This window comes from Lissotriton vulgaris, chromosome 3_1 (genome assembly GCF_964263255.1).
Source record: "Lissotriton vulgaris chromosome 3_1, aLisVul1.2, whole genome shotgun sequence".
Lineage (NCBI taxonomy): Eukaryota > Metazoa > Chordata > Amphibia > Caudata > Salamandridae > Lissotriton > Lissotriton vulgaris.
This window is the reverse complement of record NC_141689.1, coordinates 498797803-499951235: the sequence shown is the minus strand read 5'-3', so window position 1 is coordinate 499951235 and position 1153433 is coordinate 498797803. Positions and strand designations below refer to the sequence as shown.

At 46.7% G+C, this 1153433-nt stretch overlaps 2 protein-coding genes and 1 pseudogene across 3 annotated transcripts in view; 1 reads left to right on the top strand and 2 right to left on the bottom strand.

Moving 5' to 3' along the window:
* Positions 1-207512, bottom strand: part of AP3B1 (adaptor related protein complex 3 subunit beta 1) — a 2001071-nt gene extending 1793559 nt beyond the window's left edge. Inside the window, exons 1-2 of one of the 2 annotated variants that reach the window (XM_086960746.1) lie at positions 207250-207512; positions 24263-24338 (exon numbers count right to left, since the gene is read on the bottom strand). In XM_086960746.1, the coding sequence (XP_086816872.1) occupies positions 24263-24338; positions 207250-207383 (210 nt within the window). In that variant the 5' untranslated portion in view covers positions 207384-207512. Of the gene's footprint in view, positions 1-24262; positions 24339-88239; positions 88628-207249 lie in introns of those variants that run through there. The other variant, XM_086960745.1, reaches the window with a different exon arrangement.
* A 65116-nt stretch (positions 207513-272628) lies between these two features.
* Positions 272629-274262, bottom strand: LOC147726685 (syncytin-A-like; annotated as a pseudogene).
* Positions 274263-414825: 140563 nt separating this feature from the next.
* Positions 414826-927863, top strand: SCAMP1 (secretory carrier membrane protein 1). Its single transcript, XM_086960743.1, has 9 exons — positions 414826-415002; positions 553544-553621; positions 596155-596259; positions 650281-650392; positions 688036-688164; positions 720733-720892; positions 804437-804538; positions 857596-857713; positions 926094-927863. Exons 1-9 carry the CDS (start codon positions 414955-414957, stop codon positions 926250-926252), a joined length of 1011 nt encoding a protein of 336 aa, XP_086816869.1. The 5' UTR covers positions 414826-414954; the 3' UTR covers positions 926253-927863.
* Positions 927864-1153433: the final 225570 nt, after the last annotated feature.

Below are 1153433 nucleotides of genomic sequence, written 5' to 3'. Positions count from 1 at the left end.
CTTGTGAGGTAGCTGTTCGCGCTATACAAGCATCAGTATTATTAGTGGACTGTCTGTGCCGCTGTAGGGGGCAGGTAAGGGGCTGTTGCCCTGATCTGCCTTCCGGGGGGGGGGGGGGGTGGGGGGGGGGGGGGGAAGAGGCGGAAAAGCTGTGGCAATGGGGGAGGGGGGGGGAGGGCAATTGGCATGCCCATTTTGGGCAGCCTCTACGTATTAAAAAAAAAACAATCCCTGGTGCCTAGTGGGCTTTCTGCCCCCGGGGGGCAGATCAGGGGCTATTTATTTCCCCATCAGCCTCCGAGGGAAGGGGCAGAAAGACTAATTTTGCTAGGGTGGGGGCAATGGCATGCCCATATTGGGCGGCCCCCCACCACTAATTCAAATTGGGAAAAAAGTACATGGTATCTAGTGGAAGTGTATTACTGATATTCCAGAAGGTGGAGTGAGGAGAGCTAGGCAATGAAGTGGGGACAGAGGAGGCAAGGCAAGTTTAGAAATTTGATTAGGCCTCTTGCTAAGAGGAGTTCCTTATTAGTTTTTCCGTAGCACTCCCATTTGGTAGATATTTGAGGTGAAGGGTGGTACTGCAGTCCTGGTTGTTGTTCAGGGAGAAAGGGACTCTTTAGGTCAGTCCAGTCCATTTTCTTTCCCTTTATCACCGTTCAGTGTGGCTGTTGGAAGCCAGCTGAAGAAATCTCACACCTCCTTGTGTCTCTAGTGACTACTCTGCTGAGAAGAGCATCAGTCTTACACAAAGGGTGAGCAACCAGGAAAAAACAACCAATTCTGCAAGTTTTTTCTACCAAGGAAGGGAGCGATCTGTACACTACTCAAAGGACTGCTATGCAAACAGAGTTGCTGTCTGCCGTACAGCCTCCTTCCCAGGGGTGAAGGGACATCACCTCTGTAAGTTGAATTGTTAGAAAAAGTTGTTCCTCTGATCTGAAGCACCGAAAGTCATATCTGTCTGCTGAGAGAGGGAAGGAGCCAGTCAACACAGCAGGAGGAGTGGCTATCCAGGAAGTGCCAGAAGCAGGAACACCCAAGAGCTAAAATGGTCTACAAGGAGAAGGAAGACTCGAGAGAGTTATCTCTTTGCACTAGGAGTGGTGGGTACGGTATTTATTGAATCAAATATTCTAATAGAAATCACAGTCTTCCACTCAACATCATCACAATAAAAGTGACTGTGGTTGACCTCACCACCATAACCAAGAACTGTGTCTGTGGCACACTTCGCCACCAGTGCAATTTACCTGATAATATTATCTTTGTGGTATTTCATTTCAACCTTGCGTATTAAACAATTTTTTTTAAGTAAAGCACTGGGTTGACAATTACTTATTATGCTTCTGAGTAATGGTTGTGTTCTGGGCTTGCCTGTGACTTCTCACCATCACTACTAGTAAGAGTCAAGTGCTGACGGGTTGTACCTGATTCAGTTTGTGGAGCCTTAGTAGGACTGAGCATGGGACATCAGAGGTAGACTATGCCAGCCCCACACAGCTGAGGCCCAATAGCCCCTGCTTGACTTCTGCCCCATACATAGTATTTTGAAACAACAGAAGTTCAGTGCTGCTTTATGGACACGCGTTCCCGGAGTAAGAAGGGAGGCCAATATCCTTTGTCCAGTTCTCACGACCGTGATGTGTGGCAGTGTAGCCTGGCATCTGTTTGTGTGTTTGGAGTAAATCCAATTAATTAGTATGCTGTACAGATATGCAAGAACACCTATTTGGTTAATCCAGGTGTTCAGACATGTAATGAATGGAGAGGACTGAAGAGTACATGGTGTAGTAAGCAGGACATTCTGTAAGCAGTGTGTTAAGTATGTGTCATGTATGTAGTATTTCTTTGGCACAAACATAGCCACATGGTAGAAGAGGACTGTATACTGGGACAAAGACAAGCATAAAGTCAATGAGTGATGGGTGGTTTGTTAACTCAATGTTTTGTGATGCAATGTTCTTTAAAGAGGTGAGTCTTCAATTCTTTCTTAAATTGGACCAGCATTGGAGCTGTCCTAGTGGACATCAGATGGTGTTCATAATTCTAAGAATATAGACAGTAAAACCCTGCTGTCATGCATTTTCTTTTTCACAATTTTTAGTCTGCAGTCCGATGGCATTCAGGCTGCTGGTGTGCTGAGAATCAGCAAAAGTGGCGAGCATGGCTACAAAATTAAAGGGATGCTGATTGTAATGGCTTTGATAGAGCTGGTTTTGAAGATGGCGCAGGCCAGCAAGGGGAGCCATCTGAGGTCTAGTATGATGGGGGTGATGTGATAATTTTTTATCAGGGCTTGGGTGAGATGTGGTACGTGTACAGGATTCTCTTAAGGGGTGCTAGAGTGGATTCTGGGAGGCCATGGAGCAGAACGTTAGCCCTATCCAGATCCAAGAGTACAAAGTCTTGGACAGCAGTTCTGAAGTCACTTTCTGGAAGGAAAGTTTACATTTCTTTAGAAGAGAGAGCTGGTACATAGCCACAGCCCATAAATTAAATGCTGTTGGCATCTAGGGTGTGAGAGAATGTGGGGGTTGACCAGGTTTCCATGATAAGGCTGCAGTTAGGCTCGTGATAGATGAGTCCTACAATGTATTGTGCGTGGAATACTTCACAGTCGGCCTTAATAAGCAGGAGTTAAAATGTGTGTTCTGTAGTTCAAGGGTATGTGGTGGTTAGAGGGTAATGTAATAAGTTGGATCTATCTGCTAGCAAATGCTTTATGAGTGTTTGGGTTGTCTATGTCCGTATGAGACTGTTGGGATTGGCAGTATGGGGAGTTAGGTGAGGCACATGAATATTTCTGATCTTGTAAATTTCAATGAACCAGGATTTCTAATCCAAGGCCTACCTTGGCCCTAACAGGCCCAAACAGACAACGTATTTGCTTCTGGTCCCCGTTTGCTGTCAAAGCCTAGGCAGCAGGATGCCCGGAGTTAGGGCAGTAAGAATGCAGAAAGTAATATCAATTCTTGTCCAGATGTACAATGAAAAATACAGTGATGTAGCTTCCTGTGCAAGTTATTGGGAAAATCAAGTCTTCTTGTCTGGTGTCTTCTTTTGAAGACTGGTTTGGCTAGATTATGGCAGTATAGAAGGTGAACAAATGAACTATAATCAGAACAGACATTGGCTCTTTGGTGAAACCTTACATGAGCAAACACTTGACCAAATTTGGGAAGTGGCAATTTGCCAAAACAAACAAGCACTTACTGGCTGACTTACACACCATTATGATGCAAGCCATGCCTAAATAGAAGGCGTCAGGCCAGAGGAGATGACAGCAGGAATGAAGGCATAATAATCTCAGAGAAAGAGTGGGAGGACATATTTTATACAGCACGCTCAGCAGCGGGGGGTGTGACCATGGTGAAGATTACTCCGTATTGGTACCTGACCCCAGCCCTGATTCAGGCTTGGGCTCATGTGAGACTGGACGACTGTTGGCAGGGATGTGGTAACCTGGGGACTCTGCTGCACTCAGTATGGACAGTCCCAAGCCACCCCACTATTGCGTTAGATGACATTGATCCAACAACATGGTTCACACAAATTCCTCACTTCCCAGCCTACACCCTGTTAGGCCTTACAAGTGTAATAAAGGCATACAATCGAATTACCTCATCTTCAACACCAAAAAACGTGCACAGAGGAGGAACACCCTCTACTCCTTGCTTCGAATCTCCAATACAAAAAAAACCCTCATGCCCTCAAAATGGTAGTTATAGCCTCTGACTTCTGCAAGACGAATGCCACCATATCCATATACAAAAATGGTAATATCCTCATACAAGCTTCTAATAGCAATCTAGCACTCATACACAAGATCTTTCCTACTCTTAAAAGAGCAGCGAACAGCAAGAGAAATTCTCTCCCCCACAAGACTCCTCCCGTTTATCCGGAAGACACGCAACCTCTGCTACTTAATCCATTATCGACACCAAGGGACCCTATATCTCGCCAAACCCTCAACGACCCTTACACGTCCCTCACAAGTGACTCAACCACACCAGGGCCCCCGGCTCCAGCTCGGACAGTCATAAGCATAGATAACTAGCACCACACCCCCAATGATCCCTACACGTACCTCACAACTGACTCAACCACACCAGGGCCCACGCGTCCAACTCGGACATGCATAAGCTTTAATACCGACCACCCCAATGCAGGCACATCTGATTCACCGGCTGACCAATGGAGAATGCACCAACCGAAACTCCACCCCTGACATCCCAATCGCCCAACTAGCAGGTGAGCTATCTGACAAATCTCATATTGATCCGACACTTACATTGATCCCCGGTCAACCCCTAACGCCTTCGATGCCATACCAGCTCATTAAAACTCTACACGCAGAGACCATACCCCCTTCACATACAGCACCCCCTCATGTTAGCACCTCTTAAGGCCATCTACTCTGACCCACCTACTACCCTCCTTACTCCCTATCAAAAACTAATAATGATATCCCCACTCAACTTGATATCCAGATCTCAACGCAACCAGGCCATAATGGAGGAACTAAGACTGAACACACGCCCACACACCTAACTAAGTGTCCTAACCATGACTGGACCGCTCGATTCAACAAGTTAACCATACAGCAGCAGCAAGTCTCTAGATGGCACTATCCAATCCATCCGATCCAACCCCTACAGAGAACCCACTCACAACTACAGATCCATAATTAGGGAAAACCCCACAAAGGTCAACATAATGCAATTTACCCTCACTCACTCGACTAGCAAATTAAACTGTGCACTAATCAATTGCAGATCGGCTAACAAACATGCTATGGTCATTTATGATCTCATTCTCTCGAATGATCTGGACATCATCCTCCTCACCGAACCATGGCTAAAGAGTTCCTCTGCTCCCATCCTGGACCTACTGGTCCCCCCTAGTCATGATATATTTCGCCTGGATAGAACTGAGAAACCCAGAGGGGGGTTAGCCTGCATATATCAAAACACAATCACAGTTAATCAAGCCGGCGCCATCTCTTTATCCTCTTGTTAATATCGCTGCACCAACATTTCTGATGACAAGGGCAATATCTGCCAACTTCACATAATATACCACCCCCCGGGTGACAATCTGAAGTTCATTGATCAACTGATGGAAGTCATTAAAGCTAATGCCAGCTCACAAGTGCCACAGATCTTTCTGGGAGACTTCAATCGCCATTGGAACAATACTGGCAAACATGATGCAAGCGGTCTCAAATCCTCTCCGTCAGACCAGGATCTGTCCCAATTCTGTGACAGCCCAACCCACAAAAAGGGGGAGACATTAGACATCATTGCAGAAACAAACACTATATCACTAGAATCCATCTCCCCATGTGACTGGACTGATCATTACAGCATCTTCTTCTCCATCAACAGTGAGTTAACTCCAAAACGAAGCCAACCTACAAAAACAAAACAAAACAAAAGGAATATCCAAAATATCAATCCCAACGCCTTCATATCCTAATGCAATTCTGCCCTGTTTCCATCAGCAAACATGGCTGACGTACATGATCTCAGACTTTTACAATGCAACTATGCTTGAAATCCTTGATACCAGAGTGCCCCTCGAAGAAAAAAACGTCTCCACCAAAATCTCCAAACCATGGTTCAATGAGAATCTAAACTCGGACCGGCGCAAGTTAGGACTAGCTGAGCGAGCATGGAAATCAGCATCCTCCACTGATCACCTATACCAACTTAGAGCACTGAGAAATACTTACAACAGAAAAATCTTAAAAGCGAAAGCAGACTTCTTTCAAAACACAGCTGAACCAAGCCATTAACCGTCCCAAAAAACGATTCGAAATCGTAAAACAACAATCGCCTAAATCTCCAAACGTAGTGGAGCCAAGCCACCCGGCTACCCCTTACTGCGACAAGCTTGCCAAATTCTTCCTAGAAACGACTAGAACCATTGAAAATGACATTCAATTCAAGAAAGAACCTCAACAAACTACTGACCAAAAGTCTATTCTTTACACACAGATCAAGGACCTTTTTAGCTTTCCGATCAAAGTTCCAAAAAACAATGCCAACTGGCACTACTTCTCACCCATCCCTGAACACTAAATCTATTGCACCCTGCTAGCGATCAACCCTGCCAATCATTTCTCCAATCGCCTACCACCATCTTTATTCAAAATGATAAACACCTCTATTCTACCCTGTAAGATGGGGACTGGGACGGGAGGCAAAGAATCACTAAACTCAGACTGGTGGCATGTGGAATTGACATCCCCTCCCTCTCGCCCCCATTCCCAGCTTGACTGAAGCTTCGGAGAGGATAGACCGTGGACTGTAGCAGGCGAAGAAGAGGATACCTGCAGCTTTAATTGGCAGAGCTGAGAGAACGCGACTCCGCCCACCAATGACGAAGGCGGACCGCCATTGGGTAAATACCAGGAAGAAGAGGTATTGGCGTGTGATGTCACCGAAGGAGGTTGGAGAGCGGAGGAGTCGAGCGCAGATTGGAGACTAGGAGCGAGAGCCGGATAAGAGGAGAACGGAAGAAGTAAGCCAGGAGGCCAACGGTTCCACGAGTCGCCGTGCCACACTCCCGAGGGAGGAGTATGGCTGCATTAGGTACGGAGGCGTTTGGCGGGTTGGATTGGAAGACGGGGTTCTTCCGCAACCTAGTGTTTATCCGTTAAACCTACCGCATCTGCCCTCATTCCAGTGTAAATAACCCTCCTCACGTCCAGCACACCGAGTCACTATAAACTATATACAGGATTGTATCACTTGAGCACTGGTGCCCCTTTGCACTCCCCTGGGTTCCCGCAGTGTAAAACAGACCAAGAGGCCCCAGGACTGACCGGATGCCATGGTTTCTTTTCCCGACCGGCGGAGACCAAGAAGAAGTCCTCCATCGGAAGAGGGAAGCCGGCCAAGACCGAATACCAAAGGGGAACCTGTCACGAACCGAACGAGAACAAACCTCAACGCCATCACGGATCCCAGGGACTTTCAAAGAGAAAGACTAACAACCCGATATAAAAAAACATTGACCAAAATAAAACTGTTGGACAGGCCACATGACGGGCCGCTCTCCCCCGGCTCGACCAAGCCCGAGCCAGTCATACAAGCACCACACACCACCATTGCACGTCCTACGTCCCCTCAGGGACACCTGCCCTCGAGCATGATAACCTCGTGGGTCCGATCCACGGCCGACCCACGCGCCCAGCCCGGGCCGCCATCTTGGACACTTCGCCACGAGGCCGCCTGGCCCCCGATCGACCTCAACCCTGGGCCTAGCCCGGCCTCAGACATTCCGGCACCACCCTCCACCCAGGAGGCGAGCGAGCTACTTGGCCAGTCAATGGGAGAAAGAGGTGTCGATGGTTCTCCCCCGGCCAGTGCCGCTCGCCCATCGCCTCCCCGGGCGCTGGCTCCACCCCCCTGCTGGGTGTCTGGACTCCCTCATCCCGGACCTCCCGACCTCCAAGTGCGAGGGTCCGGACATCAAAGCACGCCAGCCCTATAACTGGGGCAGCTCCAGAACAGGAAGGCAGTTGTATCTTGGAGTCGAGAGACGAAAGAAGAACTCATCCTGGACGGACTACTGGCGCTGCCGTAGCTCTGTCCTGTGCACCATCATCCTGCCTGTTGGCGCTGCCACAGCCGTCGTAACCTTCATCCTTCACCGTCGTCCGGATCTGCTGGCGAGGCCGCGGACCGTTGTAACTGTCATCTGCATCGGGACCTGCTTGGCTTCTCCACGGCCCGTCGACCATCCTTCATCCATATCGGGACCTGCTTGGCTTCTCCACGGCCCGCCGACCACCCTTCATCCATCTCGGGACCTGCTTGGCTCCTCCACGGCCCGATCAGCAACCACGCCGAGCTCGAGGATTGAGAGCTATTGAACTCATTGGTAACTAAGACTGTCCCGCTACCCTTTTCCTCAACCAGAGATCAGAACCGAGGGGACCCCCGAGTCCAGACCTCCTTGTATTATATCAACGTAACCTAAGAAGTGCATATAAAATCTCGTTAACCTTCAATCTTGTGTGGTGTCCGTCTGTGGGGGGGAAGTTACTTATCTGTACAGTCGTTGGAGACGGCTCTCCCTGGAGACCTCTCCCCGTAATCTCGGCCGACCCTCCCGGTCCGTCTAACATTGGTGGCCAGCGGCGCGATCCGAATCACCGCATAACGTACAGAGAGTAGCTCACCCCACAACGAACAACAATGTCGACTAAAGAGAGCGGATCAACTGAGAAGTTCCAAATGGAAAAGCTAGAGGAATACAGCCATCGTGAACTAAAGCAGTTCTGCATCGAACTAGGTATCGCTACCACCGGACTAAGTACCAAGGACGATTTTAAGCATGCCCTAGAATCTTGGGCAGAGACCGGGGATGTCGAAGCCCCGGAGCAAAGCACCGCGAAAAAGACCAACACGGCCCCTGAAGAGCAAAGAACGGGTCTCTCGCAAGACGAGATCCAAGAAAGAGAAAAAGCCCGACTACACGAACTTGAAATGGCCCGACTCAAGATGGACATAGAACTCAAATTGGCCGAGCAAAAAATAAACTTAGAGCACCTTCGCCTCCGAGAAGAAAGAGAGGAGAAACAGAGGCAAAGGGAGCTCGAGGAAAAAAGACTAACGTACGAGCACGAGCGGAACCTAGCCGAGATCAACCTGCGCAAACAGAATAAAGAATTAGGGGTGCCCGACAGACCGTCCACCCCCGGGACCACGGACAAAAAAGTGCACATCCCCAAGGATGTGGTCCGAGAATATTTTCGAGAAGACGACATCCAGCAATGGTTTAAGGCATATGAAATCGCGATGACTGCGCACCGGATCGATAGAGCCGACTGGGGAGCCGGCCTATGGGGCAAATTCCTCAATGAGGGCCGCGATACTCTGTTACAGCTCCCAGACCACCAGATGACCTCCTACGACCATATGAAGGCGGCCCTCCTCACTCGCTATGGCCTCACGCCCGAGATGTACCGTCAGAGGTTCCGAGACTGCACACGCATTCCAGGTACAACTTGGGTGGACTATGTAACGTACTTCAGCCGAGCCTTCGAAGGCTGGATCAGAGGGAACAACGTCACGACCTACGAGCAGTTGTTCAATCTGATGGTATGGGAGCATCTGTCCAACAACTGCTTCATTGAACTACGCCAACACCTCCTCGACAGCAAGTTAACCGATCCCCGGCAGCTCGCAGCCGAAGCTGACCGGTGGGAGATCACCCGAGTGGGCCGGAATGGGTCCTACGAGCAGAACAGGAACAACAATGGTCACCACCGATCCAGAGGAGGAGGAGGGGGCCAAGGACGAGGAAGAGACAACACTCCGGCCGCCCCCACTACCAGCACCACCCCCCCGGCCAACCGGGGCAGCACCCCGGCGCGACCGGGATACAGAGCCAATGTTACATGTCACCGATGCCAACGAGTAGGCCACTATGCAAATGACCCAAGCTGCCCGCAGTATCCGAGCCCAAGACCCCGCCAGGTGGCCGCCGCGGCACTAGGGGAAGAACAGATCTCCGAGGAACCAGAAACAGACGAGCAAGAGTATCAAGGGTGGGAGCCAGCCGCCATGACTCTCGCGTGCTTAGGGGGAAGAGACATGGTCCCGCGGGTCCCCCTACCCGCTAACACCCAGAAGTACAGCCAATGGGTGAGCATCAATGGACAACGGGCCGAAGCCCTTCGAGACACCGGGGCCAGTGTGACAGCCGTCCGCTGTCATCTGGTGACCCCAGAACAATATCTACCGAACATTCTCTGCCCTGTACGATCAGCCGACAACTCGGAGAGTCTGTGTCGGATGGCCTGCGTCCCCTTTGAGTGGGGAGGGGTCTCCGGCATGTTGAAAGTAACGGTCCGAGACGACGCCCCCGTGGACTGCCTCCTCGGAAATGACCTGGAAAGCTCCCCGTGGGCAGCCGTGGAGCGAAAAGAACACTTGGGGATGTTGGGCGTCCCAGACTGGGCGTGCGTCACCACCCGGTCTATGGCCGCCCGTGCCAACCATCACCCGGAAGAACCAGAATGGCCGGCGCCTCCGCCTCCGGTCGCCCCCGCCGAGACCCCCGACCAGGGCATCCCCCTCGAACCTGCTCAACCTTCCGACCTTGCTAATCTCGACCAGTGGGCTCAAGAAGGGGGGCCCACACAAGAACAATTTCGTCAGGAGCAGAAGACCTGTCCCTCCCTTGAGGGACTCCGACAACAAGCGCTCGCCCAAAGCGCAGGGGATACCTCCGGAACTCATTGGGTCTACTGGGACAATGACCTACTGTACAGCGAGCAACGAATCGCCGAGCTGGGGGCCAACCGAGTACTAGTGGTGCCACTCCGCTTTAGAGACTTCCTGCTAAATCTGGCCCACGATGTCCCCCTGGCAGGGCACCTGGGACAAGATAAAACCTACAGCCGCCTAGTGACCCACTTCTTCTGGCCAAAAATGAGAAACGATGTGCACCAGCATTGCCGATCTTGCCCCACGTGCCAAGCCAGTGGGAAGAGCGGCCGCAAATTAAAGGCCCCCCTGCAACCCTTTCCCGTAGTCACGACCCCATTTGAGAGGGTCGGAATAGACATTGTGGGACCCCTAGACCCACGTACAAGACAAGGCCATCGCTTCATCCTAGTACTAGTGGACCACGCCACCCGCTACCCTGAGGCTATTCCTCTCCGGACCGTCACAGCCCCAGTGGTCGGCAGGGCCCTGATGGGGATCTTCTCCCGTGTGGGGTTCCCCCGAGAAGTCGTCAGTGACAGAGGCACGAACTTTATTTCCAAATACATGAAGTCCCTCTGGCAACAGTGTGGGGTCACCTACCGCTTCACGACCCCCTATCACCCCCAAGGAAACGGACTTGTTGAGCGGTTCAATCGCACTCTAAAAGGGATGATCGGGGGATTGGAAGAACCCCTCCGTCGCCAGTGGGACGTGCTGCTGCCGTGCCTCCTCTTCGCCTACCGGGAGGTCCCACAGAAGTCCCTAGGCTTCAGCCCATTCGAGCTGCTCTATGGGCACCCAGTACGGGGGCCACTCAGCCTGATCAAAGAAGGCTGGGAGTTGCCTCCGGCCAAGAGTCCTCCAGATGTCTTCCGGTACCTCCTCACCCTCCGCAACCAGTCCCAGCGGTTCAGAGACCTAGCGAAAGCCAACCTAGAGGCCAGTCAAGAGGACATGAAGAGATGGTATGACCAGAACGCCTCATCTATTGAATTCGAGCCGGGGCAACAGGTCTGGGTAATGTCCCCCACAGAACCGTGCGCTCTCCAAGACAAATGGACGGGACCCTTCAAAGTAATCGAGCGCAAGGGACCCGCCACCTATCTGATCGATATGGAGTCCGCCCGGAATCCGCTCCGAGTCCTCCACACCAACAGACTGAAACCCCACTTTGCACGAACAGAACTCAGCCTCTTGATGGCCACAGACAACGGGGTTGAGGACGACTCCGAGCCTCTCCCTGACCTCTTGCGGACCCAGGAGCAAGACGGCTCCGTGGATGGGGTCCGACTCTCGGAGACCCTCTCCCAGGAACAACGCCAAGAGTGCCAAGCCCTCCTATCACGGTTTGCCAGCCTGTTCTCCCTCACCCCAGGTGTCACTTCCTGGTGTGTGCACGATGTGGACACCGGAGACAGCCCTCCTATCCGCCACCGGGCCTACCGCGTACCTGATCGGGTACGGGCCTGCATCCAGGCGGAAGTAACTAAGATGCTCACGCTCGGGGTCATCGAGCCCTCCGACAGTCCATGGGCCAGCCCGGTCGTACTGGTCCCCAAAGCAGCCGCCCCCGGAACCACACCCGAACTCCGGTTCTGTGTCGACTACCGGGGCCTGAATGAAGTCACCAGAACGGACGCACACCCCATCCCCCGGGCAGATGAACTGGTCGACCGAATGGGCGCTGCCCGCTACCTCAGCATCTTCGATCTAACGGCAGGATATTGGCAGATCGGCCTCACACCCCGAGCACAAGAACGTTCTGCCTTCTCCACCCCCGATGGCCACTATCACTTCACGGTCATGCCCTTCGGCATGAAAAATGCCCCAGCGACGTTCCAACGGCTCGTCAATCAGGTCCTGGCGGGGCTCGAAGAGTTCAGCGCCGCCTACCTGGACGACATCGCTGTGTACAGCCACCACTGGACCGAGCACCTCCACCACCTCCAAGCAGTGTTGCAAGCCCTTCAGCGAGCTGGCCTCACGATCAAGGCCAGCAAATGTCAAATTGGACAAGGGTCAGTGACCTACCTCGGACACCAAGTGGGAAGCGGTCTAGTGGCCCCTCTTCAACTGAAAATTGCCGCCATCCAGAACTGGCAACCCCCTAACACTCAAACTGAGGTGCGAGCCTTCCTGGGCCTCACGGGCTACTACCGAAGGTTCGTGAAAGACTATGGTACCATCGTGGGGCCTCTCACCGAACTCACGTCGAAAAATCAGCCCAAGAAGGTGAACTGGACCCCAGAGTGTCAAGCGGCCTTCGAACAGCTAAAGGCCGCCATGTGTTCCGCTCCTGTACTCCAGGCCCCAGACTACAGCCGGGAGTTCGTCGTCCAGACGGATGCCTCCGACCAGGGCATTGGGGCGGTCCTGTCCCAGGTGAACACCGAAGGCCTTGATCAACCGGTGGCCTTCATCAGCCGGAGACTCCTACCACGGGAGCAACGCTGGAGCACCATAGAGAGGGAAGCCTTCGCTGTGGTATGGGCCCTCAAGAAGCTCCGACCCTACCTTTTTGGCACCCACTTCCGGGTGCAGACTGACCACCGACCCCTGCAGTGGTTGATGCATATGCGGGGGGAAAACCCAAAACTGCTACGCTGGTCCATCTCCTTGCAAGGTATGGACTTTACCGTTGAACACCGGCCTGGGTCTGACCACGCCAACGCGGATGGCCTGTCCCGGTTTTTCCGCCTCGACGAAGAGAGTCCCCAAGAGGATGGGTAACTCTCCCCGCCTTCAGCTGGGGGGGACGCATGTTGGACAGGCCACATGACGGGCCGCTCTCCCCCGGCTCGACCAAGCCCGAGCCAGTCATACAAGCACCACACACCACCATTGCACGTCCTACGTCCCCTCAGGGACACCTGCCCTCGAGCATGATAACCTCGTGGGTCCGATCCACGGCCGACCCACGCGCCCAGCCCGGGCCGCCATCTTGGACACTTCGCCACGAGGCCGCCTGGCCCCCGATCGACCTCAACCCTGGGCCTAGCCCGGCCTCAGACATTCCGGCACCACCCTCCACCCAGGAGGCGAGCGAGCTACTTGGCCAGTCAATGGGAGAAAGAGGTGTCGATGGTTCTCCCCCGGCCAGTGCCGCTCGCCCATCGCCTCCCCGGGCGCTGGCTCCACCCCCCTGCTGGGTGTCTGGACTCCCTCATCCCGGACCTCCCGACCTCCAAGTGCGAGGGTCCGGACATCAAAGCACGCCAGCCCTATAACTGGGGCAGCTCCAGAACAGGAAGGCAGTTGTATCTTGGAGTCGAGAGACGAAAGAAGAACTCATCCTGGACGGACTACTGGCGCTGCCGTAGCTCTGTCCTGTGCACCATCATCCTGCCTGTTGGCGCTGCCACAGCCGTCGTAACCTTCATCCTTCACCGTCGTCCGGATCTGCTGGCGAGGCCGCGGACCGTTGTAACTGTCATCTGCATCGGGACCTGCTTGGCTTCTCCACGGCCCGTCGACCATCCTTCATCCATATCGGGACCTGCTTGGCTTCTCCACGGCCCGCCGACCACCCTTCATCCATCTCGGGACCTGCTTGGCTCCTCCACGGCCCGATCAGCAACCACGCCGAGCTCGAGGATTGAGAGCTATTGAACTCATTGGTAACTAAGACTGTCCCGCTACCCTTTTCCTCAACCAGAGATCAGAACCGAGGGGACCCCCGAGTCCAGACCTCCTTGTATTATATCAACGTAACCTAAGAAGTGCATATAAAATCTCGTTAACCTTCAATCTTGTGTGGTGTCCGTCTGTGGGGGGGAAGTTACTTATCTGTACAGTCGTTGGAGACGGCTCTCCCTGGAGACCTCTCCCCGTAATCTCGGCCGACCCTCCCGGTCCGTCTAACAAAAACCTTATATACGCAGGCCCAGTCTGCGCTCCTTTTCTGATCCCACGCCACATACCCCTATGGGCAAAAATGTTAACGCCTCTCTGAGGCAAGGTTCCATACCTGACTGCCTTAAAATAGGGCAGGTCACACCTATTCTAAAGAAAGCCAACTCACTCTCCACAAACCTCAACAACTATTGCCCTATATCCAGCAATCTCACTCCTGCGAAGTTATTGGAAAAATGTGTACAAATTCGACTTTGCAACCACATCGAGAACTTCAACCTCCTAGATAAACACCAATCCGGCTTCCGTCAAGGCCACAGTACCGAATCAGCACTCACCCATATAATGGATCACATTTTAAAAATGTTAGATCATAACCATTCTTGCCTATTGAGACTTCTTGACATATCTTCCGCTTTCGACACGGTTAAACATGACAATCTACTGTCCCTACTTGAACGAAGGATGGGCCTCAACGGCCCAGTGTTACAATGGTTCACCTCCTTCCTAAGCAACAGAACTCAAAGAATCAAGATGAAGCAATCATACTCTCAACCATCCATGGTCACACTAGGAGTTCCACAGGGATCAGCACTATCACCAATCCTTTTTAATCTACTCATCGAACCCCTTGCTAATGCACTGAATTCAGCAAACATTCTATATCACCTATAAGAAGTGTGGCTCAATGATTAGAGCGGCAGACCCTGATGCAGAGATCTAGCCCGGGACCAGGGTTCAATTCCCCGCCTCGGCGGGTCTTGGGCTCAAAATTCCACGGACCTGATAATTCTCGCCTCGGTGCCTATTCCAATCATGGAGTCCACAGCGGTATTCGTACAAGCGCCTTGAGACCCTTGCGGGTGAGTAGTGCGCTATACAAGTATCAATTTACATTTATACGTGGACGACACTCAACTATATATGAAAATGTCCTGACCAGATGACTTCATCTCCCTCAACGCAATTCTTCATAATACCCAAAGTTGGCTCAATGGCAACCACCTCAGCTCAACTCCAAGAACACTGAATTCCTCCTCATCTCTCCTCCCAATCACACACCCAAGATAGATTTATGGCTGCAGCATCTAACTTCCTTTGATTGCGCCCCATACATCATTGAATCCGCTAAATCTTTGGGAGTCACCCTGGACAAACATTTAAATATGCAGGCACAAATCTACAATGCCACCAGGGGAGCCAATTATCAGTTGAGTATCATAAGGAAACTTTAACCCTTCCTCCCACAGACTGATCTAAAAACGGCGGTTCAAGCTCTAGTACTACCAAGACTGGACTATGGAAGCACCACTCTATGCGGTCTTCCAAAATACAAGTTAGCACCGCTTAACGCTGCAGCCAGGCTGGTCTAAGGAATAAAAAGAAATAACCACATCACCCCAGCCCTGAAGGCTCTGAACTGGCTACACTACAAGTCGAGAATACAACTAAAGATCGCCTGCATGACACAAAGCCCTACATAGCAACACCCCCAGCTATTTAGCACCAAAGATAGAGCGCTCGGGAGGTTGCAGACATTCGCTAAGTTCGAGCTCACTACTACTAAAACCTCAATCCTTCCACAAAGAGAGACCTGGGTGCAGAGCTTTCCCAGGTATCGCACCGAAGATTTGGAACAACCTACACCCAGACGTACGAATAATCACCTCATTTTCTGCCTTCAAAATCTTTAACTCTCTGATGCTTATTTGCCATTATAACCAAACACCAATGTCTACCTCTTTTGTATTATATGCGATTTCCGATTGTACGTATAATATGTGATAACAATGTACTGTAAAGCACTCAGATACCCCCGTGAGTCATGTTCGCGCTATATAAAACTTAAAAAATTAAAAAATAAAGTAATAGCTTTCCCATTACATTCGATATGAGGACAACAAATAGTGCTAGCCCTTTTTCCAGAACATCAACCTATATTCATGTTCTAGGGCACTGATAAAATACTCGAACACAGGGACTGGTTTCAACATATTTGGGAACTCTTGGGGATGGAAAAATTAATTAGGATATCGTAAAACAAGGAAGCTGCCTTTTGGGAGCTATGGGCTCCTTATATACAACTTCTCTTAAGGAACTTTCTGTTATATCCTGTTCATCTCTTTCCCTGCTGCTCAGCCTGTGTGTGTGATGTCATTGGAATGTTCCTGTGTGCATGGTTTGAATGTGTGGTCAGTTTGATTGAGTGGGCTGAGCAGCTGGATGCTGCTCCCGGTGGGGCCTCCTTCCCTCCTCCTTACCTCCTTCCTATTTACCTATTTACCAGCTTTTAATTAATAAACACCCTTTCAAGAATACCTACGACTACTGGATCTTCTTACCTTACAAATTACAATTTCTACTTTGCAACACTTTCCTGCCTGAACTACTCAAACGTCAAGTGGATTGTGGACTGAATAGGCTACCGTGTAAGTGGGGCTCCCTGTTTTGGGCTTGAAGGGTGCTGTCCTGTTAGGGCCCTGGGGTCTCCCCATGCTCACCCTGTAAATTGTTAACTGCGTATGTGCTGGGGGAGGGGAAAGGAGGGTACAGTTGAAGGGGTGAGATTACCACTTGCCGGCATCTGGGTTGTAGTTATGGTTATGTTTAGCTTTGGGCTCATTTAGGGATTTTGAGACTGCCCCGCTGTGTGTACTACACGCGTGTGAGCATTGATCACGCGTGCGGCACACAGTGGAGTTTATTTCTTAAACCTTTAAATTTATCACGTTTTTTCTTTTTCCTTTGCATCACAGTCACTCCTTTGTTGTTTATTATACATTTAACCGGGGTACAGGAGTGTCTATGCCCTACCTCTCTTGTTGATATAGAATTATGTTTATTGTTGGACAGGCCTCGTGGAAGGCCCGCTCCCTCCCCGCATGACAGGGCCCGGACACCGGCTCTCCCTGTATCCCCAGAAAGAACCATCCCGGCAACCCACCGAGGCAACCCGAAACCCGTCCCCAACGGGACTCCAGCTCCCGAACACCCCAGTATCGGCTGGCCCGGGCCCCCGTCAGCACCATTGCCCCGGCCCAGCCGCCATCTTTGGACACTGCATCACGAGGCCGCGTGGCCTCGGCTCGACCCCAACCCTGGGCCTGGCCAGGCCCCGACATCGAGGCACCACCATCCACCCAGGAGGTGAAGAGACCACTTGGCAGGTCAATGGGAGGAGGAGTGTCAATGGCTCTCCTCCGCCAGGTGTCGATCGCCCCCGGCCTCCCCGGGTGCTGGCTCCACCCCCCTGCTGGGTGTCTGGACTCCCTCACCCCGGACCTCCCGACCTCCAAGCGCGAGGGTCCGGACATCAAAGGAGACCAGACCTATAACTGGGGCAGCTACAGAGCAGTAAGGCAGTTGTATCCTGGAGTCGAGAGACACCGAGAAGAACTCATCCTTGATGGACTGCTGGCGCTGCCGCAGCCCTGCCTTGTGAACCCATCTCTGAAGCCTGCTGGCGCTGCCGCGGCCCTCTGCAACGTGCACCTTCGTCTTGGCTTGCTGGCGCTGCCGCGGCCCATCCTTGTGAACCATCGCCTTGGCCTGCTGGCGCTGCCGCGGCCCCTCTGTAACGTGAGCCATCATCCTAGCCTGCTGGCGCTGCCGCGGCCCTCCTCGTTGTAAAGCATTCGTCCTGGCCTGCTGGCGCTGCCGCGGCCCTCCTTGCCGAGAACTATCATCCTAGCCTGCTGGCGCTGCCGCGGCCCTCCTTGCCGAGAACTATCATCCTAGCCTGCTGGCGCTGCCGCGGCCCGACCTTGCAGACCCCTAAGCTCGAGGATTGTGAGCTCCTTCTTGCCGCCCCTGTACCAGACCGGTACCAAGACTGTCCCGCTATCCCTTTCCCTACAGAGACTAGAATTGGGAGGATCCTCGTGTCCTGACCCCACTGTATCGTTGATAACCTTGCCTCAAGAACCTTATATAAAGTGTGTAGATCTCATCCTTGTGTGGTGTCCATCTGTGGGGGGGAAGTTACTTGTCTGTACGATCGCCGGAGACGGCCCTCACCGGAGGCCTCTCCCCCTGTACTCGGCCGACCCTCCGGGTCCCCGTCTAACATTTATCTTTTGGCATTTGATCACTGGAAAACTTATAGGGTTAACCATGAAGATGGGTTTGGTGAAAACAATGTGTGTCACTTCCTGTGTAGATGGATGATGGGGAAAAATGGTAACTGTGACGCTGTTGTTGAGACGCATTGAGAGTGAATTCCAAAGGCAACTCAAAGTAGTACTTACGCCTGCCATTAATAAGCAGGCCATCAAGGCCTCAAATCACTCATGCCAGGTTGTCGAAGTGCCCAGAATAAGAATATTGTCATTATTTCAGTTTTGAGTGCCTGCATGCATCATTCTTCACACTTGGTTGTTTTTATGACCAACCACCCAGGCGGACTACATTGGGTGTTATTGTCAGATTAAAAGACTATGCAGGTGTTTTGTCAACACTATATAGAAAATTATAAATCCTACGGGACTTAAGCATTTTCTGCTTCAGACGGAATCAGACTGGAGGACTATCATTATAGGACGCCAGGAGTCTCATATGCTTTTAGTGGTTCCTCTCAACACTAGCAATGCCTCACTTTTGATCCAATTAATTTTGTACCCAGAAAAATTGAAGGTGGTTTGGAAGAGGTCCATTAGATTTACAAATGATGTTGTGGGTTCTGTAAGCATTAGTAGAATTTCATCCCCAGATAGGATTATCTTTATTTCTCACTCAGCTGTATGTATGCCATGTGCTAACGTGGATGATCTGATGGCGGCTGCTTGCAATTCAAGGGCCATGAGCAATAATAACTGTTCCAGTAGACACCCCAATTTTGTGCACCTGCGGATCCCAAACAGAGGTGTGGGTGACTGTAGGGTGTGGGTGTGGTGAGGAGTGTGTTTGTTCTGCTCAACATGCCTGGTCAAATGCTTTTCCGTGTTGAGGGATATGGTGAGTTTTTCCATCAGTTCACTTTGTGCCTGACACAGTAGGTGCATGAACATGTTGTCTGTGGCCGTTCTCCCAGGGACAAAGCCAGCTTCAGAGGGGGTGTATATAGGTCATGATGACTGCCTTTAGTCAACTAGTTCGCATTGTTTCAAGAATGTTTTAAGTCTGTGTTTACAAGCAACTTGGGTCTATAAAGTGCACACTGGCAACTGTCCTTACCATGTTTGTAAATCAGAACGATCTTCACTCTACTGAATTCCTGGTTCAGGGACCAAAGGGACTAAGCATTTTTAAAAACCTTATACAAACGTACAGAGATGCATTCACTCTGTGATTTCCCAGACAACTTCTCTGAAATGGTTACAGCAATCTCTTACCCATGAGATCTCGCCATTCCGACTAGAACTGGTAGATGTAGTAAACTTTGGTAACAGACTCAGTTTATAAACTTATCTTTAGCTGCAGTTGCATTCCTTTTTTTAGAGGAGTGAAGCTTCTTATGGAAAGCTGAATAGGTTGATATCTATTGAGGGTGAGTGTAAATGCCAATTTATTCGTAGAAGCCAATGGGGCTGATTTGGAATTGCTGCGTCACGGTTAGGCAGCCAGCCTTCTCACCATGTTTTATAATGTCTCCACCTTAATTTGTTCAGGCAATATTTGACGGTTTTGTAAAAAGTGAGGATTTAAATCATATTTGTCCCGACGGATATTCAAGAAAATTATAATGTGTGTGATGTAATACACCTTCCTTCAATATACTGGAATTGGAGCGTTCAGGTGTGATCATGCCATTATAAGGAAAAAGTTGATCCTGGAACTAGTATAATGAATGCATATCAGAATATAAACTCCTTCTCAGGACTGAAGTAGCCTCCAAGTATCTAGCAAGTTAAAGTCCTCCAAAAGGTCTTGTGGAACCTCTTTGTAATTGGAGTCCACAGCCAGACACAAATCCCCAGCACTTCCTATCTCATCTGCTGAGCAGGAGGAGATCGTTGTAGAGGTTACCAGGTCAATTATTGTTCATGCACTACTTTCTCAACTCCCATCCATCAGGTTCCCTGCCCAACAATTTGTTAACAAAGGCTAATTGGCTTTATCTAGGCATACCTCTGCAGAAATTCCACCCCTGGTTAATCTAGATGCATTTCAAGACAGAAACAATCCACCTGCTAACAGATATTTTCTTTGAAGGAAAACTGGTAGCCAAGAATAGATTTACAGGATTTTGTAATGAAGGCTACAGTGTATCCTTTCACCTATGAAGTATGCCTAGCCCTTCCTATCTGCAACTGACAGTTTCAGTTTTTGGCCCACATGGAAAGGCTTCTTCAATTTACCTGGCAAAGACCGATCCGGAAGTTAAACATTTAACCATTAAGCTTGGGTTCCTCTATTTGGCCTTTATGAAAGAGGCTGAAACCAATTGTGGCCCTTTATATTGCTTCGAAGTCACGAATCTTCATAGTGTGCCAATGAAAAGGCAAGCTGAGACATATGCTTACCAATGAAAAATTAATCTAAATTACAATATGTTTTGACGCTGATGTACACCGAGTTGGTAATTCTTATATGTATTTGTATGGGGATGTTCCCCACCTTATTTTATTTTCCTTTTGTTTCTAAATAAAAAATGACAATATGTTTGTGCTGAATCTTTTTTCATTTTAAATTGAGAGGCACATAAAATAAAATATTGCTCACTTTTTAAAAGCCCATCAATCAACAAAACCTGTTCTCCAAGGCAAAAGATATTGTGTGTAGATCACTTTAATTTTCTACTCTACGAAGTGTGTGCGTCACAGTACTTTCGATTTTTTGCACAAAAAAAAAAAAACTATTTCCTTTCTCATGGTTATTTAAAAAAAAAAAAAAATCATTTCCACTGACAGTCCTTCTGATAGAAAAATGGTGACTGGCTTATATATCTTTTCCAATCTACCAACCCGCTTCTAAACAAGCAATCCACCCCAAATCGTGGTGAAAAAATGTGTGGGGAGACGAAGTAAACCCTCACGGGCGAACCACCAAGAGGATAAATGGCAGGTACTCACCAGATAAGCCCACTGTTCTCATCATTGGTAGTCACTTTGTCTAAAGTAAATAGGTGGCCAAAAAATGAAAAGAAAATCGTGTGGGTGCAGGAGAGTGATAGGTAAGTACACTCTATAATTGTGACAAAATACAGGTTACAATCGACAGGCACGCCGTTCACATGATTACTTTATTCTTTACTAGGAGTGAACGGTCAAATTAAAAATTCTTCAGGGCTAGACAACTGGTCACAGCACCATGGTTGGACACATCAATGTAGAAAGACTGTCGCTAGAAAAAGAGAGTACACCATCATGTCACAAGGGAATTCGCCCATCTGCTCCCAAACTTAATCAGGAATTGTGCCTCAGGGGATATATTTGAGTCACAGTTACCTGAAAGATAAACTGTGGATTTTGGAAATGAAAATCAATGAACTGTGGCTTCATACTAATTTCATATGGTACTGGTGGTTGTCAAAATCCCCCCGGAGAGATAGAGAGGTGCGTTGTGATGTAGCATGCTTTTAATGAAATGAACTGAGTAGGTCATGAATTTTTTTAATAAAATTGCACCACCTTGAATTGAAACTAAATGAAGGGGTGTTTTTATCCTTTCAAAAATGCCTATGAAGTGTGCAAATAATATAGCAGGGCGGCTATTTTCCTCTGGTGTATTTAACAATTTGTGGTACCTATTAAACTATTTTTCGACAAAGACTCGTTTTTTGTAAATGCAGGTATTAACAGAATTAACAGAAGATTTAATTGGTTTTAGCCCTAGGCAAACACAATGTGAACATGATCTTGATTTACTAAGTGGAACGTAAAATCAACTTGTCCCCATTCAATATGGCAGCCGCAGTAGACGCGGGTCACGCTTTACACGTGACCGCGTCTTGAAACAACCCCGGTTTTAAATCGGACGAGTATAGCGGCGAACCACAGGACGAGACGTTGTTCTCGCCAAACCACGCATTGATAAGGAGTAGGGGGCAGGTAACACAAGGGTAACATTATATTTGAAATATTAAACAGAACGTCAAGCCAACTCGTCCAGATTCAATATGGCAGCCGCAGTAGGCGCGGTTCACGTTGTACACGTGACCGCGTCTTGGAGGAATCACAGTTTTAAAAACCTGACTAGTGTAGTGGCAAGTGACAGGATGAGACGCCGTGCTCGACGAACCCCGTATTGGTGAGGAGTAGGGGGGCAGGAAACATGCGAGGTGCCCTTGCTTTGGAGTGTTTGTTTCATGAACGTGAACTCTTTTTTCTGGCTTACTGCGTACTTTTTACCAGGTTTTTTTAAGAAGTGATGTCGATAGAGTATTGCTTCAGTTTGGAGTGACGGCGTGGCAAGCACACTCCCTGGGGTGATTGATCTCCTGTGGGCTCTTGTATGTTCGGACTTGTAATGAAGTAAAGGAGCTTGGCACAATTCAAGTATATTTACAAAGGGTCTTTTGAGCTTGATGTAGATATATAGCCAATTGGTGGTGAGTCAGACATTAAGGAAACATTTTGAGTCTGTACATAAACACGTAGAGACTTTTGACCACAGTACATATGCCCTTCGCTTTTTGTAAATATAGGGATTTTACATCATAGCATATGTGTCTTCTTTTCTTTTGTGATATACAGATTGATACAATGATCACAGGGTCAACTGAAAATAAGGGCTCACATAAGGAGCTTGGATGGCCTGAGGTTCCCCTCTTAGGCTGGTATGAGAGACAAAAGCCTAATCAGGGTAATTGTTATAAATATGGTCCAGTACAATTCAATTTTGTTTTTAATCTGTGATTAAGTTTGGGAGCAGATGGGCGAATTCCCTTGTGACATGATGGTGTACTCTCTTTTTCTATTGACAGTCTTTCTAGATTGATGTGTCCAACCATGGTGCTGTGACCAGTTGTCTAGCCCTGAAGAATGTGCCGAAAATTATAGGCAATGAAACATGTTGGCATGTGAAAATGGGTATGCATGAATAGCAACCTGTCCACATTTTTAATTTGACAGTTCACTCCTAGTGAAGAATAAAGTAATTGTGTGAAAGGCCTGCCTGTCAATTTTAACCTGTATTGTGTCACAATTATAGAGTGTACTTACCGATCACTCATCGCACCCACACGGTTTTCTTTTCTTTTTTTGGACACCTATTTACTTTAGACAAAGTGACTACCAATTATGAGAACAGTGGGCTTATCTGGTGAGTACCTGCCAGTTATCCCCTTGGTGGCTCGCACATGAGGGGTCACTTTGTCTCCCCACACATTTTTTCACCAAGATTTAGGGTGGATTGCTTTTTTAGAAGCGGATTGGTAGATTGGAAAAGATATACAAGCCAGTCACCATTTTTCTATTAGAAGGACTGTCAGTGAAAAGGTGTTTTTTTTATTTTATTTTTTTTTAAATAAAATGGCATGGAAGTGCTGCAAATAACCATAAGAAAGGAAATAGTTTTTTTTGCAAAAAATCGAAAGTACTGTGATGCACACACTTCGTAGAGTAGAAAATAAAGTGATCTACACACGATATCTTTTGCCTTGGAGAACGGGTTTTGTTGATTGATGTGATTTATGAGTGGAGGGCAACCGTTTTTCTCCTTCATACCCTCTGATCTCCTTTTTGTAGATATAGATATATCACTTTTTAAAAGCCCAACTCCAGGATTTTATCATTTAATAATAATGAAGGTGTGGTTTATTATTTCGTTAAAAATATAAATTTCATTGTGCAAAATATTTCTTTGTGCAAAAAGAAGAAATAAGATAGAAAACAAAACTTTACAAATCTGAGACTCTTGCTGCTAAAGAGGCTAATAAACACTCACCATGCCTTAATAAGGGTGCTCTGATAGCCATTCTCCATCCTGGGAAACAGAGAAGAAGGGCTGGGCATACTAGAGAGTTAAAAGGATACACCATGGCCTTCATTACAAGTTGGGCAAAATAAGGTAGGATACCATTACCCCTGGATAAACTATTTAGTACGAGTAGTAAATACCTTCTATTCCGATGTTTTAACTTCAGAATGAGGCATAACATGCTGAACTCCTATTTAACACTAAATTCCAAATGTTGTCTTTTCCCGGGCCAAATCTTTTTAAGGTTGCAGGTAAGATGTTTTTTCCCTTTTGATGGAGTTTAGGTTAAACAAGCAGCCTGACAGCTTATATTTACATACCGCAACAATCCTCTTCATTGCATCCAATTTGGCAGAATCTTTATTGCTTTCCAACATTTCTTTAAGATCTTCATTTCTAAACAAAAACAAAATAACACATCAATTGTGATTCTGTATACAGATTAATTTACATTATAAAACTTTATATGACAACAAGATTTTGGGTGAACCAGCACTGAACATTCAAATCGTGGCTCAGACAATTGGGTTAAATAAAAATTCAATGTGGGATACAAAGGTTCAAGGACATACCCACTACCACACCTTGGATTTCAATAAAAAACTGAGAACTATCCAAGCATTAAACTTGCCTGTAGAAGCATTCACATGGCTACAGTCCACAAGAGAGTGAATCAAGAACATTTTTCATACACTCGCCCCTAACCCACCCCTTAATCATTGATAGCTTGTCAATAACCATTAGTTTAAACAGGTAAATTGAATCAACAGCCTGAAGCATACCTCATGGATTTTAACTATAGGTGACCTTGTTGGCACAGCTTCACCATCAGTGTTTACAGTCCTATACCAAAGGCAACAATATTCATTCCATCTTGAAATTTAAACTAGAAGTAAATCAAACTTGTACTTTACTTTACTAGATCAGCTACTGGACTAAGGTAACATTCTCAGATTCAACAAAACCAAAACAAAGGTTCTGGCATTGTGTAGTAGTGACAAGTCAATTCCACTCAACATGCCAAGAAATCTAGAATCAAATCAGACACAAAAAAATGCAGGAAACAAAAAAAGAAGAAAAAAAACAGAATCAAACTGAACCACCTCTTTTCCTCCACCACCACTTACCACTTCCAGGTAACCAGCGAACAATTGCACAAACTGCCGACAGTCCATACAGACTCACCCCTCAATTTTAATCATTGAATCACTATCATCTGCTCATGGAGAATGCAATCATGGCACAACTGCTATACTGAACAAGTTTGGCCACAGAAAACTGGCAGAGTGCCACGAGGACAAAAACAGGCCGCTTAATGTGATGGACATGTTGAGAGGATTTTTGGGTTCCCACTTCCCCTTTGCCCTAGAGGTGCCGCTCTTAGGGGTGAAGCCTCCAGCACTTGAGCGGATGACGAAATCCAAATGAATTGCACATGGTCCTGTAGAGTCTGGGAGCGGCTAAACCGAACGAATAATGCACACAACTGGAAAAGGACCAAATCTCCCCCATTCACACAATAGTTCCACATACTCTGGGTCTCTTTTGGCAGTGGAACAGCTTACCACTAACATGAATGGCACTCATTCGCGTTTTTAGGCCAAGCCGAAACTTGCTTACCGGCTGATTTGTGGAGGCTTACCAAACACTGCCCCCCACCTCGATAGAGAGCCTTAGGCCACTTCGAGTAAAACAAAAAAACTCCATCCAATGAGCTGTGGAAGCACATCTGTCATTTTCAGTACTGAGGGATCAGCCTTTCATCAAAACAAGCTGTTGCTGCATTCACGGTATGGTTAGACCATACTCCTCTAGTTGGAGGGGGATTAGTTGTAGTATAGGAAGTTGGGGAAGATCTAATTTCTCTATTTTTACAGACTTTTTTCCAATTTGACTTATGCTATCATGGGGGAAGAATGTCTGTTTGTCAGGTTTTGGAACTGTATTATATGACTCTGCATATAATTCCCCAAACAGGGGTAACATAATTAATGCAGTTGACATTTCTTTAATTTTCCTCATTGAAATATCAATAAAAAGAGTTATATACAAACAGGCAGCTTGAGAGTCCAGTACTAAAATCTAGAGCAAATTAAATTACTTTAGAAAAACATCACAGACTTACAGTGGAACATTATTATATGCAAAGGCAAATGGAATCTGGAGAGGTTGGCCTTTGCACTGCCTATCATACAGAATAAATGCCCAGAACATTATAAATCTGTATGGAGTGGTTGTTCGGAGTTGTTCAACATCTAAAAATCTAACAATGAAACCTGAAAAGGAAAACGGTCCCATGTTCTTAATTAAGTGAAAACCATCCTAAAAACATAGTGCAGTTATTGCATTTTCTAAAAGCTCTCAAAAATTCTGGTCTTTCAAACCTTCACATGAAAGCTGGCTAGTATCGGACTGCAGAATAATGGTTGATAAGGGACCCATTTGGTATCTTTATGTAACCCACCAAACGCTTTACACCTTCAAGGCTAGGCCTTGGCATCACCAATTACATACACCTAACTCCCACAACTCAGGGCATCTATTTCTTCCTTCCTCCCAAGATACTAAGTTGGATTCCCACCATCTTTGGAACAGCAACACGTTCAATTGCTCTGTTCTTACACCCTGAAGACATACCTTTCCCAGAAGCACTCTTATCGGGTAAACTAACCTTTCATACCTCAACTTTACAGTAACTCAATATCCAAAACCAACATGAACAATTTACTTAACTAAAGCAATGCATCAAAGAGCCAAGTGTCCACCTGCTGACATTTACTTTTACCACATTAATATAAGTCAAGCAAACATGCGGTCTACTATGAGGACTAGTAAATACTTTGGTACTTTGCTTGTGAATCAAACTTTAGGTTCTATACTACATGGTTGGGATATGGACTCCAGATTGTAATGAGGATGTTGAAGAAGTGCACTAAATGGCAATTAACATTGCTGATTCAAAACAGGAGTTCTCTGGATTTGTTCTATCAAGGAGAGTGCTCTAATGAGGTACACAAGTATGAGAAGGTAAAAACAGAAATAAACAAAATGATAGAATAACTAAATCGTTCTCCCCAACACATGGTTTTTCTGCAATATCCTACGCCAACGATATCCAGATAGCGTATCAATTACATGTGATATCAATGTTGTTACAAAGAATTTACAACTGCCTGGTAGATATCAAAATCTGGATGCAGGCAAACTGCCTTAAATTAAACACTGAGAAAACAAAGAGGATACTCTTTGGGAACAACATCTCCTTTTGGAAAGATTCTTGGTGGACTGTCAATTCAGGTCTGCTTCCTACTTCAGTTCGGAAAGTGAAGAAACTTGGGGTCATATTTGACGGTCAACTCTTTTTTTCTGAACAGATCAATCATATCGCATATTAATTTTTGTATCTATTGAAAATACTTTAAAGGTCTTTCCATTTATTCCACTGGACATGCATAAAATGGTAGTGGTTGCCTTGGTTCTATTTAAGATAGACTATTGTAGCCACAGCACCGAGACCGCCCTAGTTGCTGCCACAGATGACATCCGTACTCTCCTCAACCAGGGCCATACGGTCGCCCTCATCTTACTTAACCTCTCTGCAGCCTTTGACACAGACTCCCACTGCACTCACCGCCAGGCTCCACGACGCCGGCATACAGGGAACTGCCCTCGACTGGATCCGCTCCTTCCTCACCGGCCGAACCCAAAGAATCAGACTTTCGCCCTTCCTCTCCGAACCCAGAGAGATCAACTGCGGAGGATCGTCGCTCAGCCCCACTCTATTCAACATCTACAAGGCCCCCCCAGCTGCCATCGTCAAACAGCATGGACTCAGCATAGTATCCGACGCCAACGACACCCAGCTCATTCTCTTCCTCACGAGACAACGCTACACAATCAAACTCAGCTTCCAGGAAGGAATGCGAGACATCGCAGCCTGAATGAGCAGCATCTGTCTGAAGCTCAAGTTGGAGAAGACAGAAGTCCTCGTCCTCAGACTCACCCGCTCAGCATGGGACAACACCTGGTGGCCCTCTGCCCTCGGCAGATCCCCTTCTCACATGGACAATGCCCGAAACCTCAGCATCATACTCGACTCCTCCCTCATGACCCGACAGATCAACGCTTTCTCCTTTCGTGGGGTAACACCCTCCACATAATTTGCAAGACTTTAAAGTGGATCCCCTCCAGAATCCAGAAAGACCGTTACCCAGACTGGACTACGGAAACGTCCTCTAAGCCGGAATCAACAAATCCCTGCCCTGAAACTCCAGACCATCCAAAACACCGCTTCCAGGCTCGTCCTCGGCATCCCAAGACACAAACACATCGCCCAGCACCTATGAGACCTCCACTGGCTCCCCGTCGAGAAGAGTCACTTTCAAACTACTCACTCATGCCTACAAATCACTCCACAACACCGTACCCCAATACCTCAATGAAAGGGTTTCCTTCCACGCACCCAAGAGAAACCTCCACTCCGCCGGCCTCACCGAAACCCCCCCTCCTCCGCAGAGCCAGGACAGGTGGAAGAGCCTACTCCTACATCGTGGCAAAGACCTGGAACAAACTCCTGCTCAATATCAGACGTTCAGGAAAAGCCTCAAGACCTGGCTCTTTGGTGTATTTGGAGCTAGCACGACTTTACAACCCCGACCCCCAGCACCTAGCGCCTGGAAACCCTCACGGGTGGGTAGCGCACTTCACCAATCCTTGACTGATTAACGCTCTCTACTTGGGAATTCACAAATGTCTCCAATCAAAGCTACAATCTTTGCAGAATGCGACAGCCCACTTGCTTTTAAAACTCCCCAAATTTAGCTCTCTTTCGAAGAGTATTCTGGACCTTCACTGGCTGCCTGTTGGTGAAGGGGTAAATATTAAGGTGGTGTGTATGGTACATAAAGCCCAGCATGGAAATGGCACTCTCAATTTTCAGAAGACCTTCGCATGGCATGTCCCACGACGGGACTTAAGATCATCAGCTGCTTAATTAGTAGGCATTCCTAAAATAAGAATACTCATTGGGGTAGCAGAAGCTTTTCCTACTTAGCCTGTAAGCTCTAGAATACTAAGTACTTTTAGCTGGGCTCTCAAATGAAAAGGGTCGTTTTTTGAAATCTTTGAAGACATGGCTCTTTGTCTCCAGCAATAAGTAGGTACCCTCTCTGTCAGCTCGGTTTGTAGGACACTAGCACCAAGACGCCTTGTCATTCACACGTTCTAGAAAAACCTTACTTAAATTAAGTGACATGGACTATCCTTGAAGATGCATATTTAACGTACTACTTTAATAATAGTGTAATATGACAGTGTATTGATCATTAACCAAACAAAAGATAAACAAAACATTCTAATGTGTTCTCTAAACCATTGTGCAGTACAGTGCACTATTTTGGCAGAGCTCGCACATCACATTTACAATGCTGCAAATGTTAATCCACCTACGGCTCTATCCTTGACAGTTTTGGAATGATCTGTCAAGCTGGTGCTGAGAAAATGGATGGGGTCCCAAAACACAATATGCCCATGCAATTTCAATAGAGATTTCTGAACAGCACTATAGACAAAATGGCTTAATGGAATCATACCAAATTTGACAGAAAGGAGATCTTTTCCAAGAAAGCATGCTTTTTGTGGTTCTGATCAGCAGTTTAAAAAGTTACAGTTACAAATGTATGGATAACTGGACTAGTGGGCTGAAATCCCAAAATGCAAGCCTTGGCTAGAGGGACTTTTTTGGAGATAGAGCTCTTATTGGCTGGCCGCAACATAAAAAAAATTTTGCTCTGGCCATAACAGAACTACTGAATTTTTTTTTTTAATTACATTAGGGGGCAGGGTAGGGATACCCTGTACATATAGGCCTTGATGGAGGGTCCCCCTGGGGACAAAAGTTTTAAAACATGTGTGTGGTGGTCCCATTGGGCCTGCCAAAGGATGGAGAAAAAGGTGGCCACTTGAATTTTATTTAATTACCTCCCATGTGGGCCACCGGTCTGCCAGCGTTTACATTTTGAAGGGAGAAAGGGCGTTGAGTCCCACCTTCATGTGCCAACTTAGGACTCTGAACTACCAATTTGCGGGAGCCCAAAGGTCATGTTGTCGGCTCTGGTCCTGCCAGGATAGGGGCTGCCTGCAGGAAGCAGACAGGGTCGCAGGGGCCTTGGGGCTCTCCTGCCACCCCAACAATTCGGCTAACTGTGGGTGCCCTGTCTGTGACCGGGGCACCCAAAAATAAATATAAACATTTAACAGGATGCCACCAAAATATTTTTTAAATGAGTGTCCTGAAATGCTCAATTATTCACTGGCTTTAGTTAGGAGGGACAAGCACCTTATGACCTCCAGTTGCATCACTCAGTAGTTAAAGGTGAATTCCAAGGTTCTATTTACTTAGAAAATTTCTACTTCAAGTTTTGCCTAAAGGCAGCTTTTAGCAGGCTGTTATCAAACATCTAGAGTGTAAAATGGCAATACTACTAGTGGACGTTGTGTCAGCCCATTCCTTAACAATTGTTGACTTTCATGTCAGTCTCATTTTCTTGATTCTTATTCAATGACTTTCTTTCCTGTTCTTTTGTTTTTCTCCTTGTGCCATAGCTTCTTTTCCATCCGGTTGCACGGATAACTTTTATTCTTTAGACAGCATACATCACGGAACTCTTTTTTCTTTTTCTTCGAGCACTCCATGATAGAGCATGTGTTTTTATGCTCTTTCCTCTGCTCTCCCCTAGCAACCTTGCATCCTGTTCTTTGTGTTGCTCCTCACCTCTCCCAGTTTGTCCATTAAATAATGGCAACAGGAATGTTTTTGCCAAGTTCGATTAAAGAAAATACTTCATTGGGTTGGTTTCCTTTTGTCTCCTGCTTCCACGTTACATGAACGTCTAGGCCTAGCACATAAAGGCAGCGTTTAAGATGCTGGAGATGGAGCAGGCTGTTGACTCAGCCTTTGTTTGAGGCAGCCGATTTACTTAGAGTGCCTGGAAAGGAGATGTAGCTTCTCCTTTCACTTCTGAACCTTTCTCAGACAGCTTTTATGCTCTTTTAAGTACCTGCGACTATTCCACTGATTAATGTTTAAACTGAATCATGTGCAACAGGCTTTTTTTTAATTAGGTATCAACATTGAATGCGTGAAAATTTAAAAATAAACCGTGCCACTTATGTAGATTGAATATACTTAATTTGTTGTTCAGTTTTGAGATACCCTAAAAAAATATTTGGGTCTCCTTTTTAATATTCTCCTTTTTTCCATTTCCTTTTTTAACTCTGCAACTCACATTTTAAATGCAAGACCTATTGGCACTACCAAGGCTTGTTCAATTATATAAATCCCTGATTTTGAATGGCTTTGATGTGGGAGTTACTCTTTGCATTCTCTTACAAGGCATTTCTGCTCTGTAGCAGAATGGGGAGAGTGTGATTTCTATGTTAGAGAAGAAAAACACAAAGTCACTTGCAGGTCATAAGAGTAGAACCCCAAATCAGGTTACTGTGGTACTAGCTTGGTCCCCAATTCGCAAAGCCATTTACGGTGGTAAGCATAAGATATAGGGTGAAAATGGTACATTTAAGGTGTGCAGCCTGCCACAAAAGGATACCCATAAGGTCTAAATCTTTTGACTACTGTTTAATTGTATGTTACAACTGCCTACATTATGCAGCAGTATATCCCACACAAAGCGTGGAGAGTGGTAGGTGCAATGTCTAGATTGCCTTTAAAGCTTGGGAACACCAACAAACTCACATGTTTGAATTTGCAAACTCCTCTTCGATCCCTCCCCACTTCCCACTCCTTAAACAGTCTGATTTACTCCAGTGCAAGCCTGGTGTACCTCCTCTTCTAGGGAGAAAAGGAAAATGATAAACCTGCAAACTGATTGGGAATGTAGGGGAAGGAGTTAGTCCTCAGGGGGTTGGGGGGAGGGCAGGAGGGGAATGCATTTTCCTTTTGGGAGGACGGAGGACAATGAGAGGCTAATCATCCTGGAATAAGAGAAATGATTTGGAAGAGAGCGAGATCCAGATGGGAGGAAAAACGGTGCAGTAAATTTGTGTTCGTGATAGTACACAAAGCTGAAAGAACCTATTTATCAGGCCTGGGATTGCCCACAAACATTTTAAAATATAGGGCTGCTGGAGGGACTACTTTGGGCTGGTTACATACACTGTGATGCTCAGTGTAAGCTTTGTGCACGGTTACATTTCTTTGATTTAGCAAGAACGTATGGAAATGTCTGGCTGAGAAATTATTGATATTCTGTTGTGTTATGTAATATGAATTTGTAGAGCACAGCTAATCACTTGTGAGAGTACCTAGGCGCTGAATAGGGCAGGCCTGAGGGGGGAGGAGGAGATCACTCCTGTTTCATCTGGAACAGCCATGTCTTGAGGTTCCTTCTGTAGTCTATGAGTGAGGGGGAGAGTCTGAGGTGTTTCGGGAGGCCATTCAGGTATTGGCTGCGAGTTATGAGAAAGAGCGCCCCCCGCTTCTGGTCTTCTATATGTGAGGGTTGTGTGCTCTTGCCTGGGATGCAGATCGAAGGTGTGTGGTAGGATGATGAAGTTGAGGTAAGTTGGACCGGTGCTGTGAAGAGCTTTGCAGGCATGGGTGAGTAGCTTGAACTTGCACATTTCCTGGATTGGGAGCCAATGGAGATTTCCGAGGTGTAGAGAGATGTCATTATGTTTGCGAGATGTTCAGAATGACTCTGGCAGCAGTGTTCTTGGTGGTTTGGAGCCGGCATAGGACATGGGCTGTGATTACGATGAAAAGGGTGTTTCCGTAATCAAGTTTACTTGTGATAAGAGCCTGGGTGCCTCTTAGTCTGGTGTTCATTGGGATCCACTTGATTATCTTGCATAGCATTCACAGGATGTGGAAGCATGAGGAGGAGATGGTGTTGATCTGTCTGAACAAGAAGAGGTTGGTGTCTAGGATAATTCAGAGGCTCCTGGCAGGGTCTGCAGTGGTGAGAGGGGACCCAAGTTCTGAGGGCCACCAAGAAGCTTCCCAGGAAGAATGGTTGTTGCCTAAGATTGGGACTTAGGTTTTGTCTGGTTGAGCTGGGGCCTTTGTTTTCCATCCAAGCAGCGACGTTACTCAATGCAGTTGGCAAAGTTTGCTTTGGTGGTGCTGGTTGAGTCAGAAAGGAAGATGAGCTGTGTGGCATGGAATACTATGTTGATGTTGTGGGCTCTGACGATGTCCGTGAGAGGTGTCATGTAGATGTTAAAGAGTGTTAGGCTGAGCAACAATCCTAGAGGGACTCTGCAGATGAGATGCTTGGATTCTGAGGTGTGTGTGTGTGTGTGTGTGGGATGAGAGTGGGGGGTTAAGTCTAAATCGTTAAGTTGTCTGTGAAGAAGAAGGACATCAAGCTGTCGGCTGGTCTGCAGATACCAAAGCGCTGAAATTTTTTGAGGAGTGACTTGTAGACCATATTGAAAGCTGCGGAGCGGTCAAGAAGCATGAGTAATAGCAGTTTCTCCTCGGTCGAGGATGCCTCTGATGGCCGCAATGAGGGTTGTCTCTGTGCAGTGGTTGGTGCGAATGTTTAGGAGTTGATGGAGTTCCTGGTGGTCTGCGAGTTGGGTATTGATGGCTTTCTCAATTGCTATAGCTTGAAAAGGCAGGAGTGAGAAGGGTCTGATGCTGCTGAGGGTGTTGGGGTCCGCAGTGGTTTTCTTCAATAGGGCATTCAGTTCTAAATTCTTCCAGCAAGACTAAAGGTGGCTGTAGTTAGAGAGGTGTTGATGATAGTGGTGAGCGCAGGGGAGATGATGGTTCTTCCAAGGTTGTATATGAATTGGGGATAGGGGTCTTAGGGGCTCCTGAGTGGATGGCATTCAGCAGGGTGGTGGTTTCTTTGTTTGGGATGAGCTTCCAGTTGCTTAGCTGCTGTTTGGCTACGAAGGGGGTGTCTGGCTGGTCTGGGGAGTTCATATTGGAATGCGGTGGTCGTTGCAGAGTGCTTGGAATGGGATAATGTCATTGTTGGCAGTTGCAGGAATGGATACCTCCTTGACGTTGGTAAAGAGTTATTTGCCATTGCAGAAGTTGGCTTCAAGTCTGAGAGTTAGGGCCTTTTTTAAGTATTGGTGGTAGAGGTTGAGGGCGGCTTTGTATGTGGATCTTGCAGTGGTGTTTTTGTTGAGTTTCCATTTTCTCTCAAGTTGTTTGCAGAGGTGCTTGGACTCCCTGAGGTTGTTCATGTACCACCTGGGTACTTTATTGTTTTTTGGAGGTCTTGTTTCTGGTGGGCGCCGTGCAGTTGGCACAGTCGGGGAGCCATTTATTTAAGAGCTTGGTGTTGACATTGAGGTTCCCAGTTCGATTGGGTGGGCATACCTGTAGGGCCTTGGCCCAGTTTTCTCCGGATATTTTGCCCCAGTGATCCGATGGTGCTTTGGGCTTTTTTGGAGGAATGACTTGGTGGTCACATATCTGGCATTATATAATGTAGTGGTAGGATGATGTATGTGGATCGTGTGGGTGATGGTTGTAGAAAAAACACTCCAGATCCAGAGAAATTAAGTTTATTGTACACAATTACAGGAGCAGACAAAACAAATACTGCTAAAACCACTGGCTTTCTTTCACCAACCGTCCTCCTTAGAATTCTTCTAACATGCTCCTAGCAGTTCCTCCCAACATTCTGGCCCCACATTCTATGTAACAAAGAAACAGAACACATCTCATCTCGTTAAAAAGCAATAAATAAACAAAGATATATCAAATCATAAAAGCTTGAAACAAAATATTCATTCATTAATCCACATCTACAGCGAAAAAGTGAAATAAAATAGACACAGACTGTAGGATAAATACAATAGCAAAACATGACGATGCAGTTAATACTTCACTTGTTGCAAGAATTTTACAGGTGACGGTTTGGTTTGTGAGCTTCTTCTTAATCCTTCATCTACCCTCATGAATTGATTACACTTTTTAGATCAGCTCTAACAGAGTTATGTTCGCTAACAAAATTATGCACACGCTCACACAAAGATACATCAAGAAACACATTTCTCTATTCCAAATTCTATGGACGGTCAAGCGCACTCAAATCAGCATACACTGAACTTCTATAAACTGAAATTCTGCTCATATTCCAAATCTTGCCCCCCTGTGACTTTCACCAAGCCACCATAAACCTCAATAACCATAATAGGATCTGACCACCTAAGTAATTCCTTCCCACAGGTTTCACAACACAAACCCAGTCTCCTGAGTAAATTTTACCACAAGAAGGCTTTTCGCTGTTCTTCACATTGCTAATTTTTTCTTTATATATTTCTACAAGCTCTCTGATCTTTTTATAAACAACAACCACAGCAGATTCTCCACCCTAATCCTTCCACCATCACAGAGCCAATTAGGTTCCAGGCATCCTTCCACAAGGCAATTCAAAAGGGGAACAACCAGTGACAGAATTCAGCATAATGGAATAGGACAATAAAGTGTCTTTCCTTCAAGGTAAACCGCCCTTACTGGCCAACTGAATGGATGCCCTAACAACTTGGTTAAACCTCTCAACCGAAACGTTCGATTGGTGAATATAGCTGGCAGTTTGTTTTTAAGTTTGATACCGCACAGTACTCTTCAAATATCTTACTCACAAATTAGGGTCCTTTATTTGAAACAAACTCTTTCAGTAGACCTTCTCTGCAAAAATCACCTCCAAAAATTCAATAACATTCTCAGAAGTCACTTTCATTTATCCTAACATTTGGAAAAATAATCAACTAATACCATGGGAAAGGCTACTGTCATGGGAGTGGTAGATAAAGGACCCGAAACATATGTAACTAACTTCCTTCATGGCCCTGAAGCAAACTGCATAAATACCAGGCCACCATAAAACTAATGAATACGTCTTAGTGGCGAACATCCACATGTGTGCCTCATGTCCCATAGAAAAAATGTCCTTCCCGAATCCCAATGGGGGACAACCTTATCTTCTTGAAACAGAAAAACCATCATACATCTACTCATTTCTCACTTTGAAAAACACAACTACCACTCAACTTCTGCTCTTCAGACCATCCTTTGGACATATAATCAAAAAGCAATATAATTTCAACATCACCTTTCAAATGATTTTCCAGCATTTCTCTTGAAATCACCCTAAATTCGCCATTCAACTGATACCAGCGACTGAGGTCATCCACAGTTTTCGCCACCTCACAATCATACACTTTACCTGACTTCAACACCATAGGAAGCTGCGACAAAAATACAAAAATCAGCAACCACATTAATTCTTCCAGGAAAATATTTGGTTCTGAATTGCTACGATTGAAGTTTTGCTGCTAAAAGGGCAAGCCTAGCTGTCAAACAGTTCCTAGCCGAGTAAAAACTACACACACAAGAGGTCTAGGATCCACTCTTAATACGAACCATGTGTCCCACAGAAACTGCCTGAAATTATCAACAGCCCAAGAACATGCCAGTAACTCTTTTTTAAAAACAGAATATTTTTTCCCAGATTCTCTCAAGGCACAAGACACGCCCCACGGCTTAGATTTATCTTTTTTTTAAGAGAGCTGCATCTAAGCCACAGCTATTTGAATCCAAAGCAAAGATACACTCTGCCCAATTCAAAGGATTTAAGAAAAGGAGTGATGAACAAATTAGTTATGAGGCCAGTAAAATAATATTTCTGTTCAAACCACACACGCCTCCTCCCCTCCTCCCCCAGATATAAATGTATCTTCCCTAACAATCTACATAAAGGTTCACCTTTGAAAACATCATTGTCAATTAACTTTGATTAGAAGTCTGTTAAACCCAAAAACAACAATAACTGTTCCTTTGTTTTCAGAACCAGAGCATCCACCACAGCTTCTTTTCCGTGTTTTTGCTTTGGTTCAATACCATTCTTAGCAATACAGTGTCTCAGATACTCCACTTCTTAGCACTACCCTCACCAGGCAGGTTTTAGACCTAAGCATTCCACGGAATCCATCTTACTAGCAGTCCACAATGAGTTGAGACGCGGCGCGGACCATAACATCTCGCAGGCACTCGTCCTCCTGGATCTGTCGGCTGCCTTCGACACGGTCGACCACAAACTTCTGGTCAAACGTGTCGAAGGCACCGGCATCCATGGTATCACTTTAAAATGGATTTCCTCCTTTCTCAGTAATCGCCATCAAGCCGTCCGCTTATCCGACTTCATGTCGGAAAACAAGGAACTTACTTGTGGTGTCCCCCAGGGTTCTTCTCTTTCCCCACTCCTATTTAACCTTTACATTGTGCCATTAATATCAGATCTACGGAAAAGGGACGTAGCCATCTTCAACTATGTTATCAACTACGCTAATGACATTCAGCTCGTCTTCACCATCAATCCCTCTCCTCCTGCAATCGAATCCCTTCAGTCCACCTTGACGTTCATTCGAACCTGGATGAACACAAGTTAACTCAAATTAAATCCTGACAAGACTGAACTAGTACTAACCAGGCCCTCATCAAACGCCTGGAACCCTAGTTTCTGGCCACCCACCCTGGGCCTTCCACCTACCCCTGCTGAAACAGTCAAAAGCCTTGGGGTCTCCATTAGCAGCGACCTTACTTTAAAGACCCAAGTGAACTCTGTAGTCTCATCCCGCTTCTTTCACTTGCGCAGGATTAGAAAAATCAGCAAATTCCTCTCCTTCGAGGCCCTGGTTCAGGTTACCTTGGCCTTAGTAATATCACAAATTGACTATTCTAATTCCTTGTATGCCAGGATTCCCGCCTATCAGCTGCAGAGGCTTCAGCTGGTTCAGAACCAGGCGACTAGACTTGTACACAGCCTACCCAAGTCGCACCAAGCCAAACTTCTTCTCAAAGGCCTTCACTGGCTCCCTGTGGCGCAACGTTCCCTCTTCAAGATTGGTTGCCTGACCCACAGAGCCCTTTCATCCCATGGGCCTGCCTTCATCTCTAACAGAGTCCGGCGCTACATCCCCCGCCGTACCCTTCGCTCTGCAAACGCAAATCTCCTGACACCCTCCACCTTCAAGCGCAAGAAACACAGGGGGATGAGATTCACGTTCCTCGCACTCCAGTTCTGGAACTCACTGCCACCCTCACTACGTCTAATAGAGTCCTACCCCATGTTCAGGAAATCCCTCAAAACCTGGCAGTTCCCCCAGGCCTATGACCAATAACTCACACCTTCCCCTCTGCTCACGCCTCCCTATCTCAGCGCCAAGAAACTGTTGGTGAACGAGCGCTATATAAATCCTTTTTATCATATCAAATCATATCATACCCTGCATTTCAACTCTTTTAGTGTTGAATCCTTCTGGCCTAGGCGTCCAAGAACATCTCTCAAGGGGGCGTGCCAGCAGCCAGAGAAGATGGCCGCACAATAAAGCAGCTCCAGCCTCCTCAGTTGTTCTCCCCAATTATCCGGTACTAATCTGGACACGCACTTGAGTGTGAGGGCATCGGGTGTGGCGCACTATCACACTGATCAGACAAGAACAGCTTTCCCAGCAGCTAGAAGCCCCCGGGTTCTGAGGACTGTACAAGCAGAGAAGCCGTGGAGTGACGCAGACCGGAGGCCCAACGCAGTGACAGCCGTCCAGCTGATGCGCACTCGGAGGCACTGATGCAGGAGGTTACCGCCGCTCACTACCATACATGCTGAGGGGGCTAATCCTTGTGGCCGGCAGCGGCGTTACGAAGCTCCTGGGTCAGCGCTCTCAGCTGGTGACAGACCTACAATAGAATCCAGCAAGTCAAGACCGGCGCCCGGCTGGATCGAGGCTCCATCTGAAAGGCCGGTGAGGAGTGCGCTAGGATCCTGGGGCAGGCGGTGGCGATACGTGCCCATAACCGAAGGTGCTGCAAAGCTTGGGAGTCAAAAGACAAGGCATACAACAGGGCGCACAACAGCAACCTCGGGCAGCCGGATTCACTTGAGGCAGGCGTGATCGCCAAATCATCGCAACTCTAAATGAACCTCCCAGCCACAACTTTCTCGCACGGAAGAGGCGTACTGCGGCAACCAGCACGGGCACGCACTACAGGGGAAGTGAAAGATCGCAAGGGAAAGCTGACAGGCCGCATGAGAAGGCCCGGGCAGGAGGTGGCGACTACCCTGCAAATATTCACGCTACGTCATTGTATGAATCACTTCCGGCGCAGTAGTGTCGGCGCAGTAGTGTCGGGCAGTAGAGGCGGGCGTGGTTCGAATCAGCCCAAGCTTGACAAGTTTTCGTGGCAAAAGGTGCAAGATGGGCCAGCAGTGCAGCCGGACCCTAAACAAGAGACACTGCAAAAGCAGACTGAACAGAGCTTCCCACTTTGCAGGATATAATGGTAGCCATCACCAGCGTGTGTACCTCCTTAGAGGGGCGATTGGACTCAGTATCCGCAGACATCTCCCGACTACGGGCAGACTTAAGGAACATGGAACTGGAGTCAAAGAAGTGGAGGATGTAACCCACGGTCTGATCGCAGACACAAAGACTTTAGAAAAACTAGTATCAGATCTGCAAGCCACCAGTAAAATCCTAGCACTACACCTAATGATTATGAGGGCAGATCTAGGAGAAACAACATTAGAATCCTGGGTGTGCCAGGAAAGGCTGGGCGACCAGCTAGAGACCTCTTTGTGGAGACCTAGTCATGAAACATCTGCAACCTCTGAATCTCTCCAGCTATTTCTCTACCGAACTGGCACATCGGATGCAGGAAGGCAGACCCAAGCTGGCGTGCCCCCCAGGCCCATCCTGGCTAGTGTGTAACTACATAGACTGGCACATTATTCTCCAAACTGCAGAAGCGCACCGCCACTTAAGTTTTAAAGTAGTACAATAAAATAATTTCCTGACTTCACCATAAAGGTGCAGAGGCGCAGCTTCCTGGAGGTAAAAAAAGGCCCTCAGAAAGAAGGAGCTGAAGTACACAATGCTGTTTCTAGCCAAGCTGAGGGCCGAGGGAGAAGGTAAAAGCTGTTTTTTCACTGAGCCGGGGGATGTCAGAGTGGCTGGAGGGATGGCAGAGAGTCAGGTGATCCAGATAGACTAGAGTGGCGAATGGGGAAGACGCAGAAACAAACTGATGCTAGTCAAGAAGAGAGGAACCCATCCAATAATAAAGACTAGCTCACCAGCTACCATAACACTACCTGCACTTCGTGGCTTAACCTTATTTGTGCCCAAGAGACACTGAGACGTTAATAAAGGTTAATAAAACATGGTTCCCTGGAACACTCGAGTCGCCCCAAAGACTTAAGTAAAACTGTAAATGTGGCATGCTGTTCAGCATTTTGGCAAGGACTGGGTTAGCTGTCGACATAACACAGTGGTAGAGACAGCTGAATATATCAAAAACTGCACCCATGTAGTCATTGTAGCAAAATGTCCAGTGAAAGTTGGGGGCAGGCGGAAGGCTGGACTGGCATATGGATCCTCAGTTACAGGGAAGGGTGGAAGATGGGCACTCTGCAATGTTGGGGAGACAGGCAGTTCTGGAATCGTCATGCAGTGAGGAAGGGGGGATATTTCTTCATTTGTTGTAATTTATTTTATATAGTGCAGTGGCAACACTAGAATAGCTCGCTAACTAACAGCATTTCAGAGAACACACCTCTTACCACAGATAAAAGTACCACACATGCAGCTCAAGACACAAGTTAACCAAGCCCACATAATAGGCAGATTAATCTATCGCTTCTATTGTTGAGACCACAAAACAGTCCTCTAAAATACCCTTGTGACAGACATGTCCATGGATGGGAGGGAGGTAATGTCATTTAAAATGCTCTCTTGAAATATTAATGGACTAGGTGACAAACTCAAAAGGCTATAGTGCTTCAATACATTAAAAGACAGGCTCCAGACGTGGTCCTGCTTCAGGAAACCCACCTGGTGTGGAATATCTGTGTGACGCTTAACAGATGGTGATACAAGCTTATTGTGCACTCGGCCTATATACCCCCGGCACTACACAATGTGGCACTTCCAGACATGAGTAAAATAATTCTAGAATTTTCCAAAGGGACACTAGTGATAGGAGGGGATTTAAATATGACCCTAAGTGACCAGCTGAATAGATTCACTTCAAGAACCATCCCACGCACCTGAAATACTATGGCTGAATTCATGACTGCCCTTGGCCTGAGGCCCACATTGGAACAAAGCAATTCACATTCTACTAGGGGCGAACTGACCATATACTAACTGCAGCAGAAGACAAACAATACTTCACGGATGTCAAATATCTACCCAGGGGGATCTTGGACCACGCACAAGTATGGGCAAAATACAGTCTGGGTAGGAAATCCATGCGTAGATTTGTATAGATCAGTCTATGGTCTCACAATCCCGCATATCAAAGCCAGCATTATCAAATCTACTGGAAATAATATTAATGAAAATGGGGGTCGGTTCAGTCTCCCCAGACTATCTGGGAAGCCTACAAGGCGGTCTTAAAAGGACAGGTGCTCTCTCTCATGGTCGGACATAGGAAAGAGAAGAGGGATAAACTGGATACAATGGAGTGCAACATATTGGCTTTGGAGCAGTCCCTCACCTCCTTGACGGACGAGGACACCAAGCACACACTATATGTAAAGCGTCAGGAGTATAAGAATCTAGAAACTGCAAGAGGCAGACTTCGGGCGATGCAGCATAGGGTCTATTAACTCTGAGACAGGGCGGGTAAATTACTCGCTTGCCTGTATAAATGGGAAAAAGCAGATATGTGGGTAATGACAAATCAGGGAGCGGAGGGGGAATGGCAGTGCGACCCTCAGGAAATAGCAGAGGCCTTTGCGGCCCACTACATGCATCTCTACCCCCGGGGGGGGTCAGGCACGGCAGGGGAATCCAGAAAGTTATTAGCAGATATCCAGATTCAGACCCTGCCAAACGAGGACAGGCAAGCGCTCCAAGACTATCTCACGCAGGAGGAAATAATTACGGCTATAAATAGCGTACAGTCTGGTAAAGCCCTGGGACCGAATGGTATCCCAATAGAGCTCCTTAAGTTAACAATGTCCAAATAGGCGCCTTACGTCCTCAATATGCATGAAGAGAGCAGACAGGTGGACATGTTACCTAGTGATCAGAGATTGGCCTCGATCGTGGTTATACATAAGAAGGGCAAGCCAGCGGAGGAGTGCTCCTCCTACAGGCCGATATCTCTCCTTAACATGGAGGTTAAAATTCTGGCTAAGGTCCTAGCTATGTGGCTGATCCCAGTGGTGATCAAACTTGTGCATCCGTACCAGTCCAGATTTATGCCAGGTCATAATACTGCTCTTAACCTGAGGCGGCGGTTGAATGGTGTGTTGGAGCGGAGAGACTCAATTCACGAGGACGCAGCAATACTGTGGTTAGACGCTCGCATGGCCTTCCACACTGTTGAATGGCCATACATGTTTGCCATCCTAGAGCGCATGGGCTGGGAAAAAGTTTATCACATGGATTCAACTGCTATATACTGAACCGTTGGCCCAAGGGGTAGTAAACAGGCAAACGCCGAATACCTTTACCTTAAATCAGGAAACACAACAGGGCTGTCTCCCATCTGTGCACCGGTTTCCTCTGATACTGGAGCCCTTAGCAAGCCGGATACACGGAGATCCAATAATTTGTGGGCTGAGATAGACAGCGGAGTGTGAAGAAAGAATTTCGCTCTATGCAGATGACATACTGTAGTATGTTGCGTCTCCCCGACCCTCCATCGCCAGGATACTTCAGATTTGTTCCAATTTTGGGAGATACTCTGGATATACCATTAACTGGTCCAGGTCGGTGGTGTTCCTCCTGCAGGGACTGGCTCCTGTCCTTCCTGCTGGCTGTGAAGCGAAGATTGCTACATGGGGATTTATATACTTAGGTATTTAAGTCACTACCAGAGAGAATTTTTTTCTGAACGCAATCTCCTTGCTCCGATTGCCCGTTTTCAGGGAGATGTGCAACACTGGAGAGCCTTGCCGCTCCCCCTATTAGGAAGAGTAGCATTATTTAAAATGATGGCACTGAGTCAGGAACACATTAGCTGTAGTCTCCTTTCCAGAGTCTAGGTTCAGTAATTGGCACAAGGTTAAACTCTATCCACGCTGAAAAAGACGATTACCATATCTGCAACTTCTCTATTCACTCTTACTTAAGGCATTCACCACCAACTTCCAGCGCGGTTTTCCAACATGGCCATCAAGTCAGCGAGAGAGGTCAGCGCTCTATGCATCCTCCCCCTCGGACGTTTGCTGAAGCCTTCGCCGGCGCTCGAGCACTGTTCTGCGCACTTCAACTGTTGCTGTGGCGGTGAACAGTGTTTCGTTACCGCTCCTGAACTTTTCTGTCAGAACTTGTTACCGCTAGGTGCGGGTGTTAGTTTTTTTGTTTCGCCTTTAGTGGTGATTCTTGTGTGCACACTGAGGAGGGTTTCTCCTCTTAGGAATTCCTTAGTTTGTGACAATTTGTTATTTGAAAATTCTTGCTATCCAGAGCATTCCTGCAAGAAGAATCAGCGGTTCTTCGCTTCGGAGTCTCCAGAGTCGGCGGTCTCCTCAAAAACATCGGCACTAGTGAGACTTGTCATCCGAGTTCGAACTTTTACCTGAGAAGTCAAGTAAGGTCATGTTTCTTCAGAGTATTAGGTCTTACAGCTTCCAGGAACTGTGCAAAAAGTATAACTACTTTTGAGAGAGGAACCTATATTTGCAAGAATTCATTTTTCACCCGAGAGAGAGGCTAATGTCTAGAGGGTATAAGGTATATAGTGAAATATTATAAGTAAATGTGCCAATATTAGTCTCTGAGGGAGGTATAGAGTGTTTTACATTGTGTCTCCTCTGCAGTTATCTGTCACCCACTTACCAGCGAAGGGAGATCCCACACCTCCTAGAAGCTCTGGAAGACAGACCAGACCCAGAGACAGTCTCTCTCTTCTCTCTCTTCCCAATTTCCCCCTCCCCCTGTAATGTGCTGACAGGAGTTTCTTCCTAGTCGGTAGGCTGTAGGGGGCATCTGAGAATTATTCTTCTGCTCCTGTGGAATCAACAGTTCAAGGTACTGACACACTGACACGGTTTCTCTACGCTCTGCATAATATGCCCTATAAAATCCCCGAAGCATACTTTAGGTCAATAGATGGAGTCTAGAAACTTACCCTGAAAAGGGAAGCCACCCAGTTTCACAGCCCACAAACTTACCAGAGGCTGGTACGGCAGGGGAATCGCTTTACCGAGTGTATGTGCATACTAATGGCCAGCCCAATTAGTGGTCATAAATAAATGGGCACATCAGGCACAGGGTGACCAGTCATGTCGTATGGATGAGTGGTTGATGGGAGCTGAGGGTACAGCAAAGCATTATACACCAAACCAAAAAAAACAGAAACTCATGAGACCAACGGGCCAAACGGTTACCATTTGGCACAGGGTTACAAAACACCACGGGTGAGCCAACACAGTGACGCTTGTCACATCCCTCTCATGGGCAGAGCATGTGGGGAGGCTGGGCTGTTACCAGGGCTTCAACAAATGGGACACCATCGGCATTTCAAGGTTGAGTGATTTGTGGGCAAGGGGGAAAAATAACCCCATTTGTGGAAATACAGAAAGAGTATGAGTTATCTGAAAGAGAAACCTTTAGACTGTCACAAATACGACATGCTCTCAAGGGTGCTGTCCCAGTTGGGGGAAGACATACCGGAGGCCTCGCCAACGGAAGACATGCTCCTGTCCGAATATACGCAGTACAAGGCCATATCCCTGACCAACAGAACAAGCACTGGCATAGCCAATAGGGCTCGCCTTTGGGACCTTATAAGTATTTAGTTATGCTGCACAATATCCTTGGTGCAACAACATCAACTGTTGCATGGCTAAACACTTATAAGGTCCCAAAGGCGAGACCTAGTGGCTATGCCAATGCTTGTTTGTGTTATAGTTACAATGTCTTCCATATTGCTGTGTAAAGTTCTTCATTTTAGCCCAATTAGATTTGCAAGGCACTATCAAAATGACTACCTAGGTTATAGCGGCTGAGGCGAGCCAGGTTAGAGTAAGAGCCATAACCCCAGCCTGCTGTAATCTCTGCCACCTGAACTGTGAGCACTGATGAGAAATCGAGTTGTTTCCAGCAAACTGTATGTCTCAGATAATTTCTTCATAAACCAAAAATGAAAACACCCATATTGACTGTACATTTCTATGGGCCCAGTCATATCGTCATTTTATGAAAAATTTCTTTCTTCGCTGTTCACTAAAACAGTCAAAGAAAAGATGACATTTTTCAAAGCAAGCCCTGCAGTTAAATATGAGTAAGTTCATGAACCCCTAGGAAATAAAAACAGACTTTGTTTAAAGTTGAGTAGTCACGTCTTTTCCATCACGTACAAACCTGAGCTTATTTTCCTCTGCGTACTTTTTTGAAATGCAGATTTTTTGTTTGAAAGTAATAAAATAAAATAAAAAACTAAGACTGAAGAAGGCACCCATAAAGGTCACAGACGTTCAGTCAGTGCCATGGTTAGGTTAGGGGGGAGGGGGTGCATTGGGGCAAAGAGTGTTTGGGAGATCTGGGACAAGGATGGCATTCAAACACCAATGCGCTTTGAAACAACCAGAACTACAGTGGTGTGTCTGAGATTTATCCCACCGGCCACCTTCTTCCTCCCCTCTCAAAGGGCGGTGAACACGGAGATTTTCCGGAGGCAAGGATTTGAATGCCATCGGTGAAGGGCGCCTCCCTTTATTGAGTGGGCTCACACTGTACATTTTCTGTGTTTCAACGAAACCAGAGGGAGATTTGTGTTGTTGTATTAACAAACAACTTCTAAATAAATAAGTGGCTGAACAGCCAGAGCGGACGATTTTGAAGCTGGTGAATCCTGTTCGAGTCTTGTCTGTGGCTCAAGCATCCTGTGATTCGAGTTTGCTGGTGGCTCAAGCATCCTGTGATTCTGGGTAAATCACTTATTCTCCCCGTGCCTAAAAATGAATGTGTCCATCTATCATGTAACTGGTGCTCATGTAAAGCGCTTGGATACCATCGGGTCGAGTTCGCACTGTACAAAACTACAAATACAAAAAAAAAACACATACCTGCCGTGAAGCAATAAGGACTTTGCCGTGCAGCTATGAGCTTAGCAATGCGAAAGATGTTTTTGTCGCAAGACCTTCCAACTGGAAAAATGTGCGATTTAGAATAGGCGCGAATGAACCACAATAACTTTTGAGTGGCTTGGACCCGATATATATTCTAAGTATCTACGGACTCAATGGAAAGCTTGATCTAAAAAAAACATGTGGCGCAACGAGTCCGTTTAAGGCCAGCAGTGACTAGAACCCAAATGCATCTTTTGTTTATGGGTTCCTTTGAAACCGACCACATTTGGGGGACTAAGGGTAGCCAATACACCGACTCCATACTATTCTGGGGTCGCTACATAGATGACTGTATCCTACTGTGGACGGGCTCAGATGAGCTTCTCCAAAGTTTCTTTGAACATCTTAATCATAACGATTGGGAACTGAGTTTCACGATGAAACACAGTAAAACCAAGATAGAGTTTCTGGACTTGGAATTCTACATTCTCAATGACCAACTGCACAGTAAACTTTATAGGAAGCCCACTTCATGCAACGCCATACTTCGAGCGGACAGTCACCACCCGCCACACCAGATTAAATCAATACCATTTGGGGAATTCTTCAGAGCCAGAAGAAACTGCAGTAATGACAGGGATCTGGCGGAGGCTGTACAAGATATGGAACAAAGATTTGAAAAACGTGGATATCCCCAATCCATCCTCTCCACAGCAAAAAAGAGACTTAATAAAATAAAGAGACCAGAGACACTTAAGTGTAATAACTCGAACAAGACGAAGGATTCCACAATAAGGATGATCACAGAATTCAACAGTCTACACAGATCAATCCGTACCAGTATGATGAAACACTGGAACCTACTTAAAACTGATCCAGTACTTAAGGATTTAATTCCACCAACTCCACAAATCACCTTCCGCAGAGGAAGAACCCTGAAGAACAGACTTAGTCCTACCGTTCCAAGAGTAGACACAACTCCGGACTGGCTGACACAACGCAACAAGGGCTTCTTCAAATGCGGCTTTTGTGTAATGTGCAAATGGGCAAAACACAAGACAACGAAATTTACTGGTCCCAATGGGGACACATATGACATCAGAATGAATATCAACTGCACTACAAAATATGTAGTATACATAATTGAGTGCCATTGCGGTAAACAATATGTGGGCAGCACAATAAGAAGTCTGAAAGACAGGATCTCTGAACATATGAGAGCAATACAAAAACAAGACCCTAAATATCCTGTTGCCCTACATGTAGCCACATGTCAGTCAACCATTGAAGATTTCCGCATCAGTTTTTATGGCATCGAAACAGTACCCACTCACATCAGGGGTGGCAACCGAGAGCTAACTTTGAGACGCAAAGAAGCGACTTGGATTATGCGTCTTCGCAGTATTGAACAGGGCTTGAACTACGACCCTGAGATGCAATATTTCTTAGGGAATTAATTCAAATCGAACAAGTTCTTACAAAGGATCAGATCTCCCGAAACCCATTTCCACATCACAATAGGGGCATATTTTTTTGTCTAAATGAGACCTATATCCACAACTACACCCCAACATGTGTGCTGAACTTGGGTTCTCAGACGCCTTTCTCCCCTTTTGTTGTTGGTCAGAAATTATGCAACTGTTACAATCACGTCGTCTTATAATTTTAAATATGTAATTTGTTGTTCAAATCGTCTGCTCCTTATCACTGTCAGAAATTATGCAATTATGCAACTGTTATAATCACTGGATCACTTCGTCTTATAATTTTAAATATGTATTTTGTTGTTCTAAATCGTCTGCGTTTTATCACCTTGTATAACATCAAAACACTACCATTATCAGGACCAAGTATCAGTATAACTAATGCAATTTCCGCTCCCAAATACTCTATTCAGACTAACTGACTCTTGGGTTCTTATATATATTTTTTTCACTCCAACCATCAGAACGCCTTTTCTTAAAATTCCACTTTCATCCTCCTTTTGACTCACCCAATCTGAACCTAGCTTGCAGTATTTTTTCTTAAATCGGCCAACGTTTAGTGCAACTAAACGATGCGTTACCGTTCTAGTGTTTCTATGACTGACAGAGCAAATCCCGGAAGCAAGCTTAAATAGAGACCCTCACTTCCCGTCAGGTGACCGTCTTTCGAACAACGGCACCGGGAACTACAGGAGGGAGAACGATCATCTTCAGGTAAAACACTCGTCTGGCATACTATCTCCCCCTTCCTTTGAGACAAACCACATTATAATGAGGTAGGATAACACCACTCGTGTCTGTCTATTATTCACTTTACAGGTGTACCCGCCTGAGTGTCTGATGTCTAACGTAACAGTTTTTCACTCTTCTCCTCCCGGATAAGGTTTTTCTCATAAAACTCTTCAAGGTACGAATATTTAGCAATGGTTTGTCTCTATTTAGCAATAGCTCCGTTAATAAATTTATGTGACATGGCATAAATTTTACCATCTCATTCTTTATCGGCATTCCTTTAAACTATGTTTATCTGTAGGAGTCAACCGACTACGCTTTCTAAACGCAATAACAATACTCGAGGCCACAACACTACTTCCGGCTTTTCTTTCCTAAGGGTGAGTGACGTACCGTGTTCTAGATAATGCTTATGAATAGATTTGCATTCTACCCCAAAATTAGCATACTACAATTTCCTAAGGGTGAATCACGTACCGTGTTTTAGATACTGCTTAAGAATAGATTTGCATTCAACCCCAAAATTAGCATACTCGATTACTGCAACGACCTAATTGAGTGTACTGAACGAACTCGAGGTACCTTGTACTGGTGTTCTGAATCTAACTACACAAGTGCTGTTTCTAAACACACTCTCCGTAATAGATACCCCCTTTTCCCTCCCCCCCCCCCCCTTTTTTTCTGGGTCTGGCGTTCACATTAACCAGTGGCGTCTCATACAAGCGTTTTTGAGTACAACTCTATAATTAACACTAGGTCTAGCAATTACATGGGAATGAGTAATAGGGCTCCATTATTCTGTATCTTCATTGTGCAAGTCCCAAAAAATAAATCCATTAACTAAGATTATAACAGGCCGCAACATATTTTACTGTACATATAACTTCACTACTAGCTCTTGCTTAGCATAGTATTATATGGAATTGTCAAGAACTTCAGTTGTTAAGCCTTCTTTCATGATTATAACATAATCGATGTAATTAAAACACTAAAAAGTCACTATAAGTCACAATGAGGCATGCACCCGCCAACAAGCAAGGACACCATTTCACTCGTTTTGCACTACTTGTCACATTCCCGTGTTCTCTCTCCCGCCCTCTCTTGAAATATCATCCACGCATACTGGTTTATGTGTTTGCCTTCGAGGACACCAATAACCTTAGAACTTTAGAAAGTCACATTAACACAATCTGCATAGCCACTATATATATGCACCACCTCTCACAGTCACAAACAACATAGATATCAAGTCACAATTCTATGACACAATGTCACCTAATGGCATGCCCGCCTTATGTCACCAAGGATCACCTATCACCTTTTCACTCATGTTAAATCAACCATACAAATGCATCTTTTGTATCCATACCCAGCCCTGAAGATTCGCAGTCTGTTTCCCTGCGATGAAACACGTGTTGGCCAGAACAAGAGGAACAATAAATTTGTATTCCATAACAAGGATTCCACCTCTTTGAACTTTTTTGCTACTTGATTCTGAAACACTATTCATGTTTACTATTGTACCATAACCAGGACTTACCGAACCTTTGTGATACTTTCCTAGAGCAGGGGCACTTGTTGTTTTTGTACAATTTAATGTGGATCTGTTATCCACATTTTTGAGCGGTTACGAGGGATTGCCGCCCGCCCCCTTGCCTGGATTTTGACACTCTGTGACATGATACTGTGCGGTTATTAGGGAGTGCGCCTGTCCTAACTCTGGATAACCTCAAACCCTCTCAGTGTATCAATGTTGATAACTTGGTGTTTGAAAACACAAGCAGTGAGGAGGACGATTAGGAGGACGATTATAACGACCAACCGTCCACCTCCAACCAGAGTAGGGTCAGATTCAATCCACAAGAAAGATCAAACGAGGACTTAGGAGCTTTGTTCCGTTCTTTTTAGGTCGAGCTATTCGATGCGCATGCGCATCGAGCTTGCGAGCATATATAGGGCTTTAAACAAACTTTAACTTACTGGGCGATTTGGTGCTGTGCCCGTGGCTTTTAGGTCAATGCGCAACCGCATTGACCTAAAATGCGCGTGCACATCACCAAATCGCCGTCTGTTCCCTCAGCCGCACTCCAGGCCCCTGCTGCTTTCACACCCTCTCCCCGCTCCGCCCCCTCCCCTGCCCGCCGTGTCGCATTTCTCCTACCCCCTTCCGTTCTCTGCCTTCCCTCCGTCTTGCTTGTTTACCTCCGGTCACGCCACTCCTGACTTTCATCTCGGTCTGCACCCCTAGACTTGTTTAGTTCATTCCTCATTTGTTTCTGTCTTATGTTTTTTCTTTGGAGACGCATCTTTAATTTAATTATATTGATTTCTTGATTCAAATTCACCCTGAAAATTGTGTCCAACATTTTCAGTGTTTTCCTATTATCAGCGTATTATTTAATCCCGATCAGCCATTACTTTACCGGTGATCGGCCTTTGTTTATTTTGTAAAGTAGTGTAACGTTTCATCCACTTGCCCCTATCCCCACCATCCTATCGGTGTGCAGTAGCGCTTCCCAGTGTCACCCAGGTGTGGCTCATTCCGGGATCCATTGTGCGCAGTAACTCCCAGCGTCCTTGCAGTTCGTTTCGACACTAAGCAGCTGCCATTTTTCAACAAGAGCGAAATGGCTCTTTTTTTGCTGGCTCCCACTGACGCACTCCCAACCAGGGACGTGGCATGGCGCTCCTTGGCCGCTGTGTATGGGTTTTTGAACAGCAGGCTGTGTGACGGCACTGCCTGACCCCAAAGCTCGCTCACTTAGATAAGGGCAGGCTTGCATACATTTCTCACCAGTGCTGAAAATTGATGTGCGCTACATTGTTCGTGCATTGTTGTGTAGCCAAGTTTGTCTGGGTGCCTTTTGTGCCTACTGGCCTCGCATTTCTGTGTATGTGTCCTGCAAACATTATGCAGTGCCCTGTTGGTGTAGTGTTACCGCCTCAAAGGTTTTCACAGATGGAGATCTGCCTTCCCTCCGTCACTCGGCCCCCTCCCCTGCCTGCGTTTTACGGACTTCCTGGAGGAGGGAGAGAAACATTTGCTGCTTTAGGCTACCAGCTGTGAGGGACTGGTATACAGAACATTGTACACCCAGTATGCCAAAGTTATCGGTGGTAAACGTGATTCGTCCTATATTAATATTTTAGGACAAGCTACACAGAGATTTTAAGAGTAAAGAAGGCGGTTGCTTAAATAATCCATACAAAAGGCTTTACGATCTCCAGTTACAGCTTGCAATGCCGTGCTGCATAGCTTTGTACTGAATCACAGGCCCGTTGCATGTGCAGATCCATCCTTCTAGATAAACACACTTTCGAGCTGGGATCTCTATTTGTAATGTGCCTTTCACGCACTCAGCTGGCCAGAATTGCTGCGCAAACAGCCTTTCATTGTCAGAGTAAACTTTGAGGAAAATTGCACTCCACCAGTAGGAATACTATACAGATAAATGCCTCTAAACGGCGAATAAAAATTAAACTGGCTAATGTCGCTGAGCTGTTACCACTGCGCCATTCCGTGTTTTTCTTTTTTTTTTTTAATTACTTTTACTCATGCTTAGATTGGAATTTGTGAAACCGGAGCATGACTTCAGCATTTCACTTCCTTCCAGAGATGATTTTTTTTTCCAGTCAGCCTACACTCCTGTGCCTCAAGTTTGTGACTCCAGCAGGAAATGGGAGGCAGAAAAAAGCAGCTTTTTATCTTTGTTGAAACAATGAAAATGTACTTCGGAGTTCCTTTATTTTAGTTCGTATTCGTAGCCGCGGGAGCGCTTTGCACGAACCGTATAATTACGCTCAGATGGCGGTTGAAAGCATGTGCGTCTAAAAATAAAACTGCTTACCTGGTGATTGGTTACCTTACTTCCTGTTTGCACGTGACTGGATAGGTAATCCTGGTAGTGGGATTTTTCAACTGGCCCCCTATGGTATCTTCACTTGCAATCAAATATGATGGCTATGGTTTAGTAAACTATACATTTACGGAACGCTTTATTTGTATCCTTTCTTGGGCCGTGCCCCCCCCCCCCATTCCGCTGGAATGTCCAGTACTCTGGGGGCTCGGCGATCAAAGTAGACCACCCCCACCACCACTACATCCACCACCCCATCCACCACTACCATCGCATACACCACCGCATCCACCACCACATCCACCGCATCCGCCACCACATCCACCATCACCACCACATCCACCATCACCACCACATCCACCATGACATCCACATCCACCATGACATCCACCGCCACATCCACCACCATCACATCCACCACCGCCACATCCACCAACACCACCGCATCCACCACCACCACTTCCACCACCACCGCATCCACCACCACCACCGCATCCACCACCACCACTTCCACCACCACCGCATCCACCACCACCACCACCACCACCACTACATCCACCACCACCCCATCCACCCCCACCACCACCACCGCATCCACCACCACCACCGCATCCACCATCACCACATCCACCACCACCGCATCCACCACCACATCCACCATCTCCACCACCACCACCACCACCACATCCACCATGACATCCACCGCCACATCCACCACCACCACATCCACTACCACCGCATCCACCACCACCACCACCACTACATCCACCACCACCCCATCCACCCCCACCACCACCACCGCATCCACCACCACCACCGCATCCACCACCACCACCGCATCCACCATCACCACATCCACCACCACCGCATCCACCACCACATCCACCATCTCCACCACCACCACATCCACCATCACCTCCACATCCACCATGACATCCACCGCCACATCCACCACCACCACATCCAACACCACCGCATCCAACACCACCACCGCATCCACCACCACCACCACTCCCACCACCACCACATCCACCACCACATCCACCACAACCACCACCACAACCACCACCCCATCCACCACCACCACCACATCCACCATCACCTCCACATCCACCATCACCTCCACCGCCACATCCACCACCACATTCACCACATCCACCACCATCACATCCACCACCGCCACATCCACCACCACCACATCCACCACCACCACATCCACCACCACCACATCCACCACCACCACATCCACCACCACCGCATCCACCACCACCACCGCATCCACCACCACCACCGGATCCACCACCACCACCACCACCACTACATCCACCACCACATCCAACACAACCACCACCCCATCCACCACAACCACCACCCCATCCACCACCACCACCGCATCCACCACCACATCCACCGCATCCACCACCACAGCATCCACCACCACATCCACCATCACCACCACATCCACCACCACCGCCAAATCCACCATCACCTCCACCACCACCTCCACATCCACCATGACATCCACCACCATGACATCCACCACCACCACATCCACCACCACCACATCCACCACCACCGCATCCACCACCACCGCATCCACCACCACCGCATCCACCACCACCGCATCCACCACCACCGCATCCACATCCACCGCATCCACCGCATCCACCACTTCCACCACCACATCCACCACCACATCCACCACCTCATCCACCACCTCATCCACCACCTCATCCTCCACCTCATCCACCACCGCATCCTCCACCTCATCCACCACCGCATCCACCACCGCATCCACCACCGCATCCACCACCGCATCCACCACCGCATCCACCACCGCATCCACCACCACCACATCCACCACCACCACATCCACAACCACCACCACCACATCCACCACCACTTTCACCACCACTTTCACCACATCAACAACCACCACCACATCACCACATCCACCACCACCACATCCACCACATCACCACCACATCCACCCCCACATCCACCATCACCACCACCACCACATCCACCACCACATCCACCACCACCATATCCCCCAGATCCACCACCACCACATGTATATGTGTGTGGCTCTGTGTGTGTTTAGGTGCAAATGCAATGTTCTTGGATTTTCGTCACAATAAAATGCACTGAACATAATCTTCACAAAAGTTATTTACAAACGTTTAAGCTATTTCCATTATAAATTACAATAACTTTTATTTAAGTATTAATTATTTACAAAATTAAAAGCCATTGTTATTTGTAATATCAAGACATAAGTCACGTAAATACAACACACATTGCATTACAAATGCTATAGGTGTCACATTTGCAAAAGTTAAAACTATTGACATTGTAACTGACAAAGCTATTAATTTTGCTACTTTCAAAACCAACACATAAATAAAAAAAGTGTCATTTACAATACCAATAGCTCAAACTTTTCTAATGCGAGACCTATTGCATTTCCAATGCTTGTTTAGGACAGCAACCATCAGACCAGAGAGGAGGGGTAGCGAGAAGAGGCAGAGGAAGGGGCAGGGGCAGGGCCCACCTCAACGTAAATCCAACATGGTAGGCCTTTTCTCCCAGAATCACACGCAGTCGAGGCAGAACCCCGCTGTGATTTCAAACAACATAGTGGTTAATCTTTCAGGCCACCAGTTAACAGAGGAAGAACTTGGGGTGTTAAATAAGGGTTTGCGCTTTGTCCCAACCCCTAGACAGGACAGCTTTAAATGTCGTAATGAGGGGGCGTGGCCAAGGACGTCAAGATGGCGGTCGCACTTTAAGTGCGCTCCGGACCCCCATCCGTCATCCGTCCTTTACCTATGCCAACAGCCACCACCGGCGATCTCCGACGCCGCTCAGGCATACACCTACTTCTACGGCGTCCTCCGGTGCCGTTTGCGGCCCCTGCCAGAGGCCAGACACCGCTCTAGCCTGCTCTGCCTCTCCGGCCCGCGCGCCAGACAAAATGGCAGCCCCCAAGCGCGGGCCGTAGTGACTTCGAGCTGCGGCTGCGGCTGCCCAGCTTTGGATCCTGCTGAGCCCTGGATAGTCGGTGGGGCGGCCTGCCCCGTTTGCGGTTCCTGGGGTGCCAGCTATACACCCGACCGCCCAAAGCAAGGACTCCTTCAGATCCCGGGGCCCAGCGGAGTTGAAACGGGCCCCGTGGGGATCCACCTGCTGCCCTGTGTCTGCCGCCGGTTCGGAGGCGGTCTCGGACTGCCGCGTGAGGCCTGCGGCTGCCCGGAGCTGCGGTGGGACGCATGCGGGGGCTGCTCCATGCACCGGGGGGCCCCCGCCTGGACTTGGTGATCTCCTGTGGGGCAAAGGTCAGCGACCCGGCGATGGGCCCGGAGGATGAGCCCTGGTTGATGTCCCGGCGGAGCCGCTGAGGGAGAGTGTCGTCCAACGCTGTCCTTGGTGGTGATGCGGCCGGATTCGGCTTGAGGGGGTGTTTGGGGTTGGCTGCACCTGCCCCCTCCTTGAAACACGCCGATCTGCACCGGAGTGAGGCCCTGCCTGCCCGAGCCTCTGGGCACTCCTGCCTGCCCTGATCAGTGGACGCCTGTGCTGGAAACCACCACTGCGGACCTACTCGATTGGCCTGGCCGCGAGGATTGTGAGGTGAGGAGGGGGCAGGGAAGGGGTTGGTGCCCCTGGGGGTCTCGCCCGCGAACTGGTGTGAGGCCTGGGAGACCGCATGTCCCTGCACCCCCTGTGCTGCGCCTGTCACCGGGACTGCCTGCTGTGCCTCCCCATCCTGTGAGAGCTGGTCTGGGATCCTCTGCCTTACGACCTGGTCTGGCCTTCCCTCCGATCCTCAGCCACCCTGCATTGGACGGCCATGCGGCCCTAAGCCCCCTCCTCTGCTCCTGATTGAAGGCCCGTCCTGGGCGAACGTCCACTGAGCCTCCCTTGGCCATCTCGGCACCTGCCTTCTTAAGCGTGCAACCAGTGGACTGGTGGGGGGGCCGCCAGACCCCTGTCCTGCCTTCTCGCAGCTAGGGCCAAGCCCAGCGCCATGAGACATTGTGCCCGGAGCGGTCGTGGGAGTGCGATCCCCCCCCTGGATTACCCCCCTACACCAGAGACGCGGCGGAATCCCTTGAGACTCTCTCCTCTGATCCTCAGCCCTCCGTGTCCTCCCTCCCGCACCGAGGGGTGGGGGGGGCGGGAGTTGATCCCCTGTCTCGGCCTGTACTACCCCAAGAGTTGACCTCCTGCCCCCATCTTGAGAGTGTGTGTTCTGACCACCCGCACCTGTGACGCCGGCCCCCCTCGGCCCGATTCCCCTGGAGGAGCCATGCTAAGGGGGAAAAGCACACAGCCCTCGGTTCCTTCCGCTCAACTCCGTATGGACCAATTCGCTAGGACAGTCCCTGGCCCTGGCGCAGGACCCCCTCCTACCTCCGGGGCGGAGGGGGGACTTATCAAACATCCTCCAAGCTATCAGCGCCTCCCAGACGTCGTGGAGACTAAGATTGGGGAGGTACGGGTGGATGTCGCCCTCATCCGGCATGATCTCAGGAATGCCAAGGCGCGCATCTCTGAAGCGGAGTCCCGTATATCCTCGACGGAGGATGACCTGGCCACCCTCAAGACCCAAGTGGCCCGCCTTCAAACCCTGACGTCTGACCTCCATCGCAGGAAGGAGGATGCGGAAAACCGTGCCCGACGGAACAACCTCCGCCTCATTGGATTTCTGGAGGGGGTGGAGAAGGGCCCGGTGGCTGATTTTTTGGAATCCTGGTTCCGCTCCTGGATGCCGGCAGGAAAACTATCCCCCTGGTTCGCCATCGAGCGGGCCCATCGCTCCTTAGTGCCCAACCCCCCCCCCAGGAGTTCCTGCTCGGCCGTTCATCCTCCGCATCTTTAATTTCCGGGACCGGGGCGCCATCCTGGGTGCGGCCAGAGACTTGGCTCCCCAGAAGTTTCAGAACTCCGCGATCATGATCTTCCCAGATTATTCGAGGGAGGTCCAGTCCCAAAGGAAATCCTATGATGAAGTTAAACAAGCTTCGGGCGCTGGGCTTGCGATACGGTCTCCTATTCCCTGCACGGCTCAAGGTCCTCTTCCAAGGTCAATCCTTCTTCTTTGATACCCCGCAGGCTGCCTGGACCTGGCTTACAGAGGAGAGGCCCCTTAAATCTACCCGGAGGCCTTCCCCCTTTCCGAGGACCTTTCCGCTCTGGCCAGGGGCAGCCCAAGCCGCGGCGGCGCCGGACTGGGTCTTGCAGACGGGGCCGCCGACGCCGCAATGCCTCGACCTCGCCTGCAGAGACTGGACGGCAATCTTCTTCTGCTCTTCCCCTGAGTCGAGGTGATCCCCGGTGGCGGGGCCCTCCACCGAGACCGCCGGGGGTGAGCCCTTGATCTCCTGCACGGACCTGCACCACTCTGGATCGGACTTGGACTTATCCGGCAGCCTGGTGATCCGGGACTCTTCACAAGAGGCGGAGGCCTGAACCTGGTTTTGTGCTGTCTCTCTGTCCATGGTCGCCCGAGAGACCGACATGCTGGAAACGTCCCCTCGGGATTTGGCCTGACCCTTGGAGAACGAGCGACCTAAGGAGGATCTCACCCGAGATCTGCACTGTGCCACTCTCCTGATGATCTTCTTCCCTGACTCGTTCCTACGGCCAGGCGACTGGGGGTATGAGATCCTCCCTGCACCACCACAGAGGTGCAGACCTACTCTCAGACTGTTATCCGTCTTACTTATTACTTTACATTGTCATCCGTCTTACTTATTACTTTACACTGTGATGTTTTTTGCTTTGCACTGTTGGTTTGTATCCTGCACTATGGAGGGGGTCCTCCCTATTGGTTCCTTGACTGTAGTTCCTACCCTTATCTAACCGTTTTAGATTAGCACCCGCCCCCTGATTGGGGTGTTTTCTGTTGTGGGATTGCATTTAGGGCGACAGATGCTTCCTGTTTTGAAGTGTAGGGTGGGGGTGTTGGGGGGTATGGGTGGGTAGGGAGTCCGTTGACTCCAACTAGCTGGTTATTATTGTTTTTGGCCGCCTACGGGCCGCCCTCTGTCCTGACTTTGGCGTGCCGTTGCACGGCCTGTGTTGTCGCCACTCTCGAGTGGCGGGTTGCAGCTCTCTTTCCGAACACACTGCAGTTGAATGTTCTGGATTTGAATGCTAGTCCTCCTCTTCCCATGGTTTATTTTTGGCCGCCCATGGGCCGCCACCGGGGTCGCTGCGGGCGACGCCCCCCCCTCTCCCGTTGGCCACTGGCGTCCATGCCTTGTATGCCACACTTGACCCGGCTCCTCCTGGCCCTGCGGGGTGGGGCCCTTCTCCCCCTACTTGGACCCTCCTTTAGGAGCCTATGGCTGCCCCATTGCTCCCTTCCCCCCTAATGGCCTATGCACTGACTAAACCCCTCCACGTCCTCTCCTGGAACGTCAATGGCCTCCTAGATCGCATTAAACGTGCGGTCATCCTCCGGGCGGCCCACCGCCACGCAGCGGATGTCCTCCTACTCCAGGAGACCCATCTCCTAGGCACACAGTGCAACTTCTTGACCCGCTGTGGGTTCGCGATGGTCTGGCACTCTGGGTTCGTTCGTGGGTCCCGGGGGTGGCCATTCTCCTTTGAAGAGGTTTGCCATTCACCTTAACTAGGGCCGACGCTCATCCCCAGGGTCGCTTTGTGGTGGTGTCGGGTGTGTTGGAGGGGTGCCCCTTGAACATCCTGAGCCTGTACGTCCAGTCTGCTCTTCTCCCCACGACGCTCCGATGCCTCACGGGAATTATTTCCGCCCTTCCGAGGGGCTTGACGGTGGTGGGAGGGGAATTTAACGCCGTGTTGAACCCTTCTTGTGACACGACCGGGACCCCCTCCGCGGCTCGGACTGCCTCGGCCTCAGCACTGTCGGGATGGGCCTCTGCCCTGGGGTTGTGCGATGCGTGGCGAGTTTGGAATCCCCGCAAGGTGCAGTTCAACCACACATCGGCCGCTCACCATACCCAGTCCCGTTTCGACCTTTTCCTTCTCCCGGCCACTGACTGCCACTTGGTCTCCGGGGTGGCTATTTTACCCCGAGGGCTATCTGACCACTCTCCCGTCTCCTTCCGCCTTGGCTCGCCCCAGGCGGGTCCGCGTGTGGTGTGGCGTCTCAACGCCTGGTTCCTTCAAGACCCAGAGCTGGTGGACTCGCTGGAGCAGGAATTGACTCATTATTTTCGGCTAATGAGGGATCGGTTCCGTCGCCTGGCACCCTATGGGAGGCTGGCAAGGCCGTGATCCGTGGGGTGGCGAGAGGGCTTGTGCATGCTAAGCGTGCGGACCGGCTGGCCAGTCTTGTTGAGCTAGAGTCCAGGGCAGTGCGGATGGAGGAGGACCAAACACTCCTCGATCGCGTAGACCCTACCAGGCAGCTCGCGCTGATCCACGAAGAAATCCGGCAGATTTTCCGGGACTCGGCCCAGATGCTCTGGCACTCCTCTGTGGCACGGATCTACGGATGCGGCGAAAAAAATGGCAAGCTCCTTCACAATCTAGTGTTCTACCCCAGAGTCCACCGTATCATCCCAGAGGTCCGGGCGCAGGATGGCTCCCTGCAGACGACTTCGAAGGCCATAGCAGGCGTTTTTGCATTCTTCTACACGGCCCTTTATGCGAGGCAACCGGCTGGTGCTTCCCTGACCGCCCTGCTGGAGGAGACGGGTGCCCGGCTGCCCTCTCTCCCGCGGGAGTCCAGGGAGGCCTTGGATCGCCCCTTCACTTTGGGAGAGGTGCTTGAGGCCATTCCCCTCCGACATTCTGGCAAGACGCCTGGCCCTGACGGGTTACCGCAGGAGTACTATGCCGCCTTCCGGGACACCCTTGCCCCTCACCTCTTGGCCCTTTTTGGTCATGTGGCTGACACTGGCTCCTTTCCCTCTGAATCCGACCAGGCCACAATAGTGGTCATTCCCACGACCCATCCGCCCTCCATGGACTGTGCAGACTACCGCCTGATCTCCCTCATCAATTCAGAGATCAAACTTTATGCCACTTTATTAGCCCAGAGGCTTAAACCTCTCCTGCCAGACCTGGTACATCCAGACCAGTGTGGCTTCATGCCTGCCAGAGGCACCGGCCACTGCATCAGACGCCTCCACTTGGCCTTGGCTCACCGCGCTCGACTCTCCCCCTATCTGGCCCTCCTCTTCCTGGACTTCAAGAAGGCCTTCGACACAGTGAGCTGGGACTACCTGCTGGATGTCCTGGCGGAAATGGGCTTTGGTCCTGGCTTCCCGCCGTTTTGTCGGTGCCCTCTACGCCAGTCCCCGAGCCCTAGTGCTGGTGAATGGGGTGCTCTCCGAGGCCTTCCCAATTTGCAGAGGCATGCGCCAGGGGTGTCCCCTCTCGCCCCTTTTGTTCGCGCTTGCGATGAAGCCCCTGGCCGTGATCATTCGTCATGACCCCCTTGTCCGAGGGTGGTTGTGGAATGAGAACCACATCGATAAAATTGCTCTCTATGCTGACGACGTGGTTCTGTACCTAGCTGATCCAGCGACCTCAGGCCCCAGGAGCTTGCTAACCCTCGCGGCCTTCCCAAGGGTCTCCGACTTAACGCCGCCAAGTCTACACTGGTCCCACTGCACCCATCAAGAGACTGCTTCGACTGGCAGTCAGACATCACTCTGCAGCATCATTAAATCAAATACCTTGGGATATGGGTGACCCGGTTGCCGGAGCTTGAGTGGGCACTGAACATCGCCCCCTTAGTTGCCCGAACGAAGACCGATCTTAAACGATGGCAGACACTCCCACTTAAACCCCTAGGGAGAAGTGCACTGTTTAAAATAATGGCCCTTCCGCGTTTTCTTTATGATCTACAGAACACTTCCATCCCCATTCCCCGCGCCTTGTTCCGGGAGCTTGATGGACACCTGACCCGTTTTCTATGGGGGAATGGTCGCCCGCCCATGTCTTTGGCTCGCACCCGTATCCCCCCCTATGATGGGGGACTGGGGGTGACATCTCTTGCTCTACTACATTGCCTCTAAGCTCCTCGTAGTTCATGATTGGTACGCGGGCGGCTGGTCCGCCCCAGCTTACCGGGTGGAGCTCAAGGAGATGGATTTTCCCCAAATCCAGGCCCTCTTGTATGGCAGCCCTGTTCCGCAATCTATAGCATCCATCACTAGAACGGTCTTCACGGCATGGAGGGCTGCTCTGCGCCACACGGGCTGGGACCGTAAGCTCACTAGACAAACACCACTGTGGCATGGCACCTGGCTTCGAGAAGTGGCGGCATTGGATGGCTTCCGCCGGTGGGATCTGGTGGGTGTCTCGGTCCTGTGAGACGTCTGGGTAGGTGACCACATCTGGGCCTTCGCGGACCTGCAGCGGAACCATGCCCTCTACCACACCCAACACTTTAGGTACTTGCAACTACGCCACAAACTCCAGACCCACCTCCCACTCCCACTCCCCCTCCCGGAATTCAGTCCACTAGAGGCCCAGGTGATGGGGAATCTGGGGAGGGGAGGGATATCCCGCATCTACCGCTCCTTAGTTAATAACAGCCCCGCGTCCCTGGACATGCTGCGCACTCGCTGGGAGGGATGGGTGGGGCCCCTGGAGGAGGCGGACTGGAGATATGCCTTAAAGCGCCTAGAACCCTGACCACCTCAGCCAAACTCAGTCTGGTCCAGATTTACTACCTCCACGCGGCCTACCTCTCCCCCGACCGCCTGTTTCGAGCCCGCCTGCGACCTACCCCGGAATGCGCAAGGTGCGGTTTTGCACCAGCGAATTTTTATCACGTGGTGTGGCTCTGTCCTAGGCTGGCACAGTTTTGGAGAGGAGTGGAACGGGAGCTCACGCAAACCTTGGGGTGGGAGGTTCCTCACGAGCCACTACGGCTGCTCTTGGGGGTCTTTGATGGCCTGGATGGCTCCAGGGCGGATAAGCGCCTCCTTGGGACTGCGCTGGCAGTAGCCAAAAGAGACATAGCTAGCCATTGGTCGTGACCTGTGCCGCCTGCGGTGGGGAGATGGAGGAGGGGGGGGGTTGACTGATGCGGGGCCCAGGAGGAGGTCCTATTTGAGGCCAGAGGAGCTATGGACATGTTTCATAGGGTTTGGGGGAAATGGTTGACTCTGATGCCTTCAAACCCCAAATTAATGCACTATCCTTCTCTAGGTACTACATCCTCAAAACTATCAGGAAAGATCTTCCGTATTTGGAAAGGAGCATAGGAAAACTGTCGTTACTGGTCTAGTCCTTTCACGCTTGGACTATTGTAACAGCCTGATGTTAAACGCCCAGCAGAGCGTTCTTAATAAACTCCAGTTACTGCAAAACGCAGCTGCCCACCTGATCACCGACACCCCCAAATTTGCATCGGTAGCTCAGGACTTGGTGAACCTTCACTGGTTGCCAATTCGCAAGAGAATTGCTTTTAAAGCACTATGCATGGTCTTCAAGGCCCTACATGACATGGGTCCTAGATACATGAAACTGCTCTTCTGTTGGCATAAACCAGCAAGAACCCTGAGATCTGGGGAACTGGCGCTGGTTACGGTCCCCAGAGTTAAGAGAGCACGCTGGGGAGGCAGGAGCTTCTCCCTCGGGGCGGCTGAGGCTTGGAACAAACTGCCACTCTACCTTAGACAATCTTCGGACCTGATGGCTTTTAGGAAAGAGCTCAAGACCTGGCTCTTTACTCATTAAGTTCTCAGCTACCCACTTACACTGGTTCAATTATGCTAGCGCCAGGACACCTCCGGGTAACAGAGCGCTCTACAAATGTAAAAAATAAATAAATAAATAAATAAATGCCACCATGATCGAAGCTATAATATATGACCTATGCCTCTTTCTCTTTGCCCCTATGAACCCAGGTATGGACTGGCATTGGGAGACCCGACTTACGCGATTTATCTGTAATAATTTGCTGTGTGATTTGACCGTGCTGCACCAAATGAACTCTGTATGTTGTTTTAAATGCCAAATAAAATTGATTATCAAAAAAATAAAAAAATGTCGTAATGAACTCAACGGACTGATGCGAAAGATCAAACTTAGAACGTTTTTTGAAGGAAAAGAGCAAGATCCCCGTCAATTTTCTCCACCAATCTCCATCGACCATCTCAATTTTTCCCTACCAACAATATGGTGGGTCCTGAAGTACAAGTGTTCGAGGAAAAAGTCCTGGAAGACATTCAGAAATTGGAACAGACACAAACTGGCCATATAAACACCAACATGAAGAAAACAGACTGGGAGGCCATAAAAAGTCTTCAAAACAATAGGTCCATAACCATCAAACCCTCCAATAAGGGGGGAACGGTGGTGGTTATGAACACCATGGACTATGAAGCTGAAATAGCAAAATTGCTGGGTGTTCGCCAGAACTACCACCCTTTGGTTTGTGATCCCACCTGTGAGTTGCAAGAACTTATCACGAAAATGGTTGCGGAAGTTAAAGAGAAAAAATGGTTGACCAGGAAAGAAGCTGACTTTCTTATAAACACCAAACCCCGGGTACCAGCCTTCTATGTTGTGCCCAAAATCCATAAAGCACAACGGCCCCCTCCAGGGCGACTAATAGTTTTGGGTATTCAATCGCTTCTAGAGCCGTTGCCCCAATTTTCTGACTTTTTCCTGAGGGAATGTGTCATCTCACAACCCTCATACATTCAAGACACTATTGATGTCTTGAATATTCTGGACACCATGGATTTTTACCCAAATCATCAATTTCTGGTCACTATCGACGTCGAATCATTGTACACCAGCATCCCCCAGGAAGCCACGCTGGTGGCAGCAGCGCGGGCACTGGGGAATTGCGAGTGGTTCTATGATGTCCCTCAAACATTTGTTTTACAGTGCACAGAAATAGCACTTACTAGAAACTTTTTTCATACAAGGACCAACTATACCTACAGGTTTTGGGCACTTCGATGGGGCAACTGCCCTCAGTCTTGCCTGTATCTATGTGGGACAATTTGAGACCAATTTTGTGTACGATGCTATGAACTCCTTCCAGAGCAACATGGCCTCTGGAAGAGGTTCATTGATGATATTCTATCATCTGGAACGGCTCCGAAGAAGACCTCATTAAGTTCCGGAACTGGCTCAATCATCTGGATCCATGTCCTAAATTCATGTGGGCCTACAGTAAGAACACTGCGGTCTACCTAGACCTGGACATTTATATAGAAAACAACAAAATCAATGCAAACGTACACCAGAAACCCACTGACAAGAACTTTTTGCTCCACTACAGATCATTTCATCCCTGAGCCCTCCGGGACAACTTGCCAGTATCGCAGAAATTGCTCCCAGGTTGAAAGATTTGTGGAACAATCTGAGGAACTAGTCACAAGACTTGAACAGAGGGTATACCCTTCCAAGGTGATCAGACAGGCCAGGAAAAAAGCGTTTAACACCCTAAGATCAGCCCTCCTTGAAAGGAACAAGCGTGACATGGGCCAATGCATACCTGTGGTCACCACTTATGACCCAATGTCCACCAAAATCCGGGGATAATCAGGAAACATTGGCATATTTTGAATACAGAAAGTATGAAGATGCCACCTCTGAGGTTCGCTTTCAAACGTTCCTCTAACCTAAGTGATAAATTGGTGCACACCCGCCCTAGTACTAACATAAGAGAAACAGGATTACCCACTGGGCACTACCTATATGGGGGGTGTTCAGTGTGCAAATTAACAGAACCTACTAAGCATGTGACACTGACAAACGGAAAAATTGGCACCTAAACAGATTCAGCAACTGTAATACAGCTAACGTTGTATACAGACTTATGTGCCCCTGTGAACTTCATTATATTGGCCTTACTACACACAAAGTGAAAGTAAGAATACAGGAACATCTCAGTACCCTGAAATCCAGGAAATTATCAACCAAACTGGTTCAACACTTTGCTGAACAGAAACACCACTACACAAGCTTTAAGTGGGTAGTACTGGAAAAGGTGATTGGTGATAAACACAACATGGAGTCAAAACTGGCCAGCAAAGAAGCCTGTTGTATTTACCAAGAGGGGCAGACAGCCAGGTCCTCAATTACATTATCGAGTGGAATCGGATTGGCCCATAGAGCCTTTGGTAGATATGTCATTAGCAGCAATCCCAAGTCAGCACTGCTCTCCTGAGAAGCTAGTTTTAGCGGAAGTAGAGGGGTACCCGTTTAGTAGAGGTCAAACTTTAAAAAGAATGGAAGCGGTAGAAACGCCTCAACATGCTTGCAGATTACAAAAGTAGATACGCAAAGGAGTACGAGCCGGCGGGGGGGCGGTGGACTCATCACGAGCCAGGATCGTCCCTTTAAAAGCTTGTATGAGAAAAAGTCGAGTGGCTTGTAGTAACAGAGGGAAACTTTTGAAGAGTGGAAGAATTAGAAATGCTGTACATTGCTTGCATATTGCAAAATTAGGCATGCAATGCACTATGCAGTAACCTAGCAGCTACAAGCTGATACAGGATATGAGCTTTTGACATTAGGGGGTAATTTATGTGTCTTTTCCTGTAGGCTATCAGTAGCACCGGGGACAACCGCTACAGTGAGAAAGGAAAAAGGGTCACCGGTATGACCAGACAGGGCATTAAAGCGGTAATTATGCAAGGACTGGTCGTGGGGCCAATGGTACAGGGATGTGAATTTGTCCCTATAGGATTTGCTGATGTATTGATAACAGTGTGCTGTCTGGATGTTATTTAATATGTTCCCTAGGTATCAACCTACATGTGAAAGTAAATCAGAGTGATGGAACTGACCCTTGCCCTGAAGAAATTGCCTAAACATTCCCAGGCAATGAAACATGTTGGCCCTCTATGAAGATAGGAGGCAACAGAGTGTCTTTTAATGGTAGCAAATTCACAGCATTGTCCCATCATATCTTCAACAAAGCCGACAATCATCGCACCCCACCTCCGGAACGTCATAAACAACTCCATCACGTCAGCCACCTTCCCGGAGAGCTGGAAGCGCGCAGAAATCAACGACCTGCTGAAAAAACCCACAGCGGACCCCAAAGACCTCAAAAACTTACGCCCCATCTCTCTTCTTCCCTTCCCGGCCAAAGTCATTGAGAAGACCGTCCATAAACAACTGACTACATTCCTCGAGCAAACAACTCGCTCGACCCATCCCAGTCCGGATTCCGAGCCAACCACAGCACCGAGACCGCCCTCATCGCAGCCACCGACGACATCAGGACTCTCATGGACAACGGAGAAACAACCGCGCTCATCCTAAAGACAGCAACACTCTCGCACACAAAAACAAGGTATGAAAAACAGTAATGATGATCAGTTAAGCAAGAGACATGTATAACCAAGTAGACAGATGCAGTATTGTGAAGTATCTTTCACGTAGGTTTAATAATTGATTCCATAAACAGCCAGCCGACACGTGTTTCGTCGTGTGATCATCAATCACCATGACTCTTCAGGGCTTGTGGCACTACCTGTACGTTGTAGGTTTAGAAGAACAAGAAACAATTTTGGTGGGAATCACTTGTTCTGTTAATAATCGCGCATATAAGATTCCGGGTCACGAATCCCACGAAATTTCTGTATGAGCCTCTGTCATTTAAGAACAACCCGAGTGCGTTGGCACTCTGTTGGTGAACACTTAATACGTGTGAGTATTAAGACATTACCGGGAGGGGATCCACCTTCCGTAAGCAAGCCACAGGTATCGCTATGGAGTCAGCGTGTCCTCAGAGTTGTGGTATCCCTCCTCTTGTGCTTCCCGGTCGCCGTTCTCCCTGTCTTCAATATCTTCATGAGCCCCCTCGCCCCCATCGCACACAAACACAACATCAACATCATCTCCTACGCTGACGACACCCAGCTGATACTTTCACTCACCAAAGACCCAGCCACCGCCAAAAACAAGCTCCAGGAAGGAATGAAAGACGTCGCAGAATGGATGAAGCTCAGTCGCCTGAAGCTGAACTCCGACAAGACGGAGGTCTTCATCCTCGGACCATCCCCATGCGCATGGGAAGACTCCTGGTGGCCCATAGCGCTGGGCTCCGCGCCGACACCGACGGACCACGCACGCAACCTGGGATTCATCCTGGACTCCTCTCTCATGATGACCAAGCAAGTCAACGCCGTCTCGTCCTCTTGCTTCAACACCCTGCGCATGCTCCGAAAAATCTTCCGGTGGATCCCCACCGAAACCAGAAAAACCGTCACCCAGGCACTCGTCAGCAGCCAACTTGACTACGGAAACGCCCTTTACGCAGGCACCACAGCCAAACTTCAGAAACTACTTCAGCGCATACAGAACGCCTCTGCACGACCCATCCTCAACATCCCTCGCCACAGCCACATATCCTCCCACCTGAGAAACCTGCACTGGCTCCCAGTCAGCAAGAGGATCACGTTCAGGCTCCTCACCAACGCACACAAAGCACTCCACGACATGGGCCCTGAATACCTTAACAACCGTCTCTCGTTCTACACTCCCGCCCGTTAGCTCCACTCCGCCAGCCTCGCCCTCGCCACCGTCCCACGGATTCGCAGAACCACCACCGGAGGAAGATCATTCTCCTACCTGGCGGCCAAAACATGGAACTCCCTCCCTGCACACCTACGACTGACCCAGGACCATCTCACCTTGAGGAAACACCTCAAGACCTGGCTATTCGGACAGTAGCGACACCCCCCCACCTCCATTCAGCGCCTTGAGATTCCCACGGGTGAGTAGCGCGCTCTATAAATGTACTGATTGATTGATTGATTGAATAAAGGTGAATAGCTAGTGTAGGTTTAGCTCATTTTTAGCATTAATAAAGTGGTCCTTAAGCACTGGGAAAATCACTTTAGTGTTTACAACTAGCATCCTCACGACTGGTTCACTATACATTCACCACACTTGCACATTATTATTATTTTCTATCATTGTTTATATTTGATAAATTTATTTTGGTACGGGCGTGCTAATGATGAGAACCTGAGCCCACTGGTGAGAAAGTACCAGTGGACTCCCATGGTGTTACTTCCGTGAGGCACCCCATTCCTTTGCTCACATTTTTTTTCATTTTTGTCTGCACTTTTCTGTGTAATTGATATATTGTTTGTGAATTGCACTGCACTAATAGGGAACATCCTTACAAAATAGAACAGGGACTCATGCTAGATGACTGTGTGCTATGTGGGCGGTCAATTATACGCTAAGTTGTGGCAGCTACAGATATACATGAGGTCCACCGGCATCTGTTCTAGTATTTAGGTCAGGTCATTATTGTGTTTCGATTAATGAGTGGGGGGCTGACTTTGCAGACATAGAACCCCCTAGGCTCCATGTGGAATTTAAGGTTGATATCGAAAACAGGGGAAGAGGATTGGCGGGAGGCGCTGGCATCGCCACGAGAAGTCGAAATATCATCAAGACTGTGACTTGTCCTATTAAAAATGCTCCACAGATCATACACTGCATACACCACGTTGGTCAAAATGGGCAACAATGTAGAGGCAGGGTGCAGAAGATTATGCGGGGGTATCTGCACCTTTTATCATATTATCTGGGAAAGTCCTGCAATCAGGATATACTGGGAAACACTTATCACATGTATGAAAGAAGCTAGTGGTGGGGTTATTCGATTGGTCCCGGAGCTGTGCCTGTTAAACATATGGGAAGCAACGGACACTAATCGTGCGGAGCAGCTCTGAACCATTATGGGTCTCATGAACGCAAAACGTAATATAGCTCAAAGATGGTGAGTGGTGGCGTCACCAACTTTAATTGAATGGGGGAGGGATATGGACTGGTGCACGATTGTAATAGTAGAGGTCTACAAAAACTGAGGATGCCCCCAGAAGTGGGATCGGGTATGGGGGAAGTGGAACGCACATAGAGGCAATATATGTGAACCCCCCCCTTGTCCGTAGTAACAATAGAGGTGTGGCAGGGAACATTATGGATGTCCAAGATGAGGAAAGATTATATGATCATAAAGTCTGGGTTTACAAGGGGCCCAGGTAGCTGTAATCAACTGCTATGTCTTAATTGGGGTTAATCATGCTGTACTGTTTGTTTGTATAATCAATAAAAAAAATCCAAAACAAAAAAAAGAACATCTCTCAATTTGAATAAATGCTCTTCCTCATCTCAACCAGATAAAATCTCATCTTGAATTCTGATGGCGCCATTAATGCCTTTCAGTGTTTCTTTCATCAAACACTGTAAAACAGAAGCGGAACTGGTCAATCCGAAAGGCATTTTGCAGAACTGAAACATGGCTTCTCGGATCACAAAGGCAGTTAGATGCCAAGATTCTTCGTCCTATTCAACTTAGTAATAAGCACTGGCGAGGTCTATCGTGGAGAACACTGTGGCCCCACAGCCAACGTAGAAACAAAGTTGTGCAAATTAGGATGACTTTCTGCCCATATCTCATTATTTAAGTTTCTAAGGTCTACGCATAACCTGATTTATTTAAACACTTGTTAAGCGCAGCGAAGGCCCGTGGGCATCTTGGCGCTAAGTATTTGCTGAAATCTGCCTTAGAGAGGGATGTAATTATTGATCAAATAGCCACGTTTTAAGATGCTTTCGGAAAGACCACAGAGAGGGGCTGCTCTTTATAGATAGTGGCAAAGTATTCCAGAGCTTGGGTGCTGAAACGAGAAATCTTCTGTCGCCCCATGAAACCAGTTTGGTACGGGGTATTTCCAGTTGAAGGAGGTCAGAAGACCTCAGGGATCTGGTGGGCCGATAGGGAACAAGTTGTTGCGTAAGAAAGGCTGGTCCCTGGTTATGCAACGCCTTATAAACAATACACAAAGCTTTGAATTTAGATCTATTCCTGATGGAAAGCCAGTGAAGTTCTCTGATGGTTCCTGAGACTGATTGAAACTTGGGGATATCACCCAGCAGTCTAGCAGCCGCATTTTGGATGGTTTGCAGCTTATTGAGAACTTTTTCTTGGGAATTCAGAAATAGGGCATTACAATAGTCCAAGGTGGACAGGACCAAGGACGTGATCAGGGTTTTACCAGCAGAGACAGGAAGGAAGGGGAGAATTTTTTTAATGATTCGTAGTTTATAAAAAGCAGAGGAGGCAATCTGATTTGCATGGGGGAAAAACGTGAGACGATCGTCAAACATGACACTTAGATTCCTCACTTTGCTGACAGGGATGGGGGGGGGACCCATAGACTGTGGCCACCAGCGGGAGGACCATTCAGGGGTTAAGCTTCCAAAGATGACCACCTCGGATTTATCCGAGTTCAATTTGAGGCAATTGGATGCCATCCAGTTCCCTATGGCCTGCATGCCCAGATTGAAATTATCGGCGATTTTTTGGCCGTCATTTCTGATGGCCAGAACCAACTGAGTGTCGTCGGCGTAAGATGTAAGGCTCATCCCATGGGCACGAATGGTTTTGGCAAGGTCCGACACATATATGTTAAAAAGTGTCGGACTCAGGGATGAGCCTTGAGGTACACCGCACGGCAAGGACAGGGTGGTGGACTGAAAAGGCCCTATGGTGACTACCTGAGTTCTCTCGGCAAGGAAGGAAGCCAGGAGAGTCCTAGCCCTGTGTCTAATCCCCAGTGCTTCGACACGGTCGATCAAGATGGCATGATCGACCGTGTTGAATGCCGCTGAAAGGTCCAGCAGTATCAAGACTGCTGTACCACCCGCGTCGCGAATGGTTCTGATGTCCTCTGTAGCCTTGATTAGGGCCGTCTCTGTCCCATGATTTAGGCGGAAACCAAACTGGGAGTCATCCAGTAGATTATGGGTTTCTATAAAGGCTGATAGTTGAATATTTAGGGCCTTCTCGACAACTTTAGCCAAGATAGGCAGATTGGCAATCGGTCGGTAATTTTTATGCTCGTTCCTATCTAGGTTATGTTTTTTTAGTAGCGGCTTTAGTAGCGTCTTTTTTAGGTCGGAGGGGTAAACACCTGTGTTAATCATGGTGTTACAGATGGTTGTAATAGCTGGAAGCAGTACTTCTGAGACTGGGAGCAGTACTTTAAAGGGGCAGGGATCAAGGGCAGAGCCTGATTTGATGGATGACACAATGTCCCTGACCTGATTAATAGAGACCTCTTTAAACTGTGAAAGAGATGGGCCAGCCATGGAGGAGCTCACCATCTCAGGAGCAATGTTTTGTTGTGTTTCTACACAGTTGGCAAAGACGGCGTAAATATCATTGACTTTGTTGTAAAAATAATTAGCCAATGCATCACAAAATGATTGGGAAGAGGGAGGTTGTAGGTTAGGTAAGCATCCGGCCAACTGTTTAGTGGTCTCAAACAAAGCCTTGCTTGAGTTTTTAGAGAGTTCAATTTTCTCTGAAAAGAACTTCTTCTTAGCATCTAAGATCATATTTTTATATATAGTGACTGATTGCTTGTATGTTGTTTTAACCTCTTCTGAATAGTGTCTGCGCCAGTTCCTCTCATTCCTCCGGCACCGCTGCTTTTGTGTCCTTAAAGTTTCCGAGTACCAGGGGGCAGAGGGGGATGATCTGTTTCGGGAGCATTGTTTTGACTGAACCAATAGAGTGGTCGCGGAAGCAACCCACTCATTATATTGGGAAATAGCCATTTTAGCATCATTTGACAGAGAAGGACTGGTTTTAATCAAAAGTGATTGTAAGCTATTGCTGTCAATATTTTTCCAATCCAGGAAGGTCTGGCGATGGTTGTCATTTTCCATAGCTATTCCTGGGACATAATTGATTAGGTTGGTCATTATAACAAAATGATCAGACCAAATGACAGGGAAGATGGCTGAGATCTGTAAATCATTTAGATTAGTAAAGATGCCATCCAATGTATGGCCTCCTTCATGGGTAGGGGCTTTCACTAGCTGGGAAAATCCGAATGTTGTTAGACATGCCTGAAGGGCGGCTGTATCATTGTCTTCAATTTTGTCAAAATGAAAATTAAAATCACCTAATATAGTAAATGAACCATCCAGGGCAGCTGTTTCCAGAATGTGACCAATATCGGAGATAAATGCTGACCTTTGCCCTGGAGGACGGTAAAGAAGGATGCCTTTGAAATTTACCGAGGGAGTGAGTCTAATGGAGAATTGGAGAGCCTCACAAGAAAGAAGCGGTATCTCGTTAGTTCTGACTGCGTAGGTCTCCCGGGCAATTATGGCTATCCCTCCCCCTCTCTGGCGTTGTCTGTCCAGTCTATGGATTGAAAACCCATGTGGAACAGCAATAACTAGATCCGGATCGGAAGCATTGTCCAACCAGGTTTCTGTTAAAAACAGTAAATCTAGTTGTTTATCTTCCATAAGCTCTGCTATTTCATGTCGATGCTTACCTAATGAGCGAACATTAATGAGGGCCATAGAGCAGGTACAGGGAGTTTTAATTGGTTTCCTGCGAGGGAGGTCATGGCCATTAGATATTATGGCGGCACAGTTCGGACAACATTGGCGGGCATTTCCCTCAAGGTGATGTTCATCAAATATGACGCATAGAGGGTCTCGTGGGGGACGGCAGTTCCTGAGTTGGCTGGGAGAGTACATCCCTCGTGGAGGTAGTGGACAAAGGCCAGGGGTCATGGCCCTGGGCCCGGTTCCGGCGCGGACGGCCGCAGACGGGCTTGCCTTTGGCGCGCCTTTGGCGCGCCGCCGGCGCGCCCGCTGCGCAGGCGGGTAAGTCCCTTTCTTATATCCATGGTAAATGGGGCATGGGAGGAAGGAGGGGGCGTGGGGGGGTGGGAGGGGCGCCGAGCAATCCGGCCCGCCTTCCCAATCTAAAATGGCGCCTAAAGTGATGCTCAGGGGTTCCCAGCGCCTGGAAAAGCGGCTTGAAGGGATGTAAAGGGCCTCGGCGATGTAATCTCGTCTCGAGGTCGATTCAGGGATTAAAAACGATCTATTTAAAATATTATACACAATTTTAAGAAAAAAGTGATTCTTTACTCAATCACCTTTTAAAATATCCCAGCGTGCAAGGGAGCACAGAGTACCTCCGGCTTCCGCCTCAGAGGTGAAATCACAGCAAAATCACTATTAGTAGCAGTGCCTCGCCCTTAAATATCCAAGGGGAGTGGGAGGGGCGCCGAGCAATCCGGCCCGCCTTCCCAATCTAAAATGGCGCCTAAAGTGATGCTCAGGAGTTCCCAGCGCCTGGAAAAGCGGCTTGAAGGGATGTAAAGGGCCTCGGCGATGTAATCTCGTCTCGAGGTCGATTCAGGGATTAAAAACGATCTATCTATTTGATCTCCCCTGAATGTTTTAATGCACTAACAACTGGTGACACCCATAGTGACAACTCAATTGGTTGAATCACTTGTTTGTACCAAAAATCTTTCAACATTTCTTTCACTTTTGTCCTGTACATAAGAGGCATATTACACACTTTGTGTATGACTGGAACAGCACTGTCCAGCAAAACGATCTGTGCTTAACACCTACAGATTTTCCTAGCTTGTCACAAAATACGTCAGGGAATTCACTCAGTTATTCACCAAATGTTTATCTTCACATTCCCCACAGCATAAACTGGTGGTACAGCATTGGGGACTAATCTTATATTTAACTCTGGTTGATGAGGTCACCCCGAAATAGGATCACTTTTGGCAGCAACGTACATTTTACCATGCGTTCCTCTATCACCAAAGTAAATGTTGCCACAAAAGTAACCCAATAACTCAATCTTGTGACCTGTATTACCCCTAGGATGTACATTAGGAGGTACCAACCCTTCTTCCTTCCAGTTTATATTCCAGAAGGACTTACTGATTAAGTTGTACCAAGCACTGGGACATGTAAAGCACACTAGGACAAATCAAACCTTTTAAATACTCTACGCCCAGTCAATGAAGCTGCCTTGAGCCTACCTTAGGGGTGACTTACATGTATTAAAAGGGAAGGTCTGGGCCTGGTAAGTGGGTGCACTTGCTGGGTCTAAATGGCAGTTTCAAATTGCACTCACAGACACTGCATTGGCAGGTCTGAGACATGTTTGCATGGCTACTCATGTGGGTGGCCTAATCAGTGCTACAGGCCCACAAGCAGCATTTGGTTTATGGGCCCTGGGCACCCCTGGTGCACTTTAGTAGGGATTTACTCATGAATCAAATATGCCAATCATGGATAAACCAATCACCAATACAATTTAGACTAAGAGCATATGCACTTTAGCACTTGTTAGCTGTGTTAAAGGGCCCAAAGACTTAAAACCAACAAAAACATAACAGAAAAAATAGGTGGAAGAAGGCAAAAAGTTAGGGGATAACCCTGTAAAAAGGGCCAGATCCAACAACTGCAATCAACTTCCTTGAAAATCTTATATGGTTGCCATGCATAGTGTGCATGAATATAGTTAAAGCGGATTGGTCTTGCCAAGATCAAACGATCAAATACAAACTGGCCGCTGTCTTCTCAGTTTAGCCATGTTTCAGTCCGGGAGAGAAGGTCGGTGTGCTGCTGTTGAGGAGGCCCCAAATTTCTGGGGAGTGTTTCCTGTGGGGTCGGACATTGAGGAGCATGGTGGACAGTTGACAGTTAGTCTGGGAGGGTGGTGGTGGTGTCAGCGTCTGAGGTTTAACAGGTGAAATCTCAATGGGTGCAGGAGAAAGGCCCAACTGTGTTGTTGGGGAATGCAGTTATGAGCTACAATGAGCTCTGTCAGCTATCTAGATTGCTTTGTGCAATTGAAATGGTGTCTAGACTAGATCACAAATGTATAAAGATCAATCTATGGTCTGAAGAGTTGAATAGACAATGTCCACAACATAGGTAGAGTGAGGTGCTATACTTGACCAATGTTCAACACTCCATACTGCACATCGATAAAGAAGTAGACAACCAACAACATAGCCATTACTTATTGCATATATTCACAATCAAATATCCAAATAGCAGGCACGGTTTTCTTTGTGTAAGGCTATCAACGACACCGACATAAAGCACACAACATGACTTTAGTGGAGAAGTGACAAAGTGCAGAAGTGCTTAGCAAAACAATACAATAGATGCACATAAAGCACAAGCCTTGAGTTCTCCATAGGGAGTATCTGCCAGTTCTCTGAAACTGGGTCCGGTGGTTCATCAATGAGCCACATGGATGTCCTATGCGTTTGTGCATACAATGCGCATGCAGTTCAATGAGCTTGAAGCATATGTGCGACTATTGACAGCTGATATATTGGAATCTATTTTGTTTCCAAAATGGAAGCCACAAATAAGATGATGTTTGTTTTATAGGGATCTTGTCAGACAGCAGATGTAGATTGCCAGGCTCTCCAAACACGTTCCTGAGATTATTTTAGTGAATCTAGAGCGAGGAGATTTGGGAACAGAGGGTTTTCACTTAAATGTAGAGCAAAGCCCATGATCTTTTCTGCTTTATTGCTCCAACGAAGTGGTACTGCCAGGTAAGTCAAGTGGGGGAGCCTCTTCTTCCTTGCCATCATTTTGGGTTTCTCCTAACAGGAGACTTGCAGCTTCCCCCCAGCTTCCTGCTAACACCTGAAGACAAAGACTATGGATGGACCAAGCTGGGAGAAATAAGCAAGACAGGGAATGTAGATGCTGGCCCCAGAGCTGGACTTTAAGACTACATAAACTCGGTCTGCAATCTTAGAAAACATATGGGACAAAAACTACCAGCCAGAGTACCAAGAGTCCTGTGCACCAAAATCCGGTATTCCACACCACTGGAGACCAAGAAACTCCATGGTGTGTCTGTGCATTAACAGCCAGCTACTCTTCAAAGTGTGAGACAGGAATGTGGAAGTTCTGCTGCCTGCAAAAGGGAAAGCTATAACAGATTTGCCCTGAGTGAAGGAGCACGTCAGCTGCTGAGGAAAAGAGCCACTGGACAAGGGAAATGGTGCCTAGAATAGAAAAGAACAGAGAAGAGCTAAGGCAGAATATCTGAAAGTTACCTGTTGTAACCGGTGTGAAATTCCTGCACCATCAGGCCATGTAAGTGAGGCCTTGAGCCACTGGTGCGTGCACAAGAAACCATGGTACCTGATCAAAACTAAAAGCTCATGAGGAATAAAATCACATCCTGTGCTCTCCCTTGAGGACAGATTTAGTTACCTGTAATGGAGCATTGCAAACTTAGTCTGCAGTAATCCCAGAATGAATCCAAGCTCTATGAGAAGTTTGATGCTCATCACGCCAGTAAACGGTGCATGACTTCGGCCTTGGTTGGATCCCCTATTACGATTAGGGGTGGCCACTTCTCTTTATTTAGATGGCGGGTTTTTCGACCTTGGCCTCAAGAAGATCACCCCCAGCGGAGACTTACCAGACCAGATCAGCAGAGATTGCCCTCACCCTAATCCAGTGACTGTGACACGATGCCCTCTTTCAGTGCAAATGAGAGCATCGATGGTTGAGTATTGGCCAGGCCAAGGGAGAGTCAGCACGATCATCCTGGACAGATTGTGTGGAGGGCCTTCCACTTCAAGAGGGTACAGCCTCAGCCCCTCACCAACACCAGCAGGCTCAGCCTGTACAAGTTGAAGACTAAAGTGTCATACTGTTCCTACAAATTAAGTAGGACTGTGTAGCCGGACACCATAACCGCCAGAATATGGGGGCTGAGTCCACAGATATCTGAGTGCGTTGGCCCAATTCCTAGCTAGCTCGCAGGGTCCGAGCTGAGCCCTACCCTTCCAGGTTTCCATGTGGTATCTGCAACCTCAGAACATGACCACTCTAATTCCCAACGAAATTGTGTAAACAGATCTACCCTTTTGTTGTTTATTTTCAAATGACAAAGGTAAACACAAGAAAGATACCAACTGGCTTTTCAAACATTTACTGAATCAATTATATTCTAGAATAGAAAGCATGAGCTGCAATTATTTGGAGGATGAAACAAATCATTGTAACCAGCATTAAAGAATGGTGAAAAAGATAAACCGCTCAACAATTATAACACTACTGTGATTATCAGTATATGTATAATACTATCTAATACTACCTACGCTATTGAGAGCATGGTGGGAGTGCCCTCTGCTAGACCTCTTGGACAACCTAACCCTCCATATATCTGTATGGTGTGTCATGAAGCTAATCTGATGTAGAGCAGGCTATTGTCCTTTGCAAGATGAAGATTAGAGTTAACAGGGCTGCATCGCCGTTCAAGGAGGAGGGATTCAACCGTGGACAAGGCACAAGACTAAGAACGTTTCCAAAAAATAATTCCAACTCAACCTGTTGAATACTACTGTTTAAAGACACTATGTGCTAATGAATAGAAACTAAGAGGAGATAAAAATGATAAGAGCCTTGAGAAAGCTCCAGGCATGTTAGGCTGATAGGGGGCAAAACATGTGTTGCCTGCCCACAAAATCACTGTATTGAACGATACCATGAACATGATGAAACGATTGATCTGTGAATTAAAAGTATAATACCTCAAATGAAACAGGACTGGGTAAGTTTCTTTGCATGCTACATCAGAGTGATGAAACAACATAAAAATAAACAAACAATATTCCTAAACTAAACAGGAGGACTAACTCAACCGTTACATAATCTCTATTTACAGAGACAAGGAAGGTCCAAACCTAGAGTAGAGTCCTACCGCTCATATATAAAAAAAACAAGCATTAGAAATGCAATAGGTCTCGCAGCATTAGAGTTAGTGCTTTTAGAATTGTTTATAGGTTTTTTGTTCTAAATCTTTTGCATTTTTTTTTTGTAGGCAATGCAAAAGAATTACAAATCAAAAAAGCAATAAGCAAATGTAAAAGCTTTAACAAAAAATCCTGCGAGACCTATTGCACTGTGTGAGGGGTTGAGGGTGAGTGAGGGTGGGGGTGAGTGAGGAGTTGAGTGTGAGTGAGGTGTTGAGGGTGAGTGAGGTGTTGAGGATGAGTGTGAGTGAGAGTGAGTGTGAGAGAGTGTTATTGTGAGTTAGGGTGAGGGGTTGAGGGTGGATGAGGGTGAGGGTGAGGTGTTGAGGATGAGTGAGGATGAGTGAGGGTGAGTGAGGGGTCGAGGGTGAGTGAGGGTGAGTGAGGGTGAGTGAGGGTGAGTGAGGGTGAGTGAGGGTGAGTGAGGGTGACTGAGTGTGAGTGATTGTGAGTGAGGATGAGTGAGGGTGAGTGAGGGTGAGGGTGAGTCAGAGTGAGTGAGGGTGAGGTGTTGACGTTGAGGTGTTAAGGGTGAGGTGTTGATGGTGAGGTGTTGAGGGTGAGGTGTTGAGCGTTATTGAGTGTGAGTGAGTGAGGGTGAGGTGTTGAGGGTGAGTGAGTGAGGGTGAGGTGTTGAGAGTGAGTGAAGTTGAGGTGTTGAGGGTGAGTATTTGAGGGTGAGGGTGTGAGGTGTTGAGGGTGAGTGTTTGAGGGTGAGGGCGAGTGAGGTTGAGGGGGTGAGGTGTTGAGGGGGTGAGGGTGAGGTGTTGAGGGTGTGTCATTGAGCGTGAGGCTGAGGTGTAGAGTGTGAGTGAGAGTAAGAGTGAGGGTGATTGAGTGTTTTAGTGTTAGTGAGGGTGAGGTATTGAGGGTGAGTGAGGGGAAGGGTGATTGTGGGATTGAGAGTTAGTGAGGGTGAGGTGTTGAGTGTTAGTGATGGTGAGGTGTTGAGGGTGAGTGAGGGTGAGGGTGAGTTAGGGGGAGGGGGAGGCGTTGAGGATGAGTGAGGTGTTTAGGGTGAAGTGTTGAGGGTGTGGGTGAGGAATTGAGGGTGAGGGAGGGTGAGTGTGGGTGAATGTTTGAGGGTGAGTGATTGAGGGTGAGGTGTTGAGGCTGATGTTTTGTGGGTGAGTGAGGGTGAGATGTTGATGGTGATTGAAGGTGAGGTGTTGGGTGAGGCGTTAAGGGTGAGTAAAGTTGAGTGTTGTTGAGTGAGGATGAGTGAAAGTGAGGGTGAGTGAGGAGTTGCGGTGAGGTGTTGAGGGTGAGTGAGTGAGGGTGAGATGTTGAGGGTGAGTGAGTGTGTGGTGTTGAGGCTGAGTGAGGATGAGTGAGAGTGAGGGTGAGTGAGCATTTGAGGGTGAGGCGTTGAGTGTGAGGCGTTGCGGGTGAGTGAGGGTGAGAGTGATTGAGTGTGAGTGAGTGTCAGTGAGGGTGAGGTGTTGAGTGTGAGTGAGGATGAGTGTGAGTGATGGTGAGTTAGGTGTTGAGGGTGAGTGAGGTGTTGAGGGTGAGTGAGGAATTGAGGGTGATTGATGTTTAGGGTAACTGAGGGTGAGGGTGGATGAGGTGTTGAGGGTGAGGTGTTGAGTGTGAGTGAGGTGTTGAGGGTGACTGAGGGTGAGTGAGGGTGAGGGTTGAGGGTGAGTGAGGGTGAGGGGTTGAGAGTGAGTGAGGGTGAGGTGAGGTGTTGAGGGTGGGTGAGGGTGAGGCTGAGGGGTTGAGGTTGAGTGAGGGTGAGTGAGGGGTAGAGGGTGAGGGGTTGAGGGTGAGTGAGGGTGAGGGGTTGAGGGTGAGTGAGGGTGAGGTGTTGAGGGTGAGAGAGGGTGAGGGTGAGGGGTTGAGAGTGAGTGAGGGTGAGGTGTTGAGGGTGAGTGAGGGTGAGGGTGAGGGTGAGTGAGGGTGAGGTGTTGAGGGTGAGAGGGTGAGTGAGGGTGAGTGAGGGTGAGTGAGGGTGAGTGAGGGTGAGTGAGGGTGAGTGAGGGTGAGTGAGGGTGAGTGAGGGTGAGTGAGGGTGAGTGAGGGTAAGGGGTTGAGGGTAAGGGGTTGAGGGTAAGGGGTTGAGGGTGAGTGAGGGTGAGGGGTTGAGGGTGAGTGAGGGTGAGGGATTGAGGGTGAGGGGTTGAGGGTGAGTGAGGGTGAGGGTGAGTGAGGGTGAGGTGTTGAGGGTGAGTGAGGGTGAGGGGTTGAGGGTGAGTGAGGATGAGGGGTTGAGGGTGGGTGAGGGTGAGTGAGGGTGAGTGAGGGTGAGGGTGAGTGAGGGTGAGTGAGGGTGAGTGAGGGTGAGGGTGAATGTGAGAGAGGGTGAGTGAGGGTGAGGGTGGGGGTGAGTGAGGGTGAGTGAGGGTGAGTGAGTGAGGGTGAGTGAGGGTGAATGTGAGTGAGGGTGAGTGAGGGTGAGGGGTTGAGGGTGAGTGAGGGTGAGGGGTTGAGGGTGAGTGAGGGTGAGGGTGAGTGAGGATGAGGGGTTGAGGGTGGGTGAGGGTGAGTGAGGTTGAGGGTGAGTGAGGTTGAGGGTGAGTGAGGGTGAGTGAGTGTGAGGGTGAGTGAGGGTGAGTGTGAGTGAGGATGAGTGAGGGTGAGGATGAGGGTGAGGGTGAGGGGTTGAGGGTGAGTGAGGGTGAGTGAGGGTGAGGGTGAATTAGGGTGAGGGGTTGAGGGTGGGTGAGTGAGGGTGAGTGAGGGTGAGGTGTTGAGGGTGAGTTAGAGTGAGGGGTTGAGGGTGAGGTGTTGAGGGTGAGTGAGGGTGAGGCATTGAGGGTGAGTGAGGGTGAGGTGTTGAGGGTGAGTGAGGGTGAGTGAGGGTGAGTGAGGGTGAGTGAGGGCGAGTGAGGGTGAGTGATGGTGTGGGTGAGGGGTTGAGGGTGAGTGAGGGTGAGGGGGTTGAGGGTGAGTGAGGGTGAGGGGTTGAGGGTGAGTGAGGGTGAGGGGTTGAGGGTGAGTGAGGGTGAGGGATTGAGGGTGAGAGATTGAGGGTGAGGGGTTGAGGGTGAGGGTGAGTGAGGGTGAGGGTGAGTGAGGGTGAGGGGTTGAGGGTGAGTGAGGGTGAGGGGTTGAGGGTGAGTGAGGGTGAGGGTGAGTAAGGATGAGGGGTTGAGGGTGGGTGAGGGTGAGTGAGGTTGAGGGTGAGTGAGGGTGAGGGTGAGGGTGAGTGAGGGTGAGTGAGGGTGTGTGAGGGCGAGTGAGGGTGAGTGAGGGTGAGTGAGGGTGTGAGTGAGGGGTTGAGGGTGAGTGAGGGTGAGGGGTTGAGGGTGAGTGAGGGTGAGGGTGAGTGAGGGTGAGGTATTGAGGGTGAGGGGTTGAGATTGGGTGAGGGTGGGTGAGGTATTGAGGGTGAGGGGTTGAGGTTGGGTGAGGGTGAGGGGTTGAGGGTGAGTGAGGGTGAGGGGTTGAGGGTGAGTGAGGGTGAGGGTGAGTGAGGATGAGGGGTTGAGGGTGGTTGAGGGTGAGGGAGGTTGAGGGTGAGTGAGGGTGAGTGAGGGTGAGTGAGGGTGGGTGAGGGTGAGTGAAGGTGAGTGAAGGTGGGTGAGGGGTTGAGGGTGAGGGGTTGAGGGTGAGTGAGGTTGAGTGAGGGTGAGGGGTTGAGGGTGGGTGAGGGTGAGTTAGGGTGATGGGTTGAGGGTGAGTTAGGGTGAGGGGACGCGCTGTCAGGCAGTCAAAGGTGCAAAAGCATGCCCCATTAGTAAGGTCAGCGTATGCAAGGACTGATGAAAAAAACGGTAAGAATTGCAGTTCCGCAGTATTAAATCAAGTGGTGTCTTCAAGGAGAAGCCAGCGGAACTGTAAGCAACGTTGAAGGGATAAATTAACCATAGTGTGTGTCCTGAGTATAATAAGGAGAATGTAAACCGATAAAACAGAGCCAGCGTCTATGTGGATGTAGGTAAACTGTTGGTGCAGTAAAAACAAATTACCAAACATGACTAAGCACATGTCTACGGCGCACGTAGCATGGTTAAATGACAGGTACGGGAACAACTGGTACTCTGAGTAGCACATGGGCAGGACTAAACTGCGTGTAAGCAGCACGCGTTGTGAAATTGATGGCAGGTTGGGGAATGATAGCTGCTACAGAGCAGACTAAAAGCGTGTGTAGGAGAACTAATAGTAGATAGGGCCATAAGTGAGGCTATGAAATACAGGCAGAAAAAAAACTTTGGGACACGTGCGTAGAGGAACAAAGGGAGGAGGTGGAAAGCTGATAGGGGGGAGGGGGGTGGTTGGTATTATGGCGGCGCTTGCATGCAATATACCTGTGAGGCATCGGTAGTGAATAAGTCCTCGGCGGTGGCTCGAACACACATCAGAGGGGGCTGTGATCTGTGGGGAAACAGGGGTTTAGGACATTGGGTCAGGTAGGCGTGATCACGGGAGGTGGGCGCTAGAGGCAGTGTACCTGATTGGTCTCTGTAGCCACTCGCAACAGGGTAGTAGGTAAGGACGTGGATCCGGCGGACAAAAATCGATGTCTTCTGTCCGGTTGAAAGTACGGTACATCCACGGGGGTACCGAAATGGCCGATACTGAATCTGAGGGGAGAGAGAGAGGTACTGGTCAAAGGACTGCGAGGCCAGCGCAAGTAGCCAAAGTAGCAGCCTTGATGATACACATACCTCTGGACGTGTATGGAGTGCTTCCGGGTCAGTCAGGAGCCTCGGGCGTAGTCAGGGAGACCAGAAATGTCTGGAAGGAAGTAGAGAGGGGGCGAGGCCAGGTGACGTGGAATCGTCCAATAGGTCTGGGGGAGGAGGTGGGGAAGGGGCGTGTCGCACAGAGGGGTTCGCACTGGTATGTATACACAGGGAGAGCGAAAACCCATAGGAGTCCGAAGGACAAAAAAACAAATAACACGGCGGGCAGGGGAGGGGGCGGAGAGGGGAGAGGAGAAATGCGACACGGAGGGAAGGGGAGGGGGCGGAGCGGGGAGGGGGCGGAGAGGGGAGAGGTGCGACACGGCGTTAGACGGAAGGAAGAGAGGGGAGGGGGAGGAGAAAGAGAAATGCGACACGGCGGGAGGGGGCGGAGCGGGGGAGAGGGTGTGTGTGTGTTGTTAGGAGACGGACGTGCACGCGCACGCGCTTTTAAGGTCAATGCGCATGCGCATAAGCTCAATGCGCATGCGCATTGACCTTAAAAGTCACGGGCACTGCAAGGAATCGCCACGATTCCTTGCAGTGTGGATAAAGAGTGGATAACTCGCAATAGTCTCGCTTGCTCGATGCGCATGCGCATCGACAGGCGAGACCTAAAAAGGGGACAGTAGATTGTCTCCTTGTATTATGTAACCATGGGCATTTCTTCATTAGTGCCGTTCTTACTATTTAAACTTACTTTGTATTGCAGTGCCTTACACTACAACTGGATCACACGTGCGAACGTTGTCCAGGGATAACGTCTCGTTTTTCTTGATGAAGGCGAAAGCAGGGTTTGAATTGTCTTCGTTGTTTATGTTTGGGCGCATCTCCATTAATGAGATTGTGTCCGCGTTCGATATATCACGCTACAAAATTAAACACTACGGTTAGCTGATTAATCCCGTAACTAGCCTGTTATTACAAGTTGGGGGCAAGGAGCAAGCTCACCTTGTTGTTTTCAGCTAGATTCTGCAGTCGTTCCGCCACATTTCCATTACGAATACATCCAGAAGTGGTCTTTATTAATCACCTGACTTTGCCTCACTGGAGGAGTTGTGGGAGTTGTAGTCAGTCATAGCTAATGAGAACGGGCTTTTGTAAAAGTTAGTGGTTTTACTCGTGTTTATTCACCACTTTCACATTTGTATTTCTTTTAAAAGCAGGTGGCAAGTGGGCCATGCTATCAGGCATTCGGAGCTATAAGAAGTCTAGTGAAGAATGCTGTTTCCAGTGAGATGCTTTCATTTATACCCTTCAAACAATTATGCTATAACATTCATTTATATATATTTAGAGGTTTGTTTTCCATTTGTGAAATACCTGAGGACATTGACATGATCAGGGAGATTGGCAGCCAACGAGTGAGATGTCCTCAGCCAGAGGGATTCTTGGCTTGGTGGAGTAAAGGAATTTGCAGCTGTGTTACGTGTTACATGTTGGAATAGTCATGGATGATAATAATGTTGCAAATCCTACAGAAGGGTTATTTTTTTTTTTTGTTTTTTATTGGTTGCTGTCCCAAGGCAGATAATATAAATCCTGCAAGTGGTCAATTGAGATACCTTTGTCAGGGCAATGGCAAATTTCATTTTGAAATGTGTTGCACACATCAGTGAAAATTTTGAGAAATTCTGTTCATAGCAACTCGCGTAATCACGATTCATAGACATTAAATATTTACAGTTTTTTTTTTTAAAGATACAATTCCTGCCAATCACTCGACTTCAGATTTCACATGTTTGCTGAGCATGACATCTGATCATTCGTTGGTAAAGCCAATAGATCTGGCATGCCCGTTTTGTCCTGGCTATAACATTAAAAAAAATGTAAGCAGTGAAAATAAAAAAAAAGTCTGTATACAATGCAGCTATAAGTTGAAGAATTGTATGTGTTATGTGCGCTTAGGAAGCAGAATGACACGCCAAACTGAGTAGCATTTGATGAGACCGAATATGTATATTTTAAAGAATGGATAACAATTGGTCTTCTAGACAACTGCTTTTTCAAGCCAGACCAGAAAAGGGACAGATTGAAAAAGATGTCGGTGATCCGTACTCTACAGGTCCCTTCACCATTTTGAGCCCCAGTTTAGCATTACATGAAAACTGTAACAGATTTCACAGATGTGCCCTTTTCCAGATGTAACCTGTCACCTAGGGGTGTTTAGATCGTTCTCTGCACCAATAGTGCTGCAGATCAGGGCTAAACGCAGCCCGGGTGTACAAATTGACTCACTATCACCATATTTATTCATTTATTCCTGACTGTCACAAAGCACACTGTCACCTCGAGAGGTAGCAAGGGGTTCTGTACAGTAAAAATCCAGTAATTGCACACAATAACAAAAAGTTACATTTGACCACAAATTAAAGTGGAATAAAAATATAATCAAAAGATTAGAAACCAGAGGCAATTTAAAAAGTCCTAAAAAAAAATCACTTCGAAATTAAGGTCTGAAAAAAAGATAATTTTTTCCGGTTAACAAAATCCGAGGTGTTCTAGGCGGAGACGGACAGCGAGGGAGAAAAACACTAGTAGAAGCCTCGGTCTGGGGATTTCTAATTCAGGGAGCATCTGACTGCGACTAGATGGATCCTCCGGACAGGTAGAGTTATGGGTTTAAACAAGCAAGTTTTTTTTTCTTCCGGGTAAGAACTTGCATGTTCTGCATGTAAATTTAAATTGGGAATGATAATGCAAAGCCAATGGCGAACAATAAAAAAGAGGGACGAGATTAAATCTGTGGAGAGCAACAGGGTGATAACGGATATCAGAGGAACGAGGGTAGAAACAAAGACCCACAAAAAGTGCAGTAGCACAATCCAGCCAGGAAATAACTGCAGCTGGGACCGCGTAAAAAAGTTGTAGGTGAAAAGGAAAGGCACGAGAGAGCCCTGTGTATACTTGCAGTGTTCTACAGTTCCCAAATTCAGATCCTGGCCTCCATCCTTCCAGGGTCGGTAAATTGAATACCATTGTAGTGAGAAATAGTAGCACCTGTCGTGTACAGCGCATTGGAACGACCCACGTGTGGTACGAAGCACTATCTATAAAAAAATCAGTTGCTTGCGGGATAAATTCGAACAACCACCTAGTAAGGATGTTGGTTGGACACCCTTAACTCCACGCCCCGTTACCCAAGTGGTCTGTCTGGCGGACAACAGAGCGTCATGGCTGATGGTGGCAGAGATATCCTCTTTAGAGCCAGGCCGGGCGAGACCATTCCTTTGTGAGCTCCCTGGGAAGTGGCTGTCTGCCGGCCCTGGAACAGAAGCACGGCTGGTATGTGAAGAGAAGGCTGTCAAGAAGAACAAGCGCTGGCAAAGTTCCTTGCCGAAAACGTGCAGGCGAGGTGCGACACGGCAGGACGGAAGGAAGAGAGGGGAGGGGGAGGAGAAATGCGACACGGCGGGAGGGGGCGGGCAGGGGAGGGGGCGGAGAGGGGAGAGGTGCGACACGACGGAAGGAAGAGAGGGGAGGGGGAGGAGAAATGCGACACGGCGGGAGGGGGCGGAGGGGTAAACAAAGACGGACGTGCACGCGCCCGTGACTTTTAAGGTCAATGCGCATGCGCATAAGCTTAATGCGCATGCGCATTGACCTTAAAACTCACGGGCACTGCAAGGAATCGCCACGATTCCTTGCAGTGCAGATAAAGTGTGGATAACTCGCAATAGTCTCGCTTTGCTCGATGCGCATGCGCATCGACAACAGGCGAGACCTAAAAAGGGCATCATCAACCCAGGGAGAGAGTACCTGGACCTTAATAATTTGAATACCCCAGCCTGCATCTCCATCACAGTGTACAGTGCTCCAGGACAATGCCAGCAGAAGTGATCCTCTGCCAAATTTGGCTCAAAGACTGTTTGTATAATAAAAGCACTGTTACTAATGCACTGTGTCAAAGCTGATGCGATGGTTATTCTGGAGTCTTAGAGCAGTCTCCAATCAGACAACCAACTGCAAGGGCACAGCGTTCAATTTTCCAGTCTTGGACAGAGCGTAACCGCAACATGATGAATATGCTTACTAAGAAATGTGCTGCATACAGAATAATTTCTAAAATACAATGTTGTTTAAGTACAAAGAATGTAAAAAGTCACCACTAGAAAAGGATATCAAGTTAAAACGTGTAACTAAAACGGAGACTGTGTGTGGGCCCTGTTGAACCTCACAACAAAAGAGCACCCAAATAAGGTACAGGACAATAAAGAGATACTGCGTGTTTAAGACTATTTTGGGACATATTATGCTCTGCGTAATTATCACCTTTTCAGGAGGGGGGGGGGAACAAGGAACACAAACTCAGGCTATAAGCGCGGGGACACACTGTTATAGTGTAACCATGCGCTTTATAAATGTTTTTATTATTATTATTATTATCTTCCTAATTCCGTACAATTGAACATGCTGGGATTTGTAGTTACAGGAGCAACTTAAGAATCATTCACTGCATCCATCAGTTAAGGTATTATTTTACTTATCGTACAGCATGACATCGCCGCACAAATGCTTGTGAACATCACTGCATCGTGTAATAAAAGTACTATACTTTCTCTCCTATGTAGAAGCAGTGGCTTGACGATTTTTATTCACTGAATTCGGAGTCTTTAACCCACCCTCTCACCTTCTCTGAGTACTTGTGGCTACTGTGCAGGGTTTGGTGTGACAGGCTATTGGCACTCAAACAGGTTGCTAATAAGGATAATTGAGTGAAGGATGTCGTTAAGAGTATGGTGCTGCCAGGAAAGGGGAAAACCCAAAACCCCTAAAAGAGTCAGGAGCAAAGCTATCACATTTACGCATCTCGAGCTTTGAATGTCTTTCACTCAGATGTAGAATGCACTATGTTAATACAGCATATTTATATTTTCTTTATGTCACCTTGTTCCCAGCCCTGAAGAGTCATAGGCATTGTCCTTTGACGAAACACGTGTCGGCTGGCGTTTGTCTATTTTAAGATCATCCACACGCAAAAAAATCTTCAAGATAAAAATCTGGTGTTGACTACATTTACTTATTACTTTATGTACTGTTGATAATCATATGTGTGCCCAGCTTTCGTGTTTCCCTGAGTACTTGCACTGCTCAATTGTGCTATCTTGAAAGCATGGTGCAAATGGGGTATTATATATGATGAGTTTTGGACTTTATTAAAATAAAACCCCAGGACACCTGTGGTAAAAACCCTCAGGATGTCATAGTTTGATCTCAGTAAACTGTTATAGCATTTTCCTTCATGACGCGATAGGAATCTGCTTTACACCAATTCTTCACATATTTGCAGATTTTATTGTGATATAGTTTAAGTGTATATTTTGTCTCATATTTCTTGTACAGCACTCTTCCAGCCTTTGGCAAGGAGTGCGCTTTACAAAGACATAAATAAATCGAAGATGGGGTGGTGAACGTTTACTCCAGTGTGCAGAATCTAACGTTTGCTCAACTGAAAATCTCAAATATGATGAAGTAACCCCATTTTCTTCGTGAACATGCACTTTGTTTAGTCGCCAAAGAACACTTCGTATAATCACTGATTGCTGTGTCATCGAACAATAGTTTCCAAAGATCTATGCACCAACTTGCCTAAAAAGTAGAGGCCCACAACGCTTAAATTCTGCACACAAAAAAATGCCTCTCCATTAGGTCTTAGATTGTATACGGGTTAATAAATGTAAAGAATTGCGACAGCATCTGAACTGTCTTATCATAACTCATACTTGTCTGAGATCATATCGTTTTCTTAACTCTAGGTACAGTGATTTAATATGCATGATAAATAATGCGCACAAAAGATGAAGGCTGCATGTTTGATTGAGAATTGGTCAAAAAACACGAGAGCCCACTCAGTTGCGGCCAGCTGCTAAAAGAGAAAGTGCATTCAAAACAACCCTGCATGCACCCCACATGTGCAGGAGCCCGCTTCATACCTACCCGGATAAGTTCTGCTCACAAGGTGGTACCTCGGGGGCCCGGAGCCTCTGCTCCTCCGCAGTCGGTTCTGGGGTCAGAGATATCTGCAGGCTGTTCGCCACATCCAGGACAGACTCAACCGGGTGCGCTTTTTTATTACCCAAGAGTGACAAGTGCGGCTCCATTCCTTCAAGCTGCACGAGAAGCGTTTCCTTGTTCCAGAGGTGACAAAGACGAGGAATGCAGCAGCACGCCCAGCCTTCGACTACTCATTTTTAAGAAAACGAACTTTAAGGTTTTCAAAGGTCACTTCCTTCCAAAAAGAAGTCTTAATCACTCTCGTGTGATAACATTTTCTCTGTCCAACCCATTCCTGGTCACGCCTTTTCCTCGGGCACAGGCACAGCACAAACAATGGCACTCCAGAAAGGAACACTAGTCTAGCAAGCAAAATAAATTGCCGGAATTAGTGTAAGTGAATTTGGGGGCGACTCGACTCACGAAGGCTGATTGCAGAAATAGTCCTCCACATGCGGGGGAACCGGGAAATACAGTCAGAGAGCAACACCTCCTGTGAATTCGTATCAGACTCAGCAGTACCTCCCCGTGGCGCCTAAAAGCTGAGACTGACCTGCCGAAGGCAGAATGGCCAGCGCCATTCAACACAACTGACACTGCAAACTTGGGAAACCAGAATGGCAAAGCGGCGCCCGAGCCCATATGTGCACTTAACGCAATCATCGTAAAGACAAACACGTGACTTCCCGAAGGCCTCACTTAACATGCGCTGCACTGACTGAATTGTTCCAGAGACAGCGAAAAGCCATGCCGGCAGCCCTATGTTACTAACCAAGCATGTGACAAAAGGGTGGGGTCGCAGCGGAGACTGCTCTTTTACCCAGTACAGTGCCAGTCAAGTCACTGTGTCACATGAACCGTCTGCTCAAGGGCATGGCAACCGTGGTTGTTCAGCAAAAGCATACAATAAAATAGGGTTATTGTCGGCATTAATAAAATCATGTTTGAATAATGTAGCACACATTTCTTCAACTAGTTTACATTTTATAACCACATCCTGCAAAACAACGATCTTCAAAACAGATTCTGCTGCATAAAAAACACCAGCTTCTGGGTCAAGGCGCCATTTTGGAAAGAGTTGTTCAGTAAGTAAATGAAAAACAGCCCCTTCCTTATGTACATTTAACAGGCTTTTTGGTGGTAACAACATTATTATTTTGCAGTTGTAAAAGCCATTTTTGCAATCTATTTGAGAGACTTAGCTAACAAGTTTTGCAGGTTTTGCTGTAATGCAGCTTTGGCACTGCAAGGTGCAAATAACTTTGATATCCGGTTGGGGTGTGTAGTAATTCAGTCCACGCTAGTAGGTAGTTCTCAAGTAGATTTATTGAGCAGTTAGGTTAAGACATGTACAAGCTCAATAGGAGACCCCACCAGGAGCATCCATCTAGGTGCTCAGCCCATCCAACTGTCACTACCTAGGCAGAACACCAACATTCTGACAGCTGCTCCAATGAACATTCCATTGGTGGTAGAAAGGCATCACACTGAGAATAGCAGGATACTACAGGGTGCAATGTAGCACTGTAATAAGAGGGCACGGACGCTGAGGGCCTCGTTACAAGTGTTACGGGATTTCTGATTACAATTTCGGGGATCCGCATAAACGTCGTATAACATTCTGGTTCTCCACCGACCCCTCACCAGCACTCTCAGATTCTCAAAACAACAAAGATCCGGGGTAATCTGCTGACAAGAATGAGGAATTACTGATATCCCATAGTAATTCCTATTTTATCAGTAGAATCTCAGTGTTCCGCTCAGAATAAAGTCAACTCTAGAACCCTGGAGCTGAAGGGTGACCACTTCACTCCAGGTCACTACGGACACTGCCTCCAGTCCAGAACTTGCCATCTATAAATCATTGCTTTCTGGTGTTAGTCTAATTAGTTAAATGGAAGTACAATACGACTAACAGCCAGAGTACATTAGGCAATTACACAAAAGTCCAAAACCAGAATCAGTGTCCGTAAGGACCTGGAGGAAGATGGTTCGCTAATAGGTCACCCAGGGAACTTACCGGATCTGGGGCAGTTGTAGTGAGGTACTGTATAGGGAGAGAAGAGGGGATGAGTTTAGATTATGTACAGTAATAAGGTGAGTGTGAGAAAATCTTTCCAGGCTACTGGCCAGAGGATCTGGCCTTAAGCTCCTTTCTAAATTCGAAGAGACTGCGTTTAGATAGCTACTACTCAAGGTCAGATCAGGCTCGTCTACTCGATTCTTTTCTCTGCACTGCTTGGTTCCACCCCTACCTATGGCCTGGTTTCACTGTGCTACGTTAGATGCCCAGGGTGTTTCGTTTTTCAGCCGTCAATGCTAATGTGCCTATTCTTGCTGCTTTTTAGGCGAGGCAGCAGGTTTTGAATAGAATGCATACTTGGGTGGGGGCAGGAACTTCAGGACATCAATGATGTGGTCGTATTTCAATTATTTCATTAGTCTATAGCGCTGTGTAGGTAGAGGTGGAAGTATGCAGAATTTATTGAGAAAAGAGTTCTTATGGGGTTTTAATGTTACCAGAACAAGTACCTTTACTTTTTTGTTGTTGTCGCAAAACAACCATTACTTAAAAAGTTAACACTGCCCTTGGGTAGCCTCCAGCTAAAAGGGGAAGGGAGTTTCTGGTCTGTGAGGCCAAGGTAAGGAATGAGAGATAAAAAAAAGTAGCCTTCTCAGCTAGGCCCCTGCTACCTGACAGAACACGTACAGGCACATGCATCAAGCTAAAAAGTGCTCGCAGAAATAGAGAATAGCTGTTTGCGAGCACTTTTTAGCATTTTCCAATGCATCAACCAAAAATCCCCAAATCGCAAAATAGAGAATCGCAAAATTAGGGAAACGAGATATTGCGATTCCGTAATAGCGATAAACCAAACATGCGATCGCAAATAAAGAAACGCTAAAATAAATCGCAATACTATGAATGAAAAATCACAAATAGCTATTTTCTTGAAAATCGCAAATTAGCAAGTGCAGATTAAGGGGAATCAGGTGTTAAAAAATAAATAAAAATGTACTCAGCTGCAAATCATCAGAAGGATATTTAAACTGACCCATGAGGCCATAGAGGCCTTGCACAATGGCAGCACTATGTGTTTGCAAGGAGGAGGAGGATCATCCATGCCGCAGGCCAGGCCAGAAGGAGAATACAGGAGAGGATGTTCCGACAGCGCATCACTTTGCTGGGACAGACAGCAGAGACAGTATATGATAAGTACAGGCTGAATGCTGCAATGATTCATTACTTAATAGCTGAATTGGAACAATAATGCAGCGCCAGACACTTAGGACCCATGCCATCCCAACTCAAGTCCAGGTGCTAGGTTGCCTGCACCTTCTTGCGTCAGGCAGTTTCCATGGGGTAGTGGCAGTAGCTGGAGGAGTATCACAAAGCTCCCTTTCACGGTTCTTCAAATCCTTCCTGGCCGCCATGATGAGTATGATCCACAACCACATCACCTTCCCCACAATCTAACAGGAAATGACCCAAACCAAACTTGACTTCTACCAAGTAGCACAGTTTCCACATGTGATCGGATGCATAGATTGCAACCACATAGCCATATGTCCAACAGCAGAAAATGAGTATATCTTCCGGAACCGGAAATTGTATCACTCCATCAATATTCAAGCTGTGTGCAATGCGAAAAACATCATAACCGACATTGTGGTGGAATACCCTGGGAGCACCCATGATTCATACATCTTTCGACATAGTGGCATTCACACAGGTCTGCTCAGGGGTGAATTTGGCAAAGGACACCTGCTAGGTAAAAATAAATACTTATTCACATTACTAAAGTATGAAATGGCAATGCATACCTGACACTAGCACTTTGCTTACTACCCTGTAGGTGACAGTGCATACGCCGTGAGGAACTATATCATTACTCCATACTTGAACCCAACCACCCAACAAGAACAGAGGTACTACGCAGCACACATCAGGACACGTAATGTGGTCGAACGGACATTTGGATTGCTCAAAAGTCGCTTCCGCATCCTGCATACAACTGGAGGAGCAATGCTGTACCAGCCGGAAACCTGATGTAGGATAGTGGCTGCATGTGCAATGTAGCACAATATAGCAACCAGGAGAGGTATCCCCATAGAGGTGTCCGACACCGAGGACAACCAGCTCCCGGCACACCCACAATGGGTCCATTTGGCAAGTTCAGCGGCGGGACAAAGGAAACGTGCAAACACAACCCAACATTATTTCTGAGGAATGTAATGATGAGACACAACACTTAATTGCAGGGAAGAAAAAGTCTTCACTAGCACATGAACGGTAGTGGTGTTCAGATGAACATAGATGGTGGGTATTAGCACAATAACTGCATGCACTAGAGGACAAATGAGTCACACAATGGACTTGATACTCAGTCACTATGAATGTCTTGGACATGGTTACGTCACCATGAAAAAATCAAAAAGTATAATTCTGTCTTTAGCCTGCATCGGCATCATCACTCATGGATGCAGCGGTAGGTGTTCATCTATGGGTCCTGCACCTCCTGCCAGTTCTGACTGGCACTGACATGCTGCTAAGGCTGGATGCCACACTACCCAGGAGACGCAGCGTATTGGGATTCTAACGTACTGCTACCAGGCACACAGACTCCAGGACCCCTAAGAGCGGCAGAGCGGCGGGCGAACAGCGCGAGAGACTCGTCCCGTGAGGCACCAGCGCTGCACAGCCCCGCCCCCTCCTACCGGGCAGTTGAAATTGACCTCGCGTCTCCCGCTCTGCGGGAGACGCAGCGTATTGGGATTCTAACTAACCGCTACCAGGCACACAGACTCGAGGACCACAGAGAGGCAGAGTGGCAGAGCGGCGTGCGAACAGCGCGAGGGACTCATTGTCCCGTGAGGCACCAGCGCTGCACAGCCCCGCCCCCTCCTACCGGGCAGTTGAAATTGACCTCGCGTCTTGGGATTCTAACTTACCGCTATCAGGCACACAGACTCCAGGACCCCTGAGAGAGGCAGAGCGGCAGGCGAACAGCGCGAGGGACTCGTTGTCCCGTGAGGCACCAGCGCTGCACAGCCCCGCGCCCTTCCTACCGGATTTCTCGAGCTGGCCCCCTCCGCCCCGCGGGACACACGCAGGCGGCGCTGGGCTAAGCCCAGGCAGAGGGCAGGCAGGCTGTGGCCGTCCGAGGCCGAAAGAGGACATGACTGGGCCCTCCTCCTTGACTCCAGGACCCGGATATCCTATAGAAGGTCAGTGTTGCAGTGATCACTAAGTTTTGTCGCTACAGGGGCATGGCCGCTAATTGAGCCGGGAGGGGCCGAAAGCCTACCACCGGAGGCGTTGTTGGAACGATAGATCAATTCCTAATTAGGGCATCGTCAGTCCTACGAAGGGAAGTTGAATTCACCGAAAAACGATTATCCATGGATCAAATACTCAACAAAAACTATAACTACAGCCCCATCCTCTCTGCCAGTTTCAGATGCAACACTAATACAGCCATCACTGGCAGTGCAACCAGGAACCAGAATTACACCGGGTACATCGGAGAGTGGGATCAATACTCTGAAGGAGGTAGTAGTGATGTTGCAAAGCCCACCAGTGAATATGGCCCCTTTTGAGCCCATATTAGAAACAACTCCCCAAAACTCTCGTTGCACTAGATCCTATTAGTCCGCGAGGCCGGTGGCGGACATGAACTCAGGGTTAATAAGTAAAGCCCCGGATCAAGCAGCTAAAAGAAAGCGTGGGGGAACTGTTTTAACCTACAAGAACACTAAAAGGCAAAAATGCTCTACAAAGGATGTTGAACTGCCTGTGGTTGACTTAGTTGGACAACTTTCTGGAACAGACAAGTCATTGTGATTAGTCGAAGAAGCTACGTTACTAATAGAGAAAGGTGGGGATTTTTGGGACAAGATGGAACAGATATTTATACAGTCATGCCTTCCGATCCACAAGAGACTGGACTCTATATCGCAAAAAGACTTTCCTGTCTTGAATCACTATGTACACCTAAAGCAGGAGGGATGGGGAGGGGGAACTCTGAGATGTCCCGAAATGGCCCAAGTACATCTCGGCCAAGCCAAAAGGGTTCTCAAAATTTAACTACAGGAGAAATATCCGGGGAGAGGGTACCAGTTGTACACTCTGACACAGTAGTTACACACCTAACTCCCCAGCCAATGACAATGCAAACAATTTCCCCAATTAACACAGGGAATACGGGGGGAAGGTGCATGACTGTTGGCAGCAGCCATGCACAAGGACCTAAGCAGGCAATGAACTTGGGCCTGGGGCCTAGAGTACTGGGCCCCAGCAGGCCCCAGTTGCCCAACCTAGGTTTGCCCCCAGAGTCAGTCCCATATGTGGTGGTCCTTGCTGGGGTCCCTTCCCTGAGCCCGGACAAGGTTGAGGACTACAGAGACCTTCAAAATAAATGTATTTTCTGGTTGAATCGCCATAGACCTCTCCCGGATAAGGGGAGCCAGTGAAATCCTATTCGCAAGACGAATATATTGGGTAGGGGCCAGGGAGAAGAATATAGATGGGGACTGCATTGTGATTAATTTTAGGGACAGTTAGGCACATTTGTAATCAGAATTCAGGTAGTCCAGACACATGTATCAAAACCCTGCCGTTGACTTATTTTTATCCAGGCACATATAGCAAGAAATGCCCTGAGTACAAGAGGGTTGGGACAAATCGGATGGGTGAAGATAAGCGAAGAGATAATCCCATACTAGGAAACTCAAATTGGGACAGGCCACTATATAGCCCAACGTCATTCGACATGTTTTATCACTACAACAGATTTAATGATCTGGATTCCGTCGACTGACTACTGAGATTAAATAAGTCCCATTCCCACATAGTTGACTGTAAGAATATGCCAGAAGTAAAGGCTAACTTCCTGAATATGAAACATATTTTTGCCGCGTATGGAACTACGGTAGAGAAACGTCCGTCAGAGGATAGAAAGCGTAGAACTAGTGGCTACCCATTGAGTAGGACAGGAGGCAAAAAGGGAAGCAGTGGTACTAAGGCTAAGGATGTACGGATTAGAGTAGACAGCGATGTGGGTGAAAAGAGGGGACAGTTACAGTCTGAATGTCGGGCCCACAGACCATCTAATTATAGTGCAAGTAGAAGTCTAGCTCAAAGGGAGGACAAGGGGAGCGTCAACATAATTTCTTGGAATGTGGCTGGGCTGAAAAATAAATTAACTTCAGATGAATGGGGTCTTTTCATGGATAAACACGACATCTGCCTTATGCAGGAGACGTGGGCCATGGACGACCAACAGCGAAGTGGGTTTGCTACATTCAATGTCCCTGCAACAAAAGGGGGTAGAGGGAGAACGTCGGGAGGGCTCAGTACATGGGTGGCGACTTGCCTAGGAGTCATGGCTAAGCAGGTACCAGCTAATTCCCCAGACATTTTATGTGTCCTATTAACACTACGGGGGAACAAGCACTTAGCCATAATTAACATCTACTCCAGGCCAACACAGAGTGGTCAGGAGTCCCTGGTCATTGAACAGCTACGGGGATTCGTTAAGACCCTAGGTCCTGAGGTCGGCATAATTATTGGGGGGGATTTCAATTGCCAATTTGAACCCCTCAGTAATTTAAGTACTGAGGATCCCGATGAAGAAAATCTACATTGGAATATTCCGGAACCCTCAATTACTACAGTAAAAGCATGGACACCGTTGGTATTGAAAATTCTATCCCTTACATTGTCCCTATCAGTAAGGCCTTGTAATGGCAGACTAAAATCCGATAGGCCCGGAAATGTGACCTTTAATAGAGTGGGCCAATATTCGATTATCGACTAGATCATGGTCGAATGTAGGTCATGGGACAAAGTCCAGGACTTCAAGATCCATTATCGGATGGACAGTGACCATAACGCACTGGTAATGTCCTTGAAGCCTGGGAGTTGGAGCATGAGAAATACTGTACCTGAGACCAACTCCCCTCTGTATCCCCTGCTCTTGCATAACAATAGGAGAGTTAAATGGCCTCATATTGTGGGCTCTCCAAATCGGCAGTCCGAAATATATAGCCAAGTCTTGCCCTACCTCAGCGATAAGGCTTAGGTGGGATCCGAAGGGGCTGTAGTTGGAAGGGATAACAGGCCGTTAGAAATTCATCAACAGTTAACCTCAATATTGTTAGAGGTCTTTTTTCCATTTCAGGTATGCAAAGAAAATTTGCCTAAGACCCATCCCTTGTACACTGCTGAATGCCGCAAAATTAAAGGAGAGCTGGTCAAAGCAGTCAAAGCAAAAGATAGACCCGGAATTAAGTCGCTAAGGGTGCTGTATAAGCATGTCCTAGAAAGGGAAAGAAAGACGTGGGGGGAGGGTCAATGGGAAGATCTGAGGGAGGCACTACAACGCAGAGGTCTTAAATCGTTCTGGGCAATTGTTGGTTTGGAGGGCAGGGGTGTGAGAAACGCCGTAAGTCCTAACATAGCCCCAACATCATGGGAAGAACATTTTAGTGGCCTTTATGCTCAACCAGGCACTGGCGATCCCGAGCTGGAGTCCCTGAGCCTCCTCCATGAGTATCGATTGGAGGGGGCTCAGGAGATATCGATCCTGGAGGTCGATACTGCCATTGCTAGGTTACTACCCAACAAAGCACCGGGGCTTGATAAAATCCCTGGTGACTTGTTTCGGTCCGAACCCAAAATATGGGCCCCCTATCACTGCGTTCTATTCAACACAATACTAATCGATATAAGTCCTCCCGAGACCTGGAGGGGGGCTGAGATAGTTCCCATCTTTAAAAAAGGCTGTCCCTTGCAACCCTCAAATTACAGGCCCATTAGCCTAATAGATATTCCGCAGAAGGTATTTGGGAGGATACTCCTGGACAGGATCCAGCAATGGGCAGAGGAAAACCAGATCTTAAGCAATTTACAAGCTGGATTTAGATTTGGCATTTCCACTATTGATCAGATCTTCCGGTTACAAGTCCTCTTTTGGAAAACAGTGAGTGTGGAGGGTGGGAGTCTCTGCCTCATTTTTGTGGACCTACGGGCCGCGTTCGATCTGGTCCCCAGGAATAAGCTCTGGAAAGTCCTCCATGATCTTGGAATGCCCCACTATCTACTGGAAGTACTGATCAGGCTCCATTCACGTAATGTTGCCCAGGTTAGATGTGGAAAAATGGGAGAATTGTCAGCACGTTTCCCAGTGCAAAGGGGGGTACGCCAGGGGTGCGTGCTGGTTCCTACCCTCTTTTGCCTGTGTATAAACAGGCTTGTTAAACATCTCTTAGCCATAAAGGATATGGATGCCCCAAAATTAGCTACAGGAAGAGTGCCCGCATTAATGTTTGCGGATGACTCTACTGTTGTCACGAACAGCTACCGGCATCCAACGTGCCCTTGATGGATTCGCCGATTTCTGTGCCTCAAGTGGACTAGAAATCAATTTGGCTAAAACTAAAATTTATGATTTTCAATCCACCAAGGCAAACGCGACCCAATCCTACTCTGAATGGTATATCTCTTGAGAGAGTTAAAACGTTTGATTACCTAGGTATCACTCTCAAGGAAGACCTGGGTTGGGATGCACAATTAACTAAATCCTCATTAAAATTGACACAGACTGTTGGTGGGTTAACTAAAAGGTTCAGAACATCTACATTTAAGCCGGCAGCCCCTATTATCGAGATATACAGCGTTGAAGACAGAGCAGCAGCATTATATGGGGCAGAATTATGGGGTCACTGTCGACCAAAAAGTCTAGTAAGGGCTGAACACACATTTATGGGAGAGTTGTTTGCCCTACCCGTTAGCACCCCATTGGTCCCACTCAGATTTGACCTCGGTTTGCTCCCAGTGGAAGAGCATGCTGCCCTGAGACCTTTAACTTATTGGAGAAGACTTTGCACAATACGGGGCTAATTCTTGGACAGTCCAGAGTTTGAGGAGGTTTGGGTGACTTTGAGGTCAAAGAAAGTCACCTGGCTATCACATATTAAGGATCTCTGCGAACAGCTTGGTCTTTCTGGACTATGGGAATCCCCCGAGGTAGTCTCTCCGACTATAGCCAGACTTGACCTGGTAAGAAGGTTTAGGTCTAATAATTTGCTGGCGCTGCATGCAAACATGGCAGTAGGGAGACTGACCAGTGAATTCCTCAATGTAAAAACAGAATATAAGAAGGAGGAATTCCTTGACAAGATCTGTCCGGTTCAAGCCAGAAAGCTCTATTTACAACTAAGAATAGGTAGCTTGCCATTAAGGTCAGGTACATGTAAATGGGATGCGAACAAATGTACAGAGTGCCCGGCGTGTGAATATCCACTAGAAAATGAAAGCCACGTATTTTTCTTTTGTCCAGCTGATGTGCTGTCTCGAATGAGGTAGATTAAACCCATTTGTAGGAATCTGGGTTTTCGTGAATGTGAACACGCGCTTGGAGTATTAAACATGATACTCACCCACCGATTGTTTTTGCTGTGTCCCGTTTTTTAAATAGTATGTGGATCAAGCGCAGAAGTTTTATAACAACTTAATTCTAGATCCTAGTTTCTTTTAACAGTTACAGTTGAATCACTTGATAACTATTTAGTCGGTTTAATTATTATCTCTTAACCACGACCATTTTTATTGTAAATTATGTGTGTATATATATGAAATGTGTTCTTAACCTATTTATTAAAAGTATTTTAATGTTTATTCTGTACTATGTTATGTACTTTTATGGCCCACTGTGGTCGAAATAAAGTTATCAATGATGATGATAATTCTGTTTAGCGCTTCCTCCCTCGCACACCCAAACGTCTTTAGCCTGCATCTGCATCATCACTCATGGATCCAGCGGTAGGTGTTGATCTACGGGTCCTGCACCTCCTGCCAGTGCTGACTGGCGCGGACATGCTGCTAAGGCTGGATGCCTCACTACCCTCTTCCCCTGTAACATTGCTGTGCTCACCAGTACCAGCCTGCATCTGTTCAACTGCAGTGGTTATTTGGCCAGGTGCTTTGGCCACATCCCCACAACAATGGCCCATATCTATTTGCACTGCCACCGACCTACGTGACAGCAGTGCAGTGCTGTTGCATAACTTGTTATTAGACCTGGTATAGCCAGCCAAGCACATCATGAACTGGCGATGCCTCCTCCTCTGTGTGTTGTGTCCCTCCTGTATCACACAACCCAGCTCCTGCAGTGTTTGTTTGTCTATTTCCTTCCACAACTTCTGTAGTCAGTTCCGTCACACACTCGGCCATGACTGATATGTTCTTATTCATCTTTGTAATTTGCAGATTAATGGCTCCCATATGTCTCACTTGCAGGCGCTGCACCCTCATCATCTGGGACTCCACTCCACCCCACACATTGGGATTTTCTGCCTCCTGTGCCCCGATGCGGGCCCTTGACCTGCGTCTTCCACTCATCCTGACATTTGCCTGAGGTGTAGTTGTGGGGCTCACACTAGGCTGGCTTATCTCAGGAGCGGTTTCATGATCCTGATCTGTCTCCATTGGCTGCAGAGGTGGGACTGTGGCCCTGCATCTTGGCGGGTCCTGGGGTATGCTTGGTGGTGTCACAGGTGTCGACACAGCAGCCTTTACAGTAGCCTGTATGCTATCGCCACATTCACTGTCATCAGTGTCTACATCTGCAGCATCTGTGGTGTGAAACAGTGCAGAATTATTTTGTGTTGGTGCCAATACAATAAATTACTTTACATTTAAGCTCTCACGGTCTCTAATCACGGACTGTAATGCATTTTTGTGACATTTAGGCTTACAATGTTGATTTGGGCTACCAATTTGGTTCTGCAGCCTACAAGTCCCATAATGCATTTGGGTCCCTATGTAAAATGTGGGCTGGATTTTCTTACTGTAATTTTGGTGGTTACTTGCAGATTGGGCACAATTAGTATATACATTGATATGCATATTTGAATGCATCTTACCGTGTGTACTACAGGCCGTATCCAGCTGCGTTACTCCCACCACTGCTTCTGGCTGGATAGTGCCCTCAACCAGGTCTTCCAGGCCTGCGTTGTCTGGGACTGTTGAAGTTCCTCCTCCGGTCCCCTTGGCCTCCTTCAGCCTTTGTGCTAACGGCTCCTTGGCACAGCTACGCAGGTCGTACCATCTTTTCTTTAAGTCTTCTATGCTGCTGTGTGTCACCCCCACAGCATTAACTTTGTTCCTGATCCTGTCCCATATTCTTCGTTTTTCTGCTTTAGGTACTTTTAGTGAGAGCTTCCCAAAGAGCTTATCGTGGCTCTTTGCCACCTCCTCAAAGAGGTACTAGAGTTCCCTCTCACTAAACTTTAACTTTCTCTTCCTGGCCACTGCACCCTCTTCTGTTGTTGTTTAGGACATTTTTGCTCTCTTCAGCTGTCAGCAAACCACTGTTCGTGTTTTTAACTCTCTCCCCCAGCACTCTGTTTCTGGCTCTCACTTCCTCTGTGCACAGTAAGCAGCATGGGCTGATTGACTTCCTGGCTGTAAGGTAATCAGCCTGCTCCCAATGGGACTGACATTTTGCGATCTCGCAATTTGCGATCTCGCTAATTGTGAGAATATAGGTTTTCTACATTTGCGATTCTTTATTTTGAAATCTCTATTGTATTTAGAGATTTTTACTGATTCTTTATTTTCTCGCAATCAGCATCATGCATAGGTAATAGCGAGTCCTTATTGCAGAACACCTTAAAAAAACACTGGCCTCTAAACAGTCAAAAGGCTTTAAATGGTTTGATGCTGTTTGTTCTGCAGCCCAAAAATTGTTAAAAAGGGCTTTGCACCAAAAACCTAGGAATAAGGAGTTGGTAAGAACTGCAAGAAGTACCTACAAAGAGGCAGTTAATAAACGAAAGCTGGATCTAAAAAGGCTAGCTTGGGATGACTTAGAGAAAGCCTCAGACTTAAAAGATAGTAGGCTTTTTTGGGAGGTTATAAACCGTCCTTTCCTTACAAATGATGGTAACGATAATATGGTAATGCAGATAACAGCTGAGTCATGGGAAACCCATTATGGGAACATTTTTAACCCCAAGTCTATCCCCCTTACAGGTTTGCAAGATGAAATAAGGGATGGGGACATCCCAGTTACAGCTTCCCTGCTCAGTTCTTCGCTCACCCTCTGTGAAGTGGAGGAGGCTCTGAGGAAAGGTGTTCGACTAAGAGCCCCTGGCCCGGATTCGGTGCCGCTGGACTTTTTCAAACATAATACTGTCCTATGGGCCCCATTGCTCCTGAATGTTTTTAAAGCAGCTATTGTTGGTCGCATTCCCCTATCTTGGAAGGAGGCAGTGGTGGTGCCAATTTTTAAGAAGGGGGATTAGTGCGATCCACGTTGCTATCGCCCAATATCACTAATTGATGCATCATGCAAGTTATTGGGTAGGATAATCTTGGCCAGACTGGAGACTTGGGCAGATTCTGCGGGCCCAATTGTAAATTCCCAATATGGGTATAGGAGAGGAAAGGGAACGACCGAACAGTGCCTAAATTTGGCACTAATTATGGGTAAGTACATGAAGGCTAGGGCTTCTTCCATCCACCTGGCCTTCACGGACTTATCCAGTGCTTTTGACACTGTTTGTAGAAATAAACTCTGGAAGATGATGGAGGATATGGGTTTTGAAGAACCCTTGGTTACCCTGCTCCGTAGACTACATGCAGCCACAAGTGTGGCCATAAGATTCGGGCCAGGGGGGGAAAAAACAAAATCCATCCCCTCAACCGAGGGTGTGCGGCAAGGCTGCATTTTAGCACCTTTTTTGTTTTTAGTATATACTAATGGCCTGGAAAAGTTTTTGTTGGAACATTGCACGGATTTCCCAAAAGTAAACGGCAAGAAGATACCTATGTTATCTTATGCCGACGATACGGTATTAATGACCCTTACAGCTAATAGTATGCAGACCTGTTTAGATGCATTTAACAACTTCATGCTGGACCTGGACCTAAAGGTAAACTTTGCAAAATCTTTTGCAATGGTCTGTGGTCCCAAAGGGACAAAAAAATCGCAAGTTCATGGTAATGAATACCGCCATCGATAAAATCGAAAATTTCAATTACCTGGGAAATTTATTTAATAACAAACTGAGCTGGATTCCTTTGATGAAGGCGCGTGTACAAAGCACTAGCCGATCAATTGAGGGTCTATTCCGTTTTTGTAGCAAATTAGGGCAAAAACCAGTTCCACAGTTAAAAACTTTGTATAGAGCAAAGTGCTTATCAGTGGCAACCTATGGGGCAGGGGTATGGGGGACAGAAAACCCAGCTATGATCCAGGTCTTGGAAAATACATTTTTAAAACGCTTGTTAGCAGTCCCACTAGGTTCATCTAACACTTTTTGCCATACTGAGATGGGATTGGAATATGTGTCTGACATCATTCGCGTTTCCCCTCTAATATTATGGGGTAAGGTATGGCTATCAGAAGATCTACAGCTCTCAAAAGATATCCTTCAGGATTGTAAAAATCTTGAACATGCAATGCAGATTCCATGGCTTTCATATGTTAGTGAAACTTTGCATAAAATTGGTCTGGGCCATTAGTATGATAATCCTGAAAACATGCAGGGGGATATAAAAAACTTAATTAAATCAAGTTATTGTAATAGCTTAAATGTGTCACATTTAGACCAGCCTACAGAAAGCTTGGGTAAATCGAAAGACCAATTTTATCTAACGTTTACTATCCATGTGCAATGGCGTTTTTATTTGACAAGATTTAGATTAAATACTCTTCATTTTCTTTTTGCCTTCCCAAAACAAAGGGGTTGGTGTGAGAGGCTGCCCCCTTGTCCTTGTGATGACAAAACCAGACAAAATACCATCCATCTAGTTCTTTTTTCTCCTCTTGATAAGGAACCAAGAATTAGGTTTATTAAGCCTATTTTAAAAAAACGGCGACCATGTAATTATAAAGAGGGTTATGATTATCCTCACCAGTTTTATACGATTGTCATTGCAACTTAGGAAACTGTACTGTTAGTCTGTCTGGTTAATACCTTCCTTTCTCTGCTATCTGTATAACAAACTACAACTTCATCCTTTGGTATAGGGTGTGATCAATTGTCAAATGTGTTGGAAATTTTTATTTTTAGCTTTTAAAAGTGTGTAAACTGTAATATGAATTATTTCGATTTATTGATGTTAATATGTTCTTTCTTAAACTAAGGTCTGTATACTTTTATGATTCTATTATTTTGAATCGAATAAAGTTTATGAATCGAATCCTTATTTGCGATTCCTTAAAAATCCCAAATAAGGATTATCTATTACTTTGCTTGATGCATGTGCCTGTAAATGTGTGTATTTGGTTAATCCACAATTCTACACGATGCTTGTGAGCCAGAATACGATTTAATTGAAATTTCATGATACCAAAAAGAAATTATTTTTGAGAGGTAATGAAAGGGTGTTACCAACTAAATACTGGAGTGCGCCCCTTCAATTACGCTTATTGAAAAAAGTTTGAACTGGGTACAGTGTGATTGTGAATTATTGAAAAATTATTTTAAAAACACTTGTTTCATCTTAAACACTAAATCTTGTGACGTATTCTGCAGCAGCTTATTTTTAAAAACAATGACTTACATATTCACAGTGATTACAGGTGCAGACAGAGACCTTGTATCACACGCCACCACTCACCACTGAGCCAACCAAGATTCTACTCTGTGACTGCTGCACTGGTACGGTAGAGGCCTGATCACCCGTTTTGTAGTGTGCGCCCGGTCTCAGACTGGCTAATTTGTAGGGCGCCACTAATTCGCTTTAGCTTCTTTTCATGCCTTTGCTTGGGTTACTACCTTGTTGAGAAATTCTGGCACCAATGGTACCCACCACCAAAGGCCAAATTCAATAGATCACAGGTAGGGACAACTCTCTCAGCCATGAGGCTGCTGCACGAGACGGGCCTTCGCCAGACTCTACATAAGGTTACATACATTGACATGGACAGTGATAAAAGTAAACACAAGGAGATGATGAACGGAGCACTGAACCTTTTCAGACACTCACCCCCAGTCACAGATCTGAATTGAATCCATCATCATTGTTTAGCTCACTTCGCCACCCCAGTTCAGACACAGCTATATGCAAATCAGTCTTGACCCTGTGCCTCATGGGAACAGTCCAGACCGAACTGCCAAGCCATGTCTACCCTGGACCGGTAAGAAGCATCCTGGGACCGGTTTCGGGGTAACACCCCTCATCAGCCAGGCTGCACATTATTGGTGATGCAGAGTAGCATGGTTAGTAAACAGGAGGTAGCCTACGAAGCCAGTTTCATCACCCCGTTGGCGCATGCCTCAAGCATACATAATGCCGCAAGTGTTTTTTTGTTTAACCTGAGTTACATTGATTAAAAAGAAGATTAAAGATCGGACAGGGGAACAGAACCCGGGGGAGAAAGCAACACAGAGGGAAGAATATCTAAGGGTGAGGGGAAATAACATGGAGGTTGGGGGGAAACACACGGCGGGGAAAGCAATGCGGCAGGGAGAAGCAGCATATGTGTGTGTGTGTGTGTGTAGGGAAGCAACACGGAAGCATTGCAAAAGCCACTGGCAAATTCAATAGGTCCCAATGGTGAGGCCCATTGATGTTGGCAATCATTGGGGGGTTTTTGTCCATACAATGTTCTGGTTTTTGATTTCTATTAGGGCAGTGATTCTTCTCCATAAGTTAACAGTAACTTACTTCATTAATTGATTGATCCTATGTGGTGGTGCCTTCTACTGAAGGGAGTATAGGCAGCTGATGTGCTCTGGTAGTGTTGCTAATCATGTTCCAAGTTCATCTCCATGCAAGTATGTTTCCTTGTATAGACTGTGTGAACTGTGTGTCCGATTGCTTCAAGCAGATCACAGGAGGTGGCAGGAAGCCAACAAGCAAATATGTGTTGTACGTGTCACCAAGAGAAAGAATATGTCATGTTATATTTTTATGGGTATAATCTAAACAATATTAGACTTGTAGAATGCAACCAATCATTTGGAATATAGTTGGTGATAAAAGTGGATTATGCACGAACTAAGGACTTTGGAATGTTCTACATCAAGGAGTTTGGTGATTTTATAGCTGACTAATGCGGGCAAACGCTAAAGAGTATGTGTAATTGTGTGAAATCTAGGGTTGCTGATTTGTATGTCAAATATCCGGTTTTGAAATGATGAGGACTCAATACATAGTATTTGTAAAATTCGTTCTTACTATTTTCACTTCTTATTCATGTAATTCAATACAGTTTGAAAGGTTCATTTATAAGCCAAACAAAAAATAATAAATTAATCAAAATAAAAGTGAATAAAGGACAAAGCTTAAGATGAAGAGACGACTCCATGCAGGAGCACAATCTGGTGGGTAGGCTTTTCTAGAGCGAAAAATCATGAAAAACAGAAGCACATCCCGATGCAACGAAACAAATGCTTGACGGCAAAAATCTTTTTAGTCCTTTCATATTGAATATCATGCTTTGTTTAAGCTTGAAGATAACCATGTATACATTAATAACAATTCCAGCAAGAAGATTAAATCAGAGATATTGAGTTATGGTTGTAAAATTGGAAGAAACATCCTTCGAAGTACAAATTGTTGGAGGGGTTACATTTTTCTGGATTAAACTATGCAGTACAGAAAAAAATAAAATGTATATGAAAAGCTAAAAACTTAACATTGGCACAAATACCATACATAGTTTTGCTCTCCGTAAACCGGAGTCACAACCACACATTTCTGCTGACAAAATCCTGAACAAAGCTCAACACTGTATCTTCTTCTGGAAGCAAGTAGGTTATGATTGAGGATGATTGATGGGTCCTAATGAGTTCCGATTGGTGAGCTTTGAAGGAGCAGGATTGCAGCTAAATACTGGAAACATATGAGCAGAAGTCTCCAAGAAGAAGCTTAGGAGGTATTGGTAGCTTACTCACTCTCACAGTAAAGAAGGCAGCAATATTGCTGGAGTGGCACCCAGCCAAACCAATGGCAGGGCTTCATAATAACATTCAAATGCACACTGTGTCGTCTCACATGGTCTACCACATGACCATCTCTCTCTCAAACCTTAATCTAGCAAAGTCACAAGGAGATTAGTCATGTTGTAGGCTTCGCTATTAGTCACACTGGGTGTGAACAACGGGCCAGGAATGAAGAGTGTCAGCAGTATGAACTCACCAAAGTGAGTTGGGCTGTGTGAATGATCCGCCAAAGCACTGAGGAAGGCCGTACATGCATACCTAGCTGAGACAATTATTAGTCTAACACACACGTGTTTCTTTGTGTGTATGCATTTGCTCACATTTATGTACGTGTCTGGTATTGTGTCTCTCCCTAACAAACAGAATCACTTCTTCGCAAATATGCCTGGTGTCAAGGACCAACAAAATTATATGTACCCTCCATCAATAAGGAGTTCAAGGCATATTTGTGGCAATGGCTTAATAGTAGTCATTCTTGATATATTTTGGGCATTATTGTTCTAGCTGTGGAATATCAGCAACGACCACTGGCATATTAAGAGCACGAGTGGCCTAATTGTAGCCATCCCTTACATACTGGTGAACATGCCTTGCACTTTAATGGTAATGGCCGATATACTGTGGACATCCTGGCCATTACGATATCTAGCCTTGACACAAAGGTGGCCGTGGTAAAACGTTAGGCCTTATTGATATTTTAGAGGCATGCTTGGTGTTATGGTGAGCATCCATGGCTTACAGTTGTAATAGCTTGCCACTTGAAATAGAATCGGTCAGTCTATTTGAGTCATTTGTACATGTGAGTAAGAAAAAAACAAGCAGGTGTATGTGTATTTCCTAAAAATGAAAACTGACATTGTGAAGGCAAAAATTATATTTTTTCCCCAATAAGGTTTTTCTTTAGAAAATTGAGTTTTTTAGCCCAAAATAGAAAGTGGTATTTGTTGATGGGAAAATGTGCATATTTCTCAGAAACTGATATGCTGATGAAGACAAAATGCTGCATTTCTAAAACAGATTTAAAACTGGCAGCTGAATAATTCAGGTCGAGTGAAAAGAGGCCAGCGACAGCAACCAAGAGGTAGTTGTAATTTTTATTTTATTTATTGGAGTGACACAAGGAGGAAGCTGCCAGCCTGCTCGCAACGCTTTCCCTGGTTCCTTCTTCAAAGTTCCCTCGAGAATCTTCACGTCACAGGCAGCACGGAAGGCTGCTCCACGCTGCGTGTCCCGCAAAGTCGTCCCAAGGAAGCCTGGATGCAACACATCTACATTACCATATTAACCATTAAAAGAAAATAAGAAAAAAAGCATACAAAAAAATATACGTGAAGGGAAAAAAAAATAACTACAAGTAACTAAAAACGTACCCATGAGATACTTTACATAAACATCTAGTGTAGTGTAGTTCCTATTTTCCCAATAGGCTCTGCGCATTGGAATAACATAAACAGCAGTGTAGACGTAGTACTGAGGTCATCTAGGTCTCTACTGACTATGTTAAACTTAATTTAGGTTTGCGCCAGCTAGCTCAGAGGTCACTGGAAACTTTCTTGAATGAAGAGGGATGGATAACCTTCCCTGGCTCAGACAGGAAGGGATTCAGTTTCCGACAACCGCATAAACATGACAACTTTGCTCCCTCAGAATAAGAGTATATCTCTAGAGTCGTGTGAAAACAATAGACAAGATATTTCACTCAGTCAGCAGTGCATACTTAGTTTCACCAGAGTGCAGAGAAATAGAGAGAAGGGCGTTTTCAATAAAAAGGTGTTATTTATTGAGTAGTCTTCTTTCTCATACAAGAGAAGTGAATTGCCACAATTGCAATACTTCGAGTAAAATAAAGTGCGTACAGTAAAAGTAGTATTATGAAATAATACTGTAAAAGCATTGATACGGTTTCTTAGCCATATGATACTTTAAAATGGATAAAATATATACATACATGAATACATTGACTGAAAGGCTCAACTGGTGCTTCTAACTACGCCTACCCCGGTGTACCTGACCTAAGTCGAATACGTGGGAAGGGACAAGTAAGTAGCGATGTTAAGTTAAGTTGGTTAAGATAATTTTGCCAAGAATCTGCAGCAAGAATTCTCCTAAGGGTTTAGTCAGCTCCGTACCTTGGTAATAGAATGTGGGAGGTCTGGTATCTCTTTCCTCAGGACTCGATATTCCAGCAACCCGCAAGGGTAGGCTGGAAACACCGGAGCTGGATTTTCTCGGCTGAAGAAAAAGACAGCGTCTCTCTCAGTGTGTCAAACAGGAGGGGCGGCTTCCGCGGGCACTCGCATCAGCTTGGCTCTCGGGCAAGTAGGTGGCCGCTCTGCTCCAAACCACTGTGTGTTTGCTTAGGGCAACTGTTGGTATTTTATACCTGAAAGGTGCAGGGTTTGACGTAAGGTTGGACATAAGACGTCAGCAAGAACTAACAGTTCTTGCAGGACTTCAGGAGTTCTTGTTCAAATCAAAACAAAAGCAGGGGGGGGGTTTCCCGGGCTGCTTGAGGCTTGGTTTGTTTAAAGAACGCGTTGTGCTTTCTAGGAGTCGATGAGAGTAGCCGTGCTGTGCTTTGGACTGTATGGGCTATTAATGAATATGATCTCTTAAACAACAAAGGAGTGTATCAGTGTAATTTGAAAAACCATAGACCCAAAAACAAAATGAATAAAGTGACAGTGTCAGTGACAGTTTATTCCTGGACCCCAACCTTGCTCAGGTAATCCTTTATTTTTTATATATTAAGCATGCCTGGTCCTACTAATCTGGAGGCGTCCACCCTGAGGCCAGGGATGACTATGTCCAACAGGGAAAGGCAAGCAGCCTTTTGTTTAGAAGGACCCTCACTCACCACTAGTTGGTGACATGCGTCATCATCGGGTCCCCGCTGGGGTGACCGAATGTCGCCCCAGCGTGCTACGACGCCTGAGTTACAGCGGAGCGGGTTTGGTGGTGAGTGTACTAGTGGATAAACTCATATGTGTGTGCAAAAAGAGTGAGTGCAAAATTAAAAAATACAGGGTTGAAGCCTAAAAAATATTTAATGCAGGCCAACCTGTATTAGGATTAAAAACGTGAATATCGGACAACTACTGGTACTATATTAGGTGACCTGTGTCCTTAGTTACAACAACTGGTCAACATGTTTCTGCTGTCATAAGAGCAAAATCGCGCAGCATTCGTCAGGACCACACTAATGGCACTCCGGGGGTATGCACGCTCTAAGGTCCACCCTGCCGTGAGGCACTTATGTGAAAAATACAACAACAAAAAATTTAAAAAGAGGAAAATACTCACGGTTATTAACCGTGGCGGCGCACCGTGGAGTACAGTCGCCTAAAGATACCTGTGAAGAAAAAAAGAAAGACACAAGAAACAAACTGACACTTAAAACATAAACAACAAACAGACATGTAGTTCAGCTTAGTCACTCGTTTTTGTGACTATACCAAGGCTATCTTATGCCCCCATGTCACAGACCCCATAATATGATAAAGAGGCTCATGATCCCCCCTTTTTTTTGGGAGGAAATCCATAATGCCCATGCCAAACTGATTTGTCACGCATAGGCAGGGACAAACCTTGCGTTCCCTGAGGGTGCAGATATAGTGCCAAAGTCTGCAAAAACACTTTAACATCTAATTTTGTAATCTGGACAGCCTGCTAGTAACCAAACAAATACTTATATTGGAAAACTCCAGGTGACCAAAGAAGGTAATTTACCAAGACTCACGCTAAAGTTCGAATGAAGGAACCCATTGAGGAGGATTATATAAATGTGACTCAATTTGTAAATACAAAAAAGGAAGCGCTAATGGTTTTCATCGCGTGAGGTAAAAGCGATGAAGCCCACATGACCAAAGAAATGCGTGTGGCAAGTGTTGTCACCCAAGTATATTCATTCATGCCGAGTAAGAAGATTAATCACTCATACTGGGCCTCAAAAACGGACTTACGAATTTCAAAATACTCGTAGGCTTCCTGGGTCAGGACGGCGTTTGGGCAATGTTCACGCCGCGTTCTGCAGGATGAAAAACAAAGGTAATCACCCTGCAGCGTTTCCGTGCAACCGCTGCCTAAGGAATCGGTAGCGAGACTCATCTGAAACCCGATCAGCCACTTACTTTCACGCCTGCGACTCCCCGCCCAGCACCTACTTCAAGGGACACCGTCTGCCCGGAAAGTAGTGAAGCAATGGAGCCGGGCTGTTTACATCCTTGTTAGTGGATGTCACGTGACCAGCGTGAAGCGACGCTGGTAACATCAAGCCCGTTTGTGAGTGTTAGGGATTTAAAGGGACAGTATATTGCAAACGAACCAGCAGGGTGCGATCCCCCATGTCCCCACCAATACTGGGAATATATAGCGCTGTAATAAGTAACAGAATTAGCGCGGTATATCACATTATAAACCCAGGGTGATTAATAAAATACACAAGTACATAACCATGTTGAAAGACTAGTTATAGTGAAATCGGCTATATTGGATTTGACCTGGATATTTTCTTAAAAGACAATCCCAAACAATGTTTTGTCAACAGGCTATTTATAACTTAATTGTGTGTGGGGTATTGTCTTTGAGGCCAAAAAATTTTTTTTCCAAAAACTCAGGGAGCCCCCAGATTTCATTGCTCATGGGCAAAAAAAGGGGGGGTGGTGGAACTGTTACACCATCAGGTCACATAAGGAGTGGATTTGCACAAGTAAACTATCATGGTTAGTGGGGCAAAAAAACATATCACTAATCATGAAGAATCTGTGTCACAGCAACAAACAGCTAATAAACTCTTCAGTTTCTTTTCAATACTGACCCCCATGGAATGTCATCATTCAAGCCAGCCTTGTTGGTTGACAAGCGATAAATCCATCGCTGTTCCTTTTCGAACAAAAGGGCTTCTGATCCTGCTGGCACTTGTTCCAGGATGGTCCAGCGCATATCATTGGGAGTATGTTGTTTTTCCAAAAAATGGGTAGTCATTTTTGTTGTAGTTTTTCGGCAACGAATGTTACTGCGATGCTCACCTATTCTTATTTTAATACGTCTGGACGTCATGCCAATGTATTGTAAGCCACAAATGCACGAAATTAAATAAATCACATTGGCTTTGTTACAATTCGTGTGTCCACGTTGTTCCCAAACTTGGCCATTTGAAAGGTTCAGTGTTTTGGTGTGGGTAGTCAGGTGACATACTACAATTCCCACAGGGGAAGTGCCCCTTGACTGCTGGCAATCCCCAGGCATTAAGCACAGTTGACCCTGAATTTGTCGGAGTGAGGTCCCTGGGGCGGCTGGTAGCTCTCTTGTACGAGAATAAAGGTTTTTCCCACTCATGTCTATTGCTCGTTAGTATCTTCCAATGTTTGGAGATGCTCCTACTAACAGCATTCGATAGTGGGTTATATGTTGTTACGCAAGTGAGAGGGACATCTGTATTATGGATCCTTGGACTGGTATCAAGTAGCGTCTCTCTCTGCTGGTTTCTTGCTCTTCTCTGACTGTTAATTATCCTTTGTGGATATCCCCTGTTTTGTAATTTAGTTGTTAGTTCTTTTGATTGTTGTTTATAATCAGGTAAATTACTGCAATTCCGGCGTAGCCTTAAAAACTGGCCGTAGGGGAGATTTTCCCGCAGGGCTCTGGGATGGTAACTTGTGAAGTATAACAAGTTGTTTTTAGCTGTAGGCTTCACAAAAGTCTTAGTCTCCAGATGGTCTTCACATCTCTTGATAGTAACATCTAGGAATGTGATGGTGTCCGGGGAATATTCCTGTGTGAATTTCAAATGTTGGTCACAGGCATTGAGCCATGCATAGAAATTCAGCAATGTGTGTTCATCCCCTTTCCATATCATCAACACATCATCAATATAGCGCTGCCAAAAGATGATTTTGGCAGCGAAAGGGTTCGTGGGGCTAAGAATGTTTTTGACCTCAAAGTTGTAAACGTACAACCCTGCGACCGAAGGGGCAAAAGTACTGCCCATTGAAGTGCCTGTGGCCTGAAGATAAATATTTCCTTCATATTCAAAATAATTTTTCTTCAAGGCCAAAGTGGCACATTCTACCACAAAAGAGCGTGATGTTTCAAAATCCCAAGGCGCGTTATCCAGTGCCTCCTGTACAATTTTGATGGTATCATCCTGTGGAATACAGGTATAGAGGCTCTCAATGTCCATTGTAACAAGCAGACATGGCTCATTGGGCAGGGTGATGGTATTTAGCATGGCAAGAAGACTCTTCGTATCCTTCAGATACGTACTGGTAGACTCAATAATCGGCCTCAGGAAAAAGTCACAATATTTGGAAAGTGGTTCCAAAATAGAACCAATACCGGAGACGATTGGGCGTCCCGGAGGAGGTAGTACATTTTTATGAGTCTTGGGCAGTATGTAAAAATACGGTACTTTTTTGTCTGTTACGGTTAAAAAGTCAGCCTCCTTTTTGGAAATGTATCCATCTCTACCATACCAGTCCAAGGATCCATAATACAGATGTCCCTCTCACTTGCGTAACAACATATAACCCACTATCGAATGCTGTTAGTAGGAGCATCTCCAAACATTGGAAGATACTAACGAGCAATAGACATGAGTGGGAAAAACCTTTATTCTCGTACAAGAGAGCTACCAGCTTAAAAGACTCTCTGGTCCATACTCGCCCCAGGGACCTCACTCCGACAAATTCAGGGTCAACTGTGCTTAATGCCTGGGGATTGCCAGCAGTCAAGGGGCACTTCCCCTGTGGGAATTGTAGTATATGTCACCTGACTACCCACACCAAAACACTGAACCTTTCAAATGGCCAAGTTTGGGAACAACGTGGACACACGAATTGTAACACAGCCAATGTGATTTATTTAATTTCGTGCATTTGTGGCTTACAATACATTGGCATGACGTCCAGACGTATTAAAATAAGAATAGGTGAGCATCGCAGTAACATTCGTTGCCGAAAAACTACAACAAAAATGACTACCCATTTTTTGGAAAAGCAACATACTCCCAATGATATGCGCTGGACCATCCTGGAACAAGTGCCAGCAGGATCAGAAGCCCTTTTGTTCGAAAAGGAACAGCGATGGATTTATCGCTTGTCAACCAACAAGGCTGGCTTGAATGATGACATTCCATGGGGGTCAGTATTGAAAAGAAACTGAAGAGCTTATTAGCTGTTTGTTGCTGTGACACAGATTCTTCATGATTAGTGATATGTTTTTTTGCCCCACTAACCATGATAGTTTACTTGTGCAAATCCACTCCTTATGTGACATGATGGTGTAACAGTCCCACCACCCCCCCCCCCTTTTTTTGCCCATGAGCAATGAAATCTGGGGGCTCCCTGAGTTTTTGGAGAAAATTTTTTTTTGCCCTCAAAGACAATACCCCACACACAATTAAGTTATAAATAGCCTGTTGACAAAACATTGTTTGGGATTGTCTTTTAAGAAAATATCCAGGTCAAATCCAATATAGCCGATTTCACTATAACTAGTCTTTCAACATGGTTATGTACTTGTGTATTTTATTAATCACCCTGGGTTTATAATGTGATATACCGCGCTAATTCTGTTACTTATTACAGCGCTATATATTCCCAGTATTGGTGGGGACATGGGGGCTCGAACCCTGCTGGTTGGTTTGCAATATACTGTCCCTTTAAATCCCTAACACTCACAAACGGGCTTGACGTTACAAGCGTCGCTTCACACTGGTCACGTGACATCCACTAACAAGGATGTAAACAGCCCGGCTCCATTGCTTCACTACTTTCCGGGCAGACGGTGTCCCTTGAAGTAGGTGCTGGGCGGGGAGTCGCAGGCGTGAAAGTAAGTGGCTGATCGGGTTTCAGATGAGTCTCACTACCGATTCCTTAGGCAGCGGTTGCACGGAAACGCTGCAGGGTGATTACCTTTGTTTTTCATCCTGCAGAACGCGGCGTGAACATTGCCCAAACGCTGTCCTGACCCAGGAAGCCTACGAGTATTTTGAAATTCGTAAGTCCGTTTTTGAGGCCCAGTATGAGTGATTAATCTTCTTACTCGGCATGAATGAATATACTTGGGTGACAACACTTGCCACACGCATTTCTTTGGTCATGTGGGCTTCATCGCTTTTACCTCACGCGATGAAAACCATTAGCGATTCCTTTTTTGTATTTACAAATTGAGTCACATTTATATAATCCTCCTCAATGGGTTCCTTCATTCGTACTTTAGCGTGAGTCTTGGTAAATTACCTTCTTTGGTCACCTGGAGTTTTCCAATATAAGTATTTGTTTGGTTACTAGCAGGCTGTCCAGATTACAAAATTAGATGTTAAAGTGTTTTTGCAGACTTTGGCACTATATCTGCACCCTCAGGGAACGCAAGGTTTGTCCCTGCCTATGCGTGACAAATCAGTTTGGCATGGGCATTATGGATTTCCTCCAAAAAAAAGGGGGGATCATGAGCCTCTTTATCATATTATGGGGTCTGTGACATGGGGGCATAAGATAGCCTTGGTATAGTCACAAAAACGAGTGACTAAGCTGAACTACATGTCTGTTTGTTGTTTATGTTTTAAGTGTCAGTTTGTTTCTTGTGTCTTTCTTTTTTTCTTCACAGGTATCTTTAGGCGACTGTACTTCACGGTGCGCCGCCACGGTTAATAACCGTGAGTATTTTCCTCTTTTTAAAATTTTTTTTTGTATTTTTCACATAAGTGCCTCACGGCAGGGTGGACCTTAGAGCGTGCATACCCCCGGAGTGCCATTAGTGTGGTCCTGACGAATGCTGCGCGATTTTGCTCTTATGACAGCAGAAACATGTTGACCAGTTGTTGTAACTAAGGACACAGGTCACCTAATATAGTACCAGTAGTTCTCCGATATTCACGTTTTTAATCCTAATACAGGTTGGCCTGCATTAAATATTTTTTAGGCTTCAACCCTGTATTTTTAATTTTGCACTCACTCTTTTTGCACACACATATGAGTTTATCCACTAGTACACTCACCACCAAACCCGCTCCGCTGTAACTCAGGCGTCGTAGCACGCTGGGGCGACATTCGGTCACCCCAGCGGGGACCCGATGAAGCATGTCACCAACTAGTGGTGAGTGAGGGTCCTTCTAAACAAAAGGCTGTTTGCCTTTCCCTGTTGGACATAGTCATCCCTGGCCTCAGGGTGGACGCCTCCAGACTAGTAGGACCAGGCATGCTAAATATATAAAAAATAAAGGATTACCTGAGCAAGGTTGGGGTCCATGAATAAACTGTCACTGACACTGTCACTTTTTTCATTTTGTTTTTGGGTCTATGGTTTTTCAAATTACACTCATACACTCCTTTGTTGTTTAAGATATAATCTCAGGGGCACAGGAGTGTTGACTCGAGCCCTACCTCTCCCGTTGATACATTAATATTACTGAATATGAATCTGATTCTTATGCCTTTGTCAGGACATTATTGATTATAACCTCACAAGGGCATAAATCGGGAATATCGAATTAGGGTCCTAGATAAGAACACAACACTAGGTTTCTTCATATAGGTCACCAAAGGTGACCTTTAACTATGTGCATAGAAAAGCATGCAAAGGAATTTGCATAAAATAAAAAAGGAAACGTGTAAAAGAGCGAAGAGATAATACAAATCATGACAACAAAAACTGAATATTCATAACCCCGCACTAGAAACAAAAGCTCAATTCATGACAATCATCATGCCACACCGGTTTCTGCTTAATCCTTGTAGGCTAATGCAAAACATAACATTCACCGTCTTTCACACCTTCGTCCCCCAGGTCTCCTTTCACATTGTATATCCTGTTCTCCAAACACAACGTCACCCTCCAGTCTACTTCTCACCCATCAATCTGCAATTTTCACAATTTTCTTACAGTTCCATACGTTTCCTTCACTCATTAATACAGTGTAGGGATACAATTTCCTCACCTGTTACGAATCGAAGAATTTGGCCAACCCTTTGTCATATCTGCGTCCTTTCCTCAAGTGTACCCTTTTTACAATGACAAACCCTTTACCAGGTCCATCAACTTTGCCTTTCCCTTTTTCCTCTACTCCTTTGGATAACCTTTCTCTTGCTTTCCTTCAACGCATAACCTCAAAAGGCACCTTTACTGTGACATTGTTGGGCATGGTACAACACGCTCAAACCAATATCTTCACTTCTCTCTTCCACTAATGGCCCTGGCACAATGCCAGTTGAAGACTCTCCTTAAAGGTAGCACTCATGGCAGTAGGGCCTTCATGAGCCAAGCACACTATGCAACTCCTCAACCCTTCAGGTTCAACCAACATGTTGCCTCTAAAAACCACCTCATCCATGATGGAAACTATGTGTCAATGTTCCTCAACGACTCAGTCATATATCAGATGCTTCACCCTTAACTGGCCATCCATTGACCAAATACTCCTTTACCTCCTGTAATGTGGTGTCTTCTCTAACTGCCTTTACCCATACCAAAGGTGATATCGGACCCTTAGTGACATCATCCACACTAGCCACCTGCCACTTCTCCTCCTCCTTAACCCTCTCATCCTCAGTTTCCACTGGTAACCTGGACTAGCAGTCCGCAATCACATTCTTCTTTCCTGGCACATACTCCATCCAGCAAGTGCATTCCATCAACCTCAAAACCCATTTCGTAATTCTAGAGAAAACCTGTCCAGTACCTTTCTTGGCAAACACCTCCACCAAAGGTCGATGATCAGTGTGGATCACAAAGTCAGTACGCCAAATAAACTTTCGGAAATGACACACCCCACCAACACGCCAAACCTTTTTCAATAGTCGAATATAACCACCACGCACCGCTCAAAGGCCTTCAGGCAAAGGCTATGGTCACTTCCCTTCCATACTTTTGTTGGAGCAATAATGCACTAAAACCTACGCCACGCGCATCAGTACATATTATGCATTCATTCTTTGTGTTAAAAGGGTTCAAGGCAGGATCCTGTGCAATGCATTTGTTGATAAGGTCACACTCCTTCTGACCTTGCACATCCCAATTGAATACGGTGGCATTCTTTGCTATCAGCTTTCTTATGGATACAGTGTTGTCGGAAAACATGGGAACAAAACGGGAGTAATATTGGCCCTAACCAACTTCAATTTGGACACCACCCCATGCACACTCAACCAGTGTCCCAAATACTCCACACCAATCTTGCACTTTCCCCACTTGATGGTCAACCCACATTCCTGCAAAATCTTCAAAACTCTTCTCAACACACCATAATGGTCTTCCACATCTCTTCCAAACACCAGGATATCATCCTGAAAATAAGTAACTTTTTTCCAATCCTTAATTAATTGATGCACAACCCTTTGAAATACAGCAGCCGCAGATGCCAGACCAAATGTCATGCACTTGAACTAATAAGCCCCTTCAGTAGTGACAAACTAAGTAAGGGACTTCCAGATGTAGTGTGATTTGGTGATATGCTGATAGGTCGAGCGTAGGGAAAATGTTGGCTCCTTTGACTGTAATTAACATGGCAATCAAACACACTTTATTCGGTTTCTACATAAAACCATAAAAGTATTCTTAAAACCATACATAGTATAAAAAAAAAGAGGACTGGTACAGTGTGTTTATACAAGCATCACAAGAAAAACGGATCTTACCTTAAAATCTCATACATTGCATAAAACATATTACAAAGTGCATATACCATAAATCATTGGAAGTAAAAAGCAGCAAGGAGAATAAACCCAAGGTCCTTAACTAGACTATATAAGTCATTGAGGTATCCAATATATGATTATCCGTTAATTTAAAAGCCACTATCAATTAATCGCAACAGGCTCTAAGCTTCACTGCTGATTTCAAAAAGTTAAATACAAATAAAATAGGAATCACCATAAAGCAGTTGTAAATAAATAAGAGCTGGTCACACCTGCTTAAACTGCAACCTCTTTGGGGAGGGGGGGTGGGGGGGGAGGTGTATGTGGGGGGGGCGTGGCTTGGACGGCAAGGAGGATGCTTGTCTGAGTCTGCTGCTCCTTCGGATCAGGGAGTTTATCGATGATCCCAAGAGTTACAACAACCAGACACGGGGCACAAAGACATTAATGTGCGGCGGAATGGAGACTGCAGCCGAAAATACCAGTGTCGGGACGTCTGCATCTAGATAAGCACAGATATTCGCAAAAAAACACAGGGCTCCAAGCGATGTGAAGGAGGTAATGGTGGCCAAAACGAAACCGAAACCTATGAGGCTGTGAGTCCCCGCCGTAGCTCCGCTATTACCACTGCCCCTATCACGCTCGTCTAACTCGCCCTTCTGTCTCCCTGCTATTGACTATTGACTCCGACTACTGTCTGCGTCTAAGCGGTGGAGGACAGGGGATGGCACAGAATAGCACTTCACAGTGGAAGGGGGGACGGTTAGAGTCTTGCTGAAACGGAGAGCAGATACGGAACAAGGGGTGAAAGGAACCGGACACCAGGGGGGGGGGGGGTCGTGGTGCGTTATCTGAGAGCCATACATGGTGTGAGGCAAAGCGGTCACTGTGTGGCACATATGAGGCAAGATTAAGTGATGGAGACAGGGTGCAAGGCAACTGGACAGGGAAGACAGAGCTACGGAATACCTGGTTTTCCTATAGAAGCAACCCAAGCAGCAGGGCACGCAGGCAACAACCGAGGAGGGGTTTTAATTCAAACTACGGTGAATCAGGGGTAAAGAGATTCAGCTAACCCCCCCCCCCCCCCCCAACAACTAAGAGCTCGGGAAATGAAAGAGAAAATGCCGGTCTAGATCTAGGAGTGAAACTGAAACCGAGCTTTGGGACAGCAATAGCACCGCCTCCACCATTTTAGTCAGAGAATAGAACAGAGATCAGTGGTCTGGCGAGAGAGAGGAACCAGCAACCTGAGTGAAGGTAAGCGCCGCGTTAGATCCAGGTATCCAACTAGATCCAGGGAAGCGTGATGTTGCCCAAGCCCTACGAGACGCTGAGGGAGGTATAACCAAGACGCTCGCCCGCAAGCACAGCGGGACTGAGGCGACGACGCATCTCGCATCATAAGGGCACACCGGAGCACATTAGCATAAGTGGAGAGCGGCGTCACACCCAATACAAATAATACTGGGTAGAAAAAGACAAGATGGTTCGAGATAAAAGAGTCCTCTAACAAGTCAAGAGGTGGGAAAGGCGAGAAGAGGCATAGAGGTCCACTGGAGGTGCGCTCGAAAGGGTGCAGGTGAGGGAGACACAGAGCGACACGAGGAGCAGTCCTGGCAGCCCTGGTGTAAGAGAGGGAAGCGATCTCTCCATCCTAAGCTCCACTCTCGACTCCATTCAAAACTGGATGTCAACTCATCAACTGATTCTGAATCCCTCCAAAACTGAATTCCTCCTCTTCTCCTCCTCACTCTCTCCTCCCCCGGTTCAATCATGGATGGATCAGATGAATCTACTAAACAATAAACCCATCATTGTCGACAGCTCCAAATCCCTTGGTGTCATACTAGACAAAAAACTCAATCTAATTCCCCACATCAATTCCATTGCGAAATCAGCTTGATACCAACTGCGCCTTCTTTGGGGAATCCGTCGCTTCTTCGCGGAGCGGGACCTTATAACCCTGGTGCAAGCACTGGTCCTCTCCAGACTCGACTACTGCAATTCTCTTCTTACTGGCCTCCCCAAATCCCACTTGTCCCCACTTAAGTCTGTTTTCCACTCAGCAACTCGTTTCATTTATGGGGCCAAAAGAAGCGATCACATCACACCGATGTTATCTACCCTCCGCTGGCTTCCCTTTGAGGCTAGAGCTATCTACAAGACCGCTTGTATCACCCACAAAGCCCTGCACTCCTCTTCTCCTCTCTACCTGGCGAAGAAACTGAAACTCTCTGGAGGTTCTAGACCTTCACGCAATGCGGAGAATCTACTGCTTGAACCTCCCACTTTCAAGAAGGAAAGAACGATGGCCCAATCCTTTTCAGGCAGCGCAGTGAGAATCTGGAACTCACTCCCGCCTCAGCTCCGGACCACCGCCTCCTCCCAGGCCTTTAAAAGGGACCTCAAAGCTCTCCTCCTCCAGAGACACCTCCAAAAGTAACTCTTTTATCTGAAGGAAGATCTCCCACTACTGATAATTTCTACTTCTCATGTCCATGGTAGTGCCTTCCCAGTGTGTTCTTGCGGTTAGAGTGTTTGCCTTTTATTGCAGTATTATCCATGTACTTGTGTTTGGTACCCTCTTGCAACTTGCACTCACCACTTTGCCCCTGTAACACACGGTTTGCTTCCTCTCACATGTTTTTTACCTTTGATACTTGCACAAGTGCCACTTTTGCCTACGTAATCGTTTGTTCTTGTGCTTGAGTGTCTAACATATATTGCAGTATTATTTATTATACCGCAAATTATACTCTATTTTCTCTTGTAGCCTGCACACTTGTCACTTTTTCCTCCTGTGCACTTTTTACTTCCTCATGTATTTTTGGTAGCCCACATTTTTACTACCTCATGTATTTTGTTTGCTCACAAGTGTCACAATTACCTTGTCTACCTCATGTATTTTTGGTTTCTCACAATTTTTACTACCTCATGTATTCTTGTTTGCTCACAATTATCACTTTACCGTATGTAACGTAACGTATGCCTCTGCAATCTGTTGCTCGTGTAATGTTCTCAGTTTGTATCAGATTCATTTCTGTTCCTATTGTGAAGCGCTCTGACACCTTCGGGTAAAGTCCGCGCTATATAAAATTGCATAAATAAATAAATAAATAAATAAATAAATAAATCAAGCACAGAGAGGAAAGGAGGAGCGTGAGTGGTGTAGAGTGAGGTGCCCAGAGTGAAGATCATAAAGAAGCCTGACAGCAATCAGTGCAACTATCAAACACCACCACAGCACCCCCACAGTCACTCCAAGGGGAGGACCTAACCAAGGGAGAGCTGAGGGGCAGAGTGAAAAGAGGGCAGTCAATCAAATCCTCCCGAAGGTGGAACTCTCGCAAGTGCTGCACTGAGGCCCAGCACATGCCACAAAATCAAGGAAGACAAGGAAACCTGCGCTATGGGGACAACCAGGCACAGGGCAAGTCCCCAATACCAATTGCAAAATGCAACAACTAGCACAGGCACTGCTGGGGGGGGCGGGGAAGATAAAAAGCACGGGCATAGTCGATCATCCAGACGTGAGAGGAAGCCCAGGCAAGAGGGCGAGGCCCTGCAAGAACACTAGAGCTAAGCCAGACCCTCAAGCACAGCAAGAAAGATAGACAGTAAGCCAACACAGGTACTGCCATTTTAAAAATTGATATTTTTACTTAGATTGCTTAGCTATTAAAACACTGCATAATTGTTTTAATTAAGCACCGTAGCATTGCTACTCACCACCACTCACTGCTCCCTCAGCACTAGGTCCCCGGTCCACCGCCGATTATTCAGCTTGCGTGGAGGGGCCGGAACGTGCCACCGGAAGTGATTACGACTTGCGCTCACTCTCCCCAGCTGATTGAACAACAGAATAAAGAGGGGGGCTTTGCATCTCGCGCAGCATACGAGACGGACATTGACAGAGCCTACCTGTGCGTGGGAAGAGTGCCTGGGAAAGGTCTCCAAACACGGGTACTGCCGTTTTAAAAAATTGATATATTTACTTAGATTGCTTAGCTATTAAAAAGCTGCATAATTGTTTTAATTAAGCACCGTAGCATTGCAACTCACCACCACTCACTGCACCCTTAGCACTAAGTCCCAGGTCCACCGCCGATTATTCGGTTTGCGTGGAGGGGCCGGAACGTGCCACCAGAAGTGATTACGACATCCGATCACTCTTCTAATCAGCCGCTCCCAGCTGATTGTACAACAGAATAAAAGAACAATGCTTTGCATCCCGCGCAGCGGACGCGCCAAAGGCGCGCTAAAGGCAAGCCGATCTGCGCCCGGCCGGGACCAGGGGCCAGTCCCCCTGGATCAAATGTAGCAAAAATATAATTTACAAGGCAGCAGATTATGGAATTTAGTAACGCGAGAAACAAGCTTTGCAGACAATGCCTAGCCCTGTCATCGAAGTTACGCACTTGCACTATATGCAAATTCCAAATCCAGCCAACAGAGTTGGCCACAAAGGATAAAAATAATCACTTGGAGGTTAAATTACTCCTAGTAAACTGTAGATCAATGCCTTAACCCTATATATAAATCAATATCTTACTCAGCGAGGAGGAGCCAGACGCTCTTTTCCTGACTGAAACTTGGTTGCACACAGACTTAGCCCCAGACGTGGTACAAACTCTCCCCTCAGGGTATCACATACTAAAGAAAGATAGAACCTCAGGGAGGGGAGGAGGGATTGCCATCATTCTTAAAGACCATATAAAAGGACGCACAGAACCGGATATCATTCAGGACTCAGAGCATGGGCTTCACACTAACTTTTACCCAGAAATGCTCACTATCAGGAATCCTCATATACAGACCACCCTGTGGAATGTTTACGGAATCCCTAACTAACATAGCTTCATCTACGGCAAACACTTCTGCAAACTTCACGATCCTAGGATACCTTAAATTGCACCTAGAGAATTCTACGGAAGGCGAAGCACGCAACCTTACAAAAAATGTACTAGCCCTTTAATTGCGTCAGACTGTAACCAGTCCGACTCACAATAAAGGACATTTACTAGACCCAATTTTCTCGAATATTGACAATATTTCTACACAGGACCCTGTCCCTATTCCCTGGTCAGACCATTTTCCAATCACAATAATCTGGAGAATACCTAGACCCCCTTCTACGAACGAGTCTACAAAGGTTTGTTACCGTCCGCGGGCAAAAATTATTCCTGAAAGCTGGACTGACATCTTAACAACGTCCTATCCTAACAGGAGTAGTGACCCTAATACGGCCTACGACAAATACACAGATTGGATCTCTGCATCCCTGGATGCCACCATCCCCATCAAATGGAGGGTAAAGAGGCCCGCAAATAAAAAATTCCCATGGTACACCCCTAACATACGGGAATTCAAGCAAAAATGCAAAAAGCTAGAGGGGGAATGGAGGAGGAACTACTGCTCGGAGGACAAGCAAAAATATAAGGAAGCAACAAAAATGTACCAAAAAGAAATAAAAAAAGCGCAGGCACTATATATATTGAGGAAAAAATTAAATCAGCAGCTAACGTCCCAAGAGAAATTGCTAGAATAGCGAAAACTCTATCAACATTCCCTAAGCCAGAAGGCTCCACAGAAGGAGCTGAACAGAGATGCATTCCAGCACTCTCAGCAAAAGGATACACCAAACCCCCAAACAACTCAATGACCTGGAGAAACCATATTATTTTAAAGGACATTCCGATCTTGGACCTAAACACCCTGGATAAATTATTTACAAAAGTCAAATCAGGATCTCCTTGCGACCCAGCGCCCGTGCATTTGCTTACAAAAGTCAAGGAGTCAATCCTACCAGTACTCCTGGATATGCTCAATCTTTCCCTTACCACTGCGATAGTTCCGATAAGATGGAAACACGCGATGGTAAAAGCACTTATAAAAAAAAAAAAAACTTGAACCCAGAAATCTGGGGGGGGGGGAACTACCGGGTGGTATCACTACTCCCACTGGTCAGTAAAATACTCGAACAAAATGTCAACAGGTCACTGTCCAACTACTTGGAATCTCATGAAATTCTCCATAGCACACAGACAGGCTTCCGACCGAATCATGGAACGGAAACAGCACTATTAACAGTAATGAAGGAATCCGGGAAAGTGCTCGAACTTGGTGGGAGAGCAGCAGTTATCCTGCTGGACCGGACAGCCGTTTTTGATACGGTAAAGCATGGCATCTTGTTAGACAGACTGAAGGAGGTAGGAGTAGGAGGAAATGCCCTCTCATGGCTTAAATCGTTCTTAACAGACAGAACGTTTCAAGTGTTCGAAGGTAGGAACACCTCAAGAGAGATTCCTCTTGTCTGCGGGGTGCCGCAGGGTTCGTCGCTAAGCCTGCCCTTTTTAACGTGTACATCAGACCTCTGGCCGAGCTAGTACTTCCTTTTGGAGTAAGTATAGTTACATACGCGTATGACACCCAACTGGTGGTAGCCCTCAATCACCCAAAAAAGAGCAATACTTCCTCAGGCTAAACAGGGACAAACAGAGCTTATGATTCTTGGAAAAAGAAGCAGAGGGCCAAGATGGGCAAAATGTGAAGTTGCTGCCACCTGCTTCGGCATCCTAAGGCAGCTAAGGAGAATACTGCCGTTACTCCCTGAGACGGCGCGCAGAACTATGGTTCAATCGCTGTTCCTTCCTCGGCTGGAATATTGCAACTCACTTTACTTAGGAACTCCTAACACCACGATCGGGATCTCCAACTAGTACAGAACACCGCAGCCAGAGTACTATACAATATCCCAGGAAGACAATATCCCAGGAAGACAATCGGCTAAACCAGCAATAAAAGCACTTCATTAAATTCAAATCCCTCTGCATTGCATACAAGACGATATGGGCCACATACCAAAAAAAAATCATACCCCCTTAAATTTCCACCGACCTATGCGTAACCTAAGATCTGCAAACCTCTTCCAGGCCAGTGCGAGCAGGCGGACACATGTTTTCCTACAATGCCTCCACCCTATGGAAGGACTCCCACCCAAGCTCAGATTCATATCAGATCACCTTGCATTCAGGAAACAGCTAAAAACATGGCTATTCCAAACCCTGCAGTAAGACTCTAAGTTGCATTCCGTTGCTATGTAAGCGCTGGGATGCCTACGGGTAGCTATGAGCTCAATAAGAATGAAATAATAATAATAATAATAATAATAATAATACTGTGGAGCCTATACATCCCCAGCAGACACATGGGAAGACAACACGAGACCACAGAGGTCCAGACGTGGAAACAAGGAGAAAGGGGACATTTGAACTTCACCAGGAGAAGAGAGGACTAGCGAACATGGCGGGGAGTGAGGCAAGACTTCAGCAACAGCTAAAAATAACAAGGGCAAACCCACAATATCCGACTCACCAATCAAGCAGAAACCAGACATCAATGGCACCCTAGAAATGATCCTAAAAAAGCTGGCGGATGTTAATGATCTGGCCAAGACCACAAAGCAGACCACAGATGCGATACAACTGGAGATAGCAGCTCAGGGTGGATATGCACACAGTTAACAATAGGCTAACCGCAGCGGAACAAAGAATAAGCAATATCGAAGACGCAAACCTAAACGTAAACAAAGAGCTGAAAACCCTAACAAAAGTCACAGCAGCCCTCTGGAAGCAAACTGCGGAATTGGAAGACTGCAACAGGCAGGCGAACATAAGAATCCTAGGAGTCGCGGAGGGGGCTAAAGATAAAGCGGGCTCATGCTTGGCCTTCCTCTAAGATATGGTCCTCAAAATTACAAACCTAAAATTTGACCATCAGTTCGAGCTTGATAAAGCTTATGGAGTCCCCACCTTCAGATCCACAACAATGAGCGCGGCTCGCCCAATAATCTGCAAACCTCTGAGAACAACACATAGAAGCCATCTTCAACTTCGCACGGAAAAAACACCAGATCACATGGAATGGGCAGTAGATTATCTTCACGCAGGACTACTCCAAGCCCACGGTGGACATGAGAAGAGGCTTCCTGTCCTTACAGGACAAAATCAGGAAGAAAAACATACAGTTCTCGTTTATAGGTCCTGCAAAATTCAGGATAAATGACAGTGGACGTTCCCACCTCTTCGACGACCCGAAAGAGCTATCCAGATATCTGGACGGCACAGCAGCCCAAGAAATGGAGATTTCTCATGCAGGTACCAGTAAAAGGAGAGCCTCAACGGAGCTGGGGGGAGAATGAAACAAAGCCTGCACAAAGACTCGTAACAAACTACTCAAACAACTGATCTACCTCATTAGCTACCTCAACTTCAACAAACACTTTCTAACTACCTCTAAGATACCGCAGGGTATCACAAAGCACCACAAAGTACTCATGTAGTCTCACTGAAGGCCCTGCAGACCATGCATAACTGGGCACAACCAGACCGACACATCAGCCTCGACAATCAACATTCGACAGCTGTTGGAGACAACCAGCTCCCGACTCTTGAGTTGACAAAAAGGAGAGCACTTCCTGTACGTCGTGCGGGGCGAACAATGGCTCAACCCTGCGCAAGTACCTTCACCCAGAGCCTAATGCATCAACATCATCTACCTCGTTAGAGACCTCTGCAAACTACCTCACCGCAACCTGGACAACAGCCACTGGAAGCTGTAGGAGGTCATGCGGCACAACCGACATACTTGTTGCCATGCACGGAAACCAAGACAATCATGATATCCTTTTTACCTATAATGATACAAGGGCAGTGAATAATTGTGGGGGGGAACACTAACACAGACTTTACACGGCTAAGAAACCGTAACGTACACTCTTGGGATCAGAGAAACACAGAACTAATACCAAACAACTCCCAGTGAGAAGGGACAGCGACCCTGTCGCCGTACGTTCAGCATACAATGTTTCTGTGAAGGGGGGAGGGAGGGGAAGGGGGTGAGGGGGTCACTAAACTATTTGCTATCTTTTTTCCCTGTCTTCCTTTCTATTTTCACCTCTTTACTCTCACGTTTCTCGACGAGGAGGTTCAACCAGACACTCGTAATGGTTAGAAGAGCGAGACCTAGCACTGTGGCTTGCACAAGGCAGACACCCGTCCTACATCATGTGGCCGGGTCGTGCGGGAGGGGAGGAGTTACAACAAACGAGAGCTGGGGACGGAGATTAGGTTTACCAGACAAGATGCACCCTAGATAATGGCCCCCACCAACAATCTCAACTTGGCTTCTGTCCTAAAGATAGTATCCCTTAATGTCAAAGGGCTCAACCATCCCATTAAACACAAGAAGATAGTAGACTACCTAGCTAAAACTAAAGGAGATGTGGTCCTGCTACAAGAAACCAAACTGTCCCTGGGTGATGTCAGACTAGTGAAAGGTAACGGGATCTCACAGGTGGCGTGCTCACCGGCAGAAGGGAAGAAGAGTGGGGTAATCACACTGGTATCTAAAAGCTCCAACCGAACTCTAGAACCACAGTACCATGACGAAGTAGGTAGACTCTTGATAACATACCTGAGAAGGGGGGTGGGGAAGGGGGGGGGCGAGGGGAAGGAGCTTATCCACGTAGCTAACATATATGGCCCAAACGCAGACGACCCCACCTTCTGGGTAAGGGTGTCGCACAAGCTCGACAGCCTCCCACAGAACGACCTCACGGCGGTGGCGGGGGACTTTATGCCTCCTGACCACATATTGGATAGACAGTCACCCTGCCAATACCAGCCCACAAGTGCACATACTACACTAAAGAATATATGCTCCAAATTCAACCTCAAGGATCCGTGGCGGCTCCAGCACCCGGACACTAGGGACTTCACATTCTACTCTAACCCGCTCAACTCGTACAGCAGAATAGATTACATATTAATCACAGGTCCACATACACCTAATAGAACAGTTTGATATAGCGCTTAGGTTAGTGTCAGACCATTAATGTATCAGCCTAAAGCTGAGCGGATGCCACAACGAAGACATCCCCCGGAAGTGGCGGTTTAACAGAGACGTCGTAACTATCCCAGAGAACAAAAAAAATAAAAAAATAAAATAAAAAAAGATTGAGGAGGCCATAAGTGAGTACCTTAAGACACAATGATTCACTGCGCATTAGCCCAACTACATAACCAAACTAAACAAATACTACTGGTCAGTCAGCAAAGTAACATACAGCAAAAAACAAAGGAGTCTGTAACAGCTCAAACTGTGTTCAGAATGGAAATGAATCCCATCAGCCCACGAATGGCAGAGCTTCGTCATCTGGGATTTGAGAGAAGACTGGTCTGTGTTAGCGCAACTCACCTCATAAAATCGTGAGTTGCCCTAATCCAAAACCACTAGTGATGGGTCAAACCATGAATGTAAACTCTGTGGTGCTGAATAACTAATTTTGCAGTGATACTGAATGTGAAAAATTAAAAGTGCAATTTAAAATTGGCTACCATGATAGTAAGAGTAAATTTTATTGAAAAGATATCATGGTGTCAAGGTTAAGAACAGGGTGTGGCAGTTTGTCAAAATAACGGTCGTCAGTTGAAAAAAAGGGTCTACGTGTTTCTGCTATCGTGGGAAATGGTGAACCACTTGGCTTTCATCAGGACCGAGGACTACACTACTGCAAAAAATATATCAAAGTGAAAAATAAATGATACAATACATCCTACCATCCATGAAATTCCGATCTATAGGACGCGTATTCAAGAAAAGGGATTCTTTCCCAATATCTCATGGGAGTAAACCTCACCTCTCCTGGCGACTGCTCAGGTGATGAGGCCCCGCTCTGTCCGTCGGTACCCCTAGCTGCTCCTGAGCCGAGGGGGGAGCCCCACTACCCTATGGGATGCACTCAAGGCTACCGTCAGAGGCACAATAATCGAAATTAAATCCAAAATAAACAAAAACACAAACTTACAACTGGCCAAGCTCGAGCAGAACATCAAAAGACTAGAAACGGCCCATGCAAGGGCCACTCACGATACCAAACTCCTAACGGACCTAACTAGAAAAAAGTATGAATACAATAAGATCTTGAGTGAGAGGGCCAGACTGTTGTTTAACAAATATAAGGCCATCAACCTCTGCGAAGCAAATAAAGCAGCAAAGCTACTAGCCTCCTGCCTGAAGCACAAGCGTAACCAATTTACCATCTCATCCATCACAGACCCACACAACAAAACCCACACAAGACACAAAGACATCCTCAAGACCTTTCAAGAGTTTTATCAGTAACTCTATAAAAACGACCAGATCTTGGATCTGGAGGCGTGCACAAAATACGTTAATAGACTTGGCCTCCCACAGTTAACCAGTGTAGAAGCACAGAGATTAGGACAAGAAATTAGCATAGCCGAGATTGAAATGGCGGTCAAGTCTATGAAGGATAACAAAGCCCCAGGCCCGGATAGGTACACAGCCACCTTCTACGAGTCTTTTCCAGAGCAGCTGAAACCTACCATGAACAGTGTGTTCAATCACTGTGCGGAGAATGGGTGGTATCACATTCCATGTCCGAAGCCAACATAATAGTCATCCAAAAGAAGGGTAAAGTTCAGTTGTTACCAAAGAACTACAGGCCCACCTCCCTAATTAATGTGGACTGCAAAATATAAGCAAAAATACTAGCAAAAAGACTAAATTCCGTCCTACCCAACTTAATAAGCAACTCCCAAGTAGGTTTCCTAAGGACCCGAATGTAACGACAATACCAGACTCCTCTGCTACATACTAGAACACACAGCAAAAAAAACAGAACCAGCTGTAGCTATTACCCTTGATGCAGAGAAGACCTAGTTTCATGGACCTTCCTGGAGCAATACATGAAATCCTTCAACTTAGGGGAAGGTTATATACGGAAGGTGATAGCGCTGTATGGGGACCCAAGAGCTCATATTTTCATTAATGGGTCACTCTCCGAACCGCTTACGCTACAACGCGGCACTAGACAGGGCTGCCCATTGCCCCTCTAACTTTTTCTGCTGGCACTGGAACGCCTGATCAGCGACATCCAGGCAAACGCGAAAATAAAAGGGGTCAATATTATTGGCATTGAAATAAAATTGGCCGCATACGCAGATGACATTCTTATTGTAACGGAGCAACCAAAGACCTTAATTGAGGCACTGATAGACACCACAGAGATATACTCAGGATATAAACTCAACAGGGACAAATCAGAATGCAAACCCCTGAACATCCATTGCACTAGGGACACTCTAGGGGGATCGGATCGGGTCGGGTCTGGCCTGGCAAGCAGGGTTTATCAAATATCTAGGTATACACTTTGGTAACTACCTCATGAGCACACTAGGCCACAATGAGAAACTATTGCTAGAAAAAATAAAGAAACTCTTGGAGGCCTGGTCCCCGAAATTTATAACTTGGTGGGGCAGAATCGAAACGATGAAAATGATGATCACCCCTATGATCAATTACCTGATCAGCATGCTCCCACTACTACTTACAGATGACTTCCACCGTAAAGTAGATAACCTGATTACTAAATTCCTATGGCGTGGGAATAAGGCACGGCTAAGCATAAAAAAACTAAGACTGGAGAAAAAACTGGGAGGATTAAATCTAGCAAACTATAGAACCTTCCAAACCGCATTTCTGATAAAACAAGGGGCCTACTTAATATTACCCCCTCACGGATACACACCGGTATGGCTACAAGTCGAGAGAGCCATACTGAACAATTTAAAACCAATGGCTCTGTTAACAGCTAACAAACATACTTACGCCTTGAACTCCATTTTTAAAAACACAAGAATTGCCCTGAGAATAGATAAGAAAATAGAGAACAGCATAAATGACTCTAAGCTGGAGTCACTCTGGGCCAATAGCAAGATAAGATACAAGGGAAAATGCCTAGCCCTTGACAGATGGATAGAGAAAGGCATCTCCCACCCAGCTCAACTCGAGGATGGGGGTACCCCACCACGTTTGCCGTACTAAAATCCAGACATAACCTAACAAACATTGAGTTCTACAACTTCCTGAAAATCAAAACAGCCCTATCCAAAACCAAACAATCGCCTACCAGCCCGTCAATCACACAGTATATGGCAAAGAACAACAGACTAGGTCATCATGTATCACACCTCTACAAACTTCTACACCCAAACTCCACCAAACTTAACGATAAGACAACCAACTATTGGGTCGAACAAGGCAATATCTCACTTAATGAGCAAGAACTAGCTATATTTTGGACCTCTGCCTCACGTAATAAAATCTCCCTGGTACTATAACAAACAAAAATCTGGCTACTCCACAAGACTTTCTGGGCCCCCGCTCGATTATTCTCACTAGGCCTAAGGGAAGATGATCTATGCTGGAACTGTAGCAAGGAAAAGGGGGACCTAGCACATCTTATCCACTACTGCCCATCACTCAAAACGTTCTGGGAGAAAATCTTTGGTTTCATAAATAAAGGACTGGGTTTCACACGAACAGCTGAATTTTCCTGCCTCGCCACCGCATTCATGACCACAAGACTAAGATCAGAGCATGACAAAGATCTACTAGACCTCCTTCTGACCGAGGCAGTAAAAATGGTCCTGCTCAACTGGAAGGACACAACTAAGACCTCATACAAAGGCTGGGTCAACTGGGTGACGTACCTCTGAGGCGCTGATAACATTCCTCTACAAAACTCACCCTGGAGGCCAGCAACCAGGGGGATGTGGAAGTCACTCAACACGTACCTAGCCTCCTACGAACCCCCTTTAAGCCATTCAGATTTCCTCCTCCCCTCCCCCTCGGGGGCAGGAGGCGAGCGAATTAGAATGTTACCACCATGGGCCGAAGAGTCATCGGGGGGCCTCACAGGTCTGTCAATCGCGCCACAGGCTAACTAGTGGGGTGTCAGCTTTTTCACATGGCTAAAAACCCATTTAGGCTCATTGCTAAAGAACCTCTCTTGTATCCTCCTCTCACCCCTTTCTTTCCTGTTTCTTTCTTTCTTTCATCCTTTGCCTAATTTACCAGCAATTCAATGTAGAGGGGATTAGCTAAACATATATCTCAAAGTACCTGTAATCACTGCAATACAAACTACGTTTGGCTAACCTCGCAACAGAAATGCTAATGTACTCGTTTATAAAAATTAATAAATTACTTTGAAATCAAAAAATAAAATAAACTCCAACCTCTTTAAAATAGAAATAATAAAAGTTTTCCGGGGCGTCACATAATGCTTACAAAATATTAAAAAATGAGGCATGTCCTGTGGTGACTAACTGTCGCAACCACAGGGCACTAAAATCTGGCCTTTGCTACACCCCCATGGCTGTGCCAACGGGGTGGAAAAGATCAAAACAGAACCTGGACAACATTAGTGACAAATCACTCCACAACTTTAGATCCCCTCCGAGATAAATGGCAGACGGATTCTGGCCCCCTGGACAGCGGTGATTGGCGAGAAGCCCTGGAATCCCAGAGATACGTGGCAATTGCCTTCCGTCTCAGGCTTATTCAATTTTAATACCTGTACCGCACATTTTACTAGATATCGGCTTTGGAGGGCAGGGATAAGGCCATGTGCCTTAGATGGGACAGAGAGGAGGGTACTTTACTCCACACAACCTGAAGCTCTGAAGCCTTGGGTCGGTTCTGGAGAGGGGTTATTTGTGGTCTTTCTGATGTATTAAGATGGGTTAAACCTCATTCTCCACGGCTAATTCTCTTGCATTTCACAGATGCGATAAGGGGCAACATTTATAAAAGGCATTTACTGTTCTTGGGTCTCACCCTAGCTAAAAGGGACATTGCACAGGCGTGGAAGGATCCGGCTCTACCCAAACTGAGCACTTGGAGAGCTGGTCTCAATTGGTGCATGGGTCAGGAGCAGCCTATTTTTAAAGCGAGAGGGTGCCCTCAGAAGCACTGTAAAATTTGGAAACATTGGCAAGATTTTAGGGGTCTTGAACTGGAGCGACCTCCTCCACACCCTGCGGATGTTGAAACCATATAGAGGTGTAGCACAGGGAATTCTGGCTGTTCCGATGGACGTGGGGTATATAGTTAGGCGCGCAGGGCATAACCGGGGTTTTGTTTTACAGTATATGACATACTGTGTCATACTGTAAAACAGTGGGTCTGTCGTTTCTGGTCCTGAATGTTTTTTTGTTTTTGTTTTATTACCGTTATATAAAATAGTCACCTGCTCTGTATTTAATATGCGGAAAATTGTATGTACTCATTGCTTTGTACTATTCACAAATACTATATCAGCTGACTTAATAAAAAGAGTTTTGGAACAAAAAAACGGAACCTGGACAATAAAAAGCGTTCATATGTGCTAAATGGCCCTAGGAGATATGGCTCTATCGATTTCATTGTTTTCAGAATTAAAACTTTACAAACACTGGGTTTCCTCAGCTCAAGCTCTTCTCTCTCTCTAGTCTCCTCTAACTACAAGAAGACTTCCTAGTCCACCCAAATCCTTCTTGGTTATGGATTCTGGATGCATGAATAATTCAGCTCTTCTCCATCTTTCAAAGCTACTCTTTATACAGCTTAGCCAAGGAATATGATTTATTTTGAAAACATATTTTATTAAGTTTTCAGCAAATGCTCAAACAATAAATATACATATACATTATATATATATATATATACATATACACATATATATATATATATATATACACATTATATATATATATATTCACTGAAAAAACCATAGGTTATAGACCATATAGAGTTAGGAATTAGCATTTACAAAACCTTGAAAATTCACTGAAAAATCCATAGGTTATAGACCATATATAGTTCGGGATTAGCATTTACAAAACCTTATTTTACTCACACAAAACCATTGAAATTCGCATATATAGTAAGTTGCACTAACTATATATCGCGCACCCGCAATCCACTGCTGATGATGTCACATATTACATCATTCATGACATGGTCAGTGACATCACTGATGACATCACTGATGACAACATCCAGTGACTGTATGTTTCTGTAAAGTTAAAATATGTCTTACATATTGAAGAATGAGTGGATGTATAAGTGTCTGGATGAAGGATTTAGTAGGTGCATGACTGACTGTATGAGTGAGTGATTAAATGGGTCTCACTGAGTGCATGGGTAAGTGACTAAACTGTCTTAATTTGTGCATCATTATGTCTGTTGTTCTGTAAACTGCTGCATGTGTTAATTAGTAGCTATATGAGTAACTATATGGGTTATTGATTGGTTGCCCAGGTATTTGTATGGGAGAGTGAGTGTGTGTGTGTGGATGGCTGGGAGGTGTGTGACTGTGCATAGATGTGTGAGCAGTTGATTCACTAGATGTATGGGTTCAAAAGTGCATGTGGAATCAGCTGTATGGGTGGTTGACTGTGTGCATGAGTGTATTGGTGAGTGAATGGATATCTCAGTGCTACATGTCAAAGTAAGTACATATGTAAAACACAGTACATGTGAGAGTTGACATATATAAATAACTGTGCATAAGAGCCAGTGAATGTGCGAGTGGCTGTATGGATCATTGTAAACTTGTATCAGGGATTGTATAAGAGAGTAAACATGTGTTAGTATATGTTTGAATAAGTAAGGTGTGTATAACTGTATAGTTGAGGAAATGGAGGTGTGATTGATTTTTTGCATGACTGACTAGATGTGTAAATGAGATGTCATCAGTGATGTCATTTGAGATGTCATCAGTGATGTCATCAGGGATGTCACTGACCATGTCATGAATGATGTAATATGTGACATCATCAGCAGTTGATTTCGGGTGCGCGATATATAGTTAGTGCAACTAACTATATATGCGAATTTCAATGGTTTTGTGTGAGTAAAATAAGGTTTTGTAAATGCTAATCCCTAACTATATATGGTCTATATTGCCTATATGAGCGTCCTAAGCCCCCCTCAGAAAACCTAGAGGGTCACAAAGTGTCTACCGTGCCCCCTTCTACCCATTCCGAACATTGTTTGTCCTCCATCTTGTGACTCAATTCTACCGATACACAAAATGGAGGACTCCCGTAACGCTGCCGGTTCGCGTACCGGGGCGCGCACCGGTGAGCGCTCGCAAAAAAAAGGTGGGAAAGTAATTTACAGAAAAACCACTGGAGACACTTTCATCAAATATAGAATAGGCCCGACTATATAGCAGTCCCTACCATTTACCCAAATTTGATGGAATTCCATTGAGAAAATTATGCTGTAGGCCTGACTAAATACCCTGAGGTAAATTACATAACAAAAACACTTATGAAGTGTTAGAATTGACAACCAATTAAAATGCTACTTTCATTATCTTCTATTATTTCATGACATTTGATTGGTTATGTACCTGAATATATATATAAAGAAAGAGAGAGAAACACAGCCATTTTGACTACTACTTCCTGAAGTACATTTCCACTGACAACTTAAACTTCTTTTTGAAAGGTAAGATGTTATTTTAAAAACTGAAGTATGTTGTGCACTTTAAGTTAATTTGGAAAACATTTTCTGATAGTTATATACTATCCCTCTGCAATAGTTATAGAATAAGATAGACTTCTCTGTTATAGTTATGGATGGAGTTAGGCTTGTCTTGTATAATTATGAATTTACTTAGGCTTTATCACATACACTTTTTTATATTTTTACTTCCACTCTGATACCATACACTGCCCAAAGATAAAATCACTGTTAAAAAAACCAAAGTACCTGTCTGAACTTAAACCCAACAGTGCCCTATCTCTACTGATATATTTTTTTAAAATGCAAATTACAGCACAAAAATGGAAGGAGAGCAAAAAAATTCCATCAAAATTGTTCTGGAAAGCAACAATGATAAAGTTATTGAACCCAATGACTCAGAATTCATGGATGAATCACGGGACTATGAACTACTTCAATGTGTCCAATCAGTAGATTTCCTGATTGAAAATGAGGACATTTCTGACAATCAAATATTAGAAGTTCTGTTAAATTTTGAAAAAGAATCTGAAAAATAAATTTATATTTAATAATTCAAAAATTGTTTGAGACATTATTCATTTTTATATGTATTTTTTAAACTAGTACCAAATTGATTATAATGTAAAGTCAGACTTTAAATATACTGTGCAACTTTTTTGTGTTACATAGTAAGTTTGCTCATAGTTACTTCCTTTCTCCCACTATTTTATCTCCAATGTGTATTTAACATCTCTTTATCATCTCCTGCCTCCATGTTCTTTCTGCTTTCCTCACAGACTATGCTATGAATTCCATATACCACAATAACTTCTGAAACAACATGCAAGATATCTACAAAGGAAACGGTGTATATTTATTTTTAGACTCTGCATTGGTACCTACATGTTGGTACTTAAATAAAAAAAAAAAAAAAAAAGATCAATCAATAAACATACATTATTTGAACATTCCTTCATTCTATTTTCCCTATATTACGCTCCCCGGACCGCTTCCCGGTGCGCGTACCGAGCGCTCCCCCCGCAAAAAAAATAATAATAAAAAAAAAAATGTTTGCCCCACGGGGCCCTTTTAAAGCCCCCTCATCAAACCTAGGGGGTCAGGGAGGATGTACTCTGCCCCCTTATGCTCATTTCCCCATTTGTTTTTGCCACCTCTTGTGTCTCGATCCTACCGAGACACAAGATGGCGGCCGCTCCGAACTGTTTAGAATGTTCACAGTCACCAGGGAGCCAATCCTCTTCTCCTCGCGAAGTTCCGTTACGCGTCAGGTACGCGAACCGGGGCGCTAACCGGGACGCTGTCACAGATCTATCTATTTTTTAAAACGTTAATTTCTCAAAATCCACTGGAGCACATATATTGAGACATAGCAAAGGCATGTCGGGCAAACCATATTTACAATTTTGCCAAGTTTTGTGTAAATCCATTCAGCCGTTCGAGCTAAAAGTGATTCTAACCGCCCTATGGAAAAATGAATGGTAAAAACGCGTTTTGGGACCCCCCTTTTTTTCTCGGCCCCCCCTTGACGAAACCCCCCCAAATTTTCAGGGGCTGCTCAGAAACAAAATGTGCCATTTTCCTGAAAATTTCAGCCAATTCCGTCCACAAACGCCAAAGTTATTCGACATAGAATTTTCAGAAATCCCACAGGAAAAAAATCCTAACTATATATACCTACTGGCGACTGCCAGTAGGATAGAGATATATATATATGTCTGTGAGCAAGGGCGGATGCCCGAAACGCGTCAGATTTAGTTGGACTCAGCTTGTGAATAAACTTTGTGCCTTCAAACACGTTGGATTCGTGTGGTTTCCTTGGGTCGTTCCGACGGAGCTTTTGGAGACTGCTGTTGATCTATAGATATATATATATATATATATATGCTCTCATTACCTTAGTTTTGCAACTCTTGTCCAAAAATTGTAACCCCGCCATGGTTTTGCCTCGCCCCTCCTTGTTTGTTTTAGTCCATCCCTTTGTTCCACATACACAGGGCGACCTTTCTGATAGTGAGAAGTATATCCCATTGGACCCGAGACCGCTCGTGATCTGTATCACAGTGTGGATTTTGTTGTGGCCGAATTTGGGGCACTTTGCATTGCGGAACCCTTTCTGGAGCCCTTCCAGTGACCTGGGAGCACACCAGCTCGGTCACCATCGCTGTTCTCTTGCTCGGGGAGAGCCACTAACGTCACCTGCCTAGGGAGCGGGACTGCGAGGACCAGAAGTGCTTGCGCCGTCCACCGCGCGCACCTGGTTCCTCTTCCCGCCCCCTCCTCCCTCCGACCTTCCTGCAGGCTTATAGACTCCTCGCGGCCCCCGCTGGCGCGGGTGCCGCTCGTGATCTGTATCACAGTGTGGATTTTGTTGTGGCCGAATTTGGGGCACTTTGCATTGCGGAACACTTTCTGGAGCCCTTCCAGTGACCTGGGAGCACACCAGCTCGGTCACCATCGCTGTTCTCTTGCTGGGGGAGAGCCACTAACGTCACCTGCCTAGGGAGCAGGACTGCGAGGACCAGAAGTGCTTGCGCCGTCCACCGCGCGCACCTGGTTCCTCTTCCCGCCCCCTCCTCCCTCCGACCTTCCTGCAGGCTTATAGACTCCTCGCGGCCCCCGCTGGCGCGGGAGCCGCTCGTGATCTGTATCACAGTGTGGATTTTGTTGTGGCCGAATTTGGGGCACTTTGCATTGCGGAACACTTTCTGGAGCCCTTCCAGTGACCTGGGAGCACACCAGCTCGGTCACCATCGCTGTTCTCTTGCTGGGGGAGAGCCACTAACGTCACCTGCCTAGGGAGCGGGACTGCGAGGACCAGAAGTGCTTGCGCCGTCCACCGCGCGCACCTGGTTCCTCTTCCCGCCCCCTCCTCCCTCCGACCTTCCTGCAGGCTTATAGACTCCTCGCGGCCCCCGCTGGCGCGGGGGCCGCTCGTGATCTGTATCACAGTGTGGATTTTGTTGTGGCCGAATTTGGGGCACTTTGCATTGCGGAACACTTTCTGGAGCCCTTCCAGTGACCTGGGAGCACACCAGCTCGGTCACCATCGCTGTTCTCTTGCTGGGGGAGAGCCACTAACGTCACCTGCCTAGGGAGCGGGACTGCGAGGACCAGAAGTGCTTGCGCCGTCCACCGCGCGCACCTGGTTCCTCTTCCCGCCCCCTCCTCCCTCCGACCTTCCTGCAGGCTTATAGACTCCTCGCGGCCCCCGCTGGCGCGGGAGCCGCTCGTGATCTGTATCACAGTGTGGATTTTGTTGTGGCCGAATTTGGCGCACTTTGCATTGCGGAACACTTTCTGGAGCCCTTCCAGTGACCTGGGAGCACACCAGCTCGGTCACCATCACTGTTCTCTTGCTGGGGGAGAGCCACTAACGTCACCTGCCTAGGGAGCGGGACTGCGAGGACCAGAAGTGCTTGCGCCGTCCACCGCGCGCACCTGGTTCCTCTTCCCGCCCCCTCCTCCCTCCGACCTTCCTGCAGGCTTATAGACTCCTCGCGGCCCCCGCTGGCGCGGGAGCCGCTCGTGATCTGTATCACAGTGTGGATTTTGTTGTGGCCGAATTTGGCGCACTTTGCATTGCGGAACACTTTCTGGAGCCCTTCCAGTGACCTGGGAGCACACCAGCTCGGTCACCATCACTGTTCTCTTGCTGGGGGAGAGCCACTAACGTCACCTGCCTAGGGAGCGGGACTGCGAGGACCAGAAGTGCTTGCGCCGTCCACCGCGCGCACCTGGTTCCTCTTCCCGCCCCCTCCTCTCCTCCTCCATTTTAACTCCGCCCGAACGCGAACGCGGGACGCGCGCGGACGAAGAAGCGGGCGAAGACCGGGCTAAGAGCGGGCCGTTTGAGGCCGTTCGAGGACGACGAGGACTGGCCTGGCCCACCCCCCCTGGTTCGTGTTAACTGGCTTGCCTATTGCTATCATTAAGCACATTGTTGGTACTGTAATTCATATTTACCATGAGTACACGGGGCAGTCGCAGTAAAACTGCAATGGGGCTGAGTAACCCCAGTGGGACATTGGATGATTTTCTTGTGAAGACTAACTTGGCAATTGACGCTGAAATCACTAAAATGCAGAAGAGGGTGTCAGTTGAGCTTGATGCTGCACGTAGGCTTTCACAGACCTTAGCCCATTCTAAAGAAATCTTCTCTGGGGAAAATTGCGTCTGCTGCATCACCACAACAAGCTTCTTGCCCTCCCTCACTGTTAGTTAATTAATGCTGATGTTCACCATGTTCCCCTTTCTTTTTCCCTTCCACTAGAGCCTATACCCACCTTAACTGCCGTACCCCCTAAAACTTCCGAGGGAATCATGCCTATTGGACCTGGAACTGCCATTATTTTGCCTGACAGTCCTTACCCCCCTCCCCCTGTAGCGAAAAATAAAAATAAAGACGGCACCACTCTAAAAAAGAAAAGCAACGCGAGGTCTGCCTACGCTCGCAAAAAAGCCAAAATTGCAAGGTCGCAGTTCTTTAACAATAAGCGAACACTACCCACCACGGGGGAGACCATAGAAGTGCCAAACTTGGATAGCCACCTAATAGGGGGGGGGGCAAGGAACACAGCAACCTTAACGTGGTCCTTGACCCTATCTTAGGGCCTTTCCCCATACACGGCGAGAAACTCACAGAGGGAGGGCAAAGTGAGCCAGGGAGGGATAGAGACAAGGGGGGTGATGACGAAGATTTTCTTAAAACAGTCTGGGTCACATTAAGACAGTTACTGTCACCTTTGGAACTCAGACTTTCGCGTATAGAGAATAATCTTCTAGAGATGGATAAGACCTTAGTCTCCCTGGTCACTCTTAGCCTAAAGCAACTGGAAGCAAGTTATCCTCGTATTGCTGAAGGTACTCCCCAGGATGGTGATGATGGTATCCATCCGGCTCCAGTAACTGACGTTAGTTCCCCTGCCCCTGAAATGGTGCCCCCTGTCTTGCCTCTACCCCCACCTAAACCTAACCCAATACCCAAATCCCGGTCTAAGCCAAATGTTCCTTTCCCCTTCATACCAAAAATCTCAATACCAGTGACAAAAGGCCCTGAGAACCTGACCTTACCCAAACCAGTCCCTAAGGTTGCCCACAAGCCCAATAAGATTAATATGCCTCCTACTGCATGCATACCCAATCAGTACCACGGTCGCCAGAACTTTCGTGGGGGTTATATTGATCTCCCTCCTGACGCTGGACCCTATGTCGTTGTACTGGCTGGTGTACCAGCACTTGACCCACATTCTATGGAGACCCAGTGGTCCCTAAAGAATAAGGTGATTCACTGGCTTAACGTCAATAGGCAGCTTCCTAACACTCTTAGGAGTAGGGTCCTAATGGTTAGGAGAGTGCCATGGGTGGGTCGTACCCATAAATCCATCCCTGGCGACTGCATAGTGGTTTCATTTGCAGACCCCCACACAGCCCAACATATCACTTCATGGGATTCAGGTGATACTGACCAATCTATTGTCATCAGACCCCTCACTTTCTTCTATCCTCCAAAACAGACTGTTGAGCCACCTGGGGCTTGGTCAATAGTTCACAATCGCAAATGGAAAGGACACGGGGATGGCTGGCAACCCATTAATAACTGGTGGGAAGGAGTGCCCACTATGAATAGGTTCGAGTGTCTGGATCAGGTGGATTGACTGGGAATGAGTGTTGCTTCAATCCCTACCAATGCCTATAATCCCCCAATGGAGACTGATTCGAGTGAAAAAATCAATGCCTAGATCCCAAGTTCCAAGTCACATTGGGCCAGACTTAAACCCCCCTGAACAGCACGCTCTTACCGCCCAGGTTACATGACAGGCAGAGCCTGCACATTCGCAAGATCTGAATGGCACAACGGGGAATGGAGGGCATCATCCACAGGAATATAGAAACCCAATGCACTCTCTTCTTTCCTGGAATGTAGCATGCCTTGGTAGTAAGATCACCCACAAACCTTGGCTGGAGATTGTGCAGAAGTATGGCATCCTGTGTCTTCAAGAAACCTGGCTTACAGAGGAAGCCCACATGTTGGGCTACCGAACCTTTCATTCTCCTGCTGTGCCATCAGCCCAGGGTCGCAACAAGGGGGGCTTGTGCACATACATCTCGAATGTAGGGGATGTAAAAGTTTGCAATTTCCAATCCAGTCAGTATTTTCAAATCATATCACTTAAATGGGGCACTTCGCAAAGGGTGATTCTTGTGAACTTTTATAACAATTTGCCAATTAGTGAAGTGGAATCAAATATGAACATTATGATGCATCATATCCACAAACTGAGATATCAAGGTACAGGGGATCATATAATGCTGTGGGTGGGTGACTTCAATTGTACCATCTGCCCGTCTTCTGAGCTAGGTTTGTGTGGCCTGTCAGATCTCGGGGAGGATGGTCCTTTGCACTTCTCCCATACCAACATGGGGTCTCTTCTTAACGTCATATTCACCTTTGACCTCACTTTTATCAACCAGGCATGCTCCCCCCCGGTTCCCTTTGCCCCAACGTATAATGGAAGAGGTTGTAAAACTACAATTGATTTTGCGTTGATATCACCAACTCATCCTGATTTTATAACCTACTGGGAAATTGGGGATGACGCTATGAGCGATCATTATCCCATCACCTTCGGGGTAAAACTGATGGGGGGCAAAGCAAAGGAACCTAGTAGGGTTTCATACCCATATGAGGTTACCCTAACTAAGACTAACGGGTATGTAATTAAATGGGAGAAAATGAACCCAACATCCTTCTTTCAAAACCTCCTATCCTCTTGTTCCACGGACATTCTTGCCTGTTTAGAGGAAGATACTGACCCAAAGAGCATCATGGCTGCATTTTCTAATATACAGCTTCACATAAAAAATGCACTGACTAGGAACTGCAAGGACAATGTGAGGCATACTCGTGGGTGGTTTGACTAGATGCACATCTACATTGAAAAATTTAAAGAAAGCCCTGTCCGCTGACCCAAAAGATAGGGTTCAAATTCGTAAGGCGAGACAAGATTATAAGCTGGCTATCAAACAGCGGAGGGCGACACTGAAGAAGGAGGCCTGGGAAGCTTTGGGGGAAGCCGCTAGGAATAAGGACAGTAATGCCTTTTGGAAAGTTATAAGATCTGTCTATAATTTAAGAGATAGAGATAACTCTGTGGAAGTAGCCATAACGGGTGAGCTCTGGGTAGAACACTATGGTAATCTTTATTCTAACAATACCCAGGGGAATGCCCCGAACCCATGTAGGGTGATTTCATCTGCAGATAGTATAATACAGGATAATCAGCTAACTGTTTCCCCAGCACCCCCTTACCCGATTGAACTGGTATTTACTACCTTAGAAGTAGAAGATGCCCTCAGGGAAAGTGCCTTAGGCAAAGCCCCCGGCCCTGATTACACCCCAGTGGATGTTTATAAATCAGAGCCGGATTTTTGGGTTCCTTTGTTAACTAATGTATTGAATATGGGAAATAAATGCGGTTTTATTACCACCTGGTCGGACGCGATTGTAGTCCCCATATTTAAAAAAGGGAACAGGGACGACCCTGCTTGTTACCGTCCAATATCGCTACTGGACGGACTTATGAAAGTCGCAGGAAGGATTCTCCTCAAGAAGATACAACACTGGGAAGAAGAGAAAAAGGTCATCTCGGAGTTCCAATATGGGTTCCGAAAGGGACTAGGGACACTTGAGCAATGTCTAAATTTGTCCCTATTAGTCTCTAAGTACACGCAGGCCAAAAAAGGGGAACTATTTGTAACCTTAGTCGACCTCAGCTCCGCATTCGACTGTGTGGACCACGCGCTGCTCTGGTCGACGTTGGAGGACATTGGGGTGGACTCAACTATTCTCACATTCATTAAAGAATTATACAGAGACGCAGGGGCTAGAGTAAGATTTGGGACCCAGGGGGAATGTTCACAAAAATTCGCCATAAACAGTGGCGTGAGGCAAGGCTGCATACTTGCGCCCTTGCTTTTTACATTTTATATAAATTCTATCACTGAGAGTTTAATAACTCTGTCAAGCGATTACCCGGCTGTCAATGGTAGGCCCGTACCCATTCTTTTATATGCCGATGACGCGGCAATCATGTCAAGGACAAAAGTAGGCTTGCAGAGAGCAGTAAATGAATTTTCATCTTATATGGGTAAAAGAAACTTGAAGGTGAACATTTCTAAAACTTTCTCCATGTCCTGCTCCCAAAAGAACAATAGACCCCCATGCTCAATATATCTGGACCAGCAAAAGATTGCCATAACAGACACATTTTGCTACCTGGGCATCGTGTTTGACAGGTGGGGAAGGTGGAAACATGCAGTGTCAGCTAGGAAACTCGCCTTCAGTCGTGCCATAGGTGCTCTACGAACCTTTGCAGGCAAAATTGGGGGTAAACCCATTCGAGAAATGATACAGATCTACCGGGCAAAGTGTATAGCCACGGCTACATATGGCGCAGGTCTCTGGGGCTTTGAGAATGTGTCCTCGTTACAAACTTGTGAGAACATTTTCATTTGTTACCTACTGGGTGTGTCAAAAACTACGTCGACTTTTATGACTCACATTGAGACCGGCGTTAAATACCTTAGTGACACTATAAAAATATCACCCTGTTTGCTTTGGCATAAGATTTGGACGACAGACGAGTGTAAATTGAATAGAAACCTCATTAAAGACTGCATGGCTCTGGATGGTGCAGCAAAAGTCAAATGGCTGCGATATGTACAAACGATGTTCTCTAACATTGGATACTCTGAATTTTACGATGATCCAGAGACTTTACAAAGCATGACTAGGCCGGCCCTTAAAAAACTACTATTTACACACCTAGAAAGTGCAAGATGGGATATAGAGAAACTTAAAGGTACAATCCTAAGCTATCAGCAAATTACCCCTACTGAAGGCTTACAATCTTATCTTGGGATTGAAATAGCACCCTATCCCCGCATGCTTTTGACTAGGCTGCGCCTAGGGATTTTCTTCCGCATGGTCACTCTACCGAAACAGAATGATTGGGCCTCGCTGAAACTAATATGTCCATGCGATGACCATTCAACACAAAGTAATATTCATATCATGTTCTTCTGTAATCTGTACACCAGCCCGAGGAAACTGTTCCTTCTACCCTTACTTAAGCGCTGGGGGATAAGAACATGTAAACCTGCATATTTGAAATTATTGCTTTTAGAAGATGTGGATGTCATCTTTGCTGTTTCTCGTTTTTTGATGTCAGTGATGAAATTTAGAAACTCAATGAGTTAAGTAGTACATGTTAATATTGACTGATCAGTGTAATACGAGGCCCTTTGTCCAATGACTGCTGTAGATTTTAAATTTTAGAGAAATGTTTTATCTATTTTGTAACCTTGTTCAAGTGAAAATTGTTCTTAATTCTTTTGCATAAATTGTACTTGTACGCTTTTATGATTTTTTGATAAAATCGAATAAAGCTTATTTGATTTGATTTGATTTGACCTGAGACACAGTTCTAAAGGGCTAAATTGTATTGCTCTGTGCCTTTGCAGGCACTGTCAGCCTCTATGGTTCAGCGCAGGTAACAACAAACAAAGCCCCCCCCCCCCCCCCCATCCAACTCAACCTCCCTGCCCCCTGAGCCCCCCCAGAACCCTACCTCCCACCTCCCCTCAGACATGTCGCTTCCCTAACAGCGCGTGTAATACTCATAATGTGTTCTGCACACTCCATCCGAGGCCTATGTCAGTAGCCCACAGCTCCACTGTAAGGACACTTCCACGATCCCTCTTCCCATTCTCTCAACTCACAATCTGTTGCTGCGGTCTCAAATAATAAAGAGGGCACTCATAGCCGGCAAGGTCAGTCGTCATAATCAGCCGGGTTCTTGAGCAGATCTACCATCACCACCCAGGCTCTTGCTGAGTCCCACAATTTGTCGTTATCAGTCCTCCGAGCTAATTGGAGCCGGAGTGCCCCCTCGCAGTCCACCCACTTAGTAAAGTCGCGTAGCCAGCACGCAACGCTAGGGGCTGTGACCGCCTTCCAATGGCTAGTGATTTCATGCTCGGCTAGAACTAACCCCAGGTCGAGGAACTTACTGGTGGTTTTGTTGCTGGAAGTGTGTGGAAACCAGTGTAACAGACACACCCCTGGAGTATTCTGAAGGTCCCTCTCCGTCACCTCTGTCAATTTGGCCAGTACCTTTCCCCAGAACCCCCGAAGCAGCGGACAATCCCAGAACATGTGCATGAATACCGCACCTTCCAGTCTGCAACGTGGGCAGGTAGCGTGGGAGCCAAAGAACTCATTAATTGTGTGAGGCGTAAGATACGCCCGATGAAATAAATAGAATTATATACGTTGAAATCTCGCGTTTTGGGAACACTTCCAGGCCCGTTCCATTAACAATTCCCAAGGTTTCTCCTCTATAGGCGTGCCCAGGTCAGTTTCCTACTTAACACGCAGTCCCTCTAGAGGCGCCCTCAAGCCTTGCGTCAACATTTGATACAAGCACGTCACCGCCTTGATCCTACCCGCAGAGGTGACCACATATTGGCAAGGGAGGAAGACTCGTGGTTCTTCCAACCCTTTTTTCCAGTGCTTGCGCACAGCAGCCGTTACACCCGCATGTAAGAGAAAGTCCTGAGCAGGAAGTTCGTGCCTCTGCATGAGGTCTTGAAATGGCAAATGTGCACCATCTTCATACAGATCTCGAATGGAGGAGATCCGATTCCTCACAGTCATGTAGCCGCCGCCAGTCTCATCCATGGGGGAGCTCCACACAGAACTACACTGGGATCTCAGGGGCATATGCCGGGCTCCCTTTATTGCGTCGCATAGCCCTATACCAACATTGCCTCAGGACCCATAGGTCCCTGGACACCTCACGTTCCTGCATCGGGAACTGTTGCAAAATCCGACTCAAGTGACGAAGATCAAAGTCCCTTCCTCTCTGGTTTGTCTCCATTCCTAACTTCCCTGCCAGCCGTTGTGTGAACCATTGGAACTGGGCCGCATGGTAGTATGCCTCAAAATCCGGTGCTGCAAAGCCCCCCTCCTGTCTCGGGCGCATCATGGTCGGCAGAGCCCCTCTCCTTCGTCCCGTTCCCCACAAGAAGCTCTAGACCATGGAGTTGAGTTGGGCGAAGCACTTTCCAGGTATCCAAATCGGCAGGGTAACAAAGTAATACAGTAAACGGGGGAGGGTTATCATTTTTAAAAAGGCCACATGCCCCGCAACCGACAAAGGCAGGGAAGCCCAAAATTCAAGGTTACTCTTGGTGGTGCGCAGAGCCCTCCCTATGTTACCCTCAAATAAATCAGCTGCCTCATGGTAAATTCTGACCCCCAGATACGGTAAGCACCTATCCTCCCATCTCACATCGAGACCCTCAGGAGGATCACCACGTTCCCTCTTTAGAGGAAATAAACAGGTCTTGGCCCAGTTGACTTTGAGCCCTGCATCCCGTCCCAATCTCTCCAACAACACCCGGGCCCCCGGAGCTCATCAGTAGCATTTGAGAGGAACATCAGTATATCGTCGGCGGATAGGGCAATATAGTGCATCTGACCCATCCCCTCAAGACCCCTATAATGTCCCCCTGTCCTTGCACGAACCGCCATCGGCTCCATTGCCAGGGCGAACAGGAGGGGAGACAACTGGCAGCCCTGTCTCGTCCCCCTGCCCACGTCACACGCAGCCAAGATCACACCCCCCCCCCCCGTCCGAACCCTGGCTGTCGAGAGGGAGTAGAGAAACTTTGTCCATGCCACAAACTCCTCCCCAAGCCGAAGGCTCTCATAACTCGGAACAGGTAAGACCCCTCTAAGCTATCGGAGGCCTTCTCGATATCTATGGATAGTACACAGGCCTCAGTGTCCCCTGCCTCTGCTTCATGTAATAACTGGCAAAGCCTCCGAATGTTCATGGTCGTGTTTCGGGTGGAAATGAACTCAGATTGGTCTCCGTGGATCAGAGTTGTCATGCGCACCATCAGACGCCTGGCCAAAATACCGCTCAGTATTTTATAATCGATATTTAACTTCGCCAGAGGTCGATACTCTGTTCGGTCCCATTCCGGTTTAAGTAGCGGTACTATCATAGTCTCTCTTGTCGAAGCGGGCAGGTAGCCCACCTGCTTTGAACGATTATAAAGAGCCACCAACTGCGGAGCCAGCACATCGAGGTAAGTGACGTAGAACTCCGAGGGTAATTTGTCTGTGCCTGGGGTTTTCCTTTTGGCCATGCGCTTGAGGGCTCCCCTGACCTCGGTCAATTCTACCGGTCGGCCTAGATTCTCCGCCTCCTCAGCCTCAATCTGTGGTAACTCTATGTCAAGGAAATACCCTTCCTCTAGCTTCCTGGGGTCCAATGTGCTACGATAAAGGGTGGAATAGTAATCCAGGAATTGTACGTTAATGGCCTGCTGCCCATAGTGGGCCGTCCCCCTCTCTTCTCGTATTTCAAGGATCGGCGTGCCCCAGCGCGCCGGATTTGCCAGCCAGGCTATAAGTGCCCCTGAGTTGTCACGATCTTAATGCGCCCGCACCAGGTAGGCCCTGTGGTCGAAACACCTCAGCCGTTCCACCTGCATCGCTAGGTCTTCCTTCGCCTTTAATAGCCCCTCCTGAATGTCCTCCCACGCGGCCTCTCTCTTTCTTTCTCCAGGAGCCATTGTTCTGCCTGTTGCACTTCGCCCAATAGAGTCCTACGCACTCCCACAGCCTCCCCAATGCATCGCCCGCGTATCACTGTTTTGAATGCATCCCACTCATTGTGCAGACTGGAAGAGGTGCCCACATTACTCTGGAAGTAGTCCTCTATGGCAGTGCCTATGGTGGTTCGAAAGACCTGATCCTCCAAGACCTCCGGTCAGAGTCGCCAACTAGGGATCGCCGTTCTAGTGCGAACCCAGTTCACGGTCACTAGTAGGGGATTGTGATCAGAGGTCTTCCTGGCCAAGTATTCACTCATCGTGAGCATTATATGGACATCAGGGGAACACAACACTGCGTCCACCCTGACGTGTAACTCATGGACTGCGGAAAAATAAGAGTAGTCGCGCTCCCCGAGGTGATGGGCCCTCCAGGGATCAGTAAGCCCCAAACTCCTCTGCAAATCCCGCCTGGTCTTCGCTAGTCTGCGAATAGGGGCGTCAGGAAGTGGTGGGTGGGAACGGTCCAGGTCTACATCTGTCACACAATTAAAGTCTTCCCCTAGAAAAACAGGACCCGTCAACATCCCTGCCAATGTCTGTGAGAGTTATTAGCCAAGGAATATGATGAGCTCAATCAAGAGTCATACACTTCATCAAAATCATTCTACTTAAGGATGATCCTTCGTTCCGCCAGGTCTTCAGTCAAAATGTTAAAGAACGAAGGGTCAACAGGTCAGAGAGAGAGGACACCCTCAGTTTTTCATGTACCACCATATTAGACATTCCCTGGTGCACACCTAAAAGACGCTTCAAGGAGGTATTCTCAGCCACTCTAACTCATCCATAGTGACATGATCCCGTATTTCGCTACCAGAGGAGGCTTTAGCGACAGATTTAGCCTGGTGTATCTGCAAGAGTGTCACAATAGGTCTCCTTCCCAATCTGGAGGCAACGTTAAAAACAGCTGTGTTTGCGCGCACCAAGTCTCCCCTCATTCTCTGTTTTAGGTACGAAAAGGTGTCTGTGCGGGGGACCTGACCAGATCCAACTATGAATTGATAGTGCTTTTTAGGGTGAGGTCCCACCTGCATCACATAAGATTTGGAATCATTTATTGACCAGTCAAAATCCACCATAAAAGAGGAAAAGGGATTGAGCAATGTTTGCAACTTTCTAGCGGTCCTAGACAGAAGGACCAAATCATCTGCATATAATAAAACTGGCAGGCCACGCCAACCTGCCTGGCGGTAATCTACCTTAGTGTTCAATACAACTTTTTCCAAATTATTGATATACAAATTAAACAAAAATGGGCTAAAATACACTCTTGACGTACTCCTCTTTTTATAGAAAAATGGCAGGAAACCCTGAGATCTTGAGAAAATCTGACCTGAGCCTTTGTTGCTTGGTGGAGGTCTTCCAGAAAGTTAATAATATTGTCATCCAGCCCAATAGCCAACATAATCTGTTAAAGTTCAGCTCTATTTAAGCGATTAAACATGGATGACAGATCCATGAAGGCCAGATAGATAGTTAAGGGGCGGACGACTGTATATTTATTGAGAATCATAAATAGCTTATGGCATTGGGCTACTGTGGATCGCCCAGGGCGGAACCTCACTGGACGTCCGATAAAATGTCACGTTCCTCTGCCCAGCTAGTCAACCTGTCTAGAAGAACTCGACCCACCACCTTGACCACAGCGTCCAGCAAAGATATTGCTCTTTAAGCAATGAGTGATATATCGGTTGCCGTTTTTAAAAACAGGCACTATGGTGGAAGTGGCCCATGATTCAGGATAACCGGTATTTACAGACGCGTTAATAACTGCTGCGAGGACAGGTGCCCAAAAGGTAGGGTCAGATTTATAACGATCCAATGGAATACCGTCAGGACCCGGGGCTTTATTACTTGACAACCCAACAATACCTTTCTTAACCTCTTCTGCGTTAAAAACAAATACAGAAATTCCTGCTTCGCAATCAGAGGAACTGTTTAAGTACGGGGACACCAGAACATAGCTTCAAAGTGAAGCACCTATTCCTCCTCTGTAATATGGGCACCCACTGAGTTTCCTTCCTCTTGGTTCAGGAAAGGGCTATTTATTATACTCCAAAACCTAGAGCTGTTCCTCACAGTGCAAACCTCAATTAACTCCCTCCAGAATTCCTCCTTTAGCACTGCCCTACGTCGGGCCAGTTTTGCCTTATACTCCCTACAACATATTCCAACTAATGTGGGGTCTTTTGGGCTCTTATTTAATGCTTCCTTCATTTTCCTGGCTACCCGGGAACAATGTGAATTAAACCATCTAGGAACCTGATTAGCGAGTCGCTGTGAAGGGGCACTGAGGAAATCACTTATTCTAGTGGAAATAGTCATAAAAGCTTTGATGACCTCTTCTAGAGCCCATAGTGGCTTAGTGCAAAATTGATTATTAAAATACCTCTGGGGATATCTGGGCCCATTTTAACATATTACCATTGTTAGTCAGGGGAGGACGATCGATCCAAATATTTTTTTTTTAATTTTGCAAATCCACACACATCTTAAAAATCCCCATTACTCTTTTTGCCTAAACTACAGGAGCCAATCTCTCAGAAGCTTCACTTTCATTGATGACATCCTCGCAACACAACATCAACAATTCTTTCCTCAAAGGTGCTCTTAAAATCAACAGCACCCCTCGAAGTTAGTGATACACAGGACATGCCACGTTCTTCAAGGTGATTTTGTGTGTGAACCCCTTTAACAAACCTAAACATTTCTGGGACACTATTAGCAACAAACAGCCTTCCATTACTCTAAGAAACTAGATATATCCAATTATTATTATTTTTTAATAACATTTAACTGTTTAAAGTAAAACGGTTAATTTACACAGAGGGTGTGCACATAAAATATCTGATTTCTACCAGAATAAGCAAGCGTGCGGACAGTAAAAGGATACAAATATGTAGAAAAGGAAGGTTCCACGTGTTTTACCACATTTCCTATACGGATCAATTAGGAAATGCCCAAAGCTTCAAAATGGCCACCAGCGAGTGCCGTTTAGACGTGTTTTCGTGAGGAAATATGGCTTGATCCAATATTTCAGCATTCGTGAGTGCGTGTCTGATCTCAACAATGCTGGCACTCGCAAGCAGTAGCCATTCATGCAGCGCATGAATGGGCTCAAGCACTTCAGGCAGTGCCAGTAAGCACGCCGCATTCAATTAAAAATCAGAATAAACAACGCACCAGCAGCAGCAGGTAGCTTATACATGGGTAAATCCAGGCGATTCATAAGTTCTAGCGGTCACAAAAGTGTGGCATAGTGCAGAAATGGACATTACTCTGTGCACAGGCTGCTGGCCTTAAATAGGTACTCTCCTCCTTGTTACCTGGTTCTCGCCACTCGTCGCCATTGAAAAGCGGTGACAGCGACCAGGAGGTAGTTGTAAGTTTTATTGTAAAGGAGTACCATAAGGAGGGAGCTGCCAGCCAGCTCACAACGGTCTCTTGCCCCAGTTCCTTCTTAAACATTCCGTCGAGAACTTCAAATCACACGCAGCGTGGAAGGATGCTCCATGCAGCGTGTCCTGCGAAGACGTCCCTAGGAAGACTGGATGCAATAACGAGCCAGGAAGACTTACTGCTGTGGTTTTTTTCTCTTGTGCCAGAAAGCATGTGCTGGTTTGATTCTTATTTTATTAGTCATGTGGTGGAGTTTCATAAAGAGAAACTTTTCCTGATATTTCTGCTGGTAACCTCACCTGAAATACTTGGTCACTAGTGATAAATCTGATTAGCGCAAGTGTGGTGTAATATTAACACTTGGTCAGCATTTTCGAATGATAAAATCTGCTATCAGCTCAGGGGGCTTTCCTTGAGCATAAATAGCTCTCACTATAGAACAGGTTGGAGACCCCTGCTTTAGATACATTTCTGACTTGTTCTCCGAGGAGCCTAGAGGAAACTGTCAACTTCACAGCCCTTTGCCCTGCCGAGCCCAACATGGAAGGTAGAGGACAGATATCAATCCTTTGGGAGGAACATAGAAATGGAGTGGAGCCTATCTTAGGAAATACTGGAACCTTTGGAGAGCCAATGCTGGACTGACTGCCCGGCACTATGCCTAGTTCTGCCACTAGCAGTAAGATTCCCAGACATTCTTAGTATCATACCCCCATCCTCGATTGGCGCAGGGGATGGAAATGAATTAACAGACCTGGATCTAACAACTCCTTCAGTGGCAAGTATGTGGAAAATGTGCTTTCTGTTCCAACTGTAGAGATACCAACCATGGCGGACCAGTTCAAGGCATCGAATAGGATTAGATTCACTGATCAAGGGGTGAAGTGTCTCCTAAATTTCGAACAGCCACTGATGCAAGCCTCATAATTTCCTATTAGAAATTCAGGGTGCGTTTGTTAGAAGCACTCAATAGGAATGGGAGATTGTGATCTAAGACCTGCTCACATGTGCAAGTAGATGCTTCACTATGTATTGTGTTACCAGCCCAAGGTTGGTTTAGGATACTTCTTGGTAATTATCACCTGGGAGGGTGGAGGAGGAAAGGAATTGTATCTCAGATGAGGTTTCTGGATGTACAGGTCCACACTGGTCCAGGACTTGAGCCTGCTCCCGCACAGGTTAGTGCCAAATTCGGAGATCGTGGTGGGCTGGTGGTGTGGGTAGTAGGGAAGAAACGAGAGCTACATTTTTGTAAGGAAAATGACAAATACGTGATGAACATTCTAAATGCAGAATTGCTCAATTGAATAACTTTCAACCACCATTACGTGCGAAAAGACTTTCCTTATTTTGTTACTAGGAATAATCCGTAGGTCACAGGTTTAATTAACCCTTCTTTTGTTAGAATAGCACCGGTTTCTAAAACAAATCATTTTTAGCTCGTGTGAGGACAGGCTGTGTCCAGGGTACACACACTTATTTTGATTCACGTCAGTATTCTGATGTACAACGTTTATTGATGAAGAAACAGAGAAACTTTTTTTGTTAAGAAAAGATACTTAAAATATTGTTCGAATGGTACAATACTTTACCCAGCAGTAGTAAAACAACAGTACATAACACATTGGTCTCATCACTAGAAAATAAGCTTCTAAGATTCTAAGCACTTCACTTGCTTCGACGTCGGACTCCATCAAGAAAGAAATGGGTCTACTTAAACCTGTCTCAGCTGATCCAATCACTTTCCAAATAAAGAAGAAGAAAAAGTATTATGTAATTAGAAATAATCCCCAGAACACATCATCCAAAATGCATGCCTTTACAATTGTTCATAATTTATATTGTCGGAGTCAAGTTAGTCTTCAAATATGTGCAGGGTGAAAAGTTTTTCTTGTATTTTGTAACAGTTTTCAATGGCTTGGCGCAGTATAAGAAACTTTAAAAGTTTGTAATTCTTTTCTTTTTTTATTATGAGAGTAACTTTTACAAAATTACTGAAAAGAAATGCTCTGGTTCTTTCTAACAACTATGCTGCCAACATTAAAATAAAGGATTTGTAAACTGACCGAGCTCACTTGCCGCGTTCTGATTTAGACATCTTAAATTTGCTTCACGTCAACGTTAAAGCTTCACTGCCATCATGTGGCTCGGTTGCACATTGCCGTATTGAAAGCGCCCATATGTTTATGTTCCGTGCTAAAGCGCAGATTCGTACGGTAGAAAGAAGCCTGCTACAGATTTTATAGAACGCATTTGTTTTCATGGTACCTCGGATTACAAAGTGCTTCCCTTTATCTTTATTTTTGGAACTCCTCAAGCAGGTGTACAACAGCCATCTGTTAAAACATTAAAACAAGCAATTACAAATGTAATGTTTGACGTGATATCTAATAGTAGCCTACTGTCTAGGGCAAAGAAAGGTAAGCAGGGCTCGAGTTGGGGGGTACACCTAGGTACAGGGCGTCCCCCCACTCTTTTCACAGGGTGGACATGCCGTCCCCCCTTCCAAGAAGTTGGGCCCCACAGAAATATGCAAAATTTGTCCCGATGACATTTTTGAGACACAGCGACACGTTCAGCAGCACCTGCACGTTGCCTGCTTTCCATTCCCAGCAGCAACGTGCAGGCAGCAAGGGAGCCTTTTTTTCACCTCCAGCTGGGCTGAAGTTAAGAGGGCATCCGGCCTAATTTTGTTTGTATATGCTGACTGGGGGCCGCCTGGAACCTTAAGTTTAAATGTACATGCTGCAGAGGGAAACAAAGGCACACAGCTTGCCTTCTCTTCACAGGTACTTGAGAGGCATGCTTTTGCCTTTATTATATCCCTGTATATAAATGCAGACAATGTAAGACTGTCAGATGGGTTTGTCTGTCCCAGTATTTACACATATAATTTAAATAGCACTATTTTATTTCTTTTATAGCGCTACATCGTGACGTCATGAGGTCATTTGCATATCGTCTAACTTGGTCAGTCACCCCCCAATTCTTTTTATAGGGCTTGTGCCCTGAAGGTAAGTATTAGTAAAACATAACTTGTCATTCCATTTTGTATTATTTCAGTTTTGGAGTATCTGGTAATACTTTATTTTAGTTATTTGGTATCGGGGGAGTGCAATGGCAGAGTAAACATCAATGAAGAGTGTTCAGAACAGTAGAAGAAATATTGTGCATGGTTACCCACAACCCGCGACAGAAAAACCAAGGCAAAACTCAGCCCTCAAGGTTTCCGAGAAAAGGCAGTGGGCGCCTGCCACCTGGGTTCTATCGTACTCGGGCCGCATATACACCGGCTTATCTCCTGAGATCGTGAAGCTGCATCTTAGACCAAGGATGCTTTAGGAGAGATGTGCCAGTACATAGGTAGTATGGTGCATGTTTGTCAGGGACAGTAGCATCTCTATAAGTGAATTTCGCATAGGCACATATTGGGCTACAGGTAGAATTGGTGAGGCTACCAACAAAGGACAGTCTTAAAGTGTGTATGTATGAATATATATGTATGTTTTCTTAAAATGTTTAAAACCAACTACAAGTCTCTTTCTATATATCTAGTAGATATGTATGTATATTGAATGTAAATATACACACATGCATAACAAGTCAGATGTAATTATTTTAAGTAAACATGCTGCTTTGCTGTGAAAGGTAGTTTGACAACTTAATGTGTGTGCAAGACGCAGTGCCCGTTTTTAGGTTGAGCCTAGGCAGCACATGCGCTGTCTCATCACGACACGCTGTATTTACTCTGTGGGCTCACAGCCCGCCCATTGCCTTTTTATTGGTTACTTTGATTACCTATTAGCAAGCACGCCTTTTAAAGGACAATCTTTCCTCTTTGTCCCTTCTTGTGCTCATTTGTTTCCTCCCACGGAGCAGTGCCCAACTACTGATATCGTTCCACTTTAGGAATAATTGGTTCATTTCGGGGCACTATATTTTGTTGATAGTTTCCTGCTCAATCAAATGTCAGACGTTGTTTTCACAGAGCGCCTGGCCTTCCTCGTGTTTGTGGAACCTTTGCTTCTTTTTTTTGTTCACCTCCTTCCTCACGTCTATATTTGCTGCGTCCTCTAACCACCCCCTCCCCTGATCACTGCTTTAAACCCCCATTGTAGAGGATGCCAATGATGCGCTGTCCCCTGTGTTTTCATTCATGATCAACCCACTCCAAGTACCACCCCACCTCCGCCCCTCCCCGCTTTTCAAACGGGCCAGCCTCTGCCCCTCGCTGCAGCCTTCTGCAAAGTGCCATAGAGAGCAGCGTAAGCCTGGCAAATTGTAACATTAGTTTCACTTCGGCAATTACAAGTTAACACGACTAAGATTTCAAGAAAACTACTAGCTATAAGTGGGGAACTTCACACAGGCTTTTAATATATGAATGAAAGTTAATTCTCAACTCATGGGTTACTCATTTTGTCCACACTGGGTCGGAGAAGGGACGAGTCCTTGTTCTGCATATGTCTCCACAGAGGTGCCTTGAACCCACTGAGCTACATTGCCGCAATCATTGGTTTCGCATTGGCCGCCTCTGAGGATCATGGGGTGTATTTATTCATTATCTGGTGTTGCCACAAGTCGGCGAGAATGTGTGTCAACAATGAAGCCACAAAACATGACAGCCATTTTTAAAGGAAGAGTGCTTTGAACCACCAATGGGATGTGGTTAACGCGGCCAATCGGAAACTCGAACACAACTGGTTGTAGGTAAATAAAAGGACTTGCTGAGGATTAGGTTCACTCCAAAGGGCTTGGACAATGCACGGTAGGGTCACGTAATTGTAGTCAAGCAGTGTGCCTGCTCTTAATCTTAGTGGAAGGCATAAAAATAACTATGTATTGTTTCATGCTGGCAGAACCATGCTAGGTTTTCAACCTAGCTGCTATGTAAATTACTCACATTGAGCTTACGTAATTGTACCTTATGTGGGTATACTGACTATGCTACATGTATGTGGCCCTCTTGGACCCACAAGGTAAGACATTTTGAGAACTACTTAACAAACACAGGTTAATGTTATTCACATTTGTATAGCACTACTACAGCGGTGGCATTTTAGCGCATTCACTAACAGTGCTCCTTGGAAGACCCAGCAGTCGAACTGAAGGAAGACTTCTTTCGATAGTGTTTGTTGTTGGTTTCTTGTGCAAAACAGCCGTCCATCCTCACTTGCTGGTCCCATCGCACGCGAATCTTGCTCTTGGCATCACACCCCTGCCCTTCTCTGGTGCAGCAGAAGTTGGTATCTGAGCTTCCTATTTGAGGCAAATTAGTTCACGTTTTGATTTTCTATTGCCATGAAAATACTTACTTTGCCATAAATTTGACATTTTATATTAACAAAAACTTCTTGGGATTTCACTTCTACAAAAAATAAAGGGATGTTGGAAGTTCTGGCCAGGAGGAGCATCGAGAGCCAGAACAAGCCACCCTTCATTACCAAAATAAATAAATCTTCCGCCCAGACCGTTAACCAGGATTACTTTGTAGAACAATAGACATTGTGGTATATTTTCGGAGTGCAAACACATTTTTAGTGGTGGCTAGATGAAAATTAAACGCTCCACCTGGCGGGAGGCAAAACATTTCCGCAGGATTTCTACAGCGGAGATTCTAAGGCAGAAAAGCTAAGGAAATAGCAGCGTAGTTTATTCAAACAACTGCAGCTCAGACTAGACGTTTTGTTTTGTCATTGGTATAACTGTTACAGCAAACAAATGATGGATGGAAGGCTGACAATGCAAACATTCTCCCCCAGTCAAAAGATCTGGGTTAAATCCATTGTTCTTTTGGCCACTACGTCACCCCAGTTTAGACCCAGCCATATGCAAATCAGTCTTGACCGTGTGCCTCATGGGAACAGTCCAGACCGAACTGCCAGGCCAGGTCCTTCCTGGACCAGAATCAAGCCCTCGTCAGCCAGGATAGCTTGATTTCAGTGGCATGGAGAGCACGGAACTCACGTCTGAGCATACCCGTCCAGATCTTTTGACTGGGGAAGAATGTTTGCATTGTCAGCATTCCATCCATCATTTGTTTGCTGTAACACTTTTCGCCCTAAGTGGGATGGGTATGCCCATACGTGGGTCCCTTGCTCACTGTGCCACTGGATTCAAGCTAGCCTAGCTGAAGAAGGGTGACATACCCTGAAACCGGTCCCAGGATGCTTGTTTCCAGTCCAGGGAGGACCTGGCCTGGCAGTTCGGACTGGACTGTTCCCATCAGGCACAGGGTCAAGAATGATTTGCATATGGGTGGGTCCAAACTGGAATGGCATGGTGAACAAAAAAACGATGGATTTAGGCCCAGATGTCCGTACTGGGGTGAATGTATGACATTGTGCTGCATTCTGTCCATCATTGTTCTTTTTACTTTGGTAGAAGTGCAGTGTAATGAAGTGCATCCTGCCCGACTATATATTCCTGCTTTGAGTTATGCTGCTCGCCCCGATGTAAAAGATTATCACGGGGGAGGGTTCACCAGTGGCTGCAAGGGCAGTGCTCAGGCAGGCAGTCGGCTCCAGTTACTCGAGTACCTCTAGCGTCTCCACCCCTAGACCATGCATACATCTTAGGATTTAAACAAAAACAAATTGACACCTCTTTAGAGTCCGAAAAAAACAGTTGTTAACCAGATTGTGGAGACTTTCGAATTTCTATTGCCTGTCTCAGAGCAAGTTGAAGCTTCTCTCCTCGGGCTGAAGGCGGATTCTCCCTTTGAACCAAGCCATCCTAAAGTCCTGCAGTTAGTTGCAAAGACAGTTACTCCTCAATTGGCAATTACATCAATAAATCTATCAGCTCTTGAATCCACCGCGGATTGTGGAAAAGATGAATAGTTCAGTCTCTTTAAAAAAAAAAAAAAAAACTTGGATCCTACTGATCTGCCTTAAAGACACACATGCTGCAGAGCCTGGAGTATCCGGGTCATCACAAGATTCGTTAGCCTCTTTGTGAAGGATAGGTCCCAGACGGTTGTCATGGACCAATTCAGTTCTGATCCCATACTTCTGTCATGCAGGGTAACTCAGGGTTCTTCCCTGAAGCAGACTTTTGTTTAAACTTTGCATATCCCTGCTGGCTAAACTGATATAGTCTTTTGAATTACAGACCCTATCCTATGCTGATGACAAGGAAATTATCCTGGCCATCACCAAGGACACTGATGCCACGGCTGCCAACTATAAAAATTGCATGCAAGCAGTAGCGACTTGTATGGGTACCAATTACATCAGACTGAATGGAAACAAGACTGAGGTCTTGATATTTGGCAACCAGCCCTTCATCTGGAATACTTCCTAGAGGCCAGAGAGACTGTGGGTATTGCCTGCCCCGGCAGGATCCGCCAAAATTATTTGTGTACTAGTGGATACCAAGTTATCATTTTACCTCCAGGTTAAAAGTACGGCATCCACTAGTTTCTGGACTATCAGGACCTTGAGGAAGGTATTCCCTTTTTTTTCTCTCTGGAAGTCCGCAAGCAGGAAACTTTAGCCTTTATTTATTCTAGTCTAGACTACTGCAATGGGAGGGTGGGGGAAGCAGGAAGTCAACAAGTCACTAACTGCTAAACGTCAGTTAGATCAAAATCCGGTCGCTAACCAGCTACTTGAAATTCCCAAATACCAATCAGTCTCAGCGGGGTTCTCCAAATTGCATTTGCTACCTGTTAACCAGCACATTACCTTTAATGCTTTCTGCATTGTTCACAGGGCGGTGCAAAATAACAGCCCCAGAGCACCAAGATGTTCTAGAGATGCAGTCCTACCAGATATCTTCACTCAGCTAGCCACAATCTTGTAGTTGTGCCGAAATTTGGAAGACCAGGTGGAGTGGTAGGCTTTTTTTCCACAGCAGCAGCAAAACTTAGGAATTTGCTCCCATGTGATATCAGCGATCTACAGGAACATAACAGTTTTCGGAAAACATTGAAGACTTTGCTCTTCACTCGAACTCCTGGTCAGTGCTTTTCTAAGGGATCAGTCCTTTTTAGGTCGAGGACCGAAGGCTGCGCTTGCGCAGTCTCCGGGAGGAGATTGAATGTTTTCGAGTTTGGGGGCTTGAACCCGCCTCTCTCCTCCATTGGCTGGCTTCCTAAATGGAGGCCAGCCATTGGATGAGAGGCGCATCACTCAGTTCAAGCCCCGTCTCGTTCGGATTTGGGGCGTTTTTTTTGCGTTCTTTCGACTGTGACATCATCCGTCACTCAGAACGCCAAAAACACGCCCCCGAATCCGAAATTTTCGGGTGGTTGCGGCCGCCACTGTTGCCCGGCCGCCGCGTCTTCCAGTGAGTGCTTGTTCTCCTTTCCCCCGTTACTGTTTGCCAGTGCTAATTGACTCAATCGTTTCCCCGCAACCTCGTATCCCTTTGCTCCTCTTATGCGGCCGCCATTGTTGCCCGGCCGCCGCCGAGTCTTCCAGTGCGTGCTTGTTATCCTTTCCCCCGGGTTACTGTTTGCCAGTGCTAATTGACTCAATCGTTTCCCCCCCACCTCGTATCCCTTTGCTCCTCTTATGGCCGCCATTGTTGCCCGGCCGCCGCCGAGTCTTCCAGTGAGTGCATGTTATCCTTTCCCCTGTGTTACTGTTTGCCAGTGCTAATTGACTCAATCTTTACCCCCTCCCTCGTATCCCTTTGCTCCTCTTAAACCTGCCCCTCACGCGCCGTGCCCCATCCCATTAATGGCCTCGCTTGGGCCTCTGTTATGCTTGTCACCATACATTTTATGTTCTCTCCACTTTTGTGCGCTGATGGGACTCGGGGGGGGGGGGGGGGGGGGGGGGAGCCCGATTGTCATCCAAACAGTTGTGTTTTGGTGGATGTTAATTCCCGTGGGGTTGGCGTACAGTATCTTTCTAATTCCTTATATAATTCCCCGGCTCTAGATCCCGGCCCTGCTCCGATCGGGGTCACTGGGTCACTGCTCCTCCTGCAGTAATGTCTCCAACCGTGCCTGTGTGTGCGTGAAAAACTGTGCGGGCCGCAGCCAACCCAGCGCGCATGCGTGACTTCAGACCTAGCTCCATCCCTGAAACCACGGTCACCAGTGTGCCCAAGCAGTGCAAAGGTGCCCTTACTGCTGGGTATGTAAAACCGGAAAGTCAAGGGATGCACATATTAATCAGTCCTGCAATCCGTGGTTCGAGATGGCGTCCTGGGACTGATTTCTGTCGGTTTCTAGTTCCGTCATGTTGATTTGTAGAGCGCGTCTAATTACCCCTAAGGGTATCCCGTCCCTGTGAGAAGAGTTTCTTTTAGAGTTCCCTGCATGAATTTTAGCTGTACCCTTTGAAAATACTGTAGGGTTGACTAGTATGTGAATCTGTTTACCTACACCTATATAAATGCAGCAGCAAGGACCCTATTAATTTTTGGTCGCCATAGTGCAAGTATGATACTCTATCATTTTCGAAGGTCCCCAGTAAATATTTGCACCGATGAAGCTGTAAAGTTGTATACTAGTGAAATATGTTGACAATTGGCATGCAGTTTGAGAGAATAGACTAACTTTTTGTATAGAATGGCGACATACCTACACCATAATTTGTGGGATGGAGTAGACAGAGGTTTTTTTATGACACTGGTAAGGCTTCTTAGTATAGAGTTATCCAGCGTGCACCAACTCATTACTATCATTTAGTGTCCCTACCAGTGCAAGGTAGTGTTGCCGCCTCGTACCGAGAGCCCTACCTTGCACTGGTAGGGACAACGCCAGGGGCAGTACTCTGGATAACATAGCTTCACTCAGGTGATGTAAGTGGGGAATGATTATTTTTGCCATTATTTCCTTCGAACATTAATGAAAACACAAGTGGTCAAATGGGTTTACCTGACCCTTACCCTTCCTAGAGGCGTTCACGCATATTTCCAAGGGATACTCCTTTTTTGAAGTTCTTACTCTTTCCTTCCAAATTGTGTTTTTTTAACACTGATTTTCTTTACTGTTTGATGTATTTTAGACCTGTGGCATCTTCCTTGTTATTTGTCAGGTAACTTTTGCCTCTGTTCACTGATCTGGGCACTGTTATTGTAGCATATTTTTACACATTTGTGTAGTGCCTTTGAATGCATGGAAGGTTGTGCCCTACCCTCCATGTAACATTCCTTTATCCTTCATAGGTGTGTGGAGACTAGTGTAGGCGTCAGCAGGACACTGCTCTAGATGTAACGCGCCTTTATCCTGCAAAAATTGTGTCGAAATTTGTCAAGACACTAGCAGGCCAGTGCCCTCCCTGAAACGCTGCTTTATCCTGCATAAGTGTGTGGCGAATGTGTAGACGTCAGCAGGACAGAGCTCCGTGCTTATTGTTGTGGTTACCACAAAGCTTGCAATCTAATATTCTTATATGAGTGTCTGTATGTTTGTTTCCAGCTGATATGTGCAGAATGTACAAAATCCGGTAGACCCGGAATACAGATAACTGCCCTGGAAACCACAGTCCTGTCCATTTTCAGATAGCGCAATGGAGAGCACTGCGGTGCATGTTGGGTTGGTTCCTTAGGGTGCACTCCCAGACTCGCAGGTGCAGCTTTAACAATTTGGCATGGTTTCAGTAGACTTTACTACTGAGGTTTTAATTTCTGACTTAATAATCTTAGTTTTGGCACTTAAAGCATTTTGTAAGAGGCCCTTGCCCCCATTGGGGCGGGAAGCACATGGTGGGGTCTCTTCGCTTTTTGGAGACCGACCCTTGCAATGGGCTCTCGCCTAAGGACACCTACACACTGCGTCTCCAGTGATCTTTCTATCTGACCAGTGAACAATTCAGTACCTTGACTGTTCAGTAATTTGTGCTTTTTGCTTCTCTCCTCCTAATGCTCTACCTCACACACTTTCACCCTCTTACATTGCCTTGTATTCAGCAGTACATCTCTAACCTTTCCTGCCTCCTTCAGTGGAAATCTTTAGTTTCTTTCACTACTTTGTGTGGGCAGATAAACTTTGATATTTAAGTAAATGCTCATTTTCTTTGCCTTGTCACAGATCTGCTTGGTGGCGGGAGATGAGTTTTACAAAGCGCTAAGATTCCTCCTCGGTTTGTGTGTGAGGGGTGTTTTGACAGCCCTCTTCCCTAAACTTGCATCACCTCTTGCCCTACAAATCCCTCCTCATATGAAGGTCATTTAGCTTCATGTGAATTTTTTTCAATAATATTAGTGGTTTAACGAAACCAGGAATGTCAATAAAACAATACGTCATAACAGTGCAAACAAAGTAATCTTTTATTTGGTTTACTTAAAAGGATTTTACTTTATTAGCTTTGGCCTGTGTGTGTGGATAGGGCTCTGTGTGTGTATGTTTGTGTGGCTGTGTGTGTGTGTGGGTAACTGTGTGTGTGGGTGGCTTTGTGTGTGTGTGGCTCTGTGCCCGCAAATAATCTCTACTACTCTCTAATGCTCACCTATTGCCATTGTAAATGACAATACCATTTATTTACGTTAGAAAATGGTTTTTTTTTTAAATGTCATGAGCAATGCCAATAGCTCTACCTTTAATAATGCCGAGACCATTGCATTGTAAATGCTTGTTTGGTCTTTCTCTCTTGAGCTCTTCCTGCTTAAGCACCTTAATGCATCTTTTGATGTTTTTGCGCTTTATAAATGTCCATCATTTCATTTGATATGCAGGCCTCAGGCACACTGTGGGCTTCAGTTACTTAAATATCTTTGGCATCTCCTCCCCCAGGCAATGTATGCAATCTTGTAATTTTATCTGAGCCTCCTAAATTACAGCAAGGATTGGCAAAACCAATAGGTCTTGCCCATGCATGTGCACCATTGTACTTTAAGCCACTTCACTCTAAGACATTCTACTCCACTCTACCACACGACACTCTGCAATACTCCACTCTAAGACGCTATACTGAATTAAAAACGACTCCACTCAACAACACTCTAAATCACTCTATACCACTCCACAACACACTACTCCACGTAATGCCAATCTAAAATACTACTCCACTCAACAACACTCTACCTAACTACATCTATAACAATCCATGCCAATTTACTCAACGCTATTCTACAGCACACTAATCCACTCAACACCTCATACCTATGCCACTCTTACAACACCATGCTACTCCACTATACTCAATGCCACTCAACTTTACAATGCTCTAATCCACTGTATACCATTCAAGTCCTATACTACTCCATTCTACGCCACTCCACTTTCACAATCTACTTCACTCTAGACTACTCTACAACACTCTACTTCAATCTACGGACCCCCCTTTATACCACTTAACTCTGATCAACAGCACTGCACAGCACTTTATAGCACCCCACAACACCCTAATCCACTTGAAAACTCTACTCCATTATAACGATCCACTCTACTCAACTCTATGCCATTTCACTATACAAAACTGTACTCCCTACATTACACAACAGTACATGCACCTTTATAGCAAACTCTACCACTCAACTCTAATCTACACTACACCACTCTATGCCACACCAATCCATAACACTACACTCTACTCAACTTTACAACACTTCACTGAATGCCCCTTCACACCAATAACTTTTAGCCATACTGAATAGCAGCCACACTAGTGTCCGACATGTTTAAAACATATTAGCTGAGCCATAAAAGAGATCTATTGACTAAGTCAATGCTTATTTTTTAAGTCATTTCCTCCTAAATTAACCAGCTGGTGGTGGAGACAGGACAAACCGAGCTGTGGCACGGCCCTATGTGGCCCCCTCTAGATATGTCAGCGCTCGGTCCTCCCACTAAAACCGGTGAGCACTTTTACGATCACCTCTGCACACTCCCCTTCTGTCTTAGATCAGCTATAACAATCTCTTTACATCAATAACTATAAGAAACATACCAAACAGAGAAAAATCTAACCACCAAAAAATAAAACATACTTCCTGCCCACCATTAAGGTCAAACGTAAAAACAATATTTAGAAAAAAATGCACAATGAACACATCTTAACAGTACGCAAAGATTATCAATAAGTAGCATAAGATGGATCTTTGTGGGGGAAAAAAATGAAAATTCACTGTGTCAATCGATGGAGATTAGGTTATTGGCGGTATACTATACACAAAATGAATAGGGCAGGTGGGGAGACTAAGAATTAAAACACAACCACTGCTGATGACTTTACAGAGGAAAAACTCTGTAGTTGAGATGTCAAACGTAAAAGTGAAATTTTCTATCAATCTCTTCTATACAACAAAGGAAAGGTGAGAGGGTGGGGACGGGCAACACCAACAAAGGAAGGGTGGGGACGGGCAACACCAACAAAGGAGGGGTGGGAGGGTGGGGACGGGCAACACCAACAAAGGAGGGGTGGGCGGGTGGGGACGGGCATCACCAACAAAGGAGGGGTGGGCGGGTGGGGTGGGGACGGGCAACACCAACAAAGGAGGGGTGGGCGGGTGGGGTGGGGACGGGCATCACCAACAAAGGAGGGGTGGGCGGGTGGGGTGGGGACGGGCATCACCAACAAAGGAGGGGTGGGCGGGTGGGGACGGGCATCACCAACAAAGGAGGGGTGGGCGGGTGGGGACGGGCATCACCAACAAAGGAGGGGTGGGCGGGTGGGGACGGGCATCACCAACAAAGGAGGGGTGGGCGGGTGGGGACGGGCATCACCAACAAAGGAGGGGTGGGCGGGTGGGGACGGGCATCACCAACAAAGGAGGGGTGGGCGGGTGGGGACGGGCATCACCAACAAAGGAGGGGTGGGCGGGTGGGGACGGGCACCACCAACAAAGGAGGGGTGGGCGGGTGGGGGCGGGCACCACCAACAAAGGAGGGGTGGGCGGGTGGGGGCGGGCACCACCAACAAAGGAGGGGTGGGCGGGTGGGGGCGGGCAACACCGGCATAGGAAGGGTGGGCGGGTGGGGACGGGCAACACCGGCATAGGAAGGGTGGGCGGGTGGGGACGGGCAACACCGGCATAGGAAGGGTGGGCGGGTGGGGACGGGCAACACCGGCATAGGAAGGGTGGGCGGGTGGGGACGGGCAACACCGGCATAGGAAGGGTGGGCGGGTGGGGACGGGCAACACCGGCATAGGAAGGGTGGGCGGGTGGGGACGGGCAACACCGGCATAGGAAGGGTGGGCGGGTGGGGACGGGCAACACCGGCATAGGAAGGGTGGGCGGGTGGGGACGGGCAACACCGGCATAGGAAGGGTGGGCGGGTGGGGACGGGCAACACCGGCATAGGAAGGGTGGGCGGGTGGGGACGGGCAACACCGGCATAGGAAGGGTGGGCGGGTGGGGACGGGCAACACCGGCATGGGTGGGTGGGCGGGTGGGGACGGGCAACACCGGCATAGGAAGGGTGGGTGGGTGGGCGGGTGGGGACGGGCAACACCGGCATAGGAAGGGTGGGTGGGTGGGGACGGGCAACACCGGCATAGGAAGGGTGGGTGGGTGGGGGGGGACGGGCAACACCGGCATAGGAAGGGTGGGTGGGTGGGGGGGGACGGGCAACACCGGCATAGGAAGGGTGGGTGGGTGGGGGGGGACGGGCAACACCGGCATAGGAAGGGTGAGTGGGTGGGGGGGGACGGGCAACACCGGCATAGGAAGGGTGGGTGGGTGGGGGGGGACGGGCAACACCGGCATAGGAAGGGTGGGTGGGTGGGGGGGGACGGGCAACACCGGCATAGGAAGGGTGGGTGGGTGGGGGGGGACGGGCAACACCGGCATAGGAAGGGTGGGTGGGTGGGGGGGACGGGCAACACCGGCATAGGAAGGGTGGGTGGGTGGGGGGGGACGGGCAACACCGGCATAGGAAGGGTGGGTGGGTGGGGGGGGACGGGCAACACCGGCATAGGAAGGGTGGGTGGGTGGGCCTGGGCAACACCGGCATAGGAAGGGTGGGTGGGTGGGCCTGGGCAACACCGGCATAGGAAGGGTGGGTGGGTGGGCCTGGGCAACACCGGCATAGGAAGGGTGGGTGGGTGGGCCTGGGCAACACCGGCATAGGAAGGGTGGGTGGGTGGGCCTGGGCAACACCGGCATAGGAAGGGTGGGTGGGTGGGCCTGGGCAACACCGGCATAGGAAGGGTGGGAGGGTGGGCCTGGGCAACACCGGCATAGGAAGGGTGGGAGGGTGGGCCTGGGCAACACCGGCATAGGAAGGGTGGGAGGGTGGGCCTGGGCAACACCGGCATAGGAAGGGTGGGAGGGTGGGCCTGGGCAACACCGGCATAGGAAGGGTGGGAGGGTGGGCCTGGGCAACACCGGCATAGGAAGGGTGGGAGGGTGGGCCTGGGCAACACCGGCATAGGAAGGGTGGGAGGGTGGGCCTGGGCAACACCGGCATAGGAAGGGTGGGTGGGTGGGCCTGGGCAACACCGGCATAGGAAGGGTGGGTGGGTGGGTGGGCCTGGGCAACACCGGCATAGGAAGGGTGGGTGGGTGGGCCTGGGCAACACCGGCATAGGAAGGGTGGGTGGGTGGGCCTGGGCAACACCGGCATAGGAAGGGTGGGTGGGTGGGCCTGGGCAACACCGGCATAGGAAGGGTGGGTGGGTGGGCCTGGGCAACACCGGCATAGGAAGGGTGGGTGGGTGGGCCTGGGCAACACCGGCATAGGAAGGGTGGGTGGGTGGGCCTGGGCAACACCGGCATAGGAAGGGTGGTTGGGTGGGTGGGCATAGGAAGGGTGGTTGGGTGGGTGGGTGGGTGGGCATAGGAAGGGTGGTTGGGTGGGTGGGCATAGGAAGGGTGGTTGGGTGGGTGGGCCTGGGCAACACCGGCATAGGAAGGGTGGGTGGGTGGGCCTGGGCAACACCGGCATAGGAAGGGTGGGTGGGTGGGCCTGGGCAACACCGGCATAGGAAGGGTGGGTGGGGGGGCCTGGGCAACACCGGCATAGGAAGGGTGGGTGGGTGGGCCTGGGTGGGGACGGGCAACACCGGCATAGGAAGGGTGGGTGGGTGGGGACGGGCAACACCGGCATAGGAAGGGTGGGTGGGTGGGGACGGGCAACACCGGCATAGGAAGGGTGGGTGGGTGGGGACGGGCAACACCGGCATAGGAAGGGTGGGTGGGTGGGGACGGGCAACACCGGCATAGGAAGGGTGGGTGGGTGGGGACGGGCAACACCGGCATAGGAAGGGTGGGTGGGTGGGGACGGGCAACACCGGCATAGGAAGGGTGGGTGGGTGGGGACGGGCAACACCGGCATAGGAAGGGTGGGTGGGTGGGGACGGGCAACACCGGCATAGGAAGGGTGGGTGGGTGGGGACGGGCAACACCGGCATAGGAAGGGTGGGTGGGTGGGTGGGGACGGGCAACACCGGCATAGGAAGGGTGGGTGGGTGGGGACGGGCAACACCGGCATAGGAAGGGTGGGTGGGTGGGGACGGGCAACACCGGCATAGGAAGGGTGGGTGGGTGGGGACGGGCAACACCGGCATAGGAAGGGTGGGCCTGGGCAACACCGGCATAGGAAGGGTGGGTGGGTGGGCCTGGGCAACACCGGCAAATGGAAGGGTGGGTGGGTGGGCCTGGGCAACACCGGCAAATGGAAGGGTGGGTGGGTGGGCCTGGGCAACACCGGCATAGGAAGGGTGGGTGGGTGGGCCTGGGCAACACCGGCATAGGAAGGGTGGGTGGGTGGGTGGGCCTGGGCAACACCGGCATAGGAAGGGTGGGTGGGTGGGTGGGCCTGGGCAACACCGGCATAGGAAGGGTGGGTGGGCCTGGGCAACACCGGCATAGGAAGGGTGGGTGGGTGGGTGGGGACGGGCAACACTGGCATAGGAAGGGTGGGTGGGTGGGTGGGGACGGGCAACACCGGCATAGGAAGGGTGGGTGGGTGGGTGGGGACGGGCAACACCGGCATAGGAAGGGCGGATGGGTGGGTGGGGACGGGCAACACCGGCATAGGAAGGGCGGGTGGGTGGGGACGGGCAACACCGGCATAGGAAGGGCGGGTGGGTGGGGACGGGCAACACCGGCATAGGAAGGGCGGGTGGGTGGGGACGGGCAACACCGGCATAGGAAGGGCGGGTGGGTGGGGACGGGCAACACCGGCATAGGAAGGGCGGGTGGGTGGGGACGGGCAACACCGGCATAGGAAGGGCGGGTGGGTGGGGACGGGCAACACCGGCATAGGAAGGGCGGGTGGGTGGGGACGGGCAACACCGGCATAGGAAGGGCGGGTGGGTGGGGACGGGCAACACCGGCATAGGAAGGGTGGGTGGGTGGGGACGGGCAACACCGGCATAGGAAGGGTGGGTGGGTGGGGACGGGCAACACCGGCATAGGAAGGGTGGGTGGGTGGGGACGGGCAACACCGGCATAGGAAGGGTGGGTGGGTGGGGACGGGCAACACCGGCATAGGAAGGGTGGGTGGGTGGGTGGGGACGGGCAACACCGGCATAGGAAGGGTGGGTGGGTGGTGACGGGCAACACGGACAAAGGAGGGGTGAACGGGTGGGGACAGGCAACACAGACAAAGGAAGGGTGGACCGTGGGGACAGGCAACACTGACACAAGAAGGGTGGGTGGATGGGAACAGGCAACACCGACAAAGGAAGGGTGGGAGGATGGGAACAGGCATCACCAACAGAGGAAGGGGGGGCAGATGGGAACAGGCAACACAGGCAGCGGGAGGGAGGGCGGAGGTAACGGGCAACACCGACGGCAGGAGGGAGGGGATTGGGAAACACTGACAGCAGGACGACGGGCGTGGTGGGTCGGGCAACCTTGACAGTTGGGAACGGGCATCTCTGACAGCGGGAGGGAGGTCGGTGGGGACAGGCAACTCTGACAGCAGGAGGGAGGGAGGGCAGCTGGGAATGGACAAGCCTGACAGTGGGAGGGTTGGAACAGACAGCCCTGACAACGGGAGGAAGGGTGGGTGGAAACAGGCAACCCTAACAACGGGATTAAGGCTGAGTGAGTGGGTTGAGAACAGGCAATCCAGCCAACGGTAATGGGTGGGTGGGTACACGCAACCCTGACAACTTAAGGGAGGGTGGGTGGATGGGAACAAGCAAACTGGACAACAGGAGGGAGAGTGGATGGGAATAAGCAAACCCAGACAAAGGGAGGGAGGGTGTCAACAGGCAACCCTAACAACCGGAAGGAGGGTGGGAAAGAGCATCTCTGACAAAGGGAGGGAGGATGGGAACGGGCATCTCTGACAAAGGGAGGGTGAGAATGGCGACTTTGACAAAGGGAGGGTGTTTGGCAACAGGAAACCCCAACAAAGGGAGGAGGCATGGGAAATGACAACCCAGACAAAGGGAGGGAGAGTAAGTTGGTGGTAAATGGCAACCCTGACAAAGGTAGGGAAAGGGCAACCCTGACAAAGGGAGGGAGGGAAAGGGCAACCTTGACAAGTAATGGGACAGGAGGGACAGATGGGGCAAAAAGCTATGGGGCAGGAGGTGTGAAGGCAGGTTGCAACGACCAACAAGCAATGGAGGGGGAAGGGGCCGGAAGGATGGCAGCAAGAATGCAGGAGGGAGGGAGCAGGAGAGATTAAACCACAAGCAATGAAGGAGGAAGCAAGATGACAGAGAATCAACAAAAAAGTACCCTCATCTGCGTGCCAGCATCGTAAGGACACCATTAAAGACATTAACCAGCACTCGGTCCATACGCCATCAAAGGGACTAATATACAAAGAGGAAGTGAAGTCTGCAAGTACTGATCAATAAGAAGCAAGGAAATAAGTGCCGATGAAGACAACTAATGGTTAGTAATGAGCTGGGTAAAAGCCAGTTTTTAGAGGGTTTTTTTTCAGCTCAATAATAGATTGTCGCAAACGACAGCACATGCACACTTCCTGAAGGCAAGCAGTTAGTGCGATTCAAATTAGCATCAGTGGTACATAAAAATAAAGCCACTGCAAGAGGTCGTAACATAAGGGAATTAACCTTAATCAAAATATAGTTAAGTAATGAACACACATAAATCAAATGACTTTGTAAGTCAAGAGAAAGTCTATTTATAACGACAGATTACAATTTACAAAGAGGCTACTCAGTATGAAATCAAGGAAATGTTCTTTGAGCATAAATCAGGAACAACCTAATGGTCTGGCACACAGGAAAAGCATGTTTTCAATATACCGCGAGGTAATATCATGGGGCTGAACTAAAAAAAGTTACATAAGGAAACTAATGTAAATAGCAGAAATGATCATACTATAGGGGAATGTCCATCCCTACGATTCATTTGGGAGGGGGCAACTACACACATACAAGACGTACTTGGGAAAGCAATTAACCACCACCACTTGGGCTCCTTAACATCTGAGAAGCAGCTATTCTCACTGAAGTGGAACAACAACTGTTCACCTTAGGTTACACATTAGTAAAAAGAGCAATAGCAATGAAGTTGGGGGTACCGGGGCGCCCATCGACAAATGCCTGGGCAGCCAAACTGGATAAATGTATGATTGCATTAAAATACGTGTTTAAATCTAAGGGATGTCCCAAGAAATGGGACAAAAAGTGGAGTGGATGGAATACATACCGAGGGGACCTATGTATATCTCTGACTGTGGAAATGGAAATGTCTAGGAATAATCATTGTACATCTGATCTGATTGTATGAGTCCATACCTGTGTAAAACAAACTGCACTTGATGTTCTAGGGTCAAATAGTCTGTAAATGAATACGTGCAATGATTGGAAGTTTCTATTTAATAAAAAAAAATATTTAAATAAATAAATAAATAAATCGCAGAAATTGTAGAACATAAAAACAGCTACTATAGGAACTGCCTAACATGTTAATAAATAATGGTCTCCTTTACCCTACAAGCAAGGGAAACGACATAGCACTATTGAAGCAAGCTAAACAACGAACAATTTAAAATGAATAAAAAAAAACAGTTTTGACTGCAGGCAGCAACAGCCTTTTTGCCCCATTACAGGAACATCTCCAACATGGCTTCCTCTAAAGGCAACACTGGTTTGATATAGCACAGAAAAAGAATACCATGAAATAAATATATTTTCGAATATTTCCTGAAAAGGAAAAACAAAATAAAAAAACATGTACATTGGAAACGCGTTTGTGTAAATTCAAAAGGCATGTTTTCTTGAGCTGTTAGTGCAGACAAAGGCCCAATAAATTAATTTTGCGGCATAATTATGCTAACTTAAAAACATGCAAATAGGCATTCGTTTCTAATAAGTTAAACACTGTCGCTGTTATCAAATCATAATTGTGTGCAAAAATTGCAATGACGAAAAAAAACTTTTTGTTCAAGGATACTTTATTTTACAAGAGGAACAGCAGTGGTTGCTACTCTGCATCTAATCTAGTAAATGTGTTTGTTTACATCTTCAAAAGCAATCCCTGTATATAAGGAGGCAGTCTCTACTTTATTACAGGCCACTTGTGAAGTTTCTAATCATCTATAATAACACAATGATGCAGCTGTTCACCTCTAATAAGTATTTACAATTGATTAGTAATATCATAATTCCTGTTGCCAGTTTAAACAAAGAAAAAAAATGGCTTTTCTTCTTCTGATCTGTTTTTATAAAATGAATAGTGATCAGCAGAATGGAGACATTTTTGGGCAATGATAATATTTTTGCACGCTGTAGGTCACTTGCAAATGTGTATACACTGTGAAATCGAATAAAGCGATTTAAAAAGTGAACAGTAGGTGGCAGTATGAATCCAAATATCAAAGAGAACACAAGGCAAAGCTTGATGTATGCTGTAAAGAAGTCCAAGATATGTGGTATCTCAGGGTTTTATAGCAAACATGTTAGTTACAAAGTGAGAAAAAGCCTTCTAAAAGTCAAAGCAACGTGACTTTGTCAAAAGGAAGAGACAGAGCACAAAGAACAGCAACAAAGCAAGAACATAGTTCAAGCAGCATAAAAGTAAAGCAACACAGAGCACAAGACTTTTAGATAAGAACGGAAATACGAAGTCCAATAAGCTCAATATGTCCGATTTAGGGAAAGGATAGCACACGAAGGAGAGAAACAGCTAACAGATGCACTCTAATGGTGGACTTACACGACCAGTGGGTAAAGAGGAAATGCTCCATGGGAGAGGCAAACCAGACTTAAGAGCTGGGACACAAACAGTAAGTAGGCACATAAGGATGGCAGGAAAGTCACCCTATGGTAATCAATGGGCAGCTCAAAGCCCCTGTATGTGCTCACTAAACCACAATAGATTTGAAAATCTATTGTGTCTTATAGGCGCAACCTTAAAAGAAATAATTCAGAAATTGTCTTATTCCATTGCTGTGGTCACCTAATTTCTAACTGAGCTCTAGCTTAAGGCTATAGAAACAATATTCTACAAATAGAAAAGCAGAAAAAGTGGCAAAGCCAAGTCATAATCACTGCTTTTTTTTTTTTTGAAGAGGGTAAGGGAAATAAAGGTCAGGAAATGAGTGGGTCTTGGTAAGAAAATGTATTAAAATTGGATTGGGGGTATGTCAGTCAAGTCAGTCAAGATATCTTTATTCGGCTTATTTAAAAACCATACAAAGAGAAGAAGAATAAAATACATTTCATATAACATTTTTCATAATACACATGATATAAGGATTTAGCAACAATTTTAAGATTTATGATAAACAGTTAAAAAGATTGTTTGACATAAATACCTAATCTTGACAGACAGCTTTCGCCCTTGAGGCGGCTACCAGGAATTTAGCAACGCAAAAGGTAATGTGGGGGTTAGGTAGTAGTTGTAAGAAGAGCAAAGCCGGTCTCACCTGGGTGAAGCTGGCTTTCTTAAGAATTGGCAACAAGAATTTTTTTCTTGGCTCTAAATATAACCCACAAAACATAACAAAATGCTTTGTATCTTGCACTGAGAACTGGTCACAGCTACAGGGCGGGGCTAGTTCTGGCTTCTGCCAATTATTAAAAGTGCCTAAATAAAAATGCAGCAAATTTAATCTAAATTTGGTTAAAAGAAACCTGTGGAAGGGGAGTGTAACGAAACCAAGATATGGCGCGAGTAATGGCGAACTAACCAACAGGCAATGATCCCTCACTGCCGGCTTTGCTAGTTCACGTTCTTCACGGCATATTTCCTTCCTTCCCATGAAGGACTTTTTGACAAAGTCGAGATCTTGAATCCTAATAATCTCCGGGGAGGTAAAAAGCTCCGGGCGGCCTAAGTCAGCAAAAGCCCTGGCCAGATAGGCCAGCCAAGGAATCTTGTTAGATTTATCGAGGGACAGGACATCGGTCATGATCTTATGGTTTAATGGGAGCTCTTCGTTCATCCATATTTTTAACCAAAGAATCAAAGGGGCCATGCTCAACTTATCTGAAAGAAACTGAAGGCCAACTTCTTTATGTATAGAATACGTTGGGGTCGACTGGGGTACAGAGAGTAGGGCTCTGATAAATCCATTCTCTGCTCTCTGAATTGGTTCCACATTTACATATCCCCACAATGCGGAACCATATAATGCAATGGCCACAGATTTGCTATTGTAGATTTTTAAAATGGCTTCCATAGGCCTGGCCCCTAGCCTACCAGCAAAACTCAAGAGTGCTGAGGATGATCGTATGACGGCCAACCTCTTAGCTCTAACCTGTGGACCCCAGGTCCCTTTCTGGTCGAACAGTATGCCTAGATAAGGAAATGTGGATACCCTAGAGACCAGGTCCCCCCTGCAAATGAATGTTTTGTTTCTCTTCCTGCGACACTCTAGGCCCACCATCATTGTGTGTGACTTGGCTACGTTCATTTTAAGATCTAGTTGCTCCATAAACGCACCGAAAGCATTCAATAGGCGCTGGAGGCCAACTCCCGTACTGGCGATCAGCACGGCATCATCCGCGTATAGGAGTGCCGGGATCTTTGTTGCTCCTACACGCGGGACGTCGGCTTCCTGCCCCTCTAGGTGCGCACCCAGGCCATTGATGTAGATGGTAAAGAGTAAGGGGCCCAAAATGCAGCCCTGCCGCACACCCCTTAATGATCTAAAGAGAGCAGTACGCCTGCCCTCGTTCGTCACACGTACGCTCGAGAAGAGTTCTTGGTGCAGGGAGGCCATAAAGGTGACCAATGCCTCATCCATACCTATCTCCAGCAGAATGGACCACAACTTAGTCCTATTGACCAAGTCAAATGCCGAGGAGAGGTCCATGAATGCAAGATACAAAGACCCCTCCTTAGCTATAGTGTATTTGGAGATGAGCAGATGTAAGTTGATGCACTGTTCGATAGTCCCCTTTTTTTCCCGAAATCCATATTGGATTTCGGACAATCCACCACAGCCCTCAACATTCTCCCTCAGCCTGATAAAAGAACTCTACCTAAAATTTTTACTGAGGAATCCAGAAGGAATATAGGCCTGTAACAGCCTGGATCATCCCGCTGACCTTTTTTAAAAATGGGAACTATGGTAGAGGTGTTCCATGATGCAGGTACAGGGTTACCATTAACTGCATTAAACACGTTTGCCAAGACTTCGGCCCACAATTTTGGGGAGTACATAAAAAAGTCGGCAGGCACACCGTCAGGGTCAGGTGCCTTGTGCTTTGTAGTGGACATAATGGCTTTCTCCACCTCATCTCGATTAAAGATGATGGGGCGGGTGGCTGATCTTGTCAACAGGGCGTCTTTAGTTACGTCAGCAGTGTCCCCATAAACATTTTTAAAGTGAGATAACCACTTTTCATCAGGAATAACGCAGTCCGGGATATCATTATTGTCATCTGAAAAGAAGGGCTGTTTAATAATCTCCCAGAATTTTTTGCTATCCTTCAGGACTGCCGCCGAAAGGAGGCCCTCCCATGCTTCTTGTTTAATGGTATCCTTTCGTTTTTTTATTGCTAATTGGGGGTATGTGTCTACCCACCTCTAGGAATAATACCAATTTTTGTCAGTGAACACTTAAAGGCACTAAATTAACGTGAGCTCAACCCCCTGGTAGCTTTTGCACAGCGCAGACAGGCTTAATGTTGAGCAATGTGTTATGTGTTTATGCAGTACTAAAACCGTAAAAAAGTCAAAATGTAAAACAATAAAATTCTCAAACCAAATTAGAATAATAGAGCCAATTTAATAAACAATATGACAAAAATCCAAGGGGAACCGGATATATGATTTAAAAAAAAGTTTAAGTAGTAATCGCACCAAAAAGCACAGTGCGCCACTGATAGTCAATCTTTCCGGTAGACCGGGACCTCAGTGTAGTTTGAGACTTTCAGCAATGGAGGCGGAGGCAGGTACACACAAATACACACGTGTACACACATACACACGTGTACCCACACGCATGTGTACGTGTACACACACACACACACACGTACACACACGTGTACACGCATACACACACGTGTACACGCACATGTACACACACACACACACGTGTACACACACACACACACAGACGTGTGCACACACACTCCTAGTGTCTCCACTCCCGCCCATATTACAGTAAAATCCAGTTTCAGGCAGCCACTGTACCCCCAATAAACCTTGAAAAAAGAATGGCAGAATAAATATAGGGTCCAACAAAAGCAGAAAAATAGGTGACTACACAGAAAAAGGTGATTTCCAACAGTACTTAATATTTTGAAGGGGAAATTCAACGTTCAGCTGCAATGGATGAGAGCCTGTCACAAGCAAGGTCTAACTTAGTGAAACAGAAATGTGGCAGGCTGTCAGGACATGTCCCCTTAACAAAACCCGTCAGTATAGGTATTATATATGTATGTACTTAAGCACATATGAAGAGTACCCCAACAATGAATAACTGACACCAATATATGACTGAGCTTTGTATTACAGATGTATTTTAAGTCCGTCATGTATATCCTAATTATTTACACTTTGTTGGTCCACTTTTTGTGTTACCTACGAATATGGTAATATAACAATCGCAACATTGGCATATCCAAGAAGGCGGTGACATTTCTATCTCAATGAGAGCAACCAGGCATATTTTCTTAAAGAGGCTTTCAGATCAAGGTATATGTGAGCTAACTCCATTAAAACACAATTAAAGAGTCCCAAAGGGACAACTGAAGAACCAAGCTCTCATATGTAACCTGCACGTTAATACTAAATGAACTGATCTAATGATTACAGCTATGTTTGACTACAGACAAGTGTATCTATTCGTAAAACCAACTTGTTTTAATGATTTCATTTTATTAACATGAGTACATGGAAAGTACTTAAAACTCAAGAAACCATTTCACCCCTTCACCAAAAATCTGAAAGCACTTGCATTATGGTAAATTACATATGCCGGTAAATAGCACAGACAACTAGACGCAAGCATGGAGAGATGCAAAGTCTCATGAAACACTTGCTGAGCTGCCCTGCTGACCCTGCCTGGGTGAGAAGGACTGCACCTGCATCACTTGAATCCAGAGTAACTCCAAGGGCTTGCTGGTTTGCCTCTTGTTCCAAGTCTCAGGCACATCAAAGACTACCTGCATATGCATTCTACAAGCTGTGAGTCTGCCCTGCCAAGTGGTGCCACCCCAGTCCTAGACCCTTGGAAGTGAAGTCTAAGGTGCTTCTACAACCAGAACTCCTGCATCCTCATTGAAAGCGGCATATCTTCGTCTTTGAGCGAGTCGGTACTGACACTGGTTTTGTGTAGACAGAACTGGCACATCCTCATGAAAGCATGAACCGGAGCCGGCGCATCACACTCGGAACCGGCACATCGCCTTTGGAATCGATGCATCACATTCAGGATAAGCAGCTCTCACTCAGAACCGGCGCATCTCCGCCACTGCGTGGAGAATCTCAATGCATCTCGTCCACAGTGTGGCTCGACACAGACGCATCGCTGCTGCTGCACCTAGCATCTTTGTCAACGAAGATTAATCACAGATCAAGGTACTTTAGTTCAGCAGGCCCAAGTGGGGTGCCTGTATTCGGCCGGTGCTCCATCACTGTTGGTCATTTCACATTTATTCTTTAAAAATTCATATCTTGACTTATACTTGTTGGATGTTAGTGTTTTTTGGTCTTGTTTTATTTATAAAATTAAGCTCTATCTTCCTAACGTGGTGTGGAGTCTTGTTGTGGTGTTTTAACTTTGTTACACAAATACTTTACACATTGAAGTTACGCTTGCCTGCTATGTGCCAACCTACCAGTGGTTGAGCACAGGATAATTTGGGTGTGTCGTGACTTACCCTATCTAGGATGATGGTTCCTACTTGCATACCTCTGCCAACCAAAATCCCAATTTTGAACACTGGTGACCAGCGGTGAGGACAGGACTTGTGTTTGTGCTGCGCTATACAGTAACTTGGTGTACACTACCCATCCACATCAAACACCATTTTGGATTTTTCCCTGCTTTGCATTTTTTATTTTTCCTCTACAGCATGTCCTGCTGGTTCTACATCTGGAGCCATGGAATGGGAGCTGGCCAGTTTGGACAACTACCCAGTGGCCCAGTTTAACAAGACTTCTGCAAGGAGATGGGAGTTCCTGCCAAGTGTAACACCAAGAAGGAAGATTTTCAAAAGGCTCGGAGAGCCGCTCTAAAAAGTGTGATGGATTGAGAAAGCCAGAGAATGGCTTTTCTGCGGAATCACCTGCAGTGGCTGAGGGTGACAATCCTGAATTTGAGCTCCTTATAAAAGCAGGAAGGGAGGTCTCTTCCCCTAGCCTATCCCCAGAGAAGCTGAGGGAGTAGAGAAAATTCTAGTTTCAGATGGCCAAATTAAAAATGGAGGCTGAAGAGAAAAAGCTGAAAGGGAGGCCAAACAGGATGTGAGGGCCTGGGAAGAAAATAAGGCTGAAAGGGTCTTGGAGGATAGAAAGTTGGTGTTACCTCATGTGAGGAGATTAAAAGAGCTGTATATCAAAGCAAGGCAGGTGGAGTCCAGAAGTGATGGTGGCAGCATGTATGCAGTACCGGATGGAGGCAAGAGGGTTTGTATACCAAAGGATTTGGTGCCCAGTTATGTGGTGGAAGATGACATTGATAAGTGTTTTTCTGCTTATGAGGTTGCACTGAAGTTACACAGGGTTCCAGAGGAGCACGGGGGAGGTCTATGGAAACACATGCAAAAACTTGGGAGGGACACACTTCCTATATCAGAGGTAGGGGACCAAATCAAGTGCACCCCTTTAAAAGACCATTTTGATTGCCAAATTTTGGGTGAATCCTAAAAATAACATCAAAAGTTCCGGGACAGGCAGACGATTCATAACCAATCCTGGGTAGATTTTGTTGATTTCTCTATTAAGGCACTGAATGATTGGATGAGCGCCAGCAAAGTTAGTGATTGTAATGTGTTATACTATTTAATCAAAATTGAACACAGTTGAACAAGCATGCTGAAGAGGCGGACGTCTGGGCTAGTACCAGAGTAGACAAAAAGGTATCTGGGGCGGACCCCACAAACTTGGTATGGGTTCCCAACAGAAGAAAGAGGGTGGATAAAAAATTAAAAACAAGGAGTTCTCAAAAGCTTCCAAAATAATTCCTAAGGGAGTAGAGGTACCCAGACCCAGTCTGATCCTAAAAATGAAAGGGGTTCTTTGACTATAAGACAGGCAGTTTTGTTCTTCAATGTATAGAGTGCTACAAATATGCGTACAACAAGGGTGACTCCAAACGTTCCTACTGGTGGGCAGACATCAAGGTTGGGAGTGTAGCGCTCGGGAGAAGGAAGTCCCAGTTAGTTTTGTGGGACCAATAGAGGTTTCCCTAGTTTCCCTTGGGGATAGAGAAATAGTGGAAAAATCCCACATGCCTTGCAAAGTATAGGCAGTAAGTCAACATTAATGGACAATAGGTGGAGGCGCTGCAAGATACAGGAGCCAGCAGGAAAACTATCAAGTGTCAGCTGGTGTCTGCAGAGCAGGTCCTACAAATATCATATCCACCGACTACGCGGTCTTCGGTAACTTCCATTTTCACCTAGAGGCACACCTAAACATGATAAAGCAGCATTTCTTCACAAACTGCGAGGCATAGGCCTCTCACAAAGTGTAACCAGTTCCACACACCAGGCAGGATATACACTAGACATAAGATATCTTCCATTAGTCTGGACAGAGCACAGTGCGGTTCTATTTGACATATATTCCAATCAGTCCTGCCCCATCGCCAAAGCCCGACCAATCACTTCCTCCTATCAGGCTTGGCACAAAATTCAACCAGATCTTCTCTGTAAAACGTTAAATGACTCAATACTTGTACTATGACAACTGAGATACAGCTGTCTCTCAATATACTCTATCGTTTGATACTGCTGCCAGTTCCTTGGCACCGGTTAAAATGGTTAAGTTCAGAGCCCCTTGGTTTACTGCTAAGCTTAGGGCTCTCAAACAAAGCTATAGAAAAGAGAATAGACTATAATAAGAAAGAAACGGCCAAATATAAGATCAGTTTCAACTTACAAGATTTTAGTTGTAAAAGAAAAAGCTTCCTACTTTACTAGAAAGATAGAAAAAGCTAAAATCTTTAATATAGAATTGTTGCAAATGGTCATCAATTTGACAATGGACACTAAAAAAAAATAAAAAAAGAAAAAGGCTCACTGACACTAGTCAATCCTTTTGCAACACCTTGGCCAACCTTTTTCTACAAAAAGTGGAAGAGGTGTACAATAGGTTCACTTCTTCAGCCTCTCCTACCTTCAGCGACAGGTCCTTTACCACCTCATTAGATGAGCAGAAAGCTCTTAGTGAATTTGCTATGCCCACTAGGAGGAAGTCACCAGACTACTCAAATCCACAACTTTAGGATCCCAGCAGGATCCCTGCCCTTCCGAGTGTTGCTAAGCTAGAGGCAGAGACTATTGCCTGTAAGCTAACGAGTACTTTGCATCTATTGTTTAAGTCTGGATTTTTCCAGCCAATCTGGAAAAAATGATTCAGAAAAGGGGGTGGTGATGGACAGAGTATCTGAATTAAACAGACCACTCGTACCCAGTCAACAGATCAGGGCTTGATCCATCACCATTTTTTAGCTCACTGCACCATCCCAGCTCAGAACCTGGCTACATGCAAATTAGTCTGTCCCTGGCCCAATGCATCATGGGATTAGGGCAGACCAAACTACCAAGCCAATTCTTTTACTGGAAAGGAAACAAGCTTACGGGGACCGGTTTCTGGCATTACAGCCGTCTTCGGCCCGGCTTGCTTGAATCCTGATGGTGCAGTGAGCAAGGGACTCATGTCTGAGCATACCCTTCCACGCTTATGGTGGACAAAACGATTCAGAAAAGGGGGCGGTGATGGATCAAGCCCTGATCTGTTGACTGGGTACGAGTGTTCTGTTTAATTCAGATACTCTGTCCATCACCACCCCCTTTTCTGAATACTCTGACAACGTCATCCTGGCGCCGACGACGCGTGGAGCCGCAGACGACGCCTACCGACGCGCAGGGGTACGGCTACGCAAAATTTTCCGGATCCAGTCTGACACCTGAGGATATTCTAAGGTAAGGAATCTAATACTAACCTGTTTCTTTCAGATTTGGCATACTTAATTTAGTTATGAACCCCTAGTAAAGTGCACTACATGTACCCATGGCCTGTAAATTCTATTAGGCCTATAACACGTATTGTGCCACCCACTTAAGTAGCCGTCTAACGATGACTCAGGCATGTTAAGATTAACCTTTTGAATATATAAGTCACCCATAAGGTAGGTCCTGTATGACCAATAGGGCAGTGTGCAATATGTTTGAAGGGCAGGACATTCATCTTTAAGTTTTACATGTCTTGGTAGTGAAAAACTCCCAATTACATTTATCAATATTGCAAGGCCCATCTCTCCCATAGAAGAACATTGGGATTACCTTACTACATTTTTTAAGTGTAATTCACAATTGTGCAGAGATGGACTTTAAGTTTGATATCTAAATTTAAAATTACAACTTATGGTAAAGATGAATTTTAAGTTACAGTTAAGCTAATGCCACTTTTAGAAAGTTGCTACAGCAAACAAATAATGGACGGAATGCTGACAATGCAAACATTCTCCCCCAGTCAAAATATCTTGGTTAAATCCATTGTTCTTTTGCCCACTACGCCATCCCAGTTTGGACACAGCCATGAAGGGTGATGCCCTGAAACTGGTCCCAGGATGCTTGTTTCCGGTCCAGGGAAGACCTGGCTTGGCTGTTCGGGCTGGACTGTTCCCACAACAGGGTCAAGACTAATTTGCATATGGCTGGGTCCAAACTGAGGTGGTGTGGCGAGCAAAAGAATGATGAATTAAAACCAGATCCTTGTGAGTGGTAGTGAATGTTTGCATTGTCCAGTATTCCGTCCATCAATTGTTTCTTTTGCACATTTAGAAAGTTGGCATTTACTTTCTTTAGACATTCTGTGCCTGCTGCCTGTCTCGGAATACAGGTCGAGGTGAGTAACAGCTGGGCTTTGTGCATTCCTTCTAGACAGCCACGCGCAAAAGGAGCTTAGGTGTGACTGATGGGCCATCTGCATCCTGATGGGCCATCCTGGGCAGGATAAGTGGGAGGGAGGGGTTGACACTTAAACCTGAATAGGCTGGGATCTGTCCCCATACTAAGAGCTGCATATCCCCTTGTTGTGAGTTTAGAGCCAGGGCAGGAAGGGAGAACCTCAATGCACTTCAACACTTTCTGTAAAGTCTCCCCTCACTTCAAAGGCACAACTGGGTAGAAGTACTGGACCTCGAACACCATGACTTCAGTACACTTTTGGACCTCTCTGCCAGGAGGACAAGCTGCTGTGCTGCTGAAAGGACTGCAGCTTTGTTGGACTTCTGTCTTGCTATGCCCTTGCCTTGTTGAGCTGCCCTGCTGCCTGCTGTTCTCTTGCCTGGGTGATAAGGACAGGACATGCATCACTTGAACCCAAAGGGACTCCCAGGGCTTGCTGGCTTGTCTCCTGTTCTAAGTCTCAGGGATAACAAAGACTGCAACTAGCTGCATCTGGACTCTACAAACTATTAGTCAGCCCTGCCAAGTGGTGCCACCCCAGTCCTGTACCCTTGTAAGTGAGGCCCAAGGTACCTCTGCAACCAGAACCCACACATCCTTATAGAAACAGGCATATCTTTGCCTTGATGTGGGTCGGAACTGGTGCAGCTGTGTTTTTGCATGGATCGGAACTGGTGCATCCTAGTCGAAGCGTGAACTGGAGCCAGTGCATTGCACTTGGAACCAGCGCATCACCTTTGAAATTGACGCATCGCCTTCAGAACCAGCTCCTCGCACTCTGAACCGACGCATTGCTGCCATAGCGTGGAAAATAGACGCATCTCGGAAACTGTGTGGCTTGTCACTGTTGCTTCGCTTCAACTGCACCTCGCATGTTCGGCGACAACGCATCCTGGACAAAGGTACTTTGGTTCAGCTGGCCCAAAAGGGTCCCTGTATCCAGCCCGTGCTTTATCGCAGTAAGCCTCAACTTCTGGCTTTGCCTGGGTCTAGTGCGATCAGATATCCCATTTAAGCGCTGATTGCTTCTAAGCGCGATTTTGTATTTCTATTTTTAAAAATCACATCTCCACTGCTACTTGTTGGATTCTTGTTGTTTTGGTCTTGCTTTATTTATAAAAATTAAGCTCCATTTGTCTAACCTTGTGTAGTGTCTTTTTGGGGTGTTTTCACTGTGTTATTGTTTGTAGTGTTTCACAAATACTTAAGCCTGCCTGCTCAGTGCCAAGCTATTATAGGGTGAGCACAGGATAATTTAGGGTGTGCTTGGACTTACCCTTACTAGGATTATGGTTCCTGCTTGGACGGGGTGCATACCTCTGCAAACCAAAAATCCCATTTCTAACAAATGGTCTAAGAATTCTTTCAACACTAAGATTGTCAGTGTTCTTTGTGCTTACACTCAGAATAGGAATAACATTTTCAGTTAGATATTTTTGTTCATGTGCTGGGTGCATAATATATGTGCTGCATCCTCAGGAAATACTATTTTCAAAATGTAACAATTTCGAAGGTATTTAACTCAATTGATGCAAGCCAAATATCAATTTTAGTTACGATTCCCGACAGGGGCGACCTTCATCCAAACATTCCACCCAGCTAATATCATGTACATACAATTAAAATAAAACTGCAAGATTGTCTCCGTTCTATACTCTGAAGAGTAAATCACTTTAACAAATTGATGGATGTTCAGGTTTAGAAAAGGTTCTACTTACATTAGATTCATTAAATACTGCCTCCATTTGACATTACCTTAGTAGGGTAATTTGTTTTCCACAGTCTGAGGTCAGTATCTAAATTTTTTTTTTTTTTTTAATTGCCCTTAGAGTGAGTTAGGTCTGACAGTATTGCCTTTTTTGGGGCAAATAGTTGCTAGCTTCTGATATACTTTGGAATTCTGCATATCCCCAAATTACATTATAATTATGAAACCTTGGGAATGTTAGCACGTTCTGCATGTCCCACCAAATGTGGGCTGTTTCTTGGACCAATTTGATTTAGGATGATAAAATTAAGTTAGGAAGCCTCCTGGTGAGGTCAGGAAAATCATGACTTCTCAATACCTAAACCCTTTTCTATCACACCAACTAGGGACTAAAAGATAATCTATATAATTAACTCAAAATGTCCAATGGTAATTTATACCAGCTTCCTCTACAAGATATCCACTCCCAGAACGCTTATGGTGTTTTTTTCCCTAAAGGAGAATTTACGTAGGCAGTGACAGGAATGTCCCCTTCTTTGTAAACGGGTGTTTAGCACTGCCCAAAGCACCCACTTGCATGTGAAAGTAGTACCTTGACTTTTTGTTTGGCACTATTCTTTCGCAAATCAAGCATATGTACAGAGGCCTAGGCATGTCTCTAACAATGGGAGGGTCAGAACCTGTACTGTGACCTGTAGGGATGCACAGAGTACCGTCACAGTGGATATAAGACTACTGTCCATGCTCTGGGTGGGACACAAAGGGGTGTGTGGTCTACCCTCTCATGTAAAGTTCCACTAACATGTGAACCCCCTGAAGCTAGTGTCGACAAGTGTGCAGTAAATGTGCAGTACGTGTATGGTACAACTATATGTGGCAGGAGTGTGCGTCCTGGGGCCAGTGGGAAAATTTTGGATGGACCCTGGTTTAGCATGGCACAAGAAGAGGATAGTTCTCTAGACAGTGCAACAGTATGGTGTACATTCCTATGGCTCGAGTGTGGAGATCACTGCAGTGAAGCAGAAGGGAGAGAAAAGAGATGTGGATTAGTTCTTTTTGGGCACTGCCATTGGGAAAATGGCAGCGCTGAAGAGTAGGACACCAATTTTAGTTGTTCACAACTGTGTTCCCCCGGGTGTCCCGATAACAAGCGCCTACCTGGGGTAGTCCACCCGAAAAGGCAAACCTCTATTAACAAAAGAACTGAGCTTTGTCACCAACGCCTGGGTACACCCTGCATTTGGCCCACTTGGTGCCTGGCTGTTTGGCAGTGGGCTTGCCATTGCCCCCACTCGCACACTAGAGGGCAGAGGCTTGCCTTGTGAACAACTGAGAGGGGGCACCTCCCCAGTCTTCCTGAGGAAACTTATGTTGTGGAGCAGAATTCTCCCTGGGACCCGAGGAAGACCAGATCCAGAGGGCCGACCTGATCTACTGCAACCTGCTCCTGTTGTTGGGTCCCTACGAGAGACAACATAGTGGAGAAGTCTCTGAGGTTCTCATCTCTTGTTTTTCACTTATTGGTTGACTCTTGGTGCTACCCCTTGTCCATACACCAGTGGACCCCTCACCTGTGGGGGTCATTTTGAGGGTGGAACTCTGGTCAGAATGCTGATCAGAGGGGGGGCCGCCTTCATGAGAAGTGCTGAGCACTCTTGTTGTGCGGTGTCAACGCAGAATCATCTGAGTAGAGTTTGGTGGGAGATGGTGTTGAATGCTGCGGAAAGGTACAGCAGCACAAGAAGCACAAATTGACCCTTATCCAGTAGCATCCTGATGTCTGGGACTTCCATCAGGGCGGATTCAGTGCTGTACCTGGGACGGAAACCTGATTGCGAGAGGTCTAGGCAGTTATTCTATTCTGTGAAGTCTGAAAGGTGTTTGTTAATGTGTTTTTTCAAAATTTCGGTGTGAAGGGGAAGAAAGGAAATGGGGTTATAGTTGGTTACATCTTCCGTGGAAATTTTAGGATTCTTTCTAATCGGAAGGATCTGCGCAGCTTTCCAATCCAGGGGGAGGACCCCTGTTCAGATTGACAGTCTCATGTTAAGGTCACTTAATGACGGACTGGTCTTTAGGCCACCGGTCAGCTTTCCAGGACAAAGGGCAGGTTACTCTAAAGCAAGGCAGTCATCGATCTCATTGCATTCCTGGCTCCGGTAAGATTTTCCTGCTAGCTACTCCTGGGTTGTTCTTCAGAAGAAAAAAGAATTAAATATTGATGCTGCTCACCACTGAGTAGTTGAGCAGTGGCTATTCTGAAGGAGTGTGCTGTACAGACAGACCAATATTGGAAATAATAAATATTTTGTTAAATGATAACACACGGACACACAAATATGCATCAGTTTACTAACCATTCAATTACAATTTTAATGGAGTCCACTATATGTGTAAGGAGTGAACAAACCATAAGAGAGCACATATTCATTTAGGAAAAATATAACTTTGCATGAATATGGTCCCACAGGATAACTGTGCACTACTTAACTCCTTGTAGTCACTGTCATCCACTAAGATTTAGATCAGTCAAATGCACAATGGGTGCAGATAGGAACTTTGCAAGATTACTGGCAATAAATGAAAACAATGCGATTTTGAACAAAGCAGAGAGTTATAAAGCCACTGCACGGCTTCTGGATAATGAATACTCTGCAACCATCAACTTAATCCATGCATCATTCTTGAGAAGTGGGGCGTGGCTTGAAAACCATCGAGCATGGACGCGTGAGCTGAGAGCTCCGTGTCGACCTCGATATTTATCCTGACATTGCGACTCTCCTGGCGGTGTTTGCGGCTCCGAGGGGGCCCCCCCCAGGGCTGAGAGGTGCCCGCACAGTCATTGGAGTTATAAAAGGGGTCCCTGCGGCTGCTCGCCCGATACTTGCTGCCTCTCTGCTCGGAGGGGATCGGCCATCTTGATCGCGGCCTGTGGAAGACCAGACATCCACTGCCTCCAGTACCTGGGAGGCCGTTGGAGGGGAGCAATACCCTGGAGACGGCGGAGCTCGGTGCCGAGGTAGGGCGCAGATGATGACCGCGATGAGAGTGGAACCGCCGGCAGGGGCGGACTGAGCGGCGCGGCCGGCGCCTACCAAAAATGTGCCCGAGATACCGCAGGCCACTGGCGGCGTCCCGAGAGGGAGAGGCGCGCGGAGCGGCCCAGGAGTCGTCATCCCAGGTGGTTGCCATCCGCACAGGAGGGAGTCGGCAACATCGGATGGCGAAACACACTGACGCCGGCGACCAGACAAGAGGCTTGGCGCCGGAGTCTACGGGGACCCTCCCGAACCCAGCGGGTGGCCGGGAACAGTCCCGACATCACGGATCGGCCGCAGACCGGAGTTGTCTGGGCGGGCAGCTGTGGGGGCACTTAAACTGTGTGGACATTGTGGAGACCAGATCCGGGAAAACCCCCCTCGCACCCTCACCCCCTGCGCATCAGGATAGTGGGGAACCTGGCCCACGGCAGGGCGAAATCGAGCGGAGAGGCATCACCTTGTACTTCGGTCTGATATTCAGCGGCCCAGCTCTTGGATGGATGAGTGACTTGGGGGCGTCCCGGAGTGGATGAGGCGGCCATACAATAGCGTGAAGGTGGTGTGGTGGTGGCTGTTTCCTCCCCCCCCTATCTTATGTGACATCAACCTAGGGACCGACCCGGCTCGGAAGCGTTGGGGCTGATAGATCCTCCTGGTGGCAAGCACGAGGCCCTGGTGGGGATGGCTTCGGCACGACTGGCGTAGTAGTTGGAGGAACGGTGGTGGCACCTGAGAGCAGATTGCCCTGGCTGAGACAAGGGCGGCTGCAGTGGACAGGGAACAGGGAGAAGCCAATTCCTGGTGAACTCAGAGACGGTGATTGGTGGAGTCGCTTCCCTGGCCGGCGGTGACTGGTAACTCTAGCTCCCATTCTGCACCCGGCGGGCCGGGAGGGCACCCTGCGGTGCTGCTGACTGCCCGGGAACACAGAAGCAGCGGGGGTAATTGGTCTACATATCTTAACCCCCAAAGAGCACGGCTGGAGGCGCCCTACCCTCGCTCTCTGTACCGAAGACCTGCTTCTGGGGCTAGATCAAGGGGAAACCACAACAAAAACCGGGGGCGGTACCACCTGACCATGTTGAGGACTCACTTGAGAGCTAGGAACAGGGCTCGACCGGAAGTCCGGCTACGGGGCAGCAGCAACAGCAGATGGACCAGATCCTCCAAGCTATATCGGACACGAAAGAGGCACTATGCCACAAGCCTAGGATTATTGCGGGCGGATCATGGTAAGCTAGCTGATTGCGTCAAAAGTACAGAACTTGCACTGGAAAAATTGGAACCAGCCCAAAAAGCGACGGATGCAGCGGTGGGTGACCTATTGCGCAGAGTACAGCAGTTGGATTAGAGGGCCGAAGATGCAGAAGGGCGCAACAGGCCCAATAACATAAGGGTGGTGGGCCTACCCGAAAAAGTTGAGGGGGACAACATGGTCTCCTATCTAGAAGCTTGGTTGCGTGATGTGGTCGTCCCCGAAGGTCTGGCGCAGTTCTATACGTTGCAAAGGGCCCACCGTGTACCGGCCCACCCACCAGCATTGAGTCTTCCCCCCCCTGACCAGTGGTCGCACGCCTGTTGCACTGCAAGGACCGCGACCTTATATTACAGAATGCCCGGACGTCTGGCCCATATCGAGTGGACAATGCCTCAGTCTACCTTTACCCTGATTACTCTCAGGAGGTCCAACGGAGCCGCTTCTCCTTTCTAGCAGTCAAGAGGGCCCTTCGCGAGGAGGGCATACAGTACTCTTTTATTCCCAGCACGCTTGAAGGTAATGGTGGACGGGAATATGACCTTTTTCGAAACGCCGGACGACGCATGGCACTGGCTTGAGAAGTATCGCGCTGGAAAGGACGGCGCTGGAAGGTGGGAAAACACGGCCAAGACTCAAGTGAAACCTCGTAGGGGCCGTCGCAACAGGAAACGCACGCTGAACAAACAGTCACCATCAACTTCACAGAAGATGCTGGAGAGACAGGCGGCATTACAGGCGGTCTCGGTCAGATTTCCTGCCGGGGTGAGGGGGGCGGGGGGGGGGATGGTGTATTAGAGGGGGGGCTCACCTGAGGCAGGAGACTGCTTGGGGAAGGGGGATTCTGTGTACGAGGTTCAACCGACACACGGGGCGGTGAGATCGTTGCCCGGCTCGGTTTGGTGTGGGGTCACCTCCTCTACCTCACATTAACTGTGAGACTCTGGTAGCTCCCAGAGTATTCCCTTTAGTGGGGTTTGGGTTTGGATGGGTAACAACAGTTTGGCACCTGTTCTGGGGAAGGGTGGGATGAGGGTTAGTTGGGGATGTTTTGAATTTCAGGGGTTTGTCAGTGTGCCCGTCAGGCTGTACTGGGTTGTGTTCTGTTGTATGCTCTCCTATGGCGACCTGGCTTGAGCTAAAATGTATCACCTGGAATGTGCGAGGGCTGAACTCCATGAGGAAGTGTTATAAAGTGCATGCATATTTAGTACGCAGGGGGATCCAGGTGGCCTTTTTGCAAGAAACGCACATTGATCAGGTTGCGGGGCGGGCGCTGCAGAGGAGATGGAGGGGACAGTTATTTTATACTACTTATTCTGCGTTTGCCAGGGGAACCTTAATCTGGGTGCGGTCAGGGGTTCCATTCCAACCCATGAACACAGTGGTAGACTCCGAGGGGAGGTTCGTGGCGGTATTGGGTCGCCTAGACGGAAGAGATGTCACATTTTGCAGTGTATACGCTCCAAACTCGGAACAAACCACATTCTTTTCGAGGCTATCTGGGAGGTTGGCGTCATTCTTAGCAGGGCCGGTGTTCATGGGGTGGGATTTTAATTCCGTTATGGATGTGGAGTTGGATCGATCTCACCCCCCATTGGCCCAATCAGTGGTACACAGAATGGCTAAAGGGAGGCGGGAGTGGCAGGAAGCACAGGGCCTTACAGATGCTTGGCGGACGCAACACCCCACAGACAGGGACTACTCATTCTACTCTGTTCCGCATGACTTACATGTACGACTTGACAGCATTCTATGCTCTCCAGTGGCCCAGGAGCTAACGCACCATAGCGAGTATCTGGCAAGGACACTCTCGGACCACAACCCTTGTCTGATAACAGTGATCTGGTCGCGACAGCGGCAAGCGATCCCGACATGGCGATTGAACCCCATGGCGCTAGAAGACCCTGTATTCAGTGCGGAGGTCAGAGAGGGCATTGAACAATTATGTTTTAGAAAATTCAGGGACAGCGACGAGTAGGGCCCATGAGTGGGATGCCTTCAAAGCTCTGATGAGGGGGGTATGCATCTCGTCCACCACGGGGACGCGTAAGACACTGTTGCACGACAAAGAACGGGAGGAGGATCACTTATGCCAGGCAGAAAAAGATAGTCATACGAACGTGAGCGGACAGGAGGAGGTAATGGCGGCACGGGAGAAGGTGGCCACTCAGGTTGAGTGGCTTCGCTGCTTTGATCCTATGAAGGTGTCTTTCTGCGCGGAGAGATTCATTATATCTCCCTATACGCGGATGACCTCTTGATGTATTTGGCGGACACAGGGGACTCTGTACAGGGTGCTAAAGCCCTTCTTGAGGAGTTTGGCCACTTGTCGGGATTACAGGTGAACTGGAAAAAGACCTGTCTGTTTCCCATGACTCCGGATGGTCAGCAGCCCCTGACACTAGGGGACCTACAATGGGAATCTGAGTGCTTACCGTACTTGGGCGTCCGCATATACCACGCTCACTCCGACCTTTTGGAAGGAAATGTGGGCGGCGCGATGAGGGGGCTCAGAGGTAGTATGGGGTTTTGGCGAACCCTCCTCCTGTCGGTGGCCGGGAGAATAGCGCTACTAAAGATGGTCGCACTCTCACCGTTGCTCTACTTCTTTCGTACTTTGCCGGTATGGATTCCCATGTCCTTTTTCAAGACGCTCCGGGCACTGATGACTGGGTTTATTTGGGGCTCAGTCAGAAGGCGAGTGGCATTGACCACCTTCATGCGGCCTAGAGAGGAGGGGGGGGGGGGTTGGCGGTCCCAGATTTCGAGTGGTATTACTTAGCGGCACAGCTGCAGTGGCTTACACAAGCCGTAGCGCGTGAGTTTAGAGGCCCAGACGGGCCGCAGGGCAGAGTAATTCCCCGCCATGTTCTGTCATTTATAGTGCTTAGGCAGAAAATTATGCTGGACCAACTCACTCTTGAAGAGCGCACCCTCCGACTGTGCTGGCTGCGAAGCCAGAAACGGGTGGGTTTTACTGTCCTGTATGCCCCGGATATTCCCTTGGGCATGTGCACCGACCTCCCACATGGCGGAGATTATCGGCGCTGGCCGGTTGGGAGGAGCGCGGGGTCCACATGATTGGGGACTTATACAGGGACGGCACCCTGTTACCTTTCCAAGATTTGCAGAGTGCCTTTGACTTACCGAGGGGGGATTACTTATTACACGCTGCCCTTGTGACGGGAATCCAAAAACAGTGGAGGATGGGTGTGTTGGAACCCCCAACATCGTTGGGCTGTCAATATGTTACTATGGCAGCGGACACATTCAAAGCTATCACCCGTTTGTATAGGCGGCTGTCCACGGAAAGGCTTTCACCCCTGGACAAGCTAAAGGGCAAGTGGGAGGAGGACCTTGGCAAGCCCATACCAGAGACGACATGGCCACAGCTGCTGAGGAGGGCCTGGAAGGGTACACGCAACGCCAGGTTCCAACTGGTTCCATTTTTTACTTTACACAAGGCCTATTTAACATCGGTTAAAATTCAACAGTATTTCAGGGGTACTCAATCCCGGTGCCCTAGGTGCAACGCAGAAGGCACCGATTTTGGCCACATGTTTTGGTCCTGCGCGGGACTGGGATCTTATTGGACAGAAGTGGTGGCATGTTTGAACCGAGTAACGGAGCGTACCCTGGAGGTAGAGATGGGAACTTGCCTTTTGCTTTGGTTCCCGCACACTCCTAATACTAAAATTACTAGCACGTTTTATGATTTGGGGTTGATAATGGCAAAGAGGGGGCTTACCATGCATTGGAAAGCGTGAGCGGGACCTAATTTTCAAAGATGGAGGGTGAGTTTCTTGAATTGGGCGGGCAGTGAAGGGACGCTTCGTCTGCAACTAGCCAGGCGTACCTCGAATGATAAGGCGCTGGAAGCAGCAAGAGCGTGGGGTGCATTGGTAGCGGCGCTCGAACCGCCTATAGGAGTGGATGAGGACGATGAAGGTGACGTGGGAGTAGATCAGGGCACAGAGGCCAGAGCGGGGAACACTGGGGAGTACAATAGGGATGGGGACATCTAACCGCATACTGAGAGGAGTCAGCTCACACACTCTAGGTTACGACGAGTTGTGGAATCAAGATAGGGCTCAGAGCGCACATGAGTAACTAAACAGAACTTCCTGTCTTCCGAGACCGGAGATGGTGTTGTCCTCCATTGCTTTATGTTCGATAATTTGAGTTCTTTGTTTACAGACCCAGATGAGGGGGGGTAGGCGAGGGCACACTGACAAGGGGGGTGGGGGTAGAGAGGGAGGTGGGTAGGGGAGGAATGTTGAGAGTTGATTCTTCCAGTTTTACCAATTGGATTTGGGACCACATGTACAATGGTCTTGAATGTGCTATTGGATTGATGGTATGTTGGATGGAGAAATCAATAAAAAAAATTCCTTTAAAAAAAAAAATCATTCTTGAGAAGTTAAGATACTTGTTTAGTGTTGTGATGCACTTTTGGTGAAGCACTTTAGTTAACGGATGTGTTTCAGAACTTCTGCGATTCAAAGTTTTACTTTTTAGGTCTGGATACATATCCCAGCAGTCACCTGACCATATGGGTTCAACAGTAAGAAGAGCTTTAAGAAGCACACCTAAGAGAGGAGCTTTGTCTCCACCAACATGTTGGTTACTTTAAGTACAATACTTGATTGGGCAGAAGGTGTGTGCTGTCATTGAGAAACAGTGCTTGTTGTACTCCTGTTGGCTCCTCAGGAGAGTTCAGACACCTAAAAAAATGAATTATGTGACAGTTTGCAATGGGAAGTCTCCTTTACCATGTGATAATAGTAATGGCTAATATATTAGGATGTTCCCTCCTTTAAAATGGCTGTGTCATCCATATTATTCCTACAAATGCGCTTGTGCAGGGTTTTTCTTCCCCATTTACGTTTGTACTGTGACAAATAAGCAATTGGTTCTGCCCAACCATCCCAGTAGTCTGACAGACATGTCCATTGCTGCAGCGCCAGCATGCCTCATGCGGATCCTTTCTGCTGTATCAATGCACTGTCTCAGGATGCTCGCCCCAACTGCAGCCGCCGATACACATGCACCTGACCGAAGTTAAGGGTGTCAGAGTCACAATTATTGAGACAGCCCAGACCATATGGCTCAATTTGGACTATAAATTGGGGGAAATTACAGGTATGTTAAGAGAGTGACAGGCGTATTTACTTTTTAACTGTAAGCAATTCTATCCATTTTACGATTAGACCATACTGTTATTTCATTGCAAAATCCCTGCTCCTCTTCATTCTGCAGAGACACTGCACTCTTAAACGGTCCCCTCTGCAGTCTGCAAATTCTGCACACTAGTGCAGGATAAAATCTATGTAAGTGGTAGGGTGTGATACTTCCCCCATATTCCAGTAAGCAAATGAGTAAACAGATTTCTTGCAGGTGGATTTCTGGGAGAGTGGGCTTCTCCCCTGAGAAATTTTGAAGTCAAATTATTTTTTTAATACTTTTTATTGATTTTAAAATAAAGCTATACCAACAGTACATGGTTGCATGTTTATAAGGGAAAAGTATGAATATCGTAGCAAACTGGAAGCATGAATTCCTCCACCCCCACAATCAATAAGCGTAGTCACTACAGTCCAGTGAACAGAGTAACATCAGGGAATAAGCGCCACATCAGCACTATGGGGCCCATGCCCCTCAGACGGTTGTATGTTTATTGGCATTTCCTCTCCACTTATAGATCTCTTTTTCGACACTGAATCAGAGGTTCATACCTCTCCGCCAAAAAGACAGCAGCAGTCAGGGGTTGGGGAACACAGTGTTGAGCAATGTCCTGTTTGGCCAGAAGACACTAAACACCTGCATATAACCTATGGCATCTAGTGTCTAGACAACCATCCTTTATCCCAAGAAGCACCCACTTAGGATCTAACGCCGCAGTTACCTGCAGAGATCTGGCCATGCACTGTGACCCAGTAGGCTTGTATAGAAACGTGATAGCAGGACCCAGCAGGGTGCGGCAGAGTATGCAAGCAGGCAAGTCTGTGTGCCTCCTCTTTCAGGGCCTACCAGGGATGTAATAATTATGATGTAAATAGGAGAATTGGATGAGCTGGCGAATACAGGGTATGGTCAACAAGCGCAAAGCCATCTTCTCTTCATCTGATTCCCCTAGGTCCACCAATCAACTTGCTCTAAGCTTAAGGAGAGGGTCCAGGGCATTCAGGATAAATGAGCAATATAGACCGGAAAGTCCCTATCGACCCAAGGGTTTCATCATCATCTCCAACTGTAAAGGGTTAGTTTCAGGGACCTTCGCAAGTAACTCTTTATATGGGTCAAGGGCGTGCCTCATCTGCAAGTATCGGAAGAATTGGCATTTAGGAGGTTGTAATCCGCTTTGAGATAATCAAAGGAAACAATCAGGTCCCTGTCCTACAGGTCCCCCAACATACTATTCCCAATCAGGTCCAATCCCCGGAATCCCTCCAGGAATGCTACTCATTCCAGCAGAATCCTGGCCCACAGAGGTGTCTGTGCCTTGGAAGCCCAGAAAAAATCCTCGTATCCCTGGATTGTCGGTCTGGAAGAAAGAAGTAGGTCGAACAAAGGGGTAATTCTGTAGCACAGAGAAATCTGGGCAGGACAAACATTTTATATAAAGCAATCCGGCCAGGCAAGTTCAGTTAAAGGGTGGCTCAATTAGCAAGATCTGTACGTGTGCGAGCCAATATTGATGCAATGTTGAAGTTGCATGATATATCTGTAGGTCGGATGTAATGTGAAAGCCAAGATAATTGAAGGGGGTCGAGGTGACCCTCAATTAAGCCTTCAAGTTGTGGGAGAAGGGGCGGGCCTACCAAGTGGATGTATTGTGACTTTTTCCAATTGACCCGCAGGCCCTCTGCATCACCTCATACCTCCAGCAATCTAATGAAGCATGATAGAGTCATCAGGGAAGACTGCAGATAGAGCAATCAAGAAATTTGTATAGCGCGCTACTCACCCAGAGGGTCTCAAGGCGCTGGGGGGGGGGGGGGGGGGGGGTCCGCTACTGCTCGAACAGCCAGGTCTTGAGTTGCTTCCTTAAGGAGAGCTGGTCTTGGGTAAGACGGAGGTGGATGGGGAGTGTATTCCAGGTCTTGGCTGCCAGGTAGGAGAAGGATCTTCCTCCCATGGTGGCTCTTCGGATGCGTGGAACGGCGGGGAGTGCGTTGTGGAGGGCTTTGTGTGCATGGGTTAGGAGGCGGAGCGTGATTCTTTTGCTGACGGGGAGCCAGTGCAGGTCTTTCAGGTGTCCGGAGATGTGGCTGTGGCGTGGGATGTCCAGGATGAGTCGTGCGGAGGCGTTCTGGATGCGTTGGGAGTCTTTTCTGCAGTTTGGCTGTGGTTCCGGTGTAGAGGGTGTTTCCGTAATCTAGACGGCTGGTGACAAGTGCCTGGGTGACAGTCTTCCTGGTTTCGGTGGGAATCCATCGGAAGATCTTTCGGAGCATGCGTAGGATGTTGAAGCATGAAGACGAGACAGCGTTGAGTTGTCTGGTCATCGACAGGGAGGAGTCCAGGATGAAGCCCAGGTTGCGTGCGTGATCCGCTGGTTTGGGTGCGCTGCCTAGGGCTGGGGCCACCAGGAGTCGTCCCAGGCAGACTGTGATGGTCCAAGGATGAGAACCTCCGTCTTGTCTGAGTTCAGGTTCAAGCGGCTGTTCTTCATCCATTCGGCGACGTCTTTCATGCCTTCGTGTAGGCTGGTTCTGGCGACGGTGGGGTCGTTGGTGAGGGAGAGGATCAGCTGGGTGTCGTCGGCGTAGGAGATGTTGTTGAGGTTGTGTTGGCGTGCGATGGCTGCGAGGGGGCTCATGTAGACATTGAAGAGGGTGGGGTTAAGTGATGATCCTTGTGGTACGCCGCAGATGACTTTGGTGGCCTCGGATCTGAACCGGGGGAGGCGGACCCTCTGGGTTCTTCCGGTGAGGAACGAGGTGATCCATTCCAGTGCCTTCTCTTGGATTCCGATGTTGTTGAGGCGCTGCACTAGGGTGCGGTGGCAGACCGTGTCGAACGCTGCGGAAAGGTCCAGGAGGATGAGGGCCGCTGTTTCCCCGTTGTCGAGCAGGGATCTGATGTCGTCAGTGGCTGCGATGAGGGCGGTTTCGGTGCTGTGGTTGGCTCGGAAGCCGGACTGCGAGTGGTCGAGGGATCCGTTCGTCTCGAGGAAGGCGGCAAGCTGACTGTTGACGGTCTTCTCTATGACCTTGGCAGGTAAAGGGAGGAGCGAGATGGGACGGTAGTTCTTGAGGTCAGTGGGGTCCGCTGTTGGTTTCTTCAGCAGGGCGCTGAGCTCGGCGTGCTTCCAGCTCTCCGGGAAGGTGGCGGTGTTGAAGGAGGTGTTGATGATGTCCCGGAGTTGGGGTGCGATGATGGAGTCGGCTTTGTTGAAGACGTGGTGGGGGCAGGGGTCGGTTGGTGATCCGGAGTGGATGGTGTTCATCACGCGGGTGATGTCTTCGGTGCTGACCGGAGTCCAGGCGCGGAGGGTGGTGGTGGCGGTCGTTGGCTCGGTGGTTGGGTGCGTGGTCTGTGCACCGAAGCTGTTTATGTCCACGATCTTGCTGTGGAAGAATGAGGCGAGTGAGTCGCAGAGGTCTTGCGAGGGAGTGATATCGTTGTTTACGGCACTGGGGTTGGAGAGCTCTTTGACGATGCTGAAGAGTTCCTTGCTGTTGTGGGCGTTGTGGTCCTGTCGTTCCTTGAATGCTGTCTTCTTGGTGGTGCGGATCAGCTGGTGGTGTTTGCGGGTGGCGTGCTTGAGGGCAGTCATGTTGTCTGTGGTCTGGTTGTTGCTCCAGGCTTTGAGGGTGCGGCAGTTCTTCTTGGAGTTCTTGAGTTTGTCGGTGAACCAGGAGGCTTTCTTGCTGCCGGGTCTGCTGGGAGGGGTCTTCAGTGGTGCGAGGTTGTCTGCACAGCTGGTGATCCACTGTGTGAGGTTGCAGGCTGCTTCGTTGGGGTCGGTTGCGCTGGCGGGAGGGTTCTGGCTGAGGGAGGTGGTGAGCTGGTCGGCGGTGATCTTGTTCCAGCTCCTGCGAGGAACCTGTTGCGGGTGGTGGGTCGTGGTTCTTCTGAAGCTTTGCATTTTGAAATAGTCAGCCCCAACTTACAATGTAAAAAAAAAATATATATATATATCTGTCCCAGAATGAAGCATTGTGGTGAATGGAAAGCCAGGACTGGATGACGGAGTCACACAATCTAATATCCAGCACCATTCCTCAAAATGTCGTTCCTAGTCTCCCTCCTCGCACCATCCCACATCTTCAGTCCACTCTTCCCTCTTGCACCAGAACCGTTGTTGCAGATGGAATTAAGTGTGCATCTAGCACTATGGAAAGAGCAAGTATTCAGTGGGTGCCTTTGTAGAAATATGTGCAAATTTATGAGAGTTGTGGAATTTTTATATGTGCTGTGCAGCGTAAAAGGTGTGCTCATGTAAGTGGTGGGTGACGATGAATGGTGTCAGTGAGCAGTGCAAGTGAAGGGTGACAAATCTGCCGATTTTAGTGTAGGGTGAGCTGCATGAATGCATAGTGAGAAGAGGGCCCATGTGAGTGTCATTGAGATGGGTGCATACAGTGAGAAGAGTGCATACAGTGAGAGGAGTGAGTGCAGGGTGGTGCGAGCTGTGTAAATGCAGGGTGAAGTTGTGTGCCTGTGTGTGAGTGCAGGATGAGAGGCTAGAGTGACTAGTGAGTGCATGGTGAATGGAGTTTGTGCAGGGTAAGTAGTATGTACCTGTGAGTTATGGCAAACAATTGTGCCTTTCTACTGGCACCACCGGTGATTTGTTGCCCTGGCCGGTAGAAAAAAAGCAAAATCACATAAAGCCGATATTTTTTGTATTTATAGGTACATGCTTCAAACAGCAAATATAAATAGAAAGCACTTTTAAATGTGTTCTAGGGCTGCATTAATGGACCATGACTAATAATTAAAGGAAGCAAAGACAGAAAAGTCATGTTAAAAAGGAGTACATACCAGTCCTATTTAATACCTCACTCAGGTGTTCGCAGACTTTTTAAACAACAAATGGGCAGTATTTAACTCTTAGAAAGGTGGCAAATCTACCAGTGATATGTCTTTTCACAAAATGCATTCACCCACTGTCAGTAAAAGTAAATTACAAATGAAAGGAATAGGCAGATTTGGGATCCAGGGAGTACAGGAGCCAGTAAAAATTAAAAAACAAAGCCTCATTAACCAGTTCACAAAGGCATGTAAATGGTATTTTAAAAACCTGTGAAATACTCAGGTGAGGCTAAGATTAGACACTAGACACTGACCAGCTGAGCACACAGCAGCTCAAGAACTATGTGTGTGTCATGGAAGCTGAAGCTGTCCGATCTGGATGTACCGTAGGGTTGAAGGGGGGCTAAAATCCTTTTAGCCCTACGAGTGTTGAGTGCCTGGCGAAAGCTCATACCTCTTTTAAAGGGGATGAAATATGGCGCCCTCTAAGGATCAATGATAGTTCACAATTCGAGGTTCATTTAAATAACATAAGCAGTAGTCCTTACTATACAGATGGTTGGGATTGAGAGAGAGAGGTTGGGTTGATGCCAGGAAACAAGAGAGTTACTGTTCAATCGCAAAACACCCACACTAAAATATGGATATGTGATTCCTTGATTACCACTGCTCAGCCTGCAGCTATACTCTGTCTTGATGTGTTGTTCATATTTTCCAAAATGCATCTCTAATCATCATGTTTTCCCACATGGCACCACTACCCATTATTAAAAAAATGCACTGGTTTGATGTGAACCAACACATGAATCAAATGCTTTTGGTGTACATAAAATTCCTTAACAAACAGTGTCAAAACCAATAGACTTCTCTTTATTTTTTTTAATTTTTTTTAAAGGAAAAGCTTTGGTCGAATGAGTATGAAGATGTTATGGATGCGTAGTTTAGTAAGGTTGTCAATTTGAGGAGGCTACTATAACAAATTGGTAGTTTCAAGAGCAAGGGTAGGAGTTTTAACTCTAGGGTTGGAACTGCATGTTATCCACTGAAGCATGCATACGGCACACTGGAACGAAATGCAAGAAGCTACTGTCACTTCGCAGAAGGGCTGTTATATTTTCAAAAGAACAGAACCATACTATTCAGCAAAACTGTCATACTTAGAATGGAGAAGATATGTGACAACAGAGGACTAGCGGTTATACCGGAATTGGGAAAGCATGGGCTATGTCTTAGCAAAGCTTTCGTATTTTATATTATAAGCACTTGTCAGCAAGGCTGCTATGTATTCAATGGGGCAGTACCTGCGCTTCACAGCAGTCCTGCTATACCAGTTCAGTTTCATAAGTCTTTATTTCGGTAAAATTGACCATAAAAAGACATCACAAAATAAAGCACAATAAAACATTAAAAACCAACATAATACATAGTTACATAGTACATAGGACTTCACTCACAAGATATTCAATAAAAATCTGACTAACACTGTGGATAACTAACTCTAATTAACCAAGACCAGCCTAAAAATTTAGCTACTGATATAACCACAGGGAGTGATGTTACCATCCCTAACAACCTTAGGGCCTCTTTGGCCCCTCTAGTGTTAAGCTTTCGACAAATTGGTTTTAGCCATTTTTTCCATGGGGCGACATATGCAGGACAAACAAAAAAGAAGTGCCCCACAGTTTCCTCCCGATCTTTGCACCATGGACATGAATTCCCTAACCCACCCCTCCATTTATGTGTGAACGATCTCAGAGGTAGCGTTCCTATTCTAAATTGATGAAAGAGTTTTCTATCAATGCTCATTGTTATGGTGTCCCAGTAACTTTCCAGAACTGGGTCCACCTTATGTCTCAAAAACCTACCAGAAAGGGTTAGCGAGCTATGTTCCATAATCAACTTATTTCTATATGCAGCCCAAAACTGGTCCTTAAGATCCTTTTTTGAAAGGAACACACTAGTCCTGGGGTCGGATCATAGCTGGATAAGGCCCATATCCGACAGGATAGATTTGACAGCTTTAAACCAAGGGAGATTCCCACTACCCACTATTCGTCTAAAATCTTCTATTCCCACAGCAAATATAGCCAATTCAGGGGTTACCCAAATTCTCCTCCATAGTAGAATAATTCTCAGTTTTGCCAATTCCTCTATTGGAGAACAACCCAGGTCCAACATTAAAGGAAGCATAGGGGTCGATTGAGGAAGACCCACCAAGTTTCGTAAAAACTTATTTTGTATTTTCTCAAGTTGGGACAGGTCAACATAGCCCCAGAGATCTGCTCCGTATACAATGGCCGTTCTAATCTTGATGTTGTATATTTTGAGGGCTGGGCTCACTTTCTTAGTTAGAGAGGATCTCTGCTCCTTGACTAATGTCCCACTCAACTGAGAAAATTTTAATGATAAAACATCCATCTGGGCAGTCCATCTTAATCTATGGTCTAGAACCACCCCCAGGTAAGTCATCTCATTTACCTGTTCCAAATTTATGCCATTAAGACTAACTTGGCCTGATCTTGGTTTATTTTTAGTAAAAAACATAAACTTGGTTTTACTTGTGTTGACCTGCAAATCATTGGCATCACAGAATTCTACAAATGTGCTAAGTGCCAGTTGTAGCCCCTTTTGTGTTTTTGAAAGTATGAGCGTGTCATCCGCGAAGATGAGAAGTGGAACCTTCATACTACCCAAACTAGGAGCGTCAGTCGGAGTATCCGAAAAATATGCAACAACTCTATTATTAAATAGAAGAAAAAGGGTGGGGGCAAGGACACATCCTTGACGGACTCCCTGTGTCACTGGGAACTTTTTAGTGACTTGGCCCTGCATACCCCATCGAACCTGGGCATGATAATGTCCAACAGGTCCTTCGGCAATCCCAATTGTATCAGAGCCTCCCACAATTTGGTCCTTGGGACCAAATCGAAGGCGGACTTTAGGTCCACAAAGGCCGCATAGATGACTCCTCCACTTAAGACCACCACCTTCCAATAGATTAGAAGAAATCTTAGAATCTGATCTATTGTACTTACACCGGGCCTGAAGCCAGCCTGCAGAGGTAATAGTATTGACATTTCGTCCATCCATGCTGAGATCTTAACCCCTTCCACACTCATGACGAGCTGGGCTCGTCATGGTGTAGCCTCCTCAAACACTGATGACGAGCCCAGCTCGTCAAAAAACAATGTAAAAAAAGAATTTTCAGCACAGAGGGGGAAAACGCATAGCAGCCATGGAGTTAAACAGCACCACCCGAGAGATGATCTTTTGGATGGCGTCAATAAGGCTAATCGGACGATAGTTTGCTGGCAGGGAGCGATCCCCCTTTTTAAATATTGGAAGGATTTCCGCCCCCTGCCAAGAGTCGGGTATCGGGGCTCCATCTCCCACCGCGTTGGCAACTTTCAATATATAGGGGACCCAGGCTGCTTGATTTAAAAAGATCTGAGGGAATGCAATCTATGCCGGGAGCTTTCCCCCCTTTAGTCTGGCTTAGGGCCAGCTCTACATCTAACCGATCAAAGAGGGGATCTGTGTCCGGAGTTCTTAAAGGGGCCGCCCACATACTTACTGCGGGGACTACTAGAGGACCAGAGTTGCTAAACTGTGCCCCAAAGTATGCAACTCACCCTTCTTCAGCTACATGGTTAGAGGGGAGTTGAGGCTCATAGGAATTCCCCCACTTAAGAACATGCCAGAACCTCGATTGGTTAGAGGAAACTCGCCTCATAGAGATCCTGCCAGTGTTTGTCGTCCCAAGCTGATTTGGCCTCTTTCTGGCACTTTTTATATTCCAGCCTACCCTTCCGTATGGCTACACTGTCACGCGACTTAAGTGCTACAAGTAGGTTAATATGGGCTTAGCGACACAGTCGATTATACCATTTGCCCCCGCCCAGTGATGGTCGGGTTTTTTTCCCAGTTTTTTTAGAAATGAAAAAAAAGCGATTTCAAAAATTTGAAGAGATTATCATGTAGCCCACAAATATCAACAGGGTCGGTCGTTATCTCCATAGCAAGCGAAACCTCCACGACTTTCCGTGAGATTATACTTAGGGTGGCGGGCTCCTCCGCTACCCTACACCGCTGTACCCTTCTATCATTCTCCAAGAACACATCAGCTATGGCACATTTATGGGAGACTCCCATCCGATGGTTACTATCAAGAGCCAGGCTGAGTGCCAAAGGATTATGATCACTCTCAGGGCGATCCACCACTAACATATCAACCAGTGAGGACCAGCACTCTGCCCTAATGAGAATGTAGTCAATCCTACTCGTCCTATGGCCCTTATCAAAAGTATGTTTTCTTGTTTATCTGAGGGGGTTCGCCCATTCACAGCTCTCAGTCCCCATTCAAGGCAGAACCCCAACCAGTGGAGTGCTGCTTCTGTCGCTTTCTTAATAGGTGATAATTCTAAGGATGGAATCTTCCAAAGTTTGTCCTCTTCTACCAGAAAGTCCATCTCACTTCCAAAATATGGCTCAAAGGTGCAATTTAGGTCACCTGCCAAAATAAAGGATTCCCTACCAATTTGGTTAAAAATAAGTTCAAGATCATGAGACATACCAGTAGGACTACGTCCTCCCGGAATTCCCCGTGCATACACATTTATAATAACTATCGCCTGTGAGCCAGGGTTTGAAAGCTTGATCACAAGGATATCGAGATTTGTAGTGGGCACCTCTGTGATATGATAGTCCAATGACTGTCTTAGCCAGACACATAGACCCCCTGACGGTCTACCGACTCCTATCTTACGAGCTGGTTTGTGAAAATTAAAAAACCCATGGTGGAAAATAGGGTCAGTTGCCCAGGTCTCTTGAAAAATAAGGATGTCCTGGTTATTCACCAGCTCCACCCACTCCTCGATTTGAAGCTTACTACGTAGACCAGCTAGATTCCATGAAATAAGTTTCAATGGTATTGGGTGATTAGCCAAAATCACCCCTGCGGGGGCATTCGTGCTAGATGGTAAAGGGTCACCCTCCCTCTGGCTTAGAATAACCTCTAGAGGTGCATCATCCCTCCTGAGATGGGGACAGATGATAATAGATTCACCATCTCCACAGGCAGCCATCTCAGGTTCCAAGCTTCTGCCTTGAATCCCTCTATATATACCAAACTCCTCATTTCCAACCTGAGATGCCATCACAACCTGGACCTCAGCCTTATCTGCTTCCAAGGTTGTACCTCGATTCCCTCTAAAAAGATCAGGCTTCACATTCCCAATCTGGCATGTCATTACATTCTGTACTTCATCATAAGGGGGTACTATGTCTAGTGTAGCAAAAATTCCCCAACTATCTTGAGTGACCTCCGTATCAAGAAGTGGCAGGTCAAGTCATTCATTCGAGTCCAGCCCCGAGAGGGGTTCATATAGGTTATACAACGGAATGTTCCAATACTCGTTGCAATTAGTAGAATTTGTAAAGATATTAGAGGAGGGAAATGTCTGGGAGGGCGTTGGCGTGGAGGAAGGGAAAAAAGTTTTTGGCGGGACCAGAGAAGTGAGATGTGCAATAAGCCAAATTCAGAGGAATGGGATTTCTAGGGTGAATAGGGGGTATAAACAAAGCCTCTGGATAAAAATAACTCAAGTTTCGGGTTGAAACTCCCCCTTCACTTTTTCCTGGAAACCAGTCGCTAATATATGTGACTACTCTGTGGTCCTTAAAGTTTACGATCACAACATCCCCCTCAGTATCTTTCGGACTGGGACCCACCCATTTACATCGTCTTACGGAGATTATATCTCCGTTTAAATGAGAGGGGAGGGGTCTGTTGTTTCGCAACCAAAAGATAACTTTATTTTTGAGATTATCATTGTATTCAACATTTCCGTTAGAGATAGTTGGGACACCTGTTGGAAAGATCACGTAGTTAGCTGACTCTGGGGGTAAATCCACTGTATTCCTATGATTTGAGTTAGCTCTTTGGGTTTTAAATGCCCCCGGAATCATAGTTGGCACATTAGTGGAAAAGGGCGGTTTTTTGGGGCCGGCGTGAGCTTCGCTTTACGTGGATCATGTAGAGCCGAGGGCATGGTAGTGATTGGGGGTGCAATTTTACTATTAGAAGTTACATTTTCTTTCTCTTTCTGTGGTCTACTTAGATTTGGTGTTTTTGTGCTTAACTGGCATTTTAATCGGGCAGATCCTTGGATTTCACAGGGTCAGGAATTGTACTCTGACAAACAGCTGACAATAGGCAGTCCATTTTTTCCCCTAGGATTCTAACTCTCTCTATGAGTGGGAGCATATAAGATTTTAGGAGTCGTTCAAGCAATTCTATTGACTCTTTATTAGTCGTTGTTAATTCTCCTGGGATTGGTGGTGCTTGGGTACCTATTAAGACATCCCTCACTGGTGGGCCAGATGGTTTAGTTTTGGGGCCTGCCAGGGGAGATGTAACACTCAAAGATTTTTCCCCTTTTCTTTTTACCCCGCCTTTTCTCCTTCTTTTCCTTGGAGGAGAATGAAGTGCCCTCCGTGGATTCTTAGAGTTGTCTTTGGTCGTACTAGCAGTAGCTGGTGGAAGTGTCTCTGTAGGTGCAACAATGTCTATTGAGTGAGTGGAAAAAGTTGAGTGGAGTTGCGAGACAAGATTTAAAGCAACTGAAGAGTTTAAATCTATAAGACTATTGGAATCAATAGGAGGGCAGTTTAGGTTACCATCTATGAGGATATCTGATTGTACAGGGGTTATACTGCGGTCTTGAAAAATAAGGGGAATATGGTCGGTGCTAACTAACTCAGCATCTGTTTCCATCCTACAAGTGCTACCCAGATCTTGATTAATGGGAGAGTTATGGGGAGTAATCAGTGGTTTCTTTTTGAGTAAATCTATGGAGCGACGGCGCTCTGCACGTCTCTACGCTAAAAAAAGTTCTTTATGTATTTCTTTGGTCGCCCATGCAAAATATTTGTCAAGGGGACCAAGAATAGAGACCCCAACACTAGAAGGTAGAGAGCTAGACATGTCTGTAGGCATCCTAGACACTTTGGGCACCCCAGATTACAACAAACTTTTATACAGCAATGGGCGATTTTCCCTAAAGATAAGAGTTAATACGGGCGCAGCCCAGCTCCTACAGCCCCTGATGGCCACAGACGGTCCCGCCCGGGCGCTCCCGCGCAGCGGCCACCTAGGACTAATAAATACACGCTGGGGGCGGGGGAAGCAGGGAGAGCGGTCCAGGTGGTGCGGATCAGCTGTGCAGGGACTCCTGGGAATTGGAGTCCCTGTAGCGCCACTCGCAGCCCTGCCTTTGGCCCAAACACACCCCAGCAAACCTCGCTAGTGGAAGCAAGTCAGTGGATTCCAAGGTCCTTCTCGACGAAGCGGGACCCGCGCAGCGGGTCCAGCAAGCAGTTGTTCTTTAACCAAGTAGGTGGAATTTCACGCGTCCTCACGGGCAGAGTCAATAATGCCAAAGATCCCACTGTGTTCAAAGGGCAGGATGGTTTTAAAATGTACTAGTGCGCTGGGGGCGGGGCAAGCAGGGAGAGCGGTCCAGGTGGTGCGGATCAGCTGTGCAGGGACTCCTGGGAATTGGAGTCCCTGTAGCGCCACTCGCAGCCCTGCCTTTGGCCCACACACACCCCAGCAAACCTCGCTAGTGGAAGCAAGTCAGTGGATTCCAAGGTCCTTCACGACGAAGCGGGACCCGCGCAGCGGGTCCGGCAAGCAGTTGTTCTTTAACCAAGTAGGTGGAATTTCACGCGTCCTCACGGGCAGTCAATAATGCCAAAGATCCTGCTATACCTTCTGTGGGACAGTTCAAGCTATTCTGAGCCGGTATCTCAAACGGGTAAGTTTCAGAACATCGAAGATTTGATAGAATGTTGGTGGAGTCATACAATACACTTCAGTTTTGCTATAATTTAAATGTGATGCCACATTTGAAAAGCAATGCTACACACGAGGGGCTGAATCAGTACTTCTCTTAATGGCCAATCATACTTTTGAAGTGCCAAAGATTCTTAGCGAAAATAGTATTATTCTCAATGGAACAGTTTCTGACTTTAGCTGCCGAAGTGTTATTCTTTCGATTCTGCAGTGTCAGAAAAAAAATACAAGGATTTCTATATCTAGTAGTAACAGAGCAGAACTGCAAGCTGTCTCAAATCTTACCATAAACTCCGATATTTGAGTGGGCATTGAGTACGGCTCCTCTTGTACACACCTGACTATGCTTAACGGATAATGTACACAATGCAGCACAAATTTCAAGCTTTGACTACACATGGAGCAGTTACAGTATCTTAGAGCAGCAGTGCAAGCACCAATCGGAACCAGAGCACTACAGCAAAGACTACAGCAAAGCAAACGTGTTTAACACACAAGGCAGGTACAATTAAATCGAGCAAACATTGTCCAATCAGACAAAGTAGATAAGTAAACACAGCGACAGGATATTCCCAATCCATGATATGTCATTGTAATTCTTAATTGTATTTATATAGCATTTACAATTTATGTGAGATTAGTTAGTCCTGTTCTGTTTGTTGTTTTGAACTAGTCATGTACTTCTAGTGTTAGTGCATATTTTTATTTAATAGCTCAACTAGAATACCAAAATACATGGAATATAAACGATCAGATGTGCTTCTTTAACCGGCATGAGGTGTCTTGCAACTCTAGCATTACAAGGCACAGTTACAACATCTCAGATGCCACTAGTTCGCCAGGCCTTTCGTTTCTCAGCAGTACAAAACGTGTAGATTTTATTGCAGGAGACAATATAATTAGGCTCCGAGTTTATTGTATTTTTTTTTACATCTCCATTTATCAATATTTAATTTTTGCAGATATAGTTAATCTGGGCTTCATGAAAACACGATAAAGCTGCAACTAATATATTACTACATATAGTTAATTCATAAAAGACAAGTATGCTCTTACTTGAATGCCTAAGGGATTTTGATGCTAAATGGGTACCAATACATGAATCATAAATACATTCATATAAAAACCCGAGCACTGTCGCGTGAACAGCTAGAGTTTTCTTTGGGCGAACTGAAAATCATGAGTTCGTGTGGGGTTTATGTACCTCTACAAGGTACAAACTCAGCTTCCTATAAAAGAGATGTCTTAACACCTTCGGCTTGCTTTAGGAAGGAGTCAGTCAACACCCCTTTGCATGTGCAAAGGAAACCCCGACACACAAAATCCAAGACTACTGATTAAAATAACAGGGTCGACTTAAATCATCACACACAATATTGGGGCGGCGGTCATATGGCAGCCTTATGAGTGTAACTGGGTCATAGTTCTGGATAAAAGCACTGGAGGGAGTGCTGCCTGAGGGTGTGTATGTGGATGCAACATGTGTTCCTGGTCTGGGACGAGCATGGCAGTGAGCTTTCCTCGCCGCACCGATAACCTCCACTTCCAAGGAGCCCACTCTCTCTAGATGGACCATCTCTTCCAACCCCTAACATATTATGTCATGGTCACATGTGGTTGGGCAGAAGACCTAACCATGCGCCCCGACCCTTCTCAAGTCCCACTCACTTCTTGACGTCTGAGCTGAAAAGTCCAAGGGCCCCCGATGTACTGCTGCCACCAGCTTCCTGGCCCACCTCGGTCGCATCCCCGCCGCCTCCCGGCACCTGTTCGCTGTAAGCGGTCAGACTGTTGCTCGACATTTCGACAAACTCTACGCGGAACTAAAGTAGATGAAGAACCGTCAGAGGGAACTTTCTGTCCGAACCCGGCAGCGCACCTCCACCCGCGGCCGGAAGAGGGAGCACGAGACCTGCAGTCACATGACCGGTGACACGACGACGTGAAAGATGCACGTGACCATAACCTGTCACGTGACTTTCAGGGCCACAGAGTGACGGGTTCATAGTTAAATTACAGAGTCCATTTAATGAAGGGCGTATAGCTCAACTGTTTTTCCGAATGCATACTGTTATTGATTTTGAAGAAATTCAAGAAGCTTCGTAAACGATTTTAGGAAATGTGTGATTTTTTTAAATTACTGTAATTTAATGCGACTACGATGTTGCCCAATGTAAACCAATTTGACGCTTTTTTATTCACAAAACGTGTCAGTTGCATCTGAAATATTCAAGGGTTGCAGCAGACTATTATGGTGGTCAAATCTGTGTTTTCGCTTTGATATAGTCTGTTTTTTTCCTACTTAATATCAGGTGTCGGACTCGTTACCTAAAAGCGATACAAGTATCTCAGGGCGGTTGCTCCTGTCCAATTGAGGGGACGTATTGTAGCATTTTTAGGGTGGCCCTGCGAGACATATGAGTTTCCGAATGATGGTGACACGAATTCAACATCAGAAATTTCGGCAAATGGCCCACGTTTAGATTTTTGGGGTAAGGATACCGTCGTAGAGAGGTGCCGTATATGCGCCTGTCACGCAGTCCATACCTAATACACTCATCATTTATTAAATCCATTATATATGTCCGTATTCTCAACCGTTTATGTTTGAGCGTCAGAGCATGGTACCCACTTTGTAATAATGAATGTTTGATACCTGCTACACTAATGAGATTTGTTCTATTTATATCCTGTTCAGCAAAATTTGGAGTCCTCTAAGCGACTTGAACCGTTCGCTGTAGCATCGTGCAACATAGATAATAACGACAGACCCATTATGTTACCATAAAAGGCCACTTTATCAGGACATGTTTGTAGTTTAATTCATTAACTTACAATAGAACAGTAAATCAACCTCAATAATACCTCCAGTTCAGGAAAACTTTAAAGACTCTCCTTTTCCCTCAAACATAATCTCGTTAGACGGCTGAAACCCCTGGAGAAGCAGGTCAGCGCTGGGATGCTCATTGAGTTACTACGCGCTCTACAAAACCATTAAATAAATAAATAAATAAATAAATTTGAATTGAAATCATTTTTATTTAAGAATGCAGAAAGTACAAGAGAGAAACGAAAAGGAGACAACAATTAATGCAGTGGAGCGCACAGAAGAGGTATACATGAGGATAATATGAATAAGATACATATCACGGGAGAAATAAATGCAACAAGTCATAAGCCGGTAGTACACATTCGATAAGCATTGAACATAATATCCATGCATAAGATATTGAAACTGGTGAACAAATGTAATATAAGATAGGAAAAGAAGGAGAGGAAGAGAAGAAAAAGAGGAAAAGAAGGAGAGGAACGGAAGAAAGCAGGGGTATGAAATAAGAAAAGGGTTGGGCTGAAGGAAGGGAGCAGAAGGAAAAGAAAACTAGACAGCAGCAGCATAACATGTGACCGTGAGCTTAGGTCAAGACAGCGGGTACACAGCACATAAATAGGTGCTCATTTAGGTAACAAAAAACGGGTATGATTCAAGAGATATATACACTAAGCAAGCCCAGGGCGGATCGTAGCAAAGTTCCAATGAGTCAAGTAAACTCCAGAGTTTGGTATGAGATTTCCGCCAAGGTGATGAGTGGAGGACGTCATTATCTGCACCCCTCAATGAAACCAACCATTCCTGCCACATTTTGAAAGAAACATCGGAAGCACTCTTCCATTTATACAGGATGACTTTACATGTGTGAGCATGAGATCTAATAGGTGTCTATCGTGGTCCTTAGTTATTCTCGGGTCAGTCGCCCCCAGCAAGACATATGCGAAGTTCCTGGGCGGTCGGTAGTGTAAGAGTCGTTGAATATAGTTATAAATCTTATCCCAGAATGTCTGGAGCAATGGGCAGTGAAAGAGCATGTGGGCCAGGTCTTCAACGTGAGCTTTGCACCTCCAGCAGAGGGGGCTATCAAGGAGTTTGAGCTTAAAAAGTTTATCTGGGGTCCAATACGATCTGTTTATCAACATTAATTTGGTCTGAGAGAGTATCAGGGATATTTTGTTGGAAAAAGGAGTGAGGTGGATCTTATCCCAATCGAATACCATGCTAGAGGAGTTAATTTCTTTTTCCCAGTCTAGCTCTCACTTCCAATGTGCTTTCTGAGGAATAGGGGAGAGAATTTTGTAAACTTTCGAAACCATGTGCCCCAGTGACATGAGCTGAAGTAATTTTTTGCAGAGTGTAGGCTTGTATGGTCAGATGGCTCTGGCAGAGACAAGGGCTTTGAGACGTAGGAACCTATAAAAATGAAGCGGCTGAAGATCAAACCGTGTCTGTAATGTGGCAAAAGCTAGAGGTGAAGGCCCTTCGTAGATATCTTTAAGTGAGTTCAGGCCTTTTTTAGACCAAGTTTCCCAAAAGAGGTATTTGCCTTCCTCTTTTAAGGCCGGATTAAACCAAAACGAGGTTAAGTTGGATTTGGAAAGTTTGATTTTAACTTTACAGTGTTTCTCCAGGGTAAGAAGAGCCCTTTTAGTGTGGAGAAATATATACTTGGAGTGAGGGAAGACTGTGACATCCATTGACATTATGGCGGAAAGCGGTAAGTTGTTGATGATAGACCTCTCAACTTGGACCCTTACAGGAGTGTAGTCCTGGTGTGCTTGGAACCAATTCGCTCCTTGCTTGCATAGGTAAGCCGTCTGGTAGATCTAAAATTTTGTAAACCTATTCCCCCCTTGTCTTTTGGAAGCTGGAGTTTCCGCAAGGAGATTCTTGGCTTCTTTCCCTGCCACAAAAAAACATTAAAGAGCTTGTATATTTTGGTGAGGAAATCATCAGAGAGAAGCAAAGGCAACATGCTTATTAAATAATTGACAAGGGGCGTGATCATCATTTTCAGTGTCTCCACCCTGCCCCCACCAAGACAAAAATTTCGGAGACCAGCCATCCAATAGGGAGGATATCTTTTTATGTAGGGAAAGCTCATTAATTTTGAGATTGCTAATTAAAACTTTCTCAAACTCTATACCTAGATATTTAAAGCTATTCGGCTGCCAGGCACAAGCCGATCCCCCTAAGATGCTCTTGTCACCTATATTATTGAGCAGTTTAACCTCCGTCTTATCCTCATTGAGTTTGTAGCCTGACACTTCTGCAAAGTCTGCAATAGTGGACATCAGAGCTGGGATTGCCATTTCCGCATTCTCGGAAACCACCAGAACATCGTCGGCAGAAGCTGAAATTTTAACAGTGAAACCTTCAAAACATATTCCTTTGATAAGGTCGTTATTCCAGGGACAATAAAGGAAGGGCTCGGTTGCTAGAAGAAAAAGGGATGGAGAAAGGGGACAGCCCTGTCTTGTGCCTTGTTTCAGATCGAATGAAGTAGACAGGCACCCACTTGCTCATACTCTCGCCGAAGGGTATGAGTATAAGGCCATCACCATTCAAATGAAACCGGGTCCCCGGTCAAATTTATGTAGAGTGGCTTCCAAATAAGACCAGTCGACCTTGTCAAAGGCCTTCTCGGCATCTAAGGTTACGGCCACCGTGGGGGAGGTAGTTAGCTTCGCTCTTTCTAAAATGTGTGTAAGGGTACGAGTGTTGTCGCACACAATTCAGCGAAGACATCGCAGACTTCATCAGCCCGCATGCCCTCCCCTCCACTGACTACATCCTCCTGGGGGACCTCAACTTCCACCTGGAGAACAACAAAGACAGAAACACCACCACCCTGCTAGACAACCTCGCCAACCTCGGACTCAAGCAACTGGTGAACACCCCCACCGACTACGCCAGCCTCACGCTTGACCCAGTCTTCTCCTCCAGCAAATACATCTCCTTCAGCCACTCCACCGGACTTCATTGGACTGACCACAGCTGCGTCCACTTCAGCTTCAGAAGGCCCACGACCCACCACCGCCCGCATCAGGTCCCTCGCAGGAGCTGGAACAAGATCACCGCTGACCAGCTCACCACCTCCCTCAGCCAGAACCCTCCCACCAGCACAACGGACCCCAATGAAGCAGCCAGCAACCTCACACAGTGGATCACCAACTGCGCAGACGACCTCGCACCACTGAAGACCCTTCTCAGCAGACCCGGCAGCAAGAAAGCCTCCTGGTTCACTGATGAACTTAAGAACTCCAAGAAGAACTGCCGCACCCTCGAGAAAGCCTGGCGCAAGGACCAGACCACAGACAACATGACTGCCCTCAAGCACGCCACCCGCAAACACCACCAGCTGATCCGCAGCACCAATGTTTGCTAGATACCTACTTTCTCAACTTGTGTCTATATATTCCCTTCGATTAGCAAACTAACTAGTATGTAGGGGTCCCCATTTTTTCCAAACTATTGTTACTCATGGCCTGTCCATGATGGGTTCAGTTCACGACATATCAGTTCTCCATATAATTTAGCTCTTTTTATGTATCAGGAATTGTGTACAAAAGTGGTTAGCCTACCTATATGACAACTGCTCATCAAACACTGTCACAAAGTTTGTAATTACCTCAATATCTGTCCTTCTCTGTCTCACTTTTCATATTTCTCTACACTATAGTTAATTGTCACCAGCATTCTAATAAATAGTGTTCCACTCTACCGCATTTGCCACCTTCATTAATTTTTTCCACCGACTGAATATATCGTATTGTATTTTTCTGTATCGTTTTGTATTTATATGTAAAAGTTCTTGTTTTTCGTCAATATGAATATTGTATGTCACTGATTGTCATTATAATGAAGTATATATGTCCTTTTATAAATTAAGTAACACACTATATAAAAGAAAAATAAAAAGTACATAAATAGAATGAAAAATAAAACAATCAAATATTTTTGATATACTACTGTCTAAGTGAATCATTATTGTTCATGTAGTCAATATCTGAAATGAGGTTGAAATAAGGGCGACAGCTCTATCACTTGTTTGCTAGATACCTACTTTCTCAACTTGTGTCTATATATTCCCTACGATTAGCAAACTAACTAGTATGTAGGGGTCCCCATTTTTTCCAAACTATTGTTACTCATGGCCTGTCCATGAGGGGTTCAGTTCACGACATATCAGTTCTCCATATAATTTAGCTCTTTTTATGTATCAGGAATTGTGTACAAAAGTGGTTAGCCTACCTATATGACAACTGCTCATCAAACACTGTCACAAAGTTTGTAATTACCTCAATATCTGTCCTTCTCTGTCTCACTTTTCATATTTCTCTGCACTATAGTTAATTGTCACCAGCATTCTAATAAATAGTGTTCCACTCTACCGCATTTGCCACCTTCCTTAATTTTTTCCACCGACTGAATATATCGTATTGTATTTTTCTGTATCGTTTTGTATTTATATGTAAAAGTTCTTGGTTTTCGTCAATATGAATATTGTATGTCACTGATTGTCATTATAATGAAGTATATATGTCCTTTTATAAATTAAGTAACACACTATATAAAAGAAAAATAAAAAGTACATTAATAGAATGAAAAATAAAACAATCAAATATTTTTGATATACTACTGTCTAAGTGAATCATTATTGTTCATATAGTCAATATCTGAAATGAGGTTGAAATAAGGGCGACAGCTCTATCACTTGTTTGCTAGATACCTACTTTCTCAACTTGTGTCTATGTATTCCCTACGATTAGCAAACTAACTAGTATGTAGGGGTCCCCATTTTTTCCAAACTATTGTTACTCATGGCCTGTCCATGAGGGGTTCAGTTCACGACGTATCAGTTCTCCATATAATTTAGCTCTTTTTATGTATCAGGAATTGTGTACAAAAGTGGTTAGCCTACCTATATGACAACTGCTCATCAAACACTGTCACAAAGTTTGTAATTACCTCAATATCTGTCCTTCTCTGTCTCACTTTTCATATTTCTCTGCACTATAGTTAATTGTCACCAGCATTCTAATAAATAGTGTTCCACTGTACCGCATTTGCCACCTTCATTAATTTTTTCCACCGACTGAATATATCGTATTGTATTTTTCTGTATCGTTTTGTATTTATATGTAAAAGTTCTTGTTTTTCGTCAATATGAATATTGTATGTCACTGATTGTCATTATAATGAAGTATATATGTCCTTTTATAAATTAAGTAACACACTATATAAAAGAAAAAGAAAAAGTACATAAATAGAATGAAAAATAAAACAATCAAATATTTTTGATATACTACTGTCTAAGTGAATCATGATTGTTCATGTAGTCAATGTCTGAAATGAGGTTGAAATAAGGGCGACAGCTCTATCACTTGTTTGCTAGATACCTACTTTCTCAACTTGTGTCTATATATTCCCTACGATTAGCAAACTAACTAGTATGTAGGGGTCCCCATTTTTTCCAAACTATTGTTACTCATGGCCTGTCCATGAGGGGTTCAGTTCACGACATATCAGTTCTCCATATAATTTAGCTCTTTTTATGTATCAGGAATTGTGTACAAAAGTGGTTAGCCTACCTATATGACAACTGCTCATCAAACACTGTCACAAAGTTTGTAATTACCTCAATATCTGTCCTTCTCTGTCTCACTTTTCATATTTCTCTTTACTATAGTTAATTGTCACCAGCATTCTAATAAATAGTGTTCCACTCTACCGCATTTGCCACCTTCATTAATTTTTTCCACCGACTGAATATATCGTATTGTATTTTTCTGTATCGTTTTGTATTTATATGTAAACGTTCTTGTTTTTCGTCAATATGAATATTGTATGTCACTGATTGTCATTATAATGAAGTATATATGTCCTTTTAGAAATTAAGTAACACACTATATAAAAGAAAAATAAAAAGTACATAAATAGAATGAAAAACTAAAACAATCAAATATTTTTGATATACTACTGTCTAAGTGAATCATTATTATTCATGTAGCCAATATCTGAAATGAGGTTGAAATAAGGACGACAGCTCTATCACTTGTTTGCTAGATACCTACTTTCTCAACTTGTGTCTATATATTCCCTACGATTAGCAAACTAACTAGTATGTAGGGGTCCCCATTTTTTCCAAACTATTGTTACTCATGGCCTGTCCATGAGGGGTTCAGTTCACGACATATCAGTTCTCCATATAATTTAGCTCTTTTTATGTATCAGGAATTGTGTACAAAAGTGGTTAGCCTACCTATATGACAACTGCTCATCAAACACTGTCACAAAGTTTGTAATTACCTCAATATCTGTCCTTCTCTGTCTCACTTTTCATATTTCTCTGCACTATAGTTAATTGTCACCAGCATTCTAATAGTGTTCCACTCTACCGCATTTGCCACCTTCATTAATTTTTTCCACCGACTGAATATATCGTATTGTATTTATCTGTATCGTTTTGTATTTATATGTAAAAGTTCTTGTTTTTCGTCAATATGAATATTGTATGTCACTGATTGTCATTATAATGAAGTATATATGTCCTTTTATAAATTAAGTAACACACTATATAAAAGAAAAATAAAAAGTACATAAATAGAATGAAAAATAAAACAATCAAATATTTTTGATATACTACTGTCTAAGTGAATCATTATTGTTCATGTAGTCAATATCTGAAATGAGGTTGAAATAAGGGCGACAGCTCTATCACTTGTTTGCTAGATTCCTACTTTCTCAACTTGTGTCTATATATTCCCTACGATTAGCAAACTAACTAGTATGTAGGGGTCCCCATTTTTTCCAAACTATTGTTACTCATGGCCTGTCCATGAGGGGTTCAGTTCACGACATATCAGTTCTCCATATAATTTAGCTCTTTTTATGTATCAGGAATTGTGTACAAAAGTGGTTAGCCTACCTATATGACAACTGCTCATCAAACACTGTCACAAAGTTTGTAATTACCTCAATATCTGTCCTTCTCTGTCTCACTTTTCATATTTCTCTGCACTATAGTTAATTGTCACCAGCATTCTAATAAATAGTGTTCCACTCTACCGCATTTGCCACCTTCATTAATTTTTTCCACCGACTGAATATATCGTATTGTATTTTTCTGTATCGTTTTGTATTTATATGTAAAAGTTCTTGTTTTTCGTCAATATGAATATTGTATGTCACTGATTGTCATTATAATGCAGTATATATGTCCTTTTATAAATTAAGTAACACACTATATAAAAGAAAAAGAAAAAGTACATAAATAGAATGAAAAATAAAACAATCAAATATTTTTGATATACTACTGTCTAAGTGAATCATTCTTGTTCATGTAGTCAATATCTGAAATGAGGTTGAAATAAGGGCGACATCTCTAACACTTGTTTGCTAGATACCTACTTTCTCAACTTGTGTCTATATATTCCCTACGATTAGCAAACTAACTAGTATGTAGGGGTCCCCATTTTTTCCAAACTATTGTTACTCATGGCATGTCCATGAGGGGTTCAGTTCACGACATATCAGTTCTCCATATAATTTAGCTCTTTTTATTTATCAGGAATTGGGTACAAAAGTGGTTAGCCTACCTATATGACAACTGCTCATCAAACACTGTCACAAAGTTTGTAATTACCTCAATATCTGTCCTTCTCTGTCTCACTTTTCATATTTCTCTGCACTATAGTTAATTGTCACCAGCATTCTAATAAATAGTGTTCCACTCTACCGCATTTGCCACCTTCATTAATTTTTTTCACCGACTGAATATATCGTATTGTATTTTTCTGTATCGTTTTGTATTTATATGTAAAAGTTCTTGTTTTTCGTCAATATGAATATTGTATGTCACTGATTGTCATTATAATGCAGTATATATGTCCTTTTATAAATTAAGTAACACACTATATAAAATAAAAATAAAAAGTACATAAATAGAATGAAAAATAAAACAATCAAATATTTTTGATATACTACTGTCTAAGTGAATCATTATTGTTCATGTAGTCAATATCTGAAATGAGGTTGAAATAAGGGCGACAGCTCTATCACTTGTTTGCTAGATACCTACTTTCTCAACTTGTGTCTATATATTCCCTACGATTAGCAAACTAACTAGTATGTAGGGGTCCCCATTTTTTCCAAACTATTGTTACTCATGGCCTGTCCATGAGGGGTTCAGTTCACGACATATCAGTTCTCCATATAATTTAGCTCTTTTTATGTATCAGGAATTGTGTACAAAAGTGGTTAGCCTACCTATATGACAACTGCTCATCAAACACTGTCACAAAGTTTGTAATTACCTCAATATCTGTCCTTCTCTGTCTCACTTTTCATATTTTTCTGCACTATAGTTAATTGTCACCAGCATTCTAATAAATAGTGTTCCACTCTACCGCATTTGCCACCTTCATTAATTTTTTCCACCGACTGAATATATCGTATTGTATTTTTCTGTATCGTTTTGTATTTATATGTAAAAGTTCTTGTTTTTCGTCAATATGAATATTGTATGTCACTGATTGTCATTATAATGAAGTATATATGTCCTTTTATAAATTAAGTAACACACTATATAAAAGAAAAATAAAAAGTACATAAATAGAATGAAAAATAAAATTGATATACTACTGTCTAAGTGAATCATTATTGTTCATGTAGTCAATATCTGAAATGAGGTTGAAATAAGGGCGACAGCTCTATCACTTGTTTGCTAGATACCTACTTTCTCAACTTGTGTCTATATATTCCCTACGATTAGCAAACTAACTAGTATGTAGGGGTCCCCATTTTTTCCAAACTATTGTTACTCATGGCCTGTCCATGAGGGGTTCAGTTCACGACATATCAGTTCTCCATATAATTTAGCTCTTTTTATGTATCAGGAATTGTGTGAAAAAGTGGTTAGCCTACCTATATGACAACTGCTCATCAAACACTGTCACAAAGTTTGTAATTACCTCAATATCTGTCCTTCTCTGTCTCACTTTTCATATTTCTCTGCACTATAGTTAATTGTCACCAGCATTCTAATAAATAGTGTTCCACTCTACCGCATTTGCCACCTTCATTAATTTTTTCCACCGACTGAATATATCGTATTGTATTTTTCTGTATCGTTTTGTATTTATATGTAAAAGTTCTTGTTTTTCGTCAATATGAATATTGTATGCCACTGATTGTCATTATAATGAAGTATATATGTCCTTTTATAAATTAAGTAACACACTATATAAAAGAAAAAGAAAAAGTACATAAATAGAATGAAAAATAAAACAATCAAATATTTTTGATAAACTACTGTCTAAGTGAATCATTATTATTCATGTAGTCAATATCTGAAATGAGGTTGAAATAAGGGCGACAGCTCTATCACTTGTTTGCTAGATACCTACTTTCTCAACTTGTGTCTATATATTCCCTACGATTAGCAAACTAACTAGTATGTAGGGGTCCCCATTTTTTCCAAACTATTGTTACTCATGGCCTGTCCATGAGGGGTACAGTTCACGACATATCAGTTCTCCATATAATTTAGCTCTTTTTATGTATCAGGAATTGTGTACAAAAGTGGTTAGCCTACCTATATGACAACTGCTCATCAAACACTGTCACAAAGTTTGTAATTACCTCAATATCTGTCCTTCTCTGTCTCACTTTTCATATTTCTCTGCACTATAGTTAATTGTCACCAGCATTCTAATAAATAGTGTTCCACTCTACCGCATTTGCCACCTTCATTAATTTTTTCCACCGACTGAATATATCGTATTGTATTTTTCTGTATCGTTTTGTATTTATATGTAAAAGTTCTTGTTTTTCGTCAATATGAATATTGTATGTCACTGATTGTCATTATAATGAAGTATATATGTCCTTTTATAAATTAAGTAACACACTATATAAAAGAAAAATAAAAAGTACATAAATAGAATGAAAAATAAAACAATCAAATATTTTTGATATACTACTGTCTAAGTGAATCATTATTGTTCATGTAGTCAATATCTGAAATGAGGTTGAAATAAGGGCGACAGCTCTATCACTTGTTTGCTAGATACCTACTTTCTCAACTTGTGTCTATATATTCCCTACGATTAGCAAACTAACTAGTATGTAGGGGACTCCATTTTTTCCAAACTATTGTTACTCATGGCCTGTCCATGAGTGGTTCAGTTCACGACATATCAGTTCTCCATATAATTTAGCTCTTTTTATGTATCAGGAATTGTGTACAAAAGTGGTTAGCCTACCTATATGACAACTGCTCATCAAACACTGTCGCAAAGTTTGTAATTACCTCAATATCTGTCCTTCTCTGTCTCACTTTTCATATTTCTCTGCACTATAGTTAATTGTCACCAGCATTCTAATAAATAGTGTTCCACTCTACCGCATTTGCCACCTTCATTAATTTTTTCCACCGACTGAATATATCGTATTGTATTTTTCTGTATCGTTTTGTATTTATATGTAAAAGTTCTTGTTTTTCGTCAATATGAATATTGTATGTCACTGATTGTCATTATAATGAAGTATATATGTCCTTTTATAAATTAAGTAACACACTATATAAAAGAAAAAGAAAAAGTACATAAATAGAATGAAAAATAAAATAATCAAATATTTTTGATATACTACTGTCTAAGTGAATCATTATTGTTCATGTAGTCAATATCTGAAATGAGGTTGAAATAAGGGCGACAGCTCTATCACTTGTTTGCTAGATACCTACTTTCTCAACCCGCACCACCAAGAAGACAGCATTCAAAGAACGACTGAACAACAACGCCCACAACAGCAAGGAACTCTTCAGCATCGTCAAAGAGCTCTCCAACCCCAGCGCTGGAAACAACAACATCACTCCCTCGCAAGACCTCTGCGACTCACTTGCCTCGTTCTTCCACAGCAAGATCTCCGACATACACAACAGCTTCGGCGCACAGACCACTCACCCAACCTCCGAACCAACGCCCCCCACCACCACCCTCTGCGCCTGGACCCCGGTCAGCACCGAAGACACCACCCGCACGATGAACACCATCCACTCCGGATCACCAACCGCCCCCTGCCCCCACCACGTCTTCAACAAGGCCGATTCCATCATCACACCCCAACTCCGGGACATCATCAACACCTCCTTCAACACCGCCACCTTCCCGGAGAGCTCAGCGCCCTCCTGAAGAAACCAACAGCGGAACCCACCGACCTCAAAAACGTCCGCCCCATCTCGCTCCTCCCTTTTCCCGCCAAAGTCATCGAGAAGACCATCAACAGACAGCTTGCCGCCTTCCTTGAGACGAACGGATCCCTCGACCACTCGCAGTCCGGTTTCCGAGCCAACCACAGCACCGAGACCGCCCTCATCGCAGCCACTGACGACATCAGATCCCTGCTCGACAACGGGGAAACAGCGGCCCTCATCCTCCTGGACCTCTCCGCAGCGTTCGACACTGTCTGTCACCGCACCCTAGTGCAGTGCCTCAGCAACATTGGAATCCAAGACAGGGCAATGGAGTGGATCATCTTGTTCCTCACCAGAAGAACCCAGAGAGTCCGCCTCCCCCCATTCAGATCCGAGGCCACCGAAGTCATCTGCGGCGTACCACAAGGATCATCACTCAGTCCCACCCTCTTCAACGTCTAAATGAGCCCCCTCGCAGCCATCGAATGCCAACACAACCTCAACATCATCTCCTACGCCGACGACACCCAGCCGATCCTCTCCCTCACCAACGACCCGCCACTGCCAGAACCAGCCTACACGAAGGGATGAAAGACGTCGCCGAGTGGATGAAAAACAGCTGCCTGAAACTGAACTCAAACAAGACGGAAGTCCTCATCCTGGGACCATCGCCCTCCGCCTGGGACGACTCCTGGTGGCCCCCTGCCCTGGGCACCACTCCCAAGCCAACAGACCACGCACGTAACCAGGCTTCATCCTTGACTCCTCCCTCTCGATGACCAGACAAGTCAACGCCGTCTCATCATCGTGCTTCAACACCCTGCGCATGCTCCGAAAGATCTTCCGGTGGATCCCCACCGAAACCAGGAAGACAGTCATCCAGGCACTCGTCACCAGCCGACTGGACTACGGAAACACCCTCTACGCCGGAACCACAGCCAAACTTCAGAAAAGACTCCAATGCATCCAGAACGCCTCCGCACGACTCGTCTTGGACATCCCCCGACCCAGCCACATCTCCGGCCACCTGAGAGACCTGCACTGGCTCCCCGTCAGCAAGAGGATCACGTGCAGACTCCTCACCCACGCACACAAGTCCCTACACGACCTGGGCCCCAAGTACCTCAACAACCGCCTGACCTTCTACACTCCCACCCGCCAGCTACGATCAACCAGCCTCGCCCTCGCCGCTGTTCCACGCATCCGCAGAGCCACCACCGGAGGAAGATCCTTCTCCTACCTGGCAGCCAAGACATGGAACTCCCTCCCCATCCACCTCCGGCTAATCCAGGACCATCTCTCCTTCAGGAAGCAACTCAAGACCTGGCTTTTCGAGCAGTAACATACCCCCACGCCCCCAGCGCCTTGAGACCCCTCCGGGTGAGTAGCGCGCTATACAAATGTTATGATTGATTGATTGATTGATAGTCTGTTTGTGAGAAACCCCAACTGTGTCGGATGGACGAGTTGGGGCAAAACTTTTTGAATCCGCTTGGCCAGAATCATAGCGTAAATTTTACAGTCGAGGTTGATCAATGATATCGGCCTGTAGTTCTTCGGGGATGTCAGTTCTTTCCCGTCTTTCAGGAGAACCGCAATAATAGCCTCTGCAGGGGTACCTTGAACTTGACCACTTATGGTAAAGTGTTCGTACAAGTCCTTTAGTGACTCTGTCAGTGCAGAAGAAAAGCTCTTATAGAACACAGCGCTGAACCTGTCCGGGCCGGGCCCGGGGCTTTCCCAGTTTTGAGGGATTTAATGGCCTCTTCGATGTCATCAAAGGATATGGGACGATTGAGGTTGGTCTGGTCTTGCATCGAAAGAGAAGGGAGCTTACATTTGTCTAGATAGTTTCCTAATTTGGAGGCATCGATCTCTAGGTTTTTACTGTATAGGTCACTATAAAAGTCTTTAAAGCTGTCCGCAATTTTGGTGGGGTCAGAGTGCGGGGTCCCTATTTTATCAACAACGCTCTTGATAGCTGTTTGAATTTCAGATAAGAAGCAAGGCTCTTATCTGCCTTATTGGTATGACACAGCCATTTATACAGGATGACTTTACATGCAAATGTGAGCATGAGATCCAATAGGTGTGATCCAGCGGGCCAAAGGAAATTCAGTCTCATATGAACAACTCCACACCATGATATTCACCATATAAAATAAATCTAACACTAGGCCCATAAATGACTGAGACATGAATTGACCATCTGAATCTATTGACCTAATTAATCAGAAAACACATAATATCATTTAATTAAGTCAAAACATAGGCAATGGATTAACTAATGGTAACTTAAAGAAACAAACAAGACCAGCTTGTCATTTCAAAATCTATTGTATTAACTTTATTTATCGAGCAAAGAGCATTTAAAGAACTTAAATCTTTATTAGCATTTTATTTAGCAGCATTATTTATTAGAAAGGCACATTAGATTGTCAGTTTAAATCAAATCAGCATGAGAAATGTTTAAAACTTAATAGAACTCATTCCCTATAACCCTATTTCCCTAACTTAACTAAGAAACCTAAAGGGAAAAACACAAGTTAGAAAAGATCTTACGTGGGGCAAAAATCCGGCAGCATCTCCCGAGCACAGGAATGAGTCGACAGTGCTCTTTCTAAGGGGGCAATTTTTATACCTTTTTCCTATCTAAAACTAACTAAAAGAATACAAATATCCATGCAACACGAAGCACGATTGGTCAAGAAAATCGTCTGATGAAGTCATTTGCCTTTCGCATAGCAAAAATCACATTTCCTCAAGAGCGGCATTGTTCATTCATTATGAGTGTCACAGGCTCTTCCGAGACTCGCAACATTGAGCAAAATGTCCTTTGCTTCCTTCGTCCAAGCCTTTCCGCCGCTAAACATCCTGTCCTTGGCCATGAAAGTTTTATCAGAGTTCATTTCAATGCTCCACACAGCTCTGCTTTTACAAGCGTCTTTCAAAGAATTATTGAAGAAAATATTTTTCTTTTCAAATGCTGCTGTGCAAGGCCCAACTTTGACAGGACTTCAGACATCCATTTTAGAAATAGGCCACAGGCCTCTTTTAGCATGAGTCTAGTATGCAAGGAAACACAAGACAATAATTAATTCAAGAAATGATAATTATTCTGTTACCCACCCCCCTGACTAATGTTAACCCATTAGATCGTCTATGTTACCTAGCTTAGCATACAAAAGACAAACATAACACAGTCACATAAAAAGACACGACAAAAACATAAGCACATTTAAAAGAATGCACATGCAATTATTTGAAACAGCCGCGATTAATGTTTGACAAAACAAAAGACAAGGTAAATATATATTATTTAAAACGAAACGACAAACATGACAAGAGCACATATAGTTAAACCCAAATGTTTATGTCGGTGCACATTATTCTAGGTTGAATTAATACAAAAACATGCAACACTCATTAGTGAATTAAAAATTATGGGAGTTTTAAATCAGCGTACTTATTTTTAAACTTATTTCAAAAGTCCGCTTCATCAACTCCCTCATCTGGTGATTTATAAATCACCAAACAAATCCAAAAATGTATTCTAAATTTAACTTTTAGTAATGTCATATAATGATCTCTCTCTGTATTAGTAAATCTAAACTCCTGTTTCACCAGTCTGTCCGGGATTCTCATATTGAGCCCTATGAAATTCATCCATTTCTATCTCCTTCTCCTGAGCCTTTCTGAGTTTATGAATTTGTCTCTTTTCCCTCACATGCTTCTTTCTCTTATGAATCATGCAATTGATTTTTAACAAAAGTTTCACTATAACGATGATTATTACAGGATAAAGCACTTTGCCAATGATTGAACTACCAATGTCAGCAAACCATTCCTTGATTGACCCAAACCTTTTAGCCAAACGTTCTGAAAAATTGTCACTTTCCATAGGTTCTATTTCTGAGTGAAATTCAGTGATATTCTTTATCAGTAATTCTATGTTCTGACTTTTATCTGGGATATATGTGCAGCAGTGCTGAACATGCAAAATCCCACAGACTCCTCCCTCTTTTGCTAGGAGAATGTCTAAAGCAAGCCTGTTTTGCATAACCATGCTTCTGGTGGCAACAAGCTCAGTACTAACCATTTGAAAGCCACTTGCTGTATCAGTGGACAGCCTGTCAACAATTGTGGAAACTTTTCTGATTTTGATTGCTTTCAGAGTAATTCCTACCATAGGAATTATTGCGCCAAATATATCTCCCATGATCTCAGAAAAGCTTTCTCTTTTATATCTATTCAGGTGTTTGCCAATTTCAAATGAACCTTTCCCATTTCTGTCGACATGAAAAATTTTAGGAAAGACAAGACCAAGGTAACATGTACCGTACCAATGGTCGGGGAGACTAAAATATGCTTTGTTCCCACAGACAAAATACATTCCTGGGAAAATTGGGTCCTTACCACCTTTTACTCCCCAACCCCCTACAATTCGATAAGTGTCCTCACACTGGCTTGCACCGACAAAATAATTGTCGTAAAGCGTGTTATCTCTTCTAATGCAAAATTTTCCACTAACTGGATCATGTATGTGAATATCAGCAAATCTATTTTCACCATTAAGCTTCTCATCCTCAAGCCGCCAGAACTTGGACTTAGTCTGTTTCAGCATTTCATTTCTTTTATAAATCGCCCCCCTTTCCTCAATTAAATTGAGAAAAGATCTTTCTTCATCTCTCATTTTGCAGGTTAAATTATTTTTGTAAGCATACTCGTAGGTGAGTTCATTAGTTACCAGGAAAAATTCCCTCATCTGCTTGGCAGGCCTAACTTTGTTAAGACTATGTACAACCTTCAAGTTAGCGAATGTCTCATCGAAGTCTGAGTAATAGTACTCCAACCTGTTTGATAGAACAAGCTAGATATAACACTGCATGTTATTCCATAAGTAAGGGGAAGCATATTATACTTGACCCCTTCAGAAACTGATGTAGGAAGCTTAACACACACATAACAGTCTTTAACATTCATGACTCTAACATACTCTGATAAGAGTCTTGAAAAAGAATTAGTAGAAAAATCTCCAACAGATCTGTCCTGATGGAACTCTGGTTTATGCTCAATAACCCTGTTAGTTTTGCCTGCAATATCATGAACAGCTTGTTTAGATTCCGCTTTACTTGTCATATTCACCTTATAATCCTCCTTATCTATGCCAAGAGGAAAGATGACTGCTAAGATTAACCAAACTAGAATGATTAGAATCACACAAATGGAAGACATTTTGCAACATCTTCTGAGAATAGCACACCTGGAATTATCAGTATTAGGCATCTTTTTTTTTTTTTACTACTTTTACTTAAAACAAACATTTAAAATTAGTTTATTAATTGAAATAATACCCTCCCCTTTAAAAAATTTTTTTAGTAACCCTCTAACAGCTTTTCTTTGACCGTGCGTCCATAAAAAGTGTTTCCAGCTAACACAATTTCTTCGACCTTGTGTCACCTAACACAATTTCTTCAGCCTTATGCCAAAATGATCCTTAACTTAAAGAAAATTAAACCTAATCATTATCACTATTTTCTTCCAAATCTTCCTGGCTGCTACTACTAACTTCAACTACTGGTGGAATCAATATATAGGCCCACTCTGGAGATTTGTACTTGTGATTTGGCTTCAATGGTCTTTTGCTTTTTCTAGTAATTACTTCAATTTTCTTTGCAGCTTGCTCTTTTTTGTCTGAATCACTCTTCTGACTCGAAATCTCATTTACTTGTTCTTTCGATCTATTCACCAATTTGAATTTCAAGTCTTCTTTTGGCCAGACATCACCTTTTCTCAATAGTTTCTTCTTAGGCTCAATTTCATTATATTCAGCTCTCCAAGCTCTTTTTCTGAATTTTCTTATTTCAGACTCTTCGTCACTTTCATCCGAGTCAGTTTCAGAGATTTCAATACTGCATCTAGGAACTTCTTTACTCTGCAGCTTTACTCCGTAAGGAACAACATCTCTGTAGCTGGTACTTGGTAATTTGTGCTCCTCTTCCGGAATTACTTCTAGCTTCCCAGTTTCAGAATTTCCGTTCCTGCTTCCAGAGTTTTCAATCTGCTTTTCAATACTTGAATCTCTTCTGACACAGTTTCTTTTTCAGTTCTTTTTTCTAGAACATCTTCATCATTCTCTGAATCATCAACAACGATGTCTAGATCTTTTTTATTTAATGCTTGATCTGCTTTTAAATTCTCCAGATGTTGACTTCCCTGTCGATCTTCAGAATCTGGATCTTCAGGTTCTCTTACTGAATCTGAATCAGCTGTAGTGTTGTCACTATCTTCATCAGGGTTATCAGGTGCTGGTACACGAATAGTATGGCTTGCATGCACCCACCTTTTCAGACCTCTACATTTGAGAGCATTTGTTGTGACTAGGATCACCTGTCTTGCTTTTTGCCAGCTGGGTACTAAACAGTTCCTCCTCCGATGAACTTTTGTTCTGACCCAGTCTCCTGGCAATAGATCATGAGCCTGCTTCTTTTCTTTTGAAATCACATCTGTTCCCACCTGATGGAATACAGAAGTTACCACGTCAGAGAGCTGCTTACAGTAATCTAAAATTGCACTATCATTTATTGCTAACAACTTTCCAACCGGAACAAAGCCTGTCTCATTACCCTACCCATGAGTATGTCATGAGGGCTTAGACCTGTTCTTTTATCTGGTGTGCTTCTCAAAGACATCAAAACAAGTGGAAGTGCATCAGTCCATTTTATTCCAGTAGCTAGACACATTTTTGAAATTCTGTTTTTAATTGTGCCATTGATCTGTTCAACGACACCTGATGCTTCTGGTCTGTAAGCACAGTGCAATTTTTGTTTAATGCCAAAGGCTTCACAAATTAATTCAATCAATCTGTTTTCAAAGTATGTACCACAATCACTTTCAATAGTTACTGGAAATCCATATCTAGGTATGATCTCCCTTAAAAGCAATTTTGCTACAGTAATTGAATCATTGTGACGTGTTGGGAACGCTTCCACCCATCTTGAAAACAGACAGACAATAACAAGAACATACCTCAGCCTGTTATGTGGTGGCATGTCAATAAAATCCATTTGCAACCTAGTAAAAGGACCACCCTCCCGTCCTAAGGTTCCCATGCTTACAACTGTTCTTTTGTTTGGATTGATTTGCTGACAGATTAAACAATGCTGGCAAAGTGACTCTGCAATAACCCTAAATTTTGGATTATACCAAGTCTCCCTGAACTGTCTGATCATTGTGTCTCTTCCTAAATGACCTGGTCCATGGTACATCCGTGCCATGTCAGCAATCATGCAATTGGGCATAACAGGTCTGTCATCTTTGTAAACCCAAATTCCATCTTCCTGCTGCTGTCTGCAACCTTCTTTGAGCCATGTGTTTTTCTCCTCATCGTCTGCCTCATCTTGTAAGTCTTTCACTCCCTGCCATGTTTCTACCACAGATATTAGCATGAGAGAGTTTATTATATGGTCATTATCCTTTTCCCGATTAAGTGAAAGATTATTTATCGCACAGTATCGTGCAGTTTCATCCGCAAAGGCATTTCCTTTTGTTATGTAATCTTGTCCTTTTTTGTGCTCCCCGAATTTGACCACAGCTATTTTTTCTGGTAACTGAATGCCATTGATCAGTCTTTTGATCAATTTTTCATTCCTGATTGGAGTTCCCGCAGAGGTTAAATAACTTCTCTGAGACCAGAGCTGGCCATAGTCATGGACTACGCCATATCCATACTGACTATCAGTCACTATGGTAACCTTTTTCCCTGCCGCTTTTTCACAGGCACGAATTAAAGCAACTAATTCTGCCACTTGTGCTGAACGAATTCCTTCAAGAGTTGAACCCTCAACTATTTCAGAAACAGTACAGACTGAATATGCTGCTCTCAAAATGACTTCATCTGTTCTTAAACAGGAGCCATCAACAAAGTAAACAATGTCTGACTCTGGTAAAGGCACATCTTTAATGTCTTTTCTGGGCTTAGTACAGTATTCCAAAACATCCAAACCCTCATGATCAACATCATCAGCTTCATTGTCATTTTCAGAAACCACATTATCTGGTAAAAGTGTAGCTGGATTGAGATTAACACATGTCGCAATGGATACATTATCTGATCCCAGAATAACTTTTTCATATTTGGTCAATCTGTTACTCGACAGGTGCTGTGTTTTACTTCTGGTAAGAAGTGTTTCAACTGAATGAGGTACATATACTTTTACAGGAAACCCCATTATGATTCCTTCACTTTGCTCAAGGCTTACACTTGTTGCAGCCACTGCTTTTAAGCAACCTGGCAATGCTTTTGCAACAGGATCAAGAACAGCCGAAAAGTATGCTATAGGTTTTCTAATTTTTCCATGTTTCTGAATGAGAACTGATAATGCACAACCTTCCCTTTCACTGCAGTACAGCTCAAATTCCTTGTCATAATCAGGCATTCCCAATGCTGGTGCTTCACAGAGACTTTTCTTTAGCTTTTCAAAAGCCTCCAATTCTGTTTTTGTCAAAACAATTGGGTCTTTTATGTCTGCTTTTGTTAATCTTTGCAAAGGTTTTGCAATTACTGAAAACCCACAAATCCATTGACGACAATAACCAACCATTCCTAGGAACATTCTGATCTGTCTTTGTGTTGTTGGTGGTTGTATCGCTCGAATCATTTTTATTCTCTCAATTGTTACTTGTCTGATTCCTTTTGCAATTCTGTGACCAAGGTATTTAACCTCTTGTTTGCAAAACTGTAATTTTGCAGGTGACACTTTATGTCCTTCATCTGCCAATCGATTCAAAAGTGTAATGGTGTCAGTTATACAATTTTCTCTTGTTTTACCTGCAACAAGGAGGTCATCTATGTACTGGACCAATGTTGACTCTCAGTATACCCTTGAGGAATACGACACCATGCTAATATGCGGTCCTGGAACCGGAACGCAAACATTTGCTGGCTATCTGGATGCAGTGGAACCGTAAAGAAGGCGTTACATAGGTCAATAACCCTGTACCATTCTGAGGTAATTGGAATTTTTATGGTCAATTGTGTCCCCTAGCGTAGACCCCAACGGCTCCATGTACGTGCTTCAAGTACATGTAATTTCCCTCCACAACCGAATCTGAAGACGCAAATACATTTGCGTCCAACGTTAATCTGTCCTCTATCAGATCCACCATGAATGGGTCGATAATTCCGTTCCTAAGTATGCCGTGCCACCGTCTTTACATGGTGCACTTTCACGTTTTCCTGGCTCTGTTGAGTTAGGCCCTGATTTCTGCCATCGAGCCCTTTCTGCCTTCGGCCTCAGAAAGCTACAGCCTGGATCTGCATCCATGACCTTTACCTTACTCCCTGCGCGGCGAGCGGTGCCCGGCTCGGCCTGCTTGCCTGCCAAGACAATTTAGCCTTCAAGTTATCTGCTCCGCTCCTCGAAAATACATTCCTCTCTAGTGATTTAGGTAAACATCTCCCCAGCTGCAGAGCAAAGGGCCCGGCCTTTCTGTCTCCATGCATGAAATTCATTGCTCCCGTTACCATGGTAGGCCCATGGCCCCTCGCATTACACGTAGACACGTAGACACATATGCACGCACTAGCAGTCAGTATAGAGTAGCCTCTACCCGACAGACCTTTCCTTCTAGATAAAACAGTTCTCCAAACACAAGATATCAGATATGATTTGGGTTTAGGTTGTTCTGACACGCCAGACTTCTGTCTCCCCTTATAGTGCTAAATGTCAAGTCCCCTTCACCCTCCAGTTCCACGTTATGCACACGTCATGTTGCCTGCACGCGCATCAAGCCATATATTTCTGCTGACACTGCAGGATTCCTCTATGAATCCACCCACCTGTGACACTTTCATGTGACGTTTCTAGCACACACCTCCGTGTACGCCCTCGTGCACGCCTTCTGTTACGCACATGTGTTCTTATCTCGTTTCTTTCAGCTGTTACGCCTTCTGTATCCTTTACCATTGTATGTATTTACTATATATATTGTGCACTGTTAATAAAGCATTGTCTATCCCTTCCTGAACCTTCGTGGTAAAGGAACACGATACCATGGTTCGAACCATTCCATTACATGGAATAAAACCCTTATAAACTCAGACTCCACGGACTCTGCCTCTCATTTTGATTGAGCTATTTTATTGAACTTATACCGCATAGAAATTCAGTATACGGTAAATCTTTATTTACCACATAATTTGGCGCCCGAATAGGGACCCCTCCCCCACCTTACACGCCGGCGATGCGTCGCAGGCCTTGCCCCCTACCACAGCCGTGACGGACAACTACGCGTACCCGCAGGATTTCCTGTATCTCCCTCAGGTCTACGGAGGTGACAGAGACTGCGATCGACATCCAGACGAGGCGGTGAGGAGTGCGGAGGATCCCGACCAGAGCCCAGCCGAGAGAGCAGGGTCCGAGGTGTCTAGAGACCCACCAGTTCCGAAGTACCTACGTCACGTGTCGAGTTGAGTCCAGTCCGGTCCAGTCCAGTCGAGTTTCCGAGGCCTTCCGTTCTGTGCTTCCCGGTGAGTACCGTTGCTGGGGACGCATCTAGACGGGTGCATTAATTTGTGTCCGGTCAAGACGGGTTTGGGTACGCAGACCCGGTCTGCACTGTTTTAGCAGTGTATCTGTACTGTTTAGCAGTGCATCAAGTATCTAGGTATCAAGTTATTGTTGTTCGTTTCATAATGTTTCAACATGTTTTAAATGTCGTGGTATGAGTGATTGTTCGCATTTTTCTTACTGTGTTTATTGTGTATAGTGTCTAGACCGAGGTAGCGATGCCTCTCTTCTCGAAATTGCGTCAGATAGGAACTAGGAAAGGGATACTTGAGGAAGCTGTTCCCATCCCACCCAGGGACACTCCCGGATATTTTATGTACCACAAGCACGGCTTAGATGCCATATTATTTCTCGACTTGTGGGTGGAATACACTAAAGACTTAGCAGAGAATCAGAGATGGCCCGTTACAGGGACATGGGATGCCGAGTGCATCATGAGAGTAGAAGAAGCGTTGTGGAAAAAGAAAGCCAGACAGTCACAGAAAGATGCCATTGAATTATGGCGTAAGGAATCACATAGACGGACAGAGAAAGCACTCAGAAAAGCAGAGAAAAGTAGAGAGGATTCTGACAAAGCCAAAGAAAAAGAATTACTAGAAGAAGGAGAACGAGTTAGAATGGAACAACACGACAGACAGAGTAATGCCATTAGGACAGGACTGTTTCCAGTCTTGGCCGAGGGCTTGCCCAAGGCGACCCCGGAAACACCGAAAAATCTGCCCCCTCCATTGGTTCCGACTAAGATACGTCACAAGACCGCAGCAGATATTTTTCTTTCATCCTATTTAGACGATGTAGCTCCCGCCTATACCAATGTACCCGCCCATGTGCCACCTGCTGACATTAACCTACCCCATGATCATCAGCCCCCGGGTCCGCAACAGTATACCCCTCCTGCACCACTTCCTGCACCCGTACCTGTTGGTCCCCCTATACATCCACTTACTCCTTTTGGGTCTGGCACGGTCCAGGTTCCAACTACGTTACAGCAGATACCGACCCTACAGCCAGGTTATGCCCAAGCCTCCTCCTCAGGAGGTGCTACAGGAGGTTACCGCACCCCGCCACAGTTACAACGAGTGACAATGAGAGAATTCGCAATGTCGCGGACACCTAGAGGTGCCCCAGCCGAAAAGCTCAGAGAACAGCTTACAGATTGCAGATATGACACAGTGCCTGGTAAAACAGGACCCATGTTGTTAGCTTCCCTACGTTTAAGACGTGTCACAGATTATTTACAATTGCTACCAGAAATGCCAGATCATCTAGACCATCTGTATCATTTTATTAGAACAGGAGAAAGACCTGAGTGTGTTGGTGAAGCCATGTCACGTCAGAAAGTTGAGAACAAAGGTTTACTTATGCGATTTTTGGTTAATTGTTTGATAAGGGAACAAGATCAGACAGGCTTTCCACAAGATGAGATGGATAGATTGAACAGATGGAGTCAGAATATTGCTGATGGTAAACATGATAAAGAGAAATGTGTACATGCTATGGTTAGAAAGATCCGTAAAGAAATAATAGCAATACATGCCCGTCGAAAGTCTGAAGAACCACTCGAATCAGACGATCAGGACTCCTCGCAGGAGGATGAACCAGAGAAGACAGCAGAAACATCGCAACTAGCAAGTAGAGACATGATGGCATATGTAGGTAGAGAGAAACTCCCTAGACCGTATCCTCTCGATAGGCCCTTCGATAGACCCATTCGTTTAGAAAACAAGAAACGATATCTTTGCCCAATACCAGAGCGATGTACCCTTGAACATGTATTCCAGGTTACTGATAAAGTCCTGAAAGAGAGAGTAGGTTATCACGAACTCAATACTCTACGTGATCAGGAACTAGCCCGGTCCGCAGTACAGTGGGCCGGAGATGACAGCATATATAAAGATGATTCAGTAGTGCAAACATTTTTAAGTCTTACTCCAGAAGAACAGCGACTAGCTGGTATATACATGACCCAACACCTCATTATACAGTATGAAAACGAAGCATCTGATCCAGGTCCGTTATATAATTTACTGCAAGACTTACTCCTGAGAAGATGGAGAGGTCTAGGTACCGATCTAATTGAAACAATTTTAGAACAACGCCACAAATATAGAACTTTCTTGACTCCACATCTTGTTTCCGTCCCACCCCCAGTCAGGAAACCATTTCACCTTGACTTTGACAAACAGAATCCTTTACGAGAAGTACATCCAGTCAGGAACACTGATGATACCCTTACACGTGTATATGTATACACGCCTATAACTAAAATGGAATTATTGGAAATGAAGAAAATAGTGCCCAGTCATGATAAAGACCCTGCAGGTTTCCACCGTGAAATAAAAGACATGTTACTCATGGGAGATTACACCTATCCCGACATTATGAAAATATTGAAAGTATTATTGCCTGCCGATATTTACGAGAAACTCAAAGAAAAGGAATGGGAGGTGGGAGACCAAAAGATTGATTGGGCTGCATTAGAAACCGAAGAGACTGGTCGAACCCCAGGTTTGGGTCTTGGGGATAAAACTAAAGCATTACCAGGACTGTTAGTACAGGTTTTGCCAAGATTGTTAGCAACTAAAAAGGAGGACTGGGATGCAATCTCAGCCTGCAAACAGAAACCCGATGAAGACACTAGTGATTTTTATTCCCGATTTGAGAAATGTTTTATTATTAATAGTGGCCTGAAAGCAAGTAGCGAGTCATACCCACACCTTTTTGTATCCAAATTGGTCGAGAATTCATTGCCCCAGGTTAAGAACCGTGTACTGAAAGTCGAGAGCACATGGCAAGCTAATTCGCCTTCCCAAATGTTACAAATGTTACAGTACCACCAGAACAGAATTAGGGAAGAACATGATCACGAACAAAGACGTATGAAAGACACGAAAATGAAAGTACTAGTTGCTCAGTCAGTTCCAGCTGACGGTCATAAAAGGGGTACGACACAATCCAATAATTCAAATTCAGCCGCTCCTGTTAAAGGGATATGCAACTATTGTAAACAGCCAGGTCACTATGTAAACGAGTGTGCAGTTTTGAAACACAACATATCCACGGGTAAAACTAAAGAGAGACCGCGTCCTCCTAGACAGGACCAGGTCCAACAACACGTTCCACAGAATGTTCAGCCTATGCAGGTTCCACAACAGACCGTAGCGGTACCACAGCCCCAACCCATTGCCGCAACACAACATGCAACACAGCAGATGTACCAATATGCACAATCTGACTATCCCGATTATCAGCGATACACATGAAACAGCCTAGAGAGGGAGGTTGGCTTGCCTCTTATTGAGGTTCCTGTAGATCAAGAGGGTCCTTACGTGCATAGTCAGGTATTAGGAAAGGATAGAAAGTTTTTGATTGACACAGGGGCAAGCAGGACGACAATCAGTCACGACGAGGTTCCAGGGGCACCCCTCTCAGGCTCACAGAATGTTTCCCTTGGATTTTCAGGAAAGCCCATTGTTAATGAAGTTTCAAAACCAGTTCCCCTTGCAGTTGGTCCATTGTCACGTACTACAGATTTGTTGCTCACGAAATCATGTCCAGAAAATTTGCTTGGTATACAGACCTTGAAAGCTCTAGGGGCTGTAATTTGTTGTTCTCCGGAAGGAGTAAGACTGTTTCTGCGTGATTTTAAGGGTCACTATGTGTTGAGAGATATTGATTCCAGATTACAGAATGTTCCTGCACATTTATGGGCACAAGGTCCCACTGATGTAGGTTGTATGCACATTACACCATATCGAGTTACACTCAAACAAGGAGTGGTACTACCACGCATCCGACAATACAAGTTACCCCCTGATGCTGTAGTGGCTTTACTGAAAATCATTGACGAGCTCATTGCACAAGGAGTGGTTGTAGAAACCGACTCCAACATTTGTAATTCCCCTATCATTCCGATTCTTAAACGCACTGATCCGAATGCACCTCCAGTTTATCGATTAGTGATCGATTTACGAGAATTGAATAAATGTATTGTGCCACAGTACCCTGTGGTTCCGGACATTTCCTCATTATTGACAGCTATTGATTCAGAGGCGACGTTCTTTACTGTAATTGACCTCAAGAACGCCTTCTTTAGTGTCCCCATCGATCCGGAAAGCCAATACCTTTTCGGATTCTGTTTAAATGGCCGAAGCTTCAAATTTGCACGTGCACCTCAAGGATTCACAGAAAGCCCCAGTATCTACAGCCAAGCATTGAAAAGACAACTTGACAGTATCCACATGCCTGACAACACTGCCCTACTCCAGTACGTCGATGATCTATTGATCACCGCCCGTAGTGAACCAGAATGTGAACAAGCGTCACTGACAGTTTTGCATTTCCTGGCGGACAAGGGACACAAGGTGTCTCCTTCGAAGCTACAATTCTGTGCCCAGCAAGTGGTGTACCTTGGGCACTTGCTGTCCAAGTGGGGTAGGCAGCTGACACCTGAACGAATTCAGTTAATTGCACATCTTCCGCACCCCAAGACACAGAAAGAAGTACGAGCCTTCATTGGACTCACTTCCTATTGCAGACAATGGATTCCACAATATGCATTCCTAGCTAAGCCACTCATACAGTTGACAACACAGGAGGCAGCGTCTTCGACTGTCCTCCCTTGGACTCAGGAACATACACAAGCTTTTGACGAATTAAAGAAAGCCTTATGTCAAGCACCAGTTTTAGCAACACCATGTTACAGTAAGCCTTTTACACTTTTTGTCACAGAACGCGAAGGTACTGCATTGTCAGTACTCACCCAAGATCAAGCAGGTTCACACAAACCGTGTGCTTATTTTTCTAGTACATTAGATCCAGTAGCCCAGGCTCTGCCTGCGTGTTTGAAATCAGTAGCAGCAACAGCTCTAGCAATCAGACAAAGTGATTCCATAGTGTTAGGACATCAATTGACAGTACAAGTTCCACATTCCGTGGAAGTCCTTTTGAACAGGACACAGACTCAGCACTTGACTATAGCACGACTGACAGGTTATGAATTGACATTGTTTCAGCCACACATAGAAATCAGACGCTGCAATACATTGAATCCTGCTACACTTCTACCATTAAGTATGACAGACCCTATGGCACATGATTGTATTGAAGTCATTAACACTACGACGAAACCCAGACAAGACTTAACAGACATCGCATTACCAGATCCAGACCTGACACTTTATGTGGATGGTTCATGTATGAGAACAAGTACAGGAGAGTTGGTGGCCGCATACGCTGTGACCACCGAAACAGAAGTCATAGAAACACATCGCATTGACACACTGTCAGCTCAAGCAGCAGAGCTCATTGCTCTGACCCAAGCCTGTATACAAGCAAAGAACAAGAGAGTTAACATATACACGGATTCACGTTATGCATTCGGAGTCGTACACGACTTCGGTGTACTCTGGCAGGAAAGAGGTTTTTTGACCTCTCACGGAGCCAAGATCCAGCACGGTCCCCTCATTCAAGCTCTGTTAGAAGCAATACATTTGCCTACAGCCATAGCCATTATGAAGTGCAAAGCACATACGAAAGTTACAGATACTATTTCCCAGGGTAATGACCTGGCAGATCGAACAGCCAAGCATACAGCTCAGACTTATACTCACACAACTGATATGACAAAGACAGTAGTCCCGACACCGACACATTGCATGACAGTTAGGGATCCCGCCCTAGATGTAATTGACATACAGACACATGCTACACCAGACGAAATCAAGAAATGGACTGAACTAGGAGGGATACAGACAGAACAGGGATGGATGACGAAGGGAAAAGCCACATGGTTTCTCCCCGACTCTATGGTTCAAGTTATCATTAACACAGCACATAGTCCTGCACATTTAGGAGAAAAAGCCATGTTAGGCAGTATTCAAAACCTTTGGTTCAATAAGCATTTACGAGCAGCAGCAAAACAGAAAGTGCGTACTTGCATGATCTGTTGTCAGTTCAACCCAGGTAAAGGCATTCCCGTAGAGCAAGGTGGATTTCATCCTCCCGATCACCCTTTTGAAGTTCTCCAGATGGATTATATCCAGATGGAACGTTGTCGAGGATTCAAGTATGTCCTCGTAGTTGTATGTGCACTTTCCCGATGGACAGAAGCATATCCAGTCCCAGATTACACTGCTCCGACCACTGCCAAGCAGCTGGTACGTGAATTCTTCCCACGGTATGGTTTGCCCCGTATCGTATACTCAGATAATGGTCAGCCATTCTCCTCCGAGCTTATGAAGCAGGTATCACTCCTGCTAGGATATCAGTGGAAGTTCCACTGTGTCCGACATCCCGAGGCAGCAGGTCTCGTAGAGAGACATAATCAGACCCTGAAAACACGTCTCGCTAAAGTGTGTAAAGAGAAAGGCGTAGATTGGATAGTAGCCTTACCAGTTGCCCTTTTTTATATGAGAATGATAGCTCACTCTAGGACAGGGCTATCCCCGTACGAGGTGGTCTTTGGCAGGCCACCGAATATGTGGGGGACGCCTCTGCCTCGTAAGATCACAGATGTTGACTGTAATATGCTGACAGATTACCTTGCCTCCTTGATGTCTGCACTACAATCATGTCGTTCACAGGTAGCTGCAGCCTTTCCCGACAACACCGAGGTGAAGCCACACGAGATCGTCCCTGGAGATCTAGTGTTTATCCGGAATTTCGATAGGAGGAGTCCGCTGGAGCCCCGCTGGCAGGAGCCGAAGCTTGTTCTGCTAACAACAAGGACTGCCGTTAAGGTGGAGGGCCGCAAAGGCTGGCTCCACTCGAGTCACATCAAGAAATACCATGGACTTCCGCCAAGTACAGACTCCCAGCCCTGCCCCATTCCAGAGACTGATACTAAACTCCCCCTGGTAGAAAAAACTCCTCAGCAGGAGTTCCGAATGAAATTGAGGTCTAGCAAGTCAGACAGTTTAATTGTTTAAGTCCTCCCCTAGGTGAAGCGGTTAGACAGGTTCCTGACATGTACAAGTTAGACCCCAATAGAGAGAGAGATAGACAGAAACAGATCAAGAAACGAAAATATTGTAAATCTCTCCGCAGCCACTGCATTGTGACATTATTGATTATGTTTTTTCTGAGTCTTACGATTATTATTACTGGTTTATTGTTACACATGTACTTCCCTATTTCCATACGTGCACATCCTTCCACAAATGACACTGTCGAGCATACTTTCAGTGAATTGCCCCCTCACGAGTTATCATACCGACTTGCGCTGCGCAACAATACTTTCATCAGTATGTTACATCATTCCCAGCAGACCAGCAATGCTACAAATTGTTGGATATGTGGCCGACTCCCTCCCTATCAGAAATACAAGGGAGTTCTGCCCCTCTTTCCGTACCCGTTCACACACAACGGTTCCTGTGGTGCATGGTTTAGTTTAATGAATTCATTAGACTCTGATTTCATAGTTTACCAGGGCAATTGGGTATGGGGAAACCTGAACACAGTTATGAATAAAGCATGTTTCCCTGACAAGGAGGGTCTTCCACGAAGGACAGGGACCGATCTAGAAAACGAAGTGTATGGATTAGGTAATTTTACACTTAACCTCATGATTCTGAATGTCCAGTCCGATACAAAACCAGACTTACCCGCTATGTCAGTATTACCAGTCAAAGGTGAATTATGTGTCAGAAAGAACGGTTCAGTACACCTAGGTCATAGTGAATGTACAATTGTGATTGAATTCAGTGATAAAGGCAAGTCTACATTCAAAGCTTCCCGTCATTCCTATTTCATTTGTGGTCAGACAGCTTATATACGCTTACCTCTAGATTGGGATGGTACCTGTTACATTGCATTCCTTCTGCCACCTGTTTTCCTAGCCCCACCTGATTATCATAGGAACTCCCATCTAGTACACAATAGACCCAAGAGAGATCTCCCGATTGTCGACTATACTGAAACGGCATGGGAGCAGTATACAGACTTCAATAAAGGTTTCTTTCCCTATCTAGGTACTGTCTCGAATAGTAAACTGATACGTAGATTAACCAGAACCCTTGAAGCCGTAGTAAATGAAACTACTTCCGCCTTAGGCAACCTAACAGAGGAACAGTCTGCTATGAGACTTGTTGTTCTTCAGAATCGTCTCGTTCTTGACGTCATCCTGGCCGATAGGGGCGGAGCTTGTAGAGTCATCGGATCGAGTTGCTGTGTTTTCATTCCAGAAAATGCACCATCAGTATACAGAGCCATAACCCGTCTCCACAAGATTGCAAGTCAGATACATCAGAATCCAGGCACCTGGACTTGGTCCGGTTGGCTCTGGAGCGTGTTATCAGCCTGGGGATGGAAAGTCCTATCCTTCCTCGGAATAGCCCTTCTCATAGTATTCAGTTGTTGTCTATGTTTACAGTGTGGGCCAGCGATTTGCGGCTTGTGCGCCACATCATGTATTCCCCATCCAAGTCCACATTCTAAATCCCGCCTGAAAAAGGAAGAGCAAATGATGTTATATGAACAAATAGATGGACTAATGAAGATTGATATATCATGAAGGGTCCGTAGGGGACAAGGAGGGAATGAGGTAATTGGAATTTTTATGGTCAATTGTGTCCCCTAGCGTAGACCCCAACGGCTCCATGTACGTGCTTCAAGTACATGTAATTTCCCTCCACAACCGAATCTGAAGACGCAAATACATTTGCGTCCAACGTTAATCTGTCCTCTATCAGATCCACCATGAATGGGTCGATAATTCCGTTCCTAAGTATGCTGTGCCACCGTCTTTACATGGTGCACTTTCACGTTTTCCTGGCTCTGTTGAGTTAGACCCTGATTTCTGCCATCGAGCCCTTTCTGCCTTCGGCCTCAGAAAGCTACAGCCTGGATCTGCATCCATGACCTTTACCTTACTCCCTGCGCGGCGAGCGGTGCCCGGCTCGGCCTGCTTGCCTGCCAAGACAATTTAGCCTTCAAGTTATCTGCTCCGCTCCTCGAAAATACATTCCTGTCTAGTGATTTAGGTAAACATCTCCCCAGCTGCAGAGCAAAGGGCCCGGCCTTTCTGTCTCCATGCACGAAATTCATTGCTCCCGTTACCATGGTAGGCCCATGGCCCCTCGCATTACACATAGACACGTAGACACATATGCACGCACTAGCAGTCAGTATAGAGTAGCCTCTACCCGACAGACCTTTCCTTCTAGATAAAACAGTTCTCCAAACACAAGATATCAGATATGATTTGGGTTTAGGTTGTTCTGACACGCCAGACTTCTGTCTCCCCTTATAGTGCTAAATGTCAAGTCCCCTTCACCCTCCAGTTCCACGTCATGCACACGTCATGTTGCCTGCGCGCGCATCAAGCCATATATTTCTGCTGACACTGCAGGATTCCTCTATGAATCCACCCACCTGTGACACTTTCATGTGACGTTTCTAGCACACACCTCCGTGTACGCCCTCGTGCACGCCTTCTGTTACGCACATGTGTTCTTATCTCGTTTCTTTCAGCTGTTACGCCTTCTGTATCCTTTACCATTGTATGCATTTACTATATATATTGTGCACTGTTAATAAAGCATTGTCTATCCCTTCCTGAACCTTTGTGGTAAAGGAACACGATACCATGGTTCGAACCATTCCATTACATGGAATAAAACCCTTATAAACTCAGACTCCACGGACTCTGCCTCTCATTTTGATTGAGTTATTTTATTGAACTTATACCGCATAGAAATTCAGTATACGGTAAATCTTTATTTACCACAATTCTGCATCATGTGGAATCTGATATAGAATTACTGCTGGGTTTGGTACAACTGGACAGCAAGGAACAACTATCTTATTGACCTTTCTCAGGTCCTGAACTATTCTGTACGTTCCGTTTGGCTTTTTAATTCCCATAATCGGTGAATTACATGGGCTGCTTTCAATTTCTCTTAAAACACCTTGCTTAATGAATTTTTCAATCACAGGAATGACACCCTCAATAGTTTCAGGTTTCATTTTGTACTGGGGAATGTTTGGAAAGTCTATTCCCTGTCTCACAGTAATTTTTACTGGGTCCACATGTTTCATTAAACCCATTCTATCACCAGTTAGATCCCAAATTTTCAGATTTACTGTCTCTTTCAATTCTTCAGGTAAGTTATTTGTATCTAAGGCAGGGAACATTTTATTTTCTTCGTCAACCATTAATAGTGTCAATTTGTACAAACCATCTTCTTCTAAAGTTTGTAGCTCTATGCCTTCTGGTGAGCAATAAATTTTGCAATTCATCTTACATAACAGATCACGTCCTAGAAGATTAACAGGACTGCTGTTACAGACAACAAATCTGTGCTTGTCTTTGTAATTTCCAATTTCTACATCAACTGGCTTTGTCAAATTTGTTTTAATCTGCTGATTAGCTACACCAACTACCTGGATGGATTCACCCGAGAGAGGAAGATTTTCAATTTCCACTGATCTAACAGTAGAACGGGTAGCACCAGTGTCCACAAGAAAAGTGATATCTTTGTCATTATCTTTACCATTTACAAATGGACCTGACTGATCTACCTCAAGAGTGGCTCCAAGCACACACTCTTCTTCCCCTCTCAGGCACCGTCATGAGAAATCTTCTGAGTCGCTGCTCTCATTTTCTCTTAGCCAAAATTGCTGAGAGACATTTGACACATTTACTTTTTGTGATCTTTTTACCTGTTCAGCTCCGCAGAAACCCGTCTCTGGACTGTATCTTTGTGTATTCATGCAATTTGGCAAGGGTGGCTGTGGAATTTGGTTCTGTTGATTCAATTGGTTTTGCTGATTCGCTAACTGTCGCTGTAGCTGTTGCTGCTGACTTATTTCATTTAACTGTCGCTGTAGCTGTTGCTGCTGATTTATCTCACTAGGCATCTGTGGATTTAATGACGAATTGTTTATATTTCTGGGCGGGTTTTTACACTCTCGCTTCCAGTGTCCAATTTCGCCGCAATTAAAACAAGGTAGCTTTTGTTTTAGCTCTTCAATATTTATATTAAATCTTGGCTTATTTGTAAAATTCCCTTTGAACTTCCCTGGATTCTGCTGAAAATTTTTATTTTCCAAAGTTGCTATCTGTTGTTCAGCTACCTTCACTTGTGCCCACATTGCCTTTTCCTTGAGTTTCTTCTGTTTTGCATCTAACTCATCACTGCAGTATTTTGCCTTTCTCAGGATGTCATCAACTGAAAGTGATTGCTAACCGACAATTCCGTTTCTAATCATATCCCCAATTGCAGGTCTCAGGCCATAAACAACCCTGTAAATGAAGTGGCTCATGTCACTTTCACTTAATTTTTCATAGCCACTGTATTGTTTAAATACTAGGAGTAACCTTTCATAAAAGGAATGAACTGATTCCTTTGGTTCCTGATTCGTTCTGTCTATTTTTACCCAATCTACTTCTTTAGCAGGAATCTTGTCTTTCAGCCAAACAATTACTTTGTCATAGAAATCCATGACAATGTCTGAAGGAGCGCCTGTTACTTTATGTCGAGGCGGTTCTTCTTTGGGCCAACTAACCGAAATTTTAAATTCTGTCCAAAGATCTGACGGGACAACAATATCAAAGAAACCATCAAGATCAATCCACAGAACTTTTGAGACTTTAATGAATCTGTCAACCTGACGATACCATTCCACTGGCTTTTCTCTCAGCTGAGGGAAATCATTTGTAAACAGTAGAATATCCTGTCTTGTCCATGGAACGTGAACATAACCCCCACCAGCTATTTCCCTCATAATAAATTCACCAAAAACTTCTCCTCTTTCTCTTTTTTCTTCTTCTCTTTTCTTTATACATTTAACTCTCCATTTACTTAAATCACCTAATCTTTTTAGAAACACAATTAATTCTTTTATATGGGTTATCCTGCCTGTAGTATTTAGGTTCTCTATATCTTTCTCAGAAAAATCCACTCTGTAATGCTTTTGCAATTGTTTCTGGTGAGTCAAATCTATTTCCAATTCAGCAGCCACCTCTTCAAATTGTTCATATTTATTTTTAGTTTTCCACTGAATACTTTTGCAAATGAATAACAATTCATCATCCTGATATTGCTTCAAACAGTCAGTTCCAATTGTGCCAATTATTAATTCTTCTAAATCTGCTTTTAATTTTGCAACATCAAGTTGTTTAGACTCAGGAACTTGTTGAGGACACTGTGTTAAATCTGTTTTATTTATGGAACCAGAATCTGATTCTGCAGCTGATGGTGTGACAATTGACAAACTTTGATATAAAGTTAAATTCAGCATTGTTTTATCTTTGTGGATTTCTGTTAACTCAGAATAAAAATTTTCAGCCACTTTTTTAATTTCTGCATTAAAAGGATTTGCTACAACAGAATGTCTATTTTCACTCTGATTAAAAACTGGTACAACAGGACCAATCGTAACCAGAACTGTCACTGCTTCCATGCCTTTTGTTAACTGTTGAATTAATTCTCCCTTTGCTTTTAAATATTCTGTAATACTTGGTGCATCTCCAGGCAACTCTGTCTTTTTATCATTTTTTAGGAAATTATTTCTCGAATTCGAACTATCTTTTGGGGTATTTGTTTTGCTTCTCGATCTCGCTCTTTCAGGTAATCTCATGAATCTGGGTGAATCTTCAACTTCCCTAGGTGCACTAGGAGAAACTCCTGAAAGACTCCTTGGGGTAGAATGTGAACAACCTGGCTGATAAGGTGGAGGACTATTTAAAATATCCTCCAAAACTGCATCATCTAATTCTTGATCAAGATGACTTTTTTTCTGGGAATTCTTTTGACCTGTTGTTTCTACAACCATTTCTAAAACCGGATACAATCCTTCATACATGTCCCCTTTTCTCCAGCGACGCACTTTATCTTGGTGGGTTTCCCTATTATTGCCTCTTGGTGTTCCCCAATTTTCTCTTTCGAGCTCCATCATTTCAACTTCCCATTCAACTAAAGCTTCAAATTGAGTGGGTCTGGGTCTTGGTCAAAGAGCCATCATTTTATCTCTTAAGTTTCTTAAAACTTTAACATTAAACGATCCATCTTCTGGCCAGGCTAAAACACCATCATTTTTGGTATATTGCATCCAATTTTCAAACCAGAAAACAGTATGATAACCATATTCTCCTTCCATATATGCTACGGGTGTCTTGTACTTATGAAGTAATTTACCACCACGCGCTTCAATTTTCTTGTCAGGATTGAATACATTTTTAATTTTCTGAAACCATGAAGGCTTCTTTTCTTCTTTATTCAAATAACTCAAGTTTTTAAACTATTCCGTACAATTTAGAAAAGCTCGTAAATATTTCCTTGTTGTTCCGTTACTCCGACCAATCCGTGCGTGAAACTCACCAAAAGCCAATCAGGTTAAGCCACGTCACTACCTTGCTCAACCAATGAGAATCTAGTTTTCAGAAAGGACCAATCAGCTAACCGCTCGTTTTGGTCACGTGAACCAATCTGCGCTCGCTGTGACGTATGTCAACCAATCGCAGCAAGAACCCAGTGACGTATACTGCCACTGCAGCGAAGCTGCGCTTGTCAGTGTCACTCTGTAAACTCACCCCCCTTTACAAAATATTTTCACAGCGCCATTTTAAAACAATCTTTTTCAATAGGTTTCAATTAATAACTACAGAAAAACAAACCATTTATCCGTTTCGCTAAATAAAGTGATAGTTTTACCAGACATTCAAGATTACACTCTCGTGAAATAGACAACGCTATTTTCACAAAACAGTTTTACAACTTTCATACGGAAAACCTATTCATGCATACATGAAATCTTCAGTAGGACTTTAACCAACCAATAGAAATCCACAAACACCAGTAAGAATAGACAACGCTACCTCACCCTTCACACAAGCTGGGAAAAATCCTACTACTCTTTTCGCAACGAGTTTTAAAACGGGCTGCTAGTCCCTATACTCAGAACTACAATTCCATAGGCAAACCTCACTAATCATGCAACCTGTCATGCCTAAAAATCCCTAAACTTGTGTTGTAGGTCCACAAGACTTAGTGATAATTCAGTACCAATAATTTTGAAACAGAACAAATGAACTGTGTAACTTCACCTGTCACACTACTCTGCCGGAAAAAACCTTTTGACAACATAACAACTAGACAAAACTTAACATGTGTTAAACATGTATCCTATGTAATTACCATGTAACATGTCAGTTACCATAGTAACCATCCTCTGCTACCAAAGATTTGATCCAGCGGGCCAAAGGAAATTCAGTCTCATATGAACAACTCTACACCATGATACTCACCATATAAAATAAATCTAACACTAGGCCCATAAATGACTGAGACATGAATTGACCATCTGAATCTATTGACCTAATTAATCAGAAAACACATAATATCATTTAATTAAGTCAAAACATAGGCAATGGATTAACTAATGGTAACTTAAAGAAACAAACAAGACCAGCTTGTCATTTCAAAATCTATTTTATTAACTTTATTTATCGAGCAAAGAGCATTTAAAGAACTTAAATATTTATTTGCATTTTATTTAGCAGCATTATTTATTAAAAAGGCACATTAGACTGTCAGTTTAAATCAAATCAGCATGAGAAATGTTTATAACTTAATAGAACTCATTCCCTATAACCCTATTTCCCTAACTTAACTAAGAAACCTAAAGGGAAAAACACAAGTTAGAAAAGATCTTACGTGGGTCAAAATCCAGCAGCATCTCCCGAGCACAGGAACGAGTCAACAGTGCTCTTTCTAAGGGGGACATTTTTATACCTTTTTCCTATCTAAAACTAACTAAAAGAATACAAATTTCCATGCAGCACAAAGCATGATTGGTCAAGAAAATCGTCTGATGAAGTCATTTGCCTTTCGCATAGCAAAAATCACATTTCCTCAAGAGCGGCATTGTTCATTCATTATGAGTGCCACAGGCTCTTCCGAGACACGCAACATAGAGCAAAATGTCCTTTGCTTCCTTCGTCCAAGCCTTTCCGCCGCTAAACATCCTGTCCTTGGCCATGAAAGTTTTATCAGAGTTCATTTCAATGCTCCACACAGCTCTGCTTTTACAAGCGTCTTTCAAAGAATTATTGAAGAAAATATTTTTCTTTTCAAACGCTGCTGTGCAAGGCCCAACTTTGACAGGACTTCAGACATCCATTTTAGAAATAGGCCACAGGCCTCTTTTAGCATGAGTCTAGTATGCAAGGAAACACAAGACAATAATTAATTCAAGAAATGATAATTATTCTGTTACCCACCCCCCTGACTAATGTTAACCCATTAGTCAATGTTACCTAGCTTAGCATACAAAAGACAAACATAACACAGTCACATAAAAAGACACGACAAAAACATAAGCACATTTAAAAGAATGCACATGCAATTATTTGAAACAGCCGCGATTAATGTTTGACAAAACAAAAGACAAGGTAAATATATATTATTTAAAACGAAACAACAAACATGACAAGAGTACATATAGTTAAACCCAAATGTTTATGTCGGTGCACATTATTCTAGGTTGAATTAATACAAAAACATGCAACACTCATTAGTGAATTAAAAATTATGGGAGTTTTAAATCAGCGTACTTATTTTTAAACTTATTTCAAAAGTCCGCTTCATCAGGTGTCTATCGTGGTCCTTAGTTATTCTCGTGTCAGTAGCCCCCAGTAAGATATATACAAAGTCCCTGGGCGGTCGGTAGTGGAAGAGTCGTTGAATATAGTTATAAATCTTATCCCAGAATGTCTGGAGCAACAGGCAGTGAAAGAGCATGTGGGCCAGGTCTCCAACGTGAGCTTTGCAGCTCCAGTAGAGGGGGCTATCAAGGAGTTTGAGCTTAAAAAGTTTATCTGGGGTCCAATACGAGCTGTTTATCAACATAAATTTGGTCTGAGAGAGTATCGGGGATATTTTGTTGGAAAAAGGAGTGAGGTGGATCTTATCCCAATCGAATACCATGCTAGAGGAGTTTATTTCTTTTTCCCAGTCTAGCTCACACTTCCTATGTGCTTTCTGAGGCATAGGGGAGAGAATTTTGTAAACTTTCGAAACCATGTGCCCCAGTGACATGAGCTGAAGTAATTTTTTGCAGAGTGTAGGCTCGCATGGTAAGATGGCTCTGGCAGAGACAAGGACTTTGAGACGTAGGAACCTATAAAAATCAAGTGGCTGAAGATCAAACCGTGTCTGTAATGTGGCAAAAGCTAGAGGTGAAGACCCTTTGTATTTATTTATTTTGTGTTTTCTATAGCGCGAACATGACCCTGTGAGGGGTATCAGAGCGCTTTACAGAGAAGTTTCAATAATAGAACCATTAAGAACCATAAAATGCAGAAAACAAACAAACTCTTTACAACAGTACACTTCGGGGAAGCGTATGTTAGGAATCGGGTTAGTCCCTTTACTATGATCATGCCTTGACATCACATGACGAGGAAGTAGGATAAAAGGTGGTCCTACCTTTAGCTCACTGCTTGATATTGCCAGTGTTTGGATTCCTCCCCTGGTTGTTGGCTGCCGATTTTGTTGCTGGATTGAGAAATTCTCTGCTGTTTTGAAGCCCCTTTTTTGATCCTTGCCTTTCTCACGGGCTCGAGAGAAAGTTGCTGATTTCCCTTTTTTCCCCTGTGTAGTTAGTGAGGTTGTGTTGGGTTCCCGGGGTTCCCTCCCCTTCGTTACCATTTCTTTTATTTTCCCAGCCTTCTGTTTTGTTTAGTGTGTTCGGGGGCCCCCGCTCACACTCGCGTTGCGTTTATACGCTGTTCTCCCGAGTTGAGGAACGAAGCAACGCGGAAGTCATACGGAGCTTCGGTGGTTCCAGCGCGTCTTTTGCTGGGACTGCCTTCAGCCTCGTTTGTAGCGGAAGTGACGTTTCGGGTCACTCCGCGAAGGCTGTGCTGGGTTTGTTTTGGATATTCGGATGATTATCCTGTCCTTTGGAGACTAGACGAAGGGGTTTTTTCAGGCGGCGGTTTTTTTTATCAGCGTAAGACCTTTTTCCCCTCGTTTTGTTATAATATAATTTTGAACCTTGCGGCGAAAGCTCCCCCCACTTACTGCAATTTACAATACACCATTGCAGTTAGAGGAGTGCTACTTACACGACGTGGAACTCCTTAAACTTTACGAAACAAAGCCTGCACAGTAAAGCAGTAAGAGGGGTTATTGAATGTGTTGTAAGGCATGATCATGGAGGGTGGGTGGTGTTAATATCCATAGTGATACATGAAGGGATTGTTTTGTCTCCCCCTTATACAGTGGTGCAGAAGCATAAAGAAGAAGGGAGCTGTGTCCTTTTCGTCGCCAAGGGTGGAAGACTTGGTGTCTCCTCAACATTACCACCCTCTTTTCGGGTCCATTGGTGCCCACATAGTGTTTGACCTGTGGGGGTCCAAGGGGCAAGTAAAGGGGATTGGTGCATGCTACGTTCCTGCAGTGCTTGGGCTGGTTGGAGTCTGACAGAATATCAAGCCCACGATATTATAGCACTGCCCGGACTAGCATGGATGAGGATGGGAATCCGTTAAGCGGGGGAACGGGTGGTCCTACTATGCAGGATATTATGGGAGCTGTACATACTCTCCAGGCACAAGTGCAGGAGCTGCAGCAGGAGAACGTAGGACTAAAACAGGAATTGGTGGCTGTGAGGGCAAGAGAACAGGCCTCTAGCAGGGGAACGGGCCCTGTTATACAGCCGGCTACATTTCAGTATACCGGAGGGGCAGGAACAAGTACTGCGAGTAGCAGTAATCCCATAGCGGTAACAGTAACAACCCCCATGGCAGTCCCTTTGGCCCCCCCAGAGAGATTTACAGGAGATCCTGATAAGTTTGGCACTTTTATGAACCAGTGTCAACTGCACTTTATGTGTAGGACTAATGCCTTTCCCGATGACTCGGCTAAGATCGCTTTTATACTGTCGTACTTGGCTGGCAACGCGGCTCAATGGGCAATTCCTTTGGTAGACAGCAACGACCGTGTGCTATATAACTGTGGGACTTCAGAGGGGGACTCAAATAGATTCGCACACACGGGTTGTCGGGGTAGTGCAGGTTTTATTATTTTATACAGTCTGCGTTTCTGCACAGGCACACGGTAAAAGGGTAGGGGTTGTTCTGCCTCCTCCGTCGTGGTTCTTCCCCCTCCAGAGCGTCGATCCCAAGGTCTCCTGGGAGTTGTAGGCCTTTTCCCCGCCGTCTCGATGTCCTCGTGGTGCCGGTATAAAATAAAGAAAAGGAAATCCGTCTCAGTACAAGTGTTCAGTAAGACACTTTTTGTAGGGAAAAGGGGGTGGGGAAAACACACGTGCACACTACTACCCCTGCTCAGTGACGTGACCCCTTGTGCTCGTAAAATAATAACAAGGGTGTGTAGAGGGGGTTCGTGCACTTAAGGGGGCTTCCCTCGTCTGATGCCTGCCCACCCTGTGAATTTGGACCGTACCTGGTTGAGCCACACTTCCGTGTTAGTGTGGCTGGGCGATGCGCGTTCCACAGAGCCTCCTGGCTTATAGCGGTAGCCGCCCTCAGCTTCGTCCTCCGGTCCTGTCGTCGCCTTCTCTCCTGGAGTCTCCTCGTAGCTCCGCTCCGCCTCCGATTCTCTCCCCGTCCTCCTCCGAGGTCGCTCTACGATTCCCTCGTGGGTCCTACGATGTTCTTCCACTTCCTCCGCCTCCGTACTACGCTCTCCTTCTTCCTCGTCCTCCGGCCTCTGACCTTCCTCCGTCCTCCGATCGCCGTCCTCTTCCGTCCACTCCGCTCCGCTGTCTCTCCACTCACGCCACCAGTCTCCTACTCCGCCTCCGGGTGTCTCGCACACCTGTTTCGACTCCGGGATGGGTTTTACCTCTTCGGGGAGGGCGTGCCGCCATTCCAGATCCGCCCCCTTAAAGGTGTAAGCCTGCCGGGTTTCTGCTTCGGGCCGTCTTCGTATGACATCTGGTGTATTCCATGCCTCTGTATGCTGGACAAAAAGGGTAGAAACATTAATAGGCATACCAGGGGGCCCCTCATCCGGGTCCCCCACGTCACACACCTCCCCCCTAGGATTCTCCCGATCGGGGAGAGGGTACCGAGACAGGAAGTACGCATTGACATTCTCGGACCCCTTCTGGTGCCGGACCTGGAACCTGAAGGGCTGCAAGGCCAAAAACCACCGCATGACACGAGGGTTATTCGAAATGTTCCTCGCCATCCACAAAAGAGGGGCATGGTCCGTATACAGCAGGAAGGAACCCCCCTCCAAGTAGTAGCGCAGCTTGTCGACCGCCCACCGGATGGCAAGGCACTCCTTCTCGATAGTTGGATACCTGACCTCCCGGGGAAACAACTTCCGGCTGATGTAGAGGACGGGCCGAAGGCCCCCCTCACCAGTGTCCTGGGACAACACAGCCCCGATGCCGAAGTCGGAAGCATCAGTATGCAGGACAAAGGTTTTGTTGAAATCGGGAGACGTCAGCACAGGCCTGGTGGTGATAGCTTTCTTAAGGGTTTGGAAGGCTGTCCACATGGTTGGTGTAGGGTTGTGGAAGTCCGGGCCGGTCTTCGTTTTCCTGAGGGTATCGGTCAGGGGTGCCGCCACCTCAGAGAAAGCTGGTATGAACCGCCGGTAGTAGCCCACCAGGCCCAAAAAGGCGCGCATATCCTTCAGGGTTTTGGGGAAAGGGGTGTCCGCGATGGCCCTCACTTTCTCGATTTGCGGTTCAATGACCCCATGTCCCAGAAGGTAACCCAAATACTTGACCTTATGGTATCCTACTCTGGATTTCTTGGAGTTTACGTGTAGGCCCGCGGAGGCGAGCAGTTGCAGTACAACCTCGAGATGGTGCAGGTGAGCGTCCCATGAGGGACTGAAAATGATAATGTCATCTAGGTACGCAGAGCAATACTTATGGTGTCCCCGTAGGACCGTATTCATGAGTCTCTGAAATGTGGCGGGGGCTCCGTGCAGTCCAAAGGGCAGGACTGTAAATTCGAAGAGACCCTCAGAGGTAGCAAATGCTGTTTTTTTCCTGTCCTCTTCACGAAGGGGCACCTGCCAATACCCCTTGGTCAGGTCCAGCGTACTTATATATTTTGCGTCCCCGAGTTTCTCGATGAGTTCATCGATCCTGGGAATCGGGTACGAATCGAACGCTGATACCTCGTTCAAAGCACGGAAGTCCATACAAAAACGGCTACTGCCATCAGGTTTGGGCACCATGACAATGGGGGATGACCACTCACTCCTGGATGGCCGTATCACGCCTAACCTGAGCATTTCCGCAACCTCTTTGGCTATGGCTTCCCTTTTTGCCGCTGGGATCCTGTAGGGACGCTGCTTTACTATGGTACCAGCAGGCGTATCTATTCTGTGCTCTGCCAGGCTGGTTTTTCTGGGAAGGTCGGAGAATATATGTGCGTATTTCTTCAGAACTAGTCTGAGTCCCTCCTGCTCATCTTTAAACAACTCCTCGTTGACAACCAAGTCCTCCATAGTGGTTGAGGATACCGTCTTGGGGGTCGTTACCAGGTGGGCCGCCACTGGAGTTGTCCCTAGCCATTTTTTTAGCAGATTTATGTGGAAAATCTGGGACTTCCTTGCTGTGAGGCGTAGTCGATACGTCGTCTTGCCTATCGTATCGATAACTTCATAGGGGCCCTGCCATTCATTATGGAACTTTTTAGCCGATGACGGCAGTAGTACCAGGGCCCAGTCTCCAATGTTCAGGGTTCTCCATTTTTTTCCCCTGTTATAGTGTGTCTGTTGTTGTTTCTGGCTTTCTTCTAAGTGTGTAAATGCAAGTTCCCTGATTTTCCCCAACTTGTTCCTTAAGTTTGTGCTGTATTCGAGAAGAGCTCTGGTCTCTCCTCCTCGTTCTGTTTCCCACATCTCCTTTGTCATATCCAGCAGGCTCCTGGGTTGTCTCCCATAGAGCATCTCGAATGACGAACACCCAAGACTACTTTGTCTCTGGCCCCTGATCACATAAAGGGCAAGTGGTAACAAGGAGTCCCAGTCTGTATGATTCACCTCAACCATTTTCTTTAGGACCGTCTTTAATGTCCGGTTATACCGTTCCACTAACCCGTCTGTTTGCGGGTGGTACACGGAAGTCTTAATCTGGTGCAATCCTAATAGCTGGCACACTTCCTGCATAACTTTGGACATGAATGGGGTCCCTTGGTCTGTGAGGATCTCTTTAGGGAACCCCACTCGAGAAAATATTTCAAGAAATTTGTCGGCTATGTTCCTGGAGGTGGGGTTTTTTAGAGGAAACGCCTCGGGGAACCTGGTGGCGTAGTCCACAATCACGAGAGCGTATCTGAAGCCTTTTTTAGTGGTTGTTAAGGGGCCTATCAGGTCCATACCCACCCTCTCAAAGGGGGTTCCGATGACTGGAAGGGGTTGCAACGGCACTGCCGGAGGTCGCTGGGTATTTTTCTTTTGGCAAAGATCACATGTCTGGCAGTGTTTTTTTATATCGTTATAGATGCCTGGCCAGTAAAAGTTCCGGAGTACATTTTGTGTCGTTTTCTCACTCCCTATATGTCCAGCCAACAGGTGGGTATGCGCATAAAACATAATCTGCTCTCGAAAGCAGGTGGGCACCAACAGTTGCATTGGCTCATCCCGAGAGGCCTGTCGGTACAGTAGATCCTCCTTGATCAAAAAACGGGGGTAGATGGGGGAAGGGTTGGTTAGCCCGACATGTGCTTGTTCCCAAGCGTTGATGAGGGTGTCATCGTTTGCTTGGGCGAAGCGAAACGACCTATCTCCTTCCCAGGGACCCGTAGACAAGAGGTTAGGCACCGCTACCTCCTTGTCATTGTCCTGTCGTAAATGGGTTTTGAACAGGTTCAGGAAATGGGGGTTATCGGTACCCAGGATCAAGGGTTCAGGCAGGGCGTCCATTACTCCCACTTTTACTACCATCATTTCCATACCCTCCAGCCCAATGGGGAGGTGTGCTACCGGGTATTCCTTTACATCCCCGTGTACGCATTTTATGAACACACTGGTCTCAGGTAGCAGTTGTAGAGGATTCACATAAGACCCTTGTATGACGGACTGCTTACAACCGGAATCAAGGAGAGCCCTGACCACCACCCCATTGACCGAAACACTCACGTGGAATGAGCCTCCTAATTCCGCTGAATACAGCACCGCCTTGGGAAGATAGTTGATGTCCATCGGTTCTTCCTGGGTTCGTTTCTGGGGGCACAGGCGAGCTATATGGCCCCACTGTCCACAGTCGAAGCACTGCGGACCCCGAAACGGGGTATGTTCCCCAGCCGTTGGTCGTGGAGGGGGAGGGAGGGGTCCAGGCGGTGCCCTTACTCTACGTTCGGGTCTGGTCGGTCCCTTTGTTGGTCTGTCTGGTTCCACATTGTGAAGACGTGGTTGGGCTCTGGCATAGGTGGAGGCCATCTCCATGGCCTGGGCTGTAGACAAGTTGGAATGTTGGCGTAGCCACCGCTCTGTGCCATAGGGAAGGGCTTCCAGATATTGCTCCAGGTATATTTTATCCATGATTTGTTCTTTGGAGCTCGTGGTTGGGGTAAGCCACTTATCTGCGGCAGTTTTCAGTCTAAAGAATAAAGTCTTGGGATTGTCACCGGCCTGCCCCCTCTCCTTACGGAACCGTACCCTATAGGCTTCAGAGTCCAAGCCTAGGTGATCTAAAATTATTGTCTTGATCTGAGCATACGGGGTGGCGCCATTGCTGTTGGCTACCTGGTATGCTGCCTGGGCCTCTCCGTTCAGTAATGGTGCTAAGAAAAAGGGCCACTTATCCAAAGGCCAGCCACACGCCAAAGCCACCCTTTCAAAGTTGGTAAGGAAGGCATCGGGGTCCTCCCCACTGACGTATTTCTGTAAGGAAATACCTGCAGGTGTAGGGGGGCTCGGGTCTCACGGACTGGGAGACTGGCTGGGTCGCCGGTACCCCTCATACCTTCCAGTTGCTGGACCACTGTGCTCCGAAACGTGTCTCTATCCAGTTGGGCGGCGGCGAGTTGCTGCTCTACCGCCCACGCTAGTTGTTCTTGGCCCTTCACGAGGGCCTGCAGGATCGCGTCCATCATTGTGTCCTCGATGTCTATCACTGGCTGACTGCCCGCATTCTCCACCACTTGTGGGACTTCAGAGGGGGACTCAAATAGATTCGCACACACGGGTTGTCGGGGTACTGCAGGTTTTATTATTTTATACAGTCTGCGTTTCTGCACAGGCACACGGTAAAAGGGTAGGGGTTGTTCTGCCTCCTCCGTCGTGGTTCTTCCCCCTCCAGAGCGTCGATCCCAAGGTCTCCTGGGAGTTGTAGGCCTTTTCCCCGCCGTCTCGATGTCCTCGTGGTGCCGGTATAAAATAAAGAAAAGGAAATCCGTCTCAGTACAAGTGTTCAGTAAGACACTTTTTGTAGGGAAAAGGGGGTGGGGAAAACACACGTGCACACTACTACCCCTGCTCAGTGACGTGACCCCTTGTGCTCGTAAAATAATAACAAGGGTGTGTAGAGGGGGTTCGTGCACTTAAGGGGGCTTCCCTCGTCTGATGCCTGCCCACCCTGTGAATTTGGACCGTACCTGGTCGAGCCACACTTCCGTGTTAGTGTGGCTGGGCGATGCGCGTTCCACAGAGCCTCCTGGCTTATAGCGGTAGCCGCCCTCAGCCTCGTCCTCCGGTCCTGTCGTCGCCTTCTCTCCTGGAGTCTCCTCGTAGCTCCGCTCCGCCTCCGATTCTCTCCCCGTCCTCCTCCGAGGTCGCTCTACGATTCCCTCGTGGGTCCTACGATGTTCTTCCACTTCCTCCGCCTCCGTACTACGCTCTCCTTCTTCCTCGTCCTCCGTCCTCTGACCTTCCTCCGTCCTCCGATCGCCGTCCTCTTCCGTCCACTCCGCTCCGCTGTCTCTCCACTCACGCCACCAGTCTCCTACTCCGCCTCCGGGTGTCTCGCACACCTGTTTCGACTCCGGGATGGGTTTTACCTCTTCGGGGAGGGCGTGCCGCCATTCCAGATCCGCCCCCTTAAAGGTGTAAGCCTGCCGGGTTTCTGCTTCGGGCCGTCTTCGTATGACATCTGGTGTATTCCATGCCTCTGTATGCTGGACAAAAAGGGTAGAAACATTAATAGGCATACCAGGGGGCCCCTCATCCGGGTCCCCCATGTCACAATAACTATCAGGCATTTAAGGACTTAATGCGGGGTCTGTTCGCGAAGCATGCATTTATGCAGGCCAGTGATGCTGAACTGTTAAAATTACGGCAGGGCAGGCAGGACTTATTGTCTTATATAGCCAACTTTAACCGATTGGTAGCTGAGACGCATTGGCCAACCGAGAAAAGAACGTCTCTGTTTTATCAGGGACTTTGTGAGGAGTTAAAGGACATAGTGTCGCAGGTGGTGGATCCGCCTGAGGATTGTGCAGCGTTTATCGATCTCGTGGTGAAACTCAAACACCGGGTGACAGAACGGCGCGGAGAACGTAACCGGTTTCTGTCTACCCGTAGTAGTTATGTGAAACCAGAGGCGAAGTCAACAGGGGAGAGTAGATCAGCACCGGAACCCATGGAAATAGGTGGAGTACGGGGACCCCTGACTTCAGAGGAAAAGAAGAGAAGAAGAGAGCTGAATCTTTGTCTTTATTGCGGACAGGGGGGCCATTTTGCACGTTATTGCCCTGTGAAACCATCAGGGGTAGGGTTTGGTAAGAAGGTGGCGTGCATATACGTGGACCAAGGTTCAGGTACAGACAGAATAGAGCAGTATGAGGTGGTAGGGGCCTTAGATCAAGCTCCAAGGCATTTTGTGATTAGCGCCCATCTGCTGCTTCCAGCACAGAAACGCATTCCGGTGTCAGTGTTGTTAGATTCTGGGGCCACCGGAAACTTTATAGACATCTCGATGGCTGAAAAGTTGATGGTTCCTTGTCACCTGAAAGAACAGCCTGAGCCAGTAAGGGCTATAGATGGGACAGAGTTGACATCAGGGTGCATTACTAGACAGACAGTGCCACTTGGTTTGTTGTGTGAGAATGGACATGTGGAAAGTGTGGTCTTTGATTTGATCGATGCCCCTTCTTTCGGATTGGTGTTGGGGGTCCCGTGGCTGCAAAAGCATAACCCGAGGATTGACTGGGTACAGAGATTGGTTACGTTGGACTCAGTACACTGTTTGAGGAATTGCTATATTGTGGCAGCTGAACAGATCAATCCCTTGTCTTGTGCTGTGATTGAAAAGAATGTTGTACCTCCCCAGTATTCATCTTATGAGGATGTGTTTGACAAGGTGTGCGCTCAGGGTCTTCCTCCGCATAGGTCATATGACTGCAAGATCGATTTGATACCAGGAGCACCATTGCCATGCAGTCGGGTTTATGCATTGTCTGAGCCTGAGGAGGCCCATTTGAAAACATATATAGATGAGATGTTGCTCTTGGGGTATATACGTCCTTCCTCCTCGCCCGTGTCATCGGCTATATTTTTCATCCCAAAGAAGGAGGGGTCGTTGAGGGCATGCGTTGATTATAGAATTTTGAACTCGGCCACTGTTAAAAACCGGTACCCTCTTCCACTCATCCCCGTGCTGTTAGACCAGCTCCGCAAGGCGACGGTATTTACCAAATTAGACCTGCGAGGCGCATACCATCTCATACGGGTCCGGCCAGGAGATGAATGGAAGACGGCTTTTAAGACAAAGTATGGACTGTTTGAGTATACGGTAATGCCGTTTGGCTTGTGCAATGCGCCAGCGGCGTTTCAGTTTTTTATCAACGAAGTGCTAGGCCGGTATTTGGATCAGACAGTCATAGCATACTTGGATGATATACTAATATATTCAGAGAAGGGGATTGACCACACTGAGCATGTGTCACAGGTCTTGCAGACTCTTCAGGAACATCACTTATACGCTAAGTTGGAGAAGTGCCAGTTTAGTACTTCCGAAGTAGAGTTTTTGGGGTTTGTGATATCTGCTGCGGGCATCCGAATGGACCCGAAAAAGATTCAGGCTATAGTGACCTGGCCGGTACCAACAAATGTGAAGCAAATACAGGTACTTCTAGGTTTCGCTAATTTCTACCGGCGATTCATACTACATTTTTCTGACATTGTGGCTCCAATGACTCGCCTATTGAGGAAGGGCGTCCTTTTTGATTGGACAAGTGAGACTCAGGATGCTTTTTGTACATTACTAAAGCGGTTTGTGTCTGCACCGGTATTGGTGCATCCTGACCCTGCCCTGCCGTACTTCGTAGAAACAGACGCATCTTTGTGTGCGGTAGGAGGGGTATTGTCACAGCGAGATGAAGCCACTGGCCATATGCATCCGATTGCGTTCTTTTCTAAGACTTTGTTGCCAGCTGAACACAATTATACGGTGGCAGAACGCGAGTTGCTGGCGGTCAAACTGGCGTTCGAGGAATGGCGCCATTATTTATGGGGTGCCAGACATGTCATTACTATCTACACCGACCACAAAAACCTTGAATTCTTTCGTTCTGCTAGGGCCTTAACTCCTCGCCAGATGAGATGGGTTTTATTCTTCAATGAGTATGATTTCATTATAACATACAGACCTGCAGCCCAACAGGTGAAATCTGATGCTCTTTCCCGTATACATGTGGGTATAAAGGATGAAGGCTCCCTGGGTGAGAGCAGGGCAATGATAGCAGAAGAAAGGATTATAGGGGCTTTGGTTACGGAAGACTTTCCCGCTCTCGTGAAGGAACGATTGAGCCAAGTAGATCTGGCGCCTTGGTTGTCCTTACCCCAGATAACAATGAAAGATGGACTTTTGTATAATGAGAGCAGGCTGTTTGTTCCCCCTGTGCTGAGGGATGAGGTGCTGGAGTGGTGTCATTCCTCTGCCCTAGCCGCCCATCCAGGAATAAAGAAGACCAAGGACATGTGTATGAGGTGGTTCTGGTGGGAGTCGATGACTAGGGATATTCAGGGATATGTGAGTGCTTGCCCTGTGTGTGCTATTAGCAAGCCCTCGCATTGTAAACCCTCAGGACTCTTACAGCCTTTGGAGGTACCACCTAGTCCATGGCATACTTTGAGTATGGATTTTGTAACAGATCTGCCCTTAGTTGCTGGTTGCACAGCCATATTGGTGGTGGTGGATTTATTCACCAAAATGGCCCACTTTATACCGCTTCCCAAACTCCCTACTGCGAAGGAAATGGCGGTGGTGTTTATGTCTTCGGTGGTGCGCTTACATGGATTGCCAGTAGTGATTGTATCAGACAGGGGGGCGCAGTTTGTCTCGCACTTTTGGACTGAGTTGTGTCAAGTGCTTAAAACCGAGATACGTTTATCCTCGGCTTATCACCCTCAGTCTGACGGTCAGACCGAGCGCACTAATCAGACGATGGAACAATATCTACGTTGTCTGATTGCATCCTTGTCCTGTGATTGGGTGACGGCTCTGCCCATTGCGGAATTCGCTTATAACAACAGTGTGCATTCCGCCTTGGGCATGACACCCTTTTACTGTTCTCTTGGGTACCATCCTAGAGCAGTGGCAATACAGCCTACGGGTCGCGTGCCAGCCATCGACGACGTGTGTGTGCGATTGAGAGTCATATGGGATTTGGCCAGAGATAGCCTCATAGAAGCAAAGGGGGCGATGAAAATTCAGGCGGATAAGCATCGTGTCGATGCCCCGGCATACAAGATTGGGGATCTGGTATGGCTGGCTTCACGCAACCTGAAGTTGCAAGGATCTCGTAAATTGCAGCCCCGATTCGTGGGCCCTTTTTCCATCCTACAGGTTGTTAACCCCGTGGCTATGAAGCTCAGTTTACCATCAGAATATAGAGTACACCCCGTGTTTCATACATCTTTGCTTAAACCCTACGTACCCTCCGCACAGGTGTTACCACCACCTCCTCCTGTTATGGTGGATGGGCAGGAGGAATTCGAAGTGCAGGCTATCCTAGATTCAAAGCGGGTCAGGTGGCGCCTTTTATACCTGGTGGACTGGAAAGGGTACACTAAAGAGGATAGGACATGGGAACCGGCAGGGGGGTGCACGCCCCGCGTTTGGTTCGATTGTTTCACAGACAACACCCCTCGAAGCCCCGACCTGTGGGGAGGATTGTTGGGGGGGGGGTACTGTTAGGAATCGGGTTAGTCCCTTTACTATGATCATGCCTTGACATCACATGACGAGGAAGTAGGATAAAAGGTGGTCCTACCTTTAGCTCACTGCTTGATATTGCCAGTGTTTGGATTCCTCCCCTGGTTGTTGGCTGCCGATTTTGTTGCTGGATTGAGAAATTCTCTGCTGTTTTGAAGCCCCTTTTTTGATCCTTGCCTTTCTCACGGGCTCGTGAGAAAGTTGCTGATTTCCCTTTTTTCCCCTGTGTAGTTAGTGAGGTTGTGTTGGGTTCCCGGGGTTCCCTCCCCTTCGTTACCATTTCTTTTATTTTCCCAGCCTTCTGTTTTGTTTAGTGTGTTCGGGGGCCCCAGCTCACACTCGCGTTGCGTTTATACGCTGTTCTCCCGAGTTGAGGAACGAAGCAACGCGGAAGTCATACGGAGCTTCGGTGGTTCCAGCGCGTCTTTTGCTGGGACTGCCTTCAGCCTCGTTTGTAGCGGAAGTGACGTTTCGGGTCACTCCGCGAAGGCTGTGCTGGGTTTGTTTTGGATATTCGGATGATTATCCTGTCCTTTGGAGACTAGACAAAGGGGTTTTTTCAGGCGGCGGTTTTTATCAGCGTAAGACCTTTTTCCCCTCGTTTTGTTATAATATAATTTTGAACCTTGCGGCGAAAGCTCCCCCCACTTACTGCAATTTACAATACACCATTGCAGTTAGAGGAGTGCTACTTACACGACGTGGAACTCCTTAAACTTTACGAAACAAAGCCTGCACAGTAAAGCGGTAAGAGGGGTTATTGAATGTGTTGTAAGGCATGATCATGGAGGGTGGGTGGTGTTAATATCCATAGTGATACATGAAGGGATTGTTTTATCTCCCCCTTATACAGTGGTGCAGAAGTGTAAAGAAGAAGGGAGCTGTGTCCTTTTCGTCGCCAAGGGTGGAAGACTTGGTGTCTCCTCAACATTACCACCCTCTTTTCGGGTCCACTGGTGCCCACATAGTGTTTGACCTGTGGGGGTCCAAGGGGCAAGTAAAGGGGATTGGTGCATGCTACGTTCCTGCAGTGCTTGGGCTGGTTGGAGTCTGACAGCGTATAGCAAATATATCAGAAGCGCATTAAAACACATCACCATATGTGTTACAGATGTACTCTCTCAAGTGATTGAAGAGAGATGCTTGCGTGTGATTGGAACAAATATGGAGAGATTATATTCATAGGTACTGCTGCCAGGACTCATTGTAGAAATTTTTCCATATAGAACAATTTTGCTTCTTTTTTTAATGCTGCGGTGGATGGAATTCTTCTAATGTTAGGGGGAGAGCGTTCCAACTTCGTGGTGATGCCCCAGAGAACGCTCGGTCATAAGTTTTTTTCTTACAAAAACGAGCAGGTTTCAGAAGAAGATTGTCTTTGCTCCTGGTGCCTCTGTTTCCTCCTGACAGTGTGATTTTCTGTGCAAGGTAAACCGGAGCTTTGTGGTGCAATGCATTATGGGTGATGCACGCTAACTTGAAGTGAATTCTTGCCTCGAAGGGTAGCCAGTTGAGTACTTTCAGATGTGGGAAGATGTGGTCGTATTTCTTTGATCCTGATATCAGTCTTGAGGCTGCGTTAAGACATGCTTTCAAAGGGGCTGTTGTGACCTTAGGAAGCCCTGCCAGAGTAGTGCACCCGTATTCTATCCTTGAAATGACCAGTGACTGGACTGCTGTTTTCAGATCTGTTTTATTTAGGAATGGTTTAAGTTTCCGCAGGCAGCTAAGGTGGAAACGGGCGTTCTTTGCCATTGTGTTAATGTGTGCAGTCATGTTCATATTTTTTGTCAAGAGTAATTCGTAAAAGATTTAGTTGAGTCAACATTCTTCGGGGTGCATTTTAGAGCTGTGATAAAGTTGGACCACTCTGCTGACTTGAGTTTACTTTTCTGAGGTGTAATCAGTAAGAATTAAATTTTTTTGCGGGTTTAGCTTCAGGTGATTCAGGGTTAGCCATTGGAGGGTACTCGTAAGGGCTTGGTTCATAGTTTTTATATCTTCTGTCGATGTCACCTTGATATACAGCTGCGTGTCATCAGCGTACATATGGAATGCAATGTTCGCATTTTGTAGTATAGCCGTTAGTGGTTCTACATAAAGATTAAAAATCGCCGGGGATAACGAAGAACCTTGTGGAACTCCAATTGTGTTTCTGGTAGACCCTGACAGGGTTTGGTTGACAATGAATTTTTGAGATCTATTCTCTAGGAAGGAGCTGAACCACTTGAGTACTAAACCATCTAGCCCCATTCTGTTTTTCAACCAATCCAGGATTCTGGCATGATTTACCGTATCGAACGCAGATGATAAGTCCAACAGTATTAGGAGACATGTGTCATTGTGATCGAGAGCCCTTAGTGCGTCATCTACTATTTGCAGGATTGCAGTTTCTGTACTATGGTTCGGTCTGAACCCTGATTGGTAATCATTTAGTAGATTGAAATCCGAGATGTGAAGACTCAGTTGTTGCTGGACACATTTTTCCAGAACTTTAGCAAGCACGGGGATATTAGTAACAGGTCTGAAGTTGTTTGGATCAGAAGGGTTTTCAGTTGTTTTTTTTAGAAGAGGAGTGACTTGCCCAGTTTTTAGGCAGTCTGGGATTTGACCTTGTGATAACGAGGCATTTATTATCTTAGTCCACGATGGGATTAACAAGTGGTTAAGTGAGGACCAGCACTTTGCTGGAAGTGGGTCGTTATAATGGTTGTTAGGTTTAGTAGATGACATGATCTTTGAAATGTCTAATTAGCTGACTGGCTTAAATCCTGACCATCGCGCGTTGTTTTTTGGATTGTCATCTTCTTGTTCGAATTGTGGTTCATCTGAGTAATCTTTCTCCCTTTCCAAGTCTTCAGCAGATTTTTTTAAGTTCCCTTTCTAATGCGTTAGCTTTGTTGTTAAAGAAGACTGAGAAATCCTCGCTATGTAAGCTTGTTTTGGCGATGATCGGTGCTGATTTGGCGGATTTATTCGACTATTCTTTGAGTATATCGAATAGTTTCCTAGGTCTGTTAGTAGCATTGTCTAGTTCTTTCCTAAAGAAGTCTTTTTTTGATTTGAGGATGCTTTTGTTATAGCCTTTCCTGTATTGTCTCAGTTGGCCTAAGTGTGATGTGGTAGGGTATTGATGCCATTTACGCTCAGAGAGTCTGAGTGAACGTCTTTCTTCGTTTAGGGAACTATTGAACCATAGATTTTTGTCTTTGTCCGAGATCCTTTTAAGGTTTAGACGGGCGACCTCCACGATGATGCTTAAAATTGATTTATTATAGTGCAAAGTAAGGTCATTGACGTCAACCATGTTCTTGGGTGTCTGCAACTCATTTTCACAGCGAGCTGCTAAGTTTTCCATATTGATTCCTCTAGTGTCCCTGGTCCATTTTTTTGGCTTATAAGCTTGTGAGGTCGGTTTAGTTTTTCTCAGAGGAATTTCGAATGTAATTATGTGGTGATCGGACCAATCGCATGGTGTGATTAAAATGTTCTCAATTGCTTTTTATTTGGCTATGATCCAGTCTAACGTTGAACCTTTGGAATGGGTGGGGAGATGACATCCCTGGACTAAGGATTGTTCTTCCAGGAAAGTTTTAAAAAGTTTGATTTGATGTCAGCCTGATCCTCCCAGTGAATATTGAAGTCACCTAGGAAGATATCATTAGACTTGGGACTAGAGTTGACGGTAATGATTTCCATCAGTTGGTCTAGGAACTTGGTCTTTGTGCCAGGCGGGTGGTAGAATGCATGGAGTTTACAGTTTTGGTTGTCCGCTGATCTTAAAGACATGCCTAAATATTCGCAAGATTCTAAAGAGTCCGAATGAGTTTTGGTAATGGTAATGTCTGACCTATGAATGCACGGGATGCCTCCCCCCAATCTGATTTGTCTGTCCAGTCTCATGATCTGGTAGTTTGGGGGAACTAACATGTCCAAACAAGGGGAAGACGTATCGGAAAGCCAGGTTTCGGTTAAAATCTTTAAGTGAGTTCAGGCCTTTTTTAGACCAAGTTTCCCAAAAGAGGTACTTGCCTTCATCTTTTAAGGCCGGATTAAACCAAAACGAGGTTAAGTTGGATTTGGAAAGTTTGATTTTAACTTTACAGTTTTTCTCCAGGGTAAGAAGAGCCCTTTTAGTGTTGAGAAATATATACTTGGAGTGAGGGAAGACTGTGACATCCATTGACATTATGGCGGAAAGCGGTAAGTTGCTGATGATAGACCTCTCAACTTGGACCCATACAGGAGTGTAGTCCTGGTGTGCTTGTAACCAATTCGCTCCTTGCTTGCATAGGTAAGCCGTCTGGTAGATCTAAAATTTGGTAAACCTATTCCCCCCTTGTCTTTTGGAAGCTAGAGTTTCCTCAAGAAGATTCTTGGCTTCTTTCCCTGCCACAAAAAAACATGAAAGAGTTTGTATATTTTGGTGAGGAAATCATCAGAGAGAAGCAAAGGCAACATGCTTATTAAATAATTGACACGGGCCTGATCATCATTTTCAGTGTCTCCACCCTGCCCCACCAAGACAAAAATTTCGTAGACCAGCCATCCAATAGGGAAGATATCTTTTTATGTAGGGAAAGCTCATTAATTTTGAGAGTGCTAATTAAATCTTTCTCAAACTCTATACCTAGATATTTAAAGGTCTTCGGCTGCCAGCACAAGCCCGATCCCCCTAAGATGCTCTTGTCACCTATATTATTGAGCAGTTTAACCTCCGTCTTATCCTTATTGAGTTTGTAGCCTGACACTTCTGCAAAGTCTGCAGTAGTGGACATCACAGCTGGGATTGCCATTTCCGCATTCTCGGAAACCACCAGAACATCGTCTGCATAAGCCGAAATTTTAACCGTGAAACCTTCAAAACGTATTCCTTTGATAAGGTCGTTATTCCAGAGATAATAAAGGAAGGGCTCGATTGCTAGAAGTGAAAGGGAGGGAGAAAGGGGACAGCCCTGTCTTGTGCCTTGTTTCAGATCAAATGAAGTCGACAGGCACCCACCTGCTCTTACTCTCGCCGAAGGGTTAGGGTATACGGCCATCACCATTCGAATGAAACCGGATCCCAGGTCAAATTTATGTAGAGTGGCTTCCAAATAAGACCAGTCGACCTTGTCAAAGGCCTTCTCGCCATCTAAGGTTACGGCCACCGTGGGGGAGGTAGTTAGCTTCGCTCTTTCTAAAATGTGTGTAAGGGTACAAGTGTTGTCGCTGGATAATCTGTTTTTGAGAAACCCCACCTGTGTCGGATGGACTAGTTGGGGCAAAACTTTTTGAATCCGCTTGGCCAGAATCATAGCGGAAATTTTACAGTCGGGGTTGATCAATGATATCAGCCTGTAGTTCTTCGGGGATGTCGGGTCTTTCCCGTCTTTCAGGAGAACCGCAATAATAGCCTCGGCAGGGGTACCTTGAACTTGACCACTTATGGTAAAGTGTTCGTACAAGTCCTTTAGTGGCTCTGTCAGTACAGAGGAAAAGCTCTTGTAGAACATAGCGCTGAACCCGTCCGTGCCCTGGGCTTTCCCAGTTTTGAGGGATTTAATGGCCTGTTCGATGTCATCAGAGGATATGGGACGATTGAGGTCGGTCTGGTCTTGCATCGAAAGAGAAGGGAGCTTACATTTGTCCAGATAGTTTCCTAATTTGGAGGCATCGATCTCTAGGTTTTTACTGTATAGGTCACTATAAAAGTCTTTAAAGATGTCCGCAATTTTGGTGGGGTCCGATTGCGGGGTCCCTAGTTTATCAACAATGCTCTTGATAGCTGTTTGTTGCAGCTTGAATTTCAGATAAGAAGCAAGGCTCTTACCTGCCTTATTGTATGACACAGCCTGAAATTTTTGTGGTGCTGAAGCCAAATCCCAGCCCTGTCACTGACTATTTTGTTATATTCGTATTTTTTGTACATCATTTCATTCAGGACCAAGGAGTTTTTAAAAGCTATGTGTTGTTTTTCTAGCTTTGAAATCTCCTCTTCTAAACGTGCTAGAGTGGAATTGGCGTCCCTATTCATGGCTGTACGAATTTTAATTAAAACCCCCCTGATTGTTGTTTTAAGAGCTTCCCATCTTGTAAGATCCGTAGTGTCCCCCTTTCTGTTGTGAGTAAGATATTCAGTTATGGCTGTTTCTATAGCCAACTTGTTTGTTTCATTTTTCAAGACTGCATTGTTGAATCTCCAAAGAGTCGACTTTTTAACCACATTGTGCACCGCCAGAGTCATCGTGATGCATGAATGATCAGAAATTACACGCGGTTCAATGGAGGTGTCCTCAATGTCGGCAGTGGAATGTCCAGAAGTGAGCAGGTAGTCTATGCGTGAGTATGAATCGTGGGGCGGAGAATAAAAGGTATAGTCCCTACCTGTTGGATTCATTAATCTCCATGAGGCAATTAGATTAAAACGGGAGCAGAGATTAATGAGTGCTTTGTGTGAGTTGTTCGGCTGAAAGGAGCAGCGGTAGTCCCTGTCTAAGATAGGATCCATAGGGAGATTGAGGTCACCCCAAAGACATGCGTAGCAGTATCTGGTATTGTGTCGATATGGGCACAGAGTTCCTTCCAAAAACCTGGGTCATCCTTATTGGGGGCATAGACGTTAGTTACGTAGAATTCTTTATTGTCCTTGGATAGTTTTGTGGAGACCCATCTGCCTTTTGTGTCGGCAGTACTGTGTAGAATATCAATATTGGATCTTTTCGCAATTAAAGTGAGAACCCCGTTCTTTTTCCCCAAGGCATCAGATCCAATTGCCTCGCTGTACCATTTATTTTTCATAGAGTTAAATTGTGGCAAGTCAGTTTTAGTTTACTGCAATAATATAATATCACCCTTCTGTTTGTGTAGATAGTCAAGAATTTTCCTTTTTTTAATTGGGTGATTGATACCCTTGACGTTGAGTGACACTGTTTTGATAGCCTGTCTATTTAAGGTCATGATGAGGACGGAGGAATGATGTGTAATACATCAATCTATTTGTGACGCGAATTGTACAGATCATTATACACCTGTCAAAGGTGAGGCGAATGGACCACAAAATGGACAACCAGTAGAAGGTGTACACAAGTTGAATGCTGTCATTGACACTGAAGTATCTAGCGTTGCTGCGGGAATACAATGGCAAACGGAGAAGTGAGAGCAAGAGCAAGAACAAGGACAAAAAAATTATAATTATAAATAGCAAAATAACCACAAACCCCCCCCAACACACCCACACCCCAGACCCACCCTCCCCACCCCAAAAGTACACTAAGGACATGGCGACCAGGGAGAAGCAACCACACCAGTTTCCCTCCCCCGTGGCGATTGCAGGATAGCCCTGCTAACATTTGCAGAAATTGAACGTTTACATTAACATACATTAGTAATATCAAGAATATCAAGAATATGTCTTAGGAACATCCCTTCAAATTAGCGAGCGCAACTAGAAAGTCGGTCATATTTGCATCAAAGAACACAAAAGGCAGTCATACCATACCCCCTATCAACACAACCGTGATATGAGATAACGTGTGGAAACTGCCTGAACTAACCGCAAGATCACGGATGAAACATTTAGGTTGTTTTATGTGACAAACGGGCAGTGCGGAACCAAACTTGCAACATATCACATATCCGCATATCAAAAATAAAACAACATGTCAAAAACAAAGTAACTACACCAAAGCAGACGGTATATGCTAAGAGCATGACGTGTGGAATAGCGGATCACTTTTACGAATAATGCACCATTACAATCCAACCTTCAGAGACTCTAAGCAACCACCTTGTTGGATAAACACACAAAACTCAAGTCACTAGCATGGCAGGCATCCAAGTCTCGTGTTAGCATGTAGTGTTCGGTAGCAGCACAAAAACGTGAAGACCTAGTAAGGAAAAGTACATCCTACCACACCGCCAACCATTCCTATAGCACAGGACAATGAAGAAAAGAAGACGTTTTGAGCCACGAGCAAGACAGCGTGATTGTAGTTGTATCAGTAAAGGCGCAACATAGGCCACACGATCTAGGTGCCATCACCAGGAACATTCGACGCCGCAGTGTCCATTGATGTTTCATCTGGAGCATCAAGAAATTTCTTCAGGTGGGATGGATCAGTGAATATTTGTGGCACCCCTTGAATCAGTACTCGGAAACGTGCAGGGCCTACGAAGCCATATTTGTATTCGAGCATGCGCAGACCTGGATGGCGGGTCAGGAAGCTTTTCTCAAGTTGACAGTCTCTTTGCAATAATCCTGGGAAATGTATTCTTTATTGGCCTTCCATAAGATGTGATTATGCTTGCGCATGAACGACAAGATTTGCTCCACGTGCTGGTACCTGAGAGGTTTACAGACAATCGGTCTAGGACCCCTTTGCCCAGGCGTGATTCGGGCAGGAACCCTGTGAGCTTGATCAAACTCCAACGGGGTGCTGAAGGAAAGGTTGGTGGCCTGCGGAAACCTGGACTCCAGGAAAGGTATGCACAAGCCATCTTTATCCTCTGCCCTTTCCAGAATACCAAAAATACGCAGGTTCCCCCTGCGGTTTCTATCTTCCAATTCAGAGAGGCGCCGTGACATGGAGGTTGTGGATAGTGAGAGATCTTTAAGGGTTTTGCTCACCTTCACCTCTGAGACTTCAAGTTGACTGATCCTACTTTCTGTTTCTGAGAGCCTGACATTTGTATCTTTAATGTCTTGTCTTACCGCGGCAATCTCTTCTCTGGTAGACTTCGTGATCTCGTGAACCTCAGCAAGTTTGAGTAGTATTGTGTCCAGCGTCACATTAATATCACGCGTGCTTTTGGACGGTGAAACTGGGTTTGGCTGCTCCGCCTTCAGCCGTTTAAGATTCTTGGCTTCCTTTTCCCCCATGGTGGGTAGTTGAAGATTGGCTGGTTGAACTCCGTTGCCTAGAAGTATGCGCAGCCTGTGAATTGACCGTAAAGTTAGGAAATTAAGTGAATAGAGGATTGTAATGGTTTGCCAGGCAGGTTCCGCAAAAGCGTCAGGAATCCGAAGATTAACACACAGTCTTCCCCTACGGCCTTCCGACTCTATCAAACACTAGAGTATCGAGAGGCGCGCCAGGGGAAAACAGGGAGACAAAACAAGGAAAGGTGGGGAAGACAAAAAGGCTTGACTGTATTCTTCTGCGTGGAGGTGTAACAACACTGTAAGGACTTCTGGTAGACGTGGGGCTGAAAGAGATATACAGGCTATCTAACAACAGTTCCAACACACATGTAAAGGTATCTTACATTCTGCAAATGACCATTACATACCACAAATGTTTTGTCTGAACCGCAGAATCAGATGTGTAGGAGTTGTAGGTGTTCAGCTTAAGCTATTACTGGAATAACAAACAATTAAGAGTGAATGCTCTTCTATTACCATGAACATATAAAAATAATAGCCTAAAGTGTAAAGCTCTCACTCAGTATGCTGTAGAAGTCTTCTAGATGCATGTGTTAATCAATTGAACTTGACAACAATCCGACGCCAACACCACTGCCTTGCCTGGAAGTCTATGATACAAAACACATGTTTAGGACTAAATAAATTTACTATTGTAAGTAAAACAAGAGTGCAGCGCTCAGTGCTGTTACCGTGATTCTTAGTTGTGAAGGTAGAAGTCTGCACCCCACTCGAGTCCACGCAAGTATCCCCAAACACGTAGTGAGGCTGGCCCAGGAATGAATGATGATGGGGCTCGCCAATATACAATCAAGTAACAGAGTAAAGGGAAATAAATGGGACACCGCCGGATGGCGGAGACCAAGTCCGGCTGCCGGGCGGAAAAAAGGAAAAGAAACCTAAATACCTAAAAGGGATAACACACTGCCCAGCTGGACGGCGGAGACCAAGCCCGGCCGTCGGGCGGAGCAAGGACGTGAAAGTGAAGGTTTGCAGGGAAACGCTGCCCGGCCGGACTGCGGAGACCAAGCCCGGCAGTCGGGCGGAGCACCAGTATGAATCAGATTAAGGAGCAGAGCACAAATAGCGGGACAGAAAGGGAACCGTGCAACGCGCAGAAAGCACGAAGGACAGTGGACTTCCGACTTCGAACAAAACCGGAAGGACCAACAGGAAATCAGGCACACAGGAAAAGGACGGAACTGCTAACCAACGGAGCTAGACGCAAGAACGTAAAGCGTCGCTCCAAGGGCTCTGGTAGCATTTATAGTGGTTTCCCTTAAAGGGAAAGTACATCAGTAATCTCGGGGCATGACAAGGATGAAGACAGGTCGACGTTGAGGTCTACTACAGAAGCTTGGGTCTGAATTTTGCTCATCCGCACAAAAGCTCAACTGACTACAGCCACAAATCCAGCAGCAATCAAATTTCTTTATTTCAATTGAGAATGTCCCAGACGTTGGCCATTTTGGGGTCAGGCAAGACCGAAAATGGAGTGGAACCTTCCTCCTTTATTGTGAAAGCCTGGAAACAGAACACATCACATCACGGGCACCAAGTAGATAAGGCAGCATTAGGTATGGCACAAATTGAAGGCATATGTGGTCGTGCTCAGTAGACAGGGATATGAGGTTGAAGAGACCCCTATATGCTGTGCCCCTCGCATGGTAGACATGGTAGATATCTTCGATGCATAATCGGGCCGATATACCGATAAAATAGCAGCCAGGTGCCTGGAGAAGTGGAAAGTCGGCCACCTTACTGTTGCGCAAGCTTGGTAATCCGCCTGGGCCAACAGGGATAATCGCCTCGCAGAGACGGGCTGGTGAAGGATCGGGCGGCCGCTATTTTGCGTGCTGTTGCGCTCGGTACCTTATAGAAGAGGCCGGTCAGGCCAGGGTTGTGACGCAATTCTGGACCGCAGTCATCGCAGTCATCGGCAGTTCAGGCCTGTCCAGTCGAGCGGATCAGCGCGATGAGCAACAGAGGCCGAGTGGAGCCTAGGGAAGGTGAGTGCGATCGTCCGGTGCATTGATGAGACGGCCAGGGACCCTCAAAGGCTCACATGCGGCCGTGGCAGTTGTTCTCAGATCAGCGGTTAGACATGTTCCCCAATAACAAGAGTGTCACCGCTAGATTCCTGACGAGTTCCGCCGTTTTATCTCGCCATCAGGAATAGCCAGCACTAGCAGGGAAGCACCGAGAATTTACAAAGAGTCGGCGCCACGGGAGGAGAAAAGAGCTCAGTCCGCCATCTTCTCCGGCGTCCAAACCACGCCCCCCCCCTCAATAATACATTTTAACATTTCTGACAACCCCCCAATTTTTAGGGGGAAATTCTGTTTATTAAAATGGCAGGAAGCATAACAATAATATAGACATTTTTCAATACCGTTGTCATTATTTGTACAATTTTACATTCCTGGGTATGTCTTTTTTTCCATCTAGCTCTTTCGCTCTCCGCACTTTGCCTATTACTATTACGGGGAATCCTTCATGTGGTTTACTCTCCTCTGCGTCTCTACTCTTGGGCTCTCACACAAATTTCCACTATATGCGTTCCACATGCCCCAGATCTGCTCCCATTTCTTAAGGCATCCCCTACTTGTATATACCGTTTTTTCCGCAATCATCTCTCCCACTCACTTATGCACGGCACTTCCGGGGCCCCCCAGTGCCGGGCAATATTTTGTTTTGCGATTGTGAGCCCCAATGTTACCCAGATCTGCCCTTTCTCACTAAGATCTGTGGGTTCTCATACATTGAGGAGGCACCAGCTCAGAGTGGGGGTCAGTTCTATCCCTGTGACTTTGGACATCTTTTGTGTGATGGAATCCTAGTATTGTTGTTGTCGGGGAAAAAATCCTTTAAACATTGCAAATCATTTAATCACCACATCTGCAACAAAAGGGCGTACAAAAAGGTTTATTGTACATGCCAGGCTAATTCAGCTGGGAGAGTGATGTGCTATGAGCGAAGCACAAGTCAGTCTCATCTTACGTACACTTCAAGTCTAATTCTCATAATACTAATTTTGGCCTAGATCCATATTTAATACTGTTCACAATAGAAAAAACGTCCTCCTTTTCCATAATGTCCCACCCAGATTACATACATTTATTTAAAGAACAGACCTTTCCTGTTGTTCGTGACTTCTCACGGCACACTTACAAACTACAATGGAAAACATTCTTGCTGCTCTGAATTTCCTGTTAAATATCCTAGGTAGGATGTTCTCAGCTCGAATACAATGAAGAGGAAAAAACACTTAAACCAGACCATATTTAGACCTTTTTTTGAAAGTAGGCTGTAGGTTATTTCCAGATACAATTGTGCAACTTTAAAATGCACGTTTAAACAGCATTATACAGTTTTTCTGTCTTTACATAATATTTCACTGTGTGTGGGCACGTGACAAATAAAACGGAATAATTAGATACTGATTTGCCGGCATCGGTTAGGGTGGCTGGTGCAACTTCCTATAAATTTCCGATAGGGCGAGGCACTAGACAGGGCTGCCCCCTCTCACCATACTTATTCGCCCTGGCTATGGAGCCGCTGGCAGCATGGGTGCGAATCGATGCACAACTTAGAGGTTTTGAATGGGGGATGGGCCTGTCTGATAGGATTGCTCTGTACGCGGATGATGTCCTGTTCTTCCTTACTAACCTTAACAGATCGGGCCACGTATACTTGAGATAATGCAAATATTCGGTGAAACATCGGGTCTATATCTCAATCCTCGTAAATCCACCATATGGGTGCTCGGGGCGCAAACCGGGGTGGGAGACTGGGCATCCGCGCTACAGGTAGCTGGTGGGGGTCTCAAATACCTAGGAGTGTTCCTCTCGGAAGTCCCAGCGATCTCATGGGAACGTAACCTAGTGCCAGTCTGGGATAGGATTCGGACCGAAATGAAGACTTGGTCCCGGATGCCCCTCACTATATATGGCAGATCGGCCATATTTAAAATGGTGGCCCTTCCTCGATTACTTTACCAACTACAAAATCATCCCTATCCGATAGCACCCCAGTGGTTCCGCCAGGTGGATTCAGCGCTGGGGCAGTTTCTCTGGGCTGGAGGAGCGGTGAGGGTGGCACTGCGGACATGTTTCCTCTCAACTTAGTGTGGTGGTTTGGAGACCTCTGATATTCTTTCCCACTATCAGGCCTCTCATCTCCTAGTCCTGAATGAGTGGTGGTATGGGGATAGGAGTGACCCCGCATATGCCCTGGAACGACAGCTGATGGGCTCTAATTCCCTTCATGTGATTTTGTACGCAGCACAGCTGCGAAAGAGGTTGCCGCCGGCTACCCAACTGGTATTCCCGGTGTGGAGACGAGCATTGCATCGTATGGGATGGTGGGGTAGGCTGACCGAGGAGACGCCACTGTGGAATAATGGACCCTTCCCGGCCTTGGAGTTGCTTCAGGGCTTTAGGGGCTGGGATGAGATAGGAATTTCGACCCTGGGGGATGTAATGTCGGGAACAACACTTAAATCCTTCCAAGACCTACAAGCAGAATATGACATGCCCCGGTCCCAATTTTTCCGATACTTGCAATTTCGCCATGCAATCACACCGAGCTTAGAGTGCCTGGAATTACTCCCAGAATTTAGTCAGTTAGAAGCCAATGTATTTATGGGGGACCTAGGAGAAAAGAAAATATCCCGCATTTACCAACACTAGTAACACATTGCTCCACAACACTGCAGAAGCTCTGGGAGGCATAGGAGAGAGATGTAGGAGAACTTGAGGAAGAGGATTGGCGGGAGGCATTCGAGGCCCCTAGAGGGGCATCCATAGCGATGCGGCTGTGACTTGTCCAATTTAAATACTTGCACAGATCTATTATACCAGGGAAAGGCTGTGGCGGGCCTCATTGCATTTCCAAATTGTCTTAGATGCGAGAGGGAAGTGGAGTCGCTGATGCACACAATATGGAACTGTGGTTCACTGGCTAGGTTCTGGAAAGGAGTATGGGATTGCTTGGCTGAGGTCTTGGGGTGGAGCCTCCCGCGCACGCCACGCGTAGGTCTCTTGCACGTGATGGAGGAGGTTGGGGGGAACAGGTATAAGAGACACTTATTGCTACTGGGCCGGACCACTGCCAAGAGAGATATAGCCAGGGCATGGAAGGACCCCAGGGCTCCTTCTGTTCCGGTGTGGAAGAAGGGACTAGATTTTTATATGGGGCTGGAGCAGCCAATCTTCGAGGGCACGCGGCTGCCCGCGTAAGCATTATAAGATATGGAAGAGATGGGCCGATTATCGGGGCCTGTGGCTAGAATCTCCGGTGGGTCAAGAGACCAATCTAGAAACTGTTTGAAGAGCCTTAAGGAAAGGTGTGGGTTTACTCTGGACTTCGATATCTTTTGTAGAACTGTGGAGACGGAGACGTGTGCACGGGGGGGGCCAAGGAAGGGAGGGAGTTGGATGGTCTGGGTGGGATGGGGGGACCAACATGTTTAAAAGTTGATACTATTGCCGGTTAAAAATGATGAAAAGATTGCTAATTCACTGATAACATGTGTATGACTGGTAGTGGACTCCGGAGTACGGGGCGCTGAAATATATGTGCAATCCATCTAAAAAAATCTGTTTTAAAGAAAAAAAATGAATAATTAGGTCCTAAATCTAAATTAGGGTTTTGATTCCTTTCATTCCCCTCTCTAGTCGATTCTTCAACTACTTCCTCACTACCCCTGTGCATTTCTTCCAATTTTATATTTTGCATCTCTTTATTTCTCCTTATAGGAAACATACCTCCCACTTTAGCTGTAACCCTCTTGCAACATGCTAAGATAAGCTGAAATACTAGGCACATCAATAGCAACAGAACTATTATAGGCAACAAGGCCTTAGACAACCCTGTCATCCAGGACGGCACCCAATCAAACCAGCCAGTGAACCACTCATCTCGAGCACCCCCCTCTTTCTTCATCTGTGTATGCAAATTATGCAAAGTCAATATGGCCTGAGTTAGATTTCCTTCATCTTCATCATTCACCGGTATGAGAGTACAGCATACTGGATTACGTTTTTTACATACTCCTCCTTTGATTGTTGTCATTAAGTCCAAAACATATCTGTTTTCCATCACCATAATGCTGATTGAACGCAGCTCTTCTTTAATTGCATTAAAGCCATCGTGAGTAGCATTTATGACTTTCATTAACTCCCATCGGGTGATCTGAACCCAGCGAGCAGATGCTTTTACTTGAAATATAGGTATCAGACGTCCTAAAGTTTTTGGGGCGTCATTGAACAACCTATACTCTTTGGGCACATCCTGCCACACTGAAGTTCCAAAGTACTCAGCCATCCTTTTTCTTCTGTGATGATGCAACAAAACTGATGCTTTACTCATGGAATGCAAATGCAAATATTTTGTTTCTTTTGCTGGTACGACCGTAGATGGAGTATGCAAAGTCACCAGAGAGCAGATTCCGCTCCAGTTGGTGGGTAATTGAGTGTATATTCGAGCTCCACACTGCCAGAAAAAATCCATAAGGCGGGAGGTACCGCCCTGCATATCGGCATTGTAAATAGTTGAACTGCAATTGAGATTCCGTTCCCACTTTAACAATCCCATTTCCCTGAAAGCAAAGAGAATATCTCATTAGTTTAACAGCCAGCTTAGGATGACGTTTACTTCCAGTCCATGTTTATCTCTGGATGTTTTCATCCCAAACCTGCTGACATGATGCTTTTATATCCTCAAATCTCAAATGATTTTTTGTCTCTGTGCCATTCCATAAAGATATGGCCCTACATAAAAATGTAGCTCCAGTAAACCATTTATTATTGGCAAATACTGATGCTTCAATGCTTAATACTGGCCTGACTGCGCAATCTGGGGGCAGTGGTTTGGCAGAATAATTGTTACAGGTGGATGGTGGATTAGCTCTCCCTAGAATACCTCGTTCCAATACAGCTTCCTCCCAATTTGCATAACTATATTTCTGCCCTGCTCCTTTCATTTATGATACCTCTTTCATTATCTCTGTTTTATCTGTCAAAATTTTCAAAATTTCAGGGGTTGTAGCAAATCTGGTTGTATTAACGCTGGCAGTCATAGGACTAACATGCGTTGGCTGTAACTGTGCTTTTATCCTACACAAGAAAAGATGCAATAAACACTGTCATATTAACAGGCCCTTCTTTAGGATACACTAAAGGCGGTGTTTCTATGTCATGGGGTATAAGAGAACATGCTTTACTATCATTTTGTGTATTGGTACCTATATCATACATGCTTTTGTACCACAAATTATCAAGTAGAGAATCATGCAGAGGATGTATATCTGTTTCATTGAAAACAGCTCTACAAAAGCATAATACTTCTTCCCTATGGGTGGGATCTTTTGCATCTACATAATACAACAGCAAATCATCAAAGTAATAATCATAACCACTGAACTCATTAATCTACTATGAAAAATATAATTTAACTGTCTCTTCATTGTATAATTTGTTCTTGGACCATTGCCTCCTCCCTTCTCTGTGGGAGTGAGGCCAAAAATTGAATAATGTCCCTTACGCGCACCCAGTAACTCATCCCCTCCACTTTAACTGCTGTTGGCTTGCTCTGTGTTACTTGGTAGGGGCCTAGAAACTTGAGATCCTTCCATGTTCTCGTAAAGTTGCGCACGAAGACGCAGGAACCGATGCTGATGGCTGTAGACAAGGGCAAGGGTGGTGCTGTACGGTTGGCCTGTTGCAGCTGAACCTGTTTAGAATAAACCTGGACAGCTTTTTTTTAAGGTAGACATGTATGCATTTATTTCTTGCCAAACACTTTCTGATGCAGACTTAGTATCAGAACGAATCATTTGATTTTGTTTAAAAGAAAAATTAGAATGCCTACCTGTTACGACTTGGTGAGGGGTCAAATGATGATCTTTTGAAGGGGCATTTCTCAATTTCATACAGAGCAAGGGGAAGGCAGTAAAGCCAATTCTTTTTCAGTGTCTCACACATTTTTGACACTTTGCTTTTCAATAAGCCATTCATCCTCTCAACAATTCCATTACTCTCTGAGTGGTAAACTGAGGTAAACTGGTGTTCCACTCCTAATAGTGTAGTAATTTGATGATATACTGTGTTAGCAAAGTGTTTTCCATTATCGCTGCGTGTCGCCGCCGGAACCTCCACCTAGGTATGACCTCTCTCAACAGGAATTCGGCTGCCTGGTCAGCATCACACCTGGTGCAGGGTCCTGCTTCAATCCATCGCGAAAATGGACACACCACTACTAACAAATACCTATATCCATTATAATAAGTGTTTGGATACCAACAGACTAATGGGTGCTCAACCCAATTAATACCAGGGTATAAGTATGCGGATAGTTGTAAATCGATGCCTCTAGAGGAAAGATGCGTATCCAACATCAACAACTCTCATTTGAAAGCGACATTTTCTACAGTAACCTCTGAGCACACAAAGTCCATTCCTGTTCGTAAATTTAAACAAGTATCAGGCAAGAGAAACTTCTATTAAGTAATGAAAGTAGTAAATTGAAATGTCCATAAATCATAGGTTGGTGTTCTTTGTTGTTTATTTTCTTTTTTCTTTAATGTTCAACAATGATGGTACAACAGCCAACAGGTGCTTCGTTGTGTACAATATAACACATTGACTTCTTCAGGGCTGTAACCAAATAAACATTACCCACAGTTACCACACGCCCTACGTATGGCTAATGATAGAAGGTAAGTGAGTACTAGCCACCTTCTCAGTTATATAGTAGCCTGCTTAGTGCATAGTTTTTAAGGAGAAGAAAGAAAATAGTAATGCCACTCCATTAGGACTACTCACCCATATTGTGTGAGTAAAGTCGAGGTCCCAAAACCAAGAAGATAAATAAGACAGTTGTATAGAAAAGAAAGTATACCCTAATTAAATATTCACCTCTATTTCCACAGTTTCTCAACATCAGAAGTAGTTCATAAGTAAAATCAGAATTATATTTCTGTGAAGAGAAACCTAAAAGTCAGCAAATCATCCCATAACTATCTGAGTAGCACAACAAAACATTGTGGAAGTATCTAAAATAGTTCTCCTCTGATTCCAGACAGAAGAATGCGCCAACACCTTAGTTTACCATCCTCACTAAATTATACTATCCAATAAAAATGGGAAAATTTACCTCTATTATCTCCCGATTTCAATTATCACTAACAAATTCTGCAAATAAAAAATAGGCATATCGCTAAATCCATTATCAAGTGTCTGTAGTGTAATATTCCCATAATTCACTACAAAACACTTACCCAGTACTAAAAGGCTGGTCTCATGGTATTGTCGTATTCATGTACTACAAAAAGAATAACTGTGGGTCTACAATAAATCTATGTGTGTCAAGATGACTCTATGTGTACTCCAAGTGTGTTAGTAGAGCACACAACAGGATATCGCACTATGTGAGAAGATATCCATCAGTTACTCTTCCTTTGCCGCCCTTTCATCATTTGGACCACTTCCCAAAGTGGAGAGTCTTTGTTGTTGCCACCTCACTTAGTGTTGAATGGAAATGGCTAATTCTATAAGATAAGGGACACAAAGAACTGGTGGCTGGTATGTGTTAGTAACTGGAAGCAGTACATGAAAAAAGCTGTGGAAAAGGAAAAGTGCTCTATTGAAATTGGAGAGTGAGCGCAAAATATTTTATTCTGGTGCCATCCACTGCCAAATGGATAAAAACAATTCAGTGCAAAAAAGGCCAGTAGGTTCAACAAATAGTTACTGACTGGATGTTTTGGTCGACATGTTTCTGCGGTTATGTAAAGATCCAAAAGGTATCTACCGCTTCTTCAGGACCTGTGTGTTTGCTACTGCTTAAAAATGAAATAAAGAAAAATTGATACAGATATCACCTGTTCAATCCTGGTAGTCCTCCTCGGATTCAAGAGGAACGTGCTTCTCCTCAACTTTACTTTTCACCTCTTACTCTTGGCAAACAGGCTAACATTGGCACTCCTTACTCTCTTGCTTTACCTCACCAAAACTACCGATGGAACCCTTAATTGTCTTATGTCGCATGTAACCTTTCTCTATTAGATTTGTCTACATTTGCAAGTACTATATTTACTTACTCCTAACGTCGCTTATACAGGATTTCCTAAAGCAGTAAAAATTTGAGTCAGAATCTCAACGTTAATTATAATTTTGCTATGGGTATCTCCACACACTACATAAAAAATTATAGGCTGATCATTAGAATTTATTTGAGAGAGACTGCCACAAACTCTCGAATGATATTACGTCTCATTGTGGATTACTATAGATAAGGTATAGGTTACTGAACACTGTTAACAATGGGAGACACTGTGAAATATGAACATGTTAAAAGATGGCGCTCGTAGCCGTAGAATACAAAAAGACACTACAAGATGGCGCTGATGCGAGACGCCGAAAGGGGATAGAGAGTACAGTTGCTGCCCCGTACTGAGATAGACGATAAACCTTATGCAGTGGATAAATCCCAACTTGTGATATTTTAGCCGATAGAGTGGATTTCTGATCACTGCCTTTACATTTTAATAGGAGGAGTTGGAGGTCGCGTAGCAATTGTGAAGACGGATTTCTGGTGAGCAGTATCGTAACACAACTCAACTATTCATGTGATTATAAATGAGGTGTTACTGACCATTGTTATTACCTGTGTTACTTCTATAGCCGAAACTTGATACCAAGAGATAGTAGCGACCCCAAGCCGTAGTTGTTGTATTTTGACCGTGGGTGAGTGCATACAATCCTTCGTACAATAAATTGCATGAGGAGAGGGTATAGGTTGTGATTGACGTTTTAATGTACTGTTATAGAGAGAGAACGACTCGAAAAAACGTTTCAAGGTGGGAACTCGTACGAAATGAGAATCACCGAGTAGGTGAGCCATTCGATATATGATTATAAATTTAGTTTGACACAAGAAAATGTAGAATTGTCAGATTTGTATTTTGCTTTTAAATAGGAACTTAACCCTATAATTGGGAGAACTTAAGAAATCCCCCCAAGCGTAGTGTATATGGACGGTGAGTTACGTTCACTCTACTCACGGTACTTAGACTGAGTCATATAGAAATCTTGTAAGTGAGTAACATGTACTACATGATTTTACTTATGGACTACTTCTGATGTTGAGAAACTGTGGAAATAGAGGTTTATATTTAATTAGGGTATACTTTATTTTCTATACAACTGTCTTATTTATCTTCTTGGTTTTGGGATCTCGACTTTACTCACACAATATGGGTGAGTAGTCCTAATGGAGTGGCATTACTATTTTCTTTCTTCTCCTTAAAAACTATGCACTAAGCAGGCTACTATATAACTGAGAAGGTGGCTAGTACACACTTACCTTCTATCATTAGCCATACGTAGTGCGTGTAGTAACTGTGGGTAATGTTTATTTGGTTACAGCCCTGAAGAAGTCGATGTGTTATATTGTACACGACGAAACATGTGTTGGCTGTTGTACCATCATTGTTTAACATTGAAGAAAAAAGAAAATAAACAACAATGAACACCAACCTATGATTTATGGACATTTCAATTTACTACTTTCATTACTTAATAGAAGTGACTCTTGCCTGATACGTGTTTAAAGTTACGAACAGGAATGGACTTTGTGTGCTCAGAGGTTACTGTAGACCTATATCCATTACATTTTGTATCATATCTACAAAATCTATGTGTAACTCTATGAAAGGACCTATTGGTTTTGGAATGGAGGAGGAAGGCATTTTTGGTGACCTCTTATAAGAGAACTGCTAACACACATGACATGAAGCTAGAAATACATCAACTAATGGTCCTAGATTAGGGATTTTATTTAATTCATCCATCATTACTCTTTTAGAATTGCATGTTGGGAAAAGAAGTTGTCGAAGGGTTGTTATAAGTAGTGACTGAGGTATTATAACTTTACCTGAAGTTGCTGATCTATAAAGAAGATCTGGAAATCCAGTCACTCTCCCCCTTGATTTCCAGAGATCTTTCTCAGTTGTGGTGCTGCATTTTGAATGTCTAATAATGCCTCTGTAGAAATATTCTCATAGTGTTGTATCTCAACCTCATCATCTGCATCTAAAGTGTGCATACTGCATTTTTTCATTGCATATAAACTAGCTTCCTTTGCTGCTGTATCAGCAGCTTCATTTCCCTTAGACACCAAATCTGTTCCTTTTGTATGTGCCTGGCACTTAACCACTGCTACTTAACATGGTATTTGCAATGCAGCAATAAGGTCAGCTAAAAGATGTTGGTGCGCTACTGGTGTCCCATCAGATTTAAGAAATCCTCGCCTTTCCCATCTCTTCAGCCCTAAGTGAACTTTGGAAGCTACATATGCTGAATCAGTGTATATTGTTGCTGGCTGACCCTGACAAGCCTGTAAGGCTGTTATCAATGCTTTTAATTCAGCCACTTGGGCTGAGTTTTGGGATGGCAAGGGTAAGAGGTGCAATGTGAGTAAGGTATAATCAGTAGGTGTACCAATAGCCTCAACAACAGCTGCACCTGTATGTCTTTTACCTGTCTCCTGGTTTATCCATGAGGAACCATCAATACACAATTTTCGGCTATCAGGCAAGGGGTCCTCATGTGCCAGGTGATCGTCCTCCTCCACTGTTGCACTACAGTCATGATCAGTGAGCTCTAGTGGGTGCACTAAAAAGGTTGCAGGATTGACTGAGTGTACTCGCTCAATGCAGATAGAAGGGCTTGACAGTATTACTTCATAACCTATTGCTCCTTGAGTGGTCAGTGTACTTTTACTTTTCTGCAGCACAGCAAATGGAGAGTGCTCAAAATACAATGTTACAGGGCATCCTGCTGTAATAGTACTACTCTTTTCTACTGCAAAAGCTGCTGCTGCAAGTGCTCTCTCACAAGGAAAGTGACCTTTCATTACTGGATCTAATAGTGTTAAAAGCGTTGTAGGAAGCCACCTTTCCCTATCACCGTAACATGATAGCTGCCTGAAAGGGAACAAGAAGAGCATGCTGTCATCCTTGGGCTACGGACGGACGGACATAAAGCTCACCTAAATCAAGTCTGTAGCTTTGGGTGCGAAGCTGATGAGGCTGTTCACGGAGGCCGCTATCCTGACAACACGGGCACTGAGAGCGTACCTGTCAGCAGCGGTAGCTGTCAGACGCGAGGCGCTTCAGGAAGCCAGAGGGATTCGCCGATACATTGTATCTAGAGGTTCGGCTGTATTAATTGCGGGGAAGTGACACAACAGCCGCCGTCATGCCACCGAAAGGGAAAGCGCTGGGGAAAGACTTGAGCTAGACCGGAGGGATCAAAGCTTCATCCTTGAATCGACGTGCTGCTGCAGAGTGGAAAATCCTCAATCTCAGCCTGGACAATCAACAGGTCGGCCTGAGCAAGGAAGGAACGCCTGAGGAAAAACCAGAGGCGAATGAAGCTGGAGAGCAGAATACAGAAAAAGCTACTAGATCCAAAGTGCCAATTGTACATGTAATGTTTGCTGGGAAAGGGCTCTTGACACCTTCAGTAGAGAAGAACCTATCTAAAAGTAAAAGCATTGGTAATTTAAGCTTAAAAATGATTAAAGATAACTTTAAAAAGAAAACTGCGTTGTGTAGGGTGTCTGATAAAGTGCCTGATAAAGTGCTTGCTAGCACAGTTAAGACTTGTCCAGAGGCAGAAGATATAAATGGACTGGCGGTTGAACTTGCCAATATTTTCCGTAAGGGGTCTGAAACTATGCAACAGGGCTGTGATAAAGAGGTGCTGCCGGAGGAGTGTATTTCGCAGCAAGGGGCAAACAACAGCATTTTGCTAGCTACAAAGGATCCTCTATGTACACCTGTGGCAAAGGGAACTCAAGGTTTGTTTGATCCGAAAGAGGGCAATCCTGTAGTGACACCAGATGGCGAAAATTTCTATTCCCTGACAAACAAATCAGATTTATCTGATAATAGCTGCAAGGATAGTACAAATGAAAACTCGTTGGAGGACAGTGGTAGCCCTGTCACGAAACCTGACACCCAGAAATGCACTCCTATTCGCATCAAGAAGAAAACTACAAGGGGATCGGATAAGGATAAGGGCTTCACGTCAGATGGCAGCCAGTCAAGCCTGTTGAAATGGGATTACTCTGCCTCTCAGCTTGAGGGAGCACCGGAGAATGAACCCAGAGTCCGAGCCGAAACTTTAAAAAGTCTAGGTGGAATGAGCAACGTTACAGGGGCCCAGGCTTTGCAACTTTCAATGAAATTATAAACGCTACATTGAAACAAATACAGACAGAGGCCAGTCAGGAACATAGGAGGGCCCACTTGGCAACCAGAAAATTACAGGGCGCAGTACGGAAAGTGAGCAAGGCCTGCACAGAAATCACGGAACGCACTACGGCGCTAGAAGAGCGCATAGTACAATTGGAAGCAAGCGTGGAAACCTCAGATAAGCAGTCCACCTCTAATGAGAGCAGAATGACTGACGTCCTTTGGAAGCTGGAGGATTTTGAAAATAGACAGCGACGGAACAATCTTCGCCTACTTGAGATTGCGGAAATGGGTGAAGGTGATGACATTCGCGGCTTTGTAATGAAGCTCCTCCAGAAAGCCTTTCCCGAACTGGCTCTTTGGAATTGGGAAGCCGAGTTTCAGAGGGTGCATCGATATCCCTTGATGCTCAAAAGAAAGTCAGGACAAGACGAAAAACCCAGAGCTATTCTAATATTTTTCAGTAACTTTCTCCTTCGACAATCCATATTCGAAAAGGCCAGGCCGGTAGCAAGGAGGTCTGCAGCTGGACATTCCTTCTTTGTCCGGCCTGACTTTTGTCACACCACAGTGCAGAGGAGATGGAGACTCAGTTCACTAATTACACCATTTCAGCAGCTGAGTTGTGAAGTTTTTTTAATGAATCCAGCCAGGCTCAAAGTTATATGCAAGGGCACAACTAGAGTATTCTCATCAGAGATTCAAGCTCAAGCGTGTTTACAAGAGCTCTCTAACCGATAAGCTAGGAATTGAGCTATGAAAAGGGCAACTATTCTTTAATTCGCTATTTTTTGGTTTTTGGTAGGAGGCGGCTAGGGGCACAACCACATGCAGGAGGCATCACAAGGGCCCATGGACCTGTTTTGCCTTTTTGATAGGAGGGGAGAGGGAGGGGGAGGGGGGAGGAGGGAGCCAAAACCACAGGGAGGCATGGAAGAGTTTTTTCACTGGGTGGAACATTGGGTACTGTGATTTGGTAGACCCCGGTTTGTGCAGCAGTATGCTTTGGATTCTTTCAGGCACATGCATCAAAGGATTTTGCGATCGCAAACGGTGCGAATCGCAAAAATCGGCCATTTGCGATCGCAAAATCTGCTTTTGGAATGCATGAAGGGTGAAGGCCCTCGCAATTTGAGAATTTGCAAATATTTGCGAATTCTCAAATTGCGATTGAATTTAAGGAATCGCATTTTGCGATTCCTTAAATGCAATGCATGAAACTTTAAAAAATTGCGATTTTGCAATTAGGGGGAGCAAATTACCATGAGGTTGAACCTCATGGTAATTTGCGAAAACTTTGAAAAATGCACTTTTGTATATTTTTCAAAGTTTCATGTTGTGCACACACATTCCCTTAGGGCATGTGTGTGCACAACATATGTGCACAGATTGATTTCAGGGGTGCAACAGTGTGTCCTTTGGACACCCCTGCACCCTTGAAATCGCATTCTCAATTTGCAATTCGCTAATTGCTAATCCCAAATTGAGAATGTCTTCCCATTCATTCCTATGGGCCTCTAGGCCCATAGGAATGAATGGGGAGGAATTCCTTAATTGCGACTCGCAATTTGCGAGTCGCAATTAAGGAATATTAAGAAATCGCAATTTATTAGCGATTTCTTGATGCATTGCATTTTGCAATTCCTTAATTGCGATTCCTTATTTTTTGCAATTAAGGAATCGCAAAAAGCAATATTGATGCATGTACCTGTTTGTTTTTTCTTGTTTCTTTTACTCAATGAGGAAAATTAGAATTGCATCTATTGATATATGTGGTCTAAATGATCCCCAAAAAAGGAGGAGGATTAGTCTCGATGTTCAATTTTTAAGGGCATATATTTTATGCCTCCAATAAACACATATTGAAGGTTGTAGGAAATGGCTTTTGGAGATGACCGTGTACCAACTTATTGCAAACACGACACAAGAAACACGTACTAAAGGGGTGGCTATACTGGCTCTGAAGGGCATGGGCAGCTTTCCTCGCTCTCTGGTAGATAAAATGGGCAGATGGGTGATTGTGCAATTATGTATTGATAACAAAATGTTCACTCTCTGCACAGTGTACGGATCAGTGTTGGATGACCCTGCACTATTTGACTGGTTAAAGATTGAGCTTGTGGAGTGGACTCTTCCTTTGATTTTTTGAGGGGATTTGAATATTAATTTGAGCTGTCATGCTGCCACCAATAAGGTTCTGCACCAAGGCAGGAAACCTAAAGTTTTTAACTCACTGTCACAACTTAAATCACTGCACGGGTTAGAGGATGTATGGGCTGCAAAAAGGGGAAATTATCCTGGTTTTAAGTATTTATCCACACTACATCAAGTGCATTCAAGACTGGATTATTTCCTAGTATCGCAGGAACTCTTACAAGCAGTACAATAAACAAATTTCCCAAAGTCATGTCAGATCACAATCCTTTGGTGATAGAGCTAGATATTCAGTATCCATCCTTGCAGACACGGTGGACAGTTAATAGGGCCTTATTAAGTGAAGAGGGGTATACACAGCAAATGGCGGAATGGATCCCTAGGTTTATTGAAGAGAACCAAGGAAGTGCTAATTTAGGTATCGTATGGGACACATTAAAAGTGGGGGTCAGAGGAGAAACTACTAGGTATGGTTGGGAGGTACAAAAACAGGAAAAAACCCTGCTGCGCTCCATGTACGAGGATTTGTGTAAGGCTGCGGCGGAACTGATAGAGATACTATCAGCTGGAGCGGCCTCGGAGGCAAGCCAGTTAAAGATCCCTATTGCCAGATCTGCCATCACGCAAATTTCACTAAAGAAAGCAGCCGGTAAATATTTGGTTTGGAGGAGCAGGGTATATGAGAGTAGCGAGAGAGTGGGGCATATTTTAGCTGTGCGCACAAGGGAGAAACCGGTGCAAACTAGGATCAGTGAAATCAGGAATCCGGGTGCTGGCACAGTGAGCGAGACCAATGCTATCCTTACTGCATTTCCAAAATTCAATCAAAGTTTATACACGGAAGATGTCCAGGCTTGGAGTCAAGAAATTCAGGTCTACTTATTGGGGCTAACTCTGGATTAGCTATTGACTGAGGAGAGAGACAGATTAAATGAGCTGATCACTGTTGATGAACTAACCAAAGCCATATATCACCTCCCATACAGCAAAGCTGAGGGCTCTGACCTAATTCCAGGGGAGTTTTATAAAAAAGTTTAAGAGTCAGCTTTTGGCACTGATGTTGGAGGTATTCCGAAGATTAAACGAACCGAGTGGTGGGAGCAACAATCAATCAATCAATCAATCAGTGACACTTATAAAGCGCGCTACATACCCGTGGGGTCTCAAGGCGCTGGGGGGGGGGGGGAGCCGCTACTGCTCGAACAGCCAGGTCTTCAGCTTCTTCCTGAAGGAGAGGTGGTCTTGGGTCAGGCGCAGGTCGGTCGGGAGGGAGTTCCAGGTCTTGGCGGCCAGGTGGGAGAAGGACCTTCCTCCTGTAGTCGCTCTTCGGATGCGGGGGACGGCGGCGAGGGCGTGGTTGGCTGATCGGAGGTGGCGTTTGGGAGCGTAGAAGTTGACTCGGCTGTTGAGGTAGCTCGGGCCTTGGTCGTGTAGGGCTTTGTGTGCGTGGGTGAGGAGGCGGAAGGTGATTCTTTTGTTGACGGGGAGCCAGTGAAGGTCTCGCAGATGTCCGGAGATGTGGCTGGTTCGTGGGATGTCGAGGATGAGTCTGGCTGAGGCGTTCTGGATCCGCTGGAGTCTCTTCTGGAGCTTGGCGGTGGTCCCGGCGTAGAGGGCGTTGCCGTAGTCCAGTCGGCTGGTGACGAGGGCCTGGGTGACGGTCTTCCTGGTCTCGGTGGGGATCCACCAGAAGATCTTCCGTAGCATGCGTAGGATGTTGAAGCATGCCGAGGAGACGTTGTTGACTTGCCTGGTCATGGAGAGGGAGGAGTCCAGGATGAAGCCCAGGTTGCGTGCATGGTCTGTCGGTTTGGGTGCGGTGCCCAGGGCGGGAGGCCACCAGGAGTCGTCCCAGGCGGAGGGAGAGGAGCCCAGGAGCAACAGGCTATCACCGATTTATGTAAGTGTGCCTTGACCCATACAACTAGTATAAATGGAGTGAGTGAGGATTTAAACTGCTGGAATTTGAGTTAACAACGACAGTCAGTGGGTGTGAATGGCGTTTAGGTTTTTAAATGGGTGTGAATGGCAGAAACATTGTTTTACATACAATAGAAGAGAAGTGAATGGGGGGATCGAAAGAGAGCAAATTAACAACGAGGGTGGATCTTAAACTAAAGTATTGGCACAGTATGTCTTTTTGATGGAATACCCATAGGGTATCTCTCCTCACAATGTTGGAAAAAACTAATTTTATAGAGAATGTTCTTTACATTGATGAAATGTTTACACTGTCTCTTTCTGAGCATGCCGGTGATCTTTTAATTAAATGGCAGATATGTTATATCGGAAGTATGACTAAGGACAAATAGTTGCAAATTTATTCTTAAACTGTATCTGTTTGTGTTTATAGAGTGTACAATAGTGGGATTAATCACTATGGTCTTGAAAAAGAAGGGTGTATAAGACTGACCCTTTGAAACGCGTTGACGCATGCAGTAAAGCCACAAATTGAAGTGTTTATCTATAGAAGTAATAAATGTAATAAATGTCAAGGTGTTTAGGTCAAGAAATGTTGTCAACATCCAAATTGTAACATTCAAAGACAAAGTGTATTGTCTATACATACTCTCAGGGATAAATTGTTTGTTTTTCTATATGTTTTTTTATGTAGGTCTACATGTAATTTTATAATGTTTGCATTTTAATGAAATAACTGTGATCTTCTGATCCAAAACAGTGATCCGTTGAGGAATGTTTTTATGAAGTTTGGAAATAATAAATTGCATAATTATTTTTATATACTATTGTTTTCTGTGCCAATACTTGGGTCATTTGGAAGGTTAAACTGGGAATTGTATTATGAAAGGGGTGAATTAGAGTGTGATGAGCGAAAGTGAGAGAAATGGTTGATATCTGAGAATCTGTAATCTTTCCCCCAGAGGACACTATTTCAAACTAGTTCTTGTTTGAACCCTAGTCCTTTGGGTTACCAAGGGTTCCTCTTGTCTCTTTTATATATGGTATTCCGAAGAACACAATTAGATTTGTCCACTCCAGATTCCTGTAGTGCCAATATTATTCCCTAAAAAAGGTATACCAGCTAAGGAACTAGGATCATACCAGCCAATCACTTTGCTTAACAGCAATGTTAAAATATATTCCAAAATTCTGGCTAATAGATTAGCGGCAGTTATTGGAAAATTAGTTTCTCCTTTTCAACATAGGTTTGTACCTGGAAGGGGCACGATGGAGCATATCAGACGTATAATTACATTTTTGATTACGCAAAGGTTTCAGGAGACCCTATGGCGGCAATATTTCTTGACGCTGAAAAAGCCTTTGGCAGGGTCTCCTGGCCCTTTTTATGGTCAATCATGGAAAGGCAAGGTCTGGGCAAGGGTTTTATCGGTGCTATTGGATATATGTATCAGGAACCCGTGGCTAGGATCACATTGATGGGTGCTACATCTGATGTAATTAAAATCACACGGGGCACACGGCAAGGGTGTCCTTGTTCTCCACTTTTATTCGCACTGTATATAGATCCTTTAATCAGGAAAATTGTGGAGAACAATAGGATACAGGTAGTTCAAACCTTGGGTGGAGAATCAAAGATATTAGCATATGCAGACGACCTTGCCATAACAACAGCTAACCCCTTAAATGCTATTAGGGAGGTAGAAAGGGAGGTCAAAAGCTTTGGCAAAATCTCAGGCTATTTTCTAAACAAGGAGAAGACAATGATTGTTAAAAATTCCCGGTCAGACCCGATTGACACACGGGTTGTTGGTAATGCCAGATATTTAGGGGTCGAGATCTCTGCTAACGTGGATGAAATTGTGCAAATCAATATGGAGCCCCTGTTACTCAAAACTAAAGCAGATTTTAGTAGACCGCTGGGAAGGTGCAATGTTATTAAAATGTTGTTTCTGTCCAGAATTTTATATTATTTTAGAGCCATCACAATAGAATTTAATAAAGCCTGGTTCTCTGCTTTTAATCAATTAATTTAAAAAATTCTTGTGGGGTGGGAAACACCCTCGTAGAGCACTAAGATATATGACCCTACCTAAATACCGGAGAGGGTGGTCTGTTCCTAATCTTCAGATATATTATTGGGCAGCAAACCTACAACAGATGACTGACTTGCTGGGAAGAGAGACAGCTGATATATTGGAGGTACCCCATCTCTCAATTTATAGGTTAGCACTCGGGACTGATGTCCTTGGGTGTTTGATGCGGCATATTGATTTTGCTTATTTTAAAAGAGTCAAGTTTAAGGTCATGCTGAGAGCATTTAAGATATGGACAGCCGTTAGGAAAAAGCTCAAAATAAATAGGATACATAGATATACCCCTCTGAAAGATAATAAATTGCTGCCGGAAATCTTTCAAGATCGGTAAATGGAAATCTGGATGGACAAAGGTATTAGGCATATTAGAGATCTCATGATGGATAATACAATACATACGTTTGATACAATTAAGGGAAAAATTGGGATTGGACATAATAATTTCTTCAAATTTTTACAAGTGAGGGATTATCTATCTAAGAAAGTAATCCAGGGCCATAGAGTTCCCTGAATGGAGTTAGCATTAGGAGCCCAATCAGCACCAATTTCCAGATTTAATAAATTACTTAGTAACGCAATGGAGGACGATCTTACTAAACACACCGACCGCTGGCAGGACCTGGTACAAGCAAGGGTCGGGGAATGTGAGGATTCTCTATTATTAAGTTCAACCGCATATATATCTGCAAATCTACATGTTCAATGCTTTAAAACCTGGCTGAATTTATATATTACTCCAGCACGGATTTCTATTTGGGGAGGCTCCACAGGTATACATTGCTCTTGTTGCTGGTGTTTTGCCGGTAACAGTGTCCAAATGTTCGCAACCTGCCCTCAATTAACAGGTTTAGTGGGGGAGGTGGGTAACTATATCAAGCAAATGTTAAGATTTAAGGTAGATCTTTCGCCACAAGTAATTATGCTGGGGGTAAGCAATCAGGCAATGACGGATCCAAGTAGGACTCTGCTTTTTACTATGATGGCAGTATTTAGGCTGTGCTTGGCTACTGTTTGGTTGGATAAGGAACCTCCCTCGGTTCACTGCTGGCTGGGGAAATTGTTAGCCATCTATCGCTGTGAGAAAGCAATATACGTACAAAGAGGTCTGAGAGCTAAGAAAAGGGGACTTGAAATATGGTCTCCAATATTTAATTGGTCTAATGAGACCATGACTTGATTTAAAAGTAGGTTATGCAAGCTAAGTTATAGCTGAGACAGGGAGGCAATTTCTAAAGAAATTTCTGTTGAATAAGCAACTTTTAGGTTAGAGCATATACTGGCTCAATTTAACTTGACCTTCCTTTGGTTTCGGGACGAGGGTGGGGGGTAGGTTAGGGTGCCAAGGGGGGTGCAGTCTTTGGAGGGAGGGTTCTAGATAAATAACTGAAATTCTGTACATACGTCTTGAAATGTTTATTGTTAATTGTATTGTTGTAAGTATATATATGTGCTGGATGTCTAAATAAAGATTATAAAAAAGTAAAACGTGTCGTTCCCTGCATATTTCGTACATGAAGGGATCTCACTTCAGCTGGAGGGGAACTTTGTCCTAACTCTGTCATACCCTCTGCGCAAACTGGATGCCCAGACCTTGTCGTACTACTGGGAAACACCTGCTCTCCTCCTAATTGTTCTCTAAAAGCACTTTGTTCCTCTAATCTTCTTATATTTATTTGAGCATTTCTATTCTCAGCCTCTTGCCACAATTCCATGCGTTCCAGGTCAAGAATAACCCTGGGCGGGCAGCTACGCTCCGTGCACAGAGTGCGCGTAGTGCTGGTTCCTACGCATTTTGCGTAGCATGCGTATCTGCCAGCACTATGCACGCTCCGCAGACGGTGCGTAGCTGGCCGCCACCCGCCTCCCTTCCACCCTCTCTAAATCCACCTCTTAAAGTGTAAAATGGCATAAGAGTAAGTTTAAATCACTTACCTGGTCCGCGGCGCGTCCCGGGGCTCCCTCTTCTGTTTTGCTGCACGTCGTCAATCCCAAGGCGGATGCGCGGCCGCCCGCGCATGCGCATTTCTCGTGACAAATGCGCATGCGCGGGCTGCCTCGCATGCGCATTGGGATTGACGACGTGCAGCAAAATAGAAGAGGGAGCCCCGGGACGCGCCGCGGACCAGGTAAGTGATTTAAACTTACTTTTATGCCATTTTACACTTTAAGGGTGGGATTTAGAGAGGGCGGGAGGGAGGCGGGTGGCGCGTAGTGGGGCTACGTGGAGTGTGCGGGTGGGCGTAGCTTTGTGCCCACTTTGCGTAGCTCCGTGTAGCCCCACTACGCGAACTACGCCCAGGCTTAGTCAAGAACCCTTCTAATTTCTCTCTCCACTGAGTTTATTTCTTCCTCATCTTTCTCATCCTTTCCTGTCACATTCTTGATTTCTAGATCATATCCTATGTCCCTTACAACTGGCTTTGCATCTGGTTTAAATGACATGGAATTACATATATTTGAACAGTCATGGGCAATAAGGCTTAATCTCTTAATTGTATTCTGTATTCTCTTTACACTGGTGGTCATGTCACAATAACCCTTATCCTCTTCCTGATATATTTTTGACTGTGCTCCTAAATCATACTTCACTTGTGGGGTGCTAGTATAATATCCATTTCCCTCACTTGAGTTTTGAGGAATCTTGCTAGCCCATTCTAATATATCTTTTGACTTTTGTTCCAACAATTTTCCATTGTTGTCTTGTCCTAATTTTACTGAAATGTCTCCTGTTAAGGACACTTTTCCCTCATATACTTTTTCAGGTTTAAGAGGGTCTTTATTCATTGTTTGAGCAAGATCAACCTCCCCCATTTGTAATAAGTCATCAACCTTTGGTGTAACTTTGTTTATGTCAGTCAAGGGAATTAATATTGGATCTTTATAGCCTAAAGCTAGACATCAGTGTCCAGTCTATTGAGGTATGGATTCCTTATCTTCCACTGACAATGATTGATACATACCCTGACGGCATAAGGGCCCTTTAATTATCTCAGAATATGTCGGGGTGGTGCTGTGGCTTCTACATGAGAATTCTGACTGAATATCTTCCACCTGTCCAATGATGCTAATCTTTTTGGTCTCTTATCTCCTTTATATGCTCCTAAGGTATATGATATTACATGGGCTATCACTGTATTATCATAAGAGCCATCTGGTGGCCATGGAACCAGGGAAGTCTTTGTGCCTTCTGCCCGTTCCTGACAATGTCTTTTTATTCTGTTAGAGTCTCCTGGAAATATGGAAATCATATGGCCTAAAGGAGTCCCTGTGTCTCCCTGTCTCCCTGCCTCCCCTTGGAAGATTTTTTAAAGAAAGGCATGACCTCACAGTTTTCCTTTTAATCTACCAAAAAATGTTTACTAGTCTTAAAGGCTCCTGTCCATATGTAGTTCACACTAAAAAACAGTTGGTATCTCTGATAATGCAACCGAACTCATAATCTATTACACATGATATAACAACCACAAATCTACATTATATATGTTATATGGGGGTCTACCATCTCCTACAGAACCCCCCCTTTACTTGGCAGTATCAGCACTCATTGAGTAACTATTACCCTGCTTCCGGTACTCACGTGAACTTGGTGCATACTGGGAGTTCCAGTCCGATACAGAGACTACCACTTTTTCCGAAGGAGCAGGGTCAGCTGACATTCTGCCAATGGGAACGCCGTGGCAACTTTAAAGGGGGGCGGAGGTTTGACCCTCGGCTTGTGGCAGAAGGCTTGGTTGCCGAAATGCATTATGCCTGTCAGCCTGTGAATAAACGGATTACCTCGACTGCCCCACTGTGTCCTCTTTGATTACTTCAAACAAGTGGTCTTTTCCATGAATATATATATATATATATATATATATATATATATATATATATATATATATATATATATATACTCCAATATTACTCGCTCCAGCCACCAACCCCAGCCAGGTTCGTAAAGAAGACGAGGCAGACCCAACTTGGTGCAATTTAGTTTATTTTCTTGTTAAAACGCCACCAACAGCCCTCACGGCGCGATCACATGACAACATAGTTGTGAAGCACATATCCTTTTAAAGTGCAAGTGCAATAATAAACATAGAAGAGATATTCACATGTTTTTGCACTCTGTTTTTCTTTTTTTCTTTTTTCTTGGGTTACTTCAAGTATTTGATAGTAGTAATTACACGTTAAATACAATATGCAATAATAATCTTTGTAAAATACAGGGACACGGAAATGCTTGTATAATACAATAAATAGGTTTTGTGGCTAAAATAGAGAAATATTTTTTAAAATACCTGTAAAATACAGTTTTTCTATTTTGCAATGCTTTGCTTAAATGCACAGATTCTTATATTCTTTGTATATGTATACATCTACCCGTTTCCATTTTTATCCACAAGTGCAACCACTAACTGATTTCCCAATTACATGTGTTTTATTCGCTTCGAAACTTAGTGTGTTGTGCTTCTTCCCAGGAACACCCCTTAATTCACCCTATTGGTGTATTTGAACTTAAAGTGCTAAAAGTGTATGAATAATAAAGTGCAAGTGTGGCTAAATCTCATGTTTCTATCGCCATTGTACGGTTTGTATTATTTTAGTTAGATATTATTATTTTTTCTTTCGTTTCAATATGTGCCGGTATTTTTCACAGCACTAGGTACACAGGTCAAATGGACAAAACCTTTACTTTCTCCTAGTTCAAGAACACGCTTCCCACAATTAGTTAAAAAACATTCCTTAGATTAAAAATGTTTAAAAGAACTAATTCATGTCTGAACTAAAATTAAATAGGGTCCATTATGCCTAAAACTGTATACTATACAATAGATAATATAAATAACTAATTGAAATCATACTTAAAATTCAACAGTTAATATTTCTATCATCTAAAATACAAAATATTACACAATTTCATAAAATTACAAATGTGCAGATAAACCATTTATAGAGATGTCATTTGTGGACATTTTACATTCATTTCTCATACATATGGACTTGTTTTTATGTGCAGGCTGATATATTGATTATGTAGAAAGTTAGTAAGGGCGCTTGTTTATTTATTTGTATGTTACCCGCTAGTCTAGATATGTGTACAAATCTTCCCCCATATTTAACCCATTGGGTTGTTTGCTGTCCAATAGTAAAATATAGTGGGTCTCCAGACGACGCAGCACCCCTTCCCTGTCACCTCCCCTTCTATTGATGGGGACACTATCTATCAGATAGTATTTAAGATCTTTAGTTTTCCCCCCATGGTGTTCCTTGAAGTGACGGGCTACCGGGTAGCTAGGGTCACTGTTGGTTATTGCCCTAATGTGTTGTAGTATTCTCTCTGGTACCCAGGCAACTTTGTGCTTCCAGCATATCTAACATTTCAGCTGTACTGTAAGATATATACTACATGTTCACTTCTGCACGTTAGATGCTGTTTAATCATTTGGGGTTTTGAGCCGAAAGCTGTCATGTAGGTTGTTCTGTTTGTTCCAAATGTACAGGCTTTACAACTGATACATTTGAAGAACCCCTTACTCGCCCTCAGCCAGTCCGTATTATTTTTACATTCTGGGCTACTGGTTACTAGAATATCTGCCATAGATGTTGACTTTCTGAATGTTATGGCCGGATATTCGGGAAGTGAGTTGCCTATGACAGGGTCATCTTTTATTATGTGCCAGTTATTCTTAATTATTTGGCGCAATGATTTATGCTGGCGGTTATAGGTTAATATGAGTCTAGGGCTCCCATCTACTATTGATGTTTCCTTTTCTTGGGAGTTTGACAATGTACTAGTTTGTACCAACAAATCCTCCCTCGCCCTCGCCCTGGATTTTTGAATTGCGCATTTAATAGTTTTGGCACTGTAACCTCGATCAATGAATCTCAATTTGCTTGCTTGTTGGTTTTTAACCAATTCAGCCTCACTGCTGCATATTCTGCGCAATCTAAGCATTTCCCCATAGGGGATACTATGTATGAGGTGTGCTAGATGTGCGCTTGTTGCATGCAGTAATGTGTTCCCAGAAGTTTCCTTCCTATATAGTGTGGTACTGATCTTGAGATCTTCTATTTTGATTAGGACATCTAGGAAAGGGATTTGCTCCCTACTGATATGCGATGTGAAATTCAAGTTTATGTCATTATGATTTAATTTGGCAATGAACTCCTCTGCTTCACCCTCCGTCCCATTCCAAACAATCATCAGATCATCTATATATCGTAGCCACGATATAACCTTGTCCTTGTATGTATCACCATGTTGTCTCTGGAGGACCAGCTCCTCCCACCAGCCCATGAAAAGGCAAGCGTAGCTGGGGGAGAAGCTGGCCCCCATTGCAACACCCTGTACTTGCCGGAACATTTGTTTTCTGAAAAGAAAGAAATTGTGTTCGAGACAGAAGACCAACATGTCCATGAGCATCCTATTGTGTGATGTGTACTCTATCGGTCTCCTTGCCAGGAAATAATCTACTGCTTTGATGCCATCAATGTTTCTTATGCACGTGTATAAAGAAGTTACATCTAGAGTAATTAACTTGTACCCCTCCTGCCATTCAACTTTTCCAATTTTACACAAAAAATCCCCGGTGTCTTTTACATATGATTCAAGATTTTGTACATTTTCTTGAAGAAAGAAATCTATGTACCTAGACATATTTTCAAGAGGCCCATCACAGGCCGCGATAATTGGTCGCCTGGGTGGTTGTTCCCTATTCTTGTGAATTTTGGGTATGAAATAAATTACCGGTGTTTTGGGAAACTCTTTTTTCAAAAATTTAAATTCCTCCAAGCTTAGGAGTCCTTTACTCTTCCAGGCCAGTAATTTACTCCATAGTTCATCTTGCATCTGTTTGTTTTTAAGGGGCGTGCTGTGATGGTAGCACTGTATATCGTTCAGCTGTCTTTCTGCCTCGGTTAGATAGTCATTAAGGGGCCACAACACAATATTACCCCCCTTGTCCGAGTTTCTTATTACGATGTTATTTTGCTTTTTTATTTTCTCCATTAGTGCCCCATAGCTCCTTTCTTGAGTAGTTAATTTCCTTTTAGAACTTATTGTTTTAATATTTAGTTTTTTTATTTGTGAAACTACAATGTCATTGAACACATCGATGACATCTTTTGTCATTATAGGCACAAACTTAGATTTTTTCTTAAACGGAGTGTCAGGTTTTCTATTACTGATATTGTCAATATCTTGAGTATTTAGGAACGGAAACTCCCGCTGGCTGCCTTGCCTTTCCTGAGAGGGAATGGTAGTTTGAGAGCTCGACGTCACATTAACAATTGATTGTAAATCCCTTAGTAGATCGTGATCACCTGCAGATAAGTTTGGCATAGCTGTTACATTGGCAGATGATACATTGGATTTAGTCTTGGCATTTGCCTGTTTATGGTACTTGCACAATTTCAATTTTCTTATATACTGATAGACGTCAGCCCTAGTTCTAGTGTAATGGAAGTTTGACTCCGGGCAAACAGAAAGGCCCAGAGATAGGAGTTGCGTTTCGGCTACAGTCAGGTCTATTTTGGCCAGGTTTATGATGGTATTGGCATTAATTTGGGTGGTTGTTATTCCACTTACTTGGTTTTCTTGTTTGTCCACAATCCCCTGCCCTTGCCTCCTCTTTTTGTCGCGTATATATATATACAGCCCCGCTGTGTCCTCTTTGATTACTTCAAACAAGTGGCCTTTTCCATGAATATATATATATATATATATATATATATATATATATATTCACAGAAAAAACCATAGGTTATAGTGGATATATAGTTAGGAATTTGCATTTACAAAACCTTGAAAATTCAATGAAAAAACCATTGGTTTTAGGCCATATATAGTTAGGGATTTGCATTTACAAAACCTTATTTTACTCGCATAAAACCATTGAAATTCCATATATAGTTATAAGCGCTAACTATATATCGCGCACCCGCAATCCACTGCTGATGATGTCACATATTACATCATTCATGACATGGTTAGTGACATCACTGATGACATCACTGATGACATCTCAAATGACATCACTGATGACATCACTGATGACATCATCCAGTGACTGTATGTTTCTGTAAAGTTAAAATATCTCTTACATATTGAAGAATGAGTGGATATATAAGTGTCTGGATGAAGGATTTAGTAGGTGCATGACTGACTGTATGAGTGAGTGATTAAATGTGTCTCACTGAGTGCATGGGTTAGTGACTAAACTGTCTTAATTTGTGCATCATTATGTCTGTTGTTCTGTAAACTGTTGCATGTGTTGATAAGTAGCTATATGAGTAACTGTATGGGTTATTGATTGGTTGCCCAAGTATTTGTATGGGATACTGAGTGTGTGTGTGGGTGGCTGGGAGGTGTGTGACTCTGTGCATAGATGTGTGAGCAGTTGATTCACTAGATGTATGGTTTCAAAAGTGCATGTGGAAAAAGCTGTATGGGCGGTTGACTGTGTGCATGAGTGTATTGGTGAGTGAATGGATATCTCAGTGCTACATGTCAAAGTAAGTACATATGTAAAACACAGTACATGTGAGAGTTGACATATATAAATAACTGTGCATAAGAGCCAGTGAATGTGTGAGTGGCTGTATGGATCATTGTGAACTTGTATCAGGGATTGTATAATAGAGTAAATATGTGTTAGTATATGTTTGAATAAGTAAAGTTTGTATAACTGTATAGTTGAGGAAATGGAGGTGTGATTGATTCTTTGCATGACTGACTAGGTGTGTGAGTAACTCCATGGATGAGTGACAGTCTGTGAGTGTCTGTTTACACTGATTGTATCTAAGGTTATATTAGAGTCTGAAGAGGTTCATCGTATTATCACATGAATGATATCATCAGTGATGTTATCAGTCATGTCAAATGAGATGTTTTCAGTGATGTCATCAGTGATGTCATTTGAGATGTCATCAGTGATGTCATCAGTGATGTCACTAACCATGTCATGAATTATGTAATATGTGACATCATCAGCAGTGGATTGCGGGTGCGCGATATATAGTTAGCGCTTATAACTATATATGGAATTTCAATGGTTTTATGCGAGTAAAATAAGGTTTTGTAAATGCAAATCCCTAACTATATATGGCCTAAAACCAATGGTTTTTTCATTGAATTTTCAAGGTTTTGTAAATGCAAATTCCTAACTATATATCCACTATAACCTATGGTTTTTTCTGTGAATTTCATTAGTTTTTTAATAGCAAATATGAAAAGCTTTAAAATGTCAAGTACGTGATAGATAAAAACATTTTCGTATTTATGCACGCTGATGTGCTTTGAACGCTGCACCCCCCCCCTCCCCTCTTTTGTCTTAGTAGTACTCTCTCTTTGCAGATACTGAAGGGTAGTTAACGCAGGCCTTTACCCCCGTTGTAATCCGTCGTGCCTGCTTGTCTCTCCATTTGATTGATTGTTGTCCAAGCATTTACTGTTTTAGAATTGGTTCTCTTTGGATCATTCTCTATTTACAAACAAGCACAAAGTCGCAATACTCTGTTTAGTCTTTGCAGATAGTGAAAAATCGTGTAAAAAAATAAAAGTAATCGAGCAAAATCAGTAGGCCACTGATTGGATCTCTTTTTGACCTCGCTAAAATAGAAATATTAGGAACAACCCTTCATGAGAAATACGAAAATAGTGAGATGAACTGAGCTCCACACCATGAGGGCTGCAAGACAGCTCGGCTCCATCACCCATCCCGCACAAAATAACGACAAACCCTATGCAAATATTAAAAATATAGACAACACACCAGCAAAGAAACAGGGTAAAACATTTTATTAAAAAACTATTTACATAACGTTGGTTTATAAGATGATGTCAGTAGTGGACCGATGTGTGAATAGGTCGAAAGCAGCACAAGGCTCCAAGATCCGGATGGCAAGCTCCTGGATGTTGGGTGCCATAGTTCAGAGTTCTGAGTTTGAGCCTTTTTCAATGCCTGTGCTTTGTTGAATCAAAATGGCGGCTTGACACAAAGCTGACTCAAGCGTTGCTACTGATGCTATGCAGACCAAAACTGGTTTTCAGTTTGTACATTTTTCTAGATTTTTCAATCCAAGTTTGGTTGACTTTGTAGAACGATGGCTTCAAATTTTCAACATACGGTGTGGTGGCGCTGACTGGGAGGGGGCGCTTCGCTCCTGCCCCCTCCCCAAGTAAGATTTTCATATGTGAAAGTACGTTAATGGTTTTGGTCCCTGAGTTGCTTCGATGTCACTGCCATTCTCAAATGGCATAAGTTCTGGATGTTGGGTGCCATAGTTAAGAGTTCTGAGCAGTGCTTGTAACACTGTCTGAAGCTTATTTCCACCTACTGCAGCTTCACTATTCTCAAAGTAAGTGAGTGTCGTTTGTGGACCTGACTGCATTAGAAAACAATGTGATATGTTACCTTCCTAAACAGCTTGACGGAGGCCCCTGAGGGGCGGTGTAATGGCCATGGACTCGGAGAAGACGCTTGGCTCCGACACCCTCCCCAAGTCTTATAGCACTGGTGTAGCCTGAGATCGCCCCCGACATAGGCGGCCGGCTCCCGGGGTCCGGCAGAACTTTTTGCCTTTTGATGACTCTTCAATTCTGAACCTTGTCCCACAATCCGTTTGACCTGAAGACACGCTGTAGTGGGGCGCCCCTTTACCGTTTCAGTTGCCATTCCGCCCGCTTTTGCTACACTGTGCCTCTTCCGCCATTCAGCTGTTTACCGCCCGCTCTTGCGACTACAGCGTCTCGCTCATCATGTAGTTGAGTTGCTCCCGCTCTTGCGGTGCAGCGATAGGCGGCTGCCACAGGACTCTCAAAATGGCAGCCGGCTCTTCGGTTTTGGGCCTGGTCCACTAAAATGGCCCTGGGACACCTTTGAACTCGGACGCTTCCCTGATAGGGCTTGGGTCCCATTCTCGAAAAGCGTCCCCTCAGCCGTGAAGATTCTACAAAAGTCTTGGGGGCCTCCGACTCCCGCAGGCTTCTGGTGGGGAGCGGCTGCCATGATTGCTCGTGGAATGGCCACGACGGAGCTACGAGATGGTAGTGGTCTCATGCTGACGCCAGCTTTAGTCTGAAACATCCAGAAACACTGTAGACTACCAATTCGATCAGTTCCGGTAGCGCCCCAACATGACCCGGAAGAGAAGAACTTGCCCTCCCCTCTTTGACTGATGGTTCTTGTTGCCTGTCCCCTCTGTTGTCATTTAACAGAACTTTTTGGACTGCTGAAAGGGGTTGTGTTCCGAACGCTGGTTGGTGGAGACATTTTGACTATATTTTTGACCTACGTTGTCGCGTAATGCGTTATATGACACGCCGCGTTACCGCACCCGGAAGTGATCCGAGGCGCGGCGCGCAGCGCGTAACGTAAGCATAACAGGTCATGTGACTTGTTAATAAAACTTTTCATTGGTTCATTTTACTTTTGTTAATTTAATGATGAAAAGCTTGGTCATATGACCTAAAAATTACGCTTTTTATTGTTTTCGAACAATATTTTTTTTTCAAACATATGTTATAATATTCCAGGCTAATGTACTTTCCCGGAAAATTTACAACTGTCTTGCAAGTAAAATATATTCCTTTTTCGAGAAAAAGGGCGTTTCTTCCTTCCATTACGGAGCCGTTGAGTAAAAGAGATTCGGCCTGCTGTCTTAGTCGCCGATACGCCTGATTATCAGATTCTTATCGATCACTTTATATTGCAGACATGAAAAACACAACTGCCCTTGACCATTTATCTTTACTGCGTTCCTACATATTATACCTTTTATCCGTCATGTAATTGGACTGCTTTATTTCACTTGCCTTTTACTGATTCGAAAACAGTGACTAAAAGTAAAAACTTTACCAATGTAAATACTACTACCGTGTTTTGTTTTAAAAACCTTTATTGTGAAAATGTCAGTATACAAATACGGGCCTATAACCACGTGGGCCGGCCACGGAGCAAACTGAAATCGTATATGATGAGGAGACATTTACACTGTAGAAGAACGTAACGAGCGGGCCATTAGTTTGCAAGAACAAAGGTGTCTAACAGTTGCGGAATCGGTGGACGTACATTTTGTAATTAAAATACGACAGGGCCACTTACAATAACATTTTCTAGATATACATTTGCGGGCAAGGAGTTACGAGTCCCATTTATATCGGCGCCAATTTGGGCGAGGCCGGCAGGTCCAAGATATAGTCAAAATGTCTCCACCAACCATCGGCCAGACCAGAACCCCTTTCGGCCCTTTATGCTACAAGATGGTGTCTTCCATTCAGAAAATATTGTTGGCAGCATTTTGAAAGGAAACAGAAACAGCCGTTCTCCTAGTGAGTTTCACATTGTTACATTTAGGAAGAATGTTGAAGAGTAGTATGTGGAAAATCTCAAGCCATTTTTCTACAAACTCTCAATCAGACTTGGATGGAAAAAAAAAACCTGAAGAATGTACAAACTGAAAACCAATTTTTGTCTGTATAGCATCAACAGTAACGCTTGAGTCAGCTTTGTGTCAAGCCGCCATTTTCATTCAATCAATAGCGTCCCCCTGCACACATTCAGGGACCTGGTCGTGTCTTCAGATGAAACGGATTGTAGGAAAAGAAGCAGAAAGGAAAAGGAAAAAAGTTCCGCCGGACCTCGGGAGCCGGCCGCCTATGTCATGTGCGACCTTTGGCCACACCAGGGCAATAGTGAAGCTGCAGCAGGTGCAAATAAGCTTCAGACAGTCTTACAAGCACTGCTCAGAACTCTCAACTGAGGCACTCAACATCCAGGACTTGCCATTCGGATCTTGGCGCCTTGTGCTGGTTCCGACCTATTCACACATCGGTCCACTACTGACATCACCTCATAAGCCAACGGGGCACCCCACGCCGACTTTCGGCGCAGCATTGTAGGATGGCCACACCAGTGCGGCAACTTGCTGGACACAACATCGGGGCCATCCAGATCTCGGCGCGTTCGACTCACTGTACCGCAAGAGTGACCGCAACTCAGCTGGACACGCCATCTTTCGGCGCAGCATTGTAGGATGGCCACACCAGTGCGGCAATTTGCTGGACACCACCTCGGTGCCATCCGGATCTCGGCGCGTTCGAGTCACTGTACCGCAACAGTGACCGCAACTCAGCTGGACACGCCGTCTTTCGGCGCAGCATTGTAGGATGGCCACACCAGTGCGGCAATTTGCTGGACACCACCTCGGTGCCATCCGGATCTCGGCGCGTTCGAGTCACTGTACCGCAACAGTGACCGCAACTCAGCTGGACACGCCGTCTTTCGGCGCAGCATTGTAGGATGGCCACACCAGTGCGGCAATTTGCTGGACACCACCTCGGTGCCATCCGGATCTCGGCGCGTTGTGCTGCCTTCGGCCTATTCGCACATCGGTCCGCTACTGACGCCGCCTCACGTGCCAACGGATTTTCTACGCTTTTTGTAGCCCTATGCCGCATAACAGGTCATGTGACTTGTTTATAAAACTTTTCATTGGTTCATTTTACTTTTGGTTTCCTAAAGATGGAAGGCTTGGTCATATGACCTAAAAATAACACTTTTCATTGGTTTAGAACATTTTTTTTTCCCAAACGATGAAAGCCCCACCTTGTTTCTGGATCATTCAGACTGAAGCTGGCGTCAGCATGAGAGCACCACCATCTCGTGGCTCCGTCGTGGTCATTCCGCGAGCAATCATGGCAGCCGCTCCCCACCGGAAGCCTGCGGGAGTCGGGGCCCCCAAGACTTTTGTAGAATCTTCATGGCTGAGGGGACGCTTTTCGAGAATGGAGCCCAAGCCCTAGCAGGCAAGCGTCCGAGTTCCAAGGTGTCCCAGGGCCATTTCAGTGGACCAGGCCCAAAACCGAGGAGCCGTCCGCCATTTTAAGAGCCATGTGGCAGCCGCCTATCGCTGCACTGCAAGAGTGGGAGCAACTCAACAACATGGTGAGCGAGACGCTGTAGCCGCAAGAGCGGGCGCAACTCAGCTAGATGGCCGCCACCTGGGGAGGCCCGTTCACGCCGCCTCCCCCACGCCCCCCCCCCCCCCCCCCGGGCCGCCGCACGCCAATTTTCGGAGCAGCATTGTAGGATACCAAAACCAGTGCGGCAGTTTACTGGACATCACCTGGGTGCCTGTCGTACATGTTGTGTCAGCCATGGGACACTGGACACAGTCCCATCAACATCTCAACGCGTTCTGCTGCCTTGGGACTATTCGCACAACAGACCGCTACTGACGAGGCCTCCCCCCGCACCACCCGGGACGCCCCACGCTGTTTTTCTGTGCTGCATTGTAGGATCCCAAAACCAGTGCGGCACCCAGGCGACATCACCTGGGTGCCGTCCAGAACTCTGCACGTTGTGCTGCCTTGGGACTATTCGCACAAAAGACATCTTCTAACCATTGTTGCTTTTTGAGTTGAAAAATGTTTAAATGTTTTTAGTTTTTGTTCCGTTCATTATAGTTAAAAGTTAATAAAGTTTTATAATCTTACTTTGTTGGAGTGTTATCTATTTTTTTAAAAACGGGTGAATAGGGCCTTGAATCGGGTTATTGTCATGTGTGGGCTTTGGAAGTGTGCTGCTGCAGGATCGGACATTTCAAACTCAAATGCACGTTCTTTTTCTTACCTTTCCGAAGCATGGAGCGCAATAGCAGGCAGAGAAAGGGTGATGCACGTGTTGAACACTACCTGACCTGGCAAGTTGCTGGCAGTGCCCCCCCGCACGCTCCTGAAAGAGGGCACACACACACCGCCGCCCCGAGTACTTCACAAATCTTTAAAAGACCATGCGCTTGTTCATGAGGCTTAAATGGTTTATCACCTCTTCTAGAACCCCTGCATCGACCCTCTGACGTTTCCTGGAAAAATTACCATGTAACACAATACCAAGCCCTGTCAGCTGAAACCCCCAAGGAATCGTGGGGCATATTATCAAGGGGGTTTATCTCCGCTTTTTTGGCTTTAAAAGCCATGAAAGCGGAGATAAAATTATCTCCCTATTACCAAGCTGTCGCTAACACCAGTTAGTGACAGCTAAAAGGAGATAGCGACCATCTTGGGCCCCGCTTTGCATGTCAGTGATACTTATCACTAATGACATGCAAAGTGGCGTGCCAAGATGTTAGCGACTGGAAACAGTCCCTAACATCGCTATCTCCTATTACCAACTTTTGGAGATATTCGCGCTAAGCGCGAATATCTCCAAAATCTAACACCTGCCCTGAGCAGTTCTTAGCCATGTTATCCAATGGGAGGTGGATAACATGGCTAAGAGCATTTGCTCGATAATACATGAATACCGCTGACTTTTCTGCGATAATAGCAAGGTTTATCTGCGATAAAAATCGCCCATGTGCGGCGATAATTTTTGTCTCTAAACAAGTTAGAGACAAAAATTATCGCTAGTTGTTCGTAATATGCCCCCGGGTTTTTGCTTGCAGAAATCGGGAGGCGGGAGACTAGCACTGAAATCAGTAGTCACACGCCTGAATCGGGAGGGTTGGCATGTCTGAATTCTCTACAGCTGGGGCCATAAACTACATCCGCAGGGGTAGGTGATAGCCTGGGACCAGCCTGGCATCTAAAATGGCTGCCGTGCACGACAAAATTGTGGCATTGGAAAAAAAGCAAGATGGCGCAGCCGCTGGAAGAGATGTATCAACATATATCAGCCTCCTCAGCCACCCTTAGGAAACATAGGGGATTAGGATACGTCTCCCGCACCCCCTTATACCTAGTAATTTAATTAACGAAGCACAAAATGGCGAATTCCCGTTTCGCTACCAGTTTGCGGCCCAGTTCGCGGCCCGTGAAGCGCTTCTACCGTGAAAAATCATTTTTTTTTTTATTTTCCCCACGGGACCCTTTAATAACCCCAACAACATTCCTAGGGGGTCAAGAGGGTGATACCTTGCCCCCTTTCATTAAATTCCCCCTTCGTTTTTCACCTCTTCTTCTCTCTCGATCCTACCGAGAGACAAGATGGCGGCCGCTCCGGACTGTCACGCAGCAAAAAAAAAAAAAGCTCACGCACAGCCGCTGGAAGAGATGTATCAACATATATCAGCCTCCTCAGCCACCCTCAGGAAACATAGGGGATTAGGATACGTCTCCCGCACCCCCTTATACCTAGTAATTTAATTAACGAAGCACAAAATGGCGAATTCCCGTTTCGCTACCAGTTTGCGGCCCAGTTCGCGGCCCGTGAAGCGCTTCTACCGTGAAAAATCATTTTTTTTTTCTTTTCCCCACGGGACCCTTTAATAACCCCAACAACATTCCTAGGGGGTCAAGAGGGGGATACCTTGCCCCCTTTCATTAAATTCCCCCTTCGTTTTTCACCTCTTCTTCTCTCTCGATCCTACCGAGAGACAAGATGGCGGCCGCTCCGGACTGTTTAGAATGTTGACAGACACCGGAGAGCCAATCAGCTTTCTGCGCGCAAAGTTCCGAAACGCGAAAAGTAAGCGGACCGGATCGCTGCCCGGAGCGCTGTTACAGATATATATCTTGATTTAAACGTTAATTTCTCAAAATCCACTGAAGCACATATATTGAGACCTAGCAAAGGCACATCGGGCTAACAGTCCCTACAATTTTGCCACGTTTCGTGCAAATCCATTCAGCCGTTCGAGCTAAAAGTGAGTCCAACCGCCCTATGGAAAAATGAATGGGAAAAACGCGTTTTGGGACCCCCCTTTTTTCTCGGCCCCCCCTTGACGAAACCCCACCAAATTTTCAGGGGCTGCTCAGATACAAAATGTGCCATTTTCCTGAAAATTTCAGCCGATTCCGTCCACAAACGCCAAAGTTATTAGACATAGAATTTTCAAAAATCCCATAGGGAATTAATCCTAACTATATATACCTACTGGCGATAGCCAGTAGGTAATATATATATATATTCATTGAAAAAACCATTGGTTTTAGGCCATATATAGTTAGGGATTTGCATTTACTAAACCTTATTTTACTCGCATAAAACCATTGAAATTCCATATATAGTTATAAGCGCTAACTATATATCGCGCACCCGCAATCCACTGCTGATGATGTCACATATTACATCATTCATGACATGGTTAGTGACATCACTGATGACATCACTGATGACATCTCAAATGACATCACTGATGACATCACTGATTACAACATCCAGTAACTGTATGTTTCTGTAAAGTTAAAATATGTTTTACATATTGAAGAATGAGTTGATATATAAGTGTCTGGATGAAGGATTTACTAGGTGCATGACTGACTGATTGAGTGAGTGATTAAATGTGTCTCACTGAGTGCATGGGTTAGTGACTAAACTGTTTTAATTTGTGCATCATTATATCTGTTGTTCTACAAACTGCTGCATATGTTTATCAGTAGCTATATGAGTAACTGTATGGGTTGATTGGTTGTCCAAGTATTTGTATGGGAAACTGAGTGTGTGTGTATGGGTGGCTGGAAGGTGTGTGACTCTGTACATAGATGTGTGAGTAGTTGATTCACTATATGTATAGATTCAAAAGTGCATGTGCAAACAGCTGTATGGGCGGTTGACTGTGCATGAGTGTATTAGTGAGTGAATGGATATCTCAGTGCTACATGTCAAATTAAGTACATATGTAAAACACAGTACATGTGAGAGTTGACATCTATAAATAACTGTGCATAAGAGCCAGTGAATGTGTGAGTGGCTGTATGGATCATTGTGAACATGTATCAGAGATTGTATAAGAGAGTAAAGTAAATATGTGTTAGTATATGTTTGAATAAGTAAGGTGTGTATAACTGTATAGTTGAGAAAATGGAGGTGTGATTGATTTTTGGCATAACTGACTAGGTGTGTGAGTAACTCCATGGATGAGTGACAGTCTGTGACTGTCTGTTTACACTGATTGTATCTAAGGTTATATTAGAGTCTGAAGAGGTTCATGGTATTATCACATGAATGATATCATCAGTGATGTTATCAGTCATGTCAAATGAGATGTTTTCAGTGATGTCATCAGTGATGTCATTTGAGATGTCATCAGTGATGTCACTAACCATGTCATGAATGATGTAATATGTGACATCATCAGCAGTGGATTGCGGGTGCGCGATATATAGTTAGCGCTTATAACTATATATGGAATTTCAATGGTTTTATGCGAGTAAAATAAGGTTTTGTAAATGCAAATCCCTAACTATATATGGCCTAAAACCAATGGTTTTTTCAATGAATTTTCAAGGTTTTGTAAATGCAAATTCCTAACTATATATCCACTATAACCTATGGTTTTTTCTGTGAATTTCATTGGTTTTTTAATAGCAAATATGAAAAGCTTTAAAATGTCAAGTACGTGATAGATAAAAACATTTTCGTATTTATGCACGCTGATGTGCTTTGAACGCTGCCCCCCTCCCCTCTTTTCTCTTAGTAGTACTCTCTCTTTGCAGATAGTGAAGAGTAGTTAACGCAGGCCTTTACCCCCGTTGTAATCCGTCCTGCCTGCTTGTCTCTCCATTTGATTGATTATTATCCAAGCATTTACTGTTTTACAATTGATTCTCTTTGGTTCATTCTCTATTTACAAACAAGCACAAAGTCGCAATACTCTGTTTAGTCTTTGCAGATAGTGAAAAATCGTGTAAAAAAATAAAAGTAATCGAGCAAAATCAGTAGGCCACTAATTGGATCTCTTTTTGACCTCGCTAAAATAGAAATATTAGGAACAACCCTTCATGAGAAATACGAAAATAGTGAGATGAACTGAGCTCCACACCATGAGGGCTGCAAGACAGCTCGACTCCGTCACCCACCCCGCCCAAAATAACGACAAACCCTATGCAAATATTAAAAATATAGACAACACACCAGCAAAGGAACAGGGTAAAACATTTTATTAAATAACTATTTACATAACTATTTTATACTTTTTATTGCCCGATCCGGCTAGCTCAATCGATCGAGCATGAAACTCATGCACTCTGATAGCAAGCGTTGCTACTGATGCTATGCAGACCAAAACTGGTTTTCAGTTTGTACATTTTTCTAGATTTTTCAATCCAAGGTTGGTTGACTTTGTAGAACGATGGCTTCAGATTTTCAACATACGGTGTGGTGGCGCGGACTGGGAGGGGGCGCTTCGCTCCTGCCCCCTCCCCAAGTAAGATTTTCATACGTGAAAGTACGTTAATGGTTTTGGTCCCTGAGTTGCTTCAATGTCACTGCCATTCTCAAATGGCATAAGTTCTGGATGTTGGGTGCCATAGTTAAGAGTTCTGATCAGTGCTTGTAACACTGTCTGAAGCTTATTTCCACCTACTGCAGCTTCACTATTCTCAAAGTAAGTGAGTGTCGTTTGTGGACCTGACTGCATTAGAAAACAATGTGATATGTTACCTTCCTAAACAGCTTGACGGAGGCCCCTGAGGGGCGGTGTGATGGCCATGGACTCGGAGAAGACGCTTGGCTCCGACACCCTCCCCAAGTCTTATAGCACTGGTGTAGCCTGAGATCGCCCCCGACATAGGCGGCGGGCTCCCGGGGTCCGGCGGAACTTTTTGCCTTTTGATGACTCTTCAATTCTGGACCTTGTCCCACAATCCGTTTGACCTGAAGACACGCTGTAGTGGGGCGCCCCTTTACCGTTTCAGTTGCCATTCCGCCGACTTTTGCTACACTGTGCCTCTTCCGCCATTCAGCTGTTTACCGCCCGCTCTTGCGACTACAGCGTCTCGCTCATCATGTAGTTGAGTTGCTCCCGCTCTTGCGGTGCAGCGATAGGCGGCTGCCACAGGACTCTCAAAATGGCAGCCGGCTCTTCGGTTTTGGGCCTGGTCCACTAAAATGGCCCTGGGACACCTTTGAACTCGGACGCTTCCCTGATAGGGCTTGGGTCCCATTCTCAAAAGCGTCCCCTCAGCCGTGAAGATTCTACAAAAGTCTTGGGGGCCTCCGACTCCCGCAGGCTTCTGGTGGGAAGCGGCTGCCATGATTGCTCGTGGAATGGCCACGACGGAGCTACGAGATGGTAGTGCTCTCATGCTGACGCCAGCTTTAGTCTGAAACATCCAGAAACACTGTAGACTACCAATTCGATCAGTTCCGGTAGCGCCCCAACATGACCCGGAAGAGAAGAACTTGCCCTCCCCTCTTTGACTGATGGTTCTTGTTGCCTGTCCCCTCTGTTGTCATTTAACAGAACTTTTTGGACTGCTGAAAGGGGTTGTGTTCCGAACGCTGGTTGGTGGAGACATTTTGACTATATTCTTGACCTACGTTGTCGCGTAATGCGTTATATGACACGCCGCGTTAGCGCACCCGGAAGTGATCCGAGGCGCGGCGCGCAGCGCGTAACGTAAGCATAACAGGTCATGTGACTTGTTAATAAAACTTTACATTGGTTCATTTTGCTTTTGTTATTTTAATGATGAAAAGCTTGGTCATATGACCTAAAAATTACGCTTTTTATTGTTTTCGAACATTATTTTTTTTAAAACATATATGTTATAATATTCCAGGCTAATGTACTTTCCCGGAAAATTTACAACTGTCCTGCAAGTAAAATATATTCCTTTTTCGAGAAAAAGGGCGTTTCTTCCTTCCATGACGGAGCCGTTGAGTAAAAGAGATTCGGCCTGCTGTCTTAGTCGCCGATACGCCTGATTATCAGATTCTTATCGATCACTTTATGTTGCAGAAATGAAAAACACAACTGCCCTTGACCATTTATCTTTACTGCGTTCCTACATATTATACCTTTTATCCGTCATGTAATTGGACTGCTTTATTTCACTTGCCTTTTACTGATTCGAAAACAGTGACTAAAAGTAAAAACTTTACCAATGTAAATACTACTACCGTGTTTTGTTTTAAAAACCTTTATTGTGAAAATGTCAGTATACAAATACGGGCCTATAACCACGTGGGCCGGCCACGGAGCAAACTGAAATCGTATATGATGAGGAGACATTTACACTGTAGAGGAACGTAACGGGCGGGCCATTAGGTTGCAAGAACAAAGGTGTCTAACAGTTGCGGAATCGGTGGACATACATTTTGTAATTAAAATACGACAGGGCCACTTACAATAACATTTTCTAGATATACATTTGCGGGCAAGGAGTTACGAGTCCCATTTATACCGGCGCCATTTTGTGCGAGGCCGGGCAGGTCCAAGATATAGTCAAAATGTCTCCACCAACCATCGGCCAGACCAGAACCCCTTTCGGCCCTTTATGCTACAAGATGGTGTCTTCCATTCAGAAAATATTGTTGGCAGCATTTTGAAAGGAAACAGAAACAGCCGTTCTCCTAGTGAGTTTCACATTGTTACATTTAGGAAGAATGTTGAAGAGTAGTATGTGGAAAATCTGAAGCCATTTTTCTACAAACTCTCAATCAGACTTGGATAGAAAAAAAAATCTTGAAGAATGTACAAACTGAAAACCAATTTTTGTCTGTATAGCATCAACAGCAACGCTTGAGTCAGCTTTGTGTCAAGCCGCCATTTTCATTCAATCAATAGCGTCCCGCTGCACACATTCAGGGACCTGGTCGTGTCTTCAGATGAAACGGATTGTAGGAAAAGAAGCAGAAAGGAAAAGGAAAAAAGTTCCGCCGGACCTCGGGAGCCGGCCGCCTATGTCATGTGCGACCTTTGGCCACACCAGGGCAATAGTGAAGCTGCAGCAGGTGCAAATAAGCTTCAGACAGTCTTACAAGCACTGCTCAGAAATCTCAACTGAGGCACTCAACATCCAGGACTTGCCATTGGGATCTTGGCGCCTTGTGCTGGTTCCGACCTATTCACACATCGGTCCACTACTGACATCACCTCATAAGCCAACGGGGCACCCCACGCCGACTTTCGGCGCAGCATTGTAGGATGGCCACACCAGTGCGGCAACTTGCTGGACACAACCTCGGTGCCATCCGGATCTCGGCGCGTTCGACTCACTGTACCGCAAGAGTGACCGCAACTCAGCTGGACACACCGTCTTTCGGCGCAGCATTGTAGGATGGCCACACCAGTGCGGCAATTTGCTGGACACCACCTCGGTGCCATCCGGATCTCGGCGCGTTCGAGTCACTGTACCGCAAGAGTGACCGCAACTCAGCTGGACACGCCGTCTTTCGGCGCAGCATTGTAGGATGGCCACACCAGTGCGGCAATTTGCTGGACACCACCTCGGTGCCATCCGGATCTCGGCGCGTTCGAGTCACTGTACCGCAAGAGTGACCGCAACTCAGCTGGACACGCCGTCTTTCGGCGCAGCATTGTAGGATAGCCACACCAGTGCAGCAACTTGCTGGACACTAACTCGGTGCCATCCGGATCTCGGCGCGTTGTGCTGCCTTCGGCCTATTCGCACATCGGTCCGCTACTGACGCCGCCTCACGTGCCAACGGATTTTCTACGCTTTTTGTAGCCCTATGCCGCATAACAGGTCATGTGACTTGTTTATAAAACTTTTCATTGGATCATTTTACTTTTGGTTTCCTAAAGATGGAAGGCTTGGTCATATGACCTAAAAATAACACTTTTCATTGGTTTAGAACATTTTTTTTTCCCAAACGATGAAAGCCCCACCTTGTTTCTGGATCATTCAGACTGAAGCTGGCGTCAGCATGAGAGCACCACCATCTCGTGGCTCCGTCGTGGTCATTCCGCGAGCAATCATGGCAGCCGCTCCCCACCGGAAGCCTGCGGGAGTCGGGGGCCCCCAAGACTTTTGTAGAATCTTCACGGCTGAGGGGACGCTTTTCGAGAATGGAGCCCAAGCCCTAGCAGGCAAGCGTCCGAGTTCCAAGGTGTCCCAGGGCCATTTCAGTGGACCAGGCCCAAAACCGAAGAGCCGTCCGCCATTTTAAGAGTCATGTGGCAGGCGCCTATCGCTGCACTGCAAGAGTGGGAGCAACTCAACAACATGGTGAGCGAGACGCTGTAGCCGCAAGAGCGGGCGCAACTCAACTGGATGGCCGCCACCTGGGGAGGCCCGTTCACGCCGCCTCCCCCACGCCCCCCCCCCGGGCCGCCGCACGCAAATTTTCGGAGCAGCATTGTAGGATACCAAAACCAGTGCGGCAGTTTACTGGACATCACCTGGGTGCCATCAACATCTCAGCGCGTTCTGCTGCCTTGGGACTATTCGCACAACAGACCGCTACTGACGAGGCCTCCCCCCGCCCCACCCGGGACGCCCCACGCCAATTTTCGGAGCAGCATTGTAGGATCCCAAAACCAGTGCGGCACCCAGGCGACATCACCTGGATGCCGTCCAGAACTCTGCACGTTGTGCTGCCTTGGGACTATTCGCACAAAAGACAGCTTCTGACCATTGTTGCTTTTTTGGGTGAAAAATGTTTAAATGTTTTTACAGTTTTTGTTCCGTTCATTATAGTTAAATGTTAATAAAGTTTTAAAATCTAACTTTGTTGGAGTGCTATATATGTTTAAAAAATCGAGTGAATGGGGCCTTGAATCGGGTTATTGTCATGTGTGGGCTTTGCAAGTGTACTGCAACAAGATCGGACATTTCAAACTCAAATGCACGTTCTTTTTCTTACCTTTCCGAAGCATGGAGCGCAATAGCAGGCAGAGAAAGGGTGATGCACGTGTTGAACACTGCCTGGCCTGGCAAGTTGCTGGCAGTGCCCCCCCCGCCCGCTCCTGAAAGAGGGCACACACACACCGCCGCCCCGAGTACTTCACAAATCTTTAAAAGACCATGCGCTTGTTCATGAGGCTTAAATGGTTTATCACCCCTTCTAGAACCCCTGCATCGACCCTCTGACGTTTCCTGGAAGAATTAGCACGTAACACAATACCAAGCCCTGTCAGCTGAAACCCCCGAGAAATCATGGGGCATATTATCAAGGGGGTTTATTTCCGCATTTTTGGGCTTTAAAAGCCAAAAAAAAAAGAGATAAAATTATCTCCCTATTACCAAGCTGTCGCTAACACCAGTTAGTGACAGCTAAAAGGTGATAGCGACCATCTTGTGCCCCGCTTTGCATATCAGTGATATTTATCACTAATGACATGCAAAGTGGGCGTGCCAAGATTTTAGCGACTGGAAACAGTCCCTAACCATCGCTATCTCCTATTACCAACTTTTGGAGATATTCGCGCTAAGCGCGAATATCTCCAAAACCTAACACCTGCCCTGAGCAGTTTTAGCCATGTTATCCAATGGGAAGTGGATAACATGGCTAAGAGCATTTGCTGGATAATGCATGAATATCGCTGACTTTTCAACGATATTCATGCATTGCGGCCGTTTTTTATCGCATTTGCGATAAACCTTGCTAATAGCAAGGTTTATGTGCGATAAAATTCGCTGATGTGCGGCGATAATTTTTGTCTCTAAACAAGTTAGAGACAAAAATTATCGCTAGTTGTTGGTAATATGCCCCCGGGTTTTTGCTTGCAGGAATCGGGAGGCGGGAGACTAGCACTGAAATCAGTAGTCTCACGCCTGAATCGGGAGGGTTGGCATGTCTGGATACTCTACAGCTGGGGCCATAAACTACATCCGCAGGGCTAGGTGATAGCCTAGGTCCGGCCTGGACAATCGGACACAGAGGAAGAGGAGTGTCAGAGGGTGCGGTAGTGAATAGGGTGAAAGGGAGGTGTCGGGCGGGCACAGGGTGTGATTCTCAGAGAAGAGCAGCGCAGATGGGGGGAAGTATATGGCCCATGCATGAGAGAAACAGCGGGGGTGACCAGTGCGTGGGGGAGATGCTTGCGAGGGTGGGGAGCCATGCTGAGGATCGGCGGCGTGCAGAGAGTGGCCCTGGTCAAGGCATCTAAAATGGCTGCCGTGCACGACAAAATTGTGGCATTGGACAAAAACGCAAGATGGCGCAGACAATGTTTATCAATAAGGATTCATTTATAACAAAATATTTACTCGCAGTGACAAAATGGTGGTCAACACTTCCTGATTTCCATCGAATCGAACGTTAACAAACGTCACGCAGCAAAAAAAAAAAAAAAAAAGCTCACGCACAGAGCAGTTTTTAGCCATGTTATCCAATGGAAGGTGGATAACATGGCTAAGAGCATTTGCTGGATAATGCATGAATATCGCTGACTTTTCAGCGATATTCATGCATTGTGGCCGATGTGCGGCGATAATTTTTGTCTCTAAACAATTAAAACGAAGCACAAAATGGCGAATTCCCGTTTCGCTACCAGTTTGCGGCCCAGTTCGCGGCCCGTGAAGCGCTTCTACCGTGAAAAATCATTTTTTTTTATTTTCCCCACGGGACCCTTTAATAACCCCAACAACAATCCTAGGGGGTCAAGAGGGGTATACCTTGCCCCCTTTCATTAAATTCCCCCTTCGTTTTTCACCTCTTCTTCTCTCTCGATCCTACCGAGAGATAAGATGGCGGCCGCTCCGGACTGTTTAGAATGTTAACAGACACCGGAGAGCCAATCAGCTTTCTGCGCGCAAAGTTCCGTTTCGCGAAAAGTAAGCGGACCGGATCGCTGCCCGGAGCGCTGTTACAGATATATATCTTGTTTTGAACGTTAATTTCTCAAAAACTACTGGAGCACATATATTGAGACCTAGCAAAGGCACATCGGGCTAACAGTCCCTACAATTTTGCCAAGTTTCGTGCAAATCCATTCAGCCGTTCGAGCTAAAAGTGAGTCCAACCGCCCTATGGAAAAATGAATGGGAAAAACGCGTTTTGGGACCCCCCTTTTTTCTCGGCCCCCCCTTGACGAAACCCCACCAAATTTTCAGGGGCTGCTCAGAAACAAAACGTGCCATTTTCCTGAAAATTTCAGCCGATTCCGTCCACAAACGCCAAAGTTTTTAGACATAGAATTTTCAAAAATCCCATAGGGAAAAAATCCTAACTATATATACCTACTGGCGATAGCCAGTAGGTAATATATATATATACAAATCCGATCCTTCAAATGAAGAAATGAGGTCACAAGCGGGGAAACTGATGGAGACACCTTTATTTCAGCAGAATGACCCTCGATGTTGGCGAATGCATTTCGGCATCTATGTAGCCTTCTTCAGCGCCAGGGTTGTGTTCAGGGCTCAGGTGTCTGTTACGATTTAAAAGTCCTATCTGATCCTGTGATATATAAATCCAAGCTTGCCTTGCTGCTTCAATGACCTTGAAAAGACCAGCGTGGACCCAAGAAATTTTCACTGCATTATTTTATTTCGCCGATGCCACCATGACGCGTTTCGGGAGATCCCTCCCTTGATCACATGACAATTCAGTGGTTTTTCGTGCCCTTTTTAAAGTGCTAGTGCACACATAACACAATAGACATAGAAAAAATACTTTTTACTTGTATGTCTTTTCCATTCCTTCGATTTTTACATAAATGCATAATTTTCCATCATTTTTAGAAAAACATTCTTACATGATACAATTATTGTATACATGAAATAATAACAGCCTAATGCATTAAAAGACTTGAAAGTATTCTGCGGTCGCCAGTAGGTATATATAGTTAGGACCTAGTTACCATAGGAAATTCCGAACATTCTATTGAGAATAACTGTGGCGCCAATTGAGGGATCTGCCTGTAATTTTCCCTAAATTTGCCTCGCTGCGCTCCGCTCCTTCCCTGAAAGTTTCGGGGGGATTCGTCAAGCAGGGGCCAAGAAGAAAGGGGGGTCCCAAAACGTGTTTTCCCCATGTTAATTTCCGTAGGGACATTCTGACAAGGCTACAGCTCGAACGGCTGAACGTAATTACACCAGATTTGGCAAAATGGTGGGGACTGGTATGCATCAGTGCCTTTTGTATGTTTGGTGTAAAACCCTCCAGTAGTTTTAGAAAACATTTAATTTGAAATTTTTCAAATGGCATTTTCTATGGGACCTTTAGACACGGCTACAGCCCGAACGGCTGAACGGAATTACACCAAACTTGGCAAAATGGTAGGGACAGGTATGCAGTAGTGCCTTGTCTGTATTTGGTGAAAATCCCTCCGGTAGTTGTTGAGAAAATTGAATTTGAGTAAATTATATATCTATATGCGCTCAACATACTATTGGGAATAACTTTGGCGCAGATTGAGGAACCTGTGTGTAATTTTCCAAAATTTTGGCCAGCTCCGCTCCGCTCCTTCCCTGAAAGTTTCGGGGGGATTCGTCAAGCGAGGGCCGAAAGGGGGGTCCCAAAACGTGTTTTCCCCATGTTAATTTCCATGGGGACCGTTAGACATGGCTACAGCCCGTACGGCTGAATGGAATTACACCAAACTCGGCAAAATTGTAGGGCCTGGTATGCAGATGTGCCTTTGCTATGTTTGGTGAAAATCCCTCAAGTAGTTCTTCAGAAAATTGAATTTGAAATTTTTCAAATGGCATTTTCTATGGGACCTTTAGACACGGCTACAGCCCGAACGGCTGAACGGAATTACGCCAAACTTGGCAAAATGCTAGGGACAGGTATGCAGTAGTGCCTTTTCTATATGTGGTTAAAATCCCTCCAGTAGTTGTTGAGAAAATTGAATTTGAGCAAATTATATATCTATATGCTCTCACCGTACGCACACCGTAAGCGTACGGTACGCGTACGTGCGCGTACCCTTACGTGCGCGAGCGAGTTTCTGATTGGCTGGCAGTCAACTGTCAACATTCCAAACTGTCCAAACCAGGAAGTGTTGGCCACCATCTTGTTTTTCAGGAGAACTGAAGCACAAGAGAGCCCAAAACAAGAGTGGAAAACACAAAAAGGGGGCAGGGTAGAGACCCCCGAACCCTCTAGCCCTTCTCAGGAGGTCCCAAAAGGACCCCCAAGGGCAAAAAAAAAAAAAATCAAAAAAATTGCAGGGTACGTGCACGGTACACGTGCCGTGTGCGTACCCCCGATTTAAAATTGTTTTTTTTTTTAATTGCACTTGGTCGTCCTTCTGGGACCCACTGAGAAGGGCTAGGGGTCAGGGGGTCTCAATCCTGCCCCCTTTTCGCGTTTTCCACTCTTGTTTTGTGCTCTCTTGTGCCTCACTTCTCCTGAGAAACAAGATGGCTGCTCAGGTGGTCCCAGAAGGATAATAACATATATAAACGTTATCCGCTAATAGAATTAGCATTTACAAAACCTTTGAAATTCATTGAAAAAAAATATAGGTTTCACGCCTGATATAGTTAGGAATTAGCATTTTAAAAACCTTGCAAATTCACTGAAAAAAACATAGGTTTCAAGCCTTATATAGTTAGGAATTAGCATTTTAAAAACCTTGCAAATTCACTTAAAAAACAATAGGTTTCAGGCCTTATATAGTTAGGAATTAGCATTTAAAAAACCATTGAAATTGCTCCTATATAGTTAGTTGTACTAACTATATTTCGCGCACCCGCAATCCACTGCTGATGATGTCACATATTACATCATGACATGGTCAGTGAGATCACTGATGACATCACTGATGACCTCTCAAATGACATCACTGATGACATCACTGATGACATCTCATTTGACATCACTGATCACATCACTGATGATGTCATTCATGTTATAATACGATGCACCTCCTCACACTATAATATAACCTTTGATATACCCAGTGTTAAATACAGACTACCATTCTTGAAACCATTGACAAACCAATACCAGTTACTACATACACACTCACTGATTCCTAGGTCTACACACACATTCACTCATTCACCCATAGAATCACTCATACATACAGTCACTCATCAATACAACACTATCATATGCACTCATACACCTATACAGACACTCACACACTGCCACTCATCCATGGAGTTACTCACACACCTAGTCAGTCATGCAAAGAATCAATCACACTTCCATTTCCTCAACTATACAGTTATACACACAACACCTTAGTCATTCAAACATATACTAACACATACTTACTCTCTTATACAATCACTGATACAAGTACACAATGATTCATACAGCCACTCGCACATTCACTGGCTCTCATGTATAGTCATTTATATATGCCAACTCTCACATGCACTGTGTTTTACATATGTACTTACTTGGACATGTAGCACTGAGATATCCATTCACTCACCAACACACCCATGCACAAAGTCAACCGCCCATATAGCTGTTTCCACATGCACTCTTGAACTCATACACCTAGTGAATCAACTGCTCACACATCCATGCACAGAGTCACAGAGTCACACACCTCCCAGCCACCCACACACACACACACTCAGTCTCCCATTCAAATACTTGGGCAACCAATCAATAACCCATATAGCCACTCAAATAGCTACTGATCAACACATGCAGCAGCTTACACAACAACAGACATACTGATGCACACATTCAGACAGTTTAGTCACCAACCCATGCATTTAGTAAGACACATTTAATCACTCACTCATACAGTCAGTCACGCACCTACTAAATCCTTCATCCAGATACTTATACATTGTGATGGAACGGCCCGTAAAACCCTATCTGAGGACCCCGTCCCCCCTATCAGGCCTTGTCCGACACCCCCGGGACTGAGTTTACCTCGCCGAAACGCCAGCACCGAGACAGGATGCCGAGCAACCTCCATCACCAACGAAACTCCGCCCTTCTCTCTCCCACAGGAGCCAACCCGAGCGACAGGAAGGGAGGAACCATATCCAGCTGACCCCGGAAGTCCCGCCCCCCTGGCAGAGTCAGCACAGGATAAAAGCCCGGATTCAGCACAACAAGGCGTCGGAGTTTCGTGGCAGGACCCTCTGGCTGGAGACGGAGAAGGTGACCAGACGTGCGAGGAAGAAGTGTGGACAGAGGAGTGGTGGAGTCCCTTGGAGGTGGCTGGAGAGCGGCCGTAACTCACTGGAGAGTTACGGCGGACCGCGTGAGTGCCTTTTGCCTCCTTTATCCCTACTCACTAGGAGTTTGTGTTAAAGTCCCTGTATATATACCCTCTCTACATAGTCTCACTACCCTTGCACTGTATTATACGTATATAGCACCTCACTGTATAAAGCCCTTTCGTTACTCGCACACCCCACCCCTGCACCCTCTCTATTACCCAAACCTGTGTTCCTTATTCCCGGTACCTTCCTTCCCACACTGTCCGTTTCCGACCCCGCTCTTGCACTACCTGGGTGAAGGTGTACAGTTGAGTCTCTCTATCGACTCGATCAGACTAACGGTCCTTTGTTTGTTTCCTCTCTTCCGGTCCTCCTGGGAGTCTCCCCGTCATCGGAATCTACCCGGAACATCTGCGGACATCAAGAAGAGGAAGAAGCAGTGCCTCTGTGTTCATCGCCTGGTGCCACACCCTCGACCTGTTGGGACTATCTGTACTGTAAATCTACAATAAAGACCGAATATTGCCCACTACATACGGCCTCCTCGCCTGCTTTTCCGGCCCGCTATACTCACTCCACGACATTTGGTGTCAGAAGTGGGATCTGCTGGAGGTATGGAGGCCGTAATAAAGAAAATGGCAGAGTCCCAAGAACAATTCGGGAAACTTATGGAGCAGTTCATGAAGACTGCCGAAGACGACAGAGGTCAGCTCCACGATGTTCTGAAAGGCCAGGGGGCGACCCATGAAGATACCATGACAAAGCTAGCAGACGCCCTGGGCCAACAAAGACCGATGACCTCTCTTCCCTCTGTCGTTCTTCAGAAATATGTCCCTGGAGAAGACCCGGACTATTTTTTCACAAACTTTGAGAGGATAGCTCAAGCCGCCAACTGGCCTGCTGATCGGTGGGGACAGTATTTGGGTCCACTCCTCACCGGTGACCTCCAAGCGGCCTACCAACAGGCCAATATCCAGGGAAACACTCCCTATGCTGACATTAAAAGGTGCATCCTAGAACGCCTTGGCATTGACGATGATACTTACAGGGTGAAACTTCGCCAGGCCAGGGAAAAGCCCCAAGAGAACCCGAGAGCACTCTCCTTTCGGATCCGCGATCTCGCCAACCGATGGTTGCGACCCGAAACCTCTACCAAGGAGAATATTCTGGAGAAGATCTATCTGGAACAGTTCCTTAACTCCTTACACCCGGCTACCCAACGCTGGGTGAGGCAGCACTCCCGACTCACCCTTGAGACTGCTATAGAGATAGCGTCTGCCTATAGCAGGGCACAAGAACTTCAGCGGGGTAAGGACGACCACCCCCACAGGCCCCTGCCTGCTACGTCTACTCGCCCAACCCGGCCTCCCCAAGGCCGTCGACCTGACCCACCACCGCTATTTCCCTCCCCCGTAGTGTTCCGAACCCCGACTCCCGGACCCCAGTGTTATTCCTGTGGTGGGTTCGGACACATTGCACGGATGTGTCCACAGAAGGAGGAACCGATGGAGGTCGGTTTCGTCAGGAACTACCTGTGTAACCCTCCCGGTTACACGCCACCGCCGTTCTATTGTCCAGTGTCCATAAATGGTCAGCCACTGAGGGCTCTCGCCGATACTGGATGTCGACAGAGTGTTCTACGACCCCAAGACCTTGCCCAGCCTCTCAGCAAACCTACTGGGGTTGTAGCCATACAATGTGTGCATGGAGACACTAAACAATATCCCACCACTCAGGTACGAGTCCAACATTCCCAAGACCCCGGGACCTCTCTCACCGTGGGCCTTGTGCCCGCATTGCCGGAACAAGCCATTTTAGGGAGTGATTATCCCTAACTCAGTGGTGGAAAGAGGCGCCCTATTCCGAGTGTCCCGATCAAGTACCCGATCCCAAACCCCACAAACCGAGGAGTCAGAAGAGAAGAGAAAAGAAAGAACACCTCAGCGCTTATCCTGCCATTATTGACGAACACCCCTGGCAGACTGACCAAGAGTTCAGGGCCGCCCAACGAGAAGATCCTCTGCTACAGGAGGCGTGGGGAAAAGCACTTGATCACGAGGACCCCTTACAAGTAGGTCCTTACTTCATTAAGAAAAACGGGTTGTTATATCGAAAAGGGGGGCCCCAACAGAATGCTCAGTTGCTTGTCCCCGGCCCCTTTCAAGACAAAGTCCTTTTTCTGGCACATAGTCACCTTTTGGGGGGTCATTTCGGGGACGAGAAAACCAGCCAAGCCATCTTGGAGAAGTTCTATTGGCCGGGGGTGTATCAAAGGATCAAGACTTACTGCCGCGAATGCATAATATGCCAAAAGAACAGTCGACACAGACCACCCCGTGTCCCGTTGCAACCTCTCCCTGTCATAGATGTTCCCTTCAGTCGCATTGGGATGGACATTATCGGTCCCCTCTTGCCCTCCCGTAGCGGGTGTCGCTATGCCCTGGTCATAGTAGACTACGCCACCCGCTTCCCGGAGGCCATACCCCTCCGGCAACCTACCACACAGGCAATAGCGAAAGCTCTGATCTCCTTGTTTTCGCGGGTTGGCTTCCCGCGGGAAATCCTCACCGACCAGGGCACCCCATTCGTTTCAGCCCTTATGAAACGGGTATGTGCGGAGTTAGGAATCAAACAAATCCGGACCTCTGCGTATCACCCGCAAACAGACGGGCTCGTAGAACGATACAACGCCACGTTGAAGCAAACGTTAAAAAAACTCCTAGGCCTCGAAGCGAAGAGATGGGAAGACATGCTTCCTTTGGCCTTGTTTGCGATCCGCTGTAAACCTCAGAGCAGCACGGGGTACTCCCCATATGAATTACTGTACGGACGAGCCCCCCGTACCCTCCTAGATATGGCCCAGGAAGCATGGGAGGCTGAACCGGACCGGACTCGTCCACTCCCAGAATATATGCAAAACCTCAAGACACATCTGTCTATGATTCGCGATATTGTCCGACAAAACTTGGAGACCGCTCAGGACAATCAAAAGAGACAATATGACAAGGGCACTCGCAGTCGGGTCTTTGCTGTCAACGACCTAGTACTCCTTATGATGCCCTCGTCCGACCAAAAATTATTGGGACAATGGCAAGGACCCTACCTCATCCTTCGGCAGGTAACACCAGTCACGTACGAGATAGAACTGGACCCTACCCGAGGCACCACTCAAATCTTTCATGTTAACCTGCTAAAAAAGTGGGAAGGACCCCGTCCGGTGCTGTCGGGAAACAAGAAGAACCTCATCTTCTCTTTCGACCCTTGTCTAGATTCAGACCTCAACCCAGTACAAATCCAGGAACTACGCCACACCTTGGAACCCTTGAAAAGCGTCTTCTCGACCTCCCCTGGTCGAACCACGGTCACCGAACACAGGATTGAAACCGAACCAGGGAAAGTGGTTCGCCTGAGGCCGTATAGAGTGCCAGAGGCCCGTAGAGATGTCATCCGTCAGGAAGTGGAAGTCATGCAACAAATGGGAATAATTGAACCCTCAGTCAGCGAGTGGAACTCCCCTATCGTATTGGTACCGAAACCTGACGGCTCGGTCCGTTTTTGCATCGACTTCCGGGAGGTCAACAAGGTCTCCAAGTTCGACACCTACCCCTTACCCAGGGTGGACGAAATGATCGAAAGAATAGGGCAAGCAAAATTCATTTCCACGCTCGATCTCTGCAAGGGGTACTGGCAGATACCCCTCCGGGAACAAGATAGAAGAAAGACGGCCTTTTCCACCCCGGATGGGTTGTATCAATTCCTGGTCATGCCCTTTGGACTTCATGGCGCCCCCGCCACCTTTCAACGGGCTATGAACCAGGTCCTGAGACCCCATACAGCTTACGCAGGCGCGTATCTAGATGACATCGTCATCTTTAGCGACAGCTGGCCCCAACACCTGCAGCACCTTTCCAGTGTTATCAGCTCCTTAGGCTCATACGGATTTGCCATCAACCCGGCCAAAACCACGTTGGCCGCGAAAACAGTTAAATATTTGGGGTTTCTTCTGGGGGACGGCCTGATTAGACCCCAAGAGAGCAAAACGGCAGCCATCCGATCCCTCCCGTTTCCACATACAAAAAAAGACCTCCGAGCCTTCCTAGGACTCCTGGGGTATTATCGGCGCTTTGTGCCCAACTTTTCTCAAAGAGCGGCAGCCCTCACGGACCTGTTGAAAAAAACAAACCGCTCAGATGAACAACTCAGGAATCCCTCCTCGGAAGCCTGGCATGCCTTTACAGACCTCAAAGAAGCCTTGACCTCGGGTCCTGTGTTGGTTCCCCCCAATTACTCAGTCCCTTTCATCCTACAGACAGATGCATCGGACTACGGCTTAGGAGCCGTATTGTCCCAGAAGGATGCCCTGGGAAACGAACGACCCATTCTGTTTGTGAGCCGCAAACTCTTCCCCCGGGAAAAACAATATGCGGTGGTTGAAAAAGAAGCTTTAGCCATCAAGTGGGCGGTGGAAAGCCTGCGGTATTACCTTGAGGGCAGAGACTTCATACTTTATACAGACCACGCCCCTTTGGAGTGGATGGCTAGAAACAAAGGGCAGAATGACCGGGTCCTGCGGTGGTTTTTGTCTCTCCAACCCTTTCATTTTCAAACCAAACATATAAAGGGTTCCGATCAAGGTAACGCGGATTTTCTGTCCCGGTATCCACATTCTCCTCCCATTACAAGAAGGACAGCTAGGGGAAGGGGATGTGATGGAACGGCCCGTAAAACCCTATCTGAGGACCCCGTCCCCCCTATCAGGCCTTGTCCGACACCCCCGGGACTGAGTTTACCTCGCCGAAACGCCAGCACCGAGACAGGACGCCGAGCAACCTCCATCACCAACGATACTCCGCCCTTCTCTCTCCCACAGGAGCCAACCCGAGCGACAGGAAGGGAGGAACCATATCCAGCTGACCCCGGAAGTCCCGCCCCCCTGGCAGAGTTAGCACAGGATAAAAGCCCGGATTCAGCACAACAAGGCGTCGGAGTTTCGTGGCAGGACCCTCTGGCTGGAGACGGAGAAGGTGACCAGACGTGCGAGGAAGAAGTGTGGACAGAGGAGTGGTGGAGTCCCTTGGAGGTGGCTGGAGAGCGGCCGTAACTCACTGGAGAGTTACGGCGGACCGCGTGAGTGCCTTTTGCCTCCTTTATCCCTACTCACTAGGAGTTTGTGTTAAAATCCCTGTATATATACCCTCTCTACATAGTCTCACTACCCTTGCACTGTATTATACGTATATAGCACCTCACTGTATAAAGCCCTTTCGTTACTCGCACACCCCACCCCTGCACCCTCTCTATTACCCAAACCTGTGTTCCTTATTCCCGGTACCTTCCTTCCCACACTGTCCGTTTCCGACCCCGCTCTTGCACTACCTGGGTGAAGGTGTACAGTTGAGTCTCTCTATCGACTCGATCAGACTAACGGTCCTTTGTTTGTTTCTTCTCTTCCGGTCCTCCTGGGAGTCTCCCCGTCATCGGAATCTACCCGGAACATCTGCGGACATCAAGAAGAGGAAGAAGCAGCGCCTCTGTGTTCATCGCCTGGTGCCACACCCTCGACCTGTTGGGACTATCTGTACTGTAAATCTACAATAAAGACCGAATATTGCCCACTACATACGGCCTCCTCGCCTGCTTTTCCGGCCCGCTACACTCACTCCACGACATACATCCACTCATTCTTCAATATGTAAAACATATTTAAACTTTACAGAAACACACAGTAACTGGATGATGTCATCAGTGATGTCAAATGAGATGTCATCAGTGATGTCATCAGTGATGTCATTTGAGATGTCATCAGTGATGTCACTGACCATGTCATGAATGATGTAATATGTGACATCATCAGCAGTGGATTGCGGGTGCACGAAATATAGTTAGTACAACTAACTATATAGGAGCAATTTCAATGGTTTTTTAAATGCTAATTCCTAACTATATAAGGCCTGAAACCTATGGTTTTTTAAGTGAATTTGCAAGGTTTTTAAAATGCTAATTCCTAACTATATAAGGCCTGAAACCTATGGTTTTTAAGTGAATATATATATATATTCATATATTCATCCGGAATTGAATGCAAGCCACCGGACCCACCAGAGGGAGTAAAATATGCTAAATTGAACTGCAGGGACCAGCATGCATTGCGAAGGAAACTCTCAGAATCACGGCACACCAGAGGCCAATAAACATAATATAAAAAGCACACAGGGGACTGGAGCAGTATGCAGTAATTATCGGCGGCTTGCATGGCCTCTGAGGAAGGAGAAGGAAAGTCTCTGAAACGCGTCAGGCTAAACGGAATTAAAACAGGATGAGATGCTTACCGCTTGATGAAAATAAAGTTTGTTGTCCTTACCTGTCTGCAGTGTGCGGCCTCATCTGCTGGGCACATTTTGGGAACATGGCACACGGCGGCTCCAGGCTGTGGAGGGACCGCACCACCCAAGAGCAAAGATGGGTTCATACGAGGGGAAATGGCTCCTTGTAATTGGTGCAGCGGGTCAAAATATTAAAGCGGACAGAATCCCATGCTGAGGCTCAATAGAGGGCTGCTGAAATCATTCGGAATTGAATGCAAGCTACCGGACCCACCAAAGGAAGTAAAATATGCAAAATTGAACTGCAGGGACCAGCGTGCATTGCGAAGGAAACTCTCAGAATAACGGCACACCAGAGGCCAATTAACATAATATAAAAAGCACGCAGGGGACTGGAGCAGTATGCAGTAATTATCGACGGCTTGCATGGCCTCCGAGGAAGGAGAAGGAAAGTCTCTGAAACGCGTCAGGCCAAACGGAATTAAAACAGGATGAGATGCTGACCGCTTGATGAAAATAAAGGTTGTTGTCCTTACTGTTCTGCAGTGTGCGGCCTCATCTGCTGGGCAAATTTTGGGAATATATATATATATATATATATATATATATATATATATATATATGTATATATATATATATATATATATATATATATATATATATATATATATAACATATATATGTGTATATATATATATATATATGTGTATATATATATATATATATATATATATATATATATATATATATATATATATATATATGCACCAAACAATTTCCACCACTTCCGGCGTGCGGCGAGGAAGGAACTCAAACCACCACAGCGAGTCAGGCAAGATGCAGATTTTATTTACGTTTCTTTTCCAGCCTGCAACGACGCGTTTCGGGCTTCAAGAGCCCTTGATCACATTCAGCAATTATCGCGACCGTTTGAAGTTTTATACGTTTTTTAACACCAAATGTACACACCCCCCTGCACTGCATGGTCAGTAGGTCACATGATTACTAAACATGATAAAAAGGCTATCACATGGATCTACGTCTTTCCCAGGTTAATTTACAAAAATATATATATTTTTTTGATTAAAAGTAATGTTTTACTAACTGCTTAAATGCAGGTTTGAGCAATTATTATGGCATAGTGGTTTTGTAATGTGCAAATGTGAGGACCACTGATATATAGCATCAGGCTTTAAATGACAGGTTAAATCCATTTATAAAGTTTTTACCCGCTATGGGTCATTTATACAGTCTCCTAAAAAATGTTATTTATATATATTTGCTTAAACCACTAGTATATGCCATATGTACATTACAGCCTGTGATCATGTGTTCAAAATCAGAGTAATGCAAATACTGTTAAACCATGACAGATTTCCAACAAATTTCGACATAAAGTGCTTCCTGTGATAATAGTGCAAAAAGAAAAAATGATAAAAAATATGTGTTCGGCGTGTAATAAATGCTCACTAAACTGGTCGATTAAAATTTCTATAGTCATACATTACTATGCATACATAAACATACAGTATTTTAAAATTCATTATTGCAATCATTATTAGCCAGTGTATATCTTACATCTGGAACGAAGTTAGGTACCATATGTTATGTTTTGTCAAGAGTAAGTATAGGCTATTCTGAGGACAGGAGGGATTCATGGGAGCTGACATGGCAGAGGCAATGAACATGGATTGTAATTGGGCAGAAATTTCAGTGTAAAGGTAGCTGCATCTTATGCCAAAACTTGTGGGCACTATGTTCTTCTATAGATATGTGTACATATCCTCCGAATTGTTGAGGCCCCTAGGCCACTTGCTGTCTAGTTCCAATATAAACTTGGTCTCCAGCTGTCTTAGCTTTCTCTCTCTGTTTCCGCCGCGTTTAGATTTTGGAACTGCGGCGATAACAAAATAAGAAAGACAATTGATGTCTTTGTTGTGGCATTTGGCAAAATGCCTGGCCACCGGATAGGTAACATCATTATGGAGAATGGCCCTCAGATGTTGAAGGATCCTGACATGCACCTGTAGCTTTGTGCTTCCCACATAATTTAAACCACAGGTGCATGTCAGGATGTAGACAGCAAACTCCGTTTTACAGTTGAAATTCCCCTTGATGGACACGGGGGATGTATTGAAGGGGGTCTCATATGTAGATTTGTTGCAGCCAAATTTACAAGCCCGACAAGTGGAACATTTTTTAAACCCATTCGTGGGTTGAAGCCATATTGTCGGTTTTCTGGTTTCTGGTGAACTTTTATCCAGATCATTGCCCATGGATCTTCCCTTTCTAAAAGTTACAGCAGGGGGAATAGATAGTCTCTCGCCCAGAGTACTGTCAGTAAGGACAATCGGCCAATGTTTGTGAATAATTGACCTGATTTTCCTTTCCTGATGTGAGCAGGTCAGGATTAATCTGGGATTGTCACAGATGGTGTTTTCAGTGGTGGTTTGGTCCGAATCATCTTTGAACAGGCTGCTTCTAGGGCGTTCTTCTGCTCTTTTAATGGCTGTATTAATGATTTTATTACTGTAGCCTCTTACCCTGAGTCTTGTGCGCATGTTATCAACACATTGTTTGAAGTCATCCTCATCGCTGCAAATACGTTTAAGTCGTAAGACTTCTCCGTATGGTATGCTAGCGACGAGGTGTTTCGGATGTGAGCTATTTGCATGCAATGTAATATTGCCCGCCGTGCTCTTTCTATGTAAGGTGCTCTGTATAGAGTTGTTAACAATTCTTAACTTCACATCCGAAAATTCTATTTCCGAAGTGTGAATATGGGAAGTGAAAGTCAGGTTAAGATCATTCCTGTTGATGCTGTCGACGAAACATTGTGCGGATGCTGTATCTCCGCGCCAAATGATGAAAACATCGTCGATGTATCGAAGATACAACAACACATGTTGATCTATAACCTGCATATATTTATGCTTAAGGACCTGCTCCTCCCACCAGCCAACGTGTAAACACGCATAGCTGGGGGAAAAGCAGGCCCCCATAGCAACTCCCCTACTCTGTTTGTATAAGATGTTATTAAACAGGAAAAAATTGTTATGTAGGCACCAATTAATGAGCTCTACAATAACCTTGTTGTGCGCATACATTTCAATGGGTCTAGTGGCTAAGAAATGTTTAACTGCAGCTAGTCCATGCGTATGATTAATGCTGGTATATAAGGATTCTATGTCTAAGGTCATTAGACATAGATCATCAGACCAATTCACATGTTTGATTTTTGTAAGGAAATCACCAGTATCTTTTACATAACTTGGGAGCAATTTGACCAAATCCTGTAAGAAATGGTCGATGTATTGACCAATATTCTCGCTAGCACTATTAATGGCGGAAATGATAGGTCTGCCAGGTACAGGTATTACCTGTTTATGTATCTTAGGAATAAGATACAAAACAGGCAAGAACGGATGTTCTTTATGCAGAAATGTACTCTCCTCATTGGAAAGCAAACCTTCCCTTCTCCATTGAGCTATCATTTTTTGTACCAATAGTCTAGCATTGTCATATTCTTTGGAGGTGGTTTTTTGGTAACATTGTGTGTTGCCCAGTTGTTTTTCAGCTTCCTCCATGTACTGTTTTTTAGGCCATAACACAAGGTTGCCTCCTTTATCGGACTTTTTTATCACGATATTACAAGTGTCACCAAGTTTTTTAACCAATTTGTTATATGCAATTCTCCTGAACATAGCACCTCGATGATATTTGTTCTTTTTAGTGCTAATATTTAGCTGTTTAAGATCTCTTACGACCATATCATGGTAGGTGTCAATGGAGTCTTTTGGCATTAGGGGTACAAATTTAGATTTATTTCTAAAAGGACTCAAGCCCGCCCCCTGTTGGACAAAGTCAATTTTTCGCAATCTGTCTTGGGTAGATATATCAATGGGGTCAAGAGTTTGACTGTTGGGCTCCTCTTCCTCTAGAAGATCGTGCATAGTTACTACCCCCCCAACATCTGTGGCCTGTAAGAATGGAGTTTCCCCACTTTCTTGCACACTATTATCAGACACATGATTTTGATTTTTGTCTGCTTTTAATGCATAGTGTTTCATAAGTTTGAGTTTTCGTATAAAACAGAAAACATCAATTCTAGTGCGTGCATAGTCAAAATTCTCTCCAGGACAAAAGTTCAAGCCCAATGACAAAAGTTGTTGTTCAGCCTTGGTTAGAACTACGTCAGTTAGGTTAATGACAGTGTTGTCTAGTTGCGTTTGTTCTTTTTCCAGAATGTTTTCTTTTTTGTTGCGTTTTTTGAGCCTTTTGCGCTGTTCTCTCCTGCGTTTGTTTCTGAACTTGCGTCTTGCTTTTTTTGTATCCTGGGACGCAGTGTCTTCAGTCTCTCCTCGACTAAAAAATCGAGCTCCTCACTCACGTTAAGGATTGGACGATTTTGGGAGATTGTTTCCCCAGATGCACTTGAAATACTTGAGCCGCTGGTCACTGACACTGTGTCATTAGATAGGTCTTCATTAGTACCATCCACTTGTTCTACATTCCTGGTGGTCGAGGTTTTTTCACAGTATTGTTTCCGTTTGGCAAGATCATATTTTCTGGAAAACGTTAAAATCTGACCGTTTTCATAGTCCGCCAGATCCCTAGCGAACTTATGGGCTTTTCTTGCCTTGATTTTATCCTCGTGCTTCTTGAGTCTTTCTGCAATGTCCAATTTGGTTTTATTAATGAACTCTGTTGGGGGTAATTTTTCAATTTTGGCAGTGATTTCTTCCAATTCTTTTAAAATCTCCAAGCGGTCTATTTTGGCATACTTGCACAAAATACGAACTAAGTTCATAGAGGCTTGTAAATTGCTCTCTCCCCACTCACGGAGCATTTCAGGATTTGGTCTGTCAAAGCTCGGGGCCAACAGAATTCTCAGCCCACGAGGCACACGCCCCACCTCACTGTATGCAGAAAGAGATTTGTTTTCCCACCATTTTGTAATTTCAAGTTTGGATTTTGTTTCAAAGAGTTTTAGGAGATTCTTTGCATCGTTGTCTTTATCAGGTTCTAGGACCGGCCGCTGTAGCGTATTACGCGCCCCCGCTGGTTGGATAGAGAACATGCTCTCTGCCGCCAACTCCCTTTCTCTCTCCTGTTCTGCCGTCTCTGACATGGCAGGCTGTTGTTGCGAAACGCTTTAAGTGTTCGTATAAAATGACAACAGTCAATTTTATTCCTTGTCTTTACCCGCTAGCTGTAACTCCCTTCCTGACGTCTTCCAAAAATGCCCCCACTCACCGGCGTACGCAGTCTTCTGGCGAGCCCTCCGACTCGGTAGAACACGTACCGACGCTGGTTCGTTCTTCACGGCAATTACTGGAATCAGGGAGAAGCCGCTGTACCAATTCCACCACGGATCCTGCACAAATTCGGTTGAAAGCGGCTTCCAGCTTGTAGGGAGGTGGTCTGGAGACAGAGGCAACCGACCTCCGTATCGATAGGCACCAAACAATTTCCACCACTTCCGGCGTGCGGCGAGGAAGGAACTCAAACCACCACAGCGAGTCAGGCAAGATGCAGATTTTATTTACGTTTCTTTTCCAGCCTGCAACGACGCGTTTCGGGCTTCAAGAGCCCTTGATCACATTCAGCAATTATCGCGACCGTTTGAAGTTTTATACGTTTTTTAACACCAAATGTACACCCCCCCCTGCACTGCATGGTCAGTAGGTCACATGATTACTAAACATGATAAAAAGGCTATCACATGGATCTACGTCTTTCCCAGGTTAATTTACAAAAATATATATATTTTTTTGATTAAAAGTAATGTTTTACTAACTGCTTAAATGCAGGTTTGAGCAATTATTATGGCATAGTGGTTTTGTAATGTGCAAATGTGAGGACCACTGATATATAGCATCAGGCTTTAAATGACAGGTTAAATCCATTTATAAAGTTTTTACCCGCTATGGGTCATTTATACAGTCTCCTAAATATATATATATATAGATAGATAGATATATTCACTGAAAAAACCATAGGTGTAACGGGGAGGACCCGGATCCGCCAGGCTTACCTGTTTCACCTCTTTCTAACCAGCACACAGGGGCCTGGAGAAACACGGATGTCCTCGGCGACAAGGAGCCCGAAGAGAGTGGTGAGCCCTGTTTCTTTAATTGGGCGGAGCTGAACCAGGACTACGTCAACTGGCACGCCCCCGTACCACAGGTAAAGGCAGCCCCAGAAAGCACACAGGTGTGTGTTACACCCGGAGGCGACGGAGGTGAGAGCGACGGAAGGAGAGGAGGTGAAGACGAAGAGTGTGGAGCAGAGCGGAGATCAGAGAGGAAGTCGGAGGAGAGGCGGGAGCAGACGAGAGGAGACGAAAGCGGAGCCGAGTCAGGAGGCGGAGTGGAGACCAGAGGAGGAGAGAGACCATCGGAGGAAGGAGGCGGAGTGGAGACCTGAGGAGGAGAGAGACCAGCGGAGGAAGGAGGCGACGACCGGAGCAGGAGACGGAGAGAGGGGCGGCGGAATCGGAAGATCCGGAGGAGGAGAACCCGACAAGCCAGGAGGCCAACCGGAAGGCGCTTCGCCCAGCCACACTTCGTGGGAAGTGTGGCTACCAGAGGTACGATCAAGGCTTCCAGGTTGGGCGGGATTCAAGTGGGCTAAACCCCCATAGAGGCACCATAGACGCCTCCCATGCACTACCCCTCCTTCACTACCCCGGCACTGTGAACCCTAGCTGATTTTCGTGCACGTGTGTTCCCTCACTCCCTTACCTGTGCCTTTTGGCAGCACACCCAACTAAAACTGTACTATCCTTTCTTTCCTTTGGATCGGAGAGACTTCACGACATCGTGGAGGAAGAGGCCCGGACCACAAGTCCCAGAAGACACGGGACGACCGCCGGACCGCTGTGGAGAAGCGCCAATATAGACAGACAGAGGAATCCGAAAGCCCCCTGCCCTACTACAGAAAGACGATACACAGGAAAAGTACATTCAAGTTAATAAAGCCTGCGTTACCTAAAGTTCCTGTGTCCGTAAGTCTGTTTGAGGAGCATTTGGCAGCGCATACACCGACCCCATTGAGCCGTGGCGAACCCGAAGCGCTACAAGTGGTGGAGAATGCGGGCAGCTCGGTAACCATCTGGGAAACAAAGATGGAAGAACTACTGCAGAGACTGGTCAAGGGGCAGGAGCAGTTGGGCTGGGCTGTGGAACAACAGATAGCCACAGCTCAGGCAGACCGAGATACCTTTTCGAGACACGGTGGTGAAACGGTTGGAGGGGTTACAACCGATAACAATCGATCCGGCAGGCAACCCAGTCCGTGAAGTGAGGCAACAGATATCCACCCTTTCCGGTATATCACTACAGAAGTACACGGCGGGAGAAGATCCAGACGCCTTCCTTGTCAATTACGAGAGGGTTGCTCTGGCCAGTGGATGGCCCTTAGAGAAATGGCCATTCTTTCTCGCCCCACTGTTAACTGGTGAAGCGCAGGCTGCCTACCAGGTGGCCAACGGCAATGGGCAGACCCCGTATGGACAAATAAAAACCATCATCCTGGATCATTTGGGTCTTGATGCAGAAGCATACTGCGTCCGATTCCGTAAGGAGAGAGGGACCCCCGGAGAGAACCCGAAGACATTGTTCTTCCGATTGAAATCTGCGGCGGACAAATGGCTAACACCCGCTCAGAGCACCAAGGATGCGATAATGGACAAAATCTACCTTGAGCAGTACCTCGAGGCGCTGCCCTTCGGGAAACAGCGGTGGTTAAGGCAGCACTCCAACTTGACCACTGTTCAAGCAATGGAAATGGCTTCTACGTTCGCGCGGGCTCAACCCCGCCTGCACACTACGGAGCCCGAGAGAGGCAGCAGAGCCCCAATACGGATCGAACGCAAACCACGACCCCCCCCCGGTCTTCCTGGTCCTAGGCACCCGAATCCCGAGGTTGCTACATTCAGAGGCCTTCAATGCTTCGACTGTGGCGCCTGGGGCCACATTGCCCGGTTCTGCCCCCAGAAGAGGACCCAGGAGGAGCCGATGGAGGTCGGGTATCTACCCCGTGCCGTTATGTACTCAGCGGAACTAGGAGGGGCTTACCACGTGAGTGTCCAGGTGCGGGAGGGCTGTTCCGGGAGAGTTGAAGATACACGATGAGTCTCCAGTGTACTGCAGTTGCAACCTTCCTGTATGCTGAAGTGTTTGCTGTTTTGTTGCTCTGCATTCCATTCATCTCTCCTACAAGGTGGCAAAAGATCTTCAAGTCCCGCTTGGTGCAGCTGGTGGTCACGTATGGAAACACCTTCTTTGTGGTTCTGATAGTCATCTTGGTGCTTCTTCTAATTGATGCTCTATGAGAGATCAAGAAGCACGATGTCAGTGAGAACGTGGACCTGAAGAACAACCCTGTGGCAGTCGAGCATATCCACATGAAGCTCTTCCGGGCCCAGCAGAATCTCTACATTGCCGGCTTCTCCCTACTGCTCTCCTTCTTGTTGAGAAGACTTGATGTGAACGACTGGGCCCTAGTGCTGTTACCATCAACCACCAAGAGGTTTCACACCGAGTGGCAAGGCCCCTACCAGGTCATAGAAACCATCGGCAAAACCACCTACCGGCTACGAATGACAGGAAGGAAAACCCAAATATTCCACATCAATCTACTAAAGAAATGGCTAGGAACACCTCCCCTTTCGGCCTATTCCACTACCGCCAAGGAAAACAAAAGTGAGACCACGGTAGACCATCTCGTCATCAACGAGGACTTGTACCAGGGACAACAGGAAGGACTGCAGAGAGTCCTTAGTCGCTACTCCTCCATCTTTTCTGACATGCCCGGCTCGACGAGATTGGCAGAACATCGAATCAAGACACCTAAAGGTACCATCGTGAAACAACGACCGTACAGAATACCTGCCGCAAAAAGAGAAGCCATAAGCCGAGAGGTGAGGGAAATGCTCAAACTAGGAGTGATACGCCTATCCAGAAGTGAATGGTCCTCGCCAATCGTGATGGTGCCTAAACCAGATGGGAGCAGTAGGTTCTGCATGGACTTCAGGGCCCTGAACGCTGTCTCATCGTTCGATGCGTATCCCATCCCAAGAATGGACGAATTGATCGAGAAACTAGGAGAGGCCCAGTATATCAGCACCCTTGACCTCACGAAGGGGTACTGGCAGGTGCCTCTGCGAGAAGAAGACCGCAAGAAAACCGCGTTTGCCACCCCTGATGGACTCTACGAGTTCACAGTTCTCCCCTTCGGATTGCACGGAGCCCCCGCGACGTTCCAAAGACTGATGAACGAAGTACTTCGTGAACACTAGAACTACAGTTCAGCCTACCTGGACGATATAATCATTTTCAGCTCCAACTGGGAGACCCACCTACGACACCTGGAAACCATTCTCCTACAGTTAACAAACGCGGGTTTACACATCAACTCTAAAAAATCACGGATCGGCTTTCAAAAAGTGAAGTACCTGGGGTATGTGTTAGGCCATGGGGTCATTGAACCTCAAATAGAGAAAGTCTGAGCCATTGCAGACACCCCTTTTCCCACTAGCATCAGGGACATGCGGGCCTTCTTGGGGTTGGTGGGGTATTATTGCAGATTCATACCCTCCTTCTCGGACATAGCAGCCCCACTGACTGACACCCTTAAGAAACAGACACATAAAACCGATCTCCAAAAACCTTCCCCTGAGATGTGGAGGGCCTTCAAAACCCTAAAAGAAGTAATCACCACTAGCCCAGTACTCTCCTCCCCCGATTTCTCCAAGCCCTTCATCCTCCACACGGACGCCTCTGATTTCAGGATAGGGGCTGTATTGTCACAAGTATCTGAAAAGGGGATAGAACACCCAATTCTGTTTATCAGCCGCAAACTTTTTCCCAGGGAGGTGAGGTACCCCACAATCGAAAAGGAGTGTCTCGCCATAAAGTGGGCGATAGACAAACTACGGTATTACCTGGAGGGACACCCGTTTACGCTGTATACCGATCATGCACCACTGCAATGGATAAGCCGCAACGCCTCTAACAATCCTAGGGTGATGCGGTGGTTCCTATCTCTGCAACCTTTTGCCTTCCAAGTGCTTCACAAAAAAGGGAAGGACAACGCTAGCGCTGACTATCTCTCTTGTTTTCCTCTCCCCGATCGGAGAATCAAAGGGGGGAGGGGTGTAACGGGGAGGACCCGGATCCGCCAGGCTTACCTGTTTCACCCCTTTCTAACCAGCACACAGGGGCCTGGAGAAACACGGATATCCTCGGCGACAAGGAGCCCGAAGAGAGTGGTGAGCCCTGTTTCTTTAATTGGGCGGAGCAGGACCAGGACTACGTCAACTGGCACGCCCCCGTACCACTGGTAAAGGCAGCCCCAGAAAGTACACAGGTGTGTGTTACACCCGGAGGCGACGGAGGTGAGAGCGACGGAAGGAGAGGAGGTGAAGACGAAGAGTGTGGAGCAGAGCGGAGATCAGAGAGGAAGTTGGAGGAGAGGCGGGAGCAGACGAGAGGAGACGAAAGCGGAGCGGAGCGGAGTCAGGAGGCGGAGTGGAGACCAGAGGAGGAGAGAGACCATCGGAGGAAGGAGGCGAAGTGGAGACCTGAGGAGGAGAGAGACCAGCGGAGGAAGGAGGCGACGACCGGAGCAGGAGACGGGGAGAGGGGCGGCGGAATCGGAAGATCCGGAGGAGGAGAACCCGACAAGCCAGGAGGCCAACCGGAAGGCGCTTCGCCCAGCCACACGTGGGAAGTGTGGCTACCAGAGGTACGATCAAGGCTTCCAGGTTGGGCGGGATTCAAGTGGGCTAAACCCCCATAGAGGCACCATAGACGCCTCCCGTGCACTACCCCTCCTTCACTACCCCGGCACTGTGGACCCTAGCTGATTTTCGTGCACGTGTGTTCCCTCACTCCCTTCCCTGTGCCTTTTGGCAGCACACCCAACTAAAACTGTACTATCCTTTCTTTCCTTTGGATCGGAGAGACTTCACGACATCGTGGAGGAAGAGGCCCTGACCACAAGTCCCAGAACCAGGACGACCACCGGACCGCTGTGGAGAAGCGCCAATATAGACAGACAGAGGAATCCGAAAGCCCCCTGCCCTACTACAGAAAGACGATACACAGGAAAAGGACATTCAAGTTAATAAAGCCTGCGTTACCTAAAGTTCCTGTGTCCGTAAGTCTGTTTGAGGAGCATTTGGCAGCGCATACACCGACCCCATTGAGCCGGGGCGAACCCGAAGCGCTACAATAGGTTATAGACCATATATAGTTAGGAATTAGCACTTACAAAACCTTGAAAAGTCACTGAAAAAACCATAGGTTATAGACCATATATAGTTAGGAATTAGGGGATTAGGGGATTTGTCAAGCGGGGGACGAGAAAAAAGGGGGGTCCCAAAACGTGTTCTCCCCATGTTAATTTCCATAGGGACATTCTGACAAGGCTACAGCTCGAACGGCTGAACGGAATTACACCAGATTTGGCAAAATGGTAGGGACTGGTATGCAGCAGTGCCTTTTGTATGTTTGGTGTAAATCCCTCCAGTAGTTTTTGAAAAAATGTAATGTGAAATGTAGCCAATGCAATTTTCCATAGGACCTTTAAACACGGCTACAGCCCGAACGGCTGAATGGAATTACACCAAACTTGGCACAATGGTAGGGACTGGTATGCAGCAGTGCCTTTTTTATATTTGGTGAAAATTGCTCCAGTAGTTGTTGAGAAAATTGGATTCCCAAATTATATATCTATGAGTGGGAGACCGTGAGTGCATGTAGGCTTACTGTACTCTGTACCTTCCCGAGTATGAGCTGCATGCTGATTGGCTGCTACTGTCTGTCAACACTCCAAAACAGAAATTGTTGGCAGCCATCTTGTGCCTCGATAGACTGAGGCACAGGAAAGCAGAAAAGCAAACGTGTAGAACTCAAAAAGGGGGCAGGGTAGAAGCACCCTGACCCCCTAGGCCTGCTCAGGGGGTCCCACAGGGCCCTCCAGAAAATCACAGGGGTACGCGCACCGTACAGAGTACAGTAAGCTTACAGTAAGCTTACTGTAAGCTTACTGTACTCTGTACGGTACGCGTACCCCGCGATTTTTTAAAAAAACGTATAATTTTCTTTTGGGCCTAGGGGGTCCTTGTGGGACCCCCTGAGCAGGCCTGGGGGGGTCAGGGTGCTTCTACCCTGCTCCCTTTGCGTGTTGTGCACCTTTGTTTCACTGCTTTCTTGTGCCTTGGTTCTACCGAGGCACAAGATGGGGGCCAATACTTCCTGATTTGGAGTGTTGACAGACAGTGGCAGCCAATCAGCATGCCTTTCACAGGAAAGCAGCATGCTCATTGGCTGTCAACACTTCTAACCAGGAAGTGTTGGCATTCATCTTGTGCGAGGTAGACCGAGGCACAAAAGAAGCAGAAAAACAAACGTGTAGAATGCAAAAAGGGGGCAGGGTAGAAACACCCTGACCCCCTAGGGCTGCTAAGGTGGTGCCACAAGGATATTAACATATTTAAACGTTATCCGCTAATAGAATTAGCATTTAAAAAACCTTGCAAATTCACTGAAACAGAATTACCTACATCTGGCCTTTTGTCCTTTTCTATCTCAGCGTGGATGGCACTTTGATAATCCTATGCTTAAAGACTTTGATAGAAAAACAGACATTTGAGGTGAGCAGATGTAGAGTGTTGCTGGTGTCGAGAGTGCTCTAACAGGAGCTGCTTTCCACCTAAACTAGAGAACTACCCAGAGTTCTCTCCTTCAATATTGCATAATGTATGCATTACTCTATGCCTAAAAGGGTTTTGTTTTGATATATATATATATATATATATATATATATATATATATATATATATATATATATATATATATTACCTACTGGCTATCGCCAGTAGGTATATATAGTTAGGATTTTTTCTCTATGGGACTTTTGAAAATTCTATGCCTAATAACTTTGGCGTTTGTGGACGGAATTGGCTGAAATTTTCAGGAAAATGGCACATTTTGTTTCTGAGCAGCTCCTGGAAATTTGGGGGGGGTTCGTCAAGGGGGGGCCGAGAAAAAAGGGGGGTCCCAAAACGCGTTTTTTGCATTGAGTTTTCCATAGGGCGGTTGGACTCACTTTTAGCTCGAACGGCTGAATGGATTTGCACGAAACTTGGCAAAATTGTAGGGACTGTTAGCCCGATGTGCCTTTGCTAGGTCTCAATATATGTGCTCCAGTAGTTTTTGAGAAATTAACGTTTAAATCAAGATATATATCTGTAACAGCGCTCTGGGCAGCGATCCGGTCCGCTTACTTTTCGCTTATCGGAACTTTGCGCGCAGAAAGCTGATTGGCTCTCCGGTGTCTGTCAACATTCTAAACAGTCCGGAGCGGCCGCCATCTTGTCTCTCGGTAGGATCGAGAGAGAAGAAGAGGTGAAAAACGAAGGGTGAATTTAATGAAAGGGGGCAAGGTATCCCCCTTTTGACCCCCTAGGAATGCTGTTGGGGTTATTAAAGGGACCCGTGGGGAAAAGAAAAAAAAAATGATTTTTCACGGTAGAAGCGCTTCACGGGCCGCGAACTGGGCCGCAAACTGGTAGCGAAACGGGAATTCGCCATTTTGTGCTTCGTAAATTAAATTACTAGTTATAAGTGGGTACGGGAGACGTATCCTAATCCCCTATGTTTCCTGAGGGTGGGTGAGGAGGCTGATATATGTTGATACATCTCTTCCAGCGGCTGTGCGTGAGCTTTTTTTTTTTTTTTGCTGCGTGACAGTCCGGAGCGGCCGCCATCTTGTCTCTCGGTAGGATCGAGAGAGAAGAAGAGGTGAAAAACGAAGGGTGAATTTAATGAAAGGGGGCAAGGTATCCCCCTCTTGACCCCCTAGGAATGTTGTTGGGGTTATTAAAGGGACCCGTGGGGAAAAGAAAAAAAAAATGATTTTTCACGGTAGAAGCGCTTCACGGGCCGCGAACTGGGCCGCAAACTGGTAGCGAAACGGGAATTCGCCATTTTGTGCTTCGTAAATTAAATTACTAGTTATAAGTGGGTACGGGAGACGTATCCTAATCCCCTATGTTTCCTGAGGGTGGGTGAGGAGGCTGATATATGTTGATACATCTCTTCCAGCGGCTGTGCGTGAGCTTTTTTTTTTTTTTTGCTGCGTGACAGTCCGGAGCGGCCGCCATCTTGTCTCTCGGTAGGATCGAGAGAGAAGAAAAGGTGAAAAACTAAGGGGGAATTTAATGAAAGGGGGCAAGGTATCCCCCTCTTGACCCCCTAGGAATGTTGTTGGGGTTATTAAAGGGTCCCGTGGGGAAAATAAAAAAAAAATGATTTTTCACGGTAGAAGCGCTTCACGGGCCGCGAACTAGGCCGCAAACTGGTAGCGAAACGGGAATTCGCCATTTTGTGCTTCGTAAATTAAATTACTAGGTATAAGGGGGTGCGGGAGACGTATCCTAATCCCCTATGTTTCCTGAGGGTGGCTGAGGAGGCTGATATATGTTGATACATCTCTTCCAGCGGCTGCGCCATCTTGCCTTTTTTCGAATGCCACAATTTTGTCGTGCACGGCAGCCATTTTAGATGCCAGGCTGGTCCCAGGCTATCACCTACCCCTGCGGATGTAGTTTATGGCCCCAGCTGTAGAGAATTCAGACATGCCAATCCTCCTGATTCAGGCGTGTGAGTACTGATTTCAGTGCTAGTCTCCCGCCTCCCGATTTCTGCAAGCAAAAACCCGGGGGCATATTACTAACAACTAGCGATAATTTTTGTCTATAACTTGTTTAGAGACAAAAATTATCGCCGCACATCGGCGATTTTTATCGCAGATAAACCTTGCTATTATCGCAGAAAAGTCAGCGATATTCATGTATTATCGACCTAATGCTCTTAGCCATGTTATCCACCTCCCATTGGATAACATGGCTAAAACCTGCTCAGGGCAGGTGTTAGCTTTTGGAGATATTCGCGCTTAGTGCGAATATCTCCAAAAGTTGGTAATAGAAGGTAGCGATGTTAGGGACTGTTTCCAGTCGCTAACATCTTGGCACGCCACTTTGCATGTCATTAGTGATAAGTATCACTGACATGCAAAGCCGGGCCCAAGATGGTCGCTATCTCCTTTTAGGTGTCACTAACTGGTGTTAGCGACAGCTTGATAATAGGGAAATAATTTTATCTCCGCTTTCATGGTTTTTAAAGCCAAAAAAGGGGAGATAAACCCCCTTGCTAATATGCCCCACGATTCCTTGGGGGTTTCAGCTGATAGGGCTTGGTATTGTGTTACATGGTAATTTTTCCATGAAACGTCAGAGGGTCGATGTAGGGGTTCTAGAAGAGGTGATAAACCATTTAAGCCTCATGAACAAGCGCATGGTCTTTTAAAGATTTCTGAAGTACTCGGGGCGGCGGTGTGTGTGTGCCCTCTTTCAGGAGCGGGCGGGGGGGCACTGCCAGCAACTTGCCAGGTCAGGTAGTGTTCAACACGTGCATCACCCTTTCTCTGCTTGCTATTGCGCTCCATGCTTCGGAAAGGTAAGAAAAAGAACGTGCATTTGAGTTTGAAATGTCCGATCCTGCAGCAGCACACTTCCAAAGCCCACACATGACAATAACCCGATTCAAGGCCCCATTCACCCGTTTTTCAAAAAATAGATAACACTCCAACAAATTAAGGTTATAAAACTTTATTAACTTTTAACGATAATGAACAGAACAAAAACTAAAAACATTTAAACATTTATTAACACAAAAAGCAACAATGGTTAGAAGCTGTCTTTTGTGCGAATAGTCCCAAGGCAGCACAACGTGCAGAGTTCTGGACGGCACCCAGGTGATGTCGCCTGGGTGCCGCACTGGTTTAGGGATCCTACAATGCTGCTCCGAAAATTGGCGTGGGGCGTCCCGGGTGGGGCGGGGGGAGGCCTCGTCAGTAGCGGTCTGTTGTGCGAATAGTCCCAAGGCAGCACAACGTGCAGAGTTCTGGACGGCACCCAGGTGATGTCGCCTGGGTGCCGCACTGGTTTAGGGATCCTACAATGCAGCACAGAAAAACAGCGTGGGGCGTCCCGGGTGGTGCGGGGGGAGGCCTCGTCAGTAGCGGTCTGTGTCCAGTGTCACATGGCTGACACAACATGTACGACAGGCACCCAGGTGATGTCCAGTAAACTGCCGCACTGGTTTTGGTATCCTACAATGCTGCTCCGAAAATTGGCGTGCGGCGGCCCGGGGGGGGGGGGGGGGAGGCGGCGTGAACGGGTCTCCCCAGGTGGCGGCCATCTAGCTGAGTTGCGCTCGCTCTTGCGGCCACAGCGTCTCGCTCACCATGTTGTGGAGTTGCTCCCACTCTTGCAGTGCAGCGATAGGCGGCTGCCACATGGCTGTCAAAATGGCGGACGGCTCTTCGGTTTTGGGCCTGGTCCACTGAAATGGCCCTGGGACACCTTGGAAGTCGGACGCTTGCCTGCTAGGGCTTGGGCTCCATTCTCGAAAAGCGTCCCCTCAGCCGTGAAGATTGTATAAAAGTCTTGGGGGCCCCCGACTCCCGCAGGCTTCCGGTGGGGAGCGGCTGCCATGATTGCTCGCGGAATGACCACGACGGAGCCACGAGATGGTGGTGCTCTCATGCTGACGCCAGCTTCAGTCTGAATGATCCAGAAACAAGGTGGGGCTTTCATCGTTTGGGAAAAAAAAATGTTCTAAACCAATGAAAAGTGTTATTTTTAGGTCATATGACCAAGCCTTCCATCTTTAGGAAACCAAAAGTAAAATGAACCAATGAAAAGTTTTATAAACAAGTCACATGACCTGTTATGCGACATAGGGCTACAAAAAGCGTAGAAAATCCGTTGGCACGTGAGGCGGCGTCAGTAGCGGACCGATGTGCGAATAGGCCGAAGGCAGCACAACGCGCCGAGATCCGGATGGCACCGAGGTGGTGTCCAGCAAATTGCCGCACTGGTGTGGCCATCCTACAATGCTGCGCCGAAAGACGGCGTGTCCAGCTGAATTGCGGTCACTGTTGCGGTACAGTGACTCGAACGCGCCGAGATCCGGATGGCGCCGAGGTGGTGTCCAGCAAGTGGCTGCACTGGTGTGGCCATCCTACAATGCTGCGCCGGAAGTCGGCGTGGGGTGCCTCGTTGGCTTATGAGGTGATGTCAGTAGCGGACCGATGTGTGAATAGGTCGGAACCAGCACAAGGCGCCAAGATCCGAATGGCAAGTCCTGGATGTTGAGTGCCTCAGTTGAGATTTCTGAGAAGTGCTTGTAGAACTGTCTGAAGCTTATTTGCACCTGCTGCAGCTTCACTAGGTCCGGCGGAACTTGTTGCCTTTTCCTTTGTGCTTCTTTTCCTACAATGCGTTTCTTCTGAAGACACGACCAGGTCCCTGAATGTGTGCAGGGGGACGCTATTGAATGAATGAACGCGCCGAGATCTGGATGGCACCGAGGTGGTGTCCAGCAAATTGCCGCACTGGTGTGGCCATCCTACAATGCTGCGCCGAAAGACGGCGTGTCCAGCTGAGTTGCGGTCACTGTCAGTAGCGGACCGATGTGCGAATAGGCCGAAGGCAGCACAACGCGTCGAGATGCGGATGGCACCGATGTGGTGTCCAGCAAATTGCCGCACTGGTGTGGCCATCCTACAATGCTGCGCCGAAAGACGGCGTGTCCAGCTGAGTTGCGGTCACTGTCAGTAGCGGACCGATGTGCCGAGATCTGGATGGCCAAGTTTCAAGTTTCATCTGGCAGTTTTTCTCCATCCCTCCTGGATCAAAGAAGGTGAATGCTAAATATGCCACCTGCCTCATCTGAACATATGAAGTTAACTTGTATACACTGTGGTGCTATGCTGTCCTATGGCAACATGAGCATCAACCTGATGAATACGGCATTCGAAAATCATAAATGCCCTAATGCACCCAAGAAGTAATTTTTTTTTTGCTCCAGTTGAGCCGTTTTCAATGCCTGTTTTTTGTTGTTTCCCCTCCATCAAGAACAAAACAAAAATACAAGGCGCTAAGATCCGAATGGCAAGTCCTGGATGTTGAGTGCCTCAGTTGAGAGTTCTGAGCAGTGCTTGTAAGACTGTCTGAAGCTTATTTGCACCTGCTGCAGCTTCACTAGGTCCGGCGGAAATTTTTTCCTTTTCCTTTCTGCTTCTTTTCCTACAATGCGTTTCATCTAAAGACACGACCAGGTCCCTGAATGTGTGCAGGGGGACGCTATTGATTGAATGAAAATGGCGGCTTGACACAAAGCTGACTCAAGCGTTACTGTTGGTGCTATACAGACAAAAATTGGTTTTCAGTTTGTACATTCTTCAGGTTTTTTTTCCATCTAAGTCTGATTGAGAGTTTGTAGAAAAATGGCTTCAGATTTTCCACATACTACTCTTCAACATTCTTCCTAAATGTAACAATGTGAAACTCACTAGGAGAACGGCTGTTTCTGTTTCCTTTCAAAATGCTGCCACCAATATTTTCTGAATAGAAGACACCATCTTGTAACATAAAGGGCCGAAAGGGGTTCTGGTCTGGCCGATGGTTGGTGGAGACATTTTGACTATATCTTGGACCTGCCCGGCCTCGCCCAAAATGGCGCCGGTATAAATGGGACTCGTAACTCTTTGCCCGCAAATGTATATCTAGAAAATGTTATTGTAAGTGGCCCTGTCGTATTTTAATTACAAAATGTACGTCCACCGATTCCGCAACTGTTAGACACCTTTGTTCTTGTCACCTAATGGCCCGCTCGTTACGTTCTTCTACAGTGTAAATGTCTCCTCATCATATACGATTTGAGTTTGCTCCGTGGCCGGCCCACGTGGTTATAGGCCCGTATTTGTATACTGACATTTTCACAATAAAGGTTTTTAAAACAAAACACGGTAGTAGTATTTTCATTTGTAAAGTTTTTACTTTTAGTGACTGTTTTGGAATCAGTAAAAGGCAAGTGAAATAAAGCAGTCCAATTACATGACGGATAAAAGGTATAATATGTAGGAACGCAGTAAAGATAAATGGTCAAGGGCAGTTGTGTTTTTCATGTCTGCAACATAAAGTGATCGATAAGAATCTGATAATCAGGCGTATCGGCGACTAAGACAGCAGGCCGAATCTCTTTTACTCAACGGCTCCGTCATGGAAGGAAGAAACGCCCTTTTTCTCGAAAAAGGAATATATTTTACTTGCAAGACAGTTGTAAATTTTCCGGGAAAGTACATTAGCCTGGAATATTATAACATATGTTTGAAAAAAAAATATTGTTCGAAAATAATAAAAAGCGTAATTTTTAGGTCATAAGACCAAGCTTTTCATCATTAAATTAACAAAAGTAAAATGAACCAATGAAAAGTTTTATTAACAAGTCACATGACCTGTTATGCTTACGTTACGCGCTGCGCGCCGCGCCTCGGATCACTTCCGGGTGCGCTAACGCGGCGTGTCATAAAACGCATTACGCGACAACGTAGGTCAAGAATATAGTCTAAATGTCTCCACCAACCAGCGTTCAGAACACAACCCCTTTCAGCAGTCCAAAAAGTTCTGTTAAATGACAACAGAGGGGACAGGCAACAAGAACCATCAGTCAAAGAGGGGAGGGCAAGTTCTTCTCTTCCGGGTCATGTTGGGGCGCTACCGGAACTGATCGAATTGGTAGTCTACAGTGTTTCTGGATGTTTCACACTAAAGCTGGCGTCAGCATGAGACCACTACCATCTCGTAGCTCCGTCGTGGCCATTCCACGAGCAATCATGGCAGCCGCTCCCCACCAGAAGCCTGCGGGAGTCGGAGGCCCCCCAGACTTTTGTAGAATCTTCACGGCTGAGGGGACGCTTTTCGAGAATGGGACCCAAGCCCTAGCAGACAAGCGTCCGAGTTCCAAGGTGTCCCAGGGCCATTTTAGTGGACCAGGCCCAAAACCGAAGAGCCGGCCGCCATTTTGAGAGTCCTGTGGCAGCCGCCTATCGCTGCACCGCAAGAGCGGGCGCATCTCAACTACATGGTGAGCGAGACGCTGTAGTCGCAAGAGCGGGCGGAAAACAGCTGAATGGCGGAAGAGGCACAGTGTAGCAAAAGCGGGCGGAATGGCAACTAAAACGATAAAGGGGCGCCCCACTACAGCTTGTCTTCAGGTCAAACGGATTGTGGGACAAGGTCCAGAATTGAAGAGTCATCAAAAGGCAAAAAGTACCGCCGGGAGCCGGCCGCCTATGTCGGGGGCGATCTCAGGCTACACCAGTGCTATAAGACTTGGGGAGGGTGTCGGAGCCAAGCGTCTTCTCCGAGTCCATGGCCATCACAGCGTCCCTCAGGGGCCTCCGTCAAGCTGTTTAAGAAGGTAACATATCACATTGTTTTCTAATGCAGTCAGGTCCACAAACGACACTCACTTACTTTGAGAATAGTGAAGCTGCAGTAGGTGGAAATAAGCTTCAGACAGTGTTACAAGCGCTGCTCAGAACTCTTAACTATGGCACCCAACATCTAGAACTTATGCTATTTGAGAATGGTAGTGACATCGAAGCATCTCAGGGACCAAAACCATTAACGTACTTTCACGTATGAAAATCTTACTTGGGGAGGGGGCAGGAGCGAAGCGCCCCCTCCCAGTCAGCGCCACCACACCGTATGTTGAAAATCTGAAGCCATCGTTCTACAAAGTCAACCAAACTTGGATTGAAAAATCTAGAAAAATGTACAAACTGAAAACCAGTTTTGGTCTGCATAGCATCAGTAGCAACGCTTGAGTCAGCTTTGTGTCAAGCCGCCATTTTGATTCAACAAAGCACAGGCATTGAAAAAGGCTGAAATTCAGAACTCTAAACTATGGCACCCAACATCCAGGAGCTTGCTATCCGGATCTTGGAGCCTTGTGCTGTTTTCGATCTATTCACACATCGGTCCACTACTGACATCATCTTATAAACCAACGTTATGTAAATAGTTTTTTAATAAAATGTTTTACCCTGTTTCTTTGCTGGTGTGTTGTCTATATTTTTAATATTTGCATAGGGTTTGTCATTATTTTGTGCGGGATGGGTGATGGAGCCGAGCTGTCTTGCAGCCCTCATGGTGTGGAGCTCAGTTCATGTCACTATTTTCGTATTTCTCAAGAAGGGTTGTTCCTAATATTTCTATTTTAGCGAGGTCAAAAAGAGATCCAATTAGTGGCCTACTGATTTTGCTCGATTACTTTTATTTTTTTTACACGATTTTTCACTATCTGCAAAGACTAAACAGAGTATTGCGACTTTGTGCTTGTTTGTAAATAGAGAATGATCCAAAGAGAACCAATTCTAAAACAGTAAATGCTTGGACAACAATCAATCAAATGGAGAGACAAGGAGGTACGACGGATTACAACGGAGGGGAGGGGGGGGGCAGCGTTCAAAGCACATCAGCGTGCATAAATACGAAAATGTTTTTATCTATCACGTACTTGACATTTTAAAGCTTTTCATATTTGCTATTAAAAAACCAATGAAATTCACAGAAAAAACCATAGGTTATAGTGGATATATAGTTAGGAATTTGCATTTACAAAACCTTGAAAATTCAATGAAAAAACCATAGGTTATAGGCCATATATAGTTAGGAATTAGCATTTACAAAACCTTATTTTACTCGCATAAAACCATTGAAATTCCATATATAGTTAGCTAACTATAAGCGCTAACTATATATCGCGCACCCGCAATCCACTGCTGATGATGTCACATATTACATCATTCATGACATGGTCAGTGACATCACTGATGACATCACTGATGACATCTCAAATGACATCACTGATGACAACTCAAATGATATCAATGATGACATCTCAAATGACATCACTGATGACAACTCAAATGACATCACTGATGACATCTCATTTGTCATCACTGATCACATCACTCATGTGATAATACAATGAACCTCTTCAGACTCTAATATAACCTTACATACACTCAGTATAAACAGACACTCACAGACTGTCACTCATCCATGGAGTTACTTACACACCTAGTCAGTCATGCAAAGAATCAATCACACCTCCATTTCCTCAACTATACAGTTATACATATCTTACTTATTCAAACATATAATAACACATATTTACTCTCTTATATAATCCCTGATACAAGCTCACAGTGATCGATACAGCCACTCACACATTCACTGGCTCTTATGTTCAGTTATTTATATATCTCAACTCTCACATGTATTGTGTTTTACATACGTACTTACTTGCACATGTAGCAATGAGAAATCCATTCACTCACCAACACACCCATGCACAGTCAACCGCCCATATAGCTGTTTCCACATGCACTCTTGAACTCATACTCCTAGTGAATCAACTGCTTACATATCTATGCACAGAGTCACGCACCTCCCAGCCACCCACACACACACTCAGCCTCCCATTCAAATATTTGGGCAACCAATCAATAACCCATATGGCCACTCTTATAGCTACTGATCAACACATGCAGCAGCTTACACAACATCAAACATACTGATGCACGAATTAAGACAGTTTAGTCACTAACCCATGTACTCAGTGAGACACATTTAATCACTCACTCATACAGTCAGTCATGCACCTACTAAATTCTTCATCCAGACACTTATACATCCACTCATTCTTCAATATGTGAAACATATTTAAACTTTACAGACACATACAATCATTGGATGTTGTGATCAGTGATGTCATCAGTGATGTCACTGACCATGTCATGAATGATGTAATATGTGACATCATCAGCAGTGGATTGCGGGTGCGCGATATATAGTTAGCGCTTATAGTTAGCTAACTATATATGGAATTTCAATGGTTTTATGCGAGTAAAATAAGGTTTTGTAAATGCTAATTCCTAACTATATATGGCCTATAACCTATGGTTTTTTCATTGAATATATATATATATATATATATATATATATATATATATATATATCCAAGGAAAACTCGTCCCAATCCACAAGACTGCCAAATCCTGCACAGCTCTGGAAAAACGAAGAGAGGAACCCAGGAATGGTGCCAAACAAGTGCGTTTTATTCAAGCTCAATCTCGCTCAGCATGCCCGCCATTACGCGTTTCGACAGTATCCACTGTCTTGATCACATGATGTGATCGCAAAGTTACATGGGAATTTATCCATCTAGTCATTAACACAAAAGGTGGACTAAATAATAACCACCACATTCAAGACATAACATTCTTTCAAAAGGGTACATGGAAACAACAGAAGGACTAAAGCTATTTTGTATAGTCCAGTTCCATCTGAATACAACCCATAGTGGGTAAAATATATATATATTGCTACACGTTCCTGTGTCCATATGCTGGTTTCAGAAAAAAGTGGCTGGCACGCTGGTATCCAGTTTAGAGATTTATTAACACCAAACACCAAACCAAAAAAAAAAAATATATATATATATATATATATATATATATATATATATATATATATATATATATATATATATATATATATATATAAAAAATATATATATATATATATATATATATATATGTATATTTTGCTTAGAAAAACAACTTGCATAATATATTAATATGAAATGTCAACTTTTTCTATTCCTCTGACGTTGTCCTGATTCAAACTGTCAGAATAGACTTCATTTAGAACTCCTATTTCTCTAATAATTCCCCAAGGGAAAGAAAAACAGTGCGCCAAGTTTAACTAAATTAACATCTATTTCTCTGACGATTCCTAAACAAAAGGTCTGTCAAGATCAACAAAACACATTTAATTCTCTCTCTTCCTCTCTGACGTTTCCTAAACAAAGGTGTGTCAGGAATAAATAAATACACATCTCAGTTTGCAACAGTTGTGGATCAATTCACAAGGATTCGACGATCGCCTTTTTTTCCTACCTTATCTGACCGCTGCAGACGTCCCCGAGACCTGTACCTCTGTCGTCCAAAAAACAGATCTTTCGTATCAACGGGCGTCTGTCATCCTCCTCAAATTGTGCACAACTAAATTAGTTGTTCGAATGGGAAACTCCCCAGCAGCTGGCCGGAGCAAAGGGGATCTCGACTGGATCTGCCACGATGTCGGGAAAAAATCCCTTAAGCAGTGCAAATCATTTAATTACCACATCTGCAACAAAAGGGAGTACAAAAAGGTTTATTGTACATGCCAGGCTGGAAGAGTGATGTGCTATGAGCGAAGCACAAGTCAGTCTCAACTTACATAGACTTCAAGTCTACTTCTTAAAATACTAATTTTGGCCTAGATCCATATTTAGTACAATATTCACAATAGAAAAAGCTTCCTGCTTTTCCGTTATGTCCCACACAGATTACATGCATTTATATAAAGAATAACTCTTTCCTGTTGTTCGTGACTTCTCACGCCAAACTTACAGACTACAATGGAAAACATTCTTGCTGCTCTGAATTTCCTGTTAGATATCCTAGGCAAGACGTTCTCATCTTGAATACAATGAAGAGGAAAAAACACTTAAACCAGACCGCATTTAGACCTTTTTTTGAAAGCAGGCTGCAGGTTATTTCCAGATACAATTGTGCAACTTTAACATGCACGTTTAAACAGCATTATACAGTTTTTCTGTCTTTACATAATATTTCACAGTGTGTGGGCTTGTGACAGATAAAAAAGAATAATTAGGTCCTAAATCTAAATTGGGGTTTTGATTCCTTTCATTGTATCCTAGGGCATTCCCAAATCATATGGCAGTATGGTCCCTACCGGCCACACCCCTTTCCACAGGAGGCATTCTGTATTTTGCCCATTCTCACGAGGCGACTACACAACTAATATATTCTATGGAGTATCTTCAATTGTACCAATCAAAACTTGCTCGATATCGCCACTTCTTTCGAGACGACAGAGCGTCTCGCCAGTCCTCCTCATCAATTTCCCCTATGGCAATCTGCCATCTGTCTCTAAGTTTGGTGAGGGGGTCCGGGGAGTTAGCTATCAGTTTTTGGTAAGTTAGGGATATTGCTTTCTTAGTCATATGATCTATTAGGATCCTGTCTTCCATTGGTGAGGACTCCGGGAGGTTCGCGCCCTTGGGGATCGCTCCGTGCAATGCGTGTTTAATCTGTAGGTAGCGAAATGTTTCTGTATTAGATCATTCGTAATCCTGTTGAAGTATTTCGAATGTTCGTATATTACCCCTTACCCACAGATCTCCCATCCGGGATATGCCCATGTGCACAAGTATTTCTGCATCCCAAAGTGGGACGTGCAGCTTGATCTTGTTTTCCCACCCCACAGTTGAACCGTGGTTTTAGTCAGTCCTGTTAGAGCCAAATGACTTGGTGAGGTGTACAGCGCTCTCATGTATCCCCTCCTCCCCAGATCATATCTGTCCATATGATACTCTGTATCTTTCGGTGATTGATACATGTAGTGGTTATTAGCTGCCTTTTGGGACGCTCAATGGTATTTTCATATGTCAGGCAATGCGATCCCCCCATCGTACCAACCCCAAACTAGCTTTTTGGTGAGCAATTCTCGACCTCTTTCCTTCCCCGAATAACTTTCTTTGCTTGCTTTCCATTGCCGTAAAATATTTTGGGGGGTACCGCATATGGTGTATTCTGTAAAATGTAGAGAAAATGGGGGAGTGCCATCATTTTGAAGAGAGCTGCCCTTCTGAGCAAATAGAGAGGCAGCGTCTTCCGGTGGTTTATATCATCTAGTAAGCTTCACCGGGGGGCAGCAAGTTACGATTATAAAAGAGGTTTGGGTCTGCCGTGATGAACATTCCTTAGTAGCGGAAGCCCTACGTTACTACCTCCACCTCGCAGTCTGCGGTAATTGTCGCGAATGTGCCATGTAGCACATAGATGGTGGATTTATACCAGTTTATATTATAGCCTGAGTATCTACCAAAGTTGGTAAATATATTCAAAACCCTGTGAATTGAGTGTTTAGGGGATGCCAAATAAAAAAGCATGTCATCAGCATATAGGGATAATCTATCCTTCCATTCATGCGTTCAACGCAATCCCTTGATCAGTGGGTCTCTTCGGACCCAAGAGGCCAAGGGTTTCAACATTAGTGCGAAAATCAGGGGCGACAGAGGACACCCTTGCCTCGGTCCACTCCTCATTGGGAATCTGTGGGATGTTGTATTATTGACCACCACTTGTGCCATAGGATCGGTGTAAAGCAGCTTGACTCATGCCCTGAAAGTAGGACCAGCACTGCGAATATAAATGGCCACTCTACAGTGTCAAAGGCCATCCGAGCATCGAGAGACATGACCATTGCGTCCTCCCATATTGTCTCCACCCTTCCCAGTACTCTGTTAAGTCTGCGAAGGTTGAGTGCTGTATTCCTCCCCGGCATGAAGCTAGATTGGTGGTCCAGGTGTACCAATCACGGGATGACGTGGATGAGGCAATCGGCAAGTACATTAGCAAGGATTATTGCTTCCACGTTTATCAGCGAGATAAGCCGATAGGAGGTGCATTTGTCTTTTGGTTTGCCCTCTTTGTGGATCACTACTAGGGATGCAGGACGATGATCCTCGGACAATGCCCCTAGCTCCTGACTCTCATTATACATGTTTTTTAGATGGGCGTCAACATGGGTGAGGCAATTTTATGAAGTTAGGGTCTGCTGCTTTTCCAACTCGGATGTTTTGAATCGCCTGTGCTATTTCTTCCTCCGTTATGTCTCCCTTCGTTAGAGTCAGGGCTTCTGCATCCAGGGTCAGTATGGGCATGTCTACGTGCAATTCTTTTGCCCCTTTAGCTGTTGATATCCCGAAGGGCGAATACTCATCAGTGTAATAGGTTGCACATTTTTTTGCAATTTTTTGGGGCTCCCTTAGCTGCTCACCATCTTTTGAGGTTAATGAGGTTAGAGTGGTGACTATTCTATCAGCTTGTTCCCACCAGTCCAACCAGGCCAGCAGTTTCCCTGTCTTATCTCCTAGTTCATATACTTTATGCCTGGTTGCCAAATGCTGGATCCTGGCTGCATCTGGGCTATGTCTCGATACTCTTTTGTTTTGATTGCTAGAATATGTCTAGTCTCCTCAGGATTATTATCTGTTAGTGCACCCTCAATGTCTTGGATTTTGCTCTAAATTTTTCCATTGCTGCTTTTTTCTCTTTCCTGTGTCCCGCAATTGAGGAAATAGCCTGTCCCCGTATCACAGGTTTATATGCCTCCCATAGCGTTAGCGTGGATTGGACCGACCCTGTGTTTTCTTTAAAATAGCTTTTTGTTGCTGATATTAAATTCTATTTAATTTTAAGGATTTGTAGCCACCACAGATCTATCTTCGTCCTTCCCACTTGTTGGGACCCCATTTCAGAGTAAACCGCCCATAGCGGTGAATGGTCCGATATTCCCCTTGCCATGTGCCGTATCTCTTTGAACTTCCCCATTAAGTGGGAAATGTGATGATATAAACTCTTCACTTGAGGCTATTGTGGGCTCCAGAGTAAAACGCATATTGTTGTGCTGTGGGGTTATAAGTATGTCGCACATCTCCCAATCCCTTGGCATTGAGAAATTCTAACAGTTTAAAGATACTTTGTTGTGTGGGTCACTGTGGATATCTGACTACACTCACAGAGATCACAGAATTAAAATCTCCTCCGATCTCGATATCTCCTTCCGGCAACTCCAACAATATTTCTCCTATGTCTTGGAATGTTTGCGTGTGCAACTCTAGGGGGGACATAGACCAAAACAACATTAGCACCTTCCCTCTCCAGGACCCAGATACCACCACATATCGTCCCAAGGTGTCAGCCCGGGTTCGAATCACGTCTAAGGGAAATGCCTTTCTTTGTAATATCCCCACCCCTCTAGATCCAGTTGTGAATCCTGCATGGGCAATCACTTTATAGCTCCATCTTTCTAGGGCTTTACAGGTATTACAGACAAGATGTGTCTCTTGGAGTAGAGCTATGTCAGGGGTGTGGCACTTTATGTATTGGAGTAGCATTCCTATATTGATTCTGTCCCCCAGCCCATTTACATTCCAGGAGAGAAGTCTCATTCCCGGGCCATTGCTCTCATCATCATCCTTTATTATGGTTCTGCCGTTTGTTATGCAAATTTAAATTCTGATGTACCCGCCTTCACCTCTGGGGATTCCGAAGGTCCTCCCTGTCTCTATGTCTACTCATTCCAGCATTTTCATTCTTCCAGTCAAACAACCAAGCTCCCTGTCCCTTGACCTATTATCTTGGGTGATCCCATACCAACCCTTCCCATTTCTCCCTTATATTTAGAGCTTGAACAACAATTACCCCCTACCTGCTTCCCTGCAATCCGGGCCTAAAACTGTCCGATCCCCTAACTATGCAGAGTGCCTGTCACCCTCCCTCTTTCTGTATCATCTCAGAGGGACTACGGGGCTGTCCCCTTCCTCCAGTTGATACCCTTCATGGTCAGGTTAATAAGTGAGTCTATTTGTACCAAATTGTCTCTTTTTCATTGTAAATCTTGCGTCATGCTATACCTAGCACCCGGACCCTCTTTAACTTAGCTCTGTCCATTCTTTGTTCCAAGGCGGATCGTTCATCACTATCAGTCTCTCTCTGAACTTCGGGCATCGCCGGTGGATCGCTGCAACTGTTCCTCGGGTTCCTGTAATGGTTGTGCGAGTCTCTCGTTACGATCTTTGGGCCTGTTTCCGCCCACCATCCTCCACCCCTCTAGCCATTCCTTTGCTGTTTCTGGGCTCTCAAAGAACCAAGCTTTGCCCTCTGCTTCCACCCTTAATTTTGCAGGGAAGATCATGTAGTACTTCATTTCTCGCCTCTGCAGTTCCTGCTTGATCTCTGTGAAGGACCGTCGCTGTCTCTGGACACGGACAGTGAAGTCCAGGAAAATGGTTAACTCACTGTTTTTGTAGTGAATGGATGGCCCGCTCTTTGTCATCTGTAGTATAGTGTCTCAGTCGCAAAAATCTAATATGCTGGCCAGGATGGGTCTGGGAGACATGTTGGTTCTGGTCCGCCCTTTCTACCGTAAAAATTTTTGAAAGATTCTTGGGTTGGTGATGAGGTCTTCCACAAAAGATCTGCTGCTAGTCCTTCTGCCCTCTCCGGTACACCAATTATGCGAATATTGTTCCGGCGCGATCGTCTCTCAAACTCATCCAGTTTTACCTCAAGGTCGCGTCAAGTGGCCTGAAGTTTCTTCACTTGCTGCTGCATAGCCTGTGAGTCTGTTGGGATACCTGTCACCATGTTTTCCATCGCTGTTACTGTATCTCTAATTTTCCCCTAGTCTGCTCTGAGCAATGCTACTTCATTTGTGACAGTGTCCATTTTTTGTCTAAGGACGTTGGCTCTGTTTGAATAGCCTTCATAATATCTTTACGGGAGGGTTCCTTTGCGTCTGCGGGTTGTTGGGCATTCAAGGAGATCAGGGGCGCGCTCTCTGCTTCTCCCATGTGGGTTCTGCTTGTCGCAAACTTGTCCAGTTTTGTCTGGTGTCCTCCTTTCGGTCCCCTCCTGCCCATCATCCGAGGGGTGGGTGGAACAAATGGGTAGCCGCGGTTAATGCAATGAGGAGGGTACTCACCACCGCCTGCCCTTGGAGGGGTAGAGGTTCCCTTCCACACGACCTGTTGGGTTTCCCCCACTCGTAAAGCCTTCCATCAAAATACAGTCTTTCTTCACTCAGACTCATTTAATCTAGACCAGTCCCTTTAAACGTAGTTGTTAGCCCTGAGTTACTCCACTCAGGATTCCGCTGTGGCCCTGTGGTATGGGCTTGATCAGTTGCAGAGGTTAGAGCGGCCTGCACTTAGATTTGGAGGCCTCGCAGCATTGAATCCTCACCCTGCGATATATCCTTCGCCAGCGGCCCCCCTCAGTACTCAAGGAGCTGCCGCTCCACATGATTGTTGCTTGCCCAGGAGTCGAGGCCAGAGTGCCGTAATCTGTGCGTGTGGGATATATCCCCTAGCCCTCTCTGTTCCTGCATCTCCAGCTGCCCCCTAGACCCTCAACTCCTCTCTGTCCAGAAGTGGGGCCCTCCGTTTAATGGCACTTCATCCCTCCAGGAAATGGGGGTAGGGGGAGAGGCCCCCGCTTCACTTCCGGTTAGCCTTCCCCCTGCACTCCCCGTTTCCAAGTTTCGCAGCATCCGTGGCCCACGTCACGATCTCGGAGGCGCCTCCGGTGGATTTTCTGCACAGCTCTAGGGCGGGGAGGGGCTCTATACTTGCCGCTTGCTTCTCGTCGCAGCTGTGCTTTATGGGCCTGTGTCTCCTCTTGCAACCCCCGCCGCTCGACCCACACTGGGTGGACAAAGTTGTGATGCCTTCTTCCGTGATTTACTCTTCTGTGCGCCCGAGGCTCCCGCCTCTCGCAGTCTCTACTCCACCTCCGCCTTTCACGCTTGGTCCCAGCTTCAGCGGCAGACAGAGCCCAACATCCGGACTCAGTTTCACTGTCTCTGCACACTGTTCGGCCGTCACACTCTCCCTGACGCCGGCTCCGGACACTTAGCTGTCTCTAGTGGTTCCTCTACGAATCAATTCGTTGGATTTATAGGGGTTATTGGTGGATTTTCATTTAATTGGAGACACGCTAGTCTGCGGCCATCTTCGTCGGTGCTTAGCCATGCCCCTGACAATCACCAGAATTTAAACAATCTTCAAACAAATCATCCATGCCCTGAAACATCCTTCTTCCATTCACACCCCTTCCCTTCAGCCCCATCAAGTATATCCAAGCCAATTCCCCTTTGCCCCCAGAGAGGTGGATGTGCTCGCACCTGACCGACAATCCCCCCCAAACTGTTTTGCTGCCCTGCCCTACCTAAGACAACCTCTTCAGGCTTGTAGTCACAACCACACCACAGCTTCTCATTCTACAGTTTGGCCAACAATTCCCTCACTTCCATCAGACAATACATATTTCCAAACAGAGATAAATGTACCTCATTTGACGTGTATAAATACTCTTCCCCCTCCTCAATGTTCCAAGACTTCAAAACCTGCTGCTCCACAAAATGCTCTCACTGCCCGATTAAACTTTCTCCTTGCCCTGTCCACAGCTGCATGCTTGTGAGCACCTCTCCATGTTCTTCTCTGAACAAATTCCGTCCAATCCAAACATGTTCCTGCCCTTTTGTTTTTTAGCTACATTAGTCTTCCTTCATCTGCTCAATCAATGGCAGTCCTGACAATTGTAGTACACCGTTTTCTCCTACACGGATAATTAGCATGTCTGGGTCCTGCCCAATAAACATATAAGAGTGGTAAGAAGACTTCCCTAATTGATTATAGTCTCACTTCCTTCCAAATGTTCAGTTTGCAAACTAATCTTGAGATAATGGGCTTCCAGCACAGCAATCATAAAATACTTTCTCTTAATATTAAGCTCAAGTCAGAGGATCGTCAGAGTTCCAGCAGTTCGGAAGAGAATTATAGCAGCTGAGGAGTATCAATAGGGTCGTGCATTGTAATTGCTTATTTCTACTTGCAGTGTTTTGCGGAGATTGCATGGTGGTGTGGTGATGCTTTAGGTTGATGTGCAGATGTAGAAGCTCTTAATGCAGTGAAGCTGAAGTGGTCATTGGGGTCAACATAGCTTAGGATCCTGGAATAGTAATAAGTTATCAGTGTAGAAAACACTGTGTTGTAATTGTCTGCTAGGGTTTTGTGATGGTTGACAGCACAATTGAGATAGGGACATTTACCTTTGTGTGAGAGTAAGGTGTGGTTGATGAGTGGGATCCTTTTGCACAGGGGTGGAGCTACAATCTTATGGGTGATTCATCGCTGATCGAGGTTTCACTCAAGTGTTAGTCAGAGTAGGCCCGAAAGTGTCGATCGGGACCATTACTTGTGTGACTGAATAGTATTGATTCTTTAGTGGAGCAGACAAAGTTGTTGAAGTTTGCTTGGCATTGTTGTTCTGCTTGTATGGCAACGTTCGTGAAAATTGTAAAGGCGGGTGAGCCGCTGCGAGGAGTGAGGAGTATGTCACAGTGTGCCGCTCTGGGATTGGATGGTTGGAGTTAGTGCAGTGCTGTTATTGGTTGACTATGTCATAGGGAGCCACGCTGCTATTGGTTGTTGATGCTGAACGAGAACTGTGAGTAAAGAATTATTTCCTGGTTTGAAACAAAATTCAACTTGTGATTGTTGACATTATTGTTGAAAAATTAAAGTCTTTAAGGCTATACAAAATATGATTAGGGAAGATGTGAGAATACCTGTTTGAGAGGGGTAAGAGGCACCATCCGAAGATATGGCCATAAATGTGGGCCTTTGGCTTAAGATCACAGAGAAAGGAGGTGCATTGATGTTTCCATGCTATGGCACTTTTGATTTGCGAATCATTGAAAACTTGAGAAGGGTATCATATGAAAGGAAGCCGACTCCCAGACCAGCACAGGTTGAAGCACTTAATGTTCACAAGTGTGCATCTCATGTTTAACAAAAGGAAAACTATCAGGGAAGAGACCAAAAGACAGTGCATAGCTGTGCTAATCCTAGATGCGATGCAGAACAACAGCGGTAAAGAACTGATATAGTAGAGGGAACTAGATTGTACCCTGTATTGACGGGTGAAGAGCTTTAGAGAGAGAGAAAGAAAGGAAAGGGAAGAAGAAGGAGGAAAAGACAGGAAACTCAGAGTACAGGTGTAGACAAAGATAGTGATTCTAGCGATGGTTTCTTAGATGTGTTGTTATTAACACGTCCACCTTCATATAATGCGGTCTAACCTGAGGGAAGTAATGGTGCAGTTGCCAGTGAAAACTGTGGAATAGCCAACGCACCAGTAAATATGGGAGTAAATATAAGCCAGAACCTGATGGTTGGGAGTTTAGGGATTAATACCCCTGTTAACGCCACTGCTCAAAAAGCCCCAGCTGCAATTCCTGTTGCAGTCACTATTGGTCCTGCCGTTACCGTTGTATAAACCTGAGTCTGCAGGTAACAAACACATACTTTGACAGTTCCTACTGGAATAGATATATCAGATAATGCTCCTGTGGTCCCAGGATTAGGAAATACTTCTTACATGAATACCCCTTACGTTGCCGCTGGTAAACAGACATAATATCGATTCCAAAATATAGACTGGACATAATATCGAGGAAAAAATATAGACTAGACAAAATATCGACCAGGCATAATATAGACTACAAAAATATCGAGTTATATCGATATTAATAGCCAAAATATCGAATCAAAAATATAGACTAGACATAATATCGACTAGATAGAATATAGACAAAAAAAATCGAAAATAAGGTAAGTGTTTACTAATTTGTAATAATTGTGTAATATAAATCTGTAGCGGGTAGAGGGTTTATAGGGGAATAGGGTGGGAAGTAATTTAAATATAATCAATTAATTAATTAATTATTTAAATTAATAATAATTGTAAATTCATTAATAATTGGTAATTAAATAAAATATAATTGGTAATTAATAATAATTGATAAATAATTAATTTATAGTAAATTAGTTTCAGTAGCGGGTTGTGGGTTTATAGGGGTATAGGGTGGGAAGTAATTTAAATATAAATAATTAATTATGTAAATTAATGGTAATATTTTAATTATTTTTAATTGGTAATTAAATAAAATGTAAATGGTAATTAATTATAAATATTTAATTGATAAATAATTAATATTTAGTAAATTATGTTCACTAGTGGGTTGTGAGTTTAAAGGGGGATAGGGTGGGAAGTAATTTAATAATAATTAATTAATTATGTAAAATAATTAAATTATGTAATTAATTAATAATTGTCCATGAAATAATAATTAATTGGTAAATAAAAGTTATTGGTATAGGAAAATAAATTTACTTGGTACTGATATTTCTATAAATTATAATTATTTATGAAGTTTTTCCTTTTTATACTGTTGCACTCACTGGAATGGGAATGGTAATTTTTACCCCTAAGCTATCCAACACTTTCTCTACTGTTGCACCCACTGGAGTGGGAATAGTAATCTTTACCCCTACGCTATCCAGCGCTTTCCCTACTGTTGCACTCACTGGAGTGGGAATAGTAATTTTTACCCCTACGCTATCCAACGCTTTCCCTACTGTTGCACCCACTGGAGTGGGAATAGTAATTTTAACCCCTACGCTATCCACGCTTTCCCTACTGTAGCACCCACTGGAGTGGGAATAGTAATTTTAACCCCTACGCTATCCAACGCTTTCCATACTGTAGCACCCACTGGAGTGGGAATAGTAATTTTAATCCCTACGCTATCCAACGCTTTCCCTACTGTAGCACCCACTGGAGTGGGAATAGTCATTTTATCCCCTACGCTATCCAACGCTTTCCCTACTGTTGCACCCACTGGAGTGGGAATAGTAATCTTTACCCCTACTCTATCCAGCGCTTTCCCTACTGTTACACCCACTGGAGTGGGAATAGTAATTTTTACCCCTACGCTATCCAGCGCTTTCCCTACTGTTGCACCCACTGGAGTGGGAATAGTAATTTTTACCCCTACGCTATCCAACGGTTTCCCTACTGTAGCACCCACTGGAGTGGGAATAGTAATCTTTACCCCTACGCTATCCAGCGCTTTCCCTACTGTTGCACCCACTGGAGTGGGAATGGTAATTTGTACCCCTACGCTATCCAACGCTTTCCCTACTGTTGCACCCACTGGAGTGGGAATAGTAATTTTTACCCCTACGCTATCTAACACTTTCCCTACTGTTGCACCCACTGGAGTGGGAATAGTAAATTCTACCCCTACGCTATCCAACGCTTTTGCTACTGTTGAATTCACTAGAGTTGTTACAATAAATGTTAACCATTTTCCTATGCTACGGTAAAAATATTATATATGTTTATTTAATAATATGTTTATATATATATATTATTTTTGTTATATTATTTTTAAATGTATAATAATTATTTAATAATATAACATTTATTTAATAATTTTAAGTAAGTTTATATTAAATATATTTATTATTACATTAGTTTTAACTTAATTTAAAAACATTTTTAAAAAACGATATTTTGACAGTCTATATTTTTGTAACTCGATATTTTAGAGTCGATATTTTAGTACTTACCTGTTTGAAGATAGCCAGTCGATATTTTGTCCATCGATATTTTATCCACAATATTTGTGCATCTCGATATTTATGTTGTCGATATAATTTCAGTGATCCGTTGCCGCTACAGCATCAACCATGAATCTGACAGGACTTACTCCTGTAGGGGAGTCTGCTCCCAGATCGCAAAATATTGGCATGTCTGTTTGGAATTCACTTCAGAGTGTTAACCACAATAGTCCCAGAGAAAGGATGGTGTCTGATACCTTTGTAGCACAGAACAGTGGCAGCTCCTTTGCTATGGCGGAGGAGTGTCGCCCCACTGCTTTTAAACAGTGCAAAGTAAAGGAAACATAACATAATAATGACTTTGAGTTATTATCATTTTATATTTCCTTTGCGGGCAGGGCTGCTCTGCTCACAGAGCAGGGCAGAGGAGGAGTGGTTTACCCACGCCCAAGTGCACAAGACTGTTTGGCTGGCCCTCTAGGGCCACCAAAAACAGTCATGCTCACTTTCCCTGTCCTCCATGCAGGCGGCATTACAGCCTGCGCTGAAAACATGCACAGGCCCCCATTCCCTGTCTGAGTGTCGAATCAGGACACTCAGACCAATCACAACACTGCATTGCAGCGTTGTGTTATGTCAGAGGAACCTGGCTGTGCTTCCTGTTCCTCAAGTTCGATGAGGAGAGCAGAAGCACAGACGTAGGAATAGGCTACAAGGTAACTGTTTATTGTTTTCTTAGATTTTTTTTTTTTGCTTTGCGCACTGACCCTCCCACGCCACACCACCCCACCCCACCCCACCCAGCCAGCCCAACCCCGCCTCACCACCGACGAGTAATGCCGGCCGCCACTGGTACAGAATGGTACGAATGGTCGGGAACTATATGATTGGATTCGATTTTTCAATGGGTCCCTAAGAAAAAGTGAAGGTTCAGGAGTAGGCAAAGAAATAATTCAGACCCCGGTGAGGACAAATGCAGTGGATGTGGTCAAACTAAAAAAGTTAGAACTGGATGAGATGATATTAGAAACCTTGATTTTTCCCGATTAAATACCTACCAAGAGAACAAACTTGTATTCATGTGTAAATATGTCACAAAACGAGAAGGGCAAACTATGATAAACTGTCTGAATTTGCTCAAAAATAAAATGTGGATTTAAGCCGAACCAAGTCACTGCAGGAAAGTTAATGTGTATGTTTTGATGAGATTGACATTTGCAGTATGAGAACACCAGAAATGAAAACGCAAATTAAGTATTAATTAGTTGCATCGAAAATGGAGTGAGCTAGATAGGTGGAAGGGCAGATGGTTGAAAAAGAAAGATCAAAAGAAAACAAAAAGAGATCCGCCTTCGTCTTTAATACATTGAGAGGGTGCTTCGCATTTTTTATTGAGGGAAGAGCCTGGTGGAGGTTATGTCCATGTGCCTTGGAGTAGGAGTGATCTTGCATCATTCACTCATGATTTCCCAAAGTTGAGAGAATAGCCAGTGGAATGGTATACTCAGGTTGAGCGATTTGTGACAATTTCACAAGTCTTGTGGGTGGATGTGAATATTTTCTTCTACATTGTGGTACCGATTGATTTGTGGGCAGAAGGAAAGTAGCTGTAGAGTGGCCACAGAAGGAACCTCCAAGAAATCCAATATCACATGACCCGTCACTGTTAGTGATGCACATGTATCAACAGGTGATGACTGTTTTGAAGAGGAAAACACCAGCTAAAGACATTGATTGGGTTAAGATTAGCAGGACGACCCATGAGCCCAAAGAGTCAGTGCATGCCTATTACAAGAGATTGTTGCAGGTGTTTAAGCAGCACAGTGGAATGGTGACTCTCAAAGATAAAGACGTGAAGAATTTTGTGTCCTGGTTTGTTACAGAATGGAGACTCAAGATTAGTTTTATGATTTAATAGCATTTGATCTGTTGGCAGAATAAATCTGTTGATGAGATTTTAATATATGCAAAATATTGCAGTGATGAATTGAACATTAAGGAGAAATTATTGAAGGAGAAATTGATGGTGGTAGAGATGAAAGTAGCGCAGAAAGGAAATCAGAGTCAACCTTTTGTAGGGAATGTTGGTCCTATGCAAGGAGTGTATCAGCAGGGAGTTCCTAAGATCAAGGTGGAATTTGGGTCCCGTAACAAGGTAGAGGCCATGGTATTCCAACTGACCCGAGTACTGGGATTGATGTGGCAATTTTGGAGAGATTGAATTCTTGTCATTATTGCAATAAGTTAGGGCATTGGATTAATCCCAACAGAGTGTTAAATAAGAACCAGGTTAGGAATTCGGGGTTTACACAGCCTCAGAGCAATAACCACATACAGTCCCAGAGTGCACAGAGACTGAAAATGCAAATTCTAATGTGCCTCAAGCTCCAGTGATGCAGGTTCCACAAGCCCGATGCCACAGCAAAATGCAAATGGTCCCCAATTCAATTCAAATCAGGTCCCAAATTTAAATCAGAATTCCTTCCAGAACCAGAATCCATTTGAGCAATTTCCTATGTTTGACACGCTTGAGGGCTACACCTTTGATCAGTCCCAATGACGGTGCATGAGGTGGAGCAAGATTTCGTACTTGGCGCAGTTTTAGAGGTAAACCAGTGTGGTCCATTTGTGGAAGGTGAGGTGAATGACCACCTCATATCATTCTTGATTGATTCTGGTGCTACCCCCTTTACCTTTACTGTTAGAACAGTAGAAGTTCCAAACTTACCCCTCTTAGGAAAAATAATCCTAGTTGTAGAAATTGCAGATAAGCAAATGACAAACCCCATGGTTGAAATAGGACCCATTTTATTGAGCAAGTTAAATTGCTTATCTATTGTACTGTGAAATTAGTAGAATTTCAGACCCATGATACATATATAGGCTTTAAACTGAGAAGTCAAGGGCTAGAAGTTGGGTTGTATCCTGTAATGACATCTGTGGACTTACCGCCGGACCTGAAGGATGCAGTGAGTGAAGCCTGAGATCTGGGACTTTTCAGGAAAAATAATCCAAGTTGTAAAAACTGCAGATAAGCAAATCTAAAACCCCATGGTTCAAATAGGACCCTTTGAGGAGGACTATCAGTTTGTGTTGTGTAATGCAAGCCCCAGGAGCCTTTTTGAAATAGCAATGGGGGTGCACAATTTTAAAGTGTCCAGAAAAGCAGAAAGTGTATGAAAATATTTCTTCTTTATTGAATCAAGTTCTTTCAAATACGAATCAGTTGCATCAAAGATCAGCCAACGCATTTCGCTCCCACACTGAGAGCTTCCTAAGGGCTGAAAACAAGCATACAAATGTACTTAAGTACTACATATAAAATTACATATATAATATACATACTTCAATACACAGATACAAGAAAAACAACACAAGAGGAAAGAACACTAAAATAATTACATTCAAATATCTTAAAATAGGATGGAGTGCTGGAAAAACAAAACAAATCAAACAATACATGGCACATCCATCTTCAATCAAAAAGTTGGAAAAAATTCTCTATTGTGCAACCCTTTTGCTGTGTGCACAATACTGCATAATTTTTACACCCTCCTAAGTGCTTTGTGAGAATGCTAGTACTCAAGACTTTAAATACCTCCCAAGACTTCAAAACGAAAAGGGGGAAAAAAGGAAAGTCTGAAATCTCGAGAAGGGAAACCAGTCTAGAATAATAAGCAGGTGAACAGAGGAAAGATTAATGACCAAGCAAAGCCCTACAAAAATATCAAACAAATGTCTACAACAAACACATTCCCATGAACGAAGAGAAAATATTAATATTAAAATGAGTTCACCATAATTGGATTCCTTAAGCAATTTATATCCACTTTAAGAAAAAAGTTCCCATTATTAAACAGTTTCCCCAAATAGCGGGAACATTTCGTTCAACCTAGAATTGAGCGGTCCTCCGGCCCAACTGCCCGCATTCTTTCAATGAAGAGCTAACAGCTTACCGAATAATAGCAAATACTTTGGTCAATCCGAAATGGTGAGAACACAATCCAGTTCTTGAAATTGCAAGTGCAGAGGATGGTAACGTAGGGGATAATAAGGGAACCCGAAATTGTCCCAAAAAGCCCTATGACATGTATCAGAAGAAATAGAAAAAACAAATATAAGCGTAAGGACTGTACAGGACAGAACACATGCTAAGACTCATAATCTGCAGACACAGACATACCTGTAGGAAATGAATAGTCAATACGTATAGTTGAAACAGATGTAAATTGAGGCAAAGATTCTATGGTCTCCGATTCCCCGAATCTAGAAAAGTGTATAGAAATAGAAAGTCTGAATAACAGTCGTCCGAATGAGGCGACCAACTAGGACAAAATGAACAAAGATATTCCATGCGTCAACTCATATATGTAGGGACTGATATTCTTAAAACCTTAAACATAATTCTCTGGTATTTAATATTGTCTTCTATACATGTAGATGTTTGTGACAAATACCACCCGCAAAGTTCCCGTAATGACCCACCTCGAAGTATAACTGAAAAAGCCTCCAACCGGAAGGAAATGCCTCTGAGCAGTATGTAAAACATCCAAAGTATGGTCCTCTTCAATTCTTAGTTTCACCCAAGGACCACCTGATAATTCTAAGAAGGGGAAGAAAATACGAACTAAAAAGGGTGCAGGGGAGCCCGAGTGTAAATTGTGTGCCCGAATATGAAACAGTATATAAAAAAGTGGTGTTGTAGCCCAAATTACCCGGTAGGGCCCGAAGGTCGGGGGAACACACATATAGAGAAGATTTTATAGCCCCTCCCCCCCATGCTCATCCAAACAATAAGTATGCTAAGAAAATCGCTTCAGGCCCGGCTACACCATCACGGATCTATTTGAAAGAGATGCACATAGTTGTACCTCATAAATGGTCCAAAAGGGTAAATGTAATATCGCAATCCGAGTGGAGGGCTTGAAGTAGCAAGCACAACTCAGTGATCTCCCGCCGGCAGTTCACGGGAGGAAATAACTCACTTAAAGACGTGGTGTCTCAATACGTCCATAAATCTGGACCTGTTGGGAATAGAACCAAACCCATAAGTACACTTGCATGCTGTACGGATGCTGATAAGAAATCAAAAGATATGTTATAAACATATTCCGCACTAGAGCAAGGTGGAACAGCACTATTGGTTGTGAAGACTACCACCCCCAGAATCCCCCGTTCGGGAGTTTGTACTGCTACAAGTGATTCCGATCCCAAAGACAAGCCCCAATCCCTCCAAGCAGTCCGATCATCTTCAAGAGGAAAAAGCCAAGTTAGTGACTTAAAGCAACCCCTTCGAGCTTTAGCGATATAAGATATGATTTTAATACATCTAAAATGTGGGCCCCAACTAACTCCGCCGACCCAGTTAAAAACAGAGTAATTGCAAACCAAAATTAAGAAAATACTACGAAACACCAGCCCCCAAACAAGTACTTACATCAATAGTAAGGCGCAGCATAGCGTGGCACATAGATCCCCTTCACAAAGTCGAGCACCCATGCCACCTCCTATTTAAAACACACAGTCCGACACTCATTAGCAGGTTCGTCCAATCATAGCCGAGTGCTTGCACACACCCACAATTATCGCGAGCGTGTTTGAAGAGTTTGTTTGCCCCGATTTGTGCCACCATTGTAAAGGATCCAAAAAGCAGATGTACAAACCAATGCACCAATGCGGTAGATAGATTTGAACCATATTGTGCATCATACACAGAACCTGAGTAGATGGATAGATTTCTAAAAAGGAGGCGTAAGCCATTGTTGTAAGTCTAGTTTATTTCTGTAGCTCCTATCGTGCTTCCTGTTTATTGGTCCTCCCCATTACGTCACTTGGAATGTTGTCATCATATTTAAGTGACGTCACCATCTTCACAGCCGACTTTGTCCTGCTTATCGACTCTGCGCAGTCGCTCCCCTTACTCTCTCCTCAAGCTCGTTTGATTTCAATAAATAACCTAAAACATACTAGTTTGTATTTTGCATCATTCATATGAGGCATCACAACAAATTGGCGACGAGTTCGGGATTGTTCTTTCTTCTGAAGGGCTTGTGGCAGAGAAACGATTTCAGGCGGCCGAGCTTCACCTTAAGGCAAGTGCTCATTATTCAGTTCGATTAGGCAATTTTTTGCTCATCATTAATTTGTCTCTCCTTTACTTTTGGGGTTAGCGATATTCCGTTGGAAACCTTGTTAGCAATGTGTGCTATCAACGAAAGTCGTTTCCAGAAATTGACGAGTGGATAAACTTCTCAAGATCGGCCGAGAATATTTTCAAGACAAGTAGAGAGTACTTTTCGTCATAAATATTCTTCAAAATATCTGTTTTCACAGTGCGGGTGAAATTTCTGTGTGGAGAGCTGTTAAAAGTTACGTCAGTTCAACTGTCATTCTTCGCATTCTTGAGCTGGCAGCTACCGCGTCAGTTCAACTGTCATTCTTCGCATTCATCAGCTGGCAGCTACCGGTGAACTGACGTGCATACGTCATAGCGTTCTTAACGTAAGTTACGCTACGCCATTTTGGTTCAGTCAGCATTCAGTACGAAGGATCATTTTACTGTGTACCAAAGGACGGCAAGGCATTTCCTTCTTAAATTAGTTGCGTAAATAGTAGGAACATTAAGGATAACATGCAAGGATAAATAATTACGAAGTATTTTATACGGAACTTCTCTTTTCATGCAGTTTCTTCGTGGGGGTAAAATGTAAATTAAGAATAGTATTAACATTCTTTTCCTGCATTTTTGTCATTCGATCTCTGTCCTAAATGTGATTCCACATTTAGTAGTAGCAAATAAGTAAAATGTATAAGCCTCTTCATCAATGTTAGGTTGAGTACTAATATGAAAGTTGAGCATATCTTAGGCTTTCCTTGTCAAAAATATACTTTTTTTTGGGAAATCAATTTATATATATATTTGTAACATATTTAATATTGCACTAATTTTTCAAATTTCTGGTTACCAGTAGAGGATTTTCTTTAAGTGCTTACAACCTGTAACAAGGTCATAATTGAGTATTTTATTAAGAACGAGTTTTCAAACTGTAAACACGGGATCATGGTCAGTGAACACAATTTCAGTACACCTGCTGCATTTCTCAACGAACCTGGAAAACCAGTTATGCAGTGGCGAAATTGGTATAGAGCTTTCGAAAATTACTTGGTCGCAATAGATGGTAAGAAGTTCGAACCACAGAGAAAGAAAGCAATTCTGTTTGGACTTTTAGGTGTCGCTGGCCAAGAGATTTTTGACAGTTTACCCGAATACGAACCTACCCCTGGATAGTTTATTCCTCGTAATGAATTTCAAGAAGCTGTTAAAAGACTAGAGAAACAGTCCGATGAAGAGGAAAACATTATGGTTGGCAGGCACCGGTTTGCTATGAGGAAGCAATCCGAATCTGAAAATGTTGAGGAATACATGGCCAGTTTAAGAGTTTTAGCTACAAAATGCGAATTCAAAGACATGGTTGACGAGTATATTCATGATCAATTTGTTTTCCATTGTTTTGAGCGCAAAATTCAAGAACGTTTGCTTGCCTGCAAAAATCTGTCTCTTTCAGAAGTTATCGATATCGCCAAAGGCATAGAACGTTCACTTGAGGGTTCCAAAGAATTGTCAAAATTTCTAGTACAAGTTCCAATGTGTGTATTGTGCATGATAAAAAAAGAATACAAATCCAAGTAATAAGTACAAAGCAAACTACAATGCTAATGCTTCTCAATTTGTATGTTTTAGATGTGGTTCTCGAAATCACAAAGCTGACTTTTCGGGGTGCCCAGCACTGGGAAGGAAGTGTTCAAGTTGACAAAAGGTAGGGCATTTTGCTACGGTTTATGGTAATTTTGGCAAGAAATGATTCATGAAAGCAAACATAAGTAATGTTGAAGAATTCGATGAGGACATGTGTTCTAACATTGTTTTATCTATTGAAGATACTTCAGAAGATGGTAAAGGTCCTTTAGGTGTTGCACACGTTGGTGAAGTTGAACTTCACATTATGGCTGACTCGGGTTCGCCAATAACCATTATTTCAGACAAAAAGTATTTACAGCATTGGCCGCATGTTGGATTATTGTCATCTGATGTTAACTCTAAAGCGTTCGGTGAATTTGACATCAATATGTTTGGCTACTTTGAGGATGTGTTAAACATCAAAGGCAGGTGTATAATCACCAAAATATATGTAGCCCAACGCAGTAGGAATATTGTCAGCTGGAAGGATCTAGCCAAGTTAAAAATAATTCTAAAACCTGGGGCAGACGACCCTATTGTACTTGATGAAGGTTTTGTATCTGTTGTTTCTATCTCGTCAGTGCCAGCTAATGATGATGGAATTTCTTCTATTTTAAGTAAGTATGAATCCCTATTTGAGGACCGCATAGGGTGTGTCAAGGGGTTGGTTCATAAAATTATACTTAAAAAGGATGCTATTCCTATTTGACATAAAGTACCATTTACCATTATCAGTTAAGAATGAGTTGTAACTATTATTGGACAAACTCATCAAGGAGGGTGTAATTGAACCTGCCGATTCTGCTGAATGGATTTTCGGAATCGTATTGATTAAAAAGAAAAGTGGAGATTTTCGTTTGTGTGCTGATTTGAGATCGTTGAACAGAAATATCTTAGTGGATTGTTTCCCTTTACCCAAAATTCAGGAAATTTCAGTAGATCTTAAATCAGCGTACCACCAGGTTAAGTTGGACGACAAATCAAAAGAATTAACCACTTTCATCATTCCGTTAGGGGCGTTCAGGTACATACGTTTACCATTTGGCCTAGCATCCTCTGCTAGCGTCTTCCAAAAACTTATGGAAAGCATGTTTAGTGGTATGACGGGTGTCCAGAAATTCCAGGATGACATCCTCATTCACGCTAAAATAGTTAATGAAGGAGGAGCCAAGCTGGCGACCAAGATGGCCGCTTAGGCTCCCGGCTCCGCAGACCTTCTCATCATCCTACAAGATCCTGCCAGTTATCCTGTGCCTATGCAACTCTCCCGGGTAGACGAAACGAAATAATGCTATACCGAGTGACCCCGAAAGTTCCACCTGCTTCGAGAACGGAGAAACGTCACCTTGAAGTTTGCGGCCTACATCAGCATTGAAGCCGGGGCCTCGAGTAAGAATGCAGCCGGCTTCTAGTTGAACAACATCGGCCATAAGAGTTCGGGAGGAGCCGGTCCACCGGAATGGAAGTAAATTTTGTCCGATTTCAACATCAAATATCCGTATGGATTAGCGCTGAAGTGGGGCACCTCAATGACACTGCAGATGCGAGCTGAATGATTGGTTGTCGGAGCCCGGAATATAAATGGCTTGGTACCGTCTAAACTGCGACCCGATGGTTTCGGACATATCCTGAAGACAGCTCCGCAATATCCTTGCATGCAGAGGGGTTGGAAAGTGTGTCTTTGCTTCTGATTCTACTGGGTCTATCCCGAAGGGCCCAAGGATAGACCGTGAATGAAACGTGCAAAATGGCGCTCAATATCGGCCTTCATGTGAATCGGACCCGATCCTCCGAGAGGTCTGGGAAAATTCGAACGGATGACCTGGGACGACATATCGTATCTAAGGGATCTCCGAGACCGGACCAGAATTTCCCTATCGAGGGGGACCAACTAGTGCTGGCCAGGGTTGAACCTACGCTTGGGGCTATAATGGCAGCGATTGAGGGTCTTCATCTCTCCCTGAATTGGAAATCCCAAGCCTTGGAGCACAAATTGGACGCCGTGGCTTTTGGACTGGGAAATAGTGACATAGCTTTTGTTCAATTCAATGATACAGCAGACCCTATGGAATCTACCTCCCGTCACCGGCCACTACCTATGCGGCACATGCGGGGTATGTAAATACACCACACCTCAAAAAACAATCCAACTTTCTGAAACCTTCAAGTGGGAAATCCGGGGCCACACTAACTGCAACACCACCAACTGCATATATATGCTAACATGCCCATGTGGTGTTCAATACATTGGGATGACAACCCGCCCAAAACACGAATCATTGAACACCGCAGTAATTTTCGGTGTAAGAAAACCCACACCAAAATGTGTAAGCATTATGTGGAAAATAATCACAATGCAGACTCAATTAGGTGGGTGGTACATGAATCCAGTCCTAACTGCCCCAAGAATGCCCTATTCCGAAAAGAACAAAGGTGGGTCCACCGCCTCTGTACAGATAAACAAGGACTCAATGAAGATATTCCCTGGCACTCTCTATAAACTAGCCACTGTCTGTCTCGCCCATCTACCATCTGGTTTTACATAAACCTTTTCATTGCAATCCTTATACCACTTCCTTTGAGCTTTTCTGCCTGCCCTACGTACCTCTGGTATCATTGACACAATGAAGTTTGGCTCTATAGTTCAACTCTAATTACCACCACTTAACTATGGCCGTCACCATCCCATCAGTTAACACGTGATCCACACAGTGGGCGTCCACTGGCGCAACCCTATGACGCGGTCACCTATAAATAGTACACACCCCCGAGCGTCTTTACCTATTCAAGCTCGGCGGTGATGGGTAGGTGATTCCGCACGGACACGGGAAGCTTGAGGTAAGACATTCCCCTCCTTTCTAACCCCTGGCAAACTCACTGCCGGAGTCAACACATCCTTGACCTCTTTAGGGGTTGCGTTGACTTGTACCTTCCCAAGCTAACAGTTCCTTCCTCTCCCTCAGCCAGAACTGTAGGCACAACCCCGTTGTACCGACCCGCCGACTACTCAGGTGGTAATTAGTCCAAGACCATTAGGTGAGTTGTGAGTCAACATCATACCACCACCACTGTTGGCCCTCACACCTCCATAGTATTGGTATTCTCTATGAGATTGCTGCTGCGGTTTTTTAGTAACACTGGTTTTTAATTTCACACCACACTACTCCCTTCACGTACATAGTGTGGAAGAGTGTTCACTATACACCACACCCGACGACAACACAGGCATGTTTTGGTCGTGTGAGTATCCCCACACTGCCGCTATTTCACTGCACTATGTTGTTGTTTTGGCTGTGACCTTTTATATCTTTACAAGAGAATGTTGAAAATGTTAACCTTGTTGCCTTTTTTCTCCATTGTTTAGGCATAGGATTAACCCCTGAGGTAAAACTACACAAAACACATGACACCAGCATGTTTTTCTTTCTTTCTTTTTTAAGCTTCACCTTCACTAGGTCCTGACGAATCGCGGGAAATTTCCCAGGCGAGAAACATGTTGACCAACCCTCACTCTAGTCTCGTCTAGGGTCACGCTACCTAATCTGCCGTCACCCAGCGAGCTAGTCCCACGTTTTTAACTGCAGTAGGGGGACCCCCAGAATAAAGTGTTTTCCGGCACCCCCTGCTACTTTTTCTCCAGGAAACTTACTGCCCTGACCCACATACCCGCACTTCACCAATAGGCTGTTGGACAAAAAGATCTCTGCCAAAGAGCCCCTCTCTGAGGTGAGCCCGTCGGGGATTGCACCGCCTCCCCGATGAGGAGCAACGCCTATGATGAAGCATGACACCCTTTCGGGTGTGTGAGGCAAACACGTCCAATATAATGGATGCCCAAAGGTGTAACACACACACCTACGGTCACGCCAGTCTGTTTAATCTTCTTTAGGAACAGTTCAGCACTCTCCTTTGATGAACGTGTGACTCACACGGGCACAAGCTGACACTGGACCTTCCCCCCTTTTTAGGGTGGTAATTGGTGCCCGTCTGATCGACTGATCTCTCTCCCTCCTCCTTGACGACTGCGGAAGTAACAACATCCACACCACCCGGACTGATGGCGGCCAGCAACCCCATAAAACGAGTGATGTGAGAGACCCTGGATTGCAAATTAGCTAATGCCCGTGTATTGGAGGTCCCGGTCGTGTCAGTGCTCACAATATTATTATCGACTGAGGGTAAATCGCACCAGGCAATGTATCTCATGACTCATGTGATGACTCAGGAGTGGGCCGACAGGGTGGCCCTTTCTCCCTTTTCGACACAGATGGGACCCAGTGACAATGAGACTGAGAAAGCCCAGCTATTTCCGGCTCGCTACTGTTCTTTTGAATTTTTCAAGATGGCGGCTGTTCGGTTGAAGAACATTTGTGTACCTGATCGAGCGGGTCAAGGCTGAGAACGGCCTATCATTTCAAGACTTTTATTCAAATGGTGGCAGTGTGGGATTCACTCTATGAAGTTGGTCCTGGGAGGCAGTGTAGGCAAGTAATGTATCTCCCCATTTTCGCTTGATATTGAAATGATAATATATCCGTAATAGAGGAGGCTTAGAACTAGCGGGGGGAGGCAGAAGCCTGTACGAATGGCCCTCCTCCACTTACTTCTTTTAGTATTTGTAGATTAGATGGGGCGCCAGGCACACTGCTAGTTGGGGTCATGCGTAAGCTACATGTAGGGGTGCAGGGTGGGGGGTGGGGTGTTGCGCGCGTTGCGTTTTTTTATTTTTATTTTATTTTCTTTCTTTACTTACTGGATATCCTGACTCTGTTTTCAGTATTAAGGTGCCAATGCGAACTCTATTATTTCGATTTGTCCATTTTTACATACAAGTGTCTGTACTTTATCCTGTTTACGATTTTAGTATCGAGGGGCGCAATGATCATTGATATCCTGATTTTGTGGGTGGATGGGCCTGTGGGCAGCACGCATTGATATAGGCTAACTCAGTTAGTTTTATAATCCTGATTCGTCAAATGTGTGTTAGAGTCTCAATGACCTGCTTCAACGGCTGCCGATATTGTGACCTTTCAATTGTTTGATTCCTTGGATGTTTTGGACTGCATTGCACTTGATACGCTCTTATTGTTTTTTGGTTTTTGTAACAATAAAAAGATTTACAAAAATAAAAACAGTAAATGAACACAATGATATTTTGGATCCAGTCCTTGGTAAGTTGCAGAAGAAGGGTATGACTGTTTCTAAAAACAAATGTGAATTTCTCAAAACAGAGTTAGAATACTTTGGTCATATCCTTAGTCATGAGGGTATCAAACCCAAGTTGAATTTGGTAAAAGCCATTGCTGACGCTCCAAAACCTGAAGAAAAAGACTTGTTGAGATCTTTTTATTCACGGTTCATAGAAAACTATTCTAATATGGTTGAACCTTTAAGAGCCCTATTACGCAAAGGACAAGAGTTTGTGTGGGAAGATCAACATGATCTTTCTTTTCCAGAGATCAAAAAAAGCTATTTTGAATGCACCAACTGTAAAACCTTTCGACACAAATGGTTGGAATATAATCACAGGTGATGCCAGTTCTGCAGGCATAGGTGCAGTTTTTACTCAAAAAGTTGGTAAGCATGCTTTTATTTCCCGGAAGTTAAGTGACATGGAAAAAAATTACAGTACCATCGGAAGGGAAGCCCTTGCATGTGTATGGGCTTTAGACAAACTAAAAATGTATTTATGGGGTAAGAATTTTGAACTAATTACTGATCATAAACCCCTCACTTTCATGTTTGACGGATATGGTAGAGGTAATGGAAAAGCTTCAGCTAGGTTAGTACGGCTGCTTGCTAAATTACAGGAGTACAATTTCTCTATCAGACACATCTCAGGTAAGAACAATATCAGGGCGAATTGCCTTTTCCGTTTGCCCACAGAAAGTTCAGAAACTCTAAAGGAGGATGAAACAGAATGTGTTGTTTCGAACGTAGAAATTTTGCAAGTGTCACAAAATGTAATTTTAGAAAATGAGTGGATTAAAGCAATGGATAATGATCCAGTGTTGACCAAAGTTAAGATGTATATGTCTACTATGTGGCCTCCTGTACGCAACCTAACTGCTGACCTTAAAATCTTTTTGCATGTGTCGGATGAATTAAGCATTGTTAAAGGGTTCCTCATGAGAGGAGATTTACTTATTCCTCCATCCAAACTAAGAAATCAATTATTCTCAACGGCACATAGTTCCCATCTAGGGTCCACCATGACAAAGACAAGATTGAAAGAACATTATTGGTGGCCCGGGATGGATTTGGATGTAAACTTGCATGTTGACAAATGTGATATTTGTATCAAGTCAGATAAAAATTGGAAACCTAGAGTGCAAAAAATGAAGCTTGTTTCTATTCCCAATTCATCTTGGTTCAAGATTGCCATTGACATGGCTGGTCCTTTTCAGATCCTAGAGCGGGATTCCAAGTTCTTAATTGCTTTGAGTGACTACTACAGTAATTGGATTAATCACAAACGTGTGCGTACTATTGACTCGGACACTGTCATTGACTTTTTGGAAACGTGCTTTACTATTGAAGGAAGCCCACGCATTATGGTGTCTGATCATGGGAAGCAACTTACATCTAACAAAATGACTGCCTTTTTAAACCACCATGGTGTGTGTCAAGAGAAGACTCAGTTGTACTCACCTAAATCCAATGGTCATATTGAAAGCGTCAATCGCTTCCTTAAGGACAGCGTCCAGTTGACTAAGCTACCCCTTAAGAAGTTCATTCAAGAAAGGGTATTTGGGTACAACACCACTCCCAACAGTGTTACTGGATTTTCTCTTTTTTTCTTGATAAGAGGAAGGAGATGTGACAATGAGACTGTTCCTAAGCTTGCCAGCTTCGAAAACTGTTTACCTACCACTGTGTCCATAAATGAAGATCAGCTACAAGTCAGAAAGAAAATTGTTGATTGTCAGCTTAAATCCAAAATGTATCACGACAAGGTACATAGGGCTGTTAACAAGGAATTCTGCAAAGGTGAATGGGAAATTGTTAAAAAACCTAATTCTCAGTTCAAAGGGGAATCTAAATATTTTGACCCAGAAGAAATTGTTAAAGTATCCGATAGTGCCATATACCTCAGAAATGGTGGGTGGCAAAATAAGAGTGATGCTATAAAATTGAAAAGAGATCAAGTTGAATTGTGGTTCAAAGGTAAAAATGACAAAGCTAGAGTGGAGAATGAATTTTCATGGCTTGACACGTATTCAGGTGAAGATCGTGATGATGCAACGATGCAGAAAGAAAGTGTATGTTCTCCTCTGTTCAAAAGCAGTTATGACAACAATGCAAAAGTGTCTGGCAGGGATACATTTTTTGCCACAGAAGGTGAAAGATGTAATAACACTATTGAAGGTAGACAAGCAAACTGCGAGGTTGATCCCAGAAGGGAGTTTTCCACTTACACTACAGTAAATGGTGATATTGCAGAGTGTCATGGTGGCTGGGAAGGTACTTGCACCAGATATGGCAGAATATCTAAGTTCCCTAAAGCATTTAAGGACTATGAATTGCATTAAGTTTCCATTGTCAGAATGGGAGATGTTGTAAGTCTAGTTTATTTCTGTAGCTCCTATTGTGCTTCCTGTTTATTGGTCCTCCCCATTACGTCACTTGGAATCTTGTAATCATATTTAAGTGACGTCATCATCTTCACAGTGGACTCTGTCCTGCTTATCGACTCTGCGCAGTCGCTCCCTTTACTCTCTCCTCAAGCTCGTTTGCTTTCAATAAATTACCTAAAACATACTAGTTTGTATTTCGCATCATTCATATGAGGCATCACAACAGCCATATTAGTATGAACCCATTCCGAAACCGACATGTTAAAAATATATTTTAAAGGAAAGATCACTAAACGAGTACCAGAAACATAAAGTTGTGAAGATTAAGGGATAAACGTAATATAAAAATTGGGTGTGTTGCCATATCAGCCAAAACGTCCCCATATTGGTTGTCATAGCAATGAATCGCGTATGGCGCATGCGTCGGAAGTTCAAGTTCCAAACAGTATCGCGGTTACCATAGTACTCCCTGGGGCACTGCGCATGCCCACTGGTGGGTATATATGCAAAGGAGCAAAAAACGAACGGACGAACGAAACAAAGTACTATACAATCTAATCTAAAACGAATAGACTAAGAAAATTATGAAGTCAAGGGGATATATGCAATACGAAAAATAAGCGTATTTCCATATCAGTCAAAAAAGACCCAATATTTGTTGTCAAACAATGAGTCCAATATGGCGCATGCGTCAGAAGTTCAAGTTCTAAACAGTATAACGGTTACCATGGTACTCCCTGGTGCACTGCGCATGCCCACTAGTGGGTACGTATGCAAAGAAGCAGAAAATGAACCAAAGTATTATGAAATCTAATCCAAAACGAATGTACTATGGATCTCCTCAAGAGATAGGAAAAAATGCAAAGAATACAGTAACCCGATTTCCACTATGACCTCACACAGCATCGGTATATATAGTTGAATAAGCACAAGGGCAATATGTTCCATGCTTCCACAGGGGACGGCACAGTGACGTTCCTCCTAATATCCAATTGGGGTGCTGTAACAACCGGATTTTCGGACCAGATAGAATCAGCTCACCAAGACACCACCAACCCAGCCGAAACGTAACCACCTCCCTCCTCAGGACCCATCTATCCAGGCACCTGGGTACCTGCCTGAGGATGGGGAATTAGCAATATACAAGCTCATATCATCAAAAACACCACTAAATCTATGGAGATTACTAGGAATACTCACTGATTACTAAGGACGTCCATGCCCTACACCACACTCATACCTTATAGTCTCGCGGCAACTCAGACCCAGACTATTCTACCCTAGGGCAGTTCTGATTACTTACCATTACACACTGACCGCAACCAGTGCTCTCATTAGATTCACACCAGTATCCCCCCTGGTGCTCTCTCACTTTCCTACAAGCCACAATCCTGTGGGTATAAACACCAGTATCCCCCTGGTGCTCTCTCACTTTCCTACAAGCCACAATCCTGTGGGTATAAACACTAGTATCCCCCCTGGTGCTCTCTCACTTTCCTTACAAGCCACAATCCTGTGGGTTTAAACACCAGTATCCCCCCTGGTGCTCTCATTAACGCCGCATTACAACGACGATCATTTTCCTATAAATACCATTAGCTCTTCATGTTGGGGAATCTCTCATTACCTACTCGAGGTACAATACTACAATATTATGGATCACACAAGAATGGCCGAATTACACTGTACAATTGTTATTATCTAATACAAGTTCTCCTCTCCCCCTCATTATTCAGTTACCATTTACCTGGCCGGGAGTCGCATCCGTCCACATAATAGCACCTGACTAGAAGAAAGGTTAACCTTATCATAAAACAATAACAGTTACACACTATATGCAAAAGTTATTCCCTGATTTATACTGCACACCGCTGAAAGAAAAAGGATTAGCAATACAGTAGGGGAATCTAGCCTAGGAAATAAAGGACAAGATTAAGGTGTAAGTGTAAAGCAAACTAGTTTAGAATACCTCACCCTATTAGAAAGGAATGTTTCTCTCTCTCTCTGGTGGAATCAGGGCTTCTCTCTCTCCCTCCGTCACCACAGCTTCACTCCTCTGGCTCAACTGCTCCAGCTGGCAGCTTCAACTCCTCCATCTGACTGGTAACTGCTTTAATGCATCCTGATAAACTGGCAGCTCCAGCTGACAGTTCCAACTTCGTTCATCTGACTGCTCTCTCCAGCTTCAGCAATTATCTGCCTTCTCTCTCCATTCCAGAAAACCAACTGAACTGAACTGTTCTCTTCAGCTCCAAAAACCATCTGACCTCTCTCTCTCCAAGAACCGACTGACACTCCTCCTCTTCTGCACTTCACTAATATAGAATGCTCTCCTCTAGTGGAAAGTTCCAGCCAGTAGCCTCCTCCCACCAGGTCCATGCACCAGGCTCCCTGCTCCAGACGCCCTCACAGTGATCAGCTGCTTGTTTCGTCTAGAGACTTGAGCCCAGGGACACTTCTTGATAAGATTCAGCTCTGGCCGGTTCTCTCTAGTTTGCAAAGAGCGAACAACACCTCATAACTAAAACATCACCTTTACCCTGCAAGCATCTCAGTCTGCAGGGACAGAAAGCAAAATGGAGTCTCTCTAGTTCTGGGCCTTGTAGGCCCGAAAAGGATGAAATAACACTTAGCTCTGTCAGAGTACATACACAAACCATAATATAAAGTCAGGACTACAGGATCCACCCTCTACTATAGGTAGGATGATGAAAGGACACATAATTATGTCAAAGCCAATAGGCAATAGATGGATTAGAGTCAAGAATAAGGGATCTATCATCATATAAAGCAGCTATCCTCCAGTTTATGCTTCTAGGTCTGGAAAAAGGTCTGAAAGGACCAACACAAGCCAAGAATAGAGATTCAGGATGGCAGCAAGCTTAAAGTCACCATCACTCAGAAATAGAGCCAAAAACCTGGTCACTACAGGTGCCAACAAATACTGTGGTATACTCGGTTGGTGGATTACATGAAACAGTAGAAGAAAAAAGGGGGGGAAAAGAGAATAGGGAGAATAGAAAAAAGTCAAAGAGGGGGGGGGAAGAATCAAAAAAGGTCCAAAAAAGCCAAAAAAGAGCAGCAAAGTCCCAATTTGGTCCACTGAAAAGACTATATCAATATTTACAAAAATTCAATTAGAAAACTTCAAATACATACACATCGACCGCTAGGAGTGACAGCCTATAAAGAGAGAAGTTGTCTCTTCACAGTCAATTAAAAAGAAAAGACACAATCATTTGATCAAACTGAAAAGTATATATGTGGTCAGTCCTTGTTATAAACAATGGTCCTCATCATACCTAGTATGGAGAGACATGGGAAATTTCAAGGTGTGAGAGTATATCGCACAAAGAACGTGAGCCTCTCAATCAGCTGGTAAATTCCCTGATCAAAACTCCAGAATATGATAAGTATAATGTAGATGGGTATAATGCAGATAGGTATATTTTACATTAAGAAATAATGTATTTCATGGGCAGTATTAAACCCACATGTAATGCTACGTAGTTTGCAAATCCATTTAGCCTCTCTTTGTCTCAACAGGAGTTCCTGGTCACCGCCCCTGGTGGGGGCATGTACTTGTTCCAAAGCATGGAACCAGAATTCAGGTCTCCCACCGTGCACTTTGGTAAAAAGCTCTGTGACAGGGTATCGTGGGTCATTGTTAAGTATGGCCCTTCTGTGTTCTTGTATACGTGTTTTCAGTCTTCGTTTGGTGCTGCCGATGTATATTAACCCACAGCAGCAGCCTATCACGTAAACCACAAAAGTGGTACCACAATTGATGAAACTCCAAATGGTAAATTCCTGGGAACCGTTAAAGGAAAAACATTTTGTTTTATCCAGCCCCAGTTCGCAAATATTACAGGTGTTACATATGAAAAAGCCATTTGGTTTGGCTGTAAGCCAAGTAATGTTCTTTGTGGGTTCTGTTACCACATAGCTAGGGCAGAGGTTGTTTCTTAACGTTTTACCACATCTGAAGGCGACTGATCGGTTTGCCCTGATTGTTGATTGTAACCCAGGGACTTCCCCCAAAAGGTGCCAATTACTTTTAAGGATTTTAAAAATGGCATTGCTGTGTCTTGTATATTGGGTTATGAACCTCACACAGGTGTTATTGCTCTGAGATCTATTGGGTGGCTTCTTTGCCAGGGTTGATTCCAGTTTACAGTGTGTGATTCAAGCCTGTGAGCTTATTAAGATAAGATTTATTGAGCAAGTTAAATTGCTTATCTATTGTACTGTTGAAGTTAGGTTGTATCCTGTAATGCCATCTGTGGACTTACCGCCAGACCTGAAGGATGCAGTGAGTGAAGCCTGAGATCTGGGACTTTTCAGGAAAAAGAATACGAGTTGTAAAAACTGCAGATAAGCAAATCTAAAACCCCATGGTTCAAATAGGACCCTTTGAGGAGGACCACCAGTTTGCGGTGTGTGATGCAGGCCCCAGGAGCCTATTAGGACAATATTCATTGAGCAAGGTAAATTGCTTATCTATTTTACTTTTAAAGAAGTAGAATTTCAGACCCATGTTAACGATGTAGTGTTAGAAATGGGGGTCTCTAGTTGGCAAGGACTTGCAGCTTTGTCCAAGTAGGGAACCTTCTTCCTAGTCAGAATAAGGGAGTTACACTACCAAAATAACCCCTGCTCACAAAATTGGTAGCTTGGCACGAGCAGTCAGGCTTATTCTAGAAGCAGTGTGTAAAGCATTTGCACATAACCAACAGTAATACAGTGTAAGCACTACAAGAGGACACCACACTAGTTTAGAAAAATATCCAATATTTTGATATACTCTAGACAAGACCAAAAATTATAAAATCCACAATACAGTACTTGGGAAATCTTCAGTTGTCAAAGTAAACTTGTATACCAGTTCCTTGAAGTCAAAAGCTCCCTCTGGGGCTATCACAGCGTTGTGAACAAGCAAATCCAAACAGCTCTGGCTGACCGCTGCAACGCAGGCCAGCTACGGTGTCAGGAAGACCCGCGAAACAGTACCTTTAGTAATGCAGGGCAGCGGCGACCTCTCGTTGAGCTTCCAAAAGCACGGCGTCAGCAGGCATCGGTTACAGAGGTCGGTGCAGGAGTCGTTGGGCCCTTGAAGTCACACGGGTTGCAGATCGAACTCCTCGCGGTTGAAGTTAGGATCGCTGGCATCGGCAGGCATTGGGTGTTGCAGTGCGAAGTGCAGCTGTGCGGCGTGCGAAGCCCTCAGGTCGCGGTGTGAGCAGTGACTCGGTGGCAGCATCAGATGGCGTCGTCTGTTAGACTAGGGTAGATGTGCGAAGTGATGTGGTGCTCGTCGCGGTGCTGGCAGGTCACAGTGCAGGCAGCGGCATCGTTGTTGCTGAACCGCTGTCGTCGGCTGACGAACTGGAGTTGATGGCGCCGGCGTCGGTAGGCCAAGGCTGCGGTGTGAGAGGAGGGCGTTGCATCGTGGAACTTTACGAGCGGTGCCCTAGAACCACGGTGCAAGCAGCGGAGTCGATTTCGACATGGAGCATCATCGTCAGGCATACCAAGGCAATGTCGTGAATTAAGGCAATACGGAGTGCAGTGCCCACATGTCGCATTGTGAGCAGCGACTCGGTGGCGGCGTCAGCAGGCGTCACTGGTTAGACCAGGGTCACGTTGCAGAGGGGTCCTCTGAAGTGCCTTCAGGACACGGAGTCGGCAGCGGCATCGTAGACGGCGTCGGGTTGCTTTTTCTTCTGTTGCAGGACAAAACCCACAGTCCACAGTGCTGAGGGCAGAAGAGCTTGAAGTCTTTGCTGTTCCTGAGACTTCTTGAACAGGGCGCAAGCTCTACCTCAAGCCCTTGGAGAAACTAACTAAAGTAAATTGCAGAAAGTTCAGTCCAGTCCTTTCACTGCCCAAGACAGAAGTAGCCACTGCAGGCCAACACAGCATAGCACTCAGCAAAGTGGTAGTTCCTTCTGACAGCTTCTCCATTTCTTCTTCTAGGCAGTCTTCTTGGTCCAAAACAGTGTTTTATATTAAGGGGTTTGGGCCCCACTTTTTATAGCCCAAAATCCTTTGTCCTCCCAGGTAGAGAGTGTATGTGCCCAGCCAGAACCAGTTCTGCCCTCTCTGGTGTGGCTTCCTAGCAACGTGGAGACAGCATTGTCAGAGGCAGACCAGGCCCATTCAGGTGGAAGGAAATCTCCTCCCCCTACTCTAAATGCAGCCCAGGTCTATTCAGCCCTTTCCTGACCCACCTAGATTATCTGGAGCCATGGCTCTTCCCCAGCCCCTGTCATCCAAAACCCAGACAGTCAATCTACAAACATAGCAGAGGCCTATTGGATGGCTGAGCAAGAAAATACCTACTTTCAAAAACTGGTATTTTCAAACACAGAATGTACAAATCACCTTCACTAAAAGATGCATCTATAGATTCTGAGTTCAGGCATACTAAACTTTATTTTTCTACTCAGTTCCCAGGGCCAGCTATGTTTATAAGCTGTTATAAACAAACTCCTGATTCTGTCCTATGGGAGCAGGTAGCCTTGCAATAGTGAAAAACGAAATTGGCTTTATTTCACTGTCAGGACAGGCCACACACATCAGGGTATGTCCTACCTTTCACATACACTGCACCCTGCACACAGGGGTACCTTGGACCTATCTTAGGCGTGGACACCTGCTTGATCCCATCTTTTGTAATTTTCCTGATCTTGTGTGGAAACACCGATCCCTGTGCCATGGTCCGACCATCTGCTCATCCCTTTCAGTTGGCGAATTCAGTCCACTCCTCCTTCCACCCAAGCACCTAGCAGACCTTCCCGTCCATGGGCGAAACTTGACATCGACAAATGGAAACAAGCACTAGAGGACACCAGGCCACATCCCGAAATTAACCCTCACTTAGCAGATGTGGAGTTCACGTCCTGGATTGCTAAATCCTTAGATACAGTTCTTCCCAAAAAACCGTATCGGAAACCTAGGAAAAAAGCCACCTCCCCATGGTTCACCCACGAGGTCCGCCGCTTAAAGAAAATATGCAAGAGAGCGGAAAGAGTATGGAGGAAAGATTTCGATCTCAATAGCAAAAATGACTATAAACGGACTGTCCTCAACTACAAAAAGGCCCTGAAAAAAATGCTCAAATATCCTTTTTTATTGAAAAAATTAGTGAGGCATCCTGTTCGTCCAGAGAAACGTTCCAAATTGTGAAAAAACTTTTTAAAAAAACAGAATCAACTGTCACGCATAATCTCTCGGACAATCATTGTAATGAGTTAGCAACGTTCTTTGACCTGAAAATACAAAATATCCTTCAACATCTCCCCCCTCTTCTCCCTGTGGACCCCCCACCTCTTCACTCGCCGCAGTGCCAGATCAGGGATACAGAACTAATCAGGTTTTTTCCCATCAGTGAGGCAACCTTAGGGCCCATCCTTCAATCCCTCAAAAGCGGGTCCCCGCATGACCCAGCGCCAGTCAGACATCTGAAACAGGTCGCCCCTACCATTCTAGCACCAATGGTGAACCTGATAAACACTTCTATAGAAAGTGGAACGGTTCCCGCAAGCTGGAAGAAGGCTGTGGTCAAAGCCTTAATCAAAAAACCCAACCTTGACCCTGGCAATCTGGCCAACTTCAGGCCGATTTCTCTCCTCCCTGGCATTAGCAAGATGGCTGAAAAATTCATCAATGGTCAGCTATCAAACTACTTGGAATCCAACGATTTGCTAAAAACATCACAGACTGGCTTCTGCCCGGGCCAGGGCACGGAAACAGCGATGGTGGCGGTTGTCGAAGAGGCTAGGAAGATCATTGATGCAGGAGGATCAGTGGCAGTGATCCTTCTGGATCTCAGCGCGGCATTCGACACCGTCAACCACATCATCCTGGCACAGCGGCTCGAAAACCTTGGTATTTCAGGGCTGGCCCTCTCTTGGCTCAAATCTTATCTCCACAATCGCTCTTTCCAGGTGGCGGAAGGCAATTTTATCTCCAGGGAGACCCCTATATGGTGCGGAGTGCCCCAGGGCTCGTCATTGAGCCCGATGCTCTTCAACGTGTATATGTCGCCCCTGGAAAAAATTGTCATCCTGTATGGTATTAAACTCCTGACCTACGCGGACGACACTCAGCTGGTTGTCTCCCTCAGTCGGCAAGATAATCTTACCATTGACCTGCACTCCTGCCTGAGGGACATAGTCAGCTGGATGAATTCCTCCCATTTAAAACTCAACGGGGATAAAACGGAGATAATGGTGATGGGCAATCAGTCCCACTTCCGACCGGAGTCTCTATGGCCCCCGTGCATGGGTCCTCCCCCAAACCCCAAAACTGACATCAAAAGCTTGGGGATTTGGTTAGACCATAACCTGACCCTAAACACCAGCTCTCAGGAATGGCGATGGGTAATTGTGCGGCTCCTACGTACGCTAATATATACATGCACAACTTTGAACAGCTACACATCTACGACAACCCCAACTTTTTTGAGAAAATCAAGATGTATGTCCGGTACATTGATGACCTGTTTTTCATGTGGACTGATACTAAGGAGTCTCTCAATGCAGCTCTAAATGAACTCAACACCAAGGATGAACGAATCAAACTTACGTGGCTAATGAGCGACATTGAAATTTCATTTTTGGATGTCAACATAAAAATATCCAACAAAAAAATCATCACAGACCTACACCGAAAAAGCACAGATCGCAATAACTCATTACATTATTCTAGCTTCCACCAAGAATCCCTTAAAAAACATCTACCTTTTTCCCAAATGCTACGTGTAAAACGAATCGTTTCAGAAGACAACACATGGAACATCAGATTGAGAGAAATGCAAAATCGTTTTGCCGAAAGAGGTTACCCACACACCATCCTGAATGATGCTTTAACACGAGTCACAGCCATCAACAGACAAGAAAGCTTACAAAAAAAACCTGTGACTACCACCTCACGCATGGTATTAGTATCTAAATATTCAACCATCAGCCACACCTTCAAAAAAATCATTCTCAAATACTGACCTATTCTCCAAATGGAACCTGACTTCAGGGAATGCTTTCAAGACCCACCACTTTTTGCATATTCTCGCAGCAGCAATCTAAAAGAAATTCTTTCAAGAACTCCTGAAAGTCATGTTGAATACTAAGGCACTATACCGTGTAAAAACTGCAACAACTGCAACTGCATCATTAAGGGTAACGTCATACCACATCCGATGAAAGGCAACTCCATCAAATTACAAGTTAATGCTACTTGTGACTCCATGAATTTAATTTATGCCATCAAATGCCCATGCGACCAACTATATGTAGGTAAAACTGAACGAAAAGTTAAAACACGCATGAATGAACATAAGTCAAACATCCGCATCAGAAATGAAAAGTCTAACATAGCTGTACATTTCAACGAGTTTCGCCACACCATCGCTCAACTCCAGTTCATTGTATTAGAGACAGTCTCTAAAAAAGAGGGCATTGACATTCGCAAATTCCTCTTGAAAAGAGAATTAGAATGGATTTATAGACTGCAGACCCTTAAACCTAATGGTCTTAATGATCGCGTTGAATACAGTTGTTTTCTGTAATTACAGTACAGTATCTTGATGTTGTTCCTCGCATTCTTCCCTATGTTCAACTCACCTTTTGTTTCCCTTTCCAAGATGGCCACCACCGCCATACACCCTACCCCTTTTCTATGTCCATCACACTTCCGCTTTAATACAAACAGCACCCGGAGCTCACACACGTCTAGAACGCCAGCACTGCCAACCGTGAGACGCATGTTTTCCCGCATGAAGTAAGTTTGTACCTCCTGTAATTGTTAACTTGTTCCAACGCGCTCGGCGTTGACACTTGTACTCTCCCGGTGCACGCCATCACGGCAGCATGTCTCCGATCACTGACTCCGTTTTGCACTTGTTCTCATTTCCTTAACGCCCATCACTAACCCGTTCTTAACCCCAACATTTCACCCATTCCAGCCTCTTTCATGTCACCTCCACTCCTCATGTTCTTTTCACAACCCCTACGCATGCGGTAATTCACCTTTATTCACCGTTTCTCTACCACTCAAGTTATTTTCTTTATATACCTCGCCAGCATGTTTCCAACCACAGTTTTTCTCTTCTTCTTTCAGCGCTCCTTGAAAAAGGGCTTTTTAGCCCGAAATGCATCGGAGCTACATGCTTGAAATGAATTTTGGATTATAAATCAAACGTCATTGATATGAATATAAATATCATCAACTACTAAAAGTATAATTTGTACAAAAATAAAACTATCTACCCTACAGTGGAATCATTGTTTTTGAACCACCCAGGTGTGCCTCCTTGGGATGTACCCGCATGCCCCATACGCACACTACTCTCTATGATTTTGAACGGCGTTTCGACGGAAACGCATCCAAGAAGTGCACCCCACTGAGTAAACCACTCTCTTGAACAATTATCTAATCTACTGCTGTGCACCCTCCACATCCCACGTTTGTCAATTCCTACTTTGAATCATGCCATTTTGAGGTTGAGCATAATTGTCTCCATGACACTGGACTATGCACCAAACAAACCAAGACCAGATATATAAGACAACGACTAGTAGAAAATGATTACATACTGTTTGTGAAAGGGTCATTTTAAAATAGACAATGTAGGCAATTTGAAACCTGTATATGCAGTCTGAAAAGTCTTAAGGGTAGTCTCCTGGCTTCGAGGGATGTTCTCTGCTCAAGTGGCTGGACTGATAGCTTTTACTAGAGCTTGGTGTGTCTCTGAACATCTGAGCGTGATTAGATTTACAAATAGTCAGTATGGCTTTGTATTGTTCATGACTTTGGAGAGATAAGGTCACAAAGAGGATTTGTAACATCAACTGGATCCCTGATCTGTAACAGGGAACATGTCATGAGATTACTTGAAGCACTACATCTGCCTGCAAAACTTGCAGTTGTGAAGTGTCCCACTCACCACAGTGGTGATGATTATATGACAGTAGGCACTGTTATGCTGATCAGGTTACACAATACTGTGCTCATGGGCACTGATATTCAAAGGTGAATGCATGAATTTATCCGAAGGTGAAACCAACTATAGTCTTTTGTTGTCAACAACTGATACTGAGGAGGAAGTGAAGAGATTGCAGGATGAAGTGTCAGAGGCAGAACAGCAGGATTGGATCAGAGCAGGATGTGTCACGAGAGATGATGATATATGGGTTTTTGTGGATGGCAGACCAGTGTTGCCAGACAGCATGCTATCCCCAATGGTAAGACATTTTCATGGACCAATGCATATTGGGAGGGATGTCATGGTACAGTGGTTTAACCCATGTTAGTGACTGAAGAATTGTGCCACAGATGTGTTGTGTGTCAATAGATGAATATAGTGAAAATAACTCCGGTGGCATTGAGTCATATATGAAAATCAGGAGGGCCATTCAACAAGATACAGATGGACTTTATCGGAATGCCTAGGTGTAACAGAATGAGATATGTCCTAGTGATTGTGTGCATCTACTCCCATTGGGTAGAGGCATACCAGACCAGAAGAAAGGACAGCCTCGCAGTAGCTAAGTTGATGTTGAGGGTAATGATATCTAGGTTTGGTTTCCCGACTTTGCTAGATTAAGATCGAGGGACTCATTAAAATAATGAAGTCCTGAAAATGTTGAGTTCAGCTCCACTCTGCTCCACTGCACTTGACTCTGAACCACTCTACTCCACTACTCTTTCACTGCACTCTACCCTGAACCACTCAACTGTACCCTGCACCCCTCCACAATATGGCACTTCACTCTACACTGAAACAATCTACTCTATGCCACTGCACTCTACTCTGTGCCAATCCACTTTACGCCACTGCACTCTTTGCCACTCTACTCTAAACCACTGCACTCTATGCCAGTGCACTCAACACCCCTTTACTCAAAACGAATGCTCTCTATGCCACTGCACTCTACGCCAACTACCCGGTACCACTACACGCTATGCTATTATACTCAACTCTGCAATCATCACGCTGCAACTGTGCCAATCTATGCCACTCTACTTTTCACCACTTCATTGTATACCACTCCACTCTAAACCACTGCACTCTGCGCCAATACACTCAACACCACTTTAATCAAAACCAATGCACTCTATGCCAACTACTCTGTGCCACTGCAGTCTACGTCAATGCACTTTCGCCACTCCTTTCTACTCTGCACCACTGTACTCTATGCCACTGCTCTTTGGACAACTCTACTCTGCGCCACTGCACTCTACCACACTCTGCAAACCTGCACTCTCCGCCACTACAAACAGCACTACTCTGTACCACTAAAATCTACGCTACTTTATGGAACTCTACACCAATGCACTCTATGTCACTACACTCTACGCCACTACTTTCTACTCCTCCCCACCATTCTAAACTATTCTGCACCACTGCACTCCTTGCCACTGCCCTCTACATCACTCTACTCTACACTAGTGCACTCTACCCTGCACCACTCCCCTCTGCCATGCACCACTCCCCTCTGCCCTGCACCACTCCACTCTATGCCTCTTCACCGTACTCTGAAACAATCTAATGTACGTAATTGCAATCTGCTCCAATGCACTTTAAACCACTGTACTTTACACAAATTCACTCTAGACCACTGTACTCCACTCTATGACACTTCACTCCACGCCACTACACGCTACGATACTCCACTCTATGATGCTCTACTCTATTAAACTCTACTCACTCTATGACAATCTACTCCACTCTATGCCATGCCACCCTACAGCATTCTACTCCACCCTACAACCCTACTCCAATCTATGAGGCTCTACGCAACTCCCTCTGTGCCACTCCAAGCCACGTTTCTCCACTCTATTTTATGACACACTTCACTCTACTATGCTCAGCTACTCCACTCTGCGCCATTCCACTCTATGACATGCTATGCTACTCCACTCTGCTCTACGCCACTCGACTCTACAACACTCTAATCCACTCTATGTCATTCCACATCTCCTACACTACTCCACTCTACGACAATCTACTCCGCTTTATGCGACTCTACTCTACAATAGTGTACTCCACTCAAAGCAACACCTTATAAGCCACTCTACTTTTCTCTACCATGTTCCACGACACTCTATGTCACTCCACTCTACAGCACTCTACTCCACTCTCCTCCCTCCATGACACTCTACAACACTGAACACCACTACATGACACTCAATGCCACTCAACTCTACTCTAAGTCACTCCATAACACTTCACTATACTCCAGTTTATGACACTTTATGCCACTCTCCTTTATCCCACTAACTTTTAGCCATGCTTAATTGCAGTGACACTGATGTACATCATGGTTACACAGGGCTTTAAGTGGGCCGGGTCCCACCGGTGCTGAGCACCTGCAGTTTTTTTAAAGGGGCATCGAAACTGGCCTCTATCAGGCTCTGTTTTGTGCCTGGACTCTCCTGAGCGAGAGCATCCTTTGTGTATACTCCCTCCCATTGGCTCTCCCAACATTCTAATGCCTCCTCCCCTCTCCCTCTGTTCCCAACTGTCATCATTCTTGCTGAACCTAACTGAAGCTACTCCCTGTGGGGCTGTATTCAATAAATCTTAGAACCTATTACCGCATACCTTTCTTTACAACACCCTGGAAAGGGCGGTCCGTTTTTTTCCGGACTGCAGAGACAGCAGGCACATCGATGTGCGCGTGCTCACACCTCTCACTAGTGGAGAAGTTACGGCATGATTTCATGCCAGGTAAGCGTTGTAGGAGAAGGGAAATCCATTAAAGAGTCATTTTCTCTCTGGATTTCATTTCCCTTTTTGAAACTCGCGAGCAGCAACATCGTCTTGGTGTCACCAAGGCTTTAAGTGGAAGCTTTTTCAATATTATATACAAGCTATAGTTGCTGCTCATTTATCTTATGCAACTAACAACCATTGACAAAGCCGATAGTCCTGACTTATAGGTATAATTGTTAAGAATACCAGGACAAGATGTAAGTTCTTAACTCCTTTATTAATAGGCCAACACGCATGCTCCGTAACGTGGAGCGCAGCTGCAGTCAGCTCGGCGATCAGCTGGTAACTGTCAGTTCTGACAGTTATCAGCTTGTGACCTCACTACTGGTACGGTGTCCTCACAGGGACACTAACGCGCACGCAGGGTAAGGTGTCCTAAGAGGGACACACGTATAATGAACACAACACATCCTCTTCCTTGGGGAGAACCAGAACCACAAGAACAGGAAGGAAGCATAGAGCTCCGCTACCTACATCTAAAGTCCTTAAGTTTAGCTGGCGGTCCCAACAGTCTACCAGCCCTGCTTCTGTCCATAGGTTGCGCCAGGTCACAGACAGGGATGACAGGTATCCTGCGCCTCGCGCCTGCGGGTCTGGATGAAGAGGCCAAACAGTCCTCTGGTCGGGTACCTTTGTGCTCACCATCATCACTTCTCCGCCCCAGGGTTGCAGGAAGTTCAATGTCAGATTCAGTGTCAGAAACGTATTGTCTTGCCATACTACCCTTCCGCGTTCCGGATTTCTCTGCAGTGGTTTTAAACAGTGTGTTGCCCACTGTATCGTTTGCTGGATATTTGCGAGTTGTCAATGCTGAGAAACGCCAGGCTTTACCATCACTCCGGCGTGCAGAATTGCAGTACTCCTTGCGAACGGGAATAGGTTTGGTGTATCTCTCTTGACCCATGCCGACATGTCTGCTTCTTCTTGCCCTCGCCACATCTCCTGCCTTGGTTTCCACTACCCTGCACCCGGGTTCCTTGTTGTCATGACTCTTGCCCCTAGATTGTGCTTGAGCTAGTCTTTCTTTCACCACCGCTGAAGACCAGTGTACTCTGCGGGCAGCCTCAACCCAACCCACATTGTCCTTTGCAAGTGGAGTCCGTCCGCGCATGAGTTCAAATGGGCTGGTGCCAGTGGTCTTGCACGGCGTTATCCTGAAAGCCCACACTGTTTTAAATATTTCTCTCTTCCAGTCCTGTTGGTCTGATGTGGATATCAGAATGTTACCTTCCAGTACCCTGTTAAATTCCTCTACGGCTCCGTTGGCCGTTAGTTTGTATATTGACGTTGTTATGTGTTCGATGTGGCGCTTCTTCATGTATCCTTTGAAAGTGTCTGAGGTGAATTGTACCCTGTTACCACTTACTAACTTTTTTGGTAATCCCTCACGCGTAAATGTATCATCCAAGAATTGGACCACGTGCAGAGAATCAGCTTTTTTATTGACCCTTACTTCTGGCCATTTCGTGTAGTGATCAATTATAACCATTATATATTGTAGTTCATTTCCATCAGACACCGGTCCAATCACGTCGATGCCAATCATCTCCCAAGGCATGGATGGTATTGCTATGTTTTCGTTCTCCATTTGTTCCTCCATCCGTTCATCCCTTGCTGTCTTGCTGGAAGACCTTCTTACATTAGACATGCGTTACTCAACCATTCCATATGTTTTAGTGTCATTGTCGGTCCTGATAGGCATTCTACTTTGAGATTCTGCGTTGTAGTCTGCGTCTGTCATACTGAGCACTGGTTCACGGCTGTTGGGATCCAGCTTGATTCCTAGACTTCCTTGGTCCATCCATCCAAGTACAGATGGTCCTACCTTCGATACATAGAGTTTACATTGGGCCTCTCTACTCTTGAATATGAACCTGAGAGTCCTGTACCCTATTATTTCAATTGGTTTTTCCTCAAATGATTTGATAATTATGTCCGGTTTATTTAGTTTCTCACCGATCACCTCCTTGAACTTTGCTTTCCACACCTTTTCATTCACAATGGTGTAAGGTGAGCCTGAATCCGCAGCTATGTTTATTTCCACCCCACCAATCGTCATGGTACACATCGGTTTTCTTGTCTTTGCTCCTTTTCTTGTTTCCATTTCTTCTTCTTGTTTATCGTCTATGTTGAGGATGTACATGTTGATGTCTTCATCCGTGTCATCGTCCAACTCTTATTCTTCGTCGACCACAGCTTTTACATGCTGCGGTTTCTTCCTATTACATGCCTTGTTGAAATGACCAATTAGGCCACAGAATGTGCACCTAGCATCACGGGCGGGACATCTAAAATCATAAGCCATGTGTGCAGTGCTCAGGCATCGGTAACAATATCCCTTACCCCGTTTCTCTTGTCTTCTTTCTGGTTGTATATTGTCTTCCTTTCTTACCGTTTGCTTGCTGACTTTCCAACTTTTTGATCGGAAACCTTGCTGACCTGGCGAGATTCTTTCTTTATTTCTTCATCTTTTAACACAGCTTTGGCACATCGTCCAGTAAGTTCCGCTTTACTCGCTATATCAATTATGTTCTGCAGTGGGTACTCCCCCTTAGCCCAAAGATTGTCCTGAATGTTCTCGTTTGAGCCTTGCATCACTATTTGATCCCTTATAGTTCATTGTGTAGTCCTCCAAAACGACAGTTAATCGCTAGATCCTTAAGAGCAGATACGTAGTCGTCTATTGTTTCCTCTATCCCTTGTTTCCTATGGAAAAATTTGTATCTGTCTACCCCAACACAAACTGTAGGCTTATAGTATGCGTTCAGGTCTTCAATTGCGTTGGAGAACACGTCACCATCATTTCCGCCCCTAGTTTTTTTGTTTATGGAACTATACACTTTTATTCCTCCTGCACCTAAGTTATGCATTAACATCTTGTACTTTTTTTCGGGCTTCAACTCTGCATCTTCTTCAATTGTGGAAATGTAGTTGAGGAAATAGTCCCTCCACTCTTCCCATTTTAAAACTGGTACACAACCTGCACGCAGAAATGCCTCAGGGGGTGAGAGGTTCCATATACATCCTGTAGCCAAGTCACTCATTCTGGGGGTTTGGTCTAATGACTCCTATAAATTGTGACTTTCCAATGTATTGCCACTACTCTACCAGTAAGACCTTTCTATTGCTGTTGAAAGGTTTGTCTGCTAAAGTCCCATGTGCGTTTTCCAATTGCTAAAGTTTTAGTCACTGAAATTGCTGCAAGTATTTATATTTTTATTATTCTTTTATTAGACTTTTTCCGTTTTTCCGCTGGTTATAGTGTTGCGCATAAGCACAGGTACACCTTTTTTTTTTATCAGAGATGAGCGTGGTGCGCTTATATTTGTAATGTTTTGAGTAAATGCGACTATTCTATTTAATGCGCTGCTGCACCAATGTCACCTTCCTTATTCTGTAGTTAGCTTGGTTGTACAGAAATCTAATACGCCTACAAATTGCTAATTCAAAGTCACTGTATGTTGCTGAAAAGTTCAAAGTAATAGATTATTTCGATTTTACCGTTTTTCTCCCGGTTCTTGTTGTTGCTTAGCTGCACAGCTACTTCTCAGGTCACTGAAGAGATCTGCTCGATCGTGTCGTGTTTGCACTCTGCGTTTCTTCCTGGTTCAAGTTTTGATGCACTAGAACGTTGAGTTCAATGTGTGTTGATTTGACTCCTAAAATGGCCACCACGTCAATTTCTTACGACGCGATGACGTTGCCATCGGCTCCGATTATCCTCTGCTGTTGATGACAGTTCACAGCTGCGGCCGTTGGTTTTGTCAGTTGGCTCGGCTGCTGTACTTCTACACCTCAGGCGCTCAAGTATTGTTATCCCCACAGTGCCTGATTTTACAGGTTATCATCTGTTTCATCCACTAATTGCTGCCGATGAATCTTTTCCTCAGCACCTTGGTTCCACACACTTCGTGTTGACACAATGATGTGGTTGCCGGCTCCGATTACTTCAGCTGCTCCTTATCAGTTCACTGCAAACGGCCGTTTCTCTTGTCCGTTTGCTTGGCAGTTGAACGCTACTTCTCTCATATTAGTTTTAAATGCTCACTCCTTTTCTTCCACAATGTCAGGCTTAATTCTGTCTTCCATTCATTTTCTTCGCTGAAAATTGTTTAAAATTCATTCACTGTGCCTTCGCTTACACTCGCCAGCCGACGCGTCAGTTCACTCACAGTTCATAGGCTCCTTACTTCACAGTTTTTCTCGATTACCAGCTTGTCGCTCTACTATAAAGACGCTTTTTTTCATCAATTATTTTTTTTTTTTTTATCCTTTTGCAAGCAAAGGTTTTCTCGGGTGACTGCTTCTTTTTTTCTTTTCTCTGTGGGTTCTTGCGTGTTGGCCCCTCGTCGCCAGTTTTGTTAAGAATACCAGGACAAGATGTAAGTTCTTAACTCCTTTATTAATAGGCCAACACGCATGCTCCGTAACGTGGAGCGCAGCTGCAGTCAGCTCGGCGATCAGCTGGTAACTGTCAGTCCTGACAGTTATCAGCTGGTGACCTTGATGGAGCAAGGATTCGCACGATAAGCGACTTGCTCTCACTCGAGAATCTCGCCTAACTTGTAATAATATTAATTCAACCTGTCCGTCATTTATTCCGCCTTTTTCCCCACCACGCGGGTGTCCCTAGGAGGCTTGCCTATGTCTTTTTCCGTAATAACAAAGCTTGCACTACTGAATGGCCGCTTCGCAGAAAATCCAGTCTGCGCATGCGTCGGACATACCCACGTGATGTGACGCACTCGCATTTTGGAGGGATTTTGTTGCTCATGCGCATTGTTACTGAAAATGGCCGCTTGTATTTAACCATGCTCTCTGCCCACTCCTGCTGCTTTTTTTGCATATCTGTCTTTTTCGCATTAACCTTAATGCTATAGTTATTATAAAGTAAGGGGTGCAGTGAAGAGTTACCTGGTATACAGTGTATTCATTTTTTCTGTGTTTCTAATTTGTTTTCGCTTACTTTTCATGTATTACGCATCCATGGGCTGGGGTCGGGAGATGGAATCCATTTTGGAAGCCTGTAAACTCCCCGCACACGTGATGAGGGAAAAACCCAACTGCGCAGAAGCAAAACTCAGCCAGCTGGCTCCTGAAGCAAGATGCGCCTGGGAACCTACCTAGGCCATGGGAGAAGATGCTGATATCTACCTAGCTAACGATACATTGTTTCTATACGCTGTACACTCTCATTGTTTTCCATATTCTTATGCCTGGGAACGTGAACGCAAGGGGCGGGTATGAAAAATTAAATATTCAGTGTGGGAACACGGAATTATAGGTGGTAACCATGACATAACCACCTCTCCTGACCAATCATAAGTTGGGAACTTGTCACTTGCAACATTTGTGGGTGGTCTAGGGGTCCCAAAGAGTATAACTAGCCTAGTTTAGCTTAGAAAATTGTCCGACTTGTCCGAGTAGCAGACCTGTCACTGACCCTACGAATTCTATAGGTGATTGATACAGAGCGCTGCGGAGCACTCTGTCCACACTTTCCACAAACTCCAAGGGGTGGAAATAGTCCTAAGTGCTGGCGAAGCACTTTGCTGGGAGATTCGAAAACCCAATCGGGGTTACTGGCGGATTCTGTGCAGAAGAGGGGGTAACGCAGGCGTTGCATCCGAGGCTGCAGGGGTTGGTCGTGCCCTTTGGTGAGCCCAGTCCTGACCCAAATCCTGAGGGGTATCCTGTCCTGACTGTCCGTGAGCTGTACCTGCTCACCCTTTGGTATTCCTGAATCCTTGAGGGTCCTTGTCCCCGAGCCTGTCCCAACTGACCCGTGGCCAGGGTTAGTCTTCATTCCCGTCCTAGGTAAATATTTTATGTGGGTGTCCGTCTGACTATACTCTTACCTTTCCTCTTCTTAATAAAGCACTCTTGCCTGTGATATTGCCCTATCACCTTTAAAGTGATTTATATGCAAATGTTTATTAGTAATGTTCCACTTCTCTCCCTACCTGTAGGATATTATTAAAATTGTCATATGCTGTTAGTGTGTTCCATTTTTCCTTCCCTTTAGAGTTTGGTTGCCGTGAACTTAGAAAGAATAGCATAAAGTTTAGAATAAGAATATTAGTGCACATGTTAGGCCCTTCTCATGTCCCTTGCCTTAGTTTAAGGCTGTTTTGAATAGCGTGTTCCCTGATACTCATACTCTGTAGCATTCCCTAAAACTCTAATGGTACTTGCCCTAATCCATAGTTACATTGTGGCTTTAATTCTGATTATTGATGTACTGATTTGTATTTGCCTCATTATCCTGGCATATTCATTCTAAACATTCTTATATAAAACTTTGAAAACCCATCAGGTGTCTGTGGTCATTATACATTATAAAGTGTGGATAAATGTACTAAGTGTATAAAGGTTCTACTACTTCTAGGAATCTTGTTACCTGTCCACTGCTAGCTCCTGGTCCATCAGGAGTAATGTGCCTGTGGTAAGTCAGGTACATGAATAGTAAGTGGTGTGAAAGTCACCCCCTGAATTACTCATAGTAGCGTGTGGAAAATCACCCGGTTCACGCAAAACAATTTTCATTTACATGCACGCCAGGGCCCAGTGCGTGGAAATTGGGAAAAAGGTGACCCGAGTGAACTGCGAGCTCTATCAGTAATTTTCTGGTAGCAGTAGTATGGTTAGGACTAGTTAAGATAGGTAGACAAGGTAGTTAAATAAATAAACCCTGAAAAAAAAATGTGCTGCTAAGATTTTTATATTGATTGCATTGCTTCAAATGTTGCGCACATGTTTTAAAGGATTTATATATATATGTAAATGATTGTTGTATTGCTGCTATAAGTATTATATGTAATATTAACAAAATTGTATGTGAGCGTTCAGTGTAGTCCGAATCCCCGGGGAAGTCTATAGCTAACGGTGAGCAGAATCCGGTTAGCTGATGAGGTCGCATGTCGTGAGTTATTAGTGCAGGGTTAGGAAGGACCGGAAGCACTAATTAGGGTCTTTTTATATCTGAATAAATGATAGCCACGAGTCCTTTAGTAAAACTTCCATTGTGATATCTCCTAGCAAGAGGCACATGCGGAAGGAGTAAATAGGGTCTCCGAGGCTTGACTGGTAAACAAGGTAGTCCGCTGGTGAAAGCCTGACTTAGTATATATCCCGGAAAGAAGTGGATGAGTCAGAGGAGTAGCAGGTTCTATATTGCTCGTGTGGGAGGTTAGACAGAGAAGTCTATCCGGAGTGAATGAAAAGTAGACAGAAGTGGTTTACTTGTAGTGAGAGAAAAATTTTCTTTCTATTTAGAACACTCAGACACTGCGGCGAACGTTGCGTGTTGTTAACTAAAATTTGCACTCGCACTTTAGGAAAAATTCAAAGTTTCCATTACCTTGTGAAGGAGGGAGTCAGTCGGAAGACTGCCCTGACGTCACTCCGTGCCGCGCTGGTATTGGTCGAGACAGCGGGCGTGTAGTGGAGCTGAAATTGTAAGGGAGGGGTGAGTGCCGGAGCGTGAGACCTCGTCTCGCGAAAGGCCACGCACCCATTGGACAAGGATTTTGTAGTCACAGCGTTGATTGGTTACTGCGAGATAGAAGTCGCATTAGCATTGGAAGCACAAAGGTAAACAAAATTAATCAACAGGAGCTTGAGAGGGGTTTGGAAAGGTGTATGTGGTATCCTGAGTTCCTACCCAATCCACAGAACGTAGGCTTCTATAAGGAACAGATTCTACGAGGTAGACCGTGCATAATGTACGGAGTAAAAAGAAAGATGTCTTTTTCCGATAAAATAAAGAATTTTTTTAAAACAGACAAGCCCATTAGAACGAGGGAAGGTGTGATCATTCCCCCGCCAAATACTTCTGCCTCCTTCATGATGTTTGAAAAAGGGTATCATACCTGTGTATGGTTAGAAAACTGGGTAAAGTATACTGCAGATGACGGAGTCCTAGCATTTCCTATTGACGGTACCTTTAATGGTAGGATCCTGTTTAACTTAAGAACCCGAATGAATGAATTACATCCCAGACCTAGATTAACCCAGTATGAAGCACTAGAAGAGTGGGAAATTGAGGCTCTGGAAAGAGACAGACCCCGGATGGACAAGGGAGTAAGCAAATGGTATCCAAGGGTCCAAAAAGAAACCAAAGAGCAGAAAATGAAACAGTGGAGACAGAATATGATGGTTGAAGGGTTGTTTCCAATGATGGGGGTACTCGAACCAGAGAAAGGGAAATGTACTGAGAAAACCCGCCAATTAATGACCGTGGGGGACTCAGAAGATGAACACCTAGAGGATTTGTTAATGAAAAATCCCCCTCCCTATGTAGCCGAGTCAGAGCCTACGAGCCCACAGAACCCGTTCTCTAAATATCCCAGGTATCGAAGGGCCAGTGAGACAGACGTACCTGGCACTGAAAGTAAAGCCAGTGATGGTGATGGGTTTTGCAGACCTATTACCGCGATTCCAAATTATCGCCCTTTTGGGGAAGACCGACCAAGTATGGTCCTTCCGACTGCCCCAAATATCTATCCTACATTGGTACCTCAAGTGATGCATGACAATTCTGCAGAAAGGGTTTTGCGTGAGCGAGAGAGGGAAGCCCTGAACAAACAGCGAATTGAATTGATCCAGACCATAGCTCAGATAAATCCCAGTCCGGATTCACTGACTATCCCAGTAACTATCGGTCCAGCCATACCTCTTTATGGGGATAGACTGGCTAGTCCAAGAACTCCTATTATAACTCCAATTGTACAAACCCCTACCATTCCTCCCCCGAGAAAAGAGCCGCTCATAGTCGATGATCAAGAAAGTGAATGTGAATCTGTCATATCCCTAATGGATCTGCCTATCAGGGAACCTGGAACCAGTGTACCAAGGGCAAGAACTCAGGCTAGGACAAAGGAGGTCCTGATTGAAACGACTTCAGGGGTCAGAAGTGCCACTGTAGTTTCTCCAGAAGAATTGGATAGATGGACCAAAGAGTTAGAAAAGGACACCCCCCAACCAAAACCCTTAGAGATCTATAGACTAAGGATAGAAATAGAGGAACTAATGGCTGGTAACGTAGGATTGGACCGGTTAAACTCCTTTAGTGATGACGAGTTACTGTTCATCAGCAAACACCTTACCCGGAACACTAGACTGCTCCATGAGAGATTGACAGACACTGCCGCAGACATGGGAATTGATGTTAGCTGTTCCAAAGTCCTTCAGAAACCCTACAGAGCAGATTTTTCCGACAAAGACTTAGAGAATATGAATGTGGCAGGAAAGCAAACCCAGATAAAAGAATTGTTGAAGCTCCTGCAGAAATGGGGGGATGTAGAAAAATGGAAAACCCGCTGGGCGAAGAAAAAGGAAGATAGTAGGGCTAAACCCATGACTTCAGAATATGTGCTGAAAGAAGTAGGTCCAACAGAGAAATTGTGTCCCATGAGAGAAGTACCTGGGGGAAAATATGTCCATGTCCCTTGGTCCCGACAAGACATTGTGTCATTTACTAATGACTTTCCAAAATTACGGGAGAAACCAGTTGACTGGTACAGACAGGTTGAACGCTTCATAAAAGTTCAGAAATGCCTTCTGAAAGACCTGGATGGGTTTTTCGACATTGTGGTGCCTGTAGATATATGGACTGAGTGCAAAATTGAAATTGATTGGCCCAATGATGAATATGCGAGAGACGCCAAAACCGGAGCCCCCTCACCTGAAGTAATGAGGAAGTATGAGCAAGTCATACAATACCTAAAGAAAAAGGTGCCCGCAAAAGAAACTGATTGGACCCGGATAGATAGAACTACCCAAGAACGCGATGAAACCGTCCATTCCTTTTACGAAAGGTTACTGCAGGTGTTCAAAACCTACAGTGGAATTGATAATGTGGACATGAAGGACATGACCCATTTCAGTTATAGATTTGTGTTAGGATTAAGACCTGAAATATCCCAGTGGATTCGAGATAATAAAATCAGTTAGCAGGGAAAGCCCATAGATGATGTCCTCAAGTATGCCAAGTACTGCGAGGATGAGATAAAAAACAAGAAGAAAGCCCTCAAGGAGAAGGTTATGTGGGCACAGGTGAAATTGGCTGAACAGCAAGAAAAACAGTTAAGTAAATTGAATACTAATAATAATGCCCAAAATTCCAATGCTGGGGGAAGAGGGAAACCCCGGGTAAAAATGAGTCGGGAGGAGGCTATGAAGAAATTCCCCTGCCACGGGTGCGGTCAGATAGGGCATTGGAGAGACGAGTGTCCACATTTGCAGGCCAGTAATGCCCCCGTAAATGGTTTAAATCCACAGGTGCAGAAAGAGGGGACAAGAAAGAACCAGCAACAGGTAAAGCTGCCTCCAGTGCCTCGCGCTCCTAGACTGAATTATAAGAATCAGGGTCAGCAGAATGAAAGGGCCGAGGTATGGGAAGGAGAGAATGAGAGAAATGCAACAATTCCGCAGTATTTGTTAAACGATTCTTTCCTCTGTGATGATCAAGATTGACGGGGCCTGAGGGGGGAGGACAAGGAGTGCGTACTTGGCGCCTCCTTACCGGTAGACCAGACTGGACCATACATTGAAGGAAAGGTTGAGGGAAAAGACGTCACCTTTTTGTTGGACACTGGTGCTACCCGTTCTACTGTGAGAACAGTGGATGTTCCTAACCTACCCCTCTCGGGAGAAGCAATCCAAGTAGTGGGTGTTTCCAATCAGATAATCAGTACTCCGGTAACTGAACCCATGGAGATTTCCATAGGAAATTTCAAGGAAATGCACAGATTTGTGGTCTGTGACTCCAGTCCCGTGAACCTGTTAGGACGAGATTTGTTGTGCAAAATGAACTGCACCATCTTTTGCACACCAAATGGTGTCGAGATTCAGACCCCAGATGAAGATGGCCTGTACAAATTGATGTTAGTAAGACCTGACACCGAAATTAGAACCCTGTCCATTGAAGACCTTCCTGAAGAATTGCAGTCAAAAGTGGTACCTGAAGTATGGGATTTCACAGGAAGAGATGTAGGCTTAATGGCAAATGTAGATCCAGTTAAAATAGCCATAAAAACAAATGCTGTGTACCCAAGAACCAGACAGTATAAAATGAGTGCAGAAGTAAAGGCTGGAGTCGCAATTGAAATAAACAGATTACTTGAAGCAAACATCATACAGGAAGTAATGAGCAGTCCCTGTAATTCGCCCATAATTGGAATTAAAAAGCCTAGCGGAAAATACCGGGTAGTGCAGGATCTGCGCAAGGTAAACCAAATTGTTGTACCTTGCTGTCCCATTGTGCCAAACCCCGCAGTGATAATGTATCAGATTCCTTGGAATGCGGAATGGTTCACTGTCATTGACTTGTGCCATGCATTCTTCTTCATCCCATTGCATCCTGAAATCAAGTTCCTTTTCAGTTTTGAATTTGACAGCCATGTCTATGTCTGGAATCGTGTCCCCCAGGGGTACACTGAAAGTCCATCGATCTTCAACCAGATCCTAAAGAGATGCCTTGAATCTTTAGTACTGCCAAGAAAGTCTGTTCTGGTACAGTACATAGACGACCTTCTGGTGGCGTCTCAAAGTCAAACTGACTGTGTCACTGATACCATTGCCTTGCTGAATCACTTAGGAAAGGGAGGACATAAAGTATCACCAGACAAATTACAGTTCTGTAGGAACTCTGTGAAATATCTGGGGCACCAGATAGAGAAAGGGATCCGAAAAGTCACTACAGAAAGGATCAAGATAATTCAAACTATGAACCTGCCCAGAACCCAGAAAGAAGTAAGAATGTTCCTAGGAGTTGTAGGGTACTGCAGACAATGGATTGTAGGGTTCGCAGCTCTAGCCAAACCCCTGATAAAAATGACCAAGAAGGGAGTGGAAGACCCAGTCAGTTGGGACGAAGAAAGCATGTCCGCTTGGGTGAAATTGCGAAATTGTCTGTGCTCAGCTCCTGCATTAGGAATGCCTGATTATTCCAAGAACTTCGAACTTTCTGTGACACAAGAGACAATTGTGCGCTCTCAGTCCTGACCCAGGAGCATGGGCTGATCAGGCGTCCCGTGGCCTACTTTTCGGCCACTCTAGATCCAGTGGCTGCTGGATTACCTGGATGCCTGAAAGCAGTAGCTGCTACTTGCGTTAGTCTGGAACAGAGTGAAAACATTGTGATGGGACATCCTGTCACAGTATATGTTCCACATTCTGTTGTGATATTACTGACCAGAACAAAGACCCAGTATCTCACCCCTAGTCGGCTGACTAAATATGAGAGAATTCTAGTTGGTGCCGAGAATGTAATTATTTCCAGGTGCAATGTCTTGAACCCTGTAACCCTGTTGCCTATTCCTCTGGATGTAGAAGCCGAGGATGAAATGGAGCATAACTGCATAGATTTAACAGAATTCAGCACTAAGCCACGTCCTGATATCAAAGAAATATGCTTACTCGATGAGGATATTATGATGTTTGTGGATGGCTCATGTTTGAGACATGAAGATGGAGGTTTAAGTGCTGCCTATGCCGTAGTCACATTGGCGACAACCCTGGAAGCATCTTACCTATGCGAAGTAAAATCTGCACAAGTAGCAGAACTAATCGCATTGACAAGAGCTTGTAAGCGGGGGAAAAACAAAAGAGTAACTGTTTATACTGACAGCCAGTACTGTTATGGGGTTGTTCATGACTTCGGCCAACTATGGTTACGAAGAGAATTCATGACTTCCTCAGGTACCCCTATCAGAAATGGAAAGGCGGTACAGAACCTACTGGAAGCAATTCAATTGCCCAAAGAATTGGCTGTGGTCAAATGTGCGGCTCACAGATCTGGAAATGATGATGTGACAGCCGGAAATCGATACGCTGACCAAATTGCCCAGTTTTGTGCCCGACACAAAATGTCCCTCCAAATTGGATTATGGGGTGGTGGAAACAGCTGCCAACTGATGTTGTTTGAAAGTGTATCTACATGGGAGAAATTGAGGAACTTACAACAGGCAACAGACAGGGAAGAAAAGGGCAGATGGAGGACGAACGAATGCCGAATCAGGAATGATGGTGTGGTGGTTGACCCCTCTGGTGTGCCTGTACTGCGAGACAGCCTGGTAGACCCCATGGTCAGAATGATACATGAACCAACACATATGGGAAGGGATGCAATGTGTCGTGTGTTTGAAAAGGTATTCTATAATTCAAAATTCAGGAACCAAGCGGAAAAACTTTGCCAGAGGTGCCTAGTGTGCCAGCAATTCAATGCAGGAAAGAGGACTGTAGTAGAACAAAGTACAATTGGAAAGGCAGAAGGTCCCTTTGTCAGGATGCAGGCGGACTTTATAACATTGCCCAAGTGCAAGGGATATAGATATGTCCTGGTCATAGTTTGCCTATTTTCTAGATGGGTGGAGGCCTACCCAGCAAAGAAAAATGATGCCATAACTGTAGCCAAACTATTACTCAGGGAATTGATACCTAGATATGGAATTCCAGAGACTACTGAAACAGACCAAGGTGGGCATTTCTCAAACGAAATCCTAAAAGAACTCTGTACAGCATTTAAAATGGAGCAAAGGCTGCACTGTGCATATCATCCAGAGGCTTCTGGAATAGTTGAACAGATAAATGGTACTATCAAGTCCAGACTGGCGAAGATGTGTGATTCCACCAAAATGAACTGGATAGAAGCTTTGCCCCTGGTGCTGATGAGTTTGAGAAGTATTCCGAACCGAAAAACAGGCCTGAGCCCCCATGAAGTGCTAATGGGAAGAGTGATGCGACAGGCATGGGTACCTGGACACAACCTGCTTAGTATTTCTGATGATTTGGTACTAGAATACTGCAAGCAGCTGGGTGACCAAGTGCGTTCTATCTCTCACCAGATTGGAGAGACTGCTGACGACTGGCCCAAGACTCCAGCACATAAACTGAAACCAGGTGATTGGGTGGTGTTAAAGAAACACACCCGGAAGAGTTGCCTTGGACCAAAGTGGGGAAAGCCAAGACAAGTGATACTTGTCACCACAACTGCTGTAAAGTGTGCTGGTGTACCGAAGTGGATCCATGCCAGCCACACGAAGCGGGTAACCGGAGAAAACGCGACTGAAGCTGAAGGTAGTCCAGCTGAGGAGACTCCCGAGGAGGGTCCGGATCTCGCTGACATCGAACTACCGAGCACAAGTCAAAACGTTGATTGGTTCCCTGCTGACGAACAGGTTCTTGATCCAATACGAACCAGAAAATATTCCTACCTAGATAGTGAGTGGGATAGTGAAGGTGAGACAGAATTAGAGGACGAAGGTCAGGTCAACGAGACTCACATCAAACCTGATCAGGAAATAGGCCAAGTAGGGACAGATCAAGTCATCGACACTCCTCCTGAAACTCCAGAATCTGGAAAGGGACAGATAGTGGTTAAAGTTGAAGTTCATGCGGAAGAAAATCAAGGGATCGAAGTGCATGAACAGGAACAGATAGATATAGACGAACGTGTTCAGGAAGCAGAACCCAGATCGCCTGAAAATAAAGAACAAATACAAATCCAACCTGAACAAGGCCAGCTTAGAAACCAGGCAGAAGAAATAGATGAAAGACCTGGAACTAGTCAGACAGGAAGGGAAATAGACACTGTCAAAACACAAGTGTCACAACGAAGTGAAATCAAGAGAGTTCACGAGGAAGGTCAAGTTTCCTCGACCACTGAAAGCCACAAGAGTAAGGGTGAACCCCGGTACATCAAAAGACTGAGACTCCGAATAAAGACAGTTGAAGAAAAACGAAAAGACCGAAAAAGGGCTGAAAGTGAAAGGAAAGAAGCCCGAGGCAAGTCTCACAGAAAAAGCGACAGAGTAAAGGAACAGAACAGGTTGTATCGGAGCCCTGAATGGACTTACTTGGTGTTGGAAGAAATTGACGAGCCCAACCACAGTGGCAAAAGTGACGAAGAGTCCATTGCTGATCGGAGCTCTGACGAAGACCCTCCCTGAAACACACCAAAGTGAGTCTCTGGTGTAAAGAAACAAAGAGGGGACGAAAAACCACCTGTAAGCTATAATGTCTGATTCAAGTGTCAATGGAAGATCCAGATTTAGTTGTTGCAAAACCTGTTGTAAAATATACCTATGTAGTGTAGCAATGTTGATAGTGATATGGATAGGACTAACAGTCTTTATACCCTTTATGATAAGTAAAGATCCTAACTTGTACCCTACTGAACCAGAGACGTTAGACACAGAAGTTGTACAGACTGAAGAGACACCACGAATTTTAGAAAAACGTGACAATACAGTTAGCCTGAGACACTCACGACCTAAATTAGAAGCATCAGATGAGGGTGGACTACATTTTCACCACATGAAAAACAGGACACACTTAAATGTCTTTGCTAACCTTTTAGTGCACTATGTAGAAGCTATGGAAATAGAAGATTGTTATGTTTGCATGAAGCTACCCACTTCTGTAGCTGAAGGCGTAACATATCACCATTTACCCCTGACCTACGGAATTTCCTGTAGTATACTAGCAAGCTTATTCTATAGAAGCACGTTACAGTACTATTACTCAAACACTGACGTAATCTTTTCTGAACTCCCTATTCGAGGAAACCTAAACCTTGTACATATTAGAAGTGAGGTGACCCGTTACATGGGAGAATATTTCCTGACTATAGGTGAAATAGACTTAAATGAAGCTCGACAAGCTAATCTGACCTGTTCCTTACAAGAGCAGGAAAAGATGTTTATAAAAATGGCAGAGAGAAGGAGGGAAAAGTTTCAGAAAAAGGCCACTGACGAAAAAGATAGAACCCCTAGGTGGGCAGAAAAGATGGAAAGCACCTCAGAAGGCGAAGCTGCTCCTGCTTTGTTGTTGGATTTTGAACGGAAAGGGAAACTCTGTCTTCATAGAGAAAAGACTAGTTATTATAACAATGTATTCATCGGTTCCAGCGAGTGTGAACATAATTACAAGGTAATTGGAGGTTGGGGTTTCAAAAATGGGTCAGAACCTGTGTTTCCCGGAATTTATTATATATGTGGGAACAAGGCTTATTTCAAATTGCCGGATCACTGGTATGGAAGCTGCTACTTTGGCATTGTTTTCCCGAAAATATACCATGTGAACAACGCTGCTGGAAGCAATGAAGATACTAATGGCTTAGCGCGTAGAAAACGTGAAAGTGTGGGAGAAATTGTAGGTGATATATTTAGTGCACTGATACCTGGAATGGGGGTAGTTCTGAATACTCACAGAATCTGCAAATTGTCTACAGTAGTGGATCGGTTATCAACTGACACTGCTGCCGGATTCCTGCTGGTCAATACTGAAATGGTTGCGATCAGATCAATGGTTTTACAGAATCGCCTTGCTCTTGACACCTTATTGGCAAAAGAGGGCGGAGTCTGCAGGATGCTGAAGGCGCAACATTGTTGCACCTACATACCTGACAAAAGTATCGAACTTAAGAAATATGTAAGGAACATAACTAATTTGGAAAAAGAACTCAAACCATTAGAGGTTGACAGTGCCTGGAAGAGACTGACTGATGGTCTCTCCTCTGTAGGTAGTTGGTTTTCTAACTTAGGTAAAAGTCTTCTGTGGAAAATACTGATGCCAATAGCTGGAATAGGTGTGGTTGTACTGATCATCTTCATCTGCTGTAAATGTCAAAAATGCAAAAAGTACACTGTGAATAAGAGAGGAGTGAAGAGAAATGTTGATGAGCTGGAATTAGAAGAGTTAAGAAATCAGATTTATAAAAAGGCCAAAAATCACCACTCTCATAGAGAAGCTGAAAGAAAACTCAACAATAAATTTACTGAAATAGAAATGAACGAATTGGAAGAATGAAGTTGGCATCTGTTTCCTTTATAGTGATGATAGTAAATATCATCAAAGAGGGGATTGTTGGAGCAAGGATTCGCACGATAAGCGACTTGCTCTCACTCAAGAACCTCGCCTAACTTGTAATAATATTAATTCAACCTGTCCGTCATTTATTCCGCCTTTTTCCCCACCACGCGGGTGTCCCTAGGAGGCTTGCCTTTTTTTTTTTTTAAATTTTATTTATTATTTTTTTTTTCCCCCTTTTCAACCCGTGGTGGTGGGAAGAGGTAGAACAGCGAAACATAAATCATACATGAACATATAGCAAAAATATTATATAAGCAACATAAGGACATATCAATAAAATTAATTAATTAATTTGTAACCCATTTTTCAAAAGGTGCCCAGTTCTTAGAGGCAATTAGGCGTCTTCTTTTTCCTCTAAAAGGCTGCACTGAAGTCTCAAGTTTATACCAAGCCAGCATCCTGGCTTTCCAATGACAGAAAGTAGGAGGTTCAGGATTGATCCAAAGTGAAGTAACACAGAGTCTGGTCATTGCCATAGAAATAAAAAGAAAAGCTTGCAAATGTCTTGTTTTTTCCGGAGCCGTAGAATATTCATAGCCGGTGATTACCATTTCAGCGGTTATTTTAACAAAGGTTTGAGTAATCTGTGTGAGAAAAAATTCAATTTGGTTGAAAAAAATAGCTAACTCTGGACAACTGAAAAACATGTGGACTGAATCTGCAGAAGGAAATTTACATCTGGCACATAATGACCCTTTACTCCCAGAGACCACCCCCCATTTAACAAGTTTTAGCGGTGTATAATAAAGATTGAACATAGACATATAACTTTGAGCTCGGAGGGTGCCTGATACCAGGACCGATCTGGCTAATACAAGTGGATATTTTAAGTCAATAATGGGAACCCCAAATTTTGTTGCCCATTTGTCATTCTGATGATTAAGGTCATCAGGAAGTTGGGATAGAAAGTTTTGATATAAATTGCCAATTTTCAATTTCCTTCTGATGGATTCTACTATAACAGGTTTTTGGAACATTGTTGGGTGTTGAGGAAACTTGTTATCTAGAAAACTTCTCATTTGAAGATATTTAAAAAAATGATTAACATGGAGATGAAATTTCTCCTTTAAGAACGAAAAAGAGGCTATTTGGCCTGAATCAGATAGATCACCTATCTCCCTTACACCAAGAGTTGTCCAGATATTTGCTACCCCCTCTTGAAATATCGATGGAAGTACTCTCGAGGCTGTTAAAGGGGTATAATACATTATTTTAGAAATATTAAAGTGGCGTCGGACTTTTTGCCATATTGAGAATAATGTCCATAATACCTTAAATTTGGTTTTTTTAAAATAACTAGGTTCGAGTATACGTGTGAGTATCCCTTTTATAGAGTCTCCCAAGGATATTGAATATATCGAGGGAGAGAGATGTGCTGGTAACTCAACAGCATCCCCTAAAAGAGGGACAGCAAAATGTTGAATCATGGCTGCCCAGTAATAGAATGTTAGGTTTGGGACTGTCCACCCCCCGCGCTCCTGTGGGAGGCACGTCCATTTAGCAGCCCGTCTTGGTTTACGGTATGACCATAAAAATCGTTGACATATTCTTTCCACTTTTTTCAAGGTTAGTGATGGTATTAACAATGGGATAGATCTAAAAAAATATAAGAATTTAGGGAGAACAATCATTATAAGGATATTAGATCGACCAAAGATCGAGAGGTGTAGATGATCAAGACGTTCCAATTTATTATGAAGTGAGTCAATTGCAGAAGAGTAGTTCAAGTCTGGGATCTGATCTACATCAGACGCTATTTGGACCCCAAGGTAAGTTGCAACAGTGGTGATGGGGGCTTGTGAAATGGGCATAGCCATGGATTGTATAATTTGAGTTTTTGCGATGTTTAATTTGTACCCCGAGATTGTACCAAATTGAGCTGCCAGAGTCTCAAGTGCAGGAAAAGATTGAGAGACATTGTCAGTTAACACTACGATATCGTCAGCATATGCCAGTGACTTATATTTAATTCCATGCACTGTAACAGGGGTAATAAGACGGGAATTTTCTATTAGGGATAAAAATGGGTCAATAAATAAAGCAAAAAGGAGTGGAGAGCAAGGGCAACCTTGCCTGGTACCCCTACTGATGGAAAAAGAATGTGATTCATTAGCAGAGATACGAATTTTGACCATTGGGGATATATATAGAGCTTGTATGAATTCGGATGCATAGCCCTTCCAGGACATAACGGACCACAGATACCCCCAGGAGACCCTGTCAAATGCCTTCTCGGCATCCAACAGGATCACCCCGAGGGCAGAATTTGTGGTCTTTGCCCAATCCAGAAGTGCCACTACTCGCTTGATGTGATCCGTCGTATCCCGACCGGAAATAAAACCATGTTGACGTATAGAAACCAAGGGGAGAATTGTTTGGTTTAAACGATGGGCAAGTATCCTTGAGTAGATTTTGCTGTCAGTATTAATTAACGCGATCGGACGATATGAAGATGGATTTAATTCATCCTTGCCTTTTTTCTTAAAGAGTACGATAGTAGAATGTCGCCATGAGTCGGGAATTGACCCAGATTGGGCAAGACGAAAAACTTCTAACATTTGCTGCCTAAATAAATGTGAAAAGGTTTTATAAAATTCAAGATGAATAAGATCTGGTCCTGCGGCTTTGCCATTAGAAAGAGATTTCATGGCAATCAGAACTTCCTCCCAACTAATAGGTTCGATAAGAATTTGGTTCTGGTCGTCTGTGACTCTGAGAGTATCCAAAGATTGAAAAAATTGTTCTAACCCAGTTTGTTGCTGTAAAGTTATATTAGTTTCTTCCGTATATAAGGTTGTGTAGAAGTCAACGAAAACATCTAAGACACCAACACTTGTATCCTGAATATTGCCGGAACTATCTTTAACCTTAATTATCTGATTAGCTATGGCCTTTTGTCGTAGACGTTTTGCTAAAACCTTACCCGAGTTTTCACCAAGTTCATACATAGTAGTACGAAATTGGAAATATTTAGTAGCTACATCTTTATATAAAGGTTCTAATAAATTAGATTTAGCTATGGCGACTGATTTCGTACTAGCTGCTATGTCTTCACCCCTACGAATATCGGAACTTAGATCAAGTTCAGCTTGTTGAAGAGCTGTGAGTCTAGTTTTTACGGCTCGCTGCTCAGTCTTCCAGCGATAAGAGGCAAATCTTTTGGTCTCACCGCGTAGCGCGGCCTTGAATGTATCCCAAACGGTACCGACCGAGGCAGTACCAGTATTGATTGAAAAAAACTCTATGATCCATGAATTGAGTTGTTCTTGATATAATTTATCAACTAAGAGTTTCCTATCAAATGTCCATGATCTGATCTGATTGATTGGACGATCCCAGGGAAAGCTAAAAAAGATAGGGTTGTGATCAGATATTGTCCTTGGATTAATTTCAATCTTACCAGACCCAACAATTGAAAGAGAGGTAAAGACATAATCAATGCGGACCATTTTGCTATGAGGTATCGAGTAATAAGTGAAGCCCGGTTGGTTTGAGTGATGATAGTGCCATACGTCCGACAAGCCATGTTCGATCAGGAGAGTCCGTAGTGCCTTATAGACTTGGGGCTTCCGTCCTATATATGAATTATGTTTTATTATATCAAGATGACTGGGAATATTTATGTTAAAATCTCCACAAAAAAACAGGGGATGGGGCCACATAGCTAATTCTAAATTTAGATCCCTTATAACCTGAGGGTCGTCCAAATTAGATGCATAAATTGAACAGATAGAGAAAAGACGACCCTTAATCAATAGTTCTGCTATTAACCATCTGCCACAATTATCTTGTTTTACTCTTTTAACAAGTACTAACCCAGACTTTGAAATGATAGCGACTCCCCTGATTGTAGAGGTCTGTCGGGTACAAGTCAGCAACTCATAACCCGGAAATCTAAGACATGCACGATTACCCCATGGTATATGGGTTTCCTGCAGGCAAATGATATCGGCCTGCATTATCTTTAACAACTCAAGGAAAACTCTACGTTTCTTGGGATCATTTAAACCACAAATGTTCCAAGTTGCAAACTTCAAACTAGAAACAGCCATGATATTTGATACACGACCAGTAGCATTAAGTAAACATGAGACTTTTTATGACCAAAAAAAATACAATCAAGCTGTTCTTTGCAGAAAAATATACTAATTGATATGACCTCAAATGCATTTGACAGATGACACGAAAAATGAAAAAACAAGATACTCAACTCTGAGCGCAACCACCACCACCACCACCACCACCACCACCACCATACCACCACCCCACAACCCACCCCGGTTGGACCACCCTCCCTGCGAGATCCACCCCCCCCCACCCAGGGAACCCCACCCCCCCTCTCCCCCCATAGTGGGCATCAGGACGAAAGTCCTTGTGATGGTTGAGTCAGCGTTACACAAACACCGCTGAGCCTTTAGTGTTCCCCAATTTTCAAACTGCCGATGACCCTAAACAGCTTAAATAACCAGCAAATACCATGTGTATATTTGATGGGTCATCAAGTAGAGAGAAAAAAAATACTATCATGTGTTGCTTAATCAGAAAGAAAAAAGGAAAAAACCCAACACTAGACTTATATTGAGTCCAGAAACTCCTTAGCAACAATCTCGGACATGAAGAACCTTGTCTGGCCTTGAAAAATAACTTTCAGTTTTGCAGGAAAAAGCAAATAAGCCTGGGCCCCCTTAGCCTGGAATAGAGGGATTTGTTGCCGGAGGTGCCAGCGACGAGTAACCGTCTCTGAACAGAAATCTGGACGCACAAAAAATTGACATCCCTTGGCGGATCGTTTCTTGTTGGGTCTGGCAAGGTCAAATATACGCTCACGGGCAAGAAAGTTATTGAAGCAGATCAGGATGGCGCGAGGATAAATGTTTTTTGCAGTGGTAGATTGCTTCCTACTATTGAGCGGAAAGCGATGTGCTCTTTGGATCTCGAGGTTCCAATCCCACTGAGTGACCTCGGGAAATGCTTCAGAAAAGAGCTCCACTATAAATCGACGTGGATCGTCACCTTCTTTATTTTCCTCTATCCCCAAAACGCGAAGATTATTCCTTCTTGCACGATTTTCGAGATCAGTAAGCTTCCAGAGAATGTCCTTGCGCTGTTCTTTGACCTCGGTAACTAATTCTTTCTGAGTAACGGCAGCGTCTTCCAAAGCAGAAATCCTTTCTTCCGCTTCGGTAACCCTCGTGGTAGTCTCAGTACACGTTTTGATAACCCGTCTTAGGGAATTCTGCATTTTGCGACAGGCCCCCTGCGTTCACATATTTTCTTGTTTAGTTGCCTCCCTATGCATGAGGATAGTTTGGTAGATTGTTACTAATGAGACCTCTCCAGGAGCCTCTGGCGTGGGTGACACAGTATGTTCGCCGGTTTTCTGCGTGTTTGGTTCAGATTGATCAGTAGAGAGGCCATTGAGGGAATCCTGCAGGTTAGAGATGGATGATGGCTTGGTGCCAGAGGCTTTACGAACGGTATTAATATTTGAATCTTTCAATGACCGATTAACACGCCAGTCTCCAGAGTCACTATCATAATCAGACCACTGCAGCTCTGGACAGTCCTCCCCGGATGCAGAGTGATCAGAAACTGAATAAAAGTTCTCATTAAGGTCGCTAACCTCAGACCCCCAGGTATCATGAGACGATGCTGTAGGTAACTCCTGTGTAACTGTTACATGATTGGTTACAGATTGGACTACATTATCCAGAATGCACTGGGGTGGTAAATTTTGGCCTGCAGATGGATCTAGAATGGCAGCCGTGTTTGCGACTGGTTCTGTAATCGAGGATATACCATTAACAGGAGGAGGCAGCTCAGAGAGAGGGGGGGAGTCATTAGAGACATGCTGTAAGATGGAAGGCAGAGAAACCATAGTACTCACCCCCCCCTTTGTAGCAGTTCCTGCAGCAGTCGAATTCCTTTCTTGCAGGGCAGCAGCAGCACCTTCAGCGTCAGTACTGGGATTTTTCGCCTTTCCTCCGTGTTTGCTGAACATTGCAGGGAGCATTTTATCCTTAGTGACACTGCCTGCGGGAGTCAGCGAACTGTGTTTGTCAACAGCTCGAGTTTTTTGCTTAACTGCGGGGGTCGCTGTTACAGTGTTCTTCGGGTCGGTGTCCTGCTGAGCACGACCCGCGCTGCGAGATTTCATGGCAGCTGCTTTGGTGAGGGCTTTCGGAGGCATTAGCGGCGTGTCAGTGAAGGTTTGGAGCCAAACAGCTGACGGCTCTGCGTCGGCCGCTGGGAACGGGTAGACTGCTGCAAGATGCTGCAAGACGCTGGAAGAGATGATATCGGTGCAGACGAGTCGGTAAGGAATTAAAACGCTGAAAGAAGTCCTTGAAACGATATTCTCCGCTAAGCTCTAAGACCGTGTAAGTTGTAGAGGGTCCACTAGGGCTCAGCGGTGTAGACGCCAACTCACTCGGCCGAGAGCACGGCCGCCATCTTGCCCCAGGCTCTGATTACTTCAGCTGCTCCTTATCAGTTCACTGCAAACGGCCGTTTCTCTTGTCCGTTTGCTTGGCAGTTGAACGCTACTTCTCTCATATTAGTTTTAAATGCTCACTCCTTTTCTTCCACAATGTCAGGCTTAATTCTGTCTTCCATTCATTTTCTTCGCTGAAAATTGTTTAAAATTCATTCACTGTGCCTTCGCTTACACTCGCCAGCCGACGCGTCAGTTCACTCACAGTTCATAGGCTCCTTACTTCACAGTTTTTCTCGATTACCAGCTTGTCGCTCTACTATAAAGACGCTTTTTTTCATCAATTATTATTTTTTTTTTTATCCTTTTGCAAGCAAAGGTTTTCTCGGGTGACTGCTTCTTTTTTTCTTTTCTCTGTGGGTTCTTGCGTGTTGGCCCCTCGTCGCCAGTTTTGTTAAGAATACCAGGACAAGATGTAAGTTCTTAACTCCTTTATTAATAGGCCAACACGCATGCTCCGTAACGTGGAGCGCAGCTGCAGTCAGCTCGGCGATCAGCTGGTAACTGTCAGTCCTGACAGTTATCAGCTGGTGACCTTGATGGAGCAAGGATTCGCACGATAAGCGACTTGCTCTCACTCGAGAATCTCGCCTAACTTGTAATAATATTAATTCAACCTGTCCGTCATTTATTCCGCCTTTTTCCCCACCACGCGGGTGTCCCTAGGAGGCTTGCCTATGTCTTTTTCCGTAATAACAAAGCTTGCACTACTGAATGGCCGCTTCGCAGAAAATCCAGTCTGCGCATGCGTCGGACATACCCACGTGATGTGACGCACTCGCATTTTGGAGGGATTTTGTTGCTCATGCGCATTGTTACTGAAAATGGCCGCTTGTATTTAACCATGCTCTCTGCCCACTCCTGCTGCTTTTTTTGCATATCTGTCTTTTTCGCATTAACCTTAATGCTATAGTTATTATAAAGTAAGGGGTGCAGTGAAGAGTTACCTGGTATACAGTGTATTCATTTTTTCTGTGTTTCTAATTTGTTTTTGCTTACTTTTCATGTATTACGCATCCATGGGCTGGGGTCGGGAGATGGAATCCATTTTGGAAGCCTGTAAACTCCCCGCACACGTGATGAGGGAAAAACCCAACTGCGCAGAAGCAAAACTCAGCCAGCTGGCTCCTGAAGCAAGATGCGCCTGGGAACCTACCTAGGCCATGGGAGAAGATGCTGATATCTACCTAGCTAACGATACATTGTTTCTATACGCTGTACACTCTCATTGTTTTCCATATTCTTATGCCTGGGAACGTGAACGCAAGGGGCGGGTATGAAAAATTAAATATTCAGTGTGGGAACACGGAATTATAGGTGGTAACCATGACATAACCACCTCTCCTGACCAATCATAAGTTGGGAACTTGTCACTTGCAACATTTGTGGGTGGTCTAGGGGTCCCAAAGAGTATAACTAGCCTAGTTTAGCTTAGAAAATTGTCCGACTTGTCCGAGTAGCAGACCTGTCACTGACCCTACGAACTCTATAGGTGATTGATACAGAGCGCTGCGGAGCACTCTGTCCACACTTTCCACAAACTCCAAGGGGTGGAAATAGTCCTAAGTGCTGGCGAAGCACTTTGCTGGGAGATTCGAAAACCCAATCGGGGTTACTGGCGGATTCTGTGCAGAAGAGGGGGTAACGCAGGTGTTGCAGCCGAGGCTGCAGGGGTTGGTTGTGCCCTTTGGTGAGCCCAGTCCTGACCCAAATCCTGAGGGGTATCCTGTCCTGACTGTCCGTGAGCTGTACCTGCTCACCCTTTGGTATTCCTGAATCCTTGAGGGTCCTTGTCCCCGAGCCTGTCCCAGCTGACCCGTGGCCAGGGTTAGTCTTCATTCCCGTCCTAGGTAAATATTTTATGTGGGTGTCCGTCTGACTATACTCTTACCTTTCCTCTTCTTAATAAAGCACTCTTGCCTGTGATATTGCCCTATCACCTTTAAAGTGATTTATATGCAAATGTTTATTAGTAATGTTCCACTTCTCTCCCTACCTGTAGGATATTATTAAAATTGTCATATGCTGTTAGTGTGTTCCATTTTTCCTTCCCTTGTCAAGTCAAGTCAAGTCATAACACTTATATAGCGCACTACATACCCAGAGGGTTTCAAGGCGCTAAGGAAGGGGAGGTGGATTATTTGTCAAATATCCACGTTTTAAGCTGCTTTCTGAACGCTAGGTGATTCTGGGTGAGGCGAAGGTAAGCGGGGAGTGAGTTCCATGTTTTGGCAGCCAGGTATGAGAAGGATCTGCCTCCCATGGTGGTCTTGTTGATGCGAGGTACAGTGGCGAAGGCTTGGCTGGAAGAGAAAGAATAGCATAAAGTTTAGAATAAGAATATTAGTGCACATGTTAGGCCCTTCTCATGTCCCTTGCCTTAGTTTAAGGCTGTTTTGAATAGCGTGTTCCCTGATACTCATACTCTGTAGCATTCCCTAAAACTCTAATGGTACTTGCCCTAATCCATAGTTACATTGTGGCTTTAATTCTGATTATTGATGTACTGATTTGTATTTGCCTCATTATCCTGGCATATTCATTCTAAACATTCTTATATAAAACTGAAAACCCATCAGGTGTCTGTGGTCATTATACATTATAAGGTGTGGATAAATGTACTAAGTGTATAAAGGTTCTACTACTTCTAGGAATCTTGTTACCTGTCCACTGCTAGCTCCTGGTCCATCAGGAGTAATGTGCCTGTGGTAAGTCAGGTACATGAATAGTAAGTGGTGTGAAAGTCACCCCCCCCCCGAATTACTCATAGTAGCGTGTGGAAAATCACCCGGTTCACGCAAAACAATTTTCATTTATATGCACGCCAGGGCCCAGTGCGTGGAAATTGGGAAAAAGGTGACCCGGGTGAACTGCGCGCTCTATCAACCTCACTACTGGTACGGTGTCCTAACAGGGACACTAACGCGCACGCAGGGTAAGGTGTCCCAAGAGGGACACACGTATAATGAACACAACAATAATGTTACTTGTTGTATCATATATTTGCATGCAATGACAGAAACAGCAAAAAACAAGTCGAGTGGCACACTATACTAAGCACAGATTTTTAGCTCAGGTGTTTTTAAGCCGCGCCCTTAATTACATTGGCCACGCCCCTTTATGAGACCCCCTGTTTTTTCATCCCACTTAAAGCCCTGTGGCTACAATATATTGGCAAAGCCAATAGCTCTTGCATGGGTGTGACCTATTGGTTTTGCCAAATCTGGTTTTACTTCGAGCCACGTTGTACAGCAATTCGCGCTTCTATGTTTTTGTGTAGGTGAAACCTAGAAGCTTTGCCATTGTTTGTTTCAACGAGAGGATGCGACCCTAGATTACATGTTGTCTTTTTTTTTTTTGCTCTGTTTGAAAAAGCAAGCTAGTTAGCGCGTGCACTATTTAAGCCCTCAAAAAAGACACTAATCATGTGGAAAGCACATCTCACATCACATGAGAATCACAAACGTACTTAGGGGAGGGTGCACTGCATTCAATTGACATAAGTGCCTGACCCGTACATGGCGCCTTGCGGGAAGCTTCAGCTGATCTAGTTATCACGTGATCACCATCTGATTCAGCTTAGCGATGACGACATTCTTCAGGGGGCCCTCCCCCCATTATGAGCATGGACACCGCATGACGTCAGTTCCGGAGGAGAGTGTAAGCTACTGGATGACGGGTAGAGTTGAGGCTATCGGGCGGGAGCTGTAGTGACGCCGGCCCCAGCGCCCAGTGTCACCGGAGAACGTACGCTGCAAAATGTCGGACTTTGACCATAACCCTTTCGCCGACCCCAACCCCTTCCAGGTGAGCAAGCGGGGGGATGCTGGGTTTAATGATGGAGAACGAGAGGTAGGATTGGACTAGCTGATGGAACACCCCCATCATCTTCTGGGAGAACCCGGCGGCGCAGCCTCCTCCCCCTGCAGGCTGACAGGGGATCCTTCTCCCAGGAATAGATCCAACATGAAAGGGCCCGTTACCTGGAGACTACAAGCAGTCGTATAGATGATCGCATGCAGGTGTCAACTGACAGACAGCCTGAGCTCTGGGAAGAATGGCAGCAGGGACTGGAATATTACTGTGGCACATAAAGTGCTGGCAGAGAGGTCATCAGAAGGGATAGTACTTTGGTGAAAAAGGTGAGGTAGTCTAAACAAGGGGCGTGGCCTGGTAAGTGCGACTAGGAAACCTTTACAAGATAGTGTGGCTTAAAACAAGTTAACCAGAATTAGATTGGATTTATAGGATAGTAAGGTCTGTGACGGGAGTAGTGGTCTTCGGAATATGTCAAACAGTCCAGTTCTCCCTTTTATACGACCTTTTTTTCTCCTGACGACGCTGTGAAATACTAAATCTACATATCTCACGTTTGTATTTTTCAGTCTCTCTTTCTTCACATACTTCTTTGTCCCCCCCCCTTCACTATGTTCTCTCTCTTTCTCACACACTAAAAACATACCTACTCTCTCATTACCGTACCAAAGTATTTTTTTTCCTTTGGCGCTTTAAGTGTTTTAATAGCTATGTACACCCCATTCACATATTCACTTAAAATTATAAATATATATGGCACTTATGCGCCACTTCCTCTGAGCGGTTGAATGAGCATGTAGTGTGAATACCTTTTTGACCCATTGACAGGCACTGTGAGAAACTGGCATATCCTACAGGCTCAGTTCCAGAAATCTCAATCGCCCCTTGTCATGAACACACACCCACAAATTAAAATCACCTAAAGGCGACTCTGTTAACTACGCACTGTGTAAGAGACCTGTGTTTCATGAAAAAAATACGGAAGAAGCACAATCTCTGGAAAAAGCTAATATTCATGAGCAGTGCATTATTAAGTGAAGCCTGTGAATCGCAAGCAGAGACCCCAATCCCAATCGCTGACATGGCTTAACATAGGTTTTTATGGTCCTTGTTAAGAAATCAGAATTTTTTTGTCTTATCGGTTTAAGGATATGAATTAAGGGTGTTGTAGGGACCAATTTCAAAGTCTGTTATAGTGACGGCCGGTTCTGAATCCTGCGGTACCAACGGGAGTGATGGATGGAGCGTCTGAGCAAATCAAACTCTCACCCCCAGTCAACTGATCTGGGTTTAATCCATCATCATTCCTTTGCTCCCTCCACCACCCCAGTTCAGACATGGCCATATGTAAATCAGTCTGACCTTGTGCCTCATGGGATCAGTCCAGCCCGAACTGCCAAGCAGGGTATGCCCAGACATGGGTCCCTTGCTCACTTTGCCACTGGATTCAAGCTAGCCTGGCTGATGACGGCTGATTAGCCAGAAACCGGTCCCAGGATGCTTGTTTACGTTCCATGGAAGACATGGCTTGGCAGTTCGGGCTGGACTGTTCCCATGAGGCACAGGGTCAGACTGATTTGCATATGGCCATGTGTGAACTGGGATGGCAAAGTGAGCTAAAGAATGATGGATTAAACCCAGATCAGTTGACTGTGGGTGAGTGCTTGCAATGTTCAACACTCGGTCCATCATTCTCTTTAGTTTTGCTTTGTTCGCCCTAAGTTGGCAGGGTATGCCCAGACGTGGGTCCCTTGCTCACTTTGCCACTGGATTCAAGCTAGCCTGACTGATGACGGCTGATTAGCCAGAAACCGGTCCCAGGATGCTGGTTTCCGGTCCAGGGAAGACATGGCTTGGCAGTTCAGGCTGGACTGTTCCCATTAGGCACAGGGTCAGACTGATTTGCATATGGCCATGTGTGAACTGGGGTGGCGGAGTTAGCTAATAAATGATGATGGATTAAACCCAGATCAGTTGCCTGGGGGTGAGTGCTTATAATGTTCAACACTCCGTCCATCAACCTTTTGGTTTTGCTTGGTTCTGAATCCTGGCACCCACCCAACTTAAAACCCTGGATGGCAAGGTATTTAGTTGCCTAGATGGGCAGTGCAAGGCATGACATCAGCAATTGGAGTCCGGGTGTAGGGTTCAGTGCTGCTTTCAACTGAATAATGCAATTGTACCCTGCTCGGGCTGGTGAGCATGCTTCTTTTGTGGGTTTGAAGTCATTTAAGCACTCTATCCAACTGGGTTCCGATGGCACTGGAAATTTGGGCTCAGCAACCCATTCCATAAAAGTATTGGAAATGGTCTCGCATTAGGAAAGTTTGTTATTTGTCTTGTAAATTACATTTTTTTTTATTTGTGTTGGTTTTGAAAATAGCTAAATTAATAGCTTTGTCATTTACAATGCCAATAGTGACTTACATGTATTGATATTACAATTAACAATGGTTTTACATTTTTTAATTAATACTTAAATAAAAGTTATTGTAATTTCTAATGGCAATAGCTTAAACCTTTTGTAACTAACTTTTGTTAAGATTATGTTCAGTGTATTTTATTGCAACGAAAATCCAAGAACAGAAGTGAAATAATAAATCTTTTTGTTACATTTGTAATAAAGCTTGAAACATTGAGAGAACATATTTGAACCAGTTGTTGTTGAATGGTTGCACATATTGATGCTGTGGTGGCGCTGAGTGATGTTGTGATGGCGAACGAGTGATGCTGTGGCGTTCAGTGATGCTGTGGTAGCGCAGTGATGTTGTGCTCCTGAGTGATGCTGTGGTGGTGCGTAGTGAGGCTGTATGCTATGCTATGTTTTGTTTTGCTTTCCTATGTTTTGTTTTGTTATGCTATACTATGTTTTGCTATCCTATGCTTTTGATTTGTTATGCTATGCAATGCTGTGTTTTGTTATGCTATGCTATGTTTAGCTATGCTATGTTTTGCTATTCTATGCTTTGCTATGCTATTTTGTGTTTTATTATGCTATGCTTTGTTGTGTTTGGGATGCTATGCTATGTTTTGTTGTGTTTTGTTAAGCTATGCTATGCTGTGTTTTGCTATGTTTTGTTATGCCAGGGCTCGACAAATCCACTCGCCCGCTCGCATTTGCGAGGGAGAATGGATGAGGACGAGCTATTTTTAGGTCCTACTCGCCCTTTCTGGCGAGTAGGAAGTCAAACTAACTTTTGTCCTCTGTCTTTGAAAACAGAGCAAAAGTGACAGATAACATTATTTAAAGGCATTTTTATTGCTCATTAAGGGAATGAGCAATAAAGATGCCTTTAAATCTTGTTAACTTGTCACTTTTGCTCCGTTTTCAGAGACGGAGGTCAAGTGGGTTGCAGTCAGGTCGAGGGGATTTTCCATGGTACTAGACCAGCAGGACTAGTGCCATTTTTCGGATTTGTCGAGCCCTGTATGCTGTGTTGTGTTTTGTTATGCTATGTTTTGTTGTGCTATGCTATGTTTTGTTGTTTTGTTATGCTATGTTTTGTTTTGATATGCTATGTTTTGTTATGTACTGCTATGTTTTGTTATGTAATGCTGTTATGCTATGTTTTGTTATGTTATGCTATGTTTTGTTATGTTATCCCCTTCCATGCTGATGACGGAATCGCTCCGTCATCAGCTACAGTTGAGCTGTGCTGATGACGGAGCGGTTCCGTCATGGCCCGGCCGCCGCGCCTGCGCGGCGCTGATTTCGCGCCTGCGCGGGCGTTCTAAAGAGCGGGGCGGGTCATGACGGAACCGCTCCGTCACCAGCACAGCTCAACTGTAGCTGGTGACGGAGCGGTTCTGTCACCAGCATGCGGCGGCCGCGCGGCCGCCCCGCCCCGCCCCTTTAGCGCTGCGGCGGAATAGCCGCCGCAGCGAAGGGGTTAAGCTATGTTTTGTTTTGCTATGCTATGTTTTGTTTTGCTATGCTATGTTTTGTTTTGCTATGCTATGTTTTGTTTTGCTATGCTTTGTTTTGTTATCCTATGCTTTGTTTTGTTATCCTATGCTTTGTTTTGTTATACTATGTTTTGCTATCCTATGCTTTGTTTTGTTATGCTATGCTGGTGAGGGTGTGTGAGGGTGTGTGAGGGTGGGTGAGGGAGGGTGAGTGAGGGTGAGAGGGTGAGGGTGGGTAAGGGTGAGGGTGAGAGAGGGTGAGAGAGGGTGAGGGTGAGAGAGGGTGAGAGGGGGTGAGGGTGAGAGGGGGTGAGGGTGAGAGGGGGTGAGGGTGAGAGGGGGTGAGGGTGAGAGGGGGTGAGGGTGAGAGGGTGAGGGGGAGTGAGAGAGTGAGGGGGAGTGAGAGAGTGAGGGGGAGTGAGAGAGAGTGAGAGCGTGAGGGGGAGTGAGAGCGTGAGGGGGAGTGAGAGCGTGAGGGGGAGTGAGAGCGTGAGGGGGAGGGCGTGTGAGGATGTGAGGGGTTGTGAGGGGTTGTGAGGGTGAGGTGGTGTGAGGGTGAAGGGGGGTGAGGGTTAGGGGGGGTGAGGGTTAGGGGGGGGTGAGGGGGTGTGAAAGCCAGCGGCTCATTCACTTTCTAATTAAGCACCCTCAAAGAGAGAATCTCACAGGATTGCTGGTGAACATCAAGTAAATTGATTGTCCCATTACTAAAATATATATGTGCAAGCCTTCTTTCTACAAGTACCAGAAAATGCTTGAATAGAGATGCAATAAATGTAATATTTAATGTTGCATCGAAGATAGTAACTCACTACGGCACCGACGGTGGTGCTGAGAGATGCTAGGGTGGTGCTGAGTGATGCTGGGGTGGTGCGGAGTGATGCTGGGGTGGTGCGGAGTGATGCTGGGGTGGTGCGGAGTGATGCTGGAGTGGTGCGGAGTGATGCTGGGGTGGTGCTGAGTGATGCTGGGGTGGTGCTGAGTGATGCTGGGGTGGTGCTGAGTGATGCTGGGGTGGTGCTGAGTGATGCTGGGGTGGTGCTGAGTGATGCTGGGGTGGTGCTGAGTGATGCTGGGGTGGTGCTGAGTGATGCTGGGGTGGCGCTGAGTGATGCTGAGGTGGCGCTGAGTGATGCTGGGGTGGCGCTGAGTGATGCTGGGGTGGCGCTGAGTGATGCTGGGGTGGCGCTGAGTGATGCTGGGGTGGCGCTGAGTGATGCTGGGGTGGCGCTGAGTGATGCTGGGGTGGCGCTGAGTGATGCTGGGGTGGCGCTGAGTGATGCTGGGGTGGCGCTGAGTGATGCTGGGGTGGCGCTGAGTGATGCTGGGGTGGCGCTGAGTGATGCTGGGGTGGCGCTGAGTGACGCTGTGGTGGCGCTGAGTGACGCTGAGTGGTGGTGTGGTGGTGCTGAGTGGTGGTGTGGTGGTGCTGAGTGGTGGTGCTGAGTGGTGGTGTGGTGGTGCTGGGTGGTGCTGGGTGATGCTGGGGTGGCGCTGAGTGATGCTGGGGTGGCGCTGAGTGATGCTGGGGTGGCTCTGAGTGATGCTGGGGTGGCGCTGAGTTGTGCTGTGGTGATGCTGAGTTGTGCTGTGGTGATGCTGAGTCATAATGTGGAAGGGAAGGAAAGAAAGAACGAAAGGAAGAAGGAAGGAAAGAAAGAAAGGAATGAAAGGGAGGGAGGAAAGGAAGGAAGGAATGGAAGAAAGAAAAGGAAGGCAAGAAAGGATGGAAAGGAAGGAAAGAAAAGAAGGAAAGAAATGATAAACGAAAGAAAGGATTCTAATTGCAAGTGTCCACATGAACAGGCTTGTTTTGAAGATGTAGTCCCCAAATTTGAGATTCCATGACAGAGGGACTGTGAATGCGACAGGCAGAGGCCACGCGCTGCGGACATCAAAGGAAGGGTGGGAGGGGAAAAAAATTCATTCGCGAGCGAGAAAAGCCATAAACGCCAGGGGGGCGGGGAAGCAGATTGCCTTCAAGCTTTTGAGGAAAACAAGAGGGAGGTAACTGCTGTGAAAGCTGACAAACCTTCATTAAAAAAATCCACTTGCTACAAGCAAACACTACTTTGTGTGTGGATGTCTAATACCGTTACTCACAGCTAAATTGGTCAATTGCCCTATATCCCTATGCTGTAGTGGGTGAGTGGTAGAAAAATGTAAATTGGTAGAAAAATGTAAATTACATAATAAAACAATGGGTGAGGAGCGCTGGGTGAATGCCCCCTTTACCAACGTGTGTCTAATATATATTAATCAAAGGCCAAATACAGACATAAAAACACGCTCATTCTCCAAATAGTTTCGATTTCCTTGGAGTGGATAGCAAGGTCTCCATGGATCCAAGAGCACGGCCACTGACCGTTGACTGGATAGTAAAATACAACGATTATATGGATGAAGATGGGCCTTAGGACTGTGTACCTCAATGCTTATGCACATGAGCCCCCGTTCTAAAAATAAATAATGAATGACTCCTTAATTATCAATAAGTCAGACTCGTCGAGTTTTCTGAAAAGGATACTCTGAGAACAGAGCAAAAACCAGCTCTCGACATTAAAAGCCTTAATAAAAAAGAGAAAATTAATTTAGACCGGTCATTGAAGAAATCGTTTATTCTACCGAATGTCTGAAAAAACCACATATATAAGAACCATTTAATTAAATCACGCAATGCTTATGATGGCAAATATATATTGCATCTATCTCAGAGCCTACTGCAAATAAAAAACCTTTGAGGTGCGATAGTTAAGTTACAGTAAGAACATTTGCTTTCTTGGCCAATGATTGCGAAAGGCAAATGCTAAACAGAACAAGACGTTTCCTGACAGGAGGTTCCCCTAAAGGTTAGCTGGGCTGGGCAGAGCCAGTCTCATGTAGTGGCTGCTCAGATAACAAGCACTGGCGTTGCCAATAGGTCTCGCATTAGGAAAGTGTGAGCTATTGGTATTGTAAATGACAATTATTTTTTTAATATGTGTTGGCATTGAAAATATATAAATTAATAGCATTGTTATTTACAAAGCCAATAGCTTACACTTTCCTAATGCGAGTCCTATTGGCTATGGGAATGCTTGTTGTTACCCAGCAAGGACAGTGCTGTTGTGGTGCTGAGTGATGCTGTGATGGTGTATTAGAGTGATGTGGTGGAGTCCCAGAGTGATGTGGTGGAGTCCCAGAGTGATGTGGTGGTGTCCCAGAGTGATGTGGTGGTGTCCCTGAGTGGTGTGGTGGTGTCCCTGAGTGGTGTGGTGGTGTCCCTGAGTGGTGTGGTGGTGTCCCTGAGTGGTGTGGTGGTGTCCCTGAGTGGTGTGGTGGTGTCCCTGAGTGGTGTGGTGGTGTCCCTGAGTGGTGTGGTGGTGTCCCTGAGTGGTGTGGTGGTGTCCCTGAGTGGTGTGGTGGTGTCCCTGAGTGATGTGGTGGTGTCCCTAAGGGCTGTGGTGGTGTTCGTGAGTGCCGTTTTGGTGTCCGTGAGGGCTGTGGTGGTGTCCCTGAGGGCTGTGGTGGTGTCCCTGAGTGGTGTGGTGGTGTCCCTGAGTAGTGTGGTGGTGTCCCTGAGTAGTGTGGTGGTGTCCCTGAGTGATGATGTGGTGGTGTCCCTGAGTGATGATGTGGTGGTGTCCCTGAGTGATGATGTGGTGGTGTCCCTGAGTGATGTGGTGGTGTCCCTGAGTGGTGTGGTGAAGTCCCTGAGTGGTGTGGTGGTGTTGCTGAGTGGTGTGATGGTGTCCCTGAGTGATGTGGTGGTGTCCCTTAATATTCAACACAGAAACTGTAGTAATGGCCCGGACTAGTGCTTTAATTACGATTTAATACTTGCTGTTTGACAGCTGAGTTTACTGGACTTAATGTGTATTGTTAGTGTTGCTGGGGCTGTTATTAAATTGTTCCTTGTAATATTAGAAGAGATCCTATTAACAGCATGGGCATAGTTCACACTGACGATTTACATTTATGCATTAGTGGTGCAGCAGGCGCAGTGACACTAAGACTCATAGGGGCAAGGGGCCTGGCCAACAGTATTTTATGTAAAGCTAATGTTTTAATTTACATCTTTTCTTGGTCATGTATTTTACGGCTTTTGACAGAGTTTCCTGGGTCCGTTCTCTTTGTAAAATAAAGGCAAAGATGAAATTTTTATTTATCTTGACGACTACAAAGTAATAGCATTTTCCGTGCATTTAAACGTATGCGAAGAGGGAGTTGTGTTTTTAGGTCTCGGTAATATCCGGTCGGCAGACCGGAAGTCCGAGAATTAATGTCAGTAAGAGGGCTGCTTTATCCCTCCCTCTTTTTGGCTCCCCCTCCATTGGCTGGCTTCCTAAATGGAGGCCAGCCATTGGAGGAGAGAGCTGTCCCTCCGAATAGGCTCCGTCTTTTTCGGATTTGGGGGCGTCATTTTTGCTGTTCTTTAGCTCGTGACGTAGTCCGTCACTCAGGACAGCAAAACCACGCCCCCAAATCCGAAAAATAGCGGAAGCTCGAGTCCGCCATTTTCTCGCCGTCTAGCCTGCACCAACCCGTCCCCTGTGAGGTCGCCTCTTCAGTCACCTTGCAGCCTCCCTCTCAACCCCTGCAGACTCCCACTTCCCTACTCCGTTTCGCTCCTACCCGTCCTCCCAGTCCGTCCCCCCCCTCCCTCCGCCCGCAGCTCTCCTCTGTGCGGGTCCCCCCTCCCTCCCCCCCCCCCTCCGCCCGCAGCTCTCCTCTGTCCGGGTCCCCCCTCCGCCCGCAGCTCTCCTCTGTCCTGGTTCCCCACCCCCCCCCCTCCCTCCGCCCGCAGCTCTCCTCTGTCCTGGTTCCCCACCCCCCCCCCCTCCCTCTGCCCGCAGCTCTCCTCTGTCCGGGTTCCCCCCCCCCTCCCTCCGCCCGCAGCTCTCCTCTGTTCGGCTCCCCCCCTCCCTCCGCCCGCAGCTCTCCTCTGTCCGGGTTCCCCCCCCTCCCTCCGCCCGCAGCTCACATTGACTCGGAAATTAGGAGTACAGTCTGTAGAAACGAAGAGCACGGAAATGTAGATTGTTTCTATACAAGGAATATGTAATTTTCCTCTTGATTTATTCATTTTTTACAGAAACGATTTTAGGAATTCTATTAATGCACATATTACTGCTTTGTTTAGTGTTGTTGGCTCTGTAAAGCAAAGGCCTAGATTGTCCACTCAGAAGTGTAACTCAATTAGCTTGGGGACTACAGTGCAACATTGGCTTCGAAAGCTATGAATTTGGGGGATTCCGTTTGTCGCACGACAGTTAATGTGTGTGACGGCAGTTTTCTTGAACTAGCCAGCTTCATTTGGTTAAGCGATTTCATCAATAGGCTTGTGTTTGCTAATTGTGGTGCTACTAGTATATTGGAGGGGTTGTACCTCTGTTTTAGACGATATCTCTTTTTCTCGAAGTCTGTAGCTTCTCTACACAAAGCGTAATTCTGAAAACGAGTTCCTTTGGTCGCCTCGCCCAGGCTTCCGTTGTCCCTCCAGAGTCCGCTTCCCAGAGACAGACAACTGTCAGTATGCCTTAGCTCGCTCCCCACCTCCACGCCCACCACAGTGAGTGGCCACAGACTACCTTGGAGCACGCCAAACCCTAAACAGTTTCTTGCTCTTCAGGTCACAAATAACCTTAAATCTGCTCTAAACTGCCTTTCAGAAGTGGATAATATCGAGATCAGTATTTCTGCTTTTAAGTCAGTTTGTTGTTGTACCAAAATCCCTGCACTATATCCCGTGCGCACTCAGGGACTCCCCACGGTGGTCTGATGCAGTCTCTTCCTCTGCAGACATGCGACTCTGTAAAGCCTCAATGGCCGGATCTATGGATCCTGGCGGGCGTCTGCTCTGTCAAGTACCACTGAAACGGAGAAGAGTGGAGTTACATAATGAAAAGCGGCAGCGCCTGCTCTCTGCTGCTAATTGAAAGACCTGTGAGGGCCTCTGGTCCACAGTACATTCCATGACGCCGAGTGTCAGTCCAGCACTGAGGATGAGCAGCGCGTTATGAACGGCTCATTAACTCCCCAGATGTGCGCGAGGCCTGTTTCCGCACTTATCAAATGATGATGCTGGCAGATACAAAATGCCCCCTCAGGTAAATCCCAGCACGCCCAGGGTGCTAATGTTTATCGACGGAGAAATGACTGACAAATACTGGGACAGGCATTTACCAACAAAAGCCCCACTCTGTTCCCTCATTTTATGGTGAAAACTGGTAATAGGTGCTGCTTATTGCATCTGATAAATACCGTACGTCACAGTATCTTTCTTTGCCTAACATCGAGTCACCATAGTGAGGGCCTTCCGTGAATAACTACTGCTGTTTATGGCTGTGTGTGTGATGATACAGGCGAATCAGGCTCACAAGCAGAAAAATACAACTGCTTAAAAATGATTCCAGAAGTGTTATTTACAGTGTTAAATAAGTAGAAAGTGTGTCATTAGCTATGTGGCCTCGACGAAAATAAGAGAAAACTGTTACACCACTTATGGTGAACAAGCAAAACACCATAAATATCAACAGCACTCTCATACTCCTCACAGAGTAACAGTCACACTCTGCTAGAAGCATTCTTACACCCATTACGTATTAGCAATCATCCAACTTGCAGTCACAGACAGCCAGAAGCAATCTCACACTGCCCACAGATCAGTAGTCACACACTTCCGACAGTACTCACCCCTTCACAGAGGAGCAGCAACTCTGAAAACTATTACATCCCTCATCCAGTAGCAGTCTTGCACTAGTGATAGCACTCTCACTAGTCTCACAAGCAAGCAGGAATGTCAATCGATCTGGCTAGTACTGCTTCAGTGATTGGTGAGTGTGTGTGTATGAGGTGTTGTGGATGGGTGTGAGAGTGAATGCAAGAATTAACAGTGCAAGGGAGAGTGACTGAGTTCAAGGAAGGATGTTTAAGTAACTGAATGGATGGAAGCATTCAGCCATTTCTGATGTAAGCCAGAACTATTAGCTTTGCCAATGCTTTTTAGTTTGGAAGACCAAAACACCATGCCATTTTAAAATACATCACTTCAATTATCCATGGACCAACAACTTGATAATCTGCATGAGATTTAATGCCGACGGTCTGTTTCACAAGGTCTAAGGAAAAAAAGTGGGAATGTACTCTCAAAAGATTACTTCTTTGTTTGCAACAAATTTACAACATTTAGTGGTTCGTAGATAAGCCATGTTGAAGTGCTTATGGAAATATGTCCACGAATAGTCTCTACTACTCTCTAATGCTCACCTATTGCCATTGTAAATGACAATACCATTTACTTATATATATTTTTTTAAATGGAAAACAAATGTCAAGAGCAATGCCAATAGCTCTACCTTTAATAATGCCGAGACCGTTGCTTTGTAAATGCTTGTTACCCCTCACTCCACAGCAGTGACTTCTATTTTTTTTCCGGAGCTTAGCTTCCTGCTGTTAGTTGATTTGCATCTCACAGATGCTGCCAGGCAACAGATTACAATCTTTATGACTCAGCTTAAAGCATTAAAGTATCCTGTTCTTGTTTCGTTTCCAACTGGTGAAAACATGTGATGTTTCACACTCTTGCAAGCCATGGAATTCCTTCTTTTGTTCTGCACACTTTCAGGCGGCCAGAATACCCCGCCATAAACCTCCCAATAACAACAGCCCCAATAAAAAAAAAGTTCAGTCGGGACGTCTGGCCTGGAGGCCTGCAGTGCTTAAACCCCCAATGACCCGCTGTCCACAACAAAATGCAACTGTTTATAACCGACCAGTTAATAAATTACGTTTTGCAATATTTGTTATATTCTAACATTTCTCACTTTAAACTTTGTTTTCCCATTTTACACAAGGCAACTCATTCCAGCTAGTGTTCACACGTGTTTAATCGTCCTTGTGTCCGTGTTAGTAGTCAGCTGGGACTGATTCTGACTACGTTTTTGTTTGCAACAGGAAGCCAGGGTCAATGTTCGGCGTTTACTCTGGCTCTATAAATTCTCAAGAAGTATTTACTCGGAGTGAAATATTTCCTGGTACAGTTTTGATAATAGTGCTTCGTGTGTATGAAGCAAGCACTTTGGCATTTGTTCGCTGGAGCTATGCAACATAAATGTTAAAAAAAACATGCTTCTGTTTCTAGGAAGGAATTTCCAATATCCACTAGGCACAAAGACAAGCCTTGTAGCAGAGGTTAACAAACATTCCCTTAGTGGTGGATATTAAATCTCAAGCATTATGGTGACAGTTTTACTGATGTATTCATAGAACACTGCTGCGAAGTAGCTCTTTAGTGAAACACAAGTTGCATTCTGGGACTTGTAGTTTAACTTTTAATATTATAAGTATGAGTTAAAAAATCACAAGATAATAAACTGTTGTTGGCTACTAAGACAGGGCTGTTTATCACACATGACATGTATGTTGAAGCTACCCTGCTTTCTATGTCCTAACACCTCTATTGAGAATGCAAAAACGTTACACGTCAGCCCTGCCAAGGTCCCCAGCTCCATGAGTGATGTGCTGCTCTAGTCCAGGTTTATACTTGGAATTCTGGGGCTTGTAGTCTTGTTTATTCTACTCTAAAACGGGGCTACAAATCCAAGAATTCAAAGGGGGAAAAAACTTGGACGAAAACAGGTTAGCTGAGACTACCGCAAGACGCCGGACCAAACATATTCTCAGACTGTACTTCGAATAGTGTGTGAATATGTGTGGGTGCATGTGTATGCTTCTCTGACACCAAAGGCAGAACTGCTAGGGGTGGCATGGACTCACGTGAAGGTGCAATGGTTAGAACACTGGGCTCGTGCTTTCGGAGTTCACAAGTCTGTACTAATCAATTTGACCTCGCCCTGAGACATGCTTTTAAAACCCATTATCTGCAACTATGTAAATCCAAATGGACTCAGTTGAAATGAACCAGGACCACTACTCCCAGAATGCATTAGATTGTCCGAATGGCATCACTGGCCATTGAGGGTCAAACGATTCCTGTCCGAGGTAACCTTTCCAATGGTTCAGCTGTGCTCAGCAGGAGGCGCCCCAGCAATCCATGCCTACGGGGTGGATGTGGTGGTGGTGGATGTGGTGGTGGTGGATGTGGTGGTGGTGGTGGTGGATGTGGTGGTGGTGGTGGATGTGGTGGTGGTGGTTGATGTGGTGGTGGTGGATGCGGTGGTGGTGGTGGATGTGGTGGTGGTGGTGGATGTGGTGGTGGTGGTGGATGTGGTGGTGGTGGATGTGGTGGTGGTGGATGTGGTGGTGGTGGATGTGTTGGATGTGGTGGTGGATGTGGTGGTGGTGGATGCGGTGGATGTGGATGTGGTGGATGTGGCGGTGGATGTCATGGTGGATGTGGAGGTGATGGTGGATGTGGTGGTGATGGTGGATGTGGTGGTGGTGGTGGATGCGGTGGTGGTGGTGGATGCGGTGGTGGTGGTGGATGGGGTGGTGGTGGTGGATGGGGTGGTGGTGGTGGTGGTGGATGGGGTGATGGATGTGGTGGTGGTGGGTGTGGTGGATGTGGTGGTGGTGGGTGTGGTGGATGTGGTGGTGGTGGATGTGGATGTGGCGGTGGATGTGGCGGTGGATGTGGTGGTGCATGTGGAGGTGGATTTGGAGGTAGTGGTGGTGGTGGATGTGGTGGTGTTGGTGTATGTGGTGGTGGATGCGACTCCCTAGCCTCATTCTTCCACAACAAAATTGCAGACATCCACAACAGCTTCGACAACCAACCCGGAGACCAAACCACCCAATCCCCTGCAGGACCCCCACCCCCCCTGAACATCCTCAATAATTGGAAGCCAATCTCCACTGAGGACACCATCCGTCTGATGAACTCTATCCACTCAGGATCCCCCACTGACCCTTGCCCTCACCACATCTTCAACAAAGCAGACTCCATTTTTGCACCGCACCTCCGGCACGTCATCAACTGCTCCCTCAACTCCGCAACCTTCCCGGAAAGCTGGAAACATGCCGAACTCAGCGCCCTCCTGAAGAAACCCACAGCTGACCCCACCGAACTCAAAAACTACCGCCCTATCTCACTCCTTCCATTCCCGGCCAAAGTCATCGAGAAAGCTGTCAACAACCAGCTCGCCGCATTCCTCGAAACAAACAAATCCCTCGACTCCTCACAGTCCGGCTTCCGAGCCAAGCACAGCACAGAAACCGCCCCCATTGCAGCTACAGACGACATTCGAACTCTACTGGACAATGGAGACACTGTCGCCCTCATCCTCCTCGACCTCTCCGCAGCCTTCGACACAGTCTGCCATAGCACCCTTCTACAGCGCCTCAAAAACATCGGAATCCAAGGAAAAGCACTGGAATGGATCACCTCGTTCCTCTCCGGAAGAACCCAGAGAGTCCGCCTTCCACCATTCAAGTCAGAGGCTACGGAAGTCATCTGCGGCGTACCTCAAGGGTCCTCACTCAGTCCCACCCTCTTCAACGTTTACATGAGCCCCCTCGCGGCCATCGCACGCCAACATAACCTCAACATCATCTCCTACGCCGACGACACTCAACTGATCCTATCACTCACCAGAGACCCTAACACGGCCAAAACCAACCTACACGAAGGAATGAAAGAAGTAGCCGAATGGATGAAGCACAGCCGTCTGAAACTGAACTCAGACAAAACAGAAGTCCTCATCTTAGGCACCTCCCCATCCGCCTGGGACGACTCTTGGTGGCCAGAGGACCTTGGAAAAGCACCCATCCCGACGGACCACGCACGGAACCTGGGCGTCATTCTGGACTCCTCACTCTCGATGAACAGACAAGTCAACGCCGTTTCTTCATCTTGCTTCAACATTCTTCGCATGCTCAAAAAAACATTCCGCTGGATCCCTACCGAAACTAGAAAAACAGTCACCCACGCTCTGGTCACGAGCCGACTGGACTACGGAAACACCCTCTACGCCGGCACCACCGCAAAACTCCAGAAAAAACTACAACGCATCCAGAACGCCTCAGCCAGGCTCATATTAGACATCCCGCGTAAAGAACACATCTCTGATCACCTGAAAAACCTCCACTGGCTCCCCGTCAATAAGAGGATCACTTTCCGGCTCCTTACCCACGCACACAAAGCACTCTACGAAATCGGACCCGAATGCCTCAACACACGACTATCCTTCTACACCCCCTCCCGCCAGCTACGATCCTCCAACCAAGCCCTTGCCACTGTACCTCGCATCAACAAAACCACCATGGGAGGTAGATCCTTCTCCTACCGAGCAGCTAAAACTTGGAACTCACTTCCCACTCACCTTCGCCTTACTCAGAACCACCTAGCATTCAGAAAGCAACTCAAAACGTGGATATTCGACAAGTAACTCCCCACCCTTCTTCAAGCGCCTTGAGACCCTCTGGGTATGTAGCGCGCTATACAAATCTTCTGACTTGACTTGACTTGACTTGTGGTGGTGGTGGATGCGGTGGATGTGGTGATGGTGGATGTGGTGGTGGTGGTGGATGCAGTGGTGGTGGATGGGGTGGTGGATGTGGGTGTGGTGGGTGTGGTGGATGTGGCGGTGGATGTGGATGTGGTGGTGGATGTGATGGTGGATGTGGTGGTGGATAATCCATAGTGATATTAAATATACTCATATGAAACGAGGGAAGGGTGAGGAGCCTCAGCAAGGAGCCCGGAGAGGGCAGGAAAACTAATGGAGGAACGGGATGGCAGAGCTACAGAGGAAGGGCAGGAGGGAGGGGGTGGGCAACTCGAACGACCATATGGCTGGGAGAAGCTGTGTGAGGGAGGCTGGGCTCGTTCACGAGAGGCTTGTGGTCACGTGATTCTCCCGTTTTTCACATGCACTGTGAAGAAACTGCAGTCGAAACTGCAGTGGTTTGACTAGTCGATCGAGCACTTGAATTCTCGCCATTTTCCAATGGAAAAGGCGAGACCTAAAAATACTAACATGCAGGTGACAGCATCGTGAGGCGTCTGACTGACTGAAAGCAGGATTGTCTGCCTTTCACGCTCATTTGTCAACGATAAAATATTCCGCTCCGTCTATTAAATCAACATATGTAAACTGCAGTGCACAACAGGGGGTGATACTCACATGTGGTAAAAACAATGTCCATGATCCACAAAAGTGTGTCTAAAATAGCACCTGCGGGGGCGTGGCCAAGATGGCGGGGTGAGAGGACGCTTCTTCCCGCAGCTCCCCCAGCCCGGCTAGGCTCGAGCCCTTTTTCTTCAGCTTTTCTCCCCCCGCTGATGCTCAGCGGCTGAGAGGAGTGTGGCGGAGAACCTGGTGCACGCATTGATGCCGCTTTGGCCCTGATCGCTCCGGTGGAAGCACCTCAGGAGACCGATTGAAGATCGAGAGACGACGGAGCGCCCGGGAGGCGGAGCGTATCGGAGTGCTATCCATGCGCCTCGGCTGGGCCTGGTGCTGAAAGTTGGCGATCTAGGTGGAGACCGTCCCGATGCTCAACGGAGGTCGAAGGAGGGCTATCGGCTGGGGGGCCCGCTAAGCGGGGGACTCTGAGTGCGTGCCCTGGTGCTTGGACCTGAGGCGGTGGCCTCCTGTATGGCGAGGACCCCGGTACCGGGGTTGGAAGACGATCGACTTGAGACCGGGGCCAGATCTGCCTACTCTGCTAAGTAACCGAGCGGCCCCGGTTGTGGAACTTTCCAGACTGCCTGGCTTTTGGAGTGGCCCCGTGGTGTCGCCGGGCTCGAACGATCTGCTTGGCCCCACCCAGCCGCCATTTTGTCCTCGAGGTGTCGTTGGCCTCCTCCGGAGTCCCTTGAAGGCAGTTTCCTGCACCCTCCGCCTCTACACAGCTATCTCCCGGTGGCGGAGCGTACTGGCCGGGGTCCCCCCGGCGTAGGTTCAGGCTGCCGTCTCGACTGGGCGCCCACGGCTTGTTGTGCCCGGACCGACCCGCCATTTTGTCGTCTGTGATGCAGGTCCCCGGCCTTGCCGGGAGCTCCCCATAGCGAGTACTTGCTGGTGGTTGGACATTCTCCGGAGCGGTCGGGCCTGTGCCCGCTCTTCACCTGAGGCGCTTGGAATGTCTGGAAGAGGTGGTTCGAGGAAGGGGGACCGCACCCTGCCGGATATGCTTGGCAGGGCCCAGCAGCAACGGGACAGAGCACAGCCGTCGCGGGGGTGTTCCCGGGCCTCGGCAGACGCGCCCGGGGGTGAACCCCCTGTCACGAGATCTTTCATGGAGGAGTTGTTCAGTTCCCTCAAGGAGGACTTCCAGACACTGAAGCGGGAAGTGGCTAGTGAGGTCCGTGAGGTCCGCAGAGAGGTGGAGGGCCTCGGTGAACGGGTTGAGACGGTAGAGACGGCGGCCCAACGCCGGGACGACGAGATTGTCCACTTACAACAGGACGTTCTCTGTCTCCGGGAGCAATGCGTTGAGCTCCAGGCCCACTCCGAGGACCTTGAGAGGAGAAATAACATTCGAGTGCGTGGTGTGCAGTCTGCGGACGAGGGAACTGACCTGGTGGGCTACCTGCAGGACTTGTTCCGGGAGATCCTGGGGGAGGCTGCGGACTTTCCTATCCGCATTGATAGAGCTCACAGAGTTGGACGACAGCGCCAGTCATCGGCTCCCCCGCCGGATATCTTAGCTTTCCTGCCTGACTTCCCGCTGAAGGAGCGCATCATGTCTGAAGCCCGCAGGAAGCAGCCACTGACTTTCCGGGAGCGGCCTGTGGCGCTCTATCAGGACCTGTCCGCCATCACGCTGCAGAAGCGCAGGTCCTTCAGGATTGCCACCGACTTCTTGCGCGAACATGAGACGCCGTACTCCTGGGGGCACCCCTTTCGCTTGATCTTTCGCTGGAACGGAGTGCTGCATCAGCTACGCTCCTTGTAAGACGTTTGCGGTGTCCTGGGGCTCACGGCTACAGAGAAGGATGGAGCCACACCGTCCTGGAGGCGATCGGAGAGAGGGGGCCGACGGAGGTCAGCGAGGAGACGATCGACGGCGAGCGCTGGGCGTCCTGATTCCCCTACCATCAGGGCGGACATGGCCAGTGCCTTGAGGGCGGCGGCCAGGGACTCGGCCGACTCCAACGGCGTGGCCTTGACGGCCTAGACTCACTCCGGGGGGAGATGAACATAGCTTCTTCAATGCCAGGTTTGGGGCTGGGGGAGGTCGGGGGGGAGCGGGTGGAGGTGAGTGGCCGGACGTCCACTTTTCTATTTTCTACGGACTTGCCCGTTTTGGGGCTTGACTGAGACAATGGGTTGTTTGAGTTGGCATTTGGCTAGTTGCCGTGGGTGTGTTTGGGGTGGGGTTGGGTGTTTTTCTAGAGTTGGGGAAGTCCCGTTCGATGTTGTTCATGCCCACGCTTGGCCTGCTCTGGCCTGTCCCGCGCGATTGCCCCGCGCCCCCCCCCCCCTCTGGTTCCTTGCCCCCAGCATAGCGTTCCTGGTCCCTGGGAGACATGTCGTCCCTGAAGGTGGTGACCCTTAATGTTAAGGGACTGAATAATCCGGTTAAGCGCAGGGCGATTTTGTCTCTGCTTGAGGGGACGCAGGCTGACATTTGCCTTTTGCAGGAGACCCACTTATTGTCCCGTGACTGCCATAGATAGCGCTCTGCTAAGTTCCCCACCCAGTTTTTCTCCTCTGCAGCGACCAAAACCGTGGGGGTGGCCATTCTCATAGCGAGTTCCTTCAGGGGGGAAGTGCTATATAAATATGCTGAGCAGAAGGGGAGGCTTCTGGCGTATCGCCTCCGCTTGGGAGGTATAGCGTTTACAGTTGGCTCTGTCTATAGCCCGAATGACCACCAGGAGCGCTTCTTGGACTCAGTACTGGTGGATGTCACTACCTCTCCTGACCGACATGTTATTCTAGGGGGGGAACCTTAATATCGTCTTTGATTCAATACTGGATAGATCAGCGCAGCGGTTTCCACAGACTGGAGAACTTTCCCAGGCTGTGAAGGCCCGGATTGCGGACATGGATTTACACGACCTTTGGCGCTCCATGCACCCCACGGATAGGGATTACTCCTATTTTTCGCATGCGCACCGCACCTACGCACGGTTGGACTATCTTTTGGTTAGTGGGCCGATGCGCGCCGCTGCTATGGCGGCGGACGTTGGGGTCCTGACTCTGTCTGACCATGCGCCGATTACTAGCGCGTTTGCGTGGCCGGCGGCCTCCCCCTCTTGGGGGGTGTGGCGCCTTAGGGACACCCTTTTGCACAAGAAAACGGTGGTGAAACGTATTGAAGAGGTCATACAGGACTATCGGACACACAATAGTAATACGGACACTTCACTAGCGACCCAGTGGGCGGCACTGAAGGCGGTTCTTAGGGGGGAGTTCATCTCCATCTCCTCGGCGGAAAATAGGGAACGGCAACGGAAGAGGGATGAACTGACTACTCAGGTTCGGGAGCTTGAGCAGGTCCACCGCCGTACGGGTGCTCCGAGGGTTTGGAGGCAGCTGAAGGCAGCAAGGAAGCTCCTGTCGGCGCTGGACCTGGATAGAGCGGAATACGCTGCCTTGCGCTTGAAACATGCCTATTACACAGGGGGGGGGACAAGTGCGGCAAGCTCTTGGCGCATCGGCTTCGGGTCGCGCAACAGCGTAACGTAGTGAAGGAACTCTTGAGTACAGACGGAGTGGCCGTTTCCGGGGACGCGGAGGTGGCGAAACCTTCTGCAGTTTCTATGAGGCGATGTACGCTGGGGAGCCCCCCTCGCCGCGGGACACCGAGGAATATCTAGATTCGGTGCCCCTTCTGGCACTGGATCCCGTTCAGGCGGAATATCTGGAGCGGGATATTCACGTCGAGGAGGTGATTTCCGCTATAGCTAGGTTGAAGCACGGGAAGGCCCCGGGCCCGGACGGTTACACGTCCCTGTTTTATAAGACCTTTTGCCCGGTTGTGGCCCCTGTCTTAACTCGGCTATTTAACTCCTTCTCCGACCCGGGCGCCATCCCACCGGATCTCCTGAGTGCGACGGTCTCGGTGATTCCGAAACCCGGGAAAGACCGGGCTTTATGCCGCTCGTATAGGCCCATCTCGCTCCTAAATGTCGACCTTAAGCTGTACACGGGGATTCTGGCGTCCAGGCTGGCCCTGCACCTCCCTGGTTGAGGCGGACCAGGCGGGCTTTGTGCCCGGCAGGCAGACGGTCGACAATACCAAGCGGGTGACGCACGTTTTAGAGAAGGCTTCGCGGATCCCGGGGGAGCGGATGTTGCTAGCAGTGGACGCCGAGAAGGCCTTTGATAGAGTTCATTGGCCGTATCTCGAGCAGGTCCTCAGGAAACTGGGAATTGGTGATAAATTTCGCACAATGGTCTTCAACTGCTATAAGTATCCTTCAGCGTCGGTGCGAGTCAACGGGTGCAGCTCCCGTAGTTTTGCGATCGAGCGCGTTACGAGGCAGGGCTGCCCCCTCTCTCCACTCCTCTTTGCTCTCTACATGGAGCCATTCGCCCAGAGGATCCTCCACAATCCGCATGCTATTGGGATCAGGATGGGCCAGTATATCCATACGATGTCCTGCTGACTCTGGACGACCCTAGGAGGTCCTTACCCGCCTGCATCCACGAGTTGGATGCCTTTTCGCGTGTGGCCGGCTTTAAAATGAACATGAGCAAGTCGGTGGCTTTAGATGTGTCTTTGGCTGCGGACACTAGGAGGGACCTCCAGCGGCTCTTCCCTATGCAGTGGTCGTCGTCCCTTGTACCATACCTAGGGATCCTACTGGCACCCACGTTGCCAGCGATGGTGACGGCCAATTACACTTCTCTCAGTAAAAAGATCAGAGAGGAGCTGGGCCGCTGGAGTAAGGGTCTGCTATCATGGCTGGGAAGGATCGCGGCGGTTAAGATGACGGTATTGCCCCAGATACTATATCTTTTTCGAGCCCTACCTCTCCAGCCTCCAGTGGGCTGGATTAGACAAACGCAGGCCGACATCTCCCGCTTTGTCTGGCAAGGCTGCAAGCCGCGGATGAAGAGGGTTCTCTCCACGCTTGCCCCGGAGGCGGGGGGCCTTGGTATTCCGGACCTCCGCAAGTACTTTCAGGCGGCGCAGCTCCGTTATCTTGTGGAGTGGAGCAGGTGGGAGTCCGATAAACATTGGCTTTTTCAGGACCAGGCGGTGGCGGGTCGCACCCTACAGGAGGTTCCATTCTTGCGCCGTGCTCACCGCCCCCCCAACCTTTACGCTTCTTTCGTTACGCGGGTCCCCTTGAGGGTGTGGGACGCAGTCTGCGAGGCCCGAGACCTTACCACTTTCCCCTCACCATTTACACCCATAGTGGATAATCCTGACTTCTCCCCGGGGATGGAGCCGGGCGCTTTCTCCCATTGGAGGACTGCGGGCTGCCGGGCGCTCTTTCAGGTCTATGGGCCGGAAGGCGTGGTCCCCTTTCAGCAGCTTCAGCAGGAGTTCGGCCTGACGGAGCTGGATAGACTACGTTACATGCAGGTCCGACATTGGGCCCTCCAGCCCCAGGTGCGGGACACCGCTGATCGTCAAATTACACCGTATGAGCGATGGCTGGTGACCCGAACCTCAGATGCTAAATTGATCACTGATCTTTATAGGCATCTACAGCCCCCTCCGTTTCACTATTCTAACCCGGGGAGGGAACGATGGCACAGGGAACTGGGCAGGACACTCAGCCACAAGGAATGGGACCAGATCGCACACCGGGCAAGACACTCTGCGTACCATACCGGCCTTACGGAGACATTTACTAAGGTGTCCACATACTGGTACTACACCCCAGAGAGACTGTATGAGATGAATAGGCACATTGATAAGGGGTGCTGGAGAGGTTGCGGACAGGTGGGGACCCTCTCACATATTCTTTGGGATTGTCCCTTGCTAACCGCCTATTGGAAGGAGGTTCTGGATGAGGTGGATAAGCACTTTGAAATTGAGCTCCCGCGCTTTCCGGCGTATGTATTGCTGGGCCTCCCTAATGGCATAATGTATCCGCTGAAGTCCCGCAGGGGCAGGCAGATCGCAATCGCGCTGGGGTCTGCGGTCCAGAATATCCTCATCCATTGGCGCACTACCACAGTCCCCTCCATCACGGGTTGGTTACATAGACTCTGGCACGTGTTGGGAATGGAGAAACTGTCGCTCACGGTGGCGGGGGAGATAGATCAATTTGATGAGCTGTGGCAACCCTTCCTTGCGCTGTTAACCACCGAATTCAGGGAGCTCACCTGCCCGAGGTATCTCAGGCTTCTGAGGCTGACACCGCCGGCGACTCCGGCAGACTAGAATGAGTGGGGGGCGGGTTCCTTGTGAGGGGGGGTGTGACTCTGGGGCGGGTAGTACTGGTAATGGGCCATTGGACGGGGGGGGGGTTGGGGGGAGTTGGGGAGTTGGTCTTTTTTCTTTGGGGCGGGGGTTCTAGAGAGGGATGGGCTGTGCTTTTTTGTGTCAATTTCATTGCCTTCTTTGATCAGATTTGGGGTGCTGGAAATGCGCAGAGTGGAGATATAAATTGTATTTCATTTTTTCATTTGCTATTGCTTCTCCTCTGGCCTACCGAACTATTCCACGAGCACGCTCCTGTTACTAGGATTTTTTAGGTCTCGCCTGTCGATGCGCATGCGCATCGAGCAAGCGAGACTATGGGGGTTTATCCACTCTTTATCCAACTTGCAAGGAATCGTGGCGATTCCTTGCAGTGCCCGTGACTTTTAAGCTCAATGCGCATGCGCATTGAGCTTAAAAGCGCGTGCACATCAGTTCCCTCAGCCGCACTCCAGGCCCCCGCTCCGCCCCCTCCCGCCGTGTCGCATTTCTCCTCCCCCCTCCCCTTATCTGCCGTCCCTTCGTCTGTTCCCTCTCCCCGCTCCGCCCCCTCCCCTGCCCGCCGTGTCGCATTTCTCCTCCCCCTCCCCTTATTTGCCTTCCCTCCGTTTGTTCCCTCTCCCCGCTCTGCCCCCTCCCCTGCCCGCCGTGTCGCATTTTTTTTTAAAATCCCCACTTCCTCCCCTACCCCCCAGCAATGCCAACACTGACGCCGTGCTCTGCTGCTTGTGGTACCACATTATTCCAGTGGCCCGGCTCATAGCGGCCTCTGTTCAGCACCTCCTTGCACGGGCATGCTGGGGTCGAGCCATGTGATGGAACGCTTCTGTGCTGGTCAGTGCTGACGGCGCATATCCTGGCAGTCAGGCGGGCGGGCGGGCACTAGCTTTGCCGCATATGCAGACCGGGGATTACAAACCCGTGCGGCGCAACTCTTCTGGATAAAGACTTCGGCCACTCATGTATTTAATTATTCATTTCTTCTTGGGTTGTTGTGCGTCCGTTGCAAGGTTTCTTTAGATCTACTTTCCCCTAGATTCGACAGTTTTACTTCTGTATTGATCATTCATTGAGCGTGAGTGATCGCGAGTGACATTCTTTAGGCCGCATAGCCTTAAAAGAAAGGGCTTCAAATGCTGCTATGTTCGTCAGAACCGTTTTTATTTCCCATTTCAGGCGAAATTAGAAATTGGGTCAATATTTAGCTGGTTTGTGTTTCACCAAAAGAAACTCACCAATCCTGTAACCCACATATTTATTTTATTTTGATATTGTCAAAAAACATTTTATCCGTGCGGTGCTCTCCTTCCACTACGTTGGTGTCCGGGTAGCGGAGCCGCCTTCCAGTGGTTCCAGTTCTCTTATCTCCAAGACCCGCTCTAAAGTCTTTGGCACGGAGCATGGCTAGCGCCTAAAGACCAGTCCTGTACACTGTAAAAATTATTTTCACTCAGTCATTGCTCCGCTCTTCATAAAGCATTTTTGTTCAAAATATATTTACACAGGATTTGGTGAAAAACTCGGATGCATGCCCAACAACTAAAGGAAGTGCGTCAGCCACATGACATAGGGTTCTCGTGGTCACTGCACGATGTTATTGTACGCAGGGATTATGTTTCTCTGTAATGTACAAGCATCATTTGCATAAACACTGCCTTGCGGCAGCCTCTTCTCACTGCACGCCCAAGGACAACAGCCAAGATTTGAAGTGCAGGCTGTTTTGCTTTACAGAACCTGCTTCGCACAAAAAACATTTTATCCGTGCGGTGCTCTCCTTCCACCTCGTTGGTGTCTGGGTAGCGGAGCCGCCTTCCATTGGTTACAGTTCTCCTATCTCCAAGACCCGCTCTAAAGTCTTTGCCACGGAGCATGGCTAGCGCCTAAACACCAGTCCTGTACACTGTAAAAATTATTTTCACTCGGTCATTGCTCCGCTCTTCATAAAGCATTTTTGTTGCTGCATCTGAGACTCACAACTGGGAGTGATTGCGTAGAACTAGTCAGATGTATCACGTGCATTTTCAATTTCAACAAAATTGCAATGGCCTTTCTTTCGCTTGTTTTACTGTTATTACCAAATATAACTGATCATGTTTCAGTGCTTGCTGATGTTGTGTTTGCAGTGCATATTTTGTTTTATATGGTACATAATTTACATTTTTATTGCTATGCTCGTATTATGTGGTACTTCTCCTTGTCAGAAGATGTCTTGAAGTTGTGGCATAACTGACTATGGGGCCTGCACTCCAGTTATTGACTCGAGCCGCAAGTAAAGGCGTACACGGGCCGTGAGGGGCAATAACTAATATTCCACTGAATGTACCATTAGTCTAGACGTTAATTCCATTGGCACAGCTTCTGGGAGCTCGCATTCCATCATCAAAGGCATCAGCCTCGCTCTGGCCTCACTTCTCCTCCCCCCTGATTGCTCTCACTCTCCATCTGTTGCCACATGCACTAACCAGGCAGCCCACCCCCTCCCTCTCCAGCACGCGCACCATTCTCTCTCTGTTGCCACACGCATTAGTAGGCAGCCCACCCCCTCCCTCTCCATTTGTTTCTATGCCTACTGGTTGTGCAGCACTTGTGAAATCCTTCTGGTGGGTGATGCAAGCGAGGAACATACGTGGTGCACACTCAGCTCAGGCGCCTGGATTCCTTGCTGCTTGTGGCCTGGACGAATATATTAATTCTCCCATCTGGTAGTTATTGTTTGCTGTTCATTTTTTGGGGGGTGATGGGCTACGACACAGTGGACTTCTCGCTCTTTTTTTTAAGGTATTAAATGAGAAGAAAATGTGTAGAGCAAGAATCGATCTAAAGGAATTTTTGCTTCAGCCGTGAACAGGAAATGCTAATTACCATACATACCTCCAGAATCCTTTGCGCACAAAACATCGTGTTTATGAGGCTGATAGGTAATAGAGTACAGTTCGGAGTTTTGCTCCTGCTTTCTTATTGCCCATTGACACTGGTTTGCACACTGTCAATTTGTTTTTTATTCTACCACTGGGCAAAGTACCATTAGATCATAGCTCTCTCTCTCTCTCTCTCTCTCCCTCTCCCTCTCCCTCTCTCCCTCTCCCTCTTCCTCTTCCTCTTCCTCTTCCTCTCTCACTCATTCCCACACTTGACAGGACCAACACTGGGCGCTTCTTACATACAGGTACAACAGAGGGCGCATCTCACACACACAGGCAGGAACAGGGGGCGCATCTCACACACACAGGCAGGAACAACAGACATCTATCTATCGCCCTCACTCTATCTATCGGAATCTATCTATCTATCTATCTATCGGAATCTATCTATCGGAATCTATCTATCGCCCTCACTCTATCTATCGGAATCTATCTATCAGACTCTATCTATCGCCCTCACTCTATCTATCTATCTATCGGAATCTATCTATCGGAATCTATCTATCGCCCTCACTCTATCTATCGGAATCTATCTATCTATCGGAATCTATCTATCAGACTCTATCTATCGCCCTCACTCTATCTATCTATCGGAATCTATCTATCTATCTATCTATCGCCACTCACTCTATCTATCACCCTCACAGCATCACTCTGTGCAACCATTCAACAACAACTGGTTCAAATATGTTCTCTCAATGTTTCAAGCTTTATTACAATTGTCACAAAAATATGTTAATATTTCACCTCTGTTCTTGGATTTTCGACACAATAAAATACACTGAACATAAGTCTAAGTCACATACATACAAAACATGTTGCATTACAAATGCTATAGGTGTCACATTTGCAAAAGTTAAAAGTATTGGCATTGTTAATGACAAAGCTATTCATTTTGCTATTTTCAAGACCAACACATAAAAATAAAATTGTCATTTACAAAACCAATAGATCCAACTTTGCTAATGCGAGACCTATTGCATTTCCAATGCTTGTCTTTTATTGTACTGTATGTAACCCTAACCTCCTGTTCCCTCTCCCCGTGTTCTTTTGTCTTAATAAAATGCTTTCAACCTAAAATAGCACCTGCCGGTCTACGAGTTTGCCTGGGTACAAATGTATGACTTTTGAATTTCGATGCTACATATCTAAAGCTGCACAAGTTTCTGGTTTACATGCATATTCAGGAAATGTTTTGAGAATTCCTGACTAAACATCTGTGTTGGTATTTCTGCTGGCATAATCATACCTGATATACCATTACGCCTATTCAAATGCCATAACCTTTGTACAATGGCATCATTCAATCACTGGGAAAATATTTTTCTCCAGCAGAGTAAACCCTTTACCTACAACTCCGTGTATTTGGAGGCGTTTACTTCATCTTCCCACCACTGATAGATAATTACTCCCGCTCTTGACCGGATTAAATCTTGACTATTTCCAGGAGGAAAGGAGTCGGAGAGGAGTTTGTGAGGATTCACAAGCTCACTTGGTTGTAGGTGTTCACGTTCTTCCCAGGTAAACTACGCTTTAGAACTACCACTCTCCACCCCCTGGGTGGGATTTTCTAATGTGCCAAAGTACAGGATCGAGGTTTGATATTAGACATGAGTAAAATGATTTACCAACTGCAAATACACTTTTTGTGAATTCCTTTTACTCATAAATCAAGCCATGTATGTGTGTAAGTATAACTTAAATTTAACTCGAGTCAGAGACCGGGTCCTTTCAGGCCTTTCTGAGGGCGATATTAACATGGAGAGAAAGGGAGAGGTAGACAGCAGGAGACAGTGGCATGGAGAGACTGGGTGACCTAGAGGGAGCGAGGCCCCGAGAGGGAGTAGACCGGAAGTAAGAGTGACAGAAAAAGGAAGAGTGACGGCGAGCGAGAGAGACGGACGATAGAAACAGAGAGGGGAGAAAGTGAAGGAAACGAGAGGAGAGGGAAGACGGAAGAAGGCAGACAGTGAGGGAAGCAGGGAGCGAGATACAATGATCGAAGATTGAATGAGAATAAAATACAGACGGTGCTCAGTTTGTTAAAAAAAAAAAAGAGACACGGCCTGGCGGCCGTGAAACTGAAAGCACGGCCGGCCGGCCGTGAAAAAGACTTTGATGCAGCAGGGGGCAATTAGGGGAGGAGAATAGCTGGGCTGAGCAAAGCCTTTGATGCAGCAGGGGCGGAGTGGGAAGAGCTGCTGGCGGCACCAAGCTGACGATTTGATGCTGTGCATGTGCATTTTAACTCATTGCGCTTGCACATTGAGCTAAAAGCGTACATGCACTGCATCAAATCGCCAGTCTGGTTAAACTCTGGATAAGCCCCTTAATCTCTTGCCAGCTCGAATGCGCAAGCGCATCGGCAGGTGAGACCTAAAAAGTGTCTATCAACACACAAATGCGGTGGAAAAAGGTATTGGTAACAGGAGAATTTAGGCACATGTTCGAGTTTGGCGGGGCAACAGTTCCAAGTTCTGACCACACTATTAATGCGACTGCTGGAAGCATTTGTCCACTAAATCCATGCACAGAACCCTGATACAGGTGGTATATCACTATACATATAAGTCTCCAAATGTAGCTTTCTGATGTCCAGTTCCAAAAGGAATCGGACATCAGAACGCTACATTGGGAGATACATATCCTATTCACTTCACAAACATTTCATCATCACAGTAAACTCGAAACAAATCGATTGTGTGAGATATCTAAAATCTATTAATATCTCACTTTTTTGATATTTTCTCGGCTACAGCAAGCCTGACAGGAAGTATCTGTGCATCAAATCTTAAATACCTCAAAGCATTAAAGAAGTCTTGTGAGGGACGAAATGCGCTGCATCGACTATCAATTCCTGTGCTGTGATTTTATGATTGAAAACCTGAATAAAAGGAGAACATTTTTCCAGTAATACGACTGGCAACTTGATTTATTTGGGAGACGCACTGTTAACATTATTCATATCTGTTGCGGCCCAATACTGTATACTTTAAAAAAAACTATGGTATGACTGTGAACGCCAATTATTTAGTAACTCATTGGAACCTTTGAGTGCAGAGCCGTTTTTGTGTCTTTACATGTTTTGGGGTTTTCCCAATATTGGGGGTGTAGGAAGGTCACGTCCCTGACTCATTGCACTGCTTTTTGTAACTCAACTACAACCATGTTAGACTGATTGGTGCAAGCTCTGTGTGCCTTGACCTTTCTTTGTGGTTTTGTATACATATAAGTGATAGGGGCTTATTCATGCTCCTGGCAAGTACTGGGGTATTTCACACTCTGGCATACTGTGGTTCTGTGTGGTTTGGAATATGGTACTTGAGCTTGGGGGGGATTACATACATTGATTGGCACAGGTGAGAACACTGCGATAAATAAGTTGCATGCACTGCATGTAGAGTATGCATAGTCGTGTAAGATTAGACGGTGCTGGTAGTAGGTATATCTATTGACCATACTCTGCCAGTTGTGATGCAGGAGATGCTGATAGCAGGATAGCTTATCGCACGTGAAGCGGAGCATCATTTGCTGCAGGAAAGTTGCATCACAAACGCCTGCCATGGGCATTGCTGACAGTTGAATACGGTGATCTGGTGGTTATCCAGCATGGTTCATTGCATTTTTGATGCAAGTTGGGCAGTATGAATACTGAATCACTGTCATTAGCAATACCCTTTGGAGACTACAACTGGGAGAGGAGGTTACTACGCAATAGGGCACCAGCTGCTAGCCTGCCGTCATTGTTGCTTGAGGGTGCGGGAATCTCCGACACAGTGCCATGCGTAGTTTGGCAGACTGCTCGCGACTGGCAGACTTTTGTGGAGCGAATCTTTAAGCATGCTCTGTTCCACAGGGAGATATCTGTATGGGACTTTGCCCCGGTTAGGAGGGTGATGTTCAGCATGTCATATCGGGCGTGGCAGGAGGGGGGATGTGGCGTACTGGCGGACCTGTACCCGGACAAGTGCTTTATCGCCTACGAACAGGCATGCGGGTACTTTGGCCTGGATCAGGGACAATACACCAGCTGACCTTGGATGTAATACTTACATGCAGAGCTGTTAGATGCCTCATTTCCCTGTTGTACAAGGCCATAAGGGCAGATGCGGTTGCTCTGCCCCAAGGGCGTTCGCCGCATGGAAAGCGTATCTGGAGGAGCCTCTGGAGAACAGTGGGTGCATTCACATGCACTATCTCATGCAATGACAGCTTTAGGCTTGTCCATTATAATTATGCACATCATACATACATGGCCCCATAGAGACTACATCGCATGGCCCCGGAGAGATCCAACACCTGCCCTAAGTGTCACAAGGAAGGGGCCAATTTCCTGCATCTGTCCTGGGAGTGCCCTGAAGTATGACACCTCTGAACAGAGGTGGTAGAGAGGGTAAGGAGTAACGGTAGCGGTCGTGTGAAAATGATGCCGAGCCACTGTCAGCTGGGGCTCATACGTAAACCTAAAAAACAAAGCAAGACTGCATACAAGCTCCTGCAACTCCTACAGGTGCTAGCGTGGCATAGAATAGCAATTGTCTGGATGGGAGTACGCGCGCCTGAGGTCAAAGCATGGCTGAGAGACGTACTTGAATGGACACTAGTGTAGTGTAGTTCCTATATTCCCAATAGGCTCTGCGGTCATCTAGGTCTCTACTGACTATGTTAGACTTAATTAGTTTTTGCCACCTAGCTCAGAGGTCACTAGAAACTTTCTCGAATGAATAGGGAGGGGTTAACTTCCCTGATTTAGACAAGCAGGGATTAGCTTCTGACAACCATATAACATGACAACTTTGCTCCCCCAGAATAAGGAGTGTATCTCCAGAGACGTGTGAAAACAATAGACAGCTATTTCACTCAGTCAATCGTGCATGCTTAATTTCACCAGAGTGCAGAGAAATAGGGAGACGGGTGTTTTCAATAAAAGGTGTTATTTTATTGAGCAGTCTTCTTTCTCATGCAAGAGAAATGAATTGCCACAATTGCAATACGTATTATGAAGTAACGTGCGTACAGTAGAAGGAGTATTATAAAATAATACTGTAAAAGCATTGATATATATATTGATATGGTTTCTTAGCCATAAGATACTTTAAAACGGATAAAATATTTACATACATAAAAATATTGACAAACGAACTCAACTGGTGCTTCTAAGATAAGCCTACCCCAGTGTACCTGACCTAAGCCTAATACGTGGGAAGGAGTAAGTAAGTTGCAGTTTTAAGTTAAGTTAAGTTTTTTTGCCAAGAATCTGAATCAAGAATTCTCTCTAAGGTTTGAATCCGCTCCGTAACTTGGTTATAGAATGAAGGAGGTCTTGTATCTCGTTTCTCAGGACTCGATCTCCCAGTAACCTGCGAGGGTGACTGGAAAACACCGTAGCTGGATTTCTCAGCGTGAGAAAAGGCAGCTTCTCCAGTGTGTCAAAGGGGAGGGGCGGCTTCCTTGGGCTCTCGCATCAGCTGGGCTTCGGATAAGTAGATAGCCGCTCTGCTCCACACCACCGTGTGTTTGCTTAAGGCAAGTGTTGGTATATTTATACCTGGAAGGTGCCATGTTTGATGTAAGGTTGGACATAAGACGTCAATAAAGGATGTCACTAAGAACTGACTGTTCTTTTAGTGATCGCAGGAGTTCAATGACGAATCAAAACAAAGACCTGGGGAATTCCCAGGTTGCTGAAGGTTTGGTTTGTTGAAAGAACTCGTTGTTTTCTCTAGGAATCTAAGGAAGTAGCCTTGCCATATTTGGGCTGCGTGGGCTATTACTGAATATGGGCGAGATTCGTATGTCTTCATTAGGACATGGTTTATCATAACCGCATGAATCGGGGATATTTAATTAGGGTCCTAGATACATTCACAACACCCACTCCACGTATAATGTCCATCATTACTAAATACTAAGCAATATGTAAACATATAGGTATGCATGTGTTTTCCAGCCCACCCCAAAATACAATGGATGCATTTGAAATGGTACAGATGCACGAAATGAGTATTGTACTGTACGCTTTCAAGCAGGGTTATCATTCAGGAAATGCAAATATGAATATAGGCTGAATGATTTGCAAAATTACATTTATGAAATGGCTCTGAATACAGAAAAAAGGGTCGAGACCATTCCATCACAAAGTTAAATAACATTGTACATATGCTAGAGGCTGATTAAAAATATTTTCTCTAGAGTCTCTAAAAATAGAAGCTCTGTTCTCTAAGAATAGTTCTACTTTAAGCAGAGTACCATGTGCCAAAAAATGGTAAATATTTTGGAAATTAGGGGAAAATAATTTTTCTCGGGAAAAAATAGTGTCACTGTCTTTTTGGAGTTCTGTTTATCAAAAACTGAAGGCCGAATTCAGAGTTCAGGGAACGCTGTGAGCTCGCGTTTTCAAATATTATTCTCGTTGTTAGTGGGGAACATTGGTTCTGACAGGCCGGTAAAAAATTTGTCCACAACAGTAGGTGAAAGTTGGGCCAACTCCGGAAAGGTGGAAATAGTGCAAATGTGTGATGCATTTCCATCATCGATGTCAGGATCAGCAATGTTCACAGAAGGTTGTACCTGTGTGGTGCCGCTTTCATCTCGTACCTCACCGCCACTTAATTGTAATGGTGAAGTCTCAACGAATGCCGTCATCAGAATAGGTAGCCGCTGGGGACAACACGTTGCATGAGTCGTTACAGGACAAAGCAAAGCGTTGATATGCATTGGTACTGCTGATGGTAGTGTAAGACAGACGTTCAACACGCATTCTTCTCCGCATAGCAGACATCGAAGCACAGGTAAGATGCAATTTTGCCAAATTTGTCTGAATGAAAGAATCCAGGTAGTATTCAGATCTCTTGATTTAATTTAGTATTTGCCAATCCTAGGACCTTAGTGATACGGTCTCAATATCGTATTGCTAGGATCATTTCTTCCATCGTTGCCAGAGGTTTGTCTGTGACTTGGCTTGCCATATCAGAGCAGAAGGAACAAAAAGTAAATTCCTGCTACGAGTCCCAAAATAAGAGGCAGGCCACGAAGAGCGAATGCACAAAATTCGGGAAGATGCCAAGAACTGCTTTGAAGGGTGTTAGCAGTCCCGCAAAAATTGTCTCAAATACATGTGCGATGCCACTGGTATCTGACATGTATAAGATTTGGCTTAACATTTCTACGAAATGCACCGGACATTTTGGCGATAATAGTGTATGTATCTGCCGCTGTCCTTGCAACTTGCAGGTCATGTCTCTTTGGACGAGGTTAAAGGCACAGTTGTCTGTAAAAGAATAGAATTCATTCTGCTTAAAGTATCAATTCGAATAGAAGAGATATTCACATAAGGCCATATTGCCGCCTCTATGTCTGGATTGCTGTTTGGATACAATACTTGCATACAGCAAATGACCCTGGAAGTCACAGTTACGAGATAGGGTTTTCCTGGCACCATGCCACAGCAGCTGTGATCGCTTATTAAAACGTAGCTACCGTTGGAAAGCTGTCTGAAAAATGGCTCTCTGTGTAGTAGGGGTGCCCTGAAGATGACATGACAGGTTGTTTGAAGAACCTTCACAGGCCCCATGCAAGTTAATACCTTGGCACAGGAGTGTACTGCTTAGTGATTTTGTACAATCATTACCACTAAGAAATACCTCCTTTTTTCCCTTCACTGTAACGTTTGTGTGTGTGTGTGTAAGGTAAATTCCAGGTCGATTTTATGTATCCTTTACCCAACCTTTCATACAGGCCTGCTGGTATATATTTTTGGCAGTATTGAAACTGAAAAGTCGTAATCGGGATTGTAATCGTGCTATGTATTATCCACTCAATGACAGGTCTTTTTGACATTGTCAATGGTAATCTCTCAAGTTTTTCAATGCTCAGTATCGTATAGTCTGCTCCTTTTTGTGCCAAACTGATTTGTTTATCAGTAAGGTTAAAGATAGAAAACAATGACGTTGGGTTGATTAAACGCCATGGCACATAGCCTGAACGCAGGTTTTGCAACGCCCAGCCTAGCTGTACAATCGAACGTAATTGGGACTGACCATGTGGTAACATTATCATATCCTGTTCTATTATATCAATAGCAGATGATACGATGCTGTCCAGTGAATAGATTCTGGAGGACAGAGTCGTTAACCCATTGTCTACTACAGAAAATGATTTCTCCAAATTGATACGGTCAATTTCCCGTATTTTTTCTGCAGTTTCAATCTGTTTCAATTTCCAAGCTTCATTGTAAGCTGCGTATATACCGGCGTATATGAAACGTTTTTGACGCTGTTTGAGAGGTCCCATTATGAAATCTCACAAGTCGGCACCTTCTGTAAGTAAAGTCAAGTGTTGCTTTATTTCGGGAAGTGTTGATTTCTGTAGCCAGTCAAGGCATAGTTTTTCTACACTATATGTTGTTACTATCCCTGGATGTTGTCTCTGGGAATATCTAGGGTCTGGCCTGTTCTGTTTGAACCCCTGTATTTTGTTCAGGGATCTATTTTGACAGTTATTTGTGTCTATGGGCCAGATCAACCATTTTTTCCAATCAGGATTTGTTTTGTTTTAAAATATAGGACACGTCTAACCCCTCATCAGCAGTGGTATTTCTATTGGGCATTGGTTTTGGTATAGACGGGTTATTTAAATCTTTTATCTTAGCTAAGCCAAGACAGGTTTTTTGCTGAATTGTATCATTCAGAAATATTATTTGTTCTGGGATCATGCATTCTCTGAATAATGCTTCTAGACCTTGTACCTGCCACTCTTTTGTTCCCCAGATGGTTTTTGTTTCAATGTTGTTTTTCCAAAACTCAAAACCAAATGTTGACATTTTGTCATAACATTTTTCAGAATAAATCAATTTAGTATTTGCCAGCATGCTTTTCATTCCTGTCTTATTTAACATCTTGAAATAAAACATTTCTGTATCAGTGTGATTGAACCCTGAAAAGTATGGGAATTTTTCATAAAACGTTTTCGAACTGCCTATTGGCGTAGTTGGACAATGTTCCTACTGATTATACGTAAAAACATTTCTAGGATTCGCAGACTTATGCAGATAATGTTGACCATAGTGGTTAGAACAGTACATCTCTTCATAATTCGATGAACTCTGTAAATAATCATGTTCTGTACATTTTGCTGACATTTCTAAATCTGACATCATATTATTAATATTTTCAAAGTCCCAATCATCAGAAAAAGAACTTGGTGTCACAAAGTCACTTTATGAAATCTTGAATTGATGTGGATACTTCAAGAGCTCTACCGGGCCATATATTTCATAATCAGTTCTCTCCCATGCTATACCACCAGGTATAGGATTTGCTGTGATGTTCACTGATGATGGTTCTCTTTTCTCTATGTGAGAGGATCTGTGTGGTTTCAGGACCAAGTTGATGTTCTGACTTGCTGTGTCCATTGTACTGTATTTTCCATCAATAAATTTACCCAAAATTAAAACTAGGATCAGCCACAGTAGAAGGGTAAGTACACCTAACACAATCCATAGTTCAATCCAAGGGGAAATCAGATATGTTTCTTTGAGTTGATAAAAAAGTTCTCTAATTTTCATTTTGAAAGTTTTTGTTGCTGGCTTGTCTCCATGTTCACTCGGATCATCGGAAAAGTCATCAAAGTGGATAAAGTAGCTAGATGCAGTACTGTCAATTGGTGGGATTGCTTCCGGATTACCATTGATCTTTGCATTTTCTTTTATTACATTTTTATAGTCTGAGGCTACATCATTGTAGACTGGTGTTTCTTGAACTGTGGCAATTTGGGTTTCAAGATGCACAAGTTTTCCATTGCTTTGTTGCATAGCTCTTTTTTTATTCACTGATGGTTTATCGAAAGTGATTAGTCTTTCAGTTTGAACCTCTTGAATTGTAGCAAGATTTGGTCTTCTGCTATTTCTTGGGAGTCCACTGAGCCTACTACTTATTATTGGCCACATGATTGTGGTTTCACCAGGTCGATAGAAACAACTCTTGTTTTCCTTTTTACCAGCAAGTGGCGGTAGTACTACTGATCTTGTTCCGTTGACAGCTAAGACAGGTACTGCTTTTCTGTAAGAAGGCCCAAATTCCTTCTTCACCCCGATCTTTTCTCTGACCAGATCCCCAGTCTTTGGAATCCAGACAGGTCTTGCTGGGACAGGTGGTTCTTCAGTGGTTGTTGGATTAGACTTTGTTACTTAGACTTTTTCTTGTTTCATTCAAGTCCTGTAAAACAGCCAAACGATCTTTGATATCAAAGGTTTTTCCTTCTACCACTGAAGTATGACTATCTAAGTCCTGAATTTTCATTCTAGTGCCGAACAATAGTTCGTATGGAGTGAAACCTTTTAGAGAATTTCTTGGCAGATTAAGACTACGTTGGACACTTGTTAGATGTTTGACCCACCCATCACCCGAACCTAATACCCTCGCCGTTTATAGATTGCTTTATGTCACAGTTTTTTCTTTCCACAACCGCATTTCCCTCAGGATGGAAGGGAGAAGAGTACCGCAATGCAATGCCCATGCCGCTCATGGCCTCTTTGTAAGTTCGAGAGCTAAACGCAGGACCCTGATCAGAATGTAGCATGCCAATTGCGTATGTGCCGATAAAGACTCGCAAATCTTATATAACAGTTCTGGCGTCAGCCGAGCGCTGGGGCCACATCTTTAGTGAATCTAGTCTTAATAACTATGGGACCGCATTTGTCCGGTCGGACATCTGCACATAGATAGCCTGATGCTGTCTAATAGTGGTGTCTGGGCTGGTGCCTGGTCCGATTCACAACTGCGATCTCTGTTGCAGTCCTCACAATTTATTGCAAAATTGTAAATTTCTCCGCTCGTCCCCGGCCACCAGTATTGTGATTGTAATTCTATCAGAGATTTCAAGATCTCTTTGTGCCTCAGACCCAATCCCATGTGTGCTTCTTGTATCAAGAAGATTCTCCGGTTCGTGTTTGGAATTACTTTATCCCCCACTCCAGGGATTCGAGCAAACGTAATGTAGCTTGCATCAATTATGTGTGTACTTTTGAGTGGATAGGTGAGAGGTAATGCCGCATAATCGCCTTTCAATGAGGCTTTTACTGCCAGCCTGGTTTCTCCATCTATTTGTTTTTCTGAACGCTTTTTAGTGGCTACGGAAGCCGGCTGACCAGCCGCCACTGTGGTTCTATCAGCCAATGAATTCCCTGCAACGTGAACGCCATCACGTCGATGACTCAGTGCGTGCATCGCGTGAGTCTTTTGTAGTTCTTTCTGCAAAAGAACTACTTGTTCCCAAAGTTTTTTATATTTTATTGTGGCACCTGGCATCTTTGTAACAGTTTTGAATCCAAGTCTGCAGGTTCTATTGTAAGATTGGACGCAGTAATGAGAATCGCACACTATTAGTGTGGGGAATTCGCGATCCGCATTTTCAAGTGCCATCTTTATGGATCTTATTTCAGCTCGCTGAGCTGTACAGTTTCAGAATGATTCTGTTTTAGTGACCATTGGTCTGAATTTACCTAAGCGCCAACTACCTTTAACAATCGCGCACGCGTTGTTGTAAATTTGCTTTTCCACAACATAATGTTGTACAAATCTGTCTGTCTGTAGATTACACATGTGTATTGCTCTAGAGGCAGGATTTCGGTCGGCAGAGGATATTCATCTTAGTATTCCAGATTGTAGTTTTTTCATATTCGGATCAAAATAGTGTTTCACGTCTTCTGCAGCAAGAGAATTTTCTCATTGTATCCATTTTGTATCTAATGCCACTGCCTGTAGATTGCGTGGGCTTCACAATGCCTCAATGGCTGATTCTGATGTATAAACAGTTATTCTCTTGCCTTGGGCTAGGGCTCTTTCTCTTGCTACAGCAGTTTGAACCGCTGTTAGAATTTTTTCTGTAGAACTGAATTTCATTTCAGCTTGAGTGTACAAATGTGATTTGTAAGCTATAGGTACCGTTTCTCCCTCATTAGAGGTCAGGTATGTGAATCCGCATCTTCCTGGGATGACTCGCATTACCAGATTGCGTTCGTTTGCACGTGTTTGCAGTTTTGTTTTAGTTAACATGTCTGTCTGTAAAGTTCTCAAAATTTCTGTGAGTTTTTGAGTCCAATTATTCGGTTTGAAATCAGGTTTTATTAATTCGTAGAGAGGTTTAACCCTCTCTGTGTAATTTAGAATGTATGTTTTTCCAAAATTCAGGAAACCTAGTATTGATTGTAAATTCTTCAGCGTTTAAGGTGCTTGGAGTACCGCACATTTCTCTAAGAAATTGTCTGCAAGGCTTTTGCCTTCACTTGATAATTCATATCCTAAAAATAGGACAGTTAGATGGGCTATTCTTGATTTTTTAAAGTTGAATTTGTAACCTTCGGATGCGAACCCAAGTATTATGGTGTTCACACTTTTCAAGTGAGTCTTCAGGTCATAGTCTGTAAGATAGATGTCATCGACATAGGATAATGCCTCATCATCGTACATTTGTAGTAATTCTGTTACCCTTGCTGAGAATAATCCTGGGCTATTCTTGAATCCCTGTGGGAGTCGGCAAAATTGTGTTTGCGACCCCATTATTGAGAAAGCGGTCAAATGCCTGCTTTCAGGTACAATGTTTTGATACAAGAATCCATTAGAGATATCTAATGTCATTTTATATTTTTTGCGCACAATGTTATTCATTAGTGCTGCACTGTGAGAGTTTTGGACTGCAAAAGTTTTGCAGCAGGAGTTTCAGTGTCTGTAGTCCAAAACTAGACGATATGAACCGTCTGGCTTGGAGACAGGAAACAAAGGATTGTTCATTTGTGAGGTGCATGTTTCAATCACCCCTTGATATTCAAGTTGATCTAAGATCTCCCTGTAGTGTAGTTCCTATATTCCCAATAGGCTCTGCGCATTGGAATAACATAAACAGCAGTGTAGATGTAGGACTGAGGTCATGTAGGTCTCTACTGACTTGCTTTTTAGCTTCTTGTTTAACTGGGTACTGCCCTTTGTGCAGTGGGTAGATTTTTTTTTAACTGGATTTTGTGGGGAGGAGAGTCCTCATCCCATCCTACATGATTTTTATATAAAGCAGGGGCTTGGGCCACTGCCCATTTTCTTGCAAATATGTATTTTTTATGAATCGGGATATTATTTGAGAAGGCAGGCATAATCATTTCTTCGCCATGAGGGCACTCCCTGACAAACTCTGATGGCCAGTCTTTTTCAGCTAACAGGATGTCATAGCCTTTAGAAAGATTCTCCCAAAAGAGACCTTTTATTTTCCTAGTTTTATCTCCCTCTCTATGTAATGTTATTTCATATAGTTTATGGGGCACGCTAACTCGCGTGTCTGCAGTTTCCACCTGAATGTATTCATTCATGTCCACTGTCTCCAGAAGATTCATCAGGATCTTGCAAGCTATGGTCACTTCTGCTGCGCTGTCTAGCATTGTCTGAGCCCACTCTCCGTTTTTCAGTTGTGTCCTCAGGATTATCGGCATGTTTAATTTTAATACTTGCTACCTTCTTTCTGGGAAATTGTGATTTTTTTACTTTGATGAGCAGGATCTTTGTCATTGGACTTGACGTTCTCTTCCTTCTGTTCTGAGCGTCCTCTTCTTTCCGATTTCTGTGAGGAAGTCTGAAAAGATCGAGATGGACGTGTATCAATATCTTGATATGTCAGGTTTTCTTAATTTATCCCTATCTCTAAGGTTATATCTTTTTCAGAGGGCTCCCTTTGGGGAGACTTGTCCCCTCCTCCTGGAGACTTATTTCTCCGTTGGGGAGACCTTCCTCTTGACTAAAATTGTTTTTCTCTGGGAGTAGTTTGTTTATTACCCTCCCATTTCTTCTTTTGAGAATTGAGATTGTTTTTAATAAACATTTTTTCAGGATTTTCAATTAGTTCTAATCTGTAGTTTGTACTGTCAAGTGTGATTTGAACTAAATCTCTATATGCTTTTGTTAATTCTTTTATTTTAACTAAGAGTTCTTCGCTTGACATAGTTTCAATGTCTGGATGTGGTGTGTAGCTGGCTAGAACCGACCACGTGGCTCCTGGTCTACCTAGTGGACCGAGCCTGGTGATGTGATTTTGATGTTTTAGGGCGCCATTAAATAAGAGCATGTGCTCTTGGTATGTTAGTGGAATTTCAATTTCCTCGAAAGTAGAGTATTCCGCTGGAGATTCCGCTACTTTATAGTAGTGGAACTCACGTGTCACAGTATGTGCTGCTGGAAAAGTTATCCAGGAATAGAATACCTCTGTCTCCCGATACTCATGTGCCCCTACCATAAATACAATTGTACCTCCTCTTAGTGATACCCCATTTTCTATAAGTTTTATAGTTATGGTTTTTCTTATATTGGCCGGGATGAGTGTTGCATCCGGGTCGTTATCTTCATTAAACCCTGTAAGGTCTACACCCGGTTGATTCGTATTTACTGCGGCTTCATCGGTGTCGGTATTGTCGCCGTGACTTGACATTGTTTAACCCCTTCGATGCTGGTGACAAAGCCAGCTCGTCATGGGCGTTACCTGCGCTGCGCGCATGACGAGCTGGCTTTGTCACGTAGCGCGGGTTTTTTCAAATTTCAGCGCGCAGCGGGAAAACCCGCTAGCGCGCATGCGGTTAATGAAAGTTTCTTGCAGAGCAAGTTTTTGAGGAAACAAAGATGAGGTGCACAATATTTTGGAACACTGTATCCTTCAACGTTGACTATACCGTAAACCAATACATAGGATTCTCATCCTACTAAGTTTTGGCGGATATTAACCTTTCACCCAATCCAGACGTCTATTGGAGTTTTTACGAGAGAAAGGGGTCTGTGTGAAAAGCACGACTGAGTTGCTCTAGTATCTTGCGTTAGATTATCGCCTTACCAAACGTTGGGCGCCATGTAGTGTAGTTCCTATATTTCCAATAGGCTCTGCGCATTGGAATAACATAAACAGCAGTGTAGACGTAGGACTGAGGTCATCTAGGTCTCTACTGACTATGTTAGACTTAATTCGTTTTTGCCAGCTGGCTCAGAGGTCACTAGAAACTTTCTCGAATGAATAGGGAGGGGTTAATTTCCCTGATTTAGACAAGAAGGGATTAGCTTCTGACAACTATATAACATGACAACTTTGCGCCCCCAGAATAAGGAGTGTATCTCCAGAGTTGTGTGAAAACAATAGACTGCTATTTCACTCAATCAATCGGGCATGCTTAATTTCACCAGAGTGCAGAGAAATAGAGAGACTGGCGTTTTCAATAAAAGGTGTTATTTTATTGAGCAGTCTTCTTTCTCATGCAAGAGAAATGAATTGCCACAGTTGCAATAATTATGAAGTAACGTGCGTACAGTAAAAGGAGTATTATAAAATAATACTGTAAAAGCATTGATATGGTTTCTTAGCCATAAGATACTTTAAAACGGATAAAATATTTACATACATAAAAACATTGACTAACGAACTCAACTGGTGCTTCTAAGATACGCCTACCCCAGTGTACCCGACCTAAGCCTAATACGTGGGAAGGAGTAAGTAAGTTGCAGTTTTAAGTTAAGTTTTTTTGCCAAGAATCCGAATCAAGAATTCTCTCTAAGGTTTGAATCTGCTCCGTACCATGGTTATAGAATGAAGGAGGTCTTGTATCTTGTTTCTCAGGACTCTATCTCCCAGTAACCCGTGAGGGTGTCTGGAAAACACCAGAGCTGGATTTCTCGGCGTGAGAAAAGGCAGCTTCTCCAGTGTGTCAAAGGGGAGGGGCGGCTTCCTTGGGCTCTCGCATCAGCTGGGCTTCGGATAAATAGATAGCCGCTCTGCTCCACACCACCATGTGTTTGCTTAAGGCAAGTGTTGGTATATTTATACCTGGAAGGTGCCGTGTTTGACATAAGGTTGGACATAAGACGTCAATAAAAGATGTCACTAAGATCTGACTGTTCCTTTAGTGCTCGCAGGAGTTCAATGACAAATCAAAACAAAGACATGGGGAATTCCCAGGTTGCTGAAGGTTTGGTGTGTCGAAAGAATTTGTTGTGCTCTCTAGGAATCTAAGGAAGTAGCCTTGCCGTATTTGGGCCACGTGGGCTATTACTGAATATGGGCGAGATTCGTATGTCTTCATTAGGACATGGTTTATCATAACCGCATGAAGGCATGAATCAGGGATATTTAATTAGGGTCCTAGATACATTCACAACACTAGCTGAGCCATTACATATGGAATCGTATCGCAAAGACGAGAAGCTAGAGGAGGATTTAAGGGCATTGAGGGAACTCTGCCACGTCTTATTGGTTGAAGAGCCGCAAGTGAGTCCACAAAGAGGAGGAGCAACAGTACGAGATTAAAAGAGGAAAGGGATTAGTTGTTTTTTTAGGAACGGGGGTGGTCTTGCATGTGATTGACTATGATGTGTGTAACTGCCGGGATTGCAACTAATGTGCCCAAGTCTATGCTTTCATTGAATGCTGACATTGGATTGTATACCTGTGTTATATGTTACTTAAACATATAAATAAAGTTAATTAAAAAAAATATGTTGAAAAATTAACTCATGATGACGAAAGCCAGAAATATGAAAATATAAGATCAGTAGAAATAAACAAACATACACTATATGAATAGTGAAGTTTGTAAGCAAGGCACAACAATCCCATTAAAATCTGGCCACATAGGTCAAATTTGGATATGGGCAAAAAAAGAGAGATTACTACTTTTTTCCTACCTCTGGGGCCAATTACGATGGCGGGTGGACAAAGTCAGCCCGCCATCGTGGTGCAATAGGGACCGTCCGCCATAATTCCGGCGGTCCCGCAACATAAATTAGGATGCGCCCGCCACTGTGGCGGGCGCATCCTGCATGTTTAGCATTGTGGCGGGCGGTGCTCTCAGCACCGCCCACCATAATGCTAAAAATGCACGAATGCATTTGCATTAACAAAGCGGCAGGCACCACGCGGTGCCTGCCGCTTTGTTAATGCAAATGCAGGGGGGTACCACAGGTACCCCCCACTCCCCGTGTGCACCCTCCACCTCTCCTTCACTCCGGGGGCCCGCAGGGGCCCCCCCCGAAGTGAATACCGCATGATGCGCCCACGGAAAGGCATCTGTTTTGGCCCATCATAATATGGCTGGCGGTGTCTAATACACACTGCCACCATATTAAACCTTTAACGCCTGGCCGCAAGTCGACCGGGGCGCAAAAGCGGTGGACGGTCTTTCTGTCCGCCGCGGACCCCCCAGCCATCCTAATGTGGCGGGGGGTCATTTCAGTGCGGATGGCAGGCGGATTGCCCCCGCCAGGCCGGAGTGGCTACCGCCAGCCTGGCGGGGGCAATCCGCCCGCCATCCTAATGGGCCCCTAAGATCGTTATCCTTTATCGGGGATCCATCCCTGAATGGCTTGTCTGCTATTGTAGAAAGATTAAGGCTCCACAGTTTACTCATTTTATGTTATTCATATCTGAACGTAATGGCATTTCTCCCACCCTGCAAAGCACCTCACCTCCATTTTTGATTCATCTGAGGGGTTCAGGTTCCTTTAATTTGTTTGCACTTAATATTTGGACTGTCAACACTTACCAAAATATTACATGTTTGATCTTTGAACAGTTAGTTTTATGAGCTGTTGGTAACTCAATCAGTGCTGTTTTAGGTCCAGTGTCGAGTTCTTGTTACGTCTAGTGACTAAGACTCTCTTGAACTAGCTTCCTTAAGTATAGTAACTAAGAGCATTCTAAGAATAAATGTTCCAATGTTCCTAACTAATTTTTGCAACAATGGCAATGTGGATCTACTCTGGGGAGCCTTTAATACATTAATGCCAGTGATTAATATAAATTAAAAAAATGTAAAATATAAAGGGCATTGTTTATTGGATCCCTAGGGGAAAAATGCAATCTCAGCACTTGACCACTATTTCCCTCGAATTTCAACCAATAATTTCTCTCCTGTTTACATTGACAAAAAATTCTTGTACTTGATGGAGGTTTTCTACTGCCTACAGAGATTGATCAATCAGGAATAAATCTTCAGTATGAAAGATTTCATACTAGATAAATGATTTCCCGTATCAGTTCATAACATTTTGGAATACTATACCATTTGAAAATGGAGGCAAAAATCCTAAGCTGAGTGAGGCATCTAAACACAAAATGTTAGACTTTTAGAACAGTTAGTGTTGGCCAAATGTAAACACAAAGCCTTGAAACCCCGGTACCTCGGACGTATCTTAATTAGACTGTTATCCACAGGTCTCCCATATTCCAGGTTGGTGAGTGTCCTCATATAACTAAATGATGCTGCCACATAATATAATTTGGTTTCAGTTAATGTGCATCTGCCCTTTAATAATATGCCATTAATATTAATGGGGTATCCCTGTATCTGGCAAAAAGGAAAAGTATGTCCCAATATTAACACAAAAGGCTATATTGTACTAGTAAGAAATATTGATCACATTCTAATAACAACTACACTATAGGGAAAAGATGCTGAATGCCACTTACAAGAGCGTGTTCAGTACATTGTCAGCAAATATTACAACAGTAATTACAAGACTATGAGTATCATTTCCAGTATTAAATAGGATTTATTTCATACAATTGTCACACAAGTTAATTTAAAATTGGAATAAATCCAAACATATTAAAAAAACATAAAAACACCACTATTATACATTCACATGTCCAATTCAAATGACGAAAAAAATTGAGATGGTTGTCGACGCAGCGTTTTGGTATTCTGAGATTAAAACACCTTCAGGACAGTTCTAAATTAATACAGATATATACAATTAAAAACAATAGTAATGGTACAAAGTATATGTTGTGACAAGCATGAATTCAGTGGCATTCTTTTGACAGTTTTACATCTCGTTATTTTCTTTCATAATTATGGCATCCATATTTTCCCTAAGCGATCTATATGGTTAACTACACACAAATAAATACATATACATCCAATTTTTCAACATTGCATCTCAGGGCTGTACACAAATCTATAATTGCTAGTATGTACAATCCCAAGCTGAACCGCAATCCCAATTCTGATAATTATAAAACATACCTCAACTTAAATCTTTTAGTCAGGGAGGTAACTTCATTAACTTCTATTCGTTTCTTTAGTGTGTCAGGGCCCAAATGGGGATAATGGGATTCTGATTCTCACTAGGTTCTCAAATTAACCTGCTAAGAAGTAGATATTTGGGTAAGTGTACTACCATCTAGAAACTCTTAATTCTTTACCATAGTTATTATCAATATACCTCTCTTCGTAGAGTGAAGATAAGGGGTGTACAGAGGAGCCACCAATATGATATCTTAATCATCCAGGTATATTCTAAGGAAAAACATTGTACATAATGGTGTTACGTTTCTCATCATGTTCTGTACTATGGTATTTATTCCCTAAGGCCTCCAGCAGAACTTACTAGGGTGAAAGGCATGCATAGAATACTGCTTATTTGAGCGGCACGAAGTTTAAGGGGGTTGTCCTCCCTTGTGTGTTGTTCAACATAGAAACACTCTCCAATGTAGAAAAAAATATCTGTATAGAATATCTCTACTACGTCACCACATCGAAAATCAAAAACACTGATTATAAATTTGTTAAGTGGTTTACAAATGATGTTGTTATTTTGTTTTTTGATCAAATATATTTTATTGACAGTTGCATTCAAATAAAACAATACAGCAAATAGATAGACATAGGCCTGGTGCAATACCGCCCCAAAGTCCGTTGCACTTATCAGGAAGCTGTTCACTGGAGCAATGTGCCTTGAGGACCCGCATGAGGGCATGAGTCCCGCTCGGTAATCAACTGTCTTTCAATTCCCCCCACACCCTGCCTCCCACTAGACCACCCTAACCCCAACTACCCTGTCCTTAGAACTGACCCCTACCCTCCCTCCCCTTTCTGTCCGGTGTGTATAGCTATGTGTGTGCGTGGTGTACAAGTGTGACCTCCACTTAATTTTCACGGCCCCTCACCTGACGGCCCATGGAATTTATCGGCCAGTCTAAGGACTTTAAGATACTTTGGGCAGGTGAGCTCTCAGAATTCTTTGGACATTAGGGATATCAAGGGTGCCCATGTTTCCTTGAAGATGTCAGATGTCTGTGTGAGGGATGCCTGTATCCGCTCCATACCCAGTGTATACCATAGTCTGTGGAGCCACCCCGTGTGAGTGGGTTTCCTAGGGGTACCCCAAAGTGATAGAATATGTTGCGACGCTGCCCCTATTGCCAATCCCATTTGACGACCTCGAATGGATTTGAGCGGAAAGGTGAGCTTGTTGGGCAGGCCTAGGATCGCATACGCCGGGAAGCGGGGGATCTCTGTTTCGAAGCATTCGTCCACATCTCGAAGGACCTCCACCCAGTATTCCAGCACCATAAGGCAGTCCCATAGCAAGTGGAGCATGGTCCCTACGTGGCCACAGCCCCTCCAGCATAAGCGGTCACAGCGGGGGTTGCTCTTGTGTAAGCGCTCCGGTGTCAAGTGCCAATAATAAGCCACCTTAACCTCCGCCTCCCGGCTGGCTACATTACGGGCCGTGTGATGTTCCCGGTAATAGACGTCGTGCCATTCTTTGAGTAAAAGCTGACGTCCCAGTTCCCTCTCCCATCGTTGCTGTCCCGCGGATTTAGTTGTTGGTTGGGGAGGGGTTAATATCTTGTTTAGCTCTGTGATCGCCCTTTTATCCGAAGTTTTGGCAAGAAGCCATTTCTCATAGGGTTTGAGAGCGCGGCCTACGTGTGGTATGATGTCTTTACTGGTGAGCCAATGTCTCAGCTGGAAATATTGAAAGTTTTGAGGTTTATTGATTGCGTACCCATCCTGTATGTCTCTCAGTGTCATAAAGCCTTGTGTATCGAATAGGTGACCTGCGGAGTTGCATTCGATCAGTTTCCACTGCGGGAAAGAACCAGGGACCAATCCCGGAGGAAATGCCGGGTTTTCAAATAGTGGCGTCATTGGAGAGGGAAAGGACGTGAGATCTTTTGTCACTGCTACCGCATCCCATACTTGTAGGAGCGTTTTGGTTATAGGTGATTTTTTAATATATGCTGGTCTGTCCGTACGAGCTAAAAATAGAATCTTCCAGAGCGGCCTGGCCCACTCCAGAAGGTATCGCATCTGCGTAGCCTGGAAGTACCGCCTTAGGTCGGGGACCCCCAACCCTCCCTCTGTGGGAACGCGTGTGAGTACGTCTCGCCGCATCCTAGGGCGTTTGCTTGCCCACACATATTGCTGTTTGGTGTCCTGCAGCTTCTTGATCATGCCTATTGGGGGAGTGATTGGGATGGTTTGAAACAAATATAGTACTTTTGGCAGCAGGGACATTTTGACCACAGCTATCCGACCTAGTCACGAGAGCGGTTGCTGTTTCCAATGCCGGATATCCTCTTGGATGTTTGCAAACAGTTTAGTGTAGTTTAGCTCCACTGTTTGAGCCGTATTGGGTGTTAGTTCGATCCCCAAATATGGAAGTTCAGTATGTGTGGTTAGTCCGCCCAGGTTTAACGAGCCCCTGTTGGCCTGGCGGGCGTTGCACCCCAGGGGGAGAGCGACCAATTTGCTAATATTAATTTTAAAGCCTGGCACCTCCCCGAATCGTTCCATTTCCTCCAGGAACGCAGGTATCAAGACTTTGGGGTCTTCTACAGCTACCAAGATGTTGTCTGCGTATAAGCTTATCGTGTGTTCCTCGCCCCCGAACTTAATACCTGTGATGGCCCGATTGTCCCTCACGCGCTGGGCGAAAGGCTTTATATATAGGGCAAACAGTAGGGGCGACAGCGGGCAGCTCTGCCTCGTGCCGCGGCGAATAGCGAATGGTTTGGAGCTTGTTCCGTTTACTTTGACTGTTGCTTGAGGGGAGGTGTAGCAAATTGCCACCCACGCCCTGAACCGCTCGCCCAGTCCAAATCTCCCCAGCGTCTGGTCGAGGTGGGTCCAGTCAACTCGGTCGAACACTTTTTCAGTGTCGACTGAGAGAAGGGCCGAGTCTGAGGCATTAAAACACGCTTTGTCGATCACGTGCAACAGGCGCTTGGTGTTGTCTGTGCTTTGGCGAGTGGGGACAAAGCCCGCCTGATCCGGCTCTATTATGCCGGGAAGACATGGGCCCAGTCTCGCAGCCAGGATCCCAGTGAAAAGTTTCAGGTCTATGTTTAGGAGGGAGATTGGCCGGTATGCCGCGCAATTGGTCTTGTCTTTGCCTGGCTTTGGAAGAACGATAATGGCCGCCTCCAGCATCTCCGGAGGGATCGATCCCGGTTCCTGGAAGGAGTTGAACAGCTTTGTTAATACCGGGGCCAACAGGGGGCAGAAGGACTTATAGAGCCCGCTGAGAATCCATCTGGGCCGGGCGCCTTGAGCGGCTTGAGGCGTGCAATAGCGGAGATCACCTCGTCTAAGCGTATGGGAGCATCTAAGGCTAGGGCGGTCGCCCCGTTGGGGGCTGTCACATTAGCTCCCTCAAGGTATGCTGCTCCCGCGTCCGCAGCTGCAGAGGGGTCAGCCGCGTACAGTGTAGCATAGAATTTCTTAAATGCTTCGGCTATATGATCGTCCTCCCATAGCTCTCGGCCTCCTTCCTCGCATATGAGTGGGATTTTGGCCCGGACGGTTTTCGCTTTGAGCTTATTGGCTAGTAAACGACCCGTCCTGTCTCCCCCGACATAATACGTATGTTTAAGGCGCAGTGCGGCGTATTCCGCCCGGTCAAGATCCAGGCTCGCCAGCTGTGCCCTGGCCGCTTTTAGCTTGCGCCAAATTCTAGGTGCCCCAGTACGGCTATGTGCTTGTTCTAATTCTAGCACCTGTGCCGATAACTCCTGGCGGCGTTCCTTCCGTTCCTTGTTTTCTTCTGCTGAAATTGCGATCAGCTCCCCCCTAATTACCGCTTTGAGCGCCCCCCAGACCGCTGTTTGTGCCACCTCCCCCATATCGTTCTGGGTCAGGTAGTCTTTGATGCTCTGGCTAATCTACTCGGTGACTCCCTTGCGGGAGAGTAAGGTTTCGCGGAGACACCAACCGCCCCTGTGTGTACGTAGTCTTGGTACCTGCAGGCGCAGTACCACTGCTTCATGGTTCGATAGGGCTGCTGGGGCAACTTCTATATCCCTCGTTATGGGGGCCAGGTCAGTGGAGCTGAGGAAATGGTCAATTCTAGCTTATGTGTGGTGCACACGAGAATAGAAGGTGTACCCTGGGGCAGTGTGGTGGGCCTCCCTCCAGGTGTTCAGGAACCCCCGGTCTGTGAGCCAATGCTTCCCTTCATTGGATAGTGCCCCGGAATCGCCAAACCTGCGACCTGACCTGTCCCGTTCGTTATCCATGACCAAATTGATGTCTCCTCCAATCAGTATGTGCCGTGAGCTAGTGCTTAGAACTTCTGAGAGTGCCCCAGTCAGAAATGCCTCCTGTTTTGTGTTAGGAGCATAGATGGACCCCACCGTGAGTGATAAGTTCCCAACGTGTATCGTGTGGGCCAGGAACCTGCCCTTGATCTCCTCTATTTTATCCCCCACCCTGCCTTGGAAGTGTTTAGCAAAGAGTAGGGCCACTCCCGCTTTTTTCTCCGTGGTGGAGGAGTAGAGCTGAGTCTGAAACGCCCTGGATCTCATGCGGTGCCAGTCTTTAGCCAATAGTTGTGTCTCCTGTAGAAGGCACACTGCCGCCCCAGAGTGTTCTAGATATGAGAGTACCGCTCTCCTCTTGATCGGGTTGTTTAGCCCTTTAACATTGAGGGTGAGAATCTGGAGAGTCTCTTCAGCCATGAGTGTGTGTAAACCTCTGCTCTCTGCCCGCGTTCCAGTGGAGGAACACCCACCCCACCTGATCTCTGTGTCTGAGCTAACAGGACACCCCCGGACAGAACCCCAGAACTCTAACCCATCTCACAACCCCCTTCCCCTCCCCTACCCCCCTCGTCAAAATCTGATACCCCAACTGGCGAACATTGTCCCAGGCCTTCAAAATGTCTGTCCAGGCCTGTGGTGAACGAGTCTATGTGTGGGTGTGTGGCAGTGGCGACTCAAGGCCCCCCGTCCCGCCCCCTGACCGTGTCGCCACAACTTAGCTGATGTCGACCATCGCTGCAGTCTCTCATGAGCCGGCGCCTGTGTCTTTGGAGACCTCCTGAATCACTGTGGCCTGTTCTTGTGCCAATGTCTCTGGATTCGGCTTGAGGCTTTTCTTATGAGGCCGGCCCCTTCTCACCTTTTGCCAGCCGTTGCCAGTCGCCCGTGGGGATCCGGATGCTGCCCCAGACGATCGCCCTTCGTCGTTGTCGTCCGGTTGAGTCTCTTCGTGCTGGATGCCCAGCAGGGCGCAAGTGTTGCGCAAGGAACGCAGCTGGTGTAGGGCCCCATTCCACTTGAAGATTAGTCGAAACGGGTGTCCCCAGGAGTAGGGGACCCCCTCTTTGCGAAGGAAGGCGGTGGCTACCTTGAATGACCTTCTTTTTTGGAGGGTGATTGCCGACAGATCCTGGAATAGTTCCACTGCGTGATCCTGGAAGCGAAGGGGCTGTTTGGGACGTGCCGCCTTCAGTATGCGTTCCTTAAGAGGGTAGTCCGGCAGGAAAGCCAAGATGTCTGGTGGGGGACCCTGAGTTCGGCGAGCTGGGCCCACCCGGTGGGCTCTATCAATACGGATTTCAAAGTCTTTATCTTCGTCAAGCACCATTCGGAATAGGGTCTGTAGGTAACCCGCCATGTCGTCCCCCTCCGCCTTGGATGGCACATTTCGGACGCGGATGTTGTTGCGCCTTGAGCGGTTTTCCAGGTCTTCTGTGTGAGATTGAAGGTCCGTTTGTTGCTCGTTGAGTCTAATGATTTCCTGTCGCAGGAGCTCTCTCTTCGCTTCTGGCTTGTCCCGAGAGCTCGTTCGCGGCCACCCTTTCCCCGAGATCGTCGACATCTCGTCGGAGTTCTTTATATTCCCCTGCCATTTCTTGCCGGAAGGTTTGGATGTCCTCGGTAGAGAGGTGAAGAGGGCTTCCATGAATGCTTTGGTCGCCGGGGCCTCACCTTCTGTGTGGTATTTACCCTTAGGGGCGGGCGCTTGAGCTGGCTTGTCCGGGCTTTTGTCGACCTTAGGAGTCCCTTTGGCCAGCATCTCAGAGATGGTGCGGTTACCTTTGCGGTTGGAGGACGCCATCCCTCACCCTTTCGCTGGCCTGAGACCCCAGTCAAGTTGCTTCCCCTGACTGGTCCGTAGGTAGTCCACGATGGACGCGTTTGGGGGGGGGGGAGGTGTTGTGCGTCCACCTGTTGTTACGACTTCGCGGGAGCCGTGTACCTCAAGGCCCAGGATCCTGGAATGTGCTGACGTGGGCCGTCTTGCTGCAGCCCGTTCTACTGCGCCCCGGGGGCTACGACCTTCCGATACGGCCCCTCAGGTCCGCCCAACACCGGAGGCCCTGATTGTGCCTCCCAAGCCGCTATACCTGCGGCCTGGTCTCTCCGCTCTTCGTGATCCGCCCCAGCTCACCGGGCCCTTCCCTGGTCAGCTCCGGGGCTATCGTGGACACTCACCGGGATCCCCTGCACCGTCTCCCGGGCCCTCTCTCGGGTGCTGTATAGTCAGCGGCTACACCCGACCTCTTCTCCCGGCGCTGGGACTTGGCGGGCAACGGGGTGCCCGGACAGCCTGTGCACCGTCGGGGCTGCTCGCTTCGTCGTGGTCTGTGGCCCAGGACTCCCTTCCAGGCTCGTCTTGCGCCCGACCTCTCTCTTCCACTTTGGGGTTGCCTCGCTCTTGTCGCCTTACTGGGGGTGCCACTGCTCTCCTATGCGGACATGCAGTGCTGGGCCTCGTGACGCCAATATGCGAGCTGGGGCAATGTTTTCCAGGGCCCTGCAGTGTCTCCCAGCGTTGTTGGGCCCCGGGGACTTGTGAGTCCGCTCCCCAGAGCCGCCCCCTCCGACCCGTGTGCCGCCTCCCTCACTCGGCCGCGCAGCCTGTTTCGGCCTCACTTCTGGCGTTTAGGCCCAAGGGGCCTTGCGTGAGGCTGGGCGCCGGCCCTGTTGGCTCCTCCCCATCTAGGGCCGCTCCCCGGGGCCCGTCGTCCACCACGGGCGGGCGCCGCTCTGGGACCGCCGCTTCCGACAGGGAATATCCAGTGCTATAGCGCTGACTCCAGGGCGCAGCGCGGGGCTCTTACTCTCCCTTCCCCGCTGGACTCGCGCGCCTCTGGTCTGCTGTGGCCTGCGTCCTCACCTCGCAGCCCTCCTCTCCGCCTCTGAGTCTCTTTGGGGCCCTGGCCGCCCGGCTGGTTTCGGCCGCACCTCCGGCAACTAGGCCCAAGCCGGGGCCTAGTGTGGAATCGAGTGCCGGTCTTACGGGCGCCCCGCGTCGCGGGCCGCCTCCTCCGGGCCCGCAGTCCCTTTTGAGCAGGCGCCGCTCCTGGACCCCTGCGCCCGCTGTGGGAACCTTCGATGCAGTAGCGCCGACCCTAGGGCGCTGCACGAGGCCCGCACGAGGCCCGCACGCTCCTTTCTTTGCTGGAGCCGGGGTCGCGGTTTTCGCGTCTCTGGTCCGCAGTGGGTAGCGCCCTCACTCCGCGGCGCCCCTCTCAGCCTCCGAGTCGTACTGTGGGCCCTGGCTGCCCAGCTAGTGTCCCGTTTGCTTTCTGCCTTCAATGGCGGGGCTCAGTAAGGAATAGGTCCGCTCGTAAGCCCGGTCGGGGGATCGGGTACGGGGAGCCTCCTCAGGACACGTCTTACCGAGCCGCCATCTTGGCCACGCCACCGATGTTCTTATTTTTAATGCCTAACGCATATCATTTTCGTATTATAATTAGTAATACATCCATTCTATTTCTCATGTATATCAATTATACGGTCTAACACCATGGGGGGCACAGTGTATTATTCGGCTATATTCGAGATGTTTCTCTGTTTTTTTAATTTGTTTTTTATTATTAATATGGACTATATTACCCGAAGACCAGAGAATACCTTCACTGATGTAAAGCATACGTTCACTGATATATCCAATACCATGCTTAAAAGTGCCGTCATGATTATTGCTGGCACAGAGCGATACTCTATAAAATCCATTTAACTATGGTTGTTTGCTAATATATTTAGCGGAACTCACACCTAAGTATTTCTTTGGATCCCGCCAAAGACAATATGAGTTACCTTCCTCTCTACTTGGAATAGCCATCTTTGGGTTTACAAATTATGTTCTTATTTTTAATGCCTAAAGCATTTCATTTTCGTTTGTAATTAGTGATACATCCATTCTATTTCTCATGTATATCAATTGTACTGTCTAACACCATGGAGGGCACAGTGTATTATTCTGCTATATTAAAGATGTTTCTCCGTTTTTTATTACTGCGGACTATATTACCTGAAGACCAGAGGATACCTTCACTGATACAAAACATACGTTCACTGATATATCCAATACCATGCCTGAAAATGCCGTCATTATTATTGCTGGCACAGAGCGATGCTCTATAAAATCCATTTAAATATGGCTATTTCCTAATATATTTCGCGGAACTCACACATAAATATTTCTTTGGATCCCTCCAAAGACAATATGAGTTACCCCCCTCTCTAATTGGAATAGCGATCTTTGGGAACATGTACTGCATTCTGCTATAATATATAACGTTGTTCCTTTCTCTCACATCTCTCTACTATCAACTGCTTAAGCATAGTTGTTTTTTGGCAATAATCAAGTTCCTTTACACCGAGCAGAAGGCTGATTACACAAACCTCACGTTTACCGCAGCGCTTCCCTTTCTTAGTAACTTTGGCCTCCCTGCTCCTTCTGGATATCCACCGCACTCCTCCCTCACGATTCAAAATGGGAAAGTGGGAGATGCAGTAAAAACGGCACCTTAAATAGTATCTGCTTTCCTTTTGGTACTTCTAGTCAGTCGTTCTCCTATTGGTTCCTCCATTCGAGCCCGAGTAACTGCTTTCCTATTAGTTCTTCTAGTAAGCCTGAAGAACCGGGTTTTAGAACCCAGCGGCGCCAGGGGCACGCCCAAAGTCTTCGGGTTCACCTGTCTTAGAATACAGAGACACAGGATACTTCTCGGTGGAGTCAGAGATCAAATTTATTGGCTGCAACCAGGAACAGAAGTCTATGAAGTACGACACAAGTAGGTTCGTCAGAGACTGCTCAATTTTCGTATTGTGAGACATCGTCTTTTATGCTAAAAATCACATTCCGGACAAACACCCACTATTTACAGTTTGTCCAATCATAGGTAACATTGCAAAAGGTATCGCATGACGACAAACCCACTTTTCAGCTGTCCAGCCCACCATCAATTACACGGGAAAGCCCAACATTCTTTCTCGAACAGGCCAGACAAACCCATAATAAATGACCACAACCCATATCATAAATAGGCCATAAAAGAAGGAACAGAAATGGATGAGAAGTAGGATAAGGGGTGTGTATGTGCATACCAAACTTTACAATTTCCTGTGCTCTGATCCTTAATCTCGATCAGCTACCGGGCAAGGAACTGGCTTAACAAGGTCAGCTTCCGGCAACGGGGTCAGTTCACTCAGGTCATTCAGAAGTCAGCTAACGTGTACATGTACTAAAGACTCGTTCGGCCGTAGTCCTCGGCCTATGTGAGGGCAACCACAAAATGGCTGCCATGCACAAAATGGAACCCAAGGGTTCAGAACGAAATCCCTGAATACGTAGTGAATCCATCGGTCTAACATGACAAAAACACTCGTACTTGCCGCACTCACTAATTACGGTTCGCTACTATCCAATTCGTAACGAAACCATGACCTTTATGAAACGGGTTCAGAATTCACGGAACCTCAAGCCTTTCTCCTATTGGTTCCTCCATCGAGCCCGAGTGATGCAATAAGCATGTGACATAACTTCGTCAGTTTTATTTTTTGTTGTTGTTTTCTGTAATAATATTGCTCGTTTTCTTCTATCGGGAATTACTAATACATTTCAGCAATTCTTTTATATATTTTCTTAGTATCATATAGATCGCGTTCCAATAATTGCCACGTAAGATAGATATACGGGGTACTCTAAGTTAGGTAGTCTATATACTACAGCATGTAAAGAACAATAAAGAATTGGACCCAACAACTTAAAAAAAAAAAACTGACAAAGTTATGTCACATGCTTGTCCTTTGGGGTGGTTATGGCCTTCTGGTGGAATTTTGTAAAACCATTTCTGATATTCTAACACCAGACTACTGAACATTTATAATGCAGTTGACACCACAGGCAAACAAACTTTCTCTTTTTTTTTTTTTTGTAACTTATTTTTATTGACATTTTGCATTTACAGTGACATGTTGTATCAAGTAACATTCTCATAGAACACATCAACTGGTATTTATCTCAGAATGCATAAGTATTCATGCAATAACTAGTCGAGTGTCCTGCCACTATGGAGGTCTTCCTATGAAGAATTGCTGAATATAACTGGGGGTGGGTGAACTGGGGGGTGCTCATGGAATGCTGGGTACAGATAGCTAATGAGGCCTAAGGGTGGCGTATGCCCCGGTAATAATATAGTGTAGCAAGTTACCAAGTGTGTGGGGGGGGACCCATGGTCAGTTTAGGTACCAAGGAACGGCTTATTCTTAAGGTGCTTTGTTTGGCGCTGATGTCAGTTGGCTTTGAGTGTGCCCTAGGGTGGGGATCCGGCATTTGTATTCGTGGCTTGTCCCTGTGGCTGTGTGGTTCGTGGTGTGTGAGGGACTCCCTCCGGGTCGTCTGCGGTCGGTGGTTGCTTAAATTGATTCAGTAGGATGGCCCAATCCATTGATATGGGGTGTTTACACATCCCTTTCACCTCTTCTTCTCTCAATGTTTCTTCCTCCGTCAATGCCCATTTTTTCACTGCACCCACCCATGCATCGATCGGGAGGCCTGTGGGGGACCACCAGTGCATGGCTATGTTCTGTTTTGCTATTAAGATGGCTAGTGAGGCAAACCTGAGGGGTACTTTGTGTTGTTTCTTTCTCTGGAGATGCCCAGTGCACAGGCATCCCATGTATCTAAGAATGTGAGCCCAGTAAGATTCCTGAGTGACTCATGTATGTGTTGCCAGTATGAATGTAATGTGGGGCAGCTCCAGAACATGTGTTGGAAATCCGCCGCATGCAATTGACATCTGGGGCATAAGAACTGGGTTTCGGGATAAAAGCGTTGGGATATGTGCTGGTGTCAAATAGGTCCTGTGTAGGACATAAAATTGTATATTTTTAAAACGCGCGTTTCGGGACACCTTCTTGGGATATTCGGAAGCTTTTTCCCATTCCTTCTCGTGTAGAGAGTGGCCTATTTCCTTTTCCCAGGTAGCCCTAGTCTCTCTAGTGGTACATTTCTGAGATCCCTGATCGCTTTATAGAGCCATGTGACCAGGTGTCGTCCCACTCCCATATGTAAAATTGTGTGTATGACTGGGTGTATAGGTGGTCCCTGTCGAGAGGTCGTGGTGTGGACGATAGTTTGTGAGGAGTTGGCGGTTGAGTAGGAATTGGCCCACGGGGAGATCTAATTCCTCTGTCAGCCGCTGGAATGGTCTAAACTGGCCATCTTCAATCAGCGACTCCGCCTCAGTGATGCCACAGTCTGTCCATGTGTGTAACATGTTAGATGTGTAGTAGCGTTCCTGTATGGGCCATCCGGCCAGAGGGAGAGGGGGGGGGGGGGAGTATGGGGCCCTCCCTGATGACATACGGTGTATCCTTTGCATGCATATGCGTGCAACTGTTGTGTAAGGGGATATGTACGTCTAGGTTTGGTGCAAGGTAAGAGTAGCCGGCGGAGTTCTGGAATGGGCACTGGACCGTTCACGGTATGTCTCCCCCATGTGTCTGCCTGCCATCCAGTAAGAAAGCCATTGTAATTGGGCGGCTAAGAAATAGGATTCGAAAGAAGGGGTGGCGAGTCCTCCCTGTGTGGTAGGTAGTTGTAGCTTTGCTAGTGCTATCCTAAGTCTGCTTGTCCCCCAAATCAGTGAGCCAAGGAGTGTGTCTAAGTCTCGAAAGAAAGCTCTGGGCGATCAGTAGATTTGTGAACAAACCTTCTCAGTTGATGTTGGCATCTATAAATATCATGCTCAAGAAACCTGGTTGAAACCCTTGCCAGTACTCCTACAGGCCACTCTTCATGCTGAATGCTAATAATACAATGTGTGCAAAGATATTGGCACAGGGGCTACAGCCCTGATGTAGATGTTAGTATGACCCAAAAGTGTTCATGTCCCAGAGATCAACTACCTTTAATTTGTGCACACTGATAGCTGTGTTGCATCAAATAAATCCATGTCTGCTAGCAGCAGCCGTCCTAACTGATCCAAAAAAGCATTTGACACATTAGAATGACAGTTTATGCTGGGGTATTTTTAGGGGCATGGTTTAGGCCAATATTTGTGTTTCTGATTAATCTACTATATAGAGGACCCCTAGCCTGGGTGAAAGTTAAAACAAAAAAGTAAAAAAATGTGTACTCCGATACGATATCGATTTTGGAGGGGCAAACGTTGGGGCTGCCTGCTGTTTTCTTTCATTTTTGCATTGACTTTTGAGTCCCTTGCGTACTTGTTACACAAGTTTCACCTCTGCTGTGAGCTTTACATGGGGGACAAACCTCTCTTGATATCCCTCTATGCTGACATTGTGTTATATGTACAGAATCCAGTGTGGATCCTCACAAAGATGGTATTGAAATTTGGTGGATATTCAAGGGTGCAAATTAATTGGTATAAGCCTGAGGGAATCCAATAATAGATGGTTCTCTTGCTTTTCATAGAGAATACACAGTTAGATGGAGTGTGGATGGTGTAAAATACTAGGGTTTTATTTGACAACGGATACAACTGAATTACTTGGGCACAGCTTTGGGACCGCCTTGGAGAGTTTTAAAACTCATAAGCAATGGTTCTTGCTCCCATTCTCACTTCTATGGCTTATTTCGCTCATCAAGATAGTAATATTACCATAGTTTCTATATTTGTTTAATAATATCCCTATCCGCTTAAAAACTGATTTGTTTTGCCAATTTATCTGCTATTAAGACTGACTGGGGGCAGTGGACAGCCTCAAATTTAATTGGTAGTTTTGAGGTAGCTAATTACGGGGGGAGGGTTGTCTGTGGCAGATCTATTCTTTTCACTATTTAGTCATCAAGCATACTTTGTTAAATATTGGTTAGGCACACAGGCCTCTATTAGGCATGGGAGATTAGAGTGGAGGCTGGTCAGGCCGTACTCATTGGCATCAGTATTGTGTAGAAAATCATCCATTGGGAGGAATGCTGTGGATGTGATTTGAGTAACTGGATGGTCCTGATGGGGAAATTGCAAAAAAGACTGTTGTGTACAACATGCAATCAGTTTTTCCCACCCACAATTGAGAAAGCCTCTTAAAAGATATTGAACAATATGGAAATTGTATTGTTTGGCGATTTATTATACAGGTTTTATAGACAGGCAGGACTTAAAAGCTAAGGGTGGCAGTGATGCACTATGATTTTGGTTATATTATAGGCTGCATTGTGCTAAGAATCTGCGTTCCCAGATTTCCCTGCTGCCTCCTCGGGAATGCATGTTACTTACAGAGATGATTGTGGGGGTGATGCTGGCCAAATGATTTCCTCTACGTACATGTAGATAATGGGTATTAAGAAAAGGCTCAAAATATATAGCTTAAACTTGGGAGGCTCTGCTGGGTTATCTGACCCCATAAAATCTGGAGGTATGACTGTACCCAGGTTGAGAAGCCTTCTTTTAACTTTTGACATTCATTCAATTCTGTTTCCTCCAGCAATTATAGTACACCCTGGAGTGTATAGCTAAATCCTCCCATAGAGGTGTAGTGGAAGGTAAAAAAGTATAAAGCAACAAATGTAGCTTTTCTCCATATTGCACAGTGGTGTCCCCTAGTGCTAGAATTCAGAGACGAGATATTAACCTCCTTAAATGCAATGCCGAGTGTCACTGTGGGTCCATCTCCTGAGCTGGCCATATTTTGGGTTATAGAGGATATATGTGAGAAATTGTGCATATTAGTAACTACAGCTCTACTCGCCAAAGGACAAGTGGCTATTCTTTGGATGAGCACTAAGTCACCAAAGCAGGCAACATAGATCTGTGATATGGTATACTGTAATGAACCGATGGATGGTTATACTACAGGTGTGCACCACAGGGCGTGTTCAAGAGACTTTTGATTACCGCTCCAATTGTTTCTGTTATAACAGTAGCCATAATCTGAGTATACATAGACTTCTGGCTTCAGGAAATGTGAATTGGAGGATGCAGGTCTTGGATTTTTTTTCTGTAATTGTTGATTGATTGTAGTAGTGTGGCGCAGTCATATTATTATGCTGTAATGTATTTCCTACGAATTGTTAGATGAACAAGGCTGAGTTATGTCTGTGTTTGTCACAGACATATGTTTCATTATTCTATTCTCCGGGAGTCGATTCCTAGCGCGGTACAAACCTGTAAATAAATAAATAGAATAAAATAGCTAATATCTTAATGCCATGCCCTAAAATTGAAGATGTTTCAATCTTTGCATTATTTATTCATGCATCCTGTATTATTTTTGGGTCCCCTTAAGTTCTTTGCTTCTCCTCCTCTTGCTGTCCATGCCCTCTCCATCCTGTCTCCATCCCATCCTGCTGACCGACAGCTTCCCTGGTATCTGGTTGGTGTTGGTACCAATCTTTCGTCTACTGCACAACTTCTTATTTTCTTATGACTAGATGCTCATTTAGGCCTTTGTATCAGAAGAAGAGTCCAGTGTTCTGCTCTCTCCTGCCCTACCAACATGCCAACACAGTTTCTCAACCCTGCCAACTTCTTTATTTTTCAGTCTTATGGCTGCTCTGTATACAATTAAACTGAGTGTTGGCAAAGTGTGCTACCTTACCTTCTTAAAACCTCATCATCTTAAGGTATTCAGTATCGGGTCTTTCTGTTTTCTGGCGTCTTCAGATGTCAAAAGCCCCTGCCATACCACCTTTAGATCTGTATCAATGAGAATGGCTGGGATTCAGAGTTTTACCTTTAGAAGGCTCATCTTTCTTTGCTTCCTGGCGTTTTTGTTGGGAAGATCAGGGAACACTGAGAAGGTAAAGCCCAGGATGGTAGTGATGGTATTTTTTCTCCTGCAAGGTTGAGCAATTTCTACTTCATCATTTAGTCTTGGAAGTAGACAGTGAGAATTCTCAGGGCCCCACCGTCATTAAAGGCCCAAAAATTACTTTATGGATGGATGCAGTGCTCAAGCCTTACAGTATAGTAATTGTTTATTCTTTTCTCAAAATCCATTCATGTAGAAGCTGAGTGACCAATTTAACAATGGAATTGTCTGTTTTCAACCGTTCGTTACTACAGCTGCTCTAGAGGTGCACTCAGTACCCTCTGGGATCCCTCAATGCAGATGTTTCCCTGTCTGGAACAATTTTTTTTATAAGACTTTGCTTCTATGGCTTTAGTTTTACCATTTTATCATGCAATTTTCTGTGTATCTAGGCCTCATTTTCAAAATCTGGTCCTCTGATTGTATATTGGGTTCAGATATCTAATAAGTCACCCTTTTTAATGAGGCTCAAAGTTCAAAGTTCAAAGACCTTTATTCGAATTTGATAAAATTCATAAAAGTACCGAACACAGCAAAGCACACATATACATATAATACAAAACAGTTATATAAATAACATTCCATAATAACAAAGTAATTCATACAGTGATTAAGCAGTAAATTTCAGCAGTAATTAGCAGTAAATTTCATTATCTTATAAAGTTTTTGCAGTAGTATCATTATGACTGATTCTGATTTCAGGGACTTTCCATAGTCTTGCGTGCACGTATGGCTAATCTTAAAGTGCTAGTGCGAAATGTCAGTTCATCATTGTCCAAAGTGAGCAGCAACATATAGGATTCCTGAAGTGTGAGAGGTCTGAATTTTCTAAAATATGGGGTTAAAAGCCATTTAGTATATCTCACATAAAATTTACAGAAAAACAGAAAGTGCAAGTCATCTTGAGTGCTTATACCATCACAAGGGCAGGGGGTAAAATCTAAATGATGTCGGTACCCCAAAGGAAAAGACAGCAAAAATTTCACAGTTCCTGCCCTTAGACGAAATAATAAAGATCGCTCCCAATTTGACATAGGGAGTGAGAGGTAGGGTGGCATGATTTGCATACAGAGACCATTTCCTATGTATTTTAATGAGGCTCTTTAAATTAGTCATGGACAATTCTTTGGAGGTTTTGAAGTAATGACATTCTTGAGTGATTGAGCAGGAGGCTCTGATTGTGAGGAGCTCTGGCCATACCTTGAAATTTACCTGACTGTGCCGTTTCCTGGTTTCACTGGAGAAGATGCTTGTACTTCTTTCTTTCCTTCCATCTGTGCTTTTCCTTGCAAGATAGAGGCGTCGTATTCACAGCTGGATTAATCGAATTCATTATTCTAAGTAGTCTATAGAGTTGTACAGAGCAACAGGCCTAAAAAAATCATAAATATTACTAGACCTACAGGCCTGGTAACTTGAATAATCTACTCGATCTAACTGTAATGTACTTGACCATTATGTCAACTTTGCAGTCCAAGATAGAAAAGTAATGGTAGATGTAAACTGACTTTTGACCTCTGTTTCTGAACACCGAATAAATGCAACAAGATAAAAAAACAAGACTTAAAGGCATCTTTAATGCTCCTTCACTTTGTGAGTGAACAGAACACCTGTTTTCAGCTCACCAGTATGGATAAGTAGGCCCTAAATATAGCTCACTCTTATAAAATATGACTCTCCATAGCGAGTGGGCGAGTAGATTTGTCGAGGCCTGAACAGTGTATCTTGAGCCCCGACGTATTACTTATGTGGCATAGCCTTTTGCTTTCATTCTTTTCTTTTGTTTACCCCTCTCAGTCCAAGCAGCTTTTCAAGATTTAGCTAGATACTGGGCACCTTTAGCTTTCTATAGAGGGTCTTTCCTAGCCACTATTCTATACGCTTCTCCCCAGATGGCTTAGCAAGGCGAATGAGGAAGGCTCCAGTGATTTTTGAGGTTATACCTTAAAGCTTGATCTGCCCTTTGGAATTGTAGTGACTTAGATTTGTTCTTACGTTTGTTTACACCCTGAAAGGCTGTGCTTCTTTTGGATACTTCCTATTGGTAATAATCCTGCCTATCTTGTTCTTTCCTGACTTTCCCGTATCGAGTTCCATCAGAAAGATATCCCATCTAACCAAGAGAGTTGATTAGTTTTATGAATTATTTAACTGTAATGGGAATAGAAGAGAATGTGGTGCTCTTGGCAGAGAGGACGGTTGAACTAGGATGTACTTCCTTTTTGGGCTGGAATTGTGCATTAGACCACTAATTGGAGTTTCATCTCGGAAGAGGCAAGTTTCTTTCACATGTCCTAGATGCAAGCTCTTCTTTCTCTCTGGCATTGGTATAGCCTTGCCTACTTGTCATTTCATGTAAATGTTCATTGTGTACATCTGGATCCCTCACACAGAAGAAGAAACTGTGTCTTCCCTAAATGTGGCTCCTTTGCTGGGGTCTGGATCCCTCACACAGAAGAAGAAACTGTGTCTTCCCTAAATGTGGCTCCTTTGCTGGGGTCTTTGCTGCGTGCCTCACCACTCCCAAGTGTGGACGCGTCTGAATATGATGTTCTAGAATCCCGGAACACTTTTACTGAGGCAGCAGTTAGAGCTTGTAGCTGGGTTCTTCTGGTGCAGGCTTTACATTTCCAAGTCCTACTTGTTGCATTATCTGTGCAATATTCATTGGCGTTCCTTCCGCCACAATACATGAGCGTGGAGGGATTGTCTGTCAATTATTAAGTCAGTCTACAATCTTTATTCAGATGTTTTTCAAAGAACCATAAAAGAACAGAAATAAAATAAAGCTAAAAACTTCTACTGTAAAAAACAAATTAAAATGCATGTAAAACTGTGCATGGCTGCCCTAAAGGATTAACTTCACCTCATGTATCAAATAACACTTTCTCACTAGAGCACCACCAGATAATAAAGCAAGACTAAGACCGGTAAATTCATCAGGTTGTAAAATTAAGTAATAGTGTGCAGGGCGTACTACTATAAAGTGGTGGTCTTTAAACAACAGTGTGATGAAAGATCTTCTTAGGATTTTGTAGAAAGTGCAAAACATAATAGATGACATTATATCCTGAGCTGAATAAATATAACAGCTACCGGGGCGGGGGAGGGGGTAGGACTGTAGGAGCTACCAGGAGGAATTGCTAATAAATGATGTATTAAACTCAGACGAAAGCATGCCAAAAGATATCGGTGAAAGTCAGACATATTAAACATGAGGTACGGTTTAAAAATTAAAGTAGTCTGCATTTGTAAATAGGCTCTTACGAATGATTTATCCTTGGCTAAATAAGGCCTCTCATTGGCCCTGGATTCCGCAGTGGCTTTTTTGGTCCAGTGGTAGTCCTCCACAACTAGTGTTTCAGAGCGATTTAAACATTTAGTGATTGATCATTTTGGGACACCCTAACCTTGTAAAACCAGCCATAATGTATCTGATTCACAGAATACTAGCTGCATGATCATGTACCAAGCAATCTTTTAATATGGAGTGGTTTAAATGCTTAGCTGGGCGAACCCACATTGAAATCCAGTGGAGTTGGGGCGGTGCCATAAAGGTGTCCTCTAGATAAGCAATTCCTAGTTCCTCATGGATAATTAAAGGAGATGTACTCTGCAAAGAGAAAGTACGTTTTAAAAAAATTGTTTTCAATTAATTGCAGTGAAGACACATTAGTATACCCCCGTATGTTGCTGCCGTAAGCTGCTATGGCAACACCTTTGATTCTGTACTTATCAGTCATAGCCTTGATCGACTTTGCCTTTAAGCTATGCATAACACCGAAGCAATGCTCATGGAGAACATGTGTCCTTTGGCTGATACCAAGGGGGACCAAGCTAAAGAAAAATCAAATAGGTCTCCCAAATGAGGGAATACAGGCACTCGACTGAGGGGATTACCTTTAATGCAACGCAATCTAGTACTGGTATTCCATAGGTCAATCATCATAGCATGGGACTTGGTATTTAAATTGAGGCTGTCAGTAAATTCCACGAACTAGTTGAGCAAAACTTCTAAGCCCAAGCAGTACAAGACATTAGGACAGCATTATTTGCATAAAGCAGTAAAAAAGCCGGATGGGGGCCAACTTTTGGCAGCTCTTTACCTACTTCAATCAGTGACTTCTCAAGGCTTGTAATATATCAGGTAAACAAAAAAGGAACCAAAATGCAACCTTGGCGGACTCCTCGATTAAGCTTAAAATGCTCAGTGCACTCTCTCTCACCCCCATATCCGTGAATCTCACTGAAGGTCTCAAATTACTAAGTAAATCACGCAAGCGAAAACAGTCTGAGGGTTAGCCCTAACACAAGCATGATAGACCAGAGCTTCTCCCTATTGAAGGCTGTGCGAAGATCGATGAACGCAACACACGCCTTTTTTTTTTAGCAATAATGTTTTTTTTTTCAACAATAAGCGGATACAAATTAAGACCATGATCGATGCATGGTGCCTAGACCGCTTGTGGAAACTGGACTGAGTATCAGATAGAATATTCTGTTCTGTGACCCAATCCACTAGACTGTTCATTAAAATGCAGCCTACACTCTTGGCTCCATAGCTGATCAAAGAGATGGGCATTTAACACTTAGGGTCTTGGCGGTTGCCATTCTTTTAAGTTCAAAAAATAATTTTATTTAATAAAGAAGAGAAAAACAAGGTGTCAATACAAAGTATAAAAAAAGCAGAGAATATAAAAAACCGTAGTAATCAGTGGGAGCAATATGATTACAAACAATAAAGAGAAATAATCATGGGCATCAGAGCTAAATGGAGGAGATGTATGTATTTATCTTGTATAGTTGTATTTTCGCAATTACTACAAGTGATAATGAAAGAAAGAAAAAATGCGAAGGGCAGCTAAGGGGGTTTGGAGACCTCTTGCTGGGATGGTGGTGGATGGAATGAACGATTAGCGCATGTATTAAAGTAAAGTGTGACAGGAAGCCATAAGTCCATACGCTTTGCTGCCATGTGAGCAGGAAATACGAAAGCAGTATCCAGTCTATGATTGTGACAAACATTATACCACCATGCTTTAAAGGAGATGTTAGAAACATTTTTCCAATTAATTGTGATCTGCTGAAATGCAACAGCTAACAATAAATCAACGATCTGGATATTAATATCAACAGTTTCCCAACAAGGAGAGAGACTCCCCAAGAAAATGTTAACGTAGGAAAAAGGAATGAGAGTATGAAAAATTACATTGATTTGGGTCCAAACCTACAACCAAAAATCATGAACAGATTTACAAAGAAACAACATGTGAAATAAATTTGCTTGTGGAGAGGAACAGGACCAACAGACGTGTGGAGTTTCTGGAAAACGCTTATTGAGGTCGAATGGTGTAAAAAGGAGTCGATTGTAAATGAAGAACAAGGACTGTGTCAAGGTCGCCGCTCTAGAGGATTTGCGGATCTTAGTCCAGATTTTATCCCATAGAGGAATGGACCAAGACGTGGCAAAGTCATGTTCCCAGTGTTCCTCCACTTTAGATTTGGGTCTAATGGAATCCTTAGTATGGAGGTTTTTGTAAATAGAGGAGGCTTTGGGAATGATACGCAAAAAGGAGTGGAGTTGTGAAGTGGGGGTGAGGGAAGTAGGAGAGGTATGTGTTTGTAAAAGTCAGGTGTAAGTTGTCATTACTGTCTCTATAAGTAGGAGATATTTATGGACAAAAGAAGCAGGAAGGTCATAGGTGGAGCGAAGAATTAGGAAAGGTATGAAAGTAGATTTATTTATTTATTTATTTATTTTTTGCATTTGTAATGCGCACAGATACCCACAAAGGGTTTCCCGGCGCCAGGGCTAAGAGGTCAAAACATAGAGGGCAGTAACTGTCAAGGACCACAATTATTTATTAAAAAGCCAAGTTTTAACGTTTTTCTTAAAACTGGCAAAATTATCCTCCTTCCGTAAGGCCAAGGGGAGGGAGTTCCAAAGAACTGGTCCCAGATGGGAGAAAGATTTCCCCCCACTCGGGCCAGTTTGAACCTGGGAACCACGAAATTTGCTCCATTTAAAGAACGGAGATTGCGTGCGGGAACATGGGGCCTAACCAATTTTTGCAGGTATTTTGGTGCAGTCCCTGCCCTGATCTTGAACATGTATGTCAAGGCTTTGAACCGAACTCGGTTCTCTACCCTCAGCCAATGCAGGTCCCTCAGATGCTTCGAGATCCTTGCTGTCCTAGGAATCTTGCACAGCAACCTGGCTACGGAGTTCTGGACCAGCTGCAGTCTCCTGGTCACGGCTAGATTGGAACCCAGGTATAAGATGTTACCGTAGTCAAGCCTAGATGTAATTAATGCATTGACTACGGTCTTCTGGGTATCCACAGGCAGCATCCAGATAATCTTCCGCAGCCATTTAAGGATCGTGAAGCAGATACCAGCCACTTTGTTAGCCTGCTTAACACCTTTTGCCTCAATGACTTCCAATAAAAGGGTTTGTTACGAATCAAGAGGGATATGTTGTGCCAAATAGTGGAAGAAAGGAAATCAGCAACTGTCATAGGAGGAGAAGGTAAAGAAGATAAGAGTAGTTTAGTAGTGAATTTATGAATGGGAGCAGAAATAGAGGAAGGTTTTCGTGAAAAGGAAAGCTACTCAGCAAAAGAGAAGGGGAAAGAAAGAGGCGCTCAACTTTAGCCCACAAATAACAAGGAGAGGCCGGGCCCTGTAACCAAAAGGAAGCCTGTCGTAACAAAAATGCCTTATGATAAATTGGGAAATCCCGGAAATTGACTCCGCCCTCTGACTTGGGGCGTATAAGCCTAGCAAGGGACATTCTGGGCTTTTTGTTGTTCCAGAGAAAGGATATCAGGACTGAGTTGATCTTCTTGAAAAACTTGGAAGGGATGGGTCCTGGAATATTAGAAATGGTGTAGAGGATTATAGGAGATAACATCATCTTGATGGTGTCAAGGCGGCCCCACCAAGATAAGTAAAGGGGATGCCATCGAGTCGCCAATTCCGATACCTTTTGAATACACTTATTTAAACAAAGGGAAACTGTGTCTGAAATGGAGGGGGTAACATGTAAGCCAAGGTATTTGATGTGTGAAGAGCTCCATGTAAAGTTCGAGGCACTAAAATCAGGCTTGAAAGTAGACTTCATCAAGGGTAGAATCTCACATTCATCATTATTAAGCTTATAGCCAGATATTCGGGAATAATCTCTCACTTCATCAAGGAAAGCGGGAATGGATTCAATGGGATTAGATATAAAAAGTAGAATATCGTCGGCATATGTGGCAAGCTTGACGTGGGAATTCAGGGTTTGGACCATCTGGTCCGGGGGCTTTGTCTTTTTTGAGGAATTGGAGTGCTGTGAGTAATTCTTGCTGAGAAATATCTAATTCTAAGTGAGAAAGATCAAGAGGGAAATGGTCAGGTTTGTGTATGGTAGAGAAGAAACGGTCTAAAGATTGGGAGGAAGGCTGAGTTTCAGAAGAGTAAAGGGTTTTGTAGAAAAGGGAAAATTCAGTAAGAATATCATTGTCTTTGTGTTTAAGGACGGAATGGGTATCATAGATGGACTCAATATTCAATTTGTTATGCTTGACTTACATATAATTAGGTAAAATTTTCCCTGCTTTGTTTCTGCCCCCATAAAACTTTGCACTTGATTTCAATAGATACAGGGAGGCAGCCTCTGTGGATTTTTTGTTGAACTTCATTTTGGCATCAACAAGGACTGTTAAACTGTCTTGTGAGTGTGAAGTAAAATAGGCATGTTCCAATCTCTTAATGTCTTGGAGCAGATCCCCAGTGAATTTGCGAGCACTTTTCCGTTTTTTTGCCACGTATCCAATTATAAAATCTCGTGCCGCAGCTTGAAAGTATCCCAAATGGTGGGCTTAGGGATGGAAGGGGTATCATTAAACAGAAAAAATTCAGTAAAGGAGGCAGTAAATTTGGGATCTAAGAGAAGGGCATTATTAAAACGCCACCTCTTGGGCCCAACAGGTTTGGGGAGTATGTCGAGATTAACTAAGACAGGGGCATGATCTGAAAGTAAAATTGGGCAATTTCGGCGTGAGTAAGACTTTGGGCAATATTGTGGGTAACAAAATATAATCAATCCTGAGATTGGGAATGATGGCAAGGGGAATAAAAAGTGAATTCCCTCGCCATTGGATTGCAAAGGCGCCGTGAATCAATGAATTTATGTTGGGATATGGCTTGAGCAAAAAGTTTGTGAGATTTATTCGGAACATAAGAAGCTTTAGAGTTATTGTCAAGGAAGGGATCAAGAGGTTGGTTACAATCACCTGCCAAGATGAAGTTATCATCAACAAATCGAGTAATATGTTGAGATAGCACATGCCAAAAGGGAGGGTCACCGCCCGTGGGGGAGTAAACGTTGAGAAGAGAAATTGGAACACCTCTAAGAGACAGTTTAATATGTATCCATCGCCCTTCAGCATCCGATTCCTGAGTGATCAAGGAGTGGGAGAGGGATTTGAGACATAAAATAGCAACTCTGTTGCGTTTACCATCTCCTTGGGAATAATAAGCCTCACCCACCCAGCCCCTCTTGAGTTTTGCAGATTCTGCATCAGAAAGATGGGTTTCTTGCAGAAATGCAACATCAACATTTAGCCTGGCTAGGTGAGATAAAATTCTTTGACGTTTGATTGGAAAATGAATGCCCCTAACATTCCATGTAACAATTTTCATAAGATATAAAGCAAAATAAGGTAAACATAGTGAACAAATTTAGAGGGAAAGCCCATGAGAGAAAATAAACTGAGAAGAAAGTGAGCATAAATGACAGAAACGAATGAAAGAGAGAATAGGAAGAAAGAGATAAGTTCAAGAAAAAAGAGGAGGAAGAAATAGTAAGTGAAAAAGAAAAGGGAAGTGAGATGAGGCAAGTATATGCTAGGAAATGAAATGGAAAGTAGACACGCAAAAAGGAAGATACGAGCGTGATTAAAGCAAAACCTAATTATGTCCATGAATCGATGAGAGAAGAGAATATGAAGAAATCAAGCAATGAAAGAAAAGGCAAGAAAAAGAAGAGGAGGAGAAAGGCATAAGCAGAAGAATAAGTAGGGAAGACGGAGTACCAGAAAAAAGCGTACAAAATCAGAAAAAAAGGGTAAATAGTCAAAGATTTAATGACAAAAAATTAATAAAGAAGAAATAAAGAAGTAGAAGCCAATAGAAAAGAAGAGACACCTTCAAACGGGAAAAAAAAGGGGAAGAGGCCGGGAGAGAGGAAACGAGGGAAAAAACAGACATGTTAAACAAGAAGGGAAAATGTACCTACAAGGAGGGTAGTTGAGGGAGCACAACCTGGAAGAAGATCAAACGTGAAAGGAGGGGGTGGGGTAGAACCAACTGGAGGAGGCAGGACGTCTAGGGTCAGCGAGCTGCCCAGCCGGGGGAACAATACGGAACGCGGAGTATAATCTGTGAAAACGCGAGGATAACATTAGGAAAATAAGTCAATACAAATGAACGGCATCAAGGAGATCAAATAATCAAAGATAATAAACAAAAAAAAGGTAAATAAAAAGAAATAAAATAGGCACAAGAGCATACAAGAGCGTGAAGTACAACTTTTGAACTTGAGGAACGAATAGAAGAAGCCAAACAAGGAAAAACATCAACAAGTTAGAAAAGTCATGGAGGAAAAGAAGAGGACGGACCAGAAAGGTCCATTTCAGCAGCTCGGCAGGAGTTCAGGAAGCTCTGGAGTCGGACAGGATCCTTGTAGGTTGTTGTTTTATTATTGTAGGTAACCTTGAAGAGGCATGGGTGGAAGAGTCCATATCTGGCACCGATGGAGCGAAGATCAGATCTCATATCCAGGAAAGCCTTGCGACGATTAGCTGTGGTTCTAGCGTAGTCTTGCGTAAAAAACAGGGAGTAGCCCGACCAGGTAGGCCGAGGTGATACTCTGGCCGCTGAAAGGACTTTTAAGAGATCGGTGTACTCTAGAAAATACACGATGATGCCTCTAGGTCTTGATGGAGTAGAAGTAGGAGACGAAGCCCGGCAAGTCTGTGGGCCCACTGGATGTTGAGTACAGTGTCCTCTGGCATGCGCAAAAGTTTAGGTAAAAAAGACTTGAAAAAAGCAATGGGATCGTTCCCCTCGCAGCCCTCCACCAGGCCGTAAATGCGCAAATTATCGCGCCTATTACGATTTCAAGGTCCTCCACCTGTTTCTGAAGAGAGGAAATCTGCGAGTGCATGTGAGAGATCTTAGTAGCCGACTCCTGAAGAAAAGAAACACTGCGTTCTACTGATGTGACTCTCGCGTCCATTTGTGACCAATTATCAGTCAGAACCTGTAGCTTGGCATATGTTTCCTCCATAAAAGGGCGAAGTGCCCTTATCTCCTCCAACAACAGTTCCATGGATATGGTGGCGGCAGTGTTAGTCGGTGAAGGAGGGTCCTTTTTCAATCTTTTAATGTTGCATTTCCCCGAAGTCTGCGCGGGATGCTCCATTGTAGGATGCGATGTAGAGGCAAAAGGTGCTTGAGAAGTTTCTAATTGAGGTAATGCTGAGAACACCTTAGAGTTTTTAATAAAGACGTGCTTCGAAGCATTATGAACGTAATCCTGCGTGCCCATGGAATTACAGCACCACTAAGAAAAGCACCAAACACCACACTGGAAGAACCTTTACAATCTTCAAAATATGTAGACTGCAGTAGGAGGATAGAAAAAACAAAGAGTCTCTCATAGAGCGAGCACAGCTGTTAGAAACAATTACCACAAGCGATGAGATCAGGAGACAGAAGAATTAATCCACAAAATGGCCGCCATCACTGGAAAGCTCAGGAAAATAGAGATGACATCCGTGAAAAAAAGGGGGAAAAAATAGGTGGCAGGCAATGACAATCAGTTCATGGTGAATAATTGCCCATTGTGTGCAGAGATAGAAGCGCTGAACATTGAAAAAAGTGAGAAAAACAAGGAAATTCTGCTTGTTAAAAAAACTGCAAAAAAGCACAAAATGGCGGTCGCGGCCGGCATGAAGCCGCGACTGGAGAGTCTAAGGATGAAAAAGCGGCTAAAAAGGCTGCAGAAGCAACTCACAGCATCCTCTAAGAATTCCGACGATGAAATCCGCTGTGCAGAAGTCTGAAGACTAACGCGAACCGCCTGAACCCTCCGGCGGAAACTGAGCGCTCACGCCAGCGCCGCCATCCTCATCGGGCGCTAAGCCACGCCCCCCGGCGGTTGCCTTTCTTGAAAATGAGGACTATCACAGAGGAGGACTACGCTTCCGATTATCTATTTTTTAGCTTAATTCGAATATAAAGTTAGAAGAGGAGCCCAAAAGTTTTTATTAAACTTGAATTTTAAATCAATGAGGACCCCATTGGGGCCGGAAGCCTTGTTAGCAGGGATGACCTGAATGGCGTTATAGACCTCTTCCAAAGTAAAGCTAATGTGAGCTAAAACATCAGCGGAAGGGGCAATGGAGCATGTAGAAGTTGGGAAATTGAATATGGATTCAAAGTGTTCAACCCAAGCTCTAGGAAGGATAGAGGACTGCAGGGCAGGTTCTGAGGCTGGCTTGAACTGTGGGTGGTTGACCATTTCCCAGGACTTCGAGCTGTTCCTGAGGTGACTAGCAAACAGCTGCTCCTAAGCTTCTTCTCTCAAGAACTTCTTCAGCTCCTCCAAGGTGCTTTTATAGCCAGCATGACAAGCAGAAACCCAGTTGTGGTCTGTTGGGACAGCCTGAAGTAAGACTCTATGTGCTCTAGAGCATTTGCAGTCTAACCATCTGAACAGAATAGGGATTTTGTTACTAATAAACTTGCCAGTTAACGTAGAAAATATAAAACTGCAAATCACATTAAAGCAACTCCCATTAACGGTGGGATCAGTAGTGACATTCAGATACACATCAATCTCAGTGGGGCGTTTCCTGAGTAAGTTGCTAAAACAGACTTCCAATGGCACCCTTGGGAAGAAAGGTTTACATTGAGCATAGCCTTTTGCAATGAGCGCTTCTTTCTGAGATCTCATTTAAAAAAGAGTGATAGGGGATTCGAATCACTCAATATGGACCATATTGTCATAATGTGGCCTTAATAATGATTTTCTTCTCATTGAATTTATGTCTGCCACACACCAGTATTCTGCATGGGTGTAGTAATTGATCCTCTCCCAACACCTTCCATTTTGTGGACTCGTGCCTTCCTCCGGGCAGTCTCTGCTGAGACAGACCGTCCGGGTATTATCTCAAGCCTAAGCATCCTCACAATTGCTTTAGATCTTCTGCTGTTGCCTTGTGTGTTTGTTTACTTTTAATTTAGGTTTCAACTACTAAGGTTTGGTGCACAGATGTTCGTGGAAAAAAGCAGTCATCGGTCATGCCATGATGGTTTTTGGTTGACTTTCACCTTTTGCTTTTAAATGGAGAAATTAGATTTTCTTGATTCGAAGTCTAGAATTGGAAGTAATGCTTTTTCATTCTTTCTCTATGTGAATATTCATTTCCTGAGTTTCTTCTGTGTGTTTATAACATTGATGGTTCAGTCCACATTTGGTGCTTTAATTTTTTTGAAAGCTTGTGCCTCGACTTCTGCAAGGCACTGTGACACAATCTGGGCTCTAAACTGTGGTATCAGAACTAATCTCCACCAGTCAGAGAGACCTTATCCTACTACTAAAGTAGCAATGTTTCTCTTGTGTTGGCCTCCAACAATCACAGTTGTTTGCTTTTTATCTTCGGTCTGCCTTTGGAGCACAAATGCACCACAAATACATCCCTCGGATAATGACCCAGGACTTAGGCTGGCACCGTTTTCTTTAGCTTCAAGCCATTGAGGTACTTAGTACTGAAGGCAGTGCCAGCCATCTAACAAACTAGTCTCAATATTTGCATTTCTCTACCTTTTTGCGGTGAAATCGGCCAGTTAGCATTATCTGGAGGCAAGCTAAACTTCATCAGCCTTAAAATGACAATTTGGCAAAACTCTTGCCTAAAAAAGGAGTCAAAAATCTTAACATGTTTAAGTAAATTTGTAGTAATCAAAATAGGCATATTTGTAATTGTATAGATCATCTGAATCTTGGTTGGAGTGATGGATTTTCGCTCTTTAAGCTATTATGAAGTTTCGGAAATTGAACCTACTTCTTGGAAATGTCCTCAAACATGCCTCACTCTAGATATGATAATTGTAATGTATAAAAAGCATTCCAAACAAACAACCGGTAAAATATTCTTGAAAGATTCTTACATTTTAAGGCCATGAAACATAAAAGTACCATCCTTTGCGATAACGTATAATTATTCACAGCATTGGATAAAACTGTTCTTATATTTGCACCCAAGTCCATATTTAGCATTCACTGAAAATATTTACAAAATAACTGTTTTTAACCCCCTCAGCAGTGCAGCGACAGTAAGTATTCCAATACTGGATTTTTCTCTCATTGGTGGCTTTAAACCAGAGGTTTCACAATTGAACGTGGACTGACTTCTTGAACTGTTGGCATTAATAATTTATTTTTGAAGCTCAAGTAATACATACAGGAACGCAGAATATGTTCACATTTCTCTTGATAACGGGAGACAGACCTAAGTATCCCACATCGAGAGCCTAAGAACATAATGTTCTAAAACTGGAAAGTCTCTGTTTTACAGTAAAGTCAAGATTTGACAATAAATAGGACGGAATAGAATTAGTATTAACCGCATGCGCGCTAGCGGGTTTTCCCGCTGCGCGCTGAAAATTAAAAAAACCTGCGTTACGTGACAAAGCCAGCTCGTCATGCATGTAGCGCAGGTAACGCCCATGACGAGCTGGCTTTGTCACCAGCATCGAAGGGGTTAAGCGTTAATTGTATATCTGGATACATAATAAATATTTCCTTATCTATATTAATCGAAGTAGCTTTTAGTTTCTTCTTCAGTAAATATTTAGTGATACTCCAAGTGGCATATCAAAGACCCCCTCAGCCCCTGCGGTGCGGGAGGGGGACGAGCTCCAGGGGCCCCCCTCAGCACAGTACACTGGCCTGAGAGCTCCATGTACTTTGCAGGCGGGCCCTCTGAAATTTCGCTTCACCACTAGATACTCAATTAAACCTGACAGATTTTCCAAAGTGTCTCTTGCAATTCTCCAAAATGACTACCAGAAACAGTTCGTTTCTTACCAGTTGCAAGTCATATCTAGTCCTTCAGACAATCAGAATTGGCTTCAACACATTGCATTGTGTACAGCAAAGTATTTATTATCCTCTAGCTTGACAGCACAGCTGTTGCCTGGCAATTATGTGAGCATCACAAGATTGGGGCATTGGCTCTGCCGACATGTTGGGAACCAGGAGTACATATTTTGATTGGGCAGAAGTTGTGTGCTTCCACAAAAAAGTGCTTGCCTACCACTGCAGCTTTTATCCTTTTATTTAGATAGCTGGCCGAGGCTGAACTTTTAGGGGCGTGCACATGGTATTGTAATGCTTTAAAAGCACTCGGATAAATAGAACATTTTGGAAAGGGGCGACCACTCGGTCCCCCCGAACGTATGGCAGAGTGCCTCGATCCCCCCGGGAAGCCATTTTGGGCGGGAGGCGCGTCTCGGCTGGTATGCCCGAAGCGGCGTAGCCGGGGCGCGCTTTTTCCCGCCCTAGAGTGGGCTGGCCTAGACACTGACGCGGCGGGCCACGCCCTCGGGGCAGGCAGGGGCGGGTTTACGCCCGCCCTGAAGATGGATAAAAAGGGACGCAAGACCAGAAGACATCCTCTTGTTCCTGTGCTCTGAAGCTGCACCTCCTCGCTGCACGTGAGCTCGAGACGGAACGAAGAGCCAATTTTGAGCGTTTTAATCGTTCTTGTTTGTTTTACAGTTACTTTGTTGGAGAATGCCGAAGAAGGTGGGAAAGCGCATGACTACTGACCAGATGCTGCGCGTTCTCATGAAGGAGATGTCCGAGCTAAAGAAGCGGGTGGACAAGAATGAGGAAGGGGGTCCAAAACGTCCTTTGGCGGGAGCAGCCCCGGGAGGGAAAAACAAGAGGCCCAGGAGGGGGGCAGCGGGGGAAGACATCCCGGGTCCCAGTGCCCCGCTCGAGGCTCCAACTCCCGTGCCGAAGGAGGGGAATCCAATTCCCGTTGTGGTCACCCCCGTGTCCGAGGATGATATGCCGCCGGAGCTGGCGGCACAATTGGCAGCGTGGTTGGGTAAAGGTAACGAGGGCGCCACGGCTGTCGATGCGCAGGCGCTGATAAAGCAATTGCGTGAGAAACGGGAAGCAGCCAAGGTGCCCGTGCCGGCTGCAGTAGGGGACAAGACACCAGGGACGATTGCGACCACAGAGGCAGCGTCAGGTGCAGGTAAGCGGCCATTGCCGATCGCGAGGGATGAGTCAACACCCTCTCGGAGAGAAAAGTTGGGGCAACATGTTCCTTTGGCAATTAAGGAAAAGATTTGGGCGGGGGAGTATGTGAACATTTTCTCACTGCTTGTTGATCATTATGAGGTAGAGCATGTGAAGAGTCAGAAGGATCTCATGCATCCGAGTGTTTGGCGCGCAAAAATGGCCGCCTTTAAAGTGAATGAGAATATCGGCAATTGGGGCAATGCTTGGGGAATCTTTACATCAATCTTGGGGGAACGTAGACCTGAGTTGCTTTCCGAGTTCCCAATCTATCAATCACGAATCATGGGGTACTCGACATCGCACCAGGGTAATCATTGGTTCTGTTACGATAATCTGTTCAGAAAGGAAAAGGAGCATAATAAAAGTTTAACCTGGGATTGTTATGATTCCTTGACGTGGGATAAAATGAAGGAGTCAGGAATGTTGAAAATGCCGTTGGTGGGAAGTAATGTTGGCGAATCCTCCCGGCAATATGCGGGGACGCCCTTTCGATCAGGTACGGGTGCCGACGATTACTCGAAACCTGCCGGCAATACCGGAAAAAGGGGTTTCTGCTTTAATTACAACAGAGGTAAATGTACTAGGCCCCAGGGATCGTGTAAATTCAAACATGAATGTAGTGGTTGTGGGTCGTCCCATCCTGAGTCCTCGTGCAGAGCCAAAACGGGTGATAACGGGGGGAGAGGAGGTGCCAAACAGGTCTAATATAGTCCGAGGGGCGCCTTTACCTACCCCAATTGATACCCTGGCGATGATTCCCTGGCTCAGTGAATACCCGGATCGTACTTCTGCTGGGGTGCTGCGGAACGGTTTTTCGTATGGTTTCCGCATCCCGGTAGGGGACTTTCAGGGTGTGAAAAAGTGTAAAAATCAACTTTCCGTCCTGCAGCATACGACCGTAGTACAGGATAAGATCCGGAAAGAGGTGACTCGAGGTCGGGTCGCCGGCCCGTTTAGTTTACCCCCGGTCCAGAATTTTGTTTGTTCTCCCTTAGGGGTAGTCCCCAAGAAAGACCCCGGTGAGTTCCGGCTGATTCATAATTTATCAGCTCCACAAGGTCTTTCCGTAAATGATGCAATCGATCCAGAAGTGTGTTCGGTGCGGTACGCATCCTTCGATGAGGCCGTAGCCATTTTAAATCGCCTGGGGCCCGGGGCGCTGATGGCGAAGTCCGATATCGAGTCAGCGTTCCGATTGCTCCCGGTACACCCAGACGACCAGCGTCTCCTAGGATTCATGTTTCAGGGTTGTTATTACATGGATAGGTGTATGCCAATGGGGTGCTCTATATCCTGTGCTTATTTCGAGAAATTCAGTAGTTTTCTACAATGGGTCTTCACAAAGAAAACAGGTTTCCAAGATGTAATGCACTACCTTGATGATTTTCTGTTTCTTGGGGCAGCCGGGGATCTTGAATGTGCCCGGGCCTTGGCCGAATTTTGTGTGTTAATGAAACAGTTTGGTGTGCCATTGGCGCTGGGTAAAACAGTGGGTCCTACGACTTGCCTCGAGTTTCTGGGGATCGAGTTGGACTCCATTGAAGGGTGTTTCCGTTTGCCAGCTGAGAAGGTGTTGAAGTTCAGGGCTGCGCTGCAAGTGTGTATAAATGCATCAAAAGTTACGCTGCAACAATTACAGCAGTTGGTGGGACAGTTGAATTTTGCCCTGAGGGTAATACCAATGGCCCGCCCCTTTTCCCGTTCAATTGCCCAAGCGATGGTCGGCCTTAAAGAGTGCCACCATCGCACGAGACTATCGGCCGAGATCCGCCAGGACATGCGTATTTGGTTAGCATTTCTGGCGGACTTCAATGGTAGAATCGTCTGGAATGAACCAGCCGTGTCTTCTGAAGAGCTGGGGCTGTGGACAGATTCAGCAGGAAGCATAGGTTTTGGCGCCATTTTCGGCACGAAATGGTCGGCACAAAAATGGCCGTCATGGTGGCATGAGAATGGTCTGACGAGTAATATTGCTTTCCTGGAACTGTTTCCCATCTTGGTGGCCTTGAGAACATGGCCCGATGGGTTCAAAGATCACTCTGTCATATTTTGGTCTGACAATACGACCGTGGTCGAGTGCATCAATAGTCAGGCAGCACGTTGTAAACTGATTTTGAGACTGCTTAAGGAAATTGTTTTACTATGTATGCAATTGAACGTGCTATTCAGAGCAAAACATGTTCCGGGGGTGATGAATCAGGCGGCTGACGCACTGTCTCGTTTTCAAATGCAGGCTTTTTCGGGTTTCCTCCCCTCAGCGGACCCAGAGCCGGCACCCTTTCCCGAAGCTCTCTGGTCTCTCGGTGCCCCGAACTTCGTCACCTCGTGGGAGAGAGTCTAGCACCAAGGACGAGGAAGGCATACGAAGGGGCGTTTCGGGCCTATTTAGCCTTTTTGGGGAGTGATAGAGAGCGACTTTGGGGTCACGAGGAATGGGTAGTGAATTTCCTGATGTCATTACGTAGGGCTGGGAAATCGGTGGCTACGGCCCAGAGGCATCGTGCTGCCATTTCCTTTGTTGCCAGAGCACACGCTATCCAGGACCCAACAGCGTCTTTCGTTGTACAGAAAGCGCTACGTGGGTGGCAACGCCTTGAGGGTCGCAGAGTAGATGAAAGGCGCCCGATAGGTTTGGATAGATTGTCCCAGTTGTTGGCCACACTCCCGGCCACATGTTCATCTCAGTTTGAGGCGTTGCTGTTCCGAGCCGCTTTTACGCTAGCATTTCACGGAGCAATGCGGGTAAGCGAACTAGTTGCAAGGAACAAACTGGATGTGGCAGGGGGTTTGCGCCAGGAACACGTTCAGATCAGGGGTGAAACAATGACTGTCTCCTTTGTAAAATCCAAGACTGATCAAGATAGGATGGGTGACTGCGTCATCATACGCAGGATTCCTGGGTCCTCCATGTGTCCGGTACAGTGTTTAGAGGATTACCTAGCACGAAGGGTGGCATCATGGGGGGGGACTTTGTTAAGACACGCTGACGCCACCCCACTGACGAAATTTCAGTTTCAGCGGGTGCTTGCGATGTCGATTGCCGCTGCGGGCTTGAACCCGGGCGAATTTGGGACCCATTCCTTTCGGATAGGGGCTGCTACGGAAGCTACAGCCAGGGGTCTTAATGTTGAGCAAGTGAAACGAGTGGGGCGTTGGTCCTCCAATTGTTACAAAAGATACGTGCGGTTGCACATGTTGTGAAGCTGTAATAATGTACTCACGCTTCTTGTTTTTTGTTTGGTTTTCAGTTACGCAAGCCTACGAGGCGGGGCGGACTATGCAGTCGACCCTACACCGGGCCAGCGGTCAGACATCACCGGCGGTGACAAAGGAGGTGTGGGTCGTGGGCCACTCATACGTGAGGCGTGCCGCAGACGTATTCAAAGCAGGTGACCTGATTCACGTAGCTGGGGAATACGGGTACAGGATGTCCTTCTACGGAAGGGGCGGTCTCTGTATTGACCAGTTTCAAACATTTTTCGAGGGTTTGTTAGGGCGGACAAGGTCACCGCCGTCTATAGTTATAGTGCATGTTGGGGGCAATGATTTGGTCACCATCGGTAGACGACTACTCCTGGAGGCAATGCTTTCCACTGTAAGTTGGTTGGCGAGGAGAGTTCCGGGGTGCACGATTGCATGGTCCCATCTGATTCCACGAAAAGTGTGGCGGGGGGCTATCTCTATTCCTGCTTTGAACCATTCTGTTAGGAAGCTTAACAATAAAGTGAGTAGGTTGTTCCGTTCCAGGACATTGCATTCTATTTCTCATAGCTGTATTAATGATGACAGTATGTATTTGGGGGATGGTGTGCATTTGTCTTGGGTGGGGAATGAGTTACTCTTAGGAGACTTCTTAGCATGGTTAAAATCGTTAAAACATGACCTTTAGGTAGGAGTTGTGTGGGGGGTCCGGATAGCCGGTCAACTATCCGGCCTGTGGCGGTAAGGTCATGATCGGTGAGCACTAATTGGAAGATCCCTATGAGTGGGCGTCACCCAACACGGATGGGAGCGCTCGGGGGAGGTGGCCTTTGGCCCCTCAACGGGGAGGCGGTCCCTTCTAAGGATGGGTCGCCGAAAGAAGAGGAAAGGCGGTCAAGGCCCCTTCCTGTGTAGGAGGGGTTACAGCCCCCTCCTGGGGAATTTCCCGGGGCCAGTGACATCTGCGACGGCAGATGCGGTAAGTTGTGTGGGGTTGGGGGGAGGTCTACGATACCTTCTAGATACCTCACACGAGTCTTCGAACGACCTTTAACTGGCGTCGAGTTGATAAGTGCCCCCGTCAAGTCAAGGGAAATTGGTAGTAGTTGCACTTGAGTACGCCTCAGTGCTGTCGCCCCTCCAAGTGGGGGGGGGTATGTCTGGTTAGGGATCTTGACACCGGTTACGACCTTGCCGTTGGCCCTTAAACGTTAGGATGTACAATTTCAATATTTCAAGTAAATGTTTTGTAGGATGTTAGTTCGGCTAGGAGAACCTCTGTATTAGAGAATCTGTTAAGGTTAGCCAAACATCGCAATGTGGTATGAAATTGTACATTAATGTTTAAATGTTTTTAATTTTTTGTTTTAATAAATACGGCCGGGAGGGTCACTCCCTCCCACTTCCAAAAACTTCAAGAACTGTTTCCGGTTTCCCTCCTTTGGGGATTGTGTTGAGAGGGGGTGGCGGGTATCTCAGCCATATGGAAAGGGGCGACCACTCAGTCCCCCCGAACGTATGGCAGAGTGCCTCGATCCCCCCGGGAAGCCATTTTGGGCGGGAGGCGCGTCTCGGCTGGTATGCCCGAAGCGGCGTAGCCGGGGCGCGCTTTTTCCCGCCCTAGAGTGGGCTGGCCTAGACACTGACGCGGCGGGCCACGCCCTCGGGGCAGGCAGGGGCGGGTTTACGCCCGCCCTGAAGATGGATAAAAAGGGACGCAAGACCAGAAGACATCCTCTTGTTCCTGTGCTCTGAAGCTGCACCTCCTCGCTGCACGTGAGCTCGAGACGGAACGAAGAGCCAATTTTGACCCACCCACCAGCCCCTGAGGACAGCCAGTTGTTTTAATAAATTTGATCAATTATTCTATTTCGTTTTCAGGTTATTGTAGTGTTGTGTTGATGTTGAATGTGTAATAAAGATTGGTCGAATTTTACAAGTTTGTGATTAAAGAACTTCGGTTGTAAGGTCCATTTATAAACAGGTTTTTTCGGTCATAGTGGCCAATGTAGTTTCGTTTAGTTATCATTTGTCGTATTTATTTTTGGTCGGGCGGTAAGGTCATGATCGGTGAGCACTAATTGGAAGATCCCTATGAGTGGGCGTCACCCAACACGGATGGGAGCGCTCGGGGGAGGTGGCCTTTGGCCCCTCAACGGGGAGGCGGTCCCTTCTAAGGATGGGTCGCCGAAAGAAGAGGAAAGGCGGTCAAGGCCCCTTCCTGTGTAGGAGGGGTTACAGCCCCCTCCTGGGGAATTTCCCGGGGCCAGTGACATCTGCGACGGCAGATGCGGTAAGTTGTGTGGGGTTGGGGGGAGGTCTACGATACCTTCTAGATACCTCACACGAGTCTTCGAACGACCTTTAACTGGCGTCGAGTTTATAGGTGCCCCCGTCAAGTCAAGGGAAATTGGTAGTAGTTGCACTTGAGTACGCCTCAGTGCTGTCGCCCCTCCAAGTGGGGGGGGGGTATGTCTGGTTAGGGATCTTGACACCGGTTACGACCTTGCCGTTGGCCCTTAAACGTTAGGATGTACAATTTCAATATTTCAAGTAAATGTTTTGTAGGATGTTAGTTCGGCTAGGAGAACCTCTGTATTAGAGAATCTGTTAAGGTTAGCCAAACATCGCAATGTGGTATGAAATTGTACATTAATGTTTAAATGTTTTTAATTTTTTGTTTTAATAAATACGGCCGGGAGGGTCACTCCCTCCCACTTCCAAAAACTTCAAGAACTGTTTCCGGTTTCCCTCCTTTGGGGATTGTGTTGAGAGGGGGTGGCGGGTATCTCAGCCATAATTCTGCTTGTCTTTCTCTGGCAGCAGCACAGATGGTATGAGGGCAGTTTTTAAGTCCGACTTGCCATGCAACTGACACCCAACTGTTTAACCTACAGCAATATCATTCTACAGTTCTTTAATTGCACGCAATTACATATTCATTCCCATGCTGCTTACTTGTATTGCTTCACATTCGCATTCAACATTCCTTTATAGCCAGAACTATTGGCATTGTGACTGCATGCCAGCAATAGACATGAGACCCAATTCTGATGGGATTTGGCTTTGCATCATGGATTTACAAGCCTTTGATTTTCATTTCACACATTTCACTTCACACATTATTCTAAGAATTATTTGTTTTCTTTAAAGGGCTGCAGTTCCATTAAAAAAGTACGATTTCATTGGCATCAGATGCTGGTGTAACCTGGAGTGTAGCTTTCATGCCATGCCCTTCTTCTGTCCATAACTGATTCCTAACTCACACAAAGCTAACACACGTAGATTGCATTTCCTTTTATGATTTGAATAAAGTAAAACACCCAGTGGGATATTTCTGATGTTTAACTTTTACAGTAACCATGTACCAACAACATTTAGTGGCTTTACAATCGAGTGTGACCATTTTCTTTGTTGTGGTAGTGTACTTTATTTAAAAGTCTTTACACCATTTTGGCACTGAGGTCAGCAACACTAGGTTGTCAGATCAGGTCAGATAACTAATATTTGAATTCCCAAGTGTTGGAGGGGAGGTTTTTCTTGTGGGGCAAGTTTTTCACTGGCTTATCTCAAGGCAGGTCTTGTGGTATTAATATAAAGGAACCTTGTATTGCTATTATTACTGTTTCAACTCTTCCTCCCACCCCCACCCTCACCCCCTGTGTAGGACACACAGTTTCTCTCTTTGTGAAGATATAGTTACTGGTGTATCTAGATCGGATCGGAAATCATGGAACACAAAAGGGCTGTTATGTATCACAAATAATAAGTGGTACTTGAACGACTTGGAGATAAATATTCCCTTTGCAGGGCAATGTGTTCTTGACCTAGCCAACTTGCATCGACAGTTGTCCTTGGTCGTTTTATTCGAGAAAACCTAAGAAAAGGTTTGGACAGAAGAGCGAAATTGTACATTGCGCAATTTAAGTCTGAATTTCAGGCATGTGAAACTACTATCTGCTGGCCTAGGATATATTGTTTGAGGTCAAGGACATCAAGTTTTCATGTTTATTTCCTCCCTTCGATAGATAGGCCCTGCAGTTCAAACCCTTTGGCTTCCAGTTCACATTACCACATTCTGGATCTGGATCTGTGAAAGAGTACTGTCTGCATTTAAGGAAAATGTTTGTCCGTATCTTCATGCTGTCAAGCTTTTATTTACAGTTCATTAATGCAAAGTATGTATTAATAGGGGGAGCATTCTAACGAATTACTAAGAGATCAGCTTGCACTACTTTCCATGGTTCCTCTATAAAAATCTGTACACACATTTACGAAGTTGAACAGTATGAGGCTACCTATAAGGTTCCCAGAATGCACTCGGACTAAATGCAAATAATCGCGAAACGCTGAAAGCAAAACTGTTGTTTCTTTGCTTTCAAAATAAAATGTACAAAACAATTGGCAACTAGAAGAAAAATATTTTTCTAAACTACAATTTTGAGGCAAATACATTAGGTCTGGCTTGGTTGCCATCCTGTTGGTTTTGTCAATGTGTGTTTTGTTTTTACATAGTTTTTGTAAAACGTTATTCTTGAAGGAGCGGCTGGGCCCTCCACAATGTAACAAAACGAATGGAGACTACTTTGTTTGCCAATAGGGTGGGGGTGGGGGGTTGTACACACACACACACACACAAACACCCACACACAACTCAGTCTTGGCTGACTTATTAGTGAAAGTCACAAAAGTTTGCAGTTGGTGCAGATTTACGACTTTCATAAATTTACAGAAGTAGGCAGGGAAACTGTGCTCCTCATAAAAACTTTGTGAACTACATTTTAGCATGGGCAAATATGCATGTGTAAGTCTGCTCATGCAAAAATCTGCTGAGCATATGCAAGTTACCTTCCCATACAACTTCTTTTCATTCCCCACCATGTTAAAAATGTAAATTTTGCCATTCTCGAGAGAATTTCGAACCTTTCCCAGTGTGGGAAAACCAGTTAGTGATAACCATTCAACGTACATTTTTGTAGGTATGCTCTGATTCAGTTGGTAATAACCATTCAACATGCATTTTTGTAGGTCTGCTCAGATTCAGAAGGGTATTTCGACCCTTGAACTACCACTTCTCGCTACTTCCAACCTCCTCATTTATCTTATGGATGACAACCACCATGGCCATATATATATACTATATATCAAGTGTTAATATTCCTTTTCTGAAGGGCCTCCTCACACATCTTCCATCTGTGGAACTAGAATACAGGCATTATGTTTTAAAGAACTCAAGAAGGAACTGATTTTGGCCCAACGTCTAGATGGCCACCAAGATCCATTCGTCTGTTATTGAGGTCTAGGGTCTTTCTGCATTTTAGTCATTGGAAGATCCTGTATAATAAGCCTATTTAATACTAATTGCTGTGTAACTTGCCTGGCATAAAAGTTACTTTAATATTTTTCTAAGGCATTTGCTATTTCTTGGGCTCGAAGTCAGCCCTAGCTGTTGGTCTTGAATGCAGGGAACAAACTTCGTCTCTGCTTCTTCATTAGCGAGCTGACAAATCAATTTGCTGGTTTTGCCCCCCGTCTCTATACTGAGGTCATCCAGGCTGCCCTCATGGAATCCAGTAATTTTGTTTTCAGTGATTACCTTGCTGCTTTCAGTCACTTGAGGGAATCCTCACTGGGGATAGGGTGAGCTTGTTTGTTGTGTGATTTGAGAGATCCCATAGTTGCATCCTATCCTTTATTGAACTTGAAGAATTAGTCAATTTCTTCCCTCAGGAAATCATGAAGTTTCTCCTCTACCAGCTGCTGAGCGTCTGCCTCCTTTGACAACCACCCACCCCCAATAAGTTTAATTTATTGCCAACTCTGTTGGATAGTGATCTAGGAGGCATCTCTGCTAGATGCAGGAGTAGCTGATGTATATAAAGTGTGTTTGCCGGTAGAAAAAAATCTAATCTGAGCTGTGTCTGACGCAAGTATGTATTGTGAATACATTCTTTTTTTAGTCCGGAGGATGCTTCACCCACTAGATATCACTCAGACAAATTGACAGTGCTCATTGAACACTCATACTTCTTGCATGAGTGCAGTACCCAGTGGAGTCTAATTTGGCCTTCATTACTGAATAAAGCCCCCCACCAAGAACTGTTCTCTCTAGTTGGGCCTTATACAGAAGGTTAGTTAGCCGTAATAAGGTATCTTCAAGTAATGTGGGCAGTACATATACACTAGCGACAGTCTAGATCTTACATTCTGAGTTCCTGGATATTATAACCCACCTGGGCATTATACGTTTTGGTTGTTGCAAAAAGGAAGGATTTGTGAAGCCGGATAGCCACCCCTCTGGAGCCTTGAGTGAATCCAGAATAGAACATCCTATTGCCTCTCCAGGAATTGGAAGTTTGCAAGGACGGGATGAGTCTATTTTAGAAGCATGATGCTGAAAGCCCATTTGTTAGTACATTGCAGGACTGCCCCCCTCCCCTTATTAAACTTATTTCTTGATACATTCACATTCCATGTGTACCGGTTGCCGGAGTCCAGATTTCGCATATGTGTGCTTGCTGTGTATCATGTTATGCGAGGTAAACGTGGCTAACATTCCAACAGTAACTCCTCAATTCCACTCATTCCCCTCTCCCCCGCTTCCACCCTTTACTTCTTTTGTGGGCATATCTGTTGCCTACAGCACACAACTTAGTGAGCATTCTTGGGGAATTGACTAGCTCTTACTCAGTGCCGCTGTAATGGATAGCTAATGGTGGCTTGTAAGTGCATCTTAAATTTTTCCATGGACAGGCTCCTTCTTTAGTAAGTACGTTGTGAATCATTATTATCAACCTCCTTCTACAAACCAAAAATGCCTGGCACAGTCTCTAGGATCAAGTTCAGTGAACTTGTTAGGCAGTATATGTGCTTGGGAGATTGTCGTCACTGAGACTAGATGATGGTGACATTGCCCTTCTCCGCAGTTTCTTAGGCTTTGTTTGTCATCTTCTCCCTCGTTTCTGGTGGTACCCACCTGGTAGAGGGTACCCACCACCCGTAATGTTAACCCCTGCTGGCAGTCCTACAGTTTTTCCTGAAAGTTGACAGGGAGTTTTCTTTCTTTCCCTATTTCCCACAAGCTCACCGGCATCTTGAAGAAGAAAGACTTATTTCCGAACAGCATTTTCAGCTTTGCTGGATACAGCAGCATGTATGTGATATGCTTGACCATGGGTTTCTCACCCCAGGGAAGGACTTGTGCTACTGCACCTAGACTGTGTTGTCTGAGGAGGGGGGAGGGGCAGAGGGGCAGGCGAAGGGGGAAGGGGGATAAGAATCTTGGCCAACTTGCATTGGAGATCCTGCTTTTCTCTTGCCATTCACAGAGCGGTATCTGTTGACGAGTCAAGTTTATTTATTGAATTTCAATTAAATCTGACTACTAATGTGATTTGCTGATTTTATCATAATTGTGAGTAGCGCTGTAGCTATCTATTGTAATTTTAGCTGTTCTGCCAGCAAATTTCTGGGTGAATCATAAACATTTGTCTGTTCTCAGGAAAATAGATGACTTTTTAGGCTTTAATGTTCTGTTGTGTTCTGAATTAATTTCGCCAAGTTGAGTTAGTTGTTGTTCTCATCTTTCCTTGGTGCATATGTCTTGACGTCAAAACTCTTGTACACAAGCCAAGACCGGAATGAACTTTATTCTTGAGCTAGTGTGCGCTGGATTCATATTCTTTACTAAAAAATCTCTTAGAATTGCTTTTCTGAGCCTTTGCATTTACTAAGTTTGATAGCGGTTTTCATCTACCCTCCCACTACAAAGTAAAAACGTTTTCCACAATAAAGACCTGACACTGAAAAGAGCATTGTAATGTAGATATTCCCCCAGTATACAGTCATTATGGTTCTTCATATTCTACTGGATACCATTATAGAAGCCTACTGAAATGGAATTTTCAGAATACTATTTATCCCATAAAGGTAAAACAATATGTTACAATTTTTAAAGTGAGCAGATTGTGATATAGCAACTGAATTTTGCTTAGTTACCACAAGGAAGAAATGGCATATGAACAAAAGTGTTATTTATAAAGTATGCTGTAGAGAGCTGCCATCTCTAGGTGCTGTTTAGCACGTCACCACGGTCATTAAACCTGACTCATAAATACATTTATTAAAGGAGGAAACTGATACTGTTGCTGAGAAGTGTATTTCAGACATTGGTGCCGGCAATCGAAAGACGGTATTTGACAATAATGAATATGAATTAAGCTTGCATAGCTCTTTTTTTGTTAATTCTTTAAACAAAGGAACTTGAGGCCTGTTGTACAACCCTATTTGCATTTTCAAAAGGCCTCATTCACAGAATCGGGCCATTTGTGAAAGCAAAAAAGCATTTTAGTGTGTATTAATCCCAAATTGTGATTTGGCGACACACTCCCGACCCACAATTTGTGATTATAAATCCATACCGATTTAGTTTTTGGAAGGGGCTTGTTTAGGGCATCTCTTCCAAAAAACGAATTGGAATGGTTAGGATTCATGTTTTTTTGATTGGATTACTGACGCAAAACATTAATACTTTACTGACTACAGAAGAGTAGTGGTAATGCATTCACAAGTAAGAAGTGGTCCCCAAGGGACCCCTTCCCCCCTCTTTTTTGGGGGGTGGAATTTTTTTTTATTTTGAGTAATATAAACCTCAGGTAAACAGGCGTGGTACAGATCCATTTCGAAAACATTTCGTTCTGCAGCACACATAAGCGCGGTCAAAATCACAAGCACAGTACATTGCATTAATAATCACTATGTTCATTATCCCATCGTGAAACCCGCTCCCCCACCCTTTTACTCCACATCAGAATCTTCATCTTCTTGATCTGATGGGGGATCACAAATGACACCTCGAAATTTATTCCTCTTTCCCCAGATTTTACTCCACTTTTTGGGACATCCCCGATTAATGAATACAGATTTCTCGGCAATCATGATAGTATCCATATCTCTCCCCCACGCAGTCAGGGTAGGCGCCTCTAGCACTCCCCATTTCTGGGCAATGTTCCGCTTAGCAGTCATAATATGCAGCATAGCCCAGCCCTGAGCCAGACGATTCAAATCATCTGGTTCCCATACGTTTAATAAGCATCGTCTCCGTTCCGGTACTAGGGAAACCCCTTCTGTGAGATCGTCCTCATCACCTGTCTTCAATACTCCATTATCCTAGGGCAATCCCATATAGTATGGAAAAATGTACCTTCCTCTCCGCTACCTCTTAAACAAAATGGGTGCAGTGCTCTGCCAATCTTATGCAGAGTGTGTCTAGTGTAGTATGTGCTGTGCAATATTTTCAGCTGCACAATTCTAAGCCTAGAAGGTATGCCCACTTCCCGTGGAGAGGCCACTGCCTCCTGCCACTCAGACTCGTCAAGGTCTCCCACATCGTGGGACCATTTATCACGCAGTGAACCTTTCGGGTCCGGCATATTATTTATCAATTTACGGTAGGTGAGGGAAGTGGCTTTCTTCTGCATATATTCTGTGAGCAGTTTATCTTCCAAGGGGGAAGCTTCCGGTACCTCTGTACCAGGGGGCAACGCTGACATCAGGGTGTGTCGGATTTGCACGCAGCGAAGTAGCTCCCCACTCGCCATTTCATAGTCTTGTTGGAGACTTTCAAACAATACCATTTCACCATTGTGCCAAAGGTCTCCCACCGTGGAGATGCCCATGTCATCCCATTTGTCGAAACCTCTGGTATTACGGAGCTTGCCTAGACGTTTAATGTCCCACAAGGGGGTAAGTTGGGTCAGGACCCCACTCCAGCTGAGCTTGGCTTGAGCAGTATGCCAAAGGACCAGTGTGTGTCTGAGAGGACCGAACAGTGTCAATGTCAGTTTTTTATCAAAGAGAGGCGATAACATACCTCTTGTGCCTAGGAGCGCCCTATCTGCGTGGAATGCCCGGTCATCCTGCGGAGCGTGCAGCCATTGATTAATTATCTTCAATTGCGCAGCCCAATAATAAAATTGTATGTTTGGAAGTGCGATCCCTCCATCGTACCAGCCTCGCACTAACTAGGCCTACGCTGTGCGTGCTGGTTTGTTGCCCCATAGGAGGCCGGAGACCTGTGCCTCAATAGCCTTGAAATATTTTGGGGTTACCAAAAAGGCGTGTTTTCCAGTGTGTATAAAAATCGGGGCAATGCCATCATTAGGTCTCGTCCTATTCCATTCCGCAAGGAATGAATAGGAGGAGACTATTGGGGCGAAACTAAGAGCTAAACTAAGCTCTCAAAAATGCGGATTTCCAGAAGTGCATGTGTCCTGTGCACGCGTTTCTATCCGCTTGCCTGCCTGCCTCGCATCACCACATCAAAGCCAGCCATCTGTTGCTTCCCCAGCGTAGTGCTGCCAGCAGCTTCACTTCAAAGGGATCCGCTCCGCCCCCGGCTGCATGAAAGGCTTTAATTTCACGCCCGCGTTTATTTACTTTCATTTCGCTGCCGCATTTTTTCTGCCCCTGTTAGGCTCGTTTTTTTGTGCCTTTCTGCCCCTATTAGACTTGTTTTTTCCCGTTTTTCTGCCCTACTGCCCTCTGTTAGACTCGCTTTTTTTGTGTATGTTTTCTATTCCATTCACTCCACTTACCATCGCATTCTCGTTCACATGCACTTTCAGTGAAATGCTCCTCTCACAAACACACACGCACACGATACCTTCACTCTTGCAAATCCTCCTTTCAAACCCCAATTATTTGCTTTTGTCATACACTCAACCCCCTGACACTGTGCTTCTAGTACTTGTATCCCTCTCATTCTTACCTCCTGTCTCTTGCAAGCACTTTCATTATTTTCCTTACACTGATGCACACACCTATGAATGGGTGCATTTTATGTTTTCTCCCTATCACTACTGCAAATGTTGAATGATCAGTTTTTTAAAGGTACACTGGTAAAAAATAAGCTGTGTTCCACAATTAGGAAACATCCCTTTAGGGGTCCTGCTGAGGTCAGAAGAGAGCATCCTAACTTAACGCATTGATGAGTTCAAGAAGAAACATGGGTATTTAGTTGCGTAAATGGAGCAAATGAAGGTGTGGTGCCTTTCACAATTTGCTCCAGTTGGCGCTGTGTTGTGTTGCCTGTCATGCGGTAGCAGTGCATCACGGTGGCACCAGGCGTGTATGACAATATTCATGCTGATCCACCACCAGGCCACCAAGTACTTTCGCACAACGTCCCCGGAGTGTTGAGTGTCTGGTAGCAATCCCTCGCGGCACTTGGTATGCCTTTGCTGTACATCACTGTAGAGGTATGTTGAGCGCTTCACAGTTGTTTCAGCGATTTTAAGGCGCTATGTATAAACGACAAATTAATAGTGTACATCACCACGGTGCCAGCCAGCCTGGTGATAAAGTAAATTACTGCTGATCATGTTGATGCAACATATTACTGTCTGAGTTGTCATATTACTGCACTACATGGCATTTTGTGTGCTGCCGCCATACATCATCATGTCACCAGACACAGCGTCAACCATGACTTCAGCAGCGTGCTCGTCTATTGCTTCTGACGTACCCCCCCTGTGGCACTTGACCTGCTGCCGTAGTACATCGCGGGCACCAAGGACATGTGGCATTTCATCATTCTGAAACCTCGGTTGCTGCCATGTTATATAGCCCTAGAGTTAGACATGGATTTAATGCACCTCGCGATAGTTTGTGTGTACCTTCTCAAGAATTGGGCATGCTGGTCAGGCCCCTTGCTGCTGTAAATCGGGGAAGGTGTTTAGAGGGAAAAGGTCATACATCTAATTTGCATCTTCATACCTGGCTGCCAGGGTGTGCTGAACCAGAAAAAAAGGACAAATGAAGCGTAAAATGCAGAGCTGGGTTTACGAGGAGGCATCTGACTTAGAAATGCTGCCTGCGGGGGAGGCCTTTCAAAGAAAGCACTACTGTTGCCAAGTTAAGCGCCTCTGGGTGTGGACTGCTGCTGCTGACAAGCCACAACTGGTGGTTGCACTTGAACTCGTCTCGCAGAAGCCTCGGGCCGTGAACACCGGAGCCTAGTGGATAAAATAAGTGTTTACTTAATTCGCTTCTGCGGTCAAGCACGGCTCGTGAGGGAGAGACATTTGCGCTAGCTCCAACACGGGGCAGCAGTGAGGTGATGCCAGGCAGTCCGCTGGTACTACCCGACGGTGGGCAAGTTAAGGAGCTGGGCAGCAGGCTCTAGTGATATCTCTACTGCAAATCTATAATTGTTCAATCTACTTGGACACTCTGTATTGAGAAGGGTAAGTGTCACAGGTGAATATAAAACGCTAGTTTTCCCCACTGAGGAAGCTCAGACTTGCTCAGTGTGTTACATGCGTGTGAATAATGCCCTGGAGTGCTTTCAACGCTTTGAGCCATACTTTTCCTTGCAAAGGCCCATACATTTAAGTGTAGGGTGGTGACGTGGCGCAAAGTGATGGGGTCCTCCTGCAGACAATGACGAGGGCTCCCCACTTTCTCCCATATCTCACGAATATTCTTGCAAGCTACAGAGACCGAATGCCCAAAAACAGAATCCAACATTCAGGTACAGCCTCTACTGCTCAGTCAGAGCCTCACGCCCATGGCCACAATCTGAAATACCAAGCCAGGACTATCACATGCTCAGACACAACATGCGTTCATAAAGATATGCCTCAAATCTCCAAGTACAGCCACCATATCTCAGACCTAACCTCAAATGCAGGTTTATTTCAAGTTTAAATATTCATTTTGAAATAACCTCGAATGCCACAGCACATCTAATATGTGCCCAGATTAACATGCTGAAAGAGAAACTTGATATGCCTACAGAAAGTCATCATGTGCGGCGCCCAGGTGTAAGCTCATCTATCTAGTAGATCTCTGATCTGAAGAAAGGTGGCACATAATTTTTGGGAAAAAAAACAGCAGGCCACGTCATGCTGCATACCAGGGGTATCCGGCCTGCATGTAAAACGTTAAGTGCAGAGGTATTTACTTTGCCCAGGAAATAATTGTTTGACCTCAGTTTTTAAAATCTTTCCTGGTGGGAAAACAAATTATTTATCAAATGCACGGCGTTTTAGCCATTTAATTGGTAAATTGTTTTATAAGATGTCCCATTTCCATTGTTAAACCAGGAGCACCGGCCAATTAGTTTTCTTATACTGTACGTAGCTGGACTATTTTTTTTCTTACAATCGCCTCATTCTGCGCTCTACCTTTAATGGCGGCCGTGGCACTTTCTTTAGATGCAGCTTGTCTAAGAAAGGTGCGCGGCTGCTATTAAAGTGAAAGCGCAGAATGGGGAGCTTTTACAAAAAAAAGCTTTTGTTTGTCATGTTGAAAAACAAATGTATTTTTTTTGTAAAAGTGGTCTATGCCACACTTTCACTTTATTGGTGGGCAGTACTCTTTTTTTTAAACAAGCCTAGTGTAAAGTAAGGTGTGCGGCCGCCCATAAAGTGAAAGCCCGACATGCAGAGCTTATACAAAACAAGCATTTGCAATTTAATAGGTCTCATTTTATTAAAAGTTTGAGCTATTGGCGTTGTAAATAATAATGCAACATCAATAGCTCAAACTTTCTGTAATGCGAGACCTATTGCATTACAAATGCTTGTTTTGAATAATGCCGCCTTTCCTAACAAGTTAACAAGGTCAGCGGAAGGGCTTCCTAATGACGCACATCCCTTCTGAAACGGTCCAGAGGCGGTTGCAAGTTTTTTTTTTTTTTTAAACCGATTTTATTGATTGCATAGTAAACACATGTTACATAATGCTCTGACATCCAGAGACAATCACCAGTATCAATGTATCAATTACAAGTGTGTTCAGTTCCTGTCAAGAAGCAAACCTAGAAAGCAAAAAAGTGAATCTGAGGAACCACCCCCACCCCCCCCCCCCCCCCCCGGTCCACCCATAACCCCCCCCCGCGCGCTCAGCTGCCTGCTCCGCCTGCTGTATCATGCATGTCTAGTATAGCGCCTGCCATGTACACCAAAGTGTCTGTAATACAGTCTTGGCTGTTGAGCTGTCAGGGGGGCTGGATAGCATTGTCCTCAGGTGGCGGATCCAACTCCAGACCACGATAGTCTACCCACCTCTTCCATATTCTGAAGTGCTTTCGGAGGCAACCCCTGGCTACGTAGATGCGCTGCTCCAGCCCCATACAAAAGTCCATTCCATTTTTCCAGGCTATGAGCGACGGGGCCTGGGGTGCCTTCCATGATCGTGCAATGTCTCTCTTGGCCAGCGTTAGCCCCAGTAACAAAAAGTGGCGCTTATACCTATTGCCCCCTACCCCAGCCATGACTTGTAGTAGCGCCAGCTTAGGATCCCTCTGAAGCACCCAAGCCAGGACCTCATCTAGGCACCGGAACACCCCATTCCAGAACTTCCGTAACACCCTGTAGTCCCACACCGTATGCATCAACGTGCCCACCTCCGACCAACACCTAAGGCAATCTGGGAATGCAACCAAGCCTGCCCTCCACAAGCACTGTCTGGTGTAGTATGTACGATGAAGGTATCTAAATTGGATGAGTTGCAGGCGCGTGGAAATAGCGGCTCCTCTAGGTCCCTCCAGTGCCTCCACCCAGTCCTCCTCATCTAGCTCCCCAACGTCCTGCTCCCATGTGGTCTTAAGTCGTTGCAGGTCCGTGGAGCAGTGTCGCACCAGGGTTTGGTAGATGCGGGACAATTTCTTATCGGGCAACTCCCCCATGAAAACTTTAGCCTCTAGTGGGCTGAACTCATGCAGATCCTCCAACCCCGCAAGGTATGGTGTGAGAGCAGGCCGAAATTGGAGAAATTTATAGAATTGGGTATGAGGCATTTCAAATTCTTCCCGCAGAGTATCAAAGGATTGGAGTACACACCCGGACATAACGTCCACTAGGGTAGAGATGCCAATCGCATCCCAGCCCCGGAAGCCCATCAGGGCGGCCAGCTGGGGCAACCTACCATTTTGCCACAATAGGGTTTCTTGAGTAAGAACATTCCACCAGCCCATCCTTCGTAAAGCCTGTCGCCATATCTGAAAGACCACCTGCCTAGTGGACGGCAGGGACCTCCTGAGGGATGTAGAATATAGCAGTGTGTGAACGTACGCAGTGCCCATCAAGGCCCTCTCCACAGCATAAGCGGGGTCACTCCCGTCTGCATACCACCATTCATTCAAAACCAAAAGGTGGGACGCCTGGTAATACAACAGGACATCTGACGTGGCCAAGCCCCCAGTGTACGTTGACCGAAAGCAAGTTCGCAAGGCAACACGCACAGCGCCCCCTTCCCACAAGAATCCGCTCAGTGCCGCGTTGAGGCGCCGGAACCAGCCTAGTGAAACCAACACTGGATGATTTTGCAATTGGTATATCAGGCGCGGGAGCGCCACCATCTTAAAGATGGCCAATCTACCAAGAATGGAGAGCGGCATTCTAGACCACACTTTCAAATCTTCCTGAGTGCGCTCCCAGACCGGGGTAATGTTTCGCTCCCGGGCTACGGTCGCGTCCTCGGAGAGAAACACTCCCAGATACTTCACGCCATCCGTGGCCATCTGGAGCCCCCCTGCCCAATCCCCCACCGGCTGCGGACCTCCCAGGATCTAGAGTGTAGATTTCCCAGGGTTCATGTTTAGACCTGAGGTTTCACCAAAGATTTGTAGGATTCGCATAAGACGAGTCCCCGATCGCTCCAAGTCCGTGAGGAAAAACAACACATCATCTGCGTAAAGGGCTATTCTATCCGTTAGGTCCGCCGACCACCGAACTCCCTCCAGCTGAGCGTCTATTCTCACCCACGCCGCGAGGGGTTCCATCGCAAGGGCAAAGAGATATGGGGAGAGGGGGCAGCCCTGCCTCGTCCCACGCCGAATGTGGAAGGAGCGGGAACCAACAGCCCCCCGCACCGCGGCCGTGAGGGTTGCAAGTTTTTGTCGAAGAATTCCACCGCATCCGTAGTAATATATATGCCCAGGTACCTAAACGCTCCCTCTGAGGGTCTAAGTGGGCAATCCGGAGGAAGTCGTGGGGGTGGACCGTGGAGGACAAACATAACCGACTGCGACCAATTTATGGTGTATCCCGACGCTCTCCCGAAGATCGTACATATATTAAGCAGAGACAGTATAGACAGCTTGGGGGAGGTCAGATATAGCAATACGTCATCCGCGTAAAGGGATATTTGGTCCTCCCAGCTGTCCATCCACTTGAGCCTCTTTATCATTGGGTCCCACCAGATCTAGGTCGCCAACGGTTCCAGCACCATGGCAAAGAGGAGTGGCGACAGTGGACAGCCCTGACGAGTACCACGCGTTGGGGGAACATCTTCAGAGATATGGCCATTGGCAGCAACATGTGCCACCGGGTTGGTATAGAGAAGCCGGACCCATTCGCAAAAGGTGGGGCCAAAACCTAGATGCCGGAGCACTGCAAATAGAAAGGGCCATTCGACCATATCGAACGCCATTCGCGCATCTAACGAGAACACCACAGCTGGTTCCTGTAAATAGGTTGCCCATGCGAGTACTCCATGTAAGCGCCTCAAATTGAGGGCTGTATTTCTGCTGGGCATAAAGCCAGACTGATCTGGATGTATTAGGGACGTTAAGTGGGGCGACAGCCTAAGTGCTAGTAGTTTTGCAAGGATTTTGGCTTCCGCGTTAATTAAAGATATCGGGAGGTATGAGGTACACTGATCCGCCGGCTTAGTGGGCTTTGGTATAGCTACTATGGTGGCTGTGCGTTGATCCAGTGGGAGCTCACCCTTTTTAAGACTATCATTAAACATATTAAGAAGATATGGCGCGATAGTCCCCGATGTTTTTTTTGTATAGCTCAACCGGTATGCCATTCGGCCCCAGGGCTTTACCCGACTGCAGTGCCCCCATTGCTGTCTGTAGCTCTTCTATGGTAAGATCTGCTTCTAATTCCCGCGCTGCTTCTGGGGTTAGCTTGGGCATATTAATGTCTTGTACGTAAGTCAATGCTTCCTCTAAAGTCATGTCGGAGGTAGACGCATAGACTGTTCGAAAGTGCTGCGCCATTGTGGCCACTATCGCCTGTGGGTCTGTTGTTGTCAGCCCATCCTCCGAGGTGAGTTGCGCTATCCATCTGCTACCATTATCTCTTCTGTCTAGCCATGGCAGTAACTTCCCTGCTTTATCGCCAACCTCATAAACCCTATGGCGTGTGGCCTGTATTTTGGTTCTGGTTAATTCCGTTAAGTGTGCCTTGTAGGGTTGTTGTTTGAGATGTTAATCATGGAGTGTCTCTGCAGTGGGGTTCTCAGCATGCTGGGCGTCCGCATTGTGTAGGGAAACCTCCAATGCTTGGAGCTCTGAGTGCTTCTTTTATGCGCCGTGATGGATGCTATAGCTTGGCCCCTGAGCACCGTTTTATAAGCCTCCCACAAAATAGTTGGTGAATCAACTGATGTGGCGTTCTCTTGAAAGTAGTAGCTGGACAATGTAATGATCGCCTTCCTGATTTTGGGAACCTGTAAATACCCTGGATGAATTGGGTATATACGGCGCCGCGTCAGATTGGGGTGGGTGTATGTCAAAAGCAGAAATTTCTACACTTTCTATCTTCTGCAGACTGCCAGTCGATCCCAGGAAATAATCGATTTGTGACAAACTATTGTGTTCCCCAGAATAATATGTGTATTGGCGTGCCGTCGGGTGATATCGTCTCCAGATGTTCAGTCAGTGCTAAGGCGTCCAGAAAACCCCGAAAGCGTGTCGATTCCCCCTTTAGTTGTTCGTACCGGATATCTGTCCATGGCGTCTTCCATGATGGCATTGAAGTCCCCCCTGTTAGACCCGTCTGCTTCTGAGAGTCCCCTCACCACTATGATTTCTTTTGTTCCCCTGTACCTCCCAAAATTTGTCGCTTTTCTTTGTCTACCAGGACCTTTTGTGTGCTGTTTCATGGGGCCAGATGTTCCTTGACCCCCAGTTGTTCACAAGGTTTTTGGCACCTATTTACAAGGCACCTGGCGAAACCTGTGACATTATATATAGATTTTCACCCTGAGTGTGCTGGGTATACTCAGACGTGAGTCCCAGGCTCTCCACACCACTGGAGTCAAGCTATCCAGGCTGAAGAAGGCTGATAGCCAGAAACCGGTCCTTGGATGCTTGATTCCGGTCTGGGAAAGACATGGCTTGATAGTTCGGACTGGACTGTTCACATGAGGCACAGGGTCAGAGCTGATTTGCATATAGCCAGTGTCTAACCCAGGGTGGTGTGGAGTGCAAAAAAAACGATGGATTTAGGCCCAGATCCTTGTACTGGGGTGAATGTTTGACATTGTTCTACATTCTGTCCATCAACTGTGTTTTTTGCAATTTTCACCCTTTTTGTGACAGGCGCCTCCAGCGAGGAGCTCGGACTTCTCCGAGCTCCACCGGCGTAGATTGCTTCCTGCGCAGACTGAGGTGAGGTGGTGCGCCGGGGCGGGGAAAGGCCGGCCTTCGTTGGGCGGGACTACTGTCTCTGCCCCTCCCCATTGAATCGGCGGCTGTAGCTGTGGGCGGGAACCATCCCTGTTTGAGGAAGTCGGAGGGAGGTCCGTGGAGCCCCTGAGAACCCGTCGCTGGCGAGAGAAGTGCTGAACCCGACTGAATCGCTTTTCGATTGCAGCCGATGTGAGGTGGGCCCGTTTCTTCAGGTGGGAAGCGCTGATATAAAGGAACTGTGAACCGGCATTTATTTGACTGAGCGCGAAGATTGTGTGACCTCTTCGGCAGCCCCGTTCGTCAGTCTAAAGACTTTGAACTGGTGCCGCCTGAGTGCTAGCAGTGGTAAAGCCCCTAGGCGCGCTTAGACCCCACCGGCAACCAGAGATCTCAACCCGGTGGCAGCCGAGTGTAAATGAAGTGTTCACTGTCTTTCCTTGCCTTTTAGATACACGTGCATAACCCCCGTGTGATTCTTAAAGAGTCCCAGCACTCCTTTTGTGCCCAGAGAAGCCTGTGTATATTATTGGTGAAATCGTCATAAACTGTAAGAGTTATCTTTCCAACCTGAAATGTATTTGCAAATGTAGTGTTCCTGAAATATTTAATCGGTGGCAGCGATACCAGAATGAACATGTGGTTGTTTATTTAAATGAACCAGTATTTATTCTGCTAAACAGAAAGTGATATTTATTCTATTTATTGAAGATATTTATTCCTGATATTTATTCTATTTATTGATGAATTGTAATCCTGAGCTTATTTATTGTATTTATTCCAAAATCGCAACCCAGCAAATTGTGGCCAAAAGAAATGTAAATGTGCTTCCCTAATTGATCTCCAGTCACAACAGAGAATTTTTACATAAAGGAATCGTATTTTTCTACAACAGTGGTGTGGTGTCCTTCTTTTTGGTGGTTGTACAAGGAGATATTATTGGGTCAGAGCCGGCTTAACACGATAGCCTTCACTTGCCTTGACACTTGAGCCAAGCTACCCCCTTTGTGCTGGGCTTGCCCATCGCAGGTCCAACACCCCCAATAAGTAAGTCCCCTTCCGGCAGGCCCAGCAAGAATGTACTGAGATCTGGAAGTGCCGCTGCATGCAGTGCAAGGGGAACATAGGCAGATATAATATTGAGGGGTCCGCCCTCCCATTGTGCGACAATATCCGCAAATCGCCCCCCTCCGTCAGTCTTGACTTTATGCACCAGTAAGGGGAACTGTTTTTTAATCACTATGCCCATACCTCTGGACCCAGAAGAGAACTCAGTGCGCCACCATCCTGTAGCCCCAACTGTCCATCGCCTTAGTGGCAGTCCCTGTAAGGTGTGTCTCCTGTAATAGTACTACCATTGGTGCTCTCCTTTTAATACAATTGAGCACAAGGCCCCATTTTATTTTGTCCCCTAAACCTCGGACATTCCACGTAAGTAGGGTGAGGGGGTGGTACCGTTCCCTGGGGGTCCCCATTCACCGTTTTATCTATGGTATCACGCACTGCCATATCCAGTGGGGGGTCATCGAACGGGTTATTAGCTGTAAGTGTGACTCGCATGCGCCGCTGTGCGTGTTAGTAGTGTCTACTCCTGTACCATATCCACCCTGCGAACAAAGCTTAAAACAAATCCATTGCAACCATCCCAACTCTTCCACCCCCCTGCCTGCCTAGCGGATTTAGAACTACCCGCCACCTCAACTCAGCAGAGTGCTTTAGACCCCAACCCTAAAACATTACTTGAGTATACGGGAGCGGGAAGTCCAAGGAAGACCACGTTCCTCCCCTGCACCAGAGTCCATTGTTTTGACTGTCCGTTTCAAGTCTGTAGTCGACGTGAATTCAGGTGTGCGGTTTATCCAAAGTGTCCACATGCGGGTCAGGTGCATCATTTGCGTCGTCACTCCCCGGATTCCTTTTGTAGCTGAGCAACCTCGTCTTCACCCTGTTCAGCAGACAAGACTGTTTTCCCTCTCAGGACGGTGGCGCCCTTTCCGTTCTCGGCCAGGTTTCCCCACTTGTCGCCAAACTTCCAGCCAGGCATGCGCCTCTTCTGGCGTTTCAAAAAATCATGTCTTTCCGTCCGTCACCGCCCGCAGTTTTGTTGGAAAGCGCATCGAATAAGGCAATTCACGGGCCCTCCGCGCCTTTTTGACCTCTAGAAAGCTCCTTCGACGTGCTGACACCGCTGCCGTATAGTCCAGGAAGAAGGAGAGCACCAAGTTGCGGAGACGGATAGGTGGTGCCACTCGGGCCGTTCGGAGAATATAGTCTCTGTCACGGAAATTAAATATGCGGGCCAGCACAGGTCTTGGGGCGGCACCGGGTTTCGGCCTGCCACCCGGCACCCTATGAGCGCGTTCCACTGAAAAGAAGTGAGAAAGTCCTTTAGGTTGTAGTCTAGTTTTTATCAAGTCCTCGACGTACAGATCCATTGCGGGCCCCTCTTCCGTCTCGGGAATCCCCGTAATTCGGACGTTGTTCCGGCGCAAGCTCCCTTCCTGGTCATCCAACTTTGCTGCCATTCGTTTGTTTTCAGCTTCTAACTGTTCCACCTTCTTAGTTAGGATGGTAGTGTCTTTAGTGAGGGACGTTGTCAACTGTACCACCTCTGTGACTCTTGCGGACATTTATTTCAAGTCCGCCCTAAGGAATGTTACGTCTGTCGAAATGGAGCCCACTGTCGCCTGCACACTGTGGAGAGCCACCATAATGTCTTCAAGCATTACTTTGGGCGCAGCTGCGTCTTCTCCTCCTTTGGTTACCTGCCCTTTCGGGTCCGGCAGCAGCGGGAAGTCCTTATTTATTGAAAGCAAACTGGTCTAGTTTCCTTTGTTGGGTCGCTCGGGTCCCTCTGCCACTCCTCTCGTTCTCATCGTTGCTCCACTGCTCGCCTGGTCAGTGTCTGCTGTTATAATCGTCCGCCGGGCCACTGGATGCCGTCTGCAAGTGGTCCCAACCACTGAGGCACTGTCGCCGAAATAAGGCGTCGGAAGACCATTATTGATCAGCACTATGGAGGGGGTTATCACAGCGGCGCCTCAAGCGATTAGACTCCTCCGGTATCTCCCCCTTTTATTGCTCATCTGACATATGCCATGTATCCCAGCTGTAGCCCACTGGTTCCGTACTGTATGATTGAGGCAGTACTGTTGTCGGGGAGCTATATATATGTACCCCGTGTCCGGGCGTCTCGCCAGAAATTATGGCCGCTCATGCATCGCAGTCAGGCCGCTCACGGTAGGGCTTCGAACCAGTCTGGGTCAGTGCTATCGGTGTCTCTTTGAGGCCTCAGCAAGGGAGCGACGCCCACGGCTTCATAAGGTGTCCATCAATGTTGCGGAATGCCAAACCCCAGGGCGTGCCGTCTGCAGGGTCGCACATAAACAGTCTATTCGCCCTAGACTGCCCCTATCACATCGTTGTTCTCATGTGCCTCTCTCCGATCATACCACAGGCAAGGATTGCCACCTCCGCAGACACTTATACCAGCTTTCCCAGCAGGGGACCATCCAGCACCTCACAGTCTCTTGGCGTAGCAGCCAGTCTTCAAAATTTAGCCTCCGGCTTCTAATAGTGGGGCTCCGGGCCTACCTGGGCCAGGCGCATCTGTGGTCTCTCTCACCCAGTCAGATCAGCGGTCTGACATGTAGCGTGGTCGCTCTCCACAGCGTGAGTGGTATGGTCCCGTGGCTCACCCCGGGGGTGCCCCGACCTACGACTGCACCACTGGGCCAAGCGTTTCTTCCGATCTGGTCTTCAGTGCCCTGTAGGTGCCAGCTTCTCCCCTGAGCAACCAGACACACCAGCCGCTGCCGTTAGTTAGGAGGGACCAAGTTCACATGTGGTGCCGACAGGAAACGTCCCCCTCGCATCCGCCTTTTGTTCCGCTCTGTCTTCCCGCCGCTCTGCAACTCCTGGCCCCGGCTGACACCACACCAGCAGGCTGCAGCTGCCAATCCTACAATCCAGGGGGCACATAGATTCGCACCGGCAGCCTGCCCCGCTCCACCACACCTCCGATTCGGGATTTTGGGGCTTCAAGCACAGTAGAGGCGCACTGCACGGGTGCTCCGATCCCCGGCTCCACCACGTCGCAAATCGAGTCCCCGGCTTTCTCCTCGCGTGCAGGCCGTAATTTTCAAACACCTATATTTCGCTCCGTGGAGCACTTAGAGTCCTCAGCGTTGGCCTGTCCTACGCCGCTTCACCTCCGATCACGAGATCTGGGCTCTGGGTATAATATAGAGGGCGGTTTAATGAGCGGATTACTGGGGAGTTAGTCTCTGCCTCAGATTTCCTCTAGTCTGCGGCCATCTTGTCCGGCTGCACGCTATGCCCCCCCCCCCCCCCCCCTTCCCCTTTTAAATGTAAACAAAATGTTAGAGGCAGGGCTGCAGTTCCTAGTGGGTTGCAAATTGCGAACTACCTCATTTGTGATCATGCGGTAGTACATTTGCAATCTACTGGGAATCACTATTTTTAAAATAAAGCAGTCATACATTTGGAATTGCGATCTCCAAATTGTGATACGGTAAGAATTGCAATCTGAAAATCACAATTTCTAATGTTGATACATCTGGCCCTTAAAGCTTTTCTCTTTTACTGGTACAATATGGAAACATTTTGCCCTATAAAATATTGTCTTCAAAGCCAGAACAACACACGTGGATAGCAATGCTTCAAATGTGCCTTTTGAGCTTCAGGCACTTGGTCTTCCCAAGTGGGGTGGCTGCCTTTTCAACACACATATGTTAATGTTTTGTGTAATTTATTTGGACGTATCTTCGGCGTCCCCAAGTAGAAATGTGACATTTTTAATGCTTGAAGAAGCCCAATTGATTTTCTGATATGTATTGGTTCCTAACTTTAGACAACCCAGGTGAAACACAATGTTTTAGGTCACATAATGAATTTAGGATGAAGGCTTGGTAAAAAATGCCTCTTAGATTTTTAGGTTGAAACTACTAGCCAGCGCATGTTCAAGGCATATTGTGGAATAATCGAGAACATACAGAGACTTGGAGCCCATCCATTGCTTACCATTAGGTAGGCTTTTCTCTCACATTTAATATGCTTGCTTCTTATATGATAGCTGGCCTTGTCCATCTTGTCTCACCCATGGAAAATTACCAATTTATATTGTGTCCTGCCACTTCTTATTTTTAGGGATCTAGCTTTTTCATTTATCTAAAGCACTTCAAGAGAGTGCGTGTGTTTTCCAACTGTCTACCTATTGTACTTCTCTTACCCCTTCAGTGCTCCATGTTGCTCTCCTTAGTCCCTGTACTTCTCACCTGCCTGGTCCATGTTTCTCTCTTGCCTGTTGCTTCTCCTCCCTACCCCACTTAGTTGCCTGCTCCCACCCACACCCTCCTATTTTACCCGTTGCTTTTCCATCCCAATCTTAACTCCCCCATGCCTTATTTGCCCATTTACTTCTTCCCTGCCCACTCCATGTTGCTCTCTCGCCTGTAGCTTCTCACTTCACCCTCCTTGTTGATTAACTCACCCGCTTTGTCCTTACTCACCTGTTGCTTGCTTCTCCTACCCCCACGCTGGCCCTCCATGTTGCTTCCACACAGCTTTTCCCTCAATGTTGCATACACTCAGCTTGACCCTCCATGTTGCTTTCCCGCCTTCCACCCTGCCTTTTTTGTTCCCCCTCCCCAATATGCAAGCCCCTTGTGTTGCTTCGTTCCTTACCACCTTGGTCCTCCATGTTGCTTAAGACCCTATATGTTGCTCACCCCCAACCAACAGTAAAAAAATAACTTGCTTTATTTTCTAGGCGCAAACATGCTACAAAATGATGTGACCGCTGTATTATTATTTTTTTTAAACAGATTTTATTGATTTTTTCAGGTAATCATACTTACACGTCTCCCATATATTATTGGGATTGCACAAGAGTCTCATCGTGCATCGTGAAGTATGTAAACACAGTAACCTCAGGACGTCCAGCTGCAATCGATCATCAGTCCCGCTTATGAGCAAGGAAAATAGTGTTCATCAAAGTCCCTGGTTGAGCTCTAACCCCTTGTACTTTATTGCTTGCAACTCAATCTATCAGTTATGAATCTCCTCAAGGTTCGTTTTCCCAATCAATGCCCCAGCAAAATTCCCTCCCACCCCACCCCGAACTCCCACCCTCCCTACCCCCCAGGTATGCCGCTTTATGATCAAACTCACCATGTGTGGCCGTTGGCCAACCCAATAGTACACAGTATGTGCCACTCCATCGAACCTGAACTGCTGGTGAAGCAGTGGGTTGTGCTTGTGATATAAGTCAGACCTATTATGTGGTCAACAGTCAGGGACGCTAGATTACCAGGTGATCAATCGCCCCCATTAGGGCCCTCCCCGTCAAGGAATACTGGGCAAAGCATTGGGATGGTTACAATCGTTCCTAGCGGATCGAACCCAATCAGTACGTTTGGGTGACTACACATCCCCTCCACGACTCATAAAATACGGAGTTCCCCAGGGGGCGTCATTGAGCCCAACTTTGTTTAATGTATTAGTCTCCTCGCTGGCGACCATTGGCAAAAAGTGGGGTGTCGAAATGTGTTCCTATGCTGATGACACTCAGCTGATGGTCACCATTGATGGAAATGATAACTCTAAAACCAGATTGACGAACTGCTTGACTGAGTTAGCAACTTGGATGCAGGATCACTGTCTTAGACTAAACGCCGACAAATCCGAAATCTTACTGTTCGGCAGAGGTACACAGGCCTGGGACAACAGCTGGTGGCCAAGGGATTTGGGTTTGCCTCCCAATCCCACTGCTAAAGCAAAAAACTTAGGTATGACACTGGATAGGGATTTATCCATGAAATCCCATGTTTCTATAACTTGTGGAAGGAGCTTTGGACTTTTGAAGTTGCTTAGACGTGTCTTCCCCTGGGTGCCAACAGACTGCAGGAAAACCTTAGTCCAGGCACTACTGATGAGTAGGCTGGACTACGGTAACTCTTTGTTTGTAGGAATGGCGGACTATCTCTTTTCTAAATTACAGCTGGTTCAGAATGCCGCTGCCAAAGCCATCTGCAATAAAAGGAAATATGATTCAGCTAAAAGTTGCATGCGTGAGCTTCATTGGCTCCCAATGCGGCAAAGAGCCATTTTTAAGCTGTTGTGCATTTCTCATAAGGTACTCCACGGCTCAGGCCCCACCATCCTACACGACAGGGTCAGATTTTATAAACCCTCTAGACACCTACGATCTATGACGTTAGGAAGAGCAGCCATCACCCGAGCTCGTACTGTCAGGATGGGAGAGCGGGCCTTCTCTCACATTGCGGCAACAAAGTGGAACGAGCTACCCCCAAAAATTAGAACAAATGACTGTTTTGTCTCATTTAAGAAACAACTGAAAACATTTCTCTTTCCCAGGCCAGATCAATAATCAATCAGAGCTGACGTCAAATCACTTGCAACTTTCTTCAGCGCCGTGATGTCCTTTCAGGATGAATGTTAGCGCTTTACAAATAAATAAAATACAAAATACAAATTTTCATCTCCATCATCAGACGGTTGCCACAGGAGTGACCACTGCATTATAGTACCTTTTTCTTTAAGAATATTTCCTTTAGTCATGTTGCAGAGCATCATGGATGCCATACAGCTTGGTTAAAAACCATTGGCAAAGCAAATATGTCCCAAAGGTGAGACCTGTTGACTTTACCACGATTGGTGACTTTGTGCTGTTTCTACAGAAGTAAGACTGTTAATACAATGGGAAGAGTTTAAATATAATAACCTTTGTTATAACATCCGGTTAAGTATATGCTGTTCTGAAACATTGGTGACTGCTAACACTACAAATTCAGCACAATTCCAGGTGATATTCAGCAGTGTTGTGCTGTATAGCTTCACACTCCCAGATAATAGAGAATACTACCCTCCCACACGGAGGCTCAAACACGACGAAGCAATAAATACAACACAACACCACCTGAATAGGGATTTCACTTAATAAACTGAAGCACATGAAAGACTGTTTTCAGAATAAGGCTTGGGGTTTTATTTATGCAATGCTCTCTAACAAAAAGGCTTTCCCAGATGTCAAATGAACAACTTTAAAATATATATAGAGATATATGTATATATGCAAGCAATACTAACACACTTTGCAAATGGAACTGCTAAATGCATGGATAATAATAATACAGTGAAACACAAGCAGATAATACTGGCATGAAACACAAGCAGATTCTGCTAGACGTCCTGCAAGAAATCAGAAAGATATATACACTAAATACATCTGATGATTAACTTGGATGGGCACATAGACTCTCACACATCACAAACTAAAAATCAAATGAAAACACCTGAGATGCTTATAGCCACTGGAATGAACTCAGACACTCACCCATCACAATGACTGTTATAGCCACTGGAAACTGAATGTTCACACAGTCACGCACCACAATGGCTACAATCAAAAATAAACCACCCTAACTGGTGCAAACTTCATCTTGGCCCACTCTGGACTGGGAGATTGACAGCCGGGGTCAAGAGACTCTGCAACCAGATTCCTGCGCTGAAGACTTGTCCGTAGTTCAGGCTCAAATCCCAGTTTCTAAGTCAACAAATCCCTAGTTTATAGTCTCAAAACACACTAGAAGGTTCCGAGGCCTTCCTCCACGCCAAGAAAACTTACTGGAATTGGCTACATTCCATGCAAGCACTCCGGAGGCATGGGAGTTCTCACGTTCCTTCTTCACTCTAATTTTTTCCAGCCTTTATCTTAACAAAGCTTACGAAAGTCTCCGGCAGTAAATTCAACAATCTCAAAAAACAAAGCAACCTTGAATGTGAATAACCTAAACAACTTGAGTAATCATTGGCCTGCCTGTGCGCTCATGCAAGCAAGACAGTCAGAATTCAAGATGACATGAGGGCATGTCAAAGCCAATAGTAAGAACGTTATAATACTTCCCAATGTACAACACAATGCACATTTGTGCACCACTGCCTTTAGCATCACACACTTCCTCTCCCAATGTACAAGATAATGCACATTTGAACATTTGAGCACCACTGCTTATAGCATTTCGGGACCAAGAAGTACATCCCACATCTTGCACTCTCTCGTATATGTGAGTGTATATATGTATTATGTATATGTATATATATGTGTGTGTGTGTGTATATATGTATGTATATATATATTATAGTGCACAGAAGTCAAAAGGGTAGAACCACTGTTCTACAGTGCCTCTAAGAGCTGTTCTTGAACTACACTGCATCCATAGTTTTGAGTATTGCGGGTCCAAGATGTTACTCTTTTTCCAGTGTGACGGATGATTATCTTCTCTAATTCTTTCCTAAGTACTGGAATCTCAGCAGTCGCATGATATTTGCTTGCTTCCTCTGGGGTGACTAAGATTTGTTTAATAATAGATTATCAATAGCTGGGGAACTACTATTGCTTATAGTGATACATTAATAACGGATAGTGCGAATAAAGTTGGAAACCTGTCCAATCACCAGCCTGGTGCCAGATTCTTCAGAGATTTCATTGTTTCTTCTTTATCTTTACGCAGCTGGGTTTCATTGATTGAGGTGGGTAAAAAGACAAGCATCTATAGACAGATGTCAAGAAATTCTCAGCTGGTGTTTAAGTACCTTTTACAGAGCTAACAAGCACTACATTTGAGCCGCAGCCTAGCTTGTCAGTTGCTATAATGCTGCCTCTTATAGATTAAAAAGGCTGTTTTGTTGCAGAAAAGTGAAGTGAAAGCGAGAATGGAAGTAGCTAATGAAGGCCATCTACAGCCATTCTGCAACACTGAGCTTCTCTGTATATTTACATTTCTCTAGATCTAATATGGTTTACCATTTGACTTCAAGTTTCCAACACCATGGTTTTAGGGCCATATGTATCAACACATTTCCCCATAGACACAGAATGAACAAAACCCTTTGATACATCTGGCCCTTAATGTTTTAACTCCTTTGTGCCAAAACGGACAACATGTGTAAGTCAGTATTGTTACATGAGATATCCTAATTAGTGCTTCAGTGGGCTATGTACAGTATGTTAGTGTTTTTTTTTTAGGTAACCTGTTCCTCCATTCCGAGCTCTATTATTAATACTGATTTTAGTTTTAAAGGGTACCCATGCCTGTAGGATTATGAAGGCTAATTAAAACTCGTACTTGATCTGTGTTGCGCTGTTTCCTCTAGCCAGACTATTATTCCCTTACAGTGTTTTTTTTCTTTTTTGATAATCAACTTTATTGAATATTTGAAAAAACAAAAAGATTTCATTGGTTGCAGCTCATAAATCAGTACATACAGCGGTTCTGAGTCAATAAGACGTATAGATCGGGTCAGTCCACTCCAGGCCAGCAGCTCAACTCTCAACACATTAACAGCAGAGCATAAAACAATCAGTCCATCAAGGATCCCGGTGGAATCATGTTGAACTATTTTCCCCCATATTTTATTGAACACTTCTGGAGCGCCTCGGGCTTCAAACAGGGCCTCCTCCTGGGTGCCGCACCAATCAACCCCACTCCTCCACTCCCCCACAGTGGGCGCTGCAGTACGAGACCAATACCTCGCTATGTCTCTTTTGGCCACCGCTACTGCCGTCCCCAACAGACGCTTGCCCATCCTGGAGCCATCTAGGCCATCAAAGACCCCCAGCAACAGCTGCAGTGGTTCATGGGGGATCTCCCATCCCAGAGCTAGTGTGAGTTCCTGCTCCACCCCTCCGCAGAACCTCATTATCTCCGGGCAAAGCCAGACCATGTGGTAAAAATCCGCGGGGGCTGAACCACATCTTGGGCAGTCTGGGGAAGGTCGCAGGTGGGCACGAAAGAGCCGCTCTGGGGTGAGGTAGGCCGCGTGTAGGTAGTATATCTGCACCAGGCGCAGCCTGGAAGATGCGGTCAGGGTTCTGGGCGCCATAAGGGCATCTCTCCAGTCCGCCTCCTCCATGGGGCCCACCCAGTCCTCCCAGCGAGCGCGCAGTGTATCTAAGGACGCAGGGCTATTGTTCACTAGGATCGATAGATGTGGGACACTCCTCACCGGCGAGGGGAGATGCACCTGAATGGCGTGGGGCAGCTGCAGATATCTAAAGTGTTGGGCGTGGGGAAGAGCATGGCGCTGCTGTAGGTCTGCGAAGGCCCGGATATGATCTCCAACCCAGACGTCCCCAAGGACTGAGATGCCAATCAGATCCCAGCGGCAGAATCCATTGAGGGACGACACCTCCTGGAGCCAGGTGCCGTGCCAGAGCGGTGTTTGGCGAGTGAGTTTGCGGTCCCATCCCATGTGGCGCAGAGCGGCTCGCCAGGCCACGAGGACCGTTCTAGTGATTGGCGCTATGGTCTGTGGCACCGGGCTACCATATAGGAACGCCTGGATCTGTGGCAAGTCCGTAGTCTCAAGCTCCACCCGGTATGCAGGGTCGGACCAGCCGCCCGCATACCAGTTGTGGATGACGATTAGCTTAGTGGCAAGGTAGTAGAGGTAGAGGTGGGTCACCCCTAAGCCCCCATCATAGGGAGGGATGCGGGTGTGTGTCAGGGATGTACGTGAGCGTCCGCCACCCCAGAGGAATTGGGACAGAAACCCATTGAGTTAGCGGAACCAAGTGCGGGGGAGGGGGATAGAGGTGTTTTGGAGGACGTAGAGGAAGCGGGGGAGGACCATCATTTTAACAAGCATTTACAATGCAATGGTTTCGCCATTGGAAAAGTTAGAGCTATTGGCATTGTAAATGACAACATTTGTATTTATGTGTTGGTTTTGAAAACAGATAAATAAATGGCATTGTCATTTACATTGCCATTAGCTTACTCTCTCGCAAATGTGAGACCTATTGCATTTGCACCTGCACATACACACAGAGCCACACACACACACACACACACACACACACACACACACACACAGCCAGCCGCGCACACACACAAAGCCAGCCACACACACAGCCAGCCGCACACACACACACAGCCAGCCGCACACACACAGCCAGCCGCACACACACAGCCAGCCGCACACACACAGCCAGCCGCACACACACGCACACAGCCAGCCGCACACACACACGCACACAGCCAGCCGCGCACACAGACAGCCAGCCGCGCACACACAGCCAGCCGCGCACACACAGCCAGCCGCGCACACACAGCCAGCCGCACACACACAGCCAGCCGCACACACAGCCAGCCGCGCACACACAGCCAGCCGCGCACACACAGCCAGCCGCGCACACACAGCCAGCCGCGCGCACACACACACAGCCAGCCGCGCGCACACACACACAGCCAGCCGCGCGCACACACACAGCCAGCCGCGCGCACACACACAGCCAGCCGCGCGCACACACACAGCCAGCCGCGCGCACACACACACAGCCAGCCGCGCGCACACACACACAGCCAGCCGCGCGCACACACACACAGCCAGCCGCGCGCACACACACACAGCCAGCCGCGCGCACACACACAGCCAGCCGCGCGCACACACACAGCCAGCCGCGCGCACACACACAGCCAGCCGCGCGCACACACACAGCCAGCCGCGCGCACACACACAGCCAGCCGCGCGCACACACACAGCCAGCCGCGCGCACACACACAGCCAGCCGCGCGCACACACACAGCCAGCCGCGCGCACACACACAGCCAGCCGCGCGCACACACACAGCCAGCCGCGCGCACACACACAGCCAGCCGCGCGCGCACACACACAGCCAGCCGCGCGCACACACACAGCCAGCCGCGCGCACACACACACAGCCAGCCGCGCGCACACACACACAGCCAGCCGCGCGCACACACACACAGCCAGCCGCGCGCACACACACACAGCCAGCCGCACACACACACAGCCAGCCGCACACACACACAGCCAGCCGCACACACACACAGCCAGCCGCACACACACACAGCCAGCCGCACACACACACAGCCAGCCGCACACACACACAGCCAGCCGCACACACACACAGCCAGCCGCACACACACACAGCCGCACACACACACAGCCAGCCGTGCACGCACACACAGCCAGCCGTGCACGCACACACAGCCAGCCGTGCACGCACACACAGCCAGCCGCGCACGCGCACACAGCCAGCCGCGCACGCGCACACAGCCAGCCGCGCACGCGCACACAGCCAGCCGCGCACGCGCACACAGCCTGCTGCGCACGCGCACACAGCCTGCTGCGCACGCGCACACAGCCTGCTGCGCACGCAGCCTGCTGCGCACGCGCACACAGCCTGCTGCGCACGCGCACACAGCCTGCTGCGCACGCGCACACAGCCAGCCGCGCGCACGCGCGCACACACACACAGCCAGCCGCGCGCACACACACACACACAGCCAGCCGCGCGCACACACACACACACACACACAGCCAGCCGCGCGCGCACACACACACGCACACACACAGCCAGCCGCACACGCACACAGAGCCAGCCGCACACGCACACAGAGCCAGCCGCACACGCACACAGAGCCAGCCGCACACACACAGAGCCAGCCGCACACACACACAGAGCCAGCCGCACACACACACACACACACACACACACACACATACACAGAGCCAGCCGCACACACACACAGAGCCAGCCGCACACACACACAGAGCCAGCCGCACACACACAGAGCCAGCCGCGCGCACACACACACACACACACACACACACCCAGCTGCACACACACAGAGCCAGCCACACACACACACAGAGCCAGCCACACACACACACAGAGCCAGCCACACACACACACAGAGCCAGCCACACACACACACAGAGCCAGCCACACACACACCGAGCCAGCCACACACACACACACAGCCAGCCACACACACACACAGCCAGCCACACACACACACAGCCAGCCACACACACACACACACACACACACAGAGCCAGCCGCACACACACACAGCCAGCCGCACACACACACAGAGCCAGCCACACACACACACACACACAGAGCCAGCCACACACACACACACACATACACACACACACACACACAGAGCCAGCCACACACAGAGCCAGCCACACACACAGAGCCACGGTTTTACTAAACATGGTAAACATCCGAGATAATTCAAACTACAAGTCATCTGCCTAGATCAAAGCTCATTGAAGATAGCTGGAAAAGTATTTTACTAGAAGTCAAACTACCCTGTGCTCCTGGCAATAAGCTATGTTGTGTAAGTGGGGTTTATACCCGCTTTAATCCGATGAACTGTTTGAAAAGGTTACACACTAAAATCAAACTAGTTTGTTAATAAGGCCACTAGGGGGCGCAGAAACGACACTTGATAAGAAAAGCCCTGTAACCCTGGTAGCAACCTCAAATCCAATGGCGGGGTGGTCCACCACCTATGGACTAATAATTCGTGAGGGGGCACCACAGACAACAGTATATGAACTCCAGAAAGCATTCAATCGAAACAGGACTTAAAGCGGGCGGAGTCCCCAGACCCTGTAGCATTCTAGAACGGACAAGTAATCGGATCCCTAAAATCTTGTCCTTAACTTTACAGGGGAAAACACGGACTATTTATGAACAATTAATGTAATCTAGGTCAGTTTTGTGTCAGTTTATATTTCACGTTTTATTGAATCTTTCATTTGCAGGACAGTTTATGTATTTTCCATCTGTAGTCTACAAAACGGCTATGTGGTGCCCAGCAACAAGCCCTAATGGGAACTCAAACGGATCAATGTGACCAAGCTCGAAATAGCGTGGTCTTGTATAGCCCACCCCAAAATGCCGCTCTTCCTGCGCACACCCTCGGCAGTGTATCATCTCTCTGCAAGCTAGGGGCTGTGCCTCTCTCCGGTGCACCTGGCCTGGAGTGTCCTATTACTGTGGTCCCAGTCTGCTTGCCCACTACATCGGATTGCACGCACAGAGGTGCAACCTCCTCGTGTGGACTTCCCTGAAGGTTGAAATGGCAGCACGACTCCCCTGGTACTAACCACACATGCCTGGTGGGATCAGGAGCCCATGATACTCTAGACTGGCACATGACTGGCATGACTTGCCTCTTTCTCTGTCCTCATTGTACAATGACGGGAAAAACCAGGACTGTCAAATCACAGATCCCTGAACTCCACACCACGGTGCCACCCCCAACACTCGCTGACACCACCATGGGCGCCCTACATCACCTAAAATCTACCCTGTGAAAACACTCCGAAGAATTTGAGAAAGTGCTACATGCTATCCTTGACTTTAAAACATCGCTCGAAGTGAAAATCAATGTCATATCTCTGGATGTAAACCTTCTGAGGGTGGACCACTGCAGATCATGTGAACAAAACAGAATCTGCTCTGATCTTCAGGGGCCCCACTGTGATTGATCTTCAGGCCCATCTGCACACTGTGGGGGCAAAAGTGGCTTTTTTGCAATGCGGCACGGAGGACGCTGAGGGGTGATCACGGCGCAAGGACATTCACTTTCTGGGCTTTCCAGAGCGCCGTAACTTATTCCACGTGACTAAAATTTGTATCCCTGTTATCCCGAGTGTCTCGCGGTTAACCCGGGATGCTTCAGTGCGCTACAAGCGCTGTGATATAGGGGAAGGTAAACATTGAATTTCCATCAGTGGCAATGAGCGGGGTTTGAGCAGACGTTAGCTGCGCATTCGAGCCTGCCCCCTCTGTTTAAAGTCTAAACTGCCCTCGGAGCATGCCCCTAATAGTTCCGCTGAAAGGGGTGTGCGAATCACTGGAGTCTCCCGCCTAAACAGTGCGCCTTACCCAATGCCACTGGCCCCGGTTGGCCGCGGTCGGCATGCCGCTCTAAAACCCTGTGGCCACCCGGCAAGGAGACAAGCGCCCTATGTTGAGAACATTAAAAAACAAAGCATTTTTGCGTAGCTTGACCAACTCGCAGGGGGGAGTTTGAACCTGGCTTCCGACTGCATATCCTGTGCTCTACTACTGAGCAACAGCCCCGGTAACCATCGATTTTCTGCCCCCCTCCCCTTCCCCCCCCCCCACCCCCTCCCCGAGCAAGTTTCTCCAGGCCTTATCAGCCTTGCCCCCATGCTCACGGGGCACCGCCGCCGGCTTTGCCCCCACTCAGCGGTTGGCGCCTTAAAGCCGTCAGCCCTTTCGTCGCGAGGCAGGGTCAAGAAACACGGACAGCGGGAGGGGGGCGGGTTAACGGGCACACGGACAGCGGGAGGGGGGGCGGGAAAGGCCTGGACAGCGGGAGGGGGGGCGGGAAAGGCACGGACAGCGGGAGGGGCGGCGGGAACGGCAAAGGGCAAGAAAGGCAAAGCAGAAGGCAAGAAAAAGCACTCACCTGGACTTCTTCCGGCGGCGGTCGGCCTGCAATGACCAAAACAAACCTTCCCCCCCCCAAAAAAAATAGGAACCGTCCACCGCCGCAATGATGGCAACAAAGGGGCTGGATGAGAAAAAATCTCAGGAACGCCCACCAGTTGCCTCGCAGAATGATGGACGCCTCTCTCTTCCAATGGCTAGCCTCCATTTATGGAGCTAGCCAATGGAACAGAGAGGCGGGAATAAGCCACATACTGGTAAACAAAAGTTTTCGCCTCCCCGAAACGCTGCTTGCGCAGCTGTTCGCCAGGTGAAACCTAAAAAGGGCGCTTTCCCTAGGGGGTTGAGGGGAAGGGTTTGCCACTTTTTTAGATCAGCCTTCATTCGGACAACCAGGGGCGAGATGTTCAACGCACACTCTAGTTCCGGCCACCCATATCCCCAGGTACTTAACCGAGTGGTGTCTGAGAGGGATGGTCGACTGCCAGTCATAACACTCCCTAGAGGAATGCAGCGGGACTAGTGTGGATTTGTCCGCGTTGAGTCTGAGTCTGGAGACTCTCTCGAAGGCAGCGAGAGTCTGTAAGCACCTGGGGCCCGAGTTTTCTGGGTCTGCTAGATATAGAAGCACGTCATCAGCGTAGGGGGCTATTTTATCTACGTGACTCGCGTTCCATGCCCACCCCTGGACGAGGGGGTCTTGCCGGATAAGCGTCGCTAGGGGCTCCATTGCTAGCGCAAATAGGAGCGGCGAGAGGGGGCATCCCTGGTGCGTACCTCTAAGGATCGGGAAGGCCTCGGAGAGCTCCCCGTTAACAAGGACTCTGGCTCTAGGGTTGGCATAGAGGACCCTAATGAGACGGCAAAACAAGGGGCCAAAGCCCATCGCCTCCAGTACATCTTGCAGATAAGCCCAGTTCACTGTGTCGAAGGCCTTCTCAAAGTCGAGGAAGAGAAGTGCCAGGTGTGGGGATAGGCGGGCACGGTGGGCCAAGGCCAGGTGAAGGCGACAAATGCAATGACGGGTGCCCCTAGCCGGCATGAACCCGCACTGGTCAGGATGAACCAGATCCTGCAGGAGAGGCTTAAGCCACTGGGCCAGTATCGTGGCAAAGAGCTTGATCTCAGTATTAATAAGCGAGATTGGACGGTAGTCCGCGCAGCTAATGGAGGGTAGCTGGGTCTTGGGGATGACCACAATCGTGGCCAGATCGGACTCAGGGGGGAAGAAGCCGGTTTCATCCACGTGGTGGAAGAGACCAACAGTCGGGTGGCCAGGGTATCCCAGAAGGCCGCATAGTATTTTTGCGGGAATCCGTCGGGCCGGGCGTCTTGCCAGGGTGTAGGAGGGGGATGGCCTCCATTACTTAGTCCAGGGTAAAGGGCCGGTCCAGGGCCTCTGCGGAATCGTGCCGAAGAGAGGGGAGCCGGGCACACGTCCCCTCCAACAGAGCAGTCAGGGATGCCTCTGCTTGTCGTGCAGCATAAAGGTTCGCTTAGAAGTGTGCAAAAGTTTCTGCTATGGCTGCGGAGGTCACCTGGAGAGTACAGTCTCGCACACGGACCTCTGGGATAATGCGATGAACTTTGGGATACGAGACCAAGTTGTGAAGAAGTTTCCCATTTTTGTCCCCCCAACCGTACACCCGCTCCACCGACTAACGCCACAGCATTAGGGCCGAATCCAGCGAAATCGGGCGAATTTCCTCCCAAACCAGTGTCAAGTGTCGGGTGGGGTCCGCATGCCAGGCAAGGGATTGCTCTGCCTCTAACTGCACAGCTATGGAGTCTTCTCCACGAGTTGGGCCAGTTGGTCCGCATGTTTGGCGTGTACCCCATGAATCACAGCCTTGCCAGCTTCCCACAGGGTCCCAGGCGACGAGACTGAGCCTTCGTTGGCGGAGAAATAGTGACCTAGTTCCTGCTCCAGCGAGTCCACCAGGATGGGGTCCTGTAGGAACCAAGCGTTGAGACCAAGTCGGAGGGAGACTGGGGAGTGGTCAGACAGTCTCCGGGGCAGAATAGCCACTCCAGAGACCAGCTGGCAGTCAGTGGCCGGCAGCAGAAGGTCGATACGGGAGTGGGTGCGGTGGGAGGCCGATGTGTGGGTAAATTGCGCCTTGCGGGGATTCCAGACCCGCCATGTATCGCAGAGCCCCAGAGTGGAGGCCCAACCTGACAAAGCAGCAGCCGAGGCAATCCGGACCGGGTCCCGGTCGTGTCATGTTGAGGCTGCATAACGGCGTTAAAGTCACCTCCAACCACTGTGAGGCCCCGTGGGAAGGAAGAGAGGACCTGCGTGAGGCATCGAAGTGTCGGGGACAGGAGGGCGGGCGGGATGTAGAGACTCAGGATATTTAGAGGGCAACCCTCCACCATGCCCGAGATCTCCACGTAACGCCCCTGTGGGTCAGTGTCCGCCTCAGTGAGGGTAAAGGGAAGGCCTTTTCTAAGCAGGATTGCCACCCCTCGAGACCCGCGGGTAAACCCAGAGTGCCAAACCATCGCAAAACCATAGCGGGCCAGGAAATTGCATTGCGTGCCCAAGAGATGGGTCTCCTGGAGAAGAAGGACATCTACCGCGTGGCGGTGGGACGCTTGGAGGACGGCCGTGCGTTTGATACAGTCCAGGAGACCGTTGACGTTCCAGGAGAGAATGTGGAGGGGTCTAGTCAGTGTGTACGCCATTGGGGGAGGAAAAATGTTGGGGGGGACGTAGGATCGCCGGGGAGCACTCCCAGGGAGAGAGGGCCAGCAACGTCGCTTGGGGTTGGGGGAGGGGGAGGGGTGGGAAGGGGGGGCGGGGGGGTGGGGGGGTTCATAGTATAGGATGAGTACCAACAGTTTTCAAACAAAAGATTATCGAAAACAAGTGTTGCAGGAGAAAAGAAATATTACACACAGATTAGAGCATGCGTCCGTAGGGTAAAGAAAAGGGGTTCCATAATCTAGAGTTGCAGTAATGTGATAGCCCCCACAGGTCAGGTCGGTAAGCTCCGATGTAGCCTAATCAGAGAGCCAGAGACGTGTCCGTGAGTGGTGGGCCTCGGGCCGGAGCACTCTGCCTCAATGGTGACATTGGTCATGATCCGGAATCTCCCTCTGAGCCGCGTATCCTCGGACTCCCGGACAGGTCCCAGTCCGAGATGGCGCTTCGTAAGGTGTCAGCAGGTCCGGTGGCGCCGCCCAGGTCAATCAGAGAGGAGGCCGGCGGCGAGGGAACAGGGCTGCGTTCATGAGTGCGGTGGAGCGGCCCTCCTCTGGGACCCAGTCCTGCGGCATCTGGGCTTCGGCGCGGTGTTGTCCACCCGCCCAGGGGCCCTCTGGGTCGGGGAACGGGGCGTTTGTGGTCGGAGGGGCCTCTCCTCCGTGAGCCAGGTCCACGCCGCTTGCAGGGAGTCGAAGAAGACGGCCTTGCCCTGGAAGATCACTTTGAGCCGGGCTGGAAAGAGGAGTCTATAACGAAGGCCCAGTGCTCGAAGCTTCTGCTTAACTTAGTCATAAGAGCGACGCTGGGACTGAACTTCCCTCGAGTAGTCCGGGAACACCAATATCTTCAGTCTTGGTGGTGCAGCGGCCCTAACTCCCTGGCCGCCCCCAGGATGGCATCCCTGTCGTGGAAGATAAGGAAGCGTAGGATAAAGGGACGTGCTGGGGCTCCTGGTGGTGGCTTGGGGGCCGAGGAACGGTGGGCGCGCTCCACCGCAAACCAGGGGGAGAGCTCCACAGTGGAGATCCGGGACTCAACCTCTGTAATGCACTCCGTGGCCTTGCGAAGGTCCTGGCGGATGAGGGCCACGTCGACGCGTACCTCCCCTATCTTGGTCTCGATGGACTTTTGGGATGCAGAGATCGCTTGTAGGATGGTCGCTATGTCACCCCTGACTGAACCAGAGCCAGGCACTGGTCCCCTGCCCAGTCCTCAGTCCACTTTAGCGAATTGATCCATTGTCGTTTGAGATATGGGACCGGGGGCCGGGAGTGCACGGGGCTTGCCCATAGGTGCGGGGGGGGGGTCACTCAGCCCGGGAGGAGGAGGAGGGTAGTCGCAGGATAGGCGGTCCCAGCCTCCGATACGCCGAGCGGGTCTTTTTCAGGCCTCAAGTTCACCTTTACCAGGGCCTGCGGGTGGGGGGCGGCGAAAGTGTCTGGGATCAGAGTACTTAGCCCACACTGGGTCACCAAATGTAAAGGCGGATGCCGTGGCACGCCGGGTGGGGGGGTGGCGCGGGTCGGCTAGTCAATCAGTCGGGCCCACGGTTTGAGCTGTCCGCTATCCTACGGTCAGGGGCACGCCCGCAGCCCCATGGACCGCCGCCCGGTCAGTACGGCAGTCCAAGCACGCCGCCAAGCAGAGGGGGGGGGGGGGGATCAGCACCGCTCAGTCTGCCACCCGATATGGTGGCCGAATCTCCAGCTCGCACCGCGGCCCGCCCCAGGGAGGATGAATCCAACTCGCCGGTACGCCGCCGGAGGCCAGTCCTGGAGGCGGACACGCGAAGGGCAGGGAGGCATCCGGTGTGGTTCTGGAGGAGTCAGGCGGTCAGCCGTCTCGTGTGGCAAGCCTACCGAAGGCCGGCCACCGCACGCCCTCCGGTGCGCGCGGAATTCTCCAGTTGCCGAGATGGGGCCAAGTCTGTGTGGCCCCCCTGCTAGGCAGGACAGGGGGAGCAAGTACCAGGAAAGCTTCTGCGCTGGTACACAGACCACCAGGGGGGTCCGACCACCCATTCACTCACTCAGGCCCTTCACGGGCGGGGACAGGGCCCACAACAGCCCCTGCACCAGGCCGGCAGGGGAGCCGGTCGCCTCCACCGTCACTCACAGATGGGCGCAGCAGCACTCCTCGGGGGCAGCCTTATCGTCCTCCAGGCATCAGCAGCGCCCCCAAGGCTCAGACAGGTCCACCGCCGCTTTAGGAACAGCCGAGGATCTCATCGCGGCTGTCGGTGTCCCGGGGGGACCAGCGCGGCACTCCTCGCAATCGTCCCCGCCGCCGGTCCCCGGAGCCCACAGCAGCCCCTAGCCCTTCACCGGACGGTTGGCGGCAGCGAGGGATGGCAGCGCCAGGTCGCCAAACTGACGAGGCAGTGTCCTGACAGGAGCGCTCAGGGGGCCGCCATCTTGTGGACGAAAGACCGCAAGTCCGGAGGGCCCGGGAGGGGCAAAGACTGCACCGGACAGCCCCAAAGTGGAATCAGTGCACATCCGGGAGAGCGGAGAGTTGCGACATTAGGGCAGGGAGCGTTGATGGCAGCTGTGTTAGGCAGGAGCCAGGCAGATGATGGAGGGGGTCCAGAGCACTCTGAGTGCGACCGCCATCTTGACGCCCAGGCCACGCCCCCCTCCCTTACAGTGTTAAACATTATCGGAACATGGCCTCACATCAGAACAGTCCAGACCAGCTGTTTCACGCATGCAGTCCATAATCCCGAGAGATTACATGGGATTGTGTTTACTAGGGCTAAGCTTGTGTCTGTGTAAAGTCTTTACTCAGTGTGAATACTGCGCTATGAAATGCATTGTGTTGAACTGTGATTAATAGTGGGGAATAGTGTGTCCCCCTGTGATAAAAGGAAACAAGTCTTTCTTGCAACTCGAGGGGCTCTGACAAGTATTTATGTAGGCTTTGAATGATCACATTATGAAACCTTTATGATTGTTGCAGGGTCGGATTGGGATCACAGTTTGGCCCGGACACTGGCAAAATAGATGACCCACATTCGCGGGACATGCTATTTCATGAAACACCAGTTGGTTACTCTCGGAGGTCTCATTTGTAGAGAAATGTTTGGTAAATTACGCATTGTAAAATTTATAGAGCAGGTAACATTGGTAAAGACTAGGAGCAGTGCAGTTCTGAAAACTGAATCTTTTTGCTGTCTAACTCCCTGCACAATGTGGTTAGATGCTCTTTCCTAACCAGCCAGGTCCTTGACTGATCATCACATAAATCAGAAATCAAGTACAAAGTCATGGGGAAAGGGTTAATCTGGAATCTTTGGGAATAGAACATGTAATAATGAAAGTAAGAGGTAGAGCAGCTCTGAACCTCTGCCTGGAGAATAAAACCTCTAATGACAAACAGTAAAGAAATACATTTTGCATATCAGCCATAAAAACATTTTGCAAAACACTCAAAAGAAATTAAATCTAGCTCCCTCACAAATGAACTTTTCCCTGAACATAAATACCTTTTGCCGCCTGTCCCGCCTCGCCTCTTTCTTTGTGTTCACTACTCTGGTTAGACAGTGATCCCCAGTTCTACTGGGCTGGGTGAGAAGAGGAGGTGAACAGAGAGGTAAAGAGGCAGTATAATGAGAGAGGTGAAGTAGAACTGGAAATGAAGTAACCCAGGTGGGTGCCGTGGTTTCCGCAAGCTTTTTCCAAATGAGGAAAATAAAAAAAATTGCTCACTTACTCACCCAGTCTGCCTTAATCCAGGTCACTATTGCCTTGGTCATGTCCCGCCTGGACTATTCCAACAGCGTCTACCTGGGACTTCCAGTGTGCCTGTCAAAGAGACTTCAACTAGTCCAGAACCAGGCGGCTAGACTCATTTTACAACAGCCAAAATGGTCTTCTATCAAACCAGGACTAGAAAAGCTACACTGGCTTCCGATTTGCCAACGCATTGCCTTTAAAGCTGGCTGTATCACCTTCAAGGCCACACAAGATAAAGGCCCTGCCTTTATTCGCAGTCTGGTTTCTAAATATACTCCCACTAGAAGCCTGCGTTCTGCTCAAAAATCCTTACTGGAGGTGCCTCGCTTTAAAAGGAAGCGACAGGGCGGCTGCTGCTTTCGCCATCTAGCAGCTTCACTTTGGAACTCCATCCCCTTACCGATTAGGCAGAGTAAGGATTTGCTCACCTTCCGTAAGGGACTAAAAACCTGGTTGTTCTCTCAAGCCTACCATTAGCCTTTGTTAGCTTAGTGTTATGTTGTTCGGACTCTTCACACTTCCTATAGCGCCATGAAGCCCACGGGCGTACGAGCGCTTTATAAATTGATTTTAACATAACATAACATAGGTGTGATGGGGAGAAACATAAAGGTAAAAACAGAAAGATTAGGTAACCAGAAGAAAAGATTCATAACTATAGAATGAGAAAGAAGTTGTTGGATAATGAGTGTGAGAAATATTGGTAATACTTTATGGTCATAGAAAAAACACAAGGAAACCTGCAAAGTGAACCTTCTTCACTTTTCCTAAGAGAATATATATCAAATACCACACCAAATTCAGAAGAAGCAATAAACACCCTCTGTTCTTAGAATCATGGTTCAAGTGACCTGCTGACAACTAGTGATAGTGGTTTGAATATTCCATCTGTGTAACAATCCCTCACAATTCTTCACATGTACCTCCATGTGTAAGACACATGTTGTAGTACCAAATCTGAAGCTTGTTCTGTGGGCCACGTGCATGATCACAAAAACACAACCAACCATAAAAAGTAGCGCAATACTAAATGCTCCTCCTATTGCAGGCAGAATAGAGCCATGTGTTTGGGCATGATAGGGTTAAGCCCTTAAATAGACTCGGGGCAATTATCTTTTCAGAAAAGCTTCTCTATGGATGGCAATAACCATGCAAAACATAAAAGCAACAAAAAGGACATGTAACCGCAGCAGGCTAGAAAAGGTAATCATGCTGCACAGAGAAAGAAGTATCAGATTTGCACATTTTGCTTAGGTCTCGATCAGGGCCTAGCTAAGAATTAGGCTGAAACAGTACTCCTTTTGAGAAAGCACATTACCCAAAGTCTTAAACATATCCTGAAATCAACACACATATGTTGGCACATTCTTGCCTAGGACCTAAAATGGAGTCCAGTCAGAAAAACATTCAAATTACAGCCACAAACTAAACAAAAGTTGCTAATTAATATCCCTGGCATATGGAGAAATAAGTCCCTTGTCTGCATTTTGGATGAGGCCTATAAAATAGAGCTAAAAGGTTGATTTCCACACAAATGAATCGGTTTAATTGTGCAAAAAATTGGTTGTAAAATAATATCTTTAAAGATGGTTCCTACCTATTCCTTCTTATTGAGAGGAAGGGATCGGTTAACAACACACTGCATTTCTGGATGATGGGTGTATTAAGTCAGTAAACATTTGGGGCAGACCTACTGCACTGAGCCCAGTGCCGGATTTTCTGGATGTGGTGGGACTGCCATTGCAGAGCACGAAATGTGGCTTGCAGTACTGCTTTACTTAGCCTGCTTTGATCAGCCCTGTGGCGAGTGGGATGCCAAGGGGATTAGATGGCCCTCTTGAGTTAGCAATAATACAGGATATTCCCTCGTGACCTCATCATAATTTCTCAATTGGTATTACTCAAATACTTTCAAAGAAAAATAATTTTTCCTTCAGATCAATACAGGTACACTTATTTCAAAATATATTTAATATTTTATTCATTTTTTTGCATGTATATCAAAATTACGTTTATTATTTTTTTCTATTCATTTTCAATCTTCACTCTATTGTTCTTTTCCATTACATTGATTTAAAAATTTACTCATTATGTACATATTTTGTGAATCAAATGTGCAAAAGGTTTTCTCTTAAAAAAAAAAAAAAACGACAATACCCTGAAAACCACACCTATCGTCAAGCATACACTCCTCATTCATTCATCTACAAACACTTCACTTAATAGCCAGGACAATCTATTTTTTCTGCAGTTGAGGTAGCACAGATAATATAAGTGACTCTTCACGCCAGGTCGACGCGCGTTTCGGTGGACTTGTACCACCTACCTCAAGACCAACAGATAAAAGTTTGCCTCCTTATAGTGTGGATACAGGGTATCTGAAATTACAAATACAACATCATGTACCCGCATCAATTCAATTTCTCCAAAGGATAACAACAAATCAAATACAATTTTAGCTATACAAATATTTCTTAATTTCCTGGAAGACACACATACCACCAGCGTGCTGCAATCACCAAGAGAGTGAAGAAAATATAGTTCAAAAGGGAGCATTGAGTCATCAATGCTAAGATCCATAGTCGTATGCTCGTGAGTTACCCAGCCAACTCATTAATTAAAACTAGTCACTAGAGTCAGCACTCTTTTAGTAGTTTTCAAAGAAAATCCCTTCAGTTGCTAGACCAAAAATCAGGTTGTGACTCAGAGAATTGTGAAGCATTCTCACCCTCTAAGTACTCTCAGAGCATGTATCATTAGGTGGCGTTGGCTGAACTGACACAACCCTTCAATGATATTCCTAAAAAGATAACCGGGATAAATTGACCTCACTGTTACAATTTGAAATTGTATTTATGCTAATATAGCCTGATGGTAAACCAATTACCTTACCAAAGTGCAAATTAGGTTGGAGTATACGTTGCCTTCTGTCTTGTTTTAATATTCAGCGGAGCAGATCTCAGTTACAGTTTACTGTAGAAAATACATGTTTTTGAGCCTTTTAGTTTAATCAATTCTGTCATACTCGACCTAAATTTAAAAATAGTTTTTAATTTGTTCAAACTAACCTTTCAATTGTTAGGATATATCTTCATTGGCTTGTACCTCCAGATTGATGTTTTTGAGTCGCCATGACAATAAATATCCTTTGTGTCCTGGCCTAGGTCGATTTGAGAACATTGAGTGTTAATTAAAAAAAACTAAATCTGTATCCTTTCGTCTAGAGTCTGCCCTGGTATTACTACATCCCCCTAGAAGTAATCTAGTACTATAGATAACATATGTGAGTTTACCGAGTCTGGGCGGGCTACAATAGTATCAAGGGTCATGTAGGAACGGAACCAACCAGCAGCACAACCGTGGTAAATGTAATTTAATTGTTGACCACAGTTGCGAAATTCCAAGGATTACACGAATCGCGGCCCCATACCGTAGCACAAAGATGGTACCTTCATTTTATAAAGGGACCGAACATGCGGTGTGCATTAATATTTGATGAAGTAGACATGATTCTTAGTGTTATGCAGTCCTCCAAAGAGGGCGAGGGCTGATCTCAGGATTTCTAAAGTTCCTAAGAGTATAATGTGAATGTTGATATAAGTCTCATTACTGCGATGAGACCAAATATGCAGGGCGTATGGTTTAGCAGGTTTGTAATGTGAACTCTTAAAAATCCAGCCCATCCAATAACCAATAGATTTAAAAAGCTTGTATTGCCAGTTAGGGAGTCCTATCCTTTCCCCTACCAAAGATTTAAGCTATATAGACCCTCACAAAGCCCCACTTACCGTTGTTTTCCTTTTTACGAGTCTTCTCAATCGGCCGCCATGCCCGATACACCGCAAAAACGCCGTAGTGTTTTGGGATTGTCAGTGAGTCGCTTTTAAATGCCTCTAGTGGCGCGTAATCGGAAGGTCACATGACCCGAAAGTATATTGATGGTAATGAGCCGATGTGACTGTGTCTAATATCGGCGCCATTTTGAAGAGGGTTACAGTCCCTCCTAGCAATACGATTTATGGTTACTTGTATTTGTACTCTTGATGTCTATACGCTAAATACTGCCAAATCTATAAATCGTACTTGTATTAATGAATATTTTGGAGACTACACTGTTTTGCACGTCAGCAAGGAGCATATGACATATCACTTTAGGCGTTAGTTATTTTACGATGAAGTTCCTAATATAATCATAACGGTAGCATTTAAATAATTGTGGCCCACACTGCCGTCTACATTGCATGTGACATTGCTTCCACGGCAAGTCTGACATCCAAAGGAAGAGGAGATGATATTACGACCCAGAACGCATACGTCATTTTGTTGTGTCCGAAGAAGAATAGCCTGTAGCTATAAAATGGACATATCGAACAGTCCTACAAATAACTTAGTCGATGTACATTCCCAACAACATTTGATAATTTTTTAAGTAATATCACGCCACTTAACCTAGATGTAATATTTTGCAAGAAAGGAAAATAAATAAATCCCAGCTAGATTTTTGCGAAGAGTATTCATTCTACGTGCACTATCATGTATACTTTAAAGGACTGAAACGAAAACCTCTACAAGTGGGCATAGGGCAAGGACAGCCAACTTAATTCAATCATGTATTTTTGGTGACATACCATGCTATATTTTCATTTAACCCTTTCCGGACAGTATCTAAATGAAAGGTCCAAAAGCTCTCTTGTTTTTTCCAGGTACTTTCTGTTAGTTGTCCCAATTTATGCTGGACTTTTTCCAGTATGCACCACTTCAAATCGGATTCACTGTGACCATTATCAAGACAGTGTTGTACCATAGGTGCTGTTGTTTTCTGTCTTCTTACAGCAGATTTATGCTCACTGAACCTTGTCCGAAATTCCCGTCCAGTCTCACCAATATATGCAAGACCACATGGACAAAAAATCATGTAAATAACATTGCTGCTTCTACAATTGGTAAAAGATTTAAGGTTTACTCTCATATTGTTGTAATTAATAGAATCTGTTGTCATCGCGGCATCGCATGCATTGCATGCCCCACATCTGTGGTTGCCTTGTATCATCGGAAGGCCAGTAATGGATGTCTGGACTCCCCCTGGTTTCATTTGATTTCTAGTATGTACCAAACAATCACTTAGATTTCTATTGCGCCTGTACTCTATCGGTGGCTTTGGGAGTTGTGTTTCATCTTCATCAGTGTCCAGAATTCTCCAATTCTTATTTATGATGTTTTTAATCTTATAATTAAGGGATGAATGATTGATGACACACGTAATTCTTTCTAATGGTTTACGTTTAGTACCACTGAGAAGATTTGCGCTCATAATATTTGGCTCTCTTAAATGCCTGACGTATCAGACGGTGGTGGTAGCCTTGTTTTATCAGTCTTTCTTTTAGTGCTTCCCCATGTAGTTGGTAATCAGACAATTTGGTGCAATTGCGGCGTATCCTAAGGAATTCTCTGAAGGGGATTGAGTCTTTCTGGCAGTGTGGGTGGAAGCTTCGAAATTGTAGGATGGTGTTTTTTGCAGTTAATTTCCTAAAAAGGCTTACTTCTAAAACACCACTCCTACCGTTGATTTCTAATTCAGGAAACTCAACTTTCTCAGTGTTATAATTTGAAGTGAATCTCAGATTCGGATCACTCAAATTTAACCATAAAATGAAGTCTTCCAAATGTCTCGCCTCGCCACACAAAACAAATATCATCTATAAATCTACGCCACAAAAAACATTTTCAAAAAATGGGGTTGTTTCATTGTATATGTTCTTCAATTCCCACTCCCCCATATATGTATTCGCCACACTGGGGGCGCAAGACGCCCCCATACTTGTGCCTTTGATCTGCTTGAACAGGGAGCCATCACAGTCAAAAACGTTGTTGAGGAGGACAATCTCAATGAACATATCGGGCCTATTATTTGGACGCCTCAATGTCAAGCGTTACTAAGATATCTCTTGTTGGATTAAATGCAGTACCCTCCGTCTTGGCAATCATGTCTCCTGTGTCCTGAATGAAGGACTCATACTTCTGTGTCAGGGGACATAAGAATTTATCCACGTATTTAGACAATGGCTCCGTACTTGAGCCTATTGTCGAAATAATTGGTCGCATAGGTGGTTCACGTTCATTCTTGTGGGTCTTCGGAAGACCATACATAGCTGGGACTACCGGACATGATTTATTTAAAAAAGTATGTTCTTCATCGCATATATAGCCTTCTTGAAATGCTATCTGTGTTATTTCTTTTATCGTAGCATTAAGTCGCTGTAGTTCCCTAGGATGTGCTGGCCTATAATGTTCCTTGACCTCCAACATTTTCTCATTGTATTTAGATTTATCAAAAATAGTGATACCCCCACCCTTATCACAGGGTTTAATTACCAGATTGCTATTGATTTCAATGTTTCTCAAGGCTAGATTTTCATTTTTTGACAGATTAAAACACAATTTGTTGGTTCCTGTCAGCAGGCGTGTGATATTCTGTATTACTTTACGCTAAACAATTTGCACTTCAGGACCTACCATACCTAATGTAGGTGTAAAGACTGAGGAGGGTTTGCAACCAGATAAATTGTCACTTACATGTTCTACAATTCTACCTTCAAAAACCTTTTTTAATCTAACCTTTCTGAAAAAGGCGAAAAGATCTTCATGAAGTTTGAATTTATTGAGCGTGGTGCAAGGGACGAACGACAAACCCCGACTTATTAGCATGGATTCCTCATTGCTGAGGGTCGTTGAGGACAAATTGTAGATGGGTAATGTATCTGTACAGCCTAAGGTGGTCTTACTCTGGTCTGAATCTACCACCAGTATTGTTGATTTCGAGTCTTGACATATTGTTGTTGAGGTTGTGGGCTCATCATTTGCATTCCACCCCTGTCCTGTTGCCAATGTACAATTTTCCCTCTGTAGGGGCCTCAGGATAAAAAAAACCTATTCTGGACATTTTGGTGCATTTGTCTACCTCTAAAAGGTCTAGAGCTATAAGGTCCCCTCCCAGAATCCTGGTAATTATCTGTATTCGAATCGGAAGAACCTGTGTCAGAAAAGTTAGTATAATTCCTTCCGTAGCTGTTATCATAGTGGGGGGTGTTATTACCTTGATTGCCACTCTGATAATAGTTTGGGTTCAAGTAAGGGTAGATTTTCTCCTTAGTAAACCAACGTATATCCTTTTTTAATTTTTCAGTTTTTTTATTGGTTAGATAAATTTCAGAATCTTTCATTTCAGATTGTATCTTTTCTAGTTTATCTTTTGCCTCATCTACTGCATTAGAGGATTGTAATTTTTCTTCCATGGCCAGAATTTCTAGAGCAGCCATTGCGGTCTTGATAATTAACAACATCCAGTCCCTGGAGCAGCGGTTTGAAATCAGTGACCATTGCTCCAGGAACTTATGAATTTCAATGAATAATGCTGGGGCATTTCTAACTCTAAGGCCTGATGGAATCACGCCCACTTTTAAATATTCCCGCATGAAAAAGGCATGCGACTCAATGCGTTTAATTTTTTTCTTTAGGTTTAAAAGATTTTGCCACTCACTATTATCTCCCAATGAGGTGGTCGTAGTACTCGTACCATCGACCACCTGCCCCAGGAGGGAGCTAAACTCCTTGTCTGTAAACCCAAACGTTTGTAAGCCCTCCATGTTAGTTTAATGGATGTAGGTGAGACTTGTTAATCTTTATTAATCTTTTACATCACCTGAAAGAGGCTTGTCGTTTTCTCAGTAAAAAGGAAAGCGGTAGACAAACTAGAATCGAATGCAAGAGATACAGCTAAGTGATAGGTTATGTAATCTCAGTAATATCTATATTATAGATCACCCCTCGGTGAGAACACGAAGGTGCCCGTGTGCTTCCAAGAATCAAACAATTGACAAAAACAGGGAAATACTTCCTACAATACTAATACACATATCCCACAGTTCAAAAACCATGAATGCAACAGCATAAATTTGGAACCCCCTCTGCTAGATAATTTTGGCCAGGGAAAAGAGGGGACAGCATCAACAATAATACAAGATATTCCATCGTGGCCTCAACATAATTTCTCAATTGGTATTACTCAAATACTTTCAAAGAAAAATAATGTTTCCTTCAGATCAACACAGGTACACTTATTTCAAAATATATTTAGTATTTTATTCATTTTTTTGCATGTATATCAAAATTACTTTTCTTATATTTTTCTATTCATTTTCAATCTTCACTATATTGTTCTTTTCCATTACATTGATTTAAAAATGTACTCATTATGTACATATTTTGTGAATCAAATGTGCAAAAGGTTCTCTCTTTAAAAAAAAAACGACAAGGCCCTCTTGAGTTAGAGCTTGGCCTTGTGGTACATCTAGTTAGAAGAGTAACTGAATAGAAAAGTATGGGTGAACACTTTGTAGTTCTGTATGTGAGGGTCGGATTTTTTTCTGCCGAAGACCCTGGAGTTGGACTAGGCCATTGAAGGCTTAAGCATGGATTCCTTCCTCCTGGAAAGGGAAGGAAAAGGTTGGTAGCTAAAGAGATGCAAAAATAGGCTTAAGCAGCAGCCTGTTGAAGCATCTCTTCTGGGCACCTGAGGGCTAGGAAGGTCTTCGCTTTGACCTCCTGCTGCAACTTCTGGATAAGATCCTCCTGGTGGTGGGCACTGTAGAGTCCAACTTCAAGTTGTCTGATGCAAGCTGCTGGCCAGCTGCTTTTGTCCCTCTCCTGGCTAACTTGGGCTTGGTAATCAGGAGGCTGACCGAAATCTATGAATTCTCAACTCCACTTCAATCCAGCAACTGCGTTTTACTGGCTGACTGAGAAAAGGGTGTGTGGTCAAAGCAGCAAGGAAGAAACCCATAGGCCTTCTGTTTTCCCGCTCATGGAGGCAGTGAGGGAGGGATGTGGCCATATGTAATGCAGGCCGGAAATTTGAGTGCCCCTTTCTTCTAGGGAGGCAAAGGAAAGCCACAAACCTCACCCAGCAAAATCCCCGATTGCAGGCTGAGGAGGGAGTCGCTAAATGTTATCTTAGGGCAAGCTTAGACTCTTTGAATAACAAAAAGAACATAGAAGTTGAATGCTGCATCCAACAAGAGGCACAGAATGACCGGCGTCAGTCCGCAGCCTCCACAACATACAAAAACAAGCATTTGCAATGCAATAGGTCTCGCATTAGAAAGGTTTGAGCTATTGGTATTGTAATTGACACTTTTTTTATTAATGTTTTGTTTTTGAAAATAGCGAAAATAATAGTTTTGTCATTTACAATACCAATAGTTATAACTTTTGAAAATATGACACCTATAGCATTTGCAATGCAATATGTGTTGTATTTACGTGACTTACATGTATTAGTATTACAATACTCCATTGCAAACGGCAGGTTCTCCTTTGGTACCACGTTTCCGTGAACAGTGTAATGCTATGTCAGCATTTTTTTTCCTATGCTAAGGCTATAAATAGCACAGTTAGCTGGAGATCACTTTACACTCTTTCACCTAGAAAAGTGATCTTAGCATACATTTATAGAAACCTGAAACTGAAAATCATGGCCGGCGAATGGCTTTGCCCCAGCACGAGTTTAACAATAACCCCTGGCTACAAACTTGTAATTCCGGATGCATAGTGGGAAGGGTGGTGTTATTTGCATAAGAGAAACAAAGTACCTCCAACTCAGCATTTCATCCAGCTGCAGACACACACTAGCTAAAATATTACTTGATGGCTTTAATGCAGTGCTCGCTTTGAAGTTGTGGACTCAAAGTTTGGTGGAGGGAAGGTCAGCTCACATTGAAAATGTGTACCGGAAAAAAACGGCAAGGTAGTTCATTCAGTCCCAATATCTTCCAATACTCTGCAGAGGCCCATTGTACACGATCCCACTCACAATACGTATTCTGATATTTAAATGCTTGGTAGAATGGATTATGTCACATGCATATCTGGCATGGAGCCACCTGTCCTTCATCGTTGTCAGTCCACACAAAGCCTAACATTTGCAAAGAGCCTCACCTGCCCCTGAGGTGTGACATATTCATCATCACCGCTCTAATGCACGTCAATGTCCCCACTAAATGCAGCACGTTAGAATCAAGGGCTGAGTCGTCATTTTAGAAAGCTTTCGTAAATAAACGTCTTAAATGAAAAACGATCTGAATTTTAAAGAGTGAATCCCTTTAAAAAATAAAGAAAGCGATAAAAGGATCCACTTTTCACGCTTCCGACCGGATGTGCATTAAAGCTCGAACCAAAATGAGATGGAAGGTAACGCAGAGTTGAAAGAAAACAGAGTCAAGAACGATTGCATATTCCATTTAGAGAATAAACTAAGTGTTCAGTACAATATCACTCACTGCTCTTTTAAGTCGAATAGCATCCAAATGTTTTCCATGGCAGACAGGAAGCCAGGCAACCTGTGTTGGGACGGGGGCGGGGCCGCAAACAGGAAGCAGACTGGAGCCTACCCTTGCGCTCCTGTTTGTCAAGCCAGCCGGAAGATTTGCCTGTGAGCTAGCGGGGCTCCCGTGCTCGTGGAGAGCCCCGCCTGCTGCCGAGCGAGAGAGGGACACGCCGAAATAGCCCGGTGAGTGGGGGGGGGGAAGATGTGGCGCGTGTGTGTGTGTGTGTGTGTGTACGCGTGTCTGTGTGTGTGCGTGTGTGCACGTGTGTCTGTGTGTGTGCGCGAGTGTGTATGTGTATGCGTGTCTGTGTGTGTGTGCGGGTGTAATAATAATGGGAAATCCTTTTCACGTAATAATAATGAGAAAGCCTTTTACAAGACCTGGCTGCTTAAAGACAAATTAAGATCACTACACTTGCTGTAAATAACAAAAAAAGCATCTTGCAAACTTCCCCCCTTGGGTGACTCTAAAGTGTAAGCATTTCATTTCTAATTGAGCGCGTTAACCGAAAGCGCGCCTACACAGCAAGCAGCCAGCAGCAAAAGCACACTCACAAGGACAAATCTGAGACACAAAAAGCACGTGTCCGACTCGTGTCTCACATTCCCAGAAGTCGGCAACATTAGTTGTCAAGCTTGGACGCATGCTTTGCATGCTTTTCCAGCTCGACCTAACCAGACAGTGATTCACTAAGGGGAATTAAATGGAAATTTTGCATCAGTATTCACTAAAACACTTAATTTGTCTTTCTGTGAAAAATGAGACATTTGGTGAGGTGAAATGGCTACTACTCCTGATGGGGCTAGGTATTCCACTTGGATGGTTTGTTACTTGCATGTCTGTTATTTTCATTTTCTGATGGGTCCAACGTGAAGATAAGCACCCAGCTTCGCTATTTTATGTGTATATACTTTGGACAGTAAACATAAGAGAAAGCACTTTAAAATGTGTCTTGAAGATGCCTAAATGATCAATGACTGATAGTCTGGCCACTGGAATTATGCGATTGTGCAGCTGCTGCTATTTTTTCCTAATTATAGGTTTGTCGCATTTGTCACATAATTAATCTTCTGCATAGTTTGCAGATTTTAACAAAAAAAAACATTTTGTTTTTAGATCTAATGGTTTAAAAGTTACTAAAAATGCAGCGCCGCGTGTTGCCCCACAGTCCTTTTACTCAACCCTGCTACATAATTTAGCCATCTCCTGCCACATACGTCCAGTAGCCCTGCTGATAGTTAAACTAAATAAAGGCATAAAAGCTGTGTTAAACAAATATGGGCTTGTTTTTATAAAGGGTTCGTTTTTAATATCCTGTTCCCTCTGCTGAATCATCAAGCAAGAACAAATGGTTATTTTTTTTATTGTTGTTCTTACTTTTGACAGTTTTATATAGTGTGAATTCATCCCAAGGCAAAGGCTATTTGAGCGCTATTCAAGAGCACCAATTAGAGTACACAAGATAATTTTTTTTTAGGTCTCGCCTGACCCAGCGCATGCGCTGGCGAGACTTTTAGTAAGGGCTTCAAAAAATGCTACCATGGCCGGCCTACAGCTTGTGTGCCCGTGCGCTCGCTTACGAGCAGAGGCAGAGGCGCCATATGGCTATCCTCGTCATCTTCATTAATCTCATCGCTCGCTGCGCTTGATGGCGATCACTTTCGTCACTTTTGTTTTTTGTAACTTTTATTACTTTTAGCACGTTCTCCTTTGACCCTATCTTTCCCTTTCTCAGTCTCACCTTCTTCCTGCCTTTTACAACGGCGGCCGCACCACTGTGACCGCCCCCACCACTCCTATTGAGCTGCTTGTTTTTCTCAGCCTGTGTACATTCTTATCTCTGGCTTGTTTTTTGTGAGTGCAAAACAATGAAGGAGTTTTTATACATTCATTCTCAGTAACTGTGTCTATGTCTATCCCCACTGTTTTCCAGCACTTCTCAAATGCAAGTAGGCACTCTGCTTTAGGGTACTGCACTCTAGTTTTCTGTTTGAACTATTGGACTCTTAGTGCCTGTGGACAAAACCTTTACCACCGCTGTCTGGCCTCCGGCCGTAGTACCTTTATTTGATTATGTAACGCTAGTGAGTGGCTACACCAGTGAGCGTGGACTCAAGGGCCCATCCGCTTACTCGTTTAACGTTGTGAAATAAATTTCTTTTGGGAGAAAAAACACTTTCTATGAGGTTTGCTGTTTATGTGCTGTCAGGTTATTAATTCATTCGAGTAGGCACTGCAGCATGACTCCTCGTGTTTTTGTTGAAAGTAAAACACGTTGTAATGTCCTTGTAATCTTCTTCTTTTTTTCTTTAGTTTGTATTTTATTGCTAGTTGCGCATCCTGGCTGTCAGATTGCGATCAGACAGGGCTGTTAAACAAGGGTTTGGAGTTTTAGTCAGAGGTGACCTGCGGTGATGCCCAGGGGATCCCACCAGACCAGTTCCCGGAAGAGCCACGTGACCGGCAATTCCCTTTCACTGCTGCAGTTCAGGGCTGTTTGTTCTTCAAATGCAATTATTTATAGTCAACAACACGTTCGTCTCTTCTCCCATCCATCCGTGCCCCCAAGAGATACGCATCTTATTTTCGAATGCTTGTTTAAAGTGGTGGGTTCTCCACCAAGGATGGGGTTGTTGGTGTTGCATGGGTACTCTCTGATCGAGTTGTTGAGCAACTGGGGGTATCTGTATTCTGCTGGTGAGCTTTAAGCTGGGTTGGCGCTTCTGAGGAAATGTTGAAGGTACAACTGGATTTACCTGCCAATTGCTACTCTTAGTGTTTGAGTGCCTGATCCTTTGAGACCCAGGCTGATTTTCACTTCTTTACTTGCCCTTAAATATCCGATTTACGTTGCTCTAGGGTTCTGTGCCTATTGGTGTCGAAGCTTCTATGTTAAATAAATACACTTTTTTGAAATTTGAGAAGACTATCATATTTTCATGAATTAGCACGGAAGGAAGCCCATCCTTGGGTGTTTGTGACAGTTCACCAGTGGCACATGAAGTAACAGTAGGTGTTTCAGCACCAAGGCTAACGTGCTGCATGGCTAAATACTTATAAAATCCCAAAGGCAAGACCTATTGGCTCTGCCAATGCTTGTATTTAAGGGCTTGGGAGATTAAGGGATTTGCCCAGACTCGCAGGATGTTGACCAGGCGCTGGGACTCAAACCTTATCCCCCCCATTTCTGCAACTCTGACATTCATAATTCACATGCATATGCACGCACAAGGCATGAAAGTGGGACAATATTGTTCTTGGGAAGGGCATTGGAGCCAAGCTCACAATGGCCTACAGCCAGAGCAACAGAGCAACTACGAGGCTCCTTCTATTACTAAATTACTCAAGCCCTCCCCTGCCCTCCCCTGCCCTCCCCTGCCTTAGGGCAATAACCTGACAGGGGAGGGGATTAAGCATAAGACACAGCTGCTGAGCCGTCCATTGGGGAGGGGGCTGAGGTGAAGGTGGATGAAGTCCACAACATCACCTGGTCCCCAAAGCAACAACACCCACCCTCCCACGCCCACCATGCCCTGAATGAGAGAGCTGCGGGTGAGGTGTCAGATAAAAACACTATTTTTGGACTGCGTGGGCACCAGAGGGGACGAGGTAAGAATGGCTCAATGGCCTGAGCAACCCTTAGCCCATACAACCACCTGCTCCCCAGCCCACCATCAGGGTGATTGCTTGGCAGGGCAGGGGGTCAAGGAGAGGTACACCTGATCATTGCCTAAATGCCATTTCACAGGAGGCTGCTTTACTCTCCCTGTCCAGTGCCCTCTGTGGGCTGGGAAATAAAAAAATAATTAAAAAACAGCCATCAGAGGGCACGGAGACACCGGCTCTTTGGCCAATGCCCGACTACCCTCTTTGCCAATCAGTCCCTGGATCGTTGTTGAGGCAACTGTGTCACACTGAAATTAAAATTTAAAAAAAGTTCTGGCCCAGTAGAGTTTAACCCTTTCGATGCTGATGACGAGCTCAGCTCGTCATCACCCACGGGTGTCATGTGCTGATGACGAGCTCAGCTCGTCATGCAAACAGCAAAATGGTAAATCCCAGCACAGGAGGGGGAAAACGCCTAGCAGCCAAGAGGTTAAAAGAGATGGTGTGCACTACATATTCTGGTTAATGTCCTCCTCTAAAAAATGTCTCCTAGTGGCTAGTGTTGCCGACTTCTCAACCTGGGATACCTGGGAACTTAACATTGTGCGATTCTGGCCAAATCATCTCTATGTGAAATGTGTGTGTGAAATCCCCATGTGATGTACTCAATCGTGTACACTGTTTACACCCCCCCTCCCCCCAGCCCCGTAATGTACTGCATTCTGTTGCTTCCCTGCTAGTGTTGTGCTATATAAATACCAATACATACATACATACAAATAAAGCTGTCTTTCAGTTAATTTGCTGGAGAGGCGTGAACAGGTGGAATCCAAATCTACATGAAGGGTCTCCTGGGATTAATAATGGGTGAGGGTACTCCTAAGGAGATGTAGAAAGTTCCCTCTTACTGTGGGCCCAAGCATGTGCCATTTGGTTGCGCATGCTGCCGCCTAAAAATGGAAGACTACTGTGGGTGGTCAGGCTCCAAGGGCCTGCGACCAGTAAGGTACTAGATGATAACAGTGGTTCAATAAAAATATTTATTTTAAATACAGTGAAACATCGTTTGCCGGAATGTATTTCTTATTTACACTGGTTTTAAACATGACTTTTTTACTCAAACATAAAAAATACCAAATACACTATGCATCATTCACTGGTTTGATATAATAACAATACGTTCCATTAAAAAAGTATATAGTAGTGATCTGACAGTGCGGATCCAGGAAATCCAAAAATATGTTACTGTTTATAATCTGTGCACATAGATATTCAGTTTTTGAAAGGAGATGTGTCAGTCACAAAGTGGTTTATGTTGTATTTGTGGACTGTCAGTTGTTATGGCAGTACTTGATGTGTCGAGGACATTTCGATCCATACTTACCAGCAGTCTATGGTCATTAATCTAAGGAATTAATGAAGAGTCTGTAAGTAAAACAAAGTTTTTGGTCAGAAAAACTGTTTAGGATAATTGCTGCCAAGAAAGTGTCTAGTGGTACGTGCACTGCCATTGGGTTGCATGCACAACCGCTTTTGTGGTCTTGTAAATTAAGATTTACGAGTACGTGTTTTGCTTTGCAGACCTATCAAGGAAATATTCTTATTCTAATGTGGTCAGTAATGGAGGTTTACTAGTGATTATCTTGAAGCAAAAATGCAGAAATGGGAATGTTCCCCTTTCAGTAGCAAATGGGATTTTGTATAGCTTTCCTCTGTGCTAGGGAAAGGTGTGGTGTGTGTATATATGGGTGCTCTTATGGCCAGGAGAAGTCAAGAAAACTAATGCAAGTGCCATCTTTGAGAGGAGGTCTATTGGACTCATTCGTTTAAAGTAAAAAAACAGTAATTGATGTGCACACACTATCCAGCAACCCAGTACATTAGATAATGTGGGTTATGCTGCAGTGAAGGCAGACTTATCTGTGCTTACTTTTCAGCCAGTTGAATGGGTGTGCTTGGCCCCAGCGATATGGGCAGATGTGGACAATCCTGGGCCCAGTGACAGATGTGCATCATCATGGGCTTGATTGAATGATCATGTTTTTTCAGTATCTTGAGTACTTTGAAATAAACACGATGTGCTGCCTTGTACTGTCCTAATATGTTTCACCTCTCTCCCAGGCGCATCCATGATTCTATAATCTGGTTTCAACAGACCAACACACCATAATATACCATTCTATGAGCAGAATGTTAGTTTGAAGTTGTAAATGTTATCTGTAAACCCCCCAGGAAGCACTGAAGAAGACTTATGCCCTTGCTCCTGGAATCCGTACTAGAAACACACTTGAGAAACCTGGACTGCTGAGACCTATGCGTGTGAACACTTAAGTCCTGTTAAAGATACAGACAAAAACGTTTTCCCTCAGTGCTAAGAAAGATGTGTGTGTGCTGTCGTTGCCATTAAAGAAGGCACTTTAGGGTAGCTAGAGTTCTCCCAAGAAAGTATCTCTGACTACTCCCCCCAGTGGAGTTGGTCCTTTGATATACATATACCACCACAAGAGGAATTTGGTGGCAAAATACGGGCTGGCTTGTGAGTGGGAAATTCTAAGTTTCTTGGAAATGAGACTTAGCCATATTTCGAATTGAACAATGGTTTAATGACTCAACATTGTACTGTGTGAGGCTTACAAAGCTTTGATCAGAGGTAAGATCTGATCTTTTCTTGCCGCCAAAGAGTGTAATAGAGAGGCAGAAATTCTGGAGCTTCAGTTGGCAACTTTCAACCTGAAAAGCGATTGGGCTTGGGTGCGGGATATTACAGACAATCCTATACTTCACAAGCTCCTTCACTGACGGAAACAGACCTCTTGGTCCTGTTGGAGGAGTTTTGTGTGTAATCCTGATCTCAAGAATACAATGACTCCTTGAAGGCAGAGTTAGCGGTGTAGAATTTCAGATAAGCTCTTGCTGTGATACTGCGGTCAGTACTACCGAGCCAATCAACCTGCCAGCTATTTTTTACATTTTTATTCTCACCAAGTCTCTCTCCTTCTGCCACACCTATTGCATTTAATCAATTAAGCGCTGCCGGGAAGCTCACTACCTCATGACTGCAGATGAGGATTAAGTTCAGTCATCCTGAAGCCGGGCAATCCCTGTGACCTATGTGCATTCTATTGTTCCATTTCTTTATTCAATGTAGAGGCCAACATGCTGGCCAAGGCTTTGCAACTAGGATTGCAAGGATGGTACATCTTCTAGTTCACCCAGACCCAAATGGCTTAATGCCATGAAGGAGTACACCTGGTATCCTGAGAACGCTCTGGCCTGAGCACACAAGCTCATGCGCATGTGCCTTGGTGAAGGTAGATTTTGAAAAAAAGTGTTTATTTCCATTAGATGTGGCTTTCTTTAGCGTGTATTGGCTAAAATGAGCTTTGGATCATATTTTCTAAAGCTTTTCCAACTCCTCTAACTTTAACTAGGGCCAGTTTTTCGTCAGTTCTCGCTTATCTGACCTATCTCAATTGGAAGAGATTCTCAGTAAGGATGCCTACTGTTGCCGTTATTGTTTGCACTCACGCTAGGGTCATTTGCATGCTGAATCGTTACAGCATCTTTGGATCAAAAGAGATGGCTTGGTCTAGCCATTTTCGTGGAATCGGGGCATTGAAGATAGTGTGTGCCTACATGTGGATGACATGTTAGTCCTTCGCTATCCGCGTTGGACGTGTAACAGATTGATGACCGTTCTAGACCTGTATTGTGAGGCCTCTGGCTTTAAAGTTAATATGGAGATCTCTCATAGTGCCAATTAACTGGGAGTTATGGAACTGACAGCTCAAAATCCCTATAGGCTTGCTTCGGTATCTAGGAATCTGTATCCCATTAGACCCATTCCATTTCTGGAAATTGAATTTAGTTTGATTTAACATTTAGATGCAATTTTAAATTTTGCATAAATATTATTGCATTCCGATGAGGTTTAAGAAAATGGGTAAAAGATGTACTGTATACTGTCCCAAATGCAAGATGGGTAGTTAAAACTTGTTTCACATGGAATGGAGATGCATGCATATCACAAAATACTGGTACACAGTGAAGTCCACACTTGCACAAGTCATTGTTTGTTCTCTTGAATTTTCACTTAAAGTGGTGATATTAAGCAGGGTGGGAGGGTAACTCGAGGCATACACATAAGCTGGTGGGGACGTGATACTTAATTTAAAAAAAGAATGTCGATCGTCACTGGTTGATTAGCAGCACACCACCTCCCGAATTATACTGTGGCATGGATAGACGTGCCTGTGTACAAGAGTAGAGTATGTCCTCCAAGGAAACCTCAGAATATCTGGGGACCATGACTAGAGCACTTTTATCTGTAACTAGCAGCCCGTCTCGACCTTGTCCGGAAGCAACAGGCTTCCCCGACCCCCCCGACATTGTCCAGCAGCCCGGGCCCCCGCCCGGCCCGTCCCCCGCCCGGCCCGTCCCCCGCCTGCCCCGACACCCGCCTGCACCCGACATGGGTCCCCTTACCTCAGCCGCCGCTCCTCCAGCCTGTACGCTGCACGCACCGCCGCTGGCCTGTACGCTGCTCCTCACGTCACTGCTCCTCCCCCGCACCATGTCCGCCGCTCCCTTACCTCAGCCGCCGCTCCTCCAGCCTGTCCGCTGCACGCACCTCTGCTGGCCTGTCCGCTGCTCCTCACGTCACCGCTCCTCCCCCGCGCCATGTCCGCCGCTTCTCGTCGCGCTCCTGGACGCCGCTCCTTCCCGCGCTCCTGACATGAGCACGCACGTCGCGGCCGGCGCTACTTTGGAGGGACTACTTTTTTTTTTTTACTGTAAATTTTTAAACGTTTCTTTATTTTTATTTATATAGCCTATAACCATCTACACACCCTGACGATTCCAAAGGTGTATCGGGTGTGTGGATTGGCGCTGTGGTTCCCGAGTTTACCCGCCTCAAAGGCTGAAAGTTCTTCCTTTTATTATAGTAGTATAGATATACATAGCGACGACACATGGTTTTATGGAGTGTACGCTAGGAACGGGAAAGATACTAGATTTATGTTGTATAGTAATAATGTTGATATGTAATATGATACTGGCCCATGCTCTAGGTGTTAAAGTGGGTCATTACGCATAAAAAGTCCGTGATTATGAAACAAATCTGATGCACATTTACAATAATCAGAATTCCCAAACTGCCATAACCAGTGTGATAATGGATACCTGTGTATGGCAGTATTTTTATTGTAATACTTGACTTGGGTTGCAGTTTCTGCCTGGATAACTACACTGGACTTAGGCTGTAATTAGCAGCTTTTTGATCCCACGTAATTTTTGTTTTTGTTTTACTTACTGAAATTGCAGAAATGTTATTTTATGAGCTGAATGTTGAGTTAAATTTTTTGAGGGGTGAAAATAATGTGTATTGTGACTCTTGAAGTGTGGAAGCGAAAAAGTACACAAAATGGAGGAACCTGCTGTAATCTTGTCCACAACGTCAAAAAAATCTTTGAGAAACATGCTTGTAGACTTTATACAGTGCATGCAATGCATCCTTCTGTGACCTCTATTGAAATAAAGTTGCAGAATTACTTCTGGTAATAAATTTGTTAAATACACCAATTGTGTATTTTCTTTTGTTTTTAGGATCCATCAGTCACACAGGTTACGAGAAATGTTCCTACTGGACTGGAAGAATACAATCCTTTTATAGATTCAAGACCAGTAAGCATATTTTATGTATTCAATCTGCGATTTTTCACGAGCTTTTCAAACATAATTGGGTGTATATTTACACATATTTAAATCTCAAGGTGTTCAATTATTTAACATAGAATAACTATATGTCCTTAAGTCAGTGATGCCAAAATGGTCCACAGTGGCTTGCAGCTAGATGAATGGGCACGTCTTGCAGGGTCATGAGAGAGCCAACAGGAAACCTGATCCAGATACGTAATACTAAGTGGCACAATCTGAGAGTATTTTAATGCTATTAATCTTGCCTTCTCCAATCTCCCTCACCTACCCTGCAGAAATACAGAGCTTGCTGCACATATTCAATTAGGCCACAAGAAGTGGTGGCCACGATGAACTGTTGGAAGTGAGAGTGGAGCTTAAAGAGAATATGTCCCCTCCCACATTCCACTGAGAAGTTGTTGCTCTGGCTCAAAGCTGAGCCCTTTGAGCTTACCCCACTCAAACTCAAATGGTGTACCTGCGCCATAGGGCGGCAGCGTCCTGACTTAAGTCTGATGTGGCAGCGGGCATCTTAGGCTTTTGCAAGGTTACAATATCAGGCTTCCTTGGAAAGCATTTTTTAATTTTTTTATTTTATTTTATTGATTTTGCCAAAAAAGTACATAACAATGATCACTTCTGTAACAATCACATGATGTAAATCATATTGAGAGATCCAATACAACACAATATCCAATATCATATGGCTGCGCAGTCATAAAACAGAACAGTAGTGTATCAAACAATCAAATAATAGAATTAGCGGTTTGTCTTAAGCAGATCAGAATGTTCATACAAGTAAACTTTAAGTGGTTCCCAAATATCTGAGGGTTTGGAAGCAGTAGGCAGTTCTTCCGCGTACATGTCTCTGCAGTATATTGCATCCAGTATCCAATCTTCCAATGCAGGAGCCCCTCTACTATCCCAGTACAACGCCACCCTCCGCTTGGCAAGTAGTAACATTATTGCCACTATTATCTGAAAGAAACAGGTTAGTATTATATTCCTTACCTTAGAATATCTCCAGGCGTCAGACTGTATCCAAAATTTTTGCGTAGCAGTACCCCTGCGCATCGGTAGGCGTCGTCTGCGGCGTCGTGGGCGCCGTGATGACGTCGTCTGAGTACTTAGACGCCGCCTCTGCGTGCTGACGTCCGTTCTTCTTTTTTCCGCGCCAGCAGCGCAGATCCGAAAAAAGTGGTACCTTAGTCACTAAACTTTTTTGAGATCTTTTTCAGAACAAAGTTTTATTGTAGTACTGACAAAACACCAAGAGGGACACTGTCCCACAGTACATCGCAGGACTAGTGAGCTCCGATATGAAAGCGGATACACAGTCAGTACAAGCAAAAGTATATTATGCACCCGCCCCCCCAACTCCCAACTCCCTACCCCCCTCCCCGAATCCCACCCCTTTCCCTATACAGTGTCTGCTAGTCTAAAGGCATAAAGCAAGGAAATACAAGAAAGTGCGTGCTCCCGGCCGCCCAGGGTTCAATTGTCAAAGATCTTCTCCAGTGTCTTGGGGCACCGGTGGCTCCAGCCACAGTCCTCTATAGTCCGCCCATCTTTTCCATATCTTAAAATGTTTCCTGGGGCATCCCCTGGCCTCAAAGACAGGACGCTCCAGCCCCATGCAAAAGTCCAACCCCTGTCTCCAAACTTCCAGCAAGGGGGCCCTGGGGTCCTTCCAGGCCCTGGCTATATCTCGTTTAGCTACAGTGAGGCCCAAAACCAGTAGATGGCGTTTGTAGATGTTGCCCCCCACTTGGTCCATGACATGCAACAGGCCGAGCTGCGGTGATTGGGGAAGGTCCCAGCCCAAGACCTCAGCCAAGCAGTCCCAGACACCCCTCCAGTATCTCGCCAGGTTTGCACACGACCACACAGTGTGGACAAATGTCCCAACCGCCCGTCCGCATCTCAGGCACTCGGGAGAGGCAATCAGGCCTTCTTTCCACAGTCGCTCTCTGGTAAAATAGGCCCTATGTAAGTACTTAAATTGAATAAAGCGTAGCCGCATCGCAATGGCCGCCCCCCTCGGGGCCTCCAGGGCCTCCCTCCAATCCTCCTCTTCGAGGGTTCCCACATCCCCCTCCCACGCGGAGCGTAGTCTATCCAGGGAGGAGGAGCAGTGTGTGACCAGGGTCTGATATATAGTCGAAATTTTTTTGGCCTCCAATTCCCCCATAAACACCTTAGCCTCCAGGGGGCTGAACTCGGGCAGGGACTCTAAGCCCACCAGAGAGGGAAACAATGCATGACGCAGTTGTGGGTATTTAAAGAATTGGGTTTTGGGCATGGCATATTCTGCACTCAAAGTCTGGAAGGATTTAAGGGTAGTACCCTTCATGACGTGACCTAGCGTGGAGATGCAGATTGCGTCCCAGCCCCTGAATCCCCGCAAGGATGCCAGCGCCGGCAGTTGTCCGTTCTGCCACAGCGGGGTCTCCCTCGTCAACTTGTTCCACCACCCCATGCGGCGTAGAGCTGCCCGCCACACTCGAAAGACCACCTTGGTGACTATGGGGAGCCTCTTCCTGATAGTTGCCGAGTACAGAATAATGTGCTCCGGGTCCATCAGGTATTGTTCTAGGGCGTAGGTCGGATCGCTCCGATCCCCATACCACCAGTCATTAAGCACCAGTAAGTGCGCCGCCTGATAGTATGATAAAATATCGGAGGTGGCCAGGCCCCCGCAGTACGTGGACAGGAAGCAAGTGCGGAGAGCCACCCTCGCCACTCCCCCGGCCCAGAGGAACTGGCTCAGCGCCGTGTTCACTTGACGAAACCACTGCGGTGCTATAGGGCATGGGTGGTTTTGCAGTTGGTATAGGAGGCGCGGGAGGGCCACCATTTTGAAGATCGCCGCTCGGCCATAGATGTTCAGTGGCATTCTGGACCAAGTTCTCATGTCCGATCGTACTCTATCCCAAACGGGCACAACATTGCGCTCCCATGCCACATTTGGAACGACTGTAATAAAGACGCCCAGGTATTTGAGCCCACCTGCCGCCGTCTGCAGCGTCGACGCCCATGCACCCAGTCCCTCGCTATCCCCCAGCACCCATAGCTTAGACTTCTGCACGTTTAGATGCAAGCCAGAAACTTCCCCGAAGATTCGCATTATCTCCAGGACTCTGGGCCCAGATCTATTGAGGGCCGTGAGGAAGAAGAGGACGTCATCGGCATACAATGCAATGCGATCCGACGGGCCCATCTCCCATTCTAGGCCCCATAGTTGCGCGTCCATCCGCACCCACGTTGCCAGGGGTTCCATGGCCCATGCCAATAGGTAGGGTGAGAGAGGGCAACCCTGTCTGGTGCCCCGCCCAATGGGAAAGGGTTTTGACACCGCCCCCGCTACTCTCACCGACGCTGTCAGGTCCGTATAGAGCAAGCTCAGATAAGAGAGGAAGACAGGCCCAAGATTGAGGCGGGGCAGAAGTGCCCGGAGGTACATCCAGCTAAGAGAATCGAATGCCCTATCCATGTCTGCTAGAAGAAGTGCCGTTGGGATCCCAGCGGCACGGGCCGTCTCCACCACCACCTGCGCCCGGCGGATATTGTGTCTTGTCGCCCTATGGGGCATAAACCCCGTCTGATCCAGGTGAATCAAGTCGGTGATATGTGGGAGGAGGCGGTTGGCCAGGGCCTTAGCCAGAATCTTCGCCTCAAAGTTTAAAAGGGAAATTGGCCTGTAGGAGGAGCGATGTTCAGGGGGTCTCTCGGGCTTGCAAAAAACTACAATTTCGGCATGTCGCCAGTCCGCTGGGAGGCGACCGCCCTCCTTGGCGGCCTCTAGTGCTTGTCTATATCGCCCCTCCAGCTGGAGATGGAAGGTTTTCATGAATTCACATGGGAATCCATTGGGTCCCGGGGCCTTACCAGTATTCAGTTCCCCAAGCGCAGTGCCCAGCTCCTCCAGGGACAGGGGGAGTTCCAGCTGATCGCGGCTCTCATCCGATAGCGTGCGCGTCGGGAGATCCGCCAAGAATTTATCAACGTCCTCCGCAGGGAGGATCTCCCGGGGGGCATATAGGTCCGCATAATACTGAGCGAAGCTGGCCGCTATTTCTTCAGTGACCGACATCTGACCCCCCCGTTCGTCCCGAATACCAGGCAGGGTCTGAGCCCGGAAGGTGTGTTGGCAGTCTGTAGAGCATGGTGCTGGACTTATCCCCCCATTGATATATCCTACTCTGTGTGGCCAGCCAGAGTTGGCGCGCCTCGCCGAGTACCAGGGATGAGTACTCTTGCTGCGCCATCAGGAGCTGCCCCACGATCTCATCTGTGTCGCCCACAATGCAGTCTCTCTCCAGGTTACGAAACCGTCCCGCCGCCTCCTCCACCTCCCTCCGACGGGTCCTGCGGGCCCCTGCACACCAAGCAATGTCCACCCCCCGGAGCACAGGCTTCAGCACCTCCCACTGGGTGGCGGCGTCCACCTCCGGTCCGTCGTTCTCCGCCCAATAGTTAGAAATGGCTTCCCGTAGTTGTGCGCGATAGCCATCCTGCTGCAGGTGCCACGCCGACTGGCGCCACCGGAAGGGCTGTCGCCTCTTGTCTAACCGCAGATTTAAGGACACATGGGAGTGGTCCGAGAGACCACGAGGATGCACAGCTGTGGAGGCGACCCTCGTCAGCCAGGGGAGCGGTATGAACAAGTAATCTAATCTGGAGAAGGACTTGTGTACTGCCGAGACATACGAATATTCGCGACTCAGAGGGTGTTGATATCGACAGGAGTCAATCCAACCCATGCCCTGCGCTAGGCCATTAAGTTTCGTCGGTACTACCGCCTGGGGTTCCCTACCGGGCCTATAGCGATCCATCCGTCCATCCATCACTTCATTCCAGTCACCACCCACAATCGCCAGAACATCCGGGATATCGGCCCACACCTCAAACAACTTTTCAATAAGTGCCTCTTGCAACGGGGGCGGAGCATACACACTGCCAAAGACCATCGGCTCATCCCCAACCATACCTTTTAATAAACTCATATCTACCATGGGCATCGATCCAGTGCTTCTCGTGAACATGAGAGCCTGCGATGTACCAGTACCGCTACCCCCCGGGATCCCCTCGCAAAGCCCGCATGAAATATTTGTTGATAGCCATACCTCTGCAAACTGAGGGTCTTGGTGCCCTGGAGGTGCGTCTCCTGTAGGAGGAGAACGTCAGCCTCTTCCCTTTTCCCCAGCCGCAGCACCGCCCCACGCTTTATTTTATCTAGCATCCCACGGACATTCCAACTCACTACTCGTAACATCGCCAGTGGGAGGCCTGGCCTTTGGGCGTTAACCATTGTCAATGGGGAGAAAGTGTAGAAGCCTGGGCTCTCGGAGCCACACACACAAACAACACACATGCCAAAGTAGCGCGGACACTGTTTCAACCTTACCTACCCCCCCCCCACCCCTTCCCCTCCACCCACTCTCAACGGCCACCCCAACCTCCCGCCATACCCAGCCCCTGTCCCCACCTGACCCCCAAACAAGTCCCTCAACTGCCTACCTCCCCCCCCCCCCCCCCCCCAATACCTCATAGAATACTGAAGTATCTGTCGCGGCATGGGCAGCCTCGGGCCCAAAACAGAGCGCCCAAGGCCAACCATCCCAATGGATCCCAAACACCCACTAACCTAAGAACTCCCCCTGTCCCCCTAACATCTCCCACTCGCGTAGGAGGCAGATAGCCCCTGTATCGGAGCACCCCGAACCCATTTCATATTTACAGCAATCATTGGAAGAACCAAACTAGTGTGACAGTTCACTCAGCGTTCAGATGTCCATAATGTAAAGCACAGGAGGATCTCTCCCGTCAGCTAGGGCAGCTGGTATCCGTAGGTGGGCAGGACCACCCATAGCCCCTCAGCCATCCCCACCGAGTGGTCTGAATCAGTGGGTGCAGCAGTCCGAGACCCAGTGCTAGAGGCAGTGCGCTTCCGAGATCTGGACTTCCTATTTCGTTTGCTTCGGGCGTTTTGATCACTCTGGTTTTGCGATGAATCACTCGTGTGGCCCGGATCAAGGCCCGGTTGAGCGTGGGGCCTGACTCTCACTGTTTCATCCGTCCACCTGAAGACGTCCTCCGGCGTATCGAAAAAGTGAGTCCGGGATTGAAAGACTACTCGTAGGCGGGCCGGGTAGAGCAAGGAGTACTGAATCTTCAGGCCCGAAGTTTCGCCTTGGCGGCCAGAAAGGAGTGCCTCTGCTGTTGTACCATCTTGGTGTAGTCGGGGAAGATCATGATCTTGTGGTTTTAAAATGAAAGGGAATCCTTGGCCCTCGCCTCCCGCAGTATAGTGTCTCTATCGTGGAAGTTCAGGATTCTGGCGATCACCGGCCTGGGCTGCTCTCCCACCGGCGGCTTCTGCGTCAGGGCCCGGTGGGCGCGCTCAATCACAAAGCAGCGGGATAAGGTATCCGGGGGGAGCCAGCTCTCCAGCCATTGGGAAAGAAAGCGTTCCATGCTGCCCTTCTCACAGCCCTCCGGAAAACCTACGAAGCGGAGGTTATTCCTGCGCGCCCGCCCTTCGGCATCCTCCACACGAAGTGCCAGACCCTTCTGAATGCTCTCCATCGCCGCCATTTTCTGCTTCAGGGTCCCGACATCATCTTCCACCACTGAGATCCTGGACTCGGTCTCTGTGATGCGCGCCACAGCGTTGCGGAGGTCCTGTCTCAGGAGGGTCACATCCGCCCCAACAGCCCCAATCTTGGCGTCCAGCATGTCCCTGGATTGGGTTATCGCCGCCATGAGCACCGCATTATCCGGCCCGACCCCTGACCGCTTTGTGCTCCGGGGCCGCCACTCGGTTCTGTGAACTTATCGATGGGCCCCTGCCTAGCGGCCCCCCCCTCCCCCCCTCTGGTCATGGCCAAGTCCTGCTCCGGTATCGCTGCCCCAAAAGCGTTAGCGGATCCTTTGGTGGGGTAACCCACACCCCCAACAGCTGCCAAGGAAGGTTCACTGTCCAGGCCCTGCTACAGCTGATGCACGTCACACACAAACCGCCGCCGTCTATTCCGGGGGGGGTGGGGGGGGGGGACACTCCACAGGTCCCGGCAGACCCCCTGGGCGCGTCCACCTCAGGAGCCCCCACGACAGTCCGGGGGTATCTCAGGCCCGCAGTGAGGTCCGGCAGCCCGCCCAGGGCCCCAATGCAAGTCCAAGCCGGTCCCACCGGGCCCTTCCGCCCCTCTAGCCTTCACCACAATGCGAGGGGGGGGGGTTTCCCAGGAGGGAGGCACTCACTGTTCGCCGGTCACTTCCACAGGGTCGGCGCCAGGTCCACACCAGGGCTGCAGGCACGTCCCTCTCGGCACGGACACAATCCACTCCGGTCCGTCCACTCTGACCTTGTTGCTCCCCGGGCCTCACTGCTTCCACTCTCCCGTCCCGAGGACAGATGCTGGAGTCATCCGGCGGGTACCAACAAACTCGAGGCCCCGGCTTCACCAAGGTCAGGTAGGCCGCTGCTCCTCCTCGGCGGCCCCCGGGCACCAGCCTCCGCCACCGCCACTGCAAGTGCAGCCAGGGGTCTCCCCGGTGTGTCGCTGATACCAGGCAGTCCTGGACCCGAGCAGAGGGATGGCGCCTCCGGCTCCTGCGCGAGCCCTCCGGTCCGGGTGCGCTAAAATCGAGGCCCCGGCTTTGTCGTCCGGGACTAGGCCGCTCGCTGCTCCGGCCGGTTTTGCCGCCCTGGACGGTCCTGGAGCGCCGCTCCCAGGGTCGGATGGCCCCCCGCACTGTCCGCCACAATCGCCCCACAGGCAGAGTAGTGTTCGGGTCCGGGGGCAAGGATAATAGGTCGGATAATCGCCGGGCCAGCGGGAGCTCTAGAGAGCCACGTCCGCCATCAACGCCCGCTAAGCCACGCCCCCCCTTTTTTGAGATCTTTTTGATAATTTTTCTTGAGTCCTCGACTCCGGACGGTGCCAATAGGGATGCCAGGTTTCAAGCCTTGTGAGGATTGCGACTGACTGATGTCGGTCACCGACCTTCACCGTCGGTGTCTCCACTGTCTCGGCGTCGACCACGACAAGACCTGCTCCGACTGCCGGGCCCTGACTTCGAAAGCTAGGCGGGAGCGGTCCCGCAAGCGGCTTGAACTCCGGCAGTCGGCCCCGCGCCGCGAGATGTTCCGGTCCGGACGGAGGTCGAGGGACCTGTCGCGGGGTCGGAGCCATCTGAGCTCCGGGAGTCGACATCACTCCTCCGGGTCGAAGTCGTCAGGTAAGCACAAGAAGTCGAAAAGACGTAATCGCTCTTCTGACTCCCCCTGATGCTCGCGCGACGGGGCCCGGGGTTCGGGTGACACCGCCCACGCAGCTCCGTCGGAGTCGCGGGCGTCGCGGCCTGCCCCACACCCTCCAGTCCCTGGGCAGCACGCGACGCCGGAGGAGATCGAGCACTTCCTCATGGTCATGAGGTCCCTCGCTCCTCCGACAGGCTCCGGGGCGTCTTCGGGCCCAGCGGATCCGTCTGGGGACCCTAGCGGGTCGGGTGCTACGGCCCAACGCCGCCGGCGCCTTCGGGTCCCGCGCCGCAGGGCCCCACTGGATCTGCTTCTGGATCCAGGTCGTCGCCGGTTGACCTCACGGCCTCACCGGCGCCGGTCCCCCAGGTGTCACCTCCGGCGCCGTCCTCGAGCGGCGCCGTCCCCGATAACTCCCTCGACCCGGTTCCGGCGTCGGAACGGCGCCGCTTTCGACGCCGCTTTGGGAGTTTTACTTCAATGAGCCGGCCCCATCTTTTGACAACCCTGATTATCAGGTAATGGGTGATGAGGAGTATTGGGAGGGGTCTGAAGACCTCTGGCACGTCAGTGTCAGTCCCAGGAGGACTGGACAGGTGGACTTGGGGATACCAGTGGTCTGGACACCTCGCCAGACACTGGTTTTGTCTCACCACCTACGGTGGCTTCGGAGGAGGGGGCAACCTACAGTGTGGTGTTGATGTGGGCGGCAAGGTCTTAGGCCTTGAACTCCCCGTTGCGACCATAAGGACTAGCCTCCTCACTGAGGTCCTTAAACCGCATTCTAGCTCGGCTGAGCCTCTGCTGCCGTTTAATGAGGTCTTGATCCGACGTTCTTTTGGGCACTAGGTCCAGGCCTGCTACAGGTTCGCCTGTAGATAGGAACGTGGCCAGACGCCACCGCCCGGTCCCGTGCGACCCATGTTTCCTGTCCACCCACCCCACCCCTGAGAGCCTGGTCATCCAGGCCTCCAATTCCCAGACCGCATTCCCGTCGGCTCCGCCGACAGGGAATCCAAGAGTTATGAGCAGTACGGCAAGAAGGTATTCTCCTCCCTGAGTCTGGGACTGCGGTCTTTCAACACCGCATTCCTCTTGGGCCGCTACACCCACTCTCTGTGGGACACGGTCGCGGAAGTGCTGCCAGAATGCCCGTTGGAGGTACGGGCCAAACTCGGCCAAGCCCTTGTGGAAGGCCGGGATGCGGCACGGTATTCTATCCGGTGTGGGCTGGATACCACCGACTCACTGGGCAGAGCTATGGCAACGACGGTGGCGATTCGTCGCCATGCCTGGTTGAGGTCCGCCAACTTTTCAGCCGATGTCCAGAATACACTCATGGAGTTGAGGAAGCTTTTGAGGCTGTTTACCACTGTGTCACTGCTGTCATTCCAGTGGAGATTGTAGTCGCCAAGGAAAATTTGGGTGTTCTGCCGTCCTGAGTTGGCTGATATTGTATCCATGAGTTGTTGGACGAAGGAGAGCTTGTCCCCAGGTGGGTGGTAAATAATGTGTAGTGAGCATACCGGTTTGCTTTCGCTGATGACATCAAGGCAGAAGTATTCACAGGAAGTAAGAGATTGGTGACGCTTTAGAGACTGAGAGGTTGCTTCTGTAGATACAGGCAATTCCACCGCCTGTCTTTTTGGTCCTGTCCAGTCTAATGATACAGTAGTTGGGGGGGACTAGGATATCCAAGATAGGTGTAGAGGAATCAGACAGCCATGTTTCAGTCAGAATGACTAGATCCGGTCCAGAGACATGATGAGGTCAGCGACCTCCGCGGAATGTCTTTGGGCCGATCTGCAGTTGAGAAGTATGCATTTAAGGCTAGGGGTGCAAAGGGTGGAGGACGGTTCTATAATGAGGGGTACATTAGTGAGGTTGTTGGGGACGGCGCCTCTGTTGTTATCCTTTTGGTGCCTGAGGGGGTTAGAGATAATCGTTGGGATGGACATGTGGTTGGTGGCTAGTCGATTTTGGGGAGCCGGGATGTAAGAGTGTTGGTAGTGCGTCTGGGGCGATTGGTGGTATTGCGAGAGGGGGTAGAGGTCCAGTGTGGGGAGAGTTGTGTGATAAGGCGAGTAGGAGGTGCGGAGGAAGTGTTGTTAGGTGTAGAGGGAGTATTACGCTTGGTGGTAATGTGATTGCGATTGGTATTGCGATTGGTGGTATTGCGAGGGGCGATAGAAGTCCGGTGTGTGGAGTGTTGTGTGGTAGGGCAAGTAGGAGGTGAGGGGGATGTGTTATTAGGTGTAAGAGTGGTGGTGGGAGGGGGTGTCTGGGGTATGTGATGAGCAACTCTTTGATGGAGTGTAGTTCTTCTTTCATTTGGAGGAGGGTGGACATAATCATGTCCAGCGTGATGGGCGCGGGGTTGGGGGGGCGGGGGTACTGGCGGTGAACAGGCGAAACAGGATAAACCCATTCCTTCAGGCAGGACAACGAATGCATGAGCTGGATAGCTAAAGCACACAGCTGCTCCAAGCAGTGTCCAGATCCGCTTTAGTTCAGAGGTTAGTGATAGTTAGTTTGGAAGAAAAAAAAGTTTAACCGGAATCTGCTGTGAATAAGCTTGGGCCTTTTATACATTCACAGTTAATGTGCCTGTGTTATTGCACAAGTTAATAACTTAAGCACAGGTCAAACTGAGCCCAAGAAAGGAATCGGGCCTTGCATTTCTAATCATTTAATGGAATATTACTTAATCGTTATACCACTAGACTAAGCAAAATTTGAAAATCAGAGCTTCCCTGGGAGTAGATGGTGCTCAAGTGCAGAACATATATATTTTTACATGTATTAAACAATGAAAATGCAGACAGGATTTCAGGCATTCTAATTCCTCATTAGTACTAGCTTCTAGAACAGTAAAGCCTTCAAACCAATATGCTAATAATTGTTTTAAGTTCCTTGAAGAGAATCCCTGGATTTTGCAATATTTTAGTAAACAAGAAAAAAGTAGTCCGGTCTTATTTTCTTTCCCTTGTGCACTCTTTCCATATTATAAATGAGCAACTCTCCCATTTGTCAACAGTACTCTTCGCATAGTATTTACAACTGTGGCTCCAGCATACCCGAGAGCAGCTGCTGACTTCTCCATTGCAATCTGCTTGCTGCAGAGGGATAATTTGATAACCAATAATTTACTATTCTGTTGGAAAATGTGAAGCGTACTCATGCCAATAGTGGATCTAATTGTGTCAGTGAGGATGAGTAACTGTCATTTATTTTACCCAAAATTGATCTCTGGAATAAACCAATTCTCTCTTGCACCCCATGATTCTTCAGTCAAGTGGTATCCATGGTATGCCCTTTATTTACCCTGATTGTGGGTCTCCTTTTGTTATGGAGATTATTGGACAATGAGCCACAGTCTGTTCAATTGCGTAAATGGCACAAGTGTGGCTTTGTCCTTGTTCTAGTTCTAAGAAATTTCTGTTCTGCACACCTTACTTCATTCTACAGGTAATTAAGAATATTGGTGGGTTGAAAAATTCAGTAAAAGCATATTCCCCAAAATATATTTTTGCCCATGTCACTTATATATATTAATTTAAATTCACCATCAAATTCCTTGCAGTAGATAACCGAAGGAAAATATAAAACAGAGTAAATTCTGAGCTGTACTGCCTACCTGCCTGACCTCTAAAAATGCAAAGTCAATAATATGTATTTCCCTACTTACTACAGAACACAAATTTCTGATTTTAAATGCTTTATTTTACTTAATCTGTGCATTTTGGACTGTTAAGTACCAGTGCTGAGAGTTTTGTCTTGGTGGCATTAACAAAAGGCAGAAATCCTTTTCACCCACCAAAAATTGAGGAGGAATCGCTTTTGCCACATGACTATCTAAATGGTCTTATTTTAATATATACATAAAATAAATTCAGTTTCATGATCCAGTTTATCTATCTAATACAAATGGTTTGTGCTGCCATGTTTGGGGGCTCATAGTTTCTCAATGATTGACTAGTGATGAACTCTAGAGGCATTTCCAGTTGTATCAACGTTTTTATAGGGAATCAGCAAATTATTTTTCTCTTGGCATTGGTTGAAACAGTTATGAGGAATTAAATATCAATTATTGTTATAGGTTGTTATTTTCACAGGTTACGTATTGCTCCGCACCAGTCATGTGAGCTTTGACCACCAGGACTCAAGGTTTCTCGAATTAGCTCACGATTTTTTCAGTTCAGCTAGCAAATAATATTTTGTTTATTCAGCAACATTTAATGGCCGCTCTTAAAGCGATTTTATTACACTGAATCGGTTTTCATTTAAAGGTATACTTGAAAAACATCCCCAAAATTACACCCTTGTTCGTAGCCATATTTCCAAACTTCTTTTCTTTTCTCTCTCTCATTTTTTTTTAACGGACATAGGCTGTACTATCCTTAGCTTTAAGAAGTGGAGGCCACATGCGTTGGTTTTCTTAGTTTACCCATTTTACAAATGTGCCCATATCATGGTTTTTCTCATTGTCCAGTGGTGATTCCCTGTACCCTTTAGAAGCATGTGTTCGGATCCACTCTTACCTTTTCAAAAGGGTTAAGACTGTCTGCAGTGACTCCCTTCAATTAAACCCCTGCTTAATTAGTGTATGTCAAAGTATCGTCCTGTCGTAATATTGTGGGCCCAAGACCGATGAACAAAATTTTGAGACTGTAAATGCATATAGATAAGGAAAGATTTTATATTCTTTAATCCACTTCTAAAGATTTACTTTAAGCCAATGCCCTCTCAGGCTTGGAGTGCTGCATAAATTATTATGCAAAAAAGGAAGTGGGAACCCTGGGTAATTCCCAAGTTTTAGGTGGAGAACATTTCCTTTATAAGGAAGACTTTTCAACACCACTGTTACTCCAGATCTGCTCACCTCAGAATTAGCACAGTGCCATCCACCCCGAGCTAGAAAAGCTGGAAATGCATTGGTTGGACTTGTACTGTATGCTTTCTTGTAACTGGAGAAAGCTATGCATCTCTGACCAGCTCTAATAAGAGCAAAATACATGTCCAGGGCTGCTTGTTCTTGTCCAGGTTGGCTTGAATAGTAACGCACCACACCTCAGGGAGCTCCATTTGCTCCCAACGCACAAATGTGCTCAGTTTAAACTCGCACACCCATTCAAAGCCCTTCACAACATAGGCCCCTTATACCTTAACAGAAGTATCTGCTTCTAACAACCACCCAGACACCTCCGTGCGGCCTGACTCCTACTCTCACACATTCCCCATGCACACAGACCCATAGGTAAGGCCTTCTCATACATCACTTCTAAAGCATTGGAATTATCTCCCACTTCACATCAAGTGAAGACTTGGCGATATCAACTAACCACCCTATATAACCTTGTGGATGATAGTGCGCTCTACAAATACACATAACATAAGGCTTTTTTCATCTTTAGCTCTGCGTGGAAGGCACATTCTAATACGGTGCTTAAAGACTGTTGGAGAAATGGCAAAACCCATTGTCACTTTACTACCTTGTCATGGATGGCACTGTGCTAATCCTATACTTAAAAACTTCCAGAATAATAGACATTTGTGGTGAGCATTTTTGGAGTGGCTGTAGTGTGGCAGAGTATTCCATCCAAAGGAGTTGCTGTCCACCGAAAACCTGGGAACCACCCAAGGTTCCCTGTTTTCTTTGTATGTATGTATGTGTGTGTATGTATATGTATGTGTATATGTGTATATATATATATATATATATATATATATGTGTGTGTGTGTATATATATTGATAACATTTATGCCAACTTTGGAGACCCAACCCATATCTATTCACCTTCGGAGCAGCCTGCACTGTAATGTAATGTAATGTATTTATTGCTTATTAAGCGCAACTGTCACCCCCAAGGGTATCCTGGCGCTGAGACCGAACCGTGCATCTATTAAGACAGCTACATTACTCTGGGGAACAGATAAGTTTTGAGGCTCTTTTTGAAAGTGTTTACAACAAGGGGTGGTGAGGGACAGAGTCTCTGAATTAAGCAGAAAGCTCTCACCCAGTCAAGAGATCAGGGCTAGATCCAACACCGTTTTTTAGCTCACTGCACCATCCCAGTTTCAGAACCTGGCTGTATGCAAATTAGTCTGTTCCTGTCCCAGTGCATGATGGGAACAGGGCAAACCAAACTACAAAAGCCAATTCTTACACTGGGAAGGAAACAAGCTCCCGGGGACCGGTTTCTGGCATTACAGCCGTCTTCGGCCCGGTTTGCTTGAATCCTGATGGTGCAATGAGCAAGGGTCTCACATCTGAGAATACCCTTCCACGCTTAGGGTGGACAAAAATATTTACAACAAGGGGTGGTGAGGGACAGAGTCTCTGAATTAAGCAGAAAGCTCTCACCCAGTCAAGAGATCAGGGCTAGATCCAACACCGTTTTTTAGCTCACTGCACCATCCCAGTTTCAGAACCTGGCTGTATGCAAATTAGTCTGTTCCTGTCCCAGTGCATGATGGGAACAGGGCAAACCAAACTACAAAAGCCAATTCTTACACTGGGAAGGAAACAAGCTCCCGGGGACCGGTTTCTGGCATTACAGCCGTCTTCGGCCCGGTTTGCTTGAATCCTGATGGTGCAATGAGCAAGGGTCTCACATCTGAGAATACCCTTCCACGCTTAGGGTGGACAAAAATATTTACAACAAGGGGTGGTGAGGGACAGAGTCTCTGAATTAAGCAGAAAGCTCTCACCCAGTCAAGAGATCAGGGCTAGATCCAACACCGTTTTTTAGCTCACTGCACCATCCCAGTTTCAGAACCTGGCTGTATGCAAATTAGTCTGTTCCTGTCCCAGTGCATGATGGGAACAGGGCAAACCAAACTACAAAAGCCAATTCTTACACTGGGAAGGAAACAAGCTCCCGGGGACCGGTTTCTGGCATTACAGCCGTCTTCGGCCCGGTTTGCTTGAATCCTGATGGTGCAATGAGCAAGGGTCTCACATCTGAGAATACCCTTCCACGCTTAGGGTGGACAAAAATATTTACAACAAGGGGTGGTGAGGGACAGAGTCTCTGAATTAAGCAGAAAGCTCTCACCCAGTCAAGAGATCAGGGCTAGATCCAACACCGTTTTTTAGCTCACTGCACCATCCCAGTTTCAGAACCTGGCTGTATGCAAATTAGTCTGTTCCTGTCCCAGTGCATGATGGGAACAGGGCAAACCAAACTACAAAAGCCAATTCTTACACTGGGAAGGAAACAAGCTCCCGGGGACCGGTTTCTGGCATTACAGCCGTCTTCGGCCCGGTTTGCTTGAATCCTGATGGTGCAATGAGCAAGGGTCTCATTTTGGCTTGGTAGTTTAGTCTGCCCTGTTCCCATGATGCACTGGGCCAGGGACAGACTGATTTGCATATAGCCAGGTTCTGAGCTGGGATGGGGCAGTGAGATAAATAACGGTGATGGATCAAGCCCTGATCTTTGGACTGGGTAAGAGTGGTCTGCTCAATTCAGACACTCTGTTCATCACCACCCCCTTTTGTAAATCGATTTTGGCCACTATAGGTGTGGCAGGGTATACTCAGACATGAGTCCCTTTCTCACTGCTCCATCAGGATTCAAGCAAGCCGGGCCGAAGAGGCTGAAATGCCAGAAACCGGTCCCCGGTAGCTTGTCTCCTTTCTGGTAAAGAATTGGCTTGGTAGTTTAGTCTGCCCTGTTCCCATGATGCACTGGGCCAGGGACAGACTGATTTGCATATAGCCAGGTTCTGAGCTGGGATGGGGCAGTGAGATAAATAACGGTGATGGATCAAGCCCTGATCTTTGGACTGGGTAAGAGTGGTCTGCTCAATTCAGACACTCTGTTCATCACCACCCCCTTTTGTAAATCGATTTTGGCCACTATAGGTGTGGCAGGGTATACTCAGACATGAGTCCCTTTCTCACTGCTCCATCAGGATTCAAGCAAGCCGGGCCGAAGAGGCTGAAATGCCAGAAACCGGTCCCCGGTAGCTTGTCTCCTTTCTGGTAAAGAATTGGCTTGGTAGTTTAGTCTGCCCTGTTCCCATGATGCACTGGGCCAGGGACAGACTGATTTGCATATAGCCAGGTTCTGAGCTGGGATGGGGCAGTGAGATAAATAACGGTGATGGATCAAGCCCTGATCTTTGGACTGGGTAAGAGTGGTCTGCTCAATTCAGACACTCTGTTCATCACCACCCCCTTTTGTAAATCGATTTTGGCCACTATAGGTGTGGCAGGGTATACTCAGACATGAGTCCCTTTCTCACTGCTCCATCAGGATTCAAGCAAGCCGGGCCGAAGAGGCTGAAATGCCAGAAACCGGTCCCCGGTAGCTTGTCTCCTTTCTGGTAAAGAATTGGCTTGGTAGTTTAGTCTGCCCTGTTCCCATGATGCACTGGGCCAGGGACAGACTGACTTGCATATAGCCAGGTTCTGAGCTGGGATGGGGCAGTGAGATAAATAACGGTGATGGATCAAGCCCTGATCTTTGGACTGGGTAAGAGTGGTCTGCTCAATTCAGACACTCTGTTCATCACCACCCCCTTTTGTAAATCGATTTTGGCCACTATAGGTGTGGCAGGGTATACTCAGACATGAGTCCCTTTCTCACTGCTCCATCAGGATTCAAGCAAGCCGGGCCGAAGAGGCTGAAATGCCAGAAACCGGTCCCCGGTAGCTTGTCTCCTTTCTGGTAAAGAATTGGCTTGGTAGTTTAGTCTGCCCTGTTCCCATGATGCACTGGGCCAGGGACAGACTGATTTGCATATAGCCAGGTTCTGAGCTGGGATGGGGCAGTGAGATAAATAACGGTGATGGATCAAGCCCTGATCTTTGGACTGGGTAAGAGTGGTCTGCTCAATTCAGACACTCTGTTCATCACCACCCCCTTTTGTAAATCGATTTTGGCCACTCTAGGTGTGGCAGGGTATACTCAGACATGAGTCCCTTTCTCACTGCTCCATCAGGATTCAAGCAAGCCGGGCCGAAGAGGCTGAAATGCCAGAAACCGGTCCCCGGTAGCTTGTCTCCTTTCTGGTAAAGAATTGGCTTGGTAGTTTAGTCTGCCCTGTTCCCATGATGCACTGGGCCAGGGACAGACTGATTTGCATATAGCCAGGTTCTGAGCTGGGATGGGGCAGTGAGATAAATAACGGTGATGGATCAAGCCCTGATCTTTGGACTGGGTAAGAGTGGTCTGCTCAATTCAGACACTCTGTTCATCACCACCCCCTTTTGTAAATCTTTTTGAAAGTGAGCAGATCAGGGCAGCTCCTTAATGCCAGGGGGAGGGTGTTCCACATCGTGGCAGCCGCAAAACTGAAAGCGCGACCACCCATTCTCGTTCTGTTAATTTTAGGGACTTTTACCAAGAACGCCGAAGATGATCTTAGAGGTCTGGCTGCCTGATACCAGAGGAAGAGGGTCTGAAGAGGTATTGGTCCCAGTCCATGCAGGGCCCTAAAAACAAGGCAGAGAGCCTTAAACGCAATTCTCTGCTGGACTGGAAGCCAATGTAGATCGGCCAGAGCTACCGATGAAGAGGCGGACCGTGGTCGAGACAAGGCCAGTTTGGCGGCCATATTCTGTATCCTTTGGAGCTTTAGGATCAGAATCTTCGGGGCACCCAAAAGTAGTGCGTTACAGTAGTCGATCCTACTGAGAATGGAACTACGCACTACCTCAGCTCTGGAGCCCCGTGGAAGAAATGGCAGGATTTTCCGTAAAGCACGGAGCAGACCCATGCATGTTGCTACCGTTTTGTTTACGGAGGCATCAAGCTGCAAGTTGGGTTCGAATAGAACTCCCAGGTTGCGAGCTGACTCTGCCGCCTCCACCGACCCCGGGATGGACACTGGCCAGAAATCAGCCGGTAGTGTACGGGGAGTTCGGTCCAAGGAGCAATGGAGTACCTCCGTTTTTGATCCGTTGAATTGCAACGCATTGGCTCGCAGCCATGCCGCTGTGGCTGCCATACAACGGTGAAAAACATCCCTTGAGATAGTCTCTGAGCCCTCAAATGAAAAAATCAACTGAGTGTCATCGGCATAGTTGACAACAGATATGCCGAATGACTTTATCAGTGCTATCAAGGGACGGAGGTATATATTAAATAGGATCGGGCTAATTGCCGATCCTTGAGGGACTCCCTGTTTCACCCGCCTAGTGGCTGATCGAAAAGGTGGTAGTGCCACGGCTTGTTGTCGGTTGTCCAAGTAGGACATAAGCCAGTCTAGGGCCAGGTCGCATACTCCCGCGCTCCGAAGACGGCCAAGTAAAACTTCATGGTCCACCGTGTCGAACGCGGCCGACATGTCAAGTAGCACCAAAAATGCAGACTTGCCCCTGTCGACTCGCGTTCGCAGATCGTCCAGCACGGTGACCAAGGCTGTCTCGGTGCCGTGCGCTGGCCTAAAGCCATATTGTACAGCATCCAGACACAGATTTGTTTCTAGGAAGTTGGATAAGGCTCTTGTGACCCATCTTTCAAGGACTTTAATCGCAAATGGTAATAGCGAGATTGGCCTGTAATTGGCCGCACAGAGAGGGTCCAGAGAAGCCTTTTTCAACAAAGGTGTTACAATGGCCAACTTCTGGCCACTGCCAGTGAATCTGAGGCACTGAAGCTATCATCCAGTAGTTCCTCCCAGCAGCTAACAACCTGGGACTCTTTAACACCTTGGCTGCTAGAGATATTTTCCTCCTGTGCTGATAATTCATGAATCCCATTGTTCATGACGAGCTGAGCTCGTCATGAGCACAGCTCAACTGTGCCTCATGACGAGCTGAGCTCGTCATGAGCATCGAAGGGGTTAAATATCAACACACTTTATGACCTCATTGGCAACATCAAATCGGGCTCCCCTAGGGATCCCATCCCCCCTCAAATTTTACGAGCCCTGGACACTTCTACCCTTACCCTTATTCTAGAACTACTCAACATATTTTTAAGGGAAGCCAAGGTCATTAATGCATGGAAACATGCGATGATCATACCTTTACTGAAAAAGGCTAATACTGACTCTGAAAATCCATCAAATTTCCGTCCCATCTCACTCCTTCCGGTCTTTTCTAAAATTCTTGAAAAACATATAAACACTCAACTCACCAAATACACGAATCTAGGAATCTTCTTCATCATTCTCAATCTGGCTTTAGGTCATGATTTTTCGACTGAATCAACACTTTTAGGTGTCTCTGAGACCATCCGATGCCAGGTTGACAAAGGGGAAACCGTGGCACTCATTTTGCTCGACCTAAGTGCCGCATTCGATACGGTTTCCCACTCCATCCTTCTCAAAACCCTACAGTCCTATGGCATCACTGGCTCAGCTTTGAAATGGCTTGCTAGCTTTCTTTCTGACCGAACTGTTCAAGTTTTTTCCACTACATCAGCCTCCAGAACACACAACTCGAAATGCAGCGTCCCCAAGACTCCATTCTGAGTCTCTTATTATTTAATTTGTATGTCAGCCTTTGGCCACCATTGCAGAAAAATCCAGGCTCACCGTTTATTCCTACGCTGATGACACCCAGATTATCTACTCACTCTCTGCGAATTTTCATTCCACGCCTTCCTCCTTATGTTTAGGACTTAACAACATTGCCAAATGGATGTATGACCACAAGTTAAAACTCAATGGGGGGAAAACAGAACTTCTTCTGTTTGGTAACAATACAGTTCTGTGGGGATCCCATCACTGGCCTCCTCAAATGGGTCCTCTTCCTGACCCCTCCAAAACGGCCCGCAACCTCGGCATAATCTTCGATGACCAGATGTCTATGAAGCAACAAGCGGTTAAAGTCGCTTCCACTTGTGTTACGATTCTCAAGTGACTTAAGAAGATCATCTGGATGCTTCCTCAGGACACACAAAAAAACGTAGTTCAGGCCTTAATTACATCCGACTGGACTATGGTAATGTCCTTTACCTGGGTGCATGTAAGGAAGTAACTCGTAAATTGCAGATGGTGCAGAACATGGCGTACAGGCTTCTCTGCAAACTCCCTAATAAATCCCCCACATCTCTGTCCCTGAAGAACCTTCCCTGGCTTCGCATTGAGTGCCGTACAAAGTTTAAGGCCTTATGCTTTATGTACAAAATCCACACTGGCAGGGCTCCACTTTATCTTAGAAATCTAGTTCACCAATACTGTCCCTCTCGCGTTCTTCGCTTCTCCAACCAGCACAAGTTTCAGGTACCCAGGATTAAACGGGCCAGAATGGGCGGTCGGTCGGTCCTTTGCTTACTTGGCACCCTCCCTCTGGAATTCCCTTCCCTTTCTCCTGCGCACAGAAGCAAGTTACCTTAAATTCCACAAGGACTTAAAGACCTGGTTGTTTAATCAATAGGCTGTTCTTTTATCTTACGAGTCTCAAACTTTGCCTGTTTCTTTACCCTCATCCTGTTCTTAGTGCCGGGAAACCTCCGGGTAGCTGTGCGCTCTACAAGCTCAATTATAATAATAATAATAATAATAATAATAATAATGTGTGTTAGGACTGCGTTTCAATTGGAAATATATTTGTTTCGCTACCAACTGTATCACAATTTGATAAATCTTCACAAATGTTTCAAAAAGAAAGGTACACCCATCTCCGCTCCTTCCTGAAAAGTTTTGGGGTGAACCATCATGTGGGGGCTGTGAAAAAGAGAGGGGTTCCAAAAAACGTTTTCTATCCCCCATGCGAATTTCCATAGGAACTTTTGACAATGTTACAGCTAAAATGGCTGAACGGAATTACACCAAATTTGGCAGGAAGCTAGACCTTTACTCAGAAAGCGTGCTTTTTGTGATTTGGTGATAATTGGTCAGCCGTTTGAGAGAAATAAAGCTTCAAAATTTATAGATATCTAGCAAAGCTGTACCTCCTGAGAAAGGACTCGGGGGAAGGTGGGAGGGGCAACAAATGCGACCCTTTGATTGGCTTAATCTGTGGGCTGAACCAGTCCCACAAGAGCTACGGAAAGAGGGTCAAAATGCAAAAACTATTTTATTTTTCATGTCACCGTGATCTTGCGTTACTCAGCCTGCCCCACGTAAACATTTGCTGGAGTACTGGAAAATACTGGGAGATTAAGGGGTGTTATGTGTTCCTGGGGGCTTGACCGCCTGCAGGGTCCCTACCCTACCCAATCTCTCACCGTACACAGATAAAGGTCCCCCACCTTGGGCGCTCACAAGGGGTTGGGTGCAGGGCCTGGCAGGCAGGAAGCAGCATGCTGCTCACCTCAGATTCTTGGATGGAGAACATTGTACAGTAAATCAGGAAGCAGCGGAGTAGCAAACCATATAAAACGTTTTGTAAGAGTTCCAAATTCCTTCCAAATTAATAAAGGAAATCTTTCATTTGAAATGTTACAGATTCTTCCCATGCCCTTATAGCAGCATCAAGGTCATTTCATATCGAAGCACCTGCCACTGCTGGGTGTTTCCCTCATTGGCTGGAGTACCACATTGGAGGATTTGAAGTTTGGATCCTTGTAGACGATCTCTGATGTTTTGTTACTCCGATATAACAAGACATGTATTTGGGTAACACACCTTGAGGACACTTTTAAATTTAATCTGTGTGGCAATAGTTATTGCCTTGAGCTATGGTTACATTTGTATAGATCAGAACTAGCATGTACCACTCAGTGTTTTGAGCAACCTTTTTAGTTATACAAAAGAAAAAACTGTTAGACCGTTTAACACACCTTCCTTATTACATTCCATTTCCCTTTAGTCTGAAACTGGTATTTCACCCCATCCTAGTAATAACGTTTTTCTCCAAGTTACAGACAATAGAACATTTTCAATTAATTTGTAGCACACTTCTTAAGTTGTGGTTCATATAGGTACCTTTACCCTTAATATAAGGTCCTCATTTACCCTTCCATTGGCTCATTATACTTATTTTTTTTAAATAGTATAACCATCACAAGTATTTCTTTTCTATAGGCATCACTTTATCCAGCATATTTTCATCTGTCCAGCATTTGCACAGCTGTCATGTCATAAGCACACGTTAATTCATAGTACAGAATAATTGGTCTCTGTAATTTCTTAATAACAATAAAAAGTTAAATGCAAAAAATTCAAGGTCTTATTTTCGAGTATTCATGTTCATTTTCCTGCGGTTATCAGTAAAGCTTATTTTCTATGGTTCCAAGGGAGGAGAATGAGGCATAGAAAAAATGGAGACATCATCCGATATAATTAGGGAGGGAGCAGTTTATCTTGGAATTTGAACAATCCATTTAGAAATGCTTGGCAAGAGCCACCACAATATTATTCTATGCTGCTGTTAATTTGGATTGCCCAGGTCCTCTCCTAGCTTCTCTGAATAATTAGAGAATAATTGGTCTCTGTAATTTCTTAATAACAATAAAAAGTTAAATGCAAAAAATGTAAGGTCTTATTTTTGAGTATTCATGTTCATTTTCCTGCGGTTATCAGTAAAGCTTATTTTCTATGGTTCCAAGGGAGGAGAGTGAGGCATAGAAAAAATGGAGACATTATCCGATATAATTAGGGAGGGAGCAGTATATCTTGGAATTTGAACAATCCATTTAGAAATGCTTGGCAAGAGCCACCACAATGGGGGGCGTGGTTTGGATGCCGAGGAAGTAGGCTGTGTGAGCCCGGAGCTCCGCGCCCGATCCCAGATATCATCCTGATTATCCACGCGAATTCCAGTAAAACTTGGAAAATCCGTGATTTAAAGACGCCACGGAGGCAGCGGCGCTCAGGGTGAACGACCTGGAGCTGTTCCTCGTCCTGAAAATTGACCTCGAATGTCTGCATCGGGTGTGATAGCCATCGATCTAAGATGGCGCCCTGAGACCTGGACCATTGTCGCAATCGGCGGAGGTGGTGTGAGGCCTGCTTCTCCTGTTGATCCAGTACTGGTGGTGATTGCCAGATCGGAGGGCCTCCCCTAACCTTATCAGCAGGCACAAGTGGCCTTTCCTCGTTCTGGTGGTGAGTTGCGGGGACGCACGATCACAAACTAATTCTCTGGGGAGGCCCCAAAATGGCGGCGGCTCTGTGACGAAGACCCCGACTCTCCGCGCATAGCCTGGCACCTCGAGACCCCGTTGTGGCAGAGGACTTCCGGGAACTGACCCCACGGGTGCGATCAGAGCAGAGTCCAATACCCTACAGGTGGCTTAGATCCCTGATCCTATCGCCCGGGAGGCTATTCGGAGGCGAGGTCCTGCTGTGCGGAGAAGGCGAGGAGAACAAAAGGGGTCCGGGGTGCCAGGGCCTACCGCAGCCATGATGGTGAAGCCAAAAGGGAAGGGGGACGGAGCGGCCGAACCGGAAACGATGGATGGAGCGGATCGAGACCACTCTGCTCTCCAACGCATGCAGGACCGTATACTAGAGTCCATCACGACCACGAAAGACGCCCTGCAACAGGACATCGCCCAGGTGGCGACGGGCTTGGGTCTCCTGAAAGCGGACCATGACAAGCTTAAAGACAGAGTTAAGAATATGGAGATATCCATCCAGGAATTGGCCCCGGACCACGCAGCAGTGAAAGCACAGATGGCGGACGCTTTGGACAGGCTGAAGGTGTTGGAGCGGAGGGCCGAGGACGCAGAAAATAGGAGTAGGCGCAACAATGTCCGCCTTGTGGGCCTTCCGGAAAAAATTGAGGGCGATGACATGGTGGGCTACCTTGACAATTGGCTATGCACCGAAGTGGCGCCAGAGGGGCTATCCCCTTTCTTCTCCCTGGAGCGGGCCCACAGGGTTCCAGCCCGACCTCCAGCCCCGGGCCTGCCACCTCGCCCGGTGGTGATTAAGCTACTTCACTACAGAGATCGAGACTGGCTACTACAGAGGGCGAGGGAAGCCGGGCCCTTTCAGATCGATAATAACAGAGTCACCCTGTTCCCGGACTACACTTTTGAGACCCAAAGACTCCGGGCTAAATTCCTGTCGCTCAAGCGTGAGCTCCGTGGGGAAGGCATAAAATACTCCCTTCTCTTTCCAGCGAAATTGCGAGTAGTGGTGGACGACAAGTCGCTTTTCTTTACTACCTCGGCGGACGCTTGGGCCTGGTGGGACACGTACAAGGCTGGTACAGACGGAGCTAGGGCCAGAGCGGAGGAGGCTTGAGAGAAACAGCCGATCAGGAAGTCGCAACGTATTCGCAAGAATCGGCGGAGAACTGGGAAGCCATCCGTGTCACAGACAGAGACAGAGAGGAAGGCAGCCCTACAGGCGGTGGTGGACCTCTCTGGCACAGCAAGGAGTCAGTCCGGGAAGGGCACGGACTCGGAGGAGCAGGACACGGGCTCGGAGACGGGACTCTCGGAATTCGGAGGTGCCAAGGGCCCCATCGTCACACCTCAAACATCTGGGGAGATAGTTGAGGCATGAATCGCTGGACTTGTGGAGCGACCTGATGGTCAGACACTGGGGCTCTGTGCCCGTGAGCGCAGTTTACCACTGTATGGGACTTCGTGAGTCTTTCATGGGGGGATCACGGGGCGGGATATGCGGGATCGACTTGTTTTTACGAACTCCTTCGGCATCGGTCCGCGCTCCTCTGGCCCTTACGGTCATCGCAGTGGAGACTGCGAGTATTAGTGCCTTTCTTTGAGGGGAATTTAGTTGTGACAGTTTGGATGGGTTCACTTCCAATTGCTGGGGGGCCTGTCCTGGGGGGGTGGGAACCGAGAGTAGTTGGGGATGCTCAGGTTGGTTTTGGGGGAATGGGGGTTCATTTGTTCGGAGTGGGAGGGGGGGGCAGCATTATGTTGGCACAAGCGCATGGTCGATGACTGTTATTGTTCTGTCTGCGGGTGCAGGGGGGTATGGCTAATACGGGGGCTTTGAAATGTGTGACCTGGAATGTCCGGGGTCTTCATACCATGGTGCGTAGACACAAGGTCCATGCGTATCTGAAACGTAGGGGCGTGCATATAGCTTTTCTGCAAAAGACGCACCTCACCAAGCAGGAGGGAATAGCGCTACAAAGGAGGTGGAGGGGGCAGCTATTTAACACAACATATTCGGCCTTTGCGAGGGGGACATTGATTTGGATACGGGCAGGGGTTCCCTTCCAGGTTACTAAAAAAGTAGTAGATCCAGAGGGTAGATTTGTGGCTGTGGAAGGAAGACTCAGGGGCCGGACAGTGTCCCTTTGTAGTGTGTATGCTCCGAATGTAGATTTCCCCGCTTTCCTGACAGCGCTTTCGGGCAAACTGGCGAGCTATTTGGCAGGGCCGATGGTCATGGGAGGAGATTTCAATTCGGTGGTGGATACTGATTTGGATAGATCCCATCCCCCATTGCACGCCTCCCCTGTACACAGGGTGGCGAAACGCCGACTAGACTGGCAAGAAAGCTGGGACCTGGGGGATGCCTGGAGGGCATTACACCCTACCGCGAGGGATTACTCCTTTCATTCTACTTTGCATGACCTGCATGTTAGGTTGGATGTGTTTCTGTGCTCTTCGCATGTGCTCTCAGCAGTGGGAAGCGCTGAATATTTGGCCCGCACGATGTCGGACCACAACCCTCTGCTGTTGTCCCTGAACTGGATGGTGGAAGTCAACTGTGTCCCAACATGGCGGCTGCAACCTGATACATTGGATGATTTGCTTTTTAGGGAGGCCTTGGGGGAGCGAGTGACACGTTATTTTGAGGAGAATAGTGGCTCCACCTCCACTAGGGCTGTGGAGTGGGATGCGTTTAAGGTTGTGATTAGGGGTCACTGTATTGGGAGCGCTGCTGGTGCTCGGAAGACTTTGTTGGATGATCTTGAAAGAGCGGAACGGCGGTTGTGGAAGAAGGAGAGGGAGCGCCCGAATCATCCTGAGCTCCAGGAGGGGGTTAGTGGCGCCAGAGAAGCGCTGGCGGTGGAGTTAGAGCGGTTGCGTAGCTTCGACCACAAGGTGTATCTGACGAGAGCGCATGCGGAGGGAGATAAAGCAGGGTCGATGCTGGCGTGGCTTGCCAACCCGATCAGGCGGGGTGCCCCAATCATGGCGATCCAGGAGGAAGGGGGCGGGCTTTGCCACACCCAAGCCGGGATCCTGGATAGGTTCAGAGCATATTATGAGGGTCTGTATGAGAGCGGGCTGACGGGCGGGGCGGAAGAATTGGAAACCTTCCTTGGAGGGTTGCAGCTGCCACAGCTAGAGAAATCGGAAGCAGAGGAGTTGGGCCGGCTTATAACGGTCGGGGAGATGGGGAGTGCGATAAAACAGATGGCCAGGAACAAAACCCCAGGGCTTGACGGTTTGCTGATAGAGTTCTATAGCAAATACTTGGAGTGCCTGGCCCCACAATTGCAACTGGTTTACAACGAGGCGCAATCACGAGGTAGACTCCTGCGATCAATGTGCGAGGCCCTTATGATACTGTTGCTAAAGCCTCTCATCTTACCGTCCATTATCTATGCTCACGACGGATTACAAGATACTGAGCAAAATCCTGGCGAATAGATTGTTGACTCATATGACGGACTTGATTCATAAAGATCAGTGCGGCTTCATCCCAACGCGAAATACTACCCATAATATTCGCAGGCTGACTAGGCTATTGGGGGCTCGGTTATCGGAGGGGACTACTCCGTTCGTGCTTTCCATAGATATCGAGAAAGCCTTCGATAGTCTTGAATGGGAGTATCTGAATGGAGTGATGAAGCGATTCGGGCTGGGGGAGGGCTACATTAACTGGACCAAAGTCCTGTATACGGAAGCCACGGCTAGAGTTAGAGTGGGGTCACTGATCTCGAATCAATATCCGGTACGACGCGGCACTAGGAAAGGGTGCTCCCTTTCCCCCCTTTTGTTCACGTTGGCAATGGAGCCTTTTGCGGCGGAGGCCAGGTCCGGCCGCCACTATAAGGGGTTGGTCTACAGGGCCAGGCCACATGTCATCTCGCTGTATGCGGACGACTTGTTGATGTTCTTGGCCGATGCGGAGGAAGAGTTGCTGGGAGCGAGACGTTTGCTGGACATATTCGGGTGGATGTCGGGCCTGAAGGTCAATTGGACCAAATCTTGTTTGTACCCGTTGAGACGGGGAGAGCCGTGCCCCCTCACGGCGCAGGAACTACGATGGGAACCTCATTGCCTGCACTACCTAGGCGTATATGTATACCACACCCCAGCGGATATGCTAGATGGTAATATCACTCGTTGCATTAATGCCTTGAAAGGGTGTATGGATTTCTGGGCTACTCTCCCACTCTCACTGGCTGGTCGGGTCTCTTTGCTTAAGATGGTGGCACTGCCTAGGCTTCTATATTATTTTAGGATTCTCCCAATATGGGTGCCATGCTCAGTCTTTTGGCGCCTAAGATCGCTGGTCATAGCGTTTTTATGGGGCACGGGTCGGCGGCGTATAGCACTGGATACCCTCTTGCGACCCAAAGATGAAGGAGGCATGGCGGTGCCTGATTTCGAATGCTATTACCTGGCGGCTCAACTGCAGACTTTCACCCAGGAGGTTGCGAGGGTGTATCGAGGGCCGGAGCATTCTAGAGATGAGGGTACCCCGCGGCATGTGCTGGCGTACATCACGCTGCATCAGAAGTTATTGCTCAGGGATCTGACAGTGGAAGAGCAGACGTTCCGACTTTGCTGGAACAGGGCGCGCAAACGAGCGGGAATCCGCCGCATGTATGCTCCGGAGATCACGCTGGGAATGGTCACAGCCCTGCCTCATGGTGGAGACTGGTCGAGACTGCTTGGTTGGGAAGAGGCTGGGGTTCAGGTGCTGGGCGATTTGTATGAAGACGGTGCATTGCTTCCGTTTCAAGAGTTACAGGAGCGGTTTGACCTTCCACGAGGCGATTATTTATTACATGCGGCGATAACGGGCGCCATGCAAGACCACTGGGGAGAGGGATTGCAGGAACCTGCGACCTCCATGGCGTGCCAATATGCGATGATGGCGGCCGGAACCTTTGAGGCGGTAACTTGTCTGTATTCCAGAATGTTGCGGGAGGCCTTGTAGCCGCTCACAGCTCTAAAAACGAAGTGGGAACTGGACCTCCAATTGGAGATTCCTGACGCCACTTGGGGTCAATTGTTGCGGAGGGCGCAGAAGAGCATGAGGAACGCTAGATTCCAACTAATACATTTTTATATTATTCATCGGGCATACCTCACGCCTGGGAAACTACGGCAATACTTTGGAGTGGAACAGGCGGCCTGTCCTAGGTGCAACACACTGGGGGCGGATCTGGGACACATGCTGTGGGATTGCCCTACCTTGGGGGAATACTGGCAGGAGATTGGGAGGGCTTTAAATAACGCCACGGATAGGGAGATACAGTACACCAAGGCAGTGGGGGTTCTACCCTGGTTTCCGCACACATCCAAAAATAAGACAACGAGCAGATTCATAGATATGGGGTTGATACTGGCGAAGATGGAAATAACTAGGAATTGGAAGTCGAAAGTGGGGCCCACGTACAAGCGCTGGTATGGTGAGTGTCTGAGGTGGGCAGCCTGTGAAAGCACTTTGCGATACCAGATGGCTAGGAGAACCGATGATGAGAAAGCCATGGAGAGGGCGACAGCATGGGAAATGATGGTGCAGGCACTTCGGGATGATAATGATGAGGAGGATGGGGAGGATGCGGACTCTGGAGCGGCCGACCCCATTAGCACGCCTAGGAGCACACCGTTGGTGAATGTTTAACTCCTCCTTGCACACACCAGACCTTACTTTTCTCTAGGATTTCGCTATAGCGCTGCCACGGGGGGGGGGGGTGTTAGGGAGTTTGGGGAGTTGGGGGGGGAGTTAGTGGTTGATGGGGGGTGGGGGAGGGGCGAAAATTTAAAAGCAGTCCACGTCTTCCTGTGTTTCTGGCTATGGACATTGGACAATGAAGCAGGAAATGGACTCATTATAGTTGTTGTTCAGTCTTCTACTTGGAGACTTGAATAACGTGGTAGGGGGGGCGAAATGATTATGTGCCTTACTGCTATATTGCTCTGCTATTTATCATTATGTTGTCTATGCTATTATTTTGGTACTGCAATAAAAACGATGTTACAAAAAAAAAAGAAAGGGAGGTTGGCTCTTCATCGGACCAGTGGGATGAAGGCACTATGTGCTTTTAAAATACCCCTCACACACTAAGAATCCCTTAGTGTCATGCTTCATCATGGGGGTCTTCCCGTCCCTCTACGGGGCGGGGCGTGCTACGACCTACGAGCTACGCGGGAGCACTTTAATTTTGTGGTGAAGGACTATGCGTTAGTGCAGTGACAGTGGAGGTAGTGAGGTGTAGGGACCTAGTAATGTGATTAAAAAAGGGTTTAAAAATTCCCTGGCTAGTGGAAAAAATAATTTTATTCGCTTCCCTAGCTGGGAATGTTAAAAAGGGGTTGTGAGGTAGGGCTGTTGGCACCTACCGGGTCGACATGTTTCACAGACAGTCCCCTACTGTCTGATCATCAGGACCATTGGTGGTCCCTACTGGGAGGTACTCAGTTCTAAGTAGTTTTGCCTAGAGTCCTTCAAACTGATAGCAAAAATCAGCTGCCAGTTTGTGCTTCAGGGCATGAGTTGGCCCGGTGTGAAGCTTAAAAAAGGAATGAAAAAAGACGCACTGGTCTCTGGAAGAGAAAGGAAAAAATAAGGGCGAAATATAACAGAATGAAATTATACATTCATAGCACATGTTTAGACTAGACCTTGTCATTGAATTTTTAAACGTATGCATTGTTTAGCAACATTTAGGAAGGTAGCTATTACCAAATATACTCTCAAATGGGGAGCTTTTTTCGTAGAACAAACATACATATAGTCTCAACACACATACAACAGTGACTCGCAGAAAAGGACTGACACCCATTACTACCAATGTCTCGGTTCTTTTGTTCACAAAAAGTTTTGCGATCGGTTTACTCGTTTTCGGAGTTGCGATTGCAAGTGATAAGGAAGGCGCAGAGATATATATAGAATATACATACTTTCCCGGTTCTGAAAGCGTGCCTCATGAGCCGGCTGATACGAGGGTTTTACGATGCGGTCAACTAAAAAGGATAAAATAGAGCCGCATCCTCTCGTTAGACGGTATTGTTCACGGGAGCATATTTTACCTTGTTGTTTCTGAAAATCTGTCGCACTCGGCTGTTTGTTCACAGTCGATTTACTTACGTAACCGCTGATCGACAGTGCCTTATTCCTACCCCCGTGCCGCTCCGAGGAGAACATCAGCTTCACCTCGCTCTCGTCTATTTATACATATACCGGTTTTGCATTGTCATCGGCATTGTATTATTTTCCAACTACTAGTCTGCTAACCCAAGATGGCCGCTTGTTTTTGGAACACTTCCTGGTTGGAATGGAAGTAGTGTTTTTTCTTTGTCTGTCGGGTACAAGAAAATTTTTCGGAGAAAAAATTATTTCCAGTAGTTGGGTAGACAGTAGTTTAAACCCTAAAAGGGTATGTGGATAGGGTTTATGAAGTAGATTCTTTTCAGAGAGGAGAAGTCATTTCTATTCAGTGCGGCATCATAGTCGACCCCAGGGTATATCGTCATTAAGGCCGTTTTTATTGGATTTGATTCTGAACACACATATTTGTTCTTTCTCTAGGAGTTGTTCTTCTCTAGCAACCAATTCAATTATTGTCCATGACATTTCTTCTGGTTTGTGGCCCATTTCCAGAAAATGGTTGGTTAATTTTGTACTGGATTTTTTACATTTGACGGTGCTCTTATGCTCACCTATCCTCGTCTTGATAGCTCTGCTGGTCATTCCTACATACTCTATATTGCATGGACACTTTATCAGATATATGGCATTCGAGCTGTTGCAGTTGCTGAAGTTTCTTTGCTCCCAAACTGTGCCATCGTTGAATGTAATTGTTGTACTCTTTTTGGTCAGACAACACACTTTACAATTTCCACAGGGGTGGTGACCATGCACAAAGTTCACATTTTTCGCTTGATTATTGTTGACAGTTCTTGGTCTAGTGTGGACTAGCATGACTACCAGACTCCACGCAATGTGATCATGGAATGCTGCTCTCTGGCACTGAGAGAGAACTTCTTCGAATATGAGGGTACCATATATCTCCAAAAGCATGGGACGAGCATGGGGAGCACATTTGCGCCGAGCATAGCCGGTCTCTATGTTCACCAACTTGAGGTCACCAGAATCCTGAACCCTAGGAACCCTTTCAGGCATCACATTAAGACCTGGAAGAGATACATCGATGAAATCCTTATCATCTGGGATGGAGATGAAAAAACCTCTAGACAGTTCCTCACATGGTTAAATCTACAAGACGACTTTCTAAACTTCACAAGCACAACCTCAAGAAGCAATCTGGTTTTCTTGGATTTAAACATTTTCCCAAAGGATGGTAAGCTGATGACTACTACTCACTTTAAAAGCACATCTAAAAACTGCCTACTAATGCATCAGAACTTTCACCCCAAACATCTGGGGGACAACTTACCATATGGACAATTTTTACGTCTTCGCAGAAACTGCACAGAGATGAGCAATTTCAAAATTCAGTCTAAAGATCTCAAGAAAAAATTGGAAGAACGTCAATATCCAAAGAGAATCATCGAGCAGGCCTACAAAAGGGCAAGGAACAACTGTAGAGAAAGCCTTCTGGAAGACAAAATCCAAAAGGAGGAAGAACGAAGACCAATCTGTGTCACCACATTTAACACGAGCTCCAACCAGGTGACTAAGATCATCAATAAGAATTGGAGAATCTTGAACAGTGGCAATCTCCAATTACCAAAACCCATTTTTTCGCACAAAAAAGCGCAGAGCACCCGGGACATGCTAGTCCACACTAGACCAAGACCTGCCAACAATAATCAAGCGAAAAATGTGAACTTTGTGCATGGTCACCACCCCTGTGGAAATTGTAAAGTGTGTTGTCTGACCAAAAAGAGTACAACAATTACATTCAACGATGGCACAGTTTGGGAGCAAAGAAACTTCAGCAACTGCAACAGCTCGAATGCCATATATCTGATAAAGTGTCCATGCAATATGGAGTATGTAGGAATGACCAGCAGAGCTATCAAGACGAGGATAGGTGAGCATGAGAGCACCGTCAAATGTAAAAAATCCAGTACAAAATTAACCAACCATTTTCTGGAAATGGGCCACAAACCAGAAGAAATGTCATGGACAATAATTGAATTGGTTGCTAGAGAAGAACAACTCCTAGAGAAAGAACAAATATGGGTGTTCAGAATCAAATCCAATAAAAACGTCCTTAATGACGATATACCCTGGGGTCGACTATGATGCAGCACTGAATAGAAATGACCTCTCCTCTCTGAAAAGAATCTACTTCATAAACCCTATCCACATACCCTTTTAGGGTTTAAACTACTGTCTACCCAACTACTGGAAATAATTTTTCCTCCGAAAAATTTTCTTGTACCCGACAGACAAAGAAAAAACACTACTTCCATTCCAACCAGGAAGTGTTCCAAAAACAAGCGGCCATCTTGGGTTAGCAGACTAGTAGTTGGAAAATAATACAATGCCGATGACAATGCAAAACCGGTATATGTATAAATAGACGAGAGCGAGGTGAAGCTGATGTTCTCCTCGGAGCGGCACGGGGGTAGGAATAAGGCACTGTCGATCAGCGGTTACGTAAGTAAATCGACTGTGAACAAACAGCCGAGTGCGACAGATTTTCAGAAACAACAAGGTAAAATATGCTCCCGTGAACAATACCGTCTAACGAGAGGATGCGGCTCTATTTTATCCTTTTTAGTTGACCGCATCGTAAAACCCTCGTATCAGCCGGCTCATGAGGCACGCTTTCAGAACCGGGAAAGTATGTATATTCTATATATATCTCTGCGCCTTCCTTATCACTTGCAATCGCAACTCCGAAAACGAGTAAACCGATCGCAAAACTTTTTGTCAACAAAAGAACCGAGACATTGGTAGTAATGGGTGTCAGTCCTTTTTTGTGAGTCACTGTTGTATGTGTGTTGAGACTATATGTATGTTTGTTCTACGAAAAAAGCTCCCCATTTGAGAGTATATTTGGTAATAGCTACCTTCCTAAATGTTGCTAAACAATGCATACGTTTAAAAATTCAATGACAAGGTCTAGTCTAACCATGTGCTATGAATGTATAATTTCATTCTGTTATATTTCTCCCTTATTTTTTCCTTTCTCTTCCAGAGACCAGTGCGTCTTTTTTCATTCCTTTTTTAAGCTTCACACCGGGCCAACTCATGCCCTGAAGCACAAACTGGCAGCTGATTTTTGCTATCAGTTTGTAGGACTCTAGGCAAAACTACTTAGAACTGAGTACCTCCCAGTAGGGACCACCAATGGTCCTGATGATCAGACAGTAGGGGACTGTCTGTGAAACATGTCGACCCGGTAGGTGCCAACAGCCCTACCTCACAACCCATTTTTAACATTCCCAGCTAGGGAAGCGAATAAAAAAGTATTTTAAAAGCACATAGTGCCGTCATCCCACTGGTCCGATGAAGAGCCAACCTCCCTTTCAATATATACAATAAAACCTTAAAAATAACACTTGCACTTTTTTTTGATAGAATCTCTTTGTTTATACGAATCTACCAGGAGGGTGATTCTATCACTCCCTCTACACTTCCTTTTTTGGTTTAAAAAAAACAACAAAAAAAAGAGCCACCAATATATTATTCTTTGCTGCTGTTAATTTGGATTGCCCAGGTCCTCTCCTAGCTTCTCTGAATAATTAGAGCTTTCACACTCCACCCATTTTACCAGTTTGCATTTCCATTTTTATGTCTAGAGTGCGTTGACGCGCAAAGCGCTGCTCCGCCTCCGTGAGAGATTTTATAGGTGATGCCTTTCAGAAAAGGGCTTTAAGCCCCGCCCCTCATTTCCATTGGACGGCCTCACCGTTTATGCTGAATGGTGGCCTGCCATTGGAAATGAGGGTTTTCTGTTCACGCCCTTTGTCTCCGAGCCGGACTGGCTCGCCTGCTTTGCGTCTGGCGTGAAGACATTTCTTATCAGCTTGTTTATTTAACAAGCTGATAAGAAATGTCTTCATGAGTGCTTTGAAGGAGCATGCACCAGGCGTACTGCAACCACGCAGGCTTCACGCCTGGAGCATGCGCCAATCAGCTCTCTCATTGGTCTGTTGGTGTTTGAGAAGATGGGGCAGAGACCGCCGTGGAGTGGAGCTGCGGGTCTGTGCTGAGAGACCCACTTTGTGAGACCCAGCTGCTCTGCAGGCAAAGACTGAAAACACTGGCTTGTTTAACTAGTTAATCTGGTCACATTGTACTCGTAATTATAATCGTTTTACCATTTCTCATACTGTGTTAACTTTAATGTTTTTTCTGCACCATGGAATCGGTATTTGCACAACTCGAGGCTGCCACTGAAATTAATGACGGGCTACGAGGCACCCTCGTGCATCAATAATGGATGGGCCCCTCAGCATTTAGCTGCGTGGTGAGTGGCACAGAATAAGAGCTAGCTGTGGGCATGCCTTATAAAGTGTTTCACAAAATGGCGCCACTACCTATGTTCATCTTGGGGCGAAACCACAGGGCCAAAACTAACATAATAAAGTCTTTCACGGGGTTTGAGTAATAAAGTTGCCGCTCTTGGGCTCCGGCAGATAGTAGCGCATCCAGCAGGTACCACACGCCACCAGCGGCCTCTCGGGTGCGTGTCATGTGCAGGCGGAGCAGCTTTGCCTTAACACTGCGGCAGCTCGAGGCGCGTGCCTGGGATCGGGAAGTGAACTGTGGAGCAGCCGGCCGGTGTGGACCAGAGACCGCGAGCAGGCGCTGCCCGCCCTGCCCACTGTGCTGCTAGTCGAGGATGTAGAGGCTGCTTTCCCCGAGCTCAGGGAGACGCATCTAGGAGCCTCCTTCTCTTACTTAGCCCTACCGGGTTGTGCTGAGGGGACCCTGGGCAGCAAGAGGGCCCTGCCTCCTTCCTTCGCAAGAGGGCGCTGGACACGGTTCCTGCAGCAGGTAGGTCTGTGTGATTCTGTGACATCTCCATCCGACCCTGGATGCAGCAGTGGCGGCTGTGTCCCACATCCTTCCTTCCAGCTCCTCTCTGTGAGGCCTCCCACTGCAGCAGCCCGCGGCGGCATGCAAAAGCCTCCTCTGTCCATTCCACCCCGTGCACGGACTGCCCCGGACGCAGGCAGGAGGAAAGTTTCATCCAGTGTGTCACTGAGGCAGGTTCTAATTTTGACAGCCAAACACCCCTGTTGACACACACGAGCGAGGCGGGGCCTGCAGTCCCTGTGCCAAGGGGGTAAGGACTGCTGGTCACTGAAATTGCAGAGGCCGCCGCACCACCCCCGAAGAGGGGGGGGTGGGGGGGGGGGAGGCTCAAGGGCCGGCGCCTTAATCCGCGCCGAGCCCCAGTGGAAGAATCGGTTATGGGCGCCCAGAAGCGGCAGGAAGGCTTAACACCTCACAGGGGAACATCCTGTTGACACCAAGGAACCCTCAGCCAATCGGGGGGACAGCATGGTACAAACCCCCCAATGGGGAGCCAGCTGCAGGGAACGGACGAGCAGAAGTGGGGGATATAAGCCACCGCTCCCCCCAGATAGCTCCTAATTTTTGCGGAGCGGGGGAAGCGGCGCACCTGAATTTTTTGACCCACCCACCCACACCTAGGAACCAGCAGTTGTCGCAGTGCTGGACAGCAACACAAGCATTGACGGGAATGGTTACAACGGATGGCTAAGGAGACACACCAACAGGGCGGTGTGTAGAAGTAGGCCACTCATTTTGGGATGCCGCACGGCAGGGTGAGGTGGCCGGGCCAAGGAGGGGAGTAGCGAACGGAGACGGCGCTCGCGGCCCAGACCCGGCCGGACGGCAGGGCACACAAAGGTAGCGAGTTGGGGCCTAACTCCTTGGAGAAGCTACCCCTCCATACACGCAAAGGGCGTGGGTGACCAGCCAAAATGGCGGTCCCTGAGGTAACACGACCATGAGGAATACCAACGGACCAACAAAAGAACTGGTTTGGTAGGCGTGCCATCTACGAACTGAATGTACCACGATATGATCTGCACAATATGATGATTGACATGTTTATGACCCAGATATGATTTATGACAATGATGACGATATGTATGATTTATGACCCAGAGATGATTTACCACAATGAGGATGACATGTATGATTTATGACCCAGATATGATTTATGATGATGATGACATGTATGATTTATGACGCAGATATGATTTATGACCACGGCGATGGCATGTATGATTTATGACCCAGACATGTTGTATGACACGTTTATGACCCAGATATAATTTATGGGATATTGTGTTGACATGTATATGACCCAGATGTGATTCATGATCCCAATAAAACTGCGGCCAACAACCACCACAACAATTACGACCTTGTTGGCTAAGTGTATTGGGATAACAGTTGTTTGGGTCTTTGGGTAGATACTTCCCACGGTATGGGGGAGTGCGGGGGTTAATAAAAGCTCAGCGTGGGACACATGGCTATCCATTTGCCGACTTGTGGGTCTTTGTGTCAGGTCTGGTGGAAGAAGGCGTGTGTTCCAACCTTGTGGCAAAGAAATACGTGACCCGGAGGGGTAAACTCCCCTCCCCCAACCACTTTGGTAAATAGATGAGATGTAAAAGGAACATTGGAATTGACTGATGATTTATTCTATTGTTGTGGAAAAGAAAGGGACGAAGATGGTGTGCAATGCGACCCGGTAAGCACAGTAGTCTGTTTTGTCCTATAACAATTCACAACACAAACCTAGTCATCTCCCAAATCATCACAATATTTTGCATTCAATTTGCCTAGAGAATTGCTTGAGAAGTTCGGCTGTACGGTAATGTGCCCCTCTTTTTTTTTTTTTTTCACTCATTTTTTCCCCTGGCTGAAATTAAGAAGATAAGTAAACGGTTATTAGAATCCGTTGAGCAATCGGTCGGTGCGGTTATTTCCGTCACGTTCTTTCTGCCTAGCCTATACCATTTAGTAAATAATGCGACCTAGCACTACATATCCCACCATGAAATTGTGTGTTTGTAGTCCAGCTGAACAATAGGAGCCAGGGGAAATAGACCAATGAGCAGCAGTGGTTTAAGAATTGTTTGCTCGTATCTTAAGTGAGCAACCTTCTTTCCCTTTATTTTCACATATTGCTGTTTTGGCAAAGAGGGTGGTGTGGTCTAGTGTTATATATTAGCAGGGTTCTCAGCTACTCTGTACTTCTAAGCATTATAGTGACAAAACACTTTTAGTTCGAGGAAGAGTAATGACTGACAAAATACTTAATTTGTACCCTAATTTAGCACGATTCTCTGTTACGCTGCACTTCTAAGCACTACAGTGACAAAACTCTTTTAGTTCTAGGGAGAGTAATGACTGACAAAGTGCGTAATTTGTACCCTAGGTAGCAGATGCTCCCAACCCTCCTCTTTAGAAGAGCTTCAGCAATGATGTAATAAGGTTTAACATAAATAAGTTTTAAATTATAGAGGTCGGTGAGCCACTGAAAGCTCGAAGAGGCGTGGCTTAAATTGAGGTCCTCTTCTAAACTTGAGTCCCGCTTTCACGAAAGGCGATATTCCATAATGGCCATGCTTCCGCCCATGCTCCTTAGGGAACCAGGCTTGAATCCTGGTCTCGGTTCATTATCCTGTACACCCCAACAAATCTCCGTATGGCTGAAAAAAGAGACAACAGAGCGCACAAATGCCCATGGGTGTACTGCCTAGCATTAGCAAGGACCAAAAGGAGCAAAATAAAAGATACCCTAGTGCTAAAATAGATGAGTTTTCAGAGCCTTACAAAAGGGCATATCGGGTTCACATTATTAACAAGTGGAATGTTTTCTACGCCTAGGCCATGATAACAAAAACAAGCATTGAAAATGCAATAGGTCTCACCTTTGATTGCGTTAAAGCCATTTATTTTGCTAATGTTATTGTTCTCTAGCTTTGCATTATTTAATGTATATTTGTGATATGTTGTAGTTGTATGTAGTTAGAATTGTTTTATTAGGTGTGTAGTAGTTTAAAGCATAGCGTTAGTAGGAAAAGAGCAGTGTTTCAGATTTCGGAGGTGAATAAATAGAAGAATAGTATGTGTGTTAATTTCATATAGTGAGCATTACAATAGCATGAGGCAGACTAAAGGGGCGAGGAGAAATATATGCACATATCACAAATATACACTAAATAATGCAAAGCTAAAATACAATACCATTAGCAAAGCAAATGTCTTTAACTTGATCAAAGGCGAGACCTATTGCATTTTCAATGATTGTTCAGTTTGGGCCTTAGTATGATCTCCAGGTCAACGCCGTTTGTCTGTTTGCTAATGCTAGAGCCAAATCAAATCTGTTGGTGGCTTTTTTTAGTTTTAGGGTCTCCAAACAACTCTAGGATACAAACACATCTGGTGCTTTTTCAAAATGTTTGTCACCCCAACTATTGTTGCGATCTCTCCCTCACAATAGTTGGCGACTACAGTACATAGCACACCATATGATAATGATTACCATTCAGCTTTCCGTATTGGTGACCTCTTGCTTGTTGTACAGGGATACCCTAGTAAGTCTTTAGGTGTGGTATAGACTCTAAATAAATGATATCAATATATGAAACAGAAACACTCATTGTTAGACACTTTGGGTGACGCTATTTGTATGTGTTGCCATTTTTGTCAAGGCCCCACAAATGTCTTTAGGGGACTAAATTGATTTTGTATTGCTCAATCAGTACTTTGTACATTAGGGTAACTGCGTTCCTTTTTCTATTGGTCATGCAGAGCATTTTTAGTCCCAAGTGGTTTACTTTTCCCTAAACTCCAGCCCTTTTGAACGACTGCCCATAGTGCACCGTGCACTAGGAAATGACCTGGTCGTATATCAGTTACCCCCACTAAGTGTGCACAATCCCTGAGGTCTCCTCTTGCATTCAAGTCCCTCATTGCTGCCACTTTTCTCACTATCCATTGTCTCAGCCACCCTCCGTCCCCTTGCCTCATCCACATGAGTAAATTCTCTATTCTCAGTTGGTATGTCTAGGGCATACAGTGTCATCGTGCTCTGAAGGCATATTTTCCAACTATATGTCCCCCTACATCTTCATATTATTGAACAGGAATGACCATCTGCATGTGGCCGTGAAGAAGGGAGAATAAATACAGGAACTCCCAACCAACTATGAGCACATGTGGAAATTAACATACCCTGGTGAGAAGGTGACCCAAGAAGGATACTGAACACTCAACCTGATTAAAAATCTAGCCAAAAGTGTTTCTCTGATAATACTAGAATATGCATTTGTTTAGATGTACTAGATTCACCGTTTTGACTCATTGAGAACATCTAACTGGGTCACCACACTCCAGAGATTGAAAATGCAGCCAGAATTTATACAAATCTCATTGTTAGATGTCATAGGGTACCCTGTATGGTGAGGCCTGCCCAAACATTACTGCACTTTACAGCTTAACAAGTGAGCTACATGAGCAGATACTTCTGATGTTGAGGAGAGGGGCCCTGGTCAGGTTGTCATATGAGAAAAGGTAAAAGGTTAGATTTTTTGCAACCACATTTTTCTTTATTTCTCTCTCATTATGGGAACGGTAGTGTGTTCTATTTTTTTGTGTGTTTATTTTCCAAGGTCTCTTTTTTTGTGCTTCCTCAATTATGGCCATTAGTCTCGCTAGCTCTTCATTATACTTCTCTTTTCCTGCCACTTCCTGTCCACTATTTCCTCTAGCAACCCCTGGAATCTAATTCACTTTCACAGTCATACAGCATATGCATATATCCTGGTACTTCTTAAAGCAAAGGGATCATGCTGAACATTATGAAAAAAAATATATATATAAAGCACTGTTGTGACCTAAAACGTATCCTGGTGCTAGCCCAAACCAATACCACAAATAAAACTTGTGCACTATCAAACATTGAACAGGGAAAAGCCAAGACTTCCAGGTTTTCCTTAAGGACATTAGTTCTTGGTATGCAATACGTGAGCGAGTTAAGCTGTTCCACTATTGCGCTGGTTCAACTGGGAAAAGCCCGAGCAGTAACCCTAGTTTTTTAGTTCTCGCAGAGAGACCTATTGGGGTGAAACCAGAAAGTTAAACCAGGCGGATTGAGAGTGCGGATTTCCAACAGTTCACGTGACATCACGTGACCACAAGCACGCGCATTTCCCCACATCAAAGCCTCAGCCTCCCTCCCACAGGCTTCCCCAGCGCGCTTGCCATAATTGCATCAGACCCGACCTTACCATTTGCTCCTGTGCTTCCCCGCCCACTGCTTCACATTTGCCTTGAAGTGGGAGAGGAAGCACAGCTCTTCAAAGGCTCTGCTCCCCACCCCCTCCCCCTCCCGCTCTGCTCCATCTAACGTGACTCATTTATGCTTGTTTTCTATCTATCTTTTAGAAACCTCACGTTGTGCTCTAAAAGAAGAACGATGGTGCCACGCGTCGCTATATAAAAACGTCTGCCGTTCGTGACTTCAAACTATATTACAAAGTGAAGCATGCGATCTTGCGCAGGACCAGCCTTGTGTTAACGTGTTTAGGAGAAATATGCAGTTTCCGCGGCATGTCGCTTCTGCTTCGAGGCGCGATAGTCCTGCACCTTTTGATGAGTGTCTCCTCTGCGACAGCTAGCGCGATTCCTTCTCCCCTAGCTCTACATTTGCATATAGCTTCTGACCTGCTGTTGTGGCTCAGGCACCGGAACCAGGGAGGGCTCACGGACTCCCATATGCCGGAGTTTTGTTACTCTCTTTCTATTCATCACCGGGCTCGGGACACATGAGGGGTCCTCCTATGGTGAGCGAGGCCAAGGCCTTCTTGGACACACAGCTGTGTCTCGTGCCCCGCAGAGCTTCTTGTTGCCAAGACCCCCCTCCTCGCCTGGGCCTCAATGATGCCTGTAGGGCGCTCAAGGCATACAATCCGCCCTGTGATTCTGGGCAAATCACTTAATCTTCCCGTGCCTAACAAAAAAATGAATGTCCCCTCATGTAATGCAACTGGTGCTATGTAAAGCGCACTGATAACCGATTCGGATCTAGTTCGCACTATATAAAACTCAGTAAAATAAAAAAAATAAAAAATAAATGTAGCGGGTATCCTCCCTTACATTGGTTGACGAGCAGCTATCAATTCTGCATAATATCTGCAATCCTCTGCTGTTTCTTGTTTTTTCATGTTTCATGAAGTATAATTACATCATAGGGTGTTAGGAAATTTAAGAAGTCAGTGTCTATTTTTGGGGAGATTCCTGCCTCATTCCATGAGATAATGGGGCTTTTGAAGTCCCATCTATTGGGTTCAGAATCCCCCCTTTGGAGGTCTGATGGCTAATCAGTCCAATTTGGCGAGTCCTGAGTATACAGGCTTGAACTTGTGCACCTGGCAAGCACCATCCATAAGTCTGACACACCTAAAGTTCCTACTTTGACGTAATTCGTTAGGTCTAGAATGTGTGCGCCCTTGGACTTGTTCTCCTGAAGTGTGGCATCCTCCAGTCTGTGCCCACCTGAGATTTGTATTTCCCCTTCAACTGTCAACTTAGAAAACTACGATTCCATATTACTGTCCTTTTTTGTGAGTGTATGCCCATCCAGACGTCTGTTTTGGTCTACACTTTTACTCCTTTTGAGGATGGCAGATGTCTTAAAAGACTTTTTATTCAACTCTTTGAATTAGACCTACTTATGCTAATGGTATAAACCCTCCTTAGCTAAACTTATACTCCGCAGTTATTCTTAAAAGTGGAAGGTAACCTGTAAGTTTGTTTATGCCTCTTATTGTGGCCAGAGTGGGCTAAAGAACGGTGATGGATGAAACCCAGATCAGTTGACTGGGGGCGAGTGCTTGTATTGTCAACGCTCCGTCCATTTCCTTTTGGTTTTTCTTGTTGGGAAGGCAGATTCACCAGTGCTTGCTTTTTGCACCTCAGGGTTTTGCCACAGTATAGTGAAATATTCGAGAAGTGTGGCTCCTTGGATGTAAAGTCCTGTAAGTTAATACACTATTTTCGTGGTATACTTGCATTAAATAAGGTTTGCAAATGCTAGCTGTGAGGTTCAATAAGTACCATATATTAAAAAGACATAGCTTCTCATGTTCTGCTTTTAATATGCTATACTATGGTATCCCAGAAGTTCTGCAGTAAAATAGATATACATTCCCATTCATTTTGGAATTTATATGACAATATGCCTCAGTCAAGTGTAGCGGCACATGTGTGAAAAGAGTGTTACTATTAACGTATATGTAATGGATTTGTTTTTTCATTTTAGCCGGCTCAGTCAGGAAGTGTAAAAATACCTAACGTGATGCCTCAACCTCAACCAGCTATAATGAAGCCAACAGAAGAACCTCAAGGTTACACGCAAGTTTCGAAGGTCCGTTCTGTTAAATGCGTTTAGTGTTTAAAAGCGATTCTATAGTGTACTGCATAGTAACAGTTATAGTAATTGTTTGTTAATTGTGGCATTAAAGAAAACATTATTTTCTCATGTGTTCCGCTTCTTAAAAAGCAACAGTCCGGTAAAACATCACACCAAATCAATAAAGTTGTTTACACAAGCAGAAGGTGGGAGAATGCCTAACCTGGTACATGAGTGCCTCTCCTTCATCCTTGTTGAGTATAAATAATGTTAGTGGTATAACTGAACGCAAACTGTTCTGACCAATTTGAATCCCACTACAGCCTGCACACAAGTGAAGAGTATGAAAACCATTCAACAGGGACCATGAATAGATGAAATATTCTGCGACCATGAATAGATGAAATATGCTGCAAAAAAGTATTTCTTAATGTAAGTGAAAGAAAACCCCTGAAGTACACAACTTTTGGCAACCTTTCATTCATCATCAATAAAGACGTATATAAACAGAGGTACCTTCAGTTTCTCCAGAATACATTCCTCCAGCATGGATCCTGGTCTCACGCCAGACATTCAAATCTACCATCTGCTTCATTGGGAATTTTTAAAAAGGCAGGATGTCTCATCTGTCAATGAAGTCTCAACGTTAGTGCTTAGTAATGCCTTTAAGACTCAATGGTACAGATCATAAAAAATACCATAGTTGGTACCCATTAATGTATATACACAAGGGTAATTTGCAAAGTCTTTAAAACCTCAACTTTTTTTTATTTTTTGTGATAATTTGGACCTTGTAAGTCTCTAAAGATTAAAAAGGGAAACACGCTGAGCCGTATTATGTGGTGGTTTTGAAACAAGAGCCAATTCGTCACTTTAACCAATCAGTGAAATATCAGCTAGTCATCAAAAACTTAGATTTTGAAGGTCAGTCTTCTCAGACAACAGAAAATCTTATATCAGAAAAGAAAGGGGTCTTGAGCAAAATCTCAAACATGATTTGTGTAAAACTTTCGGCAAGGTGATTTAGTGTACAACAAAAGCCCTGAAACCAGCATCATTTACTGAAAGGCCACTGGACACAGCTAGATACAAAAAGTACAGGTAAAATGCATGCATGCCATATCGATGCAGTAACTCCTAACACTGAATGAGCAGCAATTCTGAACAAATATATTCACACCCTTTGAAAAACTGCTCCTCTGGTTGAAAAGCGACTGCAGTAGGCAATAACCAATTCCTTCACCTCAATTTGAAATGGGTAGGCTTCCTCAAATTGAAAGGCAAATGCTTTGGTGTCTACCACAGTCGACTTCAAACGCATTGCTAAGAGTTTCAGTGCAGAGAAAACTAAATTGGCAATGTACGAAGGTTTAATATTTACAACCCTCTGCCATAGAAACATAGGACTATAATATTTATCCTGTTCTACCATTCATTTCCATTGCTCTGTCCACTGATTAGCTTGGTTCTTAGGACAGTCTTGCAACAAGGTAGCATACTGGTGTGGTATGCAGCTTGGGAAAGTTCAGTTTTGTTGGTAGATAAACTTGCCCTCCTCTTTAGAGGAACATATTGTTGTTATTGTAAATTTTCTAACAGCACTCTGAATCTAATTACATTAAACACCTTGGAAGATCATTGACTCCAGGAATTGATGGAAAATATCACGCAACTGTGAAAGGTACCGTCCATATACATTTAGGAAGTGTACCTCTTACTACATCAGGGAAAAGATCAATTATTCCAATCATCACTTTGTGGGATTCCTGCAGACATAAAAATAAGAAGATCCACGTGGAAAATAAATCTACTCATGGAAGCATTTAGAACATGACCTATTTTTAATTACTGTGCTGTCCTTTTTTTAGGTTTAAAGTATTTTTATTAAGGTACAAAAAACATGGGGAAGGGAATAGGAGGTCAAGCGAACATACAGTACAAGACGCGAAACGTTGCAGCGATTCAGAAGGAAAGTAGGGAGGCAGGCAGCCCCGGAGGGTAACAGGGCATAAGTCATAAGGCAATAAGGCAGTGCGAATGACCCTCCAGTAGACCCCCATTCCCCGAGCAAGGCCGAGCTGGAGTAGCGTTCCGCAACATAGTGAAAAAACACACCATCCCTCCAACCCTCCGTCCCCGGAAAAGTAGAAGAAAGAAAAGCAAGGAGAAAAAGGAAGAAAACAATACCCCAACATCCCCGTCCGAAAGTCAGCATTTAGAAGCATGTAACCCCGCCCCCCACCCCCAGCCCAAACCCCCCGATCCCGCCACATTCACTCCGCTGGAGCCGCCGGCGGCGTCAGCCTAAGGAGTCGCAGGTACCGTGGACACGTGAGCTCGCGAAATTCCGTGGACAGCAGTGCTAAAAAGGGGTGCCAGAGCTCTTCAAACTGGTCTACATTCCCAGCTACTGTTAGCGACATCTTCTCCATACCCAATACCTGCCAGAGCCGGTGCAGCCAGCCAGTGATAGAGGGGGCAGTGGGGGTACGCCAGAGTACAAGGATGTTTTGAACCGCTGAGCCTAGCGCAATCGCAATCTGTCTACCCCTGCGGGACTTCAGCGGGTACATCAGGTCATTGGGGAGGCCTAGCAAGACCTACGCAGGGAAGCGCGGGAGCTCGATCTCAAAATGCCTATCCACCTCATCCAAGACCTCCTTCCAATAGGCCGACAGCACCGGGCACTCCCAGAGAATGTGCGTGAGGGTGCCTTCCTGTCCGCAGCCGCGCCAGCAACCTTTATCGCCGATTTTGCGCATCTCGTAGAGCCTCTCCGGGGTGTAATACCAATAGGTGGACACCTTAGTAAAGGTCTCCGTCAACCCAGTGTGGTACGCAGAGTGCCTCGCCCGATACGCAATCCTGTCCCATTCCTTGTGGCTCAAGGTCCTGCCCAATTCCCTGTGCCTGCGCTCCCTCCCAGGGTTATGGTAATGAAACGGCGGGGGTTGGAGAAACTTATACAAGTCGGTGATAAGCTTGGCATCCGAGGTCCGGGTTACCAGCCACCGCTCATAGGGCGTAATCGAACGGGCAGCGACATCGCGCACTGAGGGTTGAAGAGCCCAGTGGCGGACTTGCATATAACGCAGTCTGTCCCCCTCCGTTAGGCCAAACTCCTGACGGAGCTGTTGGAAGGGGAGCACACCCTCCGGCCCGTAGATCTGGAAAAGCGCCCTACAACCCGCGCTCACCCAGTGGGAAAAAGCTCCCGGTTCCAGACCTGGAGTGAAGTCTGGATTGCCAGCAATGGGAGTAAACGGTGACGGAAAAGTGGTGAGCTCACGAAGCTCACACACCGCATCCCACACTCGCAGCAGAACCCGGGTGATAAAGGAGGCGTAGAGATTAGGCGGGCGGTGAGTGCGCCGCAGGAACGGGACCTCCTGGAGGGTACGGCCCGCAACTGCCTGGTCCTGAAAGAGCCAGTGCTTGTCCGACTCCCACCGGCTCCACTCCACCAAATATCGAAGTTGCGCCGCCTGAAAGTACTTCCGGAGGTCCGGGACACCGAGACCCCCTGCCTCCGGGGCAAGCATGGAGAGGACCCGTTTCATCCGAGGCTTGCGGCCTTGCCACACAAAGCGGGAGATGTCAGCCTGCGCCTGCCGTATCCAACCCACAGGGGGCTGTAAAGGCAGAGCGCGAAAAAGATACAGGATCTGAGGCAGTATCGTCATCTTCACAGCTGCGATACGGCCCAGCCACGAGAGCAGGCCTTTGTTCCATCGGCTGAGTTCCTCCTTGATCTTTTTGCCCAGGGAGGAATAGTTGGCAGTGACCATTGCAGGTAGGGAGGGTGCAAGCAAAATCCCCAGGTAAGGCACCGTGGAGGAGGACCATTGCAGAGGAAAAAGGCGCTGGAGGTCCCGCCTAGTGGCTACAGAGAGTGATACATCCAGGGCAGCCGATTTAGACATGTTCATTTTGAAGCCCGCCACGCGGGCAAAGGAGTTCAGTTCCTGGACGCAGGCAGGGAGCGACCGCTTGGGGTCAGCCAGGGTCAGCAAGACATCGTCCGCATATAAGCTGACAGTATGGGTGTATTGCCCCATCTTCACCCCAATGGCATCCGGGTTATCGCGAATCCTCTGGGCAAACGGCTCCATATAGAGAGCAAACAGGAGCGGCGAGAGGGGGCAGCCCTGTCTCGTGCCGCGCTCAATGGCAAAGCTGCAGGAGCTGTGTCCGTTGACCCGCACCGATGCTGACGGCCTCCTATAACAATTAAAGACCATAGTGCGGAACTTCTCGCCGATCCCCAGTTTCCCGAGAACCAGCTCGAGGTACGGCCAATGAACCCTATCAAAGGCCTTCTCCGCGTCGACCGATAGCAGCATCCGCTCCCCTGGGACGCGTGAGGCCTTTTCAAGCACGTGCGTCACCCTCTTGGTGTTGTCGACCGTTTGCCTACCGGGCACAAAACCGGCCTGGTCCGCCTCCACCAGACCTGGTAGGTGCAGACCCAATCTGGCCGCCAAGATCCCCGTGTAAAGCTTGAGGTCCACGTTTAGAAGTGAGATGGGCCGATACGAGCCGCACAGAGTCCGGTCCTTCCCCGGTTTCGGAATAACCGACACAGTCGCCGAGAGGAGGTCCGGTGGGATGGCTCCCGGTTCAGAGAAGGAATTGAACAAGCGAGCCAGGAGAGGCGCGACAGTGGAACAGAAGGTCTTGTAAAACAAGGCCGTATAGCCATCCGGGCCCGGGGCCGTGCCGTGCTTCAACCGTGCAATAGCGGAGATGACCTCCTCCACATGAATGTTCCTCTCTAGGTGGTCCGCCTGGGCGGGATCCAGGACTGGGAGGGATACTGATTCCAAATAGGCCTCAGCCTCTCCCGGTGGGGAGGGCTCTGCAGCGTACAGCGCCTCGTAGAAGGCACGGAAGGAATCCACCACCTCCGCGTCACCGGAAATCGGGACCCCGTCCGCTCCCACTAGCTCCTTTACCACGTTGCGCTGCCGCGCAGCCCTGAGCCGGTGGGCCAGGAGCTTACCGCATCTGTCCCCGCCGGTGTAAAAGGCATGTTTCAAGCGCAACGCCGCATACTCCGCCCGGTCCAGGTCCAACGCAGAGAGGAGTTTCCGCGCAGCCTTCAGCTGCCTCCAAACTCGAGGAGCTCCCGTCCGGCGGTGAACCTGTTCAAGTTCCCTGACCTGCGCCGTTAGTTCCTCCCTCTTACGTTGCCGCTCCTTGTTCTCCGCCGAGGAAATGGAGATAAACTCCCCTCTGACGACCGCTTTCAAAGCCGCCCACTGCGTTGCTAGGGTCGTGTCGGAGTTGTTATTGTGGGTCAGGTACTCCTGAATGACCTCCTCCACTCGCTTCACCACCGATTTCTTATGGAGAAGCGTGTCCCGAAGCCGCCACATCCCTCTAGAGGGGGGGGCCGCCGGCCAAGCAAATATTCCGGAAACCGGCGCATGGTCGGACAGGGACAAAACCCCGATGTCTTCCGCCGTGGCGGCCGAGCGAAGCGGTCCGCTCACCAAGAGGTAGTCCAACCGCGAATAAGTGCGGTGTGCGTGGGAGAAATATGAGTAGTCCCTATCGGCGGGGTGCATGGTGCGCCAGAGGTCATGCAGATCCATCTCTGCAATCTGGTCCTGAACCGCTCTAGAAAGCTCCCCCGTCTGCGGAAAGCGCTGGGCAGACCTATCCAAAGTGGAGTCGAAGACCATGTTCAGGTCTCCCCCCAGAATGACGTGGCGATCGGGCGAGGCAGTAACGTCCACCAACACAGATTCCAGGAAGCGATCCTGGTGGTCATTTGGGCTGTACACGGAGCCAACCGTGAAGGCAACACCCCCCAGACGCATGCGATACACCAGAAGCCTCCCCTTCTGCTCGGCATGTTTATACAACACCTCACCCCTGAAGGAGCTGGCTAGAAGAATGGCTACCCCCGCAGTCTTCGTCGCAGCCGAGGAAAAGAGTTGCGTGGGGAACTTGGCAGAGCGCAACCTATGGCAATCTTTAGAGAGTAAATGGGTTTCCTGCAGGAGGCAGATATCCGCCTGCGACCCTTCTAGCAGGGAGAGGATCGCCCTACGCTTCACAGGATTATTCAGACCCTTAACGTTAAGGGTCACTACTTTCAGGGACGGCATCGCTCCCAGGGAAGCAAAGCGCTATGCAGCAAGCGAGGGATCAGCGGAGGGGGCGCGCGGGGCAGGGGCGCAGGGAAAGCCAGAGTCGGCTTCGCATGTGTTCGGACAATATCGGACGGGACCCCCCCAACACCAAACCAGCTCTTGAACCCCCCCAAAACCAACCCATGGCAACCAGCCAAAACCAAAAGCAAGAAAAAACACCCCATTGTCTCAGTCTAGCCCAAGTGGGCGAGTCTGTAGAAACCTGTCAAGTGGACGTCCAGCCACACACCTCCAACCTCTCCCCCCCAACCCCCAGCCCCAACCCAGCATCGCAGAAGCTAAGAGTCTCTCCCCCCGGAGTAAAGTTAGGCCGTTTGGGCCACGCCATTAGATTCAGGCAAGTTCCTGGCCGCAGTCCTCAGGGCCTCCGCCATATCCGCCCTGATGGTAGGGGAGTCAGGGCGACTCGCCGTCGCCGACGATTGGCGCCTCCTCGATCTCCGTCGGCCCCACCGCTCGGGGCGCCTCCATGCGGGTGTCGCCCCTTCTTCCTCTGTAGCTGTGAGTCCCAGCACCCCACAGACATCTTGTAAGGAGCGCAGCTGATGTAGCACCCCATTCCATCGGAAGATAAGACGGAAGGGGTGACCCCAGGAGTAGGCCGTCTCATGCTCTCGCAGAAAGTCCGTAGCGATGCGGAAAGACCTGCGCTTCTGCAGGGTGATGGCGGACAGGTCTTGATAGAGCGCCACAGGTCGTTCTCGGAAGGACAGCGGCTGCTTCCTGCGGGCCTCTGTCATGATGCGCTCCTTCAGGGGGAAATCCGGCAGGAATGCCAGGATATCAGGTGGGGGTGCCGATGACTGGCGCTGGCGGCCCACCCTGTGTGCTCTGTCGATGCGGATCGGGAAGTCCGCTCCTTCTCCCAAGATGTCGCGGAACAGGTCCTGCAGATAGGCCACTAGGTCCGCACCCTCATCCGCGGACGGCACGCCTCGCACCCGGATGTTATTCCGCCTGGACCTGTTCTCGAGGTCCTCAGAGTGGGCCTGGAGCTCGACACACTGCTCCCGTAGGCGGAGAACGTCTTGCTGGAGATGAACTATCTCTTCGTCGCGACGTTGGGCCGCCGTTTCCACAGTGTCGACCCGCTCGCCCAGGCCTTCGATTTCCCTACGCACTTCACGGACCTCTCCGGCCACCTCGGTCTTGAGAGTCTGGAATTCCTCCTTGAGGGAGCTGAATAAGTCCTCCATGAAGGACCTCGTGACCGGTGGTTCGCCTCCGGCGGTGTCTGTTGAGGCCCGGGAGGACCCCGGGGACGGCTGCGCCCTGTCTCGCAGTTGCTGGGCCCTGCCGAGCATGTCCGGCAGAGTGCGATCTCCCCGTGCCGCGCCTCGTCTCCCAGCCATCCTGGCCTCCGCGGTGGGTGAAGCCTAGAGCTGGCCGCTGCAAATGTACTCAGCCGCTCGTGGGCACCAGATGTGAAGACCTCGCCGAGGACAAGGGTAGTGCGTCACAGGCGACAAAATGGCGGCACGGGCCAGGGCGAGACGACTATCGAGCCAGTCAGGGCGATAATCAAGGTTCAGGTCGGAGGCCCTCAGCCGCATGCTTCCAGGGAGGGCGGCAGATGCATAGGCACCAAGATGAACCGAGCGCCCGTATGACAAGGGCGCGGGCGAGGGTCACCAGTACCAGCTCCTCAACGACAAGATGGCGGGAGGGCGGAACCCAGGGGGGCAGCCCAGGCCAGCAAGTCTATGGGCGACCCTCAAACAGCCACGGGTCGGGAAAGTGCGAAACCAGTGTCCCTCAGCTTCACCAGCTAGTACGCCCGGCTCGGCACCGCACAAACTCCAACGTCCCTCGCTTCCAGGCTCGGGGTCCGCAAGGCGTCACACACCGACACCCATGGCAGGGGGGTAGATCGCCGACGCAGGTCTGGGGTCTGTCGTCCAGCGATGACTCCGGCCACCAGGCCGCCGGCCAGGAAGCCTCCGCACTCCACGGAGTCCGTCGAGTCCGTTCCCTCGTGATCCCCAGCTTTCAGCACTCGGCCCAGCCGAGGCGCGCGGACAGCGCTGCACTACGCTCCGCCTCCAGGCCCTTCTCCTCGGGGCGATCCAGGCTCCACTCCTCGAATCGAGCGTTGAACAAACTTTTCGGGGACTTCCCCCGGGGCAACAGAAGGCAAAGTGGTATCAAAATGTGCCCCAAGAACTCCGGCACAGTTCTCTCGCCCGCAGTGCAGCCGCGGGGGGAGAGAAGCGCAGGAATCGGGGCTCGAGCTGAGCTGGGCCGGAGGAGCTACGGGAGGAAGCGTCCGCTCACCCCGCCATCTTGGCCACGCCCCCTGTGCTGTCCTTTTTTGTGAAAATCTTTTTATGAAGACATCAACAATAAATGAACATCAGGTAACAATTTAAACTGCTGCAGGTTTCATCATTATGTTCCATACATCAAAAGATACAATACAGAATAGTGAAAGTGGATCAAGGGGACTCGTGCACCTCATTGTCATCTTAGCGTATCGGGGGCTCACAGATATCTCCACGGTAGTGATTCCAAGCCTCCCAAAATTTCCCCCACATTGCAGGACACCCCCTAGCCGCACATACTGATCGTTCTCTAATCATGCACCAATCCAAATCCTCCGCCTATTTCTCTACTCTAGGCGACTGGCTCGCTCCCCACAACTGAGCAATATTACTCTTCGCTATCATGCATGCTAATGTCGTCCACTGCTTTCTGTGCGTATTCAGATCTGTGGGCTCCCGAACATTTAGGATACACCTGCGGGCCTCCGGCCTTATCTCCACCCCCAGGACCTCCCGCATCTTATCGTGGATCTTCTCCCAGTAGGTCTGTACCACTGTACAGTGCCCAAAATATGCATACGTTCCAAGTTCCCCGCATCCCCTCCTGCACTCCCCACCCTCCAAACAGCCTATACGGATCAGACTCGGCCCGTAACATAGGACCTGTGTAAAATCTTTCATTGCACCAGCCTGAGCCGCATATGTTTCGCCACCTCCCGTGGAGAGGAAACCGCCTCCGCCAGTCCTCCTCATTAAACGCCAGCCCATCCTCATTCCAGCGCGCTTTAATAAATGCCAGTGAATCCTCCATGTTATTTATGAGTTTCCTGTATAGTAAAGAGATGATCTTCACAGGGAGGTGACCGTCCAACACCCGGTCTTCGAGGGGGGAGGCATCGGGAAGCGATGTATCCTTGGGAATGTGTGGGCAGTGCATGTCTAATCTGAAGATAGCGGTAGTGTGCCCCGGTCATGAAGGTGGTACTGCTGCTGAAGAGACTGGAATGTGTGGACCCTGCCCCCTCCCCAGACATCTTTAATCTGTGTGATCCCAATGAGGTCCCATTTATCGAAGCCTTTAGTCTTCCACAGACTGACCAGTTTCTCCGAACTCCACAGCGGGGTGGCAAGTGTAAGCCTCCCCTCCCATTTCAGATATCTGTTAGTCGCATGCCACACCTGAACAGCATGTGCAGTGGGTCTCGCCAGGGGGAATCGACCAGGATTGGCATAGGACTCTCTTGTAAAGTCGCTCCCTGGCACTTGCCAGCAGTCCATGGCGTATCCCGGGTCCCCCGGGGGACCGTAAAACGTGTGATTCACTGCGGCTAGCTGCGAGGCCAAATAATATTTACGTAGGTCTGGTAGACCTATCCCTCCGTCGTACCAAGGAAGAGTACGTTTAGTGAACGTGAAACAGGCTTACCGTCCCACAGACGCTGCCTCCGTAGGGTCTCTGTCTTTAAAGTAGGAGGCCAGGACCGGGTCCATCGCATTTTGAAGTGCGTATAAAAACCGGGGAAGGGCCAGCATTTTAAAAACCACTGCTCTACCCAGAAGTCTTCCAGCGCGTGACATCTCCCCTGAGCCGAGTCAGTGGGGGGGCCCAGATTGTTGGTAAATCGTAGCTTCGGGTCAAGCATTACACAAATGCCGAGGTATTTAAACCCTACCGGCTCAATCTGTATTGGGGAAGTATGTGGAACTATCGGCAGGTGCCCCCTGAGAACAAAAGAACCGATTTTGACCAAATAATTGCGAAGCCCGAGTATCTCCCAAAAATCGCAAGCACATCTAGGAAACATATCGGTGATCCCCTCGGATTAGTGAGCTAAAGCAAGATATTGTCCGCATATGAGATCTTGGCTTCCCAGTCCAGCGTCCAGCGCAGGCCACAAATCGACCGATCCCATTGAACCCAAGCTGCAAGCGGCTCCAGGGCCAAGGCAAAAAGGAGTGGGGACAGGGGACAACCCTGCCGAGGGGGAAGTCCGAGAATTTTCGATTGTTGGCAACAACTCTGGCTAGAGGGGCCATGTATAGAGGACACACCCAGCTAATAAACCAAAATCCATCTTACCCAACACCGCAAATAAGTATTGCCATTCAACCCTATCAAAATCCATAGTGGGATCTAAGGAAACCAATATTGCCGGCTCCTGAATCGTGGGTGACCTGCCTGGCACCCCATGCAGTCGACGCAAATTGAGGGCTGTATTTGGACGCGGCATAAAACCAGACTGATCTGCATGTATCAGGGAAGTGATAACTTTGACCAGCCTTGCCTCAAATAGCTTCGCCAAAACCTTAGGCTCGGCATTCAGTAAAGAGATGGGCCTGTAGGACGAACAACTAGTTTTGGGTTTACCAGCTTTATGAATGACTACTATATTGACCGCCCGCTGGTCGTATGAAAGCTGTCCCCTCTCCCTGCTCTCCTCATACATAGAGCGGAGGAACGGAGCGAGACGGTTGGCGCTCAATTTATACAGTTCTATGGGAATTCCGTTCGGACCCGTGGCCTTCCCTAATTGCACACTCCTTATGGCCTGCGCCACTTCGTCGTCCGTAAGCGGTGAGTCCAGATATTTCCGTTTTTTTACAGAGAGCGCAGGTAACTGGATGTCTTTGATCATTGCACTATTCTCAGCCTCCGTATATCTCTCCTCAGATGTATATATCCCACTATAGTACTCCGCAAAACTATCTACTACCGCCTGTGGGTCTGTAATTTTACAGGCGTCCTCCCACAGCAACTCCGGTACCAGCTGCGATGCCCACTCCCCCTTTTCAAGCCAGGCTATTATCTTCCCCGCCTTATCTCCGTGTTCATACACCCTGTCTGCTCATTCTGCACTTTGGCCTGGTCCCTGGCGAGGCCTCTGAACTCATCCTGCCACAGTTTTAATTGGGAGGATGGCGCAGCAGCGTGTGCACTCAGTAATCTATTTTAACAACTTAAATTCGTAGATTCACTTCTACAGTGTTCTAATCCCTGGCGTGCAAAAGGTGAAAAGGTTCTGCTAGACCTTTGAGCTTTAAGCAAAAGTGAGCATCCGGAAAGTGTCCCAGGAACCTAATGCACTGCGTCTATCACTCGCTTGAGTGTTAATCTTAAATGTACATGCAATAGAAACAATATTTCTCCATTCACTTTAGCATAGTTAAACTGTGGTAAACAAACATTTAAACATTCAATGAGATATGACAGGCATCAACATCGTTGATTAGTTGCTCAATAATTGTTTATTGAGTGTTGTTCTCTGAATTTGTTAAATATTCACAAAGTCAAACACGAAGAAGACCAGTTCAGTTATACATCCCAATGCATTTCGGGCTACTATCTGCCCTTCGTCAGGGGACTCTGTGAGGTAATAATAATGTGAATTACTAAACAGCATAGGCAGTGTATTTGCGGCTAAACAATCAAAGGGGGCAGGAATTGTTAAAGTTGTGCTGCAATGCTGTGCTTAGTGAGTAACCCAAGTTGGCAAAAGTGACAAACATAACCCAGATAATCAGCGTCAAGAAATTCACGTGGAGAAACAAAACACAAACAACCCCTTGGACATGGAAATCGGAAGGACTCCCAACCCCCACCCCCTGTCCCCGCACATGGCTTATGCCAAACCCCAACTGGCAGTGTGCCTGTCGCCCCATAATCGAAACTACTGAGTAACTAAAAGTAGAAAAAAGGAGGAAGTCGGGACCCCGTCACCCCTCTACACCCCCCCACCCCTCTGAGAAACCACCCCACTGTGTGTCCGTGTCCGCACTGAGTCCTGGGACCAAAATCAACACAGTACATGTGGGTTGGACTCACTACCTGACTCTTTAAAAGTCCCAGACAATCTGTGGTCGCCATTATTCCTCTTCCTGCTGTCCGCCACCTCCATCACGGTCCTGTCTCTCTAGTCTGCTCGGGGGACGGCTTTCCAACCAATCGGAAGCCACCTCTAGGATGTCGAAAAACCAGACCCTCCCTTCAGCCTCTACCCTCAACCGGGCCGGAAACATCATTGCGTATTTCATTCCTATATCTCTGAGTTTCTTCTTCACTCTGACGAAACTTTGGCGCTGCTTCTGAACAGTCTGGGTAAAATCCGGCAAAGTGGCATTTTCATATCGAAGGGGAGCTCCAGATTGGGAAGCCTGCAGGATAGTGTCTCTGTTCCTAAAGTTTAACACCCTAGCAATCATTGGGCGAGGGAGGTCTCCCCCACCCCCGGCACTCTGCACTCGTTCAATTGTGAAGAAGTTGCCCAGCCCCTTGGGCCTTAGATGGTTAAGGATGATATCCTCGACGAAGAGGTCTGGGGCCAGGCCCTCAGCTTTCTCGGGAACACCAATAATGCGGACATTATTGCGTCGTGCTCTCCCCTCATCTTAGTCCATCTTCCGATTGGTCAGGGCGCCGGAGGCCTTAAGGTCTCGCACTTCCTGTTGGAGCTGTGCGACGTCATCCGTTAAGCTGGCGGTCTTAATATCCAGAGACTTACCTTTCTCACTCACCTTAGTGAGATCAGCTCATATTAATTTGACCTCAATGGTGACTGCATCTAACTTGTTGTCCAGGGACTCCATTTTTTAACCCACGGAGGTCTTTACACCATCTATCGCTGCCATCACGTCCAGTAGGGTCGGCTCAGCTGGCAGGCCAACAGACTCCCCTCCGATTGATTGTATAAGTCTCGATTCTGGCGGCAATCCCCGAGGCATCGTGTACCGGTCAAATTTGTTAGTCTGGACCTGCTGCGACCCTTTAGAGGTTTTTGACTGCTGCCGGTCACCCTCGGATTTTGACACCATCTCGAATGCCCCCTTGGTGGACCCCGGGCCACTCCACTCCTCACAAACGCAACAATAGCGCACTAATAACCCAGCCAGAGGGGGATGGCAATCAAATAGCGTCACCAGTCAGTTTGTTTGGGCCCCAAAACAGGTAGGAGGACCGGCTCAGTCGCAACTGCGTAGTCCCCAAAAGCAATTCGGACCTTCAAAGTACAGATCCTCAGTCCCGGGGGAAGCACAGGCCCAGGGAATTGCCGTCCAGCCCAGTTCGGATCGCCGCGTCCAGGACCATCCCGGGCGGGCCAGCCCCCACGGCCACGAAAGGATGTTTAGGGGTCCCCGCAATGCCTCTTTCCCTGGCGGGATCAATTCTGGGCCCTAGATGAAGATTCGTATTTTAAAGGATACCTCAGATATTGTTGTGGCTGGTTTTTCAACATGTGCAAGCGATCAGGAGAGATGGTCCAATAATGGGGTGGGGGACCCTCCCCCACTCCGCCAGCTCCCAGCCGCAACGACTGCGCCACCTTCACTTCACACAGTGGTCTTTGTCCACCCAGGACACAATGACATTGGTGTCCGGCCTGTTCTGAGACCAGTACAGATGCGAGTCACATTTTCAGGGGCCCTGGCCGCCCACCAACCGCTCTTTCTCCTGGGCCCGGCGTCCCCCAGCACCACCTCCTCTAGCGTTGCAGCTCGGAGAGCCTCGCCATTAGGTCGCAGGGGGGGGGGGGGCGTCTCATTTCTGATGTTAACCCGGCCAGGACCACAGAACGGGCGCCTGTAGTCATTCACGAGCACCGGGGGCGCTCAATGTATACTTGCGCGCTGCACTTGATCGGCAGTCGCCCACTCTGGGCCACCACTTCTCCGCTGCTTTCGTGTCCCGGGACTGGAGAACTCACCGCCGCCCCTTCGCAGCTTCTTGTTTCGATTGCTCGTACCTGGGCGGGTCCACACCGATGCTCACCGTGCCGCCGCCTCTCTCCGCCAGGCGCTGGCTGGATTAGGTCCGTACCGGGGCCCGACTGATGACTTCCCGTCTGCGGCCCCTGTGTTGTTGAACTGGCGGCCGGCTCCCACTTAAAATGTATCCCCTGGCTCCAGCCAGCACACAGGCCGCACCGGACGAGAGGTGTATCTCCGGCCCCCGAGGTCGCAGCGGGCCGGAATCGCTGGAAGGGGCACCGCTCACCTTCAGCCGACTAGCGGTGGGGTCAGCGATCAGGAGTCATTACAGGATCTTAGGGATAGGGGACAGGTCCGGAGGAGCTGAGTCTTCACGTGGCCATCTTTTACTGGCGCATGGCTCCTCCGTGCTGTACTTGACTGTTATTACAAAAAACAATTTGATGGACAGAATGTAGATCAATGTCTTACATTCACCCCAGTACAAGGATCTGGGCCTAAATCCATCGTTTTTTGCACTCCACACCACCCTGGGTCAGATAATGGCTTTATGCAAATCAGCTCTGACCCTGTGCCCCATGGGAACAGTCCAGTCCGAACTACAACAGCCATATCTTTCCCAGACCGGAATCAAGCATCCGAGGACCGGACCGGTTTCGAGGTAACACCTCTCATCAGCCCGGCTAGCTTGACTCCAGTGGTGTGGAGGCTCTGGGACCCACGTCTGAGCTACCCCAGTACACTCAGGGAGAAAATTACAAAAAACAATTTGATGGACAGAATGTAGATCAATGTCTTACATTCACCCCAGTACAAGGATCTGGGCCTAAATCCATCGTTTTTTGCACTCCACACCACCCTGGGTCAGATAATGGCTTTATGCAAATCAGCTCTGACCCTGTGCCCCATGGGAACAGTCCAGTCCGAACTACAACAGCCATATCTTTCCCAGACCGGAATCAAGCATCCGAGGACCGGACCGGTTTCGAGGTAACACCTCTCATCAGCCCGGCTAGCTTGACTCCAGTGGTGTGGAGGCTCTGGGACCCACGTCTGAGCTACCCCAGTACACTCAGGGAGAAAATTACAAAAAACAATTTGATGGACAGAATGTAGATCAATGTCTTACATTCACCCCAGTACAAGGATCTGGGCCTAAATCCATCGTTTTTTGCACTCCACACCACCCTGGGTCAGATAATGGCTTTATGCAAATCAGCTCTGACCCTGTGCCCCATGGGAACAGTCCAGTCCGTACTCAACTGTTATGCCAATTTTCATAACTTTGAAAAGACGTGGATGGCTTGCAATAGCATTTGTCCGAGGAGCTAAAGAAAATGGAAGCAGCTCTGTGCAGCATCCCTGGATGCAGATGAGATGCAAAGTAGCCAGAAGACAACTATCTTGCTGTTGAGTCCTCCTTCCAGGCAAGGTACTTCTGAATCCAGTCAATATGTACTGACTCCTTTCAAGAACTATGATACGGAGCACCTATTTCACCAATGGGCAGTCTGTGCCCTGCGAAATATTAGAAACTATATAAAGTTAGTTAAAGGCATGGCTGGCTGCATATTTTTGCCTTTTTTCCATCCAAGGATATCTTCTGTACTCCGAATTGGAAGTATGGCAAGATATACACTTGGACAAGTAGGTGCTACAGACCATTCACTACAGCTGTGGCATTAATTATATATGATGTCACAGACCAATACACATAAACATAAAGAAGGGTCCTATAACTCGCTTGTAATTTGTGATACTGGCAGTAGTCATAGGGTGGGGGAGGGGACATTGTCAAGGAAGTGCAGTGCACAAAAGATTAGGGCGTGTACTTGAAAGTGTTATACATTTCCTAAAAACACTGCAAATTATAGTGGATACCAACTGTTTGCTCTTACTACCGACATTTTTTTGACAGCAGTTGACTGTAGGTATTCATGTGTCTTTATAAAGAAGTATCAATGAAAAATGTCCTTGCTATTGTAATAGAAAGTTTCGATTCTATTAAGGATACTGAGGCGCGTATTATGCTATACTTTCCTTACTTTAGTGCAACACAGCAGCCATTTTAACAACAATAAACTTCATTTTCCATGGACCATTGGGTAAATGGAAGAAACATTAATCCAGGCAATCAGCAAACAAGGTGTCTGCTCTTAGTCCTTTGTGGACTTTACTGTCCCCTCTTTCTTCCTGTGACTGAAGCCGGTAATCAAAGTCATTATTCTTGTTTAGACGACTCTGCTGCTATAAAAGAGTTACAGTCCAGAAGTCCTTAAAGGGCTAGGTCAATAAAACACATAACTTATTATGAGGAACAATAGTTTATCCAATTAAGCATCATAATTTCACATAACACATATACAATAGACTATATTATTTATGAAAATTGAATACCGAAGTCAAATGGTCGGATACCATTTCTTCTGCCAGGGTGGGATAACTGGTCTTCAAGAATTGGGTGGGCTAATCCTTTCCTCCGTGTCCTTAATAGAATTGAAATTTCCTTTAAGATTGCTAGGAAGGGGGCGTGGCCAAGATGGCGACCTGATCGGACGCAGGTCTGCGTGGCTCCCTGCCCTAAATCCCCCAAAGCCCACATAAACACTGCTTATTGTCCCCAAATCGCTGGCAATAGGGGGGTCTAGCTGTCCAAGACACCCCAGACATAGCGGTGAAGCCAGCGATGCTGCCTGCAGCCCTGGGAACCGCCGGTTAACCTTGCCCGGGAGAACACCGACAGCCGGCAGGGTGAGGCGCGGCAGGCGCAAAAATAGAAGCCCGGGTCTGGGCCTAGACGGACTGCCTGTAAAAGCGCCGAGCGCCGGACTGCCGTACTGGAGGATGCCCCGCTCACTCTTTCTGCCCCCGGACGTGGTGGGGGTCCAGAGCTGGGACCTGGGGAGCTGGGCCCCTGACGGCAGCCTGCGAGGAGCACCGAAAGCATGACCCGGGGGCCCTGTCAGGGTCTCTGATTCAAACGGCTGAAGAAAGCGGCAGAGATACTGGACTACACCTGGCCCCGGCAGCACCTGGAGGGGAGCGGAATCTCCTGGGGGGCCCCCGACCTTCGCTAGCGGTGAGTGGAGGCTCATCCGCGCCATTTTGGGAGTGCCCGGGCCCCCGGAGCAGCTGGTGGAGGCCGCGGAGCGAGGTCTCTGGTGAGGCACTGTTCCGACATCCGCCCCTGGACCGGCGGTAAGGCGGTGGGGACGTCTACAGCCCTGGTCACGGCCGGATTGCCCCGCTCGTAGATGCCCTGGCCGATGGTCGGGTAGGAGGCGGCCAGCACCAAAATCGAGGCCCCGGTCTGGGCCTAGGCAGACCGGCGGCAGAGGCACCAGGCGGCTGGGGACCGAGCCGGAGGCTGCTGCGCTTCCTCCCTCGACACCCGGTCACCGTGGGAAAGCAGGACGCAGGCCTGGAGAGCCGGGCTCCCCACGACCAGCGCAGGGTGCCGGAAGCGCAGAAATCGAGGGCCCGGTCGGGGCCTATGCAAAGGCCGGAGCACTGGGGCCTTGTCTGACGCCTGCGATGCCTGGAGGGGAGTGGAGTCCTCCGAGGGAGCCCAGAGCATCTTTGGCGGTGAGTGTGGGGCGGACGGAGAGCTGGTGTATAGAGGGCCCGGCTGGAACCAGACGGATTGGGCTGCGACAGCCGCAGATCCCCAGAGGACACACAAGACAGCCGCAGCATTGGGGCATTGGTTGGTGGCGGTCGAGCATCCTCCGCGCCCCCCCCCCAGTGGCATTGAACAGCCCCCGAGCCGACGCTGAGGCCCGGGAGACATGGCGCGCCCCAGGGGGGAGAGTGACTGCCTGGCGGCATCGAGGCCGCTCCTGAAGCCCGAGAAGACGGTGGGCGGCCGGACTCCTTGACCTGCCGGGGCCAGAGGGCCGAAATTTGGAGTCTCAGCGAATCACCCCGAACCCGGAGACGCCAACCCGCTGCTGGTCGGCCCTGGATTCCCCCCTGTACCGAATTTGGGGATTGCGGACAGGAGCAGTGGGGGGGGTTGAGAGCCAACGAGGATAACGAAGAAGTAGCGTGGAGTCGCAAGGGGCGGCCTAGCGAACGGGATCGCAGACAGTGGGCCCAGACGCAGTGGGTGGGCGGCTGTGTACCGCGGACCTGCAGCGAGTGTATAACCAGGGGCCACACCGAGAGCTCCCCTTAACGGGCAAACACTATCCCCGAGACGACAGCGCCGTTGGCCGGACCCCACTTGGCCCACCACGCGACCTAGCGACCGGCCAGAGCACCGACCCAAAGACGTGCCCGCAGAGATAGGACACGGCAGACAGCACCAAGATGGCAAACGCTAACCGCAGGAGAGGCCGCTCCATCACCGACCTGCTGGTGAAGCAACCGCAGAAGGGAGACAAGACCCAAACGGCGTCGCTGTCGCCCACACCCGCTACTAATAAGAGTGGGACCCAAGAAGAAGCCCCAGTCACGAGATCCTTCCTTGAGTCCCTCTTTGGCTCGCTGAGGGAGGACTTCCAGACTCTCAAACAGGAGTTGGCGAGCGAGCAAAGGGAGCTGCGCAGGGACCTGGACGGCTTAGGAGAAAGAGTGGCCACGATAGAGGACTCAAACCAGGTCCGTTGCGAGGAACTGGTGCATCTCCAGCAAGAGGTCCTGCGACTCCGCGATCAGCAAATGGACCTCCAGGCACATAATGATGATTTAGAGAACCGCTCCCGGCGGAACAACATTAGGGTCCGGCGAGTACCATCGAAAGCGGAAGGGAACAGTGTCACCCTGTACCTCCAAGATTTGTTCCGGGAAATCCTCAAGGAGCCCGCGGACTTCCCCATCCGCATTGATCGAGCACACCGGGTGGGCCTACCACGCCGAGCTCCTGCCCCTCCTCCAGACATGGCTTTCCTCCCGGACTTTCCTCTTAAAGAGAGGATTCTTAGAGAAGCACGCCAGTCTCAGCCTCTCCGCTTCCGAGATGCATCTGTGGAACTCTTTCAAGACCTCTGTGATCACACTCCAAAAACGACGGGAATTCAAGACTGTCACCACCTTCCTGAGAGACAAAGAGGTGCCCTACTCTTGGGGTCACCCGTTCCGACTCATCTTTCGGTGGGAGGGCACTCTTCACCAGATGCGTTCCCTCCAGGATACCTGCGCTTTACTTGGGATCGAGCCGCCGGACCAAGAAGACGGCGACGACACTAATACGGAGTCGTCGCAGGAACACCAATCACAACCCCGACGTGACGGCTGGCAGAAGGTCCGCAGACGGAGATAACACAAGCCACGTGCTCGCCCGGATCAGCTAACGATTGCCAGAGAACACGCTGCTGCTGTTCAGGAAGTGGCGAAAGACACCTCTGGGCCTCCATAAGACACTTACAGCAAGGGCATTCACAGACAGCAGCATCATGGAGGGAGGCGGGGTGGGGAGCCACTAAGGTCGCTGTTACCACGTACCCTATCTGTACTTTGACTCCAACTGGGTTGGGTCTCTTTTGACTCTGATCACTCTACAGGTCTATTCTCCACTTGGTTGACCTGGGACTATGATGTTCATTTTGGTTTCTTTGGTTGGGTTTGGGGGAATGGGGTTGGGGGGGGGGGTCTTGGCAGAGGGAGAATCGGCGCAGTTGGGGGTGCTGGGGAGGGCTCCTTTTTGGGGTTGGGGGTGGGGTGGGGGAAGGGGACCCCTTGTCCACTAGTGCTGAGAAGAACCGTTTGTTCCCTTTCTTACTTATTGCATTGGCTGACTCCGCGCGTGGCGCACATGCCCTCACAACATTCCCGGAATGACACGGCCCTTGACAGTTCTCTTGCTGAATGTGAGGGGGCTTAATAATCGGAACAAACGCAGAGCAGTTTTCTCCTTTTTAAGGAACTCGCAAGCGGACATCTGCCTCCTACAGGAGACGCATCTGCTGTCCAAAGATCACCACAGGCTTAAATCTCGCTTCTTCCCAGAGCAGTTTTTCTCCTCCGCATCCAAGAAAATAGTGGGGTGGCGATCCTAGTGGCGCAGTCCTTTAGAGGTAGAGTGTTGCAAAAGGAAGCGGAGATCAAGGGTAGGCTGTTAGTTCACCGCTTTCTAGTGGCCGGACAGACGTTGTTGATAGGCTCAATATACGCGCCTAATGAAGGCCAGGAGCGATACCTACATTCAGAGCTAGAAACGGCCACAGTCAACACCCATCCACACTTACTACTAGGGGGGGGGACCTAAACCTGGTATTTCATAACACTGCAGATTGCTCCAATCAGCGCTTCGGTCAGGTGGGGGCGCTTTCCGCGGCAGGACAGGCTCACCTTGAGGACCTGGGCTTAGTTGACTTATGGAGACTCTCCCACCCCCGAGTTACGGCCTACACACACTATTCGGCAGCCCATAAATCATATGCGAGGCTTGACTACTTCTTGTGCTCTGCCCAACTAGCAACACACACGCAGGATGTCGAGATCCTTCCTGCCTCGTTGTCAGACCACTCTCCAGTGGTGGCATCCTTTCTGGTGCCAGACGCTCCCAGGCCGCAAGGGCATTGGCGCCTGCGCGTCGGCCTACTGCAAAACCCGGCCACGATAGAGAAGATAACGACTGCTATCAGCCACTTTCTAGTCAACAATGCCAATGATGATACCTCCAAAGCTACTCAATGGGCGGCGCTTAAAGCTGTCCTTCGGGGCGAATTTATCTCGGTAGCCGTGGCAGACAACAGGGAACGCGCTCAGAAAAGGGCTGAACTCACGCAGAGGGTGGCCGAGTTGGAGCAGATGCACCAACGCACGGGGCGGCCAGGGCCTGGCGCCAACTATGCGCGGAGAGGAAGATGCTGGCAGCACTGGACCAAGATGTAGCGGAATTTGCTGCCTTTCGCCTGAAACATGCATATTACACAGGGGGGGGCAGATGTGGGAAGCTGTTGGCGAGCAAGCTGAGGGACCAGCGTCAGAGGCAACACGTTCGGATGCTTCAGCCTCATGTCGGTGATCCGATCACTGAAGACGCGGCTATAGCAGCAGAATTCTGCAGTTTCTATGCCAACCTGTACGATGCCGACACACTAGACCTACGAGCAGGCATCGATTATCTAGATGGGGCGACACTCCCATCCTTGAATGAGGCCCAGGCGCAGTTTCTCGATAGACACATCAGTCTGGAGGAGGTCATCTCAGCGATTTCTCGCCTAAAGATAGGCAAGGCCCCGGGGCCGGATGGCTACCCGGCGGCTTTCTATAAGAAATGTTGTCACCAGGTGGCACCTCTGCTGCAAGACCTATTTAACACTTTTGATCAGCCAGGGGCCATCTCTCCGGAATTGCTAGAAGCCGCCATCTCAGTGATACCCAATCCTGGTAAAGACCCGTCCAGATGCGGCTCTTACCGACCAATATCCCTACTGAATATTGACCTCAAACTCTATACAGGCATCATAGCCAGCCGGCTGGGCCCGTATATGCAACAACTAGTAGACCCAGACCAAGCCGGGTTCATTCCCCAAAGACAGACCAGCGACAACACTAAACGTGTCCTCCATTTGATCGAAGCCGGCTCCCGGACGAAACCGGGCTGCATGCTCCTCACGGTCGACGCTGAGAAAGTGTTCGACCGAGTGCACTGGCCTTACCTTGACCTAGCGCTACAGCGTTTTGGATTTGGGACTGCCCTCAGAAACCGTATCTTCAATTGCTACAGGCGACCTAGCGCTGTGGTCCGAGTGAATGGCCACACATCGCCACGTTTCACGATTAGCAGGGGGACCAGGCAGGGCTGCCCGCTTTCCCCCCTCTTGTTTGCGCTCTACATGGAGCCATTAGCACAACGGGTTCGGCAAAACCAGCTTATTAGAGGCATCCGCTTCGGTGGAGATACACATAAAATCAGTCTGTACGCAGACGATATCCTGCTGTCACTCATGGACCCAATGCAGTCCCTGAGGGCGCTCTTTCTTGAGCTGCATAAGTTTGCCCTCGCTTCGGGTTTTAAAATTAATCTGGATAAATCGGAGGCAGTGAATGTGTCCCTACCCCAGGAGGTGCTAGCGGACGCTAAAGCCGAATTTGATTTACAATGGTCTACTTCTACCGTTCCTTACCTGGGGGTTTTACTAGCACCCACGATACAGGCCACAGCGGAGGCCAACTACGCCAGACTTGGCGCGCGCCTCACCGAGACTCTCCGGAAATGGAAGCATCACACGCTGTCCTGGCTGGGACGCATCGCTGCTATTAAAATGACGCTGCTCCCGCAGGCCCTTTATATCTTCCAGACGTTGCCACTGCGTCCCCCGGCAGGTTGGCTCCAGGCCGACCTGTCGCGTTTTGTTTGGAACGGTCGTCGCCCCAGATTCAAGCACTTACTTGCCACGCTCCCTCCGGCTCATGGAGGAGTAGGATTACCTGACCTGACCCTGTACTTTCAAGCTGCACCGTTGCGCACGCTTGTGGAGTGGTACCAGCTGGAATCCAGCAAGCATTGGCTCTTTCAGGACCAAGCTGTGGCAGGCCGGACTCTCCAGGGGGTGCCCTTCCTGCCCCGGCGCAACAGGCCGCCCAACCTGTATGCATCATATGTCACCGGCTCGGTCATGACGGTGTGGGATAAAGTAGCAGTCCGGCGAGATCTCACTTCCTTTCCATCCCCGCTAACTCCGATATTTGATAACCCTGAGTTCACCCCGGGCCTGGATGCGCAGGCGTTTGCGGCATGGAGGACTACGCCCTGCCGAGAGATCTCCAAGGCATCCTCCCGTTCCAGAAAGTAAAGGAGGCCTACGGTATAAAAGAGGCGGATCGCATGCCCTACCTGCAAATCCGCCACTGGGTCTTGCAGCCGGCGATCAAACCTGGAGAGCAGCGCTTTCTTACTCCCTATGAAAAGTGGCTGCTCACGCGCACGTCGGAAAAGAAACTACTCTCGGATATCTACCAGCACCTGCTCCTCACTAACAAATACACTTACAGCGCAGGCCAGGCTTGGTGGGAAAAGGACTTGGGAAGGCAGCTCACACGCAAGGAGTGGGAGTGGATCTACCACAGGGCGAGGCATTCGGCCTACCACACAGGCCTCACGGAGACACTCACAAAAGTAGCCTCTTACTGGTATCACACCCCCGAACGCATACACCGTTGGGACCCACACGTAAGTGACCGTTGTTGGAGGGGTTGTGGACAGCTGGGCACGCTAGAACACCTGCTATGGAGTTGTGAACAGCTGCAGAAGTACTGGACCCCTATCCTAGATCTGATAGACCTCCACTTCGACACCCAACTCCCCCGATTCCCGGCCCATGTGCTGCTGGGACTGCCCAACGCGTTGATGTACCCGCTGAAGTCCATGAGAGGGAGACTAATAGCGCTTGCGTTAGGGGCTGCGGTGCAAAACATCGTGGCTCGTTGGAGAGATCCTCAGCCACCAGTGCAGGTGGGTTGGCTGCATAGGCTATGGACCATCCTGGGAATGGAGAAGCTTTCCCTGACCTCAGCGGGCAGGGGGGATGAATTTGCTGACCTCTGGCGGCCTTTCCTGACGCTTCTCATAGGGGAATACTGGGAATTGAGCTGTCCCAGATACCTGAGGCTGCTACGTCTCGCAGACATACCTCTCACTGAGCCTAAGACAAAACCCCTCAAACAGACATCACGGAAATAGGGCTCCACGCGTGAGGCCCTGACCACTACTCCTGGTTCCTTCATGTTTCCCTTCTTATACCTCAGCGGACAAGGGGGGGGGAGGAGAGGGGGGAAGGGGTGGCAGAGGGACAAAGGGGGGGGGGGGGTTCTTTCTTTCCCTTTTTTCTCTTTAAATAATGACTGCATTGTTGTGCCACCCGATTGATTTTCAGTCTTTCAGACGCGGCCGGCCCGGTTGGGTTGTAGGCGACTTGCCGTGTTTAATCTGCATCAGGACGGACCAGCATTGGAGTTGGCGCAGCAATTGTTTTCTTTGTTCGGCCCTTGCTCCCATATAGCACTGGTCGGTGTATTGGCTTCAATAAAAAGATTTAATACTAAGATTGCTAGGAAATTTTTCATTCTATGTCCGGACCAAAGGGAAGAATTATGCTAGTTTAAAGGTTGTCAAATACCAGTGCTGCTATGCTGAGGACGGGTTTAAAATGGAAACTTTTAAAGGTGGATTCCGTGACCAGTCTGCCACATTGAGGATATCCTCGAGACGTGCGCCCAGGGCAAACGCCTTTGACACCAAAGCACCCCTTATAGAATATGCCCCAAAATGTTGGTGTCTGTCTTCCTGCATGACCCATTGCACCCATCTAGCAATAGAAGGGGAAGAGACTGCCTTGTGGAACTTCCTAAAGGTGATGATTTCATTACCCCAACGGGGTAAATGTCTTCCGTTATGGCCTTGTAAGTCCTAATACTACAGACCACCCTTAACATGGGAGACTCCGCTAGGCGGGGCATGAAACAATGCAGAAATTGTATTTTGTGTTTCTAGAAATATGGAAGATAACCCAGTAGGCTAAATACTCTACCTGTTATGCCCATGGCTCTGAGGTCTGACACCTGTCTACAGGACACCAGGCACAACAGTGCAGTCAAACTTGCTAACCTCTTTCTGGAGAGGAGTTTTTTGCTGTACCAGGAGCAAACCAGGTTTAAGACCTTACTAACATCCCAAAGGGTCTAATTCTTAGGTTCTGGAGGTAAGGCAAATCAAATGTCCCGAAGTAGTTAACAGATCAATGCTTGTTCACCCACAGGGTGGTCTACAATATATGAATGCCCCACCGATACTGCTGATCAAAAGATACTGAACAACCTGCACGCCATGCCATGCCATCTGAGCTTGGGAAGTGTGGAAGTTCAAGATATGGACGATGTCTGTCCCCACGGGATCCAGATGTCTCTGCTGACACTAACCCATCCATCGAGACCAAGCCGATCTTTACCTCTTGACTGTGCTGTCTGCCCATGCCCTGGAAAGTAATGAAGCAACCTGTTGTGAAAGACCTGGGACTATCCAGCATTCTTGCAATCCTCCACACCTTAAGTTGTAGAGTGCCGTTCAGCACCAGATGGTGAGGGTTCTCCGCGGGATCCTTGAGAAGTCCAGGAAATGGGGGTAGACGGATTGGAGAATCCTAGGATTGTTCCATCAGAACCAGATACCACACTTGAGATCTCCAGATAGGGGTCAACACCACCAGGTCTGTCCGTTGTCTCCAAACTTGTGCCAAGGGTATCATTATTATTGAGAACGGGGAAATGCATATCTTCTGCCTTACAATCCTGTGGGAATTGCCGCCGCATTGGGATTCATTCTCCAGCTGAAGTAACTGGCTAGTTGATGGTCCATGCGGAATGCAAAGAGGTCCACTGTGAATGGGCCCCATCTGACCACAAGTGTTTGGAACACCGATGGATCCAATTTCCCAAAACTCTTATCCTGCAAATATTGTGACTGATAGTATGCTGTTCAATTGTCCTTCCCCAGGAGGTGATCTGTTGTCACAGGGATTTGATTTATGGGGCAATAATCCCAGAAGCTTTGAGCGAGATCTGAGAGGGCCTTGGATCTCATTTCCCCAGGTGGTTGATAAATCGGACTGCCCCCACGTTGTCCATCTTCAAGAGGACACACACTGTGCTGTGTCCATGGTCCAGAATTTCACTGCGAATGAACCCACTATCTTCTTGAGGCAGTTGATTTGTAGTGCTTGTTTGAGAGCGGACCATGTACAGCCGGTGGTGAATTCTCCACATCTTGCCCCCCTCCAAACATGTGCTGCGATTGTCTGATTCAATCACTAGGTCCAGTAGGGAGCTGAAGAATGGCTTGCCCGTTCCAGGCTTCCATGTGAACGATCCATTGTATCTACTCTCTGGCCTCGTCTTAGAGACGGACTCTCTGAGAGTACCTCAGTCCAGGTCGAAGGCGATAGGCCTTCAGACACTGTAGGTCCTGATAGTGCAGTGGTCTTGAAGATGATAAAAGCCCCACAATCCTCGCATTTTGCTGGAGAGAAGCTTTAGGCATGGCTGCAGTTTTCCGTAATTCTCATCTGATTTTGGTTCTCTTTCGAGTAAGAAGACTCCATGTCACTCGAGAAAGAAGACTCAAGGTGGATCTAACTGATTCCACCACAAAACCCTGGAATATGAGGGATTGTGTCTGGGACAATATTGACTTTGCCCCATTGATGATAAATCCCAGTGACTCCAGCAGGTCGGCCATTGCCTGCAGATGTTCTGACAGCTTCCTCAGCATTGATACATAAGGAGCAGGTCGTCCAAGTACACTACCAGACTCATGCTAAAACACCAAAGTGCTTATCATAACACAAAGTGGAGAGTTGTGAACTCAAATGTTCGGAATTGCCACTGGAACTGTAGGAACCGACGATATGTTGGGGACATCAGGATCGTAAGATACGTGTCCTTGAGGTCCAGTCGTACTATCAAGTCGTTTAGTCTTTAACCCCTTCGGTGCTCATGGCGAGCTCAGCTCGTCATGAGGCACAGTGCTCGTGTGCTCATGACGACACGTCATGACCACACCCATTAACATTATGGCCCAGCACAGCAGGGGAATATCTTCAGCAACCAAGGTGTTAAAGGTCTGGCAGCAGATGGATTGCCTCCATTTTGAGGTGGCGTAATCCAGCCCTTCGTTGACCTCAATTAGATTGATGACCGTGTGTTTGCCCCCTCCTGCTTTTCCACTAGGAAGAGGTTGTTGAGAACGCTGTTGGAGAGGTGAAAATATTGAATAAAGCCCCTTTGGAGAGTTAGTCCGACACCTCTGAGTTTATTAGGGCAGCCTCTGATTCAGAGAAGATGATGGGAAGGGGCAGGTTGATGCTGGGACCAGTAAAACTTGATTTGGAATCCTTGAATCGTTTGGAGGACCCACAAGTCTGTTATAGTCTTCCATTTGTGAGCAAAATACGCCAATCTGCCCCCCATTCTTTCTTGGGGAAAAAGATGCAGACTCCCTGTGAGTGGTGGCTGCCTCTGGAAATTCTTCTAGATCTCATTGGCAAAGGTAGCCTTTTGGTAGGATAGAAGCCCTCCTGCCACAACCAGCCCTGGTGAAAACCAGGTGTGTAAAGATTCTTTTTATAGAGGCTTGGTCTTTGTCTAGCTAATAAAAGGTGGTCACAAACTTCCCCAATTCCTTATAAAAGGTTTGGAAAAAAGTCCGCTCTGTGCGATTTGGCTTTCTTCTAAAGTAGCCAGGTTTCCGAGCTTCGGTGTATTTGGATTAGTAGAGACCTGTGCCGCTCTGTGGAAAGGGCACAGTTGGCATTCCCCAGAAATATAATGGCTCTTTTTGCCCACCTGGATAGGACTTCCGGGGATGTGAGCGCTCCTGGTGCATTGGCATCCTCGTCCATGTTGAGGATTTTTGTCAGTCCAAGGCCGGATATGTCTAGGAGTTTATCCTGACATGACCGCCAGGAGCGGTCTATCTCTTTTTTAGGGTATTGGACGTACTTGGCCAGGAAGGTGTCCATCCTGGTATGAATCACAGGCGTTTTTGCCATTTTGCTGTCAAGTGACGAACTGAGCCCTGTACCCGAAGGCTGTTCCCAATTTTGTGCCTAGGGATTTTCGAAGCCACACTGCCACATATGTGACCACTTTCTCCACCGGGGTCCATTCCGTCGAGCGTGGGTGTATTAAATCATCTGGATCTAGCATGTCAGTCCCCACATCTCTGATTCCTTTCTCCTGGATGGAGTTGCCCTCGAGCATTTTTGTGTCAGTGGATGGGTTGCCAGGGCCTGTCCAGTTCAGTGTCACAAACACTGCCTCACCCCACCCTCTCATCCAGCCTTCGGGGGATTCCTCACCATCTAGGAGGTCTTCAGTCGGAAAGAGGGGTTTAAAGTACTTTTCTGCCATCTGAATGAGTTTCTGCTCCATGGGTGCCTCTGCATCTGAGACTGCTTTATGTATGGAGGTGTCAATCCCCTCCCAGAAATTGTCATCAGTGGGGAAATAAAAGACTCTCCTCTTCCAGGTACGAGTTATCACACTCCTGCATTGTGTATCAGCAGGATAATGCTGGGGGTTACATCCAGGAAAAATATATGTGGCCCAGGGGGGAAAATCAGGGGTTCCAAGGCCCAGGGACACCAGGCACCCACTGGATCTCAAGGGGCAAGTCTTGCAATGAAGGTAGAAAAAGAAAGAGAAAGCTTGTGTCCCAACATTAGTGCTGAAGTGATGTGCTTCTGTGCCTTTTTTGTATGAAATGCATACCCCGTACTGGGGTGTTCAGACTCTAGACTGCAGGGGCAGCTTCACAAGCACTCCGTGGCCAGGTGCGTTACTCTATGCCCTTGTATAGGGAGTGCGAGAGTTTGCCTGCTAGAAGAGAGCTCAACCCTCAAGCGCGATGTGCGAATGGTGCGGCGCACTCTGGTGGCCAAAAGACCCTGATGCCTATCTTTCAGAGGCGCGATCAGCGAGAATTAAAAAATTGCTAGCAATTCGCGCCAACAATTTTCAATTCTATTAAGGACACGGAGGCGAGGATTATTGCTTCTCTTCCTTTACTGTTTAACTCACAGCAGCCAATGAAAACGTTGTATACATAAAATAAATAAAATTTCCCATGATGCTCTTACATTCCATAATATCCTGTCTGACCCTAGAAGAGTCACCATTTCCTTCCCCTGAGCCTCTTTCTTTGCTCGAGTTTTTAGTCCAATATAAACATTAACTCAAATTCAGATCGTCATCCTCCAGCGTGGAAGAACCATAACCGAAACTGGAACATTATATATCTTCTTCAACCTGAAGAACAACATTCAGTCTTCTTTTCTAAACCTGAAATAAAAGAAGCATAGGAAACCTGTAACTTCTGCTAAGCAGAGTATAAAATACAATCTCCAGTATTGTATCTTTCATAGATTCACATCCTTGTATCTTCCCCGTCATCATGGTGGGAGTCTCCCGGTAAAAGAATAAACATAGCAGTAGAAGAAAAACTGCCTGGAAACCATAGAGTAGTAAAACAATCGGCAACCTCTCCTCCTCATTATGTGGACCAAATTACAGCCAATCAGCTGCCAGCACCAGCCTACACCATTCCCAGCAGAGCCACCAAACCTCAGATTTCCAACCGCCTTTGTGTGAGAAGCAGTCTCCCTGAGCTCAGCTCAGTTTTTCTCTCTACTGAACTTTTGACCTTCTACAGTTGGAAGTAAGGTACTGGTTTTTTCAAGCTTATTTACTTCAAAATGTCTGAAGGCTCCAGAAGAGGCTTTTCAGATCTTGCAGATCCTGTGGCAAAGCCAGATTATTTTCTGAGGACCCACACAATGAATGCTTGTACTGCTTGTATCCCAAGCATGATCCTAAGGACTGCAAATATTGCCGCACCTTCTGTGCTAAAACTCTCAAAGATAGAGAAGCACGCCTATTACTATGGTTTCAAAAGAAAAAATCCACAGACTCTGAGTCTGATGGTAAAGCCAAAGGACACACCTCTAAAAAGCATAAGAGAGAGTCCTCTGAGTAAAAGGAGAACAAAAGAGACAGAAATCTGGAAAAACTAAAGAAGGTGAAACTTCTTCTCTTCCTCCAACTCCTCACAAGTCTACTTCAAAAATGAAGGCTCCGTCGTCGTTACCGTTGTCGAAATCTTCAGATATTCCAGTCAGATCGCCGACGAAGCCGACGACTATCTCATCGACCTCGACGACGATAGCCGTCGACATCGATGAGGACGACTCCGTCGACGGTGAGTGCCAGGCCTTCGTCGACGACAAGATCTTCGTCGACGACCGTCCCGTTGGGGATGCATTCATTGGTCCTGTATACGGCGATCCCGTCGACGACGAAATAATAGTAGACGATGACTACTGTTGGATCTCCAACGATGAGGACATCTACTTACATATCCATAAAGAGGATTGTCCCGTCGACGGGCTTGTCGACGAGTAAAAAGGGAGAGTTTTCCACTCCCAAGATTTCGCCTCTGCTTCCATCCACTATTCTGGATTGCCAGGAATCTGAAGAATAAGGGCCTTATGGAGTTGCCTATAGTCCCTCGCAGCTCCATTTTAAAAGTAAAGACTCGGAAGAGGAAGATTTTCAAGAAGTTCAGGAACACTTCTCTTTTAAAGATCGTCCAGTAAGAGGCCCAAAGCGCTAGGAGTCTTTTCATCAGGCTTATCATTATGAGGATGGAGAGGAAGTAAGTCCCAATGTTCAAGAGGAGGCTATGTCAGTGCCTGTATCTTTGATTTCTAACTTGAGCCACATGATAGACAGTTATTACCATCGTTTTCCAGAGGATAACGCTTCAGTCCCTATTACTACTCCTGCAAATGTTTGTCAACCTGTGAAAGAAACACCAGTGGTTCAATCCCCGCCTCCAGTTTAACGGGTTGCCGTTCCGAAAGTAATAACTATTCGGGATGACTTAATGGATTCTGATCATGATGATCAAGCTGAGGAAGGAGAGATTTCCCAGGATGATGTGGTTGGGGATGAATGGGACCAATACATCGTACCAACTTCTCCTGTGCCACCATTACCTCAAGCAAGCTCTCCGCCGGAGGATATAGCTGGTTTTCAGGATCTCATTGAAAAAGCCGCTAAAAGGTTTGAGCTTTCTATGCCTGTTAAGGTAAGTGAGTGTTTCCTTTATGATTTTAAAGAGTCAACTCGAAAGTCCGTAAGAGCTATTCAGATTATCCAGCATATCTGGGATGAAAGAATAAAATTGTTGAAAAATCCGGCATCAGTTCCAGCTTCAATTCCTATGCAAGAAAAAGAAAAGACGGTTGACTATAAAGTTCTGCACCTCGTGCCAGTTCTTAAATCGAATGCCCCTCGCAAACTGCCCTGGCATCAACAGTTTATTGTTGCCACTGTGCACCAGATCCTTCAAAATACCGGGCGTGCGTCGGAAAAGTAAGTCCAATAGATTACAAGTCTATTTTCACAAAAAGTTCTTTCATTTCATTTACAAGGTTAAAAAGTTCTTTACAGTTCAACCTGGACTGTAAAGAACTTTTTATTGGACTTACTTTTCCGACGCATGCCCGAATATCTCCAGCTTCAATTCCTAAACTGGATAAGAAATACTGCGCTCCAGAGACTGCGCCTGCATGTCTAATTGGGCATCCTTGTCCGGAGTCGGTTGTGACTCAAGCGGCACAAAGAGGCTCCAAAAATCCGATTTCAACCTGCGTAGCGCCTCCTGATAAGGAGGGTAAACAAATGGATGGTATTGGTAAGCGCTTTGCAGTCATGGAAGCAGCATCTATCAAAGCGGCAAATGCAATGGCACTTATTAGTCGATTTAACAGGCAGATGTGGTCTGACATCACACCACTCCTGTCACATCTTCCAGATGACAAAAAGGAGGAAGCAAAAGCAATTTTACAAGATAGAGCCAGAGCGGCATCTGAGTCCATAGATGTAGCGATGTACTTAATGTCTATAGCTTTTCGACAAATGGCTGGAGCGGTTGCTCTTCGAAGGCAAGGGTGGCTCAAGTCAACATCCTTTAGGCCTGAAGTCCAATCTAAAATCATGGACATGCCTTTTGATGGAGAAAGCTTGTTTGGAAAACATATTGACGAGGCACTTCAAGGTATAAAAGCAGACACTGATACTGCTAGATCTTTGCAGCAAGGCCGTTACCAGTCATTTCGGGGCAAAGGATCGAGAAGACTTTTTCAACAACGTTCCTCTTTTCAATCAAATAGGTACCAACAGTACCATCAACAGGGTTACCGCCAGTACTCCTCCAAGCAGCAATATCGATCCTCTAATACATCTTTTCAGCAACAAGGGAGGAGAAAATCTGCGGCAAGAGGAAAGCAAGATTCTGGTGGCAGACCGTGATATTCTTCAGGCGCCTCCGACACCTTCTCATATCAATCAGTTCCATTACCTCCCTCAATTCCTACCACATTGGCAGTCCATAACATCGGACAAATGGGTATTAGACATCATTACACAGGGTCACACCCTGGAATTCTCGTAAAAACCTCCAAATCGCCCACCCCTCTGCAGGAATCAAAAGCATCTTGCAGCCCTCAAAGCGGAAATTTTATCCCTCATAATGAAAGGGGCGATAGAAAAAGTTCCATCAGATTAACAAGGGACAGGATTCTATTCGCACTTTTTCCTAATAAAGAAGAGACAATCTTCCAAATGGAGGCAGGTAATGGACCTTAGAGATCTGAACAAATACATAAAGAAAATCGAATTCCTCATGCTGTCATTACAGGAAATCCTTCTTTTACTTCTCAAAGGAGATTACATGGTCCCATTGCTGCCGGAAAGCCACCATTCCATCAGGGACAACTGTTCCAATATCACCTTCGGATGCAGCTCTCCATGAAGCATCCCAAAGAATCTTGGGAAAGTCGCAGCTCATTTGCGATAGTACTGGGAACTAGGGCTGCGACTGCCACATGGGGGTCACTAAGATCACCTCCGATAGTTGAAGGGTTACCTGTGTTTTAATGACTTGATGAGTCGTAATCGCACGCAAGGTTGAATGATGTTGCTGTATGTTTACTTATGTGGGTGGTGCTTTCGAAGTACAGCCCACTGTGCTCTGGGCGGGACAATGATTCGAAATGCGGCACTTCCCTCAGGAGTGACGTCCCTTCGATGCACACGAAACTCAATTATTCATCTCATTCATTCAATAACGTTTCCTCAATGGTATTTTCAATGCTTGATTATGTTTTATTTAATTTTTCTTTGATGCGCGTTATTCCTTCATAAAGCTTTCAAAGCATTCATCACGATTGTGCCCAATGCATTTCGGGCATGTGCCCTTCATCAGGGAACTTTTTATCCTGTGAAATCATACAAGAGTGACATAGGTTCAATTAACTAGCTAGACGCTATGGTTCTGATTACATGTCTTCACATCATTGTCATTGTTAAATTAATTTGGTGACCAATGTGCAAGGTACCATACACACCTGCGTATATCAAAAATCTACAGATTGGAACAATCTACTCCATTTTCAAAGTTTTCACCAACCATCTCTGAAAAGACACTTGCCATTCTCACAATTGCTCCGTATCAAACGCATAGCATCATCGGAAAACTTGTACCAAGAACAGAAAACCGTAACCATGAAAAGATTTAAGGATCGAGGATACCCTGAGAATACGCTGGTACAGGCGGCGACAGAGTACATGATTTAAACAGGAACCAACTTTTAATACCCACAGCCAAGGAGGAAAAAAGAAGGACAGTATTTGTCTCGAAATATTCCACCAGAAGTCACCACATAAAAAGAGTCATACTCAAACATTGTCTGTTACTTTCTATGGAAGATGATTTTAAAGGACTATTCACAAGCAATCCAATTTTCGCATATGAAAGAAAGAAAAACATTATAGAATTACTGAAACAAAAAACGTCATTGCTGGTGAAAGAATTCAGAGGGACATTACCGTGTCATAACTGCGGGAACTGTAACGCGATTATTAAAGGCAACAAAATTAATCACCCATCACAAGGAACAAGAATCAAACTCTGAATCAATGGGACATGTGACAGTACCAACCTAGTATATATGTTGAAATGTCCATGTGCCTCTCATACGTGGGGCAAACTGCAAGAAAGATCAAAACAAGACTCGTCGAGCACAAAAGCAACATACGCTTGAAAGCAGCCTAGTCAACAGTTGCCGCACACTTTTATGAACTTAACCACAATCCCAGTCAACTCAGGTTTTTTATCCTAGAAATGGTGGCCACATTGCCTGGAAGAGACAACACACAACACCTGTTAAGACGCGAATTACTATGCTATTGGTGAAAAGAACAATAGCGATGAAATGGAAATCAACTAGGCCACCTGACATCGAGACCTGGCATGGAGAGGTACTGAGGTGGGGAAAAGCAGAAGGTTTGGAACTACAAAGGGAGGAACGCAGAGGTCTTAGGAAAACACACATCTCCATAGAGTGGAACGCAATACTGTTGGAGTTCGAAACCCACACCACAACCCACAATGCGTGAGTCTTAACGGTACTCCATGATATCTGACTATATATACACGAGACGTCCGCCTCGTAACACTGTTGTATCAACTACGCATATTGCGCTCCTGATCCACACACACAGCAGGATGCAGAAAATATTAATATATAATATGCTACACACACACTATGATAGAAGGGAGGCTGACGGTCACGACACCCATGTTATTACGCAGAGATGAGACTTTACCTACAAAGACATTGCCTGAAAGTATTGAGATATGTATACTATGAGAGTGCGGAGGGGGAGGGGGGTTAAGGGGTTGTTTTAAGTTCTATATAATGAAGCACAATAGATAAAACTGAAAAGCGCAGTATTTTGCGTACTATGTATATGAAAGTAATGTTATAATGTACAACGATATCATATAGATTTATGTCTTAAGATGATGTATTACTGCACCAATAAAAACAATAAAACAAAAAAAGACGCAAATTACATTGGATACACCGCTTATCCACGGTACAGCCCAAGGGACTCAATGAACGGCTGGAATACAGCTGTTACCTTTAAACTGTTACCACCGTTGGAACACAGCAGCCAAATATGGTTAACAAAAATGTATTATGCCACATATGCAAACAGATATCAAGTGCATTGTACCTGTGAACATTGTCCTTTTTATTTTTTCATTATTTTTTCATTTATTTTTTCATTTACACAGTTCTTTATATGTATTTTAAGTTTTTACTGTTATTAGTATCTGCACCTGTATGTAATTTTATTACAGTAACCAGCCATAAGCAGAAGTGACTCGCACACGCATACATAAGGGTGTAAGACCAGCAAGACCGAGAGGTATAAAGTTACACAACACAGTCGGTAAAAAAAAGCGTAGAACCAGAGTTTACGTTGCCTAGCAACCCCGAATCAGTAGGAGGCTCTCGTCGACATTAGTCACATGACTCGTCATGCACCAATCACCACCGGTAATATAGAGGGAGTCACTCGTACACTGGTAAACACCACGATCGGAATTCAAAAACGAACACACTTCCACTCAGCGCATAGAACGGTAAGCTATTACTCAAAAGAATTTTGGTTAACTGAGCACGCCAGCAGTGGAGTACTAGCATAGACTAATGCCGTTACATCTTTTCAACCTCCGGTTTTAACATTGATTGAGAATTGAACAAACACGAGTTATACGAAGCATCTGTCACAGGTCAGATTTCTTTACAGGCACCCACGGTGACAACAGCATGCCACACTCAGCCTTGCTACTCACTCAAGCTTAAATCATTGTACAAGGAATGCGTCCCGTTAACGGCACCAATAACGCACAAAATAGACACGTTTTTCCGACCGGCTGTTTATTCGCGGATAAACGCAAACACTCATCACACCCCAACTGCATGTAAGCACTTGTGAGCACTAGTTGATACCGTCAAACACCCGAGTGACATTCGACCCAACTCCTGAATGCACCGGAACCCACAGGTCACGTGGAGAATGCAGGTTACTTAGAGCACTGTCCTCCTAATCCCCCTTGTGCATGTTAATTTAACAATGACAATGATGTGAAGACATGTAATCAGAACCATAGCGCCTAGCTAGTTAATTGAACCTATGTCACTCTTGTATGATTTCACAGGATAAAAAGTCCCCTGATGAAGGGCACATGCCCGAAATGCATTGGGCACAATCGCGATGAATGCTTTGAAAGCTTTATGAAGGAATAACGCGCATCAAAGAAAAATTAAATGAAACAGAATCAAGCATTGAAAATACCATTGAGGAAACGATATTGAATGAATGAGCTGAATAATTGAGTTTCGTGTGCATCGAAGGGACGTCACTCCTGAGGGTTACCTGTGTTGCCAGGTTACCTGTGTTGCCACTCTGGGAATCAAGATGAAGGGGGGGAAAGGCATAGTTCAAGCCCACTGACCAGTCCTGAGAAAAGGCATCCTTCGCCTTTGCTAATGGATCCGACCTCCAGCTGAAAAACGTCTGCAATTGTTGATTCAGTCTGGACGTAAGAAGGTCTATCTTGCAAGGGCCCCATATTGCTTTCAGCCAACGGAATATCTAGGGTAGGAGCTGCCAACTGCTGTAGTCCTTGAGTGCCTGGAATTCTAGTCCGCCACAGTGTTCAACTGTCCTGAAATGGATTATGCTATGACTGAAATCTGATGACTCCGGCAAGGGTGCTAAAAATCCTTCGCTATCTCCACTAGTAGCGACAACCTCGTACCTCTCAACTTGTTGATATAGCTCACCGCTGAGATATTGTCCATCCTGAGAAGGATGCAACAAGAGACCTGTTTGGGGGAGAGTGTCCGAATCGCAAACTACCCTGCTAACAGCTCTAGGCAATTGATGTAGAGATCTAGTTCCTGAAGGGACCATCTTCCTCCTGTGGAGATATCTCGCAACTTGCTTCCTAGCCCCAACGGCTGGCGTCTGTCTCCCAACCAGAGGTTATTATAGAGTCAAAGATTGCTCTGTTGTTCCACGCTTTCACGTGGCCCAACCACCACTGTATTTCTTCCCGTACTTCCTGGGACAGAGGAACCAGATCTGTGTAAGACATACCTTTCTGAAGGTGTTGTATTTTTAGTCTCTGAAGGGGCGAGTAAAGGAGAGGGCCGGAAGGATCGCCTGTATGGAGGACGCTAATAGACCCACTATTCTGACAACTGTTCTTAGGGAGACTGTCTGCTTGGATAGCACCGTTGTGAGCTCCTTCTTGAGATTACGCAACTTCGAGCGGGGCAGGCTCAACTGAGCTGTCTGAGAATTTATGACAAACCCCAGAAAATCCACTGCCTGAGAGGGACACAGGGACGACTTGGGTTCGTTGATCACAAACCCCAAGTTCTGTAGATAGGGACATGATCATTTGTAAGTGTTGAATGGCTAAGGACTGCGTCTGCGCAATGAGGAGTATATCGTCCAGATATACTATCATACGGATGCCCTGTTCTCTTAGGTGAGCTGTCACCGGTTTCATTACCTTGGTGAAGCTCCACGGAGCCGAGGGGAGCCCGAAAGGAAGGTCAAAATATTCCAACCATCGTTTCCGCCATCGAAATTGCAGGAAGCGACGATGAGGATGAACAATAGGAATCATCAGATAGGCATCCTTCAAGTCTAACCTGACCATCCAATCTCCTTTTTTTACTAAATCTGCCAAAAGATGGATTCCTTTCATCTTGAAATGTTTGTAGTTCATAAACTGATTGAACTCTTTCAGGTTTAACACTAACCTATGACCACCAACCTTCTTCTGCACTAAGAAGACATTGCTGCAGAACCCGCGCCGTCCGTTGTCGCAATTGCGCGCTTCTGCAGCAATTCTTCTATTTGTGCATCTATAAAAGCACACTCTTGTTGGGAAAAACTGAGTTGTCTTAGATGAGTGCCTTGGAAAGGTGTTTGATCAAATCTAGGCGAAACCCCTGAATAGTCTGTAAAATCCATGTATTGTGTGACAACATTCCCCAATTGTGACTGAAAAATTGGGTACGACCCCCGAGGGTAAATGAGAAGTTTCGATAACTGTTACCTGCAGAGCTTTGAACTTGGAATCCAGCTCTGTGTCCACCTCTGTTGAAATGATGCTTTTATATCTTTGTCTGGTGGGGTAGAATGTTCCACCTCTGGTGGAATACCAGTCACATCTACCACGTCCAAAGTGTCCTCTGTGAGGACCTTGGTAGTATTGATGCTGGTGAGAGTTCTCTGCCTCGCCCGGCCCTTTTTAAAAGGACCGATTGAACTACCCTTTTTATTCCGGATTGGGCTTTGTCCAATGATGTAAATGTACCCACATATTTTGAAATGTCTTTAATGAATCTCTCTCCAAAGAGGTTACCCATCGCAAGTGGACTAGGCTCGGCCGATGCTAATTCGGTCAGATTTGAGTCCATTCGCATCAAAAGAGATTTGTGTCTCTCCGTAGAGATCGCGCAATTGGCGTTTCCTAAAAGGCATATCGCTCTCTGTGTCCAGCCCGCTAAGACGTCTGGATACACAGGCATGGCATATTCTTTTGCTTCGAAGACCATCTCTAGTATTTTGGCCGAAGAGTTTGTCCTGGCAGCCCAGCCAGGCGCGGTCGATCCCTTTTTTTGGGGTCCTTTGCAGACTTTTTTAAAGAAAGTATGGAGACTGGCAACAATATCTGGTGTTTCCGCCACCTTATCTGGGATGTCAGGTCGAGGACACTCTGAGCGCAACCTGTTGTGCACTTCCTTATTGTAGCCCTTTCTAAGATTGTCGTGCAGATAGTCTGCCACCTCCGGGGCTGGAGCCCAATCTGACAAACGAGGATGTACGATATCTGCGGGATTGAATGTGAATGGTGTGTTTGAATTTTGTGATGTCATGTCTGCCGTCGTATCAACTGCCTTCCTAGATCTTTTCTTAGGAGGAGCCTCCTCATCCGTTGTAGCCGTATCAGTGGTGTCAGTATCTGTGTACACCTTTTCTTTGCATTTTGGCTTCTCACCTGCGGTGTTAGAGGGTGTGGAATAACCATGGTCCGGAGCATTCACCTTGGGCAGGTGTGCTAGCGCATCAGGGTGGGGCCTGGGCCCTGATTTTGCTTTGCTTGAGCTGTCGTCAGTTTGCACAGTACTATGGACTGCCTTCTCAATGGCTCTGTTGACCGACTGCTGAACCGAGGCATCCAGAGTGTCAACAATATTATCCAAGGTATCTCTTTAGCTCGTTCCAATTTGAGACAATCTCTTAGCATGGCTTGGTTCAGTGACCGTGACTGCCTCCTCCAGATGGAATACCACAGTAGTCAGGCGAATTACATCACCGGTATACGGAAGTCCCATCTCACTATGGCATATTTAGTTACAGCAGCTTTTAAGCAGGGAAAGCAGCTTCTTGACAAAGGCATCCTTCACACGTTGCAGTGGCTTTATATCTGCCATGCCCAATACGGCTGTCCAGTATGTGGCAATGGTTTTTGCCAAATGGGTAATATTTCGGATATGGGTTTTTTCCACACTTTCTTAGAGAAGGTAAATAAGGCTGCACTGCTTAGCTCCAAGTGGAGAACTCTATTTGAAACCATGTCTTTCCAGAGGAATTTACCATCCAAACAAATTCCTAAATACGAAGATGAATCAACCACCTCAGCCCTGCGCTGAGATGCATGGAAAACCAGACCTTCTTTGTCGAAGGACCAATGATTAAAATATTAGATTTAGACTCATTAATATGTAAGCCTAAGGAGCCCATAAAACTATTCTACTCCTCTGTCCATCTCTGCAGCACCCTTGTGGTTCTAGCCAAGAACACTTCATCGTCAGATGCCTCAATATATGAAAAATCTGTGGTGTTTTTTTGTTTTGTTAGAACCTTAACTCCCTTATTGGTGTAGAGGGAGAAGAAAAATGGGGCCAGCACATGTCTCACTCCACGTTCAATACTGAATGATTTTGTGCATTCCCCCTGCCTGCCAAATCGAACGCTGGCTGAAGCCCCTGCGTAGAGCTGTTTTATAACATTTATTATCAATGGGTCGACTCCCCTGGTCTCCATGATTTCTCACAGCCTACTATGAACCACGCAGTCAAAAGTGGCTGAGAGGTCAATGAATGCCATAAATAAATGTCCCCTCTTTGCAACCGTGTACTTGGCAACGACCAAACTTGGGTTAAGGCATTGGTCAATTGTCCCTCTGCCTTTCCAAAATCCCTATTGTGCCCTGGTCAGACCTTTTCTCTCCTCAAACCATTCTTCAAAGCCAATTAAAAGTAGTTGACCCGTCAGCTTGACATTACGAATATAGCATGCTACAACGCATGCAATTACATTGCGTTCTGTAACAAAATGGTCATTACAACACGATGCCATTACTACGCAAGTCATTACATCGAGTTGCATCCCGGTTGTTTCCCGACAGTACTATCAATTAAAGATATCGGTCTATAATTTTTAGGGATGCCTTTGTCCCCCTGTTTGTGTATAGGGATGAATATTGAATGTTTCCCTGAGTTCGGCGGGCCTACTTTAGCTATAGCATTAAAAACGTTTGTCAGCAAGGGGATTCCTAGATCTAGAATTTGTGCGAAAATGTCTGGGCCAGGGGCTTTTAGGGGACTTGATTGTGCAATAGCATGCAACATTTTGCCCAACTCAAATTTTAGATGGATGACCCTACTCAACTTGAGGAAGCACAATAGGGCTTGTTAGCTCTATCGAGTTTTCAAAAATACTTTGAAAAGAAGACAACAAGCCATCTTCTTCCATATGAGTGTTTCAAGAAGGGCTAGCCACCTCATTTAACAAGCATTCCTGATGCATCGGTTTTGTCTATGTGATAAACAATAAGCTGTTTTTATTAATCACTGTCCAGGACGAAGGGACGAAGAAAAGAGCTCCCTGACCAGTATGTCCGGCGTGGAGAAGATGTGGCGCTGTGGCCAGAGCTGCTGACTTGGGAGCTGGGGATCTTGGTGCAAGCCTCGGTGGCCAACATCCTGTGATTCTGGGCAAATTACATAATCTCTCCACTATATAAATGTGCTGCAAGATGAAAAAGCAGAAAGAGGCAAAACTTTATTAAAAAATAGTTCTACCAAAGCGGATGTTACAGGAAACTGATAAGAGAAGCAGACAAGGAACAAGCAGTGGTGAATGAATGAAAATATGCTACAGCAAAATGAAATGAAGGAAGTAGCAAGCACATGAACCAATGAAAAGCCAGGAAAGAGAGGGGGTGGGGATTTAAGCGCTGTTTAAGTTTATATTAAAAACAATAGATTTGTCAAACACAGCGCAAGCGATTTGCAGGCGAAACCTAAAATGGGGAATTCATGACCTTCTAGAATCCTCTCCTGTCCTTGTAGGTGTAGCTCGTCGCAGATCCTGCCACGCTCTCTTCCTCCCTCAGCTTCTTTATCCTCTTCTCTCTGGTCTGCTTATATTTAGCCCATAGACTTCGGATCAAAGAGACCTCTCTGCGGACCATGTGTAAGGCTTTGGATAAGGTAAATTAAGCCTTTAAACATGAGGTATCAAACCAATGTTATAAAGGCGTATTTTTAGTTGGAAATAGCCTTACCAAATGCAATTTAATTTCTACTAGTTCATTTTCAAAAGCTTGCCTCTGAAGATCAGAGTTCCCATATAAATCTACACATCTAGTTAACTCCTCGCTTTTACTATGTATCCCCTTAAGGAGGAAGTTTACTTTGTCCCACTTTGAAACATACCCATTTTTTCTGGCTAATAATGGTTTGGAAGCATTATCCCTGTGTGTCCTTCAGTTAAGCTCCCATTTCATATTAAACTCAAAGATAGCATGATCACTGAAGCCTAAAAATGAGACCTGAGTTTTCGATATTCCCCCACTGAGAGCTTCTGAGGCAATTACATAGTCTATTGTAGAACCCTTATCTACGCACCCAAATGTTGGGTCCATAGCTTCGGTTATAGGGTTCATGGATTTTAGAATCCCCAGATTCCACTTAATCAAACACCTGTTCAAGGTGATCCCAGAAGTACAATGGTCAAAATGGGCCATATGTTCTCCTTCACAGTCTGTTAGCACACACACAGGTCTCTCTGTTTTTGTACAGGTTCGGATGTTAAATCACCCATCCAAACTATATCCATACCCTTACAGTGCCTTAAGGTAATATCACTAAATGCCTGGTCCGGGGCTACCACCACTTGTGCCTTATCTTCCTCAAAGTAATTATTATAGAAATTTACAAAGATCACAATGATGCCTCTAGTCCCCTCGAAAACCAATAGGTGAATATAGGGGGGCAAAGTAAAACATTTTAATATTTTGATCTTGAGAGTGTTCATAATCAATGTCATAATGCCTCTTTTGGCCCTCTCTGAAATAGCAGGTGTGGCTTTTGATTGATAAGAGCGGACATCATCTAAAAAACAGGACCCACTTCTCATGTCTCTTGGAGACCAAATATATCATACTTTGCTATCTCCCTCAACCAGTCCACATTATCCTTTTTATTTCTAAAGCCTGCAATATTCCAGGTTACCATCCTTAAATTCTCCACACGACTGCCACCATTAGCCTCCTTTATTGGGGAAACCATCCTAGACTCCCCAGCTCCACATATATTGTTGTCAGTAGTGGCAAGTGAATCACAATCCTCCAGGTTCATCAGTAGAGCAGATCTATTAGCTATTAAAACCTCTTTGCTTCTCTTTTTGGGGGTAACCCCATTGGTACCTTCTTTGCAGAGCGTGATTCATAAGAATGGCCTACTGGCAAAGCAAATATCTGAGACTTCAGAGATGGAGCAATCGGGGATTTGATGCAGGATGTTTTCACTAAAATTGGACTGTCTAAATTAAGCACAACACAGTACCCCAATATATTTTTGGTAGGCAAAGCCATCCACATCATTCTTCTTGCCATAAGGATATGACTATGCAAATGAATTCCCCCTCTTGTAAACTTTGCGAGGCAATATAACACCATCCCCATTATTTGCTCAGTGGTCTCGGCCTGCGTTTGTCTAAGCCCCGGGACATTTGCCAAAATCACGACATATGGCTAACTGGCTGGAGGCAAATGTAATATCTGCACCCTCTGAGTCCTCCCAGTCCCCTGTACATCTCTACCTAGTGTTTCGGAAACTCTAGGTCCTTTAGCTCCCTGACATGGCATAGAGTGGGAGCTAATTGCTATGTGCGGGAGTTGAAAGAATTAGACGTTTGACCTTCAAGTTCAGGACTATTGTCAAAGATGGATTTTCCCTGTCTCTGGCTATATGTGTTATTGACCCTACCCCCCTTGCCCAGCTTTAACCCCTTCCCTGCTCGGCACATTCCCCTGCTGTGCTGGGGGGAGGAGGGGGACGCGCGCATTGCTCCCATGCTCATGACGAGCTCAGCTCGTCATGAGCTACAGTGCTCCTGTGCTCATGACGAGCTGTGCTCGTCACGGCCACACCCGTTTCTTTAGAACGCTCAGCACAGCAGGGGAATTAGGCGAGCGTTCTAAAGGCCATGACGAGTTCAGCTCGTCATGAGCACCGGAGCACTGTAGCTCATGACGAGCAGAGCTCATCATGAGCATGCAAGGGGTTAATATGTAAATTACACTCAGGAAAGTGTCTGATATTATGTTGCTGTGGTAACACAATTTCGTTCTCTCCCTTAGCTGCATCGCCCTGCCCTGAAATATGCATTAATGGGTTGGATAACCGGTTCAGTACGCTGACTGATATACCAACTAACTCATTCTAATAGGGCCCACTGTGATTAAGGAGCTGGGATATACTTTGCTCCATTGCATCCAGTTTACCCAGTATGGGTTGTAAATGAATGTTCAAACTAGTTTCCAATCTGTGCAAAACTTCTATGCTTGAAATGTATGGCAAGTGTAATAGCTGATCATGGCCTGCCATCTTCTTTCTTAGGTTTGGGTGCAGTTCTTTACCTAATCCTGTCCCTTTTTCTCTTTACTTGGGGGCCATCTGAATTCTCAGAAGACCCCAGTGACAAAGTCAAACTGTAATCAGCCAAGCAGAGGGTCGGGTCTTCACAGTCACAGACTCCATGGCCACATCACAACCTGAAGAAGGGGAGACATCATTAATAATAAGCTGGCCAGGTCTTATTTATTTATTTATTTATTTGTGGAATTTGGTAAAGCGCACGGCTACCCCCACCGGGGGTGTCCCGGCGCTGAGGACAGGAACAGCAGTGATTTAGGCAACTAGCAGCGTGAGAACAGGTATGTTTTTAGCTTGGATCTGAAAAGGGATTCTGATTCGGTGAGTCTGAGGCCAAGCGGGAGGGAGTTCCACAGCTTGGCGGTGATCACAGCAAAGGCTCTACCACCTCTTCTTGAACGATGAAAACGGGGAGGTAGTAGGAGACGGAGGTGGTTGGATCTCAGACAGCAGACCGAGTGGACCGGATTCAATCTGTCTGTGAGATAGCGTGGACCGTGGCCATTGAGCGCTCTAAAGGCCAGGACCAGGGCTTTGAACTGTATGCGATGAGAGATTTGGAGCCAGTGTACATTCTTCAGTTTAGGGGAGATGGAGTGCCGATAGGGAACATGACAAATCGGTCTTGCCGCCGCATTTTGGACGATTTGCAGTCGATGGCATAGGTATGCAGGCGCTCCTACGCACAGACTGTTGGAATAGTCTAGGTGTGAGGTGATGAGGGCGTGCACAACCGTCCTCATTGAGTCACCTGACAGATAGGGGGAGATTTTTTTAATCATTTTTAGTTTGCCAAAACAAGCAGATGTGACCTTTTGGATTTGAGTTTTGCATGACAGTTCATTATCAAAATGAAACCCAAGGTTCCGGGCAGAGTGAGCGGGGATGGGGGGTGGGTTGAGCTCAGTCGGCCACCATACAGAAGGCAGCAGGGGGGTTTTTAGATTGAAAAATAGCACCTCAGTTTTATCTGTATTTAGTTTTAATGTGTTAGCTGTCATCCAATGAACTATTTTGGTGAGGCAGGATTTAAAATTGTCGAGACCTTTGTCAGAGTGGTCTCTAAAAGAAAGGATAAGCTGAGCATCATCAGCGTAAGAGACCACTCCGACACCGCAGTCCTCAACCACTTTTGCCAATGGAGACATGTAGACATTAAAAAACAGGGGGCTGAGTCCCGAATCCTGTGGGACTCCACAGTCCAGGGGCATCTTGTTTTTTGACAGGTGGGGGCGGTACCAGACCTGTTGCGTTCTGCCTGATAGAAAAGATTGTATCCACGCCAGTCATATAGCCTGTTCAGTAATATGGAGTGGGTCACGGTGTCGAAAGCCGCGGACAGATCGAGGAGGACCAACATGGCCACCTCGTCTCTGTCCACGCTCTCTCTTATGGTCTCTGATACTTCCAAAAGTGCCGTCTCTGTGCTATATCCGGATCTAAATCCCGATTGAGAGTCATGCAAGAGGGAGTTGGATTTTAGGTAGTCGGCCAGTTGCTCCTGTACTACTTTTTCCAAGATCTTGGCAGGCTTGGGTAGGAGGGAAATGGGTCGGTAGTTGCTGAGTACCGATGGGTCAGCATCCACTTTCTTCAGTATGGGAATAAGCATTGCCTGTTTCCATTCCGAAGGGAATATGCCAGAGGAAAGTGAGGTATTCCAGATGGAGACTAAGGGGGTGGTGATAAATGGACACAGCTGCGTGAATATTAGAGCTGGGACGGGGTCGAGAGGGGAGCCAGATTTACATTTTTGCATTCTGTGTAGGACTGAGTCTTTGGCGATGGGGTCGGATGCAACAAATGTGGTGGTGCTGACCGCAGGAGAGGGTGGAGTCTGCAAGGCCTCATCAAGCCCTTTAGGTGGTGTAAATGAAGTGAAAATATCCACAATTTTGTGATGGAAGAAGTGAGATAGGTCATCACAGAGTTCTTGGCTAGGTGAGGAGGAACGGGTGAGTGCTGAAGGCTTCGTAAAGTCTTTCACTATTTGAAAGAGGGTTTTGGCCGAGTTGTCAGCCAAGTTTATTTTGTTGGAAAAGTATTCCTTCATGGTGGCTTGTTTTAGCTTATGGAATCTCTTCAGCGCTGCTTTATATATGTTTTTTTCGTTCGGATCATATGTGCGACACCATCGTCGCAAGAGTCTTTTACTTTTGCTTTTCTCCGCTCGGAGTTCCGATGAAAACTAGGGGGTGGAGGGTTTCGATCTGGCCGAGTTGAGGGGGAGAAGAGGGGCGATCACATTAATCGCTGTGACCAGAGTGGAGTTAAATGTTTCCGCATCTACGTCTATATTCTTGGTTGAGAGCCACTCCACGTTGGACAATGCTGGTTCCAGGGCCTCAAGGGTGACTTTGTGCCATTTTCTACCTAGATCAGGTTTTACGTTGTGCATAGTTACTGGGGGGAGGATGGAGAGGGTGAAGGGGATGAGTGGTCAGACAGGGCCAGTGGACTTGGGGTCAGAGTGGAAAGCGCTGGCAGGTTTGAAAATATCAGGTCTACGGTGTGGCCTGCAGTGTGGGTAGGACCGTGCACTCTCTGGACTAAGTTTATGCCTGCTAGGGTTTCTACGAGGGTCCTCGCTTTTGAACAGGTAGGGTCATCCACATGTAGGTTGAAATCACCTAATATGGTAAAATGCGGGTGTTTGAGGGAAAGGTCAGCTAAGGTGGCCAGTATCTCAGTAAGATGGGAAGGCTGAGTGCCAGGCGGATTGTAGATGAGAGCACCCGCCAAGACCAAATGGACGGGGTCCGTGATGCTAAAGTATATTGCCTCTATAGGACCGAGTTAGGTAATTTCCTGGATGTTATTTTCCATTGGGACCGAAAAATAATAGCGACCCCTCCTCCCGCTTTAGTTCCAGGGCGGTTAATTCCTGCAAAGCGGTAATTGGGGGGGATTGCTAGTGATATATCCGGATTAGTGGCGTTTTTGACCAAGGTTTCGGTGAGGAACAATAGGTCCCACGCATGGGTGGTGATAGAGAGCCATATGTTCGAGGCATGTGGGCTGCTGAATTCATATCTGTGCATAGATCGCCTCCTAGTGTTGGGTCCGGATGATTGCACATTGTTGTCCTGGAAGAGTCTTCGAAGTATCAAGAGATAGGTGGCTCCTCCCCTGGACTACAGTGCGCATGGGCATCCACTCCATCCTCAGATTGTTTTTTTCCGCCATTCGGATGTATATTTATTAACTCCAGTTCGGAATCGATACAAAACTTTTTATTTTGCCAAAAGGTCTTTAGTTATCGTCGGTATTGTCTTTGCGATCGGTGCCCAGTACTTGTTCCAGCTCTATCCTCGAGCCCGACGTCAAGAAGAGCCGCATGGCTTTTCAGCACCAAAGCCCGGTCGACGCCAGAGGCCTTATCGACAACCCATTATGGAACGGAGCCAGTTCAAGAGATGTCCCGTTTGCAGCTCCAAGTATCCTCACATCGATGTCCACCCGGTGTGCACCAAGTGCCTGTCGCCGGATCACGATGAAGCCAGCTGTATGGCTTGTTCTCGGTTCCGCTCCAAGAAGACGATTCGCCCTTGACGCGCCGCGCGAAAGGAGGCCCAGCAGACGGCACCCGACCCGGTGAACATCTTTGATGCCGAGTAAGATGAGGGAGTCCAGCAGGAAGTTCAAGAGAACCTGTCTGATCCTGCATCGGAGATCGACTCCAGTTACGACGCAGATGTGGAAATGGTCAATAATGAAGACGTCGTCGACGAGGTAGGAGACGACGATGAGGCCTTTGGGGCCGTGGAAGATAGCTCGAGCGAGGAGCTAGGCCCAACCGTTGGTACTGGGGCCGAGACCAAAACACTCGATAAGGCTCAGGTCGAGGGATCGCCACATGGCCTTACCCAAGATCAAACGCTTGGTTCTACAGCCTCGCTTCAAGGCCCGGCTACGGACACTTCCAAAGAGCCATCGGTTGACCGATCGAAATCGAAACCAAAAGCATCGGTGTCTACAAAACCGAAAGCACCGGAAACTAAATCGAAACCGAAAGTGCGTATTACTTTGGTCGGACTGAAGGCTTCTGAACCATCGGCACCGACGAAACGGAAGAGTGTCATCGACCCAGGGAGGTCGCTAAAGGGTGTCGAGCCGAAGGCCGGGGCACCGAAGAAAATGGTCAAGGACATCGACCTGAAGAAGTCGGCGCCGAAGGCCGTAGACACTAACAAGGGACTCGAAACTCAGAACGTTCTCGATCCTAAACGTCGACTCGACAAGGCTAAGGGCAGTTAAGACCTCGAGTCCACGAATAGCAGTGGCTCTAAAGACCCCGTCAAGTCAACACAGCCATCCGCCTCTTTTTCGAAGCAGGTGTCGGACTCGCTGCAACGCATTAAAGAAAAGGCTATTGTGGTCGGGCCGAAGGCCACTCCACCCCCGAAGCCGGTCAGTAAACCTCCGAAGTCGTCGGGACTGATTCAGTTCACACTGCCGCTGAAAGAGGTACCTAAAGCGTTCGCCCCTAAGACGGGCGTCGAAGCGACCAAAAAGGTGTCCATGGGGCCGAAGCCTACAACTACGGAAGGGGCCACCAAGCATCGACAGCCTCCACAGGAAGATCAGTCGAGGCAATTCATCGACGCTGAGATGGGTAGACTTTCCATTTACAAGCGAAAAATCACCCCAGAACAGCCTATGGAGTCATATAAAATTCCATTGAAGAAAAAAAGGGATTCTGCTTCGTCCCCTCTTCTTTTTGAACCTATACAACCACATGGACAAGACACTGCTCCTATTTAACCCACATACTCAGATGTGGATGTAGGGGATGGTGACAATGAGGATTACAGTTATCCTGTAGACACTGATCCAGAAGATCACACTGAACCCTGTACAGATGCTGTTGACCCAGGGGATCCACAAACTGCCCTGGACAGTCATGTCTATGCTATTAAAACCTCACCTTTAAGGAGGCCAAAAGGGCAAGGGTAATCCACCCCAGAATTGAGAAAAAATACAAACCAGCACCTGTGGACCCTACGTATATCAAGGGACAGTTGCCATTGGACTCTCTGGTTGTTTCCAATGCCCGCAAAAGAGCGAACTTGCTAACAACGGGTGATGCTCCTCCCCCTGACAAAGAATCTAAAGTGCTAGAAGCATCAGGGAAAAGGGTGGCAGCTCAATCGGCCAATGTCTGGCGAATCTCCAACACACAGGCACTCTTAGACAGATAAGACAGGGCCCATTATGATACACTCGAGACCCTGTTACAACACTTGCCAGATGAGTATAAGGAGGCAGCAGAGATGCTAATACAAGAAGGGAAACTTATATCAAACTCATCTATTAAGTGTGCGCTGGACGCAGCAGACACTGCAGCCAGGGCGATTAATACAAGTGTGATGTTACGAAGACACGCCTGGCTGAGAATCTCCGGCTTCAAGCCCGAGATACAAACCACCATACTCAATCAGCCAGTTAACCCTGATTACTTATTTCGCCCAGAGGTGGTCACCACCTTAGAAAAAATTAAGAAGGGCACACAGACTGCAAAGTCTATGGGGGGCTCTACAGTCGCAGCAGTTCAGGGGTGGTTCCTTTCGTCGCTCCAACAATAGAGGAGCTTCCAGAGGCCAGCTGGCCCAGGAGACACAATACAGTAAAGGAGGCACGCAGACCACCTACGTCAAACACAATAGGGGTGGCTATCGTGGAAACAGCACCAAGGGCAGAGGTCGTGGAAACAGCTCCCGATCCTCCGCCACTAACAAACAGTGACGTCTTGTCACTGCCCCCGCCCATACCACACCTGTCGGGGGGAGACTACAACAGTTCCTGCCAGTCTGGAAATCCATCACTACAGACAGGTGGATGAGGCAGCTTATCCAGTACAGTTATTGTCTGGAGTTAACATCCACTCCACCCAACATACCCCCAAGACACCGTCCTATGTCCGCAGAGCATTTACAATTATTGCAGCAGGAGGTAGTCAGCATGCTGCAAAAAGGAGCCATAGAGCTCGTGCCTGTAGAACAAAAAGGTACAGGGGTCTACTCGCTGTACTTCTTGATCCCAAAAAAGGACAGGTCCCTCAGACCCATACTGGACCTCAGGCCCCTAAACCAGTACATTCTATCAGAACACTTTCACATGCTCACATTACAGCAGGTTCTACCTTTATTCAGTCAGGGAGATTTCCTCGCAACACTAGATCTGAAAGATGCATATTTCCATATACCGCTACACCCGTCACACAGAAAATATCTCAGATTTACCAGACTTGGTTGCCGATGCACTCAGTATGGTATCCAATGTTGGATACCATACTGAGTGCATCGGCAACCAAGTCTGTTTAATAAGGGGTAGTTTCCTCTACTCTAATTGAGTGGTTTTAGGGTTCTCCACTCGCCGTTTTTGCACCTGAATAAGAGTTTAATCTGTATTGTGTGCGTACATACGGGCAGTGCACCCGGAGCTCTACTGATCCAAAAACCTTCGGAATCTATCTCAGATTTACCATTCAGGATCAGCATTATCAGTTCAAGGTCCTCCCTTTCGGAGTGATGACAGCACCCCGGGTGTTTACCAAGTGCTTGGCGACAGTGGCTGCACACCTACGGAGACAAAACGTTCACGTCTACCCTTATCTGGACGACTGGCTTATCCAGGCAAAGTCGGCCCAGCAATGTGCCGCCCACATGTCCCACAGCATTCACCTTCTTCACGATCTGGTGTTTTCACTGAATTATCCAAAGTCCCACCTTCAGCCCGCCCACGTACGGCGGTACTTGGGCGCGACAATAGACACTCTGGCAGCCAAAGCACAGCCAAATTCAGTGAGGATCAACAGCATGCAATTGCTGATACGGAAATTCAAACCACAACACTCTCTTCCAGCACGAGTGTTCATGCAGTTGATAGGCATGATGGCCTCCTGCATCTTCATAGTCCCGCACGCGAGACTACACATGCGTCCGCTTAAGGAGTGCTTAGCACGTCAGGGGAATCAGGCTCATGGACAATTGAAAGACCTAGTGTTGGTGACCAGTCGCACATACAACTCTCTGCATTGGTGTAATCCACAAAACCTTTGCAGGGGCCGGCCGTTCCAGGAGCCTGTGCCACTGATTTTACTGACGACGGACTCATCTCTCCAGGGATGGGGAGCTCATGTACTCCACTACACAGTGCAGGGACTATGGACAGCACAGCAAAAGAAGATGCACATCAACCTTCTGGAACTGATGGCTATCTTCATGGCAATGAAAGCATTCAAAGTACTTTGTGCAACAAGGTTGTGTTGATCCGGATGGACAACATGCCGGCCGTGTACTACATGCAGAAGCAGGGAGGTACACACTCTCCACAGTTGTCTCATCTGGCTCAGAGCATGTGGAAGTGGGCCATTCAGAGAAACATCTTCCGCATGGCAGAACACCTCCCAGGCAAGGACAATCAGATGGCGGACCTGCTCAGCAGGCACAGCCACTGGATGCACGATTGGGAGATAAATCCATCAGTACTCCAACCGTACTTCCAGCAGTGGGGTCATCCAGAGATAGACCTCTTCGCCACAAGGGAAAACGCAAAATGCCAAAGCTTTGCCGCCAGGTTCCCACACCCACACCCGCAGGGAAATGAGATATGGATGAACTGGTCAGGCATATTTGCGTACGCTTTTCCTCCAGCACCACTGATGCCGCTAGTGGCACGCAAGCTGAAGCAACACTCGATGACTCTCATCCTGGTTGCTCCAACGTGGGCACGCCAACCATGGTACACCACATTTCTAGAACTCTCCGTGGTACCGCATCAAAGGCTGCACCTCACGTCCAGGCTTTTGACGCAGAGCCATGACGACATTCAGCATCCAGATCCGCAACAGCTCAACCTGGCGATCTGGCTCCTGAGGTCTTAGAATTTGGCTACCTCAACCTGCCTCCTGACTGTATGGATATCATAAGGGAGGCAAGAAAGCCCACCACTAGAGCATGTTATGCGGCAAAATGGAAGCGGTTTTTCATTTATTGTGCAAGCAACAACATTAATCCGCTAGATGCATCTACTCACAACATCATCTGTTATCTGTTACATCTATACAAATGCAATCTGGCCTATGCTTCCATTCGTATACATTTATCCGCAATAGCAGCTTATCTCCAAAATAGGCAGCATCTCTCACTTTTCAGAGTGCCTGCCATCAAAGCTTTTCTGGAGGGACTCAAACAAGTTATTCCTCCCCGACACCCACCAGCACCTGTATGGAACCTGAATGTGGTCCTCACCAGTCTGATGGGTCCACCTTTTGAGCCTCTACACTCATGCGAGATACAATTCTTGACATGGAAAGTGGCTTTCCTAATAGCAATCACATCGCTACGACGAGTTAGTGAACTTCAGGCACTAACTATCCTGGAGCCATTCCTACAGATTCACTCCACTTACGCACTAACCCTAAGTTTCTGCCTAAAGTGGTTTCACAGTTCCATATGAATCAAACTATAGAACTGCCAGTGTTCTTCCAGAATCCTGATTCACTGGCAGAGAGAATGCTCCACACACTAGACGTCAAAAGAGCACTAATGTACTACATAGATAGGACAAAAGATTTTAGGAAAACAAAGCAACTGCTTGTTGCCTTTTCACCACAACACAAAGGCAACCCCATTTCCAAAGCAGGTATAGCCAGGTGGATCGTTAAGGGCATACAGATTTGCTATCAAAAGGCTAAGCGCACATTAACAGTTCCCCCAAGAGCCCACTCCACACAAAAGTTGGGGGCCTCCATGACTTTCCTTGGAAACATTTCTTTAGAGGAAATCTGTAGAGCAGCCACATGGTCTACCATACACACATTTACAAAACACTACTGCGTAGATGTGCACTCCAAACAGCAGGCAGCTGTAGGGCAGGCTGTTCTAAAAACACTGCAGCTGGCACGGGCGGCCGCCGCTAATAGAGGGACTGCTATATATTCTATGCACAGATATGAATTCAGCAGCCCACATGCCTCGAACCGAATATGCTACTTACCAGTATGCATCTGTTCTTGGCATGTAGGGCTGCTGACATTCATATCGCCCGCCCTCCTCCCCAGCGCCTGTAGCGGCTGCAGCACTCTGAATTACTCTTAGCATGGTCATCACTTACAGTATTAAACTCCATCTCTGCCACAATGGCTAAATACAATCGGAGGATGGAGTGGATGCCCATGCGCACTGTAGTCCAGGGGAGGAGCCACCTATCTCGTGATACTTCGAAGACTCTTCCAGGACAACATCCGCAATCATCCGGACCCAACACTAGGCGGCGATCTATGCACAGATATGAATGTCAGCAGCCCTACATGCCAAGAACAGATGCATACTGGTAAGTAGCATATTCGATCGCCTGCATGGCGTGGTAGGGAGCGGCAATTGACGAGACACGCCTTGACCTCCCTGGGCGGCTCTTTCTTTAATAAGGCAGCTGGTAGGAGTTTCCAAGGGAAAGCCACAGTCTTTGCATACGAAATGGTCAACAAGTAGCTGAGTGGGATTGAACTTGACGCTGCAGCTACCGGTCTGAGGTCTCATGGCCCGTAGCTGTGCCCTGGGCCAGCGTGTTTGCCCTATTGTAAATCCTCCTGCAGCCTGCCTGGCTGGGCGCGACACAGGCGCGGACGGCCGCAGACGGGCTAGCATTAGGCGCGCCTTCGGCGCGCCTTCGGCGCGCCAGTAGCGCACCCGCTGCGCGCGTCCTAAAGTGCATCGCCTTAAATGGCTGGTGTGCTGACCACAGACTCCGCCCTCCCAGCGTCCAGAGATCGTGATTGGCCGCCCCGCCTACCCTCCACAACAATCGGGCAAGCCCGTGGTGGACCGGGGTAGGGGGCGGAAGTGACTGGGAAGAGGCTGGATTATCGAGCAGGAGCAGGGGATTGAAAGCCACACTCAAAGGTAATCTTTAAAACAATAAGACCGGGCAAAGTATTAAAACATAACGTCACCTGGGGCAACTAGCGCGTTTTACAAAATAGCGCGCGTCGGCAGGGACCAGGTGAAGGGTTATGCAAATAAGATTCACAGCAAGAAGATCAAGTACAATTTTTAAAACATGGCATGACCTGAGGCTGCTGGCGCGTTTAAAGACTGTGCTCGTCCACCGTCTTACCTCCTCAATGGGGAGCCACCACTCTGTAAGCTCAGTCTTAAGCTCTGATGGACATTGACGGGCCCGCCATTGACCTGGGTGGCCTGGTGTGCCCCGCAGGGCCGCATTGCACTTAAGAACTTTTGGTGGGAGGGAGCTGAAGCAAAAGGTGCAGGCCTCCTAATGTGGATTCCACCTCCAGTTGCAGGATAAAACAGTGGCTGGCCAGTAAGTGTTTTCTTAAATACCCTAACCAGCAGTACTAAGTAAGGTAAAAAATATACATATGACATGGATACAGCAAATGGTTTCAAAGAGCAAGATTCAATTTCTTAGATCGATTACAATTTAGTCTCTGCTTATAAATAGTATTAGTTAATTGACGCTATAAAATGTCTGCAAAATTATCTTTTTTTATTTCAGGAGCATGCTCTGGCTCAAGCTGAACTCCTTAAGCGCCAGGAAGAACTAGAAAGAAAAGCAGCAGAACTGGATCGCAAAGAAAGGGAAATGCAGAGTCTTAATCAACCTGGTGGTACGATCCAAGATTATTTAATCTAACTTTAAATAAAACACAAACAAAATTACAGTGGTGTCTAGAAAACAATGGATAACAAAGGGGCCGATTCTGATCTCGGTCGGTAGGGCACCGAATCGGGTTCGACATTAGCGGTTCCGATTCGGAGGCTGAATTTCTGTCCGAGTCGTACACAGGTCTGAACGTCGAAGTATGATGCGAACAAGAGCAAAATCTCTGTCCGAATAGTTTCCGAACCGCTCCGTACGACTGTCACATGCAAACCGTGGCACGCAATGGAGATGTTTCACCACCGAGCTAGTACGATGATCGATTCGGACAGCCGGATCGAGTTGGACCGTCTGGCTCGCAATAGCTCCCGAGTTGGACTTCAGGGGTCCGCGTCTGACCCCCTGTTACCCACAGCCTTACGACTCCGACACAGGGGGAGACCCATTGGTCTACCCAACACCGGCATGTACGGTGCGGATGGCATCGACGATTACCCACTGTAGGAGGTGCACTTGTCCGCGACGTACCCATTCAGTCAATGGGAGCCCATGTACGCGTCGTACGACCGGCTCCCATTGACTTCTATGGGAGTCCGTCCGAACCGAGTCCGACAGCATACGGCCGCATCGTACTCGCTCGGTCGGACTGCAGGAGTCCGGATCGGTCGGAAAACACCCCAGATCCGGCTCGGTCGGAGTGCTTTCCGACCCAGATCAGAATCGGCCCCTAAATGAGAACTTTGCCAGTTTATCCAAGATGCTATAGTAGAAACTGATGATTGGAAGTCAAAAATATCTAATAATGCGAGCCTTGTAAACAAAGTGTGAGACTCTTCCTGTTGCTCTTGTTTCCACAGGTTTCTTAAAGCATAGTTTTGAACCGAATGAATTTACTGTAAAATATAGGAAGTGTGCAAAATGCTAGAGAGTTGCCAAATAGACACTGTTAAAGTGATGACATGAAGTTAAATACAATTTTTTTAAATGTCTCTGCATTCCAGAATTATATCAGTTTTGCTACAGTATGTGTTATGGGGTGTCTTTAAATATTTAAATGTATCCCAATTTGATCAACATTGTACACTAAGGTAGGATCATAAGGGTTAGCATTAAACATGATGATGTAGTTCTGTAAGAAATTATTTGGGCAATATCAGTTTCTGCCTACAAAGTAGATTTGGTACATTGTTCATGTGCTTTTAGTTCACTGGCTTAACTCAATGCTGTTTCAAAAAATCAATGTGTAGGTAGGATGATTAAAAGTTTTCTTTATTTGGTGCTCAGTATATTTAGATAGTAATACACATTTTTACACAAAGACTCACTCTTGTGCATTTGCTTTTATTGAAACCAGTTTACAAATGTAGACTATTCTGCTAGCCATCTTCTAACAGACCAGTTTTTTTCATTTTCTGTCATCAGGTGCTCAGTGGGCTGCTAGTAAAGCAGTGTTGCCTTCAAAGCACATTGCATTGGTGCAAAGGCTCTGCCCAGTGCCGCACCTGATTATATTGGTGGTTCATTAACAAACATCTGGTCACATAAGGTTGGTGTCTTGAAATAGCCAAGGGCTGTTCTCATTAAGATATTGGTAACCTGGTGAAAATGTCCTTACACTCTTAAGGCTCAAACCTGTATAATCCCCTGCCTCCTCACCATGAAACAAATAAAAGAAGCCTATATTAATTCACATGCATTTCTCCCCCTTCTTTTTTTAATTCGAAGGCACTGATGCTACTGATTACTTGTGCGTGAGCTGTACAAAAAAGTAAATAAACCTGTGAACCTAACTATTAACTTCTTGTGAAATCCCCTTACCATGTTAAATATCTGAAAGAGACAATTAGGTATAGATTCCTTACCTTGTGAATTACCCCCAGGCGTCAGACTGGATCCTGAGAATTTTTTGGCCGCAGTACCCCTGCACATCCAAATGTGGCATTGGTCGGCTTTGCGTTAGTTGTTGGCAGTGTGGTCGCCGTTATGATGTCTCAGCAGCTACTTAGACGCCGCCCTTACGCGCTGACGTCCGTTCTTTCTTTTTTCGCTCTAGCCAGCGCAGATCTGGAGAGAGCAGTACTTCCAGTCACTTTTTTACTGACTTTTTTGCGACTTTTGTCGACACTGTTTGTACTCCTGGTGCACGTTAGGGATGCCCAGTTTCAAGGCTTGCGGTTCCTGCCGCAGCTGACGTCGGTGACTGATCCGCAGCGCGTGTGCCTGTGGTGCTTTAAATGCGACCATGATCCCAAGTTGTGTTCAGACTGCTGGACAATAAATCCGAAGTCTCCTCACAGGTGCTTAAACCGGCAGTGAGCTCTTCAGAGCCCCTGCTGCCGTTTAATGAAGTCCTAACTGACATCCTATTGGGCACCTGGTCCAGGACCAACACTGGGGCTCCTGTGGATAGAATGATTGCCCGATGCCACCCGGGCGACCCCACTTTCCTCTCTCAACACCCCACCTCTAAGTGCTTGGTGGTCCAAGCCTCAATGTCCAAAGGTGCATTCCCTACCGCACAACCTGGGAATCCAAAAAGCTGGACCATCTTGGGAAGAAGAGATTTTCTTCCTCCAGCTTGGGACTGCGGTTGGTGAACACTGCATGTCTGTTGGGCCGTTACACCCACTGTGTGATATACAGTAGCGCAGGTGCTGTCACAGTGCCCGGAGGAGGCTCGGGCCGTGCTCTCCCAATCGGTCGCCGAGGGGAGTGACGCAGCAAAGTTTACCATACAATGTGGACTGGATACCGCTGACTCGCTAGGCAGGACAATGGGTCCACTGTGGGTATGGGGGCTAGCGAACGTGCCAGTCCATGACCGCCCCCTCTGCAGAAGCCTCTAAACCCTCCTAATCCGACCATTCAGGGCCACCAATCGCCAATGATGCATCATCATGTGGGACACGTGGGTTTTACAGATAGTCAGAAGGTGCTACTCCCTCCCCTTCGAGACTACCCCCCAGCCATGCCACCTCAGTACCATCTAATGTCAAAGGATCATTTGGCCCTTCTCCAACAGGAAGTGACCGCTGTCTTGGCCATGGGAGCCATCGAGCGAGTTCTTGCCCCAGAAGTAGGTTGTGTTTGCTATTCCCACTACTTTCAGGTGCCCAAGAAGGACAAAGGCCTGTGTCCTATCTTGGATCTCAGGAATGTCAACTGCTTCCTCCGGACGGAGAAGTTCAAAATATTGACTCTAGGTCAGGTTCTGTCTGCCCTCAACTCTGGAGACTGGATGGGCGCCTTGGACTTGCAGGATGCTTGCTTTCACATCCCTGTCCTGCCGGCCCACTGGCGTTATCTATGGTTCATGGTGGGCCACGAGCACTTTCAGTTTACTGTGCTCCCCTTTGGCCTTACCAGTGCCCCTCGGGTGTTCACAAAGGTGATGGCGGTGGTCGCAGCTCATCTGCGCAGATCTGGGGTTCCAGTCTTTCCTCTATCTTGACAACTGGCTGTTGAAGCGAGGCTCACCCCAGGCAGTTGTCTCCCACCTCCAGACTACGGCGGACCTCCTGCACTTGCTGGGGTTCACTATAAACGTGCCAAAGTCACTGACTCCCTCTCGGAAGCGCCTTTTCATCGGAGCGGTTCTGGACATGACGCAGTTTCGGGTTTATCCTCCTGAGGTGCGAGTACGGGATATTCGGGCTATGATTCAGATCTTTCAGTCTCTATCCCGAGTTTCGGTCAGAATTACCCTGAGGTTGCTGGGCCTCATGGCCTCTTGCATCCTGCTGGTAGATCATGCCAGGTGGCATATGCGGTCTCTGCGGTGGGACCTGAAGTTCTAGTGGGTACAGCATCAGGGGAATCTGTCCGATTGTGTTCCAATATCTGTGGGCACTGCATGACAATTGCAGTGGTGGCTAACAAACTAGGATTGGGTCAACAGCAGATCCCTCTCCCTTCCCCAACCAGAGTACACAGTGGAGATGGACGCATCAATTCTGGGCTGGGGCGGGCACATGGGAGAGGCGGAGATCAGAGGCCTCTGGTTTCCGGCAGAGTTCGGGCTCCACATCAACCTTCTAGAGCTCCTGGCGATCCGTCTTGCACTGGAGGCATTCCTTTCCTCTGCCCGGGGAAGAGTAGTGCAGATATTCACGGACCACACCAATGCCATGTGGTACTGCAACAAGCAAGGTGGTGTGGCGCTGTCAACCCTATTTCAAGAGGCTCCCTGTCTCTGGACATGGCTGGAACATCAGGGCATAAACCCCTGTGGTTCAACACCTGGCGGGTTCTCTGAACGCCAGAGTTGACAACCTCAGCCGCAGGTGCATAAGGGATCACGAATGGTGTCTTCACTCTAAGGTGGAGCAAGGTCTCTTTTAGCAGTGGGGAGTGCCTTAGTGAGATATATTCGCCACCGAAAAGAACGTGCAATGTCAACAATTCTGCACGTTGGAATTTCCATGGCGGCACTCGCCAGCCGACGCTTTTCGTCACGAGAGGATTTGCGCTCTTATATATGCCTTTCCATCTATACCACTTCGGCCCAGAGTGCTGATGAAGATCAAGCGTGTCCGGGCCCAAGTCATCCTTGTGGCTCCGGATTGGTCACGAAGAGTCTGGTATCCCGAGCCGTTACACATGGCCATCGATCCTCCGATCCGTCTGCCTCTTCGGAAGGGACTTCTGTCGCAGCAGCGGGGGATGGTCCTTCACCTGAATCTGTCCAGTCTCCACCTCCTTGCATGGAGATTGAGCGGCGACAGTCGACAGCCTTCGACCTTCCTCCCAAAGCCTGTGATGTTATTTTGGCAGCCAGGCGTCCCTTCACTAAGACTGTATACGCCTGCAGATGGAACAAATTTGTGGCGTGGTGCACAGCAAAGGCTGTGGATCCCCTTTCTGCCCCTCTTTCTGATGTTCTCTTGTTCCTCCTTTCTTTGGTCCAGCAGGGCTCTGCTCACTGCACTCTAAAGGGCTATCTCTGGGACATTTGAGCCTTTCATAGGCTTACTGATCAGCCTTCTCTTTTCAAGTCCCCTGTTGTAAATTGCTTCCTTAAGGGCATTGCTCATCTTTTCCCACCTGTTCCCTTCGTAATGCCTTTCCAAGCGCCAAGAAGATTACTTTCCTTTGACCAGAGACTGCTGGGGGATCGGCCAGGTATTGGACTGAGCTGCCCTGCGCACTCCCCGCCTTCATCTGGGCCTCTCTGTCCTCCCTGTGCAGTCTCTACTAAACTGTGTGAAGAGCGTGATCTAATGCCCCCTGTCCAGCGCTGCATCTGGCATCTGGGATTGCCTGTACTGTAAAGCGCTATTGTCCTGAGCGCTGCCGTGCCCCTGGGAGCGCCCCCCTCATAGAGTGCCTCGAGCGCTTCCCGGCGCTGTTCTGACCCACGCGCTTCATTGGCCGCGTATTTGCCCCCGTAGCGGTCTGGGACTGAAGTGCACCGCGCAGGTTGACTCACCGCCACGGCCCGGAGCCGTCTGCGCCCCCCTGAGGCGTCGAGGAATCTCCCCCCTCAGCGGCCCCCGTATGCCAGGAGAGGGCCGCTGGAAACCCTGGAGGCCGCGCTGGGCCGGAAATCATCCTCCTTAGACTGCCCCGGCGCCCCGGTGGAGGGTCGCGTCATTGATCCCCCCTCGGCGGCCCCCTGTGTCAGGAGAGGGCCGCCGCATCGTAGCCACCAGGCCGCACTGAGCCCAAAGCCTCCTGGGCCCGCACCTCGTGACAGGAGCGCCGCCGCGTCATCGGCCGCGCCCCTGCCCAGGACACGCACCCACTGGTCGGCCGCCGCAGGCCTGTCTCAGCGAGGCCCGCACCCGGGGGAAGCTCTAGTTCTCCAGTATTAGGGGTGTCTTTCATAGATTCACTTGCCTGAATCATTCCCCGTCGTCGGAGTGGGAGTCCCACGGTACATAAAAAAGCAGTAATATGCCATAATTACATTGGAAAAAACACTAATCCCCAACCAGGAAGTAAAGTAGCCCAAGCTACCATAGAAAAAACTTCCACCTTTGTGACTATCCTAGTCATTATGTATAGTCCAAAGTCCACCCAATCAGGCACCAGCACCCACCAGAACCTTCTCCCTAGAGGCTCAGGCTCTCAGATTTTCTACCGCACGTCGTGTGAAATGGAGTCTCCCTGAGCTCTGCTCAGTTTTCTCAACTCTAACTTCAATTTGAACTACTTTCTAGGATGTCTTCTAAGAAGTCTCTCTTCAGAGCCTGTGATTGTTGTGGTAAGCTTCGGCTTTTTGAGAAAGATCCACACAAAAAGTGTATCTATTGCCTATACCCAGATCATCAGGCCTCTGACTGTAAGATCTGCGGAACCATGCCTCAAAAGACTCTCAGGGATAGAGAGGGTCGTTTACTTCTGTGGTTGAAAAGACTAAAGGATTCTTCTAATCCTGCATCTGAGGTGGGGAGCATTGCCTCTGGTTCAACTGCAGCCTCTAGGAAGAGGCCTGCGCCTGAAGGAATGTCATCACCTAAGGCAAAGGTGACTAAAAAACAACCACCTACTAAGGGACTGGATAAGCCTTCAACATCCAAGGCTGTCCCCACAAGCAAAGGCATGGAGAGCACTTCTGACCTTCAAAAGGGAATCACCATCAAGATTCCTCTGTCATCTGAGAGGAATTTACCACAGACCTCATCTCCTCTAACGGCGATGTCCACTTCAACCTCCTCGTCAACGAGAGTGACGACTACAGTGACATCGACGGTAACTTTTTCCTCACCTAAACCTCGTTTGATTATGTCATCTTCGACGTCGTCTCCTACTATGGTATTTGTCTCTGTGAGGCCTGTACCGTCGACGACCGTCGTTGACGCCTCGTCGTCGACTCCTCTGAAGGCTCTACCGCCGACGGAAAAGAAATAGTCGACGAGCTCGTCGACGGGCTCCACACCGTCTACGAAGGTAACGCCGTCGACGAAGATTGATCCGTCGACTAAGGTAACACCGTCGACTAAGAGTGACCCGTCGACGAAGGGTGTCCCGTCGACGAAGAGTGCCCCGTCGACGAAGAGTGCCCCGTCGACGAAGAGTGCCCCGTCGACGAAGAGTGCCCCGTCGACGAAGAGTGCCCCGTCGACGAAGAGTGCCCCGTCGACGAAGAGTGCCCCGTCGACGAAGAGTGCCCCGTCGACGAAGGGTGTCCCGTCGACGAAGGGTGTCCCGTCGACGAAGGGTGTCCCGTCGACGAAGGGTGTCCCGTCGACGAAGGGTGTCCCGTCGACGAAGGGTGTCCCGTCGACGAAACAGGAACCGTCGACGAAGGATGCCTCGTCAACGACAAAACCATCGGAAGGGAATCCTCCGTCGACGCCGCAATTATCATCATGCACGGCAATACAGGTTTGGTCTCCGTCGACAGTGTTTCTAACACCACAACAAGCATCGGGGCAAATGCGTAAAACAGCAATGCAGTTTTCACCCCTTCGTATTTCACCTCAAAAGGTGTCTTCTGAAGTGCCAGACCAACTTTTGGACACTAAAAGTGAGGATGAGTTGGTCCAGAATACATTTGGACAAGCAACTAGCCCATCAGAGTTGCATATCAAACTTAAAGAAGAAGAATATGATGCTTCTCAATCTCCTGTTCATATATCGACACCAGTGGAAGATAACCCTGTTGCTCAAGTGCCTATGGCTTTGCTATCCAACTTACAATATATGTTGGACGATTACTATAGGAGGTTCCCACCATCAGAGTCAGCAGGTTCTGGGCTGACAACTCCAACTTCTGAATCACCTCCACCCGTGCTTCCACCGGTGCGTCCGTCTTCACAATCACAACCTACTCAAGAAGGAGCCCCTTCAGTCTTCGGAGGATGAAGACCAAAGGGAAGAAGGAGAAGTGGACGATTTGTCGGAGTGGGATGACTATCAAGTACAATCTCCTTCAACATCTCCTCAGACTACGTCGGCCTCCCCTCCGGTGGATGTGGCTAGTTTTCATTTACTAATGGAGCGTGCAACCAAACGCTTTCATATACAGATGGAACAGACGGAGCAAGACTGTTTCTTGTACGATTTCAAGGATCAGCCCAGACGACAGATATAAACAATACCCATCATTGATTTCATCTGGCAAGAAGGGATTAAGGTAATGTCAACGCCGGCCTCCATACCTCCGGTCTTGCCACGCATAGATAAAAAGTATAAAGCTCCTGAAAAATCGCCTGCATGTCTGATTGGACATCCAAAACTTGACTCAGTAATTGTCCAGGCTGCCCAGAAGAGGGCCAGAAATCCATCCTCTGCAGTTACGGCACCCCCGGACAGAGATGGCAGACGCCTAGACTCAATCGGAAAGCGTGTTTCCACCATGGCTGCAACAACTGTTCGTGCTGCCAATGCATTGGCCATTTTGGGCCGGTACGACCGCCAAATGTGGTCTGACATCGCACCATTTATCGATCTCCTCCCTGAGCAATCCAAAGCTGAAGCACTTCAAATTCTTCAAGAAGGCCAAAGAATCTCTGAAGAGATTATCGATTCAGCTATAGATGTCGCATCTACAGGATTTCGACAGTTAGCAGTAGCTGCTGTCCTGCGCAGACAGGGGTGGTTACATTCAACTTGAAGATGAGAGGAATGGGGTTTTACTCCAGGTTCTTCCTGGTAAAGAAGAAGAACTGGGAGTGGCGCCCGATCCTCGATCTTCGTGCTCTGAAGAAATATCTAAAGAAATTGACATTCCGAATGTTGTCGCTTCAGGAGATATCACATCTTCTAGCAGCAGGAGATTGCATGGTCACCTTAGATCTCCAGGATGCATATTTCTACATCCCCATTCTACCTCGTCACAGGAAATTCCTTCGCTTCAGGGTGGCTGGCAGGGACTACCAATTCAAGGTCCTTCCCTTTGGTTTACGGTCAGCTCCAAGAGTATTTACGAATGTTTTAGCTCCAGTGGCTGCGCACCTCCGGCTGGAGGGAATACAAATTTTCCCATACCTAGACGACTGCCTTATAAAGGCCAGTTCTCACGAAACCGTTCATCAACACTTACAACAGTGTCTGCACCTATTTCAGTCTCTAGGCCCGACAATCAACTTCAGCAAATCCCAAATGTAATCGTCTTAAAGAAGGGCCTTCTTAGGAGCGACTCTAGACACTCAAAAACTCTGAGCTTTCGTCTCAAAAGAGAGACAGATAAAAATAAGTCGGCTAGCACAAGATCTGATGCAAAGAAAGTCAGCTTCAGTCCGACTGTACAAGTCTTTTCTAGGGATGGCATCGGCTTGTATTCCATTACTTCCAAATTGCCGGCTCCGAATGAGGCCGCTTCAGGAGGAACTGACCTTACAGTGGCAACAGGTTTCGGGCACTTTCGAGGACCTCATTCAAATCACGCCACTCATGAAGAAGTCTCTTCTCTGGTGGACACAGATGAGTCATCTGAGGCAGGGGTGCGCGTTCCTTCAAGAAGCACCGAGTCTAACCATCACTACAGATGCGTCCCTCGAGGGCTGGGGGGCTCATCTACAAGGCCTCACGATCAGCGGCAAATAGACTGCGCAGCAAAAACGGTGGCACGTCAACCGTTTAGAACTGAGAGCCATTTTTCTTGCACTCAAGGCATTTTGTGCCATCATTCAGGATGCCAATGTGTTGATACGAACAAACAAAACACAACAAGCATGCACTACGTCAACAAGCAGGGAGGAACACGATCTCTTCTCCTGTCTCAAGAGGCGCAGGATTTATGGACTTGGGCTCTTCACCACAATGTAAATCTGCAAGCAGTGCATGTTCCGGGTACAGAAAACGTCCTCGCGGACGCGCTCAGCAGAACAACGGTCACCACCCACGAATGGGAGCTTCACCAGGAGACAGTGGAACACCTATTTCATCAGTGGGGTTGGCCGGACCTAGATCTATTTGCGACAAGGACCAACAGCAAATGCCAAAGTTTTGCAAGCTGGCATCCCCACAAGAACTCTCTGGGGAATGCGTTCTCCATCAATTGGTCTCTGACGTTTGCGTACGCTTTCCCACCAATTCCACTAGTCCCCAAGGTTCTGCGGAAGATGAAGAAGGAACCTTGCCGACTCATCCTGATTGCGCCCAGATGGCCGCGCCAATATTGGTTTACAGAGCTCCTCCTACTGTCAGAGTGCAAGCCGATTCAGTTACATCCAATCCCGAACTTGCTCAGCATTCAGGAAGGATAAGTCTTCCATCCGGACCCAGCATCTCTGAGATTAGCGGTCTGGCTCCTGAACACCGTGAGTTCGCACACCTAAACATCCCGGAGGACTGTAAAGAGGTGTTGGCCAAGGCTAGAGCACCTGCTACCATCAAGACGTACAGTCTGAAATGGAAGCGCTTCTGCATCTGGTGCCGTTCAGCAGGGGTTCACCCTTTTTCAGCAAAACCTGAGGAAATTCTTCCTTTTTTCCTGCAGTTAGCACGAACAGGTCTGTCTCATGCTACCTTAAAGGTGTTTCTGGCTGCAATATCCAGATATCGACAGGATGGGACCAATTCTCAGTACTCAGCAAGGATTATCCAACAATTCTTCAGAGGCCTCTTTAGAATGTTCCCTCCTGTATGCCGTCCGCCTCCTTCGTGGCATCTAAATGTGGTCCTAGCTCAACTCATGCGTCACCCATTTGAGCCCATCCACAAGGCCGACTTGAAGTACCTTTCGTGGAAAGTATCACTGCTCTTGGCTTTAACATCCTCCAGGAGGGTTAGTGATATCCAAGCTTTCACTGTGCACCATCCTTTCCTGCAATTCACAAGTGACTCTGTGATACTTCGCACAAATCCAAAATACATTCCGAAAGTACCTTCGGATTTCCATCTCAACGAACCTATTGTTCTTTCCAGACCCGCAAACACCTGCGGAAAGAGCGTTACACTCGCTTGACATTAAAAGATTTCTTAAATTCTACCTACAAAGAACATCTACTCTACGCACTTCTGACCAGTTGTTCATTACCTACGGTGCGATTCGTAAGGGGCAGGCAGTTTCAAAACAGACTATTTCAAGATGGATCTCTGCTGCCATTGCCTTTTGCCATGCACAGGCTGGGAGACCTTTACTGTCAGCGCCTAGATCGCACTCTACAAGAGCGGTCTCTTCATCTACGGCCTTATTTGCTGGAGTCCCTCTTCAGCAGATCTGCAAAGCGGCTACTTGGGCTAGTCGCCATACCTTTACCAGACATTACTGTCTAGTCTAGTCTAGTCAAGTCAAAATTTATATAGCGCACTACATACCCAGAGGGTCTCAAGGCGCTTGAGGAGGGAGGGGGGGGGGGGGGTTTACTTATCGAATATCCAGGTTTTAAGCTGTTTTCTGAAGGCTAGGTGGTTTTGGGTAAGGCGGAGGTGGATGGGAAGGGAATTCCAGGTTTTGGCCGCTAAGTAGGAGAAGGATCTTCCCCCCCCCATGGTGGCTTCGTGGATGCGCGGAACAGCGGCGAGGGCTTGGTTGGACGAACGCAGTTGGCGGGTGGGAGTGTAGAAGGAAAGGCGCGTGTTGAGGCAGTCAGGTCCAAGTTCGTAGAGGGCTTTGTGTGCGTGCGTGAGTCGTGCTAGAATCGATCAACGAGGCTGATACTTCTGTGGGTCGAGCTGTTCTACGGAATCTGTTTCACTAAGATGAGCCTCTGTTTCCCACCTCCTTGTTTCTGCTGTCAGACGCTTCTTATGTTCTGTTCACACATATTTCCATGATTGCATCATGTTATGCTTAATACGATACGTGTATTTTCACTTTGCATTGTTATATGCGTTACTTACTGACAAGCTTGGCTTCATTAGCGTCTGCCTAGCAAGGATATGTACTGCTAGCTACTCTGATTCAGGCATTTGAATCTATGAAAGACACCCCTAATACTGGAGAAGAACAATAGTTACTTACCTGTAATCTGTGGTTCTCCAGTATTGGTGTCTTTCATAGATTCACATGCAAAACCCGCCCATCTCCCCTCAGAGGCTTTTAGGCTATAAGGGTTTTACCTACACTCCTGCGAGAAAATCTGAGAGCCTGAGCCTCGGGGGAGAAGGTTCTGGTGGGTGCTGGCGCCTGATTGGCTGGACTTTGGACTATACATAATGACTAGGATAGTCACGAAGGTGGTAGCTTGGGCTACTTTACTTCCTGGTTGGGGATTAGTGTTTTTTCCAATGTAATTATGGCATATTTCTGCTTTTTTATGTACCGTGGGACTCCCATTCCGACGACGGGGAATGATTCAGGCATGTGAATCTATGAAAGACACCAATACTGGAGAACCACAGATTACAGGTAAGTAACTATTGTTCTTCACCGCGAAGGGGGGGGGGGGAGGGGGAGAAGTCCACAAGAGCCCCCTCTGCTTGGCCCCACACGCCGTGCCTGCACCGTGCCGGGTCGAGTGAGGCTCTGGGAAAGTTGGAACCCCTCTCCTTCGCCTGGTGACTGCGCAAGGGCCCCGGAGGGCCGAAAATACAAGGTAACCCCCGGGGAGGAGGGCGGTAGGCCGGGTGAGGCCCGAGGTCGCCCCTCCCCCGGGGTGAACTGTGTCTGGGCCCCGTTGCCCCCCCCCCCCCCCCCCCCGAGTGTGCCTCGAGAGTTTGGAGGCTTGGGGGACAGACACCCCTATGTTGAATTGCCATATTGCCAGTTTCTGGCCTGTAGGGCTTCTGTTTGGACCATATTTACAAGCCTGTTAATTGAAATGGGGATTTGCACGGTGTCTTGAATTCCCTTGCAGGGGCGGGCTTCAAGGAATCCTGAAGGGATCAAACTGCGATATTTATTGATTCATTCTAATGGTATTCTGATGATCTGATTCTGGGTCGCAAAACGATCAGTATTCACAAGAAGAAATGCTTGTGGCTGTGTTCTTTGAAGTTATCTGTTGTACTGAAAGTACTTGATGAAATGTTTTATCACTTTCTATGAAGTGCAATTTAGAAGGCGTCCATGAGAGGTTTAATGTGGTACTTTACTGCAATGCTATGGTCTCTTCTTGTAGGATCCTCCATGTTTATGAAAGTACCCTCTTTGCCTGCTGAAGAGTATGATGCGACAGGCTGTGTTATTTAATGTTTCACTGCTCAGATGAGCTGGTTATTACTTTAATGACAAGTCTTACTGAAACTGCCTAATGAGATGCTTAAATGAAATACTAATGATTAGCTAAATGCTTTACTTGCTTGATCCAAAGTCTATATAAAAGAACTTGATTTACAAATACTGGTGTGGTCTCCATTATTGCGCCCACTGTGTATCTCATTGGATGAGTGTGTTAAGTAGCTGCTTTACACGCAGGCCCCTGGCTGCCTTCCAGCTCGAGCCATGCTACCCCTCGGAGAGCTGGGGGTCCCAGTTTTTACACCAAGAAATACAATTATTCATTCATTCATAGACCTGGGCTCAGTGATTTGCTCAGAATCACATGGTGTTGTGCCACCTCTGGTAGTCAACCCAGGTTCACTGATGCAAAGTTGACTGATTTGCACATTACGCCACATCTCCTGCCCATGACATCTTTCTCCACATCTCCTGCCCATGACATCTTTCTCCTAATTAAGCACACAATGCTCAACACAGAAACTTGCACTTAGATCTCTACATAGACGAGGTTAACGGTCATCATTAACCTTTGATTTATGGACTCTGGTACAGTGCACGTGCTACACCTTTTACGGATAGGCCTCTGATCACAATGCAATAATAATAATGAATGTGATCCCTATTGCCATTTCTGTTTTTAGATTCTCAGTATAGAACTGCTTAATTTCCGCCACACTTTCAACATGTTATGTTATGTTATGTTATAAAACATTTTATTACGCGCTCTGCTACTACAGAGTATCCTGGCGCGATAGACGCATTCACATTCAATCATCTCACAAATTCAAAGCCTTCCACAAAAAATGACAAACAATTACAACAGGTACAGCATATTAAAAACTTATGTTGTTTACAAGTACCTTCTAATACCGGAATAAAACCCCCTACAAAAAAAGCAGCATTAGCAAAGCCATTAGTCTTTGCTTTTGAGACATTGGTTCTGCCAAAGCCTTTTGGTCATGCTGTAAAGCATGGCAATTGCTGACTTTGGCAATGATTTGTAGCCATGCTGTATAGCAGCATAGCTAAAAATATATATTTTTTAAAGGGCGATATTGCGTCCAGCGCTAATGCACTTTTATTGAAAAGGTACATTAGCCATGGCTTTATCATATCGCTCCTTTCAATTATTTCTAGCCATGCTGCAGAGTGTACGCGCCTCTGTACAACATGGCTACAAAATCTTTCCAAAGCCAACAGCTCTCTTAGACGATAACCGATGGTTTTTCCACACGACAGCCACGCTGCTGTACATCATGGCTACACATTGACAAAACTACAGCTATTGTCTAATAGGCAGGACCCCTTGACTTTGCCAATGCTTGTTTAATAATCTGCCTGTCGAGTAGTCATCCTTGACAGGCTTTTTCCTATTGTACTTACTATTTCATTAATCTTCCATAATATACTGCTAGGCATCTAACAACGTTAGACTTCTATTCACATTTAGCCATTCACAGCATCTAAAACGGTAATCTTTATCCATGGAATAATTTTGTGACACATCCGAATATGAAATACAGACGTTTCCCCCATTAATAATTGTGGCCTATGATCTTCGTGGCAAAATATATAGATGAAAAGTATCCAATCCAGTATTGTTATTTCAAAGTTCCGACAGTTTTATATACCATTTTTTTGTCACAAGTCTCCTACTTTTTTCAGGTGCTCTGCCCTCCTGCAGTCGTTTGTGCGCTGATCCCCCTCGGTTTCAAATTACAATGCCTGGCGCACTTTATTTAATTAACCAACCGTATTGTGCTGAGAAGGCAATCTCCTAAAGTGACCTGCATTGAATATTCTGCAGCTTACAATAGGCCTATCGTTAACTTACATTATTTTACTAATTAATTAATTTGTGTTAGCTCCTGCAGTCACAATTCGTGTAACCATAACCATCTTCTAAGACCCCCTTTTTATTTAACATATTTTCATAGCAATAAACGGTCATATTTGAATTGCGATATGTCAAGAGCATTCTTTGAAAAATAAAGATCAATAAAATGATGTGAATTTCTATGCAATGAACTGTGTACCATAAAAAGTGAAATATTTTCTAAAGAATAAACCATACCTTGATTATTATTTTTCGCCTTCTAGCTCTGCACAGTGCCTCGGTGCTCAGATGTTACTGGCTCGGTTCAATTAACTGCCTGGATACATTTTTGTATGTATGTATTTGTTTGTGTGTGAGAGTCAAATCCAAGAAGAGAAATTGGATAACTCAAATAAAAGCCCATCAAAGGAGTCCTCAAGGTACTCGTCGTCTTTGCACAAATACATAAGCTCCACGGTCGGTGAAAAATATATAGATTTCTCATCCAGGTGGTATTTATTAATAGTACTAAGCATTGAATTGTTTCACCCATGTTTGGAATCCGTGAGCACTTTTTTTTAACCAATCTAGCATGGTTCATTTTTTTTTATAGGAAAAAAAAGCCATTTTTTTTTGTCATGGAACAGGAAAATAGTGTAAATGTCAAAGGCTATCTTGGTCAGATTGTGAGCATTAATTTAAATAATTTACTAAAAAAGTTGTCACTAGAGAAAACAGTAAATTGAAAACACTTTCACGTGGTTTTTAAAGGAAGAGAATGAGAAAATACGAACAATTTAACATTTTTGCCTGGGGCCTGAAAGGCTGCGAAAACTGGTGATTCTCCTTTAAGGTCTGGCATTCTACCAGTATTTCATTATGTCCTGTAGGCAGGAGTGGAGTTTTTATTTTCTGGCTCCTGCTGACATTATCTCAGAACACTGAAATCGGCTTTTTAAAGATTTTCGTTCTCTTTGGAAACCTTTCTAAACTTACATAAAGAACTTCTTTGTGTCTGTAGGGCCTGACAGGTCATCATTCTATTTTCTGCAGATAAAAGGGCTAAATAGACCATTATACTGTCTGTATTGTCTGCCTACCTTCTTCTCTTAACTTGGACCTCTGTAAGATGTCAATAAGAATTTTGAAAGGGACAGAAAGTAAGGCTGCATGGGATTCAGGAGGATCAGCAGAGTTGTGGAAAGTCACCCAGAAAGCCTGAACGACATGGACATGGGCTTATCTCTACTTCTTCTCCTTCGACTGTCCCTGAGGATACCATGCAGGGAGATACAAGGAGAGGTCCCTCAAAAGAAAAAGACAAACTGGTACCTGGTTGACATCAAGGCCTATAATGTCAAAGGTAGGGTCCATCCTAGCTTGTTCTCTGACAAGAGGTGGCTCGACTTTGAGGAGGGATAGGTTGACATTGAGGACTATTTGTGTTGAGAAAGATGCAAGACGTTGAGGGAGAGATGACGTTTGACTGAGAGTCCTCATCAAGCAAATACTTCTATCTTTCTGCTGGGCGAGTTTGGAAGTTAAACAGTAAAAATGTTCTATGTGTACCATACTCCAAAATCAAATCACTATCTAATGAAGTATCCCTTTCGTTTGCCTCTTCTCACACATTGGACAATGTGACCTCTATAGTTTCGCTTTCTGTAGCACCAATATCTTCTGTGTATCGGACATCTCCTTAACCTATAGCGCCTATAGGTCCTCCATTTGCGCTAAGTCCATTCATACTACCATCAATGCCTCAATATCCTACTGATGTTCTGATGGCACCAGTTAGACTCTGGAGTTATTCAATACTCAGACCAAGAAGGTGCTCTAGAAGTCTGAGTAGGCATCACCATTCCCGTGGACAGCTTCCTTCATGGCATTTCTCTAAACTCCATGGTGGATCTCCAACTCACAGATTTAGATCCATACATCGTACACTAATTGAAGCAACAGCACAAGAGGCTTCAGTGCAGACCGGATCCTGAACTTCAAGCTACCATCAGTGAGCCAAGAGGTCTAGATCCTGAACTATTGCAGCATGATCATTTAAACTGCCTGAAGATTCCTGTGTCCATCTTGAGACTTTCTTCCACAAGCACATCCTGTTTGTTTAAATAGAAGTAGTTCTGCTTCTGGTGCCAGGACAAACTCTTTCATCAAATGAGATGTTAAATAGATGTGCTACTCCCATATTGTCTACAATTGGCAACATATAGGTTGCAGTTTTCTTCTATTAAGGTACAACCAGCCGCCATACTACTTACAGGAAAACCCCTGTACAAACCTTTGTTTCAAGTTGCTGGCTAGTAACAGACTTTTTAGAAGGTCTTAAAGGTTTATTCCAAGATCCCCCTTCTCCATTCGAGAAGACCTTGCATTCCTTGGATGTAAAATGGGTCTTAAAAATGTGCTTAGTTAAGACCAAAAACATTAGACAGAGTGACCATCTGTTTGTAAACTATGGACCGGTATGACCGGGGGTAACTACTTGTGCTCTACAACATGGCTAAAATACATTGGCAAAGCCAATACTTCTCATATATGTGCGTCCTGGGGTATTTCCAATGATGATGGGTTTGGGATGGTAAAGTGCTTTCAGTTTAACAAGTTTTCCAAAATCACATTATGTTTTGACTCCAGTGAGTTCGATGCAGCTTTCGGTCATCCATTGTGTCATCCTGTCACTGTTTGAGTTGACCAGCTCCAGGAGTTTAACCCTTTGTGATCCTCAGAGATTTAAATAAAGCTAGGTATCGTCCTCCAAGAAGTAATAGCCTTACCCTCAAAACTTTGCCGGTCACACAAAAAATTGCAAAAATATTAAATAAGATGAGCGGAGCTGACTAGTAGCCAAGTTGGTGGTGAGCCTTCGATGTTTTTATACAGGGCGCCAATTCCTTGATGACGGACTCCAGCACCACAAGCCGTTTGCTGCAAAATTGGAGACAAAGCAGACGGAGAGGAAATGAAGACCAGCTTTTCTAGCGACTATAATAGGGAGGAGTCCCGGTTCTCCACTACCAGCCTCAAAGCAGCACACAGCAGACAAAGACAATGTCTCTCATCAGCCTCTTCAGAGGTTGATTTGTGAAGTGAGAGCCCAAGCTGCTCGGGTGCAACGAGACCAGCGAATGTGCTGGGTGTGATTACTTCAACAGATCAAATTCCTGGCGATAACGGCTTAACTGTGGCTACGGGGTTGAAGTGCGCAATCGAACTGCAAAGAAAGGAATCCCTGAAGCCCTATTTGAGACCCTGGGCCTGTAAAACTTCATCTTTTATTTTCATCAGCCTTGACCAGTGGTCAGTGCATACTGCATGCCTCTTGGGCTGCTATTCACAAGCATTTTGGGATCTGTTTGCGCAGCTACTTTCCATGCTGCCCAAGAAAGGCTGTGCCATCCTCTGCCATGCTTTGGTGAAATTTCTGACCCCCACTCAAATTTTTTTTGTCTCAGGTTTTAAGAACGCACAAACAAAGAAATTATCTTCTGTTTGTAGGGGTATTTTATTTATTAAACCTATTTTATTTTATTTAAACCTTTTTAGTAACAAAAAAGGCAACCAAGTTACTTTAAGAAAGGTATTGACCTTTCTTAAAGTAACTTGGTTGCCTTTTTTGTTACTATTTCACTTTGTGGTAATTGCAGAGGAGAAATATTTCACAAAGATTCATTATTTGTGAAAAAAATCGCTGCTTTTGAAAAGAAGATTGTACATAAACTGTCTATATTTGTATATATGTTTGTTGTATAATAGTTGTATATATGTATAAACGTTGAATATAAGTGTCTTTCTCACTCATGAAAATATAAAAATTTGATAAAATTCTAAAGGGTTTAAATAAAATACCCCTACAAACAGAAGATAATTTCTGTGTCTGTGCGTTCTTAAAACTTGAGACAAAAAAAATTTGAGTGGGGGTCAGCAATTCTTTCTTGTTCACATATAAATCGGTCCAGCTACCCCTTCGTCCCAGGACCAAACTCATTTTCTTTACAAAATGCTTTGGTGAAAGGCATGGATGAAGTGAATGTCAGTGTGAATTGGATACCAGACTCCCTGGGTAGAGCCAAGGCTTCAACTGTGACACTCGTCTCTGTGCCTGGTTACGGTCCACTGGGTTTTGGGGGGATATTCAGTCTTCACTAATTGACATGTCCTTTCCCTATTTGGCAACAATTCAGATGCAGTCCGTGCGCGCTTTTGCAAGAGCAGGGTCACTGGCAGATTCCTCGGCCTTTCCCTCTCAACCCAGCTTTAACAGCAGTCCTTTGGCCCCTACTCCAGCCACAACGTGCTGGTCATCCCTCTGGCTTCTGCAGCCTCCAAACCCTTTCAGCGTGCCCCCATTCAGCACAGGCAGACCTGTTGGCGGCAGGATCAGGCATCACATACTACTGTGGTTGACAATTACATCAGACAAGTGGATGCTTCAGATTGTGCTTCTCTAGATCGTGCCCTACCAGTTGTGGAAACACATTAGCCTCTCCCACCATCCCTGAAACGGCTGACAGAGGACCATCTCTCCCTACTCTGTCAGGAGGTGCGGGTTCTTTATGGCAGAGGAGCCATAGAATGAGGGCCTGCACCAGAAGCCGAGCGAGATTGTTATTCCTGCTACTTTCTGGTGACAAAAAAACATGTTTACTCCACCTTATATTATATCTGCGTACTATCAATCTGTTCCTGAAAAGAGAGCAATTCAAGTTGTTCATGTGGGCTCTGTTTGTCTGCCCGGGTAACTGGATGGTAGTGCTGGGCCTGCAGGATGCATATTTCCACATTCTTGTCCAGTCAGCCGACAGGCGTTCCCTGTGGTTCATAGTGGGCCACAAGCATTTCCAGTTTGATGGAAATTTTTGCCTCACCAGTGCCCCTCGGGTGCTCATGAAAGGGATGGCAGTGGTTTCAGCCCATCTGCAGAGGTTAGGCAGAGGTAGCCTTCCTCCTACCTTTATGAGTGACTGCTGAAGGCGAACTCGCCCCAGGAAGTTGTCCCCCCCCTTTAAACTATGCCTAACCGTCTGCATTCGCAGGGGTTCACATTCAACAGGCAACCTGATTCCTCCTTTTCTTCAGAGCCATTCTGGACACCGTGCAGATCTGTGCCTATCTTCCAGAGCGACTATATTCAGGCTATAGATCTGATGTTTTGCCTCTGTTCTGGATTTCAGTCAGATTGACTTTGAGGTCCTGCTGGTACAACACGCTCTATGGCATATGAGACTGGCTCTGCAGTGGGACCAGAAGTTCATTTGGGCGTAGCATCAGGGGAATCTTTCTGACCAGGTTCAGACATCAGAGGGTACTACACAAAATCTGCACTGGTGGCTGATGAACTGTAATTGTAAACCCCCTACCCCTTTTCATTCAGTGCTCACAGTGGTGACAGATGTGTCACTCCTGGGTTGGAGGCCTTCTGGGAGAAGTAGAGATTAAAGGCCTCTAGTCTCCTGCATAAGCTTGGCTCCACATTAACTTGTTGGAGTTCAGAGCTATCCACGTAGCATTGAAAGCCTTCCTTCTATCCATCAAGGGAAGGCAGGTTCAGCTTTTTATGGACAACACTACCGCCATGTTGTACTGCAAAAAACTTGGCAGGGTGTGGTCGTGGACCCTGTGCCAGGAGGCTCTGCACCTCTAACAGTGACTGGCGAGATCTCTGAAAGTAGAAGTGTACGAACTCGGTCATCAATACCTTGCAGATCATGGATTGCGTCTACATCCAGCGGTGATGCAAGGCCACTTCCGAGACTGGGGAGAACCGTCGATAGTGCACAATCTCTGCTCTTCTGTGTGCTGGAGTTTCCAAAGCAGCGCCCGCCTTGAGTGGAATTTGGGACTCCTGTACAGATTTCCGCCTATACCACTTCTGCCCAGAGTTCTCAAGAGGCGCACCAACCAGGCCCAAGTCATCCTAGTGGCTCTGGATAGGGCACTGAGAGTATAGTATCCAAACACCTGAGTATGATCATCTGTCCTCCAGTTAGGCTGACCCCTTCAGGAGGATCTCCTGTCATTGCAACAGGGCAGGGTCCTTCACCTTGGAAGTACGGTGTTGTCATTTGAGAGTTTCTGATCTCTTTCCTGAAGCTTGATGTTATCTTGGCAGCTACAGGTCTTTCCACTAAAACCGTCTATGCCTGCTGTTGGGATGAGTTCATGGCTTGATGTTACTTATGCCATGTGGATCCCCTTTCTACACCTCTTTCGGCTATCTGTTTATTCTTTCTTTAGTTCAGCAAGGTCTTGCTCAGGGAATCTTTATTTTTAAAGGTTATTTGTCCGCTATTTAAGCTTTCTTGCGGCTTCCATGTCAGTCCTTCCTATTTAGGTCACCAGTTGTGACTTGGTTCTTGAAAGGCTTAAAACATTTCTTCCTGCCTACTCCTTTTGTGATGTCGTAATGGGATCTCAAATTAGTACTAACCTTTCTTATGTTTTCTCCCTTTGAACCCCTGCACAGCTGCCCTTTGCGGCTCTTGACTCTGAAAACAGTGTTCCTGGTGGCCATTTCATCTTCCAGGAGGGTCAGTGAGCTTCAAGCTCTGCGGACCAACTTCCATACACCACCTTCTTCTCAAAGAAACTGGTGCTTTGCACACATGCCTTTGTCCTCCCGAAGTTGGTCACCTCACCCCTATCATATTGGCCAGAGCATCACTCTGCATGTGTTTTACGTTCTGCCTGATCTGTCCACAGAGAAAGAGAGGCTTCACCGTTTAGACCCTTAAAGAGCTTGGTCATTCTATATTGATTGCACCAAAGATCATTGGGTGGATGGTCTGCTCTTCATTTGATTTACCAGAGCGAAGAAAGGCAAGGCTGTGCAGAAACTATCTCCAGATGGATAGAACTCTGCATAAAAGTCTGCTTTGTACCGGCAAAGAAGCAACCCACTTAGGGCTTCTCATCCTACTCCATCAGGCCAAGCCACCACTACTGTGTTAGCATCAGGGGATCCAGTCCTGAATATTTCCCAAGCTCCCATCTGAATGTCCCTCTACACGTTCACGACGTCGCACAGTGGAGATGTGTATTTCGCCTGTTCAATCTTCCAGGACTTTTTGGTCTTAGCCAGCCTGCATACACATATCCAGTGAGGTATTGCTTGGGTATCTATTCCAAGGTGAGGAATCTGCTGTTGGACGTATTTATCAGAAGAAAGTTACTTACCTTCAGTAATATTTTTTGGTAGACTTTAACCACAGTTTCCTCGCCTACCTTCCCATCCTCCCTGCTCTGTAAACTGAGCTCTTTACGCAAAAGATTATTTTACACTCTGCACACTGGGCAAATCAGTAGCATTGTTTTTTACATGGCTCTGCGTTTTTTGTGAAGATCTAATCACGAAAAAAACTGATGTCAGCACGCCGGGGTGGCATCTTTATGGGCACCGCATTGTCCTTTCTGACACAGATGCCGACGTGTTACCAAGTGACACCACCTACCGGCGTGCTTTGGGTACAGGTCAAGATTTTCCGGATCCAGTCCGATGCCTGGGTAATTTTCTACAGTTAGTCTGTACTAGAAAAGGTATTACTGAAGATAAGTAACTTGTTCATTTGAAGCTACGCCTTGTGCCTTTACTAACATTATCAATATTTGAACTTGCTCAGTTGGAGTGGTAGGGGGCTTGCAGCTGTGTGCAAGTCATATAAAGTTTAAATTGCTACCCAATTGAGAATTATGTACCAGACAATGCTCATGATCTACAGTAATGCAGTCTGGTGAAAAAGAAAGTACATTATTACGTTTTATGATTTTACACGTTAAGACCTATTTGACCGTAGTCTATTCCTCAATAGCAATGGGTAAAAGTAACTTTATATGACTGAAAAAATGAACAAAGATTTTACTGTTAAACAAAGTCCACTTAATATCAATAACATGAAGTAAACATTTTCTGCAAGTGTATAACAGTTGCTATATTTCACTCCTCCTTACAAAACTGCATAAGCTCAGTGATGTTTTGGGCCATTGGTTTATGTACAACTCAGTCTAGGTCACAACACAGCATCTTAATTGGATTGAGGTCTGGTCATTGTCTCGGCCCTTCCTAAATCCTGAAACTTTTATTTTTCGATTTGTCAGCCATATATATAATGGTGTATTATAAAGTGTCCTGTCACATGATCTGCTTTTAGTTAGGCTTTAGCTGTTGGACAGATGATTACACATTTTCATCTAGAATGTGCTGTTACTTCGAGGAATCTGTGCTGGACTCCATTAAGTGTGAAGTTCATGCAGCTGATAGGCTCCCCTTCCACTCCTCCACCATGCTTGATGGTTGGTATCAAGTATTTGTGGCAATATGCACTGTTTGGTATTCACCGAACATGTTGTACCTTATTGCCGAACAACTCCACTTTGGTCCATCCAGAGAAAATTCTTACAGATGTCTTGTGGTTCATTCAGGGAATGTTTTACTCAGCTAAACTATGTAGCAATATTTTATTTTTAATTTTTTTTTTAGAAAATGTATTTCCTCCCAGCTCCCCTTCCACGAAAGCCATTCTTGTGCAATCTATTAGTAGAAACACTTTACTTTTTTTGTTTATTGATAGAGGCTTGCCGATTCCTGGATGCAGCTTTGAGGTTCTTTGCAATATATAGTGGCATTCTAACGATGTGTTCTTGGGGTGAATTTGCTAAAACGTCCACTGATGGGTAAATTGGCAACTATCTTAAACACCCTCCACATGTAAATAGTCGTTTTTCCATGAAACTATTACATTCTTGCGATTTGGACTTGGCTTCACAGCCCTTTCCAGACTGATCAGCAGCAGCCTTTTTATTGTGAGACTGTCACAGCTAGCTTTTGAATAAGGCATGTGTAACCACAAACCTGAATGCACCAGACCACACTATCAAAGTTTCTTATTTTGTGTGTTTTTGGGGGCACTTCCTATCAGTAATGATGCACACCTGTCTAGCAGCACCTCATTCTAATTATGGAAGGCTAACGATGGGCTCTTTCATAGAAGGCTTCTGAATGCCATCTGATTTTTTGTTAAATGAATTGTAACAAAATTAAGTTAGTAGGTAAACCTAATATTGTGTGACAGATACAAAGTTAGACAAGCTACTAATAGGATCTAATGAGTTCTGGATGAATGTCAGATATGTTACTATGTGCAGCTTACTTTTCCCTGTGTATTACAGAAGTTTTGACACAGCAGTCATGGAGGACCCCTGCCATTAAATTCCTATTACACTGAAACTGAAACCTAGAGGTAGTTTAAAACTTTAAAATAATGTCTTGCACTGGCAGCTTTTTGATTGTCGGAGCTTCATTTTGGTTGTCAGACTGGCTTTCATTCAGATTTTTGCAGAGATGCAAAATCGGCCTTCTCTTCAGCGAATAATGTATGCTTCTATTATTTTGTTTTAATATTTTATCGAGTTTTTAGCATTTTTTAACTCTGCATGCGTGTAATGTCATAGAACTCTTGTTCTTTGACCAATATAGTTTTAATCATTAATTTAATGGATTCATTTTAACTGATGAAAGTGGATTTGCATGAAGCTTTCTGAATTGGTCAAAAAAAGTAGAGAAGTTGCTGAAACTGATAAATTTATCACAGTTGTCAGAGGGCATCTCATAACAGATTGGTCAGGTCTGTTACAAGCAGAATTACCCTTGGACCTGTACGAAGTATGAGATCTGGAAGCCTTTTAAGAGTAAGTCAGGTAAGTCCTGTTGTATGTATAGGTTTTCTAGAATCTGCTAAAAGCCTTACACTTCTAAATCTGCCAAATAAGAGACTGAAAGAAGAGGAACACACAGTAAACGTGTTGCTAGTGAAACTTGCTTACCTTTAGATGCAAGAAAGCCAAGCCACTGTAATCAAAAATTACCCAAATAAAGTATGGGTATGCTGTCGCTTAAGCTCTATCAGAACAATTTTGAGTTTTCCTAAGTCATCAGCGAAAAATAAAAAATATTAATATCTTCCTATATGAATCTTTCTGAGTAGCTCTGATACCACTCCTCTGGATTGTTCTGTTTCAGTGTAAAGATAGTTGTAAATTCGAAACGAGAGGATGCCCATGATTATGAATATTAATTATAAATCTTAGCATATTTTTTTTTGCTGCTAAAGAAAGCGAGGTATTTGGGACTCGCCGCTGCTGTTCTGTTGCTCCTGCCCCCGTTGCTTGGGGCTACCGCCAACATCATGCTGGACCAAAGGGGGACCAGAGTCCCAGTGGCTATATCAGGCTTTATAGCTCTTTCTGGCATCTATAGCGCTTCATCCCTGCACAGCAGCCTCAAGTCCCAGGGTCCTTAGCCTGTACACCAGGTGCTGCCGGTGTAAGAGGCAGCGCTATAAGCGCGATGGCCACGCCTACCTCACCGCGGCGCGGGACGCTCCTGGGCCAAGGGCGGTCTCGTCATTGCCCGTCATTGCCAGGAAGAGGCAGGGCTGGTCCACCTCCCTTCCATCCACCATTCAACAGTTTCCAAGTATCAAGATAAAGGTACTGTTCTTCTCTTTAGTCACTCCTGTGGATTTCATATTTAAGTTGGTTGACTCGGACCTTGGACTAACTGCCTCTTGACTTGAAAGATTCTGTTACACTACCCTCACCTCCTAGCAAGATAAACTGACTTGTTAAGCCACTTACAATTATTGTTAGGGCTAATTAACCTGCAAAGCAACTGAGTAAACCGTAGCATATTTATAGTTGCAACTAAAACAATTTTGCACTTTAAGCATGGGTAAACCGAAAACTATGGAGGGTGTAGGGGCACCTGGAATAGTGGGGTTGGCAAGGGGAAAAAGGCTAAGAAATCGCGTAAACATGCCGCCAGTAATTTTGTTCTTGATAGAAGAGACACGCTAATTAGTGAGTGTGAGAACATACTAGTGCCAGATCCTCCGGGGCCACATAGTAACAGCAGCCAAACCCCCTCTGATCCCAAAAGCCCTGTCAGTTTACCTACTGTCCCTCCCATGTTTCATAAACACACTTGCAAAGGATATGGCAACTTGAGTAAAAATAAAGAGAGCAACCATACCGGGAAACAAGGGAAGGAAGTCCTTCATCTTGACCAAATAACCTGTAAGGAAGCAAATTCCATGAAGCCCACTATCCTTAGCTCCAATAGATTTGCCCCACTCGCAGTTTCTTCCGATCTTACTACTGAACAAGTGACACAACCAAGTATCTTGAAAGGTGATAGTAATGTCGAGCAACTATCTCTCGATTCATCTGGGCTCATTAACTCCCTTAAATCCGAGATCATATCTATGAAATGTACGATCGAAGACCTTCCGCTCCTGGTTAAATCATTACTTCCTGCGGCTCGACTTGGACATCAGCAAGACCAGCAAACTTGTTCTCTGGCTGGGCCAACTCGCACGAAAGGGTCGTTTTGGGCCATGATGTCCCTTCACTTTTAAAAGTTCCCATAAGTCACATCTCCCTTGGTTCTAAATTTGAAAACTCCAGTAACCCCAAGCCAATAAATAAACCTCCTATTCCAGTAGCTGCTCCAATCAAGGACCATGCCACCTTAGGTGGCCGCCTACGAGTCACGGACCTTGCTCAGCCTATGTATACTCCATTGAAATCTCTACAACAGAGAAATGCATATATTCTACCGCCATTGCAAGGCCCTAACATCTATATGGTGAATGTGCCCAAACGTGGTCCAAACAACGGTATAGAAAGTGTAGATTCCTTGACCAACAAAGTCATACATTGGATACGCCATACCAGGGGCTGTCGCTCAGTGATTCGTGAAGATATCACTAGGGCATGTAGATGCTCCGTCCCTGCCCAGCCTTATGACTGTATTGAACTTACTTTTTCCAATGTTGATTTGGCAGAGAACCTTCTAGCTTTAGAATTTCGAACTTGCTCCCCCATTCACTACTGCTATACAGTTTAGACTAACACAAGCACCCCTAGAGGTTAGGCCGCAAACCCAACTAGAGGGTGGCTCAGCACTCGAATCAGTTGATTGACTGCTTCTTGAGTCTAACTAACTACCATAGAGAACAAAGCGTCCTGACTCCAAGTTATAACTGCAGCCCATATGAACCTTTTGCTTCTTCTATTAATAAAGGTTCATTGATTGAAATGAGGGACACGTCAAAGCATACCCCTCCAGGGCTCAATTGAGATTGTTCCTTACGCGTCCCCTGACTTAACAATAACATCCTATTCCTTAGATCTATCTGGTCACCCAACCTTGAATTGCACCATTTCTGTTGCTTTGGTTTCACGCCCACAGCAGTTACAATTTTTTTTCCTGGAACGTGGCAGGGTTATCAAATAAGTTACTACTCCCACATTGGAACAACTTGATCGAGGATTTGAATATGTGTCTATTTCAGGAGACTTGGAGCCTGGTTCTACTCTATAAATCTGGTAACGCTTGCTACTGTATCCCAGAAACCACAAAGGGGAGATGGCGCCCATCAGGTGGACTGATTATTTGGGTGAGCATACTCTTTGGCTGCCTAACCACGGTCCAACCAACTCTAAGCCCAGACATCTTGAGACTTACTATTAAAGGACCTAAGGGAGGGGGTATATTATAGCTGTTCAATGTCTATATTAGAGGCACTAGGCGAGGCCAACAATCACCTAATGTCACAACCTTAGAACATTCTTTATCCAGTTGCTCGCCCTATGCCAGAAATATAGTTGCAGGAGATTTTCATTGCACTTTCGAACCTCTGAGTTCAGAGGATATGTTGGAGCTAGAAGAAGGGGATTTAAAATGGGTGGTCCCCCTTTTAAATATCCCCCCAATTAGTAAATTGACCCCGCTCGCAATCCAGCTTAGTGCACTTACTATTGAGTATGACCTTAGAGCAACCAATGGTAGAACCCATTCGTACACCTAGGGGGTGAATAATTTTAATAGGGTAGGTTGCCCTCTGTGCATAGACTACATTCCAGTGGATGTGAAATTATGGGACAAAATGGTAGACATGCTTGTGGGCGCCACAACTGATAGTATTCATAACCCCCTTTGCATGACATTAAAATCTCCTTGGGCTCCACCAATTTTTTCTCAGATTATTAGGGCTCCAACTTCCATCATAGATATCGTTCCTTCGAATTGTAAAAGATATATCAAATGGCATAAGGTTTCCTCCCAAGAAATGAAATTAGCTGGCATCAGGGAATTCGTCACTACTAGTACACTAGCGCTTCAGGCAACCCTGCTGGCCACTGAATTCTGTTCAGGAGCTTCCTTAGTCCATTCTCGCACTATAGAGCAGCTGAGTACTTTTTTCCTAGCTACTCCTAATCACAATCAATCACTGTATTTCTAAAGCGTGCTACATACCCGTGAGGGTCTCAAGGCGCTGGGGGGGGAGAGGGGGGTTTGCTACTGTTCCAAGAGCCAAGTCTTGAGAAGTCTTCTGAAGGCCAGCAGGTCCTGGGTCTGTCGTAGGCTGGTAGGGAGAGTGTTCCAGGTCCTGGCAGCGAGGTAGGTGAAGGATCTGCCGCCGGCGGTGGTTTTCCGGATATTAGGAACTGAGGCGAGGGCGACGCTGGCAGAGCGGAGGCTGCGGGTGGGAGTCTAGAAGCTGAGTCGGTCGTTGAGGTATGTAGGTCCGGTGTTGTGTAGCGCTTTGTGTGCGTGGATGAGGAGTCTGAAGGTGATCCTCTTGTTGACGCGGAGCCTGTGTAGACCTCTCAGATGGGGTGTGATGTGGCTGCGTTTGGGGACGTCGAGGATCAGTCGTGCCGAGGCGTTCTGGATTCGTTGTAGTAGTCTCAGGAGCTTAATTGTTGTTCCTGAGTAGAGGGCGTTCCCGTAGTAGAGTCTGCTGGTGATGAGGGCCTGGGTGACGTTTTTTTTCGTGTCGGGGGGGGGGGATCCATTTGAAGATCCTGCGGAGCTTCGGAGGGTGTTGAAGCAGTACGCGGCGACAGCGTTGACTTGCTTTGTGTTGGAGAGGGCGTCGTCTAGGATGACCCCCAGGTTGCGTGCGTGGTCGGTGGGTTCCGGGGCGGTGCCTAGCGATGTGGGCCACCAGGAGTCGTCCCAGGCTGATGGGGTGCGTCCGAGGATGAGGACCTCCGTCTTGTCTGAGTTCAGCTTCAGTCTGCTGTCCTTCATCCAGTCGGCAACGGCCTTCATTCCTCTGTGGAGATTGGCTTTGGCGGTGTGGGGGTCTTCGGTGAGGGAGATTATCAGATGGGTGTCGTCTGCGTAGGAGATGATGTTGAGGCTATGTTGTCATGCAACGTGGGCGAGCGGTGCCATGTACATATTGAACAGCGTCGGGCTGAGGGACGCTGCAGATAATCTCAGTGGTTTTTGAGCGGAAGGGTGGGAGGCGGACGCTCTGGGTTCTGCCGGAGAGGAAGGATGTGGTCCAGGCCAGGGCCTTCTCTTGGATTCCGGCGTCATGGAGGCGTGCTGATAAGGTGCGGTGGCAGACTGTGTCGAAGGCTGCTGATAGGTCCAGGAGGATGAGGGTGGCTGTTTCTTCCTTGTACATCAGGGTCCTGATGTCGGTGGCAGCGATGAGGGCGGTTTCAGTACTGTGGTTGCTGCGAAAACTGGATTGGGAAGGGTCCAGGATGTTGTTGTCTTCGAGGTAGCGGGTTAGCTGTTTGTTGACAATCTTCTCTGTCACTTTAGCCGGGAACGGGAGCAAGGAGATGGGCCGGACGTTTTTGAGGTCCTTGGGGTCCGCCTTGGTTTCAGTAGGGCGCTGATCTCGGCGTGCTTCCAGCATTCCGGGAAGGTTGCTGTCTCGAAGGAGATGTTGATTGCTTTTCGGAGGTGGGGCGCGATGGTTGTGCTGGCTTTCTTGAAAACGTGGTGAGGGCAGGGGTCAGATGGGGATCCGGAGTGGATAGAGTTCATGGTTTTGATGGTGTCTTCATCGCTGATGGTGGACCAGGTGGTCAGGCGGCTGGTGCGGTTGGAGGTCGCAGGGGTGGTAGTCTCGGTGGTGGGTGCGGGGCTGTCGGAGTTGAAGCTGTTGTGGATGTCGGTGATCTTGCGGTAAAAGAAGGTGGCCAGGGAGTCGCACAGGTCCTGTGATGGTGGAATGTCGTTGGTGTTGGAGCTGGGGTTGGAGAGTTCTTTCACGATGCTGAAGAGTTCTTTGGTGTTGTGTGCGTTGTTGTCTAGGCGGTCCTTGAAGGCGGTCCTCTTGGTGGTCCTGATGAGTTGGAGGTGTCTGCGGGTGGCGTTCTTGTGGGCTGTCTGGTGTTAGGTCGTGGAGCCATTTCTTCTCCAGCTTCCGGCAGGTGCGCTTGGATGTCCGGAGGTCTTTGGTGAACCAGGCGGCTTTCTTGTTGGTGTGGTTGGTTGTGGAGATCTTGAGAGGGGCAAGGGCGTTGGTGCAGTCGTTGATCCACTGTTTGAGGTTGGTCGGGGTCGATGGGGTCGGCGGGTGGTCTCAGGGCGAGGGTGGTTGTCAGTTGGTCCTTGGTGACCTTGCCCCAGCAGCGGCGAGGCAACTGTTGGGTGCGGTGGTGTGTGGTGGGTTTCTTGAAGGTGAAGTGGACTCATCTGTGGTAGGTCCAGTGGGGGTCGGGGGTGTGTGTTGAAGGAGACGTGGGGGCTTCCGGAGAAGATGGGGTCCAGCGTGTGTCCGGTGGTGTGGGTGGGGGTCGTTACGAGCTGTTTGAGTCCGAGGTTGGCGAGATTGTCGATCAGGGCAGTTGAGTTGACGTTGTTGTTGTTCTCGAGGTGGAAGTTAAGGTCCACCGAGGCGGATGTAGTCCATGGAGGCGAGGGCGTTGGTGTTTGAGGTCGGCGATGGTATCGTTGAACTGTGGTCTTGGTCCGTGTGGTCTGAAGACGAGTGTTCTTCTGAGGGTCGTGTTGGGGTCGGTGTGGATCTGAAAGTGCATGTGTTCGGCAGTGGTGAGTGTGTCGTCCGTGTTGGCGAGACTCTGAGGGTGTCTTTGTGGACTATGGCGATTCCCCCTCCAACTCTGTTGGCGCGGTCTCTCTGGGAGATCTTGTAGCCTTGTGGGATGGCTATGCCGATGTCTGGTGCTGAGGTGGCGTTAAGCCAGGTCTCCGTCGGGAAGGCGACGTCGGGGGCAGTAGAATCTAGGAGGTCCCAAAGTTCGATGGCGTGCGTGTGAGCGGAGCGGGTGTTGAGGAGGATGCATCCGAGGTGGTTGGGTTCTCTGGTTGGTGGCTTGGCGGGCTGGATGCTGGTGAAGCTACAGTTTAGGCAGGTGAAGGGCCCTTGGGTGTGCTTCGGGAAGGCCTGGTAGCAGGGGTGGTCTCGTCCGGTGTTGAGTGCGTGGAGGGTGCTTGAGTCGTAGTGCAGTCTGGCGTTGCTGCGGGCGCGGGGTCAAGGGGTTCTGGCGCTGGGCACAGTCCAGGCGCGGACGGGCGCAGACGGGCTTGCCTTTGGTTCACAATCGGCGCGCCTGCTGCACGCGTCCGGATGGCGTTGCCATTTTAGGCGGAGGAGGAGGGAGGAGCAGCGGGGAGGCGGGAGCGTGCGTCGAGGGGCCGTGGCCGCGAGGGAAGCGGCGGAAACCTGTAACGGGGGAAGCGGCGAGAAAAACAAGGCAACAGTGAGCAGAGTATGGACACTGAAAATACAGCAGTGGGCAGAGTATGAAGACCAACAATCACAATTACCAATAACAGAAAACAAACCGCAGGCAGAGTGCTGTGCAGGGCACAGGGGCTCGAACCCTACTGGAGGCAGCAGCGGGGGTGAGCGCGAACAGGAGGAACTGTTGGCGGCAGGGGGAGCGATCCGGCCCTTTGGCGAGGTCGGGGGTCTAAGGTCTTCCGAAAAAGACAACATTTGTGGTTTACTAAGAAATGCAGACTAAATAGACAAGCCTTAGCTTCAGCGATCAGAACAAAGAATCCCAATCTCGTCAGAATAGCAAGAAGAGTATAAGGTTGCCCTTCACCATGCAAAAATTGAGTGGGACTAATTATATTGGCAGAGATTGAAAGCTACCAGCCTTGAAAAAAAATAAGAACCAGTGTGGGTCCTTAGTGAGTAAGGGCAATAGTAGAGATCCCTCCACTCTTTATTATATTATTATTATTATTATTATTAATATTAATATTAATATTATTAAGAGCTTATAAAGCTTACCTGTACGCAAGGGCGTCCATGCGCTGCAAACTGACTCCCTAGAGCACATAAAGATCTAATCCCGGACTAACCAGGTCTTAAGCCCCTTTCTAAAGTAGAGGAGCTCCGACACATTCCTAAGATGAGTCGGCAGGCTATTCCAGGCCTTACCTGCACCGTAGGAGATGCTGTTTCCTCCCCAACTAGGATTTTTTTATTCATGGCACCACAACTAGCCTGCCTTTGGCCGAATGCAAAGCTCTCCCTGGCATGTACCGTTTGAAACATCTACTCAAAACTCTGGGCCACTGCCCATCAGAGCTTTAAAGACAATGCACAGCGTTTTAAAATTGTGCTCGTCTTATTACTGGAAACAAATGCAGTTGCCGAAGTCCCTCACGTACCGAGACAAACCTTGGGGTCCCTGTCAGTAGTCTTGCCGCCGCGTTTTGTACCAACTGCAGTCTGTAGCTATGTTTTTTTTTCAGATTCAGGTGCAGACTATTACAGTAGTCCAAGTGCGATAGGATGAGGGCTGAAACAGCTGTCATAAAACCCTCGGCAGGAAGAAAAAATGTAATTCTAAGGATGTGGAAGCAGGACGAAACCACTCCACTGACCTGGTCTCCGAAATCAAGATTCTGTTCCACGACAACACTCAGGTTTTTTGCCTTACCCGTGGGGACTGGTTGCATCCCCAATGCCTCAGGCCACATATCAGGGGTCCAGGAGTTAGGGTTGTTCCCAAATATGATTACCTCGGTCTTCCCAGCATTCAGTTTGAGGCAATTGGAGTCCATCCAGCCAGCCAGATCCTTTAGACAATCATGACATCTCGCTGCCATAACCTCTTGGGACCCTTATTGAATGGTAAACACAGTTTGGGTGTCATCTGCTTAGGATGTAAGTCGCAGACAAAAGGATCTTATCAAGGCCGCCAAAGGGCTGACATACACATTGAAAAATGTAGGGCTTCAGGGAGGACCCCTGCGGCACCCCGCAATGGAGGGCAAAAGGTTTAGATTTGTCCGACCCTAAGTCAACTGTTTGGACTCTGTCTGCCAAGAAGGATTTCAGGAGGCTCCAAGCCGAGCCTCCCACCCCCACCCACGCCTTTCGACAACCGGTCCATCAACACCCCGTGGTGGACCGTGTCGAAGGCAGCCGACAGATCCAACAGAATCAGGACAGCCATCCTTCCTTGGTCCACCCCACTCTAACCTCCTCCGTGATCTTGACAAGGGCTAACCCCTCACGAAACCCAAACTGCGTGGGGGCAAGAGCCTTAGTCCTCTGAAGGAAAGCGCTTAGTTGCCGATTTATAGCCTTTTCCAGCAACTTGGCCGGAAGCGGGTGTCGGGATATTGGTCTGTAATTGTTCGGATCGTTTTCATCCAAATTGGCCTTTTTTAGTATGGGAAGTATCAAGGCGAATTTACACCTCCTAGGATACTCACCCCCATTGATGATGGTGTTAAACACGGGGTCAGAGTGGTTGCGATGACCTCAGGACAGATTTTTAGTATGGCAACTGGGCAGGGATCTTTAGGGGATCCTGGCCGAGCCACGCACAATAGATTGAGGACTTCAGTGAGCTGTAGAGGACTAAAACCCTCCAATCTATCAGAAGGCAACCTCTTTGATTCGAGGTTGTTTGCCGTGACCTCCACCTCCCCTTGGGCCTTGGAAAAGGGTATTCCTAAAAAAGGAGGCTACGGCGTCACACAGTGCCAGTACGCAGTGTGTCCTGGGTTTAGTGGGAATAGTCAGTTTAGAAATAGTTCCAAATAATTCTCTGGAAGAAGAGGTGGCCTTCAGTATATGCTCTGAGAAATAGGCTTTTTTAGCCCCAGATATCAGTTTCTTATATATGGTAAGGCTCTCTTTGTACTTTTGTTTATTGTTAGTGCTATACCCATTTCTCCAGGTCCTGTCAAATCTCTTACAATCTGATTTATGCTTTTGCAGAGAGTCAGAAAACCAAGGGGCAGAGGGCTGTGCTCGCCTAGGAGTGTAAAGTTTTACCTGCGCAAATCTATCACATGCGCTCTCAATCCACCTTGAGTAACTCTCCTCTGCCTTATCTACATTGGCGGGAAGACTGGGACTATTCGAGGTCAGAAAATTGCCCATCTCCGCCCCATCTATTTTTTCAAGCCCGAATGGAAATCTCTTCCTTTCGCTTGGAATTGGCTTTATTGTGAGGCAGCTGCGATAGCGAGAAGATGATGGCTGCATGATCTGACCAAAAAAGAGGAAGAATTTCCACTATTTCCAGGCCAGGGTGGTTAGAAAAAATGCCATCCACGGTATGCCCTGCTCTATGTGACGGCCCAACCACCCTTTCGTCTAGCCCTCCTCCACCCGTGAGATCCATAAGTCTCTTATTATCTAGATCTAAGGCACCTTCTAAATAAAAGTTAAAATCTCCCATTATCGTGAAGGAGTTTGCGCAAAGCCCTTCTTCCAGCATGACGCTGAGCGAATCTGAAAAGAGGCCTCTAGGCCCTGGGGGATGATAAATTAGCATTTATTGACGGATGTCTGGAGGACTTACGCGACTCCAGACATCCCTCTGGTAGGGAATACTAGAGAGCCATTTTTTTCTGTCGCCGAAATTGAAATGGCAATAACAAAAATAGTTCCATGAAAAAACCCCGGACCGGATGGTCCTCCTGGTGACCTTTTTTCTGGCTGATCCTAAAAACTTATCCCGTTGTATCCAACTCTTGATCAGCGCCATAGCTAACGGACGCCCAATTCCAGATTCATGGAAAGGCACGTTGGTGGTCCCAATATTTAAAAAGGCAGACAGGGAAGACCCATCAAACTATAGGCCAATAAGTTTATTCAATGCTATGCAAAAGCTGGTACTCAGGGTCCTCCTCCAGAGAATACAGACCTGGGCTGAAGAGGAGGATTTCCTTTCTCAATAGCAGGCCGGGTTTAGGGCCAGCACAGGAACGATTAACCAAGTTTTCCGATTATTACTTATATATTGGAAGGTCGTTGTTATTGGCAAGGGTAGCCTTTACCTTGCATTCATTGATTTGAAAACTGCTTTCGATCTCGTACCCAGGATGAGACTGTGGCAGACGTTGAGGGACCTGGGTATTCCCCCCCCCTAGTTTTTAATTTATTTATTAATTTGTTTACACAGAGAAAATTATGCCCAGGTGCGATAGGGGCCCAAAGGGAGGTTACGGATAAGATACCAGTTAGCAGAGGAGTCAGCCAGGGCTGCGTTTTTTCCCCTACCCTGTTTTCCTCATATGTCAATGGGGTGGTGAGATTTCTTCAGGAAGTCTTGCCCGACGCACCAATCCCGGCGGGCGACATAGTCCCACCCCTCTTGTTTGCTGATGACACCCTGCTGGTGTCAAAAACTCCATCTGGGTTGCAAAAACTGCTAAACAGATATCAACTCTTTTGTGACTCTCTGGGTTTAGTTATGAATGCCACTAAAACAAAATGTATGGTTTTTAATCCTCATAAGTCTTTTAAAAATAATTTTATTTTAAATGACACTTATTTGGAGAGAGTAAGCCTGTTTGATTATTTGGCCATTTGGCTTTCTGACAAAATGCATTGGAAGCCCCACTTAGCCAAGATGCTCATGAACCACATGCGGGTAGTTGGGGCATTAAGTAAAGAACACCGGTCCTCGTACAGCAGGCCGGTTGCTCCAGCTCTTGCAATTTACGAAGCCAAAGCAGTTAGCTCTGCCTTGTACGGGGCGGAGCTATGGGGCTTTGACAACATTGAGGATATCTGCAGATCCGAGCACAAGTTCTTGAGGGATCTGGTGATGCTCCTTCGTAACACCCCACTAACCCCCCTTAATGTTTGACAAGGGTAGACGGCCACTCAGGGATATTGCTAAGTTGTGCCCATTGCTTTTTTGGGCACGCGTAATGCGCACATCTGAGATAGCAAATTATGCTGCTGCCCTGACTGAGGTGATTAATTTAGAGGTGGGGCACAGGGTCAAGTGGATATCTATTGTTAGAAAGACGCTGACACATCTGGGTCTTTCGGAAACATGGGACACTCAAGTCCCACCCAACAAGTTAGAGCTCAAGTATATTTATTGGAACTGGGTTGATTCTAATGAGCTGCGCAAACCAAATTCGGGGACATTGACAGATTCGTTTTTTAGTCACAAGCAGTCCAGAGCCTTAGAGCCTTACCTGGATATTACCTAGGTCACATGCGATAGGCTGCTATACACCCAATTCAGGTTAGGCACACTCCCGGTTCATGAAACAATATCTAATTGTCGCCTGCACAAACATCAAAACGAAGGCTGCCCCTGTTACAGAGTTCCGCTAGAGAGCGTGACCCATGTTTTGTTTGCCTTCCCAGCTTACTCTATCGCCAGGTCCAAATAGATCAAACCAATTTGCGAATCCATGGGTACATGTGCCCTGCGCATTCTCAAAACTGATTCAAGTATGCTTTTTACTTGTGGGGTGGCTAAGATTTTGAGTCCTGCCTGGATTATCAGACAAAAAGCTTTGAAGGAAGGGCTCTCATATGTCGAGTGACAAGTAATAATGGCAGTTCCTCCCCTAGCTTAAATTGCAATATGTTGGAGAGTTCACTAGTTTTGAACCTTTGGGAGGAATGCATGTGTTTTTAAAACAGTGTTCTATTTTGAGATACATTCTCTTTGTTTGTGAGTGTTTCTTGTAAAGTTTTTATATACCCACGTTTCACATAATACTGCTTGGTGGTGCTTAAATGCCTCTCCCTCCATTGTTTTATACATCCTTGTTTTTATAATTCTTAAAATTCACCCAGGACTTATTTCCTTTACTAGTATCCTTATATTTACATACAATCACTTATGAATTTAGCAATTCAAAAATCTAGTTTAATCTTGTTTTATCTTGATGTGAATCATTGTATAATTTTAACGCTTCCCTATGTTTGTTGCACATTGCTTTTATGATGCTAGTGATTGAATAAAGCATTTATTTGAAGAATTGGGTTAACACTATGAACCTGTGGTTTTGCAACTAAACCATCTTGTCCGACTGCTGCTACATTTACTGGCTGATATAAATGAAAAGAGAAACTTGATATGTTTTAAATTGAAAGAATGTTCAAGCATTTCTAGGTTCTGCCACAGCGATACGTGAAAACTTGTATAGTTACGCCCCGGACTGACTTTCCTCTACTCTATAGACTCGTTTTCAAGTTTGTGGAAAACACCCTTTTTGGTTCAGGTACTGAAACTATAGAACAACTCTGACATGGCACTTCCAAATCCTTGTTTCTTTTAGAAAGACCCTCAAGAGCCTTGTCTGTAAAGACTCTAGTGATCAGCAATTGTCCTACCCTTACTAAAGCAGCCTGTTGCACAAAGTCCCCAAAGACAATTAGGTTGGTACTGACCATTCTATAAGTCACTTAATAATTTATTTGACAAATAAGTGCTTGGGTCCCAGGAGGGGCAGTATGGATCTGTAGCATGCTGTCCACACAGTCTTAGAACAGTATTATAGCATTTGTTTTGCCAAACAGCACCATGATGCACATTATGTAGTGTACCCATTGTCTTAAATGAGTGTTTTGTTTACCATAATGCAATTACTATTATTTCAATTTTTGTCATGCTTTTCTAATAGCGGTCTTTGAATGTAGAAGTGTGTACACATTGAATAAAAGCCAAAGATTACCCCTTTTATATTTGATGTTTTATTTTGCAGGCAGAAAGAACAATTGGCCTCCTCTACCACAGAACTTTCCAGTGGGACCTTGCTTTTACCAAGATTTTTCTGTAGATATCCCTGTAGAGTTCCAGAAAACAGTAAAAATTATGTACTACATGTGGATGTGTAAGTATATGAAACTAAGTAAAATATAAGAGTAGGTCTGCGTATCATTTAATCCTTTAAATGTCAGCAATCTGTGGAATGACAGCAACACTATAACCATTCTGGACAAAATTAAACATAGGGCATATTGCCTTCAGAAAGCAAAATGTATATATATTTTTTTATTTATAAAATCAGTATTTGGCCTATGAGCATTTGACATGTGTTGAATTTGAAAACAAATCCTAAAACATAAGATTTTCAACTATCCTGAGAATACGTACATTTAGATTATAGACTATGAACTTAATTTGGGAAAAGTTAAGAAGTGGAAGCATAGCATGTAGGTTCAACAGGGAAGGACAGTGGGAACCATGCAATATACAACATGCACTTGTGTAGCTGTAAAAGGTTTTGTCGAGTACTCAACGAAAGGGAAAATGTACAATCTTGCGTAGTGGGTGGTAAGGGAGGGTGGGTGTAGCGGTACGGCGGGATCCATATCAGCGAAGCCATCTGAGACAGAGTTACAGTGGATGTGTGGGCAGGGCCCATCAGTGGAGAGGGAGTGACGCAGCACGTTATGGATGAGCGAAGATAAAGGGGGGTACAATAGGCAGCAAAAGCATAGGAGCCATTACAGAGGGATATCATCGTTTCCGGGGGGTGTCAAACACTTTTAAAGAATGGTGGCCCAGTGAGGGGAGATGGGTTGCTTACGGAGACCCTGGACCTCCTCATATCGGCAAGCGTCTTCCTCCGCCGCGCCCTACTTGCGGACCGCACCATACCAGGCAGTCAAAGGAGGAGTCGCCGGGGAGTGCCAGTGCAGGGTGAATGTACTTTGGCAAGAAGAAGTTCCAGGGAGGTGAAGCAAGTGCACACCTTGGGAGATTTGGGCAGTCTAAAGATGCCCAGAGAATACACCTCCCATGTGTGAACATCAGTGAGCTCTGTGACTTGGCGTAGCGCATCATGTACTCTTTTCCAAAAATGGTGCAGGACTGGGCAGGACTATAGATAATTATAAAGCTTTTTACAAAGCGCTTGGTTACACCCTCAAGCTTTATCCTCACTCTGAGACATAACCTGACCAGAAAAAGGAGGAAGAGAGGGGGAAGCACGCTAGGGAAGGGGACAGCAAATCATTCAGGGGTATAGTGCGGATTACAATCTCCAAGCACAGACCAAGAGTGGACCATTTTCAGAAGATTTATGCAGCCAAGCACGATTAGAGATGTAGAAGTTATTTTTCTCTCTGTAAGTGAAGTCACTCTGACCTTCCAATTCAAAGATATTCTGGAGGTGATAAATGTGACCCCCCACCCCACCCCACAAAGCGCTTGGTCCCGATTCCATACCTGTGAATTTGTTTCAGTCAGAACCTTTCATTTGGGCTTCCTATTTGTACTTGCTTTTTCTTACTATTCTGAAAGGTGGCGCGATTCTGGGGTCTTGGCAGACCGCTGAGATTGTCCCGATGTACAAAAAAGGCCGCAAAGAATAGCCAGAAAATTATAGGGCCGTCAGCCTTATTGATACATCGAGGAAACTATTTTCCCGTCATATTTAAGGCAAATTGATGGTTTTGCTTCAGAGATCACAATTCTTTGAGCTATGGAGGCAGGATTTAGAAATAGGATTGGTGCAGTGGACCAAATCCTGTGTTTGTCTAGTATTAGTTTTCCAGGACAGGCTACAAAAAGGCCACTTGTATGTAGTCTTCATTGATCTATGATCAGCGTTCAACTCTATTCCCAGAGCCAAGCTGTGGGAAGTTTTGAAGCAGAAGGGTGCCCCTGTCAACCGCTTGTCTGTACTACTTATTCTGCATGCCTGTAACACAGCCCGCAATCGATTTGAAAGCAAAGGCAAGCTCACAGAACCCTTTAATATAGACGAGCATCTGCCAGGGGTATGTGTTGGCATCGACATTGTTTATGCTTTACATTAACAATCTAGTAAATGCACTGACTTTCCTGGCAATGATACACCTAGATTGGGCCCACATAAAATGTCGACAGTGCGTTTTGAAGACCACACGCTTCTAATTGCCAAAACTCTGTGTGGCCTGTAGGTAAAAGTTGATATTTTTTTTTTTTTAGGTTTTTGTTTTTAGGATTTTGTGGTGCTCTGGCCTGGTGCTTACTTAACATTAACAAAACCAAATTTGTTATTCAGTCCCTGTAGGAAAGTGTCCCTTTTTGCACGGTTACCCCCCACTTTTTGCCTGACATCTGATGCAACCTGACTTGATGTACCCTGGGACCCTGCCAAAACAGGTTCCCAGGGCCTGTGTTCTTTCCCAAAGCTGTACCTTTGTACCCCCAATTGGCACACCCCTGGCCACAGGTAAGCCCCTGGTAAAAGATACAAAGGGTACTGTGACCAGGTAAGGCCTTTAAGGGCTGCAGCACCTATTGTGCCACCCTTAGGAGCCCTGTACCTTAACACCCACACACTGCCAGTGCAGGTTGTTTGTTTTGGTGCAGAGAAAAGTGAAGAGACTACATTTGTTGGTCATTAATCCTGCCCTTGGACCCTCATTCAAACTGTTGTTTTTTGTACATGGTGTGTGCCAAGCCTGCAACCCACTGCGTAAGGCCTAGGTAAGTCACCCCTCTAGCAGGGTGCACTAGTCCTCAGGTGACTGCACAGTGGCTTGATCCCTGGGTCTCTACAGTATCTAAGTCCATTATTGCACACTGGAAGTGTAGTAAAGCCATAAAGAGTGTATGGTCTGGGAGTTGGTCATTACAAACTCCCTACCTCCATAATGATTTTACTAAAAACGTGGAAGTTTGGTAGCACACTTTTCAGCACTTTAAACCCACACTGATGCCAGTGTGGGATGTAATGTAAAATCCACTCTAAGGGCATCTTAGAGATGCCCCTGAAAATCGACCAGCCCTAGTGTGGTTCTTGAATGGCAGCCCGCCATTTACCACCACCAGACAGGTTTCTGGACCACTGGGTAGAGAGCCTCCACTCTCTGGGTCCAGAAAGAAAGCACATCCTGGGAAGAGGTGTCCTGCCTCCTCCCCCAGGATGGACTGGATCCAAGAAGGGGAAGTTTCAAAGGCCTGCCGCCTTTGGAATCTGCCCCTGCCTTTTGCTGCCCCAGCAACAGGCTCCCACCAGTTCTGGCCCCCACCTTGGGTGGGAGAATCGGTGGGAAAACCAAGCTAGAACAAGAGGAGTGTCCACCTTGGCCAACCCCACCCCTCAGTTAGGGAAAGCAAGGTGAAGCACACATCTCGCCCCCCCCATCTTGAAGATGAGGGTACCCAGCCAATCAGGGAGAGGCTCATGCCCCCTCCCACTGTAGGGTGACATCCTAGGGGGTGTACTCACCCGAATGAATGAATGAATATTGGACTTGTAGACCGTGAACTTAGCCCAAGAGCATCAAGGCGCTGTAAGCGGAGTATAAGGGTGCAGACAGAAAGACATGCTTATACCAAGGGCTGTGAAAAGAGCCTGGTCCTTAAAGCTTTACGAAAAAGAGAGAGACGCCTGGCCTGAGAGATCTTCCGGGAGGGAGTTCCATAGCTTAGCAGCAACAGTGGAAAAAGCTCTACCTCCCCATTTGACCTCCTTAAATCACGGAACAGTAAGCAGATTCTTATCTGCAGACCAGAGCCGCCTATTGGGAACATAGTGATGGACAATCTTTGATCGCCTCAGGGCCTGAGCCGTAATAGGCAACGTGAATCAAGAACATAGTCTTTAAAAAGGATACTACGATCCATGGGCAACCAGTGTAGCAACTTGATGGACGCCGTGACAGCATGAAACTTTGGTAGATTCATCACCAGCCTAGCTGCAGCATTCTGCACCATCTGCAGTCGTCGCACTAGCCCCTTGTTAATTCCCCAAATAAAAGGCATTACAATAGTCCAATCTGGACGTTACCAGAGCAATAACGGCCTGTTTATGTGCTTCGAAGGAAAGAATATGGGAGATTTTTCTGAGGATCCTATTGATCCCAAAACAGGTAGAGACTGTCCTGCTAACCTGAAGGCTTGGTGACAATGAATTGTCCACGATAACCTTAAGGTTTTTCCCATGGACAACCGGGCAGGGACAGCCACCAAGCTCATCTGCCACCAGTCGATGGACCAGATCTCCTGTTTGCTCCCAAAAATAAAGACCTCCGTCTTCTCACCGTTTAATTTAAGAAAATCTTCCACCATCCAGGAGGAAACTGCCTGCATTCAGTTCCTGAAATTAAGGGCTGAATCAATTATACTATGCATAATAGACACCATTATTTGGGTGTCGTCCGCATAGGACAGCACCTCCAGCCGAAAGGATCTCACAACCTTAGCAAGAGGAGCGACATAGATATTAAAAAGAGTAGGGCTCAGGGAGGAGCCCTGAGGAACCCCTCACAACAAGGGTTTGGGGCTGAGTAGAACTGACCAAGCTTCACCATCTGTGCCCGCTCACTAAGAAAGCACGCAAGAAGCCCCAAGGCCGAGCCCCCGATGCCTATCTCTCTAAGGTGATCAATCAGCCTGTGAAGAGACAGGGTATCAGGGGCTGCGGTGAGGTCAAGTAGAACAAGGAGAGTGGTATGCCCTGTGTTCACTTGAGTCCAAATGTTGTTGAAAACAGCCGTGAGTGCTGGTTCTGTGCAATGGTGGCTTCTAAATTCATGTTGAGAACCATGAAGTAGGTAGTGATCCTTTAGGCAGGTGCTGAGATGAAAGTTCAAGTGAGTTTCCAGGATCTTAGCTGGAACAGGGAACAAAGAGATTGGCCAATAGTTCTTCAGTTCATCAGGGTCCAAAGAAGGTTAGAAGGTTTCTTTAAAAGTGGCTTCACTACCGCCGTCTTTCACTGAGTGGGATATTGCCCCCCTCGAATGGCAACATTCAGGACATCGGTAATAAGGGGAACGAAGACTTCACGGCCAATTTTTAGCACCTTGAGGGGACAAGGATCCAGTGGGGAGCCGTATTTGACCTTTCTAGGAGCCAATCAATCACCTTAGAGGACAAGCAAGGGAAAGAAAGGAGGCTAGGAGACTCCTCCCTGAGTGAGGTCTCAATAAAAAGGGGGGAGGGTCGAGCAGACGCCCCCTCGATGGAATTGGATACTTCGAGCAGGGAATAAATATCTGAGATATATGTATGGAAAAATTTAGAAATGTTTTCACAATGCTCCTGGGAGAATTCTAAGGGGTCAGAAACATGAGGAGAGGTGAGGGATTTATTACCTTGAAAAGATCCCTAGAAGATTTCATATATTCAGTGGTCTTGGAAAAGTATAGTCTCTTCTCCTCCATGATTGCGGTTTTATAAATTTGTAGACCCTGTTAATGCAATTCCCTACTTCCCGGTTCTAGGTCTGTGTGTCAGAGCCTCTCCTCTTTGCGACGGCCCTGTCTCCGCTTTCTGAGTCTCCCCGTAAACCATGGAGCAGAGGGTTTTTTCCTAGCTACATAGTGTTTACTGAGAGGTGCAAGGGTGCCCATTGCTATCGAAAGATATTGTGAAAGCTCCGCAGCTGCCAGATTCACATTGTGTAACTTAGAGAGCTCAAAGTTATTAAGGAGATCAGAAAGTGACTCCTTGTTGATGAGGCTAAAGTTCCTTCTTTCTTCTGAGATCCTGCTGCCTGATAGAGCCATTGCTGATGCCATGAAGTGTAGATCAAAAGGGATGGCAAAGTGGTCAGACCAAGCTATTGGGATAGGTTCCCCCACCCTTATACGAGGTTCATTAGAAAAGACACCGTCCAGGATATGGTCTGCTATATGGGTGGGCTTTCTGACTAATTGAGAGAAACCCCAGCCACTCAAGGTTTCCAAAAGGCATTGAGAATCTTTGCATTGGGTATTGTCTAGATGAAAGTTAAAATCCCCCAAGAGCGTGAGACTAGATCTTTCACAGTAGGGTTCTAACAGCCGGCTAAATTCCTGGCTAAAGGAAACCCTAGAGACCGGTTGCCTCTCGGGCATAGGATGCCCGAGAAGCTTTCTGTGGGTTGGAGGTTGATTGAAAAATAAAAGGCCTGGCAGAGATCAGGAGGAGCGGACAAAGCATGAGTGCAGCAGATCAAGGGTTCTTTATAAGGAATGCCCACACCCCCGCCGCCCCAGCCTGTCCATCTTAGCAAGAGTGTACCCATTCGGGATAGCGTCTACAAGGTCAGGGCCAGGGGTGTCCGTAGCCCAGGTTTCAGTTATGAATACCCAGGTAGGCTTCCTTGCTGAGACAATGCCTCTAAAAGCAACCTTATTTTTATCAGGGATCTTGCATTAATGAAATAGCCCTGCGCACTCTGTTCTGTAGAAGGCAGTCTGATTACATTTTTATCAGGAAGAATGTTATCGACCTGCTTAAAAGAAACATTACATCCTGGGCAAGACAACTGCCGCTTTGTAGCTTAAAAACTCTGGGTCCAGAAAATGATCACAAGGGGCCCATTCTGACCATAGGTCTAGCAGTGCCTTTCTTGAATGATGTATCTGTCTTGGCTGGCCAGGAATGGACAGGGCAGCATCTCCGGCACGGGGCACGGACTTGGCGCAGACCGGCTTGGTTTTGGCGCGTCCGCTGCTCGCCGAGCCGGCAATGCCTATTAAATGGTCTAAGGGACTAGAGCGCTAAACTCCCCTGTCTCCGCCCCCTAACGACCGGAAATGTGCCTGGATGTACGCCCACATGCTCCACAACAAACTGGAAAATCCGCTGTGGAACGGGGCTCTGACGAAGCTAGGAAGGCACTGGAAAGGGAGACAAGCCCCCCTGAGAGGTAAGAGGGAGCGAGAGGCTCGAGACAAAGTAAGCAATGCAGCAGCAAAGTACCAAGGAGCATTACAAGATTACCCAAAGTTTCATGTTAAAAAGTTAAGCAATAAAAACAGGTCAAGTGCAATACAACATCTGCAGTTACATTGAATCTGCGCGCGTCTGCTCAGGGGCCCATTGGTCCAGACTAGTAATCCCCTCAAACACCCCAACATCTAGTATTTAGGGGCAACCCTGAACCTTGCCTCCTCAGATTCGAGGAAGAAAAAAGAACCATGCAGATCCATGAAGGAGAGGACACCTACTGCTTTGGCCCCAGCCCTACCGGCTTGTCCCGACTCGACCTGCTTACAACGAAGAAACATGCATGTTCAGCAGCCCCCTCCCCCCCCCCGCCCCCCCCCCCCCGAGCCCGGAGGACCCGCCCTGCACTCACCTTAGACTCTGTGTCCCGTGAGCACCGGATTTGCTCAAGAAAGACTCCAAGGCAAGAATCCGGATTCATGTGAGTCTGAGATTCTGCACCCAACACCCACAGTCCCAGTTTGAGTGGCCCAACACCACGGGGATGTCTCCCCAGTGATCCTGACTTAGGATCTGGTAATTCCTTACCTCCCTCAAGTTTCAAGAAGATGCCTGCAGCCTCAACCTGAAGGAACTCCCCCCCCCCCCCCCCCCCCTTCCCCCCCCCGAACGTGACCAGAGATGGTAAGAAAACCCAACGCCAGAAGACACCCCTGCATCAGCCTTGGGTGGCCCAACCGACGGTGTCCAGGCATCCCCCAAAATCCCAACTTACCTCTAGAGCTGTTTGTCGCCTTCAGGAAGTCTCCCTGCTCGAGCCTGCAGTAACTTCAGCGAACCGAAGGTCTCCATAGAAAAGCACAGGTTCCTCGATGTCTTTTTAGCACCCGGCTGCCCCAGTGCTGTTGATGATGCAGCTCCTGAGCTGGTCGTTGGCCTCTGCAGTGCAGACCTTAACCCCAGGAGCTTTGCTCCCACACCCGAGTGGGCTGCCCATAAGCAGACCCTAACCGAAGGCTCCCTTAGCCCCAATAGCTAACGATGGGTCCCTGCACTCTGCACCTGGCTGCCCCAGTGCCACTGGTGGTGCAACTCGAGTGCCCATCTAGACCATGGGTAGCCTTGGTCCTAACCCCCAAAATTCACTTGTAAGTCGTGCATTTACCTGAAAACCGCTAAGACTTTTTCTCTCATAGGAACCCATATTATGAGATTGTGGGCCTAAAATGTTCTAAGTGTTTAACTGAGGTTTGTATGGAGAAAAGATAATTAAATTGCAAACTATAAAAAGTCTTACTTACCTTGTATTGTGAGATCCTAAGGTGTGGAATCTAGGCATACCAGCCCCAGTACTCAAAATAATCTAAAAGTAACTAAAAAGTATTCTAAAAGTAAATGTTTAATGCAAACTGCTTTATGAATCAATAACAACCTGTAACTATTGCAAAATGTAATCAGAACTGCATTTCATTGTGAAATCCTACATTCCAAGTATATTTTACCTACCTGTACCTAATCCAACTTGGTTCTAGAAATAAAATACAAGTATACCTTTTTTTATACTTACCCAATTGGCCTGGATTCAGTCTCTGAGTGTGTGCATCAGCCTTGATTCAGTGAATAAAAAAAATCCATATCTAGCCAAAGATTCCTTAAATTCGAATATCCCCAGTGGTCTTTTTCTCTCTCTCGCTCTCTCTCTCTCTCTCTCTCTCTCTTCTGGGATCATACCATTCTACCTTTCATTTTTATACTGGTACGGTGTGGCGTCATTCTGGCATGTTGTAAGATATCTTCTATCCTGGGACTTCTGCTCTTCGAGCTGCTGGGGTTGCTGGCGGACTGTTTTGCCCCAGTTTTCCCCCTTTTATCCGTAACCTTGGTGTTTTTCAGTTGTTCCTCAGCAGACCCGCCTCCCTTTTGGGGTATGGCTGTGGGATCTATTCTAAGTTAAGGAATCTGCGGCTAGATGTCTCTATCAGATGTACGAGCTACTTACCTTCGGTAACAATGTATTTGGTAGAGACGTTGTCTAGCCGCAGATGCCCTAACACCCACCCAGCCTCCCTGTTCTGCGAGGACCTTATCTGGTAGTGTTCTCCGCTGGCCTCTTCAGTTGCCATTGGGTTATATCTTCAGAGGGTTCAGGTTGTTGTACTCCAATTGGTGCTTCCATATACAGTCAACCTCTGCTGATGGACTTGTTTTCTGTTACATGGTGTCTTTGATTCACAGAAAGGTTCGTTTTCATTTCCAGTCTCTTCAGTCTGCTCTACTGCCTCGGGGTCCTGGTCCCCTCGTGGTCATCCTCTCTGAGGGTCGATTGTGCTTTGTTTTCCTACCTCTGTTTTTGGAGGGGAAATGCCAGTCTTCTCTTTCTTTTCTATAGTGGACTTTTGTTCTTTCTGTGTTCCGTTCTTAGTCAACAGCTCAGTTCCACATGGCACTATCCGTCTTTCTGTCTGTTGTGTTCTTTCCTTGTTGCACTCGGGAAGGGGCCTCTGTTTGGCCTGCGGTGCTCTTTCTCGCAGCCTCCACTTATATGTGTAGGTGGTGTCTATTATGTCTTTGAGATGGTGCCTTCCACCAGCCTCCTTTATTATTCATGGAATTTTCATTCCTCGCACACTGTTTCCATACTTTCACAGTTTTTAGTTGGTGGCTCCGCATTGTGCAGCAGAAAAGTTTCTCCGAAGAAGACTGACGTCAGCGCCCCGGGAGGGACTTATATGACCCCACTGACGTCACGTACGAGGACAACATCAGGGCGGGGTCGTGTGGCGCCATCCCCCGGCGCGCAGAGGTGCAGCTGCAAAAACTTTCCGTATCCAGTCTCACGCCTGGGGATATTCTAAGTTAAGGAATCTGAGGCTAGACAAAGTCTCTACCAGAAACATCGTTACTGACGATAAGAAACTCATACAATACACCCTCTGGATAAGCCTACACTACCACAAAGAGAGCTGTGTGTACTTACCTAATTTAGCCTCTGCTTTACCTCTAGGGACTCCCTGGACTTTGTGCACACTATACCTTACTTTGTTAAAGTATATACAGAACCAGATTCCTACAATCCATGTAAATCAGGAAGGGTGAATATCAGTCAGTCAGTCAAATTTTTTTTATTTTGGCTATACAGGTCATAAAAGCACATAAAACAAAACTATACATTATAGCGAAATATAAGCACGTCATGTAAAAGACTATATATGTGTATATATATGTGTATACGGTTCCACACTTCCTTCGAAGTAGCCGGGACACCAGGACAGCGGTGCGCCCAAGGGTCGAAGGTCACCCTTTCTGTGTATCCAGCAACACAAAGCAACAAGAAATTGCTGGCGCACTCCCCTCCAGACAAAAAACGCTACCACTCCATTTCCAGTTTGCAAAAGAAAACGGGTTTATTTCTCCATAGTCATACGCATGGTAACACGAGCTGGATGTAAAACCCAACGCGTTTCGACGAAGGACTCGTCTTGATCACGGGTGATCAAGACGAGTCCTTCGTCGAAACGCGTTGGGTTTTACATCCAGCTCGTGTTACCATGCGTATGACTATGGAGAAATAAACCCGTTTACTTTTGCAAACTGGAAATGGAGTGGTAGCGTTTTTTGTCTGGAGGGGAGTGCGCCAGCAATTTCTTGTTGCTTTGTGTTGCTGGATATATATGTGTATATATATATATATATATCACGGCTCCTTTTCTTTTGTCTTAAGCAAAGAAATCAGCACTCACGGGAGTAGGATCAGCGTTTTTTATTTCGACCCTTCGAGCACCAGACGCGTTTCGGCTCCTGCCTTTGTCAGTGGTACACTGGCGCGCCATTTTTTTGAATTTTAAATATCCAGGGCGTAATGTGTTATAAATAATGTTACATTGTTGTAATTAACCATTCCAATATGGCGTAGATGGTTGTGAGGTAGCCCTGTTTCTATCGCAATTACAATGTATCACGTGGAGGGTATTTAAAGTTCAACAAAAGAAAAGGAGCCGTGATATTAGCGAGGCACGCCCCTCGCAACACGCACCCGTGCTGGAGTGCACGACCTGGCGTAATGAGAACCAGTAATATATATATGTCATGTGATCAAGCGCTCTGTGAAGCGCGAAACGCGTCGTGATGACTAGGGGAATACCACTGGCTGAATAAATCATCTTTGCACTGAATTTTGGGTTCGAGTCCGTTTTTGGCAGCTGGCTGAGAGCTCTGCGCTACACCGGATTATTCCTGGAAAATATATATATATATATATATATTTTTTTTAATCACTAGAAATATACATTCATAACTTCATTCTTGAGTAAGCTCCCCAAAGCCTGCTCAGTATTCTGTGGCAGGAAATTGTTCAATATGCATAGAATACATAATTTCTACGTTGGCTATAAGGTGAGGCCTGAGAAATTAATTCTGGGTCAGTGATAAAGCGGTAGATGAACAGTGGCCCCATAATTCTATCCCATACAAGGCCGCACCCTTGCCTGTGTCTTGAAAATTTCTGCTAGAGGGCCTATCACTTTGTGCGTGCTGCTCTTGTATACCTTTATAATACCTCTTGTAGACTGGGTTAGTTTTAGACTAGCTTTCTTTATTTGTGTACCCCACTCAATTTGTTCAGTTAGTGTAATCCCTAAATATTCAAAAATATACACCCTCTCTCGGTCTCTTCCATCTAATCTTAGATTTGAGCAGTTTGTAGTGTTTGCATTGAAAACCATATACTTGTTTTTTTGTAAATTGATCTTCAATCCCCAGCTTTTACAAAAAGTGTTAAGTACATCAAGAACCCTTTGCATGTAGGAGGACCTATGCAGCAGCCAAGATGGCCGCATAGGCTCCCGGCTCCGCCGACCTCCGTCTGCTGCTTGATGATCCTGCCAGATATCCTGATTTTACGCCCGACCCCCGAGTGGATGAACTGTTGCTGAATCTAACGGTGCGGTCCCGAGAAATTGATCGCCCAGATTGACTGAGTTGTGTCATGTTTAAGATCTCGGCCTAACCCAGCTTCTGAGCCGGGGCCTCGAGTACTTGCCCAGCCGGGTTGCAGTTGAATAACATCGGCCATGGGACTCAGACAGGGTCCGGTCTCTTGCATTGGAGGTTATCCTGGCCTGTTTTTGGTGGCGAGCGTCTGGTCTGTTTTATACTGAAGGAGTAGTGATAGGAATCGGCTGGGTGGGAGTTGGGGGGAGGGGGGGGGTTGGTTCCCCGTCCCCGTCGCCGTACCCGGCGACCCAGTCGCCACCTCCAGGGTCTGCAGGGCCGGGGCCCTCGCTTGCGGTGGCGTACTGCTGACCGATAATGCACCCTCCGTTGCCGTCCGCTCCGCTCTTGCCTCTTCTCCCGAAGAAGAGGCAAGAGGCTCTCTGAGGAACCCGCCCATGCTTGGAACCGAGCGAGTGGAGGCGGATCGGACGAACTGTGAGCCGTCCTAGAAGACCGTAATGGCCACCATCGGGGCACTTCAATTGCATCTGGAGACCCTTGTCCATAAAATGATCGCTGGTGACATCGAAACTGGGCGACCGAGTCTGGGCTCTGTTCTATTGCATGACTTTCAACAAACTGATTCTCCCACGATGCCGGTAGTAAAGGAGGATGGAGACCCCGTGTGCGATAAAGTGTTGACGCCATTGACCTGTTTGCAGAATACTTGCGGAATTGTTTCTCTGGGGGTATCTCTGCATTCACTATCGCAGCCGCTTATTGTGGAGCTACCTGGTTCTTCACTCCTTGAGACTACGACTAGCAAAAACCGAAAGTCACTACCGTCCCTTCCCGCCCTTGTGGTTCTTTTACATCTACGGAGGAAAGGATATCTGGACTGCATGTCGGTGAGGGAGATCTTACCGGTGGCGGATGCTTGCAGAGACTCAATGTGTTCGACTGGTCTCATATTAATCTTAATTGAACTGCCTACGAACTTTGACTCTCCTGGGGCGGTGATGGTGTTACCGGACAGAGTCCGCATGAAAGATCGGAGGGGTCAAGGATGAGACTGCTGGTCTGGGTCTGATTTCGGGGCTTTAAAGGACAAGGGATTCGCTAACGTAATGCTTGCAAGAGGTTGGGCGGTGTTCAAGGTCTCCCCTGTCTGGCTCTGTCTATAATATTTTTGAGCACTCTGTGGTCTTAGGACAGGGGTTGTTCGTTTCAGGCGGGAGGAAAAGGTGACCGGGAGTCTGTATGACATTCTCCTCCTCCATTCTTCTTTTACTTTTTGTAGTTAGTTAGTCGGGGCGACAGGCACGCTGCTAGTTGGGGTTAGGCGAAAGCCACATGCAGGGGTGCAGGGTGGGGGGATGGGCCTATAGTTTTGTTAGTTAGTTTAGTTTTTATGGTTTCTTTATCTCATGCTTTCCTTTCGCTCTCCTTTCATAACGTTGGGGTATTATCCTGATTTTGTATGTACCCCGATATCTGGTAACTGTACTTCTTTTTCTATCCTGGCATCAATGGGTGGGCGGGGTCTGTGTGCGGGCGACTGTGTTGGGTTATAGATTGCTTTGTCGTACATCCTGTTTTGTGCTAGCGCAGGCGCCTCGGTCGTTCCCTTTGAATTGATCTGTGATTATCCTATTTTTGTACCTGCTCACTTTATCATAGTGTTTGAATGTATGGTACCAGATATGCCTGTTTCTTTTTCCTTGCTTTTTAGGTTGGTGGGGTTAAACATAAAATGAAACCTTCGTCTTATCCTTTAACGTGTTGTGAGCTCAATACAATGTTTATCCTGATTCGCCGCCGGACCTCAGGGTTGTCGGCTGAAGAGCTGTGTCATTTGATAATGTAGTGGGTCTTATTCTTGTGTTGCGGCCGGCCCCTGCGGTTGTTGGCCCGTGCTTGTAAATTTATTGAACTGTACAATAAAAGTTTTTAAATAAAAAAATAAAATAAAAAAAAGAACCCTTTGCATGCCCATAGGAGATTTGGAAAGTAAAAGCGCATCATCCGCAAACATAAGTGCAGGAATTTTGCGGTTCGCTAACCTAGGTGCATCAATATCTTTTCCAGCGGGCAAGGATTCTATTAGGCCGTTTATAAAAAGAGAAAAGAGTGTCGGGCCAGGACACATCCTTGGCGCGCCCCTTTCTCTTCGGGGAAGGGGGAAGAAAGTTCACAATTTTTGCCATATGTTATTCGTGCATAATTATCTTGGTGAAGGCGTTTCAACTGGTAGCAGAGATACTCTGGACCTCCCAGGGTCAGCAGTATACGCCACAGTTGATCCCTCTGGACTAGATCAAAAGTGGATTTAAGATCCACAAATGAGAGGTAGAGGCTGCCACCCTCTAAGACCACAGTTTTCCTGAGGATGAGTTGTAATATAAATGATCAATAGTAGATATCTTGGCCCTAAACCCTGCTTGTAGAGGTGTTAATACGTTATTCTCTTCTATCCAAGATTGTAAACGCCCCAGAAGTACGTGTGCAAATATTTTTCGGCTAACGTCTAAAAGACTTATGGGGCGATAGTTGGCTGGATTGAGCGGTGAACCCTTTTTACAAATTGGTATGATTTCTGCCGCTGCCCAAGTAGAGGGCAGTGCCATGCCCTGCAAAACGGCATTAAAAAGGGACCACAAGTAGGGTGCCCATACTGCGGGCTCTGAGCGAAAAAGGTTGCCAAGCATTTTATCGAGCCCTGGCGCTTTAGCTGGTAATAACTTGCCCAGTGCTCCTGTGATCTCCTTCAATGAGCAGAGTGGCACATCTTGATTTGGCAACTCTGAATAGGTAGGGTTTGTTTCCACCTGACTGACTTCCTCAGTTGTCCTAGTATATAACGATTTAAATTGGGCTCTCCAAACTTCTTCCCCTGGATTTGGCGCAATGGCCAGTTTACATTTGCCTGTATCAATTAAATTCCAAAAAACTGTCATGTCCTGATTGTCTAGCACGGTTTTAATAGCATCCCATTTTTCACTTTCCCAGTTACTTTTGGCATTAGCTACAGTAATTTTATAATATTCCATGGCTCCCGTAATTTGTAGCCTATCATTGGAACTATTTGAGACTAACCGAGCTTGATTTGGTACCTTGCAGCGTTTATTAAACCATGAATGCCTTGGTTTAGAATTCAACCTAGACCTTTTGCTATTAAAGAAAAAAGGTTCCAGGACATCCTGATGGTTATTTGCAATTCTGGTTTGGGATGTTGAAGTGCTGATAGTCACAAATGCAAAAACAACAGTTGATGGATAGAATGCAGAACAAGGTCATACATTCACCCCAGTACAGATATCTGGGCCTAAATCCATCGTTTTTTGCACTCCACACCACCCCAGTTCAGACATGGCCATATGCAAATCAGCCTTGACCCTGTGCCTCATGGGAACAGTCCAGCCCGAACTGCCAAGCCATGTCTTTCCTGGACCGGAATCAAGCATCCTAGGACCGGTTTCTGGCTATCAGCCGTCTTCAGCCAGGATAGCTTGACTCCAGTGGTGTGGAAAGCATGGGACTCCGGTCTGAGCATACCCATCCCACTCGGGGTGGCAAATGCAAAAAGAACAGTTGATGGACAGAACGCAGAACAATGTCATACATTCACCCCAGTTCAGAGATCTGGGCCTAAATCCATCGTTCTTTTGCACTCCAGAACACCCCAGTCACAAAGTTGGGATGCAGCATCGAGAAAGGGAATGATTTGTTGGTATAGGGAGGTCACTTTCTCCTGTGATTGTGCAAGTTCCCCCCAGCGTACATTTCTCCCTCTGTTGGCCAATACTAGGCCAGAATTAGCTTTTGAAGCTGTCCTATGATTACCTTGATCTAGCGGCGAGAATACTTCTAAAACCAGAGCATTATGGTCACTCTTGTAACGAGAAGTAACCTTAAAGTCGAGGACCCTGTGCCATGATCTAGCGTCTGCCAGGATATAATCTAAGATCGATGCCTGCCCGAGTCTGTTAAAGATAAAGTTCCGGGGGCTATCAGATACCGATCGACTATTACAGTCCCTCAGTGAGTGGCTCAATACAAAGGCATTCATTTGTAGGACCAGGGGAGTCCATGTCCATGTTGGTGGAATATTAGGATTTGGAATTGCCCAAACCGAATCCTCCTCACTTGTAATGCTTGTGGACAAGCCATTCAGGGGCTCAAATTGACAGTTAAAATCCCCGCCTATAATGACCCAATAATTCTCCGGTATATTTGGGAGAAAGGAGGTCAAGTGGTCAAGAGTGGGGGAAACTTGCCCGTGGCAAACCGGCCGTGAATCTACATTAATTAAAGCAATCCTAGTTGAGGTAGAGAAGGGCAGAAAGACACATAAAATATCAGATAAGGAAGTCTCTATCTGTTTGGCCCTGCAACCAAGGTGCACGCCAACCCTGGTGCACAGGCCCCCCAGAAGGTCTCCTCCTAGCTCCCTGGACTGCTGAGATACTATACTACGTGTGGCCCTCTCTATGTGCATCTACCCTGGCCCATGTTTCCTGGAACGTACATAACTCATGCTGGTCTATGAAGGCCCCCCATCTGGAAAATCCAGTTTCGAGGTGAGTCCTGCCATGTTCCAGGATAATATCCGCATGCTTGATTGTCCTGCTTCGTTGACTAAAGGAACCTAAGACCTTGCCCTTAATTGGGCATGGTGTAAGTCTTTGGGCCCCAACCTTCCCCTGGTACTGCATTCATTAGCCAGGTTTGGATTGCAAAGTAAAGTAGGAGTGGAATCTGTTGTGCTACCCACAGGGACCAATTCCTTATCTCATCTGCTTTCCATAACCACCCTTTTGCGCTGGCCTGTCCAGATACACTAGTCTTTTTCCAGACTCGTGATTATCACTGGGACCTTTGTGGGAAGGCCTGATGGTCTACCGAGTCTAGTGGGCTGAATCTTTTGGCGACAGGGAGGTTGTATATAAGTAATTTGGGATGGACCAGGACTATTTGAGGCATGGGCCAGCTCTGATTTCTCGATCCCCAATCATTGGCCAATCCTCCCTCATTGCGCGACATAAGCCTTGGAGAGAAGAAATATTCCAGGGGTAGAGAAGTAATGCCCCCAGCCTCCATCTGATAACCCCAATCTAGACTGTATTGGACAGCCCGTGTAGCCCTAAAGTTGATCACTATACAGTCCCCTGCTACATCCTTTGGTCTCCATCACAGGCAGTTTACCCTGCTTGTAAACATGATTTTATTTAAGTCTATGTAGAGGAAATGCCTATACGTGGTTAACCAGTAAATGCATTTGTTTTTGAGCTCAGAATGAGATTCCCCAGACTCCCATTCCAACTCGGGTACTACTGATAGCCCACTAACATATGGAGTAGAGGCAGCGGGTAGATTGATACATGGAAGTGCATACTGTGTTTCCCTGGATTTTGAGAGTGGTGCAATCTTTGCACGTGCCTCTTGAGTTATGCCGGCTTGCTGTGAATTAGATGAACCTGTTATAGGCAAAGGAAACCTAACAGCAGGTTCGGGGTGAGCATCGAGGGAGCCTCTGCGGGGGGATAACTGGATCCAGGCTCTGTGGTGGGGGCGATCTCAGACAGGGAGCTGTATTCCCATAGTTAGTTATGTTGGGCCTAACTGGGACGGGCAGTGTATCTGATGCTGATAGCGCTACCTTGTTTGGGAGTGAGGCCAGCTGTTTAACCAGGGATTTAGTTGCCTCAGCAACCTTAAGAGTCGAGTCTGCCTTTCCCACCCAGTGGTCCACCAATGACGATAGTTTGTCAATTCCATCTGTTAAAACATCAAGTTAATCTTTTACAGCAAATCTAAAATGTGCTTTAAGGTCCATCACGAACTTTGACACCCAGAATGGTTGCTCTGGGGTCATCTGTAGCAAGTCCCTGGTACCGGATTCCCCCAAAATTCTGTTTGCTAACATATCAGTTACTTGTTTATTCCGCTTGGCTCCCATATTTGTACTAGATTTGTGTTTTCCCTCTTTCTTCTTTCCACCGTTCCCAGAAAGGGTCTTGGGAGCATGTCCCGCTCCGGTCTGTGCGCGTGTCCTTGGAGGCTCTGGATCTGAGGCCGTAGTTTGTGTTAAGGATGGGGGCGGGGAGCTAGAGTCAGAAGTGGTAGGACTTGGAGCAATGATCGGTTTTAGTGAGAGGCGCCTCTGTACGCTCGATTTACGTGGAAACCGCTCCAGTTGCCCTCAGCAACATTTTATCAATTGCAGTGGGTTGTAAGGAAGTAATAGTTTGCCGGGTAGGGGAGTCTTTCCCTACAGGGGTACGTTTGCCCATAACTGCTTGTGAGGTGCGCCTTGGCAATACAATAGCTCCTTAATAGTCTTGGCAGGAAAACAGGCACAGATCGGTTATAAGGGCACTAACCTTGGGTTCAGTGACCGGTTACATGGTCTTCCGACAGGCCGTCATCCGTGTTCAGAACCAAGGTGGGTGGCCCAGCCCAGTCTCTTCCGGTCTAAGACTGGCGCAGACGGCCCGCCGGGGTCAAGGCACACCTGCGCGTGACCGTCCTGCCTGGCTCAGCAGCGGTCGCTCCCCACGCTCCCTGGCATTGAATATAGCGCTTCTCTGCTCCTAATTGCATAAACTTCATAGCGCTTCACTGATCCTGGCTGCTCTGACATCGTAGCGCTTCACTGCTCCTGGCCGCATTGATATCGTAGCGCTTCACTATTGTATAGCGTTTTTGAAACCATTTTTAGAATTTATACAGTGTCTCGTGTATTAGCCTAGCATTATATCGCATAGCCCACTGTGCATACTTTGAGGGGGATTTTGCTTTGTTTCGCTTTGTTTACTGCTCCCACCATTTTGTTGTTCTACCTCCCAGCCCCTCTCTCCACCCCGCCTCCCAGCGGCCCCTCCCTCCCACTAACTAGACTGAACTGACCTGACCCGCCCTATCCTGCGCTGTGACCGTCCTGCCTGGCTCAGAAGCGGTCGCTCCCCACGCTCCCTGGCATTGAATATAGCGCTTCTCTGCTCCTATATGCATAAACTTCATAGCGCTTCACTGATCCTGGCTGCTCTGACATCGTAGCGCTTCACTGCTCCTGGCCGCATTGGTATAGTAGCGCTTCACTATTGTGTAGCGTTTTTGAAACCATTTTTAGAATTTATACAGTGCCTCGTGTATTAGCCTAGCATTATATCGCATAGCCCACTGTGCATACTTTGAGGGGGATTTCGCTTTGTTTCGCTTTGTTTACTGCTCCCACCATTTTGTTGTTCTACCTCCCAGCCCCTCTCTCCACCCCGCCTCCCAGCGGCCCCTCCCTCGCTCCGCCCCCCCCCCACTTCCCTCTTATGCCAGAACAACCGACGCGCAGCGTTTACGCGCAGCGGTCGCGCCCTATGCGCGCCGAAGGTGCGCCAAAGGTAAGCCCGTCTACGCCCGTCCGCGCCTGGACCGTGCCCAGCGCTATACCCCCTGGCCCCCGCAAACCCATCACCTTCCGCATCACATACGACGCCGCAACCCTCACTGCCCTTAACCCCGGCCGTCCACCAAACTGCCACCAAGCCGCCAAGGACACACCCATGGACCCTTCACATGCCACTCCTGCAAGTTTGACTGCACCAAGACCCACACCAAATCCACAAACCCCAAACAGAGCCCCGACACTAACCACCTAAAATGCATCCTTCTCAACACCCGCTCAGTTCACAAACACGCCATCGACCTTTGGAATCTACTCGACACCATTTCTCCGGACGTCGCCTTCCTAACAGAAACCTGGATGAATCCCTCATCAGCTCCAGACATCGCCATAGCCATCCCGGAAGGCTACAAGATCATCCGAAAGGACCGCACCAACCAAACAGGAGGAGGCATCGCCATCGTCCATAGGAACTCCATCCGCATCTCAACCAGTTCAGGCGTCAACCTCGCTATCGCCGAACACCTTCACTTCCAGATCCACACCGACACCAAGACCACACTCAGAGGCACACTCCTCTACAGGCCACCAGGACCCCGTACACAATTCAGTGAAGACATCACTGACTTAATCACCCCACACGCCCTCCCCTCCGAGGAATACATTCTACTGGGAGACCTCAATTTCCACCTGGAAAAGAGCAACGACATTAACACCACCACCCTTCTGGACAATCTCGCCAATCTCGGACTCAAACAACTTGTAAACACACCCACCCACTACGCAGGACACACACTCAACCCTATCTTCACCTCCAGCAAGCATATCTCCTTCAATCACACCACAGCTCTCCATTGGACGGACCACAGCTGCGTCCACTTAAACTACAAAAAGACCACGATCCACAACCACCCTCAACCAACTCTGCGAAGAAACTGGAACAAAATCACCATCGACCAGATCTCCACATCGCTTCTTCAAAACCCCCCCTGCCTATTCGTCGAACCCTAACCAAGCAGCCATCAACCTCACACAATGGCTAACCCACAGCGCCGACAACCTAGCACCCTTGAAAAAACATAAAATCAAGCTAGGCAGCAAAAATGCCCCCTGGTTCAACGATGACCTTAAGAAATCCAAGAAACTCTGTCGTTCCCTTGAGAAAGCTTGGAAAAAAGACCCAAACACTATCACCAGAGACGCCTTCAAAAAGGTATCTGGCGGTATACCGCGGTATGGTGGTATACCACCAGATACCTTTCACCGATCCGATAATCGAAGGGGAAGGAAGGGTAACCGACATTTGCGGTTACATTTTATGAGAACTCTACCCTCTCGGCTGGTACGAGCACTGATGGCCGAAGGAGGTTGTGAAGACTAATTTGTCCATATGCAATGGCCTTAATATACATGACGCCCTGAAGAAATTGCCAAAAATTCCGTTGGCAATGGAACATGTCGGCAAGTAAAGTAGTATTGGTTGGATAGTTGGTAGCCATGACTACTTCCTTTTTTAACCTCCATACCCAACACAAGAGACAGAATAAAATTGCATATCTGTGTTGTTGTGTGGTTATATATGTTGTTTCACACTTTATTGGTCACCCCTTGGTCTGTTTTCACTGCATCTTTTCACAAAACTCTTTTCTTTTGTGTTTTCTGGACACTTTCCTTTCGAGCTCGATGGTGCCAATGATGAGAACAGGATTCAGAAAAGGGGGTCGTGATGAACAGAGTGTCTGAATTAAGCAGACCACTCTTACCCAGTCCAAAGATCAGGGCTTGATCCATCACCGTTATTTATCTCACTGCACCATCCCAGCTCAGAACCTGGCTATATGCAAATCAGTCTGTCCCTGGCCCAGTGCATCATGGGAACAGGGCAGACTAAACTACCAAGCCAATTCTTCACCAGAAAGGAGACAAGCCACCGGGGACCGGTTTCTGGCATTTCAGCCGTCGTCGGCCAGGCTTGCTTGAATCCTGATGGTGCAGTGAGAAAGGGACTCATGTCTGAGTATACCCTGCCACACCTATAGTGGCCAAAAACGATTCAGAAAAGGAGGGGGTGGTGATGAACAGAGTGTTTGAATTAAGCAGACCACTCTTACCCAGTCCAAAGATCAGGGCTTGAACCATCACCGTTATTTATCTCACTGCACCATCCCAGCTCAGAACCTGGCTATATGCAAATCAGTCTGTCCCTGGCCCAGTGCATCATGGGAACACGGCAGACTAAACTACCAAGCCAATTCTTCACCAGAAAGGAGACAAGCTACCGGGGACCGGTTTCTGGTATTTCAGCCGTCGCCGGCCCGGCTTGCTTGAATCCTGATGGTGCAGTGAGAAAGGGACTCATGTCTGAGTATACCCTGCCACACCTATAGTGGCCAAAAACGATTCAGAAAAGGCGGTGGTGATGAACAGAGTGTCTGAATTAAGCAGACCACTCTTACCCAGTCCAAAGATCAGGGCTTGATCCATCACCGTTATTTATCTCACTGCACCATCCCAGCTCAGAGCCTGGCTATATGCAAATCAATGATAACAGGGCTATCCTGGTGAGTACCTGCCAGGTTCCCGTTGGTGGTGCGCCCGTGAGGTGCCATCTTGCTCTCACACACTTTTTTTTCGTTTTTGCACATCACAGTCTGACACTAAAGTGTGTGTTATGTGTTGTCCCGCAACTGAATTTTACTTGCTGGGAACCGGGCGATTGTTTAAAGGAGGCACAATCCTATACCAACTACCCTGATAACTAATGGAAGGGGAGTAAGTTTTGCAATGATAATGCAATAAATGGTGTACCCAAAAAAGATAAATTCACAAGTGCCTACAAAGTCTAGGTCTTTTTTGTACTAGTTGTGAGTATATATATATGCCTTTGCTCAAGAGCAAGCAATTCTCTCTCCAACGTTTCGAGCTGCTTTGTCTTTTCTTTTTTGTGGCCTGCTGTTAGGCAAAGCGCCTACCCCTTCACTACCGTTTTGAAGGCCTCCCAGAGTACCAGTGGCGAATCCACTGAGCCAACGTTTTCGCTAAAGTAGTCCTTGGTGGATTTGAGCAGACCGGCCCTAATACTCTGGACTATTCGGTACTATGGGTTGAGTGAGATAGTTTTACGAGCGGTAAGTAATCCTAGCTTTAATTGTGTCCAGATCGGGGAGTGGTCTGAAATGTCTCGTGCCAAATGTCGCACCTCTGTGAAGTTGTGTAGTTGATCAGCTGGTGTGAGGATCTGATCTATTCGGAGAAACACTGTTTTGAGCCCCTGAGTGAAATGTGTATTGGAGTGTAAGAGGGTGTAGCCTGCGCCATATATCTTCCAGTCCAAAAGCGGCCATGAAATCTGCCAAGTGTGTTCTGGACGGTGGAAAGCCTAGAGGGGGGTGACTGTCTATTTGATCACAGAGCGTCATATTGATGTCCCCTCCTATTATCAGGTTTCCCTCAGGTAAGTTTAGTACCATTGCACTCAAGTCTGCGAGTGCCAGCCTGAATAGTGCCGGGGGAACATAGACTCCCAAGATATTGATGTCTTTTCCCTCCCAGCTGCCAGTCAGCGGCCCTGCTTGACTGTGTGGGTGTTGTTCACAATGAAGGGGAAGTTCTTGCGTAGGAGTATGTCTGTCCCTCTGGACCCTGACGTAAAGCCAGAGTGAACAAATAGTCTGTATCCCCAGTGATCTATTGCCTTACAAGTATTGCCGACCAGATGAGTCTCCTGGAGAAGAACGACAATAGCACAATACCCCTTTTTATCTCGTCTCCCAGTCCATTGACATTCCAGGAGATCAGTTAAAGTGATGTTGCCATTGTGCCATCTGGAGTGTAGTGATCTGTTTCGGCCTATGTGCGCCAGGGAAGGACATGGTTCATCGTTTTGGAGATGCCTAGGTTGCTTCTTTGGGAAGTGTGAGTTCTGTAGGCCTCTGATGGCCATAGCTGTTTAGTAAGTTTGTGGTTTGACTTCATTGTATACAGGGTGTCTTCTGTGGTGGGAGCGGTCCAGCTGTCAAGTGTTTGCTGCGTGGTGTTCGAGGTGGGAGCTGTGGGTTCCGTGTGTTGGTTTTCGTTATTGAAGTTGTTGTAGATGGTCTTGATTTTGTAGTGGAAGTAGGAGCTGAGCTTGTTGTAGAGGTCCTGGTGGGGGGATGTCTGTAGTCTCACTGTTTGGTTGGGCGAACTCTGATGATGCTGAAAAGTTCCTTTCTGTTGTGTGTGTCGGTGGCGATTCTGTCCTGGAGTGTTTTCTTCCTTGTGTTTCTGATGAGCTTGTGGTGGGCGGTGGTGGGTGCTTTGACGTTGCCATGGGCTACTGTTGTTTTTTTGAGTTTGTCCAGATGTTTTTGAGGCGTCTGCAGGTTCGCCTGCCTTCTCCAATTTCGGTGGAGAACAAGCTAGCTCTCTTGGCGTGTTTGTTGGTGGTTTTCTTGAGGGGGCGAGGGTGTTTGTGAAGTCGGTGATCCATTTGTGCAGGGTTCGAGCTGCGGCGTTAGGGTCGTTGTCTGTGGTGGTTGGAGTGGAGCCACTGAATGAGGCAGTAAGCTGGTTGTTGAGTGTCTTGTTCCAGTTTCTCCATTGGAACTGGTGTGGAGGTTTGCGGGTGATGATTGTTTTGAAGGTGAAGTGGATGCAACAATGGTCTGTCCATGGAGGTTAAGAGGTGAGGCTGAAGGTGATGGAGTTTTCCGTTGTGAAGATTGGGTTGAGGATATGTCCTGCTAAGTGCGTGTGTTCTAGTATGATCTGTTTGAGTCCGATGTTAAGGAGGTTGCCCGGGAGGGAGGTGGAAGTTGAGGTCTCCCAGCAAGGTGTAGTCAGTGGATGTGATGGCTTGTGGGGTGAGGGAGGATGTTGGTGATGGTATCGGAGAAAGGTACGCGGGGTTTGTAGATGAGGGTGCCCCGGAGGGTGGTGGTCGGGTTGGTTTGTATCTTGACGTGTAGGTGTTACATCAGGTTTGTGGGCTCGTCGGTGTGGGTGCTCAGTCGGAGGTAGGATTTGTGGGAGACGGCAATGCCTCCTCTGGGACAGTCCTTCCGGGTGAACTTGTATTTTTCGGGGATGGCGATTGTGATGTCTGGTCCCAATGCGGCGTTCGTCCAGGTTTCTGTGAGAAAGGCCACGTCAGGGCTGGTGTTGAAGGGGAAGTCCCAGATTTCTGTGGCGTGTCTGTGGAGGGAGTGCATGTTGGGGAGGATGTATTGCAGGGCTTTGGGTGCGGTGTTGTTGTGACAGGAAGGTTGTGGTGGGTCCTGGGCCTCTGCAATGGTCGACGACGGTCTCGGTTCTGCTTCTCTTTTGTAACATGTTTGCTTTATTTTTTTGGGATTATCTGTTTGTGATTACGGTGATCCATCCATATTATAAATTCGGTAGCTGGTAATAGGGTAAAAACAGGGAAAGTTGTTGTCTCCACACTGATTTATGCATGGAGTTTTACCTGACAAAATGTGCAGGAGGATATTCAGATTTGGAGGTTTCATCAAGTACTTTGAATCCCGATTTAGCTGTAAATCTGTTTATAGCCGAATTTAGATTACTGTATTACATATAATACAGGCTATAGAGTGTGACGTGTCACAACTCGGTAGGAAATTTGCACATGGTACTTACCTGTTGTCGGGGGGCGTGGCTTGGATGCCGAGGAGGTAGGCTGCGTGAGCCCGGAGCTCCGCGCCCGATCCCAAATATCATCCTGATTATCCACGCGAATTCCAATGAAAATTGGAAAATCCGTGATTTAAAGGCATCACGGAGGCAGCGGCGCTCATAGTGGACGACCTGGAGCTGTTCCTCGTCCTGAAAATCGACCTCGAATAAATGCATTGGATGCGCTGCCATCGATCTAAGATGGCGTCCTGATGCCTGCACAACAGTCGCAGTCGACGGGGGTGGTTTGAGGCCTGATTCTCCTGTTGATCCAGTACTGGCGGTGATTACCAGACCGGAGGACCTCCCCTGACCTTATCAACACAGGTGGCCTTTCCTCGCTTTGGTGGCGAGCTACGGGGACACACGACCGCAAGCTGATTCTTTGAGGAGGCCCCAAAATGGCGGCGGCTTTGTGACAACGATCCCGACTCTCCGCGCACAAACTGGCATCTAGAGACCCCGCTGTGGCAGAGGACTTCCGGGAACTGACCCCACGGGTGCGATCAGAACAGCGTCCAGTGTTCTTCAGGTGTCTTAGATCCCTGATCCTATCGCCCGGGGGGCTATCCGGTGGCGAGGCCCTGCAGTGCGGAGACAGTGAGGAGAACAAAGGGGGTCCTAGGAACCAGTGCCTACTGCAGCCAGGATGGTGAAACCGGAAGGGAAGGGGGACGGAGCGGCTGAATCGGAAACGATGGATGGAGCGGATCGAGACCAATCTGCTCTCCAGCGCATGCAAGACCGTATCCTAGAGGCCATCACGACCACGAAAGACGCCCTGCAACAGGACATCGCCCAGGTGGTGACGGGCTTAGGTCTCCTGAAAGCGGACCATGACAAGCTCAAAGACAGAGTTAAGGATATGGAGATATCTATTCAGGAATTGGCCCCGGGCCATGCAGCGGTGAAAGTACAGATGGCGGATGCTTTGGACAGGCTGAAGGTGCTGGAGAGGAGGGCCGAGGATGCGGAAAATAGGAGTAGGAGCAACAATGTTCGCCTCGTAGGCCTTCCGGAAAAAATTGAGGGCGATGGCATGGTGGGCTACCTCGATAATTGGCTACGCACTGAGGTGGCGCCGGAGGGACTATCTCCTTTCTTTTCCTTGGAACGGGCCCACAGGGTTCCAGCCTGACCTCCGGCCCCCGGCCTGCCGCCTCGCCCGGTGGTTATTAAGCTACTTCACTACAGAGATTGAGACTGGCTACTACAGAGGGCGAGGGAAGCAGGACCCTTTCAAGTTGACAATCACAGAGTCACCCTGTTCCCGGACTACACTTTTGAGACCCAAAGACTCAGGGCCAATTTCCTGTCGCTCAAGCGTGAGCTCCGTGGGGAGGGCATAAAATACTCCCTTCTCTTCCCAGCGAAGTTGAGAGTGGTGGTGGACGACAAGTCGCTTTTCTTTACTACCTCGGCGGACGCTTGGGCCTGGTGGGACACGTACAAGGCTGGTACGGACGGTGCTAGGGCCAGGGCGGAGGAGGCTAGAGAGAAACAGCCGATCAGGAAGTCGCAACGTATTCGCAAGAATCGGCGGAGAACTGGGAAACCATCGGTGTCACAAACGGAAACGGAGAGGAAGGCAGCCCTACAGGCGGTGGTGGACCTCTCTGGCACGGCAAGGAGCCAGTCCGGGAAGGGCACGGACTCGGAGGAGCAGGGCACGGGATCAGAGACGGGACTCTCGGAATTCGGAGGAGCCAAGGGCCCCATCGTCACGCCTCAAACGTCTGGGGAGATACTCGAGGCATGAAATGGTGGATTGGTGGAGCGACCTGATGGTCAGACACTGGGGCGCTGTGCCCGTGTACACTGTTTACTACTGTATGGGACTTCGTGAGTCTTTCATGGGGGGATCATGGGGCGGGATATGCGGGACTGATTTGTTTTGACGTACTCTCTCGGCAACGGTCCGCGCCCTACTGGCCCTTAAGGTCATCGCAGTGGAGACTGCGAGTATTAGTGCCTTTCTTTGAGGGGTTATTTGGTTGAGACAGTTTGGATGGGTTCACTTACAATTGCGGGGGGGGCCTGTCCTGGGGGAGTGGGAACCGAGAGTAGTTGGGGATGCTCAGGTTGGTTTTGGGGGAACGTGGGGTTCGTTTGTTTGGAGTGGGAGGGGGGGGCAGCATTATGTTGGCACAAGCGCATGGTCGATGGTTGTTATTGTTCTGGCTGCGGGTGCAGGGGGATATGGCTAATACGGGGGCTTTGAAATGTGTGACCTGGAATGTGCGGGGTCTCCATACCATGGTGCGTAGACACAAGGTCCACGCATATCTGAAACGTGGGGGTGTGCATATAGCCTTTCTTCAAGAGACGCACCTCACCAAGCAGGAGGGAATAGCGCTACAGAGGAGGTGGAGGGGGCAGCTCTTTAACACAACGTATTCGGCCTTTGCGAGGGGGGCATTGATTTAGATACGGGCAGGGGTTCCCTTCCAGGTCACTAAAACAGTAGTAGATCCAGAGGGTAGATTTGTGGCTGTGGAGGGGAGACTTAGGGGACGGATAGTGTCTCTTTGTAGTGTGTATGCTCCGAATGTAGATTTGCCTGCTTTCCTGACAACGCTTTCGGGCAAACTGGCGAGCTATTTGGCAGGGCCGATGGTCATGGGAGGAGATTTCAATTCGGTGGTGGATACTGATTTGGATAGATCCCATCCCCCTTTGCACGCCTCCCCAGTACACAGGGTAGCGAAACGCCGACTAGACTGGCAGGAGAGCTGGGACCTGGGGGACGCCTGGAGGGCACTACACCCTACCACAAGGGACTACTCCTTTCATTCTACTTTACATGACCTGCATGTTAGGTTGGATGTGTTTCTGTGCTCTCCGCTTGTGCTCTCAGCAGTGGGAAGCGCAGAATATTTGGCCCGCATGCTGTCGGACCACAACCCTCTGTTGTTGTCCCTGAACTGGATGGTGGAAGTCAACTGTGTCCCAACATGGCGGCTGCAACCTGATACATTGGATGATCTGCTTTTTAGGGAGGCCTTGGGGGAGCGAGTGGCACGTTATTTTGAGGAGAATAGTGGCTCCGCCTCCACTAGGGCTTAGAGCGGAGCGGCGGTTGAGGGAGAAGGAGAGAGAGCGCCCGAATCACCCTGAGCTCCAAGAGGGGGTTAGTGGCGCCAGAGAAGCGCTGGCGGTGGAGTTAGAGCGATTGCGTAGCTTCGACCACAAGGTATATCTGACGAGAGCGCATGCGGAGGGCGATAAAGCAGGGTCGATGCTGGCGTGGCTTGCCAACCCGATCAGGCGGGGTGCTCCAATCATGGCGGTTCAGGAGGAGGGGGGCGGGCTTTGCCACACCCAAGCCGGGATCCTGGATAGGTTCAGAGCGTATTATGAGGGTCTGTATGAGAGCGGGCTGACGGGCGGGGCGGAAGAACTGGAAACCTTCCTTGGAGGGTTGCAGCTACCACAGTTAGAGAAATCGGAAGCAGAGGAGTTGGGTCGGCCTATAACGGTCGGGGAGATAGGAAGTGCGGTAAAACAGATGGCCAGGAATAAAACCCCAGGGCTTGACGGTCTGCCGATAGAGTTCTATAGCAAATACTTGAAGTTACCTGGCCCCACATCTGCAACTGGTTTACAACGAGGCGCAGGCGCGAGGTAGACTCCCGCGATCAATGTGCGAGGCCCTTATGATCCCGTTGCTAAAACCTGGCAGAGTGAGTGATGCCCTCTCATCTTACCGTCCATTATCTATGCTCACGACAGATTACAAGATACTGAGCAAAATCCTGGCGAACAGATTGTTAACCCACATGACAGGCTTGATTCATAAAGATCAGTGCGGCTTCATCCCAACGCGAAATACTACCCACAATATTCGCAGGCTGACTAGGCTGTTGGGGGCTCGGATACCGGAGGGGGCTACCCCATTCGTACTCTCCATAGATATCGAAAAAGCCTTCGTCGATAGTCTTGAATGGGAATATCTGTATGAGGTGATGAGGCGTTTCGGACTAGGGGAGGGCTATATTAACTGGACCAAAGTCCTATATACAGAGGCCAAGGCTAGAGTTAGAGTGGGATCACTGATCTCGAGTCAGTATCCGGTACGACGCGGCACTAGGCAGGGGTGCTCCCTTTCCCCCCTTTTGTTCGCGTTGGCAATGGAGCCTTTTGCAGCGGAGGCCAGATCCGGCCGCTATTATAAGGGGTTGGCCTATAGGGCCAGGCCGCATGTCATTTCGTTATATGCGGATGACTTGTTGATGTTCTTGGCCGATGCGGAGGAGGAGTTGCTGGGGGCAAGACGATTGCTGAAACTATTCGGCGGATGTCGGGCCTGAAGGTCAATTGGCCCAAATCTTGTCTGTACCCGCTGAGACGGGGTGAGCCGTGCCCCCTTACGGCGCAGGAACTCCGATGGGAACCTCACTGCCTGCACTACCTCGGCGTTTGTTTACCACACCGCAGCAGATCTGCTGGATGGTAATATCACTCTGTGTATTAATGCCTTGAAGGGGTGTATGGATTTCTGGGCTATTCTCCCGCTCTCACTGGCAGGTCGGGTCTCCTTGCTTAAGATGGTGGCACTGCCTAGGCTACTGTATTACTTTAGGACTCTCCCGATTTGGGTGCCGGGCTCAGTCTTTCGGCGCCTGAGATCGCTGGTCATAGCGTTTTTGTGGGGCACGGGTCCGCGGCGAATAGCACTGGATACCCTCTTGCGACCCAAAGATGAGGAAGGCATGGCGGTGCCTGATTTCGAATGCTATTACCTGGCGGCTCAACTGCAGACTTTTACACAGGAGGTCGCGAGGGTGTATCGAGGCCCGGAGCATTCTAGAGACGAGGGCACTCCGCGGCATGTGCTGGCGTATGTCACGCTGCATCAGAAGCTATTGCTTAGGGATTTGACAGTGGAAGAGCGGACGTTCCGACTTTGCTGGAACCGGGCACGCAAACGAGCGGGAATCCGTCACATGTATGCTCCGGAGATCCCGCTGGGAATGATCACAGCCCTGCCTCATGGTGGAGACTGGTCGAGGTTGCTAGGTTGGGAAGAGGCTGGGGTTCAGATGCTAGGCGATTTGTATGAAGACGGCGTATTGCTTCAGTTTCAAGAGCTGCAGGAGCGGTTCGACCTTCCACGAGGCGATTATTTATTACATGCGGCGATAACGGGCGCCATGCAGGACCATTGGGGGGAGGGATTGCAGGAACCTGCTACCTCCATGGCGTGTCAATATGCGATGATGGCGGCCGGAACCTTTAAGGCGGTAACCTGTCTGTATTCCAGAATGTTGCGGGAGGCCTTGCAGCCGCTCACAGCTCTAAAAGCTAAGTGGGAACTGGACCTCCAAATGGAGATTCCTGACGCCACTTGGGGTCAACTATTGCGGAGGGCGCGGAAGAGTACGAGGAACGCTAGATTCCAACTCATACATTTTTATATTATTCATCGGGCATACCTCACACCAGGGAAAATACGGCAGTACTTTGGGGTGGAACAAGCGGCCTGTGCTAGGTGCAACACACTGGGGGCGGATCTGGGACACATGCTGTAGGATTGCCATACCTTGGGGGAATACTGGCAGGAAGTTGGGAGAGCTTTAAATAACGCCACGGATAGGGAGATACAGTATACCAAAGCAGTGGGGGTGCTACACTGGTTTCCACACACATCCAATAATCAGAATACCAGCAGATTCATAGATATGGGGCTGATATTAGCGAAGAGGGAAATAACCAGGAATTGGAAATCGAAAGTGGGGCCCACATACAAGCGCTGGTATGGTGAATGTCTGAGGTGGGCAGCTTGTGAAAGCACTTTACGATACCAGATGGCTAGGAGGACCGATGATGAGAAAGCCATGGAGTGGGCAACAGCATGGGAAATGATGGTACAGGCACTTCGAGATGATAATGATGAGGAGGAAGGAGAGGATGCAGACTCTGAAGCGGCCGACCTCAGTAGCGCACCTAGGAGCACACCTTTAGCGAATGTTTAACTCCTCCTTGCACACACCAGACCTTATCTCTTTTCTAGGATTCTACTATAGCGCTGCCGGGGGGGGGGGTGTTCGGGAGAGTGGGGAGTGGGGGGGGGAGGGGGGGTTGATAGGGGTGGGGGAGAGGCGAAACTTTAAAAGCAGTCCTCGTCTTCCTGTATTTCTGGCTATGGACATTGGACAAGGAAGCAGGAAATGGACTCATTATATTTGTTGCTCAGTCTTCTACCTGGAGACGTGGATAGCATGTTAGAGGGGTCGAATTGAATATGTGCCTTACTGCTATGTTACTCGACTATTCACCAATATGTTGTCTGTGCAATTATTTTGGTACTGCAATAAAAACGATGTTACAAAAAAAAATGGTACTTACCTGTTGTCATCCATATCTCTTTGAATCTTCTGGATCTAAAGAATACTACCTGAATGTAGAGCCAGGCATGCTTTTAATAAACCTAATCTTTGATTTATGCTTTTTTTCATGAGAAATATATTTACGTTATATCATAATAAACCCATGACTACTATAATATAAGCATCCGGATCCATAGATGTTCTGTATTTTTACCCTCTGCGAACTCTGGCATTGATATCAATACCTCAAAGGACTGAAAGCAACAGCTACAGTACATGGATAATATCCGGATCAGGAAATTGTATTGTTTGGCTATACGCCCCCCTCAATTCTGGATCTATCTAAAGCATAGTTTAGGTAAAGTGTCATGGCAAAATGATCATCTCATTGATCATGAGATGACTGGAAGAACATTTCTTCCCAAGTGCTATTGAGAAAAATATCTAACCTGTATAACAGTGACCTAATACAGTAGGCCATCTTCTTTTATAAGGCCATTCAGTTTAGTACAAGATGTTTTATGGATTCAGTCCCTTGTCTACAAAAACGACAACCTTCATCTCCAGCAGCCAAGTTTTATATAAGAGGTTATAACTTCCAGGAATGGAAATGCTCCCAATCTACATAGAATGTAGAAGCGTCTTGCTTTATGGGTTGGATTCTCACCCATATAGATGTCGACTAGTGTCTGCTAGAATTCCTACATAATATTTCTTATACTGTTCATTAGCTAATGACAAAGATCAGCTCTTGAACAATGCTGTGACATCCAGCAAGGTAATGTTTAAATTTTGAGTTTATTTATTTGATCTTTTCAGATATACCCTTCATCCATGAGAACCTTTTGCAGTTCTTCTCTTAGGTTAAACAATGCCTTGGGCTTTGTCCCTGCATCCTGGTATTGGCAGACCACAAGCTGACTTGAGCAACTGTTCCAGCCCTCCTGCTTCATTAGGTATCTAAAGGCTTAGTTTGTGCTTCCATATGCGTCCCTCCTACCTGGTTGTATTTCAGGCTATGGCACTGTATGCTTTCTAAAGGAGCAAAGTGGCAACCATATTTAAACTTACTGAGCACGGTGTCATATGAGTTATATTATGCTTTCTTTCTCCTAGTGTGAGTTTCCATGAAGGTTACGGTTGATCAATAGGTCTTCTTATTCATAGTTTGAAACCACCTACTCTTGTTCCTTCCATGACTGAAATACATCATTTTGGCTTTGACCTTGTTCCTTGAACAGTTGTTAAATGCTGTGTGCAAGCAAAACTGATAAGTGCACCTCTCCAACTCCACCAGGTTCACGTTTGTTAACAGCATGTTTGAAAAATACAGAGGACGAATGTGTTCAACTCCCACTTTGGTAGAAATCTCCCATTGTCATGCACTGATGAATTTTGATTGAACTTTTGTATGATGAAGAAAACATATTTGTCCTTATACTTGTTTTTTTTAATATGTATTAAAATGTGGTTTCTTTGTATTTCTTAGTCCATGCAGTCACACTGTTTGTAAATGTATTTGGCTGCCTGGCCTGGTTCTGTGTGGATCCTGCACGAGGAGTGGATTTTGGATTGGCCATCCTGTGGTTCATGCTTTTAACCCCATGTTCATTTGTCTGCTGGTATAGACCGCTATATGGAGCTTTCAGGTAAATATTATTGTCCTACTTGCAACACCTTAATTTCCACTGTTTGTTTATGTTTTTTAACTCCCTTCCTTCTTTTTTTAACAGGATTCTCTATCTTGCTATTATGTGATTGTTCTAACATGTAAATGCCATTTAGCATTGAGTTACAACCCAGATTAAAACCTGGAGTCCATTGTATTGCTTTGTAATTGTTAATACTGAAAATCATGATTAGAAAGTATGATCAAAGCAAAACTGTCAAAGTAGAGGGTGGGTTACATCCATGACAATGCTGGTACATAAACATTGGTGCAACAAAAAATATCTGGGTTTACATTTTGTGTACAAATTTAGATCTACATACAGTCATTTTTTTTTAAATATATTTTTATTGCAGGAATCAGTAAATCAGTACAGTAACGACCAGCATTGTATTAAAAGCAACCCATACAGAATAAAGCCCTCTGGCCCCCCTCCGTAAAGTCTGTACACAGCCAACTGGTCCGCAACCCTGGAGTCGGGCGGCTAAATGCAACAGGGGTCAGAAGAATGCTGAAGCTGGTCCGGATAACACACTGTCCGTCATCTGCTTTTCCAAACAAACCCAAAACCCCCAAAACAAACCCCCCCCTCAAAATACCTACTAACTGTGAAACCCCCCCCCCCCCTCCCCCCCACCACCAGCGCCAGGGAGCTTATCAACATAGGATCTACTACGTGACCCACGGGGAAGGTAATAGGACTGTCAGTGCTGACTTTCATCGGGACTCGGGGCGAGTCGCTTCTTCACTTTCGGAGTCGCTGGGGGCACAATAATCCCTGAGGGCCTGTACTAGCATTTCCCACTCCAACGCGGCCTCCTGCGCCTTCTCATTACCCTGCCTCCAAGCCAGCTGATATCTTAGCGCGCTCTCTCCCGCCGCCCATTTCAAAAGCTCACTGTGCCATCTGCTGCCCGCCGGACCAGTTCGTGCCTTCCAGTTCCTGGTCACCTCTCGCTTGGCAAGGAGGAGCCCCAGGTCGATAAATTTACTGGAGATTTTACTCCGAGGGGTATGGGGGAACCAGTGCAAGAGCCCCACCGTCGCATCGAATGATAAGCACCTCCCCGTCACCTCCTCCAGAGTCGTCGCTACCTCCTGCCAGTAGGACGTCAGTCCTGGACAGGCCCATAACATGTGTAGGAGGTCCGCCTCCTGAGCCGGGCACCTAGGGCATTCCGCCGAAGCCGTGGCAAAATAACGCCTGATCTTTACCGGGGTTAGGTACGCTCTATGTAGGACATAATAGTGAACCAGTTGGAAACGGGCGCTACGCGTGCCCTTCCAGGCACGTCTCACCAACTGGGCCCAGGTCGTCTCCGGGATCTCCCTACCAATGTCCTCCTCCCAGCGGGTCCTCAATGTGGTGAGAGGAACCAATCCCTCGGCAATCAATCTGCCATAGAGGCAAGTGACCGCCTTCACCGTGCCCGCCGACATCATTACGTACTGGCACACCTGAGACAAGTGGGGTTCCTCCAGCCCGTTCTGCCAGTGCGCCTGGATCGCCCGCACAATGGCCGAGTGCAACAGAAAGTCACCCCGGGGGATCCCGAAGCGGTCAATGAGATCCCGAAAGGACAGGAGCGCCCCGTCCTCGTATAGATCACCGACGAGCTGTAACCCGGAATCCTCCCAGGCCGCCAATCGTGACCAATCCCCTCCGTGGGGGAGGGCCGTCAGCATCCCCAACGGTATTTCAGGCGCGTATGGTATTCTTAGTTGGCCTCTGGCGTGAGCCCGATTCCAACACAGTCGGATAGTCCGCTCCTCCATCGACAGGTCCCGCAGGACCAGGCGTTGTCGCAGCGCTATAAAGGAGAGAACATGCCTGGCCATCCCCGTCCCTCTACCGTCTTCCGGGCCCCTAAATTCCCTGGCTATCTCCTGGGTGAAGGTCTGGAGCTGCGCCGCCAAATAGTACTTCTCGAAGTCCGGCACAGCGAGCCCCCCCTCGTCCTTCGGCCTCATCAAGGTATTGAGGGCCACCCGTCTTCGGCCCGTTCCCCAGAGGAATCCGACCACCATAGAGCGCAAGCGACGAAACGTGGCCGGTGGGATCCAAATCGGCAAAGTCCGGAAGTAATACAATAACCGGGGAAGCGCCACCATTTTGAGCAGGGCGATGCGTCCCGCCACTGAGAGCGGCAGCGTGGCCCAAAAGTCCATGCTACCTCCTGAGAGCTCGAATACAGCGGGCAATGTTCCCATCTAGTAGGTCCGGTTGGTCGTGGTAAACGAATACCCCAAGGTACTTAAAGCAGTCGGGCTCCCATCTGATCTCCCTACGTAGCGCAGGGGCGGGGGTGCCCCTGCGCACTGGAAAGAGACAGGTCTTAGACCAACTCACCTGGAGGCCCGAGACCGCTCCGAACTCCGTAAGCGCCAATTCCGCTCCCCGCAAAGCGTCGACCGGGTCCTCCAGGAAGAGCAGCAGGTCGTCCGCATATAGCGAGACATAATGCGGGCCCGCAGCCGTCCATAAGCCCGTATAGTGGGCTCCCGAGCGGAGGTGCATCGCCAGTGGCTCCACCGCAAGCGCAAATAGAAGCGGGGATAAGGAGCACCCCTGCCGCGTGCCACGTTCCACCGGATACCGCGACGAAATCAATGGGCCCGATCGGACCCTGGCCGAAGCAGAAGCATATAGAACCGCGGTCCACTGAACAAATCCCTCCCCGAGGCCGAATCTCCGTAACACCGTGCAGAGGTAGTCCCACTCTAGGCTATCAAAAGCCTTCTCCAGGTCCACCGACAAGACTACCGGGGATGGGGCATCCACAAATGGTTCCCCAAGCAAGCGGAACAACCTTCGAATATTCATAGTCGTGTTCCGCCGTGGGATGAAACCGGCCTGGTCCTCATGCACCAGGGAACTCATATGTCCCAGCAGCCTCGAGGCCAAGATGCTGCTCAATATTTTGTAGTCCACCGTCAACATTGATAGGGGACGGTAGGACCCCGGGTCAGATGAGTCACGGCCCGGTTTGAGGAGAGGAACCACCAACGCTTCACACATCGAGCTCGGAGTCGCCCCAACCTCTTCGCCTCCCTGTAAACCACCAGTAACCGAGGGGCTAAGAGGTCAGCGTAAGCTGCGTAGAACTCCACTGGTAGGCCATCCAGGCCCGGGGTCTTGTTCCTCGCCATCCTTTTGATGGCCCCGCGGATCTCCCCCAAATCGATATCGGAACCCAGAGTTTTCGCCACTTCCTGTTCTACTGTGCGGAGCTCCAGTGGGCGAAGATAATTATCAAGCCGGACTGGATCGCGTGCGGAGCGGCTGCGGTATAAACCTTCATAATAATGCCGGAAGCAACTAAGAATCTCCGGTTGGGTGTATACCTCGGTCCCATCTGCCCCACGCATGTTTGTCGTTGTCTGGGACTGGCGCGTAGGGTTGGCCAACCAGGCCAGCAACGCACTCGCCCTGTCTCCCTCCGCGATAGACCGGACCGTATAGGCCTTATAATCAAAACAGCGGAGCCGTTCGACCTCCACCGCTACCCTCTCCCTCGCCTCCATCGTTTGTGTTTGCAATTCCGGGTGACCGGGGCGGCTAACTTCAAGCTCGCGGAGTGCCCGGTCCGCTGTGTCTAAATCAGCCAGGATAACTCGCCTCATGCCCACCTTCTTAGAGATGCAATAGCCCCTCACCACTACCTTAAAAGCGTCCCATTCGAACGCCCTAGTACTCGCGGAACCGCCGTTGGACGCGAAATAATCCGATATTCTCTCCCCCAGGTCCGCCTTAAAGACACTGTCCTCGAGGATCTCGGGACGCATCTTCCAGGTGGGTACCGCCGGCGTCCCAGGAAACCAGCGAATGTCCAGCAGGAGGGGGTTATGATCCGAGATGGTCCTCGATAAATACTCTGATCGGACCGCTGCCGAAACCAGTTCGGGCGAGCCAAGAAAACCATCTAGCCTGACATGCAACTCATGGAGGCTCGAGAAATATGAATAATCCCGGGATGCGGGGTGATGCGCCCTCCAAATGTCCGTCAAACCCCAGCGGGTCTGCCAATCCTGACGCCCCTTAGCCGTGCGACGGACCGGGGAGTCGGGGAGCGGGGGATGCGAGCGGTCTATGTCCACATCCACTACGGAATTGAAGTCTCCCCCCAACAGGAGGGGCCCGGCAAAAAAATGGGCCAACGAGCCCGATAACCTGGAAAGGAAGGCAGTCTGGTTTACATTAGGAGCGTACACACAGCAAACGTTCAAATCCCTCCCTCCTAGAGTGCCTGAGATGGCCACGAAACGCCCCTCTGGGTCCAACACTGTCCTCGTGACCTGGAAGGGGACCCCTGCCCTGATCCATATTAGCGCCCCCCTGGCATACGCTGAGTACGACGTGGAAAAGACCTGCCCCCGCCATCTACGCTGAAGCGCCGCCCCTTCCGCCTTGTTCAGATGCGTTTCCTGCAGCAGCGCCATTTGCACTCCCCTACGCACTAAATAAGCATGGACCTTGTGGCGCCTGGCCATAGTGTGAAGCCCCCTCACGTTCCAAGTAACACATTTCAAATTAGCAACATCAGCCATTGTCCCAGATTGTTCTTGCACAGTCCCCCCATCCGGGTCCCCACAAAGAAAAAGCATCGATCCTCCCAGCGCTGATGGCGGCCATTTTCCCCAACCAAAACCAAACCACCCAAGAACCAACAAAGCCCCCCCCCCCCCCCCACCCCCCCCCCCAGAACAGGACCCAAACTGCACCATCTAGATCCCATCCAAACCTCGTCGTACATCAACTCCAGAACCCCCCACTAGTCCTACGGTCGCCACCGTAGGAAGGCCTTATGGGCCAGGTGCGGGCTGGGCGGAGGCAGTGGGCCCTCGTCGCCCAGGCCACCAGGACTATAACAAGCCCCAACCAGTGTCAAAACCTTCCGGGGCAAAAGCAGAGGCCCCCCAAACCCCTCTCCCTCTTTGTCAGCAATAAAGGACGGCAACCGCCTCCCCCCTGCCGGGCCCCCACCCAACACAAGGCAGCATACCCCGTTACCCTTGTCCATCTAGAAGGTCCTCCACCGATTTCGGTGTGATCACCGGTGTATGGGTACTATCTGCCACTGAATCCTCCGAGTCCGACGGTGCCCCCTGAGTACCCGGGTTATCTTCCTCCTCGATGGCTTCGTCTCTTCCTCCCGACAGTTCCGACAGTACTTCCAACACTCCCCTCCTTTCCGATGATGTCTCCTCGGTCGATGGCCCTCCGGTGCGGCCGCGACGATTCCTGACCCTTTTGGATCGCCTCCTTAGGTCCGGCTCATCTGCCCGTTGGGACGAGGAGCCAAAACCATCTTTCCCCGTCCGGTACAGTTCGAGCCAGTCACAGACCTCCTCCGGGGTGTCGAAGAACTGGGTTTTGTCGTCAACAATGATGCGGAGCCTTGCAGGATATAGGAGGGAATATTGAATGCCCTCGCTCCTGAGTTCACGCTTAACCGCTAGGAAGGAGAACCTCTTGCGCTGCGTCTCATAAGTGTAATCAGGGAAGATGTTCACCTGACTGTTCGCAACTTGGAATGGGCCATTGTGCCTGGCGGCATTAAGGATCAAGTCCCTGTCCCTAAAATGCAGCAACCGCGCCACTACCGGCCTCGGGGTACGTCCCTGCTGTGGGGGCCGTGCTGGGACTCTGTGGGCCCGTTCTAATGTGTAGAAGGAGGACAGACCCTCCGGGACCACCGTGTCTCGGAGCCAGGTCTCCAAGTATCGCACCATGTCTCCATCCTTGATCTTTTCCGGCAGGCCCACCACTCGGATGTTGTTCCTCCTGTTGCGGCCTTCCGCATCCTCCGCCCTCCGTTCGAGGGTCTCGATTCGAGATAAGGCGTCCTTTATCGTCGCAGCTAAGGTTCGCTGCGCCGGCTCCAAAGTTTTCACCGTGCCCTCCACCTCCTTGACCCGGTCTGAGAGTTTGCCATGGTCCGCCCTGAGGAGGCCCAGGCTCGTCGCCACCTGAGCAATGTCCTGTTGAAGGGCCGACCTCGTAGCCTCTATCGCCTGCAGGACACGGTCGAACTGTTGTTGCAGTGGCGCACTACCAGAGCATTTTGGGTCCCCGTGCTCCTCCTTGTCCTGGGCTTCAGAGTCCGAAGTGGTCTGGGTGGATCCCTTGGCCCCTTTAGGTTTCCCCATGCTGCTAGGGGCACTCCGTGAAGGTCCCGAAGTGGGTGTCTCCGTGCACAGGCGTCGATCACGACCTTCCCGGGTGCTTGTCCTCAGTTCGGGTATGGGCGATCTCCTTCTCCAGTGCCTGTGGAGACTCCGCCGCTTCGGCTCACGCCACCGCCACGGCGTCCGAGGGCACCGATGAGGGGGCGGAGACAGCCGTCGCCGAGTCGGGCAGACCCGTTCACCCACAATAGCACCGGGGTGAGGGCCACCAACTCCTTCGGATGATCTGTGGCGCCAGAGTGTCGCGCCTCCCATGTAGTTGGACTGGCCAGGAAGACGTAGCCAGTTGCGGAGTCGCGAGGCGGGCCACCGCTTGGATCAGAGGGCGTCCGCTCCCGGTGCCCTCTAGTGCGCGGGCACCCGTCCGGCCTCCCAACCGTGTCCAAATCCGCTGCAAAAGGTCCAATCCTGTAAAGTTCAATGTCCAAAATAACGGAGGATGGCGGAGCCGGGCGCCAGACGACCCCCGCGCCCCCTCTTCAACTCAGTAGTTTCGATCAAGGGGACAAAGGAGTCCGGGCGCCATGTTGGGTCGCACTCCGCAACTCCGCAAACTTCGGTATTTCCTCGGAGCTACCCTCGTCCAAACTCCACCAGGGCTCCCGGCAGGTTGCCGTCGGCACGCTCAGCAGAATGCGGGGTCTGGGGTGCCCCGCAGCCTCCGAATTTCAGGATAATCTCGGGCTTAGTCCCGGAGCCGAGCTCTCAGGCGACCATCGCCATCGGCGCCCAAGCCACGCCCCCTGATCTACATACAGTCATAGTTAGATGTGTGTGCATGCATACTCACAAACACAATCCACCAAACACTCCTTTCACACGTACACACAAAGAACCCACCTATCCTTACATATTTGAATTTGTAGTTAATTATTTATGCTAATTTTCAGTAGAAAAAGTATATTGAACTAAGAAAGCCATATATCTAGTATGTAAACCACCACTATGCTCCATCTCCCACATGATACTTTGAATAAGTTTAAACTGTCTGATAAAACTTGGACAATTTTATTTGCACTGCTGTATGTACTGTTTCACCAATGGAGAGTTACTCAAAAATTTATGTTTGTAGCATGTGTTAGTAAACCTGCCCATGCTTTGCATACTCCAGCCCTATTGTGCTGGGCCTGGACATTACAGGTTGTTTTTCTTAGAAGAAGTTTCAAGTCAGAATGGGTGTAGTGACTCCTTGCTTGGGCTTCCCCTTTTTTTTCCCACCATCCGGTTCAGACTGGAGAAGCCACCTCAAAATCATATTTTGACGTCTTCAATTAAATAGCTTCATACAACCAAGTTGACTATATTGAGGACTTGGCCTTGAGGTGCGTGGGCAGATGGAGTGGACTTTCTTTTCGGCCCACACTATAACATATATAATATATCAGCATGAGGGGTCCTGTCTTGGTCCAAATCACCTGGAGTCTGAGAGTACCTTTTGGCAAGCTTGTAGGTGTAAAAAGACTTGGAACAAATAGAAGAGAAAGACACAGGTTTTATTCGAGAATGCGGAATCAGGAAAGGTCAGAAACATAAGGCATTTGCAGAGAAATAGACCCTCTCGATGTTGGGGAAGAAGTCCTGGGTCTTTCTAAACCACATCGAAAAATCACCTAGTCCAGAGGTACTCTCATTAGAGGCCTCTGATGAAGAACAGGAACATTTCGAACTAAAGAAGTCAGCACCTCCTACACAGGAGGCGCTAAGGGCAATGTGTACTGACCCCAGTTTTGGGGATAAAATACTCGAAAATATGTCGCTGAGGCACACTACTCCAAAAGTCTGGCGTCCAGCCCTGATTATAGCCAAGAGAAGGCTTATAGATCCACTGCTCCCTTTGGGCCCTATCTGATAGAGACATCTAGCCGCAGATTCCTTACCTTTGAATTTCCCAGGCATCAGACTGGATTCGTAGGATTTTTATTGAAGCAATACCCCTACTCGCTGGTAGGTGGCGCCGGTCGGCTCCGCGTGACATCATAGTCTGTGGTGTTATGAAATTCTCATCGCCTATATAGGTGTCAACTTGAAGAGCTGATGTCCGTTCTTTTATTTTTGCGTCAGCCAGTCCAGACCTGTGAAGAGAGCTACCCTGTCACTTTTGACAGTTTTTTTAACCATTTTGTTGACTGCTTTTTAGTGTGTAGGCATTTCTATCATGTCTAAGATGACTTCTGGTTTCAAACCTGTTTCATGTTGTTCATGGACACAGTTGAATGTAAGGTCCGGAAGGTCTGGAAGACCACATCCCACCACCACGCGCAACAGAACCCCTGCAGATGCTGGAGCAAAGTCACCACAGACCAGCTAACCACGTCACTGAGCCAGAACCCACCTATCGACACCCCTGACACCAATGATGCAGCCCACAACCTCGCACAGTGGTTCACCAACTGCGCCAACAACCTCGCGCCACTAAAGAACACCCCGGGCAAGACCAACAACAGGAAAACCTCATGGTACATAGACGCCCTCAAAACCGCAAAGAAATCATGCCGATCCCTCGAAAAAACCTGGCACCATGAACGGTCACCTGAGAACATGACAGCCCTCAAGAGCACCATCCGCGAATACCACCAGATGATCCGCACTTCCAAAAGGACATCGTTCGAAGAGCGACTGGACAACAACACCCACAATAGCAAGGAACTCTTCAGCATCGTCAAAGAGCTCTCCAACCCCAGCGCCAGCAACAACGACATCACACCATCGCAAGACCTCTGCAACTCCCTCGCCACGTTCTTCCACCGCATGATCGCAGATATACACAACAGTTTTGGACCAGAGACCCCGCCTCCAGTCACCAAACCAACAACCCCCACCACCATCCTCAGCGCTTGGACCGCCATCAGCACGGAAGACACCACCCACATCATGAACATCATCCACTCTGGCTCCCCCTCCGACCCATTCCCTCATCATATCTTCAGCAAAGCAGACACCATCATCGCAGCCCACCTCCGGAACGTAATAAACAACTCCTTCACGTCACCCACCTTCCCTGAGAGCTGGATACACGCGGAGATCAACGCCCTTCTGAAGAAACCCACAGCGGACCCCAAAGACCTCAAGAACTTCCGCCCCATCTCTCTTCTCCCCTTCCCGGCTAAAGTCATCGAGAAGACAGTCAATAAACAGCTGACCACATTCCTCGAGGCAAACAACTCGCTCGACCTATCCCAGTCTGGATTTTGAGCCAATCACAGCACCGCTCTCATCGCAGTCACCGATGACATCAGGACCCTGATGGTCAACGGGGAAACAGCCGCTCTCATCCTCCTGGACCTCTCGGCAGCCTTTGATACCGTCTGCCACCGCACCCTAATAACCCGCCTCTACCACACTGAGATACAAGGAAAGGCCCTGGACTGGATCAGCTCGTTCCTCTCCAACAGAACCCAGAGAGTCCGCCTCCCGCCCTACCGCTCTGCGGCCACCGAGATCATCTGCGGCATACCCCAAGGCTCCTTGCTCAGCCCAACCCTCTTCAATATCTACATGCGCCCCCTCGCCAACATCGCAGGCAAACACAACATCAACATCATCTCCTACGCCGACGACACCCAACTGATACTCTCCCTCACCAAAGACCCAGCCACTGCCAAAACCAACCTCCAGGAAGGAATGAAAGATGTTGCGGAATGGATGAAGCACAGCCGTCTAAAGCTTTACTCCAACAAGACGGAGGTCCTCATCCTCAGACAATCCCCATCCGCCTGGGACGACTCCTGGTGGCCCACGGCGCTGGGCACCACACTGACACCCACCAACCACGCACACAACCTGGAATTCATCCTGGACTCCTCCCTCACGATGACCAAACAAGTCCACGCCGTCTCATCCTCATGTTTCAACACCCTGCGCATACTCCGAAAGATCTTCCGGTGGATCCCCACCGAAACCAGAAAGATGGTGACCCAGGCCCTCGTCACCAGCCGACTGGACTACAGGAACACCCTATACGCAGGAACCACAGCCAAACTTCAGAATCGCCTGCAGCGCATACAGAACGCCTCCGCACGACTAATCCTCCACATCCCTCGCCACAACCACATATCCGCAGACCTGAGAAACCTGCACTGGCTCCCCGTCAAGAAAAGGATCACGTTCAGGCTGCTCACCCACGCACACAAAGCGCTCTACAACATGGGCCTCGAATACCTCAACAACCGCCTCTCGTTCTACACCCCCACCCGCCAGCTCGGCTCCGCCAGCCTCGCCCTCGCCACCGTCCCACGGATCCGCAGAACCACCACTGGTGGAAGATCATTCTCCTACCTGGCCGCCAAAACATGGAACTCCCTCCCCACACACCTACGATTGACCCAGGACCATCTCACCTTCAGGAAACACCTCAAAACCTGGCTATTCGAGCAGTAACAGCCCCCCCAGCGTCTTGAAACCCTCACGGGTGGGTAGCGCGCTCTATAAATGTCATTGATTGATTGACCGCTCCAGGAGTCCTACGTCTTCGTCCACCTACTTGTAGTCATCGAGTCTGTCAGGTAAGCACAAAAAACATAAGAAGGCGAAGCGTGCTTCGACTTCTCCTCATCCATCGGTCCACGCAACGGAGGAGACTCCGTGTTCTAGACCTCTTTCTTCTGCACCGGGGTCAGCTGCAAGGTTCCCCACCTTTCCAGGAGCCAGAGCGACCCCTGTCCAGCTTAAAGAATGTTATGATGCGATGAGCCTCATATTTTGGCGGACTGACCCTACTGGCTTGTCTTCAGGCCCCGGAGGCTCAGAGGGGTCTCCATTGGGTTCTGCGGCTCCAGCACCAATTGCCCTCTCCTCATGTATCAGGTGATGGACCAGGACCGATGCTGGTCGTGCCATTGCAACCTTCCTGTACTTGACACTGCTGGCGCCCCCTGGCAACGCCAGCCCCATTCTATTTCCCTATGACTCAGAGCAGAACCTGCGCCATCAGAACCCTTAGGTCCTAGGCCATTTCTTTAGCCTTATTCTGAAGGGCTAGCAATGGATGACAATTGGGAATGGTTACTGGACCCCTCACAAGACCAGCCTTATCAAGTAATGGACTGGTATGAGGAATTGAGTGAGGCCAGCAGACTGGATACCTCTCCAGGAAGGAGCTTCATATGCTATGGTGGTGCGAAGGGCAACTGAGGTCCTGGTCCTTCGCTCCCTTCTGAGGGAACTGCAGTGGTGGCTGACCGACCATGATTGGGTCAGAGTCAGACCCCTTTCCCTTCCCCTACCCGATCACACAGTAGTGACAAATGGGTCTGTCCTAGGATGGGGCGGCCATCTGGTAGAGGTGGAACTCAGGTCTCCGATGGAATCAAGACTCCACATCATCTTGTTGGAGCTCCGAGATTTGCTTGGCATTGAAAGCCTTTCTTCCTTCAGCAAAGGGAAAGCTGGTTCAAGTGTTCATGGACAACATCACCGCCATGTGGTACTGCAACAAAACGGGCGGGTGGGGTCGCAGATCTATTAATTTTTTTTAAGAGGCCCTGCATCTCTGGACATGACTGGAACAGCAGGGTGTATCCCTGGTGGTGCAACACCTGGCAGGTTCTCTGAATGCTAGGGCAGACTAAGTAAGCAGTCAATGCCTAACCCATCACGAATGGCGTCTTCTTTCGGAGGTGGTGCAAGGTCTTTCAACAATGGGGAGAGCCTTGGTTAGATCTGTTCCGCTGAGAACGTGCAACGTCAGCATTTATGCACTCTGGAATTTCCAAGGCGGCTCCTGCTCAGAAATGCTTTTCGTCTCTAGTGGAGCTCAGTCCTTCTAAATGCATTTTCGCCCATACCACTCCTGTCCGGAGTGCTCAAGAAGATCAGTAGCGACCGGGCCCAAGTCATCCTTGTGGCTCGGGACTGGGCAAGAAGAGTCTGGTATCCCGATTCTCTCCAATTGATCATCTATCCTATGATCAGGTTACCCCATATGGATGATCTTACGTGACAGCATCAGGGGAGGGTTCTCCACCCAAACCTGTCAAATCTACGCCTTCTTGTGTGGAGATTAAGCAGTGGCAGTTGTTAGCATTTGACCTTCCTCCCGCAGTTTTCAATGTTATTTTGGCTACCTTGCAGCCCTCCTCGAAGACTGAATCTCAAGTGTGAAGACCAATCTGAAGCTGTGCTGTATAGAAATATTTAAATACAGAACATTTTAATCTAAAGTGTGAAGACCAATCTGAAGCTGTGCCGTATAAAAATATTTAAATAAAGCCCTGAAGAAGTCCGGTCATGGACGTAACGCGTTGGCTATTGGTTTTAATCTTCAACTGTGAATAAAAGAATTGCTTAAAGAAGAAATCTGACTTTGGAATTCTTGGGAGAACAATTGGAGCTATTGTGACCATATGTAAAAAAGCATTTACATTGTATTACTTATTGTTGAGGTGTGCAGGGTCATCTTGTGCAACTCCTCTAAGACCTTGTATGCCTGCTAGTGGAACACATTTGTAAAATATTGAACATAAAGGCCTACTGATCCTCTTTCTGCCTCCCTCTCTCAGGGTTTGCTTTTTATTTTGACGTTTGCCCAGGAAGGGCTCTGCACTGGGCCCTATGTGCCTTCCTGAGGGTGCCAGACCAACCTTCATTATTTAGGGTTTTAGAAATTAATTTGTTTAAAGAGAGTGTACAGGTCTTTTGTCTACATCCAAGGGCCGGCGAAGAAAGAGGCTTGGGAAGGGGAAAATGGGGAAGAACATTACATTTTAACTAAAGATGTCAAAATTTCAATGAACAATACATGCCATTCCTGTGTGCAGTAACGAGTGACTGAACTGTCCCTGAGCCCACTATGGGCGGTTGATGTGTCTGGTTGTGCACCTGCAGTGAGGCGCAGAATGCGCAAATAAATGGGGCAGGTGAGTTTCCGGAAGGTGTTGAAGTATTTTAGGCAGGGGACCCAAGTCTTCCTTAAAACTTATGTAGGGTTTGGCTTGCTATTGCTGTTTGCTTCTCCATACCCAATAGGTCACAGTGTCCATTATAGGTGTGCGAGAGTGGTGTCGGTTCCCCATTTTGATAACCAGACTTGCTTGGCTGCGCATAGGGCAAGTGTGATAGCCCTCCCCTTAGGGGAACGTAGTGGGTATGTGAGTACGTTAGGACGCCCTAGCAAGATGTAGCTGGGGAAGTGGAGTAGCTCTGTGTCAAACATTTTATCATCTGCGAGCACCTGTGACCAATAACGGTGTAGTTTGGGGCAGTGCCACAACAGGTGTGATAGTGTACCGAATGGCCACCGTGACGCCAGTACTTATCGTCTGCCCCCCTTCTTCTACTTAGTCAATCGGTGGGTGTATAGTACTAGTAGTGCACTAGCTTAAGGAGTGTCTCCCTTCCGGCCGTGCTGCATGCCGGCGTGCGGGCCCTAAGCAGAATGCCTGTCGATTCCTTATCTGTAAATTTTTGTTCATGTTCCTCCTCCCACCTTGTCCAGGCTGGTGATAGTAGAGAGTTTGGAGAAGTGTTTAAATAAGTGTAAATGTCTGACAGCAGGCGTCGGTCGTCCTTCCGAGACAAAAGCCATCACTTGAATGGTGTGAGGGCACTTCCCGCATGAGGTTGCACTGTTGGCTTCGTCACCCAGTGGCGAACTGCTTCGTACCGCCATCACTCAGTCTGGAAGTCCAAAGTCCAGCAGTCCCTGTTCTTCAAAAAGATCCCGGATGCGTTTTTCAATTGGCCTCTTGCCACCTGGAGTATCCTGATTTATGCATTGCTGATGCAAAAGTCTGTATTTCCTATGCTTGGTGTAGGGCGGGGGGGATCGGCTGGAGAGACCTTTAGAGACACCTACTCTGTCCCAGGTCCCAACTGTGGCCCTGACCACTGAAGAGATGTACACTCATGGGGGAGCCAGGGCATCTTTCAAATATGGATGCCGGCTGCCGCCTGATCCAAAGCCCCAGTGTTTCTCTGTGAGAGGTCTTTGCCATTCCACTAAGAATTTCAGTTGCGCTGTTTGATAGTAACACGCTAGGTGGGGTCTACCCAACCCATACTTAGCTTCTGGAAGTATGCACGCTGCTGGCTTTCATGCCGCCCCAGTTAAAGGACTCTAGTATGCATTGTAGTTTCATCATCACAGAGGGGGGAGGCTGTAGCGGGACCGCCTGGTTTAGATATTGGATCATGGGCAAGAGGTACATTTTCATGGCTACTATTCATCCCGACCAGGAGATGGCTCCCCAGTGCCAGAATTGGATAAGTGCGTGCACGGTAGACACTAGTGAGGAGTAATTGTGCACCAGTGACCCCTCAATAGTGGGGAGTAGATGGACAACTAAATATGAGCTTCCCTGTGTGGCCCATGTAAAGGGGAACATTTTAGCCAGGTGTGCCTGCTCATCTTATAGGATGGTAAGGTTGACGGCCTGAGATTAGGTGGCGTTCATCTTGAGCCCCGATGCCTCCCCGAATGCTGCAGGTTCTTCCAGCCATGGGAGCAGCGACTGACATGGTCTAGTAACAGCAAGCAGCACATCATCTGCATAGAGCGCTATCTTGTGCGGTTGTCCACCCATCCATACCCCTTAAATAAGTGGGTGCCTACGAATACGCTCCGCCAGCTCCTCAATGTAGAGTGCAAACAGAAGTGGCAAAAGAGGGCACCCCTGTGGTGTGCCCCTTGAGATGGGTATCTTGGAGTGTGTGTGCCATTGAAAACGGGGGCCCTATTTGCACCACCCGTAGGAAAGGCCAGTGCACCCATTCTAATGCCTTCTCAGCATCTATTGATAAAAGAAGTGTGGGTGTCTGCGAATGGTTTGTTTTGTCGATTATATGAAATAATCTTTTTGTGTTATCCCTGCATCTGCGCCCCGTAATGAAGCCTGATGGCCGGGCATGTACCTTATTAACCTGTTGGCGAGGATCCTGGTTAATATTTTAGCGTCCAAGTTGAGCAGGGATATGGGTCGGTAAGAACCGCTTTGCTGTGGATCCTTCCCAGGTTTCGATAGAACAGTTATGATGGCCGTTTTCATAGTATCCATGAGGGTACCCGTGGAGCTGAAGGAGTTATATTGCCTGGCCAAAATGGGGGACAGCTGCTAAGCAAACGTTTTATAAAAAGCAGTCGTAAAACCATTCTGCCCAGGTGCCTTATTGTCTCGAGGACTACCTGCATGGTTATATTCGACTCACAGCTACAGGTTCTGTCAATTTCGTTAGGGGGACCTGCTCCATATACAAGGTGCAGTGCGCTGGTTGTAGAAGCTCTGCTTTGTATAGCTTAGCATGAAAGCGACCATATTCTGTGGCAATCTCTGTCTCTTGTCAAGGGGTGTTGGTTTAGATCTACTAGGACTTGTACGCGGTGCGCGTATTTCTGAGTGCGTAGCCTGTGTGCAAAATGCCTGCCAGCTTTATTTTTCTCCGGCGTAGTAGCTCTGTTTCGTGCGGAGTAGTACATATTCTGTGGCATCCATATCTAGGGCATCGAGGTGTTTCCTGGCGACAGTTAGTTTGCGTTGCACCTCATGGGACCCTGTGTGCCTGTGCACCTCCTCCATGCCCCTCACCTCCCCCTCTAAATCTGTGCGCTTAGCCCTACGCTCCCTGTTGAGCCGCGTCACTATAGCTATATAAGTTCCACTGCCTTAAGGGAGTCCCACAGTGTGGAGATTGGGGTGTCTGGTGTGTCATTGGTGGCGAGGTATTCTGAGATAGTTACCTGAACTTCTTTAATGGCGAGCTTATAGGAAAGCAATTTAGGGTTAAGACTCAACATTCTGGAGCGCAGAGTGAGCGAGACAGGGAGTGACCTGAAATGGAGGCGACCTGAATATCTGTCTGTGTCACGATGGAGAGTAGGGAGGAAGAGACTAACAAGAAATGGATTCTGGCATATGACCAGTGTGCGGATGAGAAGTGTGAGTATGTTCTTGTGGAAGGGTGTAGCTTCCTCCATACATTGACCAGCCCCATGTCCGTAAGCCACTTGATTCTCTGTGGGGTAAGTGCTCCAGCCGAACTGGTCCAGTGCTGCATCCTGCACTATGTTAAAGTCCCCCCTATTTGAATATTGATGTCTGGTATGTTGAGGATCGTCCCAACCGTCCTGGTGGTCATTGGGTGCATAAACGCATGTAACTGTGAATGTGTATTGGTGGAAAGAGATCCGCACAGATAGCATGTGGCCTGTGACTTCAGACTGCATGCGAAGAGCCTGGCCTTGAAAGTGTGCAGCTAGCAGAATGGCTACCCTCGCCCTTTTACTGGGACCAGCTGACCAATATTGGTGGTGAAACCACTTTGACCTCATTCAGTTCCTATCTTTTTTTTAGGAGGTGGGCCTCCTGTAGTAGGCATATGTCGCATTGTGTTGCTGTCAGTTGAGTCAGGAGCGCTATCCTTTTTGCTGGCGAATTTAGGCCCCTCACGTTAAGGCTAACTACACGCACCATTGCCTGGGTAGTGTGCTGAAGGCAGTAATGGGCTGACGGAAGGCCGAAAGAGGCCCTCCCGCTTCGAAAGTGTAATGGGTCGAGACAGTAATGCGTGTGGGTGGTGCATGGAACATGTGTCAAAAAGAACAAGCAAAGAAACATGAATAACCGGTTCACCAATCAGTGAAAAAACAGTAATTATGTAGTAGTGGTCCATGTCATCGGGTGTCTGCATAGATCGTCTGGGATTGTGACGCTTAGTGGAGTCCTCCACTGCTGCCGTCTAATGTTCAATCTAGAGTCCATGCTGATCCAGGGTCCAGGCCTGCGACCACTATGTGGCAAGGCCAGCCAGGAGCCGGCTGTACCCAATCAGCCCCAGACATCGCCATGGGAAGCAGGGTTAGTAAATTATCACTTGCTCCCAGTGCAATAATTCGTCTTGTTGCTCAGGTGAGTGTTCTCTTCTGGTGATGTGTTGCAGAAGCGCTGATCTCTCCCTGATGCTTTCTTTTTCAGTTGGCCTGTTCCCACCCGTTGGGGTCAAGACTTGGTGCGCCACTGGCGGCCACTCCCCGGGTTAAGCTGAGGAGCCTCGAGGTCCCGCCCGGCCATTGTGCATCAAGTTCAGTCCCAAAATTACCGCTGCCTCTGGAGGTGTACGGGCGTACGGGCGGAGTGTTTTTCTCCGTTCTGAGGAAGACCAGGCGGAACGGATGTCCCCATTTGTATCGCATCCCTTTGGCCCTCAAAAAATCTGTGATTGGCTTCATGGTGCGGCATCGTTGAAGGGTGATGAGGGAAAGGTCCTGAAATAGATGCACCTTGATCCCCTCAAAGAGGACCTGGGGTTGTCGCGCACTGCATTCATAAGCTCCTTCTGACGATAATTGTGGAGCCATGTGAGAATGTCCTTTTGGGCCAGGGGCGATTGAAAAATGGAAGGACCACTCTATGCGTTCTATCTAGGGGTATCTCATTATCCTTTAGCTCTGGAATGATCTGAAGGAAGAATCATGTGTGACGAAGTCCTCTAGGCGCCCAGCATCAGCCTGCTGCGGAACGCACTTGATTCTTATATTGGATCTTCAGGACCTTTTTTCAAGGTCTTCCAGATGATAGTTGAGGTCTGCGTTACATTCCTTGAGTTCCGGAATTTTGTTGCGACACGCCTCCAACTCTTCTTCTCTGGCTTCTCCCAATCTTTCTACAGAGTCTACTTGTTGTTCCAGCTCGCTCATTTGACAGCGCATCTCCTTCATGTCTTTGGTCATCTCTGTTTTCAGGGACGCAATGTAGTTCCTCAGTGTGCTAGAAAGGGACTCCATAAAGCCGCGTCTGACCGTGCCGTCCTCTCCCGCCCGTTTGCAAGGAGTTTTTGTTTGGAGATCTTTAATGTAAGAGTCTTTTTTTGGTCCTAGTGTTTGTCATTTTATCTTCTCCCTGCGGCGGAAGTGAGGCTTACTCGTGGTACTGTGTTTGGCCCACTCTTCTAGAGCGCTGTTCCGCCCTCCATCATGGCAGGCATGGGGCAGGCATTGATGCGGTCTCTCGGAGGCCCCTGGGGCCGGCCCAGGCAACTCATTCCCTACCCCCCCACCCTGTATAGAACGGGGGATGTGGTAATTATCCCCTTCCCATCAGGGTAGCTCCAGCAGAAGAGGTTGATTATTGGGGAGGGGATGCACAGACAGGCCCTGCAGTGGTTAGTCTATGGCAGCCTGTGTGTCCAAGAGGGCAGGTCAAGGATCCCTCCACACCCCACGTTTATGCCCAGGGCAGCGCCCGAAGACTCTCCTGCATCTGCTCCCCAGCATAGTTACCTCTTACCATGGTCGGACTATCTCCTCCTCAGTTAATCAGCTGCTAGTGAGGGGTCCAAGCCTGAGACCCAGCTGCTCCTTTCCGGCGGCGTACACGGTCCACCCCTGCCGGCGCCACCAAGTCCTGCCCCCAGATCGCTGTCTCCTACTGTCAGTGATATGAGTGCCAGAGGCCCCCTGGCCGCCACTGAGCATGGAAGACGATCGCCGGTGAGTGGTCTATGTTCATATGTCGGTCACCTTAAAGGCCGCCTCATGCCGCTTCCGGGTCCTGGATCGTAAACCAGTCTCACGTGGGCCCTTCTTCACAGTCCACCTGCTCGTGCACAGGAGCAGGGGTGTGTGTGTGTGTGTGTTTTGTGTGTGCACACGTGTGTGTATACACGTGTGTACGCACCCCAGAGGTGCTGCCTACTTCCCAGCAAGGCACGCTTCGCACTCCTCTGTATATCCAGATGGTGCCCGGGACTGCAGGCACCTGTCACTTGCCTGTGGGGGGCAAACCGCATTCTGCAGCCTCTCTGGGTCCCAAGAGATGTTCCATTCCCTTCCAATTTCTCTGGTCCCCATTTTGTCTCTGCGGCTTCTCGGCTGTAAAGTCAAACTGCTCTACGCCCGCACCACCTCTTTGCTAGGAAGTGGTCTATGTACATTTCCTAGCCGCCAGCTCTCAACACTGGGGTTTTAGGGCAGAGCAAACTCCCGGGATCTGCCAGGGAACGAGGTGGCACGCCGTAGCTCCAATAATGCGCTCCTACACAGACGCCATCTTGGACCCCCCAACACTCTTTATTTAATTCACCTATTGTAAGTAGATTCCTCAAAGGTCTTTGTACATATGTTCCGACCTCCCCCTTTCATTAAGCCTCAGAGGGACCGTAATTTTTTTTCTTACCTTCCTGATGTGTGCTCGATTAGAACCTCTGCACAACTGCCCCCACTGGCTGCATACCATCAAAACAGGCCTTTTAGTGGTGATCACGTCTGCAAGGAGGGAGATCAAACTGCAGTTTTTGTCATCAAAGCCTCCTTGCCTGACAATCTGTCCTGACAAATTGGTGCTTCGCATTAGGGCCTCTTTCCTCCCGAAAGTGTTAACATCATTCCATGTAGTGCACCTTGCCCACTTTCTATGCTCCTCAGGAAAAGCAGCGACTCCACCGTCTGGACCCAAAAAGAGTGTTGGCGTTCTACCTTGAGTGCACTAAAGAGTTCTGGGTGAACAACCAACTGTTTGGGGAGTAGGTTGGTAAAAAGAACAGTCATGCATTGCAGTAGAGGACAATCTTGCGATGGGTTATCCCCTGCAACAACATTTGTTACACTCTGGAAAAAAAGCAGCCTCCTGAGGGCCTATGGGCTCATTCTACCAGAGCTAAGGCTGCTACCACGGAGTTGCAAAGTGGAGTTCCTTTCCTCAACATTTGTCAGGCAGCAACGTAGGCATCCGTGAACACATTAACCAAGCACTACTGCTTGGATAGTCAAGTTCAAGGGGACAGCCTTTTTGGACGCTCTGTCCTGCAGGACTTCCTGGTCTAAACTCGCCTGGAGTCCCTCCTCCGGGGTTGGTACACTTGAGTATCTATTCAAAAGTAAGAGGTAAGGAATCTGTGGATAGTTGTCTCTATCAGATGGACAAGTTACTTACCTTCGGAAACTCCCTATCTGGTAGAGACTTGATCTGAAAGAAACACGTTGGTGATGGATTCCTTAACTTAGAATTACCCCCAGGCATCCGACTGGATCCGGAAAGTTTTCGTCAGCAGTACCCCTATACGTCGGTAGGCGTCGTTGTGAGGCTCTGCGGACGTTGTTGGCGTCGTAGTCACTGAGATTACGTTGTTGGCGCTACATGGACAAGCCCACGTGCGCTGACATCAGTTCTTTATTTTTCCGCGCCAGCAAGCTCAGATCCGTAGAAAGCAGTACCCCCAGTCACTTTTTCACGGAAGCCGCTGCTGCCCTTTAATGACACACTTTCCGACGTTCCTTTTGGCACCTGGTCCAGGCCCAGCACAGGGGCTCCTGTGGATAAGAATGTGGCCCGACGCCATAGCCCGGCCCCGTACGACCCCATTTTTCTCTCGCAACACCCAAGCCCTGAGAGCTTGGTCGTGCAAGCCTCTACATCCCGAGCACATATCCTTCCGCACCTCTGGACGGGGAATCCAAGAAACTGGAACAGTTTGGGAAGAAAATGTTTACTTCTGCCAGTTCATGGCTGCCGTCTGTAAACACTGCATGCCTCTTGGGCAGTTCTTCCCATTCTGTGTGGGACATGGTTGCGCAGGTGCTGCCTCAGTGTCCGGAGGAGGCCCAGACGGTGCTCTCCCAAGCTATTGCTGAGGGGAGAGACGCAGTCAAGTTCAAAATTTGTTGTGGTCTTGACACCGCCGACTTGCTGGGCAGGGCGGTTTCCACGACAGTGGCACTACGCTGCCACTCTTGCTGAGCACAACTCGCTTTTCCGAGGATGTCCAGAGCACTCTGATGGACATGCCCTTTGATGGCACTTACCTTCTTGGCGACAAGGCAGACAGTGTGTTGGAGCGTTTTAAGGACTCTTAGCCTACAGCCAAGTCCTTAGGCCTTTTGGCATGCACACTCCTGCTTTTCTCTCCTTTGGTGGCCAAGGAAGGGGCGCTGAAACACATTTGTTTCAGAGCCACAGGCCTGCGCAGCAGCAACAGTTTCAGCGCAACCGCGGACGTGGGACCTGCCGAGGTGGGTCGCGGGGCCAGCTGGAGGGTCAGTCCACCACCTCCCCTGCTGCCACTGCCTTCAAACCTTCCTAGTCCGGTGTTTCAGGGCCACCAAGTGCCAGTGGGTGGCAGGATTCGCCATTACCTCCCCCACTGGCGCAACATCACCTCGGACTTGTGGGTTTACAGATAGTCCGAAGGGGCTACTCCCTCCCCTTTGAGACTACCCCTCCAACCATGCCACCTCCGTACCATCACATGACGGGGATCACTTGGTACTTCTCCAACAGGAAGTTGCAGCCCTCTTGGCCAATGGGGCCATCGAGCGCGTTCCGACACCAGAAGAAGGTCGGGGTTGTTACTCCCACTACTTCTGGTTCCAAAGAAGGACAAGGGCCTGCGTCCTATCTTAGACCTTCGGAACCTCAATTGCTTCCTCCGGAAGGAGAAGTTCAAGATGCACACACTTGCTTAGGTCTTGTCTGCCCTTCACCCGCAAGACTGGATGGTAGCATTAGACTTGCAGGATGCCTATTTTCATATCCCCATCCTGTCGCCTTACCAGCGCCCCTCGGTGTGCACAAAAGTGATGGCGGTGGTCGCAGCTCATCTGCGCAGATCACAGGTTTCAGTCTTCCCTTATCTCAACGCCTGGCTGTTGAAGGCCGGCTCACCCCAGGCAGTAGTCTCCCACCTCCAGACTACGGCCGACCTACTGCACTAGTTCCCTCTCAGAAGCTCCTCTTTATCGGAGCGGTCCTGGACATGGCACAGTTTCGGGTTTATCACAGGGCTAGTGGGTGGGTCAGTCCAGCAAAATCAATGGGGGCGCTACAAACCTATACCACAAGGGGATTTTTTCATAGGTGCCATCCAAGAGGTTCACCCAAATCGGAGTAAACAACACAGACTGACACATTTCAAACCCTACAACAACAAACCTTTCAAGACCCGGACAACCGGGGCTATTCAAGGGCAGTGACTGAGCTAGCAATACCACATATGGGTCCTGGAATAGCGTGCTACTTGCCGAAAAAAGCGCTTGAACACCCCATCAGGGGTAACCAGCACTATATACATGTAAACCTTTTTCACTCGTCTATCCGTCCACTATCCTTCTGAATCAAAATAACTGACTAACCTATCCACCACTCAAATTACTTTCATATTTCACTATACAAACTCAACACTAATCCTTTATGCATTCCGGAGTAGCGTGCTACTTGCCAAAAAATCGCTTTGACGCCTCGTCAGGGGTAGTAAGCGCTATATAAATGCAATTGCAATACAATACATATAGGGTTAAGAGGGAAGCACAACTACCAAGCGTTGGCTCACCCAGGCCACCCAACACCAGTAGGGTGGTGAATAAAAGATTTTCATCTGTACTTAGAGGAGATCAGATCAGTGGCTATTCCCAATAGCCCAAAGAGGATGTTGTCTTGACATCTACACCAACCCACCCAATATACCTCCAAAACACATGTTTTACAGCCAAAAAGTTTCACTCTGCTACAAGAGAAAGTTCAAGCTCTCCTGTAAAGAGATGCTATAGAAATAGTTCCTCCTCAAGAAAGAGGACAGGGTGTATACTCGTGTACTTCCTCATTCCTAAAACAGATGGAACGATTCGACCCACCTTGGATCTCAGAACATTAAAGCAATTCATGTCAGAGCATTTACACATGACAACACTACAGGATTTCATCCCATTGCTTTGCAATTGCAGACTTTGACTGTGTTAGTCCTCGGAAACGCATTTTCTCCTATGCCAATTCATTCTGCACATCACTGTTTTTTAAGATTCACGATAAGTGGACAAAGCTACCAACTCAACGTTCTACCCTTTGGCCTAACAGCCCCAAGGGTCTTCACAAAATGTTTGGCTGTGGTTGCAGTTCACCTTAGGAGAGGTGGTGTCCACTTCTTCCCATATCTAGTTGACTTGCTAATCAAGAGCAGCAGCAAACAAAAATGCATAGCACACTCAGATGGCTCTAAACCTATTACTCAGAGTAAACATTCAACGTGAAATCATCTTACCACTTCCTTAAAGAGATCCAGTCATTTCAAGGAGAAATACTGAATACTGTCACAGGGGCAGCATACCCTGATGACCAGAGGGTTTTGCCATTTCAGCAGCTATTTCCTCTTTTTCATTCTACTCAGCCAATATCAGTAAGACCTGTAATGAGCCTGCTTGAAATGATGGCATCATGTATAGCAATTGTTCCACAAGCCAGATTACACATTACACATGCACCCGCTACAGCAGTCCATCGCCAGGACGTGATAACAATCTGAGTCATCTCGATAATATAGTGTTGATAAAGCCCACACACAGCAATCTGCATTAGTGGAACCTCAACAGCCTTTAATCCGCAGACCTCTTTTTATGCTCTCCTATGCATGTGAACACCAATGCATAGTTTACTGGATGGGGCACATATCTTGGAAACAAACCATTCAAAGGACATGGGATGCAAACCAGCAGACCAAAAATATCAATTATTTGGAGCTCCTGATCATATTTCTGGCACTTAAGCATTCTGTGCAATAATAAAGGTCAAAGCAGTCTTGATTAAAGGAGACAACTTAACAGCAATGCATTTCATTAAAAAAGAAAAAAGACAAGGGGCACACACTCCCTTCCAAACTTGCTCAGAAAATTTGGTACTTGGCCGTTCACCACAACATACACCTCCTGGTGGAACATTTTCCAGGTGTTGACAACAATTTTGCGGACTAGTTAAGCAGGACGAGTACATCCGTTGAAACTCCACATTCTAGTCCTAAAAAAAGTACTTTAAAAAATGGAGCACGCCAACAATAGATCTATGTACCACAAAAGAAGACACAAAATGCCTATGCTTTGCTGCTGGATATCCACACCCACAGTCCATAGGCAATGCACAGTGGATTAATTGGGCAGGTATATTTGCATACACTTTTCTGCTGAAGATGCAACAGCAAAACTAGAGGCTGATTCTATTAGCACCAAACTGGGCCAGGCTCCTTTGGTACCCAACTCTACTAGAAATGTCCAAATCACTTCACGAGAAACTTCTACTATGAGTGGATCTTCTCAGACAGCATCACAAAGGTCTTGTCAGATATCAAAATCGCAGTAAACTCCTTCTTGCAGTTGGCACCTTAGGTCTTATAATTTGATTATCTAAAACTTCCAGAATACTCACTGGTTGTAGACGTTTTAATTATTGTGTTACTAACCTACTCAACCCACTTCAAATAACAGTGCAAGACATACTTGTATATTTGCTACATCTACAAAAGGCAGAGTTAGCTTACACATCTGTACTGTTATATTTGGCAGCTATAGCTTCATTTAAGCAACATAGAGAATATACATTTCTTTTTTTTTCAACTCCACTCATTAATGATTTCATGGGGGGGGTCTGAAATGAATAATACAACTTATAACTCAAGCCCCAATGTGGAATCTAAATTTAGTATTAATATGACTAATGGCCCCACTGTTTGAAGAACGTGGAGAAGTGTGGCTCACTGGTTAGAGGAGGCAGACCTGGAAGCAGAGGTCAGCCCGGGACCAGGTTTCAATTCCCGGCTCGGCGGGATCTTGAGTCCTAAAATGTCCATGGACTCGACAATTCTCGCTCCGGTGCCTACTCTATTCACGGGTTCACACTCTGCGACTCTGGGCAATAGCTTGCTTAATCTCCACAACAGGCCCTCGCGGCGGGATGCCTGGCTTTCACCTTGCGGATAACCTGCCGGGGTTATCTCACAGGGGAATACCAGGACGGGTTCCCCCAAGCAAGCGCTTAGAAACCGCTCGGTGATATGCGCTATATAAATTCCTGTACATTTACATTTGAATGTCTACACTTGGTGGACTTAAAATTCTTAACGTAGAAAGTGACCTTTTTTGGTAGCTATTACCTCTTTGCAAAGGGTTAGTCAGCTTCAAGTGCTCAATATTCAAGAACCTTTTTTCCAAATTCATATAGATAGTATAGTTGGAACTAATCCAATATTTTCACTGAAAGTGACGGCACTATCCCGTTTGTTTGATTGCTTGATAGCACTATCCCGTTTAAACCAGTCAATAGAGCTACCAGTTTTCTTCCCTTAACCAAATACCGTTGCAGAAAGAGAAATACGTGTTCTAGATGTTAAGAGCCCATATGTTCTACATTGAAAGAACAAAAGCAGTCAGAAAAACTGATTAACTATTAGTGGAATATGCAATGCAGCAGAAAGGGCAAGCAATTTCAAAAGCAGGTATTGCTAGACAGATTGTGAAATGTATTCAAAGCCACTACTCAGAAGTAAAAATGGTTCTTATAGTACCTTCAAGAGCTCATTAGACACGTACAAAATGGGCAAAAATGGCCTTTTGAGGGAACATTCACATAGTTGACATTTGTAAAACAGCACCATGGTCGTCATCACACAACTTCACTAAACATTACATGTGGGTATACTAGCTGACAACAGGCCATGTTGAGTCAGTTTTATGACCGTCTTTTCAAACATCTGCAATGACTGCCCCCTAACCACTACTAGGAGAATACTACGTAACAGTCTATGCAAAGCATGTGTATCTACCGCAAAACATGCTTCTAAACCGAAGTGTGACTTGCTCCGTGAGCATCTGTTTGTAGCATGTAGTGCTGTAGATTCACATACATCCTTCCACCTCCCCATTTGCGAACAGTTGTTAACATATGCTCTAATTATTACATATTTTACAGTAGATACAATGTGTTGTGTTTTATGCTCACTGTTCCCACTAAATGGAAAACAATCTAAGGGTGGAGGCGAAAGCATGTGCCCTTTGTTGACCACGGGAGATGTTCTTTTACTCCTTGTGACTCGAAACACCTTTGAAGAGAAACAACCTGGAATGTCCGAGCCAACTCCAGATGGCAGGAATATGCAAAGCATGTGAATCTACAGCACTACTCAGTACAAACAGATGTGTACAGGTTAACATTTTCTTTTTGGAAGATAAGCAAATAATTTATGCAGAAGTATGGTCCAAGTAAATTGCAGATAATTAAATAACATGTCATCTCATGCTTGGAAATATTCCAGCAAAAGAAAGGACAATTACTTCTGGGGAAAAAACTGGGGTTTTCTAGATCGACACTTAAAGTTACTTGTGTGCTGATTTTAAAAACATTGTTTATGCCCAATCAGATTTGTAGGAATTTCAAAAGTATAGTCAATAAAATATTTTGGAGCATTATTAATGGGTTTCAAAATATCAAATACTAGCAGCCCGTCCCGACGTTGTCCGGGTATGAATTGCTGCCGGACAGTGGTATATTGTTTCGTAGGGTTTCATTTTGATAGCATTTCTTATCTGTGACAGGCCTGTGAAACGCTCCGATTCACAGTGCACTGCTGATGCACTTAAGAGTGCGCGTTCAGTAGTGTGTAAACTCGAGTTTCCCTACTTTATTTTCCTTGCAATATTATATAGCGCGAACTCGACAACATGGCATGAGCACAATTTACATTACAGAAGAACACATTGATTTGTGGTAGGCACGGGGAGACAAAGCGATTTGCCTGGAATCACAGGATGTTGAGCTGATGCCGAGATTCTAACGTAGCTCCCCATCTCTAAAGTTCGCAATTCTAGAACTTGTGGTGGGAGGTGTGTCTAAAAGTGTATGTCGGTGCTGGGCATCAATGAGAGAAACCTGTGCATTTTTCCAATTGGTGGTGAAAAAATATGAGTATGTTGCTGGAGATGTGGGCCGCCGTGCCACCAATGTACTTACGGGGAGGGTAAACACCCATTATTCCGCAAATTTCTTTCCGCATACCATCACTCTGCATACTTTTATTACGAAAGTACCATGACTCCGCAATGCCATTATAGCGCATGGCATTACATTTTATATGCTTTTACCACGCATACATTTACAACGCAATTCGTTGTAAATGCATGAATGGTAAAAGCATGTTTTTAAAAAATGTTTGGATAAGGCAAGTATGGGTATAGTGGTATATGTTTTGGGGTACTGAGGTATATGTTTTGGGGTGTTTGGGTATTTTAATGGTTCAGATATAGTTTTGGGTTATGGGGTACAGGGGTATTTTTAGGGTTCAGGGCTAGGTTTGGGTTTTGGGGTATAGGGGTATTTTTAGGGTATAGGGGTATTTTTAGGGTTCAGGGGTAGGTTTGGGTTTTGGGGTACTGGGGTATTTTAAGGGTTCAGGGCTAGGTTTGGGTTTTGGGGTACAGGGCTAGGCTTGGGTTTTGGGATAAAGGGGTATTTTAGGGTTCTGGGCTAGGTTTGGGTTTTGGGGTACAGGGGTATTTTTAGTGTTCAGGGGTAGGTTTGGGTTTTGGGGTACAGGGGTATTTTAAGGGTTATGGGCTAGGTTTGGGTTTTGGGGTACAGGGGTATTTTAGGGTTCAGGGGTAGGTTTGGGTTTTGAGGTACAGGGGTATTTATAGGGTTCAGGGCTAGGTTTTGGTTTTGGGGTACAGGGGTATTTTTAGGGTTTAGGGATAGGTTTGGGTTTTGGGGTACAGGGTACATTTATAGGGTTAAAATGGGTTAGTGTTTAAGGTGTTGGGGTATTTTATAGAGTAAGGGTGGGTTATGATTATGGGGTGCAGGGGTATTTAAAGTAGGGGTGGGCGGAATTGGCGCAAACTTGGTACAATAAATCTGCAATATTTCGTTCCGTCAGATTTCCAATTATTAAAACAGAAACCTCACATATTCAAGGTAAAATAACAAGTATTTCTACATGCTAAAATGCATATAGTAATTTCACAAAAGTGAAATTAGCTTCCAGCAAGCAGTGAGAGAGGTGATGATTTTGAGATCAAGCCACTGCAAACCATTATGGGACGAGATTAGCAGTGGGAAGTGAATATTATAGTATCCAAATACAAAGAGCTGCAGTTCACCTTGTTCTCCCCAGTTGTCCCCAAGAGGCAAATGCAATAGCATTTAAAATATTATACATCAAGCTGCAGTTCACCTCATGGTCCCTAGATGTCCCTGATGAGGCAAATGCAATAGCATTTAAAATATTACACATCAAGCTGCAGTTCACCTCATGTCCCTAGATGTCCCTGATGATGCAAATGCAATAGCATTTAAAATATTATATATCAAGCTGCAGTTCACCTCGCCGTCCCTAGATGTCCCTGATGAGGCAAATGCAATAGCATTTAAAATATTATACATCAAGCTGCAGTTCACCTCGTGGTCCCAAGATGTCCCTGATGAGTAAAATTCAAAAACATTGAAACCCTTTCATGAATGCTAAAAATTATGCTTAGCTTATCCCATAATGCTTTGCAGGGCCTTTTAGTTGTATTTTTCCCCATAACTGTGCTTGGGGTGGTTCTAAGAGAATGGGACCTCCACTGAATTACTTTTTAAGGGGAGCAGGAATGTATAGAACCTGGGAAGAAAAAACAACACTTGTGACGGAATGCCCCCAGTGATTGTCACGCCCCCAGCACACACCCACAGCACAATGCAGACACGCCCACAAGGGACTACTTTGCTGGCACGGTTCTTTTACATTTTAAATGTATATGGTAGGCGTCTGCATAGCCTATGTCCTTCTGCTGCAACTGCCCTTTCCAACGCTGTATTGGGTGTTGTGTTCTCTCTTTATAATAGTAGTATAGATAATCCTTGCTAATTTTTAAGTTAGGGTGAGAGTCTGCAACACTGGGAGAGTAATAAGAGTACCAATGACTTGGGACAGCTCTTCTCTTAAATGTCCAACGATGGTTCCTCATGTTAGAAAGCGCTCATGAAGTAAGATATCAAGAGAGTTCAGTCTTGTGAGTAATATTTTCATAGGTCTTCATAAAAATTAGAAGTGGCCAGTGATCCCGCCAAATACTGAAGTCCCCGAGTCCTCCCCGCTGGAAGACCGGCTACTTACAGACCACATGCATGAACGAGCCATGTCACTCACATATAGGAAGCTACTTAATAATCTACCAGACCCGACCGCTACACTAAGGGGTAAATGGGTGACGGAAGTGGGAGACATAGATGACTCTGAGTGGCAGGAAGCTCTGGCATCGCCTAAAGAGATGGGAATCTCCTCTAAACTGCAGTTGGTATAGCTTAAGATCCTGCATCGAATATATTACACCAGGACCACCTTGCATAAACTACAGAGCGCACAACACCCATATTGCCTTAGTGGGTGTGGGGAAGAAGGTACTTTTATACACATCATATGGGAGTGCACCGCTATAGCAGACTACTGGCGCCAGGTCTTCTCCATTATTCAATCTTTCATAGATTCACGTGCTTGTATCTTCCCCGTCGTCATGGTGGGAGTCTCCCGGTAAATAATAACCATAGCAGTAGAAGAAACAACTGCCTGGAAACCATAGAGTAGTGAAACCATAGGTAACCTCTCCTCCTCATTATGTGGCCCAAACTACAGCCAATCAGCTGCCAGCACCAGCCTACACCATTCCCAGCAGAGCCACCATACCTCAGATTTCCAACCGCCTTTGTGTGAGGAGTCTCCCTGAGCTCAGCTCAGTTTTTCTCTCTACATTGAACTTTTGACCTTCACAGTTGGAAGTCAGGTACTGTTTTGTAAGGATTATTACATTCAAAATGTCTGAAGGCTCCAAGAAGAGACTTGTCAGAGCTTGCAAGTCCTGTGGCAAGGCCAGATTATTTTCTGATGACCCACACAAGGAATGCTTGTACTGCTTGTACCCTAAGCATATCCCTAAGGACTGCAAATACTGCCGGACCTTCTCTGCCAAAACCCTTAAGGATAGAGAAGCTCGCCTCTTATTATGTATGTATGTATGTATTGGCATACTTATATAGCGCTGTACTGTCACCTAGAGGGTATCCTGGCGCTTTGATTCAGCAAGCCGAAACCACCAATGCAAAATCACACTGCTCTTGGAAACAGGTGGGTCTTCAGACCTCTCTTAAAATATAGAAATTCACCCTGACTCCTCAACAATATCGGGAGAGAATTCCATAGTCTAGCAGCCGCAAAACTAAACGACCGACCACCCATCCTTACCCTCTGAACTCTGGGAACCGTCACCAGATACGCAGAGGAAGAACGTAGTCTCCGAGGGGTGGAGTACCATGAGAATAAATTCTGCAGCAAAACTGGCCCCTGTCCATGCAAAGCTCTAAAAACAAGACAGGATGCTTTAAAAAGGATTTGTTGATGGACCGGCAGCCAATGTAAATCCATGAGTGGCATGGAATAGGAGGCAGTGCGCGAGCGAGACAGTGCCAGCTTGGCTGCCATGTTTTGTACCCGCTGCAACTTGCCCACCAGCGTGCTAGGCGCCTCCAGAAGCAGTGCGTTGCAGTAATCCAACCTGCTTAGAATGATACCCCTCACTAACTCAGGCCTAGCCTGCACTGGGAGCAATGGTAGAACTATACGTAACATCCGAAGCAGTATCATGCAAGTGGCTACGGTTTTATTAACGAAGATGTCCAATTGTAAGTTGGGGCCGAACATGACCCCTAGATTGCGAACAGATTCTGCTGCAGTCACTGCCCCAGGAAAGGAGGGATGCCAGAAATCATCTGGCAATGGACGCGGAATCCAATCATTAGAACAATGCAACACCTCCGTTTTTGACCCTTTAAACTGGAGGGAGTTGGAACGTAGCCAATCCGCTGTAGCTGACATACAGCGGTGAAAAGTCTCTTAAGGAGACGGAGTCTTTACCCTCCAGAGAAAAGACCAATTGGGTATCGTCGGCGTAGTTAAACACCGAAATACCAAAGGAACTTATCAGTTGGATCCGGGGGCGGAGGTACAGATTGAATATCATAGGACTGATGGCTGAGCCCTGGGGCACCCCCTGCCCAACTCTCCGCACATCCGGCCTAAAAGGCGGCAATGCCACCACCTGCTGCCTGTTGTTAAGATACAAGACTAACCAGTCCTTTGCCAATCCCGTGACTCCGATCTCCTCCAGCCTCACGATAAATGTTGAGTGGCTGACCGACCCGAACATGTCGAGCAACACTAAAAAGGCTGCCCGACCCGCGAACGAAGATTGTCCAGCACGGCCACCAGCGCAGACTCTGTCCCGTGAGCTGGCCTGAAACCAAACTGGGCCACATCCAACCAGGTGTTATCCTCTAGGAATCTAGATAGAGATCGGGTAACCAACTTCTCCATGATCTTAACCGGGAAAGGGAGCAAGGAAATGGGCCTGTAATTTGACAAGCAGGTGGGGTCGAGTGTGGGTTTCTTCAGGAGGGGTGAAACCACTGCCAACTTCCAGCTCTCCGGGACAGTTGCGGTGGCAAACGACTGATGACAGATGGAATATAGTGGATGACAACGTTATTTCTGGAACAATTTCCAGAATTTGTGCGGGAGTGGATCCAGCGGGGAGCCTGATGACACAGTCTGCGCCAGTTTGCAGAACTCCTCAAAAGGAGGGAGAGAGAAACAACTCAGCTGGGGTCGACTGGAAGATTCATCCGGAGCTCCCAGACTGAGAGGGGGAACAACTCAGCTGAGGTCGACTGGAAGATTCATCCGGAGCTCCCAGACTGAGAGGGGAACAATTCAGCTGGGGTCGACTGGAAGATTCATCCGGAGCTCCCAGACTGAGAGGGGAACAACTCAGCTGGGGTCGACTGGGAGATCCATCCATGGCTTCAAAAGAGAAAATCTACAGACACGGAGTCTGAGGGGGAAGCCAAGGGACACACCTCTGAGGAAAAAGGAGATGTGAAGAAACAAAAAGCAGGAAAAACCAAGGAAGGTGAACCTTCTTCTTCTCTCCCTCCAACTCCTCTCAAGCCTTTCTCAGAAAAGAAGGCTCCGTCGTCGCTTCCGTCGACGAAATCTGCTGGAATTCTAGTCAGATCGCCGACGAGGCTGTCGACTACCTCGACAATCTCGACGACGACAGCTTCGTCGACATCGATGACGACGACGACTCCGTCGACAGTGAGTACCAGACCCCGTCGACGATGCAGCTGATTGTTCTGCGACGACGAGAAAATCGTCGACGATGCCTGCATCTCCAACGATGATGACTTCAACCTACATCTCGGTAAAAAGGATTGCTCCGTCGACGGGCTCCTCGGCGAGCAAAAAAGGAGAGTTTTCCAGGCCGAAGATTTCACCTCTACTTCCCTCTACCATATTCGATTGCCAGGAATCTGAGGAGGAAGGTCCCTATGGCGTTGCCTATAGTCCTTTGCAGCTACATATTAAAAGCCAGGACTCGGATGAGGAAGACTTTCAAGAGTTCCAGGAGCATTTCTCTTTCAAAGATCGCCCGGTCAGAGGCCAAAAGAGATATGACTCTTTTCATCAGGCTTACCACTATGAGGACAAAGAGGAAGTGGATACATCTGTTCGGGAAGAAGCTATGTCAGTGCCTGTATCTTTGATATCAGGCTTAAGACACATGATTGACAGCTATTACCTTCGCTTTCCGGAAGATAATGCTACAGCCTCTTCCACTGCCTCTCAACCTGTGAAAGAAACACCCCTGGTTCAGCCACATCCTCCACCTCAACGAACGGATGTCCAAAAGCTTATTACAATTCGGGATGATTTGAATGATTCCGATCATGACGATCAAGAGGAGGAAGGAGAAATTCCTCAAGATGATGTGGTTGGGGATGAATGGGACCAATATATTGTTCCAACTTCCCCGGTGTCACCATTGCCTCAAGCAAGCTCTCCACCAGAGGACATAGCCAGCTTTCACGATCTGATCGAAAAAGCGGCTAAGAGATTCCAACTTACTATGCCAGTTAAGGAAAGCGAATGTTTTCTTTACGACTTCAAAGAGTCTTCTAGGAAGTCTGTAAGAGCCATTCCAATTATTCAACATGTCTGGGATGAAGGACTTAAGCTGATGAAAAATCCAGCTGTTTAGTTTCTCTTCGGACGCTTGACCTGACAGCTTAATAGCGCGCTGCATGGCAAACCAGTTACTAACGCGGTAGCGTTTTTAAAAATCCCCGTTTTGTATTTGATTTTATTTAATTTGTATTTACCTTGCTTTTAGGTTCTGCGCCGTCCCCTCACCTGCATTATAATTGTTTAAACACCGCGCTCTGCGGGTCCCTTGACTCATCTCTCGCTTTGGCCGCCATCTTGGGGGGAGATTTGGATGCTTGGCCTTTTGGGGTTAGCAGACCAGCTGTCACAGGGACACGCTGACCTGCATATAAGGGGGGCATTCTAGGCGGGCTGTCCTGTTTAGTTTCTACTCGGACGCCTGACCTGACAGCTTAATAGCGCGCTGCAGGGCGAACCAGTTACTAACGCGGTAGCGTTTTTAAAAATCCCCGTTTTGTATTTGATTTTATTTAATTTGTATTTACCTTGCTTTTAGGTTCTGCACCCTCCCCTCACCTGCATTATAATTGTTTAAACACTGCGCTTTGCGGGTCCCTTGACTCATCTCTCGCTTTGGCCGCCATCTTGGGGGGACATTTGGACACATTAGCAGACCAGGTGTCACAAGTACACGCTGACCTGCATATAAAGCAGCCATTCTACGCGCAGCGTTCGCGCGCAGCATTCGCGCCGTAGGAACGCCGGAGTCACGCCAGAGTCCAGCCCGTCTGCGCTAAGGCTGGGCTTAAGGGCGGGAGACTCTGGTCCCTGGGTGTATGAGGTATGCCTCCCCGGACTTTGCCTTTATACTCTTACCAGGACCTTGTTAGGTTGAGACCAGCATGGCTCCCATACCATTTTACCTGTGCACCGGATATTCTACAAGAGGCCTTTTACTGTACTTGTTTCAGCACTTGCGGTAAGTCATCGGCAGCTTGCCTTCATAGGCCCCCCTCCTTGTCCGGTATCCTCCCTAGGTCGCCTATCCTGAAGGAATCGGACTTCCTAATCAACACTAGATCTCTAGTGAAAAATAATATCACTTTTTGCGATTTTATTACAGCACAAAAGCCCACATGGGTGTTTCTTACTGAAATTTGGGCCACCGAGTCTTCGGGACCTGACTTGGTTGAGGCTTTGCCAGATGGGTAATCCCTAGCTAGATTGGATAGAGTGGGGCGCAAAGGAGGTGGCCTTGGAATCCTTTATAAAACCTCGCACACCTGTCACACCACTCAACTTTCCAGGCCCTCCGACCTTTTCCAAGCCCTGCACTTTCTTATAAAATCCCCAGATTCCGCGCCTTTTGTGGGTATCCTGGTCTATAGACCCCCCCCCGGTTCAAGGACATACTTTAGTCAGTCTCTACTTAACTTGTTAGAACCTTATTTTGGTGCTACCAATTTGACAGTTCTTGGTGACCTAAATTTTCATCTAGATAATCTTGATTCTAAGGTCTCCGCAGACCTTTTGGATTCATTATCTGCATGTGATCTCGTACAACTGGTTAAACACCCTACCCATCAGGCGGGTCACATATTGGATGCGGTCTTCTCTAATGACGAGAGGCTCAAAACAGAAGATCCCTTCCCATTGTCTTGGTCTGACCACTTTGCTGTCCCCTTGGAACTTTCGGTTGCTTCTAACCCTATAAAGAGGGACATCCCTACTCAAACTATTCTTAGGAGGAATCTGAAGAATATTACGAGTACCTCGTTGGCCCCCCTGATGCAGAACTATAAAACAGCCCTCTTTGAGGATATCAATTTAGCTGCTTCAGAACTCTCTAAAGCAATCAGTACAGCAGTTGATGTGCTGGCTCCTCTTTCCTCTTGCTACTCTGTGAGAAAGAAACCTTCCTCTCCTTGGTTTTCGGAGCCCCTTAGGCTCATGAGACAAGGGTGCAGGAAGCAAGAAAGGCTCTGGCGGACGAGTTGGAACCTTGAGGAGAGGGAAAAACATAAGACTCCTCAAGTAGTATAAGCTTGAGATTATCAGAGTTAAGCAAGAGTACTTTGCCAACCTGACAATGGCTCTCTCCTCTCCCAGGGATCTCTTTAAAATAGTGGACTCGCTTTGTACGCTACAGACGCAGGACCCTGTAGTAAGCACCCAGGAATTCTGCTATAAGATCGCAGGATTCTTTCATTCTAAGGTCGCGGACATATATAGGGATCTTGAATTACAAAGATCTGTTACCCCGCCTCCGCCTGTCCCTTTTTCTCCTATTACGGAGGAGATTTTTTCCAACACCTCTAAAAATCTGTCAGAGTTTCCGTCGCTGTCCCATCAGGAGCTTGACCTGCTCTTAAATAAGACAAGGTCAGGATCTCCATTGATCCCTGCCCCCTGAAAGTCCTGAAGGAATGCAGAGACCCCCTTCTCCCCCCCCCCCCCTGCTTGATATCATGAATAGGGCCATGAGAGAGGGAATTTTTCCATCTCAATGGAAGAGCGCGGTGGTCAAGCCATTTCTAAAGAAGCCTACTCTAGATCCCGAGGTGTTTAAGAATTACCGCCCTATCTCTTTGCTTCCTGCACCGGCAAAGATGCTGGAGATGCACCTGAATCATCATCTGGCGGCATTTCTTGATTCCTCGGGTCTCTTAGACCAATCCCAACATGGCTTCAGGAGACACCATAGCACCGAGTCAGCCCTCACGGTCGTACTGAATAACATCCGTACCGAGGTAGACCAGGGACATTCCACCGTCCTGGTCCTTCTGGACCTTACAGCCGCCTTCGATACCCTATCTCCCTCGGTTTTAACATCTCGCCTGAGGGAGATAGGGGTGGAAGGGGCGGCTTTGAATCTGTTGGCCTCCTTTTTAGACCAGAGGTTACAGAGGGTCAAGCTGGGAGAGTTTCTATCTCCATCCCTACCTGTGCAATGTGGGATCCCACAGGGTCGGCATTAAGTCCGACCCTGTTTAACATCTACGTGACTCCGCTTGCCAGGCTAATTAGATCGTTCGGGATGGAGGTAGTCTCCTATGCGGACGACACACAGATCTTGGTGTCCCTCTCCCACTCTGGTGACCCGTCCCCGGCCAACTTTAGGAACTGCATGCAAGCAGTGTCCCAGTGGATGATTTACAATTCTCTAAAGTTGAACGGGGAAAAGACTGAGATCTTGGTGTTTGGCTCTAACAACATCTGGTCACCTGAATGGTGGCCGCCCTCGTTTGGGTCATATCCCACTCCTTCGGGATCAGCGCAGAACTTGGGGGTGCTGATTGAACCTGCCCTCTCCATGACCCTGCAGGTTAATAGAACTGTTGCCACCTGTTGGGGCATTATTAAAATACTCCGTAAAATAAAACATTATCTGTCCCCTCAGGCGCGGAAGCAAGTGGTGGTAGCACTCGTCGCATCGCGACTGGATTATTGTAACGCCCTCTACAGCGCATGAATAAGAGCTTAATCCAACGTCTTTAAACTGCTCAGAATACGGAGGCCAAATTTGTTCTTGAAGCTCCTAGATTGGCTTCATCAACGGCAGCCAGGAAGGCTTTACATTGGCTTCCCATTGAAGCGAGGATCACTTTCAAAACGCTTTGCCTGACCCACAGTGCACTCTCTCGGACGGGTGCGGGGGGTCAAGAAACTGTTGCTACCTTATGTTTCAAGCAGACCTCTACGTTCCTCCGCTAAGAACCTGCTGGTGGTCCCTCGCTTCCGGATTGCTCCATCCGTCCCAATCCGGGTTCCGTCCGAACTTCAGTACGGAAACGGCGTTGGTGGAGGTCTCTGAGATCATCAGGGAGACCTTGGATGTGGGTGGCAAGGCCATGCTAGTCATGTTGGACCTGTCGGCGGCCTTCGACACCGTCCCTCATGAGGCGCTTCTCGCTAGGCTTCATGACATCGGCCTAAGGGGGACGGTGTTCAGATGGTTTTCATCTTTTCTGGAGGGCCGCCGCCAGACGGTCTGGGTTTCCCAGAGCTCCGCCGAGATGCCGCCATTGGGAGTTGGGGTTCCACAGAGATCTGTGTTGAGCCCGACATTGTTCAACATCTTTATGTCCCCCTTGGCGGCAGCGGTGGAGGCTTACGGAGCCCAGATCGTGTCCTATGCCGACGACACGCAACTCCTTTTCACATGTGCTAAAGACCAGCCATTTGATGGGGAGAGAATTCGGGACTGTCTGGATATGGTCTTTGGCTGGTTCCAGCGGAACAGTCTAAAGGCCAACTCCAGTAAGTCGGAGGTGTTATTCTTCGGCTGTGTCACCGATCCCGAGTGGCGGCAGTGGTGGCCGGCCGCCATGTGTCCTCCGGCACAATCTTCCTTGGTGGCCAAAAATCTTGGCGTTAAGCTTGATAACAAGCTTTCTCTCAGATCTCATGTTCTTGGCCAGGTTGGCACCTGTTTCGGCGTTCTGAAAATGCTCCGCAAGTTTCTTCCACTTCTTTCTGCAGAGCATAGACGGATTACGGTGCAGGCGCTTATCGGATCCAGGCTAGACTATGCCAATGCTCTTTTCCTGGGTCTTCCAGAGTACTTGGTCCAGCGTCTGCAGGTGACACAGAACTCGGCAGCGCGCGCAATCTTTGGTCTGCATAGACGCGCACGGGCATCTGGCCTTCTGCGGACGCTGCATTGGCTCCCGATCTGTAAGCGGATTATGTTCAAATCCTTGACGCTGGTGCATAAAGCTCTGTTTGGCTCAGGCGCAGGATATCTACAGAAGAGACTGGCTTTCTATCGCCCTACCCGCTCATTGCGTTCGGAATCCCTTTTCACGGCTGTGGTTCCTCGCGTGAGGAAGGCCCGGATTGGGGGGCGCTCCTTTAGCCTCAAGGCCTCCCAGCTGTGGAACTCGCTTCCACTTGAACTTCGCAGCACTCCCACTCTGCTTCAATTCAGAAGGAATTTGAAGACTTGGCTTTTTAATCTTTCTGTTTAGGTGGATTTTCTTCTTTGTTCTCTCCTGGGCTTTTGTTTTTCTTGTTATGTTGTTATACACTGTAGCTTTATGTGGAAAGCGCCGGGACACTCTTTTAGAGTAGCCGAGCGCTATATAAACACATTTTAACATAACATAACATAACAAGAGTAGATGGGGTGGAAGGGCTTTCTCTTCAATTGCCCCTAAGTTATGGAATACTCTTCCATGCGACATAAATTCTCAGGCTTCCGTCCCCGCTTTTCGTAAAGCACTGAAAGCCTGGTTGTTCGCAAAGGCGTACCCGTAGATACTTTTCATTTGTTTATATTGTTTTTGTTAGGCGCCTTGACGCCCTCGGGCTTAGTTGCGCATTATAAGACTCTCTATCTATACCCAAGCTGGATAAGAAGTATCGTGCTACAGAAACGGCTCCAGCATGTCTTATTGGTCATCCTCGACCGGAGTCGGTTGTGACTCAAGCAGCGCAGAAGCGCTCCAAGAACCCAATGGCAACATGCTTTGCACCCCCTGGTAAAGGAGGACAAGAAAATGGACGGCATAGGTAAACGCTTTGCAGTCATGGCAGCAGCATCAATCAAAGCGGCTAACGCGATTGCCCTTCTGAGCCGGTTTAATAGACAGATGTGGTCTGACATCGCACCACTACTGTCGCATCTTCCGGATGACAAGAAAGAGGAGGCATATTTCATTCTGCAGGATGGAGCCAGGGCAGCGTCGGAGTCCATAGACGTAGCAATGGACATAGCGTCTATTGCTTTTCGCCAGATGGCTGGGGTGGTAGCCCTACGGAGGCAAGGATGGCTCAAGGCCACATCCTTTAGACGGGAGGTCCAGTCTAAAATCTTGGACATGCCATTTGATGGCGAAAGCCTTTTTGGTAAGCATATTGATGAGGCGCTGCAGGGGATTAAAGCAGACACTGACACTGCTGATCCTTGGGATCATTGCAGCAAGGCCGCTATCAGTCATTTCGCGGGAAGAGGATCCAGAGGACATTTTCATTAGCGTTCCTCCTACCAATCTAATAGGTACCAACCGTACAATCAGCAGGGATACCGTCAGTACTCCTCCAACCAGCAGTATCGGTCCTCGAATAGTTCCTTGTTGTTGGAAAGAAGGAGAAAATCTGCTGCCAGAGGAAAACAAGACTCTGGTCGCAGACAGTGATGTTCTTCAGGCGCCTCCAACACTGTTTCAGATCAACCAGTTCCACTACCTCTCTGTTTCTTCCGCATTGGCAGTCCATAACATCGGACAGGTGGGTATTAGACATCATTACACAGGGTCACACCCTGGAATTCTCACAAAAACCTCCAAATCGTCCACCTGTCTGCAGAGTTCAACAACATCTAGCAGCTCTCAAAGCAGAGATCTTATCACGCATACTGAAAGGAGCGATAGAGGAAGTCTCATCAGACCAGCAGGGAACAGGCTTTTATTCATATTTCTTCCTAATAAGGAAAAAGCATTCTTCAAAATGGAGGCAGGTACTGGACCTCAGAGATCTGAACAAATACATAAATAAAATGTCATTCCGCATGCTGTCCTTACAGGAAATTCTTCTACTGCTTCGCAAGGGAGACTACATGGTCTCTCTAGACCTGTTGGATGCATACTTCCACATTCCAATCCACAAAAAACACAAAAAGTATCTTCGATTCATGGTGGCGGGGCACCATTACCAGTTCGAGGTGTTGCCCTTCGGCCTGAAGCCTGCCCCCAGAGTATTCTCAAAATGCATGGCTCCAATAGCGGCACATCTAAGGCAGCAAGGTCTTCAAATTTTCCCTTATTTGGACGACTGGTTGATAAAAGGACCATCGTACCAAACAACACAAAGATCTTTATGGATTTGCATGGATCTTTTTCAAAGATTAGACCTTTGGATAAACAGAGAAGTCATTTCTTCTCCCGAACAGTTCCCTACAATTCCAAGGAGCAATCTTAAAAACTCAGGAAGTAAAAGCGTACCCATCAGAGGAATGAGTAACAAAAATCCTGAATATGACTTCATCTCTGACATCAAAAAAGTTCACTTCCATCAGGATATTAAAGTCATTACTGGGAATAATGTCCTCCTGTATCCCATTGATTTCCAACTGCCGTTTGCAGATAAGACCACTGCAAGAAGCTCTGGACAAACAATGGGTTCAAGCTCTGGGTTCCTTCGACGACAAGCTGGTCTTAACCTGTCAGATGAAACAAGCAATGTCATGGTGGGGTATCAGGAGCAACCTGACAAAGGGCCTGTTATTCGAACCACAATCTCCAAGTTACGTCATGACATCAGACGCTTCATTACGAGGTGGGGGAGCACATCTGCAGGACCTAGAGATTCAATGCCTTTGGTCTCCCCAAGAGGCAAAACTTGACATCAATCTCTTGGAATTGAAAGCTGTTTCCCTGGGCCTTCAGGCCTTTCTTCCCAGAATCCAATGTTCATCGGTCTTAGGGCGGACGGACAGCACTACAACAATGTTTTACCTTCGCAAGCAGGGTGGCACAAGATCAAAGCCCTTATCGACACAGGCACAAAAAATCTGGACTTGGCTTCTGCGTCACAAAATATCTCTGCAAGTGGAACATGTTCCAGGGATAGAAAACACAAAAGCGGATCTGTTAAGCAGGTCTTCCAACATTTGTCACGAGTGGGAACTATGTCAAGTCCAACTGAATTGAATTTTCAACTTGTGTGTCAAGCCAAGTTTGGACCTGTTCGCAACTCAGAGCAACAAAAAGTGCAAGCATTATGCCAGCAGTTTCCCTCAGCAGGGTTCGAGAGGGAATGCTCTTCATCTCCGATGGACAGGGATGTTTGCTTATGCCTTTCCTCCCTTTCCCCTAATTCCGAGAATATTAAGAAAGATGAGATCGGAACCTTGCCAAATAATTCTAATAGCCCCAGCCTGGCTGAGGCAGTTTTGGTATAAAGAACTTCTCCAACTGTCAGTGGAACCAAGGATACAGTTCCCAATAATCAGGGATTTGATTTCCATGAACAGAGGCCAAGTACTTCATCCACAATTGACCTCTCTAAAATTGTCGGCTTGAAACCTTTTGAGCACGAATTCCAGTCATTAGATATCCCTCCGGAATGTCGTGAAATATTGAAAAGTTCCGCAGCACTGTCTACCAACAAGACATATACTGCGAAATGGAAACGATTCTGTAATTGGTGCCTTGCTCATACAGTGCATCCCTTCTCGTCTTCACCTGAGCAAATTCTCCCTTATTTGCTGCATTTAGCCAGATCAGGACTTTCGCATTCTTCTATTAAAGTCCATCTAGCAGCAATATCCAGATACCGAAGATCTCCAGGTCGCCCATCTCTGTTGTCCCAAAGATTAATCAAGGAATTTTTAAAAGGGTTATTCAGAAGGTTTCCTCCAGTTAAGCGCCTCCACCTCCATGGCAGCTTAACACAGTCTTGTCACAACTCATGAAAGCTCAGTTTGAGCCAATCCACAAATCAGAATTGCAATTCCTGTCATGGAAAGTAGCATTACTCCTGACACTCACATCATCCAGGAGAGTCCGGGAAATCCAAGCCTTTTCAATACAGGATGCCTTCATACAATTCAGGCCAAATAAGGTGATGGTAAGAACTAATCCGAAATTTGTTCCTAAAATACCCTCTTCCTTTCATCTAAATGAACCGGTGATCCTTCCTACATATTTCAAAAATCCTTCTACAGCGGCTGAAAAGGCTCTTCATACTTTGGACATTGGCAGATGTCTAAAGTTCTACATTGAAAAGACAAAATCCTTTCGCAAATCAAACCAATTGTTTGTTTCTTACTCAGGGCCCAGAAAAGGCCTGGCCCTTTCAAGATCCTCCATCTCTAGATGGATTGCATCCGCCATCGTCTTCTGTCAAGAGAAAGCAGGAAGACCTCTCGACATGAAAGTCCGTGCTCACGATACACGGAAGATGGCAACGTCTTCTGCATTGCTCGCAGAAGTACCTCTTCCAGACATATGCAGAGCAGCAACCTGGTCGAATGTTCATACATTCACCAAACATTACTGTCTGGACACAGAATGGAAAGCAGATGCAGCAGTGGGACAAGCAGTTCTGCGACATCTTTTTAAATAAGGTACATGTTTATGAATTTCTACTGTTTTTCTATAATGTTGTTTTCTGCACAAATGACTGTAATGACAAAGGTCGCGTGTTCGTACCTTTTTTGATTCTTAAGGAGTTCTTTTTCTAAAAGGAGTTTATGGCACACAGCCCCGAGAAAAAAGGGGGTCTAGCCTAGAAACGCTCTGACAACAAAGTTTGCTATCTACTCTGATACAAGCATGTGAATCTATGAAAGATTGAATACTGGAGAAAGAACTAGTTACTTACCTGTACACTATCGTTCTCCAGTATTATCTTTCACAGATTCACATGCGCCCGCCCACCTCCCAGTTTCTGCTAAGTAGACCACCTTTTATCTCTGGTTTCCTGCATAGCTCACTCTTGGGCTGTTGGAAATCTGAGGTATGGTGGCTCTGCTGGGAATGGTGTAGGCTGGTGCTGGCAGCTGATTGGCTGTAGTTTAGGCCACATAATGAGGAGGAGAGGTTACCTATGGTTTTACTACTCTATGGTTTCCAGGCAGTTTTTTCTTCTACTGCTATGGTTATTATTTACCGGGAGACTCCCACCATGACGACTGGGAAGATACAAGCATGTGAATGTATGAAAGGTAATACTGGAGAACCATAGTGTACAGGTAAGTAACTAGTTCTTTACGCACTATATCACAGACCGTGGAGGTGTCTCTCCTACCGGAACCGCGTAGATGCCTACTTAATATATGGGAACCCACTGATCTTTCACGCCACGGACAGATATGGGTCACGTTGGGCCTCATGATTGCTAAAAGGAATATAGCACAGAAGTGCGGGGCAGGGGAGTTGCCCTCATTGACAGTCTGGTGTAGAGACGTGGATCTTGCTTTGATTACAGAACGAACGGTATACTCAACGAGAGGGAACTCCCGGAAATGGACTAAAATCTGGGCTGCCTGGAATACTTTTAGAGGTGAAATATGTGATCCGCTGCAAGAACCTGATGTAGATAGTTCGGATGAGGATTCAGAGTAAGGGGAGATTATGGAAGGGAAAGAGGTATTGAGGGAACTGTTACGAGATATACAATGTAATTTTGCAATTTTAAGGATACTATATTTGAAAATAAGTACTCTAATCATGCTATAAGGGTGTCTGATTGCTGTCTATGTTGCCTATATGTTGCTCAACTTAATAAAAACATTTAATAAAAAAAATGTAACAAAATTAGAAGTGGCAAAGGTGAGTCTCGGAATAATTATCAAAATATTAATGGGACTGTCTCTAAATAGATAGAATGTGTTATTACTAAAATTGTGAGTGTATTATCCAGTGACCAATATTGATGTATTTTGGCATTTTGTTAAAAGCCTCAATTCAACTAATCATTCAACTGATTAGGATTAGTTGTTAATTTATTTATCTGCTGTTCCTCATAAGGAGTATTGAGTTTTAGTTTGCTCTATTTATAGAGCGTTTTTTGCTAAAGCAGTGTGCAAAGTTAATGTTGCAAGAGCTACAAAATGATCAAATGCCGATAAAAACCTATCCTGGTACATATAAAGTTAGCAAGAGAGAAACAAGCAGGTGTGATCTACCCTAATGAAGGTAAGCAGACAATCTAGAACTAGACTATGGCAAAAAATTAAGAAAGTTCCAAGATTCTGGGGCAAGAAAAGGATATGAATAGGAACATGTTTCGATAAAGGTTGTACTGTGAGCGATCAGTAGAAAATTGAACAATAATCAAAGAATGCTATTTGGAACATTGTTGCACATTAGTGAAGAAAGTTAAAAAATGATAAAAATCTAGCGTGAGAAATAAAATGTAATCATTGAAGGATATTCCAGACTTTGTTTTTTAGTTCACACATTGAATTCTTTGACAACTTCTTTAGTTACATTTATAGTGAGTTTGGGTTTCCCTTTTTTTATAATGAACAACAAGCATCTTGACTTAGGTGACTTTTAGACAAACGGGAAGCTCTTTAACCTTTCATCACTAATAGTTTCATAAAACCGCAAAGAGTAGTGGAGAAATAGGACATTGCGGCATTGTTCGCCATTAGGTTTGAGATGCATCTAGTAACTTTAACAGTTGACATACATTCGGATGTCTAGTCGGGATTTTATTTAATTTCATGATGTCATTTGTGTCCTGAAATACTACAAAAAAACACAGTTAAAGACTGACAGATATGGTTTTGTTTCCATTGGCTCAGAAAGTGGCAATTCTATTTATATGTTGCATGGTTCACTTTCCTTGGTGGAAGTCATTTTGCTAAGGAGAGGCTACGTGTTGGTGTAGATTCCTTTTTGTATTAAATAGAAATATTTTCAAAAGTATATTTTAATGTTTATAAACTGGCTTCAAACTAATAGTACAGTTGTTCAAAGTTTTTTTCTTTTCGAAGCCCAGCTTACACCTTTTTGTAACAAAAATATTTGATAAATTACTAAACGAATTAAACCAAACTAAAAAAGCTTTATTCTTAGTACATTTCTCATTTCAATGAAGTTTATCAAAAATTACAGAAAATGGAAATGCGCCAAACCAGGTAAAAACACTGTAATGACTAAAGTTTTTACCTTATTGCCAAATTTGGTGTCATTCTATTCAATATGTTGTTGTGAAGTAGAGAGACAGGTTTTCTATAGGAGTTAAAATGGGAAATGCTAATTTTTCAAAACAATCTTCCCCCTCCCCTGCAGATGAGTGTCCAGAAATGGGACATGGCAAAACCTATCAAAGCATACAAATTCCCTCAAGAGCGGGTTCAGATGTACGTCAGGGTGTTAGACATAGAGTGTAATATCATCAGCATATAATGACACATCTATTTGTCTCTGGAGACACTGTACCGCGCCCTCTCTATGCAGTTGGGGGAGCTTACAGGCTAGCGGCTCCACCGCTATTGCAAATAGTAGAGGAGATAGTGGGCAACTCTGGCGCGTCCCTCTGGTGATGGCAATGGATTGGGACAAGCGTCCATTGATGAGGACCTTCGCCATAGGCTGAGTGTAGAGTAGCTGTACCCAGGAGATGAAAAGTCTGGGAAAACCCATGGCGGACAGGACAGCAAACAAGTAGGGCCATTCCACTGAGTCGAATGCTTTGGTGGCATCTAGGAAAACTGCAGCTACCGGGAGATCAGGGTGAATGGTGCGAAGCAAAGAAAACAGAGTTCGCAGATTATGTGAGGTGGACCGGCCGGGGACAAACCCAGATTGGTCGGGGAGTACTAGTCTGGTCATGAGTAAGGAAAGCCTGGTGGCAAGGACCTTTGCGAGGATTTTTATGTCGCAGTTGAGGAGGGAGAGTGGGCGATACGAGCTGCACGAAGTAGGTGTTTTGCCTGGTTTCAAGAGTGAGTGTATGACTACCTCTCGCATGGAGCTAGGAAGAACGCCATCAGTAAGTGATTCTTCATACACCTCCCGAAGAACCGGGGCCATAATATCTATATAGGTTTTATAAAATTCGGCTGGTAAGCCGTCCAACCCAGGTGCCTTGTCGTTCTTAAGAGACATAATGGCCTCGCGAATTTCATCTAGCTCGAAAGGGGCTTCCAGGAAGGCCCTATCTCCATCACTGAGCCAACAGAGAGCCACGTCAGCCACGTCTCCTAGGAATGCTGCATAGGATGTATCAGCCGCTGCATTAGTAGTGTAGAGGGAGTGGTAGTGAGTCGTGAAAGCGTCAAGGAGTGCATTTGAGTCCCTGATCGTGTGCCCTAGTTCATCCGTGAGTTCAAGTATGGTGTTGTGATCTCGTGGGGGGCGCGTTAATACCGCAAGGGCTCTCCCTGGCCTATCTCCCTCGCAATACCTTCTGGCCTGCCAGTGCTTCCCCCTAAACTTCGCCTCTCTGAGAGCCTCCTCCTCATATTTCGATAGTTTGATCCGGAATTCAGCATGTATCTCGGGATTGTCAGTCTCTACCATCCTAAGTTCCAGTGCCCTCAGGTCTCTGTGTAGCGTGCGTATAGTGTTTTGTATGTCTCGTAGGACCCCAAAGCTTTTACATATGCAATAGCCTCTGATGGTTACCTTGAAAGCTTCCCAGATGTTTTCTACCGATTCCACTGACCCTTTATTTCTAGGAAAAAAATCAGCTATTTCCTCACCCAGTTCGGTCCGGAATAGTCCGTCCAACAATGCCGCCGGTTGTAACCTCCATTGGGGTCTAGGGTTATCCCACCCAGGGATCTGTGTGTGCATTAGGACGACTGTGGTCTGAGTATGTTCTCGGTAAATGTCTAACCCCCTGCATTCCCAGTGTAATCTCTCTGCTGGTAAGGAAGTAGTCTAACGGTGCCCATGTTCCAGTCTGTGATGTAAAATGCGTACCTTCCCGAGTTGTGGGGTGGAAGTGGCGCCATGTGTCTACCAACGCTCCCTCCGCAATGATGCCTCTCAGCGCCTCGCGAGCCCTAGGTTTATATTGGGTCTCTCTGTCTGCCCTGTCAAGGTGAGGTTCGGGTGCCAAATTGAAATCCCCTCCCCAGATGACATGGCGGGACCCTACATCCACTATTTTGCCCCAAAGCACAGTCAAAAAAGCAGGCACGTCTGTGTTAGGCGCATAGCAATTAACAAACGTGACCGTGTCACGGCCCAGTCGTCCCCATAATAAGGCGTAGCGGCCTTCCCGGTCAGTCAGGTCGCCGCCCTTCTGGAAGGGTATGTTGCGCCGGAAAAGGATGGCGGCTCCCCTTGCATACGTGGAGTACGAAGAGAATGTGCGGAATCTCGCCCATTTTGCTGGCAAAGGATGTTCGTATCTGTGGTGAGAGGTGCGTTTCCTGTAACATGGCAATATGAACATTATGTCTATCAAGGTATGCTATCACATTTCGACATTTTTTAGCATCATTGAGCACCCTCACATTCCATGACATGCAGTTAAACTGAGCTTCGACCCCTAACGTCGCCACAACCAATGGAGTGACAATGTGTTCCCCCCCCCATATAATCGGGGAATCTCAGCAGTCCACTTGCCCAGACAAGTCCGTGTGGCATAGAAGATAGTGCGACGATCATACAGTCTACGTGTGTCCCTCAGCCCTTCAAAACAACCCATCCCCCCGCCCACTACTGCATCCCAATCATGCCAGCAGCCATCATCCCCCCCCCCCCCACCCTTTTCAACTTCAAAAACACAAAGTTCTGTGTGGGGAACACCCAATAGGGAAACAGCATCAAAGTCGCACAGCCACTGCGCCCGCCACTGGCCTCCAAGACTGTACTAACCTCGGTGGAGGCCAGGGTCAGGAGAGTGGTCCTTGGCATATATTACCACAGGAGAAAGGAGTCCACGTGGATCAACCGTGCGTGATCGCTGCTCCTCTCACACTCGAGCCATTAGTCAGTAAGTGCCATCATGAAAGAGTAAAAGATCTGGTAGATGCAGGTGCTCCATGTTCCTCTGCTGCCGATGATAGGTCGTCGTCCTCGGGGTGTGCCTCCGCATTCCTTTCTCCTCTGCGGGCTTTGCAAATCGATTTTTAGAAAATCCTCAACTTTCTGAGGGTTGGTAAAGAAGCGTTGTTTTCCCTGGTGCGTAATCCGCAGTTTAGCCGGATAGAGCAACGCGTAATCCAGTTTAGCCTCCCGCAGTTTCTTCTTTACAGGGATGAATTTGCGTCTCTCTTCCTGCACCAGCGGGGTGCAATCCGGGTAAATAGAGAAGCTAACGCCATTAAAATGCAGATTCTGTTTAGATCGGGCCGCTCGCAGTGCGATGCCGCGATCCTTTATAGTTCAACAATTTGGCAATTATCGGCCTAGTTGGTAGTCAGGGCTTGGGAACTGGCGCCAGTGATCGGTGTGCCCTCTCAACTATAAACTGAGGTGAGAATGCGTCCTCTCCAATCGAGCCTTTGAGAAGTTTTTCCACATATAGCTCCATTCTGCCCGTGTCTGTGGATTCCGGCACGCCCGTGACGCGTATGTTGTTGCGTCGGCTAGGGGCTTCCAAGTCCTCGTTCTTGGCCGCTATGACTCTAAGCAGGTTGTCCATTCTGGCCAATTGCGTGGTGTGGGACGAGGTGATGTCATCGGTATCAGAGATGCGCTGGTCCGTTAGGCGTTCTTCGTGGCGATCCACTTTATGAACCAGGGCGTCCAGCCATGCAGTCACACCATCCACCTTCTCTACTACCGTTGCAAACCCCCGTCTCATCTCCTGGAACAGGCTGTGCAAATCCAAGTCCTTACTAGGAGTGGCACCGGTCCGCGCGGTAGAGCCGCTGGGGCCAGGGTCAGCGGGCGTCCCCTTCGCGCCTTTCTTGGCGCCATCGAAACTCAATTTGGTTTGGCGATTCTCAGGGCGCACCATATTGGCGGCTAGGAGCGGCCCTCCGCCGCTCCACGTTCCACCGCAGCCGCGCAGCCAAGTGTCTATCAAGGGGTAATGTGCACTTTCACACCAGCGTTAGCGTGGTCGTCCTGTATTAGTCCAGCACAGCTATGGCACTACCAGCTTCCGTTAGTTGTCCCCTGGAATGGAGCAGGCCACTTGCACACTTCGCTTTTAGAAGCTCCCCAAGAGGAAATGTTCAACAGTGAGCACCGTGCACCACGGCACATCCACGGCCGCAACGCAGTGGCGCAAAGTCAGAGGTCAACACTGCAGCATGTATGTCAGCAAAGTAGCAGGAGTCATGTGCACAACAGCCAAGCAAAGTAGCGTCCAATGCCAACAGCTATACACCGCGGTCCAGGCTTGAGCTAAAGCTGGTTTCTGCGAGCCTAATCTGCGTGTGCAATGGAGGCAGGTTCTTCTCCAACAGGCAGGGGCTGAGATCGCCCGGGCGCGGAAGCGGCAGGGAGCCCCCCGCCGCCCAACTGTAAAGGTAGGCCGGCCTCCCGGTCCCGCACCACTTGCAGTTCTCACTGGGATGGCGCTTCCTGTTGGGCGCGAACAGCGCTCACCTCGCTATGTCCCGCGCCGGTAGAGGCCAATGTCCGGTCCGATTCCGCCGTGCTCGCCGTCTCCGCGCCACTCCGTGTGCAGTCTCAGCAGTCCGCAGCTCTCACTGGCCCTTTGGCAGGCCCGCTGCGACCCTTCAGCCAGAAGTGAGGCGCCAGTGGGGGCCGCAGCGCTGTACGTCGGCCCCAGGACCCCGGGCAGATCCGACCCAGGCCACAAGCGCACAAACGCAACCCGGGCCTAATCCCTCGTGTGACGCCTCGGGCTCGCGCAGTCCACTGCGGACGAGCCCCTCCGCTCGTGGTCTCCGCGGGGGCCGTCGGGTAAACTTCAGTCGGCAATTACTCCGGCTCCGGCCACCCCAGGCGGCCACAAACTTCGGTCGAGTGGAGAGGGCAGCTGTCTGCAGCAGATGGTGGGCAAATTTAACGGTTGGTCATCCCGTGACTTAGGATAAATTTCGGATAGCTGGCCAAGGAGCGGGAGCTATGCTATCAGGCAGCCATTCCGCTTGTGCGCCCTCTAGCGCCCCCCACATTTGGAGTAGCTTTAATCGTAATACTCAGAGTTTTTTAAAAACACTGATGTACCGTGCGCAAAAGAGGAGAACCAGGGGGAGACACTTGTTACCGTGGAGAAAAGTTGTATCACAGGGGTGTTTAATAGAAGGGGAAACGGGCATGATTTGCGCCAATAAACCCTTAGTTCTGACACTACAGCAGAAGTGTTAAGCGATAGTGCTATGTTAGCCAGTAGTGCAGTGGCATCTCCAAGGTACACCGGCATCGTTGACTTATAGGGATACTGAGTACGTTTGTTCGCCCAACTGGATGCCCTAATCCTCTCCATCACGTTGCAGTTTGATAGCCAGAGTCTCCATCGTGAGGGTAAAAAGGTGAGGCGAGAGCAGACAACCCTATTTAGTACCCCTCAGAATTGTTATTGGGCCTGATATGAGCATTGCTGTCTTGGCTATTAGTGTTGTGGAAAGCAATTCAATCATATTCAGCATATTCCTGCCCGTTACGTTTCTCTCCAAGATGAACTTATGATTTGTGACACACAATATGAATTTTGTTGAAATCAAGGAAAATTAAAAAGCATGAATAGTGATGGTATTATGAATTAATTTAAAGTTTAAAGCAGAATAGGTGTGGGAAAACACCGAGTGAACCGTGCATGATTGGACTAACCGTTTGGCTAGTCTTACCTACGGTGAGATCATCATGCCAGCCTTCTAAAATCTTATTCCTATTCATAAAAAATACACCTATGCAGGAAAATTGACTGTGGCCCAGGCTCCAGCATTATATAAAAATAATATGAGATGGTATGAGGATTTTCCTCACCATAAGATCCAGTTAAAAAATCAACCAACTGCTCAGAAGCAGTATCCGGTTAAACAAGAATCTAAAAAACAGGTCAGAGAGATCCTAGATCAACTTGAAAACCAAGGGGTGATTGAAACATGCACCTAGTCCTTGAACAATCCTTTGATTCCTGTCTCCAAACCAGACAATACATATCGTCTGGTTTTGGACTACAGACATTTAAATTCCTGTTGCACAACATTTGCAGTACAAAATGCACAGTGCAGCACTGATGAATAACATTGGGCGAAAAAAATATAAAACTACATTAGGTATTTCAAACGGTTTCTTCTGTCAAAACATTGCACCTGAAAGCAGGTATTTGACAGCTTTCTCAATAATGGGGACATAACAACACTTTTGTCCTCTCCACCAGGGATTCAAGGACAGTCCTGGGATATTTTCAGCTGGAGTAACTGAGTTACTACAAACGTACAATGATGAGGCATTATCTTACGTCGATGACATCTATCTTACAAATGATGACATTGACAGGCACTTGACCAGGGTTTACACCATAATAATTGGATTCGCCTCTGAAGGGTATAAATTCAACTTTAAAAAAATCAAGAATTGCCCACCTCAACGTCCTATTCTTAGGATATGAACTTTCAAGTGAAGGCAAAAGCCTGGCAGCAAATTGTTTGAAAAATGTGCGCTGCTCCAACCTCCAAAAACGCTGAAAAATTTAGTCAGTTTTAGGATTCCTGAATTTTGGAAGAACTTACATTCTAAATTACGCAGAAAGGGTTAAACCTCTCTACGAATTAATCAAACCTGATTTCAAACCTACTAATTGGACTAAAAAACACACAAACTTTGCGTTCAGTGCAAACAGACATGTTAGCAACAACCCATTTACAGACACGTGTAAAGAAACGCAACCTTGTAATCCGAATCATCCAAGGGAGATGCGGATTCACATACCTAACCTTTAATCAAGGTGAAAAGGTACCAATAGCTTACAAATCACACTTGTGCACACAAGCTGAAATGAAATTCAATTCAACAGAAAAAACTCTGACAGCAGTTCAAACTGCAGTAGCAAAAGAGAGCCCTCGCGCAGGGAAAACACATAAAAATCGTTACTCCTGTACCTACCTTAGAGGCAGTGACAGAGGCAAGCATTCCGAATGCAAAAGCTTTACATCCAAGATGGATACACAATGAGTTAATTCTCTTGCTGCAACAGACGTTGAATACGTTTTTGACCCCTATTTGAAAACTCAAGAAATTGTACAATACGAACAAGGATGTCCTCTGCCCACTGAGATTCTGCCTCTAGAACATTACGGATGTATAATATATACAGACGGATCAGCACAACCTGCTATTGGGGGTAAACAAGCTTATAGTGCAGCGTGCGCGATTGTTAAAGGTCGCTGGCGCGATGGTAAATTTAGACCGATTGTCACAAAAACTCAATCACTAGGAGACTGTACAGCTCAGCCAGCCGAACTACAGGCTTTCAAGATGGCGCTTGAAAATGCCGATCGCGAATTCCCCACACTCATAGTGTGAGATTCGTATTACTGCGTCCAGTCTTACAATGAATACTTGCAGAACTGGGTTAAAAACTGTTTCAAAGACGCAAAAGGTGGCACAATCAAGCGTAAATTGCTTTGGGAACAAGTAGTTCTATTACAGCAAGAACAACAAAAGACTCACATGATCCATACACTGAGTCATCAGCGTGATGGCATTCACGTTGCAGGGAATTAATTGGCTGATGAAGCCGCGAAGGCAGCAGTATAAATGGCTTCCGTAGCTGCAATCACTCATTCAAAAACAAAAGTAGACAGCGAAATAATGCAAGCTATCACTGCTTCAATAAAAGACAGTGGTAAAACATTACCAAAAAGGCTTTCCACTCAAATACTCCTATATAACTGATGCAAATAATGTTCCATTTGCTCGAATCCCTGAGGTGGGGAATAGAGTAATCCCAAACATGGAACACAGGTTAGGACTAATCTTAGCAGCACATGAAGGGCTTGCCTCTGCACATGCTGGTGTTTCTGCTACAGTATCATTATTAAAACAAAGATACTGGTGGCCACACATGAGGAAACAAACCAGAAGTTATGTTTTGGAATGTGAAATCTCCAGAAAATGAAAGTTTCAACAGTAAAGTGCCCGGCGCAGAAGCCCCTTCTAATTTCAGATAAACCATTAGCATGTGTTTACCTGGACCACTGTGGCCCCCTTCAAAGGGAAGGTAACTATAAATACATCATGGTCGCAGTTGCTTCCTGCACAAGATTCATTTGGATGTGTCCTCATCGCTCGCCTGACGCCCGAACTGTTATATAAGACTTGCGAGTCTTTATCGGCACATATGCAATCGGCATGCTACATTCTGACCAGGGTCCTGCTTTTAGCTCGCGGGCTTATAAAGAGTCCATGGTAGCTTGGGAGTTGCATTGCGGTTTTCGAGTCCATTCCATCCTGAGGGATATTCGGTTGTGGAGAGAAAAACCGTGACATAAAGCAATCTATAACAGCTAGGGTTCAATGATGGAGCACACTGCTAGCCTCTCCGCCGGATCGCCCCTCTGCATTCTGGTATATGCAGTGCGTATGACTTGAAGAGTTGGGAAAAAGTTTGTGAGTGTTTCATCAAGGTGGGTGCAAGTAAGTACTTGATATTTCAAGTATCTCTAGACATGAGACATGGCTCGTGTTTCGGGATAGTATCCCTCATCAGTAGAGGAAAGTTCTGGGGTGGCAGAGAAGGCTGCCAAACAACCGTCACAGGCTTCGTTGCCTCTCAGGCGCGCAGGTGCGTCTCCAAAAGCTCGTCAGCTTGGGGGCTCACGGGAGCCCTATAACAGGAATCAACGATGGGAGCACACTGCTATACTCTCCGCCGGATCGCCCCTCTGCATTCTGGTATATGCAGTGCGTATGACTTGAAGAGTTGGGAAAAAGTTTGTGAGTGTTTCACCAAAGTTGGTGCAAGTAAGTACTTGATATTTCCAGTATCTCTAGACACGAGACATGGCTCGTGTTTCGGGATAGTATCCCTCATCAGTAGAGAAAAGTCCTGGGGTGGCAGAGAAGGCCGCCAAACAACCGTCACATGCTTCGTTTCCTGAGTTCGTGAGTGTTTCACCTGCGCGCCTGAGAGGCAACAAAGCCTGTGACGGTTGTTTGGCGGCCTTCTCTGCCACCCCAGAACTTTTCTCTACTGATGAGATACTTTCCCGAGACACGAGCCATGTCTCGTGTCTAGAGATACTGGAAATACCAAGTACTTACTTGCACATACCTTGGTGAAACACTCACAAACTTTTTCTCAACTCTTCAAGTTATACGCACTGCATATATCAGAATGCAGAGGGGCGATCCGGCGGAGAGGCTAGCAGTGTGCTCCCATCGTTGATTCCTGTTATAGGGCTCCCGTGAGCCCCCAAGCTGTCAAGCTTTTGGAGACGCACCTGCGCGCCTGAGAGGCAACGAAGCCTGTGACTGTTGTTTGGCGGCCTTCTCTGCCACCCCAGAACTTTTCTCTACTGATGAGGGATACTTTCCCGAAACACGAGCCATGTCTCTTGTCTAGAGATGCTGGAAATACCAAGTACTTACTTGCACCAACCTTGGTGAAACACTCACAAACTTTTTCTCAACTCTTCAAGTCATACGCACTGAATATACCAGAATGCAGAGGGGCGATCCGGCGGAGAGGCTAGCAGTTTGCTCCCATCGTTGATTCCTATAACAGCTAGGGTATTAGGTTCGGGTGACGGGTGGGTTAAACAACTAATAACTGTCAAACGTAGTCTTAATAACCTGCCAAGAAATTCTCTGGGTGGAATCACTCCATATGAAATCCTTTTTGGTACTAGAATGATGGTTGAAGACCTCGACCGTCATACATCAGTGGTAGAACAAAAACCCTTTGATATCAAAGATCGTTTGGCTGTCTTACAGGACTTAAACGAAACAAGAAGTCTAAGCAACACCAACCAAAAGTCAACGACCACTGAAGAAAAACCGCCTGTCCCAGCAAGACCTGTCTGGATTCCAAAGATTGGTGATCTGCTCAGAGAGAAAATAGCGGATAAGAAGGAGTTTGGGCCTTCTTACAGAAAACCAGTACCTGTACTAGCAATCCACGGGTCAAGAACAGTGTTATTGCCGCCCCTTGCTGGAAGAAAGGAGAACCGGTCCGTATCAATTGACCTGGTAAAACCACACCATGCGGCCGATAATAAGTAGTAGGCCCAGTGGACTCCCAAGATGTAGCAGACGACCAAATCTTGCTACTATCCAAGAGGTTCAAACTGAAAGACTCATCACCTTTGAAGATTCTGCAGTGAGAAAAGAAGGACTATGCAATAGAGCCATGGAACATGTGCCTCTTGAAACCCAAACAGTTCATCAAGAAACTCCTGTCTAGCGATTTTCAAATAATCTGGATGCAATACCAACTATTGACAGAACTGCCTCTGGCTATTTCATCAACTTCAATACCTTTTCTGAGGATCCCAGTGAACAAGAAACCGCGCCAAAAAACAAAACTTTCAAGGAATAATTAACAGAACTTGGTCAAGAACTTGCAAATGCATATCTCGTTTCACCATGGGTTGAATTTTGGATTGGATTAGGTGTATTTTATCACCTCTATGGCTCATTCTTGTTTTAAGTTTGGGAAAGCTGATTGATGGAAAACATATTAAAATGGACACAGCAAGTAAGAACATCAACTTGCTCCTGAAGCCACACAAATCATCTCATCGCGAACAACGAGACCGGTCATCAGTAAACATCACAGCGGTTCCTCTACCTGGTGGAATAGCATGGGATAGAACTGAGTATGACATTTATGGCCCTGTCGAGCTGCTAAAGATTTCACATCAACGCAGGGTTGAGGACAGTGTTTCAACAAGAAGTCTTCATGATGTAGCTCAAGCCACACCCATTCCTCATGAGTAGGCAGCTGCACCCATTTCTTAAATTATCTATGAACATTTGGACCACCTCTCGTCCTGCTTGACTACTTATTTACTGATAAACTGTTTATTGTTGTAGCGAATACATGTGCCTTGAGCAGAGGTCTTCAAACTATGTTTATGTTTACGAGATTTGTATTGCGCAACAAATACCCTAGGGTGTCTCGGCGCATTTAGAACTTCATGGGACAAGAGCCAGCAGGTGGGATCATTGATCAAATAGCCAGGTCTTCAGGGATCTTCGGAAGGCGATGAGAGTGGGACTGGTTTTGATCGATATGGGCAGAGAGTTCCAGAGTTTGGGAGTCGCCACCAGAAAACGTCTGTCTCCCCAAGTTGAGGTTCTGGTGCGAGGGACTGATAGTAGGAATGTGGAAGCCGATCGCAGAGATCTTTTTGGGGCATAGATCTGGAATGCATTCCTAAGGAAGCGAGGCCCAGTCTCGTGTATGGCTTTATAGGCGATACAAAGTGCCTTAAATTTGATCCGGTTCCTGACTTTTAGCCAATGGAGATGGCGTATTGCCAGGGAGGTAGAATGGTGTTTGGGGATGCCGAGCAGGACTCTGGCTGCCGCGTTTTGAATAGACTGCAGCTTGTTTAGGACTTGTTCTTGCGCGTTAAGGAATAGCGCGTTGGTGTAATCTATTTTGGAGAAGACCAGGGTGGTGATCAGAGTTTTACCTGCTGAGGCTGGCAGATATGGAAGCAGCTTTTTAATTTTCCTCAGCATGAAAAAGGAGGAAGAGACCACAGAGTTCACATGATGATTAAATGACCGTTTGTCGTCAAAAATGACTCCCAGGTTTCTGACTTTGGCCACCGGGACTGGTGGGGGCCCCATTTGCTTGGGCCACCAGATGGGGGACCAGTCTGGTGAGAGGGTGCCAAAGTTCATAACCTCGGTTTTATCCGAATTTAATTTCAAGCAGTTCCTCGACATCCAGGAGCAAATGGCTAACATCCCCTCCTGGAATCTCGAGGCAACTACTGGTCCGTCCCTGTGCACCGCCAGCACCAGCTGTGTGTCATCAGCGTAGGTGGTCATGGACAGTCAGTGCGCTTTTATGACTCTCGCCAGGTCCGCTACATATATATTGAATAACGTAGGGCTTAACGATGAGCCCTGAGGCACGCCGCAGGGTAAGGTGAAAAAGGGTGAGTAAAACTCCCCCCAAATCTGACCGCCTGCGTGCGGTTGGCCAGAAAGGAAGTGAGCAGGTTTTTGGCCGAATGGTTGACCCCCCAAGGCTGCGACACGGTTGATCAGGATGGAGTGATCAACCGTGTCGAAGGCGGCGGACAGATCTAAAAGTATGAGGACTGCCGCCCCACCGTGGTATAAGATGATTCTGATTTCGTCAGAGGCTTTTATATGGGTGGTTTCTGTTCCGTGGCCCTTCCTAAAACCAAATTGCGTGTCATCCAGGAGATGGTACGTGTCATTGAATTCTGACAGCTGTTGGTTCATCAGAGATTCAAATATTTTAGCAGGAAAGGGAAGACAATCAATCTGTATGTAATTGGCTGACTCACCGGGGTCAAGGAATGGTTTTTTGAGGAGAGGTTTAATAATTGCCTTTTTCCATATTTCCGGGTAGATTCCTGTTATGTAAGCTTGAGGCTCCCCAGCTGAATTTTTTTAGATGTCTGCGCCTACCCACCACCTGACAGAAATTTCTGGAACCTGGTACACTACATAATCGACATATCAGGCAATGTCTCCCTCCAGAGTCTTTTCCATTCACAAAAGAAACCATACAACAACTGGTCACAACGCCAGGAGACGCAACGTCGGTCGAGGCAGAACTCCATCCTGACACCAATACCCACCGCGCTCACGCATTCCCAGCCAACAAAATGGGCAAACCCAGTGCAATGACCCAAGGGGCTGCCTCAGAAACTTCCAATAACCATTCCAGTCGCGCCCCCAAAGACTAGACTTTTGACCACCTCCTGATCCTCACTCTATTCTGGCGGAGTCCGAAACGCATACATGACCGACTCCTGGAGGAGCTGCTCCGACAGCTATAGGGGAGACTGGCTCTGGCACACCGCTATGGCCGTCACCTACCCAGCCGGACTTTGGTCATTTGTCTCGTTTTCTTCCCTGCTACTGTCTCCTCCTGTGGCTTACCAGCTTTCCCCGTTTTTTCTGATCTTGATTTTCATGTTCATCTGTTTTTTGGAACCTTATGTAAAGCCGTTGGGACGACATGGCCATCGCCCGGTGGAGCCGCTTGGTTCGGCTATAGAGGAGTCTGGCGCCCGCGGCCGTCCCCTACCCAGCCGGACATTGGTGCATGGCACTCCTCGTCCTTTCGCTGCTGTCTCTTTATAACTTCCTCCGATGACCTCCTCTCTCTCTCTCTCTCAGAATCCCTTTTCTTGTCCCCATCTTCCTTCTCACCCTCTCCTCTGATCCTGACCTGCCATCTTGTTCCGTCCTTAGTCCGTTCCTTTCTCCCTGCTCCCACTCATTCCCATGTTTCCCTTCTCTTCTCCCCCTTTTCCCTGACCCCTATTTTCCCTCGCTCCCATTGCACCTTAATATCTTTTGTTTTTGTAATGATCTAATCATTAGATGTATTTGTATAACCTTGTTTTTCCTCTTCCTCGCCACAATCTTTCATGTAAATTTTGTAACGTTTGTAATATGCTAAATGCTAAATTCCTCATGTAAAGCGCTCTGATACCTCCGGGTCTAGCAGCGCTATATAAAATTCGTAAAATAAATAAAATAAAATAGTACATTTTCTGATGGTTGGGACTTTGAGACTGTTAATAACATGATGACAGACTTAGAAATGTCAGCACAATTTGCAAAACATGAATACTTAGAAGGTTCATCAAATTATGAAGAAATGTATTGTTTTAATAATTTTTGTCATCATTATTTGCATAAATCAGCAAACCCTAGAAATGTTTTAACTTATAATCAATGGTAACATTGTCCAACACCTCCAAAAGGTAGTTCTAAAACATTCTATAGAAAATTTCCATATTTTACATGTTTTAATGTCACAAACCCAGAAAGCTTTTACTTCAAAAATGTTAATAAGACAGGCATGAAAAGCTTGTTGACAAATACTAAACAGATTTTTTCTGCGGTCTATGATGCTTAATTGTCCACATTAGGCTTTGACTTTTGGAAGGACAACATTGAGACAAAAACAGTTTGGGGCACAAAAGACTGGCAGGTACAAGGTTTAGAAACATTGTTCAGAGCCTGCATCATCCCAGAACAAATAATGTTTTTAAATGAAACTGTTCAACAGACATCTTGTCTTGGCCTGGCTAAGATAAAATATTTAAACAAACCGTCAATACCTAAGCCCACACCTGTTAGTAATAGAACTACAGATGAGGAGGTAGACGTAAATTATATTTTACTACAAAACAGAACAAATCCTGATTGGAAAAAATGGTTAATCTGGCCCACAGACACGAATAACTGTCAAGATAGATTCCTGAACAAGACACAAGGGTTTACAGTAACTCTGGCAGATCCAATATATGTCCAGAGACAACATCCAGGGATAATAACAACTTACAGTGTAGGAAAACTGTGCCTTGAATGGCTACAAAAATCCACACTTCCAGAACTAAAACAATACTTAACTTTACTTAAAGATGGCGTTGACTTACGAGAATTCTTACTTGGTTCTCGCAAACCACGTCATAAACGTTTCATATAAGCCGGTATTTACGCTGCTTGCAATGAAGCATGGAAAGTCACGCAAATGGAAACTGCAGAACAAATACGAGAAATTGACCGTATTAATTTATAGAAAGCACTCTCTTGTAGTTGACAATGGGTTAACAACTCTGTCGTCCAGAATTTATTCTGTGGACAGCATTGTATCCTCTACCATAGACATAATGGAACAGGACTTACTAATGTTACAACATGGCCAGTCTCAATTACGTTCTATAATGCTGTTAGGCTGGATGTTAAAAAACTTTCGTTCTGGCTTTGTGCCTTTGCGCCTAATGAACACCACGTCATTGTTTTCTGTATTTAACCTTACAGATAAACAAATCTCTTTGCCATAGAGGGGAGCAGACTATACGGTGCTGAGCATTGGAAAGATTACCATTAACCGTTGATGAGAAGCCATCAGTTGAATGGATAATACATGGCACCATCACGATACGAGTGACGATTTTCCAGTTTCAATATTGCTTAAAACACATACCAGCAGGCCTGTATGAAAGGTTGGGTAAGGAATACATAAAGTCGACCTGGGATTTACCATACACACACAAATGTTGGAGTGGGGAAAAGGAAGTATTTCTTAGTGGTAGAAACTGTAAAACCACATTAAGCGGTACACTTCTGTGACAAGGCATTAATTTACATGGAGCCTGTGAGGGTTCTTCAAACAACTTATCATGCCACCTGCAGGGTTCCCCGGCAGCAGTGATAGATCCAATTTTTAGGCAGCTTTCCAATGGAAGCTACCTAATGCTGAAGGATCGCTGCCTATCTCGTTAGTGTGTCAGCCAGGGTCACTTGTTGTATGCAAGTATTGTTTCCAAAAACTAAGTCAGACGGGGAGTCGCCACTATGGCCTTCACTGAACATCTCTTCTATACAAATTGATACTTTAAGCAGAATGAAAGCCATTCTTTTACAAAAAATTGTGTCACTGACCTCGTCCAAAGAGACGTATGATATGCAAGTTGCAAGGTCCTCTGCGGAGATACATGCCCTGTTATCAACAAACTGCCCCATACATTTCGCAGAAATGTTAGGTCGTATCTTAAACATGTCTGATACCAGCGGTATTGTACATATATTTAAGACGATTTTTTCGAGACTGTTAGCACCCCTTTGAAGCAGTCCTGGGCATTTTTCCTAACTTCGTGCACTCTGTGTTCGGCGGCCTGCCTCTCATCTTGGGACTCGTAGCAGGGATCCTATTTTTATTCCTCCTGCTCCGTTATGGCAAATCCGGCCACCAGCGATACCCAAATGACCATTGAGAATGCTCTTCTGGCCATGCAGTATCGTGAGCGCATAACACAGATCCTTGGCTTGGCTCGTTTGAGAGATCTGAAGACCACATGGTTCCGGTCATTCAGACCAATCTGGCAAAATTACATCTTACCTGTTCTACGATGCCTGCTTTGTGGAGAGGAATGCGTGTTCGATATCTCTCTAACACTTCCATCGGCAATGCCAACGGATGTTGACGCATTACTGGGTCCAGTAACGGCTCATGTATTGTGTTGCCCCCAACGGCTACCAATCCTGATGACGGCATTCATTGAGATCTCACTGGCAATTCCAGCTGAAGGTGAGATACGTGGACCATCTGAAAGAAACCGGTTAGTACTAGATTCCTTACCTTAGAAATACCCCCAGGCGTCAGACTGGATCCGGAAACTTTTGAGTAGCAGTACCATTGCGCGTCGGTAGGCGTCGTCTGCGGCTCCGCGTCCGTCGTCGGCGCCAGGATGACGGCCCTGGAGTACTTAGCCGCCGCCCTCGCGCGCGGACGTCAATTCCTATTTTTTCCGCGCCAGCACGCGCCAATCCGGGAACAGTGTTACCCTTAGTCAAAAACTTTTTGAATCGTTTTGGATCATTTTTCGAAGTCCGACCACGATGGCCAGTCGTGCCCCGACTGCCGGGCCTTGACGTCGAAGGCTAGGCGGGAGCGGTCCCGCAAGCGCCTCGAGCTCCGGCAGTCGGCCCCGTGCCGTTTAAGGTCCCGGTCCGAAAGGAGGTCGAGGGACCGGTCGCGGGGCCGGAGTCATCACGACTCAGAGGATCGACATCACTCCTCGAGCTCCAAGTCCTCAGGTAAGAGGCACAAGAAGTCGAAGAGGCAACATCGCTCTTACGACTCCCCACCCCTTCACCCCCCCCCCCCCCCCGACGGTCGTCCGACGCGGCGGGGGGTTTGGGCAACACTGCCCACGCGGCTCCGCCGGAGCAGTCGTGGCCTGCTCCATACCCGCTGGTCCCTGGGCAGCACGCGACGCCGGAGGAGATTGAGGCGTTCCTCACGGCCATGAGGTCGCTCACTCCTCTGTCGGGTTCCGCGGCGCCTTTGGGCCAAACGGCCCAGACTGGGAGCCCAAGCGGGCCGGGTGCTTTGGCCCCAGCGCCGTCGGGGGCTTCGGCCTCGGTGCCGTCGGCGACTTCGGTCCCGATGCCGCAGGGCCCCGCCGGATCCGGTTCCAGATCCGGGTCGTCGACGGTCGACCTCACGGCCTCGCCGGCGCCAGCCCCCCAGGGTGTCGCCCCAGGCCTCCCCTCTATCTGGGTCCGGCCGCGGCGCCGCTCTCGATGCCGATGGGAGATTTCTACTTCTATGACCCGGCCCGGAGTACCAGGAGATGGGTGGCGAGGCGGATTGGGAGGGGTCTGAGGATCCTCTGCCACATGAGTGACAGCCTTATCAGGGCTGGGCAGGTGAGCTAGGGGACGCCAGTGGTCTGGACACCTCGCCAGGCACTGGTTTTGTCTCCCCTCCTACCGTGGCTTCGGAGGAGGGGGCTGCCTATAGTGTGGTGTTGACTCGGGCGGCCAAGGCCTTATCCCTTGAACTCCCCATCGCGGCCGTGGGGACTAACCTCCTCACTGATGTCCTTAAACCGCAAGCAAGCTCTTCAGAGCCTCTGTTGCCGTTTAATGAGGCCTCATCTGACGTTCTTTTGGGCACCTGGTCCGGGCCCACAACAGGTCCCCCTGTAGATAGGAACGTGGCCAGACGCCACCGCCCGGCTCAGGGCGAACCTTTCTTCCTGTCCACCCACCCCACCCCGAGAGCCTGATCATACAGGCCTCCAACTCCCAGACCGCATTCCCGACGGCTCCCCCCGATCGGGAATCCAAGAGGTACGAACAGTATGGCAAAAAGATGTTCTCTTCACTGAGTTTGGGGTTGCGGTCCGTTAACACCGCGTGACCCTTGGGCCGTTATACCCAATCCCTGTGGGACACTGGCGCGGACGTGCTGCCACAATGTCCGGAGGATGCCCGGACTAAACTCGCCCAAGCCCTTGCGGAGGGTCGAGATGCGGCACGGTACTCCATCTGATGTGGGCTGGATACAACGGACTCGCTAGGTAGAGCGATGGCAACGACGGTGGCGATTCGTCGCCACGCCTGGCTGAGGTCCGCCAACTTTTTGGCTGATGTCCAAAACACCCTTATGAACATGCCGTTTGATGGCTGTCGCCTTTTTGTCGACAAGGCAGACAGTGTGCTTGAGAGCTTTAGGAACTCCAGTGCTACGGCCAAGTCCTTGGGCCTGTTGGCCCCACGCCAGCAATCTGCTGCCTTTCGCTCCTTTCGTGGCCACGTCCTGCCAGCCACAGGCCGCGGACTAACATCCAGCGCGGTGGCGGACGTGGTAACCGCCGTGGGGGTGCCAGGGAACAGCGGCGAGGCCAGTCCACATCCACCCCCACAGCATCCGCTTCAAAGCCCTCCTAGTCCGAGCTTTCAGGCCCACATGACGCCAGTGGGGGGCAGGGTTCGCCATCCCCGCCTCCACTGGCGCAACATCACATCGGACAGGTGGGTGCTGCAAATCGTCCGAAGGGGCTACTCCATCCACTTGGAGGCGACCTCTCCAGCCATGACACCGCAGTACCACCCCGTGTCGGGGGATCACTCGAATCTTCTGCGAGAGGAAGTTACGGCCCTCTTGGCCAAGGGGGCCATCGAGCGCGTTCCTGGGCCAGAAGTAGGGTGTGGTTGTTACTCCCACTACTTTCTGGTTCCCAAGAAGGGCAATGGGGGCCTACGCCCTATCTTGGACCTGCAGAAGTCAACGGCTTGCTCCGGAAGGAGAGGTTCAAGATGCTGACACTGACTCAGATCTTAGCTGCCCTGGACCCGGGAGACTGGATGGTGGCGTTGGACTTGCAGGACGGTTATTTCCACATCCCCGTCCTGCCGGGGCTACCTGCGGTTCATGGTAGACCAAGAGCACTTTCAGTTTCCCGTGCTCCTCTTCAGCCTTACCAGCGCTCCACGGGTGTTCACGAAAGTGATGGCGGTCGTCGCAGCTCATCTGCGCAGGTTAGGGGGTTTCAGTCTTCCCCTACCTCGACGACTGGTTGTTGAAGGCGGGCTCACCCCAGACAGTCGTCAGCCACCTCCAGACTACGGCTGACCTCCTGCACCTGCTGGGGTTCTCCATCAATGTGCCGAAGTCACACCTGTGTCCCTCTCACAATCTCCTCTTCATCGGAGCGGTTCTAGAATCGGCGCAGTTTCGGGTTTATCCTCCCGAACAGCGGGTTCGGGATATTCAGACTCTGATTCCGATCTTTCAGCTGTTATCCCGAGTCTCGGTCAGGTTGACGCTGCGGCTTCTGGGGCTGATGGCCTCCTGCATCCTTCAGGTGCATCACGCCAGGTGGCGGATGCGGGCTCTGCAGTGGGACCTGAAGTTTCAGTGGGTCCAACATCAGGGCAACTTGTCCGACCATGTCTTGATCTCGGAGGGCACTGCAAGACAGTTGCAGTGGTGGCTCACGGACCGCGATTGGGTCAGCGGCAGATCCCTCTCCCTACCCCAACCGGAGCACGTAGTTGTGACGGACACGTCCCTCCAGGGCTGGGGAGGCCACATGGGAGAGGCGGAGATCAGAGGCCTCTGGTCTCCGGCGGAGTCCCGGCTCAATATCAACCTTCTGGAGCTGCGGGCGATCCGGCTTGCACTGAAGGCATTCCTCCCCTCTGTCCAGGGAAGTGTGGTGCAGGTGTTCACGGACAACACCACCGCCATGTGGTACTGCAACAAACAGGGCGGGGTGGGTCGTGGCCCCTATGCCAGGAGGCTCTGCGCCTCTGGCAGTGGCTGGAACATCAAGGCGTGACCCTGGTGGTTCAACACCTGGCAGGTTCCCTGAATGCCAGGGCGGACAATGTCAGCTGTTGGTGCATGATGGATCACTAAGGCGTCTGAACTCGGACATGGCGCAAGGCATCTTTCAGCAGTGGGGAGAGCCTTGGTTAGATCTATTCGCCACCGAAGAGAACGCGCAATGTCGTGAGTTCTGCGCGTTGGAATTTCCAAGGCGGCACTCTATCAGAGACGCTTTTCGTGGCGAGTGGAGTTGCGGTCTGTTGTACGCCTTTCTGCCTATACCACTTCTGCCCAGAGTGCTGAAGAAGATCAGGCGCGACCGGGCCCAAGTCATCCTTGTGGCTCCGGACTGGGCACGGAGGTTCTGTTATCCCGAGCTACTCAGCATGTCTGTCGATCCCCCGATTCGTCTGCCCCTTCGGGAGGACCTTCTGTCGCAGCAGCAGGGGACGGTCCTCCACCCAAAACTGTCCAGTCTCCACTTACATGCGTGGAGATTGAGCGGCAGCAGTTGAGGCCATTTGACTTGCCTCCTGAAGTCTGAAATGTTATTCTGGCAGCCAGGCGTCCCTCCACAAAATCGGTATACGCCTGCAGGTGGAACAAATTTGTGGCTTGGTGCACAGGAAAGGCTGTGGATCCCCTTTCTGCCCCTCTTTCAGAGGTTCTCCTCTTTCTTCTTTCTCTTTCTCTTTCTCTTGCCCAGCAGGGCTCTGCTCTGGGCACCATCAAGGGCCACCTTTCTGCCATTTCCGCCTTCTTACGGCTCCCTGATAAGCCCTTTTTGTTAAAGTCTCCAACTGTAAATAGGTTTTTGAAGGGCATCACTCATATGTTTCCTCCAGTTCCTTTCGTGATGCCTCAGTGGGACTTGAACCTTGTTCTAACTTTTCTGATGTGTGCTCCCTTTGAGCCACTTCATAACTGTCCTCTTCGCCTCCTTACTCTGAAGACTGCTTTCCTGGTTGCCATCACCTCAGCCAGGAGAGTGAGTGAGCTCCAGACCCTTTCTTCTAAGCCTCCTTTCCTTTCAGTCCATCTGGACAAAGTTGTGTTGCGGACGCATCCCTCTTTCCTGCCCAAGGTAGTCACAGCTTTCCACATCGGGTAGTCCATCACTTTGCCCACCTTCTTTCCTCCTCCGCATCCCTCGAAAGAGGAAGAGAGGCTCCATCGTCTGGACCCAAAACGTGCGCTCTCATTCTATCTGGATCGCACACGCCAGTTCCGGGTGGATGACTAACTTTTTGTTGGTTACGTGGGTGCTAAGAAGGGACGGGCGGTGCACAAACAAACCATTTCTCGATGGGTCGTCTGGTGCATCAAGGCTTGTTACTTTTTGGCTCGAAAGGAGCCTCCTGTGGGGCTTCGTGCTCATTCCACACGGGCCACAGCGGCTACTACTGCCCTGGGCCGGGGAATCCCATTGCAGGACATCTGTCAGGCAGTTAACTGGGCCTCGCTGTACACGTTCGCAAGGCACTACTGCCTGGACAGCCAAATCTGGAGAGATGCCTTTTTTGGCCGTTCCGTTCTCCAGGACTTTCTTGTGTGATCATTGGTTCGCAGGCCCACCACCACGGTTGGTATTGCTGGGGTATCTATTCTAAGGTAAAGAATCTAATTCTAACCTGTTTCTTTCAGATGCACAAGTTACTTACCTTCGGTAACGATCGATCTGAAAGAAACAGTAGTTAGTATTAGATTCCTTACCGCCCCACCCATCCTCCCCGTTCTGCGAACCGATATCTAGGGTTAAGGTCAACCCCTTTCAGGGCCCTAGTTTCATGGCACCAGTGTTGGTTTTTATCATGGCTCTGCGTTTCTGGCCCTGAAAAAGCTGTGTATAAGAACTGACGACAGCGTGCGAGGGCGGCATCTAATTACTCCGGCGACGTCATCCCGGCGCCCACGACGCGGACAACAGATGCGAAGCCGCAGACAACGCCTACCGACACGCAAGGGTACTGCTACGCAAAAGTTTCCGGCTCCAGTCTGACGCCTGGGGGTATTTCTAAGGTAAGGAATCTAATACTAACTACTGTTTCTTACAGATATATCGTTACCGAAGCTAAGTAACTTGTGCAACAGGCACTCAGGTACCATCTGCTGCGAACATTGCTTATGCGACTGACGCTGACGGCGATGTTTCACATCTGTGTACAATTTACCTTCTTAATGAAGTGGTTCAACTTTCATCTACTGTGGTAGACAATTTATTTGCCAGCCTAGACGACTTAATGTTTTCTCCTGACACCAAAAATAACTTTTGAAATTCGCACACAGCCTTCCTTGAAATTTGAAATTTGACATTCACTTTTTTTAAACAAAAAACTTCTAAATTTGGAACTCTATTTTTCTACGATTTGATTTGACTTTTTTCCAAAACATAATGAACATTGGCACAACGCAGTCTGCTTAAAGTAGAACTATTCTTAGAGAACAAGAATTCTTTGAACACTTCCTAAGAATAATAATGGTCTAATACAGATACCGAAACCAGAATAGTTTGTATATTCTGCTATGGGATGGTCTCGAGAATTTTCTTTTTTTTTTTTCGGTAACTAAGAGCCATTTCATAAATGTAATTTTCGTGATTCATTTGGTTAGCATTGCTAATATCATATCATATGCTTACAATGAAACAGTTGCTTTTAAAATGCATACTGTACAAATGCTCATTTTTTGTGTACAACCATTTTCAAATGCATTTTATGTATTTTTGGGTGGAATTGTAAACACATGCTCTAGATTATATGTTTTAGTGCTTGAACTTAGTTGAACATAACGTGGAGTTGGTGTATAACATTTTAGGACCCTATTGTAATTTTCCCGATTCATGCCCTTATATAGGTATAAATCACCATATCCTTAAATAGGCATAATAATCATAACCATATTTAGACATAGCTCATGCAGTCCAAATACGGCAGGGCTACTACCACTAGTTCTGAAAATCCACAACGATTTCTTGGGAAACTGGGACTCAGCAGCTAGGGACTTCCCCTTGCTCGAAAACTGACTTGTCCAAGAGAACTCATGGAGTTTTCAAAGAACTGAGACTCTTTGATGACGTTATTATGTCCACCTTTACATCAAACTCTGTACCTTCAAGGTATAAATATGCCCACCCTTGCCATCGCAAACACACGGTGGTTTGGAGCAGTTCGACTATCTACTTGCCCTAAGCCACATGCTACTGCAAGTGCCGAAGGAAGCCGACCCTCCAGCAGACGCACTGGGAGAGAGACGCTGTCTTTTCTCTTGCCAAGAAATCCAGCTCCAGTGTTTCCAAGCTACCCTTGCGAGTTGTTGGGATATCGAGTCCTGAGCCTGACCTTCTTCAGTCCAAATCAAGGTACGCAGCTGATTAGACCCTAAGAGAAATCTTGGACAGATTCTTGGCAAAGAATATTACATTTATGCTACACCTCACTTACTACTTCCCTCATACTAAGCTTAGGTTAGGTACATCGGGGTAGGCGTATTTTAGAAGCACCAGTTGAGTACTTTTAGTCTGTTATTTATGTATGTATTTATCTATGGTCTAGGCACCATACAATGCTCTTACAGTATTATTTTATTCTACTCTTTTTACTGTATGCATTATATTTTGCAACCATTTTACGATTGTAGTAGTTCATTTCTTATGTTTGAGAAAGAAGACTGTTCAATAAATCCTTTTATTGAAAACGCCAGTCTCTCTATTTCGCTGCACCTCTGGTGAAACGAAGCATGCACGATTGACTGAGTAAAATATCTATTTATTGTTTCCACGACTCTGAAGATCAGTTTTATCTTGGGGAAACAAAGTTGTCATGTTTATGCGGTTGTCAGAAACTTCTAGTGACCTCTGAGCTAGCTGGCACTCACAATTAAGTCTAATATATTCGATAGAGACCTAGTGGACATAAGTCCTACGTCACATCTAGAGGATATATTATTCCAGTGTGCAGAGCCTATTGGGAATATAGAAACTACACTACAAAGGAAGTGCTCCTCCCTGGCCCAAAGTGATTCTGGTCGATCTAGATGAGTGAAGAAAGCAGTGGCAAAAGATGAGTTGCCAAAATGTTCCTGAATATTTTATAGCCCGAATTGAGACTAGCCAAAGGCTGATGGGAAGCCAAGTCACCTGTGTCCTTACCACACTTTGGAATAGTAATGAGTAGAGCATCTCTGAGCAAAGGGAGAAGACTCAAGTCTGGAGTTGCTATCTGATATATGCTTTCTAAGTGCGGAACTAACAAGTCAGGGTATTTCTTATAAAACTATATTGGTAGTCCATGAGGACCAGGGGTTTTACCTGAGGCAAGTGTGCAAATTGCTTCCCCACTCTTGGACCACATTATAGGCTTTTCCTATTTCCAAAGCTGTTCAGACATAATTTGTGGGGCTTGTATATCTCTAAATAAATTCGCCTGTTGGGAGGTAAGCAAGCATGGGTGGAAGCTTGTAATGTAGTGTAATATTAGGTAAAAGCATCAGGATTTTCAGTTTAGGTGCACACAGTATTGCTTGGGTCGATTCTGATGTGTGGGATGGGGGTGTTTGCGCGTGCTCTTTACTTATCAGCCAGGCTAGTAAGGAACCCTTGCACTTCAGTGTGTCTTTATTGCATATTCAGCAAAATGAATACACCAACGGCACTCAAAAAACAGTCTGTGTTTGGTGTGAGCCTTTCTAAGAGTCTCAACGTGTGTTATATACAATAACGTTTGCGTTTCTGGGTGAGGAAGAGAGTCTCAAAATTAAATGCTGGACAGATCTGTGTTTAATCTATTGTTATTTTGCTCGTCACGTCACCCCAGTTTGGACACAGCCATATGCAAATCAGTCTTGACCCTGCTCCTCATGGGAACAGTCCAACCCAAACTGCCAGGTTTTGATCCAATGCTTTGATCTCTGCATCCCGTGTTCTCTGAGGTTCTATAACTGTGTGTATTCAGTGTCCTCTTATTGTAGCCTTCAAGGCCTTCCGCCCTGTTGCATAAGAGGAAGTAGTCTTTTGATTTATGCTCCAAGTGAAAGTGTGATTTTCACATAGGGTTCCTAGAATGGCTTGATGCTCTTGTATTGCTGGTTGCGGGGAGGTGCCCATCCACAGTGGGTTGCTTCTGGACAGCACCCTACCCAGCTAATCCATAAAGGTCATAAAGGAAATGAGCGACACAGCAGACCACCCGGTCGAGCCTGTCATGGTGATCATGTGTGGGGAGGTGGGGATAAAATGAGTCGAGTCTACTACCTCTATAAGTAGTGCGCGATTCTTGCAAGAATGCGGTATGCGTTGCTCTACGTTTGAGGTGTGAGAAAATCATATAGTGCTTGCTAGCATTTCGCATTATCCTGATCTTCTATGGTATAAAGTTGAAGTCACCTATCGATTGCATGGTGGTGTGTTGATGAAGCGCAATAGCTTTATATAGTGTAAATATAATATGGCTCCACCCTGATTGTGACTCTCTAAATATTCAGCTGAATAGAGAACTCTGAACAAGAAATCTTGCCTACAAAGAACAGCAAACGTTTCAATGCTAAAGTCAAATGACAAACGTAGGAACAGGAGACAGCCATGGAGAGCACCGAGCGGGCCTCCTGAAATATTAGACTTAAGTGCATTTAGTTTAACTGTTTTCATGCAACTTACCTAATACCTAAGCGGCTCAACTTAATGCTAAGAGAACCACGCAAAAATGTTCACGTTGTCATCAAGTTCATGCTGATTTCATGCATATCGAAACAAAAGGGGATGATGGATAGTCCCTTGCTCACTTTGCCACTGGATTCAAGCAAGCCAGGCTGAAGACGGCTGAAATGCCAGAAACCGGTCCTCAGAAGCTTGTTTCCAGGGAAGGCATGGCTTGGCAGTTCGGGCTGGACTGTTCCCATGAGGCACAGGGTCAGACGGATTTGCATATGGCCATGTCTGAACTGGGGTGGCAGAGTGGGCTAAAGAACGATGATGGATTAAACCCAGATCTGTTGACTGGGTGTGAGTGTTTGATTGGTTCAGATGCTCCGTCCATCACCCCCCCTTTTGTAACGCTGATTTCATGCATATGGCATGGAATTGTAGGATAAATGCTGGATTTTGGATCGGTGCCCCTGATGTGCTTGGCATAGTGTTTAGGAGGGAGATCCACTATGCCCTCGAGCTATGCGTGTTAGGAATTACTGCCAGACCTAAAACGAAAAGGGCTAGTTATGGGTTTTAGATTTGGCCCTCACCGGATCATGCACCATCGCTAGGCTGTTGGAAGCAAAATATGTCTCAGTGGGCCCACAGTAAATATTTAGTGTTGAAACAAAAGGAAAACAGCGGCTGCGGGGAAATACCTGCTTCTGGATACTTTGGGGAGGGGAGATCTTCTTCTTTTTTTTATTTTTTATTTTTTTTAAACCTTTATTGTACAGTTCCAAGCACGGGCCAACAACCGCAGGGGCCGACCGCGACACAAGAATAAGACCCACTATATTATCAAATGACACAGCTCTTCAACCGACAACCCTGAGGTCCGGCAGCGAATCAGGATAAACATTGTATTGAACTCACAACACGTTACAGGATAAGAGAAGGTTTCATTTTATGTTTAACCCCCCCCCCCCCCCCCTACCCCCCCCAAACTAAAATACAAGGAAAAAGAAACAGATATATCTGGTGACATACATTCAAACACGATGATAAAGTGAGCTGGTACAAAATAGGATAATCACAGATAGAAAAAGAAGTACGGTTACCAAATACCGGAATACATACGAAATCAGGATAATACCCCAACGTTATGAAAGGAGAGCGAAAGGAAAGCGTGAGATAAAGGAACCATAGAAACTAAACTACCTAACAAAAGTATAGACCCATCCCCCCACCCTGCACCCCTGCATGTGGCTTTCGCCTAACTCCATCTAGTAGCGTGCCTGTCGCCCGACTAACTAAACTACAAAAAGTAAAAGAAGAATGGAGGAGGAGAATGTCATACAAACTCCCGGTCACCTTTCCCCCCCGCCTGAAACGAACAACCCCTGTCCAAAGACCACAGCGTACTCAAAAATATTATAGACGGAGCCAGACAGGGGAGACGTTGAACACCGCCCAACCTCCTGCAAGCATTACGTTAGCGAATCCCTTGTCCTCTAAAGCCCCGAAATCAGACCCAGACCAACAGTCTCATCCTTGACCCCTCCAATCTTTCATGCGGACTCGGTCCGGTAGCACCATCACCGCCCCAGGAGAGTCAAAGTTCATAGGAAGTTCAATTAAGATTAATATGAGACCAGTCTAACACATTGAGGCTCTGCAAGCATCTGCCACCGGTAAGATCTCCCTCACCGATATGCAGTCCAGATATCCTTTCCTCCGTAGATGTAAAAGAACCACAAGGGCGGGAAGGGACGGTAGTGACTTTCGGTTTTTGCTAGTCATAGTCTCAAGGAGTAAAGAACCAGGTAGCTCCACAATAATCGGCTGCGATGGTGAATGCAGCGATACCCCCAGAGAATCAATTCCGCAAGTATTCTGCAAACCGGTCAATAGCGTCAAAACTTTATCGCGCACGGGTTCTTCATCCTCCTTTACTATGGGCATTGTGGGAGAATCAGTTCGTTGAAAGTCATGCAAAAGAACAGAGCCCAGACTCGGTCGCCCAGTTTCGATGTCACCAGCGATCATTTTATGGACAATGGTCTCCAGATGCAATTGAAGTGCCCCGATGGCAGCCATTACGGTCTTCAAGGGCGGTTCACAGTTCGTCCGATCAGTCTCCACTTGCTCGATTCCAAGCATGGGCGGGTTCCTCAGAGAGCCGGGTCTCTCTGGGAGAAGAGGCTAGAACGCCACCGCGAGCGAGGGCCTCGGCCCAGCAGACGCCGGGGATGGGGACCCCCCGCCCCACACACACACACCCCCCAGCCACAGACGAAGCCTATCACCACTCCTTGAGTATAAAACAGACCAGACGCTCGCCACCAGATCCACCTTCTGCCATTAGTGATCATCAAATGGTCCCACACAAAGGCCAGAATAATCCTCATTGCTCTGGAGTGGCCCCTACAGTGGTGCTTCAAAATGTCCTTTATCTCTTGGTGCCCACACAGGAATCTGCCTTTACAGACTGGATCTTCAGAAGTATGTAGGCCAGATTAAGCATCCCAACCATCACTTGTTGAACTTGCCTGCATGGTTCCTGAACTCTTAAGTGTCAGGAGGAGCCTGTTCTCTCATATCTCCTCCATTTGGCTAAAGCAAAATCCTAATTCTCTATCTGAGTACTTCTTGCAGCAATCACAGGTTACCAAATGTTTCCTTCACAAATGACCTTTTTCAGAATGCCTGTAGTTACTTAAACATTTATTGGAAGGCATTAAACAGATATAGCCTCCTCTCAGGAGATCTCCTCCTCCATGTGAGTTTAATATTGTCCTTTCTCGCCTTATGGGTCCTCCCTTTAAACTCATTCATAAAGGCTTATGTCCAACAGTTATCATGGAAAGCTTCCTGCTTGGTAGCCATCACTTCCGCTCATAGAATTAGTGAGATACAGGCCCTATTTATACTTGAACTTGTTCCATAGCAACAGGGCAGTGATGAGAACCCATCCTAAATTCCTTCCCAACGAAGTCTTGGATGTCCATGCCAATCAGACTTTTACATTACCTACATTTTTCCTTCTTCTCCTGAAGAGTGCGCACTCCATACTCATGATGTTAGGAGGGTTTTAAAATTCAATTAAGATAAAACAAAGTATTTAAGAAAGTGAAAACACATTTTTGTAGATTATGGTCCTTTACGGACTGGATTTTCCATTTCTGAAAAATCCTGGTCTAGATGGATCGTCTTCCAATCCTTTGTTTTCCGAAGGCTAACAAAACCTTGCCTGGTAGACTTGGAGCCCAATCCACCAGGGGCAAGACAGCTACTGCTGAGTTACCTGGAAACATCCCTCTTACCGAGATTTGCATAGCTGCAACTTAGAAATCGGGTCACACATTTAAAAGACATCATTGTCTTGAGTCAGATGCTAAGGCTGATGCTCAAATAGGGCAAGTCTCTCTGATGAATTTATTTGCCTGATTGTACTATTCCTTTTTCATCTCCTCCCCAGCGGAATTCTTGGGATGAGCTTGCAAATCTATTCACTGCTTATGATTATTCATGGAGATCCCCTGAGAGAGAGAAGGAATGTAAAAGGTACCCCTGGTACCAAGGGTCTTGTGACCAGAGAGGGCCTCTGAGGGCTGCAGCATTTATTATGCCACCCCCTGAGGCCCCTCACCTTAGCATTCCGACCCTGCTATTGCATACTACGTGTTTTCGTGCAGACCAAAACTAAAGAGTCAACATGGCGTACTTCCCTGTGTGCGATGCCCATAAACATGGTCTGTGGCATGGGTAATTTACCCCTCTAGCAGGCCTTACAGCCCTAAAGGTAGGGTGCACCATATCTAGGTGAGGGCATAGCTGCACGAGCAATATGCCCCTACAGTGTCTGTACCATGCACAGACATTGTAAGCCCTTTGAAGCCATTTTGAGTACATGGCTTGGAGTTTGTCATCACGAACTCCACAGCTCCATGATGGCTTTACTGAGGTCTGGGAAGTTTGGTATCAAAATTCGCAGCACATTAAACCCCCACTGATGCCAGTGTTGGATTTAATAAAAAATGCACACAGAGGTCATCTAAAATATGCCCCCTGAAGAATGACAAACTCTGTTGTGGTTCCTGACAAGCTCCCAGCCGTCTGCCACCACCAGACAGTTTTTTGGACCCCTGGGTGGAGAGCCCCGCTTTCTGGGAAACTGAGCACATCCTGTATAGAGGTGTCATGCCTCCTCCCCACAGGATGGGCAGGGCGCTCGAAGATGGAGGTTCAGAGGCCCGCCACCTTTATTAGCTGCCCCCAGCCTTTTACTGCTACTAGCAACTGACTCCTACCGGTTCTGACCCTCATTTTGGGCATTAGAACCAGCGGGAAAACATAGCTAGGAAAGGAAGTGTTCCCACCTTTGCCAACCCCACTTCTCGGGTGGGGGAAGCGAAGTGAAGCCCACATCTCAGTCCCTGCCATCTTGTAGATGGGTGGACCCCTCCAACCAGGAAGAGGCTTATGCCCCCCTCCCAATGGACGGTGGCATACTAGGTAGTGGAGACACCCCAGGGAAGGGACCCTTTGGTCCCAGCCTGTGCACCCCTGCAACATCCATAAACTAGCATATAGAGGTACCCCTGAACCTTGCTTCTTCAGATTTGATTGTGACAAGAAGGACCGAAGAGCCGTGCTGCAGAAGAAGAGGAGGATGAGGATGACAACAACTGCTTTTGCCCCAACCCTACCAAACCTGTCGCCTGCTCTGAACCCCTGTAGCCAACAGCCTCCACGAACCCCGGACCTGCCCTACTAAAGAATTCTCATCTCCTGTAGACGTGTCCAACACCAACCTAAGTCAGGACTCAAGATCCAGCCGGATCCACAAGTCCTCACCAGTATGCACCTGTTGCCACCGGCCCGAGTCTGAGTGGCCAACACCCTAGTGAGGTCCGCCCGGCAATCCTGACCTGTGTGCCAACGTTGGACGACCTCTGCCAACCTTCTCCTTGACACCTGCAGCCACATCCTTAAGGATCTTCCAAACAGCGACTGGAACTGCTGAGAAGAATCCGACAGGACACCCCTGCACCCTCAGCTCCTGAGGTGCTCGACAGACGGTGTCCTGATGTCCGGCAACTCTTGATCTTCATACTCCAGTCATTGGTTCCCTTCACCAGTCTTCTGGTTCCAGCCTACAACCCTTTACTGCGACCTACGTCCTCCATTGAAAAGCATTGGGCTCCAGACACCACTCGAGGACCCTACACCCGTCCGCCCCTGCGTGGCTGGTGGTGTGGACTCAGTACCAACCTGGGCCCCCTTTTGCCCTTACCTTCACTCTAGGAGTCTGGGTCCCGTATTATCTACTTTAGCCTCGGATATATCTCTGGGCTTCCACTGGAACTCTGTGCACACTATACCTTACTTTGGTATAGTATAATCAGAGTCTGCTTCCTACATTATGCCGCTATGGTGAATCAACATCTGTTTTTTGCAATCCTAAGGGCTAGTAGTGAAATTGAATGAAGGGGAAATTGATAACATTAGAATGGTTTATGCTAGGAGACACAGAAATAGTGGGGGGTTTTCGGGGCAGATGGGGATGATAGTTGGTCTGTGGTCTAAGTGTTAATTCAGCAATTTGCTCTCCTACCTTTTGGCTATAGCTCAGCTTGATCTTGTTATGGTTGTGTTATGTTGGTATCTTGCGGAGATAAGCTTGTGCTGCTTCACCACATTTATTGAGAAAGCAAACTAGAAGTTTGCCGATGCTGTGTGTCATTTCAAATTGAAGACCTTTAGGCATCTGAACTATTAGGTGAAAGACCCAGAGTAAATGTAGTTGTCCTCGTTTGCCTGTTATCTGCCACAAGACTTGTACAAAGCTGGTTTGGACAGTTGCAGGAAATGATTATAGGACAGTGCCTCTGGGCTAAAGGAGGACTTGCTAGGTGATTTATCTCGTAGGCATAGCGTTCAAGAAGAGTTGGTTGTAAGTGTGGGGACAGTGTCCTTCATTGTTAGATGTTGACTCATTTATTTTGAGCTCATCTGATAACAAAGACTGTTTATTTTCTACTGAAATTTTTGGTAAGCATTTAAGTGAGCAGGCACAGCTATGAGAACAACCATCAGTTGTCCCTCCAATTCCTTCCACTCTACAGCGTTGTGGCATTTTTTTTTAAGTGCCAGTGTAGAAGAAAGGAAGGAGACTGTACAGGTTTTGGGATCATCTGTTCTCTGTAGTGGAGAAATACTGGATGAGTGTCATTGTGAAAGTGAGGTTAGCCTTATGGGGCCTGTTTTTTAATATGTCTTGTATTCTAATCCGTTGAGGCTGGTAACAAATTGGTGCATATAGCCAGTAAGCTAATCTAAGAATGTGTGTGTCTGTGTTCTGAATAGGAGGCTTGTGAGAGTGGTTTAATTTGGAAGTAATTTCTTTGAGACCAGTGAAGCCTCAGAGAGGGATGGGTAGCAGGGATTTGTCATCAAGAAATATGGACGCGTTGCTAGCCATGCCAGTTCTAGAAGTGATATTCCTGTACTTTTGTGATGCCCATATCCAAACACTAACTTGTGATTGTTCCCTTGTATTTTCTCTATCCTCTTGCCCGCTAAGAAAATTCTCCTTACCACATTTTATAATAGGGCCTTTGCAGTTGGGACTTTCATCTATGGGGGATTATGACTGTTACCCGGTGTTTGGTTTGACAAATTTGAATTTGAAGTACTGTTACAGACTAATATGATTTTGACCCGTCCTCTTTTGAACTCCCTCCCACCCTTCTCCATGTTAATGTGAGTTTTTAAGAAGAGGAGGTAAGGATAAATCGTACTTTTTTTTTTTCTTCAGAAAAAGGTATTTCTGGGAGATGACTGGAGAATGAGTCAACAAGTCCATTTGAAGTTTTTTTGTGTGTGGAGTTTTTTGTTGTGTGTATGTATGTGGAGAGAGCGAGAGAGAGAAACAGGGGCAGGCCATAGTGAATAGGACTACAAGATCACATTTCATCAGGGGCTTCAATGAGAATGTGAGATGTTGTTACGGTGCCAGATATGTATATTTGCATAAACGTCAACACGCAATGAGTATAACAGACAAAAACACTAAGGATGGCCCGGTTGTCTTTGGTCATTGAACTAGATAATCCGGTTTAGGGTTTTAGACTAGTAACAACACTACCTTCTGTCGTTCACTGGAACATCTCTGGCAGGTTAGTTGTCACTACAGACAAGTGCCACGACCAATACATTTGGTGTATATGCTTTTTCCTGTTCACATGTACATCTACAGCCCTTTTTCTTCTGAGTGCAGTTGGAACAAAGAGATTTGGATTGCTTTTGGCAAGGGTGCTCACCATCTTCATTTTATGACTTTGGCTGCGCTGAGAAAAACAACTTCCCACAATTTTGACCCCCATTAACTAATGGGGTGAGCTGATGGGTAGTTATGACATATGTCTGCTCCAAGAGGCCTTGTTGCTGTCTGCTCCCGTTATGGTTGGTTATGAGTCCTTTCATTCACTGGCTGTGCAGGGACCCAGGGGAAGACCCTCGGGGGGGTTATGTATTTGGGTTGCTCAGCATCTGGGTTGCTCAGTTAAGATAATAGATTCTCATTGCCCGGACATCCTATGCATTGTACTCAATTTTCTGGATGGTCTGTTGCTGCAGTTATCAATATTTATCTACGTCCCCAACCACACCAGTTGGGTTTATCTATTCTGGATGCCCTAGAGGTCCTCCTTTACTCTTTACCCTCGTCGTATCATAAAATTATTGACGCCAATCTTAATTGTCATTTTGAACCGCTCTTGGGGATCCCCTCGGTAACCTTAGACGAGGATGAAAATTGGCTGATTCCGGATTGTACTATGTACCCGGAAAAGCGCTTACTGCCCCTGGCCCTTGTGATCAACAAGTTGGTTGTATCACACTCCCTCTGGGCCTGTAACGGCAGACTTCTTCCAGACGTCCCGGGTACAAGCACCTTTAATAGACCAGGGAAAAGCACAACTATAGATTATATCCTGGTAAATGTAGAATTCTGGGCACGATTGAGAGCTTTCTCTGTCATCCTAAGGGTCGATAGTGACCATAATTTGTCACTAGAATTACTAAATACTTTGGGTCACCAAAATGAACTGGGGGGGAGCTGAGATTACCAATAATTCAAACCTTGTTATAGCGGCAGGTGGAAGACTAATCAGGTGGGCGAAGGTCGGGTTAGCGCCTGATAAGCTAGCTGAGTTATACCGCCATATCGCACGCTCCCTAACAGAGGTTTCTCACCTTTTGAGTCCCAATTGCGATCTGCCCCATCTCCACTTTCAGGGTTTGCAGCGCATTCACAATAAGCTTTGTTCCCTGGCCGGTTATTTTTATACTTCAGACACTAAGAGGCCAAGGGTAAACAAGCGTGAACATTGGTTTAATAAAAATTGTAGGCTGGCTAAAAACACCTTGATAAAGGAGGTAAAATCGGGGTCCCAGTCAAGCATTAGAAATGCGAGGCTAATATGTAAAAGTTTGATTAAGGAGGCTAGGTCCGAGTGGGAGGCCTCTAGGTGAAAAAGTATCAAAGTAGCCCTGGAAGCTCGTGACTATAGGTCTATCTGGAACCTTGTTCGAGATGGGTCCGCTGAAGGGGCGTCAGCCATTATTCCTAACCTTACTTAAGAGGTTTGGCTAGATCACTTCAAGCCCCTCTTTTCACTCAGCAACCCTGAATCCCTAGTAGATTTAGCGGCCCAAATAAGTACACCTGATCCAGTGCACCCGGAGGCCTTGGGCTTTGATTGCCCAACCTGTACCCTCCTTGAAGTTCAGGCGGCCCTCAGAAGTTTGACGCTGGGGAAAGCTCCGGGCCTAGATAGGATCCCCAGCGATTTATATCGAAGTGAACAAAAGGTTTGGGTTCCTTACATTTGGGTTTATTTTAATGCTATCCTACAGGGCTTGGAGATCCCCCCCCAACATGGTTGGGAGCTGAAATCATTCCCATTCACAAAAAAGCTTCCCCTCTCGACCCGGCCAACTCCCGACCCATTAGTTTGATCGACGACCTCCATAAATTATTTGCCCGCCTTCTTTTAACAAGGTTGCAGAGTTGGATGGACGAACATCCCATTCTATCCTCCCTCCAAGCGGGCTTTCGGGCAAAGGTCTCCACCATCGACCAACTGTTTAGATTACAGCTGCTCTATTGGAAGACCGTTTCTATTGGGGCTGGTAGCTTGTACCCGATTTTTGTGGACCTTCGGTCCGCATTTGATCTGGTCCAAAGGGATAAGCTCTGGGCAATACTGCTGGAGATGGGTGCCCCGGCCTACTTGTGCCATCTATTCAAACGTATGCACCAAGGTACATATGCAAGTGTGAAGTATGAGAGGAGTGGGGAGCTGTCTGCTCCGTTCCCGGTGGAAAGGGGAGTGAGGCAGGGTTGCGTCTTGGCCCCCACACTCTTCTCCCTTTTCCTTAACGGGCTGATAGACCACCTACTGGGAACAAGAGACCCGGACTCTCCAAGCTTAGCGGGGCGTAAGATACCTGCCCTAATGTTCGCTGATGATACTCTTTTATTGTCAAAATCATCTACGGGCATACAGCTTACATTAGAGGCATTCTGCTCCTTCTGCAGACTGAGGAACTTGGAGATTAACCTCTCCAAAACCAAGTTCATGGTCTATAACACCAAACTAGCCAATTGTCCTTACCCCCACTTGGATGGAACGGCGTTGGATCGAGTGTCTACCGTAGACTATTTGGGGGTTACACTAAACGACAGAATGGATTGGGGATCTCATATGGTTAAGGCTAACCTAAAGCTTGCCCAATCATCTGGCGGTATCTTGAAGGTTTTTAACGACACCTCTCTTAAATTGCTGGGTCCGCCCGTGGAAATTTATAAAGCCCAGGCGAGAGGGGGTGCACTCTATGGTGCAGATTTATGGGGTTATGTCAGTGCTGCCCCCCTATCCCTCACCGAGAATAGCTTTATTAGGCGTCTTCTGAGACTCCCCATGAGCACTCCCCTGACCCCACTACGGTTGGATTTAGGGTTGGTACCTATCCGGGCGATTGTCTCAAATCGCCCCCTGCTGTACTGGAGGCGTCTTTGGTCCACCCCGAGCTCTTGAGCTTTAGGGAGGACCTGGGGGAAATTCTGTCCAGGGGGGGGCGTGGGAAAAATCCCCTGGCTAAACCACATTAAGCAACTCTGCCACGCTCTAGGTAGGGGGGGGACATGTGGTCGTCCCCTGAGGAGACCTGTGCCCTGTATTCCAAGAAATTATTGAGTTTGGCACTTAAGCGCTACCGAATGGAACTTATAACAACAAACTTGTCCATGGGTAGGCTGACCAATACTTTTCTGGATATCAAGGCCCATCCTCACTTTGAGAAATTTTTGGATGACATCCAGCCTCCCCTGGCTAAGAAAGTATTTATCCAGTTTAGACATGGTTCATTGCCTCTTAGGGCCGTAACACACAAGTGCTCAAATGCCTTACATACTGTGAGTTCTTGCCCAGGGTGTGCGAGGAGCAGAGAGACAGATCTGCACGTTCTGCTCTTCTGCCCCTCCTACTCTAAGGCAAAAGCTAAATGGATCATCTAACTTTGTAAGTCCAGGGGACTTAGGGACTACAGGGAGGTTCAGAATCTTAAAATATGACAATTTTTATGATTTTTTTTTACCATTCTATGAATCTGCTTTGTGTTAGGATTGTAATGTACTATCTCTTAAATATCCTCATTTTTAGCTGGAATTGTGTATTTTTATCTGTATTATGTATTTGTCTTTTTATGGTTTTTAACCGATAATAGGTGTTTAAAAAAAATTGTCCTCATTTGCCATGCTTGTTTCCAACTGAGACTTCCAAGCTTCCCCTCTGCCTCAGTGGTCTGCCTTTAGAGGAAACCTTTGAGAAAACCGCATTATGGAAAGGGGGTCTTGACTTCCATGTTGTGTCCCTCAAACAGCTATCTAGGAAAGTAGGATCTGCTTTCATGGTTACCCCCACTGTTTGATGGTGTCATTATGGCTTTCTGACTAGTCTGACTGGGATCCTACTAATCAGGACCCCAGTCTCTGTGCTTCTTCCCTAAATTGGACCATGGCGAGTACTTGGGTAACCCCCAGGTTGGTTACTGTTGTACCCTTGTAAGTCCCTAGTATATGGTACTAAGGTACCCAGGGCATAGGTACACCTTCTTCTAGAACCGGATAGCAAACTATGGCTGCTGCAGACCAGAGACACAATTCCAGAGCCATAGTTTGCTGTCCGGTTGTAGAAGAATGGTACCAGGAGCAGTGAGGGCCTGCAGGAGGAGCTTTACAGAGCATGGAATCATACCTCCAACAATGTTTATGATCTTGGAGGTATGATTCCAACGTGTTTGATACAGCACATGCCAGGTTTCGTTGGTCAGTTTAGAGTTAGACATTGCCTAATGATGCATGGCCCCTCTATCGTAATGGCGGATGCACTTACAACCCAGCAGAATGGACTCCGTGGATTGTAGGGGTGTCCTGCTCCTGCAGGGATACCCTGCTGCTGAGCCAAGCTTGAGCAGGGTAAGGCAGGACAATAGATTTCCTGTCTCAGGGAGGTGTGAACAACTCCTAGACTAGGCTTGGTGTATTCGGCCAGGGTGGGGGCGCTTGCCAGCGCCACTAGACTGCTTTGAAGGGCACATTTGGTGCTCTCTTTGCATACTCCAGTTGGAACCAGTTCATGGAGCCATTGCCTCCCGCTCTGGCAGGATACTGGACAGAGGATATGGGAGTATCCTCCCCCCTTTTCAGCCCCTCTGGTGGAGGGATCCCTGAATCGTCCCAACTTAAGGGCTTACCTGTGGGTGGTGCCTTAGATTCGTTGTGGGACAAAAAATTCAGATCCGAAACCACTTCATCTTCAGTCATCTGGGCACTTTGGACTTAGACAGACTTCGCTTTGGGAACTACTATAACTGGGAAGACTCCTGCTGCTCCTGGTCTCGTCGTCCTGCCAGTCTTCTGCGTTGTCTGTACCTGTGCCATATACAGGATCTTCTACAGGTCTGTGGACATCCAAGACAACCGAAGGAATCTCCCTTGGAGTGAAGGAGTCCCTCCCCTGCATCTGCAGGCACCGCAACAAAGCTGATTGGTCTGCTGTTCCTGAGCTCCCATGGTCTCTGAAAGGTTCAGCAAAACAGGTGGTGAGTTCTGCAACTCCCATGAGGCCTGCACTGTCTTGACACAGCAGTTTCTCCCCCTCCACACGACCCTGGAAATGAGCCTACGGGCTTTTCTCACTACCCTCCACGGTATCTCCGGATGCCTCCCAACGCACCACGCCGGTCACACTCACTGCCGTGCGCTCTCCCACCGCGCTGGTCTCTCCCCAAGCCGGGCTCTGCACACCACTCCCTGCCCAAGAAGCCGCTTGTAAGCAGAGTTTTTTCAGTGCTCCGCACAATCAAAATCTTCTTTCTTGCCACTTCACATTGGGAACATATCCCTTTATTTCCGGTCAGTTTGCGGAAAGCTGACAGCTGGCTGCCATGTTCTCCCTTTAGTACTACTTTTGTAAGCTTCATGGTGTTGCAAATAGAGCAAGACCTGGAAATGATGTTGTGGACATAGATGCCTTGTAAACATGTGAACCCTTGGGTAAATTAAGTCCTGTAGTGGTTTCCCTGGATTCGTACGAGGCTTAAACTATGTAGGAGCTCTTAAAAAATTTACTTATTTGCTATCAGTTGCAACCAAACCAATTTAACTACTAAAAAGTGCTCTGCAATAATTGCTACCGTTCTTTTAAGTTAACCTCCCACATCTTTGATTGGGCACTACAACAGGTTTTCTTTGACATATGGATGCATTAGGAAGGAATATATTCTGCGTCAGAAGCTCTTTTGGTGCATGTGTTGTGTTGAGAAGGAATGTTATCGGGGTGCTGCCCCTGCTTTGTGGACCTGGTCCTTGGTCTGCTACTGCCTTTACCATACCTGTTCTGTTTGCAACAACGCTTGTGATGCTGGGGTCTCTTCTTAGGTATGGCGTTAGCCAGTAGCTTTTGATTTTACAAAATGTATATGCGCACTGTACTTAAAGGGACATTCAGTAAGTTCTCTTCACCCACAGGTCTGCTATTGTCATTAACGTTTTTTATACACCCACTGCAGAGTAAATCATGGGACAGTGGGGCAGTCCACGTCAGCCATTGGCATACTTCAGTGTGAGTAGTGGGATTCTGCTCTTTCATGAGGAGCGTAGACGCACAATGTGCCAGGGGCTACAATTGCAGTTTGTGCTTTTTTAGACTAAAAGATACTTTGGCTTTTAGTCAATGTGTCTTTAAATGAGCCCACTACTTTCCCCCAATGGTAACGTTTTCCAACAACTATAACAAGACAATGCTATAAGGCTGAGAGCCAACACCAGACGTTATGGCTTTGGCTGTACATGCTACATCGCGTGTGTTTTTCTTGAATTCCAGCTGTCCATGCAGTGAGGTTTGTGTTAAGAATGTTGTCCTTCTGCCCATGCTCTCTCTGTTCTGTGTGTGAGGGATGCTTGAACTGATGCTATTAATAACTTAAGGTCCCTGTTTAAAGTATATGTATAGAGATTGGCACAACCTTTTTTCACAATACAAACGTAACATTGTTTCTTTTTGTTCACGTGACGAAGGCATAAATGAGTCTATTTTCTTGGTCAATTGCTTGTGTCAGAAATATATTGCACAATTCCAATACGTATTTCATGTTTTGGGTATTTAAAAAAATAATTACATTGCATTGCAAACTGCGTTTTCCATTGCATAGCGTAGGATTGTGAAGTTGTTTTTATTATTTGTGTTGCAAGTACTATTTTTCAAATCTTATATGCATTCGTTTTTTTCTCCCCTCCAGGAGTGACAGTTCGTTCCGGTTCTTTGTCTTCTTTTTTGTATATATTTGTCAGTTTGGTGTACATGTACTCCAGGCTTTAGGATTACAAAGTTGGGGCAACTGGTGAGTGATTGGCTGTAAAAATGTTAAAATTGTTTGTGTTTTGGTTGCTTTTTTAACAATTGGTTTTAACAGCAAAATACATGATTGATTAGTATTGTTATGGTAAATGTCATTGTTTGAAACTTTCTATCTTCGTGTTACGTTTTTGTACGCAGATTTACGGACATTCATTTATTTTTGCTGTTTTCATTATCACATCTTTATTTTCTAACACCAACAACAGTATGTATGCTAATTATCTAAAGTGCGTGGTGGCTAACTCTTCTTATTGGCTCCAGAGTTTCTCAATTTTGCTGGCAATTTCTAATTTGCCAATCTATGCTCCTCACTCATTTTCTTCGAGCCATACTTGTAAGCTGTCGCAGAATAAAGAAAAAAGGCCGTTAAAGAGATAAAAAATAATCTGTTGGAAAAGAACAGCTTTAGGAGAGAGTGGTAGAAGGGGATAGAAAAGGGGCAACAACACGAGGAAAAAATGCTTATATCGCAAAGGCTGAGAGATAAAATGAGATTGAGAAGAAAGAAATAAAGGGACAAAGGTAGTAATACAATATAAGAAAAATAATGAAGACCGCAATCAAGTGGAAAAGAGGTGTGTTGGGATTATCTCCTGGATGGTGTACAGTTGCGTTCCCCTGCCCTGAGTGCCAAACTGAGATATCAGGGATCCTGCTATTTAGGTCCACAGTAGTAAACAGCCCATGATCTGTCTGTTGCAAGACATATTACGGCTTATCAAGAACATAGAGGGGCTTGGAGCCCGTCCATTGCTTACCATTTTTTTTGGCATTCCTCCTCACTCATTTGTCTGCTTCTTCGTTAGTAGCCCTCAATATTGTGTTTGTCCCTACCATGGAGCATTGCTCTTTACAATCTCTTGAATTGGCTGGTTTCTTATCTATGCTTCCACTGCTTGCTTTTCAAGACCTACTTTCTTTCTGAGTTGAGCTCTCCATGAGAGTGCATGTGTTTCAAGCTTTTTCCCTTGTGCAAGTCTCACCCCCTGCAGACTGTGTGTTCCCTGTCACTGCTTTTCCCATGCCCCCTCTTACGTTTATGGCCATTGCTTCTCCCCACGCGCACCCTCTGTGTTGCTTCCCCACAATTCCTGTGCTTCTTCTGCCTCCCTCCTACCCTCACATGTTCCTTTTGCATCCCATCTAGCTTTCCCTCTTTGCTTTCGCATCCTCTCCCATGCAACTTTGGCATTCCCTGCCACACTGCCCCATGTTGCTTTTGACTGTTTTGCATATGGCTGGGTCCAAACTGGGGTGGTGTGTATGGCTCAAAAACGATGGATTAAACCCAGATCTGTGACTGGGGATGAATGTTTGGTTTGTACGGCATTCCATCCACCATTTGTTATTTTTGCTTTGGTTGCCCTAAGTGGGAAGGGTATGCCCAGATGAGAGTCCCGTGCTCACTGTGCCACTGAATTCATGCTAGCCTGGATGATGAGAGGTGATACCCCGAAACTGGTCCCAGGAAGCTTGTTTCCTGTCCTGGCAGTTTGAGGTGAACTGTTTCCATGGGAAGCGGGCTCAAGCCTGATTTGTATATGGATGGGTCCAATCTGGGGTTGCGTGGTGAGCTAAACAATGATGGATTAAACCCATATCTGTGACTAGGGTTGAATGCTTGATTTGGTCAGCATTCCGTCTATCATTTGTGCGATCTACAAAATCACAGTCGCTTCAAACTTTTTTTTTTTCTTTTAAATGTACTTTAGCCATATTAATCCGCATCCTGGATGCTGTGCAGTGTGACTGAAAACCATTGTCACAGCCAGTAGGTCAGAAAGGCGAGTCTTTTTGACTTTTCCAATGCTTCTGTTGTTTTTTTCCCAAACCATTTATTTCTAATATTTATGTTCTTGACATTTTCTGTTTTTGAGTTACCTCCAGACTGTGACTTTAATATCCCTTTCTGTGGAGCACTTAGCACCGAAATACACAACACGGACACCACAATACCCCCTCCCCCTGCACCCCCCCTCCCATCCTCCATTTGCCATGCTCTTTTCCCTTTTCTGTGCAGGCATAGCCCTCTCTCCTTCTCAGTTCCTGTATTTTTTCCATTCAACAAATGGAATGATTTAGATTCCAATCGATTGCTAGTCTCATGAAATACAGACAACTCTTTGAGAGAGTTGTCTCATCCCCAATGGGTTACTCTGTCCTACTCTTGAGTCATTGTTGGGGTCGCAGGAAGGCGGATTAGTGTAATACCTCATTGCCCACAAACCATACTTCTTGGTGTGCCTTCTAGTCTCTAGAAGGGCTAGTACTGAAATGCAGCAGCAGTAACAAGGTTATTTGATAGTTGTTTGAAAAGGCGAGGGGAAAGGATTTCGCCTAATTTCTCCCTTTTCCTGTGCCTCAAGTCTAATGAGTTGCTATTGAAGTTCACTAGGTAAGTTCTGTGAGGAAGGACAGGCCTTATACACTCTACAGTGTTTTTTATTTTTGATCCCTGGGTAACAAAAAATCTTATCCAGTCATCCTTTAATCCGCCCCACACACACAGGAGTAAAAGGAAAAAAAACCAACAACCTCCATTGGACTTTAATAATTGATAGCTTTAGTGTGTTGAGTGTTAAGATCACGTGTGCACATGAATAGTGGTTGTTGGTTTGAGAATAAAATGTTAGCTTTTTCTTCAGTATTTTGAATTTTTTTGAATTGTTTTTTTCTAGTGTTTTTTTTTACCTTCTTACCTGCATCACTGGAGTGAAGGCCTACTGGCCCATCCTACAAAGTTCCTTTCCTGTGTGTAATCCCAGATTGTAGGTCTAGCAATCTAAGTATTTGTTATGAATAACTTTTGTGCCCTGTGTAGTACATACATTGTATGTATGAGTGAACCAGAGTATTGGAGGCCTGCAGGTTCCATTTGTGAAGCTCCTGGCCTGTTTTTTGTGCACAAGATGGAGGTGAGCTTGTTTTCCTAGACACTGGCAGTGTGTTGCTGACATTCCTGGGGAGCAGCGTGGAGACCTAGACACTGAAGTGAGGATTTACGTCCTTTTGTTAAGAGGGGCTGCTGACTACGCTTCCTGTGCACCACCATTTAGGAGATGGTGGGGAAAGAGTGAGGCTGCAGTCTCTGTTGTCCAGAGTGTGAAAGGTCCTTTAGGTGAGGGCATCGGTGTGTTCCTTTCATATCACTGTTCAGTGTGACTGTTGATAGCCAGGTGCAGAAAGCTCACACCTCTTGGTGCCTCTATTGTGGGTACTCCAGGCTGGAGACTACCCTGCTGTTAGGGAGCTTCACTCTACACAAAGTTTATGTTTAGCGAACAGAGGCCAGATGCAAAAATAACTGACCTGATCCTAGAAGCACAGACAGAATTCACATCCCCAGACTGTTTTGACTGTCTAAAAATGGGAGCTACTAACCCACTCGTGGTTTTAGTCCCAAGCTGTCTTTGACCACTGTACAATACTCAGAGGGCCTGCTTGCAACCAGAGCTGGTGAATGCCTGACAACCAGCTTGCCAGAGGTGAGGAGACAACATCTGGATTCTGACCAGGAAGGAAGACTCTTCTTAAGCACCTAGATGCCAACCTGACTGCTGAGAAAGGGAAAACACGTGTCTACCCTGTAGAAGGTGTGAATGTCCGGGCTGAGCCCGAAGCAGCGAGAAATGAAGCTTGAGGGTCCATCCACCCAGGAAGGTAACAGAGAACCATCTGCGTGTGGTAGGGAATGAAGAAGAGTCTCTCCCAATAAGTAGCCAGTGACACTGCAACATGGTAAATTTCTGCCGGGCATACTGTTACATTGTGAACTTGAGCCCAAGCTGACTGTGCAGCTGCAACATCGTGAAGCTGTGCACTCTGAATTTGAATTGCATCTGGGCAGACTATGAACCTAACCCAATATTCTGAAATATGGCAGTGTTGTGCTGCTGGCTGAAGTGCCTAGTCACTCGACGTCTCAGTTCACCACCCCACCTCATCTGAAGCCCAGTGGGCTTGCAACCAGCCAAGTACCTTCGATGACGCCAGATCTTGCACAGACTTTGGTTGGCAGCCTCCGCTGCGGCCTTCTGCGGTCTTGACCCCAGTCTCAGGGCACCCAATCAGTGTGTCTCCTCCCATAAGAATGAGAGAGAGGCAGATGCGTGCTGCAGTTCCTTCCACAGAGCAGGCAAAACTCTGCAGTGGTTGGATAAGGACAGTTGGGACTAATTATGGTTTAAATCTTTTTATTGGTAAGTTTTGCAAGAACAGTGTACAATAATCATCCCACCTACATCCCTCGACCAGTGGAGGGGGGGGGGGGCAACAAAAGAGCAATACCTAGGAAAACACCAAGAAAAGCTGGAGGGAGACATTAATTGGTGAAGCGGTAAGAGGAGGGGGCGGGTTATGTCGACAACCTGAAGGAGATGAGCCACCACTCATAAGGGAAGAATGAAGGAAGGGTGTAATAGGGACTAAGGACACTATGGCCGAAACCACTTCTGGTGGATATGTTCGAGTACGTAAAGCGGAGGACACATAGATATGTTGGGCAAGTCTGTTCTCTAAATTAATCTGAAAAGTATCATATACAGGGCCTCCACATTTGATCAAATTGTGGGAGTGTATGTGTGACTGCCGCTGTCCATTTCTCCAGTCCCAAGAGTCCCCACAGTCTGTGCAGCCAGTCCGATTTCATCTGGACTGTATCTGAACCCCAGTGGGCGAGATAAGCTGCTTCAGCATCACTAAGCGCTAAGGTATTGGCGCGTTCCGTGGCTGATTTTAAAGGGAATATCGGGGAGTTTGGCAGTCCTAACAAGATGTAGCAAGGACATCTAGGGAGTTCAGTGTCATACATTTCGTCCACAGCTGCTAACTCCTCTGACCAGAAGGAATTGATTTTGGGGCAGTGCCAAAGAATGTGTGTGAGGGTGGCAGTATGTCCACAGTGTTGCCAAGAAGTGCGGTCTCCCCCCCCCCCCCCCCCCCCCCCCCCCCAATCTTCCATTGGGCGGCCATGATGGTGTTTAGTACCAATAGTGTGCTGTTCTGATAAACATTTCCTTGCCGGAAGTGCTATGGGCAAAAGCACAGGCTCTATGTAATATATGTCACAGGATTCGTTAGTGGTGAACGTACGTTCCGGTCCTTCCTCCATCTACCCTGTGCTGTGGATTTGAGTAAGTCTACTGAGTATTAAGAAATGTATAGATATTGGAGAGAATGCACTTGTCTGAGGAGCGCATAATGAGCCATTTTTCAAAGGATGTCAGGGATTCTACCATGTTGGGGATGAATTGCATGTTGCAAGACCCAGTGGCGGATGGCTGTATACTACCAATACACGGCTGCTGGGAGATCGTAGGCAAAATTAAACTGAGTAACATCCATAAGCCCATTGATTTCAAACAGATCGCCCACCCTCTTGCAGTTAGCGTTCTGCAACTGAGTGATGGCAGAGCCAAGCAGTGCAGGGGGGAATCTGGGTTCCCTATAATTGGCATCTGAGGTGAAATTCTATTGTATAATTTCCGGGGAACGTGCATTCTGTCCCAGACTCCCATTGTAGCCCAGAGCACCGGTGAGACATAAACCCTGGCTGGCAGTAGTTGTTTTGGGAGTCAGGGGACCTTCTAAATATGAATACCTGCCAATGCTTGATCTATAAAGTACCAATGTTTTTCGGTGCTACCATACAACACAGTTGTGGGCTTGGTAGTTGCATAATAAATTAGGGATAGCCAGCCCACCTCCAATAGTGACAAATACGTCTGCCAATAAGCCATGTGCGCCTTCTTCCTATCCCATATGAAATCATTAATAAGGCGCTGTAGCTTTTTGATACCTGCGCTGGAGGTTGTAGTTGCAGGGTTTAAGTGATGTAAAGAATTTCTTGCCGAAGCGTCATTTTGAAGACCGCTAAGCATCCTAGTCAGGAGACACCATAGCTCTTCCATTTGGATAGATCAGAGTGCGAGTAGCCAAGATCGATGCGTAGTTGTGGTAGACAGTGCGCTCAGTCGTGGCGTGCAGTCATAATCCCAGGTACCCAATCCCCTGTGAGGACTAGACAAATGGTAATCGATGCTCAAGTTATACTTGCTCACTCCTTGGGCTAATCGGGTTCAGTGCAGAAGATTTCTGTAGGTTTGTTTTAAACCCAGAAGCTAGCCCAAAAGCTCCCTATTTTCCCATCATAGTGGTCTGAGAGGCCTTTGGGTTTGACACCAGCAGTAGAACATCGCTGGATATAAGATGCTTTTGTGATTCCTTCCTCCCATATATACTCCTGAGATGCCTAGGTGGTTACGTATCTTTTCTGTAAATGGAAGCATACAGTTAGGGGGACGGAGGACAGCCCTGTTGGGTGCCTCTAGAAATGTTGATGGACTGATAGGTCCGCCCGTTAACCCTCACCAGTGCATTGGGTGAAGTATAACTACATTGGATCCACTGAAGGAACCGTGCGCCCAGGCCAATATGAGTCAGCACGGAGTGAAGGTATGGCCAGTGAACTCAATCAAAGACCTTCTCTGCATCTATAGAGAGGAGGGCACGGATACAGGAGCGCCTCGTCTTGCCCAGCAAGTGGCTAATAAGTTTCATGTTCTCGCAACATCCCCTTTCGGAAATGAAGCCAGTCTGAACAGGATCCACTAGATATAGGGGCAAGACGATGTGCCAGGATGCCTGTGAAAATCTTGACATCTACATTAATTAAAGAGATAGGGCAGTAGGAAGAGCAGTACACCGTGTCATTACCATGCTTAGGGATTACTGTGATCGCAGCAAGTTGCATAGTATCTGTCAGGGTACCAGTGGTGCTAAAGGTGTTTATATAATCGACCCAGTATGAGAGCTAGCAATGACTCAAAAGTTTTATGGAAATCTGAGCTTTAACCGTCTTGCCCAGAAGCCTTGCCTGATTGGAGGTTTGTGTATAAACATGAGGACCTCGTTGGGAGTAATGAATTTATCTAAGGTGGAGGCGTCTCACTCTGGGATTCGGATCAGAGGAATCCATGACTGGTAGGAATTAATGTGCCCTGTGTCCAGCTCTTCAGCTGTGTAGAGAGCAACGTAAAAGCGCTCAAACTCCCTTACAATAAAGTCTTCAAAATGGATAGTGGTCCAATTCCAGCCATTTAGCACCCCCACTCAGTGGTGGACACTCTGCCAGCGAAGGAAGTGTGCCAGAAGGTGGCCTAATTTTTTTCCCTCTGTAATATTTGTTTGGTGCGAACCAGGGAATATTCTGCCCTATCTATGTCCAAGAGTTTAAGCTTCTTCTGAGCCGCTGTAAGTTAGCACCGCTTTGCAAACAAGACTTTGAGCCTATGGACCTCTTCCAATTCTTTAACTTTGGTGTCTAGGTGCGTTCAGGTGGTGCGCCTGTTCTTATTGAGGTGAGCTGCTATAACTATAAACAGACCACATACCACTGCCTTTAGCGAATCCCATAGCAGTGCCATAGGTGTCGCCGGGGTGTATTATCGGCTAAAAGAGTTGATAGTGTTTGTGATCTCAGTAACTGTTTCAGCATATGTGAGGAGTTTGCCGTTAAGGTGCCAGGTGTGGGGGTGGTGCTGTGGTAGGAAGTCAGCAACTAATGTCGATGGAAAAGGTATCAGAAAGGGCATCCAACACAATATCTACCTCTGTGGTCACACTAGTAATCGAGGGGCATGTGAGAAAGACATCAATCTGGTGTGCTGCGGAAAATAATGTGTAAGCATGTGTGGTCTGGTGTGTATGGCACCAAGTGTCCACTAACCCTAACTCCGCCAACCACTGTTTGTACACCGGAGTAAGAGCCCCAGTATGACCCATTCTCTGGATGGATCTATCTAACTGTGAATCAGTCATTATGTTATTGTCTCCCACTATGATCACATCAGAGTCTATGGTGTCGATAACATGGCCTATTGCTTCTTTAAAAAAGACTTCTTGATGTTTGTTCTGGCCATAAATGGTTGCCAGTGTAAATGTGTGTCCCTTCAGTTTGATCTGGAGCACTAAGAGTCTGCCCGGTGGTTCTGTATATGGTTGTTCCCAGGAAATGGATATCCAGGAGAATCGCCACCCCTACCTTTTTCCCTGGGCCCGAGGAGAAGTATTGGCGGTCAAACAACTGGGATCTCAAACATTTGTAGCCCACTTTAAGCAGGTGGGTTTCCTGGATAAGCCATATATCACACTTAGGATTCCTAAGAGTGCATGGCGTTTTACTGGGGCGTCGAGTCCCAGACGTTTAAGTTAAGTATGGTGATCATGGACATATGGGTGGGGAAGAAACCATGATAACAATGGTGGGGTGGCAGAGAACCCATATGTATCCCCTATAAATTGAAAAACAACCAATGTCTACGGGTCTGGAACCATGAAAAACAAACTTTCTTACCCTATATGATACAGCTGAGAGACTACACTAAGACAGGATCAGAGGATCTTCCAAAAAGACATTTTCTATGGATGTAAATAGGTCTGATCACAGTAGGTCCCTATGCATATGAGAGTACCCATCAGTCACCACTCGGAATCGCCCTTCATCATTTGGGACTCCTCATGGACCTCACTCCTTGAGATCTGTGTAATGGATGAGGACTGGATGGAATGTCCACCATGCACAGAAACTCAATGGGGGGGCCCTAGTGATGTTAACTTTGTATCTCAACTAGAGAGTAACTGAATTGCAGTGCATGCGAAAGTGAAAAGTGTATTAAAATTGGGTGAGTGAACAATAGTCCTTTATTATTTTGCTCAATCCTCCAATACTAAAAACAAAGTAGCAAAAGAGCAGTTTGCAAAATATAACTACTCAATTTGTATGTAGGTCGACATGTTTCAGCAATTTAAGTGGACCAAGTGGGCCTTGCTTTCATCAGGACCAAAGTTTAGGTGCTACTGCAAATAATGTGGGAAAATAAAATAAATAATGATAGAAAAAGAACGTGGGCACCTAATATCCTAGGTGTCTGTTTTCTTTCCTGCGGACAGGACAGTTTCTGTCACTAACAAAACAAATAGACAAGAGTTTAGAAAAATAGTGCTCAGCATCATAAAGGTAAGAGAGAATAAATCCGGTATCACCAAAAATGTCAGAATCATGATGCCAACCAAAAGGTTTGAACATGCTAGATTAATTATCAGATAAACTTAGATTATCAATTTGATGTCACAACACCTGCTTACCTATTCTGCAGGAGAAATGAGCCTCACCTCACCTGGCAGCGGCTCAGGGAGAGGAAGCACCGCTCTAAAAACCAAAGGAGAAGGGACAAAAACGACAGTGAATGTACCTTGTGTCCTCTGTAATGTTAAATGTCTTCATGGAAATAGCAAATCTTATATCATGATGTATGAGGTAATTGGTAGATCAACTATATATACAAAATTGTGAGAGTTTATTTTGTAATATCTTAACTTTCTGTGATTGCCGACAGAAATAACTCCACTGCAGAGGATCAATCAAGACTTGTATAGAAGTCTGTGGCAGTGCATAATGCTTTGAGGCTTCGATGAAAAATGGAAAGCTCCAAATAATAGAAAGCATTCTCTTAAAGCTGGTGCCTACCGCATAAGCCCATTTACAATGATACTAGCCTGAAAAACGCCAAGCTGAATATAAACGCTACCAGCCCTGAAGCGGCTTCTGCCCGCCCGTTTGAGACCACAGTAAAAGGAACTCCAAAAGTCTCTATAATAAGTTCAAGTTCAGGAATTTGTATAGCGCACTACTCACCCAGAGGGTCTCAAGGCGCTTGGGGGAGGGGGGTATTTTACTTATTGAATATCCACGTTTTAAGTTGTTTTCTGAAGGAAAGGTGGTTCTGTACAAGGCGGAGGTGGGTGGGGAGAGAATTCCAGGTTTTGGCCGCTAAGTAGGAGAAGGTTCTTCCTCCCATGGTGGATCTATGGATGCGGGGAATTGCGGCGAGGGCTTGATTGGATGATCGTAGTTGGCGGGTGGGGGTGTAGAAGGACAGTCGCGTGTTGAGGCATTCGGGTCCTAAGTCGTAGAGGGCTTTGTGTGCGTGGGTGAGGAGACGGACCGTTATTCTCTTGTTGACGGGAAGCCAGTGGAGGTCTTTCAGGTGACCGGAAATGTGAGCTTGACGGGGAATGTCCAGTATGAGTCTAGCTGAGGCGTTTTGGATGCGTTGGAGTTTTTTTCTGTAGTTTGGCTGTGGTTCCGGCGTAAAGGGTGTTTCCGTAATCCAGTCGACTTGTTACCAGTGTGTGGGTGACCGTCTTTCTTGTTTCGGTGGGGATCCATCTGAAGATTTTTTTGAGCATGCGTAGGATGTTGAAGCATGAGGAAGAGACGGCGTTGACTTGTCTGGTCATCGAGAGGGAGGAGTCCAGGATGAAGCCCAGGTTACGTGCATGGTCCGTGGGTATAGGTGCGGTTCCTAGGGCCGGTGGCCACCATGAGTCGTCCCAGGCGGAGGGGGATGATCCTAGGATGAGGACTTCCGTTTTGTCCGAGTTCAGTTTTAGCCGGCTGTTCTTCATCCACTCGGCGACGACTTTCATTCCTTCATGTAAGTTGGTTTTGGCGGTGTTTGGGTCTTTGGTGAGGGAGAGGATCAGCTGGGTGTCGTCTGCGTAGGAGATGATGTTGAGGTTGTGTTGGCGTGCGATGGATGCGAGGGGACTCATGTATATGTTGAAGAGGGTGGGACTGAGTGATGACCCTTGTGGAACGCTGCAGATGATTTCGGTGGCCTCCGATCTAAAAGGGGGGAGGCGGACTCTCTGGGTTCTTCCGGCGAGAAACGAGCTGATCCAGTCCAATGCTTTTCCTTGTGTTCCGACGTTGCTGAGGCGTTGTATGAGGGTGCTATGACAGACTGTGTCGAAGGCTGCGGAGAGGTCAAGTAGGATGAGGGCAGCTGTTTCTCCGTTGTCCAGTAGAGTTCGGATGTCGTCTGTTGCTGCGATGAGGGCGGTTTCGGTGCTGTGTTTGGCTCGGAAGCCGGACTGTGAGGGGTCGAGGGATTTGTTGGCTTCGAGGAAGGCGGCGAGGTGATTGTTGACGGCTTTCTCTATAACTTTGGCAGGGAATGGGAGGAGCGATATGGGGCGGTAGTTCTTAAGTTCAGTGGGGTCTGCTGTGGGTTTCTTCAGAAGGACGCTGAGTTCGGCATGTTTCCAGCTTTCCGGGAAGGTAGCGGAGTTAAGGGAGCAGTTGATGACGTCACGGAGATGGGGTGCGATAATGGAGTCTGCTTTGTTGAAAATGTGGTGGGCACATGGGTCGGTTGGCAATCCTGAGTGGATGGAGTTCATCAGACGGATGGTGTCTTCAGTGGTGATTGGGTTCCAGGCGCAGAGGTTGTTAGAGGGGGGTGTTGGTTCGGGGGTGGGTGCAGTGGACTGGTCTCCGGACTGGTTTTCAAAGCTGTTATGTATGTCGGCGATTTTGTTGTAGAAGAAAGAGGCTAGGGAATCGCAGAGGTCTTGGGAGGGAGTGATGTCGTTGGTGCTGGCGGTGGGGTTGGTGAAATCTTTGACGATGTTGAATAGTTCCTTGCTGTTATGGGCGTTGTTGTCAAGTTGATCCTTGAATGCTGATTTCTTGGTGGATCGGATCAGTTGGTGGTGTTTGCGGGTAGCATTCTTGAAGGTGGTCAGTGGTAGGGTTTTTTCTCCAGGCTTTTTCGAGGGGACGACATAACTTCTTGGATTTCTTAAGGTCATCGTTGAACCAGGGGGCTTTTTTGTTACCATGCTTGATTTGATGATTATTCAAGGGTGCTAGTTCGTCTGCGCTGTGGGTGATCCATTGTGTGAGGTTGGTGGCTGCTTGGTTTGGGTCCGATGATTTGGCAGGAGGGTTTTGGTGTAGCGATGTGAAGAGCTGGTCGGTGGTAATTTTGTTCCAGTTTCTTCGGGGAATAGGTTGTGGGGGGTTGTGGGTCGTGGTCTTTTTGAAGTTGAAGGGAACGCTGCTGTTGTCCGTCCAGTGGAGAGCTGTGGTGTGATTGAAGGAGATGTGCTTGCTAGAGGTGAAGATTGGGTCGAGCGTGTGTCCGGCATAGTGGGTGGGGGTATTGACAAGTTGTTCGAGTCCGAGGTTGGCCAGGTTGGCCAGAAGGGTGGTGGTGTTGGAGTCGTTTTCCTTTTCAAGGTGGTAGTTGAAGTCTCCCAGTAAAATGTAGTTCTCGGAGGGGAGGGCGTGTGGGCTGATGAAGTCAGTGATGTCATCGCTGAATTGTGTGCGGGGTCCGGGTGGTCTATAGATGAGGGTGCCTCTGAGTGTGGTCTTAGGGTCGGTGTGGATCTGGAAGTGAAGGTGTTCGGCGTTTGTGAGGTAGTAGTCGGAACTGGTCGTGATGCGGATGGTGTTTCTGTGGACGATGGCAATTCCTCCTCCTGTTTGGTTGGTGCGGTCCTTTCGGATGATCTTGTATCCGTCTGGGATGGCTATGGCGATGTCGGGTGCTGATGAGGCGTTCATCCAGGTTTCTGTAAGGAAGGCGACATCCGGCGATGTAGTGTCGAGCAGGTTCCAGAGTTCAATGGCGTGTCTGTGGACCGTGCGGGAGTTGAGCAGGATGCACTTTAGTTGGTTAGTGTCAGAGCTCTGTTTGGAGTTTGTGGATTTGGTGTGGGACTTGTTGCAGTCGAACTTGCAGGAGTGGCAAGTGAATGGACCATGGGTGTGTCCTGGGGCGGCTTGGTAGCAGTTGGGCGGGCGGCCGGGGTTCAGGGCTGAGAGGGTTGCGGAGTCGTACGTTATGCGGGCGGAGTGGATTAAGCGGGGGCCAGGGGGTCTGGCGCTGGGCGCGGTCCAGGCGCGGACGGGCGTAGACGGGCTTACCTTTAGCGCACCTTCGGCGCGCATGGGGCGCTTCCGCTGCGCGTGAACGCTGCACGCAAAAGCATCTGTCATATGTAGATAGTGGAGGGGCGGGGGCGAGGGAGGAGCAGCTGGGAGGCCGGAGCGGGTTGGAGAGGACGGGCTCCGAGGCACAACAACAACAAAATGGCAGCAGAAGCGAAACCGGAACCGGTTGGGGCAACAACAGTAATAACGCTGTGGGCAGAGGCACTATCACAATTAGGCAGAATAAAATTTTAGTCTATCAGGTAATGCGAGCGCTACGCAAGGCGAAGCGGGCAATATATGCAGTGGCAGGATAACTCAATGAGGCAATGCAGGCGCCAGTACTAATCAAGGCAATGCGAGCAGCACAACAATACCCAAAGCAGGCACCAGTACAATTATAGCCAGTACAAATCAAGGCAAAGCGAGCAGCACAACGATACCCAATGCAGGCACCAGTACAGTTGTAGTCAGCAGAGCAGCCACATCTCCACAGAAGATGAGTAAAGCACCCACGAGCCCGCTTACCTATCCGTCGGTACTTCACACCGGCGTCCAAGCCGACTGGGGAGGTACCGAACGGAGAGCAGGCTGCCATTTTTATTTATAAAGTATCTGATTGGAGAACCTAGAAGCACGTGACAATGGCACATGATCTGATGGCTTTCGCCACAGCGAGAACAGCGTAAATATGGTATGAATCTTTGAAAAACGTACCGTGTTTGGACCATTGTCTGGGGCAACCAACGATAGTATGGTAATAGTATGAATAATCAAGCAGACAGCTGAGTATCTCGATAAAATGTTATACGGAAACATGAGAAATCTCGCGAGAATATAGACTCAGACCGCTTATGGGATCCGTAGTTCACATGATATACCGATCAAGACGGCAAAAGTAAAACCCAACAAGGCATTATTGTCAAGTTATTTGGCACACTCTATTGCTACATATCACTATTAATCTATTATAGTAATAATGTTTATATGTAGGAGGCTGGTCCTCATTTTATAAATTGGTTTTATAATGTTCTTATCTTACTATTTTTAGATGTTTTCAATGTAATGTTTCTTTGTATCTTTTATGGCAATACGTTGCCGAAATAAAGATGATGATGATGATGATGATGATGACATCACTATTACTCGAAATTAAATAGAAACAAAACACCAAAAAAATATAGTCTAACGAGAGTATAGTCTCTCGAAGTGCTGATGGGATATGTAGTTCACTTTATATGCCGATCAAATCAGCAAGGGTTAAAAACAGTAAACAAGCCATGTTATCAATATAACTAAACGCTCTGTGTTCTTTTAACCGCCATAGATGCTCTATTATCGAGGTCTTTAAAAGATGAATTATTCGCAGGATCTCAATTATTTAAGAGTGATTAAATGCACAACGGAGGCAAATTTGTGGAAAATACTGATTGTCTTGAGAATAAAGCAGTCCCCGAAACAAACCAGTCCCAATAGAAAACATTATGGGGAGGGAAACTAGACCTCAAAGTGCCCTAAAAAGTTGTAGTGTCATCACATCTCACGTGTAAAAAGATGACATGAGTCTAAAGGAGATGGATGATATGTTATTATTGAAACGAGTCAGGGTCACCTGTTAAGCATATATGTATTCAGGCATATTGTGAAAGATCAATAGATGTCTCCTGCCTACAAAAAAAGAGAGTGAGAGAGACAGAAAAGGACTAGTCTGGATAGTACCTAAACCATGTGGATAAACTACAAAGTGGACCATGGGATGGTATCATTGAGTCCTGTCTGGTCACTGCCAAACTTGAACACCCATTTCTGTTCTCGCTTTAGTAGGTATTTTGATAAATCTGTCACGTGATCAGGAATGAATGGCTGTTCTAGCACTGTCCAGTACAAATCTGACGGATCATGTTTTGCTTCCAAGAAATGGCTCGTCATTTTCGTGGCCTGTTTCCTACGTCTGATCTTGCTTTTGTGCTCGGCGATCCTGAGCTTGATTTTGCGAGTGGTCATGCCAACATATTTGAGCTGGCACGGGCAAATAATTAGATAGATTAACTTATCACTATTGCAGTTGGTGAACTTTCTTTGTGACCATGGTCTCGCTGTTACGGAATCAGGCCTTTAAGTTTTGATGGCAACAAGAAATGATGGAGAGTGTAACGCCTCTTGCCAACTAGCCCCCACCTCTACCCTCGTTAGCAGTCCACAAATTGAACGTAAAAACAGAACATTTACGTGCTCCACAGACATAAAAGAAAATACACATTTGAAATCCGGTAACATATAATTGAAAAGCACATCCACGCAATAGCAAAAATCCAGGAACATATAATTGAAAAGCACATCCACGCAATAGCAAAAAGCCGGTAACATAATTGAAAAGCACATCCACGCAATAGCAAAAAGCCAGTAAAATATCATTAAAAGCACATCCATGCAACAGTAAAAAAAATATGCCTACCTGTAAGACTAACTCTTCAACATACACACCCCCTATAGAAAAGAAATTCAGTAACAACAGTTGGCAAGCAGACAGCCCATTCCCGATGGGCTGGATGAAAAGGAGACAGGGCGTAAACAAAAAAGCCTCAGTTTCAATCGGAGGCCCCCGTTTTACAGAAACGATGACGCCAGCTAATGATAATTGAGGGCAGGGCTTCAAGTCCCCTTCTGAAATCTCCTCGATCACAATAGCCCTCGCAAAGCGAACAGCGCATGTGCGCCGCAACACTATGCGAGACCTAAAAATGGTTAAAATAGTGCCTTATAAAGCAAACTTTTCACATAAATGTGCTAAAAAGCCATGGGCTATGAAAGAGCACTTGTTAAATCAAGCCAATACAATCTCCCCCTTTTTAGGTCGAAGCCTGCATTGCAGGGCATGGCCCTGCTGCAGGCAAAGAGATATTGTGAGCAGGGGATTTCAGTATGGCATGAAGCCACGCCCCTTTTTTCCATTGGCAGGCCTCTGGAAACGGAGGCCTGCCATTGGAAAAAGCTCCTGTTTAGCAGATTTGTCTGCTCTGGATCCCGCCTCTCGAGGACTCCATGACCTGCTTTACGGTAGCAGGACAATATTTTTAGAAATATTGCCTTGGCAACCATGAGGCAGGTCAGGGAGTCCTGGAGGGGCGGGATTCAGTATCCTGTTCCCGCCCCGTTTTTATTGTAGTATGGGCAGGAGCCGATTCAGGTCTGTGAACGAGCTTCACAGTGGAACAGCTTGTGCACCGCAAGTAACAATTATCACAGCATGAGACCCCACTTATCACAGCATGTCAACAGGCGCCCCAGGCTGCTGGAGCACTCAACTATAATTAATGTGCAGTTGAGTGCTCCAGCAGTGTGGGGCGCCTCTCTGCATGCTGTGATAATTATCACTTTGGGGCCTCATTCTGTGATAATTAGCGCGGCATGCTCTATTTGCAGCACTGAACATTTTCAAAGAAGGCGAAGCAGCGACATTCATTGGAGACACTCACCCTCACGCCCTCACCCCCCTCACTCGCCCTCACACCCCCTGACCCCTCACACACCTCCTTACCCTCACACCCCCTCACTCTCACACACCCTCACACACCCTCGCCCTCACACACCCTCTCACCCTCACACACCCTCTCACCCTCACACACCCTCTCACCCTCACACACCCTCTCACCCTCACACACCCTCTCACCCTCACACCCCTCACCTTCACACACCCCCTCACCCTCACACCCCCTCACCCTCACACCCCCTCACCCTCACACCGCCTCACCCTCACACCGCCTCACCCTCACACCCCCTCACACCCCCCTCACTACCCCTCACCCTCACTACCCCTCAACCACCCCTCACCCTCACACCCCCTCCCCCTCACACCCCCTCACTCACCCTCACACACCCTCACCCTCTCACCCTCACCCTCTCACCCCCTCTCACCCTCACACACCCTCACTCTCACACCCTCACACCCCCTCACCCTCTCACCCTCACACACCATCACCCTCAAAAACCCTCACCCTCACACACCCTCACCCCCTCACCCCCCTCACCCTCACACACCCTCTCACCCTCACACACCCTCTCACCCTCACACACCCTCTCACCCTCACACACCCTCTCACCCTCACACACCCTCTCACCCTCACACACCCTCTCACCCTCACACCCCTCACCTTCACACACCCCCTCACCCTCACACCCCCTCACCCTCACACCGCCTCACCCTCACACCGCCTCACCCTCACACCCCCTCACACCCCCCTCACTACCCCTCACCCTCACTACCCCTCAACCACCCCTCACCCTCACACCCCCTCCCCCTCACACCCCCTCACTCACCCTCACACACCCTCACCCTCTCACCCTCACCCTCTCACCCCCTCTCACCCTCACACACCCTCACTCTCTCACACCCTCACACCCCCTCACCCTCTCACCCTCACACACCATCACCCTCAAAAACCCTCACCCTCACACACCCTCACCCCCTCACCCCCCTCACCCTCACTCACCCCCACTCACCCCCCTCACCCTCACTCACCCTCTCACCCTCACTTACCCTCTCACCCTCACTCACCCTCACTCACCCTCACTCACCCTCACTCACCCTCACTCACCCTCACTCACCCTCACTCACCCTCACACACCCTCACATACCCGCATAGCATAACAAAACATAGCATAGCATAGCGAAATACAGCATAGCATAGCATAACAAACAAAAGCATAGGATAGCAAAAGCACAGCATAGCAAAACAAAGCATAGGATAGCAAAACAAAACATAGCATAACAAAACAAAACATAGCATAACAAAACACAACAAAACAAAACATAGCATAGCATAACAAAACACAACAAAACATAGCATAGCATAACAAAACATAGCATAACAAAAGAAAACATAACAAAGCATAGCAAAACAAAACATATCATAGTAAAACAAAACATAGCATAGCATAACATAACACAACAAAACATAGCAGAACAAAACATAGCATAACATAACATAAAACAAAGCATAGCATAACAAAACATAGCAAAACACAGCAACACTTAACATAGCATAACAAAACAAACCATAGCATAACATAACAAAGAATAGCAAAACAAAACATAGCATAGTAAAACAAAACAGCATAACATAACAAAACATAGCATAACATAACATAAAACAAAGCATAGCATAACAAAACATAGCTTAACAAAACATAGCAAAACACAACAAAATATAGAATAGCATAACTAAACACAATACATAGCATACATAACAAAACACAGCATTGCAAAGCATAGCAAAACATAGCATAGCATAAGAAAACACAACAAAACATAGCATAGCATAACTAAACACAACATAGCATAGCATAAGAAAACAAAGCTTAGCATAACAAAACCTAGTATAATAAAGCATAGCATAGCGTAACAAAGCATAGCATAACAAAACATAGCATAGCAAAACAAAGCATAGCATAATAAAACACAACAAAACATAGCATAGCATAACAAATCATAGCAAAACACAACAAAACATAGCATAGCATAACAAAGCATAGGATAGCAAAACTAAACATAGCATAGCATAACATAACAAAACAAAGCATAGGATAGCAAAACAAAACATAGCATAGCATAACAAAACATAGCATAACATCACAAAATATAGCATAACAAAACACAACACATAGCAGAACAAAACATAGCATAACATAACAAAGCATAGCATAACATAACTTAAAACAAAGCATAGCATAACTAAACAACAAAACATAGCATAGCATAACAACACACAACAAAACATAGCTTACATAACAAAACATAGCATTGCAAAGCATAGCAAAACTTAGCATAGCATAACAAAACACAACAAAACATAGCATAGCATAACAAAATACAATATAGCATAGCATAACAAAATACAACATAGCATAGCATAACAAAACACAACATAGCATAGCCTAACAAAACAACGCTTGGCATAGCATAACAAAACATAGCATAACAAAGCATAGCATAATAAAGCATAGCATAAAAAAGCATAGCATAACAAAGCATAGCATAACAAAGCATAGCATAACAAAGCATAGCATAACAAAGCATAGCATAACAAAGCATAGCATAGCAAAACAAAGCATAGCATAATAAAACACAAAAAAGCATAGCATAACAAAAAATAGCATAACAAAGAATAGCATATCAAAACACAACAAAGCATAGCATAGCATAACAAAACACAACAAAACATAGCATAGCATAACAAAACAAAGCATAGGATAGCAAAACTAAACGGAGCATAGCATAACAAAACAAAGCATAGGATAGCAAAACAAACATAGCATAGCATAACAAAACATTGCATAACATGACAAAACATAGCATAACAAAACACAACACATAGCATAACAAAACAGCAAAACACAACAAAACATAGCATAGCTTAACAAAACACAACGAAACATAGCACAGCAAAACAAAACATATAATAGCATAGCAAAACATAGCATATCAAACACAACAAAACATAGCATAGCATAACAAAACATAGCATAGCAAAACAAAGCATAGCATGATAAAACACAACATATAGCATAGCATAACAAAACATAGCATAACATGGCATAGCAAAACATAGCATAACAAAGCATAGCATAACAAAACATAGCATAGCATAACAAAACATAGCATAACAAAACATAGCATAACAAAAAATAGCATAACAAAACATAGCATAGCAAAACAAAGCATAGCATTGCAAAACACAACAAAACCTAGCATAGCATAGCATAACAAAGCATAGCATAGCAAAACACAACAAAACATAGCATAGCATAACAAAACAAAGCATAGGATAGCAAAGCATAGCATATTAAAACAAAGCATAACAAAACATTGCATAGCATAACAAAACATAGCATAGCAAAACAAAACTCAACAACACATAGCATAACAAAACATAGCAAAACACAACAAAACATAGCATAGCATAACAAATCATAGCAAAACACAACAAAGCATTGCATAGCATAACAAAACAAAGCATAGGATAGCAAAAAAACATAGCATAGCATAACAAAACAAAGCATAGAATAGCAAAACAAAGCATAGAATAGCATAACAAAACATAACATAGCATAACATAACAAAACATAGCATAACAAAACACAACACATAGCATAACAAAACATAGCAAAACACAACAAACCATAGCATAGCTTAACAAAACACAACAAAACATAGCATAACAAAACATATCATAGCCTAGCAAAACATAGCATAGCATACTAAACACAACAAAACATAGCATAGCATAACAAAACATAGCATAGCAAAACAAAGCATAACACACACAACCACACACACACAACCACACACACACAACCACACACACACAACCACACACAACCGCACACACAACTATCTATCTATTTATCTATCCATCCATCTATCTATCTATCTATCTATCTATCTATCTATCTATCTATCTATCTATCTATCTATAGACCTCACTCTATCTATCTATCTCCCTCACTCTATCTGTCTATCGATCTATCACCCTCACTCTATCTGTCTATCGATCTATCACCCTCACTCTATCTGTCTATCTATCTATCGCCCTCACTCTATCTATCGCCCTCACTCTATCTATCTAATCTTCCTCACTCTATCTATCTGTCTATCTATCTTTCTATCTATCTATCTACCTATCTATCTATCTATCTATCTATCGCCCTCACTCTATCTATCTATCGCCCTAACTCTATCTTGCTATTGCCCTCACTCTATCTATCTATCTCCGTCACTCTATCTGTCTATCGATCTATCACCCTCACTCTATCTGTCTATCTATCTATCGCCCTCACTCTATCTATCGCCCTCACTCTATCTAATCTTCCTCACTCTATCTGTCTATCTATCTTTCTATCTATCTTTCTATCTACCTATCTATCTATCTATCTATCTATCTATCTATCTATCTATCTATCTATCGCCCTCACTCTATCTGTCTATCTATCTATCGCCCTCACTCTATCTATCGCCCTCACTCTATCTATCTAATCTTCCTCACTCTATCTATCTGTCTATCTATCTTTCTATCTATCTACCTATCTATCTATCTATCTATCTATCTATCTATCTATCGCCCTCACTCTATCTATCTATCGCCCTCACTCTATCTTGCTATTGCCCTCACTCTATCTATCTATCTGTTGCCCTCACTATCTATCGCCCTCACTCTATCCATCGCCCTCACTCTATCCATCGCCCGCACTCTATCCATCGCCCTCACTCTATCCATCGCCCTCACTCTATCCATCGCCCTCACTCTATCCATCGCCCTCACTCTATCCATCGCCCTCACTCTATCCATCGCCCTCACTCTATCTATCTGTCTATCTATCTATCGCCCTCACTCTATCTATCTATGGGCCCGATTCACAGAAGGAACTTAAGACTCAAACATAAACTTACTACTATTTTGGTATTCACAGAATGCACTTACTACTTTTGGCATTCACAGAATGAACTTACTACTTTTGGTATTCACAGAAGTTAGGATTTTGTCTTAAGTTTGTCTTAACAGAAGTTAGGATTTTGTCTTAAGTTTGTCTTAAGTTCATTCTGTGAATTAGGTCCTATCTATCTATCTATCTATCTATCTATCTATCTATCTATCTATCTATCTATCTATCTCTCCATCTCTCCATCTCTCCATCTCTCCCTCTCTCCCTCTCTCCCTCTCTCCCTCTCTCCCTCTCTCCCTCTCTCCCTCTCTCCCTCTCTCCCTCTCTCCCTCTATCCCTCTATCCCTCTATCCCTCTATCCCTCTATCCCTCTATCCCCCTCACTCTATCTATCTATTACCCTCACTATCTATCACCCTATCTCTATCTATCTATTACCCTCACTATCTATCACCCTATCTCTATCTATCTATTACCCTCACTATCTATCACCCTATCTCTATCTATCTATCTATTACCCTCACTATCTATCACCCTATCTCTATCTATCATTCTATCTCTATCTATCATTCTATCTCTATCTATCTATCATTCTATCTCTATCTATCTATCATTCTATCTCTATCTATCATTCTATCTCTATCTATCATTCTATCTCTATCTATCTATCATTCTATCTATCTATTAATCTAGATACTGATCGCCATCACTCTATCTGTCTAGCTATCTATCGCCCTCACTCTATCTATCGCCCTCCCTCTATCTATCTATCGCCCTCCCTCTATCTATCTATCGCCCTCCCTCTATCTATCTATCGCCCTCACTCTATCGTATCACCACAGCATTACTCAGCACCACCACAGCATCACTAAGGGGCACAACAACATCACTATGCGCTACCACAGGATCATTGAATGCCACAGCATCACTAGTCGCCACCACAACATCACTCAGCGCCACCACAGCATCAATCTGTGCAACCATTCAACAACAACTGGGTCAAATATGTTCTCTCAAGCTTGTTTCAAGCTTTATTACAAATGTCTCAAAAAGAGGTTAGTATTTCACTTCTGTTCTTGGATTTTCGTCACAATAAAATACACTGAACATATTCTTCACAAAAGTTATTTACAAAAGTTTAAGCTATTGCCATTATAAATTACAATAACTTTTATTTAAGTTTTAATTATTAAAAAAATTAAAAGCCATTGTTATTTGTAATATCAATACATCTAAGTCACGTGAATACAACACATATTGCATTACAAATGCTATAGGTGTCACAAGTTATAACTATTGGCACTGTAAATGACAAAGCTATTCTTTTTGCTATTTTCAAAACCAACACATAAATAAAAAATGTGTCATTTACAATACCAATAGCTCAAACTTTCCTAATGCGAGACCTTATGCATTGCAAATGCTTGTATTTTAATTGTTTTCAGAATTTGCAGTGGGTGCCCCATATACCAAAAATACCCTTTGTACCAGGGCTAGCATTTTGCCGTAGACGCCCTCTTATGCCAACAATCACATATATTATGCCAGTGCTGGAATTTTCCTAATATTGTTATCCATGTACCATGGGTGAGCCACGTGTCACAATTTACCTCTGACAGTCAGCATTTTGTCATGTTGTTCCCCTATATTCCACGGCTGTTATCCTTTAAGCCAAGAATTACTTCCAGCATGCTAGCGCAAGCATTGTGCCTGGGTGGCCCATACCAAAAATTACCTCCAGTATGCCTGCGCCAGCGGTTTGCCATGGATACCCCATATATCAAGTATTATATCTTCTATGCCTGTTAATTATTGCCCCAAGTATGCAAATACAATTGTTTGGCAAGTGTTGAAAGCAGACTTGAAGCATACAAAATTCTCACTTATGAAAATGTACATTAACTAACTCTCACTCATTCTTACCTACTTACTCTTACTCCCTCATTCTCAGTCACTTGCACTAAATCTTACCCTCACTCACACATTGTCACTCATTCTTACCTTGATTAACTCACAGCTACTCACTAACGCTGACTTCGTACCCTCACTCCATCATTCACCTTGATTCACTCATGCTCACTGATATTGAATCTCATTTATGCCACTCCTATCACTGACATCCACTATTTCATGCATTCTCACATGCACACACATTTGCACAGCACTCCCTCTCACACTCGCACAAAACACACACTCACCCGTAATTGCACAACATAGATTTTAAAAAAATGTTTAGTTACCGGATGCTCCAGTTTTTATGACATTACTCTGTATAATATAACTATTATTCACGGTTACCATAATTAAAAAGGTACTAAAAACAAGGAGATTGAAGCCACCCCTTTCTCCTTGACACTGATTTTGGCACTTCTGCAGCCAGGGGTCGCAAAGGCAGTGCCAGGGGCCCGGGGAACAAACCAGGGGTCGCAGCTTTTAATGGTGTCAGCGGTATCTGTTCTTTTACAGTCTGTGATGCAATGGCATCAAGATTATTCATTCCATTTTGCAATTTTCAGTAATTCTGGAGAAAGGGTGTTTTTTAAAAATTTTATTTTTTAAACTATCATTGTTCACTCCCGAATTGGTCACTACCATAGTTGAAAATGTCTCCTGTATTATCTTGGCGACGCATGATATTTAGGGTTCAAGGAAAAGATTAATACACCTGTGTGGTAAGGTGTGTTGGGCAGAATAATAATGGTAAAGAAAGAGAATACCATAATTACAGTAGTTTATAGGGTCTTGTAGTCTGCTTGATGCGTGACACTATATTTTAAGTCCTGTTTTAGGGAAGTGTTAAGACAGGAGTTTTAATTGCCTATTTATTACGTTTCACAGATTTATAGTTAGATGCGTTTCTGTGAAATACCTTTAATTTTAGTTCATGTGGTATGTGGAATGTAAAAAAGGAAAAATATTGCACAGAGTGGAGGTTAAATATATTTGTCATGTAGTAGTTGCCTATGTTGTTAAGTTATTTAAATGTCCGTTAATCTGTTATTCCATTATGACTCTTCACTCTGACAACTGGTCTATGAATTAATGGCTCATATTGATTAAATTGTTTGTATAATCATGTATGTCCAGTTTACAGATGCACATCTAATCTGATAGAGACTTCTCACCACACACCCTAACCTTACCTTCGAATAATCTCCAGGCATCAGACTGGATCTGGAAATTTTCAAGCAGTACCCCTGCATACCGGTGGGTGGCATCGTTCAGCTCTGTCTCAGCATTGTCCGCGCCGGATTTGAAATGCGCAGTGCCTCTATAGGTGCCACCACAGTGCATTGACGTCATTTCTTTTCTTTCTGCGGCAGTCAGTGCAGATCTGGAGAGAGCTACCCCCAGTCTTTTTTTGACAGACTTTGAAAAAAAAATTGTTGAGGCTTTTTTCGAGATTGTATATCTTGGTGTGCTTGGAATGTCTCCAAAGATGCCCAAAGGCTTCAAACCATGTAGTGCCCGTTAAATGGCAGATGTCTGTGACAGACCAGCATCTGGTTTGTCTCTGGTGTTTGGAGCGGGGCCACGGCTCCCAGACCTGCAAGAGTTATCGCGGGAATAGTCCCTCAAGCTCCTTGCCGCCCGACTTTGGACAACCCTGTGATGCTCATGTCGCGGAGAATGACCCTAGACCTCTCCTGTAGCTGCACCAAACAGACTGCGTCTTGATCCCGGTTGTCAGGTAAGTCACATAAGAAAAAGATATCTAGAAGTCGAGGCGCTCTTTGACTTCTCCATGCCAGTCCAAGTCCTCGGACCGGAACATCGGCATTCTAGGCCTTGCTTCACAATAAAGTCGGTGCCAGGGTTGGGGTTGTGTCTCCCTGAGGTTTCCGGAGCCGGAGTGTTATGAGGCTGTGCACCTCATATTTGTTAAGAGCCTGTGCACCTCTTATTTGGGAGGCCTGACCGATCTGAAGCACTTTTGGGGCCCTTACTGGTTCTACACCGGCCGGTTCACCCTTGGCACCAGTTGGACCCCATGTGTTCACTACTGGATCCAAAGCCCCGCCATCTGAGAGACTGATTTTTCCCAGTTCCCGCTCCAGTGCCGTTGATGACCTGCGGTGGTGCAAACCCCATAATTACATTAGACTTGACATGGAGCTGGATGGGTGTTGCCTGATGCTTACTCCGATGCCAACCAGTACTATGCCTTCCGGGATGGAGCCAAGGCCTTTGTCTTTTCACAGACCTGGAGAAGGTGATGATTGGGAGTGGTCAGAGGACCCTTATAGTTACCACCACCCTCTGGATGATACGGAGGACAAGTGGTATTAGGAGCTGGTGAATGCCAGTGGTTTGGACACCTCACAAGACACTGGCCTAGTCTGACCCCCTACTGTGGCTACAGCAGAGAGTGCCTCATTTGCAATGGTGATGCGAAGGTCCTGGACCTTCAGCTGCCCACAGTGGCAGTCCAGAAGAACGTCTTGACAGATGTGCTTCAGCCAGGAGTTGCCTCTTCTTAACCTTTACTTCCATGCAATGAAGCCCTTAAAGATGTCCTCCTTGGCGCCTGGTCCAAGCCCTACACACGAGCACCTGGGCACAGGACAATTATCTGCCATTGACCCGCTCCTGTGGACCCCAGTTTCCTCGCCCACTACACCACCCCGGAGAGCTTGGTGGTCAAAGCTTCCACTTCTAGGATCAGTTTTAGTGCATTCCCTACCACTCAACTGGATACAGAATCCAGAAGGCTGGATACCTACGGTAAGAGGATTTTCTCATTTGCCAGCCTAGCACTGCGGTTGGTGAACCCAGTATGCCTTTTGGGCTTATACCAACACACTGTGTGGTATTCGTTTGTGCAAGTGCTACCTATGGTCTCGGAGGTCCAAACCATACTCTCTCAAGCTATTGATGATGGGAGAGATGCAGCAAAGTTCACCTTCAGATGTGGGCTTGATACAACTGACTCGCTGGGCAGAGCAATTTCATAGTCAGTGGCACCGAGACGCCACGCCTGGGCCGAGAATCACTGGCTTCTTGGATAATGTCAAAGCTTCACTCATGGATATCCCTTTGATAGTTCTCGCCTCTTTGGTGAGAAGGCAGACTCCGTTACTGGAGCGCTTTAAGGCCAGCAGAGCTACAGCCAGGTTCTTGGATCTATCCATGACCCCTCGATAACCATAGTCTGCCTTTCTCCCCTTCCGTGGCTACGGTGGGCTACCAACTGCATCCTTTTCTGCCCAGCCACTATGGCAACAGGGGTCCCAATCCTATTGTGGCCATGGATGTGATTCCCACAGATCATGTGGGACTACCAGCCTTTAGTCGGGTCAGTCCACCAATCCACTGGCAGCCGCAGCATCCAAACCCTTTAAGCTCATACCTGCATGTGCACCCAATGGGAGGCAGGATCCTCCATCACTTGTCCAATGGAAATTAACAAACACATGGGTTTGACAAATCATCCAGAGAGCTTCTCCAACCTTTTACTGGAAACTTCTCCACCCATACCACTCACTTATGACTGGCTGACGAAGTACCATCTCCTTGCTCTGTCACGAAGTGTTTACTCTTTTGGCCAAAAGCACCATCAAGAGGGAGCTGGCATCAGAAGTATGTTGTGGTTGGAATTCTCACTACTTTTTAGTGCCCAAAAAGGACAGAGCCTTTATTCCTATTCACGACCTGCGCCATCTCAACCTCTTCCTTAAACAAGAGAAGTTCTAAATGTTTACCATAGCTCAGATCCGGTCTGACCTGGAAACTGTATGTTGGCATTGGTCTTTGTTAGACCCAGAGGTTTTTGGGCTGGCTATGACACATCAAAGCCAGTCTGAACACACTGTTCCAAATAAGATGAGTACAATACACTTGTCCGGTAACCTGTGCCCACCCTCTGGTAGCTTGGCACCAAGCAGTCAGGCTTATCCTCAGGGCTCGAGTGTAAACGACACCCCGCCTCGCAACACACTGAGTTCGCCACAAAAAGACTCCACGCTGTATGTATAAAAACACTTGTCTTTGTATTGCACATGCACTGAAATGAAAACGAGATACACATTGTACATACACTTTACAGTTCTACAATGGTCAGACTTTCCCACTGCAGGAAGCTCAAACAATCTGGTCTTTGACCCAGCTGCTCAGTCTGTCAACTCTACCAGCCAACAATACACGTTACTCCTGCTGGCACCCTGCTTATTAGACAGTCAGAACCACCTAACACGGAAGTAAACTGTTACTTAGTTTCGTCCTTCTGGGTTAGATGCACCTGCACAAGGGTGGGGATTACGATCTCCCCCAACTCTCACTCACTGCCCCCCCCTGCCACCCACCGTAGACAAAAGGTTGTGACACAGGAAGCTGGTGCGCTCCCTGTCTGGAGAATTTTTTTCCCCTTAAGCGAAGGTGTGTCCTGCCGTAGACCCCCATCAGTCAGCGGCAGGTGCATACATGAGCACACAAAACCCCTCCAGTCTCGTCACAATTTTTTCCAAAACAAAGCACCCTATGGTGTGAGTCCTGGGAGAGGGAGCCAACGACCTCAGACAGAGGCAGCGATGTCAAGCACTGTCTTCCTCCCACTAAGGTGGGTGAAGACAGTCTCCGCTGCGGTCTGGAGGGTGAAGACTGTCCTGGCTCAGGTTGCCCTAACACCCCTCGGACACCACACAATCTTGAGCACAAATGAGCACAGGTCCCCTTGGTTGCATTCAAGGGTTCTTCGGACTCATGTCCCTGCACTTCAGACGGCTTCTTGTCTTTGCACACACCCTCCGGTTGCGCAGCGAGATAATGGTATATGTCAGAGCGGACCTTGTCCCAACCACAATCACTTGCACCTCTCTCCACTGCACCCAGTGCAGTCTTTACTATTTTGTTGAGACTGTGAGATCCTTTGTGTCCGTGGGATCTCGTGGACAGGAGGCCAGCTCACCGGCCCTCGGAGAGTACTTCTAACCCGGCACAGAACAGTTGGCTACAGGCCAGTAACATCCAGGCAAAATCCACCTGTTGATAGGTCCCTTCTTGGAACACGAGAAGCTTCAAGACCCCACAAGTCTGTGGGTAGTCCTGTTACAGTCCCTCCTACCCTAATGATTCCTAGTGTCAATGTCCCAGTATCGAACCATTGTAGTATGGTCCCAATCCAAAAGTGTCTCTACTTTAGGGCGCCTAAGCCCCAGTAGTTATACACATCATGGCCTTTGAAAATACGATCAGTTGAATAGGCCACCTTTGAAATGTTCAAACCCTCTCTAAATCATGACCTGTCTGCCATCCTACCCCGGGATGTTTGATCACAATCTTTAGTGGGGTACCAATTCCACTTCCACATAACTGTCCCTTAAAGATCCTTCAGAGTCAGAGTTCCGCAGTTTCCCATGAACACCTAGTTCAAGGCTCTCTATCAGGAATGCCAAGATGTGGCTATCCTCCTAGCACCCAGTTGTGAATTAGGAGGCAGGCTGCCAGGCACACATAGCCAAGCATATCAAAATATTCACTTTCTCAGAATGACATTGCCATCACCGTAATTTTGAACTAACTCCCACTAGCGGAGAGGATTCGCCATTACGAACTCATAGATACCAAACCTCATACTGTTGCTATTCTGCCTGTAGTAAATAATGCTACACACCCTTTCCTTACATCCCCTCCTGCTAATCCAATGCGGAAAGCATTCCCCATCGTACCGAACACACCACCCAGTGTCATTCACGACTCTTTCAGGTAACACATACACACACCTGCCCAACCTCTTCTTACACCGCGTCCTGTCTCCAGGGAGAACTCCAATATAGCAGCAGCCTGGCAGAACCTTGGCACACAGCTTTGAAAAGGCCAAGTCAAGTAACAGTAACCCATGCACACAGGCTCCACCATGGCAACCCTGTGGCACAATTGATGAGCTACCTCCGTGGATGGCACAACCAGTGCAGCAGGCCCATGGAGGTACATTCGAGATACATGCCCATGGTATAGGTTTAACCCCATGACAAGGGACTTACTGCTAACTCGAATCAGCCAATCATGTATACACCGCTCTGCAGTAAGTACATGATGAGCACATTACTTTGGCACCGCACAGCAGTGCCAAACGCACCCAAGTCCTAAACAAGCAAAACAAGATTAACACATGAGGTCAGCAGCCAAAAAGGTTAGGGGAGACCATGCCAACAAAGGTCAGGTCTAACAGACTTGCATGAAGCATATTTACACATACCCATCCTGCCGGCCTACAGCCGGTACCTGCAGTTCATGGTGTGCCAAGAGCATTTCCAGTTTGCTGTGCTGCCTTCGAGCTCACCAGTGCCCCTTGATTGATGGCGGTGGTTGCAGCACATCTGTGTAAGTCAGGTGTTCCAGTCTTCCCCCTATCTCAATGATTGGTTATTGAAGATGGGCTCGACCCAGGCAGTCACCTCCCACCTCCAGACTAGGGCGAACCCCCTGAATTTGCTGAGGTTCACATTAAATGTGCCGAATTTACACCTGACTCCATCTCAGATGCTGCCTTTCATCTGAGCCATTGTAGTCACAATGCAGTTTTGGTCCTGTTCTTCTGAAAGGAGAGTCCATGATATTCCGGCTATGATTCAAATGTTTCAGCCTCTGTCCTAGATTAGAGGTTGTTGGACCTCATGGCCCACTGTATCCTTCCTGTAACACGTTCCATTGGCACATGAGGGCTCTGCAGTAGGGCCTGAAGTTCCAGTGGGCACAGCATCAAGGGGAACCTCTCCAACCTGGTCTAGATCTCAGATGGAACTGCAAGACTTGCAGTGGTTGCTGACAACCCACTATTGGGTCAGCTGCAGACCCCTCTCCCTTTCCCACCCAGAGATGACGGTAGTGACAGATGTGTGACTCTTGGCCTGGGGCAACCATCTGGGAGATCAGAGGACTCTGGTCTTTGGCGGAGTCTAGGCTTCACATCAACCCGCTGGAGTTCCGGGTGTTCCAGTTGGCATTGAAAGCTTTTCTTCCTTCGATGAAGGTGTTCACATACAACACTACTGCCATGTGGTACTGCAATAAAACAGGGCAGGGTGAGGTTGTGGGCATAGATGGAATGTCACAGCATTTCCTTGGTGGTTCCGCACCCAATGGGCTCTCTGAACTCTATGGCAGACTAACTTTGCCGTCGATGCCTAGCAGATCAAAAATGGCTTCTCCATCAGGTGGTGCATGTCACCAGGATTGCGCACAGGAGGTTTCCAGGCAGTTGAAGCTTGAAAATGATTTTAATTTCATGTGGAACACCGACCTCCTTTACGCCTTTCTGCCAATACCATTATTGCCCAGAGTTCTCAAAAAAATCAGGAATGACCAATGTGGCTCCTGATTGGGCACAGAGAGTTTGATATCCTGAGCTTCTGAGCATGAGCATCCATCCTCTGGTCAGGCTGTACCCTTTGGGAAGATCTTCTTTCACAGCCACAGGAGAGTGTTCCGCACCCAGACCTGCTCGCTTGCCACCATTATACTTCGAGATTGAGCTGCAATCGTTGACAGCTTACAGCCTTCCTCCCGAAGTCTATTATGCTAATCTGACAGCCAGACGTCCCTCTACCAAGACAGTGTGTCACAGGTTCTTCTATTTCCTATTTGGCACAGGGTGGCTCTGCTCTGGGCGCTATTAAATGTTATGTATGCCATTTCGGCATTCTTCCAGTTGCCGGACCTACCTTCTTTGTTCAAGTCACCTCTGGTTACTAGGTTTCTGAAAGGACTAAAACACGTTTTAACCCTGGGCAATTCATAATTCCCTAGTGGGATCTTAACCTGGTCCTTACCTTCCTCATGTGCGCTCCCTTTGAGCTCTTATACGGCTGCCCACTTCACTTGCTGACCATCAAAATGGCCTTTCTAGTGGCCATAATATCTTCCAGGAGGATCAGCGAACTGCAGGTCTTCTCTGTACACCCACCTTATACCACCCAGACAATCTGTTTCTGAGGACCCATGCCTTCTTCCTCCCAAAGGTTGACACCCTTTCATGTAGGCCAAACCATTACCTTGGCTACCTTCCTTGTTCTGCCTCACCCTTCTAAAGAAGACAGACTCCAAAACCTGGACCCAAAAACAGCATTGTCGTTTCACATTGATCACACAGGAGAGTTTCGGGTGGGCGATCAACTCTTTGTAGGATATGTTAGAGCTAAGAAAGGAACTGTAGTGCAGAAGCTACCGATCTCACAATGGGTAGTGTTGTGCCTAAAAATCTGCTGTGCATTTGCCAGAAAGCAACCCCCTGAAAGTCTGTTTGAGCACTCCATCAGACCCAAGGCTGCGATCACTGCATTAGCGCTCTTGAGTCTCTGTCCTGGAAAACTGTCAGGAAGTAACGTGGGTATTTTTGCACATATTTACCAAGCACTACTGCCTGGATGGTCCTGTCCGTCGTGATAGTCACGTTATCAGTTACGTCTTGAAGGACTTTTTGGTCTAATCTGTTTGCAAACTCCCCACCGGGGAGGTATTGCTGGGGTAACAGTTTTAAGGTAGGGACTTCTAGCTGCCGATTCCTTATCAGATGAGCAAGATACTTAACTTTGGTAACGCCATATCTGGTAGAGACTCTAGCTGGCTGCATATTTCTTACGGGCCTTAGTAATGCACACCAATATGTCTACATTCTTTGTGGCTCTACGCTTCTGGTGTGGAAAGTTATGAAAAAGAAACTGACATCAGGGCACTGGGGGTGCTCCTATATAGGCAACATGCACTTCACATCTGGCACAGACACTGCATCGGTGTCTGGCACAGACACCGATGCAGAGCCGAGCGGTAGAACCTACAGCCAAAAAGGGGTACTGCTTGGAAAATTCTGGATTCCGTCTGACTCCTCAGGATCATTCTCAGCTAATTTACGGAATCTGCGGCTAGATAGCGCCTCTACCAGATAAGGCAGCACTGAAGAAAAGTTACTTGTTCATTTGACATCCTCCTACGGTACTCAAGGGACTCTTGTTCCCAGGAGCAATATTAACCTTGATGCAGCTCTTTACAGTTTAATTTGGTTACTTCCTCTGTTGTATGCCGTTTTAGATTCCGAATGGATTTTCCCGATTCATGCCCTTATATAGGTACAATTCATGTTGCCCTTATATAGGCATAGAAATCAAGCCCTTATTAAGGCATAGCCCGTGCAACCCAAACACAGGCATGGCTACTTCCATCCGTTCACCAAACGTCACAACGATTTCCTGGAAAGCCAGCTTAAGCCGTTATGGACTTCCCCTTGCTTGAATATTGATTTCTCCAAGAACTTGGCTAGTTTTACAATGAACATCTATTCCTTAGGGATTCATTCATGACGTTCATATGCCCAACATGGCATTCCTAAACACCTTCAAGGTATAAATATACCTCAGTTGCTATGGCAAAGCATAGGGGTTCGGAGCAGTTAGACGATTAACTTGCCCGACGTTGCTCGCTACAGCAAGTGCCGAAGGAAGCCGACTCTCCAGTTGATGCACTGATCAGGAAGCTGCACTCCTCTGCTGAGAAATCCAGCTCCAGTGTTTCTGACGTGTTGGGAAATCGAGTCCCAAGACAGAGATACCAGACCTCCTTCATTCTAAGGTATGGAGCTTATTAGAACCTAGAGAAACCTTTGGTAGATTCTTGGCAAAAAACTAAACCTATGCTAAAGACCATACTTACTACTTCCCTCGTACTAGACCTAGGTTAGGTACACTGGGGTTGGCGTATTTTAGAAGCACCAGTTGAGTATTTTAGCCTGTGTTATTTATGTATGTATTTTTATATGGCTTCGAAACCATACAATGCTATTACAGTATTATTTAATAATACTATTCTCGCTGATCAAGAGGTTTCAGCGATTTCAACGAATTCTGATGTAATCCCTACCATTGACAGAACTGCCTCTGGCTATTTCATTAACTTTGATACGTTTTCTGAGGATCCCAGCGAGCCTGAAACGACGCCAGCTAAAAAGAACTTTCAAAGAACAAGCAACATCTTCACCTGGAAAATATTATCTGGTTTCACCATGGATTGAACTTTGGATTGTGTTGGGTGTGCTTTTTCTTCTACTTTGGTTGACAATGGTTATAACTTCGGGAATGCTGATAAATGGAAGATATGATAAAAAGGACACAGCAAGTAAGAACATCAACTTACTACTCAAGCCACACAAATCATCTCATTGTGAACAAAGAGACTTGTCAACAGGACTTCGAGAATGTTGGGAACATTGTCCTACGCCACCATAGGATAGCTCAAAAACATTTTTGGGAAAATTTCCGTACTTTTCAGGTTTTAATACTTCCAATCCACAATCATTTTACTTTAACAGGAATGGAAAGTATGTTGACAAATACCAAGCAAATTTATTCTGCAGCCTTTTATGCTCAGCTGTCTTCACTAGGTTTCGACTTCAGGAAAGACAACATTGAGACAAAAACTGTCTGAGGCACAAAAGATTGGCAAGTGCAGGGGATAGAATCTTTATTTAGAGCCTGATTCATCCCAGGGCAAATTATGTTTTTGAATGGCACGATCTAACAGACATCTTCTCTTGGGGTAGCCAAGATAAAAGACCTAAACAATTGGTCCATACCTACACCTGTTAGTGATAACACTTCAGAGCGGGAGGTCGATGTACACACTATTTTGCATCACAACAGAACAGATCCAGATTGGAAAAAATTGTTAATCTTGCCCACAGGCACAAACAGCTGTCAAGATAGATTCCTGAATAAAACACAGGGTTTCACATTAACTAGGCCAGATCCAAGATATGTTCAGAGACAGCATCCAGGAGTAGTAACAACATACAGTTTAGGGATAATGTGCCTTGATTGGCTACATAGATCTACACTTAAGGATGTAAAACAACACTTATCTTTCCTTAAAGATGCCGCTGATCTTATGGAATTCTTGCTAGGACCAGGAAAACCGCGTCATAAACGTTTTTTATATGCCGGTATCTATGCTGCTTATAATGAAGCATGGAAGATTACGTAAGCAGAGACTGCAGAAAGAATACGAGAAATTGATTATATTAATTTAGAGAAAACTCTCTCTGTAGTTGACAATGGGTTAACGACTCTGTCGTCGAAGGATATATTCTTTGGACAGCATAGTATCCTCTTCCATAGACATCATAGAACAGGCCTTGGTCATTTTGCAACATGGTCAGTCGCAATTACGTTTTATCATGCTATTAGGCTGGACATTGCAAAAGCTTAGTTCAGGCTATGTCCCTTCGCGTTTAATCAATACTACGTCACTGTTTTCAGAATTCAATCTCACAGATAAACAGATCAAATTGGCGCAAAAGGGAGCAGACTATACGGTGCTGAGCATTGAAAAACTGGAAAGATTGCCAATCTGAAAGAAACAGGTTAGTGTTAGATTCCTTACCTTAGAATATCCCCAGGCGTCAGACTGGATCCGGAACGTTTGGCGTAGCAGTACCCCTGCACGTCGGTAGGCGTCGTCTGCGGCTCCTCGTCCGTCGTTGGCGCCGGGATGACGTCGTCTGAGTACTTAGACGCCGCCCTTGCGCGCTGACGTCAGTTCTTCTTCTTTTTTCCGCGCCAGCAAGCGCAGATCCGGAAAAAGCAGTACTTCTTAGCCGTTTTTATTTTTTATTTTATTTTTTTTTAAAACCTTTATTGTGCGAATAGAAGCATACAAATACGGGCCTACAACCAATCAGGCCGGCCACTACACATTATGAATGCACAAGAGTCAACGTTTAAGTTCCCCAGCAGTCAACCAATAGTACATAAGCAAGCATTTAAAGATGAAGAGGTCGAGTGTAACCGCTAGAAGCAGGATTAAATAAGGTTAATTTTTAAATATAATAGGAAGTATAGTAGGATCAGTTGCAACTTTCGACGTCCAAGTTCCCATGGCGGACAATAGGTAAAGCATCGATACAAAGGGGCCTTGATAAATGGAAATACTAGCAGCAATTGACCGAAATCAACTTATGATCGTCCCATTTCAGAGCAGTTCCCACCACGGCCCGCCACACACCCGTCACCACCTGAATGCGAGCTGGCACGGATCAGAAGAGTCAGAGCAGCAACGTAATAACCATCCACTATACTAACCCAAATAAAGAAAAAAAGAGGGGAGGGATAGAAAGGAGAATGTCAGAAAGAGGGAAAGAAAGAACGCGGCGCCATTGCACTCGCTCCACGGCGAGTAAAGCACGCAAAGCTGGAGGACCCGCTATCAGGCAAGTAATGTAAAAAATGTTGCATGTGCAGTCAATATCGTAGAAGCGGGAAAGCAACTCCTTACTACCCGCTAGCGTCCCATGGAAGACGCGCGCAGACACTGCGCCCCGATAAAGGGATACAAAAGAGCCATAGAACTAAAGAAAAAGGAAAACCAACATCAGAAAGACCCCATCCCTCCCACACCACCCTGCACCCCTGCAGTAGGCTACGGCCTACCGCCCAAGCAGCGTGCCTGTCGCCCTAATTAGAACCCGAAATATAGAAGAATCAGAAAGTAAGAAAAAGAACACACCAGACCAAAAAAGAAAAGAAGGGAAAGGGGAAAGGAATCCAGTGGGAGAGGAGATCTGTAGTTGGACATTCAGCTCCTACCCCCCGCCTTAACACAGCTGAAACCCACATCAAAGCGAGAAAGACACAACCCCAAACATCAGGAACAGGAAAAGGAATTGGCCATATTGTCCCAACTGCGGATAGTCCTCGTCCACGTACATTAACCAGTAGTTAGCCGAAGCAATCCTGTCTCACCCCTGTCCTTTCCTGATCATAGCTTTCGTGCGCAGTAAGGTGGTAGGTAGCAAGCAGTTCGGCATGGAATGCACACAGGATCGAAACAAGGCAGGCCAAGGGTGCAGTCTAGAGGACCCCAGTCTCAAACAGCAAAGCAAGTAGTGGCTGCGATAAACCAGACTGTCAAGTAGCAATATCAGGAGCAGCAAACAGACTGGGTGCGGCTCAGCCGTCCAAAACAGCGAGGTAACCCCTGCAAGGCATCCACGGGACCTCACTAAAGCAGTTCGAATCAAACATCTGCCGGGCTCCCCGGCCAGACCGGGGTGGACGGGCCCCAACGTGGGGACCCCCGCTCCTGTTCGCCACAGCCAAAGCTTCCTGGAGAGTCAGGGCCGCTGACATAGTCTCGTGGGTGCACGGCGGCATCGCTCTTCGCAGCAGCCGAGGGGAGCGAATCAGCACACACCATCAGTCGAGCCATACTCATGGGGGACGGGTCAACAGGCATGGCGGCAGAACCGCTGTCTAGCAGAACAGCGTTGATGGCCATGGCCGCACGTAAAGAACATAGAGCGGCCAAAACATCACCGATCGTGGGCTCACGCCCACAAGCCTCAGCCATCGTGTGGTTCAACAAACTAGGTTCGCCGCCCCAGGCAGGTCCGGGACCCGGGCTGCCGGCGGCCATCTTGTCAGTGCAGCAGGGACTCTCCGCTCCTTAACTTCTGGACCGAGCTCTCGAATAAGGCCCACCGGAGTCTCCTCGAACCCCAGCAATGGCAATCTTGGTGCAGAAAGATGAGCCACCAAAAAACGGGGGTCGCCGGCGCCACCGCCTCACGGGCGCCGCCCGCCGAGTCCGGGCGAAGGGCTTCAAGATGGCCGGACAAGGCAACAAAGGGGGGACCAGCCTCCTGTACGGTCTACCCCAGTCCGAGGCGGGTTGCGCCCCGCCACAGAGCCCTCGGGCCACCAGACCGGGCCCGGTCAGTCGCCACCGGAACAACCGCACAACGGCCTCTTCAGCCAACCCCTCTCCACCACCGGGGGCCGGCGTCGACACACCACTCCGGCCGACCGTCGCAGGCGAGTCCACGACCTGCACGCCGCGGAGGCTCCGGAACAAACAAGGGCACAACTCCGGATCCACAGCACCCAGGGGCCCCCGAGACGGACGGTAGGTGCTAGCAATGTTTCACCTTCCCATATTTAGTCGATTGTGTCTCCTCGGGGCAGGATGAGGTACAGGATATGTGCTTCAGGCAAGAAGATTGACGGAGCCGAGCTACAGTGCGGCCATCACGGTCGCGAGCTTGGCTCCTCCCCTTCTTAGTCAATTTTTGACTAACTTTTTCGATCTCTTTTGGATGCATTTTCGAGTCTATACGACTCTCTGTGCCAATAGGGATGCCCGGGTTCAAACCCTGTGCCGACTGTAACCGCCTGATGTCTGTTACCGACCACCACCGTCGGTGCCTCTATTGCCTTGGGGCCGACCACGATGACATATCGTGCCCTGACTGCCGGGCCTTGACGTCGAAGGCTACGGTGGGAGCTGTCCCGTAAGCGCCTCGAGCTCCGGCAGTCGGCCCCGCGCCGTTCCCGGTCCAGGAGGAGGTCGAGGGACCGGTCGCGGGGCCACAGTCATCATAGCTCGGCGAGTCGACACCACTCGTCTGGCTCCAAGTCCTCAGGTAAGAGGCACAAGATGTCGAAGAGACGACACCGCTCTTCCGACGCTCGTGCGATGTGGCCGGGGGTTCGGACGACACTGCCCCCGCGGCTCCGCCAGAGCCACAGGCGCCGTGCCCAGCTCCATACCCGCCGGTCCCTGGGCCGGACCAGACGCCGGAGATCAGCACCTTCCTCGTGGCCATGAGAAATTGCTCCCCGTCTGGGTGCCCTAGCGGGCCGGTGACTCCAGCCCCGGTGCTGTTGGGTGCTTGGGCCCCAAGCCATTGACGACTCTGGTCCCGACGCCGCAGGGCCCCACTGGATCCGGGTCACCGCTGGTCGCCCTTACGACCCCTCTGCCGGCACCGACCCCCAGGGTGTCGCCCTCGATGCCTTTCCCGGACAATGTCGTCACCGGTCCCCCCTCGGTCCGGATCCGGCATAGTTAGACGCCGAGAGAAGAGCAATTCTGCTATGATCCGGCCCCATCCTTTGGACCTATCAGGAGATGGGGGGCCAGGAGGATTGGGAGGGGTCTGAGGACCCTCTGGCACGGGAGTGCCAGTCGTATCAGGACTGGGCAGTTGAGCTAGGGGAGGCCAGTCGCCCGGACACTTCCCCGACACTGGATTGGTCTCCCCTCATACCGTGGCTACGGAGGAGGGGGGCTGCTTACAGCATGGTGTTGATGAGGGCGGCCGAAGCCTTGGCTCTTGAGCTCCCGTCACGGCCATGAGGACTAACCTCCTCACCGAGGTCCCCAAATCGAAGGCATGCTCTTCAGAGCCTCTACTGCCGTTTAATGAGGCCTTTACTGACGTTCTGTTGGGTACCTGGTCCAAGCCCGCTACAGGCCCCCCTGTAGATCGGAACGTGACCAGACGCCACCGCCCGGGTGAACCTAGCTTCCTGTCCACACACCCCACCCAGAGAGCCTGGAAATCCAGGCCTCTAACTCCCAGACCGCCCCTCCTGATCGGGAATCCAAAAGGTATGACCAGTTCGGTAAGAAGCTTTTCTCCTCTCTTAGTTTGGGGTTGCGGTCGGTCAACACCACTTGCCTTTTGGGCCGTTACACCCACTCTCTGTGGGAAACGGTTGCGGACGTGCTGCCAGACTGCCCGGAGGAGGCCGGGCAAAACTCGCTCAAGCCCTTGCGGAAGGGCGAGATGCAGCACGGTACTCTATTCGATGTGGGCTGGATACCACGTCGTGGACCTCGCTAGGCAGGGCGATTTCCACGACGGTGGCGGTTTGCCGCCACGCCTGGCTGAGGTCCGCCAACTTCTCGGCTGATGTCCAGAACACACGCATGGACATGCCGTTTGATGGCCGACGCCTCTTTGGCGACAAGGCAGACAGTGCGCTTGAGCATTTCAAGGACTCCAGTGCCACGGCTAAGTCCTTGAGCCTGTCGGCAAACTTCTGCCTTTTGCTCCTTTCGTGGCCAAGGTAGGGGCGCTCCTCACGTCCTGCCAGCAACGGGCGCAGACTAACATCCAGCGCGGTGGCAGACGTGGTAACGGCCGTGGCGGTGCCAGGGGACAGCCGCGAGGCTAGTCCACATCCACCCCGCTGCATCTGCCTCAAAGCCTTCCTAGTCCGAGCTTTCAGGCCCATTTGACGCCAGTGGGGGGCAGGGTTCGCCATCACCTCCTCCACTGGCGCACCATCACATCAGACAGGTGGGTGCTGCAAATCGTCCGAAGGGGCTACTCCCTCCCCTCGAGGCGACCCCTCCAGCTATGCCACCGCAGTACCACCGCGTGTCGGGGGATCACTTGCAACTTCTGCAAGAGAAAATTATGGCCATCTTGGCCAAGGGAGCCATCGAGCGCGTTCCTGGGCCAGAAGTAGGGTGTTGTTGTTACTCCTACCCTACTACTTTCTGGTTCCCAAGAAGGGCTAAGGGGGCCTACGCCCTATCTTGGACCTGCGGAACGTCAATGGCTTCCTCCGGAAGGAGAAGTTCAAGATGCTGACTTTGGCTCAGGTCTTAGCTGCCCTGGACCCCGGAGACTGGATGGTAGCATTGGACTTGCAGGATGCGTATTTTCACATCCCCGTCCTGCTGGCCCACCTGCGTTACCTCCGGTTCACGGTAGGCCACGAGCACTTTCAGTTTACCGTGCTCTCTTCGGCCTTCCCAGCTCCCCTCGGGTGTTCACAAAAGTGATGGGGGTGGTCGCAGCTCATCTGCGCAGATTAGGGGTGTCAGTCTTCCCCTATCTCAACGACTGGTTGTTGAAGGCGGGCTCACCCCAGACAGTCGTCAGCCGCCTCCAGACTACGGCTGACCTCCTGCACCTGCTGGGGTTCTCCATCAATGTGCCGAAGTCACACCTGTGTCCCTCTCAGAAGCTCCTCTTCATCGGAGCGGTTCTGGATTCGGCACAGTTTCGGGTTTATCCTTCCGAACAGCGGGTTCGGGATATTCAGGCTCTGATTCCGATCATTCAGCCTTTATCCCGAGCCTCGGTAAGGTTGATGCTGCGGCTTCTGGGGCTGATGGCCTCATGCATCCTTCTGGTGCATCACGCCAGGTGGCGGATCCGGGCTCTGCAGTGGACCTGAAGTTTCAGTGGGCCCAGCATCAGGGCAACCTGTCCGACCACGTCCTGATCTATGAGGGCACTGCGAGACAGTTGCAGTGGTGGCTCACAAACAGCGATTGGGTCAGCGGCAGATCGCTCTCCCTACCCTAACTGGAGCACGTAGTCGTGACAGATGCGTCCCTCCTGGGATGGGAGGGGCCACATGGGAGAGAGGGAGATCAGAGGTCTCTGGTTTCCGGCGGAGTCCCGGCTCCATATCAACTTTCTGGAGCGGCGGGCGATCCGGCTTGTACTGAAAAGCCTTCCTTCCCTCTGTTCAGGGATGTGTAGTGCAGGTGTTCACGGACAACACCACCGCCATGTGGTACTGCAACAAACAAGGCGGGGTGGGGTCGTGAACCCTTTGTCAGAAGGCTCTGCGCAATGGCTGGAGCACCAGGATGTGTCCCTGGTGGTTCAACACCTGGCAGGTTCCCTGAATGCCAGGGCGGACAAACTCAGCCTTCGGCGCATGATGGATCACGAATGGCGTCTGAACTCGGACGTGGCGCAAGGTCTCTTTCAGCAGTGGGGAGAGCCTTGGTTAGATCTATTCGCCACCGAAGAGAACGCGCAATGTCATCAGTTCTGCGCGTTGGAATTTCCAAGGCTGCACTTGCTCGGAGACGCTTTTCGTCGTGAGTGGAGCTGCGGTCTGTTGTACGCCTTTCTGCCTATACCACTTCTGCCCAGAGTGCTGAAGAAGATTAGGTGCGACCGATCCCAAGTCATCCTGTGGCTCCAGACTGGGCACGAAAGTACTGGTATCCCGAGCAACTCAGCATGTCAGTCGATCCCCCGATTCGTCTGCCTCTTCAGGAGGACCTTCTGTCGCAGCAGCAGGGGACAGTCCTCCACCCGAACCTGTCCAGTCCCCACCTCCATGCATAGAGATTGAGCGGAGACAGTTGAGGCCATTTGACTTGCCTCCTGAAGTCTGTGATGTCATTCTGGCAGCCAGGCGTCCCTCCACAAAATCGGTACATGCCTGCAGGTGGAACACATTTGTTCCATGGTGCACCGCAAATGCTGTGGATCCCCTTTCTGCCCCCTTTCAGTGGTTCTCCTCTTTCTTCTTTCTCTTGCCTAGCAGGGCTCTGCTCTGGCCACTATCAAAGGCTACCTCTCTGCCATTTTAGCCTTCTTAAGGCTTCCTGATCAGCCTTCTCTTTTCAAGTCCCCTGTTGTAAATAGATTCTTGAAGGGCATCACTCACATGTTTCCTCCTGTTCCTTTCGTGATGCCTCAGTGGGACTTGAACCTTGTTCTGACTTATTTGATGTGCGCTCCCTTCGAGCCACTTCACAATTGCCCCCTTCGTGTTTTTACTCTTAAGACTGCATTCCTGGTTGACATCACCTCTGTCAGGAGAGTGAGTGAGCTCCAGGCTCTATCTTCTCAACCTCCTTTCCTCTCTGTCCATCCAGACAAAGTTGTCTTGAGAACGTGTCCCTCTTTCCTGCCCAAAGTAGGCACATCCTTCCACATCGGGCAGTCCATCACCTTACCCACCTTCTTTCCGCCTCCGCATCCCTCGAAAGAGGAAGAGAGGCTTCACCGTCTGGACCACACACGCCAGTTCCGGGTGGACGACCAGCTCTTTGTTGGTTACGAGGGCGCTAAGAAAGGATGGGCGGTGCACAAACAAACCATTTCTCGATGGGGCGTTTTGTGCATAAATGCTTGTTATTTACTAGCTAAAAAGGAGCCTCCTGTGGGGCTACGTGCCCATTCCACTCGGGCTACGGCGGCTACTACTACCCTGATTCGGCGAGTCCCCTTGCAGGACATCTGTCAGGCAGCTACGTGGGCTTCGCTACACACGTTCGCTAGACACTACTGCCTGGACAGCCTAGTCCGGAGAGATGGTTTTTTCGGCCGTTCTGTTCTCCAGGACTTTCTGGTGTGATCATTGGCTCGCAGACCCACCACCGCGGTTGTTATTGCTGGGGTATCTGTTCTAAGGTAAGGAATGTAACACTAACCTGTTTCTTTCAGATGCACAAGTTACTTACCTTCGGTAACGCTATATCTGTAAGAAACAGGAGTTAGTGTTAGATTCCTTACCGCCCCACCCATCCTCCCCGTTCTGCAAACCTATATCTAGGGTTAAGGTTCTTCCCTTTAAGGGCCCTAGTTTCATGGCACCAGTGTTGGTTTTTATCATGGCTCTGTGTTTCTGACGCAGAAAAGCGGTGTATAAGAACTGATGTCAGCGCACGGGGGCGGCGTCTAAGTACTCCGACGTCACCCCAGCGCCAACGAAGCAGACGACAGACGCAGAGCCGCAGACCACACCTACCGACACGCAGGGGTACTGCTACGCAAAACTTTCCGTATCCAGTCTGACGCCTGGGGATATTCTAAGGTAAGGAATCTAACACTATCTACTGTTTCTTACAGATTTATTGTTACCGAAGCTAAGTAACTTGTGCTTTACAGTCTCTGAAAAGCCAGCCACTGAATGGATTATACACGGAACAATGACTCTGCCTGTTACAATTTTCCATTTTCAGTATTGCCTAAAACATATACCAGCAGTCACATATGAAGGGTTGGGTAAAGAATACATCAAGACATCCTGGGAATTGCCTTACATACACAGATGTTGGAGTGGGGGGTCGTGAAGTGTTTCTTAGCGGGAAAAACTGAAAATGCACTAAGCGGTTCGCTCCTTTGTCAGGGTATAAGCCTACATGGGGCCTGCATTGTATGGCATTTTAGATTCCGAATGGATTTTTCTGATTCATGCCCTTATATAGGTACAATTCACGTTGCCCTTTATATAGGCATATAAATCAAGCTCTTTTTTAGGCATAGCCCGTGCAACCCAAATACAGGCATGGCTACTTCCATTCATTCATCAAACGTCACAACGATTCGATTTCTTGGAAAACCAGCATAAGCCGTTATGGACTTCCCCTTGCTTGAATATTGATTTCTCAAAGAACTCCGTTAGATTTACAATGAACATCTATTCCTTAGGGGTTCATTTATGACGTTCATATGCCCGACTTTATGTCAAACATGGCATTCCTAAACCCCTTCAAGGTATAAATATACCTTATCTGCTATAGCAAAGCACGGTGGTTCGGAGCAGTTTGACGATCTACTTGCCCGACGCAGCTCGCCACAGCACGTGCCGAAGGAACACGACTCTCCAGTTGACGCACTGAGCAGAAAGCTGCCCTCCTCTGCTGAGAAATCCAGATCCAGTGTTTCTGACTCTCCTTGCGGGGTGTTGGAAAATCGAGTCCCGAGACAGAGATACCAGACCTCCTTCATTCTAAGGTATGGAGCTGATTAGAACCTAGAGAAACCTTTGGTAGATTCTTGGCAAAAACTAAACCTATGCTAAAGACCATACTTACTACTTCCCTCGTACTAGACCTAGGTTAGGTACATTGGGTTAGGCGTATTTTAGAAGCACCAGTTGAGTATTTTAGCCTGTGTTAATTATGTTTGTATTTTTATATGGCTTAGAAACCATACAATGCTATTATAGTATTATTTTATAATACTATTCTCGTTGTACGCATTATACTTTGCATTCTGTCTAACAATTGTAGCAGTTCATCTCTCTTGCATGAGAAAGGAGACTGTTCAATAAACCTTTTATGGAAAACACCTGTCTCACTATTTCTCTGCACACTCTGTAGAAACGAAACATTGACTGAGTGAAATATGTATCTATGGTTTCCATGACTCTGAAGATAGTTATTCCAGTCCTAGGGAAACAAAGTTGTCATGTTTTATGCGGTTGTCAGAAACTAATCCCTTCTTGTGAATTCAAGAAAGTTTCTAGTGACCTCTGAGCTAGCTGGCACTCACAATTAAGTTTAGTATATTCGATAGAGACCTACTGACCTAAGTCCTACATCCTATCTATAGAATATATTATTCCAATGCGCAGAGCCTATTGGGAATATAGGAACTACACTACACCTCACTCATATGTTTATGTACTTTATGCCCTAATAAATTAGTATTTAAACGTTCTCTAATTAATTGCTTTTCCTGATAATGTTTGACCTTTGGATAAGGTTTGCATTTTCTATGACTTTCAGATGTTTCAAGAGTCTGAGCTCAATGTTAGTTGTAGTATTTCCTGTGCATTTATTTGTGTGTGTACATTCCAGTACATATGCTACTTGATCTTTTTCATAGGATATGTGTTCTTTTAGATCCATCAACTTGCCATTCCAGGCTTTGTTTGGTATGTTTAGACATGTTTTTTTCCCATTGGGACATACCTCACATTAGATGTTCTTTTTAAAACTATTGTTATCTATTGGCCACTAAATGCCTTCTCTTTGCTTCCATTTATGATCAAAATGGCTCTTTGTAGTGCGGTCAGCAGTAGGGGTGATATTTGTATGTTATACTGAGTGGCTTCATGTATATGTTTTACAATAAAAAGTAAGCTCACCAAGATGGATGATCTAGCAGTTCAAAGCAATTTAAACACTAAAGATCGATCTTTCACCCCAACAATCTCAAACACACAACAGGACATTAAGAAATCTATAAATGTCAAATCAACTGATCAAGCTGTGAAAGACCCTAAGGATGATAAAGATGTTGAAGATGATTTGGATCTGGTTTCGACACCTTTTATAATGACAAAAAGGCATAGAAAAAAACTATGCAAAGCAAGATATAAAGCTAAGGCGCAGGATCGAACAGACCTAGAGTCATTCGAGGGAATGAAACAAAATAAGAATTATAAGGGAAAACTACTCTTGAATGAAACAATTGGAATAAAAATGGATACAAGTAGTGATCCGACAATACCAATCATTGCAAAAAAAACTCAGTATTGATATTTTTGTTAAACCTGTAAACAATATGAATTCTCAAAAAAGGACCGGAAAAGGAAGACCTCAATAGATAAAGCAATTGTAAGCAATACCGCAGACTGCACATTTGATAGTTCACCTGAAGTGCGAGACAAATTTCCAACTAAGGGAGTATGATAATTCTGGAATTGGCTGTGTAGAAAATAGGCCCAAGAAGGATATCAAAAATGGAATGTTAATAAAGACCGACCAAAGAATGAGTTTGTCAAACTCAGAAATAACTACAACGGTAGAAGATAAAAAGGATCCAGGACTATTGAATAGGGGCATTGCGGAACAACAATCATCGAGAAATCTTAATAAGGATTCAAATACAAAACACCTTTCTACCCAATATGTTTATTCTAATAATGAACTAGCAAAACTATCAGATGCAACAGATCTAATAGAGGATAGAACCCAATCAACAAAACTGGATCAGCTGGTAATAGTAAGAAATGGTAATAATAACCGATGTATAAATATAGTCCAAGAAGAACTAAACCATAGCAGTGAAAGGGAACTGGTAACCCAAAGGACGGAACAATACATTTTCAAACCAGTATATGAGTCCAGAGGGAAACAAGATACGCTAAATAGAGGTAATCTCTGATGCCTATTTAAATCGGTTCCATCACTAGCTAATGTGTCAACAAAAGAATTGAATGTGTTGGCTTTTTACAAAACCCAGAGGGATCACTGCCATTAACAGTAATAACGGTAACATCCCCATCTGTAGTAGAACAAATTATGAAGGAACAAGACCTTTTTCGTAGTTCGGGAATAATGATTAGTAAAGTTGTACCGATAGACTATCCCACACCATTGATAAATACAGAAAATATGTTAACATTTGAAAAAGTAAAAAAGGGGTCACCTACCTTCTCTGTATTAAAAATTCCGATACAAAAACTAGATAGGGGTGTCGCAAATCCGTCTAGCGACAAAAAGACAGAGAAGGGCAATGGGATAAATGAAACATGGATTACGATGGCTTTACATGGAAATGATGATCAATGACAAGGAAATCAAAAAACAACATTCAAATACCTAAAAAAAATGTCAATGAAACTTTAACAATCTGCTCATGGAACATAAATGGAATAGGCAAAAATATGGATAATATAACTCAACTACTTAAGCCTTATCAGATAATTTTACTACAAGAGACCGGGCAACTGCTCCATTTAGTATTGATAGATATAAAGGATATTTCGAGCCTGCGATTAAGCAAAGCATCTACGGTCGCCCATGTGGGGGTTTCACAATATTCATCTCACTTGATTTTAAAGCTGAACACATGCAATTGGTTACGAACAGCTGTAATGTTCAGACGGTAAAGTGAAAATACAAGATACAACAGCAAGAAAAATCGCTAAAGTTGGTTAATATATACATCCCCCCAACATTTACCTCAAGGAAGACCATGTGTGCTACTCTTTCCACCTATCTAGTAGAGCAGAGGATAGAGGACCCCTTCATGGGACCTATATTAACAGGAGACTTTAATTTAAACCTGTTAATACCTTTTACAAGAGAGGATGTGACACAGTCACAAGATCAGCAATGATTAATTCCCGTCCAAGTAATAGAGACCACACCTAAACTAAGACAAAATAAATGTGGCCTAAATTTAGTGTAGGATATGGAAGCTTTGGGTCTACGAATACTCAATGGTAGGTTCCCAACTGATTCCCATCCAGCATGGTCCTGTTACTCCCACAATGCAAAATCTCGAATAGACTATACAATGGTATCGCTGAATATTTTCAATAACTGTACCGCGTATTACCTAAAAAAAAGGTCCCAGTGAGCGATGACTGTCAGCAAATAATCACTACATCGCTCAAGAATACAAAATACCAAGTGTATTTAACAACGCAAGGTCAGATCGGAACCATTAATTACTGGAAATTAAACTGGAAACCAAATAACATACGACTGACTTGTGATTTAGTAAAAAAAAAAAACTGGTTGTCGAAAGCTTCCTGGAAACACCGGATATATCTGCAGTTGATCAATGGGCAAGCTTTATATGCAAACTACTTACCTACTTAACCAACATGCTAACCGCATCGAATCTAAAGACCGATATGTAACTCGGACTGATAAAAAGGTAACTAACCTCAACCTTATGCGGTACAGAAATTGAAACGGACTCGAAATGAACTGAGGAAAGAGCTGTTAAAGTTTCCTAACAAAGAAGAAACTAAAACTAATATAAAGGTGTTCAATAAAAACCTAAGGAAATTCATCTGGAATGAAAAAAATGAAGCTAACAATGACCACTAGGCCTCGATTTTTTTTATGCCTGTAATCAAGGAAACTCACGGGAATTTTGGAAGATGATAAACAGCTTAACAAGATCAGATAAAGCTGTAGTTTCCTCTGTATTGACTGAGACTGAATGGGTGAAATTTCTGGCGCTCCATTTAAACTCGGATTCCAGGAAAATTGAAAATGAAGGCAACTATACATGAAAGGAAACCTCTAATCCAAAGTACGTAACTTGAATGTGAAATTACTCAAGAACAAGTTGCCAAGTTAATAAAAAAACAAAAAGATGGAGCACCAGGCCCGAACGGTATTCCGTTTGCACTGTATAAGGAGGATCCAGATATATGGGCAGAACACCTCACCAAAATTTTCAAAGAAGTAGTCCGGATAGGGTTGATACCTGAAACGTGGAGAGGGTCCCTAATATCTCCCATCTTCAAAAAAGTAGTTTGGGCCCTGCCTGAGAACTATTGTTTAATAACCCTACAGGACACTGATGCAAAAGTATTTGCAGGGATTTTGTTGACAATCCTATCTGACTGGGCAAAGGATAATTACATTCTCCCGCCTAATCAGACCAGTTTTGTTAAAGGCCTAGGAACAGCTACCAACATCTTAGCTCTATCTGTCTTAATCGGCAAGGCAATTAAAAAAAAACAAACATTTGTACTCATGCTTTGTTGATTTTAAATCCGCGTTTGATTGTGTCGATAGAGAACGATTGTGGGAAAAACTATGTACACAAGGGATTCCACCTTGGTTATTACCCCTGATCCGTCTTCTGCATATACACACTTGGGTCAGAGTACGTATTGGGAATGGTCGGTCACTTACCAATGAAATACAAACGACCGGCGGATTGAAGCAAGGGTGTGTACTGGCTCCTTTATTTTTTAATCTGTTTTTAGCAGATTTGATGGAGGCCTTGAATGACATAAATGCTAACGCACCTAAGCTAGCCGATTAAACACATTGCTTCAAAGAATCACATCATCTGCATAGAGTAGATTTGCATGATGCAGATGATGTGATTCTTTTAAGCAATACAAAGGTGGGCCTGCAAAGTTTAATACCACGCACATTGGAGTATGCCACAGAAAATAGGATGGTAATAAATTAAACCAAATCTAAAGTTATGGTCATCACAAAAAACTCAAGTAAGAAATATATATCCAAATGGTTTCTGGGAAAGGAGAACTTGGAACAAGTGAAACCTATACATATCTGGGAGTCCTATTCAATGACAATGGTAATTGTACCCCACAGAAACTTGATATCAACAGGAAAGCAAATGCTTTAACAGCTGCATTAGGATTATTCAAAAATCAACAAGTAACCTAACTTATCAACCTTTACTTAAGGCGATATCTTCCAAACTACTTCCCTCTCTAACTTACGGCAGTGAGGCCTTAAATGGAATAGATGCAGGTATCATTAATAATGCTATCTCAAAAACATTTAGATCTCTATTCTAACTTCCAGAAAATGCTTCTCAAGCCCAAGTTAGGCTGGAATTCGGTTTGAATAATCAGCTGTATGAACAAAAGGGTCATGTAATCAAACTATGGAATAGAGTGAAAAATGACGAGGAGAACTTGATGTTGCAACTATTGTGGAAAGAAATTGAAGGAAATAATAAATCATCTGCCTGGAGATATTTGGACGGGGCTCTTGACGAATTTGAGGTCAGGGAGATCTGGGCCTCTTCCATAACCCAGGAATCTTTTTAAAAAGTTGTTAATAAAACAGACTATCTATCATTGATAAGCGACAAGGCGACTTTAGTCAAAAGGAAACATGCATGGTCCATAATAAATAGCTACACAAAAAGGAGGGTACAGCAATATTTGGTCACGGCATGGTCATTGAAAAGCAAACAGATTTTCATTAAAGCACGATTTGGAGTATGGCCGGGCGAATCCCAAGCACCACCATGGAAAAAACTTGAAAACAACATATTGTTTAGGTTGCGTAACTCCGGAGAAGAAAATATTATCCATCTCTTGTGTCTCCGTCTAGAACTAAAAAATGAAAGACTAACCATACTAAAAAGACTATTTAATGAAAGAGGGATAAAGACATGTAGGCAGGCTTTGAGCCAATGTCTTTGTTCAGATGATGTTCTCAATAACTCTGCATTGACAAAATTCTTAACAAAAGTATGGAAAAAATTAGAACAGCATGAAATTGGACACTAATAATGATTATACTTTCTTTTAAGCCTTAACATACTAATTGTTTAGAAAAAAAAATAAAACCGTTTTTAATATAGGAAGTATACAATTTTAAAGATTTATTGCTATCGAAAATGCATTTATTGTTATTCAAATGTATATAATCTAGTATTGTATGAATTTGCTGTTTTTTTGTAAAGATTTGAATTAATCAAATAAAGATCTATCTATCTATCTATCTGAGTGGCTTCACCAATAATATCTTTAAGGAGCTTCTTGTTTAACATAATCCATTTTTGTCGTAAAACATTCTATATAATCGTATATGCTCTATTGTATTTCACAATGTCTCTAAACTTTTGAATGTATTTCTGAGCCCTGTGCTTACGTGTTGTGTGCTGTTGGAGTGAGCAGCTGATCTTTGTTTCCCTCTTGCTGTTTTCAGGGAAGCTTCCAGAACTACTAATAGATGCACTTTTTTCCAATCATTCAGCCGTACCACATGTGCTTCTTCTCTAAATTCTCATTCTTGGTGCAAGCCCTTCTAGCTAGCAATAGCTTCCTGTAAGGAGCTCTCAATTTGAGAGCTCCACGATGTCCACTGTTGGTTCTAAAATGCTATTGGAAGCAGTTTTCTTCCTGTGGACCTTCTGAGCGTGTTTAATTGTTTCTGCTTTAAATTGTAGCACATAGGGAAACAAAACATCTAGATTTGTTCCTAGCAAGACCCAATCAATCTAACTACAGGCTACAAAAAAACTTCCTACATACTTTTGGCAGGAAATAAATTGTAGGAGCTTCTGGGTGATGTGTTTTTAAGTGGATGTATTTTTCTTCTTCTGAAAGCCTCCCCTCATTCTACTTGAGGAACCTCCGGAAGAACTCGTCCACAATCTCTTGCATTGAGTCCTCCTTCAATCTTTTTATGTAGTGATCTTTGATATCTGTCTCTCTGTTTCCCTGATATATTGGATCCTATCCATGATTCGGTCTCCACCTTTGTCATATGCTTTGACCAAGATATATTTTGTATGTTTTTATATATACATGCCGATGCGCCAAGCGCAGAGTGTTGTATACTACCATGGTTGTACTGAGAAAGGCATGATGCATAGAGCATATTACTCACCGCAGATCTGAATAAATCGTTTGTGTCATGATGCTTTCATGTGTAGAATTTGTTTTACAAAGATTTTTTTGCATGCTCCAGAATACTATGCATTAAATGTGTTTATGGTTTATGAGAATGGTACTAGGTATTAAACTTTTATAAATGTATTGTAACATGGTATTTGTGAGGCAGTAAGCAAGAATTTGTCATTTATGCAAGCTGTACTCTGGTAATAATATCATAGCTAATACATAAATAAGATTATCTGAAGATCAGTCACGGTATGCTTTATTCTTATTAAAATGTTGTCTCTGATTATGACTGTGTATTGTAATAACGTTTTCTCTGCTGGTAGCAATAATTTAATTTAGTTTACTCTTGTTTTATATATTGTGAGTTCTGGAATAATTGTGAAATAGATATTCCATTCTTTGTGCTTGATTCTTTGCATGCATGTAGGCAGAATAATATTTATTTTCTATATTTTTACTGTAACCCTGAAAAAGGCCAAGTGTTCAAACAAAACTTTAAGCCGTTTAGTTTCCTGAAGGTATCGAATAATTGGAGGAGGAGAAAGGGGTCCCCATGCTCTTTAGGTCCCAGCATCTAGCTATGAACATACCGTTCTTACAATGCATCCTTTAGATAACTGCAAGCGGTCTACCTTTAGCATTCCTCTGTATTTTGAGTTGGTAATTTCACCCAAGTGCTGTGTATCCTCATGTTACCACACTTTTAAAGATTGAAGTGTGATAATGAATCCTAACGCCCGACCACATACATTTGTAAACCAATACACACTGAATGGGGTACAGACAGGAATAATGAATGACTTTCGCTTTGCTCCTGTCCTCCTGCTGTTCAGAAAGAAACTGAAAGTACCAAGTCCTGACCCTCCGGGTACCAACACTACTTGCTTCTCTGTAAGCGCTACTTCTGTTCAGCCCTCTGTTGCTCCTCAGCTAGCTTTGCGCGATGCAGATGTTCCTACATGGGTAGATACACTTTTAGAACATTGGAATGTGGAGCACTCCATTGAAGACAATGGAGTGCTCCGTGCTTCTACGGGGCGGTAAAGGCCCGCAAAGCAACATTCCAATGTTTTCACAAAGGCCTCTCGGAACCCAGAGGTGATATAACCCCCTCGAGCTCAAGAGACCTTTGTTTTATTTGTAAGAACATTCTGCCCTCTAGTGGCAGAATGTTCTAATAGCCTTATAGTCCTTCGTAGCTGGGCTATACCGGCTATTAAAGTCCCGCTCCCTTGTTAAAGGCCCTCGCTGGAGCGGAACTTTAATAGCCAGTATAGCCCGCTACGGCGGGCTATAAGACTAGAGTAAAACCTAAGTGAGAGTCCTACAAATCACAGAACCTTAGAGGCTTTTTCAGATTAGAATCCCCGAATATACAAGGTAAGAACATGTTTTCTCTCCTCCTGTTTCCCACTTCCCGTATGAGCCACTGCCCTTCAGATCAGACTTGAAAAGTATTGAAGAGAACAATAAATGAATGAAGTCTTCACTCTAACATGCCTTCCTTTAATAAAGCCGTATAGCCTGCCGTAGCGGGCTATACCAACTATTAAAGGTCCGCTCCAGCGTTAACAAGGGAGTGGGACTTTAATAGCCGGTATATCCCAGCTACCAAGGGCTCTAGAGGGCAGAATGTTCTAACAAATAAAACAAAGGCCTCCCGAGCCCAAGGGGGTTTAAATCCCCCTCTGGCTCTGAGAGGTCTTTGTGAAAACATTGGAATGTTGCTTTGCGGGCCTTTACAGTCCCGTAGAAGCACGGAGCATTCCATTGTCTTCAATGTAGTGCTCCACATTCCAGTGTTCTAATAAGTATTAGAATCCCCTCTCCGAGCGTCGTGAGTGCATACGTTTAAGGAACCATTTATTTTTATGGAAATATCGTCCCCAGTGGATAAATAAATAAACAGGGGAAGGAAGGGTACACAAGTTATAACACCAAAATCCACCTGTCCTCAGAAAGTGCCGGAGATCCCTCTCCAACCTTCAGCTCTCTTCAATGAAGATGCTGGGGGCTCAGTTAGCTCGGTGGACTAAAGCCACTGCAGGGATCGGTGTGTAGGTGGTCGTCATAGGTTCCAATTCCAACTGATCAACTCCGCCTTTCGTCCATCCAGTGTCGATGACTGAGTGCCTCTGTGTTCGGTAGCAAACATCAGTTATCTATCAGTCCAAATCAAAAGAACCCCTCCTAAGTAGGAAATGCTGTAATTATCCCCTTCTGTTACGAATAATTGCTGTAATCTGTCAAGATTTAATATTGTGTTTATTCCTTTTTATAGATCTTTTCACACATTTTGCACAAATACCACAGTTAGTGTTACATTTTGTTTCCTCTCTGAATATGTAAAATCCAATGAATGGGTTTAGAGTGATCACCTCTAATAACGTGTCTAAATATGTGTTTCAGTGGATGGATTTCCGCCCTGACTGGCCTGAATAAAAGTATTACTGTTGGAGTTATGATGCTAATCATAGCCGCCCTTTTCACAGTGTCTGCAGTCATGTCGCTAGTTATGTTCAAAAAGGTAAGCCTCTTTAGTTCGTCGGGTGACTTCCAAAACCGGGGATGTGGCAATGCTTTTAATGGAGAAAAAAAACCTATTCAGGATGAATGCTTTTTGAGGGGTTTGCTTTGGGATTGTAACAGTAATTAGTTTCCCCACCCAGCAGAATTGGTTTTCCTCCTGTTGAGTAATGACATTTTTCGTGTGAAAATGTATATCCCGGAGTGTAATTAATTGTCTTCTTTCGCTTTTTTTGTGCCGTTATCTAAATGTTCGCATTATTATTTAGAGCATAAAGCAATACTGCTATTAGGGCCTTAATTTCTGCAGGCTTCCTTAGCATTAACCGTCCATCATTATCAGTATAACAAAAGGTCTGTAAGTGCATGATAATGCATTTGTTCACCTATATTCTGGCGAGTATATATTTCCTGGACACTAAAATGTATCTTGCCTGGTAAATACCTGGAATTCTGATCTCCTTGTGACCTGAAGGTTAGAGGGATGTCGTTTAGACAGCTTTTCGGGATGATGTGACCAGGGCTGGACTGGGAACTGAAAGCAGCCCTGGCAAATTTTTCCAGACCAGCCCCCATCCGGCCCGCTGTGAGCGAGCTGAGCGAGTGAGCCCGACCGCTACTTGGGGGGGGTTTGGAAAAAGACAGTCAAAAATTGTGAATTTTAGAGCACATTTTTCATTACATATTCAATTGGATCAACTTTCAAAGCACAGTAAATAGTAAATGATAACCTTAAAGAGCACCTGGTTACCCACCAAGTCATATGTACCCATAGACCTTCTTTCAGAGAGCACCAAAAATGAACACAAGTAGTGAATCAGAGAGAAGTAAAAGTGAGACCAGCCCCCGCATGGTGTGTAGCAAGCAAGCGCAGTGACCAACCACTACTAGGGGGAGTTTGTGGGGTTGTCCTTCAAGACAATTAGAGACAGAAAGGCCAAAGCAAAGAATTTTTCAACACATTTTTCCTTGCATATTAGATTGTATTAACTTTTCATGCATAGTAAATGATTACCTTATGGAGCACCAGGATACCCAGTCATAAATCACAGACATTCTTACAGAGAACACTAAAAAAGGAAATGTCGAGCACGAAACATGAATTTAAATATAAACAATTGATTCTTCATATAAAACAGCATAAAGTCATTTAAAAACGCACTTAACTTCAAACAATTGTGCAAAGGTTCAAAGGAAAAAGTGTACAAGACGGGTCCATATTCTCTGAGGTTCCTGAAACCGCACTAACACTTGAAACTATGCTGTCAATGGCAGGAGGTCGTAGGTTCATATCTCATCTTTATCAAGCACTACGTACTAATAGGCATTTTAGGCTGCTACACATAGAGGAAACATGGCAGCGCCTAAGCGATAAAACCTATCTCGCTCAAGGGCTGTGCTAAGATTCATGAAGGCATCCGGAAGTTGCCTGTGTGCGGATGTGTTCAAACAGATAAAGTATACTGTTGTTCATTTGACCTACCTTTCTTCCAAATGACTGCACACCATATATGCATCAAGAGATTCGAGCTTCCCCTGATGCGAGACAGTCAAAGTCGGCTTCCTACACATGATGTGGTATTGGCCAGTTGTAATTTCCTATTGGTTTGAGATTTTGGCCCAGTTTAAGCGCGCGTCAGGGTGGGATGTCCCACATACAGTTAATAAGTGTCTGCTGGGTCCTCTCCCAGAAGACCCAAAGCGGCGATTGAGTAGACGCTCTACTATATTAGGCCTTATAATGGCAAAAAGGCACATATCAATACATGGGTTAGGCTCCCAACCCGACACAGGAAGCGTGGGAGAAAGATCTACTGGAATGGGCAGGGGCAGAAGATGGACATATGAGGAGGACCAGGAGTGATGAAAAGGCACAAAATGCCTTGCTTGCCTGGAGTGCAATGACAGGGGCTCTGCTGGAGCCCCCTAGTGAGACGCAACTTTATCAATTGAATGACATGGAAAGGTGACGCTAAGATGGGATGGGACTATTTGTCCATTTGTGGCCTAACATATATAAAATATGCATGAAGAATTATACGAAATGGGCTGAGGCTGCAAGGGGGTTTACTCATGAGGTATGAACTATCAGTTACATGGAAGCTAAAGGGGTGGATGAGGGTGGGAGGGGATACGTATTTCATCAGAACTATTCACTGATAATTATGTTTGATGTATAGAATACAATAAGCCATTTTTTATATTTCTTTGCTGAAACTAGGATAATGCACTGTGCTGTAACATACTGTGACGCTTGACCAATTGATTATGGCATTGTTTGGTTTCTTCTCCTGAACACAGTCCCTTTTGTTGCATTACTATGAGGTATGAGCATTAGCCTTTCTTTTATATTTGTACTACTGTAAGGGGCATTGTGCTGTTTGTCATATCGTATCCTGTATGCAAATGACAAATGTCAATAAAGAAATATATTTTTTTTAAAAGATGCTAGACTTGCATCCTGGGCGAGAAAGCAGATGACACACAATTGATGGGCAGAATGCAGAACAAATCAAAACATTCACCCCTAGTCAAGAGATCTGGGTTAAATCCATCATTCTTTTGTTCACCATGCCCCCCCAGTTTAGACCTAGCTATGTGCAAATCAGTCTTGACCCTGTGCCTCATGGGAACAGTCCGGCCCGAACTGCCGTGCCAGGTCCTCCCTGGACCGGAAACAAGCATTCTAGGACCAGTTTTGGGGTTTCACCCCTATTCAGCCAGGATAGCTTGATTCCAGTGGCACAGTGAGCCCAGGGCCCATGTCTGGGAATACCTGGCACACTTAGGGCAAGAAAGCAAAAGACTCACAATTGATGGACGGAATGCAGAACAAATCAAAACATTCACCCCCAGTCAAGAGATCTGGGTTAAATCTGCATTCTGTTCATCAATTGTTCTTTTTGCATTTGTCACCCTGAGTGGGACGGGTATGTCCAGACGTGGGTCCCATGCTGTCCATGCCATTGGAGTCAAGCTATCCTGGCTGATGAGGGCTGAAAGCCTGAAACTGGTCCTAGGATGCTTGTTCTGGAATGGCACGGTGAGCACCAAAACAATGGATTCAGGCCCAGATCTCTGTACTGGGGTGAATGTATGACATTGTTCTGCATTATGTTCTTCAATTGTTCTTTTTGCATTTGTCACCCAAAGGGGGACGGGTATGCCCAGACGTGGGTCCCGTGCTCTCCATGCCTCTGGATTCAAGCTATCCTGGCTGATGAGGGTTGAAAGCCTGAAACCGGTCCATGGATGCTTGTTTCCAGTCCATGGATGACCTGGCTTGGCAGTTCGGGCTGGACTATTCCAATTTGGCGCAGAGTTAAGACTGATTTGCATATGGCTGGGTCCAGACTGGATTCTCATGGTGAGCACAAAAACGATGGATTTAGGCCCAGTTCTCTGTACTGAAGTGAATGTATGGCATTGTCCTGCATTCTGTCCATCAATTGTTCTTTTTGCAGACGTGCACCCTGGACATCCCATGAACTAAGCATTCACAGTTCACTCCTCGATTCAAAACATATACTCAAGATTTCAGGCTAGGCACAAGAGAACTTAATGGTCGGGTTGGTTAAACCCCTAGTTCATACCCCAAACTTCAAGATAATACCCTGCCCCTTCTCAGAAGGGCACTGCTAGATTCTGCAATGAACTACTTGAGGCGATTGTTAAAGACTGACTTTAATTTTAAAAAAGTCAGTCTTGAGTCCAGGAAAAGGATGAGAGGCACTGAAAATGGTAGTCAGTTATATATGTCAGGTATGACACCATAGGGTACGTACATCAATTACACACCTCTTGACACAGGAGGAATATGAAATTGAAACGGAGCTTTAAAAAACACGCTGCAAATGATTGGCTCTTGCACATCTTGGTTTAGCTAATGGTTGCTTGCTTCTTCGAACTGATTCAAAAGCACGTCTGACCAGACTGTCTCTCTGATCAGCAGAGTATTTAGGTTTAAGTGAGATCCCATGGTATTGGTAGGAGTGATTGCAAAGTGACTTATTAGAAATTAGGAACGTGGTACTAAAAGGACATTACAAGATTCCTGAAGAGTCTTTCAATGTCAACAAAAAATATTATTTGTGCCAAAACTTTTTAAATACACACAAAATTATGGTAATTATTCTCTGTAAAAATATCGGCAAATTTGCCTAGAGAACAAATTAGTAGTGTCCAAGACTATAAAACCGCTGGCAAAGTTGTGCAAAGGTGCCAGACTGTGAAACTTCACCAAGTTGTGAAGTTTGTCACCACTGCAAAACATTGCCTGCTGGCAAAATGTAACGTACTAAAGGTTACAAACCTTTATGCTGGGAAGATGCTGTGTGTCAGGTTCCGGAAATTTAGACCTACAGAGAATACATAATGTCCCTAAGTCCTTATTTGGGGTATTGATTAACTGATATACCCGGTTATACCCAGTGAAGGAACACCGGAAACAGTCAGTCTTGAGTCGAGGAAAAGGATGTGAGGCACTCAAAATGTTACAGAAAAGGGGGGTGGTGATGAACAGAGTGTCTGAATTAAGCAGACCACTCTTACCCAGTCCAAAGATCAGGGCTTGATCCATCACCGTTATTTATCTCACTGCACCATCCCAGCTCAGAACCTGGCTATATGCAAATCAAAATGTTAGTCAGTTATATATGTCAGGTATGACATCATAGGGTACGTAATGAATTAGAACACATCTCTTGACACAGGAGGGATATGAAATTAAAACCGAGCTTTAAAAAGCACACGTCAGGCAATGCAATACTATAGGTCACAACTGACGCCACACTGAAATAATTCATGAAGGAGTTACATTCACGGCCAAATATGCAGCAGCAAAAGTTATGGAGAGGAGAGAGATCCAGTAAAACACTAGCCATGGTGATGACGAGGCCATGCACTTTCAATGAAGTAATCATGCTGGAGAGAGATTGCTCCCAGCACGCATAATAGGTGACGAAATACACACTGCGGTGAAAGGGAATGAAATCAGGCACAGTCTCTAGCAGCAAGGAGTTTTATTAAGAACACATGGCTGTTCCGGCCCGCAACTTTTACTCCTGAATGAGAAACTGTTTCGAAGGGACCTCTCCCACCATCACTGAAGAGGCACTGGCCCTGCTTAAACAGCATGAGTCACCATCGGCCCCAACGCCCACGTCACTCTCGGTACAACGGTCGGACTGAAAACGGCCTCCCAGCCACAAAACCGCCCCCCCTGTCGGAAAACCGGCCCCCACCCCATCCAGCCTACCGGGGGATTGCCCGGTACCCGAAAACACCAGTCCGGCCCTGGATGTGACTATGTTGGCGCTGCTGCTTGGGAGACACAGACCCTTTTAAGCAGACCCCCAGGATATTGCGGCATAGATTTTCAAATTTTGTTGCACAAAAATGGATTTTCCTACATAAAAATGAAAAATGTGCGGCTTTATTGCAACACTTTATTTTACTCATAATCATTCATTTTCAACATTACATCAATGGAAACTGTTTTAGCAGAGTATTCTACTTGGAAATAGGCATGTGTAAAGTGTCTGAAAGTGTTTGTTTGCTATTTTCTCCTTTGTGGTAACATTCTGGTTCATAGGTTTTGCCAAGCACGATAGCACAGGATTGCTAGTCATTCTGTTTTCTTTGGCATTGTGCTGACTTGGGGCTAGCGGTTTCAAGTCCCTGAGCCATCTGCTGTAGGAAACCAAATGCCGCCGGTGTGAGGGAGCAGGGACGTTTTCCTAACGAAGTGCAGTGTTTTCGGTAGACAAAACGGATTCGGGTATTGGACTGAGGGAAGGATAACTGTCCCCTTGGAGCATTTTCCGTGATTGTGGCATTCATTCACGACGATGAAATAAATGAATAAATTAAAAAAAATATTCATTATAACTGATGGACGATTTTTAGTACATAGGGATACTCACCAATATATAAATACAAGCCCTGATTAAGTTCAACACTGTTTGAACGAAACATGTTGGCTGGAATGTTTTTTTTATGATTGGATTTTACGATTGTGAATAAAGCTGAAACTTTCCAAATGAACTGAATGAATCTTTGATTAATTTGCTTCCGGGTCACCATTTCACTCTTTAGTGTTCTCAAGACTTTGTCTGCTTCTGCAGCAATACCATGCAACGACTGGTATTGGAAGAAGAGCGCACCGTATTCTACAACTTTGAACTTTGGGAGGTGCAGTTGAATGATCCACCCCTGCCTTCTGCTTTTTCTTGTAAGCTTCACCAATGTCTTTAACAAGCATTGGCATAGCCAATAGGTCTCGCCTTTGGGACCTTATAAGTGTTTAGTTATCCAGCACAATATCCTTGGTGCAACACATCGTGTTGCATGGCTATACACTTATGAGGTACCAAAGGTGAGACCTATTAGCTATGCCAATGCTTGTTCTTCTGACTACAGCAGTGGCAAAATCAGTGCCTCTGAGACAGCGGCAGATTGGTTGAGGTTCGTTCCCTGTCATTGTTTTCTGTCATTTTATTATTACATTATTAGTGGACTTTATGACATTGTTCACTGTTTATGTGAGTGAGTGTGTGTGTATGTGTAAACGTGGGCGTACATGAACGTGAAGGTCAAAGGGCGTGTGATTTCACTTCCACTACCCCAGGCATTTTGATCAATTGACATCCATGAAGGGAGAAATGTACTTTAGTACTCAAACACAAAGGGGCGAAGAAAGAGCAAAGCACTGCGTCGAACTCAAGCATAGGAGAAGAAAAGAGAAGAAAAAAAGAGGAAACAACAAAATCACTGATCTTCTATAAATGTTGAAACCTCATTACAATGCTATTTAAGGAAGTAGGTTGGTTTCTAAAAGGGGAGGTGTGTTTCAGGAGACCGCTTGCAAGTTGCAAAAAAATCAGACATGCAAATATGGGTTTTCATAGCAGATTTCAATTAAGTGGTGGGAAAGAGGTAAATAAGTGCTCAGGGCTGTCTTTACCATTTCTGGGTCCAGACCTAGATGCATCAGTAGACGGTCATCATGAGCAGTGCAAGTCACTGATGTACAAAAACCGCACGGAGGCAACGCTGCTCATTTGAACACTTGTCCCCTCAGCAAGTGCCTGCTTGTGCAATTCTTGCAAACACTGTGGCCTGAAAAACAGAACTCGATTACAACATTTACAGCTCTGCTTTGTTCCGCCCAGCTTTGTTTGAATTCCCACAAGGGTTCACGAGGAATCCGCACGTGTGATGGATGCGTGCTTGTTAGGTGGCCACGCGCGTCACTGAGGCTGGACTTGGAATACGGAAGTTATCCTGGGAAGTGTTTTACTTTGTTATCAACATAGGTTACTCCATGTCTTTGTGTGTTTATAAAAAGGGATTAAAATACTTTGTTTCAAGAACCGCATGATCTGTGTTAATCATTTAGAAGATTGTAAAAGATGTTATGCGTTCACTGACGTAAACACGTCCCTTCACCTCAGCTGTCAAACTGCCACATAGAATTTAAGGTGATAGAAAAAACAATGGAGGTGTGTTTTGCTTGAGAGAGAATGATGGGAGGTGGAGAAAAAAAATCAGAAGCAAGAAACATAGAAAAAGAATGTGAGAGACCAGGAAAGGGGAGAAGAAGGAAAGAATAAGGGAAGACGAGGAAGAAAGCACAAGGAAGAAACAAAACGAGAGCGGGATCAACACAGAGGTAGAAAGACGATGAAAGAGAAAGAATGGAAAAGAGAAAGAGGAAGAAACAGATCAAAAGAAAAACAGTGAGGAAAAAAGGGAGAGGAGAGAAATAGAGGAAAGACGAATGGGAAAGAGAGTGGGAGTAGGAGAAAGCGAGGAAGATAGCTAGAGGGCGAAAGAAAGCAGGGTCAAAAGCAGACCTGGCAGCAGCCACTAGACGTCCGGCCGAGTGGTGCACTTAATGACGTGTGAAAGACAGATGGCTGCGCACGTGCGCGCTTGCGTGAAACCAAGCGCTAGGTTAGCCAAAGTGTGGGGTAGCACTTTGAAAACTCACCTACTAAATGTCTCAAAGTAGCGTATGCGCTGGCTTAGCGAGACCTAAAAACTGATGAGTGTGCGCGACAATAGCGCTGCAGTGTCTTTGTACGTGGCACTGTTAACATAGCACAGCCCATCCCAAAAAGTGCCACAACTGGTTCACCTCCACTTCTGCCGAGGATCGTAAGGTAGGCCCCAGTGACTGGCCCACCCTTCAAGAATTCCTTTTTAGTCAAAGGCAAGACATTCATGGCCCTCTGAGCAGTTTAGCATTTGGCAACTTCTTCTGCCACTTTCCAAAATGTATGTGCTCAAAAAACAGAAAAGAGATTGCGTTGTCCAGCCGCAGCCCCTACAGGTAAGAGTGGTGGGGCTGGGTGGGGAAGGGACTTCGACAGACAACGAGAGAAAATTAATTATTTATTTAATTTTCCCTGTCATCATCCATCGAAATCCCACAGCCCACCAGGCCCACTGACCTTATCTGCACGGGCCGCGGCTGGCGTTGTCGTCATAAGGGTTACGTTTTGTCTCAAGTTTATTCCCAAAGGAGGTTTTCCACTTTGCACAATACTGCAGTAGGTTCCACATAGTCTCACTTCTCCTTTTACTACATATAGTGGACAAGCACAGAGATTACTAATGAAACCCCATTATTTCGAGAAATGCTGTAGGGTCTCTTTAGTGCTTGCTGCAATGTAACACACGAAGATCTTTCTTGCCATGCATGCTTTGACCTCGGTTGTAATGGAAGGAAGCACCATTTTGCAACTTGTGGCAGCTTGCTAATCGTAGGATTATCGCGGATCATTTGCTTCATCATAAGAATGCAAGGGAATGCATTTCATCTTAATTTAAAAGTGGATACACACCCAGTCCTGACATGGCATCAAACCTATACCCAGATGCTTAGGGTTTGAATTTGGACTGGACACTGAAAGAAAATGAGCTGTGCAAAAAGACAGTTAAACATTCACTCAAAAATGATGGAAAAATTCGAAAAGAGAGGGTCCAGATTTAAAGTTTCATTTTCTTCGAGCCACAGACCTTGATGAGGTATCAGAAGATGAGTCTGTCCATTCTACCTCCAGCTGACTGCGGTGCAGTTTTTCTTTTCAGTTCAAATGTAGGCATGATTTCTGGCCAGATGATGCTGTTAGAGCCTGCTCACAACATCCTCTCTCTCCTCGCACAGTTGCAGGAACAAGCCGCAAGTCGATGGCGCTCAGCTGTACTTGGACTGTTAACCCCTGATGTCCTGCACGACGAGACCTGACGGTGCGATGCTCACTCATCTTCTTATTTCACAGGAGCTTTGTAGAAACAGATTGCGTAAACAGCAGGTGCGCAACACCCATTGGGAAGAATGGGTTTCAGCGCGCCCTCCCCGTCAGTTGCCGTTGGCTGGGCTGCCACCCTGGCATTCAAGTAGGGTGACCAACCGTCCATAAATTTCACGGACCATCCTTAATTTGGATCTCGCGTCCATTGTCCGTGATGATCCCTTTTACGGACACCTTTTGTCCGTAATTTTAGGCATTGGCGAACAGCACTGTTCCCCCTGCGGGAAGCCTTAACTCCCTGATATGGCCACCTCGTACTCGTAGCACGTGATGCAACCCCACCCATTGTCAATTTGTATGCGGCTGATTGTCACATACAGCAAGACAATGGGCCAGTATGGGCTGTTAAAGCATGTGGCGGGCCTGACCTGCCTCGGTCTAGGGCAGCAAGGTAGGCTGTGGGAGAACCCACAGTTAGGGGAATGCACAGCTCAAAAGACAACAATGTCTAAAACAAATTTATCAATAGCAGTTTAGAATTCTTATGAAAAGCTCTGAAGCCAACCATTATATGTTTCATCACATATGTTTTACTGTTATCGCATTTTTCAAATCACAGCACAAAAACATTATTAGCATGTATAGGTATACAAACTGTTTATGTCACATGTCAAAATAATATCAAGTCAACAATGCGTTTAAGTACTTAAGAGATACATAACATTCTTATTTCATCCATCCCAATGCATTTCGGGTTACGTGGAACCCTTCGTCAGGGGAAAGCGTAAGAGGGTGAAGTTTTCTCATTCAATGTCGCCACTGGAAATTAAGAACACAACAACATGCAGTAAAAATACTGCTCGGCTATTAGGGTGAAGTTTTCTCATTCAATGTCGCCACTGGAAATTAAGAACACAACAACATGCAGTAAAAATACTGCTCGGCTATTAGGATTTGCACCCCAAGTTGTGCATAGAGAATAAAGAGTGTTGGAGATAGGCCAGTATAGTAGTTAAATGAAATGAATCCTCCAAGTAAGGAGAGTGAGAAGGGTCCAATCACCGTAATATGGAATGAAAATAATAGTAATAAGGAGATAACGTCTAAGTGGTACCTTGCAGAGAGTGTTGATCCGCAAAAGAGATCAGGTGCTGAGGGTTTAAGTGCGGGGCACTGCTGTCTGTAATTGCAATGATATAATAGAGTATTATAATGGAGACTGTCCTATGACAGTGAAGAGACCGTAAATAAAACGAGACGTTATTATGCTCGCTTACCGGAAATGTAGTTTTGTAAGCACTAGCGAGAGTGCTGGTAATCCGGAGCGATAGGGAGAAGGAAAACCCTCGATGTATATCGGCTGCAGGTCACCGTGTTCTAAAAGTAGATATTGGAAGTCAAGTTAAACTCCTCCAATTAACGAAGGTTTCACTATAGACATAGCGTCTACTGGAGAATACGAAGCGGGATCTACATACCGGAGGCTTGCCAAGTTCTCGGACCGTCAGTTTCTTCAAACGCTGGGAATGGGAAATAATCCAGGGTGCAATGCGCGACCGGGGAGATTCTATACCAAAGGCAGTGGGAGGTCTACAATCCATAAAAATAGACCCAAGGGTGCACAACGATGTAGAAAACGGAATGGAGCAGTATCTCCAGGGAATCGGAAATGAAACGAGGGAACAAGTGTATAGGGGATCGAGATAATTGTGAAAATGAAATAAAGGAGTGAAAAGAACATAATATATAATGAGAAAAATAAAAACAGAATCTAAAACGAGATTAATTATAGGGAAAGACATGTTTTTTTAAAAAAAGAAGAGAGATGAGTCATATGTGAACAAGCAGTCAAAAGTGGAAAACAAGATAAGAAATGGGTGCAGATCCTGTACAATATTGAGCTGAAAGGGTTAACTTATAAAAAACACAGCATCTCATAATGGTCATTGAGCCCATTTGGGGCTATCGTTCTCAGTGTTTTTATCCAATGTGTTTCCCTACGGGCTAATGATGTGTTGATGTCAGTACCTGACACCTTCTTGACTCTTTCTAGTATTGTAAATCGTAATTGGGGTATGGTGTGACCCGATGTATCCCAGTGTGTTGCCAGTGGGGATGTGGTGTTCTTGTTCCGAATCCGGCTTTTATGCTCTATAATGCGAGTTTTTATCTTTCTGCTTGTTCTGCCTACGTACACGAGGCCACATGGGCATTTAATTGCGTATATCACTTCTTCAGTGTTGCAATTTGACGTGTGATGAAGTTTTAGTTTGGTGCCCGTTTGTGGATGCATGAAAGTGTCACCTGTGATTACATTACTGCACTGTCCACAGTTGTAACATTTAGTCATTCCCTTGTAACCTCCTATGGGTTTGTCTTCTTGTGGTTTCAAAAGTTCACGAAGATTCTTCGCTCTTTGGTGTGCAAATAAAGGAGAATCTAAGAAGATACCTTGAAAGTCTGGTTCATTTTCAATGATTTCCCATCTTTTCTTGATGATATTTTTTATGCGAGGAGCTTGTGTGGAGTGTTTCAGTACAAATACCTCTCTGCGGGATGGCGTTCTTACTGTGGTTTGTAACAAATCCTTCCTTGGTTTCTTTTCAACCTGTTCTGCAGCTTGATCAAGTATTTCTACTGGATATCCTCTTGTTTGATATCTGCATTTTTGTTCTTGGATTTTGTGGGTACATTCTTGGTTGTCCGAGGTGATTCTCTTTATGCGCATGAACTGCGAGATCGGGAGATGTTTCTTAAGAGAAATAGGATGTGCACTGGTAAAGTGTAATGCACTGTTCACGTCTGTGGGTTTAGTGTAGACTGATGTACTCAAGCCTGTGGTTGTTTTTTGAATTTCTATATCCAGGAAATGTATCTTATTTTCTTGAATATCATAGGTGAATTGAATTCTCGGATTGTGCAGGTTTAAGGTCTTAATGGAATCCTCCAATGTACTCTTTTGACCATTCCATATGACCAGGATGTCATCAATGTAGCGAAAGATGGCTATTGCATTATTGATCCAGATGGGGTTGGTAAGCATATGCTGGTTTTCAAAATGAGCCATATAGGTGTTTGCATACGAAGGGGCTCCGGGAAAGCCCATGGATGTTCCCGTCTTCTGTAAGTAGAATTGATTTTGCCAAATAAAATAGCTGTGATATAATGAGAAATGAAGTAGTTCAAGAAGGAAAATTGATAATTCAGGTGGTTTGGATGAGGTCAGCAACCTCCATTCCACTGCTTCTAGGCCTTGGTCATGTGCTATGGATGTGTACAGAGCCACGACGTCTATCGTGCATAGTAAAGTGTCTTGATTCACTTGGTGTTCAATGGCTTGTAGTTTCGTGAGGCAGTCTGTGGTGTCACGTATGTACGTGCCCCAAGTTTGAACTAGTGGCTGGAGGTGATGGTCCACAAAGTACCCAATGGCTTCATGTATCGAATTGCACCCTGCCACTATGGGCCTGAAGGGTGGTCTCAAAGAGTCCTTATGCATTTTTGGAAGCATGTATATATGTGGGACTTTTGGTGTTGAGTTTACAAGAAATTTGCCAGTAGGTGTGTCAATAGTACCTGCCTCTACAGCTTTAGTGACTATAGTAGTCAATACAGTCAATAGATCATCCGTGGGATCTTTATCCAATGTCAAGTAAGTATCAGTGTCAGCCAAGTGGGCGTCCACACTATGGTTGTAAAATGTGGTATCTAGTACTACAAGGGCGCCGCCCTTGTCAGCTGGTTGAAAAGTAATGGACTTGTCTCTTCTGAGAGATCCTAAAGTTTTTTGTTCCTTTGCAGTCAAGTTAGAATGAGAGGGTTTAGTATATTGGATTTTTGCAAGGTCCTTCTTGACCAGATGTTCGAAGGTGTCAAGTGATTTATGGGTGATAGGAGCCATAAATTTACTCTTGGGACGGAATTTCCTGGATTCTGGGCTTTGATCTTCAACATTAAACAAGGTTGAAAAAAACCACCTCAGGCGTAATTTGCGCATGAATCTGAACATTGCGGTTTCAGTTTCCAATTCATTGGATGAGTATGTGGGCACAAAGGAGATGCCTTTGTTCAAGGTGTTAAGTTCCACTGGATTGAGAGTTCTGGAGGAGATATTCATCACTAGGGATTCGGTTTCTTCACCGTCCTTTGTGGTCTTCCTGTTTCGGGTGCTTTTTTTGTTTTGTCCCCTTCTGTTGCGGGTTCTGGTTGTGGTGTTATTTTGTCTGGAGGTCCCTTGGTCGGTGGGCCACTCTCTAAAAAAGATTGTTGATTGCTGGATGTTGATGGTTCCCCTTCTGTTGTTGGGATCTGGGGTGTGGTAGAGGGTGGTTTCGGACGTTGAACCGTGAGGTCTTGATCAGGTACCAGACTTTCCTCAGAAGAATTAGAGTTGGGTTTTTTGAAGAAACGTTTCTGGGCATAGGTTTCCGCCCATGAGTAAACCTCATCCAGTTTATAATCTATGGTGTCCCTGCGGAACTTCCTGGTCTTCCGTTCGTGCACTTCTTTTGCATGTTTGTCTAAATTGGTATTAATGTTTTCCAATACCTTATCCCAATCATCAGAATCCATTTTTTGTGAAAGATCATCCTTCAGTTTGTCTATGTCTTTTGACAGCTCAGCCAGGATAGTAGAGATTTCTTCTATGATGAGAAGTATCAAGTCCAGCGAACATTTGTTCAGTATAGCGTACCAGCGTGACATGAAATCTTTGTTAAATTTAAATAGCATGGGTTTTAAGGCTATTCGTAGACCTCTAGGGATTCTTTTGACTTTGTGATACTCAATGAGAGTAGTGGCGTGGAGGCGCTGATTTATTTCTTTTTTGAGCAAGTATTCAAGTTGTTTCAGTTGTTGTGAAATATTTCCTGTGGAGGCACCAAAATCGCGTGCTTCTCTTATAAGTGAGTATATTGACTCTGCTTCCTCTGAGGTATATGCTTTTGTGGCGGCTTGATTTGTAGTTATGTCCGCTATATCTTTCCAAGACATTTTGAGAAAATTCTGTGGGTGCTGCCCTGCTAAGAGTGGGTCCGATATAAGAGCACTGATAGGGGGGTGCAGGTGCACACCTGTATGTAGACTTTTACTGGGTTTCTAGTTTCTTATGAGATATTTGGTGGGTTTGTAAGGAATGTGCGTGCAATTCCCGGTGGGGAAATGACCCTAATTCCCCAAGTTAGAACAGCAAGGTAGGCTGTGGGAGAACCCACAGTTAGGGGAATGCACAGCTCAAAAGACAACAATGTCTAAAACAAATTTATCAATAGCAGTTTAGAATTCTTATGAAAAGCTCTGAAGCCAACCATTATATGTTTCATCACATATGTTTTACTGTTATCGCATTTTTCAAATCACAGCACAAAAACATTATTAGCATGTATAGGTATACAAACTGTTTATGTCACATGTCAAAATAATATCAAGTCAACAATGCGTTTAAGTACTTAAGAGATACATAACATTCTTATTTCATCCATCCCAATGCATTTCGGGTTACGTGGAACCCTTCGTCAGGGGAAAGCGTAAGAGGGTGAAGTTTTCTCATTCAATGTCGCCACTGGAAATTAAGAACACAACAACATGCAGTAAAAATACTGCTCGGCTATTAGGATTTGCACCCCAAGTTGTGCATAGAGAATAAAGAGTGTTGGAGATAGGCCAGTATAGTAGTTAAATGAAATGAATCCTCGCATAAAAAATATCATCAAGAAAAGATGGGAAATCATTGAAAATGAACCAGACTTTCAAGGTATCTTCTTAGATTCTCCTTTATTTGCACACCAAAGAGCGAAGAATCTTCGTGAACTTTTGAAACCACAAGAAGACAAACCCATAGGAGGTTACAAGGGAATGACTAAATGTTACAACTGTGGACAGTGCAGTAATGTAATCACAGGTGACACTTTCATGCATCCACAAACGGGCACCAAACTAAAACTTCATCACACGTCAAATTGCAACACTGAAGAAGTGATATACGCAATTAAATGCCCATGTGGCCTCGTGTACGTAGGCAGAACAAGCAGAAAGATAAAAACTCGCATTATAGAGCATAAAAGCCGGATTCGGAACAAGAACACCACATCCCCACTGGCAACACACTGGGATACATCGGGTCACACCATACCCCAATTACGATTTACAATACTAGAAAGAGTCAAGAAGGTGTCAGGTACTGACATCAACACATCATTAGCCCGTAGGGAAACACATTGGATAAAAACACTGAGAACGATAGCCCCAAATGGGCTCAATGACCATTATGAGATGCTGTGTTTTTTATAAGTTAACCCTTTCAGCTCAATATTGTACAGGATCTGCACCCATTTCTTATCTTGTTTTCCACTTTTGACTGCTTGTTCACATATGACTCATCTCTCTTCTTTTTTTAAAAAAACATGTCTTTCCCTATAATTAATCTCGTTTTAGATTCTGTTTTTATTTTTCTCATTATATATTATGTTCTTTTCACTCCTTTATTTCATTTTCACAATTATCTCGATCCCCTATACACTTGTTCCCTCGTTTCATTTCCGATTCCCTGGAGATACTGCTCCATTCCGTTTTCTACATCGTTGTGCACCCTTGGGTCTATTTTTATGGATTGTAGACCTCCCACTGCCTTTGGTATAGAATCTCCCCGGTCGCGCATTGCACCCTGGATTATTTCCCATTCCCAGCGTTTGAAGAAACTGACGGTCCGAGAACTTGGCAAGCCTCCGGTATGTAGATCCCGCTTCGTATTCTCCAGTAGACGCTATGTCTATAGTGAAACCTTCGTTAATTGGAGGAGTTTAACTTGACTTCCAATATCTACTTTTAGAACACGGTGACCTGCAGCCGATATACATCGAGGGTTTTCCTTCTCCCTATCGCTCCGGATTACCAGCACTCTCGCTAGTGCTTACAAAACTACATTTCCGGTAAGCGAGCATAATAACGTCTCGTTTTATTTACGGTCTCTTCACTGTCATAGGACAGTCTCCATTATAATACTCTATTATATCATTGCAATTACAGACAGCAGTGCCCCGCACTTAAACCCTCAGCACCTGATCTCTTTTGCGGATCAACACTCTCTGCAAGGTACCACTTAGACGTTATCTCCTTATTACTATTATTTTCATTCCATATTACGGTGATTGGACCCTTCTCACTCTCCTTACTTGGAGGATTCATTTCATTTAACTACTATACTGGCCTATCTCCAACACTCTTTATTCTCTATGCACAACTTGGGGTGCAAATCCTAATAGCCGAGCAGTATTTTTACTGCATGTTGTTGTGTTCTTAATTTCCAGTGGCGACATTGAATGAGAAAACTTCACCCTCTTACGCTTTCCCCTGACGAAGGGTTCCACGTAACCCGAAATGCATTGGGATGGATGAAATAAGAATGTTATGTATCTCTTAAGTACTTAAACGCATTGTTGACTTGATATTATTTTGACATGTGACATAAACAGTTTGTATACCTATACATGCTAATAATGTTTTTGTGCTGTGATTTGAAAAATGCGATAACAGTAAAACATATGTGATGAAACATATAATGGTTGGCTTCAGAGCTTTTCATAAGAATTCTAAACTGCTATTGATAAATTTGTTTTAGACATTGTTGTCTTTTGAGCTGTGCATTCCCCTAACTGTGGGTTCTCCCACAGCCTACCTTGCTGTTCTAACTTGGGGAATTAGGGTCATTTCCCCACCGGGAATTGCACGCACATTCCTTACAAACCCACCAAATATCTCATAAGAAACTAGAAACCCAGTAAAAGTCTACATACAGGTGTGCACCTGCACCCCCCTATCAGTGCTCGGTCTAGGGCAGGGCATTTTGTTTTTACAGTACCTGAAGAAAAATGTTGCATCTCACAAAATGAAAGAAATGTGCAGAATCCAGTTCATGTAATGAAATAAAGCGAAAGAAGTTAAAAAGAAGAGGTTATTGTTCTTTCACAGTCTCATCATTTTAGAACTGAAGCATTTTCAAAATTATATACAAGGAAGCCATAGTTGCGGCTTTATTTTATGCAACTAACAACCATTGACTAAGCCAATAGTCCTGGTTTGTTGTAGGTGTGGTGTATTCTATATCTGGATGTAATAACAGAAGTAGCAGAATACCAGTCGGGCAGCACACTATGCTAAGCACAGATTTTTAGCTACCGTATTTTAAGCCACGCCCTTAATTACATCGGACACTCACTTTGGAGATACCTCCAGGTTTTTTCAACCCACTTAAAGCCCTGGAAACAACACATGTCACAGTCACCTCTTGTCCTGGCATTGCATCATGCATGACTCATGACTTCCACATTTTCAGATTGCCTATGTGCAGGGGCATAGTGAACCCTCCCACACCCCACCACTTACTTTAGGACCTACACCAGGGGTGAAGTTCTTGATGGGCCTCTTCTGTCTGCAACTCTGCTGACAAAGGCTCAGTTCATTATTAGTGTGAAACGGTGGGTGAGTAAGTAAGTGAAGGAATGGACGAATGGCTGGAAGGATTAATGGAGGGATGAATAGATGAGTGACTTGATGGATAATGAGAGAAAGGATGGATGGATGATTGAGTGGAAGGATGCATGAGAGAAAGGGTAAATAAATACATATATTGCTGGAATGGTGGATGGATGGGCCAAAGGGTGGATGAATGGGCCAAAGGGTGGATGGGTGGGCCAAAGGGTGGCTGGATGGGCCAAAGGGTGGCTGGATGGGTCAAAGGGTGGCTGGATGGGCCAAAGGGTGGCTGGATGGGCCAAAGGGTGGCTGGATGGGCCAAAGGGTGGCTGGATGGGCCAAAGGGTGGCTGGATGGGCCAAAGGGTGGCTGGATGGGCCAAAGGGTGGATGGATGGGCCAAAGGGTGGCTGGATGGGCCAAAGGGTGGCTGGATGGGCCAAAGGGTGGCTGGATGGGCCAAAGGGTGGATGATGGGCCAAAGGATGGATGGATGAGTGAAAGGATGGATGAGGGGGGAGTGAACGGGTGGATGAGTGAAATGATGGACGGATGGATGGATTGATGTATTGATAAGTGAGAGGGTGAATGGATGGATGGATCAAAGAAGGTGGATGTAAGGATGGATGGATCAAAGAGAGGGTGGATGTCAGGATGGATGGATCAAAGAGAGGGTGGATGTCAGGATGGATGTATGAGTGAGTGAGTGAAAGGGAGGGTAGATGGGCAAAAGGATGGGTGGATGAGTGAAAGGGAGAGTAGATGAAAGAAAGAATGGGATGGAGGAGGATGGGGTAAATGGATAGATTCATGAGGGGAAGCATGGATGGATTTTTGGGTGGATGGATGGGTGAAAGAATGGCTCAGTGAAAGGGGGGTGGAGAGAGAAAAGGAGGTTGGAGAGATGATTGACAGGATGGATGGGCGAATGGGTGTATGGATGAGTGAAAAGAAGGATGTAAGGATGGATGAGTGACAGAATGCATAGGATGGATGGATGAGTGACTGGGCGAATGAGTAAGTGAAAGTATGGTTGGATGGCTGAGAGGGTAGTTGGTTGGATGGATGAGTGAATGGATGTATGGGTGAAAGGATGGATGGATTAATGAGTGAAAGGGTGGATGGAGGGATGGATGAGTGAAATGATGGATGGAAGGATAGATGATGGATAGGTTTGATAATGGTTGAATAGGTTTGGATATGGATGGGCACACAGATGGAAGGACAGAATGAATGATGAAAGCCTGAATAATGGATGAAGGAAGGAATAAAGGAATGAGTGGATGCCTCACCCCCGGGTGACTCAACCCACTATCCCAAACCGACAAATGACTTCAGGCAGTGTAGTGTAGCTCCTATATTCCCAATAGGCTCTGCTCATTGGAATAATATATCCTATAGATGTGACATAGTACTGAGGTCAGTTTGTCTCTATCGAATATACTAAACTTAATTATGAGTGCCAGGCAGCTCAGAGGTCACTAGAAACTTTCTCGAATACACAAGAAGGGATTAGTTTCTGGCAACTGCATAAACATGACAACTTTGTTTTCCTAGGACTGGAACAAATATCTTCAGAGTCTTGGAAACAATAGATAACTATTTTACTCAGTCAATCGTGCATGCTTCGTTTCTACAGAGTTGCAGAGAAAATAGAGAGACGGGCGTTTTCAATAAAAGGATTTATTGAACAGTCTTCTTTCTCATGCAAGAGAGGTGAACTGCTACAATTGTTAGACAGAAGGCAAAGTATAATGCGTACAGCGCGAATAGTATTATAAAATAATACTGTAATAGCATTGTCTAGTGCTTTAACAATACGTATATAACACAGGCTAAAATACTCAACTGGTGCTTCTAAAATACACCTACCCCAATGTACCTGACCTAGGTCTAGTACAAGGGAAGAAGTATGTATGTTCTTTTAGCATAGTTTTAGTTTTTGCCAAGAATTGCCAAAGGTTTCTCTAGGTTCTAATCAGCTCTATACCTTAGAATGAAAGAGGTTGGTATCTCTATCTCGATTTCCCAAAACCCCGCAAGGGGAGTCAGAAACACTGGAGCTGGATTCTCGGCAGAAGAGGACAACTTCTGATCAGTGTGTCAGCTGGAGAGTCTGCTTCCTTCGGCACTTGCTGTAGCGAGCTGCGTCGGGCAAGTAGGTAGTGGAATGTACCGAACCACACTGTGCTTTGCTATAGCAAGTGAAGGTATATTTATACCTTGAAGGTGTTTAGGAATGCCAGCTTTGACGTAAAGCCAGGCATATGAACATCATGGATGAATCCCCAAGGAATAGTTGTTCATGCATAATAAATGAGTTTCTTGGAGGAAATCAATATTCAGGCTAGGGGAAGTCCCTTCTGCTTAAGAGTCTGGTTTTCCAAGAAATCGTTGTGACATTGATAAATGGATGGGAGTAGCCATGCCTGTATTTGGGTAGCATGGGCTATGCCTAAATAAGGGCTTGATTTCTATTCCATATCTAAGGGTAATGCGATTTGTGCATATGGATTCAGCCAAACCAGACGCGTTGTTCGTAACGGAAACCTGGCAGCAGGAGTCATCCGCGGCAGACATTACAGTAGCTCTGCCCCCGCGTATACAATACATAGGCTTGACCGCCCTGGCAAAACAAAAAGGGGGTGGAACGGCCATAATTCACAAGTCATCTATGAAAATCCATATAAATGACTCCTACCTCGAATGTTGGGGCGAGATGCTCATTGCCTCTATGACTGTGGGCAATAAAGAATCATGGAAGATAGCCCTTATTTATAGGCCCCCTGGATCCAAGACCCATTTCCCGGAGAAACTAGTGGCAGCAATAGCGCCCTATGCTCTTGCCACAGGAAACTTTCTTCTGCTAGGAGATGTTAATTACCATCTCGAGCAAGCCCTTGATCCTCCTACCATAGACCTAATCACCAACCTGGATGCTCTACTGTTACGTCTACTACCAACAGGTCCAACCCACGTAGCCGGCCATACTCTTGACCTTGTCTGTACCAACTCTCCAAAGATTGTGATCACACAGATCAACCCAGTCTTTTGGTCGGACCATTTCATCATAAAATTTGCCATCAACGGCGCCCTGGCAACTCGCCCGACCAAGCTGAAAAAGAGCAGGCCATGGAATAAGATCACCCTGGCTGCCTTTGCCACCCACTTTTCTCCTCCTACGATCTCTAAGAGCACCAACCCCAGCCTAGCTGCCCTGAAATTTGAATCAGCAATCACTCTTGCATTAGATGGCATAGCCCCTGCACGAGAATCTAAACCCCCCATAAACAATTCACCTTGGTTTGCGCCAGATCTGAAGCAAATAAAATACTCTACCAGGATGGCAGAAAGGAAATGGCGACACACAAAAAGTGTCCAAGATAGGGAAACATATAAAGCTGCACATCGGCAGTATATGAAGGAAATAGCTGAGGCAAAAAAAGTATATCTAGGCAACAGGATCTCGTCAGCGGCCAACTCACAAAGAGAACTCTTTAACATCGTTAAAGAATTCACAAATCCATCAGGCTCGCAGCTGGTGCCCTCCGATACCAAGGACTGGGTAGAATCTGTAGCCTCTTACTTTGATGAGAAAGTCATTGACATTCATAAACGCTCCCCCCAGCCACCGATAACAGACCAGACTACTGCCCCAGACGCCAATAGTTTCAACGACCCCAGCCATCATATTGTCACGCTAAGAGAGAGTTCTCACCTTTCCTAGAAAATGAGGTGGACCAAACCCTGCTGAAAATGAAGTCTGGAGACCCTGCCTCTCAGCAAGTTCTATCCAAAATCTCCCCGGCACTGATCCCTGTCCTAACCAATATCCTCAATCAATCCCTACTTCACTGTTCCGTCCCTAAGCACTGGAAGGAGGCAGTAATCGGGCCTATTTAAAAAAGCCTACAGCCGACCCAGATCAACTAGTCAATTATCGACCAATCTCCCTTCTACCACTGTTTTGAAAAATTATGGAGGCTCTAATAAATAAACAGCTTTTCACCCACCTTGAGTCCAACAAACTCCTTGACCCTTCCCAGTCCGGATTCAGGGCATTCCACAGCACCGAAACGGCCCTGCTTGAGGTCGTGGACAATATGACTGACCTTGGACTCCAAACAATCGGCTATATTGATCTTGCTGGACCTTTCTGCGGCCTTCGACACCATCTCGCATCGCGTTCTGTTAGAGCGCCTTGCGGAGGTTGGTGTCGAAGGCGCCGCTTTTCAATGGCTGACAAGCTATCTCGGCAACAGGCGGTCCAGGGTCCAGATAGGCTCGTACTCTTCCATTTTCCATGACAATGACAAGGGTGTTCCACAGGGATCTATATTGAGCCCGACCCTTTTTAATTTATATGTCTCCCCCCTTGCGAAGGTCATCAGAGCACATGGTTTTGGAACCGTATCTTATGCCGACGATACTCAAATCCTCATCACCATCAATCAGAACCCTGACGACACAAAAAGGAGTTTCAAAAACTGTATGGTCGACATACATGAATGGATGACCAGGAACTACCTCATGATGAATGCGGGAAAGACAGAGGTTAACTTGTTCGGCAAAGCCGACAAAATCTGCTCGCCAGACTGGTGGCCAGCTTCCCTCGGTCCCTGCCCAGCCCCCAAGCCCTCTGTCAGGAATCTTGGAGTAATCATGGATGATAAGCTAACCATGTCTGAGCACATCAGAAAAAAAACGTGGGCACCAGTTACGGCCTGATGCGCAGCTTGAGGAAGATCTTCAAATGGATCCCACTTTCAGCACGTATGCCCCTAGTCCAAGCCTTATTGTTAACAGGATAGACCATGGGAATGCTCTTAACTCAACATTACTGAATCGATTGCAGGTCCTTCAGAACACCGCCGCCAGGCTAGTACTTTATATACCCCCTCGCACCCCCTCAGCCCCCTGCCTTCGGACTCTGCACTGGCTACCCATACAAAAACGCATAAAGTTCAAATTATGCTGCTTAGTCCATAAATCTGTAAATGGTCATGGACCTATTTATCTTGAACACAAGCTCAAGGCCCACGTCCCAGTCAGAACGCTACGCTCTTCCAGCAAGGCCTTTCTCTCTGTACCTAGAGTTCGGACAGTTGGAAATGGTGATAGAGCTTTCAGTAAAACCGCCCGAAGCCTGGAACTCTCTCCCCATTCAGATCAGGCTAGAGCCTGATCATGTGAAGTTACGAAGACTGCTAAAAACATGGCTTTTCTAGCCAGATGAGCTCCCCCTGCTCTCTTTGGTTCGGTGGACAGGAGTTTCCTTTGCCTGCTAGCGCTCTGAGACCTTCGGGTGATTTATGCTCGATACAAATGCAATAAAATGGAAAATGGAAATAATGGCATGAATCGGGAAAATTAATTCTGAATCTAAAACGCCATACAACAGCAGCAAGCACGGAACTTGGGCTTGAAATGCTCCTTCTGCCTGCCAAAGAGCAGAAACAAATTCCTTGTACAGCGCCCTGCTACCACAAGAGATGTTCCACTGTTGTGCCACTGGGCTGCGCTACTCTCATGCCACCGGGAAACGGTGTGAGCAGCTTCCACCTGCCCCGAGGTTATGAGAGATGCATGAGGGCACAGTGCAGCCCTCTGGCGGGGAAAGGCAGGAAAGACAACATAACCTGCACTTGTAGACAACAGCACCGACGTGACTCGAGTCCCTTCCACCACAAATGTTTTTTTCTTTTAAAATTTTGCACCCCTAAGAAAATTGTGCCCACGGAAACAACCCCTGTGGCCCCACGCACGCAACGCCACTGCCTACCAGTATGGATGACATCTGACTCCTACACCTTGTAGCCCTCCATGTCTTAAGTAACATTACTTTCACAATGACTTTCAAATTCATGAGTCATTGTCTCTTTATATGTGTGTGATGTAACGCATTCAGACACCCTGCTGTACATACTTCAGATGAGTAGCTCTCATTTCGATTGAGATGCCACGCAAAGCCACCTTGCATTACTTTGAGTGGCCTCATAAATCATGACTAAGGCGATGCAACGCACATAGCTGCGTTGCCTTACTCTGCGCCCCGGAGGCATTCTATTTGTGTTGCAGTGGGTTTTCCTATGTGGCACCAAAGGAATTTGATGCTACCCCAGATTTACAAAGTCATGTAAACTTGGGGAAGCGCCTATTTTGTACGCTTCACAAGATGATGCGTGACAATGAGAAAAATGTTAATTTCTCCTCATTGTTTCCTCTTTCTATGTGTGCTGCATTCTGTTTTTATACAGTGCTCGCGTATTTCGAGGTACTGCCATGTGCAATAATAAAAGGAGGTATGGTGAAATTAAATATTGCCTAGGATCACACCATTTAGTCAAGCAAGGAAGCTGGGATTGAACTCAGTTTTTCTGGTTTGTGAATTTCAGACACTAGATTGCTATTACTTTCTCCTGTTTTACATCACAGGTCAATGCTTTGTTTTTAATTCTTGCTGCATGAGGTTAGAGTGTGAGTTGCAGTGAAAAGCCTCAAGCCAACCTGGCTCTTTTTGGTCTTAAGACTCTAAGAGGACCTCGAGGTGAGCCAGAGCAAGGTATCTGACTTGAGCCTGACTTGATCCTTCAGTCACTCAACCAACTCTAAAGCCCTTCAGACATGGTTTTGTATTTGAATTCCATCATCCTTCTGGGATCGATAAAATACTAACCCAATACTGCAAAACTATAAAATATCCTGTAGCCTGTGTAATGTAGAACACAAATGTATATATTTACCTTAAACAGTTTTCAAGCAATGCTAAATTTACAATATGTTGTGTACTAGAAACCCTATAAATAAAAGTCTCAAAAGTACAGATGGGCATCAGTTATGTTGCTTTAAAAAAATAAAATCACAGCACTTGCAGCTATCTTAATTATGTTGTGTTCTGTGAGGCAATGGTTAGTCATTCAGAATTAGGTACAGCTTTAAAAGCACCATCAATGATGCTTTTCCAAAACGTTTGTGATATATTTTTAGGTCTCGTCCTATTAATCGCGCAAGCGATAATAGGACGAGAGTATAGAGGCTCAACCAAGCTCTGAAACCATCGCGGATTACCTCGAGTGCATGTGCTCGTGCACGCGCTTTTTACCATTTGCTCCCCGAGCCGCCTGCCTCCGATAGCATCACTTCAAAGGGATCCGAGCCCCCGCCCACTGCTTCACACTTTTCACGGCCGCCAGGCCGTGTCTCGCATTTCTCCTCCTCCCCCCCTCACCACAGCAATGCCAAGAGCTTGTTTTAGACTTGTTTCCCTTGTTACACATGGGAAGCAGCAACAATATCAACCAGAGCTTTAAGTGGTAGCTTCTCTATCTATATACAAGCCATCGTTACTGCTTTTTCAGCTTCTGCAACGTACAGCCATGTATAAGTCAATAGTGCTGACTTGTTGTAGGTTCGATGTTACGTGTAGCATATATCTGGATGCAATGACAGAAACGGCATTATACATGTCGGCCTGCTCACCATGCTAGGCACAGTCCCGAGCTTAGGGCCAAATTGGGTATTTGAGGCGCTACCATTATCAGTACGTCCCCGCCGCCTCCAATCCCTTAACAAGCTTCTAGAATGCAGGCGAGCATGACAAAAAAATATATCGGGGCTCGTAACACAAAAAAACAAGCATTTGCAATGCAATCGGTCTCGCATTTGCGAGAGTTTGATCTGTTGGCATTGTAAATGACAATGCCTTTTATTTATGCATTTGAAAACCTGCAAGCTGTGCCTAAACAAGCAATTTGTACTTGTAGTCCTTGCTTATGAGAAGCAAGGCTGATAGTCTCCTTTACCTCCAGCCTTGCTTCTCGTAAGCAAGGACTATACGTACAAAGTGTGTGTTTATGCACCACTTGTAGGTTTTCAAAACAAATGAATAAAAGGCAGCCTCATTTACAATGCCAATAGCTCGAACTCTCGCAAATGCGAGACCTATTGCATTGCAAATGCTTGTTTAAGTGTTGTAGTGCCTACCTTTGTACCATGCTTAAAACTTTGTGTTATATGAACTTAAGTGGTTAAAGCCACTTATTATGTTTGACCAAAATAATTTCGAAATGTATGGTAGCTCCTGGTACAGCACATATCCACATCGCAAGCCCCACAACCACAAAACATTTTCCAGGTAGATTTCAACAGGTTTCCTTTGCCAAAATGTACCTGGGAAATACTTTGCTGGGGGATTACTGCCTTCTAAATAACCGAGCATGTAGGTGTTGGTGCAGAGAACACTAAAATCTGTATCTTATGTCCCATTTTCAGACAAAACTCACAATTGATGCTATTTATCACACCGGATAAATTGAGACCCCCTCTTAGTAGTATCTAACTTAACATGTGCAATAGATATCACACTCTCCTCCAAGGCAGGTGTAATCGGGGCCTAAGTAGAATTACATAGTTCACACTACAAAATTGTGCAGTCTTAATGAGCATAATTTTCAATGTGATTTTGGGAAAAGATACATGCATGCAATATGGTTAGATACACTTAAGCTTGGAATGGAGCCAGGAGGAGTGAGATGCAAATACCTACCACCAGTACATAGGTGACTGACTAAACTTTGTGGGGTTGTTAGGATTTGGGACTGCTTTGCTGTAGGGGTGTCGCCTTCCCTGAATCTGAAGTGGTTTTGGATGTTACTTATCTTTGCAGGGAGTGAGTTTTAAAATGCTGCTTTGTGGACAGAGAAAGAAGTTCCATCAGTGTGTAGCTTCCTGAAGGAAATGAATGAGGGTGTAGGAAGGTGGATACCAGACTATGGTTACCCCAGATTTTTTGCCTAGTGTTTAGCTGGTTTTCGACTTAGTTGGCCTGGGATCCTGCTAATCAGGCCCCAGGCTATCTGCTTTCACTGTAAAATGGACTCCATGTACTTTAGGTACATCTCCATTTGGACATTGAGTCACCTTATGAGCCCCTGTATAGTGTACCTTAGGTACCCAGGGCATAGGTGCATCCAAGGCCTACCAGGGGCTGCATCATGTATTATGCCACCCCTGGCTGGCCATTCACATTGACACAACTGGCTGATCACTCAGCTGGGGCAAGGTCGTGTAATCACCCCTTGCTTAGGTGTAGTATCCCTATACCTACCTTTACATATAGACACATATATACCTATAGGTCACTCCTATGGCAGGCCTTAACAATCCTGGAGGCAGAGTGCTTGGTTTTATGTGAGATGAGGCTCTAGCATGAGCTGAGCCTGTCTGCAGCTTTCAGAACCATGTCCTTATAGCTGTTGAATGATATAGCCATACCATATACTCTTAAGTGCATTAACATCCTCGCGGTTGAATGCTAACTTTGGTTTGGCTTTATCAAAACATGTTGTGTAAGGTGTCATACGCTTTGGAATATTACCCCTCGCCAGTTCTGGCAACGGGGGTAGCATTCCACCCTTCTAGAGGGAGAAGACATGTTGTTCCCACTAAACCCGGTTAAAGTTAACCAGAGCCTCAGCATCACAAAATGGACGCTGCTGCCACAGACACAAGTCTGACCTCCTGCTGCTGGGAGTCCTTCCAGCGAGGGAGGTTCGGACTATAGGTTTCCTGTCTTGGGAGGTGCTAGCACCACCCCAGACAGGCCATAGTGTATTGGGGCAGGGAGGGCTGAATGAAATGAGACACTGCATGGGGCACACAAGGTGTCTCCTGCATAGCCCGGTTCAAACCAGTTGCTGGGGCACTCCAGCTCCAGCTCTGGCGCGAAACTGGACAAAGGGAAAGGTGTGTAACCACCCCCTTCCCTGGTCCCACCCATAGGAGGGACCTAGCAGGTAATCCAGCCCCTCAGATTAGTATATAGGTAGGAGCTGAGTCAAGAGACTTTAGATTTATCCTGAACTGAAACTTGAAACTAAACTCTGGACCTTCGACGTTCTACTGAAGATAGAAGACTAAAGAATCTCCCTTGTGGTCAAGGAGTGACCACCCTGTGCAAACGGGCACCATCCAGCGATCTGCGGTTTGCTTTATCGTTGCTCCCGCCGGAGCCCAATCACAGAGCCTGACAAGAACCAGACTTCCCTGAGCTCGATCCACAGCCACAGCAAATCTGAGACCCGTGGAGGTGACGAGAGACATGGGACCGGCCATCTTGGAAAACCTGCACTTTGCTACCTGCGCAGCTCCCGAGGCACCCTCAAAGCTGTGCATTGAGGTTTGAGAAGCCCCAGCCCCGAGCACCTTCTACACCGACGTGCAGCCCTCCACACTCCACGAGTGCCGCGTGGGGCCTGCTAGTGTTTTTGTACTCGACGCGTCTGTCCGGTCACTTGCCCGTTGGCTAGTGGCCTCTGTGACGACGAACCTACGAATTTCCACCGCTGGCCTGGTTGCTCCAGGCTGGCCCTTGCTTCCCTGAAAAGGAGAAGCCCATCAAACCTTGCCGGTCTGATCCAGAAGCCATCTTCGATTCCTGCGTGGGTTGCCTTTGCCAAGGCTTGTTGACTCCAATCCAGAAGCCGACACCGTCGACAGTGAGATCCTTCGTGGGACAGTCTGTGCCCAGCTCCTGGTCGTCGTCAACACCTCCTGGTCCACGTGGCTGCAGAGACAAGCTTCACGACATCACCTGATTGCCTCACGACATCACCTGGTTCCTTCCTCGTCACTGGCTAGTGACCCAGACTCTGTCCCTTCTGCTTTCAGGTACTCTTCATCCTCGATCCGCCCTTGGATCCACCCACACACTTCTCTCCTGGTCGCCTGCAGCATCTTTCTCCAAGGCTCCATAGGATTGAGCGACAAAACCCGACACACTTTGACACCTTTGCACCCGCTTCCTGTGGGTGAGGTAACGAGTGCTCCGGTGCTCCTGTGGGTATTGACTATCCTAGTTTCCCAGTTTTCAGTAGCTTTCTCCTAGTCCATCCGGAAGTGTCCTAAAAGAACTAGTTTCCATCTCTTTCGTTCTAACTCTATGGTAACTCGCGTGTGTGTGTAAAGACACTGCACACGCCTCCTGTGGGCCTCCTGCTTCCTATCCTTTGATAGTACAGCGTAGCCCCAGCAATGCCCTAGGCCTATCCATTGTCAAGTTCAAGTTCAAGAATTTATATAGCGCTCTACTCACCCAGAGGGTCTCAAGGCGCTTGGGGAGGGGGTTCATTATTTATTGAATAGCCAGGTTTTAAGTTCTTTTCTGAAGGAGATGTGGTTCTATGTAAGGCGGAGGTGAGTGGGGAGTGAGTTCCAGGTCTTGGCCGCCAAGTAGGAGAAGGATCTACCTCCCATGGTGGATCTTTGGATACGAGGAACTGCGGCTAGGCCTTGATTGGATGATCTTAGTTGGCGAGTGGGTGTGTAGAAGGATAGTCGAGTGTTGAGGCATTCGGGCCCTAGTTTGTAGAGGGCCTTGTGTGCGTGGGTGAGAAGACGGAACGTTATTCTCTTGTTGATGGGAAGCCAGTGGAGGTCTTTCAGGTGGCCGGTGATGTGATATTGGCGAGGGATGTCTAAAATGAGTCTTGCTGATGCGTTTTGGATGCGTTGAAGTTTTTTCTGTAATTTGGCTGTAATTCCGGCGTAGAGGGTGTTTCCGTAGTCTAGCCGACTCGTAACCAGTGCGTGGGTGACAGTCTTTCTTGTCTCTGCGGGGATCCAGCGGAAGATTTTTTTGAGCATACGAAGTACGTTGAAGCAGGAGGACGAGACGGCGTTGACTTGATTGGTCATCGAGAGTGAAGAGTCTAGGATGAAGCCAAGGTTACGTGCATGGTCCGTGGGTATGGGTGCTTGCCCTAGATCCGAAGGCCACCATGAGTCGTCCCAGGCAGAGGGGGATGATCCTAGGATGAGCACTTCCGTTTTGTCTGAGTTAAGTTTAAGGCGGCTGTCTTTCATCCATACGGCTACTTCTTTCATGCCTTCGTGAAGATTGGTTTTGGCGGTTTTGGGGTCTTTGGTGAGAGAAAGGATCAGTTGGGTGTCGTCAGCGTAGGAGATTATGTTTAGGTTGTGTTGACGTGCGATGGAGGCGAGTGGGCTCATGTATACGTTGAAGAGGGTGGGACTGAGTGATGATCCTTGTGGTACACCGCAGATGACTTCGTTGGCTTCTGATTTGAAGGGCGGGAAGTCGGACTTTGAGTTCTCCCGGCTATGAACGAGATGATCCAGTCCAAGGCTTTTCCTTTTATGCCGACGTTGCTGAGGCGTTGTATGAGGGTGCTGTGACAAACAGTGTCGAAGGCGGCGGAGAGGTCGAGTAGAATGAGGGCCACTGTTTCTCCGTTGTCCAGTAGAGTTCGGATGTCGTCTGTTGCTGCGATGAGGGCGGTTTCAGTGCTGTGTTTGGCTCGAAAGCCGGACTGTGAGGGATCGAGGGAGTTGTTGGATTCGAGGAAGGCGGCGAGTTGGCTATTGACGGCTTTCTCAATAACTTTGGCCGGGAATGGGAGGAGGGATATGGGGCGGTAGTTTTTAAGTTCGGAGGGGTCTGCTGTGGGTTTCTTCAGGAGGGCGCTGACTTCGGCATGTTTCCAGCTTTCGGGGAAGTTGGCAGAGATGAAGGAGCAATTGATGACATCACGGAGATGGGGAGCGATGATGGAGTCTGCTTTGTTGAAGATGTGGTGAGGACATGGGTCGGTTGGCGAGCCAGAGTGGATGGAATTCATGAGGCGGATGGTGTCTTCAGTGGTGATTGTGTTCCATGCGCTGAGGTTGTTAGAGGGCGGTTTAGGTTCTGAGGGTGGTGGAGAGGAGTGTTTGTTGGAATTGTTTTCGAAGCTGTTATGTATGTCGGCAATTTTGTTGTAGAAGAAGGAGGATAACGAATCGCTGAGGTTTTGGGAGGGAGTGATGTCGTTTGAGGCAGCGGTGGGGTTGGTGAATTCTTTGACGATGTTGAATAGTTCCTTGCTGTTATGAGCGTTGTTGTCGAGTCGATTCTTGAGTGCTGATTTCTTGGTGGCTCGGATCAGCTGGTGGTGTTTACGGGTGGCTGCCTTAAAGGTGGACATGTTGGCGGTGGTCAGGTTTTTTCTCCATGTTTTCTCGAGAGTGCGGCATAACTTTTTGGATTTCTTAAGATCGTCGTTGAACCAGGGGGCCTTTTTGTTGTCTTGTTTGGTGTGTTGGTTTTTCAAGGGTGCTAATTCGTCAGCGCTGTGAGTGATCCATTGTTTGAATTTGATGGCAGCTTGGTTTGGGTCCGATGTGAGGGTGGGTGGGTTTTGGTTGAGCGAAGTGAGGAGTTGGTCGGTGGTGATTTTATTCCATTTTCTTCGGGGGGATAGGTTGTGGGGGGTTGAGGGTCGAGGTGGTTTTGTAGCTGAAGTGAACACATCTGTGGTCCGTCCAGTGGAGAGCTGTGGTGTGATCGAAGGAGATGCGTTTGCTGGAGGTGAAGATTGGGTCGAGCGTATGTCCGGCTACATGGGTGGGGGTGTCAACAAGTTGTTTGAGGCCGAGATTGGCCAGGTTGTCGAGCAGGGTGGTGGTGTTGCTGTCGTTTTTCTTGTCCAGGTGGAAGTTGAGGTCTCCTAATAGAATGTAGTTCTCGGATACGAGGGCATGTGGACTGATGAAGTCAGTGATGTCTTCGCTAAATTGTTTACGGGTTCCTGGAGGCCTGTAGATGAGGGTGCCTCTGAGTGTGGTTCTAGGGTCGGTGTGGTCCTGGAAGTGAAGGTGTTCGGCGGTTGTGAGTTTATCGTTGGAGCTGGTCGTGAGTTTGATGGTGTTCTTATGGACGATGGCGATGCCTCCTCCTGTTTGGTTAGTGCGGTCTTTTCGGATAATTTTGTAGTTGTCTGGGATGGCTATGGCTATGGCGATGTCGGGTGTTGATGATGCGTTCATCCATGTTTCAGTTAGGAAGGCGACGTCCGGTGATGTAGAGTCGAGTAGATCCCAGAGTTCGGTGGCGTGCCTGTGGACCGAGCGGGTGTTCAGCAGGATGCACTTCAGGTGGTTAGAGTCGGAGCTGTGTTTGGGGTTAGTGGGTGTGGTGTGGGTCTTGATGCTGGTAAATTTGCAGGAGTGGCAGGCGAAGGGTCCATGGGTGAGTCCTGGGCCAGCTACGCAGCATAGAAGTGTGCGTCCGGGGTTAAGGGCAAGGAGGCTGGCGGCGTCATATGTTCTGCTGGAGGAGTGCGCTTTGCGGGGGGCAGGGGATCTGGCGCTGGGCGCGGTCCAGGCGCGGACAGGCGTAGACGGGCTTACCTTTGGCGCACCTTCGGCGCGCATGGGGCGCGTCCGCTGCGCGTGAACGCTGCGCGCAAAAGCATCTGTCATAAATGGATGGTGGAGGGGCGAGGGAGGAGCACCTGGGAAGGCGGTAGCGGGGTGGAGGTCCGGGCAGGGAGGGAAAACAACAACAGCAAGATAGCTGCGGGCCAAAATCGAAACTGGGTAGAGTTTTAACAGTCAAAAATAAACGCAATGCACAAAACGAAATACAATCTATTGTAAACGCTATGCACAAAGGCAATTCAGCAGCTTGAGGCAGACAGTCAACCAAAATACAGTCTTGATGGAATGGAATCGCGCAATTGAAATATAGCGCTACAAACAAAGTTACTAAACAGAGCAGCAGGCAGGCACAAATGCGCGTTAATAATTAAAGCGCTACGCTGAAATTATTAAAGGCAAGCAGGACTAAGGTAATCTGGCCGTGCTACAGCTCTAAGATACCGGTACAGTGCTGGCAGTTGCGTGGGGAGCGACCGCTTCTGAGGCTATCAGGACGGTCACAGCTTCAAAGCAGCCGAGTCAAGCCTCTAGTATCAGTGGGAGGGAGGAGCACCTGGGAAGGCGGTAGCGGGGTGGAGGTCCGGGCAGGGAGGGAAAACAACAGCAAGATGGCTGCAGGCCAAAATCGAAACTGGGTAGAGTTTTAACAGTCAAAAATAAACGCAATGCACTTGGTTCTTATGGTTTAGCGTGCCCCTAGGGCCCTACTGTATTTTGTGCAACTTATTGTATGAAAATTGAGTATCTTGTTATGTGCTTGTGCCTCTGATCTCATAAAGAGCTCAGAGGGGTTGTTTTAGTAATAAATACATATATATTTTATATATAACCTATGTGGTGTCCTTTCATTTGATATTCAAGGAGTTACAGATGGTAAAACAGCTGGCTTTACATGCCCTCTGTAGTTTTAGCCTTTGACTGCTTTGTCCATGCTACCTCTAGGATAGCTGGTCTATAAGGTTGACTTTACAACCATCACCATAAGAGTTGCTTGGACTGATACAGGGTGCCCACTAGAATAGTGGACATCACATATCAGGCCAACTTCTCACAGAGGGCTGGGATGCCAGTTTTGAGGCCAGGGTTCTAGTCTGTATGTTTCAGTGAAATGTGTTTAGATTCCCCTGTTGGTAATGAAAAGTGATTTGAAAGAAGAACAACTGACCAAGTATTTCGAGAGCAGGAGATACCAGGGCAGGCCAAGAATAGCCTTTTGGAAGCAGGAGCTGCCTGCCTTCTTCATAGGGACTCAAGGTAGACCACTCATGATCCTCACTATACTAGTTACATTTAGTTGTGGAGACAGCAGGAGGGAATGTGGAAGAGAGAGATGACTTATTTAGGACAGAGGTTAGCATGGCTGCAATACTTTATAGGGAGGAAGTCTGTGTTAGCAGGAGGGGCAGTGATTAAAATGGATAATACTTTGTGAAAGTATTTTCTGTCTCTGCAGTAATTGCTTCCTGCTCGTATGAGCTAATATGACAACTCAAATGAGGTTGGGATTAAGTTTGTAGTGCCTAGCAATTGTGCCTAATTTCCTGCCTGCCCCAACAGTGCAGAGTTTATCTGCAGTCCAGTCTTTTTCTCACACTATGATTACTCCAAAATGTTATGCAATTGTTTTAATTTAGCCCCATCATTCTTATTAGATGACAGACTCATGCATCCAAAGTTATTTCTGGGATAAATGTGTCATACTGCTACTAAGCTTCCACCCCAAGTAGTCTTATTTCATATGTCATTTGCCTCGCACAAGAATTCAATAGAAATCTGCAAACAATATTATCAGTAAATACATTCTCATTCTTCCAGTACCATTGCAAGTTATTTTCACAAATGGTATTGACATTTTATCATCCGCTCCCATTTGTGTTCAGGGGTACGTTTCAGTTTTGAATGTCAGCCCTGAGGTGCCATGGCATTTATTTGCTAAAATGGCAGCAATAGTTGTAGTGGCATCCAAAGTTGATCCCTTTACCCATGCTTAGCTCTACAGCAGCTACTTATTAGCTGCCCAGTGGCTAGGTAGAGGGACTGGAATGTAAAAAACACATAAGACTTTTAAAGCTCTGTTTATTTTCTGATCCTTTCACTTACACAAAGGGTACTGAGTGCAGTGAGATGAGTGCTAAATGGAAAACTAGGTCAACATCTCTTACCCTTGGTAATCCCAGATTAACACCCATCTGTGAAGTGGGGGTATGATCTATAGCCAAGTTTATGTGCTCAGTTTGTATCCCTAATGTATCAAACCTGGGTTGTATTTCTTTCTAAATGGCTACCCAAGCACTTCAAATTCAAAAATATTTGGTGAGAGTTGTCACAAAGTACCAAATAATATATATTCAACGTTCTTTGTGCTATAGAGCTAGGATTTGTGGCAGCTTCCTCCGAACAGCTACAAAGCTGTTTACTATACTAACATCATATGCAGAAAATAAAATAACATAAAAGTATTGTGTGTAGGCAAATGAAGCGTGAACAGAGCAGTAAATAAATAAATGTGCTTAGACTGCATTATTTGCTAACTATTTTCAAAACCTTCCTTTTTTGGATGGATGGTGAAATATCTTGTAAAAGATTTTTTTAAGAATAGTCAGGTTGACAAAACTGTCCCAGAGTGTTTGAGTGTACAATTTGCCCGAGATTGTGATGTTAAATAGAATCTGGTGTTTCACATTGCATCAAGTTTACTGGCCTAATGTGTGTTAAAATAGAACATTTGTCATTCCATGTGCTAAAATTCCTTGAGAGACCAAAAATCATGTTATGCCGAGAATGTTACTGACCCACTGTGCTTTAAAATGCACTTTTGCCACATGTAGTCTCCAACAATGACTCAGTGTTTTACGTACTACATCGGAAAAGCGAAGGGAGCCCCCACAAGTAATTTTAACTCCGCTCTTATGATGTCCCCCATCCACCCACCCCCTACTAGTCCCCACCCTCGAAGTTTAAGTCTAGTTGCACCCATGGTGAACAGGATGACAGCAGAGCCATTCCGATGACCCGGCTTGGCAGAATCACAAACAGAAAGAACTTTCTGCTCAGTTTGTTGCTCAGATGCAGGTGGTTAAACTACTGACTCCCGACCATGGCTGATGTATTAGCCAGTGAACTGGTATTCTTTACTTGCTGAACACTACCTGGCTGTTTTCACAGTAGTGTAATTACAGCGAGCAGCACAGCTCCATCTAAGGGCACCTCGATTCCACCCCGTCGTATTCTCTTGTGATTCCCCCAACGTCCGCAAACAGGGCACGCTGCTGTATGTAAACACGGCAAGGTGATAATACTCAGTGGCATAACAATAGCGTCTGTGGTGCGGGGTGGGCGGCAAGCTAGAGTTGGCCTCCACCGGCACTGTGCACAGGCGGTGGCTGAGAGCTCCTGGCTTGGCCCAGAGTGTATTGGCTACAAATATGAACAAGCATTTACAATGCAATGGTCTCGGCATTATTAAAGGTAGAGTTATTGACATTGCTCATGATTTTTTTTTTTTACATCATAAATAAATGGCATTGTCATTACAATCCCAATAGCTTAATCGTTAAATAAATGGCATTGTCATTTACAAAGCCAGTAGCTTAATCGCTCGCAAATGCCTGACCTATTGCATTTACACCCACACAGTCACACACACAAAGCCACCCACACAGTCATTCACATAGAGCCACCTACACAGAGCCACCCTCACACAGACAGAGCCACCCACACATAGAGCCACCTTCAAAAAAAGCTATCCACACAGAGACACACACAAACACAGCCACACACACAGAGCCACCCCCACACACACACACAGAGCCCCCCACACACACACACAGCCACACACACACACAGAGCCACCATCCCCCAGTACTTGGTGGCCCCCCATGCCCCACGGTAATCCCTCTCTCTCCCTAGTTGATTTTCTTAAACCTAGGGAATACAAGATTTCCACTAGTGGATGAACGCAGAAAGAGTATCAGATAATCAGGCCAATGCCTTGTTGTGCTCTGAAGGAAATGCAGAATGCCTTAAACTGAATCCGTTTACATATAGGAAGTCAGTGTAATTGGATCAGTGCTTGAGACGTGGATTGACTCCCAAGATCTATGGACACATACAAACGTAAGCAAAAAGTAAGTATATGTGAATCATTCTGAATACAGAAACGGAAGCCATTTTGCCATCTGTTAATTGTTTGCCTATTTGAGCTCCCTGTTTTTATTTGAATACTATAGAAGAGATTCATACCCAATGACGTGTGAATGCACCCATCACAAGCATACAATCCCTTAAAGGCAGAGCCACCTAAGAGGAATATTGAACACTACAACTTTTGCAACTGATAGTGGCAGGTCCTACGCCAATGGAAGCAAACAAACTAAAAAAAGAAAAAAACCACATACATGCACACACACACAAGGTCAAAGAAATGCCAATCCTTCCAAACCAAAAATGGTCAATTGCACCCTGCAGAAGTGTGCACATTTATTAGGCAAGCATATCGGCCCACTTAGAATGAATGATACATACACGTATGAAGAGTGATAACCAGTTGACAACCTTCCCGCGGTAGGGAAATGTAATGCCCATGAATCAATGTATAGAGGGCTACATCTTGGTGCATTATGATGCTTTCACAGCAAATATAAAATGAGAATGGAGAGTGTCTTACAAACCCAGAGATGAAAGGGCATAGTACAAAATGACTGCAGAACTATGCCATTAATGTTTTAGAAAAGTGTATTTAAATTTGAAGATATGGATTCAATCAACACAAACCAATCATTGATTGTAAGACAAGAGACACTGCATAATTCACTCAAAGGGGCACTGAACTGCATGTGTTCTCTTGATTCAACGTAATTAAACAACTTCATTTAAAAACACCATCATAATACTATTGACACAGTCAAATACAAAGAAACTTTACTCTTGGAGGATGGTTCATCCTGCGCGAGCATTCCTGGGCAAAACCTGTTGCTCTATGTGCAATGTTTGTGTATATTGTCCCAAAATTACATGATGTATAACAATGACATTTTGAAAAACGCCTTCCAACTATCAAAATCGATGCTGGACTACAATTATTTCAAACAAAGTGGTCAGAAAGTGGATATATATGTCAATACTTAGGGCATTCCAATAAAATGTCACCTTTCTTGCAAAATGACAGTCGCTCACATTTTTTTTCGCTTTGACGTGTGTGAAACAGTACGTATTTAGGTTGCAACGCGATGCTATGAACAAGAAGTTTAGGTGATGGCATGTCACTTTTGGGGTCCAAGGCGCCTCGTCTTCGCACAGCGTTACGTGTTTGGTGTTTACTTGCTAAGGTGACAGGGTGAACAACTAACTGTTCGTCATACAAGTAACTGCTGAAAATCCAATAACCTGCCAGCTATTCGAGGAACTCGCACCTCGCGCCCTTGAACTCTCGACCTCGCGCCAAACTGCCCCATGGACAATAAAGGACTTTGTGGCGCTACTAAATGAAGGCGATGTGTCTGCAGTGCTCGAGGACTTGGGCAAGCAAGGCGCCGCAGTGTTATTGCAGGATACAAAGGCTCATCGGAGCCAACCCTCAGACAGGCAATGTTTTCAAGCAACGCCAGCCCACCTGCCGCACCACTGAAAGGCGAAGCACAGCCTCCATGTTTCACAGACCATCACATCATCATGCGACCATGTAGCAGGGCATCACCCTGTGACTGCATGCGTTTATCACATTTGGTGGCGGGAAATCTCACATTAACTGTCAGCAGCGGGTGCCAGGGGGACGAATGCCCGCCCCGATTCCAAACCACAGCTGAGTTACATGCAGTGCAGCAGCACCCCTTCCCAAAAACAAACGAAGACCTCTTACCTCTGAGGTTTTTGGAGTGTTTCTGTTTTGCCTGAGGCATGGTCCCCCCTCACGCCTGTCAAAGCTGCTTCTCTCGCCTCAAAAATGGAGACCAACCCTAGACGTGCGGAGCCTCCATGAAGCCACCAAGTGCATCAACTAATCCAGGAGGTGAATCGGCGGGGGGAGGGTGAAATAAAGCACACAGAGAAAACGCGGTCACATATCTGTAGCCCACATGTGTTCATAGATCTATTCTTCTGAGGCAAGCAGTGCCTGGCATTAACACCCATACTGTCCGAGGAATTTGGGCAATGGGGGAACAGACGTGCAACACACCCACGCACCTCCAGAGCAGTGCAAAACAAACCAGCATCATCGCCCCCTCCCTCGCCCTCCGGACACACACTGCATATCTCGCAGGTTGGACCATTCATGATTTTATGAATCACACGCAATGTGCCACATCCCACAAGTGTGCTTGCCTCGTTCTAGCTGGAACCCTGTTCCTCCTATTGCATCGGCATTGGCACAAAAAAAAACAATGGAGAGAGCCGCAGAAAAAGAGGGCATTAAATCATGATATGCGTGCCAGGGGTACACCACCTACTCTCTCCCTCCACCCGGGTATAATCAGTGGAAATGAACGATCAACAGCCGCTCACCCCAAAATAGAAAACAAAGGCTCATTGACCGTCGAGGGGTGGTCTGAAACCGCAACAGCAACCCATGGGGATTTCAGTCACTTGTTCGGTGTACGTTTATTTGGAACGTTTCATGGTGTGTTACACTGGCTGCCCCACGTTATTGAGGTGTATGCAAGCAAACGCGCATTAATGGCCAGTACCCAGAAAAACAAATCCCGCTGGGGTTGATATTGTAGGAGGGGTGAGAAAACAAATTATCCTCGCAAAAAAACCAAGAAAAAACGGCACCAAAAAAAATGGCGGCCGCAAACAACCGAAAATTTTGGATTCGGGGGCGTGTTTTTGGTGTTCTGAGTGACTGATGACGTCACAGTCGAAAGAACGCAAAAAAACACGCCCGAATCCTAAAGAGACGGGCTTGACCGGAGTGACTCCATTGGCTGCCTCCTTTTAGGAAGCCAGCCAATGGAGGAGAGAGGCGGGTTCAAGCCCCCATACTCAAAATCATTAAATCTCCCGGAGACTGCGCAAGCGCAGCCTGCGGTCCTCGACCTAAAAACAAGTGCTGGGTCTCTTTAGAGGAGTCATTTGTGTGTTTCCCTCACCTTTCTGCAAAGTCGTGTTTTCAGCAGATGCAATAGCTGCTTCTTTTAATTTAGGAAAAAGGCTGTAATTTGGTGGTGTGAGAATCTTTCAAAACCTCCCTATTTCTTTCAAACAAACTAACATGGAGTCAAATCTGTACAGATGTAGACTTCAAGGCCAGAAAGAACTCTGACTGACTTTTCAGCAGGAGCTACCCAATGATTCCAGGGTGGACTGTAAGGACAATCCAGCAGCATTCTTGCTTTTGAGCTTGCTATTTAGCTCTGGTGACACAGCCTTCATTGTCCTGGATCCCTGGGAGTTACCATTGAGATTCAAGTGTCCAAGGCACCCGAACAAGTCTTTGACTCCCAATTTAACAGCACAGTGGGCTTCTCTTTGCATCGAGCGTTGATGACCTCCACAATTTTGGGCAACATAGCATGTACAATTGATAAATCAGTCACCTGTTCTATTTTTACAAACCTTCAATGAAATCACGGTGCTACAAATTTTAGAGATCAAATGAATCTCACATGCGCTTGTGTAGATTGTCAAACCCTAACACAGTAAAGAAAATGACACAGGCAAGAATTGCATCTTTTACATCTCAGGCCAAATGTCTATAAAGAAAAAAGAAAGAAAAAAGCCTGCCTTAATAAACTCCCATTTTGAACTTTGATTATGACTTATCTGTTTCTATAAAGGGGGAGGAGGGACAGAAGGAGTGGGTGCAGGGAGGACCAGGCCTGGCTGTGTGGCCTGCATTGTTCCTGTAAGAGCAGGGTTAGGACTAATTTCCATGTGGCTGGGTCCAAACTGAGGTGGCATAGTGAACAAAATAACGAGGTGATTTCTAGACGTATTACAAGCAGACATGGGTCCATTGATCACTGTGCCACTAGAACCAAGCTTACAAGCAACTGAAGAGCCACAGTTGGGGCAAAACTGCCTTGAGTTGCTTGTATTTCAGTTTAGAGAGGATCTGGCCTGATAGTTCGGACTGGACTGCTCCTATTGCAGCAGTGTCTAGACTGATTTGCATATGGGTGGGTCTAAACTGGGGCAGCATGATGGGCAATAGATCAGTGGGTTGGAACCCCAACCTGAGCGATTGCCAGTGGTTAGCTCTATAGCAAGTATGTCTCCCATCACCTTTTGTGTGTTTGATCACTAAAGGGGGGATGTGATCTATTGCACTTCTAGGAGTGGAGATCCTCTGCTCAGTAGCTATAGGGTTCAAACTTATTGCTCTCTAGTCTTTCATCATCCCTTCCTATGCCACGTCTCCAAGCGAACAAGGGCTACCACAGCCCATGGTTGACCTATCCCAGATGGGTCCATAAGCAAAGCAAAAGACTCTTACGTGGAAATCCTTAAATCCTCAATTTAGCAGTTAGAATTTGGATACCGTCAACTTACTGAGAAGTGTATGACCGTTCTAAGACAGTTCTAAGACAGTTCTAAGAGAAGCTAGACGTTTAAGTACCCAAGGCATGTGATGCACCAAAATGGAAGCATTTTTACAACTGAACACAAAAGGATAAGGATAAGGATAAATCCACTTCAATATCTGTCCAAAATATTATCCAACACCTTTTGCAGATACAAAAATCATAGCTGGGACATACTGTTGATAAAATGTATTTAGCGACATTAGCAGCATACTTACAAAGCACAGGAAATCCCATGTTTAAGTCCCAGGATTTTATGAAGGGATTGAAAAAGAATTGCACCTCCTAGATTCACGCCAGCCCCTTCTGGGACCTAAGTATTGTGAATCTATGGAATTGCTGTCATCTTTAAATAGTTCAGAGACCAGGGCAGAGTGCTGGCTGCACACCTTCGATGTTAGAAGGATTCTTAATTTCTGCTGTCTTGAGCATTTTAAGTTCAAAAGATTAAAAAAGTGCAAATTCCGCCCACAATTTGGAAATCTTGTTTCAAAAGCAGGTATTTCAAGTTAGATTGTTAAATTCATTCAGTTTTGATATGATAAATTAAAGCTTACATTTGTAACTATCCCACATGCAACCTGTGCTCCAAAAGGACCAAGAAAGCCCCGTGGTTTAATGAACAGCTGCTGCCCTTCAAAAAGCTTTGTAAGAGAGCAGAAAGGAACTGGAGAAAAGACTTTGACAAGGATAAAAAAATGAATTACAAAGCTTCAATTAGACGTTACCATAAAGAACTAAAACTGGCTCAAGGCAAATTTTATGAAGGAAAAATCGTCCAGGCCCTTAACTCTCCCAGAGAACTTTTTAGAGTGGTAAAAACCTGACTTCTCCGCAAGAAACCAACGGTCCCCCAAAAGCCTTGATAGCAAGGTGCAATCAAATAGCCTTTTTCTTCCTGAAAAAAGTGACTGATATCTATGATCTCTTTCAAAATACTCCTCAGCCGGCTCTAGAGGAGTCCCCCGTGGTTGGTGTCCCAGCCTCCTCCCCTACTTTTACACACTTTCCTGGCCTGGATGAGGAAGCCACTCTCAAGCTGCTCAAATCCACCAAATCTGGCTTTGCGCTGGATTCTCCACCCCCACATGCTATTCTTAAGGTCCTCCTTTCCCTAATGAATATCCTCAATAAATCACTTCAAGCTGGGTTGGTTCGCCAGGCCTGGAAATACGCTATAATGAAACTCATCATAAAAAAAAAAAACGTCTGGACCCTGACACTTTGAGCAGTCTGCGTCCCATCTCTCTTCTACCTCTCCTGGGTAAACTTGTGGAAAAACATGTCAACCAATCTTTGGTCAAATTCCTGGAAGAGAACAAACTTCTCCATCCCATGCAGATGGGCTTCCGTGCCATCCATAGTACCGAAACAGCATTTCTGGCTGTCACAGAGGAACTTAAATTCTTAGTTGAAGGAGGAGGGTCAGTCGCTATTTTACTACTTGACCTTAGTGCGGCGTTTGACACAATCAATCCCGCCCTGCCAAAAAATAGACTGAGGGAAACTGGCATCCAGGGAAAAGCCTGGGAATGGTTATTCTCTTTTCTTGATGGCCGGTCGATCCAAGTCATGGAGCAGGACTGCCTTTCCGACAGCCTGCCCATTAAGTCTGGAGTGGCACAGGGCTCTTCCTTAAGCTCCACTCTATTTAATATTTATGTCAGGCAGCTTGCCAACATAATGCAGGAAGTTTACAGCCTAGGCATTTCGTATGCAGATGACATCCAGTCATCTGCATTGGGAGCTAGATTGCCGAGCTGAGCCGAGCCACGCTGTAGTGAGGAGCCAAGAGCCGTGAGCCGCGGGCAGTGTGAGTGGAGCGCTGTGACAACGCTGCCGCCGCAGCAGGAGGAGGGGGGGGGGGCTTTCTGGCTGCTAGAACCGGAGCCGTGAGTACGTTCTATCACAGCGGAGCCATGAGCATCACTTCTTTTGGCAGTTAGAGCCGCAAACGCTTCCCCCCAGCGGCCAGAGCCTGCGAACGCCATACCTGGGTGGCTGGCGCCACAAACGCTTCCCCCCAGCGGCCAGAGCCTGCGAACGCTTTACCTGGGCGGCCGGAGCCGTGAGCATTACTTGTCTTTTGGCGGTCAGAGCCGCAAGAGATTTTCTTAGGAGTCCCAAGAGCAGCACGCTGGAGGGAGGCGTGCTGTGAGGGTGAGAGAGGCGAATGTTGAACACCTTACTCCCCTTTTCCCCAGTCCTCGCCACTTCCACTGCTTGCATCATTACTGCCATTGCTGCTGTCTCCCCTGCCCCTCCAGACCCGGCTCCAGACGGGGGTCGGTAGGCAGTTTTTGAACCTGGTACTGAATCGCCCAGGTGCCGGGCGAGGTGAGGTGAGGAGGTGCGTACCAGACAGAAGCAGACAGCAGGCCGCGGCAGGTCCTGTGCCGTTCTGCGGGGGCTCTGCTGGTATACATCAAGCACTGGGGCAGAGACAGCCTGGAGTGCGAGCCCTACAAAGTATGTTGCAACTGCGGATGGCTGAGTAAAGGATCAAAGGAGGTGAGGCCCAAGTCATCCCCAGGAAACACACACATAACAAGATTTAACTATTTACCTATATAACTATAAAAAAAACTTAGAATGAGATCTGGCACAAAACGGCAAACTGCTCCCATCAAAAAGCAAAAAAAACTAACCCGAAACCCATCCCTAAAGATGCCTCTATGTCTTCATCTGACGGCGAGTCCGAGGCACAGGGAGAAAGGGAGAGGTTGGATATGGAAAAGTTGGTGGCAATACCAGAGAATCCCGGTTCAGTGACGGGTAAACAATGGCAGCAAAAAATTAACAAATTCTTTTTTCTAAAAGACCCGGTCTCGGCGATCTTGGCTGCCACAGTGGAGGCGCATAACCTCCCGAGCCCAATCCTGCCAGACATGATCAAACCGTCACTTGCACCAGGGGGTTCTAACAAGGAAACAAAGCAAATGGACCAGCGTCCACACAAGAGCACTGAAAACCTACCAGGCGTAATAGGCCAGACAGCGCAAACCAACATTATGAAAAAAACAGACCGAAATTGTGCAGGCCCAAGTGCACAATATAACTGGGCCCCCTGAGAACACGGATTCCACAAAGGAAGCGCACATCAAAACTTCAACCCAATTAAGCATTCAAGACACAAAGGGTACGCACAAACCAGCATCTTACCTACTAACATCACAGGCTTTAGAGTCGCTTGAAAATATCTTGGCTAAATCAGGCTCTCAAAACATAAGCCACAAAGACTATACTAAGTGCAACAAAACACCTCAAGGGCAGACTTAGGAGGTTTGACAAGCCAGAGACCCGAAGGGGAGGAAGAAATGGAAGATCTCCCTCCAACCACAAATACTCCAAAGCCAACACCAAAGACGATTGCAATCTCTAAGAAAAAAACAAAAAGAGCATTAGAATTCGGGCAATCTACAACGGAACAACCAACTATAAAGGCGTACACTCAAGAGCTAGTGGCATCAACACCGCGAAAATTAGAGGACCGAGGTAGCAGCCGCAGAATTCTGATTGACGACACCAGTAGTGTTGGCAGTGAGGCAATCAAGCATGCCCAGTTGGATCCCATATTAATCTCATCGGCAAGCAGGATTGAACAGTCCTGCGCAAACTTAGAGAACGGAGTCAGTTATCAACACAATACAAATTGGGGGAAGACCCTAATTAGCACATTGGATCAGGCAATAAGGGCATTAAACTTCCAATCGGATAAAATAGAAGTCCAAATAGACCTAATAAACATCATCGCAGAGCACATATCAAACATAAGCTCCAAGGCAGCTACAATAATGACCTTATTAGTCAAAAAGGAAAACGCGGAAAAAAACACAAATATAAACATAGACCAGATAACTCCAGGAAATAGAACACAAATCAAAAACAACGCTAAAACTAGTCGCTGCAACTGTGGTAGTATAATTGAAAAACTGGCCACCCTCCCAGAGATCCTAAATGACATCCTGGGAGCAGTGAAATCTACTTGCGAACAAAAAGGAAATCGGGAGCACACGGACACTACCCAGAATGAAGAAATCCCAAATGCCCAAACTGAACGACAAATCCCGGACCAATCCAACAAAGGGGTTCGGAAGAAAACAACCACAGGTCAAGACGTAGGGGCGACGGAAAGCCAAGAAGAACAATCCACGAAGGCTCGTCTACCCCTCCATCTGATCAACAGGACAAACTAACAAAACGTCAACGAAAGAGAGCCAGGCAGGCATGGCCCAAAGAAAATAAGAAAAACACCGTTGCCCCAGAACACATCTTTACAATTTTTATAAAGAACGTAAGTCAAGGATTCGAAATAAATAAGGATATGCTGAAATCTCCCAACAGTAGACAGGACCAACAATATTTGGAAAGGGTTCGTTTTTTGTTTGAGAACTCTATAACTGTGGAGTCAACACATAAATCAGAAGTAAAAACCTTCAACGGGCAAAGGGAACTCAAACAATCAACCAATGGCCCAACTATTCCCAGATGTCTAACGAAAGAAACAGCACGAATAAGAGATTATGTGGATAATGGCTTAAACGAACTAGATAAGGACCCGGACATACATGAAGAAGACGGCAGCACAGAGGCAAGCTCGCCCCCACTTCAAAGAAAAGAAGTAGAGGATTCACGTAAACCCACCAATAGGTACCGGAGCAAAAAACTAAGCAGCGACACAAGGGAACTAAAAACCTCTCAACATGAACTAGATCAGAGAGTTTTAATGAGTACCACTAACGCAACAGGCAGAAGCGTTACAACAAAGAGTGATACTGAAGGACTGGGTTCTTTGGACCCAGCGGTGCCAGGGCACAACACCTGAAACCTTCGTGGGTAACCTGCTCCGGCGTACAAGTCACAGAGACACGGGACACTTCCTTCGGCGTCAAAGAGTCAAGGTTTATTTACTGCAGGGAACACAGAAGTCACAGGAAGTACATCGAGTGTAGTTCGGGGAGACTGCTTCAAATTGTATTTGTGGATCGCTCCTTTTATACAGTTTTTACTCATAGGATAACATGATACACAATAGTTTACAACCTGGTTCCCACAAGTCGCTCTCAGAGGGGTCGCTTAGATCACTTTGAAACACACAAGATCCGGAACATAAGTGCGGAAACATTTGGCGATTCCCAACTGTAAAAACCCATCTTCCCACCATTAGCAAATTCCAATCAGCAGTAAAGTAGATCGAAATAGGAACGAAGACAGGTGCAGAGGAAGACGGAGACAGTAGGGAGATCGGAAAGGGTGTAAAAAGGGGAGTGTCGAGAAGCACGAGATACAGGCATCAAAGGGACGTGCCTAATGAGATGCACGACTGAGACAATAAGCCCGTGCGGCAAGATGAGCCTCGAGCGGCGCCATCTGCCTTACAGTAGCATCCCCCTCGTCATAAAGACACTTACAAAGAACATGCGTCTTCCGCCATATCTTGGGAGTCCCAGGGTCGCAAAGCGGACAGCGTCCGTTCGCTGGCTACTTGAGGGCAAGAGACAAAATGGATGCCGTATCTAAGATGGAACCCGTGGGTACAGATGACAAACCCACATAACAAACGAACGGTTTAAGTTAGCACAGCGAAACTGCGCACACTTACAAAACTCGTCATTTGCGGTTCATAGATACTAGACTCGACCATATTCGTGCGAGTCGAAAACACCACTTACAATCGTCACGGAACCTCAGACGCTCCTTTTGCCCTCATGTAGGCAAGCACTAGTCGGAATCATATTTGATATTCATCAGACCATCAAGATGTCGTTGTAGCATAGCTCTGTCCAACCGAGTCCCCTTGGTAACAGATGGTTGTCTCATACACGTTGTAGCACAGAGGCCACATAAGGCAGGACCACACTGCACACAAAGGCAACACGTGAACAGGAACACTACCACAACCCCGATGATCGTCAGAATCTTCCAACCCCAAGTCGACACCAGGCCCCAAAACCAACCAAGTAGCGTCCAATCCCCTACATCCACGTGTATGGATTCGGAGATCTTGTGCAACTTCGAGATGGCTTGATAGACAGTAGGAGCATTATCTGGAATGAAAATGCAACAGCTCGAATGGATCACTTTACATACCCCACCGCGATCCGCCAAGACGACATCTAAAACCATACGGTTTTGTAATGTCATAAGTCTCTCCGCCTGAAGTTCTGTGGTGATATTACCAAGGGCACTGGCAGTAACATTAGCTGCCAATTCTACCACTCGAGTCAAATGTCTCAGGTTCCTACTATTAACCATAGGTCCCCAAAACGGGAGGAAACCCTTGAAAAAGTCTCCTGCCTCTTGACCGGCAGTATCCTCTTCGCTAATTACGCCTCGTACAACTCTAGTCTTATGATAATCGGCATCTACAGTAAACGTCGGAGGCAACAGATTTGCAACAAAACATGAGCCCATGAAGTCTGCGGGCAACCATGTATATGCACGATCATGACAGATGAAGTACGTACCCTTGGCAGCCAGAAACACAGGGATCGGGGACATTGACAGAACGTAACTTTCAGTGCAAGCACTTACTCCAAGTGAGGCTTGCGAGCCACGACCCACGATACAAAAATTACCAGTGTGGGGTACGACCCATATCGGAGGCGAGCTTTTAAGCTGCTTTTCATTAGTGAACGTACTATATTCCCCTCTATCCGGTGCCCTATAGGCTTGTACCTCTGCCTTAGGGATGAGAAAAGCATCATAGATCTCATCTTCCAAATCCTGTATTATCATCGATACCACCCACTGCCACGAGGTAGGACCCGGTTTGGGGGAACGTTCTGGAGAGGGGTGGAAACCTAGTGCGCTTCGAAGCATTGTTTGGAATGCTCGAACTGACCCTTGGGAACTATACGGTAACACCAGATATGGAATTCCCTTACCCGTAGTATGTGGCATCAACCCACACACCCAACAATTAGTAGTGTTAACCACTAACTGATGCTGATGGAGGAGCTGGATAAAGGAATTGTTGCGGAATTCTGCACGTCTAGCCTGTTCGTGTTCCGGTAGAATATGAAAGGAATGGGGAGAAGCAGTAGTAGCAGTAGAAGTAACGTTAGGGTAAGGAGTAGGAGTAGGGGTAGGAAGTAAGAAGTAAGACATAGTGTAATACACCCCACCCGCCAAAAATGCAGAAGCAGTTAAAAACAAAACAAACAACTGGGATACAAAACATTTCGTACGACTTAGTTTCTGCAGCTTGACTCTATATGCCTGAGCTCCTTCCAAATCATTCAGCTTCGAAAATGCCATTTCCCTACGACCGTCCGCAACGTTTCTTGACGCACTTCGTTCTGTGCAGCAATAGTCAATCCCCAGGAGTTCCTAGGAACCGACGGTCTTTAACCTAGTGTCAAGACCTACTGTCCAGAAGGAAGTACGCGTGCGGCCCTACGGCCCTCAATACACAATATGTATATATTAGCACAATATTTCTCCGCTGTGGAAGAAAAGGATACAAGGAAGAAGCTTGATATATATATATATACAAAACAATTTCTTTCAATGATACGAATGTTCAAAATTGATCATGGGAAACGAAGATATTGCAGTTATCAATTTCAGCAAAGCAAGCAAATTTTTATTTGTCCTTAGTGTGAGATCGCAAAGAATATCGATGTTTCCCGGGACGTGTCTGCACGTCGAACAAAGGATCCGTTGAAGAGACAGCGTCCTGCTGATCAGTTTGTTGATTTGGTCTGGAATCTTTTGCTGACAATGTTCCAACAGTGGCTTTCTGCTGCGCTGAGTGTTCACCAACAAGCTGTGCGTCGCTAAAAGGTACAAACGCCGGCAATGTCTCTGCTTCTGTCGACGCAATGCCTTTCCTCACCCACGGGTCTGCCAGCAAAGGAATAGGGACTCGTTTACAATGGGTAGCATGTACCCAATTTTTCCGCCCCTCAAGACGAACGGCAGTCCTCGTGGCCAGGAGCACCTGGTAAGGTCCAACAAAACGGGGGTCCAGATTCTTCTTGCGCGAAAAATTACGGGTGACAACCCAATCACCGGGCTGGAGCTGGTGGCCTGGACCCTCCGTCTGCGTCGGCAAGGCGTCGTAAACCTGTTGATGAATTAACCTCAGTTTAGCAGTCAAGTCATGTAAGTAGTCAATCAACATCGGATACTCAAGATCAGAGAATATTCCTGGCCTAGGAACCCCCCACACATTCGCAGGACGGCCGAACACTATTTCATAGGGACTGAGCCCTATTCGGGAGTGTACAGTCGCCCTAGTTGACAGTAATGCTAGAGGCAAAGCATCAGGCCACGAAAGTCCAGTCGTAGCCTGAATCTTCGCTAATTTTAGTTTAAGGGTGCCATTGTACCCTTCAACCAATCCAGCTGACTGGGGATGATTGGCGCTATGGAATTTCTGATTTATTCCAAGGCCCTTACACACACTCTTCATCACACTTCCAACGAACTCACTTCCGTTATCTGACCACACGACTCTAGGCATTCCATACCGAGGAAAGTATTCCTTCAGTAGGATTTTCGCAGTAGACAAAGCAGTATTGTCTTTGAGGGGATAGGCCTCGATCCATCGGGAGAATGCGCAAACCACAACCAAAACGTATTTCAGGTTATTGCATCGCTCCATATGGATGAAGTCCAATTGGATCACCTCAAAGGGATACAAAGGAGGAGCAAAACTGCCAGGGGGAGTTGGGGTTCCTTTGCCAGGATTGTACATTATACACACCATACAATTCTTCACCAAACGTTCAGCACACTTCGTAATACCATCATTCTTCCACACATCAGCCAACAACTTGCAAATACCTTTCGCGCTAATATGTGCTAACCCATGTGCCATTGTCACAACGGCTAGTACATACGCATCCGGTAACATCCATCTTTTCTGATCTGACAAATCAATCCAGCAACCATTCACATCCAACCTTCCCGTACTTTCTTTCCACTTCATCTTTTCAGTGTCGGTGGCCTCATTCTGAATTGCTTTCACACTCTCTATAGTATCCTCACACATACTTGATTCTGTAGGCCACCTAACCGAATTCGTCACATACATTCGAGTGCTAAGGTTCCGGGCAGTCTCCTTAGCAATCTTATCTGCAAACGCATTACCACGACCAACATCATCCGTCACTTTACGATGCGCACTACATTTAACAATTGCAACTTGAGCAGGCAAAGTCAATGCATCCAAAAGATCGTTCACAAGCTGGCCATGCTGTATTTTCGTGCCATGTGACGTCAAGAAACCACGTTCTCGCCACAATCGTCCGAAACTATGCGCTACACCGAAAGCATACTGACTATCGGTGTACACATTCACACGTTTACCTTTTGCTAATACACATGCTCTAGTAAGAGCGATCAGCTCTGCAGCTTGGGCAGAATTCTGACTCAATCTCGCAGTCTCAACAACAGTATTCAATGTCACCACAGCATAAGCAGTAGTCACATCACCATTCGGCAATTTAAAACATGACCCATCCACATACAGGATGCCATCCGGGTCTTCCAATGGGGTGTTTTTAAGGTCCACACGACCTTTTGTTTCCTCCTCTGTCCGCAAGTAACAGTCATGTTCTGTTACTGCATCTGACTCTGCACTAATTGGTAACAAAGTTGCCGGATTTAGGACATTACAACGTTTTATCTGAATATGGCTTGCCAAGAGCGTCAATTCGTACCCAGATAACCTCGCACTCGTCAAGTGCTGAGTTTTCGTACGGTTCAAAAGAGTATCGACTGCATGCGGAACCATCACCGTAAGCATATTATCCATGACCAATCCTGCTGATTGTCGGATGGAGACCGCAGCTGCCGCAGTTGCTCTCAAACAACTCGGCAATGCTCTAGCTACTGGGTCTAAGGTCGAGGAAAAATATGCACATGGACGTTGCTTACCACCAAAAGGTTGCGTTAAGACGCTTAAAGCACAACCTTCCCTCTCGTGAACATATAACGTGAACGGTTTACTGTAATCAGGGGTACCTAACACAGGAGCCGAACACAATGAATCACGTAATTCAGAAAAACTTTTCTGACATTCTTCCGTCCATGGTAAAGGAGTCGAAACATCCTTGCACGTAAGAGCCACCAATGGTTTCGCCAGCAATGAAAAATTAGGAATCCACTGCCTGCAGTACGATGTGATACCTAGAAAGGCACGCACATCTCTTTGGGTTTGTGGCACAGCCATGCGCGCAATCGCTGCAATTCTCTCAGGGGTCAATCTCCTTCCCTCCTTTGACAATAAGTGACCTAGGTAGGTTACTTCTTGACAACAATATTGGAGTTTAGAAGGTGACACCTTGTGATTTAACTCACAGAGATGTTGCAGCAACGACACTGTAGCAATTTTGCAAATGTCCTGAGTATCAGCAGCCACCAATAAGTCGTCGACGTATTGGATTAAAGCCGCACCAACCGGCAACCTAAACGCATCTAGTTGACCCTTCAAAGCTTGACTGTAAATCGATGGACTTTCACAGTAGCCCTGAGGAGCGCGTTTGAACCGGAAGCTACGTCCACCAAGAGAGAAACCGAAAAGGTCCCTGCTCTCTTCGGCAATCGGGATGCTGAAAAACGCATTTTTCAAATCAATCACCGAAAACCATGAAGCTGTAGCTGGAATCAGAGTCAGTAGCGCCGTAATGTCAGGCACAACAGGGAATTGAGGAACCACAATTTTATTTACCTCCCGTAAATCGATAACAAAACGATAAACAGGCGGTTTGGTAGGATCAGTACGTTTAAGAATGGGCAGTACAGGACTATTGCACACGTTTCCCCGAGTTTCTTCAATGACATCTTTCTCGATCAAATCATAGATGATCGCTAACAAAGCTCGTTCACCATCAAGGGAGATACGATATTGGGGAATACGTGGCAATCGCACATTCGATTTCAACTGAACAACATAAGGGGAGATATCAAGTAGGCCCACGTCATTTGGACCCGTCGCCCACAAAGATGCAGGAAGAGAACTCAATTCCGGTGGAAGCTTATCGAGGGACAAGTACATGGGAGAGACTACTTTCTCTCCGAACGTAAGCTTTACACCCGCAGGAGAACAATACAAAGTTGCATACAAACGTTTAAGCAAATCCAGACCCAAAAGATTTTCGCCACAACCAGTAGACAAAATCAATGGAGCTTCGAGCTCACGTGGCCCAATTTTAAGGGGCAAAGGGCGCGAAACTGGATTGCTAACGGGGGCGCCAGAGAATCCAACGGAAACATTTGTTAAGCCAGACAAAGGTGCGCCAGGGAGTTTCGAATGCATGATAGAACTTTTCGCTGCACCAGTGTCCAACAGAAAAGGCTCAACGACGCCCGATGTAGCAACTGCGACGTAAGGCCCTCTCTGATCAACCGGAACTGATACCACTCCCTCTCCTTGTCTTTGGCTGTCCTAGTAATTACTGTCGTCAGTTCCCTGATCGACGTAATAATCGTCTACATTGTACTGCGCAGATCGTCCTTGCGATGATCCACGTTGATCGAAACAATTATTAGAGTTTGATGAGTTGTCAGAGCGGTCGTTCTGAGCACCACGACCTCTACCACGTGATGCGTGCTGTGCACCACCACGACCTCCTCTAGACGAATTACCACCACTACGGTCAGTTAAAGCAGGACAATTGAATTTAATGTGTCCCTCCTGTCTACAATAAGCACATTGATTGTACCCTAATGAAGATCTCTGAAAAGATGAATCATTACGCGGCTGCGATTGATTCGATTGCGACTGCGATCTATTCTGCTGAGGCGCATTCTGATTAGAACGCGGCGGATATGCTTGTTGTAACAACACTTTAGTTTTCAGCTCTTTCGTCTTTTTATCGGCACGGTCATTTTCCTCTTTTTCTCTATTTTCGTAATATTGTGCCGTAGCCAATATCTGAGCTGAGGTAGAAACGGCCCATGAACTTTCTGAATTTTTCAATTTATGGCTCAAGTCGGGCAATAAGTTCGATACGAATCTATCCACAAACAACCTCTGTCCACCCTCAGTACCCATATCCTGCCCACTATGATCGACGAATGTTTCCTCGAACCTCGTAAAGAAGTCTGAAACACTCTCATCTTTCTTCTGCTTACAGGCTGACAACTTGTCCCAATTTACCCTCATAGCTGGCATAAGCGTTTTCATTAACGTAATGATTCGCTGGGGAAGAAGTTCAATCAACTGATCGGGTTTAGTAGCAGCCACTTGTCCAGCGTCTGCCGCTGTAATGGCAGCCCAATCACCACCTAATTCATTCGCGTGATCTTGGTGACGAATCTTGGCCCATACCGGTTGCGGTACGACATTGCCAAACAACATGTCGATATCGGCCAGATTCATTATCGTAGCGTCTACGAGCTGCGATAATTCTTTGTAATACCCCGCAGGATTTTTGCGAGGATCAGGCAAAGTTTGTTTCACCTGAAGCACTTCCGATCGTTTCCAAGGGAGGTGTATCCACACTCTCTGGAAATGTGCTGGTATTGGAGCATTAGCATTAGTATTATCAGCGGGTACCCAAACTGGCGGAACTTCACGCATAGGATATTGGCCAGACCCATCTCGTTGTTCAATGTCCTCAACGAACAATGCATGAGGAATAGGAGCGGGACGAAGAGATAGCAACCGCTCAATAGCACGTCGGACATTAGTGTCGACTATCAGTCCAGTTGCGAACTGAAGCCGGAGTTCAGACAGGGCGGTCAGCACCTCGTCAGGCGCATTGGCCGCTATCTGATCATGTAAGAACTTGCACATTTCATCAAACACATATCTCTGAGTAGGTATGTTGAATTGATCAAACGTTTCGAGGACAACACGAGGTGGATTTCTAACAGGGTTTATCATCCAACCCATCGCCATATTGTATAGCGCAACACGTTCTCTATTACCAGGAAGCTGGCTACGTCTCTGTGGACCATCAGAACCTGCAGACCCAAAAACAGGTCCGAGCGACTGAAAGAAGTTTGTCGCAAGGGGAGAATCACGATTACGAGTAGAGGGAGAAGAGTAAGACACAGGACTAACAAGAGAAGGAGTAGAGACGTTAGCAGCAACAGGGGTTAACAACACAGGAGCAGTAGCGTGAGCAGTAGCGGGAACAGGAGTATGTGGAAGCGGAGGAGCAGTAGGAATAGAAATAGGCAAAGGAGCAGGAACAGTCGGAAGAGCAGGTGCAGGTTGAGGAACTGATGGAGGAATTACAGGTGGAAGAACAGGTACGGCAGGGACCACAGGAGCTGCGGTACCCTGTACGTACGGAGGTGGCGACTTCATAAGATAGGACATTAAAGAATCCTCAACTGCCTCTTCCTTCTTATCCGACTCCGTAGGCAAAACAGGATAGCATTTGTCTATGGACATACGCTGCAATCTCTCAAACACTTCCTTATCCTTATCCTCCTTATCACGCTGAAACTGCTCAGCTTTCTTCACTATAGTAGCAACAGTATCTCGCTGACTACGTTTATTTTGTCTGATCTCTTTCTGTCGGGCTTCTTTGCGCCAGAACCGAAAGGCATCAAACATGGCCGGCCTTGATTTACGTTCGAACAACTTTATTTCCAAATTATCTAAGATCGACGCTTCGAAACTACCGTGAGGTGGCCAACGAAGATCGCCGTCTTTCTTTGTATATTTGATCCAATAATCGTTAAAAGCAATCGGGCCTAGCCCATGTTTGCTATATAAGTCATAAGTAGGAGTTCCTACCGGAGGTATCGGACACGAGTCCTCCAGCAGGGAATCCGCACCACAAGGTCTAAAGCAACTGAACAAAGTACTGCGACCAGGCATCTTGCACGCTAGCCGAGTTTCACAAACTTCAAGGGTTACGGGATTTCGGGATTTACCAAGTCCCAGCAAAGAACTAAACCCTCGGTCTTTGGCGGCTGCAGTCGTCAAACAAATACAACAACAAAGTTACGCTAGCAAAGTGTCACCGACAAAAACACTCACACAGCGTGTACAACAACAACAAACCACTAGTGTTTACAACAAAGACACTCGCTAAAGTGTCTACAACCAAGGATTCTGGGAGCGACCCACAAATACTTAACTCAAAGATCAATGGCGTCCTCAGGAAGGCCCGTCAATCGTCTCGCTATACCAAGGTCTACGCCAGGCGCCAAAACAGGTCTACAGTCAGGGCAGCAGTCCGTCGCAGCCGTTAGGAGGCGGGAATCTTCGCGGGAAAAGTCTTCGGGCCACTTATTTCGACAACAGGATCGATGAAGCGGGGTGCACCTTCCCTCGGAGATTTCACACGAAGTTCCTCACGATCGTCGGGCTTGGACCGGTACCACTGATGCAGCCCCACGTTGGGCGCCAACTGAAGGACTGGGTTCTTTGGACCCAGCGGTGCCAGGGCACAACACCTGAAACCTTCGTGGGTAACCTGCTCCGGCGTACAAGTCACAGAGACACGGGACACTTCCTTCGGCGTCAAAGAGTCAAGGTTTATTTACTGCAGGGAACACAGAAGTCACAGGAAGTACATCGAGTGTAGTTCGGGGAGACTGCTTCAAATTGTATTTGTGGATCGCTCCTTTTATACAGTTTTTACTCATAGGATAACATGATACACAATAGTTTACAACCTGGTTCCCACAAGTCGCTCTCAGAGGGGTCGCTTAGATCACTTTGAAACACACAAGATCCGGAACATAAGTGCGGAAACATTTGGCGATTCCCAACTGTAAAAACCCATCTTCCCACCATTAGCAAATTCCAATCAGCAGTAAAGTAGATCGAAATAGGAACGAAGACAGGTGCAGAGGAAGACGGAGACAGTAGGGAGATCGGAAAGGGTGTAAAAAGGGGAGTGTCGAGAAGCACGAGATACAGGCATCAAAGGGACGTGCCTAATGAGATGCACGACTGAGACAATAAGCCCGTGCGGCAAGATGAGCCTCGAGCGGCGCCATCTGCCTTACAGTAGCATCCCCCTCGTCATAAAGACACTTACAAAGAACATGCGTCTTCCGCCATATCTTGGGAGTCCCAGGGTCGCAAAGCGGACAGCGTCCGTTCGCTGGCTACTTGAGGGCAAGAGACAAAATGGATGCCGTATCTAAGATGGAACCCGTGGGTACAGATGACAAACCCACATAACAAACGAACGGTTTAAGTTAGCACAGCGAAACTGCGCACACTTACAAAACTCGTCATTTGCGGTTCATAGATACTAGACTCGACCATATTCGTGCGAGTCGAAAACACCACTTACAATCGTCACGGAACCTCAATCCCCCTGAACTTGAGCAACCAGCACAATACACAGAAACCAGATTTGTAAAGAAGTCAGAAAATAGAATTGAGACACCAACAGCTCACGTAAAAGATACTAACCCAATCAAAGGGCCATCTAGAACAAAAATCAACTTGACGAATCAGGTGGGCAACCTAATACGAATACCAGACGAAATCGAACCTGTAGTGGCTTTTATCCCAGAATATGTAACAAAGGGAAGGCAGGACATCCTCAATAGAGAACACATTCTAAAACTGCTTAAGGAAATCCCAGAACTCAGTGAAATAGCTTCGCAAGACATGGAAGCAGTAGAGTTCCAGCAAAACAGTGCTAGGCCAGAAATAAAAAATTCAGTCATCACCTGGAAATCGAAAGAGCTGGCAGCAAAAATCTACTCTCACAAAGCAATATTCGAGAGTTGGGGAATCAACTTACAGCAACATAAGCAACCGAGATACTCTTACCCCCTCCACAACAATTTAGATCACCATGAGGACGCGGAGCCCCAAAGGCCCAAGACAAAATCATGCTTACACGCAGCCGCGGAATATGCAAACACAACAGGTGATGGACCGAATGTGGATCAATGTCACACACTCACCCCAGTCCAAAGATCTGGGCCCAAATCCATCGTTTTTTGCACTCCACACCACCCTGGGTTAGACAATGGCGATATGCAAATCAGCTCTGACCCTGTGCCCCATGGGTCCAGTCCGAACTACAAAAGCCATGTCCTTCCCTGAACGGAATCAAGCATCCGAGGAACGGACCGGTTTCGAGGTAACACCTCTCATCAGCCCGGCTAGCTTGACTCCAGTGGTGTGGAGTGCCTGGGACCCACGTCTGGGCATCCCCAGCGCACTTAGGGCGGAATATGCAAACACAACAGGTGATGGACCGAATGTGGATCAATGTCACACACTCACCCCAGTCCAAAGATCTGGGCCCAAATCCATCGTTTTTTTGCACTCCACACCACCCTGGGTTAGACAATGGCGATATGCAAATCAGCTCTGACCCTGTGCCCCATGGGAACAGTCCAGTCCGAACTACAAAATCCATGTCCTTCCCAGAACGGAATCAAGCATCCGAGGACCGGACCGGTTTCGAGGTAAAACCTCTCATCAGCCCGGCTAGCTTGACTCCAGTGGTGTGGAGTGCCTGGGACCCACGTCTGGGCATCCCCAGCAACATCCCCGGGCAAAAGAATAGAAACAAAAACCATTTTAAAAAATCAGACAATCACATATCGGCTTCACTGCAGTAATCAAGACTGGTCATGGATCCCGTCAGCACTAAGCTAAAAGTGTTCCTAGAACAGATATAACAACCACAGCCAGAGAACGACCAAAACTCTGGCAGAAGGAAGAAACAACTGCGCAATCAATTCACTTATGCTCTTAGAACGTGCATGGTTTTGGCAGCATGGAGCAGGACCATGAAACACAAATATTTTTTGATGTACTGGACATAATACTCTTACAAGAAACCTGGAACTTGAATCATCTAGGTATTCCAGGTTTCACGGACCATCACATACTCGCAGAGAGGCATGCAAAATATGGGCACCCACGAGGAGGTCTAACAATCCTCGTTTCTCAAGAATATAATTGGAATCAAGAAATATTGGACGTTGGGCAAAATTGGGTTCAAGCAATAAAAATTACAATACAGTCAGAGTACCAATTGTTACTTCTAAACATTTACATACACCCAGATCGTAAAGCAAAAAAGGAAAAACTGGAAATACTATTCAAACTTATTAAAACCTTACAAAAAACCAACAAACAAAGCTCCATGATCATTTCGGGAGACTAACTCTAATCTACTCAGCACTGTTAGGGGTGGATCGAACAGGGAAAAAAGGGCAGAATTCGGGGCCAATCACCCCAAATGGGGCAAGATAACCTCAATGGGCTTAACAATATTAAACAGCAAAAAAATGGCCACTCTCAGCCATGCCCTACCTATGTGAGCAGCAACGTTAAATCGACTCTAGATTTCACCCTGGTAAGTGAGAGCCTGACAAATTCAATAGTGGAATACTTAATAGTTCAGCGCTTGGAAAGCAATAATTTCCCTCAAATTACCAGGATGGCTATCGAAGTTCCAAGAGCAGAGAGAATAAGCTCATTACATCAACAAACAGAAAAATTTAATCTGCGAAAAATAAAATGGAGGGGTGGAGAAACACAGAAAATCTTGACCACAGCCAGTAACTTTATGTTAAAACTTGGGAGCCTAGAAAACGGAGAGCCTGTAATCATCTGGGAAAACTTGCTGGAGGAACTTAAGGAAAAACACTCAGTCCAGCCGAGAGCAATCAGAGATCCAAAAGGAAAGCCAGCGCCTTGGTTTAATGCAGAACTAAAACAAGAAAAAAGAATATTGGCCAGGGCACAAAGATCGGCCGTAAAGGGACAATGCTTATACAACATAGAGCTCAGAAGCATGAGAAAGGCATCCTGGAAAAAATTATGGATAGCAAAAGCCCAACACAAAGAACGGGTTTGGGTAAAGCTACTGTTTTCAAGTAAAAAAGCATCCTCCAGAGAGTTCTGGGCAATCATTAACGAACTAAACTTGGGAGCGGCATTGCAACAGGACCCCGGAATCAGCAACAAGGAATGGGGGATACATGTGAAGAACCTTTACTTAACAAAGGAACCCCAAAGAACAGAAAAAAAACAAGGGACACCAATGGAGACCAATGCCGACAGTTCAAGACGGCACGATAGCGTAATTCCGGAAACAAACCTCGTATTCGAAGAAGTATTGATCACCCAGGCCCAAATAAAAAGGCTAATCCAAAAATTAAAACCAGAGGGGGCACCGGGTCCGAACGGTCTCCCAACAGGAGTCTACAAAACAAACATAGACTTTTGGGCCGAACTTTTAGCAACCTTATTCAATCACATCTTGAAAAATGAAATTCTACTGGCAACATGGAGAGGAAACATCATCCATCCAATCCATAAGAAAGGGGACCGGAAAGAGCCAGGAAATGACCGATTAATTTCCCTAATAGATGTCGAAGCCAAGCTGTACGCCTCGTGCCTGTTGAAAGAGCTGCAGGATTGGGAAACATCGACCAACATAATCCCTAGGTTTCAAATTGGTTTTAGACTAGGAATGTGGACAACCACTAACCTGGTCACCCTGGGCCTGCTAACGGAAAACGCCAAAAAAAGAAAACAACAACTATACGGTTGCTTCGTCGACATAAAATCAGCTTTCGACCACGTAAGCAGACAAAGGCTTTGGAGTAAACTAAGAAAGTGGGGGATGCCGAATTACTTAACCCCTTCGATGCTCATGACGAGCTCAGTTCGTCATGAGGCACAGTGGAGCTGTGCTGATGACGAGCTGAGCTCGTCATGCTCAAGGGGCTTTCCGATAATTCAGCACCGGAGCAAAATTGCTCCAGCAGCCAAGGTGTTAATAAATGCAATAACCAGCCTATACAGTGAAACATGGGCGAAGGTTACACTAGGGAACGGCACCAGCCTCACTCACAAAATTGAGACACTGGACGGTTTAAAACAAGGTTCCGTCCTTGCCCCCAGTCTTTTTAATTTATATCTTGCTGACATTGGACGCAACTTAGATGCAACGGAAAGCCACGCACCGAAACTTGGCAACGTTCCTGTGCCCATAATGCAGTACGCCAATGACCTAGTTTTACTAAGCAAAATCCCAGTCGGTCTGCAACGCTTAGTAAACATGTTAGCCTCATATTTAGTACAAGAAAACCTGGAGCTGAACAAAGATAAAACAAAAGTGCTCCGAATTGTGGAGGGGAAGAATCTAAAATATAGATGGTCAATTAACAACTCCGTTTTTGAAGAGCAGGCCTCATACAAATATTTTGGGATGACCATTGAGCGTGGAAATACAAAAAAAAAGCACATACAGGTATTAAGAGGGAAGGCGCAATCATTAATTTACGCATATAGGCAACTGCAAAAGACAATGGGAGGTCCAAACTATATGCACTTACTCAAAGTAATGGCTGCACAAATCATACCAACTTTGTCATATGGACTAATTTAATGGCTCGGAGGCGAATCAATGATACTAAACAACTTACAAAACAAAATATACAAAGTTGAGTTTGGGTTGCCGTACACAGCCCAAGTTCGCTTAGAATTTGGCTTGCAAAACCAAGAAATCAGGTCGATGTCCACATTTGTAAAATTCTGCCACAAGCTTCGATCTGCCCCTAGTGAGTCATTGGACAATCTATGCTGGGAGGAAATAAACTTTCAGGAAGCCAAGCCCAACACCACCCAATGGGGAATTTTCCTCAGCACGAGTTTGTCAACATTGGGCCTACACGAATTGTGGAAAAAAAATATCGACCACAAGCAGTTCTGCAAAGTAGTAAACAGATCAGCAAAAAGGATTTCTTTCCTTAAAGACAAAAGAACCTTAACTAAAGGGCGACATGCCTGGACAGTAGTTAACTCATACACCACCCTAAAACCACTAGTCTATCTAGCCTTACACTACTGCCAACATCTAAAAAAATCTTTGATTGCGTATCGACTTGGCATGCACCACTCAAAAGATCTAAGGCCTTCTTGGAAACAACAACTCGAAAGCACTAACTGCAGATTATGCGGATACAAGAAGGAAACAGTAACACACTTGCTATGTGTATGCCCAGCGTTGCAGGCTTTAAGAAGAAGATATCTACGGGCAATTTTCAACATATTGAAGATCCGTACCTGCAGGCAGGCAGTGATATGCTGGCTGAGTGGTGTTTCACCTATTCTTTCATGCCGGGGAGTCAAATTTATGGGTCGAAGGTAACAAAGCTGTTACAAGACACGGAATAGATAAAGGCGCCTGCCGCCCCGAACAAAATGTAGATCAGGGACTGATCACTAGGTGATAAAGGTCATCTAGCAAAAGACTTGATACGGACAGACTCAGAATGTTTTAATTCAAGATATATGATCATAGAGAGGACATTTTCTGAGACAGACTACTCTGACTTTTCTTCATTTATACTAGCCTTTTGTATTTGCTGTTGTGTTGTTTTTATTTTTTGCAAATATTGTAAAGATTTTAATTAATCACACAATAAAATTATGATGATGATGATGATGATGACACCCAGTTGATTTTCGCGCTGCCCCAGGATGACCATCAGGGAGACTCTTTATTGGGCCCCTGCCTGGAAAAACTGGCTAACTGGATGTCAGATAGCTTTTTAAAATTGAACGGTGATGAGACCGAATTTCTGATCCTGGGCAACAGGGCCATCCCAAGACCCCTAAGCAATTGGCCTCCTTGTATGGGTGAGCCTCCAGTCACCAAACTGGTCATAAAAAAAATCTGGGTAATTGGCTCGACAGCTCACTTTCAATGTGCGAACAGGCAAATAAATTGTCAAGCATCTGCTTTGGGCTCCTGAGGATGCTCAGAAAGATGTTAGAACTGATTCCGGAGCAACTCAGGAAAACTGTTGTGCAATCCTTGATAGTCTTCCATCTGGACTATGGGAACTCCCTATATCTGGACTCTCCCAAGTAAGTGATCAAGAGGCTCCAGACGATGCAAAATGCGGGGGCCTCGCTCCTGCTCAAACTCCATAGACAAGCGTCAGGTAGAGAATCCTTGAAACTACTCCACTGGCTTCCTATAGCGTCAGGAATAAAATGTAAAGTGCTCTGTATCGCGCACAGAGCTTTAAATAACAAAGGCTCACCGAAACTCAGATCCTTGGTCTCGTGCTACACCCCCTCAAGATCCTTAAGATTCTTCCACGCTCGCCTCCTCCCCACCACCAGAATTAAAAATCCAGATGGGGAGGTAGCTCTTTCTCCCACCTGGTCCCAAAGCTGTGGAATGCTCTTCCGCTGGACCTTAGAGGGCAGAAAAATTAACTTCTATTCAGGAAAAAGCTGAAGACCTGGCTATTCCCATCTAGCCACTGATGGGCCTTTCTCTCACTACAGTTCTAATCGTCAGGCGCTATATAAATCACATACATAAATAAATAAAAGGGGCAAAAAAAGTTTTGGGGATAGCAACATTACTATAATGAACAGATGCAAAGTGGTCCTCCATCCACAAAGCATTATGGTTTTGATATACATACCAGAGGGGAACCTCAATCTGAACAAACTGATCTTAAGGCACTATTTAATTCCACATCTACCGCAATTCACCACCTTGGAGGGATGTATACTGCTTAACAGTCGGTGCACAGCATGTAGTCAATAGAAACACATGGCGCAAACACAAGATATTATTTACCTCAAACACTCAGTTTCCAGCTCCTAGCATTGTTTTTTTGTAACCGATTTTTATTGATTTTCTCCACATCAGTCAGTCAATCACTTTTATTCGATTTTTAAAAAATCAGAAAAAGACAGGATACAGGAATATAAAAAGACAAAGTGTGACAATAATAAAATCTGTACAAAATATTTCATATATCAAATCAGCATATTTCACGAATTCAAAAAAGATGATATATGTACACAAAGTAATACAATGATCTAAATTAATCAAACAGAGTTTCTCCACATGCATATCTAGTCGTTGAAATATTGCATTCACTGCCATTACGCAGATGGCTCGTCAGGAAAAAAATCAGAAATACAAACAAGGTCCGCATAAATGTCCTCTACCCCAACAGTCCTAGTACCCCACCCCCCGCCAGTGTGCCTCACTCAGTCAGGCCAAAATGAGATTATCGGATTGGCCTGCCGTCTAACCCAATCAAACAAATAAAAAAATAAAAAGCAAAGGAAAAAAACAATTCGATGGTCCTCAGCTAAAAAGTATCATCTCTTGCATTTGCATCCCAGTACGCTAATAGCACCAACCCCGGTGTGCGCTAGAGGGCCCTCTTCCAGCTCCTAGCATTGTTGACTCTAATGTACCAATCTACCTCCCTGAATTCAGCACACGCTCAGCATGCATTCAAATGTGAAGTCTAATGTGCCACATTGTGGTTTATCACAAGTGATTTACCACTTGCATGAAACTGAAAACATTTTGTTAATATTGCGAACCCAGCACCAGATGTAGGAAAGTGCACAGCATGTGATATGTAACACTGCAAGCTGCAGGTAATGTTTTTCTCGTATACTGTAGTATATGATCCTGTCTTACAGTATTATCAACCTATCCTTTTACCTGTTGGGATGTGTTTTACTATGCTCCACAACTGCCACCGCTGTCACCTCTGCCACAGTTTGTATACCATGAATGTCTGCAGGTAGTAAGTAGAAAGGCTGCTCTTCTTAAGAGAAATCTTGCTGTCTGCATGAAGGAGAGGGGGTTTCTCATAATTTTGTTGTGAGGAAATCAGGCAAGGGGCACTCTGAGCCTGGATCTGTACAATCTTATTGAGCTGCTCCCTTTCAGAATGCGAAGATTCTATTTGAGTAGTGGCAGCTTTACAGATCATTGACTGGATGTTCTCAGTGGACCTTCAGATGCCTACCTTCATGTGCCCATCCTGAATGAGTACCAAATGTACCTTATGGTTCAGAATCCGAAATCAGCACTACGGATACAGGATTGTATTTTTCGTTTTCAGTGACACCTCTCAGGCTTTTGGTAAAATCCTGTCCCCAAAGGTGGGATTTCTACAACAGCAGAGACTGCACTGCTACTTCTCTCTAGATGTCAGTTTCATTTATATGGTGCACAGAGTGGGCATTGAGTCCAATTAAGCCTTTTTTTATTGAGAACAGCTTGGGTTCTCAATTAACGACTAAAAAGCCTTTTGTGGTTCCAAGTTGAAGGATTCTGACATGGCCTTCCCTCTTACCTGAAAGGTTACAACCATTGATATCAGTTCACCAAAATGCCAGAGGTAGCAGAAGTAACATCACAGGTCTGTAACTCCTGATTCCATCACAGGAAGTGATGTCACAAGAAGTGATGTCCCATGACCTATGACTCTGACACCATCACAGTGAATGACACCACTGAAGTTAACTAACGGCAAAACCTACCAGAGGTGTGGTCATCAGCTACCAATGTATAGAACTCATATGCATGCATAGGATTCTCAGGAATAGACATGAACCCTGGTGGTTCCACTCAGCTTTTCATCCTTCTGTGATCAATAAAATGAGAACCATTGAGTTGAGTAATAAAAACATCTGCTCTTCAACGCGAGATGCCCAAAAGGTGAATGTGTGCTTTATAGATGCATGTTATGTAATGTGTAACTTGAGACGGTGCAGTTATTCGAGTAACTCTATTCTGGCTTTGCTAGGTATGGTACTCTGATCAGCTCCAAGTCCTGCAAACACACAATGGCCTGTTCTAATTTGGGACAGATATCCTGTTCATGGAACGAGTGAGCATTCCCTACCATTCACCTTCAGCTTTTGTGCATTTTCTGAGGAGTTGACTTTTTAACATATAGGCCTCCTCTCTGAGATCTTAACTGCTGCCAGAAATTACTTTTCTAGAACCAAGTAAAAGTGGCTGTGATTTGTTCACTGGATTTGGGGGAGGAAAACCAACTTGCTGACAGGTTTATTAAAGGGTTTAATGCCCTTTCTGCATTACCTGGCAGAGACAGAAATGTAGGTGGCACTTTTCAAGGCAGCATTCAAGGGCATTGGGGCTTGAAGAAACTGCCTTCTCAAGAGCCATCAAAGAGGGTAAAATTCAGCTGGCCAGTGCTAATTTACTTGTGTCCTTTCTTATGGCATCCTGCCACCTCCTTCAGTTTTTCTTTGGCTCTCACCAGGCGAGTGCACAGAACTCTTGAGCCAATGGCATTTTGCAAATTGATGCTTTATTCAAGGAAAACTGCTTTCCAGGTGGCCCTAAAATAAGCCATTTGTATAATGAAGCATCAGGAACTTTGTGCCACATAGTGGTTCAAAACATTTTACAAAGACATGTCATTCTCAACTTTTTCATTATAAAAGCATTGTAGTTCATCCTGAAAGAAGAAATTGTTTTCTTGACTTTAATCTCATAACCTGCCCATGCTCCTCAGCTGAGCTCCCCATGATGGACATCAAACTTTTACTGCGCTTTTATCTGAATAGTGCCAAAGAGTTATGGTCTTAAGATCATCTTTTCATTACCCTTGTGGGCAATTATATTCTCTGAGTCACTGCTAAAGATGGTGTCCAACCCAGACGCAACACGAGAACCTCACTCTCCATAATTGTTCAGGAGACTTTAAATCTTTTTTTTAATTAAGAAAACTCCTGCTGCCTTGTCCTTCTAAACGTATTGGCTACCTTGAACACTAAAGCCCTACCTGACAAATAGATTGCAGGGCATGGTAATTGGTTACCCCACTTTTGTAAATACCACTTGCACGCTTTGTCCGGCCTTGTGATTATGCCCCAGCAGTGGGTTTCCCGGGCTCCTGCGTTAATGTAGCAATGGTCTTAGCCTAGCAGATCTTGCGTCCCACCACCTAGGCCTTACCCTGCTTCGCTGTTACATCACCAGATACCTGTACTGCTTATTGGGCCCTGTAGATACTTCTCTGACACTGATGAAGGAGGAAAGATTCCTTATTGCCCACCATCCTTGTGACACGAGAGCAATTGCACAGCTTGATCCTGCAAGCTCTCCAACTACCTCCACTCTGACCCGAAATAATCCAGACCTTCCCATATATCTGTGGTAGAACCATAGTGCAACATATTAAAAGTAGCATTGAAGAAATAATTAATGACAAATTACAAATACTTACAAGATCTCCTCTACTCTCCCCCACACCAAAACAAAAATCTCCAAATTTAAATAAATATGAATTGAAACCTAAGCAAATTAAGCAAAAACAAGATGTAAAAATACAGTAGAGCTACTGTTCAGCATATAATAAATGGAAATCAGAGATAAAAATGAATTAAACTGCAAGAACACTTATGGACTGAAATACACATAGACGCTAATAAAGGTATGAGGAATGTGAATCTCAAGACTCTTGGATATCTTGAACTTTCACCCAAACGTGTCTGCGTTATCGTCATTGCCAGCACATCCAGCTAACGTCTCAACAATCGCTTTTTCACACACTACACCAGAAAACGATGTGTCACTCACATGTGTCAGTCACACATCTACCCATATCCACAGACTAATTGGGATTCTTTGAGACTGGAGCATTGCAAACACTTTCCAATTGAATGTGGGCACTGGCAATTCTCTCAAAAGTTCATGGACACATATCTACACCTGATTCCATCCTACCTCCATTAAATGACCATTTAAGTCAACATCAATATTGCTCACCCACCAATAATTCTTCCTGGAAACAGACATCCTCAAGATTCTAATTGCCTCCTCTGTCCACAGTAATATAACTCCTATATTGGACCCTGCCATCCTCAAGCTTAGTTGTATTCCTCTTTACCTCAATAGTCTTTTTGTTGCACTGTAAGTGCTAAGCATTTTTAGAAGAGCATTTAATACATATTGAAGCGTACTTTGTTCTGTCACAACAATGACGTCTCTGGCTATCCATCTCTGTAGGAACCAGTGACTAACCACTTTTGTTTCTATCATGTTCCTTGTTTTTTCCATAAGTTAGTTTATCAACTGATTTAGACACTGGTTTATTCTCAGAGTTTAAAGTTGTTTTGGCACAATGTTCTGATAGCTCTTGTTTCATTACCAAGGAAGCTATATCCTTTAAGGGTGAATCCCCTTCAATCCATAACTTTTCCTGAATATCTTTATTCTTTAAATACTCAAATACCTGGTCTCTAAGCAGTTCATCATGTAACGTCCCAAATCTACGCTTTAATACTTTTTGTTTTATAACAGATCTAGTATTTCGGTTGTCTCACTTATTTTTGTTTTCTCTGAAAGAAAGCATATCTCGTAACTACAATACACACAATCTGAAAAGCAATCATCGAGCTCCCTAATAGTATTACCAAATATAGTCAGTGTCATCAGTTCCTCTCACCTTTTTATTTTAGATTTTTGCACAAGCATGCTTTCAGGGGCTAAGCAATGCACAAGCAACATATGACCATTCTGTACCCATCTTTACTAGTGACGAGTTGATGCTGATTACTCTTCCCCTGCCGGTTTTATCTGATGCCTTAGCTTAGATGGTCCTGTTCCTGGTACTGATGGATGAGGAGGCATTGGAGCAATATCACCTCTCCAAAGTAAAGGTCTCCAGCATGCTGCTTGTTGGGTAGACTTTAAAGTCCCCCCAGCACAGTATGTTGTTTATGGAAACCTCTCAGTAAGAGGGTATGTGACAGCTTTGGCTTCTTCTTCAATGGACACAGTGGTGAAGATTACCGACATTTTGCTATGCTTGCCTCAGAATTTATGCCACAATCTTTGATTGTTCTGTCCCAGATAGTACCACAGCAATTTCTCCCCACTCATAATATAGCATGCCTTGAACCCATTACACAAATGGGAGGTGGACTGGTTAGTTTTAGTAAGGAAGACTGAGTAATGCCTTCATCCATTCATTCCGATTTTGAGTTTCTGAAGCATTAACTGACATTATTTTAATTAATTAGTAAAGTCAGTACTATCTCCCAACTCTTAGATTTGTGTTTGTCTGCTCTATCCTTGGACTGCCTTGACAATTTATGGCCTAACCCGGTCTGCTAGCCAGAGGTTTTGATGGCATATCTTTAGAGTCAGCAATCTCACTCCCTTCAACGCTCTCCCTTTCGCTTTCCCTACTGACTTCACATTCTACCACTCTCACCCTGCCACCCCATCTAATTTTATGCAGTCCAAAGTCATTCACATTGACTTTACAGCTTTTCTGTTCACTATCTGCTCTTAATATCTTTTCTCCTCACTGCTGTCTATCAGCTTGAGCCAAAATGTTGACCTTGGCAGGTATCCATGGTTTTCACCACAGAAGCCAAGCCTTTCATTTCACCCAAGGTTTGGAATTGCTTGTCCCTGGGTCCCAAAGACCAACCTAAATTTCTTATTCATGGGTAGCATCTCAAAAGTCCGGTTTCTATATCCTTCCTCTCTTTAATTAATGCTTCCATCTTTCTGCAGCTCTTCTTGTCCTCTTCAGATCATCACCTAGTGCAGGTCTGCCCTTAAGGGGTGCTCTTTGTGCTTTGTGAGTTCTGCATCACATATTGATTCCTCCACAAGATGTCTGTTTAAGGGAGTTTTCCAGTCCAACGAGTTTAAATGTTGTGCCTCACAATGCTTAAACTGACTCCAAATTATGCTAGCTGGGCAATTTAAGGCATTGTTGCTGCATCCTTATGGCACCTTGCAGGAGTCAGGTGGGCATGTGCGTTCTTCCATGTGACCCATAAGCTCTGGGAGAATGTTCACAACCTTCCATTTGATGGCAAGACGTTTATCGGTTCCTGTACAGGTAAATCTGTTTATGCTGGTCACAAACATGCTGCTGTTCAAGAGCGTGGACTGAGGGCATTTCAGATTGCCATTGTAAGAGTCTCTGTGAATATTAACTTTCTTTTTCCCCTACTTGTCTTTATTTGGATTATATTCTCATGCCTAGATAAAAAGTGAACTTCATAAGTAGACACATTAACTGTTTGGATGTACAGTAATTTAATATTTCCGTGTACTCTTATTAGTCTTAAAGCCTGTTTATCAGGTCATCTGCAATCGCATGCTTCTTAAAATGTTGTTAGCTTAACAACGTGCCGCCTTCTAACCTCACTCTTCTCATTTCGCTCTTTGCAGGTGCACGGGCTGTACCGGACCACAGGGGCAAGTTTCGAGAAAGCTCAGCAAGAGTTTGCAACAGGTGTAATGTCCAACAAAACTGTGCAGACGGCAGCAGCGAATGCAGCTTCCACAGCAGCAACGAGCGCGGCCCAGAACGCGTTCAAGGGGAATTAGAGCCGAGCAAACATGGCCGCCACGAGCCTGGGCAATAGGAATATTTCTCTGCGACTGTACATGGTTCACCCCAGAGCACTAACTCGAAGATTAGTGTTGTGCAGCGCACAGCACATCTTTACCCTCCATATTTACCCGTGCATGGGCTCAATCAGTTGCTTTATTTATATCTTTATTTTCTGTACATTTCTGTGATCAGACGGAACTGATTGTGCTCCACTTCTCTCCAACAGGTGTGCTAAATACATACTGTTTTTTCATATATTCTGCCGGACCTTTATTTCAGTGGATTCTTGTCAGGAGTGTTTTGGAAATTTATATCACCCACTTTGCGATCAACATAACTGATATACTTATTTTTGTGAAACAGTTTGTTCTACTGACATCCTTATAAAGAGGCTGTAACCTGCAGGGTTAAAGTACTTGTGAAGGCTTGTCGCCTGCCACTATTAGTCTCTGGATAAAAGACGACAACGTTCTGCGAGAGTTTTTATTTGGTGGGCACCATTTTGATAGGGTGTTGATAACTACTGTGAGCTGTGAGAATTACATTAGAGCATAATGTAAATATACGCTGCTTGAATATTTTATTTTCCTTTTTTTAAAATTATTTAGGTATGTCCTAAACCTGTAAGTTGGCATGAATTCTGTTGAATTTTTTAATCAAGGCAATGGTAATTGGTTGCACTGCTGATCAGGTTTGTTTTTGAATGTAGTAATCGCCTGTTACTATTCTGAAACAACGTTGGTGCAAATGCATTTTTTCCCGTAGAATGTGTCTGTGTTTTTGCAATGTATAGTTGACTCCAAGATGTCATCCGTGGTTTAAAGCGGAGCTAGAAAAATTATAGTTTCCAATTTTACTTTGAGTATATCTGTTACATTTTCTCCTTGAGAAATATAAATGTTAAACACTCCCTAATACTTCTAATTTAACATGTGCCCTTTTACATTCTGCTTTTTGTTTTTATTACATTGACATTTCCAGTTTTTTTTCATTTGAAGAGTGCATTAAGTCACATAGTGATAGTCTTCAATTCAGTATTTTAATACATATTTTGAAAATTCTCTCTTTAATTTTCAAATGGAAACATTTTGCATATTGTTGATTTGTTAACACTTATTCACAGCAGAGTAAATAGGATATTTATCTGACGTCGTAATGCGTTCATATGATCATCTTTATGTCCGATTTGCTTTGGGAAAATCAACAATACAAATCGTTAAGAGGCATCTTTGTAAATCCCATTTTTGTGGATTGTTAGTGATTGGTTTTCAGTATTGGTTCTCTTATCCTCTGATTTCCATCATTTTCGTATCATGTTTACTGAGGCAACAATGTGTATCTGGTTTTATGACCATTTGCAGATAATTTGTATTCTTTGTGTGGGTAGGGCAAAGGAATATTTATTGTTGGCACTGTTGTCATGCACAATGGGAGCCATGTGGTGGTGTTCAGCGTATTGAATGGTGCATGTAGCACGCAATGCGTCCTTCACTGCCACAGATTGCTCCTAAGTTAGAGGGGATGGTGTGGGCTTTAGTTGTTTTCACATATGTCACTCTCACTGATTGTAGCTTTCGTAATAAAATGCTCTGTCCATGCATTAATACTTTGCGTAATGGTGTGCCTCTCTTCAGCAGAAGCACTTTTGGTAGAAGCAAGCATCCAGTCATTGTTGAGCTGCAACTTCAGGTGGGTAGCTTCCTAGTGGTGATTATTCACATTTTCAGAAATTCGCTCATAGAAGCCCCAACATTTGTTTTCTACATTAATTACATTGTGATTTTACACCAAGTCCCGATTAGCTCTGTAGAAAGACTGTGTTTTTCAATAGGTAATGTGGCCCAAGTATTTTTAAAATGGTGCTCAAACACACCCGATTGTCCTAGTTAAAGAAACTCCAAAAAAGCGAACACAAATAAATAACTAGTATCAGCTTAAGGTGGCGTATGTACAAGGAATAATGTTAACGTAAAATAAATGAGAATAGACCTTTATGAAGAGATTTGGAATTCAAAATGTGAAACTAAATCAAAAGGTGAGATACAAAAGCTGAACGTGAGACGTATTTAACTTTTATTAGAACATTGGAATGTTGGGAGCTCCATTGAAGTGCTCTGGGCTTCTAATGGCTGGTATAAGCCTGGAGCTCCAACATTCCAATGCTTCTTTCTTCACAGCTCTGGCTGTGAACAAAGGCTTCAGGGAGCCTGAGGGGATTCCAATCTCCTCGCGCTCCCAAAAGGCTTTGTTTTTTTGTTAGAACATTCTGTCCTCTAGTGACAGAATGTTCTAATAGCCTTATAGCCCTTCGTAGATGGGCTATACCGCTATTAAAGTTCCTCTCCCTTGTTAAAGGCCCTCGCCTTCGGCTCTGGGCCTTTAAAGCTAGAGAGGGCCTTTAATAGCCGGTATAGCCCTCTACGGCGGGCTATAAGGCTATATTGAAAGCCTCTCGCCTACTACTGTTCTTTTGACATTCTCAAGATTGTTACTGGCTTGAGACTGACTAGTTTAAATCATTTTATTGATACGTACTCCACCATAAACCAGGCAGTTGATTGCCTGTCACTTGTGTGTCTTATTGCTAAGATAGTCAGCCCACAATACATGTTTTATTTAATAAAATCACAGTGGATTTGTTTACCACCTTCATGAACACGCTCTCATCCCAATCCATTCTCTGATCCAGTCTGTGGCTATGTGATAAAATAACCTTGTAAAGAAAAGAAATTACCCCATGTCTCGGTCATTGGAATGTTGAGAATGGGGCATCCAGTCAGATTACTTAGAGTGCATTCCCTAACTATTACTGTTATGGGCTGTGCGGGCTGTGACTCTTACAACTGACAACTGTGTTTTTTATTTGTTTAATTTTAAAAGCATACAAAAAGGTGGTGGCTGTAGAGCTCATGTTTATATACAATGATCATTACTGATGTAGTAGCTGTTTATTACCATTCTCTAATGCCCCATAATCTGCTTATGTGCCCAGGCCTATGGCTGAGTCCCATAAGTCAGGCGAGGGTCACTAACTAGCGTGGCTACCTCACTCTGCTACAGTAATATTATGTTAAAAGGCTTGTCTTTAAATTGAGTCCATGTTTCTAGTTAACAGAGGCAACAGCAATTGATTCCACTGTCAGAATAGTCAATCCTTGTACACAGTAGGCTGATCAGTGGACTCCTTTTACCACCCTTCCCTTACATTTCAAGTCCTTCAATTTAGCAGCGGTTACAATCATCTAGAAGATGGTATTCCGTTGAACCCCACTCAGTTGACCTTTGCTGTTTCATAGAATCGGTGTATTGGTAACAAACTGATATGACGTTGACTATACTGATGCTCAGTTCGTGTTCTTCATGCTCTTTTTGACCCAATGAATAGTTTATCTTCCAAAATTTTGAAAACTTTTATCCATTTGTGCTTTGGACCAGTTCCACTGATGTTTGTTTGCAGACATTCCTGCTGGTGTAACACATGTGGAAGAACCCTTTGCTGTTTTACAGACTGCACCACTACTCTTTTTTTTTTTCTTTTTTTAAAAAGATAGTTTTTTTATTGATATGCAGCATCAGATGTCTGGAAATAATGACACCTCTTGTAACATCATATATTGGTACATGCAATTTGTTTTTAGTTTGGTATTGAACATACAACAAAACTTTTCCCTTCTTGTCCCTCCCTCCACCCCCACAGGAGAAAAGTCTAATAATCAAGAACTTATTTCAAAAGTTTAATAGATAAGCAACGCGCAGATGTATGACAAGTAAAACATGTATCCAGTTGTGTTTGAGTGATTTTGCATTTTATTCCACCTTCTAATCCTACTTCATCGTGCATTGTTCTTTATCTGACAAATAACAGAGAGTATTGGGCACCATTTTATTTACTCAGGTGCATTCTGCGGGGTAGGTGTGTCACCCTCTGTATTCAACTCCGATATAATCTGTTTCCATGCTCTTAAGTCATCCTACAGCCATTCACCACGTCTGACCTGTTTCATCCTAACTTCCTCAGCCGTGGCCCATTCCATCATGTCTTGTAACTATTCCCTAAAATTCGTTGGGCTTGGGTTTAACCATCTAATAGCTATGCAGCGTTTCGCTAGTACCAGTCCAAGGCTAAGAATTTACAACTACTTTTTTTTCAATTGGTGCCGGCAACAGTCCCAATAGTAGTTCTATTGGGTCGACTTCCAAATCTCACCCTGTTGCTCGTGTGAGTTTGTCTAATATCTCCTGACAGTACGCCTTAATACATGTGCACTTCCAAACCACATGGAAAAAATCTGCTTTGGGATTTCTGCAACACGCACATTCAGCTTCAGGTGGGGTAGATGTTGTGTAGTGTTTTTGGGGTGAGGTACAGTTGATGAACAACTTTTTATTGAATTAATTTAAATCGGACGTTCTTACTGACTGTATGTGTCCCCTCATGAACTTTTTGCCATTCTTGCTGGGTGGGCTATTCCTAGTCTCTCCTCCCATCTACAGTGTGCTTTTGGGGTAATCACAGGGGTTTAATCCCTTATGGCTCTGTAAAGGTGTGTAATGAGTTTTCGCCCCCCTGACATATTTAGGAGTCTGGTAAAAATCTCGGTTGGTATAGGTTAATCTTGGAAAGCTGACCAGATTTCACTTGCTGTAGCTAGTTTTTATTATATTGTGCCTAACGCAAAGGAGTCAATGGCATCATCCTTAGTTTTGTATTGACCACCTAGGTAGAGGTCTCCCAGAATCTCACAACCTCCGGATTTCCATTTGTACATGGACATAGTATTTTCAATATCCTTGAAGGTTTTAAGTATCCAGATGGGCATATCTCGTGCATACAGGGCCTTTCAAAGGACTGTCGTAATCACCCTCTCCCATATGTGCCCAATTAGTTGAATCAAAGAGGAGTACCTGTCAAGAACCCACACTCCCAGCATAAGGAGTCCGGGTAAGCTTACTTGCTCCTCAAAGGTCCTCAGCAGTCGTTTTTAGGTTTCGCCTCATCGAAAGCTGCTTCGCGCAGTTTTCGGCGCAGGCGAAATCTAATGCTTACAGTATGTGTGTGTTGTCCCGCCCTCTCTTTCCATTGGCTAGCTCCATAAATGGAGACTAGCCATTAGAAGAGAGATCTGCTCGTCATTCTGCGAGCAGATTCGTGGGCGTTCCCGCGATTTTTACTCATCCCGCCCCTTTGCGGTCGTCATGCGGCGGTGGGCGGAGGTTATTTTTTTTTTTTTAATGCTTTGTCTTTGCCATTTTGGAAGTGTTGTTTGCAGGGGTAGGTTGCGCAATGTCCCGCTGTCCGTTCCTGCCCCCCCTCCCCCTGTCCGTTAGCCCGTTCCCGCCCCCTCTCCCACTGTCGGTGTGCCCGTTAACCCGCCCCCATCCCGTTGTCCGTGAGCCCGTCCCCCCTCCCGTTGTCCGTGAGGCCGTCCCCCCTCCCGCTGTCCGTGTGCCTTCCCCCCTCCCGCTGTCCGTGTGCCTTCCCCCCTCCCGCTGTCCCTTCCCCTCCCCTGTACGTAGTAGGTGTGTGTATTATTTGTTTACTTCGTTTGTGGGTGTTAAAAAACGATGTTAGGAGACAGATTTCAATTAAAACAACTTTTATGTACCTAGACACGATACAAACTAAAGCAAGGGGCAGCCTAATTCACAAGGCGCCGTGTTGTTTGTTATTCAGTTTAGGGATGGCAGGGTAAATGCGCTGCAACAGAAATGCGGGGGACGCCGGTTCGGGCGGGTGGGAAAGGGGGTAACTTGAAGGGCACCGCTCGTGCTCCAGTCCTACCAACATTACTCCGGGCATGCCACAGAAATCTATGGGTATCAGTCTACAGGTCACATGCTCCCGTCTCATCAACATAGCTCCGGAGGTAAACGTTCCTACTGCAGAAAAATGTGCGTCTCCCCCGAGGGTCACGTGTTCAAACACAGCCAGATACCTGCCAATGTGTACTGCTGGAAGCTGTGTGTAATTTGTTTGGCACAAATCATAAACCTAGAAAGAGGTTCGTTAATTAATATGCCTGATACACGTACAGCTAAGGTGTGCTCGATAGGTGAAACGTCCTGAACGCAGTAAGACAGTTCTGTCGGTTAATGCGTGTGCTGTTAAAATCTGTAATTTAAATGCCATCGCTAGACAGTTAAGCCATTACCTGCTTTCATGATGTGTTTCAAGATCGTTTGTGGTATTTAATGTGATATAGTCTACTTAGTTGGTTACTGCACTGCTTGCGGGACGCTAGCTCAGCTGCAAGCATGCAGAGCAAAATACAAGATGTGCACAAACAGGCAGCTCTTGAAGGTAGAATGCATGGTTGAGGATACGCAGCAACTATGCAGAAGACTCTTGCTACAAGCATGCAGGACCGAGGATAAGCTGTGTACATGCAGCGGACGCTTGCTGAAAAAGTGCAGAGCAAAATACAAAGATGTGCACAAACAGGCACTTGGTGCAAGCATGCAGGGCTGAGGATAAGCTGCATACATGCAGGGGACGCGTAATGCTTATATTCAGGTAGCGGCAGGCCGCATGTATAAAGGAAGGACCCCGCTATTGTACCAACAGCTTTTCCTGGCTTCAGACATGTATGGAGCCAGTCAGTCAGATGGGCAGGGAGGAAAACTGGTCACTTCACTTGCTGCAGACATGCAAGGGGTCACTGGAAATTAATGCTGTCGATCAGCCATGCGGGTACGGGGGCCCCTGGTGGCAGAGTTGTTGTGGCAGTGACTGTCGGTTGACAGTCCAGCATGATTGGCTACAAGTATCCCGGGTAAGGTTCATTGGCTCCAGACATGCATGTGGTGAAATACTTGTTTGGAAGGTTAGTGGATGCAAACAAGCCAAGGGAGTAAATCACTGGCTGCATGCTAGGGAAAGACGGGGGGCGAGGGGGGTGTACTGGCTGCAGACACATGTGGAGTGATGTCTGGGTACATGCCTGCATGTTGGAGGTCACTGGCTGAAACCAGGCGGCAGCAGATGTGGAGTACCCGGGGCTGTTGTATATCTTTTGAAAGGTCAGAGGCTAAAAACGCACAGGGAGTGAGGCAGGCACTTGCTGCAGACACGCAGGGGGTCCCGTCTCCGCTCGCCCCCTCCACCCCAGCGGAGACTGGACCCACTGCGTGGTGGTGGGTGGGGGGGGGGGGAGTTGGGGGTTGGACGTCATACATGGAAGTGACACCTTTGGCTAAAAGTGGGGAAACTGAATCTACTAAAACTACAGGGAGGATGACCCGTCGCTACGGTTCTTTCTGGTGGGACTTCGCTTTGGTTTGACTAAACAGCTCTTTATTTGTCAAAGCCGACATCAGAGTCCTCGTGTATCTGCTAAACGTGCGATCAGAGTGCTCGCCCCGCAGCTGCTCACGTGTGTGTCCAGGCGTCCCTCCGCGGGGCTCTTCCAGTGTTTGTTATGATGTGCTCGGCTTTGATGTCTCGGCGGCTGCGCTGAGTCCTCCCACTGGCGCCCCCTGGAGGGTACTCCGGGGCACTGCCATAGCCCTGGTCCGCTCTGGTATTCTTTAGCGGGCGCGCAGCTGGAAGTGACTGCTGTCTGTGCCATCTGCCTGGACCAGCGAGGGGAACATATACGCCTTTATTTCATACGGCATGCCATAAATATAGAGTGGAACCGCAGCATGGAGTGGTTTGAAAAACGAATTTGTTAATTTCTGGTCCCTTTTATGTTTATGGTTCCTGTGAGCTTCCTTGATAAATATGATGGCTATTTATGGGGCACAGTTTCCATTAGTCCAGCAGGTGCAGTAGCGCCGAAACAGATGCCTGAAGGACCTTTTTATTTTTTAATTAAAACCGCAACCATGTTGCCTAGTTCCTTCCTTGCATCAAGGACCCTGGCATACTGTCCACCATGATACTGGGTTATTTGTAAGACTTGGGTGCGAGTGGTTGTGCTACATACATTTCCAAGCTTTTGGGGTCTTTGCCCTGCTGTATTTCTTGGATATGTTACGGGCGTTTTCAGGATTCTGCCCCTTGTTAGCTTTGTTACATAAAGAGTTGCAGACGCGGTGCTGAGTTCAGTGCCTGTTTGTCACAGTAGGGGAAAGCTACTTACTGGGGTGGTCGTCTTAAGACGACCCTCCTTTTTAGGTGTCGCACTGCGCAGCTTTTCGTGCAGGCGAAATATTATGTCTACAGTATGTGTGTGTTGTCCCGCCCCTTCGAAGGTTGTTTTTGGTCATTTCTCCAGGTCGACCGACGCCGGAAGACTGCTTTGCCCACATCGCTCCATGTTGACAATTTATTTTGTTTTTTATGCCAAAGCAGAAGTAGGGTCTGGTCTGGTCTCAGTGAAAATACGCGTGGGCTACTAGTGAAACTAGGCCTGGGCCGCTCAGTGAAGCTAGGCCTGGGCCGCTCAGTGAAGCTAGGCCTGGGCCGCTCAGTGAAGCTAGGCCTGGGCTGCTCAGTGAAACTAGGCTTGGGCTGCTCAGTGAACCTACGCCTGGGCTTCTCAGTGAACCTAGGCCTGGGCCACTCAGTGAACCTAGGCCTGGGCCGCTCAGTGAACCTAGGCCTGGGCCGCTCAGTGAACCTAGGCCTGGGCCTCTCAGTGAAGCTAGGCCTGGGCCGCTCAGTGAAGCTAGGCCTGGGCCGCTCAGTGAAGCTAGACCTGGGCCGCTCAGTGAAGCTAGGCCTGGGCCGCTCAGTGAAGCTAGACCTGGGCCGCTCAGTGAAGCTAGACCAGGGCCGCTCAGTGAAATTAGGCCTAGACCACTCAGTGAAATTTGGCCTAGGCCGCTCAGTGGAGCTAGGCCTGGGCCAGTCAGTGAACTTAGGCCTGGGCCACTTAAACTCTAAGCTGCGCAGGCATTGAACCTATGCATTGAAGCCCAACTCCCACTCCCTTCATTTCTGTGAATAACAAGAGTAATTTGCTCCAAAAAAAAGAGTAAAAATGGCACAACTCTACACAAGGATGGTTTAAGACGCATATGTTTAAGAAGGTATTACACATTGCAACACAATAAACCCTCCCCTATCAGTAATGAAACTATTTCAAAATAGTCCCTGAAAACTGATGATATGTCATATTCCAGTTCCCTTCAGGACCCGTTCAGTGAATAACTTCTATTAATTGATACCTGGAAACGTTGGAGCCTGTTTATTAAATCTCTTTTCTGCCACCTGGCTGTGCTTGCTTCCCTGCCCCCTCGCTGTGCTTGCTTCCCTGCCCCTTCGCTGTGCTTGCTTCCCTGCCCCCTCGCTGTGCTTGCTTCCCTGCCGCCCGCTGTGCTTGCTTCCCTGCCCCCTCGCTGTGCTTGCTCTCCTGAGTGTGTGTGTGGCTTTGGGTGGGTGTGTGTGGCTCTGGGTGGGTGTGTGTGGCTCTGGGTGGGTGTGTGTGGCTCTGGGTGGGTGTGTGTGGCTTTGGGTGTGTGTGTGGCTCTGTGTGTGTGGCTCTGTGTGTATGGCTCTGTGTGTGTCTCTGTATGTGTCTGTGTGTGGGTCTGTGTGCGTGTGTGTGGGTCTGTGTGTTTTTGTGTGGCATAGGCTGAGGTTAAACTATGGCATTGTAAATGACAATGCCATTTATTTATCTGTTTTCAAAACCAATATATAAATACAAATTTTGTCATTTACAATGCCAATAGCTCAAACCTTTCAAAGGGCGAAACCATTGCATTGTAAATGCTTGTTCCCAGTTTTCGTCCTTGTCAAACCAGTGGACCGTGCTTTGCAAATTTTCAGCCAAATAGTAACATTCTCAATTGGGAAGTTCCACGCCCCCTCTATCCCATGTTTGCTGCAGCATCTTTAAACTGATTCGTTTCCATTTAGTGGACCACAGTAGATCAACTATGAGTCTATTCAATTCACAGACATATCATCTGGGAATATCATATAGGGAGTTCTGCTTAACATACAAAACTGTGAGATAAAAGCACCATTGTAATCTGGGTTGATCTACCCTTTCGTCAGCGGGAGATCTTTCCAGAATTGGACCGAGGCATGCAACCCAGTCAGGACCTTGCCCAAGTTTAGTTCCAGGAATCGTTGTCTATCTAGGGTAAGTTTTATAACTAAATTGCAGGTCCCTTCCCGACACAAAGGGAGAGAAAATTGTGGTTGGGCTGATGGGTTCTAGACTCGCTAGTGTCCCGAGTGGCATGATTAGTGACTTTTGGGTGTTCACGAATAGGCCAAGTCTGCTATAAATTCAAAAAGTGCAGTCTGCAGTACTGGTTTTGCCCTATCTGGTTCCCGTATATCAGAGCTTTCCAAACTGTGTGTCCCGACACAGTACTGTGTTGCCTGCAAGTGGTGGTGTGTCGCAGGATGACACCATCGGTATTAAGGGCACTTAGCACATAACTGCTGCTAATTAAGAGGCATTCCTTTGAAAGAGTGTCTCGGAGTCTGCTGCAGCAGCGCGGACTCCAAGACACTGCTCTATGAGGGCTGGGCAGTTCACAACAAAGTCCCATTAACAAGTAAATGGTCTTTTAAATACCTAGGAAGTACTCCGGTGTGGCTGTGTGTTTGCCCTGTAAGCTGGGGTGAGGTGATAGAGGGTGACAGGCAGAGGGAGGAAGACAGTGAGAGAGGAAGACAGTGAGAGAGGAAGACAGTGAGAGAGGAAGACAGTGAGAGAGGAAGACCGTGAGAGAGGGAGACCGTGAGAGAGGGAGACAGTGAGAGAGGGAGACAGTGAGAGAGGGAGACAGTGAGAGAGGGAGACAGTGAGAGAGGGAGACAGTGAGAGAGGGAGACACTGAGGGAAACAGTGATAGAGGGAGACTGAGAGCGGGACGGAGACAGAGCGGGACGGAGACAGAGCGGGACGGAGGCAGAGCGGGACGGAGGCAGAGCGGGACGGAGGCAGAGCGGGACGGAGGCAGAGCGGGACGGAGGCAGAGCGGGACGGAGGCAGAGGGACAGAGGCGACAGAGGGAGGAGGGCGTCGGAGGGAGATAGAGAAAGAGAGACAGGGCAGGAGACGGACGGAGACAGAGGGAGATAGGGAGGGAGAGAGAGGGAGGAAGACAGGGAGGGAGACGGGGAGACAGAGGGAGGGAGATGGGGAGAGAGAGGGAGGGAGACGGGGAGGGAGACTTGGAGAGAGAGGGAGGGAGACGGGGAGAGAGAGACAGAGGGAGGGAGACTGGTAGAGAGGGACAGAGAGAGAGATAGAGGAATAGAGATAGAGGGAGATAGAGAGAGGCAGGGAGGGAGATAGAGAGGGGGAGGGAGACCGAGACAGGGACAGACCGAGACAGGGACAGACCGAGACAGGGACAGACCGAGACAGGGACAGACCGAGACAGGGACAGACCGAGACAGGGACAGACCGAGACAGGGGCAGACCGAGACAGGGGCAGACCGAGACAGGGGCAGACAGAGACAAATTGAGACAGGGGCAGACAGAGGCAGAGACCGGGACAGGGACAGATAGAGGCAGAGACTGAGACAGACAGAGAGGGAGAGAGAGAGAGAAGGAGGCAGAGGGTGACAGAGGGAGGGAAACCGAGAGAGAGGGAGACAGAGGGAGAGAGGCAGAGGGAGACCGTCAGGGGGAGACAGAGGGAAGGAGAGGGAGACAGACCGAGACAGAGAGGGAGACAGAGAGAGGGAGAGGGAGACAGAGAGAGGGAGAGGGAGAGAGGGAGACAGAGAGAGGGAGACAGAGAGAGGGAGACAGAGAGAGGGAGACAGAGAGAGGGAGACAGAGAGAGAGAGACAGAGAGAGAGAGACAGAGAGAGGGAGACAGAGAGAGGGAGACAGAGAGAGGGAGACAGAGAGAGGGAGACAGAGAGAGGGAGACAGAGAGAGGGAGACAGGGAAGAAGACAGAGGGAGGAAGACAGAGGGAGGGAGACAGAGGGAGGGAGACAGACAGAGGGAGTGTGACAGAGGAACAGAGACAGGGCAGGAGACAGACATGGCGGGCGACAGACAGAGGGCGGGCGACAGACAGAGGGCGGGCGACAGACAGAGGGCGGGCGACAGACAGAGGGCGGGCGACAGACAGAGGGCGGGCGACAGACAGAGGGCGGGCGACAGGCAGTGGGGGGGCGACAGGCAGTGGGCGGGCGACAGGCAGAGGGCGGGCGACAGGCAGAGGGCGGGCGACAGGCAGAGGGCGGGCGACAGCCAGAGGGCGGGCGACAGCCAGAGGGCGGGCGACAGGCAGTGGGGGGGCGACAGGCAGTGGGGGGGCGACAGGCAGTGGGCGGGCGACAGGCAGTGGGCGGGCGACAGGCAGCGGGCGACAGGCAGAGGGCGGGCGACAGGCAGAGGGCGGGCGACAGACAGAGGGCGGGCGACAGACAGAGGGCGGGCGACAGACAGAGGGCGGGCGACAGACAGAGGGCGGGCGACAGACAGAGGGCAGGCGACAGACAGAGGGAGACAGACAGAGGGAGGAGGGTGACAGAGGGAGCAAGACAGAAAGAGCGAGACAGAGGGAGGTAGACAGAGCGAGACAGAGGGAGGTAGACAGAGCGAGACAGAGGGAGGTAGACAGAGCGAGACAGAGGGAGGTAGACAGAGCGAGACAGAGGGAGGTAGACAGAGCGAGACAGAGGGAGGTAGACCGAGCGAGACAGAGGGAGGTAGACCGAGCGAGACAGAGGGAGGTACACTAGACGGACGGGGACAGAGGGAGGGGGAGAGGGAGGGAGACAGACAGAGGGCGGGAGACAGAGGGAGGGGGAGAGGGAGGGAGACAGACAGAGGGCGGGAGACAGAGGGAGGGCGACAGACAGAGGGGGAGGGCGACAGTCAGAGGGAGACAGACAGAAAGAGCGAGACAGAGGGAGGGAGGGAGACAGACAGACGGTGACAGACCGTGACAGACAGAGGGAGAGAGAGAGGGAGACAGACAGTGTGAGTGGGAACCCCCCGGAACTCCCCTTAGGTTGTTTGGGCTCGCTACGCTACACTGCCTTTTCCTTCTGTGCCCTCCCCGCTCCCGCCTCCCAGCTGCTCCTCCCTCCCCCCCACTTGGCCATAAATGGCGACCGCGCGGCGCAGGTGAGTGTGACCTGTCTCAGGACACCCCCGCGCCGCACGGCCACCAGCTGCTGCGTGTGCTCCTCGCCCCCTCTGCTGCTCGCAGAGCCTGCCTCGCTGACCTCGCTGACCCTGACCCTCTGCCTCGCTGATCCCAACCCTCGCCTCAACTGCGTGTGCTGTATTTCTTTTTCCCCTTGTTGTGCCGTATTTCATCACTTTGTTTGTATTTTCACCATTTGTGCCGTATAATCAGTTTTTTCCATTTTCTGCTGTTTAACCTTTTCATCCCCTTATTGTTTTTCCATTTGCATTCTGTAACCCCAGTGCCGTGTTTGTATCGTATTTGACCGCCCCGCTCCCCGCTTCCCGCCTCCGTGCTAGCGGCCACGCCTCCTTTTCCTTCTGTGCCCTCCCCGCTCCCGTCTCCCAGCTGCTCCTCCCTCCCTCCCACTTGGCCATAAATGGCGACCGCGCGGCGCAGGTGAGTGTGACCTGTCTCAGGACACCCCCGCGCTGCACGGCCACCAGCTGCTGCGTGTGCTCCTCGCTCCCTCTGCTGCTCGCAGAGCCTGCCTCGCTGACCCCGACCCTCTGCCTCGCTGATCCCAACCCTCGCCGCAACTGCGTGTGCTGTATTTCTTTTTCCCCTTGTTGTGCCGTATTTCATCACTTTGTTTGTATTTTCACCGTTTGTGCCGTATAATCACAGTTTTTTCCATTTTCTGCTGTTTAACCTTTTCATCCCCTTATTGTTTTTCCATTTGCATTCTGTACCCCCAGTGCCGTGTTTGTATTGTATTTAGCCCTCCCTGCTCCCCGCCGCCGTGCTAGCGGCCACGCCCCCTTTTCCTTCTGTGCCCTCCCCGCTCCCTCCTCCCAGCTGCTCCTCCCTCCCACTTCGCCATAAATGGCGACCGTGCGTACGCGCAGCGATCACGCGCAGCGGGCGTGCCGATTGTGCGCCGAAGGCGCGCCAAAGGTAAGCCCGTCTGCGCCCGTCCGCGCCTGGACCGCGCCCAGCTCCAGGACCCCTGGCCCCCACCGACGATGCAAGACGACCCGACAGACCTACAACGCCGCCGCCCTCAACGCACTGAACGCCGGCCGAAACCCCGCCTGCTGCCGAGCCCCCCGAAACGCTTCCACGGACCCTTCACCTGCACAACCTGCAAGTTCACCTGCCTCCGAACATGCACCGCGCCAGCAAAGCCAAACCCCAGCAGCGATCTCAAGTGCATTCTGCTCAACAACCGCTCCGTCCACAGACACGCCGTCGAGCCCTGGAACCTGCTCGACACAACATCACCAGACGTTGCGTTCCTCACCGAAACATGGATGAACGCCTTCTCAGCCCCCGACATCGCCATCGCCATGCCGGATGGATACAAGATCATCAGGAGGGACCGCGTCAACCAGACCGGAGGAGGCATCGCCGTCGTCCACATGAACACCATCTGCATCACGACCAACTCCAACGACACCTTCACCGCCGCTGAACACCTCCACTTCCAGATTCACGACGACCCTCAGAGGCACCCTCATCTACAGACCCCCGGGACCACGCACACAATTCAGCGAAGACATCACGGACTTCATCAGCCCACACGCCCTCCCCTCCGCCGACTACATCCTCCTAGAGGACCTCAACTTACACCTGGAGAACAACAAGGACCGCAACACCACCACCCTGCTGGACAACCTCGCAAACCTCGGACTCAAGCAACTGGTCAACACCCCCACCCACTACGCCGGCCACACGCTTGACCCCGTCTTCTCATCCAGCAAGCACATCGCCTTCAGCCACTCCACCGGACTTCACTGGACCGACCACAGCTGCGTCCACTTCAGCTTCAGAAAAACCACCACCCACCACCACCCGCAACAGGTTCCTCACAGAAGCTGGAGCAAGATCACCGCCGACCAGCTCACCACCTCCCTCAGCCAGAACCCACCTGCCAGCACACCGGACCCCAACGAAGCAGCCCGCAACTTCACGCAGTGGCTGACAGCCTGCGCTGACGACCTCGCACCACTGAAGAACCCCCCAAGCAAACCCAGAAGCAAGAAGGCCCCCTGGTTCACCGACGAACTCAAGGACTCCAAGAAGACCTGCCGCACCCTCGAGAAAGCCTGGCTCCTCGAACGGACCACTGACAACATGATCGCCCTCAAACACGCGACCCGCAAGCACCACCTGCTCATCCACACCACCAAGAAGAAATCACTGAAGGATCGACTGGACAACAACGCCCACGACAGCAAGGAACTCTTCAGCATCGTCAAGGAGTTCTCCAACCCCAGCACCGGCAACAACGACATCACCCCTTCTCAAGATCTCTGCGACTCCCTCGCCTCGTTCTTCCACCGCAAGATTGCCGACATCCACAACAGCTTCGGCACACCATCCCCGCACCCTACCGTCGAACCAACGCAAGCCACCACGACCCTCCGCACCTGGACCGCGGTGACCATCGAAGACACAGCCCGCACGATGAACACCATCCACTCCGGATCTCCGACTGACCCCTGCCCCCACCACGTCTTCAACAAGGCCGACTCCACCATCGCACCCCAACTCCGAGACGTCATCAACACCTCCTTCGACACCGCCACCTTCCCGGAGAGCTGGAAGCACGCCGAGCTCAGCACCCTACTGAAGAAACCAACAGCGGACCCCACCGACCCCAAAAACTTCCCCCCCATCTCGCTCCTCCCTTTTCCTGCCAAAGTCATTGAGAAGATCGCCAACAGACAGCTTGCCTCCTTCCTCGAGACGAAGGGATCCCTCGACCCCTCACAGTCCGGTTTCAGAGCCAACCACAGCACCGAGACCGCCCTCATCACAGCCACCGACGACATCCGAGCCCTTCTCGACAACGGGGAAACAGCGGCACTCATTCTCCTGGACCTCTCCGCCGCGTTCGACACTGTCTGCCACCGCACCCTAGTCCAACGCCTCAGCAACACCGGCATCCAAGAGAAGGCATAGAAGTGGATCATCTCGTTCCTCGCTGGAAGAACACAGAGAGTCCTCCTCCCCCCGTTTAGTTCCGAGGCCACCAAAGTCATCTGCGGCGTCCCGCAAGGATCTTCACTCAGCCCCACCCTCTTCAACATCTACAGGAGACATCTCGCAGCCATCGCACGCTAACACAACCTCAACATCATCTCCTACGCCGACGACACCCAGCTGATCCTCTCCCTCACCAGAGACCCCGACACCGCCAGAACTAGCCTCCACGAAGGGATGAAAGACGTCGCTGAGTGGATGAAGAACAGCCGCTTGAAACTGAACTCAGACAAGACGGAAGTCCTCATCCTTGGACCATCACCCTCCGCCTGGGACGACTCCTGGTGGCCCCCAGCCCTGGGCACCGCCCTCAAGCCGACAGACCACGCACGCAACCTGGGCTTCATCCTGGACTCCTCCCTCTCGATGACTAGACAAGTCAACGCCGTCTCCTCTTCTTGCTTTCACACCCTCCGCATGCTCCACAAGATCTTCCGCTGGATCCCGATCGAAACCAGGAAGACGGTCACCCAGGCCCTCGTCACCAGCCGGCTGGACTACGGAAACACCCTCTACGCCGGAACCACAGCCAAGCTACAGAAAAGACTCCAACGCATCCAGAACGCCTCAGCCCGACTCATCCTGCACATCCCTCGACGCAGCCACATCTCCAGCCACCTGAGGAACCTGCACTGGCTCCCCGTCAACTAGAGGATCACCTTCAGGCTCCTCACCCACGCACACAAGTCTCTCCACAACCTAGGCCCCAAGTACCTCAATGACCGCCTGACCTTCCACACGCCCACCTGCCAGCTACGGTCCCCCAGCCTCGCCGCCGTACCACGCATCCGAAGAGCCACCGCCGGAGGCAGATCCCTCTCCTACCTGGCGGCCAAGACATGGAACTCCCTCCCCATCCACCTTCGGCTGACCCAGGACCACCTCACCTTCAGGAGACAGCTCAAGACCTGGCTGTTCGAGCAGTAGCGGCCCCCCTTCCCCCAAGCGCCTTGAGACCCTTCCGGGTGAGTAGCGCGCTATACAAGTGTTTTGATTGATTGATTGATTGCCTTACTGTGTCCCAAAATGATGCATCTCCAAAAAGTGTGTCCCCAACATGAAATGTTTGGAAAACTGTGCCGTAGATAAACCAAAATGTCAGCGTAGAGTGAAACCACATGAGTGGAACCTCTGACTACAATTCCCCAGTGGTTTATTCTGTTTCGAAGTACCATCACTAATGGTTCCATCGTGAAGAGCGATGGGGATAGGGGGCATCCCTGCCTGGTGCCTCTGCAGAGTGGGAAGGACTCCGACACATGGCCACCCGTACGGACTTGGGCTGTCAGGCAGAGTGCAAAAGTTTCACTCATTTTATATATTTGGGTCCGAACCCTAGTTTTTCCATAACTTACCATAAATAGTCACACCTCACTGAATCAAATGCTTGTTTTACGTCGAGAAAAGCGAGCACATGCAGGCCTGTCTGAACCTCAGGCCCCTGTAGAATATGAAGACTCTATGAAGATTAAATGTCGTGCTTCTTTTATGTACAAATCCAGACTGTTCTTGGTGTACATGTGTAGGTAAAAATGTGAAGTCGGTGCGCCAGCAGTCCACTAAGTATTTTAACATCGACATTGAGCGTTGAAAGAGGCCTGTAGGATTTTACCTCATCTAAAGGCTCGTCTAGTTTTGGTATTAACACTACCAACGCTTCTTGCATTGTATCAGGGACGCGTCCTACTTTATAAGCTTCTTTATAAACCTCCCGTAATTTATCTGTGAGTGTACCTGCAGTTTTATGATAAACCAGTGGGTAAGCCATCACCTCCCTCGGTTTTTACTGGTCTTTGACGTTTAAATGAAGGGTGAATTTGCTCCCCCGTCAAGTCTGCTTCTAATATATTGCTATATTTCGCTGACAGGCTTGGGAGCTCAAGGCCAGCTAGGAAGTCTTGTATTACAGGTGCAGTGGTTGTGGGGTTTAGCGCATAGACCTCATTGAGATGGTGTGTGATCAGTTTATGGCTGCCTGTGAGGTACTGGGTGTGCCCCCCTCCGTCGCGCAGTACCAGGATCCGGTCCCATGACTGGGACTGTTTTGTTCATCTAGCTAGTAGCACTCCTGTTTTGTCCCCCTCTGAGTACCAACGTTGCCTGTGTGCTTTATTAGTGTATTTTTCCAGCCTGTGCCAATCTTCAAGTGTTGTGCTTCGTAATTGGCGCCAGTCCTCAAATCTAGCAGGTTGTGTTCGTTCTAATTCCAGTAGTCTGAACTCATCACGTTCCTGGTCACGCTCTAGCCGTCTTCTAACGCCGTAAGTAGTGTTCTTGCACACTCCTTTAAGGACCACTTTGTAGCCTCCCAGTCATGAGCTCTCGTTGTTGAAGTGCCCTAATTTTCAAGAAAATAATGAGCAAGTGTTTTCTTACTTGTGACCCGGATTTGGGGGGGAGAGGGGGGGCTGGTCAGTCACTGCCTCTGCTCGTAACTGCCACTGCGGCAGTGCCGCATGCAGACGGTTGGATATCAGTGTCAGCAGTAGGGGGAGTGGTCTGAAAGTCATCTGGCTAGGTACATTGCTTCAGTGACTAGGGTAGCAATGGCGGCGGTAGTAAAGGAATAGTCCAGTCTACTAGGAGTACCTGATGCCAGTGTATAGCAGGAGAATTTCTTGGTAGTAGGATGCCTTTCTCTCCATACATCTCAAAGGCCAAGGTATTGTAATAGTGTCCGGAAAGATGCAGTCATATTATATTGTTTTGTAATTGCATTTATATAGTGCTTACTACCCCTGACGAGGCGTCAAAGCGCTTTTTCGGCGAGTAGCACGTTACTCCAGAACCCATAAAGGATTAGTGTTGAATTAGTAAAGTGAAATATGAAAGTGATTTAAGTGGTGGTGGATAAGTTAGTCAATTATTTGGATTCACAAGGATAGCCGAAAGATAGAAGAGGGAAAAACGGTTTGCCATCATATAGCGTGTGTTACCCCTGATGGGGTGTTGAAGCACTTTTTTGGGGGGCGAGTAGCACGCTACTCCGGGGACCCATAAAGGATTAGTGGTGAATTAGTGTAGTGAAATATGAAAGTAATTTGAGTGGTGGAATATTAGTCCGTTATTTGTAGTGAGAAGGATAGAAGAGGGAAAAAAGGTATGCATTTATACAACGCTTGTTACCCCTGATGGGGTGTTGAAGAGCTTTTTTGATGAGTAGCATGCTACTGCGGAACCCATAAAGTATTGGTGTTGAAAATTAGTATAGTTAAATATGAAAGTAATTTGAGTGGTGGATATGTTATTCAGTTATTTGGATAGAGATGGGTAGCGACGGGATAGAAGAGGGAAAACAGGTTTGCATTTATATAGCGCTTGCTACCCCTGATGGGTTTTTGAAGCGCTTTTTTGGCGAGTACCCCGCTACTTTCGGAACTCATAAGGATTAGTGTGGAATTAGTATAGTGAAATATGAAAAGTCATTTGAGTGGTGGATATGTTAGTTATTTGGATTGAGAAAGGTAGGGGAGGGATAGAAAAGGGAAAAATGTTTGCATTTATATAGTGCTTGTTACCCCTGATGGGGTAAGCCCTTTATTGGCGAGTAGCACACTACTCCGGAACCCATAAAGGATTAGTGTTGAACATTAGTATAGTGAAATATGAAAGTAATTTGAGTGGTGGATATATTTTTCAGTTATTTGGATATGTGGTTTTGTTTGCCTTAGGGGGGATCCATGTCCAGGACAGGATCCAGTACACAGTTGCAGTCACCGGCAAGGATAATGTTAGTTGTCAGGTGTGGTGTTGCTGCCGTGAGGATAGCCGTAAAGAACTGGGCGTGATCCAAGTTCAGGGCATAGACTGAGATTAAACAAAGGTCGCGGCAATCTAGTGTTCCAGTAAATATTACATAAGCCTTCAAAATCAACCACATGCGCGGTGTGACGAAATGAAGTTCCCGGGGCCACCCATATTAACGTGCCTCTAGCAAACTCTGAATACAATGTTGTGTATGTTTGCCCCCTCCACCTTTTTTGTAGGGCTGAGATACAATACCACATACATGTGTTCCCTGGAGGAAGGCAATAGCAAAATGATATCTTTTAAGGTACCTTATGCTCTCTGTCGTTTTTCGAATGGCGCCACACCTCTTAACATTCCATGTTATGATCTTAAGTGTCTTATCCATACTCTATGATGGGTTCTTTGGGATAACCTGTTTTGAGATGCAACATGTTACAACATGTTGCATCTCGATCAAGTGTAGTTCCTGTTCGCCTGTGTGACTCTAGTACCCCAGCACCACTACTCTCTTGCTGTTCACTACTTACATTTTGTGACTGTTGCGCATATATCCATCATTTTTTATGTCACGTCTACTCCATAAACACAGCTATGTGTGTATTTCACAGGAAAAGATGATTAATAGACGCATCTTGTTTTCTTGTTTACGGACCCTAGCCTTGTGGAAACTTGGCTTGTAAGTAGCTTTGTTTGGCCCAAAATTCAAAACCCTGCCTCCACATAACATTGTGTTTTAGCTATAGTTCCCAGGTGCTGTAGTATAAAAGGAATATTTTAGATGCTGAAATGCAACTACGGCCCCAGATTTTTTCTGTGATTAAGATCAGGCTTTACAAGTTGCGAGGCATGATTCAATTGGATACAATCTATCCCCTTATTAAATAAATAGAGGGCATGTATACATAGGATCAGCTATCCACTCTGGATTGGTTTCCTGTAATGTTATTTTGCCACGTGTCTGGTTCCTGTACATTCTCAGTCCTTGGGTATCCCTGCCACATGTTGGTTGGACTTGTAACTGGTAATTGCTTCTGTGTCTGTTTAAGGACAGTTTTGCTTATTCTCGCACTTACCGATTATCCTACATGGGGCCTAGACCAAACACTTTGTCTCTTTTTTGACTCATTTGTGCAATCTCATTCTTGTGGAAGAATGAGTAGTTTAAGGCTTAGTGCTCTGACATCAAGCTGTGCACTTGATGGGATCCGCTGTGAAAAGCAACTAACCTCTTGTATACTCTGCAACTAATGCTTAGAGTACCAGCCAGTGTACATCAGTCATCTGTGTAACACTATCAAAATAAGATTCCTGCATAACTAACTTGCTTACATGCAGAGTTAGGTGACACCCAGAACCTTAAAATATGTTAGATTAAATCACCAGGGAGAAGCAAAAGGGGCGTAAATACACACATGGGCTTGGTCACCTGGTGTGATACCGATGTGGTAAGGAAGCAACGTTTTTCTCCACAGACTGCCCTACTCCCTTGTGGAAATCACCCTACTCAGTTGTCTGAGTAATCCTAAAGGAAGATGTACCTAGTCAAAGACCATTCCCTCCTTGTCCTCTAATACCTGATGTTGCCTTTCCAGTGACAAGGCATGAACAAAGGCTCTGTTGAGCTGTTGAGTTGAGACTTGCTTTTCAACTGTGTGTGATAATCCCAAGCTTCCATTACACTGGATGTTCAAGCCACCCTTTCTCTCTGGATATAGTATTGCAGGTCTGTTGCACCAAAATGTTGAGCCGCTTTGCCTCATAGGGAGCTGATCAAGGAACTAAGCCTCAACCACAGAAGACTTTGAAGATGTGAACTGAGTCGATACCAGCTTCTTGCACCGTGGACTGTCTCTGTTGCAGTTCCTGTTTGATTTGATTAGTCTAATATTGTGATTCCTCCTTTGCCCCATTATTGAGTCTGGCTGTCTCGCTGTGTTTGTGACTTTTGAGAAAGAGGGCCACTTAAGCATGTCACTGGACTTTTTAAGTGTTCGGATGCAGTCCAATTCTCTCAGAAACAAAGGTGACGTAAGGAAAAAGCAGAAGCACAGGAACCTACGTATCTAGCCTCTTTGTAAATCGACCTGGTCCAGTTCTTTTGAGAGGTGCACCCTGTCAATTAGATAGTGACCCTTTTCTGTTGCCCCACTTCTTGGAAGAGCAAAATGTCATCTCCTCAGCACAGCAAGTGGGCTCTTAGGAGTCTGTCTTGGTACTTGAAGTCCATCTCTTTAGGGCACAGTCCCACATGGATTCTCTCCTGGGAAGCCCTACCTCGGGCTGTGGACTGCAAGGTAGACAAGTCTTTGAATAAGAAGTTGACAAAGCCCTCCCAACTCCCTTCGTATATGGTGCAGGTTTAGCTCCACAAATTATTTCCTGCATGCTTTGAGTGCAATGTTGAAGGTCAGGGTACCTCCCCTGGCCCTACCTCCTGATGTACCTCCGGCACCCTGTGTCCCTGCTGTACCGCTAAGAGCCAGGGGACCAATCCAAGGCAAAGCTATCTTTGCATCCAGCAATTCCAGGCACTTTTTCTGCCTGACTGCACCTATTAATGTCACTTTCATGCCCTCCTTCTCACAAGAGGGCTTGTTTGTGAGAGCTAGACATTAACCCCTTCAGCGCGGCGCGAATTTTCGCGCTGTGCTGAACGTTCCATTGGGCTTATGGAACCATGACGGAACGGTTCCGTCATAAGCACAGGCCAACCGACGCTCATGACGGAACTGTTCCGTCATGAGCACCGAAGGGGTTAATCGAGCCATTGACACGGAGACCAGTATGTGTACTTGTGAGGAGCTGCACCAAACCAGATACTAGGAAGCTACTAATACCAAGGTTTTAGTCTATCGAGATCTTAATGACTACTGGAGTATGTGGGCAACTATTCCTTGTTTGCTGCGACTACTCTTCTATCAAGGCCCGCCCTAGTCATATAAACCTAGGATCTCAAGTCACGTCAAGACATTTGGAGACAGCCTTTCTCTGGGGTTATCAAAAAAGTAGTAGCACAAAAATGACTCGGTCCTCAAGGATAGTACCAGCCTTGTATCTGGAAATCCCCCAACTGGTTGCTTGCCTGTAAGGCAAACGGACATATTTTGTCAGAGACTAGAAAATAAAAGCTTCTGGAAATGTATGAGATTAAGGTTTTACTAGTACACTGGTATCTCCCTTATACAGGCCAACATCAACATGATCACCTTTTGGTCTCCAGTTTTGGCGAAAGCTTGACTAATACACTTTCTTCCTTCCATACTATGGCCTATATTTCTGCACAATTTAAAAAGGAGGCTGCGTAGTAGAAGTTGATGATGTCCAGAGACGGATCCTTAACATACCCACCAGGACCATGAACTTTGTCCTGGCCATGCATCAGCAGTTGTGGATCAGGTCATTGGAGCTGATGAAAGTACCCAGGAAAAAGTAATTGGATTTATCAGAAGGAATGTGTTTATTGCCTCATCAGATTAAGTTGTCCATCAATGAAATATGGGCACAGTCATTGCTAGTCACTTTAGTGCCATCCAGGTGGTACTTCTGTGACCCCCATTGTCTCTCCCAGCTAGCAAAGAACTTCCACTAGAAGGAGACCAGTGATAAGATGATTCGAAGGTAAAAATAAGCCAACTCCCTCTTCAGTGTCCAGGATGTTCACTGACCTTTCTGTGAATCAACCCATTCTTGTCACCATCTCCTAAGGTCTAATACATTCCAGCTTTCTCCTCGACTCCCAACATTGGACATCACTCCCCAAATATGGACTGGTTCTTCTGTGTTGAAGAACAGCTATACTATTCAGCTGCCACAGCAACCACCTTATGTGCAGTTTCTGCCCCATTTTGTTTCCCTAAATTCTGCAAAAGTAGAGAGGTTCCTTGTTTTCGGAGCATTATAGCCAGATGCCCATGCCCCTGCCCCACCCCAGAAAAGAGGCGCTCGTGTTTTTTATAAGGAAAGAGGGCTAATGGCTCTGCACCACTCCTCCATCACCTCCATAAGTTATGCTATTAGTTTAAGTGTTGCCAGCGGTCCCGAGCATTGGCTAGATTTGCTGATTGGACCATCAGGATGCCAGATTTCACATATCCATCATGAAGAAACACAGGAAGCACTTTGTGTGAGACTACAGCACATGATTCTGTCATTTGTTCTCAGTGCTGTCCCTGTTGATCTTTAGCAAACTCCTATTTACGGTGGCAGCCATCCCGTGACCTTAAAAGTCCTCTGCAGTCGAAGTCTACCATTTGATTAGTAACAGAGGAAAAATCATAGTCTGGACTAGTAGTGAAACTCAAGACCAGTTTGAATTCTTGGTGAACTGCTCTTAGCCCTCCTTACCAAAACGAATTCAGTTTGAAGAGGTGATTATGGACTCTACCGTCCCCAGGGAGGTTAACCCCCATCAATAACCCAGTAATATAATTTTGACCAATAAGATGCAAACAACCAGTTGTATAGAGTTTTCTGTGAGTCATTACATTCTGAAGAGGGGTTTTATGCTACACCAAACTCTTCATGCATGCCTTGATGGCGCACTGGAACCAGCTAAGAGAAGACCAGTTGAAGCGCATACCTGTCTACATCCTTGATTCCTACTTTTGAATAGTCAACCTGGTAGTCAAAAGCCAAAAATCTTGGTGGAATAAATGGTCAGCACCAATTTGCTACAGATGAAATGATTGAATTAATTTCAGCCACTGGCAATCACTTGGGCCACCTCTTTTTGCACATTGGGCTACTCTGGATAAAGACCCGGCTTATGGAAATCAGTACTGATCCAGCTTCTCATTGGAGCAGTCTGTCCTGAACTGCCTGGCTTGGTCACCTAAAGCAGGGACCACAAGCAAGCCCCGACCGGTTTCGCCCTACTTGTGGTTCGCTATTAGGATGTAGCCCGAGTCCTATAGCTCACTGTGACCCTGGAACCAAGATACACTCAACTGAAGTGGCCCAATCAAGACGAAACTGGTCTTGGATTGCTTGTGTTGCACTTCAGAGGACCTAGTTTGACAGCTAGGACTGGGCAGCTACTATCAGGAGAACCAAGACTGGTTTGCATATGGTTGGGCCTAATCTGAGATGGCATAGTGGGGCAAAATAACAGTGGAATGGAATGCTACCTGAGTGATTGCCAGGGGTCAAAATTATTGCATGCATCCCTCCCCTTGGTGTATGTGATGTAACACCTTGGAATGCACATGCTTTAATAGTGACATATACTCCCAACGTTTTCCTAACACACTAAAGGACACCACAAGCATTTCAGATTATGAGCAAGAGGGTACATTGCTGGGCACTCTCTCAGTGCCTTTGTGGAGCAACACCAAAGCATTCTTGTGCCTAAACATATTGCAACTGAGAGCAGTCTTTTTTCCCATGAAAGCTTTTCCTACCAGTTCTGGGATCATCTGAGGTCAACACAACCATCTTCTGAAACTAGAAACCAGGGACACTTGTCACATGTGTACCTATTGGCAGTAGCTGTGAGAGCTGGCTTTGCATCAAGGAGTGCTTCTTCTGCTTTCACATTGTGATGATAGACAACCCCAAACAGGATAGCCTGCTAGTCACATAAGAAGATTCTCTAGGAGGTCTCCAAGCCAACCTTTTGTAACTCTCCTCCAGTCTAGTGTGACCAGTTTGCCTCGTTTATACACAGTAGCCCAGTGTCTTTGGAGACGGCCTAATGTTGAAAAGGAGGAGAGCTTTTCTGTATCCGTGTTGGCTCTGTACCACCCCAGCAGTGATGGAGTGGAGCTGCATATAGGCACCACTCGTACTCACGGACCTCAATTCCCTTCTTTCCGCACCTGCTTAAAGGGCCCTGAGCTCTGCTTTTTATGTCAGTCTTCCGATTACTTCTACATTGAATGCCAGTGTGCTAGGGAACAGTGTCCACACCTAAAACTCCATGCCATGGCTGCAAAAAACAAAAGTTGGTTATGGACCTGCATGAGCTGCCGGAACTGCAGCTTCACAAGCATCCGCCCCACCATGCTGCCGACCAGGAAAGAACCCAACGACCTCCGATGCATCCTTCTCAACACCCGCTCCGCCCAAAAACATGCTGTTGAACTCTGGAACCTACTCGACTCAACCTCCCCAGACGACGCCTTCCTGACGGAGACCTGGCTGAACCCCGCCTCAGCACCCGACATAGCCATAGCCATCACGGAAGGCTACAAGATCACCCGCAAGGACCGCACCAACAGAGCGGGAGGAGGCATCGCCATCGTCCACAGGAACACTCTCAGAGTCTCGGCCAACACCGATGATACCTTCAGCACCGCCGAACACCTGCACTTCCAGATCCACATCGACCCCAACACCACCCTCATAGGAACCCTCATCTACAGACCGCCCGGACCCCGACCACAGTTCAGCAACTCCATCGCCGACTTCGTCAGCACACACGCCCTCGCTTCCACGGACTACATCCTCCTCGGGGACCTAAACTTCCACCTTGAGAACAATGACGACACCAACTCCACCACCCTGATCGACAACCTAGCCAACCTCGGACTCAGACAACTCATCACAACACCCACCCACTCCGCCGGTCACATGCTTGACCCCATCTTCTCCGCAAGCCCCCACGTCTCCTTCAACCATACCACCGAACTCCACTGGACCGACCACCACTGCATCCACTTCACCGTCAAGAAACCCACCACGCGCCACCGCACCCAACAGATGCCTCACCGCTGCTGGAGCAAAGTCACCGAAGACCAGCTAACCACCACCCTCGCCCAGAGCCCACCCGCCGACCATACCGACCCCGACACCGCTGCCCGTAACCTCAGACAGTTGATCAACGACTGCGCCAACACCCTCACCCGATCAAGAAACCCTCCAGCAATCATACCAACAAGAAAGCCAGCTGGTTCACTGAAGACCTCCGGGCCTCCAAGCAAACCTGCCGAAAGCTGGAGAAGATCTGGCTCCGGGAACGAACACGGGACAGCCACGTTGCCCACAAGAATGCCACTCGCAGACACCATCACCTCATCAGATCCGCCAAAAGGGCCTCCTTCAAAGACCGCCTAGACAACAACGCGTACAACAGCAAAGAGCTCTTCAACATCGTGAAGGAACTCTCCAAACCCAGCTCCAACACCAACGACGTCCCACCCTCGCAAGACCTGTGCGACTCGCTGGCCACCTTCTTACACCGCAAGATCACAGACATCCACAACAGTTTCAACGCAACAACCGCCCCGACAACCACTGAGACCTCCGCCCCCACGACCACCATCCGCACCAATCGCCTGCTCTACTGGACCAACATCAATGACGATGACACCATCAAAATCATGAACACCAACCACTCCGGATCTCCGCCAGATCCATGCCCACACCTTCAACAAAGCCAGCACATCCATCGCACCCCATCTCCGGAAAGTCATCAACACCTCCTTCAAGACAGCAACCTTCCCAGAGAGCTGGAAGCACACAGAGATCAACGCCTTACTCAAGAAACCCAAGGCGGACCCCAAGGACCTCAAGAACTTCCGGCCCATCTCCCTGCTCCCGTTCCCGGCAAAGGTCATCGAGAAGACGTCAACGTACAACTGACCCGCTCCCTTGAGGAGAAAAACTTCCTGGACCCTTCCCAGTCTGGGTTCCGCAGCAACCACAGCACCGAGACTGCCCTCATTGCTGCCACCGATGACATCAAGTCCCTGCTGGACAACAGAGAAACAGCGGCCCTCATCCTCCTGGACCTGTCAGCCGCCTTCGACACGGTCTGTCACCACACACTACGAACACGCCTCCACAACGCTGGGATCCAAGAGAAGGCCCTGGACTGGACCACCTCCTTCCTCTCCGGCAGAACACAGAGCGTCCGCCTTCCCTCCCCCTTCTGCTTCGAAGCCACCGAGATCATCTGCGGCGTACCCCAGGGCTCATCCCTCAGCCCAACTCTGTTTAACATCTACATGGCACCACTCGCCCACGTCGCCCATCGGTACGACCTCAACATCCTCTCCCACGCCGATGACACCCAGCTGATACTCTCCCTCACCAAGGACCCCCACACCGCCAAAACCAACCTTCACAAAGGAATGAAGGCCTTTGCTGAATGGATGAGGAACAGCCGACTGAAGCTGAACTCGGACAAGACGGAGGTCCTCATCCTTGGATCCAACCTTTCGGCCTGGGACGACTCCTGGTGGCCGACCGCACTGGGAACCGCTCCAACACCCACTACCACGCACGCAACCTAGGGGTCATCCTCGACTCCACCCTCTCCATGACTAAACAGATCAACGCCGTCTCCTCCTCCTCCTGCTTCAACACCCTCTGCATGCTCCATAGGGTCTACAAGTGGATCCCCACTGAAACAAGAAGAACAGTCACCCTGGCCCTCGACATCCCTCGCCTCAGCCACATCACACACCACCTGCGAGACCTGCACTGGTTCCGGGTCATCAAGAGGATAACCTTCAAGCTCCTCACCCACGCACACAAGGCACTCCACAGCACCGGAGCAACGTACCTCAACAGACTACTCGGCTTCTACACCCCCACCCGGCCAGCTCCGCTGACCTCGCCATCGCTACAGTTCCCCGCTTCCGAAGAGCGACCTCAGGCGGCAGATCGTTCTCCCACCCCGCCGCAAAAACCTGGAACACTCTCCCCATCCACCTACGGCAGACCCAAGATCTGCTGATCTTCAGAAAACTCCTCAAGACCTGGCTTTTCGAGCAGTAGCAACATTCCTCACCCCAGCGCCTTGAGACCCTTACTGGTGAGTAGTGCGCTTAACAAATGATATGATTGATTGATTGAGGTGTCTCTATGGTGTTTAGACTTGGTCCGCTACATAAAGTTGTGCAGTAAATGGGCCCTCATCCACCCAAAGGTTATAGAGACCTTTAGTTGAACCTGTATGTCGCCGAACTCGAGAAAAAGTTGTGGCATACATACAAGTTTTGCAATCGCTTCAGGTCACAGTTGCGGAGTCGATCCTGCTGCGGAGGCCATGTCGACGAACTGTCAACTTTGTGTTTAAAGTCCTCTAACACATCTAAGCACTACCAGTAAAAAAGCGAAGCAGGACTCAACAACATCTCACCACTCTGAACTGAAAGAGAAGACAAGAAGGCATCATGATGCGAGTCGTTCACCCTCGAGGTTTCCAGTCCCGGATCAGATTCCTTAGCTCATCCCGGTGTACAACCAGTTTCCTGGGACACAGCAGTTCGATGTCTTTATGGAGACCATGCTGTAGATTTTTGGTGTATCTCTGGCTTCATGTAGCATGACTTCAGGTATCACAGACCCAAAGGGGCCCCATTTGGGCTACCTCTGGCAGATACTTTCTCGTGCAGTCTGACCCCTTATGAACTAACTCTGGCCCTGTACTGACTCCGGTACAAGCTTCCACTCTAGCACCAAGACCTGCGTCAAGCATTTCCACGTTGATGCAGATACCAAGGATCCATTGTCAAACAGTGAACCTACTTCAGTTCGATCTCAACCGATGTCACATTACGAGGTTACAAAAGCACAACCGGTCGTCATACATTCTGACTCTGACCTAGTGCTTCTCCCAACGTGTACACGCCAGCAGAGGCTCCATTATCTTTTTGAGTCTGACTCTGAACAAGGGACAAATCGGGATGAGGATGATGAGGATGGAGATGGTTTTCACCCCCTCCTTAAACAAATGATAACTTTTACATGGCTTTACAAGAAGCCAATGGGCTTGATAATTCCCCTGACGCGAGGTTTGACTCGCCACTTGGGCCACCAATGGGAGAAGGTCCTCCTTTGCTTTGCTGGACTGGAGAGCAGTTGCCCTCAGTTGAGACAAACATTATAGTAGAAATTTTGCAGCTTTGGCCTGATATGTCTTAGCTTTTGCACCCTTTTTAAAATGGCTCTCAATCATATCTTGAATTGCCATCTGGTCAAAACTATTCTGGCCCACCGGTGACTAGGCAGGTAGCCTGACTGCACAGACCAGCTCTTGGCGATCCTGATTTTTTACTAAACATCAGGCTTCTGAGAGCCTTGTAACTCTGGCTTCAACTAGTAAAGTGAGTCCCAGTTTATTCCCACGGCTCCTCTAGATAGGGAGTCTGCTTTTGGTAGGCATATGTTTTCCTCTGCCAGTCTAGCATTGCAGTCTGGTAATGCTTTCCATGTATTGGGTTGCTACATGCTTGCCCTATGGGACGTGGCCAGTGAGATCTTTCCAGTGGTCCTGGAAGACCTTGCTTACTCTCTGGTCAGACTATTGATTTCCTCGGAAGGGCAGTTAGCACCAGTGTTGTGCATTGCCAACATGTGTGGATGTGATCCATGGAATATTCCGACCATGTACAAATGTCTCTTCTGGATATACCTTTTGATGTCTTGTGCCTGTTAGGCAAAAATACATCACTACAAGGAAAGAATAGCCATGGTGTCCTCCCTGGTCTGTTAACCCTGTCAAACAGTTTACACACATATTCAAAAAGTTCCGAGGCAACACCAAAGGGTTGGCATATAGGCAAAGACAGTCTCTCCAGGCAGTGCACCAATCACACCCAATCCTTTCGAGACATGGGTCTGGCAGGTAGCGTGCAGGCCATTAGCCTTCCTATTAACCATCCCCTCCTGCAATAGCCACCAAACCTTAGAGGTGCATGTCCATCCACTGAGGGATAGTGTGACGATCCGTCATGTGAAACAGGTCATACAAAATGTTTAACATGGATGTGCCATCCCTTTTTGCCCCACCAAACATCGCTCCCACATTAGAGAATTTCAGAAGAGCACCTGTCCATTGTTCTGCAGGTGGGAAGGATGGTACTGTTTCAGGGTGTTACTCTTTCAGGGTGTTACTCTTATTATTTCCTTATATAATGAAAAAAGAAGGATGTTCCAGGCCTTGTTTTAGACATTAAATCTCTGAATGTATTCCTGCAGGACAAATTCTATATGCTCATGCTGGCCTGAATTCTGTCTGGCCTGGATCCCTGTGATTAAATGGTGTCCTTGGATCTGTAGGACATGTTTTTACATATACCTGTGCTGCAGTCGCACCAACGTTACCTGCGGTCCAAGGTTGGCTAGGAGAATTGTGGGGGTTTTATGCTTCCTTTTGGCCTCAGTAGCACCACTCAGGTGTTCACGAAACTAATGGCGGTGGTAATAGTCCATCTTCGGAGGTCACGGATACCAGTCTTCCCCCTTCCTCAACGACTGGCTGTTAAAGGTTGTGCTCTCAGCAGTCTGTCTAAGACCTCCTCCTAACATTGTTGGGGTTCACGATGAACATGCCCTTCAGAGGCTTTCTCTACTGCAACAAGTGCAGTACATTCAGACTATATCCAGATGTTTCAGTCTGGTCCTGGATCCGGTTGAGAGCAGCTCTAAAAAAATGTCTTGTCCTCTTAGTCTTCTGCATCCTCCTGTCAGCTGTACCAGGTGGCATATGCATGTTTTGCAGTGGAATCTGCAGTCCCAGTGGACCCATCATCAAAAAAATCTGATGAATGTTGCCCAGATTTCAGAGGATACAGCATGCGATCTGCAGTGATGGCTGCTCAAACAGAATTTGTCCATTGGCGGGCCCCTCTCTCTTCCCCAACCGGAGCTGGCAGTGGCGACAGGCGTATGCCTGCAGGGCATCTGTGGGAGGTGGGGGCCAGAGGACTACGGTCTTCAAGCTTGGCTCCATATTATTGTCTTGGCCATTTTTCTATACTGTAATGCCCTTCCTGCCATCCATCAAGGGGAGGCGGATGCAGATTCTCACAGACAACATCACTGCCATGTGGTATTACAACATACAGGGCAGAGCAGCATTGTAGGTCTAGGAGCTTCTGTTCTGGAGTTGGATAGTGTGCCAGGATATTTCCCTGATCAAAGCAACCTGGCAGGGTCCCCGAATGCTAGAGCGGCCGGGTTCAGCAGGTGGCATCTGGCAGATCACAAGTGGCATCTATGTCCCAAGGTACCCCAGGACATCTTCCAACAGTAGGGAGAACCCTATATATTGTTGACACCATTGAGAACACATAATGTTGAATGTTTCACATGGAGTTTCTGTTGAGAGATGTGTTACGGCTGGAATGGAATGCGGGACTCGTAGACCATTTCTGCCGCTGCCCCTGCCCTGAGTCCTGAAAAAAATGAACGACTGGGGCCAAGTCATCCTAGTGGCTCTGGATTGGGCCAGGCCAGTGTAGTACCTGGAAATTCTGGGCATGTGTACTTTGATTAGGCTACTACTTATTGAGGATTTTCTGTTCAAGTAAATGAGCAGGGTCATCCACTGACATCTGTGCATTCTACAACTATATCTGTGGTGACTGAGCAGCGGCAACTAACTGCCTGAGGTGGTTGATGTCATTCTTGTTTTTCACAAGTTTAGCAGTAGTGATCCTTGGAGTGCACCAGCCAAAATCACACTATCACAAGATAATGTGCCAACTCCTAGAATTCCGACTGCTCCCAGAACTCAATCTCAAGCAAAAGTCTTTCCATAGATAGGAGGGCAACGATGTATCCTTATACTGTTTTACAAGCCATTCAATTGTGTAACTGTTATCACTCTTATTTCCAATCTTGTAAACAAAGTCTCTTTATCTTTATCTTTAAAGTAAATCATCAAACCTTGAATTGTATATAAAGATCCTTTATTCAATTCCAAACTTTTTGGCAGATCCAGCCAATGCATGTCATCCCTTTCAGGGACTTCATCAGGGCCATTTGTTTGATTCTCAGGACCAGCTTCTGTCCCAGCCGGCACCTTTTTTCTATTTTCCGTGACACAAATTATGTCCTGGGACTGGTTGTTTTCTTTGTCTTCACAAAAATCTTTCTGCTCAAGGTGCTCTCTCTTTGGTTCATGTCAAAACTGTTGTCACTTGCAGGCAGTCAGGCTCAGGCCGTTAGCCGCTGCTCAATTACCATTTGCGGACCGCCTCCTGAGTGAGTCCTCTCTCGGCCAGGCATGTCCGGTCCAGTGACAGTCCTGGCTGCTGCTGCTGGTCACTCCAGTCTGCCTCTCAGCTCTTGACAATTGTTTACAGGATTGGAAATAAGAGTGATTACAGCTACAAAATTGAATTGCTAGTAAAACAGAATAAGGATGCAATGTCAATCTTACCACCAGATGTTCTTCCACAAAATCCATTTATACTGGGACTAATGTAACCTGTTGTGACATTCGTAATATTGATTCTTTACAAGATAAATCTATCAGATGTCCTTTTGTTTGTTCTATATTTATCCAATCAAGGCCTTACAGTGGGCACTATTTAAGGTCATCTGTCTGCCCTTTTAGTCTATCTACATTCTCCAAACTAACCGTTCTTGATTAAATTACCTGTTGTGATGGCATTTATTAAAGGTCTGACACACATTCCCTCACAAGCCATTTGTGAGACCACACTGGGACCCTAACTTGCTCTTGGCATTTCTGATGGGTGTGCTCTTTGAGCTGATGAATAGTTGCTTGCTGCATCCCCTGACATTGAAGAATATCTTCCTCACCGCAATTGTCAGTTCGTCGCATGAGTGAACTTCAGGCACTTTCAGTGCAGCCGCCATACACCACCTTTTTCCCAGACAAGTTTGTGCTTAGGGCTCTTGTGGAATTATTGTCAAAAGTCATGGCTCCCTTTCATGTAGGGCAGTCCATCAACCTGCCTGGTTTCTTTGCTTCCCCTCTCCCCTGGAAAGAAGATGAAATGCTCCATCAACTGAGCCCTAGAAGATCTATGAGGTTTTGCATCGATTGTACCAAGGGACACCTGGACGGCCAGCTTTTTATGGGTTTTTAAGGGGCAAAGAAAGGTAAGACTGTGCAGTAAAGGACCTTTTCAAGGTGGCTGGTCCTCTGCATCACATCAATTCAGTGGCCAAGAAGCAGCCCCCTGAATGTCCAAGTGCCCATTTCACTGGGGTGAAGTCGGCTATGACTGAGTTGACTCACAGAGTGCTTGTTCTTAACTTCTGCCAGGCTGCAATGTGGATGCCAGTGCATATGTTCATGGAGCACTATTGCCTTAATGGTCAGAACCGGAGGGATGGATATTTTGTCACCTCGGTCCTGAAGTACTCTTTGGTTTGAGTCCACTCCACAGACTCTCCACCTGTTACAATACTGCTTTGGAGTCTATTCTTATTTGAGGAACCTGCAGTTAGGAGTATCCATGAGAAGAACAAATTGTTTACCTTTGGTAATGCTCTTTCTGCTGGATACTCTATATAACTGCCGATCCCTTACTGCCCTCCCACCTCCACGTTCTATGGAGTGGCTAGAGGACACACACTGGTGCCATCAGTTATTCACGCTCCATGTCGGAAGGACCAGAAAGGGAAATCAATGGACATTAGAGCGCATTGGTAGCACTTACAGGCAACTCAGATTAGTCACTTCCGGGATGATGGAGCCAATGCGGAGTCACACAGTGCCGCCTAGAGGCACGTAGGAGCACTGTTGAAGAAAAGTTTCTCGATCCAGTCTGGTGCCCGGAGAGGATATAGGTGAGGAATCTATGGTTAGATAGAGTTCTCACCAGAAAGAGAGTTACCGAAGGTTAGTAACTTGTTCTTCTCCTAAAATCTGAAATTCCTTCCTCTATCTCTCTGCATAGTGGTGCATGCGCCTTACAAAAACATTAGTGAAATATATATTCACATTTCAATCTTCAGTTTTAGAAAAACCATGGAAAAGTTCCTATTTTACTTTCTTAATCTTGTAGAGCACCACATATGATTTACCCCTGTTAATCCCGCTGAGGTAACCTCTTTCCAGTAAAGCCTAACACATCTAGCAAGTTAGTCCCCTCAGCACTCTGTTGAGTATAATGTTCCAGGGAACTCCAAACCTGGCATTTATTTTAGCAGCTTGTATTTTGCTGCTGTATTTCAGGTTTCTGAAAGTTTTAGGTTTTTCTGCAATTGGGCTAACAGATACTTATCATAGAGACAACACTACAGTCCAGGTTTAGCTCCCACATTAAGGCATGAAGTGGGTCTTCCAATTTTTCCTTGTCAAGCCCCACTGACACCAACATAGTCCAGTGAGGATATCAACTCTTTGGACCAGCAAAAGTCATGCCTCATACGAGAGCTTTCCTCCCCTGTAGTCAGTTCACAGCTGCCCAGTCTCTTACGCCCAGTATTTCACACTCTGGTACCACATCATTTATGCAGCATGGAAGGTACATTAGATGCAGACACTAATACATCATTAGACTGTCCTGCAGCCAATGCCATAAAATCCATTTATTGAGACCCATAGATATTGCAGAGACATGTCAAGCCCCTCTAACCTTGTTACAAAACAAACAGAGGAGCTCCTGCTTCCATTCATTCCTTACCCTAGGAAGTGTTCGCACGAGCAGGTGTTAGTGGACTAAATTAACCATTCTTATGCAATGTACATTGTGAGAAACTCAAAATACTTTAGCCAAGCCCTCTGAGCCACTTCCTTTCACAGGAACAGGGGTTTCCCATGTAGACCAGCTGCATACTTAGCATACCGAACCATCAGTCAAACACAAGGTGGTCCTCCAAGATAGTCAAGATAACTTCATATGGTAAAGCATAGTTTGGCTTCCTACCATATCCGTTCTCTATTTGGAGAGGGATGAAATACTTCTTGAAGAGAGGTTTATATTTATTTTCTAAACTGAAAGTCAGTTTGTCATAGAATGTTCCAGCTCAAGGTATGCATTAGATATAGGCAGCTTCTGCGTTTATTTTTCGAACAGTTCTTCTTTTAAAGTATTTTATTAGATGAATAACACACAGATACATGCCCCTATCATGAGAGGAATCAACAAACAGCTCTCATCCTAAGTATTTATTAATTGGAACACACATCACCAACTACTTTTCGTCTATTCTTAAAAGAATAACATGACCACTTCTACATTACTAACAAGAATATGCCCCTGATCCCGACATGCACCACACAGCGAGGGGGAGCAGGGTGAGAAGAAACACAAAGCTTCTCTTCATGCTCACCTCAGTAAACCACTAACAACTGGTTACCTTCGAATCATAGATAAGCAGACCTTGTTATATCATCGGACTGGTATTCTAGCCCTACTGCAAATACAAAACGCAACACCAAGATTTGTCCACATTCTTTAATTCTGATCAGAAAAGTTCAAGCAACACTCCACCTGTTTAAACCACACACTTTCTTCCTCAACTCTAGCCCCTGCTGAACACAAACCGACAAATTATTTCCTCAAAACCTGACCACTACAACACTTGGCCTGCACTTCCCTACTAAGGTTTGGGGGAAACTACTTTCTTTCCCCATGCACAATATTCCCTCTTCCAGTTGCTGGTTAAAGGATCATAAGCTCACAACCATTGGTGCTATATTAAAATCCTCTCTCTGCAACTTTGATGAAGGTGCCCTGCTCAACTATGTGAATGTCAATCATGAAATTCAGTTGTGCTAGACTTGATTACCACAGTGTGAGCGTTACATCTTGTCAGAAAAATGTAGTCACTTCTTGGTGCACACTAAACTTCACTGAATCTAAATAATCTAAGTTTTTCAAGAGAAGTTATCTCCTAGGTGCAAAAACAGGATATAAAAGCACACTCGGAAACTGAACATTTTAGGTTCGATGCGCTTTTTGGAGTGTTTTGTGTCCTACTTGCTCATGCCTGTTGTTAAATGTTTTACATTGTTAGAACATCTAAAAGATAGCATCAAACAGCCTGTCATTCATCTATTGCTGCCTATAATTCCTTATCCAAATTCTGAATTTAACACAATTGCCCAAAGTAGCTTCCCTTGACCTGAATTTAGATTCTGACCAGATGGTTTCTGAATTGAGACTAGTTTCCAAAGGCAAGGCAGCCAACATCTAAAATAGTTAAATCGTGGTCAGTGGATGAGCCTTGCCCAGATCATATTTTTAATTCAATAAGGCTTATAAGCACGCAGTAACTGGCAGTATTGGCTTGAGAAGTCTTCTGACCCACCACCTCTTATGGAATGTGGGCATCTATCTATATTTGTTATCCTTTCAGACTGAAACCTGGTGATTCCACTGCAGTAGTATTGCCTTCTTCTCCCAATACTGGGAAGGACTTGTAGGCACTTTTGATAGCATTAGGGATGCAAACTCATTTTCATTGTATGTGGCGGTACCGTAGACCACTTTTCATCCCTATGGGGAAAGATATGTTTTCAAATATTTACACTCCTTGACATTCATGTGAATATCACTGCATGGCAACAATCCATATCTTTACAATTTGTGTACTCTCAAATTATTTATGGTTATTTCCAAGTACCCTCTTGTGTTCTGTCAGAAGCCTGAACTCTCTAATTGGCTATTGGAGGCTGAGATTAGGTTTTCTGAAAATTAACTAAGTATTAATTAGTTACCACCTCATTCTTGAAGTAGTGTGGCTCACTGGTTAGAGGCGGCAGACCCGAGAGCAGAGGACGGCCCGGGACCAGGGTTCGATTCCCGACGCGGCAGGTTTCCGGACCAGGGTCAGCGGACTCGATAATTCTCTCGCCTCGGTGCCCACTCTGATCAGCGATCACACTCGGCAACTCTGGGCACTAGCTTGCCTCATCTTCACTAACGGCCCCACCAGACCGCCGGGGATGCCTGGTCTCACCCTGGAGATACCCATTAAGGGACCATCTCTCAGGGAAGCCAGGAAGGGTTTCGCAGCGGTCGAAGCGCGGAGGTACCCCTTCGGGAGTGAGTCCTGCGCTATATAAGCACACAATTAATTAATTAATTAATTCTTTCCATCTATTTTAAATAAAGCCTCCATGTTTTACTTTTCAACATTATTCTGTGGTTAACTTTTTGCAAATATGTCAGTTAAGCACTGAATTGCCTGTGAGCTGTGACCTACTTGTAAATTAGAGCTTGGTATTATCCACCAGTTGAACAGGTGTATATTTTGTCAATGAGTAATATAATCTTTGCTATCAGGAAAATAATCTCCAATATCCTTGTTCTGTTAAAAAGCACCAAGTTGTTTAATCTAATGTGGCATGCCTTTAGTCTAGGGGTTTGTATATTTATTGTATCATTGCAGATTAACTTTCAATAAAGTCAATGTTTATTGGAATTGGGCATCTATGCTCCTTTAATAGTATATAACTCACAACATTTGTGTTTTAGCAATATGAAGCATAGTTTCATAAATCAGTAATGCTGCCTTTCACCCCTATGATGTTGGTCTCCCTACTCTAAACCATTGATAGGGCTAGAAGATGCTTCTTCTAAACCCGTTTGGATTTGGAGCATTGTGTAGTTAGTTTATTGTGGGTGTTTATATAGATATATTTATATATCTATATATAGAGAGAGATATGTATATAGATATATATATATATCTAGATTACCTACTAGGTAGTTATAGTTAGGACTCAGTTTCCATAGGAAGAATTTTTTTTAATTGCCAATAACTTTATTGTCGTTTTACGAATCGCCACGAAATTTTCATCACTGATAGGACACTCAGTTCAGCTGCTGCCTTGAACATTTCGGAGTGGTCCCAGTGGGTGCTTAAAAGCGCGTTTTCACCATGTTAATTCCCCTATGACCTTTAGACATGGCTCCAGCCAAACTGCTGAATGGAATTACACCAAATTTGGCAGGAAGGTAGATGTTGGGTTAGGTATGTGCCTTTTTGTTATTTGGTGTAAATCCATTCAGTAGATTTTGAGAAATTAAATAAAATTCAAATTTTGATATATAGGGAGGCGAAGGGTTCGCAACTCCAACGTACAGTTACGAAGCCGCTATTTTATGAAGCAGAGACGGAGATGGATAGAAAGGAGTAAAATAAAAGAAGGGGTCAGGATAGGGGGATCCTGATCCCAGGGGTATACTGTAGTACAGTTAAGTGGCTTAATTATGAGTTCATAAAGTCAATTATAATAACTTTTTTTCCTTGTGGACGGAGCCCCCCCCAACCCCTGTGTAATGTCACGATGGAAGCACGAATCTACACAATAAGAACGCCATTTTATGGATTAAGGCCGGTTCCAAGGAATGGATGATAGGAAAGAAATTGTTTAAAGGGGTTAGAATAGGAGGACCCTGACCCCAGGATAATATTGTACAGTATTTATAATCAATTTAGAAAGTCAATTATAATTTGTTTTACCATGTGGACGGCATTGTGACCTCAGCCCAACCCTCTGTGTAAGGTCACAATGAAGGCACGACCCTACAGAATAAAACCGCTATTTTAAGAAGGAAAGCCAATCCCGGGGCATGGATGATAGCAAAGAAATGTATTGAAAGGGTCAGGATAGAATGACCCTGACCCCAGGATAATTGAATAGGGTCGGTCAATCGGCACTTGCATGAGTGACTGTACATGTGAGTTAGTGGTTGCTTTAGTGGCTGTGTAAGTTGATGTGTGACTGGCTGTATGGATCACTTATTAGGTGTGTGAATACTTATATGGGTGTGTTAATGGGTATGGTAGTGGTTGTGTGGGAGTGGGTGTATATGTATATTGTTGTATGGTGTGTTAGCTGATCTGTTTGTGAATCTGTGGCTGATGTCATCAGTGATGTCATTTAAGATCGTCACTTGCCCATGCATACCCTGAGACACCAAATCACTCACTTATACAGTCAATCACTCACCCACTGATTCATCATATATATATATTTAACACTCATAAATATTTTAAAAACCCAGTCTCTGGATGATATCATCAGCGATGTCACTGACCAAGTCATGAGTGATGTAATATGTGAGGTCATAAGCAGTACCTTCTGGGGACGCGAGTTATAGTTAGCTCAGCTAACTAGAACTGCTGAATTTCTCTGGTTTTGTAAATGTCGGCCTAACTATATCGTCCCTGTAACCTTAGTTTTTTCAGTGAATATCTAAGTTTTTTAAATTCTATTTCCTAACCATAATAGCCCTGTAACCTTTGGATTTATCAGTGAATTCCTAAGGTTTGTTTTAAATGCTAACTCCTCACTATAACTTACCTGTAACCTTTGTTATTTTCAGTGAATTTCCATGTTTTTTTTTAAGTAGCAATGGTCTTTTGAAGAATGCTGTGAAAAGAAGACAGGGCCTCTGAGCAACTCTCAAAAATCTGGCTGAGTAGGACTTCTAGAAAGTACCAGGAGGGTTTCTAGGTCCCCAAGGTCTTGTAGCATCCAATACAACATTATTCCCCAACCAGTAGTGTGCCGGGAGACGTGTTTGCAGAGTGGTGCAGAAGGGGTGTGTGGCCTCAGCACACCTCTTAGCAAACTGACTGTGTACAACTTGCTGGATTTAACAACAGGGATACCTAGCCCCCAAATACCTTTAATAGCCAACAGGACTTTATCCCCCAACTAGTACTATGCCAGGAGGCGCGTTTGCAGAGTGATACAGAAAGGATTTCCTTGATGATTGCACAGGTAGTGCCTGTATGATTCTATGAGTGCCATTGCTAAGGACAGACTGCGAATACTGGGTGTTTTTGACAAAGAGTAAAACACATATATTAACGTACATTACATAAAGTTTTAGTGTAGCTATTTACTAAGATACTAATATAACTTTCCCCTTTGTATTCATTTGTCGAAATAACTACATCAAAAATGCATTTTCTTCAGAGCAATACCTGAGGTTGCAATGATATTAGCAGTCACAAATACAAATGAAAAAGTATAAACAGATATAGATATTTTACACAAAGTTTGAGTCTAGCTGTTCGGAAACATATTGGTTTAACTTTATTTTAACAACATATTTGTAAAAAAAACAAGTCTCAAAAAATTACTTTCAACATCTAAATACATGAACACAGCATAACTTCAAAACAAAGAATCCTTTTTTATGGGTAAACGAGAACTGCTTCAAAAGTAGTGCAATGCACAATGTCTGACAATACCCTCTCTACTGTAGTGTTGTTATAAGTGCTGGTGAGCAGTGTGTTACAAGTATTCACAATGCTGTCAAAAATCAGACATGGTATTTTTCCCCCCCCTTTTATCTTGCACATTTCATAAGAGGAGTTCAAGTGAGCAACAAGAAGGCAATGCAAGGCTGAACTTTCCTCAACTTCAATAACAGCACAACAACACCGAAGCAAAGTCCATTCAAAGTCCATTCAAAGTCTAATCTCGACTACAAGTTTTGGCTCCACGTTTTTTCCTGATGGCATCATATTGCATAGATTGTGGAGTTGTAGTTCGTGCTGGAGAGCAGTCCCTAACCGCCCTTCGTAATGGTGGAAAGAATAATAAATGTTGATATGTTTTTTTTTATTTTTGACATCGTTTTTCTATATTAGCATGTATTTCTTTATCTTACAAAATGGGCATCTAATAACTATCTGTTCATTTTATTATCTTCCAATTTGTTGTAACACTACTTACATATAACGTGCCGTATGCACAAGTCAAACCATCCATCTACAAATAAATACACAGCTAAAGCTTGCCAGTTATCATAATTTACTTTTCCACCTTTTAAATATATCAATGGTCTGTGTTTAAATCTCCTATTTAGTGCATCAACAACATATACAAACAAGCTCTGCTTTTTACAGAACACTCTATTACATTTTGTATCCTCTTTTTTTAAACTGTCAACTGTAACATATTTGTCTTGTTCTGCAGCTCTTCCTCCTAACAACTCTTCATTTTCCCTAGAATCCTGCTTTGGACCAAAGAAATGAAACTGCACATCACCAGAAACCTTTTCTACGTCTGCCACACTGCCATGCAAAAGTACTCTACTTATTTCTCCTAAACATAAAGCAGGAGTTTTCAAATAATACAGTCTCCTAGCTAAAGTTGGCATTGTTAAGTGGTATAACTTATTGTGTGTTTTAAACTCCCCCTTGGAAAGATACATAGGAATTTCCGTAATATATTGATGGATTCCTGTCTAATACTAGAAACACTACTACAATTCAATTTGTATACAGTACCCTGACCATGCCTTCCTCATCTGCAATACCTTCTACATTTCTAGATACCATCACTTCTTTTGCTGTAGGACTACCATTCTTCACTTGATAACATCGTCCTCTTTAATCAATAGCATGAACTAATTTGTTATACTAGATGTAGCTTTCTTCATTAAAGAAATCCTCTGTACAAGAAGTATGTATCTATTGTCCACTAAAAACTGTACAACAGTTACTTCTGTTCACTAATCTTTTCTTTTAGTTTTGTCTCATGCAAAACACTATTTTGTCAAGAGTCTTCATTCTATTTAGAATCAAAATGAAAAGCTTCCTCTCCAAAGCAAAGGCCTTATCAACTACTCTCACAACTTGTTCTTTCTGTTTTACTCCATCTCTCCTTCTATACTTTTGTACATTTAACACTAAATGTATAAGGCTGTAACTATGCAATCATTATAATATTTGCACAGAACCTATGCAGCCATCTGAACACCCACTTACAACCCATGCATGCATTGACATACTGAGGTGTAAGTGTGCACTAATGAAACACTCATGCTTAGCTCATGTAATTATGTAGAGAATACCATTGCAGTAAACATTTTACCCATATTGTCGAAAGACTACATATTCCTCAGTAAAACTTGTAAATACATGGGTTAGTGGTTGAATAAACCACTATTCCCTGGATGATTGAATGAGTGCATAGGTAGTGCCTAGATGATTCCGTAAGGATTCAATTACTGCCTAGATTATTCCCTGACTATGTCATAACTCCATGGGTCATTCTATAGCTGCATACGTACTGCCTGCATGTTTGCACAAGTATGCCACTAATATCTGGGTGTTTGAATGACTGCCTGAGTAGAGTAAATGAGTAGAGTAAATGATTTGAAAAGTGCGTGACTAATGCTTCAATAATTCAATACATGCATTTGTACTGGTAGGATGATTAAATGAGTGCAACTCTAATACCTGGATGATTGCAAGAGTGCATACATAGTATAGAGGTGATATTTGTAATGCATGGATATTGCATACATGATTGTTTAAGTCCATGCATAGCACCTAGCCTATTGGATGAGTGGATGTTTCAGTGTTTGAATACTGCCCATGTCTTTTTGGTTGACTGAACAGGTAGTGCCTGCATACTTACATAGCTACATGGGTATTGCCTGGAGAACTGAATATGTGCATCAGTAGTGCCTACCTAATTAGATGAGTGCCTGGCTAGTGTCTGCGTGACTGCATGATTCCATTAAAGCTTGAGAGATTGGATGAGAGTAAGCATACTGCTGGGGTGATTGTATTGGTCAAAACTATTGGCTCAGTAATTAAATGACTACATAAGTACTGGATGGCTGATCGGTTTACTATAATACTATAATGGTACTCTCTATGTAACTACTATAATGGTACTCTCTATGTAATTGCAAGAGTAGAACCTGAGTGTTTTATCAGTGCACACAAGTGCCTCAGTATTTCGATGACCGCTTGGGTTGAAAGTGGGTGTTTAGATGGCTGCATAGGTTCTGTGGATATGTTACAATGGTTGCATAGTTACAGCCTTGTTAATTGCATAACTCAATAGATAGTACCTAGGTGATTCGATGAATGTAATGCAGTGCCTGCATACTTCAATGACTAGATAATTTCTGCCTGCCTGATTGCAAGATTACATGTATAGTTTCTGGATAATTGAATAAATCCATGGATACTGAATCACTGATTTGATGACTGCTTTTGTAGAGGCTGGGTGATTCCATGAGTGCCTGAATACTGCCTGACTGAGAAAGTACCTTTATTGCTGTTAGATATATAACAGTTGTCACAAAACTCTGAATCGTTGGTTATCTCCTGTCAATATCAAACTACCTGTTTTACTGTATACATGCTTTTCTTCTGAGCTATGCATGAGTGAAATCTAGGTATCACACTTGATATATAATTGCATACATGGCCCTCTAGAAACATACATTGCTTTGTTACTGAGCGTGCACATACACCAGTAAGTTTCTAAAATAGATTCACATTTTTCAAAGCGCAAACCGTTTTGCAAAATGCATACCTACATCATTTCTCAAATACTTCTGCTTCTAAAACATATATTCAGCATGTCACCAAAAAAAGTTACACTTAAAATGAAGCTAGTACATGGACTCTCGGGGCATTTTGCAATATTGGTCCTTCTAAATTTTAAACAAACCATGTTTAAAGAAAAATACTACCCGCACTATATACATGACCTTTTCATTAGCAAACATTTTCATCAGCAAAACACGTGTCAGGGGTTGCTTTGATTCATTTTGGTTGGCTAGGTTGGTATTTTACCAATTCAAAGCTGTAATACTATATCTCAAGTGGTAAAAGGCTTTTGTCATTTTACAGCTTGGCATAGACAGCACTATGCTTAAAGACTTTGCTGTAGAAATGGCAAAAGACTTTGTCTCTTTCTGTCTCAGCATAGATAGCACTGTGCTAATCCTATGCTTAAAGACTTTGATAGAAAACAGACATTTGAAGTGAGCAGATCTACAGTGTTGCCAGTGTTGAGAGTGCTTTATACCGGAGCTGCTTTCCACCTAAACTTGAGAACTACCCAGAGGTCTCTGGTTCTTTTTTGCATAATTTATGCGTCACTCTTGGCCTGAAAGGGTATTGTTTTGAGATATATATATATATATATTGCGCTCGTCAATTCCTAGCTGGTCACCAAGAGTGAAAACAGCACTCGGGAGGTTCCTCGTCACAGAGTTAGTTTATTTTCAAAAAGCTACACCACAGACGTGTTTCGGCGATCTGCCTTCTTCAGTGTGAGTGTCCACACGCACATCCCAGGTACATATATATCAACATCTAATTCGTGTAAGGGTGACATCATAATAGTGAGCATAGACAGAGGACTGTTTCCCTCCCATCAACTGCGAGCTCCATTTTGTAATGGTAAATATAAACCATAATACAAACTCAAAACACATGCAGTGTAACATTATTCAACCTACAGATAGGTACAAACGCTATAGTGGAAGGTGTAATTCATCACTGTGCTAAAAATGCACATATATATATATATATATATATATAAATAAATAAATAAATGACCGTGTGGTGGTGTTAGGATATTTAACGGAGGGCACCGGTCCCGTTGCACTTACCCGCCCTGCAGAGCATGTGGGCTCACTTTCCGATGCAAATACGGTGGCTTTTGAATTTCCATGAGCCTGGTTCTCCGAGAACTCCCAAGGATAAAAAAACTGAGATACTCCTGAAGAAAATCAAAGGACGGCTGGTAAGAGCGCTAGAAGGATTTTTTTCTACTTGCTGGCTGAGGGAACGAATATGCTGTGAATGAAAGACAAAACTGCTATAAAACAAGTACAAAATCAACTTTGCATTGACAGACAGTCCCCACTCAAAGACAGATGGCAGCATGTTTGTGAAAGTGAACAATAAAGTTTTAACATGCTGTTGCCGTTCGAGGAAATAAATAAAAGGACACATCTGTTTGACAATGCACTCGGGAAGAAAACCAAACTGCAGTGTTAAATCACGAGGCAAGGTGAAGGCAGAGGTTTACACTTGATCAAGCCTCTTGTGGAGGAGAAACGCGTTGGGTGTTCTGTACCTGCCAGTAGGTAGTTATCGTTTCAATAAAAAAAGCATTTTTGTTTTGTCAATAACTTTGGCGCCACTTGATGAAACGTAACAAAACTTTCAAAAACATCCCCTTTTAAGTTCAGATGGTGTGTTGAAAGTTTGGGAGTGATCTATCAATTGGGAGCTGAGAAAAATGGGTGTCCCAAAATGCGTTTTTGCCATATTATGTCCATGGGGATTTTGGATTTCTTGAACACGACTACAGCCCGAACCGCTGAATGGAATTGCACCAAATTTGGCAGAAAGCTAGATGTTGGTCCAGAAAGTGTTCTTTTTGTGATTTGGTGTACATCCGTTCAGTAGTTTCAGAGATATTTAAGTTTAAAAAATATAGATATATGTTATGTTATGTTAAAGAGATTTGTAAGGCGCAGCTAACACCATTAGGTTTCTTGGCGCCATAGTGAAGAGAGCAGATGAAGAAGCAGCAGAGGACGTTTTATTGGTAAGATTCAGTAAAAAGAAAAGTTTTGAGAGAAGATCTGAATTTGGGGTACGGAGTGGACAGTCCGAGGGGCAGAGGGAGGGAGTTCCAAAAGGTGGGGGCCAGATAGGAGAACTTGAGCCCGCCATGTTTCTTCCTATTATATCTGGGAGTGGATAACAGGGCCAGTTGGGAAGACCGGAGAGTGCGAGGGGGAACATAGGGTTGAGCCCAAAAGCCTACTGAGACCCTACTGAAATTTTATTTGCCTTAAACACTTCAGCCAGGATGTGTTGGCAGCCATCTTGGGACTCGGGTGAACCGTGTCCCACAAAAAATGTAAAAAAAAGAAAAAGGGGCAGGCTAGAAACAACCAGGGCCAATAAAAGCATTTCATTTTTTTTTTCTTTTCAGCCGGATCCGCTGATACAGTCAGGGAAAAGAAAACAAAGAGCGGGGTACCGTGCTTCATTTAGTGTCTGCTCCGGATGGGCCAGGTCCCAGGCATGTGTAAATATGTAGGAGGGGGTGCATGAGGCCCCCATCCTTAGCATCCCTAAAGTCCCTGGGACTGTGTTGTAACCTGTATTATATTTATCTGATTACTCTGTTACTTTCTCCCTAGCTGCACAGCCAGTGTGAATGTGATGCATGGATATGTTGGTGTGATGGTCTTGAATGGAATTTTTGGATGCCTGGATGCTTGAGTGTGACAGTTGGAGTATGGGCTGAGCAGCAAGCAGACTGCTCCTGGTAGGGCGGCATCTCTACAACTCATCTACTTGTAACTAACTCAATAAATCTATCTCAATTATATCACGGCTACCTGGAGTCAGTTACAACAGATTTTTTGACGACGAGGATGGGATGTGAAAGTATGCATATTTTTAAAGGTCTTATTGAAACAAGAAATCTCTAAAGGAAAGCTACAGAAACTAGGAAGAAACCTCCAGTCTGAAGTACAAGGCTTGACAGCCCCACCAGTGTCTCTTTCACCAGACAGCTCCAGCCTGCTTGCCACCATATCCATATACAATAATGGTAATATCCTCATACAAGCTCCTGATAGTAATCTAGCACTCCTAGACGAGATCTTTCCTACTCTTAAAAGAGCAGCGAACAGCAAGAAAAATTCTCTCCCTGACACAACTCCCATTTTTTCTGAAGACACGCAACCTCTGCGACTTAATCCACTAATGACTCCAAGGGACCCTATATCTCGCCAAACCCTCATCGACCCCCACATGTCCCTGACAACTGACTCAACCACACTAGGGCCCACAGGTCCAGCTCGGAAAGCCATACGCATAGATAATGAGCACCACACCCCTATGATCCCTACACGTCCCTCACAACTGACTCAACAACACAAGGGCCCACGGGTCCAACTCGGACAGTCATAAGCTCTGATAACTACCTCCACAATGCATACACTCATCTGAGTCACCGGCTGACCAATGGAAAAAGCAACAATCGAAACTACACACCTGACATTCCAACTGCCCAACTAGCAGGCGAGCTATCTGACAAATCTTCTTGTGATCCGACACATTGATCCCCCGTCAACCCCTAACACCTTCGATGCCTTACCCGCTCACCCAAACTCCACACTCAGCGACAATACCCCCTTCACATGTAGCACCCCCTCGCAAGTTAACACCTCTTAAGACCATCCCTCACATCTACTCTGACCCACCTATTACCCTCCTTACTCAACTAACCCCATCAAAAACTAATAATGATATCCCCACCCGATTTGATACCCAGATCTCAACGCTACCGGGCCATAATGGAGGAACTGCCACTATAAGGGCACACACGCCCACACACTTAACTAAGTGTCCTAACCATGACTGGACCGCTTGATTCAATGAGTTAACCCTAGATCTAGCCCAGCTCAAGGATGAAATGCAAAATCTATCATCAATCACTAATGAACTCCTAAACTCTAATAAAGCCACTAGCGCCATTGTGAACCGAATTAGTCAGCACACCAGCAGGTACTTCACCACGAATCCACACCCAGACTATACAACACGGAGTAAAATACCCTCCCCCAATGATGCGGATCGTCCTGCGAGGGCAATGGATGGTCTATCTGACAATGACTTACCTGATCTTCTCATTTTATACACAAGCCATAATGACAGCAGCAAGTCTCTAGATGGCACCATCCAATCCATCTAACCCGACCCCTACAGAGAACTCACAACTACAGATCCATAATTAGGGAAAACCCCACAAAAGTCAATATAATGCAATCTACCCTCACTCACCCGACTAGCAAATTAAAGTGTGCACTAATCAAGGGCAGATCGGCTAACAAACATGCTACAGACATTTATATCTCATTCTCTCGAATGATCTGGACATCATCATCCTCACCAAGACATGGCTAAAGAGTTCCTCTGCTCCTATCCTTGACCTACTGGTTCCCCCTAGTCATGATATATTTTGCATGGATAGAACTGAGAAACCCAGAGGGGGGTTAGCCTGCATCTATCGAAACACAATCACAGTTAATCATGCAACTCCATCTCCTTATCCTCCAGTGAATATCTCTGCACCAACATCTCTAACGACAAGGGCATCATCTGCCAACTTCACATAATATACCACCCCCCGGGTGACAATCTGAAGTTCATTGATGAGCTAATGGAAGTCATTACAGCCAACGCCAACTCACAAGTACCGCAGATCTTTCTGGGAGACTTCAATCTCCATTGGAACAATACTGGCGATCATGATGTAAGCGGTCTCAAATCCTTTCTGGCAGACCAGGAACTGTCCCAATTCTGTGACAGCCCAACCCATAACAAGGGGGAGACATTAGACCTCATCCTAGCAAAAAGAAACACTATATCACTAGAATCCATCTCCCCATGTGACTGGACTGATCATTACAGCATCTTCTTCTCTATCAACAGTGAGGTAACTCCAAAACGAAACCAACCTACAAAACCAAAACAATGGAAAAGGAATATCCAGAATATCAATCCCAACGCCTTGATATCCCAATGCAATTCCGCCCTGATCCCATCAGCAGACATGGATGACGTCCATGATCTTACAGACTTCTACAATGCTTGAAATCCTTGATACCACAGCGCCCCTTCAAGAAAAAAAATTCTCCACCAAAATCTCCAAACCATGGTTCAATGAGAATCTTAACTCAGACCGGCGCAAGGTAAGACTAGCTGAGCGAGCATGGAAATCAGCACCCTCCACTGATCATCTATACCAACTTAGAGCACTAAGAAACACGTACAACAGAAAAATCTTCACAGCTAAAACAGACTTCTTCAAAACACAGAACCAAGCCATTAACCATCCCAAAAAACTATTCAAAATCGTAAAACAACAATGGCCTAACAAATGTAGTGGAGCTAAGCAACCCGGCTACCCCTAATTGTGACGAGCTTGCCAAATTCTTCCTAGAAAAGACTAGAACCATTGAAAATGACATTTAATACAAGAAAGAACCCCAACTATCTACTGACCAAGAGTCTACTCTTTACTCACAGATCAAGGACCTTTTCAGCCTGCCGATCGAAGTTCCAAAAAACAATGCTAACTGGCACTCCTCACCCATCCCTGAACACAAAATTTATAGCACCCTGCTAGCGAACAACCCTGCCAATCATTTCTCTGATCCCCCTACCCCCATCTGTATTCAAAATGATAAAGACCTCTATTCTACAAATATGGGCAAAAATTGTCAACGCCTTTCTGAGGCAAGGTTCCATACCGGACAGTCTTAAAATAGGGCAGGCCACACCTATACTAAAGAAAGCCAACTCCCACTCCACAGACTTCAAAAACTATTGCCCTATATCCAGCATCCCCACTCTGGCAAAGTTATTGGAAAAATGTGTACAAATTCGACTTTGCAACCACTTCGAGAACTTCAACCTCCTACATAAACACCAATCTGGCTTCCGTCAAGGTCACAGTACTGAATCAGCACTCACCCATATAATGGATGACATTTTAAAATTTTTAGATCATAACGAATCGTGCCTATTGATACTTCTTGACCTATCTTCCGCTTTCGACACAGTTAAACACGACAATCTACTGTCCCTACTTGAACGAAGGATGGGCCAAACCAGTCCGGTGTTACAATGGTTTACCTCCTTCCTAAGCAACAGAGCCCAAAGAATCAAGTTGAAGCAATCATTCTCTCAACCCTCCATGGTCACACAAAGAGTTCCACAGGGATCAGCACAATAACCAATCCTTTTTAATCTACTCATGGAACCCCTTGCTAATGCGATTAGTTCTGCAAACATTCTATATCACCTATACGCGGACAACACTCAACTATATATGAAAATCTCCTCACTAGAGGACTTCATCTCCCTCAACGCCATTCTTCATAATACCCAAAGTTGGCTCAATGGCATCCACCTCATGATCAATACCAAGAAAACCGAGTTCCTCCTCATCTCCCATCCCAATCACACACCCAAGATAGACTTATGGCTGAAGCATCTTACTTCCTTTGATTGCGCCCCACACATCATTGACTCTGCAAAATCCCTGGGAGTTACCCTTGACAAACATTTAAATATGCAGGAACAAGTCTACAATGCCACCAAGGGAGCCAACTTTCAGTTGAGCATCTTAAGGAAACTTAAACCCTTCCTCCCACAGACTGATCTAAAAATGGCAGTTCAAGCTCTAGTACTACCAAGAATGGACTATGGAAGCACCACTCTATGCGGTCTTCTAAAATACATGGAGTGGGCCCCATCGCGTATAATGAAATATGGGTTAAATATACCAAGAAAGACGGTGTCCTACAGTGGCCCCGTTATGGTAGCTTTGAAACAGAGATTTTAGACAATCTCGAAGTTGAATTGTTCAAAAAGAAAGCCCGGCCGGCAATGTTGACTCTTTCCGCATATGGCGAAAGGAAGCCAAACAGAAAGAAATTAAGTTAGCGAAGAAAAATAAACATGAACGAGGTATGTCAATGGTGCAAGCTGCTATACAGTTTAGGGATAATGAAGAAGAACAAGAAAGCGAACAGATGCTTAGGCAGCGTAAACTAGCGGTAGATAAGTGCTACCCAGCTTTGCCACCTCAACAACAAGAAGAGAAGAAAGATCTTGTGAAAGATCCTTTAATGTCGCATCTATTGAGTTCGCCACCCCCTTATGCAAAGAATGCTACGGCACCTGCGGCTCCTGCGCCGGGATGCTCCTTCGCTGGAGTCGCTGTGCGCATAATAAATTGTTATAACATAACATAACATAACCGCCACAAGTTGTAGTTGCGCAACCTCCGGTTGCTTTGCCACCTATGATTCCTCAACAGCCAGCTCCTCTTCCGTTGGCTCCTATTCCTTTGGTGCAGCCTTCTCAAGGGCCGCCGATTTTGCTACCTCCTTCGTCTGCTACTCTTACGCCTGTCTTGTTTACTCCTCCTGTTACTGTTCCGACTTTGGTTTCCTCTCATTCTGCTCCGTCTCCTGTTCTTTTGTCACCTTCCCCTTCTGCTTGACAGAGAATGACTGATGCGGTTGCTAGTATCTTTTCTCCTCTGTTGGGTTCATTGGGTATGTCTCCTGTTGTCGAGCGTAAGCAATCGCGTTGCCAATTGCCTGATGCTAATGAACGGACAGTGTTAGATCACTTAGCGTGTAAATGGGTTACGTATCCTTCGCACTATGATCTTGAGGGTGTTATGGATGTTTTCCATCAATGGGAAGCACCAAAACAAAGATATGTTTTTGATATGATGTGTTCTTTCCTTCGTGAACAATGGGAAGATAGTGAGGTAGGACAAACTCCGCCTGAGTTGTACCGTATATGTTCTGAGTTTGCGAAAGGGACCGTTGTGGGTCTCGAGGTTGAGAAAGCAGTTGCGACGTTGTTGTAGTTTAGGAGTGAATCTCCTTCTCAGCGATTGTTTGAGCCTGATTCGTCGGTTAGGAGAAAGGCGCGTCAATATCCGATGCGTGAGGTTCCTCCAGTTTGGAGACCTGGTGATGCAAATGCTGTTCCGAATATTCCGCCACACTTTCAGCATGTCTGGGTACATGTTCCTTGGAAGCGTGCTGAAGTTTTAGCCCTAAAGCAGACTTTGCCTGATCCGCGCAAGAATCCAGCAGGGTTTTATAAGGAGCTATCTCAAACTGCGGATTAAGGTATTATGAATCTTGCAGACATAGATATGTTGTTTGGGAATGTTGTTCCACAGCCTATTTGGGGAAAGATTCGTCATTCAGATCATGCGCAGGAATTAGGTGATACATGGGATAATCTTAGAACCGCAGATACTAGACAAGTAGGTGTGTTAAGCCCGAAGATATAATTGCCGAACTACCTGGTAGGATTATTGATTATATGAAGACTCTGATGCCTGCTTTGCGTGTTAATTGGGACAGGTTGTCTGCATGCAAGCAGAAAAAAGACGAAACTGTGTCCGACTTTTTCACGCGGTTTGAAGAGACCTTTGTTGACCACAGTGGTCAGGACATGAGTACTGAAGGTGGACAACGGTTGTTTGCTGACAAATTTGTTCATAATTTGCTTCCAGAATTGTGCAATAGGTTGAAGGATTCTGAGAGTGCTTGGGCTGTTTCTACGTCAGCGCAGATTTTAGCTACTGCCCAGTACTTTAAATAGGAACAAGGATGAGATAGAGAAAGCAGATAGGAAGACTAAAGAATTGAAGACTAAAGTTCTTCTAGAGCAAGCTTATCCGCCCCGTAATAATCAGCGTGATTATCAGCAACCTCAGCAATATCAGAGAAACTCGCAGAGGTTCGAGTCTTCTCAACAGCGTTTTCCCGTAGGTCCTAATCAGTGTGCATATTGCAAAGAAGAGGGTCATTTCAAGAGTAGTTGTCCGGTTCTGTTACAGCGCACGAATGGTGCTTCTGGTGTGAGAGGTCGAGGTGCTCAACAAGCTCCTAGAGGTAGAGGTCGTGGTCAGAATGCGCGTCCTTTGCCTCCACAGAACTCTATGAATAGCTTTGATCAACAGAATGGTGCGTCTGGTAGGACGCCACAGTACTATGCGGACGATTACTACGCCGAAGGTGAGGATATGGAGGGTAATGATTGCTAGGACAGCCATAGACAAAGAGAGGGAGTTGTTTCAGTTCCAGTAGATCAGAGTGGACCCTATGTTGAAGTGATTGCATCAGGTGTGTCAGAGCCTTTTCTGTTGGATACTGGTGCTGCGAAGAGTTCTATTATGCACTCTAAACTCCCTGGCGCACCTTTGTCTGGCTTAAAGAATGTTTCAGTAGGTTTTTTTGGCGCCCCGGTTACGAATCCGATTTCTAGTCCGTTGTCTATTTCTGTTGGACCTCGTGAATTCGAAGCACCCCTCATTCTGACGACTGGTTGTGGTGAGAACTTATTGGGGGATTGGACTTGTTAAAGAGATTGTATGCGACGCTATATTGTTCTCCAGTATTGGGGTGTCTTTCATAGATTCACATGCTTGAATATTCCCCGTCGTCGGAGTGGGAGTCCCACTGTAAATAAAATAGCAATAAATACTAAATATATAATAATATATAATAAATATATACATTACATAATAAGGAAAAACCTAAAAAATGCATAAAAGAAGCATAGGGTACCTAACCAAAAAGTTCTACATAGGAATACATGGGAATATAAAAGATCCAATGCAGCCTATCCTTGTCATTATGTTAGTCCAAACTGCAGCCAATCAGGCGCCAGCAGCCCTCTAGAACCTTCTCCTCAGAGCTCAAGCCCTCAGATTTTCTACCGCACGTCGTGTGTTAGGGAGGCTCCCTGAGCTCTGCTCAGTTTTCTTCTCTTCAAGTGTTTTCCAGTTCTCCACAATGTCTTCAAGTAAGAAGTCTCTCTTCAGAGCTTGTTCATCCTGTGGAAAGCTAAGATTATTTCATGACGACCCTCACAGTAAGTGTATTTACTGCCTATACCCGGACCATGAAGTGGGAACCTGTAAGCTCTGTAGAAAATTCTCAGAGAAAACTCTTAAGGATAGAGAAGGCCGCTTACTGGTTTGGCTTCAAAGGCTGAAAGATAAAGACAATATACTTTCTGATGCTGAAAGTCTTGTTTCAGGCCGATCTAAAGCAGCTTCAAAGCATGGTAGTGTGCAGGAGGTGCCTTCCCCATTTCTAAAAAAGAGGAAACTATCCCTCGCCTTAACCCCTGCGGTGTCTTCACCGTTACCTACCACGTCTGGGCCCACGAGACATAGCTCTCAGGCTCCTTCTGCTTCAATTTCCAGTTTTTCTGTGAAGAAAACTGATTTTTCGTCGACGACGGTAGTTTCAGCTCCGTCGACGAGAATGGCTGTCTCTGGATCAAAGTCGACGACGACAGTCACGACGACGCTGGCCTCTGGATCGTCGTCAGCTTCGGCGTCGACGTCTTCGTCGTCGATGAGAGTGGTTCTCAGTTCAAAGACTGTTTCTTCTTTAATTCCAATCTCATCTTCGTCGACGGAAAAAGTTCACTCGTCGACGACCCGTTCGTCGTCGACGAAAGGATCGAAGACTGTGCGTGCATCTACGCCCTCGACGACGAGTTTATCGTCGACGGCTGTCCCGTCGACGAGAGAGCCTGCTTCATCTGTCCCGTCGACGGAGCGGTCGTCGACGACCGCCCCGTCGACGACAGCTCCGTCGACGAAGACCTTGAGATTGAAGGTTCCGTCGACGACGGCGACGCTGATGTCCATGAAGATTACTCCGTCGACGGTCTCCTCATCGACGATGACATCAAAACCAGTTCCCTCGCAGAAGACGACTGATGTCATGCCGTCGACGCGTACGCAGGACACAGTTTCCACGCCAGCCTCTTCATTTGCTTCAATGCCTTTATTGCCTCTACAGTCCAGCAAATCTATCCAGTTCGGGACTTTCACTGAAGGAGAAATGGTTAATCCTCCGTCTCCTTTGTTTGCTACTGATTCGGATCAAGAGTCTGATGACCAAGCTCAAAGTCTTTCGGACTTGAACATAAAGTGCCAAGACTTCAGTAACGATGAAGAGGAACAGTATGGCCAACATCAAGCAACTCACCCTCAAGTACCAGCTGCGATGTTACCTATATCAATGATATCGAATCTCCAAAGTATGTTGGAAGATTACAATCGACGATTCCCACCATCTCCACAGGTTGCCGCTTTACCATCAGTGTTGAACCCAGTTACAGAGCCGACACTGGCTCCTTCACACCCGGCGCCGCCTGTTACTGTTCACAGGAGTACATCAGTTCGAGTTCACACAACAATTTATCCTGATGATGATGATGACGAGAATCCTCCAGAGAGTGAGGATGGAGAAGTTTCGGATGTAGATGGGGATGCTGAGGAACATTTAGCGGAGTGGGATGACTATCGTGCTCAGACTCCATCCCCTTCTCAGGTGCCGCCAGGGGATTCTCCTCCAGTGGATATTGCAAGCTTCCACCAATTAATGGACAGGGCGGCGCAACAGTTCAAATTACCACGAGCCCACAGAGAGGAAGATTGCTTCCTTTATGATTTCAAGAACCAACCATTTAAACAGATTCACACAGTTCCAATTATAGATTTCATCTGGACTGAAGGAGTCAAATTAATGAAGACGCCTAACTCTTTACCAGCACAACTACCGAGGTTGGAAAAGAAATATAAGGCTCCGGTGGGATTTCCAGCATGCCTTACAGGTCAACCTAAGCCCGATTCTGTTGTTACGCAGGCAGCTCAAAGAGGTTCGAAGAATCCAGCATCTACAATCACCGCTCCTCCAGACCGAGAGGGCCGTCGCCTAGATGCAATTGGGCGTAAATTTTCCTCCATGTCCTCTACTACGGTTTGAGTAGCTAACGCTATGGCTATCTTAGGTCGTTATGACCGTCAGGCTTGGGCTGATATGTCCGCCTATGTGGCGTTACTTCCGGATGCTTCCAAGGCAGAAGCGCAGAAGATTCTGCAAGAAGGAGAAAGAACTTCAGAGGAACTCATTGATTGTGCAGTGGATGTGGCCTGCACTGGTTTTCGCCAACTCGCTGGAGCGGCTGTCCTACGTCGACAAGGTTGGCTACGCTCAACTTCGTTTAGACAGGAAGTTCAGACAAGGATCCTGGATATGCCATATGACGGCGAATCATTATTTGGAGCGCATATTGATGAAGCGCTGCAATCCATAAAAAAGGACACGGACACTGCACGTGCCTTGGGTACCCTTCAAGTTAAGAAGCAGCCCTTTCGGGGTGATCGAGGACGTGGCACTACATCCACTTTTCGTGGAGGAAGCAGTCAGTATCGGTCCTTTAACCAAGGTAACCAACGTTTCACCGGAAACCGTCAGCAGTCTTCCCGTCAGCAACCTGCCAGAAATTATCGAGGAAAGTCCACTTTCAGGGGAACGTCCAACAAACGTCAATGACTTGTCTGTCGAACGAAGGATTGGAGGGCAAATCTCTCTGTTTGGTTCTCAATGGTCCTCCATTACAACGGACCGTTGGGTACTAGACATTGTGAAAAAAGGCCATGCATTGGAATTTGTCGAGGTACCTCCTCCAACGCCACCTTCCGGACCACCACCTCCGCACCTCAAGGAACTATTTCATCAAGTTCGCCTTCTCATTCAAAAAGGTGCGGTGGAAGTAGTACCAAAGTCTCAGAGAGGGAAGGGGGTTTTATTCCCGTTTTTTCCTTGTCGTCAAGAAGAACGGAGAATGGAGACCCATATTGGACTTGAGAGCACTCAATCACTATCTCAAGGATCAGACCTTCCGTATGCTAACGCTTACAGAAATCTTGCGCTTACTCTCTGTCGGAGATTTCATGACGACCATCGATCTCCGAGACGCCTACTTCCATGTCCCAATACTCGCAGGTCATCGAAAGTTCCTGCGCTTCAAGGTGGGGCACCTTCATTTCCAATTCAGGATACTTCCATTTGGCCTCCGGTCGGCCCCCCGAGTCTTTACAAAAATGTTGGCCCCGGTCATGGCTTTTCTTCGTCTCCAAGGCATCCAGATATTTCCTTATCTCGACGACTGCCTCCTGAAATCGCAATCCCGCTCACAACTCCAACATCATACTTCCATTTGTCAGACAGTATTCCGTTCCTTGGGTCTGTCCATCAACCTGGAGAAATCTCAATTGCAGCCAACAACTTGCAAGGATTTCCTAGGAGCGACGCTGGACACCAAACTAGCAAAGGCGTTTGTCTCCCGGGAACGTCAGCAAAGGATTCTCCGATTAGTTTCACTACTTCTGGCAAAGAGGTGCACTTCAGTCCGGTTGTTGAAGTCCTTTCTAGGGATGGCTTCGTCGTGCATCGCTCTTGTCCCTCATTGCAGGCTACGAGCGCGACCTATTCAACAGGCACTGGACAAACAGTGGCGTCAAGTCACCGGTTCCTTCACCGATCAGGTTACTATCACCGTCCCCATGAAGAAAGCGCTCAGATGGTGGGCACAACCACATCAGCTTGCGGCAGGCACGTCCTTTCTGTTCAACACCCCGGATCTAACTTTAACGACGGACGCATCTCTGGAGGGCTGGGGAGCTCACCTCCAGGACCTTTCCGTCAAGGGGAAATGGACTCTGCATCAAAAGACCTGGCACATCAACAAATTGGAGCTCATGGCTATCTTTTTGGCCCTGAAATCATTTCAACCAGTGCTGCAAGGGGAGTCGGTTCTCATACAAATGGACAACACAACCTGCATGCATTACATAAACAAGCAGGGCGGAACGAAGTCTCCGGTGTTATCCCGCCTGGCAGAGGCGATTTGGGACTGGTCCATCAATCATCAAATCACAATCACCGCAGTTCATCTTCCGGGGTTGTCCAACCTTCTGGCGGATTCCCTAAGCAGATCCCGATCATCCAACCACGAGTGGGAACTCCACCAGCCAACACTCGATATGGTTTTTCGTCGTTGGGGATTCCCGGAAATCGACCTCTTCGCAGCGCCAGAGAACCGCAAATGCCCCGCTTACGCAAGCTGGCATCCCCACAAAGGATCCCAAGGCAATGCCCTTTTGATGGATTGGTCGAATCTCTTCGCCTACACCTTTCCTCCGATCCCTCTAGTGCCACGAGTACTTTGGAAGATTCGGAGAGAACCCTGCCACATCCTTCTGATTGCTCCCAGGTGGCCACGACAGGTGTGGTTCTCGGAGCTGCTCCTCCTATCTCAATGCAAGCCCATTCTTCTTCATCCTCGAATGGATCTTCTCTCCATGAACAGGGGTCAAATCTACCATCCAGACCCCTCTTCCCTGAGCTTATCAGCCTGGAACCTGAACACTGTGAATTTGCACATCTAACAATCCCTCAGGAGTGTCGTAACATCCTTGCTCAGGCCAGGGCTCCATCAACTATAAAGACCTATAAGTTGAAATGGAAACGCTTTTGCCACTGGTGTGCAGACGCCGGAGTACATCCTTTGCGTGCCACGCCCGCTGAGCTCCTCCCTTTCTTTTTCCAACTGGCTCAGTCGGGTTTGTCACATGCTACTTTAAGAGTTTTTCTGGCGGCAATATCACGCTTCCGCCATGATGGCTCCGCCTCCCTCTGTTCATCCAGGTTAATACGTCAATTTTTCAAGGGACTTCTTCGGACTTTTCCTCCAGTTCGGCGTCCCCCTCCCGAGTGGCGCCTCAATATTGTCCTGTCACAATTAATGACTGCACCTTTTGATCCAATCCATAAAGCAGACCTCAAGTATGTCACCTGGAAGGTCGCGCTTCTACTTGCTTTGACGTCTTCACGTCGAGTGAGTGATATGCATGCATTCACGATCAAACCACCATTTCTACAGTTTAAACCGGATTCTGTGCTTTTACGCACTAACCCTACTTTTCTTCCAAAAGTGCCTTCAGACTTCCATATTAATGAGCCTGTTATCCTGAAGTCTTTCTTTGCAAACCCGCAATCTCCTGCGGAACAACGCTTGCACTCTTTGGACATTAGAAGATGTTTAAAGTTTTACATCAGCAGAACAGCCCAGTTCCGAAAATCGGATCAGCTCTTTGTGGTCTATGGCCGCTTTCAAAAAGGGCGACCAGTCACCAAACCTACAGTAGCCCGCTGGGTGGCTTCGGCGATTGCTTTCTGCCATCAGAAAGCGGGAAAGCCTTTACAGACTGCAGTACGGGCCCACTCTACCAGGTCTATGGCCTCTTCGACTGCACTCTTTGCCGGAGTTCCATTGCATCAGATTTGCAGAGCAGCCACGTGGTCCAGCAGGCACACGTTCACAAAGCACTACAATCTGGGTGCCATGGCTGAAGGAGATACCGCAGTGGGACAAGCTGTGCTCCGTAATCTTTTTCAATAAGGTGAGCCTCTATTCTGCCCTCCTCCTACAGTTTCCAGTTTTATTTATGTCTTCTCTATGTATACATATAGTTGTATAACTTCTATGGCATGGGTTATTACACCTGTTGATTCCAACCTTTTGTCTATACATTGCATTCTGGAAACTTTGTGTTGGGATACGGACTGCTAACTATTCTATATTCAAGCATGTGAATCTATGAAAGACACCCCAATACTGGAGAAGAACAATTGTTACTTACCTGTAAACAGGTGGTTCTCCAGTATTGGTGTCTTTCATAGATTCACATGCGACCCTCCCATCCTCCCCTCAGAGGCTCTCTTCTCCTCATAGACTCTGTGGTCACTCTTGTGCTACGAAAATCTGAGGGCTTGAGCTCTGAGGAGAAGGTTCTAGAGGGGTGCTGGCGCCTGATTGGCTGCAGTTTGGACTAACATAATGACAAGGATAGGCTGCATTGGATCTTTTATATTCCCATGCATTCCTATGTAGAACTTTTTGGTTAGGTACCCTATGCTTCTTTTATGCATTTTTTAGGTTTTTCCTTATTATGTAATGTATATATTTATTATATATTATTATATATTTAGTATTTATTGCTATTTTATTTACAGTGGGACTCCCACTCCGACGACGGGGAATATTCAAGCATGCGAATCTATGAAAGACACCAATACTGGAGAACCACCTGTTTACAGGTAAGTAACAATTGTTCTTCTCCGTCAGGAGTACATCTTACATTGGGTAAGAGAGTGATCTCTCCGATGTTCTTGTCCAAAGATCAACTTCCACCTGAATTGTCTTCTCTCCCTGATTCTCTTTGGGCTACTGGTCTGAACGGTGTGGGTCTTTTAGAGATTCCGCCATATGTTGTGACGTTGAAGGCGAATGCTAGGTTACCACGCATTCCACAATATCGCATCTCTAGTGATGGTGAAAGGGCACTTTTGGCAATCATTGATGATCTGATTGAGAAAGGTGTGATTGAGGAAACGAGAGGTAATGTGTGCAATAGTCCGGTTTTGCCTGTTCTGAAGAGAACTGATTCTTCACAGCCTCCTGTATATAGGTTTGTGATCGATCTCGGTGAGGTGAATAAGATCGTTCCGCAATTTCCTGTCGTGCCTGATATCACCGCTTTACTGACTTTGATCCCGGCTACAGCCACATGGTTTTCGGTGATTGACTTGAAGAATGCCTTCTTCAGCATCCCGATTGCCGTGGAAAGTAGAGATATTTTTGGCTTCTCTTTAGGAGGAAGAAGTTTCCGCTTTAAGCGCGCTCCTCAAGGCTATTGTGAGAGTCCATCGATCTATAGTCAAGCTTTGAAGACGCAACTGGATTTGTTGGTTTTACCTGATGGTGCTGCTCTTATTCAGTACGTTGACGATCTGTTAGTTGCTGCTGACAATGAAGAGATTTGTAGAGAGGCTACTTTGTCGCTGTTACATCATTTGACTGATTTCCATCACAAGGTTTCTCTTTCGAAGTTGCAATATTGTCGACAAGAAGTTATCTACTTAGGTCACCTCTTATCAAAGGAGGGAAGGAAACTGACCCCAGAAAGAATTCAAGCGATTGCGAAAATTAGTATGCCTACGACACAGAGAGAAGTACGTGCTTTCCTAGGTATTACATCGTACTGTAGACAGTGGATCCCTAATTTTTTGTTGCTTGCGAAACCTTTGGTAGCTCTTACTGTTAAGGATACTCCAAATCCTATTCCATGGACTGACGAATGTCAGAAGAGCTTTTCAGAATTGTGTGATGCGTTGTGTTCGGCTCCTGTGTTGGGTACCCCCGACTACAGTAAGCCTTTCACATTGTATGTCCACGAGAGAGAGGGATGTGCATTGTCAGTTTTGACTCAACAGTTTGGCGATAAGCAGCGTCCATGTGCTTATTTTTCATCGACCTTGGATCCGGTAGCTAGAGCGGTGCCGAGTTGTTTGAGAGCTACAGCAACAGCGGCTGTTTCGATTCGACAGTCTGCTGGTTTGGTAATGGACAACACACTGATTGTGATGGTTCCACATGCAGTGGACACCTTGTTGAATTGTACCAAGACACAGCACTTAACTAGTGCTCGGTTGTCGGGTTACGAATTGACCTTGTTAGCGAGTCATGTGCATATAAAGAGATGCAACACGTTGAATCCAGCCACGTTGTTGCCGATTTCAATTGAGTCAGACGGTATCGAACAGCATGAGTTTCCTTAGAACTGAGGAAGAAACGAAAGGGAGGATAGATCTTAGGGATACTCCTCTTCCAGAGTATGATGGTACCTTATGGGTTGATGGTTCGTGCTTCAAGCTTCCGAATGGTGATACGACTGCGGCATATGCTGTTACGACTTTGCATACGATTGTTGAAGCTGCACGTATCCCACATAATTCAGCACAAGCAGCAGAATTGATTGCATTAACAAGAGCGTGTGTGTTGGCGAAAGGAAAACGAGTGACTGTGTATACTGACAGCCAGTATGCATTCGGTGTGGCTCATAGTTTTGGACGTTTGTGGAGAGAGCGTGGGTTCCTGACTTCGCAAGGGACCAAGATTCAGCATGGACAGTTGGTGGATGAACTTCTTGAATCACTTACTTTGCCATTGCAAGTAGCGATTGTGAAATGCAGTGCGCATAAGAAAGTTACAGATGATGTTGGTCGTGATAATGCGTTTGCGGATGAAGTCGCGAAAGAAACTGCGAGAAATGTGATGAGTTGAATGTATGTTGCAGGTCCAGTGAGATAGGTTCCAGATGGAAGTATGTGTGAAGATACGATTGAGAGTGTGAAATCCATCCAAGCTGAAGCTACAGAGAAAGAGTTGAATGAATGGAGAGAGAGCAAGGGTAAAATGTATTCGAATGGTTGTTGGATTGATTTGTCAGAGCATCAGAGATGGTTGTTACCCGATGCGTATGTGCTTCCAGTGGTTACAATGGCTCATGGATTGGCTCATATCACCGTGAAAGGGATTTGTAAGTTGTTGGCTCCGGTTTGGCAGAATGCTGGAATTCCTAAGTGTGCAGAGAATCTGGTTAAGAAATGTATGGTGTGTTTGATGCATAATCCTGGTAGGGGAATTCCAACTCCAGCTGGTCATTTTGCTCCTCCAACGTATCCGTTTGAGGCTTTGCAGCTAGATTTCATCCACATGGAGAGGTGCAACAACCTAAAGTATGTGTTAGTGGTTGTTTGCTATTTTTCTAGATGGGTGGAAGCCTACCCTTTGAAGGACAATACTGCCTTGTCCACAGCGAAAGCCCTTATTAAGGAATTCTTCCCTAGGTACGGTTTGGCGAGAATGATCTGGAGTGACAATGGGAGTGAATTTGTGGGTCAAGTGATGAAGAGAGTATGTGATGGGTTAGGTATCCGGCAGAAGTTTCACGCTGCAAATCACCCCCAATCAGCTGGTTTAGTTGAGTGCTATAATGGCACTCTAAAATTGAAGTTAGCCAAAATTCAAGCGAGCTCTGGTTTACAATGGCCAGATGCCTTGCCTTTAGCCCTTTTGTCCACTAGAATGACTGTGCATTCACGAATGGGTTTGAGTCCATACGAGGTAGTGTTTGGTCGCCCGCGAACATTTGGGGAGTGCCGAGGCCGACAAAATGTAGTGAAATAGAACATCCTGTGTTCCTTGACTACCTGTATGAATTGACGGCTAAATTGCGTGTTTTGCATCAACAGGTTCATGATTCATTGCCACAGGCTTCTGAAGATCCAGGGCACGCCATTGAACCTGGCGTGTGGGTGCTCGTGAAGAATTTTCAGCGAACCAAGAACGAGCAGCCCTACGAGCTGGCCAGGACCCTACCTAGTTTTGTTATCTACCCGTTCTGCAGTACGAGTGCACGGTAAAAAGAACTGGATCCATGGCGTACATTGCAAAAGGGCTCCTTTGCCTCTGCCATACGACCGGTGGGTCCAGAAAGGACTTCCTGATTCGGAGACTGAGACCGTGCCTCGTTTTCTGCCATTCAGCGATACCCGTTTGATTGGGACGAACACTGAGCAAGAAAGTGACGATCTTCTCCAAGAAGTTGTACCTCCATTGAACCGTTTGAACACTGTTGAACCTGAGCTCCTTTTCCGTGAACAGACATTGGCTGGCAAAGAGCGTTATAATTTGCGACCGAGAGTCGCAGGACAAATAAAAATATAAAGTTTTCTTTTTATGATTTTTGCAGGTTAAACTCTCCTCCGAGGAACTACTTTGATTTTTGTTTTTCGAACCGCCATCCGGGTTCAGCTGTAGGGTCGCGGTTGCCGAAGTCTTTGGAGTGCAAGCCGAAGACGTTAGGTCGACGGTTCTGGTTGGCCTAAGGAAGTTGCCCTGGGCTGACAGAAGCATTCCTTAGCATAGAACACCCTACCACCGCGAGCAGCAAATTAGAGAGGATGGAGATTTTCGAAATGGAGAGACCTGTTGAAAGAATAAGCTTTAAAAGCAAAATTTGTAAACTGATGACCCGAAAGCGATTTTTAATATTGTGTTTATTTATGTTGCTTAGCTTAATGATGTTTTTAAATGGATATGTTACATTCTCTTTTCAAATGACGTTCATGCCCACTACGCAACCTACACCTCCTCCTACTATTTCTTCTCATTCTTTTCACCCTCTGCCCGAACATGAACTCGTTAGAAGACTGGAATTTGCCAACAATTCCTTTGTTCAGCTTCTGCACCAACACCAATAGTTATGAACACGACAAATTGTTGGGTTTGCGGCCTAATGCCCCATACGACCGATAAAGGTATCCCGTACCTGGTTTTGCCTTTCAGCTACAATGGTTCTATTTGGGCATATATAACGATGTTCATTTATGCTCATGGTGTCTATCCCCAACGTTCCGTGAAAGATAGTCCGAAACCGGACACGAATCCTCCAACCGGGAATCTCTAGTACAACCAAAACCAAATATCTTTCCAAGTCTGCTAAGACCAGGCATCTTCGCTCACTAGTCTAGCTTCAAACTTCAAGGGAAATCTTAAAATGATAGTCTTGTGAATACACGAGTCCCTCGGCTTTGGGGCCTGCAGGTACCAAATCAAAGCGATCCTCAAAGGGATACCAAACAAAACTAAGGACTGGGAGGCGCTCCACTCATATTTAACTGAAATGTCGATGGCGTCACCAGAAGACCCGTCTATTGTCTCGCTCTACAAATCATCTATTGGCTCCAAGACAGGGCGACAGTCAGGGAAGCAGTCCTTCGTAGCCGTCGGAAAGCGGGGAACCTCGCAGCAAAGACTTTCGGACCACGATGACATACAGGGGTCGATGAAGTGGCAGGCCTTCCTCCAGAATTTCCACACGAAGCTCCTCACGATCTTCAGGCTTGGACCGGTACCGCTGAAGTCACCCTACGTTGGGCGCCAACTGAAGAACCGGGTTTTAGAACCCAGCGGCGCCAGGGATAACGCCCGATGTCTTCGAGTTCCCCTGCCTCGGCAAACAGAGACACGGGACACTTCTTGATGACGTCAAAGACCAAATTTTATTGGCTGCAACCAGGAACAGAGGTCTACGAAGCACAACACGGGTGGTTCGCTAGAGACTGCACAAATTCATAGAGCGGAGCATCGTCTTTTATGCCCAAAATCACATTCCTGGCTAGCATCAATTACATACAAACTGCCCAATGAACAAAAGACATTTCAAACATATCGCATGACGACAATCCCACTTTCCGTTGTCCAGCCCACCAGAAATGACCAAGCAAATTCCAACTTTCCTGTTCGATCAGGCCGGACAAACCCATCATAAAGACCTCAACCCAACAAGATAGAAGGGTGTGTGCATGTACCATAAACTCAGCAATGTCCTGCTCTTTGATCTTTATCTGACCAGCTGCTTAACAAGGAACTGGCTCAGCGAGGTCAGCCTCAGGCAAGGGAGTCAGTTCGGCCAGGTCACACAGAAGTCAGCTAAGGTGTACGTGTCCCAAGGACTCGTTCGGCCATAGTCATCGGCCTATGTGAGGGCAACCACACAAAATGGCTGCCGCACACAAGATGGAACTCGAGGGTTCAAACGAAATCCCTGAATACGTAGTGTTCTCATTGATCGATTATGACGGAAACACTCGTACACACCGCACTCGCCATTTGCGGTCCGCTGATACCAAAATCGTCTATATCCGACGACCTTCATTGAACGGTTTCAGAACCTCCGAACCACAGACCCTCAAACCACAGAACCACAACAATGCAGCCCCCCTTCTATGGGATGTTGCGGCTTATTTAGCACGGAGGTTTTCAAAGGCAGGTGGCTATTGGGGACAGCCCCGTTATCTCATATTTTATTTATTTATTTATTTTTGAGATTTATAAAGCGCGAACGTTTGCCCAAGGGCGTCTTGGCGCTGAAAACTCAACTCATGTCTCATACAATGTAAAACCAAACTAAATTACTGTGTGAATAGCCATGTCTTTAGACTTTTGCGAAACGTATAGAGGGAGTGATTTAATCTGATTGGGAGCGGGAGTGCATTCCACAATCTGGCAGCTGTAACTGAGAAACGTCTGTCACCCCATGAAAGAGTCTTTGTACGGGGTACTGTTAGTTGGTGCAAAGTCCCTGATCTTAGTTACCAAGCTGGAAAATATGGTATAAGCTGGTTTCTCAGAAATTGAGGGCCACAGTGATGCAGTGCTTTGAATACCAGACAGAGCGTTTTAAATTCTATCCACTTTTTTACTGGTAGCCGATGGTATTTGCGGATGGTATGAGCTATAGGATTAAATTTGGGGGGTTTTGATAGTAATCTAGCCGCAGCATTTTGCACCAGTTGCATTTTATTAATGACCCGAGCTTGGGCATTGGCCAGAATGCCGTTGCAGTAGTCGAGGGAGGAAAATATGAGCGTGCTAACCAAAGTTTTGCCTGCAGTATCGGGTAGAAATGGAGGAATTTTTTTGATCAGTTTTAGTTTGAAAAAAGCTGATGTTGCTATCTGATTAGCATGCGCGGCGAAATTGAGATGGTCGTCAAACACTACTCCTAGATTTCTAACCTTTGCAACCGGCTTGGGCACAGTTCCAAATGAAAATGGCCACCAGATAGATGACCACAGTGGTGAAATTTTTCCAAAGATGACCACCTCGGTCTTCTCGGAGTTTAGCTTAAGGCAGCTTGAGGACATCCAGTCTCCTATTGCTTGCATGCCCTCTTGGAATCGCTTCGCCATCTCAGCTCCGTTGTTATTAATAGCGAGGACTAGTTGGGTGTCATCTGCATAGGAAGTAAGGCCCATCCCATATTGCTTGATGACTCTAGCAAGGTCCGACACATAGATGTTGAAAAGTGTCGGACTCAGGGATGAGCCTTGAGGAACCCCACAAGGTAGAGAAAGCTCTGCTGATTGAAATGGGCCCAGAGTAACTGTCTGAGTTCTGTCAGCCAGAAAAGAGACCAGAAGGTTTTTTGCTCTCTGTTGTACACCCATTCGTCCGACACGGTCGATCAGGATGGAATGATCGACCGTGTCGAAAGCCGCAGAGAGGTCAAGCAGTATTAACACTGCTGTGCCCCCTTGATCTTTGATGAGCCTAATGTCATCAGCGGCCTTTATGAGGGCGGTTTCCGTACCATGGAGTTTACGGAAACCGAATTGAGTACTGTCCAACAGATGATGCTCCTCTAAATACTCAGACAGCTGCTGGTTCATGGCTTTTTCTACCACTTTAGCCAAAAAAGGAAGACTGGCTATAGGTCTAAAGTTTTTCGGATCAGTCATGGCCAGGTGCTGTTTCTTGAGGAGAGGTTTTAAGAGAGTACTCTTCAGAGCATTAGGGTATAGCCCTGACGAGAACATGGCATTGCATAGTTGCATAACTACTGGTGCAATTGAGTCTAGAACCGACTGAAGAATTTTTGGGGACAAGGATCTAGAGCCGATCCTGTTTTTATCTTATTAAGGTCCCTAGATTGTTGCTCAGTGATTTGATTAAAATAAGGAAAGGAAATTTCAGGGGAAGGGTCATGAGTAGGGAATATAGAAGAATTATCTTTGGCGGAGAAGGCTGTGTAGATGTCGTTGACTTTGGTATAAAAGAAATTAGCCAATGCATCACAGAATGCTTGGGAAGGTGGTGGCGTCAGGACAGAGGTGTTTCCCGCTAATTGTTTAACTACCTCGTATAGCTGTTTATTCGAGTTTTTAGCGTTCTCAATTCGAGTACTAAAATACTTTCTTTTAGCCTCAGTAATCATTTTTTATAGATTGCCAGAGACTCCTTGTAACGAGATTTGCCTTCAGCGTCATAAAGTCTGCGCCAAATTCTCTCCCTATTCCTGCAGATTTGTTTCTGTGTTCTTAATTCTTCCGAAAACCACGGGGCAGACGGAGTAGACCTGTTTCTGGATATAGTTTTTTCAGGTACCAGCTTCTGTATAGTATTGCCTAGCCAGTCTGTGTATTGAGATATGTCACTAGTGACACCCTGGGCATCACTCTCCCTGTTGCATGGGTGCCAACGTAGCCGGGAGGTCCCCTGCTCATTATCGCAGGTTCGCCCACTCTCCCATTGCAAGTGCTGCTAGTTATCAAGCAACACTTGTTTCGATTTTGCCTGATATTATTAAGTTCCATCAAGATTCTCTTTGGATTTCATTCAAGTGTAATTAAAGAAAATTATTATATTATAATTCACTTCAATACGAATATCCATGACGGATATATTATACTTCCATGCAAGGCAGCTATCATATATTGGCTCCTATTTGCAGCAACAATGTGATCTATTGTGTTGTTCACGCGGATCTCTCTCAAGCCATACCTTGTCAGGTAACGCATTTTATAGCAGTCCTAGCACTAAGCTAACCTTTTGTTGCCCCGTCACATTATAATGTATTTACTGAGACTAATGATGTCTGGTAACTAATCCGATTTTCTGTTTGTTTTTGAATGGCTTAAATGAATTAGGTATATGTTTGCATTGTTCTTGTTGCACTCTTTTACTCCTTAATGTTTTGCTGCAGGTCACTAAGCTCATCCTTTGAATTTCAGCAATTCGTGACTTCCATTTACATTTCTTTTCTTGATGCAAAGTACTATTATACAATTCATTCTATTTCCATAGATTGTTCTCATGGAAAATACGTGTGATTGACCACGAGTATTTTACAAAAGAAGCTGCCTCTTACATTTGCTCAGAAAACTTTAATTGACTAACCTCGCGGTCGTTCATTCACGGCATACCCAGCGAGGGTGCAGCTACCCGCTGAAAACCGAGGCTGTCAAATCTGGAGAAACCACGTAGGTTGCGCGACTCCCAACCGCACCAACGTCGGTCCCTGTGGGAGCATTGAACAACCAGCACTAATGATATGACTGGAAAGTCCGCCGTCCCAGGTTAACACTCGAAAGAAAGGAACCTATGACGGTCCTACTACAATGGCCACCAATCGGCCTCCCATAAAGCGCTCCTGTTTCTCCTTGTCCTGAAGAAGACCCCGCCATGAGGATTTAATCTACCCTTTAATCAGGGGGTCGAAACGTAGACCAGACCTTATCCACTTTCTAATACATAGGACTAATTAACGGAGCAAAACGGATCCTATGTAAAAGAGTACATTGGAACTACAGATCATAATATAGACTGTAAAGGATGTATTTTATATCACTGTGATTGTTTAAAGGTCACAACCACCTTTACCCAGTCCTCACTTCCTTCCCATCACACCCATCCCATCTAACTGCTTTCTTTTCCTTCACTTTGAGCGCGATGAAATGGTAGTAATTGATAGTATTTGTGTTGCTTTCTCCATATGAAGTTCTATACTGTTGCATACATATGAGAGCTGTGCCCTTAGGCATTTTTTGTAATTCAATGAAGTAATTGAATGACGTATATCTTTTTGTTTGAATAATTGGCTTTTTAAAACAACCTTGGTACTCATTAATCTAAATTGGGTACCTAAGTAACAATGTGCTATAATAATGAATAAAAAGTATAGGCACACCATGGATGTAATATTCTTTGCTTTCTACCTGATTTAATGTTTGTACTACATTTGATGTTACACTAAATCGATAGACTCTGACCATTGTTTTTGTATCTAACTTTTTCTTTGGCTAAGGGTAAGTGTCCATAAAAATACCCCTTTTTGTAATTCTATGACTGCAACCTATGTAAAAACTCTGTTACTTCTTGTTTCCATTAAATCTGCAGAGATTATTACAAGTCCACATATTGGCAATGTTTAATTTAAACTGGCCAAGCCATTAAAGGAATTTTCTATTTAATTTTGAGAGGTATTTTGTCACCTATTGAAATTAGATTTTTTTTCTGTAATATTTTTGGTGCATGACAATCTGAGACTTTAGCTTTTCTCACCTAAAAAGGTCAATCGCTTTCCTTTTTGAATGTTCGTTCTAGTGTATGCACCCATTTCAGCACTAACAAAGGTGAACCTTTTAACTTGGCCATAATTCTCAGTTGGATCTACATTTTCACACTTGCTCATCTATTTTTATTATCTTTTTATCCTCTTGATTTCCACCAAGGATAACTCCCTTAACCTCTTTCTTTTCCTCCTCAACATTATTGTCCTTTGACTGTCTTTGACTTTAAAACACTGACGCAATAATCTCTTGCATCCAAAAAAGTGATACATCTGTGAATATATTTTTTGTTTTAACTTTCGGGCATAACTAATGCTGATATTCTTTATGTAATCTGCTTTAATATAATTTTAATGTATTGTTGATGTATTGATAAAAGATCTATCATGATCTCTTATCTATTTTTATATTTTGTATCATTCATTTTAATAATTTGCCTTTCCTACCCTATTCCTTGTAATGACCTCGATTGAGGTTCATTCTCATATTTATAATTTGTGTAATATTGACATTGTCTTGTGTATTCATGCTGCATGCCCTGATGAAGGACTGTGTATCTAGAAAGTCGCGAAACACTAGTTGGCTTGAGTTTATTTCATGGAGAATTTAATTAAAGTACAGTACCAACAAAATTTGAATACTGGAGACATTTCCTTAAAATGAGTGACGTTGTTTCCTGTCTTGTCTATTAGCAAAAAGTTGTGCAGTGGTCTGACAATGACTGGCCAAAGTGAGGGTGTTCATTAAAAAGTCTCCAGCAACACATGATTTAAAGTAATCCAAACCAGTTTCTCCACCGGACATCTTTAACTCCACAGAGGTGAAATAGGATGAATCGTGCAATTGCTCTAGATTCAGCCAAGTAAGAGACCACTTCTGTCACATAGACAGGAGCTGCCAAGTGCTGCAACTATATTGGATGCATTGCACCACATCTCCGCCCCACTCGGCGCTGCGGCACTTGGCGGCTCTGCTGGCTAACTGAAGCGGCGAACCGCTATAACAGACAATAAGAAATTCGGACACAGCCCAGCAGAGCCGTGCATGGTGGTGAGAACCTGTGTGTGTGCCAAGCCCTGTGTTTACATGTGACAACCCAAGGGGGCATTGACGTCGCTGTTGTCGCGAAGCACGAATACCCACAGTGGGGCACATGCAGTGCGCATGACAAGGGCAAAGTCTACGGCCCCCCTGTCGAACCTTTGCTATCCACGACCCTTTCCACTCTGCCTGGCCGGCAATAGCTGACCTTCAACCCCACGGACTAAGGAACAGCCCACGGCCCATCTGAAACTGCGCAATACACGCACTGGACGGATTGCGCTGGTAGGACAGTGCTGGGTAGATCTCACGGCCACATCATGGGCAAGCCTGATAGCAATCAACCCAAACTACACTTTGACCAGTCAAAAAAAATCGACCGAGACTGGCTCGGATGAACAATAGTCTATGCAGCAGGCGGCGGGGGCCGCGAGCGGAGTCGCTCACAACTAGGTGCAGGCCTTGTTTTTGTCCATACAAACTGTCCTCTCAACCAAAATAGACTCACTAACGTACAGAGTGGACGGCATGTCTGATAGATTGGATAAGCACATGGAACGCATCGACATGGCGGAACTCCGAATCTCTGAAACAGAAGATGCCCAACAACAACTAGAAGTGTGGCAAGGGAAGATGGACAAGAGCTTGACTTCATTAATGGCGAAGGCTAAAGAAATTAAGGAACGCTCTTGCCGAAACAATATATGCCTCATGAGAATCGCGGAAACAACCAACAAGGGCCCATGGATCGATATTTCGAACAACTGCTCATCTCTCTCCTGGGGAGGGAGACCTTCTGTGAGGTTTTTATCATTGAGCGAGCACATAGATCCCAGGCCCGTCACCGCCGCTGGGGGATAGACCACGACCGATCATAGCTAAACTATTAAATTATAGAGATCGTGATGCAGCGCTACGTAGGGCCTGGGACCTGGGCAGCTTCAAACATGAGTGAATGGACATATTTCTCTACCCTGATTTCACACCGCTCGTCCAGGAGGCTAGAAAGAAGTTTGTGCCTGTTAAAAAGAAACTTCGAGACCAGAATATGCGCTGCTCTAGCTGGCAAGATTGCGGGTAACAGACGGTAGGAAGAACACTAACTATAATGATCTGCTGGAGGTGATCAAGTTACTGCAGCATAAAGGATCCCAATGCACAAGCAGGAGATCGCCGAGGGGTGGGCCGGAAGAACAGCCCTCAACGTCCGACGTCGAGTAAAGGGTTACCATCTACTAGCCACAAAACTGATATACGGAGATGCAGCTACTGTCCCACAGTCTGTCACAGGACGACACCAGGACTGGGTCTTGATGATTAGAATGTGTAATGGTCTATCTGGTGCGACACAAAGGGGACTACTCCGGATGAAACAACAATGCTAACCAAAAACTGTGCACTAACGCTTCCCCACCAGAGCGGGACAGCACCTGATGACCCACCCACAGGCCACAGATAAGAGCTAATCGAGGGCTCAGAGAACTAACTAATGTAGCACTGCATGTATGTTATATATATGATCATGCACACGTTGCCTGGGAGATGAGGTGTTCCTCACTCTGCATAGTCACTCTAGTTATGCGCCTGCTGCCCCGCATGCTGGGGAGAGCATCGGAATGCAGGCTCCTACAGCGACCACCAATGTGATTTTTGTTCGCAGGGAATTGAAATGGCAGCTCCCGCCAACTTGTGTAGACCACTCCTAGTTAATTCTTTGTTTTGGGGATGGGAGGGGGGAGTTGGCTAAGCAATATATTCATGGGATTTGTCTTTGTTGCAGCGATACCCGTTTGATTGGGACGAACACTGAGCAAGAAAGTGACGATCTTCTCCAAGAAGTTGTACCTCCATTGAACCGTTTGAACACTGTTGAACCTGAGCTCCTTTTCCGTGAACAGACATTGGCTGGCAAAGAGCGTTATAATTTGCGACCGAGAGTCGCAGGACAAATAAAAATATAAAGTTTTCTTTTTATGATTTTTGCAGGTTAAACTCTCCTCCGAGGAACTACTTTGATTTTTGTTTTTCGAACCGCCATCCGGGTTCAGCTGTAGGGTCGCGGTTGCCGAAGTCTTTGGAGTGCAAGCCGAAGACGTTAGGTCGACGGTTCTGGTTGGCCTAAGGAAGTTGCCCTGGGCTGACAGAAGCATTCCTTAGCATAGAACACCCTACCACCGCGAGCAGCAAATTAGAGAGGATGGAGTTTTTCGAAATGGAGAGACCTGTTGAAAGAATAAGCTTTAAAAGCAAAATTTGTAAACTGATGACCCGAAAGCGATTTTTAATATTGTGTTTATTTATGTTGCTTAGCTTAATGATGTTTTTAAATGGATATGTTACATTCTCTTTTCAAATGACGTTCATGCCCACTACGCAACCTACACCTCCTCCTACTATTTCTTCTCATTCTTTTCACCCTCTGCCCGAACATGAACTCGTTAGAAGACTGGAATTTGCCAACAATTCCTTTGTTCAGCTTCTGCACCAACACCAATAGTTATGAACACGACAAATTGTTGGGTTTGCGGCCTAATGCCCCATACGACCGATAAAGGTATCCCGTACCTGGTTTTGCCTTTCAGCTACAATGGTTCTATTTGGGCATATATAACGATGTTCATTTATGCTCATGGTGTCTATCCCCAACGTTCCGTGAAAGATAGTCCGAAACCGGACACGAATCCTCCAACCGGGAATCTCTAGTACAACCAAAACCAAATATCTTTCCAAGTCTGCTAAGACCAGGCATCTTCGCTCACTAGTCTAGCTTCAAACTTCAAGGGAAATCTTAAAACGATAGTCTTGTGAATACACGAGTCCCTCGGCTTTGGGGCCTGCAGGTACCAAATCAAAGCGATCCTCAAAGGGATACCAAACAAAACTAAGGACTGGGAGGCGCTCCACTCATATTTAACTGAAATGTCGATGGCGTCACCAGAAGACCCGTCTATTGTCTCGCTCTACAAATCATCTATTGGCTCCAAGACAGGGCGACAGTCAGGGAAGCAGTCCTTCGTAGCCGTCGGAAAGCGGGGAACCTCGCAGCAAAGACTTTCGGACCACGATGACATACAGGGGTCGATGAAGTGGCAGGCCTTCCTCCAGAATTTCCACACGAAGCTCCTCACGATCTTCAGGCTTGGACCGGTACCGCTGAAGTCACCCTACGTTGGGCGCCAACTGAAGAACCGGGTTTTAGAACCCAGCGGCGCCAGGGATAACGCCCGATGTCTTCGAGTTCCCCTGCCTCGGCAAACAGAGACACGGGACACTTCTTGATGACGTCAAAGACCAAATTTTATTGGCTGCAACCAGGAACAGAGGTCTACGAAGCACAACACGGGTGGTTCGCTAGAGACTGCACAAATTCATAGAGCGGAGCATCGTCTTTTATGCCCAAAATCACATTCCTGGCTAGCATCAATTACATACAAACTGACCAATGAACAAAAGACATTTCAAACATATCGCATGACGACAATCCCACTTTCCGTTGTCCAGCCCACCAGAAATGACCAAGCAAATTCCAACTTTCCTGTTCGATCAGGCCGGACAAACCCATCATAAAGACCTCAACCCAACAAGATAGAAGGGTGTGTGCATGTACCATAAACTCAGCAATGTCCTGCTCTTTGATCTTTATCTGACCAGCTGCTTAACAAGGAACTGGCTCAGCGAGGTCAGCCTCAGGCAAGGGAGTCAGTTCGGCCAGGTCACACAGAAGTCAGCTAAGGTGTACGTGTCCCAAGGACTCGTTCGGCCATAGTCATCGGCCTATGTGAGGGCAACCACACAAAATGGCTGCCGCACACAAGATGGAACTCGAGGGTTCAAACGAAATCCCTGAATACGTAGTGTTCTCATTGATCGATTATGACGGAAACACTCGTACACACCGCACTCGCCATTTGCGGTCCGCTGATACCAAAATCGTCTATATCCGACGACCTTCATTGAACGGTTTCAGAACCTCCGAACCACAGACCCTCAAACCACAGAACCACAACAATGCAGCCCCCCTTCTATGGGATGTTGCGGCTTATTTAGCACGGAGGTTTTCAAAGGCAGGTGGCTATTGGGGACAGCCCCGTTATCTCATATTTTATTTATTTATTTATTTTTGAGATTTATAAAGCGCGAACGTTTGCCCAAGGGCGTCTTGGCGCTGAAAACTCAACTCATGTCTCATACAATGTAAAACCAAACTAAATTACTGTGTGAATAGCCATGTCTTTAGACTTTTGCGAAACGTATAGAGGGAGTGATTTAATCTGATTGGGAGCGGGAGTGCATTCCACAATCTGGCAGCTGTAACTGAGAAACGTCTGTCACCCCATGAAAGAGTCTTTGTACGGGGTACTGTTAGTTGGTGCAAAGTCCCTGATCTTAGTTACCAAGCTGGAAAATATGGTATAAGCTGGTTTCTCAGAAATTGAGGGCCACAGTGATGCAGTGCTTTGAATACCAGACAGAGCGTTTTAAATTCTATCCACTTTTTTACTGGTAGCCGATGGTATTTGCGGATGGTATGAGCTATAGGATTAAATTTGGGGGGTTTTGATAGTAATCTAGCCGCAGCATTTTGCACCAGTTGCATTTTATTAATGACCCGAGCTTGGGCATTGGCCAGAATGCCGTTGCAGTAGTCGAGGGAGGAAAATATGAGCGTGCTAACCAAAGTTTTGCCTGCAGTATCGGGTAGAAATGGAGGAATTTTTGGGATCAGTTTTAGTTTGAAAAAAGCTGATGTTGCTATCTGATTAGCATGCGCGGCGAAATTGAGATGGTCGTCAAACACTACTCCTAGATTTCTAACCTTTGCAACCGGCTTGGGCACAGTTCCAAATGAAAATGGCCACCAGATAGATGACCACAGTGGTGAAATTTTTCCAAAGATGACCACCTCGGTCTTCTCGGAGTTTAGCTTAAGGCAGCTTGAGGACATCCAGTCTCCTATTGCTTGCATGCCCTCTTGGAATCGCTTCGCCACCTCAGCTCCGTTGTTATTAATAGCGAGGACTAGTTGGGTGTCATCTGCATAGGAAGTAAGGCCCATCCCATATTGCTTGATGACTCTAGCAAGGTCCGACACATAGATGTTGAAAAGTGTCGGACTCAGGGATGAGCCTTGAGGAACCCCACAAGGTAGAGAAAGCTCTGCTGATTGAAATGGGCCCAGAGTAACTGTCTGAGTTCTGTCAGCCAGAAAAGAGACCAGAAGGTTTTTTGCTCTCTGTTGTACACCCATTCGTCCGACACGGTCGATCAGGATGGAATGATCGACCGTGTCGAAAGCCGCAGAGAGGTCAAGCAGTATTAACACTGCTGTGCCCCCTTGATCTTTGATGAGCCTAATGTCATCAGCGGCCTTTATGAGGGCGGTTTCCGTACCATGGAGTTTACGGAAACCGAATTGAGTACTGTCCAACAGATGATGCTCCTCTAAATACTCAGACAGCTGCTGGTTCATGGCTTTTTCTACCACTTTAGCCAAAAAAGGAAGACTGGCTATAGGTCTAAAGTTTTTCGGATCAGTCATGGCCAGGTGCTGTTTCTTGAGGAGAGGTTTTAAGAGAGTACTCTTCAGAGCATTAGGGTATAGCCCTGACGAGAACATGGCATTGCATAGTTGCATAACTACTGGTGCAATTGAGTCTAGAACCGACTGAAGAATTTTTGGGGACAAGAATCTAGAGCCGATCCTGTTTTTATCTTATTAAGGTCCCTAGATTGTTGCTCAGTGATTTGATTAAAATAAGGAAAGGAAATTTCAGGGGAAGGGTCATGAGTAGGGAATATAGAAGAATTATCTTTGGCGGAGAAGGCTGTGTAGATGTCGTTGACTTTGGTATAAAAGAAATTAGCCAATGCATCACAGAATGCTTGGGAAGGTGGTGGCGTCAGGACAGAGGTGTTTCCCGCTAATTGTTTAACTACCTCGTATAGCTGTTTATTCGAGTTTTTAGCGTTCTCAATTCGAGTACTAAAATACTTTCTTTTAGCCTCAGTAATCATTTTTTATAGATTGCCAGAGACTCCTTGTAACGAGATTTGCCTTCAGCGTCATAAAGTCTGCGCCAAATTCTCTCCCTATTCCTGCAGATTTGTTTCTGTGTTCTTAATTCTTCCGAAAACCACGGGGCAGACGGAGTAGACCTGTTTCTGGATATAGTTTTTTCAGGTACCAGCTTCTGTATAGTATTGCCTAGCCAGTCTGTGTATTGAGATATGTCACTAGTGACACCCTGGGCATCACTCTCCCTGTTGCATGGGTGCCAACGTAGCCGGGAGGTCCCCTGCTCATTATCGCAGGTTCGCCCACTCTCCCATTGCAAGTGCTGCTAGTTATCAAGCAACACTTGTTTCGATTTTGCCTGATATTATTAAGTTCCATCAAGATTCTCTTTGGATTTCATTCAAGTGTAATTAAAGAAAATTATTATATTATAATTCACTTCAATACGAATATCCATGACGGATATATTATACTTCCATGCAAGGCAGCTATCATATATTGGCTCCTATTTGCAGCAACAATGTGATCTATTGTGTTGTTCACGCGGATCTCTCTCAAGCCATACCTTGTCAGGTAACGCATTTTATAGCAGTCCTAGCACTAAGCTAACCTTTTGTTGCCCCGTCACATTATAATGTATTTACTGAGACTAATGATGTCTGGTAACTAATCCGATTTTCTGTTTGTTTTTGAATGGCTTAAATGAATTAGGTATATGTTTGCATTGTTCTTGTTGCACTCTTTTACTCCTTAATGTTTTGCTGCAGGTCACTAAGCTCATCCTTTGAATTTCAGCAATTCGTGACTTCCATTTACATTTCTTTTCTTGATGCAAAGTACTATTATACAATTCATTCTATTTCCATAGATTGTTCTCATGGAAAATACGTGTGATTGACCACGAGTATTTTACAAAAGAAGCTGCCTCTTACATTTGCTCAGAAAACTTTAATTGACTAACCTCGCGGTCGTTCATTCACGGCATACCCAGCGAGGGTGCAGCTACCCGCTGAAAACCGAGGCTGTCAAATCTGGAGAAACCACGTAGGTTGCGCGACTCCCAACCGCACCAACGTCGGTCCCTGTGGGAGCATTGAACAACCAGCACTAATGATATGACTGGAAAGTCCGCCGTCCCAGGTTAACACTCGAAAGAAAGGAACCTATGACGGTCCTACTACAATGGCCACCAATCGGCCTCCCATAAAGCGCTCCTGTTTCTCCTTGTCCTGAAGAAGACCCCGCCATGAGGATTTAATCTACCCTTTAATCAGGGGGTCGAAACGTAGACCAGACCTTATCCACTTTCTAATACATAGGACTAATTAACGGAGCAAAACGGATCCTATGTAAAAGAGTACATTGGAACTACAGATCATAATATAGACTGTAAAGGATGTATTTTATATCACTGTGATTGTTTAAAGGTCACAACCACCTTTACCCAGTCCTCACTTCCTTCCCATCACACCCATCCCATCTAACTGCTTTCTTTTCCTTCACTTTGAGCGCGATGAAATGGTAGTAATTGATAGTATTTGTGTTGCTTTCTCCATATGAAGTTCTATACTGTTGCATACATATGAGAGCTGTGCCCTTAGGCATTTTTTGTAATTCAATGAAGTAATTGAATGACGTATATCTTTTTGTTTGAATAATTGGCTTTTTAAAACAACCTTGGTACTCATTAATCTAAATTGGGTACCTAAGTAACAATGTGCTATAATAATGAATAAAAAGTATAGGCACACCATGGATGTAATATTCTTTGCTTTCTACCTGATTTAATGTTTGTACTACATTTGATGTTACACTAAATCGATAGACTCTGACCATTGTTTTTGTATCTAACTTTTTCTTTGGCTAAGGGTAAGTGTCCATAAAAATACCCCTTTTTGTAATTCTATGACTGCAACCTATGTAAAAACTCTGTTACTTCTTGTTTCCATTAAATCTGCAGAGATTATTACAAGTCCACATATTGGCAATGTTTAATTTAAACTGGCCAAGCCATTAAAGGAATTTTCTATTTAATTTTGAGAGGTATTTTGTCACCTATTGAAATTAGATTTTTTTTCTGTAATATTTTTGGTGCATGACAATCTGAGACTTTAGCTTTTCTCACCTAAAAAGGTCAATCGCTTTCCTTTTTGAATGTTCGTTCTAGTGTATGCACCCATTTCAGCACTAACAAAGGTGAACCTTTTAACTTGGCCATAATTCTCAGTTGGATCTACATTTTCACACTTGCTCATCTATTTTTATTATCTTTTTATCCTCTTGATTTCCACCAAGGATAACTCCCTTAACCTCTTTCTTTTCCTCCTCAACATTATTGTCCTTTGACTGTCTTTGACTTTAAAACACTGACGCAATAATCTCTTGCATCCAAAAAAGTGATACATCTGTGAATATATTTTTTGTTTTAACTTTCGGGCATAACTAATGCTGATATTCTTTATGTAATCTGCTTTAATATAATTTTAATGTATTGTTGATGTATTGATAAAAGATCTATCATGATCTCTTATCTATTTTTATATTTTGTATCATTCATTTTAATAATTTGCCTTTCCTACCCTATTCCTTGTAATGACCTCGATTGAGGTTCATTCTCATATTTATAATTTGTGTAATATTGACATTGTCTTGTGTATTCATGCTGCATGCCCTGATGAAGGACTGTGTATCTAGAAAGTCGCGAAACACTAGTTGGCTTGAGTTTATTTCATGGAGAATTTAATTAAAGTACAGTACCAACAAAATTTGAATACTGGAGACATTTCCTTAAAATGAGTGACGTTGTTTCCTGTCTTGTCTATTAGCAAAAAGTTGTGCAGTGGTCTGACAATGACTGGCCAAAGTGAGGGTGTTCATTAAAAAGTCTCCAGCAACACATGATTTAAAGTAATCCAAACCAGTTTCTCCACCGGACATCTTTAACTCCACAGAGGTGAAATAGGATGAATCGTGCAATTGCTCTAGATTCAGCCAAGTAAGAGACCACTTCTGTCACATAGACAGGAGCTGCCAAGTGCTGCAACTATATTGGATGCATTGCACCACATCTCCGCCCCACTCGGCGCTGCGGCACTTGGCGGCTCTGCTGGCTAACTGAAGCGGCGAACCGCTATAACAGACAATAAGAAATTCGGACACAGCCCAGCAGAGCCGTGCATGGTGGTGAGAACCTGTGTGTGTGCCAAGCCCTGTGTTTACATGTGACAACCCAAGGGGGCATTGACGTCGCTGTTGTCGCGAAGCACGAATACCCACAGTGGGGCACATGCAGTGCGCATGACAAGGGCAAAGTCTACGGCCCCCCTGTCGAACCTTTGCTATCCACGACCCTTTCCACTCTGCCTGGCCGGCAATAGCTGACCTTCAACCCCACGGACTAAGGAACAGCCCACGGCCCATCTGAAACTGCGCAATACACGCACTGGACGGATTGCGCTGGTAGGACAGTGCTGGGTAGATCTCACGGCCACATCATGGGCAAGCCTGATAGCAATCAACCCAAACTACACTTTGACCAGTCAAAAAAAATCGACCGAGACTGGCTCGGATGAACAATAGTCTATGCAGCAGGCGGCGGGGGCCGCGAGCGGAGTCGCTCACAACTAGGTGCAGGCCTTGTTTTTGTCCATACAAACTGTCCTCTCAACCAAAATAGACTCACTAACGTACAGAGTGGACGGCATGTCTGAGAGATTGGATAAGCACATGGAACGCATCGACATGGCGGAACTCCGAATCTCTGAAACAGAAGATGCCCAACAACAACTAGAAGTGTGGCAAGGGAAGATGGACAAGAGCTTGACTTCATTAATGGCGAAGGCTAAAGAAATTAAGGAACGCTCTTGCCGAAACAATATATGCCTCATGAGAATCGCGGAAACAACCAACAAGGGCCCATGGATCGATATTTCGAACAACTGCTCATCTCTCTCCTGGGGAGGGAGACCTTCTGTGAGGTTTTTATCATTGAGCGAGCACATAGATCCCAGGCCCGTCACCGCCGCTGGGGGATAGACCACGACCGATCATAGCTAAACTATTAAATTATAGAGATCGTGATGCAGCGCTACGTAGGGCCTGGGACCTGGGCAGCTTCAAACATGAGTGAATGGACATATTTCTCTACCCTGATTTCACACCGCTCGTCCAGGAGGCTAGAAAGAAGTTTGTGCCTGTTAAAAAGAAACTTCGAGACCAGAATATGCGCTGCTCTAGCTGGCAAGATTGCGGGTAACAGACGGTAGGAAGAACACTAACTATAATGATCTGCTGGAGGTGATCAAGTTACTGCAGCATAAAGGATCCCAATGCACAAGCAGGAGATCGCCGAGGGGTGGGCCGGAAGAACAGCCCTCAACGTCCGACGTCGAGTAAAGGGTTACCATCTACTAGCCACAAAACTGATATACGGAGATGCAGCTACTGTCCCACAGTCTGTCACAGGACGACACCAGGACTGGGTCTTGATGATTAGAATGTGTAATGGTCTATCTGGTGCGACACAAAGGGGACTACTCCGGATGAAACAACAATGCTAACCAAAAACTGTGCACTAACGCTTCCCCACCAGAGCGGGACAGCACCTGATGACCCACCCACAGGCCACAGATAAGAGCTAATCGAGGGCTCAGAGAACTAACTAATGTAGCACTGCATGTATGTTATATATATGATCATGCACACGTTGCCTGGGAGATGAGGTGTTCCTCACTATGCATAGTCACTCTAGTTATGCGCCTGCTGCCCCGCATGCTGGGGAGAGCATCGGAATGCAGGCTCCTACAGCGACCACCAATGTGATTTTTGTTCGCAGGGAATTGAAATGGCAGCTCCCGCCAACTTGTGTAGACCACTCCTAGTTAATTCTTTGTTTTGGGGATGGGAGGGGGGAGTTGGCTAAGCAATATATTCATGGGATTTGTCTTTGTTGCAACGAGAACGGCGTAGTGGGAGAAGGGGGGGAACAGGGTGTTATTTTGAAAAGCCTTGTCGGCATTAGGGTAGCAGATGCTACCTGCCATGACGAAGTCGCACACATAAGTTATTGGCAAGATCACAATAACCGTGAACCTTGGTACAGATAACAGAGCCAGACACTTACGATCCCTGACATTCATGACATGAAATGTGAGAGGCCTTCAGAATCCACAGAAAATAGGCAAGGTCCTCGCAAATTTAGATCGCCACAAAGTAGATGTTTCCTGTCTCCAAGAAACACATTTAACAGACCTCACAGAGGGCAGAATAGGTTTGAGGTGGGCATCCTATCATATGGCGTCCTGTTACTCTACCTATGCTAGAGGAGTAATGCTTCTTGTTAGGCGTGGCACTCTCTTCACTTTAATTAGCTCCATTAAAGACGATCAGGGGTGGTATGTGATGGTTCACAGCAACTTCGGAGGCACTGCCCTAACTATCGTCACAACATATGGCCCAAATACGGATGCCTGTCATTTTTGTGCAAATACTGGCAAAATTGCGCACCCTACCCCCGCAGAGATCCTCAGGGTGGGGATTTTAACGCATGTATAGATCCAGCCCTGTATAGGTCGACCGGAAATGAAAGGTATAGGAAACAAGTGGCAAAGGTGCTAAGGGACGGTATGGACAAGTGTGCCCTGTTGGATGTATGGCATTTGAGACACCCAGGCCGTAAAGAGGGCACATGCACATCATCTGCTCATAACATGTGGTCTAGAATAGACTATTGGTTGGCCACTCAGGATATATGTACATGGACGGCTTCTGTAGAACACATGCCCAAGACACTGTCAGACCACGCACCTGTTCGCATGGTACTTGCCATCCCCACACACACTCCACAACAGTTTACATGGCGTCTACAACAGGGCGCACTTAGAGACCAGGTTTTCCGCTCCGAACTGCGCCAGGCAATAATAGAGTATTTTGACCACAACGCAGGCTCTGTAAGTAGTGCAAAGACATTGTGGGAGGCATTCAAGGTGACTATTAGGGGCCATTGTATTGGTAAACATGCAGGGATACTAAAAGACATACAGCAGCAACTGGCAAAGGTGGCAAGAGATATATAACATTTAAATGTGGAATATGTGGCCACACTGGACCCTAAGTTACTGGCGGATATCAGGTTGAAAGTAGACACCTATCATGAATTCGCAAATGATGAGATAAAATATTTTTGCCATCACATCGCTGAAAACGAGATGAAAGAAGCGATTAAATTCCCTACCTAACAACAAAGCTCCCAGTATGGATGGGCTCCCTGGGGAGTTTTATAAAGAATTTAGCAATTTACTGCTCCCACACCTGGTGGAGATGTATGAGGAAGCCTACGAAGATGGCATGTTACCACCCTCCCTGCGTGAGGCGCTCCTGATCACCCTCCCCAAACCAGAAAAAGACCCAGTGAGGTGCGATTCTTATCGCTCATTATCATTAACACCTTGGCTGCTAGGCGTTTCCCCCCCCTGTGCTGGAAATTGCTTTATTACTTTATTTATGACGAGCTCAGCTCGTCATCAGCACAGCTCAACTGTGCATCATGACGAGCTGAGCTCGTCATGAGCATCGAAAGGGTTAATAAACTTAGACGCCAAAATATTAGCTAAAATTATTGCAATGCGCATACAGCCTCTGCTGCGCAACCTGATTTTGCCGGACCAAGACGGTTTTATACCGTCACGCTCCACAACTCGAAATATACGGACCATATTTGCAATGTTTCACCACTTGAATCCCAAGTTGCCGGCTGCCACGGCCTTGTTGGACACAGCAAAGGCTTTTGATACAGTGGATTGGTCCTTCATGTTTACGTGCTGCGTAAGATGGGCTTCCCCGAACGTTTCTATGCTGGATAGCACTATTATATATAGAGCCCAGCGCGCATATTAGAGTTAATGGCTACACATCAGATCAGATTAGAATCAGCCGGGGAACGAGACAGGGATGCCCACTCTCACAGCTTCTTTTCACAATAGCGCTAGAACTACTAGCATGTAAAATGCGGCAAAAACATGCAGAATCCGTTCTACAATTTCAGCTTCGGCCGGTTGCTATAGTGCTCTATGCTGACAACATGGTCCTCTATGTCCGGTATCACGATCGTAATTTAAACCCACTCATTAGAGAATATATCAGGTTCGAACGCTATTCAGGTCTCAGTATTAATTGGGACAAGTCAGTGGTAATATCACTTATGCCAGCTACTACACGGCCAAATCTGGATTATTCATTTCAATGGCAGACTGAACATGTCAAATATTTAGGCATATGGATACACCGTAACCCAGTGGAGGCAATTAGGGAGAATTATGGTAGAGTAATGGCGTAACTGGCGTAACTGGAGGACCAAATAGATCGGTGGATTAAACTACAGCTCTCCTTGGCTGATAGGATCGCTATCCTGAAGATGGTTGTATTGCCAACATTTCTGTATTTATTTATGAACATACTGATTTGGCTCACACAAGCAGTGTTTGCACGACTGTGATTGTCCATGCTGCGACTATCATGGGCGAGGAAGCAGGCGACAGTGGGTTTGAAAGTTCTGGCTAGACCCTACCATCAAGGGAGCCTTGGAGCACAGGACCTCCAATTATACTTTTACTGTGCGCAGGCACAACATGCTCATTACTGAGCTTATACTTTTTTGGTTCGTGGCTACCTTTTTGCTGAGAGTTTCAATTGTTGACTCTACTGCTGCAACCCTGTCTCCTAGATCATTTAATTTTTGATCTAGAGTCTCACACACTTCATGTATTTTGTTCTGGTTTGCTTCAGATACTGCAAATTTTTCCCTCATCTCTCCCATGATTTTATCCATTTTATCCATGAAGATTTCCATAAGTTTCCCTGTTTGGTGGTTTATTGAAGATTCATTACCAGCTTGATCAGCAGACTGTACAGAATGTTCAGGGAATTCTACTATGGGTTGTGTTGATGAATCTTCGTTTGAAACTGTGTGGGGCGACATGCCTGATGGTATATCCGACATTTCTCCTTCCCTTGTTATCCGCACTCTCCCCCCAGAGATACTTAGTTCTGGTTCCTTATCTGTCGGGAGGAGTTTATTTAACTTATCGTCAATGGGAGAGAGTGATGAGGTGTTCTTGCTCTGAGGTGAGAGATTACCTCCCCTCACATGTACCGTCTGTTGGACTTTGAAGAACGATCTTAAGGAGGGAGTCACTTTGAATCTTTGTTTTGCTGATAGCGTCCCTTAATCTTATGGTTTTGTGGCTCTGGTTTTTATATTTTCTGAGAGTTCCACGAGTTTAGGGGGAGCTCTCTGTTTCCTCCTTGTACTCCTGGGGGTCACAGTCTTTTTTTGGGGGAGGCAGAGGGTTTTGTTTGGTAAGCTGACGATTTCTGAGGCAGTAAGCTGACCTCCCTTAGCCCCCACTCTCTGAAATCGTCTCTGGTTTGTTTTGGGGCTGAGTTTCTCCTTCTCGCCTGTCTTCACTCCCACCTTCTACCGTCCCTGAGGGGTATCGGCTGCACCCTGCAATTAAATCCGGGGCTGCTGCTCCCTCCTCTCCCTCACCCCTTGTTCCTGTATCAGCAGTGAATGGCCGATGAGTGATTGCAACAAGTCTTCGTTCGTTTTTCCTGCCCCTTTAACCTCTGGTAGCTGATTATTATCCTTTGCTTCCACCCCTAGCGCCTGGAGAGGTCTCATCTCTTTTTGCATCCGTTTAGATTGTCCCACACAGTCTGTATGCAAAATATAATGCCTTTTGTTTTTACTGACTTTCAGCAGTTCGTTTTTCTTTTCAGGTTCAAGTTTAGTTTTAATTTTGGTGGTGTCGGTTTCGTGTTTCACCCCCGTCGTCGCCTGGCCATGGAAAGACTTTCCCGAAACTGGCGCTGAAACTGATGCTGATTGACTTTCCTGACCGCCGTCAGGCCCGCTGACTCTGCGTCCTATGCCCAGGAACAGGAAGGGGATCCTGCCGAACGCTTTGCGGCAGCTTTGCCTTGCACCGAGTGCCGCGACCCAGATTCCGGAGCCTGACGAAGCGCCCAGCGCAGAGCACGTCGATCATGCCGCGGCTTCCAGCTCCCAGCTCCCCTGCCAGCTCCCAGCCAGCCTCAGTTCAGCACAGGTAGGGTATTTTTCGGGCGGCGCTTAGTCAAAGATTTCCTATAGTTGCTCGAAAAGCAAAAAACATAATTGCACTGGAAAGCGCCTCTTTACTCACACGCTGCTCTGGTGACACAGTCGGAGCTCCCGACCGAGCGTTTTCAGACGGCCGCCATCTTCCCCAAGCTCGTTAAAGGAGAATGACCGTGCTATTAAAGAGAAGCTGGAATCACTGGAGAACCAGGGAAGGAGGAACAACCTAAGAGTCTTGAATGTACCTGAAAACATGGAAGGGTCAGATATTAAGATGTTTATCGTTAACCTATTTGAGGAATTCTTTCCCTGGACCAAAGACAGCGACCTGAAAGAGGACATCCAAAGGGTCCATAGAGATCCGTTCAGGAAAACCAAAGAAAGAAAAGCACCAAGGAAAATCCTAATCAACTTCAAGACATACACATTAAAGGAGAACATTTTAAGCGAAGGCTTAAAAAGTGGAGCTATAAATAAAGACAACTGGTCCTTCAGGATTCGTTCTGACATTTGCAAAGCCACACAAGATAGGCAGTGGGAACTGGGACAGTGTTGGAACCTAAATATGTCAGGTCACCTAGGGTAGCCTGGCCTAGGGTAAGACAATATCAATAGAGGCATATGTAAGAAACGAAAATACAACGATGGACCCTTCCTAATGTCAGCACCTGACAACCTTTCTCCCCGTAGTATAATGTGGCCCTTAAGTTAAAGAAGGGAATTGTGTGCACACTGGCTGGCACCCATCGTTACTATGCCTATTCCCTAGGGAATCACAGTGCAAATAAAACAACCGCAAAGGTGCACCACAAAGGACAAGACAATAAGTGCAAATGGTATTAAGCACAAGAAAAAATTATTTCTCAAAGCGATGTTGATAATCTTCCGGTAATCTTTATTTTCAGTTTTCAGTAAAACATACAGCCGACGCGTTTCGTCCCAAGCTGGGACTTCTTCAGGGCTTTTATAATCTTAAAACGTCGCTTGTTGAACAAATGTAAAAGAGAAGGGTCCAAGGGGCGCCTTCCCAGACTCTGTGGTCCTAATGTGCGGGCCGGAATAAATATTTTCTTCCAATGTCGAACAGTCAGGGGTGAACTGTAAAATTATTTTAGAACGGTAAGGACAAAGCTTTGCCGGAATCCTGAGTAGTTAGAGAGATCGTTCTTGCAACCTTAATTTGTGTATGACTCTTTTCATATTCTGAGTAATTTGTAAAAGTTGCAGAGGACAGGTAGTCCTATCTGTCCCAGGGAGGAGGGTGTGGGCACTGTGTTCCAGTAGGCCGTTCGTAATAAAACAGCCGGCGCCCATCCACAGTCCTCGTCCCGCCGAAACACCCGCAAAGCCGATGTGTTCAAGATAGGCAGTGGGAACTGGGACAGTGTTGGAACCTAAATATGTCAGGTCACCTAGGGTAGCCTGGCCTAGGGTAAGACAATATCAATAGAGGCATATGTGTAAAGGTTGCAAACCACCCAGCAGTAATTCAATGCAATAACACGCAAAAATGACACTACACCAATGTTTATGTAAAAATATGAGCTGCTTTATAAAAATATTCTTTGCTCTTTTGTCAATTATTTAGCTTTAGATAGTACAGTTCATTACACTACATTCAACAGTAGAATCATGAATTTCTTCACAGTTGTCAAGATATTTCACTATTTGGCTTTCAAACTTTACATCACCTTATAGTAGTTTCTAGGGAGCAGAGTTTAAATCTTCAGCATAGAAACCTTCATAGGATTTACTTCCTTATCAATCACCAGATACCTTATTTATGGGGTCTCAGGGTTAACAAAGCCAATTCCTACAGCCACACTGCAATTCCCTCCTTCCCCCCAATGGCTTCTATGTCAGACGGTTTCCTGTGGTCGAACGATCTCTAGATAAAAGTAAACAGATGGGTTAGGGCCACTTTCCAAATTGGTACACTCGTATAAAGTAAGGCTCTTTCTTTCAGGGTTTATCTGCAAAGGGCCCGCAGTAAACAATCAAGGGGTACATGAGCTCAAACTCTTCACTCTTCCCCCCTTTTCCCTTCACCTACGCGGCCCTGCTCTCTTCGTGGCCTTCGACAGCTGTAGATAGAGGTTCTTTCCCCACCTCCCCTGAGGGCCGGTCTGCTCCAGTAAGTGATAGGAATGCGTTAGTCAGTGTTGATTGGTACTCTGTTCCTTGGGCTGTTTGGCAGCGGCGGTGTGTACAAGGAGATTACTTGACACACCTCCCGCCCAACGAGCTCCCCGCTTACTTGTTCTCTGGGTTAGATGGCCTCACGGACTTCGCTCCGTCACCAGACCTGATACCGTCCGACCTGCTGGGCTCGCAGATGATCTTCGGCCTCACTCGACTCGCTAGTGCTCTCTTCCGCTGCTGCACCGACGAGGAGACACTACTCCTCAGCCCCTGCCTCACGGAGGATGTGCGGCAGCCCGTCCACTGCAGCGCGACGCCGCCCTCTTCCACAAGGAGGCTTCACCGGCTTCCGGGCATGCGCGGTCCGATGAACACTTCCCTCAGGCGGCGCTCACAATACCAATCTCCTCAGCGGCCGGCACAGCGTTGGACAAATCCACTGGTCTCCACCTGCGTCTCCCCGACTTCGTTCAGCTCCGCCGAGAACCTCCTCACCAGCAGCCCTGGCACCACGCAGGAGACGACAGGTTCAGGGGATACTTCACGCCCAAAGGCTCCGCTGCAATCTCAGTGTAAGGCTGGAACCCCTGAGGAAATATAAATTTTATGGTCAAGAAATGTTCCCTAACGTGTACCCCACCGTCTCCATGTACAAGCTTAAAGTGCATGTAATTTCCCTCCTGTGCCAGCTATGAAGACGCAAATACATTTGCGTCCAACGTTAACATGTCCTCTTTCAGATCCACCCTGAACGGGTTGAATATTCCGTTCCTAAGTATGCCATGCCAACGTCTTTTTGTGGTGTACTTTACACGTTTTTCAGCTCTGGCGAAGTAGGCCCTGAATTCTGCCATCGAGCCTTTTCCTGCCTTCTGACTCTGAACGCCTCAGCCTGGGCTGCCTCTGTACCCGTGACCTCTGCCTTACTCCCTGTGCGGCTAACGGTGCTTAGCTCAGCCTGCTGCCTGCCAAGACTGTATTCAACCTTCGAATTATCTGCTCCGCTCCTCAAACATGCATTCCTGCCTACTAGTTCAAGTAAACATCCTTCCAGCTGCAGAGCAAAGGGCCCGGCCTCACTGTCTCCGTGCAAGTAATTCATAGCTTCTGTTACCATGGTAGGCCCATGCCCCCTCGCATCTCATGCAGACACGTAGACGCTTATACACGCACTCACAGTCAGTATAGAATAGCCTCTGCCCAAGAGACCTTTCCCTCTAGATAATATGGTTCCCAAACATCAGATATCAGATATGATATAGGTACGAGTTGATCTGACATGCCAGACTTCTGTCTCTTTCCGCTAGTGTAAATGTCAAGTCCCCTGCACCCTCCAGCTCCACGTCAATCACACGTCATGCAGCTGCGCGCGCATCCAGACCTCAGATTTCTGCTGAGACTGCAAGATTCTGTTATGTATCCACCCACTTGTGACACCTTTATGTGACGTTTCTAGCACACACCTCTATGTTCACGCCCAGTTCACGCCTTCTGATTACGTATTGCTAACACGTGTGTGTTTTTATCTTGTTTCTCTCAGCTGTTACGCCTACTGTATTGGTATTCATTATATGGTTTAAGTATAAAAGTTATGTCTTGTCAATAAAGTATGCTCTATCCCTTCCTGCACCCCAGTGGTGTCAGGAACCCGATATCCGGTACCAGAACCATTCCTTTTTAAGGAATAAAACCCCTAAGAACTCTAACACCACGGACTCTGCGTCTTTCTTTCCGATTGAGTTATTTTTGTTTAAGTACTTACCTGCATAGAAATTAGGACGGTAAATCAAATATTTACCACATTATTTTGGCGCCCGAATAGGGACCCCTCCCCCACCTTACGCGCCGGTTGGTGCGTTGCAACCTTTGCCCCCTGCCATAAGTCAAGACGGACAATTACGCGTACCCGCAGGATTTCCTGTATCTCCCTCTGGCCCACGGAGGTGACGGAGACTGCGATCAGCACCCAGACGAGGCGGTGAGGAGTGCGGAGGATCCCGACCAGAGCCTAGTCGAAAGAAGCAAGGTCCGAGGTGTCAAGAGGCCCACCAGTTTCCGAAGTATCCACGTGTCGAGTCGAGTCGAGCCGAGTCCGGTCCAGTCCAGTCGAGTTTTCCGAGGCCTTCTGTTCCGTGCTTCCCGGTGAGTACCATTGCCGGGACGTATCTAGACGGGTGCATTATTATGTATCCGGTAAAGACGGGTTTGGGTACACAAACGCGGTCTGCACTGTTTTAGACAGTGTATCTGTACTGTTTAGCAGTATATCAAGCATTCAAGTTCTTGCACTGTTCTCGACAGTGTATCTGTGCTGTTTAGCGGCACATCTAGTATCAAGGTAGTCATATATGTTTAAAATGTTTTTCATGTGATTAATGTCGTGGTATGAGTGACTGTTTGATGTACATTACTGTGTTTTTGTGTAACTAGCTGTGTTCAGAGTAAGTAACAAGTATCGAGTATCCAGTACTAAGTAACAAGATGCCGTTTTTCAATAAATTAAGACAGATAGGAACTAGGAAAGGGATGTTAGAGGAAGAAATTCCTATCCCCCCTAGGGACACTCCTGGAAATTTTATGTACCATAAGCATGGCTTAGATGCCATACTGTATCTAGATTTATGGGCCGATTATACCAAGCACCTAGACGAGAGACACAGATGGCCCGTTACAGGAACATGGGATGCCGAGTGCATCATGAAGGTAGAAGAAGCGCTATGGAAAAAGAAAGCCAGACAATCTCAGAAAGACGCCATAGAATTTTGGCGTAAAGAATCACATAAACGTGCTGAAAGAGCACTCCGTAAAGAAGACAGACATAGAGAAGAGTCGGATAGAGTCCGAGAAAACGAATTAGTTAATGAAGGGATCCGAGTAAAAGCAGAACAAGTAGACCGTATGCGAAATAATCTTGTAAATGGCATGTACTTAGTGGCCGAGGGTTCGCCTGAAGCCACTTCAGAAATACCGAAAAACCTGCCGCCACCATTGGTTCCGACTAAAGTAAATCACAGGACCACCAAAGACATATTCCTTGCTTCCTATCTAGACGATGTAGCACCCGCTTATACCAATCCACGTGCCCGCGTCCCGCCTACTGACGGTGACGGGGACGGAGGTGGCAACCCGCCTCAAGACCATATCCCGCCATTGCAGCAACAAGGTTCCCCCGTTCGACAGCCTGCTCCACTTGTTCCTCCACCTCCACCACTTCCCGCACCTAAGATTAACATACCGAATCCGATTGCGCCTGATCCCAGTAAGAGACAAGTTCAGGTACACATACAGACTCCACAGAGAAATAATGCTCAAGCCTCTGGCTCAGGAGGTGCGACAGGGGGTCTCCAGACCCCGCCAGCAACACACAGATTCAACTTAAGGGACCTGCTGAAGCAACATACACCCCAATCACCCCGTCTCGACATACTCAAAGAACCCCTTCCAATTTGCAGATATGATCCAGTACCCGGTAAAGATGATAGAATGTTGATAGCATCACTACGCTTGCGACAAGCTACAGATTACCTAGTGTTATTCCCAGGGATGGCTGATCACCTAGATAGAATATATCATTTTGTCCAGACTGGGGAAAATCCCGAAAGTATTAAGGAGGCCCTGGCACACCAGAAAGTTGACACTCAAGCATATGTATTACGTTTTTTCATAAATTGCTTAATAAGAGACCGAGACAGGCCTGGGGTAGACCAGGAAGAGATGGAAGCACTAAACAAGTGGAGTCAAAATATAGCCGACGGAAAGCATGATAAACTGAATTGTATATCAAGCATGTACAAGAAAATCAGAAAGGAAGTAATAGAAATACACAGAAAAGAACAAGAAAAGGAAAATGAAAATGATAACTCCTCCGAGGAGGACGAACCTGAAGAACAAGAAACGACTAAAGAAATGATAGCGTATGTAGGTAAGGGAAATTACCTTAGGAAAGGCATTCGTCCGGAGAGCAAGAGAGTTTTTCTCTCTGCCATATCAAAACCAAGTTCTCCTGAACATCTGTTTCAAGTTACCGATAAAATGCTTCAAGAACAAATGGGGTACCATATACTCAATTCTATGGATGAACAAGAACTAGCCCGGTCAGCAGTACTATGGGCTGACAATACTAACACGTACAATGATGATACAGTAGCACAGACATTTCTGAACCTTTCCCCAGATGAGCAGAAATTAGCTGGTATATACATGATTCAGCATCTCATCACGTTATACAGACAACAACATTCTGATCCAGGTCCCTTACCGGATACATTAGAAGCACTACTTATGAATAGATGGAGAGGCCTAAGTACCAGATTAATTCAAATAATTCTAGAACAACGACGGAAATATAACGCTTTCTTAGGCCCACAATATGTTTCAGCTCAGCCACCAGAAAGAAAAATGTGTCACTTTGAGCATTTTGACAGACAGAATCCCTTACGAGAAGTACACCCAGTTATGGGTACTAATAACACCTTGGAACGTGTGTTTGTGTACACACCTTTAACAAAGTTAGAATTGTTAGAAATGAAGAAACTAGTACCCTGTCATGATAAAGACCCTGCAGGTTTTCACAGAGAACTTAAAGACATGTTACTCATGGGAGATTACACGTATACAGACATTATGAAATTGTTAAAAGTGCTGCTGCCCACTGGCATCTACGAGAAACTCAAGGAAAAAGAATGGGAGGTGGGAGATAAAAAGATTATATGGACTGAAATAGAAGACGAGGAAAAAGGTCGTACCCCAGGGGTAGGCCTTGGGGACAAAGCTAAAGCCTTACCAGGTCTAATAGTACAGGTCTTGCCAAGATTATTGACAACTAAAAAGGAAGACTGGGACGCAATCTCAGCCTGTAAACAGAAACACGATGAAGATACCAGTGACTTCTATTCAGGATTCGAGAAATGTTTCATTATTAATAGTGGCCTAAAACCAGGTAGCGAGTCGTACCCGCATCTTTTTGTAACAAAGTTAGTCGAGAATTCCCTGACATCAGTTAAGAACCGTGTATATAAAGTTGAAAGTACATGGCAAGCAAATACGCCATCCCAGATGTTACAAATGTTACAATACCACCAGAATAGAATTAGAGAAGAACAGGATCACGAACAGAGACGTATGAAAGACACAAAAATGAAAATGTTAGTGGCCCAGTCGGTTCCAGCCGACGGCCAGAGAAAGGGTACGACCCAGACAGGTAATTCAGCAGCTCCCGTTAAAGGGACATGCAACTATTGCAAACAGCCAGGTCACTACGTACATGAATGTTCAGTCCTGAAACACAATATAGCAACAGGTAAAACTAAAGAAAGACCGCATCCGCCTAGACAAGACCAGGTCCAGCAACAGACTTCACAGAATTCCCAACCTATGCATGCTTCACCACATACAGCACAGACCGCAGCGGTATCACAGCCACAGCCACAGCCCATTGCCGCGACACAGCAAGTTTCACGACAGATGAACCAGTATGCCCAATCTGATTATCCCGATTATCAGCGATACACATGAAACAGCCTAGAGAGGGAGGTTGGCTTGCCTCTTATTGAGATTCCTGTAGATCAAGAGGGTCCTTATGTACACAGTCAAGTATTGGGAAAAGACAGAAAGTTTTTAATTGACACAGGGGCAAGCCGCACAACAATCAGCCATAATGAAGTCCCAGGGGCACCCCTCTCAGGCTCACAGAATGTTTCCCTTGGTTTTTCAGGACAGCCTATTGTAAATGAGGTATCGAAACCAGTCCCCCTAGCTGTGGGTCCATTATCACGCGTTACAGACTTGTTACTCACGAAGTCATGTCCAGAAAACTTGTTAGGTATCAAAACATTGAAGGCTCTAGGAGCTGTGATATGTTGTTCTCCGGAAGGAGTTAGACTTTTTCTGCGTGACTTTAAGGGTCACTATGTATTACGAGAGTTTGATGTCAGATTGAAAAATGTACCGAAGCACCTGTGGGCACAAGGCCCGACCGATGTAGGTTGCATGCACATCACACCATACCGTGTTACACTCAAACCAGGAATTGTTTTACCACGAATCAGACAATACAAGTTACCACCCGATGCTGTAGTGGCTTTACTGGAAATCATTGAAGAGTTCATTGCCCAAGGAGTGGTCGTAGAAACCGACTCCAATATCTGTAATTCCCCTATCATTCCGATTCTTAAACGTACTGATCCCAATGCACCGCCAGTATATCGACTGGTGATTGATTTACGAGAACTGAATAAATGCATTGTTCCACAGTACCCTGTGGTTCCCGACATCTCATCCCTATTCACCGCTATTGATTCAGAAGCAGCGTTCTTTACTGTAATTGACCTCAAGAACGCCTTCTTCAGTGTACCCATTGATCCAGAGAGCCAATACCTCTTCGGATTCAGTTTAAATGGACGAAGTTTCAAATTTTCACGCGCACCTCAAGGATTCACAGAAAGCCCCAGCATCTATAGTCAAGCACTGAAAAGACAACTTGATTGTATCCAAATGCCAGTTAACACCGCCTTACTACAATACGTCGATGATCTGCTGATCACCGCACGAAGTGAACTCGAATGTGAACAAGCATCACTGACTGTTTTACATTTTCTGGCCGACAAGGGACACAAGGTGTCTCCTTCGAAGCTACAATTCTGTGTTCAGCAAGTTGTGTACTTGGGTCACTTGCTGTCCAAAGTGGGGAGACAGCTCACACCTGACCGAATCCAGTTAATTGTAAATATGCCACAACCCCAGACACAAAAGGAAGTGCGGGCCTTTATAGGCCTCACCTCGTACTGCAGACAATGAATTCCTCAATATGCATTTCTAGCTAAACCACTCATTCAGTTGACAACACAGGAGGCAGCGACTTCGACTGCCCTCCCTTGGACTCAGGAACATACACAGGCCTTTGAGGAATTAAAGAAAGCTTTATGTCAAGCACCAGTTTTAGCGACACCATGTTACAGCAAACCTTTTACACTTTTTGTTACAGAACGTGATGGTACAGCGTTGTCTGTCCTCACTCAAGATCAAGCAGGTTCACATAAGCCTTGTGCTTATTTTTCAAGTACATTGGATTCAGTAGCCCAGGCACTCCCTGCGTGCTTAAAGTCAGTTGCAGCGACAGCCCTAGCAATCAGACAGAGCGATTCAATCGTATTAGGACATCCATTAACAGTACAAGTTCCACATTCTGTAGAGGTTCTTTTAAACCGAACCCAGACTCAACACTTGACTATAGCACGACTGACAGGTTATGAATTGACGCTATTCCAGCCACACATAGAAATCAGACGCTGTAACATTCTGAATCCTGCAGCATTGTTACCTTCGATTATGACAAATTCAGCCCCGCATGATTGTATAGAGATCATTAATGCAGTAACAAAGCCCCGACGAGACTTAACAGATGTTCCACTGACAAATCCAGATCTGACACTTTACGTGGATGGTTCATGTATGAGAACAAACACAGGAGAATTAGTGGCTGCGTATGCAGTGACCACTGAAACTGAAGTTAAAGAAACACATCGTATTGATACACTGTCCGCTCAAGCAGCAGAGCTCATCGCTCTGACCCGAGCCTGTATACTAGCCAAGAACAGAAAAGTTAACATATACACAGATTCACGTTATGCTTTCGGAGTCGTACACGACTTCGGAGTGTTATGGCAAGAACGAGGTTTCTTGACCTCTCACGGTGCCAAGATCCAACACGGTCCCCTCATTCAAGCACTATTAGAAGCAATACATCTGCCTTCAGGCATATCCATCATGAAGTGTAAAGCACATACTAAAGTTACAGATTCCATTTCCCAGGGTAACGACCTGGCAGACCAAACAGCAAAACATACAGCATTGACTCACACCCAGACAACTGATGTGACAAAGACAATAGTGCCGACACAGTGTATGACAGTTAGGGATCCCACACTAGATGTAATCGATATTCAGACACATGCTACTCCAGATGAAATCAAGAAATGGACTGAACTAGGAGGGATCCAGACAGATCAGGGATGGATGACGAAGGGAAAATCTACATGGTTTCTCCCCGACTCTATGGTTCAAGTCATAATAAACACAGCACATAGTCCAGCACACCTAGGAGAAAAAGCTATGTTAGACAGTTTACAGAATCTATGGTACAACAAACATTTACGAGCAGCCGCAAAACAGAAAGTGCGTACCTGCATGATCTGTTGTCAGTTCAATCCAGGTAAAAGCGTCCCCGTAGAGCAAGGTGGATTTCATCCTCCTGATCACCCTTTTGAAGTCCTCCAGATGGATTATATCCAGATGGACCGTTGTCGAGGATTCAAGTATGTCCTCGTAGTTGTTTGTGCACTTTCCCGTTGGACCGAAGCATATCCAGTCCCAGATTACACTGCCCCGACCACTGCCAGGCAGCTGGTTCGAGAATTCTTCCCACGGTACGGCTTGCCTCGTATCGTGTACTCAGATAACGGACAGCCATTCTCATCCGAGCTCATGAAGCAGGTTTCACTTCTGCTAGGATATCAGTGGAAATTCCATTGTGTCCGACATCCCGAGGCAGCTGGCCTTGTAGAAAGACATAACCAGACACTGAAAACACGCCTTGCTAAAATATGTAAAGAGAAAGGGGTCGACTGGATAGTCGCCCTGCCAGTTGCACTGTTCTATATGAGAATGGTCCCCCATTCGAGATCAGGACTATCCCAGTATGAGGTGGTCTTTGGCCGACCACCAAATATGTGGGGGACGCCCATGCCTAAGAAAATAACCGATGTTGATTGTAATATGCTGACAGATTACCTTGCCTCCTTGATGTCTGCACTCCAATCATGTCGTTCACAGGTTGCCGCAGCCTTTCCCGACAACACTGATGTAAAGCCACACGACGTCCGTCCCGGTGACACTGTGTTGATTCGTAACTTCGACAGGAAAAGCCCGCTGGAGCCCCGCTGGAAAGAGCCGAAGATCGTCCTTCTGACCACGAGGACGGCAATTAAAGTTGAGGGCCGAAAAGGGTGGATCCACACGAGTCATATTAAAAAATGTAATGAACTGTTGCCAGAGACTGACTCGTCCACCCCCTCAAAGGACTGCCTCGATACTAGTGACTTTAAAGTTCCCAAGAGAGAGAAAACTCCCCAAGAGGAGTATAAAAAGAAACTACGGTCTAGCAAGTCAGACAGTTTAATTGTTTAAGTCCTCCCCTAGGTGAATCGGTTAAATTAGTTTCTGACATGTATCCCCTAGACCGAGATAGAGAGAGAGAGAGACAACTCAAGAAACGTGCATATTGTAAATCACTCCGTAGTCACTGTATAGTGGCATTATTGGTTATGTTTTTTCTAAGTCTTGTGATTATTGTTACCAGTATATTGCTGCCTATATATTACCCTATCTTCAAGCGTGAACAATCTGCTTACAATGTCACTGCCGAGCATTCTTTTAGCGAATTACCCCCTCATGAATTATCTTACAGACTTGCGCTGCGCAACAACACATTCATTAGTATGTTACATCACTCCCATCAGACTAATAATGCTACAAACTGTTGGATATGTGGCCGACTCCCTCCCTATCAGAAATACAAGGGAGTTCTGCCCCTCTTTCCGTACCCGTTCGCTCACAATGGCTCATGTGGAGCATGGTTTAGAATAATTAATTCCTTAGATCCTGATATTGCTGTTTTCGAAGGAAATTGGGTTTGGGGAAACCTGAACTTAGTTCTGCTTAACGCCTGTTATCCTGACAAGAAGGGACTTCCCACTAGAATAGGAACTGATCTAGAAAATGAAGTATATGGATTAGGTAATTATACAATTAACCTCATGATTCTTACTGTTGAATCCGAAGCTGCACCAGTTCTCCCTGCTATGTCAGTATTACCAGTCACAGGTGACTTATGTGTCAGAAAGAAGGGTTCAGTACACTTAGGCCATAGTAAATGTACTACTGTGGTCGAATTCAGTGATCAAGGCAAGTCTTCCTTTAGAGCTACTCGTCATTCCTACTTTGTTTGTGGCCATGCCGCATACATACGCTTACCTCCAGATTGGGATGGTACCTGTTACATTGCATTCCTTCTGCCACCTGTTTTTCTAGCCCCTCCTGATTATCACAGAAATACAAATCTAGTAAAGAATAGACTCCGAAGAGATCTCCCGATTGTCGACTATACTGAAACGGCATGGGAGCAATATACAGACTTCAATAAAGGTTTCTTCCCCTACTTAGGTACCGTCTTTAATAGTAAACTGATACGAAGATTAACTAGAACACTCGAAGCAGTAGTGAATGAAACTACCTCCGCTCTAGGCAACTTAACAGAGGAGCAATCTGCCATGCGGGTTGTTGTTCTCCAAAATCGTCTTGTTATTGACGTCATCCTAGCAGATAGGGGCGGAGCTTGTAAGGTCATCGGGTCAAGTTGCTGTGTTTTCATTCCAGAAAACGCGCCAACAGTATATTAAGCTATCACACGTCTTCATAAAATTGCAAGTTGATACATCAGAATCCAGGCACCTGGACTTGGTCCGGTTGGTTCTGGACAACATTGACCGCTTGGGGATGGAAGATCCTATCCTTCCTAGGCATTGCCCTTATCATAGTATTCAGTTGCTGCCTGTGCCTACAGTGTGGGCCAGCGATTTGTGGTCTATGCGCCACCTCATGTATTCCGCATTCAAGTTTTCACTCAAAACGCGAAAAGAAGAAAGAAGAGCAAATGATGTTACAAGAACAGACTGATCGATTTATGAGGATCGATATATCATGAAGGGTCCGTAGGGAACAAGGAGGGAATGAGGAAATATAAATTTTATGGTCAAGAAATGTTCCCTAACGTGTACCCCACCGTCTCCATGTACAAGCTTAAAGTGCATGTAATTTCCCTCCTGTGCCAGCTATGAAGACGCAAATACATTTGCGTCCAACGTTAACATGTCCTCTTTCAGATCCACCCTGAACGGGTTGAATATTCCGTTCCTAAGTATGCCATGCCAACGTCTTTTTGTGGTGTACTTTACACGTTTTTCAGCTCTGGCGAAGTAGGCCCTGAATTCTGCCATCGAGCCTTTTCCTGCCTTCTGACTCTGAACGCCTCAGCCTGGGCTGCCTCTGTACCCGTGACCCCTGCCTTACTCCCTGTGCGGCTAACGGTGCTTAGCTCAGCCTGCTGCCTGCCAAGACTGTATTCAACCTTCGAATTATCTGCTCCGCTCCTCAAACATGCATTCCTGCCTACTAGTTCAAGTAAACATCCGTCCAGCTGCAGAGCAAAGGGCCCGGCCTCACTGTCTCCGTGCAAGTAATTCATAGCTTCTGTTACCATGGTAGGCCCATGCCCCCTCGCATCTCATGCAGACACGTAGACGCTTATACACGCACTCACAGTCAGTATAGAATAGCCTCTGCCCAAGAGACCTTTCCCTCTAGATAATATGGTTCCCAAACATCAGATATCAGATATGATATAGGTACGAGTTGATCTGACATGCCAGACTTCTGTCTCTTTCCGCTAGTGTAAATGTCAAGTCCCCTGCACCCTCCAGCTCCACGTCAATCACACGTCATGCAGCTGCGCGCGCATCCAGACCTCAGATTTCTGCTGACACTGCAAGATTCTGTTATGTATCCACCCACTTGTGACACCTTTATGTGACGTTTCTAGCACACACCTCTATGTTCACGCCCAGTTCACGCCTTCTGATTACGTATTGCTAACACGTGTGTGTTTTTATCTTGTTTCTCTCAGCTGTTACGCCTACTGTATTGGTATTCATTATATGGTTTAAGTATAAAAGTTATGTCTTGTCAATAAAGTATGCTCTATCCCTTCCTGCACCCCAGTGGTGTCAGGAACCCGATATCCGGTACCAGAACCATTCCTTTTTAAGGAATAAAACCCCTAAGAACTCTAACACCACGGACTCTGCGTCTTTCTTTCCGATTGAGTTATTTTTGTTTAAGTACTTACCTGCATAGAAATTAGGACGGTAAATCAAATATTTACCACACCCCGATTGGGTTCGCTTCTCCGTTACCTCCCTCAGAGCCACCAAACCAGTTCACCACGCTGCAGGTCGTCTGTGGGACTTCCCTCACGACGAGTCTCCCTCGTCAGTGTCACAGCGCTTAAGAATTACTTGGGGGTAATTTCTCAGGAGTCGCCAGTCATTAACTCCTCACGAGCCCAAGTGGGTGGTTCAGGTTGGAATACAGCTCACAGGTAGGGCTTGGTCAGAAGTTGGAGGGTCACATCAGACAAGGATCGCCGCTGGCCCGCAAGTCAATCAGGCTCCTTACAGTGTCTACCTCCCCACACTAGCGCCTCACTCCTCCTGTTCCCTGGTCACTCAATTACCAAATGGCTCCCTGGCCTCTGTCCTATTTATAGGCTGGCCACACAGGGTCCAGCAGGATCCAGAAGATTCTAGAAGGCCTCAATACTATCCTATGGGAGTGTCCTCAGGAGTTGGCAGTTGTGGCAGTTAGTAGCCACCATTTTGTGACTCCAAGGAAATTCCTGTCAGGAAAGGCCTCTAGGCCTGAGGTAAAAAAACTATGAGGGCGAAAGAGCACCTATCCCCCAGACCAACACCATAAAAATCTAGTGAACACCAAAAATAAATAAAGGCATGAGGGGCAAGAAGGGGACAAAATAAATAATAAATTGGAGGGACTACGCAAGAGGCCAGACAGGTCTAACACGCGTCCCCCCCAGCTGAAAGTGGGGAGAACTACCCAACCCCTTGGGAGTCCTCATCACTAAGGCGGAAGTACCTAGAGAGACCGTCTGCATTGGCGTGGTCCACTCCAGGCCGATGTTCCACCCGGAAGTCTATTCCCTGTAGGGAGATGGACCATCTCAACAGCTTGGGATTCTCCCCCTTCATCTGCATTAGCCAACGAAGGGGTCGGTGGTCAGTCTGAACCAGGAAGTGTGAGCCAAACAGGTATGGCCGCAGCTTCTTCAGAGCCCACACCACCACAAAAGCTTCCCTCTCAATTGCACTCCACTTCTGTTCCCGGGGAAGCAGTCTCCTTAATAGGAAAACCACAGGCTGATCCAGGCCCTCTTCATTCAGTTGCGAGAACACTGCCCCAATGCCATGTTCTGATGCATCTGTCTGGACAATGAACTCCTTGGAGAAGTCTGGGGCCCTCAGGACCGGTGCTGCACACATTGCCTGCTTCAGTTTTTCAAAAGCTTGCTGACAAGCTCCCGTCCAAACTACCCGTCGAGGTTGTTTCTTTGAGGTGAGCTCTGTGAGGGGCGCTACAATAGTGCCATACCCCTTCACAAAGCGACGGTAGTAGCCTGTGAGGCCCAGGAAAGCTCGGACCTCAGTCTGTGTCTTGGGGGGTTCCCAGGCCATGATTGCCTCAATCTTTGCCTGCAGGGGCTGCACTGTCCCCGTACCCACGAAGTGTCCAAGGTACACAACCGACCCCTGCCCAATCTGACATTTGCTGGCCTTGATTGTCAATCCAGCTTGTTTCAGGGCCTGGAGAACTGCTTGCAAATGTTGCAAATGGTCCTCCCAACTGCTACTGAAGACAGCAATGTCATCCAGATAAGCAGCAGAGTAACCCTCCATTCCGGAGAGGACCTGATTCACCAGCCGCTGAAAAGTGGCAGGGGCATTCTTGAGCCCAAAGGGCATCACGCAAAATTGGAAGTGTCCCTCAGGCGTGGAGAAGGCTGACCTTTCCTTTGCTCCATCTGTCAAGGAGACCTGCCAGTACCCTGAAGTGAGGTCAAAGGTACTGAGATATTGGGCAGCTCCTAGCCGGTCAATTAATTCATCCGCCCTAGGGATCGGATGAGCATCAGTTTTTGTAACTGAGTTCAGTCCCCGGTAATCCACACAGAACCTCAGTTCTGGTGTGGTGCCTGGTGGAGCGGCTTTTGGCACTAGCACCACCGGACTGGACCAGGGGCTGCTGGAAGGTTCTATAACTCCTAGCTCCAGCATCTTGGCAACCTCACCATGGATGCTGGCCTTCACCTTGTCGGACAGCCGGTAGGTCTTTGACTTCACTGGTGGGCTGTCCCCGGTGTCCACATCATGGGTACACAGGTGAGTCCTTCCCGGGACAAGGGAGAACAAGGTTGAGTACTGCTCCAGTATCTGGCGACAGTCTCCCCGCTGTTCAGGAGTTAGGGTGGGAGAGAGAATCACTCCCTCCACTGACCCATCCTTTTCTTGAGACGAGAACAAGTCCGGGAGAGGTTCACTTGCCGCTTTCTCTCCCCCATCAGTCACCATCATTAAGATGACCTCGGGCCTCTCATGGTGGGGTTTGAGTCGGTTGGCATGAAGCACCCGCAGGGGCTGCCGAGGGGTCTTAAGGTCCACCAGGTATGTGGCCTTACCCTTCTTTTCCAACACTTCAAATGGGCCTGTCCAGCGATCCTGGAGGGCACTAAGCTCTCCAGGCTCCATCACCCACACTTTCTGGCCAGGCTCCAATTCCACCTGGTGAGCATTGTGGTCATACCACTCTTTCATGACTGCCTGGCTGGCCTCCAAGTTGTCAGAAGCTTGCTTCCACAACTTCGCCATTTGGCTCCTGAAGGCCAGCATGTAGCTCACCACATCCTGGGGGGGTTTCCTGGGAGACTTTTCCCAACCATCCTTCACCAGGCTGAGAGGACCGCGTACAGGGTGCCCATACAGAAGTTCGAAGGGGCTGAAGCCCACTCCCTTCTGTGGCACTTCCCTGTAGGAAAATAGCAAACAGGGTAGGAGGACGTCCCATTTCCTCCGCAGGCTTTCAGGCAGACTTCTGATCATGCCCTTCAAGGTTTTGTTGAACCTTTCCACCAGTCCATTTGACTGGGGGTGATAAGGAGTGGTGAACCGGTAGGTCACTCCACACTCCTTCCACATTGCCCGCATGTATGCTGACATAAAGTTGGTCCCCCTGTCAGACACAACTTCTTTGGGGAAACCCACTTGGGTAAAGATCCCCATTAGGGCCCTAGCCACCACAGGTGCAGTGACAGTCCTCAGAGGGATTGCCTCTGGGTACCGTGTGGCATGATCCACCAGAACCAGGATGAACCTGTGACCAGCTGTTGTCGGTGGGTCTAATGGCCCTACAATGTCGATGCCCACCCTTTCAAAGGGGGTGCTAACGATGGGAAGTGGTTCCAGAGGAGCTTTCAGCTTCACCCCTGTTTTCCCACTGGCCTGGCAGGATACACATGTCCGACAGTAGGTGTTGGACGCCACTTTCATCTGAGGCCAGTAAAAGTGGAGGACAAGCCGAGCAAAGGTCTTGTCCTGACCTAAGTGTCCTGCCAAGGGTATAGCATGGGCCAATTCCAGCAGAAAGGCTCGGTATTGTTGCGGGACTACCAAGGCCCTTGAGGAACCAGGTAAGGGTACCTTGGGTTCACTGTAGAGAAGTCCATCCTCCCAGTTAATGTGGTAGTGTCCCGCAACGTCTCCTGCTGCCTGGGCTTCAGCCTGTCGCCTCAGTCCCTCAAGGGTAGGGCACTCCCTCTGACCCTTACAGAATTCTTCACTGGTAGGCCCTCCCTCCACATGCCACTCAGCAGGGATGGGTAGGTCCTCCAGAGAGACTACTTCCCCCTCCACGGACTCCTGGTCCACCACCGCAGGTGGCCGATCTGTCACATGGGGTGTGGAAGCCGAAGCAGGCTCTTCCTGTCTTCGGGTCTGTCCCTTTTTGGCAGGGGGTTGGGCCATTGTTCCAGGCTCCAACCCAGGCGAACTCCCTCTCCGGGCAGTCGCTCACACAGGCCCAGTCAGGTGTACCCAGCATCGCAGAGTGCGTCCGGTATTCCACCTCTCTCCAAGCGTTGTGCTCCATATCATTCCCCAGCAGACAATCAACTGGCACGGCAGGGCTTACGGCAACTCGAAGTGAACCTGCAACCCCTTCCCACTCAAAGGGAACCTCAGCCACGGGATAGTGTCCCATTCTGCCGTCAGCCATTGCGGCGGGTGGAGTACATGGGGAACCACCTGCTCTGGAGACACCAGTTGACTTCTCACCATAGTCATACTGGCTCCTGTATCTCTCAGAGCCTCCCCTCTCTGGCCATTGATGGTGACCCATTGCCCATACTTAGCAGTATTTGGGGGCACCTGGATCTTAGGAACCATCTCCCGTTCTCCCAGGGACACTAAGGTGACACCCGCCCACTCACCCCCCTTATCTAAGGGCAACTCCTCCCCGAGCGCTACACTAGCTACTCCCGGTGGTTTTCCTCCGGTGGGAGGGGGTGGTCTCTTTGGGCATCTGACATCTCCCTTATAATGTCCAACACCACCACACTCAAAGCAGTGGAGAACCCTTGGCTGCTGGCTTTGGCCAGGATTAGGGTTTCTGGGCGGGTTAGCCTTAGGGGTGAAACCTGTTCCCTTTCCCTGAAGATTGTTTTGGGGACCTTTAGAGAACTCCCGCTTTTTATCTCCCCCCTCCTTCTTCTGGGGGGCGCCCTGTCTGGCCTTTTGGGAATCCCCTCCAGTCCCCTTTGAGGACACCCGGGTACTTGCCCAGATGTCCGCCTCCTCTGCAAGCTTCCGGGGATTGGGCAGCTTGCTGTCCACCAGGTGTTGGCGCAGCTCGGGAAAGCATTTCTCGAGTAGATGCTCTTTCAAAAATAGATCATACAACCCCTCATAATCCTTCACCTCACTGCCCTTTACCCAGCCCTCCAATGCCTTTCTTGCATAATCAAGGAAGTCCACCCAGTTCTGGGTGCTTAACTTGTGGCTCCCCCTGAACTTCTGGCGATACCTTTCTGGGTTTAGCCCAAACTTCCTGACCAATGCTAGCTTCATGGTGGGGTAGTTGGTCTGCTCCTCTGGTTCCAGGGCCAGCAAGGTGTCCCGACCAGTAGGAGGCATGTACTTATACAAACCACCCCCCCAGTGCTTCTCCTGCACCCCATGGGCTCTTAAGGAAACCTCATAGGCAGCCAACCATTTGGCTATATCATCCCCTTGACTATAGCTAGCAATTAGGTCTTTAGGCAAATAGGGTCTGGACTCCCTGGCTGTTTCTCTGGATTCGCTGCCACCATTCATAACAGGAGAGGACCCCCGTTGCAGGGTCTGGAGTTCTAACTCTTTCAACCTGAATTCATGAGCCATCCTCCTCTCTTCCTTCTCCTGCTCCAGCTTAGCCAACTCCCATTTTAATTGCCTCATTTCCCTCCTGTCAGTGAGCTCTGCTTCGGTCAAGCTTCCCCCGGAGACACTACTGCCCCTCCTAGAGTAGGACACTGGTCCTGGGAGTAAGTTTTCCCCCTCTGCGTGGAATAATCCATCTATCTCCACAACCGTGTCCCGGTCTGTCCCTTCATCCTCCTCCTTCCCTTCTTTGTGTGCTTCCACCCAAGCCCTTAAACTGGTCTGGAGTTCCCCCTTCCTGGCACCATGCTTAAAAAATACCCCCATTTGTTGGCAGAAATCTTTTAGCTGGGCCACAGAATAAGTGTCCAGTTTTTCCAGTGCAAATTGCATTTTGCAAAAGGCAATTCAAAGTTAGACACACAAGGAAAATTGAGTTACAAGGGCAACCTGAAGCTACCTCCACCCCACCACCAGGAACAAATTTGGAAAAAACAAAAGTAAAAATTAGGAGGGCCGCTAGGAGAAAACTCCATGTGTAGGCTAGTGGATTACACTCAATTACTGCAGAGTAGTCGCAACCACAGTCAACATCCCACCGCTGCCACCAACTTGTTGGAACCTAAATATGTCAGGTCACCTAGGGTAGCCTGGCCTAGGGTAAGACAATATCAATAGAGGCATATGTGTAAAGGTTGCAAACCACCCAGCAGTAATTCAATGCAATAACACGCAAAAATGACACTACACCAATGTTTATGTAAACATATGAGCTGCTTTATAAAAATATTCTTTGCTCTTTTGTCAATTATTTAGCTTTAGATAGTACAGTTCATTACATTACATTCAACAGTAGAATTATGAATTTCTTCACAGTTGTCAAGATATTTCACTATTTGGCTTTCTAACTTTACATCACCTTATAGTAGTTTCTAGGGAGCAGAGTTTAAATCTTCAGCATAGAAACCTTCATAGGATTTACTTCCTTATCAATCACCAGATACCTTATTTATGAGGTCTCAAGGTTAACAAAGCCAATTCCTACAGCCACACTGCAATTCCCTCCTTCCCCCCAATGGCTTCTATGTCAGACGGTTTCCTGTGGTCGAACTCTCTCTAGATAAAAGTAAACAGATGGGTTAGGGCCACTTTCCAAATTGGTACACTCGTATAAAGTAAGGCTCTTTCTTTCATGGTTTATCTGCAAAGGGCCCCGCAGTAAACAATCAAAGGGTACATGAGCTCAAACTCTTCACTCTTCCCCCCTTTTCCCTTCACCTACGCGGCCCTGCTCTCTTCGTGGCCTTCGACAGCTGTAGATAGAGGTTCTTTCCCCACCTCCCCTGAGGGCCGGTCTGCTCCAGTAAGTGATAGGAATGCGTTAGTCAGTGTTGATTGGTACTCTGTTCCTTGGGCTGTTTGGCAGCGGCGGTGTGTACAAGGAGATTACTTGACACACCTCCCGCCCAACGAGCTCCCCGCTTACTTGTTCTCTGGGTTAGATGGCCTCACGGACTTCGCTCAGTCACCAGACCTGATACCGTCCGACCTGCTGGGCTCGCAGACGATCTTCGGCCTCACTCGACTCGCTAGTGCTCTCTTCCGCTGCTGCGCCAACGAGGAGACACTACTCCTCAGCCCCTGCCTCACGGAGGATGCGCAGCAGCCCGTCCACTGCAGCGCGACGCCGCCCTCTTCCACAAGGAGGCTTCACCGGCTTCCGGGCATGCGCGGTCCGATGAACACTTCCCTCAGGCGGCGCTCACAATACCAATCTCCTCAGCGGCCGGCACAGCGTTGGACAAATCCACTGGTCTCCACCTGCGTCTCCCCGACTTCGTTCAGCTCCGCCGAGAACCTCCTCACCAGCAGCCATGGCACCATGCAGGAGACGACAGGTTCAGGGGATACTCCACGCCCAAAGGCTCCGCTGCAATCTCAGGGTAAGGCTGGAACCCCGATTGGGTTCGCTTCTCCGTTACCTCCCTCAGAGCCACCAAACCAGTTCACCACGCTGCAGGTCGTCTGTGGGACTTCCCTTACGACGAGTATCCCTCGTCAGTGTCACAGCGCTTAAGAATTACTTGAGGGTAATTTCTCAGGAGTCGCCAGTCATTAACTCCTCACGAGCCCAAGTGGGTGGTTCAGGTTGGAATACAGCTCACAGGTAGGGCTTGGTCAGAAGTTGGAGGGTCACATCAGACAAGGATCGCCGCTGGCCCGCAAGTCAATCAGGCTCCTTACAGTGTCTACCTCCCCACACTAGCGCCTCACTCCTCCTGTTCCCTGGTCACTCAATTACCAAATGGCTCCCTGGTCTCTGTCCTATTTATAGGCTGGCCATACAGGGTCCAGCAGGATCCAGAAGATTCTAGAAGGCCTCAATACTATCCTATGGGAGTTTCCTCAGGAGTTGGCAGTTGTGGCAGTTAGTAGCCACCATTTTGTGACTCCAAGGAAATTCCTGTCAGGAAAGGCCTCTAGGCCTGAGGTAAAAAACTATGAGGGCGAAAGAGCACCTATCCCCCAGACCAACACCATAAAAATCTAGTGAACACCAAAAATAAATAAAGGCATGAGGGGCAAAAAGGGGACAAAATAAATAATAAATTGGAGGGACTACGCAAGAGGCCAGACAGGTCTAACAGACAGCATATGCAAGAACTAAAATCCCTCGGGGCAAATGTACAGATGACGTTCCCTGCGGCCCTCAGAATAATGTGGCGTAATAAAATGCATAATATAAGGGAGCCCCAAGAGGTAGAACATTTTATTCAACAGATAAAAGATCAGGTTCAAATGGAAAAAAATAATTAAAAAAGGAAAAAAAAGGGAAAGCGACCCTTTCAATAAATAATAGTTAAAGTAAAAATAATCTGGTGAAACCAGAGCTCAAATCGGGTGGAAATCCCACCCAAAAGAAGAAGGGAGGCTTCCTCAGGGAGGGAAAGTCGATTCACACAGATATTTAGTAATGTAAATTTTGTAAAAACATGGGTGGAGAGCAAAATAGGGAAAAAAATCTGAAAAAATATCCTCATTAATCAAAAATCAGGAGCCAAACGGGAGTTTTATAAATCAATTACTAGCCTAGATCAGGTTACTACAAAACCAAATAATAGATGACAAAGGAAAGAGTAGTTAAAGTCCTCTCGTGGAACGTTAACGGCCTCAGAACCCCTAGCAGACGAAGAAGAATCTTGGAATATTTAAAGGAAGCTGAAAGCGAAATCATTATCCTCCAAGAAACTCATCTTGTAAGCGCTGAGTGGGACCAAATAGTAAAAAAACTAACTTGGGTGGATGCTTGCATTTATACGACACAAGACTGCAATATAAAAGGGGTTGCAATTATTTTTAAAAAATCTCTTAAAGCCAAAATCGAGAGTAAAGTGGTAGACAAAAAGGGAAGATGGGTAGTGACCAAAATCAGAATAGACGATAATGTTCTTACTAAAACTGGCTATTATGGCCCAAACCTGGACGATCCGTCTCCTCTCCAGAAACTCTATACAGAACTCCTGTCAACCCAGCCCCCATAATCATAGGGGGTGACTATAACATTATACTCGATCCAAAACTAGATAGAACACCACCAAGTAAACAGATGAATCTACCAAAAATGAGGAAATGGCTAGGGAACTATAAGCAAGATCTGGGCTTGGAAGATATGTGGAAACAATGAAGAGATAAAAGTCACCCTTTTACATTTCATAATAAAAAATTGGGTCATAGGTCAAGGATTGATTTCTTCCTTTTAAGTAGGAATTTTCTAGGTCGCGTTAAAGGCATTGAACACCTCCCAGCACACCTGTCCGACCATTCTGCTGTACAACTTACTCTATTAATACCAAAAATCATAACTCCCCCCAGATGGACAGTTGAGCGAACCATTTTTAATCACCCGCAGAATGTGAATCAATTAGAAACTATGTCTATACATTACTTTGAAGACAATTCAGTCGGCACACCGAAACGAGTCCCTTGGGACGCTTATAAAGCGGTGGCCAGGGGAAAATTACTGAACCTAGGAGCCCATAAAACCAAGAATGTGAAATTGGAGATCAGAAAAATGGAAACGGATATTAAACTAATGGAGATACAACTAGAAAGTGGATCCTACTTAGAGCCAAAAGAAGCCTTGGAGGAAGAGAACCGAAAGCTTAAAGAAATCCTGGCAGACTATTTGGAGGACATAGTGAGAGAAAAATGGGAAATCAGCAAACTGTCAAATCACGAATACGGGGAGGATGTGGGAAAATGTTAGCATGGAGAATTAAAACTGATCAATCAAGAAATAATATACCATGTATCCAGTCTCAAGATCAAACGTTACATAGCTCTGAGGACGCTGTAATTAGACAAGAGTTCCCAAAGTTCTTCTCTAATCTATACAGAGAAGATATACATCCAACTGAAGAACAGATTAAGAATTACCTGGATACTGTACAACTTCCAACGTTAACAGATGAGGAAATGATAGAACTAAACACCGAAATCAAACCAGAGGAGGTCAGAGTAGTCATAAATGGCCTGAAAAGAGGAAAAGCCCCCGGCCCTGACGCGCAAACGAATTTTACATGGCCCTAAAAGAAACCTTAGTTGACCAACTAACAGAACTAATGAACATTATATACCTAGACCACAAGAAAATTCCAGACTCTTGGAATGATGCAACGATTAGCATCCTTTTAAAACCTGGGAAAAACCCCAAGCTATGTGAGTCATATAGACCTATATCTTTACTTAATTGTGACTACAAAATATTCATGCAAGTTATATCAAAAAGACTAGCGAAGGTCATGCCAAACCTAATTAACCTAGACCAGAAAGGCTTTATAAAAGGACGACAAATTCATGAGATTACTCATGAGCTAATCGCAGCAATAGATGTAGCCACATGTGAAAAATTACCCCTAAAAATAATTACTTATGATGCTGCTAAAGCGTTTGACAGAGTTAATTGGGTATTTTTAAATGAAATCATTAAGAAAAATAAACTAGGTGAAAGCTTTGGCCACATGGTAAGGGAAGTATATAACAACTCAAGAGCAAAAATTATAATTAATGGGAACTTGACTAGTAACATCAAAATACACAGGGGCACAAGGCAAGGCTGCCCGCTGTCGCCATTACTTTTTAATCTTTACATAGAACCACTGGCCTGCTCCATCAGAAAACATCACTCAATAACGCCTTTCAAACACCAAAACTGGTCAAAAAAAGTTGCATTAAATGCGGATGACCTTATGATATTTACAGACATATTTGAGGACTCCAATCAGGCAATAGAAGAAAGGATAAACAACTTTGGTAGGGTTTCAGGCTACCTAATAAACCAGGAGAAAACAGAGGCGATGAGCTGGAACACGAGTCCTAATGTTCCATATAACAAAGACAAAATAAAATACTTAGGAATTATGTTGGATAAAGAAATTGAAAAAAATCCACAAATAAACCTGAACAGAGTTGCCAAGGACATGAGAAGACTACTCAGAGTCTGGACGGGACTACCACTTAGTTTTTTGGGAAGATCCAATGCAATAAAAATTACTATCGTCCCAAAATTTACATACATTTTTAACACAATCCCATTGGAATTCAAAAAAGATACACTGAAAAAGATCCAGGGGAAAATAGCTAGCTTTATCTGGGCTTCTAAAAGCACGAGAATAGCCTGGAATAAATTAAGGCGGAGGAAAGAGCAAGGTGGAATAGCAAGTCCTGATTTATATGAGTACTACAGATCATTTCAATTTAAGAACTTTAGACTCTTATTAAAGATACATCAATTTTACCCAAACTATCTACAGAATTTGACGGACAGAACAAACCTCTTCTTATACAAGTTTGGCCACCCAAAATTTTTTTATTTTTTTATTTTTTTATTTTTTGGTAAACCTTTATTGTGCAGTATAGGCAAACAAATACGGGCCCACAACCCTCCGGCCGGCCTCGAAAACATAAGTACTGTTGCAACTATACGTCGACTCGGTAGCATCACAATAGGAATTGACAAGCATGTAAAGTTACACTGTGTATAACGTGTCACCGAGAAGTAGGATAAGGGAAGGTTAATTTTAAGAAATGAAGCATTTGAAAATATAAAAACTAAGAAGCATCAGAGTCCAGTCCTTCCATCGTTGACATGAGTGGGCAACAAACAACCCCAAAACCCGGCTAAGAAATCGTGGTCAAAAAAGCGACATAGGGGTTCGCACAACAGGATATTCAAGCAAACAACATGCGTCATGCCGGTCATCACCCATCCCGTAACACGCAGCCCACGGACCCCAAGACAGAAGAAAGGGGAAAGAAAGAAGAGAAATTAGGAAGAAGAAAAATAAGGCCCATAGAAACTAAACAACAAAATAAACCCCCCCCCTACCCCCCACCCTACACGCATGCAGAGGCTACGGCCTACCCCCCCCCCTAGCAGTGTGTCTGTCGCCCAATAAAGAGTACCCGAAATACAGACATAGAAGTAAAGGAGGAAAAGAAAAAAGAATCATATAAAACCGGAGGAGGGCCAAATCCACTTACTCCCGGACTCCCCAGCCCGCACAAAACCTCCACCCCATAAACAAGGATCAACAACAGAGCATATCAGTTGCAACCTTAAATGGGGAAAGACATCACAGATCACGCATCCAAGTTTATCAAAAAAGCGTTCCAGTCCGGGTCTCTGCCAGCCAAGCAGTCAAAAACAGCGAAGAGAACACCATCAGCCCTGGCCTGAACGTAGAAAACCCTCCAAACATGGCCACCGCTGAGAGCCCGCCCAAGGCAGAACAAAGGGGCAAAATGGCCACCCTCGACAAAGAAGAAGCATATGGAGAGAAAATGGACGCCGCCAGTTACCAGTAAGTCCAGTGTCCAAAAAGACGAGCACCCCCACGATCACAGGATGAAACACATTCCCCTGCAGTAGGAAAGAGGCTCCGGAGGCAAAGGCAGCAAAGGAGGCCAATAACTGGGAAGTTGACAAACGAAGCAACAGTAGCGATTGCATAGGCAGAGTCTCATTCTTCGGAGTGGAGGGAGACATCGTAGCTTCAGCACAGTCGGTAGATGAACACAAACCACTGTAGCCAGGGATAGTCCGCTTCTCTGTGCACACTTGCTGCAACATAGTAGCCGCTTCAGGAGTAATTGGAGGCAGCTGGGAGCCAGTCAACCGCGTTCGCCCCAGTGTAGATGCAGCATCTTCAAGCTTCCGATCCAGCTCTCGGGTGCCTATCAGCCATGCAGTCTTTAAGTCGGCAAGAGCTGCCAGGACGGCACCGCAAGTCGGGGCTGGCTGCAATTCAAGCCGGTCCGTGCTGCAAAGCGACGCACTCAGACCAACACCCAGCACAGGGCCAGGCAGGGCAGCACATCCTGGGGGCGAGGTAGCACTCCTCTCCGCGGTCTGGAGGTCAGGCGCCATTTCTACCCCGTCAGTGAGACCGCAATGGAGGGAGGGGGGCGAAGTCGGCATCAGGAGACGGCAGTTTGGATCGCCGGTAGGAGCAAGGCACACAGTCAGGGAGCGACACACAGCGAGAGCCCCCTCACCTCCAGCTGAAGACGGGGGCCAATACGAAAGTGGACGGCCGGTAAGGTGCTCCAAAATGGGGTCGGCACAACCCGCCAGCAGCGTTCACAAAGAGAAGTGGTGCAAGAAGGGCTCCCGCCTCGCCAGTGCACACAGTATAAGAGTAGGGAATCTCTCCACAGCGGAAAGGATCTCGTCCGTCTCCCTCTGCGGCAAGCAGCGCATCCTCAAGCACCGGCACCGCCCCAGCTTGTCCTGCCGACTCCGCTCCAACAGCGTCCAGCGGCGTCTATCGACACAGGTCCCAGAGGCAAGCCACGGAGGTCGGCTAACTCGGCGAAATCTCCAGCAAAACAGCAGGCAGAGACCTCGGAAGAACGTGAATGGCAACAGCGCGTTGAAATCAACGTTTCACCGTGACGTAGGCACAGGATATAGGTCAGGATATCGATGCGAGAGTGGAAGGCTTGCGGAGCTGGGAGCCTACACGTCCGTCCTGACCGCCATCTTGGCTCCTCCCACTGGCCACCCAAAATTAACAAATAAAATAAAACTAAAGATCTTATATAATGCAGTAAGGCTTTGGAACCAGATCAGAAACAATGTAAATATACCGTATTACAGTACCATGGCCCCGATATGGGATTCTCCAGGGACTCCAGATTGTCTGAAAGACTCCCTGGCAACACCACTAAAAAGAGCAGGAGTTGAAAGATGGGGACAATTGATGTTAGAAAACTCTATAATAACGTGGGACCAACTATATGTAATTACTGAAGCCAAGTTATCAAAATTCAAATACTATCAACTAACCAGTTGGGCAACACTTTACTAGAAAGGAAAAAGGGTAACGAGAATCTTGAAAACGAACTGATAAAAATATCACCCATGAAGAAAGAAATATCAAAATGGTACTGGGCTTTCATAGGGGCCGGAGAAGAAGATTTCGTAGTCCCGGAAGCAACATGGAGGAAAGACATGCCGGACCAAGAATTAGACTTACAGACCATCTGGCAAAGTTCTCTAGAAAAATGTTGGTCCTGTATAAATCCAGCTGCACTAAAAAGAAATCACATGTTCACCATACATAGGGCATATTGGACCCCAAAAAAACTGTTGAAATTTAAAGGAACAAACATAAAGTCCTGCCCCAAATGTAGTGAGGAGAAGGCGGATGATACCCACATGTTCCAGAACTGCCTCGCACTCAGCTCCTACTGGCATGAGATTGGTAAGACGTTGACCACGGTATTGGGAATCCAGATAACTGTACGTACTCCTCTTATTATCTTTGGGATATATAACATCAATGAGGTGGGCATAGGCAAGCTAACTAAAAAACAGGAAAACCTCCTATTCATTCTGATACTGCTAGCGAGGAGGGAGATTTATATAAACTGGGTTAAACCAACACCACCCTCACACACAAACTGGTTAAATTCTGTAGTAAGACATAATAAACTTGACAGGAAAGGTAAAAGCTCCAAGAGAGTAAACTTCTGGGAAATTTGGGAACAACACTTTCAGACAGGCCATTAACTCCTCCTGGGTCCTCTTGGGTCACCGGAAATTAAATTCCAATGATTAAAGCAATGACAATAATTCCAGGCAGAAATCATTTCTGTCGAGTAGCCAGGAAGGCTAGCCCCCCCTCCAACCTCCGGAATTATTGATAAAGAGCATTGGAGTTAACTGATTGGTCACAATTCCCAAAGGGATACTCCCCAAACTCAGTCAAAAATAACGGGGCAGTGAAGGCACAGAACTCGGGACCACCAGACTCCTGAAGCCTCCTTTTTCACACAATCACATAATGAGGAATAAAAAAATATTTTAAAAAAACATGCTCATTACTGGCTACATCCACCTGACCACATACCACATATAGCAGTAGAACATGATAGTGTGAAGCCGCCCCCCACCCCCCTGATTACGTTCATTGCCGACCCGAGGAGGAATGCCCCGAAAGAGATCCAGTACACTGCACATCGCAGGCATGGCACACATTAGCAAAGAGGGCACAGAAGCTTCTGCTATATGCTCTGGTGCTGCCCATCTCACATCACCCACAAATAACAGTCACACAAGAGAAGAATATGTTATCCCTACTGGGCGAAATGGGACTACGCACCATGGCCAATTTCTATCACAGGATGCACCGTCCCTCAGTATACACCGCACACCATTAAATATATTTGCATATTTCGACTGCGTATGGCAGTAAGGGGATTGTACTCTTCATTCCCAGATGAACCAACACCGCTCAACATGCTACAAATCTTGTTGACAATGCCCACACGCCAGCGCATAGTCACATGGTTATATGCCGCAGCCCAAGGGGAACAGAGTCAACCCCCAAATAGGTCACTTCAAAGGTGAGAGGAGGCAGTGGGGAACCCTATCGCTCCAGGGGACTGGGATTACAGGTGTGCATTTCTGAAGTTGCTTACACCGAGCTGCAATCTGCGCATCATTCACTTTAAATTTCTACATCAAATATATTACACACCAGCAAAATTATACAAGTACTGACTGTGACCAGAGGACAAGTGCCACAGATGTGGTGCTCCGGGTGCAGACTTCCTGCACGTGGCATGGTCATGCCCACAGATCCAACCATACTGGCACAAAGTAACTAGCACTCTTCTGCTTATGTTAGCAGAACAGGTACCTAACAACCCACTGGTATGCCTGCTGGGAGAACACAAACTAAAGCTGGTTAGAAGACAAAAGCTTCTGGCTGTGGTATTATTGCTGGCCAAACGCCGCATTCTTATACGATGGGGTAGCAAGCTCCTGACACGATTTAAGGACTGGATCACAAACATGACTTATTACAAGGAGACACTGGAGATATATGCAGAAGAGTTACCACAAGCCTCCAGACCTAGGGATAATCACAACCTTTGTCAGGGTGAACCTTTAGTCACTAAATTAACCTGAGCTCAACCCCCTTTTAGCTTTGTCACAGAGCAAACAGCCTTAAGTTAGGGAAATGTGTAAAGTATTTATCCAGTATCAAAACAGTAATAAACTGAATTGAAAAAATAGAGCACATTTTGATAAACAAAATGGAACCAAGATGACAAGAATCCAAAAAAAGTGAACGGGAGACATGAATTTTTAAAGTTTTAAATAGAAATTGCACCAAAAAGCACAAAGCACCAATGATAATCAGTGCTTGCAGTAGACCAGAATTTAGGCACAGATTGGGGCTGAATGTGATGGAGCGCGAGTAAGATATACCAACCAGGATCATCTTTTCAAATATTTTACCTTATGCCTTCATCTTTTAAGTCCCACTTCACAACATAAATGTATTTCGAAAGCCCCTCAGGACCTTAGGGGAGACACTCAGAGTCTCACAGGGTGTCAGGCTAAGACCAACGGCAGTGTCCATGTCCTGGTCTGATTGCTAATGATCAGCTGGGTACTTCCAGAAAAAGGCCTCTTGCAGCTTGTTATCTCCCCGTAGACACACAGGAGATTAGACAACTAACCCCTGAAGCCCACTTCTTTGTTCTAGGTACAAAAGGGAGATAGCTCACTCCTTCATGGCTCTTCTCAGGTCACAGACAGCAGGGCAAGTGTTCTTCTGATCTTTCACAAGTCCAGGGTCTGTTCTGAAGTGGTTGCCTGGAGGTGGCACATTTATGCCTGGCACTAGGTAGTGGGTGGGATGGCTCCAGGCCCCTCCCTAACCAACTGTGTTGAAGTTCCTAGGCCAACTCGACCCACTTTTTCAGTAGTTCTTGTTTACCTTACAGACGAAAGTACAGTGTATCAGGGTATTTTCAAGATGGCAAATGCCTACGGCCCCATTGAATATTACAATCCCGGTTGAAGCAGGTATTGTATCCACAGAAAAAACAGAGGCACAAGTCCAGTAGGACACAAGCAGGGTCCTTCAGCAATCCGACAACTGACACACAAGAATTGTCTTGGTATCTTGCTCTCTCCCTTTCAGGTGTGCCCCATGTGTTACATATGCGCCCAAAAGACCTGTCAAGCAAGAATTCACCCTTAAGCAGGATTTGACTCTGTACAGTCAAAAAGGATGCGTATAGCCCCCGTCCTGCATATTCAGTGGAGTTCAGATGAATCATCTCTGCCTTTTCAGGTCAGTCTAATGTTTACTTCTAAGGTTTTACACACATTTTTAACACTTATTCAAAGCTAATCACTGGGGCACTTCAGGTGGGGAAAGGTAACTTTCTAAAAGTTACTTTTCCCTAATTTTTTTATAAAATCTGGCTTAAACTATGAATTGGATTTTTAATGTCTATTAAAACTAGCTGTGTCATTATTTTTCCGGCCGCTCTCATTCCTGAGATACATTATTATGTTTATAATCTTCACTCTTTTCTTTTCTACAACGGACAGCTCGGCCTGCCACCCTGGAAAATACCTTGTCACTGTAGAGACATAATAATGTGTTTTCCACATGTCCCATTTTTAAATGCCATGCACCCTACCTTGTAGGCTACAAAGGCTCACATAGGGATGAATTGTTAATATTTAAAAGGGAGGTATTTACCTGTCAAAAGAGTTTATTTTGAACAAATTGCTGTACATGTTTGACACAGTGACAGCCAGGCTGCAGGGGTAGGCCTGAATCCATATTTGCACTGTCAATATAGTGGATGGCACAATATGTGCTGTGGTCCACTAGTGGCATTTAACTTCTAGGATCTAGGTACATTTAACACCAAATACTAGGGAGACTTATAGGAAAGTTAGCTATACCAATTACAAGTATACCAATTCAACCATGTTTAAAAGGGGAGAACATGCGCTTTAATACTGGGTAGCAGGGGTAAAGTCCACAGAGTACTAAGGCCAGCAAAAATATAGGGTCAGCAAAAGCGAACAATCCAGAGTGACCTGTAGAAAAGGCAGATTTCCTACAGTGTTCATTGGTTTAGCAAGGGACCCTAGAACAACATCAATGAGGCTGCCCTAAACAGTGTTGGGACTTTCATACTTGTGAGTATGGTGCAACTACCCCTGGAAAGTTGAATTGGTTTGAGTTTGACTTACCTTTGATTCTATGATATTGCCACTGAACCAACTCCTCCTTGTCCATACCATGCAGGTCTACCACAAACTATTTGTATCTATGTTGCACATTCGATTGAAATATGGATGGTGTATGTGTACATCATCAGAAAGAAACCTAAATGGTTCAATAAAAAATATAGATAAATTGTAACTGCTTGGGAGGCGCTAGAGGGCGCCAAGCAAGATGGCCGCACTTGTGTGAGGCTCTTGCAGCTCGAGGTGATATCCGATAAATATCCTACTGATAACCTGCCCCACAATGAGAGATGCATAGCTGCCTGAAAAGCTGAGCCCACCCGCTATCTGATGCTGCAGAAATCTCCGCCGGCGGGTGATTGTGGACCCGAGCAGACGCCCTCACAGCCCATGCCGAGAGGGCCTAAAATGGCGGCTGCTCTCATCGGCTAGACCCACCATCGCCGCTGCAGAATCGGAGGCCTCACCCTAGGAAGACTTGCGCCCACACAGTCGACAATACGCTGGCGGGATCTCCGCTGGACTGAGGTGCCCATGCGGGCACCCTCCCATCCTGGCCCCAGATCCCTGTTGCCTGTAGCATCTGTCATGGCAGCGGCAGAACCTTGAGCGGGCTTGCCTGAGGCGTGTGCCTGACATGGGGCCGTCCCCTGTCCCTGCGGGCGCCCAGGAGCTAGAGAGGCCTACACCGGCCTTCTGCACCCATCGACAACAACCTTCACTGCCCGCTTCCCCAACCACTGGATCCGGGACTGATCAGCCTGGTGAGTGTGCCCCAACAATAGACTGCGCTCCATCTTGCCAAGCTCCCACTGCTCAGCCGCCAGTAACACTCACATGGCCTACTCGGCAGCCCCTCGCGGAACTCTGCGGCAGTGCCTGTGCCCTCCTTGGGATCTGTACCACTGCTGCCTCGCTCCCTGACACCACCACCGGCTGCCCTGATACGCCGTCATCCTCAGACCTCTTCCGCCCCACCACGCTGAAGCTCCACAGGGCCGGCCACGCTCGACCCTCGGGGAGGACGGCCTGCTTGCCTCCGCTTGCGGATTCCACCGTGATCTGCTGACCCCCTTTGGGGCCCTTCCCTCTGGTACTCTGGTGCAGGCTGGCAGATATACTGGAGGAAAGGGGAGATACGACCCCAAATGAAGGCTAAGCGACTACAGGTGGCCCGGCTGTGAGAACTCCAATATACATCACACTCCATGCTCCCTCAGCCGGCTGAGGCCCACCCCTCTGCCCTGCTGACGCCATCCACCTGCCATCTTCCTCCACTACGGGCTTGGGCTTCCTGGGGTAATCACACTACTGGTGATTTCCGTGCCGGGGCCACCCACGCATCCTCCATGGCACACCTCTAATTGGAGGCCTCCCCAGTCTGAGCTGCCAGTCTGCAGAGAGGGAGAAACAATGAGGTGCCCGCCACCGGACCTTGGCGACAACCGAGGAATCCTCACCTATCTGCCTGAGCGCCCAATGTCGCCTGAGGGGCCACGCATAGCACTCCACTGCGCGGACGCATCCTCCAGACCATCCATGCCCATGGCGAGTGGCCGTACACAATCTGCCGGACGGGGCCACGCATGGCAGCCCGCACGAACTTCCTTACTGCGGCGGTGCTGAGCGCTTTGCATAAGTTGCTGCGGACACACCTACCGCCCACCAACCCCTGCCTAACGGCTGCCAATATGGGCAAAATCGATGGAAAGCAGCCCAAACTCAACTTTGAGGCCCGCAAATCCGCTAGAACACAGGCTGACAGACTGCGAGCAAACAGGAGCTGCCATGGCGGACCAACCCACTTCCACGGAAGAACTGAAAACACTTCTCCTCGTGGTGCTATCCAGCTTAACCTCCATAGAGTCCAAAATGGACGCTTCGAATGCTCACATGGACACACTCACGCACAATATCGAGAAACACAAGGAAAGGATTACAGAAACGGAGCGCCGCATCTCCGGCCTAGAAGACACCGCCTCCACCACCGCGGAGAAAAAGCAGGACATGGAATTTTTTTAAAGGTTATAGCCGTCAAGAACGAGGACTTAGAATCTCTCTTGAGATGCAACAACCTGCGGATCCTAGGGGTGCCAGAGTCAACCGCCACGGGTAAAATGGAAGAGTACGTGGAACGCATGCTTGCTACGCTCTTCGGAAGTGAGGCCTTCTCAACGGTATTCATCATCGAGAGAGCACATCGGTCACTGCTTCCCTGCCCAATTCCTGGTGCCCTCCCTCACCCCATCATTGCGAGGGCACTCAATTGTAGGGATCGTGACGTGGCGCTGCGGCTTGCCCGAGAGCGAGGACATACGGTCTTCAAGGGCTTAGAGGTTTCGCTGTACCCTGATTTCACCTTAGCTGTCCAAGAGGCGCGCCGTAAGTTCCTCCCAGCAAAGAAGAAGCTCCAGCAAATGAACATTGCCTATGCTATGCTCTTTCCAGCGCACCTTAACGTCATGCACCAAGGGAAGCAACATTTTTTCACCAATCCCCAACATGTTCAGGACTTTAAAAAATCCCTACCCAAACGGCCAGCAGACCGTGCCTCTCCTCCCAATCACTTTGCCGCTGATGGCGACCCATCAGACGTAGAATGATGGCCGCTCCTCTTTCTGAGGTCTTTGCCATGAACTTCACTAGATAACTCTTAACCCCATTGGCCTCTCAAGATCGCCACATACAATACAGCACCTTCTACTATAACCTGCTCGAGGGACTCCAGTAGGTCCTTCCCTGCAGATGTTGCGACTGCCTCCGCACCTGAAGCCACCAACATAGAACTTTTGGCAGAATGAGACTCTCTACTGGTACCCCCCCGAGCACCCTTGCCACTGCGAGGTGCCCCTGGCTCGCCCTGTGGTCACCACCCACTTAGGGAACCCCTGCACTGTTTTGGTATTGCATGTTTATGGCCTCATATCCACTCTTCCCCATTGGAAGCCTGGAGTGCGAGACATGGCGGATTGGAGGGAGGGAGATACTACACGGTAGGATTGGGCTGTCGAGGGAGCAGGTCGGCGGAGTCCTGGGTGCCCTCACGCGATCTCTATCAGTCATCTGGGCGGACGCCTCCGCACAACAGCAGTGAGGCGATTTGGTCACACCAGACCCCGCTGTAACCCATTACAGTGGGCAATGGTGCACAGCAACTGTAGCGAACTACAGTTTAGGACATATAACCACATAGCAGGGACAGGCAAAGACCCAGGCATCTCTTTTCAGCACCCAGGTGCTACTATTTTGCTGCCTGCCTCATGAGGACGGGCCAGAATCAGATCGCTATGACTATGATAACGGCACCGTAGCTTCGCCAAAGCAGCCTCCCATCCTCACGTTATGCTTACAAGCAGTTATCTGGGATTCAGGATCGTGTAGGCACCCTGTGTGCGCAGCATGATGCAGAATATTGCTCCCTGGCTGACAGAGCCTCCCTAAGGTGCGGCCATCTTGTTCTCCTCCTCCTCCTCCTGATCACGGCCTCTTTGACGCCTGGCGTAGCCTCCACCCGCACAACCGAGAAGGCTCCTGCTTCTCCACTGCCCACTCCTCCTGGTCCCGGATTGATAGCGGGCTCCTCTCTAAGGGGCTGACCCCATGGCTACTCTGTGCTACTCATCTCCCACTCACTTATTCTGACCACTCACCGGTGCTCCTCACACTCGCTCCCCCTCATGAAGAATCTCCATACCTGTCCTGGTGCTTCCCTGCGCATGTGCTGCTGGACTCTGTATTCCGGTCTGAACTTGAGCAAGAACTTACAGATTTCTTCCCCCGCAATGAAACTCAGTCACCCAATACTCCACGATATGGGAAGCTTTCAAAGCTATAGTACGCGGAATCTTCATCGCCAAAAGCAGGGGGATACTGAGGGATATTTGCTCCACACTCCGCAAGCTGGAGACAGAACTTAAACGCACCGAAACACAGATGCAAACCTCACCTACCCCAGCACTACAAGCATGCCTCAGGGAGGTACTCACTGAATTTAAGGAGATAGCTGACAGGGAATGCAAGTTCAGAGGGAAATACCACCAAGCCCACCGAGATGGGAGGGGGAGAGACCAGGCAAAGCGCTCGTGGCCCTCATTCGCCCACCCAGGTTCTCTAACACTATTCTCGAAATGAGAAAGCAGAAATGGCAGTGGTTATAGGATACTTGGTCAGCCCCTTACTCACAATTTAATCCCTACACTGTTACTTGTTATATGTTATTTCGGTGGGCTCATGTTGGGCACCGTGCTATTAATCAGTGCCCTTTCCTGTAGAAGAGAGGGGAAAACCCTTCTCAAATACATGTAATTATTAAAAAAAATTAACAGAGCACAACCGTTCACATGTATTGAGTTAGACTTAGTAGTCAATAAGATTTAAATAAACCCAAGTTCGACAGCAATGCATCAATAAAACAGTCAAAAACAGATGTTGATAATAATTGTAACTTCAAACAATTTGTAACAGTCTTATGAGTCCTGATGAAGTTGACTCGAAGTGCAGTATAGGAAACATACACAGCCGACAAGTGTTGACGTAAATAATTAATTTACTCTCTTAATTTCTATGCAGGTAAGTACTTAATCAATAATAACTCAGATCGGATGAAAAAAGACAGAGTCCGTGGTGTTAGAGTTTCTTAGGGGTTTTATTCCTCATAAAGGAATGGTCGTGACCAGGATATCATGTTCTGACCACCACAGGGGTGTCAGAAGGGATAGAGCAAACTTTATTGACATTACATAGCTTATATACTTGATTTATACCATAGGAAGCAGTGTAGTAGGCGTAACAGCTGAGAGAAGACAAGATAACAGTATACACGTGGTACTAGTACGTAATCAAGAGGCGTGAACTAGGCGTGAACTAGAGGTGTGTGCTAGAAACGTCACTGATAGGTGACGCAAGTGGGTGGCACCAAGGGGTGGTGCTAACAGAATTGTTGCAATGTCAGCAGAATTCGGAAGCTTGAATGCGCGCGCAGCTGCATGACGTGTGATTGACGGGGTGCAGGGGACTTGACATTTACACTGACGGAAAGAGACAGAAGTCTGGCATGTCAGATCAACTTGTACTTTTATCGTATCTGATATCTGATGTTTAGGAACCATACTATCTGGGTGGAAAGGTCTCTAGGGCAGAAGCTATTCTATGCTAACTGTGGATGCGTGTATAAGCGCCTAAGTGTCTGCATGAGAAGCGTGGGGGCACGAGGCCTTCCATGGAAGCATGGTAACAGAGGCTATGAATTACTTGCACTGAGACAGGTCGGCCCTTTGGCTCTGCAGCTGGAGAGGATGTTTACTGGAGCTAGTAGGCAGGAATGCATTCTCGAGGAGCGGAACAGATAACTCGAAGGTTATAGTCAGTCTTGGCAGAAAGCAGGCTGAGCTGAGCGCGAGGGGCCGCGCTGGGAGTAAGTCAGAGTTCACGGGTACAGAGGTAGCCTGGGCAGAGGCTGTCAGAGTCAGGAGCCAAAAGAGGCTCGATGGCAGAAATTGAGGGCCTACTCTGCCAGAGCAGGAAAAACATGTAAAGTGTACTACAAAAAGACGGTGGCATAGCATACTTAGGAACGGACTATTTAATCCATTCAGGGTGGATCTGAAAGAGGACAAATTAACGTTGGACGCAAATGTATTTGCGTCTTCATAGCTGGCACAGGAGGGAAGTTACATGCACTTTAAGCTGGTACATGGAGTCGGTGGGGTACGCGCTAGGGAACATAACATGACCAAAAATTTATATTTCCTCATTCCCTCCTTGTTCCCTACGGACCCTTCATGATATATCGATCCTCATGAATCGATCAGTTTGTTCTTGTAACATCATTTGTTCTTCTTTCTTTCGTTTACGTTTTGAGAGAAAACTGGAATGTTCAATACAAGAAGTGGCACATAGTCCACAAATCGCTGGCCCACACTGTAGGCACAGGCAGCAACTAAATACTAGGACTAGGCCAATGCCTAGGAAGGATAGGATCTTCCATCCCCAAGCTGTTAACGTTGTCCAGAACCAACCGGACCAAGTCCAGGTGCCTGGATTCTGATGTATCTGATTTGCAATTTTATGGAGACGGGTGATAGCTTGATATACAGATGGTGCGTTTTGTGGTATGAAAACACAGCAACTTGACCCGATGACCTTACAGGCTCCACCTCTATCTGCCAAGATGACGTCAATAACAAGACGATTCTGAAGGACAACAACCCGCATGGCGGACTGTTCTTCTGTTAAGTTACCTAAGGCGGAGGCAGTTTCATTTACTACTGCTTCAAGTGTTCTAGTTAATCTGCGTATTAATTTACTATTCTGAACAGGTCCTAAAAAGAAAAAGATCCTTTATTAAAATCGGTGTACTGTTCCCATGCCGTTTCTGTGTAGTCAACAAATGGGATATCTCTTCTGGGTCTATTCTTTACTAGATTGGTATTTCTATGGTAATCAGGGGGAGCTAGGAAAACAGGTGGCAGAAGGAATGCAATGTAACAGGTACCATCCCAATCTGGAGGTAGGCGTATGTATGCGGTATGACCACAAACAAAGTAAGAATGACTAATAGCTTTAAAGGACGATTTTCCATGATCACTGAATTCGACCACGGTAGTGCATTTACTATGACCTAAGTGTACTGAACCTTTCTTCTTGATACATAGTTCACCGGTGACTGGCAGTACTGACATAATGGGTAGAACTGGCGTAGCTTCGGACTCAACAGTAAGAATCATAAGGCTAATTGTATAATTACCTAATCCATATACTTCATTTTCTAGATCAGTTCCTATTCTAGTGGGGAGTCCCTCCTTATCAGGGTAACAGACGTCAAGCAGGACTAAGTTCAGGTTTCCCCAAACCCAACCCCCATCGAAAACAGCAATATCAGGATCTAAGGAATTAATTATTTTAAACCATGCTCCACAGGAGCCATTGTGAGTGAACGGGTACGGAAAGAGGGGCAGAGCTCCCTTGTAATTCTGGTAGGGAGGGAGTCGGCCACATATCCAGCAATTTGTAGCATTGTTAGTTTGATGAGAATGGTGTAGCATACTAATGAATGTGTTGTTGCGCAGCGCAAGTCTGTAGGAAAGTTCATGTGGAGGTAACTCACTAAAAGTGTGTTCAGCAGAAACATTGTAAGCAGATTGTTCACGCTTGAAAATAGGGTAATAGATGGGTAAAATGATGCTGACAACAATAATTAAAATACTCAGAATAAACATGATTAATAGTGTCACTATACAGTGACTACGAAGTGATTTACAGTATGTACGTTTCTTTGCTTCTCTCTCTCTCTCTCTATCTCGATCTAGGGGATACATGTCAGAAACTATTTAACCGATTCACCTAGGGGAGGACTTAAACAATTAAACTGTCTGACTTGCTAGATCGGAGTTTCATGCGATAATTTTCTTGAGGAGTTTTTTCTCGTTCAGATTCTGTAAAGTCTTTTGGTTCGACACAGTCTTTGGTGGGGGTGGACGAGTCTCGATCAGGTTTCAGTCCAAAGAATTTCTTCACATGACTCGTGTGAACCCACCCCTTTCTTCCTTCGATTTTCACGGCCGTCCTTGTGGTGAGAAGAACGGTCTTCGGGGACTTCCAGCGGGGCTCCAGCGGACTCTTTCTGTCGAAGTTGCGAACTAGCACAATGTCGCCAGGACGGACGTCGTGTGGCTTTACATCAGTGTTGTCAGGGAAGGCTGCGGCAACCTGTGAACGACATGATTGGAGTGCAGACATCAAGGAGGCAAGGTAATCTGTCAACATATTACAATCAACATCAGTAATCTTTTTCGGAATGGGCGTCCCCCACATATTCGGTGGTCTGCCAAAGACCACCTCGTACGGGGATAGCCCTGATCTCGAATGGGCGACCATTCTCATGTAGAATAGTGCCACTGTCAGGGCGACTATCCAGTCGACCCCTTTCTCCTGACATATTTTGGCAAGGCGGATCTTTAGTGTCTGGTTATGCCTTTCTACAAGGCCTGCGGCTTCGGGATGTCGGACACAATGGAACTTCCACTGGTATCCCAGTAATAAGGAAACTTCTTTCATTAATGCAGATGAGAATGGCTGACCGTTATCTGAGTACACGACACGAGGCAAGCCGTATCGTGGGAAGAATTCACGAACCAGCTGCTTGGCAGTGGTCGGAGCAGTGTAATCTGGGACTGGGTATGCTTCGGTCCAGCGGGACAGAGCACAGACAACTACGAGAACATATTTAAATCCTCGACAACGGTCCATCTGGATATAATCCATCTGGAGGACTTCAAAAGGGTGATCGGGAGGATGAAATCCACCTTGCTCTACAGGGACGCTTTTACCTGGATTGAACTGACAACAGATCATGCAAGTACGCACTTTCTGTTTTGCGGCTGCTCGTAAGTGTTTATTGTTCCAGAGATTTTGTAAACTGTCTAACATCGCTTTCTCTCCTAGATGTGCAGGACTATGTGCTGTATTTATCATGACTTGAACCATAGAGTCAGGGAGAAACCATGTAGATTTTCCCTTCGTCATCCAACCTTGATCTGTCTGGATCCCTCCTAGTTCAATCCATTTCTTTATTTCTTCTGGAGTAGCATGTGTCTGAATGTCGATAACATCTAGTGTGGGATCCCTGACTGTCATACAGTTTGTCTGTTCGGTTGTCTTTGTTGTATCAGTTGTCTGAGTGTGAGTCAGTGCTGTATGTTTGGCTGTCTGGTCTGCCAGGTCGTTACCCTGGGAAACAGAATCTGTGACTTTAGTATGTGCTTTACACTTCATGACGGATATGGCTGAAGGCAGATGTATTGCTTCTAACAGTGCTTGAATGAGGGGGCCGTGTTGAATCTTGGCACCATGAGAGGTCAGAAAACCTCGTTCTTGCCATAGCATGCCGAAGTCGTGTACAACTCCGAACGCATAACGGGAATCAGTGTATATGTTAACATTTCTGTTCTTGGCTAGTATACAGGCTCGGGTCAGAGCGATGAGCTCTGCCGCTTGAGCAGACAATGTATCAATACGATGTGTTTCTTTAACTTCAGTTTCAGTGGTCACGGCATATGCGGCCACTAATTCTCCTGTACTTGTTCTCATACATGAACCATCCACATAAAGTGTCAGGTCTGCATTTGTCAATGGAACATCTGTTAAATCTCGTCGGGGCTTTGTTACTGCATTAATGATCTCTATGCAATCATGCGGAGCTGGATCTGTCATAATTGTAGGTAACAGTGTTGCTGGGTTCAAGATACTGCAGCGTCTAATTTCTATGTGTGGCTGGAATAGTGTCAATTCGTAACCTGTCAGTCGTGCTATAGTCAAGTGTTGAGTCTGGGTTCTGTTTAAAAGAACCTCTACAGAATGTGGGACTTGTACTGTTAACTGATGACCTAAAACAATTGAGTCGCTCTGTCTGATTGCTAGCGCTGTTGCTGCTACTGACTTTAAGCAAGCAGGGAGTGCCTGGGCTACTGAATCCAATGTACTTGAAAAATAAGCGCAAGGCTTATGTGAACCTGCTTGGTCTTGAGTGAGGACAGACAATGCTGTACCATCACGTTCTGTAACAAAAAGTGTGAACGGTTTGCTGTAACATGGTGTCGCTAAAACTGGTGCTTGGCATAATGCTTTCTTTAATTCCTCAAAGGCTTGTGTATGTTCCTGAGTCCAAGGGAGGGCAATCGAAGTTGCTGCCTCCTGCGTTGTTAACTGGATGAGTGGTTTAGCTAGAAATGCATATTGAGGAATCCATTGTCTGCAGTACGAGGTGAGGCCTATAAAGGCCCGCACTTCCTTTTGTGTCTGTGGTCGTGGCATATTTACAATTAACTGAATGCGATCGGAAGTGAGCTGTCTCCCCACTTTGGACAGCAAGTGACCCAAGTACACAACTTGCTGAACACAGAATTGTAGCTTCGAAGGAGACACCTTGTGTCCCTTGTCGGCCAGGAAATGTAAAACTGTCAATGATGCTTGTTCACATTCGGGCTCACTTCGTGCGGTGATCAGTAGATCATCGACGTATTGCAGTAAAGCGGTGTTAACTGGCATTTGAATACAATCTAGTTGTCTTTTCAGTGCTTGACTATAGATGCTGGGGCTTTCTGTGAATCCTTGAGGTGCGCGGGAAAATTTGAAACTTCGTCCATTTAAACTGAATCCGAAGAGATATTGGCTCTCCGGATCAATAGGTACACTGAAGAAAGCGTTCTTGAGGTCAATTACAGTAAAGAACGTTGCTTCTGAATCAATAGCAGTCAATAGGGAAGAGATATCGGGGACCACAGGGTACTGCGGTACAATGCATTTGTTCAGCTCTCGAAGATCAATCACCAGCCGATATACTGGCGGTGCATTGGGGTCTGTACGTTTAAGAATTGGAATGATGGGTGAATTACAGACATTGGAGTCGGTCTCTACGACCACTCCCTGGGCAATAAGCTCTTCAATGATTTTCAGTAAAGCCACTACAGCATCGGGTGGTAACTTGTATTGTCTGATTCTGGGTAGAACAACTCCTGTCTTGAGTGTAACACGATATGGAGTGATATGCATACAACCTACGTCAGCTGGGCCTTTTGCCCATAGGTGATCTGGTACATTTTTCAATCTGACATCAAAGTCTCGTAAAACATAATGGCCCTTGAAATCCCGTAGAAAGAGTCTAACTCCCTCCGGGGAACAGCATATTATAGCTCCTAGAGCCTTCAGTGTTTTAATTCCTAACAGATTTTCTGGGCATGATTTCGTAAGTAACAAGTCTGTAACTCGGGATAATGGACCCACAGCCAACGGTACTGGTTCCGATACTTCATTTACAATAGGCTGTCCTGAAAAACCTAGGGAAACATTCTGTGAGCCTGAGAGGGGTGCCCCTGGGACTTCATTGTGACTTATTGTAGTGCGGCTTGCCCCTGTGTCAATTAAAAACTTTCTGTCTTTTCCCAATACGTGACTGTGTACATAAGGACCTTCTTGATCTACAGGAATTTCAATAAGAGGCAAACCACCTTCCCTCTCTAGGCTGTTTCATGTATATCGGGGGTAATCTGGATATGCAGATTGGGCATACTGGTACATCTGTTGTGAAACTTGCTGAGTTGCGGCAATGGGCTGGGGCTGTGGTACTGCTACTGTCTGCGCTGTGTGGGATGGAGCATGCATAGGCTGTGTACTCTGCATTGGCTGTACATTTTGTGGGGTCTGTTGCTGGACCTGATCGTGTCTAGGCGGATGCGGTCTTTCTTTAGTTTTACCTGTTGAGATGTTATGTTTCAGGACTGGGCATTCATGTACGTAATGACCTGGCTGTTTACAGTAATTACATGTCCCCTTAACGGGAGCTGTAGTATGATTTGTCTGGGTCCCACCTTTTCTCTGACCGTCGGCTGGGACCGTCTGAGCTACTAACATTTTCATTTTCGTGTCTTTCATACGTTTCTGTTCCTGATCTTGTTCTTCTCTAATTCTGTTCTGATGATATTGTAACATTTGTAACATCTGGGATGGCGTATTTGCCTGCCAAGTACTTTCAACTTTGTACACTCTATTTTTAACTAATGGTAGGGAATTCTCGACTAATTTTGATACGAAAAGGTGTGGATATGACTCGCTGCTTGGTTGTAGGCCACTATTTATAATGAAACATTTCTCGAATCTTGAATAGAAGTCACTAGTATCTTCATCTTGTTTCTGTTTACAGGACGAGATTGCGTCCCAATCTTCCTTTCTAGTTGTCAATAATCTTGGCAAAACCTGTACTATTAATCCGGGTAATGCTTTAGTCCTGTCCCCAAGGCCTAACCCTGGGATTCGTTTGCTTTCTTCGTCTTCTATTTCTGCCCATGCTATCTTTGTGTCCCCCACCTCCCAATCTTTTTCCTTTAATTTCTCGTAAATGCCCGTGGGCAACAGTACTTTTAACATTTTCATAATATCATCATACGTGTAATCCCCCATGAGTAACATGTCTTTGAGTTCTCTGTGAAAACCTGCAGGGTCTTTATCGTGACACGGAACTAGTTTCTTCATTTCTAACAGTTCTAACTTAGTCAGTGGTGTGTGAACATACACACACTTCAAGACGTGATCCGTACCCATAACTGGGTGTACTTCTCGTAAGGGGTTCTGACTTTCAATGCCACTACCGCATTGCATGTGGTACATTTTTCTTTCTGGAGGCGGGGCGGGAACATATTCAGAGCTTATGAAGGTGTTGTATTTATGTCGTTGTTCTAGAATTATTTGTATTAACTTGGTACTGAAACCTCTCCATCTATCCATGAGTAGTGCTTCTAATGTTTCGTGTAAGGGACCTGGATCGGAATGGTGGTTTCTGTACTTGATGAGGAGGTGTTGAATCATGTATACACCTGCTATTTTCTGCTCGTCTGGGGAAAGGTTCAAGAATGTCTGTGCTAATGTATCATCATGATATATGTCTGGGTTTTCGGCCCATAACACGGCTGACCGGGCTAGTTCCTGTTCATCCATAGTATTTAGTACATGGTACCCCATTCGGTCTCGAAGCCTTTTATCAGTTTCCTGGAACTGATGTTCAGAAGAATTCGGGTTTGTTAAAGCAGAGAGAAAAACTCTCTTGTTTTCCGGACGGATGCCTTTCCTAAGGTAGTTTCCCTTACCTACATACGCTATAGTATCTGTAGACCTTCCTGGTTCTGCAAATTCTTCTTCCTCCTCGGAGGAAACTTTGTCATTCCCTTTCTGGTGTGCCGTTATCACTGCCCTTCTAATTTTCTGGTACATACTGGCTATGCAAGCCCCCCTGTCATGTTTTCCTTCGGCTATATTTTGACCCCACTTTGTTAGTGCATCTAATTCACTTTGATCTGTCTCAGGCCTGTCTCGTTCTCTTATTAGACAATTTATGAAAAATCGTAATATCTGTGCTTGAATGTCAACTTTCTGTTTATCCATGGCATCCTTGATACTGTCAGGGTCTTTCCCTGTCTGAACAAACTCATATATTCTATCTAGCCGCTCCTTCATTCCTACATAGCATAGCAAGATATCAGTGGCAGATCTTAACCGTAGTGATGCCAATATCATTAGATCGTTTTTTCCGGGTACTGGATCATATCTGCAAACTGACATGTTTTCCTTTAATGCGTCAAGGCGGGGGGACTGGAACGTAGGGAGACTCTGCGTGTCCCTGAAATTGAATCTGCGTGTTAATGGCGGGGTCCGAAGACCCGCAGTCGCACCTCCTGAGGCGGACGCTTGGGCATTATCTCCCTGCGGAGTCTGGATCTGAACTTGAATTTGTCGTTTAGTAGGATCAGGTAGGACTTGTTTCGGTAGGTCAATCTTGGGTGCGGGAAGTGGCGGAGCTGGCGGAACAGGGGAGGTCTGTCGCGGTACTGGCGGAACATGATCTGGGGGCGTAGTGCCACCCCCGTCCCTGTCAGTGGGCAGGGCACGAACAGGCAGATTGGCGTAAGCTGGTGCTACATCCTCTAAATATGAATTTAGGAATATGTCTTTAGTAGTCTTATGCATTACTTTAGTTGGAACTAATGGTGGCGGTAAGTTTTTCGGTATTTCTGATAGGGCCTCAGGTGTACCTTCGGCCGCGAGATACATTCCGTTTACAAGATTGTTTCGGGCACGGTCTATTTGTTCTGTTTTTACTCGGATTCCTTCAATAACTAATTCATTTTCTTGGGCTTTTTCTGATTCTTTAAGTCTGTCCTCTCTACGGAGTGCTTTCTCAGCACGCTTATGTGATTCCTTACGCCAGAATTCTATGGCGTCTTTCTGGGATTGTCTAGCTTTCTTTTTCCATAATGCTTCTTCTACCTTCATGATGCACTCGGCATTCCATGTTCCGGTAACAGGCCATCTGTGTCTTTCGTCTAGGTGCTTGGTGTAATCGGCCCATAAATCTAGATATAATATGGCGTCTATGCCATGTTTGTGGTACATAAAGTTACCTGGAGTGTCCCTAGGGGGAATAGGAATTTCTTCCTCCAGTATCCCTTTCCTAGTTCCTATCTGCTTTAACTTGTTGAAAAACGGCATTTTGCTTACTTATTACTGAATACTCAATCCTTACTACTTAATACTGGTTACAGCTACTTTATACAAGAAACACAAAAATGCACATTAAACGGTCACATTCATACCACGACATTAATCACATAAGAAGATATTTAAGACATAGATGACTACCCCCCTATACTGGATGTACTGCTCAACAGTACAGATACACTGGTGTAACAGTGCAGAAATTCGGAATACTAGATATACTGCTAAACAGTACAGATACACTGCCTAAAAACAGTGCAGACCGGACTTGTGTACCCAAACCCGTCTAGATACGACCCAGCAATGGTACTCACCGGGAAGCACGGAAACAGAAGGCCTCGGAAAACTCGACTGGACTCGACTCGGTACTTCGGAAAACTTCGGAAAACTTCGGAAAACCTCGGAAAACTTCGGAAACCTGGTGGGCCTCTTGACACCTCGGACCTTGCTTCTTTCGGCTAGGCTCTGGTCGGGATCCTCCGCACTCCTCACCGCCTCGTCTGGGCACTGATCGCAGTCTTCGTCACCTCCTTGGGTCAGAGGGAGATGCAGGAAATCCTGCCGGTACGCGTAGGTTCCGTCTAACTGACGGCAGGGGACAGAGCTTGCAATGCGCCAACCGGCGCGTGAGGTGGGGGAGGGGTCCCTATTCGGGCGCCAAAATGACGTAAATAATTAATTTACTCTCTTAATTTCTATCCAGGTAAGTACTTAATCAATAATAACTCAGATCGGATGAAAAAAGACAGAGTCCGTGGTGTTAGAGTTTCTTAGGGGTTTTATTCCTCATAAAGGAATGGTCGTGACCAGGATATCATGTTCTGACCACCACAGGGGTGTCAGAAGGGATAGAGCAAACTTTATTGACATTACATAGCCTATATACTTGATTTATACCATAGGAAGCAGTGTAGTAGGCGTAACAGCTGAGAGAAGACAAGATAACAGTATACACGTGGTACTAGTACGTAATCAAGAGGCGTGAACTAGGCGTGAACTAGAGGTGTGTGCTAGAAACGTCACTGATAGGTGACGCAAGTGGGTGGCACCAAGGGGTGGTGCTAACAGAATTGTTGCAATGTCAGCAGAATTCGGAAGCTTGAATGCGCGCGCAGCTGCATGACGTGTGATTGACGGGGTGCAGGGGACTTGACATTTACACTGACGGAAAGAGACAGAAGTCTGGCATGTCAGATCAACTTGTACTTTTATCGTATCTGATATCTGATGTTTAGGAACCATACTATCTGGGTGGAAAGGTCTCTAGGGCAGAAGCTATTCTATGCTAACTGTGGATGCGTGTATAAGCGCCTAAGTGTCTGCATGAGAAGCGTGGGGGCACCAGGCCTTCCATGGAAGCATGGTAACAGAGGCTATGAATTACTTGCACTGAGACAGGTCGGCCCTTTGGCTCTGCAGCTGGAGAGGATGTTTACTGGAGCTAGTAGGCAGGAATGCATTCTCGAGGAGCGGAACAGATAACTCGAAGGTTATAGTCAGTCTTGGCAGAAAGCAGGCTGAGCTGAGCGCGAGGGGCCGCGCTGGGAGTAAGTCAGAGTTCACGGGTACAGAGGTAGCCTGGGCAGAGGCTGTCAGAGTCAGGAGCCAAAAGAGGCTCGATGGCAGAAATTGAGGGCCTACTCTGCCAGAGCAGGAAAAACATGTAAAGTGTACTACAAAAAGACGGTGGCATAGCATACTTAGGAACGGACTATTTAATCCATTCAGGGTGGATCTGAAAGAGGACAAGTTAACGTTGGACGCAAATGTATTTGCGTCTTCATAGCTGGCACAGGAGGGAAGTTACATGCACTTTAAGCTGGTACATGGAGTCGGTGGGGTACGCGCTAGGGAACATAACATGACCAAAAATTTATATTTCCTCAGTGTTTCACCGTATAAGTACGACTTTTTCAAGGCTCAATTGGAAATCGTTCTTAGAACAATATATTATGAACAAGGCCCTACACGGTTTCTATGGGATTCCGAATATTTCTCAAATATTTAGATAGATTCAACAACACTTTAAAAGTTTTGTGGTGCGTCCAAACGAAGTTTTTAACATGAAGCAGATTCGAAAATCCGTTGTCTTGTAATACTGGTACTTATGTTCCAATGAGATACATTTTTTCAGAGGTTCGGTAGCACAACTAGAATATGGGCGGAGAGATGTCCCAATCAGTTTATACCCAGCGTCCGTATATGTGTCTATTTGCACATGTTCAAGGTTTGATAAATTTCAAGTCGGTAACGGGCCGTGTTCAGCAGCTCCTCAAACTTTTTAACACAGGGGGACTCGTTTATCTCCAAAGTTTCTCCGCGTATCGTGTCCGAAACAAGTTCGCCTATTCTCGAAATCACTGTTGAAGATGGCCGCCTGCATAGAAACACACAAGACATAGCTGCCACCTTTAGAAGCTTTTACAAAACTCGGTACACATCGCACAGAACACAACCAGCTGATTTCGGCCCTTTCTTCCAGAACACCGCGATCGGCTGGCTCGGGGACACCCAAAGAGAATTTCTCCTCGTGGATTTCGAGGATGAGGATATCACTGCTGCAATTATACAGCTGCAGTCTGGCAGAGCCCCTGGCCCTGACGGCCTCACGGCAGAATTCTACAAACCCTTCCGAAGCCGGCCGCACAATGCGACTCATATAGACCCCTCTCCCTCATAAACGTTACCGCTAAAATCTTAGCAAAACTGATCGCAAACCGTATCAGTCCCCTCATGACTGCCCTTGTCCTCCCCGACCAATCAGGGTTTGTGCCTAGCATAGGCACCTCTCACAATCTCCGCACTCTATTTGTCGTTCGATAAGATATCGACCCGACACGAATGCGGTGGCGGTCTTTCTTGAGGCCACCAAGGCATTTGATACCCTGGAATGGAACTATTTAGCATTTGTACTTCACCGAATGGGCTTTCCCGCCCCGTTCCTTTCCTGGGTCCACCTGCTATACACAGGCCTACAGGCTAGCACGTTAGTTAATGGCACCAGATCCTCCCCCTTTACAATAGCTAGGAGGCCAGGCAAGGGTTCCCCCTATCACCCCTCCTTTTCGCCCTGGCAATCGAGCCCTTGGCTGCCAAGGTCCGTCAGCCCTGCAGCAAGCATGACCTCATATACCCCAAAAGACAAATATTAATCTCCCTATAAGCTGATGACCTCCATCTCTACCTTCGCAACCCATGAGACAGTCTCAACCACATTTTAAGACTACTCATCCTCTTTGGACACCTCTCTGGAGTCAACATAAACTGGGGGAAATCCTAGATTTTTCCTATCACAGACTCCACTGTGCAGTTCACGCCAGACTACGCCCTCACGTGGTGCAATGACACAATTACTTATCCAGGGATAGCAGTCACTCGTAATCGTGCTGAATTTATGGCAGCCAACTACGGGCGCACACTAAGCCTCCTTAATGATAAAATCACCAGATGGATCATCATGCCAATCTCGATAGCTGGAAGGGCCTCACTAATAAAGATGGTGATCCTGCCCAAATTTCTCTACCTCAATATTCACATCCCCTACCCCCCCAGCAGACATTTTTTAAAGCCCTAAAAACTCAACTCATCTGTCTCACTTGGGGAGGGAAGGAGCCGAGACTGAGCTGGGACACTCTCACTCGACCCCTTAGCCCTGGATGGTTTGAAATTCTGGACCTAGAACTCTACTTCAGTTGCGCACAGGCCCTTTACGCATATTGGATGGACCCCCCCTCCCTACATGCCTCACCTAGCAGTGGAAGATGGGTATATGACACCGACACCATGCTCAGCTTATTTAAGAGCACCTGTCACTTTGCAACGCCTCGCTTCTACCACAGTCGACTGCACTACTAATGCGTGGCGTGACCTGGCTCGCCGCCTCCACATCTCCACACTCTACTCCCCCCTGCTGCCCCTTCATGGCAGGTTTGACCTCCCCGCACAAGGAGGGTGTCATCAACTACTCCGGAAACTCTCCATCCAAGCCTGGGGTGTGCTCTATGTCAATGGCACATTTTGTACCAGTGAAGAGTTCTTTGGGGACACCCCATCCACCCATCTAGAATGATTTCTTTACATCAGACTGCGACAAGACATCAGAGCCTCCTATCATGACTCCACTGTACACCCTCCTGAAAAAGACCCCCCCCCCACATGTCGTCTCACTACTACTACCCAAAAAGACTGCATAAACGACCCCCCCTCCTCTAGGGTACGATGGGATGAAGAGCTCCACTCCCCCCTCATGGATGACCAGTGGTCCTTTAGCTGCCAACAGACTGGGAAAATATCTTCCAGCAGCATGCGCATCATTCACTACAAATACATACATCATCTCTAATACACACCCCGCGACTGAAGCGCCTTCGCCTAAGAGACACTGACCGATGTGACTGATGTGGGTGTGAAGGAGTGGATTTCAGACACTTAGCCTGGTATTGCCCTTCTATCCGGCAATACTGGTCAGAAATATTGACTGCACTTGACCCAATGACTGGACTACATGTCCCAGATGATCCCCTTGGTACGGTCCTTGGATACACCGGGCGCTGGCTGCTCCAATGAAAAGATACATCTCCTTAGCATTACTGCTAGCCAAGAGACGAGTGACCTGCAGATGGGGCTGAGGGAGAGCGCCCAAATTCAAAGAGTGGCTGCAGGACCTTATATATTGCCAATTGCACGCTTATGCTGAACTGCTGCGGCCTTCCTCTCGCCCACGGGACATTTGGTCCCCTCTCCAGACATATCTTCTGGAATGCGCTGACGCTGAGGACACAGACGAAGCACTTCAACCAGGCAGCTAACGGGGCTTGCACTTGGAGTGGGGTCCACCCCATTGGGCATCTAACTATATCAAAGACGCAGAGGTCATGTTGGTCACAAGGATGGGGACATAACAAGGTCATGCACAGAGCTACTGTTAATCCATCTTCAAATGTGCGGATACACTGTAAAGTCAGAATTGATGAGTGGTAATGTTTGTTAAGTCTGTTTTTGCACTTTGTGCTCCAAAATCAATAAAGAAATAAAAATTCAAAAAATTTGTAACTGCTTCTATCCAAGAGAGTACCATAACAAAGATAGATAAAATCAAAACTAGATGTGATATCCAATTCTTATCATGGATAGTGCACTTTAAAGTTTCAGTAGAAAAGGTGTCCCTTTTTTGGTTGCTTGTATTGAGTGGTGAGATTTATGCTTTAGTAAATAATCCAAGGCATGATCTACACAGCAACGGTTTTTTGATTCTGAAAGTAATTTACTATATAGATTCCTCCTCTTGCATGCCTCATTCCACATTTTCTATGGCACAGCTGTACCAAGCAGTGTATGCATGCTTTACAATACTACAGTCTGACAGCCACATATTCAACAGTAAGTGGGGACATTAGAGAATCATGTGAAGAGTTAATGGGGAAGGTGATTAGAAGTAAAAAGAGAAGCAGGAATTACAGTGACATATGGAGAAGTAGAGAGCATTATTGTGAAGTAATTAGGTCATTGGTCATTTAAGGCACAAAGATAATGGAGAAGGTATATTTGCAACTTTAAAAACATTTTGGCTGTGGATGGCAATATACAAGACAGACAGATTAATGTCTTGAAGACACAGAAGAGATATAAAGGAACATTGATTGACATAGATCATATGTGGGCTTTCCTGTTTTCAGTTTCTATTTTTGGTAAATTATGGTGTTTTTTTCAGTGTTTTCAATATCTTGAAATGTCTTACTTATGTATTAAATCTTTTATTGAGCATAGGCAAACAATATGCACCTCCGAGAAATGTATAGGGGCCGCCACCACTCCGGGGAGACCTAAGTCAGCGACCCCACTGACACCCATCACAAGGCCAGCGGGCACATTGTCCGTTAACACAGCAAGCCGCCTACAACCCAACTGGGCCGGCCGCGTCATAAGAGGTGCTACAGAGTTGCAAGCTATGCAGTACTAGTGCAACCTGAGAGAACAAAGAACAGTAAACAACCCCCCAACCCTTCCCACCCCTACCCTCCCCTCTCCTTGTCCAATTCCGGGGAGAATCAGTCGGTTATTATCTTCCATTAACGGTCAAGTGGTGCTGCGCACGCTGGGCCTGTACGCTTGTGGGCGCGTGTCTTGGGTTCTGGGAGAGGTGTTTCCGCCAGGCGTAGCAGACGCAGGTAGCGGGGGCAGCTCACCTCACAAAATTCCCCAGTAAGTAGGGCGAGGAACGGTCGCCAGAGCTCCGCAAAGTCCGCTCCCCTTCCCGCTGCTGCCAGTGACAATTTCTCCATTCCCAGGATTGCCCAGAGCCGGTGGAGCCACCCCAATTGTTGCGGAGCCTGAACTGCTCTCCAGTGGGCCACAATGTTTTGGACCGCTGCCCCTAGCGCAAGTGCGATCAGTCGTCCCCTCCAGGACTTCAGAGGGTACATGAGGGCGTTCGGGAGACCTAGAACAATGTATGCTGGGAAGCGTGGCAGTTGTGTATCTAGATGTGCGTCTATGAGGTCCAGGATAGGGTCCCAATAGGGGCGAAGCGCCTCACAGCTCCATAGCAAGTGTTCCAGTGTCCCCAGTTCCCCGCACCCCCTCCAGCATCTGTCGCTCACTCGGGCATCCCAGTGGTGCAATCTCTCAGGGGTGTGGTACCAGTATGTGGCTACTTTAGTTAGTGTCTCGGTGAGCCCGGTGTGGTGTGCCGAATGCCTGGCCCTGTGGTACACCCCCTCCCATTCTTTCCTGGTAAGCTGCCGCCCTAGATCCCTTTCCCACCTGGCCTGACCCGCGTTGTACGTGTGTGCCTGAGTGAGAAGTAGCTGTTGATATAGGTCCGAAATCAGTTTCTTGTCCGAGGTGCGTGTCAGCAGCCACCTTTCGTAAGGCGTGAGGTGCCGTTGGGCCCCGGGCTGGATCGAGGGGTGGAGCACCCAATGCCGCACCTGCAGGTAATGTAGGCGTTCCGATTCGGCCACTCCGTAGTCCGCCTTGACCTGCTGGAACGGGAGGACCCCCTTGAGGTCGAACATATGTCCCGCCGCTCTACAGGGCGTCGTCGGCCACGTCGTAAATGCTCTGACGTCTAAGCCCGGCGTGAAGTCCGGATTCTCAAAAATGGGGGTCATAGGCGAGGGAAAGGTGGTCAGTCCCTTGGCCACAGCCACTCTATCCCACACTCTCAGGGCGGTGCTTGTGATTTCAGAGGCGTACAGGTTAGGGGGCCGGTGTCGACGTGGCAGGAAAGGCACGCCTTGAAGGGTACGGCCGGCCACCGCCTGGTCCAGGAAGAGCCAGTGCTTGCCGGACTCCAGTTGAAACCATTCCACGAAGGTGCGCAGCTGCGCCGCCTGGAAGTACAGGGTGAGGTCGGGCACACCGACTCCCCCGTTCGCCGGGGGTAGAGTGGCAAGAGTATGCTTAAACCTCGGTCGCCGGCCGTTCCAAATGAATCGCGACAGGTCCGATTGGGTTTGCTGAAGCCAACCCGTCGGGGGGTTTAAGGGGAGCGTCTGGAATAGATACAGGATCTGCGGTAGCAGCGTCATTTTGACTGCGGCAATCCTGCCTAGCCACGACAATGTAAGTGGCTTCCAACGCCGGAGCTGCTCCCGGAGTTTGATTGTGAGTGCTTCATAGTTGACTCGCGCCGTATCCCGGACAGTAGGAGCCAGGCGAACGCCCAGGTACGGGACGGCAGCATCTGACCATTGTATTTTGAATTCGGACTTAATCTCGGCCACCACGTCCGGGCTTAGGGAGATGTTCAGGGCTTCGGATTTCGCTTCATTGATTCTAAAACCCGAGGCCAGGGCAAAGGTGTGAAGCTCCACGAAGAGAGCACGCAGGGATTGCATCGGGTCAGTGAGGGACAGCAAAACGTCGTCAGCGTACAGGCTGATCTTGTGCGTGTCAGCACCAAATTTGATACCAGATATGAGCGCATGCTGCCGCACCCTCTGAGCCATCGGTTCCATATACAGTGCGAATAGGAGCGGCGACAGAGGGCAGCCCTGGCGCGTGCCTCTGCCAATGTCGAATCTCGGGGAGATATGACCGTTCACCCTTACCGTGGCGTTGGGCCGGCGGTAGCAGTTGAAGATGCGATGGCGGAGTTTCTCCCCAAACCCGAAGTGGCGGAGAACCCGGTCGAGGTAGGGCCAATGCACTCTGTCGAATGCAGCCCGGTTTAGTGCGCGACCCGGCCTCGATGAGGTGCAGCACCCGCCTGGTGTTGTCGCTGGTCTGCCGTTGGGGGATGAAGCCCGCCTGGTCAGGGTCTATCAGCTGCTGCATGTATGGTGCAAAGCGGCCCGCTAGTATGCCGGTGTAGAGCTTCAAGTCTACGTTCAGTAGCGAGATGGGCCTGTATGAGCCGCATGCCGCCGGGTCACGGCCTGGTTTGGGAATTACCGTGATAGACGCTTCTAGCAGGTCCGGGTGGATGGCACCAGGCGTGTCAAAGGTGTTAAACAGGTCGCGCAAGAGGGGGGCAAGCTGCTGGCAAAAGGTCTTGTAAAAGGCCGCAGTATAGCCATCAGGTCCCGGGGATTTCCCCACTTTGAAGCGGGCAATAGCAGAGATGACTTCCTCCAGGCCTATGGGCCGTTCCAGAAAGTCCGCTTGGGCTTGGGTGAGGGTGGGGAGCTCCGCACCCTGCAAGTAGGCCGGGCCGGCAGTCGGGTCCAGGTGGTCCGCGTCGTATAGCGCCGCATAAAAGTTGCCAAAGGTTGCTGCAATCGCCGCGTCCTCCGTAATCTGGCCGCCATCAGCCGACAGGAGAGAGCGCACCTGTTGCCGTTGGGTTTGCGCCCGTAGTCTGCTCACCAGAAGCTTCCCGCAGCGGTCGCCCCCGGTGTAGTAGACGTGTTTGAGGCGCATCGCGGCGTATTCCGCCACGTCTTGATCCAAAGCTGCCAACATCTTCCGCTCGGCGCATAATTGGCGCCATGCCCTTGCCGCCCCTGTGCGTTGGTGCATCTGTTCCAGTTCCGCCACCCGTTGGGTAAGCTCGGCACGCTTTAGAGCCCTTTCTCTGTTGTTGGCGGTGGCCATGGAGATAAGCTCCCCGCGTAGGACCGCTTTGAGGGCTGCCCACTGAGTGGCCTTTGTGGTGTCATCATTGGCGTTGTGTTCCAAAAAGTGGTCAATCGCGGCTGTGAGTCGGGTTTGTGTGTCAGGCAACTGCAAGAGGCCGTCTCGTAGCCTCCAGTGTCGTTGTGGAGCTGGCATGGCTCCCACACGAAGTGTCGCCACCACTGGGGAGTGATCTGAGAGCGCGGCTGGCAGTATCTCCACCTCTTCGACCTGTAGCGCCAGTTGAGAGGAGCACAGAAAATAGTCCAGCCTCGAATACGTCTTGTGCGCCGCCGAGTAGTACGTGTAGGCTGTTGTCTGGGGGTGTGTGTGTCGCCATAAATCTATGAGGCCTAAGTCTGCTATGTGAGCGTGACCTGACGCTGTGAGCGCCCCCACCTGCCCGGATCTCTGGCCTGAGCGGTCTGCCGTGTTGTGAAATACAATGTTGAGGTCTCCACCCAGTAGTAAGTGAGAGTGTGTAGTGGATGTAGCGGTCTCTAGCGCCGTATGTAAGAACCTTTCCTGCCCCTCATTCGGGCCATAGATGGAACCCACCAGCAAGGTATGGCCTGCAATCTGGAAGCTATAAAGTAGAAGCCGCCCTTTAATTTCAGCTTCCTTCTGGAGGACCCTCCCCTCGAATGATTTAGCCACTAGAATCGCCACCCCAGCTGCTTTCTTCAGGGATGAGGAGAAGAACTGCCAGGGAAAGGCGCGCGATTTGAGTCTGTGCTGGTCGCTGCGAACAAGGTGTGTTTCTTGGAGTAGGCAGATATCCACCTTGGAACGCTCGAGACAGGATAGTATCGCTTTGCGCTTATTCGGACTGTTGAGACCCCGCACATTAAGCGAGAGCACTGTTAGGTGTCGTGTCATGTCTGGGGTAATAAGGAAGATGCCAGACCCCACCCGGAGGCTGTGGCTGCGGGCCCACTGACCGTGGAAGACACTGCGCTGGGAGTCCTACCTACTCCATCCGTGGTGTTAGAACCCCCTGGACAAGGAGAGCCCCCCCGCCCCTCCCCCTCATCCCCCAACTCCCCCCCCATCCCCAACTGCCCCCCCCGTTCCCAGCTCAACTGGAGCAACCCCCTCCTCCCGGATCCCCCTCTCCCTTGGTGCAACCCCTTCCCTCCCATTACCCCTTTCCTGCATCACCCCCCAACCCTCCTCCCCAACTGGCAAAGAAATTTGGTCCAACATTGTCCCAGGTCCAGTCACGAGGCCACTGGACCCGTGGTAAAGTAAGTCCGTAGAATGGGAGCAGTGGCGACATTGCGAGCAGGGCGGCCCACCCTTAGCACTCCGCCGTAGGCGAAGAGTCAGAGTCTCCATCAGGGAAGGCCAAAAAGCACTCCGCCCCTGCCCCCGCCGCCGGACAAGATTAGCCCGACCCAACCATGCCCTGTGGAACGAATGTGTCGCTCTCCCAGCGGTCAGCCATTGTTCGCCTGCGCCAGGCCCTGCGCCACGGTTTCCACCGCAGCCCGCTGTCCCTCCTCTATCTCAGTAGCTGCGGGGCGTCTCGGCTTGCGTCTGCGCCGTTGCTGCTGCCAGCGTCCTGGGGCAGCCTCCTTGGAGACCCCTTCTCCCGGTGATCCGTCGTCGACCACCGGCTCGTCTAGGCCCAGTACGCGGCAGGCGTCCCTGAGGGAGCGCGGCTGATGAAGCACATTGCCAAGCCGAAACACCAAACGGAAGGGGTGCCCCCAGCTGTAGGAGATGTTGCGTTTTCTCAGTTCCGCTGTTACTGGTCGAAAGGTGCGCCGCTTCTCCAGGGTAAGCGCGGCTAGGTCCTGGTATAACGCCGGTGAGTGGTCGCCAAAGGTGATCCTCTCCAACTGGCGTGCCTTGCTCAGGATCTCCTCCTTTGTCCTGAAGTCCTGCACACACACCAGGATGTCAGCTGGGTGAGTTGCGTCGGCCCTCGGCGGACCCGTCCGGTGGGCCCTGTCCAGTCGCAAGGGGGCGTCCGCCTGCCGGCCCAGGATGTGGTTGAAGAGACCCTGCATAAACCGAAAGAGGTCTTCCGTGTCCGGGGACAGTTTCACTCCTCTGATCCTGATGTTATGCCGCTGGGAGCGGTTCTCCAGGTCCTCGGCGTGCGTCTGGAGATCCACCTGTTGGTCATGTATGCGGGCCAGTTCCTGCCGTAGGGCCTCTATTTCGGTGTCTCGTGTGTCGCATTTCGTCTCCAGGTCCGCCACTCTCTCCCCTAATGGCATCGGTGTCGCGGCGGACCTCCTTGATCTCGTCCTGGAGCTCCTTCTTCAGGGCGTGGATGTCCTCCCTCAGCCCGGTGAACAGGGACTCCAGAAAAGACCGTGTGACCGGGCCCTCGGGGTCCGACCCTCCGGGGGGCGACGTGGCCACCGTTTTCTTCTCTGTGTCACCCCGTGGGGTCGACACCGCGGGGCCATTCCGCTTCCCCGTGGGGGTGAAGAGATCCTTTATGGTGCGGTCTTTCCTGGGTCTCCCGCCAGACATGCCCCCCCAGGGCCCCCAGCCGCGTCCGTCGACCGCCTCCGCCGCCAGCCGAGGGTAGGCCCCCAGGCCCCGCGGGTGTCTCTCCGGGCTCGGGACGACCAGTGCTTCCTGTGTGACGCGTGGGAGCCGTGTTCTGATGGGTGCCAGGCAACCACCAGCGAGGCCGTCGGGGCGAGAGGACCCACAGGGCCCCGACCACGGGGCTGCGCCTCTTTAGTTCGCCAAGCCTGCTGCCTCCCCGGTGAATGATGCGTTGTCACTGCCCCCCGACGCCGCAGCAACGCTCGTCGGGGGCCCGTGATGGGAGCAGGGGCGCCGGGGCCAGCGATGAGGGAGGGAGCGAGGACCCAGCAGGGCGGGCAGTCGCTCAAGATGGCGCCCGCAGCTCTCAGTGTTGCACTGTCCAGGGGGTGAGAGAGCGCGGCAGGTCCGCAGAGGCCAAGTCCAGACAAGGGGTCTCGCCCACCCCGGTGCAGGCCGAGTTCGCTGGGTATGTGGCTGTCGGCGTAGGTGGCCCCGGGGGCAGCGCCGCCGATGCGGACAGAGCAGAAGGTCTCCTTAGGCTCACACCACGTGCGGGGGTCCCCGCGGATCTCCTCGTTGCCCCTCAGGCCAACAGGCCTCTGTCTCCCCTCCGGGTGTACACGCTCGCAGTCCTGGCAACGGGTGGGTGCAGCGCCGCCAGCGGGGACCGGCGGCAGCGGAGGGCCACGCGGCCAGGCCCAGTGCAGGCGAGTTGCGGCCTCGGCCACCTCTGTGGACCGCCCCGCCGCGCTGCCAGTGGTCCCGCTCGTGGGGGGGTCCGGCCGGATTCCCCTGCCCCCCGACGATCCCACGCTGAAGGGTAGGTCCGCTGAGGGGGGGGGGGGCCGTCTGCCTCCGCTCCTCACTCCCTTCCCTCGGGCCCCTCCGCCCGACCCCGCAATCCCCAGGTGTGTCTCCCAGGCGAAGAACCGGTGCAGGTGCGGAGTCCGTCTCACGGAGCCTCAGCGTGTGCGGGTGGGCAGAGCTGCGCCCAGCCTCCGGCGAAACGCGCGGCGGCAGCGGCCGCAGTGCGAAGGGGCCAGGCCGACACCGCGCTCCACCGCGGCCTTGCCGCCAGGCCACCCAAGATGGCGGTTCCCCGCTGTGGGTCGCGTCTCTCGGCCAGACCAGGTAGGAAGCGGGAGCTCTGCGGAGGGGGGGGGGGGCCGGTGCCACTGTCTCACCCCCCCCCGGTACCTCCGCTCCGCTGTGTCGGGTCCGCCTCGGGTCGGGGTCACGCGTCTGCCCTCGGCACATTCACCTCCTCGCGCCTCACAGGCCCTCCAGGCGCCGCTGCCAGGTCCGGTGACGGGGGCTGGTGGCAATTCAGGCAGAGGCCGCTCCGCCTCCCGATGTGTGTAGCAGGTCCGCAGAAGCCTCCACGGTGAGCCGTGAGAAGCCTCGCGCGGCACCGCGCGGGCCGGACCTGCCACCGCTGCTACCGCCGGTCTTGGTCGACCCAGACGGCTCCGTGGCTCCACCCACCTCGGCCTCACTCTCGTCCTCGCCCTGGGCTCGAGGAGCGCGCCAGGCCTCAAGCGCCGTCGCCCCCGCGGCCAATCTCGGCGGGGACCAGGCTGCCGCCGGACACAGAACCGGCCCTAAAGGTCGCCGCTGCAGTGTCGCCGGTGTCAGGCATCCTTCAGGGCTAATCTCGGTCGGGCAGATGCTGTTATTGTGCTTAAGTTGGTGACCGGCGGCGGGAGCTCGGCAAGGCACGTCTGCTCACGCCGCCATCTTGGCCACGCCCCCCGCCGCCATCTTGGCCACGCCCCCCGAAATGTCTTACTTATAGTGTAATGAGGTCCAAATAGATTTTTGCAAATTATTCTTATTGTAGTACACCATACAATACTTCTTCAGTGAGTCTTTGGGTCAAGGGCGTTAGCCCTTTCTCGCCTATGTAAACTTCTGTGAAAAGGCCCTCTCAGCATTCATAGCCCCTTTGGCTGAGAACCATCATCTAAGGGACACAGTTGGAATGACTCTTTCTTTGATTCCACATAAAGCACAAAATGATAAATATTTGCGTTTTAGTTCCTGTGCATAAGAAAACAGTGCACCATTAACTCTGAAGATTGTAAAGATGCTTTCAGCATACCATCCAACAAGTGGCAAGGATCTCCTACATGGAACGACTTCAACTTGGGTATCAATTTCGACAGGTCATCACACAACTTTTTTATATACGTAGCTGAATCACTACAAATACAAAGAATATCACTCCAATCTTTGTTGAACTTGGAAAGAACCTTTTTTGCAGAGCATTACAAGTGACAATGCGTTCCATGTTTTCCAAAAGTCTGGTGTCATGTTTTCACCACTATCCCAGATGCTTGGTGATATATATACTTGTCACTATACCTTGCATTGAATGTTTAAAGCCTGAGGTGTTGGAAATTCACCTACTATCAATACTGACCCACTAGAAACTATGGTCTGATGTGTTAAGGGTTTTACCCATTCTATGTGGGTAAATGTGATGACACATATTAGGAAAGATTTTTATGAAACCAGCCATTTTACCTATCAGTGAAAGAATCAAATGCAGACAAAATATCAAATATGAGTTTGATATTTCCTGATTCTCTATAGTTTATAAAATGATTAAACTAGACCTAAAACATGAAACTAAACTCTGCATTTTTAGACCAAGGCCACAAAACCGAAAAAAATAAAAAGCAGAAGAAACAACGTTTTAGTGGCATCCCTAAAGAACAAAACTCAAGCAGAATAATGTTAGCCAGTCTTTCTTACTGCTAGCTTGTATAACAAAGTTACATTGTATTGACCCCTTCAGGAAGAAAAAAAATGACACTTTCACTCTCTTTTTCCTTTGTTTGAATGGCATTTAGTTTGTGGTTGTCAAGGTGTTTTTTCAGTGTTTATATATTTTCACCGGTGAGGGCTATTTTTCTTTCAGTGGGGTTTTATCAGTTATTATAGGTTTAAACCTAAAACCCCAAAGCCTAATCATATTTTGTGAGAGCCTTAATATATTTAGCTCAGATAAAGCTTGACTAGCAGGTTCTGATAGATGGACTCTCAGGTGATTTGTTTTAACTGAATTGGCAAAGAAATCCAGGTGGTAGTGGCAGGCCATGTGAAGGATGGTTTCAATGCGTGGGCATTTCCAACACTGGTCTTTCCAATAGTAAATAATATTTTACTTCTTTTGTTTCTGGAGGCGCTGATATGGTCAGTAGGTTGGCTAAATAGCTTGGTCTTCTCAGGTGGATGGCTTTAGAAATTAAGCTGACCACATTTAATGAGTGGAGCTCCTGCAGGATAGGTGATATATGATATAGTCAAATGTATTTCTTGTTAGAAATTACGTTGGGCAGAGTACAACATAGACACAAAAAAGGCAGAAGCCAATGGGCAACGTGTGAAAGAGAGGAACAAAAGTGCAAATATGAGGAACAAAAGAGTATGAAAAACAGGCACAAAATATAAAAAAAGAAGCACACAAAGTACTAAAAAAGGTGGAAAAAGTGAACAACAATGCACAAGGGCAGGAGGAGAGAGCGATTGAGTGAGAAATCGAGCAAGAGAGATTGATTGCTAAGGAGAGAGCAGACAGGAGTGGAGCGAGGCAGGAGCCAGGTCCCAAAGGGCTTTGACTGGTCAGAGGACGATTCGCAGTTAAGTCCCTGAGGGGATCTAGGGCTAGTCAATGACAATCAATATGCAAGGTCTACTGCCTTTATTGTAACGTTTTATAACAAACAGGCCTACAGCCTTTGTTATTGGAATCTCACCATACCAAACTCAAACCTACTGTGCTGAGCATAAGCTTTCTGTAAGGCAACCATCCAGCATACAGTCATAAAAGTACAAATGTATACAGAATTAAAAACTGGCTAAGCAAAACTCTATCTCTCTTAATAGAGAGTAACACGGATTATTGAAGTCCGTATCATCTACTCCCACAGTTGTTTGAATGGTTCACTAACACCAAACCCCTTGCCTACTGCAATAATCTGTGAAATTCCATGTAACAAAATACCTGCTTACAGGCTTTAGAACAGTTTGCTAACAATCCATCCTTAAAAGCCTTTAAGCATTTAACACATGTTTTCCTCAAGACATAAGCCAAGTCTTCCGGCTTTGTCATAACATTTCAATCAGTCAGGGGATAGTATAGGGTGGCTACTCACCCGTGAGGGTCTCAGGTACTGGGGGTGGCAGCTGATCCGTCTGGGCAAGGGGGTTCAGTCGACGAGCCAGGTCTTGAGATCCTTCCTGAATTTCGTCAGTGACGGGGATTGCCTGAGTTGCAGGGGCAGGGTGTTCCAAGTCTTGGTGGCGAGCTAGGAGAAGATTCTTCCTCAGGTTCTGGTCTTGTGTATCAATGGGAAGGTGGCAAGGGCAAGTTGGATGGAGCAAGGTTGTCTGGCGGAAACGTGGAATGCTAGGCGGTGGTTCAGATATGCTGGTCCTATGTCGTAGAGACCTTTGTAGGCTTTCCTGAGGAGCTTGAAGGTGATTCTTTTGTTGATTGGGAGCCAGAGGAGTTGTCGAAGGTATTCAGTGATGTGGCTGTGGCGGGGGATGTTGAGGACAAGTCTGGATGTGGCATTTTGAAAGTTATGTAGTTTTCTTAGTTGTTTCTGGTTGGCCCCTGTGTAGAGGGCATTGCCGTAGTCTAGTCTGCTGGTGAACAGTATGTGGGTGACCGTCTTTCTGGATTCTGTGGGGATCCATCTAAATGTCTTGCAAAGTAGGTGGTGTGTGTGTGGAAGCAGGTTGAGGGTTCAGCGTTGATCTTGCGGTTCATTGTGAATGAGGTGTCCAGTATGATGCCGAGGTTTCGTGCATGATCCGTGGGGGTGGGAGGGGTTTCCAGTGCGGCGGGCCACCAAGAGTCATCACAGGCTGATGGGGAAGGTCCCAGGATGAGTACTTTGGTCTTGTCCGAGATGAGCTTGAGGCAGCTATCTTTCGTCCAGGTGGCAACTGCCTTCATCCTGCTGTGAAACTTGATTCTGGCGGCTGTGTATTTGTTGGTGAGGGTAAGGATCAGCTGGGTGTCGTCGGTGTAGGAGATGATGTTGAGTCTGTGGTTTCTGAGGAGGGCTACGAGGGGGACATGTAGATGTTGAAGATGGTGGGGCTCAGTTAGGAGCCCTGGGGCACTCTGCAGCTGATCTCTGTAGGCTCTGAGAGGAATGGAGGTAGCCTGACTCGCTGTGTTTGGCCAGTAAAGACAGAGTGGTTTCAGTCCAAGGCCTTGTCATGGATGCTAGCGCCATGGAGTCTCGTGATTAGAGTGCAGTGGGAGATGGTGTTGAAGGCGGCCGAGAGGTCCAGCAGGATGAGGGCTGTGGTTTCGCCTTGGTCAAGTAGGAAGCACATGTTGTCAGTGGCAGTGATGAGTGTTGTGTTATGTTAAAAGGGTTTTGTACAGCACAGCTGTCACTCCGAGGATCATCATGGTGCTGAGCGGATGGCTTGGCAGACGGTGTGGCTGAGGTTTACAGAAAAGAAATGGTTTAGATGAGTGCTCTACATCGTGCATCAGGGGCCGTAAAAATCCAGGTTTTCAGGGCTTTCCTGAAAACAGTTTCTGTTTGGATGAAACAAATGTTATTGGGGAGTTCCTTCCAGGCCCTCGACCCAATCACTGCAATTGATTTTCCCCCTTTTGACACTTATCTGAAGGCTGGGAATTTTAGTAGATTTGCATTGGATGAGCTGATAGTACAGCAAGGTGTATAGTGCACAAACCTAGGCCGAAGGTAGTGGGGGTCTGAAGAGTGAAAGATTCTAAAGGTAATTAATTATCAAGATTTGGAACAGAATTCTTTTGTGGATCGGAAGACAATGTAGGGCTTCCAGTGCAGCGGATGCTGATGACCTCCTGGGCCATTTTAGTACCAATCGGGCCGCAGCGTGTTGTACCATCTGTAGTTTGTGTAGGACCAACTTGTTAGCTTCTCCATAGAGGCTTTTGCTCAGTCTAGATGTGATTAAGTTGGAGTAAGTCAAATAACGTTTTACGTGACTTTTTCAGGTGGAAGCAGGTGCCGGCTATTGCTAAGGATTGCTGGTGGAAGGACAGTGCTGAATCAAGTTTGATTGAGTGAGAAATCGAGTAAGAGAGATTTTTTGCTAGAGAGAGAGCAGACAGGAGTGGAGCGAGGCAGGATGCAGGTCCCAAAGGGCTTTGACTGGTCAGAGGACCACTCACAGTTAAGTCCCTGAGGGGATCTAGGGCTAGTCAATGACAATCAATATGCAAGGTCTACTGCCTTTCATGTAGCGTTTTATAACAAACAGGCCTACAGCCTTTGTTATTAGAATCTCACCATACCAAACTCAAACCTACTGTGTTGAGCATAAGCTTTCTGTAAGGCAACCATCCAGCATACAGTCATAAAAGTACAAATGTATACAGAATTAAAAACTGGCAAAGCAAAACACTATCTCTCTTAATAGAAAGTAAAAAGGATTATTGAAGTCCATATCATCTACTCACACAGTTGTTTGAATGGTTCACTAACACCAAACCCCTTGCCTACTGCAATAATCTGTGAAATTCCATGTAAAAAAATACCTGCTTACAGAATTTAGAACAGTTTGCTAACAATTCATCCTTAAAAGCCTTTAAGCATTTAACACATGTTTTCCTCAAGACATAAGCCAAGTCTTTCGGCTTTGTCATAACATTTCAATCAGTCAGGGGATAGTATAGGGTGGCTACTCACCCGTGAGGGTCTCAGGTACTGGGGGTGGCTGCTGATCTGTCTGGGCAAGGGGGTTCAGTCGACGAGCCAGGTCTTGAGATCCTTCCTGAATTGGGTCAGTGACGGGGATTGCCTGAGTTGGAGGGGCAGGGTGTCCAAGTCTTGGTGGTGAGCTAGGAGAAGGATATTCCTCCGGTTCTGGTCTTGTGGATCCGTGGGAAGGTGGCATGGGCAAGTTGGATGGAGCAAGGTTGTCTAGCGGGAACGTGGAATGCTAGGCGTTGGTTCAGATATGCTGGTCCTATGTCGTAGAGAGCTTTGTAGACTTTCCTGAGGAGCTTGAAGGTGATTCTCTTGTTGATTGGGAGCCAGAGAAGTTGTCAAAGGTGTTCAGTGATTAGGCTGTGGCGGGGATGTTGAGGACAAGTCTGGATGTGGCGTTCTGAACGTTATGTAGTTTTCTAAGTTGTTTCTGGTTGGCTCCTGTGTAGAGGGCATTGCCGTAGTCGAGTCTGCTGGTGATCAGTATGTGGGTGACCGTCTTTCTGGATTCTGTGGGGATCCATCTAAATGTCTTGCAAAGTAGGTGGTGTGTGTGTGGAATCAGGTTGAGGGTTCAGAGTTGATCTGGCAGTTCATTGTGAATGAGGTGTCCAGTATGATGCCGAGGTTTCGTGCATGATCCGTGGGGGTGGGAGGGGTTTCCACTGCGGCGGGCCACCAGGAGCCATCACAGGCTGATGGGGAAGGTCCCAGGATGAGTACTTTGGTCTTGTCCGAGATGAGCTTGAGGCAGCTATCTTTCGTCCAGGTGGCAACTGCCTTCATCCTGCTGTGAAACTTGATTCTGGTGGCTGTGGGTTTGTTGGTGAGGGAAAGGATCAGCTGGGTGTATTTGGTGTAGGAGATGATGTTGAGTCTGTGGTTTCTGAGGAGGGCTACGAGGGGGACATGTAGATGTTGAAGATGGTGGGGCTCAGTTAGGAGCCCTGGGGCACTCTGCAGCTGATCTCTGTAGGCTCTGAGAGGAATGGAGGTAGCCTGACTCGCTGTGTTTGGCCAGTAAAGACAGAGTGGTTTCAGTCCAAAGCCTTGTCATGGATGCTAGCGCCATGGAGTCTCGTGATTAGAGTGCAGTGGGAGATGGTGTTGAAGGCGGCCGAGAGGTCCAGTAGGACGAGGGCTGTGGTTTCGCCTTGGTCAAGGAGGGAGCAAATGTCATCGGTGGCAGTGCTGAGTGTTGTGTTATGTTATGTTAAAAGGGTTTTGTAAAGCACAGCTGTCACTCCGAGGTGCATCATGGTGCTGAGCGGATGGCTTGGCAGACGGTGTGGCTGAGGTTGACAGAAAAGAAATGGTTTGATGAGTGCTCTACATCGTGCATCAGGGGCCGTAAAAATCCAGGTTTTCAGGGCTTTCCTGAAAACAGTTTCTGTTTGAATGAAACAAATGTTATTGGGGAGTTCCTTCCAGGCCCTCGACCCAATCACTGCAATTGATTTTCCCCCTTTTGAGACTTATCTGAAGGCTGGGAGTTTTAGTAGATTTCCATTGGATGAGCTGAGAGTATGGCAAGGTGTAGAGTGCACAAACCTAGGCCGAAGGTAGTGAGGGTCTGAGGAGTGAAAGATTCTAAAGGTAATTATCAAGATTTGGAACAGAATTCTTTTGTGGATCGGAAGACAATGTAGGGCTTCCAGTACAGCGGATGCTGATGACCTCCTGGGCCATTTTAGTACCAATCGGGCCGCAGCGTGTTGTACCATCTGTAGTTTGTGTAGGAACAACTTGTTAGCTTCTGCATAGAGGCTTTTGCTTTAGTCCAGTCTAGATGTGATTATGAGGGAATAAGTCAAATAACTTTTTACGTGACTTTATCAGGTGGAAGCAGGTGCCGGCTATTGCTAAGGATTGCTGGTGGAAGGACAGTGCTGAATCAAATTTGACCCCCAAATTATTTGCTACCGTTACTGTATCAGAGGGAGGGGGGTGTCAGAGAGACACCATAGCCTAAGGAAAAAAGTATTCCCTTTCCTCAATGGCATGATTTCTGTTTTTTTTCTGATTTACATTTTAAGTGATTAGCCTTCATCCAATGAAAAACCGCTGTGAGACAATGATAGTGATTTTCCTCAGCCAGTGTAGTATTTTTATCGAGGACCAGGATGCGTAGCTGCGTGTCATCAACATATGAGATGGTCTTGATGTTAAAGGATGACATCAGACTAATCAGTGGGGCAAACAGACATTAAAAAGCACTGGGCTGATTCAGCAGAGTGCTGAGACCTGAAACCTGATTGATTTGGGTGTAGGATGTTTGCTCCTTCCAGGTAGGTCATAAGTTGAGAATTAAATAATTTTTCAATAAGACATGGGAGTAGGGAGATGGGTCGAAGATCAGTAAGGGTGGTGGGGTCGGCAAGTTGTTTGTTTTGGAGGGGTTTGACTGCCACAAGTTTCCATTCATTGGGAACCTCCGCTCGTGACAGGGAAGAATTTAGTATATTGTTAGTAACAGTATCTAATATAGCATGTAAAATTAAAAGGGGACAGGGATCAAAGGGAGAACCCGATTTAACAGCAAGAGTAGCCTGATGAGTTTGAATTGAATTGAATTGAAAATTCCATTTATATAGCGCATAACCACCCGAAGGCCTCGCAGCGTTTGGTCTAGGCTGACGGTATGAAAGGTTCGATAGGAAAGTCAATTTGTTCCTATATCAATATTAGTGTTAGCAGAAGGGATGGGGTGCTGAGAAATCTTGTTGTAGTGACTAGACCTATGCGTTCAAAAAGAGACTTTAATGGGGAAATCTCTTGCTTAAGGGATATGTGATTGGTAAAGGAGCTGACTATCTAGACAGTAGTTGGGTTGAGTTAGCCAGTTTAAGCATTTAGGTAAAGTAGGATTTCTTGGCAGCTTTGATTTGTTGATGGTATTTTTTGAGAGCTACCATCTACGTTCCAGGTTCCTGCAGCGTCTATGCATTTCTTTCAGGTTTTGGGTGTACCATGGAGCAGAGGGTTTCTTAAACGGTCGGTTGTTTTGTGGGCCAGGAGATGCAAAATGATCCCTCAAGGTGGACATCCACTGCGTGAAATGTTGGTTGTCTACCAGTGGGTCCTCCGACAGCCTAGGCCTTCATACAGCTGATTGAGCCTTTCCACTTAGCAACATCGAAAGGGTTTTTGCAATTGTGAGGGCTATTATTAAGGGCTAAAAGGGAGCCTCTAGTAAAACATATATCTTGTTGAAATTGGGCATCGTTTATGGTGCTGGATATGTTCTGGACGTGGACTGGCACAGACGGGCCTTCCTTTGGTGGTCTTGGTGCTGTGGTTGCTTCGGTGGTTTGATTGGGGGATTTCCAGGATGTGGTTCTCTTCGACAAACTCGAAGAGTTTGGCTTTGATGGCCTTCTCAATGAACTTGATGGGAAGGGTAGGAGGGTGATGGGTCTGAAGTTCTTGAAGTCTGTCTGATGGGCGAATGACTTCTTCAGTGGGATGTTGATCTTGGCATATTTCCAGTCATTGTGGAAGGTGGCGGTTTTGATGGAGCAATTGATGATGCGGGGAAGCTCGGAGGCGATGGAGGTAGCTGCTCTATGGAAGACGTGGTACGGGCAAGGGTACAATGGAGCTCCGGAGTGGATGCTCTTCATGGTCTTGAGTGTGTAATTTCACAAAAAAAGAGAATAAACCTACGGAATCTGGCATTACTGTTCCCACTTAACGGAACAACACTATTTAAGTGAACATAAACTAGCAACTATCATGCATGCAGTTATAATATTACAACTACGTGGAAAAAATACAGCTTGCAAAACAATATACAATTACTCTCAACAGGACCTAAGAAGATCCATCACAGTGGAAACCCCCAGGTTTTGTCAGTGGGTGGCCAGTACCAAACCATTGTCTGCCTTGGTAATTAATGAGATTACATGTAACAAAATACCTGTCTTTGGGGGCGTGGCTTGGGCGCCGATGGCGATGGTCGCCTGAGAGCTCGGCTCCGGGACTGAGCCCGTGATTATCCTGTAAATCGGAGGCTGCGGGGCACCCCGACCCCCGCATTCTGCTGATCGGCCCGACGGAGACCTGCCGGGGCCCTTGGCGTAGTCCGAACGAGCGGTGACCCGGCGAAAAATCGGAGTTTGTGGGACTGCGGAGGGCGACCCAACATGGCGCCCGGACTACATTGTCCCCTTGGCCGGATCCATTAGACTGATGGAACATCACTAGCAGCGGCGCGCCCCCTGCTTTGCCGTCTCCCAGAGAAGTGAGGAACTGGACATCGGTCAGATCGGACTCTGTCAGCGAGGATCGCACTCGGACGGGCAGATGCCCCCGCAATAGTGGATCCCGCACGCGGGCGCCTGGAGGTCCCGACGGTGGCCCCACTCCCTACACCGCACTTGGCTACTTTTTCCTGGCCGACCCACTTCCATGGGAGGCGCAACCCTTTGGCGCCGCAGATCATCCGGTGAAGTCGGTGACCCTCACTCCGGGACTCTATCGGCCGCACGGGCCTGCCCGACCTGGCGACGATTGTCTCCGCCTCCTCCTCGGTGCCCTCAGACGACGTGGTGGTGGCACGAGACGAAGCTACGGAGGTCCAACAGGCCCTGGAGATGGGGATTTCCGGCACTCGACCTGAGGCCCAGCAACCGGGAGAGTCATAGCCGGCGCCTGCACTCGGAGAAGCCTGCTCCTGGACCCGCACGGAGTGCTCCCGGCGACATGGGGAAACCTAGAGGAGCCAAGGGGGCTACCCCAGCCACCTCAGACTCGGAGTCCCAGGACAAAGAGGAACGTGGGGACCCGGAGAGTTCTGGTGGTGCATCAATGCAGCAGCAATTTGACCGCGTCTTGGAGGCGATTGCGACCACGCGCTCGGCCCTCCAGCAGGACATTGCCCAGGTAGCGACAAGCCTAGGCCTCCTTAGAGCGGATCACGGCAAACTCTCGGACAGGGTCAAGGAAATGGAGAGCTCGGTGAAAACCTTGGAGCCGGCGCAGCGAACCCTGGCTGCGACTATGAAGGATGCCCTGTCCCGGATTACGGCCCTGGAGCAGAGAGCGGAGGATGCGGAAGGCCGTAACAGGAGGAATAACATTCGGGTGGTGGGCCTGCCGGAAAAGATTGAGGATGGCGACATGGTGGCATACTTGGAAGCCTGGCTCCGAGACACGGTGGCCCCGGAGGGTCTATCCTCCTTCTACACCCTGGAGCGCGCCCATAGAGTCCCAGCGAGGCCACCACAACAGGGTCGGGCCCCGCGACCGGTGGTGGCACGGTTGTTGCACTTTCGGGACAGAGACCTCATCCTCAATGCCGCCAGACATAATGGTCCATTCAAAGTGGCGAACAGTCAGGTGAACATCTTCCCGGACTACACATATGAAACTCAACGCAGACGGTTTTCCTTCCTGGCGGTCAAGCGCGAGCTCAGGAGCGAGGGCATCCAGTACTCGCTCCTATTTCCTGCGAGGCTCCGCATAATTGTCGATGACAAGACTCAATTCTTTGATACCCCGGAGGACGTCTGCAACTGGCTTGAACTCTACAGAGCGGGGAAAGATGGCTTCGGCTCCTCATCTCAGCAGGCGGTGGAGCCGGAGCAGAGACGGCGGTCCAAAAGAATTCGGAGTCGCCGTGGCCGCTCGGGCGGACCCTCATCTGCGGAGACATTGACGGAGCGGAAGGGAGTGCTAGAGGTGTTGTCTGCGCTGTCTGGCTCACGGGACGATGCCATTGAGGAGGAAGCGGACCCTGGTGACGAGGGGGTGCCAACGGACTCCGAGGAATCGGTGACTGATAGCGTACATACGCCGGTGATCACACCGAAATCGGTGGAGGACCTTCTGGATGGACAGGGGTAACGGGGTGAGCTACTTCCTTTTGGGAGGGGGCCCGGCACGGGGGTGGTGGGTGCCGACACTTGATGCTGACTCCCGGGGGAGGGGGGGTGGGGTGCCTTGTTTTTGCCCCGAGCGTGTTTGGCACTGTTTTGGGCTTGTCTTAGTCCTGGTGGCCTGAGCGTCGAGGGCCCACTGCCTCCGCCCGGCCCGCACCTGGCCCTTAAGGCCTTCCTACGGTGGCGACCGCAGGATTAGTAGGGGATAGTGGGTTTTTGGAGGGTATGGTTTGGATGGGAACTAGATGGTGCTATTTGGGTCCTGTTCTGGGGAGGGTGGATGGGGGTTTGGTTCATACTTGGGTTGTTAAGTTTTGGTTGGGGAAAATGGCCGCCATCAGTGCTGGGATGATTGATGTCCTTTCTTTGTTGGGACCCAGATGGGGAGACTTTGCGAGAACGATATGGGACAATGGCTAATGTTGCTAATCTGAAATGTGTTACTTGGAACGTGCGGGGGCTTCATACCATGTCCAGGCGGCACAAAGTCCACGCTTATTTAGTGCGTAGGGGGGTACAAATGGCGCTGCTGCAGGAAACTCATCTGAACAAGGCGGAAGGGGCGGCGCTACAGCGTAGATGGAGGGGGCAGGTCTTTTGCACTTCGTACTCCGCGTATGCCAGAGGGGCGCTGATTTGGGTTAGAGCTGGGGTTCCATTCCAAGTCACGAAAACAGTGATAGATCCAGAGGGGCGATATGTGGCCATTTCGGGCACTTTGGGAGGGAGAGACCTAAACGTTTGCTGTGTGTACGCTCCTAATGTAGACCAGACTGCCTTCCTTTCCAGGTTATCGGGCTCGCTGGCCCACTTCTTCTCCGGGCCCCTCCTGCTCGGTGGAGATTTCAACTCGGTAGTGGATGTAGACACTGACCGATCGCATCCACCCCTCCCTGATTCTCCGGTTCGCCGCGTGGCTAAGGGTCGTAGGGACTGGCAGACTCACTGGGGTTTAACGGATATCTGGAGGGCGCAGCACCCCACAACTAGGGACTATTCCTACTTCTCGAGCCTCCATGAGTTGCACGTTAGACTGGATGGGTTCCTCGGCTCGCCTGAACTAGTTTCGGCAGCGGTCCGGTCTGAATATTTGACCAGGACCATATCAGATCATAACCCCCTCCTGCTGGACCTTCGTTGGTTCCCCGGGGTGCCTGCGGTGCCCACCTGGAAGTTACGGCCCGAGATCCTTGAGGACAGTGTTTTCAGAGCGGACCTAGGCGATAAGATCTCGGAGTACTTTGCGTCCAACGGTGGCACCGCGAGCTCGAGAGCGCTAGAGTGGGACGCTTTTAAGGTGGTGGTGAGGGGATACTGTATTTCTAAAAAGGTCGGCATGAGGCGAATTATCCTCGCCGACCTAGATGCAGCGGACCTGAAACTCCGCGAGCTGGAACTCCGCCGCCCCGGGCGCCCTGAATTACAGATACGCGCAGCGGAGGCGAAGGAGGCGGTAGCGGCGGAGGTTGAACGGCTTCGCTGTTTTGACTACAAGGCCTATACGGTTCGGTCCATCGCAGAGGGGGATAGGTCGAGCGCGCTGCTGGCAGGGCTAGCCAACCCTACGCGCCAGTCTTCACTGACGACGTCCATGCGCAAGGCGGACGGAACGGTGGTGTGCACTCAGCCTGAGATTCTGAGTTGCTACCGGCAATACTACGAATGTTTATACCGCAGTCGCTCTGCCCGAGACCCTGACTTGCTTAATAATTATCTGCAGCCTCTGGAGCTCCGAACAGTGGAGCAGGACGTGGCGAAAGCCCTGGGGTCCGACATAGAATTGGGAGAGATCCGTAGCGCCATTAAAAAGATGGCGAGGAATAAGACCCCGGGCCTAGACGGCCTTCCTGTGGAGTTCTATGCAGCTTATGCTGATCTCCTAGCCCCTAGGTTATTGATAGTCTACAGAGAGGCGAAGAGGCTTGGGCGACTCCCGGGCTCGATGTGCGAGGCCTTGGTGGTTCCCGTCCTCAAGCCCGGAAGGGACTCTTCCGATCCGGGGTCTTACCGTCCCTTATCAATGCTGACGGTCGACTATAAAATACTGAGCAGCATATTGGCCTCGAGGCTGCTGGGGCACATGAGCTCCCTGGTACACGAGGACCAAGCTGGATTCATCCCCAGGCGTAACACGACCATGAACATTCGCAGGTTATTCCGCTTGCTGGGAGAACCGCTTGTGGACGCCCCGTGCCCGGTTGTCTTATCGGTAGACTTAGAGAAGGCTTTCGACAGCCTGGAGTGGGACTACCTTGGTACTGTGCTACGGAGGTTCGGGCTCGGTGAGGGCTTCATCAGGTGGACCAAGGTTCTGTATGCCTCTGCATCGGCCAGGGTTCGGGCGGGACCGCTAATTTCCTCACAATATCCGGTGGAGAGGGGCACGAGGCAGGGATGTTCGTTATCCCCGCTTCTCTTTGCGTTGGCGGTGGAGCCACTCGCACTGCACCTCCGGTCGGGAGCCCATTATACGGGCCTGATGACTCCTTCGGGCCCGCACTACATTTCGCTGTATGCAGACGACCTGCTGCTCTTCCTCGAGGACCCGTTCGCTGCCTTGCATGGAGCTGCGACGGCGCTCACGGAGTTTGGGGAGGTCTCGGGCCTCCGGGTGAACTGGACTAAGACCTGTCTCTTCCCGGTTCGCAGGGGCACACCTAGCCCTGCTCTCAGTAGGGAGATTAGGTGGGAACCCGACTGCTTTAAATACCTGGGGGTGTACGTCTATCATGAACCATCTGACATCCTGGATGGGAACATTGCCCGCGGCACTCGAGCACTTCGAGGCAGTATGGACTTCTGGGCCACGCTACCGCTCTCGGTGGCAGGGCGGATCGCTTTGCTCAAAATGGTGGCGCTTCCCCGGTTGTTATATTATTTCCGGACGCTGCCGATCTGGGTCCCACCGGCCACGTTTCGACTATTACGATCTATGATGGTCGGATTCCTCTGGGGCTCGGGCCTCCGGCGGGTGGCCCTCAAGACCCTGATGAGGCCGAAGGATGAGGGTGGGCTTGCAGTGCCGGACTTTGAGAAGTATTATTTGGCGGCGCAGCTCCAGACCTTCACCCAGGAGATCGCCCGGGAATTCCGGGGCCCAGATGACAGAAGGGGTACGGGTATAGCCAGGCATGTTCTCTCCTTCATAGCGCTGCGACAACGTTTGGCCTTACAGGACTTGTCGCTTGAGGAGCGGACCGTTCGCCTATGTTGGAACCGAGCTCACGCCCGGGGCCACCTGAGAATACCGTATGCGCCCGAAATACCTTTGGGGATGCTGACGGCTTTGCCCCATGGCGGCGATTGGTCACGGTTGGCGAACTGGGAGGACGCAGGCTTACAGCTGATAGGTGATCTATACGAGGACGGGGCGCTTTTGCCCTTTCAGGAGCTCATTGATCGCTTCGAGATTCCTCGCGGCGACTTTCTGCTGCACTCGGCCCTTATCCGAGCGATTCAGGCGCACTGGAAACATGGGCAGGAGGAACCCCCTTTATCTCCGGTGTGCCAATACGTGATGATGTCTGCGGGCATGGTGAAGGCGGTCACTTGCCTTTATGGCAGACTGATCAATGAGGGGCTGGCTTCCCTCACTACTCTGAGAACCCGTTGGGAGGAGGACATTGGCAAGGAGATCCCGGAGACGACCTGGTCCCAGCTGGTGCGGCGAGCCTGGAAGGGCACACGCCACGCCCGCTTTCAATTGGTCCACTACTACGTGCTCCATAGAGCTTATCTGACCCCGGTGAAAATCAGGCGATATTTTGCTACGAATTCAGCGGACTGCCCCAGGTGCCCGGCCCAGGAGGCGGACCTTCTCCACATGTTGTGGGCCTGCCCGGGATTATCATCCTATTGGGTAGAAGTGGGGAAGACCCTGGAGGAGGTGACGGGGAGATCCTTATCGATTGACGCGGCGGTGGGACTCCTGCACTGGTTCCCTCATACCCCCAAGAACAAAATATCTAGCAAGTTCATCGATTTAGGGCTGCTCCTTGCTAAGCGGGAGGTGACCAGGAACTGGAAGGCACGAGCTGGTCCGACGGGAAGCCGGTGGCACAGCGAACTTTTGAAGTGGGCGGCGGGGGAGAGCACACTGAGATACCAGCTAGCTTGGAGGCAGCGTAATGAGAAGGCACAGGAGGCAGCGCTGGAGTGGGAAACGTTAGTGCAGGCCCTTAGGGATTATTGCGCCCCCAGTGACTCTGACAGTGAGGATGCAGCTCGCCCCAAGTCCCATTAGATGATTGAACTTTTCAGCTCTGTTGCTTTCCCCATGGGTCCTTTAGCAGATCCTGTTGCGGTAGTTACTTTGCGCTGATGGCGGGGTTGGGTAGGGGTTACTTTGGTTCATAGCGTTTTGAGGGTGGGGTTTTTTTGTTTTTTTTCTTTTCTTTCTGGGTTTATAGGCTTGTTTGGAAAAGCAGATGACAGACAGTGGATCATCCGGACCAGCTTCGACATCCTGCTGAGCCCCCATTGAATTTCGCCGCCCGACCCCAGGGTTGTGGGCTGAATGGCTGTGTACGAGACATACGGCGGGGGGACGAAGGGTAGTGTCTCATTGATTTTGCTTGTTCTATAATGCTGGTCGATTATGTAACGATTTACTGATTCCTGCAATAAAAATATATTTAAAAAAAATAAAAAATAAAAAATACCTGTCTTTACCCTGTAATACAAAGTGATAGCAGCCAACTGTTAAATGCTTACTGACTTTAACAATTGCATTTCATAATTATGTAAATGATTAGACATTCACAGTCACGAAATTAGAAAAGGTGTACAAATTTACAGTTGGCTAACCAAGATACTGTCTCTAATAAAAGGAGTTAACCAACACCCAAATCATTGCTTAATTCGGTAATTTGTGGTATTCCATGTAACAAAATACCTATCTGTAGGCTTTAGGCCTTAATATAGTGTAATTGACAGTCCACACCTAAATGCCTACTGACTTTAACATATTCTTTTCACAAAAAATATGTTAGGTCTAATGCGTTGAACATAACATTTCATAATAAACAGATCAGTTCTATAGCCATGCTCATTGGCTTGCTACCCTAACCAAATAAGTCCTGCTGTATTGAGTCTATGATGTACCACTAGACAAAGCGTGCAGTACAAGTGTAGTCTTTTTAGTGGAAGCACACAAATTTAGCCCAATCAAATCTTATACTCTGGTGAACCAACATGCGGATGGAGCCAAAGCCCATCACTTAATAGTACTCTTAAAGCTGGCTTTTTTGCTGTTGAACACATAAGATCAGGTGACAGTTGCACTGTAATATCAGACCTAAACATCCATGTAGATTAATGTAACCCTAGGCATCTGGTACTGCTCTAAAACACAAAACATCACTCTGAAGTCTAAACTTAATAATGGAAGGGGAGGGTCCTGGGGCTGGACTGCATTCCTCGCTGCTGCCCTCCTAACATCTACGCTGCTGCCAGAGAAATACAAACAATGCAAATTATCTAGTTATCTAAGACACTTAAACCACAATAAGGAGCTCAAGAGGGAAAATAACAATCAGGTCGCCCTCCACTCACAAGTGACAATAAACAAAAAGACCTGATTAAAGGGGGCAAAATCCAGTTTCCTTTGTAAAACTGGTGGCGGGGGGCTAGAAACTCAACCCACTTGCTGGTTACAACCAAATACCAATCTTATCCAGTCCCCAAATGGCCAAATAAAAATGGTAGAATTGATAAGCACATGTTTATCAGTCCACTCTCTACAAACATACCCCCTACTGAAAAGGTGTATAGAGGTCACCAAAAAAAAAGTGTGTGAGAGAGTCCCTCACGTGCGCTACGCCAGAGGGGCTGCTGGTAGGTTCTCACCAGTTTGCCCACGTTTCTTATCTTTGGTAACTCTCTCACCAGTGAGAAAAGAAAAGGAAACAGGTGTCCAGTCAAAGAAAAAGAGGTGTAGACAGTAAAATGTATATGTCTAAAAAAGACCCAGTAATGTGCATAAGAGTAAATAATTTCTCCAGATAAAATTGAGTTAGGACTCACGTGTATAAGGTTCCAATTTTATTTGAGATTGTGAGCCTACTCGGAGTTTAAAAACAGATTAATGGGCCCATCTTTAAGTGGTCTACAATGTGTAATCTGTTTTTTAACTTTGAGTAGGCTCACAATCTAGAATAAAATTGGAACCTGATACACGGGAGTCCGACATATTACTGTCTACACCTCTTTTTCTTTGACTTTGATTTTGGGCTGATTGAGGCATGGAAAGGCAAGTAAATGAGCAAGCACGTGAGCTCAAGATGAAGTGAGTGACAATTTTGTGAACAGCACTAATCAGTAGAGGAAAAAGATACCATATTTATATACAGCTTAGTACAGGCAGGTCCTGATAGAACAGGAATATGGCTTTCAATTTGAAATGTATGCACAATTTGCCATGTGCACAGCAGGAGAGGAAACTGCTTGAAGAACAAACATTTGTAAACCCAGAAGATCTCGCCTTTATAATGTGAGTGCCGAACTGTTGGGTTTGCCAATGTTTGTCTGTGAAGTAAAAAAAATAAATAGTGGAGGAAAAGCAAACACCTATCTTTTGGCATCTCAAAACTGTACATTAACTTTAGTGTTTATAAATTGCATGGTGACAGCAAAGAGGCAACCACCAAATGCGCTGCTTTGGTGAATCACATCGATGCCAGTACCAACAGAAGCAAAGAAATCGTCACCATTGTGACAGATTTCACCTCACCATCGGTTGGCTGTAACTCGATCACTCCCTCCTAGAAATTCGGCATTAATCGCTCTCAATTCTTCAGCAACAAAATCACAGCAATTTACAGCAACTTCTTCCCGCAACTGGACCTGACAGACTTTGCCAAATGACCCTCGATCTTTTCCAAAGAACCTATGCTAACCACATGGCCTGCCACGAGCCCAAAAAAAACCTCCACCACTGCGCAGTCCATCCACTCAGGGGATCATTGGATTTTTACCCCCACCATGCCTATTCCAGAGGACTGCAACCCATCAGCGCCATGCTCACACCCATTTTGAATGCCTCCACTTCTTGTGTGACCTTCCCAGATGCTTGGAAACACGTAGCTGTCCTCCCATTGCTGAGGAAACCCTCTGTGGACCCTTCAATGTTTGCCAACTGCAGACTGATCTTCTTGCTACCATTCCTGGCCTAAATCTTAAATAAAATCATCAACAGAATACCTCATTGAATACTTCAATGATCTCCAACTCCTCAACACCACGCCACAGCACAAAAACGGTCCTCATTGTTGCAAGGGATAACATCCACATGACTCTGGACAAAGGAGATACAATAGCCATCATCCTCCTGGACCTCTTTGCAGCATTTGACATAGTCACCCAACCCCATTCTCATTCAATGCCTACACAATATCGGAATCCAAGTACAAGCACTCTGATGCATCTGTTCCTTCCTGACTGGAATGGCTCAGTCAGTCAGCTTGGCACGGTACAACGCGGACGCCCATGACCACATCTGTAGGGTTCCGCATGGATCCTCCCTGAGCCCGTTCTTCTTCAAAGCATACATGATCCCTCTAGCCAACAGCATCTACTCTCACAATATTAACGTCCTCTACTATGCCAATTACATGCAACTCATTCTCTCCCTCATGGACAAGATGCCCAGCATCCATATCAAGTTCAATGCCTGCATCACTGAAAATCGCCCACAGGATGAAGACCACGGGCCAGATTTAGCAAACTTTAATGCAGTGCAATGCATCAAAACAACTAGCTGCACTGCATCATATAGAGAGAGCAGAAATATAACGTATTTATTATGATATGGCGCATTCCTACACTCTCCTTGCGCCGGCTCCCTAGTAGCTGCATAGAGCCAACATACCATATTACAAGGGCGCCTGAGTTACCAGCAGGATTGTTTATGTGCAGGATGAGACACATTCCTGCACAAAAACAAACTTTGAGGCTATTCAAGTCAAGTCAAGTCAAAGAATTTATATAGCGCACTACATACCCAGGCTATTCCGCTTTCTAAGTGTGCTGCAGAATGTACCACACTTAGAAAGAGGAATCAATAAGGAGAAATAAAGACATTACTGCCTGTCGCGACTCTATTGGGAAGACATACAATTTTGACGCAATCCCAGGTTTGCCAGTCTTGGTAAATCTGTGAATGTGCCAAAATACATGGGTGGATGCGTGGTAGCACCTAAGCTCCACCCATGGAACGCCTTAAGACCTCCATGACTTGAGCTGCTCCAGATTTACCAAGCATTTAATCAAATAAGTGCCTCTCAGACCATACATTCTCTGTTTCTTAGGGCAGGATTCTTTCGTCTCTCCCAGGCTGTTCAATTAATGAACATAAAATACTACATATTATTTTCCATTAATCTGTTGTTTTCCATCTCACAATTCATAAACTTTAGAGAATTGGATTAGTAATAAAGTATCTTTATATTTCATGTATATTCACTAAATCTCATATGCATATGCTGTGTCAATCCATTAGATGTTTAAAACAGACATTAATAAAATCACAACAATTAATTTACAGAGGTGACAAAGCAACTGATCTGGCACACATGAAAAAAAACAATTGAGACATACTAAACATAACACATTGTGAACAAGACAAACAACCTTCAAATGAAACAAACACAGTGTGCATAAATTCAATAGACTAGTGAAAAGTGTTTTTGTCTATCCTACTCTACTGAAAAATATCAGGATCTATCTCTTTTTTTCTTGATATTCACTAATTTGAAGGTTTAAATGAGGTCAGAGTATTGATCAGTGAATCCCAGTTTATTTAGGATTAGACTTTTTACCTCTTACACCACTCCTTCCGAAATGGGATTTACTCTTGGCCACAATACATGGTATGTTGACGCGTTTCGACCTTCTTGAAGGGACCGTGAAGATTTTCTCAGAAGGTCTTCCTCAGGGCTAGGGAGCTGTTATGTAGGACACGCATTTAAGGCATCTTGATCTTTATGCAGTGTAGTTGGAAATCTAGGGATGGCAGTCCATCACTTTTGCATGTTCTTTATCAATCCGGTGGTGTATTTTCAGGTTTTGTTCTCTCCAGTGAAGTCTTTTTGTTTTTCCTTGCTGGAAGTTATCTCTTCGTCCGTTTTTGGACTCATCCCGGGGTTTCCTTTCAGTCCAATGGAGCGTTCGGGCAGCTTACACTTCTGCGTTGTTTGTTGCTTTAAAATCGGATGTGCGCCGTGACGTGGTGACTCATCTCAGCGCATTGCCTGGCTTCCGCCTGTCTTCCTGTTCTTCCTATGTTGCGTTCAAGCTGTGGGAGCAGCCAGGTTCTGACCTTCTCTCTTGCCGATCAGCAGCAGTTTTCCCGCTCACCACGCAGGGCTGTCATCTTTACCAGATTTACCAAGCAACACACTGCCATGCAAGGCAGCCTTGAGTGGTTTGGTAAATCCGACTTAAAGATTGTGTTGCCCTTGTGACTTCCTTCCCAACGTAAGGGCAAAACACCAATTTGATAAATCTGGCTCCAACTGTCTAAAACTCAACACAGACTAGACCGGAATTGTGATTTTCGGGAAGAGCAAATCACCGTGGGTCTCCACCTGGTGGCTAACAGAGCTAGGACCAACACCCACCACCCACTCTAAGAACCTCAGGGTCATCATCAACAGCCAACTCGGCATGCCCACCCGAGTCAAGTATAGAGCTAAATTGCACAGGGATCGGAATTACGAATTGTGTGATAATGATCACACCCTCGTAGTTTGCCCCTGGTGAATTTCGACAGGTCAAACCTGTCGGAACTTATCGGGGAGGGAAAGCCTGATATTACCCAGTACATGCAGAGTTTGTTGCAGTAAGCACCAAAATCAACTTTATTTCTCCAAAAGTTGTGATTAGGCAATTTTTATCGCACCCGATACATTCCAAATTTGCGGAGTCTGATTTTGTAAGGTGCTATATATATTACACAGCTTGCAGGCTGCTCATAATGAGGGCCTAATCTTTAATTTTTCCCATGAAAAACATGTTTTTTTATTTACAAGAGCATTAGTAGCAGTGGCATCTTGCTAAATAAGTATGCAGGGTGCGTGAATAGAAGTAGCAGTGCTAGGGGAGGTTGCCTCTTGTGGCAAAGAGTCTATCTCTGATGGTGGTCGCCCAGCCAATCAGGGGGTGATTGGTCAGTGCAACTATGGTGTTTCTAGCCTGTCTGAAGCTACCACCCTAAAAAAGTGGGATCTCAGATGAAAAGGAGTAAAAACTGATGATAATGATTGGACAAGTGTTCATCACTCTGTGGGGCTGCACTTGATGGATAGAGATCATTAAGTAAGCAGCATATCTCAGCAATCAGTAACTAAGGTGCGTAATACTTAAAATTCTCTTCAAGTCAAATCTCAAATTGTAACTAGTGTCTGAAGAAAGTGAATTCAGCCTTCAACTAATATATGTGATGCAGCAGGGAATAGATTCCATCCTATTAATACTGCACATTTAATGAACAAAATTACATAAAAATTGCAAAAATCTAATAAAGGGTATTGTAGATATGAATTGTTATAAAGATTTAAGAGAAAACAGCACCAAGAAGCACAAAACGGCAATGGTAGTTGAAGGTTGTATTAGACCGGGGCATAGAGGTAATATGAGGCGGACTGTGATTAAGCACAGGTTGAATACACATTGGGGCCGATTCCGATCCTGGAAAAAAGCAGTACAAATCGTGGTATGGAGCGTTTTCCCCAAAGAACTCGTACTTGTAAGGATTCCCCTACAACCTAGGAAGTACGATCCGTACAAATAGACGCACTCCATACAAATTGTAAAAAAGACCATACAACTCGTATATACAAGCGATTCCGATTCGGATTGCTCTGTACGCGACGTTCCCATGTATTCCCGGCAGCAGTTTACAACCCGTCAAATACGATTCGTACAAACGGCACTCCGTACGGCTCTTTTTTTACAGGAGCCAAAAAGTGCCGGGAAAACCTAGTACGCCCCAAAAACAGTATGAGACAGATCCCCCCATGTACACGTCATACACGCCATGAATACAGGGGTACGATGCGTATGTACCGTGCGTACAGATGACACGGAAAGTGGGGTACGGTGCGTATATACGCGATGAAGGGGTACTGGTCATGTACACACCGTACAAGCACCGTACCCCAAAATCGCCTGTGTACGCACCGTACCCCGAAATCGCCTGTGTACGCACCATAGCCCAAAATCACGTATGTACGGTGCGTACATGCGCGATGTTGGGGTACGCACCATACACACTCCTCGCATGTGGGGGGACCCCTGTACGCCTCATACCCCTATACGACCTGTACCCCGGTATGAGTTGTACCCCCAGAACGAGTCATACCAGTGTACGAGGCGTATAGGGGTTCGCTTCGTTGCCCGATACGAGTCATTCCCCGTATACAGGCCATTTTCCATACAAATCGTATGCTGACAACCCGGTACGAATCGTACTTGATGGGTTGGACAGCCTTTTTACAAATTGTATGGTCTTTTTTACAAGTCCGTGCCGTACAGCTTTTCCCGATCCGATTTGTAAGGATCGGGCCGATCTGCATGTATTTTTCCCGGACGAATCGTACTACACGGGTTGGAAGGGACTTGTACAATTTGTATGGAAAAAAATACGGATACGATTTGCATGGAAAATAAAAATTCAGGATCAGAATCGGCCCCCAAGTACATTGACCCAGTGGGAAGTGAGGATGTTAAAAAAACTTTTTTAAGTCCTAATCTGCAAAGAGTTTCAGATTTGTCATTTTTTAAGGAAAATCTCTTCTCCATGCGGAACGAACCTGCAATTCAACTTGCAAGGTGGAACAGCTGGTCGGATGCTTTTTATGGTCAATCACCCTGAATCTCTGGAGCAACATTTTTAAAATAGTTTTCAAATTTTTGGTGGTGCACAGGAGTACTCTTCCAAGGTCCCCAGGACCTCAGAAGGAATACACAGAGACTTTTATAGTGTCAGGCAGAGGGCAACAGCGAAGTCCAGTCCTGGACCGATTGCAACTGGTCTATTGGGATTATTCACAGGAATGGTCTCTTCGCCTTTTTTATGTTCCTAGAGGCACCAAGGGGATCTGCCTTTCATACTGGGAAAGCTTTCTGCCCTTGGAATTCAAGTGAAAGGGGGTCCAACCTCCCCAGGTCCTTCTGTCAAGTCACAGATGCTAAGTGTAGCTCCTGATATCCTTTTGCAAGTTCAGCAGTTTTCTGACGAAGGCATGGTGAGGGTCCACCTTTGTAGAGTTCACCAACCTGTGGGTTGGCGACACACTAAAACGCTGTTACTTTCTTTCTGACCAATGGAGTTCAATTTCCCAGGCCCAGACCTACCTATGTTTGTAGTAGTTCTGTTTGTTTTACTGCAAACAAGTTCAAAATGCCATATTTTGGGGGCATTTTAAGATGGCAAAAGTCTTTGGGCACACTAAACATGAGTCTGAAAGCCGGGGGTGTTGGGGGTGTACTTTGGTAATTCTCCCACTTCTAACACTAAAATATAGTTTTAAACAGGTGTACCCACAACAGAGCGAGAGGCAGAAGTCTAGAAGAAAATAAGGGTTCTTCACTAACCACACAGCGGGCAAAAACTGTATTATCATCTTGTTTCCTGTCTTTGTAGGGCACACAACTTTTAAATGGGCTTCAGACAGATCTTTCAAGCAGGATTTGACACATTCCCCAACCAACACAATCTAAACCTATTATACTGAGAGGTTCCATCTCTAACCATTCAGGTCAGCTTACTGTGGGTTTTCTGTGGAGGAATATCACTCCTCATTCAAAGTTGAGTAATGAATGGGAGTAGCTGGAGAGATAATGCAAATGAGCATCCAGAAAACTCAGGCAGTCAAAGTGGAACTTTCTAAAAGTTACTTTTCCTTAATATTTATTAAAAATCATACTTCAACATGGAATTCAATTTTAATAACTACTATTAATAGTTTTTAAATTATTTTTCTAACTTGTCCCATTTCCGAGACATAATATTAGTATTTTAATCTGTACCCTGGTTTTCTACATAGGACAGCTAAGCCTGCGACAGTGAAAATTGCTTTTTAGGGCTATGTCAATCTAGAGACATGGAAACATTTATTTTCTACATGTTACACTTTTAAATACTATGCACCCTACCTTGTGACAGCAGTGCCACAGGGTGCATACTCTAAAAACCAGGAGTAAAATTCAGCAAAAAATGAGAATGACCATGCAAAAAGGAGCGTTTTCTCACACAGGAAAAAAAAGACGAGATTATGGCAAAGCAATACATAAAACAGAATCCGTTTACTAAAGGCCTTCAGGAGCATTGCTAAATCAGGCTTCATTGCATTAAAATAGTTACAACCAGGGCCGGCTTTAGAGCAGTGTGACCAGTGCAGCCGCACTGGGCGCTGACCTCAGGGGGGGCGCTGTGTTCAGCAATCATGAATGATTGGAGAAATGAGGGGCACTTTTGCCTGGTGGTAGTGAGAGAATCCGAGAGGGTGGTCATGGGGGTGAGGGGGCACCATAAATGATTGTCGCACAGGCGCCACCAGCGCTAAAGCCAGCTCCGGTTACAACCTATAGTAAATGAGCGCCTATCTACATGTACCTCTGTATGCCTAATACTTTGCTAGTTTTGACAAAATACGCCTCTGGATATTAGGAGGGTGAATCTCCAGTGAAAAGATGGTACCAATTTAATAAACCCACTGTTGCTTTCTACAATGTAGACCCCAGTGGGATTCCATAACAGTGTTTATGCACAACTGATCTCCAATAAATAGATGAGTAAGAGTAGGCTCTCTCTTCATTTCCTAGCCAGAAAAAAGGATGTTAGCAGCGGCCGTTTTAACCCAGCTGCTGTGCCTATAATTTTCGCACCATTTCCAGCCGCTTTCGGCATCTTAGACACCGTGCGCTTGCATGTAACAATAAAATAATCACTACTTTGTGAATTAGATCCGCAACTTCTACTGACAAACACTTACATTCAAAGGATTATTATACATGGTTAGTCAATTAGTGTGAAAATTGCAAACCAACAGAGGGTTTCAACGATGCTCTAAATGGGCCGGTACTCACCGGTACTGAGTACCAGCACTTCCTATTTTTATCCCTTCAAGTACCGGCACTTCTCCCCCGCCGAGGAGTGTACTGGTACTCATGTCCAATACATTGTTTATTGCTAATTCTGCGGAGGCAGGGTGGAGGCTGCCTCTAAAATACTCTGACAGTGCCCCTGTATCCCTGTGCTGAGCCCCTGCGGAACCGGAACCGTTCAACAGCAGCTCAGTTGCATTATCTCTTGGACGTGTGGGTGTTGAGAATTTCACCATCTCACTGAGCTTGACAGAGCAGGGTCCATATCATTCAGTCACTGGTCTGTCAATCAGACTATGGTGTGCATTTGTTCACACCCTGGAATCCAGGGAACCCACTGAGGGGAAATTAAAGAAGCCACGGGAGGTAAGGAGTTAAACATGTCCTTTATCCTGTGTGAGCCTTTTGTGAGAGTTTTTGACTGTAATTATGCGGCAGGGTTGATTAAATTATGCAGCAAAAAAAGGAAACTTATGCGGCGTAATGGAGAATATTTCCTGATTGTATTACTTCATTATTTTGTCATTTGTATACTTGTTAACTCTGTGTGGGCATAAACTGCACTTCAGTTTAACACCCAAACAGAGCAATAAGCAACAGAAAGGTGAGAAGTCAACCTTCGGACAGGACCTTCCACAGCGCAGCAGCACATGTTGGTACGATTTTACTAACATTTTAACTGTTTGAGGAAGAAACAAATGTCTTTGTTAAACTCTGCAGATTATGCAGCAGATGATGTGGCAAATGCGGCAGATCCATAATTTATGTGAAATGGAATCACATAATCCCACTTTCCTGACAATAACAGTGTGCCATCCAGAAGCTGCACTAGATAAACAAGTATTGGTAAAGCCATTAGGTGTGGCCTTGGTAACGCTGGTGCAATCGTTAATTCAAAAAGATTATTGCACTAATATGCCACAAAAAAGAAAACATGCCTCATATATGTGGTGATCCTAAGCATCCCAAAATTAATTTAAATAAAAAAGGATTTACCATTGCATATAATTCAACAGTATTGGGCGCCCTATCAGGCAGGTAACTTAGAATAGTTTTTTTGGGGGGGTGGTGGGAGTTTTATACAGTGCAAACTAGACCCAAAGGTATCAGAGCGCTTTACATGAGCACCAGTTTCGTTACAGATGAAAACATTATTTTTTTGTGAGGCTGGGAGATTAAGTGATTTGCCCAAGAATCATAGGATGTTGAGCATCCCTGTCGAGACTCGAACCCGGTTCCCCAGCTTCAAGGTTTGGCCACATCCTCTCCTCAACTGGATAAGAACCCCTTTTTAGTTTTAATACACATCACATGTAAGTATGATTATTATTGATGTAAGAAAAAGCTACTATTGGCCCTTAGTTACTGTAACCGGGAGACATATTTTAAACAAACACAATGACAAAAAAATTATTATTTTGGCAATTCTTTTTTCTTTCCAACTGTTAAGTACTGGCCCACCAGCCTGGCAGTGAAGTGCATTTTTTAAGGCAAATTTGCCCATGTGATTAGGAAAAATGTCATCACTTGCAGTGCAAAATGGTATGTTTAACTTCATGGGCTGACGCTTTACCCCATGCTATTTCTTGTGGTGCGTTGAAACAGAATGTGAATGATAGCTGAACAGACCCATGTATGAAGAGGGGTGAGTAAAATCCCCTACACATATGTAATTTTTATTTGTGGATGTATTTTTATTTCATAAGGCTGATGAGATAGCTGACCAAGACGTAAAAATGAAAAGGGGGTTAGCTGAGCTTCATTTTCCGGCAGAAGCTGAAGAACAGCAGATTTGTGATTTTTTTTTGCTGCGTTTGTTTTCTATTGTCACGAGTTAAGACGAGAGAGGACTAGGGGCGTGTGTTTGCGTGTGTGCGGGATGGTGGGGAGGGGACAGAGATTAATAGGACCTGGCAAAGCTGCATAAAATGCGTTAAAAGGGTTCAGTTGGTTGCTAGATAAGGATCCTCTGCTCTATATTATCATTTTACAAATCTTTAAGATGAGGACTGGATGGATTGGGTATAATTCCAAGACATGTCCAGCAAGCAGATAGACTTGCAGAATCTGTCCCTTGTACTTGGTGAGTTATTTTCTTAGGCTATCCATTCACTTTGGGCAACACACCCCTGTTCAACCACCAACCTGGAAAAAATGTGGACTGTGAACTGAGATTCCTTCTGTGCCAGAAGACACCACAAATCAGTCAGTCCTGATTATTTGTGGCTTCAAAGATATTGCCATGGTTTACATGGGATAGCTAGAACCAGGATCTAGAAGTTGCTAGTAGGTCGGTGGCTTCAAGCAGAGGGTGGCAGATGGGAAGTCTTTTATAGTATGGTGGCAGTAATGCATGAATAGTAATACTGTTCAAAGAATGTCACCTTTAGGGATAACTGAGCTACGATAACGAGATGTGCATAGTGTTACAAAGAATCTACCTTAGAATATTTATCTACTCACCTTCTGATACAAACTAACGACGATTTAAGTAAACCAGGTGGGAGGGAGACACAATTACACATCTGCCTTTATGCTTGGCTGTGCCACATGTGGGCTGGTGGATTCATGACTCGTAAAAAGGGATTGTTGAGATTTTTGACACCCCCCTTCCAGATGCTAAAAACTGTTTGTCATTGGTTTCCATAGTGGTTTAAAACCAAGAACTAACACAGGTTCCACCCATCACTGCCTCTCCTCTGCTCCGCATACCCGCTGCAGACCCAGTATGACACAGTGCTTGTGCGGTGTAGAGCAATGACCCAAATTAACATACTAAACTACCGAGACCAAATACCCCACAGTGCTGAGATCTCATAATGCTGGCCTACAACACCATGCAGGCCTACCATAACCCCCAGCGATGACCAATGTGCAAGTGTTTAATTTGTCAAACTCGTTCTGAGGATTCTTTCACATTGTCTCATTTGGCCAGTCCATATAAATAGAACAGGATGCATGAATATGTCCATCGCATGTCAAAGGAAATGAGTCCATTGAATGAGGAGCTCTTGAAATCTATGGTGCTCAAGGATGGACTGTGCCCAGGACTGTACAAATAATGTTTGGTGTTATCTGGTTCAAGATTAAAAATGGTAAAGCAGTAGTCTATGAGTGTTCATGTTGACGCTGCTGGGCCAGAGTTTTTCCATGCTATTTCATTTCATGTAGTAAAGATAGATTGAAGGACCACTACATTACAGACCCCCAATGTATACATGTCAACATATTGGGAATATCTAAGAGTTAATAGTTGAGGGATACATTTCAATTTTAGTTTCTGTTAACTTTCTTGAGAATGAAGGAAAAAGGATGAGAAAGTTAAAATATAACTTGAAGCTAAAAGTCTCCCCTCTGTTTCACACGTTTTCACATGCATGCCATTATGAACCAAGTGCTATTCTTTGTGAGCTCATCCTGATCTTTTGTGGTTTGCGTTCTCTGTGGGGAACAAGGCACCAAGCTAAGATCTGAAATTCCAGAGGCAAGGTTTGATAGGGCTGAACAAGGACCCCACATCACTGGCTCACGACAGTACAATTAATAGCCCAGCATCACTCAATGCTGGCCGAAGTGTCAGAGAATTTAAGGTGCTTTGTGGCTTCTGAGACTTATTTGGAATTCACAGCAATGGCTCAAGATCAGACAAGGAGGTTTAAAAATCAGTGTTGAGCGGTGTGAAAACATTTTTGGCCAAAGTCCACACAGAATATGTCACGATCACTTTAAGTGAAATGGGCTGCATACATATTTTAGTGGGTCATAACAGCAAAAGGGCTATTAATTACTAATAGTGTGTTATATCACATGTGCAAAGGGAATCTGCACATATGGGAAATGTGAGATTACTAACAAGGACAATGCAAGTACAAAATGAATACACATCAGATGGAAGAAGTGCCATTGTATCATGTCGCACCCCTAACCCCGCCCCTCGCCCTGCACACTAGCTACACCTCTAACTCAATTTGATGAGCAGCTTCACTTATTTTTTCCATTTAAAGAACTGGGTTTCAAACATAAGGACTGAGCATCTTTGAAGACTCGTCATCGTGCAATTTATTTTTAAATCGCACTTTATATGGAATCTGACATCCATTGCATGCAAAATAACTAATGACCACCAGAGGGCACCAGAGTAAAGGTACATTGAGTTAAAGCGATCAATAGATCACAGAAAGATTATGGCTACAAAGAATAGTTAATACAATACTTTATTAAATGTTATAATGATATGTAGAGACAACAAATGATTGAAAAGGGTTAAAACATTAAGACTGGGCTAAGCATGATTGCGGTGCAGCTTTGGTAATAGCAGATTCTGCTACGTTCAGGAATGTTATAATCTTGATAATTGAGTGGTTCTTAACCTGGGGTCCGCGAAACCTACTCAGGAGGTTTTTGACTGCTTAGAGAGTAATAATATTAACAGATTACAAAAGAGTATATAAATAAGGAAACAAAATGTAAAATTGGCCGCTAAAAATGAAGTTAGTATCCTCAGGTTGATTGAGGGAGCAGTGCAAGTGCCGCAAACAAGAAGTGTGGCCGCATAATGGTTGTCACATAATACATGAGGTCAGCAGCGTGCTGGGCTGTGTGAGGAGGGGAAGCTCTGCAAGACTTCTGCCTGTGACCAGGGCTAGGGGCTCTGCCTGCTAGTTTCTCACACACACGAAGCCAAAATCACCTGCCCTGGAACCTGGGGCACCAGCGCCTGCCTGCTCGCCAACACCGATGTGCCCGTGAGGAAGAGGAGAACGCTGGAGGTAGTGAGGTCCAGAGGAGAGCCCTAGTGTGAGGACTCTCTGCCAGGAATCTAGCCCTGTACTGATCAGGCCATACACCATGTGTTGGACTTCAATGGCGACCTCAGGCGACCCACCTCAGACAATCCAGAACAGGACCGTGCTGCACTGCCTCAGGGTACTTTGCCACCAGAGCGGATGAGCCTAGAACTGGGCCATTGGGCCCCGGGGGACATACCACAATTGATGCTGCTAAACCCTAGGCTTTACAAACTGAACTTACTTGCAGAGTCCGAGGGAAGAACTTTTGAGTATGGCCTATTAGTTTACATTGCCAGGAGGCAGCCATTAGTGAATGCGGAATAATACCGAAACCGTTACACTAGATAACGGTGAGAGGACAGAAAATGGCCTGACAACTACTAGAGCCCGAACATCAAGGGATTGTGTTATTGGTTTTTGAACGTTGTTTATCTTTGCATGTGTAGACTTAGAATAAATATACTTATTTTTATACAAAAACAAGTATTTGACTGGACATTGATTTATTGCCGCCATGTCCGCATGTTGAGTTATTATTCGTGCTCGGAGCTTCACCTGAGGGATCTTTTACTGCTGGACCTACTCTACCCATCTGAGAGGCAGGTGCAGAAGGGGGTGTTTGACCTAGTTGAGCGGGATCCATAATAGGAATGGCCCTGGGACATCAGGGGTTAAAGACCTCACCACTTCGGTTGGGCCAAGTGACTCCTGCGCGCCATGTGACCCCCCCAAATCGGGTTCTGACAGTGACCCATGAATTTGGTGGGACAACGTTTTTTGTTTAGCAGATGCTCTGCATCTACCAAACTCAAAATTACCCCTTAAGACTCTTGATGTCTGAGTGTCATGGCCTGACCTTTATTAACAAAGGGAGAGAGGGGCACATAGGTCTGCTTGATGGCTACAGAGAAGGCATTCTTCAAATTATTCACACAACCACTTTGCTCCGAAAACTTGCTCACACATAGAGCACGCACACTCACCATGGAAACCATATATTTTATCATGTACACTTCTATTGGCTGCTGCGGTGGTCTATAATTTCGGACAATGGGGTATCCCACTCCTGAAGACTCAGGGGCCTTTAACATCAATAGTGGCACCATGGGGGCTCTCAAAGCTCCTCTGGTGCCCTGAACACAATAAGTAGTGAGGAGATGGAGGGAACATGTGAGCTGGAGAGAGAACCTAACTCATTGACCTCACCACCAGCATCTCCAGTGTACCTAGAGACTCCAGCCAGAGTATAAGAACTGTTGCTTTGCTAATGGTGAATTCTGTGGCAGGGACCACTTCCTAGACAATATCGCAGGATCCTTCCTGTGCCCTATGTCCTCTGCCAGGCTAGTAGCCCTACCATAATTTGTCAATCGTTAATTTTAGTTTGTTGTGCCAATTTCTGTATTCTTTCTGACTCGTTCTTTGTCCTTGGCCATTCTCATGAAGACAGATCCTCCTCCGGATCTTGCTCCACCTTGTGCGCCTGACCAATCAATGGCGCGTGGGTGCACACCAAAGCCAAGATTGCCTGGGCATGTCTGGAACTGAATGCGTCCTGCGTCATGGGACGCTGCTCCCTGTAGCATCACCACAAAAGCTAGAACCATCTATGAATGCGAGTGGTTGATGGAGGAGAAGTTGATAAGCTGGTCCCAGCATTAACGTCATGATTTGTTAGTACTGTACGCAAGATATTGCTGTGCCGTTATTCTGTGTACTGGTAAGAGACCAGCAGCCTAGATACTTGAATCTAAAGTGGGAAATTATATTAGAGAAAGACCAAGATATTTTTTAATTGGTTAAAGGAGTGGTCAGGCACGGTGATAACAAAAAGGCTAGCCTGCTTGACCACCCGTGTTTTAATAAGGTTCACCCTCAGGGAGAGGAGGAAGTATTGCATAAAAAGGGATTCCTGCTACTATAGCAAGCTTATAATTGCCGATTTTCTGTTTATTCAGTTTACCCCTACTCAGTGGCTGTTGTTAATTACTCCAAGCCCTCAGACTGTCATCATTTCCTCAAGATCTTTCATAAATATATTACATCTCTTGTGTTGCCCTTGTGCATTCCAGTTGCCGGGGATGTTAGTCTGTAGTTTGTAGACTGACAACCTTCTGGTTCTTCCTACCAGGAGTTTCTTATCAATTAGACTTCCCCTTGCTTAATGCAGCATGTTAGACGGGACCTGGAGGGTCGGCCGAGGACAAGGGGAGAGGTCTCCGGGGAGAGCCGTCTCCAGCGATCGTACAGACAAGTAACTTCCCCCCCCACAGACGGACACCACACAAAGATAAGGTTTAGCGTTCTTTATAAGCAATCTTGAAGTACGGTAGAATGGTACAAGGAGGTCAGGACTCAGGGGTCCCCTCGATTTTAGTCTCTTGGTAGGGAAAAGGGGGGTAGCGGGACATCTTGTTACCAATCTGGCAGTTGCGATGAGATGGGGGGTAGCTCACAATCCTCGAGCTCAGCGTTCTAGGACGGGCCGCGGCAGCGCCAGCAGGTCCCGAGAAGATCGTAGGTGGCAACGGTCCACGGCAGCGCCAGCAGGTCCCGACGAAGATGGTAGTTACAACGGGCCGCGGCAGCGCCAGCAGGTCCCGACGAGGATGAAGGTTGCAGAGGGCTGCGGCAGCGCCAGCAGGCAGGACGACAGTTCACAAGGCAGGGCTGCGGCAGCGCCAGCAGTCCGTCAAGGATGAGTTCTTCACGGTGTCTCTCGACTCCAGGATACAACTGCCTTCCTGCTCTGGAGCTGCCCTAGTTATAGGTCTGGCGCCCTTTGATGTCCGGACCCTCGCACTTGGAGGTCGGGAGGTCCGGGATGAGGGAGTCCAGACACCCAGCAGGGGGGTGGAGCCAGCGCCCGGGGAGGCTGGGGGCGATCAGCACCTGGCGGGGGAGAGCCATCGACACCTCTCTCTCCCATTGACCTGCCAAGTGGTCCGTTCACCTCCTGGGTGGATGGTGGTGCCGGGATGTCGGGGCCTGGCCAGGCCCAGGGTTAGGGTCGAGCTGAGGCCACGCGGCCTCGTGGCACAGTGTCCAAGATGGTGGCTGGGCCCGGGCGATGGTGCCGGTGGAGGCCCAGGCCGGTGTTACGGAGATGTTCGGGGTTAGGCGTCCCGCAAGGGACGGGTTACGGGTCACTTCTGGGAGTGGCTTCTGGAGAGTCGGGGTCCTGGCTCTGTCATGCGGGGAGGGAGCGAGCCCCCTTCTGGGGCCTGTCCAACATGCGTCCCCCACAGCTGAAGGCGGGGAGAGTCACCCATCCTCTTGGGGACTCTCTCCGTCAAGGCGGAAAAAGCGGGACAGGCCATCCGCATTTGCGTGATCTTGACCAGGGCGATGCTCCACAGTGAAGTCCATCCCTTGCAGGGAGATGGACCATTGCAGCAGTTTGGGATTCTCCCCCCGCATCTGCATTAACCATTGCAGGGGCCTATGGTCTGTTTGTACCCTGAAGTGGGTACCGAAGAGGTAGGGCCGGAGTTTCTTGAGGGCCCACACCACTGCGAAGGCCTCCCGCTCGATGGTACTCCAGCGTTGTTCTCGGGCCAGTAGGCGTCGGCTGATGAAGGCCACTGGCTGATCGACCCCCTCGGAGTTGAGTTGCGAGAGGACGGCCCCAATACCATGGTCCGAGGCATCGGTCTGGACTATGAACTCTCGGCTGTAGTCGGGGGCCTGGAGCACAGGGGCGGCGCACATGGCGGCCTTCAGTTTCTCGAAGGCCGCTTGACAGTCTGGAGTCCAGTTGACCGTTTTGGGATGCTTTTTGGATGTGAGTTCCGTGAGGGGCCCCACAATGCTGCCATAGTCCTTCACGAACCTCCGATAGTATCCGGTGAGCCCCAGGAAGGCTCGTACCTCGGTTTGGGTGACGGGGGGCTGCCAGGACTGGATGGCAGCGTCCTTGAGCTGGAGAGGTGCCACCAGACCGCTCCCCACTTGGTGTCCAAGGTAGGTCACGGACCCTTGGCCGATTTGGCATTTGCTGGCCTTGATGGTGAGGCCAGCTCGCTGAAGGGCCTGCAGGACCTCTCGGAGGTGGCGGAGGTGGTCTGACCAGTGGTGGCTGTATACTGCGATATCGTCCAGGTAGTCTTCGAGGCCCGCCAATACCTGGTTCACAAGTCTCTGAAAAGTGGCTGGAGCGTTTTTCATACCGAAGGGCATCACGGTGAACTGGTAGTGCCCATCCGGGGTGGAGAAAGCGGATCGTTCTTGAGCCCTGGGGGTGAGGCCGATCTGCCAGTAGCCCGCTGTCAGGTCGAAGATGCTTAGGTAGCGGGCAGCCCCCATGCGGTCGACCAGCTCATCTGCTCGGGGGATAGGATGAGCGTTGGTTCTGGTGACGGCGTTCAGACCTCGATAGTCGACGCAGAACCGGAGCTCGGGGGTGGTGCTCGGGGCGGCTGCTTTGGGTACCAGTACGACTGGGCTGGCCCAGGGGCTGTCTGAGGGCTCGATGACCCCGAGTGCGAGCATCTTGGTGACCTCTTCTTGGATGCAAGCGCGCACCCGGTCCGGGACTCGGTAGGCTCGGTGTCGAATAGGGGGACTGTCCCCAGTGTCCACGTCGTGAAGGCACCAGGGGGTGACCCCGGGGGTGAGGGAAAACAGGTCTGCAAATTGCAACAGGAGGGTCCGACAGTCTTGGCGCTGCTCCGGGGTCAGGGCATCGGAGAGGCGGACCCCATCCACGGAACCATCTCTCTCACGGGTTCTCAGCAGGTCCGGAAGTGGCTCGGAGTCTTCTTCTGCTCCACTGTCTGTAGCCATCAGGAGGCTAAGCTCTGAGCGCACAAAATGTGGTTTGAGTCTGTTGGCGTGGAGGACCCGGAGGGGGTTTCGGGGGGACTCCATGTCGATGAGATAGGTGACAGGGCCCTTGCGTTCGACCACCTTGAAGGGTCCTGTCCATTTGTCTTGCAAGGCACAAGGTTCGGTGGGGGACATCACCCACACTTGCTGACCAGGTTCAAACTCAATGGAGGAGGCATGTTGGTCGTACCATTTCTTCATGTCCTCCTGACTGGCCTCAAGGTTGGCTTTAGCGATTTCCCTGAATCGCCTGGTCTGGTTGCGGAGGGTCAGGAGGTACTTGTAGACATCCGGAGGGGTTTTCAGGGGGGCCATCTCCCATTCTTCCTTCACTAGGCTGAGGGGCCCTCGGACAGGGTGCCCGTACAGGAGCTCGAAAGGGCTGAAGCCGAGGGATTTCTGGGGGACTTCTCGGTAGGCGAAGAGGAGGCACGGTAGTAGCACGTCCCACTGGCGGCGTAGGGGCTCCTCCAGTCCCATAATCATTCCCTTGAGGGTGCGGTTGAACCGCTCGACTAGTCCGTTTCCTTGCGGGTGATAGGGGGTTGTGAAACGGTAGGTGACCCCGCACTGCTGCCAGAGGGATTTCATATACTTCGAAATAAAGTTTGTGCCCCGGTCACTGACGACCTCCCGGGGGAAGCCCACACGCGAGAAGATCCCCATCAAGGCTCGGCCTACGACTGGTGCTGTCACTGTTCGAAGGGGGATGGCCTCTGGGTAGCGGGTGGCGTGATCCACCAGGACCAGGATGAATCGGTGCCCTTGTGCTGTTCGGGGGTCCAGGGGCCCCACAATGTCTATTCCCACTCGTTCGAACGGGGTGGTGACAACAGGGAATGGTTGTAGGGGCGCCTTGAGTTTTCGGCCGCTCTTGCCGCTGGCTTGGCAGGTGGGGCAGGCCCGGCAGTGGTTGGAAACGTCATTTCGCATCTTGGGCCAGTAAAAGTGTGTCACCAGGCGGTTGTAGGTTTTATCTTGCCCCAAGTGCCCGGCCAGGGGGACATCGTGGGCCAAGTTTAAAAGGAAGTCTCTAAAACGGAGGGGTACCACCAGCACCCTACTGGCCCCCAATTCTGCAATTCTTTGCTCACTGTATAGTAAATCGTTGTCCCAGTAGATCCAGTGCGCCCCTGCGGTGTCTCCCGCGCTCTGGGCGAGGGCTTGCTGTCGGAGTCCCTCGAGGGAGGGACAGGTCTTTTGCTCCTGCCGAAATTGTTCTTGAGTGGGCCCCCCCTCTTGACGCCACTGAGCCAGGTCGGGAAGGTCCTGAGGCTGAGCGGGCTCTTCCGGGGCTTGTTCCGGGGGGTCAGGGCGGCCGGCGTCTTCCTCTGGAGTGATCGGGGGAGGAGGTGCTGGCCATTCGGGCTCTTCGGGTCTGGGGACGGCACGGGCGGCCATAGACCGGGTTGTTACGCACGCCCAGTCTGGGAGGCCCAGCATCCCCAGGTGTTCTCTTCTCTCAACGGCCGCCCACGGGGAACTCTCGAGATCGTTTCCCAGGAGGCAGTCCACGGGGGCATCATCGCGGACAGTCACCTTTAGCATGCCGGACACTCCTCCCCATTCAAAGGGGACACAGGCCATTCAACATAGGCTCTCAGAATTGTCAGCTGAACGGACCGGGCAAAGGACGTTTGGCAAGATTTGTTCCGGGGTCACCAGGTGACAGCGGACGGCCGTCACACTGGCTCCGGTGTCACGCAGGGCTTCGGCCTTGCGTCCGTTGATGTTCACCCACTGGCTGTACTTTCGGGTGTTTGCGGGTAGGGGGACCCGCGGGACCATGTCTCTTCCCCCTAGGCACGCCAGGACCATGGCGGCAGGTTCCCACTCGGGTTGTTCCCGTTCATATTCTTCATGCTCTTTGTACGTTTGTTCTTCTCCTAGGGCGGCGGCCGCGACCTGGCGGGGCCCGGGAGTCTGGTTCTTGGGACAGTTCGGGTCGTTGGCATAGTGTCCGACCCGCTGGCACCGATGTCACGTGACATTGGCTCGGAACCCTGGGTGCATCGGAGGGTTCCCCCGCCCCGCCGGGGGTGGGGTGTTGTTGATGGGAGCTGCCGGGACGGCATCTCGGCCCCGGCCCTGGCCTCCTCCTCCTCCTCGGGGACGATGAGGGCCTTGGTTGTGTCGGTTCTGCTCGGTTGGCCCACTCCGGGCCACTCGGGTGCTCTCCCATCGGTCAGCCTCAGCGGCGAGCTGCCGAGGGTCAGTCAATTTGCTGTCGAGGAGGTGCTGCCTGAGCTCGACAAAGCAGTTGTTGGAGAGGTGCTCCCATACAATGAGATTGAAGAGTTGCTCGTAGGTGGTGACTCGGCTACCTTTGATCCACCCTTCGAAGGCTCGGCTAAAATAGTTCACATATTCCACCCAAGTTGTACCCGGGATCCGGGTGCAGTCGCGGAACCTCTGTCGGTACATCTCAGGTGTGAGTCCATATCGAGTGAGGAGGGCGGCCTTCATGTGATCATAGGACGCCATCTGATGGTCCGGGAGCTGTAGCAGGGCATCGCAGCCTTCGTTGACGAACCTACCCCATAGGCCGGCTCCCCAGTCACTTCGATCGATCCGGTGGGAGGTCATGGCGATCTCATAGGCCTTGAACCACTGTTGTATGTCGTTGTTCCGATAGTATTCTCGGACGACGTCTTTGGGGATGTGGACTTTTTGTTCCGTAGCGCCCGGGGTGCGCGGTTGCTCGGGCACCCCTAGTTCTTTGTTTTGTTTTCGTAGTTCTATTTCAGCTAGCTTGCGCTCGTGTTCGTATGCCAGTCTCTTTTCTTCGAGTTCTCTTTGTCTTTGCTTTTCTTCCCGCTCCTCTCAGAGCCGTAGGTGTTCTAAGTTCAGTTTTTGTTCCGCTAGTTTTAGCTCACCGTCCATCTTGAGCCGGGCCATCTCTAATTCGTGTAGTCTGTTCCTTTCTCTTTCTTGGATCTCTTCCTGTGAGAGACCCGTTCTCCGTTCTTCGGGAGAAGCGGTGTTGATCTCTGATGCTGCGACGTTTTGGTCCGGGGGTCTGTCGGCCCCGGTTTCCGCCCAAGACTCGATGGCGTGCTTGAAATCGTCTTTCGTACTTAGACCGGTGGTAGCAATGCCTAGTTCGATGCAAAATTGTTTTAACTCACGATGGCTGTACTCTTCCAATTTCTCCATCTGGAATTTTTCTGTGGATCCGCTCTCTTTGGTTGGCATTGTGGTTTAGTCGTGGGGTGAGTTACTCTCTGTACGTACGCGTTGATTCGGATCGCGCCGCTGGCCACCAATGTTAGACGGGACCTGGAGGGTCGGCCGAGGACAAGGGGAGAGGTCTCCGGGGAGAGCCGTCTCCAGCGATCGTACAGACAAGTAACTTCCCCCCCACAGACGGACACCACACAAAGATAAGGTTTAACGTTCTTTATAAGCAATCTTGAAGTACGGTAGAATGGTACAAGGAGGTCAGGACTCAGGGGTCCCCTCGATTTTAGTCTCTTGGTAGGGAAAAGGGGGGTAGCGGGACAGTCTTGTTACCAATCTGGCAGTTGCGTTGAGATGGGGGGTAGCTCACAATCCTCGAGCTCGGCGTTCTAGGAGGACGGGCCGCGGCAGCGCCAGCAGGTCCTGAGAAGATCGTAGGTGGCAACGGTCCGCGGCAGCGCCAGCAGGTCCCGACGAAGATGGTAGTTACAACGGGCCGCGGCAGCGCCAGCAGGTCCCGACGAGGATGAAGGTTGCAGAGGGCCGCGGCAGCGCCAGCGGGCAGGACGACAGTTCACAAGGCAGGGCTGCGGCAGCGCCAGCAGTCCGTCAAGGATGAGTTCTTCACGGTGTCTCTCGACTCCAGGATACAACTGCCTTCCTGCTCTGGAGCTGCCCTAGTTATAGGTCTGGCGCCCTTTGATGTCCGGACCCTCGCACTTGGAGGTCGGGAGGTCCGGGATGAGGGAGTCCAGACACCCAGCAGGGGGGTGGAGCCAGCGTCCGGGGAGGCTGGGGGCGATCGGCACCTGGCGGGGGAGAGCCATCGACACCTCTCTCTCCCATTGACCTGCCAAGTGGTCCGTTCACCTCCTGGGTGGATGGTGGTGCCGGGATGTCGGGGCCTGGCCAGGCCCAGGGTTAGGGTCGAGCTGAGGCCACGCGGCCTCGTGGCACAGTGTCCAAGATGGTGGCTGGGCCCGGGCGATGGTGCCGGTGGAGGCCCAGGCCGGTGTTACGGAGATGTTCGGGGTTAGGCGTCCCGCAAGGGACGGGTTACGGGTCACTTCTGGGAGTGGCTTCTGGAGAGTCGGGGTCCTGGCTCTGTCATGCGGGGAGGGAGCGAGCCCCCTTCTGGGGCCTGTCCAACAGAGCATTTAAGTGGGCTTACCCATGTGGAAGGTCACGCCCACAATCTGATATTTGGTCTCATCAGCCTTGGCGATGGACACCAATTGATGGTGCTGTTAGTGGCGTCGAACAACAGCATTGAGTTCGCCATCACTGTCCAGATCTGACGCTTGCCAGAACTCTGTCCGGAAGGTTCCGTCTCATACTGGGTTAACGGAGGCCGTCATGAGTCTATGCTCTTCTCATGAGGCTTTATGACCTTTGGTAACCAGCTCAAGCCCTCTTTGGACAAAATGGCTCTTCTCTAATTGAAAAACTGGGAGCAGACTCTGCCTCCTCTCTCACCATCAATTGGAACCAGGTGAAGGCTACAGAAGAGCGATTGCACTGCGAACGTGATACGAAGGCTTGCGATCTTTTGAGAATGCTTTAATGTGAAACATCCATTACAATGCAGTCATTACAATGACCTACCTGTACAACGCAACTGTTACAACGCAACTGCCATTACATCGCATGCCATTACAATGCATGCCAATACAACGCATGCCACTACAGCGCATGCCATTGCAACATATTATAAGGTAAGTAATGGAGATTTTTTAGTATTAGGGTGGGAATAGGTTTTGGGGTACATGGGAATAGTAATTTTTACCCCTACACTATTCAACGCTTACTCTAATGTTGCACTCACCGGCGTGGGAATAGTCACTTTTACCCCTGCACTATCCAACACTTACTCTACTGTTGCCCTAGAAGTATTATGTAGTGTAATGGTATGTGTTGTAATGGTATGCGTTGTAATGAAATGCGTTGTAATGGCTTGAGTTGTAAAATCTTGCAATGTAAGGGTAGTTGCGATGTAAAGACTGCATTGTAAAAGCATGCGTTGTAATTCCATGTGTTGTAACGTCATATATTCGGTTTAACACATTATAAAGGAGTTTCAGAAAACAAATTCTCCTCCTTGTATTCTTTCTGTTCAGAAGAAATCCAAAGAAATCTGTAAAATTGTTAAACAAATGCTGTCTCACATGGCACAAAGCACTGTAGTACCCCTTACATAGATATTATAAAGATCAGCTGTTCAGTTGTTTTCAATCTAAAATTCAAAATAAAAGGAACCAGATTTATAGTCAAGATTATCACACGTATTCCTTTAGCTCAGCCTTCCAGTTCCTGCATTCTCAAAGGTAGAACTGCCAGAGTGCCAGTAAGTAGAAATATCAAAGGCAAATCTGAAATTTGGATCATCACTTGATCCATGCCCCGCACTCTGTCCCTCACCACCCCTTGTTGTAAATATTTTTGTCCACCCTAAGCGTGGAAGGGTATTCTCAGATGTGAGACCCTTGCTCATTGCACCATCAGGATTCAAGCAAACCGGGCCGAAGACGGCTGTAATGCCAGAAACCGGTCCCCGGGAGCTTGTTTCCTTCCCAGTGTAAGAATTGGCTTTTGTAGTTTGGTTTGCCCTGTTCCCATCATGCACTGGGACAGGAACAGACTAATTTGCATACAGCCAGGTTCTGAAACTGGGATGGTGCAGTGAGCTAAAAAACGGTGTTGGATCTAGCCCTGATCTCTTGACTGGGTGAGAGCTTTCTGCTTAATTCAGAGACTCTGTCCCTCACCACCCCTTGTTGTAAATATTTCCGCCCATGGCCTGAGCCACATTGAGCCAGTTTTTTGTATCTACTGTATACAAAAGATCCCCTGGCAACTATGCAACGAATCAAAATAAAAAAATCACAATACACACACAAGGGCCAAGCAAACATGAAAATGAAAAAAAGACATGCTTTATTGTTATACCAGCAATTGCCGGTTTTTGTATCTCCACTCTACAGTATTTTTAAACATTTCAGACTAATTTTATTACATTTCCATAAGACGATAAAAACAAACATCTTATATTGGGTTAGAGGTTTGAACACAGATGTACATTTGTGCAGAATGGTATCTGTAGAGGCATGATTAATACATTTTGGGGAAACCAAATTGGTCATTGAACACTCCCCGGTATTTTTTATTACTTTTATCCTTGGGTGCGGTTCTGACCAGGCGCGGTGCGTCCATTGGGGCGGATGGGCGTAGCCCCACCAGCCACATGGACCCGCATCGCGGCCGGCCGCAATCGGACGGCATCCTTTAACAAAATTACTCTAGTCACTCTGTACACAAGTGTATTACAAGTCAGCCGCCGGGCGATTTCGGAGGAGGAGCTAGGGGGGGTGGCATGCTGCAGCTTGAGTGACAGTACACTCAGGCTGCAGCAGACTGTAGTGCACAAGTGCAAGTTGGGTTCCAACTTTCCCAAGCATGCGCACTACAGTTTCCCAGCGGGACCCTGGGGTACTTCTCAGCCTGCCGTAGCCCGGGTTTCCAAGGGGCGACAGGGCGAGCAGCAAATGTGCCCCCCTAGCCAATCCTGGCGCTGCATGCAGCGCCAGGATTGGCTGGTCCACCGCGCAGCATCCATTATTGGATGCCGCGCGTGGGGGTGGCACACACTGCCTCAGCACAACTTAATGGCCAATCACTGCATGGCTTCACACAGAGAAGCCATGCAGTGATTGGCCATTTCACCGGGATGCGTGCTGTGACGTGGAGCTCAGCTCGTCTGCAGGGGAGAGGAGCTGTGTCCCCAAGGAATGGCCAGATAGGGGAGGCACAGAAAGTTGAGTCCTGGAGTCCCAAAAGAGGGGTCTGTGACCAGCGTGCTAGAGTGAGTGAGAGAGCCTCGGGTCAGCCAGAGACAAGCCACCTCCAGCAGGGACTGTAAGAGGCAGTCTAAGGAGCCCTGGGAGAGACATACGCACCACTGAGGTGAGGCCTAGCCCAAAGATCATGATGACTGGTTGTCAAGTAAGAGGCCCTGATAGGGGGGCAGCAGAGCGGAGGAGCACACTACGCCGTATGGACGTGTCAGACAACTGCTGGTGCACAGGGAGAGAGCAAGGGCGGTTCTTGGTGTCCAGCTCGTGTGGGCCAGGAGTCGAACGCAACACAGTCCCGACCCCCGCTGTAGTTCAGGACCTGGTACACAGAGCTCTGCTGGGAAGGAGGTGGCAGCAGAATGAGGTCGAGACGAGTCTCAAGGGCAAGAATCGCTGGGGCTGGGTCTGGGTCAGGGACCGCTCTGAATGAGACACATAAACATAATGTTCAGAACAGTGGGTTCTGGTGGTCAGAGCCTGGTATAGTCTCCTGTGACCTTACATAAGAGACCCTTGCCTGCTCCAAAGAGGGATTTCCAATCGTTAAAGATGGGAGATCTGTTCTGAAACCGATCCTTGTTTGTATCCGAACATTGGGTGGCCGAAGCCCTCTCCAGGTATAGGCACAGACATTGGAGAGAAATGACCGGGGTCCACCCCTAGGACTGACTCTGTGCCTTTCAGAACACAGGGTGACCTCAACCTCCCCAAGGTGTGATACTGTGACCACCCGAGGAGACCCGAGACCGGTTCTCTACACAGAGAGGTACCCCGCTGCACACTGAGAGGGGATGAAGCGTTGGACATGGAGGAGAGAGGACCAGAGGCAGAGGTACATTTATGGCGCCCAGTTACTCTTTCTTTTATTGCATTCCCATATTATTGTTGCCAGTGCGTTGATCACACTCAGCTGTCCAGCATGATGTCATTAAAAGTTGACGGTACCGTATGTTTAAACAGTTTAACAGCATGTTTTCTTATCTGCGAGGTACTTGTCGAGGGAAGCCATGCATCTTGTATTAAATCATTGATGAGTCAACCTTTCCCCCCCAAAGTATAGAATTTTAGGAGTGCACCTGATGCTGTCCACATAGGTTTCGTTGTTCCTTTCAAAATTGTAATATTGGCACTCCAGTGATCATGTATATGTATTAAATTACGACACTTGAGGGGGTTTCCTCATCTCCAGTACATATTCTTTTTCCTTTGGAGACATGATGCCAACAGAACCTCTGAGCGGCAAATAGCAACTACTAATTTGCTACTTTTTGTGAGCCATTTTCTGCCACTTCTGTTTTGCACAGACCTTGCCCCAGACTATAATTGGAGGTGAGAGGCGTTCTGCTTCTTTCCTATGTTTTGAAACTTTGGGGACCATCACACAGTGTCAAACGTGAGGCTGCATGTGCTCCCATCTGATCTGGGTGTTTGGTACTTGATAGAAACTTCGGGTTTCAAAACCTACTTGACTCTCCGTGTAGATTAGTCGAGGCCCAGTTCATGGGAGGTGGTGTTAATGTTGTGTCAGATACCTATTTAACGGTTAGTTATTACATACAATAAAGATAAGTGCCCAGTTACTACTTTTTCTTTGAAAAGGAATAATGGTTTAGGGAAACCTAAACACTTTCATGTTTTTTTTTTTTTAAACCTTTATTGAACATTTGCAATCAAATACAGACAAGGGCCTACAACCCCCAGGGCTGGCCGCTAAGCATAGGATCTCAATTCACAAAACGCATCGGTTGCAAAGGTAATACAATTTAAACACAGGATAGGAGGTTTTCATTTTTAAATAATAAGTCGAAAGAGCCAGGTATCGCACAGTGTCTCGGATCACAAAGGGGGCGAGCAAAGAAACAACATATCCAAAAGAAACACATCATCAACTAAGTCAACGGAGTTAAGACGTAAGTCACCAGGATAAACTAGCACATTTTGTTCGTCTACTCCCTCAGTATTGTCCACCCCAGAGCATCAAAACCTCGAAAAGTCAAGGTACAGTTATAGAGTCAAGGATGTAAGAAAGCCGAACCCACAACCCGGAAAAGGAAAGGAGAAGAAGACAAGGGAAGAGAAGGAAGAAAAGAGGCCATAGAACAAAATAAAAACGAACACCCATCCCCACACCCCCCCACCCTGCACCCCTGCTGATGACAACGCACACAACTGCAAGGAACTCTTCAACATCGTGAAAGAGCTCTCCAACCCCAACGCCGGAAACAACGACATCACCCCATCGCAAGACCTCTGCAACTCCCTCGCCTCCTACTTCCACAACAAGATCGCGGACATACACAACAGCTTCAGCTGTCAACCGACGCACGCCACGACCACAGCAACGCCGCCCACCACCACCCTCCGCGCCTGGACTCCGATCAGCACCGAAGACACCGTCCGCATGATGAACTCAGTCCACTCCGGATCTCCGACCGACCCCTGCCCTCACCACGTTTTCAACAAGGCCGACGCTGTCATCGCACCCCACCTGCGGGACATTATCAACACCTCCTTCGACACCGCCACCTTCCCTGAGAGCTGGAAGCACGCCGAACTCAGCGCTCTACTCAAGAAACCTACAGCGGACCCCACCGAACTCAAGAACTACCGCCCCATCTCGCTCCTCCCGTTTCCAGCCAAAGTCATCGAGAAGACCGTCAACAAACAGCTGGCCGCCTTCCTCGAGACGAATGGGTCCCTCGACCCCTCACAGTCTGGCTTCCGAGCCAACCACAGCACAGAGACCGCCCTCATCGCCGCCACCGACGACATCCGAGCCCTGATGGACAACAGCGATACAGCGGTCCTCATCCTCCTAGACCTCTCCGCGGCTTTCGACACGGTCTGCCACCGCACCCTAGTGCAGCGTCTCAGCAACATCGGAATCCAGGAGAAGGCACTGAATTGGATCGTCTCCTTCCTCGACGGAAGAACACAGAGAGTCCGCCTACCACCGTACAAGTCAGAGGCCACCGAAGTCATCTGCGGCGTCCCTCAAGGATCCTCGCTGAGCCCCACCCTCTTCAACGTCTACATGAGCCCCCTCGCGGCCATCGCACGCCAACACAACCTCAACATAATCTCCTATGCCGACGACACCCAGCTGATCCTCTCCCTGACCAACGACCCCGCCGCCGCCAGAGCCAACCTGCACGATGGGATGAAAGATGTAGCCGAGTGGATGACGACCAGCCGCCTGAAACTGAACTCAGACAAGACGGAGGTCCTCATCCTAGGCTCCTCGCCCTCCGCCTGGGACGACTCCTGGGGGCCCCCGCCCTGGGCACCGCACCCAAACCGACAGACCACGCACGCAACCTGGGCTTCATCCTGGACTCCTCCCTCTCCATGACCAGACAAGTCAACGCCATCTCCTCGTCATGCTTCAACATCCTGCGCATGCTACGGAAGATCTTCTGGTGGATCCCCACGGAGACCAGGAAGACGGTCACCCAGGCCCTCATCACCAGCCGACTGGACTACGGCAACGCCCTCTACGCCGGAACCACCGCCAAGCTCCAGAAGAGACTCCAGCGGATCCAGACCGCCTCAGCCAGACTCATCCTCGACATCCCACGTAACAGCCCACCTCCGGACATCTGAGAGACCTGCATTGGCTCCCCGTCAACAAAAGAATCACCTTCCGTCTCCTCACCCACGCACACAAAGCCCTACACGATCAAGGCCCGAGCTACCTCAACAACCGAGTCAACTTCTACGCTCCCAAACGCCACCTCCGATCAGCCAGCCGCGCCCTCGCCGCCGTCCCCCGCATCCGAAGAGCGACAACAGGAGGAAGGTCCTTCTCCTACCTGGCCGCCAAGACCTGGAACTCCCTCCCGATCGACCTGCGCTTGACCCAAGACCACCTCTCCTTCAGGAAGAAGCTCAAGACCTGGCTGTTCGAGCAGTAACGGCACCCCCCCCCCCCCCCCAAGCGCCTTGAGACCCTACGGGTAAGTAGTGCACTCTATAAATGTCTTTGATTGATTGATTGATTGATTGACTACGGCCACCCCCCTCGCAGCGTGCCTGTTGCCCAGTAATGAGAACCCGAAATATAGAAGAAGAGAAAGAAAGAAAAGGCAAAGAACCCCACTTGGTGAGGGAAATCGGAGGAGGGCATATTTCTACGGACTCCCGGTCTCCTTTCCCCGTCATAACCAACCCCGCCCCGGACTCCGGTAGATCAAGAAAACAAACCCGTTATACCTAGTGCACAATCAGAGACCCAGATAACAATCGCAACCCTGGCCGCATCTATCAAATTCACAAAAGTCGCTGATTAAAGAAAGCCCTTTCCGCAAATTATTGCAAGAGTCTACAAAACAGGAGTACACAGATGAGAAAAGTGCGGCAGATCTCAATGTGGATGGTTGGTGCCAGTGATGCCCCTCCCTGTCTCCGAAGCCAAGCTTTAACCCATCCGCCATCTTGAAAGACCGACAGGGGAGGGGAATCGACAAGGTCCAAAACAGCAAAGGATAAAAAGTAGAAAGTTCCAGGATAGGGATGTCATGTAAATGTTCCAAGGGATATACAATCGAGAGTTCCAACGGCTCCATTGGGTAATCAGGCACAGTACCGTCAGGTAGATCCTGCACAGTAGGAGCAGACCCTGTTTCCAGCGCCGGGTCAAAACAAGTCTCCGAGACATATGTTGAAATGCAGGCTGGTTGCCGGGGCACGGGTGTCAAGTCAGGATCCGCTCTCGGGTCTGTGCGTCCATCCGTCGCAAACAACAAACTGCAAGTCTGGACTGCAGTGGTTCCCTTAAGTGCCATGAGCGCCTCCAGCACCGGTCTCAGTGTCGGGCCAGTTCGAGCCTGCTCCGCCAGCTGCCTTTCTTCCTCCAACATGGTGGTCCCCACGGAGTGACGCCTTCTCCGGGGCAAAATTAGACGGAGCAGGAAAAAGCCATGAGGGACTGATGGTTAGCAAGCAATAGTACACAGCGAGGTACCGACCCGGGGTGGTCGACAATGTGAATGTCGAACCCCCGGTCAGGGACCCCCGCGACACGTCGCCGTGCGTCACTCGCCGCCTCACCTACTGTAGGGCACTAGGCAGTTGGTGGTAGCAGATCAATCAAAAGTCTGAACGTTCCGACCCGATCACCTTCAGCAGTCTGTTGTTATTCAACTCGGACCCGGCAGAGCCCGCACTCGAGACCCCGGCGTCTCTGCTGGGTTAGGCCTCAGACGACCATCGATGTAACTCCGCTCCACAACGGCGGAGAAACTCCTGGATTGCACCACTGGAAAGCAGGTCAGATCACACACACGGATCCGGTGCGGGTAACCAGGATAGGCGACAGGATATTAGGTCGGAAGACGGAGGTCAGCGGAGCCAGGAGACTATGCGGCCATCTTGGTTGGTGTCGTAGCTCCTCCAACACTTTCATGGTTAACAGTGCCGGTGAGTGAGTACACGCTCTCTGTGTAATGTGAGTGCGTGGTCACACTATAGCAGCATACTCTGAGAATGAAAACCTGGTTAGTGTGAGAGGAGCCTGCAGGAACACTGCAGGTGAGTGAGTGCGCGCTCACTGAAGGAGGACGGAGCAGGTTCCTGCAGGAGGTCAGTGCAGGGATATTCTGAGCAGGTGAGACCACGCAGTTTGTGGGATGAGTGCACGATAGCACTGTGCGTGTGAGTGCAGCTCTCTGTGAGAGGTGAGATCGTGGCTATCACCTATGTTATCACAATCTCGCCAGCGCAGCAATGCGCACTAGCACTAGGGTATTATTTGTGGAGTTTTGCCAGATGTATATACCAGTCCTACAGTAATTTAAAATGTGCTTCTTTGCCAGAAAAGTGTGGAGTGCCTCGTTTGGTCCCACCTTAGGTGTGAATATTGTTGATCTGTAGGCGCCTCCCCTAACAATGCATTCAATCTATTTGTGTATGGGTATTAGTTTGATAGTGTCTCTACTAGTAGTAACTGGTATAGTTTGGAGATAATCCCTTTTGGTCTTTAGCTTGCCTAATACATTTCTCTAGTGTCAGGTCTCTGGAGACCACGTCCTTGATAGTTGAGGGCAATACCCAAGCCTAAGCTGTGCATAGTGGAACCTTTCTGTGTCTGCAAGGTAAAGTTCTGTTTGCAATTATTACACATCTTGACATTTCCCATTACTATATAGGTCACTCACCATAAGAGAGTCGCCCTTCCTCGAGGCCTCAATGGGCCCAGGACTAAATGCTGGTGTGAAGGACTGGCTGAAATGGATGGGAGTATAAGGGAAGGTATATGTGGTTTATGCTAGTTTCATGAAAGTCTTATAGTCTGAATTCAGCACCTGAGCGTAATAGGACGGAATGTATGAAGCTCTGTGGTTATACTGAATAAGCAACTACCTATGTTATGCCATCTATTAATGTAATAACTGCACTTTCACAATTGCTTTATTAACCTTCCTGCTTTCTCAAATTTGCTTGAAAATGCACGATTTTTCGTCTTTTTTTCAAAATTTTCTTGGGGGGTAATCCCACCAAACCACCCTTTTGGGGTTCGGGCAAGCGCGCTGCGCACGCTCGCTACAGTGCAGTATGCTAATCACTTTGCACCCACCATTTTCAAATGTCACCCACCGCCCCTGGTTCTGACGAGTCTTAAAGTTGCAGTTATGCTGCTTTCTGGTGGCAAAAAATAATGCTTCGACCACTAATGCATTGGCCTTGCAGACCCACGAGGAAACTTAACCCTGAGTCCTACTTATAAACGAATGGTTGGCAGGACGGCATCCGGGCGTTATTCAGTCTCTCCCTCTCAGCAGGAATCTAAGTCTGTGGTATGCACTAATCGGTGGATTTCAGCAGTATCAACGCCATGTTTCTTTAAGATTTGTTGTCATGGGTATACCTCATTTCTGATCACCTGAGGACTATAAAGAATTTGACCTTTCATCTGTAACCTATAACCTCTTGCATAACACCCTGTAAAGTTCTAGCTATGCCTAGGTTTTATTATTTTAGTAAGATATGCCTATCTTCGATGTATAAAGGGCATGTGTGTGTGTGTGTGTGTGTGTGTGTACATATGTATATATATATATATATATATATATATATATATATATATGTATGTGTGTGTGTGTGCTTAATAGGAATACAGTAAGCAAGTTAAGCTCACCATATATGCTAGGTGCTAGTCTCCCTTTACGTCAGAAAAGTCGGTAATGCCCATGGTGTCGTTTAATGTGGACCCCCCCAGCTCCCTCCCCGGTAACAAGTTTAATAAATTGCTAAAAAATGTTTTGGATGCCAACACAGCAGCTACGCAAAATGAAGTTACAGATTGTCTCGTGAAAATTGGCATTTAAACACAATACTATCAAACCAAACAATAATGGGGCCTGTTCACAAGCTGCATTATATAGTGCTACAATAAGACTACAAACGTGCTACAAAAATGCACAAACCTATGTCTGGAGGTCTCCACCTCTATCTTAAACGTGCGAAGATCTTCACCCCGACCACAGGAATCTCTGCACACATACACCTACATCTTAGTAGTAAATGTGGGAGGGACAAGCGGAAGTGGCTGGAAGATGGGGAATACCTAGTACTACATGGGAGAGGTTCAGAAAGAAGTAAGAATAGATTTATGGGAGGGATTTAGGGAGAGACAAAATAGTAAACCCATCGCCATTCTTAAACTGCACGTCTATCTGAGGTTTATTGCCGCGTTACATGACATCATGATATGTGAAAAATTAAGTGGGACTATAAAATCTTCCACTCTGGCTTGCTCAAATAAAGTGACTGAAGAGTATATAACAGCAGGATAAGAGCTACTTGTGTTCAATGAAAATCATCCTGAGCTACGAATACGGAGTGTTGTAATACTGATCATATCAGACAATAATACGTTAGTGACAAGACATGCAAGATCACCAGCAATAATCACCTTACTGCGTTAGGCACTGTTGCCAGCAGTAAAGTAAAATAATATAAGGTAATAACATTAGAGATAAGCCCACACAATGCTGCACGATTTATCACTCAGCTGTAAATACATTTGGAGAATGTAGCCATTTTTCTCCAAACATCAGTTTCTTATTTCTGGAAATGAGCACATTTTTTTTATCTCAGATACAAACTTTACAATGTTTGTAGACTTATATTAATTCAGCAAATCAAAACCTTCTAATTTAGTCAGCTTGGCTGCACAAAGGCGAGCTACTTACAGGTAGCTCGAAAGCTACTGGTAGCTCACGATCTACTCATTGGAGAAGCCTGGTATATAATCAGATTATTAAAGTTTGTCACAATTTCTGACATGAATTACAGTACTACACCCCAAAAGCGAACAGCAAATGTCTTCGGAAATAAATAACTTGATACATAGGCAATCTATATCTGCTGGCTAGGGTGAAATTCATACAGACAGGAGGACGAGTGGGGGAAGGGAGGGATTCGGCAGATATTGGAGGTACCGTAAGAAGCGAGCATAGGACCAGGCAAGGTATGATCTACAGAAAGCAGATGAGATAAAAACCACCAGACGTTTTGGCACTTAGAATTGCCTCACAGACATGTGTAAAGCAAATGCCAAGTCTTTGTCCATCCCAGAGAGAGTGGGGATGAGGTATGTTGCTGACCTTTTGGCAAGTAACAACACTGATTGGAACATTGTGGGTTTGCCTTATGTGTCTAAACCTATTATTTCAACTTCCTCCCCTGCACCCACGGTCAGATATTCAAACATATTCCCCAATGCTAAGGGCCCTGATCAAATTCCAGAAGAGGTTATGAGAAGAGAACTACATTTCAAGGGGGTAATTGCAGCAGCCACCGCTTTGCGCACTGTTACACCCAAGGATCCCTCACCAGCAGCTGGAGGGGCAGTATTATTATGTCCGTTTATAAAAAAGGTCTTTGCAATTTTCTGTTAAGTTGTAAACAATTAGCCTTTCTTGATGAAGCAGGAAATTGTTTGCTAGGAACCTAATGGACCAGCTGTGAGCATGGACCTTAGAAAAAGAAATTATTCAACTGGAGCAGGTCTCAGGGGAAATTCATCTGTAGTGCAGTTCCTATATTCCCAATAGGCTCTGCGCATTGGAATAATATATCCTATAGATATGACATAGGACTTAGGTCAGTAGGTCTCTATCGAATATATTAAACTTAATTGTGAGTGCCAGCTAGCTCAGAGGTCACTAGAAACTTTCTCGAATACACAAGGAGGGATTAGTTTCTGACAACCGCATAAACATGACAACTTTGTTTCCCTAGGACTGGAATAACTATCTTCAGTCGTGGAAACAATAGATAAGTATTTCACTTAGTCAATTGTGCATGCTTAGTTTCTACAGAGTTTGCAGAGAAATAGTGAGACGGGCGTTTTCAATAAAAGGTTAATTGAACAGTCTTCTTTCTCATGCAAGAGAGGTGAACTGCTACAATCATTAGACAGAATGCAAAGTATAATGCGTACAGCGAGAATAGTATTATAAAATAATACTGTAGTAGCATTGAATGGTTTCTAAGCCATATAAAAATACATACATAAATAACACAGGCTAAAATACTCAACTGGTGCTTCTAAAATACGGCTACCCCAATGTACCTAACCTAGGTCTAGTACGAGGGAAGAAGTAAGTATGGTCTTTAGCATAGGTTTAGTTTTTGCCAAGAATCTACCAAAGATTTCTCTAGGTTCTAATCAGTTCCATACCTTAGAATGAAGGAGGTCTGGTATCTCTGTCTTGGACTCGATTTCCCATCACCCCGCAAGTGGAGTCAGAAACACTGGAGCTGGATTCTCAGCAGAGGAGGGCAGCTTCCTGATCAGTGCGTCAGCTGGAGAGTTGGCTTCCTTTGGCACTTGCTGTAGCGAGCTGCATCGGGCAAGTAGGTCGTCGAACTGCTCCGAACCACCGTGCTTTGCCATAGCAAGTGAAGATATATTTATAACTTGAAGGTGTTTAGGACTGCCATGTTTGACCTAAAGTCTGGCATATGAACGTCATGAATGCACCCCTAAGGAATAGATGTTCATTGTAAAACTAACTGAGTTCTTGGAGAAATCAATATTCAAGCAAGGGGAAGTCCCTAACGGCTTAAGCTGGTTTTCCAAGAAATCGTTGTGAAATTTGGTGAACGGATGTAAGTAGCCATGCCTGTATTTGGGTTGCATGGGCTATGCCTAAATAAGGGCTTGATTTCTATGCCTATATAAGGTAAACTTGAATTGTACCTATATAAGGGCATGAATCGGGAAAATCCATTTGGAATCTTAAACGCCATACAACACATCTGCCCTGGATAGAACAGCGGGAGTAAAAGCTATCCTTAACAACTATGTCAGAACCAACTGTCAGCCTGCTAATGCAGTATTAGGTCGAGCCTGGACAGCGCTGCTCTGCCATGCATGCTGGTAGGGACATGAAGCTCCGCTCACTCTCCACCCATATTTTTAATTGGCTTGTGTCATTATCCACTGTAAACTGTGGCTGTTCATTGGTCAATAGGCTTAGTAGTCCCTCCTTAGTACCGCCTTGTCTCATTTTGTAACTCTCCAGGTCGACATCTCTGTTACGTGTGTTGTTACTTGGTAGGATTTAATTATGACCTCTGAGCACTATTTTCTCAAATAGCTTTTTCCTGCCTGCTTTTTAAAACATTTTATAGCACGAACGCATTTGCAATGCAATATGTCTTGCATTTGGCATAGCGCTGACTCCCCGGTCCACCGCAGCTATCTGATGCTGATTGAGTGGAGGGAGAAAGAGCGCTCTTACTTCCTGCTTGTCCCTCGGCGGGCGGCCATCTTCAGAGGGTGACGCTCTAGTCTTCCCTCCCTCCCTGACTATTTAGGGCTCTAAACACCGGTGCTCGTGCTGAATGATTAATAGCACGCTAGCGCTAGGGTGTGGAGCGTTTTTTCAGTATTTAGGACGAATTTTAAAAATTGTGTGTCATTAACCTGTGGGTTATTTTACTAACTGTAAAGTGCATTTTAAAACTGCTGTTACCTTTGCCAGGCATAGCGCTGACTCCCCGGTCCACCGCAGCTATCTGATGCTGATTGAGTGGAGGGAGAAAGAGCGCTCTTACTTCCTGCTTGTCCCTCGGCGGGCGGCCATCTTCAGAGGGTGACGCTCTAGTCTTCCCTCACCTCCCAATCTTCTTAATCTCTGCCCCCTCGCGCAGCGGCAACGCGCAGCGAGAGCGCCTTCATTGCGCCTAAGAGGCGCCAAAGAGAAGCCAGTCTGCGCCAGTCCGCGTCCAGACGCGTTTGGCGTGTTCTGGCCTAGATTTACTTCATGGCAGGTACTTACTCCTATGACTCCTCTTTGCTTCTCTCCTTACGTCCTCCCATCAACTCGCCCTGTAACCACTCATTTCTTCCTACTAACACTGATTACCATTGTAAGGTCTGTAACTGGCGCCCCACTCCTTTACTCCGCAGTCATCCGTCCTTTGGACATAAATGGAGAATGTTTCTCCTTAATTGTCGGTCTTTACCGAAACACTTCACCGAGCTGTACATGTTAATTGAAGAACTTAACCCTGATGCCCTGTTTCTAACAGAAACCTGGCTCCAGCTAGATAAAGACCCTACGGCTGTATGGGTCACTCCCCAAGGGTATACACTAAAACGATCAGACCGCCAGACTGGGAGAGGTGGTGGACTGGCTATTATATACAGAGACGGTTACAAGTGCCGTGTCACTCCTACCACCACACCTGTTTGTGAGAGTCTACACTTCTCGCTAGAACTTTCTCCCACTACTACTTTTTCGGGCATCCTAGCATACCGCCCACCTGGTCCCCTCAATAATTTTATTACCAAGATAGTAGATCTTGTCGCAAGCGTCGTCCTGACCTCTTCCAATCTCACTCTGCTTGGTGATATTAATCTACATTTAGACGACCCCTATAATTCATTGGCTAACAATCTCTGTTCCAACCTGCAAGCCATGGATTTATGCCAGAAGGGCTTTCATGCTACGTACAACAAAGGTCATCTTCTTGACCACATTTACAGCAACACAGATAACCTCTTGGTGGAGACTCCGATTCCTCTACCCTGGACCGACCATTTTTTAATTCTCTTCACTTGGTGTACTAACCCCTCCCCCTCCTCTCAGAACACTACCAAGCATCGAAGCAGGAAATGGCCCTCTCTTCCCTTGCCTGACTGGGAAGTGGCCCTCGCCAAAAATCCTCCTGCAAGGGCAACCAATCCTAGTAAGGCAACTAATAATTTTAACCATTGGATTTCCAGTACCCTCGACCAGGTCCTTCCCGAACATGCTTGCAATACTATAAGAAGACCCAAAGTTGCCCCATGGTATACACCTGCCCTTAGACTCAGGAAATTAGCCTGCCGAAAACTTGAGAGAGCCTGGAGGCAGGACTATTCTCAACCTAAAAAAGCTGAGTATAGGGCTGCCATAAAAATCTACAAAATGGAGATGAAAACAGCACAAATTCTTTTTTATGAAGGGAAAATCAATGCGGCGGCGAATGCCCCCAGGGAAATTTTCAAAATCGCTAAATCCCTTATTTCGCCTCCGGCTGAGCGTCCCTCTGCTGAAGGCGCCCAAAACCGTTGTAATGATCTGGCCGTCTTTTTTTCTCAAAAAATTCAGGCCATATACTCCTCATTTAACAACACTACGGACGATCCAAAATTCCTCATCACCTCTGATTCCTCTGTTCCTTGTAAGCTGGAGGAAATCCCACTTCTCGACACCCCTGGACTAGACAAACTGATCCCTAAGATCACTTCTGGCTCTCTCAATGACCCAGCACCTCCTCAGACCCTCATCAAGGTCTTGGACGTCGTTCGTCCAGTCATCTTAGACGTTCTTAACGCGTCCATTTCTTCCAAATCTGTTCCACCATCTTGGAAATGTGCGATGGTGAAGGCTTTGTTAAAAAAAAACAACCTCGACCAGAGCAACTGGGCAAACTATCGCCCCATCTCTCTTCTTCCGTGGCTGAGTAAATTGCTTGAGAGGCACGTGAATAACATCCTAATGGACTATTTAGAGTCCAATAGTCTATTGCGTGCCTCTCAGACAGGCTTCCGTCCTCAGCACGGAACCGAAACCGCCCTCCTTGCGGTAACGGAAGAAGCGAGAGCCGTGCTGGATCGGGGAGGAAAAGTCGCCATCATTCTACTAGACCTCAGCGCCGCGTTCGACACGGTTAACCATGCCACGTTATTACATCGTTTGGCGGGCATGGGCGTGTCGGGCGCGGCCCTAGAGTGGCTGACATCCTTCCTGGATGAGCGTTTTTTTCAAGTCTTTGAGGGTGAAGTGGTGTCTCCCAAACACCCACTTAGGTGCGGGGTTCCCCAGGTCTCTTCCCTAAGTCCTACCCTTTTTAATGCCTACATGGAACCTCTAGACAGGATAGTCCATCCCTTTGGTGTGCGTATCGTCACCTACGCAGACGATACCCAATTGGTGGTCTCTCTAGACCACTCTGAGGGATCGTCCCCCACCTTAGGCCCCTGTCTAGAGGCTGTCGCCAGATGGATGCAATCTTCCTGCTTAAAGCTTAATGGGGAGAAGACAGACATCATCTTACTGGGCAACCCTTCTCCCTCTGCCCTTGCATCCATCTGGCCTCCATGTTTAGGCTCCTTCCCCGTCCCCAAGTCCCAGATAAAGAGCCTTGGGATCTGGCTCGATAGAGCACTCGATTTTTCGGTCCAGGCTACCAAGACGGCCGCCACCTGTTTTGGGCTAATGAGGATGCTGCGGAAGGTGCTCCCTTTGCTCCCATTCCAGGCGAGGAGGGTTATGGTCCAGGCCCTGATACTCTCCCGCCTGGACTATGGGAATGCTCTTTATATGGGAGTCCCCATCTCCGTTACTCAGAAGCTCCAAATCACACAAAACAGTGCGGCGCGCCTACTCTACAACATCCCCCGCTGGCAGTCAGCTAAGAACGCCCTGAGGGAGCTCCATTGGCTCCCTGTGGCGGCAAGAGTGCAATTTAAAGCCATGTGTATTCTACACAAATCGTTCCATCGAACGGGCCCTGTAATTCTACACCCTATGGTCACGCCATATGTCCCGTTCCCTTCGCTCTTGCACCCTCCAGCTGGCAACATCCGTCAAAATCAAGAAAGCTCGCTGGGGAGGCCGCTCTTTCTCTCATACGGCGGCGAGACTTTGGGACTCTCTCCCGCTCTCTCTTCGGGAACACAACAATCACATGTCCTTCAGGAAGGCCCTTAAAACGCACCTGTTTGCTAACACCTGCTAATCTACCCCAAGCCCGCACTAAGTAATCATTCACAAGCGCTGCGAGGCCTCCGGGTAGCTATGCGCTATACAAGTGCAATTTTCATTTCATTCATTTCATTCATTTCATTTCATTCATTTAATTTCATTTGCGAGAATTTAAGCTATTGGCATTTTATTTATCTGTTTTAAAAACAACACATAAATAACAGGCATTGACATTTACAATGCCAATAGCTCAAACTCTCGTAAATATGGGACCTATTGCATTTGCATTGCAAATGCCTGTTTATTGATGTTACTGCATCTTAAGACCACGTGCACAACCCACATTCACAATAGCCTGTTGATGTGAGTAACTGTTCTCTATACATTAATTTGGGGCAAGGTCTGTATATTGCTGCCATTAGGGGTTTAGTGTCTCATGTCTGTTCGACATGCTATTTGTTTGTATTTATTTATTTGACAGACTTATAGTGTGTGCAGCTAACCGTGGGGTTTCCTGGTGCAGGCTAGAGGCAGATAGCAGTGACCCCAACAGACAGCTACAAGATCCAAGTCTTCAGATTTTTACGAAAAGCAAGTAAGGAGTTGCAGTTCCAAAAAGTGGCTGGGAGAGAATTCCACAGCTTAGGACATAGGTAGGCAAAGGAGCATCCTTTCATGTGTGGTAGTTGAAACCGGGGCGTAGCAAACTGCGAGAGACTCGATGATCTTAGCAGAAGCACAGGCACATATGGAGTCACCAGTCCTTGACTATATAAGGGCACTAGACCATGTTTGGCCTTAAAAATATAGCACAATGCCTTAAATTCGATACGTTTCGAGATCAGATCTGAAGATAGTGCAGTTCCTGAAGCAGAGGAGAGTCTGAGGCATGCCTCTGTAGCCGAAACAAGTAACCGGGCAGCCGCATTCTGAATAGTCTGTAGGCGTCAAATCGAGTTCTTATCGGTGCTGAGGTACTGCACATTGACATAATCCAGTCTAGATTTGACCAGAGCCTGAATGACAGTTCTCTGACCTGCTAAGGGGATTAACCAAAGGCTCTTTTTAAGGCACTTGAGGACTGAAAAACAGGCAGCATTGACCTCAGTCACCTGTGGCTTCAAGGAAAGTTTATCATCAAAAAATCAAACCAAGATTCTTGACCTTAGCAGACACGGTGGGTAAAGGCCCAAGGGAGTTCGGCCAGGGGCTAGGTCCGCAGAGATCAACGTTGTTCACCAAGACCTCGGTTTTATCGTCATTAAGCTTCAGTGCATTTTTGTTCATCGATAAGGAGATATTCCTCAGGCCCAAGTGAAGCAACGAGGGATCATGATGTTGGGCAGCTGATAACGAGAGGATGATCTGAGTGTCATCTGCGTATGAAAAGAGGGTAAGCCACACTTCCCAATTTCATCTGCTAAAGGACGAACATAGATGCTAAAGAGCAAGGGGGTCAAGTCAAGCAGAATGAAATCAGCAAGGGGGTCAAGTCAAGCAGAATGAAAGCAGACGTGCTTCCAGAGTCAAGATGTTGTCTAACACATTCCTGACCCCAAAAAGAGCAGACTCTGTGCTGTACCCACTCTGAAACCGGACTGCAAAGGATGGAGAAGCCTATGCGTCTCAATGAATGTGGAAAATTGTGGGTTAATATACTTTTCCAACATTTTGGAAAAGGAAGGAGGGAAATAGGACGGAAACTTGACCAACAGGTCCAAATCAGCTTTTTTAGGACGGGGAGCACAAGAGCCTGCTTCCAATTCTGGGGTACTTTGCCTTCACTCAGAGAGGTGTGAAGAAGCTTTTGGTGTCATCTAAACGTCTGAGTTTGGTGGGGGGTCCAGCGGAGAGCCAGATTTAATGGATTTCAGCGTATGCTTTAGTGATACAAGATCCAACAAGCATTTACAATGCAATGGTTTTGCCTTTGGAAAAGTTAGAGCTATTGACATTGCTCATGACATCTTTTTTTTTTTTTTTACTAAATAAATGGCATTGTTATTTACATTGCCAACAGCTCTCACAGCCCACACAGCTCTCACAGTCCACACAGCTCTCACAGCCCACACAGCTCTCACAGCCCACACAACTCTCACAGCCCACACAGCTCTCACAGCCCACACATCCCACACAGCTCTCACAGCCCACACAGCCCACACAGCCCACACAGCTCACACAGCTCTCACAGCCCACACAGTTTTCACAGCCCACACAGCTCTCACAGCCCACACAGCTCTCACAGCCCACACAGCTCTCACACCTACACAGCTCTCACAGCCCACACAGCTCTCACAGCCCACACAGCCCACACAGCTCTCACAGCCCACACAGCTCTCACAGCCCACACAGCCCACACAGCCCTCACAGCCCACACAGCCCTCACAGCCCACACAGCTCTCACAGCCCACACAGCTCTCACAGCCCACACAGCTCTCACAGCCCACATAGCTCTCACAGCCCACACAGCCCTCACAGCTCTCACAGCCCACACAGCTCACAGCCCACACAGCTCTCACAGCCCACACAGCTCTCACAGCTCTCATAGCCCACAGATAGCAGCGTCGTGCTCACTTCCAACGGGGAGCGCAGGGAGTGTTTGCTGGCACTTTAAAAAAAATCCCTAAGATGCTATAAAGCCGCTGAGGTATAAAATGGAAAGTGCTTAGCCTGCGTTAGTCATTTATTTGGATTACGATTGTCAAACTCAAGCTTCGCCCCTCGTGACTCCACCCCCTTTGCTCTGCCACTCGTTGACCGCCAATTTCAGCATTCCGAGAGTATTTTTTCCCAATTCCACTACCGGAAAGCGCTTTATAAATGCTCCGATACAAATACATTACAATGCCGACATTCTCCCTCAGTATCTATACTCAGCCCATTCGGGCGGGAGACCCGGATTAAGCTCCGCGGCATGTTTTACCGCTTCAAAGGCCTCTCTTCACTTCTCTATGAGAAGGATCGCCCCACTAGTCCCCGGAATGCTGTTTTTCCAGTCACTGACACGCAAGCGCGATAACAGCGTGCGTCATTTCACGCTAGAACGCGGGGACGGGCACACGGAGGGGGGGAGGGGGGACGGCGGGAGGGGGGACACGGAGGAAGGCAGGACCACACGGAGAGCGGGAGGGGGGAGAGCGGGAGGGGGGACGGCGGGAGGAGGTACACGGAGGAAGGCAGGACAGCAGCAAGCACGGCCCGGCCGGACCAGATTCGGGGGCGTTCCCGGCTTTTAGCTGACGTAGCATGACGTAGCCAAAAGCCAAAAATTCTCGGGAACGCCCCCGAATCTGGTCCGGCCATGACGGACGCCTCTCTGTTCCAACGGCTAGCCTCCATTTATGGAGCTAGCCAATGGAACAGAGGGCGGATTCCCGAGCAACATACTGTAACTCATTAGATTTCTCCTGCGCAAAAGCTGCTTGCGCAGCTTTTTTGCAGTCGAAACCTAAAAAGAACCAATCAGTACCTGGTCCCTGCTCCTCCAAAAGGGAGGAATTAACTAGGAGAAAGTGAAACCGCTTATGCAGACTAATCAGGAGTAGGCTAATCAGAGCAACAACAAAGCCATGAATGGTAAGCATTGAGTGGGCTTCAAGCCGTTTCTAGTTAACAAAATCTCTTGCAAATGGCAAGAAGTAGAAATGAGCCTCAATGGAGGTTGGTAGATTCTAAAGCTTCCTTTCTGGTACAGGGCACACCTTTGCACAGGGCATGCAAACGTGCTAGCTACAGGTTTCCAAGCCGTACCAGGAGGACCGTATGTTTGTGGAGAAAAATGTTGCGCAGGGCGGGTAGCAGACAGTTTAATAGCCCCTTTTTAAAATTAAAATAACATTATTTCACCATGGGAACTCACCGGCGCGCTAATTGGGTCAGTAAAAAAAACCTAGAACCATATCTCCCAACTGAAAAGTGTGGAAAGCTCATCTCTGGGCTCATTCTGTTTTAACCAAAAACAACTTCATGGAGAGAAAACAAAAACGCAAAAATCAGACCCACTAACTTGGTTCAACTCTTCCTCTGTTCTGCTGTCAGCAGTGGACTCAGTCCATCTCAAGCCTTTGCAATGCAAATACATTTAGAAAGATGGAGCCAAGAAAGACATTTCATTTCACATAAAAAAAACACATTTGGACAAAACAACACTTTTCAAACTTATTGTTTTTGGACTTCACATGTAGCTAGACTTTGGCTCACTAGAAAATTCGAAAACAAACACTAGAATAGCAAATAGGTCTCACCTATGAAGGCTATTGTCTTGCCAATATTTTGTAGCCATGCTGCACAACAGCGCAGATGCTTCGCAGTGTGGTGAAAACTTTTTTAAAAAAGAGCTATGATGCAGCCAGGTCTAAGGCGCTCTTTTTAAAATTTTACATCACTGCAGGATGCATCATAGTCAATGTTTTAATATTTCAGCCATGCTGCACAGCAGCAACTCTGCTACACAGCATGGGTAAAATCACTTACAAAGTCAGCAATGCCCATGCTGTACAGTATGAACAAAGAGGAATGGCAGAGTAAATAGTCTCTAAGGGGAGACCTATTGGCTTTGCCAATGCTGTTAAGACGCAGCACCACAATGTTTTTGAGCAAATCAGGTAAGATTTCCATGTGGGAAAAAGGAAATAAAAGGATGCCATTTGGCAAAAAATTCTACCAAAAAGAAAGTAATTGGTCCATGCTCCAGCAGAAAGAAGAGAGAGTAAAGCTAGCACATACTGGTCAATTAGAAAATCGGATTTACAACAAAGCCAACAAATATAAAGCAATGGGCCAGCTGCAAGCCCTTGTATACGATACTTCTCGCAAGCGAGAACATGTAGCGCATGCGCTGTCCAAGGCAAGACCTAAAAATATAAGACTACCATCTTCCACCAGGTTTTCTATTAAATTGAAGAGCGACTTCCCAGGCCTATTGTAAACAGATCTGGTGAGCAGGAAGAGTCTTTGTAAAGAAACTTGATTCAGTATGAAAAAATACCAAAATTAATTGTTCTATCCATTCTGAAGACTTAAACGTATGTACTACCATTTAATATAGTCAGTGTACACAATATAACACTATTCTACCATAAGTTCCTTGACAAGAGGTTTGCCCAATTTGGAACCTCTGAAACTGATCAAAAGTCAGGATATGTGAAATTTGGTATAATGCGTGCATATATAATGTAAATGTTGCAATATGCAAAATATCGGAAATTATGTTACCACAAAATGTTGTCCGATTTTTTTAAGCAGTTGACTGGTTTGAAACAGACTGGGGCACACAATGTGTCATGAGTGGCATTGCCACTTCAAACCACTTCCCTTGCTGGCACCGTAAGTAACTTTTGAACACATGGAATGCCACACATTCAATTTTCACTTGAGATACCCCAAAGTACAAGTTGCGTGCTTTCGGGTAAAAGAGTATTGAAATCCATACAGCCTTGGTCAGAAATTAAGTAAGAAACAGGCTGGTAGATGGCAGAACCTAAATTGAATGAAAGAAGATCTTTGAATGTAGAGGCCGGAATAAGAGAATGTTTCCGCCTCAGCCCACTATTCCAGCTATGCCAATGATGAGTGGACAAAATGACAAACGAGTTATATGGAGTAAAGCAACATTGCAAAATAGTATTTACATCTCTTACAAACAAGCTGAAATGCTACGACGTAATAATTTGTGAAGGAGGAGGTAACAGACTTGAAACTGCCTTGAAGTGCTGGGATGGAGATAAAAGCAGTCCCTGACCAGGATTACTTAACTGCATGGTAAAATTATGGTTTTTGGTTCTTGTTTTTGAGTTCATTACTCGCTCAGATTAAAAAACTGGCAGATCCCTCTGCTTTAAAAACAAAATCCTTACTGCACAAGTAGGTCTTGGTTTATCATTCAGTCCTGCAGGGTAGATTTGGAGCTCATGTTAAACTAGCGTCTTATTTGTTTGTCTCTACAGAAAATAAACACAAATTGGTCCCAGACATCTGTAATAAAATGGACCCCGGTCAAAGGTCATCATTGCCGCTACAAAAGACATCTTTGTCTGCGTCAGATATGCAACAGAGACCCAGACAAGGGAGTCTGGCTTTCTTAGAGTCGCAGATAAGATCAACATGCTCGGACTTATTAAACCGGATGAGGTCTGATGCTGCGGAAACTGGACTCAATGTGATGTGTAGCGCTTGGTGATTTGGACTGCGCAGCAATGCCTGTGGCAGATTTCCACGGCAGGTCAAACAAAAGCATCACAGGTAAGTAACCAATAACTGACGTGCGGGCTTCATAGCGCAGACTGCCAGCAGGCCTGGAGCACAAACCAAGAAAGGTCGTGAAAAATATTACAATACCAGCCTTGTTTTACACAATACAAGAGTATCGGACAGGTCGAAATGGGGGAGGTTCGTACCGAAATCCATTTTTTGTAAATTAGCGTCAAATGCTTAATTCTTTTGTTGTTGCTTCTACCACAACACGCAGGATCGGCACACGGAGGGAGGGGGGACGGCGGGAGGGGGGACACGGAGGAAGGCAGGACCACACGGAGAGCGGGAGGGGGGGCGGCGGGAGGAGGGACACGGAGGAAGGCAGGACAGCAGCAAGCACGGCCCGGCCGGACCAGATTATGCTCGGACTTATTAAACCGGATGAGGTCTGATGCTGCGGAAACAGGACTCAATGTGATGTGTAGCGCTTGGTGATTTGGACCGCGCAGCAATGCCTGTGGCAGATTTCCACGGCAGGTCAAACAAAAGCATCACAGGTAAGTAACCAATAACTGACGTGCGGGCTTCATAGCGCAGACTGCCAGCAGGCCTGGAGCGCAAACCAAGAAAGGTTGTGAAAAATATTACAATCCCAGCCTTGTTTTACACAATACAAGAGTATTGGACAGGTCGAAATGGGGGAGGTTCGTACCGAAATCCATTTTTTGTAAATTAGCGTCAAATGCTTAATTCTTTTGTTGTTGCTTCTACCACAACGCGCAGGATCGGCACACGGAGGGGGGGGTAGGGGGGACGGCGGGAGGGGGGACACGGAGGAAGGCAGGACCACACGGAGAGCGGGAGGGGGGAGAGCGGGAGGGGGGACGGCGGGAGGAGGGACACGGAGGAAGGCAGGACAGCAGCAAGCACGGCCCGGCCGGACCAGATTCGGGGGCGTTCCCGGCTTTTCGCTGACATAGCATGACGTAGCCAAAAGCCAAAGATTCTCGGGAACGCCCCCGAATCTGGTCCGGCCATGACGGACGCCTCTCTGTTCCAATGGCTAGCCTCCATTTATGGAGCTAGCTAATGGAACAGAGGGCGGATTCCCGAGCAACATACTGTAACTCATTAGATTTCTCCTGCGCAAAAGCTGCTTGAGCAGCTTTTTTGCAGTCGAAACCTAAAAAGGACCATGGCCTCATTTTGGCGGTCTCCTCCAACTTATTGACCAGAAGAGTGACTTCCTCATGCCTTCCTGTAGGGGCAACCAAATGCATGTAGATCTCAGTCTTTGCAGCATTTGCTGCTAATTGGCAATGAATCTTATCAACTTTTTCTGGAAAACTTGCTAACTCATCGCACTGGTTTTATGAAACAGAAGGCGCAGGCAGGAAGTTACTAGCCGAAAGTTCCTTCACCAACTTGAAGAGAGTCTTCTGACAGTGTTGAGAGCTGGCAATCTTTCAAGTGAACCAGTAGCGTGTCCCGACTGGGAGACGTCCCCTAGTCACAGCTCATACTTCCCAGCTGGGCTATCCAATTAATGATAAGTAATACCGTTGTTTACTTCACATTCATATTTAATGTTTCAATATTTTTAAGAATGTCTTCATTCTTCATATTTATTCATCCAGTCAATTGTTATTAGTTCTCCTTCTTCAAATACATCTATAATCCAATGCATTTCGGCTAAAGTAAAGCCTTCATCAGGGATAAGGGTCTATAATTGAAAGAAAATTGATGCATGAGGAAACAGAATCTCGAATTCGACATGTAGTGATATCATAGGAAAAGAAAGTGAAAAGGTGAGCAGGCCAACGCCCCCAGATTCAGATATTCGAAACAAGTTTTACATCTCAAAACAATATAAGTCAAAAAATAAGATAAAGCCTAAACCACCCGTGTATATGAAGTACTAAAAGTCAAAACAGAATTACACTGTGCATATCCAGCATTTCTCGTAAACCTAGAGAATGAGCACTTAAGTCTAAATAAACTGACAACAGTATTGAAAAATAAGCGCCAACTAAAGAGTAACTTCTCATCAAAAAGGTAGACGATAACAACTCAGAAATCGTTCGAAATAAAAGTAGCCACATGTTGTTTTCATAGCTATACGAAGATTCAGTAATAAAACAAAATCAGCTTGTGTAATGAAACCGGAACAAAATGCTCGCGGTCTAACCCTTAGTAAACTTACTTGGAAACAAGAAAATGCGGCTCCGTGTTAGTTGCTCGCATTTGAGGACCGCGGGCAATGGTGCTGGTTAAACTATCGATAGACAAAATAAACAAAGGACTACTTTACGTAAGGGAAAAGTAAGAGCCATATTGGATCTTAAAAAACACCTGCCATACTCTCAAATGATTAGAGTTAAGCGAATAGTTTCCCCTGGTAATCAATCTGAAAGGAGAATTCAGGAAATGGTTACAAGATTCAAAGAAAGAGATTATCCTAAAAAAATCTTGGACGAAGCCCAAACTCGCTGTGCAATTAAAAACAGAAGAGAACTTTTTCAAAAAACACAAAAGGAAAAAGAAGCTACTAAGATGGTAGTGGTGTCTAAATATCCCACCAAAAGTAACATTTTCAAAAAAATTGTGAAAAAACATTGGATTTTGTTATCCCAGGAACCTGATTTTAATCTTATATTCAATGACTTTCCACTCTTTGCTTACCAACGAGCTCCTAACTTAGGCAAACTAATTAAAACCAGAGAATCTAGTACAACCTTAAATTTCAGAGGAACATTGCCCTGTATGAATTGCAGTCATTGCAACTGTATAATAAAAGGAAACATCATGACTCATCCGAGTAAAGGATTCAACATAAAACTGAAAGTAACAGCAACTTGTGACAGTTCAAACATCATTTATCTTTTAAAATGCCCATGTGGACAAGGATATGTGGGCAAAACCGAAAGAAAAATGAAGGTTCGCCTAAATGAACATAAGTCTAATATCCGTAATAAATCTACTAAATCCACAGTAGCTATACATTTTCAAGAAGCCTCACACAATATCAGCCAACTGAGGTTTCAGATTTTGGAATTGGTCTCAAAACAAGAAGGGGTTGACAACAATAAACTCCTCTTGAAACGTGAAAACATTTGGATTTATAAACTTGGTACCCTTAAGCCAAATGGGATGAATGATAGAGTAGAATTTAGCTGTTACCTGTAGAACCACTATACTGACTTCATGTGTGCTTGAGATGCCATTGAATGTTCTCTACCTATTTACTCTCTTAACCATGATATTTGTTTTTTCAAATTGCATTTAGTTTTTTTGACACTATGACTTTACTGGTCTTCACTAACATTGCAATTATTATGTTAAATCAGAACGTTTTATCTTTGACACGATCATTTAGTTTTACACGAGCATAATGTGAACTCTCATATTACTGTTCCAATATGGCTCTTACTTTTCCCTTACGTAAAGTAGTCCTTTGTTTATTTTGTCTATCGATAGTTTAACCGGCACCATTGCCCGCGGTCCTCAAACGCGAGCAACTAACACGGAGCCGCATTTTCTTGTTTCCAAGTAAGTTTACTAAGGGTTAGACCGCGAGCATTTTGTTCCGGTTTCATTACACAAGCTGATTTTGTTTTATTACTGAATCTTCGTATAGCTATGAAAACAACATGTGGCTACTTTTATTTCGAACGATTTCTGAGTTGTTATCGTCTACCTTTTTGATGAGAAGTTACTCTTTAGTTGGCGCTTATTTTTCAATACTGTTGTCAGTTTATTTAGACATAAGTGCTCATTCTCTAGGTTTACGAGAAATGCTGGATATGCACAGTGTAATTCTGTTTTGACTTTTAGTACTTCATATACACGGGTGGTTTAGGCTTTATCTTATTTTTTTACTTATATTGTTTTGAGATGTAAAACTTGTTTCGAATATCTGAATCTGGGGGCGTTGGCCTGCTCACCTTTTCACTTCCTTTTCCTATGATATCACTACATGTCGAATTCGAGATTCTGTTTCCTCATGCATCAATTTTCTTTCAATTATGGACCCTTATCCCTGATGAAGGCTTTACTTTAGCCGAAATGCATTGGATTATGGATGTATTTGAAGAAGGAGAACTAATAACAATTGACTGGATGAATAAATATGAAGAATGAAGAAATTCTTAAAAATATTGAAACATTAAATATGAATGTGAAGTAAACAACGGTATTACTTATCATTAATTGGATAGCCCAGCTGAGAAGTGTGAGTTGTGACTAGGGGACGTCTCCCAGTTGGGACACGCTACTGGTTCATTTTTCACGCACCCCAGCACGGAGGGTGCACCCTAGAGCACGCCTGAATTGAATTTTAAAAGAGTGAACAGCATGTGCAAGTGTGACACAAACTTGATTTTGAATCTTTCCAGTGAAGCACTTGGTACGCGCCGATTTACAAAGAGCGTGATATCTTTTCAGTGCCACCATATACTCAAACTTGGCTCCTCAACATAAAAGTTTCCTCCAATGCCTTCCTAGAATTTTACATGGTTTCTTGTTTAATCTAAGGGTATCAGTAACCCAGGGAGTAGGAAAGCGAGTCCTACTCTTCAGTTTTGAAGTAGGTGGCCAGATGGTGTCAACAGCCTCAGTAAGCCATTGATGAACAAACATTTGATCCGATAAGAAGCATCTCATTTAACCCTGAAATGCTATCCCTCGCCTTTCTGACTGGTTGCCCCATCACTGTGGCATTTTACTGTCTTGCCCTGCCGCCCAGGTTGGGCTCACCAGTAGCTCAACACGTGTAATCCTGCCTGCACCTCGGACTCCCAGGACTGGACTGATGAATATAAGACCACGGACAGTTTTAAGAGAGGTTCCGTTAGCTATGGACTGACTGTCCATGGGGGTAGAGGGCAAAGGAAAAGACTATGCTTAACTGTGGGCGCCCTTTTGAAGCTGTTGACGCGAGATATGAGGGGAGTCACTTGTCTTAAGTATCAGCAGATTCGTAATTTATTACCATTGGAACTGTCGTCCGCTGCCCAGTCATCGGCAACATAACCTTTAAAGCATTCCCAACAATTCCTACTGAAGTTTGTATTTTCATAATGAGGCAATAGCTGGTGCGGAGAAGGTGGGACAGGTGGGATTTGGTTTTATCACCTGTTCTGTTTTCAGGTGATGTCTTCTTCCTTCCATTTAAAAATTTGGAAGGTGCCATTTGTCTAAGTAACAGCCCTGCTCATTACGCGGCCTGCCTCCGGGTTTGTTGCCTTATAATGCTGTTTAATTTACTTTATGGTCGCTCTGCCGGCTTAAGGATGTAGGCAGGATGCTGTGTCTAATATCTCTGTCTTCCGATAATAAAAATGATTGATTCTTAAAGAGAGGTTCAGCCATCCCAGGGTCAACATTTCTGCTAGAATAGTGTGCTCCATTTGGAGAGCACTCCTTGTCACCGGTGTGGGTTTCCAGGCGCTGGATTCAAGAGAATCGAAGACCATAGCGGCGTCCAATGAAAGGACTGCCATTGGTTCAGTGAGTCAGAATATTCCATACAGTCGAAAGTTAGCTGGTCACCCTTCAGTTGCAAATTCCTGTATTCAGGTGTTTCTCTGGTACTAATGAGATGCAGATTTGCCCAGAGAGATTACATATTTTTTAAAATACAATAATAATGATGATTCAATGCTGCCCACAGGCTGTGCCGCATAACTTGCCAATCTTAGCTGCCCTATTCGGTCAACCATACCGCATTCTGCAGTCCTCGATTGAGGCTTTATTCCTTTGACCCGGAGTATTAGCCTTCACACTCTCCGCAACACAACCGGTTTAAGCGGTGCGCCAGGTTTGAAGCAGGTCTTTGATCCGCACATAGGCCAATCAAAAGCTGCCACGCAGGTCATTCTACTTCTACTCATCTACCACAACAAGTACCCCTCGAGCTTCTACACGAACTATAAAAACTCAATGACATGGGACAATGAAAGAGACCTTTCAACTATCCCCTGCGGCTCCAATAACAAAGGGATACCGGGATCTGCAGGAGGTCTTTTAATCTTTATACCCCCTGGTCATTTCTTCCTAAGTGCTCCCTGAAATATGGTTGAGCTCACCCTGACCTTTAGGGCATTAGTTAAAAACCGCTCATAGAAATGTCTAGATGGCTGCATGGAAAATACTTGTCGACATTTAATTGCATTTCAGTATACACGAGTAGCAAAAGTGATAACAAAAAGATCCATTGCACTTACATGTACACGATAGTTGAACAGGTAAATGTTAAAATGCTTAATAGAAGTTAAGTACAAAGGCAGAGATGAAGGTCCTTTTTTGCATGTCTTCCGAAAGCCACATTAGGGCACACTCAAATATTCTGTTGGAATACAAACCAAAACTGTGGTTATCACACAGACAATTGTGCAGGAATGTTCTCGAAACTGAAATATGATGCAGCATTTTTGATTTTAGCAAGATGCGAACGATTTCGAATGCGCTGGCAAATGTTGTGGTCTAGTTGGGTTTTTAACCACCCCGTAAACATAGCTGTTTGAGGTGGAAGAGCCTAAGGGCAGTACTGATGGATGACTTGAGGTCAGGGGTAACGATCTCCGTGTGAATACTGATGGATTATAAGGGGCATACGTCCAGGGTTAATAAGGATGGTCTGGGGAGAAGGTGGATCTTCTAAGGGCTGGAGTTGCTGATGGACTGAAAAGTAAGTAGACCCTCAGGTTAGTGACTCTAGGCGCTTTATGGAATTTAAGGTTTTCTCAGACGTTTGCAGCAAAGAAACTGTATCAAGTCACGCAGTTGTTGAAAGCGGTAGGGTTTTGGGAACCGAAATATGGTTGGAGCTAATGGAACGGTAGGTTTTGAAGAGTTTGGCACAACAGTTTTTGACTTGTGTGATTCAAATGGTCTAGAATAGCGTGTAGTTAGAATTACAAGGAGTACAACCAATCTGGTAAGATCTGCCACGCACCAGCCCTAAAATTAGCCCAGCACTACATGGCTAAATTCAATCCATTGCTTCATTGTGGCCTTCATACCTCCAGCTCTGCATAAACTCCCCACAATGGGAAGAAAGGCTAACAAGAAATTAATCATTGAGTAAATTGACTTATTCCTTCTGAATCAGAGGGAGTCTGTACATGATACTTTAACAAGTGAAAAGCCCCTGGATCAATCCCTGCTCAATACATTTTCCACTGAATTTGAAGACTGATGGGGAGCAAGATTGCAGATCCGGTCAGGGCAGGACTGAGAACACAAATCAGCCCAGGTAATTTTATTGGACCGGCCCCCCCAGGTAGGGTAGTGGGGATAGGGGGTGGACGAGGTAGTCAGTGTGATGCACTGCTGTTCAACTAAACCGGCCCCCTGCTTTTCTTATTGGAGCTGATATTTAAGCACTACTGCAAAACTGTCCCCCAGTAACAAAAACTGCCCCTATCACTCCAACCCCCCCCCCCTTCCTGCCTCTCAGAGCAATGCCCAATGCCCGCTACAGCCTGGAGCCGGTGGGAGATGACGGTCGCAGTTTAGCGGTGCGTTTAGCCTCCTTCGACATCAGTCGAAATCCTCGGCCTCTGATAATATCTGGGGGTCCCCACCCTGACTACGAAAGTTGCCTGTGTTTGTGGCCAGGGATCGGTGACCCGAAGACTAATTGCCCAGAGGGCTTCATGAGCACCGCGGAACATGGTGAGAAGAATGAAGACCTTCAAAAGTGTTGGCCTATTCGCAGGACAGCTGGGCGACGCCACTGGGGGAGTAGGACGGACGCCGCTCTGACTGCTGTGTTCCTCTTCCTGGGGTCCCCGTGGCTCAGTGGACGCCTGGGGGTCCGAGCACCCTCCAGGGCACCCTCCAGGGCACCGGCGGGACAGATCTAGTGGCCCCAGTTTTCTACGGAGCCTGACTTTGATGGACTTGGCCGCGGCGGGCCCTGCTATGGCCGGGTGAGACTTGTCTGGCTTCACCCCTTTTTTCCTACATTCTGGGGGGCCAGTGGCACCTTGGTCTCAGGGACAGGTGATTAGAGTGGGGGAGGGGATCCCTTGGTGGAGATGGGAGGGCCTGAGGAGAGAACGGAACCCCCTCCCAACAAACACTTTATGGGCGAGCAGATCTAGGGCTGAGGAATCTTCCGCTGGTGGAACAGCTGATCCTGGGCCCTGGCTTCCCATGCTGCTCGTGAGGGCAACCTGTGAAGAGGACTGGTGCTGAAGGCAGTGGAGAACAATGCCCGGCTGTCCCCTTGAAGATCGACATGGGGCTCTGGTTAAGGTGCCCGGGTCATGTGGTACAGGCGCTGGGGCCCGGGCAGCTGCTGCAGCCTCGGCTGGGTTAAGCTTGTAGGAAATCTGCCAAAGCTGTGCTGCAGAGTGGAGACTAGCGAAACCAGATCTGGCTCGACCTGGGGATTTCCCCCATGCACTCCTTCCCGCCCTCTGATTGTATGCTCTTCCCCTGGTGGATGAACTTGAGACTTCTGCGTGTTGTGTACCAAGAAAACACTACCCATGATCAAAAGTGCTGTGGACTGTGTTCTCTTTGTGCCTCATGATTCCCAAGCTGGGTTGGGGCTGGCTCCTATTGAACATGGGACAAGACAAACCAATGCCACCTGCAGAGACAGAGACTAAGATGGACAAAATCACTTCATCTGCTCCAGGGACTGTGGACTACTCCCCGATTCCCCCTATACGACAGGAGGGGGAGGACCCTCCTCACCTAATGACCATCCGTAGGGCAATTCAGGACTCCAGAGAGGTGGTGGAGGCTAAGTTGGAGGAGGTTCGGATTGATGAGTCTCACCTGCACCAGGACGTTCCGAACCTGGCTCATTGTGTTACATAGGCAGAGACCCATGTCTCGTCAGTGGAGGACGAACTGGCGACGCTGAAGAAGCAGGTATCTAAATCGCTTTCCTCTACAGCAGTTCTAGAGCCCCGGGTGGAAGACCCGGAAAGCAGATCGTGCAGACAAAATGTCTACTTTGTGGGGTTTGTGGAGGCGCTGGAGGCATCCAATTTGGATTCATTTCTGGAGAAGTGGTTGAGATCTTGGATCCCTGACACAGAGGGCCCACCGCTCCCTGGCCCAAATACCCCCTTCGGTGGCCCCTGCACATTCATTGATCGTGCGCCTGTTTAACTACTGGGATTGGGATGCCATACTCCATGCAGCCCAAAAACTGCCAGACCTCGGTTTTGAGAATGTTCGCATTATGATCTTCTTGGACTACATGAGAATGGTGCAGCAGAGATGGCAGTCCTTCAGTGAGGTCAAGCAGAAGCTCCGGGCCCTCAATCTGCCCTACATATTGTTGTTTCCAGCCAGACCAAAGGTATTTTCAACTTGACGACGACACTTCTTTGACACCCCTGAACAGGCACGGAAGTGGGACACGGAGCGAGTGGATTTAACCCTGCAAGGATGGATTGGACCGTCTGACTCTGCGGCATTTAGGAGTTCCCCCAGAAGGCCCCACAGTCACAACAGAACATATTGACAAGATTGGGTGAGACTCAAACCTTGGCCCATGGGCAAGGGCACCCTCTGAGGTGGAGCAGGGAGCTTTTGGTGAAGAATGAGTGATGGGTGGGTCCTGGGACTTGGATGAGACTGTGGACCCCAATGAAGGCCCACTGTTAGTCCCACCATCATGCCTTTTTTATTTGTTGTTGTGTTGGGGGTGGGGGCACCTGGGGGGACCCTGAGCGATTTATTGTCAGTGTTTATTGTGATGATAAGAGGCTGACTAAGGATCCTGGGCTTAAGGGGGCCCCTTGGCATTGACTGCTTGTCGTTTTCCTCCCCTCTACTGCTTACACAGTTCAGTTTGTTGGGTTGAAGCGGGGGTATGTGTAGTGTGTATGAGGGTGTAGTGAGGTCAGTTTGGGAAGGGGGGGGTTCAGAACCCAGACAAGAGAAATATGATGTGTGGGAGAAGGGTGTTCTCTGTTGTTTGAATTGTTATTGTTTGGTTTGTTGAGTCATACGCCCTCCTGAAGCTGCCCCGGCAGGTGCTGGGAGGGACGCCCTGGGTTGAACGCAGATTGCCCGTTGTAAGTGAGATTGCAGCCAGTTTGATAGATGACCCAACTGATAGTGATGCAATTGTATTCCTCTGGTGGAAAGTCAATGGGTTAGGGTGTGAGGTCAAACGGGATGTGGGTATGCAATGTGTTCCTAGACACTCTTATGACTTTGTGCGCCTCTAGGAGACTCACTAACTTTGTAACACGTGCATCTGCCTCCAGAGGGGTATATACACAGTGTTAGCGCATGAGGGGCTCTGGTAGAGTGGTGATCCTGGCAAAGAAGTGCCCTGCCCTTTGAGATAGAGCACCAGTGGTTGGATCCGGAAGGCCGTTATGTGGCAGTGCGAGGGGTCTGAAGTCACTCCTTATTGTCAATGTTTATGCCCCACTGCAGATTCAAAAGCATGTGTTGGAGGCTCTGGGCCTCATCCTGTTAGACCCAGCCTGTGATTTGTGATAGTGCGGGAGATTTTAACACGGTTATGGACTGGGATCTGGATAGGCATTCCTGCAGTCTGTCGCGACTTGGGACTTTGTCTATATTGGTGCACTTTGCCAGTGCCCTTGGGCGGGGTGATGTGTGGTGCTATCTACACCTGGGTGAGAGACAATATTCCTTCGTGTCCGGGGTTCACAGTACACTGACACGCCTAGATTATGTATTCCTCCCCCTCACAGAGTGGGTATGGGTAAGAGAGACACAATATTTTGCCTGTGGGATATTGCACCACTCAAACCTATTTGTCCAACTCGGAGTTCAGCAGAGTAGTAGGCCACGGAGCAGGTAGCTTGATGCATGGGCCCTGTGGGACACGGAGATAGCCACAGCCCTGAGGGTGGATACTCGTATATATTTCAAGAAGAATGAGGGATTTGTGGCCGTTCGGTCTACTCTGTGGGATGCTTACAAGGCGGTGCTAAGGGACATGGCACAGAACGCGATAGCCCAAAGGAAGAAGAAGAAACAGGAGGAACCGACATTCCAGTTGGAGCAACCTGTCCGGATGGGGGGTGGAACTTACTTCGAGCTGGAGGCCACAAGGCAGGATTATCACAGCTTGGTGACTCCAGCCGCATGTCAACATTATCTGGGGGTTCTGCCTAAATGTTACGATACAGGAGACAAGGCAGGCCGCCTCTTAGTCTGTTTCCGCAGAAGAGAGGAGGTGCTACATTGGATGGCCACAGTGCGGACAATGGAGGAAGACCTGGTGTAGAGGGATTTTGAGATAGTCCAGGTGTTAAGTGCTACTATCAGGCATTGTATGTTCCCATCTAGATCGCTTGGAGAAAGATATTGAGGCCTTCGTGGGGGAAGTCCTGGTGTTAAATGACGTAAGAATCTGGAGTAGGTCTTAATGGTGGAAGAAGTGTGAGAAGCGGTGCAGGCTTGTCACCAGGGAAGACTCCTGGGGTGAATGGTATCCCGGTTGAGCTATATAAATGCTTCAGCTCGCTGCTTAATCACACCTCCTCAATTTGTTTGATGTGGCGTGCAATGAGGGGGCACCGCCACCAGATTTTAATCATGTAATTATGGTGGGGAGACCGGTGGATTTCTGTTTGCCGTATCGGTCCATATCCTTGCTGAATAGAGAGTGTAAGATTCTGGCCAAAATTCTCGCCACCCACCTCCTGGGACTGATTACAGGTCTGGTCCACCCGGATCAGATGGGATTTATGCCAGGCTGGGCAACCCGGTTAAATTGGAGGTGTTTCCAGTTGTGGTGCGATGGGGTTAAGACTGACAGTGAGCCCTGGGCAATACGGTCTTTAGACGCAGAGAAAGCCTTTGAACTCCATTGATTGGCGAGATCTGCTGTGAACATTGAGGCGGTTTGGTTTTTGGCCTTGGTTCTGTTGCTGGGTGGCCCTCCTGTTTAGGGCACCCACTGCAACAGTTTGGGTAAATGGAGTCACATCGAGCCCTTCCCCTTTGAGGGTGGCACAAAACAGGGGTGCCTGCTGTCACCATTGTTGTTTGCACTTTGTTTGGAGCCATTGGTGTGCTGAGTGGGATGCCGTGCTGACATTGGGGGGGTTCCCCCAGGTGATGGATGTCCTGGAGAAGGTGTCTCCTTATGCTGATGATGCGTTGTTTATGGATCTGATCCTGATCGTTCGCTCTTTACAGTATTGTTGGTGTTCCGGGTCTTTGAATCCTATTCTGGGTATTGCATGTACTGGGACAAGTCTGTGTCTTATCAACTGGGTGACTGGGGTGGGGATGGGGGGGTCAGTGGGCCCCTCCGGCATACTAAAATGGGTTTCCAGTACTATGGTATAGACGTCACAATGGAGAGAAAGCATTTCCTCGACTTCAACCTGGGACGGGTGCTAGAAGGCTTCTGGGCAATGTGGACCTTTGGCTGGTGCTCCCTTTAAAGCTCATGAGTCGAGCAGCATTGTATAAGATTATCACCCCGCCCAAGCTCCTTTACGTGCTACAGAATACCCTCTTTCCAGTCCTGATGTGTTATTTCCTATGCCTCGACCAAACACTTAGGCCCCTGCTCTAGGGTAGGGGCACCCCCAGAGTTGTGCCACGGGCACTGTATCCCTCGCTCTATACTGAGGGATTGGCGCTTCCTGATATGAGAACATTTCACAGGGCTAGGCAGCTACAGGTTATTATTGCATGGGGGCGCAGTCCATATGACGAACCAGCATACAGCACAGAGACGGCGGACATGTAAGTCAAGACCCACCTCCATTATGTGTATGGGAAAGTGGCCCGCTGGGGGTCTACCTGGATCACCGGGTGAAGCTGGGGCGTGTGATGAGGCAGTGCAAGGTCTGGGGTGTCAGGGGAGGCGCACGCTGGTTACTCCCTTGTGGAAGGGAACAATTTTACCTGAGGTGAGTGGGCTCACAGGCTTCCATTGGTGGGAGAGGATTTGAGTAAGGATAGTGGGTGACTTGGTGTCTTCATGGGGGTGAGCTTCAAATGCTTGAGGTACTGCAAAAGGAATGTTCTCTGGCCACCACTAAACTGTACCGATATTTACATCTCTCCCATGCTTTGAGAGCAGAAGGTATCCTAGGGTAGGATCTGCCAGAGGACAGCCCCCTGGAGTCTTGGGTTTTGGGTGGGGAAATTATGGGTAAGGTGGTCTCTCAGCTATATTGAGTTATCCTGAATAACACCCTGGACACGATGGGAAGCAGATGTTAGACCTCTAGAATACAGACTGGCAGGCGGCGTAGATGCACCCTAGAGAGATTGCCATCCTGCTAGACTGAGGCTAATCCAATTCAATATCCTTTATAGACCCTACTAAACCGTTCCAGTCTCCATAAAATGGGAGGTTGGAAAACCCGATGTGCCAGCAGTGCGCCTTTGCAGTGGGTACCTTTATGCATACAGTCTGGGACTACCGTGGGGTGAGCTCTTATTGAAATGAGGTCATTAGGGAGTTGGAATTGGTGCTGTCAGTTATGCTCCCAAAGACACCCCAGTTTGTGCCTCTGGGTATGCCAAATGACGTAGATCTTCCCCGGAAGCAGTTGCTGTTTTGTGTGTTGGGGTTTGTGGTGGCACAAAGAGATGTGGCCAGGATATGGGGTCAGGACCGTGTCCCCACAAGGAGAGGTGTGGAGTGCGGATGACTAGATGTATGGAGGCAGAACGGGTGGTTTTTGAAAGCAGAGGCTGCCCTTAAAAAAAGTATGACCAGGTGTGAGGGCAGTGGAGGTCCTACCATGGTTTGTTGGATGATATGGTGGAAATGGATGGGGAACCCACGCCGCGAGACAATGAGTAGGAAGCGGCTGGACAGGCAGAGGTGCGAGGAGGGCTTCGGGGTCTGGGCGCGTGCCAGTTTAATGTTATTGTATTTTTTTGTTGACAGGAAACGAATAAATATATTTTTCCAAAAAAAAAAAGATTGCAGATCCATCAGCATACATAGATGAAGATTTTTTTAAAGTAAAATTATCGCATTGCTTCAGGATTTGCTTGGAGAAAAACATGTGACACATGTTTCAAGGTGAATTTGTAACTCTGCTCAACCAAGGCAAAACTTCCATCTTGCTCTACTGGGTCAATAAACTAGGAGTTCTAGCTTTCCTGAGCTGCAGTCCTTGTTTAAATGGGATCGACAGACAGATGGTCTAGATTAGAACAATGCGAACTTGTATTCGCAGTTCAGTATGCAAGTGAGAGCTTGTTTCCGAACACAGCTTTCAAGGACAGCAGCTGCAGGCACAACACAGCACTGACTTTGTGCACGTTTCCTTTTTAGGTTTCGCCTGGCGTCCCCTTCGCAGCAGCGTTCGCGCAGGCGAAAACTTTTGCAAAGAGTATGGTGCCTTTGTCACGCCTCTCACTTCCATTGGCTAACTCCATAAATGGAGGCTAGCCATTGGAAGTGAGATCTGTCCGTCATGGTCCGAGGCGATTCGTGGGCGTTCCGGCGAGGTTTTTCTCATCCTGCCCCTTTTCTCACGTCATGCGGCTGTTGACGTGTGGTTTTTTTTTTCTCCCGTGATGTTTTCGTCTTTTTGGAAGTGCCTTTAGCCGGAGTGGTCGGCGAGATTTACGTTGCCAGGAAGTTGTTGTTATTTTCGATCAGGTAAGCAGCATTTTGTTTATAATTTGGCTCCGTGTTGTGAATGTTTGTGTTTGCACAGTATGCTTGTAACAGAATTTTTTTTTATTTGAGATTTATTTTGGCTCGTCTTTTACTCGTCTTGTGTATCCCGTCTTATGTTGTCTCCCCTTTGTGTGTCTCGTTGCTGTGTTTGTGTGTGTATCCTGTCTCATCTATCCCGTGTCATGTTGTCTGTTTGTTTGTTTTACGTTTTTAGGTTTCGCCTCCGTGTGCCTGTTAACCCGCCCCCCTCCCGCCGTCCGTGAGCCCGTTCACCCGCCCCCTCCTGCTGTCCGTGCGCCCGTCCTACCCCAATGAAAAGGTAGCAAATGCGTCCACTTCGCATTGAAGCGGGAAGCAGGGAAGAAAGGGAGTTGTTTGACTTGGTGTCTGTTGTGACAGCTGCTGGCTACCATCAGCCCCGCAGAGCTGCAGTTGCAAGCGTGAGACCCGTTGACGAAGGGGCACTGGGCCTCTCTTCCGGTGGTCCTCGCTTGGTACAGTGATGGTGCTCACAAGACGCTCAGACGCAATAACATCTTTCTGCCTGGCTGGTCTCCCTCCCTCGCTGAGCAGTGCCTAGATTCCGTTCGGCACGGCTGATTAGCTGACCACCAGCCAATACGAAGAGGCTCCTGCAAATAGTATCCAATAGCGCACGGTTCAGGAAGGGTGCACATCAGAGTAGCCGAGCACACCAGCAGGGGCTTATTTACGCCAGGACCCGTGGGCATGAGGGGTCAACTTCACCTCCATTAGTGCCAATGTTTTATTACAAATGTATATGAGGGGGCCCATTTTCTTCCTTAAACTAGTGCCCATGAAGCTCTTTCTACATCACTGCCCACACACCCTTGTTGACAGTCTGCCAGCCCTTCTTTCCATTTCATGGATTGCCACTTCCGGAAGCCCCACCGTCCATGATGCCTCCATCAAGCCAGGGGCCCGGGTAGAACAGTGACCCTGCAGACAGAGGCTCCAGGTTCTAGTGCCACCTGACCACATGGCCCAGTCTCAATCCGTGTACACAGACCACCAGGATCGGACTGGCCCGATTGGCTGGTCAGACAGATCAGTATAAGGGCCGTTTTTTTTTTTAGAAGTTTTTAGGCCTATTTATGGCGTGATGGGTACGTTTTTAGCGATGATCCCCTGCTATTACAACACACATTGGCCGCAGACAACACAGATGCATGCATGGAGCCTCCCATACTTTTTTAAAGAATAGCCCTACGTTGCTTTCCTTCAATTTGTGATTTTGTGTACACACTTCTTATATTCTTTCCATGAGACAGTCGAAAGCATTTAAAGTGATTTTCAGTCCGTAAAATAGACTGCACTTTTTTGTAATGTTCAGGTTAGCACTGTTGTGGTTCTGCTACAGTAGTTTGTAAAAAGAGGTTGTACATTTTGTATATTGCTTATTCCTTCCGCATTTTCATTTGTTATACTTTTTAGGTTTCGCCTGGCGTGCGTGTGTGTGTGTGTGTGTGTGGGGGGGGGGGGCGTGCTCTGGGGGTGGGTGTGTGTGGCTCTGGGTGGGTGTGTGTGTCTCTGGGTGGGTCTGTGTGTGTGGGGCTCTGGGTGGGTGGGTGTGTGTGGGGATGTGGGTGGGTGTGTGTGGGGCTCTGGGTGGGTGTGTGGGGCTCTGGGTGGGTGTGTGTGGGGGGGGGGCTTTGGGTGTGTGTGGGGCTCTGGGTGGGTGTGTGTGGCTCTGGGTGGGTGTGTGTGGCTCTGGGTGTGTGTGTGTGGCTCTGGGTGTGAATGTGTGTGGTAGTAATTGCTGTCTGCTGAGCTTGTCCGTAGGGTACAATAGGTCTCACATTGCGAGAGATTAAGCTAATGGCAATGTAAATGACAAAATCAACACATAAATACAAACTTTGTCATTTACAATGCCAATAGCTCTAACTTTTCCAAAGGCGAAACCATTGCATTGTAAATGCTTGTTTTAAATGTTTTTTCTAGAACCTATGCAGATCACTCCGCACGAGGATGAGAAATTTTCACGTTTCATGATACACAGAGAGAGCAGGTCATTCGATCGAGCACATCAGCTGCAGTCCAACAACCTGTAAACAAAGTTACACACTAAGAAACATTAGAAATCTGCGGGTTTGCAAAAAAGCAAACATGATTCGAAGTCCAAAAGTGTCTGTTCCAGTCTCCATAGTATTGAAAAAACAGGCAAAGATACCCAAACTATGAACTGAGACTCATGTCATTCCAGTGTTGCTGGAATCATTTTCAGAGTGAGATTGCTGCCATCAATGTTATATCACTGAAGTTAGGGATTATGAAAAGTCCATGCATCTCACAGGGAACTATAGCAAATTACTCGCACCCATTAAGGGGTAACTGTAAGGGTGCAGTAAGTAGCAGGTTTTGCATTTGGAGTACACTATTGCACATATATTATTTAAAAGTATGCTGTGGTTGCCCAACATCCTTTACAGACCAAACATTTTCCATTGAAAGTGCCACAAAATTTGCATGACGTGCAGTTTTACTGACAAAACTACATAGCTCACACACAATGAGTGGAAATCGGGTTTCTGCAAATATTTACCAAATGCACATCACTAAGTAAAGTGTCTTCATTTGTTTTGATCATTTTAAAATCTGTTGAAATCACACTTTAGAATTGTAAAGAAATGTGCTTACATTGTGCTTTCCTAATTGCTGATATATGTTGAGATATTTCTACATGTATTTAAAGGGTATTCTGCGTTAGAAAAACCGACATCTTTCAGCCTTTCCCTTCACACTCCCTGTACCCCAGCTAGTTTGTTAGATAGTTGACTTATCAAACTTTACAGTCAGAGATAGAAAAATAAACACCAATTTCCGTTTTAAAAGAATAATCAGCAATGTGTCAGAAGACATAGCCTATTAGGTGTCTGTCTTTGAATGCACAGCAAATGTTACAAGATTAAAACAAAGTTTAAAGGCATCTTTATCGTTCATTCGCTTTCTGAACTCGGCATGGTTATTTTAGGGGTGCTGCTGCACACCCCGCACCTGTGTGTGACTCGCAGGCTTGGAGATCAGAAACAGAGAATTACAAAGAAAACTCCATATTTTCTTGAGATGGACTGAAAAATGAAATGGATGACAATCCGTGAAACTGAAAAGATGGCGTTTGTGAGGTTCCTGGAGCTGATAATGACTTTATGTGGGCTAGTTGAAGGCAGAGACCCCCTAGACCACTACTGTCCGTGAATAATGAAATGTCATGACAAGCTAGTTAGCTGGCTAGATTGTACAGTGTATTGAACAAAAAAAACACTAATAACTGTGGTGGGGATTCCTACAAATCAGAGTCCGCTTTCCATCCTTCCAAGGTCAGTAAATAGAGTACCATAAAATGGTATTTACTTCACTTAGAACCTTTATCAAGTGCCATCCACCACAAGTTATTATAAATATTTAGTCTAAAATTAATGTTTTAGACCCTAGTCGTTCATGTAGGTTGAGACGAACTCCCTGTAGTTGACCACATTCATCATTAGTAGGTGCTATTGCTATTTAATCACTTTCAGCATGTAAACAAACGCTGTCCCCTCAGACACCTCTGTGTTTTTTTCACATTGGGAGGTACATTCTTGCTGGGCACCCCAACCTGCAGTTGATGGTCAGCGGTCTTGTGTTAGAAATTGGGTTTCTGGTTGGCAGAGTTATACACCGTGTCCATCCAGGATCCACAATCCTATTCAGGGTAAGTCAGATACACACCTTAAATTAGCCTGTGCTCACCCTCTGGTAGCTTGGCACAGAACAGGCAGGCTTAACGTGAGAGGCAATGTGTAAAGTATTTGTACAACACCTCAAATGTAAAGTATTTGTGCAACACCTCAAACAGTAAAGCAGTGATAACACCAAACAAAAAATACATCATCTGGTTAGAAACATAGAGCTTAATTTAATGAACCAAACAAGACCAAAACAACAAAAATCTTATAAGAACCAGAGTTATGAATTTTTAAAGAAAATTGTGCTTAAAAGCATAAAGCGCCAACCGGAGCTATGAGGTCACACTAGACTAGGTGAAATCCAAACGTTCGGGCCGTTTGCGATGAAGTGCGGGTCGGATACAGGGACCAGCCATGGCCCGCTGAAACAGTACCTTTGTTCCCGTATGCGGCGAAGACGAGATGCGATGAGCAAAGGAGGCAATACATAGGTGTCGTTTGTTGCGATATAGGAGATTCATCTGCTCTGAGGCGCACAAAGTCAGAGATGCATCGGGAAAGAGGCACCGGGATGTCTTTGAGCCTTATGTCAGCGGAGACACACCGGTTCAGAGTGGGGCAGTGGTGTTGATGCGTTTTTTTCTGCTGGAGCACCACTTCATACCCACTTCCAAAGGCCCAGAACTGGATTGGCACCACTTAGCAGGACACGACTCACAGATAGCAGAGTCCAGGTACTGTAACAGGGTGGCTGCAGATCCTTGATGTTGCTGAGACTTCAGAACAGGAGGCAAGCAGTCAAACCCTTTGAGTCACTCAGGGTTCTAGGTTCAAGCAGTGTGAGTCCAGTCCTTCTCACCCAGGCAAGTGGGGAGCAGACAGGTCAGCACATCAGAAACGCAGTTCTTCCAGAGCAGCAGTCCAGCAGAGTGGTTATGAAAAACAATTGGTTCTTCAAACAATTATAAGTCAAAGAACAATGAATATAGACCAGAATCGGCACTATATTGAGTTAAGATGTCCAGCCGGACATTTGGATTTATTAGTTTCAAAAGCGATTGTTCGAGATAAGTCAGAACATAATTGAGTGGGACACAGTCCTGTATCCTTCAAGAACAAAACAAAAAGACATTCACAAATAAACACACATTTTCAGGCAAAACAAAAAGAGCTTTTCGTCACTGTAAAATAGTGGGGGCAAGCTTTTTAGAAGTAAACAGTGATGCACTTACTTTAACAAATGAGTTTAACATGCATGCGGCAAGGAAGGCAGTCTCAGTGCTGTGGAATCCGGACTAGGAGGAGTCGAGGATGGCGTTCTCTTCGATGAAGATGGTCATCTGGGCATTGATGAATTTCTCTGTGACTCTGGCTGCAAAGGGAAGGAGAGATGGGCTGGTAGTTTTTCAAGTCTGTCGGGTCAACTGAGGGTTTCTTGAGGAGGGGCTTGACCTCTGCCCTCTTCCAGTCGCCAGGGAAGATGCCGGATTTGAAGGTGCGGTCTAGTGCGGGCGCAATGGCGGCGGCGGCTCTGTGGATGATGTGAGGTGGGCAGGGGTCCGTGGGGGCTCCTGAGTGGGTGCTCATCATGGTTGTGGTGGTGTCTTCAGTGGTGACTGGTGTCCAGGTGGTGAGGGTGGGATGGCTGTCTTTGCTGGAGGAGAGAGAGGGTTCTGGAGCCTGTTCGATTAAGTTGTCATAGAGGGCCTTGATTTTCAGGTGGTAGTAGGAGCCAAGCTTGTTGCAGAGGTCCCGGGACGGTATGATGTCCGTGGGTTCGCTGGGGAGATTGGTGAACTGCTGGATGATGTTGAAGACTTCCTTTGAGTTGCTGGCATTAATGAGGATTTTGTTCCAGATGAAGGTCCTCTTGGTGGCTCTTATGAGTTGGTGGTTTTCTGTCATGGCGTGCTTGTAGGATGTCTGGTCTTCGGTTGCTTTGCTGTTTCTTGAGACGTCTGCAGGAGCATCTGGCTTCTTGGAGGTCGGTGGTGAACCAGGCGGACTTCAGAGGGCGTTGTATGTCGGGGTGTCAGAGGGGTGCGAGTTTGTCTGTGGAGCT

Coding starts and splice junctions, on each gene's coding strand:
- SCAMP1 (XM_086960743.1), top strand. CDS start 414,955: ATGTCGGACTTTGACCATAACCCTTTCGCCGACCCCAACCCCTTCCAG. Junction 415,003..553,543: donor CCGACCCCAACCCCTTCCAG/GTGAGCAAGCGG, acceptor TTTTGTTTTTAG/GATCCATCAGTCACACAGGT. Junction 720,893..804,436: donor CCGCTATATGGAGCTTTCAG/GTAAATATTATT, acceptor TCTCCCCTCCAG/GAGTGACAGTTCGTTCCGGT.